The sequence below is a fragment of the Mesoplodon bidens genome, assembly GCF_964165515.1.
Source record: "Mesoplodon bidens genome assembly, chromosome: X".
Classification (NCBI taxonomy): domain Eukaryota; kingdom Metazoa; phylum Chordata; class Mammalia; order Artiodactyla; family Ziphiidae; genus Mesoplodon; species Mesoplodon bidens.
In genome coordinates, this window is record NC_138163.1 from 4,281,294 (window position 1) to 5,434,726 (window position 1,153,433).

Consider the following 1,153,433-nt stretch of genomic DNA (forward strand, 5'->3'; position numbering starts at 1 on the left):
GAGAAACCAAGGTTCAGAGAAGAGAAGCCTTCCTCCCAGGCCCAAAGCTAGAGACTTGTAGAGCTAGGATGAGGACTCAGGCCTCTTACTTGCTTTCTTTTCTACCCAGATCTGTCCCAGGCTCCCCAAAGAAGCTACAGCAGGAAAGTCAACTGACATCATCTTGGTCAGCTATTCCCAACTGGGGAGACATGCACCTCAGTGGCTGTGGCTCCCAGAATTTTCGCGAAGACACTGTCACTTCTCGTTGACATTTATGTTTGAGTGTAGATTAAATAATAAAGACAATTAAATTGTTTAGTTAAAAATCCTGGTTTTTAATTAAAATATCCTTTTTTGCGCTGATTCTGTTCCCCTGCAGGCAGCCTATTTCCCCACCTCCAGATTCACTAATTTGAGTAGTGATTTTTGCATTAGGGGAAGAGGCAGAGGCAGCCTACATTTGCATGAAATACCTCACATAATATCCAGGACAGCATAATAATGAACATGATAACATTTCTTGAGGCTTTCTGATGTGGCAGGCACATAGGATTTTACATGGATTCACTCATTTAATTCTCCTGACAACTCTATGTGGGAGGTGAGCCCTGTTTCCCCATTTTGCAGATGGAGAAACTGAGGCGCAAAGAGCTTAAGGAATGCCCTAAATTCACACAGCTGCTAAGTGACATCGCACATGATAAATTCTTAATAACATGTAGTATTCTTTTATGACTGTTATGAATATTATTGTCACTGAAAGTTTTGAAGTAAGATGTTGAATCTGAAGGATTCCTTAGACCCTGCATCCAAGCCCTCACTTTCCTGATGGAGAAACAGACCCAGAAAAAGGAATGACTGGGGCAAGGACGTGAAAGCAGGGCTCCTGACTCTCAGGTGGTACTGTGAGCTTTCCCACCCATGACTGCCTTGGGTGAAAGGACAGAATTCAACATGAAGCATTTCAAAGTCACTTTACCTACCTTCTCTCTTGCTTGTCAGGGGCAGTGTCGTCTTAGGACTGAGGCTGGATCACAATGCGCTTTTCAAAATTCTTCCACGAGACTGCTGCGATGACTGGGTCAGGAAATTCTTGGAAATGAGAGTGGAAAAGATGTTTTTGTTCACTCTTCCATGAGTCAGAGATACAGTGACCATAATTCAGGTTGTACCAGGAAGACTTAGTACCACATTCGTTTTCAAAAGGCTTTACATTTAAAAAATCTCCTTAATTTCAGGATTTTCCCCCCACTGACCCCTGCCCATCAGCTCTGTGATTTGAATGAAGCCACCCTGAGGCCTGGCACCCTCAGGCAAGAACAGTTTCCTCTTCAAAAATGTGGATCATCACACAGAATGCAAAGCTGGCGAGAGATTAAGAAAGTTCAATGGGAATCTGGGAGCTTTCCGAACTTTTGAGGGTTTATCCAGCATGCACCTTTACCCTTTTTTCAGTTCATCCTCAGCTAATAAAAAGAAATCAATTGTAGTGGTAATCCTGATGAGTCCTCCAAGAAGGAAACTGTCACAGAGGACAAATCTTGAGATGTGTCTGTCCTTGGAAAACTGGATCTAAATAGAGGAAAACACTCATTCTCTTTTGAAAATACCTTTCTGGCAAGCTGCCCTCCCTCCCTTGATGCATGCAAACACACTGCATTTGCAGGTCGGAGAAATTTCTCTCTTTTAGAGATGAGGAAAGAGCAGTGCTACATGTGTTTTGAAGGACAGTGTGAAGGTTGGATTCTAAACTCTCGGTCAGCCTCAGAGACAGGATACATTTCAGCTCAGGACACACTTCCCTAGGCCACACCAGGACGGGAAGAGTCCTGTGCTTTCTCCAAACAGCCCACGGGAGCAAGGTGCTGCCGCTTGAGTAGTAAAGGCCTGGATTCCCATTTCAGACCTATCACTTTCTGACTGCATCACTTAACTTTAGGAGTCCCAGTTTTATATAAGAAGATTCTTACACTACTAATAAGATGATCACTATTAATAAAAACCCAATAGTGAATATTAGTTGAGTTCTTATTCTGAGTTGGGCATTTTTCTCAGTACTTTCCCTGTGCTGTATCATTGAATCCTCCCTGCACTCCAATGAGGAAGGTAACATTAAGTTGAATCATACAGAATTACCATTATATGACCATTTCTGACCTACAAAAGTGCAATTTCATATAGTTAATCTAATACGGCCTATTTTACAGGTGAGAAAACTGAGGCATATATTGATAAAAGCTAAGAAACTTGGACCCCAAACTCATGCATCATAGAGGTAGTAAGAAGTGATCTCTACCTCCTAAGGCTGTGTGAAGGATTAGATGAGATGATGCCTAGCCAGAGTAATTGCTCAATAAATAATAGCTACTATTACTGATAAATCTTTGCTGAGGACAGGGCCAGCTACATAACTTGCAAGACCCAGAGCAAAATTAAAACATGAGACCCCTTGTTCAAAAGTCAGGGTAAAGGTGCCATTAAAGTTACAAAACTATAAAAGTTGTTTCCTTTCTCCCACCACCTCTTTCTGGACCTATCCTGGTGATTTTTATTTGCTATTTAATATCACATTCACTTGATATTTGTGAGGCAAGTATAGACCCTCAAAGGTGCCCAGAGGGTCCCACGAGGCCCACCAGCTGCCAGATGGCCACACAGGGTCCCGGCTGAGGGCTTGAGGGCAGGGAAGTCAAGCTGGGCATTTGTCTTTGCCACCAGTCCACCACCCCAACCCATGGCGTACAGGAGACTCCCACTCCAGGACAGACGTGACACCTGGATCAGGGCAGATAGAGGCTCACCTCTGCCTAATTTCTGAATGCATGGTGATGCTGCCACACACCCAACTCTGCCTCTCCCCATGCTGGGGACAGGGGGCAGAAGTGGTCTCTGGGAGGGCATGGAGGGAGAGGCCAGGTGGTGCTCAGGGGTACCAGGGCCCGGGGAGCAGGTAGCCGAGAGACTGTCCCAGGGAGGTGAGTGGGAGGGGAGGCGAGCTGAGGCTCCCGGGATCACTATCCCACCAGACTTCACTTGTCAAACATAAAGTCAAAGCTAAACTGATTTAGAATTTCAAGCCAGTGGCCGGAGAGCCTTAAACCAAGCCCGGAGGCCTTCTGTGCTCAGAGGCCCAGGCAGCAACCCTGGCGACTCGCCCACAAAGCTGAACACCTCCTCAGTGTCAGGCTGCGTGCCAGTTGCTGAAGAGACCACAGAGGGGAATCAGCCCACCCAGAGCAGAGATGGCACATTTGGGCTGTGATGCTCACGGTGTAGGCCTCTGGCCAGGAAGGGATCCACTGCTGAAAGGGGGCAGAGAGGCAAGCACATCAGAGGCAAGAGCAGGGCATCCATCCCCACCCCCCCCACCCTGGCCGGGCTCCAGGCCATGAGGCTGGATTCCAGGCCAAACTCCCTCCCCCAATGCCTCTACCTGGCTGCTCCAGGCTTCTCACATCTCCCCAGACTCTTCTCAGGAACATACCAAAAAGATGCTGTGAATTCTGGTGTGAGGTAAACTCTTCTTTCTTCTATCATTCCTGTGACAAATAATAAAATTCTCTACCTTGGATTTCCAAACCATAGGAAAGGGCGCCATTCCCCTCTCTGGGAATGACTCCCGGGCCCCTCGGCAGGCCTCATCGCGGCTCCTTATTCAAAAGATGGGCGAGACAGAGGCTCACAAAAGACACTGTGGAGTTTCGCTGGTTAAAATAGTTAAAGCACTTTGAAGATCTAATGTGCTACATTAATTCTACATTCCATTATTACTAATAAATGCTCAACCTTCGAGCATCAGAATATCCGGAAAGGGACATTTGATTCATGATGAGTCAAGAGTGATTTAAAATGTTGACCCTAGCTCTAAGCATAGCCAGAGTTTTATGTGCATCATATAATGCAATAATTGCTATGGTAACTGCTCATTTATATTAATTAGAGGAGTAAATAGAGTTCCGTAATATATATTCCAGACTAATGCCGAGAGCATAAGTAAGATCTCCCCATTGAAAGGTTTAATTGATGCACTTGCCTTGTAGGAAAATTTGCTTTTTTTTTTCTTCATAGGTATACTTAGCCCATTTAAAGCAATTTTCTTTTATTCTCCATCTCCCTTTTGCCTTGCATTGCCTCTGGGATTCCGAGGCAATTAGCCATTTGTGTGGAGGAAAAGGAGGCCTTAATGTGCAGCAATCCTGAGAATCTTTTTTTCTTTTTTTTGCTCTGTGAGTACTGGAGACATTTCACGAGTAAATAATAGGAACAGATCCTTCTGAAGCGCTGGCCATTGGAGTAAATCTTCTAAGCATGAAGTGTTTAAAAGTTTATGGCGAAGTCATCAGGTGATCTTAAGCATGAAGTTTGAAAGATGTTAGGAGAGGCCTATTCTCTGCTCCAGTTCGTTTGGTTCTCAAATTTATCAGGAGGAAAATGAGAAACCCGAACCAGAACAGGACATCACCTGCGTGGATATCTCAGGAGGATCTCTGGATGGCTGTGATGAGCAGAGTTCCCCAGTCTGAGTGGTGTAACATAACAAAGGTGTGCGTTTTGCTCCTGCTATGTGTTTGACAGGGGTCAGCAGAGTCCCTCTGCTGGTCTCAGCCCTTCTGAGACTCAGAATGATGGAGGTCCCACCTCAGCACGTGATCTTGTCTATACCTCAGTAAGAGGAAGACAACTCAGTGAATCACATCCAGAAGTGACAAGGTAACTTGCCCTCATATTTCATGGGCCAATCAAGTCACATAAGCAAACGTAACTTCAAAGGATAGGGAAGTTGGGGAAGGGTAAGAAGGGACCATACCGTTTTCAACAGCTCTATCCCTTAGGTCTCTGGAAAGATAAAGGTGGTTTTTTAAATTGACTGTTCTCTCAGTTTTGAAGAGACATCTTTTTTTATTATTACCAAAAAATAGCATTACTGTCGAAAACTATGAAAATACAGAAAAAGAAAGAAAATAAAAATCACCAATAATCACATGATCCAGAGATAAGCATTTGTAGGCATTTGGAAGTCTCTCTTTATTCTCTTGTTTTGTCTTGTTTTGTCCTGTTTTTCTTTTCCTAAGTCTAAAACTACATGATCTGGACTGAGCATTCTCACTTCCCTACATTTTGGTCTTAGTTTTGTTTCTCCTCTGGACTCTCCATAGCCCTCTCTCACTCAGAGCATGTTGATATTTTCCTGTTCTCCTCTTGATGGAGCTATGAGGGAAAGCCCATAGTGAAATATCTATAAGCAAAACTTTCTCTGGCTGATATTTACCAACATTTATGGAATAATTCCAGTGAGATTTTATATCAACAGCCTCCAACTCTTTCTTATGACTTCCCGAAGGCACCTTCCAGGAAGGGAATGAAGAAGGGAGAAGCTCTGCCCTGCATAGTGGTGGACACCTCTCATTTCTTATATGAAAAAAAAAAAAACACGTTTTATCTTACCTTTAGTCTTGAATGCTATACCAGTTTATCTTGATATAAAACTCTAGATATACTGAATGGTTTTGCTTACTCCCAAGCTATGATCATTAAGAAAATATATTAACTTCTCATTGACTTTTGAAGAAACATCTCTTTTATTATACCGTGTTTAGCTTGGAATAAAATTCTAGATTGGCAGCTATTTTTCTTTGGACATTTTGGAAGATATTCCCCCATTATCTTTTAGAATCCATTATTGCTGATGAAAAATCTGCCAATCTAATTTTTGTTTCTTTATCAGTAATCTGCCAGTGGTAGGCTACTTCTAAAATGAATGGTGCTTCATGATCTCAGCCTACTGGTATGTGTCCCCTGTGTAGCCCCCTGCCCTTTAGTGTGGGCTGCGCCTAGTGACTTTCTTCTAATGACTAGAATATGAGTGATGACATGTCACTTCCAAGATTAGGTTACAGAAAAACTGGTTTCTATCTTGGATGGCCTCTATTCCTCTCCTACTTGGTTGTTCAAATGAAGTCAGCCACCATGCTGTGAACTTCCCTATGGAGAGGCATACGTGGCAAGGAACTGAGGAAGACCTCCAGCCAACAGCTAGAAAAGAACTGAGGCTCAGTCCAATAACCAGTGAGAAACTGAATCCTGTTAAGCTCACAAGTGAGCTCATGTTGAGCCTTTGATAACACTGCTGTCCCAGCTGACACCTTGATGGGAGCCTTGTGAAAGACACTGAGGCAGAGTCAGCCAGCTAAGCTGCACCCAAATTCCAGATCCAATGAAACTGAGATAATAAATGTTTGTTGTTTTAAGCCACTAAACTTTGGGTAATTTGTTATGCAGCAATAGGTAACTACTACACTGCCTTTATGGTAGTATTTAAGATTTTCTCTTTTTCCTCCATATCAGAATATGAGACTTATTATGATGTGTATAGGTATGGAGGGTAAGGACTTAGTTTTATTTATTCTGTGTGGCATTTTAAATGCACTTTTATTTATTTACTTATTTTTATTGAATTATAGTTAATTTACGATGTTGTGTTAGTTTTAGGTGTACAGCAAAGTGATTCAGTTATACATATACATATATCTATTCTTTTTCAGATTCTTTTCCATTATAGGTGATTATAAGATATTCAGTATAGTTCCCTGTGCTATACAGCAGGTCCTTGTTGTTTATCTATTTTATACATAGCGGTGTGTATACGTTAATCCCAAACTCCTAATTTATCCCTCCTCCCACCTTTGCTATCTCCTGTGGTAACCATAAGTTTGTTTTCTATGTCTGTGAGTCTGTTTCTGTTTTGTAAACCAGTTCATCTGTATCGTTTTCTTAAGATTCCACATGTAAGTGATATCATATGATATTTGTCTGTGTCTGGTTTACTTCACTTAGTATGATAAACTCTAGGTCCATCCATGTTACTGCAAATGGCATTATTTCATTCTTTTTTATGGCTGAGTAATATTTCGTTTTGCCCATGCGTGTGCACGTGTGCGTGTGTGTGTATACACCACATCTTCTTTATCCATTCATCTGTCAATGGACATTTAGGTTGCTTCCATGTCTTGACTATTGTAAATAGCACTGCGATGAACATTGGGGTGCATGTATCCTTTCAAACCATTTTTTTTTCTCCAGATATATGCCCAGGAGTGGGATTGCAGGATCATATGGTAGCTCTATTTTTAGCTTTTTAAGGAACATCCGTACTGCTCTCGGTACCGGCTGCACCAATTTACATTCTCACCAACAGTGTAGAAGGGTTCCCTTTTGTCCACACCCTCTCCAGCATTTATTTGTAGACTTTTTAATGATAGCCATTCTGACTGCTGTGAGGTGAGACCTCATTGTAGTTTTGATTTTTTAAGTGCACTTTTAAAAACTTTTATTACAGAATATTTCACACCTAAAATAATTCCTTAATACCATCAAATATTGTCATGTTTCACATTTATTTTCAGATTGTCTTATGATATTTTACACTTGGTTTGTTCAAATCAGGATCCACATACATTATAAATTTATACTATTATTTCCAATTCAAAATCAGGATTGTAGATTTTATAGTTTATTTGTCTCTTGTGCAGAAAATCCTAATTGCTAATGGCATCTACATAATTCTTTACTTGCTTTATATGTCTATGGATTGATTGATAGGTCGATTGATAGATATATAGATTCAGGATAATAATACCAAATTTAAATTACCAATATGATTACTGAAGACAGTGTAAGAGGGTTTTTTTTTGCTTGTTTGTTTTGTTTTGTTGTTCTGGGGTTTTGGGTTTGGTTGTGTTTTTGTTTGTTTGTTTGTTTGTTTTTGCAGTACATGGGCCTCTTACTGTTGTGACCTCTCCCGTTGCGGAGCACAGGCTCCGGACGCACAGGCTCAGCGGCCATGGCTCAAGGGCCCAGCCGTTCCGCAGCATGTGGGATCTTCCCGGCCCGGGGCACGAACCCATATCCCCTGCATCGGCAGGTGGACTCTCAACCACTGTGCCACCAGGGAAGCCCTGTGGTTTTTTAATTGTTCTTGTTTGTTTGGCTTTTTTTTCTCCTAGGGTATATCCCACTAGGGATGAACAGTCAAATTACTGCCACTTGGAGTAATTCTTTTCTGTTTGGTTCTGCCATCAACTCAATAACACAGTTCATTTCATTTATTAAATTTCATTTTCACTTTGTAGGAATGGCTTTTGTTTTCAGTTTCATTTAATTTTGCATTATAATTATGCAAAACATTTATATCATTCCAAAGTCCAATATACAATCCAAATATACTCCAAGATGTATGGCTTTTATCCCTTTACTCTCATCCTGTGTCTCCTCTTTCCCTATAAGTGGCCATTTGAAAAATGCTATGGCTATTTTTTTTTTTAATTAAGGTATAGTTGATGTACAATATTATATAAGTTACAGGTATGCAACATAGTGATTCACAGTTTTTAAATGTTATACATCATTTATAGTTATTATAAACCATTGGCTGTGTTGTACAAATATATCCTTATAGGTTATGTATTTTATACACAGTAGTTTATACCTCTTAATCCCCTACCCCTCTCTTGCCCCTCCCCCATTCCCTCTCCCCATGGGTAACCACTAGTTTGTTCTCTATATCTGTGAGTCTGTTTTTTTGTTGTATTCACTAGTTTGTTTTAGTTTTTAGATTCCACATATAAGTGACATCATACAATATTTATCTTTCTGCCTCACTTATTTCACTTAGCATAATACCCTCCAAATCCATCCATGTTGTTGCAAATGACAAATTTTCACTCTTTTTTATGGCTGAGTAGTATTCCATTGTATATATGTACCACATCTTCTTTATCCATTCATCTGTTGATGGACACTTAGGTTGCTTCCATATCTTGGTAATTGTAAATAGTGCTGCAATGAACATTGTGGTGCATGTATCTTTTCAATTAGTGTTTTTGATTTTTTTCAGATATACCCAGGAGAGGAACTGCTGGGTCATATGGTAATTATATTTTTAGTTTTTTGAGAAACCACCATGCTGTTTTCCTCAATGGCTACACCAATTTACATTCCCACCAACAGTGTACTAGGGTTCCCTTTTCTCCACATCCTCACCAACATTTGTTATCTGTGGTCTTTTTTTATGATATGGCTATCCTTTTGGGGGGCACGGGGAGGAGAGTATAGCAAAGACACACAGATTTGTGTGTGTGTGTGTGTGTGTGCGTGTGTATTCATATCTTTCCCTTTTTTAGATAAATGAGAACATAAAAACTCTTTCTCCAACCTTGCTTTTTTCCCCATATCAGTATAGCTTGAGATTTTAGATATCTTTTGTCCATTACAAATTTTTATATGCAGAAACATGCACAAATCTTAAGGGTATGGTTTGAAGAATTCTCACAAAGTGAATACATCCATGTGAACCCCATCTAGATCAAGACAGACAGCATGCATGATCAGCACTCAGAAGCCCTTCTCTTGCATCCTCCCACTTTCCATACCCTCTTCCTCAAGGTAACCATGAGTCTCTAACTTTTACTACCCTAGACTCATTTGCCTGTTTTTCGAAGTTTCTATACATGGAATCACACATTATCTACTGATTCTTGTGTAGACAGATGCTTCTGTTCACCATTGTTTGTGAGATTCATCCATGTTGCTGCATGTGGAAGCAGACCATGTATTCTTATTGCTGGATAGTGTTCTATTATATAAATAGAGCATGATTCATTGATATGTACTGTTGATGGACATTTGGGCTTTTTTCAGTTTGAGGCTTTAAAAATAGTGCTGCTATGAACATTCTGGTTTGTGTCTTTTGGTGCACCATATATCATTTTCTGGTGGTTTTACCTAAGAGTATAATTGTTGGGTCATAAAGTCTGCATATATTCAGCTTTAGTAGATCTTGAAGATTTTCCAATATAGCTGGACCAATTTTTATTCCTCCCACTGGTGTTTGAGAGTTCTGGTTGTTTCACATGCTCACCAACACGTGATATTGTTGTCAATCTTCCTTTCATTAACCAGTTTGCCAGGGGTGTGGTAATATCTAACTGTGGTTTAATATCTTTTCCCTGATGACAAATGAGGATGAACACCTTTTATGTTTGTTGGCCATTTGGATAACTTCTCTTAGGAAGTGTATGCTCAAGTCCTTTTCCCATTTTTCTGAAAATATCTTTTTCTTATTGAATTGCAGGAATTCTTGAAGTATTATAGATAGGTTTTTTATCACTTACACTTATCACAATATATTTTCTACTTCGTCTCTTGCTTTTCTGATTTCTTAATAGTGTCACTGGATGAACAGAAGTTTTTAATTTTAATGTAGTCCAAATTGCAATCTTTCCCTTTAGGGTTACTGAGTTTTTCTTTGGTTTAAGTCATCTTTGCCTACTCCAAGGTCATGGAGATTCTCTCTTATGTTATCCTACTATTTTATTTATTTTACTTTATTTTTTTTAAAGAATTTATAAGCTTTTTTTTTGGCTGCATTGGGTCTTCATTGCTGTGTGTGGGCTTTCTGTAGTTGCAGCGAAGGGGGTTACTCTTCACTGCGGTGCACGGGCTTCTCACTGTGGTGGCTTCTCTTGTTGCGGAGCATGGGCTTCAGTAGTTGTGGCTCACAGGCTCTAGAGCACAGGCTCAGTAGTTGTGGGGCACGGGCTTAGTTGTGGCACACTGGCTTAGTTGCTCAGTGGCATATGGGATCTTCCCGGACAAGGGCTCGAACCCGTGTCCCCTGCATTGGCAGGCAGATTCCCAACCTCTGCGCCACCAGGGAAGCCCTATTCTACTATTTTATTTTCTACAACTTCTATCGTTTTTCCTTTAACATTTAAATCAGAAATCCATGTGAAGTTGATTTGGTGTACTTTCATATTCTTCTTTAGTTCTGGAAAATTCTCAGCCATTAACTCTTCAAATATTCCTTCAAATATGCCATTTCTTTACTTCTGTAACTCTTAAGACATGTATGTTGGCATTTCCCAATCTATCCTTTATGTCTCTTTTTTCCTTACTTTTTTCATATACTTTCATGTACTTTTTAATATCTCCATCTCTCTGTGCTGACTTTTAGATGAGTTCTTCAGTATTATCCTCCAGTTTACTAACTTGCTCTTTGATCCTTGACTCTTTCCCATCTATTGAGTTTTATCTCAATCTCTGTGTACGTGTTTCTCTGTCTCTTTCTGTGTTTCTTTGTCTCTCTGCCTCTGTATCTCTCTGTCTCTCTCTTTCTATATGTATTTTCCTATATATATTTATATATAATTTCCACTAATTCAAATTTATAATGATTTTATTTCTCCATATATCTTTTTCATAATTTATTGTTCATCTTATCAGTTACTCTTCCCTTTCTCTCTTGGAGGATTATAAACATTCTTATTTTTAAGTCTCTATCTCACGATTTTGCACTTGCCTTCATCCAGCCTCCCAGGCCCAACGTCCAGCATAGGGCTCCCCTGTCCTCAGTGATACTGGGACTATCACAGGTCCAACCATAAGACCATCAGCAGCTTGGCCCAAGGCTTAGATGAGCAGCTTGCTCTGCTTCCAGCATGTGCCTGGATGTTCAGTGGAACTTTATATAAGCCGTAGCCCCAGGTACAGTGAGTCACAGCTGGTTTCAGCCTCCTTTCTCAGTGGGGGAGCCCTGTTCTTGACCATCATTCCAAGCAGAAGGCCTTGCCTCTGTTTCCATATTGTGTGGTGTATTCCTATATCCATTACCCTTCAAGTAGTGAACTTTTAGACACTTCTGGTTATTTTAAAAACCTGTGCCCTGCAGACCCTTCTGGACATTTCTTCCCTGTTCGCTACTTTTTCTATACCATTTTAAGTCCAGAGATATTATTTTGTTTTGGAGTGTGGCTATATTTTCTTTTTAATTTTCTCTCTACGTGTCATTTCACATTGGTGTGTGTGTGTGGAGAATGGGAAGGGAAGAGGTTATGTGGCAGGACAAGACTCACAGTATGAACCTACAATGCCCTCTGGAGTAGAAGTCTCCAATTTTTTCTTCGCAAAAATATTCTTGCATTATTATTTTTTGTATAACAGTGAATCATTGCTATCTATTCTTTTTTATAATCTGCTATATCTTGAACATTTCCACACGCCACTAAATATTATTCTACAACAGCACTCTTCTATTCATGCTGCTCGAACTAGATTGTGGTTATTTACATGCATGTCCCCTGTTAGACTGTGACACTGGAGGCTTAGAGTAGGCTTCGTTCGTCTCTTTCTCTAACTCCAGGGCCTAGCACAGAGCAGGCTTCAGGGAATATGTATTGAATGAATGAATGAGTCTATGAATAAGTGACCTTCGCTTCCTACTATGTGCACATCTTTGAGTTAGACTTACTGTGTGATTGTTTGAAGGAATGTACAATGATGGGTGGCTGACAATATCCCAGGTCCAAGGGACTAGTGATATCTTTAGAAGCTGACGACCCAGTTGATGATAAAGATGTTGCTTTTCATGCTATCTCTAGCTCTCTGTCTCGCTCATATAACTGCATCATTTAGCTCTGCAGTGTTTCTTGTGCTCTGATAGCTGGATAACCACAAAAGAAGCAATCACATTTGCTGGAAACTCCCAGGGTTGGAGTAAAGCCAAGACATTTCTTATTGGGATGAGTTCCTGTATTAAAACAGCCAACAATGAATTGTCCTTTCTTTTGTTTTCTAAGGCATGATTGCTGTGACTGGAAATCCTAGCGTTCATACCTGGGGCCCTCTTGACAGCTACTTTCTGACTAAAACTTTACAGTTCTTAAAGATTCCCAATTTAATTTAGGATTCTTAATGATTTTCGTTGTCTTTTTTCCTATTACAAGCTTGCATCCTTGTCAATCTGGAAGCCGCTCAGCATGGGTGCTGTCAACCACTGGAAATGTCAATATGTTTCAAATAAGTACTGTTGCATCTCATAAAAATCTGTTCCTCATGAAAATCCCCCATTAACTCAATATCATCCATTATTAGTGTTCTATATGCTATATTTTACAGAAAAATGGAGACTATGAAGGGCCAGGAAATCATGTCGTCAATCAAAGCTTTGCCTAAGAAAATCAGGGAATGCAAATCAAGCTCAGTACCTCTCTCCATCTGTTTCTTTGGCCCCAGAGTTAACCACCGTTGTCCTAGATCCCTTATCTCTAAAACGGTTCCCTAACTTTGGGGGAATTTTGTGGAGAACTCAGACTCAGCTGTCTGAACCTAGAAGAGCAGAGTCAGCTTTGCAAAGTACAACTACAGATGCAAACATTCTAAAAAGACAGACCTACCCCTCTTGCTAATCCTTCTTCCCTGAGCTGTGACCTCTAGGGATTTGGTATCTTCACCCACTGCAGTCCTGTTGAAGCTCAAGCTGTGTCGGCCTTAACGAGGTCGCTGGTAATCGAGATGCTAGAAGACACCTTTAGAGGGCTTTAACACTGTATCGTGCCCATTTTAAAGGCAAGCTCGTGTAAACTTGGGCTGTACATTTTGGATAACGCTTGGTTCTCTAACAAATAAACCTCCCCAAATGTCAACAGTTTAACCCAGTAGACGTTTGTTTCTCATTCCAGTAGCAGTGCACCATGGACATTGCTGGCTGACAGCCTTTCCTCCACCCAGGGACCCAGAGTCTTTCCATCTTGTGGCTAGGCTACGGCTAAGACCTCAGAGAACTCTGCTTCCAGCTGGCAGAACTGGAAATAAAAGCCACAAAAGTGATACCTGCTCTTTAGCTAGCTTGGTCTGGAAGCAGCCAACTCCCTTTCTACTCATTCCATTGCTGGGAACTGGTTTCCTAACTCCACCTAGATGTAAGGAGAGCTTGGGAATCCAGTCTCGCACTGTACTACCTCCCTCAGACATGAACAAGCACGTCATCTGTGCCAATGCCCATCCTTCAGGAGGTCATCTCATTTGGAATGCTTTCCAATAATTTCAAAGATGCCCCTCTGGTGCCTGAGACCAGCCAAGGCCAGAAGTGCCCCCCAGGCCTAGGAGAGGTCCTGGGAGGGTTCTGATCAGTACAGAGGACTTCCTTGAAAATGTCTAAGTCCTCTTCCATGACAGGGACTGGCAAAACTGGCAGTGTGATTTGAACAGGGCACTCTGAGCCTGGAGACAGACCCACGTTAGTCCCAGTCCCCATTTCTTCTCTCCAGGTACCCTTCAACTATTTTGCTGTTGTGCCCTCACTCCTGATCATGGAGTCAACCAGATGCCCCAAGAAGCTCCTGGACTCATATCTATGGGTTGTTCCAGTGAGTTGTGTGGCATTTCTTTCATGATATTGTGCAAGATTGGGTTGTGAGAACAGTGTGACATGCTGACTTGATGTGACTCTCATTCGTGACTGACACGAGTCCAGGGCTCTGGGCTCCTATCGGTTCACCACCAACCCCTGGACTTGAGTTGAATGTGTGAGTCCATGCATGGGCCCTTGCTCACCTCCAGTCTACATACAGCACATGAGGTGGTGTAGTGGCAGGAGTCCTTTACATGGTGTGTCCCCCTGTCACCAGCACCCAGGATACCATCCCTTCTGTGGGTCTGTGCCATTTGTCAAGAAGTCATATGGGGGTGACTGATGCCTCATTTCTCCATGGACTCTTCTGATAAATGTCCTCTTTTGTTTTCAGTCATGTGGGGAAGTCATGTTCATTCCTTACGTGAATGGCACCACTCTTCTTGCTCTAAAGATGGCACCCTCACCTATCTTCCCTTCTGGTGGCCGTGGTGGTGTGTGGAACGCAGAGTGTCATCAACATGGAAAAAGGTCCCATTCTAGGAAAGCAGTGATTACATCCTAGGGAGCTCAAGAGAGGACATGGTTGGAAGATGTGCTGTTCTTCATCTACACTGCAAAATGTGAAGAGCGAATTGAACGTGACCAGAAAATGACTTATCATTCACACTTCACTGCATACTCTGGGGAAGGCTTGCATTTGAGATCATCATCCACGAATCACAGTCACCATGTCTGAGAAGCTCAGAGCCAGTGTCCACAGGTGGCCCAATGGATCATGGCAGCGTCATGAGTAATGGTGTAGCCAGTGTTGAGCTAATGACATCAGGGACCTGCAGAGCCAAGAAGATCTAGATTGTTCCAATACAAGCAGGTTCTGAAGAGCCATGGCATGTGAGTAACAACAGCAATACTTCCTTTTCTTCTCGGTGAGAGATGTTTAATTATCCATGCTCCATGCACCAGATCATAAGGAACAGGAAGAGATGGTTCCTGGACATGAACAGGAAGACATGGAACCCGAATCCTACATGGATCCCCCCCCACATGTATTGATGGGACAAAGAAGCAGACAGGGAGCTCCCTCTTCTTTCCCTATTGTCCTAAATCTTAGGCACTGAATCACTATAGCTTGAGCAGTGATTCAAGGGCCCATGACTTCTGTGGTACATGTTTTCATTAAGCTGTTTGTGTAGACAGGGGTCCAGCATTGGCCAGGCATGGGCCAGGCTGTAGTGGATGGGAGAGAAGGTCTCCTACACCAGCAGATGGGACCCGTGTGTTCCCCAACAGCCGTGATGGCTGCAAATGCTTCCATGCAGCTCAGAACAGGAGGAAACCCCCTTGTGGGTCACCATCTCTCCTGCTCACGGCTCCTGCTTCTTCTGTGATCTCTGTGATCTCCCTTTGAGATGTGGGATTTGTTCTCATGTGCGGCTCTTCTGTCTGAGACTCTGGAGAGTGGCTCGTTGTGGTTCCCTCCAACCCGCCCTTTAGGCACGGCCTTCTCTGCCCGAGGAGACCGCCCCCACCTTGCCGTCTCCTCTGTCAATCAGACCTCATTGGGCTGGCGTCATCAGTATGTGCACACGAAAAATGAAATGACTTTTGCAAGAGAAAAGAGTGGACTTTTCATTTTCCCCGCCAAGTTCCCATTTAGCAAGTGATTTTAGGACAGCTGCAAACATCTCCTGCAGAGGGGGCCTGGGAGCCTGCAGACATATAGCCCCCTGTGGACAAAGCCTCGGTTCATCTCAGGCAGAATGCGTCACTCCTCCATGTGCACAAAGCACACCAGGGGAGAAACAGCTGGAGAGCAGAGTGGCTGCCCCTTGGTGAACCTTTCATAGTGCCCTGTATTCAGCCCTGCTCCAGGCAACTCACTCATTCATTCATTCATTAATCCCTTCATTCAGCAAATAGTACACAGGTAGCAGACCCTGTGCCAGGGGATAGGGAGACGGAGCAGAACCCCATCCTCACAAAGTTTGCAGACACAGTGACACTGGTCCCAGAGGCTGGGAGGCCTAGTTACCCATTTTCAAGGGAGAGGCATGAAAATGAAGCCAAACAGGGATTTTTGAAACGTGCTCCATGCACCCACTGGAGCCCTGAGACCCTTTTGGGGGGATCCTGTGAGGTCAAACCCACCTGCATTATTATTTGTCCTTTTCACCGATAGTGCAAAAGCAACAGTGAGTCCAAGCGAGTGGCCCCAAAACATACTAGGAGTTTTTGTATTCTTCGCTGCCATGCGCTTGCAGTTAGTTAGAAAACAAAAAAAGGCAGTTTCACTTAAGAATATCCTTGATAAAGTAGAAAAACAATGACTAATCTTATGAAAGCTCAACCCTTGAGTCCGTGTCTGTTCACTGTTCTGTGTGATGAGGCTGGAACTCTGTAAAGCCATCGTTAAACAGCGTGGTACCATGGTTGACTCAAAGACAAGTACTTGTGCAGTTGAGCTGTGAACCGAACAGGCTGGCTTTTTTTCATAGAACTCCATTATTTTCCTTCACAAACAGAGGGACAAACCATGGTTATGTAGAGTTGGGCATTTAGTAGACATTTTCCTGGAAATGAACAAAGTGAGCCTGTCACTTCAAGGAAAACAACTGGCACCCACTTTTTTCCAATGATAATATCTGAGCTTTCCAGCAAAAGTTAGAAGTTTGGAAAACTTGGATCCACCACTGTGAGCTTGACGGCTTCCCAGTACTTAGACTCTCCCCATCAGATCGGTGGTGCTATTAACAAAGGTGACTTGTAGGTATCGCGTGGCAGAAGGTGTCATCATCTGGAAGACTGGCTTAAGTTGGGGCACCAGTGTTTTCCACAATGCTTAGTGCATGACATTACAACATCAAGATGGCTTAAATGATCCATTCAAAGTGAAAGAGAGACCAGTGGGTTTTAACATTGCAGAGTGCAAATTTTGCATTGCTATGGTTTCAGATCTTTCTTGTTACTAACCTTTCCAAAAAACTTCCTCTTGTTGAGATTTTCATGTCATAGCAGAGAAGAATACCCACAATTATCTGAAAGTCTATGAAAACAGCCTTAGCTTTTCTGAATGCATATCTATGTGTATTTTCCTCATAGATCTCAACTAAAACAACATATTGCAACAGATTCAGTGCACAAGCAGATGTGAGGATCGATCTTTCATTAAGATCATATTAAAAGTTTGCAAGAATGTAAAACAAACTCTTCTCTTGTCACTAAATTGTTTCTATTTTGGAAAATATATATTTAGTTAGTTTTCTTAAAAATATGTTATTTATGTTACCAGGTACAAGGTTTCTTTTATTTTAAAATGAATTAACACATTCATATTTTTTAATTAAAATTTTAAATTAATTTTTAATTTAATTAGTTTTCATTTCTAAGATGGTAGATGATTCTGGACATAATGTACATAAATACAAGCTCTTTGGGGGTCCTCAATAATTTTGAAGAATAGAAAGAGTTCCCATGACCAAAAAAGCTTGCGATCTACTGATGGAGAGAAAGGAGTGAGGCGTTAAAACCCACAGATTGCTTAGCACAGGCTGTGTGGGAACTTCTTGTCTGCCTCTGCTTGAGGAGGGGAGCCTGTCGCGTTCATTTTTGTATCCTCTACACTTGGCATGGTGCCTGGCACATAGCGGGCATCCAGTGACTATAGAGGTCATGGAGAAATGAGTGGATAAGACACTGGAGAGCTTCAGAGAAGATGGGGACTGGGAAGTCAGGCAGAGCATTTCAATTCAGCATGAAAGGGGCTGGGTGGTACTCGCCAAAGAGCATGTACCTGAAGCCCCAGTCCAGCTCCTTGACAAGTGCAACTTATGCCCCTGGCTTCTCTCAGGCTGATTCAGTTGGCCAGCCTGAGTCCTGGGTCCCCTGGGGAAGGACTGTTACAGGACGAAGAAACCTCAACTGATGTGTTTTGCTTGGCTCCATAGCAATGACCCAATTCCAAGGGAAATGAGCATCATCCTGTCTGCTGCCACCATACTAACCTGGCTCACATAGAATCCGCGTGGACACACACCTCTGAGTGGAACCCACTTGGCGACAGACAGGGCTTGACACCGTGCCAGCATGGCCTACTTCATCCCATCTCGCCTGAATTTACGTGAGTCACGCACGCTCTGTAATGGCCACTGTCATATGCAACTGGCCAAATCTGTTGGTCAAGGTCCCGCATAGACAAGCCAAGGAAACTGGCCATGCCTGCCACGCAGGTGGAGATAGGCCACCACCATGGAAAGGTCCTTCGTGGTTCGGCTGGGCCAGAGCCTGGCACACCAGATGATGGGAATTTTCTAATTAGAGAGACATGAACATCTCAGTGGACTTTAAAATGTTAATGCAGAGCCATAAATGCTTTGGTGCATTTGGAATTCAGGCTGTTGTTTGATGGGGCAGCAGCTGAAGTCTGCCCGACGCCCATAGGAATTTGATCAATTGAGAAATACGCTCCCAGATTTCTAGGCCAGAGAGCGGCTGCCAGATCTGCCCCATTCCTGCACATTCTTCCAATTGACTGCTTCCAAATTAGCCCAAGTGTGTGCTTTTTAATATCCTCCCCACCATGAACTTCCTGCTTTACAATCTTAATGTCTTCCATATGAGGGCGACCTTCATTTTTCCACCCCTTACCTTGGATTAACTGGGTCCTAACAAGCTCCCAGAAATCCTCCTGGGGATCAACTTTCTGTCTGGCCCTTCTGTGGTCCCCAAATCCCTCTCTTGGCCTGAGCTAGCCCCTTATGGCCATTGTCTTATATGCCTTGGGAAGGACCTTGATTGCTTTCACATGTCCCTTTGTAGTAACCCAGGCCTGAGCAGAAAGGACCAGAGATTCAGTTGTGCCGGTCTTGGCTGGGCCCTTGCTCTCGGGACTTGTGGGGGAGAGGGGGCAGAGCAACTCTGAGTGTCCTGTGCCTCATACAGACCCTCTTCCCAGGGAGATTTGGGGCCCTGCATGGCTGGGGCCTTAAGATACCATTTGGTGTTGGCCTGGGCGACCTTTTGGGGAAGCTTAGGTTTCTCCTTTTGAAAAATAGGGTAAGTAGTGTGGCTCTGGGAAGGGAAGCATTGACTCGACAAAGGAAACGGTAGGAGATTTCCCGTTAACAGTCCATTTCAGAGCATCAGCTCTGGGCAAGGCCTTGTGCTAACCACCAGGAAGGAGGAGAGCAGGGACACAAAAGTGAACCTGATTTTGCCAGGCAGAGATGGAGGGCCGGGCATTTCAGGTCAGGACAATGGCAAAGAAGGTCACGGTATTTTCTTTGGAAGTTGGAAAGTGGTTGGGTGTGGCTGGAGTGGAATGCATGTCGGAGGGGCGGATGGGGGCAGTGGGTGGTGAGAGCCGAGATCAATGGGAGACTTAGCTGGAATGCTGGAACTATGCTGTGTGGGCCCATGTACACTGCCTTCCCTTCTGGTACAATGGCTGGGCCATCAGCGCTCCCATCCAGAACACAGCCCCCGCTTTTCTGGTCCGTGCCCTCCCCCCGTCATCCTCATGCCCTGCTTTAGCAGCAAAGAAGCTCCATGAGCTTCACTTTGTCTTTTTGTTTGCAGTGATGTATTCTCAGCACCTTGACAACTCACAGGGCAAAGAAAGCACTCAATTAATAGCTGCTGAATGAAGTTAATAGTCGTTCAACAAAAGCCATTGTCAAATACCTCTGAGAACTTGAGGGTTAACCATAAACAGCTTTCCTTTTCCAGAGATTTCGAAGAGCACTTAATGTGCTAACATGTAAGTGAGAGATGATGGTGGCTTGGACCGGGGTGGAGACAGTGGATGTGGAGAGAAGGAGATGGCTATGGCTCTGCATTGGAGGTAGGTTTGATAGGACTTCTTGATGAAATGGACATCAATGTTTATGGAAAGGGAAAAATGAAAGATAACCTGTGTGTGTGTGTGTGTGTGTGTGTGTGTGTGTCTGAGAGTACCTGAGTTGATCGCTGCCCCATTCACCGAAGCTCTAAAGGAGTTGGTAACTGGTTGGACAAAAGGGGAGAAAACAGTTGGAGAGCCAAGCAGGGACCAGGTCCTCTGGGCCTTGTCAAGTCACACTAAGGCTTCTGGACCTGATCCTGGGGTGATGGGGAGTCTGTGAAGGATTTGAAAGGGGGAATGGCATAATCAGATTTGCATGTTAGAAAGATGGCTCTGTTGTAATTCTGCAAATCACAGCCTCTGCACTGTGCCAAGCCCACTCCATTGGGAGAGAAAACGTAGCCATGACACAGCACACGGCGTGAGTCTGGACCACTGGGGAGTGTGGGTATTGAACTTACGGGGTCGAATGGTTCAGGGAGATGGGGGTTCAGCCTTACTAATGGCCGGGTGGTGGGGGTGAGGCTGGCCAGATGTGCACACGTCTTCCAGCTGCAGACTGTCCGAGCTGGGTGAGCACTTAAGGTGCATCTACTCCAACCCCCTTCATCTGTCGACAGAGAAACTGAAGTACAGGGAGGGGCGAGGGGTTGCCGGGAACCACGCGTAGTTGGACTCTTATGACCAAGTGAGGGGAAGGGGCAGCCCGGGAAGCAGGAAGATGGGAAAGTCGGCCCCGAGCGTCTGGAGATCTGCTTTTAAACCTCTCTCTGCTCTGAACTCCCTGGGCCTCAGTTTCCCCATCTGAGCAATGAGACGCTCAGGCTGGAATTCAAACACAGCACGTGGTCCTTCGCTCCTCATCCAGATTCATCTGAGAAGCCCACGGGCACCTCCCCCAATCCCTACTTGCCACCCCGTCCACGATGATGGGCAAGGGTGAGGTTTCCAAGACAACAGTTTCAGACCCGCTCCTGTGGGGTCCTGGGGGCCACCAAGAGCATCTGAGGAAACCATCCAGACCCAGGCCCTGGGAATTCAACGAGGTGAAAAGAAACCAAAATCCCTACCTGCTCCAAAATTTACACCTGAGCAAAAGGAAAATTTTATCCAAACAGCAAATCTGCTAGACTGCAAGTTTAATAAGCTATTAAACGGCACCATGTGAAACCTGCAATCAAAGCAAAAACACTGTAAAATAAATCAAGAGAGATAAGAAAAGATTTCACATTGTTAAAAGTTTATGCTATTTCTGACTTCCCGAAATGTTACCATTAACCTGGGAGTTAATCAGAGTTTTTCATTTACCCGTTGTTCAGACATAATGAGCACTTTAACAGGGTAAATAAAAAGATCTAAAGAAGCAATAAACGCGAATGTCACAAGTGGCAATCATCTACCTTGCGAGGCTCGTGTGGTACAAAGCGATGCACAGCTGGAAACAAATGGTTCCTCAGAACACTGTAAATAACCTCCAAGCCCACTCCTAATTAAAGTGAAGCCCCGCTTTCTCATGGGTATTGAATCTATGAACCAATTAAGGAAATATCATTTCTTTCCTGAAACGGCTGTGCTTCTCTCCCTCCCTCCCCCGCCACCCCGCCTGGTCTCTCCCTCTTTCTCTCCTCTCTGTCACTTGCTCTTTCTGTCTCTAAAGACTTTCCACCAAAGAGCTGGCCACCCCGCCCCTGCCGATGTTCCCGAGCTGCCATAATGAGACATCCGTGCTTTAAGCAAATTTTGCACCTGTAACCTGCAGAAATATAGCCGTAGCATTTGAAAAATTACCTCCGTGCTGCACAGTGCCATGAAAATTTATCTTTGAGATGATTTTATTGCATGGTTACCCTAGGCAATTAAATCAATAAATCTTAACTGTCAGGAAGGTTGGCCCCATGCCAGAAATAAATGAAATGCGTGAAATCAGTAAATAAAAGGTTCCTGACAACTCATTCCAGAAATTATTTAGCAGTTGGGGTGGTGGGAACGGTTTCTGTTTCACTCCCCAGCCTTTATTGACGGGCTTTCTGAGAAATGATTATGCTAACATACAGCAATGGCTCCACTACAAAGAAGTCAGAGTCTACCGGGCGGTACATTATAGGCCTTGAAAGACAGGAGGGAGATATAGCCACACAACCAGAGGTGGTAGCCCAGGCCCAGTCTGGGCTGGGGAAAGGTCTAGGGAGCAGCTGGCTCCCTGATGCCCCAGGGAGGGCCCCGGCCGTCTCTTCCCCTTGGCCACTATATCCTCCTCCCTGTGGCCTTTGACCTGATGGGAGGTACCTTCTCCTCAGGGGACTGACTTGCTTGGCCTGCCTTGTCACCCTGCACCACCTGTGGTCTGTTATCAATCTATCAATCTAAGGAAGTTTATTCCTGTGGGTAAGGTCTGTCTGCCATTCTCCAGTTCTAGAACCAACACCAATGCCAGCTGGGAGTGTGTGTGGGGTAGGATTGCTCTGTTAATAATAACCGTACTTACGAGTGACTATTTATCCTGTGCTATACCCTTTAAATGGGTTTGATACTGGGAGGTATTTTCTTGATGCCCCTTTTACAGATGAGAAAATTGAGACTCGGAAAGCTTAAATGATGTGTCTGAGATGACTTGGCAAGCAGATGAGTGGCGATTCAGGTCAATGCTGACCTCACGGCTCCGCCTCACGACACCTCTGCTGTCTATAAAAGCAGGTCTTGTGGACCCAAGTTACTAAGAACAGAAGCCAGTGTTTGGACATGCCCATTCTTGCCTTAGCTGGCTTTTTTCTCACCTGAATTTCCCTCCCCTGGCGATAGGTACACCCAATGAAGGTCCTTTGAGGGTGCCTTCACAGATGTGACGAGGGCTAAATGGCACTGTTGCGTGGGCTGTGAAGCTGATGTGCATGTTTGAGGGCCATCTGAGAGCCTGAGCAGGGCCCATGGCAAGTCCTACCGCAGGGCCTTTGCACCTGCTGCTCCCTAGGCCTGAACTGCTCATTCCTCTCTGCCTTGTCTACTTTCATATTTCAGCTCAGTTGGCACCTTCTCGGTGAAGCCTTCCTTGACTTGTCGCATGCCCCTTTACAGGCTCTTAGAGCTCTGGGCAATTCTTCCTGACAGTATTCACCTTTGTTGTAATTTCACATTTATTTGTGTGATTAACCGCTAAATGGCTCTCTGTCCCACTGGCCCATGATCTCCATGAGGGCAAGGGAGGGCCTGGTTTTGCTCCCCCATGAGGTCCCAGAACCTTATCCTGTACATATAGTGACTATTTACCGAATAAATGGACGAGGACAGGTATACTCATCGGCTCGGGCAGCCATAACAAAGTCCCACAGTCTGGGGGGCTGAAACAGCAGAAATGCATTGTCCCCCAGTTCTGGAGGCTGGAAGTCTGAGACCAGGGTGTGGGCAGAATTGGTTCCTCCTGAGAGCAGAGAGGGAAGGATCTGTTCTGGGTCTCTCTCCTTGGCATGTAGATGCTGTCTTCATGTTCACATAGCATTCTCCCTGTGTGCAAGTCTGCTTCCAAATTTCCCTTTCTGTAGGGACACCAGTCAGATTGGATTGGGATCCACCCTGATGACCCCATTTTAATTTGTTTAAAGACTCTGTCTCCAAATAAGTTCACATTCTGAGGTACTGGGGGTTAGGACTCCCACATGGGAATTTTGGGTGGGGGGTGGGGAACACAATTCAATCCATAACTAGAGGCCACTGACCCAGGGGCAGAAATTCCTTAGATGCCTCAATGGCAAACACTTTAGAATTGTTCTCCAGGTCAGAGCTAAGGAGAATAAGAGGTCTCCCCAGCTTGCTCCTGCCACCCTGCGCATTTAAGTCCAGGCACCCGGCCCTGGTGGGACTGCAACTGAGCCTCACAGCCATGTTGCCAGGGCTGCACAGGGGTCTCCTGCAGCTAAGTGGAGGGCGGGACTAACCCAAAGGTATGGACCCAGACAAGAGGCCTCAGGCTTGGGTGTCTTTAGGTCGAGGCCTGTTTTCTTTTCGCTCTCCACGCCCCCCACCGGGTCCTCTGTCCTGCAGTTGACAATTAGCTCCTACTGTGATCTAGGGAGGCAGGAGCTGGGCCCTGGGGAGTGCTCTTGAGGAGGAGAATGGACTCAGGAGGATTATGTTGAGCTGGAAATGAGGTGGGCGCTTCCCGAACGGAGAAGGGCTGAGCCCACGGAACAGAAATCCCATACGACCCACATGGGAGGCAGTGCTGCAAGGAAACAGCTCAGGAGGGGATGCACAGCCCAAGGGAAAGGGATGGAAGTGTGCAGGGACTCAAGAGGGAGGCTCGGAGGAATACAGCTTGGCCCCTTGGTGAATCTAATGCTCTCTGGGGAGCAGAACTTGCCTCTTCTGGGAGGTCCTGGGAAGTGGAGGCCAGGAAGGGAAGCTGTCCCTGGTGAGTTCCCGGGGCAGGAAACTCCAAATTATCTTAGGGAGGCTTCAGCTGTAGTCAAAAGGAAAGAGCCCTTGGGCTGCACTCCACCCATCAAGACACCGGGGGCCCCTCCAGGTGGTGGGAGACCCTGGAAGGGAAGGGAGGCATCTGATGGGGATATTTTCCTCCTGCTTTCGGGTTGGTTCTCCTCTTTGAGCTTCAGCTAATGCAAATCTCTTTTTTTTTTTCTTGCTGGCAAGTTCCCAGGGCAGATAATTCCCCATCAGCACATCATGAGCACCAAGGTGGTTATTTTCAAATTAATGGTTTGAAGCAAAATACGAGCATTGTTTTTGAACTGGGGGCTGAGAGATGGCAAAGGCACAGTGTTTAATAACTAAGGGCAAACTTTGCAATGACAGCCACCGGATTTCAAAATAATAATAATTTGCATTTCATAGCACCTTTCTTCCAACTAACAAGCTTAACACAATTAATTCATTAATGTGTTATGCTCCTCTAAGTAGCACAGAAGTAAGGTTTGCTTGTATAGTTTTCTGCTTGGAGAAACTAAGGCAGAGAGAAAAATGGATGGATGGCAGGGGTCACAGTTCCAGAAGCTCTAGGTCCACGGCTCCAGGGGTTGTGGAGAGGGCGAAGAGTCCACTGGACAGGAGGTGAAGTCTTCTGGGGCCGAAGAGGCTTGTGGAGGGTGGAAGTGTAAGATGGCCCCCAAGACCCCCTTCTCCAGTGGATGCATGTACACTACATGCCCTGTGTAAGCTCCCTTGAGGGTGGGCCCAAATCGATCATCAGAATTTCTGGGGGTGGGCTCCAGGAATTGGTGAGCTGTCCAGCTCAGCCAAGGATGAGGCGCCCCGGCTCAGAGGGCAAGAGATGAGCTACGCCCCAAGTCCAGAGCCAGCGCAGAGGCCAAGGAAACAGCCAGTAGGGAAGGAGCTGGGCCTGAGTGCCAAGGGGCCCTGGGGGTATCTGGGCCACCCCTCAGGGGAGCGGCTGTTTCCCAGTGAGGGCTGTGCTTCAGGATGTGCTTGGTGGCTGGCACAGGACATGTTCAGTGAGTCGAGGCCAAGACTTGGCTGGTTTAGGGGGTGTCTGGGGCGCTTGGGGGGTGCCAGAGGGGACCCCACATGGAGCCTGCCACCACTCCATGTCACTTGACCCTTCAGGGCTCTTTTTGACACCTGGGTATAGTGAGTTCCAGGGATTGATGGAGGGATGGGGGTGGGATGTGAACGAGGAGAAAGACATGACCACAAGGTGTCAGTAGCTTGCAGCAGGCTTCATTTGGGGGACACTATGGCAGGTTTGCATGGGGGTGGGGATGTCCCTCACAGGATGAGACCTTCCAGAGGCCTCCACCCAGGAGAGGAAGAGAGAAGGGAATTCCCAGGAGGGGGTCAGAGCGTGGGGGAAGTGTCTAGGTGATGTGCTCAGTGCCTTGGGGTCTTTATAGCCCCAGGGTTTCCCTTATCTATGGTGAACAGATGTCGGGCAAAGTTTCTGGGTTCTGTAAAGCAAGCAGCCTCTAGATGGGTAAAAATCTGCTTCTTTGGGCTCTGTTTGAAACCAATGAATGTGTAAAATTTTTGAGCTTTTTGCCAGCGGGCTTTTGAGCTAACCAGTTTCAGCCGACTGTGAAGTCATTGGCGCAGAGGCCACCCTTACCTCATTCAGTACCTGGAGACTCTTGGGAAGCTCTGCCCTTTCTGCTTAGTCTGGAGTTTTCTGTCCTGCAAATGCTTCAGCCCAACTAAAGTTTGCGGTGGGGTTGGGGGCTGGGGTGGGGAGGATGCTTTTCTAAGTGAACCTCTGTGACGGAAGCTCCCTTCCTGCTCCCTGGGTTATGCTGTGTCCTCAGAGTTGGGAATTCTGGGAGAATCTCAGCTCGCCACCATCATCATCTGCCCAGGTCCAGCCCTGCCCAAGGTAATGTTTCCACAGAGGTGCAGCCGCCCCCCTCTTGGGGGTTAACCTCACATCTCTGGGCCACTGCAGGGCCTGTCTTATTTGGGAAATGAGAATATGTTCAAGTGAACTGTGGTTGGAACCACCTGGGCAATTTCTGGAGAGTTACAAAAGCGTGAGAGGAAATCTCTTCCTTGGAGAAGAGTACTCTGAGCTTGGATTCCTGAGGGGTGTTTTCTCTAGATCACTAGAAGCACCGTTATCTCCTGTTCTCTCTCCACTCTCAAAATCTTTCCCCTACCCCCCTCAAGAAGGGGGGTAGGATGAAGCGTGGAGAGTCACAGGGCTAGAAAAAAAGGGCTTGAGGGTCAGTTCCTGCCTCCGACTTGCCTCCTGAACTCACACGCTAGGTCCTGTGACTGTCGGGCCCAGTAGACCCCCAGCTCATGATCCACCCATCACCATTGCCGAGGCCCTGGAGAACGCATGTCAAATTCCAAAGACCGTACATGAAACTTATGAGCAAGATCCCCCTTAACAAATAACCTAGATCTCGCTTCTATTACAGCTAAATGTCTTAGATTTTATTTCCTTTACTAAAAAAAAGGGGGAAAGGGGACAAAATTGCCTAGCTAGCCCGAAAAGTGTTTCCTGGAGAAACTCACAAAGCTCAACATATTCTTTGTCCAAAGCATGAGGCTCAGCGTGCTCCCAGCCTCCCCTCCGCCCGGCCCATGTGGTACTTTCTGCCACAGCCTACCCACTTGTGGCCCAGCCCCTGCGAGCAAGGCGACCGTGTGCAGTTACCTCACTAACACCCTCAGAGGGTGAACACTGCTGACCTTGATAATGGCAGCGTGTTGGGGGAAACTCTTTGGGGCAACACGTTCCTCAGAGTTGCCAAGAGGGGCTGTAGAATGAGAAACACCTGTCTCTATGATACCTTGCTCATCTCTGGGAAGCTGGCAGAAGGCTGATATCATCAACTCCATTTTGTAGAGGAAGGAAGTGGGGCATGGAAAGGTTGTTTCCTTTAAGCCAGGCAGCAAGAGCCTGAGCTCAAGTCCTACTTCAAAGCCCGGGGCACTTGCTCCCCGGTGATGCTCTGCCTCCTTTCTGTGCTGGTGCCCACGTGTCATCAACAAGGAGTTAAGCCACACCAAGCCTGTCTTTGAAGTGGACTGATTTAAAGCTCAGCCAGTCCAAGGCCTGACCTTGACCTCAGCCAGAGTGTCTGGCCTGCTGAGAAGGTGGTGCTTTCTCTTCTCTTTGCTACTTCCAAGCATAAGGGGTCCCATCTCACCACATCTTTCCTGAGTTGCTGACTCCAGTCAGGTCCTGATCTCAGTCTTCATGGAAGGAGGCGTTTCTGGAAGGCTAGCCCAAGGCCTTTCCTTTAGAATCCACTGGAAGGACCAAGAGGACATCCCCCCCGCCGAGGGCTCAGGGCCCTTCTTTACTTTTGTTTCTAGAATGAAATGATGCTCTAGCAGCAATAGTATTCTGCATGACAGTGAGAAGTGGCAATGTAGGTGGCAATGGTTAAGATCAACAGCTTTGGGGCCACACTGTCCAAATTCTGGCTGTGTGACCTTAGGCAAGCTGCTTAATCTCTCTGTGCCTCTGTCTTGTCATCTATAGAACAGGAATATAGTAGTACCTATCTCATAGGGTCATTAGGAAGATTATATAAGTTAATATATAAGAAAGTGCTAGAACAGTGCCTGGCACACAGTAACTGCTGCATAAACTGATCAGTTAGCATATCCCAGCCCTCCAATTTTGAAAAATGTCATTCTGCGTTTTTCCTCCCAGCTCTTTTCTGCACGCAGGCTCACGTTTACCTAGGCATGATTATAATTTATGACATCTGGGTTTTTTTTTGAGTGAAGGAGAAAACTTGTTTGCTTGAGAACAAATTTATAATCTGTTTAGCTCTATTTACTCAGATTAAATATTTCTTTATTATCTCCTAAGAAAAATGTTCATATTTACCCATACCGTAGGCTTCAAATTTTGGAAAGGATTTGGAATTCTTGGTGATAGTGTCACAATCTTCAGTTTCAGCCACAGTTAGCTACATCAGTGTTCATACCTGGACTATGATCACAGCAGCGTCGGAATATCCGGCCACACCAAGTGCCGTTTGCTTGTTCATAGGAAATTCAGCTCAGCTGATTGTTAATGTCATGTTCACGTACAAGTGCTTTGTGCCATGTAGTGTCTTAGTATTGCAATTTCTCACTTTGCATGCCCAGGAAAGAGACTCAGTATAAATGGAATTTCTAGGTAACTGAAACTCCCTTGGCGCCGCCTGGAAAATGTTAAACATTTTGAAGGAAATAGTTCTAAAATATATGGCTCTTCTGCCTTAGTATATCCTTTTTACTATATAACTGAAGATAACAACCTTTTCCTGATGACGTCATTATTGTGACCTAAAATGATTGCTTACGCTTCTCTCCCACGCCAGTGGCTGCATGCCCCTGCCAGAAATGGCCATAGTCGGCTGTACTTTTAAGTTTTTAGTCTAGTTTTACAATTCAACAGCCACTGCAGTTGCAATTTCATACTTTGCAAGCCTTTTTGTGCTGTGTACTAGGAACCCAGATAACTAAACATTCGATCATTTTCTCTTCAGTGGGCTTTGAATGCTAGTCCAAGGGTCTCTCATGAAATCAATTGGCTTCGTGAGAGTATTTTCTTCCTGGCCCTCAGCTGTAAAGCCGTTGAGGTAAGTGGGAGGGTTGACTATACCTTAGAAGGAAAAAGGGGTGGTAACTTGGTACTTATGGCTGGAAAGTCTGTAAGCAGAATCATCTACCTGTCTGAAATGAGATTTTCATAAAAATTTTATTTTGCATTTTTCAATAATTCAATGCACTGGCAGTATAGTTAATGCCTCTATGAGAGAGACCCACGCATCAGCTCATCCAATATCATTTTTACAGAGACACCATGTTGGAAAACAACAAAACTACATGAAAACGTTTGTATACAGAGTTACCATACTGAGAACAAAGCACCAACAAAACGCTTGTGTGCCACACATTTGAAATGCAAAGCAACACAGGCAGATACAGTTTTCTTCGCATAAAGCACACAAAACCAATTTTTAGGAACCAGGTACCATTTCATTCATTCCTTGATGTTTGAACAGTTACCTTGGTCCATACAGAGCATTGGAACTTAGTGAAATTTTGACAAGACAAGCATGCTTGTTAAGAACAGTGACAAGCAATGGTGAATCTGCAATGAGTGTGACTATTGGAAATCTGCACCCAAGAAAAAGTGGTTCAAAAGCTGAATTGGGTTATGGTAAAACAAAGGGGGCGCTTTATGAATGACCACCGCATTTTCATGGCCACCTAGGGTGCCCTTGGTGTGAAAAGGGTCTTCCACTAGGGGCAAGGCCTCTCGGGAACCAGGCCAGGCTGTTTCTCACGGTTCTGCTCATCTACCGACATGGAGGGAGCCCAAGCCAGGACACTGGCCCCAGGGATCTGAGCTGTGGCTCAGGGGCAAGTTCACTCCAACCCTAAGGGCTCAACTGAGCTCAAATGCTGCGGTTGAAGTGGCCTCTATCTTTCCCCCCTCCCTGTGCATTTCAGCCTATGGTTTTCTCTTGGAAACTCAGTTGGATTTGAACAGAGCCTCTTCCCTCACAAAATCCAGTGGAATTCATGTAGCTGAACCATAACACATGATAATGGCTTCCAAGGGAAGAGGAGTTTCCATTTCAAATCACTGCTTTCATATAGCAATGTAGCCATGGCCTTCCTGGAACTGTACAAGAATGTTTTTCAAGAAGGAAAAGCTAAAATCCCATGAAGGACAGCAAGCCAGACGTGTTGCACACGTGCACACACACACACACACACACACAGATGACATGTTCTACATGGGCAGTGACATGGTGTTGGCGAGCACCCCCTACACAAAGCACATGATGACAATTAAATTCCCATTTGTATCCTGGTTACTCAATAAATATTTCCTTGACACTTAAATATACAAACTTTCTGTTTAAAAAATGCATGAAAATGTCTTTTATTTTCAAGAATGAGAGAAAGGTTTATAGAGTCACATCTTCATTTACAACATGTTGCGGTGATCTTTCTGGTTCTTATATACAGGCTAATGAGAATGTGAGCGCACAAGACAGGAATATGCCTCTTAGATACAAAGCAAACACACACGCTGCAGACCAGGCAGAAGACACCCCTGGCAAGTCTCAGGGGTATTTTTCAAGTCTCAGTCAAATGACTTTACTGGAAAAACATGTGGAGTCATTTGTTAAACTGCATTAGGTCTCAGATGATGTTAGAAAAGTGCCCTTCTGTCCTTCGTACCATTCGTCAGTGTGGGGCGTGGAAGGGCCCAGTGAACAGGGAGTGTTCCTCTTTGAAAACCCATCAGTGTTTGCTTAGATTTAGACTTCATTCCTGGCCTGATCTAATGCAGACTTGCCAAAGACCCCAGATTTCAATATTTTAACGAGGGAGGGAGGGGGAGAGAGGAGAAATATACATTTTGCAATCGATCAAAATATTTCTTCAGTCAATAATAAGAAACCCCTTCAAAATAAAAAAAGGAAAAAGAGAAAAAGAAAGAAAAAGAAAAAGATGAACCTAAAAATAACCACCTTGACTGAAGTGTTATGGGAAATTTCTGGAACAGAAATTTTTGCTTCACATCTATCATGGTACAGCAACATCTGAAGATGTGTGCCATTGCCAGGCCTCCAACTAAAGTTCGTTGAAAAATCCTGATGTAAACTGTCTCATCTGCCTGCAACCACTGCACTTACTCCAAAATGAAGTCATGAAGGTCAAAACACTGCTCCACAAAGTTCTACAATTGGACAAGTGAATTCAACAGACGAGTATTTACACTGCCACATGATAATGCAGTTGTTATAATATCATGGTTTCATAATATGGCATGCCTCTCCAGGTGGCATGTTTGAAATCAGAACACACCTATTTTTATTAATCTGTTAGGCCTGAAAAGCATGAACAAGTTACGATTCAGAAGCTCACATTGAATCCAACTATTCTTTTGTTTAGAGACAGAAAGAGCCCGAGCAGGAAAGCGAAAGCCAGAGCCAGACAGAAAGAGAGAGAGGGACAAGGAACAGACCCAGCCACCACGATCACCATCACAGAACAGAACAGAAACCAGTCTCTTCTTGGAGGAGCCTAAGGATATGGCAGTCAACTCACCAAGCAAGCCAAGGCGAAGAATCTCAGGGATCTTTTGATCCCCAGGGGCATTCTGAGCACGGTAGCTCTACTGGTCTCACGTTTAAAGGATTCATTTTATCCGAAGACAACACTACACACCAAACCATCTTCAAAAGTGCTATTCCGAGGAAAATAGGAATAAAAACAACCATTTGTGGAATTGAATAAATGTGAGGGATTTCATCTCAAACGTTTCGCTTTCTAAAATACCCAGGGAGTAGAGTCATCCAGGAAGAAATCTACTTGACAAATTGTCTTGAGACAGAATCAATCTCATTTGTAATATCTGTGGGTGAATATGATTGATTCATGAGGATGGTTTTGAAACAGAAAATCACCGGATGATGATGAACACATTTCTAGCTCTCTGTATCCATGCAAACCTGTCCATTGCCTTGGGGGACACCAAGTCCCAATGTGACTGTGATGGCAATTAAACCAGACCCAGATGGGACCATACCCAGTCAGGATGAATGTTGCAGGAAAACCACGAGGGGCTGGAAGACCACCCCCCCGCCCCTCGCACCAACCATGTTACTGTGCTGGTCATAGAAAGAACCTCGGAGGCAAAAGAGAGAGAGGCTGGAAGGAAAGAGTAAAGGACACGGGTGTCCTTCAGGGCTAACACTTGACTGTGGACACAGCGTCGGACAGAATGTGGAAATGTTTAAAGAAAAACAGGACTTTAGGGAAAGTTCTTCAACCTTTCCAGATACAAACCTCATATTAACTGTAGAAGATGCATGGGACCAGGAGAACGGGTCCTTTGAGACTTTCTGTTCTACTCTCAGGATAATTTATGATGAGGAGGTCTAATAAAAAAACATTGTGTGTGTGTGTTTAACGAAAACCTCATTCTCTTAGAAAAATATACTGAACTTTATGCCTACTTGTTAGTGACCTTGGTTTTCTTTATATTGGGTGGAAAAGGGAATTGTTTTGCTTTGCATGATAATTTCTGAATATTAATCATGGAATTGATCCAGGAGACATTCTGGTTTGAATTCAGAACAAGGACAGTAAGTAGGTACTTTCAACTAAAAACACATGTTAAATAACTTCCATCCCTAATAGCGAAAGTGAAAACCTTCTGAACAGCAACGGGGAGATGGGAGAATTACTGTTTCCATATTATGAGAAAACAACACACTGCATTTTGGATTGTGCTGTTCTCCATAGAGGCCCTAATGCTTCCTAACTAGGCAAAGGCTGCCATTAGTAGGAAAATAGTAAATCAGTTATCCAAGTTACATTTACAAGTTTGAAGTACTACTTGGATGTTTTAATAATAAAAAACCAATACTCACCTATCCTTATTTTTAACCAACGAGGGTTTTTTAAACACTTATGTCACTTCCATTTTACCTTGGAGATATGGAGATGACCCACTCACCCCCACTGATGCATCTATGCTTTGGGCTCAAGAGGGCCTCATCCCTTCCAGCTTAAAACCCACACCTCCAGGGCCTCATCATAAACTATCTACATTTCCCAGAGGATTGACTCATACTTGAAAATGATGTAATAGTTTGTCATTAAAGTGTGTGTGTGTGTGTGTGTGTGTGTGTGTTCCCAGAACATAAATGTGAAATCCGAGCCCTCTTTGACTGGCTGCAATCAGTACTGTGTACTCCCAACTTTGCGTACATCTCTTCCCAACTCTGTGTTCAGTGACATCCTAGTAGCTGGAAATTAGCCATGGTGGAAGCAGTTACACCATGGAGACTGGCAAATGCTACAAATCAAGTGCTTTCTGTTCTCAGAGAGCTTGTTAAACGTTTTAGCAATAGACCAGTGGTAGCATGCCGGGCAGATCAAAGGAGAAGCTAGCTCTGTATCTGAGCAACATGGCACCAACTCAGTCTCTTTGGGGGTTTCCCCAAGGCTGCTTCCTGCCCTGGGACTCCTCTTCCACTGATGTCACAAGTACCGCAGAACCACAGAAGGGCATGTGCTTCTGGGGTGCATTTGGCTAGCCTTCCGCGCCCTGCTGGGTTCTAGGCTCTGAGATGTTTCCCCTATTTGGTAGCTACGAGAGCGATGCAGGCCAGAACCAAACAGGTAAAGTGCCTGCAATTCCGATTAAGGTCCTCATCTGGCAGCTGGCTTCATGCTGCAGAGGCTGGAGAATAATGATTCCCTCGGTAGGAACAGGCTACCTGCAGCTGCAAGCATCCATGGGGGCATTCTTTCTTCAGGAGGGTTCCCAGCCAGTCTGCATGCAGCAGCTCACCAGCAAGTGCTGGTGGGCCCTGGGGGTGCTCCCCACAGCATCCTGCCAGGGGCCTGGTAGCAGGCTTCCTGGGTCTCCCCCTTCCCTCCGCAGAGTCTGGTATGAATCAAAGAGCCAACAAAATTGAGGTCACTGGCAAAAGAGTTTGAAATTTTGAATGATTTTTATTAAACACCATTAGTCTACACTGCACAGTTAATGAAACAGCAAAGCTCCAATCTCTTAGAAGAACGATGATTGATCATGGATCGGAACAGCAGTTCCGTGTCCCCTAAACCCATTGTGAGCCTGATGAAGGAGTTATTACCATCTCAGGTCAGAAGCAGAAAGGCGCGAGAACTGCAGCCTGGACTGGAAGGGCTTCCCTACCCGCTACCCCCGGCCCCACCTGCCTCAGCCCTCCCCACAATGCAATTTGCTTTGAGTTGATGGATTACAGAGGGAAACGTGATGCTCTTGGGAAAGGGGGTTTCTAGACTTGTGAGGAGGAGAACGGAAAGGGAATTCATACTTTTTCTTTCCCCGAAAATATTAGATGGTAGGATTAATGTCTGAGACCAGCCTATCCGATTAGCCTCCTGCCAGGGTCAATGCTGATCATCAATACACAGATGCCAGTTGTGTCGCTGGAGTTTGCAAACACTGAAGAGCAAATGAATCAGAGTTCCATTATGAGAATAAGGCTGTGCAAGTGGGAATGAGAACAACAACAACGACAACGACAACGACAACCAGGAAGAATTTAGTCCGCCAGTCGCATAATAGAGCAAGCGACAATGGGCGCCATATTTGTTCCCCACAGAACTGAATTTGGGGGCACGGAATCGACCCATCCATTCAATGTTGTGTAGCTCTAGTGTCTCGCCACACATTTTCTCCATGGGGAGAGTGATGCCTCTCTAAGCAAGCAGTTCATTGCCTTACTGAGTAGTCCTACCCAGTGATCCAGTTTGCTGTCTCCCACCTGCCACTCACACAGGTGAAATTTTATCACGTCTGTTGAGAAGTACGTGAGGGCTCCTCCCTCACAGCTAAATCAGTTCTGCCCTCAGAAATGCTTTCCAACTTCATTTTCCAACTTCAACCTCCGGGATGCGAATTTGAATAAAACACAATCCAAATTAGATAGCTTTGGGAAAGATACCGAGAGGACAAGTATCTTCCCACTGAAGACCCAATCAAATGCATCTAGCAAGGTGATGTCCAAAGGAAAACCCACCATTTGGAAACTCAACAAAACACATTTTAGCCAATGGTTTTGAATCAAGCAACTTGGTTATTGATTGGAGATTTGAATCGTTTGATGTCATTACGTGGAAAAAAGGCATCCCAATCTCAAGTCTTTGAAAAGTTATCAGCAGCTAATCTGCTTTTCCAATTCTGTCATCCAAATAGAAAACTACTAGTATTCTCCCAATGACATTATTAAGTCATTAACAGTCTACAGGCTGGCTAACAACATGCTCATGGCTAAATTCTACCCCGAGGACCACACTAGTATACTCTTTTCAAATTAATCCTACCTACCAAACTCAGACAGTAATATGACAAAACCACTAAAAAATCCAAGGTTAATTAAAATACAAAGCCAAGCCAACATCATAACACAAACTTGTCAAACTCTCTGTGGTTGGAGCTTGGGTGACAAGTGAAGGCATAGTGGTGGCCCTACGGGGGTCCCGTTTGCAGGGCTAAGATCCTTCTGTGTACTTGCTCGCTCAGGTGGAGCTGCCCGTTTCTCTGCCCATTACCCTAACTCCATGTGCTTATTGTGAGATGCGTCTCACCAAGCCTCCATCAAAGTCTCGAGGCAGGATCTCTCACCGCCATCCACATGTCTTGTATCCCTCCCACAAACTGGTACACCCAAGAGATTTACTTGACAAAATCCCTCAATCCCTCAAATAGCTGTACACCTACGACACACATCACCATTTACAATGTGATGAATAGAGTGCCTAGAAAACAGCAACAATCCTTAATCAGGAAACCGAAAGACGTCTCACCTCCACGGAGAGGAAGGCAATTCATCCTCCATGTTTAATTGGTTTCTAAGCTGCTTTACAAACGGGTCTGCTAAATCATCAGGTGGTGATCCTGAGCTCGCCTGTCAGATTTGATCTTTGTGCCACTGAGTCGGCACACACTTTACATTTAGCCACCAGAGGTGACACATCAGGCAGCAAGCAGGATGCTCTGCTGCTTCCGTGCTGTGTGCCATGTAGATATGACGACTCACTGAAACTAGAGCTACGAGTCTTTCATTCATGAGGCAATATGCTAGCTTCCCCGGGAAACTGCCCCTAGCATTCTAATGTCTACTTTCCAGAGGTTCAATTTCAAGAAGAATCTACTCCTAAATCCATGATGGTCTAGGATCGTGGTCTAGGTTGAACTTGCAAGGCAAGCCAGTGGGCTTCATCACATAGTCACAGTCAGGCACTCTACCTGATAAGCCGTGGAAAACACACAGAGACCTTGAGTCACTGCAGAGCCATCAGCTTCATTTGTATAGGTGACACCCACCTTGGGTGTCTGGAGTCGTTCATAGGATCATTTTCCTCATTTAAGAGGCTCAGAAAAGATTCTCTCGGGTTTCATTGGTCTGTGTGTGTGTCTGCGTGTGTGAGGGTTGATGCTGAGACTGCCAACGTCCAGCTCAACCGCACCGGGAGCATGAAAAGTGCTGGTTCAGCTGCTGGGACACTCCCAGCTGTCAACTTTTCACAACGTGGCCTCAGCCATTGGAGGACAACTTCCACAGCCCTTATGATACAACAAAGGGCCTTCAACTCAAAGATGACCAGAGCGGAGCTCAAGTCTGGCTCTTTTGCAACTGGGGATACAGCTAACCTTGACAATGAGAGTGTGGAGTGATCCCTTGCCATTCTTATCACAGACTTGTGTGACTTGCTTTCAAAATCATACAAGTTTGCATCTTTCATGTGTGTGTATATCTATTATTTATCTGGTCATAACTCAGTGAAGAGAATCCAATAACTCAGCAGATGAAGGGTTATGTGGAATTAGATACCGGCAGGTAATTACAAGGAACTAACTTACGGATAGTTTTTACAACGTGTGGGGAATTCTTCTAGTGAGCTGGAATACCAAAGATGATATTTACATTGTGATGTTTAGGGACATAAAATGAACACAGAGGATCATAAAGGGGTGGGGATAGTCACAACTGATGCAGAAATATCTCCAAATCAAGGGAACTGTTCCCAATGTTCAGGGGTCTTTCAAAACCACCCTAGGGTGAAGCATTACCCCGAGACTCATTTTTTTGTTAAAAAATTAGCTACTACTTAGAGAGTTTGAAGTTTTCTTCGGGATTTTCATGGAAATGATTCAAGCTAATATAGACTTGACTAAAACCAGTGATTGTATTTCCGTCAAAAGCTAATGAGCCCCCCCAAAAAAAAAAGAAAAGAAAAAGGAAAAGAAAGGTAGAAGAAAACAGAAAGAAGTGAAAAAGAAATCCTGTAAAATAGAAAATGGGGATAATAATTGGGGAAGTCCAGATTTTAAAGCCACTAGGAAGCAAACTGTATATGATTACTTCTAGGTAGTGATAACTTGACTTTTGTTTCCAGAGGTTTGAGCAAAACACAATAAAAAAAAAAAAAACTCCTGCCAGTTGTGGATCCCGCCAACCAACTGCAAAAGAGGCAGAGGTGTGCATTCCCTGGACGGTTTCCAGACCCCTCCCGTCTCTCATCTCTAACACTGGAGTGTAGCGTTTTGGCTACTAGGGCATGCACTGAATGAACTGCCCTCCAAAGGAGAGCTTTACACAAAGAGAATGCTGGGTGAGGATTTACACTTCAAATCATGGAGTTCAAAAATATTTATGCCAGCTGATGCCTTAAAGTTGTCGACATCAATGTTGCCACTCCTTCTCATCCTTGAAGTTTTTCAAATAGGGAATCAGGAAAGGGATACTAACTAAAAAGTCCTCTGGCTGCATTTCAGAGTGGCATTGCCGTGCTCATTAATTTTCTTAAATTTGACTTTCTGATGTTGCTACATCTAACCAGTGGGTTTCGACAATGAAAATTCTCATCTGAAAACTGAGTCTGTGGGAACCACAAAAGTTTAACAAAGGATTCTGAAATATGTTCTTGTCTGGACAGAACAGTGCAGTTTGGGGAATGGCTATTGCTGAAAATTTGAATCTTTGCAGGTCCTCTGTGTCTGCGTTCATATATAGACACACACACACACACACACACATATATATGTATGTCTATATATGACATTCCGTTTCACTTCTCAGGAACCTGTTCTCACAATTGCTTTCCATTCTTTGTTGTGGATAGTGTGGACTTAAAACAATACTGTAGGGACTGTGTCATTCCATCAAGCACAAAAGGATGGTGGGATCTGTGAAATGCATATAAACTACTGAAAAATGACTAAGTGATAAAAGATACACTGCTCAAGGTGTAGTGTCCACTTACAATGACTTCTGTTTTTCACAGATATCAAAAGAAGCATAAAAACAAACATAATCAAAGAGAATTTTCCCAAATGAGTGGAGTTCCACCAGTGCTGGAGATGGGGGCACACCCCACTACAACAAATGGGCGTCGATGCGCAGCCAGCACAGTCCCTGGCGAACGTAGCGGACGAGATTGGTCATGCTGCTGTGCTGGGTCAGGGGCCCCATCAACGTGTCCAGATCGCCAAAGAATTCTGAAAATCAGAGCAGACCTCGGTCAGGCCTTTGAACGATAGCAGGACCACAACCACACGGGCGTTGGACAAGTTATCCGTTGTTCATTCATTCATTCATTCGACACAAATGTCCAGAGTACCTACTAGGTGACCCAAACTCCATATGGATAACAAGCTCCATTATTTTAATCATTTGTTAGCGCCCCAAGCTCCACAGCATAAATCAAGTCTGTATTACGGTGGTTAAGAAAACAGAAATTCATTCAAACCTGTTAATTCATAGTAAGTTTTTTTCAAATCACCATATATTTTCTCAGATGGCAGATTCTAAAAGTACATTACAATCCTGTGGAGGTTTGTGAGACACATACACACACATATCACAGTATGCATATATTACCTATAAAATATATTTGTCTATATATTTATATATGTTTATAGAAACATATATTTGTGTATTGAAAATATACACATAAAATTACATATCTAAAATAAAATGTATCTAAATATATTTTATATAAAATATGGAATTTATATTTTTATATATTATAAATTTATAGTTAGAAAGGGGTCTTTATACACAAAATGGTAGGGAGCCATGGTCTATATGATACCAAGCTGTTTTTCATTCTCTGCGTTATGGAATTGAAAATATTCTCTTTTCCTTTTGTCTAAATGAACTGAGTATCGATGTTTCTTGGCTTGACGTAGATACAGCTGGTGAGCTTAGACAGCCATTAGCGCCATCGGCCTCTAAGGCCAGATTAATGTCTAGGAGGCATCTGATTTGTTAAGTCTTATTCCTTTAGGGAAGGAAAATGACCTGTAAGGATCTGTCGCATAGCACTTCCCCCTGCCCCCCGGCACACGGATGGTAAGACTGCCTGGCCGATTCCCTTCCAGCTGACTCGAGGAAGGAATGGTACTGAGGCCCTACTACTAAGCAGTGGGACCAGAGTCTTAGACTGTCTGCTTTGGGGCGGGGTGGGAGGTCTGTGGGAAAAACTCCATGATGTCTAGAAACCAGCTAGGCTTCCCCCTTGTACGTCTGTCTGGCACTGCGTTGATCTCGGTGAGGAGGAAGCTCTTGGGCGTCCTCTTCCCTCAGCCACGAGGAAATCACTCCTGTGCTGGCTTGGGGGGAGGAATCGTGCTGGGGGGAGGGGCAGGCACTGGAGACTACCTTCAAGTGGTTGGGATGCTCTCCTGCCTTCTTGGAAAGCAATTGCCATGCGTGGGTTATGTGTGCTTGATTGCCCAGCAGATGGCATTTCACTAAACAATGCATTGATTCTTCACGTTATGTAGAACATATGGGCTCCTTCTCCGCCTATCAGCTTCATTTGATTATATGATACTTTTTAACCTGTACTATGCAATAAAAGTAATTTCTGCTGATAAAGGAGTAAATTACTTTGGGCATTGAAAACACTTTCTTCCGTAATACAATATTAAGGGAGATGTTAAAGGACCCAGTTGTTGTCGAGTGAATGTGAGTAGGATGTCCCCTGGATATTCTGTACAAAGTCTGCGGTGGCATTCTTTTTTTTTTTTTTTTTTGTGGTACATGGGCCTCTCACTCTTGTGGCCTCTCCCATTGCGGAGCACAGGCTTCGGACGCGCAGGCTCAGCGGCCATGGCTCACGGGCCCAGCCGCTCCGCGGCATGTGGGATCTTCCCGGACCGGGGCACGAACCCGTGTCCCCTGCATCGGCAGGCGGACTCTCAACCACTGTGCCACCAGGGAAGCCCCTGCAGTGGCACTCTTCATTGGGTACCCAAGTCACCATTTTAATAAGTATTTCAAGTCAGCAGCTGGGAAGGTAAGGAACCGGGCTTCTAGAACAAAGGCCAGAGGGCAGAATCAGCCCTATTGGCCCATTAGAGCACCAGAATCTTCTGCAATGAGCCATGTGCAGCTATACAGGTGGACAGACATGGGGCAGGTGTGGAGACTTTCCACTGGGACAGCCAACCTCCGCCACCTCCATTGCATGGTTGGGTGGAAAAAGATGCAGGTACATGGTGGTCTCCAGTGGGAGGCAGAGTACCCATCAAAAGGGAAGTGCCTCCGTTTCCCCATGTCTATGTAGACAAGACGGATGTGGGAAGAATCCCCCACTTTAAGCAGCTCAGAAATGACAAAGTGTGTGAAACTCAGGGCAGTAAACAGAAGATTCCAAACTAGGTCCTCTCCCCGGCCCCTGGTACAGCCCTAGGACCACACCAGTGGGATGCAGCATCTTTCTGCTGGTAGAGTGACAGAGTCATTTTGATTCAGTATTTGTCAGGGAATTGAACAACTCCTTGACACACTGTGCTAAGGCCAAGATGAGCACCATCTGAGCCAAACATCAGCCCAGCCACTACATTGCTCCTGGAAAGTTCTGTGGTTAATTTAGAAGGAATTACTTTAACAGATTTTGAAAATGGATGCAATTATGAAGGAAATCCATAAATATTGAACAGCTGTCCAGTTACCAGTACAAAATAAGACAGAGGAGAGTGGAGGCTGACAAGCTAGGCAAGACTTAAGATGCTTATGCCTTCATGAGCAATCTAGAACCCTTGGATTGGCCTGGTTGTCTGGGTTAGTTGTCTTTGGATTTCCAGAAGCCTAGGGAAGTGGACAAGTTAAGAACTGCCCATTACTCAGATAACTGAGGACAGGAGCTCACTGAAGGTTTCCAAGGACCCGTTGTTAATCTTGCCCTCTAGATGGGCAGTGCATCCTATAGGATAAAAGTTCACACTCTGAAACCAGACATTTCTCGATTCAATTTCTGCTTCCAATATGATGAGCTGTGATATCATGGGTGAATTTCTGCATCTCACTGAGCCTCTGTTTCTACAGCTAGGAAATGGGGCTAAATGACGCAACAAATGATAAAACAAATAGTACAGCGCCTGGCGTATAGAAATTACTGCATGAACACACAGAACCAACACATGCAAATAGCCCTAGGAGTCAGTGCAAGTTTAGAGCTGGGTCAAGGTGTCGGAGTCCCAAATTATGGAATATGCTTTGATAGCCACAGAATCTTTCAATTATATAGATATATCATCATATGGAGTAAGGAAAGAGAAAGAAATATTTGTAGGATTTCTACCTTGCACCTGATACTTTATGCTAGGTGATTTACACATCTTATTTTATTCCACCTATGTCTACCATCCTTCTGGGTAGTTTCATCATCATCCTATTATATCCATTCTAGAGATGGAAGCTAGGGAGTAGCTCACAGATTTCAGTAACTTGCCTGAGGTCACCCAGCCAGTGCCTGACAGGATTCAAGCTTAAATGATTAGGCTTCAAAATCTGCACCCTCTCTAGTTCCGTGGGACAGTTTCCCCGCCTGCTTAGCGATGCTGCAATAGAGATGCAGCCAGGAGGAGGGGCCGGTAACCCACGGGAACGCCCCTCTGCATCTAGGTAGCCTGCAGCCCCAGCCTGATTCCAAAAAAGTCCTGTCACTGTCTGGGACCCAAGCCCACTCCATGCAACTTACCATACCATGTCCCAGCAGGAGCCACCAGCCCATACGAGATGCTAATTCTTGCCTGTACCTAGCCAGATGTTTCTACAGCTCTAAACCACAGATCACCTCTTTGCAGTCTGATTCAGAAAGACCCACATCTGTCCTCACTTAGACTAGAGTGGGTCTGTCGCTGACTGCTGGGCCAGAATCACCAAAGTCAACTGAACGGCCAGGGCAAAAGTATGGTTTCTTTGAACTTCCCATCTTCATTAGGATAGGAGGCTTTGGGGTGAACCTGTGTGACAGCTAGGGTCACAGATGGCAGCATGAGTGGCTGAGGACCACTGACTCACCCTCTGGTGAAGCAGGGTCCTCCTCACATTTGTTTTGTAGCCAACCTCATGTGTTGCCATGAATAGGGCTCTGATCCTTCATCCCAGGTGTCAGTGGGTGAAAAACACTAGCTGAGCCTTGGCCCTGGCTTCTGATTGCAAGCCACACTGTCATGTACTCACTGGAGGTGACGATTATAACGAAGGTAAAAGGCCTTGGTTCAACCTCACCTCTCCAAAAAAAAAAAAAAAAAAAAAGCCAAGTGCCTTAATCCCAATTAACTTGCAAATCATTCTTTTCTCCTTTGCTCTGTTTCTCTGTATTGATCCTTACCATTGAGTGAAAATGTGAAACAGACATTTGCCAACACATCATAGTTCAAGTTAGTTTAAACTTTAAAGGAGAACTCAATCCTAGGCCTTTTTCACTCTCTCAGCAAAAACTGGTCACCACGTCAGCCCTGAGCTAATGCCCTCTTCCCTCATGTAGCCCTGGAAATCAGACAGAAAGAGGCCACTATGGAAAACTCAGGCCATTGAAAGCAAGTTGACTCCACCATGGCCCGTGAGCAATGGGTCGAGCAGAGCAGCATACCTTTATTCTCTCTTGTCAGTTTGTCGGCTATGTCCCAGTGTTCGTAGCCCCGTAACACGTTGCTAGTGATGTTGACGTGGCTGGCGGCCATGTGGTGAATGCGCTGGGGGATGGTGACCGGGCCGTTGTTACAGTTCCCCATTGCGTTGATGGGAGACACGTTGTTGAGAGACACTGGGGATGGAGTGTTTCTGGGGGATGGGAAGAGACAGGCTTTGTTAGGCTGCTCGGGAAGAGTGACAGCGGCGTTCTAGGGCTCCCTCATCACACTGGGACCTCATGAGGACGTGATTTGCCACAGTGAGTCTTAGCATGGTGAACATATATGAAGCTTGCTCTTGCATCCCACCGACTCCTCTCAGAGGACATCCTATAGCTTTTGCCAGCACAGTAGCTTTCTCTAGAGGCCCCAGCGTAGAGAGAACTTATTATCACCCTGTTCCTGCCTCATTAGACCAACCCACACAGGGCCACAGGGCCAGGCTGTAGAATGAGCCATCCTTCTCCTTTTCTAACTTTAAACACTGAAGTCTGACTGCCTTTGGCAACCATTGATGACTCCATGCACATCGCTACTTTGTTTTAAAATACCACAGAGAGAGCTGGGTGAATCTTTCTCTGGCATTAATTCTACCCACAAATGTAGCGCTTACTTTGAATACATCTAACAAGTCTTCTGATGTTCCAGAGAAAGCATCAGCTCAGAGCTATGATGATTTCTCTACCTGCTGCCAGAATGGATATTGGCACTTAGAAAAGACTTGATGTGCAATACTGGTCTCTTATCAAAGTGTTTTGTGGAAACCATGGTGACAGTTTGCTCCAAATACAGTCGCTACAATAAGCAAAGTGCAATCCTGAAAAGCCCCCCAAGGAGCAATACTAAGGAAGCTGGAAAAAGTAAGATTATGAATATCTCTTTAGGATTCTTTAAGAAGTGGCTACCGGATGGCTGTTAATGGCTGACAGTTTACCTGCACACGGGGTTGTAAAGAGAAGTTTTGCGAGTTCCTACTTTGGGCAGTACCAATGTTCGGAGGTAGATTTTTGTTTAATTCTTTAATACCAGCAACAAGAAGTCGCCGGCTGGCTGCACATCGCATGGAGGGTCAGGGACAGTCCCAAAGGCTGGGTGGCTGCCTGTGCCCAGGAGCAAGACCTATACACACCCCCAGCCTCCGTGTCCTCATTCAGCCAGCCTTCGAACGACTGCCCATCATGAGGCGCCCTTGTCTCCCTCCCTCCCCTGTACCAGCCACCTGTTGGCAACTACCTTTCCAGGGTGGCTGTATTTCTCAGAGCCAATCCCTGCTCCCAGAACAGATGCGCACCCTGACAGGCTGCATACACAGAGGATTTGGGGGAATAGCAATCACCACGTACCAAAATGCCAAAGAGGGGCTGACTCAGTCTGGGAGCAACTCAACTGATGCACTCGCATGAGACTCACGCAGGCTGTGCCTACAGCCACGGGAGGGCATTGGTCCATTTCCGCAAACAGAGTATGTCTTCTGGTATGTTCTGGTATGTTCTGGTATGAGGGGGAAAGTGGATCCTCTGCGCAAGTGCTCTGCACTCATGTGATGGAAGAGGGTGTGAAGGTTTTCCTGCTCTGTGTATAATTTCTGAGATGTTTGATACTTCTTGATGGAAAGATTTACTTTCAAGGCGGGCTGTGGTCAGGGCAATGGTTAAACTCAGGGACCTGGGCACAGAAGTGTTAGCAAAAAAGCAGTGAATGCTGGAGTTTTTTGTCATGGCAGGTTGCAAATGCCATTTTCTAGTCTCTTCCCCCCAAGTGGTGGTCATTAACCCGTAAATGTCAATTTACGGCCAGAAAGGAAGACGCCCTCATTTGTAACCTCTAGAGAAGACTGCAAAGGTGTCAGTGTCACAAATGTTGAGAGGGGGACCGTGTGGTGCTGGGAAAGTTCTGGAATCCCAGGGACTGGGACTCTAGCCTGGCCCTGCCTTACGTACAATTGCCGTGTGCTCCCGAGCCCCCTCCCCTCGCTGGACCTTCCCTGGACTGCAAGAAAAGGCTGGATTTAGTGATTTCCAATCATGTCCAGAAGTCATAAGGGGAAACAAATCACCTCTGTTTATCTCCTACATCCTGAAAAGGCCTTTTCAGTTTATAACGCTGAAGAGCCATTGAGGGACTTTCTTTCCCTTCCACTCGGCGCTTTCTTTTAAATAATCAGCAGTGGAGGCGAGGAGAGCGAGGGCATGCGTTCGGTTTTGGTCATGACTGACCTGACACGAGGCTCTGTGAGCTGACCTTGCGCGGAGCACGGCTGCATACCCTGCACACAGCATCAGATGCGTGAAATCCACAAATCCAAACTTGCCTAAGACACTGTGCCTCTGGCTAAAAGAGGGCTGTTGCCGCGCTCATCTTGGTGTGCCTCCAACTCCAGCTTGGCTCTCCCCACAGCTTGGGCTTCGTCGTTCAGTTCTCCCTCTGTGCATCTGCTTCAGATCTGGTGCTTTTCTTCACACGTCCATGGCACGTGGCCATGAGTGTGTACACACCAGCACAGGCTTCCGACCACTCACAGCATAAGCGTGCTGGGCCTCCACCATGTTCCCTTGCCTCCTAACCACACTCACCCCCTGCTGTTCCTGGTAATCACTAGTCATGTCCCCATTGGAGGTGGTGGCGGTGCCTGCGCGTGGAATGCACTTCCCCAGGGATCTGCATGGCTCGCTCTCCCATCATCCTTCCCTAATGTCCCTATTCAGGATCTTCCTCCCCCATGCCAAGCAGCCCTTTCTATCCCCCCTCCTTGTTTCGCCTTCCTCTATGATGTTTATTATCTAGCATATGCACTCTTTTTGTACTGTCTTTCTCTTCCAAAAGAATGTGACCTTGAGGAGGGCAGGGATCCTTGTCTATTTCATCCAGCGTCATTCCCAGCATCTACAACAGTGCCTGGTGCACATACTATGTACTTAATACCAGTTAGATAAATGAATGGATTACCTTCCAGCCATCCCTCTGTTATTATGTAGTATCCACTACATATGAGGTGCTCTGGGGAGGGAAGAAGAACAACATACAGCAGCACATGGAGGGGGTATACGTTTGTAAAGTGCCTGGCAGAGTGTCTCATACACAGTAGGCATGCAATAAATATCTGGTGAATAAAAGAATGAACAGCCCCTTATTGAAACGGGCAAATAGTCTAATGGGGAGGAAAATCCATTGAATTCTGGCAATCTAGGCTAAATGCCAAAAGTGAAGTGTAGACCAAGAGCTGTAGGAGTTCTGGGGGCGAGATCACTTACGTTTTCCAACTCAAAAAGGTAACAATGACAACAAAACATGGCAGTGGCAGTAGCCACTATTTGTTAAAGTTGCTGTGCACCAAGCACAGTGCTCTGGGCTTCCCCGATATTATCTCTAAGCCTTGTGACAACTCTGTGGGTGAGTTTCTGCCACCACTGTTTCACAGATGGCAAAAGGGCTCAGAGAAATTCAGCTCCTCTTTGAGGGTCATATAGCAAATCGGCCGAAGGGCCAGGATTTGAAAGCAGGTCTGTTTTCCTCCAAAGTCCACTCTCCTTCCATTCCATCAAGTTACCTCAAAGTCCTACAGTCCCTCTACTAAAGGATTCACCTGACTTGGGTGTCCATCTTGACCCTCACCCTTGAGTCCACATTGGCTTGTTTCTACCACTCTCCCCAAGCTCATGCCGTGTTCACGCAGGCACAGCCCTCCCTAATCTTGGGGAGAAGTTTTGCTTGATGGGAATGTTCCCTGCAGTGACCACCAAACTCCTCACATCTTTTTGTTGGCCAATGTCCCAAACATGTGGAGATATCTCTTCTCTTCCAACTCTTTCAATATGGTACCCACGGCCACCTGTCTACTGAAAGAGTTCTTCTAAAGGCCTCAGATGGCCTCGTTCTTTCCTCCTTCCATAGCCTTCCCAGCCTTCTTTCTTTTTATTCTCTCTGGGTGACATCTGAGACTGCTGCCCCGCCCTTTTAGACTCTCCATAACATGGTTTCCATGACTCTCTGTGGAGGTCAAAAAAGCTGGTGCACCACCTGTTTATGGCCTGTGAGCTATGAATGGTGTGAAAAGATGGACATTTGCAATCAATTGGATGAGCGAGAATGCTACCTTTGAACCCCAGTGACGCAAAATGTTATTTTTTCAAAATTCCATTCCTCTCCTGAAAAGACTTGTATTATAAAACTTGTACTTAACTGCTATTATATTCTGAATTTCATCAGTAAGATGTTTGTGGAAACTTGTTTTCTCTTATATTCTCTTTACATGACACCCTCGGTTTTGCCTCTGGGCTGGCAAAGCCCCAAATATGTACTATCTGGCCCTTTGTAGAAAAGGTTTGCCGACCCCTGCTCTATATCAAGCGGATTTTTCTTCTCCTTCTTCCAACTGCTTCTTCACGGTCAGGGTCAGAGAAGGTTGCTTCTGGAAGGCATCGTGAGAGGTCTGGTGTGGGGCCGGCTGTCATCATTCGCTGGGGGAAGCAGGCTATAGTGTTGCTGGCAGACAAAGAAGCCCTCCCTGACCACCCACAGAGGCCCGCACTCTCTTTTTCTTGGGTGTCTGCAGAACTTTGTTCATACCTGTCAGCCCCCTCCACTGGACTGCGTGCTTCTCGAGTGCAGGGAGCCCTTGGAAGTCCGCTGCGTCCCAGGTCTCTTGTAGGGAAATGTACCCAAAGTATTTGCTGAATGAATGGGCTGTAACCCCTGGGCGGCGGTTTTGAGTTGCCTCATTCAAAAGCTCTCTGGACTACCAAAGGGAGTGTGCTTTCTTCAGACAGAAGCTGCTTTAAAAATCATTTCGGGAGGCTTTTAATGTGACTTCACAAGCTTAGAATGTGTTTGAGTTCTTTCGTTGCAGAATTAAAAAAATTTTTTTTCCCAATGATCCTTTAATGGCTGCTTACCTGAATTTGCCCTTGCTTTACTCCGTGCTCAGTGAAAATAGCTTTCTCTGGGCCTTTCAATAGTTATTTTTATTTTCTGAGCTTCCAGAGAGAAGCGTTCTTTCACTTTTGTCCGTCAGTATAAGAGTGAGACCTAATTCAACAGTTTGAACGGTACTTCCTTTCAATACAGTAATTGAGTTAACACGTAGTTTTTAATGGATCTGTTCCCTCACTCTGAATGTTTTTATGATCTTAGAGTTCACAGTCCCACTGCTTCGGGAGTGTGCTTTAAACTATAAAGTGGCAAAGGAGACTATTTCACTGTTCAAGAAAGTGTTTTGATCAGAGATATAAGAATTTTGAAATGATGAAAAATGGGGAAAACCCCCCAGCTCTTTGTTAAGGTATACATCCACTGTTGGGAAGTGGGCTTGGGGTGGTGAGGGAGGTATTGGAATCACAGGAGAAACGGATGCTCAAGCAGTTAAGTGTGGGCATGTAGCCAGTTCAGGGCTGAGACAGAACTAGGATTCCAAGTCGCCCCCTGAAAAGGAACCTGTCTTCATATGAGCCTCCGATGTCACTGGGTCCGGCCCTTTCATTGTAGAGAGAGGAAGGGGCTCTCTTAGTTTACCCTGGGAGCTAAGGGCAGCTTCTGGCCCACGTCAGCTGGTTTCCCAGCTCCTGCCCTACTGCTGGAGGGCTGAGTTGCCCCGAGCAGATAGGGCTCTAAGGACGGCCGCAGAGTGGGTGAGTTCACTGAGCCTCAGACCAGCAGTAGAGTAGCTGCTTTTACATTTTAGGTCAGGGTATTTTAGTATTAATATAAAAATCATCATGAAGGCTCAGATAATTGGCTGACGAAGTGCCTTCACATTTTCAGCGCTATTATGCCTCTGGTTTTATTAAAGCACTTACCATATATCAATGAATATTTCATTGGTCTTTCATTAATGAGTGAATCATTGAAAAATCACTGCAGTGGAGGTAACTTTACCCTCCCCGAGATGGCATGGTGCTTGCCATCTCATTAACTGATATTTTTATGGCCGTCATTTGGCTTAAAGATCAAATAGTGAAAGAAATTTGGAATCACATCATGTTAAACTTTCCTGTCCTGCTATTAGCTGAAACCTGACTAGAATTCTGTGTGCACCAAAATTACTGTAGATTCAGAACTGACCTTTCCACCTGGGGTTGTCAATACCCAATATCTGGGGTCTATTCAATCGCTGATTTTCATGAAAAAATAATTTTCCGAAGATACTTACTTTCCATTGCCTACCCATGGAGATGGTATCTGAGCGACTTTTGAAGCGTTTTGCTAAAAGAGAGAAAGAAAGAGGGAAATGAGGACATCTATCTTGTGTTTTATTAATTCAGAAACAGATGGAAGTGTGATTTCGAGTACATTAATATTGATTGCAGCATTTCGGGATGCCTCCTGTTTCCTTACCAGAGCTGGAATGTATGTGTACGTCAGCACACCACGATGCGCACTCGATGAAAATAGCTGGTTGGGATAATTAGTGGGCTCCAATCAGGACCATGAAAGTCACTTGATGAAAGATCTTATATACTAAAAGGCCCAGTGAAATCAGACTCAGTTCTCCAAGAAGTGGTTTAATTATCCTCATCTGAAATTTATTCTGCAAAACAAGCTCTTCAGAGTACAGACAAGCTTTTCACCTTTAGCTCCAGTTACAAACTTTTTCCCTGGGATGCAAGGTAGGATGTCATTTCTGAAATCCCAGGAACTCTCCAGGACCAAGCAGCATTTGTGTGTGTGTGTGTGTGTGTGTGTCTGTGTGTGTGTGTGTGTGTGTGGTGGTGGTTTTCCTTGTTTAGCAGTGCAACTGGCCCAGGGCTGCAGTGCAGTGGAGCACTAAACAATCTTTTCCCTCTGATGGGCTGGTTTAAAGAATGGGCCTCCTCAAAAAGGGAACCCCCCTACACTGTTGGTGGGAATGTAAATTGGTGCAGCCACTATGGAAGACAGTATGGAGGTTCCTCAAAAAACTAAAAATAGAACTACCATATGATCCAGCAATCCAACTCCTGGGCGTATATTTGGAGAAAACCATACTTTGAAAAGATACATGCATCCCAATGTTCATCACAACACTATTTACAATATCGAAGATATGGAAGCAACCTATGTCCATAAACGGATGAGTAGATAAAGAAGATGTGGTCTATATATACAATGGAATATTATTCAGCCATAAAAAGAATGAAATAATGCCATTTGCAGCAACATGGATGGACCTAGAGATGATCATACTAAGTGAAGTAAGTCAGAAAGAGAAAGACAAATACCAAATGATATCACTTATATATGGAATCTAAAATATGACACAAATGAACTTATCTATGAAACAGAAATGGACTCACAGACATAGAGAGCAGACTTGTGGTTGCCAAGGGGGAGGGGTGTGTTGGGAGTTTGGGGTCAGCAGATGCAAACTAGTATGTATAGGATGGATAAACAACAAGGTCCTACTGTAGAGCACAGGGAACTCTATTTGATATGCTGGGATAAACCACAATGGAAAAGAATATGAAAAAGAATGTATATATGTATATAACTGAATCCCTTTGCTGTACAGCAGAAATTAACACAACATTGTAAATCAGCTATACTTCAATCAAATACATTTAAAAAAAAAGAATGGGTCTCTGTTTTAGTGGCGGTACACTTGTGGAGCACAGGAAAACCTGATACTCAGCACCACCCCATGTGGACAGTGATGCACTCGTTATAATGGCCTCACCAGGTGGGAGCCTCCAGTTTTGAACCTCAAAGAAGCTCAACGCACTGCCAGAGGAGTGAGTTACTTAACGTCTGTTTGGTATCTTGCAATGCCTTGAAAGCTACACAGGACAGGCCGCAGAGGACAGATGCTGGGGCTGGGGCTCAAAGCGCGACCACAGGATCAGCATCCGCATCAGCATTGCCTGGGAACTTGTTAGAAATGCCCATTCTTAGGACCTGCCCCAGACCTACAGCATCAAGACGCCTTTCCACAGCCCAGGCTGACACTGTAGACATACGGTCGTGGGCAGCTGCTACATTTGACCATGTTCACCTCCACAAGCACTGGCTTTATTATGGCCACACCACATGAGAGCTGGGGAACATGCTCCTTTTCCCGAGTCGGTGTCCTCACACAGCTGTGCACCCTCTCTCACCTGGTTCTGATGTTTGAGGTAAGGTCAGGATTTGATTCATTTCAAACAATTGCCTTGGTGCAACTGAGCCAAGTGGTCTGATGAACTTGGCAAAAAAATACTACTGCTAAATAAATCAATAAAATTGTCCTTTTCCTTTTAAGACCTACCCAACAGGAGCCTTGAGCCCCCTCAACTCTAAGACGTGACCAGTGTTATGGAGGTAGAAGCCACAGAAGCTCCAAGGACCCTCAAGCCAGTGATACCCGGCACAGTGGCCAGGCCTAGCTCCAGGCTTGGAGTTTTCATTCGGGCTCATTCCCGCATTTTGGCATTGTATCTCATGGTTGAAATATGTTTTGCTTGCAGATTAAAAACTTCAGGGCTTCCCTGGTGGCGCAGCGGTTGAGAGTCCACCTGCCCATGCAGGGGATGTGGGTTCGTGCCCCGGTCCGGGAGGATCCCACATGCCGCGGAGCGGCTGGGCCCGTGAGCCATGGCCGCTGAGCCTGCGCGTCCGGAGCTTGTGCTCCGCAACGGGAGAGGCCACAACAGTGAGAGGCCCGTGTACCGCAAAAAAAAAAAAAAGAAAAAAAAAGAGGAAAAAAAAAAAAACTTCAGCTCCCTAGACGATGCATTTGTTTATTTATTGTTTGTTTATTTTGGCAGCCAAAGCAATCAGCTGTCTTCAAGTTCAACCACTGTCCTCCAAGACTCCCCATGGTCAAAGGGGGTGTGGCTATCCCCGCAGAGCCCAGGGTGGCTACAGTGACTTCTCTCACTGCCGAGAAATTTCTAGGCTGGCATCTCATGTAACACGAGACCGGCCATAGCCATGGCCACAGCTCCAGCCGCCTCCTCTGGCGGGTCCGCTGTGCAGGGTGGGCAGAAGGCATAGCCCCCCCGACTGCAGCTGGGAAGCTGCCCGGGGCCATTTGTTCAGTCCAGAGAATCATCAGGGGATTGAACTATTGTACCTTCTCTCTCTGGAATCAAATCAAACCTAAGCTCTCTGCTGAGCCCCAAAGGAGAGGTGGGAGGAGCCAGGACGAGGAAGGTTAAGCCTTTGGCAGAAGCAACCTTGACATTTAATAACATGCCTGCCATGTCTCATTAGTGATTTAATCACCCGGGGCCTATAAATTATACCAAATAAGGATTACCTTAAAATATTCCATCAGTGATCTGGAGTACTTCATGGCGTGGTCCTTCTTCAGTTTGAACATCCTCAGGTAGAGAAGTGATAAGCATCGGTAGCTGTGGTGATGAGGAAAGGACCGTGTTAATGCCAATGCTTAATCAAACCTATAAAACTAAAAACTGATTCCTATTTTGCAGTTACTCTCCTACGGTTACTGAGGAATATAAGTGAAAAAAGAAAAAAAAATTAAAAAGAAGGAGTAAGCATAGCACAGGGAACTATACTCAACATCCAGTGATAAAGCATAATGGAAACCAATATGAAAAATAATATATATAGATGTATAACTGAGTCACTGTGCTGCACAGCGGAAATTAACACAACATCGTAAATCAATTACACTTCAATAAAATTTTAAAAAAAGAAAAAAAGAGTTAACAAAAGGTGGAAGAAGGAGGCCGAATGTCAAAGTCGGGGAGCTATTTTAAGAAGCTACGCTGATGACTTTGAGGACGGACGAAGGGGCCATGAGCCAAGGAGTGCAGGTGGCTTCTAAAAGCTGGAAAAGCCCAGGAAGTTGATTCTCCCCTAGAGCCTCTGGAAGGAATGCAGCCTCACTGACACTCTGATTATAAGCTTGTGAAACACATTTCAGACTTCTGACCTTCAGAACTGTAAGATAATAAATTTGTGTCGTTTTTATAAAAACAGAAGATGGGGCTTCCCTGGTGGCACAGTGGTTGAGAGTCCACCTGCCGATGCAGGGGACACGGGTTCGTGCCCAGCCTGGGAGGATCCCGCATGCCGTGGAGCGGCTGGGCCCATGAGCTATGGCCGCTGGGCCTGCGCGTCTGGAGCCTGTGCTCCGCAACGGGAGAGGCCACAACAATGAGAGGCCCGCGTGCGGCAAAAAAAAAAAAAAAATCAAAAAAAATAATAAAAAAAGAAGGGGTAAGCATTAAAATCCCATCTTGATAAGGGTATAAATTCGGAGAGTAAATGTTTAGTCAGCGACTGAAGAAATCCACCAGTTAGCCTTCCAGAGTTTAATGGGAAACAAGAAAAATGATCTGGGGGTAAGCAGCTTAAGTTGACTTTTCAAATCCTTCTGCAACATGTCAGCTGTTTCCTGGTGGTTCTCCAGGAGGCTTACCATAGTACAGCCAGCTTTTTGTCCCCATCCGAAGCCAGGGGGCTTGCAAAGTTCTTCAGCCTCATTGCATACCTTTGAAGAGAAAGGACAAGCTCAAGTGGAATCCGTCTGACCCTTCAGAAAGTCCCAAAGTCATTGGTGTTCTCGTCACCTAAATGCACTAGCCCCACATTTGCTCTGGGTGTTAGGACTGAGAAGGGCATGTGGGCAAAAGTGTGCTTTCCTGAAAATGTATACAAGATGACGACCACAGGAGTGTCACGATGGCACTGCTGTGACAGTGGAAGCTAGCTCTGGAGAAGCCAGCTATATCCGGAGCCCACGTTCCAGAATAGTGCTGTGGAACTACTGTGGGTCTGGCGTGTGTATAAATGCTGGCAAAATACTGTTTCTAAGAACATTCTACTTAAACAATATTATTGGCTTTCAATGAGACGTGGACACAAAAGTCAGTTTCAGTTGAGTTTTTGACAGATGAGGTAAATAATAACACAGCTGTGTCTGACCTGAGTGTACGGAGGCCTCCATCACACAGTTACAATAGCTGTGTGTTTCTAATGGCTCAGGTATGAAACATATTCCTCTAGGAAGTGTTTTTTTTGGTTGTTTTTTAAGGGAGGTACATTTCATAGCAGGTAAAGGTCTGAGTGCCCCTAATTTATGGTGCTTGTATATTTTGTCTTTCTATTCTCTTTACTCATTACTGTTCCACACCGGGGAGATCAAAGGTTGAGTAAGTTCCCCTTATTTTTCTTCGAGCTGAGCAGATTCCATTCTGGGCATTTAGACTCTTGAAAATCAATTCATTGCATAAAATCATTGTCTGAAAATCAATTCATTGCATAAAATCATTGTCTGAGCTTTAATGCAATTTCACAGGCACTCGTGGTGGGATAAGTAACAGAGTTCAGTGTTGCAGAGGGAAGTTGAAGATGTGCAGGCAGCCCCGACTAGCTCTCGATTACGAGAAGGCAAGGGTGAGCCCGCACCTTCAGCAGCCTCCCCGGAACACCGGTGCCCTCATCACTCTGCTCTCCCCAGTTACTGCCCCAGTTGTGTCCAGTGAACATTTTCCAGCAAAAGGACCCACGCAGTTGATGTGGGTCCCTCCTGTTGTTGCCATATTAAGCAAAAAGGCTTCTTATGATGTCATAAATCTGTCTTTGACAGATGGATCACTGAAATGTCAAGTCATTGTGATGCCCCACTTGTCTTCCCAAGTATATGTCTATTGCAGATTCCCAAGGCTCAGAGCAACCATAATTACTTGAATGAAAAAAATGGGGTCCTCCCTCTGCAGCCAGCATACCGTCAGGGAGAGGGTAATAAAAATCTCTTCAACATAAAATTACGCTACTCAAAACCATGTTCCTATTACAGTTACCCTCTAATTGCAGCCACTGTTGAAGTGCCTTGATAGTGGAGTTCCAATGGCTTACATGGGCCAGAAGACTTAGTTGCTTTAGCCCATTTTATTCCCAACTGAAATTTCTCTCCAAAAAAAAATTATACACACACATATACTAGAAAATGTGAAGTTCTACATATATAGAGGACATACAAAGTAGTGCGTGTAGAACTGGTAAAATCTGGGAGAAAAAAGACCTGATGACATCTGAGTAAGGCAGGTGGACTGTAGCAATGTCCTTGTCCTGGCTGTGATCTTGGACTAGACCTACGTTAGATGGGGGGAAACGGGGGGGGTGGGGGAGAGGTACACAGGAACTTTCTGTGTCATTTCTTATAACTGCATGTGAATATCCAATTATCTCAAAATAAAGGTTCAAAATACTGACTTAAAAGTGAATGGCTATAAATTCTCCATTGACTTTCACCAGGTTCCACTGAAAATATACTCCTATGGGGAGTAAACTATCACATCATGTACAAAAGCAACTGTGCTTAGACAAAAAGAAAAATATTGTAAACAATAAAGGAAAAAGAAGTGTTTTCTAATGGAAATAAATATCACTCAGCGATTCACATGGCATTTTTACCAAAAGTGAAATTTGATGTTTTGCTTTTCTATTTAGAGAGCATGTGTTTTCCTAAAAGAAAAAAATATATATAGAGAGAGTGAAAACACCCATAATCTCACCCCCAATTACAGATATGACCTTATTTCCCTTCCAGGTTGGTCCACATGCAGAAACATGCTTTTCGTGGTCAGAAATGCAATGTGTCTATAATTCTGTGGCTTGCTTTTACTTTAACATCATATTATAAACATTTTCGTGCAGCTACATAGTCTCCATCATTGTTGCATTTCAATGGCTGCAAATCATTCTGTTGAGTGTACTGCGATGTAATTAATTACCCTTCTACTGTTGATGATTTGGTTTGCTTCTAATTGGGTGCTATAATATAGGCCAAACTGAACACTGTACAGATAACTCGTTCTCCTCTTACAAGTCTTTTCTTCAGTACAGAAAATTCAAATTTCTGGAAGTTGAATTACTGGCTCAAAAGATATGAATGCTCACTTGTATAGGTTTTCCTACACAATACCAAATTGCCCTCAATTTACAAGGATCAATTTCCATTCCCATCAACAGCATGGAGGAGGCCCAGTTCACCATTATTTTGCGTATGTGCTAACACTAGGTATTAACATTTTTACATTTTCCTGTCAATTTAAAAAGTGCCTTGTTTTAATTTGCATTTGGGGATGAATAGAAGGCATGGCTTTTCTGCAGGTTTGTTCATTAAAGTTTCCCCTCCATTTTGAATCCTTATCGTTTCTGCCAGGATTTTCATCTTGTGCATCTTTGAAAACTGCAGGCAGCCTCGTATAGACACTGAGAAATTAATTTCCCCTTGAAAGCTACAAATGGCAGTGGTGGCTTTCACAGAGCATAACGTAAGTCTGAGAGATACTTTATATACTTCTCAGAGCAGCGAAAAGCCAAAGATGGCTGCCTGGCCTGTCAAGGTAAGGCTGGAACTTTCCTCATAATCTCCCTACTTTGGTGGCTTTAACTAAATCTTCTGATTCTATGTAACCATAGTTTTTTTTTTTCTTCTTCTTCTTTATAATGGCTCCCATTCTTCTGATCTTTTCAAATGCTTTCTTGGGAAAATATGCATGCTAAATCTGTCCTATGTCTGTCTGAAGGTTTAGGTACAAGAGTCCTCAGATTTGTAACAGTTTATTGCAGATTCAAGAACACAATAAAAAGCAGGCCTGGCATTATCGATTAATCAAGCCAGAGGTGGCTGGGATACAAGGACCTATCAGGTGAAGAACTGCTCACTCAATCAAAAGCCATGATGTAGTCCATCCTGCAAATGAGAGTGCTTATCCACTATTCAGAGGTAGAGGAAATTCTTGTACAAATACCTGCAGATTACTGGAAAGCACTAGAATGAATATCATTTCTTCTCTTTCCCCTTCTTACAAGAATTTTTTGATTACCCACAAACTCCACTGCACCAAGAGCAACAGGCCAGAAAATTTCATTCAAAATGCAAATGAAACCAATAATCTGTGCCGTTAATACACTCTTCTCTATTATCAACCTCATCTCTCCCCTCCCCCTGCTACCACCTTGACTGTCCCTCAAATTCCAGATGCATGGAACGTCTACTCCACAGCTGCGGCCTCCAAAGCTGGCTGTGTGTTGGAACAGTGCCCCTCCATTTTTAGTAACTGAGGCAGAAATTTTTAGAAAACATGGTTTATAACAGAAATCCCAATAGCACTGCTTTTTGTGAATTATAGAACTGCGCTTTGAAAAGACAAGTGTCCACGCCAAGCAGTGAAATGATGATACTTTACTCGCATCCACTACCTTTCCATTTTAATTTTATGAATATTGCAAATTGTAACACTCACGTTATAACCTCTGAAGGGAATAATTGATACAAGCAGTGTCCATCAGTTATAAATTTTCCATGACATGAATAAAATGGCAAGAACGAATTATGATGACTGCTAAGAAGAAGATGCCTTGGATGAGTCATTATTATGTGGAAGTGATAGTTCTCAAACATAGCAAGCAGCTTCTAATTATGACTGGAAAGAGCTAAGGAAGAAGGTAGCAGAAAGGCACGAACCTGAGAAGCTCCACTGTCTCAGAGTACATGGTGTACGGAGACTTGGCTTCCAGAGGGTTGCGCTCCATCGCGTTGCCACATTCGGTGAAGGACAGGGCTGCATCGGCATAATTCACGGCTTTGCCAAATTTATCAAACTGAAACAGGAAGAAGACTTGTCAACATGACGGTTCCTCTTCTCTCCTTCATCTAAAGCAGTGGTGTTCAACCTGGGGCAACTTTGCACTCCTCCCCCAGGGAACATTTGGCAATGTCTGGACACCTTTTTGGTTGTCACCACTAGGGATGGGGGGCATCTAGTGGACACAGGCTGGAGATGCTGTTCAACACCCCTCAATGCACAGGACAGCTCCCACAGTGGAGAACTGCCCAGCCCAACAGTGCCAAGGTTGACCTACGGAGGGGAACAATTAGGAATTTGTCTAGACAAGGATGTAACTGATTTCAGGTTCTATTGCCATGACATGGGGGCTGGTTGAGAAGAGAAAACTGCAGCCAAGGTATCATGTCTTTGTGGTATTCCTGTTGTTGTTATCTTTTTGGTGGACTGGGATCCAAATCACTGCCTCGACTAGTTTCTCTTGACTACATTTACTAGACTGGTCATCATAATGTCCTCTAGACAGAGCCGGCAATGAAACCTTGCTTTTTACAAGCCTCCTGGATAACTAACTCATTTAGTCTTTGCTTGGAACTCTAGATAAGCACATCATCCCCACCCCCGGGAGAAGAGTAACAAATGGATGCTATTGCCATGAAAAAGGGGAAGTTGCAGTGTGACTGTTGACGATAATCACATCACTTTCACTGTAAATGATGGTCTGAAATAGTGTGTCAAAAAGCCCCCAAATATAGCCCTACTAAATATTTTAGTTTAGTAAAATTTTATTGCAAAAGGTTTTAGCCCCGATAATGGTCACGATTAAACTGACTTAGACATACTGATTTCTTTTTTATGTGTAATGAATATTATATATGACACTTTTATAGTGAGTATTTTCTAACAGTATTTAACATTTTCAATTTTTGATAGCTGGATAGGAGAATTCCACTAATACAGAATTTTATGTGAAAGAACCAATAGAATGCAGATTGAGCTATTTTAATTTTCTTGTATACCTTTTATCAAAATATTTTCTATGCAACTGTGAAGGTTTCAATTCTCAAAACGGCAGAGTAGCTGTCTCTAGCAAAGGATTAAGTACATCTATAAAATGATGAGTTACAGGTCCTGCAGAATCTCTTGCTGTAAATGACTCTCTTTGCAATAAATGTTCTCCAGCTTTTATGTACTGCAGGAATTCTGTGGTTTCGTTTCTGTAAGCTGTTGTGGAAAAATATCGGTTTCTGCCCCATTCAAAGCGATTTTATGAAAACGTCCTTCTTCTCTTGCCTTACAAGATAATTTCCTTAGGTCATCTGACTCTGATTGGCTCTCCCCTGTGGAAATTAAGCTTTACATCCTGATTTTTGAAACTGACTTTTCATTTGCAAGCCCACAGCTGGAAGGATCCTTAAAGATCACCTGGCCCAAATCTCTCTTTTTGCAAAAGGAATAACTGAAGTCCAGAGAGAAGACTACATGGGCCACAGGGCCAGTTAGGGGCTTGAACTCCAAAGGAGTGCCTAGCTCTGGTGTAGACGTAAGCCAAGCAAAGACATCTTCCTCTAAATGAGTATTTCTCAACCTTTTCTTTTTTTGCTATCATTCCTTCCCACCCCCACCCACCACCGAGGGAGATTTTTTAGATTTTTTTTTCACACACCCCATGGAAATTTTAATACTAAAGACATACCGATTATCTCCTTATGTACCGTGGCCCTTTGGAGGGCAGTGGATGGTGGCCACGCGCAAGTCACAGCACAGAGACCGTCGTGGTCCTCCATTATAGCCCACCCAGTGGCAAACAGCACAGGGCAGCTAAGTCCTGACTGGACACAATGTGATGATGGAGGGTGTGATTTTTTTTTTTAACCCAGCGGAGTTGAACTGACACCTCTAATTATGCTGGGCTTTAGTCAAAGGTGAGGACCCTGAATTGAGGGCAGTGGCTCTCAACCTCGGCTGCACTTGGGAATCACCCGGGGGGAGCTTAAACACCCATGCCTGGGTCCCAGTGTCGGAAATTCTGATTCCATTTCTCTGGGGTGCAGCTTGGGCATCAGGGCTAGTTTAAAGCTCCCCAAGTGATCGTACCACATGATTGAGACCCCCTGTTAGGTGGCTCAGTCAATCAGATGACTCCCCATGCTCTCACAACCCTTGGAGGCAGTGAGGCCAAGTGTCGGGGGAAATCCAGAGAACAGAACTTCCTTTCTGTGTGCAGGGACCTAGGCTGGCTGTGGGCCTCACTCTGGAAACATGTCATCAAATGCAGCGAGGAGCTGAGATTTTTCTACAGACCTGAGTTTCCCAGAGCCAATGACTGAGGCCACTTAACTGGCTCTCAGCAGCCCTCTCCCTGCCCACACCAGTTCGGGTTTACTGGAATCCATGGGAGCTCCCACCTTCCCCAGGGCAGTTTCAAAGGTCATTTCAAAATCACTTGAAAGACAGTACAAGCCATTGAGCTTCTGAAGTTGGACCAAGGGGAAGAAGAATGGGAAAACCAAGAATGGGAAAACCAAGAATGGCAGGGCAACATGGCACCAAGACCTTGGGGAATCCCAGTGCTAAGGAATTAACCAGCTCCAATCTCTCTATGTCACAGCAGCAATGAAAAGGTTTGACTCGTTTGTAAAGTGCCTTGTTTGTTTTCCTTCAAAGCCTAATACCTGAATGGGAGGAGAGCAATGGGAGAAAGGAAACCTACCAGTGCATCAGCTTTGTGCTTCAGCTTCTTCGCCTCTTGCATGTAATAATCAGCGTTGTGAACCCTAAACAAACAAAACGAGCACGTTCAGAAAGCAATGTTTCATCTTTTCATTAAAAGACCGAATAGTCACAATTTTGGGGGGCTATAAATCCATTCCTATACAATGCCTTGAACAGGGAGGATGAATGCTTGTCATGCATCTAATAACCAAGCTTGAAATAGTCCAGTGAATGAAATCGGAAGTGCATAATGGCCCATTAGGATAAATACCCACATCCTCCAACCCCAACCATTCCAGCTGCCCAAACAGATCCAAGAGAACCTAGCTATAATTCTCTTTGCTGGCACACAGTTCTATCTGAGGACATGGGTAAGCAAGGAGGACCAAGCAAGCTGGGATTCAGCACCTGCCTTCGGAAACAGTAACAGAGCTCCACAATTAAAATGGGCCAGCGATGTTTCTCGATTGGGATAGAGGTGTGTGTGAGGAGGGGAGGAATCTACTTTCAAGGCTATAGGAGCTGCACTGCTGCCTCTGAGGCCTTATTTCGGGTGACACATGCACGGTGCTCAAAAAGCCATACTGCCCCCACCCCCGTTCACCACTCCAGAGAATCTTGGGACAACATACGAGTCATCAAAAGTGAGCTTGGGTCTCCGGACACTGGTAGTGCTGCTGGAAAGAACGGGCAGGGCCGCCCAGGATGTCATCTCCAGGTGACTGCTGTCCATGAGGCCAGTAGTGATGGTGGAGGTGATGGTGGAAATAGTAGTGGTAGTGGTGGTGGTAGTGGCAGTGGCCGTGGCAGTGGCCATGGCAGTGGCGGTGACAATGGCAGTAGCAGTGACAGTGGCAATAGCAGTGTTGGTGACAGTGGCGGTGGCAGAGGGTGCCTTTTTTGGAGTGTCTCCCTCCTGGGAAAAAGGAGGACAAAGAATTTCCATTAGGTCCAGATTTTTAGAGCATCTTTTCATAAATGCTTTGCATGTCAAGCACACTAGAAAATGAGACGAGAGAAAAGAAAACAATGTACACAGCTGGGGGATACACAGGTGACCCTGCTGTATGTCATGAACTCTGGGAATCACCAGCTTTTGTTCTATGATGACACCAAACCCCAAGCTAGTCACGTGATGTGACTACATAGCTCCATCATCCCAGTGAGACAGTCATTGGTGAAGGTCTAAATCCAGTCGGAGATGTGAGGGGGGAGGGGAAGAATGGGAAAGGGAGGGAAGGCTAGAGAGAGGGAGAGAGAGAGAGATTATCATCACCCTGACGTGTATATTTTTGATAAGGGAACCAGCCCAGAAACTTTCTCTAGGGTAAGAAAAGTAGTTACTCTGCAAAATGCCAGATCCAGGGCAGCAAAATGCCAGCACACCAGGCATCGCACTGCAACAGTCAGTACCCTGGGACCGAGGCTGAGGCTGCCTTTCCGTTCACGCGAGGGCTTGACTGCTTTCCTGCTAGGGGATGCCACAGGAGCACCTCTTCATTTCCAGGCCTTAGGAGAGTGAAAGCTCATCTGTACCAGGTCAAAAATCAAAGGAGTCAGAGACTGCTGAGTTCCACCCTGAACTGTCATTGCCATAGAAAGAATGGGATCCAGATGAGTGAAGTAGGTGGGAAGATTTGCAACGATGTGACACTCTGTGTCACGAGACCACTTGCCGTGTTCACACCGCTGACTCTGCCCCCATGCCCCACCCTGGCAACCGCGGGACGATCCTGACTGTTCTACCTCTGACGGTACTTGCCGTGGTGCCTGTTCCTCCTTCTCCTCTTCTGAGCTGGGATCCCTCTAAGGCTGGCATCCCCCAACGTTCATTCCTCAGCCCTTCTCTCTTGACCTTGACAGGATTTGCCAGTCTTGTGTGCACTGGCACAGATCTGACAATAAGCAAATAACTCCCCAAGGGAAACCTCCACCTGACCCTCTCTCTGATGCTCCTGCAGTGATCATTTCTGGAAAGTTCCACCAAGATGGCCCATCAGCACCTCAGACTGCTCTGAAACCAAACTTTCATCCAAACCAGTCCCCTTTTTCTGTGAATGGCAGGATGGTCTCCCCTGTCACCAAGGCTGGATTTCTCCAGGCTGGTAAGGGCATGGTGGTCACCCCTGGGCTAGGAGCATCAGAACCGGTGTCCTCCCCACCTTGCCTTCCATCTGAGCTGCTCTGCTTTAACCAGCTTTAGATATTGAAGTTCTGGAAATTATTTCATTTCAAAACGTGATCATGCTCCTGAAACTCTTTTTGAAAACCACTGCTCTACTTCATCCCTTATTTCTCCTTCTCCATCCCCGCCGTCCGATCCATTATAAAGTCCTGTTTGCTCCCTCCCCCCAGTGTCTCACAACCTGTCCCTTCCTCCTCTGAAGCCTCAAAGTGCAGGCTCTCGTGGCTTCAGCCAGAGTCGATCACACAGCCTCCTGGCCGAATGCCCGACCTCTGAGATAGCTTTTCCAATCACCCTCCATCTGCTGCCTGCCAGCCTGAGCTTCCTGAACGGAGCTCCCTGCATGTCACTGCCTTGCGGCTGAGTGCAAACCCCAGGCTGAGCTCCTCTGCTGGTGTGTAAGGCCCTTCCTGACCTGGCTTCACCCTTCCCGACTTCCTCCAACGAACCTGCCACCAAACTGAACTCATCAGGCTTTCTCCACTTTCCAGCTTTGGGTCCTTTGCAGTCTTAGGGTTGAAGAAGCCTCCTCTTCATTACTTTTTTCACCTTGAGATAATGCACTGTATTTTTTCAGTTTTTAAATTGAGGTAAAATACACATGACATCCAATTTACCATCTCAACCATTTTTAAATGTCCAGTGCGCTAGTGTTAAGCACATTTACATCATCGTGCAACCGATCTCCAGGGCTCTTCGATCTTGCAGAGCTGAAACTCTGTGCCCATTAGACCATAACTCTCCATCCCCTTACTACCCCCAGCCCCCGGAAATCACCCTTCTAGTTTCTGTCTTTGCAAATCTGACTCCTCGAGGCACCATGTGTAAGTGGAATCATACACTCTTCGTCTGTTTAGGCCTGGCTGATCTCATTTAGCATAACGTCCTCAAGGCTCACCCAAGTTGTAGCACATGTCAGAATTTCCTTCCTGGACAACGTGGAAGAAATGGACAAATTCTTAGAAATGCACAACCTGCCAAGACTGACTCAGGAAGAAATAGAAAATATGAATAGACCAATCACAAGCACTGAAATTGAAACTGTGATTAAAAATCTTCCAACAGGGGCTTCCCTGGTGGTGCAGTGGTTGAGAGTCCACCTGCCAATGCAGGGGACATAGGTTTGAGCCCTGGTCTGGGAAGATCCCACACACTGTGGAGCAACTAAGCCTGTGCGCCACAACTACTGAGCCTGAGCTTTAGAAGCCTGTGTGCCTAGGGGCCATGCTCCACAACAAGAGAAGCCACCGCAATGAGAAGCCTGTGCACCACAATGAAGAGCAGCCCCCGTTCGCTGCAACTAGAGAAAACCCATGAGCAACAATGAAGAACCAACACAGCCAACAAACAAACAAACAAAAATCTTCCAACAAACAAAAGCCCAGGACCAGATGGATTCACAGGCGAATTCTATCAAACATTTAGAGAAGAGCTAACACCTATCCTTCTCAAACTCTTCCAAAATATAGCAGAGGGAGGAACACTCCCAAACTCATTCTATGAGGCCACCATCACCTTGATACCAAAACCAGACAAGGATGTCACAAAGAAAGAAAACTACAGGCTTATATCTCTGATGAACATAGACGCAAAAATCCTCAACAAAATACTATCAAACAGAATCCAACAGCACATTAAAAGGATCATACACCATGATCCAGCGGGGTTTATTCCAGGAATGCAAGGATTCTTCAATATATGCAAATCAATCAATGTGATACACCATATTAACAAATTGAAGGAGACAAACCATGTGATCATCTCAATAGATGTAGAGAAAGCTTTTGACAAAATTCAACACCCATTTATGATAAAAACCCTGCAGAAAGTAGGCATAGAGGGAACTTTCCGCAGCATAATAAAGGCCATATATGACAAACCCACAGCCAACATCGTCCACAATGGTGAAAAACTGAAACCATTTCCACTAAGATCAGGAACAAGACAAGGCTGCCCACTCTCACCACTCTTATTCAACCTAGTTTTGGAAGTTTTAGCCACAGCAAACAGAGAAGAAAAGGAAATAAAAGGAATCCAAATTGGAAAAGAAGAAGTAAAGCTGTCACTGTTTGCAGATGACATGATACTATACATAGAGAATCCTAAAGATGCTACCAGAAAACTACTAGAGCTAATCAATGAATTTGGTAAAGTAGCAGGATACAAAATTAATGCACAGAAATCTCTGGCATTCCTATACACTAATGATGAAAAATCGGAAAGTGAAATCAAGAAAACACTCCCATTTACCATTGCAACAAAAAGAATAAAATACCTAGGAATAAACCTACCTAAGGAGACAAAAGACCTGTATGCAGAAAATTATAAGACACTGATGAAAGAAATTAAAGATGATACAAATAGATGGAGAGATATACCATGTTCCTGGATTGGAAGAATCAATATTGTGAAAATGACTCTACTACCCAAAGCAATCTACAGATTCAATGCAATCCCTGTCAAACTACCACTGGCATTTTTCACAGAACTAGAACAAAAAATCTCAAAATTTGTTTGGAAAAACAAAAGACCGGGCCTCCCTGGTGGCGCAGTGGTTGAGAGTCCGCCTGCCGATGCAGGGGACACGGGTTCGTGCCCCGGTCTGGGAGGGTCCCACATGCCGCGGAGCGGCTCGGCCCGTGAGCCATGGCCGCTGAGCCTGCGCGTCTAGAGCCTGTGCTCCGCAACGGGAGAAGCCACAGCAGTGAGAGGCCCACATACCGCAAAAAGAAAAAAAAAAAAAAAAAAAAAAAAAAAAACAAAAGACCCCGAATAGCCAAAGCAATCTTGAGAACGAAAAACGGAGCTGGAGGAATCAGGCTCCCTGACTTCAGACTATACTACAAAGCTACAGTAATCAAGACAGTGTGGTACTGGCACAAAAACAGAAAGATAGATCAATGGAACAGGATAGAAAGCCCAGAGATAAACCCACGCACATATGGTCAACTTATGTTTGATAAAGGAGGCAGGAATGTACAGTGGAGAAAGGACAGTCTCTTCAATAAGTGGTGCTGGGAAAACTGGACAGGGACATGTAAAAGTATGAGATTAGATCATTCCCTAACACCATACACAAAAATAAGCTCAAAATGGATTAAAGACCTAAATGTAAGGCCAGAAACTATCAAACTCTTAGAGGAAAACATAGGCAGAACACTCTATGACATAAATCACAGCAAGATCCTTTTTGACCCACCTCCTAGAGAAATGGAAATAAAAACAAAGATAAACAAATGGGACCTAATGAAACTTCAAAGCTTTTGCACAGCAAAGGAAACCATAAAGAAAACCAAAAGACAACCCTCAGAATGGGAGAAAATATTTGCATATGAAGCAACTGGCAAAGGATTAATCTCCAAAATTTACCAGCAGCTCATGCAGCTCAATAGCAAAAAAACAAACAACCCAATCCAAAAATGGGCAGAAGACCTAAATAGACACTTCTCCAAAGAAGATATACAGATTGCCAACAAACACATGAAAGAATGCTCAACATCTTTTATCATTAGAGAAATGCCAATCAAAACTACAATGAGATATCATCTCACACCAGTCAGAATGGCCATCATCAAAAAATCTAGAAACAATAAATGCTGGAGAGGGTGTGGAGAAAAGGGAACACTCTTGCACTGCTGGTGGGAATGTGAATTGGTACAGCCACTATGGAGAACAGTATGGAGGTTCCTTAAAAAACTAAAAATAGAACTACCATATGACCCAGCAATCCCACTACTGGGCATATACCCTGAGAAAACCATAATTCAAAAAGAGACATGTACCAAAATATTCATTGCAGCTCTATTCACAATAGCCCGGAGATGGAAACAACCTAAGTGTCCATCATCGGATGAATGGATAAAGAAGATGTGGCACATACATACAGTGGAATATTACTCAGCCATAAAAAGAAATGAAACTGAGCTATTTGTAATGAGGTGGATAAACCTGGAGTCTGTCATACAGAGTGAAGTAAGTCAGAAAGAGAAAGACAAATACCGTATGCTAACACATATATATGGAATTTAAGGGAAAAAATGTCATGAAGAACCTAGGGGTAAAACAGGAATAAAGACACAGACCTACTAGAGAATGGACTTGAGGATATGGGGAGGGGGAAGGGTAAGCTGTGACAAAGCGAGAGAGAGGCATGGACATATATACACTACCAAACGTAAGGTAGATAGATAGTGGGAAGCAGCCGCATAGCACAGGGAGATCAGCTCGGTGCTTTGTGACCGCCTGGAGGGGTGGGATAGGGAGGGTGGGAGGGAGGGAGATGCAAGAGGGAAGGGATGTGGGAACAGATGTATATGTATGACTGATTCACTTTGTTATAAAGCAGAAACTAATAAAATAAAATAAAAGAATTTCCTTCCTTTTGAAGACTGAATAATATTCCACTGTGTGTAGAGACCACACTCTTGTTTAATCATTTACCCTCATTACTAAACCCTACTTGGCACTCTCAGCTCAACCCAGCTCAACAAATGCCTTCCCAGGAAAACTGCCTCATGTATAGGGCCAGAAGTGCTTTAAACCTTTTCAGTCCCTTTAGAGATGGGAAGGGTGTGTCTCAAGCCCTCCCCTAAAACACCAATCAGCAGCTATTTCGTATCCGAGTTTATCGAGCACATGTCTCATTGCTCACCTTAGACTGGGAGCCCTTTAGGTGCCGGGGCCATCTCTGTTTTATGACACTCCCACCCCAGCCCCGGCCCACTACCCCACCACCCAGTGCACTCAGTGATTTGCTGAACGCAGGCCTGCCTGCCTTAATCAAAAGGGTCACTTTACAGCGAAAAGTCAAACGTGAACATTTCTTATATCCATGAAAGTCTTATCTTTTCCACTTCATCCTGGACCTTCCGATTATCAAAAATTCTTACCATCAAGAGCTCATTGCGATAACTGTGCTGAGAGACTGCACATCTAAAAAAAAATCCGCCATAAGGTGGATACGGAGAAAAGCATTTAAAGTTCATCACAGATTTTATTCAACCCAAACACATAAATAACTCAGAGGCTTCTGATCTCCTAAGCCAGCTCCACGCTTCTACCGCCAAAGCCAGATGACCCAGACCAAACAGCTGAGTCAGCCCCAGAGAGAGCCACGTGTCTCTATGGCCAAGATAGGTAACAAGAACCCTGAAACACCACGTCCACCATGCACATGGAGGTGATGTTGGTCCTGGCACATCTGACTGGAAACGGCTGCATTCAGTCATGATCACGTAAGTCATATAAACACGTCCCCTGTTGACCCTCACTCATCCATTGAGTCAATAAACAGGACTTCGTGCATACATGGGACAGAGAAGACTCTGAGAGCAGAAAATGGAAAGCGCTTTTGGAGCTGGAAGAACCTGTATAGATCATCTGGTCAAATTTACTCATTTCATGGACTCAAAGAGGTTTCATAATTTGCCCAAGGCCACAGAACAGATTTGTTGCAGTGTCAGCACTATGTGTCAAGCAAGTCTCTTAACTTCCACAAAGTCTCTCAGATTTCAAGGCATTAATAGAAAAAACTAATGGACAAAGAAGAGGCAACAGGTACTCAATCCATCATGGGGACCCCGGGGATTTCCTTAAGAAGAATGATCCATTTCTAGGTGAAAATGTAATCATGTTTCCTCAGTAGTTTTCAGCTCTTGTGGAAACGCCTTTGCAGGATCCTCTTGTTATCATTGTCATAATAACATCCCTATTAAGCATCTAATTATTTGTGACCACGTACTAGGCGCTATATGAAGAGAATTGCCTAGATATGGCGCATGCCCTCCAAAAACTTGCAGTAGAAGAAAGCCTCCGTTGGAGTTTATAACATTAATTACATTCAGTATGAAAAATAGGATTGATAGTGTAATTACTGTTTAGAATAGACAGTTTCATTCCTAACATTATAAGTCAGCATCTTTAAACGTGAATGCAAATATAATGTGGGCACACACACATACAAATTTCATTTGGAAAATGAGAACTTTGTAATAGAGCAATCTCTTTCTGTCACCAATAAAATTTACCTAGATATGTATGTCATCTAGTCATCTAAGATGATGGAGGACTTTAAATTGTGGTCCTTAAAGCTCAGAGGCCTCGTGGCTTTTCATCAAGTGTTAAATGGGCGCTTTTGGCTCAGGGGCCACCAGGTTGGCGCTAGACATTTGAAAACCCATTGATTTTCATGCATTTGCTTTTTATACTACACTTAAAGGAGATCAGATGCATATGGATGCTGTATCTCCACATATGTGCATTTACCCAAAAAGGCAGGTACATGTGCCATTAACATTCACTAGCGACACTATCGCTCATGGTTTTCACGGTTCAGGTACCTATACCTGGGGCAGATAAAAAGATGTGTATAGATGAGAAAAGTGAAACAACTTCTCAATTATTTATGCTAATCGAGCAGCAGTGCAGAAAATTGAAAGGATGGGATAATCCTTTAGTTTGGCTTAGAGAACCACAATTGCGTGATTTTAGCAACAGATTCACGTTTTAAACTCCATCCTTTTGAGTCACTATTTTAAAACACAATTCACACCTGCTAAGCTGGGTGGTGGAAAGATGTAACTTGGAGTCCCAGCCCCAGTTCCATGACCTTGGGCAATTCCATCCATTTGTTCTCTCCCTTTCAGTAAATGATCAGTGCCTCCCATGTGCCAGATGCTGTGCTCAGTATTGTGGAAGTGTCCCCCACCCCCAAGATCTGAAGGGATTGGACCAAAGGACGTCCAAGGCCCTGAATGCCTGCATAATAATCTGTTTGGAGAAGTAAGACTGGAATGAAAAATGCATCCTGAGTTCAGTTAGATAAGCTGGGTCAACTTGTTTCCACCTGAAAATGATAAGATTTCTTCTAAGATGCTTACATTTACAGATATCCCTTTGAAAGTAGGACAGAATTTGCCTTCACTCCTCTTAGGTTTGGTCGAGGTGATCTGTCCAATCATAGGGACGGTCTTGTCTTGACTGAAGGGACCATTATTGCCGCTGATGTTCCTGCAGCGTGGAGGATCCTCTGGCAGTGGGGAAAGTGGAGGGGGAAACAGCTTTTCTTCTTTTCTTCTGTTTGCTCTCCTGGATGAATTATTTCTGTGTAAACAAAAAGTATAGGGTGTCAGAAAATTTTGTCTCTCTTTATTCTGATCTTTCCCATGATGCTGACACTTTCAGCTAAAGTAATATGTTGGTTGATGGTCCTTTACTTGTGGTGAAGAGTATACATTAAAACGCATAGAGACATAGATATCTATAGAGAGGGAGCCCTCCCTATAGACTGGGTTATAGATAAATGCAACCATATGTATCTAAGAATAAACACGGGTCTTTGAAACAGAACTCCCATGATAAATGGAAACGTCTAATGGAGTGTTGCCCCAGTGTGATATTTGTAACCTTTTAAGATTACTGTTAAGTAGATTTTTATGGAAAATCCAATGCAGACTTTAATCCCATCATTTTTTAGGATGGTTCCTACTTATTCTGCCCTACGACTTAACTGCATAGTCACACAATAAACAGTACAATAAACAATTAGTGGAAGGATACTTTCTTAAGAAATACTACGTGCATACATTACACAGAAATAAATAGTGCACTAAATACTTTTGAGTTACATTGCAAATTGTATGTTCCAACTGTTCTACCCAGGCATAATGAGTCCCTGATCTTAAGTTGTTACACTAATGTACTCCGGTTTACAACAGTCCATTTGAAAAATATTTTGTCATCTTTCCATAAGACATCTGCAGTCCTAGAAGTGCTCCTGTGCTTTCAAACTGATTTATCTGCCCACTAAGTGGGCATCATCCAATAGACTGAGACTTCAAATAAGACAGAACAACTAAAACCTTATGCTAGCTGCTTAACATGGTAATTGGGCCATGGATTTTTATTTTAGTTACTGTCTCCGACTAATCAATGAAGATTACTTGAATTTTAATCTTTTCTTAGACAACTAATACTGCACTGTGCAGCCATTTACTTTTCATGATTATTGACTACAATTTTCAACAGCAAATTAAGTCAACAAGAATTTATGTTTTCCTCTTGGTCAATTTCAGTCAGTGTCTAGAAATATAGATTTACAATATCTCAAAGCAACAAATCAAAGATGAACAAGCACTCAAGTAGTTTGATTGCCTGAAATGGTAGAAGTCAATGCAGTCCCGTCGTTCCACTTCTGCTGCCCAGATTTGCCACTTGTAATAATATTTGTCATCTTCTGTTTCATAAATGCAGTCCTATGTCAATTTTTCTCAGGCAGCCAAATTTTCAGAAAATTCACTGTTTCTGCCATTACCTTAATGGATTTAAATTAATTACAAAATATTTGCCAGTGGATTTTTAAAATTGCTTGGGCATGAAGAATCATTTTAAGAGAGTGGTGATGCCTGATGAAAATAATGGTGAAAATCTGGATTAGGATGCACGTCCACGAGGAGGCTCCACCAACATCAGCCCACGCTGAGTATAATCATTACAGAGGAATCGGACTTTGGGGAATTTACATAGAAAGGAGTCAAGCATTGCTGTGGCATCTATAGGAGTGACTGGGTTCCTTACCTATGACCACTCCTGCACTACCTGAGCTGCCAGAGAAGAGGGTGGGCTGCAAGGGGAAGAGCTGTTCCCTAGAGGCCGTCCATTTGCCATTGGCAACTATCGTTGTGCTAGGCCTCCCCATCTGCCATTGTACACAGTACATCGTTCCCAGTACAGTACATTCAGTGCAATGGGCACAGTCATCTGGCCCCCTTTCCGTCTGTATGATAGTGATCTGGAACCCTGTGGCCTTTAATGACTTCCTGGGTGAAGACACCCAGGGAGCATTTTCTAGAGACCACTCTGTCACCATTATGGCTTCTTACTATAAGGACACCGCTTGTATAGGCTCTGGCTCTCGTATAGGAGGACAGCAGGCAAGAGAGTCCCCCATTTAATGCCTCAGAGGCCCTTCTGATGGTTCAAGCTCCAAAGAAGGGGCAAGGAACTCATCAGGGCCCTTCTGGTGGACGATGGGAAACTCCAGCTGTCATAGTCTGCTGTGGCATCCTTTGCTAGGTTTATAATATTCATTGAGAAAAGTGAATGTTGTCTTATAGAAATTTCCAAGGATTTAGTCTGAAGGGTCAACAAAGCACAAAGGAGCAGACAAAGCTTGAGGAGAGGGCTTCCAGAAGAAGACCTCCGAGAGATCTGTCTTGCTTCCTTCTCCCTCAACTCCCGAGACTTTCCCGCAGACATGGATTTGCTGGCCAAGTGTTAAGAACCCGATCCAGGGAATTACTTCCGGGGAAGAGGGCGGAAGAGTAAGACGCGAAGATCACTTTCCTCCCTACAGATACACCAGAAATACAGCTACACGTGGAACAACTCCTACAGAACACCTACTGAACGCTGGCAAAAGACCTCAGACCTCCCAAAAGGCAAGATACTCCCCACGTACCTGGGTACGACAAAGCGGAGAGATTCCCGCATAGAGGATCAGTGCCAACCGGCACTCACCAGCCCGAGAGGCTTGTCTGCTCGCCCGCCGGGGCAGGCGGTGCTGGGAGCTGAGGCTCGGGCTTCAGTCGGAGCGCAGGGAGAGGACTGGGGCTGGCGGCGTGAACACAGACTGAAGGGGCTAATGCGCCACAGCTAGCCAGTAGGGAGTCCGGGAAAAAGTCTGGACCTGCCGAAGAGGCAAGAGACTTCTTCTTCCCTCTTTGTTTCCTGGTGCGCGAGGAGAGGGGACTAAGAGCGCTGCTTAAAGGAGCTCCAGAGACGGGCGCGAGCCACTGCTGAAAGCGCGGACGCCAGAGACGGGCGTGGGACGCTGGGGCTGCTGCCTCTGCCACGAGGCCTGTGTGCGAGCGCAGGTCACTGTCCACGCCCCCTTCCGGGGAGAACGCACGGCGCGCCCTGGGCTGGTGCAACGTCACGCCGGCCTCTGCCGCTGCAGGCTCAACCCGCACTCCGTGCCCCTCCCTCCCCCCCGGCCTGAGTGAGCCAGAATACCCGAAGCGGCTGCTCCTTTAACCCTGTCCTGTCTGAGCGAAGAACAGACGCCCTCCAGCGACCTACACGGAGAGGCGGGGCCAAATCCAAAGCTGAGACCCGGGAGCTGTGAGAACAAAGAAGAGAAAGGGAAATCTCTCCCAGCAGCCTCAGAAGCAGCGGATTAAAGCTCCACAATCAACTTGATGTACCCTGCATCTGTGGAATACATGAATAGACAATGAATCATCCCAAATTGAGGAGCCAGGAGTCAGTGCTGTGCCTCTGAGGTGGGAGAGCCAACTTCAGGACACTGGTCCACAAGAGACCTCCCAGCTCCACATAATATCAAACGGCGAAAATCTTCCAGAGATCTCCATCTCAACACCAGCACCCAGCTTCACTCAACGACCAGCAAGCTACAGTGCTGGACACCCTATGCCAAACAACTAGCAAGACAGGAACACAACGCCACCCATTAGCAGAGAGCCGGCCTAAAATCATAAAAAGTCCGCAGACACCCCAAAACACACCACCAGACGTGGACCTGCCCACCAGAAAGACAAGATCCAGCCTCATCCACCAGAACACAGGCACTAGTCCCCTCCACCAGGAAGCCTACACAACCCACTGAACCAACCTTAGCCACTGGGGACAGGCACCAAAAACAACGGGAACTACAAACCTGCAGCCTACAAAAAGGAGACCCCAAACACAGTAAGATAAGCAAAATGAGAAGACAGAAAAACACACAGTAGGAGAAGGAGCAAGATAAAAACCCACCAGACCTAACAAATGAAGAGGAAATAGGCAGTATACCTGAAAAAGAATTCAGAATAATGATAGTAAAGATGATCCAAAATCTTGGAAATAGAATAGACAAAATGCAAGAAACAGTTAACAAGGACCTAGAATAAATAAAGATGAATCAAGCAATGATTAAAAACACAATAAATGAAATGAAAAATATTCTAGATGGGATCAATAGCAGAATAACTGAGGCAGAAGAACGGATAAGTGAGGTGGAAGTTAAAATAGTGGAAATAACTACTGCAGAGCAGAAAAAAGAAAAAAGAATGAAAACAACTGAGGACAGTCTCAGAGACCTCTGGGACAACATTAAATGCACCAACATTCGAATTATAGGGGTCCCAGAAGAAGAAGAGAAAAAGAAAGGGACTAAGAAAATATTTGAAGAGATTATGGTTGAAAACTTCCCAAATATGGGAAAGGAAATAGTTAATCAAGTCCAGGAAGCACAGAGAGTCCCATACAGGATAAATCTAAGGAGAAATACGCCAAGACACATATTAATCAAACTGTCAAAAATTAAATACAAAGAAAACATATTAAAAGCAGCAAGGGGAAAACAACAAATAACACACAAGGGAATCCCCATCAGGTTAACAGCTGATCTTTCAGCAGAAACTCTGCAAGCCAGAAGGGAGTGGCAGGACATATTTAAAGTGATGAAGGAGAAAACCCCGCAACCAAGATTACTCTACCCAGCAGGATCTCACTCAGATTTGATGGAGAAATTAAAACGTTTACAGACAAGCAAAAGCTGAGAGAGTTCAGCACCACCAAACCAGCTTTACAACAAATGCTAAAGGAAATTCTCTAGGCAAGAAACACAACAGAAGGAAAAGACCTACAATAATGAACCCAAAACAATTAAGAAAATGGGAATAGGAATATACATATCGATAATTACCTTAAATGTAAATGGACTAAATGCTCCCACCAAAAGACACAGATTGGCTGAATGGATACAAAAACAAGACACATATATATCCTGTCTACAAGAGACCCACTTCAGACTTAGACACATAAAGACTGAAAGTAAGGGGATGGAAAAAGATATTCCATGCAAATGGAAACCAAAAGAAAGCTGGAGTAGCAATTCTCATATCAGACAAAATAGACTTTAAAATAAAGACTACTAGAAGAAACAAAGAAGGACACTACATAATGATCAAGGGATCGATCCAAGAAGAAGATATAACAACTGTAAATATTTATGCACCCAACATAGGAGCACCTCAATACATAAGGCAAATATTAACAGCCATAAAAGAGGAAATTGACAGTAACACATTCATAGTAGGGGACTTTAACACCCCACTTTCACCAATGGACAGATCATCCAAAATGAAAATAAATAAGGAAACACAAGCTTTAAATGATACATTAAACAAGATGGACTTAATTGATATTTATAGGACATTCCATCCAAAAACAACAGAATACACATTTTTCTCAAGTGCTCATGGAACATTCTCCAGGATAGATCATATCTTGGGTCACAAATCAAGCCTTGGTAAATTTAAGAAAATTGAAATTGTATCAAGTATCTTTTCTGACCACAATGCTGTGAGACTAGATACCAATTACAAGAGAAGATCTGTAAAAAATACAAACACATGGAGGCTAAACAATACACTACTTAATAACGAAGTGATCACTGAAGAAATCAAAGAGGAAATTAAAAAATACCTAGAAACAAATGACAATGGAGACACGATGGCCTAAAACCTATGGGACGCAGCAAAAGGAATTCTTAGGGGGAAGTTTATAGCAATACAATCCCACCTTAAGAAACAGGAAACATCTTGAATAAACAACCTAACCTTGCACCTAAAGCAATTAGAGAAAGAAGAACAAAAACACCCCAAAGTTAGCAGAAGGAAAGAAATCATAAAAATCAGATCAGAAATAAATGAAAAAGAAATGAAGGAAACGATAGCAAAGATCAATAAAACTAAAAGCTGGTTCTTTGTGAAGATAAACAAAATTGATAAACCATTAGCCAGACTCATCAAGAAAAAAAGGCAGAAGACTCAAATCAATAGAATTAGAAATGAAAAAGGAGAAGTAACAACTGACACTGCAGAAATACAAAAGATCATGAGAGATTACTACAAGCAACTCTATGCCCATAAAATGGACAACCTAGAAGAAATGGACAAATTCTTAGAAATCCACAACCTGCCAAGACTGAATCAGGAAGAAATAGAAAATATGAATAGACCAATCACAAGCACTGAAATTGAAACTGTGATTAAGAATCTTCCAACAAACAAAAGCCCAGGACCAGATGGCTTCACAGGCGAATTCTATCAAACATTTAGAGAAGAGCTAACACCTATCCTTCTCAAACTCTTCCAAAATATAGCAGAGGGAGGAACACTCCCAAACTCATTCTATGAGGCCACCATCACCTTGATACCAAAACCAGACAAGGATGTTACAAAGAAAGAAAACTACAGGCCAATATCACTGATGAACATAGATGCAAAAATCCTCAACAAAATACTAGCAAACAGAATCCAACAGCACATTAAAAGGATCATACACCATGATCCAGTGGGGTTTATTCCAGGAATGCAAGGATTCTTCAATATATGCAAATCAATCAACGTGATACACCATATTAACAAATTGAAGGAGAAAAACCATGTGATCATCTCAATAGATGCAGAGAAAGCTTTTGACAAAATTCAACACCCATTTATGATAAAAACCCTGCAGAAAGTAGGCATAGAGGGAACTTTCCTCAACATAATAAAGGCCATATATGACAACCCCACAGCCAACATCGTCCTCAATGGTGAAAAACTGAAACCATTTCCACTAAGATCAGGAACAAGACAAGGCTGCCCACTCTCACCACTCTTATTCAACCTAGTTTTGGAAGTTTTAGCCACAGCAATCAGAGAAGAAAAGGAAACAAAAGGAATCCAAATTGGAAAAGAAGAAGTAAAGCTGTCACTGTTTGCAGATGACATGATACTATACATAGAGAATCCTAAAGATGCTACCAGAAAACTACTAGAGCTAATCAATGAATTTGGTAAAGTAGCAGGATACAAAATTAATGCACAGAAATCTCTGGCATTCCTATACACTAATGACGAAGAATCTGAAAGTGAAATAAAGAAAACACTCCCATTTACCATTGCAACAAAAAGAATAAAATACCTAGGAATAAACCTACCTAAGGAGACAAAAGACCTGTATGCAGAAAATTATAAGACACTGATGAAAGAAATTAAAGATGATACAAATAGATGGAGAGATATACCATGCTCCTGGATTGGAAGAATCAACATTGTGAAAATGACTCTACTACCCAAAGCAATCTACAGATTCAATGCAATCCCTATCAAACTACCACTGGCATGTTTCACAGAACTAGAACAAAAAATTTCACAATTTGTATGGAAGCACAAAAGACCCCGAATAGCCAAAGCAATCTTGAGAACGAAAAATGGAGCTGGAGGAATCAGGCTCCCTGACTTCAGACTATACTACAAAGCTACAGTAATCAAGACAGTATGGTACTGGCACAAAAACAGAAAGATCAATGGAACAGGATAGAAAGCCCAGAGATAAACCCACGCACATATGGTCAACTTATGTTTGATAAAGGAGGCAGGAATGTACAGTGGAGAAAGGACAGTCTCTTCAATAAGTGGTGCTGGGAAAACTGGACAGGGACATGTAAAAGGATGAGATTAGATCACTCCCTAACACCATACACAAAAATAAGCTCAAAATGGATTAAAGACCTAAATGTAAGGCCAGACACTATCAAACTCTTAGAGGAAAACATAGGCAGAACACTCTATGACATAAATCACAGCAAGATCCTTTTTGACCCACCTCCTAGAGAAATGGAAATAAAAATAAACACATGGGACCTAATGAAACTTCAAAGCTTTTGCACAGCAAAGGAAACCATAAACAAGACCAAAAGACAACCCTCAGGATGGGAGAAAATATTTGCAAATGAAGCAACTGACAAAGGATTAATCTCCAAAATTTATAAACAGCTCATGCAGCTCAATAGCAAAAAAACAAACAACCCAATCCAAAAATGGGCAGAAGACTTAAATAGGCATTTCTCCAAAGAAGATATACAGACTGCCAACAAACACATGAAAGAATGCTCAACATCATTAATCATTAGAGAAATGCAAATCAAAACTACAATGAGATATCATCTCACACCAGTCAGAATGGCCATCATCAAGAAATCTAGAAACAATAAATGCTGGAGAGGGTGTGGAGAAAAGGGAACACTCTTGCACTGCTGGTGGGAATGTGAATTGGTACAGCCACTATGGAGAACAGTATGGATGTTCATTTAAAAACTAAAAATAGAACTACCATATGACCCAGCAATCCCACTACTGGGCATATACCCTGAGAAAACCATAATTCAAAAAGAGTCATGTAGCAAAATGTTCATAGCAGCCCTATTTACAATAGCCCGGAGATGGAAACAACCTAAGTGTCCATCATCGGATGAATGGATAAAGAAGATGTGGCACATATATACAATGGAATATTACTCAGCCATAAAAAGAAACGAAACTGAGCTATTTGTAATGAGGTGGATGGACCTAGAGTCTGTCATACAGAGTGAAGTAAGTCAGAAAGAGAAAGACAAATACTGTATGCTGACACATATATATGGAATTTAAGAAAAGATAAATGTCATGAAGAACATAGGGGTAAGACAGGAATAAAGACACAGACCTACTAGAGAATGGACTTGAGGATATGGGGAGGGGGAAGGGTAAGCTGTGACAAAGCGGAAGAGAGGCATGGACATATATACACTACCAAACGTAAGGTAGATAGCTAGTGGGAAGCAGCCACATAGCACAGGGAGATCAGCTCAGTGCTTTGTGACCGCCTGGAGGGGTGGGATAGGGAGGGTGGGAGGGAGACGCAAGGGGGAGGGGATATGGAAACATATGTATATGTATAACTGATTCATTTTGTTATAAAGCAGAAACTAACACACCATTGTTAAGCAATTATACTCCAATAAAGATGTAAAAAAAAAAAGACCTAATGACATGATATATGGGGTGAGGTGAGGGCTAGGGCCATGCACCTCTTCCAGGGCATCTAAAAAAAAAAGAACCCGATGCAGGCCCTTCCTGAATGATAAGTGCTACTAGGTAAACACTGCTCTCCGAACTATGACAAGAGCAGGAAGATCGTAAGGACCACGAGGTAAAACACCATTTTATGAGAACGAATTCGAATTATTAGACATTGATTTAATATTTGATCATCTCTCTTCCATGAAATGGGGACCAGTGACAGATCACTGGGTCGCTGAAGGAGGCTCGCAATGGGGACTGATGGTGTCGCAATGCCCCACAGTTCCCTGGGTCTTCCTCGTGCCCTCAGGTGGCCCGGCCCGAATAGATTAAATCTGGGACCTGGGGCAGTACCGCCACTACAGGGACACCACTTTAGCCCTTCCTCCTTGGAAAGTAGGAGGGCCCTGGAATGACGGTGTTTGACCACTGGGAAAGAAGTCTGTTTTCCCACATTCCTGGCCCACCCTGGGGTAAAAAGGGCTGGTTTGCTCCACTGGAAGATTTACTAATTCTGAGAACTCCAAGTATGTGAAGGGATATTTCCAATCAAATTATGCCAGGGAACACAGATGCCTGTCACAAAAAGCTTTGGGTGCACAGGGAGATGGGCAGCCTAGGGCCAAGTCTCCTTATTATACTGAGCGGATCTAGCAGTCATTGGTCTTTTCCTACCTTTCATCTCTAAACAACAAGGATCCAAACAAATGTAAGCTGATAACTTATTTCCGACATCTTATCTGTGGCAGATTGATGCCCTATCACTGATGTTAAACAGTAATCTGTGAAATCAATTGTGAGCAGCAGTTAGCCATATTGCCTCTCTGCTCTGGGCTGCTAATAGGCTCCAAAACTGGTCTTTGATGGAAGTAATCTCTAATTTTGAATGAATTTATGGCAATAATTATCCAGATGGAATGGTTCCAGTAGCTGACACGATTGTTGGGGAAATGATATGTATAAGACAGAAGGACTCCATCACAATGTTTGGTAGGGAAGGCTGGGGTCGTGTGAGTGAGGACGGGACAAGGAGGCCTCCTGCCTGACTCCGGCACCTTGTGCAAAGAGGGAGATGGGAGAAGAGGTGCCAGCTGATCGGCATTAACGCGTCCATCCCTAGCCGGCTTTTCCCAGCACAGAACTGCCTGGGGCTGGGGGGCACTCCCAGACAGCTCATCTCTCTGGCCTCCCCTTGGCCTCTGAGAAGTTCAGCATGGCGCTGCTAGCCCTCAAGCTTCATATTAGCGTTGAGAAATGACACCAAAGAGGAAGCGGCTGCTGAGTCATTCTGTTGAGGCCAAGGGGTTGCTTTCCAGGGAAATCTTTTTAGTTATCACCATCAGAACTGGAAGGTGCCCAGAAGGAGGTGATTTGGCTCAAGGGATAGGTGTCCCTTGATGCTGCCCCTTTTAAATTCATTTACTTCCTCTTACCCTTCACTCAGTGCTAAAAGTTCACTTTTGCCGATTTTGGTCATCAATCTAAGTTGGAATAAAGAAACGTTGCTAAAAAGCTCAAGGAGTCACCCCAAATCTGAGCACCACCCTTTATCCCACCCTTGTTAGACTGGTGGTCAGAGACTGCTGTCAGGACAGGCCTGAGAGACTCCTGTTTCTTACCTAACATTCCTCTGGGACAGGACCCCCTGCCCCCGGCCAAGGGTTCATTTGGGATTTCTTAAGAGTCTGAACAAGCAAAGTATCATACAGCCCAGGGCAAACTCACTCTTTAGTGCTGGGAGGTTTCTGGGGGGGAGCTGGTGAGATGCAAGGTGGTAGCAGGCAGATGGTGGCTGCCTCCTCCAGGCGTTGCTTCTTCTCAGGGATTTTCTCCACAACTTCTGTTGGCTTTAACAGGAAGAAAAAATACACAGAGTTTGAAATCCATGGCACATGCAGACATTTAAAAACAACGAGCAAGGGAGACAGCTGGCTTCTATTTTAAGTCCTAGACTAGGTAGGGGAGTTAAAAGTGCACCTTTGATCAGACAGAAAAGCGATCAGTCTTGCCTCGCCTACTCCAACCAAGAAGCTGGCATCTGAGAGGGTGAAGCTGTGATGTGAGCCTCTGATCGGGTGGCACAGGGATATCATACCAAAAGTAAAGAGAATCTATAATTTTCAGACACTTCTCCCAGCAACAGCGCCTCCACAAATGAGTAGTTTAGAAACTAACACTGCAATTCTAACACGGCATAAATCCTGTCCAAGCACCCTGGGGGTTTACGGTAACATATAAAGGTCACTTCTACAACCAAAAATATGCAAGGAAATTAACCATATGCAAGGCACACCTTTGGCCCTTCAGGTACTGGTTCTGAAGGTCCACTTTTACTGCTGGTTGTACTGCCGTCATCACTAAGAGCATGGAAACAGTGATAGGGCAATGTCCCTTGCCCTATCAGACTTTTTGGTCCTCCTATTTGGACCAGACTTTTGTCCCTATTTTGGAATCCTCTCATTGAATAAGTTGGTGCACAGCTCAGAGATAAAACCGTCTGTGAATTCTCTAAAGCTGAATGATAACTTAAATCACCCTTGCAGGATTCCCCATGGCAGCCATTCAAAATAATATTACTCAAATATCACCATGAGATGATGTTACACTGAAAGACTACTGTGAGATCCAGAGATGCAACACAACGCTTACTGGACACAAACTCACTTCCCCAGATGTACGTGAAATGGAAGAGGCCATTCTGGGTTTCACCTTATGATTATATCTGTAGCCCTGGAATCCAACCCTAATGTCTTGCAGGTGAGATTTTCACGAGTCAGGCCGACCACACAGGTCAGGGGGCCAAGCAGGCTGGACAGAACGCATGTCTAGTAGGAGCCAGGATAATTAAAATATAACTGGGTTGCAGGGATCCTGATGTTTGGATGGAGAAATTAACAAGACCTCGAGGATGCACGTTGACCTTAGGAATCCTTGGTGCCCTGCTGCTGCTGCTGTGGTGGGGGACTATAGAATAATGACCCACGAATCTGGGAAGCAGCTAAAGGAGCCAACCTGGGGGGCTGGCTGCCTTGGGAAGGAGCCTCTTCATATTCTTCATTGCTACACGTCACGTGCCATATTGGATACTCTTGACATTGGTTGTCAAACCTCGATTACCCCTAACACTTCCTCCCTGGTCATGTCAAATACTGCATGTCCCACGGAAAGCATCATTGCCTTCCCCAAAGATTGCAATCCACTGCCACCAGCCTGCTAGAAAAGGAGACTCGAGACCAAAGTAGCTCCCAGACAGCTGCTGCTCCTGATCATGTGGCAGGCCACACCTGACGGCTTACCTTGTGCTTACGCTTGCCCTTGGGGGCGGCTTTATCCACAGCCATGGCAGCTGCCTGCCGCCTGGGCTTTGAGGCTGTGTCCTTGTGGTCTGGCTTGGCCGGCGCCGCCTGCAGTGAGTTGTGGCCAGGCACTCGAGACAGTAGGTCGAGGTCAAGCTTCACCCAGAGATTTTTCAGATTCTCGTGATCTCGGAGAGGAAACAGAAGCTCGGTTTGCATGACAGGGATGGGTGAAAAAGCAGCCTCCTCATTGGGGACGGGCGGGTTGCTGCTGCTGCTGCTGCTAAAGGTGCTGAGGGTCAGGCTGGCCCCGCAGGTGTCCTTGGACTTGGCAGTGTTGCCCCCAGGAGCCATGCAAGGAGGCAGGGCTTTGATCTGCAGGGTCTCTTCCTGATCTGTGTTGGAATCAGACGTAGACGAATCGCTTTCAATGAATTCCCGGGACTTCGGCACGATCTTGCCAGGCCCTCGGTACTTCTTCTTCTCGGCAGCCAAGGGGATGCTGGGCCTCGGTTCTTTCCTAGGGACCGGCTTGTGGGCAGTGGCTTTGTTGCGGCCTCTCGGGGGGTCAGGAAGCTCCATGCTTTCCTTTTCTTTGGGAGTGCTGCTGGTGATATTTGGTTTGGGCCAGGTAAATTCCTCAATGCTGGGGTTCTTCTCGACCCTTTTGGGCTGTTTTTTCCCAATTGTCCTTTGAGATGCTGTCTCGAGAGTTGTCGACAATTTATGCTTCAGAGCCTTTGTTTCTGGAATTTTGGGGGTGGGCCGTGGACGGGCTTTCTCCCTGATGAGACTGAGGACAGGCCTCTCTTTGGGTTCAGCCAGGACCTGGCTGGGGTTTGCCTTCACCTTGACCTGGACTTCCATTGGCTGTATGATTGGAGGAGGTACAGAAATCGTCTCCATGGGTGTTTCATTTTGGCCGCAAATAAACGACTTGTTCTGAGCTGTCACTTTGTTAAGCCATTTGTCCAGCTGCCACTTGTTGGTGGAGGGCGGCTCAGGCTGCAGATTGAGAAACAGCAGCAAGAATGAATTTCACCTTTGGGAAGAAGTCAGGAGGACCCTCAGTGCACTGACTGTTGGGTGATAAAAGCTTGGGCTGTTAAGTGACCATTCACACATTTAGAAACATACATGGAATTCACATTCATCACGTTCCCTAGATAGCCAAATACTCCACAAACCGGCTCCAATCTACTTATTTAAACTAAGTTCCACTGCTCTTCTGAAACTATCCCCTACTTTGGCCAGCAAGGAAGGAATTATTCACAGAGAGTTTTTCCAGAGAGTGGGCAGGGAGGCCTGGGACCGAATCTGGTTCCCAAAGTCCTTTGGTGAGACTCATTACTCAGCCTCTTACCAGGAGGCCGGGGTAGTGATCTCTGGTCCTGAAAAGAAATGTAAGCGTGCCTCAAGTGTAATTCAAAAGGAAAGGCTTTCTCTCTGCCAAACTGCCAGGGCCTCCTATACAATGCTGTAATTCACTGCAAAAAGAGGCCTTTTGTATTTTCACTGAAGGATGAAAAGATTTGACTTCCAAAAAACCACTGCACTTTCCTCGGTGTATGGGCAATGACCAATTTATGGGGACACGCATGCAGACATTAGCGTCCGCCATTAAGCCATGGAAATGATGCGTACAATTTGGGTGCTTGATTCCCAAGCCTGAATTCTGCCTGTTGAGCTAAAAGAGCCATCATTTTTATTAGAACTCCTCTTTTTTTGAAAGGCATCAGCTGAGGCTTATGGCACCAGCCAATAGCGGGTGAAAGCATTCAAAAGACTCTTAAGTAGCCGTGATTCCAACCAGCACAGAGCAATGGCAGGTAAGGGTCAAGGCAATCGGTGTGGCTGCTACTGTCGGCGGCAGAACGCGAGGTTAAGGGCCCCAGCTCTGGTAGCACATGGACCCTGGTTTCAGTCCTGCCCGTGAGATCTTGGGAAAGTTCTTTCTTATCCTCTCAGAACCTTATTTTCTCACCTGTAAAATGGGATAATAATAGCAAGGACCCCATAGAGCTGTTATGAGGATGAAAGGAGAAAATCCAAGTCATGAGCTTCTCATGGTGCTCGGCGTGTGATCTACATTCAAGAAGTGTGAGCTACTATGATTAGCGGTAATGTTACTATGGCATCTTCTTCTGTTATTCTTTTCTGATTATTGACAAACAAGCATGTCCAGAGCCATGGAGGGATCTGCTTGCTGTACGAGGTGCAGGCTCAGGGGAACTGGGAGGCTGGCACTCAGAGAGGATGAGAGGGGAAGGACAGGGTTTTTAACTCCAAATGATAATTCTGGTATTTTGTGGGGCTGTGTGAAATGTTTTCATGAATTACCATCGAGTACACTTGAAGAATATTAATTGAAATTAAAAAAAAACACCTGTGACCTTTCAACCATCACGCTTCTTGGGTCTTACTTGCCGTGGGACTTTCATCACTTCAACCTAGAGGAAAGGAAGGGGTGGCGTCCCCAGAGCTAGAAGTGGGTCTGGACTGGCTTTGCTGATTCTCTGGAAAGTGAAGTTGCGAGCCCAGTGATTACTAGTCCAGTGTAATAGTGATGGGGAGGCTCAAGGCTCAGAGTAGCTGAGTGAGTCACACAGCGAATCAGTCACACGGCAAAGAAACGTCTGTTACAGACCACGCGAGTGCATGTGTTAGAAGAAAAAAATGCTATCGAACACCTGAGTACTTTTCTGACGTGTATACTGTGCTGAAGCCCTCATCGCACTGGAATACTGTGATTGTTGTATTGTTGTGTGTGTGCAGGTTGGAGGTGCTGCCTCAGGGCAGGTAAGCTGTGGCTGGGGCCCCGGCCCGTCACCCACCTCTGGCGTGGCCACACGCGGCGCCTCATTGGCTTCACTGTCAGTGGTGCTGCTTTCAGTGTCTGAGTCTGACTCTGAGCTGCTCTCAGAGTCACTGGAGCTGCCGGATCCCCCGCTGGCTGGCGCTGCAGGTGTGGGCTGAGGCATGGCCAAGAGCGGGCTGAAAGGAAAACGACACCACTCGGTCTCAGACCAGCTGGAAAAGAGCCCAGGTCAGCATAAAGGCTGATGATTTGTAAGGGGCAGGTGAGTGGAGCTTGCCATCCCATTTCACAGGTGGGCAACATGAGGCTCAGGAGGCCCTGTGAGTGACCGACAGGTCTGTCAAGGGGCTCTGATCTTAGCTATATGCACAGTATTGTCCTCTCAGCAAGAAGTGAGACTGGGACCGTGGCCTCTCAGGTCCCTCAGAGGGCAGTGCTGTGTAAAGGTATTCACGGCCAGGTGTCCAGCACCCGGCCCCAAGGTGAGCAGAGCTGACCATGTGAATTAGGGGATGATAGGATGCACTTCTCGGCCTCCTCCAGCAGAATTTCTGTAAACCCTTCTTAAAACTCTTACCAGGAGGTATGATCATAAAGGACCAACCATCTCTAATGACTCACCAAGCAAAGCACTGGGAAACTGACACCACTTGCCACCGTCTCTATTGATAATCCATACTCTTCCTTACTAATCGTTTGCCCTCTGTGCCTCATAACAAATCAACCTCAGCTGCCTCTTGGCACTCTGGGGTATGTCATAGCCTTTCTGTCCTTTTGCTCATCATCTCTTTGGACTAGTTTTGCTCTGCTTTCACTCCAAAATGGGGCTCTAAATTCGAGGGAGGGGGAGGGGTCTTGTCCGTCTCTGTCTCATCAGCCCAGGCCCCTCTTTGGAGAGAAGTTTAATCACGGACAGGGATGGGCTGGGGGCCAGAGCGTATTCGCTGCTGTGCTGGGCTGGTCCTCCTATCTGCCTGGCTGGCCATCCAAACCTCACTGCCTCTCAGACTCCCAGCTCCTTGCCCAGCTCTCCCTGGAAAACCCAGTCCTGGCCCTGGAGGGCACCTGGTCCTGTGGCTCCACCTTCAAACCGGACAGAGAGGGACTCTAAGGCCCCCCTCTGCCTGAGACCATTATTCCTCGCCTTCCCCAACCCCGCACCCTCACTGGAGCCTAGTTTTCAACATTACAACTCTTGCCCGCTCAGCTGGAGCCATGCTCGACTGCTGCCTGGGAAGGCATAGGATCTCTTTCAAACCAGCATGGGTGTCTCATCTGTCACCATCCAATGCGTAGAGCCTTTGCATTATGTGTGCCTCGTGTCCCTGAAGATGGCCCCTTTAATTTCCCAGGTAGCTCTTTTCTTTCATATAGCTGAAGCTCATTTTAAAATGCTATCTGCTAAGTAAATGCTATCTGCAAGTACATTCGTCTGCCAAATACACCAAGAGATTAGGGGAAGCAGAAGAAATAGGAGACTCTATCCCCTGGGAAAGTGTGTGTGTGTGTGTGTGTGTGTGTGTGTGAGAGAGAGAGAGAGAGAGAGAGAGAGAGAGAGAGAGAGAGAGAGAGAGAGAGGAGCCAGGGATCTACATACAGCTCAGTGTGCCTCTTTCCCTGCATTCCTTTTTAGTATTTATGCATAAAGTACCCTTGCATATTTATGCAAAGTACCCTCTAAATCTAATCAATTGTTTTTGTCTTTGGTTACTAAATAAAGACTGAGGGAACAGCTTTAAGTGCAACTAATCCAGAGGCTATGCTTGCTTGGCCTCAATTCCCCCCCAAGCAAAGTTTCAGATACAGCACAGAGCAGCAGCAATACTCAGACCATTGCCTGGTGGACTGAGAGTTAAGATCTAACTTGTACTCCCATGTTTACGATTTTCAGGCGAAAAGGCTGTTTCCTGCTTTTCTTTCCTATCTATACATTAACTTCTGGTTTGTGTGTGTATGTGTTTGTATACAGGTGTTCCTTATCCAAAGCCTTTGGAAGGGAGATGAATTTTTATATTCACATTTTTTTAAATTAAAAAAGTAATATGGTAGCTATACCATATCTATAGTACCCCCTAGTGGGATCTGGGAAGCGCCCTTTAATAAAACTCATTACTATTACTGCAGTTAACAGTCACAATGAGAAAAATAAAGACTTGAAATTAATACGTGTGCATCAGTTTAGGTCAGGTTTTGTCATCAAATGAGTCTGTCTGAAAATAACAGTTCTCAAAACTTTTTGAATTTCAGAATTGTGATTAAGAGATTGTAGATGTGGACAGAAACCACATATGAAAAATTGACTGTAAATATATGTATAGACGCAGATACAAACTAAAGATGATTTGAAACCTAAGAGTAACCTTGACTGAGATCCAGTGAAATGAGAACTGAAGTTATTTTCCCTAAATCTTCCTACAGCTAAACCTATTGCTGTGTTCTCGGGAAGGATCTCACAGCCAGGCAACGTTGACAATGGCCACTTAGGGGAAACAAGTATAGAAAGAACAGGGAGAGGTACATCAACTTTTCATGCTCACACTGATGGACAGAAATACTTGGGGATGAGCGGGACGGTGGACTTGAATTCAAAGAGGACACCATGAGAACTCAGACGGGGGGTGAAGGACTTCAACATCTTTATGAGAAAGAATTGCTTTCTCAGAGCAGTTGCACAGTTGGAAACAGAGAAGAGCCAGCATTGGTGGGAGGGAAACCCGTTAGCTGTTCAGCTAGTTAAATTCCCACTTCTGCTACATTTATTTTCATATGTCGCTAGTTTATTTTTCAAATGTATATTAAAGTGGCTATGAGGGATGCTAGCCCACGCAATACTTGATTCCGCCTAGGAGATGAAGGACGAATGTGCAATTTCCACATTCTTCATTCCCCAGCTGCATCAGAATTATTTCCCATGCACCATTTACTTTCATATTTTAATAAATTGCTTTTAAAAAGAATGCTAGTGGTTACAACAAAGATAATAGGTGATACTAAAAATCATTAACATTTAATATATTAAACCACCTACTCCATAGTCTGTAAATATTAAAAGTGTACTCTGTGACTTCACCCCGCATGTAATAAAACTTCTCAAAGGACCTATGTTTGTGAACAACTTCAAAGTGAACTGCTCAACCTTTTCAAAGATCAGATTTTGCCACTGTGTTCATCGGGGTGAGCAGTCTCTACTGAGTGGAGTGAAGCCTCATTTTAATCCTAATCCCATTTAGTAGGTCTTCATGGTCACGGGCCAGACTGAGGGCAAAGAAGCTGCCTTAGCAAGTCAATGACCCTAGTGGGGAAATCCAGGGCTAGAGAAGAGGATCAAAGAGCAGGCCAGTGGGTGAGAAGTTTGGGAGGTCTTTAAGATGCCTTCTGCAGACAGCACTGGCCCTAGTGTGGAAGCTTGAGAGTACTACGGGGAAAAGATGGGGTTTCTTTGCGTGTTTTTTTATGGTAAAATTTAAGTTCTTAAATATTCCATTGCCATATACATAAACCAAAATTAAAATTAATTGCTTAATTATATTTACATAATATGCACAAAAGTATTCTTATGATGGTTTTGACTGTCAAACTTTTCTGTATTTAATTTCAAATATTCCCATTTTTGAAAGATGTTTTCTACCTGTGAAATAATTATGTGATTCCACACAGTTTGTGGAGTTCCCTCCCCATATAAATTCTGCAGTTGTCTTCTTGGCTTGGTTAAGGTTGCATAAACGCCAGTGCTTTTAGCTGGGACAGAGATTGGATTCTTGTTGGGAGTATAGGTCAGTTCCACGGAATCCTATTTCTGTCTGTGATTCTATTACTTCAAGAATGGGAGTAATCACGTAAAAGATGGATTTTAAGAGGTAGTTCAGGCACCTTAATCTCTAGACATGACAGTCTCTCTATGCTTATACTGACCAGGCCTCTTGTGCAGTCAAGGGCTCAATATGTATGTGACACCATTAGATAGACAGTCCAGAAGCCATATGAAAGAACTGGGACTACTTTGCCTAGAGGAGACTCTGGGGCAGGGAGGAGGGCGGTTCATGTGATGACAGTCCTCAAAAACCGGAAGCTTTGTCCTATGGGAAAGGGAGTGGGCTAGTTCTGAGAGTCTTCCAAGGTAAAATTAGGACCAATGAATTAGAGATCTAGCCAGGAAAGATCTCACTTCAACATCAGAAAAGACTTAAAAATCTACAGCTGGCCACACAAAGAAGCCACTGCTTTGTAGGCCAGGGAGCTTGATACCCTTAGGTGACCAGATAGCCGGCAATAAAGGTTCCTATTATTGATCCACAGAGGGGTTGGATGATCTTTAAGGTGTCTTCCAGCTCAAAGATTATGATCCTCATGAAATGAAAGTGCATAGGGGATTTTAAGGGAGATGGTTTGGACCTTAGAGAAAATGTGTGAGGAGACCTTTGCCCAATCCAATCTGCTGCTTAAGGCAGGTCTGAAATGACCTACTCTTGGCAGCACAGTCACAGAGCTCTTGTATGAACCTCAGAGGATTACAGCTGCCTTTCTGTACGGCTACTTCATAAATCAGAGTTTTCACTAATTCAGATTAACGGTCTCTGGAAAACCAAACATCTGCATCAGTGCTATCTGACTCGAATCCTAATTTAACTGTAAATTCCTCTCTCAGGAGATAAACAGGGATGATGAATTGGCCATTCTGCCCAGTCAAGCTGTGTGGGCATCAGAAAGGAAAGGTTCCAGAAGAGGTAATGACTTTGTAGTGGGAAACATATATGGGAAGGATTTGACAAGCAAGCCCACAGGGTATTGATCTTGGCAGCATATTTCACAAGGCCCAGACCTTGCCAGAGACATAGTATGAGATGCTTGATGGGGGAGTCTATCAAGGATGTTGTTAAACCCTCGTCTTTAGTTGAGACTTGTACGAATTTCATCAACATGACCCTTTTCCGGTTTTATAGAGATCAAATGTCTGTCTACCAGATAATTTGAAATGCTTCTATACTTGATTCCATCATCAAGTTGTGAAGGGATGGCCCTGGGGCAAAGGAATCAACATTTATAGCTGATCTTTCCTCTCTTCCTCCTTTTCCTCTCTGAACTCTGGGTTCCAAAACTGGAACGATCTATGTGCCTCACCATACTAGGCCCCTAGAGGCAGACACTCTGAGCCCTGAGCCTATTCCAGCCCGGGGATGGGAGGAATCCATTTTTGTCTGAGTCAGTAGTTTTGAAATCTACCCCAACCCTCCCCCAGGAAATCCATTTAGCCCAACTGTCCAATAGAAAGTGTAGGCAGAAGCATAATACATAAGACAGGTAAAAACACAGTTGCTCTGGTGGAAACAAGGGATTGGGCAGAATGTAGGGGAGGAAGTCCCCAGCAACTTTTCCTCCGCCCTGGGATGGCCCCTGAGCACAGTTTGAAAATAAAAGACTGCATATCCCAATATTATCACAAGCAACTCAGAATCAAGTATGTTCTGTGTTAATGCACTGGTGCCACTGACAAGCAGATAGCGAATAGCCATCCACTTGTAATTCGGGCTACACCCTGGCATGGCTCCGAGGAGATAATCTTTGTCTAATGTGTGTGTACACTGGAATTTTGTCCTTTTGTCTGATTCTGGTGTTTGAAATGGAGTCTGCTCAATTTATTTGCAAAGCATAAGAAGGAGATGCACACCTATTCACTCACATTCATTTTCATGGGCAAGTTACCATATATGACATAGTTTAAAGCCCTGACTGACTGAAGAGATATGTGGTTGGTGAAATAATGACTCCCCCAACGATGTCCAAATAGTAATCCCTGGAACCTGTGAATATGGTACCTCATGTGGATAAACGGGTTTTGCAGGTATGAATAAATTCAGGATCTTGAGATGGGGAGATGGTTCTGGATCATCTAGGTGGGCCCTGTGTCATCCCAGGGTCTCTGGGAGCCAGAGCTTGGTGTCAGGAAGGCTCTAGTAGATTACTGCCACAGCAATGGGCAATCAAAGAGGTTATATCTTCCCAAGAAGCTGCAAGTTGACCATTTGGGACTTTCATGAAAACTTGAAATGAACGGCTCCTCACATTTTTGGGTCACCAGCAGTTAGTTCTATTTATCCTAACTTACGTGGCATCTTACTTCTTTTCTGAGGCCATAATGTTGAGTGATTTTGGCAATGGCTTTTCAGAGTTACATTTGACTCACAGTCCATCACAGCTTGGCTACCCTTTTGGTGGACTGACCAGACCCAGGCCCTTGTCATCTTTTCCTGCCTGTGCCCATTCTCCCATTTTCAGTCTATTTCACATAGCTAAACAGCTACATTTCCCCTACTGATTTTAAAGAGGTAGTTTTAGTACAGTGAGAGGAGCATGCTTGGATACTTTATTTTTGTGTGACCTTAGGCTAAGCACTTAACGGAAGGTTTTCAGTTTCCTCATCTGTAAAATGGGGTAATACATCACATAGGCTTTAAGAGGACTGAGTCAAGAAATTGAGGCGAGAGAACTCTGTTAACCAGTACTTCTAAACTTTAACGTGCTTACGAATCACCTGGAGATCTTTGGAACATGCAGATTCTAATTAGGTAGGCCTGGAATGGGTCCTGAGTTCTGCATTCCAAGGCGCTACAGATGCTCCTGGTCAGTGAACCACACTGAGAGGACCAAGGCTACAGAGGCTATTCAGATACAAACTGCTGGGGAAAAAAATAAGTTGGTGAACTGGAAACTAATGCCTAAAACACAGTTTTGAGATCAACTGTGGATTTTATTTTTCCATAATTATTCTGTATTCCTTTAGCAACAAAGAAAGTTGACTGCCTTATGTCATTTTGAATCTAACCTGGTCAAGTTGAAGCTTTCTTTGGGCAATTATTCCTGAAGAGGTTTTATCCGGTTCCTTCTGATAAGCACCAGCTTCAGCTTACAACTTTCCTGAGGCTACCTGCCTGCAGTGGTAGTTGACTAAATGCATAATTCTTTCCTCCAAATGTGCCCCATGGATCACCACGAGGGTCTAAGGCAGCCTGCCACTATCACCGCCAAGGGACAGGGTAGTATTAGACTGCATCCATGGTCATGGCTGGGACCCTGAGCATGATTCATAATGGCTAACTAGAGATGGAGCACGCGAGGTGCGCCAGGAACCAGGTTCAGCACCTTCCCTGAATCTTCTCTTTTAATCCTCACAATAGTCCCGTAAGTCAGACACTCTTAATACTCCCATTTTACAGCTGAGAACACCGAGACTTAGCACCAAACAATATCAAGTTGAAAAATAGTTTTAAGGATACTATGGGGCAAAGTTCAACATGCAGTTTCAAAGGAATGGAAAAAACCAAGGCATCTGGATCCCGCCTCACTGCAGTATGAAGTGAGGTGGCGCTACGGAGGGTGCCAGCATGTTGCCAGCAAGCCTGGTCAATGGTGGCTAATGGGCCACTTATGTCTTGAGAACATCACAGTTTGCATTAGGGAGAATAAACCGGTATTCAAATTTTTTCTGGAAATAATTAAAAGCCACAGTGACTTTTCTGCTATTGGTCAGAACTGTTTCAACAAGCAGGTAAACAGGTGAGAAAAACTGTATACAGCCAAGTATTTTTGTCCGTTTTGCCTTTAAAGTTTACTTTTTAAAATGGGGGCAAGGGAGAGAATGAAGGTAAGCAAGTGGACAGAACTCCGACTCCCGTGACCCCATCTCTAGCAAAGCAGAGAATGAATGGTTGGCAGCTCACATTCATAAGGAACCCAGAGAGGGCCGGATGCCAGGAATCCATAACAAGGTCAAAGCGTTCCCATAAAGAATTCCATCAGTCACAAATCCTAGGGGAAGCAGTGGATGACTTTGACTGGGTGATTTAAACCCAGAGGCTGCTCCCCTGCAGGAATCTTGCCATTGTGTCTATAGGACTGGTCTGGAGATGGGGCCCAACTCCCCGTCAGGAGAGCCCCAGCCATGGGCAGCCTGAGTTCCCTAGGAGAGTACAAAACAGGCTGCTGATAGGCTCAGAGCCGTCAGCACAAGTCTCTGCCTTTTCCCTTACTTGAGGAATTCTTTCTGTCACCCATCATGCTCAGAGCTGCCTCTCGACTGGAAAAGTGGGCATCCCTCTTCCAATCTCTCCCTAGACTACATTTCTTCTTTGCTGTCTCCCAACGCCAATCTCCTTATCAGTAATGTCTGCTCCCCTTCATGTCTGATTTGTTACCTGATGTATCAGAGACACTTGATTTGGAGGGTGAGCTTTTAAGGCCAGAGGCTTTATCAACCACGCACACATGCTGTACAATGTTTGGTACGCTTAAGACACCCTAGAGTAAAGCCATATAGAGGTCTTCTCTGTAAGATCTCTAGGAGAATTGTCCCTGGGTGCACCCACTGCCTATGGTTTCAATAGGAGATCATCATCATTGGAGCAACACGACCAAATACTTTTTAAGTGCAGAGCATTTGATAATGTTCCAGTATTTTCACTCCCATGACCTCACGTGATTGCTATAAGAACACTGGGCGGGGGGCGGGGGAGAGATGGAACGGGTATCCTCCCACTTTACCCATGATGCTCCAGGACCTCTTAGCCATGAAATGCAGCTGGGCTCTGAGGCAGAGTGAGTGGTGCTGGGTTTCACCAGGCTACTGGGACGCTTTCTTAAACTGCAAGTCTAGCTTGAGGAAAGGAAAAGAATCCGGGATCCACTACAAAATCCACCCTGTAATCATACCAAAAAGCAACAGGAACACAGAATTAATCCCAAATGTTTTCTTCAAGTGACGTAATGAGATGTATTGCAAGAATTCAGTGTTCAAAACACTGAAGGCAATCTGCCCCTTAGGCTAAGAAAAGCCTGTTGCATTTGACTCCTGCGAAGGACAAAACTCACGGAGGCTAGAAGAAAAGATTTCCAGTTTACAGCTGATAACGCTTTCCACACAGAGTAGAAGTTTGTAAAGATGAAATAGGGGAAATTTAAATGTCCTTTATGTTTCACGTCATTGTGTTTCTTCAAATATTGTATTTGTCTTTAAACAGGTAATAAACATGGTACTGAATTCAAAAGCTACAGTAAGGGATACAATGAAAAGTACATCTTCTGCCCCTCCACTGTCACGTCACCCAATTTTCCAAAGTTTTCCACTATTATCAGTTTCTTATGGTTCCTCCAATGGTACTTCATATATTTATGAATATGGATAGGTGTGCTTTTCAATGAAGAGCTTTTAAGTTATAAAAGTAATACCTACAAAATAAAATTCCTGTATATGGGATGACAGGGCATCCAATGAATGGCATTCCAAGTCATATAGACAATTTCTAAACTAAAACCCATATAGTTTGCTTAGTGAATGTGCCCTCATAATTATGCCTGAAATATAAATAAAAGCATTAGAATACCTAAGTGAATGGCAAAAATTGCACCTTGCAAAACTGCAGTGTCTAACCCTAACACGAGGAAGAGGCAGTAACATTAACAGAACCACGAGGGGCAGAAGCTGCCCAGACAGCCCTTCTGGGTGAGACCAGGCTGCAGGTTCCCCATCGAGAAACAGTGGCTGACTGTCCTCCACCATGACACTTCTTTTTTTTTTTTTTTTTGGTACGTGGGCCTCTCACCGCTGTGGCCTCTCCCGTTGCGGAGCACAGGCTCCGAACGCACAGGCTCAGTGGCCACGGCTCACGGGCCCAGCCGCTCCACGGCATGTGGGATCTTCCCGGACCGGGACACAAACCCGTGTCCCCTGCATCGGCAGGTGGACTCTCAACCACTGCGCCACCAGGGAAGCCCTGTGACACTTCGTAAAAGATGTGCTCAACACAGGATGGTTTCACTTCCTCACCACTACAAACTGCTACAGGCCCAGTAATCAGGCTTTGTAACTCTTTGGCCTACTGAAACTGCTTTATTTTGTTGTGTGTGGTGTATGTTTGTGTGTGTGTGTGTGTGTGTGTGTGTGTGTCTTGCAGGTACTTTGTATAATGGAAAGTTTAATGTCAGGAGGTACGTGGTGCAAGAAGAAAAACCAAGAACAGAAGTCATCGTACATTCAGGCCTCCAGGAACTGGGGTTGCGTGCAAACCAGACCTGGGACCAACGGCAGCTGGACAGACCACTCTCGTGCTCCAGAAATGTGAGTCGGCTATTCTGACGTCACCAACACACTTATTCTTTCTATTATTTTTTCTCTACCTTATAATTTCTCTTCCCTCATAGTACCTGCTTCCTTCTGACTTTGACCTCATACAGTCCCAACCCCAACTTATTCTTTTCCACCGTTAATCCTTTCTAATTCAGTTTTTTATTATGATTTATTTTTCTTATTAGTCATCCATTTTATCCCCATCAGTGTACACACGTCAATCCCAATCTCCCAATTCATCACAGCACCACCGCCCCACCGCTTTCCCCCCTTGGTGCCCATACATTTGTGCCCTACATCTGTGTCTCTATTTCTGCCCTGCAAACTGGTTCATGTGTACCATTTTTCTAGGTTCCACATATATGCGTTAATATATGGTCTTTGTTTCTCTCTCTCTCTGACTTCCTTCACTCTGTATGACAGTCTCAAGATCCATCCACGTCTCTACAAATGACCCAATTTCGTGAAACTGCTTTCTTAATTGCTACCAACAGCCCCTGTCCTGCCCACTCCCTGTTGCAAATCAGATGTTCTTACTTTCCTCGGCCTCACTCCGTATTAGACTAGAAGCCTTGAGTTATTTTGTACTTGGCCCCAGTGACCATATACGGCATGAGATCTCTTGGTTTCAGAATTTACTATGACTTCCTCACGGAGAGATGCAGTTTTTTTCTACAGGATGTTCAGAGATCTTTTTCCATTACCCCTCTATTTTAGGGCCAGTCTTTATTTTCCTCTCTTCCCATGCCTTTGCTTACCCTGTTTTTTCGGTCTAGAATGACACTTTTTCCTTCTCTTCTGCTTCCTTAAATCTTTATCTTTTAAGCTCAAATTCCAATAACCTGAGGTCTTCTCCATGACTTTAATTCTCCCAGATACTATTTCCCTGTTCTGATTTCTTTTCACTAACTTCATCACAGTTTATCACTTCATTATTCTCAAATTATGACAGTGTGCTAACCTTTCGCCTGCTCACCTACATTGTAAATTCCTTGATGGCAGGGGCCAGACTGTACCGTCACTTTCTGTATCGCTGGCGCGATAACTTGTATATAATCTTCTTGTTATGAAAACACACTCCAAACGGCCTCACAATGAACAGAAAATCAGCACAAACAAGGTCACCTGGTAAAGATCAAATCTTAACTATGAAATGTCTATGTATTGCTGACTCTCAACAGAAGTCATACTTGGGCCAGCCTACCCAACCCCAAAACATCCTGAGTCAGGCGTTCATTTGATAATTAAGCAAATAGGTTGTCTGATGATGGATTTGTAACCTTTCAACTGGTTGGATGGCTGTTGGCCCGTCACAGTGCCTGACTCTTTCTTCAGCTTCAGTTCTACTGACAAAACGTAACCTATTTGGATGGACAGTTTTAATGTAATCGGTATTTTGAGCAACAGCTGTCCATGGGTCACAGGGTGCAATGTACATGCATGAACATAAGAAATAAATGGTGTGGCTCTTACTGAAAATGAATGCCATCTATACACAGACTTCCCCATTTTTAATTAAAATGATGATTCCATTATTTCGATTTGTGTGAAACATGAGCTACCCTCGTCATATCATTTTGATACATTAACCAGCCCAGTCTACACTGTGCCTGATATTAACTCCCTTTCTAGTTGATGATTTTTCTAGTGGCATAATTAATTTCCTCATGGAAGAGAAAGTATTCAATCAATTTGGGATTAAATTTGAGGTTGAAGGACTTTCACAAAAGACAGAACTAAATCTCCTAGCCCACATGCATTGCTAATTATGACACACTCACATTAAGAACAAGAAGGTGTTCCCTTCCCATGAGAAATGGGCCTGAAAATCCTCCCCAGCATTTATAATAAATCACAAAGACCATTAATAAACAGGCAAGGCAAGAAAAGACAGATTCTACAAGAATTCACTCCCATTCTTTGCCTAAGACTATCAATGTCATATTTAAAGCTGACATCTTAAGTCTTCTATACAGAAGCCCTCTAAGTCAAAAGCCCAGCTATTTTAAACAGAATTTCCTACGCCTGTTATTTTAAATGACAGCAAAGGAAATACTGGATCTTTAATCCTGTAATGCTATCTGCCTGAAAATCTTGCCTTCCAGCTAACAGTCTCCCTTCTCATCAAGGCTAAATGAAAGGAGGTCAAGTGTAAATGAGAGAAGAAGAGGGGACCACACTTTCCTCATACTTGGGGAGCCCCTTTGATCTTGAGCCCAACACGCTTTTGACGTCAAGAGGAAAAGTCTGATCATGGCCACCGGTAATAAGATAGCTAAGTACAGGCAGCCTCATTCAACATTGACTCCTGTATGTGGAACGGCAGGGCTTACACTCAAATCTAGATCAGTAGCAACAAGAATGGCAATCCCGTATTACAAACGAACACAGAGCTGCTTAAAAGCTGATCCAGAAAGAAATGGAAACAAACTTAGGCATTTCTCCAAGAACTTGCAGGATCTGTAATAATGACAAACAGGCTAGTAATAACAAGGTCAGGGTGTTTGGTTTTGTCATTAAGAGGAATTTGTCATGTGGAGGAATTTGTCATGCAGAGGAATTTGGGACATTTAGAAATTCCAAAGAAGGCAGAATTTAGAATAAAAAGGGATTAAACAGACAATGAAAAATACCTTCCGAAGTTAAGCAAATTACATCTGTGGTCATCTGAAAACCTGGGAATCGGCCTATCCTGAGAGTATGTCAATAGCAAGTCACAGTTATACAGGATGCCCATCAGCTAAGCCCAAACAAATGTACACCTTAGGAATTATGGTGAAGAAAGGCATTCACAACTTGCGGGTGGGGCGGGGATTTTAAATGTCCCAAACGAGAAAAATACGCTCACTTGCAAAACACATGAGACGTGTACTGTTAGTGAGATGTGTTTTCTAGCCTGATGTTATCAATGTCACAAATTCCCATGCACTTTCCACCAGCCTACACTACTCTAGCTTCATAATGACAAGACCGAGGTACATTACTCTGCCGGTTGGAAACTTGGGCAAAAAATTGGTGGCGAAGTATTTTCCAGAAAGGTTACACGCTAAAAATGTTCCTTTTGAGTACAACTATATTTCACTACGTATTTCAGACAACTATGCCTAAGTTCAAGGTACTTGAATGATAGAGAATGCGTGGGTCCATGTGTGAGTGCGTGCACATGCCTGTCAGTGTATGCGTGTGCATGTGCATGTGACTGAGTGGATGCATCTATTGGCTAAAATCCAAGATGGCTAATACCAAGAGAAGTAAAATAATTTCAGCATTAATTAAGATGGTTGCCTAAGAAGTAAAACACTATTGAGAGAAGTACCATCCCTCAAATGAGGTGCACAATATTGATTTTAAATTTTAAAAATAATGTTGCGGGCCTCCCTGGTGGCGCAGTGGTTGAGAGTCCGCCTGCCGATGCAGGGGATATGGGTTCGTGCCCCGGTCTGGGAGGATCCCATATGCCGCGGAGCGGCTGGGCCCGTGAGCCATGGCCTCTGGGCCTGCGCGTCCGGAGCCTGTGCTCCGCAACGGGAGAGGCCACAACAGTGAGAGGCCCGCATACCGCAAAAAGAAAAAAAAAAAAAAAAAAAAAAAAAAAATAATGTTGCTACTAGCTGGCTAAGAACAGAAATGTTGACTTCAGTGGTACACATTGGACATTAAGTCATTGAATAAAGAAGATATTGTTGTTGGTCAATGTTTACATTAACGCTCATTTGGGTTCTAGCCGTGCTTTGACAGCACACACATATGTACATTTACATGTATGAGAGTCAAATGTTACTCAAGTTCTCATCATATACGCGAAAGTTAGTTGCAGAAATAAGAATGTATAAGGCAAAAAGTCTAAAAGAACTGAAATGGTGGTTATTTTTCTATCTGTTGAACATGACTCATTAAATATTCAAGGTAAATGTCAACTCTCTTTCAGCTGGCCATGAAACTCATGAAAATTGATATGCTTCCAGTATATGGAAACAACTGAAGTGGTCATTGACAGATGAATGGTTAAAGAAAATGCGGTATCTGTCTATCTACCTATCTATCTGTCTATCTATCTATCAATCGATCGATCTATCTATAGGAAATAAATATTATGCAGCCTTAAAAAAGAAGGAAATCCTGCCACTTGCAATAACATGGATGAACCTGGAGGATATTATCCAAGTGAAATAAACCAGACACAAACAAAAATACTACATATTCTCACTTATACGTGGAATCTAAAGAAAAAAGTCCGATTCATAGTAACAGAGCATAGAATGGTAGTTTCCAGGGGCTGGGAGGTGGGGGGAAAATTGGTCAAAAGGTACAAACCTTCAGTTATAAGATGAATAAGTTCTGGAGACCTAATGTGTAGCATGGTGACTGTAGTTCATAATACTGTATGGTATACTTGGAATTTGCCAAGAGAGTAGATCGCAAGCGTTTTCACAGCAAAAAAGGGGTAATTACATGAGGTGACAGATGTGTTTGTTAGCTTGATTGTGCTAATCACTTCACAATGTACGTGTATATTCAAACAACACACTGTGCACCTTAAACATGTACAATTTTTATTTGTCCATCATAGCTCAGTGAAGCTGGGGAAAAAAACTGATAGGCTTCCAGTTGGTCACAGAACAATGATAAATTCCTGGTTTGGAGCCATGGTTTATGTAGAACCAACCTACTCTTCTAGCAGTATAAATGAACCAGTACAGATCTAGTACTGATGACATCTTTGATATTTTCAGTAATTAAAAAAAATCTTGTCAGGAAAAATAACAAAGCATAGCATTACTTTTTTTCCTCTTTCTTCTTTCCCCTCCTCCTCTCTTTCTGGCATCTTACCTGTAAAAGACTCAGTATTCATAATACTGCCCATTTTTAATGGTCCTTTATTTCTGAATTGTATTACAAAGGGACTTGACCAAGTTCACTTATAGAAATGTTTCCAGTATATGTTTTTTAATTATTTGAGTCATTAGAATGGGAGAATTTTCCCCCAATCCCCTCTAAATATCTTGTCTGCCTATAACAGGATACTGATATGCAAAAGAACAAGTCAAATATTTAAAAGTTCTTAAGATTTATATTTCAAATAGTTCTCAGTTAACTCCAATCTAGAATGAGCAGGCAGAAAGAACCCAACCTCCTGTAATTTGCATGTTATAAATGCCGTTAGAGAAGGGCAAGAAAGGGCACCGGCGTCAACTGAAACATGAAGAGATTTTAATCAATGCTTCCTCTGCTGTGCTTTTTCTTTAGAGATTGCATCTTTGGGAGCCCATCCTGTGCTAATCGTGTTTCCAAATTATATACAGATCTGCAAGAGGAGACCAAAGCCACTTTTGCTCTGTGATTTTCCTTTCCTTTAATATGATGGTTTATACACTGTGGTTTATTCATTTATTGCCCTGATGGTTTTTATGAGTTGTGCTTCAACATAGGTTCTTTACGAGTATCATGTTTTATAAAGATATGGAGAATGTAATATAAGTCTGATACAATTATGGTTATGTGCCACGCAAGATAATACTGTAAATATGAGGAGAGTCTGAAAAGCTGCTTAGCAAAATGATCTTAATATACAAGGCAGTGTGAAAATGTACGAGGAATCTATAATGACAACGAAGATTAGCCATTTGCTCTCTAACCTTATTTACAGAAGCAATCAGAGGTATTCAGGTCGAGTTAATGACCCTGTCTCCAATTAATTCAATTGTCTACAAACAGCACTGGTGCAGTGGCTGTCTTCAAGTCTGCCGCAGAGTCTCAGAGGGAATACATAAGACTCCATTAAAAGTGACAATAATAATGCATTTATTACTGAAACACTATTGTATTATAAATAAATTCCTCATGTTAAATTATGCTCCACGCTTTAACAGAAATTCAATTACTGAAATAATAAAAAGATGGTGTATTTGCCAAGTGCTTGGACTATAATTTGGCTGCTTTAGTTACGAGCGGTTGGCTGTTTTGCAATTTTTCCTTCATAGACTATTTCCTTTGAATAAATGCCAGACTTTTTCATACACATTTTATGAACAAGTTGCAAAATGAAATTTTGAGCTTTTGAATCCAATTATGAAAGACATAACTAAATCTATTATTGAAAAAAATTCTAGTAAGCCCTTTCTGCCGTTGTTCAGAACTGTCTGGTAATTGAGGTAAGCACAGGTGGTGCTCATTATGGACCATTGTGCACCATCTGAATTCTGGGAACTGTGGAATTCAGATGGTTTCAACTCTGTTTGTGTGAATAACAAACAGGCCTGATTCTGCACTTGTTTGTACAAGCTTGTACACAGCTCATTTGGGACTTCGAAGACACCTGCTTACCCTTTTGAAGCCAAAACAGTATCATTTATGTTCTGGCTATCCTTTCGATGACAATTTTGCAAAAGCAACAGATTTTGTGCACTCCCTTCCTTCTCACCATCCCCTCCATCGTACAGTAACTTCAACACATCCTTGTCTTCAGTGATAGGAAAATGAGTTGAGTCAAGCTATGGTAATTATCCAATGACAAGAGAAGACACAGAACTGTACAACGCAGACAGAGAGAAACGAAGAACCATCTCTTCTCGTGGAAGAGCTTTGACAAATCAATTATCTCAGGTGGACGGGGGATATGGCTTATTTGCGCTTAGGACCAGGAGATTTTTTTCCCTTTCTTTCCTTTCTTTTGCCCTTCTTCTGGGTTCTCACATTTGTCTTTCTAATGTCCAGTCTTCTTGTCTTTTTTTTTCAGCTTTATTGAGATATAAGTGACATATAACACTGTGTAAGTTCGAGGTGTATAACATGGTGATTTGGTGTATGTATATATTGTGAAGTGATGACCACACTAAGGTTAGTTAACACCTCCATCACTCCATCACCTGAGAGAATTACATTGTATGTGTGTCTGTGTCTGTGTGTGTTTGTGTGTGTGTGTGTGTGTGTGCTGAGAACATTTAAAATCTACTCTCCTCATTGTCTTCAGATGAGTCATCTGAAAGCAGAGAACCTTATAATCACAGAGACTTGTTTCCTGCTTTCAGAATGCAAAGGGAAAACGAGTTTTACCTTCGGTCTCCTCTCCTGCCCCACAGGGCCACAGGCCAGCAGCCATCAGTTGAGTTGGCTCGCCTGAGGACGATGGAGCCTGCACTGCGGTCCTGAGCTTCTGAGTGACATCACACGCCAACCTGAATATTCCAGCCCTACAGTAGCTTCTTGGTGCTATGACTAACTTTAATTATTTAATGACTTGGCATTTTCTCGTTTCACTGAGGTCTTACCTGACGTAAAGATAACTCCTAGAAAATACATAGTAAGAAAGCGGTAGTACAGCAGAAAACAAATCTAGATTACCCTTATCTCCAACTGGCACTCCACCCACAGTGACTACCCATAAAAGGTGACATTCTAAGATCCCATGTTGGAATGTCCCAAACTGGGTGAAAGACATAAACTTAAAGATCTCAGGAAACCCCAAATAGGGCCTACTCATCCAGACTGTTGCAGGCCTGCAGGGGAATGAACAGAAAGTTCCAGAATGGTTCTTGTTCCCCCAGGCTCATCATCAGCATCCTGTACATGGCCCCTTTTCCATGGCTGCCTTAGAAAGGGGAGGGAATGGAGAAGTAGGGGGTGGGGGAGACCAGCACAGCAGAAGAACAAATTCAACAGTCTTAATTCATTGTAGACTCTTTTCTCATTTCTGTTGTAATTCCAGTGTTGTGAACATTAATAAATACATATTTGCTCAAAAAATCTCATTTTCGCGAGTCCTCATGCTGGGGGTTTGATTTCACATACATGCAGGAAATAGTTGAAGATGGAGGGAATGAAAAATAAAATCAAGAGAAGAAATTATGGATGCAATGTTTTAAGTTCGAAAGCTCTACTAGGAGACGTCCCAATTCACCCACAGTGTTTATAGAATCTGCAAGATAATTCTTCCACTTTAGCAAACACACTCCAAGGTCCTAGAGAAGCCCAATGGTGAAGCAGAGGAGGCAACCCGTGTCCATTTGCAAAGCCATGACTTCTATTTACCTTGTCCATCAGGCGAAGTTTCAGTCATGACCATGCTTAATAAAGCCAATCAAGGTAGCGATCAGCCAAAGTAAGTTCCTGCATGTCAGATATGAAATATGCCTAACGTGGTTTGACAGTGGGTCACAGAAGGACTTTGGAACCTTACCTTTTCCCTTATCATTATCACAGAAAGTGCAACAGAAAGCTCTGCAGGAATATAAATAATTTGGAAACCCTCATAGACAATATTCTACTGTGTGTCTCATTTGCACTTCAAGAAAGCTGCCCTCCAGACCTTATGTACTTTTAAGATTTATCTGAAAGATACATGAAGAAGACTTCCAGCCCAAAAAAATGTACATATTTAATAGAATTAGATCTCTAGGCAAGAAAATGTCAAAAGAAAAGGCAAAATATTAAAGCGAATGCGAGGTGCTCCTCTCCACAGCTTTCCCGCTTTGATAAATATCTTCTGGGATGTCATTTACTAGAAAGTCATGATTTTACAAAACGGGCAAAAAAAAAACCTGGAGTATAAAATATACTCTCTTTATTGCTGAAGTAAGTTGCTATTTTCACATTTCTCTCTGAAATCTGCTTTTGTCAGCCAGAGGCCTTGATATTTGCCTTTATATCTGCCTTTTTACCATTCGTATTGAAAACATGGCAATTATAGTGAAATACTCAAACTGCAGGCAAGCTTCTGATTACATGGCAGGGACATGGGACGCTGTGCTTACTCCAAGTCCTCCTCTCCTTTCCAGCCTCAAGGGGGAGGCGAATTGGCCTGCGACTGAAGATCAGAGTTGGGGGGTGTCTGCTGAGTGAGCTGCGGAAAGGTCCAGGATGAGGTGACCCTTAACTTGTCCCTGAGAACAGAGATCACCAACGGCGTCACCCCTGAAAATGGGCTTAGAACTGTATAAAAACACACAGATTCCTAATATACATATAATTTCAAATGAGAAAAAAATGAAGCTCATTGTTAGCCTATCAACAATCTGCAGCTTATGAAGAGAAAGCCTCAAATAAATCTAGTTTCTGAATAGGTGACGTTCCTCTCTCCTCCGAGTTTGGTGCCTGAGTGCAAGACCTACACATGTTGTTAGGATCTGATGCGTGCACATCTTCTTTTGTCCAACATTCTTTTACTACCAAAATCTCCTTTTGCCACTATTACCACCCACATTATGTGTAATTATGATAATACTCATAATATTTCACTTTATCCAGTTCTTAATATGTGCCGTGACTTGTCTGAGGTCTCACAGCCAGTAAGTGGCTAGAAGGCAACAATCCCACTTTTTCGCTGTTTTTCTGTTTGTTTGGTCGAAACACAGTTTGAAAAGTTTTGTTCTATTTTAGCCAATCTCCCATCCATATGTGTACTTTCAGACAGATCTATTGGAGAACAAGCACTAAATTCTTTAAATATATGCTTTCATAAAATTATCTGCAGCCTTCTCTAATGACAATTGAAAAGGCATAATGTTTACGAGTAGCAATGATGAAGATGATGATGGTGGTGGTGATGATGACTATTTATTAAAGCACATACTGTGTTCCAGGTCCCCTGCCAACCACTTTTCATGAAATCTCACTTAATCCTCACAATAGCTCTATGGTGTATACACTGTTATTATCTTCATTTTACAGGTGAGAAAAGTGAGGCTTAGAGAGGTGAAGCAGCTTGCTCCAAGATTTGAATGAGGGTCCTTCTGATTCTAAAGACTGTGATCTTTGCTACTACACTATATTGAATTAACTTGGGGTTAATTCCAACATGCAATTTAAGTAAAATGTCCACCACCATCATTTAGATTTCTGGTTTTGTAAATACCCAGTTTTAAGAGGCAAATGGCCTTCTAAAATAACAATTTCAAAATAGCAGAGCAGAAACATAGTATCACAGAATCATATAGCTGTAGAGGATCTTGGGAATTCGAATCCACCTCTCTCTGAATTGTCAGAAGAGGAACTGAGGCCAATCAGCAGTATGTGTGTTCAGTGAGCTAAAGGTCACATGAGTGAGTCAAACAACGTCCCAAGGCCCCATCTTGATAGGATCAGCTGAGGCCATTTTGCTTTGGTGGTAGACAGGAGCTGATGGCTACAGACAACCCAGAGAGGGGAAAATATTTTATTTAAAACAACCAGCTATCATATTTTGAAAGCTGGTTAGTGATCAGCCACAAACCAGGCATTTGCCTGACTCAGTGGTATAAAAACATACAAGTGACAACATGGTGTGTGTAGCTGTATATGCGTGTATGTGCTTAAATCAGAGAATCTGATTCCATAGATTTCTTAACAAGCTTCAAAGGTAATTCTGATGTACATCCAAATTGGAGAGCCTCTGGCTTAGGAGAAACGTCCTTATTTCTTTTGGACATTTCCCCTTTAATATTGGCATTAGAAAGATAATAAGCAACTAACATTCTCCCAGTACATGTGTTAGAAAAATTATTCAAATATTTCCATATGGTCCATTGTTATCATGTTGTTGCTAATGATTATACTGAATTATAAAGTTAATAGCAATAGCATTTTTTGTAAGTGCTCAGGCTAAAAATATTGGAATCATTCTTGACTTGTATATTTTTTTCATAGCTCTATTCAATCAACCCATCAGCAAATCTTATCTGTTCTGCCTTCAAAATATATCTCCAAATCCATCCACTCTTCACCACCCTCACCACTACTACCCTGGTCCAAGCCACCACCATTCTCACCTAGGTTATGGCAATAGTCTCCTTACAGAAAGTTCCCTCTGCTTCCATCCCTGACTTCCATAGTCACTTCTCAATAGCCACAGTGATCCTGTTATGACATAAATCAGATCAAGTCTCTCCTCAACTCAAAATCCTCCAGTGGCTCCCAAGTCAGACTCAAAGCCAAGGTCTTTCCGGCTCTTGTACAATGATTCCCAGCGAACACTCTGACCTCCTCTTCTACCATTCTCTTTCTCATTTACCCTGCTTCAAATGAACTATCTTCTTTACTGTTTCTAGCCACACCAGATACCCTCCTGCCTCAGGGCCTTTGCATGTGCTATTCCTCTTTTCCCCAAATCTCTGTGGGGCGCATTTTCTTGTTTCCTTTAGATCTTTGTTCAGATGCCAGCTCTCACTGAGGCATTCCCTGACCACTCTGTTTAAACCTGCAACTCTACTCCATCCCTCTTGAGAGCACTCTCCCCTGATTTCTCTTTATAGCACTTATCACCTTCCAACATATTTTATCATGGTAGATTGATGTTATTTCTTGTCTGTCTCCACCCAATAGAATATAAACTCCACTAGGGCAGAGCTTTGGATTGTTTTGTTTTCTGCTATATCTCTAGCAGGAAACAAAACAGAAGGTAGTTCCATACATATTTGATGCACGAATGTATGAATGAATGTGAATCAATGTAAGTGTGTGTTTTGTGAATTAGGTAAGGCTGGTGGATTCAATGACTGACAAAGGAAAACACTAACAACAGATCATAGGAATAAGAGTGCCTGCTTATTGAGCAACTACTCTGTGCCAGGGGCTGAGTACTTGACACGGTTACCGTAATCCTCACAGTAATTCTCTGAACAGATGGGACCCAGTTGAACCCAACTGGAGGGAGGGAATGTATGAGTTTGATGTCGCACGGTGGGTGTGGAAGGTTCCTCAGAGGGTATGCAGATGGATCCAGCTTCCAAGACACTGAAGCTCAGGTAACCTGAGTAAGCTTGCCTAAGATCACGCAGCTGGAAAATTCTCAGGAGATGAAGTGGCCCCAGGCCATACCCAATCTCGAACTACGCTACCTTCAGTCCCATGGCATTCTTCCTCAGAAGAAAATCCAAACTCATAGCATGCACATGGAAGTTTCGAGAGTTGCACTTGGAGAATGTGTCATCCATTCCTCTGGCTTGACAGCAGAATAAACTGGGGACCAGAGAGGGGAAGGGTGGGGGGCAGATTCGGTGGGAGACTGCTAGTCTCTTGGTTTCCAGTGGTGTCTATTACATACTTGCCATACTGAGGCTGACACTGGCCCGAGTCGTGTTTGCTAACATCAGCCATAGCAGCAACAGCAGCAAAGAAGACAGAAATAAAGCCCCACTTGCACATAAATAGCAAATGAGTGACACGAATGATTGGCTTTAAGGGTGAACACACTGTGATCGCCTCTCCTTTCCTTTTGAAGTGGATCCTTCCCATAATGGTGTTCTGAGCTAGTCCTCGGACGCTCAGCCAGTGCAAAGACTCGACTCTCTAATGCACTTTCAGAAAGAGAACCCCACCTCCACTCTGAGGATGATATAGTACTGGGAGCAGGATAAAAAGATGCATTTCAGCCTTCTTCTTAACGAGCACAAGGGAAAATAAGATAATTTACCTTCGTCTTTCTGAGTCATGTTAACAAATTTATTTCAACAAAATCGGTCATTTATAGATGATAAAAGTGGTGTGAGACATGGAAATTAGAAGATGCTAGCATGGTGTGATTTGTGTTTCTCTAATGACTAAGGCCACCAATTAATTGGAGAAGTACTATTTATAACTGTACCACTCTGATAAATGGGTTATAATGGCAATTAAAACCTTCACATTTTTTTCCTTTTTACTCTAAGAAGCAGAGATTATTGTTTAAAACATCAATGCACTGCAATAGGCACGGACCGTGAAATAACTCGGTGTTGAGAATGCAAATCACAACCATGGTTTGCTTATGAATTTTCAAATTCTCATATTAGCACAACCACTTGGAAAATGCATGTAGTCTTTGCGGAAATGAATGAAACCCATTACTCAGAGGCATTTGCAGTTTGCAAAAATTTCACTCAATCCCTAGAGTCCCCACGTGAAGTCAGCCGGCAGCAGCTGCCGAAACAGCGCTGCCCTAGTGGCCAGGGAACTGGAAGCACTGGGTTATTTAAAGCCCCACCAGTCGCAGGTAAGTGATTCATGAGATGCCAAGCATTTCTCCAGTTCCACTAGCCAGAGGCCTCAAAGGGTCCTTGCTTTATCTGTGACGTATGTATGTGGGTTGGGACCAATGCAATTGAAATTTGCAGGTTACAACGCCAGGGGCGAATGGGGATGGAGGACAGATCGCGTGACTGGCAGGCGTGGTACAGATTGGCCCTGGCTACTTGAGGCGAACCAGTTCCCAGCTGCGGAAGGAATGTCAGGACAGTGGACTCCACACAGGTCACAATGGTCCAGGCTGGCTCATGGGCACAGAGCTCTCCCCCTAGCCCCTGAGAAGCTCCTTTCTGGCACAGAAATGGCAAGTGCCCTGCATGACCCCCATCTCCACCAGGACCTCCACTTTTGCTTTTGTTCCCCCATTGCTGAGAGTTGCTGGTGTGGTTCAAGGTGAGAGGTTTCCAGAAGATTCAGAGAACCCTCTCTAATGTCTCTTGGAGGCCAGGACGCGTTGAGGCCTGATGTTTTATCCACCCCTCTGGCCAATGTATGATGAGAATAATCTCATGTTAGTTTATAGCTTCTTAGAGTTTACACATCATTTGGACAAAGAATATTATCTCTTGCTCCTTGAAGTAACCTTGTGAGGGAACCAGTGCAGAGATTATTACCCCCTTTGACCAATGAAGAAACTGATGGCCTTGAAGGAAACTAGACTAGTTCAAGGCCACAGAGCTAGTACGCAGCAGTGTGAGGATGGCTCGGTCTGTCTGACACCTGGCTTCTCGTGGCAGAGCTCTGATGGAGGCTGTGATGCTGGGTGGCACACCCAGGCAAGATGTGCTGGCTTTGTGCCTTTCAGTGGTCCAGGTAGTGGATGCCTACCCACTTCACGCACTTGGGCTTGACCCATTTGGTAGGGCTGTCAGAAACTGGCTGTGAGCCCCAGCTGGGAACTCCCAGAATGCTTCCGGACTACCTAAGAATCTGGGTCTCTTTTCATCTTTGGTTTTGTAGGTGAGGAAAGGGGATAACACCCACTGGGCCCTGGATCTGGGACTGGCCTTCAGTCAAGTGCAGACTAGCGAGCTGTCTGCAGAGAGCACCCTTCAGTCATGGGATCAGGATGACAGGGGACTCTACAAAACACAGAAACAGACATTTCCGTCTGGTCTCAGAAAGGCTACTTTAGATAGAGACAGATGACAAGGGTGCCCGGGGAATCTGTTTCACCATTTGAATAAAGTACTTCAGTGAATCACAAGTGGTACGAAAGTACTAGGACTCTTGCCTTGGCCACACTATAACCTAAAGATAATTATAGGATGTCAGTTTTTTTTAATGATATTAAAAGATGCAGCATCGCTTTATATTTGTTTGAAGAAATCTGAGCACAGCAAGATGGAATTTCATTTCATGTATCTTCCTTACGGAGTGCTGCTCTTTAAAGAGAAGGGATACCAGAAACTACTTTTATTGCTCAGATGAAAATAAAGACCCGGGTAAACTGGTGATGCATTAGCTTATACTTGACAGTGAATCATAAAGATTCATGCTAAAAGACATGCAATTGTAATCTAATTAGTTTTCTTTATTGTTTGGAGACATTAATTTAGAGCCAGCCCAAGAAATGCAGAATAGTACATAACCAGGAGATCTGTCGGCTCCTGTCTCCAGTCCGGGAGGACTTGAAGATTAAATCTCAGTGTGGCAATATCAAGAGTGACCCAAGTAGAAAGATGTGTAAAGTGTGTGGCACTGGCCATCAAGGGGGGAGGAGCCTGGCGTCCTGGCAAGATTCCAAGTGGGGAACCCAAGCAAGTCTGGGTTGGATTCTCAACTACTATTAATTACCCTTCTAAACCTCAGTTTCCTCATCTGTAGGAAGAGGACAAGGCCTTGCAGAGTTGCTGAACTAATGAGAGATGATGCATATAGAATGTGCCATGCACAACGGGCACTGAGCATAGACAGCAATTATTGCTGCGACTGCTTTCAGAAGGCAAGCTGGGTCTGCAGAGCTCGACACAACGGACAAGGCCGGCCGTCTGACAGTAGGAAATACCCAGCACGGCCTGCCTCTGCACGCCATCTTGCAATCTCGGAGTCTCTACGGGCTCCCAAAGGCAGGCCCACACTTTCATCTACTCTATTTCACAACTACTCATCCATCATTTGCAAAACTGTTTTTGAAAAATGTAAATGAAACCTCCTGGGATGAGTCCCAAATTTGTTCCTAACAAATGATCTTGGGTGGCAACTTCCCATTCTGGGGCTAAATGAACCCAAGGAGCACTAATTGCTTTGAAGTTAATAAAGACTTTATTGGCTTCAAATAAGTGGTGTTTGTTTGGCTGCTATGATTATAGTCACACACTCTCTCTCCATAATGTAAGCTGGCAGAAGTTTCTACCTTTTACAAGTTTTAAATCCCAATAGAATTGACAGAAAAGGCTATAACCACAAATTGGTTTGCAATTTTCCTCTTTCTTCCCAGCAAGTCCTGTATGGTGATATTATGATCCTTGCTTCACACAAACTGCTTGTGACTTTTATGGCCCTTTTGTGATCTAAATGGCTATCTCATAAGATATTCCATTGCCGCTTCTTTTTCAATTGCTTTCACTGTGAAATGCCCTTGTGGAGAGTGCTGGGGACCATTTCATACTCTTATGGTATTGATTTGCTAAACCTGATGATAGGTTTACATTTAAGATACAGTATTGTATATGAACAGAGTGGGAAGCTTATGAAAAACAGACCCAAAGCTTCCATGGAGGAGACGTTGGATACCATTTGTATGTTCTGGAATACAAGGAAAATCCCTAATCATCTTGGCATTCATCTCATAAACTCAGCACGTGGCAATACCGCCAGAAACATGACAATTTGGTCTACTTAGTCCTTCTTTCTCCAATACTTTTACATTCAAATGAGGTGCAATTTAACTGAGAATACATAAAAACATTATAACATCATTTGTCCAGTCTACTCAAGTAGGGACTTTGGCAGTGCTTTTGTTATAAACATTTCTCATGACCCTCCACAAAAGAAGCCAACATCTGGCTGGGATGTTGAACGCGAGGTTGACTGAATGGCTGTTTAGTGCTCAAAATAATAACCAAATGCAAGAAACTAGTTGGAAGCCCCTCACCTCTAGTCCAGCCTTCAGTTATCTTTGCCTTTGTGCTATAGACAGTGTGATGAGAATAAGGCTGAGTTTCAGTCCTGGAGGAAAAGGAAAGGAAAAGAGAAGGGGAGATTCTGAGGAAATGGATAAGAGCGGGAAGGCAGGCATAGAGGAAGAAGAAAGAGAAAACATAATACAAGAGAGAAAGGGGAGAGAAGAAAGTAGAAAGGGAAGAATGATTTGTGGTAATAGAGTCCTTCATTTAAATAGGAAAATAAAAAAAAACCCTCAACATTACTCAAAGTGGCACTGAAAGGTAAACCGATGACTAGAATTCATTAAAAAAAAATCAAACACAATCACTAGAAAAAAATGAAACCTTAGGTGTCTCAGGGTTGGAGAATCTTAAATTATCTGGGAAGAAACAGAACTGTGAGGAGGGCACCAGCTGAATGCTTTGTACACTTTTCAAGTAGAGCAGCAGGGGAGGACACACAAGCTGCATTTTCCTTTTTCTTAAAAATTAATTTATTAATTTATTTAATTTTGGTTGCATTGGGTCTTTGTTCCTGCACTTGGGCTTTCTCTAGTTGCGGTGAGCGGGGGCTACTCTTCGTTGTGAGGCACGGGCTTCTCGTTGCAGTGGCTTCTCTTGTTGCAGAGCACGGGCTCTAGGCACGCAGGCTTCAGTAGTTGTGGCGCGCGGGCTCAGTAGTTGTGGCTTGCGGGCTCTAGAGTGCAGGCTCAGTAGTTGTGGTGCATGGGCTTAGTTGCTCCACGGCATGTGGGATCGTCCTGGACCAGGGCTCGAACCCGTGTCCCCTGCATTGGCAGGCGGACTCCCAACCACTGAGCCACCAGGGAAGTCCCAAGCTGCACTTTCCATGTGACATCAAGGCTTTTATTCTAAGAGGTCAGCCCAACAGATCCACCAATAAGCTTCCATTTGAGCAACAAAAATCAATGAATATGGATTGAAGTGGTATGCAAGATTCAATCACTGGGAAAATGGTGAGGAGGTCATGGCAATTTGGCAAAGCTTTGATGTGGACTGCTGCGAACACCAGCAAGATGGACTCTACCCCGTATTGTCTATAATTATGAGCTATAAATTCCACTCTGTGTTCTCCATATGCTACATCTTCATTTAGAAACCACGGCATTCACAGCTACTTCCATCTCAGCTCTGCAATGAAATTGATTTCCCCATAGATCCTCAAGAAGAGTGACTCATATGAACTTGAATGACTTCCCTTTCTGCTTTGCATAGGAAAGGTGATGTGACTTGAAGGGGTGTCTCTTTCCTGAATTATACCATTATTTGGCTGGTGCCAGTAGTGGGGACCTCATGCAACCAGTGTGAAGCAGAGTGGGAGAATTTCTACTCACCCTTTTCATCTCAGAAGAGACCAAATAAATAGACTTGTCAGGCTTTGATGTGGCGAGGCTGCTTTTGGCAAAGGACACCAACACATACTTTGTTATTTTCTTTTATGACATAGAAAGTTGAGAACTAAAACAGAACTTCCAGTCCAGCCTTGATGCTTCCCCAGCCCTGGACTTACTCTTTACGTAAAGGCACAGTACATGGGAAGCAGGAGAGCTGCAAGACAAGGCAAGGAAAATACTAGAAACATCTGATCCGCTGAATTGTGGCTTCTTTTGTGGCAAGTGCACTAAGAACCCACATCCAGCAGATTCAGCAGATGTTTAGCCAGCACTTACCATATGCCAGGGATTTTTATCCACATGATAAGAGGCCTTATCTCATTTTAGAAATAAGGAAATGAAGGCTGAGAAAAGTTAAGAAAATTGCTCAAGGCCAAGTAAGGAGCTCTTGCCACTGAACCCAGATGGTAGGCTTTCCAATACAGGGACGAACATCATAGCAAACCCTTGCATAGCTACACTATTCCACGTATGCATATCAACTCACTTAAGCTGCATCACAGCCTATGAAGCAGGTGATATCATTATCCCCTTTTTACAGATGCAGAAAGGGAGGCAAAGAGAGGTGAAGCAAATTTGCTCAAAACTACCCAGTTTTGAAGCAGCAGAGCTAAGATTTGAACCCAGACTCTTCATTTCTCCAGACTATGCCTTGGGTTCTTCAAGAGCCTTGCAGACAGCCTGGACTCCCGAGGCCAGTGCCAGCGGCCAGCATTTTGCCATAGAGGTGACCTAGTAGCATCCCTTGGGACAAGTGCGTGCGTGTGTGTTTGTGTGTGTGTGTCTGTGTCCTAAAGGCTGAGATTAACTTCACTATTTCTTTCATCCATTCATCTAAACAAACATTAAATGCCTACTGTGCACTAGGCACTTACTCTTCATTAATTGGTTAAAAAGCTCAAATTATTTTTCCAATTTTTCTAATTTTCTCTAAAATGTAGAGATGATAACATTGTGTCCTTAGGATGGTATCTTTAAAATTTGGGATGAAACAACTGGATATCCTCAAGTATATCCCTATGGCTGTCCACTGGCAGGAAGCTATACATTAGCAGAAAGGATCCATAGATTAGACAGGGTGAGAGCCGCCTGGAGCCTTAGAGCCCAGCAGGCCCCTCTTTCATTGGATTCAGGAGAAAATGGAGGCAAACCAGACAGCTACTCTTAAAAGCCAATTGTTAAAATAATTCCATCTAATAGCACGTGGATCTACTCTTTATCACTGTCTGTGGAATGGTTAGATCTGGATGTGTGTGCAAGTGTCTTGTTATATGCATCTCTTATTCAATAGACCTTGCTGGGTTGTTTGTTGATATTCAGCCTATGAATAACTTTCTGGTAAAATCTGAGAGGGGTGAAGAGCACAGAAATTAGAACTCAACAGAAGCAATGGAACCCCATGTTACCCAAAGGTTGTTGGAACCAGCAGGATTTGTGGGGCAGGTTTGGTTTCATTCTAACATTAAAAAAAATTATTCTGATGAATGGATAAAGATGTGACACATATATACAATGGAATATTACTCAGCCATAAAAAGGAATGAAATTGAGTTGTTTGTAGTGAGGTGGATGGACCTAGAGTCTGTCATACAGAGTGAAGTAAGTCAGAGAGAGAAAAACAAATATCGTATGCTAACACATATATATGGAATCTAAAAAAAAAAAAAGGTCATGAAGAACCTAGGGGCAAGACGGGAATGGAGACACAGACCTGCTAGAGAATGGACTTGAGGATGTGGAGAGGGGGAAGGGTAGGCTGTGACAAAGTGGGAGAGTGGCATGGGCATATATACACTACAAAACGTAAAATAGATAGCTAGTGGGAAGCAGCCGCATAGCACAGGGAGATCAGCTCTGTGCTTTGTGACCACCTAGAGGGGTGGGATAGGGAGGGTGGGAGGGAGGGAGACGCAAGAGGGAAGAGATATGGGGACATATGTATATGTATAGCTGATTCACTTTGTTATACAGCAGAAGCTAACACACCATTGTAAAGCAATTATACTCCAATAAAGATGTTAAAAAAAAGAGAAGGATCAAACAAATATTTATTCTGTGTCACACTTGGGTTGACCTCTATCCAGAAGCGGAAGCTTCTGTGTATCTGAACTCTCCTCCTCCACTCCCACAACTGAACTCCACTGCCCCTGTGGGCAGAGGTTGGTGGCCTCATTTTGGAATCCCCTTAGCATCTAGGAGAGCAGAGTTGCAACACATTTCCATTAAAGTCCAAGAATCATGCAGAATGCTTTCCCTGGGAGAGGTACTATTTGTCCAAGTTATCTCCATTTTCATAATCCCATAAAAATCAAGCATTGTTTATCTAGATGGAATTCATCAGATGCAGGTAAGAACCCCGAAGCTAAACAGCTTTGCCTTCAGTGACAGAAAATTGATGTTTGCTAAAAGTATGTACACATACATACACACACATACACACATGATGGATTCTTTTTACAAGCCCCACTAGTCTCTTTTCACTAGCTGGAAGGTTTAATCACTATCTTTGTTCATTAATTATGTCCCTGAGTCAAATCAAAGTGCAGACAGTAAAAGAGTGTCACATTTTGAGTTTCCATAGTTGCCCTGCCACCCTACCAAGAGGATTTGAGACTCATCCATCTATATAAAGGTGAGATTCAATTCACTTTTTATAGAAAAATCTAAAATCTGGTGGTCATGTCTAATGTTATTATCTCTGTCAATAGAACTGAAGTCTTAAATATAATTAGGCCCTATGTATCTGCTGGCAACTGCCCAAGTCTCAGCTGTGGCTCCATTTTGACATACTCTACTTTTTCACGAAAGAAAAACAGCCCTGGAGAATCGCCCCTAACTTCCTTCTCTGTAACAAACACTACACACAAACTGTCCTCTTCCTTCTAAGGTCTAGATACTCACCAGCCTCATAAACACGTATAATCAGATAAGCTTTTGGTTGGATTTAGAACGTGATTTGGGATGCTGTGAGAGTTGGTACACTGTGGATTTCCCGGCAGAGAAGAAAACCCTTCTAGGCAAAGGGTATGCGTGTCCTTCAAAGCAAACTATCATGCGTTTTCTTAGGAGTTGAAAGATTTTTTGATTCCCTAGGCTCTGTCTGTGGGACCCTGTTCAACTCTGCTAATGCACACTGCGATTTTTAACACATGCCCATATTTTATCTATCACACATGCTTTGTTTTTACTTACTAGTGAGTTAGATATGGTTTGCTATGTTTCAGATTCCAAATTTTAGCGCACAGTAGTAGAGTTTACTATTCATGCACTTAGATCTCACATCGTAAAGCTGACCCTAAAGGGAATACTGAAGAATGGCATCTTTAGGGAAATCACCTTTTAACAAGGTGCTTTTGGTAATTCAGGGACAAAACCCCTCATGCCAAGCATATGAGGTACAAAAGTAAACCATTTTAATCCCCAAATCGACAAAGTCTGATGAAAGCAAACTCTAATTGCATCAAACTAGAATTTAGTCAATTACATATGGGCCATCATGGTATAGACTTGGTTTTGAGGCATCAACTCCCTATAGGTGCTGGTATGTGAAAGGTATTACTTGTTTTATTATCTGAAAAATGTCTGTGTACTTTATAAGGGGCTCCTGTGTAACAATGAGCATGGTGAAGGCCAAAGGACATTCATGCATGGGGAGTGCCAGCCAATTTCTTGCTCTGGCTTCAGAATCTGCCAGTGAAATCTGGCAGAGCCATGTGCTTTCCATAATAAACTTGTCCTTCTGCCAGTGGCTGCTGGATCCCCGCAAGCCAATGAGCTGTTTCGAGTCTGAAGCAAGAGAATATACCTTGGCAAAGGGGAAGCATCGCAATGAATAATGAATGACCTCTCCCCCTTGCTGGCGTGGAGGGAAGGGGATGGGAGGGGTTCCTTGTAGATGACCGACTTTGAGTGGCAGGCAGAAGGTTGGAGAACAGGAATGGTAAGTGGGAAATGATTTAGACCCAAGTGCTGGTGTTTTGCTGAGAACATCCTAATCACTGGGAAGAGAGCAGGGATGTCTGAGTGCCCATTAATAAGTACCAGCAAGGTATCTAAACCCCCTGGGCAAAGTCATTCCAGTATATGAAAAGACAAAGGGAGGGAAAAGAGGGTCTGTAGATATGAACTACTTTCTACTTTTTCTTCTTTTTCCAGAAAATATAAGAAAGATGAAACGGATTCATTGAATTCCCCCAAACTGAAACTATATTCCAGGAGTACCAAATGGTGTGGCATTTGAATTATTCTTTAGCCACAAATTAGCACCTCTTAAGAGCTTCATGCTTTTCAGCCATTGATTTTTGATAAATCCTGATTGGCAAATGTGAGAACAGATGTAGGTGTGCCAGATGGTTTTCCCAGACTTACTCAGGTCTAACTGCCAGACTTTGGGCCAACGAAAGCTTAGAAAATTAAAGAAATAATTTATTCTCTTTTTCCTGACTCTGGGGACGGTTCTCTCTGTGCCCACTAGTTTATGCACTGCATGCAATGCCATTCATTTGGAAGAGCTCACTTATGCAACTTCCAGGCCAAAAGAAATATACCAAGGGACGGAAAACAGAAAATAGTTTCAAAAAATTAAAATATGCTGGAAAACAGGGAAAATGCCAATTATCAGCTCTCCAAGATTTTATGAGAAAATGCTTGATTCCTTTGAGCCAAACAGTGTTTACAGTTGCAGCAATGAAAATTCTAATTTTGTGCTCTAATGAACACAAAACGATCCACACTCAACCTTGGCAAAACTTATAATGACTGTGTAATTGAAGTGACTTTGTCATATTAAAATATTTCATAAAATTATAGAAAAATGCCAAGAAGTAAGAACATGGATTGGGAAGCCTTGGATATGTGATACAATAGCCATACCCTCCCACCCCCCATTTTATAAGTAGAATGAATAGTTTACAGAATTGAAGAACACCATTCATACTTAACACCAGTTTACCAATCCATAAGATGTTAGATGCTTCTGAGAAAGAGCCACATAATTTTATTCTAAGCATTAAACATATCAAGTAATAATTTTCTTTTGTTGTGAAATCTCTCAATACACTTAAAATGCTATTAATTCCTCCTCACTATACATTTGGAATGTAGAAAAGGGAAGACTTTTTAAAATTTTCTGTTGACACTCCCTAGTTAGAGTCAGCTAGTGGTTCTCATCCACAATGGAGGCTATGGGGACTCTCAGTCTCCATCATAGTTGGAAGAGAAATCCAGACCACAGTGATTCATGAGTGTAAACACACAGATTTGGAGAGGACGTCGATTACACCCTAGTTCACAGACTACTGAATAGATTTGAGGCCTGATTCCCAATCCCATTCTCTTGGGGCTCTTGGATTCAGAATTGGAAATACCCACTTCTGTATTGCTAAGGCTTTTGTCTTTGTGTCACATATGCAAAGTCTAAATACCTACTCTTTGGTTTAGCCTTCTAAACCAAAAGACAGTGTCTATACAAGTAAAATGGGGTTAAACAATGTGTAATTGGGACCCAGAATATCCAAAAAAAAAAAACCCAAAACTTGAAAAAGAACAAATTGGGAGGAATCACACTTCCCCATTTCAAAACCTATTACAAGGCTATAGTAATCAAAGCCATTTCAAAACCTACTACAAAGCTATAGTAATCAAGACAATCAAGACAGTGTGGTACTGGAATAAGGATAGATATATAGATCAATGGACCAGAAGTAAGCATGCAGAAATAAACTCTCACATTTATGTCCTTTCAACAAATGGGGCTGGGACAATTGGATTTCTAAATGCAAAAGAATGAAGTTGGACCTCTACCTCACACCATATATAAAAATCAAGTCGAAATGGATCAAAGACATAAAAATAAGACCTAAGACCTAAAACCGTTAGAAGAAATCATAGGTGCAAACCTTCATGACCTGGGGTTAGACAATGGGTTCTCAGATATGACACCAAAAGCACAATCAACAGAAGAGAAAAAATAGATAAGTTGGATTTCTTCAAAATTAGAAACTTTTGTGCTTTAAAGGACATCATCACAGGGAGATCAGCTTGGTGCTTTGTGATCGCCTGGAGGGGTGGGATAGGGAGGGTGGGAGGGAGGGAGACGCAAGAGGGAAGGGATATGGGAACAGATGTATTTGTATAACTGATTCACTTTGTTATAAAGCAGAAACTAACACACCATTGTGAAGCAATTATACTCCAATAAAGTTGTAAAAAAAAAGTTAAAAGACAACGCACAGAATAGAAGAAAACTTCTGCAAATCATATATGATAAGGGACTTGTATTGAGAATATATAAAGAATTATTACAACTCAATAATAAAAAGACACAGGATCTGAATAGGTATTTCTCCAAAGAAAATATAGAATTGGCCAATAAGCACATGAAAAAATGCTTAACACCATTAGCCATCAGGTAAATGCAAATCCAAACCGTAATGAGATTTCACTTCACACCCGCTAAGATGACAATAAACAAAAAGACGGATAATAACAAATGTTGGTGATAGTGCCAAGAAAGTGAAAGCCTCATATGCTTCTGGTGAGAATGTAAATGAGGCAGTCACTGTAGAAAATAATGTGGCAGGTTCTCAAAAGGCTAAACATAGAATTACCATATGATCCAGCATTTCCACTACTAGGTATATACCTAAAAGAATGACTACACAAAAACTTGTGCATCAATGTTCATAGCAGCACTATTCATAACAGTCAAAAAGGTGACAACAACCCAAATGTCCCTTGTTGATGAATGGATAAACATGATGTGGTCTATCCTTAAAATGGAATATTATACAGCCATAAAAAGGAATGAAGTACTGATTCATGCTACAATATCGATGAACCTTGAAAACATCATGCTAAGTGAAGGAAGCCAGACACATAAGACCACATGTTGTATTATTCCACTTATATGAAATGTCCAGAATAGACAAATCCATAGATACAGAAAGCAGATTAGTGGTATGGGCTGGGAGGAGGGAAGAATGGCGAGTGGCTGCATAATGGGCACAGGGTTTCATTTTGGGATGGTGGAAATGTCCTAAAATTGATTGTGGTGACTGTTGTACAAATCTGTGAATATACTATGTGAATTATATCTTAAAATAGCTATTTTAAAAATTGTGTCATCATCTCGAAAACACCAATGTATATGTCTAAAATAGACAGTTTTAAGAGAGGGATAGACATTACAGGAGATGCTGATCTGGACAGTATGGGTATTCATATTTATGTAATTCATCAGATCATTACTCCAATTTTCCAGTTCACTTTATCTGCTTACAATGGGGCTGTGGCTTGAAGACTGCTTAGGACCACTGTCTAGTTGATTCCGACTAGTGGCCCCCTTAGTGGCCCCCTTGGTAAGCTGGTGAACCTTCCAGGTTGTGCCCCAGTGGCTCCCTATATCAACAGTAGGTTGGCTAAAGAAACTCGTTTCTGGCTCACTGAGGTACCCTCAAATGAGAATGACTTTGCTTAACTTACTGAGCTGACATCATTAATGCAACCCAGCTTTACTGATCCCAGCATGTCTCTAAGTAGATTTTGATATTCCATAGACAAAAGGCTTCTAGGTCAAACATGCTAGGAAACCACTGCAATAACCTATATTCCCCCTCTGAGAGATGCACAATGTCCATTAGAACCCTAAGGGCTCAAATTTCATCTTAGAAGAAAACTTTTAAACCCAGCATTTCCTGTATTTATTTGACCACTTTGCACCAAACACACACACCCACACATGCACCTGTTTGTTTCCTGCATAACACCTATTAACATCCTTCAAAACACGATCCACGGACCACACTTTGGGAAATGTTAACTTAGCCCATCAACAATTGGTGGAAGGAAGAGAGAACTATGACCTTGAAGCTTTCACTATCTGAGGACGTTATCTTGCCTTGAAAAATGTTAATATGATAAAAGATGAATATGGATGCATAATGCTCAGATCCCTAGAACAGTGTTTTCTAACCTTTTCCACATGTTGGTCCATGTAGGAAAGGACTGGAATAGTATGGTTTGTAGTCAAGAGACTCCAGGGCTCCTGGGTCCTGCCACCCCAAGTGTCACAAGGACCAGTAGACCTGCATTTCTGCAATCTATGCCACTAAAAAACTGTGGGGAAGTTCTGTTCGCAATAATCCATCACCAAACCACCCTGATTCAACTATTTTCATGTCGGAGAATTAGTAGACAAGCTGTCTAGGTGATACTTGACTTACCTGGACGTTGGAGAATTTGTGCAGACACTAGATTAATGTTTTTCACATCACTGTGAGATGGACTATAGCTCTGTCGAGGCGATAGGAAGCGGGTGGAGCATAGGGGTGATTTAACACCAAACTGCCAAATCCAGGAGCAGAACTGGATTCTCCGAGGAGTGAGACTGAGCATGGTTGCATCTACCCACCTAGCTCTTTTTTTCCCCATCTTTAGCGAGATATAATTGACATATAACATTGTGTAAGTTTAAGGTGTATAATGTGATGATCTGATATACTGTATTGCAAAACAAGTACCACAATCAGGTTAGGTAACACACCCATCACCTCAATTGGTTACATTTTTTTTTTGTCTGTGTGGTGAGAACTTTTAAGATCAACTCTCTTAGCAACTTTCAAGTAGACGATACAGTATTGTTAACTATAGTCACCAGAACTTACTCATCTTAAAACTGGAAGTTTGTACCCTCTGACCACCTTCACCCATGTCCCCCCACCTCTGGCAACTACTAATCTACTCTCTCTTTCTATGAGTTTGGTTTTCTTTTTAGATTCCACATATCAGTGAGATCATACAGTATTTGACTTTCTCTGTCTTATTTCACTTAGCATAATGACCTCAAGGTTCACCCATACTGTCACAAATGACAGGATTTCCTTCCTTTTTGTGTGGCTGAGTAAGATTCCATCAGATATAAAGTTGACCCTTGAACAACATGGGTTTGAACTGCATGGGGCCACTTATACGTGGATTTTTTTTCACTAAGTATGTACTATGGTACTACATGATCCACAGTTTGTTGAATCTGACTGTGGAGTTATACCTGGATTTTTGAGTACGTGCAGGAGTTGGTGCCCCTAACCCCTGTGTTGTTCAGGGTCAACTGTACATACAGCACATCTTCTTTATCCATTCATCTGTCGATGGACACTTAGGTTGCTTCCATGTCCTGGCTATTGTGAATAGTGCTGCTATGTGCACTGGGATGCATGTGTCTTTTCAAATTAGAGTTTTCATCTTTTCTGGGTATATGCCCAGTAGTGGGATGGCTGGATCATATGGTACCTCTATTTTTAGTTTTTTAAGGAACCTCCATACTGTTTTCCATAGTGGCTGCACCAATTTACATTCCTACCAACAGTAAACACCGAGAACTTTTGAGCAACCAGGATTCCTGTGCAAATGGCACGATGAGAATTGTTCACTGTGATAATCTTGGATGGTCTTCCTAAATCATTGACGAAGGATTAGATTATGTGTGGGATGGTCTCTGGATCAGACACTCTTGTAACTCCTTCAAAATCATTCTCTCTACACGTGGTAGTTCCATTAACCAAATTATTTTGATGAACCAGAGCACTTCTTTCCCCAGGCCTCTCAAATAGCAAAAGAAGAAATATAACTTTTTTTTTTCAAACATAACAATTTTGTTTTTATTATTCATTTGCTTCCTTATTCTTGTTTTGGGGAATTTGAGGTATACTGAAGGTTTTTGTAGCAGTAAAAATTCTTTCAAGGATCAGATTTCAGAAGGCTTCACCATGTGCTTTCACTTGAAAGACAAATCCAATTCGACATGAAGTTTCATTATGAAGAAACTGTTACATGTGATGACACTGGTTATTGAAAATTGAAATGAAGTGAGAGGAAGCTAACACCGATGTGTATGAGATTCTGCTTTCTTTGAATGACACAAAGAACTCAATATATCTAATCAGCTCCGTTATGCCCACTGGGAACTGAGCTCCAGTGCTATTGCATAGGGCTGCTTCTTGATTGCTGGAAACCCAAGTATTAAGCCTTATGTCAGGTACATCAGTAGTTAAAGAGCTTTGTGGGGTTGCTGGATCCTGGGAATTGTTTTACTTTCCCTCTCTCAGTTAAAGTAATGATAGTAATAATCTGGGCACAAAATTCATAAAAGAAGGGTCCCAACAAGTCAGCACAGACTGACATTTTGGCTTTTACACTTAACGTCTGAATTATTTTAAACCTAGAGGTAGGCATCGAGCCCATCACCTCTGATCAAGTTTTCTTGTGCTCTGACGAGCGGCCGTAAGCAGAGAGACTTTTAACAGCAACACAACAGGGGAATCTTCTCTCTCCTTCCTAGTGTAGGTTTTGCCTAAGAAGTTCAAGGGCTAAGAGGCAGTATATACTTTGATGAGGGTCCACTCTGCTCCGTCTCCCACTCTTGTTCATAAAACTATCCTTTCTGTCTTTCCGTCCCCGCCAACTCTCCCATAACCATGAATCAAATAAGCTTTTGAGTACCTTTTCTTCAGTCTCCAGAGTCAATGTCACCCCAAGGTTACCAGAGCCCCCCGATGTGTGGCTTCTACATCAGTTTTCTCCTTCCCTTCCTCTGTCCTGGAGGCTCAATGTATTCTGTCTACAATATTCTCAGTTTGCACTTGGTGGAGTTTGGGAGCTGGGGTACACTTCTGAATTGGGGTCTCCTGTTTAGCTGTGCTGTCAAGATAACTCTGGATTCTTTTCATAATTAAAAAAGTCAACAAGCAGGCAATGACTGATGGATGAGCTATGCCTGCAAAGGTAGTATGAGGGCTTCACTACTCAGTGTCACCACTCTCCCTCCATAATTCTGCCCTGTCATCCATCCAAGAGCTTCAACGTCCCAGATCTTTGTGCCAAATTGTTTTATTTTTTTAATTTTTTTATTAGTTTCTGCTTTATAACAAAGTGAATCAGTCATACATATACATCTGTTCCCACATCCCTTCCCTCCTGCGTCTCCAAATGTTTTATGATCAGCACTTGAAGTACAAACTACAGGGAGTCCTGCCATGACGAGTAAAATATTTAATGCGTATGTTAAAAGCTAGAATTTGATTACTGACCTGTTAGTCAATAAGTCCCCCAAACAATTCAAAGTAAATCTCCCTAATCTGTCTTGTTCTTTCACCCTGCCTGAAGGATCGCTAATGAACGTGCTGGCTGAATGAACAGAAAGATTGGGAACACACACAGCATCGGCCTGGATCACATGCCATGGGCACCAGAAACCTGTTCGTCCCATGCAAAGGTTCCTCTGGAGTACGTTCCTCATCCAGAGATGATTTTCCAATAAAATCAGCCTCGATTTTTGCAAGCCTAAGAGCAATCCCCGAGGGAGGAGATCAGGCAATTCAATTCTAGGAAGTGCTGTATGAGGCAAAATGAACCTTGAAGCAGTGTTATTTCCTGAAACATGGTCTTGTTTTTTAGTTTCTTTCAGACACATCGATATCCAGTGAGAAATTTGTTTTTTAAACTCCGTCTACTGAGATGTGACCAAAGGATTTAATTACTTACATATTCATGAAAATAACATGAGATGAAGGAAGGTTTGTTTCGTTTTACTGCTGCTCAGGGTTACTGCCTGAACCCTTGTGGCTTAAAGACCAGCTCCCTTAAAGAGAGAGCCGGGCTACTGGTCAATGCGGACACTGACCAAAGGCTTCTTCATGCTGTGACGGTGAAGTATTGGGGGAGGAGGAACCGGCGATCAGGAGCTTCTCAGACTCCCCAGCGCTGAGGAAGAGGGCAAGTGTGCATGTTTCGGCATTGGCTGCTGTGTGTCCTATCCTGCTAGTTTCTGAGCATCAAGATGGCCTTTCCACAAAAGAGGAACTATCACATGTTGTCACCTGTTAACTGAATGCTCTGTTTCCTTGTCTTAGAGTGACAAAAATGTGCGTTCTGTCATTCTTGAGAATGCTTAATGACATCAAATGCAACTGCCCACGCCTAAGCCCTACCCACAGGGATGCTGACATCTTCCCCCCCGCCCCACCCCCTGCACCTTCCCTTCAAAATCAAGAGCAGGACTATATCCTGGGTAGGAAGGTGGCTATAGACCGGAGGCATCAACTGAGACAGAAAATTCTAGCTCTATATAGACAGGACAGGTCACTTTAAAATGCCTCAGAGTTAAGCCCATATGGAATATTGACTCCTTTAAAGGAAAGCTTGGTTCCTTTCTAGGAAAAGTTATAACTCAGACGAGGGCTAACAAGGAGAGTGCAAAATCAGGCTTCCTCTAAGATTAAACTCATAGTCATGCTGAACTATGACAGTGGAACTTCAAAGTCATATCCTTAGACACCTGCACTCATTCATTCAACAAATACTGAGCTCCTACTGTATGCCAGGGACTGTTTGAGGTACTAAGGTTATAGCAGTGAATAACAAAGTTCTCCCTCATATGGACCTGACATTCTCATGGAAGGTGATGCTTCAAACCTTAGATAGATAATAGCTAAATAGATCGATCTGACAGAGAGACAGACAGATGGATAGATACGGTATGCTAACAATTGCTAAAGAGGAAAAATAAAGTAGGGTAAAGGGGATGGGGAGTGTATATGCGGGACAGGTTGCTATTTTGCACGGGGTGGTTGTCCAATGCTGTTGCTCTTGTTTTACAAAGCCTTTGCAAATTTCCTCCTCAGGTCATTCACTATCCACAGAGAAACTCACTAATATTTTGAAACAATGTTACATTGATTGTCTTGATTACCCACTTTTTCAACATCCCTGACTCTAAATCACTGTCCTGGACTAGTTAGTTTTCAAAAGTTAAACCCCAATTCAAAGGTCTACCACCCATCACTAAGGACCAGCAGAAGAACCTCACACATGCGTGATGGAACTTCCCAAGAGGATCTCCCAAAAGCCTCGGCACCACCATGACGTCCCTGCAGATGGGGCCAGCAATGCTCAGCTCCGTTATTGCAGGGCAGCCCTCATTTGGGTAGATTTAAAAACACACAGCATTTTCTAGTTGCATCATATGTGAAAACAGATGTTTCTGTAGTGCTAGGAAATAGTAGGGTCTCCTGTTTCTTTTAAACATCCTCCTCTACAGTCTTGTTTCAATCACATCAAATCTATTTTTGGAAGTAGGTGGGGTTTAAATTATATATGAATGCATATACTTGTGTAGAGAGAGTATATACACGTCTAAGCAGATCTTCAAAGCAAGTTTACCAGCTTGTCGAATTTGCTTAGTAAACCCTGGCATCATGATTTGAGGCCAGTTAACCTTTCACTTAGCCGATGTGGGTAGTAATACACATCTCCAGCTGGTGGTAGAGAAATGAATAAGGTGTGCTTCTCCATGGAGATGCTATTATTAGCAGATTCCTGGCCACTCCCACATATAGGGTTTGATAACGCGGTGTGGATGAGCCTCTTGGCTGCCCTGGGCTTGCCCTGCCAGTAACTCACAGGGCTGCCATGGAGGTAGACAGCCATTCACTCCCTGAAGCTGCTAACAAAATAAGCAAAAATCCGGACTTTTCTGAAATATTTTTCCTAACTACGTGGACCCCGCTTGTGGGAACATGGGGGTTAAGAGAAGAAGGAAAGTAGTCAAAATAGTAGGGTGTGGCAAGGACAGGGAAATGGACACCGAGGAAAAGATCTGCAACGTCATCAGCAACAATTCTATCTTGAATTTAAATTACCTCGGAGCATGAGGGTAGATGGATGCACAGAGTATACAAATGTGTGTGCATGTAAAAACTGGATTATAACGACACGTGATCTACCGCCATGCTACAAATTCTACAAATGGAAACATTTTCCTGTGGAAGAATGATTTATCTTTTTTTTTTGTCTTTTTTTAAATGTTGACTCTCCAGATAACTGCTGTTGGTTTAGGCAAAAGCTTTAATAAAGCAGAAACTATTTGTTTCCTATTTCAGTCCCTGGCCAAAGTAAGTCATTCCTCCTGTTCTCAGTCTCCCTAAACTAGTGGTGAACAAAATAACTTATGGCCCCAGGTTTCTGACTTTGAACATCTTCTGTGGTAGCTGGAGGATGGATTTAGCGTTTTGGAGCCCTGCACATAGTTACCAGGGGGGCCGCGCATCATTTCTCTAGAAATAAAAATAGCCCTATTGTGCTTACATTTGTGGATGATAAAAATACATTCAGAAAGAATTTGTATGTCTGTGGAACGAATTCAGGAAACGAAGCTAGAATAATAGTGTTATGTGTCATGCCTACCGAAAATAGTATGTCTTAGTGTAGCCTAGATATTTGAATAACGTGAAAGGTACTGTATGAAAATTAAAATTTTTCAAATGTAAGAAACAATCAAGGGTTGGTAAAGCCACAAGGGAACAGCTGGAGGCTCGGAGGCGCCCTGCAGGAGCGAGTTACATAAAAGTCCACAGAGGTGGATTAGCCAGATGTAATCAGAAAGGATTTGATGTCTATTTCCCCACAAACCTTTTTTAAAGGGTGCCTTATAATCCATCCCTACATCACACCTTTAACATTCTGGAACAAAAGAATCCTGTTTAGCGTTTTCTTAGTTGTGTCTACACTGTACTACTCTCCTCTTCGTGCTAAAAGTGGGGCCCGAGTCTTTGGCGGTGTTGCTTCCAGTAGGCTTGGTATTTCCTGCTCCTGTGAAAAACGCCTCTTCTCCTGAGCTGCCCCGACCTCCCAGATATTGCTCACAACACGCATGTGCTTTCCTCTCGTCGTGCCTTTTGAAAGTGTTGTTCTCTTTTGAATGGCTTCATCCCCACTGTTCACTGGGGCCCCTGCTGAGCTAAGGAGAACCCCCTCCAAGCAGTTGCTCGACCCCTCATCCCAGCCACGGAAGATGCTGCATATGCTTCAGTCGCAGAGCCTGTAGGGCATGATGTGTCCGTTTCCTCCCAGAGTGTGCCAACTTTCAGGGCAGAAGCTTTCCCTAACTCCTCTCCCTTTCAATGGAGCCTTGCACACAGTAGGTGCACAAATCATGTTGGTTAAAAGAACACATGACATGACTTCTTGGAATTTCGAGCAGATCAGCCATGTGATTCTGAGTTTTCAACAGTTTTCTGAAAGATCGCTGAATGGTAATGTTAAAATAAAGTTCTAGGTGTAACTCATGTATCAAAAACTGAGTTGACTTGTGTGCATGGATTAAACAAAATCGTCCATTTTTGTTTAAGCAGCAAATGCTAATACGAAGAATAGAGTTAGAAAGTAACATGCTACTTAATGAAGTCCAGGATAAAAAGAGGTGTTTTCAAAATGTTGCTTAAAAAGTGGCTGAATTCCCTTTAAAATGGTTTAACTGCACCTTTGCTGGCTTGCTTGAGGCTGCTCTGCTGCATCAATAACTGGGTGCTTTCTATTTCCATTTTATCATCATGGTCCTTAGTGTTAATTGACCACCTAAAGAAGAAGGGTTCTCATCAAGCTTTTAGAAAGATGAGTGGTGATAATGAGACCAACCAACATGCTTGAAGATTTGAAGAAACTCTTCCTTAAAAAGTTAACATAATCGAAGTTGGCATAATTGTTAAAGTGCCTGCAAATGTGTGGATTCATTAATGTCTGAAGCATTTGTTGTCATATTCTCAGAAACCAAACTGTTACCAAGGTTAGGTAATAAGACTTTTAAAGCCAACAACAAATTTATAGGCACTGAAAGTGACCATGTGTGTCCCAAGAGGTGATGAGAACAAGGCAGCAGGTTCAAAGTGGAAAAAGAGTTGCTGGAATCTCGGGGTTCTGGGCAGTCCACTCTCCAGGTCTCAGTTGTCTCCTCTGAGATTCCCTAGATGATGCTACTCCAATTACCAAGGAAAAGGAGGGTGTCCAGAAATGTGTGCAAGTTTCATTAGCTATGAAGATGACTGCTAGGACCTTCTGCCTCCAGTTATAGCTATCTGGACGACATAGAGAGCACATTTTATTTTATGTAGCTGTTTAAAAAGAGGTTTTATTGTTATCTTTCCTTTAACTACCTTTAAAATGGCCAGAGCCGATTAGAGGTCCCCTCCCCTCATTGAGAACCGCTCCTCAGGACACCCACAACTGATAAAAATCATTGACAGTGTGACACAGTAAAAGACACAGGAGAGAGTCTATCATTTCAGACCTGGGGGATTTCTTTCCTTCCTGTGGTGGACTTTTTCAATCATCTGCTCACCACCTCGAATACTCTTGTTAGAGACTGGACACCAATGAATAGGTCCTAGGTTTCTCAAACCACCTACGGAGGCCAGGCCTCCATGTGGTCCTTTTATTTTGCATAGACCGGAGCATCTGATTCTGTATCCCATGAACCACTGTGCTGGATAAAGGTGCCCTCTGGTCTGACACATTTGGGAAACTTTGGGTAAGACAAAGATAAGTTGGTCTCTTTCTACAGGACCTCTCTGAGCCTGCATTATTCACAGGGTGCCCCAGGAAAGGGCTGGCACAGTGTCTGCCAAAGCTCCGTGGTGCTGGAGCCTTTTGTTCCAAAAGGAGACAGTCCCACAAGACTCGGCAGAACACAGTACAGAATCCACGGCCTTATCATTCTGAGAAGACCTGGAGATTGCACGGATGTGCTGCGTGTCTGTGACGCACATGTGTCCAACCACAAATCACCTTTGGTCACAGGGGTCATCTAAAAGGCTCAACCCAACATCCTTGGAGCCATGCTAATCTATCTAACATATCCCTTTAAAACTTTAGTGATGTGGCTTGTCCCTCATTTCATGAATCCATGAGGCAGAAATGATGGGAAAAGGCATTGGGTGTGTGTGTGTGCCCATGTGCATGTGTGTGTATAAACGTATATATCATATATGCAATGTTTATAATGTATGGGCTGGTACGCATCTACATCAAACTTTAACATCAAGTATTTCCTCAAATAAGCATCACTATAAAACAAAATTTGAAGCTTTGGTTTACGTTTAGGAGGTGGAAGAACCATATACATAATCTAGCCGAGGTGTGTAGCAAGGAAGGAACATATCCGATTTCACACCACAAGCTAGTGTTAGATTCAGGACTAGACCCCAGGTCCATGGGCTCTTTGTTTATGTTTAATAACTAGTGGACTCACTGATGATTCACAGTAACAAGGTAGAGGTCTTCAATGTTATCCAACTCTGCCAAGCTCATTTCTTTTATGTGGATAAGCTCCGAGGGCCCTAGGCAATCATTTCTTCGAAGCCTCAGTTTCCAGCCGGTCCTTTCACTGTCTGCCACCTCAGCACCAGTGTCTCAAGCCAGCAGTCTCTGAAGTCCTGGTCCTAACATCTCTTCCTCTGCTCCCCCTCCCCCATCTTCTCCTATAGTGGTAACTAGAAGCACTTTCCATCCCGAGAGCTTCCCTTGTACCTTATCTGTCCCCACTCAACAAAGGTATGTCTCTCTATCTTGTATTTAGTTCTTTACAAACTGATTTGATCTCTCCTCCTGGACTCTAAACTCCTCGAGGGTAAGACCTGTGTCAGATTTATTTTTAATTCCCTCAACATCTATCACAGTTCCTGGAATGCTGGAGATCCTCAATAAATATTCATTGGATGAATAAATGAATAATGCACAAACATCGTGGTCAGGAAAATCTTTGTGGCTATTTGTCATTTTCAATAATGAAACCACCATATCTATAAAATGGATCAGTGCCTAAATCAAGCTGTAATTTCCTAAGCAGAGGGGATTCAGATCCCGATTTGTGAAAGACAACCACCACGTTGCTTAACGTTGTTAATGTGTAAACGCAGGAAGAATTTTATGCTTGATAACTGCTTGCTGCCCACCCTTTTGGTAACAGATGTCAACCTCGGTTAGATTCAACTCAACTTATTAGTGCATGGCTTTTAGCCAAAAGCAATTCACATTTGCAGAAGTGTACTATCACATATGTCTTAATAACAGAAATGTGTTTTTTTTTTTAAAAATGTATGTGGTAAGTCACATATGGTAAAAGAAATCTGTACATCTCTCAGGCCTTGTTGCCACAATGAAGCTTGCAGATAATTGCTGCAGAACGTTCATATACAAGCGAAAGTCTCTCTGACACATTAAAGAGGCACGGTTTGAACATACTAATCAAGCTTTGATACGGGCATGGTTCCAACTGACTGCTAGGTACACCAGTATCTCTTGTCCTGATCACTGATCTTAAGAACATACAGTTTTGATTCTTATCCGCAGAGGTAATATTGAATGTTTCAAGGTAAAGTCCTTAGTGTATCCAGGTACATTATGTGCTTACATTCACTAAGCATATATTTAATTTCTCCTTTGTATGGAGTGTAATTAATGTGTGCCACCGTCTCCCTACGGTGATGAAAGAAGCTTACAACCATGAAGGTATTAAAAATAAATTAAACAAGTGGTTGAGAAATAGGGAGGGGGGAGGCAAACCTTTAGAGAAGAAAATATACAAAGTAAATAACATTGTGAATCATTTAACCTCACTTGAATTGAAAGCTTAATTAGCCTTAGTTAGATCTTGGGAAGTAATAGAATTTTAGAAAATGTATATGCCATTTGCAATATAGCCATCTACACACAACTTGGAAGACTACCAACATGCTCTAGTTATGTGTTTACGGGTTTCTGAGGCATCACTGCCCCGTCAATGGACCTCATATCCATAACGATTTTCAATGATCCTGAATTCGGAATGGTCTCTGTGCTCCGAATAAGGATTAGGTGATACCTCAGCCCCAGAAAGTCCTGAACACAAGATATAGGGCTCAGTAAATACCTACTCAGTGTTTTAGAGGACAAAACGAGAAAGGGTTGATAGTTTAACCTTCACTGTCATGGAAAAGTTTACATCTGCACCTTTTCCTACCTGACCAACCAGAGCAGGGTTCAGCAAACTTTTTCTGTAAGGGGCCAGATAGTAAATATTTTTGGTTTGGTGGTTTGTACAGTCTCAACTCTGCCACTGTAGCACAGAAGGAGCCACAGGCGATACTGAAACAAATGAGTGTAGCTGTGTGCCAATAAAACTTCTTTTATGGACACTGAAATTTGAATTTCGTATAATTTTCACATGTCATGTAATAGTCTTCTTTTGATTTTTTTCCCCAACCATTTGCCAAACTCTGCACCAGAGGATGACATCCAATCACACAGAATGATCATCTTCACCAATCTGTGTTCATACTTGAGTTGTAAATGATGCCTCCAGACCTCTACTTTTCCAGCAAGGCTGTACACATTTTTCATTGTACGCCCAAACAATCACATGGTAATTCTCATATACAAGATCAAGCCAATAACTGGTCAGAAGCAAAGCAGTTAGTATGAACCAGGGCAACGTAGGAACATTTTACACGTGGCATGAATCAGAAGAAGAGAATGGACGCCTTGGTCAGTTACAACACACGAACCCTTTGGCCCTGACACTCTACTAGGGTAGGTACCAGTCTTATTAAGCCTCCAGGCCAGGTTCCTGAAAGGACTGTTTTCTGGGATGTGTCCAATTTGTTTACTTGTTCACTCATTCAGAAAACATGTAACAAACGCTGACTCTACTTGGGATCGCAGTGCACTGTGTGTAACCGAAATTCTCTGGCAGACATCAGAAACGGAAAGAGGACCACTATACACAAATCTTTTAAAAACTTCACTTCTGCTCTGCTGTCAGGCAGTTTAATTGAGCCATGCTCTGAAACTCCTGTCCCTGAGCTGAGGTCTTGAAGAAGGCTGTCTTCTCAAAGTACCCAGATGGCTGTGGCTGGGCAACTGAGTTAGGTATCAGGCATTAGGTACCAAATGCAACAGGACACTCAAACTCATGCTGACAGTGGTATCTTATTTAATTAGAAGACAATTCTAAACACCTACCAGTTGGTTGTGACTTAGGTTTGTTACTGGGCAGATCTTCAAATATATTTAAGAGTAAAACATTGTTCCACATTCTATTAGTAACCCTTTGGCTCTTCTAGTTTTTCTGTTTTCTCGTTACAACATTCCTTAAAGTGCTAGACATTCGATACAGTCTGTACTGTGAATTAGCCAAAGCTCATAAAAAAATATAATTATCTGTAGGGTCGAATTCTCACAAGGAGCAGACAGAAAACTGGTCCCACTTCCAGGCCATCAGTACGATTTAACGAAGCCCCGCACACTGCCAATAGGCTGTCTTGTGCATGCAAAGATGGAGCTTGGGACTCACTTCCTATCGGGAGGGCTTGAACTTGGAGATGTCTGTCCCACTGAGGGCCAGATTTACACTCTGCCAGCCTCTGCCCCATCCCTTGTGACCCGGGGCATGCATCTGCCCGCGGGTGGACTGGAGGGAGGGGCGCAGTCGAATTATGGGAAATAAGATCACTAATGGCCCACCCAGGGACTCAAGACCTGGCCTTGGCCTCATTAGCACCATCCTCTAATCCATGGAGCTTGCCTGCCACGGGCTCGCAGTAGAGAAGCCTTCCGGGCAAAGACAGAAAAGAAATCAGGCTGCAGAGAAGATTTCAACCCCAACCAAACAACCAGACCAAAATTCAGCTACTAAAAATGCTCCCATAGGACGACGATAGCATAATACATCTCCAGACCACAGATAGCCCTCCAGAGGCTACAGAAGGCTGATAAGGAATATTCCATGGCCTAAGAAAATTAAATTTAGAAACAAAGTACACAAAACCTTTTGGAAAAATGAATTGGAGCTTGGATTTAATGGTGTGCTAAACACTACCCTGGTGACTTGGAAAAGTTAATTATTTTATAAAACACAAGCAGCCTTCTTGTCACTGGCATTAGCTGAACCATTCTCCCAGAAACTATTAAAAATCAATGCAGTCCCAACTAGATAACTGTATAATTAACTATATATATCCAACTCTATCAATAATAACATTAAATGTGAATGGATTTAACAATCCAGTCAAAAGGCAGAGACTGTAAGACTGGGGGGAAAAAAACAAGATTTGACTATATGCCATCTACAGGAGACACACTTTATATTAAAAGATACAGATTAAAAAAACAAATCAATGCACTCCCCATTTCTGAATTTGTTATCCACTCTAATGGAAGTCGGCTGACATAAGTTAACACATAGTTCCTAGAGATGTGATATTACCAGACCTGTAGTAACCCGGCAAATAGAGCAGATCTTCCCCAGGCCACATGGCTGGTGGAACTGGTATGCATCATAACACTGCAATCACATGTCACAAACCCAAATGACAAGACAGCCATCTTTAATTTGAAAGTCTCCCTTCTGGAAGAGACAGGCTGTCTAAGATGTACTATATTTAAAAGAGTGCTGTGCGGCTTGTTTATAATTTAAGAGTGTCTCATAAAATGCCTTGGAAATAGCTCTCTGTTAGCTAGAAAAACCTTCAGTTAAATATATTTGTATGAGCTTTTCATTAACAGAGTAGCGAGGCCGTGATGCTGAGGTGCCAAACCTCCCCACGTGGCTGGAAATCACTTGGCACATTTTCAGCCATTTATGTCTCTGTCATAGGTCCAAGGTTTGCAATTAAAAATGTAATCTTTTTAGCATGTGCAAAACCCAAAGGCTTGAAGTACTCTGCATTGAATATGATTATAATAGTATTTGGCAGCTATTCATGGACGGCACATATTAATTTATGTAAACTGGGCATAACTTGGAGCACTTCCTCATCAGGACCACAGGAAAAATCAAAAAGCTGGTCCCTGCTCATTGGAGGTTTTTTTTTCTGCTTGTTTTGTTTTTGTTTTTGTTTTTAAATTGTCACGAATAGAGATGAACTAAAAATCAAGGTCTCTTTTATGACCTTCTTTTTTCACATGCCTGGAGTACATTCAAATGAACATTTCCAACTAATAAAAAACATAACTTACTTTACAGGATTATTCTTAGATTTTGCCTTTTCAACATCCTGTGAACAGAAGAAAAAAATGCAATTAGACAACATTAGCAGGCATAATCTTTGCAACTAGTTACCAAAACAATAAGCAATATAAAATGCTCTTCAGAAACATGAGGAGCTAACCAAGGCAGGCTGCTGGAGATAAGCAGACCGGAGACCCAGAAAGCAATTTTCCTCTCCCAGGGAGCGTGGTTACTGGTCCAAGCGCAGTTTTCAGACACAGGCGGGCACTGCCAGGGCTGCCTGGGAAATTCAGCAGTGCCTGTGAGAGTGGGCCCTTAGGTTCATAACTCCATCCGCCTCTCTCCACTTTTCCTCCAATTTTTTTTTAACCTGAGCCCTGTGCTTGTGGAAAACAGCGATCCTTAAGAACTCCCCCACTCCCACTCCATCCTTTCACGTTCTGGAAAATGGCTAATTTCAAAGGACCACACTGCCATCCACATTCTGAGATAAGACTCAACTCCGTCCTTCCTCATGACTCCCCTAAGTTTCCTGGATGGTTCTCCTTTCTATTTGGGCTGACCATCTGTTGATCACTAGAAAGGGACTGATGATTTATTGAGACCTTGTCTCTGTTGGGTGAAAGAGGACAGAGAATCTGGTTTACTGTTCTTTTTTGTGAGTGTATTTTGAGCTCAAATAAATTGAGAATGTATACCCACTGAGAAGAGACCAGGTCTTTAAAATGGACGTGTGAACTTTGTATATGCTTGACTTATGGCTGAAATTTTAGAATTAAAACTATAAGCTCTCTGTATCTGTCTGTATGTTTATATGTCTGTGATTCAGAAAAGTCTTTCCCTCTAATTATGTGAATATGTAATATTTTCCTACCTCCAGATAATACCAACCAACTAGATTTTAAATCCCTTACACTAAAGGAGCTCATTGTGATTGGCTTAGAGATAAGTAAGTATTCACATAATTGGACATTCAATATTTCAGAAATATCTCATCTCCCTCCTCCGTGTGCACCTGCTTGGCTTATGACAGGGTGTGGAGGCAGACACAGAGGGAATGGTCATGGGCACATCTGGGGATTTTTAGATCTCTGGTGGGAGACCGTTTACCCTGCATTGCTCTGGCCGCCTGGCTGCACCTGCCCAGTGATAGAAAGGCCAAAGTATCCATTTCTAAAATCATTTTTATTAGCAGATACCACAAAAGGGCAAGGGCTGACCGATGGCTTGGATCAATTTCCTCCCGTGGAACCCTTAAGAAAACACACACGAAATCATCGAGATGAGGAAGTCTCTGGGCCTCTCGGCCTGTGTGCCTTAGATATGGAGCCTGGTCCCAGTTTATTGCTGAGCCCATTGATCTGTGTACAGTCCATTTATCATTCATGAAAAGAGCTAGTGATCTTCACAGTATATTAGAAGAAACAACTCAGATCATCTGTCAACAGCCCTCTTATTTCTGTTTCCCTCTCCACAGGGACTGCATCTCCTTCGATTCTTCTGGAATTAAAATGTTGCTAAGCAACACAGCTGGGGGCGCTGATGGCAGAATGGCTACAGTCTATCAAACTGTTTAAGCACCTGGAGGGTTATAGTGATGATTTTTTCATACTTCTGTAGCATAATTATGTAATCAGAACCAAACTTGTACCCTGCCAAACTCTTTCAGGCTGTAGAAATAACATTCAGTTTGGGGAGCATTGAAGCAGCGGTTTGCCAACCTCAGGGCTCTTCAGACTCTTTTAAAAGGTATCCATTTGGAGACCTTTTTATCTGTGAATCCTAAAGGTGGGTGAGGGCTAAGAGATGAAGAGAATACTGCTATAAATCAGAAGGCAGAGGCAACCACTTGTAACAGAGACTATTTATAATCTAACATTGGACTTGACATTCTGAATGACCAAGGCATAAGCATACTGAACCTTTCTATGCATAACAACAACTCAGTGCACTTCGAAGCAATTTGTTTTAAATCAATGAAATACTTCCCCAGTTTAGACATTAGTGTTGGAAATCCAAGTCCTTCTCTTCTATTAAGTCTCAGGTTCTGTTTCTAGATAAATACCCATTAATATTTGGGCACTTTCTTTGGCTCGGTAGGCAAAAATCATTTTCTCACCATCTGTGCCTGAGGTTGAATTTTGGCAAGTATAGTGAGAAAGAGAGGGAATGAGGTAACAGGTGAAAATGAGAAAACAAGGACTATGCGTCTGGCTGGCCCAGTCATCTCTCACAGGTGTTCAGGGTATGAATGCCTGTCTCTGAGCAGTCCCTTAAAGGATGCTGAAAGGAAGAGCCAGATGCTGGCAACGAGTGGGGGAGTGACCTTGACCTTCACTACAGAAGCGCAGCCAGTCTGAACGCCCACGCTGGCCTTTTCTACCACCTTTTCTCCCCCAGTCCTGGCGGGTGGAATAGGATATGGCAGCGGGCTGAAGACAGGCCATTGTGGAAATCACGTGAATACACTTTTCCCAATCCCTTAAAATCCAAACAAATCTGTTCTTAAAGGAGACACAGATTATCACAAAGTAATGGACATGGTGTTCCAGTGGTTTCCTTTTAAAGCTAGATGTGATGGGCTGAGCATGCCACTGGCAGAAGACGGGGAGGAGAGAAATCAAAGTGACATTGCTTAACCTAGCTTTGATTCAGTGACATGTTTTCTGAAAAGTCTTCTCTTCTCTGTGTGTCGGGACTGTCACTTAGACCTGGTTATTTTTCTCTAATCAGGAGGCATATAATCATGTTCAAGGCCAGTTTCTTTGAAACACATGTCTTTTTAATACAGTCATTATAGGAAAATAACTTCATTCAAATTAATTTTTTCCGGGTTGCTTGGATAGTGATGGAAAATAGGCTGAGAGGTTTTCTTTGGAGATTAACCCAGGATCATTCCAGAGTCCTCAGAGCTCTAGTGAGATGCTCTCATGTCACCCTCCTGTGCACTCATCTCCAAATGAAATGGTTGCAGGGGGTGTCCGCCAGGCATGAGAAACGGCTCACCATTTGTGATCTCCACTTCCACTGTAACTTGACTTTTTTTTTTTTTTTTTTTGCGGTACGCGGGCCTCTCACTGTTGTAGCCTCTCCCATTGCAGAGCACAGGCTCCGGATGCGCAGGCTCAGGGGCCATGGCTCACGGGCCCAGCCGCTCCACGGCACGTGGGATCTTCCCGGACCGGGGCACGAACCCGTGTCCCCTGCATCGGCAGGCGGACTCTCAACCACTGCGCCACCAGGGAAGCCCTGACTTTGTTTTAAGCACGCTATAAGGAATTATTAAGAGACTTCGAAGAAAAGTTAAGTGAATTATTTGCATGCAAAATATATATGGCTTTAAGGTAAAAGAACTAGTCTAGAAAATATACAAGGAGAAAATTCCTCTTTTCCTTTTATACAAGTTCCAGATACATGTTCAAGAATGTGATATACCCTGCAAAAGGAGGGAAATCAAAATGAAATGATACAGTGCGATTCACCAAGCATTAAGAGGGTTACATATTGGGATTACAGCTAACTTTGAGTTTAAAACATACATTAAAGTAATTTAAACTGATTGGAAAATGGAGGCTAGATAGTTAACACTTATGCTGCTTTAATTTGTAATGTCTATATGCTTTTTAAAACCTATATTCTACTTATTTCATGCCACGTTTCCCTGACATGATACTTATCTTGCCATCAAGGAAGTTCCAACATAAGATAGGAGGATAAAGGGACTTCCCTAGTGGCACAGTGGTTAAGAATCCACCTGCCAATGCAGGGGACACGGGTTCGAGCCCTGGTCCGGGAAGATCCCACATGCCGTGGAGCAGCTAAGCCCGTGTGCCACAACTACTGAGCCTGCGCTCTAGAGCCGGCGAGCCACAACTACTGAGCCCGCGTGCCTAGAGCCGGTGCTCTGCAACAAGAGAAGCCACTGTGACGAGAAGCCCACGCACTGCAACGAAGACGCAATGCAGCCAAAAATAAATAAATAAATAAATTTTAAAAAGATAAGATGATAAAATAAATTAAGATGTTAAAAAACATACTCCAATATGGTGCAACAAGATGCAATGGGCTATAAGTGGAAAGAGTGCTGTGCTAGAAATCCACAGACCTGGGTTCTGCTACCAGCTTTGCCATTTCCTATCATCATGATGTTAGTGATGCGGCTAACACCTGTGAGCCTCAGTTTCCTCATTTTAAAAATGAAGACCATCATTCCTGCCTTGTCTACATCAAGGGTGGTTGTGAGTAGCCAACATCGACGACAGTGCTCTAGAAACCACAGCATGCTAAGCAAAAAAGTGCATCTTGATTGCGACCGCATAGGCGTCAGTGCATACATTTTTATTTTTACTGGACTGCAGTTGATTTAGAATGTTGTGTTAGTTTCAGGTGTACAGCAAGGTGATTCAGATACATATCATTTTCAAATTTTTCCATTATAGTTTATTATGGGATATTGAATATAGTTCCCTGTGCTATACAGTAGGTCCTTGTTGGTTATCTGTTTTATACATAGTAGTGTGTATCTGTTAATCCTGAACTCCTAATTTATCCCTCCCCCAGCCCTTTTCCCCTTTGGTAACTAGAACTTATGGTGCATACATTTTTATAGCCAGAGAGTTGATGGGCTTTCTGACCAGTGACCAGGTTGTAGTATCAATCTGTAGTATCAAATCTATGCAACGAGGATTACAGAAGCCATTCAGTTTCTCTCTCCATATCAGAAGCAGTTCTGGGGTGAACAGAATGCTCCTGTCTGTAAAGTCCTACTCGATGAAGACTCTGATGTGTTTAGATCCTGCCAGGCCTAGCCCGGCAGGAGAGAGGGCCCTCTACCCTCACACAGGCCTCTGCCCTGAACCTTCTTGGGATTGGTGTTGGTGGTAGAGATGTCAGGACACCCGAGACTGTGGAGGCGCAAGTGCACATGCTATTGCCCCTCACACTCTCTCCTCCTGCAAGGAAGCCTAGGAAGCATCGTTCTTTTCGCAGTGACTTCTTCATCAGCCATCCCTCCTCTCACACCCACTCCAGCAGGGCTCTTTGCTTTTTCATTAACATTTGACCCTGAGGTTGGGAAGCCCTGAGGATGCTACCCTCAGTGAACCTCCTCCATGATATGGCAGCTTGAGAAATTATATTCCCAGGGAGAAGACACTCATCTCGTTCCAAGGGGTATTTATGAGCCAATTCTTGTCTCATTACCAGCATTGTATTCTTCTTGGTATCCTGCTAAGCGGCAAATTTACTTCCTCAGGAGGGATGATGTGGCTAAGGACGTGCTTAGAGTTGCTCACTCATTAAATCTAGCTTCCTAAAAAGAAGAAGGACCTTGTCTTTCTGTTACATGGAGAATCCTTTTGCTGCACCAAAGCTGAAGTGACTCGAGGGCCACAGTGAATTACATGAACCATCAAATGTAGTTATCGTGAAAGAATAGAAAGAAGGAAGGGAGGAAGGAAGGAAGGAAAGTGGCTCTCTATTGAGCCCCATCCTCCAGGGCAGACAGAACATCATATTTCTTTAGGGAGAAAATACTACGTATAAAGCACTTAGGAAACTTGCTAGTCATCTTCTATATACTGACTGAACTTTTACAAAATTCTTCGGTAAGTAATTCTGCCCCAGTGATTACATGTCATGAACTGTTACTTTAGTCCAATAGACAAGTATGCTATATTCATAAAAATATTTGGAGAATATTTTTGGGCTTTTAAGAAGCATTCCCTGAACATTTATATCCAGACTTATGAGGTTACACCCCCTGAGACTGACAGAAAACAAACTCAGTGTAATATGTTTCCTGTCTGTTGAGACCATCAAAGTGAGCACTTAGGAGGCCTAGAGAGATTGGCGCTATGGACTCATTTTACAAGGCTACGTAGTCAGGGACTGCTTTCCTCCGTAATCAATAATCATACCGTTGGTGAAGCATAAAATGCGATTCTATTACCATTGTTTTGCATGCCTTTTACATTTCCTGTTTATATGTTTTTTCCTGGCATTCTACTAGCAGACACACCCAAACTGCATCTATACAATACATTTCTTGATAAAAAGTGAAAAGTCCATCATTCAGATAGTTTCAAATAACTGGATACTATGCATTATGGAAAGAAGACAGAAGAGCAATTGACTGCACTGGTTTTGTATTTCTATGTTTTACCTTTAATTTTTCATGGGGCAACTCTGCGAGACACAGCCATACCTTCATTTAGTGGCATGTACTGGTAAACTGCATTGATTGCTAAGTTCAGAAGAGAAGCTCCTCTATTAACAAATGAACTCATCATTAGGGTATTCAGATGGTCGAAAATCAATACCTACCGAATTGGTTAAATCAATTAAAGAGACATATCCTGAGAGCACTTGCACAAATATAAAAATGAATTGCTTAATTGCAGCATTTAAATAGATTTCACCGGAATGAGTAAAACATCAAGAGGCTTATATTATATCCTATGGGCTGAGGTATCAGCTGGCAGCACGCACACACACCCAGGATTGCAGCTTAACAGGAGAAAATGTCACTCAGCATTTTGCAACACCTGGATGCCTGCCTGGATTTCCGACTTTACAGCCAGGGATGACAATCTCTAGGAAGACACTCCCCACTATATTTAATCCTCTGGATGAGTGCCCAGGAGGGAACATGGAAACATCCTGTATTTGAATCTTGAACCTGAAAGAAGCAAAAACATCTTCCCTAGCTTTAGAGCATTGGGCTTCTCCGATTTTAATTTAATTCATTGCTTTTCGATGCATACACGATGTAGGCCTGTGCTAGACACCATGGGGGCAGGATTAAAATTTTGACAGGCAGAGATTGGAGGAAATTTGTTCCAGGTGTCCGGCACCTGATAGTCACTTCATAAACATGGGCTGGGTAAAAGAATCGGGGCTGATTGTGGAGTCTGAGAGGCCTGAGCACTGCTCCGGGAATGAGAGAGTGCCGGCGGGTCCCCAGCTCTGTGAAGAGAAGAGAAGAGGCCTCTGGAGGAAAAGCTAGGCTCCAGGACCGTGTGCATCTGGATCCATCCTGCAACTGCCCACGAGGCTCGGATTCATCCCCCAACGAGGAGGGAGTACAGAGCGGTCCAGACAGGGTACATTTCCATAGTGCTTTCCGGCAGAAGCTTGTGCCCTCCTCACTCTTCCTGCAGCTGTGGTCCTGCTGGAGACTTACTACTTGTCACTGGGACCACAGCCACTGCCTCTCCTTTGGGCCGCTGGTCTCTACAGTGTTACCCCCCATTTTATGCTCCCTTTGATCATGAATCCTCCATAGCTTCCCCAGGGTCATAGAATTCCTGATCAACTTCACCCAACCTGCAGCTCAAGACCCTGCCAAGGCCAGTTGAACACAGGCCTCGTAGCGGGTCCTACTTGTCCCTGCATGTGTAGGAGTTCTCTGAGGGTCTGGCCCCAAGATGATGGGATAACAGGACTCAGAAGTGCCTGCATTCCAGTAAGGCTTGCTCCCTCTAGGCTGACTCTTTTGCTGGATACAAAACCCTTTAGCAAGATGCATTTGTCAACTGGTGATTTTGTTTATAACTAAGGTTTTGATGTATTGTAACTTAATGAAAATGAACTGTCTTTGGTGAAGAAGCACGTTTCACTCCTAAGACTCATCTGTCGACACTAATCATTCTCTAAGTGGAGTGAATATGGAGACACGAGGCAGAGCAGCTCAGCATTGGCTTATTTATTCTGCCCATTAGAAGGGCCAAGGTAAGTGGCACTCAGTTATTCTGTTGCCCTGGGGTTTGTGGATTTGAAAATTCAATTTTCTTTCCCCCAGCCAATCCGAGCCCTCTTGCCCCTGATACTAGGGAGGCACCCCTCACAAAATGACACGTGTCCTTTGCTGGGAGATGATAAATACCTAATAGAGGCTCTCTCTCTACTATGTGTGACCAGGAGAATGGGAAGCGTATTCTTAGTGCATAGTAGGTACCCGATAATATAAGTATGCCAAAGCCTACATGGGAGCGAGTACTGATGATATACCTTCAGTACTAGCATACTAGTGTGTTCAGGCTTTCTGTCCCTTTAGAGCATATTATACTCTGGCCAAGGATGCTACAACCATTTTTATCATCAATCTGTATTAGAAAACCCAGTAATCCTTCCACCCTCGTTTCTCCTTTATTCTCACACTACAACTACACTCACAACACTCCCCTCGTTTCTCCTTTATTCTCACACTATGACTATACTCACAACACTCTGACACCAGATGTGTGTGGGGTTTTCCCACACCACGCAAAGTTCTGTAACGCCAGCTAGGTGTCCCGCTATTTAACTCAATTCTGACACTGTCTACCTGGAGAGAGCATCACATCCCACTGGTTAAGGGCTCCGTCCCACAGGACTGCCTCCGCCCACTTCAGATGCCAGTCTCAAGCCCAAGTTGTCACCTATGCTTCTGATTAATCGGCTTATACATCAGAGGTTCCAATAACCCCCCCCCGGAAGCTCCACGAACCCCATACATTCTCCGTAAAGAATGGGAGGGTGGGCTTGGGAATGCCAAGCTTCCACTCATGGCTTGGTCTTTCTGGTGGCCAGCTGGCCCACATCCAGGAGCCTACCAAGAGTCACCTCATTAGAACAAAAGACACTCCTATCACCCAGGAAATTCCAGGGGATGTAGGACCCTGGGTCAGGAACCAGGGTCAGAGACCAAATACTAGAACAAAAGATGCTCCTAATGCTCTTATGACTTAGGAAATTACGAAGGATTTAGGAGCTCTGTGCTGGGAACCAGGGGCAGAGACCAATGTGTATATTCTCTGTTATTTCACAATACAACTGACTTCTCTGTGCCTCGGTGCCCTTGTTGGCAAAATTAGGCAGCTGGAGTAAAGACTCTCTGTGGTCATTTTAAGGTCTGGTAGTCTATGTTTTAATACACACACAAGTATTTCAGCATATATATATATATATATATATATATATATATATATATATATATACACACACACACACACACATAATATATATACATATACGATTCAGGGATAAATATGGAACCTCTATTGTGGAGTCAAGCTCCATTAGCAAGAAATAAGATCTATGAGCAAGTTTATAAATGTTTATATCTAATGTTCCAAAGACTCCTATGAGATACTTCATGATACATGCGTTATGCCATGCCGTATGCTTTGGAAAGGTCTGCTGCTTTTATCTGCCCACCCACTTGAATTTTGAATCTTTAACCTAGGATTGCTAGCTAATCTCAAATTTGGATACCTGTTCTGTGTGCTTACAGTGCTTCTGCTCTTTGCTCTTGCTAAATAAATAGAAATAAATAAATACATCTGCTTAAGAAGAAGACAGATTCTGCTTTCCATTCATGACAAGATTCCTGGGTGTCTGCAGCCTACCTGATAGATTTTCCAGCAGATGGCAGATATTTGGGGAACAGAATAAAGCATTCCTAGGCCCTAAACCAAAGCCCCAGAACATTTTTCCAAGCCAGCATCTAAATTTCAAAATCTTACATTTTCAGTTTGGCAAAGAGTTTTTATTACTGGAGACATTCGTACTGCTCTAACAGATGCTAGAACCCTGATTGAACTCAAAACGTGGACACCTCCAATAAACTTAGGTACACGTGGTACACTGCCTGGGGGTTGTTAGCTGATGACTAAGCCAGAACCCTCCAGGCTGCAGCCATGGATTTGGGACCAAAACTGGGGCAATGAAGGGGCTTAAGGAAAAGAGCAAGCTTGGACCAAAGAAAGAGTGGGGATGAGAGGGGCGAGAGGAACGATGCTGGCCAGCCATTTCCTGCAGCCCAGAGGTAGCGACAAGGGTAACATGGTGACACCTGTTCTTTCCAGCACTTTGATTCCAATTGACTTAATGATTCCCTGCTTCCCAGAGGTGGCTGCTACTCCCCCTACCACCCTCTGTACAGCGCCAGATATGTGCCGTGTGCTCTCTGTAGACAAAAGGCTGTGGTCATCCCTGTCCTACTGGAGAGTTATCGTTTCTGAAAGAACAAATTGTACACATTTTTGTTTCCACTTGGACCTTGGGGCAAGCAGCACATCCTCGCCAATGTGTGATTTAAGGCCATGGTGAGAAAGTGTTACGCTAAGCAAAACAGCCATTGGGTTTGCGATGGAAATGCTCATAGATGGACACTTCCTAAGTGGTAGTGGATGTTAGTATCTGGTCATCAGCAGTGACGGACATGACACGTGTGCAGACGTTGTGCTCCTCTGCATCTGTGTGCTCAAAGCATTTTATGAAGATTACAATAAAAAGGCAATCTATGGAGATTACGAGTCAAAATATTTGGCACTAAAAGAAGACCTAATTACAATGAAAAAATTCAGCAAGCAGGTTTCTAAACAGTCATAGACTTGCCTGGAGCATATTAAAAATCACATCATAAAGCAATTTCTTATAATCTAGTCTCTATGCTAATACAGCCAAATGGAAAACACAATCTTGGGAATATGAAGGCCAATGTTATTCTATTAACCTTATATGTTATCCTATTTACTTTCCTGTCTTTAATGAATAAATTAAAATATCCGTACAGATTTTACTCTGCTACCTTCTGCAGCCTTCACAGCCCAAACGCCATCATTTTGTGGGGCATTTCAATGAAAGGCAATGACAGATAAACTGTTTACATTAAAAGACTCTATCAAAGTTATTTTGCACCCGGTTTCATCCTAATCCACCCGCTTTTTTTATAACCCTGACGGGCTGACCTCTCTTGCTGTGGGTGCTATGTTGATATCATTATGGAAGAGGCCTTCCCCAGCCTTTCTGCTGATAACAAAGTAAATGGAAATGTAGAGAAACCTTGGGGAGGCAACAACTTGTTCAGCGTGATGAGAAGAACTGTGGCCAAAAAATACGAAGCATTACAGCAGGGAAGAGTATCTGTTGTCACAACGAATGAATTCACTGCAGCGCATCAGGGGCCAGCTGAGAGCAGCAGTAAAATGTATTGCCCCCCTTTTCATTAGCAAACTTTAAACAGAAAAGTGGGCTTGAATTTCACTTAGCCACTAGGTTTGGAAAGTTCAGTATGCATCCCAGGTACAAGGAACACATCCCAAAGCTGCCAGAATGTTCAGATTTTCTGCTACCGTGTAATTCATTTCCTATGCAATGATCAGATAACAACCTAGCCAGTGAGCTGGTCCCACAATAAGAACAAAAACAAATAAACAAAAATGAATCAAGTATAAAACCCAAATCAAGAACCTGGATTAAAAGCAAGCTGTTTCATGTGTGAGGTAATTAGTGATCCTCAGACAAAAAGTAAAATTATGAAGTGGAGGAAAAGAGCTCGAAGACAATATTTTTCTGTAAATGTTCACAGGCTTGAGGTGCAGCTCTGCTACTAGCGTCTAGTTGAAAAGTCCACACGTACCCAGTAACATGCTTTGAATTAAGTACCACATTGCTAAGGGCAATCCCTTGGCAGAAAAAGAAAGAAGATTGGGTTAAATAAAATTGGGTACATCGGAGCTACTTACGATAATGTGTCCAGACACAACTCATTAGAATGTCTTTGTGCTCAAAGCAAATTGAAATTGTTCAGCTCTGTTTTTAAAGCACCATCACACAACTCCAAGCTTTATCTATAGAGTCCTTTAGCTGAGCCTGGTCACTAATTGAACATTTCCAGCCATAGTGCCCGTTTTCAGAATTTCTAACTGGGCTAAATGAAGTCACCTAAGGTTTCAGTTTCATTCACATTAATCATAAGATGGTATTAATATTAGAATTCCCTAAAGGTCATTTCTAACAATACCTATTTCTTTTATGGCCTTTATAATGCTAAAGTCTGACGCTGCTAAAGCCAGTCTGAGATGATTAGGGCATGGGAGGGCCGTGCCCAGATCTAACCCAGCTTCAAAACCCAGGCATCACAGACCATCCTGCTGCCAGAGCATAACAGACATTACATGCTTCAAGTTGCGTAAATCAAACATCAGGATAACACGCAAGGAAACATCAAGAAGATGTTTACCTGGCTCTATGAATATGTACTGGAGGGGGCTCTGGAGTTGGGCCACCACACATTCCAGAAGCCTTTGGAATAGGTCAAATTGTGGATAGGTTAAAACTTCAAAAATGGCAATTTTAATAAACCTGTCAATACAATTTCTTTGTTAAAAAAACATTTGTGACTGACCAGGCTACTCATATTGAAAGAGAAGCACCAGGTCTATATCTTTAGATCTTTCACTGAACTGCAAACACAGCATCAATAACTGCTTCTCAGTTGTAAATGAGAATTGATTCCAGGTTTAACCCCTCATTTTCAGGAGTTCTTTTAATCCCGAGAAACATAAGAAGAAAAATGGACTGAAAGGAAAACTGCAGGTTCAGTGGTATGAGGGGCGAGGGTGTGCAGAGAACCCCACACCGATGCACATGCAGGAAGCCTGTCCTACTGGATCGTGCTGTGCTCAAGCCAAACCCCAGGGGACTCATCACAGCATCACTGCCTGCTGTGCATGACTGGCTTGAAAATGGCAATTCAGTAACTGTTGTATGGAGAAGGCCAGGGTTGGGTTTCATATTTATGATGCCAAGAGTGGCAGCTGAGAAGGAAAATGCAGTCAGCTGGCTAATGGACATCATGGAGCCCCCCATATCCCAACCATGTTATTGTTTTAAATTTTTATTGAAATATAGTTCACTTACAAAAAAGAATATGTGTGTGTGTGTGTGTGTGTGTGTGTGTGTATAACTGAATCACTTTGCTCTACATCCAACCCTGTTATTGTCAAAAACAAAACAGAACATACTGCAACTCGTATGTTCATGCAGACTAAGTTCAAAACACTGCATCCAATTCAAACACTGTTCTGGAACATTCCAACGTCCGATGTCAACTTTAAGTAATTATTTATTTTCCATTCAGGGGAAGTTCCTGAGAGAAAACCAAGGTGAGAGTAGAGTGTCACAGCAGACCCTTATAGCCTTTCTCCAGGGCCCAGTGAGAACTCAGAAAGAGAAATAAGAACTGTGATCTGAAGGTATGACTCAGCTCTCCACCCATGTCAGTCCTTTGAAGAAAAACTCTTTTTCAGAGACACATAATTTTCCTGGAGGACTTGGTGCAGTGTCATTGGCAACCTGGCCTTTCTTCCTGGGATGTCTAGGTTAAAACTTGTCAGAGCTCAGAGGGGAGGAACGTCATTCATACCCAATGGATGTCTTTTGGGTGCAGTTAGGACATTCAACCCAGTTCCTAGCAGATCCCTCTGGGCACCAAGGCCAAAATGAAGGGCAAGATCTATTTACCAATGGACCCCAAAGAGGGGGCTTCCAGTTAATGTTTAAAAGGGCCATAAGGAAGAACAACCTCCGATCTGCGTAGCGTTTGTGGCTTTCAAAGCATTTTCTTATACACGATCTTTGTCTCGTCCTCATAATACTCCAATGAGTTAGGCGACAGTGGTTTATTCTAGTGTACTGGTGAGAGATCTGAGACTTTGAGATGTTAGGTGACTTGCCCGATGTCATGCAGCTATTACGTGACAGAGCTGGGATTGAAGTCCAGGCTTTTCTAGTCCAAAAACCATGCTCTTTTTAAACCATTTTAAAAATCTGAAGTATAGTTCATTTACAGTTTGTATTAGTTTCAGGTGTACAGCAAAGTGATTCAATTATACTTACATATATTGTTTTCTAGATTCTTTTCCATGATAGGTTATTACAAGATATTGAGTAGAGTTACAGTAGGTCCTTGTTGTTTATCTATTTTATACATAGTAGTGTGTATCTGTTAATCCCAAACTCCTAATTTATCCCTCCCCATCCCCTTTGGTAACCATAAGTTTGCAAAAGCCATATGCACTCAATGACTACACTTACAGTTCCTCATGCCTAGGTGCACACAGCTAATACATGTTAGGACAAGACAGAATCTTTTCATTCAAGTTTGCCACATACTGACTGTTTACCAGGTAGTTAATTTAGCAGCTCTCTTTAACATCCCATACCTTACAAGAAAAGGGAAAGTAATGGATCTAGTCTCTCAAATATGAGGCATTTTAGATTGTTCCTAGTAGTAGTAACGATGATGATGATGATCTTGATGATGGTGATGATGTAAAGTAGTGAGTACTTACTATGTGCTAACCATAGTGTCAAATGATTTGGCCTGTATTCATTCACTTAATCACTGAATCCTCACTATGACCCAATGAAGTAGGTGCTATTGCTACCTCTGTTACCTCCGTTTTACAGATACTTAGGTCTTCAGCCCAAGGTCAACCAACAAGTGACAGAGCCAGGATTCAAACCCATTCGACTACACACCTATGCTCTCTCGCTCACTCTCCTCCATGGCGCCAGTACTGCCACACTACTGATGTCCAAACCACATGGACACAGCTGCTTCCCAAATAGTCCCAACCGAGGGAGCAAAATGCAATGGGGAATGTGGAGAGAGCACGCAAACTTTTAACAAATATTTTCAGGGTAAAATCACCATGGCTTTTCCACTGAAACTATGTGCATATGTGATTGTGCATCTCTGACATAAAGAGTCACCAGAAGGTAAAATATCTGGTTAAAAATATATTTTACATCCCCGACTCTCTATGGCCGACCGTTTGGCATCTTTAGTTTGTATATTACGCTTCTCCCCTTCAGGCTTCCTCCTGTATTTTCCCGTTTGCAGGAATAATACTTAGCATTTAAACACATCCTAATTGTTCTATTTGTGTCTGTGCACAGGACCCGCTCAGTATGGCCAATACTGCCGTCAGGGGTGCTCGTGGTGGGGCAGGGAGAGGGGAGGGTGTTCTGATTGCAAGAGACTTGTGACTGAAATGTCAAATTAGAAACTGACACATCTCGACCCCGTGTTTCATTTTCATAGTTGCATTTGCAATGCATTCTCTTGGGATTCTTTATGTTGTAAACCATAGCATTAGGTCTTAAGAGCTTTGGGGGAAAGATTGGTGTGTACTCACCAAATCTGGGCAATTTGGGTTCAACGATTATGCATGAGATGATCTGAGGATGTCTCCAGAAAGCTAATGGCTTTTTTATTGAACCACATGTGCCTGAATGTAGCTACCAGGTTCTGAGAACGTTTCTAAGTATAATGACGGCTCAAACCAATGGTGTGGTCTGGTCCCTTGGACACATCATTTATTGTACCAATGCATTTGTTTGGACGTTTTTCCCTCCAATCATCCTGCCACAAATAGATGTGGCCGGAGATATGATGGTCCCAATTACAAGATGAGAGAATAGTACCATATGACCTATGTGGCACCATGTTATCTCACCTGAAAAGAAAAGGATTTTGGTGGTTCCTCAATAAGTTAAACATAAATTACCATAGGACTCAACCATTCCACTTCTAGGGGGAAGAATCAAAAGAACTGGAAAAAATTAAAAGATTCAATGCAAAAGAACTGAAAACAGGTGTTCAACAAAAATATATACTGTATACACAAAGGCTCATAGGAACTCTATTTGCAAAGCCAAAAGGTGGACCCAAATGTCCATCAACTGATGAATGGATGAACAAAAGGCAGTATATATCCATGTGACAGAATAGTATTTAGCCATAAAAAAGGAATGCAGTACTGATCCAGGCTACAAGATGGATGCACCTAAAAAACATGATGCTAAGTGAAAGAAGCCAGACACAAAAGGTCACAATAGTGTATGATTTCATTCAAACGAAAAAGGCAAATCCATAGAGACAGAAAGTAGATTAGTGGTTGTCAAGGGCTGGGGAGTAACTGCTTAATGTACGATTTCCTTTTGGGGTGATGAAAATATTCTGGAACTGGTGTTGGATCCACAACCTTGTGAATGGACTAAATGCCACTGAATTGTAGACTTTAAAATGGTGAATTTTATGTTATGTAGATTTTACCACCACAACAAAAAAAAAAGGAAAATGATGTCAATCCACACGTATTTGAAAAAGAATACTGGGCCTCAGAAAGCCAGAACTCACCAAAACTTGCTGTCACTGTGGCTTGTGCTACTGCAAAAGCATTCTCTCCTGGCCTTTAGCCTTTGGGCTTTGTAACTAGTCCTCGAACTCGAGGGCTCATTTGCGAATGTTTATAACCTTGCTCCCTGGACCCAGCTAGGGAGGAGTAAGCTGTCATTTTGCCTTACCTCAGATATCCCAGTTCAACCTCCCCTTCAAATGAGAAGCTCTGTGGCGAAGGCGTGGCAGGCTAAGGGCAGCAGGCCACAGAGAGCTTCCTACTCACCGACCGGGATTACCTGAGGGCCTCGGCATTGACACGGTCACCGCATACATCCTAAAACCCCAGATGATTCAGGCCAACTGACCTGATGCCACTTTTTCAGGTAAATACAGAAAATAACAACTCGAGAAGCCAAAAAAGGAGACTGCACTTGTGTAATCACATAGAGAAGACATCAACATGCAAACTCTACCTTCACTTACTGTTGATGACTTGCTTGAAGCATTTTCATTAAAATGTCATCTTGCATCTGTCAAAATCAATGACCTAGGACTGGGGGGGAGGGGTTATTTACCATTATAATGTCCTTTTTTTTTTTTTTTTGCGGTACGTGGGCCTCTCACTGTTGTGGCCTCTCCCGCCGCGGAGCACAGTCTCCGGACGCGCAGGCTCAGCGGCCATGGCCGATGGGCCCAGCCGCTCCGTGGTATGTGGGATCCTCCCGGACCGGGGCACGAATCCGTGTCCCCTGCATCGGCAGGTGGACTCTCAACCACTGCGCCACAAGGGAAGCCCCATTATAATGTTTTTGTCACTGGCATATTAAATGCAGAAAACAGGAATGGCAGACACGTGAATTTAAGTGTGCATTTTACATTTGCTCTGGAGTCCATGACCCAGGTAGGAAAGGGATTGTTTGCATTCAGTAAACGTACCACAAGCACCCTGGGAGACGACTGTGTTTGTTCTTGATAAAGTACCAAAGTTGCAAAGATGCAATTTTTACATATTATCCAAAACGCAAGCAGAATAAAGTGGAGAAAGTAAGGGAGAGGGAAGTTTTGGCTACATAACATTGAAGAAGTACTCAATTTTAAAGTTACGCGGAATGGTAGGAGTTCTCGTGCGGTCAACAACTGTAGATGAAAATGGAGTAGATAAGCCTTGAAGAGTTTTCCCTAAGATTTTTTCTTTGCAGGCTCCTCAGAAAATATTTAGTGAATAAGGAATTCTGTATTTGTTAACTATCTTGAAACACTAGTGCATGAGCATTCCTTGAAACACCCTGGTTTCAGTTTTATAACTTAGATTTCATGGTAGAAAGAACATGGTCCGGTATTGGCTTTAAAAAAAAGGTGATGTGGCACATATATACAATGGAATAATACTCAGCCATAAAAAGAAACGAAATTGAGCTATTTGTAATGAGGTGGATGGACCTAGAGTCTGTCATACAGAGTGAAGTAAGTCAGAAAGAGAAAGACAAATACCGTATGCTAACACATATATATGGAATTTAAGAAAAAAAATGTCATGAAGAACCTAGGGGTAAGACAGGAATAAAGACACAGTCCTACTAGAGAATGGACTTGAGAATACGGGGAGGGGGAAGGGTAAGCTGTGACAAAGTGAGAGAGTGGCATGGACATATACACACTACCAAACGTAAAATAGATAGCTAGTGGGAAGCAGCCACATGGCACAGGGAGATCAGCTTGGTGCTTTGTGACCACCTAGAGGGGTGGGATAGGGAGGGTGGGAGGGAGGGAGATGCAAGAGGGAGGAGATATGGGGATGTATGTATGTGTATGTCTGATTCACTTTGTTATAGAGCAGAAACTAACACACCATTGTAAAGCAATTATACTCCAATAAAGATGTAAAAAAAAATAAAAACAAAAAAACTTAAAAAGGCGATCCTTCTGTGTTCCTTATTTGAGGCTCTCAGCACACCCAGGAGGACCCCACACGTGAGACAGTTTTCTGTCCCAAAGAAGACACATCAGCATCACTGATATCACACGCTACACTGCCATTCTCATGATTCATACATGATACCTGGCTTTTTCAAATCAAGATGTGCAGGCTCATTGGAAATGCTAAAAACACACATTCCTGCCACCTAATTTGGTGGTAAGTACTGTAAATACTTGTGATGCAGAATGGAAGGAAACAGGGCAGCAGCAAGTTTTTGCCAAATGCCTTTTGCCTGAAGGTTCACGTGAGCCACAAGCTGCTGGGCACTGATTGTCAGCTGTGTCCTGAAGTGTCACCCCTGGGAAAGGTGAACGGAGCAGTCATGTTTATACCCTAAGGAATGAATGAATGAGTGGGGGCGCTAGGCCTCATGGTGGAGTCACTACAGGAAAGTTACACCGCACTCAAGACCATACTTAGTCCAGGAGAGGGAAAGACGTGAAAGTGTGAGCTGATTCGACCTGTTCCAGAGCACTATGCCTGCCCTTGCTTCTTTCCCTCTCTCCAAAGTTCACAGATGAAGCGGGTAGGCTTCTGGATGGCAAAACCATTCCAGTTCCTTTAGCTCCGTCCCCGTGGGTCCCAAACCGAGCCCTAAACTGTTCCTACCTGGTAGAGCTCAGTGGCAGTGCACTGAGTGGTCAAGGTCTTCACGGGCTCAAGGTCGTCTTCATCACTGCTCAGCTTCAGGTCGTCTTCAAGTGTCCTACAAAAAAAGCCGAGTGGCATTGACGTTAAAAAGCGTCTTTTCTAAATCATCCTCAGATACATCTTGGGACGAGGATAAAATATTGGAGCTCCAATCTGACAGCTGCAATTCTGTCAAAGGTGCAGAGGGAACCAAGATTCTTTCAGCTAATTAGATATTTGAGCTCTTATATTTCTGTCAGACTCGGCACACATCCTGCCTCTCTACCTTCCCCTAAATCAAGGGGGAAAAAAGCACTATTTCAGCATCTCCAGAGATGACTGGAGTCTATATATTTTTACTACTGAAAAGTGTAATAAATGTACAGATCAATCACTGTGGAGGTGGAACGTGCCGCTGGATCTCTACAGGAAAAGATGCTCCAAGTCTCCCATGAAAGAATAGGGTCACGACGGCAGCCCCTAGCTCTAGAGGCTGACGTCAAGGCCTGCGGGGGCTCTCCGGATGGCAGAGGCAAAAGCCCCAGTGAATCTCCACTGCCTTTCCATGCCTTCTAAACAGTGGCAGCTCGGTGGCCACAAAATAGCTGGGCGAGAAATGGCTAGTCATTAACCTTTTGATATATCACCCATCTCTTCCCATAAAATTTGATCCCAGAGACATAAGCCCATGATGTGGATAAGAAATCTTTCTCTCCTAAGGCAAGGTACCTGAAAAATACGAGTGGTCTGAATTTGGGTGATGAACTAGCACTTTCAAAATTGTTTACCGAGCACACAGAGCTTTCTGTTTCTATAGGGATATTAATTCCAGTGCCACCCGCTCTCCAGCTCCAAATCTGAGCTACAGCAGGAAGAGTGACTTATTTCCTTAAAATTCCAGTTACACTCCTTTCAAAGACCAACTGGTGTCAATATTTTTTATTTCTTAAACGCAGGTTTAGACCTCATCCCCAGCCTCTCTGGACTGATTACTAGTTTCTGAGCACGCTTTGCTCTTTCTTGCTTCCAGACTCTGTGTCAGGCTCAGCTCCAAGGCTAGAAGTCCTTTCTTCAACTCTGGAAGTCCTATTTTTTCCTCCATGGCTCAGTCAGATCCCACCTCCGCCACAAAAGCTTTTGAGGAAGAATCCCTCTTCCCTCTCCCCACCCCAGCTCCGGCTGATGCCAGCTCCGGCTGGCCCCCGAGCACCACCCCCAGCCCCCAGTTCCCACGTGCACAGGTGCGGTAACTTATCTACCTCTGCCTTCCACACAGCCTCTTCCCAGAAACGATACAGTCCACCAGCCTAATTTTGCAGACAAGCAAAGAAAGGTTCCGAGAGGCCAAGTGCTTTGCTCAAGGTCACACAGCTACTTAGTGCTAGAGCACGTCCTAAAACTCCCACCTCCTGATTCCCACCTATGTGTTAATTCCAGAAGGGAAGCTGGAAAGCGAAAGGCAGCTTCTAATTTGATAAATAGGGGAGCGTGTTATGTCAGAGGTTATGTCCAAATGTTAGAAAGAGCTTCAGGTCAGAGTGGGTTCCAGAAACCCTCCAAAGAAAGCCCAGCTCCTCCACTTTCATGCTCAGCCACATAAGACCAGGATGTGTTCACTAAGGTCTGAAACCCGAAGACGGATATAAAGGATGATTGGTGGGAAGGACAGTTGTTAGAGTTGGTTTCAGATAAACGAAATTTGCAGGATTTATGACTGTCCTTCAAGAGACTAATGGATGTTTCGAAGATCTTAGAGGAGACAAAATGTATCTTGGCATTGCTTTTGCAGCTGCAGGCTTATAACTCTGAACAAATAATTCTTTACAGCACATTGTGCTACATGAAGACAGTATCATTCTCACAAGCTTAGAACTCAAACATTTAAAAACAACCTATGCTGGACTTCATTTTCTGTGTGTGTACGTGTATGTGTGTGTGTGAACACAGTGTTAATTTACACCTAAGTGTTCAGCAAAATAAATGATAAATGATTCTTACCCTTTAGAGGATCCATTTCTGTGTCAGGGAAGGTGCTAAGTATTTGACCAGCAGCATGTAATTCGTGATTTGGACCTTATGAAGGAAGTTCCCATAGTAATAATAATGATTAGTCCCATTTTCCAGATGGAAACACTGAGGCCTAGGGAGGTTAGGGAACTTGTTCATGGTCACACAGCTTGGAAATCATGGTGGCAAACATGGAACCCAGACCATCTCCAGCCAGAACTTGAGAGTATATAATGTATTCCTAGAGGATGTAACTTACAAAGGACAGAATATGAAATAAAATCAACAGCAACAACAAAACCCCCACAAAACAAAACATATTGACATGGGATCAAGATGTTTGGGTTCAATTGTGGGCTAATCATAAACTCTGATATCTTGGGTAAGTCATTTGCTGTCTCTGCGCCTCATCTGTGTCCCCCATCCGTTAAATGGGATAATAATTAAACTTTTTCATATGGTGGTGGTGGTGAGCATAACATGAATTAATGCATGTGAAATGCTTTATAAAAACACAAAATAATGCAGGGTATCTTTTATTAGTTTAGAAACATCACCACAGTCAGAAATAATGTACAGCATTAATACTGTTAGCAAGTAATCACAAGCCAACTCTTAGTGACATTTTGTTCCTCTCATTTTAGTTTGCCAAGCAACCTGAAGGTAAGCTGTGGTGACTCGGGAAACGTGTCAGTGTCTCAAAGCTGGATCCACAAATGGGCTCAGGGTCTTCAGCCTACCCTCCTTCAGTTAGAACCAGAGCGCGGAGACAGGAACTCAGCACTTATTTGACTCTCCGATCAACTCTGTATGATCTTAATATGGAAATGAAAGACCCTCCAATGTACAGTTCTGGAAATAGGCAGCCCATCTGTACAGTGATTGACATTAAACATCTCCCATGCAAGAAGCTTGGTATGGATCTGGTTGTTAATAAAGGACAATCTGATGCATAGATTCAAGTCCCGGCAAACACAAGTCAAGGAAGTCACTGGGAAGGCAAACTAATGCGTTCTCTCTGGAGGTGTTAAGCATTCATTTCATTCCACCCCTTCCCTGACCTGTTAAGCTTTATTATTGAATCTACATGGACTTGTTTGCGTTTCCATTCATAGCTAATGCTGAACATTACTCTAGGGAAAGTGGAGGATTATGAAAGATTTGGGATTTAATTATTATAGCAGCACCATTCATGCCCATTGCAGTTGAGGTGGTCTCAGCAGAAAAATGGTAATCTCTTTTCATGAGGTTATAATTCCATAGATTCAGCACACACTGGACAGCCCCAAATGTGAACAGACCACGCTGACGTGAATGTCTGCCTACGCGTGTGGTCGTCAACAACAACAACGACTGCTGTTCTTCCACTTTTCAATTAGATGAAAACAGAACAAAGCAGCCCTCCTTAGTGACTTCAGATGTCTGTTCTGGATCTAGTGGTTCACGAGGTCTGCCTCTGTGTGAAAACTCTGTTTTTATTTTTACTATGACTTATCATTTCTTGAGTATTAAGAAGTAAAATAGTCCATAAAAACTGTGTCAACCAAACAAAGTCCTGGTCCTAGAAAAGCTCAAATACTGAAAGTTGGGGCAGATGAGATGGAATGAACAAAAAGAAGACTGGGGAGGGCTTGGAGGAGAAGGGAGAGCCATGTTCAGGGGCTTCTCTGCTCCTAAGGCTCTGGGCCTCGAGCTGATCCTGGTGGCCTCAGAGGGCTCTTGGCACTGGGACATCCTAGGACACTACAGTGTGACAGGCCCCATATTACTTATAACTGTAACATCTGCTCTCCAGAAACCTTGCTACTTCACAGAGTGGAAAGCTCGGGTGATTTTGAAGAGGAAAAAATAGAGAGCTAGAAACATTATTCCGGAAGGTTCTATGGAAATGAAGACTTTAGTTGTGGCAGCATGAACCTCAGAGCAAGGGCTTGAGAGCCAGACAGACCTGAGTTCAAATACGGGATTTTCTAATGAGTTTGCTCTCTTGAACTAGTTAATAAAACTCTTTGAATCTCAATTTTCTCACATGTTAAAATCAGTAACAATAATACCTACTTTGGAGAATTTTTGGAAGGATTAGAAAAAGAAAGTTTTTACAAATTGCCTAGGAGTCAGTACAGGTAGCTATTGCTTTCATCTTGGTTATTATTGCTATTGTTGTTATTATTACCTGAGCAATGGTGCTGTAGAGTTTGGAACAATTTTTTTAAAAAGCTCTGGTGGTGACCCAAAGACTGGCAGAGGCACCAGCTAGCAGGCATCATTGGAAGCCCCTGACCAGGTGAGGAGAGGTTCAGAGATCCTTAAGGAGTTTGGAAAGTTTCTGGGCTTGGATTTATTCTCTAGAATGTTCTAAACACATGATGGCTGTTTGGGGTTTCCTGAGACCCTCCCAGAGTGCCTAAGATCCCCTGTATATCTGAAGGCCAGTTGCAAGAGGAAACACCCAGTTTCAAGCGAGAGTTTAAAAAAAAAAAAGAGTGGCTCTGACGTCCTGCTCCTTATAGCTGTGGAGCGACCTGCAGATTCAGAGAAAGGGGCCAAGGAGGGCCCCCACTGGATGCTGTGCTCACCTTGGGCACTGTCTTTGGGCCTGCCACCCTCAGGAGGCTGTTCCAAGACACACGTGACTTTAACCTTTGTATGTAAGACTGGGCTTCGTAGGCTGTTAGTTGATATGGAATCCTTGCTCAGAAGCAACCTTCCAAACCCTGAGTGGTTCTCCGGGCTTGTAAGCCTACACAGTGCCTCTCTGTGAATTTCAAAATGGTGCCCTCTGGGCAGACAGCCCATCAGGTGCATTACTTATTATGGGCTGGATTCCAGCTTCCAGGTGTCAGTGGAAGTAGCTGCCATGTTGGCAGCTGATGCGCAGATGGACTATGGCTCTTACCGTTGGAAGTGCCTAGAGTGCTACTTGTCTCACCCGTCACCAGGTGCAGATACCTACTACGTCCCCAAAGTACGGCCACAGCCTTTGTCTGATGCTTTTAGGCATTTGTTTCTACTGTTCAGTAGCTTTAATTGTTTTGAGTTCTGCCAGTTAGGAGTTGCCCTGTGCTGTCTTGTAGCTTCCATCTCGTGGCCTGAGCCCTGTTCTCAACAAGCCACACTGGGAGACTGGACGTGGAATGGGGATGGGAGGTAGAGCCGGTGCTGCTATTTCCATCGTGCAGGGGAGGGAAGGAGGCTGTTCCAGTCAGGTTCTAGGCTCTCAAAACTTGAGAACCATAGCTTTTGTCCCAACTATTTTGGGGCTTTCAGAGGACTAGCTTAAATTACCATTGTCCTCATAAGTATTCAGAGCTGATAGCAATCAAGTGTTTTGTTGTTGCTTTTGGCTCCAAATGAATAACACAGCTGAGGTGGGCTGGACATCCCAGAGAGTCTGGGGGATGCCTGAAGACCTGAGCCTTCTTGTCAGGCAGCCTCTTACCGTGGGCCCTTTTCTAGAATAGTATCTTAGTCCTATTGACTCCTTAAAGGACACTTCCTCTTCATAAAGTAGGCTGGGAGGAATGAAACAGGACCTGATTAGAATTACTCACGGAATTCTATATTTCCCTACCTAGTGCTTTGTAGTCTCTGCAGCACTGAATCATTTGTGGGTAGTAAGGCAGGTGATGAGGAAGAGGCTGTGATATTTTTCAAAGTATTCATTCTGTTTCCCTGAGGTAAAGGTGTTCAGGCTCTTTTCTTGGGAGAAGCTGCATTTAATTTTCTCAAGGCTTTAACTTAAAAGTCAGATTCCATGACCACCCCACTGGGGATCCTGGAAATTCCGAGTCTGAGGGCTGAGGCAGTGACAAATAGTTTGAAGATTCAGACTATATTCTATGGAGATAAATCTCCAAGATCTATCAGGTGGGACCTCTAGCCTGGTGTCACCCAGTGGGCCCACAGCCTGGGTCCAAACTAGATCATGCACCCTGCCATGGGCATACAGACCAGAGAAGGAGTATCTTCTGTAGCTGATGGCGTTCTCAGGGTTTCAGAAAGTGGGCATCTCATATGCTTACTGTGGTTCCTGAACAAGAGAACTGAGAGTTCCCTTAGGGACCATCTAGTCCAGGTTTTGGCAAACTGAGGCCTTCAGTCCAAACTAGCCTTCCCTCTGTTCTTGTACTGCCTGTGAGTTAAGATTGGTTTTCACATTTTTAAATGGTTGAGAAAAAATCAAAAGAAGAAGAATATTTCATGAGATATGAAAATTATATGGCATTCAAATTCCCTTATCCGTTAACAAAGTCAAATTGGAACATACCACACCCATTCATGTACATATTGCCTGTGCTCTTGTGCTGCGATGGCCGAGTTCTGTAGCCATAACAGAGAACATAGGGCCCCAAAAGCCTGAAATATTTACTATCTGAAGCTTTACGTAAAAACGTTTGCCGACCCCTGCTGTAAACCAATGGTTTTCAAACTTTCCTACACACACGAATCCTCCCCTGCCAGGTGAAATCTTATAAGAAACCCATGCTTAAAGATTAAAGCCATGGTGCTTTGCTCACAGCCAGGTTGGGCGACCTCTGGGGTACCCCAGGGATTAGATGAACATAGTGCGAAAACAATCATCTGGTCAAGTCTTATTTGTTGGAGGTAATTATGGCTCCATGGATATTGCCCAGGATTTAGTTAGGGAACATGAGTTACTTAACCTCTCTGAACCTCAGTTTATTCCTCTGTGCAATAGGAATAAAGAGAATCTCTATCTCAGAGATTCAGGGAATGCTGAATAGTCTGTTTGGCTCGAGTCCTGAGTACAGACAAGGCAACAGTAGGAAATAAAAGAGTAAATATCCTGTTTCTAGCCGCACATGTGGTAAATATGGATTTATATCTATATCGCATACATAAGCCAAAGCTAATAGTGTGAGCCTTGATGTATATGACTATTGACTTGTATCAGACTGTCACCTCTTCATCCTTGGACTTCCTTAGAATTGATCACATAAATTCAGCACAATACCAATTTTCTGCTCCATGGGCATTATCTTGAATTTGATTTTCATTTTCTTGGTATATTTCTCTGGGTTATGTAATTTTCTCTGAATGTGGGAACTCAAGTTATCATGCAAATGACAAACTGCCTAATAGAATTCAGTTGGCTTTCGAGAATGTTACACACACCAAAACACTATTGTATCATTTTTTAGGGGTGTGTGTAAAAACATCTAAGAGTGGATTTCCCTGGAGAAGATCATAAACCAGTGAACCAACCTAGACCTGAAAACAGCTGCTGGGATAATTCCAAAGGGGAAAAGACAATCTTTTGTTTTAAAAACTATCCCAAGGATGCATCTTGATAGTAGATGCTGCAACTCTTCAGTAGGACTGTATGCATCATCTTGAATGAATTTCCTTTTAGTCATATTAGGTGATATGGAAAGTCATCCATGCGGAGTAATAAGGATTCATTCAAGACCATTTCCTGGGCCTGGTATTTGTGGGTGAGACAATGTTGCAGTTTTTGGAGTTGGGCTGTGCTGAATTTAAGCCCCAGCTCTAAAACATACTGAGTATGGAGTGGGGCAAGTTACCTACCATAGCTTCAGTTTCCTAATCTGTACCATGGAAACAATAATAGTACCTATTTCAGAAGGTTGGTATGAGGATTAGATGAGATTATGTATGTAAGGTGGTTGGTAAACACTCAGTTACTTGCCATGACTGTGCTTGGCCCTGGGGTGGCAACTATGTGGATGACATGGTCCCTTCCCCTAATAAACTCGCACTTTAAGAAGGACAAAGACTTGATAAACAAACAATAACAATGTAATGTTGTACGTTCAATGTCAGAGGCATGTAAGAAGGGACTCAAAGAAGGAATGTCGAAGTCTACCCAGAGAGTCTGGCGAAGGCTACCCAGAAGCAGTGGCCTTCGAGCAATGCCTCCAAGGCAGAATGAACTGCCAGGGAAGGAAGAAGGAAAGAGCAGCCTAAGGAGAACAAGCAGAGGTACCAAGAGACCTGAGGTTTGGGGAAGAGTGGGGTGCTTGGTCTGGCTGGAATATACCACATGTTGGCACTAGTGAACAGGGCTGAGTCTAAGGAGGTAGCTGGGGTGAGACCGGACCTTGCCTTGCTCTAAAGAATGACGGGGAGGGGAAAGAACCACAGTTTTTAAGCAGAGGAGGGACATGGAGAGCCAGAGGTAGAGATCTCTGAGAGCAAAGAACCTAGATCGACTGGAAGAAGGAGGTAGCCCGGACACCTGTTGGACCACCATTGTCATTGTCCAGGGAACAGAGGGCGGTGGCCTGGGCCAGGGCACTGACAGTCAGGTTGGGGGAGAGAAGGGTCCAGATTCTACAGACATGTTGGCATTAGAATCAATGGAATTGGGACACTGACGATCCTCTCGTCCAATGTCTTCCCAGCCACTCTGAGGGCACTGAACGTATGTCATGAACTCTGCCCATCTCCAAAGCACACACACACTCCCTCACACTGGGCTGTCCCTCTCTCTTGATGAGTGTCCCCTCCTTGTCCCACGGCTTGGCTACCTACACTAGGACCTTGGCTACCAGGGCAGAAGGAGTGTCTCTCATACTCAACCTTTCTTTCTGGAGACACATCTCGCAAGTGCCATTCCCAACTGATGAAGCAAGGCAGATTCGTTCCATGAAGGCTCCTTAGAGTGACCATAGCTGATTAGAGAGTAGAAACCCCTGTGGTTCCTTCCAAAGTACCTCCCAATCACACAGGGTACTTCATTACTTGTCTCTCTACATCAGCTCCTAATTGTTAAAGGATTAAGTAAAGAACTCCTTTATCAAGCTGGTCCATTAATCTCCATCTAAGGAAACTCTTCAAAACAACTGAAATATTAAGTTGCTATTAAGCACCCTACAACCCGTGCCTGCTGACAGCCCCTGTGTCTTCCATTAAACTCGATGGAATCTGGGACCAATTCTTAGTTATATCTGAGGAACTGCAAATCCTCAGCCGCTGATAACACAACACTTTAGCTTGGAGTGCATTAAACTCTTTCTCAAACCCCTTTCTAGAGAAAGGTTGTCGAGAAGGGATGTTTACCTGAATTGACACAGCAGATGGGATTTCCTGGAGGCCGATGCATAAAGAATTCACATTTTCTTTCACATTGTTTAAGCACAATAGTCAAACCTGACAATTTAGGCCCATCTAAAATCTTGACAGCAATGTTGACCAGTTGTTTATGAAAATCCCAACTGGTTTATATGCTCAGCTCTTTCTGTTTCATCTAAAGGACACCCCTCTCCCAACACACACACACACACACACACACACACACACTTTTGTTTAGGGTAAAAGGAGGCAGACTCTCTTATAACCCATACTGACAGTGTTTCAACCCTGTAAAATCCTACAGCTGGACTTTCTTGGTGCATGTGGAGCCCAGGGCCCCCGTGAGCATCCCATCAGGTGAGCATAGGTGAGCACCTGTCATATACACACATACAAGACAGGGTGAGGCCTGAGTGATTTGACTGCTAAAGATCCAGCCAGTCACTCTTCGAGTCAGGCAGTTGCGTACTTACATAACAAAAGTAAGGAAGGTGTGCCAGCTCCCGCGGTCCTTGTCCCACACACCAAAAAGGACACCACTAAAACCAATGGGACCCAATGATGGCAGAGCAAGCTGTACGATGTTCTGTCATTGAGGAGCCAATTCTAGACTTCCATTAAGAGGTTTTATAGGCTGCTATTCTCTTCTGCGAGGGAGTGGGACAGAATGCTCCATACCTCATCAGAACATGGGAGGCATTGGGAAATTTCGATATCACAGGCTCCCAGAGGAGATGGGGGGTGAGTGGGAGATGGTCTTGGAGTACATCCTCAAGATCTTCTTGTGCCCTCCTGTCCTGGGATGATCGCTAGGTGTTCTGCCAACACTCAGATTATCTGTGGCTCAAGCCTCGTCCTATGTGGCCTATTGGAATACCTGCGGGGTGTCCACAGCGTGACAGCAGAGCACTGCCAGACTTAGGGGACCTGCTTTTCAGATCTGGGACCATGATGAACATGCTCATTTACTAAGGTTTCATGTCAAACGTGCTGCCCACGTTGAAGTTCTAACAAATGCTAGGAAGGAGCATCATTACCAGAAGCAGAACAATAGCTACTGGACTTGTTTCTCTGCTAGGAGTGATGAATGTGGGCTGACCTAGCCATAGCTCCAGTCCAAGGACACACATCTTCAAGAACTAGCCAGTGTTCAGAATCCTTGGAGACCAGTGACTTGCCTCTTTGCACAGCCAGCTGAGTTGCATGTGGCTTCTCAGCACAGGGCAGGGCTCGTTGTAGAGCCTGAGCCTGCTCTGTAGTCAGAGAGGCCCAGGTTCAAACCCCCACTAGCTGTGTCACCTTGGATCAAATCCGTTGAACTTCCATGAGTCCCTTGGTGAAAGAGGGATCCTAACAGCACCACCATATAGGATTGTTCTAACTATTAAATGAGATAACCCTAACACATCGGAATCACCCCCCCTAACACATAGGAATCACCCCCCCCCAACACATCGGAATCACCCCCATCTTTATCATTTATTGTGATTCTTGGACCAAGATAGTTCAGCCTGGATGATCCTGAACACATCAGATGTCACTTTTATTCGGAAACAAGTAAAATTAGAGAAGTGTTCTCACATTAAAGCAAAAGTTGCAGGAAGGAAAAGAACTGTACCTCAGCCACAAATAGCTTTTGCATGTCAGAGGTAGAAGTAGATCAATTTTTTGAGTACAAAGAGAGTCTATTAATATTATTATATCCACTTTTTCAAATCTGTAAAATTCAAATCTACATAAAATACAACTGAACTGCATATCATAAAATGTTAATCTACCAGATTCCAGGAGTACATAAACAGTTTGATATCAAGATGTCTATTTGTATGCTACATCACGTCATCAACAAATAAAATGATAAAAAAAACATATAATCATCTCAATAGATGCCAAACACACACCAGATGAAATTTCATACCTATTCCTGATTCAGAGCTTTAAAAACTAGGTAGAGAAGGATACATCCTTTCTGGATAAGGACTATGTAATGGAAACTGTCAATCTAAAGGTATGTTTTAGTAGGTAAAAAGGTTTAATCAATTTTTAAACATGTATTTTAAAACAAAAATGGGATTGCAGATGACTGGTTCAAGTGTTTCTAAAAATCTGTATTAATGTTGATTCATTGGGTAGGCAGAAGGAACACAAACAGACTAATATCATCCAATGACACCATTTGTTCTGATAATTAGTCCAATTTAAACAGTTTTGAGGCATCACATATGGCTTCCACGAGGAATTCTTTCCATGTAGGTAAAGACAAAAATAGAACATCACATGAAAACCCTCAGTTTCCACTTCCACATTTCATAAAGTATTAATCGTTTAAAAACACATCCCCATTTTATTGACATTTGTATCTGCCTACAAGCTTCATAAATGCAGAGAAGCTGGGTAACACGATTGAAAATTTGATCCTATTGTTTTAACACAATGAGAATTGTTTTAGAAGGGGCTCCACAATGTCTGGGCATATATTTCTCTAAGTAACAGTATGAGGCAAGCATTTCCCCCAGGAATTCAACATTTATGTTGATGCACTTGGCTGCAGAGCCAATCCTGCACTGGCTCTAATACAGAGGAATTTTCTGAACATTTTGAGTAATGGGACTGAAATAATTTAACGGCTCCTTCTGTGCATGTTAAATTAGTTGCATGATATATTTAGCTTTTGCAGAAAACTTGTTTACACTATAAATTACAGCACATGGCATAATCACACTGATGCGGAAAGCCAGCCATGTTGAATCATTTTGGCCATCTCTCTCCAAACTTCAACTTGGTGCAAATGAATTCTCTGTGGCTCACCAACACAGTGTGGGTGTTTCTTAACACTGGGACCCTGATGAATCCATGTAAGGCCATCATCTTAGCACTGCCACTGTCTCCATAAGAAGAGCTGAATTTCTGAGATGGGAAGATTTTCAAGATAAGTGAGCGGCATACAGATCTAAATCATTAGGTACTACCACTTATCAATGGATTAGGAGAGACTGACTTTCTGATTCTGAAACCCAGAAATAACCCAGGTGCCTAATGATTAAGAACACTGGTAAATCTAATCTCCTAAGAGGGTGACACTATATAAAGGCAAGAGCAAAGATTTGGGAGTTGCATGGACTAGGGGTCCAGACCGGGCTCTTGCATTGACTAGCTGTGCAAAGGTAGGCAAACTGATTGACCTCTCTGAGGCTCCATAGTTTGGACTCGAAAACAAGGCCCCTGATATCTACTTTGCATGGATTTTGTGAAGAGTAATGTGAAAAGGTTGTGACTGCTTAATAAACGTTACCACTTCTATTATTCCCAGCATTAGGACAAATTGGATCCTGGTTCTTATACCAATGCATTCAGAAGCAGCATTAAAAGAATTCCTGCAGACGAAATCACCAGCTCTCTTGCTGAAGAAAGCAGTTTCGGCCGCAACAGAGAGCCATCAGTAGGTTTTACATATAGTAGGTAAACATCTTAAAGAACTGGAGATCTATTCCTTCATGATGTGGCTTTAGGTAAGAAAGTGCCAATTCTGAATACTTGCCTCAACACTAGGCTATTTCTATACTGTTATTCACAGACTCACATTCGCGATAGATGGGTAACTAGCTGTCTAGATAGAGAGACAAACAGAGAGGTATAAATGTAGATATATGGAGAGTGGCAGATCCTAATACCGGCCGGGAGTTATCAGCTAATTTCTAAAACTTTAAAGTGTATTCAGAACAAAAGTATAATCAACCGAAATAAAACAGCTCCAATCATTCGAGGAATAACATGTTAGTCAATTCAAAGCTCTTTGAATGTCACCCAGTTTACACCCATCAGATGTAAACTGATGCCTCCAGGGCTCCCACCTTGCCTCTGTTTCACAATGAATCTAAGTTGGCCAACTGTAGCTGATGATCACAAGACTTATTCAGGTAAGCTCAGAGTGTGCCAGACATTCACTTTGCCACATGTGCCCATGGATCACTTCGCCACGTGTGCCCATGGATCACTTCATTGACTCTTTCCAAGAAATCTGGGAGGCTGCACTTGTATTTTCCGTTTTTAGGCAAGGAAACTCAGAAAAGTTAAGTCTCCACAGGATGGGAGAATATAGTTGTGGGTCATATATCTGATAAGAGTCTAGTATCCAGGGCTTCCCTGGTGGCGCAGTGGTTGAGAGTCCGCCTGCCGATGCAGGGGACATGGGTTCGTGCCCTGGTCCGGGAAGATCCCATATGCCATGGAGCGGCTGGGCCCGTGAGCCATGGCCGCTGAGCCTGCGCGTCCGGAGCCTGTGCTCCGCAACGGGAGAGGCCACAACAGTGAGAGGCCCGCTTACCGCAAAAAAAAAAAAAAAAAAAAAAAAAAAGAGTCTAGTATCCAGAATATATAAAGAAGCCAGGAAACTAAATCATAAAATGATAGATAACACAATTAAAGAATGGGCAAAGGATCTGAATGGACGTTTCTCCAAGGAAGACATACAAGTGGTCAACATACAGATGAAAAGATGCTCAACATCATTAGCCATCAGGAAATAGACATAAAGTGAAAACAACCAAAATGCCCATAAAGTAATGAATGGACAAACAGGATGTGGTCTAGCCAGAGAATGGAATACTATTCAGCCATAAAAAGGAAGAAAGTACTGGTACATGCTACGACATGGAGGAACCTTGAAAACACTATGCTGAGTGAAAGAAGCCAGACACAAAAGACCGCATATTGAATGATTCCATTTATATGAAATGTACATAATAGGCAAATCCATAGAGATAGAAAGTAGATTACTAGTTGCCAAGGGCTAGGGGGAGGGGGAGTGAGGAATGTGCTCATGGCACAAGGATTCTTTTTGGGGTGATGGACACGCCCTGGAATTAGAGAGTGGTGATGGTTGCACAGCTCTGTGACTACCACAAACCACTGAACTGTACACTAAAATGTGAATTTTACGGGACCTGAATCTCAATAAAGCTATTATTTTAAAAAAGTCACACGGCTGGGCAAGTGGGGGGATGGAGAGCTGGGATGACAGCCCCCCCGCACCTGCCTGATGCCAAAGCCCACGTCCCTAACCACTCCACTCACTGCCCTGCTTGATGGAGATTGATGGGAGGTCTTAGATGCATTTCTACTCGCATCTATGGAGAAACCGCCATGAGAAAAAGGGCTATTTTCCCCCCACATAATCCCTTTCTCCTTCCATTTTTCCAGTGTTAAAACTGCAATTGAAACAGCCAGCAGAAGGTTCACCAGGGGAAAAGGGCTTTCTGTTTTCCAGGAGAGACAAAGCATTACATTAAAGAGACAGCTGTCTGGATGGGGCGGGGACCAAGCCCAGAAACCTTTAGCAAAGATGCTCTATCCCTCTTTGACTTCAGAATTTTCAAACCTGAGGCTAGTAAAGAAAGGAATCCATCTGCACAGAGGTCCCTCTCAACAGGACAAATCACCTGTCCCCCCTCAATAAACCCATGGGCAGGCATGTGTATCATGTGGCCTGACAATCTGGATGAGTTGATCTAAGTGGACATCAGGACCGATGTCTGGTCTGCTACACACTTTCCGTAGCAAAGCAACTGTGTAACGAGGCCATCGGTCCTCAACTAATCATTGTATACAGCAATTCATTAAGTACAGGGAAAATGGGGCTGTGAAACTCCTTTTCCGTATTTCGAGGTGGGGAAAAGGTGTCAGTTCTCGCTGGGCTGATGTGCAGTCTGCCCAGGACTGCGGCGGTTTCTCCTCTGTTGAGGCCTCTCCAGGTCCGGGGCTCTGCTACCTAATGGGTTTTCCAGATGCTCACATGTGGGATTAGGTAGCCGGGTTCCTAACAGGGCCCAGCGCTGGTGGTGCGGCTCCTACACTCATGCAAATGTTAGATCACAAAGCCACTTTAACCCGGGGCTCCCTTGAGCTGAGAGATAATTTGCCTTTAATCCTCTTCTGCTTGTCTATGGTCTAACTTCCCCATCTGAGATATGACACTGTAAAATATGTCCACGCGGCTCCTGTTCACGCAGAGGGAGTCCCCGGCACACACACACACACACACACACCCCACCGGTAACACTCTGTTTCCAATCATCGACTTTCAGAACTTGACCCAGACCTTGAACCCGACCCAGACCTTGCTGCCATCTCCGCCATCCTCTTGCATCTCCCCCAACTCTTGCATCCCCGGACGTGGCCAAGGAAAACATCCAGGGCTGCTTCGGGGAAGATGCCCCGCCCCCTCATCCGCCACCCTAAGCGGGGGCTCTATCTATATGTGGAGTCTTTGGCTGCCCCCTCGGTTTGGGGACCACGAGGTATTAGGGCTTCTCCCCTCTCATTCTTCTTGCCTTTTGCCTTTTTAATCGCCCACCTATCAGGGCCAAATTGCCTCGTCACTGGCTGCAGAGCTTGCCTCTGACAGAGATAGCTGCTACTGTTAATAGGCGCCTTCACTCGGGCCCATTTCACTTGCCTCACTCTGACAGCCTCACAATAGCCACCTTCCCTGGAAAGAAAACTGTGATTTAGTGGAGAGAGAATGTGGGACAACAGCTTGATCTGCCTCTGGGTCTCCAGTGGGTTTTCTTGACAGACTCCCGCTGCAGAGCCAAAGATGGAACAGCCACAGGGAAACAGGCCAGTCAGGAGCTGGGTTTGGTTCAGGACGCCGGCAAAACCAGTGGTCCAGAGCGCTGGCTAAGAAGGTGAGGGCTGCTTCCTCTGAAGGCTCTGTCTCCACAGGAAAAAGTAAATCTGTTTGTTTTTTCCATTACTTTCTATATTGCCCAAGTAGCGGGCTGAGCAGCCTTTTCTTAACTTGGTAATTGCAGTAACAATGTTATCTGGAAATTACTGCTTGCAGATGCGGCCTGAGTCAGCTCCCTAAACCCGTGTCATTCTGAGAGGGTGGAGGAGAAGGGAGCCTAGAGGTGGCTTTCCTGCAGGGCGGGGGCAGATTTCACACTCCCGGGGGTTCCCACTGGCTGGGATGGGACAGAACCCAGCAGCCCATCACTACGTCCTGCCATCTGAAGGAGCCCGTTTAACAAAGGTCACGAGAACTGCTGCCATTCACAAAAGGCAAATTCAGGAAACAGGCTGGTTATGCGTTGAATTAGGTTCCCTCCACCCCAAGTTCATATGTTGAAGTCCTAACCACCAGTACCTCTGAATGTGACCTTGTTTGGAGATAGGGTCTTTACAGAAGTAATCAAATTAAAGTGAGGTCATGAAGGTGGACCCTCATCCGACATGACTGGTGTCCTTACAAGAAGAGGAAATCTGGACACAGAGATAACTATAGGTGGAAGGTGATGTGAAGAGATATAAGGATGAGATGGCCGTCTACAAGCCCAGGAGAGAGGCCCAGAACGTATCCTGCCCTCACAGCCTTCAGAAGGAACCAACTCTACCCACACATTGATCTGGGGCTTCTAGCCTCCAGAACCGGGCGACGATGCATTTCTGTGGTTTCAGACCCCCAGTCTGTGTGACTTTGTTACGGCAGCCCCAGCAAACGAATACAGGATTATACCCCAGTTCCCAGGGCCCCCAAATATGTGCATTGGGGGCAATGCATTCATACCCCAAATAGCTGTCTCTTCATGTACTCACCTCACCACCTAATGACATGGGGAAAGAAGCAGCTGGGCGGGCGTGACACAAACATGTTTGCTAAGAGAAAGTAGCAACCAAGGTGAGCAGGGAAGGGAGGGAAATCCCAGGGACCAATTTTCTCAAGTGGAAAATAAGTGAAACTTGGGTCATCTGAGCCTCTTGAGTTGACAGAGCATCTCCAAAGCTAAAATTTAACCAAACTCCAGGTAACTCTCCACCTTGTTTAGGAGGTTGTCTTCTCCTGAAGTAAGAGTATTCATTGTTATTTTGCTTGGTAAGGCTCACTGATTTCGCTTGTATTCTTGCCAGTTGTAAGGCTGAATTTTGCTTTCAGTGACTTCTGACAGTGCCATCTGAGGGCAGATTCATACTCTTTAAATGAGTAGTAGTTTAGAACTGAAAGCATTCCTACGCCATGATTTTTGTCCCCTAGAGAGCTTAAAATGTCATCCTTTTGGCACACACTTGGCAGAAGACCTCAGAGTAAGAGGTGAATCACACAGCACAAGAGGTCAAATGCCAGAGGGTATGACATAAATGAAAAGCCCAGAACAGAATGCAAGATAATTACTGATGCCGGAGGCACAACCAGCAATGGGGCTTATTGTTTCCCAGCCAGGAGTAAGCAAGCACGGGGCTGCAGACACGGGGCTGCAGACAGGGCTCTGAGCTCCCCTGCTTGGGCTGCTCTGAGCCGGCCATCCCGCCTGCCTTCCCCTCCTGTGCCCGCCCCCCTGCAGTGGCACTCTTCCTCCTGAGCTGCCTGCTTTTCTGCTCTTCCCGGGGAACGTCATCCACTGCCCTGCATCTCACATTTCCATCTTCAGCCCAGACATTTTCCTGAGCTCTGGACTCACAAATCCAGCTCACTGCTGGACAGTTCTACCAGCATGGCCTGCAAACACCTTGAGTCCAAGAAAGCTGAAACTGAACCCATCATCTCTAGCCTGCTCCTCCCCCTGGTTTGTTTCATTTAAGTATTCATTCATTCATTCATTCATTCAGTGTGTTTCATCTACCTGCCTGCCCATCTACTATTGTGGTAAAATACACACAACATAAAATTTCCCCTTTTAAAATGTACTATTCAGTGCATTTTAGTACATTCACGATGTTGTGAGGCCACTGCCATTATCTTGTTCCAGGATATTTTGAACACTCCAAAAGGAAATCCCGTACCCTTTTCTTATCACCCCCATTCCCCCACTCGCCAGCCCCTCCATCCCTCCCTCCAGGTTGCCTCTCGGCAACCTCTAACCTGCGCTCTGCCTCTACAGATTTGCCTAGTCTGGACAATACATATAAATGGGATCACACAGTAGGTGGACTTTTGTGTCTGGTCTCTTTCACTGAGCACGAAGTTTCCGAGGTTCACCCGTGTTGTCGCATGGATCAACACTTCATTCTCATGCTTCGTTTTTGCCTTTCTCCTTAAGTGTCACCATCCACTCACATTTCCAAGCAAGAAAGCTGGCAGTCACTTAAAAATGTCTACTCTATCCCTCAGCTCACATACCTTATCAATCACTCGCTCCTCCTGATGGGACCCCAGACAATCCTTTTCTGGTGTGTCTGCTCTTCCCGATCGCTACCTTGTTGCAAGCCTTCAGCATCTCTCGTCTGGGCCACAGCGATCTTTCTACAGCATGACTCTGGCCATGTCACTCTCCTGATTGAGATCCTTTGAGGGCAACGGAGACCACAGTCTCGGGAAATCAGTGCTGGGATGTCTGGAATCTGTAGGGTGGTGTGGCCTTGAGGGAAGTGGGGCCTGGGGCCTCTGGAGGAGGTTGTTTTAAAGGGTCTGGCAGGGGCTGGTGGTCGGTGGTGCTGGCACCCGGACATATCGAATGAGGTCTGGGGTCAGCATCACAGCGTGCTGACTAGGAAGGGCTGCCCGGTGTGCCTCATGAGAAAGTGAGAGGAACCTCGGAGCATCGCTTGGGCCTGATGGCACCTACTTCTCCACTCCGGGTAGGTGTTTGGTGAGAAAGGAGATGCCTTGAGGGGCACAGGGCTTGGGAGGAGTTGAGGTCCTTGGCTCTAGGTCTTTGCCTGGGGAACAAGGGGTAATTATACAGCATCCGGAGTGCCCTCTGGCTGGGATGTTCAGCTGTTCGTGTGCCACCCTGAGGGATGAACACGAGACAAGGACTCGTAGAGACAAGGTGTGCCACACGAGGCACAGGCCAGGATGAAAGAGCAGAGTTCGTCTGCAGAACTGCCAGTTCCTCCGTTTCTATAGCATCTGAACACATCAGAACCCCACATAACCTCTCAGTCGCCATCTGGTACTTAAAACAGGACTGTTCACATGAAAGAAAATACTGTTGGGCTCATCTATGCGCAGACTTGGCTGATCATGAAAGGCTATTTTAATTGTGTTAGTCGGGGATGGACTTCGTTCTGCTGATACAATCTGGCTCTTCTGAAAGTTGCTCAGTAACCAAAAGGCCCTGCTTGGGGAGAAAGCTACCTGGCTCTACCAGCCTGAGGCCCCGAGCCTGCCCACATTCCTGTCACCAGGCTGGTGCCTCTTGCCGCTGTGGGTCTTCCCCAGATGGGCTCTTCCCCGGAGAACTGCCCTTGGCAGACACAGCCACCTGGGTCTGGGATAGGAATCCCCCATCCAATGACTAAGGGACGAAGAACTCCCCGTGGGTTCGGGCTGAAGCCAGGCTCCATGCTCGGCTGTCTTGCCCCGCTCATCTTCACTTTCTTCAAGGTTCCTCCCTCACCACACGTTCTCAGGAAAGGCCATCATGCTACAAGCATACGAAAAATCTGTCATGTTACTAAAAACGGCTTTAATCCATTCTTTGAGTTCCTTATTAGCACTAAATTGAGTACATGCAAAAATACCTACTTTTGCATAATTCCCAAGCTTGCAATTATACAGCGAGGAGCATTTGCAGAAACGTAAAGCATCTTTCCACAGAGCTTCGCTTAAGATTTATTAGAGCACAGTCACAGGCTCCTTCATCCCACACTGACTCTCCGCCATCACTCGTTCTCGCGATACTTCAGCCGTCTTACAAGGCTGGCGGTCCCTCCCATTTTACAGATGCAAGTGATTAGAAACAGAGCGTTGAAAAGATGTCTCACACAGCACATCACAGAGGTCTGTGCCAGTACAAAACATCTTCTATGTTCTACACTAGTGTGAACATCTAGAATGTGCTCAGATTTTTTTTCTCATCCTTAATACAGCCTCTTTTTTTTTTTCTTTTTGCTTCTGCTTCTTTAAGCAGGGACAAACAAACCAACAAAAAAGTGCCTGTCACTCTATCGTATTGTTTTTCTACTAATTACACTTTATTTAATTAAAAATAAAAGCTAATGTATATCCTAGGCAAAGAATCTTACTAAGTTGACAGCTTAGAAATGTGAAGCCTCTCTTTGTTTAGGGGCACAAATACTCCTTGAAGGCTAAGAACATAAGTTTACCTACATTGCCCTCCCCTTGTCCTGGAAAGAACAGCTCTGGGAGTCGGTGGGGGGTGGCATAGAAATAACCTTGTCAATCCCTCCCTGCCAACAAGGGTGCTAATTAGTGCCAATTAAGAGCCTCATTTTTTTGTCTGTGGAACATCTGTCCATAGGCATTGAACTCAAAGCCCCAACTCGTTTTATCAAGCCCCAAAATATCAGACAGCAATTCATTTTGGTCCCTGCTAATGCAGCTTGATTTTAAACTCATAAGAAGTTCCAAATCCTGTTCTTCTTAGTCAGGGTCAGCTACTATATTCCTGTACACTCGCACTGTCATTCATATTTACCTTATTTTGACAAAGATGAGTCTTCGTGAGGTGTGAGATGCCCTGGTCAAGAAGAGAAGTGGCAAAGATAAAACCATGGGAGACCCACGTTTCTGGCTTACCCTATAGTCTGCCTCATTTTTTTTTTTGCCTCATTTTTTTAAAGCAATGTATTGTTACCTAGATAAATGGTCTTTGTTTTGTCTTTTTTTTTTTTTTAATCCCGGTGGGGTAAAGGCCAGTGTAAAATAGCTTCTTTTTAATTGAACCTATTCTGTGTACACAGTGTGTCCATAAAGGCACCTCCATCATTAGCGTTTGGTCATGCAAATGAAGGTGCCCCGCTGTTTCTTTCTCCCTTTATAAAGTGCCCTTTCAATCAATGTTTGGGACAGGACAGGACCCTTGTGACTTGCAGCTTGTTTTATTCTGTGTGGCCACGAGAGGACTTTCATTCATTGCAGGGTAGCTTTATAATGACACGTTATCACGGACAGTACCTAGGCTATTTCTTCCTACTGCAAAGAACATGGTATATTTTCTGAATTCACCGCAGACTAGGAAAGCTGTTCATTTCATCTGGCAAAGATTCCTTTAATTCTGGTGTTTTTCTGGATTCTATTATGAAGCCTTTGTCCTTTCACTTCAAAGTAAACAAACACACTCATTGATCTTTAGAGGACTATCAAATTTTACTGTAAAACGCATTATTGCCATATCATTTTCTTCAGTTCTCTAATAATGTTATTTCACATTATTCAATTTGTGACCCGCCTCGTGCAGTGAAATGTCATGAGTCTTCTCAGAGTGAGTTAGAGTCTCACAAGAAGTAGAAAAATAAATGTATTTAAAACAAGATGGAGTTCTGGCTGCTAACACATTATAAATTGCTCTATTTTAAATGTCTGAACCGGGCACACTTAAAATACAAGGGCATATTTCATTAGCGTTTATGCAATTTTTCAGGCGACTCTTCCCAATGTTACACTCATCATCAGATGAGAGAGCTTGTCAGGAAAAATTACAGTTAATGGTAGTTAATGGTGGCAAAATTCAATGGACTTGTTTCTATTTTGTTTTACTCTTGCTGGAAATAATGAAAGTATTACATGAACAACCCTTATGTTGCTTGCAAAACGTGTCCAGTTCCAACGGTAGGTAACATAAAGCTTTATCTGATTTATAAAATAATCTATGTAAACCTATTTTTATGTCTTATTTGATTCTCGCCATTAGCCTGAGCTAGGAAGTAATTCTGAAATATATCTCCCAGCAGCAATTTGCTGCACTATTCCAAATTAATCTGCATCAATCTATACCTGTTTCTAGGACACTGGAATGCACGTTCGTGAAAAAGAAATACATTCAGACTGCTGTATTGGTGGAATTTGGGGGAAAGTCAAACCACTGGGCTTCACCTCAAATAGCAATGCTTACCTCCCCAGAGGCAACACCCACTGTCTCTACACCCCATCAGTGAGATGCCTAGTTCTCCATTGCTAAATCAGAAGTTACAGACTCACGTCGCTGAGTTGGATCCCCAACCAGTTGGAGTTGGACATCCTTTTGAAAACCCATATTGGTTACCCATCTGAAGCCAATCCACTCGGGTCTTTCAAGGTAGGCCAACTGGCAGAGTGACATTCGATCAGTATTCTGCCTGCTCCTCTCTGAGTTAAATGTCCCTCATCGCCATGCACCAAATGATGAAGATGTGGTCGGAGGGCACTGGACCTCAACGAAGGACACACAGTGCAGCATCAGCGAACCTCTGAGCCCTGGTTTGATACTTTTCAATTTGCTTCTGCCTTGGCTTTCATCGGAACTCAGTTTCAGTGAAAGAAAAGCAAAATAAGGATCTTCTACCCCAAGGCCAGATCCACCCTGGGCTTGATTTGCTGGCAGAATTTTATCTTATGGCAAACATAAGAATCTTCTGACTTCAAAGAACTGAATTTCTACTGCTCTTTGTAATTGAAAATATGCATTCCTTCTCACATGGCCACCTGGATTTCCAGCATCATTCCCACCCTATCCCCTTTCTCCCTGTAGACAAAGCAAATACAAGCATAGCATGAGAAGGCTCAACTCGTAGTAAGGAGCATCCCTACAAAATGATAACTTTACAACTTGACAAGATAAGCTGGGCATCTGCATCTACGCTTGGTATTTCCTCAAAGAATAACCCTGAATCTAGATTGGAAGTTTACTGGTGTGCCTTTGAATGCCCTTGAAAAAGGAACGTGTTACTCAGATGATGTTTCAATCTGAGATCACGACCTCAGTGGATAAGCAATCAGTCCACAGATTTTTGTAAACACTAAAGGCAGTTAGATGGCCACTTCCTAGTCCAGTAACCAAGATAATACAAAGAAGAGCTCTGATGTTTGGACAGTGAGTTTAACGAGATTAGGTGTGTGATTGTCATCATCTTCCCCCAGCCACTTCCAACCTCAAGGAGGGCACAGTCTTACAAACAGTACTACTGCACCATCGTCTCGCAACATTTTATATTTTCATCCTTGTTATTTTGAGTGTGTGAGTGTGTGTGTGTGTCTCATTCTTCCATTGCTGAATTTCTTAATTTAACCCTGCTAGTTTGCTGAGAAACATGATATTTACAAAAATGCGTCTGACACACGTGCATAAAATCAGTAGTGATAAGGACGCATGAGAAAATCTAAAGGCAGAGAGTTAATCCCAGAAATAAAAATGTCAATATTTGAGTTCCTCCATATTATAAAGTAGGTGTTATAATATATGCCAAAATACTATCACTGATCCATGTCTCTCTACAAATTTTACAAGCTGCATATTACTAATATTGAGCATCCATCAGGAATAAATACAAAGAACAATATATAATTGGTGAAGGCAGAAAGAGCCGACTAATCAGAGCTCATCTCTGCTACCCATCAGTATTTTGGGTGCTTTCATATCCAATCAACTAATTATCTACCATCAAGCCTCACACAATGTGAATGAGATGACATAATGAAAATTATAAATTGCTTCTATGTTATATTCATTATTGTAAAATGTGTTCAAAACTAATGTTTATGTCAATAAAGTAATTAAAAATGATAATTAAATGGAGTACTGTGTACACAGAAACATCTTGTTTTAAGTGGGTAGCTCAGAAGACCAGAAATACCAGTGTAGGGGGTTATGATCCCAGTTTAACTACATGGTAAATGTTCCTCATCATAAGAGATCTGTTATCAAGGAAGTACTTAAGGACACATTCTTGGCCTCACTGAAAATATGATTTGACTGTTTGGGAGGGAATACATCAGCTCTAGATTACTCGTGCTTTTAGAGCCAAGTAGCACACAGAAAACCAGGGCAAAATGGGAAATTCTTTCCTTTAGACTCTGGCTTGATGTGATGCAACCTCCCTCCCCAAATTGAAAAATAAATTATCTTTTAATTGTGTTTTTTCTCAACCTAAGGTTATGCAAGTTTGCATTCCAAAAACGTATTCCCACAGAGGATGGAGGGAAGACAGCCCAGAGAAGACAGCCAGCTGGGGAAGACAGTTTGAAGTGGACAATCCACACGCTTAGATTTGAGAGGTGACTTCATTACTGCATTTTCATATTGAAAATATCAGCATTCAGAATGGTCTCAAAAGTCACCAGGATAATAGGACTATTATCTTTCTCGGCAATATCTAATAAAAAGCTCTTAAGCACATCCCAGTCCCTGGTTTTATAAAACATGGCAATAAATTATCTCCTAAGAATGCTCAGTGAGTCTGCAGCGTTTCTTTCTCTATTCAGACAGCTTTTCTCCCCACAGTGAGGGAAGATGATGGGGATCACTGGAGTCAACCACCCAGGAGACAACTTCTAGCTGCAGGTGGTCTGGAGAGAAAGAAAAGAAACCTGAGCAAAGGCTCTCACAAAAGAAACCTTCCAGAAGCCAGTTGGTGAGATTTCAGAACACGCTCCATATCATGAATTCAAAAATAAAGCCTCCATGATTTCTGAATACAAATTGTAATTTCACTAAGCTGCCTAAAAAGGACATTTGATTTAAAACATACTCTCTGATCTGATGGCGCAACTAGAGGAAAAGGGGTGTGAGGGTGGTAAGATAGAAAAGAATGAGCATCTCCACTCCAGGTAGATACTGAAGCTGTGTCCATATATATATATATATATATATATATATATATATATATATACACACACACACAGACAATTCGGTAATGATGTCGTTATCTAGATGGGCACAAGCCCAAATTATTCTGGGAAAAATATTCTGTGGCCAAGTCAGTTTGGAAAACACTTCCTATTCTACACCCCTCCAGTAGAAACGCAGGGAACATTAGCATATTAAAAGCTCAAAGAATTCCTACAATGAAAAGACTTGTTAGGCTTTTTTTAACCCACTGTTTCCCAAATATATTGGATCATAAAAGTCCCTTTTTTTCTGAATAACAACTAATATTCCATGGTAACCCTTTCATACTAATATTTTACGCTAAAGCACTTAGGAAAGGTGAAATCTAGACATTTCATATCTAAAATAATTTTGCCTTACACGTCCACATAATTGACAGAAAAGTGAGGTTATTTTCTTTCCCTCTGAATTGATTTGCCTCAAATATTCACATCATTTGCATGGCATAAATAAGACCATACAGCCAAAGCTTCCGAGGGAAGTTGTTTGACACTAATAAGATTTTTCTAAAAGCCACAGTAATAATCCCGATTTTCAATTAGGAGATGAGAGTCAATATACTAAAATTCTCAAAATAATCACCCAGCATTACATTCATGACTCTCCCGCGGACCTGCCTGGCGGTCACAATTGAACGCAGAAATGGATCTTTTCAAACTGTGTTTGGTCAAGTGACTGGGTGACGGCTTCAAAGGCTTGCATTTGTTTCAGAGGCTGCTTAGTTTCATGCAGAGGGAGATGAGTTTCCCAGAGAAATCACCTCAGAGGACTAGTGAATCCACAGTACGTCAATCTCTGTATTGCTGTAAATGTTCCTGCATGGTTTGACCCTCTCTCCAACAGAGACTAAACACCTTTGTTTTAAAAAGCCAAGCTGGGGCTTCCCTGGTGGCGCAGTGGTTGAGAGTCCGCTTGCCTATGCAGGGGACACGGGCTCGTGCCCCGGTCTGGGAAGATCCCACATGCTGCGGAGCGGCTGGGCCCGTGAGCCATGGCTGCTGAGCCTGCGTGTCCGGAGCCTGTGCTTCGCAACGGGAGAAGCCACAACAATGAGAAGCCCACATACCGCAAAAAAAAAAAAAAAAAAAAAAAGCCAAGCTGTCAGCACCTTATTGAAAGCACTCCAGTGAAAGCACGGAGCTCTGTCTTCTTCATCTGAGATGCACTTAGAGTTTCTGGGTGCAGAGATCTCAAACGATGATGCACAGCTCAGCCCCAGCCGGCTCTCCTTTGGGGGCATTTTGCTCTATTCGAAATGATGATTCCAGGTAATATTTCCACATTGGCTGCTAGGGTTCTTTATTTTTTATATCTTTATGTATTTTTAACATCTTTATTGTAGTATAATTGCTTTACAATGGTGTGTTAGTTTCTGCTGTATAACAAAGTGAATCAGCTATACATATACAAATGTTCCCATATTCCCTCCCTCTTGCATCTCCCTCCCGCCCTCCCTATCCCACCCATCTAGGTGATCACAAAGCACCGAGCTGATCTCCCTGTGCTAGGCGGCTGCTTCCCACTAGCTATCAGTTTTACATTTGGTAGTGTATATATGTCCATGACACTCTCTCATTTTGTCCCAACTTACCCTTCCCCCTCCCCGTATCCTCAAATCCATTCTCTACGTCTGCGTCTTTATTCCTGTCCTGCCCCTAGGTTCCTCAGAACCATTTTTTTAGATTCCATGTTTACGTGTTAGCATACGGTATTTATTTTTCTCTTTCTGACTTACTTCACTCTGTATGACAGACTCTAGGTCCACCCACCTCACTACAAATAACTCAATTTCGTTTCTTTTTATGGCTGAGTAATATTCCATTGTATATATGTGCCACATCTTCTTTATCCATTCATCTGTCGATGGACACTTAGGTTGCTTCCATGTCCTGGCTATTGTAAATAGAGCTGCAATGAACATTGTGGTACATGACTCTTCTCGAATTAGGGTTTTCTCAGGGTATACAGTCAGTAGTGGGATTACTGGGTCGTATGATAGCTCTATTTTTACTTTTTTAAGGAACCTCCATACTGTTCTCCATGGTGGCTCTATCAATTTACATTCCCACCAACAATGTAGGAGGATTCTCTTTTCTCCACACCCTCTCCAGCATTTACTGTTTGTAGATTTTTTGATGATAGCCATTCTGACCGGTGTGAGGTGATACCTCATTGTAGCTTTGATTTGCACTTCTCTAATGATTAGTGATGTTGAGCATCCTTTCATGTGTTTGTTGGCAATCTGTATATCTTCTTTGGAGGAATGTCTATTTAGGTATTCTGCCCACTTTTGGATTGGGTTCTCTGTTTTTTTGATATTGAGTTGCATGAGCTGCTTGTAAATTGTGGAGATTAATCCTCTGTCAGTTGCTTCGTTTGCAAATATTTTCTCCCATTCTGAGGGCTGTCTTTTTGTCTTGTTTATGGATTCCTTTGCTGTGCAAAAGCTTTTAAGTTTCATTAGGTCGCATTTGTTTATTTTTGTTTTTATTTCCATTTCTCTAGGTAGTGAGTCAAAAAAGATCTTACTGTGATTTATGTCATAGAGTGTTCTGCCTATGTTTTCCTCTAAGAGTTTTATAGTGTCTGGCCTTACATTTAGGTCTTTAATCCATTTTGAGTTTATTTTTGTGTATGGTGTTACGGAGGGTTCTAATTTCATTCTTTTACATGTAGATGTCCAGTGTTCCCAGCACCACTTATTGAAGAGGCTGTCTTTTCTCCGTTGTATATTCTTGCCTCCTTTATCAAAGATAAGGTGACCAAATGTGCGTGGGTTTATCTCTGGGCTTTCTATCCTTTTCCATTGATCTATATTTCTGTTTTTGTGCCAGTACCATACTGTCTTGATTACTGTAGCTTTGTAGTATAGTCTGAAGGCCAGAAGCCTGAGTCCTCCAGCTCCGTTTTTCTTTCTCAAGATTGCTTTGGCTATTTGGGGTCTTTTGTATTTCCGTACAAATTGTGAATTTTTTTGTTCTAGTTCTGTGAAAAATGCCATTGGTAGTTTGATAGGGATTGCATTGAATCTGTAGGTTGTTTTGGGTAGTACAGACATTTTCAAAATGTTGATTCTTCCAATCCAACAACATGGTATATCTCTCCATCTATTTGTATCATCTTTAATTTCTTTCATCAGTGTCTTATGGTTTTCTGCATACAGGTCTTTTGTCTCCTTAGGTAGGTTTATTCCTAGGTATTTTATTCTTTTTGTTGCAATGGTAAATGGGAGAGTTTCCTTAATTTCTCTTTCAGATTTTTCATCATTAGTGTATAGGAATGCAAGAGATTTCTGTGCATTAATTTTGTATCCTGCTACTTTACCAAAGTCATTGATTAGCTCTAGTAGTTTTCTGGTGGCATCTTTAGGATTCTCCCTGTATAGTATCATGTCATCTGCAAACAGTGACAGCTTTACTTCTTCTTTTCTGATTTGGATTCCTTTTATTTCTTTTTCTTCTCTGATTGCTGTGGCTAAAACTTCCAAAACTATGTTGAATAAGAGTGGTGAGAGTGGACACTTTGTCTTGTTCCTGATCTTAGAGGAAATGCTTTCAGTTATTCACCACTGAGAATGATGTTGGCTGTGGGTTTGTCATATATGACCTTTATTATGTTGAGGTAAGTTCCCTCTATGCCTACTTTCTGGAGGGTTCTTATCATAAATGGGTGTTGAATTTTGTCGAAAGCTTTCTCTGCATCTGTTGAGATGATCATATGGTTTTTCTCCTTCAATTTGTTAATATGGTGTATCACATTGATTGATTTGTGTATGTTGAAGAATTCTTGCATTCCTGGGATAAATCCCACTTGATTATGGTGTATGATCCTTTTAATGTGCTGCTGGATTCTGTTTGCTAGTATTTTGTTGAGGATTTTTGCATCTATGTTCATCAGTGATATTGTCCTATAGTTTTCTTTCTTTGTGACATCTTTGTCTGGTTTTGGTATCAGGGTGATGGTGGCCTCATAGAATGAGTTTGGGAGTGTTCCTCCCTCTACTATATTTTGGAAGAGTTTCAGAAGGATAGGTGTTAGCTCTTCTCTAAATGTTTGATAGAATTCTCCTGTGAAGCCAGCTGGTCCTGGGCTTTTGTTTGTTGGAAGATTTTTAATCACAGTCTCAATTTTAGTGCTTGTGATTGGTCTGTTTATAGTTTCTATTTCTTCCTGGTTCAGTCTCAGAAGGTTGTGCTTTTCTAAGAATTTGTCCATTTCTTCCAGGTTGTCCATTTTATTGGCATATAGTTGTTTGCAGTAATCTCTCATGATCCTTTGCATTTCTGCAGTGTCAGTTGTTACTTCTCCTTTTTCATTCCTAATTCTATTGATTTGAGTCTTCTCCCTTTTTTCCTTGATGAGTCTGGCTAATGGTTTATCAATGTTGTTTATCTTCTCAAAGAACTAGCTTTTAGTTTTATTGATCTTTGCTATCATTTCCTTCATTCCTTTTTCATTTATTTCTGATCTGATCTTTATGGTTTCTTTCCTTCTGCTAACTTTGGGGTTTCTTTTGTTCTTCTTTCTCTAATTGCTTTAGGTGTAAGGTTAGGTTGTTTGAGATGTTTCTTGTTTCTTGAGGTAGGATTGTATTGCTATAAGCTTCCCTCTTTGAACTGATTTTGCTGCATCCCTAGGTTTTGGGTCATCGTGTTTTCACTGTCATTTGTTTCTAGTTATTTTGTGATTTCCCATTTGATTTCTTCAGTGATCTCTTGGTTATTAAGTAGTGTATTGTTTAGCCTCCATGTGTTCGTATTTTTTACAGCCTTTTTTCCTGTAATTTATATCTAGTCTCATAGTATTGTGGTTGAAAAAGATACTTGATATGATTTCAATTTTCTTCAATTTACCAGGCTTGATTTGTGACCCAAGATATGATCTATCCTGGAGAATGTTCCATGGGCGCTTGAGAAGAAAGTGTATTCTGCTGTTTTTGGATGGAATGTCCTATAAATAACAATTAAGTCCATCTTTTTTAATGTATCATTTAAAGCTTGTGTTTCCTTATTTATTTTCATCTTGGATGATCTGTCCATTGGTGAAAGTGGGGTGTTAAAGTCCCCTACTATGATTGTGTTACTGTGGATTTCCCCTTTTATGGCTGTGAGCATTTGCTTCATGTATTGAGGTGCTCCTATGTTGGGTGCATAAATATTTACAATTGTTATATCTTCTTGGATCGATCCCATGATCATTATGTAGTGTCCTACTTTGTCTCTTGTAATAGTCTTTATTTTAAGGTCTATTTTGTGTGATATGAGAATTGCTACTCCAGCTTTCTTTTGATTTCCATTTGCATGGAATATCTTTTTCCATCCCCTCACTTTCAGTCTGTAGGTGTCCCTAGGTCTGAAGTGGGTCTCTTGCAGACAGCATATATATTGGTTTTGTTTTTGTATCCATTCAGCCAGTCTATGTCTTTTGGTGGGAGCATTTAATCCATTTACATTTAAGGTAATTATTAATATGTATGTTCCTATTACCATTTTCTTAACTGTTTTGGGTTTGTTATTGTAGGTCTTTTCCTTCTCTTGTGTTTCCTTCCTAGAGAAGTTTCTTTAGTATTTGTTGTAAAGCTGGTTAGGTGGTGCTGAATTCTCTTAGCTTTTGCTTGTCTGTAAAGGTTTTAATTTCTCCATCAAATCTGAATGAGATCCTTGCTGGGTAGAGTAATTTTGGTTGTAGGTTTTTCCCTTTCATCACTTTCAATATATCTTGCCACTCCTTTGTGGCTTGCAGAGTTTCTGCTGAAAGATCAGCTGTTAACCTTATGGGGATTCCCTTGTACGTTATTTGTTGTTTTGCCCTTTCTGCTCTTAATATTTTTTCTTTGTATTTAATTTTTGTTTGTTTGATTAGCATGTGTCTTGCTGTGTTTCTCCTTGGATTTATCCTGTATGGGGCTCTCTGCACTTCCTGGACTTGATTGACTATTTCCTTTTCCATGTTAGGGAAGTTTTCAATGATAATCTCTTCAAATATTTTCTCAGTCCCTTTCTTCTTCTCTTCTTCTTCTGGGACCCCTATAATTCAAATGCTAGTGCATTTAATGTTGTCCCGGAGGTCTCTGAGACTGTCCTCAATTCTTTTCATTCTTTTTTCTTTATTCTGCTCTGTGGTAGTTATTTCCACTATTTTATCTTCCAGGTCACTTATCCATCCTTCTGTCTCAGTTATTCTGCTATTGATTCCTTCTTAGAGAATTTTTAGTTTCGTTTATTGTGTTGTTCATCATTGTTTTGTTTGCTCTTTCGTTCTTCTAGGTCCTTGTTAAACGTTTCTTGTATTTTCTCCATTCTATTTCCAAGATCTTGGATCATCTTTACTATCAATACTCTGAATTCTTTTTCAGGTAGACTGCCTATTTCCTCATTTGTTTGGTCTGGTGGGCTTTTACCTTGCTCCTTCATCTGCTGTGTGTTTCTCTGTCTTCCCATTTTGCTTATCTTACTGTGTTTGGGATCTCCTTTTTGCAGGCTGCAGGTTCTTAGTTCCCGTTGTTTTTTGGTGTCTGCCCCCAGTGGGTGAGTTTGGCTCAGTGTGTTGTGTAGGTTTCCTGGTGGAGGGGACTAGTGCCTGTATTCTGGTGGATGAGGCTGGATCTTGTCTTTCTGATGGGCAGGACCACATCTGGTGTGTGTTTTGGGGTGTCTGTGGACTTATTATGATTTTAGGCAGGCTCTCTGCTAATGGGTGGGGCTGTGTTCCTGTCTTGCTAGTTTTTTGGCATAGGGTGTCCAGCACTGTAGCTTGCTGGTCATGAGTGGAGCTGGGTCTTAGCGCTGAGATTGAGATCTCTGGGAGAGCTTTCACCATTTAATATTATGTGGAGTCGGTAGGTTTCTGGTGGGCCATATCCTGAACTTGGCTCTCCCACCTCAGAGGCACAGGCCTGACACCCGTCCGGAGCACCAAGACCCTGGCAACCACACGACTCTAAACTCCAGGACTACACACTCCGGAGGCACTCCTCTGGACGTGCTGTCTCTCCCCTTCTGTCCAGGGTTCTTTAGAGAATTCATGTTCCGAGCGACACTACGGCACATCTCTAGTTACCGATCTGTCCATTTCACTTTGGCTGTGAATATTCTGCACTCCAAGGATTACATTCCGTTTCCAATGTTAGTTGTGAAAATGGCTCTAATTTTCTCCCTAATTTATTGTTAGATTTTCAGCTCATGTAATGTGTCTGTGAATCAGGCAAACTGAAGGGGGAAGAAGGGACTGATGGATTAGGCTCCCATGAGAACAAGAACAAGGCCGTGTTTGATTGACTGCTGCCGAAATATGGCATTTTGCTAATTATGAATGATCATTATGGAACCACCTCTGAGGCAGCCTGTGGCATCTCCATCTCTGCTTGTGTTAGCAAAAGCTGCTGGACTATACATAATTAATATTAATGATGAACACACTCTATAAACCATGGACCCCAATTTTTAAAACATATTTTTACCTTTTTATGCTATACAAGTAAGCATCACTTTGCACAATAGATTTGTTTCTGGATAGTGCATGTAAATTGATGTTTTGAAAATCAAATCATATTGTGAATGCATGGCGTGAGCTTACTATTTAGAGGAAATCTGCGGTGAATCATTTTCAAAGTGAAGGATTCTTTTTTAAGGGTGAAAAATTACCTTTTTATCTGTTTGGAAATATATGAGAGAATTTTTGTGACAGGTTTGTTTCAAGTGGAAAAACATCTCTATATGGCTTTTCTTCTTCTCTCCCACGTAAAATTGTGAGTTCCAATCATTCAGTGATAGCCATCATGTGGCCAAACTACACTGGGAAGGAGTGGGCATGTGGATGTGCATTTTCTCAGTGTTTTCATTATGAGAGACCATCATGATTAGTCTGCTTTGTCCCTTCCTTTCTTTTGCAAAGGAGGAGCTATTTAAATGCTATTTATGAGAAACACTGCTTTGAAACCTTTGTACACGTGCACCATTCACATTATTGGAATTAAACTAAGAAAATAGTTTTATACCATAGGTTCAAATGGGGGAAATTATCTGATGACTTTAAACTGGACATGGTTTGACATGCTCTGGTGTGCATAACGAACTGTCTCATCATAGCTCATCAAACTTCTTCTTACATGGAATTAAAGACAACAGATCTAAACTGAACCATGACTTTAAAAGACAAGTTAGTTTAGTTTAGATCTAAAAGTTTTAGCAAGAGTAATAGAGGGATATATTCTAAGGAATAACTCCTAATATTGTATAATTTTGGAACAGGGCTTCTAGGAATTTAACATAAAACTTTATGCAAAAGAATGGTCTTCGGAAGCCCTGTTCTTCCACAGAGGTGGTCTCTTAACCAGGATAATTCAGGCTATCCAGAGAAAAGATCACTTTCCAGAACATGGAAATTCATTTACTTGTACTGATATATTTATTTTACCTACAGTTTCACGTTCTTATAATAATAGAGGTGCCAGTAGAAAATACAAGTGGTGTCAGATTCTAAATTAGGTGACAGATTGGAAAGATTTCATTGAACCTCCTTTGACCGTATTTTATACTTAATTTATGTCACATTGAGAATCAATTTGCTAAAGACAGTTTTTTGCTCAGAGTTGTTATCTTCTAAAACTGTTTTAGACCTTCACTTAATATACCACTTAACTAAATCCCTGATAGTATACTTTTCCTAGCAAGGCAAGAAGAAAGATTAGCCTGTTGGGCCTGAAAGAGATATTTTTAAAAAACACACACACACAAATATTTTTACACAGTGCATGTCTACTTTATGGAGATACTTTCTTAACCCAGTGCTAAGGAGTGAGGGAAATAGCACCTCGGTGGATTATTTTTCATAGTTCAGTCAGCAATGTGTTTACTAAGTCACTGTTACAACTACGTGCTGATATATTTTGATATACAGTATGTTCTACAATAGTGTGTCTTCTGAGATTTCATTCTTATTTTTAAAACCTATTTAAATGTTATTTTACCATCCCTCCCAGCAAAAACAAGCTTATTTCTCAAGGGATTCAGAGTCAAACCTGATCATAATTAAAGGCAGAGTCTGAAATGTCTTTTTATTTTATTTTTTTTTTTTTTTTTTTTTTTTTTTTTTTTTTGCGGTATACGGGCCTCCCACTGTCGTGGCCTCTCCCGCTGCGGAGCACAGGCTCCGGACGTGCAGGCCCAGCGGCCATGGCTCACGGGTCTAGCCGCTGAGCGGCATGTGGGATCCTCCCGGACCAGGGCACGAACCTGCGTCTCCTACATCGGCAGGCAGACTCTCAACCACTGCGCCACCAGGGAAGCCCCTGAAATGTCTTTTTAGACCAAGGAAACAGAAGCAGGTTTGCAGCATCAGGAATGATTTGCCCAGGCAAGGGAACAGAGTGTTTGTTTCACAGAATGGCAGGGTCTAGTCCATGAAATTTTATTCACGTTTTTTTGTTATTCAGACACATCCCCTTATGCATGCAAAAAATGGGAATTTAGAAAAGGATTCTGTGCTACTTGATTAGAAAACTGCCAACGTGCTTGTTATATTTCAGAAATAGTTATTCATACAGATGTGAACCAAGCAATCCACAATTATGACTCCACAATTATGAAATTACCCCAGTGATGATTTTACCAAAGGTGAGAGGCTATCCAGGGAATCAGGGGCAGAGAACGTCTTTGGTCAAGTTCTGGTCCTCTGTTATCTCTGAGGAGGTATCGCCATTTCCCAAGACAATGGAGTCCGGGTGGATTCCGGGACTGGCCATTTCACGGGTAGGCAGGAAGGCTGCGGTTCAGGGCTCTCTGACCAGAGCCAGCCCACCATTACTGGCTGCAAGAACTTAGTTTCCATTCATGAACCTCAGTTTCTTTTGTGTAAAATGTGTAAGAGTGGTGCCAGCATCTCATCAGGTTGTGAATATTCAATTAGCTAGTGGACATAAAACACTCAGCATAGTACCTGGACTTCATAAGTTCTAGCTTTGATTTTTAAAAGTAATCACAGAATTAAAAGCACAAGTGTGGCTGTGATAAGATGCTGTGATGAGCTCCCAAGAAGAAGAAAGTGCCTAGTACCCAAAGTGCATGCATTTAAGACATATCTGCCATTCTTCATTTTTATCCTCGGGTCCTGGGGTAGCTGGGTCAACAGAGGAAAGACTCAAGGTAGTCCAGGTTTGCTCGTTCTGGAGACATCTTCCTCCAACTGGGAGCCTCTGGGACAAGTCAGGGAAGGGAGGGAAAGGTTCCCCAAGTGACTGAAGATTGGAATGTAGTGCAAATGTCACTGATTCAGAGCACTGAGCAACAACGACAGTACTACCCCTAAGCATAATGAAGAACAACAGTTAACGTGTATTGAGAGCTTCCTAGATATCAAGCACTGCGAGAGGCACTTCAATCATTTAGTCCTACCATGCAGGTGCTATTACCATCCCCATTTTACAGATGAGGAAACTGAGTGACAGAGAGGTTAACTAACTTGGCCAAGGTCACATGACTCAAAGATGGAGAAGGTGGAATTTGAACCCAGGCAACATGGCTCTGGAGCCTGTCCACTTCAATCTCTACATTCCATGGCTTTCCATGACTAAACTACTCACACATGCACGTGCACACATTCAAGCATTTTTATTTCTTCTTATGATACTACCTTTTCAATATGGATTGAGGAATCTAAGAATAAAAGATCTCAAAAATGTTATTATTGGGCTTCCCTGGTGGTGCAGTGGTTGAGAGTCTGCTTGCCGATGCAGGGGACACGGGTTCGTGCCCCGGTCTGGGAAGATCCCATATGCCGCGGAGCGGCTGGGCCCGTGAGCCATGGCCGTTGGGCCTGCGCGTCCGGAGCCTGAGCTCTGCAATGGGAGAGCCCACAACAGTTAGAGGCCCACATACCACAAAAAAAAAAAAATGTTATTATTGGGCTTCCCTGGTGGCGCAGTGGTTAAGAATCCGCCTGCCAATGCCGGGGACATGGGTTCGAACCCTGGTCCGGGAAGATCCCACGTGCCGTGGAGCCACTAAGCTCATCTGCCACAACTACTGAGCCTGTGCTCTAGAGCCTGCGAGCCACAACTACTGAAGCCCATGTTCCGCAAGAAGAGAAGCCACCATCATGAGAAGCCTGCGCACCACAACGAAGAGTAGCCCCTGCTCACCGTAACCAGAGAAAAGCTTGCGCACAGCAACAAAGACCCAATGCAGCCAAAATAAATAAACAAAATAAACATTTAAAAAAATGTTATTATTATTAATTCAGAATAACCGACACCTTCTGGATCCTTATTTTACTACGTATCATTCACTCGATAACAATTTCTGGTTATCTACTGTGTAGCAGGTCCTCTACTAGTTGCTAAGGAAACACAGGCGAATCCATACCACACTTCTCCCTAAGGAGGTCTCAGATTTGTGAACCTATTATGTCAGTAGAGCCAAAGGTGCTACCTGAGGTTCTAGAACCCTCTGGAGTATAAGACTGGTGGTATTTGTTGGGCTTTCCCAAGCATTCCTTGGGTTTGGAGGAATATCGCAATTTGGTCATCACTGTCCCAGTCTCCTCGGCACACAGACTGACCAAAGCAGACTGAAGAGACCCTCAAGTGACACGAGAGGCAAGCTCCCCTCAGGTCCTCAGGCAGAGCTGCCCCTCTGTGCAGGCTGAGAGTTCCTGTTGCTCCGCATCCCTCCCTCCTATAAGTACCTGATATTGTCCAACTGGTTTAATATTTGCTCTCTGTTGCATGGGTAAGAGTCTGCCAGCTTTCTCAGAGTGAGATCATCACTTCTGGTGTGAAACTGCTCCTTTCAGAGAGTTACAGAGGTATTTTTTAATGTGTTGCCTCAGAAACACACATTCCAATCCTGTTGCAGCATGTCAAAAAACAAAACAAAAAAAAGCCCAATCAAATTTTTAAAAATCCTGGAACCACAGGCATAGCTCACAACTAATTATAAAGCCAGACTCACCATGAACTGCTGTCTTGAGAGAGAAATACAAAAGGAAGGAAGGATGGAGAATCCCTGGAATTTCAAATGCCTCAATCCCTCATCTTTTTCAGAGGTGAGATGCCCTCTATTGCTTGGTTCCTATTGCCCCGGCTTTAGGAGCATGAATATGACTTCCAGCTCTTTATGCCACTGGGCAAATCAGTGGCTGCCTGCCCTCTCGATCTGCAAGCCTGTCGTGTGCCTGCTCTGCATTTCCCTCCTGAGCAGAACCTGGGCCCAGCAATCTGTGGTTTCAAAGTGGCTGCCATTTGGACCATGGGTCACTGAGGTTTGTCTGGGAAGGACCCCCAGAAGTATCTTCTCTGAGTGTCTTTACATCTTTTCTGTGTCTCTTGGCTTCCTGCCACCCTGAATATCACAGCTCTCTCTGAATACTATAAATTGAGCTGAAGTTGATTTAAATTTCATGCAGAAAACCACTTTGCTTCAAACCACAACCATTTTTTTATGTTTAAAAAATCCATCAAGATATAATCTTTTAGCACCGCCCCCCAAAACACACACACACACACACACACATACAAACTCTTTCTAGCAGACAGAAAGGCAGATTATTTTAATCAAGAGGCTGTCACTGAAATTGTAAGCAACGTATCTTCAAAGTTCATGGCAGCGGTGAACTTTTAGATTTCTCAGTGAGTGTCAGGATCTAATTTTCAAGGTGTGGTTACCACAGTAGCAACCTGGAATTTTAATCCCGTTGTAAAGGTCAAGACAGGTCACTGGCTTCAGGTCCTCTTCAACCTCAGAGTAAGAGAGACAGCTCCCCCGCAAAAGCATGAAGATAAAGGGTGGACCTAACCCCCAAATTCCATTCTCTAAGACAGTGAGATTGTAAAACATATTTGATTTTTTTAACTGTTCAAATTCTTCTGCAAATGCTCAAACTATCACTGAATCAAATAGTGATCCCTTGTGGGTGGGTAGGTGGGTAGGAGAATGGACTCACTCTTCTCAACACAGTGGAACATCCAGAAGCATGCTGGGGATGTCTAATCTAAGCAGGAGAGGAGTGGCCCCCATAGCGACTGGCTTTCAGTCCACTGATCTCGGCATTGGGAGTTGATCCTCTGATTCAAACCACATCGACATAACACTTGTGAGAAGTAATGGCAGATACTAGCAAAAAGAGCACTTAACTAGGAGTCAAGAAGTGGAACTGAGCCTTGCAACAGCGAGTTGTGTGAGCCTGGGGCCCGCGCTTAAGCCACCTGAGCACGACTTTCCTCACTGCTAACATGGGGAGAGAACAATGCAAATGATGGACGTCCAAGCCCATTCAGGAGCCCATCCGATGGCGGCACATTTCACAACAGAGTCTGAGCGATAGCGCTTCTCCATGTTATATCTGTTGAAACAAAGGCTCAGAAAACGCCAGGTGACTTCATCAAGTCACAGAGCAGGAAGTGAGGGAGCTGGGATTGGAGCCACCTGGCAGCTGAGGTCCCTCCCCTCTCCTGGCTCCCAGAACTGAGTCAAGCCTGAATGTAATGAAGATAACGCTCTCTGTGGAAATGGAAAACGTCGTAGAACTAGAAGAGGAATATCTGTCTCTGTACTTAATTCATAATTGTTCAGTTGAAACTTTATAGGGGTGTGGCAGATAAGGTATCAGAAAGAAAAGTTCAAGTTTTGTAATCCAAGAATCCTAGAGTGAAAGTCCGTCTCCTTCCATAACTGGCTGTGTAATCCTGAGCCACTCATTGAAAGGCTCTGAGATGCCATTTCCTTCTCCATAAGACCAGTTTCATCCTACAGAGGGGTTGTGAGGATGGCAGGTGAGGAAATGAGTGAAGCAGAGCAAAGGCACAGTGCAGAGAACTCCAGGCAGGCCCGGTTCCTGCGTCATCAGTGGCATTGGCTGTCCGGCCATGGGTGTTTGGGGTATTTGCTAGGTGCCCTCTCTGAGCCTTTGAGAGGACAATCCTGGGACTGGTGATGATGAGGACATCCCGCCTCAGAGATGCTATGAGGATGAAACAGCTAATGCTTGTGAAATGTTTCCCCCTGTGCCTGGCCCCCAAGACGGTCCCTGTAAGTGGTGACTGTAATGACCCAGGCACATAGCTCACATGCAGTTAGTCTGCTACCCTTCTGTCTCTACTACATGATATATGAAAATGACTTTGGAGAGATATAGAACGACCCTCTCAATTTCTAGATATACTAGACAATTTCTAGATACTATAAGCATTAGGTACTTTTTTGGATTTTTCTCTTGAAAATCTAGAAATATTCCACAGAGTTATAACATTGAGCTATCTATCTGGGAGTTTTAAAAAGTGGGCAACTTATGCAGAAATGAGGTCACTCCTGAAACTAGGCAGTGGTGGTGGCAGAATTGTAAGTTGGTGGCTCGGTAAATCATGACCTTCTATGCCCTCTTCCCCCTCATCGCTCTCTCGGGCACCCTGGAAACTTTGCCAAGGACCAAGTAGTGTATTACAGGTTGTACTTGGATGCCAAGATCTCACAGGGTAGCAAAGAAAAACAGTTTTGTTCCTTTGGGTTTTAGAAGGCATACTCCAACCCCACCCTGCTCCATCCCAATATAGGCAGCATATTTGAAGATGTCAACCAAATAGCTTTGAGACCTTTTCCTTTCCTGGTCCTCATATTACAGTGGACAGATGAACCACAAAGAAAGGCATCTGTCAAATTTTTCAACTGACTTTACTACTGTAATCGTGCAAACATCTGCCGTGTTCTACCAACACTGCTCCCCACTCATCAGCAAAATGGAAGGGCTTTTCGTAGCTCTGAGAAGGGATCAAGAGCAGACCATTTAAACACAACGTTCCCAATAACGTAACTGGGGCAAAGTATCTGGCTATTTGTGAAATGCTTGATAGGATGGAAAAGCAGAATGAATAGCTCAGAAGCTAAGTGGTGAATATTCCTTCTCATCTATTCCAGGTTCAGTTGGGTGGGTTTTTTTGGGGGGAGGCGTCTGTTTCTTTTTAATTTCTAGGAATGATCCATGGGGCTTTCTGCACTGCTGCTATATTTTCTTCATCTGGGCCTGGAAGACTTGTCAGGGCTCTGATTGATGAGTTCTGGCCCTGCAGCCATCTAGGGAACATGGGGACAAGGCAGCACGTTCTGATGGAAGTGCAGAGTCCTCGCTTCCAGGCCCAGCTCCGCCACTCCCTAGCTGGGGGACTTTGGTAAATATCTTCCCCCCCACACAAGCCTGGCTTCTTTGCACCTGGCTATCTAACAGGATTGCTGTGACACTCACATGAGGCTAATACATTGTGTGAAAGTGCTATAAGATTATCAGTTGCTGGGCACATGAAAAATAGCCCTGGTCATAGCATTATAGAATCTAGTGACTGAAAAAAGAGTGTGTGTCTCATTAGATCAGATGCGTTAGAGGGGTCTGATATTCTGGGAGACAGAGGATGTGCACGCATGTGTGTGTGTGATCAAAACATTATGCTCAATTATACAGCTGGAATTATTTTTACTTTGGTCTCTTGCTTATTAACTTCAGCAACTTCCACCAGCATTATTTGCTTCAGTACCATTTACTGTTCAAAATCTCGAGGAGAACTTAGAAATAAGGCCACTGGTTGATAACGTTGGGAATAATTTTTAAAAATTATTCTGCCATGAGGATATATCAATAAAATAAAGCAACTTTCCAATAATGTAAAGCAATTTCCACATTGGTAAGCATGAAAAGTAATGGACAAACCTGTCCTAAAAACAGACCCAAATACCAGTTCTCTTCTTTTTACTTTAATATGGCAAAATGGAGATTTCTGGATGCTGCTCCCATCACAGGCCACCGAACTCACCCTCAAGGGGATTTTGAGGGGTGGTAAAGTCCCTTACAGGCTTGGATCTTTGCACCTCACCAAAGGAAGCATCTTACAGGCATGGTTACACCACCTGGCTGCAGGCCCTGAGCTGAGGCTGGACCGGTGGCTGCCTACAGAGTACCTATCAGCGCCCATCAGCACGTGCTGTGTACGAGAGGCCTGACTCAAGACAGTGTTCAGTTCCAATCCTTTCCCTGATCAAAACCAAAATGACAGGGACCGTTTGGGCCTCCCCTGGGGTCAGTCTACTTTGGTCTGATACCAGGGCAAGATCACACCTGAATTCAAATTGGGAAGGCCCTCTCCAAACGGCCCATGGGATGGCTTTAAGGCGGGTTAAGAGCATGTGCTCTGGAGTCTATCCGGCTGTGGTTTTGTTACTGTGGCCCTTTGGGTGACTCACTCAGTATCTCTGAGTTTTGGTTTCTGCTGCTGTAGAATATAATACGGCTGACTCCTTTGGGCCTGTAAAGAAAGAAAGCGCCTGGCACGCCATAGGCACTCAGTAGTTATGAGTTAGTTGAGGTATTGGCGTTATCCGTGCAAGTCTAATCCTCAGTAACCTGTGAGTTCCCTGAGGGGAGGATGTGCAGTGTTCCACCCTGAGGTACCACCCTGCCTCGCTCAGAGATATATACACAGTAGGGGCTCAACCCCTTTCTGCTGAAAGGAATGAAATCATGAATGAATGAATATGAACATGGATGCAAATCAGGTAGAAAAGAGGAGATACTTGACTTTTCCCTGAGAGAAAGGGAGAGAGATGTTTGTTTCTAATTACAGACGTGTCTCATAATCCACCTGAAACATACAAATCTTGGGCACATGAACAAAGACACAAAAATCAAACCTGATCTTTCAAGATTTATGCTCCCTGAGCATAAACGCTATGTTTGCAGCTTTTGTAATGAAAGCGAAAATCCAAAGCTCCCGTCAAAGGAGGCCCAGTTTTCAGTCTTGGTGCCCGTCAAGCACCAGCAGCTTCAGTGCTTCTTGACACGAACATTCTAAATGCCAATATTGCTTGTTGTCACATTAGCCAATATACAGTCCTCAAAATAAAATCCTCTTGATGTCTGATTACTCTTCTTAAGGACCTCATGCAGATTCATTTCAAACTGTGAATTACCTTTAATTCACAGCTTGAACAGGCTGCCAAATTTTGTTTTCTCTGCTCCCAGGTGGCTGTCCCTGATGCAGTGGAGAACTTCCAAAAATATATTAAGTCCTTAGGAAAAGTTGGCAAGCTCTACGATGCAGGGCATACAAGACAGGTTAAAAACAAGAGTTGGCATACGTCTCAGTTTGAAAGCCGGAATGGCTGCAACCAGTGACAGTCACCAAGATTCTCAGTTTATTGGGAGAGTTTAGTTTGGCTTTTGTAAGCCTCAAACTGATTAGTAGTATTTCTGAGTTCCAAGTACCAAATCATGTATTCTGATTAAGAATTAATCTGATTATGAAAATAACAGTCATTTTTTCCCCTGCCTCATTACACAGTTACTTTGCTACGGAAAGTGTGTAGCAGACCAGACATCTACTTAGGAAAGAATATATGAAATTGCTAGAGGTGGGAGTTCTTTCTCAAATCTCAAATCAGATTCTCAAAGCAAATATTTTCAATGATGAAAATTTTGGTAGAAAGATAGGATTTTCATGAATGTGTTTTTCGTTTCTTGGGGTTTTTTGGTAAAAAAAAAAATTGTTTCAAAATTCATCTAAGAAATGATGTAACGCTTGTTACTCGTCATAGCAAACCAGAAAACATTCTCATACTCTTTCTATTCCCTGTGGTAATGAAATCTTCATACCACATCAATACAAGTTTAGAGATAATGATCTTTCAGTTAAATCAAGCAATTTTGACCAGGTTTTGAATCATCTAAAACAGAGAGGTATAATTTCTTGTGGGACTGCTTCCCATCAACTTCAGTTCTTCAAGTCTATTTGAAGGCTGTGCCCCAACCCCATCAGATACCGTGAGAAGGGACAGCCCGGTGGGAAAAGAGAGGGCTTTGTGCATTCAAGCTTTCCCATGAAGAGCAGTGTAACTGACTCGGCCCTTCTGTGTACTCATAGCCAACATGTCCATTCGAGATAAACAGTCAATTTGTCCTCCCACTGGACTGTGTATACTTCATAAGGAGGGACAATATTCTAGCTCTGCTTTTCTCATCTGTAAAATGGGAATAATTTTGAGCCCCTCCAGGGTGGCTGCTAAGTATAATGGGGTGATGTATATGAGTACCTGGCACGGGACCTGGCACCTAGCCTTGCGCACGACCCAACAGCACAATGATTATTGTCACAGGTGTCCGCCATTCCTGTGAGAGTATAATGTCCTTTCCTCCTAACTAGTGCTACATTCAAGCATTTGTCCGTGTGGCATGACTACCTGTCGCCCACAGGTAAACTGGCCACAACTAGACTGTCTTTGTCAGGCCTTTTGTCAACTCTCTGGGTCCATGGCTGTGATGGTTTCAGACCCGCACCTGATACCGTAGGTGGAGGAACGGGTATTATGGCAAGGAAAGAAGAGCCTATGGCTACATCTGCCTTTATGTTGAGCTTTTATGGAAATTATCCAGGAATTTTCAACAGCATGCCCTAAAACACAGGAGCTACTTGATTAAAAGGGGGTCTGGATGATTTCTAGCCGGACAGAGTCTAAATGCAAACAGCCGAGGATGACAAAGGAACTGCATATCTGGAACTGCCATTTTCTCAATTGTCCTCACAAAACTAGCTAGGACTAGCTAGCAAGGACTGACTCGATGGAAACCCTTGAGCTCATGGTTGCTGTCTGAAAATGCTTCTCAGGAAGCATCTGATCTGTCCCTATTCAGGAAAGCTCATAAAAGACCAACAGAGTCATGTATTTTGGTAAAGCCACTGTATTGACAAGTAATGGACAAGATGTCATAACCAGCTAGATGAAGCCATCCGACCCAATGAGGAAAATCCAAGTTCTTTGGATTTAGTTTCTGTTTTCTCCTCCATTGTTCCTTAATGATTTCATGAAGAAACTAGAAGGTAACCCAATGTCTGGGGTGTCCATTCAATCCCTGAATCTTCCAATTGAAATAAATGGGTGCTTTAGAGGCAGAACGAACATGATATTACTGTACAAATACACAACTGCACAGCATGAGAAATACAACTTGACCTTCGACAGCCCATGCCCCACTCTCTTTTTGGGGAGAGAGACCTTTTTTTTTTTTTTTTTTTGCGGTACGCGGGCCTCTCACTGTTGTGGCCTCTCCCGTTGCGGAGCACAGGCTCTGGACGCGCAGGCTCAGCAGCCATGGCTCACGGGCCCAGCCGCTGCGCGGCATGTGGGATCTTCCCGGACCGGGGCACGAACCCGTGTCCCCTGCATCGGCAGGCGGACCCTCAACCACTGCGCCACCAGGGAAGCCCAGAGAGAGACCTTTTTTGAAGGAGGCTTGAAACTCCATTGCATTTAGAAGACCTGGGTAAGGCCTGTTCCAAGACTATAATACAACTCAGACTCATGCAGGCTGAGGGAAACAACACGTGCCAGGTCTTCTTTCCTCCAGAAATTATTAAGGGTTAAAGTCAAATGCACTTTGACCTCGAGTTTAATTACTAAAGAGTATAGCTATTTACATTTTAATTGTGACAAGTGTTTGCATATATACCTGTATGCGTATACAATCTGCTCATTACTTTGCTTCATTTCCCTCAAGGGACTCTATCTCTATACTCTGAAATAAAAATAAATTCCCCCATGATTTAAACTCACACCCTCTGAATCCTAGGTCAGTGCTTTCCCCCAGTACCATCACTGTCATGGAGCAGAGGCTCAAGCCCAGATCTTGAAATTCCCGCAGTCCCATGCTCTGGCCTCCCGGGCAGTCAGCTGGAGCAGGTAGGATGTCACCATTTAGATGGACACCCCATAAAAAGCACTGTGTGTCAATGGAGTATATGCTGAGCGAGAAAAGCTCCCATTCTCCAAACAAAGGTCAGTGATCCTGCTGAGCCAGGAGCACAGAGCCTGGCTGGTTCCCAGCTTGCACTCAGGGACTCCTGCACCAGTGTTTTTCAGACCTGGTGCCTGGGCGTGCAGTTCTTATAAACAATCCAGGCCCAAATGGAAGATCTGCATTTTGTTATCCAGGGAAACGAGGCCAAGATGAGGCAAACAAATAAAGTGGCCCAGTAATTAAGGGATTCTGATTTACAAGACTCCCGTCTCTCTCTACTGCAGTGAGGGTTAGGAGCTTGCCCAGGACATTCACAAGCATTGGAAGGGTGTCTCTCCTGCAGCAGGGCTGACTTGGGGCTGCTTCCCACCAAGCTCTAGCCACCAGCAGTCTGTCTACACTCAGGATGTTCTCAGTTGCCTAGAGGATTGCCCTGCCAGATGGAAAATCCTAGAAGCTGACTTAAAAAGCACACCATAGTGAAATATGCGAGAATGACTGGAATGGTTAAGCTGATAATAATTTGGAAGCTAAAAGTAAAAATAATTATTATAACTCTGACCTGCCCTGTGTTAAACCTATACCCTACCACAAGAAGGGAATTTATTCCAGCTGAAGTCTGATGAACAATGCCTGGACTTTGGATCAGGCAGCTAAAAAGAGAGCAGTTCACTCATAAAACAGACTCAGTATCTTCCAGGTTTACGGAGGCCTCCTATAGAGAACCTCAGTCCTACTGAATGCACTATATACCCTGTGCTATGAAGTGCTGTTCTCTAGAAATGCAGCCTCTAGCTATAAACCACAATTGACAAGTTTATTTCTGTTAGTTACAAACTATTGAAATATTGCATTTTACGGTCTATATGGAAATCAGCATATTTCACAGCAGGAGCCTGATACTCTTGCTTTAGGAGTGGGATCATTTTGCAATGGAAAAATATTTTTATGTGTTTTCATATTTGGAAACCTGCACTGATTTCCTGAATGCTCAACTGTGTGTGTGTATGTGTGTGAAGTTTACTGGCTTAGTAATAAGAGTGGGGCAAGTTAGGAGTGGAGGTAAGGAGAATAAGGTCTATTGTTACTAGGGTAACAAGGCGGAGGGCAATTCAAAATGATTCCTGGAAAAGGTGAAATGAACAATATCAAAGATGATTTTGCTTTCCACGTTTCCATATAATTTGGTCCTTAAATCAAGGTTATAGTTTTATTTTCCTCTTGTCTCTTTTTTTTTTTCCTCGATTCTTTAAATGGAGGATTCTTGGCTGTTGAAATGGAACCTTGAATTAGAAGGCACAGATCAGGCCAGAAAACCAAATAAGAGGTCTGGTGATGGGGTCAGGGCTTTGGGGGCTTTGCCACTAAACAGAACCAAGAATGTGGAAATACCATTGACTTTCCCAGAGCCTCGGTCTCTTTGGGAGTCATTCCCAGTTGTTTTATGCAATTATTCGTGATCTTCCAAAAGGTGAGCAATTCACTTCAAGTGTGCCATGAGGTCACTCGAATGTCATAAATTATTTCATTTTGAAAAATTTCAAGTATGTGACTATTACTCACACAGAAAAGTCAGCTTCCATTTTCTATTATTAAGAATGAAAGAAGTTGTGAGAGAACTACTCCCTTGATACTCTCTTGGACAAATGGCTATTACAAAATCTACAACGGTTAATCTGAGGAAATTGGTTTCTCCATACCCCTCCTTCAGTGAACATTAATAAAAAAGGAAGAGAGTGAGGAGTGAATTGCAGGGCCCTGGCTTCTGAACTTCAACCTAGCGTCACGTAATCGCTTATTCCACCTCTTTCTGGGTGCTCTTATCTTTAATATACAGTCAACAGATGACCTGCAAACAGCAAGGTCCCGGGCTGACTGGCCAGAGCAATCCATCCAACCTCTCATGTCCGAGCACAGCTGCTTAGGCGGGTCCTTTCTCCATACTAATTGGTGGTGGCTGAATATTACATATAACGATGTCTGTGGCTGAAGTTACACAATGCTCCAACAACTACTCAAGAATCACAGTTGTTTTGGTGTCCCAGGTATTGACCCAGCCTGTATCTTCTACACCATTAGAGAGCCTAGTGGTGATTCACTCATTTTGACTGTAACTTGCCTATCGTGGGAAATCTCATTCTCCCCTCTAACCACACCCCATGTTATCATGAGGCAAGGTTCCTGTTTTCAAGGAGCAGGAGAGAGAACAAGATTCGCTCAGCACTGAAGCACCTTTTCCTTGTGAAATGCCCCCAAAGAAGCGTGTTTCAGAAACCTGAGTACTTACGACTTGAACGGTACTCACTTTGTAGAAGCTCTGCTGGTCGGGTCGCTCCACTCTGAAAAGAAAATGCACAGACATTTACCATCCATGTTTTCTACTGTCAAATGATCTTTCTGAATGAAACGGGTCTTGAACATGCAGCCCTTCCAGTTATACTCTTTCACAGAATCCTGCCATGAATAACAGATGGGAGAAAAAAGAAACCAATTGGATGCGTCACAATGTGACTTTTTATTATTGTTGTTATTCTATGTTTTCATGACATTAGGTAGGAAGGAGAAGGAAGTGGGGGAGGAGAGGAGATGCTTGGATCAAGAAGGATTTTTTCAAAACACCTACTTTGTAAGGCGAATCCTGGGGTCAGATGCTGGGATTCCTATAAGGAAGAACACATACAATACAAACATTAGTTAATAGATACAAGAGAAACAAAAGATCTATTTGTTATTGCTGAAGATATAACTTGACTAGTGTTGGCCAATGGGAAACCACTGTTAAGAATTCCATTAATTAGGCTACTGTCTGCAGCTCTGTTTGAAGGATAAACATTTGCCAGCCAAACCAGCTACAACACGGCCATAATTGCCATTTTATCAGAATTACACGTAAGACTAGTATCTATCTGGAAATGTGTGCAACATGGGAACAAATGACCCATATGTGTGAGATTCAAGTGTATAATTTGTCACTTAGCTAGGCAATGACACCCCTGTGGAAGTAAAGGGGACTCAGTTCAAACAAACAAGCAACTGTGATTTTTGTAGAAGTGTAAATAACACGGTAATTAATAGATTTGCTCAGTTCTATTTTATAGAAACAACTCCAATTTTCTACCTTGATGGTGACACATATGCAATAGATGTATCTTATTTTCACAAGAGACATGTTCTTAAAACTTCATCACAAATTTGGTGAAGTACAGGAAGCAATTTGAACTATGCAAGTGGAACGAATTATCTAAAGGGATTTAAATTTTATTTGAAAGTCACCCTCAAGACAATTCATTCAGTGTTTTGAGAAATCCGGATTTGAACACATCAGGCTCTCTGGGAGCGTGGACACCTGTGTGGATCCTGACACAACTTGCAGGCAGAAGCTCTGCCTTGATGTACAGGGCATGCACAGCTCCTCGCAGATGGAGGAGAAAACTTCAACAGCAAAGCAAGTGTTCCAAAACTGGAGACAATGAATTCAAGTAAATACAATAATTCATTATATCAAGAACATATATATATATATATATATATATATATATATATATATACACACACACACATACACACACACACATACACACACACATGTATGTATAACTGAATCACTTTGCTATACACCTGAAACTAACACAACATTGTAAATCAACTACAGTTCAATAAAAAAATTTTAAAAAGAAGAATTAGTTATATCAATCTGCTGCAAGTAATCTACTCTTTAAGGCTAATCTTGCCACCGTATGGAATAAAAATAACATCACAGCATAATTTATCTTTAAGAGAAGTAAGCAAGAACAATGACGCTGTGTTTGAATCAAAAGTGAACTTTCCAATCGATTTAGCATGATTCTGTTGCCCAAGAGACTTATCTTCTGGCATGATTACTACTCCAGAAGATGACCATAAACTCCACAAGAGATGGAAAAGGCCTCTCAACTAAAGGGCTGTCACCAAGCCCACGTAGTTTGCTGCTCAAAGCCTTCTTCCCCTCGCTGCTAGACAACTGACTTTTGACATTAGACCCTAACAAGCTTGGCCACTTGATTCCCACCCGTTAGCAAATCATAGATGGTGAGAAAGGGGAAACTTCTAGAGGCACAGCCACTAGGAAAATTGAGACGTGAAAACCGACAGCACAGGGGGCCAAAGAAAATGACACAGCAAAGTCAGAACTTAAAAACCACAAGAGTCTATGGCCATTCAATAGAGAGGCAAGCATTCCTAGCCATCTCAATAGCTCCCGAGGACACAATTACAGCATGGTATAATATTACAGCACTCTACAATAACTGATGCTCACAATAATGTCTAAGTGATCAAGAAAGGCTAAAGCATGTTCAGGATAATTTTTATAGGAAGTCAGGAAAATATTAATTACATTTCAAAATGATTCCTATTACATGATTCCTATGGCAGGATAACCTTTGGCTATCCAAGAATTTCAATTATCCAGATCACCTCATTTTCCCAAGTGCCAAATAAATGAGGAGTTAACCATTTGCAGGTCCTTAATGATATACCAATATTTCTACTTGTTATTATTTTAAAGAGATTGCATTACAATTGTATAGGGCAAGTTTGGGCTTGTATACCTGGGGTGCTGGCCCTCTCCGCCATGCAAGCTCTCTCGTGAATGGAAGAAACGGATGCTTTCTGAGAGGGTGGTGTCACCTAGTCCTGGTGCAAGCACTGAGGAAAGGGCCAGCACCCCAGGTACATGTATTCGCTGGAGACACCCACGTTTTGGAAGATGGAATTTGAACTGGAGCATCTGCAAATCGGTGTGACAATACATCACCAGAACACCTGGATCTGAAGACTGGTTCACTCGTTTATTAGCTGAGTGATTCTGAGCATATTACTTGACTCTGCACCTTAGTTTCCTCCTCTGTAAGTTAGGGATAGTCAAATTACCGACCTCTTGGAGTGGTAGTGAGGATTCAATTATTTACTATGTATTAAGTGCTTAGAACCTGGCGAGGCACATGGAAGCATTATATGCATTGTTAATATTATTGTTATTTAAAATGTACTTTTCTTTCAAACCAACATTTTGGCAGGAATCAAGCAAAACAAAAGAGTGGGTGGGTAGCCATCCTGGTTTCACCATTTTATCCCACTTGCTTCTACCTTTATCATGTGGCTGATGGTAGCACAGATAATTGGCAGAAAATGCAAATCAGGCCTGATTCCAAATTGTGCACTTACTACAAAAGCCGATTTCAACAACCAGTTCTATTGTAAACACTTGCAAATGTCAAAATTGCGACTTGCACGAATTGTCTCCGAAATTGGAGAACACAGCTAAAAGCACTGCAATCGCTGTACAAGTGCTGGATTCAGTGCCCAAAACAGATGAATTGATCCCTTGGCTGAGATGCCAGGGAGAAGGATACCAAGCCCAGGGATGTCTGACAAGGGAGAGTGGGGCTCCAGGAAGGAAGGACACAGCCCAGGACAGGGACAGAGGGGGTGGCTGCTCATAGTTCTGACCCCTTTCAAAGGTGGGAAGGGATAATTAAACACAGTTTAGGCCAGTGTTACTCTCAAAACGATGACTCTGAAAACTAAAGGATGTGATTGGGTTTCTCTTACAAATACAGTCCAAACTCCTTGGCTGGCATTCAAGGCCGTTCCCAGAGATGCACTTATTTGCCTGGGGTTTGTGTCTCTCTGCTCCCCATCACACAAACCAGGATCCAGCCACTCGAGACCGTAATAGTCTACATCCCTCATATCTATCTGGGTGCCTTTGCCACCCTGTTCTGCATGGAGTGTTCTTCTCTGGGGCCCTTCTCCACCTGTCAAAGTTGTAAGCAGCCTCCAGATGCTGCCACCTCTGAGCACTTCGTCAATGCCCCCAGGGAGTGTTAGATCCTTCTTGGGCCTTTTATTCTCTATGAAGACATGTGCTACATTGTTCTGTCATTTTGTGTTTTTCTTCATACCTAATTTTAAGACTATCATATGTCCTCAGTAAGTAGTTTTTGAATAAATGGACGAATGGGTGGATGGATGGATGGATGGATGGATGGATGGATGGATGGATGGGTGGATGGATGGGTGGATGGGTGGGTGGATGGATGGGTGGATGGATGGATGGATGGATGGATGGATGGGTGGATGGATGGATGAATGGATGGATGGATGGGTGGATGGATGGATGGATGGATGGATGAGTAGATGGGTGGATGAATGGATGGATGGGTGAATGAATGGGTGGATGGATGGATGGATGGATGGGTGGATGGATAGGTGGATGGATGGGTGGATGGGTGGATGGATGGTTAATTGGATGGAAGGAAGAAAAGAAGGAAGACATTATTTTTTTCTTTTAAAGTGTGTTATTAGAATATCCATGTTTACTCAGGCATTTTAAAAACTGATGGTGAGAAACAATTCTTACTGAGAGCAAGTGAGGAAAAGAAATTATGTGAAACAGTTGATTAGAACTGTAAGAGAAAAAGTTCTGTCAATATGGTGTGTTGCAGTGTGAAGATCTGCCTGCTTGTGAACGAGGACTACAAGTGATACACAAAAGTGAAAACTGATTCATTAGACTGAAGAGTACAGGGTTTTTTAATTAAAAACAATCTTGGATGTTGTTCCACCATCTACTGGGTCTCTCTTAAGGGATGAGTTCACTTCTCTCTCCAGTCCACGAGCTCTGGGCACAGTAGCTTGGCCAGTGGCGGTGCTCTAGGCATTAGGATTCACATGCCAGAGTCTGGTGGACATTCTCTTAAAGATGCTCTTTCAATAAAATGCTATTTGTATTAACATCCCGAGGGACACGAGAGAGTCTACATTTTATGGCGCTTAGAACACCAAGGCCATTCCTATTTTTAAGAATCCAACGGGAAGATTGGTATAACGGACATCAGATCAAGGAAAATGGAGCAAGGAAGATAACTGACCTGTCCTGGGATGGAAAATGTGCTCTGCTCAGAGTTTCCAGAAGTCTGCATGGCAGTGAGAGGAGTAGGCCAGGGATGGGTCATCTCCTGGTGAGGAAAAACAAAGCAACTTTATTTGCGGGCACTTTGAAAAATGAAACACCTTCTTGGCACTAAACATGGTAGGCCCTTTCTAAATACTTACTGACTTAATTGGCCTACTCTTTTTCAGGGGAACATTCGGTCCATTCCCCTGCTCCACACTGGTGCTTGAAGCCTATCTGCGAGACAAAGGGCCATCCCACATCCAATTGCACATTGCCGGTGGCAGTGAGCTCACTACCGCTCAAAGCAGCCTGTCCCATGTTGAGACAGCCTGATCACACTATTCTTCCTGGCTGTGAGCTAAAAGCCTCTCTCCCGGGAGTTTCTATCTCTGGATCGCATTTTGAAGCTGCACAGAACTCATCACCTCTTCTTTCGCCTGAGAAGCTGTTGGGAGACAGCAGCCATATCCCCTGGTGCTGTCTTTTCACCAGGAGGACACATTGGTGGCTTGTTCACTCATTGATCAAGAACCTTCTACTTTTCTTCTAATGCTTGAGTTCTGTGTTCTGTCAACTATCTCAGGTGATCCCAGGAGGGACTCCGCATTGCCTGGGGCTCCTCTAACTCGTGGTATCCTGTTTCAGGTGTGATCTGCCAGCTCAGGGGACGGCAGCACCATCACCACCCCCGTTCTGGATGCTCTGATAGTCATTTCTCTTGATGTAGCCTAACAGTTAGTGACAAGACTGCAGCCGCGCTGTTGACACAGTGTGTTTGTGAGTTCAAGTCTTAACGTTGGAAAAGCCCCTCTGGCGCCCACTCTCTGCTATCAGCGGGGGCACCTTCTCAGGTCTTTCAAACGCTCCTTTTGAAAAGAGGTGCTGTTCAAATCTTGCTTGAGTCTTAGGGCTCGTGGCCAATGTGCTTTACCTGAAGAGTGAGGATAATTAAATCACATGCTCAACATCCCAGCCTCAGAGAGATGACAAAGTTTGTGAAGCAGGAGGGTGCCAGCCTGTGCTGGATTCATCAAACATTTTGGTATATAAATATTAAACCTAAAAATCAATGTAATGATGGAAATGAAGGAGAGCTTGGAGGGTGGGGTGGGGGGGATCAAAGTTTATGAAAGGCCTTTTTAATGAGCCAGTTACATAATACTTTTTCCCAGTCTTTATGGGTAACATAATTAGTCATTTCAAAGGTAATATTAATAACTCTCAGGTAGCACTGAAACATGTTTTTTCCCCTTCTATAATTATCCAGTTCAGAAAGAGTCTTTGATGTATGCAGAGCTGTAATGCAACGAGATACTTCACAGATTCATTCACAGTGGCACTGCTGCAGCAGAATTTGTAAGTACGGTTCAGAGGAGCCCTGACACAGATTATTCTACCTGGTGCTATTTAAAAAGAGGCTGTAAGTACATTAAAAATGCATACAAGATTTAGAGGGGATGCTTAACCTACTTAAGAGATAGACTATTTCCAAGTGTTTTCGAGTTGTGCATTTGTACGCAGTTGATAACGTTTGTGACAAATGCTACTTATGTCTTCATCAAAACTGGCCCAAAGTAACTCTACGCGACAACAGTTTAAAGCTGAATTTCCAGATACTCTGTGTCTTTAAAATACTCAATGATTTCTTTTAAATTTCATATAGTTTTTCCTGAGTAAGGCTGGTCTTCTCCAATATTAGTCCCATCATTTAAAACCGCGGTCTCCAACCCCTGGCCCGCAGACTGGTACTTGTCCGTGGCCTGTTAGGGACCGGGCCGCCCAGCAGGAGGGGAGTGGCAGGTGAGTGAGCAAAGCTTCACCTGCCGCTCCCCGTCGCTCGCAGTATCACCTGAACCATCCCCCACATCCCATCCGTGGAAAAATTGTCTTCCAGGAAACCGGTCCCTGGTGCCAAAAAGTTGGGGACCACTGATTTAAAAGACACAGGTCCTATTGAGCCAGAGTCAACCAAAGGGCAGTAAGCCCCAGCCTGGGATAGGCGTACTGTCTCTTCAGCAACCAAGGAGCATGCCTCGATCAATGAGAGGCTTCATTATCCATCCCTTTCCATCACTGGCTTTTAGAGGTGTGCCTCTGGGTTTACTCAAAGGTGTTTCAGACACCTGGATGGATGAATCGCTTCTCGAAAGTGTACCTTCTCCCCCAGGCCTGCTGTATTTATTGGGTGGCAGAATGGGATGATCTTGAGTTACTGTCGGAGTGCGCTGCCCCACTGGCCAATCCACACGAAGCTATTGATTCGTACACTGTCACATTTTCAATGACAGCTGAGTCTCTGTATTTGAGAACGTGAGATTTCATGAAGCAGCAAGCTGGCTCCGCGGCACCACCAATGCATTTGATTAAGATAGGGAGGGGGCAGCTGAAAGGAAGATAATTTCCTGCAAGACTGTCTTCAGCAAAGAACCTGGGTGCAAGCTCTTCCACTCCTCAAAATGAGTTAGACCTGGAACGTGCACGAAGCTCACAGCAGGTTTTTGACTGTTATTGTTTTCACTCACACTTGAAAGATATTAATCTGTTTTTATGTTCTTGCTACTCCCAAGATAAGAACACGCACACACCCTGATCCACCTGTACTAATCCTCTTCCTGTTCATCAGGTGGGGATGAGCACCTGCTCCAAAATGTTGCCAAGACTTTGGCAACAGGCTCCAGGGCTGAACACCTGTACTCAACACAAGCATCACTGCTCCGCTAACCCCCAAAATTACACACACACACACACACACACACACACACACACAATATTGGTCTGAAACTCCTTCATCTCTGGGCTCCTTTGATCCTCCCCGAGAGAGACAAAGCAGGGATTCATCCCCCCACTGGGCAGTCGACGTAGTGGAGGCTGCAAGAGGTAGGGCCTCACACTGGCCGTAAGCGATCACTGGGGATCGGGTCCACGGTGCACACTCATTCCACGACACTAGATGTGTCCCCCCTTCATAAGGCTGACTAATGTGTTTTGTGGAGAAAGGACCAAGTTAGCAATGCTGTTTTATTTTGCAGTATTTCACAAGCAATAGAGCATTCGACACAATTTCTGACAATGGGGCAGATGCTTACACTCCTGTGATCTGAAGACTCCCTAGTCAAACCCAGAAAAATCAGAAAAGGCCCTTTTCCACCAGCGATTATTTTCCAAGCATATCCTCCAGGACTAGGACTTGAGCAAAGCCAAAAGAACCTGTGGGCAGCCCTGCTTTGCCCAGCTGAGAAACAGAAATGGGGTGCCCCACGTGCTGAGGGGCAGAACACAGTCTGAATTCCAGATTCTGCTGATCTCAAATGCATCCCATACTCATCGAACACAGAGCTGGCTGTTATTTCAAGTATCTAGTATGTTGTCCCAAGCCTTGTCTTATTCACCTGTCTCCAGTGCCTAGTCCGTCATAACTGGCTAATATGAGATATTATCATTAGTTTCTGAAGTTTCTATGTGTGAATTATCATATTATGAATAAGAATAATATCAAGATTTACCAACTGATTACAGTCTGTCAGGCACTTAGTCAGGCACTCTTGGACTTTCTGTACCACAAACTAAAGAGGCAGGGATTAGCATCATACTTGTTGGACAGATGAGGAAACAGGTACAAAGAGGTGAAGTCCCTTTGATGGATTCCCTGCATTTTGTTCTACTAACTTGTACTATTATGTACCAGTCACCAGGATCCAGAAAGCATAAAAAGTCAAGTTCCTTCCAGTGAAGAGCTCGCTCTGCTTGACACACTAAGGTGTCAGGGAGGAGTTCTCTGTGTGAGGCGTTGGGAAAGGCTTCATGGTGAAGGCGAGGGGAGCAGTGTCTGTGCACGTACGTGTGTGTCTGTGTGTGTCTGAGTGTGAATAATAATAATAATAATGGCTCACGTTTTATTGAGCCCCCTGGTTGAAACAAATGCTTTCAGAAACATGTCATTCAATCAATAACTTAAGAACAAACATATAGAATGTCTGCATATCAAAATTGCAGGTGACACTAAACTGTGAGCATTCAAAACTCAGAAAGATCTTGCAAAACTGGCCTGAAGCCAATAAGATGAATTTTAACAGAGGTAAATGAAAACTGCAATTATATTCTACAAACCAAGTGTGAAATTGCAAAATGAGAAAGACCACCTGACTTAGCTGTAATTCATGGGCTACAAACCCAAAGATTTTAGTTGACCCCTAAGTAAATTTGAGGGATTTGGCAGCCAAAAGAACCAATGTCAGCTCAGGTGATATTTAGGTAAACATGATGCCCAGAATGTGGAAGGCAACAGTTGGCTGTACAATAACAGTACATTGTATGAGACAGACCACATCTGAAACAGAGTGTGCCACCTGGATGCCCCATTTCAGCAGGGGCATTGGAATCTCTTAAAAGGGATGGTTACCACAACATTTATAAATGCCCTTTAAGAGAACGGGGAAAGTTTAGTCTATGGAAAAGGGAGGCTCAGGGAAGGTCTGAGAGGTGCATTCAGATACCCGAAGGGTTGTCACACGGAAGAGGTTTGGGACCTGCTTTGTAGACCAAGAGGTTAGGACTAGCCCTATGGGTAGATGCTATTAGGGAACCAATTTTAGCTCAAACTAAGAAAGAATTTCCAGTTGTGTGAGCTTTCCAACCACAGAGCCTACTGCTTTAGAAGGCAGTGAGTAGCCCATATCTAAAAGGCGAGATAGCCCCTGGCTAGGGTACTGGGAAAGGTATTCCTAGAAAGGCAGGGGTAGGGGTGGGGTAGTGGACCAAGTGCACTGCCTTACACAATCATGTGATTATATTCTTTATCTCTGTAAAGTCAGTGATATTGATGAGAAGATGCAAAACTGAAAATGGAGCAGTGGGTTTTTTTACGAGACATATAAACATGGCTGACCAAACTGGTTAAGGAAATTGATCCTGTTCTCAGGGACGGTGGGGAAGTGCTGGGCACGAGGGGAGCCTGCTGTCTCACAGTGAGGTGGCTAACAGCCCAATTTGTCTGATTGTTTGCTCGGCTCTTGGGAAGTCCAACAACAGAGGAACCATAGACTTTCCTGGGTTTGATCACTAACACTCCTCCCAAACCTCTCTAGTGGTCTCAAAACCCTGTATCATTTAATTGAGTGGATATTCTTCTGTTTGGAATGCTCTTAAGACAGTCTCCCGAGCTTGTATCTCTGATTTCTATGAAAGTGCTGATAGGGAAGAAGTATAAAATCAACTGTTACATTAGACAAGACTTCCCAACAATGAGCCAACACAAAATGCAATCCACCAGGAAAACAAACAAACAAAAAAGTCTAAATCTTTTAAAAGTTTCTAACAGCAAGTTATGATTTCACTGACATGGTGTAAAACCCTGGCATTATTCCTTCAAATAAATAAATGACTGCTTTATTCAAAACTCTTTAGTGTTGGCAGTTGTTTCAGGGAATCTGGAAATTTTCTCCATTGGCCCCTGGACTGTACACACAAAAAGTCCAGCTCACACTGGCTGCCTTTTTCCTGGCAGCCCCCCAAACCAGGGTTCCACTAAAAAAGAGCCTAATTCTAATTTAGAATCGGGGAGCACAGAGATCAGTGACCCCGCAGCTTCAGCATGTGCTCATTCAATCTATTCATCTTCTTGCCATGGCCAGATGCAATCAATTCCACTTCATCCACTGAATGTAATGGGATGTGGATGGCCATATGCAGGACTAGCCATGCAACTTCTTCTGGACTAGTTACTCCAAAGGCTGCGAAAGGGGGACAGACCACCACACTGATATACTGGGCAGAATTCAACCAGATCCATCGAGTTCTGCAAATTTCGGCAACAGCAACCTGAGGCCACAGCCCATGCAACTAATGGAATTTGACTCCCCAACAGATGACTGCCTTATAAATATCGATCCGTATCAGGGCATTTGTCTCAATTAGTTGAACCAATCAGAACAGAAAACTGGCCATCCCACTAGAAAAGGCTGTTAGACTGAAATTGCCTTCTTTGGTAAAGGCAATATTCATACCAGTTCAAGGGTAAGAAATGTAAGAACTGGTCATCGAGAAATGTTTTGCAAAGATCAGGGGCAAAAAGGAAACCTAGGTGGAGGGCTTCTGCTCAAGAGTCCAGATCAGGCATCAGAGGAATCTGAGGTTTCTCAAAGGCCATTTCTTACCTTTTTCAACTTTCTAGCTCTTCTGTTTCAAACTAGTTTACCATTAAGTACATCCAAATGACCATCATTTAAAATATACTGGCTTGATTGTGTGTGTGCGTGTGTGTGTGTGTGTGTGTGTGTGTGTGTGTGTGTGTGTATATATATATATATCATCCATGTTGCTGCAGATGGCATTATTTCATTCTTTTTATGGCTGAATACTATTCCATTATATATAATTCCATTAAATATAATACTATTCCAATATATATATATATATATATATACACACACACACACACACACACACACACACACACACACATACACACACCCCACATCTTCTTTATCCATTCATCTGCTGATGGACATTTAGGTTGCTTCCATGTCTTGGTTATTGTAAACAGTGCTGCAATGAACATTGGGGTGCATGTTTTCTCCAGGTATATGCCCAGTAGTTGGATTGCTGGATCAAATGTTAGCTATACTTCTGTTTTTTTAAGGAACCTCCATACTGTTCTCCATAGTGGCTGCACCAATTTACAGTACATTCCCACCAACAGTGCAGGAGGGTTCCCTTTTCTGAACACCCCCTCCAGCATTTATTGTTTGTAGATTTTTTCAAGATGGCCATTCTGACTGGTGTGAGGTGATACCTCACTGTAGTTTTGATTTGCATTTCTCTAATAATTAGCAATGCTGAGCATCTTTTCATGTGCCTGTTGGCCATCTGTATGTCTTCTTTGGAGAAATGTCTATTTAGATCTTCTGCCCATTTTTTGATTGGGTTATTTGTTTTTTTGATATTGAGCTGTGTGAGCAGCTGTTTGTATACTTTAGAGATTAATCCACTGTTGGTTGCATCATTTGCAAATATTTTCTCCCATTCGGTAGGTTGTCTTTTTGTTTTGTTTATGGAATACTACTCAGCCATAAAAAAGAATGAAATAGGGGCTTCCCTGGTGGCGCAGTGGTTGGGGGTCCGCCTGCCGATGCAGGGGACGCGGGTTCGTGCCCCGGTCCAGGAGGATCCCGCATGCAGCAGAGCGGCTGGGCCCGTGAGCCATGGCTGCTGGGCCTGCACATCTGGAGCCTGTGCTCCACAACGGGAGAGGCCACAGCAGTGAGAGGCCTGCGTACCAAAAAAAAAAAAAAAAAAAAATGAATGAAATAATGCCATTTGCAGCAACATGGATGGACCTAGAAATTATCATGCTAAGTGAAGTAAGTCAGACAGAGAAAGACAAATATCATATGATATCAACTTACATGTGGAATCTAAAAAAGTGATACAAATGAACTTATTTACAAAACAGAAACAGACTCACAGACATAGAAAACAAACTGACAGTTACCAAAGGGCAAAGGTGGGGGGAGGGATAAATTAGGAATTTGGGAATAACATATACACGCTATTATATATATAAAATAGATAACGAACAAGGACCTACTGTATAGCACAGGGAACTATACTCAATAGTTTGTAATAACCTATATGGGGAAAGAACCTGAAAAAGAATATATACATATATATATACACACACACACAAACACATATATATGAATATATATATTCAGTTTTATATATGTATAACTGAATCATTTTGCTGTACACCTGAAAATAATACAGCATTGTAAATCAACTATGATTCAATAAAGACAAATAAATAAATAAAAATAAAATATACTGGCTTGAAACAATTCTCCTGGCTTTCATAATGTTACAGCCATGTTTTTTTTGTTTGTTTGTTTGTTTTTGTCTTTTCTTTTTCAGAGCCATTTTACTGGATGGAATGACATGCTGTATCCTCCTAGCATGAGATATTGCTTTATGGTTAACCTCCAGTTTGCTGCTTCAGCTCCAGGTCAGCTAAACCAACGTGATAAAACTTACACACCTTCACTGGCTTCTCCCCCCAGCAACATCTTGAATGATCTACTTTTAATTTCATTCATTCTAAAAACATTTATTGAGCATCTACTCTCTGCAAGGCATCTAAGAGGTGGGCCGTTAGACCAGGTCCAGGCTCAGGGTATGGCCGGACTCTAGGTAGCTAGAGTCTTCATAATAAGAATGAGTGTAAGATAATGACACTTATTAGTTATCATTCAAAAGTAGGACTAAAATAAACTTGGCAGAGTTGGCTTTTTTTTAAGAATAACATGCAATTCGTTATCATTTTCCCAGAATCACCAGAGATCTGTTGATCTCTCACTGCTGGACAGATACACAGTGTATATGCAGCAACACAGCAGTCATTTAGAAAGCCAGCTTATACTATAAGTGAAAGGCACTGGAGAATGACAACTTCAGGCAAAGGGAGACAGAAGGATAAATTTCTCTCAATCCCAGTCTAAGCCTTTTCAAAGACTTACACAAGATGTTAGTATTCCATTTCTAAGGGCTGCTGTAGCTTTTCAAACATGATAGTTTTCTTTTTTTTTAATTTATTTATTTAATTAATTTATTTTTGTCTGCGTTGGGTCTTCATTGCTGCGCACGGGCTTTCTCTAGCTGCGGTGAGCGGGGGCTACTCTTCGTTCCAGGGTGCGGGCTTCTCACTGCGGTGGCTTCTCTTGCAGACCGTGGGCTCTAGGCGCACGGGCTTCAGTAGTTGTGGTGCACAGGCTTCAGTAGTTGTGGTGCACAGGCTTAGTTGCTCCACGGCACGTGGGATCTTCCCGGACCAGGCCTCGAACCCGTGTCCCCTGCATTGGCAGGCAGATTCTTAACCCCTGCACCACCAGGGAAGTCCCCAGGTTCTGGGTTTTGAGAGTACTGTTTTGGGGGAAGGGCCCTTCCAGAGCCTCCTGTGCCCTTTCCTCCCCAGAGCCTGAGGATGAAGGCATAATCACTCTCACTGAACTTGCCGGAGGTACTGCCCACAGAGCCAGGTGTATATGCCTTAAATTTTCTCATCTCTCTTTTGCAGGAACACACACCTTATCTCTTTCTACCTACTTAGACTGATTTTTGGTTCTTTTTTATGTAGTAGGGGCACTGCTCAGAACCAGAATCTCATTTGACCAATATAGTCTACAGAAGCCTCAGGATGGAAATAAGTTATTCAGATATACTCTAAACATGGTCAAGGGTACTAGTCGAAAACGTAAAACTAGACTTGGTTTTATTTAATGATAAGACTCAGAATGAAGACCTAGAGCAGATCTTAACAGATAATCTATGTGGCTGCTTCCTACTAGCTATCTATTTTATGTTTGGTAGTGTATATATGTCCATGCCACTCTCTCACTTCGTCCCAGCTTACCCTTCCCCCTCCCCGTGTCCTCAAGTCCATTCTCTACGTCTGCATCTTTATTCCTGTCCTGCCCCTAGGTTCTTCAGAACCATTTTTTTTTTTAGATTCCATATATACGTGTCGGCATATGGTATTTGTTTTTCTCTTTCTGACCTACTTCCCTCTGTATGACAGACTCTAGGTCCACCCACCTCAATACAAATAACTCAATTTGGTTTCTTTTTGTTTTTAATTTAATTTATTTTTTATACAGCAGGTTCTTATTAGTCATCCATTTTATACACATAAGTGTATACATGTCAAACCCAGTCTCCCAATTCATCACACCACCACCACCACCCCCTGCCGCTTTCCCCACCTTGGTGCCCATACGTTTGTGCTCTACGTCTGTGTCTCTATTTCTGCCCTGCAAACTGGCTCATCTGTACAATTTTTCTAGGTTCCACATATATGCGTTAATATGTGATATTTGTTTTTCTCTTTCTGACTTACTTCACTCTGTATGACAGTCTCTAGATCCATCCACGTCTCTACAAATGACCCAATTTCATTACTTTTTATGGCTGAGCCACATTCCATTGTATATATGTAACAACATCTTCTTTATCCATTTGTCTGTCGATGGGCATTCAGGTTGCTTCCATGACCCGGCTACTGAAAATAGTGCAGCAATGAACACTGGGGTGCATGTGTCTTTTTGAATTATGGTTTTCTCTGGGTATATGCCCAGTAGTGGGATTGCTGGGTCATATGGTAATTCTATTTTTAGTTTTTTAAGGAACCTCCATTCTGTTCTCCATAGTGGCTATATCAATTTACATTCCCACTGACAGTGCAAGAGGGTTCCCTTTTCTCCACACCCTCTCCAGCATTTGTTGTTTATAGATTTTCTGATGATGCCCATTCTAACTGGTGTGAGGTGATACCTCACTGTACTTCTGATTTGCATTTCTCTAATGATAAGTAATGTTGGGCAGCTTTTCATGTGCTTCTTGGCCATCTGTAGGTCTTCTTTGGAGAAGTGTCTATTTAGGTCTTCTGCCCATTTTTTGGATAGCGTTGTTTGTTTTTTTAATATTGAACTGCATGATCTGTTTATATATTTTGGAGATTAATCCTTTGTCTGTTGATTCGCTGGTAAATATTTTTTTCCCATTCTGAGGGGTGTCTTTCCATCTTCTTTGTAGTTTCCTTTGCTTTGCAAAAGCTTTTAAGTTTCATTAGGTCCCATTTGTGTATTTTTGTTTTCATTTCCGTTAATCTAGGAGGTGGATCAAAAAAGATCTTGCTGTGATTTATGTCAAAGAGTGTTCTTCCTATGTTTTCCTCTAAGAGTTTTATAGTTTTATAGTGTCCGGTCTTACATTTAGGTCTCTAACCCATTTTGAGTTTATTTTTGTGTATGGTGTTAGAGAGTGTTCTAATTTCATTCTTTTACGTGTAGCTGACCAGTTTTCCCAGCACCACTTATTGAAGAGACTCTCTTTCCTCCATTGTATATCCTTGCCTCCTTTGTCACATAGATTTGTTGAACACAGGTGCGTGGGTTTATCTCTGGGCTTTCTATCCTGTTCCATTGATCTATATTTCTGTTTTTGTGCCAGTACCATATTGTCTTGATTACTGTAGCTCTGTAGTATAGTCTGAAGTCAGGGAGTCTGATTCCTTCGGCTCTGGTTTTTACCCTCAAGACTGCTTTGGCTATTCGGTGTCTTTTGTGTCTCCATACAAATTTTAAGATTTTTTGTTCTAGTTCCATAAAAAATGCCATTGGTAGTTTGATAGGGATTGCATTGAATCTGTAGGTTGCTTTGGGTAGTACAGTCATTTTCACAATATTGATTCTTCCAATCCGAGAACATGGTATATCTCTCCATCTGTTGGTATCATCTTTAATTTCTTTCAACAGTGTCTTACAGTTTTCTGCATACAGGTCTTTTGTCTCCCTAGGTAGGTTTATTCCTAGGTATTTTATTCTTTTTCTTGCAATGGTAAATGGGAGTGTTTCCTTAATTTCTCTTTCAGATTTTTCATCATTAGTGTATAGGAATGCAAGAGACTTCTGTGCATTAATTTTGTATCCTGCTACATTACCAAAGTCATTGATTAGCTCTAGTAGTTTTCTGGTGACATCTTTAGGATTCTCCCTGTATAGTATCATGTCATCTGCAAACACTGACAGTTTTAATTCTTCTTTTCCGATTTGGATTCCTTTTCTTTCTTTTTCTTCTCTGATTGTTGTGGCTGGGACTTCCAAAACTATGTTGAATAATAGTGGTGAGAGTGGACATCCTTGTCTTGTTCCTGATCTTAGAGGAAATGCTTTCAGTTTTTCACCATTGAGAATGATGTTTGCTGTGGGTTTGTCGTATGTGGCCTTTATTATGTTGAGGTAGGTTCCCTCTATGCCCACTTTCTGGAGAGTTTTTATCATAAATGGGTGTTGAATTTTGTCCAACACTTTTTCTGCATCTATTGAGATGATTATATGGTTTTTATTCTTCAATTTGTTAATATGGTATATCACACTGTTTGATTTGCGTATACTGAAGAATCCTTGCATCCCTGGGATAAATCCCACTTGATCATGGTGTATGATCCTTTCAATGTGTTGTTGGATTCTGTTTGCTAGTATTTTGTTGAGGAGTTTCGCATCTATATTCATCAATGATATTGGTCGGTAATTTTCTTTGTTTGTAGTATCTTTGTCTGGTTTTGATATCAGGGTGATGGTGGCCTCATAGAATGAGTTTGGGAGTGCTCCTTCCTCTGCAATTTTTTGGGAAGAGTTTGAGAAGGATGGTGTTAGCTCTTCTCTAAATGTTTGATAGAATTCACCTGTGAAGCCATCTGGTCCTGGACTTTGGTTTGTTGGAAGATTTTTCATCACAGTTTCAATTTCATTACTTGTGACTGGTCTGTTCATATTTTGTATTTCTTCCTGGTTCAGTCTTGGAAGGTTATACCTTTCTAAGAATTTGTCCATTTCTTCCAGGTTGTCCATTTTATTGGCATAGAGTTGCTTGCAGTAGTCTCTTAGGATGCTCTGTATTTCTGTGGTGTCTGTTGTAACTTCTCCTTTTTCATTTCTAACTTTATTGATCTGAGTCCTTTCCCTCTTTTTCGTGATGAGTCTGGCTAATGGTTTATCAATGTTGTTTATCTTCTCAAAGAACCACCTTTTAGTTTTACTGATCTTTGCTACTGTTTTCTTTGTTTCCATTTCATTTATTTCTGCTCTGATCTTTATGATTTCTTTCCTTCTGCTAACTTTAGGTTTTGTTTGTTCTTCTTTCTTTAGTTCCTTTAGGTGTAAGGTTAGGTTGTTTATTTGAGGTTTTTCTTGTTTCTTCAGGTGGCCTTGTACAGCTATAAACTTCCCTCTTTGGACTGCTTTCGCTGCATCCCATAGGTTTTGGATCATCATGTTTTCATTGTCATTTGTCTCTAGGTACTTTTTGATTTCCTCTTTGATTTCTTCAGTGATCTCTTCTCAGTTATTTAGTAATGTATTGTTTAGCCTCCATGTGTTTGTGGTTTTTACTTTTTATTCCCTGTAATTAATTTCTAATCTCATAGCACTGTGGTAAGAAAAGATGCTTGATATGATTTCAATTTTCTTAAATTTACTGAGGCTTGAGTTGTGACCCAAGATGTGATCTATCCTGGAGAATGTTCCGGGCGTACTTGAGAAGAAAGTGTAATCTGCTGTTTTTGGATGGAATATCCTATAAATATAAATTAAATCTATCTGGTCTATTGTGTCATTTAAAGCTTGTGTTTCCTTGTTAATTTTCTGTTTGGATGATCTTTCCATTGGTGTAAGTGAGGCATTAAGGTCCCCCACTACTATTGTGTTACTGTCGATTTCCTCTTTTATAGCTGTTAGCAGTTGCCTTATGTACTGAGGTACTCCTATGTTGGGTGCATATATATTTATAATTGTTATATCTTCTTCTTGGATTGATCCCTTGATCATTCTGTAGTGTCCTTCCTTGTCTCTTGTAACATTCTTTATTTTAAAGTCTATTTTATGTGATATGAGTATTGCTACTCCAGGATTCTTTTGATTTCCATTTACATGGAATATCTTTTTCCATCCCCTCACTTTCAGTCTGTATGTGTCCCTAGGTCTGAAGTGGGTCTCTTGTAAACAGCATATATATGGGTCTTGTTTTTGTATCCATTCCGCGAGCCTTTGTCTTTTGGTTGGAGCATTTAATCCATTCATGTTTAAGGTAATTATCAATATGTATGTTCCTGTTACCATTTTCTTAATTGTTATGGGTTTGTTTTTGTAGGTTCTTTCCTTCTCTTGTGTTTCCCACTTAGAGAAGTTCCTTTAGCATTTGTTGTAGGGCTGGTTTGGTGGTGGTGAATTCTCTTGGCTTTTGCTTGTCTATAAAGCTTTTGATTTCTCCATTGAATGTGAATGAGATCCTTGCCGGGTAGAGTAATCTTGGTTGTAGGTTCTTCCCTTTCATCACTTTAAGTATATTATGCCACGCTCTTCTGGCTTGTAGAGGTTCTGCTGAGAAATCAGCTGTTAACCTTATGGGAGTTCCCTTGCATGTTATTTGTCGTTTTTCCCTTGCTGCTTTCAATAATTTTTCTTTATCGTTAATTTTTGCCAATTTGATTACTATGTGACTCGGCATGTTTCTCCTTGGGTTTATCCTGCCTGGGACTCTCTGCGCTTCCTTGACTTGGGTGGCTATTTCCTTTCCCATGTTAGGGAAGTTTTCGACTATAATCTCTCCAAATATTTTCTCAGGTATTTTCTCTCTCTCGTCTCCTTCTGGGACTCCTATAATGCGAATGTTGTTGCATTTAATGTTGTCCCAGAGGTCTGTTAGGCTGCCTTCATTTCTTTTCACTCTTTTTTCTTTATTCTGTTCTGTAGCAGTGAATTCCACCATTCTGTCTTCCAGGTCACTTATCTGTTATCCAGTCTCAGTTATTCTGCTACTGATTCCTTCTAGTGTATTTTTCATTTCATTTATTGTGTTGTTCATCTCTGTTTGTTCTTTAGATCTTCTAGATCTTTGTTACACATTTCTTGCATCTTCTCGATCTTTGCCTCCATTCTTTGTCCGAGGTCCTGGATCATCTTCACTATCTTTATTCTGAATTCTTTTCCTGGAAGGTTGCCTATCTCCACTTCATTTAGTTGTTTTTCTGGGGTTTTATCTTGTTCCTTCATCTGGTACGTAGCCCTCTGCCTTTTCATCTTGTCTATCTTTCTGTGAATGTGGTTTTTGTTCCACAGGCTGCAGGATTGTAGTTCTTCTTGCTTCTGCTGTCTGCCCTCTGGTGGATGAGGCTATCTAAGAGGCTTGTGCAAGTTTCCTGATGGGAGGGATTGGTGGTGGGTAGAGCTGGCTGTTGCTTTGGTGGGCAGAACTCAGTAAACCTTTAATCCGCTTGTCTGCTGATGGGTGGGGCTGGGTTCCATCCCTGTTGGTTGTTTGGCCTGAGGCGACCCAACACTGGAGCCTACCCAGGCTCTTTGTTGGGGCTAATGGCAGACTCTGGGAGGGCTCACGCCAAGGAGTACTTCCCAGAACTTCTGCTGCCAGTGTCCTTGTCCCCACGGTGACAGACAACCAACCCCCGCCTCTGCAGGAGACCTCCAACACTAGCAGGTAGGTCTGGTTCAGTCTCCTTTGGGGTCACTGCTCCTTTCTCTGGGTCTCGATGAGCACACTACTTTGGGTGTGCCCTCCATGAGTGGAGTCTCTGTTTCCCCCAGTCCTGTCAAAGTCCTGCAATCAAATCCCGCTAGCCTTCAAAGTCTGATTCTCTAGGAATTCCTCCTCCCGTTGCCGGACCCCCAGATTGGGAAGCCTGACATGGGGCTCAGAACTTTCACTCCAGTGGGTGGACTTCTGTGGTATAAGTGTTCTCCAGTTTGTGAGTCACCCACCCAGCAGCTATTGGATTTGATTTTATTGTGATTGTGCCCCTCCTACCGTCTCATTGTGGCTTCTCCTTTGTCTCTGGATGTGGGGTATCTTTTTTGGTGAGTTCCAGTGTCTTCCTGTCTATGATTGTTCAGCAGTTAGTTGTGATTCTGGTGTTCTTGCAAGAGGGAGTGAGAGCACGTCCTTCTACTCTGCCATCTTGAACCAATCTTCTCTCTCTCTCTTTTTTTTTATTGGAGTATAATTGCTCTACAATGGTGTATTAGTTTCTGCTTTATAAGAATGTGAATCAGCTATACACATACATATATCTCCAAATCTCCTCCCGCTTGCATCTCACTCCTCCCCTTCCTATCCCACCCCTCTAGGCGGTCACAAAGCACCAAGCTGGTCTCCCTGTGCTATGTGGCTGCTTCCCACTAGCTATCAATTTTACATTTGGTAGTGTATATAAATCCATGCCACTCTCTCACTTCGTCCCAGCTTACCCTTCCCCCTCCCCATGTCCTCAAGTCCATTCTCTATGTCTGCATCTTTATTGCTGTCCTGCCACTAGGTTCATTGGAACAGGTAAAAAAAAAAGAGAGAGAGAGAATCTAGAGTTAGAAAAAAAGAGAGAATGTAGGGGCAACTCTGTTCACTAGAACTTTCTGTAATTATGCAAATGTTGTATTTTATACTGTCCAATAATAGCCACTGGCCACATGTGGCTACTGAGCACTTGCAATGTGCCTAATGGACAGAGAAAGCAAGCTTATATTAAACTGTAATTAAGTTTAAACAAGCAGCTGTATTGAGCACCTCGGAACAGTCAACACTTCAACTTTACAGATGGAAATTGCGAAGTACATAATGCTTAAGTGACTTGCTGAGCGTCATAAAATAAGGTACTGGAAGGTTGAAGACTAGCTTTAAGGTCCCTCGATGCCCAGTCCAGTGTCATTGCCACATTGCTTTCTTCTTAATCCCAGTTGTCCCAAAGGCTGGCGCTGGGTGGGCTTTACTCTGTAACACAGACCAGACTCTGACAGAATCAGGGTAGAGCCTCCGTAGCACACCACTATTCACTTTTGTATCATAAGTGCTGGGTGTGTGAGGCTGTGATGGGGACCCTGCATCAAAGAGCAGGAAAGAAACTGCAGAGTGTGAGGTGGACAAGGTTCTCAGGTTTCCTCCAGTGACAACAGGTCCTGAGAAGTTGAGAGCAAACTGAACAAAAATGATCGGAGGCCCAGACAGCCATGATGTTTTCATCTGCCTTAGTTTTAGATGGGCCTTCTTTCTTTATTTTGTGATTCGGCCATTGCTTTTTCTTTTTCTTTTTCTTTTTTTTTAAACCAGGTCAAGAAGCTCCTTTCTTTATTTCTCCCCCTTTTCTTTTTTGTCCTTCAATATTTTGTTCTCTGCTCATCCTTGATTTCTACACAACTAGTGTCATTTTCTTTCTACCTTTCTTCCTCTGCCCACTTCTAACCTTTCCAATCATGCAGGGCTCTGTGAGCAAGAGAACCCTCAGAAGTCAGGACAGGTAGGAGCAGGGCTGCCATGGCTTCAGGAATCCTCGTGAATATACAGGAGGAGGTGACCTGCCCCATTTGCTTGGAGCTTCTGACAGAACCCCTGAGCCTTTACTGTGACCCCAGCTTCTGCCAAGCCTGAATCACTGGAAATAACAAGGAGTCCATGATTGGCCAAAAGGGGGATAACAGCTGCCCTGTGTGCTGTGATTCGGCCATTTCTAATTAACCTAGTGCCAGGGGAGAGCTGGGTGAGTCTGTTGATATTAGCATGTTCATCCCAGGGATGAAGGACCTTGGGGGTGTGCTGTGTTTTGACACCACTTTTGCTGTGAGGCTGAGAGCGTTTGACGGCAGCAACATACAGGCTTCCAGCAACAAAAGGTCTGGGAAAATCACTCTGGAGGAAACAACACATCTCATGGAAGCTTCTTTCTTGTGAGCACAATAATAATAAGCATAGTGAATGGTACCATCTCTCCTCTCTCCGGTTATAGGCGCATATGGGGGTCCCACCTTGTCTTTTCATCAATGCTTTGTTTAAAGTGATAATGCCAACATTATTGTACTTTGAGGACCAATAGTAAAAATAGGCTCCAGCAATGGTATTAAATAATAATTGGCAATGGAAAAACTTAGCACAAAAAACGGCGCTAAATATATTATTCGGAGAAATAAGTAATGGAGTCATTATAATGCCTAATATTTGTATGAATATTCTACTCACTAAACACTATTATCTGCTTATTAACTTACAATATCTTCATGGCAAATCAAATAATAATTTTACTGTCGGTGGGTGGAAATAACACTATGAGGTGGTTTTCTCTAACCATTCCTCTACAAAGTTAAGTCATTCAACAAACACAGTGTACCTGTTTTATGCACTTTTTATACACCTACACTTGTTACCTTTGTGTGCATACGTGTGTGTGTGTAGGAGGAGATGCTGGGCTAGGGCAAAGGGACAGAGAGATGAGTTTGACACCGACCTCTAGGCACTGGGGAAGCACAACACCTCTGCTTGAATACCTTTGGTGACAGAGACCTCACCTCCCTTTAGTCCTTAGATCCACCAGTTGGATCAGAGAGAGAGGGAGGAGGTAACATTGGGTGTTCCAAGCACTATTCTACAGGCTTCACATACATCACCTCATTCAACCCTCCCACTAATCCTGAAAATTAGGCAGTAGTATCTCAATTTTGTAAAGGAGATCCAAAATGGTTAAGTTACCCAAGAATGTTTAGCCGGTGAGAAGAGCCAAGCACTACTTTCTTAACCATGATGTCTCCCTAGAACATTTTTCCTTTTATTGCTCAAATACTATCCCCCTGTAACTGCCCCTCAGGGATTCCACCATTTGAGGCTTCCTAGCCTAAATCCGGCCTCTGAGTCTCACTTCCACATGATAATTCCCTCAGGCAGCTTCGGCCTGCTCCCTCTTCTAGTTCAATTTTCTTCTGGTTAGCTTATCCCTTCAGCCATTCCGATTGTGAATCCACTCACTATCCTGCTTACTCTTTGCTAAATGTATTTCAGTTTAGCAGCATCCCTCTTAAAACACTTTTTATGAAAGTAATGTAGATTATAGAAATCGAGAAAATTTAGAAAACAAAACACTCACCCATAATCCTATCACTCTAACACAATAAGGACTATTATTTCAGAGTATTTTCCTTTAGCTTCTTGTATTCATATTTTTACATAGCTACAAAATTTAAGCACATAAAATGTTATATTCTGGTTATTTCATTTAACATTATATTATAAGTTTTCTTCCCATGTCGCTATATCATCCTCAAAGCCACCTTTTTATGGTCAATTATTTTTTTGAGTGTATAACTCAGAATTTGCTTAACTATTCCCCTATTGTTGGATATATAGTAGCATTTTTATTTCGGCTATTACAAATAATGTTGTAATGATGTTCATATAGGTTTTTAGGGATTTGGATTTTTCCCAAGCATACATTCCCCAAAATAGAGTGATAGATTATCTATGTCCCTCTAAAAACAGGGTGGCCAACCTAAATAAATGGGGAAGAATACCATATTCGTGAATTAAAAGATACAACAAGGTAGAGATGTCAATTCTTCCCAAATTGATCTATAGATGTAACGCAGTGCTAACAGGCATTCAAGCAGGATTCTTTGTAAATGTAGACAACATGTTTCTAAAATTCATATGGAAAGGAAAGGGAACTAGAATAGCCAAACCATTTTAGAAAAAGAGCAAAGTTGGAGGATTCACACTATCCTATTTTAAGACTTACTATAAAGCTACAACATTCAAGACATTATGGTATTGGTGAAAGGCCAGGGACATGGGCCAATGGAAGAGACTACAGAGTCCAGAAATAGACCCATATAAATAAGGTCAATCTACTTTTTACAAAAATGCAAAATCAATTCAATAGTGAACGATAGTCTTTTCAACAAATAGTGCTTCAACACAATGAACAAAACAAGCTTCAACCTACACCTCACAGCACAGCACATACCAACGTTAATTCAAAACAGATGAAAGACATAAATGTAAAAAATTAAACTATAAAATTCTTAGAACAAAACATGGAAGAAAAATTTTATGACTTTGTGTTAAACAACAAATTTATCGTCTTGACACCAAAAATCACAATCCATTAAAGAAAAAAATGATAAATTTGGCTTCATCAAATTAAGAAATTTTGCTCTTAGAAAGGCCTCATCAAGGGAATGAAAAGACAAGCCACAGACTGGGAGACAATATTTTCAAATAACATATTTGACCAAAAATTTATATCCAGAATACAAAAAGAACTCCCCAAATTCAACAATAAGATAAAAAACAACCTGATTTTTTTTTTTTTTTTTTTTTCTTTTTGCGGTATGTGGGCCTCTCACTGCTGTGGCCTCTCCCGTTGCGGAGCACAGGCTCCGGACGCGCAGGCCCAGCGGCCATGGCTCACGGGCCCAGCCGCTCCGCGGCATATGGGATCCTCCCAGACCGGGGCACGAACCCGTATCCCCTGCATCGGCAGGCGGACTCTCAACCACTGCGCCACCAGGGAGGCCCCAACCTGATTTTTTAAATGAGCAAAAAAGAGAAGAGGAAAAGGATGGAAAGTGTACAGGCAAATGAAGATAAGATGCTATCAGCAGAAAAAGGACTATTCCGTTTATCAGATGTTTTATACAAACCTCATGGTAACCACAAAACATAAATGTACAGCAGAGACATGAAGCAAAAAAAAAAGAGGAAACTGAGAAAAACGTCATAGAAAACCACCAAACCAAAATGGCAGACAGAAACACAAGGAAAAAGAAAAAATGGACATATAGAACAACCAGAAAACATAAGATAAAATGGCAGTACTAAGTCCTTATCTATCATTCATCACCATAAATGTAAATGAATTGAATTAACCAATCAAAAGACACAGCGTGGCTGAATGGATTAAAATACAAAACCCACATGTTATATGCTGCTTCCAGGAGACTCACCTCAGTTGTAAAGGCTGTTTGTGAAGGGATGGAAGATGATACTCCAAGCAAATTGCAGCCAAAAGAAAGTGGGTGTAACCATACTCATATCAGACAAAACAGACTTCAACCCCAAAAAAAGTAGCAAGAGATGAAGATGGACATTATATAATGCTAAAGTGAACAATTCATCAAGAAGACATAATAGTTATTAATATATATGCACCCAAGATAGGAATACCAAAATATATAAAGCAATTATTAACAGACCTAAAGGAAGAAATTGACAGCAACACAGTATTAGTAGGGAATGTTAACACCCACTGACATCAATGTATAGATCACCCAGATAGAAAGTCAACAAGGAAAATGGAGGCCACAAATGAAAACATCAGACCACATGGATTTGAAAGGTTTGTACAGGACATTCCATCCAAATGCAGCAGAATACACATTCTTCTCAAGTGCACATGGAAGTTTCTCAAGGACAGACCGTATGTTGGGATGCAAAACACATCTCAATACATTTAAGAAGACTGAAATCATATCAAGCGTATTTTCCGATCACAGTGGTATGATACTAGAAGTCAACTACAAGAAGAAAGATGGAAAAATCACAGATATGTTAAGATTGAAAAACACACTACTAAGAAACTACTGGATCAATGAAGAAATCAGAGGAGAAACTTAAAAATACCTGAAGGCAAATGAAAATGAAAGTATGACATACCACAATCTATAGGATGCAGCAAAAGGAGTAGTAAGAGGGTAGTTTATAGCAATACAGGCCTACCTCAATAAACAAAGAAAATCTCAAATAAACAATCTAACCTAGAGGAATTAAACAAATAACAAATGAGCTCACTGTCAGTAGGAAGGAAATAATAAAGATCAGGGCAGAAGTAAATGAAATAAAGACTGAAAAGATAATAGAAAAGATCAATGAAACTAAGAGCTGGTTCTTTGAAAAGATAAACTAAATTGGCAAGCTTTTAGCCAGACTCATTAAGAAAAAAGAGAAAAGGCTCTGATAAATAAAATCAGAAATGAAAGAGGAGAAATAACAATGGATACCCTAGAAATACAAAGGATTATAAGAGAATATTATGAGCTGCTATACACCAACAAATTGGACAACCTAGAAGAAATGGACAAATTGTTAGAATCATACAACCTTCCAAGACTGAATCATGAAGAAATAGAAAACGTGAATATAGACTAATTGTTAGAAAAGAGATTGAAACAGTAATCAAAAACTTCTCACAAAAACAAAAGTCCAGGACCAGACAGTTTGGTAGAATTTGGCCAATTCTACCAAACATTCAAAAAAGTTTTACTACCTATCCTTTTCAAACTCTTACAAAATACTGAAGAGAAGGGAATGCTTCCTAACTGATCTTATGGGGTCAACATTACCTTGATGCCAAAACCAGACAAATACAACACAAAAAAGAAAACTACAGGCCAATATCTCTGATGAGCATAGATGCAAAAATCCTCAACAAAATATTAGCAAACAGAATCCAACAATACATTGAAAAGGATCATACACCATGATCAAGTGGGATTTATTCCAGGGGTGCAAGGATGCTTCAACATCCATAAATCAATCCATATGATACTCACATTAAAAAAAAATGAAGGATAAAAATCATATGATCATCTCAATAGATCTAGAAGAAGCATTTAACCAGATTCAACACATATTTGTGACAAAAAAAACACCTCTCAATAAAACGAGTATAGAATGAATGTGCCTCAACATAATAAAAGCCATATATGACAAACCCACAGCTAACATCATACTCAGTGGTGGAAAACTGAAAGCTATCCCTCTAAAATCAGGAAGAAGTCAAGGATGCCCACTCTGGCCACTGTTATTGAAAGTCCTAGCCAGAGCAATTAGTCAAGAAAAAGAAATAAAGGGCATTCAAATTGGAAAGGAAGAAGTAAAACTCATTATTTGCAAGTGGCAAGTTTTTACATATAGAAAACCCTAAATACTCCATCAGAAACCTATAAGAAATAGTAAATGAATACAGTAAAGTTGGAGAGTATAAAATCAACATACAAAAATCTGTTGCCTTTCTATATGTTAACAATGAGATAGCAGAAAGAGAAATTAAGAAAACCATTCCATTTACAATCACAGCGAAAAGAATAAAATACCCAGGAATAAATTTAACCAAGGAGGTGAAAAACCTGCACACTGAAAGTTTTAAGAAATGTTGAAAGCAAATGAAGACACAAAGAAATGGAAAGATATTCCATGCTCAAGCATTGAAAGAATTAACACGGTTAAAATTTTCGTATTACCTAAAGCAATCTATAGATTCAGTGCAATCCCTATCAAAATCCCAAGGACATTTTTCACAGAAACAGAAGAAAAAATTCTAAAATTTACATGGAACCATAAAAGACACCAAATAGCCAAAGCAATGTTTTTTAAAAAAAGAACAAAGCTGGAGGTATCACCCCCTGGTTTCAAACTATATTACAAAGCTACAGTAATCAAAGCAGCATGGTTCTAGCAGAAAAACAGATACATAGATCAATGGAACAGAATTGAGAGCCCAGAAATAAACCCTACATATATGGACAATTAATTTACAACAAAAGAGCAAAGAACACACAATGGGAAAAGGATAGTCTCTTCAATAAATCATGTTGGGAAAACTGGACAGCAACATGCAAAAAAAGTAACTAGACCACTGTCTCACACCACATACAAAAATCAACTCAAAATGGATTAAAGACTTGAATGTAAGACCTGAAATCATAAAAATCCAAGAAGAAAACATAGTCAATACACTCTTTGATATTGGTCTTAGCAATATCTTTCTGGATATGTCTCCTCAGGCAAGGGAAACAAAAGCAAAAATAAACAAATGGGACTATATCATAACAAAAAGCTTCTGCCCAGCAAAAGAAACCATCAACAAAATGAAAAGACAACCTATTGAATGGGAAAAGATATTTGCAAATCACATATCTGATAAGGGGTTAGTATACGAAATACATAAAGAACTCACGCAACTCAACAACAAAAAACCAAACAACCGATTAAAATGGGTAGAGGAGTCAAATAGGTGTTTTTCCAAAGACATACAGATGGCCAACAGGCACTTGAAAAAAGTTCAACATCACTAATTATTAGGGAAATGCAAATCAAAACCACAATGAGATATCACCTCATGCCTGTTAGAATGGCTACTATCAAAAAGGCAAGAAATAACAAGTGTCGGCAAGGATGTGGAGAAGAGGGAACACTTATGTGCTGTTGGTGGGAATGTAAATTAGTGTAGCCACTACGGAAAACAGCATGGAGATTCCTCAAAAAATGAAGACTAGAACTACCATATGATCCAGAATCCCACTTCTGGATGTTTATCCAAAGAATATGAAAACACTAATTTGAAAAGATATATGCACCCCTATGTTCACTCCCACATTATTATATAGCCAATACATGGAAGCAACCTAAGTGTCCATCAACAGAGGAATAGATAAAGATGTGGAACATATATACAATGGAATACGGCTCAGCCATGAGATGAAATCTCATCATTTGTGAAAACGTGGATGGACCTTGAAGGTATTATGCTCAGTGAAATAAGTCAGATGGAGAAAGACAAATACCATATGATTTCACTCATGTGGAATATTAAAAACTCAACAACAAAATGAATTTTAAAAACCAAACCAAACAAAAACAAATATATAGATACAGAGAACAGAGTAGTGGTTACCAGAGGGGAAGGGGCGGGGCACGGGGATGGCAAAATGGGTAAAGGGAATTGACTGTATGGTGGTGGATGGAAATGAAATATTTAGTGGTGAGCATGCTGTCATGTATACAGAAGTAGAAATATAATATGGTACACATGAAACTTATATAGCGTTATAAACCAGTGTTTCCGCAACAAAAATAAATTTTAAAAAATGGGCAAAAGATCTGAATGGCCACTTCATCAAAGAAGATATACAAAAATGAAAAAAGATGCTCAACATCATTTGTCATTTGTGAAATGCAATGTAAAGCCACAATGATATACCACTATACACCTATTAGAAAGGTTAAGATTAAAAAATAATAATAAGATCAAGGGCTAGCAAGGATGTGAACAACTGAGTCTCATATATACAGCCACTCTGGAAATGGTACAGCCACACTGGAAAACAATTCAGCACTTTTTTATAAGTTTAAACATACACTTGACCCAGCAGTCCCACTCCTAGGTGTATACCCAAGATAAATGAAAACATATGTCCAGTGCTTCCCTGGTGGCACAGTGGTTGAGAGTCCGCCTGCCAATGCAGGGGGCACAGGTTCGTGCCCCGGTCCGGGAAGATCCCACATGCCGTGGAGCGGCTGGGCCCGTGAGCCATGGCCGCTAAGCCTGCGCGTCCAGAGCCTGTGCTCCACAATGGGAGAGGCCACAACAGTGAGAGGCCTGCGTACCGCAAAAAAAAAAAAAAAAAAAAAAAAAAGAAAAAAAGAAAAAAAAAGAAAACATAAGTCCACACAAAATTCTGTACTTGATTATTGATAGCAACATTATTAATAATCATAAAAAACCTAGAAACAACCCAAATATTCTTCAATAGGTGAATGGATAAACAAACTGTGGTCTATCTATGTAAAGGATTGTTACTCAGAAAGTAATGAACTATTGCTGCATGCAACAACCTGAATGAATTTCAAAGTCATATGCTGAGTGAAAGACTCACTATGGAAAGTTTACATTACTGTATGATTCTGTTTATATGACACTCTGGCAAAGGCAACACTATAGGGACAGAGAAGAGGTCAGTGGTTGCTAGAGTTTGGGGGTGGGGAGAAGAGTCTGACTGCCTAAGGGTAATGTGAAGGAACTCTTTGGGATATTGGAATTGTTCTGTATTCTGTTAAAGGTAGTGATTACCGGAATCTGTGCATATGTTAAAACTCAAAGGATGGTAACTAAAAAATAAAAGCTAAATTTTACTGAATGTAAGTTTTTTATTAATGTGCTGGCCAGAAATCAATACCACATGCCAAGTGTGGTCTAAGTAGAACAAAGCAGAGGGGATCTATCCCCCTCTTATTTCTAGGTGTTCTAGATTAGGGGTCAGCCAACTACCTCTCACAGGCCAAATCTGGCCCACTGACTGTTTTTGTCGATAAAGTTTTATTGCAACACAGTCACCAGCATTCTTTTCCATATTGTCTATGGATGTTTTCATGCTAAAACAACAGAGTTGAGTAGTTGAGACTGAGAACATATGCTCTAAAAAGCCAAATATATTTATAATCTGGCTCTTTACAGGAAAAGTTTTCCTTTACAGGAAAAGCCCTGCTCTGGATACTTGTCTTTAATTAATACAGTTTTAGGCAGCAATATATGTCTACTCTAAACACTGGTGGACTCAAAAGTGAATTACCATATACTTATACTCCTATGAAACTTCATTTTATCAGATTTAGTCCATCTGGTAAGCTGTTTTCCTGATTCTGACCCATGGCATTATTAGCAATCTCACCTAGCTTTATTGTTATCCAGTGAGTCAGGGTCTGAGTTCTGTAATAATCACTTAAAACCTACTCTTTCATCCCTGTATCCTCATGGTGAAAAGCAGAATGCGTAACGGTTAACAGCATGGATTCTGAAGCCAGACTGCCTGGGTCGAGATCTTGGCTGTGCCACTGGTTAGCTGTTGAACTTGGAAAGTCACTTAAGCCCAAAGTCCTTCCATTTCATTATCTGTATCAGGGGGGTGATAATAGTATTTGTTCCCTGGCATTGGTATGATGATTATATGAGTTACTATATGTGAAATCCTTAGAACAGTGCCAGGTACAAAAAACTGCTATGTAATTGTTTGATATTATTATCAGTGTGTACATTCAGTTCAGGCCAACCTGAGTTCCAATCCTGTTTCATCTGCTTAGTAGCTATGTGATTATGTGACTTGGAGGAATTTATTCAACCTCTCTGAGCCCTCCAGGTTGCCCTTGACCCATTAATCAGTGGTCTCTGTATAATGAGCTAAGCACTGCTGAAGAAAATCACACAATCTACAGACTGGAACCTATGCAAACTTCAGGTCTTCAGGATCACCCGATCCTTGACATCGCTTCATAATCTTACTGTATCCCTTAGATTGCTCCCTCTCTCCCTTTCAATGACTATTTCAAACCTTCTCCAATCTCCTCAAACGTCTGAACTTTCTCCTGACTGCCTCCTACCCCTGCCAGCTTATCAGGAGACAGGCAGGAAATGAAAAATGTAGAAATTCTCCCATATTTACTTCTAATCTTTTATGAGTTTGTTTTTAATCTTTCATACATCTGGAACTAATATTGTTGTGTGGTGTGAGGTAAAGATTCAAGATTAACTTAGGGAGGGCCTCCCTGGTGGCGCAGTGGTTGAGAGTCCGCCTGCCGATGCAGGGGATACGGGTTCGTGCCCCGGTCTGGGAGGATCCCATATGCCGCGGAGCGGCTGGGCCCGTGAGCCATGGCCGCTGAGCCTGCGCATCCGGAGCCTGTGCCCCGCAACGGGAGAGGCCACAACAGTGAGAGGCCCGCGTACCACAAAAAAAAAAAAAAAAAGATTAACTTAGGGAGAATAGAAATGTTTGAAATATCATTTTCCTATCTCAGAATGGTATGACTTTACATTTGTTTAAATATGCTTTGGTATCTCTTGTAGTGACTTAGTGTGTTCATATAGCTCTGGCACATTTCTTGTAAATGAACACATAAGATATAAATGGAGTCTTTTTGCCCATTATATCTTTTAGTTGATTGCCTTACATATAAAGACAATTTCTATATATTTATCTTGCGTACTGAAACTTTGCAGAATTGTATTGTTCACAATAATCATTTTGGTTATTTCTCTTGGGGTTTTCAGGAAAACAATATATATAATCTACAAATAATAATCATTTTACACAATCTCTCCCATTTTAATACCTCTTATTTCTTTAGTTTGTTTAATCACCTTGGCCAGCCTCCAGAACAATATTAAATAATAAGGATGATAAAGAATATCCAATCTTTTTTCTCGACTGTAATGGAAATGTCTCTAGAGTTTCTCTGTGAAATGTGACACAAGCTTTTGGGTTGAGATGGATATACTTTATCACATTAAGGATGTTTCCATCTTCTTTTGTCTTATCAAGAGTAAGTGTTGAGTTTTGTCAAGTATATTTTAGCATTTACAAAGACGATCATGTAGTTTTATTCTTTCTTATTCTATTCATAAAAGACATTACATTAATGAACCAGCTTTACATCCCTGGAACAAAACCCACTAAGTCATGCTGCATATTCTTTAAAATACTATCTGATTCTCTTTGTTAGTATTTCATTAAGGAAATTTGCATCAATATTCACAAGTGATATTATTCTGTAATCTTTTTTATATACTGTTTTTGTAAGATTCTGGTATCAATATTAGGTACTAGTTTAGCTTTTCTAAAAAAAATACTTTGCAAATGTTTCTTGTTCTATGTTCTGGAACAGCTGAGCTATATTATACCTTAATGGTTTGGTTGAATTTTCCTATGAAACCCCTTCTGGGAGTGATGACTTCAGTAATGGGTGGGACCAGTCTCCATTTCATTGATGGTGATAAATCTGTTTAGATTTCCTCTCTTCTGGAGTCAGTCTCAGTCAATTATATTTCACTAGAAAAATTGTCCACCTCATCTAGATGCTTATATTTATTTGTACAGAGGTGAGTAAATTGCCACTTGTGATTATTTTATTTTCTCTGTATCTGAGAGGTTATTTCTCTTTATCATTCCTTGTTTTATGTATTTGTGTTTTTGCCCTTTTTTTCTTGATGAGGATAACTAACAAATTATTTATTGCTGTTACTCCTTCATTTAGGGAAAAAACAGATCCTAAATGTGCTAATTCTCATGATTTTCTGTTCATAATCTATTACTTTGCAGTTCTTTATTTATGTACTTTTTAAATAGCATCTTTAAGCTCTTGTATCACTGCTTTGAATCTTGTTTTTTAGATAAAACTGCTTTTTTAAATTTTTGTCTGCGTTGGGTCTTCGTTGTTGCACACAAGCTTTTCTCTAGTTGTGGTGAGCAGGGGCTGCTCTTTGTTGCAGTGCACAGGCTTCTCATTGCGGTGCCTTCTCTTGTTGCAGAGCACGGGCTCTAGGCACGTGGGCTTCAGTAGTTGTGGCTCGTGGGCTCTAGAGTGCAGGCTCAGTAGTTGTGGCTCACGGGCTTAGTTGTTCCGCAGCATGTGGGATCCTCCCAGACCGGGGCATGAACCCGTGTCCCCTGCATTGGCAGGTGGACTCTCAACCACTGCGCCACCAGGGAAGCCCTCATTTTTAAACAATTCATGCCACTACGTTGGTCATAGCTTTAACTTGTTCACTAGCAACATTTCTTCTGCTACATTTTTTCATATGCTATTTTTTAAAGTTTTGCATAGCTCTCATAGTGATTCCTTTTTTGATTATTACTATTTTTTTAGGGACAGGCATTCTTCCTGGATCAGTTATTTGCAGGATATGTTTGTGGCAGTGGTGGCCATGGCTTAATATTACCAGACTAGCAGGAATTCTCTTCTGAACACCAGGGTGTGCCACCCAGTGCTTCGGCCTTTACTTCTGCCTTATCAAGAGACATCAGCTCTGCAAGCTGCTCTCAAAGCAGCCTCTGGCTCTTCCACCTTGCCTCAGCAACAACGTGCTTTCCACAAATGTGGATTAGTTATGTAATTTCTCATCCAGTTCTGCCTTTCCTACTTCTCAGAATACGCATGTCTCAGAGCTGGTCCACGGAAGCTCCCATCACAAACCTTCACACCCATGCCCATTATTGCAATATCTTTTTTGCCTTTTGTGGTGTGCCTCTTATCTTGAAAATCAGTGCTTCATCATCTATGCCCCAGGTCCATGACCATGGGAATCATCTCTTGGATTCTTCCCTGTTTGATCTTTACAAAATAGTGATGTAGGCTTACGGATGTCTTCTGGTTAGAGCAATTACGGAGTTTACATTTCTTTTTCTCATTCTCCATAATGCTTTTGGTGAGTAACAAGAGAATGGGGCAAGCCTTGCTTTGTGCTTTCATCTCAAAACTGGAAGATGCCTACCAAATTGATTCTGAGAGGCTACTTTGTCCATGCATTTTCCAGAGACACTGGTTTTACCTTTACACAGATGCACATGGAGTGGTTAACCTCCTTGCATTAGACATTTTTTTCCCAACCCAATCCCACTAGCACAGCTAGGACAAAAAAAACTGGTTCTTAAACAACAGTTGGAAGCCATTACTTCTTCCAGATATGCGTAGACTGCTTTTTGGCAAACTAATACATTGTTTCATTACCCTCCCTGCACATCCAAGATACAGAAAGCAGGTGTAAGTTCTACACGTGGCTTAAATTCTCACGTGCTTTCATTCAACTCAGTAGAAAATAATAAATCACCATATTCGCAAAAAGAAACAAGTTGACAGAAAACAGGCTTATTTTTATAGCACACCCAAGATATATAGGGACTCATATATTTACTCAGCTATTTTAAAGGGCTTACTCTTGCTTGCTCCCTGGACAGCTAAATGCTGAGTTGCTAAGTTACTGGTATTTGACATCATCTCTTCCCTGACATGTCCCAGGTTTGACAGGTTCCCATGATTCACTGGGCCAGTCACCTCATTACCCACGTTACTCATTGACCCAATGACGTCTGGATAACCATTTAAAATTCACATCATACACTAGCTGCAAACCCCCAGATTCCACATGAAAATATTTAAACTGCTTTACAGGCTCTAAGTGCATTTGGAAGCCCACTGGATGGCTTACCTACATTGTTCACATAATAGTTGTTACAATTAAATTTAGCATCTTTCTTCTGGGTTGGTTTGTGTGTGAGAAAAGAGGAAGTGATTACTGGGAGGCGAATAATGGGTAATATCTCTTATGGGCTAATTTGGTTCCATGAATAGCTCACCTCACACATGCATGCTATGTATTAAGTCCATTAGTGCTTTGAGTTAGCTTCAGAAAAGGTAATACTCCACATAATTTACCCAGTCAAGGGCATTTTCACCTGCTGGCAAATTTACATATTTCCCAGTGTCATTAGGTAGGAACTAGTCATCAGAATAGCAGAGGGTGCAATCATTAGTTAGTCCGTTTATTTGACTCCATCAGTGTTAATGTTAATTATAGTCTAAATTATATTTAGCAGTTGTTGTCTTTCTTGGATGGAACACTATATTACTATTTCAAGAAACTATAATTTTCAAAGTCCACACCAGAATAGGATAGATGCTTTCTGAATCATCCTGGGAGGATTAGTATTTAAGACGGCTATGTAGAAAATCGTTTGCATGATTCCAATTTGAACATTATTTATACATTAATTTGACAGGATATAAAATCAATTGCCTAATTATTGGTTAAATTTATCAAAGAAATTCTACTGAAAGGTGCTTGATTATGCTGCATAGTTATGATAATATAATCAAAATTCCTTTCAGACGTAATTGTCTGATCAATTTTGCTCCCCAATCCTTTTTTTTTTAATTCTTTCTTTTTTTTTTTTTTTTTTGCGGTATGCGGGCCTCTCACTGTTGTGGCCTCTCCCATTGCAGAGCGCAGGCTCAGCGGCCATGGCTCACAGGCCCAGCCACTCCGCAGCATGTGGGATCTTCCCGGACCGGGGCACGAACCCGTGTCCCCTGCGTCGGCAGGTGGACTCTTAACCACTGCGCCACCAGGGAAGCCCCCCAATCCATTTTTTTTTCTCACTCTTAAGATGGGCTTTTTCATTCATTTCCCCTTTAAAAGTAAAAACTAGCAAGTACTGTACCTGGTCATCCTCTAATTATTTGGTAAGTTCTTTCCACACTAAAACTGTGCACTTAAACATAGACCTAATAAGCAGAATTGCCATAATTTAGAATGCTGTAAACACAGATCACGCTGCAATCAAAAGAGGTGCCCATGCCGGTGTTTACAAACCTGATCCATATGGCAGGGAGAAATCTGTAAGACGATAGGTTATCAAATCAAGTTCCCTAAATCCTAGCTAGCAAATTCAGCATCCCTCATAAACAGTGAATTACCCATACAGATGTTTGCTTATGAAATTATCAACTACGGAAGGTACTTAGCTAGGAAACACAATCTGTTCAGCGTCAAATCTAAGAGAAGTGCTGTATCTGCATTTGTGACTCAAGAAAGGATTTAATTGATAGTTTGTTGATATTTTTAAGTCAATTCTTGCTAAGAACAAATAAATCATACCACTGCAGAAGAAATAATCATTGAACATCCATCCTCAGCTAGTAGCATTTAGTGCAGACTGCTCTCCTTGGCTTAACTCTTCCAGAAATGATTACTCTAGGACCCATAAAACCCTGCGGAGCTAGAAAAGAAGCCGCCACTGCGGCCCAGATTATTACATATGAGCAGCTTAGGAATCCTCATATGACAGATGAATTGTAACTGCAGAACGCCATCACTAGGGCCAGAGTTATTATTATTTTTCATTTCTGTTTGTACTCGAGGGTAGCTTGAGTCTAAAGAGAAAATGGCATGCTGATGGAAACAGGTACGCAGGCTGGGCTGCGCTGCACAGATTGCTGCCTTTAAGTTTCCGATCTGTAAAATTTATAATAAGCAATAATATACTTGACAAGGAGCAATGCCATCTGAATTTCCACAGCTTGTTTTGTGCAAGAAGGGCAGGTGCCAGGAAAGGTGTCGTGGGCTGATGAATTCTGGTTTGTTGGAAAAACTACGTGGAATTATTTTGGCATAACTGAGTGTGTACGAATTAAGGAAACAACAGAAGCTGAAGTGAACTGTTGGTTGATGCCACTGTAATGTTAATCATAAAAGAGACCAGAGCTTGTGAAATAAGGATGGATTCAGGTAAGCCAACAGGAGCAGAGAACAGAAGGAGGGCGCAGCATGAGGATCGTTAGAGCCAGTTGTTTGCCCTGAGGGCGAATTACTCAACCTCTCTGGGTTTCCGTAACTAGTAACTAATAATAAAATCTTTTAGTTCTGTTGTGAAAAGTAAATGACATAATGTACTTAAGTACTCTGCCTGCATAAAGTGGCACATTACTACTATTATTTTTTAGTAGTAGCAGTAATTTGTTATTGTTATTATTTTATTCTTTGAAATGAGATTTGAAAATATTCAAGATGTCCGGAAGAAAGAATTAATTCCTAACTAAGGCCGGCTCAAATTGTGTTGGTTTGCTGGTATTCCCAGTTAGGGTTGCTAGAAGTAAGTCTGCCAAGCCTCTGAGGCAATTTTTTTTGAATCCAGAGATTTTCACTGTAGGTTTGTGACAGGGTGGTTGACAGGTGTAGTGCAAAGCGAAGACCAGACTCTCCTTGTGCCTCTGCCATATACAAGCCTCACCCAGGGTGGCAGGTCACGTATAACCTCTCTGGGCCCCGATTTCCTGAAACACTGAGTTGGCCAAAAAGCTCATCTTCCAGAAAACCCGAACGAACTTTTTGGCCAAGCCCATAATAAGGGATTCCCATGGTTCCTATGATCCAAAGAAGATAATGAGGTTCAAGTACGCTGAAAGGCAGTCACGTGCTAGAGGGACATACGTTCGTCATATCAGGTCAAGTCAGCCCCGGAAGACCAGACAAGGTGGGCTCCCGGGTAGAATGAGAACCAGGAGCGTGTGGAAAGAAAAGTGGGTCTGAAGGGGAAAAATGGTGAGAGGAACTTTCGAAGGAAGCCAACTGGTTTGAACTTGACCAGCGTTTTGAAAAGGGGGCCCAAATCCAGTGCGTTAGGCCAAAGTACTTCCACCGCCTGGGGACTGAGGGGCTGAGAGCGGGGAGAGGCCAGTCGTGTCCTACTTCGTCTGTACCAACGTGCGATGAAGTGGCTTTGCCTGCTGGGCTGTAGAGGGAAAAAAGGGGGACTCGGGGAGGTGGGAAAGTTGGGCGAGCCGACAGACGGAGCTCTCTCCCCGTTACACATGCCAGCGGTGTGTACACATTACAGGCTCGTTCATGGCGGAGGAGGGAGATGCAAGGGTGCAGAATGACCCCCTGTTCTCCAGACGAGGAAATCGAAAAGCCACACAGCTAGGAAGTGATGGAACATCAGGACCAACTGGCGGCCAGCTTTTCCCACCCCTGGGCCAGAGCACCTTCCTCTGCAGAGTCCCCTCCAGTGAGGGAGAGAAGATGACCTTGCTCTGGGCTCTGCTTAGTTGGAAAAGCACTGAGGGGGTCAGAGAGAGGAGGAGAGAAAGAGGAAAGGTATCTCCCCCCTCCGCCCCCTCAAGAAGGAGGCAGATGGGGAGCAAGGTGATCCACAGACTTACTGTGGGATCGTCTGCAGGGCTCCAAGGCCCTCAAACAAACGGGAACGGGAATGGGCCATAACACAAATGTCCAGCAAGCACTCTGATATGCCGTGTAATGCGGTCTATCAAATTTTAAGAAGTAGTCATAAAATCTGAGGCATAGACTTCAGAAAGCTGATTTTTATGCCAAGCATGGAGACTGAAACATGTCACTCTTCAATAAAGGAAAGCCCACTCATTAATGGTATTGTCGAGAAAACAAAACAAAACACCCAGAATTCTATACAATGTATAGCCCTTCAAAAGAAAAAAAAAAAAGCCCATTCCCCTAGATTCTCTTTCAAGAACAACAGAAAGACTTTTGTTACTTTCTCAAAGGGAGCTACCTTTTACGAGCTTATTAAGGCAACTACTTCTTTTCTTTCCGTGTTTAAGTGACATTCTGTTGTTTCTCTAAGTGGCTTCTCCAGCAGCCTGGAGTCGCCAGCCTCTGCCAGGTGTCCAGCCAGCTCCCCTCGCTCGGTCACCGTGTGGGCCACCTAGGCTCCAGGGCCAGGCTGCTCTGAAGTGGAGAATTCCAACTGTCACAAATGAGGTGGTGATTCTGAAACAGGTCTGGCATTCCTTTGGGGTTCAGAAAAGACCACTGACTTCATTTGGAAAAGCCAGACTACTGTGGGGACTAGAGGAAGAGGTTTCTTTCAGCATCGCCTTTCTTTCAAAGGCAGGTGGCCAAGACCCTCACAGTATTTGGTGTATTTGGTGCATCTGCACCGTCTCCACCCGATGCAAGATGCAGGGAGCAAGCGGCTGGGTTCCGAGGGTGCATCACGTTGTGGATTTCATGGCGGCCACCCACACTCCCCACCCCCCACCCCCGGCCCTTGGATCCCAGGGAGAGATGATGGAGGGGTTCCTGGACTCTTACCAAAGTAACCAGTACTCCCCTAACTCAGATCTCTTTAACAGTCAGTAACGATGTTCTTGGGCTGAAAAAGGTGCACGAATATCCACAGTGGGGGAAATCACGTGCCCGGTCAGCTCGATGGTAAACAGGTTTCTACTCCTTTTTATTCCTTTGGCTGCATTTTCACAGGGTTTGCTTCCAACACTTACCAGGGAGAGTGTCGGGGAAGTTGAGGTGACTTGGGGAGGTGAGGAAAGGGGATGAAGAACCTTCCCTGGCACAGAGATGGATTTCTTTCCCCAGTGGAAAGCCAGCATGTTTTTCTCCTGGCCCCACTGATCATTTCTCATAGTAAATAGCATTTATATACCGCTCGGCAGCTTATAAGGGAATTAGGACGGGCATTATTGTCCTCTTTTACAGACAAGGAAGGGAGATTCAGAAAGATGAAGTTATCTGTCCAAATTACAGAAGTGACAAATGGTGGAGAGAGAACTCACTCCCATGACTCCTATTCTTCATATACCGCAACACCTTAGGATGCCAACAGGCGGAGATGGGAGATACATTTCTCTGCCTTGGCTTTGGTTTCTCCTTTTGGTTTAATCGTGTACTTTGGGAGAGGTCATTGCCACCTTTTGCAGCTCTGTGCCGTCTCCGCGCCATTCTCATGCACCAGTTCACCCCCATTAGTACCATCTCCCACAACTTGCCATCATTCTCAAGTCTCTCCTCATCTCCTCCCCTCCACCCTGCCACTTCTCATCCCCTTGTTATAGGCCACAATCTCCGTGACCATGTCCCATCAGCAACGTAGCAGGAGGCAGCAATGAGGCTGACCTGAGATCCCAGAGAACAGAAAGGCAAAGATTGCAGGTAGGATGCTTGAACAGGAAACGTTTCCTAAAGGAGGTGGTGAGTCTCTGTTCAGCCCTGGAAAGAAAGACTCAGAAGGATGCGAGAAGGCGACAGAAGCTTGGTGAGGTCAGGAGACTAGCTTTATTAGTGAGGAAGAAGACGAGGTAAGAAATGAGACTCCCGGAAACAGAAGAGGAATGACTTTAAACAGCTTAAGCAGATTGACTGCTTCATGATTAAAAGGCAGAGAGATAAAGGTTTAAACTCACCCGCAAGATTTCTTCAACACAGCTTGGGTCACTGGGAAGGCTCACCTAAAACAAAATAAACAAAAAAAGAAAATTAACCATAATCTAGTTATTCTCAGAAAAGCATATTGTATAATAATTTACCCTGTAGGAAAAATTGTAAAGGAAGTAAGTATAGCTATACATGTGGGTTTTGTCCACTATTAAATACAAAGCAGTAAATATCTGCAAATGGCCAATTTTGTTTTCTTTTACTGAAGCAGTAAGACCACAGTACAAGATGCAGAGAGGCCCTGGGTCTGTCACTGATTTGCTCTGGGACACGGAGCCATCCTCCCCTGTTCCCCGAGCTTCACTTTGCTCATCCATCCAAAGAAGGGGCTCGCCTTCCTGATCTTTGAGGCCTCTTCCACTCACTGACGTACTTTACCATGTTATTCATAATCACAGATTTGTAAAAGAGGACCCCTATATGAAACACTTCTGTGATTAATTGAAGTCCCCTTTTAACTCAGGAGTCTGATCAGATGCCTACAGAGAGAATCTCACAAATATACAAGGTGAATGCCCTGAGCTTTTTTCCTCAGTGTGACACCTTCCTAATCAATCGCAATTCAAGCAACTAGCAGAACTGTACTGAGTACTGACTGCATCTGGCACATGCCCTTTTCTTCAGGAGCTCCATAGTCAGTGAAAGCAAGAAGCCAAATGCCAAAGTGAAACACCAGCTCTAAAGCTGTGCTTCATGAGGGACCTGAGGGTGGGACCACCAGCTGGAGGAAGGTCTACCAGGTGTGATGTCACCTGTGCAGGTACGGGCATCCCCCAAACCTTCCAAACTCTCTCCTTCACACCTTCACCTGCTCCACAGTAGCAATTTGATCACCTCCATTTCCCTCCAGTTCCAGTAGGGAGACCATTTGGTCTCTTTCCCTCACTGCCTTGGGAGGTAAAAGGCCCATCCTGTAAAGAAAGTACTGCTACAGAGGCTATAGGTTCCAGGCCTCTTGCAAGGGCAATTAAGTCCTAATCCCCTAGTTACTCTGATAGATTAAGGTATAAACACAGCTATATTTGAGGAAATGGGGAAGAGAATATGGCCCCAGTTTCCCTCAATCTTAAAAAATACATGTTACAATCATCAGTAAATCTTAAATGAGCATAACAGTCACTACTGTACATACATTAATTTCAGCCAATATTTATTGACTACCTTGACTACCTACTCCATGTAAAAGTCCCTGCTCCAAGCAGCATAAAAACCCTAGTGGGGATTAGAGAGTCAACAACAATGAGGGGGCCATCCAGCCTGGGTTATCCAGTGTGGTTCCAGTGTACACATGTTATTCTGCTGTCATTATGACAGTGTCCCTTTTCACCCTCAAAAATGTCCTGATTCGGACGACAAATTATACAGTCACCCTTCCAAGAACACGAATACTCTAATACTGAGCGGAAAGAACAGTAGAAGGAAAGGCTGACAAACTGCCTGGGCAGATGTGGTAAAGAACCTTAAATACAGGCTCCTGACAGGGAACCACACGTAGTTTGGTCTAGCAGAGATCATTCATCATTCATTCAACAAATATTCTTTGAGGGCCAGGGACTGTGCCACCAGGCTTGTGGTCGGCAAAGACACAACGGAAAGAAGCAAAAGGAGACACAGTTTCCTCCCTCATGGAGTTTGTAGACTCAGGAAGAAGGCGGGTGTGAAGAATCACATAGGTAATGGACGACTGTTACCATGGTAAATACTGTAAAGCAGAACATCCCATGGACACCAGTCCTGCAAAATGAAAGGTTCCGTGTCCAAAAAAGTATGGGAAATGCTGCCATCCATCCTCCTCTTGGCAACCCATGATGCAACTTAAAGGCTCTGAGACACCTATGTAATTGGTTTAAAGCAGCATGTTCCCAACTTTCTTGACTATTGATTGTTGGGTTTTTAGTTTTCATGTGTTTTTTTTTTTTTTTCCAATGAACAATGATCGCCATTCTATAGAATGGGTGTTTGCAGAATATACACTAGGAGAGGCTGGTCTAACATATTACAAGATTACAGAACTCAACTGATTATTCTTAACAGCAAATAAAGTCTCATTCCAAGGACTTCCCTGGTGCTGCAGTGGTTAAGAATCTGCCTGCCAGTGCAGGGGACATGGGTTCGAGCCCTGATCCAGAAAGATCCCACATGCCACAGAGCAACTAACTCCGCGAGCCACAACTACTGAGCTCCTGTGCCACAACTACTGAAGCCTGCGTGCCTAGAGCCCGTGCTCTGCAACAAGAGAAGCCACCACAATGAAGAGCAGCCCCCGCTCGCTGCAACTAGAGAAAGCCCGCACGCGGCAACGAAGACCCAATGCAGCCAAAACTAACTAACTAAATAAAATTTTTAAAAAATCTCATTCCATTGCTCAAGGCTCTAGCAACCGTATTTTCCAAGACAGTTGTTGGACTTCTAACATATACCTTCCCCAAACACAAAGGTCAAAATGATTACAGCCAAGACTTAAATCTTCAGTGTGCTTGTCGCATTGTATCTGTTGGGCTGCCCAACTCTCACGAAAAGGTCTTTGTTTTCCCTTTGCCACACAAACACACAAATGTTAATTTTGAAATAAAAGTGGGAAAAAAGTATCAGCCACATGCAGACACAGCGAGAACATTTGCCTATGAGTCTCAAGAGTTGGGTGGGAGGCTGATCCTACCCCTTGGAAAAAGGACTTCACAACCTTACCCCTCTGAGTTCCAGTTTGCCCAACTATAAAATAAAATCGAGTAAAATAAAAGGACGATAATAGTAATACCTGCTCCTTTCAAAGCTCACAAGGGTTTCTGTGAGCAGCAAATGAAATAAGGTATGTGAACGCACTTTGTAACCCGCAAAGCCCCTCATGGTGTGTTGGGTTATTAGCCCCTGCCCTGCTGGTCTCCTCACTGCTTTATTACGAAGCCCAGTCTTCTCGTCTGCACAAGGTAAGATCTGACTCACTCTTGCCAACCGCAAATATCATCTCTACACCTGGTATTATAAATATCCGTTTCCTTATGGGGAAATGCTGTCAAAATAGAAAGAGTTGTGGACTCTGGGGAAGAACTCTGCCGACACGGACAGTCAAATAAATATGCATCCATACCGAGCGTTCAGATTTTTTTTTTCTTTTTTAGAAAATACTGGAATCCAGCATTGACATGGAGTCACCAGTCCCGCAAAGTCATCTAGCCCTGCCCCGCTGCTCTTTTCACCGCAAGACAACTCATTTGAGCCGCAAGTGGTTTTTTCCCCCCCGCAAGTGCTTCTGAATTAACCAGCGAGCATCTCCTCTGTGCCTAGAACAGTGCTGGGCGAGGGGGGTCGGTGACACAAAGAACCATCAGACTTGGCCTCTTTTCTCTCGGAGTTAAATGTCTAGATGGGACGGGAAAACAAACAATTGAGACCCACTGGGACATACATTGTAAGGTGGTGACAAGGGTAATAGGATCGCATTCATTCGCCCGTCCGCCTATTCATCAGTTCTCCCATTTACTTCTTTAGACAACAAATCCTGATTGAGCTCACACTGTGCTCAGGATGGTGCCAAGGGGAGGATTTAAAGACACCGAAGACAACATAATTTCTGCCTTCGAGACTCCACGCAAATTGGGGAAGACAAACATTTACAGGGGAAACAGACAATACGGAACAGGAGGTCTGACTTGGGTGTCAGGGGTACCTACCGGGTTCACGGACAGAGCCATGTCCGACAGGAGGTCCCAGCCGCCGAGGTCCCCATCGCAGTCCTCGCCCCATAAGGGGGCGAGAGGCCAAGGATCTGACATGGCCGAGCAGTGCCGGGGCCACCTGAGGCCACTTCAGGCTCAGAGCCCCCTGAGGAACGGCACCCAGGTCACTCACTCTGCGCTCTGGACAGAAGCTGGGCTCAGGCTGGGGCTCAGCCCCCGCTGCCTGGTTGCTCTGTCTGTCGTCAGTCTGTCTCTCACAGCCCCGTCCTCTCCCAGGAACTGTGGAGGAGTCACTCGGACAGGTGTGACAGGAGACAGGAGGAGAACTAGTGGTGACACTGGGATTAGAACTGCCGCCTGACGAGTTGCCAAGCTGCTGCTTAATTCCGGAGCCACCTTCGCCTCCCTTTCAATGCACTCTTGAGTATTCAGAGAGTCCACAAAGCGCAAGTTAGCCACTCAGAGCCGGCGATCTCGTGCATCCCCCTCTCCACCCCCTCCTCCGGGAGCAGAAGGCGAGCTGCACGCCGCCTGGGGAGGCTGTGCTCTCACTCCTGGCCCCAGACAACCCTCTCGGGCTGGGCACGGACGGGGTCCTCTAAGGGCCAGGGAAGGCAGGCGCCCAACGGGCAGGTGCTGAGTTGACTGAGAGCCCTCCCAAGTGCCTACCCTCTCGGCGTGTGACAGTGCAGGCTGCCACCCCATGTAGCCACACGGGGACCACGCGCAGATCATCTGCCTGGTGATATAGACATATCTTAGGAAATAATCAGGGTACCTTTAAATCATCAAATATTCAATTAACTGCAGCAACAATAAATGAATTGCATAGGATGTTTTAATCATTCTGGAATTAATCAGTTTGGAGCATACTTCTTGGCGATTAGGGTAATAATACAGGATATCAAAAATACCCTGATTGTGGCATTGAGAGACAATGATAGAAAACACAAAGATTCATGTAAAACATTAAAAGAATCATGATCATCACATGGTTAACCCAGTACAGCGAGATGCGTGTCTCTGAGTACATTTTTATTAAGTGATTGCGAGGGAAAAGAGGTCATTTTTTTTTTTCTAAAATCACCCTGAAGTTTCCCCACAAAACCTGGCCATCTAAGTCCAGTATTCTAGGCATGTTTCACCTTGACAAAGACTTCGCCCAGTAAAATTCACAAATTGCAAGTTTAATTGCCAGTGAATGCTTGGATTCTCCTAACAAGTGCAAGTGACACTGAGTGACACATCACTAACACCAAAATCCATGCTACTGGCCCAGTGAAACAATATCCACGACTGACACTGCTGGCAGCTTCCGAACTAATTCCATTTGTATTTTCATTAACAAATTGCCCCATTCATCCCCATGACTGACTGACGAGACAGAGATCCCCTGACACGGCATTACTAACAAAATGAAAACTCAGGTTATGATATTCTAGTAGCAAATGAGTTTTCTGGCTTTTTAAAATGTTTAATTCCCATCATCGGTCATTTGTCCAAACAAGGGGCAGCAGCCTCTGAAGTTCCTATTCGCACTCGCTTTGAGATCTCTTTATTTCCCCTCCCCATGCAGGGAGTCCCCGTTTTCCAACTTGGAAAAGGACAAACCAAGTTCAGGTTAAGATCTTTCTGTCCCTTGCTTCCTGCCTCACCTTAACCTGTCCCTATTCTAGTTTGTATTTGTGAGTCTACGGTTAAATGGGAACAGTTAACATAAACTGCAGACAGAAATCCTCAGGTGATAAAACTTTAATCAAAACAAAGAAGATTTCACAACAGTTACATGGTACAGCCAACCAGCTCAACTTCCCATTTCATTTTAATACAGCAAAAGTCCTGGGTGTCCAAGGAGTTGGTATTTAAAATACTGCTTACGGCTAACTTTTAAGGGTGTCACATGGTCAAAATTCCCCATGTAAAACAAGCTAATATTCACCATTCACTCTAAGAAAAGAAGCAATAAAAAGTAGAGCATGATAGTCCCCGCTCACTGCAACTAGAGAAAGCCTGTGCACAGCAACGGAGACCCAACACAGCCAAAAATAAATAAATAAAATAAATAATTTTTTTAAAAGTAGAGCATGAAGATCAAAGGAATATACCACTTGCCATTTTAAGCCAGGTACAGAAAGTGACCCTGTGTCTAGAAGCTTATGTGGAACTAAAACTAAAAAGGAAGACTCAGCGATCACATTTTATTTATTTGAGCAAATCAGTGAGATAATTTACTGTGTTTTCTGGGGGCATAAAGGGGTAGGGGAAAGAGCATGGGCTTTGAAGCTGGAGAGACTTGGATTTTAATCCCAGCTCTGATACTTAACTTGCTTTGTGAACTTGGGCAAGACACTTGAACTTCTCTGAGCCTCTGTTTCTCTATCTGTATAAGGGGAATAAAATTCCACTTCGAGGATTGTCGTGAGGTCGAGACGAAGTGAGTCATATAAAAGTACCTTAGCGTGGCAGTGGGTGCATCTGAAGTCTCCATCATCACCTTTTATTCTAAGTTCCCTCTAAGCCTCTTGGAAAGTTGTCAGCACCCTGAACCTTGGAAGCACTGAGTACGTAGTTTAGTCGCCTTGGAAATTGGCCCCCATGACATCTTGTGAATGTCGCTAATTATGAAATCCTATTCAGGGGCCCAGTGCATAAGGAGTCTCAGGCTGCGGCTCCATCTGGTAGCTCTCACTGAAGGTGACAAAGGAGGCTGGAGATGGGACTTGAGGGGGTAAGACAACAGAGAGCGAAGGGGGGCTGAAGGGGAAGGGTGGGCGATGTGCTTCATTATGGGGACAGCTCTCTGCTGATTACATTAGGTATGGGCAACGGCGGAATGCATATGCAGAAAGGCCCATCATCAGCGGAGAGGACCTAATGGCAGATGGAATTTGAAGTGAAGAGTACTTAATTCAGTGGGCTCTGAATAGCCATTAGCTCACTGTTCATTTATTTGGTCTAATAACTAGTTTCTATAGAAGAGTGAGCTATAAACGGGGGGGGGGAGGGTGAAAGTCTTAAAGAAAAGTAAGGTACACATCTAGAAAGATTATCCTAAGAAACCAAGAGCCCTTCTGGAAGAGGCTGGCTGCCTGACCCACATTCCCTCAGGACACCCTGCCTCTGGTCACCCAAGATGCACCTCCTCTGCCGGCGAGGCTCCCCAGGGCCAGAGCCCCTCCTCCCACATTCTCCAGGCTTCTCGCCCAGATGCCTTAATCCCACTGCTTTCATTCAAGCCGCATCCTCCTCCTTCACTTTGCCGGCCTCACAGACTCCGACCCAACTTGCTTGCCCCTTCCTGCCTGTGCTCTTCTCAGCCTCCTGTCTGCTCTCTGTGTCTGCCCTACAACCCAGAGACCTTCCAGCCACGGTCGCTGACTTTTGAAATTCCTAGGCATGCCTACGACTCCTCAGGGCCCGCGGGATACCCACTTCTGTCCCATCCAAGTCCTAGCACAGAAACCAAGGACCATTTAAGATTAAAGTCTTCATTCCACGAAATCCCTACTTACTGCACTCCCATTAACATTAATGGCTATCTTGTGTGCAGGTCCATATGCAGTATCCACATCTCAACTTCAATTCTCTACCTCCTATACATGGACCATTTTCTCACTGATGCTAACTGTCAAATCCCGGGTACATTTCCTCTTCTTCTGCTGATGGTTTTGAAATACATGGGAAACGCAAACTGATTTTTGTACTAACTAATACAAACATGAGGAAAAGAGTTATTTCATGGAGAACTATATTCAATATCCTATGATAAACCATAATGGAAAAGAATATATATTAAGAAAGAATGTATTGATATGTACGACCAAATCACTTTGCTGTACAGCAGAAATTAACACAACACTGTAAATCAACTAGGCTTCAATAGAAAGAAAACATGAGGAAGCAGGCAACTCATATACAACATGTAGCAGACATGTACTATAGGCCTCAGCTATAAAACTAATTTCACACCTTAGTCATCCTAAAATGAAACTGAACCAAAACACCATTTACAGTTTCTTCTGTGAGGAGTCCACATTCCAGACAGCATGGTATATGATGTATCACACATCATGTATTCTAAAGCCACCCCTGAATCCTTAGGAGTGGCTAGGGGGACAGGAGGAAAATCAGGCATGCATGGTGTCCCAGAAACCCAGAGAAGAAAGCGTTTCAAGGAGAAAGCAGCCATTCAGTAAGATAAGGATGCAGAATCGGTTGGGTTCGGCTTGATCCTAGGCCATCTGGGCCATCGGCCACCTTGGACAGAGCTGTCTCAGCGGCATGCTGTGGATGTGAACCTCACCTCACCGGAGTGTGCTGAGGAGGGGCGGATGCAGGAGGAAATAAACAATTCCCGCTGTGACAGGGAGCAGAGAGTTGGGGTGCTAGGATGTGGGGATGCGGTGTCGAGGTTTTTCTTTGTATTTTAAGAGGGATGGTACTAAGGCATATTTATATACCAATGGGTATAACTCAGTGGAGAGGGGAAAAAACGTATCGCAAAAGAAAAAATGGATGATTGTAAAAGCAAAGTCCTTGAGCAGGAGCGAACAGATTAGGACACAATTGGAGAGGCTGGCCTGAAAGAGGAGCGTGGACCCTTCTGGACACTTCTTCCATTGTAACGGGAGGGAAGGCAGAGTGCCTGAGGTACATAAGCAATTGGGTTGGAGAAATTAAAGACGAGAAGATGAGCGGGTACTTGTCCGATTGTATCTATTTTTCTCTATGAAGTATGTGGCAAGGTCATCCGTGGAGAACGGGGCTGGTTATTGAAAACATGCAGAGAAAGGAAAGGTGGAAAAGGTTCTGTTGGAGAACAGGAACAGGGGCAGGCTAGGAAAGTATAATAGAACTCTCTGGCAATATTTAAGGGCGAGAAAGAGCGAGCTACCATGTGAAACACTGAAGGAGATGCTGTCTACGCCCGCAGTGTGGAGATAAAGGAAGGAGGAGGTAGGGGAAAGGAGACAATCGGAGGCCAAGTAGCCTCTGGCGATTTAGAAGGAGGTGGCACTCTGCCCCCCACTATTAGCTACTGCACTTTCCAACACTGATTAGCTAATTAACCACAGCTCACAGTTCTCCAACTGCTCTAATCTATAAGGGACTTCATTCTGAATGGAACAAGCAGAGCGCCCAGGAGCACAAGTGATGATTTGCTGGGATCCCACAGTGGTGAATCTACTCACATTACCCACAAGTCCGGATGAAGTGAAGCGCGGGGCCTGAGGACGCCTCTCTGGGGGCTAAATGAATTCAACTTTGTCCCTCGGGAAGTAGAGAGCTCCATTAACCCATATCCTCCTGAGAGAGATCATTCCTACAGAGCACTGGAAGGAGTTTCCAAATTGTTTAAAGAAGAGCTGTTTTTAATCACTTAACTATTTTGTCCTTAAGAAAAGTTTTACACATCTACTATGGTAGCAGGAGACATTTTAAAATACGATTATCTTTTATAATACATCTTGGATTGACAACTTCTTCTAAGCATTTATGGTTTCTAAAGATACAAGACTTCCTCACCAGGGGGACAAAAATGAAGTGGGAGTTCAGATTTTTCCGGTAGCTTCTGAAGACACTACCACAGGCATATGATGGGGTCTTACATTACGTGCTATAACCCCATTTAGAAAAGAACCTTTTAAATATGTATCTTTGGCTCCTATGTTCTGAAAATCTTTCAGAAAGGAAAGGTCTTCCCTTGACATTCGCAATCCCTCACCCTAAAGAAACTCCTTCCATCTTCTTCTAAATACATAGCTAATGATTTAAATGTCTGCTTTAAAACAAGAAACCCAGATTTCAGTTTGATTTTGCTCTATAGCTACATTTTCCCTAAAGCAACGTCAGTGGAATAGACTTTACAAATTGTACCCATACATGTCCTCAATAAAAAAGTGACGACAGAATACACTTGATAGAAAGTGTCTCCTCTTCAGACTAACCTCTAATGAACTTGGCGCCTTCTTGACTCTCTAAATCCTGCACTTAGGATTGTCTTAATTGCCAGTGGTTGACACCGCGATGCCACAGAAAGAGACCTACAGTTGCTCTTCTCTGACGGTGATGATCTGAGAGAACAAGCCCTGTGCACGGGAAGTGAATCCTCGCCAGCTCCCCTATTATTTATAACTCTAATTAAAACACTTTTATCTATTAATGCCAAGTGACACTACTAAATATATTCAGGGAAGTTCACATTTTTTTCTAGACTTCTGGAATCTCTCAGATCTGCGCCCACTTACATGTGGTTTAACTGCTCACTAAAATGAAACGATAGCTAAGAATAACTCCCTTCCATTAGATTTATAAATCTCATTAATTAATTCTACATCTCCAATGGTGGAGAGACCAAACTCAACTGCAAGATCTAATTAAAGAGAAGTAAAAAAAAAAATGTTAAGAAACAACACTGAGATTGAAACACAGAAGTAACTGTTTAGCCTCAAATTAATGAGGCGCTATGCTAAGCAAGCATGTCCATTAATCCCTAATGAGGATTTTAAACACATTAAAACTTCCTAATACAAAATGTTTGCCTTCCTTTTATCCAATAACAAATAAGCCAATAATTTTCTGGCTCTAAATGACACTGTTAACTGTCACGGCATGTTTTATTTGACAAACCCTCCATTCAAATACTGTAAAACCAATTAATTTGCCTGCTGTGAAATGTGTTTCTTGCTAGCTTTTATGTGATTTTTTCTCTTCTCAAAGGAATGTAAATAGGAGGTCAATGTAGGTGCCTGGTTTTGCTTAAAAAATATGCCACAGTAACTATAGGTTGTCTCTTCTGTTTGCAATTCAAATGAGTTGAAAGACAACCTTCATTTTCAGGTCACAATCACAGACTGGTTTCCTGATAAGGAAACCGTGTCAGAGTAATAGTTTGATTACCATGAAGAGGATGTCATATGTGAGAATGGAGAGTTGGCAAAATTACCACTTTGTTCGATTATAAATAATGCTTCACAACCCTGGCCCTTACCGACCTAGCACGGTTACCTATCTCCTGCTTCATTCAGCCCTCCCCCAAATGCACCTGCGTGTGTGCCCAGGAAATCGCTCTCTAAAATTGGAGTGTATTCCTGATGCTTTTATTTGAAAACACCACAATTTGTTACACTTTTTGGTTGGCAGAAAAATCAATAGAACAAACACAAGAAGTTCCTGTTTCTTAAACTTCCCCTGGGCCTTACTTACTATCTCCAGTTAGCTTGAGAGATGGCCCGAGGACCATTTCTGCCCAGCATTTATGGAACACTCTGAAACATTTGGCTCATAGAAGGGTATGGCACTTTTCCAGAAAATCACTCCACAAACACAGACCCTTGACATCGTGTCATAAAGAAAGGGTCTGTGACATGTGTGGGCCCGTTCTGTGGAGCGTCTCGAGCCCACTGCCTCATACACTGAAGACCAGAGAGGGAAGGATACATGGTGTCCCATGGTTTATGGAACCTAACAGTTTACGCCAATTAACATGAAGAGCGTATGCAGGACACCAACGATCCTAGCTTGTCTCTCATCCACATGAAAACCAGGGACTGATTATTTCTTAGCTTTGAAAGTAAGCAAGATAAACAGACACCTGGCAGGTGCTTATAATTCCAGGTACAATGACAACACCTTACTGATACAAATAAAATACATCCAGGGAAATAACCACACTTACTCCTGACCGGGATCAATGTCTTGGGGTATTTCCAAACTTGGTGCTTGGAAAATCTGTTCACGTTAAGAAACTTGTCCCAAGTGGAAAATATACATTGCACCCCTATGCACAGTACAGTGCACTAGGCATTATGGGAAATTCAGTAGATGATAAAGAATAAATGTCCACAAGGGACATCTACTTAAGAGTAGACAGGACCTATATACCAAAAATGAGTAATGACAGTACAAGTTAGCACATATTTTCTGATCCCTGAATCAGGCACATGGACAGAAGGAGGATTTTACTTTGGGGATGACATGACTTAGATGGCCAAATATGGGAATGTCCAGACTATCTAATATGGGGAGAATGAAAGTGATTATTTCAAATCAGCACTCTCCTAGAAATCCCAGACTGTGTAGTGACACTACTTTTAAGAGACAGATGAATGGCTTTCACAATAACTGTAATAGGAAGTCACAGATGAAAAAAACTGTCCATGGCTCTGGAGTGATCATGCAAGGAAGTGGGACTTGACCTTAATTTTGAATAAGAGAAAAGATTCATATAGGTAGTGACTATGGCACTGTATGACTTTGGGCAAATCACAGTTTCTCTAGCTATAAAACCAACAGGTTGGCCTAGGATCTAGTCTCTAAAGCAACTCCAATCTGTTAAAATGAGTCTATCAATCTGTGGTGCAAAGCAAATTAATTTCAAAACTTTAACTTGTGTTCACCAGCTGATCTCTAATGAAAAGAAGTCTCCAATCAAAAATGAAAAGCTATAAATTTCACAGGTACAGAGCCTGCATGATCTACAGAAGTAAAAATGTCAAGCCATCCTGGCAAATATTTTCAAAATGGCAGCAGGCAACATGCTTTAGGACTTCAGTGGAAACATTAAAATGTGCACAGTTCCATTTTTCATATTAGGGAGACCACTATGACAATTAGATGTCATTCTCAAAAATAACAAGTTGGCCACAAAGACAGAGTGCCTCAATCATGTGAGGGCTTCTCGTTAAGTTAGAAGTTCTCGCTAAATGGTAGTGAAAATATAATCGGTACTTGGCTAAAAGTCCATACACTTGAAGCCAAAGCATGTAGGAATGGCTCTGTTTGAAAAGATTTTGAGAAAACCCATAATAGCTCCTACATCTTCCATTTTTAATCAAGATTTGGGAATGTACTGAGACCACCAGACATCAAGTGTGCTTGCGACCTTTTCAACTGTCAGACCAGATAGATTTTTATCTTATGTGAATCAACCCAAAGCCTCAAAGGTGCAGTGCCAGAGCGTGAATCCATTTCACTAGACAGTCATTGAAAGTATAATTCAAAGTTCAACTTACTTTCGCATTTCCTACCACAATACTTTTGGCAGCCCAGGGCAGAAAGTCAAAACCTGGTTTCCAATGGAGACCACTTCCAGTGGTTTCTAAATGTTGGCAGCAAGAATTCCTTCTTGTCAAAGAGATCAGCAGTCACTGGCTTTCGTTAATTTAGTTTCAATGACTGCTGCTCGCTCTCAGGAAGCCTTTCTTTACCTAAGGATGTTGACCTGCTGTTGGACCCCATCAGAAACAGACACGAAGAGACACTGATATATTAGGAGATTGGGAGATTCCCTCCAGTGGCCTTCATAGACTCCACAGCTTCCATTTATTCTCACGGAGGCCATGAGCACAAAAAAACAAGATTTGTGGCGAAGACATAGAGCTGGAATCTATAAAAGCTCCCAACACAAGATGAATAAACCCAGCGATATATATTACACTATAAAGTGTTATCTGAAGATCTTTAGAATCAGTCTGAAGGTCTTTCTTCATTCAAATGAATTATCATAAAGAAGAGGGACTTTTTACATCTAAAATGATATACCAATTTAGATGATGTGATTACACATACTTAGTGTGCCTTTAGTTGGGTACCCAAAAGGCTCTGGGCTGAGGGCTGGCTGTAAATAAACATTTATTATGATCACACTGATCTTGAAATTATCTAGCTGAGCACTTAGGTATACTCCTAAAATGCATTTCATTAATTTCTAAATGTTTTGTCTTTGTTTTACAATATATGCTCAAAAGGAAAGCAAGACACCTTATCAGGGTGCTACAAGGCTTTTAGTCCGCATCTAACATCTATTTTGTCAAGATAAGCTTTGCAATTAGCATTTTCAAGATTCTCAGTTTCTCATCTCTATAAATGATAATCTAACCCCCAGGGACATCTCCTTAATCCTTAATGTGACGATATTAACCCCTTAATTCAAAACTCTAAGAACAGCACCCTGGTGGCATATGAAAACAAAAGGGAATGAGGCCATTTATATGAGGGCAATATTAAGAATACGGTCTCCTGTTATTGCTACTAAGACCAAGGCTCAGATACATAAATCCTCAGAAGTTTCGTCCTTGCTGGGCTACAAAGTGCTTTCACATCCTCTCTGCTCCCCACCTGCCACCCTGTATCATTTCTTCCTCATGACTGCCCTGTAAAGTAGGCAAAGAAGATACAATAAGCTTCATTATAAAGATGAAAAAGATCTGGGCCTTCAACAGGTTACATGACTTGTCTGAGGTTTTATGGCCACTTAGCGGTGAAGACTAGCCCCTAGGTTTTCGGCTACCCAATCCAGTGTGTCTTTTGCTATTTCATGCTCCTGGTCTATAAACATGGACTTAAGAGTGCCCACTAAAGCCTGAGGAATTCAGAAGCCAAGTTCATGAACTGCAGTGAAGGTTCCCCCCTAAGATGAGAGGATACTTATCTCTGTTATAGGGTAAATAATGTTATCCCCAATTCCAAACTGACTACCAACCGACAAGGCCAAAAAACCCTGATGGCCTGTAATGAGACCTACAAAATCGCACACTGAAAAGTTAAGGGAAGAAGAGCATCTTGAAGGAACGTCACCTGTAGCATCATGACTCAGAGTCTGGGCACTGAAGACCACCTGCTATGTCACTGGTAGACCAGCTCCTTCCTCTGGCCAGGCCTCCACAGATGCTAAGCACTGAGAACTCAGGTTCAACACCGAGGTCAGCACCTTGCTACTCAGGTATCTGACTGTCCTTTAGCTTTAGTTCTTGGCCATTTTAAAGCCAACTGAAGGAACTTCCTACAGGTTCGTTGGCTGTCCAAATATGCCATGAAAACTGGCCTCCCACGAACACCTGAAGTCAGTGTTGATTTGAGGAGTCATGAATCGGTGGGGAAATGACCTACCAGCGCCAGCCTCTCCAGTTGTGTCCTAATCTGTTCGCTCCTGCTCAAGGACTTTGCTTTTACAATCATCCATTTTTTCTTTTGTGATACGTTTGTTTTTCCCTCCCCACTGAGTTATACCCATTGGTATATGAATATGCCTTAGTACCATCCCTCTTAAAATACAAAGAAAAGCCTCGACAACACATCACTACATCCTATCACCCCATCTCTCTGCTCCGTCACAGCGGGAATTGTTTATTCCCTCCTGCATCCGCCCCTCCCACTGTCTCCTCAGCACACTCCGGTGAAGTGAGGTTCACATACATCCATGGCATGCCGCTGAAACAGCTCTGTCCAAGGTGGCCGATGGCCCAGATGGCCTAGGATCAAGCCGAACCCAACCGATTCTGCATCATTATCTTACTGAATGGCTGCTTTCTCCTTGAAGCCCAACATACTCTTCCCCTTTTATTGTTCCATTCAAGGAATGGGGAAACAGCCAAATCGAGCTGGCAAGGGCAACCCTTCCATCCTGAGAAATCTGGTTACTGAGAGTAAGATGGGCACTCTGAAAAAGGACTGCCCCTGACAGCCATTACAGGTAGATAGAAGCCTTTGGCCCAGAGCATTAAAGCTCTGACCGTGATCTATTAAAATTGCTGAAGGGCAGAGAGGAGAGGGACCAGGTAAGAAATGAAATAACTCTATGATAAATGTGTCATCTGTTCCATGCAAAGCTAATGCTACTGGTTCCTTCTCAATGGAACACTTTTCAGTTGCTTGTCCAGTAATGGATACATTCATCTCCTGATAGACTCTTGACAGAGAAAGGGCCCTAGAGGCTATATACTCCAACTTCTAACGTGCAGCCCATTTTAAAGGAAGAGGACAAAAGAAGTGCAGAGAGGTGAAATGATTTGCCCAAGGTCACAAAGCCATGTGAATGGAGGGCCGGACGAAACTCTGGTCCATCGGGCTGAAAAAGCCAAGTTTTTGTAGCCTTGGCTTTACCACTGCTTACATAGCTCCTATGACAGGGGACTCATTATTTCCTGATTCCATTTCATTTAAATCAATTTATTTCAATTTAATGAAGCAACTCAAGAAACTCTGAGTTCCTTCTACTGAAAGATCAAATAGATCTATCCACATGGTACCCTCTATATTCTGTTGGGCACTGAGGACAGGGCAATTGGGCCTTACCTTACCTCTGAAAACAGTATCCAAGTGGAGCAGCTCTTCAAAGAAGTTTAAATAGTGTGAAGACATGGTGATTATTAAGACTGTGATGAAAATATTATATGTCCAAGAAAGCAGTGGGCAACAAGAAGAGAAGACACAGGGCTTCCCTGGTGGCGCAGTGGTTGAGAGTCTGCCTGCCGATGCAGGGGACACGGGTTCGTGCCTCAGTCCGGGAAGATCCCACATGCCGCGGAGCGGCTGGGCCCGTGAGCCATGGCCGCTGAGCCTGTGTGTCCGGACCCTGTGCTCCGCAACAGGAGAGGCCACAGCAGTGAGAGGCCCACATACCACAAAAAAAAAAAAAGAAGAGAAGACACAGAGAAGGGAAGTGAAGTCTGGCACTTTTTGATATGCTTGCTCTGCAGGCATCCAGCAGTGTAGACCCCACCCTCCCCTACCATCATCACCAAAGGCTGGATCATCAGAAAGTCAGAATCCATCTTTGCCTTGAGCCAGTTATGGTAGGCAATAGACTGGATGGAGCTCCTACTTAGATTCTTTGGCTGTAGAGCACGGTGAGGTTCCCTGGGGTTATGGGTCATGGTCATTGCCTTGGCTGCCATAGCACCATGTTCAGTCTAAACAACTGAGCCAATCAAAGCAAGGAGACAAGGAAACACAAAGCTAGCAAATAGGAAGCATTGAGAAGACAAGGTTGGATGAACAAACCCGTTTTGTAAATTATGATTTAAGTGCAGAAAGTAACAGTAATTGTTCATTTCTGGAGAGACATGCATTGGAGCAGCTGCAAGTGCCCCCACTATCGTAAATGATCCATCCCTGACTCCTCTCTAAGGATGTTTATTTCAAAAGTGAAATTTGCCACACTGAGTGGTATTTCTGGAAGGTTAGTCAGTCTCTTGTCTCCTTCCTTCCTTTTCCTTGTCTACCCACTTTCACTAATGCAGTCCTGACACCCAGCCCTTAAATGGAAGAGCCACCCCAAAGGGGAAATGATCGGTTTTAATGGGGCTCCCTAATTATGTATTGTGGTATATGCCATCATCCAAACCCTGACCTAATAGCAACCTCCAGGCCTAGTCCATCTAGATTCTAGAATGAACACTTGGTGGCAGCTGCCCCCAAGGCACACTGACTAGCACCTGCAGACCATTGGTGTTTTACGTAATTCTTTTCACAATGCTTACTATACTAAGTTCAAGGTAAGGTGCAAAAATGAAAACTATGTGTCAACAAAGCCTTTTGTTGTTATAGCTTTAGTGTTAAAATGGTCATATAAATGGCTATTGTTCACAGAAATGTTAGTTGAGCACTTAACAATGGGCCACTTAATCTCCATGACAACACTATGATGTAGGAATTATTATCCCCATTTTATAAATGATGAAAGTGAGGTTCAGAGAGGTTAAGCAATTTGCCAAAGGTCACACAGTTCAGATGTGATGAAGCCAAGGTAGAAAACCCTGTCTTTCTGACTTCAGACCACTGTATAAGAAGATTGACTCCCAATTGTATTATCAAAAAGTAAGGGATGTAGTACCCCCTGTTAAAAATATGTGTTATGCTATATTATTTTCACTTTGCAAAAGTCTTTTGTTGTGCCAATGTAACATAATGTAGTGAACATGAAAATACAAGTTGGAATTCAGTGAGCCTAACTTTCCCATTGTTCTGATGAGCATAAGGTTATATATACCTGACTCTGTAGGAACAAGCTATCGTGATTATTTCTTTACACTCACAACTACTATGGCCAATACAATCACTTCAAATTAATCTATACAAAGTACAGTGTGTAGCTCAATGAGCTATTTCATAAGCTCTCAAAGAGAAACTGATTAAAATGGCCATGAGAGAATTTGGTGCCATTTTTCTTTCTATATAACAAATTAAATCAAACCAGAAGGTAAGATTCTGTTGAGACTGTTGAATAAAGACAAGTAATTCAGGAGGGAAAGTTTAAAAAAAGATTTAATTGACTTGCTGTGGGTTTCTGTATTTGAAACTTTGGTGTGTGTAAATGTGAAATATGTATGTAACAGTGTATCTAGAATAAATATATATCAGCCCACAAATGGTATCTAATTTTTCAAAGCCTGCCTTTCTCACACGTTCCCTCTAATGGGTTCACTACTAGTTTGTTTAATCTATTTGACTCTAATCAGAGAAAACCTACTCTTTTCAGTATTATCATCACTCATAGCTTTCAAAGTGAAGATATCTTGTAGTCCAATTATGTTTGAAATGCTTCTTTGACCTTGATCGTGGCCAAGCTGACCCTCTGACAACCAGTTCCACTCTTTGGTCAATTCAAAATACCAATAGACTTGTATTTCCATCTCTGTTTCTGGAGCTCTAGGTTGGACAATAAATATGTCTCATAATGGTCCGGTCTAATTCTATCCATAAGAGGGGATTTTTTTTAATGTATGGTTTACCGTGGGAAGAGAGGGGTGGCCAACGGGAAAGAACCCTGCAGCTGAGGTCAGAGGGCCCTGGTCCTATTTTTCTCTCTAGATCTCTCTCAAGTTCTCCACCTATGAAATGAACAGACTGGAAGAGCAGGTATTGCTGATCAAATAGATTGATGATACTGATAATCAGTAAGACTGCAAGTCATTTCATAATAAGTTACAAGTAATGATTCCTTTTAGGAGGGTATGTTATGCTTTCATCCAGAACAGTCCATAAAGGCTAGACTATTAGGCCTTCATTTTGTCAAGGCAACTTTTGAGAGCCTCAAGATACATCATTTGAACCATCCCTCACTATTTTTATTCTGGTAGTTGGAGGCCATTTTTCACACATCTGGCTGTGTGTCTTGGGTGAATCACCTCTGTTCTCTGGGCCAAAGTCTCCTCACTATGACATAAAGGGGTCTGATTCTCTCTGTGGTCTATTCTGGCTCCTATATTATATAGGAGCCTATATAACTAGGATTCTTAAGGACTCATGAAGTTTTATGGTGAAATCATCACCTTTGGCAATAACCAGTATTTCTGTCCTAATTCAGGGGACACAGATCCTGTTAGAATGGTGGTATGATCAGCCAGTGGGAAAACAAATGGGGCCACAGAAAAGTTAAACCCACCATCCTTTTACTTCATCGAGTTCCTACTCCTTTTCTGGGGTCTAGGTAAGGCCTGCAGGAGTAGATTCGTAATTGTCTGAGATAAGGCACATGTACATATTTTATGAAGTTGACATACCGCATCTCTGTAGAGGCAACATGTTCTTAGGATACACTTCAAAGCAATTTAAAAGCAAATAACAATCATTTCAAGAGAAGACAGAAAATCATATTCTTCGGTAGTTCTGCTGGGAAATATACCATCACAGCTCCTAAATTCATCAAGAAATTAATGCCTTCCAGGAGTGTCATTTCCCTCTCTAGAACATATTCAAGTGGGTGTCACTGAGTTCAGCCTCTTTTGTAAGTATGCAGGAAGTTGTATACATGGGCACAATAATCTGGGCAAACACACACATGCCACACAGGCAAGGCTCGCAATGCTCATAAATTGTTTTAATACGTTGAAAAAAGAAACAGAATAAACATTGCAGCTTAAAACCTGAAATAGATGTAAATCAGTTTTTAAAAACCAACTGAGTAATAGGTGAGTTGTTTACTCTGAGAGGCCCTCCAGGGCTGTGCCGTCACATCCCCAGCCCCCAGACTGCAGGAGCTGATGGGGGACACAGAGCAGAGCAGCCCCTGAAACAAAGAGGGCCTCATTACCATGCCAAGCACAACATCCTTCAGATGTGATGAGAAACGTGACTGAATGACAAACTGGGCCTGGGGAAATTTCAAAATATGACCACCCAAGCATACAGAAGAGGCGGGTGAGGACAGGGGCAGGACAGTGGGAAGGTGAGCCGACTCTGTACAAAGAATGCCGGTTTAGGCCCCAAATAGAAATAGCGAGATGGCCCCTGGGACCTGCCATCACGCAGATTTTATATGAACAGGGATCCACACAGACACAGTTCTTGAGATGTGGCTTTGTGGAATTACTGAAAACAGAAAACCTAATGGGAGGACGGTGTTCATGCTTCATTTTTATTGCATTAGGCCGTTTAAGTATGCAGTTTTACACACCATTCAATACTGCTTTCGAGTGAGAATAAAAGCAATTGCCACCTGTGGATAATTCTAACAAAAGAGAAACAATCACTGAAGTCTCCCTCCCACCCCACCCCTCCCAAAATGATTTTTCTGTTATGTCTAAGCCAGGTAGAATGTGCTGCCAGAGTTACCTGAGCTGTGCTTAGTAGGGAGAGATAGATCCACTTTTAGATAACACAGTTGATGATTTAGCCATCCACTAAGAAGGCTCACATTAGGACTGGGAAGCTGAAAATGAACAAAGTCCCCTTAACTGAAATGTGGACTTTCTTCTTCCACCAAATGTGCTACTATACCTTTAAAGGTGTCTGCTCCCGTTGCAGAAGGACAAGATAACTGAGAAGGAGAGTTTGCAAATTCCTCTGCTCAGATCAATAAGACTCCCCAGCTCTGGAGTCTCTTTATTGATGACAACCTTTTTCATTGTAGTGATTAGAGACTCAGCAGCTTTTAATCACCTTCAACATGACAACTACACATAGCTATATCTCTGTGATTTACAGCAATTGACAAAGTGTTAAAATCAGTGATTATGAGGTTGGCTTTTTGGTGTTAGTGATTTTCTGATCTATTTCAACCAAACAGCAAATAAGACACATGAAGCCACTGTTGCAATGTTGAGACAATGCTAATGAATTGAGACTATAAATGAAGAACAATGTCAAGTGTGAACTTTCAACTTTCCTAGTCTCAAAACAAGTGCCTATTTTCTGCTTCATCACTATTGGATGTTGTGGCCAATCGATGCTACATTATTGTTCTTGTAAAGTTTTTTTGTTACAAAATGACACAAATTTACGAAATTTAGTAGACATATTTCAGTTTGCAGTGATAATGAAACTGGCTTTGCCTGTCTACAAATTAAGTATCACATCTCAAGGAGGCCACAGTGTTGACTGTTGTTCAAAAAATCACTTCAGAAAGCTGACTAACTTTTCACACCATTCTAAACCACTGCCCAAATTCCTTGCCGTTACACAAGTACTGGGCACAAAACCAAGAAATGTGATGAAAAAGAGACCACCTTAACCAAGAAGTTAAAAACCTAATTCTGGCCCACAGTTGTGACTAGACACCTAGGTTTTAGTCATCCATACATTTTTTCCATTCATTTATTCAGTAAACTTTTGTGAGTAAGAGCTACCCTTTACTGAGCATATATTATTGAGCATCTATTATGTGGAGGTACATGGTATATATGTGTGTGTGCATGTGCGTGTCTGTGTGTGTGTGCGCGTGTCTGTGTGTGTGTGCTATGACGCTCATAATGCCTATGATATAGGAATTTAGAGAGAGAATTAGACTTGGACTGGCTAACTGGCCCATGAATAGAAAGACATGAGATTAGAACCCAGGCTTGTTGGTCTCCACTACATCAGGCCCACTGCTTCCCCTACTGCTTCTCCTACTGTCCAAGCGTGGCACTAGACAATGCTGTAGGACCTTCAAAGACATATAAAACACAGGCCATATCATTAATGGTCATTGTTATGGGTTGAATTGACCACCCCCAAATTCATGTTGACGTTTTAACCCCCAGGACCTCAGAATGTGACCTTATTTGGTGATAGGGCCTTTTCAGATATAATCAAGTTACAATTGAGCCAAGTACAGTGGGCTCTGATCCAATATGACTGGCATCCTTATAAAAGGAAAATTTGGACAAAGACACCCACAGAGGGAAGACCATGTAAGACGCAGGGAGAAGACAGCCATCCACATACCAAAGAGAGAGGCAAGCAACAGATCCCGCCCTCATGGCCCCCAGAAAGAACCAACCCTGCCCACACCTTGATCTCAGACTTCCAGCCTCCAGAATTGGGAGACGAACATTTCTGTTGTTTAAGCCGCCCAGTCTGTGGGACTGTTACAGCAGCCTGAGCAAATTAATTCAGTCATACAGCCTAGTTGGTGGGATGAGACCAAGTATGTGAATGCCTGAGCTACAAGGCAGTCCACAGAAAATGACAAAAGGAAGGTATGAACAGTATTTAATGGTGGGGGGGGGCCGGGGGGATGAAGTTAACGGATGGGGGAGGCGGAAGGGAGCAACTGCACTGCCGGGTTAATTTCCCATATTTACAGACTAAAACAACAATAGAAATAAAAACAGCAATAACAATAATGATAATAATGATACAAATTGTAGCCACATTTACTAAGTCCTTAATATGTGCTAGGCACTGTGCTAAATGCCCCACGAGGATTATCTCATTTAATCCTCACAGCAACCTGTGACGTGAGTTCTAGCATTATCCCTACATGCCACTGGGCACCTGTGGAGCCAGAAACCTGGGTATGAGGGGGGCCGATCCTGTTCCCCACACAGCAGTGATGCACAGAGCATCTCTTCTTCCAGATCAAGCCCACACTCAGGGGATTCCCTTGACCCTAACCTCTATGTCCCCTAAAAAGTTTCTGCTGTACTGCTCACAGACTGATTTGTCTTGTGTAGTCCATGTTCCTTTTGGCATTGGGCTCACAAAGCAGTGTTAATCAATTTTTTACAGCTGACCTGCCTTCGTTATAGCAGGGAGGGTATGTAAAGGTTCTCCTAAGAGAGCCAGTTCCTTAGAGATAGGCTTACAGACAACAAAGTCCAAACAACAAATAGATGTTGATTGCTAGACGGGCCTGAGGTACAGCGGGCATGTGGCACGTGCAGCCCACATGTTCTGTGTATAAGGGGGTCTCTGGTTACACAAGTCCATGAACGTCTCCCCTGCAACACCTCCCCACACAACTCATCCTCTCCCCGCCCCCCCTCCAAGCACACAAACTACAGATCATCAAATGCGTACTTGGCTGTGAATACTCGTTTTTAAATTTACCAACTGTGTTATGAAACTAACAGATGGTCGTGACAATAACAGAAACCTATAGCTATGCTGACCATATCTTTCCAAACAAAAAAGTAGAAATTATCATCTCAAAGTTTTGTTGTGTGTCTGTGTGTGTGTGTGTGTCTGTGTGTGTGTGTCTGTGAGAGAGTGGGGGGCAGGAAGAGAGGGAGAGAGAGAGAGGTGGGGTTGGAAGGAGGGAGTTGAGTATATTTGCCTTGTAATTCTTACCCACTTCATTCACTTATCATATACCTAAAATCGGAGTTCCTTCATATATTTCATTCAATCAAAGCTCTTCTATAAACGGGGCACTTTGCTAGGTGCTAAAACTTGGAGTGTTTGTGGAATGGGTTTGTAACCTGGGATCCATGAATGTGCTTAAGGGGGTCTGAAATCGTATGCAAAACTATATACGTGCATGTGTGTGTGGATTTTCTGGCAAGAGGCTCTGTCTGATCACTTTCAAAATATACTGTAATTCAGCAAAAGTTAAACACTTCTGGTTTATGGGGACTACTGGGCAGAATATCTGAAATTAGGTCAGTTTTGAAAAATCGAGGGCATATCTATTGTATAACTTCCACAGCGTGAGACACGTGCTTGGCTCCTGACTACAGACACAGACGACTTCAGCATTTATCAGTCCTGTCTTGTGGCCAGGGAGGCTCTTACCAGTGCCTTGCACCCAGGACACAAGTGAAATGAGGCTGAACCAGGTGAAGACAGGAGCGAAAAGGTGGAGCACGGATGTGACAGGAGTTCCTCTTTTAGTCCTATTGACATAAACCATCAGAATGTCCCAGAAATCACCTACATTTCACCTCCCAGGCCGCATCTTACCCTAGAAGTGGCATAAATATTCGGGTATTGACTTCAGATAAATAAGATTCCTGAAACCATATGGGTGACTATAAACCCCTGACTAAAAGCTAATCTCACCAGGCAGGGGAACCATCAGTGAAAAGATGAGTAGGGCCAGCGCCACAAACTAGTTTGTGTGTGACTGTGCGTGTGCTTCTGTCTGCTGCAGTGCCGGGCCCAAGAGAAGCCAGAGCATAAACAGCTGAATTCAGTCAAAGACCTGATTGTTTCTCAAATATATATGTTGAGGCTCCCCAGCGAAAGCCACACCAGATCGACCTCTGCTGATGGCCTGTGGCTTTGTGTGTCACCCACTTCTGCCTGTCTCGGAGCAGGGCGGCCCAGGCCTGGAGACAGTGGGCTGCTCGGAGCGCTTCTGTATGTGTAATTAGTCACGGTGCACCTGTACCTAACTGCATTAACAATTAACACAATTACACACACAATTGTGGAATTGCCCCCACTATTTGAATAATTAGTGAGCCAACAACATGATTTGCAGGTGCAATTGAGCAATTATGTACGGTTCCAAAGTGGAATATGCATATTTAGAGGCTTGGATGAGGCCCATTACTAAATCTTCTTCCAAATGGTCAGATTAATTTTATTGCTAGAAGGAACGGTACTCCTCGAGGGCTATCTAATCCTTAGCACTCTGAGGTACCTGGGAAGGGGGCACCTCCTCAAGGTATTCAGCTGGGGGGTTCAGCAAACACAGGCGGCCCTGCTGGCCTGCACACTATCCCCCAACCCTTGCCTTCCTCAGCGGGGGATGCCTTTCCCAACTTGGCTTTTTTTTTATGTTTAATGTTACTTAAAATAGTAACCTTTATTTCATCTTAGCATATCATAAGCTTTTTTTTTACAACTTTATTGGAGTATAATTGCTTCACAATGGTGTATTAGTTTCTGCTTTATAACAAAGTGAATCAGCTATACATATACATATGTCCCCATATCTCTTCCCTCTTGCATCTCCCTCTCTCCCACTCTCCCTATCCCACCCCTCTAGGTGGTCACAAAGCACCGAGCTGATCTCCCTGTGCTATGCGGCTGCTTCCCACTAGCTATGTATTTTACGTTTGGTAGTGTATATATGTCCATGCCACTCTCTCACTTTGTCCCAGCTTACCCTTCCCCCTCCCCATATCCTCAAGTCCATTCTCTAGTAGGTCTGTGTCTTTATTTCCATCTTGCCCCTAGGTTCTTCATGACCATTTTTTTTTTCAGATTCTATATATATGTGTTAGCATACGGTATTTGTCTTTCTCTTTCTGACTAACTTCACTCTGTATGACAGACTCTAGGTCCATCCACCTCACTACAAATAACTCAGTTTCGTTCCTTTTTATGGCTGAGTAATATTCCATTGTATATATGTGCCACATCTTCTTTATCCATTCATCTGTTGATAGACACTTAGGTTGCTTCCATGTCCTGGCTATTGTAAATAGAGCTGCAATGAACATTGTGGTACATGACTCTTTTTGAATTATGCTTTTCTCAGGGTATATGCCCAGTAGTGGGATTGCTGGGTCGTATGGTAGTTCTATTTGTAGTTTTTTAATTACCTCTCCTTTAAAATGGTGCTACCAATTCACTTGCTCCCGGGGGCTTTTCCTAATGGAGCCCTCTCTCTCTTGAGTCTTAGCTTGGGGGATCCAAGAGCCCAGCACTAGAGGCCAAACAAAAGCATCACTCCAGCTGCCTCCTGCCAGGCAAAGACCCAGAAATGCCATGGAAGTGCCCAGGTGAGCAGGGCGAAGCCAGGAGTGACAGTGCTGTCAGATGCTGACAGTCAGGGCTGGGACACCTTCCTAGTTCTCCGGCATTAGGTAAAATTTCCTCTGTCTATTCTGCTCTCTGGTCACTCCCAGGCTGGGGGTCCCTCTAGCCACTGAAAAGGACATTCACTAAAGGCGCGGGTTTCAGATGTGGACCACAGCAAAACAATTGGGCCCATTACTGTGGACCGCTCAGGAAGAGAGGCAGAAGCTAGACTGTGCTGGAAACCCATGCAGAGACTGGGGTGGCTGCAGCCACTGCCACCACTTCGTGGTGTCCCCTCTGTTCACAAGTGGCCCAGTGCTTGATTCTCCTGTGACCTCACAGATTGCTTTGGGAGAAGCTACAAATCCCTGTCAAATCTGTATATAGTTCATCAACTCTGCTCAGTGTTTTGCTATCTTCAAAGAAACAGAAGGAAAATCCATCTATGGGGTCTAATCTGAATTATCGGAGATCCTCTGCAAACCAAGGCAATTCTTCCTTCTAGAGACAGTTAGTTAAAAAGTCACATCTGGAGATGGTTATTATGTTCTAGAATGAGCTTTAGTCATCTATGGGAGATGTGTGGTGCGTGCTATAAGTGGCAGAGGTCAGAGGAAACCGGAGGCACAGGCCTGCTTTTCATCCTCTGTTTAACCACCAAGAGGATGGGGGTCATGTTTTGGTTTTGTGTTTATGTTTTCTGAATGCCAAGTGTTGTTTTTAATACCACTGAGGGGAAAATGTCAGTAACTTCATACTTCCGTCATCTAGCCAATAAGATTCAAATAGAAAGACATTCAGATCAAAGATGGGAAGAACTTTTTTTTCCTCCCCCCAATGTTCTTTGCTCCTTAGCATGGCGAATCAGAAATGAAGGCTGGAACAAGGATCATGTGTAAAGATTCTGGTATGCTTAAAAGCGTCACTCCACTTTTCCTCATTTGTGCTTTGGCTAATTTTTACAGACTGGGAAAATGAGTGGAGATGGAAGATAAGCTCTGTGTGCTAAGCTCTTTCCAACAAGACTCCAGGAAAATGATTATTTGGGAATATTGCATTTTTCAGCCACGTCAATGCCATTTTTTTAAACTGTTCAGCTGCATGAAAAATTACCTAACTGGTTGGAATAGATCTCTTGACCCACGTATAGCTACATTAAATGGTATAATTTAATGCAATCTAACTAAATTAGCACCAATTAGACAGGCTAAATTAAAGGGCATGTCACTAATAAATTTTATGCTAAACATATTACTGATGATAAGCTCACTAAAATGCATAACGAAATAAAATATTCTTTTTAGCCTAGTTTAGTCCCAATAATATCCAAAAGTCTTTAGTATGAAATATATCAAGCAAAACCCTTACTTCCTTATAGAGGAATGGGAAAATAAAGTTCTGCTGTATTAACTGTGGCTCTGATTTGTTTTTATGTTTGTTACTATGACTTTAAAACAATATTTCCAAAACATTTCTCCTCAGGCGGACTCAGTGTCCTAACTTCTAAAAGTCGGTAACGTTGATTGATCTCCAATTTTATTCTAGGGCAGAGATAAGGTGTTGTTTCAGACAGTATTAGAAAAAACACAGGCTTTGGTATTAAGATACTAGATTCTAGCTGGGCTCAGTTCTGCCGTTTATCAGTTGGATCTGCTTCATGGTAGACTCAAAACTGGTCTCCAAAAGGTATGTCCCTGTCCAGCCCCTGGTATCTGTGAACATTACCTTCTATGGCAAAAGATGTGATTAGGCTAAGGATCCTGACAGGAGGAGCTTATCCTAGATTATCTGGGTGGGCCCTAAACACAACCACACGTATCCTTACAAGAGAGAGGTGGAAGGATTTGGCGGACAGACACAGACAGAAGAGTAGAAGACACACAGACACAGAGGAGAAGTTGTTATGAAGAGATTGGAGTGATGGGGCCATAAGCCAAGGGCTGCCGGCAGCCACCAGAAGCTGCAAGAGGCCAGGGATGGATTCTCCCCTAGAGCCTCCAGAAGGTCCTGCAGACACCTCCCGGTTGTGCTCCTAGCCTCTAGAACTATCCGAGAATAAATTTCTGTTGTTTTAAGCCACTCAGTTTGGGGTAACTTGTTACAGCAGCCATCGGAAACGAATACAACGTTGGACCTCAGTTTGCTCAGCTAGAAAATGGGGCTAACCTCACAGATTCAATGTGATAAGCTTCCAAATAAGTAAAAATAACAAAGGCTAGTACTTACATAGCACTTAGCATGTGCTATTGAGGAAAACAACATGCATGCTAGCACAGGGGTCACTATTATTCCAGTGTGTCAGTTGCAGTAGTTCTAATTTTATAAGCTATTTTCAGATACCACAATAGAAAAGCATCTCATATAGAAGTTCTAGGTATAACTTGCAGGAACTTGTGAACCAAAAGAAATGGACAACTCTTTCCTAGCCACCTAATCAACTTTTGAAACAAATGCCCTCCTTGACATCAACTGTATCTAAATGAACAAAGAAGCCTCCACTAGGCTGTAGAGCTTTTCACTAAAGGCAGATTCATTTGCATGAATAATCATTCAAAATAAGGATGTGTTGATTGTGCATAATTACAATGAATCAAGCAAAAGAGCTGAACTACCCAATCAATAAAATTTACTCTGCAGGTTCCAGTCCAATAAAGTCCAACTCACTCTTTCTGATAGCTCAAAAGGCCCCCAAAGTTCGTTATAGGATGAAACAGTTACTGATTTGTATTTTTTCTGCCATTTGGCTTAAGAACAAGGAACAGCACTGGGCAATGCTCTGCAGAGAGCAGCCTGTCCAGTTAGTTATAAACTGTACTCCCAACCCCCTGGTCTGAGGCCAAAGAAATGAAATTTCCCCCTAAGCAAAAGCAGTATGTTCCCATAAACATGACGGAGAAGGAGAGAGGAATTCCAGAATTGTACAGGTTGCTCTTTGACTGTCTGGTTGTTCTTTTTCTAGCAGTGGCCATGAGTATTCCGATAGCAGTTGCCAACTATATAGTATACCTGTATTTGCATAGATGTAAATCTGATGGGAAACACAAGAAAGGTTAATGAATAAGGGAGGATATGAAGTCAGCAGAGTGGGAAGGAAGAGGGAGAATTGGAGGAAGAGATAAGACCATTAAAGGGTTTGTCATTAAGTGCAGGAAAACTGTATGGGTCAACAGGGCTTTAGACACAAACTGCTCCAGACTCTTATTTTCTTCCATATCAGCCTGTGCTCATACAAGGAGGATATAACGTCTATCTCATGTGAAAAAGACAATAATTAGAGCTCAAATAAGTGCTCAGTCCTGGCTGGTGATTATATGTGAGGTTCCTGGTATGTCTCTTCCTCCTTCTAAATAATTTTTATAACTTTTTAATCATTATTTGAATTGTCTTTGCTAATATTCATCTTAAGTTTTTTGACTGCCTTGGTTCATTTTTGGAGAAAGTTGGGACATAAACCACTAATGGTAAGTAAGTTAAAAAATGATAGGATATAGGCAGTCATTCTGACTCACCATTTCTGACCAGTATATGCTGCTAGTTGTATCTGCAACAACTCAAGATGAGTCCAGCATCTTCATTTGAAGAGCAATCTCTCTGAAATGGAAGCTTTCCCCTAAAAGCTCAAGACTGTGTATGTGAAAGAACTTATTGAAGCATGGTGGTCACTCATCTCCCGCGTTCTAACCTTTTGCAAGATGAATGGCTTCTAACTCTGATTTCCTGAGAGAAGCCTAGTTTCCTGTGAATTTGGGGGTCTCCTCCTTCCTGTTTTCTATATATTTCTAATATGGAGGAACTCTGGAGACCCAACATCCTTCCCTAGATGGTTTCCACCCCGCACAAAGAGAAAAACTACCTTCTGTCCTATTTTCCACCAGAAAATCTCCCTGCGCCTGAAATGTGAGGTAATTTCACTAACCCTTTGACAACGCTCGTTTTTCAACAGCAGCTTTACACCTCTATAGCATACTCGTCATTTGCATTTGTCATTCTGATTAATTCTCTCCCCAATTTTGCATATTTCCAGGATGAATCTCCTTTACTACTCAGGACGCTACCCTCTTCATAAATGCTTGTGAAATTGCCCTGGTCCTCAATTTGGTTATAAGAGGCTGCTTAATAAGAGCTGGAAATGGCCTTCATCGGAGGGTCACTTTCTCCTCATAAAGATTTGAAAAAAAAATGTAACCACAACCAATGTACAGTTACTATTACTTTTATAGTTTCCCACACTAATTACTTCTTTTCTTTAAAAGATACATAATCTTATTTTATCTCATGACAAAAAAGGGCATGGTATTTATATAAAATTTAGGAAATGCAGGTAATGAAAAAGGAGACTCTATAGCCCCCCACCTAGAAATGACTAGAGTTAACATCTCAGCATATGGTCTTCTAGTGCTTCTTTTTTTTAAACATACATATTTTTTAAACAAAAATAATTATACCACACATAACCAACTGCTCCTTGATCAATGGATGGATGATTAGTTATTATACTTTGTCTCCTTATGTTGGTTTGGAATCCATGGTACTTTTAACTCTGTGACAAACGAATGTAAACTAAAATGTATAAGGCATCTGTTTTCTCAATCCCAATTCTAAGCTTAAATATCTCCTATTTCTTCATTGCCTTCAACTATTTGGAAATTCCTAATAATGAAATCGTCACACAGCTGTTATTAGAAGACAAAAAGATTACATCCCAAACAGACTTTTGGAACGGTGTCTGATGAAAATTTTAAACTAACCAAATATTATACCTGAAATTCTTTGGGTGCTCAGGTGAAAAAAAAAAAAAAACACACCTTGAAAATGAAAACCACTCTTCTATAATAATCACATGGTATTTTAAACAGCCAACGTTAAACTCATCAAAAACAACAGTTTGCCATTCTTTCCTCTTGGATTCTACATTTCAAACATCCAAGCTGCTTTCAGATGCCTCTATAATCCTTTCTTCATGGCTACACACTGTGATGCATAAAGGAGGAGAAATCAAAGTTGTCACCATTTGAGAATTTTTAATGTATCAAGCATCGCCTTCTAAATACATTTGTATTTCATTTCAAAAACAAAACATGAGTGATTTAGTCTAAAAAAGTTAGTCTGCTTCATTAACCTATAACTGTACCAAAGCGAGTCAATTACATTGCCACATCAGATGTGTGTTGAGATAATTACCCTGAAAAGAAGATGTAAGGATGCCCATAAAAGCAGTGAAATGTGACCTATTAAATCAGGCTGTAACCTATTATGGGTCAAAAAACACATTTGTAGGGCCAGCAGTCCCCTGCCTACATCCAGTCTTGCATGAATTCTGCAGGTGTCTTCTGCAAGTAAACTTTCGATCTGTCCTTTCATTTCAATTGGGGTTGTCTTCCTACCTTCAGGACTCCCGGATATCTAGGATGCATGTACACACCTCAGAGAACTAATTGCCTACTTAAAACTACATCCCTTGAAATCTACTGGCAAAACCCAGCACAACAACAGGCCAAGATCCTGCTGTATTAAATAAGCAGGGAGTCGTTTGGGTTCACTTTCCTGTAAGTTCTCCCCTTGTTAATATTTTGTAATATTGATTTCCATCTCCAAATGCAACATCTGTTAGAGCTAGAGAGCAAATGAGTTAGCAATCAGATTGACTGAGGATCACGTGGTGTGAGAGGAGAAAAAATATTTACTACTGTCTTTACTTGGGTCACTGCCAGTCGTAACACAGAGAAGATGGTAATGGGGCTCGAAGGGGGCTTCTATTCTGGGAATACAATGGACTGGAGGAACGTTCATTAGAAGGCAGTACAATGTGGAAATCAGGAGTCATCTTCTTGCAATTACAGATGGAAAAGAGGAGAAAGTGGTTATAAGGAAGAAATGCAGGTCTTGGTCCTGTTTGTGGCAAATCATCAGGTCCTTCTATAACCTGATACATTGTATTTGAGAACTGATATTTTCTTCTCTTAGATGACACAAAGAAGCCAATTAGTCCCAGTCACACTGTAATCCTGTTCTGCGGTGCCCATAAAATCACCCACACTGTCGGAGAACTCAGCATATAGTTTAGTTCACAGCTAAGGTTTCTGACAGTATAATAAGGAGAGAAGACACAGGTGACCTCTGGAGAAATCCATGTGCAGGCCTCCTTATATGCTGTCCCTTCTGCGAAGGGCCATACAGAGCAAGTTCTGCCGGAACTGTGAAAATGTGGTCACATGCCCATGATGCCTCTGCAGCCAGTTGGAGACTTGGCATTCATGGTTTGGGGACTGGCCACGTGGGCCCTCTCTGCCTAAATTCCAGACTCCCAGAAAGAAAGCAGGTGTTCAGCATAAATCACATTGTTTGTAGGAACAGCCTAGGCCCAATGAGCCAACTTTTTCAGTTAGGGAATGCCTTCAAAGCCAAGTTCCCAGAGGCCAGCCAAGGGCCAACCTTGCAGGCAGGCCCTTCTAAAGATTCTGGTTTCAATACTTCAATGTTAAGTCTTTTCTGCACGAATACACTTGCAATGAAATGCATTTATACTGTATGAACTGCAAATAATTGCAGTATGTACCCAAAAAGTCATGACAAGCAGCTCAAAGGAGTCTCTGTGTTAAAATATGTTTTATGGGCTTCCCTGGTGGCGCAGTGGTTGAGAGTCCGCCTGCTGATGCAGGGGACACGGGTTCGTGCCCCAGTCCAGGAAGATCCTACATGCCGTGGAGCGGCTGGGCCCGTGAGCCATGGCCGCTGAGCCTGCGCGTCCGGAGCCTGTGCTCCGCAATGGAGAGGCCACAACAGTGAGAGGCCTGTGTACCGCAAAATAAATAAATAAATAAATAAAATATGTTTTATGATCGATCCTCATGAAGGAGTGAGAGATCTGCCCCATTCAGGCTCCTCAAATGTTCTATCCAAGGCTTCCGCGAGGCCTTTTCAGACTACAGGAGCCATGGTCATCCCTTCTACTTCTCACTGGATCACGGATGACCTTGCCATATCACTTATGATGCAGTTGAAATTTGCATGAGATTCCACCCATTCATCCTTGTCTCCTGCCCTTGAAACCACATACTTCCCTCCAACTGCACAATTACAAACGCCACTGATATTTCAAAGTTCAGATCAAATATCATTTCCTGCTTCTGAGGCCTTCCCCAAAAACCCTGGCTGGTGCTAATCTGCACCTCTCATAGCAGTTTCTATCTTGAATTATAGTTATTTGTGTGCATATCTTGCCACGGACAATCGTGATAAGTTTCTGTTCTCTCCAGGTTTTCCCCCAACACACACCACTCATGTCTAACCCAGTACTTGCACGTAGTAGGCACTGCCCAAGTGTATGTCAGACGGATGGATGGCTGAATAGTCTGGAAAGGCTCTGAACTGGCCCAGATGAATTTCGCTGATAACTGGACTCAAAGAGAAGGCACACATTCACAGGGAACGCGCTGCCTTCAGCAGCAGAAATGACAACGTTGTATAACCGTTTTTACTGGAATGCAAACTGTACTTCTTTGAACTGAACTTCCCATTTGGAGAGCTGAAAGTCTGGGGATCTTTCCTGGGAATCGGCCCAAAATTGCATAACAGGGCAATGACGAGGGGCCTGGGTTTGGAAGGTGTTCAATCAATTTCGAGTCCTGAGTCGGGGGAGCGTCATTTTCCACAAGATTCCAACAAGCCTGGTGCGCTCCCCAAACGGTCAGAGCGTCTGTTCTGGATTCCTACTGAAACAACAGCCCCAGAGGGGAATGGGAGCCACGTCCAGGGTGCAAGGGCAGGACCAAAGTCTTTGTCGCCTGTGTACTAAGAAATGGCTCTATGTTTCTGACTGAGCTACCCAGGGACACACTTGGACATAAAGTACCAGGCATTTAAAACTGTTTAAAGTTTATCGATAGGGAACAAGAATACATCACTGTCAGCACTGCCTGCCACCCTGTCACCTTAGTCTCTTCTGCTACAGGTTTGTGCTCTGGCCATTCGTGAAAACCAGCCACCATCGCTGCCTTTTCCTCCCCACGTATTCAAAAGAGCCCCTGCGTAAGGATGGCACATCTTGCTTTCCACAAAGAAAGTCAGCGTTGTCAAGGTTTTTATGGCATGCCTTTTTATGATAAAAAAAAACTAATTTATCTGTTTTGGCATATGATTTTTCATCCATCAAGTTTCCCTCCAGCAGGGTCCCCGCTGCACTTTGTTGGGAGAGATGAGAGGCAGCCAGCGTGCCCAGTCACGTACACGTGCCCAGCAATGTACACTCTGGCTGCACGCACGCCCAGCTTCTTCAGCCTCTCGGAATCTTAACCTTCTCATCTGTAAGTGGGAGAGCACAGCACCCCCTTCAAAGGGCCGTAGAGGGGAATTCAAGAAGAAACGTTGGAATAAAAAAGAAGTCAGATGGTGGCAAGATCTGATTCCTAAGTCCGTGGTGTCTGGGAGGAACCACACTCCACGGAAAGGATCGGTTGTACGACAAACAAAAAGAAACCAAGACACATCCTCATGACTTTCTGCCAAGGCAAAAAAAAACACATTTTGGTCAGCGTACCCAGAATGCTGTGCTTTTGTTTTCTCCAAATCTCTACCTGAGGCAGCAACTTTTCTTTTGAATGTATTCTCCATGTGATGTCTATGGGAAAGCCTTATCTGTAGCCTAAGCCATTAGTCCTCTGAAAATGAAAGCTCCTACAGACCACAGTGACTTAGAAATTGTGTGCACGTGCATGCACACGTGAGCACATACACATTTTTGTTCCATTTGAAATGAGAACCTCCTAACCCCAACCAAGACACTATAAAATTGTCAGGGCAGCAGGGTGGGACCAGCAGGCTTGCACCACTGAGGACCTGGGTGTGCGGTTCTGGAGGTATGAACTGCATTTAATGAAGGCCTCTTAATCTCAGCTCTGAGTTCTTGAGGAGGAGGGACAGTTGCAGGTACCTGGGACACATGTCCCAGATGCAGGGGCCACAGGGGTTCATATGTTTATTCTGGGCAGCCTAGGTGACGAGATCGCTGTAGTCTGCGTGATGGATGCTATAACCTTCATAGGAATAGAGGGAGGCAGGGCCAGGGAAGGCTGGGAAGGAAGCAGAGCAAACTGCAGGAGGGAGACCAGGAGAAGGCTCTTGTGGGGTGAATAAGAGTTCACCAGGCAGGGAAATTGGGGCCAGTCCAAGCCCCATGCTCCAAGCAAGAAGGAACAACCCAAAGGAGGCGTGTGGCCTGAGTTAGGCACCAGCCAGTGCATTTATAGCCAGCTTCTCAGGGACCCTGGCCGTTAGGAGATAAGCATTCAGATTACATTGTCAAGTCTCATTATATCGGAGCCACACTTTACAATCATTCTTTCTATACAATGGGCATGGTTATCATGACCTAATTCACAGAAGCCTTAGAAAGAAAATGAAATACAATTGCCTTCCATGATGTCTGCAAATGTAAAAGGCTATCTAGCTGCGTGGTATTGCTCATTAAAAAAGCGTTCAATATCCTTCATCAATATTACAAGCCAAGTTGTGAAAATAAAGCTGTCTTATTTCATTAAGAATAAGCAACTGAGTCGGTAATGCCAATAATCACCCTCTATCAAGATGGTTGTAATTTGTTTGTCAGCCTTTTTAAGTTCTTAGCAAATTCGCTTGTTCAGCGTGTAGTTGCACGGGTATTAGGAAATCACAGGCTTTGGAATGCCTTTCTCCCTTAAGACAGGCAGGGCTTTAGGATGCTGGAGGCCTTTGTTGGTGAGCCTTGCCATCAATCGGCCTGTATGTCTAAATCTCTCAATTGAAAACTCTGTTCTGAGTCCAACATTGGAGGTGTTTTTTTGTTTGTTTGTTTCTTCACAGTAGAAATCTTTCTGGGATGGTCACGTTGATGCCATTTGTTACATCACAGTCATGCTTTCTTCCATGATGTTGTTTTCTCAAATAAAGTCCTTTTACTTAAGAAGTTATTAATGCTTAGTTTGTACAACTACCTCTTAACCTACTGTGATCATTTAACCTACATCATCTAACTATGTGAATAATACAACTTGGACCCTATGATAAATCATCATTTTTTATTTTGGCCTTGAAAATCCTGTCTCCCTTCCAATTGCCTTTTTTAAACACCGTGTACAATAAGGAATCACTTCTATAATTCATGTTGGCAAAAACTGTATCACCTGTATAACAGTCATCTGAGAAGTTATATTCAGTTGGCATTTTGGGTTTCTATTGTTGTGGTCCTTAAAATCAGAACTAGTTACTTTCTCTTCTGCTCTTTGCCCTTTGGCCAAAACCAACCAAATAAACAAAAACGCAACCCAAACAAAAATGTGATGGCCAAGGAAAGATAACGCTACCCATAATCAAGGGGGAAACCACCCTTCAGTACTTCTTCTGGCATTTCTGAGCACTGGAAAATTCTGAGAGAACACTAAGCCAAGAAGAAAGCTGACAAGGATCAGGATCATAGAATTAGAGAAACCTCAGGCAGCATCACCCTCAATAAGTAACCCTTGACAGATCAGAATCCTCCTTGCTTCTTAGGAAGGAAATCTACAACCTCATATAGCAACCCTCTACAACGCTGTAAAGGGCCCTAGATAGTAAGGCATTCAATGTTACCCTAAACAGAAATCCTGTATGCTATGCAAAAAGGGGTTCTGTAAACCCTGATCCATCTACTTTCAGAAAGCAACTAAGGTACACTTTGTTTAGGCAGAGGTAAAACTCTTTACCACAATCAGGAAGTAAGGGGCTTTGAAAAAAAATTTCCTTTGGTGTGTCCGGGTTCACCTCTCTTGCCAGGAACTGATACATTTCCAACAAAGATAGAATCAGGAGTTTCACAATTCACAGTAATGTGTATCATGATATGATAGAGTGAATCTAATGGAAAAGAATGAAATTACCCCCAAAGGGCCCTGGAGATTTAGCTAGGCAGCTAAGCCCACAGTTTCTACTGAACAGACCAGAAGCTTCATCTTGGAAGAAGGAAAAGGTAAGAAGAAAAAAGAAAATAAGAGAAACAGGACAAGAGATCAAGAAAAGCAAAGAATACCGAGTAGTAAAGCAATACCATAGAGTAAAGACCCCTGGGGCCCCATTAGAAGCCCCAGAACTCTGGCCAGCACCTCACCCTGCTTCTCCCAACTGCCAGGATCACTGGAGATGTCACTCAGTCAAAGAGATTGATTCTAGTGAGGAATTCAGGAACAAATATTTCAAAAGGATCTGTCAATGGGAAGCAAATTTTCCCTTTGAGTACAATCATTCAGAAATAGCAAATTTGAACTTCAAGATGAAATAACGGAACTGTATCACAAGGTCTTTTGACATCTGCATTTCTGAAACTGTCACAAACACTTTTTGTACATGCCAAGTGAATGACTGGATCCTCTGTTTTTATAAGGCATGTGTGTATGTAGGTACACATACAAAAAGAGACTTTGCAAAAGGAGATGAAAGGCAGATTTTAACAATAAAAGCAGAGTCTCAAAAAAAAAGAAACAAAACAAAGCCAACACAATTATAATATGCCATTGACAGAAAAAAAGGAACATAATTCTTATCACTGCTACTATTAAGGTTGTATTCCTGAACTCACTTCCTGTTCTGATCTTGAACAGGCAAATAAATTTGCATGTCCAGAGTTCAATTATTTCAACAACTTATTTTATGGCAAAACCCAGAATTCATCCAAACTGGCATCCTTTAATGGTAATTCTAATTAGAACAAGCATTGCATTTTGTATGCTTTCCAATTATGCATGAGAAAAGTCAGCATAAGTGTCTTCTCTTATCATAATTATCTGTTTCTAATTTCAATTTTGGCTATGACTTTGCAGTCAATGATGTAAATGTAACTGTTCCTGTCAGATGAAGATTAATTTGATTTAAGTCCTCTTTGTTCTAATTATATACTCTATTTCTGCTCACTATGCAACTTTTTTTCTAAGCCACATCTGTATTTTATCACAACAATGGGGAATTTCTTTGGTATTTAAAAGGCAACCATAAGATTTCTTTTTGGCACCGTTATGACAATTTTCATTAAGCTTGTGCCAAAGGATTTAATATTTCAGCTGACTAATCTACAGATTAATGTAATAATTATTTGAATATTAAAGCATGAACTTTTCTGAAATGAAGTCTCTAAAAGTTATTGCTTTAATTACTCCCTCTGCTCCCAGGAAAACCTTATGGTTGTTAGTTTATTCCCTGAGCAAATTCCTTTATTGGGTGATACCTTACACGCCACGCTTCCAACCGGCTCCACTAGAGAGGGGGGTGGTAAAAATAAAAAGTTAATCACTTGGGTATCAAAGCTATGTATCCGGAGGTCCAGAACCTGACATCCTTGTATTCGTCCTCAATTTCTCTTACTAATTTCCTACCTTGGTCTCTCATAAACACAATCAGGTGAAAAGAAGTAGAAAATAGCAAATTAGACCTGTCCTAAGGTCTTCTCATTTGTTCTATGAAGAAAATGTTTGGGGTGTGGCATCATAAAAGAAATACTGGTTCTAGGATCCAGTGCCAAACTTGAAGTTTAACCCTCCACAAACATGTTCTACACTTATCTCAGAGATCAGGATTTCAGGTTTTGGTTTTTACTCCCCTAGAAAAGCCCAGGAGGTAAAATATGCAGTACAATTCAATTCAGCAAATATTTGTTTGACTGTCTAGCACACTCACTACCAAGTACCAGAAAAGTTTTTACCAGGAGAATATGGGCAAATCTAGATGCCTTGAGCCTATAAAATGCTTTGAGATTCTCAATACTCAAAAAGATTTTTGAAAATCAATATCTGTCGTTTTGAGAATGGCCATGGTACATTCATTTGAAGATATAAAGTAATTCAGCAAAGCACAGCCAGAGTTCAAGAAGTAAGTTATGCAGAAAAATCTTCACCAGCTTGGCCAGTGAAGGTCAGTGACTTCATGCCGCCTGCACTTTTATGTTATATTTTACAAGTTCAATCCTGTTCTGTCACAAAATGTGAGGCTGCTTATGGAGATAAACATAATACAATGATATAAAAAATGGAAGGAATAAAGACAGTGGGATCGGGTCAAGATTAAGTAGCCCAAATGTTTTCTACAAAAGCCTGGATACTTACTCCAGGTGGGTCAAAAAGGAGGAGGTGTTTCCTGGCGGCCAGAGTAAAGACGTGCTCCCAAGAGGCTGGGAGATTCAGAAGGTGCCTGACATGAGAACCAACCAATTAGATGCTAAGGAAGAGCCCTTTTTCTCGCACAGAGATCAGAGGAAACGTTCTTCTGACTCTCCCTGATGAGATGTTGAATGACACTACGGCTCATGCCTAAGTAGCACCATGAGATTCGTAATTGGAGACAAAGGTGCCGGGAGCTAACAAGGTCTAAACTTGCTGACCACTGTATCACTCACTTTCTCAGTCATATACTAATTCATTCAGTGATTTGTCATCTATTCACCAAACATCACTAAGTCCTCCTGTGCAGTAGACACTCTGCTGGGCATTGGGGCAAACACAATGGAAGACACAGGCTTTGTTCCCAGTCCATGAGGACAGTGACAGCATCGGCTGTGTTCACTGCAACACTCCTGGCACCTGGCACAGAGCCTGGCATAGAATTAGGGCTCCATAAACATGTGTGGAATAAATCAATGAATGAGTCTAAAGACCTAGTGAATCACAGGGAGTTGACCTAACATCAGGGCTTGAACGGAACAGGAAAGAGCAGGAGATTGGCTAGCGAATGCTTTCCATTGAGGAAATAATGGAAGAGGCTTTGGGACTTGATTTTGACACACAGTTGAGTGGTGCCGTCACAATCATTCACTTTCTTTATAACTCTGTGTCCCCACTCCCACCCAATATAGACACAGCAGACAAAGCTGTAAGTACAGTGACTTTTTCCTCAACCTGCAAAATACCAAAAAATAGTTTAAAATAATTTTTAAAATACTACAATCTCTAAAAGTTTCCAAATAGCTAAATATTTCAACTGTAGTTGGAGCTTCTTTCTTACTAAAAATTTATTTATTTCTGTGATTTAAAAAATAATAATCAAAGCTAATTTATTTGAAAGTACAGGAGCAATAAAACATTTTTCAAATTTCTTATGGTCACCTGCGACGGGCTTGATCCTGAGGATACAAGAGGGAACACAGCAGATACCACCCATGCTTTTGTCCATAACATCGTTCTTGATTGTCACCATGAAGCCGAATCCGGCCTGAGCTTTCGGTGTCAATGGCAAATCCATGAAGTGGTAGGGAGCTATAAAGCTATCTTTAGATCATGGAACTGAGGCCAGAACACATAGAGACAATGTTATTCAAATGTAAGACTATGCTTTACATTTTCCTTCTAAGGCTGCACGGATGGATGAAGTAACATGGAAAGAGCCGGAAGCAGAAGAGTTACACTGAAATCCTCTATTGGCAAATACAGGTGCTTAGGTTCCATAACTGTAGGCTTGGCACCGAGTATCAGCTTAATATAGCCATAATGAAAAATCCTGAATATTTATATTTGGAAGAAATGATTTCAAACTTTTTTTTAACATCTTTATTGGAGTATAATTGCTTTACAATGGTTACTTTCTGCTTTATAACAAAGTGAATCAGCTCTACATACACATATGTTCCCATATCTCCTCCCTCTTGCGTCTCCCTCCTTCCCACCCTCCCTATCCCACCCCTCAGGGTGGACACAAAGCACCGAGCTGATCTCCCTGTGGGATGCAGCTGCTTCCCACTAGCTATCTATTTTACGTTTGGTAGTGTACATATGTCCATGCCACTCTCTCACTTCGTCCCAGCTTACCCTTCCCCCTCCCCGTGTCCTCAAGTCCATTCTCTACGTCTGCATCTTTATTCCTGTCCTGCTCCAGGTTCTTCAGAACCATTTTTTTTAGATTACATATATATGTGTTAGCATAAGAGCTGCATATGCTATTTACTGTATTGACAAACTCGCAGACAATGCCGTGCTTAAGGCACTTTGAAAATGCTTTAAGTGTTCAAGTCGATGAAGGATATGAACTCTCAGTGTGCACCCTACACATCAGAGTATTTCACTCTTTGACACACAGAAAATTTCCAATTTCTTTTCAGTGATTTTGCTTCTTCTCAACAATACTAACAGCCAGCCCTTCCACTGAGCGGTAATTCACTGAGTCCATCCAGTCGTGAGTATGCAGTTGGCACTTAAAGTCTCTCTCCCTGTAGACACGTGACAATGACTGAAGGCCATCTTTCTTCCTGAGGAGACACTGAGAGACACTGTTGAATGCTGGGGGAAATGTGTGTGAATTCTGTCAGAAAAGAAGGAAGAAAGGTAGCATCTCTGATTCGCTCTTTATGCTGCTTTCTGTAATCAGGTAGTAGAGGCAGGAGTTAGAATCCTTTGAAAGGAGGCCCATCAAAACTCCACTTTGGCTTTTCAAGCAGCTCTATTCAATGTCGCTTCACAGTCTTCAAGAGGTGTGTCACTGTTTTCATTCTAAATCCTGGTTTGGGGAGGTCCTGGTTTGCTTATTAAACCTGGCATATTAGGTCTCAGCTTGGGAGTGACTTATTTTTCCAATCGGGTGAAAATTCCAACTATGGCACACTGGAACGAAGAAAATCACAAATGGCCTAGTTTCCATGTTTTGTTTTTAACCGAAAAATGCTATTTATTATTAAGAAAAGGGTAAAATTGGTTTTTGGGCAGATCAGTTTGTTAGAAAAACGAATAAGCTCTTTCGGGTGAATTTTCCACTCTCTGTGCTCTCTACCTGTGGCTCAAAGCAACAGGCATCAAGAAATCCTCTTTCATCAATATGGGGGAGCTCTGCAACTTTCATCAGTCAGCTGCTTCACGGGTTCTTTCACGAGGCGCCGCAGAATTGATGAAATTACTGGATTCACTTGGTGGGACAATGATTTCTCATCCCAGATGGAGTGTGGCTTGGGTTTCTCATAATCACAGGACGTAGGGGAAGTGAAGTGAAACACAGGATCAATGTCCCTGAAGTGATTTGAATCTATTTATGATGGATATATGGAGGATCGGAGGCATTTCCATTAACAAAACTATCCCTAGGATAACATAATGCTCCTTCCAGCCTCAAAGTATAATGAAAAATATCTCCACCCTCAATTTCCCCTACTGTGATTTGGAATCAACACTGCACACACTGCATTCTGTGATTATAATAATGTCAGTTGAGAACGATGTCAGAAAATGTCACTTTCAGAACCACTTTGCTTCTCTGAATACATTGTGCCCTCATTGTCACGCTGCGTTCATTCCTCCTTATCTCAGTAACAATCCTTGAACTCCGTCCACATATTTCTTGAGGAGCAAAATTGTTCATTCTTTCTGGTTTGGGTTTAAAAGTGGCTTTAGGTCATAGTTCAAAAGAGATAAAATAGGCCCCAGAACCCATAAAGTCATGCAAATAATAAAGTCCAGTATGAAAACTTTTCAAAGCTCCCAAAGGAGAATGGTTTATAATTTTGTAAATATCTTCAAGGATCATGTGAACCGAAGGAAAGACTCTTGCATAGAAATGTAGCTTTCTGAAAGGTCTCCCTCACATGAGAAACCCGCTCTCTGACATTTCCAGGATTTAAGACCAGCGACCCGGTGACACCGAGCAAAACAAAGCAAACGACTGTCCTCGTTTGTCCAGGACTGCGTAGATTAGCACTGAAAATGCTGGACTGCTGGTCTTCCTACCCAGGACATACCCACCTTCCCTGGCAGCAGGGGCTGAATCACTGCCTGGGCCTGGGCTCAGGGGGTAAAAATAAAAAGTGATAGTGTGTTCCTATTTTTGACAGACACCTTTTCCACAAAGCTTCCTGAGTGGCAAAGACTCAGCCTTAGACATTGGATCATCTACAAATGCATCAGTAATAACTAACAGAGAGGTAAGGGAAAATATTTTGGAATAAACATTTAGAAACTTTTGATATGCTTAAACTTTCAAAATAACAAAACTTTCCAAGTGATGCTAAAAGTCTACAAATAACAAATGCTGGAGGGGGTGTGGAGAAAAGGGAACCCTCTTATACTGTTGGTGGGAATGTAAATTGGTTCAGCCACTATGGAGAACAGTATGGAGGTTCCTTAAAAAACTAAAAATAGAGCTACCATATGATCCTGCAATCCCACTCCTGGGCATATATCCGGAGAAAAACATGGCCCAAAAGGATACATGCACCCCTATGTTCATAGCAGCACTATTTACAATAACCAAGACATGGAAACAACCTAAATGTCCTTCAACGGATGAATGGATAAAGAACATGTGGAACATATATACAGTGGAATACTACTCAGCCATGAAAATGAATGAAAGAAGGCCATTTGCAGCAACATGGATGGACCTAGAGGTTATCATACTAAGTGAAGTAGGTCAGAAAGAGAAAGACAAATACCATAGGATATCACTTATATGTGGAATCTAAAATATGACACAAATGAACTTTTATGAAACAGAAAGAGACTCTCACAGACAGAGAGAACAGACTTGTGGTTGCCAAGGGGGAGAGGAGTGGGGGAGGGAAGGATTGGGAGTTTGGGATTAGCAGATGCAAACTATTATATATAGGATGTATAAACAACAAGGTCCTATTGTAGAGCACAGGGAACTATATTCAATATCCTGTGATAAACCACAATGGAAAAGAATATGAAAAAGAATATATATATATATAATATACATATAAAACTGAATCACTTTACTGTACCACAAAAATCAACACAACACTGTAAATCAACTACACTTCAATAAATTTTTTTTTAAAAAAGGAAGAGTAGGGGATACTGGCATTTTCTCATCCCGCCGGAGGATGTTTGACAAGTATCAACGGCCTTAAAAATGTTCATACCCCCCGATCCAATAATTCCACTTCTAGAATTTTATCCTAAGGGAAAAAAAGCCAGACATGCATAATGCTGTTTACTGAAGTTTTCTATTTACAGTGCTGAATAATGGAAACAGTCTTAAATATTCAACAAAGGGGGTGGTTAAATCAAATATGATGTAATCATGTTCCATAATATTATATAATGAAGCCTTAAAATAAAGTTTTAAAAATTAATGAGGACTTCCGGGTAAGATGGCGGAAGAGTAAGACGCGGAGATCACCTTCCTCCCCACGGATACACCAGAAATACAGCTACACGAGGAACAACTCCTACAGAACACCTACTGAATGCTGGCAGAAGACCCCAGACCTCCCAAAAGGCAACTCCCCACATACCTGGGTAGGGCAAAGGGGAGAGATTCCCGCACAGAGGATCGGTGCCGAGCGGCACTCACCAGCCCGAGAGGCTTGTCTGCTCGCCCACCAGGGCGGGCGGCGCTGGAAGCTGAGGCTCGGGCTACGGTCAGAGCGCAGGGAGAGGACTGGGGCTGGCGGCAAGAACTCAGCCTGAAGGGGGCTAATGTGCCACAGCTAGCCGGCAGGGAGTCCAGGAAAACTCTGGAGCTGCCGAAGAGGCAAGAGACTTTTTCTTCCCTCTTGGTTTCCTGGTGCACGAGGAGAGGGGATTAAGAGCGCTGCTTAAAGGGGCTCCACAGACGGGCGCGAGTCGCGACTGAAAGCGCGGAGCCCAGTGACGGGCGTGGGACGCTGGGGCTGCTGCTGCCGCCGCCAAGAAGCCTGTGTGCGAGCGCAGGTCACTGTCCACACCGCCCTTCCGGGAGCCTGTGCAGCCCGCCACTGCCGGGGTCCCGGGATCCAGGGGCGGCTTCCCTGGGAGAACGCACGGCACGCCTCGGGCTGGTGCAACATCACGCCGACTTCTGCCGCTGCAGGCTCGCCCCGCACTCCGTGCCCCTCCCTCACGCCCGGCCTGAGTGAGCAAGAGTCCCCGAAGCGGCTGCTCCTTTAACCCTGTCCTGTCTGAGCGAAGAACAGACGCCCTCCGGCGACCTACACGCAGAGGCGGGGCCAAATCCAAAGCTGAGACCCAGGAGCTGTGAGAACAAAGAAGAGAAAGGGAAACCTCTCCCAGCAGCCTCAGAAGCAGCGGATTAAAGCTCCACAATCAACTTGATGTACCCTGCATCTGTGGAATACATGAATAGACAACAAATCATCCCAAATTGAGGAGCCAGGAGTCAGTGCTGTGCCTCTGAGGTGGGAGAGCCAACTTCAGGACACTGGTCCACAAGAGACCTCCCAGCTCCACATAATATCAAACGGCGAAAATCTTCCAGAGATCTCCATCTCAACACCAGCACCCAGCTTCACTCAACGACCAGCAAGCTACAGTGCTGGACACCCTATGCCAAACAACTAGCAAGTCAGGAACACAACGCCACCCATTAGCAGAAAGGTGGCCTAAAATCATAAAAAGTCCGCAGACACCCCAAAACACACCACCAGACGTGGACCTGCCCACCAGAAAGACAAGATCCAGCCTCATCCACCAGAACACAGGCACTAGTCCCCTCCACCAGGAAACCTACACAACCCACTAAACCAACCTTAGCCACTGGGGACAGACACCAAAAACAACGGGAACTACGAACCTGCAGCCTCCAAAAAAAAAAAGGAGACCCCAAACACAGTAACATAAGCAAAATGAGAAGACAGAAAAACACACAGCAGGAGAAGGAGCAAGATAAAAACCCACCAGACCTAACAAATGAAGAGGTAATAGGCAGTCTACCTGAAAAAGAATTCAGAATAATGATGGTAAAGATGATCCAAGATTCTATTTCCCAGATCCAAAATCTTGGAAATAGAATAGACAAAATGCAAGAAACAGTTAACAAGGATCTAGAAGAACTAAAGATGAATCAAGCATCGATTAAAAACACAATAAATGAAATAAAAAATACTCTAGATGGGATCAATAGCAGAATAACTGAGGCAGAAGAACGGATAAGTGAGGTGGAAGATAAAATAGTGGAAATAACTGCTGCAGAGCAAAATAAAGAAAAAAGAATGAAAAGAACAGAGGACAGTCTCAGAGACCTCTGGGACAACATTAAACGCACCAGCATTCGAATTATAGCTGTTCCAGAAGAAGAAGAGAAAAAGAAAGGGACTGAGAAAATATTTGAAGAGATTATAGTTGAAAACTTCCCTAATATGGGAAAGGAAATAGTTAATCAAGTCCAGGAGGCACAGAGAGTCCCATACAGAATAAATCCAAGGAGAAATACACCAAGACACATATTAATCAAACTGTCAAAAATTAAACACAAAGAAATCATATTAAAAGCAGCAAGGCAAAAACAACAAATAACACACAAGGGAATCCCCATCAGGATAACAGCTGATCTCTCAGCAGAAACTCTACAAGCCAGAAGGGAGTGGCAGGACATAATTAAAGTGATGAAGGAGAAAAACCTGCAACCAAGATTACTCTACCCAGCAAGGATCTCATTCAGATTTGATGGAGAAATTAAAACCTTTACAGACAAGCAAAAGCTGAGAGAGTTCAGCACCACCAAACCAGCTTTACAACAAATGCTAAAGGAACTTCTCTAGGCAAGAAACACAACAGAAGGAAAAGACCTACAATAACGAACCCAAAACAATTAAGAAAATGGGAATAGGAACATACATATCGATAATTACCTTAAATGTAAATGGACTAAATGCTCCCACCAAAAGACACAGATTGGCTGAATGGATACAAAAACAAGACCCATATATATGCTGTCTACAAGAGACCCACTTCAGACCTAGAGACACATACAGACTGAAAGTAAGGGGATGGAAAAAGATATTCCATGCAAATGGAAACCAAAAGAAAGCTGGAGTAGCAATTCTCATATCAGACAAAATAGACTTTAAAATAAAGACTACTAGAAGAGACAAAGAAGGACACTACATAATGATCAAGGGATCGATCCAAGAAGAAGATATAACAATTGTAAATATTTATGCACCAAACATAGGAGCACCTCAATACATAAGGCAAATACTAACAGCCATAAAAGGAGAAATCGACAGTAACACAATCATAGTAGGGGACTTTAACACCCCACTTTCACCAATGGACAGATCTTCCAAAATAAAAATAAATAAGGAAACACAAGCTTTAAATGATACATTAAACAAGATGGACTTAATTGATATTTATAGGACATTCCATCCAAAAACAACAGAATACACATTTTTCTCAAGTGCTCATGGAACATTCTCCAGGATAGATCATATCTTGGGTCACAAATCAAGCCTTGGTAAATTTAAGAAAATTGAAATTGTATCAAGTATCTTTTCTGACCACAATGCTATGAGACTAGATATCAATTACAGGAAAAGAGCTGTAAAAAATACAAACACATGGAGGCTAAACAATACACTACTTAATAACGAAGTGATAACTGAAGAAATCAAAGAGGAAATTAAAAAATACCTAGAAACAAATGACAATGGAGACACGACGACCCAAAACCTATGGGATGCAGCAAAAGCAGTTCTAAGAGGGAAGTTTATAGCAATACAATCCCACCTTAAGAAAAAGGAAACATCTCGAATAAACAACCTAACCTTGCACCTAAAGCAATTAGAGAAAGAAGAACAAAAACATCCCAAAGTTAGCAGAAGGAAAGAAATCATAAAAATCAGATCAGAAATAAATGAAAAAGAAATGAAGGAAACGATAGCAAAGATCAATAAAACTAAAAGCTGGTTCTTTGAGAAGATAAACAAAATTGATCAACCATTAGCCAGACTCATCAAGAAAAGAAGGGAGAAGACTCAAATCAATAGAATTAGAAATGAAAAAGGAGAAGTAACAACTGACACTGCAGAAATACAAAAGATCATGAGAGATTACTATAAGCAACTCTATGCCCATAAAATGGACAACCTGGAAGAGATGGACAAATTCTTAGAAATGCACAACCTGCCAAGACTGACTCAGGAAGAAACAGAAAATATGAATAGACCTATCACAAGCACTGAAATTGAAACTGTGATTAAAAATCTTCCATCAAACAAAAGCCCAGGACCAGATGGCTTCACAGGCGAATTCTATCAAACATTTAGAGAAGAGCTAACACCCATCCTTCTCAAACTCTTCCAAACAATATCAGAGGAAGGAACACTCCCAAACTCATTCTACGAGGCCACCATCACCTTGATACCAAAACCAGGCAAGGATGTCACAAAGAAAGAAAACTACAGGCCAATATCACTGATGAACATAGATGCAAAAATCCTCAACAAAATACTAGCAAACAGAATCCAACAGCACATTAAAAGGATCATACACCATGATCAACTGGGGTTTATTCCAGGAATGCAAGGATTCTTAAATATACGCAAATCAATCAATGTGATACACCATATTAACAAGTTGAAGGAGAAAAACCATATGATCATCTCAATAGATGCAGAGAAAGCTTTCGACAAAATTCAACACCCATTTATGATAAAAACCCTGCAGAAAGTAGGCATAGAGGGAACTTTCCTCAACATAATAAAGGCCATATATGACAACCCCACAGCCAACATCGTCCTCAATGGTGAAAAACTGAAACCATTTCCACTAAGATCAGGAACAAGACAAGGCTGCCCACGCTCACCACTCTTATTCAACATAGTTTTGGAAGTTTTAGCCACAGCAATCAGAGAAGAAAAGGAAATAAAAGGAATCCAAATTGGAAAAGAAGAAGTAAAGCTGTCACTGTTTGCAGATGACATGATACTATACATAGAGAATCCTAAAGATGCTACCGAAAAACTACTAGAGCTAATCAATGAATTTGGTAAAGTAGCAGGATACAAAATTAATGTACAGAAATCTCTGGCATTCCTGTACACTAATGATGAAAAATCTGAAAATGAAATCAAGAAAACACTCCCATTTACCATTGCAACAAAAAGAATAAAATATCTAGGAATAAACCTACCTAAGGAGACCAAAGACCTGTATGCAGAAAATTATAAGACACTGATGAAAGAAATTAAAGATGATACAAATAGATGGAGAGATATACCATGCTCCTGGATTGGAAGAATCAATATTGTGAAAATGACTCTACTACCCAAAGCAATCTACAGATTCAATGCAATCCCTATCAAACTACCACTGGCATTTTTCACAGAACTAGAACAAAAAATTTCAAAATTTGTTTGGAAAAACAAAAGACCCCGAATAGCCAAAGCAATCTTGAGAACGAAAAACGGAGCTGGAGGAATCAGGCTCCCTGACTTCAGACTATACTACAAAGCTACAGTAATCAAGACAGTGTGGTACTGGCATAAAAACAGAAAGATAGATCAGTGGATCAGGATAGAAAGCCCAGAGATAAACCCACGCACATATGGCCAACTTATCTTTGATAAAGGAGGCAGGAATGTACAGTGGAGAAAGGACAGCCTCTTCAATAAGTGGTGCTGGGAAAACTGGACAGGGACATGTAAAAGTTTGAGATTAGATCATTGCCTAACACCATACACAAAAATAAGCTCAAAATGGATTAAAGACTTAAATGTAAGGCCAGAAACTATCAAACTCTTAGAGGAAAACATAGGTAGAACACTCTATGACATAAATCACAGCAAGATCCTTTTGGACCCACCTCCTAGAGAAATGGAAATAAAAACAAAGATAAACAAATGGGACCTAATGAAACTTCAAAGCTTTTGCACAGCAAAGGAAACCATAAACAAGACCAAAAGACAACCCTCAGAATGGGAGAAAATATTTGCAAATGAAGCAACTGACAAAGGATTAATCTCCAAAATTTATAAACAGCTCATGCAGCTCAATAGCAAAAAAACAAACAACCCAATCCAGAAATGGGCAGAAGACTTAAATAGGCATTTCTCCAAAGAAGATATACAGACTGCCAACAAACACATGAAAGAATGCTCAACATCATTAATCATTAGAGAAATGCAAATCAAAACTACAATGAGATATCATCTCACACCAGTCAGAATGGCCATCATCAAGAAATCTAGAAACAATAAATGCTGGAGAGGGTGTGGAGAAAAGGGAACACTCTTGCACTGCTGGTGGGAATGTGAATTGGTACAGCCACTATGGAGAACAGTATGGAGGTTCCTTAAAAAACTAAAAATAGAACTACCATATGACCCAGCAATTCCACTACTAGGCATATACCCTGAGAAAACCATAATTCCAAAAGAGACATGCACCAAAATGTTCATTGCAGCTCTATTCACAATAGCCCGGAGCTGGAAACAACCTAAGTGTCCATCATCGGATGAATGGATAAAGAAGATGTGGCACATATATACAATGGAATATTACTCAGCAATAAAAAGAAATGAAACTGAGCTATTTGTAATGAGATGGATAGACCTAGAGTCTGTCATACTGAGTGAAGTAAGTCAGAAAGAGAAAGACAAATACCGTATGCTAACACATATATATGGAATTTAAAAAAAAAATGTCATGAAGAACCTAGGAGTAAAACGGGAATAAAGACACAGACCTACTTGAGAATGGACTTGAGGATATGGGGAGGGGGAAGGGTAAGCTGTGACAAAGCGAAAGAGAGGCATGGACATATATACACTACCAAACGTAAGGTAGATAGATAGTGGGAAGCAGCCGCAGAGCACAGGGAGATCAGCTCGGTGCTTTGTGACCGCCTGGAGGGGTGGGATGGGGAGGGTGGGAGGGAGGGAGATGCATGAGGGAAGGGATGTGGGAACAGATGTATATGTATGACTGATTCACTTTGTTATAAAGCAGAAACTAATAAAAAATAATAATATTAAAAAAAAAATTAATGATATGTGAGAATGCTCAAAAAAGCATGACAGAAAACTGTAACACAGTACAATTCTGTTTGGGGGGGACTAATAATCAGATGGAGAAAGCCATCTCACTGAGATATCTACAGTGGTTGGTAAGATTACGGGTAATTTTTATTCTATTTATTCTATTCTTTCCGTTTTTCTGCAGTTTCCCAATTTTCCACAGTCAACTTCTATCACTTTTATTAAACCAAGTCATTGGAAATGTCTGCCAAAGAATCACCCCAAAAAACAGACAAGCAAAACCACAAAATCAGCTGTCAAATATTTGAGGAATATCTCTATGTCTTAGAATCTACTAATAACTCTCATTTGGGGGCACCTAATAGGAGCCAAATACCATGTTAGAAGCACAGCATAGTAATCTATATTGTTTTCTAATTAATATTGTATGTATGGTGCTCTGAAATTTAAATATTTATATATGCATATATGTATATATTACACGCATATTATATATACACATGTATGTATACATGCATATACACATAAACATGTACGTGTGTCTATACACACACACACACACACACACATATACAAATCAGCAAACCACTCCTGTAAACGACCAAATAGTATATACTTTCAGCTTTTCAGGCCCTATGGTCTCTGTCACAACTACTTAACACTACCCTTGTAGAACAAAAGCAAACACAGACAATAAATAAATGAATGGGCAGGTTTGTGTGCTAATACATCTTTATTTACAAAACCAGGTGCCTGTAGTTGCAGGTGTCTGCTCTATACCAAATGAAATTGAATAGAGTTCACACCAATGAACTATATTATATGAATTATATGAAATGTAGGTATTTGTTTAAAATTTAAACAGGATGCAAAAATTGTTTTTAGAGGGGGCAGGAGGAAACTGGGAAGTGATGGATATGTTTATGGCATAGATTGTTGTCATGGTTCCATGGGTGTATACTTATCCCTAAACTCATCAAGTTGTATACATTAAATATATACAGCTTTTAATATGCCAATAATACCTCAATAAAATGGTTTAAAATTAAAAAAAAAAGAAATCACATATAGTACGGGCCACAGCCAGAAAGTTATATTCTGAGGCAAGATTTTATAGAATAAAATTCCCTACGCACATCAGAATGGAATTGGATGGGACAGACTTCTACAGTTTGATCTCCTCATATTATTTTCCCCTTTGGAGGACAAGAATTCAGGTCTTCTGACCCTTTCGTTGGACACTATGTACTCTTGTCATGTGATGGCTCCCCGACATTTCTGAACATTCACTGCGACCAGGGTCACTGGGTCAAAAGTAATGACGAGACATCGAGTTCATTTCTTACATTTACACATCTCAGTTTCATATGTGCTACTTGCTTTCCAAAACTATAACTTCCAAGAACAGACATTGTGCAAAGCTGTCACATGAGCCCTCAAAATATTCATTCTCAACCATCTAGATGTAATCAGCCAGAGAGGGGGGAAGCTTTCACTGCAAAATACTTGCTTCATGGATTTTATTTTTAAAATTCAAAATTATGCTTTTGGTCATCATGCCCAGGCAGGTTTCAATACTATTCAGACATGGTGAGTAAATACCCAGATTCACTAATAGGGAAAGAAATCCAAGAAAGAGGGAATATATATATACATGTGGCTGATTCACTTTGTTGTATAGCAGAAACTAACACAACATTGTAGAGCAAATATACCCCAATAAAAAAATAAAAGATAAAAAAGATAACATACGGAAATAAGTCAATTTTTGATTTGTCTTTTTTTTTTTTTTTTTTTTTTTTTGCAGTACACGGGCCTCTCACTGTTGTGGCCTCTCCCGTTGCGGAGCACAGGCTCCGGATGCGCAGGCTCAGCAGCCATGGCTCACGGGCCCAGCCGCTCCACGGCATGTGGGATCCTCCCGGACCGGGGCACAAACCTGTGTCCCCTACATCGGCAGGCAGACTCTCAACCACTGAGCCACCAGGGAAGCCCCAGGCCCACTCTCTTTAAATATTTTGTTGGTCAAGCCCAGTCCATCAAACTTGTAAATAATCACTAATCATAAACATTAAAACTAGCCGATGTTCCAACTTAAGCTGTTCTGCTTCACTAATTTTCCTTGAAGGGGCAAAGGGCTCAGATGACCAATGGCATGTTTGTTGCAGGGAAGGTATTCGGGAGTTCCAAGCAAAATTTAGGAAACATCACATAAGATGGCTTGGTAGACAGAAGCGGAGAAATGGATACACACACACACACACACACACACACACAATGTGTGTATAATATTATATATTATTATATAATACATACACAATCTGTGTGTATATTATATATTATTATATATCATATATTATTAATTATATATAAAACATTAATCGTGTAATATACTGTAATATATGGTTAATTAATATTTTATATTATATAATAATATATGATATATATAATATATATTTTATATATACATATACCCATGAGTATAAACATATACATGGATATTTTACTATATGATAGTTTTGACAATGTTTAGATATTTGGATTTTGTTGTTAGAACACTCTAAATACTTCCTTTACCTAATGAATAAGATGCTGTCACCATGGTGCTGTGACCTCATTTCAGACCATCTGCACATGTGCAATGACCTCCTCTGTCTTTTTTGTTTTCTGTCGAGAAATTTGGCCCAGAGAGGCAAAAATCAAGCAACAGGAGGTCTCAGCTAACTGCAGAACCTATCACCCCCCACCATCAGTTTGTGATTTAGTGTAACTTGAACAGGAACCCCTCTGCTATTTTGTTGAGGAACAAATACACCGTGATCCAGAGCTAGGAGGTCAGACCCGAGGCTCTGATTAAGGTAGATTGGGAAAAATGAAAACGTTTTTCTGTAACTAAATATCATAATTAAGCACAGACAAAGCCTTGAACTGCCTCAGCATCACAGTGATTTGAAAACAGAAGTGACAAAAGCAGTTTCAGTCATGATCAAGACAGAGGTAAATCTATAACATGGAAAGAATTGATTGAACATGGGAGTTTCTGGTATGAGCGCAGGTAAAACGAGAACCTGATGCCAAGATGGAAAGGGATCAGGAAGTTTCAAGTATTTCAAGCTATTCCCTTAACTCCTCAACTTGTTTTGACAATTGCAAAAATGTAATCATCACTTCAAGGAACATGAAAAACCCCATCTACCAGCGTGAACCCCATCAGCATGTCCATGTGTTCATCAGATTTAGCCACAGCCCGCAAAGATGCTATGGGAACAGCCCTGTTATTTATTTCATTGTAATTCTTTGTATATTTCTCTTGGCCCTCTTCTAATAGATCATGAGCTTCTGGGGTGGGGGCAAGGGTTACATATTATTCCTCTTGTATTCCTTAATGGTACATTTAAATTGAACAGTCTCTCATTGGAAAGAAAAGTGCCTCTACTCATGAGAAGTTACCACTTTTCAGCACTTTACACACCTGCTTCAACAATGGCTAATTGTTCCTTCAACAATGTGTAATCAATACACTAAGGCTGAATGGATTCTCTAACAGGGCTCAATCCTGCGGGTGCTGGGAAAGGAAATGGGGGAGGGGCAGAGCAGAAAGAAGGGTCAAAGTTGATTCACTGCACTAGTTGGCATCAAGAAAGGGCAGATGTTTGGATCCATACAAGGAGCCCATAAACAGCCCTGGGATCCCCAAGGCAAACAAGTAAATCTTCTTCCCCGTTTTCTTACCTTTTTCCACCACCACAAGCATTGACATTTTGTGATTTCTGGTCACTTCAGAGATAAATCTGAATTTTTTAGGGAGTTTTTTTGAGGGGGAGGAAAGGTTCAAAACCCAGAAAATAAGAAGACCAAGAGTATTCTGGTCCGGGGACTTCCCTGGCGATCCAGTGGTTAAGGCTTTGCCTTCCAATGCAAGGGATGTGGGTTCGATCCCTGGTCTGGGAGCTAAGATCCCACATGCCTCAAGGCCAAAAAAACACAACACAAAACGGAAGCACGATTGTAACGAACTCAACAAAGACTTTAAAAAAATGGCTCACATCAAAAAAAAAGTCTTAAAAAAAAAGAGTATTCTGGTCCCCAGACTGTTATCATGAAACTCCTTCTGAGGCCTCCAGGGGGTTTGATATTACAATGGCTAGTTCTGAAGAATGGGTACACATATGAGGGCAATTCTAAGGTCAAGTGCATGATCCTGATGGTCTTTGCTACAGGGAAATTTATTAAGAGGGAAAAAAAACTATTTTCAGCTCATATTTCCCAGAAAAAAAAATACTTTTTAGCGATGTGGAAAACCAAGTCAATCCCCCGAAGTTCCTTAGGATTCAAAGATGCCAACCACAATTATTGGTAATTAAATGTTGAATTAAAGCTTATTAGAGTTAGCTTATTAGATTAGTAAAGATAAAAAGTCAACGGTATGGTTGCTCGTGTGTGTTGCATATTATATGTAGCAAAATGCGGTCTCATATAATCAATGTGCATTGTACATTAGTGCCCTTTTAACAGGATTTGGAACATCATTTTACTAGGTTCAGTGATTTTGGAAGCTTATAGTTGTGCTTTCTGCTTTCCTGGTCTACTCTTTTTTTTTTTTTTGTGGTATGCGGGCCTCACTTTTGTGGCCTCTCCCGTTGCGGAGCACAGGCTCCAGATGTGCAGGCTCAGTGGCCATGGCTCACGGGCCCAGCCGCTCCGCGGCATGTGTGATCCTCCCAGACCGGGGCACGAACCCGTGTCCCCTGCATCAGCAGGCGGACTCTCAACCACTGCCCCACCAGGGAAGCCCTCCTGGTCTACTCTTGATCAGAGCCCTGATTGAATGAATGGGAAGATCTTGATCAGAAACAAAAGGCCCACTATCACATTGTTCCTTCATGAGCAAAACCAGAGTTTGCTTAAATATAGGGAAATTTTTGAGTTTGCACTATGTACATCTCAGCTAGAAACAGCTAGGAAGATTGGGAACCAATGATTTTTTCAGAAAGAGTGGGAGAGATGTTTGGAAGTCTAAGTCGCAGACCAGGTAGGAATGGCTTCCGTGGAATTTAGAACAAAACATCGACATTGCGTCAGTGATCTAGGAAAAAATTTCAGTCCAGGGAATTGGATAGACTCTCAGAGTCCACAAGTTATCCCAGCCATAATCAACCATGACAAGAGGCCCTTCTGCCACTCAGTAAAATGCAGAATAAACATCAGAGCTCCAGGAGACCAAAACAGAGACAGCACTATCTTCCCTCAAAAGACACAATGTTGATGTTTTGCCAAGCAAAGAAATCAGAAAAGCTATCACAGGGAAAAAACATGTCAGACTAAGTTTAATGAGATAAATGAAGATCTGCCAAAGCATATAAGACCAGATGCATGTGTGACAAAATCAGCGGGGCCCTGTGACTGGGAGGTGGCCTCCTAACTCCATTTGCGCTATTGCCTCAGAAGATTCCTCCAGCGATATATAATTGTGCATACAATTTACGCCACAGTGTATAATTTTCTAAGCAAACACACAAACTTAAAAATAGCCTCAGAACAATCAGAGTACTTACAATTCACGGATTCTCTTGAAGAATATAAACTAGCATTATCAACACCCAGGGGCAGCTATTTTTGTAAAACAAGAAATAAAGAACATCTTTCATGACTTCCAGAAAAAAAAGTAGATTATGCATACTATAAAACTGTGGGCTTGAGTGATTCTGGTATGGCTTCATCTCATTTCATCCTATTTCCTCCCCCACAGACACAGCTATGGCACCACATCACCCCCCAGGTCTGAGCACTGAAAAAGGAGAAGTGAGCCTTAAAAATGGCTGCTCAAGCTCTCCTGATTCTGGCCTTTGCATCTGGGCACAGGCGGTGAGGTGTCCGGGGAAAACGAGGAGCATCAGCTGTAACGTGACTGAGAGGAAAGAGGGGATTTGAATGTTGTTAAAATGCACAGCTGTTGTTTTTTTAACATCTTTATTGGAGTATAATTGCTTTACAGTGGTGTGTTAGTTTCTGCTTTATAACAAAGTGAATCAGCTATACATATACGTATATCCCCCTATCCCCTCCCTCTTGCATTTCCCTCCCACCCTCCCTATCCCACCCCTCTAGCGTGGTCACAAAGCACCGAGCTGATCTCCCTGTGCTATGCACCGGCTTCCCACTAGCTATCTGTTTTACATTTGGTAGTGTATATATGTCCAGGCCACTCTCTCACTTCATCCCATCTTACCCTTCCCCCTCCCCGTGTCCTCAAGTCCATTCTCTACATCTGCATCTTTATTCCTGTCCTGCCCCTACGTTCTTCAGAACCTTAAAATGTACAGTTTTTAAGAAACGGAGTCGATGTCTACAAATCCTCTTCTCAATGGAGAAATCATTGAGAAGTTCTTGGCAGGATGTCAAATCCTGCATTTAAGAAGACAATTAAAACAGTTTAATGCAAAAGCTATAATTAGAAACATATCTGTGTGACTAACATACTATTTTTCTTCTCTGCCATTAAAAGAAAAAGAGGATTTTTTGCCAACGTTCATTAGGGTCTTCACCAGATAATGTTGCCTTATTGAGGAGATGGCTTCAGCTGCCACAAAGGTTAAATTAAAAAACAGCAAATGCCCAAAAAGAGGTATGTTCTTACATCACTGCTTAGCTTTTCACATAACATAATTAAATCAGGGGCGTGCTGTGGCTCGTTCAATACTAATGTGACCATGACATTCTCTTACTTGAAATCCAATTTTTTTTTAATTGGAATGCTATTCAGGAATAAAACTAGATGTGCAAACTCCATAGTTGGATTATTAACAAGTTGTTTGACTCCCCAGTGGTTTGACTAAATTGCCCCCCTTTAGCCTCCCTCCCTCCCATCCCCACTCTCTCCCTTCCATCTGTAAACATTACGAGAGCTCATCCCTGGTTCAAGGCAGCGTGCTGAATACTGGACATACAGAGCCGGTGGACAGTCTAGCAGTAGATAAAGGCGAGGAGTCACAAAGTTCATATAATAACTTGTTGGCTCTGTTGTATATGGAAGGTGGCTATGAATTAGCAGAGAAGAAGGAGTGGGAGAAGCGCATGCAAGGGCTTGGAGAATGAACAAACAGGTCATGGCAGAATCCAAGAGGCCTAGTTAAGAAGGCGAGGGCTGTCTATACCACAATTATTTAGGCACGTGGCCACCCAACACAAGATGGATTCTGTACTGAGAAGCTCCTATATCCACTGGTACCCACACACATACAATGATGCTCAGGCCACATGCCCTGTTCTCACAGCCTGCTCCACACTTTCTCGTGCTCTAATGTGCTTTCTCCTACAGGAAAGCCGAGCCAGCCACACGCTGTCCTCCATGGTCAGGAGGGCACCTCAGAGCTGTGCATAAATGCATCACGAATCTAGGAATCCCAGTACCACACCCCGACACTCTCAAGGCAATTCTCTCACTTGGCAAACACTACGGATAGCTTAGAGGGAAGGATCTCACTTTCACGTACAGCAGAATGCAGCTAATGAATTAGCTGAATAGCCCTTTTGGTCCTTTCCCCTTGTCCATAGCAGTTCAAATCCAGCATTGTAAACTGGCCCCATGTGAACAAACCAAGTTGGTAACCTCATCCAAAATGTTGGTGAGACTAACAGTTCTGTACAGAAACTGGTTCTTTCCTTGAAATATTAGACAATATTGCTAGCATAGAATTTTAAACGTATCTGTGTTGTAAACATGATATCTTTACTTAGTGTCAATTATAATCCGTAAACACTGGAGAATTGGGAAGTAAGCATGAATTGTTCTACTCGGCTCATAGAATGAAAACGCACTCTGGTAAATGCTTGCCGCCAAAAGAGGAGTCAAGGGTATGCCGTTTTATGGAGGCAGACTGATAGACTGATATCTCTAGTTCAAGTTGCTCACGGTCTCTCAGGGAGACGAGACATGGACATTAAGAATCTAAAAAAGAACATATATAGGTATGTATGCGTGTGTATACATATATATATATATATAGCATAACTGAATTACTTTGTTGTACACCTGAAACTAACATAACATTGTCAATCAACTAGACTTCAAATCAATCAATCAATCAATAAATAAGTGACAATGCAAGACAGGTTGTGACTTGTGACCTAACAGTGAGTGCTAATAACAGAAACAGCAGCTACCATTTGCTAAGTGCTTATTATGTGCCAGGCACTGTGCTCAGTCCTCTACCTCCATTATCTCATTTTTAATACTTGCAAAACCTCTACGAGGCACTATCATTATTCCCAGTTTGCAACTGAGGAAAGTAAGACTTAGAAATGTTCATTGCCTTTCCCAAGGTTACACAGTAAGTACTTTGCACAATCCAGATTTAAATCCTAATCTGGTGCAAGCAGAGGACAGCTAGAGGTGCACGAAGGGAGTCTGGGAGAGATGGCACAGGTAGAAATAATGGGTTAAGAGAATCGACACACTGGGAATAAATAAATCTGATGACTGAGTTTGCTCAAGGTCAGAACACTGAAATGATACCCCAGGCTGGGGCATGGAAGGGAAAGACATCCAATGATAGATGGGGAGGTGCGATGAGAACCAGAAGCATACAATGTCATGGAAAGAGTTTTCGAAAGAAGGCTGGGGAACACTGGCAAATGCTTTCCCCCAAAAAAACAAAATCAAGAAAGATGAGGTCTGAGAAGGCATCACTCTGAATGAATATTAGGGGTGCAGGCATCCAGCGTTGTGGTGGAGAAAGTGCTCGCTGTGAAACAAGGGGAGGAGATGGGAGTGAAGGGAGGAAATGGAAAGACCTTGGTTCAAATTCCACATCAGCGTCTTAGTTGCTACACCATTAATGACTTAACCTTCCCGAGCCTTGGTTTCCTCATCTGTAAAATGGGCTTCATGTCAGCTACCCTGCAGGCAGAGATGAGGGAAGAAAGTGTGCTGCATGGTGGTGCAGCGCACTGGGTCTGGGCTCAGTGCAAGTGGGGTCGCAGTGCCAGCTTGGTCACTTCTAGCCATGTAGCCTTGGGCCATTCCTCAGGCGCTCCAGATTTTATAAAGTGACTAGCCTGCCCAAAGGAGGTGCTCAAGGAACGTGGAGCAGATGTCAGTATTATCATTAATGAAATTAAAATCTGGCAATTAAACTGAAGTCTACTCTCAAAAAAGGTCAACAAAATACGCAATAAAAACAGACCATCTAGTCAGGCAACATAAATTTCACTACCTTGAACAATTCTCAAGCAGCAAAATGATTACTTTGTGCATAATCTCAAACATGGAAGGCCAATACACATGCAATTCTATTTAGGGCAACAGGAAAACTAAGACGTATTTGTTGTTGAGCTCTGGGCTAGGGTTTCCCTTTTTAAAATCCTATGAAGCACATCTTTTACAGTTCCTCTGAAAATTAGAACAAAAATGGGAGAAACTTTTCCCAAGCCTAAAGGATATTGTTCTTGGCAATAAAGAACCATGAAATTAATGAGCTGTCTACTAAAGATCTACCATTAAAAATGTATATGAAAAAACCGGTCTATGCACACTCCATTCCCTCTGCGTGTAAACACTATCCTGGGAGTTAACTCAGCACTTAACGAAAGTTCCATTAACTCTTGCAAACCACCGCGATCTCAGTCAGCTGTGAAAGAGGCATTTTGTTCTACCCTCTCCCCACCAATGGCCTCCAATGGGAAACACGCTTTTCCAGAAACGTCCACGGCTGTCCCCAGACAGGGCCCCGAGTGCTCCCGTTTGCTGACCGGGATGCTGTCCGAACCCCCCTGCGTTGACAGCCCCTCCCTCTACAGATCACAGCACCCATCCTCAGCAAAGGATGGACGAGGGCCCATATTATTAGGCCACACTCACTGCTTATATTGGAAAATGAGGCAATGCTAATGAAATTGCTCTTATGGGCTGACATTCATGGATGGCAGAAAGGGACGTTCCAGAAGGAGTCCAGGATTTGCTCTTCGGGAGTATTTCAGCTCCCGGCCAAAGCTCGGTGGCCAAGTGCACACGTGGGCACACCCATGCCCGCACGCAGTCTGTAAAGGTCACTGAGCACTTGTTAACCTTGAAGGGGAAAGAGAAACCTCAGGATTTTCGCCCAGCAACACTCCAAGCCTCTTGTAAATCATATTCATATTCATATACTTAAGCATTAATTTACATACTTAATTTCTGACAGGCTGACAACTGCAGCCCTTCTCCCCCTCAGTGTAAAGTGAGAAGTGAATTGTTATTCAGTGTATCCGTTACAGTGGTAGTGGCGCTAACTGTATTTTATATAATGTGCTATCTGCAGAAAGGCAGATAAGAATTTGATTTAACATCCAATTAAAAGCCGTCATTGAAAAATTACTTCAAATAAGCCCTTTATTTTCTTTAATCAGTCTTCAATTCAAGCCTTCCTTGGACCTACTGAACCAAGCATCAGGACTCATGAATTTTGATTAAAAAATTTGAGCCCATTTCTAACTTAAGCAGATTTTTTTTTGTTGCACTGTTTGATAGAAATTTAATAAATCTATGAATCCTAGCCAGCATCATTTATCATCTTTTTTTCCGCAAGACTGGCCTATTATACCTAGGCAGTAAATTATGAGGGAACCAGCAAACCAAAACTTTTCAGCCCGTTACTGAAGAAGAGATATAATCACTTGCATTGAACCATATAATTATAGTAGAATATGAAGCTCTGAAACATTAGGTCCTGTTTTGAATATGTAATGCCCATGCTTTGAGAGCCTAAAAGATTTCTAGCTGATCTAATATAGCTCAGTTTAGCATCATATTAAAGTACTGGCTGTTGATGAAAATAACAGCAAGAAAAAAAAAGAAACCTACAAACAACAAAATATTCCCAGGCAGAAATATTTGGGAAGCGACCCTGGGCTATAAAAGGCAAGTGGAAAACCAAAACCCTTCAACCTGGCGCTTTACAGTTCATGTCTTGCGATAAAGGTTCAAACTGTGTCCATTGGCTCTCTTAAGGTAAAAGATTTGGTTTTTTGCATATATGTTCAAGGCTGTACCTATATCCTTCATAGAGTTTTAGTGGACTTAATGTATATTCAAAAATTACTAAAAAAATTGTTTTTAAAATTATTTATTAAGCTCCTTCTGGGGACCAGGCACTATGTTGGGCCTTGAGATACAGCAGTGAGCAAGACAGGCAATTCAAAAAAGTGACACCCATAACGTGTGATAAGTGCTTTGTGAGGATACCAGCAGTCAGGGATCAAGGGAGAGTTCCTTGCAAAAGTGTCATTTCAGCTAGGTTTTGAAGGGTGTGTAGGAGTCCGTGAGGAACAGTCTACTTTACTGACAACAATAAGTTTTTTTGATACCTCTGTCTCTGCATGTGTGAGTCAGGAAGGCTTCACGTAGCATCATAGGGTAACAGTGAAAGATGTACTTGAAAGAGATTTGTATTTTTCTAAGAGAATTACTCAAATGTCTAAAGCTTCTCGTGTGTCCAGGAAGCCCGCCCCACACTGTCTGCCTCTCTGCCACCATGCAAATGACTAACACAGGCTGAATTTCTTTCTTTCCAAACTCAGCCAGACCCTTTCACATTTCTGTGCTTTGCTACAATCTGCTTCTGCCTCCTGGGATGTTATTCCCAACCAAAATCTACCAGTGAATTGGCCCTCAGACTTCAAGAAACAAATCCACTCTGAGAAGCCATTCCTGATGGCAGTGAGTCCCTCCTTGCTCGAGTTCCCACAGCGTCCTGGCCATTTCTCTGTTAGAGGGGATGGTATGGCCATGGCTCATTTACTTGTCTCTCTTCTACATGAGACAGAAGGTAGCAGGGAATGCAGAATGAATGAAGGAAGGAAGGAAGGAAGGAAGGAATGAAGTAATAAATCGATAAAATGCCTTTAACCTCTTACTACGCTGATTTGTATGGCTGTTGTAATTCCTTCGTAGAAGAGAAAACACTAGCCTAAATCCTTTAGACAGGGGTTTAATGTGTGCTCCAACAGATAAATGGCACTGATCCTTTTAGCAAAACCAACACTTGGATTGATACAATGAAAGTAAGAGAAGGGATTCTGCCTGGCTTTGCAACCTGTGTTCTCTTATTTGTCTTCCAAAACACTCTGAGTATAAAGGAAGGCGAAGGATGCTATGAAATATTCATTTTTTTAAAGGTTTGAGAGAGAAAAGGTTAGTCCATAGCTGAGCGAAAACTAAGTGGCATCTTATAAACAAGGGCCGGAATCCAGAGGAGAAGAGAATTTTCAGCTAAAAGCCTATCAGGGATTCAAGATGAATCAAGAACACACGTAGGTAGAAGACTATAGCTCCTTGTCTGCCTATAGCACCATCACACACTACTAACAAAGTACCCATTTCTACTGATATTTCTTCATTTTTAGCTTTGGCTATTAATGTTTTAAATTGACAAGCTACACGGTGCATGCTTTTTTCCCTTCCAATAATACAGTCTGACTGTCAGCTTATACCTACTGGTTCTTAGTGCACATATAATTGTCACAGACACTGCAGGCCTCAGGATTTAAAGAATTGGCAACAATAATCATCACATTCATATAAAGGCACAGGCGCAGGAAATCTGGGTTAAGTTTCAAAATACTTTTAAAAACATTTGCCAAAGTCTCTGTTTGTTTCATTTTTAAATCAATGGACATTTCAAGTAAAATAAAGTCCATATGTTGCTGATCCATTTTAAATTAACTCATCAAAACGTTGTTTTGCAAGAAGCCAAGAAGCACTTGACTCCTAAAAGAAATCCGGGGTTGGGGGGTGGCACATGGGGGAAGTGGTGAATGGAAATTAGAAAATGTCTTCCACCTCCGCATCCCTGCCTATGGAGCATCAGAGAGCTCACATGTGGTCAGCCATTCACTGTCCAGAATATGATAGATGTATAACAATTTTAGAACTTGTAGGCGTGGGGAGATCAGTTAGTCCAATCTTTAGACAGTCCAACATTTTACGGAGGAAGCCACAGGGAGCAAATGATTGGTTCAAGGTTATACAGCAATTAGAAACACGACAACATGCAAACCTAGGAGTGCTGATCATTAGTTGATGTACAAAAGGACATTGATAAAGGGATATTTATAAGAGCGACAATCTGCCAACAGTCCATCTAAGGAAAGCAGGTAGCCAGGCACAAAGGTCACCCCCTGCCATGCCATATAGAGACAGCTTGGGAGATCCAAGCCTATCCTTTATTTCCTTAGCCAAAGTCCTACATGTTAAAGGATCCTAATCTTCACTGAATCCTCCCTTCACCAGTGAGGGGCACTCCTACTTTATAGATAAGAAATCAGAAGGTGATCATGACAAGTCTAGGGGTAAAAAGGGAAGCCCAGTCAGCTTAAAACCTGACAGCTGCAGAGGCTTCTCTCTCCATGCCTTCCTTCTTTGGACCTGATGCAGAAACAAAACAAAAAAGGAACAAAAACAAAACATTAAGATGACTCTTCCACACAACAATACCATTGTAAATATTCAAAGGCACTTAGAACATCAGCAAACGCCATGTTTCCATTGGGGCACTGTAACCCTGAAAAGGGGCATCACATGCCAGGAGAAAGGCACTAAGAGTTTAAAATTATAATTCTGAAGACAATCAAATGACATGGGAAAATGTTCATGATATTACTTTAAGAGGAGTAAAACAAGGTGCAAAACCGATTGCAATGGAAATCTCAATTCTTATTTCCCATATGCACATACATGCACAAATAAGCCACCTGATCAATATTTCTGGGTGGTGATATTATGCTTTAACTTTGTTTTCGTCTGTATACTTTTATATACATGCAAAGTTCTTAACATTCTACAAGAATAAAATTTTATCAGAAAAAACAGAAAACACCCTTGGTTATGAGCTGGATTCAAGCCCTAGTCCCACCTCTTACAAGGATTTCTTAGGCTGTTTCTATACAGAAATACCTGTAAAGTGAAAAGAATATAATAGAAGCACACATTTACCCATTTCTTCCTATACATGTCTTATGAACACATTTATTTATGCTTCTATCCCCTCTTTTAAAAGCCTTTTGAACAAATCCATTCTATAGTTAGCAGTTTTTTTTCCCATTCTTTGCCGGGATGCCACACCCCTAATCACTTAGGAATCTGTTTGTGATAGAAGCTATTAAGGACTCCATTTTTAATCATATAACTAGTATGCCCTCCCCTGATGTCCAAAGTCCTTTTTATAGATCACATTAGAGCTTTTGCCTTTTCTACCCAAGTACATCCTCAGTCAATGTTCTTTGTTGTTGGGTGAGTAGACACGTTCAAGAGAAGAAAGAATTCAGGGCCCTCCAGTAAAATGCAAAGAGCAGAAAGAGGAAGAAAATAGGAAATTCATCACGTGCACCCCCGTCACCGTTATATACACATATACACACACTTACAAACACACCCATCCTTCACCCACAGTTCAAAGGTTCATTACTGAATGTTAGTTTTTATTGTTTAACAAGACATGAAGAGCAAAATATCCATACACAGGAAAATACTGCCAGGTATTCATTTGTATTTTAACCTATTAAAGACTTATCACAGACATCTTGAATTTAATAGATTGAAACATACAGAGCTACAATCCTGATTTTAACTCATGTGCACTAAGAGAAATGTATCTGTGCTGCTCACTTATTTTTCCAATAAAAATGTCTCTGATGAATTGCATTCATTTCTTTAAATAAGCAGGAAAAAGGTGGAGATACTGGAAAAACAAATTTTAATATTCTAATATGATTCAACCCTTTGACCTGTTTCAAAATTACAAACTACATGATGGAGCCATTATATGATTCAGCCGTGTTCTACACCCCCAGCATAGTCTTAATGTGACTTAACAAAACGCAAAACAGAATGAAATAAAAAACACAGACTGTGTTTAAATTCCTAACAGCTAAATGTAGGACTGAAAGACAGAATAACTAAGGAAAGGGTGGGTATGTACATAAATATCCACAGAACCTCAAACAGAATTGGGCATCAGAGAATCTTAGATAATATTTTTGTACTCATTCTTGGATGAATAATTATTTTTACCAGGTCTTTGGTTTTTCTACCATCAAAGATAACATGCTGTCTCACTTTAATGCCTAAGATGTATGTGATTCCCACACAAGTCACTTGCTCCTGTCACTGCAAACTCAACAGTCTATTCTTATCTGAACCTCCGCCTAAAGAGTTTGGGTGATCTAATTTATAGCTGTAGGCACACACTGACATTTTCTTCAGAGTCAGGTCCTAATGCCGCCACTTGCTTGCTGTGTGACTTTGGAAGAAATAACAGTCTCCTTCTCTGGATCCAAGTTGACTCACCTATCAGACACACTAGGTGATCTCAGAGGGTCTTCCAGTTCTCACACCTGTTTCTCTGTACATATTCAAACCGGTTGAAGGCATACAAAAAATATGAAGGCGCAAAACTTACAGAAAACCAAGTTTACAATGGACTATTTTGGTAGACAGGTTTCATGACCTCCATTATTCGGTGGAAGTAGTGGGGAAGGGGGCCTCCTCTCATTGGTAAATACTGAGCTGGACTTTTAAAATCGTCTCAATTCTTAAAATGGTTTTAGTGAACATCTTCAGCATTGACACTGGTCAGCCTAAGCCAACCAAGAGGATGGCCTGTCTTCAGTAGTTATCATCTATGTCATTTGTGGATTCAAGAGGGAAAGATAGGGCCTCCCTGGTGGCGCAGTGGTTGAGGGTCCGCCTGCCGATGCAGGGGATACGGGTTCGTGCCCCGGTCTGGGAGGATCCCATGTGCCGCGGGGCGGCTGGGCCCGTGAGCCATGGCCTCTGGGCCTGCGCGTCCGGAGCCTGTGCTCCGCAACGGGAGAGGCCACAACAGTGAGAGGCCCGCATACCACAAAAAGAAAAAAAAAAAAAAAAAAAAAAGAGGGAAAGATGACGTGGGAGCCAGTTTTGATGGAGTAAAAAGATCACAAGGTGGGGGGTCCACATGGACTTGGGTTTGAATTCTGGATCCATGCTTACTTAATGCTTTGGGAAGACTGGCCGATCACGCAGTGGAGATATAATACTTGCTCTTACTTCCTAGGGTGTTGGGAGGTTCAAATGAGATGATGTGCATGAAGGCCTAGCAGAGTGCCAAGCACATAGTTGATGCTCAGTAACTTACTTCCTTCTCTTTTCCATTTTTTTGTGTTTGTTTTTTGTTTTTTTATGCGATACGCGGGCCTCTCACTGTTGTGGCCTCTCCCGTTGTGGAGCACAGGCTCCGGATGCACAGGCTCAGCGGCCATGGCTCACGGGCCCAGCCGCTCTGCGGCATGTGGGATCTTCCTGGACCATGGCACGAACCCACGTCCCCTGCATCGGCAGGCGGACTCTCAACCACTGCGCCACCAGGGAAGCCCCCCTTTTCCATTTTTGATGGCTAGTCTCAAAGTACCACCATCCCCACCGTCCGTCCTCCAAACCTGGGTGGAACTTCTGAGCTGAGAAGAGATAAGACCTCAAGGCCAAGAGCCAAAGAAGGGCCTATTACAGGAAAGGAATCCATAGACAACATCTGAAGGCAGAGAGAGTGCAGAGCAAATGCTTGCTTCTCCACCACCCTCCCTGTGTGAGCCTCATGTGGCCTGGGAGGTCCCTGCAGGGGAGATAGACGGCCAGGGTACACAGTTCTACCCCCAGGCTTCTGGTCCCACACCATTATATTTATATAAGCTGATGCCATGCAAGGATATTTAATAGTCTTACTGAGAATGGCACTGTTGTTGGAACTGAGACCACCATATGGAAATAGCTGGGTAGGTGTTGGTCTCCTTCCATTGAGATTACAGACTATACTCACACAGCTACGTAACAGGCTACTTTTGTCTCCCTGAACAAATTAGCATTTGGTCAGGCCCACTGTCAAATTAAGACATTTTCCTGTGCTTGGTGAGACTGAAAGCCACAATTTCCAAGCATTAATTATATCCACTGGTGGGTTGTGTATCTATTGATACGTTAACGCAATGACAGCACTCCAAAGGGGAAAAAAAAACAACCTACAGGCGGAAAAACACAAATCATGGAGTTTCAGGAAGTGTGACTTCTGCTTTAATCAAATTGTATTTTTGCTCATCAGTAGTGTTTTAATTTTTTCATTTTCAGAAAAGTCACTTTATGGGGGCTTCCCTGGTGGCGCAGTGGTTGAGAGTCCACCTGCTAATGCAGGGGACACAGGTTCGTGCCCCGGTCCGGAAAGATCCCACATGCCGCGGAGCCATGGCCGCTGAGCCTGCACGTCCGGAGCCTGTGCTCCGCGACGGGAGAGGCCACGGCAGTGGGAGGCCCGCATACGGCAAAAAAAAAAAAAAAAAAAAGACTAAGAAATACAACTTAGCATTCAACATTCATTAGCTGTGTTAACTTTCAGTCTGTAAATAACATTAGCACGCTTTTCAATGATATTAATTAAACACCCCTTCCAAGCACTTTACAGTTAACAGTGTTCAGGAAGGTGATAAAAAGTAAATATTAAGTGTATTCTATAGATACACATATACTGTGGCCCGCGTACCGCAAAAGAAAAGTCACTTTATGGACTCTACCGTGTCAGAGACCATAGATAAACCTACTGAACGCCCACCTGCAGAGCACTAGCCCAGTTCCATAGATGGAATAAATGTTCGTTTGAATGTTTATGCAAAAAGAAACAAAAGTATAGTAGGCTTCAGAAACATAACATTTTATGGCAGAAAAATCCTACAGTATGTAGTACATAAGGTGACAGTGCTGGAGACACGAGTGTTGTGTCACAAATAACCTACTGACTAAATGCATGACCATTTCACCCATCCATCATCAAATGTCCTTAACAGATAACATAAAGCATATGGGCAGTATGTTGCATGAGTGCTGAAAATAAGCTAATATTTGATTATTTTCTTCTTGCCAGTTCATTGATGGGGAAAAATAGTGAACCCCACCTCCAGACAAAACCTTGCCGGGAAAGAATAATTATTATAATTGTTTGAGGTCGACCACTGTCACTGATGGAAAGTTAACTGCATCTCTAAATCAGAGTCAGTGATAACCTCTTGACCAAAGATCAAATCATTTCTAAGCTGGTGCTATTTATACACAAGGAGAAAGGAAGCCACAAATATGTCATTCAGTACTGTTTGAATACAAGAGTGGTCTGCTGGGTTATTGGTTTATTCCTGCCTCTAGTGACAGGTAATTAACCTGCGCAATCACGCGCTCTTTGCTCCAAGTACATTCCTCATCTCAAACAGAAACTTCCAAGTAAATAAGCCTTAATAGTTTTCAAAAAATGAGTACAGGGGGCATCTTCTTTAGCCCTCCAACTAATGCTAAGAGGCCAGTGGAGCAGGTACTAGACATTCCCATTTCACATTGAGTCCGAAGATCAGAATGCTGAAGTGATTTAGCCCAAATCACAGTAATAAAAAAAAAGAAAAACGGCAGAATTTCCCCTTGTACTCTGGGCCTTTTGAATCTGTATCCAAACTGCTTTCTAAACTCTTCCTCTCTAAAATGAAACAGGGCTTTCTGTCCTGTTCAGAAGTGAGTGTTATGTCCCAAATGTTTCCTTTCTTCTGTTACTTCGAAGAAAAGGTGGAGGTTGCACTCTTCAGGAAAATTCTACTTCTTAGATGCTTGGGGGTGGGGTATAAAAAGTAAACCTGGGACTTCCCTGGCGGTCCAGTGGTTAAGACTCCACGCTCCCAATGCAGGGGGCACGGGTTCGATCCCAGGTTGGGGAACTAAGATCCCGCATGCCGTGGCCCAAAAAAAAAAGTGAACCAGTCGTCCGATATCAAGTCAAGGCCAGGCCCACACTCTCACAGACTAAATCTTCCCATTCCTATTAAAGCAACCCATTTAGATGGATTCAAATGTCACCACCTTGGTTTAGGTTCTTTGGAACTGGTCCTTCACCAAAAACCAGCTGGGAAGGCATATATGCAACTTGGCTTAGCGCTGCCGAGTCCTGACGTGTGCACACATGCAGAGGAATGTTTCTCTCGAAGCTGGCCTAAGGCACCTGGAGAAGCACAGAGACAAATCCTTTGGGGTCTTTTCGGGGTAGAGGAGCATCAGGGAAATTTGGGCCACTCAGGGAACTGGATGCCACACCTGGAGGTGACTGTTTGGCTGAAATGACTTGTCCGGAAGAGCTGATCTCAGAGAGTGGCCTCTGGGATCTTGCCCATATGTACGCAGAGAAGCCTCTCGGCTGCTAAACGCCTCATCCTGGACTCAGGTGATTCAACATCATCTGGGTTGCCAGTGGCTCAAATGGAGTTTCCATAGCTTGCCTTCCTGAAGCCACACCACCATCAGAAAGTCACATTTTTTGGCAGTGCAGAGCTCAGCTCTCAATTGACTGAATTTCCTGGTCAACTGTTTTTTTTTTTTGCTTTGTTTTTTTTTTCTATAGTTTTTTTTTTTGGAAGTACAGTTGATTTACAATGTTGTGCTAGCTTAAGGTGTACAGCGAAGTGATTCAGTTACACACACACACACACATACACACACATATGTATCTCTTCTTTTTCAGATTCTTTTCCCTTATAGACTATTACAAAATATTGAGTACAGTTCCCTGTGCTATACAGTAGGACCTTGTTGGTTATCTGTTTTACATATAGTAGTGTATATCTGTTAATCCCAAACTCCTAAAACCTGAACTGGTTTTAAGTCCCAAGAATAGTTTCACTTGTTTGTTTGCTGGTGGTAAAACTGACATGCATCATTGGCTTTAGATGTTTTTTTCTTTCAGCCCTAATACTGGCCAACCAAACCCAGATGTTTTGAAAAACGCAATTCTGACGTCAACATACCACAACACATGTGCATCTCATGAATGTGCACTTTTGCCTTTTGCAGGGAGGGCACGGGGGAGTAGGCTGGCTTCCTGAAAGAAAATGTAATCTAAATCTTCCCTTAATTCGGCCTATTTATTTCCCTAACCAACTATCATAGCCTGAGGTCAGTTAACAGAGGCATTTTGTTCTTAAAGTTGCCATCAACATTTCGAAAAATAACAAAGCATCTTTCAGTCACTCGGTCCTTGGGCCACAGGCAAAGGTGTCTGCCAAACTCTGAGATGCTCCTGCACTTCAACTGAGACCCGCAGACAAACAGGGAAGCTCACCACCCAGCAGTCTAAGGGGTTTGGAGCATCCTGTGAGCTGGTGGAAGGCAGCCTCCAATCTGTTGCAAACACCCTAGAGAGGTTCTCAAGACAACTTTGGAGGTTGCATTTGTTTTATAAAATGAAGTTCTGTGAATTAAATGAAAATGGATCCGAGATGATTTGCAAATGAAAGGGAAACCATCAGGGATTATTGCTTAACAGAATGGTGTCACCCTTTTATTACTTCCGAATGTTTCCTCATATTTAAAATATTCAGTACTGGGGGCGGGGGGGTGTTGACTTTTCTGAAGATCTCGAAGCCCGTTAGCAGAAGTATTAGGCATGTTATTAACGATGATTTCATGCCAAGAATATGCTAGCACTCACACAAATGCGTAGAGCATTCCTACAAGGCAATTACCATTGGTGGCAAGAATTATTATCCCTATTTTACAGCTGGTGAAAAGGAAACCTAGAGATACCAAGTAATTAGTCCAACCATACAATGGAGGGTTGAGATGATTACGCGGCCAAGTCAAGCCAATAAAAACAAGTGATTGAGAGGAAACGGTCTCCCTCCCCGCCATCAACCTGGAATTAGCCAGATCACTCTCTGCGTAGATTAAATTCACTGGATAATTGTTCTAATTCCCCCTTCCAGCCCTCATCACTCCTCCCCTGAACCAGTGCAATAGCATGCTGGTCTGTCTCCCCATCTCCAGGCCCCTCCAGTCCATGCTCCACCCTCCACCAGAATCCAAACAAGCCTGAGCACCCTGGTCCCCTTCTCACAAACCTCTATAGAAAAGACTATAAGCTCTGGAGGGGACATTTAGACCTTCACCATCCGCTCCATCCTGCCTCATCTCCTTTCACATGGTCCCGTGGACACCATGCCCGTCCACTCCTTCGTGCTTTGTTTTTGTTCCTTCAGTAAGAAATGGCCTTTCTCCATATTCTACTCATCAGCAGGAATCACATCCTTCAAGGCCTCGCTCCAATGGTCTTCCTTGCTGCCTTCAGTCAGAAAGGCTCTGCTTCCCCAGACTGCTGGCCCAAGTTTTCCCTTCAACCTCTATTTTACACACACATCATCCTGGCTTGTTTACATTTCTGTTCTCACCCCTCTTCGGATCCACCCCACGGAGCCACAAAGACAATATCTAATTCATCTCTGTGTTTCAGTGGTTAGTTCAGAGCCTAGAACACGGGAAACGCACAATAACCCTGTGTGTGGACACAGCCAAAGATACAGAGGTGTCCCCAGTAATGAAACACAAAACCAGGTATACTCAGAATAACCCAAACCTTCCCAAGTCATTAGATCCTGATTCCTTCTAAAAGCTTAAAACTTTTAAGCTCAATGAACAAAATCTACATTTATTTTGTCTGTCTTAGCTCCTAAAGAAAAAACATTGTAAGTTGTGTATCAAATTTTACAATCTTTTCCCAATCCCCAAATATTTGATTTACTCAATGAGTGGATATTTTTCCCATTTATCAGATTTCTTGAGCTGCATGGAACTAGGCTTAGAGGCACCTTGCAATAAAGTGCTTATAAGTTACTGTCCAAAAGGATTTCACAATTGGATCTGCAATTGTAAGCACACTATTAAAATATGCTTTAACGTGACCAGAACATTTTCAAACAGCTGGCATATTCATCTAAAAACATAATTACTTTTCAGGAAAAGTTGCTTTTTATTACTCAGGGGCCAAGGGGAATGAAACGCAAACACCCGAATTCGTGCCAAGTCCTAGACGCGCTGCACCAAAGCAAAGTGGGTAAGTGCCCACCTGGGTGTAATGTTACAGAAACTTGCCCATCGCCCTCCCCAGCTCCCCAGCCAAGTGTCCACTTGGGGCCTCTGGCCTGTGGACTGCGCTAGTTTTATCCCCTCTCTTCTTGCGCCAGGAAATAGGTTCAGAAGACGGCAGAGATTCTTTTAACAAGAAGCCAGGTCTGGGGAGGGCTAAAGTCTGCAGATCTGTTGTTCAATAGCCTAAAACAAAGGAAAATGGCCGGTCAACCTGGTGATGTGGTGAGGGCAGAGGTTTTTACTAGTGAGGCAAACAGACCCAAGAGCCTTATAGGTGAGCATCTCTGTGGGCAGAGATGACATCCAGAGGTCTGTTTTCAAAAACACCTAGTTCCGCTCCCTGGACAGTATTTGGTAAGTCTTCCCTGTTCCAACAGCTCTTCTATAGCACTCGTCTTCCCAAAACATCGACACCATCAACTACCAAAAACATACAAAACACAACCTCTTCCTATAGGAACTCTGTTGATCCTCGAATTGAAAAAGTGAGGAATGTCTGCAACAGAAACTTCAGCCTTGAGACACTAGGGGACTATAAACAGTGCTAGCAAAGAGCCACCTAGGTTTTCTCTAATGGAAGCTATTCCCACGCTGAAGCAAGGTGAGGGGCTGAGGGTGCAAAAGCTGGCCTTGTGGGCAGAGTGAAAAGAGTACATAGAGTTGGAAATTAAAATATTTGTGTTTGGATCTGGACTCCGTTACTTGTTTCTTCGGAGTGATTTTCAGTATGTACCAAGCTCCATTTTTTTTTTTGACCTATAAAGAGGGAACGAAGATGCCAACCTCAGGGGACAGTTGTGAGAATCCATGGGACGATGTTTTGTAAACTATAAAGTGCTGTGTCATTATTGACCCATTTTTCACTCTGTCCATTCAACTTCATCTCCAAATGTTCTAATGCCAAAGCCAATTTCCCATTTAAGAGACTGCAATTTAGCATTCATTGTCATTTGGAGCAGAAACCACCAATTCTTCAAAACGTTATGGTTGCAAACGTAATGCATGCAACTGGCAAACAAAGGCTTATCTGGAACCTCTGACCTGATTCCCAGATGTTGAGAGGGTCCTTTTTTTTTTTTTAACGTTACGTGGGCCTCTCACTGTTGTGGCCTCTCCCGTTGCGGAGCAAAGGCTCCAGACACGCAGGCTCAGTGGCCATGGCTCACGGGCCCAGCCGCCCCATGGCACGTGGGATCCTCCCGGACCGGGGCGCGAACCCGTGTCCCCTACATCAGCAGGCGGACTCCCAACCACTGCACCACCAGGGAAGCCCTGAGAGGGTCATTTTTATAGGGCCATTTGTTTACTGATATATTTCTATTGTTACATGGATCTTAAAATTTGCTAAATATGCATCTTTGAAGTGTTGGGCAAAAGAGCTCAATTCCTATCGGTCAGATTTAATAAACTGAGAACAAAATGCTTCCTTCTCTGCCTCAGTTTACAAACGCTTAGCAGTCAGGTAATTCCAGACAGATAATTCCAAGGAGAAAGGAGCAGATTTCCATTTTATTATGCTTAAGTAGGGTTCATGACCTAGTGGTCATTATAAATTTAAAATAAATTATAGATTAACAAACATCTAAATCTGACTGTAAAGCCCGACTCCTACTGTTTAGGCCTGCCACTTCCTCTTCCAGTGGGAGGCCACACTGGGAGCTCCACTAACATGTACCACCTGGGGGGACCTCATACTTGTCAACTCTGTTTGCAGGGGGACCACGTGCGCCCTCAGATACTGTACTTCCTGTGAGTCCCCGATCACGACACCACCTCAGCCGTGGACGGTGTTCAGGTCAGCTCAAACGTCTGGCCAGAGTTGTGCCCAGGCCAGGTCAAAAAGGTTCCTGGAGAAACTTAAGGAAGCCAGCCAGCTTTCTAAGGTAGGCCGTTATGATTCCCTACGCTGATAGGAAACTTTTGCTGTTTTGCCTGCTTGGGGTACTGAACACCCTCAGATTCTGGGAATCTGAAAATTTGGTAGAGTTGCTAAGTAGAATGGGCCTACGAGACCAGACCCCAGGAAAAACCTTGGGCACTCAGTCTCAAAAGGGCTCCCCTGGGCACATCTCACATGTGTTGTTGCATTTTTGCCGCTAGGGATAGAGCATTTTGTGTACCCCTCATGGGAGGAACACAGCATAGGAAGCCTGCATATGGATTCCTCCAGAGTCCTCCTGGTACCTTTTCCCTTACAAACCTGCCTGTATATCCTGGCTGTGTCTCTAGAATAAACCTGAGCCATGAGTATGACTATATGTTAAGTCCCAAGAGCCCTTCTAGCAAGTCAGTGGCCCCTGGGTGATCTCGAAAACCCCTGAAACCCACGTGGACGTCACTGAGGACAACTGGCCTGCTGCCCTTCAGGCACTGGATTATTTTTATTTAAAATTCCTCAAAAACATATTTGCTGCTAGTTCTTCAACACAGTCTAGAGGATACCCTTGGCCATCTTGAAAAGCCAGGAAGACAAATTAAAGTAACCCAGTTTTCTTTCCACAAAGGTTTCAATATGACAAATAAAATAACTTGGAGTTGCTTAAGTTCTTATAACTAATTACCTTTTGGGGGAAAATAATCATTTAGAAATTACAGATGTCTAGACTAATTCTATTAACTATCAGAAAGAGAAAGAAATCATTCAGTAAGTGATCATTTATGTTGAATAAGAAAAAACATAGAAAAGAAAAAAGTATGGACATATACACACTACTATATATAAAACAGATAACTAATAAGGACCTAGTGTATAGCAGAGGGAGCTCTACTCAATACTCTGTAATGACCTGTATGGGAAAAGACTCTAAAAAATGAGCTGATATAGGTATATGTATAACGGATTCACTTTGCTGTACAGCAGAAACCAACACAACATTGTAAATCAACTATACTCCAATAAAAATTTTTTAAAAAAAGAAGAAAGTAGGAAAAGGGAGAAATATGTTGAAAGTTTATCAAAGATGAACATTATATCAGAAAAGTGAAAATGTCCTAAAGATACCAACCCTTTTTTTTTTAACATCTTTATTGGAGTATAATTGCTTTACAATGGTGTGTTAGTTTCTGCTGTATGACAAAGTGAATCAGTTATACGTATACATACATCCCCATATCTCCTCCCTCTTGTGTCTCCCTCCCTCCCAACCTCCCTATCCCACCCCTCTAGATGGTCACAAAGCACAGAGCTGATCTCCCTGTGCTATGCGGCTGCTTCCCACTAGCTATCTATTTTACATTTGGTAGTGTATATATGTCCATGCCTCTCTCTCACTTCGTCTGTCATACAGAGTGAAGTCAGAAAGAGAAAAACAAATACCGTATGCTAACACATATATATGGAATCTAAAAAAAAATGCTTCTGAAGAACCTAGGGGCAGGACAGGAATAAAGACGCAGACATAGAGCATGGACCAACCCTTTCTTAGTGAGCCAAGTTTTCTTAGGCCTCAAGCTCCATCTTTGCTTGCCCACAAAGGGGGAGAGAACACCCTTTAAAATGCTGTGTTACGTTTCTGAGGCTTTCCCAGAGGTCATCGAAAGCTCTCAATCAATGAGAGTGACTACAAATAATGCTCTTGATGTTACTATTTTTGGAATTTTTTATTATTGTTCCACTTATGATGAAGCAATCTATGCCAAGATATCACCCTTGGTCACTGCCTCCATAGTATGAATGCAAAGAACTCTCTCAGAGGCGGGGAAAACTCGTGGGCCTTTGGGTGCTAGACCCCAAATCTGCTGCACCGCAGGCTCATCTGTTACCATGATCTAAACATGGGAAGAGCGTAGCTCTGAAATCTGCCATACGACAGAAGCACAGCGGTCCTTCCAACAAGGGCACCCTAATCAAACAATGCACTAGACGATGCTGGTGTGTATAAAGTCCCATGGAAAGCTCGAGGATGTGGGATATTTTCATTTGCCTTTGTCCGTATTCCAGGATGATTTACAGTTAGTCTTTTGTTTCCTGGGAATGGGGTAGGAAGAAGCAGCTGACCTTGACCTTGGTAGTGACTTGCCCCACCCTTCTCAGGCATTTGCTTGGCAATTAACATGGCTGTGTAATTAACACGAGGCAATGGGCCCCTTTCCTCCTGCCCCACCATCACCAAAAAAAAAAGTGTTCACACCTGAATACAATTTTGGTTACAGAACAATAAAGGACAGGTGACAGGCCCAGCTGGAAGGCCTCTTTTTCATTTTTCTGTGGCCACAAATCAGACATCTCGGGCTCACAGCAGGACAGGCTCCACTGGCAGTAATTGGCACCATCTGTAGCTGTCAAAGCACTGGCTGGCATTCCAGCATTCCATCCTTCCAGTCAAGGCATTCATCACTCGTCCAAAACTCAGCCAGCTGACACTGAAAGATTAACTTGCATTGATTTGCTTGGCTAAACTCGCCTGAGCTTCAGTTGGTACTGAGCGTTCCTGTTTAATAGCCATCCCCATCACAAGATGTTTACAAGGTGATTGTCTACTGAAGGTTTTTTTTTTCACTCCGCATCTTCTGCCTAATGTGCTCTCAATAATTAGACTTTGGAAAATGGTGAATTAAAACCGAGAAAAGTGAGCACCGCATACAATCCCTGCCAAGTGCCAGGGCCCCTGGGCTGTATAATTAGAAAGATTCTCCCCTTTATCTCTCAGTTGCATTAAATTCCTCCCTTGTCCCAGTGTTTGTAGGTGGTGTAGAAGATGTTTCTACCTGCAATCCTGCCAGAGGACATGAAGGGATCAGTCCTCTCAGGGGTAACTCGTGGGCCGTGAGGTTGGCCTGCCTCTGCCTTCCCACTCCCCAGCCCATGGACATTTCCTGGCTGCCTTCCCTGGGCTGTGCCCAGCGCTAGGCGTGGGGACTACAGATAGGCATGAACCTTGGGTCCTTCTCAAGCTTGGAGTGGAAACCCAAGTCAATCAGCGCTGCGGCACACTGCGCTGTGTGACATGGCAGGGAAGTGACAAGAGCTCTCTAGTCCTGAAGTTTGAGAAGAAGGCACACTTATCTCAGACCAGAAAGGGGGCCAGAGAATGCTACCTGGATGTGAGACTTGAGTGCTGAAGGTTGAGAGAAGGAATTAACAAGACCATGAAACTCAACAAAGGAAGGGGAGTTCCTCAGAGGGACAGGGTGTAAGAAGGCATTGAACATGACACAGTATGGGGGCTTTGAAGCTCCACAGGACGTAGCTCAGCACCATGGGAATGAAGGGTGCTTCTGGGGAAATGGTGCCCGGTAGTGAAAGGGCGGGCATGTGTGGCCTTTGTGTTAAATCAAAGAGTCTGAACTGTATCATATCAAGTGTTGGAGAATCTCTGAAGGGATTTTCAACGGGGGACGGGGTGCAGGGTCAACAAGGGAGAATAGGCTGGAGGCGGAGGACCAAGTGAGAAAGAAGTAGCCGTGTTCCAGGCGGGAAGGGTGCGAGGAGATGAAGGTCAGCTTGACAGCCTGTAATGACTGACCCTTTAAAGAGGAGCGAGTGGAGGTGGGAAGACGTAGGAGGCTCTAGAACCTCTTGCAGGTTTTGTGGGGGGGGGGTTAAGGTTTTTTTTTTATGTGGGCTCTTTTTAAGGTCTTTATTGTTACAATATTGCTTTTGTTTTATGTTTTGCTTTTTTGGCCGCGAGGCACGTGGGATCTTAGCTCCCCGACCAGGAATCGAACCTGCACCCCCTGCATTGGAAGGTGAAGTCTTAGCCACTGGACCGCCAGGGAAGTCCCCCTCTTGCAGGTTTTGTTCTTGCGAGCCTGAATGGAGGCAAGGCCAGTCCGCCAGGTGGGGAGTAAGGCACAAGGTGTCAGCCAGTGTGAGCCCCATCATCACAAGGCCTGGCTGTGACTGTGACTCTGCCATCATCTTGATTTTGGACATCCAGCCTCCAGAACTGTGAGATGATACATTTTTGGTTTTGATGCCACTTGGTTTGTGGTACATTTTTACAGCAGCCCTAGCAAATGAATAAACTTGTGAACTGATACAATCAAATAGAATCACGCCTGCTCCATGAAGCTTAACTTGTCTCTTCAAGCCTGAAATCACCCATTCTTTTTTTTTTAATTTATTTTTGGCTGCATTGGGTCTTCGTTGCTGCGCACGGGCTTTCTCTAGTTGCGGCGAGCAGGGGCTACTCTTTGTTGTGATGCACGGGCTTCTCATTGCGGTGGCTTCTCTTGTTGTGGAGCACAGGCTCTAGGTGTGCGGGCTTCAGTAGTTGTGGCATGCGGGCTCAGTAGTTGAAGCTAGCGGGCTCTAGAGTGCAGGCTCAGTAGTTGTGGTGCACGGGCTTAGCTGCTCCGTGGCATGTGGGATCTTCCCGGACCAGGGCTCGAACCCGTGTCCCCTGCACTGGCAGGCGGATTCTTAGCCACTGCGCCACCAGGGAAGTCCATCCATTCTTAAAAGTTAGAAAACAATCATCAGTCCACAGTCCTTCCTTGCTCTCCATTGCTAGGTGGGTGGTACCATCCCCATAGGGGGCTGACATAGACAACCTATCTCCTAGGACAGTAATAATAATGGCTCTCAATTATTAGTGGGTTTCCTGTGATAACCCTGTGATGAATAGTCTCTTGTGTGATCCTCACAAGTGATTTTAAATGCATTCGTCTTATTCAAACCAAACGATGACACCATGAGGCAGTGTCCATTATCCCCATTTTACAGGTGAGCAAACAGTGGCCCAGAGAAGGGCTTTCCCCAATGCCACGTAGCAAATAAGTGGTAGAGCTAGTTATGTCCCACTCCACAGCCTGATCTCTTCACTGCCATGTTCAAGTTTCCATTTGTCCATATGTAATTATTTTTCGCCTTGCTCAATTTTGTTCAGTTTCGTGCTATTTCCTGTGTGTGAAACATTCCTTCACATTGCGGAACATCTTGCTTTGACTGTAAAATATACACTCAAAAGAAAGTGAGATGAACTCTCTGTGAATAGGTTTTAAGCCTATAACGTCAAGAGGCAATTCAACGTGTTGTAACCCTGGTGGATTGGAACCAACTCAGCTTCCTGAAGCAGGGAAAGTATCCCAGGGTCCTGAGAGAGGTTATATAGATATGGATATAAATATAAATATATCAATATAGATATCTTTTGTTTTCCCTTCTGAGCATCCCAGAAAACATACATTTCAAAAGAATAATCCTAGATCCATTTCAGGAAAAAAAAAAAAAACACCCCACAATTCCCAGGACCTTCCTTGGAAAGCAAAGCAAGTGATAAATTGCAAGTCTCACTTAAATTTGCCACCCTCTTACTTGACAATGTAAATAAAGTGTTCTGTGAATGAAAATATAGGAGTCAGAATAGCATGACAAATATCTGTTTATATAGTTATTATCAAAATATTGCTAACAAATATGCTGCCGCCATCTTTTGGGGAATAATTGATGGCAACATGAATGTTTAATTTGGTACATCAGATAAAAAGCAATGAGGAATAGTGCATGTGTTGCTCTTTCTACCTCTATTATCACAGTTACTCGTAATAAACATTTATGGAGCATTGACCATAGATACTTACTAAGCTCAAAGGGGAAAAAAACAAAGAACTGACAAGATTTACAGGCAAAAGATTAAATATATGTGTACATAGGTTTATGGATAGATGACTGATGAAAAGAAAGGAGGAAAGGAGCAAGGAGATGGTGCCCACAGTTATGGGTTTGAGGCCTCTCTAGAAATTCCCAGGAACGAGAGCTACGTTTCCATGAGCTGTCCAGCAACAATCTCTCCCCACCAAAAAGAAATAAATACATTTCCTTCAAAACACAACTCAGCAGCCACTTGGGGCAGGAGGATTATTGTGGTTGGGGTATATGGTGTCCATCACTGTCACTGGGGAAACAAGCCAAAGATGGCATGGGGAGAGAAAGTGGAGTTGAAGGGAAGGATTAGAGAAGAAGACTCCAGAGAAGATGGCAAGTGCAGGAGGGAAACAGGATGAGAAGAGAAGAGGCAGGGAGAGCACACGGAGGCAATGGTCTAAGTCATCTAACTGGGCAAAATGAGCGTTCTGTAGCATTCCATGTGGTCACTGCCACGCATCACTCCTTGCAGCTCGTCTGTATTTCTTAACCGATGAGCATCTACTATGTGCCAGGAACTCAGCTAGGTGCTCTCATAGGCTGTTTTGTTGCTATCGTGATTGTTGGTATTGAGAAAATAACAAATCCAGGCGATAATAAAGAAGCTAATTATGATCTCAACCCCAACCCCGTGATGTTGGCTGGCGCCATCACTCTCAGACGCATGGGTGCTTAAAATGCAGATAAATAGGTGGTTTGGTTTGGGTCCCCACAACCACCTGGGGGGCAAGGATTCTGCAGGATCATGTCTCAGGATGATAGTCACTTTGTTTCTTCTGTCCACTGTTAACAACTTGAGGATCTCAGATGCAATCCATTAAGCCCTGGTTTTCTTTAGTTCCATAAGGGACAGCCAGCCAGGTCTCACCATCCCCACTCCTTTAGTGCTTGTCTGAGTTTCCCTGCTTAGTGAGCAGAGGATCCACAAAATTTTACCTACAAGGAACTGAACTTAAGCCAATGTTTAGGATACTCTTAAGCCAAAGGAATCATCTCACTATGACCAATGACTCATGATTTTAAACGTAAAGAGGGAAGAAAGCTCATTGTCAAGGCATTGGCTGATGACAGACCTTCTACTGCCTACTCATACTTCCCACCTTCCTCTTAAAGAAGGGTTGGAATGCATGGAGCCACCTTCAGAACTTCAGGGACCAACCGAGAGAGGTGAAGCCACTCTTCCATCTGGGACACACAGATGTGACACTGTGACTTTCCCCTGGGTCAACCACAACCAAAACTCACGTATACTGCTCCAAGCAGCCTAGGTTTACTGGCCCCAAGAACTGCTGTGGACTCACCCATGTTCTTCATTTTTGGTGATAATAAAGAAGCCAATCATGACATCACCTCAACCTCAACTCTGGATTGTCAACATGCCCCATCCATTCTTGGACATGTGAGTGCCCAATTTCTCAATCAGACAGGGACCCTGGTCAATCCTAGGACCCTGTATGCAATTACTTGATTAGTGTAACTGAAAATACAGTTAGTTTATTCATCCATTTACTCAACGGAGCCTAACTGCACCCCTACTGTGCTCACTCCCTTTGCTAGGCGCCCGGGGAACAGAGATGAATAAGACATGTTTCTCTGTTCTCAAGGGGTCAGAGTCTCCACACATGTGCTGTCACAAAATAAAAAATTCTTTTCAACATGTAAACACCAGTAGATGTTCTATAGACAAAGGATATAGGATTTTAAGTTTTCTGAATAACAGCTTTTATATTTGATGACTAATAATAATACTTTTCATTTATGTAAGCAAATTATACTTTTCAATGCATTTTCACATCTTTGATTCATATGAGCTTTGCCATGACCCCATGAGCTAGGGAGGGATGGTATCTTCACCTCTAGATGAAGATGCAGAACGTGTAGCTCTGAGGTTAAGTGCCTTGTCCAAGGCTGTCCAGCTGACAGACACAAGGGCTGGGTCTCAAACCCATACTTCTCTTCTTCAATCTCCTGCTCTTCACAGGTCACCTGATTGCCTCACTTAAGTTTAATCACCCTGAAAAGAAACCCTGTAGCTTTTAAGCAATCATTCCACATTTTCCCTACTCCCAGCCTCTGGCAACCACTAATCTGTTTTCTGTCTCCATGGATCTGTCTATTCTGGACAATTCATATAAATGACATCATACAATATGTGACCTTTTGTGTCTGGCTCCTTTCACCTAGCATAATGTTGTCAAGTTTCATCCACGTTATAGCAGGTATCAGTACTTTGTTCCTTTTCATGGCTGAATAATAGTCCGTTGTATGGATAAAGCACATTTTCTTTATCCATTCATTCATTGATGACATCTGGGTTGCTTCCAGTGTTTGGCTATCGTGAATAATGCTGTTATGAACATTCACATACAAGTTTCTGTGTGGACATATGTTTTCAGTTCTCTTGGATACATACCTAGGAATGGAATTTGTGGGTCAAATGGTAAGTTTATGTTTAACTCTTTGCAGAACTGCCAGACTGTTTCCCCCACTCCATTTTTTTTTTGCCTAGTACTTAGTATGTTCCAACATATTATATACTTTTCTTATTAATTATATGGTAACAAAGTGTTTCATCTTGTAATCAAAGGATGCATGCTGCAGAAGACTTTCACGGTTCGGGCAACATCTAAAGTATATGTAGACCGTCTAAGATGAAAGCCTTCCACAGACAACTTCAGTGGTGAGACCTGGGCAGTCAAGGGGAATCTATCCAGAAGATGAGCCCTTGAAGAGGTGATGTAGCCACATTTTGAATCTTGATTCATGGGAAGCTGATTCAACAATTTCACGCCTAGGCTATCAACCAGTGAATTCATCTATCTAGATTCCAAAGTCTATATGTGGATAGCTACTGACCACAACTGAAATCTCACAGATTCTCTTTGGACGTAAGTGTTTACATGATCCCTGTCATCTTCAAACACACACATACAGACTGTGTTGGGAGATGTGCAAGAACCTTCTCTGTGGTCTGCTCTCCATCATTAGAAGAAGAGGCCAAGTCTGGCAGCATCAGGGAAAAGCTGTACTTAAAAGCAGCTAGTGTGTGTGTGTGCATGTGTGCGCTCATACACATGCATAAGCCTACAGGGGTTGGGGAGATGCACATATACATGCTGACCTTAGGCTTTCTTGGTGGAATACCTACTGAGCTTGTTCCCCTTTGTTTGTATGTCTAACCAAAAGCTGAATTCAATGATATGAAAGGTACTAGAAGAACATGCTAATTGAAATCCATTTTTACACATCGCCTGATAAGTAACCCAGATTCCCCTGCTGCTTGGCAAACATAACATGTCCTTTCCCATCTCAGCACTTCTATCAGTGCCACTCTCCCAGCACAGACTGGCCTTCTCCACCCTCTACTGCTCAAGGTGACTGAGAAGTCTCCTGAAGGCCACCACCACGGTGAAGGCATTCCTGGTTTCTGCTGGCAGACTTCTTCATTCATTACCCGTGTGCTCATGCTACTCTTCCCTTATCTTCCTCTGATTCCTATCTTCATCTTCAGCCTCCTTCCTCACTCCACCAAGACTCTGAACTACTTGAAGGCAGGAACTCTGACTTACCTCAGAGCCCAGCCTGCAGCTATTCAGTAATATTCACTCTTGCATGTATTCATTCTTTCAAGCACTTACTGTGCGTCAAGCATTGGGATGGTTAATTTTATGTGTCAACTTGGCTGGGGACATGGTGGTGAACAAGACACAGGAGGCTCTTGAATATATATGTCCGAAGAAGATCTATGGGGTTTCAATCGGGGTCAGTGGCTGTCCACGTATAGACTTTGTTTTTGTTTTTGTTTCACATATAGACTTTGGACCTAGAAGGTGACATTCTAAGAGGGAAGGAGACTGTAAACCGATCATTGCCATAAAATTTTGGTTCTCAGTAACCTTCTTATATTAGGGCCATGGTATATACCGGTTCATTTCGAAGAGTCTGCATGAAGCTGTGCCATGAACACCAAATTGCACATAGTAGGCACTCCAGTCACTGAGTCCATCTGACAGAACCGAACTGAACTAGCATTATTTTAAAATCAAACCCAGCTATGTCAAAGCAATAAAAATCAACATGATGACCATACTCTAGTTCAAATTTGAGTTTCAGAGTTTTCTATCTTAAAAAAAATGCACCATAACTAAAGCCACAAAGTAGAGATGCAGATATTAGTCTGAGAAGGAAGACACAGTCTAAGGGAGCATGTTTTAAATAATTAGGGAGCAATTATATATAGACATATATATTATAGCAATTATATAAAGACACATACCCTGAATCTTCCTTTAAAAAACAGTGTTCTATATATTTTATCTGCCTAGTACCACAGCAATTAATCAAAAGTTTACATATTTCTTCAATCCAGATACAACATGTCAACAACTGCCGTTAAATGCATCACAGAAATGGAATGTTCCTGCAGAAGGTTTCATTAAGTCTAACATGATTTACAGGACTTAAGACACATTGCTGGGACATTTTCTATCACTGCAGCAATACTCCCGGGATAGCTTGACCCACCTGAAATTGTTTTAGCTCCACTATTACCTGGGTCACAACTGATAGCAGCATATATCAATTACATTGTAGTCATTTAAAACATGCTTCCGTGCATCTGGTCACCCAAGGAGTCACTTCTTTGCATTTTCATACCCTGAAAGTGCCATTATAACAGAACTTCTTGAGCAGGCTAAGATTAACTCATTTACCTAAATAAGGCTCCTACAAGACAGGCTACTAGGAAATATGTCCCCCGAAGACTGCAAATATCTTCTTCCTGCATTTCTGTAGAGGCAAATTTTTCAATCTTCTTCATGCTTTCTTCTCAGCCCCTTCTATTTGAGAACTGACTATCTCACATTGATTTCTGGACTAGCATCAATAACTGGGCCGCCTTTTCAAGTTTATTTCTGCAGATGGATAGAAGGGATTGCTTAGATGTCTATAATTAATTAGGCTGACTGCTAGTGGTTTGGGGAATGTAATTTCTTGGTAGAAATTTTGCATATCCAGTGGAATAGGAAGCACTGGAAATTCTATACTGGAGGCATTTCCTGTGAAATCTACTGCTAATTGTTTAAGATCATGGCAAACTGTGCATCCTTCACTGCAAGGCTGACCTCCTCCGCCACTGACGGTGCTGGTTCTAGGACACATGGGTTTCAGAAAATTCTCTTACCAAGAAAAAGGAATAATTTGATGCATTTCTTTTTTTTTTTTTTTTTTTTTTTTTGCGGTACGCGGGCCTCTCACTGTTGTGGCCTCTCCCGTTGCGGAGCGCAGGCTCCGGACGCACAGGCCCAGCGGCCACGGCTCACGGGCCCAGCCGCTCCGCGGTATGTGGGATCTTCCCGGACCGGGGCTCAAACCCGTGTCCCCTGCATCGGCAGGCGGACTCTCAACCACTGCGCGACCAGGGAAGCCCTCTTTTTTTTAATTTTATTTATTTATTTATTTTTATTTTTTTTGCGGTACACGGGCCTCTCACTGTTGTGGCCTCTCCCGTTGCGGAGCACAGGTTCCGGATGCGCAGGCTCAGCGGCCATGGCTCACGGGCCCAGCCACTCCGCGGCATGTGGGATCCTCCCGGACCGGGGCACGAACCTGCGTCCCCTGCATCCGCAGGCGGACTCTCAACCACTGCACCACCACGGAAGCTCTAATTTTTATTTATTTATTTTTATTGGGGTATAGGAAACAAAGGGGGGAAAGGGGAGTGGGGTGAATGGGGAGATTGGGATTGACATATATACACTAATATGCATTTCTTTATTCACGAAAATGCTACGCCTAGCTCACGTCACTCAGAACTCTCCATGCTACTTAGAGTAAAATCCAGGGCCCTTACAAATGGCCGGCAAGATGCTCCAGGACCCGCTGTCAACCCACCCCAAACACAACCTCCACCTTACTGCTTCACCTCCTGCCACGCGCCCCTTTGTGTGCTCTGCTCCAGCCCCAGTGGACTGCTTCATATTTCTTGGACATAGCTTTGCACTTGCTGTTCCCCTTGTCTGGAAGGCTCTTCCCACACAGAGTCCCATGTGCTCAAGTGTCATCTTCCTAATGGGGCCTCTACTAACCACTCTTAAACATTAGGCTCTGGAGCCACACCCCAATCCCCTCCCTGCTTTCCTGTTTTCCATTGCATCCCAAATAGTCTACATTTTACATACTTAGATTATTTTCTTCTCCCACCCACACCCCTTTGTAGAATGTAAGGTGGATGGGGGCAGGGACTTGGCTGGTTTTATTCATTATCACATTTCTAGTGCCTAGAAAAGTAACGGGCACATAGTAGGTCCACAATAAACACTGCTGAATGAATGAATGGATGAATAAGAATGCACAACAGCTCCTCTCTTCAAATGAGACCAATCATTATCTATTAAATTTCTGATTATATTTATTAAAAACTACATTTAACAGCTGATTTTACTTTTTTTTTCAATTGAGAGGGGGGCTGCCCATTCCATTCTGACCACTGTTCATCTTGCAGGGAAGGATTCCAAACCAAAGAGGCTGTCTAGACAGAGAAACACGTGATCTTTCAAGTTTTGCATTGGTTGTCCTTGTCCCTAGGGATAAGGGACCTCCTTCACTGTCTTGAGGAGGAGTGAACTCCAGATTTTTTAAAATACGGAATTCTACTTAAAACCTTTTCATATGCAATATAATGGTGTGCTTTCAAAATCAGAGTTATTTTTGTGAACTTAATCTTTAGATGTAACTCCATGGGTTTGGCATACAGCAACATTCCCAAGTCACAAGGATTCTTGGTCTTAATGATAAACACAGACTCTATTCTTCCAAATCCTATGATTACCTCTTACAACTGCGAGTTGAAAAAAAAATGTCATGAAGAACCTAGGGGTAAGACAGGAATAAAGACACAGACCTACTAGAGAATGGACTTGAGGATATGGGGAGGGGGACGGGTAAGCTGGGACAAAGTGAGAGAGTGGCATGGCCATATATACACTACCAAACATAAAATAGATAGCTAGTGGGAAGCAGCCGCATAGCACAAGGAGATCAGCTCGGTGCTTTTGTGAGCACCTAGAGGGGTGGGATAGGGAGGGTGGGAGGGAGGGAGACGCAAGAGGGAAGAGATATGGGGACATATGTATATGTATAACTGATTCACTTTGTTATAAAGCTGAAACTAACACACCACTGTAAAGCAATTACACTCCAATAAAGATGCAAAAAAAAAAAAGACTAGAATAAAATCCCTGGTGAAGTAATCTGAGCCCACTCTTCTAGGTGAGAACGAGACAGGTGTAACCAAGTGCTTGAAAACCATTACACTTATTCATGTCCGTTTACTGTATGTGGATCACAGCAGGGAGATGCTTCTTAGTAATGCCCACGGACTCTAGTTCAGTGGACAGCTGAGTAACTGCCACCACAAAAATCCAGAAGTGTAGATGGGGCAGGGAGGGGGTGAGGGGAGAAGGACGGGTATGAGACCGAATGGCAAAGAGCTCTTGAACTAGTACCACACAAGGCATTCAGGAGGCAATGTAGAGAGTATCTCTCTAGCAAGAGGCATGTGTTAAATGACACAAAATGGGCCTAGCACACACTACTCTCTTAGCAGTGGCAGTGGCTCAATCCAAGTGATGAAGCGCTTCCATCTGAAGTTATTAATTGCCATAATGGCTTGAACTCAGTAAAAGGGATATACTGGATAAAAAGGAAAGCCCGACAATACTGTCTTCATTAGCATAAAATCTTCCAGGTTCCCCACTACACTTTCCAAGGGGAATGGAGAGACGCCTCAAATTTAACCAAATTTTTATGACTTTACAGCAGCCGTGGTTATGCATGAATTTCAGAATACATTTACTTGAAAATTCATTATATGAAACATTTATCCCATGAATAAATTAGAGACTCTGAAATACAGTGCAATGAAACTTTTGCTGCTAGAAGAATTTTTATGGGTGAAATAATGTGAAAATTAGTAATATCAAATATGATTCCCCTTAACCCAGACTAGTCCCACACACAATTATTTTGACATGGTCTGTCATACATAATAACGTAGATTTTCAAATAATGCTACAGAAAGACTTGTAACAATTCTTATCAGAATTTAGAAATACATGATGAATCACCGGGTAAGGAAAACGGCAGTTTATCCATTTTACAGAAAGATTTCTTTTTCCCCAGAGCCAAATTGGATTGAAGACTTTTTGTTCTCTTTTAGAGATTTTGTTAACTATGATACATTCAAGCAAGGGTAAAACTATTCTACCTAGAGCTAACGTCTTCATTCCTTGTTTACTCAGTTGCTCTTGACTTTGCTGTCTAAACTCAGCATATTAAGCATTTTAACGATTATATTTGACTATGGTTGGCACATTTAAACACACGTTAATGCTTGTAACTTCACCAGGTTTAATTCGTTACTGAAAAAGGAGGTTTCTAAATAATTAAGCAACATATAAAAACAGCAATCAGTACGAAGAATACTGAAATGAGCCCTGTCATTATTTTCAAGGTAGATAATAATTATAGGTCAGCCAGCCAATTGACCTAAAACCAGTGGCTCTTCCCACCCTATGGAACTGTGAAGATTTCACAGATGTAAAAATGTGAAAATTCCCTCTGAGGAATATGGCATATGCCTAGAAGATAAAACCGATTGTTTAAATAGAATTTAGCAGGGGGAAAAAACACATAAAATAAACCCACTGTGCAAATTAGCTATGTGGAGATAATGCACTATCCCAACACAGTTTTCTAAAAATCAGGATGTATTTTATTTCCCAAAATACTATATTGCAGCATTTCTGCTGGATAATGAAAGTTTTGGAAATGATAGCAGTGCTGGTTACACAACACTGCAAATGTACTTAATGCCATGGAACTGTGTATCAAAAAAATGGTTAAAACGGTAAACTTGATGTTATATACATACATATAGCCACAATGAAAAAGTTTTAAATGCTATGTGATTTACAAAATCGTAAGAATTTAAATGTTTCCATTCGTCTAAGCAGGAAGATAGAACAGAACCCTGGAAAAATGATAAATGTTGCTCTCAGATCTATATTGCCTGTATGATGGATGGAAAGTTCTATCGAGGGAGGCAGAGAGGAAGGGTACAGGGAATCATCCATTTTCAAAGAGATCCATTTTATCACTGCATATGTTTTAAGAGCCTTATTTGTCTTCAGTTCTGTTGTGCCATTTTTTTCATCCAAGTCACTGATGCAACGAGAATAACTCGATCAAGCTCATCACCAGGTGAATGCCTGATTTCTAACCTAGAATCTCCCCTTTAGAAATTGTGAACTGGCCTTGGAGAATTTATTTAACTGGGTCTCCATTTCCAAATCTGTTGTTTGAGGAATGCTTTCAGTTCAAATAATCTATGACTGTTCTAGAGTCTCTGATCATCACCACAATGACATATTTTAGATTAAGTATTTATAGATCATCAATCCAGTCTCGCATCAGGCTTTCACAATTTATATTAAGCTTATCATTGACTCATGGCCATTAAGTATCTTAGAAAAGCCCTCTAGAGAGGGTCTGTCTTAAAAGCTTGCCTTCAAGCAGTTCAAGTATTGTAATTCCCACTTTGCAGGAAAGGCAATTGAAGCGATATAGGTAATGATGCCTTCTGAGGTCAGGGAACATGCAAACTGTGGAATGGGTATCAGAATCCAGTTCTTCAGGCCACTAGTATGTTACCCTTTCATTATAAGAAGCTGTTACTCTACTATATACTTTATACTTCAATATTTATTGAGTGATTACAATATGCTCTATACTATCCAAGCGACTTTACATGATGATACAATTTTAGCCTTACACCAACTCTATGAGATAGCTACGGTATAGTTTTGCAGAGGTGGTACATAATATATTGTGTTTTTCCCTGGGTAGGTGCTCAACGTTGAAAGCACTAATGCATACAGTCAGAAAATAGACATTTATTGAGTGCCAGCCACTGTTCTAGGTGCCAAGGATACATGAAGGCATGCTTGAAAATAGTTGTTGTACTCATTCGAATCCTATCTTTTCACATTCAGGTTAACAGTTGTCAGTTAAATGACTCCAGCACATTTGGCTAAGAGCCCACTTGACCCAAAATTTGATTAACCAAAAAAGCTGACTCATAAAATCTTGGTCTGAAGTGGTCTGGTTTGCATCATATTTCTAGACCTCTCTTTCAAGCCAAAGTAGCTGTAATATATTCATTTAGATTAGAAGAAAGGCAAAGAGTTAACCTGCTGGAGAGTTCTTTATTGCTTGTGCATCTCCAACTGAGTTTACTTGATCAAAGAATATAAGTAGAAAGTGATTACTTGTAAAACTCACTTTTCACCTGGACTATAATGGTGCATGTGAGTAGCTGTCTCTAATAGAGTGATGTGAGGCAACATAAATCTTCAATTTAATTCATTTTTATTCCATGGTATGACTTTATAGGATGCTGTAAATATCTCCAGGCTAAAATACACAGTTCAGGGCTTCCCTGGTGGCACAGTGGTTGGGAGTCCACCTGCCAATACAGGGGACGCAGGTTCGCATCCCGGTCGGGGAGGATCCCACATGCCACGGAGCGGCTGGGCACGTGAGCCATGGCTGCTGAGCCTGCGCATCCGGAGCCTGTGCTCAGCAACGGGAGAGGCCACAGCAGTGAGAGGCCCGCGTACCACAAAAAAAAAAAAAGAAAAAAAAAAAACACAGTTCAGGCTCTAATCCATGCAAATTTACAGACAAGCTCATCTATAATACAGGAGTTCCCCCCCTTATCCATGATTTTGCTTTCTGGGGTTTCACTTACCCTCAGTCAACCATGGCCCGAAAATATTAAACAGAAAATTCCAGAAATAAATTCATTCGTTTTAAATTGTGCACCATTCTGAGTAGCGTGATGAAATCTCGCGCCATGCTGCTCCATCCTGCCCAGGACGGGAAGCATTCCTCTGGCCAGTGTCTGCCTGCAGTTAGTCCCTTAGTAGCCAGCTTGGGTATCAGATTGACTGTCATGGTATCGCAGTGCTTGTGCTCAAGTAACCCTTATTTTACTTAATTATGGCCCCAAAGAGCAAGAAGAGTGATGCTGGCAATTCGGATATTCTGTCACTGTGCCTCATCCATAAACTAAACTTTGTCATAGGTACATATGCAGGGGAACAGTACTATCTACAATTTTCAGGCATTCAATGTGGGTCTTGGATTGTATCCCCCTGTAGATAAGGGAGGGGGCTACTGTATTCTGAGGATTTTGAAAAGCTCTAATTATACTAGAACATTTTGCAATGAGTAGGCATGCACAAAAAACAAAAACCGAAATATTGGAGTGGCAACAATGATAAGCCAACACATGCAGCTATAAGTTAATATGGCTTAAAGGATCTGGGGTGCTGCACAGTAATTCTGACAGCAATTTTTTTTTTTTTTTTTTTTTTTTTTTGCGGTACACGGGCCTCTCACTGTTGTGGCCTCTCCCGTTGCAGAGCACAGGCTCCAGATGCGCAGGCTCAGCGGCCATGGCTCACGGGCCCAGCCGCTCCACGGCATGCGGGATCTCCCCAGACTGGGGCACGAACCCGTGTCCCCTGCATCGGCAGGCGGACTCTCAACCACTACGCCACCAGGGAAGCCCCAATTGTTATTATTTTTTAAGTTTATTTCATGTTCCTAATCATTTGAAATCCCAGCCCCTGACACTGTCACCACTAAAATTTTAGAGACCATCCTTTCTGCATCTCTTTTTATCTTAGCTATTCTTGGAATAAATGACAGGCATTGCAAAGTCCTAATGGTGACATTGGATCAAAACTGAAACACAGTGAAAACACCATGCCATAGGCCAGTTGGGTTCAATGGATATACTGCAGTATATGAAAGAAACATTCATATTGAAACTGGATAGATTTGGGTTCAAATCCTTTATTCTGTGACCTCAGGCCAAATAACTTAATCCCTTGCAGCCTTGGTTTCGACATTAACAAAATTAGGATGCAGATAGCGCCTGCTTCAAAGAATCACAAAAATTAAATGAAATGATGCATGCAAGAACCTACCACACCTTTTGGCACATACGACATACTCAGTAAGTGTAATTCACCTTCCTTTCCACAAATGACAAAGAAAAAGAAAAAAATGTCTATTATTTAAAATTCTGTAATGGTATACTCCTTATAAAGTGATAAATAAGCCCAATTATGTGATAGAATTTCCAAACACAAAAGTGCCAAAGAGATTCTACTTTGGAGAACTAAAACAGATTAATATGTTAATGATTACAATACACAGATTCTAGTCTCTACAATGAATAGATAAAACTTTAATAAAAGATATCTTTGTACAAATACGGAAAGCAGAGCCACTTTAACTCCTCAAATAGATGTACTGAGAGGAATGTCAGAGGTCACCTTATTATTGTCCCTAGAAATAAGAAGTAGATTGTCTCTCTGTATATTTGTAATGCATGTTGAGATACTTCTAACAGTCTAGGTTCTTCCAATTTGCAAATCAGACCTATTGGTATGAAACTAAAGCTGAATAAAAGCTAGAAGAGATCAAAACTTTCCAAATTCAATTAAAACAATTCACTCCAGCCAACAACTCCAAAGCCCTCACTGTGGGTACAAGTGACTCTCACAGGCTCTGTGGACACAAGGAAAGACAAGACATAATCTCTGCCCTCAAGGAGGTGACAGACTACTGAGAGAGGCAGCTTGGCTCTAAAACCAGACAGACGAAAGAATGTTATCTATCCTAAAATAAGAATCTTCTGTCTACGCGTAAATCAGACATCATATTTGTAGACAGTTACTGTTTAAATTGGCTGATGATTTTTCCCCACTACACTCAAAAGTGAGTTTCACTCATGGACTATGGAAGAGCCTTGCAAACGGGCAGTGAAGCAGAAATAGAAATGCAGAAAGCCATATTCTTTTCAAATGAGCTCTCCCATTTTATTCTTTCTATGTATAAAGAAAAGGCATCCTTGGGTTGCAGGCTAGATCCGACATCAACACACCCCATGGTCCTAACCTGAACATCCTCATTCTGGAGAATGAAACACACAGGTATGTAAACGTATCTGGGGCAACTCAGTTCAAGTGCAGGCATTACAGTCCTGGGAGTTCTCATCTCGTGGGCACCATTAATGCGTGACGGCGTGCAGGTTTTCTCAAAGTTTTCAATAGCTGAGCTTACTGTGATAGGGAGTTTTTATGCTAAGAGGAATGCCGGTGGACTCGAAAGTGGGAGATCCTTTACAGAAACCATAAACAGTTCCTTCTCACCTATGATTCTATCGCTCCATGTGCCAAGGTTAAGCACTTGTTTCCTTGTTGGATGGACAGGGTCCAAAACAATATCCTGTCCATATGGTTTCCGAGGAAGAACTATAGCTCCGATAGCCACAAGGAGCGCTCACCTCTGAAACTGCAACTGTGGTGCAAGGCTCAGAGAAACAAGGTCTCCGAGTTCTCTGGAGGGCGCAGGTGCTTCTTACATTGACGTTAAAAGAGTGACATCAGAGGCTAGATACTTTATAAACCAAATGAACCAATTAAGGAGTTGGAGAAACCCAGTTGCTTGATGGAGGATTAAAATGTACACTGACAACTTGAGTCCATAAATATTGTATGAGTTGATAAGGAGGGCCCCTCCCAAACATAGGGAGCCATGGGATCACAGGGCCGGAAGGACCTTTTAATTGTGGTCATCTAGCTGAAATCCTCATCCGATACTTAACTCTTCTGAGCAGCCTCTCTCATCAAAGGGTTCTCTAGCGAATCTTCACGTTCCTTCTGTGATAGGGAACTCAGGATTCCTATGCCTCAGGATGAGGCATACATTATCGAACACTCAGCCAAAATTGGCCTCCCTGAAGCTTTCCTCAGATGATTGCAATTCCATCCCTTAGAGCCACCCAGAACAAGCTTAATTCCTCTTTCCTTCCATTTGACAGACTGTCAGCTATCCGAGGAAAGCTCTTGTGTTCCCCTCAATTCTCTGACTCTGCTTCACATGACAAAGCTTGGAGCCCTCCCCTCTCCTTCCTTCTCATTCCAGTTTCTGGTCCCTTTAAATGTGGGGCACCCAGGCCTCAATGAAACTCTCATGTCACAGTTCGAAAAGTACAGAGTCAATTGCAATCATCACTGCCCTTCTGCGAGATACTATGCTTCCTACTCGCCAACTAAGACACTGCTGTTTTGATCACAATAAAACATGATATCCCGTAAAAACCACTAAGCAGCTTACTGCCTCTGCCAGGAAGTCATGCCTGTTACACCTTGACCTTCTGCTAGTTCCCTGGATCTCATGTAATTCTAGTAGATTTAATTTACAAACATTTATGAAGCACCTACTGTGCGAAGGAAGGATATTGTTAGGGATTGGGGATACCTTGATGAATACGACAAAGGACCTACTCAGGAAACCCGCACTCTAGATAGAGGTGTTACCATAAAAAAATTAAGGTGTGATATATGTTATGAGTAACATATTCAAGAAGGTCTAAAGAAGAAGGCATCAGGGCTTCCCTGGAGGCGCAGTGGTTCAAAGTCCACCTGCCGATGCAGGGGACACGGGTTCTTGCCCCGGTCTGGGAAGATCCCACATGCCGCGGAGCGGCTGGGCCCGTGAGCCATGGCCGCTGAGCCTGTGCTCCGCAACGGGAGAGGCCACAACAGTGAGAGGCCCGCGTACCGCAAAAAAAAAAAAAAAAAAAAAGAAGAAGGCATCATCAATTCTGCTTAGGAGATACGGGGACACTAAAAATGCCCCAGAAAAAGGAGGAACTTTGTAGATGACTTTAAAAGGTGAATAGGATTTTGATAGGAAGTTAGTCCAACAAAAGCAAATTCGTGCCAAAGCACAGAGATGTGAAAGCATTTTGTGCACCCAAGGACACTGCAGGTGGGAGCAAAGGTTCATGGGTCGATGGAGCTAAGGAGGGGTGGTGGGTAATGGGCTGATGGTGGAGGGTTTGGATGAGTTTGGACTTCATTCTGCTGGCAATGCCATTCCATCCAGGTTTTTGAGCAGAGAAATAAACGATGAGACATGTTTTTGAAAAATATCAATTAAAGAATATGGAAAATGACTTAGATGGAAGAGAAAGTAGAAAATTGTTAGCAGGACCACCGGTTAGACAGGCTGTTGAAGTCATTCAGAGAAGAGATGAGGAGGCCTGAGGTGAAGAACGGAGGTGAGGGTGGCTGGAGGCGGAGCCATGGGGGTAAAATAACAGGCATGAAATGACTGGGTGTTGGGGGCAGGGTTTGAGCCTGGAGGCCTGTGGAGATGGTGGTCCTCCAGCAGACAGAAATGGGAAAAATGACATTATAAGAGAAGATGGAGCCATATTTTTTCCAACTTATATAAGGTTCATTAAAAATTATAACTCATTTCCAAAGTGTAACTCTTAAGAATAGAATAGTTGGTTTTTTTGAAATAGTTACAAATACAGAAAACAAACTTACAGTTACCAGGGGATAAGGGGGGGAGGGATAAACGGGGAGATTGGGATTGACATATACACACGACTGTATATAAAGTAGATAACTAATAAGGACCTACTGTATAGCCCAGGGAACTCTACTCAATACTCTGTAATGGCCTATATGGGAAAAGAATCTAAAAAAGAGTGGATATATGTACATGTATAACTGATTCACTTTGCTGTATACCTGAAACTAATACAACATTGTAAATCAACTATGCTCCAATAAAACTTAAAAATAAGTAAATAAATAAAATAGCTGGGTTTTTTAGTATGTGCAAAGCATCCAGGTGAAAATATAACATGCAGCTGGAAAGTTGAGTGTGGACAGGAGATCTGAGTGGAGCATCAGCAGCATGGGTGGCAGGGAGAGGACCATACAGTTCACCCTGTTGAATTCTATCACCTGAGACTCCCCACTGACACCCCGCCTGTCCCCCTGTATCAGTTATGACAAAGCAAGGGATTCACCCTCAAACAGCTACGAAACAAAAACTAAATGTCAAAATCCATGACTCACCTAGAATAAACCTACGGTTTCACCTTCCAGGTTGAATGTACCTCGAAGGCTGCATACAAGTCATGAGAATCATTTTCCCTGGGACCCGCACCCAGCCATAATATCGGAAACAGGTATCATTTTAAAGGAACCATTTTGCATGGCACATGTTCTCTGTTTAAGAATGGGAGGAGCCGTTCCCGTTTAGTGATGACTGCAGGGCAAAAAAGCAAATCATTCCCTAAAATAGCTTGGTCGAGGCTTGGCATTACTTTGTCTTCATGGTCCTGTGATACGAAAAGAACTCTGGTATATCATTTGCTCCTAAACTAGGAGATTACAGTAGATATTAGAGTAGAAAAATAGCACATTGTTAAAGGCAACAAGAAATACTGACAGCAGGATAGAGAGGTCTCAACGCCTTGACACCACACCTTGATTAAATACTTTTATATGTACTTTTGTTTGTTCTGGTTCTCAAAGTCTCTATCTCCCCCTGACTGGTTTTACCATAAGATAAAGCAACCGAATCAAATACAATATATAAATATTGGCAGCTCTCAGCCTCACTTTTCATCCTGAGCCTAATAGGCAGACAGCTTCAGTGAGTTTGCTGGGTTTTCCGAGTGAGTCTAGAGGGGCTTGTTTACCTAAGATCGAATCTTGGGCAAACAGTTCACTACAGCTCGACAAACAAGCTAAAATTATGACCTTATGCCATCGTGTCTCACAATCCAAGGCTTTGATGCAGGCTGTCTGCCCTTTCCGGTATAATTGGATATGAAGCCACTTTTGTTTAAAATGAGTTGAGAAGATTCGTCATTCATTGTGTGGGTTTGGATAATTCTGCTGTTTAGGTTTCACTGTGTCCAAGTGACTCAGAAGAATCCTCTGCAAGGGAATGGCAAATCAGCCTGATTTAGAGACTCCAGGAAGGGCTTTCATGGGACACTCCTGACAGAGCTAAGTATTCCTTCATCAGGTGAAATGAACCACCTGTACCCCTACTGAAGCACTGAAGTGACAGAGCATTAAGATAGGGGGAAAAAAGAACAAATGAGGGATTGGTACTGCAGCATTGAAAGGAAAAAATATTGATTACGGAGAAACATGCTTGGAAATGGTGCTTCTTTCTTTTCTCCCCCCACCAATGCTTCTTTAACACCATTTCTACGTTTACACCACATTGTGCCCAGTTTTCAACAATGCGCACCATTCTAATGGAGCTACTGTGGCTCAATAGTTCTGACAAGGATCAAGTAAAATTTCCTATTCCCGAGCAACACAGTTCAACAGCTTTAAGTATGAGAAAATTTAGTTAGGAGGTTTGGCTTTTTAAAAATGAACTATAGTTATGATAGAGTCCATTAACCAATTCTAAATTAAAGTGGAATTGAAATAAAATTATATAGAACATGTATAAAAGAACATGTGACATCCACATGGATACCAAGTGAATCCATTATACTAAGTACTTTTCCAGTAATAGCAAATGAATTCATAATGATGGCACACTTAAGATCAAGTGAAACCTAAAAATATAAATGTCAAAATATCTATACATGGTTCGTTCTCATAATTTACCTTTTCACTGCACACCAAATACAAAGTCAAAATGCTTCCATGTTGAGGAGTTTAGTCTAACACTTTTCACTTGTGAATTGGGTTTGATGATTGTAAATGGAGTTTTATGTAAATCAGAAAGACAGATGATAAATTTCATGGGTTGGTCATGGCAAAGATGGCAAATTTCACAGTAAGTCACAGGCTAATGTACAGACACACAACCACAAATAAAATCAATTTAACTGCTAAGCAAATTACTCTTCGGGGTTAAAAATGAGTGCATGAGTGTGCCACAAGGTAATTCCACACGGTGCGCTGGAAACTACATTCTAAAGCAACGAGTGTAGAAAAATTCTTCTTTGGGAAAATAGCGCTCTCCTCTGGGTAAGTATACCGATCATTTCAAAATATTGTTGCTATTTTTGAAAATCCAAAATCATGGATAATTATTGCAAATGATCAATGCGCTACATTTTCAATGCAGAGTCCCTTTGGATTAGCTTTCATCATTTGGGCTTTATATGTATTCCCTTGAAGCTCTGTCATTTATCACGGCAATAAATAATAGACCAATGGACATATTTTTCTTTTCCTTGAAGGAGTGGATGTCATAACAGATGGAGGGACCTACACACTTTTTAAAGTCTCATGCAGAAAAGAGCATGTGAAACGCTAAAGCTGGCCAGTGTGCACCCAGGCATTGAGAGACAGGTCAAACATTTTCCACATGTAAGCTCAGGCTTATCAAAATGCCTACTAGCCCATCACTTAAAACACAATTTTGTCTGCCCATTCAAACACCACTTTTTTCTAAACCTACGAGGTCCATTTCAATATTATGGACATGGTATAATTGTTCCTGCCAGCATTACAGATTTTTGCACAGCTGAGTGGAATCCACAGAGGCAATTTACCATAATGCTGTGGGCACACGAGCACAAAACACACACACACACACACACACACACACACTCCCTCTCTATCATCATATCTGCAAAAGAAAGGTTTTCACAGAATACAAAGGACAAAGGTCCTGAACGACAAGCTGAAATTTTATTAGGGGAATTCTAGTTAATTTTGAGCCTTCTAATCTCTAAGAGCTAGAAAGATTTCCAGCCACAGAAAATATTTTTGACAAGACATTTGCTTGCCAATTAAATCCTCAGGAGTACAGCAACAGAGTAGGGCTAAATACAGATAATATAATTTGGCCTGTTGTTTGCACAGCAGTAAATTAGAATCTTGAAAAATAATTGAGTCCACAGATGTTCTTTCTAAACAACAACAGAAAAAAGTTCCAATGCTTTACTGCACTTATATTCCAAAACACCCCTTGTGAGCGTCTGCCTGGCAGCATCGGCAAAAGGCCAAGGTCAGAATAGCTTAGGGGAAGAATGGATCAGGGGAGGGGAGTTTGTGGAGGCTGAGGGGGCTTAAGTGGCAAGACAGGGGCTGGTTGAGGAACATGGCGGGCCCTAAGAATGGCACCTCTCCCCTTCCGCAGCACACCCCTCTTTGGATCAATATGGGGCTCAAATACTCCCTTGGGGAACTCCATCACTTCAGGTGCCTGGTACATTTAATTAAGCTAAGTAGAACGAGCGCCTACCCGGGAAGTCAGCCTGCTCGCCTGGCCCCGCTGCAGAGAAGGCTGCTTTGAACAGAGCATCAGGAAGTAGAGATTTGGCAATTTTGCAGTTCATCTGTTCAATCAAAGTGGCCAAGGTAGATTATTTTTTGTCTAAATTATCAAGTTTGGCTGTCTCTGTTGATGAAATGACCCAGATAATTGCCAAATCTCCACTTCACCAGTCTCCACGACCCAAATATGTCACCGATCTTTTGAGGATCACATCACTTACCCTGACAGTTCCCCCATTTGTTAAATAAGATGAACAGCGCCTGACATCACATCTCATTTAGAAAGCAATATGTAACCTTCAGGTGAAATGCATAGATTACTGTGTGTTTAAGCTTTAACAGAAAATACAATGACAAAGACCAATACAAATAAAATTTGATATTAAAATCTTGAGATGCAATTGGATATATCTAGTCTTTATTTTGCCCTTCCTTAGAAATACTGTCTGATTTTGAAGCACTCTTGGTGTGTATGTTGCTTTCCAAAGGAAACATATGGCAAGCGAAAATGCAAAGGCAGGGACCCACCAGCTTCCTAGCAGTAGTGTCTATTCTGGCAGCTTGTCTAAGGACAAATGTGGCTTTCACTGAGTTAAATTTCTAAAACTGATTCTTCCCCCTGAAAGACCTAAACACAGACCCAGTGTGAAAGTTCATCATAATCTACCAAGAGTCGTGACTTCCCCTATCACTTGGACTTGGTTCTGACTTTGTTGTGATAGCACTTGGCCTCCAGATACTGCCTTCCAAGCTCTTCCAAGTATCAGTGCCACCCAGATGGCATTATAGATGCCTTTTTCAAATCCCGCTCCTACATTTTCCTTGACTGCTCTACACACGATTAGTCATTATTGTAGCAGCTTACTCTAAGCCAAAGGATATAAAAGTGTCTAGAATCTGACTGGCAGGGGTGTCATAAAACAGTGCAGACTGAGTGTGTGTGTGTGTGTGTGTGTGTGCTTGTGCATGCACTCACACATATGCATGTGTGCACACACACTGCATATACACAAATGCATTAGCTCGCTTTCTACCTCTCCCTAGGGAGAAGCAGAAATATATTTTTCTCATGATAAAAAGCTAGAATTGATTCCCATCAATCAATCAAGCCCTGTCTTCCCCTATCCATCTCTGCCCACAGCACCAGTCAGCAAACTCCTGAAATGTTTCCTCGAATTATGGCCTAGCTACTCCATCAGAAGTCGTAGCATTATATCGATTTGAATAGTGGCATATCAAAAGTCGAGGCCCGTATAACATTATGCGTTCCGAAACCACCTGGGAAAAAGATTTTCTCACTCTCATCAATTGCTGTCAATTGATCTCTCATTGCAAAATAAACTGCAAGACTCCATAAGATACATATCTGCTTACCTTGGTATTAAAGGAATTCAGTCCTATATCAAGTATACAATCTAGGCTAACATACTAGGTAGAGGAAATACTGGAATTCAAAGGGCATCCACTGCTTCAGCTAAACATTTCATTTTATTTATATCCTAAGAGGGAGGCACACATCTGTAAACATTTTCAAAGTTTCAAGCACAGTGAAGAGGCACTGCCTGCATTATCATCTATGCAGAGCATGCAGTTTAACATTTGTTTATGCAAAAACCATATAATTGGAAACTCTGTCCATTTTCTGCTTGTGCTAAGTATTCTGTGTATAAATACTTTTTCATAGTAGATAAATAAGGTTTTTATTTAGGCCTTATCACCTTCATATTACATATTCATTGAGTTCTAAACTGCCTTAAACAGCTCTGAGGCTGGGAAACATTATGAATTCAGCTTTGGCACCTTGGTATTAAATTTGCATAGCAGGTCACGCGTCGCTTGACATACATGCAAAATTGCACTGCGGCTATTTTATTACAAGCCACAAAAGATATTCAGAAACTGCATACAGCATCAAAAATAAATTAAAATGGATCAAAGACCCAATAGGAAGCCCATTTTTTTCATTGTTTTGTGATGTCTAAAGCCATTTAGATGTTCTAGTCAGTAAACAAAAGTTAGACTAACAATTTTTAGTCTTCCTGGTTTTATATTCTAATTACCAAAGGTTAACACATTTTTTTTTAAATCACATCAGGACCGACTTTAGCTGTAGTTAAGAGTTAAATATTAAATCCCCTGTACTATGATGCCTGCAATTACTTGTCTACTCTAGACACACACGTGTGTGTTTGTTGCCATAATAAAATTATGTTTTGTTGCAACACATTCAGCATTTGCACTTCTGAGGAGATTTGACACTTATTAAAAGTGTATCAACATCCCTCTGCAAATTACCTGTCCTAGTACTTTATGTTCAAATACATTAGCAAAACATTTTTCTAGGCTAAAGCTCTGATACGTGTTACAAACCAGCTGCAGCTGTATCATTCCTAGATGCTCACAGACACAACACGCCCACTGGGTCCTTGCAGACCCAATGATCTCAGCTACTCAGGTATGAAGACTATTCATCAAATTCCCAAAGTTCATAATTGTAAATATACTTAAATTGACTCCTTTTTAAAGGGAACTATAGATAAGATAAATGTCTCCTGTTGGAGAGGGAGGAGAGAGACCAAAAAAATGGGGAGAGAAGAGGGCTTTGCAAGCGAGGGAAAGTGGTATGGACAATGGCAGAGAGAAAGAAATGTGCCTGAGGAGTTTGGAGGCTGGTGAACGCCCGATCTGGCAGCTGCAGAAAATGTAGTGGCCAGACATAAAGACAAGGGCCATAATTCCCAACTTTGTTTATTCATCTGGGACAGTAGCTCGCAGTCTAGAATGATGACACTCTATGGTTAGACACGCTCTTTCAGCTGAACTTGATTACAACCCTTAGTTGGCCATTGAATCAAAGGATTTCATTCAAATGGGGTATCACAAATTTCGGTACATCAAAATCTATGTTATAATTTCACCCATAAAATTGTTCATTCATTCACAAATCTTTTAATCTAAGGCCAAGACCTTTGAGCCCAGATTGTGGACTGGATTTCCACCACTTACTTTTCACCTAAGCCACACCTATAATGCATCCTCAAGGATTGCTCCTTTGAGATTCTTAAGAGTGGAGTAGGAACTTAAAGACACATAAAAAGCAATCTGAGTGCAGAATCTTTTAGATTTTTATCATTTTTCCTGACTCTTTAATGGTTGTCTCATCAACACCTATTTTGATTGCATTTTTTTTTTGTTTTTTTGGTTTTTTTTAGCTGTACGCGGGCCTCTCACTGCTGTGGCCTCTCCCGTTGCGGAGCACAGGCTCCGGACACACAGGCTCCGCGGCCATGGCTCGCGGGCCCAGCCGCTGCGCGGCATGTGGGATCTTCCGGGATAGGGGCACGAACCCGTGTCCCCTGCATCGGCAGGCGGACTCTCAACCACTGCGCCACCAGGGAAGCCCTTGATTGCATTTTTTAAATCAACGGAACTTGACTGATGTGACAGGTTGAGACTGGGGGGTATGCTGGGATGGAGGGAATGTATTTTGCATGTGGGATGGATGTGAATCTTTGGGGGCCAGAGATTGGACTGTGGTAAAGAATATAATGCTCCCCAAAAGATGTCTATCTCGATCCCCAGAACCTTTGAATATGGTACCCTACATGGCCAAAGGGACTTTGCAGATGTGATTAACGATCTTGAAATGGGGAGACTGTCCTGGAGTATCCCAGGCCAATATAATCACAGATCCTCCGAAGTGGAAGAGGGAGGTAGAAGACTCAGTGCCAGAGAAGAAGGCAATGTGACAACAAGAGCAGAGGCAGAATGGGGTATGAAAGGATGGAAGCAGAGGTCAGCCTCTAGAAGCCAAGAAAGGCAAGAACCAAAATTTCCCCTAAAGCCTCCAGAAGGAACACAGCCCTGCTGGCATGTTTATTTTAGCCCAGTGATTCCCATCTCAGATTTCTGATCTCTAAAATGTCAGAGAATAAATTTGTTGTTCTAAGCCACTAAGTTTGTGGTCATTTGTGACACCAGCAATAACAAACTAATAGAACTGAGTTTTTCCAGAACATTCAACTTCATTTCACATTCATTTTTCTTTGGTTTATGCAATACCAAATTAAATGACAGAATTACAATACTAAGTACAGCTGGCATTAACAGCACTGGGGACAACAAACACAGCTAACCCCCGCTCACCATAGGATTCAACTGGTGGGAGATGAAGCAGCAGGTGTACCCCAAGGTTGCCTCAGGCCATTAGTGCAGACGTCAGGCACTGCAGCCAGTAGACTTCCCACAGGGCTTAGGGAATACTGGCTAATCATGCAAGTTCTCAACTGGGTGGAGGTAAGTGAAGGGAGCTGCTTCACCGGTATTTAGTATTAGAGCAAAGGTTCTCACCACTCCCACACCTTGCCCTGCTCTTAAAAGCACAGCATTGCCGTATGACACAAATACCTTTTGAGTAGTAAAGTGAACTTGTAAAACTATGTTTAAATTTTGAATTTAGAATGAGAAATTCTGATGGATTCTCTAGCCTGCTTGTAGATCACTTCGAGAATGGTGCACCTTTGGAGTTATCTGGAGCTGTGCCTATGAAGATATACAGAGAGACACATTCAAAGCTCATCTAAAAGTCTTCACAAATCCTAGTCCCTGGCCCTGGGACAGAAACAGAGGTCAGCATGATTGCATCATTCCAAAATAATGTGGATGTTTCCTGGAGTTTATTCTCATGAGATGTGGTTGAAGATTTGGCATTATAAGACTGCTAAGCCACAACAGAGGCGTCTGGTCAAGAAAGTACTGCTTCTTCTTCTAAACATCCATCAACAGATGAATGGATAAAGAAGATGTGGTGCATATATACAATGGAATATTACTCAGTCATTAGAAAGAATGAAATAATGCCATTTGCATTAACATGGATGTATCTGGAGATTATCATACTAAGTGAAGTAAGTCAGAGAAAGACAAATATCATTTGATATCGCTTACATGAGGAACCTAAAAAAAATGATACAAATGAACCTATTTAGAAAACAGAAACAGACTCACTGACTTAGAGAATGAATTTATGGTTACCAGGGGGGAAGGGATAGATTGGAAGTTTGGGATTGCCATGTTCACACTGCTTATTTAAAATGGATAACCAACAAGGACCTACAGTATAACAGCAGGGAACTCTGCTCAATATTCTGTAATAACCTAAATGGGAAGAGAACTTGAACAAGAATAGATACATGTATATGTATAACCGAATCACTTTGCTGTACATTTGAAACTAACACAACATTGTTAGTCAACTATACTCCAATATAAAATAAAAATTTTAAAAAAGAAGTGAGATAAAAAGAGAGAGATTTGTTTCTTTGTCTTGTAAAATGAGTCTCTTTCTAAGTCTCATTAAGGTGCTTACCTTAGGAACCTACTGTGTGGTCAAATAACGCCAGGATGTTAGACTTGGCTTTTGTTTTACATCAGAAGGCTCTACTTTTAGGTAAATTCTGCTGGCTGATGGGATGGCTTACCTCCGGCCTTGCCTTGGCTTTCTGAGAGATCACCCAAGATAATAATACCTAACCAGAAGCACTTTCTCTGGAGTACACTTTTTTTTTTTTTTTTTTTTTTTTTTTTTTTTTTTGCGGTAGGCGGGCCTCTCACTGTTGTGGCCTCTCCCCTTGCAGAGCACAGGCTCCGGATGCGCAGGCTCAGCAGCCATGGCTCACGGGCCTAGCCGCTCTGCGGCATGTGGGATCTTCCCAGACCGGGGCACGAACCCGTGTCCCCTGCATCGGCAGGCGGACTCTCAACCACTGCGCCACCAGGGAAGCCCTGGAGTACACTTTTTTAAAAAGGAACAAATTAGTTCAAAGCATTATTACAGACCACCGTGTGAAATTCCCACATTCTTAGCAGTCTGAAAAATGTTTAATTTATGTTTATGTATTCTTATTCAAAATGTTAGTTAACAGCCTGTAGGGACCCAGTAATAGGACCTTTTTTTCTTTTTTATGTTTATTAGCTACATTAATGACTGTTTCTGCAATTCCACTGCAAAGACTTTTGTTAATGAACACCAATTAATTCTGAAATGATTTTAAACAAAGGGTGATGAGAATAACCAATCAACCATGACAGTGTAAAGAGCAAGCAAGCTGCTGTGGCCTAAATTTCCTGCGTTGATTACTTGCTGTCAGATGGTACTGTTATTCATCAGGCCTGTCTTCCGACTCTATATACGTGTGTTATACTAGAGGATCATGATCTCAGACAGAGTTGGGGCCCTGTCTCCAATGGCACAGGTTCCATCATGACCAGGTGTCAGTACCATCCAAATGCCAAGCTTCACCACCTGTTACCAAATGGGGTATTATTGTACGAATACTGCTTTCTACTTAGTAGGCACTCAAGAGGTATCTGTGAACTTGAAATGAGGCTAGAAGTAAAACCTAGTCCACATAAACAGCAATTGAGTGGACACGCTGCACGGTCATTACTAATGTGCCTATGATGCTCCATTCATAGTTCGAAATATTCTCTTTTCAAATGTAAAAACTAAACAAATTCTCAAAACCCTTACTAGAAATGGTTAATCAAGTAATTTTCCTAAACCCATTCATTATAATTACATGACAATTGCAGTATAAATGCAAAATGCTTATGTGCATGTATCTCTCCTCCGGTGTTAGAGCATCAAAACATTCAAACAAACCCCAGGTGATCCGAGCCCAGCAAAGCCAATATTTTCTTTCAAGATTGAATATACCCAAACATTTTGTTCAAGCGTAGCTTTGGAACTTTAAGAACTTCAGTCCCACCCCTGCTCACTCCTCCTTCCTTTACCTGACAAGGTTGATGGACACTAGACTATATGCAATGATCCCTTCAAATTAAAAAAGAGTAGGGCCCTAGAGCACTGACCTTGAGTTAAGGGTCTTCGCCAGCTAACAGAGACTTCCTCATAAGGCACTGTCAATAGGCTGGTCTTAGCCAATTGGATAGCTCTCTGTCCTTGGATATTTCATTTTTAAATGGGACTCTGATTTTACTTTCATTTTGAAGGGGTGGCACGAGGAAAGGGACATGAATTCAATGTAAGTTGACAAAAAATGACAATTTATCACCAGGCGAGGCCAGAAACACTCATTCAGTTGAAAGAACGGATTCTTTCTGGGAAATCCAACAGTTTCGTCTCCTTTGAAAGGCACAACCAATGGGCTTTGGTTCTCACATGTGTACAAATGAAAGAATTATGTCAATATACAGCAAATGATGGCCTTTCCTCAAGTGGCTTGGTCCAGGAGGCCAGAAAACAATATCAGTTTGAGTCAATTGAAGAAGACATAAGGAAAAGATACTTCAGGCTACTCCAGAAAGGAATGGTGGAAGAACTAAAAATAGGCATGAAAAGTCACAAGCGAAATATCTATTAAATGTACCACCATCAGTGTAAAGACCACTCTCCATCAGATGCAAGGGATATGCATATTTGTGTAGGTGCATGTGTCCATGTAGTGCCCCCAGTGTCCCAGATCCCTGCCCCTATTCCAGACAGAAGCACTCACCAGGAGCTGGGAGAGTTGGCTGCTGACTGCTCTCAACTGAGTCATCTTTCTGGGAATGGCTCTTACTCTAAGAAAGCACCTCACCCAAAGACACGCCCACTCCCTGGGGACAGCCAACATCCAGTAACTGGTTGATGCAGGGGTTTAAAGGCCTGGCACCTGACCTCAATTCAGGACAGCTCTGAAGGGCTATTTCACTTTCTTGTACTCTTTCCTAAGTACTGATCCTAAAAACACTCCTCAAAAAACTTCCCATGTACAAATCTCCATCTCAGAGTTGACTTCCTGGGGAAACTGACCTGTGATAGCATCACTCACTGTAGGTTAACAGCATCCTTTGTCTCTGCATACATATATAGCGTAACTTAAGAATGTAAATAGAATATGCAACTATATCTTAGGTTTTATATGTTTACATATAATATATGCATAGCACCAAAATAAATGTGACTTTATGTTGCTAGAAATTAATAGTACATGATTTTTAAAAATTACACAAAACTCAGCAAAACCAAAAGTGGTCATTTAATGTACCTTAATAAAAACGTCTTCTTTTCTGAGCAAAAACATGAGTATTGAAGCAGCACATAGAAAAACAGGCCAAATTTTCCAAAATATCATGTGCAGCCCATGGGCCTTTTGAAACAAATTGGCAACACTGACCAATATACTGTGCTCTAAATGCTTACCTTATTACAATAGAGGGTAATCACAGGGACTTTGTTTTGTTTGATTTTGTGAGGAAAATCATTTATCCCTTAGACTAAAAGCAAAAATATTAAGATGAATCATTCTTTGAAATTTTACAATGTTGAGTTTTAGGCCAAATTCCCATGGCCACAAGATCATGACGTTATCTGAACATTTCACTGAACTTTAAGAACCTTATAGGGCTTCCCTGGTGGCGCAGTGGTTGAGAGTCCGCCTGCCGATGCAGGGGACGCGGGTTTGTGCCCCGGTCCGGGAAGATCCCATGTGCCGTGGAGCGGCTGGGCCCGTGAACCATGGCCGCTGAGCCTGAACATCTGGAGTCTGTGCTCCGCAATGGGAGAGGCCACAACAGTAAGAGGCCCGTGTACCACACACAAAAAAAGAACCTTATAAATTCAGATGAACATGTGGGGACAGTTTTATCTTTACTTTTTCTTAGGAAACCCCTGTAAACAAAATTGCTATATCTGATCTAATTCCAGTTCTTCTGAGGAACACTTGTATTACATCTACAAATAAGGCAAGGAAGAACATTTTGGAAAGTAAAAACTTATCCAGACTATGATTCCCAAGACTAATTGTTTTTAGGTAAAGCAAATGTTTCTGACTTAACTTTACTCATTAACAATTGCCATTGACTACAGCTCAGATAGACGGCACCTCCAGTTGATTAGTAATGGCTGTGTTGCCATGGGCTCTAAGGCCTCATTCAGGCTCCCAGGGATTCAATGCTCCTATCAGTCACATCGGTCATCACCGCCAGCCAACTCCTACAGGATATGTCTACCCTCCTGAGGACGACACAAAATGTTCAGTCTCATTGCACTCCATTTTGCCCAGCACATCTGATGATCCAGCCATAGCAAACTACAGTGGCTCCACTCACTGACATGCTTTTTCTGATTCCCTAGCCTTTATGCATACGGTGCCCCTCATTTCTCCTCCTCACTTGGCTTCCTGGCCAATTCCCACGCATAGTTCATGATTTAGCTCTTCACTCACAACCTCTGGGAATCTGGCTCTTTTAGGGCGAATTACTTCTTCTCAGTTAGTGGTTCCCTGCTCACATCTCTTTCATTTCACTCACTCCTATTGCAAGCAGGTGTCTCCCCTCTATGAGTTTCTGGAGGAGATGGCACCCGCCACAATATAAGATACACAGACATAGAAGAAACATTTGTTGAATGAATGAATTAAAATAGGACAATGTATTTACATTTTAAGTTTGCTTTTCATATGTTTCCTCCACCAGGGTCCTAGGCCCAAAATATATTTCCAGTGCTAGTCAACTAATCAAGAAGGAAGGTTTTATTAAATAATAGCCCACGGGACCAGAAGCACAAACAGAATGACAATTCCTTCCTTTGTTAATTATTTTTACCTTTCTGGGACATTATCTAGAATTGTCTCTTTAAATATACATACTATGTTTCCAACTCTCAGAACCCTCTGTATGAAAGTTCCAATTATACTGATCCATTTGGAACGGTCTTATTTAACAAAGGGCTTTAGATCCTGTTTTTGTCAGTTTCTGAATTAAAGATCCATTGGAAGTGAGGAATGTACTATTGCTGTGTCTATAGAGTCAACAGCAAAACAGCTTCAAAACTATTCTGAACCTAACTTTCCAGAATATTAGCTAAGGGTTGTGAGGGCTTACTACACACTAGGTGCTGTTCTAAGCATACTACATTGAACCAACTCATTTAATCCCCATACCTTTTGGGGGTAGAATCTATTATCATTCCAGTTTTGTAGATAAGATAACCAAGGCCTAGAGTCACAGGCCGTAGGCCTAGTTCTAGTCATCTATGAGCTAGAAAAAGAGAGACTCACTGCCCAGCACTGGTCTTGGAGAGCACACACACTTAAAACCTGGGGCCTTGAGACTTCCCTGGTGGTCCAGTGGTTAAGAACCCGTCTTACAATGAAGGGGACGCCGGTTCAATCCCTGGTCAGGGAACTAAGATCTCACATGCCACGGGGCAACTAAGCCTGCGTGTCGCAACTAGAGAGCCCGAATGCCACAACTACAGAGCCCACCCGCTCTGGAGCCCGCATGCCACAACTAGAGAGAGAAAACCCACATGCCACAACTAGAGAGAAGCCCACACACTGCAACAAAGGGCAACTAAGACCTGAAGCAGCCAATAAATAAGTAAATATTTTTTTTAAAAACCTGGGGCCTCCCCAACACCCCAGGAGCCCACTGTGAGAATCCCACTCCCCAAATGACTTTGCGTACGTATGAAGATAGGCCTTAGGCTGAATTGTGTCCCCCAAAATTCATATGTTGACATCCTAACCTCCAGTATCTCAAAATGTGACTATATTTGGAAACAAGGTCTTTAAAGAAGTAATTAAGGTAAGGTAAGGTCATTGGGATGGGCCTTAACCCAATATGAGTGGTGTCTTTATAAGAAGAGGAGATTAGGACACAGACATGCAGAGAGGGAGGACCATGTGAAAACCCCAGAACAAAACCGCCATCTACAAGCCAAGGAGCCTTCAGAAGAAACCAAGTCTGCCAACACCTTGATCTTGGACTTTTAGCCTCCAGAACTGTAAGGAAATAAATTACTGCTGTTTAAGCCACCCAGTCTATAGCCCTAGCAAACCAATGCAGACATGAAGTACCTTGTCGAAGGTCACAGTGCTAGTATGAGATTCAAACCCAGGCAGTTAGGTTCTTGAGTGAATGCTCTTAACCACCAAGCTCTACTGCCTCTCAGCTGAGATGGTCAGCCACACCCCCTCTAGTGAGGGGCCTGGCAGGGGTCTAATCACTCTGATATGATGAAGAAAGATGGCTGGACTGAGGGTCACAAGACCTAAATCCAGGTCCCCGCCCCGTCACTGGCACAACATATTGCCCCAAGTAAGTCCCTGCTGTCCTTTGGGCCTCATTTTCCCCAAATGTCTAAATGAGAGGTTTGGACTAGATGGTTCCTTCCTTTATTCTATGTGGTTCAGTGAGTCTACGGTCCACATCGCCAGAGAGCTGGCTGTAAGGATAGGTCCAGTGGGAAACCCAAAGCTTTTACCCAGGGTACTGAGTTATCCTTGATTTACCATCAAATGATGATATATTCTGACAGTTTGAGGCATCCTCTTTCCCAAATATTTGATTACTACTGCTGAATTGACCAGGTTCCCTCTTGCCGACAACCCCTCACTGCAAAGTGCAGTCAGTGCAGGCAAGCAGCTCCTTTCCTCTGGAAGATCTATGATCCTAGATACTTCCTCGCCTCCCATCTGGGTCACATGACATCAGGGGCCCATGGATTCAAACCGGCTTTCCATTAGACAAGATGTCAGGCCTGGCTGAGAAAGCCTGAGTCTTTCAGTAACATTTTAATTTCATATTTCATCTGCACATGGGTCTGGAATTTTATGCACACAAAGAATACTTTAGAGACTGCAAACAATGCCGGTCAGTCGAACACGCCAGAGAGAGAACAGGTTACTGATAATTTATATGTTTCACAATGAGCAAATATAACCAATAGATTCCATTCACCTATAAGGTGACCAATTTTCCGAGGCCAGCCAACTTCTTTCTGAGCATCCAAGTGTGTTTTACAGCAGCAAGTCAACTCAGAGGAGCTAAGGATAAAGTTTTCCAAATATGCTTGCAAAAAATGAATGAGAAGATATGATCATGTAATTATGGCATTCTGAGAATGGACACGGATGAAATAGTTAAAATAGCTTTGGGTACTGAGGGTAAGGGCAAAGCCCTCCAGATCTGGCAGTTTTGCCGACATCACCAAAGGACATCCATGGTTCACCTCTGGTCTCGCCAACAGCCTAGCGGCATTGCTGCTCAAGCCAACTCAGCTGAATCTATGAACTAGGAAAAGAGAGACTCACTGCTCAGCAGTGGTCTCGGAGAGCACATACACTTAAGACCTGGGGCCTCCCCAACACCCCAGGAGCCCACTGTGAGAATTCCGCTCCCCAAATGTCTCTCCATACATACGAAGATAGGCCTTAGGCAGGACAATTGTCTGCTAGACTGTCTGTATCTGAGAGGCAAGTGTTAATTGACTGAACTGTGTCCACTCAAAATTCCTACGTTGAAGCCCTAACCCCCAGTACCACAGAAAGTCACTGTATTTGGAGATGGGGTCTTTAAGGAGATCATTAAGTTAAATAAGGTCAACAAGGCAGGCCCTAATCCACTATAAGCGGTGTCCTTATAGGAAGAGGAGATTAGGACACAAAGACACATGGTGGGACACCCTGTGAAGACACAGGGAGAAGGTGGCCATCTCCACGCCAAGGAGAGAAGACCCAGAAGAAATCAACCCTGCCTACTCCTTAATCTTGGATCTCTAGCCTTGAGAATTGCAAGAAAATAAAGATCAGTTGTTTAAGCCCCCCAGTCAACAGTACTTTGTCATGGTAGCCCGAGCAGACTAATACAGCAAGAACACTACGGCCAGCATTGACTGGGCCCCTACTAAGTGCTACACACTGTGCTAGGTGCTGGGGATACAATGATCAATAAGCTTACCTATACTCCCTGCCCTCAGGAGTTTACAGGATATTGGAAAAGAAATGTATATAAAAAGGCAATCAGAATGTGAACACATACACTACCAAATGTAAAATAGATAGCTAGTGGGAAGCAGCTGCATAGCACAGGGAGATCAGCTCGGTGCTTTGTGCCCACCTAGAGGGGTGGGATAGGGAGGGTGGGAGGGAGAGGTAAGAGGGAGGGGATATGGGGATATATGTATATGTATAGCTGATTCACTTCGTTATACAGCAGAAACCAACACACCATTGTAAAGCAATTATACTCCAATAAAGATGTTAAAAAAAATAGAATGTGAGACGCAATTCCACTGGAGTGAGGACAGGGTGCCCCAGCGATGGAGAAGAGGGGCACCTGGCTTAGGAAGTCTTCCTAGAGCGTGTGAAGTGTAAAGTGAGGGCAGAAGGCAGTGTGTGAGGACGTGCCAAGAGAAGAAGCTGGCCGGTGCAGAAGGGCCAGGTAAAGGAATTTCCAGACGTTTCATCTATATCTTTAGGTAGTGGGAGGCACTAAAAGCTCAGCCTGGCCGCAAGGTGGAGAAGGCACAGTGGGGAGGGGCAGGACAAGAGGCAAGGAAACCAGGCACAGAAATCAGGTGAGACATGATGTTCATCTGGCGTAAAGTGATGGCCAAAGGGTTGGAGCTGCAGTTCTAAATTAAACGAGGGAGGGAGGACTTGACGGTTGGTAGGTGAGCAAGCAGGAGGGAGTGGTAGTGATGCTGTCAGGTTTCCGGGATCCACCAATTGTTCAGTGCTGGTTGTGCTGCATTTGGGGTGCCCATGGGAAAATCCAAGTCCAGGTGTCTAGATAAAAGCTGCATATGCATATCTGATGTCTAGTGCATAGCAGGTATTCAGTACAGAGGAAAGGGAAGGAGACGGGGGAGAGGAGGAGAAAGGCAGGTGGTCATGAGATGTATCCTACGTAAGTCCGAAATCATCACCCAGCTGGTTTTCTTCAACAACTTTCAATGTTTCAACATCAGTGTCTATTAAACCTATTGGCATACCTCCCTACATCCTGGGCTGTACCACAAAGAGAAAACCTTGTATAGGAAGAGCCCAGAAAGTTAGAGACACAAGCCTCTGGTTTCACAGCAGGATCAAGTGGAAGGAAAATCAGTCTCCAGATAATGAGCTCTTACCTGAGTACCAATAAGGAGCAAACTAAATATGTAGAAAACTCTAAATCTCATCAACTAAATGACATTTGAAGACATGCTTTTCAACATTTTTTTCTAGTATGAAAGGCACGACTAAATTTTCTGTGGCTCCCAAATCAACACGTTGATGTGCACCTAATTGACTTTAATTAAAAATAAAGAAACAAGGCTACCACCATGAGAAAACTTTCGATTTTTGTAATCTCCGTTATTTTTAAACATCTAAAAAAATTCAAATGCATCCAAAAATGGACAAAATTACAGGCTTTAAAACAAGCTCTTGGCAAGATTTTTTTTTAAAGAGTTGCAACTGAAACCTGATCATTTGTTCTGTCTTTAAGAAATGGCAACCCTGTGATATAGAGACGGTTACTTACTTACGCCCTCCCTGTTCTGATGAAAATGCCAATACATGTTTTATGAAAACAAAACTGATGATTCCTACATCTGAATGAAGTCAGGAAAATTCCCCTAGTCATAAGTCACTGCTTGAGCATTAGACTAAAGTGTCTTTAGAGACCACATCAGCTCTTAAGTTCCCCAGGTTCTTGTGTATTCCTTCGGTGCAGGCATGCTTTATTTTACCTGCCTATGTAGCTATACCTATCTTGTTTTTCAAATATTTTTGCTCATTAAAGGAAGGTGTTCAATCAGTAGCTATCTAATGAATTAATTAACTAATGGTTTTATAGGAAACGCAAAGATAAATAAGGCACAGACCCAGCTCTCCCACAAATTATGATCCAAACAGCATTAGAAGACACATATGAACCCTAAGTACCCCAACAGAAGGAGCATTTGGTAAATGTCATTAAGCACTGGACAAAAATGTACAGGATTCCAGGGGTGGGAATTCTTCCAGGGAAGAGGATGAAATGAACTCTTTTAGGAGGCCGTACCATGCACCACACACTGTTAGGCACGATTCACATACCAGGTGTTATTCTCATCCCCAGTTGGAGAAACTGAGGTTCGGAGAGGCTAAGTCACTTGCCTAAATGTCCCTCAGCTGAGGTCAAATGCCTGTTGCACTGGTTCATGTCCCCTTTTGCTTTAAAAAGTGTCCCACTGAGAACAATAACTCATATGGTCCTATGAGCCATATGCTCTCAATATTTAGCACAGAGTAGGTGCTCAGTCCTGCTGGATTCACTGATTCCAAAGAGAGAGCAAAGAGAAGGGCCTGCTGCTGCTGTAAACTGTGCTACATCTCTCTGCCTGGGCCTATTATGCATTATATGGAAAATGAGATCGATGATTTTGCCTCATTCCTCAATTTTGGCATGGCTTCAAATATATATGAAATTGTCAGGAGTTTGTCAGGATGGAAACCATCACAGAAACCTACCATTTCATTATCATTTTTATTAGTTATCACAGAATCATTTAGATGTTTGCCAAAAATTATAGACTTGAAAACTTCCACCACTAATAGTCTACTGAGTTCCACGTCAGCAATTTCTGAAACTGAAAAAATGCACAGGCCTTTGGGCTTCAAAGAAAAAAATAGAAGTACATATCTGTGTGTGAGTGTGTGTGAGTGTGTGTGAGTGCAAGTGTGGGGGGCAGGGGGAAGAGAGGAATGGAGGGTGAGAATCATAGATTTTCTTACCTGGACACATTGTATATTAAAGTTCTAAAAGTTTACAAAAGAGTTAAATAGAACTGTAATTTTCAAGTGAAAGATAGTCATATTTTGGTAGGGGTCTGGGAGTGAGCTATGAAGTAAACAGGAGATATCTGGCAATTTTGAGCACTAAATTCCAAAACCATACACATGAACATGAGGTCGGAAATGGCTCACACTTACAATGGTATTTCACCAGAATTGCTGTTATTCATTATAAAAAAGAATAGCTATTTGTCCAATGGGATTTTATTCTCCCATCCTAGAGCTTGGGCCTTTTACTTAGGTATTCAGAATTCTGAACACCTTATCCAATACTAAAAGAAATTCAAACTCATAGGAAAACAGTCACCACTTGTAGTAATTTGTGCTAATCAGGAATGAAACCTTACGGCTCTAGGCAAATGCTTTAGATGACCCTTCAACATCCTCTGATAATTCCTGCCACGGGACAGGCATAACTCACTGGGTTGAGAACGTTCCTAGTTTTGTTTAAATAATGCGAGAAGTAACTAGTGTGAGAGGGTAATTATTAAATTCCTTTTGGCCACTGGTCACGACTCTTGCACCTCTCCTCCCCTCCCTCCCGGAGTCAACGCTGGGACCTGAGCTCACCGTGACCTAGCAGATCCCCCCTCCCTGCCCAGGACTGTGGCTCAGAGCCAATTGGCTCACATCGGATTTGACTCGAATTTGGGTTTTAACACGTTTAATTTGAACTTAAGCACCTCCAGAAGTGCCTTTAGTCGGAAATGTCTAACCTGGAATCCTGTTCTACGTTATGCTACTTAAATCAGAAAAGCTTTTTTTTTTTTTTTTTTCAAGTACACATTTACCTCCACTTAGCCGTGGGCGCCTAAGAACTGCTTTGGTTTCGAAACATGTATAATATAGATAATGCCCACAGAAAAACAGGTTCTAACAAACCCGAGGTTAAAAGAGGGCAATGTTAGTCAAAATGAAGACATTTCCCTTTTGAGTTTATTGTAGGACAATGTGCAGCTGCAGTGAGCTGATTTCTATGTTACCAAATAATTACAATTGCATTTCTCAATTTAGCTACTGGGGTGTTCACTCTGGAAATCGATACTTTCTTACTGAGGTACACTTTCAAACTCAGGAGCTCTGCTCTGACATTTAGAAAACCAAATAGGTGTGTAGGTGGCCAGGTATATATTTGTTCTAAATGCCTAAGTGCTATTCTGAGCGGTTATAGGAATTTGTGCTCTGAATAGAGGGCCCAGGTTAGGAAATTGGACTCTGCCTCTTTAACAATGTACTTGCAGGTGATCCCTTTATCAATCAGACTTGCTATATCACCTTCTAAAAATGTTTTGCAGAAATGTATTACATTTCTCAGAAAAGGCTGTTTGGACTCCCATGTAACATGGCAGGAATATGCTGCATTTGAAGCTAAACATACAAATCTAAAGGCCAACCAAAAGCTTCCTTCAAAATCAAAACTATTGGACATGGCTGAATTCAAAGAAACCATAATTCTAAGGGCCGACTCTTACCAATTCAAAAAGCCTTCTGATTAGTAAGGGTCAGTTATATTCATGAATTATTTTAGAACAATAATGATTCTAAAATAGCCTCCATCACTTCCTTTCCAATGATGATGCTTTTACAGTTTTTAATGCTTTTCAGATCTAGATTGTACATCAGCCTATCTTCATTTAAAATGTTTGCATAGGCTTATACACAGGGTAACTTCTGGGCAATTAGGTATGGGTGAAATTAATGTATGTCAGGCACAAATTCATTTTAATGATGAAAAGTCAACAGAAAGCAATTTTCTCTTGGGCAATGTTGCCTCATAAGGAGATACGCTCTAAATAGTTCCCCAAGTCTCAGCAGCCAACAAAAGTCAGTGATGCCGGAAAAGTCTTTTACCCCTCGGAAGAGCTCAAGTCTAAACCTTGACCAGGAATAGGCAAAGCATCTGGGGCTGGTGTTTTGTCAAGACAAAGGTTGAGTGGAATAAAGGACAGCCAGGTTTGGAAAGTTTCCAGACAAGAATTGCAGTTACAACTTATCAATGCAGAGGGGAGAAATAGGCCCTCAATATAAACTCTATGCTTAAAAAGACATATCTCCCAAATTAACACAGCAGTAATCCAGTGCCACTCCAGACCCCCCCCCATCCACAAAGAAGTAAAGTGGAAAAGAATAATTCTACATGGGAAACTCTTGAAGTTCATATACATACAATGTTAGAGCTCAATACATGATATTTTAACCTCAAACGTCAACCCATTCAGTTATGGGGTATTTGGTAGACTGATACGCTCCTGCTTACAACCACAGTGATCGAGTACACATATGTCACTCCGCTTGGACAGATAAAAGGATCTGGGAAGCTCTCACCATGCATGCACAATGCACTTTACAGTTTACACAGAACTTGAACATCCATAACCTCAGTATGTTTTCATACAGCCTTTTAAGGAAAGTAAATCAGGGCTTACTCTTCCCTCCGATAGGGCTGAGAAATGTTCGGCTCAGAGAAGAGATGTGACTTGCTCAATGTATGTATGGCCAATACAAGAAGACCCCAAACCACAACTTAGATCAGCTGGATGATGGATGGTCAAGTTCTCTTCTGATCTCTCCACTCATTTCACCTCAGGCAAGGGTTTGGTGTGGCAAAACGCATATCCACTGTCATTCTTGACCCTCCAGAACTATTGTCCTTCTAATAATAATAACAAAAATGGAAATAATAATATCTGAGGTTTAGGAATTACTACCTATCCAAATCATCAACTTTTTGGAGTTTCTCAGTACAAGAAAACGTGCCGAAATAATACAGGTTAGGATCATTTAATATAAATTTTTGATTTAAAAACACAGTGTTAACTATTGTAAAGCAAATCACAAGAATCTTGTTTTGAAAAAGAGTTTCCTTTTTCATGGAAGTGAATAAGCATGCCCTGATCTATTATGAAGATTCAAATCTTGCTATATCACTAGGCTTGCTTGAAACACGCACCATCCATCCATCCATCCATCCACACCCATCCAGCCATCCATTTACCCACCCACCCACCTGTCCACCCATCCACCCAGTCACCAACACACAGGTATGAAATACCTATTCAGTGTCTAGTCTCGGACAAGACCTCATCGCTCTTCTCTAGTGCTTGCATTTTGCATCTTTCCCAGGAGCAGGCTGGTCCGGCAGTCTTTTCTTGCTCATGTAACCTGTGAGACTCAGATTCACATGACACTTGGCTGTGGCCCATGGTGGCAGGGGGCCTTTGGCACTTCCATTCAAAGGACTGTAGATGTCAGGAACAAGCGTAGCCCACATGGTGCGTGTGCTAAAAGTACTTTCAAATAATTACTCATTTTACTTTGGACAAAATAACTGCAAAGCAATGAAAAGCTGAACGGAAGGGCTTTTGTTTGTGTAATGAGTATTTATTCCACCAGTTTTCTTAAAATTAGGATTACATATGTTTAAGCCCTGCAATCAAAACGTTCACTGTACACAAAGGCAACGTGAGTCACCTGTACGATGACCAGCTGAGTAACTTTTGATTTTAAACCCAACCACCCATTGCCACCCTCCTTTTATTCCTTCAGTAAATATCATGTTTGTAAAGCTACAGAATGTTTGTACAACAACTACTGTATGTATTTGTCACCTGCTGCTTTTGTTCTGTTGTTGTACAGGCTTTTGTGTGTATGTGTGTATACATTTGTCTTTGTGGGTGTGATTGTATCTGTGTGTGAGCGTGCATGCTCCTACCCAAATCTTGAGGCATCCCTCAGAACATGAAAACAAACCATGCAAAACACATGATGATGGTTACAGGTGTCCCTGAGAAGTACAAAAGCACAAAGCCCTCAGGAGAGGGGGAGACAGAGAGACCACGAAACCCCATTTTAACATTCTGTTGTTCACACACATACGTACATACACAAACACACATACACGCCCCTTTTAGTGCATGATGATCAACATCCAAATAGAACATAAGGCTCATTTTTGAATATGCTTATTATCCTAGGAATCCAGTGTGGGATTATATTTCTCAGTTAATTTTGCCCCATAGGCTCATTCGCTTTTACATACTGGGGATTACTTTAAAGCACAAATAGTTTGTTGATTGGTGGGACTAGAAAGAAGAGAGACAGCACTCGATAAAATTACCTAGCTGAGCACCAAGCCCCCTGCTCTCAGGGGGACACACACACCCGCATGGTGAAAAGTACTACGTGCCTGGCACCTGGCCATGTAATCATGTGACTTCAATTAACTCATCTGATGCCTCAATACTATGAAGTAGGGGTTACTGTCCTTGTTTTATAGATGAGGAAACTGACACTCTGAGGGCTTGAGAAACTCACCCCAGTCACATAGCTAGAGGCGATGGAGCTGCAGTTCAAATATGGCTCTACCCTCTACCCCTTTCCAAAGCCAATTTTCCCCCCACTATACCAAAGTTCTCAATTGTGGGTACATGGATTCCCCGGAGGGTCCAGAGATTGCTTTCAGGAAGTCTAAGCAACTGTACACAAAATTGTTTGGGTGTATCCACTGGCAGATTTTTCTGGGGGGAGGAGCTAGAGATTTCATCAGCGCCTCAAAAAAGTCTAAGGCCACACAAGACGGCGCACTACCACGATTTCATCCTAGTGCTTTATAGGACCTGGTGCAGATGGCAATACTTCCCCAGACCCATCCTAGATCTGCCCGCCAGCATGCACCTCGGCCTACTGTGGCCTCGCATAGCACTCTGGCAACCCTGACATTTTACCTTGCTTTGTTGTTATTCGAATACATATCTTAATTGCCGTGCTAGAAGTAAGTTTCTTGAATGCAGGGCACGAGCTTGTCCAACTCTGTCTCCCTCAAAGCCCCAGCACAGTCCTCTGCACGTAAGAGTTACTTGTCAAAGGTCAAATGAGGTTGATTTAGTGACTGGTTTGTTACTTGTCAAAACTGTTCTTACTTCTCTTCTTGGTCTTTGGTCATCCAATTCCCCTCACCCCCAAGCCTCACCTCCCTAAATCCTAGCCTGCTTTGCTGGCCAGTCTCAGGGCCTTCATCTTCAAGAAAGACCTACACTTAAAATACACTTATATCTGTACTTCGTTATCACACAACTGAATATACTTGTTCTTGTGACTACTGTCTAATTGCCTCAAATATGCTATGGCCTCTTCCGTTCTTCAGAGGCTTCATTAACTTATTCAGCACATGTTTAATGAGCACCTACTCTTTGCCGAGAACTCTGACTGGAATTGGCAAAAATCCAGTCATCTCTTCTTCTAATATCTTCAGGTCCCTGATAAAGATTGAAACTACATTATGCATGTAGATGTGCCCGATACATAATAAATGAATGAATAAGTATCAACCTTACCCTGAGATTGCCTTTGTTCTTCATAATAGCTCAGAACAGGCTCGCTTTATTCCTTCCATCTTTAGAAACACTGATTTGCTCCGAAACTGGTATGCTTATTCAGAATTATAGGGTTTATTAAGCTTAAAAATACATTCTAATTAATTTATATAGTTAAAAAAGTAATCACCTTCATATTTATATTTGAAATCCAGAGCCACATAAATGGCACTGAGAATCTTCAAATAAGCTGCAGTCATTGCCTCCTTGCCTTGGGAATGGAGGTGTCAAAGCTGATAATTCAGTGACCTACAACCTTGGGATTTTACATACCCAGGAAGGGAGGAGAGCAGGGGTAATGATGGAAACTTATTTTAAGGAGAATCAGAACGAGAAAAAGCGGCGTGGGCTGTTCTAACGGAAATGTGTTTAGATTGGCAAGGTGAAGGGGTAGTGGAGCTTCCACTCTGCATCACTAACGTCTTAGCCGTCCAGGATGTTACCCAACCAACTGAAAAACCAAAGCCGTTCATCTGGGACATATTCTGTCCGTGGCCTTCTGTTTCTCAAGATTCTTCCTTTTCAAATACTACACAAATGAATAATTAAAGAGCCAACTGAAAATAAATATTAAGAGTTTTCCTAAAGCATGTTCTCAAGGCATTTTTATCCCATTTAAATTTTAAAGGTAATTATATTGCCTACTGCCAAGAAAGTTAACACTAATTATTGGAATAAATAATGCTGTACAGATTAAACAGAAATGCAAAGACAAAAATGCCTAATGGCTTATTCAAAACAGGAAGCACAACACTGTTCTTTCTAGCTTGAAGTGCTATATCCTCTTGATTTAGGAAGATGCAATTTTTTTAAAAACTTCTCTTAGTGAAGCCTCTTTTTCCCTATGCCATGTGACTTTACTATAAGATTGCCATTAAAAAAATTAACAGTCATCTTTTCTCAGCAGTGATTAAGTACAATTTTTGCTTGTTTTATTATACGGCCTTTATGTGTATATTGTCAATATGGTTTGGAGAGAAATATATTTATGTCTACCTATGTAAATCACATAAGGAATGATGTCACAATTAAAATCCACAAACTAAATCTAATATTAATTTCGTTCGCAATTTATCCCCAACCCAATATGTATTTTAACATGCTAAAGCACTGCTATGTCACACATGGTGATTTTTAACAACGATTTGGACTAATTCTATGTTAAGAGTTGAAACAGTGAGGAAACAAACATATAAGGTGCCTTTTTTGGTTCTGCCTGTGTAGAAAACATTGGCATTCAATCTTTCAATCTTCCCAAACTCTAAAGGTTAATTTCAGGACGATTCAATAACACACTGCAGCTGCAATTTCATTTCTTTTCTTCCCAGGTGAAATGAACATATTTATGTGTTAGGGATGCCTTTTCCTTCATAAGTCAAAATTTAGAAGAAGCTAGATGCTGTTTTTTCCCTATGGCTAATATATTTGCTGGAGTGCCCCAACTAAGGAACTTTTATCTGTAACTTTGAGTTGTGAAAAGTGGCCAAGTGCCACGCTGCACTTGATTATTTTTGATGCAAGCGCTCTCATATGGTTTCAGCTGTGGCTTTTAAGGACTTTCCCATTCCTGGGTGAGAAATGTGCAGCCTAATAGCCGACTAATGCATTTCTATTAAGCCAGCTGGACTTATTGGTTTTGCAGAGTCCTTCCATCAGGAACCTCTAATTCTATAACTTGTACAGCTGTTCTTTAGGATGCTGATTGCTTTGTTCTTTTAACTTAATGTACTGAGCTACCAGTCTAGAGTTCAAGGCTCAGCTCTATAACTAGTCATGGTGAGGCCTTTGGTGAGACCTCCTGGCATCTGGCTTCCATGTTCTTCACTGCAAACAGTGAGGCTCTCAGCTCCCAACCTCTCTGTGTTTAGAATAATTTCAAAGTAAGAAAGTATAGAGAAGTTACAGAGATAATTTCAAACAGTTGAGAACAGGAGTGGATAAGTAAAATAAGGTAAATATATTATTATGATTAATTCTCCTAACATTGAAAAACGCCATTTTAATCCTAGAAACTATGGAGTGCAAATTCTAGTTTGCACTAGTTTCAATTAGTTTGCACTAGTTTCCATTAGTTTCAATTCTAGTCCTTTCTTCTGCCTCCACACCAGAAATTCATGACCTTAACTGAATGGCAATCAACATGTCCACCAAACAAAGGCAAGGAAGTAGAGCTGAACAGTTTTCGAGGTAACAATTTATATAGATGGTCAGTCATCATAACCCTACACCAAGTCTACCAAAAACAAAAGATGTGCTTTCTCACTAAAGATTGTATCTCGAGGAGGCGGGGGAGGAGGATGGTGTGGAATGGAAAGTTAACCACAGCTCTCCATTGTAAGCAGGTGCCCTGTGTAGACAGCTTGAGTCTAAAGGAAAAAAAAAAATCGGGGAAGATCATAGCAAAGTCCACAGCTATCACTACAAGAGAAATGTGACTGGTAATGTGCGCATTTGACTTCCAAAAATTACAAAATACAAAACATGATTTAATATTTAATGTACTCCATAACTTATAGGAAATTTCATTTCCACTTCTATGATTTCTAAGAAAGTATTCAGCATATTTTCCCATGTTCTCTAAAGTACTAATAAAATCTTTCTGAGTTAACATATTAATTTTAAGTGGTGAATCAAAAAAGGCCATTTATAGGAAATAAATCCTTCATTGGAGCATAAGAAAATAATCATGATTTTTCATACAAAGCTTTGCGAGAAGCACTGTGCGAACATTAATCAAATATCATGACATTCAAAGCCTATAATATCATGACAGCATGACAATAAAAGAGATAAAAGAAAGAAACTTATCTGCTTTGTGAAGACTTGGGTGTCCAAGAAAAGAATCTTGGGTAATGGTGTCACCAGCCAGAAACCTCAGAGTCGTTTTAGATCCTCTCCGCGGGCTTCCTCTCAATGGCCCATCTAATTAATCACCAAATCTCATCTAATCAACCTAAACATCTATCTCAAAATCAGCCCTAATTCAAACTGCTAGCATTTCTGACCTGGAATATTTCAACAGCCCGCTCAGTACTCTTTCTGCCTCAAACCTTACCAGCCCTATGACGACATCAACTCCCTTTCCCCTACTCTCCTGCCAATCCCCCACCCCCCCGCCAACGTGACTTTTCTAAAACATTATCTGCTGTACTTACAGCATTAAAAGTCTCCCCCTCGGGGCCTTCCCCGGGCTTCCCCGGGCTTCCCCGGTGGCGCAGTGGTTAAGAATCCGCCTGCCAATGCAGCGGACGCGGGTTTCCTGGTCTGGGAAGATCCCAGATCCCACATGCCGCGGAGCAATTCAGCTCCTGTGCACAACTACTGAGCCTGCGCTCTAGAGCCCACGTGCCACGAGTACTGAAGCCCACGGGCCTAGAGCCCGTGCTCCGCAACAAGAGAAACCACCGCAATGAGAAGCCCGCCCGCGCCGCTACGGAAGAGTAGCCCCCACTCACCGCAACTAGAGGGAGCCCGCGTGCAGCAACGAAGACCCAGCACAGCCAAAAATAAAGAGATTAATTTTAAAAAGTCTCCTCCTAACTCCCCAAACACATCTGATTCTTTTGTGTCTCATGAATCCCAGGAGTCAACGGGCTCAGTTACAACTTGATGTGGGCTTACATGGTAGAATGCCTATACGGCCACTTCTTCACCAAGAAAACTTCTAATCACACTTCAAGAGCTAGCACTCAAGTTACTACTTCCTTCAAGAAGCTTTCCTGAACATTTCAGACACCCTTAGTCATTCTCTCGGTTCCCACAGAATACTGAACAACCATCTATTATATTTCACTGTGATTTTTCTGCTTTTGTGTCCATATGCCCTGACTTAAGCTACTTAAGATCAGGCAACATGTCTTCATTATCTCCGTCTTCCAGATCCTAGCACAATGGGTGCTCAATAAAAGTTTGTTGAATGAATAAATAAGGTCAATCAATAAAAGAAGATATGAGATCTTATACGCATTCTCTTCTAATGGATCTTCCCAACAATGCACATGATAATATTTTCAGATTTAAATCATTCCAATTCATAATATCAGACTCAATGTGAACAACTCAGAATGTTACACTGTTGTTTATACGTTTGGCCTTGGGCCAGATGTTGCACTCAAATATCCAACAGAACTATTTTCTTTGAGATTTATTTTAGGTGGATTGTGGATTCAGACTTAACTCTCTGATGTGGGTCCTTTTTACCCATCAGTCTTGCCTGGGAAGGGAGGTTAGATCTTCCCATCTCCCCAATGATCTGAAGGCCACATTTGTTCAAGTAAACAGAGTAGAGCTGCAGAGAGATAGTTTGGGTGTCTCAGTACAAAGGAGAGACCAAGTGGTGAGACTCCACTCAGGGTGAGCATCTTGATCTCCATTTCCAGCAGGTGCCTGGGAGGGCATTTCTGGATGTCCCTTGGGAAGCTGGCTTCCCTGGTAAGTTTACATCAAGACCTGGATGAACAGGAGATGCTGAGAGGCAGAGGAACATCAAAGAACAGGTTTGCTCTAAAACCAGGGTCATCTCCTTAACCAGCTTCAGGGGTCATCAGTCCCATTGTAGTCTATGTGAATGGTGACCCCTGAAACTGCAAGATGGCAGCTACTTCTCCCATCACCAACCTATTTAATGAAATTGCAGCATAGTTGTAGCATTCTTCAATGGTACATACTTGAAGGAGTGAGCTATCACTGCTTATATCATAAAAAGCACAGCCCTTGAAACTCCAACCAACTGCCAAGGCTTTACACAGTCCATTTCATTTTGACATCCTTTTTTCCATCAACCCACGGCATTTCAACTTGAATCTTCAGCTCAACCTCATCTCACCTATAAAACCTCAACAAAATAGATCCTTTCTCCTATCACTCTTTCATTCTAAGTCACCTCAGAACCTAGTACTACCCTGGAGGCTGGGCAAAAACTTCATGGAGTACCAAAAAGCCATCATTCTCTAGCCTTCTCCTCCCAGAATTCCACTGCTTTCGCAGGTTCCCCCAGAGAGACACACGGACAACAGCACAGGCATACGTACACATGCGTACACAAACACCCCACACGCCGGCTATGAAGAGCCTATAGGGGTTTCCACAGACCATCAGCCCTTTCACCCCACTTAACCCAAAGTCACAGTCTATGCCAGAGGACATGCTATTCCTAGAATCTTAGAAATCCCTTCCACCCCACACCCAAGTCAAATACACACTTTAGTCCTCCCAGTCCATAAGGGATTCCAGAATCCTAATTGGGTTTAGACTAGGTTCTTCTCCCTCAATAAAATGTTAGGACCAGAAACTAACACAACATTGTAAAGCAACTATAGTCCAATTTAAAAAAATGTCCCTACAGGGACTCCCACAAAAAAAAAAAAAAAAAGATAGGACCAGCTTCCTTTTACTGGTTATCTCTGAGATCATCTCTTTGCATCTGTGATTCTGAGCCCAGACTGGGCACGCAGATGGTCCCCTGTCCTAGGAGCTTAGGCACTCCAATTCTAAGAAAGCAAAAGAGAAAATGACCTTCACCCCATGAGTCACTAAGGAAAGAGAACCCTCTTGAGCAGAGATGTGATTTGTGGTGTGAAGACTATTTCTAATCCTGGGTACTAAGCCTTCTTATCTATCTGCCTGCAGGCCTGGAGGAGCCTCTCCCCAACTGGCCAGCTCTACCTTCACTACCAGCACCTTTCCTGATCCAGGATTCTGCTCTCTGCAGGTTGCAGAGCTGACCTTCCTCCCCTCTCTTCTCAAAGCCATCTTCCTATTGATGACAGGTAGAGCAAGCCGATGTTTTTTGCTGTCTGAAGCTTTGTCTAGATCTAGCCCAGGGGTCAGCACACTGTTTTGCAAGTCAAATGCAGCCAACGGCCTGTTTTGGTACAGCTCACAGGCTGAGAATGGTTTCTACACTGTCAGATGGTTGAAAGAAATCAAAAGAATATTTGGTGAAACATGGAAATAGGGGATATTTGAGTTTTGGTATTCACATATAAAATTTTATTGGCATACAGCCATGCCCCTTCACTTACGTATTGTCTATGGCTGTTCCCATGCTACAGTGACAGAGTTGAGGATTTGCCAGACTGTGTGTCCCACAAAGCTGAAAATATTTACTTCATGGAAAAAATTGCCCACCTAAGCTCTAGTTCATAATCAAGTCAACTGCGTTAACAAATTCTTTTTTCTCTATTACTTAATTAGGAAGAAACTTTATAGCTACTATCTAAAGGATTTTTAAAAATCACTTCTCCACAACTGTATTTAACAGTTTATCCACAGTCAAATTGAAGAGCTTAAAGAGAAGTTGGCTCAGAACCTTTGCGGGCTAAACCTGAATTCAGTTCTGAGATGCAGAAGCCCACCTCCCTCTTGTAGACTGGCTTGGGTTTTTCATAATGAACACTACTGGCCTCCGTCCATTCCCAGTCTGGGATGTGTGAAGAAGTGACACTTCTCGCAGTGGGTTGACTCGTGTCCCCCAAAAACTCCTATCTACCTAGAACCTCAGAATGTAACTATTTGGAAATATGGTCTTTGCAGATGTAACTAGTTAAGGATCTAGAAATGAAATCATCTTGGATATAGAGTGAGCCCTAAATCCAATTACTGATGTCCTTATAAGAAGAGGAGAGGATACAGAGAGACATACAGAGGAGAAGGCCACATGAAGACGAATGCAGAGAGTGGAGTGATGCATCTACAAGCCAAGTAATGTCTGGGGCCACAAGAAGCTAGAAGAGGCCAGGAAGGATCCTGTTGTAGAGCCTTTGGAGGGAGTTCAACCCTGCCAATACCTTTTTGGATTTCTAGCCTCCATAACTGTTAGAGAATAAATTTCTGGTGTTTTAAGCCACCCAGTTTATGATACTTTGTTATGACCATCTATGGAAAACTAATATACCTCCCATTTCCAGACCCTGGTAAATTTTTCAAAGAACTTTCACAGCTAGTTAGTCCACGGATTCTCACAGTGATTTTCTGAGTAGGCAGTCCATGGATTCCCTGCTTTCTTTTGCTAAGGTACAGGGAGGCTCACCCATTCAGCATCTATGGATAAAAGCCAGGGATCCTTCCTGCTCCTTGCTAAGTACTCTTGAAATTTGATGATCTGTAAGTTTTTTCTATTACTATACTTGGGGGGCTCAAACATTTGAGAGACATCTTACTCCTTCTATAACAATTATTTACATGCAAACTTTTAATTGACCCCTCATTCACACCTAAGGTTTATCTAAGGGATGGTTGTGTTTCAGCCACAGAAATCCAGATTTTAGCTCTGTTGTCTGAGCATTCTGCTAAAGTCATCCTACCAAATAGACAAAAACTCAGAAACTTCATGAACCAAGAAGAGGTCCTCTAACAAGTTGTGTCATATGTTACTCATTTAGGAATATTGCAAAAACACTACTTCTCACCATATTTGTAAATGAAAAACACATGAGTGTAACCTGTAATACCATAGGAAAAATTGCTCTTTTGGTAGGTTTGGCCCCTGACTTTTGAAATATGAACCCATCAGGAGAATTTCAACTTATGCTGGATTCAGCTCATTATTCTCTTGCCCCTTACATGCCAGTAGAGAAACTAATTTTAGAAAACTGAATTTCCATGGCATCATGGAAATGGCACTGATGACCTGGGTTCTAGTCCCAGCATTGCCATTTGCTGGCTGTGTGACTTTAGGCAAGTAACCCTTGGTCTCTCCCAGACTACATTTCTGCATCTGTGGAAAGAGAATGATAATAATCCCAGGCCCCGTGAGAATCAAATCAAAATAAGATGGCTGGGGATTTGGGGGAAATGGGGAGATATTGGTCAAGGGGTACAAAGTTTCAGTTATGCAGGGTGAAAAAGTTCTGGGGGCCTAATATACAGCATGGTGGCTATAGTTAATAATACCATACTATACACTTGAAATTTGCTAAGAGGGTAGATTTTGTGTTCTCACCACATACACAACCATTAGCATGATTGTGGAGGTTATTTCCCAATGTTTATGTATATCAAAACATCAAGGTGTACAACATCAAGCTGTACACCTTGAACATACCAAATTGTTATTTGTCAATTACACCTCAAAGCTGGAAAAAAATAAGATAATGTATATGAAAGCAATTGTAAACCATAAGCATAAAGGTAATAGGTTTTTGTTACTGTCACCTATATTATAAACTCTATTCAGTAACCAAAGCACAGCACTTTTTAAAAAGATAGTCAATTAAAGATCGCTTGCTTTCACGTCAATTAAAAAAAATACTTAAGAGACTTACAACAGCCATAAAGAGTTTTATAACTCTTTTCTAAAGCCCTTCGCATTCACTATTTGGCTTGAATCAATATGGTTATCTATCTGTCAATTTTTCTTATTCTTTAGCACAGAATGTGAACAGTCTGTTTTTTATGACTGGCTCAGAATGTACTAAGCTAATCGATATATCCAGTGATAACAGGATGATTTGGAACACACATAACAAAAGCTTATTGCTTTACTGCATACTGAATCTGTCAAAATATTTTCCTAGAAGTAATGTGAAAATAGAAGTTCTCCATCTTTCATTATGTTAGTGGGTGGTGACAAAAGGATTAGGAGGCTATTTCCTGAGTTCACAGCTTGGTGTTTTTCAGTGAAATACAGCCTATAGCTGTTTATCTTTCTTTAAAAAATGAGTTGAAATATAATAATACTCCATGCTGAATTGGTATCCAATCCCAAAAGAAGATCCAATTCTAGTTTGCCCATATTGGCCGAGTCTTCAAAATTCCCCAACTGTTCTGAAGGTTGGGACCGAGAGGTGGGCAGACAAGGCTCACACACTCCAGGCTGTCGAGGCCCACACTCTTGGAGGGAGGCAACAGCTGAAGGATCTTTACAAACAAGGTAGGTTTGGGCTTAACCACAAAGGAGAAGCACACCCTCAGAGATTTACGGCTGGAAGAAACCTCACTGATGAGCTAATCTAAATTCTCCATCTAACGAGAGGCCTAGAGAGGTAAAATCACTCTCTCAAGTTCAGGGAGCAAGCCCAGGCCAGAAGTGAAACCCACATCTCAGTAGACCTTGTTCAAACTGTACTTTGTAATATACCACACATCCCCTCACAAAGAATTACTAAAGTGATGAATAAATAGCAATGTTTTAAAATGTATCATTATTAATGATGATTTTAATTGGCATAGTGTAAAAATTAAAGGTTTTCTTTCAGAATAAGAATAAATCAATCTTTCCAACCAGAAAAAAAAGTGTTAAAAGTGACAAGGGATTTAAAAGCACAGAGCACCAAGACTGTTGCACTGAAACCAAACAGTCTAATTAATTTTTAAAATGGAGTGTTGAAATAGCTGACATGGTTCCAGGATGCTGATGGCTGAATCACTTACATGCAGCCTTAGAAAAGAGATATATATATGCTAGAGAAGAGGACTTGAGGAGATGAGAGAGGGAAAAAGAAAAGACCCAGGCATTTGCACAATCTTTACTAGGCCAAAGTTGAGCTCTCTTCCCGAGTTTGACTAGAGAAAATGGAGGGAGAGGGGCTAAGGAAGGACAGGGGAGGAGAGCATCGTTTGCAACAACCATCCCATCATTCATATCCGTTCCGTTCAACTTTTTGAAGAGGCTCCTAATTTCGAGGCAACTGGAACCTTAGATAGTCTTAGGTCACAGCCAAGAGCACCTTGGAAAGCAAATGACCCTTTATGGTGATGACACTCCACACATTCGTACTGTACTTATGAAAGCTTATTGGAATGAAAGCTTATTGGATGGAAACGCTGAATACATGATGTGAATGATGGGATTTGGCTTTAGCTTATTTTAGTGGCTAGCTTTGTCAACCAGCTGAAAAGTTATTGCTCACATTTGTGACTGTGCCTGCCTTGTTTTATACCCTATGCAGGGAATACTGTGGGTGTAATTAGCTTTATTTATTATACGTGGATAGGAAGCTCGGGTCCCTTGTGTGAAAACTGTAGAGAACGGTGGGAACTTAACATTCGTGAGCTGGATGCACCCGGGCAGCTACACAGAAACCGTAGAGGCAGATTTTTTTTATCCTAATGAAAAAATAAGCAAAAACATCTGTAAGGAAATCATGTATAAAGCTACATTTATTAACAAATTCGTTTCCTAATGAAACACCATCTGCAAGCAACCCTCAGTTTCCACTTGATATAAATAGGTCTTTTACTGTTTTCAGATGCAGTTCACAGAAATGTCTTCTAAGTGCAACTGCAGAACACATCAGTCTTTTGTTTGTTTGTTTGTTTGTTTCCTGGAAAAATAGTGAATTAAGCTTTTAAACAAATCATTTGTTTAAAAAGCGTGCTCCCATTGAAAAGCTGACCTTTGGCAATAAAGCTGGATTTTATTAGTATCCTTTTTAGTTAGTATTTATTAGTAGCCTTATTATCCGTACAGAAATTCTAAGAAGCAAGGAAAGTTTCAAGGATGGGAAGTAATTAAAATGTCTCCACTATGTGCACAAGTGTAGGCACAGAAACAAATATGGGAGCCCACACACATGCACATTTCATTCCAATAATAAATAGTTTATGATCTCTCAACTCACTAATATCTTCATATCTGCTTATTCGTGTATCTTAGAATGTGTCTTTTTCCTGGTCATTCAACCCCCCACTCCGCCCAAATGCACTTCATGAACACACATCAGTCTCCCGTCACTTGAGTCAGGGAAAGAGCTGGGAAAACTCAAAGAAATCCTATGACTGCTCTATGGACGAGCCTTTTCAGTACTAACTCAAAATAATGCTACCACTCATTGTAGATGGTTACTTTGACCAGGGACCCAGAACCCCAGGCCTGGAACTCTTGGCGCCAGGGACTGGGGCTGAATTCTAATGCTAAGTGCTTTTGAAAAGTACATCAAGATTTAATAGGGTGAATTTCCAGGCTCGTCAGAGTTTCAGCCACATCAATTCCATTAGGTTCAAAGTTCCATAAGGCCCCACCCTGTCTATATTTCTGCTCACGTTGTAATCTATACCCTTCTAAGTTCTCTCTTAGGCTGGCTAACTTCTCATTCCCTTTCCACTTATTTCTGGTTTTCACATTGCCCTTGAAACCTGTATATTCTCCTGACCTTAGGGACCTAAGCTTCTCTCTACCCCTCTCTCAAATCCTTCCTTGAGACCTATAGTTTAAAATAAGTACTTTCTTCACTGATCTCTTATCATGACTTCATTGCACCTGACCCATTTTTCAGACAAGGCTCTACCAAAGTCTATTTGTACCATCACTAAAGGCTGCGTACACATAGGCTGCTCCTTGGAGCATCATAACCAGAGCTGATGACAGCTCAGACTCTCTTTGGAAATGTACCTCTCATTGCTGTGCCCGAGCATTGAGTGAAAGCATGGAGTCGTTTCTGAATCTGGGTCAGCCATGTTGAGAATGTATAAGAGAGAGGATTACAGTGAAGTGGATCTCAGTGGGTCTGTGACCTGTCACTCTGCCAATGAGGTGTTGATACAGGAAAACAGCCTTCTCGATGGGCCAATGCTATTTCCAGACCAGTCCTGAGTTAACAGCACTGCTGTGTAAAGAAAGAAGAGCAGAAGAGACCAGAGCAAGAGAAGGGGCAAGAATGATGTCCCACCTCCCACTAGGCTCCCCCTCTTTCAAAGTAGGTTGCTTTCTGGTTTTTAAGTATCACACTCCTGTATTAAGTCATCAGGTGGAAATTAGGATTAGGATTTCCAAATGACCATGCAGGACAAGAACAGAGTAAGACACAGGCAGACAGAGTACAATTAAGGAACTATAACTGAGGATGGATCTTCTAGCAATTGTTTACCTTTGTTCGTGTTACTTGATTAACATTATAGCTTAGAAAATGTAATCAAGTAACCATTTTTGAAGTTCATTCATTCAACAAACATTTATTGAGTATCTACTACGTGCCAGGCGATTGCTAGGCACTTGGGATACAGAGAAGAACAAGACAGTCCTTGCTCTCAGGGAGCTCACAGTCTAATAGAGGAGACAGACACATAAACGAGTAACTACCATACAATGACGTCAGTGCCAGCCAAGGTGTATATAAGGCGCTCGGCAAGCCCAGAGAAAGGATTTTGTCATTAAGCCTCGTGGAATCAGGGAAGCTTTCATGGAGAAAAGTGACAACCGAGTAGACTTGAAGGAGAAACAGGACTTCACCAGGAAGACAAGGGAGGGTAGGGAGAAACATTCTAGGCTGAGGAGACAGCAGGCACAAAAGCAAGGAAGCGTGACAAGGCAGGACATGATGGGGAACCACAGGTAGCTCTGTGTAGCTGAGATCTCATCTGCCTGTGAAGAAGTCATGAAGTATGAGATCGGGAAGGGAGTATGAAATCAGAGAGTGAAGAGCTTTGTATGTGGGACTAAGAAATTTGGACTGTTTCCTGGAAGCAATGAGAAGGCATTGAAGAATCCAAAGCAGAGAGTGACATGGTCAGATCTGCCCACTGGATCAGCCTGGATGGAAGATGGTTTGAAAGAGAGGTGAGCCTAGAGGGAGGGACACCAGACAGGAGGCGGCCCAGGCAAGAGATGCTCATGGGCGCTTTGAAGGCGGTGAGGGTGAAGAGGTGACAGACTGGAGAGATACTTGGGAGGAAGCTTGCCAAGACCCGATGAATGATGATGATACAAACAGCAAAACCGCCTGAGAAATGAAACAATACTCGAAACATGCATTCAGAAAATCCAAACCAAGGGCCGCCGTCCTCCCTTCCTTTGTGTTCCCATCGTCCTCTGAAATCAGCGCATCTGTTGAGTGTGAATAAAAGAAGAAGAGCCAGAGGGCACATATGGTCAGACTTCTCTAATTCAGACACCACTAACATGGACTCTGAAATAGTTCAGACAGACTGTCTGTGAGTCCTATTGAGTAAGAATTTCAACCTACGTTCTTCCTCCGTGTCTTTTCAAGCTTTTAGTCACCAGTAAAAGCAGTGGTTTCTTCTGCAATCAAGCGCTGGAGGTGCAGTAGACAGCCGCTGACATGGTGGCATCTGAGAGGCACCCAATATATGCCCTCCACCCAGGGGCCACAAGGCCTGAGATCCAATCATTAGCGATTCATTCCTTTGGGAGAGGCTTTGGTCCCTGGGAATTCTCTTTTATAAGGCAATGCTTCCTGAGATAGTTAAAACATTTAGTCATTCTAAACCCAGTGGGATTTTGGTTGAGCATAATGCTTTTGGCTTTGACAGAAGGGATCAAGGTAGTACAAGAGGGTTAGGTAGGCATCTGTAAAAGAAGGTGATGCAGAAGGGAAGATTGAGGGATACGGAAGGGAATGTTACGATCTTGCCAAGGAACAGCCCTGCAAGCGCTCAAGAAACTACGATTCTTAAAGAATGCCTTCCACTTCCGGTTCCAGCAAATCACACTGTACATCCTTTTACCTTAAGGAACTTCTGTGTTTTATGTTTATGATACGCTATCAGTTAATGAAGGCCTAGGATGACTCACAGTCTTTTCATGTACCTCATCCTGCTTAGGACCAATGAAAATCTCCAATGTGATTGATTTGTACAGAATATTACTACAAATGCATTCTCTGAAACTATTTTATAACTCCAACTTTTCATTCACTCAGACTGACCTTGTCTTTTGTCATTCCAAATTATGGAGATTTAACTGTATCTGCAGAGTGTTAATCAGTCAAGTCACAAGTGACAGAAGATCAAGACTCAGACTCTGACCTTGAAGAGTCTCATCTACAGCTCAAGAAGGTAAATAAGAGCTGCTTGGGAATACCTGATTATAGAGATTAGAGCAGTGAACTTAAAAAAAAAAGAAACAAAACAAAACTTTAAAAGTTACTTACTTCACTTGTTTGGAGAATCGTGAACTTTGGCAGTTTAGTCTTTGAACTGGGTGCACTGGGTTTGCCATCCAAGAGTGATCCAAATGACAGATTCCCAAAGCTGTTCTCGAATTCAATTGAAGGTTTCAGCGTGGGAGAGACGTCCGGGGCTTGGTCCTGACCATCCATGGGTCTGACATATGCGGTTGGTTTTTGCTGCCCCATGCTTGTTTTGCAGTAAACCCCTGGTGGGAAGTTTTGAACCACAAGGCCACTGCTGGGAGCTAATAAAGAGGAGGCAACTAGGGGAGACCCAGGCGCCTGCAGTGTAAATTCAGATTCTTCTGGTGAGTTGGACTGAAATATTTCTTTGAAAGTATCCCCTCCACTGGACTTGAGATTATTGTCTTCCTTTGCAGATGGGTTTGACTCTTCAACTGCTCCAACTTGAGGCTGTTCAGCTGGGTAGACAAAGAAGTCTTCCAGTCTGGCAGGGGGCTGGTCCTGTGTTGATGGCTGCATCTTGTTGGGCTGACTACCAGCCTGGCTGGCCGGTACCATGCTAGTGTTCTGACTATCTCGTGGCCAGTCAGGTTTTGACTTCCGGTTGCTGTGTATTAGAGTTGAATTCAGTATCACAACAGAAGGTGGAGGCATTGGTGCCGAGGAGTGAGTGCTATCCTGATGAGATTGGATCATTCGGTTCTTTTGTTCTGGAAAAAAGCTTGGTTCAGTTTTGTTGATGGGAGTCTGGGGCACGGAACTCTTTGGGATTCCCACTAGATGATTCTGATTAGAATGGTTAGTTAGCAAATCCTTCATTTCGTCATAGTTTCCCAGCGTGTTCTGGACTCGGTTGGCAAGTGCATCACCTTTGTTTGTCTAAAATAACAAAAAGATGGGGGCGGGAGGAGAGAGAATGAATAGGTTTGTGTTTCCTAATGTTAATGTTTCATACAGATGTCCTAAGTAGACTAGCATATAGGGTTCTTTAAAATTCTATGCTGCCATATAATTTCATACATTTCATGCACCATGTAAGAGAAAAAAAATCAATAACACTATTGAAAGAGCCTCTTGGAATGAGCTGTGTGATGAACGTCTGTATACTCCCTGGCCTGTTCTTAAACACGATCATTGGGAGAAAGTTTTAAATTACGTTGCTTACGAATTTTATTAGTAAAATAACTTATTTTAGGTCCGGTGAGTTGAACTGTACATTCTACACTGTGATAAACAACTTCTGCTTACTGATCATTGGAATTATAATAGAATGTTCGACTTATATTTGTTCTTGACATGTCAGCCCTTTGTGCTATATTATACCATGAAAAAGCCTTAGCCCGCTGGATAAGGAAGTCAGTTACACTGTGCTGTCATGACTACATTCAGTTTAGAAAAGGCAATGGGCTTAAATAACATTGAATTGAGCTAACTTATGACTAAAGTGAATCCAATTCCTTTTAATCAAAGACTGCATAAATTACTGGTGTCTGCCTACATATTCTGGGGGCAACTGTGTTTGCATATTGATGATTCATACTCGTTTACTTTGAAATGGTGCAAACTGTTCATCAACAGTGACTCAAGCTCTCCTCTGTCTTTTCAAGGGTTTAGAAAAATGTATTCAAGAATTTAAACTGTTGGTTAAGTGAATCAAAACAAAGTCCGATTTTCAAAGTTGGCAACTACATCATTCTATGGAGAATCAACACAAGGACTTTTTAGTATTCTCTTTACCTGCTAAAGGTGTTATCAAAACCAGCTGCTGAATTCAGAAGGGCAAAGGGCTGCTTTGTGTCTAGGCTGCGCTATCCTGGCCCAAGATGTTGCAATGAAAGAAGGCTACCAGCATCCATGGAGCCATCTGGCAGCAGAGCCAGCACCTGGGGAAGACAGCCACCCTGTGTAGCCTCCATGTCCCACGAGTCATAGGCAAGCTCTCCATGCACAGGAGGGGGTGACCACCTCCCCACTGGTACAACCTCCACTGAAGACAGATGTTTAACATCTAAGGTTGCTCACACGCCCTTAACACCTGGTGTGGAGCCCAGGCTCCTGGGGTACACAGGGTGTGTGCCTATTCAAGCCTGGCATCTCAGGCTAAACCTAGGATGTATGGCTGCGTGCTGCTCTCTGTATGTCAAGATGGGAGAGTGTGTGGATGAATGGAGGGTGAAGTGCTGGAAATGGATGAAATCACCCAGGGAAAGGAAATGAAGGATGAGAAGATCAGGCTCAGGAGAGAGCCCTGTGGAACATCAACCTTTAAGGGACTAGGAGAAGAGGAGGACCCAGCAAAGGATACAGAGAAGGAGCAACCAGAGGGAATCGAGCTGGGAACCTTGGCCTTGTCATTACCATAATCCCCACATACTGTGTATAGCATTCAACTCGGGTCACGGGGCAAATCATATTCAAAGGCTAAGGAAAAGCATGCTAATGATATGCTAAGAGGGCTCCATGGGGGATAGGGAGTTTTAGAAATCAAATAAATATATGTCAGTTTTAGTTTTCTTATCCTCAGGAACATCTTATATTGCATCACATGCAACCTTGGTGCTGAAGGAGTGATTAAACAATTACAGTTCCATATAATCCTCAGCTGAATAATCACTCCATTTTCAGAGGTACATTTGAAAGGCATAATTGAATAGGTAGAGAAGGGTAGAAATCACTTTTATTCCCTGAAAGTCCCTAGGTTTGTCAGTTTTCATGGCAGAAATTACTTTTCAACTAAGGCAAGAATAAACTCTTTGTATAAAGCAGTCTCCTTCAACGGAGGTGCCCAAGGAACCGTTTGGGCAGCAGCCAAAACCGGCCTCTCTTCAATCCCTAAATTAAAAAACAAAGAGATTTCATTGTGGTCAGGGCCCAGTAGAATTTGATGCAAGTTGTAAATACTTGCAGGGTTGTTCTGGTCCCTCAAATACTTTACCTCTTGGACCACATGATGGCCTGATAAAAACTAATACCTGCTATCTTCAGGATCTGACCCAACAAGGGGAAACAACACCATTTCATTTCCTATTTTAAAATGCCTCCATTTATATTGTCCCCTTTAATGAATTAAGACATGCTTCCTTCCATTAGACAAAGAGAATTCTATAACCTTTCCCTTTTTGCCTTAGCTACCAGGAAGCTCAAAGTTATTGACCTTTCATTGACAGTTCATTGATCTTTACCGAAAATTCTTTGAACTTTCATTGAAAGACAGTTCTAGAGAATCAGAAATTTGCCCCCAGATGTCACAGAGAACACCACAATACCTCAAAGTTCTGAGAAGTCATTCACTCTCTCTGGGCCAACATCATCAGGACCCAAGAACCTCAAGGCACATTTGTTTTCAAGCAAGCTAGTCACATCCCTGTTCATATTTCAGCAGTAAATAAAAGGGACATGTTCATCTTATCTTCAGTGGAGAGACCCTGCTTAGGTTTTAACGTCTCTTCATTTCGGTTTACTGTTTTAATGATCTAGGTTTCTGATGCATGCTTAGAATTTTTTTCCACCTCTAGGTTTTAAAATATGCTTGAAATTAGGAGAATTTCTAAGCTGGCCAATGTCTAAAACTGTTGTCTACATGACTAAAATTAGACGAAAATTGAAAGCTCTCCAAATAAGTCTAGAAAATCCACCTCCTACTACATAGGGTCTACTACAGTTATGATTTCTTTTCCAGCACAAAACTATGAGCTTTTCTTCAAGGTCAGAGACTACCTTTTATTCATCTTCATGTCCTCAACACTTAGTGCCATGTCTGATGCATCCCAGGTACTCAGCAAATTGTTGCTGAATTGAACAGAATCAAATTATAATTCATACCCTGTCTATATCAATAAAGGATTTGCAGTGGCTTGGAGTAAAGGGTACATAACCAGAAAAGCAAAGGTTAAGCTAACTTGGTTACTGTGACTGAACGTCAAATTGAACTTTGAGCTTCTTGGTAGCTAAAGGCCAAAAGAAAAAGCTCATAGCTTATAGAATTCTCTTGTCTGATGGCAGGAAGCACATCCTAATTCATTAGATGAGATAAACGTTTGCCGGATACTGAAATGTGAAAAGGAATTCTTCTCATTGGTTCGGTTACCAGGTTATGAGAACCTCTGAACAGTAAAACAAGTCGTTTTTTCAGCACCAATTTTACAGAAGATGCAAAGACGTTCTTCACGTGGCTTTTCCTTATGATGACTAAAAAGCAGGAGCACTGTGTTAAAGTCTAACTCGGTGAAGGCACGTCTGCACGTGGAGTTAGGGGGCCAAGTTAACAGGTGCAACCGTAGGGCCTTCCTGTACGCTAATGGCATATGGGGTGGAGCTGGGATAACCTGGGGGGATGAAGGGAGGTCAATTCCCTTCAACTAGCTTCCTCACACAGCAATTGTCAAAGAGGGACTTGTGACCAGAATGACATAGCAGATAGTTCAAGGCTCAGTTCACTGGTGACACTTTCTGAGTGCTGATTGAAGGAAGATCCGTAACAGACGTGCTGTGGCTACAAGTAGCAATTACCATGGTCATTCTAAAACACACACTGGTAAATTCAAAACACTCATGAGGCTGGGTTAGGCACAGAGGACACACAGACACACAGCCTCAAGAAGCCCACCACTCAACAATCTCAAAATAATTAACAGGGCTTCCCGGGTGGCGCAGTGGTTGAGAGTCCGCCTGCCAATGCAGGGGACACAGGTTCGTGCCCCAGTCCGGGAGGATCCCACATGCCGCGGAGTGGCTGGGCCCGTGAGCCATGGCTGCTGAGCCTGCACGTCCAGAGCCTGTGCTCCGCAACGGGAGAGGCCACAACAGTGAGAGGCCCACATACCGCAAAAAAAACAAACAAACAAAATTAACAATACAGACCAGGTCGTCAGAGTCAACTCTCTGCCTTCCCAAAACTGGAGGTGGGTAACTGTCAACCAGTTTTTAAATTTCTCAAGATGTCGATATAAGATCCACTGGCTAGAAAACCCAACAGGGCCTTAAATACATTTATGTACACCTACATGCTGGACGCTCATCATACACCATAGCAACTTCTGGTTCACACTAGATCGTCTTCTTCATCCTCCCGAGTCTTAAAAACCTTTTTAAGGAGCAAGGGATTCTTAGCAGTCCTGATTGCACATTATAAACATGGCAAAAATGGAAATTTAGCCATTTCAATCAACGATAGGCTTCTTTCAATTTGGTCAATTCTTTACTTCCCGTTCTTGATAATTGGTTGATTCCTTAAAGGTAACCTCACAGCCATTATTTTCTAAGTAATCACAATTTCTCCATCATCAAGGACATGCATTTTCCAAGTATTTTCAGGCATAAATTACATGTCTGGTTTGTGGCTTATGACTAACGGCACTCCTTCACTTAAGCTTTTGGCCTCTTATTACTTCGGGAAATGCAGAGCTGCCTCAGTTTGCTTCTCATGTTATCTACAAATCAGTAATATAATTTCATTGCAAGACCATTGTGCTAGGAGACTATTGTACCATGGTACTTCTTTTTAATAAAAGTAGCAAAATAATTTAAGTTTTGAGGTTCATTTTTTTCTTTTATTTCATTGTGGCTAATATATGTGATTTAGTAATTCCTTTTTTTTAATTCGAATATTTTTACAGTTAATCTCGCTAAGCTGTAAGTTGTTATTTCTTTCTCTAATTATAATAATGCTAATACCTTGAATTTGTATAGCACATTATGGATTTTAAAGCAAGGTTTCCGCGGATTGTTTGACTTGACCCTCACAATCACCGTGTGAGTCAGCACAGCCGTTCTGGTCTCCTCTGGCTTCTACCGGCCCTGACCCAAATGACCTTGGATAAGCAACTTAATGTCTCTGCGCCTTGGTTTCCTCATTCTTGTTGAGCTGTGAAGAGCTATAAAATGTCAGTTGCTGTTGTTGTTATTATCAGTTATTTTTTCTATCAGCTACTATTATTCACTTCAGAGAAAAGGAAACTCTAGGTCAGAGAAATAAAGTTTCTTCCCCAAAGTCACACAGGAGGTAAGCTTATCGGGTCTTTTGACTTCTTGTCGAGGATAAACAGCTTCCTGTTACAGATATGGAATCACACTTATGCGGATATGAAGCTGCAGAGAAGCTCACCTCAAATTCCTCATGGGAAACACCGGGAAAATGCATACCCATTTGCTGTAAGGACTAAACAAGCACATGAAGAAAGCTCTAGCACGGCTCCTGGCACACAGGAGGCACTTGGCACATGCCAGTTCCTCATCCCTCCCCATCTTTCCACACTAATCTAGACACGTCCAATGGCTTCACATTTTTCACGCACTTCTGAACACATCCTTTTCAGTAGCACAGCACAAACTCAGATTTCAAAGCGACAAAAGCAGCCACAAAGGGATGTTACCCACCAGCACCCCAATCTAGGGGTGGTCAACATTCTTTCCATTCTGGGAGTGGTAGAGATGAAGCCAAGAAGGAAAAGAAATCAGCCAGGACCATGAGAGATCACCATTTCTTCTCTCTGCCAAGAAAGGGCAGTGGGTCCTAGGGACTCATGCTCATTGGCTAGTTTCTGAACTACCAAAGCCATCGGATAGGCGATCGGGCCTTGTTTTAGGATTTGGAGCGGCAAGAAGTTTCCTTAAAGTCCTGATCAACCACCAGCAATTTTGATTTCTAATTTGGTAGGCATTCCTACCACAACCCTCAGGAAGAGCTGTGGTAGGAATGTCCTCATTTCTACCGGTGGACCACAGGCCAGCTCTAGAATTCCCATTGCCACTGGCATGTCCAGATACGCCAAGGGTGTCCACACCAGTCCAGGTCTAGGGAGCTTTTAGAGGTGTCCATCTGTTCTAGTATCATGCTATGGGGGAAAGGAGAAGCATACTGCCCAGTGATCTCCCAGGAAACCCTGAACATGTACACAGCACAAGATGGCAGTCAGTCATCAAAGCAGCAGTGAAAGAAAGAGAATTACCAGGTCATCAACTGTTAGCATTATTCCTTTCCTTCATAGTCTTGACTCCAAAACAAAGCCTCTTCCCCATCAAGTAGCATAAAGGCACCAGGCTACTAACCACACACAGACCTGGCCGTGCCCTAGACTAATGCTCCCGTCTGTGTCTGTACCTGATGTACTCTTGTCCTATCAAGACAGATGACTTTCGAAAATGACAATGTTGATAACAGGTTCTTTAACTGCCTACTCAAAACTATACTACTCACATCTAAAAATAGATACACATCTATATTACAGGCTTGTTAACGAGAAATGGCATTTACCTTAAAGGTACAAGACCATTCATTCAACAAGACTTAAAATTATAAAGGGGGAAATAAGCCAAGGGTTCTACACCTCATTATAGTGTTAAGCATGTAGTAGATATTGAATTTTCAGAATGAGCCCTTTGAGTAAAGCTCATTTTTCTAACCCCTCCGAAGATAAGAGGTAAAACTCATCTGCTCATTCCTCTTTCTCAAGAAGGGATGAGGCATCTATCATCCTTTGACCTCTCTTCCACTTTCTAGAAAATATGGAGGCCACAGCTTCTTATCATGCCCCCAATCTTCCTTCCACTCTCCTGCTTTCTCCTCATCCTAACATTCCATTCCCATCTTCCTCCCCAAGGCTCATCACTCTTCACGTGTTCTCAGTTTTGTATTTTCTCATCTCCTCTGGGACCCTGCTCTGCTCACCATCACCTCTCCCTCCTGTGTTTCACCCTCGCCTTCCCCACTGACACTGGTTCCTTCCCATCAATCTCTAAACATGTTCACGTTTCTCTCCCCTTAAAAAAAGCTTCCTTCCAAATAATTGTTCCCCTTTCGTTCTAATGTATCTTCCTCCCTCCATACAAAGACTCCCTGCAAGATCAAGTCTACATTCACTGCCTCTCTTTCTTTATTTCACCTTTTCCCATTTACTCCCCAACCCACAATGACTACCACCATCACCAAAGAAAACGACTCTCCCTTTCACCCCTTAAATGTTGCTGCTCCTCAAGGTTCTCTCTTTGTTCTTCTCACCCAGCCATCTGGCTTAGTGATAATACCCATTCTTACAGCTTCCACTGCCACCTACATACTAACACCTAACTCTCTCTCCTGACCACTCTCTTTAGCACCAGATCCACACACCCCAAGCCTACTGGATATCTCTCCCTTGACATCCACTGGCATCTTAAACCCATCATGCTCAAAGCAGAATTCATTACCTTTTCTCTACAAGCACCAACCGTGTTGTCCTCCTGAACAACCTGTTATAACACCAGCCTCCTCAAGTCTAACAGATCGGAATCATTCATTCCTATCACACACACCCCACCTCCAGGCAGACACCTGTCCTATCACTTCAACTTCCTGGCTCTACTCTAAATCCAGCCTGCCATGAACCCCCCTCAGCCAACGACAATAGCTTCTTTATCTGCCTCTAGTTTCCTTTCCCTCCAACCCACCACTCTCCACACTTCCAACATCATCTTTACAATTCTTCGTCTGTCCCAACTGCGTCCTAACTTTAAAACTTGCGATGACCTCTCTTCATGTACAGACTCATGTCCAAACTCCTTGGTACGAGGTAGGAAGTCTTCGGGCATCTTTCCCCTGCCTACCTCTTCAGCAGTTACCATGAGGTCATGCCCTCACTCATTCGTGATGATCTCTGCCACTGGACAAGGAATTCCTTGAAGGCAGGGACTACGTCTTATTTCCCTTTGGACACTAGTCTAAGACGTGGCTGGCACATAGTGGGCCTTCAATAAATCCTTGTCAAGCTAACCATATCTCTACATGCACACATTCAAAGGCACTATAGAAATTAAATCAATTGAGATAGGAAAAATGAATTATTAAGGATTATACTATTATTGACAACTTGAAAACTAATAGTCTCTTTGTCAGACTTAACAAATTTGGAAGGCACCTGAGTGTCTCAATCAAGAGCTGCTTGCTTAGTCTGAACAAGGCACCAGGACTCTGGTCTCACTAGTCACCAATCCAGACAGCGTACTGTCTACCCCAGTCACTGTCTCCTAAACGGTGCTCTTCTAAGATCACAACTCTTGAACATTTCCTCTATTGTTGTTTTACCTCTTACATCATTTGTGTTTCATTACAGAAAATTATACTGCTAGTAAATTTCAGTAAAAACCAACCAGCTGCCAGCAATTCACCAAGATTCTTCTCACAACCCCACCCAAAACAGAAAGTTCAGAGGCAGTCACTGTGAAATCAATACTTGTAGACATAGAAGTATGATCATTATTGGAGCTACACACTAGCCAGAATACCACTAGAAAATCAACCTAGCTACACTACCTCTTCTGGTTGAGGCAATCTGCTAACCCGTGATTATTAATCACCGGGAAAAAATGACTGGCTATTCCCTTTCTCCTAGAACAGTGATTTTCAAAGAGCACTCAAACCACTGAACAGCTGCTAACAACCTAAAATGGAAACAGAAAGCAGTGGCCTTGCCATGGATGGCACTGACTGGGAGGAAAACAGACATATCCATTGACATTCTGATGAAGGCTTCAGGGGCTGCCACGCTGATAATCAAAGTGAGACAAAGTGTCAGGGGGCACTCCTTGCTGTAGGTAGTGCTGGACAGGAAAGAATTCTTTGGAGACAGGAAGTCTCATAAGTCCCTTGCAAATCCTACTGTGTTCCCCCAAGAAGGTGGACTTTGTCTCTGAAGACTTCCTCAGAAACTTGTCATTGCCCCCAATACAACATTATGTATATATTTCATTTGTAAGATATATTCTCCTGGAGATGATTTGGGTGTTTTGAAAATAGATTAAATGTTGATTAGTGCATTCAAAAATATAACAAGCAACCATTTTCCAGAAAGATAAATTACATACATATTCAGCTACCTTGTAGGGCTCCCCAAAAAGATCAAAGCCTGAAGAAAAGAGATCGTCTTCTTGCTGGACTTCTTGATTCCTCCGCTCCCATTCCCTTTTCTTAAGGGCACTACGGTCTTGTTCATAGTGACTGACATGCAAAGAAAAAGACAAAAGGAGACAAAGATGAATTAGTCATGTAAGTTATTTAGATCTCCCTTGTTATCAATAAGGAGAAAAAACATAAAACAAGCCGAGGCTACCCAAACTGATACTGCATAGAGAGCAGGCCTCCTTTTCTTTATTCTCAATGGGTTTACGACCCTGACCAGTTCTTCAGAATACAGAAGAAAACAGAAACTTGCTTATTAGAAACTGTACTCATGACCACTTAAGTATGACATAATCCCCTTCCCTTGTCCTTGCTTGATTACTACAGGCAATTACTGCAGAGTCCCCCAAAGTCAGTCCACTGCGCAAAAAAGTACTGAATTCAGGTTGCACTGTGTTGCCAACTGCCTAGGGCTCAGAATTCACAGATGTCACGAAGTCCTAAGGGAAAGGAATTATCAAATATGTTATTGTGGATAAACTGGAATTCTGTCCTGGGCCCACAGCCAGTGTTAGCCTGTGGTGATGAAATCAAAGGAGAGGGAATTCCCTGGCGGTCCACTGGTTAGGACTCCGAGCTTTCACTGCAGGGGTCCTGGGTTTGATCCCTGGTCTGGGAACTAAGAATCCCGCATGCCATGTGGGGTGACCAAAAAAAAAAAGAGAAAAGAAAAATCAAAGGAGAGTTTAAGAACATCTTCAGAAGTCTACAAAAATCCAAGTCACCCAATCAATCACACTCTTTTTTGTTTTGTGGGAAACTGTTCACAAAGAAAGGGGTCTGGCTTGACCAACAAACTATGAACAATGAAAAGAGGTGTAAAAACCTTTGGAGGACCTTAGGGCACAAATGTTTTATAAACACTGTGTAACCCTGACTCTCATGACATTTCAGGCTTTCCCATTGGAGGATCAGTACAAAAGCTTCCAGGCTATATCTAAGATATATGCTGGGTCCTTGGATTTTATAGAATGGAATGCTTCCTTATTAAGAAAACAATTATTTTCTTCATCATGCAAGACTATGCATACTAAACCATAATCTATAAGTCTACAGTAGTGGATTTTATTTTGTTCATTGGGTTCCCCCCTGCTTTTGATTGTAATTCCACTCAAAGAGAGTACATATATACTGGGAAAATTTCAAATATAAATGTACATAAAATGCCTAGCAGGTGCTGTATACATGTTGCTTTCCTTCCCCATGTTAATACAGGTATCCCCTGCTTTCCAAATGTTTGCAGTAAGCCACTTTTACGAGAGACCTGTGTTAGTACCATTTTTCGCTAACAACAAAAAGAATCCAAAGAGGATTTTCTCTTTTACAGAAAACGTCATTCCCTTACTAACACAGGCCTTTCTTAAAAGCAAAGTGGCATAACGAGAACTTTCAGAAATTGGGGGGATACTCTTCACTTTTACACCATTTTGCTTATGAAAGTTTTCATAGGAACGCTCTACTTTCGGCTAGCAGATGAAACCTGTAATGTCAGGTGAAGACTTAATTAGGTAATTGACATGCAAACGAACATAATAGCTAAAGGAACTATAAGAGATATACTGATATAATATATAAGCACAGTTGACAGGTTTTGAATACATTCCAAACCTTAATACCTATCATTGGTAGCCTAGTTTGCTCATGAGTATCATAATGTTAATTTACAAAATAAGAGCCCAGAGCATGCGATATCCATGGCAGCTTAACTTGATATTGATATAGATGGAGTGTAACAGGTCAATACACCTAACCATCCACCTTTCTCCACAGGAATACGTGAACTGACAAATTCTAAGTGACCTTGATAGCCTTACCTCCCGGATAAACAGCACTTCATTTCCCCATCTAAAAATCATGGCAACATTTATAGGATGTTTACATGGCCATTATCCTTTCATAATGCAAACCATGCCAGATACAGAAGAGCTCACCGGATCACTCATAGGTATGCCCAGCAGATGTTAGCACTGTCTGGGAAAATCAAAGACACGCCAGAGCTCCACCCAAAGCCCAGGCCTCACATCTGGGCCCCGCCTGGTCCACAAAGACGCCGAGTCCAGGTGCTACTGAAAGCCAGCCCATCATTCATAGTCCCAGATGCCATCCACAGGTGTTATGTTTGTTGGCATCATCTGTCATTCCCATTCACGAGTTGAGATCAGAACCCCAAACAGCTGCCATGTGACTCAATGTCTCTGTGTTGGAGGCTGATGTGGAGTCAACAGTAACATCTGGGGTCCATGAAGCGTGGAGCACAAGACTCACCCTCAGCATCATACACTGGCCCTGTGTAACCTGAGCCCATCATCAGTTTGCCGAAATGTAAGAATGATGGGGTGTCAGGAGTGGGATGAGGGGACAAGCTAAAGCAATATTTAGTGGGGGTGGGAAGCTGGGAAGCGGGTTTGCTGCAGCCATGATGCGCCATACAAACATGAGAGCAGAAGCGTCATGCTTGCAAGGAATGCGAGCAAGATGTCAGTTTTCCAGCTCTCTGTTCATGCCTCGTACCTGACACCCCAGAAGGATAGTCCCGGGGATCCCATTTCATTGTCCCATGAGGAGAACCAAAGGACTTTGGTCTCCTGGCTTTGCAAACTACCTTCCTCCTCCTCTGAGGGCAAGATAATTAAAACCCGAAAGGAAAGAAAGGAAGAGAAGAAAGGAAACGTGCTTCAACACACATGAGAACCCTTCAAGCAGCCGGCAGTCAGGGCGCTTGGGGCTTTCGACCCAGGTTGGATTTGTGAGAAGGCTCTTGGCTGCGTTTTGCATCAGTTCATTAAGCTACCAAATTCCAGACGAAAAATCGGAAGAGCAGATTGAGCGTGCACATGGGTGTTATCTGCTGCATTTTTTAACACATATAACAAAGAACAGTTAATTCTCGTATCTCTGGTGAGAATGAACTTAATCTCCATAGAGTTTCACTGCTCTTGGAAGGCAACCAAATCTCTCCCGTTTTTTCCTTTTTCGCTCAGCAGGGCGTTGCACTGAAAGCTTCACCGGGCGAAGTATAATGAGGAACGAACTACAGGGTGATGAGGTTTTCACAGTGCAGCACGTCACTGATTTCTGACTGAAACCAAAATGACTAATTTGGAGCACCAGCTAATTAAAACCCCAGCTAGGTATTTAGCCTCTTGTTATACCTACTGCTGTTTATAATTATGAGGACCTCTTTACCTACTCAATTAAAGTTCTTTGGTTTCAGGGAGGTTGTGTTTGAACCTGCGAGCCCTGCAGAGGCCACAGGAAAGCTGATGTCTGTCCCCTGATGATCTGATGCCCCTTTACACTCCCGGGCTGGTTTTCCAACGAAAAAAAAAGGGGTCCATGGCCCACGAGGAAATGCTCAAGCCAGAAATCGGAATTCATCACCATATTACTGGTCTGAACAATTCAAGTTTCTTCACACTGATGAGGACACTAGTCCTCTTGGTGTGAAAACTCACTCATATTAGCAAGTTGAGCCCCAAAGTGCAACTCGAGGACTCTGCACTCTTAGCAAGTGAGAATGTTCTTCCAACTGTTTCCTATAGGATAGAAGGAAATTTGGCATGTTATGGTGACACTGAACACTCAAAACCCAGGGGGAGGGGCAAATCAGGGATATGGGACTAAGAGATACAAACTACTACGTATAAAATAGATAAGCTGCAAGGATATATTATAGAGCACAGGGACTAGAGCCAATATTTTATAATAACTATAAATGGAGTATAATCTATTAAATATTTTTCGCCTCCGTTGGGTCTTCATTGCTGTGCGCGGGCTTTCTCTAGTTGCAGCAAGCAGGGGCTGCTCTTTATTGTGGCGTGCAGGCTTCTCTTGCCACAGAGCATGGGCTCTAGGAGCATGGGCTTCAGTAGTTGTGGCTCGCAGGCTCTAGGCACGCAGGCTTCAGTAGTTGTGGCTCACGGGCTTAGTTGCTCCGCGGCATGTGGGATCTTCCCGGACCAGGGATCGAACCCGTGTCCCCTGCATTGGCAGGCGGATTCTTAACCACTGCGCCACCAGGGAAGCCCTCTATTAAAATTTTGAGTCACTATGTTTTACACCTGAAAGTAATATAATATTGTAAATCAACTATATCTCAATTAAAAAATGCATTTACCCTTCAACCTAAAAAAAAAAAAACCTCAATTTACACTTCATTGACCAAAGGCCTTTGTTTTCTGTCTGTACAGCCTATCTTTTGGGGTTTTTAAAAAATATTTATTTATTTATTTGTTTGTTTATTTATTTTTGGCTGCACCGGGTCTTAGTTGCGGCATGCAGGCTTCTTAACTGCAGCATGCATGCGGGATCTAGTTCCCCGACTAGGGACTGAACCCGGGCTCACTGCATTGGGAGTGCAGAGCCTTACCCACTGGACCACCAGGGAAGTCCCTCAGCCTATCTTTTTGGAATCCCTGCTTCACTGACATCTCCACTAGCTGATAGAAAAAGGACAGAAAGAAGAACAAGTTCCATTTAACTATACATTTAACTCACCAAGGCCTTGAGTCACGTTTGGTTTGAGGTACGTGGGTCCACTTACACGTGGATTTTTTCAATAGTAAATAGTACAGTGCCACGCAATCCATAGGTAGTTGAAACCGAGGTTGGTTGAATCCACGGGTGCAGAATCGCAGATACTGAGGAACCCGTGGGTACAAAGGGCTGGCACCCCTAAGCCCACGTTATTCAAGGGCCAACTATACCCTGTTACTCCAATGCAAGGCGGTGACGGTGAGAAGCTACTCTCTAGAATGGGTCTTTTATATTAGCTCTGATTTCACCCACCCATCGGTCTCCCTGGCTTCCAATAACAGAGAGCCTGCCCTCTTAACACAGGAGGAATCTACGGCCCTCTGGGGATGAAGGGAGCCACCCCAAGGCCTCATCAAGGTAGTGGCAAAGGAAGATGCCAACCTGTGTCTCTTCCATCTTCAAGTTCAAGTGATTTCTTCTCCTCCTCTTCTCTTTCTCTCAGATATTCTCCCATCCTCATCCTTAAACTTGATCTTAGACTCAAGCAACTCCCATTTTCATCATTAGAAGCCACAGGTACATTCATGGGGAGATAAAAACCCAGGACACATGTAGCTTCACTGAGATTGAGGAAGCTCAATTATGCCGTCTTCATTAGCTCACGGCGGCAGGACACCAGGCTGATCATGCTGGCTAGTCTTTTAGAAGAGACACTGTCACCATCATCTAGTTCTGGTCCCTTCATTTTCCAGATGAGGAAATTGAGCTCAGAAAGGCAATGGGCCTCGCAGCAGGTTTGTGGCAGAACTAGGAGATGGGAACTCGGGTATTCTGCTTCCCGAACTAGTTCTCTTCCTAATACCCCATGGTTTGTCCCTTCTGACTCTCATGCTTCCATCATACTCAGGAATAAATATTAGTCTCATTTGCACTCCGTTGGTCAACTTTCCTTAGGATTGTATTTTATTAGAAATTGTCAGTAGGGAAAAACTTTAGGAACTTCATTTGGTTGCGAGTATAGAAAAACCATTAGTTTCCTTACACCAAAATGTACAGAACCTAAAGGGATTGTAAAAATGAACTACATATGTGGGAAGAAGCTGAGCAAATGAGAGTAAAAACCAGTCTAAGTCCATTTGGTTTGTATATTTCATGAAGTATAATCATCATTGCTTACCTAATTTGGTTATTGTACAAAGCTAGTTGGGGACACACTAAAAAAAAACACTGATATTTTAAAATGACACGTTTGTTTAAAAATACTGCTAACTAATACAGGATTTACAGTAGTAACAACGTAAATGAAAGTAAATAACTCAGTCTCACTTGTTTTCTAATCCAACTGGCACTAAAACACCTTTATTTTGGCTACTATCTCTGTAAAAGCATAAAAATACATATTTAATTCACCCAAGGGACAAACATAAGCTATAACTCACTCCTTCTGGTTCTCCTGAATGAATTTTTGCCTTCTATAAAATGTGTAGATATTTATACTTACTACATGTTCCAGAATTCCAAGTGGTACTTTTTTTTTAAATATCTAGCCCTGTTTTGAATTTCACACTGACCTAATGTCTGTATAGCTTCTGTTCGTTAAAAAAAAGAAAACCTCTGCTATTCAATACCTTCAAAATCCCCCCCAAGTTAAATCCTTATTTTATCTGCTAATAGCCATGAGCACTGCAGTGTAAAGTGCTAACTCCCAAACTATTCTAAGAAGCTAAAACCAGGCCATACTTATTTTGCACATATAGGGAAGACACACGAGAACCTTGGATCTGGGGATGTGAGTATGGCCTTGGAAAGGAGTTTCTGTACATCAGTAGAACCTCTACTGATACATACAACCATACATACAACTCTGCATACAACCACTGTCTTCAACAAATGAATTCTCTCCCCACAGACACTGGCTCTCATTAAAAAGAAAAAAATCAAGATGGGAATGAAAGCACAGAAAACACACAAGACATTTACTTTCCACATCTGTCAGCTGTCCAGCCAGTCATGCCAATTTCTTTAGGTCTTAGGGAAATGGGCCAGTGCTCATTCTGAGAGCTCCCTTAAATCTGTGCTTTTGAAAACTATGTATTACCAACAGGGGAATATTAAACCTGTTTCCCTCCAGGGCACCTTGGGGATATCCCATTCCCTCTACTTCTGAAAATGGAAGCAGATTCAGCTCATCCAGGAGGCTTGTCAAATTATCCTCCAGTGGGGTCAGGCAGACATTCCAAGAACCACTCCTCTTGTTTTGTTTTTGTCTCACCTCCTCCCCTTCTCTTCTGCTCCCCACCCTGTTTTAAAAATTATTATAACACCTCTATTGAGATATAATTCACAAACCATTCAATTCACCCATTTCAAGTATACAGTCAGTGGTTTTCAGTATATTCACAGAGTTTTGCAACTATCACCATGATATAATTTTAAAATATTTTCATAACCCCCAAAAGCAGCCCTGTACCTTTTAGGAATTACCCCTGCCCTGAATCCTCCCTTCCAGCCCAGCCCTAAGCAACGGCCACTAAGCTATTTTCTCTCTGAATGAATTTGCTTATCCTGGATATCTTATACACATGAAATGATACAATATGTGGTCCTTTGCGCCTGACTTCTTTCACTTATCAAAATGTTTTCAAGGTTCATCCACGTTGTAGCAATGGATCAATACTTCACTCCTTTTTTTAGTATCTGGATAATATTCCACTGTATGGATATTCCTGGTCCTAAGTTACACCATGCTCTTTAAAAGGGTTCAATCTCGTGAGTTGATAATGATTTAACTGGGGTTCTCTATGTCTCCCATTAGACTTTTTACTCCTTAAGGGAAAGGTCCATGGCTCCTAAGTCACTGACAGCACGCTACAGGTGATCACAGCAAACCTTCTTGTATATAAATAAACAATGTCAAATACAGATATTGAGAGGAAGACACTTTTAAAAAGTGTTTGACTGAAGTCTAGGGCAAAACTATTTTGGCTAGCCTACCAAATTCCCCAAATGATGCAATACCTCTAAGAAATACCAAATACTCAAGCTGCAAAGATAATTGAATATATCTAGGAATGGTAAAACAAAAACAAAAACCTAGTGAAAACCAAACCTGACACCAACCAAAGAAACAGGTTCTGTTATTTCTAAAGAATTTCATAGTGTGTCCAGAAATGATGGTAGCCAGATTCTTTGTAACTCTTTCACTTACAAGTCTCTTGATCATTAATAACTCATTTTATATTTCTAAGCCTCAGTTTTGTCATGTGTAAAATGGGAGTTCCTCTTCATGTGGTTGATACCAAGGTTAAGTGTGATAGTGAACAAGGAAGGCTTCCGTAAGCTGGTAATGGCTGCTCACATGAGATCGTTGACACCATGGTCAGGGTCAACATGATCAGGATCTACTTTCATCCCACAAAGCTCCTCTCTGCACATTAACTCGTGTGCTCCTCAGACACCCCTGATAAATTAGCAAGACAGGTATTAGTATTCCATCTAAAGATGGAAAACTGACGCTCAGAAAATTGTTCCAGCCTATGAGAACTGCAACCAGGACACCGTTCACCTGATTTCCCAACCCAGAGCTCTTTCAAAAAGTCTAAGATGGGCTTCCCTGGTGGCGCAATGGTTGAGAGTCTGCCTGCCGATGCAGGGGACACGGGTTTGTGCCCCAGTCCAGGAAGATCCCACATGCCGCGGAGTGGCTGGGCCCGTGAGCCATGGCCACTGGGCCTGCATGTCCGGAGCCTGTGCTCCACAATGGGGGAGGCCACAACAGTGAGAGGCCCACGTACCACACACACAAAAAAAGAAAAAGTCTGAGATACAAGACCTGCATATGCCAAAGATATTTATGTGTAGCTTTCATGAGTTCTCTTCATTCCACAAAAACTAGAGCAAAATTTCCTAATTTTTGAGGTCTAATGTCTTTCTAGTAACAGACCAGGACGAAGTATATCTCATTAGATAGACTTTAAAATTTTTTCTCTATAGGCTCAAAAATCATTGAGATAGCGACAGGAAATTGATCAATATATGGAATTAATACACAAATTAATATTGACATGAGGTTTAAAATAATATTTTTTTTAAATTTAAATTGTTTTAAATTTTTTAAATTTAAAACATTTCTAAATATTACCGATCTTCTATAATCTGCTTCTCAATTTTGGCTGCACATGGGAATCACCCAGTGAAGATCTTATAAATCCCTGGGCCCAAGTCACATGCCAGACCAACTGCATGTGAATCTCCTGGTGCGGGGAACAGGGCGGGGCGGGGTTCCCAGGCATCCAATATAAAACAACTTCTAGTCTTTGCACATGATAGGATCCTTCGCATATAAACGTCTTTATTAAACCCATTTGGGCGTGCCTAAATCGGATGGACTTCACATGGAGGTAAATCAAGAACCAGGGCCCGTTACGGAACAGATGTATTCTACGAAGCAGAACCCTGCCTTGTTGGTCTGTGCTGGCAGAAATGCCTCAAGGTAAAGAGCAGTTATTACAAGAGTGGACTGTCATGCAGAACAACCACAATAACACTAATAGCCACTCTTTGTTCATTCCTTGCCCAATGCCAGGAACAAGTGTAGCCATTTTCGGAGGACTATCTTATTTAATCCTCACAAAAACTCTGATGAGGCAGCGTCATCCTCACTTCGTAGATGAGGTGACAGGCGCATGAGACCCAGAGAGGTTGACATGCCCAAAAAATGACACAATGAGTAAGTGAAACGAGTGGAAGAGGGGCTGAGGCTGCCCTATCCAGAGGCCACCCTCTTAGCCTTTTTTTTTTATTCACACATTTTTCATTTTCTAATTTATACATAATATACAAAGAAGTGAAGATAACATTATTTCATATGAACCAATAAGAGCCAGGACTTAAGACAAACTGGTCCAGAAACAATCCATATCAAGACACCCAAGAGTAAAGCCTAAGTGGTTCTGCCCAATTAAGTTTATTCTGAAATGTCATTTTCAGATTATACCAAAACTCCATGCCAATTTATTAAAAGGTGGAATTAGAGAGGTGGGCACCAAAAATAGCAGACCACAAAATTTCTAGAAAATAAAATAAACCCTAAAATACTGGGAAGGTTGGTTGTCAACACTGGGATACATGGGAACATCAGGAACCCAAGACAATTGTTCAGTTTCCCAATGTGCCATTCTCTAGGACTTTCTAAATTTGCAGAAATAATTTGCCTGTGTGAACAGAAAATAAGGATAAAGGAAAACCAGGAATTCAACTGTGCAAATCCAGGAAAGTCACCACCACCAAAAAGAAGATGCTAGTAGATAGGAAAGAAGGCCCCTGCCAGAGAGGCACACCCACACATTTGAGCTCTGCTCACAGGACAGCACAGCACAGTGGATCCAGGGGGGACATCAAAAATCTGAACTCCCTGCTTCAGATTATCTAAGCAGAATATCTCAGCTTAGAGGGGGCTCGTGCAGCATGGTATAGATTCTTCTCCAAACAGCACGCACAGGTAGACACTCAGACGGATAATGACTGGCAACAATGTTGTAAGAGCACACGAAAATTCCATTTTTTAGAGGATTCCCTTTTAATGGAAATGCCACGCTTTTAGAGAACGACCAAGACTCTGGCAACCCAAAGGTATGCCTACAGTAGTACTCGACTCAACTTTCTAGAAGCCTGTTAAAATGTACTTTAAAAGCAATTGTTGGGCTTCCCGGGTGGCGCAGTGGTTGGGAGTCCGCCTGCCAATGCAGGGGACGCGGGTTCGTGCCCCGGTCCGGGAGGATCCCACGTGCCGTGGAGGGGCTGGGCCCGTGAGCCATGGCCGCTGGGCCTGCGCGTCCAGAGCCTGTGCTCCGCAGTGGGAGAGGCCGCGGCAGTGAGAGGCCCACGTACCGCAAAAAAAAAAAAAAAAAAAAAAAAAGCAATTGTTCCAGTGAAATTAAATTCTTTTGTCCTTGGACAATGTGACTGTTGGCTAAGAGACGTGGTCCAATATCCCTGTCTGCTTGAGAGATGACTGTCTCCCCAACAAGTGTTCCTTCCCTCCTCTCCCAGCAGCCCAGATTGCACCTCCAACTCCTTTAATCTTCCTTCAAGCATCCCCTCCTCCTCCATACTCAGGTACCCCGCTACAAGAAGACTCCATTGTGCCATAGATATCTAAGCACGTGGAAGTTTCTTTTCTGCTTCTGTAATATTTTCTTAGGTTAGGTGTCTGATTTCCATTTTTATAGAAAATCATTTAAAAATAACTCGAGTTCTGACACATTCATCAGAAATGAGATTTCTCCGTCACTCCTTCTGGCTCACTGACCCACTGGTAACACAAACCGATGCCTTACAAGCATCTCACATTCGATGTTGGCCACACAGAGAGAGCTGCAAACAATTGCATGACTCAGAAGTTTTCAAAGACACTTCCTGAAGACGAGTAGGGGCCTGGAATGGATAACACAAGCCAAGAAATACACACTCTGAGAGTGAATACAGTTAAGTGTATTTATTTATACGTTTAGGTTTGAATCGGTGAAACTATTGAAAAATCGAAATGATAGAAAACATCCTCGCTTGCCCTCTTGTCAGCATCTTCCCTGTTCTCCACTGACAATCAGAAGTAACAATTTTTATTATTTTCCTGTTTATTCTTCCAGTGCTTCTTCATGTACTTTTTAGTGTCAACTTGAAATTACCCCATTTCTAATTCTCTTTTTAAACGAATCAGAGTCAACGCTAATGCTGAGTTTTAAAGAGCTGCTAGATCTAAATTTTGATCCGCTTCCAGGAAGGACATGCGAGGATGCTTCTCATAGTCAGAAACGGAGCCACGCAAGAGGAGGTGGTGTCCAGCTTTGATTATTCTTTGTGGTTGTTTTGAATTCTGCCTCACGGCAGGCAGGGTGCCCGGCTTGGCCCTCTGCTCCTGAGGACGCCTGGTCCAGCCCCCGTGGATCCTGGCCCCTTCCCACGGGCCCCATCCCACGGGCCACGTCCCCCGCTCCATACCTGTTGCTTCTGCCGCCAACCTACACAGAACAACTCTGTTTTTCAAGTTAGGGAAAAGCTGCCTGAAGTATTTCCTCCCCATGCCCACTAAATATCAGGAATACTTTGCCAAGTCAAAGTTTTAATATAAACCTGGCTTCTCATAAATGACACTTTTCAAAGGTGTTTTATTTTCAGTTAGCTATGAGCAAGACAATTTCAATAACTACTTAATTTAAAACAATATTTTCTCAGAAATCACATTCTTAATTACTTTTAAACTAAGGAAATGAATGCCCTTAACAAGCAGTTTATAATTGACAGTCTTAAGCAGACTCTATTTGCAAGTCTCACCAAACCCTTTGAGCCGCATATACTCACTAAACTTTGCCTGGGCAAATTCTACCCCTTTAAGGCTTCCTCTTCAGGGCCCTGCCCCTCCATGGCACATGCACCCCACAGGGCTCCGGCCTGAACACACAGCCGGGGCATGAGATCAGGCCCACGGCAAACAGCCACTGGGCACTGCTTGCTTCTGCCCTCTGCATCGTCACAGAGATCGGGGTGATGCTTCTACAAGCCAAGGAACACTCAAGATGGCCAGTAAATCACCAGAAGCTGGGAAACAGGCCTGGAACACATGCTCCCTCACGGCCCTTAGAAGGAACAAACCCTGCTCATACCTTGATCTCAGACTTCGAGCTTCCAGAACCAGGGGACAATAAATCTGTTGTTTAAGCCTCCCAGTTTGTGGGACTTGGTTATGGCAGCACTGGCAGACCCCTGCACCCCCGGATGGCATTTCTGAGTCAGTTCACAGTGAAAACGTTGGGCCTCATCACAGTCAGTGTGGATAATCGAGACCTTAGGAATAATCTTTTTTACTCCAGTGACATGATATCCACCCTTCTTGCTTCTATCCCAGCTGAACTCTCCTTAGGCTTTCCTACTTGGTCTCCTTCCCCCTTTCCTGCTCTGAGAGAACCGTGGGTGCTAAATGAAACTGTCCACCAGAAAGGAATCACACATTTCTGCTTCCCATTTATCTGGAAAAGTGCCAACCTCAGTGTTCCGCTCTCAATAAATATTTTTTGACTGAATGAACGAACAAATGACAGGTAAACGTTTTTTCTGCCCAAGTTCGGTGACAAATATTGACCAAGATATTAATTAGTTTGTCTACTTAATCAACAAACATTTACTGGGTGCCTAGGTCACACAAGGGACCATGTTTGGTGCTCAGAAAAAAATAAGAAACAGTATGAGTCTTTGAGAAATTCACAGCTCAGGAGGGGAGGTAAATCCACTCTAAAATCATCACCCTGCAGGGTAACATACACTATGGCCATAGGAACAAAGTGCCCTGGGAACATTCTCAGGTTGGCGTGGGGTGGGAAGCAAAACCAGGGAGCTGTGTTCCAGCTGGGTCTTGAATGGAAGTGTTCCCAGTGTGCACATCAGCTCGTTCAAGTACACACTAACCAAGTGGCACTAAAGATGGTCCCGTGGGACAAACACGGGTGAGTGAACAAGAGATGAAAGACGCGGCCAAGCTCAGGCCCTCGGACTGTCCACGTCCAGCAAAATTGGTCTACAACAGTGGTGGGAAAACAGCAAGATTTCCTGCTCTTCAGGGAAGCCAGACAATGAGAGTTTGGTCTTTGCAAATGCTCGGATTCAGGGGTCAAACCCGAACTGCACTTGTGATACCGAGTGAGAGGAAGAGCCTCAGAGAAATGGATGACTGAGATAAGCACGTGAATGGTGCACTCATAAAGAATAGATGAGATTTCAAAGGGAAGCATTTATTGTTTCCTGTATTCGAGCACATTGTCTCTCAATATGATGAGTTATCAGTCTCAGTTATCCAAAACCGGTATGAAATAAAGCGTTTACGCAGTTATGCTTCATTGATGTCAGCTAGGGGAGCATGAAAATCTCCATGAAGGTGGGTAATTGATGCGTAAATCAGAGCTCAATCACTCTGTAATAGCAATGGCCCCACTGAAAATATGCTTGTTGAACACAATCACCGAGAAGCCAGAGGGAGGGAGAGGAGGGCAGGAGAAGATAGAAGGCTTATTTATTAAAAATGATAATAACTGGCAATTTGTGCAATTTTCTCTTCAACGGAGGGCTGCTGTCAGAAACGCTTGCAAGCAACTTGTGACCAATGCATCTAGATAGTTTCCTTCTGTTCTAATGAACTGTTGCTGTTTTATTGAACTGCTCAGAGACCCTGTTGTGGATGCTTCCTCTTTTGAAACATAACACATGTTAATGACATCTGTGATAATAATTTGGCTAACAATGCTCATTCTAGGTATGCTTGCTATTGTTATTAAAATCCTTCCATCACTTTGCATTTGCTCTCCGAAGAGCAGTGAATACAAATGGACAATGCCTTGCAATTTAATATTTTAATATCTCACACTGAGACAAAAACGACTTCTTACTGTTGATCAAATAGCAGCTCCCATTTCTATCATTCTGACCATCATTATCATTATTATCACTTACGCTGCCATGATAGCAGCTAGTGGCGGATTTTTCTTCCCCTCTACTGTCCTCACTGAATAAAGAGAAAATTCTCCACAGGAAATACTGCCACAGTAGGTTTAACAGCCAACATTCCTGCCAATTAATATGAGAAAGAAAGCGCCGGCTTTTCGTTTTTTTTTCCAGCTCTTATGAAAAATGCTTGAGTCAATAGGAGAGGCAGGTTTGTCCTCGGCATCGCGTGTGGATCCAGGGGATTTACCCACCGGTGCATAATGCATTCTTGAGTCTCAGCACAGCGCATGCGCAAACCCCCCTCCCGTACAGAGTAAGCAGGGTCCATGCGGCAGCGCAGAGCCGCAGCATCAGTACAGATGTGCCCTGCTGTGCAGGTGAGGGCCTTCCGCTCACCTGAGGTCACCAGCTCAGGCCAGTTCAAAAGCACGCGTGTGCTGATGGCCTGTCTCATATCTAGTGCTGGGCCTTCATCCAAATGTCCGCGCCTTGACAAAATGCCTGTGTAAAGATGGACTGGCCGCGGGTGCTCAGGGGTAGGAGGAGAGAGTGGGGTCTGACTGAGGAAGACTTAGCCTTATCGGGAGTGTGGTGTAATTTTTTGTAGGTGAGTGGATTCATATATTATCAACGTCCTTACAAAATAATGAAATGCATGCATCTGGTGCATAGCAGGATTTTCAAATTTTGCTTCTCTTTTGAAAAGCAACACTCTCACATTTGCATGGTACTTGTCACTTCCAAAAGCACTTCCACAAGTCTGATCTGGTATGAGACTCCCAACAACCCTGGAAAATAGGCCAGATGGGCACTCTGACCTCCCATTTCAGAGATGAAGACACTGAGACCCAGAAGGGCTAACTGCCCAATGTTCACATTGTCGCTCGGCTAATGAAGGGCAGGAACAGATACGAAGGCAAGCTGTCTGCAACCAGGAGCAGTTGTTTGGTTTGTTTTTTTCGTTTTTTTTTTTTTTTCCTACTATAGGACTCTGTGCTCTAATTGTAAAATGCTTGCTAATCCTATTCTTCCAGAACACGGGAAAAGTAGCTAAGTGGTAGAGCAAAGGGCCATTATTTTAAGGTTTTTAGAAAATGGCTTTTGATGGGCTATCATCATTAATGGACTAATAATCCATAAGTGTGTCTTTGTAGAAAAACAATGAAATGGGGAGACACATAGCAGGTGGACTTTTGGAAGGAGGAGAGCATCTAGTGGAAAGACCTCAGAGAGTGATGTTGCCACTTCAAGTTTGAGTGACCTTGAGCCAGTCACTGGGCTGCTCACAGCCTTCCAAGACCCTCTGATCCAGAAGAGCACACAGTATACGAGGAGGAGATAAACTATAATGGCAAATGGAAAACTGCTGTAACACAGTAACCGCTAGCCAAGCCGAGCATGGGCAACGTGGCTAGTCTGAACTGAGGTGTGCTATAAGTATGAAATACACACCAGATTTCAGACTTGGTATGAAAATAGTATTAAATATAGAATTAATAATTTTTAACAGATTGCATGGTGAAATGGTATTTGGCGTACACTGAGTTCAATCAAGTGTCAAGAAAAGCAATTTCACCTGTTTCTTCTCACTTTTTTAAAAATGTGGCTACTAGAAAATTGAAACTAAACAAAGTAGAATTGTGTTTGTGGCTCCACTTATATTTCTATTGGGCAGCACTGGCCTAAAAAGAGAGATTTTCTAGGTCTACTTAATAATGCTTAACAACAGAAGACTCTGTGCCTTTGGGTTCGTTGTAATGATCTAACCTATGCGGTCCTGTTCTGTTATCCCCCTTTCTCTATTCTCATTTGTTCCCTCCATCTCATTTTCATTTAGACCTTGGGCACATATGCCAGTGTTTATTTTCATGACTGCTGTATTGTCTAATTGGCGCATTGTTGATCAATAATATGTGAGGTGTTGAGCTCTGTTTGTGTAATATGTTTAATATGCTTCTACCCAATGCGCCATATGGAGGCACTGCACTGTATATTACGAGCGTATTAATGCTAAGACTCAATTGAGTATCACTGGTGCATAGTAAACAAGTAAAACAAAATTATGCTAAAGTAGTTACTGAACATCGTGGTCCCTAATATCTGTAACGAGCATCACAAACACTGTGCTAGTGTGTGGGTGCCAGCGCCCGCCCTTCTCTGAAACCTCAAATGAGCCTAAGCACTATTCCAGGCTCAATGTAAATGTCATTTTACAAGGTGAAGGCATTTTTTTCAGGTAGAGAAACTAGAGAGAATAAATAATAGAGTGGAACTTAATCTACCAATAACTGTGTCTTTAAATCGAAACTCTGTGCGGTCGTGAAGCCGTTTATGCTTGTTTTCTTTCCCAGGTGCCTGGAGGAGCTGGGAAGAATTTTGATTAGCAGAAGCCACCAGCAGTTTCTTTCTACCTGTTTCACATACATTTCTCACATTACTTTCAGGACTCCTCAGTTTACTGATATTTTCTTGGGGAACTGCCAACCAATCTGTAGCAAAATTAAACTGTGCCTTTTAATACAAAACAATCATTGATTAGCACATACTGTTCAAGCCAGATGAATCAGCAGCCTGCAAGGATGAAGCGTTTTATCACAGTAACACGCCATTCGAACACACTGATAGATACATTCATTTTGCTGCTGGGCACCACGACAGGCAGGAGCACAGGCCCACACTCTGTGGCACTTCAAGCACACAGTGTGCTTGACAACAAGAATGTCTTCAGATGAACAATTTACTATGATTAGTTGAGTTTCATTTGTTAATTACAGATTCAACAAGAACAGAATGCCGAAGCTTTTCAAGTCTCAGATACCCATTGATCTGTAGCCCCCTACATGCTCAAGTAATACTGGAAGTCTAATATAATTTATTGTTACTTAGAGCACTGATTGGCTAGAGGAATTATACTCCAATAAATGATGGCACTGCCATTGAATCCGTCTATAATTGCTTCCATTCATCGCAATGCACGCTCGAATGCAAACTGGAAAGAAAGGAGATGATCAACTTCAAGCTTCAGCTGTTTCGAATTCCACAGTGTGTCCGTAAGTTAATGGATGTTGAATATTATGCTGATCTATATGCTGTGTTGCACTAGATGGATCTTAAGAGACTTACATATACGCACACTCATATATATTGCACGTCCGTAGATTTCACACAGATCTATAATTGATGACCACCCGGTGGGCTTGCTTGCCTCCGAGGAAGCGGATACAATGACTCTGGCAAGACGGGGCCAGGGTACAGATTCTTCAGGAACGCTGGGTCCTCTACTGCTCTGTCCCCCACCCCTCAGGACAAGTGGAATCCTCAGGCTACTCATTTCCCTCTAGAGTGGCTCTACCTGGGGCACAGTGACACACAGAAAAATTGTGCCCAGACGTTTGGGACTCATCTTCCTTGTTGCCTCCTTGAGCAATCCTTGCCTGACACCGCACCTTCCATCCAGGCTGAGTTCAGAGCCCCTCATCTCCACTGCCAGCACTCCGAGGCTCCTCCACCTCAGGGAACTGTTTACTGCCAAACAGAAGGGGAGTTCCTGTCTCAAGGACAATTCGCCACAAACGTGACGGCTTCAAACAACACAAATGTATCCTCTTTCAGTTCTGGGGGTCAGAAGTCGGCAGGGCTGTGTTCCTTCTAAAGGTTCTGAGGGAGAATCTGTTTTCTTGCCTTTTCCAGCATCTAAGGGTCGCCTTCATTCCTTGGCTTGTGGCCCCTTCCTGCACCTGCAAGTCCAACAGCAGACCATCTTCAGATCTCTTGTCTCACCTCTGCTTCCGGCGTCACGTCTCCTCCGACTCTGACCCTCCCTCCTGCCTCCCCCTCTTATGCAGACCCTTTTGATTACATTTACGGCCCAAGCATACGATGCAGAATCATCTCCCCAGCTCAAGACCCTTCACTTAATCACACCTGCCAAGTCCCTCTTTTAAGCCACATATTCACAGGCGTGGGGGGTTAGGACGTGGACCTCTTTGGGGGCGCATTATTCTGCCTACCACGGGTCAACACTTTAATCACTCTCGTCTTCCCAGTGCCTAAGGCCATTACATGACAGACAGTAGGGCTGCGATATCCTTAGCAGAGGTGAATGAATGCATAAGAATGATTCATTAGAGCTTTCAAATGTCTCTTCTGAAAAGTATCTCATACTTGAAGAGAGCCCAATGGGCGAGGCCCCTGTTCATCCACACCTGCTCTGTCATTTACTGCCACTTCGGCTCTCCAAGGCTTGACTTTTCTCACCAGTAAGTGTCTCTGGGAATTGCTGTGACCCTCAAATAAGAGAATGTCCGTGAAAACGCCTGTAAAGGTAAATGGCTTTCTCCATGTTATTTAGCATCATCCTTGCATCGCTAAGAGAAGAGACACTAGACCCTGGAGAGAGGGAGATAAGGGGGAAAAGGTCCCACTTGTACAGAGATGTAAGGTATTATTACACAGTAAAACAAAATAGAAATAACCATCTGAACGTGACCTGAAACTATGTTTCTTATTCATATGCAAGTAGCTTATGAGACTGACACAAGACATTTAAATTAATTCAAATAACTAGATGCTCAATTGCTCAAGGTAAGTGGGACCACACTTGCCCTCTTACGTGGTAGTTGAGCACAACAGTCCAAGATGGATTCGTCATGTTTACATAGTCCAGCAGGACGAAATCTGTGCTTATGCATTTATAAAACCCTACACATTAACCCATCAATTTTATTGATTAATAAGAGGGTTCCGTGACATTACAACAACAGACATGACAATACATCTTCCCACAGGAGCAAAATTATCCTGAAAGGCACCACACACCTGCAAAACACTTCACTGTGGTTCAACCAGGAACGTGAAAACAGGAGAAAATTGAGCATGAAAACAACCTTCAATCAAAGGGTCTTTCGGAGGGGATGGAGATCAAAGCTGTCATTTTCCATTACGGGGAAGATCAATTACAAAGAGGGCAAGCGGGTCAGTCAATGTCATCCACCTGGTCAGAGCCTGGACTTGGACGGGAGCCCCAGTCTCCTGACTCTTCATTGAGGGCCCTCTTCTCTGGACCACCCTTCGGGTTTCCTGACCCCTATGCAGTGCTCTCAGCTCGCTGCTTTGGAAGAGAAAGGGAAGGCGGAAGAGGAAGCGAAAGGAACATTCCCCTTCTCCTGTGATTTCTAAAGAGGAGGTTGAATAGATCAAATGACCTTGGGAAGTTTCCTTTAAAATGTTCACAAATCACTACACACTAAACAGGATTCGATGTCTGCAAGCAACCCACTCCATGTGAAAAGGCTGTCATATTCCAGACTGTGTGGGACTCCTTCTGGAGAGAAGGAACTTGGAAGCTCTCCAGGAAAGCCCATGGTTTGACACAAGGCAGACAGAGTTAGTAAAGAAAGGAGGTGCGGACTCTCCGGCCAAGCAAGGGACCGAATGCTGCCTTTCAGACTGGTTGTCTCAATGTCATGTTGTAGGCACAGCCTGAGGCTAGGAGGCCGCTGACCTGGCTGAACATTGGGCTGCATCTCTCCGATACCCGGCCTGAGTGTGTGTGCACACATGCATCCACATCCGAGAGATGAGGCCGATTTATATGAGAGCCTCTCAGAACAGAAGAGTCCACAGAAGTCAATTCCCAAAATCCCCCTCTGCCAAGAGGTAAGTTCATTTTCAGGGTGCTCAGGAACCTCACAGGTTGACCCAGTGATCCATGTGTACGTGCTTGTGACTGGGTGAGAAAGGGCGTTGTGTTGAACCCTCCCCTCTGGACCTCACACCCGAGGGTATGAAACTACACCACTGAGCCTTTGCTGCTATTGTTTCAGCACTCCTGGAACCCTGACTTTTTTTTTAACACCTTTATTGGAGTATAATTGCTTTACAATGGTGTGTTAGTTTCTGCTGTATAACAAAGTGAATCAGCTATACGTATATATATATCCCCATATCCCCTCCCTCTTGCGTCTCCCTCTCACGCTCCCTAACCCACCCCTCTAGGTAGTCACAAAGCACTGAGCTGATCTCCCTGTGCTATGCAGCTGCTTGCCACTAGCTATCTGTTTTACGTTTGGTAGTGCATATATGTCCCTGCCACTCTCTCCCTTTGTCCCAGCTGACCCTTCCCCCTCCCCGTGTCCTCAAGTCCATTCTCTATGTCTGTGTCTTGATTCCTGCTGGAACCCTGACTTTGAGGGTTTTGAAAGGAATAGATGTAACAGCCGGGTGCACTCCACCCCAGCCAACTGACTCTGGAATGCCCTTTACAGCATCGTTGCCAAGGAATCTAGGGATGTTTGCCCCAGTTATTTATTTATACGGCTGCAAATTGATAAACCTCCGGGAAGTGCATGTGGGCTTCTATCTGTACTGGAGTCTGGAGACCTGGGTTTCCATCTCAGACCTATCACAAAGTAGCATGGTGACCTCAAGCAAATTATTTAACCCTTTTGGGCCTCAGTGTCCTCACATGTAAAACACAGCATTTGTACTGGATAATTTCCATGGTCCTTCTCTGACTGCATTCACCTTTTGGTAACTTCCCCTACCTTCTCCAACTGTAAGCTCATCCCTTTTGTATCACCCCTGAGCTAGCCCAGCTCCTGGCAGGCTCAGGACAGGCAACCAAGGGCTTCACTCACTCCATTACCACCCAAGCTAGTGGATGGTGTTGTGTATGGGCCTAAGTATCGCAGTAAGAGTGAGAGCAGACATACAGATGGCCAAGAGGCACGTGAGAAGATGCTCGACATCGCTCATCGTTAGAGAAATGCAAATCAAAACTGCAATGAGTTATCAACTCACACCGGTCAGAATGGCCATCATCAAAAAATCTACAAACAGTAAATGCTGGAGAGGGTGTGGAGAAAAGGGAACCCTCCTACACTGTTGGTGGGAATGTAAATTGGTGCAGCCACTATGGAGAACAGCATGGAAGTTCCTTAAAAAACTAAGAATAGAACTACCTTATGACCCAGCAATCCCACTCCTGGGCATATATCCGGAGAAAACCATAAATCAAAAAGATACACGCATCCCAATGTTCATAGCAGCACTATTTACAATGACCAAGACATGGAAGCAACCTAAATGTCCATCAGCAGAGGAATGGATAAAGAAGATGTGGTATATATACACAGTGGAATATTACTCAGCCATGAAAAAGAATGAAATAATGCCATTTTTAGTAACATGGATGGACCTAGAGATTATCATACTAAGTGAAATAAGCCAGAAAGAGAAAGACAAACATCATGATACCACTTATATGTGGAATCTAAAATATGATACAAATGAATTTTTTAAAAAACAGAAACAGACTCACAGACTTTGGAAACAAACTTATGGTTACCACAGGGGAAAGGGATGGGAGAGGGATAAATTAGGAGCTTTGGATTAACAGATACAGACCACTATACATAAAATAGATAACCAACAAGGACCCACTGTATAGCACAGGGAACTCTATTCAATATCTTGTAACAACCTATAAGGGAGAAGACCCTGAAAAAGAATACATGCATACATATGTATAGCTGAATCACCTTGCTGTACACCTGAAACTAACACTACATTGTAAATCAACTATACTTCAACTTAAAAAAAAAAAGAGTGAAATCAGTGATCAGCCAGTATACAAAGCACAAATGACCATACAACCCAACGCATGAGTACGAGCTAGAACTGCCTGCTTTAGCAGTGTTTATATATCACGTTCCTTTGCTCGAGCTGCCCCAGTCTCGGTACTAGATAACCCCAAATTCCCTTGGTGTAATGACTACCATACTGTAATTCCAAGTCAAAGTGTATCCTATTTTGAATTCTACACTCCCAATCTGTTGCCTAGTATAAATATTATACTATGTAATGTGTAAATATTAAAATTTAACTTTAACAAGTTGAGTCACAGTCACTGGAATTCGGCCAAGACTCTAACACTTTTTCATTATTTCCAAAGAAAGACCAATTTAAGAAATGCAAGCCAGTTCCAATTCAGTTCAAAATTTGGCTTAACGTCAAAGAAATTTTAATGAAATTCTGCTTAAGCATTAAACGTGAAGGTATTTATATGATTATTAAGTTAGCATTTAAGTTACATAGAAATTAGTTTGGGGTTTGTCATGACTGGGCTCCTAGGGCAGTGATACCCAAAATGATAGGTGCGTTTCAACACAACTCCGCATCTCACGGAGACAAGCTTTTAAACAGACACTAAGACATAACATTATTATCAGTGCCTTATCGGCTCCTTCGCTGCTGTAGGGACACGGCTCTGCCATGGCACGCTGGCAACCTTGCATGTAAGCAAGGGCTTGACCCACAGCTGATATGAGCCTTGGAGGAAGCCTTTGGGATCCTCCCTGAATCTGAGAGGGCGTGAGGCCTGTGAGAAGTCAGCTTCTCGTCAACTCTTGGGTCCTGGCTAATCCCCTCCCACTCCCCACCCCGCTTCAAATGGAGCTGTAGAGCAAAAAACCCCTTAGCTGCATCTAGAACGAACTCTTCAGCCAAGAGGTATCTGACGACGGCTCACTGTGTTCCCCTTTTTAGAGCCCCTTTGGGTCTTCCTCCTTCCTGCTGCCTATGGATGGACTAAACTGGCTCAGTCCAAACGGGTCTTGCTGTATCTTTTCCAGTCAGATCACTCAGGCTTTTGCCTTGTCCTTGTCGTGTGTGTGTGTGTGTGTGTGTGTGCTTGACAACCACATATATTTTATTCCTCTCTGAAAACTTCCTTCAAGCAACCTTATGCAAAGCAGGAATTTCCTCTCTCTTTCCTTCATGGGTAAAAGCAGAAACAGTTTATCAATATAATCTCACTATATATTCTTTGACTGAGAAGGGCTTTATTCATTCAGGATGGAGCTTTTATGGTGGTCAGCCTTCAGGCAAATTGAATCTTCTAGAAGCCTGAACCCTAACAAAAGGGGAAACCAAAACCCAGCACTCGTCCAGTGGAGGGTCAGTTGGAGAAAGTGGCAGGATCCTTCTCCTGAGGTAGAAAGTGAGAAGGCAGCCCACGGGCCAGAGCTGCTTGGCAGCAGGGCGAGGCACTGTGGTGGGTGGAGGGGAAGAAAGATTAGGAAACCCCTGCTAAATGGCCAAACGGCTTTGATCTCCTGAGAGCAAGAGAAGATGAGTTCATGGTAAGGGCTGCAGCGAGAGCGCGAAGGGCCTTGGTTCTCAGGCAGAGGAAAGCTCTGGAATGGCAGCTGTGAAGACGACCTCAGGCTGAACCAGAGACTTGCCAAGCAGCAGCCAGAAGAGTTAGCGAGGATGAATCTACCCGGACTCTGCCAGCACGTTTTCTTGTCTTTCTGCCCAGAAACCTGAGTGAAAAAAAAAAAGGGGGCAGGCTGGCCGGGGACAAGAAGGTTCCAGAAGGGGCAGGAGAGGTCACTGTCTGCAAGGCCCACCCCAGACTCTGGTAGGAATGGGGGCCGCTGAAGTAAAGGCAGGTGCCCAAGGGAAACTTTCTACACCTTGACCTAGACCGGGGTGGGGAGAGGAAAGGAATGGCTGGGGGGCAGCTGTCCCCCATTTTGGCCACATCCATCATGAGAGCTGGCACCCAGGTGGCCACCGGTGTTTCCCACCTGCAAGAATGAGGGAGGGACGCCCTTGAGGACAACAAAGAGAAATATTTCCCCCGCTCCCCTATAATTACACTAAAAAGGAAGTGCAAATGTGAGTTGTATCTCTCCAACCACTGCTCCCCTCATTTACTCAGAAAATCAAGACCAAAGCAAGCCCCAGGTCTCCAGTGCATCTCGAAGCCCAGTGAGGGACAACCACCTCCTGGGAAATGCTTACCTATGGGTGTTTCACAGGAAATCTGTCCCCTCTTCGGGGAGCCGCACAGGTCTGCACGCAGGCCCCTAGGAAAGTAAGTCTAATGTGTCACCCCGACTGGCCCCAGGGAGCATTTCTGTGGGGGAACTAGCACATTCTCGGGATGTGCTCAGCCCCCAGGGAGAGGCGCAGCTCACAACGCTGGCCTGTGGACATTGGTTGAAATAGCTGGAGATGTTTTGCCCTAAGAAAGACAAGACTTGGGGCACAGATGGGCTCTTCGTTTCCATCTCTGAAGGGCGGGGAGAGGGGACAGAGGCGACAGCTGGGCTCCTCCAGAGGTTGCAGGACTGCTAGTCTGGGAGGGGTTGACAAACAACAGGACAAGAGCCTGAGAGTCCTGGGAAGGCTCCTGGCTTCTGAAATTCTAATTTTCAGATTCTCTGAGGACAGCATGAGCCATACTCCCTGGTCAGTGTCAGGTGGAACTCATATTCATTAAAAAGCTGGCTTTGTCACAATTCTAGGAGTTGCTTGGCCCAGCTCCACCTCTGCAAAGAACCTGGGAAGGGATCATCATTCTGGCAACTGAGCTGATTCCTCAGCATTTGCTATGCTTCACTCATCAAACTATACATCAATGTGCCTTTGGTCTTAAGAAAATACATAATGGGATTTTAATTAAATTACAAATTTACACATTACCAACTGGAAATTAACTTAATAAACAATTTATTTCAATCGACTTACAGGAACAGATTAATGGTGAAATTAATCAAATATTTGACTTTTTAAAGTTTTGATTCATTCAACTAAAGTAACAATTTGCCACTTCAAAGCCCATAAAGCTTTATCTCAAACTCTGAGGCATATCTGTGGCTGTTCTAGTCGCGATATCAGGAGCACACCATATTTACAGTTGAAAGTACCGTCAGAGGTCAACTAGTCCTGTCCCCTCATTTACGGATGAGAACAAACTGAGACCCAGAAAGGTTTTCACCACTTATTCCTCCAATCCGCCCCCATGCCACACACTCCCACACACTCTTGCCATACACTTGTAAACCACATGAGGGCAATTAATATTCTTTACGAGGTTTCTATTGGCCTTGGATAATTGTTTTAAAACAGGATATATTTTGTGAAACGCATATTTTATTTCAATATATCTAATAGGACTATGATAATAACTTTAAAAGTACATTTATGTATGGTGCGAATGCTCGTTCCTATGGGCGATGCCAAGCAACACATCAAAAAGAAGTTCAAGTACAACTGGCATCTTAACACACCAAGAGGTGCTTGCTGGAGGTCGCCACAGTTCATCTGCCAAAGGCAGAATTGAGTTTTCCATTACAGTGCAGCTGTTACATCAATCCAGAGAAGGTGGCGAATTCTTGAAGAAACTGTCACTCTATCTTTACAGCAATTAGCATCTCATTATCTATAAGCCATGTGGCTTTGCTCTGAAGGCCTATCTCCCAGCTACCTTCTCTTGCTCTGAAGTTTAAACACGGACGTGACCACTTTGGCTCTAAGGAGGCTGGGCATTCACAGCCCTGGGAATTTTCGTATAACTCCAAGCAAGATATGCAACAGAGGAGGCAACCCGTTATGCAAATATGTTTCCCAAACGGCCAAAGAAAGCAGGCCAAGTGGGGGCAACTAAACAACCCTTCTAATCTTGGTTCTCTCAGGCAAATATTGTAAAGGTACTTTGGTTCCTCTTCCCAATTCTCATTCCCTTAGACTCATCCACAGTATGTGACATTGCTGAGCAGTTCCACTTTGGGGGGAAGGGGGGTATAGTACATGATTAATTTTTTTCTAATTGTGGAGATGATTGATAGATAGATGATAGATAGATACATAGATAGAACTTAAATAGAAATTTTACCATTTTAGCCATTTTCAAGTGTACAGTTCACTGGCCTCAAGTACACTTATAAGGTCGAGCAGCCATCACCACTGTCTGTTTCCAGAACTGTCCTCCCCCACTTTCTTGACACCCTCTTGCCTGCTTCAGGAAAGTAGAGCTCAGCAGCTCTGCCTCCTGCTGCCTTGCCCTCTCTGTCACTGTCTCCTTTCCTGACACCTCCCACCCCTCCCGCCCCCCAAGCGACAAAGCCCCCACGGCTCTCTCTCCAGCCCCGTACACTTTCCCACCTCGGCCAATCTCAGGGCTCGGAAGAGGATTCCACATAAAAGACCCCCAAATCTCCAGGCCATGACACCCTCCTGAACTGAAGCCCCCAAATCTCACCGGGTTGAGGGTCCTATCTGCCTGGCCTTCCAATGTCTCAAAGTTTCTATTATCCACCTTTCCACCATGCTTGGTCCTCTTCCTGTGCTGCTCATTTCTTTCATCGATTTCACCAAACTCCCAGTCACCCAGGCCTCATCTCTGCCTCCTCCCCCTCATTTGCTCTTGCCCAGGCCACCCCCTCCCCCTCTGGGACATGTATGTGTTTCCAGGCCATTTCACCTTCAGAAGCCAAGTCTCCCCATCAGTTCTTACTGCTACTGCCCTCACTCAAGTTTCTGCTACCTTTCTCTTCCAAGTACTTGCACAGTCTCCTGTCTGATTTGACAGTGTTCAGTCTTTCCCAGGCCAGTGGTTATGACATGGGTCCAGTCTGTCTTTCTCAACTTGTCCTTCACCTCTGTTCTCTCTATCCTGTGCCCAGGAAACCGGAGCCCCATCCAGTCCTTCTCAGCCCCAACCCTGCCCCAGTCCCTCCACTGTCCTGTCTCTGTACTCACACACTCCCGCCTGGAAAGACCCTTCTTCTGCATGCCTGAACAGAAGGCTCCTCTTCCATTAAGTCTTCTCTGATGTCCATGCCTAGAGTTTGCTCCTTGTAGTATGTTGAATGGCAACCTCCAAAAGATCTGGCCCCTCAGAACCTGTGAACGGGACCTTATTTGGAAATAAGGTCTTTTCAGTATAGATGTAATCAGTTAAGGATCTCCGGACGAAATCATCCTGCATTTAGGGTGGGCCCTAAATCCAAGTACATGTGAATGCTCTTGATGCCAGTGAATTATACACTTGAAAACGGTTAAAATGGTGTCCTTATCAGAGGGAGATTGGAGACACAGAGGAGAAGGCCATGTGAAAACAGAGGCAGAGATTAGGGTCATGTGGCCACAAGTCAAGGAACACCTGGGGCCACCAGAAGCAGGAAGAGGCAGGGAAGGCTTCTCTCCTAGGGCCTTCACCGGATGTGTGGCCATGCCAATCCCTTCCTGGCCTCCATAACTGTGAAAGAAAAACATATCTGTTGTTTAAGACACCAAGTTTGTGGCCATTTGTTATGGCTGTCCTCGGAAACTAATAAACCCCTCCATCTCAGAAATCCTAGCCCCTAACTTCCTTTTCCTAACTTCCTTTTCCTTTATATCAGTTATGCAATTTTATCATCTGCCCTGTTCCACAGACCACAGCATCTGGCACATAGTAGATGCTCACTTAATATCGCTGACCAAAAGTGAGAAGGCAGGAAGGAGGGAAGAAGAGGCCTCAACCCACCGCAGTAGGGGGAAGAGACTTGTGTGTAGGCTGGAAAGCAGAAGGCTCGTCTGGATTAACACTCCTCAGCCCTACTCTTAACCCAAATAAGCCACCAAAAGTAAACGGTACAGAGATGATGTCCTAGAGCAACACAAGCTGAAGTCTCTGTGGTCCACGATGTCTGGGATTAGGTACTGAACAGAGAATAGGAAAGGGAGTGGCCAAACTTTTTGGCTTGTCTCGGGACCACCAAATTTTCCGGAGGAGTATTTCCTGCCAAATTAAAAAGGGAAACTCACAGTTTTAAATCCATTTACTTTTGTCTTGAGCTAACATTATAAAAGACAATGATCGAGGCTTATTTATATAATTCATGAACCTCTGGGTTGTTTTTTTTTTTTCAGGTTATAACAGCAATAATTACCTCTGAATGGGTTTTCCCCAGGAATTAAATGACTGATGGGGGTTAATGGCCCTTTGGTTTTGCCGTGGGTCATCGGCTCCCCTGAGTCTGTCATTAATCCCCACGATCTGCCCTGCTGAAACAGGTCATCGCTGATAACGGGCTTTCGGGCTTAAATTGAACTAATGCATTTTACCTTCTCCTTCTAAGTCAGAATGGCTGAAGGATCCTCTATCTTTAGGAACAAAGACATTTTTCCAACGGTGGAAAGAAAGTGTGATTTTTTTTTCTGCAGCACATTAATAAGACTAGAGAAATGAAAGAATCTGAAGTCTTTGATGTCCAGTCCAGAGGAAGAAGGGACACATAGCACTAGATCACTAAGTAAAGTGTACTCCGATTAGCGCAAGGCAAGATGTAACTGAGAATGAAGCTGACCACACTCCTGTGCTTTGAAGTTTCCTTTTGCTCCTTTGACCTTTTTCGGGGCGGGAGGGGGTCAAAAGTCACCACCACTAAGCGTATCTGTCACTGACAAAATAACAATTCCACAAGTCACGTCAGTTTCAGGAGTGGCACCCGCGTTCAACCGGTGACGGACACATCCCTCTTGCAGATCAATGCCTAGAGGTCCGAATTCACAGCTAATGACCAGACCCGGCTGCTGGGCTGAGAGCCTCAAGAGAGACCTCCCTTCTTTGGAGTAGCTCATCCCTGTGGACAAGCAAAGACTGCACAGGAAGCAAATTGGTAGGACAAAGTCAGTGAAGAGTGGCAGGTCCCTCCTAGTCTCAAGGAAATTGCTCAGAAGCCTTGCAGAGATGGATACCCCACAAGGGGCACGTCATCTGATTAGCATGGGAAGGGTGAGAACAGTTGAGAAAATGGAGCTCCTAATCAGAGATTCAAAGTGTTGGGAGTGGTTTCCTTCGGTTCACTTGTATTGTGCTATCAGCTGAGTACAAACGAAATTTAAGACATCCTTGGGCAGTTTTTATAACTCTGTTCTTAGGCGCCTCAATGTTTCTGAATACGATTTTAAGATGCCAATAATTTCCAAATATAAAAAGGACTGTCATCGGATGGGGGAAATTAGACACGTGACAGAAAGTTTAGTTCCCCTCTGGATTTTGGGTGCCCTAGTGTCTGCTTTCAGCAGCAGTCATTGTTCTCATATTGAAAGTGACTGTTAATATTATTTTGGCATTATAAATTCTACTGATAGGTAAGCAAAGCGAAATGTAAAGAAAAATGAAGATTAAGTACATTTATTTTGAACCATCTAGTCTTATTTCCTTCTGGTCATTATTGTTCTATAAAAAGTAGACCTATACATAAAGGCAAAAATGTAAAAATCAGCTAAAACATCCTCTTATGGTCCGCAAATGAAATATGATCAGCACAGGCAATATGAGAGGTGTATTGATGCAGGTATAGAAAGTAAAATAATGCTGATAATATGGCTACATTACCTTTAAAAGGTGGAAGCAACTTCAGTGCTGTTGCATCCAGAGAAAGCCTTTTTTTAAAAAAATCGTGTTGGAACCAAAAACAGAGCTAGGTCACTATAGTTTGTGTGCACAAGATTTGCGGGGGGGAAGTACGTGGTAAAGGAGAGAAATCCAAAAGAAAGAGTAGCTGGTGACAAGTTTAGAGGTGGTGATGGGGGAAGGACTGCGGACTTCAAAATTGCCCAATAAAACACAAATTTTAAAGACTTGGCCCTTAAAAAAAAAGCCTATGCTATGTCTAGAGCTACTGGTTTAGAAACAACTTCAGAACTAAATTAAATGTGTGGCATTTATCAAATTGTACTTACAAAATCACGATCTGAATATAAAACTGCCAGCTTGTGGCAGACCTTCCACCGACGCTGGATGCTCTAAAGGGCACACGTGTTGGTCAAATTATGAAACCTCGTGTTAAAAAAGGCAGGGTTTCCAAAGGAGCTGGGAGAGGAGATGCTTACATCACAGACTGTGGATCTGGTGTGGCCTTTCCTGCTTGAGGCAGTTTGAAAAGCTGCAGCTTCTTTTATGCTCATGACTAACCCCTACATAGGTCTTCCCTACAAAGAGGTTATCTGTTTTATTATTTTACTTATCTTTATAGTCATAACTTTCCTTGATCCTCAAATTATTTGAGGTGGTTTAAAACATGTGATCATTCATTTTAGACCAAGTGGAAAAGGACATCTTTATTCAAATGTTTGAGCAGGAGATATATACATACACTACCTAATGGAAGTGATAATACACTCATAAAACATTAGGACTAAAGGACAGCTTTAGTCCTAATGTTTCTAGGCTCTTCCTTCAGTTGGTTTCTGCAAACATTAACATGTGCCTCCCCTGTGCCAGGAACTAAGGTAGGCATAATGGAATGGGGGCGATGCAAAGACAGCATTTCACCTTTTCAAGGAACACCCATTCCTACAGATCTTAAGCAAAACAATTTCTTTCTCTAAGCCTCTGAAATGTTTAGAAAAACAAGTTTTTGTGATTCTTTTAATATTAAATAAGACCATTCACGGTCTTCAGCATGGAAGTCAACTCAAATCACTGGCAGTTAGAGCTAAGAGAACACTTCATCTGGCCCCTTCATTTTACATGTGAGAAAACTAAGGGCCAGAGAGGGGCAATGATTTGCCCAGAAAGAGTGCAGATCGCCTGAGACCCACTGTTCTTTATAGAATATGGGGCTATCATAAGCCTTTAGGGCTAACTTGAAAGCTTTTTATTATTATTTTTTTAATCTCCAGGCAATTCCTACTAGAATCAGTGGTTACACAATGCATCTCATTATTACCACCAAGCCCGTATTTCATCCATCTGCTTACCAGGATGCCAACTCACAATGTCCTTGAGGCGCTTAGAGTGTAGTTGGAAGGAAAGGTTAGTGACGACGGAGCTGAAACACTGCACTGAGCGTGGCTGCCAAACAGTGTGCTGCGTGCAAGGATCAAGAAATGAGGATGAGACCTGGAGAGGAGGAGGAGGGCAGGAGCAGGCAAACTCAGGCCAGGTCACAATTCTGGCACGGCTGGCCGGGGACCGCATCAGCACAGGTCACGGGTAATGGACTCCCTTCTACACGGAAGGGTTCTGGTACTCGAGGCAGAGAGCCCCGACTTACAAGACCTCAAACCCTTGAGGGCAGACACTGAGCCTGTCTTCTGTGTGCTCCCAGCACTGAGCACTGCACCTTCAGGGAGAAGGTGCAAATTTTGTGTGTCCATTTGGCTACACTATGGCGCCCAGTTGTTTGGTCAAACGCCAGTCTAGATGTTGCCGTGAAGGTATTTTGTAGATGTGATTACCATTTACAACCAATGGACTTTAAGTAAAGGAGATCACCCTCCATAAAGTGGGTGAGCCTCAGCCAATCTGCTGATGGCCTGAAGAGCAAAGACAGAGATTTCCAGAGTAGAAGGAATTCTGCCTCCGGACTGCAATACACGAAGTCTAAGTTTGCAACCTTCGGACCCAAGACTGTAACATCAAGTCTCATCTAAATTTCCAGCCTGCTGGCCTGCCATACAAATTTCAGACTTACCAGCCCTCACAATTCTGTGAGCCAATTCCTTCAATCTCTCTCTCTCCCTGTCTCTCACTATTTATATATATAATATCTCCTGTTGGTTGTTTCTATGGATGACCCTGACTAATACACTGCTCAGCCTGTGTGCGCTGAAAGAACAGAAACCACTGACAGAGCTCTTAGAAGGGCCCACCTCATCTTGACTTTTTCAGGTGTGAGAATACATAATTTTTAAGTCACCCAGGAGCTAGATTTCAAGAAAACAACTGACGATATTAAAGTAACTAAAGGCAAGTTAGTGGTCCAGTCCATTGCTCTCAATGTTTGAACATCATAAAATAGTAATTACAAGGCATGCAACATGGACCCAAGTAAATAAGATAAATCTCTATATCTATATTGACTTGTTTATTTTCTGTCTCTCCCACTAGAATGTAAGCTCCTGGCGGATGGGCGTTTCTATTTCATTCATGAATATGTTCCCAGCACCTAGCAGAGTACCTGCCACAGAGTAGGTGATCAATAAATAGGATGAATAAACCAATAGATTATCTTAACTCATTTTATTCAAAAAATGTTCAACACCCAGAGCTAAGGGGCTCCTCCACTAGTTGAGTTGAATGCTTACCACGGGGAAGTTCTGTTTGTTCTCCAGCTTGTTTATGCCAGTTGTAGTTGTCAGCATGATTACATAACTAAACAAATAGTAGGTAAACTGATTTAAAAGGAGTGGAAAAACGCACTTACTGTTAAAAACTGAGCTTAATGTTTGGACAAACTTGATTAAAATGCATCACTAACAAACGGCTGTCAAATTAGTTGTGGGGCTTCCCTGGTGGCGCAGTGGTTGGGAGTCCGCCTGCCGATGCAGGGGACACGGGTTTGTGCCCCAGTCTGGGAAGATCCCACATGACGCGGAGCGGCAAGGCCCGTGAGCCATGGCCTCTGAGCCTGCGCGTCCGGAGCCTATGCTCCGCGACGGGAGAGGCCACAACAGTGAGAGGCCCGCGTATCGCAAAAAAAAAAAAAAAAATAGTTGTGAATTAGACAACTGTCAAGGATTGCTTAAAAAGAAAAAAAAAAAGGTAAAAAATCCAGAAGACTTCAGAAGACTTCAGGGATGAGATGGCTTGTTAAGGGCATTTAAGCTCTTGTTCCCCTTCAAAGAAATAAACTGGGCATGGATTATGGCTGTGGTTTATACAAGAGAGTCAACATGGAATGCTAATCAGCCACCAATACTTCAAAAAAGACCATCAAAAATTAGTAAATAAATGCATATGTTAGATACGTTAAGTTAAAATAAAATGTTTTATATATTATCATTGATCAGTAATGCCCTGCTCTAACTGACTTTCTGATTAGTCAACCAACTACTGGTCCCAAACTCATCCAATAGGAGGGCGTCTGCTCTAATATAGGATAGGGACCATAATACAGAAAAGAGAACGTCTTCACCTCTGGTGTCACTTCTACTGTAGCAGCCAGACCAGGCTAGCTTCTGCGATCGCCTCTTCTGAACTCATAAGCCTGTTTGGTTCATGAGTTTTTACTGCCTTGGACAGCTCTCTTGAAAGTGCTTTCTATTATTATTTCACATGAGTGTTGCTAGGTGTGCGAATATGCATTGAAATCACCAACAGAGGGCAGACCAGCAAAGAGGAGAGTTCAAAAAGACCCATCCATCCTTTCTGGTATGAGCTGGCAGCTATGATGAAGGGTTTTCATGAAACGAGTGGTTATCACAGTTGGTGCTAAAATTTGGACGCTAAATAGGCACTGCTTTTACTTTAGGAACAATGAGGTCCTGAAATCTCCTAGAGAAAAACAAAGCGCCCCAGCAGGAGCAGAGAAGACCAGATAGAGACGTAAACTGACTTGCTCAAAATCACAAAGCATGATCAGAATCTTAGCAAGACTAGAATCCAGCTCTTCCAATCTGGACATCTTTTCCAAAGTAAGGCCACTCTAAGTTACAACCCCAAAGTCACCATAAAAAAAGAGGATCTGGCCACATTCTGTATTGAGCCCAGGGCCATGGTGAGTGACCCAGAAATTAATCAGGTGAGAAAAAATGCAGCAATTTATAATTTCAGTGTTTCCTAAATGAATGGATTAACATAGATTTTTTTTGGAGGATCCTAACCTTATATTTGGGGAGAGTTTTAAGGTAGAGCTATGAAGAAGAATGCTATGAGAGATAAGAGTTCTTGGAAAAATGAAAACAATCTTTATTACAAATCCAAGTCTCCTGCCATCTGTCTCATTCCCTTCACATTTGCCAGCCACAAACCACCAAGTATGGATTTCCTAAGAAAATCACTTACTAGCCCAGTGAGTAGGAATGAGAGACAAGTCTTACTTTAGACAACCAATGGCCCGAGGCACTATTTCCCAGGAGAAACTAATGCCTTTGACTCCTGTCTTGGTGACAGCTCTACCCAGGCCAAATCCCAAGGTTTGACAAGGCTAACCACCTCTGCACGCTCACGTTAGTGGCACACTAAGGACTCAGTCCTCCCAAGCTAAGCACAAAAGGGCCTGCATTGAGGTGGTAATTACTGTCACTCTCCCAGATGAAGAACTTCTAATCACATTGAGGAAAATGCTTTGTCAGGACAATAATCACAATTAAGAATTTCTTGGCAAAATTGCTGGAGCCAACAAAAAAATGTGCTGGTAGATAACACAGAACTCAGAAAACCGCATAGCCAAGTGTGAAATAGCAGTCACCAAGGCTGCCCCTTGGAAAGTCACCCATAGAGGCAAGATGCCAAAAACTGATGCCGCGTATTTAGGTATGTACCTTCTCTTTGATTACTCTATGTAGCTTGTGGAGCTGGGAGCTCAGATACACAGAATACGATACATCTTCCCCAAGTGGTTGTTTACAGAATGTACATGTGGGATATGCTGGTGTAATCAACACAGAGAAGTCTTTGATTAATGTAGCTTTTCCTCTTCCACCCATCTGTCATCTTCCAGCCATCCTACCACCTTTTAGAAGATTAGGAGCGGGAATAAAAGATGAAACTCATTTTTCTCTCAATCTCTCTGTTAACAGCTCTGCTAAAGAGATTGTACCGCAAAGACATTGGAGCTATCTGGGAAAATCAGTTGAAGCGGGACAGTTGGGGAGTTTCACGTGTATCATGCAACCTCAGGGCTCAGCCATACATTTGGTCGAAAGTCCCTGCTCCAGTTCTGCTTCAACAACAAGGCTGTGCTCCCACACTTAGCACCCGCTATGCCCAGCTCTGTCTTGCTGACATTGGCACCTGAGCCATTTGCAAGAAAGTCTGTAGTCCTAGGACAAGAGAGGTCAGAAGGGACCCCGGCAGGACAAGTTATGGGGTCTTTCTGAAAGCCAGAAGGGATTGTATGTAGGGCTACTTGTGGATTCCTCCAAAACTCCCAGCTTGAGGGATTTCGAAGAGGAATAACAGGCCTTGGTGGAGGAAAAGAGAATATGAGACACCAAGAAAGAAAGAAAGAGGAAGAAAACACTCATCATCTCAATGCCCCCAGAATCCTTGGGTACTGTATTCCCACTGAACAGTTTTTGGGCCTCTGAACAGTTGGGCCATAACCTCACTCTGTAGCATGGGTAGTTCTTTTATCCTGACAGGTTGTCTGGCAGGGAGTGGGTCTATGGTCAGAAGCAACACACAAGGGGCAACAAACTGCTTCAGTTCTAAAAGTCTTGGTCAATAGGCATCGATTTGGGGTACAAATATCTTCCTGTGTAGGACTTGCCCAAATCCACTTGTTTGGTCCATTTGTTTTCTTCATAAATAAAATTATAACCAAGCCTAAATAAGCCCTCCCCAGCTAAAATGAGGCCCTCTTGTAAAATCTACCTGGTACCAATTTCTGCTGATATCATCAGACAGGGAAAGATTCATAAAGGAATGAAAAGGTACATTTTTTTAAAAAATTAGATTCATTCAGGGGCTTCCCTGGTGGCACAGTGGTTGAGAGTCCGCCTGCCGATGCAGGGGACACGGGTTCGTGCCCCGGTCCCGGAAGATCCCACATGCCGCGCGGAGTGGCTGGGCCTGTGAGCCATGGCCACCGAGCCTGCGCGTCCGGAGCCTGTGCTCCGCAACGGGAGAGGCCACAACAGTGAGAGGCCCGCGTACCGCAAAAAAAAAAAAAAAAAAGAATTAGATTCATTCAATCTCAAAGGTTATAAGCTTCAGTTGTCCCCTAGTAAGAAAATGAGTTAGGTTTAATGGCTCAAACAGATATTTATAATTCTATAAGAGTTAGTTACAGGAGAAATAGAATTCAGGTTATAACTAACTTTCAGCTTTTTCTAATAAATATAAACTGTATGTATATACACACACATATATGTACATATATATATATATATAGAGAGAGAGAGAGAGAGAGAGAGAGAGAGAGAGAGAGGGAGGTGTTCATTGTATATACTCAACATACTCTCACTAAATGTCACTTCTCTTTAAACGTTTATCATGTTCCCCCTGCCGTAAGATACCTTTCAGTGGAAAGCAACATTTTGAAATTCAAAGTTTTATATCATAATTCAGAGGAACTTTGTTGAATCTCTTCTGGCAGCTAATCTTTCTAGTAACCAAATATTATGGCATCTTGGGGATACATATTTTGCATGAGGTTCTTACACGCGGAGTTTATCAAAAAGGTATACATAAGACAGATTTTACAAGGAGTAAATGTAAGACGACTGTGGATCGCATCAACATAAAAAAATGGAAGTATCTTTAAAAATGTCCTTTCGTTTGAAAATTTTGAAACACGTGCTCTCAGTTAATGTATCCCCCAGCAACCTACCCACAAGATGCCAAAACAACCTCGAAGCAGGCTAAGGGATACCAAAAGGCACAGTGGCACAGTCATTTTCATTAACAGTTAATTTTCATAGACAGGGTAGAGCAAATGGGGATTCACAGAACTTTGGGTTGCAATGGGGTGTTGGCGATTATAAGGTCCCAACTCTTTCCTCGGCTCCTACATTGTCAATAGTTGAAGAAGCCAGATCCCTAGAGAAGTTAAATGAGTTTCCAAAGGTGGCACAGCTAGTAAGTGGTGGGAGGAGGGTTAGAGCCCAGTACGGTTTGTCTAATGAATCAGCATAACCAGTTGGACACCTTGGAAAGTGATGAGCCTGCCCCCTCATTGGCGGCAGGGGGGCGGGGTGAGGCAGACGCAGATGAGGGAGGGCAGGACAGGCAGGACTGTCACTTTCTGTTTGTGCACTTGGGTAACCATGAATGAGTTAACACATGCAGGGAGTAGACGCTTAGTCTACAACGCCAGACATCTGGATGAAAATTGAAATTTTTAGTCAAAACCCCAGATATTTACAAATACGTGTTTTCATCTAAATATTGGATTGTGCATAGACAGAGCCTTAATGTAGGTAAGTGGAAAAGAGAAAATCACAAATCTTCATGATTGGGTGAATTATTGCCTTCCGTTGGTGGGGGGCCGGGGTGGTATGCTCAGTATGCATGAAGCATTTTGAGATGTTTGCTGCAATGGATATTTTTAAACTCTTTCTAGCCATACATAGAATGCAGAAATTAACACAAGAATGTCTTAATTGGGCCTATTTTATACACAAAAGAATAATGGGCTAAATGGGTTGGAATGAATGCCATATTTATCCTTCAAGGGAGGAAAGACATGATGATTCACAGGCTGTGAAGCCAGGAGCATCCAGCCTTCTCATGAGTAGAATAAATATATCTCCTTTCATAATATTCTGCCTTCTAGTCCTTAAAGGCCCCCTAAAGGCACAAATAGAAAAGAGATGGGAAAATCGGAAACAATTCATTTTAATTTCACATACAGTAATTTTCTTTCGGGGATTATGATGTAGAGCCACGATAATGGGTTGACCACTCTGTCTAAACTTGAAAATGCCCAGAACGACACTGTCAAAGTTCCACTGTAGCTCTTCCCAGCCTCCTATGTGCAAGGCAGCCAGTGACAAAGAGACTCAGCAATGGTGCATGAACTCAGGAGAGTTTGTCCTTGGCTTCTGAGAGCATTCCTGCATTTCATGAGTCTGTTTACTGTGTATTTACTCTCTTAACCAAAAACCGACTTGAATTCCCTCAGCAGGGAAATGACAGGAGGAAGAGGCAGGTACGAATTTTACTGGGTGGCAAAGGCCATATAAACTTGCTGCAGACACTCTAGAATTGATGACAACATTTTTTGAGCTGGGTAAGAAAGGACTCTAGGTAATAGAAATGAAGTTTCATTGGGGGAATGAAAAAAGAAAGCAAGTGTGGGAAAATGACATACAGGATCTCTTCAACAGAATCATTCATTCAAGAAAACGTATTAGTCCTTTAGCTTTGCCTGGAAAGAAGGGTAAGTGGGAACTTTGATAAGCGTTCACGCTACCAAGCAGGGATCATTCCTCAGAGGGGGTTGCAGACCGGACTACTGTATCTCATGTGTTTAATCTGGCCCCCAGCATCAGACCCACGCACGAAATTAACAGACACTATTCTCCGTCCAAAGGACAATTCAGATTTTCATCTAATTCTACAATGCCTGGGATTTCAGAAAGGCATAGCAGGCTAAAAACAAGCAAAACACAGCTTGTCGGTGTCACAGGTGTGTGTGACGCTGTGCTCTTGCAAAGCTGCGTGTAAATTAACCTATCGTCAATTTCCACTTTCTCATTGGCTATCATTTAAAAAATGGTTTGTCTTCATTTCCAGTTGATCACCAATTCCTAGTTTACCCTGATAATTCAGCTCCGTGTCTCGGATGTCTCCCAGCCTTTCCATTAAGTCGTTAATCAGCTGCCAACTCTTTAAATATGTTATTTAAAGAAATGTGCTCAGATTTTCTTATGCCAATTTTTTCCTAAGCTGGATATATGGTTGTTGTTATTAATTTAATGAATTGGTGCCAAAGCACCAGGCTAGGTTCTATAGGAATATATAAATGAATGAAACACAAATCGCTCTAATTCAGGCCTGAGTACAAAAAAAAAAAAAAAAAAGAGGTGCAAAGTGTACAGGGACGTGGCAGACGATTTTCACTTTGGTTAGAAGGATCTGGAAAACTTTCTCAGAAGAGATGAGGATTTGAGGTGGATTCTGACAGATTAGTTAAGGTGTATAATGCAGGGAAAAGCATGTCTGAGAGCGGGAACAGCCTGGGGGAAAACAGGAGACTAGAGCACAGGGTTCCTGAGGGTGTGTGATGGGAGACAAAGCAGGGAGCCGAATTGTGCTGGGGTTTAAATTCCAAGCCCAAACATCTGGCCTTGATTTTGAATGGGATAGAGAGGGGTGGAAGGCTGCACCCTTACTGAGCTCTCATAGGCAGGTGGCAGAGCTGGAGTACACCTCTAAATGTCTCCATTGTAAAGGGCTTAGGGTGAATGGTCTCTTTTGCTTAGTCAAATAAGGTCAACCCTCAGACAAGCCATTTCATGTTCATTTTCACGCGCTTCAGCAATTCTTTCCTGAGACAGCATCTGGATCCATTTAATTTTCTTTACACCCATCCCCTCACAAATCCTGCATCCCAGGGCATAACGAGAGATCCATTTCTTAAGACGATTCCCACCACGACCTCCCGACGGATGCCTTCAAGATTTTGCACCTGCAATTGGCTAATTGCCAGCACAATAGGCCACTTGAGCCTTCAAAATTAAGGATTTAATGATAAGTGGGGAACTGCAATGATAAATGAAAGGCTGAATTCACACTTCGAATTTCTATGGCCTCGTATGTTAGGGGGTGTAAAATGGAGGCAGGCCATAATGACGTCTAAAAGCGATCCTTATGGCCACCATTGAGTGTCCCAGAAAGAGCCTCTCCAATTTAGAAAGGGGAGTGAAAGACCGTCTTAAAATCGGCGATGTGGTCATTATTATAGCCTCAAAAGGCAGCTTTGACACAAATACAGCAATTATTTTGTAACTTCTGTGGAAGAGCCAACACCTCCCTTTCCCCCTTTCTCCTTTTCAAGGGCCAAATTTTTTTTTTAAAAGCATATCACGAAGGCCTTGGGGATTTTCACCCCCAGGCTCATAAATATGTACACGTTAGTTATGTCTTTTACTAAACAGAAAATTGCCTTGTACCAAATGTCCGGGCTGCCACAAGGAGAATAACCAAGTCACACATCCAGCTCTTAAAGAGGCCACAAACCTAGGACAGGTCTGACCACACAGCGTCTGTCTTTAAAAGTCTCCCTGATTAATGACATCGTGGATGACAGATCTTAAAACAAATAAAAATAATGAAACCACATTTGTTCACTTGCACTGAGTAGATTAAATTGAACATTTGGTGAGGAATTAACATCTTGATCATTATACCAAACTCTGTACATTCAGTTGCAGTGCAGTTTCATTTCTGTAAAGCATTTAAATGTGCTGTCACATAATAAGTTCTCAATAAATTTACTGTCTAGGTGGCCATCTCCTCTGATACATTGTAAGCCCTTGGGGGTAAATACTATACCTTACGGACTTTCTTGCACATAGTAGATGTTTAATAAATATTGAACAAATGGAGAAAAACTAAAAATAAAAGTCTCCCCGATGGCTAATATGGCTGCACAGACTTTTCAGTTTGGCAACAACAGCTAGAGAGTTCACGCCCTCATACTGGGGGCATCCTTGGAGGAAATGACAAAGACTCTGCCTTATAGAAGCAGTGCTCAAGAAGAGGGAGCTTTGTTAACAGGGGTTTCAGACGTATTCAGCAGGGGAGAAAAATCTCCATAGATTCGAAATCTGTTTAGATGGGCCTGGTCAGATATATGGACTGAAGCTTAGGTGAAGTCTCTATTGCCAGAACTCTAAGAGGTGTCTGTCTAGCTTAGCACAGAACTTACGTGAGCTTTCATAGAGTTGTGCAGTCCTAAACATAAGCCAGGACATCAATTTCTATAGGAGACAGAGGGGGGCTCTATGTGCAAGCTAAGAAATTAAATGTCAATATATTTAAATGGCATAAAGTGCCTGATTAATAGCACAGGAAAATAAATCCCAGAACAAAAGGCCTGCAAAGCTAATCCCTATTCACACACACTGCTATCCAGGAATATGTATTTAAGGCTTACTGGGTGCTAAATGCTGAGTGGAGAGCTCGCCAATGTGGAAAGTCTGGCCCCTGATCTCAAGATTATAATTATTTGAAGAAATAAGACCTATTGACACGTAAAGATGATCAACCAAATTAGACACCCCCTCACAACTGCCAAATGAATGGTATAGATAACTCCCAGGGGGCTCAGGGAAGGGGAAATCCTTGAAGGCTGGAGTGGGCAAGCAAGGCTTCACAGAGGAATAGGAGATGGGGAGGATGCTGGAGGAGGCCTGGGGGATGGAGACGATGTGAGAGCCGGGGCCAGGACGGAACCCAGACCACTCAGGGAATGCCGAGTGCCCGAGCCTATCTGAATAAACAGCCAATTTAGGGCAGCAGAGAAAGACAAGTTTGGGTAAGTCAGGGTTTTTTCAGGGTGGGGAGTGCATCATGGAAGGTACGGGATGCAGGCTGAAGAGTTCAGATGGCTTAGGGAAGAAGTGATCTGTGCCAGCAGTGCTTTGAGCTGAGCTGGGAATCCCATGTCAACTGGATTAAAGGGGAAGAGACTACAAACAGGAAAAAACTGCAGTATCACGTTGCGGGTGGGAGACAGTGGTGGGAGGTATCAAAGAACAAATGAAAGGTCAGGTAAGAAAACAAGGTGAAACAAGAAACTTCTGGATTACCCATGTTTCAGATTTCAACTGGCATATCATTGTTAAGATATTTAAATGGTTCTGGGATTTATTTTCCTGTACTGTTAATCAGGCACTTTATGCCATTTAAATATATTCACATAGAAACGATCCGCCAATGTGCTTATAGCACTTTCGGGAAAAATCTTTCACTAAACCTCAAGGGAATGGGAAGATGGATGGGCGTTTGAGCCAGTCCTTTACAAAAGAAGAAAATGGGGCACAAGAAGGTTAATCGTATGTGTGGCAGGCTGGAAAAAATGTCTCCCCAAAGATGTCTACACCCTAATCCCTGGACACTGTCATTATGTTGCCTTAAGTGGCAAAAGGACTTTGCAGAGGTGATTAAGTTATGGATCTTGATGTGGGGAAATGGTCCTGGATTATCTTGGTGGCCCAATGTCATCACAGGGGTCCTTCTAAGAGGGAGGCAGAGGAGGCAGAGTCAGGAAGGAGAAAGGAGTGAGGAGAAGGGAAGCAGAAATCAGAGGGATGCAGGGCCAAGAGCCAGAAAACGCAGGCAGCCTCAAGGAACTGGAAAAGAAAGGCAAGAAAAGGGATTCTCCCCTAGAGCCTCAGAAGGAACGTGGCCCTGCTGAACCATTTCAGACTTCTGCCCTCCAGAACCGTAAGATAATAAATGTATATTGTTTTAAGCCACTAACGGTGTGATGTTATAGCAGCCATCTAAAACTGCCTATGTATATACAAATATAGTTCTTCTTTTCACAGACGTATTATGCTAACCACTACACCACAGTACCTGATTTTTTCTTTTATTTCAACAAATTGCAGACAAGACAGCAAGACATTGAGAACCATCCAGAAGTGGCAGGCAACGAGCCAGGTTCTCCCAAGAGAGCACCTTCCAAAATTCACACACCTTCCTGGAAGTGCCACCTTCCAAAGGATAACGTTCTCACAATCACAACACCCTTAGAGCATCAGCTGCTGTCAATCTGAATGAATTAGAAAGCTGCATCTCAAGAATGCACCATGCCAGAGTCTTCCCTACCTGCCAGCACACTTGACCTTGAATGTCCAAGCTTCGGTCTCTGTCTAATCAAAGTCACATTATAAAGTTCCTAAACGGGCCTGTTTCCTGTTTCCCACTGGGAACACTAAGAAGACAGAAAAATATTTGAAAAACACTGGGCTGAGTAATAAGAATTACAAAACATTATTTTAATAAGTCACTGCTTTTAGGGTTCACTACTACAGTTTATTTAAAGTGTTTTTAGTTCCTTAGCTTTATTTCCCATTTAACAAGCTCCCTGAATCACCTTTTAAGGGGAATGTATTGTTTATATGGAGACTAAAATATATGAAAAATATATTTTATTCTAACTCTTAACACAGAGGACTTTGCAAAGGCTGATATGACCAGTTGAGGCCAGTGTAACTCTCTGTGGAGATAACCTGATGTCATTTTCCAAATGCCAGGTTGTAGCAGCACCCAGTGTGTCGGCCACATCAACACCCAAGCCTCTCCAGGCATGTTATCCACCAGAAACCCAGTTGGAAAAGCAGAAATTCACTTGGGGGAATCAACTCCCAGCTGACTGCATAAATCACTAATCTTGCAGACTATAAAAGAAGCAACTCCATATCTTTTATGGCTCCCTCAAAATAAAAGCGGAAAAGCAGAAAAGAGAAGCACAATTTGCACGGCCCTCATTAAATGTTAATTATTGCCAAGGACTGTTGTTTCTGTTTTGGTTTTTATTGTTTGGAGAGGAAATACATAAAAACAGAGCCATCATCTGCCACGGAATACTGAGAAGGCAGAGAGCATCATGATCAAGTAGAATAAATCCTGAACTAGGACTCAGGCATCCTAGATTCTCTTATTGGATTGGCCATTAACACAAGTCACCAAGTCATCAACACACAGACCATCTGCACCACCCGTGACTCAATACCGAGTCATTTCCAATTAGGAAATAACAGCAGTGATGATAATAATGCACCCATCCTATGGACCAGGCTCTCGCTCTATCTATGTGTGCAATCCCTTATTCTTTAAACAATCCATCCTAGTTTACAGATAAGGGATGCAAGATTCAGCGAAGTCCAGATTACTCAGCGGCTGAGTTGGGAATGTGTGGGGAGGAAGGGAAGAGTCACCAAGGGAAGTCCTCTGGCAGTGCTGCTTCGGCAAGAACCACAAAGTGCAGAAAAGAAGGAATGCTGCCATCAAGTTCCCAAAATTTCGACTTGGTTTTGAATGAAAAGCTAAGAAAATAGTGAGAACCCCTTATAATCCAGCCAATCATTACATACACAGACTCAGATGGAACACAGACCAAAAGAGTATCCCGGAAACATACCCATGTACCTTCAGAACTTTAATATAACCCAACTAGCATATAAGGCAGGTGTTAATACTATTCCCCAAATCACATTTCCACGGTATTTCAAATATTTATAGCTTGTTATAAATTATAGCAAGGTCACATATCAAAGAATGAAAATCACCCATATTAAATTAATCAGAGATTTTAGAAAATTATACATTGCACATGGCTGAGTATAATCCATTTAATGTTTCAATGTCATGGAACATTTGCTTTATAAATAAAATATGAAAGTGGTTAAGATCCCACAGACCCTCAGGAATATTACAAATCTACATGAGACCCCCCTAAGCTCTGGATTTGTATCTCTGGATTTAGGTTAGTGGAGAAAAAATTAAAAAATCATGCAACTGAACTAGATCTCACTAGTTTGTGATGCTCCAGAGGAAAGTCAATGTCAGCATGGGGAAAAGTGAAAGTCAATATCCCAGCTCCTAATACTCTGATTTCCTACAGCAGAATTCAAATTTTACCCTCAGCTCTGCAAGCTCAGTTGCCGCTCTCCTTTAATGGAAACTTAAGTGCACACTGAAGGCAGGATTTGGCTCAAAGACCTTCTACACTGCACTGAACATTCCTGTTGTTAAAAGCACCTTTACACATATATGCCGTTATGAACTAAGACTGAATTTCCAGACAGGATGTAAAATGCAGACTTTGGAGATGAGTGCAGAACAGTTTAAAGTATTTCACCAACTCCTCTACCAAAAACAAACAAAAAAATGAAAGCTTTGCCTCTTCCAGAGTCAGGCAACTTCCCCAGAGTCACCAGGCAGCCAGAATTTCCCAGAGATTCTGAAGATACAATTCTCTGTTTCTCGGATTTCATGACACCCTCCCCATTCCTTTAGAGAGGTACTTCATGGTTTGTGTTTCTTTCTTTAAAAACTCATTAAAATTAACTTTGCTTTGAGAACCTTTGGATAAGTTTATCACACCATGTGGGCAAATCCACTGATGCACTGGGGCATGCCCAAACCAGGGCTGAGAATTCCAGAGTAAGCCTTGCCAGACTGTATAATCCAATAACCGACCATGGCTCTGTTGTTAACCTTTCTAATCAAATACCAGATGGAGAGAGACGTCCGTGCTGACGGAGGACCCTGGTCTCATAGATCATATTGTCCCCTCTTCTAGGTCTGATCAGACAGCAAAGGCCTACGGGCACACTACCAGTATAGAACTTATCAAAGAGAAAAGAAACCACACAGATTTTTAGAACCATTTCAAAGAGACTTGTTCCCTTATAATGAAACACAAAATAAAGTTTCCAAGTCATAAACTCATTGATACGAATCTTCAGATGATGAAAGAAACGATTTGCAGTAGGTCACATACCCGTGACGTACAGGGCACTCCTCAAGAATTTGGAGAGAGTGGTGTGTGCTGCTTTGCTGTTGCCCTCTAGTCTGGACGGGCCAAGTCCTCAAATGATTTTGTACCCCATTCTAGAGACAACCTGGGATAGTGCAAAGAACCTGGGTTTTGGAATCTGGAACGTTTGGGTGAAAGATCTATTCACTAGCTATATACTAGCTGAGTGAGCACAGGGGCCAGTTACTCTACCTGAGATTCTGTTCTCTCCTCTTGGAATACTCGGCTCATCATAAGACCTCAGTGTTCTTCTCTCCATCTTGATGCTTGTAACCCTAAAAAGGTGCTTGGCACATGAAGCCAAATTCTTATCATGCCCTTAGAGCAACAGAGGTGTGTCATGCCCAGAAATGAGGTCAAGTGCCCTCAGAATGAACACTTTGAAAAAAAGAGAGCAAGTTATTTATTTCACTCTCATTAACACGGGCCTAAATCAGGAAAAATCTCATTTATGTGGCATTGTGTCAACCAGAAATCTCTGTTAATTGGCACCGCTGTGTGCATCTCTTCTGCTGTACGATGATAATTGGATGTTCATAATCATGACCTTGGAGGTACTGCAAAATCTGAAAGTGTCACCTGAATCAGCAAAGATTCAGTTATATCCAATCTAGTTTTAGCATTAAGTGATTGAAAATGGGTAATCTTTGTATGGTACAGAAACTGAAAAATCTGCTGTAGACCCTTCATATGTGTCTTCGTCAGCTTGGGCCACTATGCCAAAAATACCATTGACTGGGGGGCTTAAACAACAGACATTTATTTCCCACAGTTCTGGAGGCTGGAAGTCCATGATCAGGATACCAGCATGGTCAAGTTCTGGTGAGGGCCCTCTTCGGGCCTGCAGACGGCCGCCTGCTTATTGTGTCCTCACATGGAGGAGAGCAGAGAGGGGGGCAAGCTCTCTCATGACCCTTATAAGGGCGCTAATCCCATTCATGAGGCTCCACTCCCATGACCTCATCTAATCCTAATCACCTCCCAAAGGCTTCACCTCTAAATACCATCACACTGGGAGGTAGGGTTTCAACATACACATTTTAGGGGGATATAAACATTCTGTTCATAACAATATGCTATGGCATTTACAAGGCTTGGGAACACAGTGTAAAATATGAAGGCTGCTAGAAAGTGGGCTGGCTTTAGAAAGTGTAATAAACCTATCTGCGAAGCTGACTTAATTTCTTTATTATTTTGAAAGAACGTTAGACTTTATAGAAAAGTTGCAGACATAGTACAGAGAATTCATGTACATCGCTGCCCAGCTTTTCATAACGTTAACAACTTACATAGCTGTACTACAATTATCAAAAGAACAAGGAATCAACATTATTAAAACACAATTAACTAGATTTCATCAGGTTTTCCCCTAGTGTCCGTTTTTCTGTTACAGGATCCCATTCAGGATTCCGAGTTGCATTTAGTTGTGTCTATTTGGCCTCTTCCAATCTGCGACAATTCTACATCTTTCCTTGTCTTTCATGACTTTGGCACTTTTGATGAATACTGGTCAATTATTTTGCAAAAGGTCTCTCAGTTTGGTTTTGTCAGGTATTTTATCATGATTATATGGAGGTTATGCGTCTGGGCAAGAATACCACAGCCGTGATGCTGAAGTTATCTTAACTTTTCTCAGTGCATCACCACAGGGAGTCGTGATGTCAATACATCATATTACTGGTGATGTGAACCTCCATCACTTAGTTAAGGAGATGTCTGCTAGGTTGCTAAAGTTACTATTTTTTTTCCTTTGTAACTGATCAAAATTTGGAGGAGATACTTTGAGATTACTCTAACATCTTGTTTCTCCTCAAACATTCATCCAAAGATTTTAGAATCCATTGGTGAATAATGCCTACCACTATTATACCATGGTCTTTCTCAAATCATGACTTTGTTATTTCATTCATCATTCATTCACTCAATTCATAGCAGTATGAACTCATGGATATTTATTTTGTTCTATGAGTTATACCCTGTTACTATCATTGTTTATTTTATTGTTTATATTGTCTGGGATTTGATCATTTTGTGCTCTTTCATGTTGGCTCCTGTGACCTTTTGACATGCCTTGATCATTTTTTAGACTTCCTTACTTCTAGCTCTGTAAGATATTCCAGACTCATTTTATACTTTTCTTGCCCCAGCTGAAATCAATCACTTTTCCAAGTGTTCCTGGTTCCACTTATTAGAGTATGGTATTTAGAGACCAAGATCTGAGTGCTAGGTATGCTCACTGCTATGAGCATGTCATTTACTTTTATGCTCTCACAGCAGATCAAACTAGAAAATATGATATGTATGCACACATATATCCATTTATCTATCCATCTATCGATCTATCTATCTAAAACATATGAGTTCATATTGATACCTCCAACTGCAAGCTTCATTCTAGCTTTCTCTCTTTGTTTCTTTGTAACTCCCTTTTCCAACAGTGACAAAACTACACTCATTATCTACAATACATTCACATGTTTGATCAACCCTAATATACACAGTTTCAAAACTACAAAACTGTCTGAGCCTGGTGCTTTTTTGTGAGGTAGTTCATTAATAACGTTCTCTATCCCTTTTATGTATATTGATCTATTTAAGCTTTCTAAATAAAACAATCTAAATTTTGGCAATCCATACTTTTCTAGGAAATTATCAATTTTATCTAAGTTTTAAAGTTTGCGTAGGGACTTACCTGGCAGACCAGTGGTTAAGACTCTGTGCTTCCACTGCAAGGGGCGCAGGTTCGTTCCCAGGTCAGGGAACTAAGATCCCGCATGCCCCACAGTGCAGCCAAAATTTTTTTTAATTAAAAAATAAAATAAAGTTTGCATAGATGTCAGAAAAGTATCCTCTTGTGATTTTTCAAATGGATATTTCTTCCTTCTCATCTTTCATTTCATAGTTTTGCTTCTCCTTTAATAAGTTCGCTAGTGGTTTCTCTATTTGCATAGTTTTTTTAAAACACAGGATTTTGATTTATTGATTAGATCTCTTTTTTTCTGTTCTGTATCTCATTATATTCCATTTTAACCTTTATTACTTCCTTCCTTGTGCTTTCTTTTGATTTACTTTGTTCTTTTTCTAGTTTTCTGATCTGGGTATTTTCTCATTTATTTCCATTCTTTCATTTTTATTGGTAAAAGTGTTCACTTCAATTAATTTTCCTCTGATCACTGTTTTAAATGCATCCCATAGATAGATTTTGTAAATTTATTTATTTATCTATCTATCTATCTATTTATTTATTTATTTTTGGCTGCATTGGGTCTTTGTTGCTGCACACGGGCTTTCTCTAGTTGCAGCGACCGGGGGCTACTCTTCGTTGCGGTGCAGGGGCTTCTCATTGTGGTGGCTTCTCTTGTTGTGGAGCATGGGCTCTAGGTGCACGGGCTTCAGTAGTTGTGGTATGGGGGCTCAGCAGTTGTAGTGCTTGGGCTTAGGTGCTCCACGGCATGTGGGATCTTCCCAGACCAGGGCTCAAACCCATGTCCCGTGTATTGGCAGGCAGATTCCCAACCACTGAGCCATCGGGCAAGTCCCATAGATAGGTTTTTATGTGTAGTTTTTTTATTTCCAAGATAGGTTTTTATGTGTAGTTTTTTTACTTCCATTTTTTAATCTATAATCTCAGATTGTATTTCCTCTTCCATGCAGTTGTTTAATTGGAGCTTTTAAAATATCTGGATAAAAGTGGCATTCTAGTTTTTATTTTGTTAGTGATTTCTAGTTTTATTATACTGTGATTGGAGAGTGTTGTTTGTACCATTTCTACTTTATGAAAATGATGGATGTTTGCTTTGTGACCAAAACATGGTGAATTTTTGTGAATGTGTCATTACACAGGAAGTGAAATTTTGTACTTATCAATTGAGGAAATTCCCCTTCCAAGAAACAGTTATAAAGCACAAGAAAACTGTAAGCCAACACTGTAAAAGAATTAAATATACTCTAAAAGAATATTCTCCGAAAGGCATCTGAAGATATGAAAAACCACCGTGAGTCAGAAATTCAGAAACTAAAATTTTAAATGTACAAGAAAAAGAGAAAAGAATGAAAAGTAAGTTGATGAAATACAGGAAAGAAATGGAAAAGACAAAATTATCTGAAAAATAAAGGTGCAGAGAGGAGAATAAATTCAAATAAAAATTTAATAAGAGATATTGAAGAAAGGTAGGAAAACAACCAAGAGAATTACAAAGACACAGGAAAAAAAAGTAAAAGGGTTAGAGAGAAAGTAGTGGAAATGGAAGGAAGACAAAGAATAAATAATATTCATGTTACTAGAGTCCTTCGAAAAGAAAAACAAAATGCTGGAACAGATAACGTTTAAAATTGTAATGCAAGAAAATGTTCCTACAATAGAAAGAGACCTAAATTAATTTCACTGAATGGGCTCACTGCATACCTGGGAAAATTATCCATAATGATCAGCTTAAAGATATATGGCAGTTAAATTATTAGATTTGAAAAATAAAGACAAATTCTCAAGGCCTCTAGACAAAAACCATCAAATAACTTACAAAGGCAAGAGAATGAGACCGCCATCAGAGTTTACAAAACCAAGGCAACAGTGGAGCAGCATTAAAAAAACACAAAATTCAATGAAATAAAGTCGCTAGATTTTGTATCTAGCCAGTCTGTTATATCAAGGCTACAGGAAAAAAAAAAAAGTCTCAACATACCCGAACTTAGGGAATTCTGCATTCGTCAGCTCTTTTTGAAGTTTTTCTCAGTCTCCCTTTGATCACTGAAAAGCCTTGTATCAGAGCAGGGGTGGGGCAGAAGCATGAGATCATGCACTGTGATTTGGCAACTTTTACCTTTTTACTCACAGTTATTTCACACCTTTGGCATTGTTTGTCTTCAAATGATGCTGAGCGTCTGGTTTAGTGTACAATTTACTTTTCTTCTGTTGTTATTTCTCATGGTTTGTGGGGAAAATATTCCAAGACAGCCAGTTATGCTTCTGACATTTGCCCTCGGCTAACTGCAATTACCGACTCGACTTTTAAATATGTCAAAACAGAAATTTCACATGGGTGGGGGGAGGTTCCCCATCAGTTAGTTAACGAAACTCACACAAAGCTCCAAAGTTGTCTGTCTCCTAACACTTGGCTGTTAACTGTCCTCTGAGCATTTATTAATGATGCACTGTGCGAAGCATTTTACCAGCATTAGTTCTTACAGATGCCATTTTTAAAATCTATGGAATAGCTACTATTATCCACCTTTTACAGATGAGGAAAGTGAGGCATAGAGAAGCGAAGTAACTTGCCCAAGGATCAAAAACAATACCACTCCATTCCAAAGCTGGAGCTCCTAGCTGTGACTCTACACTGCCTACCTCCTTCCACCTCTACTCACCATATGGCTTCAACGGCCACACTCAAGTCATCCTTGATTCCTCATGTTCACTCAACCCCATGAGCAAGTTTCATCTGTTTCTCTCCCCCAACTGTATTCCTTTTCCCTCCATCTGTAATTCCATGACTCTGGTCCAAGCCAGAATCAACTCTCACCTGGACAACTGCCATAATAACCTCCCTGCTTCCACCATCACCCCCTCCAATCCATTCTCCATACTCAAGCCGGAGCAAATTTTTATTAATAAAACATAAATCAAATCTTGTCACTGCCTGACTTAAATTCTCCAATGGCTTCCCATGGCGCTCAGGATGAAAGCTATCTGTCCCTGCCTACTTCTTTCCTTTCGAACTTCGGTCTCACGCCATGTTCCAACTTAATTACTCTCTTCATGTCAATACTGGCCTCCTTTCTCTTCCTCAAAATTGCCAAGCTCATTCACACTTTAGAGCCTTTGCCTTTGCTATACAATTAGCATGTGATACTCTTCCCCTGGCTCTTCCTTCAGGTCTCTGCTCAAATATCCCCTCCTCTGAAAGACCTTTCCTGAGCACCCTATCAAAGGTAGTGCCTGCACTCCACCCTTTCACCCAATCCCTCCCTATCACATTAGCCAATGCTTTTTCATCCATGGCAGGCATCATCTTTTGCTTTATCTTGCCATTTACTGCAAGTAATGAGAACATGTAGCACACAGTAACCACTAGATATAAATTTATTGAATGAGGAATGAATAATCAATACATTGGCCATATTTTGTAAATCAATAATGGGGACATAGTACATGCACATGTCATTTACACTGAGTGCCAAGTGAGGGCCACGGAAGTTAAATGCCAAAGGAGTTTAAAAGAGCTCGGAAATCCTAAAGGCAGACGAATGGAAAATTGATCTTGAAGGATGGGAAAGGGTTAGAAAGCTTTTTTTATTGGATTTGTGTTTCTTCAAGGGTTAAACCCACTGAAGAGTTACATATATGCCAGATTCTGCTAAAGCATAAACTCTCCTCTGACTGTGTTAGGAAACTTCAGAAAGGCTTTGGCCTTACTGGGGTACAATTTCAAAACGTGAAGCAGATAGCTTGCTAAATAGTACCCCTAGTGGTTTCAAAGAGTTCTTTCAGCTTCTTTAAGATGCCTCATTCCCCAAGCCAGGAGCAGACTCACAGTTCTGAGAACATGATTCCTTAACAATATACGCGCTACATCTATGATTATAATTAGTACTTAAGTAGCAAGATCTTCCCACGGAGCATAACAATGGCCAAAAAAAAAGGATAAAATATTGCCAAAGATTTTTTTTTTAATTGTGCAGTCACAAGCTGTTTGGGGGAGGTTCACCCTAGTAACTCTTGCAGGTGAGCAAGGGAGTTTGCGGGTGGCGGACTTGTGGAGAGGGAAGGAGGTGAATTCCCAGGAATGGTCGCTGAGGAACACGTAAGGGTCTGTTCCACCACATCAGGGGAAAAGGTGAATTGTCAACAAACATTTCCTACACCTGATATCTTTTGTATGGCGAGCTGCACATTTAATAAAGAAGCAGCTGCCACTTCTGAACGATTAATCAATACTGGTAAGCTGACATCCTAAGAACTGCTGAACTGAAGCTTTTCTTTCCCTCCCGCATTTACAAATAAAGTGCTCACTATTTGACTAAAGCCTGTCGACCTGACCGGAAAATATCAGAGTCCTATTTAAATGACATTTGCAGAGAATGAGATTTTCTTCTGGCCACTGCCCCTTATCGCTAATAATAACATCAGATTAGTGGATTTAGGCCAGTGGAAGAGCAGTGCCTTTTCTGATCCCTTCTTAAAGTAGCCCTTTCCATCTGGCTCATCAAGCCACCCGCCCCACCCCCCCACCCCGCCTCCACTTGTTTGGGCCAATGAGCAATTGCTAAATGGCACTTCATTGATACCAGGCGGGCTATCTACCTAAAGACCTATTGTGCTTCTCAATTCCGCACAAGACTTTTTCTCAGGTCTGCTTAGTTAGCCTAGAAAGATCAAAACACCTGAGATGATTACAGGTGCAAAGATTCCTCTAGATAATCTCCACCAAAGGTTGATGTGTAGCAAGAATTAAAACCAAAAACTTAACTAATTCCAACGGATAGAGCTTCGTCAATGACCTTCATTCGGCTAAGTTTTGTCTGGCATCATTTCAACTCATCAGATACAACGATGTTTCTCATTTTAGAGAAGGCTGAAGTTCTGACGGTTGATTGCTTCGGGGGAGAAAAACCCATGGCCCAACGCACACTTGCACACTTAGATGACTATAGGGGAAGCTGCCTTTACTATTATTTTTACATGAATCAGGCCACTTTGAAGAACGCACACAATTTAAAATTGAAAATGCCAGGTCTCCCAAGAACAAATCGAAGTATTTCTAAAGCTCTATCATAAATAACTACATTTAATTTCCTTTTTCAACTTTTGGCACTTTAAAAGCCCTCTTACAATTCGCACCTATGCTACTTAAGTTAATAACTGACATTTCCTTTTTGTAATGCATATGTAAGTCTGAGGACCCCTGTGAGCCTGAGATAAGCCTGGAGACCAGGGGACTCAGTATGAAGCCAATGTTTCAAGATCATACTGATCACCGATCTTCTTCTTGTGCCTATTTTGGTTTTTCAATAACGTCTTGCTCATTCTTAACCCTGGCCAAAGAGTACTTCTACGTGGTAGAGAACCCCATGCCAAGCAGAGCCACATGGAGCCAAATGGTTTGACTTCATCAAGCTGTACGGCCTGAATTAAATGTTAGCAAGGTTAAAGTGAGACTGTTCTTTTCAAAACAGCACTAACCGACACTTAAAGGGAAAACCCTGGGTCTAGTGTCCAACTGTTTTACCTACATATTTTTCAATGCATTACACTGTTAACAAAGTTACACTAAAAACAGAACATAAGCAATCTGAAGGAGGCTTTTACAGAAGAGATGCACTCAACTGGCCATTTCTGCATGTCGCATGTCATAAAGTCAGTAATGTATCCTGCATATGACAAATGTATCTTCATCTGACAGGGTCACAGTAAGTACACGGCTACATTTCCCTCAGGACGCCCACAGATGCTAAACCAGGCGGCATCCTCATTTTGAAACAAGCCCGGGCCGATTTGGATGAACATCTTTGAGAAGCAACAACTAAGTAAGTTCTGCGTTATTTTCCTAGAGTTAAAATGAAAACACACACACTTTTAAGAAAGCCCTAATGATTTTAGTCAAGAGGGAGGAGGGATATGAAATGAAATAAATCTGATCATTTTAGGTACAACTCAAATACAGTGATTTTTTAATAATAAAAAGGGAAGTTTAGTTGGTCAAAATAAAGTTTATTACAAGGTTTATAAAAAGGTTACTACGAAGTTTATATCTTTACAGTCAACAAGAATGAAATTCTCCTGGACATGAAATGCAAACACCGCACCGCCAGGCACCCCTTTAGCTGTTAGCCTCTCTTCTTTGTTGTTTAGAAGCTGCTGGTAAGAGTAGTAGGGGTTTTGTTTGTTTATTTTGCTTTTCTTTTGTGTGACCCCTGCTCTAACCCCGCTATGGTTCCTAAAGGAAGAAATAACTAGGCCTGGTGGTTGGGGAAACTAATGCCAAGGGAGCAGGACCTTCTACGCTACCAGTTGGCACTGGCACGGGAAGGATATTGGTCATTTTGCTTTGTTTTGGTTTGTGTGGGTTTGATTTTTTTTCATTCCTTTTTCCTCTGGAAGAACAGGAAAGGAAGCATGTCCTAGAAAGAGCCAGAATATTCTCCCCTGCTTAAAGGGCCATGTGTTGCCATTGTCACCTCCGGAGCTGGCTGTACAGTGCAGCAAAAGTTTCAGAGATGGAAGCAACCTGAGAGATCATGGCTGAAGTCTAGCAGATGCATTTTTTTTCTCTTTCTAGACTTTATAAGTTACCCTACTATTCTTTTCTGATTTCGTTCCAAAAAAGTTTAGTACCCTCAACGCAAGAACTTTCCAATTGGATGAAAAATTAATTATTAGACGTCTGAGCATCTTAAGATTACATTTCACACACCCAAACCACTAAATGTATGCACTCTCCAAGGTGTAAACAATAAACTGAAAGTAGCCCCCAGTAGCCACAGATGATGTGAGAACAGTACAATGGATTATTTCACCTTCTAAAGCACGTATTAGTGTTGTCACTATTAATAGATGAAACCTTCATACTGTAGTGAACCATTTCCTATGATCAAAGTCGTTTTTCCTTAATTTATTTCTGCATAAAACGGAAAGTGTTTCCAATTAGCAACAAGGCACCGGAGGGGTGTATGGTTATCCGGAGGTAATCACAGACCTGTGGCAGCAGAGGTACTCAACTGCACCTTTCGCTTTGTGACTCCTCAGGGGGGTGATTATGTCCTGATAATCATACCCCCCACCCCATTGTGCCTTATTGCTTAATTAGCTACTGCATGAAATGGAGTTCTGTTTGCACCAACTTTATGTCTACTATAATTGCCCTGAGTTGCAGTTCCAAGATGAAAAAAGTGGCTCAAATAACTACCTATATTTTGTTTGATTAATCGTGAAAAAATCATTAAGGGATTAAAGTGAAACCATTCCACTCCTGCTGACCGTATCCAGCAATTTGAAATTATTTTATGATCCTGATCAATGTAATTAATAAGAATGGCTGTTAATTAGTTACACTAGCGGGTGGGCCATGAAAATTGTATTCACTTAATAATATACCAGAGAACAACATGAGATCAAGGGTTCCTGTGTGGGTTTTACCTGGTGCACAGACAGAAAGTCCCTGGTCAGCTCCTGTGCTCCTTGAGATGACCACACTGCCTTCTTTGCCCACCTCTGCTTCCCCATCCCCTTCTAGGGCCTTTCCTAGGGCGACACACCAAAACAGCAGGGCTGGAGATTTTAAATGCTATTAAGCATATTTTCAGCTTCAAAGTTCTCCTCTATGTTGCAAGGCCCTGCCAGCAGAGGTCCCTGGTAAACTCCACCGAGGCTCTCTCCATTTCAAACAAACTGATTGGAGCTTCTCCCTAGAAAATATGGCAGCTCAGACACCCTCATCCTTATCTGCCCCATCTAATGTCGCTAACTAATCCTTTCTCTAGAGGCCAGCTGCAGTAACCCCTTGGTGGCCGCCTGGGGACATGCAGGAAATGCTGACACAGCATTGTCACAGAGTCGTTCATTACTAACGCTGAGAGTTTATCAGGGAGTGTTCACTGTCGCAAGATATATCACAATCCCTGCGGAGCTAGTCAATGTATACAGCCATTGCCATGGTGGTTTTTATTGTGTAGCAATATAGAAGGAAATGAAAAAAGTAACAAATATTTCCAACGTTCTCCCGGTTAAACTACAGAGTCCATCAATGATGTAAATGTCTACAAATACCTGTTAGTATAATTTGCCTGTGCGTTGAGCCCTTGGATTTCATGAAATCCTGCTAACTGGCGGTTAGGATCTGCCCCACTGTTCAGCATGTCATCGTTTGGCCAAATTGAGAGAGCTGAAATGCTGAAGAGCCATGCTCATGCGAAAGTCGGGGCAAATCCCAATTCCTAGACAGGGGAGGTGGGAACATGGCCGTCCCACTTCATGCTCTTTTCAGAGACAACCTCTCAAGTGCCCATTGTATTTGGGTTGGTTCCATTGGATTTGCAAGCAATTAAAGGAGAGACCTGGTTAGATGAAGGGCTCTTTGTGCAGCTTCCCTGGCCCCTCGGCTATGCAGTCAAACCAAAGCGGCCCTGAAGTGATGGGGCCAGGCTCCCGCTCCTCGGATGCACTGTCGCCCATTTCCTTGGGGTTAGATGGTGTCTCCTTCAGAATTAACGTTTGAGGAAGGCTTTGCTTCTCTGCTGGTGGGCTTTCTCTCTCTCTCTCTCTCTCTCTCTCTCTCTCTCTCTGTCCCTTCCTCCCTTCCTCCCTTCCTGGCCGTTACCTGCTTAGTAGGAGTTTCTGTTATTACTTGGTTAATTTTCTATCTCAGGGTGTTTTCCATTGTTGTGTTTGCAGAATGGAGCAGCGGATCCTTGGGATTTTATCAAATTTCTGTCCGTACGTGAAGACAAAGAGTTAAGGTCCTCCAAAAGATTTAATATGCACTGCAGTTTCCAACTCTGCACTTCACCCCCGTCTCATTCTCCCTTCTCAAGAGGCAACTGCTTGCAACTTTTCTTTAGGCCATTCTTTGGGCACTTGCACCCTTTCTCTAAATAACACAATTGTATTGCTATTTGTCGATTTTCCAGTTTCCGGTATTTTCTCCTTGACACCCCTATATGGAAGAGGAGCATTTAGCCTTTCTTCCTTTCCCCTACCACACAGTGAAGTCCTTCCCATCCCTCCATCTTTCCAACATTTATAGCAAAAGTCCAGTTACCTGAACATTTATTTTTACATTCTTATGATTATATGTGCTCTTCTCCACTAAGCCTGTTTTTGTTTGTTTGTTTGTTTGTTTTTTGTTTTTGCGGTACGCGGGCCTCTCACTGCTGTGGCCTTTCCCGTTGCGGAGCACAGGCTCCGGACGTGCAGGCTCAGCGGCCATGGCCCACAGGCCCAGCCGCTCCGCGGCATGTGGGATCTTCCCGGACCGGGGCACGAACCCGTGTCCCCTGCATCGGCAGGCGGACTCTCAACCACTGAGCCACCAGGGAAGCCCTCCACTAAGCCTGTTTTATCCTCCCCACCCCCAAGAATAAACCTCCCATTTTCTGCAGGGGTCGCGGAATGGAAGGGTGGGGGATTAGGGATTTAAGGTCTTCTGACGCAGCTTTCAACCAACCCTGTATATTTGAGACCCTATTCCCTCCCATTTGCAGGGCTTTTGAGGGTTCTGTGATGTGAATCGATTCTCAACTTTCCCCACTGCCCGCTTAGGACTTGGATTCCTCAATCTGCTAAATCAGTTACTATTCGTCCAGTGTTTTCAAACTTCCCAAATTTTGTTATTTCCTCTCCCATTTCCCCAGTCCTTTGGGGTTTATCCCTTTTAAAAGTCCCTTCATTGTAGTTTTAGTGTGGTTTTGAGAAAGGAGTGAAATTAGATGCGTGTGATCAATGTACCATTGAAAAAAGTCAAAGCAGTTAATTCACATATGACAATCACGAGCCTCTCTCCCTCCCTCCCTCCCTCTCTCTTAAACATCAATTCTGTGCCTGATGTTACACAGTTAGCTCTGTACACTGATAAAGGAGGTCCTGAAGAGGGTGTCCCAGATGCATTTCTGAATTGATTCCAGACCTTATTTAAGCCTGCCTGGCTCAGCAATTTGAAGCGAGGCACAGAGTCCGTGGACGTTGAGCGCATCCGGCTCACACTCGTGCGTGCGTGTCCGCAGCTCCTCAGCTGAGGCTGACATCTCATCAACTGAAATCCCCAGCCTGGTCTTCTTCCTACTACGACTGCTGCTAACAAACCACTTCATGTGCACATCCACGTACAGTTTACAGAGTACTGAAACACATATCGACTCATTTAATTCTTACCCCTGCAAAGAAGCTGTCATGACGGTGATTATCCTTACTTTCTAGAATGATGGTTAAGAGCTTCGACTCTGGACTCAGTGTCACCTGGGTTAGACTCTGGCTTCCACACTCACTACTTGTATGACCCTGGACAAATTAGCCAAACTCTCTGAGCCTCCTTTATAATGAAGATCACTATCATAGTCAAACGTTCTGAGGGTCTGAGAAAGATTAAAGATCACACTTGTGATGCAGTCGGCATGTGGCTGCTTACATAGGGAGCCCTTGATAAACAGTAGCTATTAACCTGATTCCCATTCTACAAATGAAGACCCTGAGATTCAGAGAGGTGAAATGATTTATTCAAGTTCACAGTGCCAATGACGGACAGAGACGAGGCTAAGAACTCCCATCTTTGACTCAGAACTCACACTTCTTCTACCACACATGTGGCTCTCATCGCTGGCTGCACACTCAAATCTCCCGGGGAGGTGGGATAACATCCCCATGCCAAGGTACCACCCACAGAGGTTCGGACTTAAGTGCTCCGGATGGTTTCTGGACACAGGCATGTTTCCCAAGCTCCCTAGGCGAGCTGATCCTGAGTCCGGGCTGCAAACCTATGCTCTTTACCAAACTTCCTCTTTAGTTCCCCGGTGGCCTTGAAGTGTGTATTTCATCTGCCATCAGACCCTTATTCACACCTGTGCTCTAGACCCCTGGTCAGTACACAGAAATGCAATCCTGATACACTATTTAGAAAAAGTGTTAAACAAACCTAAAAGTGGCTGCCCCCGCCCACTGTTTGACCACCGCAGGAACTCGCTGGTTTAGACAATTCATAGCTGGTCAGAAATAACTAGAAATGAGCATGTCAAGTTCCAGCTACAGTCTGGCCAAGTTTTCCTGACTACACAGGGAGGTCGTTCTGTGTGGTCAGCCTGGGCCCCCCTACAGGGTCTGCAGAATGATCTATTGCAAAGACTGCTAGGGCAACCCGAGGGTCTGAACTAAATTATCTAAAACAGGCTTCTGGTCTTCCAAGCCAGAAAGGACACAAAGGGAGGCTTTGTGGGGGGCAAAGGGGAAATTGCCACGTGGGCACTTTGGGGGAATATGAAGCCAGAGGAGGAAAAGCAGTGGGCCGCCTCCACATCATAGCTGTCAGGGACAGGGGTAAGCCGGGGGTCCTAAGAAAGCCCAGGGCCCATCGCATGCAGTCAGGCTGGCCAGGAGCAGGCCCAGGATCACAGAACCTCACAGATCATTTTTATCTTCAGCAACAAAGGAAAGCTGTCATCACACATTCAGGGAAACTTTGTGAAGGTCCAGCTGGAACTTGATATGTTCTATAAACAAATGTTCCCCTTCCTTTTAAAAAAGTGCATTTAGAAAAAAAAATAGATTGCCTATTAACGGGCCTTGGGCTTAACAAGCTTTCTTCCCATGGTCCCAAGAATAATGACCTTGTCCAGCACATGAAATCAAAATGAAAGGACCAAAGAATCTTCTACGGGGTGAAGAGGGAAATGGCTGAAAGGAACAAGATCAATCCTCCAAGGAACTTCTTCCATAATAAACCAAAATTAAGCTGCAGGGCCCTCACCTAGTTTCTCCGGCCTCGGGTGATTCTCACCTGCCCGTCTTGGAACAAAATCTGCTGTTCACAGAACTGCAAGCCCTAGGCAGCGTCTACTGGCCTCTTCAGATAAAAGACAATTGGCGTCGTCAGGCTCCTGAGCACATTTTCATAATCAGCCTGATCATGGGTGCACGGCAGCTGCTCGATTGATGGTGTTAGACAGGGAATAAAGAGAGATGCCAGGAGTGCCCTCAGATCTGACATAACGAGGCAAACATCACTCATTTGGCTAAAAGGCTCATAAAGGCTCCATCAGCTGTGACACAGGCGTCTGTCTTAGGCAAAGCTAATGAGGAAATGTGGCGAGAAGCATTTTCCTTAGACAGGAACAAGTTGTGAGTGAGCCGCATTTTTAACGGCAAAGAAAAAAAAAAAGTCCCGTTGAAAACGCTGCGTTGTCTTGCTCTGATCAGAAATGATAGGTCTGTGTTTTGAAACAATTGTCTGAATGGAAAGATGTTTGTTCAAAACTGTTCCACTTCATCGGCCAAATGCTCAAGAGCACGTAAAATTAGTACTTGAAAGTGGGCACTTCTGGGCAAGGCCACGTGACACAGAACGTAATTTTGGCTCCCTCAGAAAAGGAAACTTCTTCGCTAATGATGCAATAAATCCAGTCCATGCCTCGAAGGAGCTGATCATGGCTGGAAGCCGTTAAATAAGGGATTTAGAGAATAATATACAAGCCACAAGAATAACCAGCATATGCATGACACTTTTTTTGGTATTTAAAGCACTTGTAACTGTATTTTGTCTGATCCTTAGTGACAAAAGCAGGGTAGAAGTGACTATCAGCCTGATTCCAGACAGAAAGAAACTGAGGCTCTTGTAGGTGAATTAACTTAGCTAAAGACCCAGAGCTGTCAGGACTGTGGCTGGGCCTGGAACCCAGGCCTCCAGCCTCCAGAGCTTTGGGACTCTTTGCCCTACCATTGAGCCAGGGGAACAGACTTGTAGACAAGCTTCCAGACACAGTCAAGTATCCTCCCAATTCAAGCTCTGCCTATGAAGCTTGACGTCAGCTAACTATGATGACCTATGTCCCCCGTACTCCTGGTGGCTCATGTCTGGGGATGGACCTTAGATCCAATATTATCTTTTGATGGCACTACCAGTGACAGCTGCACAGCAAGAATACTAAGTTCAGGGGGAAGGAAGATTAGACTGCACACTTTCGGACAAGGATTGTTAATGTTTCAATGAACGTACAGGTTCATTTACACTGATATGTCTGTAATACCCACGCAGCAGCAAGAGTAATTCAAAGAGAAACAAAAACAACCATCTCCTGCATCTCAGAGAATTGGAAACAGGAGTTTCCCACTGAGGTGCCACGCACAAGGACTCTCAGAAGGTAAAATCACAAGAGTAGACGTATGGCTTCTGGGGCAATGCTCCAGTCACTCTGCACACATGACCCCTCCCCTGCCTGTATTTACCCCTCTATCAAATCATAATGAAAAGTACCCATTTTACTGGGCCTTGGGGGTAGGAAACATTTCCTAAAGAAAAGGAAAAATACATGTGAAAATTCCTTACTTTGGGTACTAGTAACCTTTGGCCTCCATTCTGCCTCGCCCTCACGGCTCTCTGTGCTTCTGAAAGGGTATGTGAGTATTTCTTTGGAGTCACTAGGATGCTGCTGACAGCAATCCCACACTCTGTGCCAGCCCGGGGCCTTGAGTGAGGCAATGTTAGGGTTTGCGCCCACTTCCTAGCAGAGGGTCTGGGGAGGAGATGAGGCATTCATGGAGAGTCACCAACGTCTCCAGGGCTCCAGAGATAAGACAGAAAGAAAAGAGGGAGGGGGAAGAGAGAGAAGAGGGGGAGAGAGACAGAGAGAGTGAAACAGAGAGAGAGAGAGGGAGAATATGAGAGAAACAGAGAATATGAGAGAGAGAGAGAGGGAAAGGGGTGGAGAGAGAGAGGGAGAACATGAGAGAGAGGCGGGGGCGGGGGGGGAGCGCCTAAAAGCATGCAGAGAGCTTGGCCACACAGAGCGTGTGGTGCAGCACCAGAAGCCAGGCCTGGGCAGGTGTCCTCTCACCAGGACGGGAGAGGCTTAGGGAGACACAGAGATAGAAAAACAGCAGTGTCTTGTCTAGGCCCCCTGAGCAATCTGATCTTTAGACAAAACGGAAGGGCTAATTACATATTGATGGATTTGCTTCTTTCTTTTTTGCGAATAGCCAATGGCTGTCTTTGCTCCTCAGACAGTCAGCAAATCCAAGAACAGCTCTGTGTTCACACTGCTAGCTCTGCTCTCTGTGGAAGGTAGTATATTTTAATGTCTACCCAACTGTGTGTTTTGTGCTAATGATTAGCAGATGCCTTTACTAAGGGAGAACTACACTTGTGTTCTGGAACCGTCTTGATGTGGAGAGCTGCTCTGTGACTGGCCTCAGCGCCTAATCCACTGAACAATGGGGCTCTGGTTTTGCTGAAAGGTAAATGCTGCAGCGTTTTACTGTTTTACCTACTTCCATTTCTAGGTGGGTTTCCTCCATAATGTGGCCTTTTGAGGTTACAATAAAATAATTTAAGCATCTGCCTTACAGCTGCACTATTTATATTGGTATTTTTTTTCACAGCTGACTTTCTATGATGTATCTGGGTTCACAAGATTGCTATTTAGTATAATACATTAGGCTGGTGGAAGAGAGCCTAGTTTGTAAGGAGCTGGTGCAATTTTCCTGAGAAGGAAATGCATACCCTAGAGCCACTGGGTGACATACTAAACGTCAAACAATTCCAGGGCTTCTGCAAACCTACCTGTGAGCGGCTGTATGGATTACCCACCTGCCCCTAGACCCCGGATGCAGTGGCGTCTACATGGAACGCAGTACAAACCATATTTCAAATCTCATAACATGCCAACATGCAAATAAATAAATTCTCCTTTCCAAATGTCACCAGCTGGGTGGTTTCCAGACAGGCGCTGCAGTATTTTCCCGAAAGGGTAGAAGAAGCAGTCACCCTCCTCTGAATCCGAGCTCCCTGGCTTCTTGCAGCGCCCCTGCAAGTTCTGGATTCATATTCGGAACACTGCATGGAGTAGCCCTTTGGGGATGGGTATTAATGAAGAAATGTGCTCATGCCAGAGCCTACTCTTTCTCTGAGACCGAAGGGTACAGTCTGTTCAGAGTGGCTTTTTAATTTCTCATAATTAACCCTGCCAGAATTAACATCAGTGGCATCAGTAACAGCAAATTGAAAAATCACATCAGCACAGTGCAATGCCTCTCACTGCCTCTGTGTTTCCCCCTTCTGTTGAAAGAGGAAAGTTCTCGAAGCCTGCCACGCTGCTTGTCTTGTCACTGCACTGAGACCTGCTGGGCTAGGTAGGACCAGGGCACTTTTCCAACTCCCCTAACTGCGATTCCAACCTGGTTCAGCTCTTAACTGGCCACGTGCCATGTACATCCATGGATGGTCGGGGTTCCCTCTCTTTTAGTCAGTGACATACAGCGGCCCATCTGATCTCCGTGGCAGGTGTGGAGAGCCGAACTCCGAGTGCATCACTGCATTACTACAAGTCCTAGCGCTGACTCTCCATTGAAAGACAGACCAGGGGTTCTGGGACTCACTTCAATCTAGCCTCATGCCAGCTGTCTCGAACATTCCGGGGCAGATTTTTAGAAAAAAGAAGACAGGGGCGTGCGGGTGACCAAGCAAACACAACATTGCCCTGGTAAGCTAGTGTCAATTGTCTCATGCTTTGATATTTCTGCCTTTACTTTACAGCACAACTTTTCACAGTGAAAGGAAAGCCTACTCATGCGTTGACACTTAGGTTTTGATTTTTTCTTTAATGTGGACAGGAAATGATTGGTCTGGGGGAAGAAAGTTCACGTGAGAATTTCTGAAACTTGAATCACTGAACAGTTGCACGGCCTCACTGTATTCTTTATTGGAATCCAGAAGTCATAGGTCCGTCTCTCCTCTGGCCTACAGAATGTTCCTCCTGGTTTGATCTCTTGGTGCAAAGTGGCAAACTCAGAAGTCGGAAGGGGTAACAAAGGGGAGGCCTGATGAGGGGACAGCTGTGGGACTTGCACTGCCTGCTGCACACCCAGGCCTCTGCCAGGGTCGTGACTGAAACCTTTAAAGTGTCAGCATTTACCAGCACTCCATCGTTTCAAAGAGTGACTGTGGCCGACTCCCGTAACTTCATTAGACATGTCTACATTTGACACATATGAACCAATATTGCCACTTCTGTATTAACACTGACATTTCATGAACTTGGAAACCCACTCTATGTATATGCCCACGCGAGGACATGCGCTGCCTAAGAGCCCGTGCTGGAATGAGTAACAGAGCAGGCTATTATCCTGCTGTTAAAATTCCGCTGATGGCATCCAAAGAACCAGTCTCAGGACTACTGAAGTCACCACAGCTTACACGTACTGCTGCTCCCCGAAGAGGACCTCGGAGGACTGCCCTTGGGGGAAAGCAGAAACCCATGAAAAATCGACGTAATCAACAAGCCTGCCTGGGATGCCTGCTACCCGCCAAGTGCATGCAGGGTAATCGGTAGACTGTGGGACGTGAACACAGAGACTTGGACTAACACCTAAGAAAACACTGAGTGGATCTTTAAGCATGCATGAAAAACAAATATATCTCTAAACCAATACATCTGCTTTTTCAGCAGGAGCGCACAGAACTCTGGATTCTATCTGTCCCATCTGCAAAGGTGTTTTGGGTGAGCCAGGTGATGCAATCGAGTTCAGGCACTGTCCACCATACAGCCTCTTTCCCTCAGCAAAGAGCTAAAGGTAACTTCAGAGTGATGTTTCCTTCTAAGGACTCAACTCAAACTTTCACGACAGGCCTTCTTCAAGATCTAGCGCTGTAATGCTCCAGCAGTTATGCACTGGTGTGTTCCTTCTAGGAGTTATTACCCCCCTTAAAGCCATCCTTTTGTAATCACCTTTCTTGTTTCAATTCTGAAATTTAGTCTATATTTCATGCTGCTTATTACAAAAATTCAGAAGCTACTCACAGGCACTTTGCTCAATAAAATATTCATACACTAAAATGCACGCTTTTTCATCATGAGTAATATGTTTAGAAGTAATTTCCCATTGGTCATCCACTCTTGGAGTGGTCGGTCTTTCTGGCTTTGAAAACACTGTTAGGATCGAGCTACAACTAATAGCTCCTGCCTCTACCTACCTATCCCTTAAAATATGCAAAATGCTGGCCGCGTAATGTTACAAGTGTTTTTGTTTAATACAGAAGTGATCTCTCCCTCTAGATTGTCTTAGTCAGTGAATCGCTAACAGAGTGATAGATGAATGTGTGAGCACCAGTCTAGAAGATAGGCAGGAAGAGTCTCCAGCTGGAGTTGTGAGAGCAGAGGGCACTGCCACCTCATTTACTGCTGGGTCCCCAGTACCCAGAAGAGCATCTGCCCCGTAGAAGGTGCCCAGTACATAAACGTTTGTTGGAAGAAACTCAGGAAGCAGGGAAGGAGAAGGGAGGGAGGGAGCAGAGGAAGAGGAAAGGCTGAACTTGATGTGTGACCTTGGGCAAGTCATTGACCCTCTAAGCCTCACCCCTCATTGGGTCAAATGAAGAGGGTGAACCAGATAATTTCTAATCCTGCCAGCTCTAAAAGTCTATGATTCTGAGATTTAAATTGTCCACTGATGTCAATAGCAGTACTGATAATAAAAAAGTCCTTTGCTCACCAGTGAAACATGTAAAAGTATGCAGAAGAGCACCCCTTATTAGTCCAGTTTCTGTCCCATTCTCCAAACACTGGAGAATTCTTCGTTTGACATATTTAAACTGCACTGGAAAGATGAACTGGGCATATATTTGCTTAACTGTAGACTGACAGAGCGCAGATTCATAAGTGTTTCCATAGGTTTACTAAAACACTTATCACCATTCTAGTTCAACAATTTGAGTATCATCCTCTTGAAATAATGTATACTTATAAGAAGAAAGAAAGCTAATGTCACCTAAAATGAACACATGTGGAATATTAATCTCTTGAAATTCTAAAAGCTTAAAAAGTATTTCCATCATGGTGTTGGCTGAGATTATCTTCTGCTAATTAAAGCACTGCCACCACTAATTCCCCCACTTCCAAAATGAACATCTCCCAGAAGTGAGGTAATTCAAGTTTCTCCAAGTCTCCCAAAACCCCGATAAGTCAAGGCTAGTTAACACTGTGTGCTTGCTGACCTAGCACTTATATTACAACATGCATATTTTCTCAAGTTTGAAAAATATTCTAAGATCATACACTTCATCTGAATGCACACCTACCAAAACTAAGTTCTTGGTGTGCTCACAGTTGTAACTGTATCCCAGTGAGCTACTTTCTCCATTACGCACCACTATACACGCTAAAGGAGGTGACCATGTGACCAATGAATGTCATTATTCATTCATCTGCTTTGCCCTGGAGCCACTGATCAATTGATATCTCTTTACCTCCCTCTCATTTTCTCTCATTCTCTCTCTCTCTCTCTTTCTCTCCCCTTCTCTCTTCTTCTCTCTCTTTTCATGTAATAGCAGAGGCTGGTCGAGCAATTATTTAACTCAAGGCAGTTCATATAAATAACCCCCCTCACACCTATACATTAATTAAAAGCCACCAACAGCTCTCTGTTACCTACGGAATAAATTCAAACTCCTTCATCTGATACCTAGGATCCTCCACAGAGAAGCTGTGTGACCTTGTGCAAATCACTTAACGTCTCTGTGGCTCAATTTGCCCTCATTTGTAAAGTGGGAAAACTAGTGATACTTACCTCACAGCGTTGGTGAGAGGAGTAAGTGGATTGATATATGTAAACCACATAGAACAGTGCCCAGCACACAGTCCCATATAAATACCGTGCTGCTCCCTCCACAGTGGAGTCTCGACATATATTTTGGGTTCTATGCCCCACTGCTCCCATCTTGAACGTTCTGGTTTATTCACTTTTCTTAAGGTATACCCCATGCTTTCCTACCTTTGTGCTTTTGCACAATAAGTAGCAAATATTATGGAGAGCATATTATGTGCCAGGCATTGTGCTACATGTGGCATGGATTACCTTGTTTAAGCTTCACAAGATCTCTATGTGAAAGACACCATTATCCTTCCCGTTTACAGATGAAGGTAACTGACACCTGGCAGGGTAACTGACTTGACCATAACAGCAGCGCTAATAGACAGCAGAAGCAATGGTGAAATTCACGCAGTCTGGCTCCAGCGCTCTCTCCTCAAAACCACTGGGATGTACTGCCTCTGTCCCTACCCACTCTCTGTCCCACCTCCTGCAATGGCTTCCCCTGCCCCTCACCTACCCGTGTGCTCTCCAAAAATGCCTCAAATCTCATCCTTTGGACATCCCCCTCCCAGGCCAGTCCTCGGAGCTCTTCAGCTCCGAACTCTCAGAGCAGTCGCCACTGCCTTGGAAGCTGGGACAATCCATTTGTCGTATAATTATCTAATATCCTGGAACAGCGCCTCTATTTTCTTGAATTCTGAAAGATCTGACTTGCTTTTTGTTCATGTTTGGCTTCTTTCTCCAATTAGATCTGATGCTCTTTAAGTTCAGGGTCTGCATCTCATGTTTCTTTTATGTCCTAAAGAGCACTTGGCACAAAGTAGAAACTCAGTAAAAAAAAAATAAAAAGTGATGATTTGATTTAACCCCAGGGACACATAACTAGGTCAAGCTGACCTTGGCGCCTCACTTTTGCAGCTGGTAAGCAGACATAATAAAATTCAGGTTTTCAATCCCTTCCTTGATTATTCAATTATTACATCAGCCATTTTCCTAGTTTTCTCTCTTGGATTCTATTGTTTCCAATGTATTATCTGTCATCATTTTAAACAGTGTCTCAGATACTGGCATTTGAGAATAAGTTTCAAAATAAAAAAAAACAAAGTGACTTATTTAGGTAAAGAAGCAATAAATTCTTTTACTAGAGTTTTGTTTAATTAAAATAAGCTTTAAACTGAGGACGAGCTCTATGAGCTGATGTGGAGTAAGATCCAGGATTATATTTTTAAGTGAAAAAGTTCTGACACTTGGAACCATGTTAATGTTTCACAATGATTTCAAAAGAAGAAAAATAAATTCAAAAACTCCAAAAGAAACAAATGAACTGAACTGTATTTCAAATAAATAACATAACTGCACTGGGCAAGGGGTGGGGTGGGGGGAAGGCAATTTTTAAATACAGTCTTTCAATAATATACCTTTAGGCTAAACACAAAAAGAAATCTAAGCAAATACTGTATGTTAGTTAGTAGGGTTCTTTTCATAGTGCCATGGATTAGCAATTCTGGAACTGCTTTCTGTGTATTCTAGAACTGAGCAAATAAGTTAATATACAGTAAGTAATGGGATCAAGTTTTCCTTAAATCAGAAAAGGGAGTTATAAATATGGAAAGGGAAAAGGATAGAATGAACTGTGTGGTATCAGATGGGAATTAGAGGAATGAGTGCAAACTCATGTTTTTTAAGTTGTGTGTGCCTGTGTGTGTATAATATATACATATATATTGAAGTCTATATGAATATGTATTGAAGTCTATATGAAAGATAGATAAATATAGAAATACATGATAGATGTATGAATATATGCATGTATGTACTATGTATATATCTGTACACATGTGTGTTTTAGCTCTATCTCCTAAGAGGGCTTAGAATCAATTGCATCCCAGCAGAAATATGCACAGGGAATGCCCAGATCTTGTTTTTTAAATGTCATTTTCCACTAAAAGTCTTCTTTGGAAAATAGCTGATTCCTGGGCTGGAAGAGAGAAAGTACAAGATGAACCAGGGTGTTCTATGCATAAAGTAAAGAAAGACTTAAAGAATGATGGGGGCATGTCAAAAGGACACAGGAACCACCTTAGTGGGGCTCTCACGGGTCAAACAGGGAAAATTCAAGCATCAAAACACATAATAATAAAGGATTACAATCCATTGAGAAACGTGAGAATCCACACTGAAAAACAGGAGAAAAAGAAAAGGAAGGAAGGAAGGGAGGGTGGGAGGGAAGGAGGGAGGGAGGAAAGGGAAGAGAAGAAAATTTGTCTCCACTGTAGAAAGCCAACAGAAATATCAAAGGAATTATGGAATTTTAAAAATCACCATTTGGCATCCACCGTAATGACTGATTCCATGGAATCATCAATGAATCATCAACAAATGCTAAGTCTGTGGATTTTAATGTATTCACAAGATTGTGCAACCATCACCACCAATTGCAGCACATGTTTTATTACTCCAAGGAAAACCCTGTACCCATTAAGCAGTTGCTCCCCATTCCCCCTCCCTCAGCTCCTGACAACCACAAATGTAATTTCTCTCTCTATGGACTTGTGTATTCTGGACATTTCATATAAATGGAATCATACAATACGTTGTTGTTTATGACTGGCTTCTCTCACTTAGCATGATGTTTTCAAGGTTCATCCATGTTGTAGCACGTATTAGAATTCCATTTCTTTTTAAGGCTGAATCATATTCCATTTTATAGATAGAGCATATTTTGTTTATCCATTCATGAATTGATGGACATTTAGCTTGTTTCCACTTTTTGGCTATTATGAGTGATGCTTGTGTACAACTGTTTGTGTGGACGTATGTTTTCAATTCTCTTGGATATATTCCTAGGAGTACAATTTCTGGATCATATGGTAATTCTGCATTTAACTTTTTGAGGGACCACCAAAGTTTTTTCCACAGCAGCTACAGCACTTTATATTCTCACAAGCAATGTATGAGGATTCCAGTTTCTCTACTTCCTCATCAACACTTGTAATTGTATGTCTTTTGGGTTACAGTCATCCCAGTGGGTGTAAAGTGGGATCTCACTGTGGTTTTGATTTGCATTGCCCTGATGACTAATGATGTTGAGTACCTTTTCATGTATTTATTGGCCATTTATATATCTTCTTTGATGAAATGTCTATTCACACGCTCTGACCATTTTTAAATTGGGTAGTGGGTGAAGCTTTGATGAGGAGCAAGATAATTCACATAGACTGAAAATATCTCCCCACAAGATACTGATTAATTACAAAGGGGAAAGTACTCACTTTACAGGGCAGGCACCACCTTGACCTGGTGCTCAAAGTTAACATCACCAGTAATGGGACAAATCAACAGTATGTGCCTCCTGATACGATGCACTGAGAAGAACTAAACCTCACTTCTCTGATATAACTGCCAATAGTACATAATCTGAATCTAATCACAGGAAAACAGACAAACCCAACATGAAGGACACGCTGAAAACTCACCAACCTGTAATCTTCAAAAATATGAAGGTCATGAAATATCAAAGACAGGCTAAGAAATGTTTCCAGATTAAAGAAGACTAAAGACTGCATGCAACACATGATCCTGAAATTTCTATTACAATAAAAGGACATTATTGGGAAAATTGATAAAACCTGACTATCTCTAGATTAGAGAATAGTATTGTACCAGTGTTAACCTCCTGATTGTAACGGCCTGTGCTTATGTAAGAGAATAGGGCTTTCTTTTCAGGAAATATACATTCAACTATTTAGGGGTGAAGAGTACCATGTCTATAACTCACTCCCAATTCAGAAAAAAAGAGTGCATAGTAGAGAGACGACAGAGACAAAGACAGAGAGGGAAGGAGAAAGCAAATGTGGAAAATGATAACACTGGGGGAAGCTGGGTGACAGGTATGTGGGAATTCTTTGCATAATTCCTGCAACTTTTCTGTATGTCTGAAAGCATATAAAAATAAAAAGTTAAAAGAAAAAAAATGAACTTTAGTAGTAGTGTAAAGTTGCTTGTTCTTGTTACTTACATTAAGAATTAAAATTGTTTAATTTTAACCCATTGATCTTAGTTGTTCTTTTTTAAAATATATATATATATATAGCTGTTAAAAGCTTATTCCTTCAACAAAGCGACTAACTTCAAATAATTTCCTTAAAAAAATTGTTTTGGCCTTTCCACAACTCGGTTAAAGCATGATTTTAAAGAACAAGAAAATTACATTTTCATTTTATTTGAACAATTTTTACCTTAAAAGAAATATCCAATGACCTGGATTTTTTTCTTTGGGGATTCTTTCACAAAAAGTGGATGGGCTTGTTCCAAGGATAAGTCCCCCCAGAAGCTGAGACTCCTAGGAGCTGAGTTCAGTGTGATAAACACAGGCCTCACTGACTCGTAACCATTAGCAGCCATCTGGCAATTAGGAGGCAAGGGGAACAAAGACACTGGGTATAAATGGGCAAGTTCACCCAGGCCAACCTGACCCTTTTTGGAGAAGTAACATAAGTGTTGGTTCCATAGCAGTACCTTGGTTATAAGCAGCAAAGCATGTCTGACTCAGATTGCAGTCTCTGAGCAAACAACTACTTGGCAGGCGAGGAGATAGCAGTGACCCAGCTTAGCACTGGAAAATTTTAAAAGCCACATGTTATCCCTAAAATACATGCTAGAGATGAAGGGCCCAAAGGAAAGTAGCTTAATGTAACTGCAAAAGAAATGCTGCCCATCTTCTCCTTGTCACTCCCGGCGGACTAAGAACCCCACACCGAATCCTGTCCCTCCTGCTTGTCATTCATAGATAGCATCTCACAATATTTACTCGAAAGAAATATTCATATCTTATCATGGTTATTCGACTAACTTGCAGACTGAATGCAATAAAGCCCAGCTGGTAGTTTCATGACAAGCTTTCCAGGCATGGTCACAAAACATAAAACTATCTTTAACTTGGCTTCCACACGCTGCATGCCGTGATTGCTCTTTAATTTTATTTAGTCCAGTTTTCATGTAGGTCTCTGTGCATCGAAAGATTCTTGCTATACTATTATATTGAAAAAAACAAACATGAAACAGCATTTATATTGGGGGCATAAATGACTAACAGCATCATTTAAATATATCACTACAGACAACTCTCTTTTTACGATGGCAAATGACAACAATCACTTTATTTTTCCAAACACGTGTGGCTGTGATATACATGTTGCTGATAAAAGCCTGTTATTCCCTGAACTAAATTGTGCTTGGCCTTGCACTGAACTCAGAGAAAATTGTGCACGTGCATCTCAGGTAAATTTAGCTCCATATAGATTTGTGTACGACTCCAATGTTATTTACAGACAAAATATATTGGAGACAACCTGGTAACAAATACGGAGGCTATATCCAGCCATTTCAGCCATCAATAACAGACAAACTTGGGTTTTCACTTCAGCATATGGAGACTAACAGTGGTGCTTAATTGTCACAACAAAAACATTTTTATTTCAAATTACTCTTTGTGTCTGCAGCTGCATTCCTGATCAGAGACACATTTTCCATAAGTTTACAAGGGCCCTGGTGTCTGATGCTTCAAAACAGCTCAGCTACCACTCTGGCAAGGCATGGCTCCAGCCTAGAAACAAAGTCTGCAGCTCTGAAAGCGCTCAAGCACAGCCTCTGGGAAAAGGTGTCCTTTCGGGGGAGCCCCTGGAGCCCCTCTCCAGGGGAGATCTTTTCATTTGTAATTAATTAAGGTGACAGTGGCCATTTTTGTGGGAGAGGGGTACCTTTCTAAAACACTTGCCTAAGAGGTCAGATTCTAATAACATTTATGTCACCAGATACCTTTTATTCCCTTCAATGAACATGCATACTAAAGTGAGAAACTTCAAAATCGCTCCATTTTAAAAAACAGTATGTTTCACAGTCTGTATTCAGATATCTTTGTCTTACAGAGTGCTACCTAGGTGACGAATATGTTATCCCACGATGTGGTTTTCTTTTCCCCAAACAGACACATCTAGAGGTCACAAAAATTATCCAAGGTCATAAAACAAAGCAGCTTGACAATCTTTACAGCGTTCGAAATGGAACCAACAGTGCTAGAATATTTATGGGGCACCTCCTCTGTGCTGGGCACTGTCCAAAGGGCCAGGGATAGAAAAAGAAAGGAGATAAGATCCTCGTCCTTAAGAACCTTGCAGTTTCAGGGTGGTGAGGGCAAGCATGAAAGCAGATGTGCAGAACACACCTACCGGTGCTGGGCACGGTCTGCTCAAGGGCATCTGGTTGTGTCTGGGAGGGGTGGGTACCACAAAAGGGAATAGATGACCCTTCTGATGCCCAGATCAGTAGGAAGAAGCTAGAAAAAGTGATGGGGGAGAGGGAGGATGCTGGGAAGCCATTGTAAATGACAGCTGGGTCTTTGTGGCACATATATACAATGGAATATTACTCAGCCATAAAAAGAAACGAAACTGAGCTATTTGTAATGAGGTGGATAGACCTAGAGTCTGTCATACAGAGTGAAGTTAGTCAGAAAGAGAAAGACAAATACCGTATGCTAACACATATATACGGAATTTAAAAAAAAAAATGTCATGAAGGACCTAGGGGCAAAACGGGAATAAAGACACAGACCTACTTGAGAATGGACTTGAGGATATGGGGAGGGGGAAGGGTAAGCTGTGACAAAGCGAAAGAGAGGCATGGACATATATACACTACCAAACGTAAGGTAGATAGATAGTGGGAAGCAGCCGCAGAGCACAGGGAGATCAGCTCGGTGCTTTGTGACCGCCTGGAGGGGTGGGATGGGGAGGGTGGGAGGGAGGGAGATGCATGAGGGAAGGGATGTGGGAACAGATGTATATGTATGACTGATTCACTTTGTTATAAAGCAGAAACTAATTTAAAAAAAAAAAAAAAAAAAAAAGAAACAACGAAGGAGGGGAAGGACAGGCCGGGGGATGGAAAGGGATGGCCTTAGGGATACGGCAGAGGTACATGGGAATGTCAACAAGCTCTTGCAAGCAGGTAAACTTCATAAACACAACTGCAAATTTCCAAACTCGAAAACCAAAAGCAAAATGAGACAAGAAAGGGCACTTGGAATTAGAGGTATTTAGAATTTTCTGACTGGATCAGTTCACAGAAAAAAATTAAAGGCCAAGAGCTACAGTAAGTGCAACACATGACTAAGTAAAAACAGTCAGATAATGCACCGACTGAGGGACCAGAGAAAGGACTGGGGGTTTTTGCTGTAGCCTCCACACAGCGTTTGTCTGATAATTCCAAAAAGAATCGCAGAGGAGCTACAACTTATCAACAGATGGATGGAAGCTGGGCCAGCAATGCAGTCGGAATCCTAATTAAAGCCCAGGCACAGCCTGAGAGGTGCAAAGTAGGTGGGACCTAATACAAGTGAAACACTGTGGCATTGCTGTCGGGACATTTGGAGGAAAGACACCATGGCTGGGGGTATTCACCCGAGAGAAAGGATCACCGGAAGACCAGAGGAGAATCAGGGACTCCGAAGAGGACCCCACTCAGGGGTACTTGGCATGCGGGAGCACAGAACCAAATAGTCCGCACGTGTGGGCTTCCATGCGGTGGCACATTTCTGGGAGAAAGTCCATTTTAAATAGCAAGCAGAAAACTAGAAGTAGCAACAAAAATAGGTCTTTGCTTTCCTTAATCCTTTTTAATCTCCTAGTCTTGGTTAATGGTCTTGCTAATCACTTCCTTCATCAGTCGAGGAAAGCAGAGGCTTGGGAGTCTTAGACACTGAAGCTGTTTGTGGAATAAACCTGAGCAAACAGCAGCATAACATGGCTTATGAAACCAGAGGGTTTACACTCTATAAATAACTTCCATTTATTCTTATTCTTTACACGTACACTATTACTGAAAACTGGATGATAGCTTTTTGCTCTTGCCTGGTTGACTTCTTACACACACACACACACACACACATACACACAACTCAAGGTAATGACGATATTGATTCTGAAGAGACACTTTTTGAGACAAATAAAAGAGCCGTACAACTGATCTGACAGAACAGGTCTAGAAACTTCATGGGAAAACCGTAGTCTTTTTAGTGAATAGCAATTGTCTAATACTTGAAATTCCTACATCCTAATATCATCAGAGGTTTGGGGCAGCGTTAGAAAGTATGTGATGTCTTAGATATACTCAACACAGTGACTGGTCTATGCTATTTTATTGTAAATTAAGTTCTACATTTTCTCTTCAATAAAAAAGTAATAACCTGTGATCATGAACAGCACTAGAGAAAGTATGAAAACAGAAGCTCGCATGTGAAAACATCTCAACTGAACAGAGAATCCAAATATAGAGGGAGGGAAACCAATTAAGCAATTCAAACACAAAGATATAAAAATAATGTATTATGAAGCATGGATTAGTTTCACACGCTTCAAACCAAATAAATAAATAGACCCATATTCATTTCATTGTGCTGGGGGAATTGGGGGAAATGCTTTTGTCTTTGGGGGTTAGCCACCTCTTTTGGTTAAACGTTATACTCAAAATGTGCCTAATTCTTATAATCCAAATATGTGACACTGCTTGGGTTTCCATGACTACTGCTCTGAAAACCATATTAATTATTCAAGAGGTCCATGCCATTCTCCCTGCATGCCCTAAGGAATGCTGGGAACCGCAACATGCCATTAGAAAGGGAATAGCTGTTAAACAGACTGCATGACCAAATCTAAATAGGAAAGTTATTCCCTTGAAGTCCTGACATCGTCCTGATAGCATTAAGCAGTATTATTTAAACTCCTTGGAACAAAATGAAATGAGCAAATGAAAGAGTTTTGTTTCACATTTAATATCTCAACAATCTCTGTAAGACCTTAAAATTGTAGCCTCTGCTCATTCGTCTGATAGCATCTTATTTTCAACTAAGTTGGTTGCCTTGCATAGAACAGCGCTAATTTCTATGAAACTTTCCCCCCAAAGGCTGCCATTTCGACACTGCAGGGCTCAGAGGAAATCAGATAATCAAGTTAATAAGACAAATTGCGACTAGGCATCTGGGTGCCATATCCGCCGATGCCTGAATACCACAATAACCATAATTTGTGCAGCCTGTGATCTTGCCTTCCTCATAAATAACACTATCAAAGCAGAGGCAGGGAGGTCTGAGTGTATTCAAGCAACACGCACACCGCTACTGATTTCCTGTCAAAGCTAAACTCACAGTGCCAATCCTGTAGCAGGGCAATGAGGGGTGTTATCAGCCCAATTACTCAAAGATGGGGGGCGGGGGGGAGAAGCTAGCAGCCATCTCTATATGCTCTTGAGCTCCTTCAGGGGTCACAGATGCTTAGACACAACATTTGCATTTATTTTCACTTGCATTTATTATAGTATCGTTGTATATTACATTACATTATAGCACTGTGTAATGCTTATATGACATTGTATTATATATATCATTTTATATTACTATATATTATATTATTCTTTGTCTTTATTAGCAAAAGAGACTGATTTTCAAAGAGATGGCTATTGCAATGGGACACAAGACGAAGTTCCCAAGTTCAAGTTCCAAGGTCTACGATTTGGAGAGATTTATACAATTATTCAGCTTCATTAATACTGAATTCTTTTCTATCATGCACATACAGGGAGGAAAAAAGAAGTGCAAATTTTCCAGAAGCAAAGAACATGAGAGAAATCATGGTGATTTGAATACACTGAATTCTGTACTGCATAATCTTGCAATCAAATTTCAAAATAATGTGATAAAAAATTATACCCTGTGGAAATGTAATCACCTGTCACCAGTGATAAAGAAATAAAATCAAATGATATGTAACAATTATCTAAAACATAATGAACAGTCTATTTGCTAATTAAAGGGAAAACATATCATGTATTGTAATTACCATTCAATATTTAGTAATATAATTTCTCTATAGTTAACTTATGAGCCTTTTCGTGAATTAAATGCTGATGGAAAGGAGTGAAAACTGTGATAAATGCTTTTACCCCACAAATAAACAGCCTTTATTATTAATTATTCTTTCCATCAACCAATTACCACTCCAATTGTCAGAAAGCTAATTACAGAAGGAAAGCCAACTTGCAAAATCTATTTAGTGAGATTTTAATTCAATTCAACTACTATCTATTGAACCTGTTAGGCAAAATACTCAGAGCTGTTCAAGACAAAAGAAGTATGGCTCTCATTTACTGAGGGTCCTCGTGTCCTTCTCGTGTCCCAGGCACGGTGCTCAGCTACCAGGCACGCACGCACGCACACGCACACACACACACACACACACACCAGTCCATCAGCACTATGCACGTATTCATTAATCCGCACAATATTCCAACAGAGGCAGGTAATGGTACTATCCATAAGGACTTCTGAGACCCTGTTTCATCATCTCTAAGATGGAAATAATAATGTGTACTTCTTAGCTTTTTGCTGAGGCTTAAATAACAAGGTAAATAAAAAGCGTGGTCCAGTACCAGTAAATCATAGTTATTATTAGATATTAACAGGTGAGTAAAGGCTAAGGCCAAAGCCACCTAGCGCTGAATTGTTCAGTCAACTTCACGAAGCACGGGGGCAGGGAAAAGCACCACCAATTCAGCCCACTATCCCCTGCCCAAGATGCAACATCCTCAGTCACATCCCCTTCCATGAACAGTTTGACCCAAACAAGAATAAACAAGTTGCCGGGCTACAGAACGAATCCCTGCGCTCCTATTATTAAGAGCGATTTCCAGGTCACTGACTAGGATCAAAGCGACCAAACCCAGAGCTGTGGTCTTGGCTCAGTCTGTTGTGCCGCTGCCTAACTTTGGCTTTGTCAACACCAACACTTCTAGGGCTATTCAGTCAGCTCCATTCACAAAGCCCTAACACTCCCCTTTGTCACCAGGGTGGGAGGGCCGGAAGTAATCTACATATCAGAAAATCAGGTTCATGTATGGTGAGAATTAAAGATATACTGTGGAGAATGAACAAGCTGTTTCAGATCACTGAATATTTTCATGAGCCATCAGGACACTATAGACATAGGTTACCCATTTTCAGGACTCAGACAATGATAAAATCCAGTTGTTGCTAAATCCTTACTGAACACAATTTATCCTTTGTTTGGATGATTCAGGTCATCATAAATCCCGATGCTGCTGTGGGAAATATAGATTGGGCTACATCTCCTCTATCCTTCTGATATAACCTCTATATTTATTCTCTTAAAAGACTGTTGGCTTATCCTTTGTCTCCTCCTTATCAAGGCAGAGTACGTGATGCCAAGAGGGAAAAATCCAGCTCTAAGCTTTTCAGTTTGGATTCTATGAAATGAAAATTTACCAAATATTTTTAGTTTCAATTGTCAGGTCAGAATGTGACAGCTAATACTGATTTTCTTGTTAAATTATAACTTTTATTTCCCCTCAAATACACAAAATATTCCAATGTTTGGCACCTTTTAGTTTCACTTTCCAGAGGATAAAATTGCAAATATCGACATTATTGAATCTGAACTTGTTTCCAGGACTGCAAAAAACACTAACAGTCCCCATGTTTGGAAATAAGAGAGATGGAAACCTTCCTCCCCACATGCTTTTTTTTTAATGTAACTCATAATAACCCTGATGTTTAATTCAAACAGATTCTAATTTCCACGTCATTCTTGGGGACAAAAATTTTGTCTTTATCACCATTTTAAAGAGCACAAGGCTGCTATCAGCTTGCATTTCACAGACACATGCATGAGAAACTATAGGCTAGCCTAGAATTTCAAGTTCCTTTCCATTCCACAGTCTTTCCCCCAGGCTCTTAACTCACTGCACTCACTGCAAGCCTCCTTTATCTCGCTTGCTCCCCCTCTAGTGGAGGTGCTGGGGATCAGGGTCCCAGAGGCCTGTAGGAGGCTAAATGGCTGATCATCCAACTGGAAAGCCAGCAAACCACTGAGTGTTGACTGTCACTACTCACTGACACAACACTGAAACCCTTCTGTGTATCTTTCTTCCGGAAGCTCTGTGACTCTTACCTAACTAGACTGATTAATGTGTTCCATTGTGATTTCCCTAACAAATTTTTCAGTCTGTCTGCTATTTATTATCAGCGTGCAACAGCAATTCTAAATGCCAGTGATAAAATACTCCTCCCTGGAAAAAAAATTGTGTTGGGCTAAGTTGTAAACAATGGATCTAGCTACTGTTTCAATGAAACACCAATGAATGGTAAAGCTAGCAAGTGAAACTTTTTTTGGTAACAGCTTTACTAAGATATAGTTCGTAAAAATACAATTCACCATTTTAAAGTATGGACTTCAGTGGTTCTTGTATAGTCACAGAGATGTGCAATCAACACCACTATCTAGTTCTAGAACATTCCATTATCCCCCCCAAAAGAAATCCTGTACCTATTAGCAGTCACTCTCCATTCTGCCCTTCCCCCAACTCCTGGTAACCACTCTACGGATTTGACTATTCTGGTTATTTTATACAAATGAAACTGTATAATTTATGACCCTTTGGGTCTGCCTTCTTTAGCATAACGTTTTCAAGGTTCATCCATGGTGTAGTATGTATCAATACTTCATTCACTTTTGTGGCTGGATAATATCCCATTGTATGGATAAAACAATATTTTGTATATCCTTTCATCAGTTGATGGACATCTGGGTTGTTTCCAGTTTGGGGCTATTGTGAATAATGCTGCTATGAACATTTGCGTGCAAAGTTTTGCACACACATGGGTTATCAATTCTCTTTGATATATACCTAGGAGTGGAATTACTGGGTCATATGGTAACTCTATGTTTAACTTTTTGAGGAACTGCCTAACTTTTCCACAGTAGCTGCACCATTTACACTCCTATCAGCAATGTATGCGGATTCCAATATCTCCGCGGATTCCAATATCTCCGCATCCTGACCAACACTTTTTAGTGTCTATCTTTTACAGTATAGCCATCCTAGAGTGTGTGAAGTGGTATCTCATTGTGACTTTGATTTGCATTTCCCTGATGGCTAAGGATGTTGAACATCTTTTCATGTGTTTATTGGTCCTTTGTGTATCTTTTTTTGGAAAAACATCTATTCAGAGGTTTTGCTCATTTTTAATTGGGTCTTTTTTCTTTTGATTATTGAGTTGTATCTGTTCTTTATATATTCTGGATACTAGTACCTTATCAGATACGTGATTGTAAATATTTTCTCCCACTCTGCAAGATCTTTTCACTTTCTTGATGATGTTGTTTGAAGCCCCCTATCAATTTTTTAATTAAAATGATCGCTAATGCCTCAGGCTGAATAATATTTTTTCATAGTTTCTAAAAGTGCTTCCTATATGTAGATGGACCTAGAGATATTACTCCTACTACCACTGACCCTCTGACCCTGTGCCGATCCTTAGTTAGACTGGACCGTAAATACTTTATCAGGTGTCCATCTGTCCTTAGGACAATGGACCTCCTCAAACTTCCCAGAAAGCTTTTTAGTAGCTTTAAAATGATCATGCTGCATTGTGAATGCCTGCTTTCGAGCAAGTAAACTCAGTGCTTTTAAAAAAAATGGTATTTGGCCAGGAGGATTTGGGTTAGCAGCTTTTCCCATGGGAATGCAGTATAGCTGTAAGACTTTTAGAAATCCTCTCTTTAATCAATACTACCTTTTACTTTACACTCCAAGACAGCTTTGCCATCTGGTTTCCCATTTAAATTAAATTTGTCCGAAAGTTTAAATTTTCTTGATATCATTCAGATCTAGTTAAGCTTACCAACCTAGACTAACTGCAGTGGGGGGCAGGGTGGAGGGCAATCCAGGCTGAATTCGTGACAAATCTGAGTTCTAGCATATTTGGAATGCAATGCTGCAGTAGCTACTCAGGCATGGTAATCATGTCCATTTTTAAAGATCCACAGAAGCAAGGCCTCAGGTCAAGTGACCTAACAGTAGGGCCTAGGCAACAATGAAGTAGCCCACAGGCTTGGAGTTGCTTTTTTGATCTAAGGCTTCATCTGGACCACAAGTATCAGAGGCACAGCTGCAAATAAACTTTTGGGATGAAAGCTTATTATGGGTTGAATTGTGTCTCCCCACCCCCCGAAAAAAAAAAAAAGATATGTCCGACTCCTAACTTCCAGTACTTCAGAATCTGACCATATCTGGAAACAGGATCTTTACAGAGGTGATCAAGTTAAGATGAGTTCATTAGGGTGGACGCTAATCCAATATGACTAGTGTCCTTAAAAAATGGGAATTTGAACACAGAGACAGGCATGCACAGGGGGAAATCCATGTGATGACACAGGAAGAAGATAGTTATGTGAAAGACAGAGGATTGGCATGATGCATCTACAAGCCAGGGAACATCTGAGGGTACCAGAAGCTCTTACCCTCGAGCCTTCAGAGGAAGCGTGGCTATACCAACACCTTGATTTCAAACTTCTAGCCTCCAGAACCAGGAGACAAAACATTTCTGTTGTTCTAAGCCACAAATACAGCTTGTGGTGTTTTGTCACGGCAGCCTTAGGAAACTAATACACAACTCTAGGCACCGTGCAAAAGGAGAACTTTTGGTATCTCAGGTGGGAGGGATGTCATGTCCTACAGTGGCCATCCAAGTCCCCTCGGCATCAGCAGAGTCAGTAGTAACATCTTTGAAATGAAAAGGAACAAATACATAGTATACATCCCACATTCCTTCTCTGAAGATGTGCATTTCTGCTTTACTAAATGTTATGAGACTTCAGGTCTCATTCTGGCTGCATGTATGGTGTGTAATAAAGGAAGAGTAATGGTTGTCTGGGTCAAATTGATGAGCTTGTGAACTAAATAAGTCAAGAAATCAGCGAAGAAATCATAACCGCCTCCTCACCCTAACTCATTCTTCATAAATAATGAGGATGTCTTATTGGGTGATATGAAATTTCATCATGAGCTTATTGAAGGACTATAACCATGTAGATATTGTGATGCTGTGTAACTAGTGGGGTTCAAAATAGGCTAAATGATGGTGATAATGAGTGTCTGGAGATTATAAATCGCCACAAATGTATGCGAGGCACTTCAGGTTGGTAGAAATTGTAAACAGTCTGCATCCTGATCCAGTCAAATTTAAGTCAAATACAATCAATCAAGTCGGTATTGGTATAAACTAATGAGGCCAGTTAAATAGAGGCAAGGATTCTTTCCACTTTACCTACAGTTATCCCTTTTTCAAACATTGCCTGTGGGCTGATATTACACACAATAGTGTGGGAGAAAAAAATCACTGAAACAAATTTATTGAGACTTGTTTGGTAAGCATTACATTTTAAACTTTATTTCATGATATTGTCATTTATTCATTAGACAAACATTTATTGAGCCCTTATTATGTGTGCTAGGCAACCAAGACCCATGCATGAATAAGAAGAGCTTCTGAATACTGGTGTCAGCCCCACAGGTCAAACACACACACACAGGTCTCCAGAAAAGCTTTGGGTCTGTCATAGCAAATCTAAGGATTTTAAATCTTAAATTCATAAAAGGACTTGAGAGATTTTGCACCCTCACTTTACTCCCAGGGGAAAAGAAGCTGAAAGAAAATGTGTCTAGAAAATACAGGGTATTTCTCATTCCATGTATATCTCCCATTTAGGAAAGTTCGTTTACTTTTCTGCCAAAGTATATTTTAGCAAAACCTGAGTTCTCATTTAACAGCAGAAAGATGATGGCTGAAAGCTTGGTAAGAAAGAAATGCTCAGTACTAATCTGGTTACTTTTGGGGAAGGGGGAAAGGAACATGACACATATTGTGTACCTCCTCTGTGCAGAGTTTTCTAGAATTCTCTTAAACCTTACAGAACCCTACAAGGGAGACACCCTCCCCCTCCCCCTCCTCCCCCTCTTACTCCTCCCCCTCATCATCATCACCATCACCATCATTTGTATTATTACCATTTCATAGGTGAGGAAACTGAAGTTCAGAGAGGGGAAGTGACTTACCTGAGGTCACACAGCCAGTAAGAGGCCACTTCATACCCTTCCACATTGCAAAATGCTGCTTCCAAAGTACAGCTTCAAGGAAGTTATCCAGCTTTCAACACCTGCTCACTAAATGTAGTCTTGTACATCTGTCCCAGTATTTTATTAGTGACCATCTATTATGTTTATGACCTATAGACTCCTAAATACGTTCCTTTTATTTCATAATCCACTCCCCCCTATGTCTTGTGTTTTCCAGTGATATATTTTAGATCTGAGGAAGTTTATATTTCAAAATGATTCATTCTGTTCTGCCAACTGCAAGGCAAGACTGCAATAAATGTTCTCTTGTTGATCAAGAGTGTGTATTTGTGAGCAGAAAGAAATACTATCTGAATTCACATCATGTTTTGGACCACCACCAACTAATACATTGACATGCCAATATACTGGATTGTTTACATACAAAGTAAATGTCAAACAAAGGGAAAACCCTTTTGTCAGTTACTAGATATTCCTCTTAGCTTCTGGGACATGTCAGATTGAAGCAAAATGCGCCTGCTTCAACCTGTCATTACATTTGACCTAAACTTCATTTAAAAGACTGGAGAAATCATTTTAAAGCTGTAGTATTGATTAGGCTTTAGAAAAGTATTTGCCTTAGAATTTGATTTAAGTCTTGCTCAACATTCACTTGTCAAGAAGGTAACAGCTTTACAAATGAAACCAAAAAGGAGGCATTTCATTCTAATTTCATTTGAAAAAAAAAAGATTTTATAGAAGTAGACAAATTGGAAGGGCAACAAATTATCCTACCACCCACAGCTCAAATGCCTGCTTTGGCCAGTTTATCAGTAATCTGGTCAGGACACGACCAGGACATTTACTGCTCGATGGCAAGGAGCACACTGAAAGGCGTGTTGACAGCTGATATTAGAGCTTTCCTTATGTTTACCTTTTTCTTCCTCTTTCAACAAGAGATTCCTGTTCAGAGCCTTTCTGGCTCTACAGTGCTGAGCGACTGTGGAACCGCAGCCCTACTCAGCCCATGGGGAAGCCGGGATTTCCAGCAAGATGTCCCCCACTGCCAGTGAGATCAAAGGGACATAGACAGAGGCTCCCCCGCTGATAGTGGGTCTTTAACTAGCCCTCCAGTGTGTGCTGGGGACTGCTGAGCTGGCCTTACTACCATGTACACATGAAAGAACACCTCACTCCTCATCGCTACTGGTTTCTATAGAAACAAGAAAGAATCTGTTCTTTTGCTAAAATTTTCCCCTAAAGCTTTTTTCTAGCACTGTATAAAACATTTATTTTTTGCTATCACAGTCCTCCATTTATAGCATCATTTAACCGATCAAAGAACAATGGGCTGAGTGAAGATGAGCGTGTGTGCTCCGTGTTCAGAAACCAAATCTTAACGCACAATAAGCAGCCGTGGTCAGTTCTTCTCTCCTGGGTCACATTAGGACTCAAGTATTTTAGAGTAACTACTTGAAACAATGGTGAATCGGAGAGTGAAAAGGGGTCAACAAGGTATTTACTCCACCATGCGCTGACTTTTCCACTTCAGAATACTTCAGCAGTTACAGTATTTAAATGAACTCTGTCTCATCTGTGTCACCATAAATTATCCTTGAAAACTCCAGGGCTCCTGACCACAGGAACGTGAGTCACGGCCTTGACGCCTGTGTGGCTTTGCTTCGAGATAACGGCTGGGTTTCCCTGCTTCATTATCATGTGCCCTTCTCCAGGGACCACATTTGCTCAGGAGTTGCTAAGGCTAGTAAATATTGTATCTGTCCTCTTGTAATCACCAAGCAAACAGACTTGCCCTCCGTCACATAAAACCCCCAGAGCTGTTAGGTCATGAAAGAGGTATTGAACTAGGGCTGTGCTTAAAAACTAAGAATGGGAATCTCTGTGTCATAAATCAAGACTAAATCCGCTACATGGTTGCATGTGCCTAGTCTTCTGTCAGATTCCATTCATTTATTCCTGCCTCAATAAATATTGAGCGTCAACTATTTGCCAGTCATGGGGTTTCAAGCACTGCAGGTAAGGTGCAGCACTGAGCAACAGACACCGTCCCTGTCCACCCAGAGTTCATAGTCTAGCATGGCAGATAGGCATTAAACAAATAATCACACAATGAACTATACGATTGTAAGGAGTCCTATGAAGCAGAAGTACCAAGTGCCTAAGAAGGATTCTATTGTGGTCTAAGGGGTCACAGAGACACCTGGGTGTTTTGCTAGCACCTTGCTTATAAAACAACTACAAAGTAGGGCTCCATTTCAGGTGAAATTTACTCAAAATTTGTGCGTGTTTTGCAAAATCGTGGAACTGTCAGCGATCTTGAGAGGTGAATGGCTTCAGGTGAAATTAACTTGAAACCTATGCATGTTTTGCAAAATCACAGGACTGTCAGAAATCTTAAGAGGTAAATGGCTCAGCTCTTCAGAACAAATAGATGGTTTTCTCAATCTGGAGATTCTTAAGAATGAAGCCTCACAGACATCCTTGGTGGCTCATCTTGTGTTTGAACATATTATAACTCTGGGAGTTCCTTCTTAGCTACCAAGATATCCAAAGGACCACACCATGAAGTAATTCACCCATAAGGTGGTCTTCAGCTGGGGAGGTGGGGAGGGGGGCATGCAACTGCACTGAAATGCTGTATTTCATGCTCTGAATCCAATACAGGCTGAGCACCAGAGTCTGAGGACTAACTCTCTACTCCTAAAGCACATGTACAATAAAATAAATCCTTGGTATTCATGATGATGCAGTATTGCCATTCACACAACCATTACCATTTTCACACTCTTCATTCTTTTTTCTTTTATTCTGAACTTCTGGGACAATGTTGGTCTCTGGTTAAAAAAGAGACACTTACACATGTATATTGATAAAGAACATGAGCTTTAAAGTCACACACATTGGGTCTGAACCCTAACTGTACCACCTATTAGTGTATAAACTTGGGCAAATCATGTAACATTTTTAAGTCTTGGTTTTTCCTCTGTGAAATGGGGATGGTAGTAATTCACGAGGTTGTTGCAACACACCTGAGAATGCACTTTTAACTGACAGGTACTTTTATACATATTTTATAAATATGTATGTGTGTATACCTTCCTACATTATTGCTACTGTGAAAAGAAATAAAGGAAACCTCATTTAAAATGGAGTCAGAAAGCTCTGAAGGTGGAGCTCTCATGCACTACCGCTCTGCCACTGGCATACCTCAGTAGGAGAAAGTGTACCCTGCATTCCCCAAGAGGAAGAAGCTTACTTTACACACCCCTGCAGGGGAAAGAAAGATTTTCTCTTTGCCTAGCAACAGCCCAGCCAATGAGAAACCACCACACTCAGCCAGCGAGAATCCACCACCACCCTGAACTCCAGCTCTACTCCAAAGAACTTTCATTTAAAACAGCCCTTCCCAACTTCCTCCTTTCCTCTATAAAAGAACGGTCCTCTTTGTTCTCCAGGCTTGCCTATGGCTTGACACAGTTTGCTTGTCCTGATTGCAATTCCTCTGCTATTCTCAAGTAAACTAATTTTGCTGGTAAGATAACTAGTTATTTTATTTTTTAAAATAGGATTTGTTTTTTTAAATAAATTTATTTATTTATTTATTTGGCTGCGTTGGGTCTTCATTGCTACATGCGGGCTTTCTCTAGTTGCGGCGAGCGGGGGCTACTCTTCGTTGCGGTGCATGAGCTTCTCATTGCAGTGGCTTGTCTTGTTGCAGAGCATGGACTCTAGGCACGCGGACTTCAGTAGTTGTGGCTCGCGGGCTCTAGAGCGCAGGCTCAGTAGTTATGGTGCATGGGCTTAGTCGCTCCACGGCATGTGGGATCTTCCCGGACCAGGGCTCGAACCCATGTCCCCCGCATTGGCAGGCAGATTCTTTTTTTTTTTTTTTTGCTGTACGCTGGCCTTTCACTGTTGTGGCCTCCCCCGTTGCAGAGCACAGGCTCCAGAAGCGCAAGCTCAGCGGCCGTGGCTCACGGGCCCATCTGCTCTGCGGCATGTGGGATCTTCCTGGACCGGGGCACGAACCCGTGTCCCCTGCATCGGCAGGCGGACTCTCAACCACTGCGCCAGCAGGGAAGCCCGGCAGGCAGATTCTTAACCACTGTGCCACCGGGGAAGTCCTGCTATTTTACTTTTAAGGTTGACATTTCATGGTGTCATTAGTGGGATCCGAAGGTGCCAAACACCACGCCCCAACAACAAACTAATGACTCCCAGAACTGTGTGAGGTACGCACTTGAACCGCTTGCACTCTCTCCTTCCGTGAGTTATCTTTTTCTTTTGAGTTCAGTAAGCCTTCCCTTGGATCCAAACTCCCTTCCTTTGGTCAAGCTCTCTGACTTTATTTGGGAACTGTTTTTGCTTTTATGAAGGCATTGCCCCTTTCTGGTGAGTATTCTTCTGTTTTCTAAACTTCTGAGTTTTGAGCAGTTGGATCCAACTCGGCTAAATTATCTCGGGAGTGTCCCGCTTTCGGGACCTTGGCTGGTTTTATGTTTAAAAACTATGGTCCCGGGCCTCCCTGGTGGCGCAGTGGTTGAGAGTCCGCCTGCCGATGCAGGGGATACGGGTTCGTGCCCCGGTCCGGGAGGATCCCATATGCCGCGGAGCAGCTGGGCCCGTGAGCCATGGCCGCTGAGCCTGCGCATCCGGAGCCTGTGCTCCGCAACGGGAGAGGCCACAACAGTGAGAGGCCCACATACCGCAGAAAAAAAAAAAAAAAAAAAAAAAAAAAAAACTATGGTCCCTCCTTATGTACATTTTAACTAAATGGATCAATTTGACCAAAAACAATTTAGAACTCCAGTGGCATGTATGGGGAACTTTTGACCTCCCCAAACTTGTTTTTCTCAGAACTAAATTAGAAGACCATAGCTCTAAAATTAAACAGACTGAATGGGATGCCTATTTTAATTGGTTCCTGGAGGCTTCCAAATTCATTCAAGACTCTAAAATCACCTGTTTACAAAATACCATTTCTAAATTAACTGAGGCAAATAAACAATTGGAAAAAAACAAAAAGCTTCTGAGGTCTCTTTTTTCCCTCTCCCATCCTCTATGTCTCCAGGTACACAGCAGCCATCTTGTGCCAAGGCCCCACCTGGTGTCAGCTTCCTCTTTCCCTTCTGCACTGTCCCCATCTCCTCCTTTTAATCCTTTTGGTGAACTTCCCTTTTTCTCTGAACTTCTCCCCACTTTCTCCTCCCCTGAACCTATTAAAACCTGCCTCTTTAAATCAGGCCCTCTGAGGATCCAAATGCTAAACCCCTAATTTCTTATGTTCCCCGGACTAAAGCTGAACTTCAAGCTATAGTCAGATTTTCCCAAAGTAACTGAGGACCCCCACAAATTTGCTGAGGAATTTAATATGGACATTCAAACTTATCAGCCTGGTTTCTCTGATTTATATCAGCTAGTTCGCATGCTTGTCAGTGAAGGTCAAGCCAAACACTGGATAAAAACTGCTAATTTGGAAAATCCAGAAGAGTCCCTAGAAGTACAACCAGGAGACCAACCCTATGCTTTAATGTATGATCAAACTCAGGGAATCGCCAGGCAACTCCAGTTGGCAACTTCTAGGGCTTTCCCAAAACCTATTGATTAGAATAAGATTCAGACTTGCACTCAGAAACCCAAATGAACCTCTGCACAATTATTACAGTCAACTCCAAACTATTTTTAAGGACAATTCTGGTCTCTGGATGTTGAATCCACTCAGGTAGCCTTTAACTCTATGTTCATTAACGGGCTGAACCCGGATCTTTCTCTTCTAGTTAAAAGAGGATGGAATGGGGAACTACATCCATCCAAATTTAGTTAATTTAGCAAACCAGCTCACCTGCACCCTGTATGATTCAACTAAAAGGAAGACCACTAAAATCCTCAATTTTAAACTCCAACAAATGGAGGTCTCTAAAGAAACAAAAACAAACCCTCCCGGTCTCTGCCATTATTGGAAAAAGCCAGGACACTGGAAAGAAGACTGTTACAAGCTTAATGCTCCAGACACCTTCAGCCCTCTAACCGGCCTTTCCAATGCCCTCCTAACACCCAATGATGGGGCTCTGAGGAACTACAGGGGCTCTTCCAAAGCCTCCCTCTTAATCGGCTTGAAAAAACCACTCTCCAGATTGGGAATGAATCTCTCTATGACCTTATTGACACCAGAGCTACACTCTCAGTGCTCAACCCCACTGTTATTAAACAGCCCCTACCTCAGAGTACTAAGAGGGTTCAAATGGTGGGGATCCCAAATAAAGCTCATCAGGTTCCTGTTTCTAAATCTATCCCCTTTGATTTAGGCCCTCTAAGAGATACCCACCCTTTGCTCCTTAGTTCCTCCATCCCTATTCATTTACTGGGTTGAGATTTCTTAGAAAAATATCATGCTGGAATTTCTTTCTCCCAAAAAGGGAGAATAATTCTAGAATTTGAGAGCAGCAACCAAAATAGCCACCTACTGAGCGAATCAAATGACCCTTCAACATCTTTTATTTGTTCCATCTCTGATGGCACTGGAGCTAATTCTAAGGAAACTAATCATTTGTCCCTATAAGATCAGCTGCCACCCTCCTTATGGGCAAAATCCTCAACTGATACTGGCAGAATCCTCCTATTAAGATGCAAATAGATCCCTCAAAGCCTCTTCCTGGAATTAACCAATACCCCATAAATAAAGAGGCCCTCCAGGGCACTAAGCCAATAATAGATGATTATAAGACTCAGGGCCTCATTATCTGGTGCACTAGTCCCTGCAACATCCCTATTTTACCTGAAAAGAAACCCAATGACCAAGGATGGAGATTTGTCCAAGACCACCAAGCCATAAACTATACTGTCATCCCTTGTCACCCTATTGTTCCCAATTCCCATACTTTTTTAGCCTCATGCCCACCAGAAGCAAATTTCTCACCGTGAGTGATTTACATAGCACCTTCTTTAGCATCACTACAGATAATGCTAATCAATACCTATTTGCCTTTATTTGGGAAGGACAACAATATACCTGGACAGTAATGACCCAAGATCTTACCAAAAGTCCTTCTTACATCTCACAAATCTTAAAAGCTGATGTAGATGATATGAAATGTTCTGGAGGCTCTACTTTATGACAATATGTAGATAGCTTGCTCCTCTGCTCCCCTTCCCAGGTCGTTTTTCAGGAAGACAGCACCCACCTATTGAAGCTTTTAGCCTCAAAGGGACATACAGTTTCTACGGAGAAACGGCTGTTTGTTCAATCCCAAGCTCATTATTGTGGGCACCTGATCATGGAAAAAGGGCTGGGCGCCTAGACCCGGATAAGCTTCATAGCATCCTGAACTTCCCAAAGCCCAAAACCAAAGTCAATTATGAGGTTTTCTTGGGTTGGCTAGTGATTGTTAGAGCTGGATTCTGAACTTTTCTCTCATGGCCCAGCCTCTATATGCCTTACTAAAGAACAGCAAACCTGACCCTTAGTACTTGGGAAGATCTGGATGACCCAGCTTTTAATACTTTAAAGGAAAGCTTGATAAATCCTCATGCCCTTGGACATCCTAATTATCAACTTCCCCTTTTCCTCTTTACATTGGAGAAGGAGACAAGTACTCTCGGAGTAGTCACCCAAAAACATGGGGATCACCATCGCCCCATAAGGTACTACAGTCAGCAGATAGACACTATGGTATGAGGATACCCCTCCTTACCTCAGAGCCATTTCTGCCACTTTCCTTTTATTTAAGGCCACCAAAGAGATAGTCATGGGATCCCCTCTCACCAATTTTGTACCCCATGCAGTAGAGCCCTCCTGAATTCTCATCACACTCAACACACTTCAGCCAGTCATCTCACTTCCTATGAAATCCTCATGGCAATCACTCCTCATATAACTCTTTCTCACTGTGATAACCTTAACCCTGCCACCTTCTTCCCTTCTCTAGGGACAACACTCCTCATGACTGACTCTGACAGATCACCTTTTGCCTCCTCACGATGATTTACAGGAAACTCCTGTCACCAGTGCTGAGTTTTCATGGCTTACCAATGGTTCTTAAAGAAAGAAAATGGTAAATGTTGTGCTGGATATGCAGTTGCAACTCCTTTTAAAGTCATCAAGGTGGCACCTTTGCCTTTGGCCACCTCGGCCCAACAGGCTGAATTATATGATCTTACTTGGACCTGCATTTCAGCAAAGGGCAAAACTGCAGACAATAGATATGCCTCTGGAGTAGCTCATGACTTAATGCTATGGAAACAGCAAGGTCTCTTTATTTCTAATGGGACTAAAATTTAAAATGGCTCTTATGTCCAGGATTTATTAGATGCCACACTCTTGCCAGCAACTTTAGCTATTATTAAGGTCCGTGGGCATTCCAAACTTGACTCCCTGGAAGCTAAAGGAAACCACATTGCTGACATTTCTGCCAAGAATATTGCCCTCAAAGGAACGAAAAATCAAACCTCTGTCATGTCCAAAGGGATGTTGCCCCAAATAATAACCTAGAGAAATTGGTTAGAGAAGCCCAAGAATTGGCTCCAGAAAAGGAAACACAAGATTGGAAATCTAGTAATTTGATAAAAGGGAGAACTCTGGTTTGGGCCAAATAACAATCCAGCCTAGCCAGGGACTCTAAAATTCCCATTACTGACTACTGTATATGCATTAAACCATTGGTCTGCAGATAAAATGATAATGCTTATGAATCAATACTGGTGAGGAGATATCAATAAGGCCACAAAAAGTGCCTACTCTGCTTGCCCCACCTGCCCAAAATATAATTCAGGAAAACCTGTTTGCAGTGCTCCGGAACACTTTAAATTGCCCAATGGACCACTGTAGGTTTGGGAGATGGATTTTATTCAATTTCCCCCTTCTCATGGATATAAATATGTTTTAGTCATGGTTTGTATGTTTTCCCACTGGGTCTAAGCCTTTCTGTGTAGACAAGCTACTGCCTCTTCTGTGGCTAAAATTATTTTAGGAAAGATTATCCTTACCCTCAGGAACCCCTCTTGAGCTCCATAGCAACCAGGGAACCCAATTTACTGGTCAAATATTACAGCAAGTCTGTGTTGTTTGGCCAGTCCTAATGCATTTTCACTGTGCTTCCCACCCTCAATCCTCAGGGCTGGTCCAATGCACTAACAGCAACATTAAGACTCAATTTGTACTTTTTCGCAACGGGTTTGCCACCAGGACACAGGTGTCATGAAAACCACCGCTAAACCTAAGCAAAAATGGGAAAGGAGAAGACCCACATCAACATCATTGTCATTGGACATGTAGATTCGGGGAAGTCTACCACTACTGGCCATCTGATCTACAAATGTGGTGGGATCAACAAGAGAACCACTGGAAAGTTCGAGAAGGAGGCTGCCAAGATGGGAAAGGGCTCCTTCAAGTATGCCTGGGTCCTGGACAAACTGAAAGCTGAACGTGAGCATGGTATCACCATTGAGATCTCCCTCTGGAAATTCGAGACCAGCAAGTACTATGTGACCATCATTGATGCCCCAGGACACAGAGACTTCATCAAAAACATGATTACAGGCACATCCCAGGCTGATTGTGCTGTCCTGATTGTTGCTGCTGGTGCTGGTGAATTTGAAGCAGGTATGTCCAAGAATGGGCAGACCCGTGAGCATGCCCCTGTGGCCTACACTCTGGGTGTGAAACAACTAATTGTTGGAGTTAACAAAATGGATTCCACTGAGCCACCCTACAGCCGGAAGAGACACAAGGAAACTGTTAAGGAAGTCAGCACCTACATTAAGAAAACTGGCTACAACCCGACACAGCAGCATTTGTGCCAATTTCTGGCTGGAATGGTGAAAACATGCTGGAGCCAAGTGCTAACATGCTGTGGTTCAAGGGATAGAAAGTCACCCGTAAAGATGGCAATGCCAGTGGAACCACACTGCTTGAAGCTCTGGATTGCATCCTGCCACCAACTCGCCCAACTGACAAGCCCTTGCGTTTGCCCCTCCAGGACGTCTACAAAATTGGTGGTATTGGCACTGTCCCTGTGGGTCGAGTGGAGACTGGTGTTCTCAAACCTGGCATGGTGGTCACCTTTGCTCCAGTCAACGTGACAACTGAAGTGAAGTCTGCTGAAATGCACCATGAAGCTTTGAGTGAAGCCCTTCCTGGGGACAATGTGGGCTTCAATGTCAAGAACGTGTCTGTCAAAGATGTTTGTCATGGCAATGTGGCTGATGACAGCAAAAATGACCCACCGATGGAAGAAGCTGGCTTCACAGCTCAGGTGATTATCTTGAACCATCCAGGCCAAAGCTGTGCTGGATTGTCACAGCTCACATTGCTTGCAAGTTTGTTGAGCTGAAGGAGAAGATTGATCGTCGTTCTGGGACAAAGCTGGAAGATGGCCCCAAATTCTTGAAATCTGGTGATGCTGCCATCATTGATACGGTTCCTGGCAAACCCATGTGTGTTGAGAGCTCCTCTGACTATCCTCCTCTGGGCCGTTTTGCTGCTCACGACATGAGACAGACGGTTGCTGTGGGTGTCATCAAAACAGTGGACAAGAAGGCAGCTGGAGCTGGCAAGGTCACCAAGTCTGCCCAGAAAGCTCAGAAGGCTAAATGAATATTATCCCCAATACTTGCCACCCCAGTCTTAATCAGTGGTGGAAGAACGGTCTCAGAACTGTCTCAACTGGCCATTTAAGTTTAATAGCAAAAGACTGGTTAATCATAACAATGCATCGTAAAACCTTCAGAAGGAAAGGAGAATGTTTCGTGGACCATTTGTTTTGTGTGTGGCAGTTTTAAGTTATTAGTTTTTAAACTCAGTACTTTGTAATGGAAACAACTTGACCAAAAATCAGTCACAGAATTTGAGACCCATTTAAAAAGTTTAATGAAAAAAAAAAGACTCAATTTGCAAAATTTGTAGAAACCCTTCCATTTGTAGTATCCTGGCCAAAGGCACTGTCATTAGTCCTTCTAAATCTCATGTCTAGACCCTTTTAGAACCAATAAACTCTCACTCTGAGATAATCACAGGATGCCCAATACACCTGGCACCTGCTTCTTTTGATCCACAATTGATAAAAGGAGATCCTCCTTCAAAATTATAAAGGCTTAATTGCTTCTGTTGAAAATAACCATGCTCTAGTAGAGCAATCTTTTCTCAGTGTCTCTCATCTTCTCTGGAGACGGAGACTTTAAACATCATTCCTTACCACCTGGAGATTTCACCTGTTGGACAAGACACCTCCGGAAAGAGTCCCTTCAAGCTCATTGGAAAGGCCCCTGTCAGGTACCATTAACCAAGCCTTGTGTTGCCAAACTCCAAGGAATAGACTCTTGGATTCATGTGTCACATCTAAAGAAAACACCAAACCCTGGCTGGACCTGCACACAAACTGGTGACCTGAAAATAAAGATTTTCAGGAACTGAAGTGGACACAGCCTCTGAAGGAGACAGCTTTCCCAACATAACCAGACCAGGCCTGTATACCTTTTCTCGCTGTTGCTTCTTACCCTATTTTCTTCTTCTCTTTATTGGAAAGACAATACTCTAATCTGCATTTCCCAATCTGACTGTTGGATCTGTCACCAGAAACTCTGATCTGTTCATGGTGTTGGAGATCCCTTGGTTTTACCTGTAACCAATTTCTCTTTAGTTCCAAATGCCACTGTCAGTTATACTCACAAGCCTACTGGTGTTAACTATCTGGTTAGGCTATTACAGCCAGGTGTTCCCATACCTTGTTTCAAACGTTCTCCAACCATAACCATACTAGTGCAGCTGAGCACCTCAACCTTGGCGCTCTTTTTCTTATTTAAATACGATCCATTGCCCTGCACCCAAGGGAAATGCAAACAAGCTAACTCCTCTTTTCAAGGCTTTTAGAAAAGACTTCTCTAGGCTGGGATGGTACCTTACAGAATGTCACCCCAATTCCTCTGACCCCGGGCTTGAAAATGTCAATCAGGAAATTCCAGCCAACAAAGCTGGAATCCTCTGTGCTACACCTGGCTTTATTTGTGCCTGTGGTGGTTGGCATTTCTCATGGGCATATGAATGTTTAGATAGCTGGTGAACTGGAGATCAATGCTTATTGGGATATTTAACTGTCCCAGTCACCATTCATAACAAATCAAAAGCCTCTCATTGGCCCTCCGCATTAAAGCTCCATGACCACTTTAAGTGGGAACTTCTAGGAGTCACACATGACTCCACGTTTGCCCCATAGGGAAAGCCCTTCTCCCATGGGTCCAAGTAAATGCCAGTGAATGCAGGATCAGAAATCTCTCCCTAACATTAGGTTAGCTAGCCAACGCCACCGCCAAGGCAGTAGCAGCCCCCAAATGATCACTTGACTCATTGGCTAAAGTAGTTTTGGACAATTGTACAGCCCTTTGATTATCTACTTGCTGAACAGGAGGTGTCTGTGTAATAGCAAATACCACCAGTTGCTCATGGATAAATGCTTCTGGTAAGGTAGATATTCAACCACACAAGATCAGGGAACAAGCACACTGATTACAAAAAAATTTCACCTAACTCTCCATGGTCCTTTGATTTGTTCAGTTGGCTACCTTCAGGCCTAGGTAAATGGTTTAGAACAATCATACAACTTGGATTTGTCATGTTAATTTTCATTCTGTTTTGCATAATTATTTTTTAACTTTATACCTATTGCCTGTCAAATCTCTGCAAAAGTGATGCACCAAATAGAGTGATGTTAGCTCAGTGCTTCAAAATGACCTCCAACACTTACGACTTTGATAAGATATAGACTTTAAGTGAGAGGTGCCTGAGAGTTCTCCCTCCTACCCTTTCTTGTTACTCAAATGTAGCCTCAGTGGTCTCCATTCTGTGTACTTTCTGTCAGATGTGGGACATGACAACCAGAAAAGGTCCTTCCTGGAACCAAGGGGCAAACCCACCAAAACCTGACTGATCAGCAATGCTTTATAGGAAAGACTTTGATCAAAAGGGGAAACGTAAAAATAAATAAAGGAAACCTCATTCTGGGATCGACATGTACACAGTGCTATATTTAAAATGGATAACCAACAAGGGCCTACTGTATAGCACAGGGAACTCTGCTCAGTGTTATGTGGCAGCCTGGATGGGAGGGGAGTTTGGGGGAGAATGGGTACATGCATATGTATAGCCGAGTCCCTTTGCTGTGCATCTGAAACTATCACAACATTGTTAATTGGCTATACTCCAATAACAAATAAAAAGTTTAAAAAAATGCAGTTATAGGAGTAGAGCATGTAGCAGGCAGGGAGCCTAGTATATAGTAATAATAATAACTAATTAAAGTGAAAAAAAATAAAGAAAATGGAGTCAAGAAGCCCCAAAGGGGGGGCTCTCATGCACCACCACTCTCTGCCACTTGCAGACCCCAGCAAGGCGTGTACCTTGCATTCCCCAACTGGAAGAAGCTTACTTTACACACCCCAGCAGGAGGAAGAAAGATTTTCTGCTTGCCTAGCAATAGCCCAGCCAATGAGAAACCACCACAGTCAGCCAATAAGAAGCTGCCACCACCCTGAACTCCTACTCTCCTCCAATGAATTTTGTTCAGAACAGCCCCTCCCAACTGCCTCTTTTCCTCTATAAAGAAGGCTCCTTTCCTTCGTTCTCTGGACTTGCTTATAGCTTGCCACAGTTTGCTTGTCCCAAATTGCAATTCCTCCGTGATTCCTGAATAAATTCATTTTGCTGGTAAAATAACTGGCTATTTTATTTTTAAGGTTGACACTACATACATACAACCTACCTTACTGATGTATAAACACATCTATCTATATCTATATATCTATATCTATATCTGTATCTATATCTATATGTATATCTATATACACTTCTGACAGCCTTGCTGCTCTTTTTATCCCCAGGGTTGAGCTCTGAACCCAAAACATAGTTGTTATGCAACAAATGGTTATTGGGAGAAGGGAGAATAGAAATAAAAGTACATTTTAGAGTTAAAAAATATGGAGGTTCTGTGTTAAAATGCTATTTTCAAAGACATGTTAACTGGGTTGACAAGGGTTTCTAATTGTACTTTTCTAATAAGTTTGAACCCAATTCTTCTGTTGACTCTGAGCAACATCAATGAAATAGAAAGAATTGTAATCAAATGCTCTCAGGGTCATAAACCTAGTTGCAAGCATATGGATCACTTCATTATACTTGCACACCTAAGGTTTGTTAAACACCTTAGAATGGAAAAAGTTAACAAAACAAATGTGAGATTTATTTTTATCATTATTAAAATAAAATGGAAGAAGCTAAAGATAGCAAGAGAACCTAAAAGCTAAAGCTAACATATTCAAACAACTATGTATTTTAAATTATTATGGCTAATGACCTTAAAATTTTTCTAGCTCCATTTCCTAGGAATAAAACCCAAATCATCTCTAATAAAAATATGTTCATAAATTTTTGCTGCTGATGCCTTTACGGAAATATTGAGTAAAGTGTTTGAAACAGTCTGTTTCTTACAACCAAGAAAATAAAATACAGGGGATACAGCATGTGTTTTTATCATATATATGATGAACTACATAATGCTCCTTCAAGCAGAGAAATATTCAACTATATACTATGGCAAAATCTTAGGCTGTAGTCACAAAGTCAAGCACTGACAGTTTCCTGGGTTGAGAATAACTGGCCAGTCGTTGACATAATTCTGAACATAACATAAACCAGAGGAAACATAGAGGAACGTATAAATTCACCCTGGAGAAATCCAAGAAGGCTGCTTAGAGAAGGTTGCACTTGAGCTGAACTTGAAGGATAGTTAGGGTACCAGTGATGGAGAAGGTGAAGGAGATCTCTTCCTGACCACTGGAAGAGCAAGAGTAAAGGCACAGGTGAGGAAGGAAAGAATGAAGAATAAGTAATTACAAATGTTAAATGGTATAAAATGGCAGACCAGAAGGTGTGGTGAGAAAAGGCAGGTAAGGCCACATCAAGATGCCTCCAAAATAGTACGCTGAGTAATCTTGATGTTTTTTTCTCTAATCAAGAAGGAACTACCAAATGCTTTGGAGGAAAACACCTTTCTTCCAGACAGTTCACTGCCTCTCTTGTATCAAATGAATGAGGCAGGTCCTCTATAGTTACATAGACATTTGGGACTTCACTTTCTTAATAATTTCTTTATTAGTTACTGAATACAGTCTAATGATAGTATATCTGTCATCCAAAGTGTCTTAGACATGAACAAAATATATATTTAAAACGTATCTGGGGTTGAATTCAAATGATCAAATAGAGTCGAAATTTAGTCCTAAACACTGTGATGTTGCCAGACAGGAAAGGGCCACTATAGATTTGTTAAATCCTTCCACAGTGAGGGAAATGTTATTTACAGCATGTTTGTTGTTTGTTGTTCTATCGTATTTTTCCTTTCTGGGTATACTGAGGTTTCCTTCTCACACTGCAAAGATTCCCTTACTTTATTTCCTTTTTTGTACCCCCTTCATTTTCAGGTTAACTTTTGAAAATAAAGGGTAGACAAGTTCTAAAGAGGTTACGTTGTCTTTCCTTCCTTCCTTTCTCCAAGTATTTGCCAAACACCTGTCATGTGCCAGACACTGACTTTGACACTAGATGCACCAGAAGGAATAAGACAGAGTGCCCTGTCTACCTTCAAGGAGTTCACGGTCCCGCTGGGGAGACAGCCCAGGTTGAAATTCAGTCCCAAGACGTTTGCAAGCTTACAAATGAGTATATGGAATGGGGAGTAAATGGTTCCCAATGGCATGCTGCAAACAGTTTTATTTTGCTCTTGTCTCACCAAAGATAAAATTTCAATCATTCTTTGGCAAAGACTAGTCCTTTGTTTTAGAAAAACCATTTCAAGAGACTCTAGTTACATAGACATAAAGCGCCACAATCTGCCTGGCCACTCAAGACAAAAATTGAGAGGACACGCTCAATTCCTCCCTTTCACTCACCCTCTCCCGCCACATACACACTCGGGCTCCATCAGCAACTATTTTTGACTCCACCTCCAACATATCTCGTGCATCCACTCACTTCTCTCCATCCATGCACATCATCACTCGCCTGCCCCACTGCAACGGCCTCAAGGGCTGGCCTCCCTCGCCTCCTTCTTCACCTCCCTACGGTTTGTTCTCCGAAGGTGCCACTGTAACATGTAAATCAGATCATGATTTGCCCCACTTCAGCTCCTCCAATGGCTTCTCACTGCAAGTGGAATAAAATTCAACTTGCTCCTCTCAGCCTCTGAAGTACCTGCTGATCTGGTCCTTGCCTACCTCCATGACCTCAGCCTCTGTAAGGTTATCCTCCTTAACAAGGCTCATTTTGTTCCTTGAACAAGCCAAGCATGCCCCTGCCTCAGGGCCTTTTGTATTCCGCTCCTATCTCCTTGAATAGCTTCCCCAAGATCCTCGCTTCACCAGCTTCTTCTCATCATTCCGGTCTCAGCTCAACCAGGGTCTTCTCAGACCACCCAGGCTAAACTCGGCCTCTTCCACTTCTGCAACTGCATCACATCACCCGATGTGACTTCCTTCAAATCACTTACTGCAGTCAAAAATGAGACTGTCTGCTGATTTTTTCACATCTGCCCACTCCAATTAGAATGTAAGCTCTGTGAAAACTGGCACCGAGTTCCCTACCGGCCCCTCAGCACCTAACTCAGGGCCTAGTGTTTAGTGGATCCCTTGCAAGAAGTGGGGAAGGAAGGGAAAGGAGAGAGGGCGGGAAGGGGATGGGAGAGAGGAGGAAAGGGAGGGAGGAAGTGTGGTATCTACTATTCTTGGGAATAGCAATGAAATCACCTTCGACCTGAGTGCAGTTGTTTTCAGGTTCGTTTTTCTTGAATGATTGAGTTGGCCTGTCTGTAGCTTTGGTTGCCTATATAGGGCTTGTTCTTTTGACTCAAGTGAGAGGACAGGACTCCAGCCCATTGGTGGCTTGTTACCTGTGAGGATGAGTGAGGCTTGGGCTCTTTCTTAGAGTTGCTTGCATGAGTCAAAGAGCCAAGGGGAGATACCGAAGTTGCTGCTTTCCTGAAGGACTTGGCAAGACTCTAATCAGCTGACTCTCCGTTGTGTCCATGGGTTTGTATTCTAGTGTTGCATGACTTTTACTCACCATTCAGCCAAGACTTCTGAACACTAAATCAATACACAGCCCCCAGGACAGCACTGGCTGTGTCTACATGATGCCAAAGCAACCTGCCAATTGATTAGATGCAGTTAAAAAAGAAATCAGTCAGGTAGACAGATTCAACATCATGTAGACAGAGCCACGCTGTCATGTGCTGGCACGACTGTGTTGTCTTAAATTGCCAAAAAATTAACAATACTGGAGGCTGGGGAATGCACCACTTTCATTAACATTTTCCCATAAGTAAGTTCAATAATTTCCCAGGGTCTACAACTAGGATTAGAACTCATGGACCCTCAATTTTAATCACATGAGCTCCATGTGCAAGGGGCCATTTCAATCCTGACTTTTGCGTCTCTGATTTGGAGTGATCATGCATATTGTATAGTTTGCTCCACCTTTTTTTTTTCTTTTAGTGGGTTCCCTAGGGTGAACCAGTTCAGTTAAGGGCCACTCGCCATTGAGCCACTGTCATAAAAATATGTTAAAGAATGTGGCTCTCTAAGAAAGTAAAGCAGCCCCCCCAAGCTTGGCCACACAGGACCCTCAGGCAAGATTTCCACGTGTTCTGGAGTATTCCATGGCCCTTGAGGATCAGGGCATCACCCCCTGGAGGTTCTGGTTCAGCGGGGCGAGCCGGGGCACAGGCAGTGCCTGGCACGTTGGGGAAGTGCCCCCCCCACCCCAGGGTCCCGAGGCAGAGGCGAGGCAGGGCCCAGGCCCCAGGAGAAAGCCAGGAGGGCTTCTGGAAGTGCACGCTGAACGCTGACCTTCGGCAAACCATCCTCTGCCCCGAGGCTTTGCTGAGCTGGGACTGAATCCTTCTGGGGTTCTGCACAGGCCGTGAAACAAAATGGGTGCGGGGACGGGGTCACCGAGGGCACGTCATCACCCACTTGGCAAACCTGACTCCCTGCGTGCCCTCAGGAGGGAGCGTCTCTAGAAGCAGTTCCCTCTGTGGGACTTGTGTTTCCCAACCAGGGTCCCTGCGGACCCAGGGGTGTGGTTAGGAACAACTGGAAAATGTCAACCCGCGGATCAAGTTCTAAAAGACTCAGAGGTTAATTTCACTTATTCATTGAACTTCTTTATTCACTCGGTTGTTGTTTTTAACAACCAGCAAATATTTCTGAGTACCTACTGGCTGGCATAGTGGATACAGAGAGCCTAAGATGTGGTCTTGACCCTCAAGGAAGCCATAGTCCTCTGAAAGAGGCAGATACTGCAAACAAATAATGACAGTCAAGCATGGCAAGCACTGTCAGAAGAGCTGCAGAAAGCACTGGGGAAGCCCAGAGGTAAAATACATTCTGACTAAGAAGGCTGTGGAGGGGGAGGGGGAGGGGGGGGAGAGAGAGAGAGAGAGAGAGAGAGAATTAGAGTTGGGCTTCCAGGGTGAGCAGGAGGTGCCCAAAAATCCCAGTCATCAGGTGAATTGGAATTTTAAGGCAATTTTTTAAATCAACATTAATGCGACATTTTTTCCTTTTGCATCAGGCTCCAGTGTCCCTGAGAACAGTACCGTTACTGATCCTGTCTGCATTTAAAAATTAGATTTTTTTTCATTGTGGATTTTTTTAAATTTTGATTTTTTACAAAGACCCCAATTAAAATATTATTTGTCTTGATGACTGAGTTTTTGGTGGCACTTGAAATGATGGGCTGGGGTGTCTGACCTGCCTCACCCTAGTCGTAGCCCTTCCCCTAAGCCCAGCAATCTGTGTGATGAGGGGGTAGACAATCAGTCCATTTTTCCACCCAGTCAACTAGAACAGACCAACTCGAGCTGCCAAACTAACTTCCCCGGCATTACCTAAAAACTTCAGAGTCATACCTGTTTCCTTCAAGTGGAAACCTCGCTGGTCACTCCCATTTTCCCTCTATTATCTAGCACACGGAAGGCACCAAGAACTGAGCACACAGAATTCGACAGGCAGCTCCCTGGCCTACCAGCTCCCGGGATTTCCGGTGTCTGTCAATGGCTTTCCTCTAAGTGAAGTCAGTACTTCAGAAAAAATGGCCATCCCCACTCATCAGAGTGCTGAATGGCATCCATTGCTATTTGCCTCCCTTTTACTAAAGTAATGCATTTGGCACTGGTAAATAAGTTCCCTTTAGCTGAGTAAAGCTAAAGAGCTGGTGCCAGTCTCTCCGAGAAGGCGGGTGGGGGGACGGAGCCATTTCCAAGAATCCCAGGCTATAATTTTTACATTACAGTGTTATTACCAAGAGGTGGTTTTGTTTAGCACATCCTTTTCCGTTTCTTTTCTTACACGTCTGGAGACAGACATGAGAGCATACGTGCTCTCTATTATTTCTTCTAAATATTCCTCTTGTTTAAAAGGGAAAGGTGGGCATTGGGAACCCAGCTCAGTGACAGAGCCGCTATATATATACAGGTCTCTAAATGAGCCTCTGGCTTCTGGCTTCAAAGATACAGCATGGTGAGCAGGGAAAACACTGAGGCCCACAAAACTGCCTCTCACTCTTAGAGCTCATAACCTCATTGATTCCAGTCCAGATTTATGGCATCATTTGTTCCTGCTAAGACCTACTCACGTGCACAACTCTACCAGGAAAAGGTAAAATATAACCTAGCAGGGCAAATAGAAAGGGAAAGGAAAAATCAAACCAAGTGAGGGCTTCACAAAATCACTGCTCTTGCACGGATTCTTTTGTTCATTTACTACAACTTGCTCTGTAAAACTTGCTTGAACAGCCCCGATTTTTGCCTTCATCCTCCAAGAGAACAGCTAGAATGCTGGGGACCAGTGATCTACTACTCTACCCAAGACCCATGTGTTTATCAAAGGCAGTGAAGCATCGGATGGGGTGAAATCTCAGATCAGCCTGAGTTCAAATCTCACCTCATCCCTTTACGAGCTATGTACCTTGGGCAAATTACTTAATCTCGGCACCTTTTGAAAAGATGGGTGCCTAAGGTTCTCAAAAAATCATGGGTGAATGAGTGAAAGCATAGCAAACACACTGCCTGACTCATGGTAAATAGTCAACAAAATGATAGCTATGACTATCAACAGATATTTTTGAGAATATTTACATTCATTTATATTAAGATACATTTTAGGGACTGTTCTTAACATATACAACAGGTCAGAATGATTTTTAGTGTCCATTACAGTCAATAGCTTAGAATTTTTAAGAAACCTCATTTTATTTAAATGGAGTAGAACCATAAAATAATGAGACTCTTCAGATAACAAACTAGCAGACATTTGACATTCAAATGAATGCCGGCACCTTGGAAGCAGCGTCATGAGGAAACTGTACCCTGTTTTCAAGGAGACAGACATTGCTCAACCGAGTTTGGAATTCCTCTGAGGGAATTACCTTCAGCTATAGTTATGAACCAGGCATGAAAATGAGGCTCATTATTTTCCAGGCACAGCTATTTCATCCTTCAGTAAAATGTGTATTCAACCTTATCAGCCTCCCTACTCACCAAATCTGGCTCCAAATGACTTTTGGTTGTTTCAGGAAAAAGAAAAAAAAAAAACCACCATTGCTCTCAAGAGATAAAAACCTGAGGCCTAGAATGATATTCAAAAAGAATGACGCACAGATTCCAAAAGCCACTCACAAAGACAAAATTGCCAACTCTTACCCACATGGAGGATATCAGTTTGGATGGAGCCAAACTCAGGTTGGATGGGTACTGCTGTTTTGGACATGGCTGTTAAATAGCAGCCACTTTCTGGTCAACGGTAGAAAGCCTACAGCCATTTATAGCAAGTCTATTTCCTAATGAAACACTGTGACCATTTCCACTTTTTGAAAATTATTCTCTGCCTATTTTGAGCGTTTATACAAAAACAGCAATCTTAGCAATAATAATCCCTCTGAAATCATATCTTTTTAAAGTTACCCTAAAAGTGGAAAGGCCATTCAATTTTGATCTAGCCAGCTATAGAACGCAAATATTTTTAAGAGGAAACACCACGCAGCCAGAGGAGAAACTTCTTCCACACAGGGTTAATAACGAAAATGCTGATACGACCTTAAGTATGGTGGCGCCCAGAACCAGCGCTATAATTAATCTAAATGTACTGTAATTACACTAAATGTTACTTCTGTAGAATAGTTCCAAATCATGTGGTTTTTTTATGCTTAGATAACATGCAGTTTATTTCCAATCATGGATGTAGGCATGATTTGCTAAAGGAACATTAGGTCTGGAAGCAATATCTTAATCAAATCAGAATTTCTTCTAGAAAACAAATCTTTGGCTTTTGAAGAATTAGCAGCATCTAATGCCTTAGGGTAGAGATGTGAAACTGAGCTGAAATCCCCACCCCCTGGATCTCTCCCTCTGCCCTCTGGCTTCCAGTCACTCACGGGTACATCCGTGTAGCCTCCTACACTTTGTATGCTCATAAACCACCACAGCTATGTCTAAATTACACCCTGGAAACTCCACGTAGAAAATCAGTTGTAGGAAAGTTCACCTTGTGTGGTTTATTCATTTTTTCAGAACAGAAGCTGGTTCCTTTTGGAAGGAACTCATTTAAACAAAACCTAACAGCAAGCATCCATAAATTAGAAGGTTATTGGTATGTGCATAATTTGATGCATAAAAACTGAATGAATATTCCAGGGATGAAAATGCAGCCTCTTACATATGCAGAAAGATTTTTATTTTTATTTTGGTGATGTTACTTTTGTATGGGAGGACTGACTGGGATGGGACACCAAAGTCATTGGCTGCTGTCATCTTTATGTTCGGTGGTTCTTTTTCCATGCTCATCTCCCCATTGCTGGGGGATTAAACAGTCACTGTCCCCCAAAAGAAATGGCAATCTTGCTGAAGGGCATATCTCGACAAATCCAAGTCTGGTGCTCCAATCAGGAAGCAGAACATGTTATAGATGGAAAAGGTGGTCGAAACTGCCTTATCAGGGCAGAACGTAGACTCAGTCTAGGTCTAGGACAATATGAATATGTATTTTTATTTATTTTTTTAAAATAAATTTATTTATTTATTTATTTTTGGCTGTGTTGGGTCTTTGTTTCTGTGCGAGGGCTTTCTCTAGTTGTGGCAAGCGGGGGCCACTCTTCATCGCGGTGCGCGGGCCTCTCACTGTTGCGGCCTCTCTTGTTGAGGAGCACAGGCTCCAGACACGCAGGCTCAGTAGTTGTGGCTCACGGGCCTAGTTGCTCCGCGGCATGTGGGATCTTCCCAGACCAGGGCTCGAACCCGTGTCCCCTGCATTAGCAGGCAGATTCTCAACCACTGTGCCACCAGGGAAGCCCTGAATATGTATTTTTAAATACAGGTCAGATGAGGATTAATTCTTCCTCTTCATCATGCACAGCGATGATCAAGTACTCAGTGGGTGGATGATGAGAAGACAAAGAACCAAACACAGGTTCCAAGAGAGACTGGAATCCTCTTGCTGCCCTTTCACTACCTTTTGTAGCAACAATGGAATCAGACATCTCCACCAAGACTCTTGTTAATGTGCCCTGTTTTGTTTTGGTTTTTTTTGTTTTTATGTGCCCTGTTTTTAACTGGTGTCAGTTCAGTTCCCCAAACTGCAGGGTAGTGAGCAGCTCACACAATGTGTGGGGGACAGAGGCTGGAACAGTGAAAGAAATGAACCCTAGAAGCCAGGTGATCACGGAATGTGAAACGAGATCCCAGAGGTCACGGAGGCAAACCCATTATTTTGCAGGTTGGGCAACAGGCACAGAGGCGTTAAGTGACCTGCCCAAGGTCACAAAGCAAATGAAGGGCAGAAAAAGGGCTAGAATCCAGATATCTTAACTTCTGGGCCGAGGCTCCTTTCGTTGGGCAGCAAGATGCCTCGCCTCTGCAGGGGTTGACTCAGGGGAACGCCCTGGAAGAGCTGCACTGATTCTGCTGATGCTCACAGGCACCAGTCCACCCATGTGCCCATCTAGCCACTCAACACACATCTGTGGAGCAAAAATCGTGTGCCAGGCCTGGTGCCAGGGGTTATGCATTCAGTGAAGTCAATAAAAAACTGAAGCCTGAGCAGAAGTGCAAAAGGACTCAGTACAGAAATGGGGTGAAAGACTGAGATACGGCATGGCCCCTAATCCCACAGAGTCTGAAATCAGGATGGTAAAATGTGGTAAATGCAAATTCAACCCAACAAGTGACCAGTCTATTCTGGTTTTATTTAAATACTTGAATAATCCCAAATATTGGTAAATACTGAAGAAGATTTTCAAAATGTTTTCAGTAGGAGTGAGACTGAGAGGGGGTCCCCATTCTACCCCTCCAATCTTATCTCCCTCCACTCATCCCCAGCCCACACACACACTAGGCACATGTAAACTTGACTTACACCTCTCACTCTTCCCCAACAGCCCATGGCATTTCTCAGGTCTGCCTCACCTCCTAAGAAAACAGCTACTGCTCATTAAACCCCTCATACAGATATCAAGCTTTGGGAGCCTGCAGACCATGCTGCAGTATCCCTAGCAACTAGCCTAGCACCTGGCACAGGGTGGGTGTTTTAAAGTATCTGCTGAACAAACGAACGAATGAATGAGCCATCACTGCAATACACATTTTTTGACACCTCTGGTAGGTAAGTATCATTATCACTGTTTTATAGATGATGGAAAAGAGGCCCAGAGATGTGAAGCAATTGGCCCAAGGCGACATAGCCGGTAAATGGTGGAGCTGGCCATCAGCCTGACTATTAACTCATGCTTTATTCATTCTTAGTCCCTGTTCTTCCTGCTGGTCCCTTTGCCTCCTCAACTTCTAACCATGCTTTAAAGGTTAGGCCTCATCTCCCAGAAGTTTCCTCTAACCCAAGGGCTGTGTCATATTTCTCTGAAATGGTGCTTGGAAGTATCCTCTTCCACTGGGTTGTGAGCTGCTCCAGGGCCAGGACAATGTCATTGTTTTTCTCTTGCCAATTTTCTGTAGATGCCCTGCACTTACGAAGCACTCAGGAATATCAGTGGAAGGAAAGTGAGGGGTGAGGACGGGGAGGAAATGAACGGACAACAACAGCTTGAAGCTCAGGTACAGTTTGGGTCTTCAGATCATGTCACAGAAGGGACCCATCTGCCTCTTGTCCACAGGATTCCAAATTCAGTGTCACTGGAAAATGGAAATCCAGGGAGAGCATTCTGTTTGAGCAGCCCCTATTCACTCAGTTCCAGCACTTGATTACACCCCTTTCAGAGAAGGTCACGACAAATTTTATGTTATGTGTATTTTAGTACAATTTTTTAATAATTAGCATCCTAATTGAGATGTGTTATAAGCATAAACTATATATCAAGTTTCAAAGACTTGTTATCAAAAAAGTATAAAATTTCTGGGGCTTCCCTGGTGGCGCAGTGGTTGAGAATCTGCCTGCCAATGCAGAGGACACGGGTTTGAGCCCTGGTCCAGGAAGATCCCACATGCTGCGGAGCAACTGGCCCCGTGAGCCACAACTACTGAGCCTGCGCGTCTGGAGCCTGTGCTCCTTAACAAGAGAGGCCGTGACAGTGAGAGGCCCGTGCACTGCAATGAAGAGTGGCTCCCGCTTGCCACAACTAGAGAAAGCCCACGCACAGAAATGAAGACCCAACACAGCCAAAAATAAATAAATAAGTAAATAAATTTATAAAATTTCTTATTATAATTTCTACATTAATTTTCTGTTGGAATAATAATGTTTTAAATACACTGGATTAAAAATAGAGTATCAAAATTAATTCACCTATTTCTCACTTTTTCTCATATGGCTACTAGAAAATTCTAAATGACACATGTGGCTTGCTTTGACTGCGGTTGGGCAGAGCAGGTCTATATCTTGTTTGGGGTGGTAGTCACATGGGTGCATGCAATTGTCAAAAATTGAACTGAACACCTAAGATCTGTGCATTTGATTGTGCTATAGTTCAATTTAAAAAATCACACACACACACACACACACACACACACACACACAGGAAAGAGAAAGAAGGCTACAGAAGAGTCTTCATCCTTTTTCATCCTCAAAGACTATTCTGACATAAAGGGGAAAAGCACCCTGCACACGTTTTAATTCCTACTAGATGTCAGGTGTTCGGTGCAATCCCCAGCCTCACCACCAAGATCAAACTATTGCGGGAAAACCCTCTCATTTCCTATTGTTTTGCTTTACCTGCCACAAAGCAACAAATACTCAGAATGGAGCCAAGACCCTGAATGACTTAGCAGTTGTCCCTACAAAGGTCATGAGTAAGGGATGTCCTGATTTCCACATCTAGAGGTAAACAGGCTTTGAACAAAACATATTAGAGAAAAATCGAAAACCAGAAAGTCTTCCATTCTCCCACATATGACTTCTTCATTCATGCAAAAGCATCTGCGCTGTGAAGCCGGGACCCGCTTTGTAGTATTATACTCGGCCCGTCCACTCAAAGACAAAACAGCCAAGTGAGCAGAGCCAACGAGTGTAGTGGGTCATTCAGGAACACCGCCCAGAACACACTGAGAACCAAAGGCAGTCAGAGGCCCCTTTTGCTCTGCTTGCCTGGCAAAGGCTATCTTGCCAATGCGCCTTCGTGTCTGACTCCACGGGAAAGAAAGGGGCACTGGCCAGGAGCCCGCTCCAATCCAGGGCATGGGTTCCACCTTTCCTCTGGCCTGGGAAAAGCCTGACTCCAAAAGGGCCAAATGGCCAGTTCCAGCCGGCCAGCGAATCAGAGCTGGCACACATCGGGCAAGGCCACAGATTTGGGGTCTTCATACCACAATTCAACTCTAACCTTCCCCCTGACTGTCTGTGAGTTAGAGGACATGTGGCTGGATGAGAGGTCCCCGAGACCAGCCTCAGGTACAATGATTCATTCACTAGAATGTACTCATTTATTATATGAGCATGTAAAGAAGTAACACACAGTTGTTGTCAAGTAACACTGGAAATTTCAAAAAAGTCCAAAGAAGAAAAATTAATGCCCAGTAGGTGGATGTACCAAATTTGATGCATTTCTTCTCTTGCTGCTGAAACTTTGGACTGTTTCCCATTTTAGGTCTGTTTTATGACTTAACCTGTTTAAACATAGCCATGGAAATCAATTCCTTACCTCCGCAAGGAGACTTGGGCATTTAAATAATTATCTTCTACAAATGTACACCACAAAGGTCCTGATTCCTGATATAACTTCTTTTCACAACATTCACATGAAATGTCCTGGGTTAATATCCCATTTGTTCTCAATCTTTAACATTTTACGGACCCTGACAGACTTCACTTGGCTAAATCTGAATTCTGTCAACTCTCATTGTAACAAAAATCCAGTCTTGGAGAGAAGAAGCAATCCACTGGGGGCTAAACAATAACGAATCAATATTTTCAAGCTGAAGGACCATTTTGGAGCCACAGAATTATATGGGAGAGGAAAAATCTTCCTCCAGTCCTCAGAGGAAGCTATTTGAAGACGCTTAATAAACTATTAAGCATATCAGTTTCAATAACCAAGAGGGAAATGCTGTAGCCTCCTTTTCTGATGCTGTCTAATCACGATCCTGAGTTCTAGAAATAGCAACTGGAAGAAGGAAGAGCCAAGAGTGGTCAAACCAGATTTTTAAAAAACTCATCACAAAACCTCCATTGTCTTACTGTTTTCTTCATCCACTAATGAAGACTGATTGTCATCATCCAGGTTTAGATACAAAATGCTTGCTAATCCTCTGTAAATCTCACTTTGGCATATCCAGGCCTGGGATCCACAACGGAGAGACGATTACAATGCACCCGGGGATCAGACAGCCCCAGAAACTCTTACAGGCCCGGAAAGATGAGCCTGTAAGGAAAGGGAAATGAGGCTGTGATTATTCAGCCACAAGGAGAGTAGACAGAGAAAATAATTCGTAACTTCCTTCACACACAGAGGGGATGGTGAGCAGTTGAGGGAACTCACACTCTGCAAACGGAATAAGAAACGTATTTTATCTGCAACACGAGGAAATTGCCTTAGCTATAGTGGCAAATGTCCTAGTGGCTGTCTGTCCATTCTTTCATCTGGGCATCCACTCCACAAACATGTGCTCGGAACTTACTTGCTAGCCAATTCAATGTGGTTCCAATAAAGGCTCATTCATGTATTTGACGAGTGTCCGTTGAGCCTCTGCTATTTTCAGCTAAAGAAGGAAATACAGAGGTAATTGACACCGCCCCACCCTCAAGGTTGTGAAAACTAATTCTCAGGACACCTTTGGAAGCAAAGATACCTCCATTTGCCTAGAATGGTTAATCCCTATATCGTGAGGACAAATCAGATAACCTCTAAAAGTTTCTTTCAGCTGTATGATCCTTACTTTTTAACAAAGTAAAACCAAAAAAATCATAAAAACCAAATATTTTATAACAATCAGTTTTTAATGACAGATTATATTTGAAGTCTTTTTTAAAAAATGGTAAAAGATCTATCTAGCCAGTGTATATGAAGGCACACATAAGTAACAAGATTACATTTCGAGCCTTCTCTTGAGTCTGTGAGCTAATTGGTCAGAATCCATTCCATTAAAGGTATCCCCACCTTATGGTGATGCTGAACGGAACACTAGACCATGTTTTAAAGGAAATGGGAAATGGCTGCTTTATATGGTCGCCTCCTTAGACGTGGATGAACACTGCAGATGCAGACAGAGCCAAAATGCAAATGATGAGAACTCTGTGTGTGGCCAATCATTGGGAAATAGCGGCTGGAAATCAAACATTTTCTCCCATCGCCCCAGCACAGTCTGCGGGTGAAACCCACTGGGCAGAGGGCACGGTTCGATGGCCATGGGCAGTGGGAGCACAGGAGTTGATCTCGGCCCTCCCACTGAGGAGTGTCCAACAGCATGACACGGGGACAGCGCCAAGCTTGCTGAGCTATTTTAGGCAACCACAATGGACTTGCAGTGGCAAGATGGCTGAGTCATACTGGCCATACAGCACCACCATGTCCTGCTTAGTTAGCACGTGGCCTCTGTCGAATCGTGAGTAAATGTCCAGGGACAAGAGCTCGGCGGTCAGAGCAGAGTGATAGATGGAGGATGAAAAGGAGATGGGACTCTTTTCTCAGGACACGCCTAGCCAGACGGGTAGCACCAAAGAGAAGGCGATACCTCCGGCTAAAACCCTTGTCTCCAAGGACGGGCTCTTTCCTTGTTTGAATATGATTAAACCTGGACACTTGGAAAGTCAGCACTTCTGTCTTGACAGCTTCTGACTTAATAGAGGAGCCTGGGGACCAGACACAAATCATGGAAACTCAGTTTCCTGGGTCATTCATTGCCTAATTCTCCCACATCCTTCTTGGAAGCATGTTGGAAGCTCTGCTCCTGAAAAGTATTCATAGGCCTTCCCGAAAGGTGAGAATAAAAGAATTCCCTTCCTCAGAGCCACTGCGGGGCTGAAATGAGAGAAGGTACAGAAGACGCCTACCGCAGTCAGGGGCCCATAGCAGGGGCTCTGGTCCCTTCCACGTGTCCTGGTCTCTCTGGCCTCTGTGGTAGGCAGGTCACTGATGGGCAGAGACACCTGCCCTTTTACCTTCAAAGCGGCCAGTCACGATATTTCTCAAAGTGCCAGGGCCTGCACAGCTGCATCAGAATGACCCTGAGCACTCAGCAGATGTGCAGATTCCTGGGCCACATCCCAGACCTACAGAATCTAAAATTCTACTGAGGGTTCAAGGGCAATCCTTAGGCCCACTAGGGTTTGAGACCCATTCGATCAGGATGGATCCTAAGCACACACACATTTCCCTGTTCTGGATTATTTATCATACATTTTCAGACAGTGATATTCAAATGAAAATATCCCTTGAAGAGAAATGGCTCATTCCAAAATGACAAGGAGGGTCCAAATGCCTGTGTTGGTTGCTAAAACCATCATCTTCTGTTTTCCAACTGGTCACCAAACTGGACTTCCTGGCCCCAATCCCTCTGGCTCAGGACACCAACGAAACTGCCCTAGCTCTAACACCCACTCCCTGCTCACTTGCACTGGCTCCCAGAGTCCGCATTCCCTGCCCGAATAGCCAAGGCTGCCAGCAGTGTGGCCACAACACAGTGTGCCACCCTTACCTTCCGCTACAGCCTGCCCTGCAGCCAGCCAAATGAATATGCAAACGGTTCCGTGGACATACTTTTTTGTTTTTGCCTTTTCTCCCTGTATCCTCCACTTAGACTGTCCTTCCTTATCTCCTCATGGACAAAGCCAGTCTCAAGGCCACTCTCACCGTGGGAAGGGAGCAGCCCTTCCTTTGCATTCCCAGCAGGCTCCCTCTCACAGCTCTTAACCCTGTCTACTTTTTATGTGCTTGTGGGCTGTATTATATCCCCAACCAGACTGTAAATTCCTTGAGGGCAAAGTCAATGTCTTAGTCACGAGTTTATTTTTCACAGCCCCTCGTGCTTACTAGCTGCTCAATAAATATACGTCTGGTAACGCACAAACAACTAGTGAGACCCAATCAGCGCTAAAGTGTTAACATCTTCTGGCAAACAAAACAGTGTCATACATCTCAAGGATGCTCCCACCAAGACTCTAAGCACACCTGGCCTGCAGAGAAGGAAAACAAGGTCACATAGCCTCAGGCTTTGTCATGTGACCGATGAACTGATTAGAACTATCCCATCCAAGGGATTCTCCCCCTCAGAGGCAAAGAGGAAGACCTTTTATGTTTAGAATGCTGTTGAAGCAGTCAAACATGGAGGAAATGTCAGGGAAACAACAACATGGAAACACAGCATGATACAACAGACACTGGATGTCAGAATCAGTTCTGGCATTATTTTCTTCCTGTACATTCTTCTCCTACATGGGGAGCAATGCAGACCACATATGGCAGCCACCTAAAAGCTGGAGATGCCATTGTAGAACACTGGCTTCTATCAAGAAAAAGCAAAACGGAAGATCGCTCCTAAGTGTGTGGTCATTATCATAGTTGGTGGTGTGTGTGCACACACATCCATCTTTTGTGTCTCCTTTACATGAAGAAACAGGGCACGAGATCAGTTTATGCCTTTAGCAAACCAAATAGAACAGCCATTTCCCTGGGCCATCTAGGAGGGCAGGTGCCAACTGTGACCCCAAAGCCACTGCTATAAATGGGGGTAGGCTGACTCTTCTAAGTGGTTCTGTTTCCCTTTAAATAAAAACCATAGAGCAAAGCAAACTTGAAAATCTGCAGGGGAGAAAAAGGTTTAGCAAGATTTACAAGCTATATTCAAATCAAAGGTTGCTGCATCTGACACCATTTAGGACTTTTTAAAATTTTTATTTTATTATTTCTTTTATACGGCAGGTTCTTATTAGTTATCTATTTTATACATATTAGTGTACATATGTCAAACCCAATCTCTCAATTCATCACACCACCACCACCCACACCCCTGCTTTGCCCCCTTGGTGTCCCTACGTTTGTTCTCTATGTCTGTGTCTCTATTTCTGCTTTGTAAATAAGATCTTCAATACCAATTTTTTTCAGATTCCACATATATGCATTAATATACGATATTTGTTTTTCTCTTTCTGACTTACTTCACTCCGTATGACAGTCTCTAGGTCCATCCACGTCTCTACAAATGACCCAATTTCGTTCCTTTTTATGGCTGAGTAACATTCCACTGCATATATGTACCACAGCTTCTTTATCCATTCATCTGTCGATGGGCATTTAGGCTGCTTCCATGACCTGGCTATTGTAAATAGTGCTGCAGTGAACATTGGGGTGCATGTGTCTTTTTGAATTATGGTTTTCTCTGGGTATATGCCCAGCATTTAGCACTATTAATGGTATTTGATAATACTGATGTCACTTGTTATGTACAGTAATATAATTAGCAGTGCTGTTACTACTATCTTGTCTGTGCCACTAATTACATCTCTATAAACATAATTTACTAGATAGGAAAAGTGAAGAATTTTTTAAAATAAATCTATCCCATGGCATCACGCCAAGGTAGAAAAGATTACATTCTAGTAACAAACATTAATAATACCTACAAGTGAAAAGTTTCATTATGTTAATCAACATATTAATCACACAGTATGTCCCGAGCTCTGGAGGTGATGAGTCCCAACATTTCTGTTTGCATCTTACCCGTAAAAATAGGCCCAGTGCAGAGAGAATCTGTTGGTAATTGTGGTTCAACATGACATGGATGGATCCCATGCCAAACACTCAGACCTGAAAAAGTGGGGCAATATCCCTAACCCCACTCAAGAGCCTAGATACCCAACAACTATGCCGTTGGCTTGAAGTCTTATCGTTGCATCTACAAACCAGGTGATATGAAGATAAACCATGTTCACTGACAGATTCCAAAACAAACATAAACTCTGTTGAGAATAAAGTCTGAAGGTTAGACTCTTCCTGGCAAGTGCACACGACTAGAGTGACTGGCCTGTGGAATACTCTTCCTGATGGTATGATGAAAAACAAACACCCCCTTCACTATATACAAGCTATGAAGCCCCAAGGAAACTTAATTTTACTACAGTGTTTGAAGGATAGGTTGTTCTAAGTGCACTCTCTGGTTAAGTGAAGGGTTCGTTGAAATTTTTTTATTTCATCTGTTATTGCTAAAATTCCTTTGAAAATGTGTCATGTCGCTTCCATTTTCTGGCCTTAATAAGTACAGTAATAAGGTACTTACCATTCTGTATATGGAGATGGGTAGCAGAATGGAAGGAATCTAGCCTCATTTCATGACATAACTGAGAAATTTAATCCAATTCAACCTAGCAAGTATCTATGTATTTATTTATTGTGCTTAGAACAGAGATGACTACTGTATGGCCATGCTGGGGGTAGGGAGACACTGACAGCAATTGTTTCCTTATCTCTTGAATTTAAAGAAAAGAGTAGAAAAATGCTGATGTAGATTCTTTGTTGGTTGGTGTCCAATTAACTGAATCTTTACTATGCTTGTAGAATGGACTAGAAAAAAAAAACGATTTAATAAAGTACGAAAACCTTAATACCACCTTGCCCTCAGAGTCCAGGCACAGAGGCCCCAGATCTACGTCAGGTGCCTCTGGTGTCCACTCACAGGGCACCTTGTACTTGCCCTTGTCACTGTTCACCTGCCTAACTGCCTGTCTGCTCCCCTCCAACCAGGACAGTTCCCGTTGCATAGCGGGCACCCTTCATCCCTCCATTCGTCCATTGCCCTGTGAGTGTTTGTCCAACGCTTAGGGCAATCGTTCTTCCAAGTGGAGTCCCCAAAAGGCAGCACTGGCATCACCTCAGAGCTTGTTATAAGTGCCCATTCCCAGGCCCCACCCCAAACCTAATGAAAGAGAGTCTGAGGGGGTGGGGCCCAGCAGTCTGTGGTTTAACAAGCCCTCCAGGTGATCCTGATGAGGAGCAAAAGATTGAAAACCCGGGGCACGAGGGTGGCCATATAACTGATCATCCCAATCTGCATACTTCCTAGGGGGAAAGGGGACACCCTTGACAATTACACCTGGAAAACAGGTACAAACCAGGACAATCCCAGGCCAACCAGGATGCACGGTCGGTCACCTTACCTATGCTGCCTTATTATGAGGTATCCACTTTAAAGGAATACAAGGTACATCTGTCTTATTTTCAATTCCACTCTACAGTGGCTCATGCTAGTGAAGTCCTGCGTATTTGACAAAGACTTTTAAACACAGTAGGGACACCAACAGCCCTCCTGTACCCAACTATGAAGTACAATCAAGACTGCGTTATTAGTGTCCATCATCCGATGAATGGATAAAGAAGATGTGGCACATATATACAATGGAATATTACTCAGCCATAAAAAGAAATGAAATTGAATTATTTGTAATGAGGTGGATAGACCTAGAGTCTGTCATACAGAGTGAAGTAAGTCAGAAAGAGAAAAACAAATACTGTATGCTAACACATATATATGGAATTTAAGGAAAAAAAAGTCATGAAGAACCTAGGGGTAAGAGGGGAATAAAGACACAGACCTACTAGAGAATGGACTTGAGGATATGGGGAGGGGGAAGGGTAAGCTGCAACAAAGTGAGAGAGAGGCATGGACATATATACACTACCAAACGTAAGGTAGATAGCGAGTGGGAAGCAGCCGCATAGCACAGGGAGATCAGCTCGGTGCTTTGTGACCACCTGGAGGGGTGGGATAGGGAGGGTGGGGGCGAGGGAGATGCAAGAGGGAAGAGATATGGGGACAGATGTATATGTATAACTGATTCACTTTGTTATAAAGCAGAAACTAACACACCATTGTAAAGCAATTATACTCCAATAAAGTTGTCAAAAAAAAGATAAACAAAAAGCACAGCAGGGTGAGAGAATGCACCTAGATACTTTTCACAGTGCTTCACACAGTGGCACAATATAACAGAGAGGCCTGAACCGGGAGTTCAAGGAGATGGTGCCCTAATGCCGGTGCTGGCCCCAAAGTCACGGCATGATCTGGGGCAGGGCATCCCCCTCTCCAGCCTGTTTCCCGGGCTAAAATGAACAGGCTGCAATGACTAAAGCTGGATCGATTTGAGCAACAAAATAAATAAAAACTGTATTAGATGATAGCCATTGAATACAATAAACACCCACAAGTTCCTACTGATATAAATAAAAACGACTGAACAAATCAAGGGGAAGAAAGGATAACCCTTATTTACAAAAGAATTCCAATTACTAAAGGTAGAAGGAAGGAGGGAAATAGAAATTCTTCATTAGAACACCACAGTAATATTTTCTGCAGGTAACATCCACCAAGGAGTGCTGAAATTAGTGGGTGCACCTTTAAGGAGCAATGGGGTATTTCCATAGTGTCAAAGCATCTCCTCCATAATTTACTCTTGACTGTGTAGATTGTCCCATGGGACCATCCACTCTGCCAATGGCCATACGAACTGAGCTCAGTGGACTCGCAGTCTCACGTGTTTCTCACTAAAGCCTTTGTGAGAAGAAGCCTTCTTAGAAACTCCTACGCCTGATGGCATGGCAGTTGGCAAAGCCTCAAAGTACGAAAGAAAAAAACCTTAGCTGGTTCATACAGAATTGCCCTGCATCGTGCAGGAGAAAATACTAAGCTCATGAGCGATAAACATGTAGGGAAACTTGGCCACTACAATCTTCTCTGCAGCAGTCCCAAAGCCTAAAACAGAGATGAACCAAGATGTAGACACGCACACACAGGCACCCACACACAGACGCACCCATCGTGAGATTCTCACTCGGTCCCAGAGGAAGAAACCCTCCCCACAAAAAAAGAGAGGATAGAAACCCACCTATTTTCTTAGCGCATCAAGTCATTTCCCACCTGAGATGCTTTTAAGAAATAGTCAGAAGTATAAGAAAGAAGTCATGTGGGTAATGCAAACACGGAATCCCAAAATTATTTGAACTTGGAAAGGGTTAGTTTATATTTAAACCAATAAGTATTTTGTTCAGGAAAAATGTAACCATAGAATGAGTTTGGGCAGGTAGGACATGAAATAAAACACAATGCCTGATGCAGAGGGTGGCTCTGGGAGGCTCCCTGCTTAGTGACCATTCACTCCAATTTCGAAAGTGACAACCTCACCTCAGACTGTGGCAAATCATCAGCTTAAACAGATTTGACCTTTTCGATTTCTTTTGTCTTTCCAGTTCCCTCCCATGGGAGGTAATTAGATGTTGGGGCTTAAAAGACTTCTACCTTCTTGGAACATGGAGGGACAAAAACAAATAAGTGATAGAGATGGTGGCGGCAAAGGGTTTGATCACCTACTTTAACTTTGTTACTTTAACCCTGTTCATAAACACTGGAAAGTAAGACAAGCAGATAACTGAGCACTCAGCTAAAGCATCTAACCTTAAAACACCCTTAGAGCCCAATGTGATTTTTCACAATAGCACCAAACAACAATTCTTGCATGTTTATCAGCAAATCTGAAAGCTGCTATGAAAAATATCACTCTAATCATTAGGGCTAGTAAATAACAATAATGACATCATTCCTCCAGAGATGTCCCCTGAAGAACTGGGTGATTCCATCTTTTCCAGATCACCTCTCTCTGCCCCCTCCTATGGCGTGCTGTCCTGGGAAGGCTTTGGAACCTTATCTCACCGAACTGGGTTCAAACCCCAGCTTTGCCAGTTCCCCTGGGACCATGGGCATGCTGCTTTGTGCCTCGGTTTCCTGTCTATAAAATGAGAAAGGCACTGCTTATCCTTCAGGGTAGTTGGAAGGTTGGCAAGCGCATCTCTAACACACCAAGCATGTTCTGGTACTGGGGCTCAATCAAGATCAGCTCCCACAAGCTAAATGTCCAACGACAGATGAATGGATAAAGAAGGTGTGGTACATATATACAATGAATATTACTCAGCCATGAAAAAGAATGAAATAATGCCATTTGCAGCAACATGGATGGACCTAGAGATTCTCATACTATGTGAAGTAAGTCCAACAGAGAAAGACAAATATCATATGATATCACTTATATGTGGAATCTAAAAAAAAAATGATACAAATGAACTTATTTACCAAACAGAAACAGACTCACAGACATAGAAAACAAACTTATGGTTGTCAAAGTGGAAATGTGGGGGAAAGGGATAAATTAGGAGTTTGGGATTAACATGTACATGCTGCTATATACAAAACAGACAACCAACAAGGTCCTACTGTATAGCACAGGGAACGATATTCAATATTCTGTAATAACCTATATTGGAAAAGAATGGATATATGTAGATACATGTATAAGTGACTCACTTTCTTGTACACTTGAAACTAACACATTGTTAATCAACTATGCTCCAATATAAAATACATTTTTTAAATGGATATATGTATAACAATCACTTTGCTATACACCTGAAACTAACACAACATTGTAAATCAACTATACTCTAATACAACATAAAATTTTTTAAAAGATCAGCTCCCTTTCTCTTCTTTTGCAAAAAGTAAAGCAAAAGGACATAATCTTTGCTCATTTGATACAAGATTTATGTTTCAATGGACTTCAAGCTTTATCACCAATGTGCACTAAAGCACCGAGCATCTGCATCACCTGTGGATCTCGTGCACTGCCGGCAGCTCAAGGGGTCTGGCCAGGATCCATGTTTGGCATCTCTAACAAGCTACACCGAGCGAGGCTGGTGCTGCTGGTCCACAGACCTCGCTTTGAATAACCAGGGTCTAGAATTCAGGAAGCCCGCATTCCAGCCCCGGCTCTGCCATGCATAGTATGAAGGCTTGTCAGGAAGGTGTCAGGAAAGCATTTGCTAACTCATACAGAAATGCCAAGGCCAGGTGGCCGGGTTCACACCTGAGAGGAATGGGAGATTTCATTACAGCTCTACCCCGTGTGATCCACCTTGTGATGTGGGGACCAAGCTCCATTTCCATGTGTGGACTCACTGGTGAAAGAAGATGGGAATGGGCCCCAAGACCACCGACAGCTGAATGAACTCTCACCAGTGTCCCTTTCCTTTTCAGGCATTCCTTTAACAAATACGTACCAAGTTTCTACTCAGGGCTAGGCTCTCGCCTCCCCGCCCCCTCCCACCCAGGGAAACTCATAAAAATAAGATGAGAAATATTATGAGTTTCAGTTCCCATCCCACTTCCTTCCGTCCTATGAGGCCCTTCAGCCCGCAGGCACGTGTGTGCACGGACGGATGTCAACCAAAGGGGGGCGCTGCAGATCTCCCTCCCTTTCAGGAGATCTAAAGAACAATGTCCCAGGGTAGAGGAGCTTAAGTCATACCTTAAAGTGTGTAATCAGTATATGTGCAACACACCTTCACTAATGGGCTTGAAGATGCATCCATCTGAGGGCATGCTATGATCAGTGACCTGAGACCCAGGTTCTGGGGGGCAAATGGCCTTAGTACGTCAAGGACTGAGCATGGAATTGACTGCACCATCCCTCTAAAGGAGAAAGTGTTCTAAATGTGGCTTGGGAAATGGTGACTTACTAAGGGCTTAGGACCCAGGCCTGTGTCTTTAAGGACACTCTGCTTTGCCAAGAAGTAGACTTCACTCAACTTGACTGAGCAAAAAAAAAATAAAAAAAGAAAAAAAAAACGTTTTTGGAGGCAACTGAAAACAACCCACAGGCCATGCTTCCTGGTGCTGCATATATGACTCGCACACACAGCAATGCCTCTTCTCAAAATAAACGCAGAAGTAGCAGACTGTGCCCCACAGAGCCAGAACTAGCACGCGACCATTGTTTAACAAAATATGCCAAGCCCTGGTTAGCTCCAGCTACAGAGAGATCTAAAGATTGGTGGCATACACTTAGCACAGAATACAACACAAGTCATTCATTTTCCAAAGAGCTGAGCTCACTAGAGGTTAGTTTCACTTTTCCGGTAAAGACTATACATGGGGAAAGCCCAAGTCATAAGGCAGAAGTTCCAGGAGAATGGATGTGTGAAACCCACTTCCGCCCAGCTGGCCGCCACTCCTCAGGTGATTCAGGCACACACAACCTCGGTTCACTTGTCTGTAAAAGAGGGGTCCACAGCGCCTGTCCTGTGTACCTACTGAGCATGAAACAGCTCTGTGAAACCCTCTACAAATGGCAGCTCTTTCTGTTACCCACGGAACTGAACGACATCTGCTGTACTGCGGTTTGTTTAAAATTAACCTGATGTGGTCCAGCAATGAACACAGACACTGGCATAATGGTAATATGATCTGCCGGACTGCTTAAAATGTTAACTCTGCCATCCACCCCCATCTACTTGGAAAGTTAATGAATTAATGAATCTTTAAAGGACAGTCAGGAAGGCCTTAAAAAGAAGATGCCTTTTTCAGTAAGGAGAGAAAGTGGTGGATTACAACTTAATGGCTTCAGAATAATGGTAATTTCCCTATTTTCTTCACTTCCCTTAGCTCAGCTAATGGCTTCATTAATGGCCACGCTCCCCAGCGAATAATAGAGGCCCTTGTCACATCCATCATAGTCACGTCACAATAAAACCAGTTAAATACAGTCCAGCTTCCTGTCTCATGCCAGTCAGTGCGAGGAATCAGAATCAGGAGAACCACCCATACAAAAGCTTGTATGTTAAATTCCTTTTAACAATAAGCACGCAACAGGCTACTGGTAATGCCACGTTAACTGTATTGTACATGCCATGTTGAAGAGATAACTATGGCAACAATCAAAAAGCTGTGAGGATGAGCTGCTCTTTATTACAAGTTGAACCACAATGTCTTTTTATTTCCTTCCTTCTACTCTGATCAAAGTAGCATATTTTCTCACAATTAGCACAATCATGTCAAATCTGCAATGTCGTATCATAATCTGAAATGTCACTTCATAAAATCAGGCTGTTTGAATGACTGAGTTCTTTCTTTTCAAAAGCATCTGGTGTAGCTGAAAGATCTTAAATTTTCAGACCTTTTTTTTCATATTTAACATATAGTATATTTCACATTTTGCGGTTTTTCAAAGTAACATGCTTTGCAAATATTTCCTCATTTTATCTGTCTCTAATTTCAGTTACATAGAAGGACCTAAATTTTATGTAGTCAAATCCCCAGGCTTTTTCTTTGGGTGTTCCCCCCCTTTTTTTTCCTGCACATCTTGGCTACAGAGAGGGAAACTAGCAGTGAGAAGGCAGTTTGGCTTTTGTCAGGGATGTCAGTGATTCTTACTAACCAACATACCAAGTATGGCTGCTTCACAGCTCTACATGGCAAGTAACAAGATTCTGGAAGTTTCCAAAGCATCTCTTGGCATGCGCTTGGCACGGCTTAGGATGAAGCCGATTTTCCTGGTGCACAAGCTACTCCTGGAAGTTAGGATGTTTTAGAAGCTGCATTCATTCACCAGGGCACCCCTAAGTGTCCTGAAGCAATAACTAACTGAATGGGACCCTAGTGGCCTGAGACCAACGGGGAAAGCAGCTACCCAAAATGCTTCCTTAAACTCCCAGGAAGCGGTGTCTACTCTGGGATAGGGGCTTGGTTGATGTGAATTATACCCAAGGACGATCTCTGTTGTGGGGAGTATAAACTTAGCATCTGTGACTGGAGTGGCTTTTCTTTGTTATATTTTGGTCCTATTTTATAATGCAATTTAATGGGATTCGTTTTTTTAATTCAGAGAAAATGAAAAAAAGAGTCAATCTTCAGCTGGTCAGTGACGGTCTTTGTTCCTGCTGATGTTAGCGTTTCCCCCTCTGGCACGCAGCTCGTGGCAGATAACGATTTGTCCCTTTAATTTTAAGAATTCAGAAGGTGTTGTGCGTTTGCAGTGCTTCCCTAATCCCCCCTTCTGGCAATGTAAATATGAACCAGCTGGACCTGGTAAGGTTTTAGGTATTTCATTTTCGTCCTCATCTTGAAATACTGTTTATATTTAACATTTCTCTTTATTAGCAAATGTAATATATAAACCCCTTTGCCATTCTCTTGAGTAACCCCAGATTAACGAAAGTGCACATATTTTTGGCAGATGCCTTACAGTTATTTCTAATTGAAACAAGCTGGTGTGGAGGGCTATGAGAGAAGGAAAGAAACGATGTCTTATATCTAGCGACTCAGATCCTGTCCTTCTAAACCAGGAGTACAGACAGAATCTAACACTGAAACTTTCAAAGTGACATGTGGCATTTGCCCTTCATTAATGGGAAGCAAATGGCACTCTTTGAAATTGTGAGGGCAAGAGTGAAAGCTACTAACCTGAAGACACATATGTCCAAACTGTAGGCTAGGTAGGGTATATTTCAATCTTAGAGAATCTTGGGTGGGGGAAGGAGTGGGGGCTGTGGTGGAGAATTTCTGTGGCTCTATTTTGCTTCCAGTCCACATTGAGTCTCATCAAAATAATAAAAAACAATATGTAGCTACCAGTATTGACCACCTCATGAATGCCAGGTATTATGGTTTGCCTGTGTAATGACTCTTACTCTACCCATTTCACAGATGAGGAAACTGAGAGGCAGTAGGACATAATGGAATGAGCACGGCCTTGGAATCCCACAGAGCTGGCTTCCGATAGCACCTCAGTCTCTCTCTAGCTGTATGATGCTGAGCGGGTCAGTAACGTCTCTAGTTGTCATTTGTAAAATGGGGAGGATAATTCCTACCTTCGGGGTGGTAAAGAGAGTTATAAAAGAAAACAGATAGGAAAGCACAAGGTACATAATAAGGCTTAATAAATGATACTGTTTTGTCTGCCCATAACTTTCCTAAGACAAACTAAATTTAAAGATAGCCCAGAGTTTAAGAAAAATTACAGCTCTATAATCCACCACATGCTTATTGGAGGATTAAAAAAAAATCTAGTTGGCAGAGGCTGTCTGTTTATCTGTGTGGAGCCATAAAGATTCTGCTTAGCAGAGAACATGTCAAAGAAGGACCAGAAAGGGACATGACTGACAGAGGGCAGATAGTTTGAATATCAAATGAATGTCTTCAGAGTGGATCCTGAGTAGCTATTAAAGGAAACAGTATGGTATCAAAGAGCCGTCACGGGACTTCACAATCAGCCACACCTGGGTTCGGATCTGGAGCCGACAATTTCCTTAGCTATGTGACCTGAGTGATCGCTCTGAGGCTCAGTTGTTTCATCTGTAAAATGGGGATTGTCTTCATCTTATAAGTTCTTGTCAGGACTAAATGGGATAAGACATGCAGGGCAGTTAGCACAAGACCTTGCCCATGTAAGGATTCATGAGTGGTAGTGATCTGGGGATCGGGGGTTGGTTTTCTTTTTCAATGCTATTATTGACGGATCAGATTGTTCTAGTGAGCACATCAGTAGCCTTTGCTTAAACAGTTCTCAGGATCTACTGAGTCACAATCTGCATTTTTTTAACACAAAGTTTGAGAAGCACATCGGTGCTACTCAGGGGCTCCTCAGCCTTGCTACTCCAAGTGCATCCAGGGACAAGCAGCATGGGCTTCACCTAGAAGCTTGTTAGAAATGCAGCTTCTAGGGTCCCAGCCCAGACCCAGCGAATCAAGAGAGTCTGGGGCTGGGCCCGGCAATCTGCATGTTTCTAGCTGTCCGGGGACTGGGTGAGGTCCAGTGCCTTCCACGCCATAAGCATTCAATACATGCTCCATATCATCTGCTTGCTTTCAATCCTTGGTAAACAGGTCCTATATTAGAAAGGGTAGATTTTTCTTGGGTTGAGTCAAATGTCCATCACTGTCTCTGTCTAAGAGACTCTGAGAGTAGGTGGGAGGTTGGTCTAATCACACTGCAGGCCACCTTTCTGAGGAGGAGAAAGATGGCCCATGTCTGCGTCTATTTCTTAACTTACTTCATTACAAACCACCTACACCCCGACAAGTCCTGTGAGGCACCACAAGGACGCAGCTATCAGAGCTTGCCTTGCTGAAAATGTCTCATTTCCTACCATTAGATGAGAGAATTGTTTAATCTCGATGCTACTGATGGGGCCATTTCTGCTCCTCACTAAGCCGCTGCCTTTTTCCCCTCTGCTCTCAGCGTTTCATTTCAGGAGGACAGGACAAAGGGGCACCCTCGTTATCGCCACGTCTCCAAATGAGCCGAGCTCTCTACGCAGCTGTGGGCTAAGCAGCGGGGAGGTGAAGCAAGGCCGCCGCCAGTGGATGGTCGGTGATCGGACCTCAGTAAAAGCTCCTGGAAATAAACAAGAACCGCCGCTGCGTGTTATTTTCCCTGGAGCGCGAGGCAGGATCCAAGGGGTTCCAATTATGTAAGCACTCGCTAGAAAGAACACGTTGGACAAATCAGAATTGAGAAATCTCCTTCTCCTCCTTTCCCTTCGAATCCCACAGCTACCATCGCAGGCCAGGCTCTCAGCGGCTTACGGCTGGACCGTGTAAATCATCTCGGAAAGCCTTATCTTTGATCTCTTGTAACCTAGGGTCCAGGTGCTCGGAAAACGTTTGTGCCTGTTTATATGTACCTCTCTCCTAAGCACTGTCCATCCCCAGTTCACCAAACCTCTTCTTTGACATCTGTTGCCATTTCTACTGAATGTGCTTGCAGGATATTCACAAGCCTTTTCAGTTCCATGACTACCTTTAGAAACAAAATCAACTTCTCCCTAATGTTTGAATAATTCACTGTTTTTGTACTTTACGTTAAATTTGCTCAGACATCTTACCAAAATATTTTTTTAAGTGGTAGCGCACCTTACCCATGCTTGTGTATGCATGGTTCTCCAGACACGTGATATCCTTTGAGCATCATAAAAGCTCTGTGGGGTGGACAGGGCAAAGGTTATCATTTGCATTTCACAGCTGGGGATACTGAGGTCCAGAGAGATGCGAGCTCTGCCATCATTATTCTAAGGCCTGTCCAAGGTCACACAGCTTTTCAGGGGCAGAACCTTAGCCTGAATGTAGCCTTCTCACTCTTAGAGGTCCTGGGCTACTTCCACACCTCCAGGTCACACTGAGTAATTGCTGATGAGGTGCTATAGTAACAGGCTAGTTAGCAAAAACATTTAATTTCAGGACTATTAAATTTATTTCTCATGGTCAAGGTGGACGTAAATGTATTAAAATATTTCTATTAAGACAGCTTCCCTTTTCACTATGTGAAAAACCTCCCACACACAAAGGATATTTTGATTTGTCATTTCCATGTCTGTCTTTCTAAAACATCTCAGCCCCCAGCCAGTCTGCAGCCCTTCAGGGGCCAGCCTCCCTCGGCTGAGGGTCCCCAAAGGCGGAGATGTTTTCACCCAAGTTAGCAAGACAGACACATATGCCATTTTACTATTTAAATGGCACCAAACAGAGAATTCCTGAAGTATTCGTCGTCTCTGAAGAGGTGCCTTAGCATGCAAGGGCGCTAGTTGCCCAAACTCATCTTTTCTGAGCAAAGTTTTGAGCTTAATTAAATTTTTCTTTCATTAAAATGCAAATATTCCAAGACTTTAACAATAAATTGTTTACACCAGACTAACGGCCCTCAAAGGCTTTGGGGAAAAATATAGTTTCAACTGCAAGCTATAGATTCAGATTTCACTGCGCAGTAAGGTGGGTAAAGATCCTTTCTTTTTTTATTGGCTTAGTCTGTTTTAAACAAAAGTGCAGATATCATAGTGGGTATCTAGGAGTCACATACAGAGACTACAATCCCCAAAGTTCACAGAAAGGAAGCAAATAATTAGGCCAGGTCAATGTCTTCTCTTTTGGTTTCGAAACAGCTTTTATAGGACCTGGGGTAACAAGGTAAAATGAAAAACCAAAGCCTGATATGACTTAATGGTGTCTATGAAGACATTTATTGTTCTCTTTATAATAAAGTTAATACAGGTTGTTAAAAATTCTTTTAGTTTGAGATAAAAGGATTAGTAAACATCTGCAGTAGTTTCTTCATGAAAAAATACTGAGAGAAGTTATACCGAGTTTCTGTCTCTAGTAGCTTCTTGGTGGGTTGGGGCCTCTACACACATGGTTGAATCCTCAGTGATGCCAACAGCAGTGTGCTACAGGCATCCACTGGGGGAAGGGACAGTGGATCCCAGCTGGCACCCTTGGACCTCCAGGCTTCCCCAAATTACGGGGGAAGTAGCCCATGGAAGGCAGGTGGTGATGAGGGTCTCTGGGAGATGATTTAGGGTCTTCAGGGATGGAAAAAAACGTGGGAATGGGAATGAGGGGGACCCTCCAGGCAGAAGGAACAGCTGGCAGCAGGGGCCTAGCAATTCTCTGCCACCCTGCTGCACGTGGGCATCACACAGGGGAGCTTTTCTGACATGCCCATGCTGGTCACACCACCAGAAAAGCGGATGCGCTGGCGGTAGGGGGGTGGGGAGCGCAGAGAGGGTTCCAGGGCTGAGGGACAGGGCAGTGAGCGGGCTGGAGGCTGAGGCTGGCAGCCAGGGAAACTGGATGGGGGGCCTCTGATCTTCTATAGACTGCACTTTCGAGAAGCAAGAATAAAGAAATGTTCATCGAGAGAAATAAAGGAAAAGAATAAAAAATATTTCTGCCACAATGGTGCAATGGGGGGCCTGAGAAGCTCCTTAAGTAGAGACTGGGGAGGTGGGGAAGCTCTGCCTTCCCACAGGTCCTTCCACCCCTGGACGGAGGTGAGGAAGTGGCGGAAGGGCACGCGTATGAGTCAGGGAGCCAGATTTGGCAAATAAAAGTACAGCATGCCAGATTCAACTTGAATTTCAGATGAACAATAAATTATTATTTAGCAGTATAAGTATGTTCCATGCAATACTTGGGACATAATTATACTTAAAAATGTCAATGTATAGAGAAAGAAAGGATGGAGCTAGACCATATTATGAAGGGCTTTTAAATACCAGTCTCCAGAGTATGGATGTCATTCTTAATCAAAATAGCATTACCTTTAGAAGAAAAACCAGTGATGACGGTAGCAGCGACCATGATAAAGTCAGTATTATGGCAAGTCCCTGTGTCAATTACCTCACAATCAAGAGCCCCATGACTTGGGTACCATGAGTTACCTCCATTCTACGAATGAGGAAACTGAGGCTCGAAGAAATGAAGCAACTTTTCCAAGGCCATCTGGCCAGCAAGTGGAAGAGTAGGCATCTGCATCCATGTCTCTTTGACCACAAAGCCATGCTTTTTATCATTTCTCTACACAACCTCTCAGGATGTCACTGGTGGGGCCATCCTATTCCACTGAGTGAGCAGGTCACGAGATGGGATCCCTGATTTAGAAACAAAACAGAACTACACTGGCCAATCTAGGATAGCCTAGAGAATTCGATAAAGTTGTGAGGATCTAAACTTCTGGTAAGTAGACAATGAATACAAAAGAAATAAAACTTTATCAGACATCTAGCACCTACCAAACGAGAAGTATTTTTATTCCATCATCATTAATACCATGTGTCCCAGTAGTAACAGCAAACCTCTCTTAAGTGCCTTTTACATGCCAGACAACAATCGGTTCAATCCTTACAATAATCTTATGAGGTGGATACTCTGTTATTTCACAGATGCGGAAAGTGAGGCCAAAAGAACTGACACATCGGGCTTCCCTGGTGGCGCAGTGGTTGGGAGTCCACCGGCTGGCACAGTGGACACAGGTTCGAGCCCTGGTCCGGGAGGATCCCACATGCCACGGAGCAACTAGGCCCGTGCGCCACAACTGCTGAGCCTGTGCTCTACAGCCCACGAGCCACAACTACGGAGCCCACGTGCCACAGCTGTTGAGGCCTGCGTGCCTGGAGCCCGTGTTCCACAGCAAGAGAAGCCCCTGCTTGCTGCAACTAGAGAAGGCCCACACGCAGCAACGAAGACCCAAGGCAGCCAAAAATAAATAAATTAAATAAATTAATTTAAAAAAAAAAGAACTGACACATCCATGGCTGCACATCTCAATGGGGGGAGTGCCGACTGGCACTAGAGTTTGACCTTGAACCAACACGTGATGCCAGTTTTTCAATACCTTGCTCTGTTAACGAAGTCATAATTTATGCCATTTACACATCCTTTTCAGGTTTCCAAAGAGCTTTCCCATATGCGTATCACATGATCGTCATGGTAGCCACAGATGAGGATACACAGGCACAGAGTTTGAACAACTTGCCTAAACCCAGGAAGCTGGTCCTGGACAGAGGTCTTTGGTCTCTTGCCTCAGGGCTGGCCCACCATTGCACCCAGCCATCCTATCTGAGGGATGCAACAAAGCTCTGACCCATATCCCGATTTGCTCCTCTTTCACTGGAGGTAAAATTCTTTTTGAATCCTTTGGCTCATCATGATCTAGTTAATTAGTGTGAATGAAATTTTCAAAGTCCAGACCTACCTTGCTCTAAAACCTCATTTTCCCCCAATGGATTTAGCTGGGACAAAGGAAAATCTGGCAAAAGCAACAACAGGGATTACAATTAAGTGTGGTTTGTAAAAGAAAACCAAAGGACTTACTGAGCTGTATGTCAAACCGCAAAAATTTAACTGAAGGAGTCCTTAGGAGATTTATCATTCATTATTAAGATATTAAGTAACAAATACTGAAGGTAATGATTTACTCTTCAAATTTTTCAGAGTGCTGATATATTTTAAGCCAAGGCAAATGAAAATCGGTTTGGAGATTCTGGAAAATAAATTTATGAAGGCAGTAAAACTAATCAACTTGTAGATTTGTCTTACTAAAGTTCTTATTAGAATAATGGCATAAATATGACCTTAGTGGAAAATCCATAACTTATTCTCTTTATTTTGGTTAAACTCTCAGGAAGATCACTTGCTGTTAATCTAGATTCCCCAAATTCATTGCCAATTAGAGAAACTAAAATGAAATACATTACCAAAGGCTGACATGATCTACTCATCACCACAATGCCACCTTTCAACATTACAGCCATTACCACACTTGCAAATCATAATTTACACACTCCTTCACGCAATAATTTTTGGCAAAAGGATTTATTTTCCTCTCATAATTATCGTGCCAACGTGTTTAACCTTTGCATCTGAAAAACACAATCTGAATTTCGCAGACAGAAAGATGGCTGGCCTTGAGTTCTGTTCAGCAGTAATAGAACATGACTGCAGATTCCTGTTTTCCAGAGAAATGGGTTGAGATGAGGTTTTCCAGAGTAAGCCTTCTGGGAACCACCACTGAAAATTGGCTAAGCTGCTCCCAAGACACCAACACTTAATTTAACTCATGTTTGATAGAGTACGATGATGGTGTGCCATTCACTGCTAAACACACACACACACACACACACACACACACACGAGCACGTCCAGGCACGCTATCTGGTTAAATTATTTCTAAGTGACTTGGGAAAAACCATTGTGTACCACAGCAAAAGCACACACAACTGGTTTGACCAAATCAGGGCTGAATTTCTCATCCACATACCTAGGAGGCATCCAAAATTACAATTACCTCCTAATATTCTACTCGAAAGACTGAATGAGATGCCTTGACCTCTTGCTACATTCTACTTCTCTCAAATATTCTTAACGACATCTCTCTAAGTACTCTCCATTTATCTTTATTTGTTTTCATCATTGTAAAATAACTTTCATAAAGAATGCCTCTGTTAATGGACAGAAGCTCTATTTTTTTCTGAATGAACTGCCATAAATCCATGCCTTGACCGTTCTTCCTGTATGTGTTTTGGTTGTGGTGCATATGGTTAAACAAATCTTACTGAAATGCACAATAGTGTCATCTATAGCCAATTACCATCAGCAATTGCTTTGTAAACACTCAACAATAAAACAATTTATTTTAGTGAACAGAGTCTATGTCAGTCCAACATTAAGTTAAAAAATAGCATGGAATCCACCTCAACCACAGTAGTGCTTAATTGCTACTCCATTTGCATAATTTATACAAATTAATGTAGACTCAATAATTAGCATTTTCATATGGTTTATTGGAATCTAAAAGGCATAATAGTATGGTCTGTTAGCAATCTGAACATGTTTAAACAATATGTTTTGTGAGTCACTGGCATCTTAAGTTAGCTTTGTATACAATGGGAATTAAAAAAACGTACAAATGTCAATTTGTATGTCCTGCCTTGCTGTGTTACTAAATCTAGATTTCAATGATGTACTTTTTGGTGATGATGATGATGAACTGATTAAAAACCACCATCAGAGAGTGTTGACAACACTTGAACAAATAAGACAGGCAGACGCCAGTCCAATATTTTATGTTTTTTAAAAGGGCAATTTGTGATCTCTTGTAAATACTTATTCTTCCCACATGGGTACACAGGCATTATAAAAAATAAATAAAACTAAAAGTTGAGGAAATCTAGCTGAGTTGTGTAGCTCTTAAAGCAACCAAACGCCTGATCCCTGGTAATAAAAATACAAAATGTTTCCAACTTATACAGATGGACAGATGCTGTATGGCCATAATATTTCCAAATATAAAACCAATACTTGGAAAAGCACTAGCCCTTAACCAGCCCTCTATATTTGTGTGTTACTTCAGAGTCTATAGGTGCTCTTTCCACCTACACTCCTAGGGCCTTCAGAACAACCCCATCACAGAGATGAAAAGATCCAGGCTCAATGAGGTCCCACGCTCGTCCCTCTATGTCATGCTTTCCCTACAGAAAGTGGTCATGCACAAATGAATGCATATTTACATTCCTCTTGGCCCAGTGGAATTCATGGGAGCGTTCCTGGTGATGCTGATGAATACTATATTTTCTATTTAAGGTACAAGGTAACGGACAGGTTAGAAAAATGAGACGTATATCACTGCTACGTGGAAGATACAGTAGGAAAATATTCAGATCGTTCATTTTATTTGGTCATTTTATTTCTGCTTTCTTTTGTGAAGTTGAATATTCAGTCCTCCTAGAAAAATCAGTGCTTTGTGAAGAGTGTTTCAGATGGGGGATGGGAGGACATTGTGGCATCTGGGTTCACTGCCACCTCATCATCCCATGGTCCATTTGAATGTTATGTTCAGACTTTTACTATCTATCTTTGCTTTAATCTTTCTGATACGCCTTTAATAAAGAAAGTCTGTTTTAATAGACAGAAGTTCTATTTTTCTGAATGAACTACCATGAAAACCATCTTTCCTGTGTGTGTATCTATAGCAAAGGAAAAAGCCGGGGTGAAGTTAACGTCTATTTTCTACTTTTCCTTATCATCGGTCCCCAGAGGACTCAGCTGAGCACCTTGCAGACAGTAGGCACTCAAACATCTGCTAAGTGATCAAACAAACAAGAGCAGGAGACTTTAAGCTTTAAATACTCTCACAAAAATAGGCAGGGTACCACACCTACAGGCATTCCTTGTCGTGGGCCAATTCATTTTACACAAGTTCCATCATCGGCTAAGTATGGCAGTCATTTGTTTCCCTGAATTTCCAAGCTTCTAATCTTAAAAATGTTGAGGCTGAAAGCCGAGTGTTAGTCGTCAGCCCCTGCTGGCGACATAGGGAAATGCAGCTAGACGTTGCAAGCAGGCTAAAAGGGGAGCTAATTTCCAAGAAGGGCAACCAGAGCCAGGAGATCTCAATGCAGACAGTGAATTCTCATGAAAAGAGGAAGACGTGGGAAGGGAATAAATATACTGGCGACACTTGCCTGGTCATCTACGTTGGAAAATGTTTTCAGTCCAACCAATGGGAGATTCCTTGCTGTTTCCATACTGCAGTAACAACTTTAATAGTAATGATGCTAATATGTATTGAAGACTTATTAGGTGCTAAGCATAAGATTATAGAATAATTATAGCTACCATTTATCGAGCATCTACTCTTCCGTTGAAACGAGCAGCAAACCTGCCCACAGATGACCTGAGAACAGTCACAGTATGACTCAGGAACTGTTCTAGATACTTTACATGTATGAATTCATCGAATGTTCCCCAAAGCCCTGTGAGGAAGGCCTGGCTACTGGCACCTGCTGGGCACGTTTCTTGGCACTTTTACATATCAACCTGTCCAACAGCCACATGCACCCCATGAGCCAGGAATGAAAGTGTTGGGGAAGCAGCAAGCTGTTCCAAGCGAGCCACTTACGTCGCTTCGTTTCTCACAACGCGGGTGAAGAAAAACGTTCCAATTTTGTTTTAACAATCTCTGAGACCACCTGGTAATGCTTAGGAAAATCTGGGTGGGTTTCCAAGGTGCTTCATTCTTCGGTTTGGAAACCTGGTCGTGAGGATGCCCAAAACTTCAAAGCACGTTGCCATGTGGTGGGACCCCTCCTACTCGGGGCATAATTCATTTCCTCCTCACACCCCATAGGAGGATCTGTGCGCATCAAAAGGTGGATGTTCAAAAATCAGTTCGCATCAAAGACAATGGAATAAACACGCACCTGATTTATCACTTTCTCAAGCTCCGTTTTGATATGTTAACAACCAACAGTTAAACAAACAAATGATTAGGTTTGAAAACAGAAATGTCAACACAGCCACAGTCTACTCATTTCCTCATCAGCCAGTTACCATGGCTGTGTTTATCTGTACCTTGTGTTTTTGTATAAAGGCCCCATTTCACAGAAACAGAAAAGGTGCCTGAGAAATTCTCTGATCCTCCACGAGAAGCTGAGGCCCAGGGCCGGCGGGTGGCAGAGCTTCATCACTACGATCCATCGAAGCCTCATGACTCCTAGTCGACACGGCCACCTGTCGTCGGTGAAGGATGAGGGAGACTGAAGGAAAGCTTCGGTGAAGTGGCGAGAGTCTGGGGGCTGGCCAAGGCCCTCACTCTCCCAGCCCTGGGCTAGCGAGGATTTTCTGACACCCTTGGAGCCGGTCTTCTGCTTTTCAGTGGCTTGTGTGGAAATCTTGACATTGAGTGGGATTTCAGATGTGGAATCTCGGACAAAATTTGTATCCATATAACTTGAGGTTATGAATTTCTACTTTACGAGCAGAGAAAGAAAACTGAAGAAGCTGCAGAAGGAAAGTCTTTAAAAGAATTTATCAGCATGTGGTATTTTCCATTTCAATCATTTGAATGGAATCTGTATGGATGTGCTAGATATCTACCCAAAAGACAATGCTTTTTTTAAAAAAAATCAGGGCCACTTGCATTCAATGTGCTGAAGCTGAAGCAAATTCCCTAGCCAGCTGTGTAATTTTCTGAATGAAAATAACATCCATGTGGCTTTTTAAATACACTGCTTTAAGTGAGTTGAGGACCAATGGTTTCTTTTCTAAATATTCATTATTTTAAACAATTATAGCTACTTAGAAAAAAACAATGAACTGAAAGGAATCCAAAATGTTATGGGAAGGCTCTGCCCTCCCCCCACCGCCCAGTTCTAGAAGCTTTCCTGACCCAGATGATTCCCATAACATCATGCCCAGCATCAATTTCTCCACTCTACATTTCAAGACCTGTGACCAGGAGTTTGTCTAAGGTCTCGGGCTGGACACCAAGAACTCCATGAGGATTTCTTTTGTCAAAAGTAGGAAGGGATGACTAATTTTACAAAAGTATTTATCTCAGTTCCACTTTAAATGGAAAGCCCAACACAATAACTTAAAAATAGTATGCAATTTACTAATGTGCTAAAGATTTCCCAAAGTTGAGAGAATACATAAAGTGAGATATACCTGTGAGGGTAAATACCTAATAAACAAATTAACAAATCTCTCCAGTTTTTATTGGCCCTCTTGTTCTTCCTTTCCTAGAGGTGAACTTAAGAAGCAAAGTGAATTACCATGGTCTTTGCTCTCTCACCTGGCAAAACTGTTACTTGCATATTGAGGAAGGTGAAATCTGCAATTACAGGACTACCTATGGTTTGCAGCATCATCACTTTTGGGCCAGCTAGAGGCAAATGGTCACTGAAGAGCTGGTAAAGAGAGGTAGGCAAAGGGTCGATGTGTACACTGTCCCTCAATTGTTTTTCTGCAGTCAGGAGAGGCATGAAATCAACAAGAGAAATGGGATCTAGAAGCCAACTCGTCTGAGCCAAAACTAGAGTTAAGGCAAGCAAGCAGTCAAGACGGCCTCAGATAGGTTTAGAAAGGACCCTATTAATGTTCCAGAAAACAACAGAGGCAAATGTGTGGACCAGGAGGGAGGGAGAACAACACTTCTCATCTCTTTTGTAAAACATTTTTATTCTGAAAAAAATTCAAGCTTCCAGAAAAGTCGCAAGAATATTCAACAAAAGCCCATACATACGCATCCTTCACCCAGTAGAAGTTGCAGACATGATGGCCCTCTACCTCTAAATGCTTCAGTGTCTATTTCCAGAAAATGTGAACATTCTCTTACATGACCACAATACAATTATCAAATAATCAGGAAGTAGACATTGATACCCTGTTAGATCGAATCTACTAATTTTATTTAAATTTTGCCAATTGGCTCAACAATATCCTTTATAGGAAAGAAAAAAAAAAGATCCAGGAGCCCATATAGGTTTATGCCTTACATTTAGTTGTCATATCTCTTGAGTCTCCTTCAACCTGGGCCAGTTCTTCTGTTCTCTGTTTTTCATGACCATGACATTTTTTAAGAATGTAGGTCACTTATTTTGTAGAATGCTCTTCAATTTGGGTTTGCTGTCTGAGGTTTCTTCAGGATTAGATTCCAGTTACACACGGTTAGCAGAAGTGATGTTGTGTCCTTTTCAATACCTCATGTCAGGAGGCACATGAAGTCAACTTGTCTTAATACAAGGCACGGTCCGTTTGATCATTTGGGTAAGGTGGTTGTCTCCCAGGTTTCTGTACTGTCAGATTACCATTTCTTTCTCTTGCAATTAATCAACGTTTTATGGGGAAGTACTTAGAAATGATGTAAATATCTAATTATTCCTCATACTTTCATCCACTGTCTTTAGACTCCATCAATGACTCTTGCCTGAGTCCATTTTTCACAGTGGTCTTGGTTAGCACATATGGACTGAACAAATAAGTAAGTGTGTTGTGGATAATGAGAGCTAAGTTTCTCACCTTCAGAGAAGGGAGCTACCAGTAAGAAAAGGGGGAAGACTGCAATGCGGTGGTGTTTGATTGAAATAGGTGGTATCCCTATGACCTCATGGTATTTTAATATATATACAGATGGACATATATAGAAAGAGATATAGATGTGTGAGTATGTATGTATGTGTGTGGATATGCATACATAAATATCTCCTAGCTCTGTTTGCAGAGTGCCTTAGAAATAATGACACTCTGGTAGTAAAAAGCACACCTGGCCCCCCCATCTTGTTCTGTAAATACCATTTTCCAATAAAAGGAATCAGGGGTTCTAAGAGAAATAGCTGATTCCAGGGCTGTAGCCGAGAAGCACACGAGGAGCCTGAAGCTATTTTGTTATGCCAGAAATTAAGTGCTCAAAGATCAAAAGGACACAGGAGCCAACTTGAAGGCGCCCCCATGGGTGAAGTCTGAGACAATTTACACATCAAACTAAAACATGAGGTTGCGACATTCTACTATAGTTTTGTAAGATACTATTGGGTTGGCCAAAAGGTTCGTTCGGGTTTTTCTGTAACTTCTCACATCTTCTGTAAGGTGTTACGGAAAAACCCGAACAAACTTTTTGGCCAACCCAATACTACCATGTGGAAAGCTGGATAAGGGTACACAGAATCTCTGTGTATTATTTCTTGCAACTGCATATGAATCTACAATTATCTCAAATTTTAAAATAAATAAATATAACTCATGATAGTAATGTATTATAACTCACTGAAAAAAATAAGAATCCGAGCTTCCCTGGTGGCGCAGTGGTTGAGAGTCCGCCTGCCGATGCGGGCGACACAGGTTCGTGCCCCGGTCTGGGAGGATCCCACGTGCCGCAGAGCGGCTGAGCCTGTGAGCCATGGCTGCTGAGCCTGCGCGTCCGGAGCCTGCGCTCCGCAGTGGGAGAGGCCACAACAGTGAGAGACCCACGTACAGCAAACAAAAAAATAAGAAGAAGAATCCATTTCTGCCAACGTTTTCTTGCTCACTGAAGGTCATTTCATTTAATCAAAATGATTACTGTGATTGCTCTCAGCAACATCTGCAGATGTCCCTAGATCTAAGGGTTTGTCTCTGTGAGTTGTGACTGGTGTGTCTTGGCAGTTTCAGAGTCATGGAAATCCTGAACTTGGCAACCAAGATCTGGTGCTCTGCGGAGGTTCTGAGCGTTCAGAGCACTCAGGACTTCCAGATCCTCATGTCATTTTAGCCCACTAATTCTGGGTCCTCATACACGCATATGGAATGAAGTGTTGTTGCTTCCTTAATTCACCTCCAAACTGGATGAATTGTTCACAATGGTCTTCCTGTCTTTGGCTGTGGATTTCACAATTCACTTGTTTTTGTAACATTTAAAATCTTTACAATTATGGCTTGGATGTGATCCCTTTCACTGATACTAAAAAACATTTAAGTGTTAACTTACTACATCCATCTCTTTATAGTTATATATCTATAGGTAGATGGTGTTGAAATCTATAGCCAAAAACCTAACGTATATTTATGAAGTCTTCCATTTTGATTACTTAAATATAAACTATTTATATATAATATAGATAAGGTAAATGCCCCAATCTGACTAATGTCACTGCTATCTCTGAAAGTCAGCTCATTCACTGAGCTGAGATTATCACCCACATACTTGTATAGTGGTAGTTTAGTGATAAGTGTCACAATTTTGTTTGTTCTTTATAAGCTTTAACATCAGCCAGACCTTTTTGATTAAAGTCAATATTAGCTCTACAATATTGACATTGGCTGTAGTTTAGATTTTAAATGTTATGTCAAGGCTCTTTTAATGTCTTATGTTTGGTTATAGAAAGAAAGAAAAAGAAACCAGTGACGCTAACCTGTCTCTCTCTCCCTCCCTCCCTCCCTCTCTCTCTCTCACACACACAAATGACATTTTTGTACTCACTTGCCTTTATACAGTTAGCATGGCCAATACAGCAGGAAAATATTACCCGAACGATTTCTTCCTAACAGAATTCTGACATCTCTGTTTTTCACTTTTAACAAGCTACAATTACAACTGCAGTTGAAGCTTTCTGTACGGGTAATTTGCATTCCAAAAATACTAGAAAATTCGACTGACCTAATTTCTCAAAACTCGTTACTTTAGAACAACACTTAAAAGGGAGAGGTGCCCACAACAGTTGTCAACAAGTAGACTGAGTACTTCATAAGTCGTGGCTCCAAATGGTGATGTGGCAGCCACAGCCTGGAGTCAAGAAGACACACACGCTGCCTGCTGCCTGGGTAGAAAATGTCTCTGAGTTTCCGTATGAAAACAGCCCTGAGGATGAGAAAGTGCTCTGTATGCCTGGCTTCTTATGTAGTCGTAGGTTTATCAGTTCAGACTTTGTCTCTACATTCCCTTTACGGTGGAAATATTCTGGAAAAGTCTACATGACTAAATGTGCATGGAAATCAACTATCCGGGGATCCTTTTTTAGTCCCTCTGTATCTTTATTTATGAAAATGTTTTAAATCGGGGAGGGGGGTTGCGCTAGGAAAAGAACTCAATTCTACAGCCAAATTCATGAGTGAGACTGACACTTTAAAAATAATTTCCTTTGGGAATTCCATATGGTACATTTGGAAAGGCAAATTTTAATACTAAGTTCCTGGGGAAGTACTTATCTGAAAGGCAATGAAGGAATGAGAAGTAAACTGAACCATTAGCCTCCAAAAATAGAATATTTCTGGAAAGTATAAAGTCATACAAACCCTTCTGGAACAATATTTATAAAATGGGCAAATTAAAAATGGAAAGGCAAAAATACATGACGCCTCTTCTCTCTGGGGGGCATTTATGTACTTTTTTACCCTCCTCCCCACCTTGAATTGAAAGGCTAGGTTAGAGTCTACAGGAGGGAGACAGACAATTCTCAAAGCATCACCACCACCAAGACCTCTCTCTCTCTCTCTCTCTCTCTCTCTCTCTCTCTCTCTCTCTCACACACACACACACACACACACACACACACACACACACACACACACACACACAGACTTTAAGCCAAGTTGTAGATCAGTACTGAAATGCTAACAGTGAGTTTAAGTGGCAAGAGAGAAGGGTTTTCTTCTGTGGTGTCCCATGCTTTGACTGAGAATCACACTGCCTGACAGCTAAGAGCCACTTTGAAAATCTGAAGCTTTCCGTACACAGAGGAGAATTCTCTCCCCTCTCCCACCCTCCTCATCCCTGCCCAGATGATGACCCTGAGAAGTATGTCATTTCTTTCTCAATCTGGAGGAACTGGATCCAAGGATTTTTCTGAAGCAGTGACAGGGCTGAAATATCTGCTATGAACTACACGAAATAAAAGCAAAGCAGTTATAATTCACTTTCAAACTTGCACAATTTTAAAGCCGCCAAGGAACAGAGATTAATATTGGGGGATTATTTTAGAAACAGGCGATCCAATTTTTTTTCTTTGCATGAAATCAAACCAAGTAGGCTTCAACTTTGATCTGAATTTCAGAACCTTTCTTATAAATGGTTGCTAACATCTCTATCTGTGCTGCAAGAGAGCTATTTTCACTTGAACTACATGGTATATAATTGAAGTCAGAGTTGTAAATCACTGGGCCATCTGTCCTTACGCTGTCACAAATCATACATGGAGGAGCATATGTATAATGAAAATAGACTGACAAACTTTTCGAGTTTACATGCTTCTGAGTTAATTAATCCTCTGTCCCACACGTTTCTGAGATTCTCCAACAATATGTTTGATGAATTGGTTTAATTACATGAATGGGGTACGTGTGCACGTGTATGTTTTACAATGTCACTATCACAAATCCAAAGGAATCCATGCAGTTGACTTAACATTTTCACTTAAAATGAATATAAATCATTTTAATCACATACAGAATCTAGATCTATTGGCCTCATTTTGCTCATTTGGTTATTAATGTTGAAAATATATATTAACATTAACAGAATAATATCTCACTTCCATCTTAATGAAGATTTATATGCATATACATCACCCTTGCATTCCACAAAGATGCTACCGGGAGCAAGTGTTTTGCTGACTGGAGTTGAATTTCAATTTCAGGGATGTTTTCTCAGTGCTCTCACTGACACAAAATTTGATCTCAGGAAAGTTCCATGATTTCTCTGTGCCTCAGTTTCTCTTTTCATTAGGGGGTGTGCGTCTTTGTGTGTGTGTGTGTGTGTGTGTGTGTGTGTGTGAGATCATATAGCCCGGTTCTTTACACTAAGGTATTGGAATCGTTTATAAATGAGTATGTGTCAGAAGGCTTAATTTGCAATAAATGAAAATATAAACATGATCATATCAACAAGATAGGAATATCTTAATAAAATAGGATTGCTGAGGGTTTTTTACAAAAACTGGGGCAGAGCTAGTGATGCCACTCCAGCCTAGGCTGAGTCACTCGAAATACACATGAATCGTAAGAAACTGTGCAATTTTATAATGTAAAGGAACTGCACCAGCCACTGTACATTAAAAGTCTTTTGAAAGACCTGATGTGCACTTAAAATTGAACCCCCCTCGCTGTAGCCCTAAAACAAATAGTAAAACAGTGAATACGAAACTGACAAGGTCCCTGCAGCATGGTCCCCCAGCAGTAAGGAACTGAAATTTTCCCTCAAAGCCTTCTTTTTTCTGTCCTTTGTAGATAGGATGTACGCTTGTTTCCATAAACAAGAGAGTGCATGCCCACCTCCTCATACAAAATGCCCAAGAAAACACACAGAATGTGAAACTGTCCCCATCAGCAGATGGGCTGGAGACGAGCTGGTTGTCCCGCCCCACACAAATGCGAGCACTGCCTTGTCAAGTGCCCCTGTGACAGCCCACAAGGTTAAAGATAGCACACCGTGCACCTGCAACTTTTGGAGGAGAAGTGAAGACTTGAGGTCCAGCGGGGGTAACCCGATTTCCTCTTGTCATCAGGACGCAGGTGGCCAGCAAACAGCAGCCACAGTTTGACTCTTTTGCATTAGATTTTTTTCGGGGCACACCTAGGAAAAGAACAGCGGGGGGAGGCTTTGGGCGCCCAAAGGAAGCCAGCTGCGCGGCCTGGGCAGCCCTCAGCACCGAGGGCAAGGTGCCCTGGCAGAAGCTGCGTGGGATGCTCCCTGCCCCTGTTTACTGCCCTGACCTGGCAATGACATGAACTCTGCAGAAAACGGATGCAACGGGGGAGAGAGGAGTGCGGTCATGGAGGCAGCGAGGCCTGGTCCAGGGACGCCATTCTCAAGCTCTGTGCAAGGGAGGCCTGGACACAACTCATTTCACTGCTCTCTTCCTTCTTTACACTGAATCCACACGCTTGAAAGTAGAAAAATGAGAATTTACGATCAGGTCCAACCTGATCTGAAATATTCACGTGCAATTCCACGTGGCCCCAACTGAGAACCTCAGTGGTCATGCAGCCCTTGCTTTCACATCAGGACAAATCCAAGGATGGGCATTAGCAGGGGTGGAAATCCCTGAAGATCACTCACTCACACACACACACACACACACAGAGGAATACATAATTTGGTTCTAAGAACTTCTTAATGTTTATGATAGAGAGTTAACACGTCTTGATAACAAAAACGATCTCATATGAAATATGGTTCAGTGTTAATTCCTGAAAGCAGACATGCTCTTTTTTTTTTTTTTTTTTGTGGTACACGGGCCTCTCACTGTTGTGGCCTCTCCCGTTGCAGAGCACAGACTCCAGCCGCACAGGCTCAGCGGCCATGGCTCATGGGCCCAGCCTCTCCGCGGCATGTGGGATCTTCCCAGACCGGGACACAAACCCGTGTCCCCTGCATCGGCAGGCGGACTCTCAACCACTGCGCCACCAGGGAAGCCCAGACATGCTCCTTTTTAAGGGAACTTTTTAGCAAGAGGAAGGCAAAAGTGTTCCCTCCCCACTGCCCCCGGGCTGCAGAACTTCAGTGAGTTACACCTGAATGTACCTTAAGTTGGAGTGATTGCTAGAGGCTGCGCTGGGTTTGCAATTAGGCGTCCTGTGCGTTGTAAGAGGGGGCAGGGATGGTGACAGTGGCACCATCGGAGGGCCCCCTGGGATGGTACCTTGTCTGGTGATCTGCCTCCACGCTCCTAGGCCTGCTTCTCTCAAATCACGGCCTGTGAGGAGGAAGCAGGTTAGGGCGGCGTCTATTCCAAGTTCATTTCCAGTGCGTAGTAGGCCACACACAGATAAATGACTGCAGTGGCCTTAGCCATGGATGATGCCTTTATGCTCCACTCAGCTGTTTGACTTCCAGACAAAGACTTCTTCTCAGGGGCACTGTTTGGGTCATTACAGAATGGGCTTGTCAGAGGGCTTTGTAATTGTAACCATAAACAAATTACTTTAGGAAAAAGGCCAGAGCCACCGGCAGCAATCAAAGAGATTTGTCAAGACTGTTTCCGATTATTTTATATCAGATTCCTTATTAAATAGAAAAAAAAACAAGTGACTGCAGGTGAAGCGATAATCATTTTTGCAAAAGCTGTAATGTCTAAAGTAACAGACATAATATAACTGAGGCATGGAAGTTATTTCCACTTCAAGACATTTAATTTCAGATGACGAATTAGGATAAATGCCTTCCCTCTGTGAAGAGTTGAATGGAAGTTCTGGTTAAGGGGAGTCAATTCCCTGCTCAGCTTAAATTTACTCAGAAAGTCATTTTATCACATCCAAAACAGAGGCAGCTGAGCCAGTGTAAAGAAGAACCGAAAGAGTCCTGTGACCTGGCAAGTCCAGTCAACCCAGCACAGAAACATGGCAGGCCAGCGCCTGCCACCTGGAGGCCCCTGGCACACTAAGGAATTCAGAACTGAACTCGACCTGGTCGGACCTTTATGCCTCATATTTTACCCCTCGGCCAAATATGCCTTTCTCGTGGCAAGTGGGAGTGAGGCTGCTGGGAGGGTTCTAAAAAGCTTACTTTTTAAAATGCACAGACGCTGCTAGAACATCAAATGGCTCTTACAAACAACGTTTTGATGAGTTAAGTGTAAATGAATCAGAAACATATGGATTACATTTCCCTCCAAACACACAGGGGTCTCAAAATTAAAGAGGGAAAAAGGGCTAAATCCAAAAGCGTTTGAAAATAGTTCTAGACAGGCAGCAGGCCCAGAATGCATCCTGGACGTTAATGGATTTTATAAGTTTGAAAAATGTTGGAGAGTTAAAGTTCCCTCTTTGAAGCATCTCAGATGTAAGCTTGTTTTATATGATTTTTTTTTCCTTTCAATGCACAAGTGTTCAGGGCATCTGGCATTGATTATTTTCTTCTTTAAAAAAAGGAGTGTTTAAAATAAAATAATGGCATAATTTGTTTAGACAAAACAGCCCTCAACCAGACAAAAAGGGGAACAGAGGGTGGTGGGATAGGGTATCAGGAGCATACATCTTAAGAGTTCAAGTTTCACGAAAGCCTAGAATCTACAGCTAGCTTATGTACGCTTGCGTGTATGTGGTGTATCTATATGTGTATCTACACGTGTGGATATAAGTACCTACATATATACCCACACAGGTAAACATTATCATTAACTTATTTCCTCAGGTCTTGAATGGCCCATTTTACTGCCACACGTGGAGTATGTGCCCATGGACATGAGGAACGGTTCAAATTCCTCTTTGAATTTTCAGGTTCTCTTTTTCCCATTTTTTAAAAAATTTGTAGTTTCTTCCAATTTGTATTATTCCGTCTACATGAGTGGAGGACAGACATTCACTACTAGCCAAACTGAACCAGAAATTGCTATGAGTGATTTCACCTAAAGATGTGTTTAAAGACTGCAGTATTTAGTCCATGATGTTACGAACAAAGGTGAAAAAGATGCTTAGGTTTTATTTCAAAAACACACAAAAAGTGAGTGGAGAAGAGGGAGGTAAATATCCATTCTCCATTGTGAGAGATGTTGACGCCTCACTCCTGACCTGGAGAATAGTCAACCACGTTCTGTAACAAGCCCGTCAATAGCCAAAGGGAGTCAGGTCCCCGCACGAAGACACTGGCTGCACAGCCTCTATTTAGATAAGGTTCCGTTAAAATGCCAATAGGCTCCATGTGTCGAGCTCGCAAATTGGCCAAGAAAAATTTTAAAAGCCTATATACGTCAGTGATTCCCAATCCTTTTAATTAAAACAATTTTTTTTAAAATTTGGACTGTTGATGCTGTTTTCATGGTTTTTGCATTTTATGTGGCAGTAATTTTCCTGCTCTCCCCCTCACACCCCACGCCCCAAAAGTCAGGCAAAATACTGTGAGCTCTATACTTTTAAAATTTAAAGTGAATTTAATGTGATTTGACTTGAGCGTTATTTTCCAACAATTGCAAGCTTGAGATTCACAGCCAATGCCCTCTACTGCAGGTTTTCTCCTGAGGAATTTTAAAGTGTCATAAAAACTCAGCAGTTGAAACAACCTCAAAGGTCATCTAGTTCAACCTTTATCTAATGCTGGAATCCCCTCTACAACATTCCTGATAAGGGTCATCCAGTCTTAGCTTAAACGCCAGACATACATACTCCTCTACCTAAAACTCCACGAGGTAACGTCCACTCAAGTGGAAAGTGACCCAACACCACAGGCCACCCCTTCCCCTCCCCATCAAAGCTCAGTCATATGTGGGGTCATTGCTCAGGGCAGTCATGTATTAACTTCTCTTGTAGGATGGACAGGCCACGCCGACGAAGCACTGCAAATACAACAGACCACTGCCCAATTACGTACAATCAACTTCTTAAAGCAAAGGCTGTCATCTGTCACCCATGCTGATACTCAAGGTGGCTCTCTGGAAGATCACAGCTGGCTCTGTTTGGTCTTATTAGCAAAATCCATACTCCAGGGCCAAGACTCGCCCAGAACAAAATGGAATCTAAAGTCTCTTTAATAGACTATTTGCCCAAGTCAAGATGAGTCTCTAGTCTGGAATCTAAACTAAATATTTCTAAAAAGCGTTTGGTAGCAAGAAACTATTCATCTTAGGATGCCTATGAAGAGCTACGGGCATGCCCTATGATAAAGATGTGTGAAAAAATTCTTTTCCAATTTAGAGTCCCTTTAGCAAAAAGACTTCATACTGTACAGCTGAATTCAGGGGTTTACAATAACTCATCAATAGTGCAGTACAGGAAGTGGTTTGCTGAATACTGACGGAAAGGTTGCAGTAATCAACAATGCGGTGCAATGTCATAGGGGCTATATTTTGACTTAAGATCCCTCTCACACAGCAGGTGGAAATAATGAGTACTAGACACTGAAGAAATTATTCAAGGCAGTGCTGGGTCAGTCTAGCTTCCTGGCAGCCACAAAGAAAGCCAGATGCCCTGTGCCATGCGTTTCACCTATGATTGATGACTCAAGCCCTTTCAGAATAGTGTCTTTGGAAATGGTTTGCTGTGGCTCCGGCCAAACCTCTTTGGCATGTCGATCTCCTTCCCATAAATCTCCCACAGGAATCAACCAGGGCAGTGGTCCTCAAGGGTGGGCAAGGAGTATCTGTTTTTGTCATCTTAAAGAGGGCCAAAATCCCTGCAACTGGAAGGACCTCTGCCCAACTCTCATCCTACTTTAAGCATTTAATGATCCGGCTCCAGGGGCCATGTATGCAATGGCCACCATGAGATCCCCAGTGCCTGGCCCATGTAGACACCTACCACATATGTGATGAATGAAGGAATGGATGAATGCCCATTCTCCTCTTCAGGAGACAGATACAACACTTAGAATTTCACCCATCGCAAAGATGGCTTTCGTACACGTTGGAAGCAGAGTGGGACCGCTCAAGGATATAGTGTCAGAGTGAAATGCTATTCGGATCGAATCTCCATCTTGCAAGATGAAGCCATGGTCACAGCCAGAGGAAGAGGGGCTTTTCACGCCATCCAAGTAGTAGTTTGTGCAGAGGTGGCCAGTGTGGAGCGACAACTCAAGCCTTGCCTCTGAGGAGCTGTATTACAGGTAAGTGCTATGGTGCCAGGGTTTGAACCCCAGCTCTGCTGCTACCTACGCTACCTACCTGTGTGATCTTGAGCAAGTGACTTAACCTCTCTTAGGCCTTAATTCCCCCATCATAAAAATGGCAATCATGAACACGACTACTACCTCACAGGGTTACGGAAGGTTGAAGGGTTTACATGTGGAAAGCGTTCGGAGGATTGCCTGATGTGCAGCGGCCACTCCATACACGGGATCCATGGTCATCTCCCAAGTGCAGGCCAACATGGCCACAGGGAGAGAGATGCAGTTTCCCAGGAAGCACCGGGGTTCAACATTAGTTATCTGATTCCTTCTGGAAAAGCTCCTGTTAGCCTTTCGATCCTCTGGGGTTCCCATACTGTGGCAATTAAAAGGAAAGATACCCAGAGGGAGGTTTCCCTGGGCAAAGGCTGGTAAGGATCTGCTCTTGCACCGAACTTCTGAAAAAGTGTGTGTGGACCAGGCGGCGAGGCCTCGCTTGGTTCCATCTACCCTAAAAATAGAGCTTGAGCCTTCCAGGCCCAGCCACCTCCCACACGCGTATCTAGACAGGGTCTCCGTGAGTCTCTGCAGGCCATTATCCCAGTTCTGGGACGTCCTGCCCTGAGAAATGAGAACACAGTGAACACGGCAGGGCTGCCCTCAGACCTGGGGAGGGCTGACGAGTGCAGGAGACATTATACTTCCTCTGTGTGGCCTTCAGGGCAGAACTACAAGCAAGGGCTGGGAGCTCAGAGAGGCCCTTTCTCACAGATGATGGAATGTGTAGCAGAACTGCCCAGATAGGAAGGAACTGGCTGCCTTGAGAGGGAGTTTTATTCTCCTCCCATTTTGGTTTTGGTTTTGTTTTGTTTTGTTTTTTTGTTTTTGGACCAGCAGAAGCTGGGTAAGCACTGCTAGGGAGAGTGACGGAAGGCAGTGACCAAGGAGCTGGCGTAGCTCCGATCGCCGTTAAGGTCTGAAGCTCTAAGGCGCTCCACAAGCACCAGGACGTGGATCTGGGAGGAGGCGCTCCGGAGAAGCAGACAGCACCTCTCCTCTCCCCTCCACCATCATGAGAACTACTCTAAGTAGTTCACGCTGATTCATGAAAATTGCTCCTATTTCTCTTTATATTTTTATAGCTTTTCTGATTCTTACAGTTCAGGGTTTAAATGGGAAATTATCGTTATGGGGAAAAAAAAACTGTAGCTCACAGAGAGCCTTAATTCTCCTCTTAATAGTTCCAGAGGGATACAGAGTATCCGTACTGACTCTAGGAAGGCCTCATCACCCATTGTCTATTTATGAAAATTCAGCCTTATTATTAAACGCCGGCCACGTAAACAAGTACGGCTTAATTTGCCAAAGCAAAACGGCTAGAATTTCCAATGTCTTTCCATTTTGTTGAACGTGAAGGTCTAATAACTTGACAGTTTAAATTCAAGATGCCACAACAGTTTGGGACCGGAAACTTGGAATTCAATGAAACAGCTTGCAAGATATTAAAGGCTTCTGTCCCCAGAATATGTTTTCTTTTTTTCCAGTGTAGGCTGCTTCATTCACTACAACCTTTTAAACACTGCTCTCATAAAATGCACAAACAGTCTTTAGGAGACATTCGTTAAACGGCTCCCAGAAAGCAGTGTTGTTTTTCCCCTTTCGAAACACTGCCGTAAGTATCCCAGCTCACTAATAAAGGGTAATAAACAAGTCTGAAAATTTATCACATGTAACAGGTATGATTAAAAGGAAGACAGTGAAGACGCCAGTGATGCTCATGCGAGGGGCAGTCCTGTTCTCAATGCATTAGATCTACCCAAGGAAGTGCATAAAACTGCAACTACTATGCCGTTTATAGGAATAAATGTCAGGAATCCAAAAGACAGAGATGGGAGGGGGGGTGACAGAGCACGGAGTGCTGCGGAGTTGGAAGTAGCGTCAGGCTTCTTCCTCATGGCTGCTGAGGTCTGGCTGGGCTCCGGGCACACTGACAGTGGAGGCCGAAGTCACAGGAGAGGCGAAGTGAGTTAAAGGATCCACATTACACAAGCCCTGAATGGGGTTGTCCTGTCCCCAATCACCACCGCTAAAATAGCTGGAACTCCTTTTGAGAAAAAAGTAACATCAGAGCCTCATTCAGAAAATCCAGGTGCTGGCACACGTTTGAACAAACACGAATTCACAAATCCCCATTTCATGACCTAGCAGCCATACCACCCCGCACAGCCCACAAGGTGAGGTCCAAGTTCACAAGTGAGACCGTGATGGATTCCAAACTTTCCCAGCCTGTGGGGAATAAAAGGAAAGAGAAGGAAAGAGGAGACACAAGAAAACTGCAAAAGTAGCCCTAACGCTGGCATTGCACCTTTTGCTTCTGTTTTTGGCTCTGTAGGTTCAACTTTTCCGTACCAGTATTTACACCTCTGCGGTTTTCTGCTTATTGTCGTTGTTGCTGTTAAATGAATGTGTGTCACGTGAACCCAAGAACCTGGACCATTTCTGTGCAGTCATATAGGCACATTCATTCAGTTACTTTCCCCCTTTCTAATTCCTATGAACGACAGCCAAAAAATAATTAATTAATTAAAGCTCAAAGAAGATTTATGAGGGGACTCGTTTCCCAACTTCTGCCCCTGTAGCTGGGTGAGGCAGCTTAACTAAAACATCTCTGAGAAATGCCATGAGCCATGAAGTTTCTGACTCGCATATCATTTATGATACCCCTGGGGAGCAGGCCCGCCTAAGAAAACCGAGGCCCAGCACCCCATAAGGTTCTCATTACAAACAGGAATGTGCCAGGCCAGATGCACTGGGGGTTGTCAAGCCCTGCAAACTCTCCCCACCAAAAAACTCATAAATTTTGCAGAATATATTGCTTTTCCTTGAATTTTTATGATTATGTTCAATTTCAGGAAACTTACCCCATACTTCATCATTTGCCTTCGTTTTTTTTTTTTTTTTTGCCTTCGTTTTTAAGAGTTATCTGACGTCCATGAAGCTCTATGGACTCTCTACTAATCATGTTTTTTAAATCTTAAAAATATAAGCCTACATATTTCCAGCCAGCCATGAATTTAAAATCTCCCCCCTTCTTCCAATTTTGGTATGCAGTTGCAGGCCGAACAGATTTCGAAGGTTCTCTGCTGGACAAACTCACCTTTCCATCTCCCATTGAGGCAAGGAACCCAAAGAAAGATGGCAATAGTGGTGATCAGAGTGTACAAGGTAGTCAGGACTTGGCACTGAAACTGGATGGGTGACACTGTAAGACTCAGAGGCACGTACTTCCCTGGAGCAGCCATGGTAGCATTCACAGCCCAAGGAAAAGAAGACTCCCCAACCCCAGGGTCAAGGGCACTGGAAATGGTGGGCTACAGTTGGGCACCTAGGCAAAGTTTGGTGTCCTCCCACATTTTAACTTGGTAGAGTGAATTTTAGTGATTTCAGTGCTATTTTGCTAAATTTACTTTTCATAACACATATTTCAGGCTTGACTACTTAACCAGTCTCAAATTCGTTACCAGCCCCAAATGCAATCTTTCAGCTAATCGTGTATTAAGAGGGGCAATGTCTATAAACCGTTTTGCTGCCTAGCTGTAGCTATGGCAGTTCTTAATGCTACACCCAAACCAGAAGGCATCCTTTACACACCCCAGAAACCCAGAGGCAGGGCAAGGCCTATATGATTCAGTCTCCTCTGATGAGGTACGAAACAGGCGACGTAAAGATCCCACTCTACTACAAACGTTTAGGATAGGAAGAAACTAAGAAGCCAGATGTAATCCTGTGCTAAATCAGATTAGGTGAAGCAGACAAAATCACAACTTTATTCAATGTGTCATTTATCCCGGGTGACTAATGCATTATTTGTATGAAGTTAAAATTGAGCTTTGAGAAACTATGAAATAAATCAAATGCCCTACTTTATGTAATTTTAACAGACAGATCCCATTAGGATTCTACTATGCATAGCTGTTGGTTAAAATCATTGACCAGTATCCTTATAAATTAATCAACTGAGGTAATACTGGCTCTGCTGTCATCATTTGCTACTAAGCTACAGTTAGAATTCACTTTAACTTTTCAAGACTCTTGAAATAGGTTCATCAAATTTCCATTTTTTTTTGTTCAAAATATATGAGTAACTGTGATTATTTACAAAAGCCTGTGGTAGAAGTCTGCCACTGGTGTCATTTTTCAGTGGCATTAGAGTGTGCATTGGCATTTCATTGTAATTTCAGGGTAAAATGCTAATCAGAATCCAACCATAATCGTCTTCATCATTCTTGATAGGAACTTTTATCACTCGCAGTCTGAATACATGTGAACTGTTTAAAGTTTAAACTGTTACAGAACTGCAAAAAACTAATTGGCCAAAATGTCTAATTATAGCAAAAGGGATATAGTTAATATTTAGTAGTTAACTTTTTAAAAAAGACCATCATGGCTCTTGCATTCCTCCTGGATCTTTAATACTTGGATATGTTTCATTTCTGATTATGAGACCTAATTTATTAAAAACCCATAAGTATCTAGTTTCTCCTCCAAATATGTACCTTAATGCCTGGTTAATTTAGCTAACTGGGTGCTTTACCTCCACTAAAATGTCCTAGATTTCTTCAACACCTTTTATCTTTCTGTCTTCCTTGACCTGCATCTCACGACCTTTAAGTGTGTACTGTAAAGACAAAAAAAATAATATTTAGAGAGTTTTTTCCCAAGGTTAATTTTAATTAATCTTGAAGTTTTAAGTTACCCATCAACTCTGATACAGCTGATGTCTAACTCTGTGAAGGCAGTGGGGAAAAACACCTATCTTCTGGGGTGCTTGTTCAATATGGTGGTGTGTGTAAAGCATGGAACATAGTGCTTGGCAAATACGAGTTCTCTTACGCTGGCTCTCAAACCATCTTACAGAGTGCTGCAAAATGAACACATAGGGAAACTTTTCTGCACATCCTTGAGATGAAACTGCAATCTGAATCTTCCAGAGGCATAAATAGAAAATGTGTTCGGTCTAAAAATACGTTAGGAAAACCCAAATCCTAGGTTAGCCTCCAAAGCAGGAACTATTTTTAAAACAAAGAAAGAAGGAAGGAAGGAGGGAGGGAGGTAGAGAGGGAAGGACAAACAAAAAACACGAACAAGGCAGCAGGCTCAGAGGAAAAAAATGCTATACAAGTATGGAGACAAATATTCAGCAAATGTTGAAGGCATGCTCTCCCCTCCACCTTTGTACTACATGAAAGCCTCATTCTGATGACAGTAACAATTTAAGACACCTTTTTAAAAAAATGTCTGCAAGATTACCCTTACAGCATTGTTATAGATACTAAATGTAGGTGCACCTCGCAAAAAGAAACTTGCTATGCGTAACAATCTAAAATCACAAATTTGATAAGTTTAGGGTTGCTTAGGAGAGATTACGCTCATCAACAAAGAATTCCCCGCAGGATTCCTAGCAAGCAGATGCACATAGAGAGATTTACTTTATAAAACTTTAATAAGCGTGCTATTTCAGGAGCCTATCTGTTGAACACGTCTACCTGTACCTACCTGTCTGACCATCGTGATTTTAGATCTTCTCTTAGACCTCATTCTTGCACCTCTGAACTATCTCTTCACAAATTTGATCACACAAAGCATTAAGCAGGTTACTGTATATCAACCCATTGATTTATTCAACAAAAAGTAACTGAGCACCTACTGTGTGCCACTGTTCTAAGCACTGCAGATGCAGTGGTAAACAATACCGCCCCCAAAAAAACTCCACCCTCATTGAGCCCACGTTCAATGCATCTTCCTCCCAAGCACCGAATCTTGTGCTTACACCAAAGAGGAGCAGAATCGAGCATCTCTTGTTGGAGTAGATATCAGGTCAGTTACACCTCATATATGGTTATGGACTTCAACCCAATGCTGGCTTATAAATACTAAAGATGAGTGACAAAGGCCTCATCAGCCCAATCCGCTGCCAAGCCCCAAAGCACACAGGGCTTGCCACTATTCTAGCATCTCTCCCAGGGTATCATCATGGGCTAGCAGCGCAGCTAAGGATTCACAGCTTGTGCGTTAATTGCAACTCTGCGGTATACTATCCGTGTGACCTTGGGCAAGTCGCTGAACCCCTCTGTCCCAGATTCCCTGCCCTGTAAAATAGGGAACTCAGATAACACAACTCAGAGCCGTCACATAGGAAATGTAAGCTCTAATTATTATTTTCACTCATTATTATTAATGTGATTCATTATGGCTTCCCACCTAGAGGTAATATTTTGAAGACCTAGCACGGCGCCTGAATGAATCGGAGAAGCCAACGATGCTGCACTCTGAATTGGCTGCATTAGGCTATTACTCTGGGCCAGACGCTAGGATTACACCAATAAAAGACATGTTCTCATCCCTCAAAACAACTCAGATGCATTGGAAGTCTGTTCAGGGCAGTATGGCAGCTCAGAGGAAGGGTGTCTAACCCGACAGGGCAAGAGTATGTGAGTTTGGGGACGCAGGAGGTATAGGAGGATTGTAGCTAGTGGCTTCCCAGAGACAGAGCTGAGATTCGAAGGATAAGACGGCCAGACAAAGAATTATTTGGTGGCCGAAACAATTCAGTGTAAACACAGATGTAAACACCAATCAGATGGTACCAAGGCATCAACTTACGCTTTAGGAAAAAGAAAGACTAAAGGAAAAACATCAATACACACCTTCCACAAAAATGAGCTAATAATTTTTTTTAAAAAGGAGAAAGAACAAAAGAACAGATATATCTGTGTACATCTCAAGAGCCACGATATATGCTTCTTTCGAAAATAGCTACTTTGCCAGCAATTGTGCCAATTTACAAACATTTGCTTCAACTGATTCAGGAAAACAAACTCTCATTTGGTATTTCTTTGAAGAATGCTTGCATCGATATTTACATAATTCAGACATTCAAATAATTGTCCAGAATTCTGTGGTTAACCCACAGCCAATGGTGGTCAGTGGTAATGAGAACACTCCACGCACACAGCAAAACATAACTTCAGCAACTATGTGATGAACGTGAGCTACTATTCAAGCAGTAAACTCCGGGTCCAAAGGCAACTGTTTAATAGCAAGTGTTGGCTGTTCCTGGTCTTCTAAACAGCCCCCATTTCTGGCTTTCCATTTCACTCTGGGCATTGAGGAGGACTGCTTCTCTTCCTCTAGCTCACGTTCGCTCTCTCTCCCTGAATTCCTATTTTACTTACATCCATGCCACACTATTTCCCCCAATCCAGGTCTACATTCCACTGTCAAGTCAGTGGGGCCAGAGGTCATCGTCTACATTCCTTTATCTCCCCCTAAAAGGGACTGCCTAGCAAAGCGTTGGGCACAGAGCAGGTACACAGTGCAGACAGTTCTGGAGAGGGTGACAAATACTGAACCAGGACACGAGAGCTCCGGACCTGACCTAGCGTTGTCACATATGAACTGTACGTCCTTGGGCAAGCTATTTTCCCATCCTGGGCCTCGGTCTCCACATCTGTATGAAGAGGAGGCTGGACCAGATGATGGTGAAGGGCCCTCCAGTCTTGAAACACTGGGTTTGAGGAATTGATGAATATCTACACACCTGAGCCAAGGCTTTTGCCAGCAAATAAATAATGGCTAATTGATGAGACCTCTCCAGGATTCCATGGCACTTCATCAGAAACATCCATCACTCTGGAATTTAATTTAGTTACTGTGGCTGTGCCGACCTCGTGTGGAACCACCAGTCCCTTTGGAATATTAATATATTAAAAAAATTAGTTGACTGACATCCTGGAGGGAGAAATAAAGCCTCTGTGATTGCATTTCTCGTTGTTCACCAGACAGTTAGGTCGTCATGTACATATTGCCACAGTCAGAAGGTTCAAGTGTCCTCATAACGCGCTCCTTCTGGTGGGTTGGTTTGATCAAATCACACTAAAGACCCAAAGACCAAGGAGACATCAGACTCCTAAGAAACTTCTCCCAGTGACTGATAAAGCCCAGGTTACAATGCAGCACCACTGCAAGATGAGTAGGGTTTTATTTTTTATTTATATAAAAAGAAACCATTTCAATGCTATTGCCAGGAGATATGTGGCCTACAAAACACAAAATTTGGACTCCAGGAATATGGTTTAATCAAGGCCACCAGTGTCTGCTACTGAGACCTGGTTTTCACTGAAGCCGGTCGATGATGCAAAGAACTATTATTTGGAAATCTAAGCAAAAAAAAACCCATTCTTTATAGGATGGAAGTGATGGGTTTCTTCTTTTCCTTTTCTCCAGCAAAATGAACATTGAAAAAATAAACAGATGAGTGATTTTAAGTTTGTAATGAAAACACAACCTGTTTCCTTAGCTTATTTCCAAGTGTGTGGCCTTTATACCTTCTTAGACCAGCACAAGCCTATTGAACAACCAAATCAAAGATTACTTTCAATCACTGGCTGATTTTCTTTTCAAAATGAAGCAAAATGCACAGGTATATGAAAAATAGCATTCCATAAACTAAGCAATCCATAATCAAAATCAGATTCTAGCTGGAGGGCTATTGTCAGCCCTGCTTAAATCATGCCATTTTATTTAAGCACTCAGATCATTTTTCTCAGCTCAGTAAGTAGGTGGATGTTAGCAGCTAAGGTCATCGAAAAGATTTACTTTAAAATAAATTCAACAATTCCGAGCACCGCCCTCTCCATGGTATAAAGCGTGCCTCGCTTTGAACATGCATATAAAATTTCATTAAAGTGCAACATAAAAGTTTTACATTAGGGGAACCCAGTGCTGGACCTTTGTTTAACAGTCATGATAATTTATGGCGTGGATCTGCTACAGTTAAGTAGAAAAACAGGCTTCTCACGATGAAATGCAAGTCATAAAGGCTGAAACTCAAGGAAAGCTGGAGGAATCCCAACCCTCCGACCACTCAATTCTTCTTCAGATTTTTGTCACACATTCTTCTTCAACATTCTCCGCACAGATTGAGACACAATACCAGTCCTGTACCCCTCTACCTTCAAAGCTGGTTTTTTCAGTTCTAAGCATATCTTAGAATTCATAGAAATCTATTTTTTAAGCACACTGATAAATAACAGGGGTTCGAATTTTGCCTTTTCCTATTAAGCTTTCCTTGTTTACTATCCTTCTTTCTCGTTACTTTCTGTGCAAGAGATCAGACTGGCTAGGAGACCTTCAAAAAGTTACAATTAAAACACTATCAAGCAGGCAGAGGGGTAGTATTACCACCAGGATCTAAGCAACCGTCTTTGGAAGACAGAAGCATTTGCATAGCGCACTCTTGGGGCTGATGGGGCTCTTATATCAATCAACACATGTTTCTTGAGCACCTGTAATGAGAAAGGCACTGTGCTGAATGATGCGAGGGCGTACACCATTCCCTAGGAAGCAGCGTGGATATTTAAACACAAACGACTTAATGCAACAGTAGTGACTCAGTGAAAAGAGCAATAAACACAAATCCTGAGACCATCCACACACTGTGAAAACTTAGGCAAGTCACTTAACCTCTCTGAACTTCAGTTTTCATGTCTACAAAATGGAGCCAGTAAGACCAGTCCTGACAAACCCACATGGTTATTGTGAGGATCAAATCAAATGATAGATGTGGTAAGTTATCAAGCTTTGGAAAGAAATGTTATCAACCTCCTATGCCCAGCTTTGAGGCTTCCAATTAACTAGACAATATACCATGGTCTTCTTTAAGTTCAGGTACCAGATCTTCAAAATTAGGGCATTCGAATTTAAATGGAGAGTTCTCAAGGACTTGAGTTTTGCCATATATATATATATATATATATATATATATATTATACATACAATATATATGAATGGCAAATTACAATACACATATATATTATAATTTGCCATTCATATGTTTTCATTAAAGGGGCATCCATAAAAGAAGTGCTAAGAGATTGTACCATTACATAAATTGTTCCTTATTCAACTAAAAGAAAAAAGCAGAGTTCCATGGCTAGTCGATTACATGGTAATTCCACAGATTTTTTTTTACACAAGCATCATATACACAGTCTAATCCGTTTGTTTCAGTGAGAGCTAAATGCTCGAACCCACACAGTAACAATAAATAATAGGCAATGAGGTTTTGCAGGAAGGCACTTGGGCTGGAAATTGGAAGATGTGGATTCCTGACCCAGCCCTACTACTAACCAGGCTGTGTGAACTTAGGTGAGTCCATCAACCTCTCCAGGGCTGTTTGCTCATCTGTAAAATGGGAATAACACGTGTACGTTCTGATTCACAATGACCAAATGAGATGATGTATGGAGAAGGATCCCACCTGTTGGAAAGGCTCAGACAATATGTCAGTTGTTGCTGGCACAGGCTCTGGGATCAGCTCCATCTAGGCTGGAACCTGAATTGCATCACTGAGTAGCTACTGCCTCCATTTCTTCATCCAAAAATGGAAATCATAATAGGTCCCATCTCATAAAGTTGTCTGAAGGATTCAGTGAGACTGAGTATTTAAAGCACTAGCTACTCCGTCATGTTTGGGGCACAGAGTAAACACCCAAATAACAGTAGCAACAACGATGATGCGTCTTACTACAGACACAGGTGACACACACACACACACACACACACACTCCTCAAAAAGGTTTCTCCAGGTTGTGGTCTTGAGTTCTTAAATCAGCAACACATTTCTTTCCATTATCAGTAAACAAGTTTTTAAAATCTCTTTCTTTATCCCACAGCAATCAGAAAAAGACAAAATTAAAAGTGAAAAATGTAGTCACTGTACCAGTTGTTTTGTCTACATGACAAGCTAATCAAGTATGTGGTAGTTTCCCTTTCTGAGGTATGAGCTATAAGCTCATAGGACTACAGCTTCTAGATTGTTCCAGAGATGGCCATTTTATTGGGCCTTTACGATTCTGAAATTGTTAAATATGTGCAGATTTTTCATGCAAGAAATAGTCTCAGCTAAGAATAATGGGCATGAAATAAAGGTTCAGCACATTAAAACCATTGTTATTCAACAATAATTAGCATGTTTAAATACAATGTAATTTTTATCCATCTACAAAACACTTAAATGTTTGGAATCTTGTTTATGTCTATAATGACAGATTCATATTTGAGGCAGTCATTTTCAATCTTGATTTGTATATTTTAAAGTTGTTAAATGCTTGACTGAATTATTAGCAAAACAATTCATGTACCATTAAACTGATTTCTAACATGAGATAATTTTCTTCCTTGTCCAACAGACGTGCCTTTTAAGATTTACGGGGACAGCATTTATCTTTGGGGGTTTCAGTGGGTGTGGAGGAGACCTCATCACTGGCTAATTTCACCACCTTGAGTCTCGCCCTCCCATATACTCCCTTAAGAAACTCAAGCCCAAGTGGTTTGCTGAATGAATGCTCAAACAAGCCGGAGAATGCATATTGTACCAGCAAAAAAGAAAGACCACTGACTGTCTCCCTTGCAGTGGAAAACAAACAGAGGGGGAGGGGGAAAGATAAATGGCTGGAGGTAGAGAAAGAGAAATCCTGGCAACCCGGAGGCGCCGCCCCGCCCCCTCCACATTCCTTTCACCCCCAGGTAGACCAAGGTTGCGTTCCCTGTCTCTCCCCAACCTTCCCATCCATAAACAGGCCTCTTCCACTCTTCCGGAGGACTGCAGCGCAGGAGGCCTCCAAGATCTGTGCGCGCAGAGCAGGGAGAAGCAGCCGGGCTGCTGCAGTGCATGGGCCATGCCCAGCTGGAGCTGAAACAGTTCACTTTTGTCTGGAGAGCAGGGTCCCCGCCCCCCATGGCTGAGGGAAACTGGGGAAAGCGGGGCCGCTGGGGCAGCCCCGGGGGAGGAGAAGCCTGGCCCGCACATGGCCCCTTCCCAGCCTGGACGGCCCCACACAGACCTTTGAACTTTCTATTTATATAACAGTTTAGTGAGTTTAAGTCTCTTCCTGTATAACTGCCCGTTTGCAAGCTCGCCTCTAATTAGGCTACTTGTGAGACACCACATAAAAACTACAAACCATGGATGCCGGCCTTCGTCCTTCGCAGTGAGAAGTCGGCCACTGTCACAATGGCTTAACTACAATTTTCCCCAGGCTTTTGAACATTGTGATTTTGCTATCACAGTGGTTTCCTTTTCCTTTTTTATTTTTTAGAATGAGCCCTTTGCTGTATCAATCTTCCCTTCTTTCCTTCTTTCTTTTTCAATAATAAAAAGAAGATAAGCATTCCTACAAAGAACCTCGGCCTGTCACGAAGCAACACCTAATCAATACGGGAGGGGTGCTTGCAGGGCGGAAAGGCTGTGCACTTGGTAGGCCCTCGGATTTTGCTGGTAAACAAGTCCAAATCTAGCCACGTGATCTCCAGACACCTCAAGAATTCATTTACTGGGTTACCACAGACAAGTCTACGGAGTGATTTCAACGATAAAATTTGATTTTTTTTCCCTTTATCTTTTTTTCTTTTTTTTAAGAGCAAGTGGTGTCTTTGGTGCACACAGCCATCTGCGCCTTCCTCTTCTTTCACAGAATGGTTCATATTAAACTCAGACACAGGTGAACATTGCTCATTCACCCAGGAATCTTGAAGAACGAGAGCTTTGGCCCTTTAATCGACTCCAGAGCATGACCCATTAAGAGATTCTTGCGGTGTGTGAAGTCCAGGGCTCTGTTCTGTTAGGCACATCCACCCTGCAGTCACCCATGCCCCATCCTTTCCATTTGCATTCCTCCTGACAAATGTGTATGTCTCTAAGTGGGCACGCACTTTTTGCTTACTGTAGTCTAGTGTTTGCAAATGACACATATGCCTGTGTCTGTAAAGCCTTTCTTCATTAAGTCTTGGAAGATGAGTTTGTTTTTTAGCTGGCCTGATCCAGTTATTGTCAGACATCAAGGGTTGCGGTAGAGATGGCTCACAGCTCTCTGTCCCACAAGTGACTGCTGAGAAGACATCCAATGGAAATGATATCCTTAACTTGGCTGGCGCCTTTTCCTTCCTAGGACCTCCTGGGGAGCGAGGGGTGGGGAGCAATGGATGCCATCAGTCTAAGCAACTACTTGCTCCCCAGGAGGGGAAGTAAACATATAATGAACATGTAATTGGCATGCTCTGGATGTCCAAAGAGAGTTTGGAAAGGTACACACTTCCATTCAAGGCAATAGCAAGCTTTTTAGTTCATCCACTGTTCACACTGATGTTCCTTTTCTCTGTCGGGGTGTACAACACACAGGCGCACAACCGCATTACAAATGTTTACAAACACAGATGCATAAGGAAGCTTGCCCCTCACGATCAAACAGTAAGAAGGAGAAATTTTCCTGGAACGTGTGCACAGAGGGAAAAGGCCAGCTTATTTATGCAGACGTGTTATACTAATGCAGCGGTATTTCACATAATATCCACGGAGGGTCCAAGTCTGCATGTTTCTTAACTGATGTGGCATAGTTAGGGATAGTTTCCAAAAAGGGACAAAAAGAAATCACAACTAAAAGAGTCCACCTCCTTTAAATATGCAACTGCATGTGCCTAAGATTAAACTGAAATTAAAACAATATAATAAACATGTTTTTAAAAACCTAATACCTTGTATATATGTTTAACATTTGAACTACACCCACAAAATCACTTATAACGTCTGTTACATTAATGATGTTACCCACACCATATATGAGGCAAATTGTATGCAAATAGTAATGCTGTGGTTATCAGTGGTGTGCAAAATAAACTAGCGAAGCAGGGTAAAGGCTGTACACAGGAGCGTAATATTTAACTGAGCAGTAATTTTACCGTGATCTTTACTTTTAAATAACAACAGCATGGTTGTTAAAAACTGTAACCTGTTTTTCTGCAGAGCTGATAAAACCCTGCATGGTATCAAAAATGCCTTACAGATTAATACTGATACAGTGTAATTTGTGGCTTCAAGGATTTACCCGGAATCGCTGTAAAATAAAATGTATTTAAGTTCTGATTATCTTGGATTTGCAACTAAAGGAGTCATGATTGGCATGATGAAGCTATTGGCTAAGAGTATGACCCTTTTCTAAAGAAGGAAATTGCCTAAAATATCACATCAGCAAGGGAAATCCTTGTAAAAATACACAGCATTCATCGTCAACGGCTGCCAGTAGTTTAACATTGCAAAAGATTTCGCACTGTCGGTCGCTACTATAGATTATTCCAACTACATTTGAAAAGGCAATAGCCAAGAGTGGAATTCGAAGTCGCTGCCGCTGCGCCTTCCCCCCGTCTAATTCCATAGGCTGTGGGGGGAAATCGATACGTTAGAATGTTATGACAAATTAACAGTGATAACGTTGGTGCAGGAGGTGAAGCTTCTGTAAAAGTTAATAGGTACGCATATCACTATTTATGCACACGCGCGCGCACACCACGCAGACTAACAACTTTCCGGCTCCCCAGTCACCTCTGCACCATCTTTCACAAACCTCTCGGGGACAAGCTGACGGTATTTGGGGAAGAGCCGACTAAACCTGTGAATCCGAGCTGGGTGCCCATTAAACCCACAAACCTGCGGCTGCCTCCCAGTGGGGGGCGGACGGGGGCCCGGCCGCTAATTAAATGTGCGTTGACTTCGGGGCGGCCAACTTTAGGGGCCAACTTCAAAAACCCTCAGTCTGCAAAGCCAGACGCCGCGGTCGGCCCGGACCCGGTGTCCCCCGCGCGGTGGCCCCCGAAGCCGCCGCTCGGCGCCCGAGTGTGGGGAACTTGGGCCGAGCGGGTGGCAGGGAAGGTGTGCGCGCCGCGCCGTGCGGGGACCGGGGTGGCGGCGGGGGCGGTGGCCACCGAGGGCCGCCGGTGGCACCTCGCCGCTGCCTGCCCCCCGCGGCCGGCCACCGGCGTCGGGCACCTGGAAAGTTGGGGGCATTTCGGGCGGGCAGCATCCGGTGCGCTGGGAAGGCCACCCGGCCAGCCGTTTGGGGAGAAAATCCCGGCGGAGGTCGCGCGCCTCAGCCCCCGGGCAGCACCGGATCCGATTTGGGCCAGACGCAACTCTCTGGACTTGGAGTGCCAAGCGACGCCCTCGGGACCTGCATCCCTCCCTCGGTCCGCACCTCCCCCCACCCGGGCACCCGACCGAGGAGTCGCGGCGGCCGGGGCCAGAGGTGGCCAAGAGCAATTGGGAAGGCGTCCCGGGCGCCCCACCAAACCCCGGCTCCTCTTAACAAAGGCGAAAAGCCCAGCCCCGGCCCAGGGACCCGCGCAGCCAAGGAGAAGGCAAAAATCAACACCTACCACTGCTGCTCCAAGTCCCAGTCCCTGAAAAAGTCGAATAGATCCATAGCGGCCGGGCGGCTGCGGCGGCCGGGCGTCCGTCCTTGCTGGCGGCGGGTCTGCGCGGCTCTCGGCGCGGCTCGCTCGCTGCTCTCCGGCCCTCCGGCCCGGCTAAAAGTGCCCGGGCCGCATCCGCGGCGGCGGCGGGCGCCGGAGGTGCCGGGTCCTGCGCTCTGGGGCGGCGGCGGCGGCGGCGGCACCGGGCGGGCAAGTGCCTGGCCGCCCGCTCGGGTCCGCTCGGTCCGCGGCTGCCCGCGCGCCCAGCGCCCCGACGCTGCGGCGGCAGCCGCTGCGGGCTCGAGCCGGCGAGGCCGCCCGCCTGGCGGGCTGCGGGCCGGCGGCGGCGGCGGCGGCGGCGGCGGCGGCGGCGGCGGCGGCGGCGGGGGCGGCCGGGGCAGCGGCGCGGCGCGGCGCGGCAGCCGGGGCGGCAGCGGCGGCGGCGGCGGCGGCGGCTGCACAGGCGGCGGCGGCGGCCGCGGCAGCATCACACACTTACACACTCACAGGGGGCGGAGCCTGGACAGCCCGAAGCCGCGACATGGAGCCGGCACATTATCATCCCCGGATCTGGCAGGGGCTCGCTCCGCCAGCGCGCGCCGCCCGGGACCCCCCTCTGTCAAAATCAGCTGGTGGGAGCGGCCGCAGAACTGGGGAGCCGGGCCCGGGTCCCGCCCGGAGGGGCAGTTGCAGGGATGCGGGAGGGTGGCCGGCGGGGCCAGGAGGCAGGCTTCGGGAAGGAGACCCTCTCTCGGAACCCCTACCTCCTCCCACAACTGGGAGTTACGCTTCGGAACCAGAAAAGAGCGCACAAACTGCCGCGGGGATGGGGGTCGACCCCCGCTGCGGCGCGCGCAGTCCCTGCCCGGGGACACTCCTCGGGCCCCCGAGCACTGGAGCAAACTTTAGTGGGCCCGAGCATCCCTCGGCCCCGCAGCGCAGAGCACTCGGGGCCAGGAAGGAGAAGGCGGTCACCTTCACCGTCCCCGCGGCGCCGCGCGTCCGCACCCGGGCCGGCCAGGCATGCCGCAGTGCCTTGCCGGGCTGCAGGGCGCGTTGCGCACCTAGTAGGCCCGCAAGCTCTGGGCCCTGGATTCTGTAGGCTGCAAGGGTAGGCACGAGGACCACCCTGTGTGGTCCTTGGGTTCCGGATTAGGACGCTGGGCAACTGGGTTGCACTACCACCTTCTCTGCACAACCACCGCGTGCCTTGGGCAAAGGGCTTCTGCACTTTCCTCCTCTGGGAAATGGGAAATCCGCTGAGTGTGTCCCACTATCCCACCCTCTGGCTGCCTGTCTCCCTTCTGTCTCTCTCCACGTGCAGCCTCCTCCCTCCCTTCAGCCTCCACTGGTGGTCCAGGATCGGGTGGATCCCTTTAGCCAATGCCCTTGGGGAAAGGCTTCCTGGCCTCTGACGCCAGAAAGCGATGTTGGAAGGGGCGAGGCCGGGGTCTGACACTTCAGGAACAGGAGAACCCTGGAGTCCCGGACCTCTTCTTTGCCTTCTTCATGTCATCGTGCAAGCAAAATAGTATTGGTGCATTGTTGAGAGCCTAAGGTGAGGACCCTCTTAGAAAGAGCAGTAGACTGAGCACTGACAGAGCTGGGTTCTGACTGTCAGATACTGTCATTGGTTCTCTGTGTGACTGAGCAAGTAAGTCTCTTCTCTGAGGCTCATTTTGTAAAAGACAGAGGCTTGATCACGGTGCCATTTGTCTCTTGCTGCTCTGGTGTTCTCCTTTCTGTTTGAATATGCTTCTCTAATATTATCTCATATTCTCAAAATCACCCAAATAGATTTTCTTTACTTTGTTTTTCCAGAAGAAAGTGAGGCACTGAGACCAGGTAATTTGCCCAGGAGCGGACATTTCTTCTAACGGGGAAACTGACATTGGAACTGAGAATCTGGGAAGCCCATTTAGGTAGAGCTGAACCCAGTAGAAGGTGCTGCAGCTCCAAGAGGTGGAGGACTTCAGAATCTGAGCTTGAAGGGGCCCCGAGTTTGGTCTCTTTCATATTCTTTATATGGGAAAAAAGCATGTCACTAACATACAGAAACAAGACACTAAGATACTGCAACTTTGGCTTTGCTTTGTTTATTTATTTTGCAGAGGGCCAAGTTCTTAACAAATACTAGCTAACTGACTGCAGATCAACCAATGGGCAGACAAGGGAAGACTACATTTCAAATTGCCTTGTCTATTTGGCTACTTGTAAACTCCTCTGGTCAAAGACTCCAGGGCAAAAGAGCTATTGGCAAAAATGGTGCCAGGGATCTTCAAATTATCTCTGTGCCTTCTTTACTCGTGGAGTTCCAGTCCTCAGCCCTAGACTCTGAGCCCTTGAGGTGGCAGGGACTGCCCTGTTCAAATCTGTGGCCCCCAACCTTAATTTCCCGCAGTAAATGATCCTCAAATTGGCTTTGATTGCTAATAATGATTGTTGCCTGGGCTAGTGCTCGACCTGCTTGAAAACCTTTAGAGGAAAACCAGAACATCGACAATTAACATTTAAATGGTGATTATGGTCACTTTGTATCGGATTCACCTTTCTCCCCAGATTATATTGATTGGAGGAAGACAGGAAAAAAATCTGTGCTAGGTAAATAAATTTCTAATAGAAAGAAAGCTGTTCCTTTAAGAGTTCCAGACCCCCCATCACCCCACTGGTGCACTTTCTTCCCAATCAGCAGGAGGACCAAGCCGAAGCAGAAGGAGCCAGCAAGAGGCAGCATTCTGAACAGAAATGCCTGCGGGAAGGAGAGAAGAGACGAGTGGTGCCGGCTGCTGCTTCAAAAGAGGGGCTGGGGCTTTCCCTTCCGGAGATCAAAACCGAGAGGGGAGGCTGGGCTGGGTGGAAGGAGCTCCTACTCTCAGCCACCCTCCTGGAACAGGGATGAAGCTGAGAGAGGCCGCACTGAAGGGACCACGGTGGTCCCAAAGGGCAGCCGGCCAGCCCAGGCCCAGCACTTGCTCTATCTGAGCATCTGCTCCTGGGCAGGGTACAGGGTTCACCTTCTCCCTGCCTCCTCCTCCTGCCCATCCCCAGCTCTGGCCTCTTTAGTGAACCCCCAGATAGGCATCCAAGCCACGCATCCTCCACCACACTGGCAGGGAAGGGAAGGCAGGTTGCAGGGAGAGCAATGGCAACGGGAAGTAAAAAGGCGATAGTATGGTCCTGGCACAGAAACAGAAATATAGATCAGTGGAACAGGATAGAAAGCCCAGAGATAAACCCACGTACATATGGTCACCTCATCTTTGATAAAGGAGGCAAGCGTATACAATGGAGAAATAATCTCTTCAATAATTGGTGCTGGAAAAACTGGACAGCTACATGGAAAAGAATGAAATTAGAACACTCCCTAGCACCATACACAAAAATAAACTCAAAATGGATTAAAGACCTAAATGTAAGGCCAGACACTGTAAAAGTCTTAGAGGAAAACATAGGCAGAACACTCTATGACATAACTCACAGCAAGATCCTTTTTGACCCACCTCCCAGAGAAATGGAAATAAAAACAAAAATAAACAAATGGGACCTAATGAAACTTAAAAGCTTTTGCACAGCAAAGGAAACCATAAATAAGACCAAAAGACAACCCTCGGAATGGGAGAAAATATTTGCAAATGAAGCAACTGACAAAGGATTAATCTCCAAAATTTACAAGCAGCTCATGCAGCTCAATAACAAAAAAACAAACAACCCGATCCAAAAATGGGCAGAAGACCTAAATAGACATTTCTCCAAAGAAGGTATACAGATTGCCAACAAACACATGAAAGAATGCTCAACATCATTAATCATTAGAGAAATGCAAATCAAAACTACAATGAGATATCATCTCACACCAGTTAGAATGGCCATCATCAAAAAATCTACAAACAATAAATGCTGGAGAGGATGTGGAGAAAAGGGAACCCTCTTGTACTGTTGGTGGGAATGTAAATTGGTACAGCCACTATGGAGGACAGTATGGAGGTTCCTTAAAAAACTAAAAATAGAACTACCATATGACCCAGCAATCCCACTACTGGGCATATACCCTGAGCAAACCATAATTCAAAAAGAGTCATGTACCAAAATGTTCATTGCAGCTCTATTTACAATAGCCCGGAGATGGAAACAACCTAAGTGTCCATCATCGGATGAATGGATAAAGAAGATGTGGCACGTATATACAGTGGAATATTACTCAGCCATAAAAAGAAACAAAATTGAGTTATTTATAGTGAGGTGGATGGACCTAGAGTCTGTCATACAGAGTGAAGTAAGTCAGAAAGAGAAAGACAAATACCGTATGCTAACACATAGATATGGAATCTCAGGAAAAAAAAATGTCATGAAGAACCTAGGGGTAAGACGGGAATAAGGACACAGACCTACTAGAGAATGGACTTGAGGATATGGGGAGGGGGAAGGGTAAGCTGGGACAAAGTGAGAGGGTGGCATGGACATATATACACTACCAAACGTAAAATACATAGCTAGTGGGAAGCAGCCGCATAGCACAGGGAGATCAGCTGGGTGCTTTGTGACCACCTAGAGGGGTAGGATAGGGAGAGTGGGAGAGAGGGAGACGCAAGAGGGAAGAGATATGGGGACATATGTATATGTATGGCTGATTCACTTTGTTATGAAGCAGAAACTAACACACCATTGTAAAGCAATTGTACTCCAATAAAGATGAAAAAAATAAAATAAAAATAGAAAAATAAAAAAATAAAAATAAAATATTACCATGGTAAAAAAAAAAAAAAAAAAAAGGCGATCTGGAATCAAAGGCAACTGCCACTGTCAGACTGGCGGCTCCGCCATCTAGTCCCTGAGGGTCAGGTTGCTTCGCTCCCATTCCACCTCCTGGGGCAGCTTAGCAAAGGTGGAAGATTCCTGTCGGCCAGCCTGCTGTCCTGGCTTTGCCTGGAAAAGCCCTTCTCTGATCTAACAGCACGAGCCTCAGCTCAACCCAGTATTTCAGAAGTTGGAACCTCTCCCCTTTGACCTTCCTCCCTCTGTTGGCTTCTCACATGCTCTCTGTTGGGGCCCCCTTCACATCTCACCAATCTCCCCCATTCAGAAGCCTACTGGAGGGGCACTGGGCCAAGAGCTGCCATCTTTTCAGAGAGGACACAATCAAAACTAAGACTTCATGGCCTAATCTCTTAAGGTGTGAAACCAGAAATCATTCTGAAAGGCTTGACTGTAGAGAAATGCTGATTCTCAGACTTTCTAAAGTGGGATTTTTGACTTGAATTACTTTTAAAGGAGTTTAATTTGGAGTCTCCAGGTACTGACCTTCGTTTCAAAGAACTGGAAATCCTCCATTCTTATAGTTGGAGTAAAAGCACTGTCAGGCAGGGTCTGGTAGATAGTATCTAAAAATTAAGATTAATTTAAGAAAGTTTCACTGTGAATGTCAGTTCCACGAAATGAACAAACTGACAGCATGTGATACATGTGTCATCCTGTCATACCTCAGATTTCGACTTAAAATATTAAGTATTTGTTTCTGATCTGATGTGCAGTCAGTCTGAGTTACTTTCTAGGAGGAAACTGTCGTGATCAAGGTTACAGCTCATCTGAGGAAGATTGAAAGAATTCCACGGGCTCCCTTGAGAAGCATCAACTTCCATTACTGTGGATCTTCCTCTGGCAGAGCAGCCTGGTACTGTCGTGAGTTTGGAGTGAACCAACGTGACTCTGAACTTGGGGCGGTTTCCACACATGGTCCACAATATCCAGAACGATCCTTGTGGAAGGAGGATTTCAATCTTTTCTAACTTCAGAGAATGTCTGTACTTACTTGTTTCATGTCAATGCTCCCAGAACCTGTAAGCCTCATGAGGGTAGGGCCTGAGTCTTTGTAATCATAGCCTCGTGCAAGATCTGACATGTAGCAGGCCCTTTCAGGGTCTATCCAACCAGCCTCCATGAAGGTGGCAATCCCAGAAGTTGATTTCAAATTGAATCAGGACAATTCTCTGAACTGAGGAATGAATCTCATGAATATCCACATGTAATATTTTTTCACAACTTCTGGTTCTACCACTTTGTCCTTTGGATCTCAATCATGTATCACAACTGGAAGTCTCTACTCTTGAGTTTTCTGATTATTGCCTGGAAAAGCCCCTCTCTGATCTAACAACACAAGCCTCAGCTCAACCCAGTATTTCAGAAGTTGGAACCTCTCCCCTTTGACCTTCCTCCCTCTGTTGGCTTCTCACATGTTCTCTGTTGGGGCCCCCCTCACACCTCACCAATCTCCCTTGGTGAGAGATCCAAAATAATCAGATCTCCATTTCAGAGATCTTCCAAAGTTCCTGGGTTCCTATTGGGTCCTAAATATCAAATGCCATATAATCCAGATAATTTTTTTTATTGAAGTATAGTTGATTTACAATGTTGTGCTAGTTCCTGGGGTACAGCGAAGTGATTCAGAATATATATATTCTTTTTCATATTCTTTCCATTACAGTTTATTATAGGATATTGAATATAGTTCCCTGTGCCATACAGTAGGACCTTGTTGTTAATCTATTTTATACATAGTATTGATAGTTTGTATCTGCTAATCCCAAACTCCCAATTTATCTCTCCCCCACCCCCTTTCTCCTTTGGTAACCATAAATTCGTTTTCTATGTCTGTGAGTCTGTTTCTGTTTTGTAAATAAGTTCATTTGTATGATTTCTTTAGAGTCTACATATAAGTGATATCATATGTTTGTCTTTCTCTGTCTGACTTACTTCACTTGGTATGATAATCTCTAGGTCCATCCACGTTGCTGCAAATGGCATTATTTCGTTCTTTTTAATGGCTGAGTAGTATTCCATTGTTTATATGTATCACATCTTCTTTATCCATTCATCTGTCGGTGGACATTTAGGTTGCTTCCATGTCTTGGTTATTGTAAATAGTGCTGCTGTGAACATTGGGGTGCATGTGTCTTTTTGTATTATGTTTTTCTCTGGGTATACGCCCAGGAGTGGGATTGCTGGGTCATATGGTAGTTCCGTTTTTAGATTCTTGAGGAACCTCCATACTATTCTACATAGTGGCTTCCCCAGTTTACAGTGTAGGAAGGTTTCCTTTTCTCCACACTCTCTCCAGCATTTATTTGTAGACTTTTTGATGATGGTTATTCTGACTGATGTGAGGTGATACCTCACTGCAGTTTTGATTTGCATTTCTCTAATAATTAGTGATGTTGAGCATCTTTTCATGTGCCTGTTGGCCATCTGCATGTCTTCTTTGGAGAAATGCCTATTTAGGTCTTTTTTGATTGGCTTGTTTGGTTTGGTTTGTTTGTTTGTTTTTTGTCATTGAGCTGTATGAGCTGTTTGTATATTTTGGAAATTAATCCCTTGTCGGTTGCATCGTTTGCAAATATTTTCTTCCAGTCAGTAGGCTATCTTTCCCTTTTGTTTATGGTTTCCTTTGCTGTGCAGAAGCTTGTAAGTTTGATTAGGTCCCATTTGTTTATTTTTGCTTTTATTTCTATTGCCTTGGGAGACTGACCTAAGAAAACACTGGTAAGATCTATGTCAGAGAATGTTTTGCCTATGGTTCTCTTCTAGGAGTTTTATGGTGTCATGTCTTATATTTAAGTCTTTAAGCCATTTTGAGTTTATCTTGTGTATGGTGTGAGGGAGAAAGACCATATAATTTTATGTCAGTCACTGCTTAACTACCTTTACAGTACTTGAAGATGATGCTATTCTGATTTTAAATGGTGCATTGCTATGATTCCTTGTACATATTTAGCATAACAATAAACAGAGACAACATTGACTGAGTCTTTTTACTTGTCAGACAGGGTGCTCAGCATTTTACAAACATTATGTCACACCTCACCATGATTCTCTGAGGTAGGTACTAGTATTATACCTGTTTTGCAACTGGAAACTGAGGCTCTAAGAGGCTGAGCACTTGCCCAGAGTCACAGAGCTCACCAGTGCCATAGCCAGGTGTTGCCCCCAAGTTTGTTTGCTGCCAAAGCGCATGTACTAATCCGAGCTGCCCCAGAGCCTCCATTCTGTCTTCACAAATGGTTTCAACTCACTGTAGCCCAGGGAAAGTAAGCAAGGAAGGGATCATTATCTCAGTTTGACAGTTGAGGAAACAGGTTAAGTGACTTTGCCAAGATCACAAAGTCGCAGAGCTGAGTAGCTGAGGTCGGGCCACGGTCATCTAGACACCAAGCCCAGGGCTTGTTCTGCGTATAAACCACGTTACTGTTTATACTCCTGAGGCCACTCCAGTGAACTATAACACCCTGGGAGTCTGGGACTGCAGTGGCATCAGTTTACTGTTGGATTAAAAAAAAAAAAACTGTCATGGTGCAATTTCCCTGATCTCAACTGTGGCTGAATTGGGGGAAGGCAGTTTGGCTGACCCTTGCCCTCACGTTAAAGAAAGTCAGTCAGATAGGCAACAGGAAGCAAGAAGATGGTGGAGTAATTCTTGCTTCATCGTTTAAGGAGACTCAGATGGGTCTTTTTCCTGGAGATTAGAAATCTAGGGCTGAGATACCTCCTTAGTCGACCTTGTGGGTGTGCATGGTGGTGGGCTGGGAGGCGTCGATGGGGAATTCTCTCCTGCGCAAGACTGTGCAGCTGGGGGACTGCGAATCTGTGGCTCTCTCCTAACTTCTCAAGGGCTCCGTTCCCTTGTCTATAAATTCAGGGGGTTGGAAACACTCCAGCTCTGACATTGCGTGGCTCCTTGATTTGAAGTCCCTTTACACAACCCCGCAGTCCACGACCAAATGCAGACTATGCATTGATAATGATGAGGGAGGTAAAGTGAAGAGTCACCACGACTACCCAGATCCATCATCTCCATCCCTGATCCAGTGATTGACAAATCTGCTTCCTGGAGCTCAGAGCCCTGTCCGTGGGCTGCCCTCATAAACCCATTCCGCAGCATGGCTGAAAAGAGTCTCTTCCCGGAGCCCACTCTGCAGGTTCGAAGGGCTGGATTCCAGAGGGAAGTCAAGCATTTTCCCAGCAGCCAGAGAGGGAACCTAATGCGTATGAAAGTGCTTTGTAAATGGTAAAAAGCCCTATATAAGTGCGCGCTCTCATCATCCCTAGGGCTGCTGTCTCAGAGCCTTCTCCATCAGCTGAGATCAGCAGTGCTAAATGCACTGGCTGTGCTTGTAGGGTTTTCCTTCCTTTTCAGTTTTTTGTTTTTGTTTGTCTGGCAAATGGGCACACATGCCATGGGTCCCAGAGGCTGGTTAATAAATTGCAAGTTTTGATGCTGTCAAAATAATATTAAGAAGTTTAAACTGGGAGTTCCCTGGCGGTCCAGTGGTTAGGACTCTGCACTTTCACTGCTGAGGGCGTGGGTTCAATCCCTGGTCGGGGAACTAAGATCCCACAAGACACACCACACAGCCAAAAAAAAAAAAAAAAACAGAACAAAACAAACAAAAAAAACTTTAAACTTCTTTTTATGCAGTAATCATTTTTTTGGAGGGGATTCAGATCACTGATTTTCATACTGAAACTTTTAGAAGCGTTTTAAGTCAGTGTCTTTGTTTAAAGCTTCCTGGTTCTTAGTATGATGTGAACCTGTATTTTTCTATAAAGTTGCTAACAATCAAATCATGAGCAATGGTGTTAGAAGAAATGAAAAGACTGCCTAAGGTAAACTTCTGGCTGCTTCTGCCTTTCTATTTTCAGAAAGTAAAATGCACTGATAAGCCCCTCAAGCTTTGAATTATTCTTTTTTGCAGCTTTATTGAGGTGTAATTGACAAAATTTGTATATATTCAAGGTGTGATGGTCTGATATGCATATGTATCATGAAATGATTACCACAATCAAGCTAATTAGCACAGCCATAACCTCCCATAGTTGCCATTTTGTGCATGTGTGTGTGTGTGTGTGTGTGTGTGGTGAGAACACTTAAGATCTACTTTCTTAGCAAATTTCAAGTATACAATATGATATTATTAACTATGGTTACCATTAGATCTGCATATTAGATACTATACATTCCCTGTACACTAGATCCCCAGAATGTATTCATCTTATAACTGAAAGTTTCAGAGCACAGGCTCTGGACACGCAGGCTCAGTGGCGATGGCTCATGGGTCCAGCCGCTCCGCGGCATGTGGGATCTTCCCGGACCAGGGCATGAACCCATGTCCCCTGCATTGGTAGGCAGACTCTCAACTACTGTGCCACCAGGGAAGCCCTGACTATCTATTTTGATTTCCATTTGTCTGCAATTCTTTTATCTATCCTTTTATTTTTAGCCTTTCCAAATAGGGTTGCTTTCGGTCTAGCTTTGTATATGGCTTATACTCGGATCTTCTGTTGTGAGCCAATTAAAGTGTTAATTAAGTAAGAATTAATTGGGGAATTCCCTGGTGGTCCAGTGGTTAGGACACGGCGCTTTCACTGCTGGAACCTGGGTTCAGTCCCTGCTCAGGGAACAAAGATCCTGCAAGCCGCATGCCATGGGCAAAAAAAAAAAAAAAAAAAAAAAAAAAAAAGAATTGAGTTACTTATTTTCATTTATTAATATTATTGATGTTTTTTCTCAAATCTGCTTTAATGTTGTATCATTATTTATTTTGCTATATTTTCTGTGTCTTTCTCTACAAGACGTAAATTCTTTTCTTTTTTTATAATTTTCTTCTATTACATAAGAAGGTTTGTATTTTTATTCTAGTATATATCATTGTTGTTACACTTCTTTTAAAAAAATTCATACCTGAATTTCTTATTTAACCTTTTACTATTTGGTTTACCTGTTTGTTAGTTTGTTTTCCAATTCCTTTAACACATACCTAGTGCCTATATAGCACTGACTTTTCCTATTTTCTTTTTCATTCACCTTCCTCCTCCCAATGTTAGTTGCATTATTTCTACTTTGTCACAGCACATAATCTTGTGCATTAATAGTCTACGATCATTCTTCCTTTTTTGTCTTAGATATATTTTAATATGCTCACCATTAGTCATTTTGCAGAAGTTTCCCAGTCATAACTTACTGGATGAAGTTCATCTCCTAGTATATTCCTCAAAGTAAGCTGATGAATTCAGAATTCCCTGAGTTCTTGTATATTGAAAACTGTTTGTCTACAGTCTTGAAATTTAAAGGACAGCCTGGTTGGATATATCTTCCTTGGTTCATGCTTTCTTTCATTTTTTTTTTCTAAATGCTGCTCCATTGTTGCCTTGCTTTGCATGTTGGTTTTGAAAAGTCTATGTCAGTCTAATTGTTTTATAAGTTAATTGATCTTTTTGCCTGGAGGCCTTGAAGATTTTATTTTTGTTTTCAAAACCTAATAGTTTTATCGGATCATGTTGTGGAGCTGATCATTCTCTGTTAATTTCTCTAGGTACCCATAGGTTGATTCAGGTCTTTTTCTATTTCTGGTAAGTCTTCTTGTTTTATAGTTTTAAATCTTAAGCTCTGGATCAGTTTTGCTTTTTCTTTGCCAGGGACTCCAATAATACAAATATTATTCCTTCTTTGCCTCTTTTCCCATTCCACTGTCTTCTCTCTGACCATTTTTACTTATTTCTTTGTGGCATTTTTATCTTCTTGGTTTCCCGCCCTGCATTTTTTAATGCCTCTTTGAAAATTTTCATTTCAACCTATTCTCCTATCCTTGGACCCCTTGTAATTTATTTTCCTTTTATGAGATAATTCTGGGTTTTTTCCTTTCATTTATTTCCAAAGTCCATTCAAGTCTTTTTATTTCTCCTTGTTTTCAGTCCAGTGCTACTTTTAGTTTTTGAATTTCTGATTCAACGTAGTTTTTTAAAGCCTTAAGAGCTTGTTAGAGTATATTTAGTTATGGCTGATGGTTGACATACAGTTGTTTTTGTGCTTCATGTTTTCTCTTGTTTTGTTTGGCGGGGGATATTATCCTCAGTTCATGTATATGATATTTTATTTCCTGATATTCTGCCATAGCTTTCTTTATTTCTTTGTTCATTTTTATGGTATTAGGGTGTTTTACAAGACTTCTAATTTAATGGTGCTGCTATGGACTAAATTATTTATAATTCAAAATTTATGTGTTGAAGCCCTAACCCCCAGTGTAACTGTATTTGAAGATAGGGCCTTTAAAGAGGTGATTAGGTTAGTTGAAGTCATGGGTAGAGCCGTAATCCTTTAGGATTGGTGGCCTTACAAAAAGAGGAAGATCTCTCTCTCTCTCTCTCTCTCTCTCTCTCTCTCTCTCTCTCTCTCCATGCATGCACAGAGGAATGACCACTTGAGGACACAGTGAGAAGGCAGCTGTCTGCAAGCCAGGAAGAGAGCCCTCACAAGAAGCTGAATCCTGCCAGACTTTGATCTTGGACTTCCCAGCCTCTAGTACTGTGAGAAAATAAATGCCTGTTGTTTAGAAGCCACTCGGTCTATGGTATTTGTTATGGTAGCCCAATCTGACTTAATACAGGCACCTTCTTCTGTCAGTATAGCAAAGTCCAGGTAATTCTGTAGTAGTGGTGGGGTTTGGAAGTTTTTACATTTTGTCATTCTCTTTTGTCTCACAGGACCCTAAATTTCCCCGCTTTTCCTTTGTGTTCCTTTTGACTACCCAATTTCAAAATGATTCTTTTCCCTTCCTTCTTGTGTTTTTTCTTTCCCCCAAAGCTATGTGTTTTGAAAGCTGTTCCTTCATATCATGCCTGTCTTTTTACTTCATCCCTGCTTCTTTAAATAGGGCTTGAAAATTTTAAACCATGTGTACCCCCTGAAATCATGTATAATTTGAAGTTCCCTCCTTGTAGTTCAAGCTCTGATCTTCCTAGAAACTTTTTCTTCTAGTATTTTCAGACTTAGTGTGGACTTTGGCAGTAGATTTACAATAAACATAGGACCTTTTGCTAACTTCTCTGTTCTGTCTCCCTTTAAGTTTTTCTTGGCCTGTCTTTCTTTGCCATAGAGCCTTACAGTAGGCCACGCATGGGCCAGAACTGTGAGAGATCACACTTTGAGAATTGGTGAATTTTCTTTTTTCACTTACAGTTATTTGAAGTTTGGGCACATTCTCTGTCTTCAAGTTATGCTAAGGGCATGGTTTTCATGTAGATTCCCTTTTAGCCTTCTGGGGTTTTTTTGTTTTTTGTTTTTTTTCTTTTTTTTGCAGTATGCGGGCCTCTCACTGTTGTGGCCTCTCCCGTTGCGGAGCACAGGCTCCGGACGCGCAGGCTCAGTGGCCATGGCTCACGGGCCCAGCCGCTCCGTGGCATGTGGGATCTTTCCAGAGCGGGGCACGAACCCATGTCCCCTGCATTGGCAGGCAGACTCTCAACCACTGAGCCACTAGGGAAGCCCTAGCCTTCTGTTTTTTTAAGAAATCATTTTGGTACCATATATTAGGAGGCAGGTATTTATGCTGTAACCATTGTTGTCATCTACCTGATGTCTGTTTGTGCTTACTTTTCAAAAAACAATTTAAGGATGCTTTTTATTCCAACTTGGAGAGAAAGAACTTTGCTCCCTTTTGTGGATGGGAGTAATAAGAACAGCAATGTTGCTACAATTTAACAGAGAAGAAAGAGAATAAAGTATAAGGATTTAAAATTGGGGTGGGCGGATTTCCCGTTAGCATTGAACAATTTAAATTTTAGATATAAAAATGATGTCTGGACTTCCCTGGTGGCACGGTGGTTAAGAATCACCTGCTAATGCAGGGGACACGGGTTCTATCCCTCATGCGGGAAGATCCCACGTGCCACGGAGCAACGAAGCCCGTGCACCACAACTATAGGGCCTGTGCTCTAGAGCCTGTGAGCCACAACTACTGAAGCCTGCGCACCTAGAGTGCATGTTCTGCAACAAGAGAAGCCACAGCAATGAGAAGCCTGCACACCACAATGAAGAGTAGCCCCCGCTCATTGCAACTAGAGAAAGCCTGTGTGCAGCAAAAAAGACCCAATGCAGCCAAAAGTAAATAAATAAAAAATAAATACATTTATAAAAAAATGATGTTTAATGAAAAAATTTGTCAGACTCATCCTTAAAGTATAATTTGTATAGCTTCTTTGGCAAACCAAGGGAGAGAAGTCATGGATATTTATAAGCAAATGTGTCTCCACCTTTCTGAAGCTGTCATGCAGGCTTGTGTTATATACTCATCAGGAATGCTTTTGGCCGAAAGTAACAAATACCTGATGAATATTAGCTGAAACCACAAGGATATTTACTGTTAATTTAAAAGAAGGTATGAAGTAAGGCAGCCTCATAATTGGGCAGATAGCTCAACAATGTCCTCATGGACTTAGGCTCTTTCCATCTCTCTGCTACACTCAAAGTTTTGACATGTGTGTGTGTGTGTTTGTATGCACATGCGCGTGTGGTGGTGATGAGGTCTTATCACCTCATGGTCACAAGAAGGCTGCTGTAGCTTCAGACATTTTAGCAGGAAGAATGAAAAGGGGAAGTCATATGTATGCTGCTATCAGGAAACTACAAGCATTCCTCACGTTCTACAACAGATTTCCTCTATGTCTCATTGTCCAGAACTGAATCACGTGGCCAAACCTAGCTTTCCAGTATCTACAGGCAGCAATGGAAAAGGGAGTTGAAACTGGCTGCTGAATTTGCCAACAATGTCTGCTAATGATTCCAGAATAGTTGCCACTAGCAGTTCTAGAAAATACATCCAAGAATATCTTCAATTCAGGTGCTTCCAAAATAACCGCAATTGTCACTAACCCTTTAAGACTACTTACTATAACCAAGACATGGAGTTTCAAAGTTTTTCTCATTCTGACCAGTCTGTTGTATTTAGGCCTAAAGTGAATTAAGGAAAGGGTACAAAGCCACACCCAGATATATGGGTGTTTGGAAAGATGACATGGGGTGTTCAGTGGAAGTGTGGAGAGTTTACATGCAAGGCACAGTGTGTAGAGACAGTGACATTGTCCGACTTGAGTGATTAAGAGGCTGAGAATGTCACGGTGACATTGTGTCACTGAAAAAAAAAGATGAGTACAAAAATGACTTGGTTCCTTCTTGAGTATTACCAATTGATAATACCTAGAATTTGCACTGAATTGTAAAGGCTGTTAATGGCTTATAGGCTTTCCAAATGAGGGAACTTGGATTGGGGAACAACAGTGCATCCAAATAAAATTTAGAGGGTCAAAGGAACCAAATCACTTTTCATAAATTATTAACTAAACAATTGGGTATGGAAACTTATTTAGGCATAACTATTAACACTTAAGAATCCTGCTACTCTTCCTTCTAGTAAGATCCATCGCCTTACTTATCTGTTTTGACTTCAGTGTAAACTCCACCAGCTGGCATCCTAGTGGAATATAAACATTCTATAGTTATTAAACAACAAGTCATATATTACATATGACATAAAAATAAACAATGAACAGTTTCTTTGTTCTCTTAGGAGAATAGCAATACCCTTTCTCAATAATAAGAATCCAGTACAAGTCTCTGGTATTTTCTGGTTTGCAAAACTCTTTCATTTTATCCTCACAAGAAAACAGGAGGTGTATCATTGTTCCTACTTTGCAGATGAGAAACGTGAGCTCAGACAGGGGAAGTGACTTCTCCAAAGTCCCCTGGCTTCTTAGTGAAAGCAACAGGGCTTGGCCTCAGGTTTCCTGAGTCCTCATCCACTGCTCTTTCCACCCTTTCAGGCTGTTTCCTGGACCACCTCATGGGTCAGGCGTTTGAAATGATGTGCTTCTGACTTGTTTACTTCCTCTCTTGTGCTAAAAAAACTTCAAGTCTCAACCCTGTGGTCTACTTGAGACCAATATTTCAAAGGAATTAATCCAACATCAAATGTTTTGGGTCACTGTTCCTGTCAGTAAAGAAAACATCTTGTCATTATTGTGCTAGCTCTCATTCTTCTCCAGTTGCACATAAACTAGGCAGTTTAGCATGATCAAAAGCAAGAGCTGATTGCCAACAGCACAATCCTAATACTATTTACCTATAAAAGCAAGGTCAACAGGTAATGCAAAAAAAGACAACCCTGATATTTCTGTCATAACCATGTAAGGTCGGATGAAACCAAGATAGGTAGAAAAAACAGACCCCACTGTTAGACGTTCTTCTTTATTCTCCTTAATAATAGCAAGGTGAAACCAAAAGCATCAAGAAAACCCATGAAATTAGTATTAGGCAATGAAATCGTTCAACTGAGATACTGCTTAAAGGTATTGACTAAGAATGTTCTTTATGAACTTCTAAAACAGATCCAGAGTAAAGAAGTAAGAATGAATTTAACCAAAGTTTACAAGCAACACCAGTTTCCAAGTTCCTCTTGAATGAACATGACCTTATTTTAAGCCTGTATAATTTTTTCCAAACATGACGACTAGTCTCCAGGAAAAATCCTATTAAAAGGCTTAACAAGTTACTTGGACAATACATAACATCTCCCTAGGTATTTTTCTCAAATACGCAAATTCACTTTTCTATTTAAAAAAGACTATTTAAAAAAGACTCTGAGGAAAGGCCTTTGAACTTTTCACAGATATCTGAAGAATGGTTTGCTAAGTTAATCATGGCACAAACACGTGTGCTTAGTTCGCCATGACCAACTATTTAGAGAGATGCCAACATGTGTACACGTGCTGAAATGCTCTGTCTTGCTTTGCCCTCTAGAATGCAACTGTTTTTTGAAGTATAGTGGATTTACAATATTGTATTAGTTTCGGATGTACAGCATAGTGATTGATTTTTTCTTTGCAGATTATATTCCGTTATAGGTTGTTACAAGATATGGCGTATAATTCCCAGTGTTTGTTGCTTATCATTGTTGCTTATCTATTTTATGTGTAGTAGTTTGTATCTGTTAATCCCATACTTCTAATTTGTCCTTCTCCCACCTCCCTGTCCCCTTTGGTAACCACTACTTTGTTTTCTATGTCTGTGAGTCTGTTTCTGTTTTGTGTATGGATTCATTTGTATTATTTTTTAGACTCCACATGCAAGTGATATCATATAATATCTGTCTTTCTCTGTCTGACGTTTCTTTTTTTCTGACTTTTTTTTTTTACTTATTTCACTAAGCATAATATTCTCTAGGTCCATCCATGTTGCTGCAAATGGCAATATTTCATTCTTTTTTTGTGGCTGAGGAGCTAGAATGCAACTTTTAATGAACTTCACCCAAATCTCTATATCCAACAAGCATTTTTATTTCAAAAATAGGACAAAAATGAGTAACATAGGAAAAATAAGGAAATGGAGGTTAACTTTTCTATCCTCTGGTCTTTTAACTTTACATTATTTCTACCATTCCAGCAAGACTGGCCTCTTACTTTCCCTGTTTCCACATCAGCTAGGTAATTTTTGTAACAGCTCCATATGGAAGTTGTACATGCTGCTTGGCTTAAGTCTGCTCGTATGTGCATGATTCAACACCAAATGGCAATTCCAGCCAATGCTCGATAACCCATAAAGGGGAAAGGAATGATAGTACAGATAACTCAAGATGTCTGAAGAGCCCAAAGTCATTTCTATTTGGCTTTGGAAGTGTACTATCTTAGCTTAGAACATTTTGTCTTTTAATTTATCCTACTTTCCTAATTCTGCTTTACTTTGTTAACTTTAGTAGGTATCCCCACTAAATGAGACTGTAAATAATTCCAGTCAATGGGGAGAGATGGTCTGGGAGAAGAGTGAATGGGGTTGTGGGAAGCTGATATAGGCATTAAAAAATTAATGCGGGGAGGTGAGGCAGAGTCAAGATGGCGGTGTGGGAAGACACCGAGTTAGCATTGCCCCACAACTAGGGCACCTGCCAGCCGCTGGTGGGGGGCCCTGACACCCAAGGAGATGGGAGGAACCCAGAAGTGAACCGGTAGGACGTGTGGGGACTGAGGGGGGAGGAGAAGTGGAGGCCAGACAAGATCAGCACCCCCTGAGGCCAAGGAGGTCAGGAGAGGCAGGCGGGAGGGACCCTCCATGAAAACAGGGGAGGAACAGATGGCAATCGCGTGGCCCACTCGGGCCCCAGAGCCTGCTGAGCTCCCATGCCAGGCCCCTGCCCTCTAATGTCCACCCCTCCCCCTGGCCACATTGGTCCTGGGGGCATAGGGGGGAGGCCAGGAGATCAGGAGAGGCAGGTGGGAGGGGTCCCCTGGGAGGCATGGGAGAGGAGCAGACAGTGATTGCCCCACCCACTTGGGCCCAGGAAGCCTGCTGGGCTCCCAAGTGAGGTCCCCTGCCCTCTGAGACCAGGGGTGGGGGGCACACCTGGGCCCCTTCTGTTCCTTGAGCCTAAGCCCCACCCCCCACAGCCCCCAGGGCCTTTTCCAGCCCTGTGGGTCCTGAGCATAGGCCCCACCCACTGCCCAAACCCTGCCCTTGCTTAGGCCCTGCCCTCCACAGCCAAGGCCTTTCCCCCACGCTTTCTTTTTCTTTTTCTTTTTCTTTTCCCCTCCTCCACTTTTTTACTACTGTGGTACTACTGTGCCTTCTGGTTGTTGATGCATTTATATTCTTATTTTTATATTCTTTCTAACATATCTATTAGTTTCCTAGTCTAATTTTATTTTTTACTTTGTTATTGTTCTCTCTCTTTTTTTTTTCTTTGTCACCCCATGTGGCTTGCAGGATCTTGGTTCGTGAGCTGGGGGTTGGGCCAAAGCTCCTGTGGTGGGAGCTCTGAGTCTGAACCACTGGACTAACAGAGAACCTCAGACCCCAGGGAATATTCACTGGAGTGAGGTCTCACAGAGGTCCTCATCTGAGCACCAAGACCCAGCTCTACCCAACAGCCTACAAACTCTAGTGTTGGAAGCCTCAGGCCAAGCAACCAGTGAAACAGGAACACAATCCCACTCATTTAAAAAAAAAAGAGAGAGATGGCAAAAAAATATGTCACAGTTGAAGGAGCAAGGTAAAAACCTACAAAACCAAATAACTGAAGAGGAAATACACAATCCTCCTGAAAAAGAATTCAGAGTAATGATAGTAAAGGTGATCCAGAATCTCGGAAATAGAATGGAGGCACGGATTGAGAAAATACAAGAAATGTTTAACAAAGATCTAGAAGAACTAAAGAACAAGCAAACAGAGATGAACAACACAATAACTAAAATGAAAAATTCACTAGAAGGAATCAATAACAGGCTAACTGAGGCAGAAGAATGAGTAAGTGAGCTGGAAGACAAAATGGTGGAAATAACTGCCGAGGAGCAGAATAAAGATACAAGAATGAAAAGAATTGAAGACAATCTCAGAGACCTGTGGGACAACACTAAACACACCAACATTTGAATTATAGAGGTCCCAGAAGAAGAAGAGAAAAAGAAAGGGTCTAAAAAATATTTGAAGAGATTATAGTCGAAAACTTCCCTAACATGGGAAAGGAAATAGACACCCGAGTCCAGGAAGCACAGAGAGTCCCATACAGGATAAATCCTAGGAAAAATCACACTAAGACACATATAAATCAAACTAACGAAAATTAAATTCAAAGAAAAAATATTAAAAGCAGGAAGAGAAAAACAAAAAATAACATACAAAGGAATCCCCATAAGGTTATCAGCTGATTTTTCAGCAGAAACTCTGCAGGCCAGAAGGGAGTGGTTGGATATACTTAAAGTGATGAAAGAGAAAAACCTACAACCAAGATTAGTCTACCCAGCAAGGATCTTATTCAGCTTTGATGGAGAAATCAAAAGCTTTTCAGACAAGCAAAAGCTAAGAGAATTCAGCAGCACCAAACCAGCTTTACAACAAATGCTAAAGAAACTTCTCTAGGCAGGAAACACAAGAGAAGAAAAAGAACCAAAACAACAAACCCAAAACAATTAAGAAAATGGTAATAGGAACATACATATTGATAATAACCTTGAATGCAAATGCATTAAATGCCCCAACCAAAAGGCACGGACTGGCTGAATGGATACAAAAACAAGACCCATATATATGCTGTCTACGGGAGACCCACTTCAGACCTAGGGACACATACAGACTGAAAGTGAAGGGATGGAAAAAGATATTCCATGCAAATGGAAATCAAAAGAAAGCTGGAGTAGCAAAACTTGTATCAGATAAAATAGACATTAAAATAAAGACTGCTAAACGAGATAAGGAGGGACACTACATAATGATCAAGGGATCAATCCAAGGAGAAGATATAACAATTATAAATGTTTATGCTCCCAACATAGGAGCACCTCAATACATAAGGCAAATGCTAACAACCATGAAAGGAGAAATCGACAGTAACACAATAATAGTAGGGGACTTTGACACCCCACTTACACCAATGGACAGATCATCCAAACAGAAAATAAATAAGGAAACCCAAGCTTTAAATGACACAATAGACCAGATAGATTTAACTGATATTTATAGAACATTCCACCCAAAAGTGGCAGAATACACTTTCTTCTCAAGTGCACACAGAACATTCTCTAGGATAGAGCACATCTTGGGTCACAAATCAAGCCTTGGAAAATTTAAGAAAATTGAAATCGTATCAAATATCTTTTATGACCACAACGCTATGAGATTGGAAATCAATTACAGAAAAAAACTGTAAAAAACATAAATACATGGAGGCTAAACAGTGTGCTACTAAATAACCAAGAGATCACTGAAGAAATCAAAGAAGAAATAAGAAATACATAGAGAAAATGACAACAAAAACACGACGACCCAAAACCTATGGGACACAGCAAAAGCAGTTCTGAGAGGGAAGGTGATAGCAATTCAATCTCACCTCAAGAAACAAGAAAAATCTCAAATAAACAATCTAACCCTACATTTAAAACAACTAGAGAAAGAAGAACAAAGAAAACCCAAAGTCAGTGGAAGGAAAGAAATCATAAACATCAGAACAGAAAGAAATGAATAAATAAATAAATAAATAAATGAAATAGAAATGAAGAAAACAATAGCAAAGATCAATAAAACTAAAAGCTGATTCTTTGAGAAAGTAAACAAAATTGGTAAACCCTTAGCCAGATTCATGAAGAAAAGGAGAGGATGCAAATCAATAAAATTAGAAATGAAAAGGAGAAATCACAACTGACACTGCAGAAAAACAAAGGATTATAAGAGACTACTTCAAACAACTTTATGCCAATAAAATGGACAACCACAAACAAACAGACAAATTCTTGGAAAGGTACAATACTACAGAGCTACAGTAATCAAGACAGTATGGTACTGGCACAAAAACAGAAATATAGATCAATGGTACAGGATAGAATGCCCAGAGATAAACCCATGCACATATAGTCACCTAATTTACAACAAAGGAGGCAAGAACATACGATGGAGAAAAGACAGCCTCTTCAATAAGTGGTGCTGGGAAAACTGGACAGTTACATGTAAAAGAATGAAATTAGAACACTCCCTAACACCATACACAAAAATAAACTCCAAATGGATTAAAGACCTAAATGTAAGACGAGATACTATAAAACTCTTAGAGGAAAACATAGGAAAAACATTCTTTGACATAAACTACAGCAAGATCTTTTTTAACCCACCTCCTAGAGTAATGGAAATAAAAAGAAAAATAAACAAATGGGACTTAATTAAACTTAAAAGCTTTTGCACAACAAAGGAAACCATAAACAAGAGAAAAAAAACAACCCTCAGAATGGGAGAAAATATTTGCAAATGAAACAACAGACAAAGGATTAATGTCCAAAATATACAGCTTATGGAGCTCAGTATGAAAAAAACAATGTAATTAAAAAATGGGCGGAAGACCTAAATAGACATTTCACCAAGGAAGACATACAGATGGCCAAGAGGCACATGAAAAGATGCTCAACATCACTAATCATTAGAGAAATGCAAATCAAAACTACAATGAGATATCATCTCATGCCAGTCAGAATGGCCATTATCAAAATATCTAGAAACAATAAATGCTGGAAAGGGTGTGGTGAAAAGGGAACCCTCCTGCACTGTTGGCGGGAATGTAAATTGATACAACCACTATGGAGAACAGTATGGAGGTTCATTAAAAAACTAAAAATAGGGGCTTCCCTGGTGGCGCAGTGGTTGAGAGTTCGCCTGCCGATGCAGGGGACACGGGTTCGTGCCCCGGTCCGGGAGGATCCCACATGCCGCGGAGCGGCTGGGCCTGTGAGCCATGGCCGCTGAGCCTGCGCGTCTGGAGCCTGTGCTCTGCAATGAGAAAGGCCACAGCAGGGAGAGGCCTGCGTACCACAAAAAAAAAAAAAAAAAAAAAAAACTAAAAATAGAACTACCATATGACCCAGCAATCCCACTACTGGGCATATACCCTGAGAAAACCATAATTCAAAAAGAGACATGTACCACAATGTTCATTGCAGCATTATTTACAATAGCCAGGAGATGGAAGCAACCTAAGTGTCCATCATCGGATGAATGGATAAAGAAGATGTTCCACGTGTATACAATGGAGTATTACTGAGCCATAAAAAGAAACGAAATTGAGTTATTTGTAGTGAGGTGGATGGACCTAGAGCCTGTGGTACAGAGTGAAGTAAGTCATAAAGAGGAAAACAAATACCATATGCTAACACATATATATGGAATCTAAGAAAAAAAAAGTCATGAAGAACCTAGGGGTAAGACGGGAATAAAGACACAGACCTACTAGAGCATGGACTTGAGGATATGGGGAGGGGGAAGGGTAAGCTGTGACAAAGTGAGAGAGTGGCATGGACATATATACACTACCGAATGTAAAAGAGATAGCTAGTGGGAAACAGCAGCATAGCACAGGGAGATCAGCTCGGTGCTTTGCGATGACCTAGAGGGGTGGGACAGGGAGGGTGGGAGGGAGACGCAAGGGGGAGGGGATATGGGGATATATGTATGCATATGGCTGATTCACTTTGATGTACAACAGAAACTAACACAGTATTGTGAAGCAATTATACTCCAATAAAGATCTATTTTTAAAAAATTAATGCAAACAATTCACACAAGGGATAAGGTCCATGTGGATTGCCAGGAGTTGACTCTATTTTATATTCCATAAAATGTTATGGAATACCTGAATGAACTTTTTGGCCAGCCCAATACTATATGCAGAAGGCAAGAGTTATGCCTGGTCACTCCTGTGCCTTCATGTCTGTGGGGAGAGTCTTACCATCTACAGCAAGCACAAAGTATTTCTCTGTGTATCTAAATCCCTCACTGCATTATTTTGCCTATATTCATTTATACCTAAAAATGACATATCCTACTAAGAAGCAAAGTGAAACTAAAAACATAAAGAAAAATTGTACTATTAGGCTGGAAACACTGCTTTGGGAAAGATCCTTGGTGTCCTCCTTACTTGTTGCAACTAATAAATCCTGCCTTCTCCCCCCTCTCCACCCCCACCACCGAAAAAAACCTGTACTATTAGCGTTACGCAAGGAAAGCATTCAAATGAGATTCTGCTTAAAGGTAAGTCGGTGAAGATTTAAATAAGCTCAGCCAGAATTCCAAACATAGAAGGGAAATAAGATTCAATATTGTTTGCATATGTAGGGGAGATTTTTACAAATAAAAGCACGTCGTGTATTATGTGTGCTTCTACAAAGCGTTTAAATTCTGCAGCTTAGATAGCTGTGTAAAGCTTGATAGAATAAGGTAAACTTGACTCAGGTAATGACTGTCTACCAGGGGCCTTTTCAATGACAGACAACCAAAGCCCAGTGCAGTCATGCCTTCCAATGCGTGCACTGCGTCTCTTGGGTTCTGTTCTAGAATGGTCTTGAATTATCAGGGTGGATGCTGGAACTGGGATTTCCTTTGTTACCAGATCATTGTGTTAGCTTGAAATGTCTCCTGTCCAGTTTTCAATGTCTTTTAATCAAGGTTTTGAGCTATGATTCATATGTACTTCAATATGTAAAATTATCAGAAGCCATATTCAAGAAGGCACAACATTAAAGGTAAGACAGAGGCATGGTAAAATCGCCTACAGAGATATAAAACAATTCTGTTTGAATCAGAAGGCGGCACAGAGCTCAGCGGCCAAAACAATTCCAGGCTTAAGGGTTTAAGGTATCTTTGTTCCAATGACACACTGATCTTTGGATTAAGCCTTTTTTCAAAAACTGTATCCAAGATGTTCTTGGAGATTTCTTGTCACTGAGGGTCTGATGCCTGACATATTTATTCCATAAAGTAAGAAATAACGCCATGTGAAAATAGCTGGAATGAGTGTCATCTAGCTCCTTTCCCAGCAGTGAAATGACCGTGCCTTGTTTTGTTCTGGGAAACCTGCCAGGTGAGCTTTGAAAGGCAAGCAGGGCTGAGGTGACTGCCCTGGCTGGGAGGTTCATTCTGACACATAAAGTGGATCTGCTCCTGGGTGGAGAAGGAAGCCCAGCAGAAGGCACACTGTGTGCTTCCCATCATTTGGTGGAGACCAACTTAGTCCTACTTTATTGAGATCTGGACTTGCACAGTCCCTCTAGGCCTTCAGACGCAGAGACCTGGCTGGAATTCTAGCTCCGTCACTTGCTAGCCTCGTGACCTTGGGTAAATGCCTACACCTTCCTCAGCTTCACATTCCTCATCTATGAAGTGAGGATAATAATAACTAGTGCCTAGCATGGTTGTGATTATTAAAAGAACTAAACGTGTCTCAGGTGTGAATCTCAGACCTTAAACACAGGTGTGCAAGATTCATGACTTCCTTTTCTATAAATCAAATTAATTCATTTTTCTGAACCCCATTTTGCTCTGTGGCAGACACATTGTCTCAGTTCAGGGGCTCTCTCTCCTCACTTAGTGCTGGGGTTCCAGGGTGAAATGCATCCAGTCATCAGCAGGCACCGTCCTCCCCTGCTGGCACCCACACAAGCTGCCACTGCTCCAGCCCTCATGCCCCACTGTGGGCCCTCTCCACACCCTGGCTCTTCCTCAGCTCCGAACTCCGCCTCAACTGCTTTGTCGTGCCATTCTTTAGCTGAGGGAGACTGTGAGGCTGCCTCCATGTCTTCAGCCTAGGGACCTCCCGCCCAAGGGTTTCTAATCTTTTTCTCCTGAGCCATGCTGGGCTTGGAGGGAAATCACCCTGAGGCTTGCTATTGCCCAGTGCACCACCTGCAAAGTGCAGCACAAGTCACATCTCTTCTTGGAGTCCCAGAACCTGCCCTCAGTTCCCAGAATCCTATCCTCTCCACATCCCCAACCTCAGAGCAGACCCTCTTGCTTCCCGTCACCCCCTCTCCTTTCCCCCCACCTAAGAACAACCAGCATTTATACAATGATGGCTATTACTATACGCCAAGTACTGTTTTAAATACTTTATAAACTGAATCCTCAGAATAACCCAGTGAGGTAGATACTACTGCTATCACCATTTTGCCAACAGGGAAATTGAGGCACAGAGAGGTTAAGGGCCTTGCCCAACCTCATGCAGCTAGTATGTGGTGGAGTTGGGATTCGAACTCATGCAGCCTGTTTCCAACAGTCATGCTCCACCTCTCAGAGAATATGTATCCAGGGAGTGGGTGATGGAGAACTGATTTGGAAATTCTGAAGCTAAGAATTTGGTTCTCATTTCCTTTTCATTTCTGTGGTAGCATCCTTTCACTGTGGCAATGAAGAGAACGGGATATGAGTGCAGTATAATATACGTATATATGTATGCCTTGGGGATGGGGTAGGTAGATAATACTTCACAGTGAGTACTCTGTCATACTCTTCAAGCACGGATACAGAGCTCTTTAAATGTTAGTTCCCATCTCCTCTTTCAAATGCTCTGTCATGGAGTTTATCTTCAGAACAGAACCTCACCCCACACAAAACTAACTCAATTCTACACAAAATGTCTTAACATTAATATTCAGTATTTTAATGACAAGATTCTGTTTGCCTGATATATTTATTTCAATTAAAGAAAACATTGAGCTCATGCCCCCATCACCCCTCCTTATCATTTTACCTGAAGCTTAGAAAATTCTCAAGAAAAGAGGGCAGGTTATAACAAAGGCCACTGTGTTGTCTTATCTGAGTCCAGTCAGTTGGGGAGATCACCACAGATACAAACATGGCACCCAGCACATAGCAGGCCCTCAAAAGTAGTCATTAACTGATTGTGAGAAACCAAAAAGGAGGGAAGATGTCAAATTAGGAAATCCTACATGCCACATGCTTGAGTGGACGGTCACACGTGGCCAAGCACATTTCCTGTGCCCTCTGTCAGAGTGCTCCACTGGCCCTGGGGCATGTGTGATCTCCAAGGGCTCAGGGCCCATGTCCTCCTCTTGAAAAGTTTGGGTTTTATGCCCTGGTCTTCCTAGAATCACCCCAGAATGGCAATTAGGTTTTTAGCAAATGTTTTTTGATGGAGACGGTGTCGGTTTATGTTACACATAACAGCTGAGTGGTCAATACGCTGCGGCCCCAAATTTTCCAGCTCTCTGTTTTGGTTATTTTGTTAGAATGCCAGAGATGGCTGAATAGCATGTTCTCAGGTCCTGGATGAATTGATGATGGTAAAATATTGCCATCTTGGAGAGTCCAGCCATCTTCTCACAGTGATGACTTTTTGAGCTTCAAAGAGGAACAGAATGCTACCACCAGCTCGAAATGCAGATACACACCTCTGCCAACTCCCCATTACAAGTCTCTGTCTCCCAAATGGAGATTAAATGCAGTGCCAAAATGCGTCATCTGGCGTTGTGTTTTCGTAATGTGGACAAATGTCGACAAAATTCATGTGGAGGCTCAAAAATCTAGCTATTTATGAATTAAAATTAAATTTCAGTTTTACCAGGGGTAGAAGCCTTAATTGCTAAAGCTGGATTCACTGCGCCATTATCAAAACGGTAGCACTTCCTTCCTGCAACCAGCAATTAAAAGGGAGAAAGAAGAAAGTGCCCTCCTAAAGAATCCGCTGTGCATACCAAGCCCGAGCTAGGTGCCTTCTGCACGCCAGCTTGGTGGGTGCTGCACATCAAAGCTGATAACAGCAGAATGGGATGATTTCAGACGGTCTACACTAGAGGAAATTGCTACATTTCAATCTTACAAATCCAGTCCCAATTTTGGCAGGCACACACAACTTATATTCTGTTTGCAAAATGTGTGTGTGTGCCTCCCCATGTCAGCTGGGATCAGCCTCTACCCATTTGGATCCACATAACTTCCCCCTCAGGACTTTCAGACCCTTAGCCAGGAAGCAGAGGAAACCGAAAACTGCCTGTATTCAGTCTTCTCCAAATTGGACTGTTATCACTACACTGGGTAGTATGCCAATAACCATTATATATTCCAAATTCCTGCTGATGGGCTATCTGATTCTCATGATTTACATTCACATTTTCACACGAAAGTGTACCCCATATGCATGTGTATACAGTCGTTTCAAAAAAAATTTAGTCAATTAGGTACAATAGGTACAGTATTTAATTTATTTCACTGACCCCTCTCCAATGGGTCAGTTATACAGATAACACTGCCTCTCCATGGGGAGAATTTGGCTAGATGGGTGAAATAACCACTCTTGGAAAGTTGTTTACAGAAAACAGGCTCACAGTAACATGACAAGATTATAGCTTGGAGCAGGTATGTCCAGAATTTTGTCCCAAGAATTTAGCCCTGCAACTGGCCATGTCAGGTATATGTGGTCAGTCCCTTGGGGAGCACTTGACATGGAGAAATATCGCAAACTCAAATGCACCAGACCTTTCATCATTAGTATTAAATCAAATGTTGACTTCAAATCTTCATTCCATCTCTGTGGACTCCCTGGGTTCACAACAGCCAATTCCAACATTTTCTCAAGCTGCCAATTCTATACACCCTCCTCAGTTGACAACTTCACACTCTAATTGACTGACATGAACTTCTTAACCTTCTTCCTATTCATCCTAGAATTCTTCTCTGCCTTATCCATCTTTTCCAGCATCTTTCTCTCTCTCTTTTTAAATCCTTCTTTCCAACTCCATTCCCTCATTACTTACTCCTTACCTCTCTTAGTAGGGTTTTATGTTCTCAACATGTTACTGAAATTTCTTTTGCCCATCAACCTTGAGTTGACCTGATCCAATGTGCTGTTCCTTACTGCCCATGATAATGTTGACATACCCTATTCCCTTCTAGAAACTCTTCTTTTCTCTTGGCTCCAGCAATCCTATACTGAAGTATTTAGATTCTCCTCTTACTCTTTGAGGGCTCCTTGTTTTTCTTTACTGCTTCCTCTTCCAAGGCTTTGTACTTCCACCTCTCTTCTTTTCCTCTTTAGGAGCAAGAGTTTCCAAACTTAGAAATAAATGGACAAGCTTCAGAGAGTTCCAGGAAACCTTGGTGCATTTATGCCAGATTGTGTTTGCATGTGCACCTGTGCATTCACGGGGCGAAAGGGTCCATAACTTTCATCAGATTTCAAAAGAGTCCATGATCCTGCAGAGAATATTAAGAACTCCTGATCTCAACTTCCTTCTTGGGCAATTTCATCATCCTACAAGGCTGAAATGATTGCCTTCCAAATCTTAACCTTCCACCTGCCCTTCCTCCTAATCTTCAGTCGTTTATGTCGAGCTGACTCAATGTTTCCTCCTGGTATGTGGTAGTACTAAGCATTTTAGCAAATATACCCAAACCAACCAGCATCACTTGACTAGCCTTCCTTGCCAGGTGCACATTGGTAGCTCTGTACAAGATAGAAAAAGCGCCCCCTTCAAGCAGGCCCAGCACTGTGGGTACATGGCTTAGTAATCAGATGGTACTTCTGTGAAGTTTTGTTGACTTTTCGATGAGTACTCTCATCATGCCAAGCCTGCATGCAAGCTGATATCCAAGCATCTTAGTCTGACTATCAAGACTGTCCATGATCTGGTCTAACCTTATGCTTTTAGCATTATAACCCACTAATCCCCTCCACTATGCCTCCACTGCAGCCACACTGGTCTGCTTGTTGTTGCCTGGATACGTATTATGCTTTCCTTCCTCTGTACACTTGTTCACCATATTTTACCGACCTAGAATCTATGCCTCCTCAAACATGGTTGACTGAGTCCTCTACTCTATCACACCCTTGTTCTAGCTCTACTTCTCTGAAACATTCTTTAACCACTTCAGAGTTCATTAACTTCACCTTCTTATACAATCCGATAGCCCCTATTGTCTATCTCATACCATTGACCATTAGGGCACCCTGGTCTCTGACTCCGGGTGCAGTGCCCTAGGACTCTGCTACTCAAAATGTGGTCCATGGGTATCACTTGGGAGCTGCTTAGAAATGCAGATTCATATACTGCACTCTGGACCTACCAAAAAGGAATCTGCATAAACTGTTAAAACATAAAAAAGTTAAAAACAAGATCCTTAGATGATTCTTACAAATGATAGAGTTTGAAAGGCACTGCCCTCCGCTATGCGTTTATAGTTGTTAAAATACCTTAGTTTCAGTCCTTGAATGTTCCTTATCTTTCACAACTTTTTGCTTTCTGGTCATGCCTTCTCTATTACTGCATATCAGAATCCAAGATACTCTATGAAGGTTCTCCTATTTCTCCCCCTCCCCCCAAAAGTAAGATATCTTTGAATTGCATTGGTGCTTTACTGTTATTAGTCATTTTCTACATGTATCTTGTACTAAAGGGTGTTTTGTGTGAGAGGCATTAAGTCTCCTGCTAGATAATAAGCTCTTTGAGGACAACAAAGGATTTTGTTCATCTCTGTGTCCTTGACAGTTTCTGGCACAGTTCCTAACACCTAGTAATTCATAATAAATGCTTGTTGAATGAATGAATGAATGACTAATTTCATCATAACTCCATTTGAATTGTGGAGTTCACTTGCAAAAATGTGACAGATAATTGACCATGGGTCATGCTGCTCATAATTGCAATGTTTTTATTTTTCAAGCCAAATATTAATTATCTAAGCTAGTCATGCTGTTTCTTAATGACTTTTAAACCTGTACCACCACAAATACAAGACTGCATGAATTTTTAACAATCTCCAAGTAGTTCATAATTAAACACCAAGTGATTCAACTCACTGAGTCAATCAATGCCTTTGTTTACAGCTTGATTTTCAGCGCTGAAGAGCCAACCAAGAAATTTTAAAAAGCTAACCAAACCACAGCAAACAAAGTCTCAGGATAAAAAATACAAAATAGTATCTCACCACCAATTCTGGGTCTGGATGACTAGTAATGAAAGGGAAAAGTTCAATAGCCACTCAAGTTAATCAATACACTGACTCATCTATTCAACAAATTCTAGATGAATCAGAGGCCTTTTAAGTTTCAAAGTTTATGACTCATGTCTCTTGATCTCTGTGGACCTAATGACAGAAACTAAACATAGAGGGGGAACTAAATGATCCAAACGCAATCTTTTAGCAGTGAAAGAGAGTTTTTGAATTAGAAGAAGTCACCTTCTTTCAGAGGCCTAGCAATTTAAAATTTCTTTCTCCAGTCACAAATGACCAAAACCATCTGCAGAAGAGAGGTCAGTTTGTCACCAGTTTCTGCTTCTGTCATAAACCACACTGCAGTTTCTTTTTGACATCAAAATGATGTTGCCTTAAATTAGAAAGTGATTCTAGTCATAAAAGGTATTTTGAAAGTATTTTGTTTGCTGACTATCACCATTTTGGAAGAAGATGTATCTATAAGACTGACTTTTGAGAAGAAAAGTAGAATACTTGGTTACGAAAACATGAAAGTCCTCTATAACCCGTAAGTCTACTGCTCCAGATTCTGCAGTGCTAATCCTCACAGATTCCACTAATTCGGCTAGTAAAGAGAAAAGCCAAAGAAGCAGAAAGTATCTTTGGTAAGAACTGGATTTTATGAACTATGGGAGGGGGGAGGGCAGTAGAGCATAGTGACCAAAAACCTGGTGTTGAAATTAGACTGATATGGATGCAAATCCTGATGTGCTCTCTTACTGTTTGGGTGACACTGGCTAAGTTCCTGGTCTGTGAAGTGAGGCTACGAATAGTGCCTTTAGGATTAAGTGATGAAATGTATAAAGTGCTAAGCAAAGTACCGAGCACTGAGTGAGTTCTCCAAATAGGGGCTCTCCTAATTGTTAGAGTAGCTATTTGTAAGGTTACACCTCTGACCCTGCCTTTCCCATGCTCACTGCCTCTTCCATAGATTCTTCCACCGACAGAGTCTTTTGGAGGATCATTTGACTGGTCATCACCTGTACCTTTCTCTAGGCTGCTGCCCTCCTCTCCCTCTTCATGTTCACACTGTGCTTTTACCGACAGCTTGTCTTGGTCTTGCTCCTTTAGATATTCCCCCTGGCCCCCACCCTCCCCAGCTTGAGGTGATCTTGCTGGTAAGTGATCTTCAGTCTAACCCTATTCTCCCTCTAGACCTCCACCTAACTTCCCTAACCGCATCTCTAACCAAAGCCCTTAACCCCAGGAATATGAAGCAAGGTACATAAAGACTAGCATAGGGCGTGTAGGGCAATGCATCCCAAAGTATGTTCTGCAGAAGCTAATCCTGCAAGTTTTTATGCAAGAAAACATAGGTTTTTCTGGTCAAGTAATTTTGGAAAGTTTTGTATACTATTTACCTCTTAGAAATTCACAGAGCATCTTTATGTTTAGAGAATTAGACAAACCAAGTTAAGCAGAACACTGTTTAACTCTGTTAACTAGAAGACACTTTTGTCTTCTGGAAACACCAGTGTAGTGGAAAGTGGGATGGGTAAGGAGACTTGTATTATGGTCCAGTTTATATTTATTACTAAGTGTAGCAGTCAAGATGCCTTCAATAACTTATAACCTCCAAATCCCAATAGCTCATGCTATTATTAGGAGCCACTGTTGCAAACATTGCCAGTCACTGTGGCAAAGGGAAAAGAGAGTTCTAGAGGGTATGACGTTGAAACTAAGTGCTCAGCCCAGAAGTGGTATGTGTCACTTCCACTAACTACTTATTGGTGAGTACCAGTCCTCTAGCTTCACACAACCATAAAGAAGCCAGGAAGTGCCATCGTGAGGGGGAGAAGGGGAAACATTTGGTGAACAGTATTAATGACTACCACACTGAACTTCAATGTTGACCTCTGTAAAATGGGGAGGAAAAGAACCTCTTGTGAAGATCAAATGAAATAAAAATTTAAAGTCTTTGTAAAGTGGAAAGTACTCTACACCTCTAAAGGATCATTATCAAGGTGGCTCATGGGGTCTTTGCTTTGAGTCAAGATGAGAACATGAGGGCTTCCCTGGTGGCACAGTGGTTGAGAATCTGCCTGCCAATGCAGGGGACACGGGTTCGAGCCCTGGTCTGGGAAGATCCCACATGCCGTGGAGCAACTGGGCCCGTGAGCCACAACTACTGAGCCTGCGCGTCTGGAGCCTGTGCTCCGCAACAAGAGAGGCCGCAATAGTGAGAGGCCCACGCACCGCAATGAAGAGTGGCTCCCGCTTGCCCCAACTAGAGAAAGCCCTCGCACAGCAACGAAGACCCAACACAGCCAAAAATAAATAAATAAATTAATTAATTAAAAAAAAAAGAATGCAACACAATTAAAAAAAAAAGATGAGAACATGAGCCACAAATGAACTGTGTGGAAGGTTAGGTAGCTAGAATGCTGACAAACAGAACAGGATTAATAAGAAAGGGGGCCTAATAAGATAAAGTTATGGATAATGACCAAACAAATGGCAGTGACAAGGATTATCTAAAAAATCATGAAGAAGAAACTTGCTAGACAAAAATAAGCTTCAGTCCACTGTGTCCAAAAGACCACATTTTGAAAATGAGTATACCTGAATTAATAATGTTTTACCATAATTGCTCATTGAATTAAACCACAAAGGAAATCCTATTTTTATTCAGAAATATAATCTTCATAGACAATTCTTCCTCAGGCAGACATTAGATGCTGTTTCCATTTACAAAAAGTATTAACTGTCATCTACCCTTCTTTTTTTCCCCACACAGAAATTATACAACAAAAGCCTTTCAAGAGGGAATACATTTGTGACATCTATTGTTTTTACATGTTAGAGCAGATTTCAATAGTCTGGATTCGGAAATGCGATGGTTCCATTCCATTTGTCATCATTCATTCCTCCCCTAACAAACATGATCTGCATCTGCTTGAAAATGACATATATTTAAGGTACAAACCTTACTAAAGTACTGATTATGATAGATGCATCAGAAACAGGCAGAGTAGATTTTCTTTAGAAATTTGGAAAATCCTGCTTATAATCATGTTCTTTGTATTAACATATCCATGTCTAGGGGTTTTTTTTTTCTTTTTTTTCAGTGATGCCTTAAATGTTGCAACTAAAAAGGATACTCCTGATGTTCTTGGGCCATTCAGGGACTATTGAATGCCCACATGCATAGCGTCACAATTTGAATCTGGACAGGCCCTTTAGCCCTGTTCATTAACACTCACAGGCCAGGACTACAAACAGCTGCATGGACCATGAGGGGATAAATGCATACGGAAGAGGCAAAGGTGGAAAGGACATGAACAGAGCAGTGCCAACACCAGTATAAAATCCCCACAAGATGTGAAAAGTAATAAAGGAGCACTCTAAGTCAGAATTTTAGTTCAAAGGAGAACTTGACGAGATAATTTGTAGACAGTCGTCTCTGTCAAAGCACCAAACTCCACAGTAATACTAGTTATCTAGTGGAAAAGGTTAAGGGTACCATGGAGAAGCCTACAAATTTAGTTCCCCCACCAAAAGCTGGAATGCGGTCAGTACAAAGCTCAAGAATATCTATAGGAAAACAAAAATATACAGCACCTTACAAAGTAAAAGAATTATGAAGTCTGACATCCCATTAAAAATGATCAGGGCTTCCCTGGTGGCGCAGTGGTTGAGAGTCCGCCTGCCGATGTGGGGGACACGGGTTTGTGCCCCGGTCCGGGAAGATCCCATATGCCATGGAGCGGCTGGGCCCATGAGCCATAGCCGCTGAGCCTGCGTGTCCGGAGCCTGTGCTCCACAACAGGAGAGGCCACAACAGTGAGAGGCCCACGTACCGCAAAAAAAAAAAAAGAAAAAAAAAATGATCAGACATGCAAAGAAGGAGAAAAATACTACCGATAATGAGGAGGAAAGTTAACCAATTGACACTGACCCAGAATTAACACAGATGACAGAATTAGTAGATCAGGACCTTAAAACTGTACTCCATATGCTCAAGAAGCCAGAGGAAAGACTGAACATGTTAAACAGAGACATGGAACATTTAAAAAAGATCTAAATTGAACTTCTAGAGATGAAAATAATGATGTCTGAAGTGAAATATACCTTGGATTAGGATTAACAGCAGATTAGACATTGAATGAGAAAAGACTAACAAATTTGTTAGACATAGAAACAAGAATCATCCAAGATGAAACAGAGAGAAGGAAGCACCCCCAAAGTAAGCAGAGCATTGATGAGCTGTGAGACAACTTTAAGCTTCCTAGTATCTGTGTAATTGGAGTCCCCAAAGGAGAAGAGAGAGAGGGCAGAAGAAATTTTGATGAATTAATCATCAAAAATTTCCAATTTTGATGAAAAGTATAAACCCACATATCCAAGAAAGGGGCTATTGAGTAATCCAGGTGTGAGTTGAATGTAGTTTAGAGTAGTAGCAGTACAGGTGGTTAGAACTGGTTAGATTCTGGACACACGTTTTGAGGGTAACACCAATAGGATTCCTTGAGGCTTTGGATTTGGATTGTGTGAATGGATTCAAGGATCACTCCAAAATTTTTGGCCAGAGGAACTGGAAGGTTGAAATACGGCAAATGACTTTCATTCAAAAGGGACCCAGTTGGAATAGGAACCATCAGCGCAGACTTGAGCCGATGATTTCTCAACATTCTGATGTAGAAATCTATTTCTGTGTTAATTTTTACTGTTAGCCTTTGCTACCCAAAGCAACAACACATAGGTAAGATGAAAATTACTCACAAGGTCTTTCCAGGGACATGCCAAGCTCAAACTTCCAAAATGGTTCTTAAATGAGAATCACTAGAACCTTTTCATCTAACCAGACCCCCAGCCCATGGGCAGACAAAATGGATTCTCATCAAAGATAAAGTTATCTAAGCATCCCAATATTGTGGTTCGCCATTTCATAATTATAACTCATTTCTTAGAAACAGAGAAGACAGTGGAATGCTGTGAACATTTCAGCTTCCAGCAGCCTATCAGAATGCAGTGTCCAGGGCTTCTTTTGCTGTGGAGGAATGATTTCTCAACATCAGTTACAGCCCTGGAACATTCTATGCTTCCTGGTCCCTCCTGGATGTGTCCAGGAACTCATGTGTCACCTGCCAGAATAGCAGGCACAGAGGAATAGCAGGGGCCATTTCTTTTTTCTAGAAAATTGACTTTATATATAGGATTCAGATATGACAAAAGAATAGAAAAAATAAGCATCACGATATTTCATTGGCAATATATTTATAAATGGACATGACTGTCATATTTCTCATCTTTACAAGAAAGTAAGAAAAATAGTAACTCGATTTTTTAAACTAATTGAATGAAAAGAAAATTTTAAAGGAAAAAGGCATCATTTTGCTATTTGGAAGCTTCCCTACTGTGTTGGACTCAGGGCCTGTGCTCTGAAAAGTCTTCCTGGAAGTTCACTATTAACCCACAGGAAGAATGAGGTCCCAGACAGCTTTCTACTCTATAAGCAAATGCAAGTGCGTCTGTGGTACAGGGCGAGCGTACTAACATGCATATGAGCTATTTTGATTCAATAAATTTCCTGAAGACCTGTAAGGCACTGTGCCAGAAGCGGGGGGCTAGGGGGTGCGAGTGGAGTGGGTGTGGTGAAGGGAGATCGGAAGAGAAGAAAACCTAAGGCTGATCAGAATCATTGCCTTACAGAGGCTCACATACTAGTGGGGAAAATAGGCACACAAATAACCATATTGTGAGATAAAGACTGACTGGTGCCTGCGGTTCCTTTTAGGATATAGTCAAGAAGGGCACAGTCAGAAAACAGACATGGATCTGTTGGCTTAAATGAAGGAAATTGTGCAGATTCCCACCCAAACCAAAATACAGACTGAAGTGAAACTTTCCTCGGGTCTGAAAAAGTTTCATAACCATCCTCAGGATGTATTTCATTTTCATGCCCTGTTTGCATGCTTCACAGCTTCCTAGTTCTACTAAAAGCAGAAGTGCCAAAATATTTTAATGAAGTTTCTTCTTATGGCACTGAAAGCCAGGTGTTAACAGTCAACAACGTGGCAGGAAGAGGATGCAGACATTCCTAAGAGACTGGAACCTTCCATCGAGTCGCAGCCACATGATTTGGCCATGACCTTCATGTTTGCCTTTTTCTACACTGCGCTTTGATTTTATGAGGGAGATCCCTTTGGAATCCTGAAGCACTCTTTAAGTAAGGAGAGATCGATTTTCCATATGTAAGTTAAGAAAATTGAAATGCAGAGATCCGCTCTGTCCATAGCAGAGCCCCAGGGGACAATGCTCTTGGTCCATTATTGATTCCAAAAATAGGGAAGCTTCTCTTTGAAGACAGGTCATTATTACTTACCTCACCTTGTGCAGAGACTGTTGTGTTCACTCATCAAACTATCGCATATTCATCTGAAATTAATTTGAGAATAGGGTTGGTAACTCAGGAGCTACAAGTGACTGGAGTTCTGTTAAGACATTGAAATTCTCTTTCACTTGTTAATGACATCATCATTAATAAACAAGTCCATCCTCCCACCCCAAGACTGAAAGCTGAGGATGTAGGACAGGATGTAAGGAAGTCTTTGGCACGTTTATCCCAAAGTAGGGAAATTCGGCTTTTAGCTTATATTCACCAGCAGTGGCCAATGGACACAGGAGTGAGGGGTGGCGTTTCCAGGAGAGAAAGAGTCTGGCACATCCAAGGAACCACAACTCTGACTGGAACACATGGGGAGCGCTGAAGCAGAAGCTATACACCAGATCCAAATCACGAAGGGCCTTAGAGCCCACATGAGGTGTCTGGACTTTTCCCAAGAACACTGAGGGCAGCAGCTGAAAGGTTTTAAGTAGGGAGAGTTACCTGGTTGTGTTTTCTTTTTGTTTTTGTTTTTTATGAGGGATGGATTGAAGGCAGCATTGCTAGAGGCAGGAAGGCCAGGTTAAAAAGTCTAGGTGAACCACGATAGAACCCTGAGCTAGGGCAGTGAGGATGGTGATGTACTCATTCATCTCACAGATGTGATTGCTTGTCTGCTGTCCACTTAGTACTGGTCTTGATCGTGGGCAACACTAGTTCACAAGTGGGGAACCAGCACTCTCTGCCTGGAGCTTGAACTGTGGTGTGATAGGAGAAAAGGTGCACCACCTTATTTTTATGACTACTTAACCCCAATAACAATGTAGAATTACTGTCATGCAGCCGGCTGCCTCATAGCCGCCTTTGTCTTTATCTGATAGAGCTGTGGCTGTCTCCTCACTGCCTGTCTCTGTTTCAATAGTGTACAATCTGGTTGTTATGTGAGTTTTATTTTTTAAGCACCAAAACCCAGCTTTTAGCCCATAGGTTTCTTTATTACTATCTAAGGAGTCCTGGCAGACTGGAGCCATTTTTCCCTTCGACAGACCTTTAAATGATTCTTCATGCTTTTGTCACATAATTAAAATTAAAAAAAGAAAAAAAGAATAAAAAGAAAAAAATGTTGAGTTCTGTGCACAGTACAACCTCTCCCACTGGATTAGGAGCAACTTGAGAGCAAGAGAAATGCCTTATTTATCTTGACACCTCTGATACTAGCAAGAATACCCGTATGGACACAGTATGTGCTCAGTAAGTGTCAGCTGTGAGATTGCTTATCGTGCTATTATGAGAATTAATGAAATCATCTTCGTGACAGGCCAGAAAACAGATTCATGGTATAACGGGCACCAGGCCAACCCAAGTCATTTTTGGATTGTTCCCCCATTCCAGCCTTGAAGAGTTCAACAATTTATATGGGAAAAGACCCATTCTAAACCTCTGTGACCCTTCCTCTGTTATAAGTGCTTAAAGCAGCATGCTCCTGCCAATTGCTTCTCACTATTGTAATCTGACAACCATTTGTGTTTATTTGAATAATATCTCCTTTTTCCTCTAAGGCTTTGAGCTCCTTGAGAGCAGGGACAATTTCTGTTTCTGCTCACCACTGCATTCCCAGCAGCTAGCACAGAGGCTGGCACAGAGTAGATGCTCAATAAATATTTTATAAATAAATATTTACAAAATGAATAATAAATGAACAGATGGATGAAAGACCAATTTAATCCCAACTGGAGAAGCTTTGCAAAAACTTCCTGGGCATTTGAGCTGGGCCTTGAAGAAGAGAGTGTTCTTCCAAAGTGCGGGAGTAGGTGCAGGGACATCCTTGTAAGAAAGACCAGAACAGGCAAAGGCCCCCAAGGGCAAAACCTGCACAGGAGGTTCAGGGAACAGTGAGTGGTTGGCTGTGGTTGGCACACAGGATGTGTGCAGGCCGGTGGTGGGCAATGAAACTGGAGAAGTGGAGACCACACAGTGGAGGGACATGAAAGCAACAAGAGCAACTTCCATTTATGGACAGCAGAGCAGAGGGCTCTTGACATGCATCATTTCTCCTACTCAGAATAACCTGGAAGAGTGGTTCAGCAAGTGTGATCCTGGGACCGGCAGCATCAGCACACCTGGGAACTTATTAGAAATGCAGATTCTTAAGTCCATCCCAGACCTACGGAATCGGTAGCTCTGGGGGTGGGTCCCAGCCCTCTTCTAACAAGCCCTCCAGGGGATTCTAATGCACTCTACAAGTGTGAGAAACACTGCCTTCTAAGTTAAGAACTCTTATCCCATATTTTACAGGTATAAAAAGTAAATTCAGGGCTTCCCTGGTGGCACAGTGGTTGAGAGTCCGCCTGCCAATGCAGGGGACACAGGTTTGTGCCCCGGTCCAGAAAGATCCCACATGCCACGGAGCGGCTGGGCCCGTGAGCCATGGCCGCTGAGCCTGCACGTCCAGAGCCTGTGCTCTGCAACGGGAGAGGCCACAACAGTGAGAGGCCCACGTATCGCAAAAAAAAAAAAAAAGTAAATTCAGAGAGGTGCACTAATTTGCATAAGGTCATACAGCCAGTTAATGGTCAAGTTGATTTGTCTAACCCCCAAGCCCCTGGTCTTCTGATATCATGACGCCTTGCTCCTGGCCGGGGATGTTTTTCTTGAAGACACTGGTGAGTGACACAACACTTTTACAGAGGGGAATGACTTGATCACATTTGTATTTTTAGAGCTTTCATTCTGGCAACATCAAGGGTGGATTGGAGGAGAATTCTGAGGCAAGGGAATCAATTAAGAGGCTGTTGGTAGAGTCCAGGCAAGAGATTAGGAGGGCCAAATGATCGTCATTTCGTACCTGAGAAAACTGTGGCACAAACATATTTTTGTAGCCCCATTTACTCTTAAAATGTTGAAGGATAGCATCTCCTGAGACAAATCGGAAATGGTCATTCTGACTTACGTATCATTTATCTGCAGAGTTAAAACATAAAAACCTTGGCGGGGTGGGGATGGTTGGAGTTCCATAAAAACAGGAAGGGAGAAATCCCTGACCCCCAGCAGGGAACCAACACGTGACTGCTTCATACATGTATTCTTAGGGCCTGGTGGACATGACACCTACCTGGTGAACTCGTGTATTCACCTCTTCTAACTTCTAAATGCTGGTTCTCTTCAGTCCGGAACTTGATTTTCTCATCTCTTCTCTCCTTTTGATTTCAACCTGTGGAGCATCCGGTTTTATCAGTCCTCAGATCATGGCCCATTATCATTGGCCTGCACAAGGCCCTTCCCTTGTTCCATTTATGTATTTACTCCCATTCATCACCATCTCCCACTCTCATTTCCCTTTGGCCTCATGGGTAACCATTCTAATATACTCAATGTGTATCCTTTTGTTTGTATGTGTTCTTATAAAATACAGAGTCATCTTGTATGCATATATTTTAACTTATGTAAATGGTATTGCATCATATGTGCCATGCTGTTTTGCACTTATTTTTATTCAACACAAGTTAGATTCATCTGGCCTGTTACTTATTGTTGCACAGTATTCCACATCCTGCCTGTACACTCCCCCAGAGGTAGACACCACCATTGTGATTGTCAGTGCTGCCCTGAACGTCCTTGCTTGTGTCTCCCATTGACCTTTTGAACTGCACACCCAGGAACTGAATTGATAAGTCAGGGAGCATGTGTTTAATTTGACCATGTACTACCAGAGTGCCATCCAGAATGGCTGATCTGGTCTCCACTCCTGCCAGTAGTACATGAGGGCTCCTGGATCCTACATCTTCATCAGCATTTGGCATTTTCCACTTTTCAAAGTTTACCTTTCCCTCTAGGTGATCTCGCTGTTGTCATTAGTGAGTTTGAGCATCTCTTCAAATACTTTCTAGCTTCCTGTTTCCTCTCTATCTTCTGTCTCCACATTCTCTACCCAGGAAAATTAGTCTATCTCTAAACTGATGGCTCCCAACTTTATATTTCCAGCCCTGGTCCTTTCCTGAATTCCATGCCTGCATATCGAAATACAGTAAGTCCCCTACATATGAATGAGTTCCATTCCGAGAGTGTGTTCGTAAGTCCAACAAAGTTAGCCTAGGTACCTAACTAACACAGTCAGCTATACAGTACTGTACTATAATAGGTTTGTAATACTTTTCACACAAATAATACATTAAAAACAAACAAACACAAAAAATAAAGAAAACATTTTAAATGTTACAGTACAGTAGCTTGAAAAGTACAATAGTACAGTACAGAAGCTAGCATACATGGTCTGGTAGCAGTACCAGCTACATCACTGCTGCTTTTACGTTTGCTTCCAGACATCCTGGGCTTGAAATAAAGATATTGTCCTCCATAAAGTATTGTACAGTAAAGTACACAAAAGCACAACCACTTGTGGAGGATGCACACACGTGACAATATACACCAGACACGCGAACTAACATACGTGATTGGACACGCGAACGCATGTTCACATCTTTGAAAGTTCACAACTTGAAGGTTCGTATGTAGGTGACGTACTGTATACTCTTTCTTGCCTTTCTCATGGAACATCTCAACTCTAACATCTAATTTAGAGCTTTTCTTCCCCAGTTCCTCTTTCACCAAAATATTACATGCCTTGTCTTTTTCATACCAGTAAATGGCACCACCATCCACTCAGTTTCTCAAGACAGAAGTCTAAGAATCAGCTTTGTTACTTTTTCATCTTTCATTCCCCCACATCCAATCCATCGGAGCAAGTCTAGATGGTGCCGCTTCCAAAATATATCTTGAATCCATCCACTTCTCTTCATCTCTGCTCCAGCCCCTAGAATATACCATGTCACTGTTTGCATGGTGTATGCATTTCACAATATGTAATTATTTCAGTTCGTTTATCTATTTATTACCGGTGTCCCAAATTATAGGGTCAGTTCCAAGAGAGCAACAACCATGTCTGTCCTTGTTACCCCTGTGTCCCCAGGACCCAGCACAGTGCCTGGTGCTCATTAAATATTTACTGAATAAATGGTTTCTTTCCTTTGAACTCAACTCTCTAGGAAACTGAGCAGCCGAACACCAATCAGAATGTGAAGATAACAACCACATGTAAGAATTGCTCCTTAATCCTTCTTTAAAGCGCCATATTGCCTAGCATAGTATCTAGCACATAAAGCATGCATGATAAATCGTACTGAAATTAATGCACATATGCAGTATTCTGAATATGTTGAAAATGGCTTCTTTGTGAGTATATGGCTTTGAACATACACAGAACTTCCTCTTTCCTTGCTGGGACTGTTGCCTACATCATGACTAATGTTCATTTAAAAAGTATTAGAGGACTTCCCTGGTGGCGCAGTGGTTAAGAATCCGCCTGCCAATGCAGGGGACACGGGTTTGAGCCGTGGTCCGGGAAGATCCCACATGCCACAGAGCAGCTAAGCCCGTGCGTCACAACTACTGAGCCTGCGCTCTAGAGCCCACGAGCCACAACTACTGAGCCCACGTGCTGCAACTACAGAAGCCCACGCGCCTAGAGCCCGTGCTCCTCAACAAGAGAAGCCACCGCAATGAGAAGCCCACGCACTGCATCGAAGAGTACCTCCTGCTCGCCGCAGGTAGAGAAAGCCCACACGAAGCAATGAAGACCCAACACAGCCAAAAAAATAAAAATGAAGAAAGAAAGAAAGAAAGAAAGAAAGAAAGAAAGATAAAAAGTATTAGAGTATAGCCCAAATTATGAAAGCTCCTGGAAGACCATACCCCCGAAGAGAGCTGAGTTCTGAAATGAGTGGAACATAGCCAAAGAAATGAGCAGGAGAGGTGGCTATGTCAACAGAGGGTTTGGTTGGCCACCGAGCTCAGTCCTTGTTTGGCAGATCTGCTGTGCATCTAAGCAAGAGCTAATTTCACAGACAAGAGGGAGCCATTCAGAAAGAGGAGGCAGTCTGCTCTCTGGGTGAAGGAAGAGGAGGTAAAGCAGGGACAGTGAGAGTCGAGCTAGAACTCACCACAGTGGTCACAGAGCTACTAAAGTTAGGGCTCTCAAATATTGCTGTGCTGTAGAGTCACTTGGGGTAAACATATGAAGATGCAGATCCCCAGGCCCCATCACAGGCATGATTGATATTTTGAAGGTCCAGGAGTGGGCTTAAGAATCTGCATTTTATCAAGCACACTAAGGGATTGGACCACATTTTGAGAGAACTCATAATAGAGAGACTGACCCAAACAACAGTCTAGAACAAAGAATAAAGATGCATTTTGTAATGGATAGGCTGGCTTTAACAATGAACAGAGACTCAGCTTTGGACAAATAGAAAAGGACAGAGAATGGTCCAGTGACAAGGATAGGTTTCCTGAAGCCAAGAACCATAGAGTCTTCTAGATCCAGGGGCAAAGGGAGTGACTACAAAGTCAGTGAAGGTCATGAAGCTTAGGTGCTTAGGTCTCTGAGGCTCTCTTCTTCTAAATCTGATCAGAAGATTCTCCTTCCAAAAGCAGTTAGTCTGTTCATTAATTTTATAAGTACCTGATACATTGTTTTGCATGAAACAGGCACTGCACAATGCTTTGAATTACTGAATTGAGCACAGGACTTTATTAACTAAATAAAAGGTCCTTATATAGCCATTTCCTTGAGAAGATGGTAATCTACTCTGAGAGATAAAATGTGTAAATGAAACTCCAGAATATTTTCAAAATGATAGATAATGAATCCTGGTAATAGGGAACAAACTTAACATCTAAAGTTCCAAAGAGGCAGACATTAAGTTATCAGATAGGGAGCAGAGTGGGCAAGATTTCTTAGAAAACATCAATCTTGAGCTGGGTCTTAACAGAAGCAGTGGTAACTTCAGAATCTTATACAACACAAATGTAATAGAAGAGATGTAATAGGACATAAATGACAAAGAGAAGGAAGGAAAGAGAAGAGCAAAAGCAAATCATAACACCAAGGATGAGACCTTCATTCCCATTTATGTTCAGAGATGGACACAGGTATGGGTAGGAGTACAAGAAAGATTTTTTTGGTCATATCTTTTTAATATTCTCTTTAAACCATCTTAATTCCACTTCTGAGAGCCTATGCTCCTGGAAGAGTAGGCTATCCAAACTCAGTCATCCATGGGCAGTCTACCACTTGGGATTAAACAAAAAATCCCAGGGACTTAACACCAAAGTTCTGAGTGGGATTCTAGGTTATGCCACTAGCATTTCCTGGGACAAAAATTGTCCCAGTCCCCATGGGCTCTTCAGTGAGATGGCTGTTACTTGGAACCCTACTCTTTAGCAAGGCAGCCTCATATTCCGCTCTTTCACATGATCCTGCAGCCATTCTTCTCTTGAGTTCTTCCCACCCTGCCAGCAAGGTGGTCCAGTGCATATGTAAGAATCCCTGAGTCAAGGGATAGCCAAGCCAGACAACACTGGGGAGGTAGGAGGAAATTTAGAGAAGAAGCCAAAATTATGTGTATAGTTATATCTATATGCATACACACACACATAAATACACATAAATACATATATTCTTGCTTCTTTCATAATTAAAGCAATGAAATTTCTGGTCATGGAATTTAGCTGGGCCCTCCAAATATTGGCCAAAAGCTCTTTAAATGCTTTGGGAGGCAAATTGCATTTATAAAATAAAATGTTGACCACATTCATTCACTCCTATTTTATATTTATATGGTGAATTTTGTACTAGATATTCAAATGTGCTTCATTATGCTTTATGACTGTAATTTGCATACTGAAATAATATTTGAACTGAGGCACTTGGGAGTGATTCATAATGTTTTCAACAGTTCCTGTGCTTTAGAATGAAGGCGATATAGAGCTATACAATTGGAGAACTTTAACTGGAATGTTTTGTCTCACTTAAACTCAACCTAAACCTTTCGTTAAAAATGATGAGTTGCTAATAATACAAAGGCCACAGCAGCCTGGTCATTATTCTGATTGGAGTGAGGTCGAGCCTCTCCAGCTATAACTTGCTGCAGTTGTGATGGGCACCTTCTTACTCTCTTGGTTTAAGGCCCGCCTATTTTCCTGTTGCCTTGGTCTCCAGGCTTCCAGCTGGAGCCTGTAAATCCTGAGCTAGAGATTCAGCCACCCTCTCTGAGCTGAAATCAAGCCTGTTGCTAGACATGGGAAATGTGGAGTGTCTGAGCTGTTTTGTAGACTCAGACGTCTTTTCTATAACGTGAGGTGCTAGAATTTGGTCAGGGGATCTTCCAGGGACAGTACTCACAGGGGGTCCATATGGCCATCCACCTCAGCTACCAACAGTGTTCCCCTGTTTGCATGCTTGCTATCGTAGGCTTCTATGGGAGAATTATTTTGAGAAAAGACTCAGTCTCTAAAAAGAAAATAAAAGAGTTTGAAAACCAATGGACTACATGATATATGAATTTCTCTCTACCCTGGCATGTCCTGTCCTTGGTGGCAATTCTGATCTTGGTATCCTAATTCTCTAGGAGTTGGGTTTCAGCCCTATTATGGACTGAACTGTGTCTTCCCAAATTTCATATGTTGAAGCTCTAACCCCCAGTGTGACTATATTTGGAGATAGGGCCTTTAAAGAGGTAATTAATTAAGGTTAAGTGAGGTCATAAGGGTGGAGCCCTAATCCAATAGGACAGGTATCCTTATAAGAAGAGGAAGAGACACCAGGAGTGTATCACAAACAGAGGAAAGGCCATGTGAGGACACAGTGAGAAGGTGGCCACCTGCAAGCCAAGGAGAGAGGCCTCAGGAGGAGTCAAAACCCAGGACACCTTGATCTTGGACTTCCAGCCTCCAGAACTGTGAGAAAATAGGTTTCTCTTGTTTAAGACACTTAGTCTGTGGCATTTCGTTAAGACAGTGTTAACAGACTAATAAAAGCCCCAGTGATTCAACATTTAACTATTATTTATTGAGCACCTCCTATGTGCACTGTTTGAGCCCTGGAGATACAACAGTAAAGGAAATAGACACATATCCTTATTTTTAGGTCACCTAACAAGAGGTAGACTCAGGAGCCCAATTGCCCAGGCTCTGCTACTCACTAGCAGTGTGATCTTGGGCTAGCTACTTAACCTCTCCATACCTCAGTTTTCCACATCTACAAAGTGAGTATGGTAACAGTAATAATTAATGTTGGAGTTGTTGTCAAGATTAAAAAATTTATTATATGCAAAGCATATATAGTAACTGGAAGGTAGTAAGTGTTAGCTATTATTATTTTTACATTGTTGTCTACACAGACAAAAAATAAACATATTACCTAATTCCAGGCAGTGATAAATGCTAGGAAGGACAATAAAACAGGTAGGAGACTGAGAGCAATGGGGTTTTTTAAGCATAATCCTGAATATTTATTAGCCTTAAGTTAACTGAATTCAAATGAATAAACTAAATATCATACTGAATAACTTGAGTGTGCAAGTCATTCAAAGAACATTCCAGGCAGAGGGAATACCAAGTGCAAAGGCCCTGGGGTTGGAAGATGTTTGGGATGTTATAGAAACCATGAAGAGACCAGTGTAGTAAAGCAATATGAGTGGTACAGAGAATGGATAAATTTAGGTCAGGGACATCAGGAGGAGCCAGCTAATAGAGAATTTGATTAGGTCAGAACTCCCCTAACATCCCTGATACATATGGCCATCACCATGGGCCCATGTTAAATAAACCAATTACCAGGGCTTTTCCTCTGGAAATTCAAATTCAATAGTCTCAACACCTACTACATGGGAGGTACCATTTGGGGCACCAAGAATACATCAACTTAAAAAAAAAACACACAGACAAAAAATTCTGTCTCAATGAGGCATATTCTAATAGAGAAGACAGAAAACAAACATCCTTAAAATCATATTGTACACTAGATATTGGTACATTCAAAGGTACAAACAAAACCAAATCTACTGGGCTTCCCTGGTGGCGCAGTGGTTGAGAGTCCACCTGCCGATGCAGGGGACACGGGTTCGTGCCCCGGTCCGGGAAGATCCCACATGCCGCAGAGCGGCTAGGCCCGTGAGCCATGGCCACTAAGCCTGCACGTCCAGAGGCTGTGCTCCGCAATGGGAGAGGCCACAACAGTGAGGGGCGCACGTACCGCAAAAAAAACAAAACAAAAAACAAACAAACAAAAACCCCAAATCTACTAAGGTGAAATGGTAGTGCTGGGGCTATAGGTGGGTTGCACTTGTATATAAGATGCTCAAGTCTGGGTTGGAGATATAAATTGAGGAGTTGTCAGCATGTAGATGGTATTTAAAGCTGTGAGACTGGCTGAGATCACCAAGGCAATGAGCATAGATAGAGAAGAAGTCCCAGGACTGACTCTGGGTCACTCCAGTGTTTGAAGATTGGGGAGGTGAGGTGGAGTCAGCAAAAGAGATTGAGGACAAGCAGCCAGCCAGCGGGCGAGGAGGGAAACCAAGAGCCTGGTATCCTGACTGTTAAGTGAAGAAGGCGTTTCCAGGCGGAGGGAATACTCAGCTGTGTTGACAAGGTGTTGCTAGGTCAGGCAAAATGAGAACTAAGAATTGACCTTTAGATTTAGCACAAAGAGCTTATCAGTTTAACAGGAGGAAAGACAAGCAGGTGGATGGGGTGCAAGTCTGCGGAAACTTCTGATTGTTCCATTTTCTCAGGGAAGAGGAAGCATGGTTATCAGCTGAAAGTGAAGATGGAAAGGAAGAGATGGAAGCTTGGGGAGTGAGGAGAAGGTATGAAATAGCCATCTTGGACAATGGGAGAATATAAGGACCTAACAAATAGTGTACGACTGCTGAGCAACGTTAAGGATCCACTTGAGGGTCATGGCTGTGAATCTAAAGTAAGACCAGCCAGAATCTTGGTGGGGTTTTTCCTAGTCACTTACAGTTGCACAGTAGGTTGTGGTCTTGCTAAGCAAAGTGAGAGGGGAGCAAGGCTACAGAGGATATATATACAAAGCAATTATAACGCTTGACCATGGAATTCAGGAGGAAAGACGTTATCAGGTGGGTGAGAGACAGTGAAAAGTTTGTAGGATCAATGGGTCGTAGGGTCTGCTATGGTTGAAGGGATGGGTGGAGATCACGCATGGAGGGAATGAGTCACAAAGATAGAAAGTGGTGGAAAGAGAATAGGATGCAAAAAACTGAAGTTGTAGGGATTGCAGTTATTTGCAATGACAAGAGTGAGGGTGTGGCCATGGAACCGGGTCAGTGGAGGAGGGAAGAGGTCAAGGAACTGAGAGGCCAGGGTTTTGGAAGGACCATCCATGTCAGTATTGAAATCACCAATAATTAAAAAAAGCGTAGTATTAGACAGAGTGACAGTGGGCTAGGAGCTAAAATCATCAAAAAAGAAAAAGGAAACCAGGGTAAGTCACGCAAGGACTGGTAGAAGAAAACAACAGTGTGGTATGGGGGAGATATTGTCTTCTGGCATGAGATTTAAAACTTTTAACAAAACCTATGGGCGATTCTTATCTTCAGGATAGTTTCTGAAATACTGCCCAGGCCATGTTGAGGACTTCAGATGTTATTCTGAGTGTGATGGAAGACACTGGAGGAGTTTGAGCATGAGAGTGACATGAGCCATGATGAGTAACCCAGTTTATCCCAGCAGCTGCATTTTTGCCCCTATTCTGACTTTAATGCCTAGATGTCTCTTCACCAATCAGCAGCTGGGTTGCTCCTTAATCAAACTCATTCCCCAAATCTGGGCCTCTGGACCAAACTGCCTATCCTTTGATGTCACAAATTAATCTCCAGATCTTGTTTGTCCTTTTGGACTCATATCCCAATGTGACTGGGTCCCTAAAATACCCCAGTCTCTAATCATTTTTCCATGCTCCCCTGCCCATGCAGATTACCTGGACTCAAGGTTCCAATCTGGAGAAGCCTTGCTGTGATTCAAATATACATTTGTGCTGGGCTGTGTATTATGTTAGATTAATAAATTGTCTATGCCAAGTACAATCAGAAATGGAGATCATATAGGTTTGGTTTAGTTAAAAAGTAGAAAAGCTTTCCTTGTTAAATGGAGGAACCATTAAATGTGTAGCAAACCAAGTCACTGCTGTGTGGGAACTAGTTATGGTGGAGGAATTGAATGGAAATGTGGCAAACTTGTCGTTTCCTTGACAGATAATTGTAGACGTCATTAACATGGTCATGCATTCATCCATAAAATAATTAGTATCTACCTTCTGTGTACAGCCATTCTTATAGGCATTAGGGATATAACAGGGAAGAACCCAGACAGAGGCGCTGATCTGATGGGACTCCACAGTCTATTAAGAGAGACTGAAAATAAACAAGTGAATACATATATAAGGTGATTTCAGAAACTGACAAGTTCCTTAAAGGTAATAAAATGGAAATCTAGTGGACTTATTCTATGCCAAGCATTGTTCTAAGTGGCTTTATCTATTTAGCCTACTTAATCCTTACAATAATCTTAAAAATTTGGCACTATTATTATCACATGTTACAGATGAGGAAACTGAGGCTCAGGAAGAATAAATAATTTACATACAGAGCAAGTTACTTAACTTGTTTGTGCTTCCATTTCTTCCCCTGTAAAATGGGAATAATAACAATAATTACAACTATGGCATAGAGTTGTTTTTATAATTTAGGGAATTCATATATGTAAATGATTCAGAACAATCCCCAGCACATACTGAGTGATAGCTATCATTCCATTTTACAGATGAAGAAACCAAGTTTCTGAAAGCTTAAGTATCGTACACATGTTCACACAGTGAACGAGTGAAAAATGGCAGCTGCTCAACAAATATTTGTTACCTGAAGGGCAGGACTGGGGTTCTTACACAGCTTCTGCTCCCTCCAAAGCCCATGTCCTTTGCAGCACCGCATCTCTGTGCATGGGCAATCAGGAGTTAACTGTGGGCTAAAAATACATTTTATTTCAGCTCTATTCTCCACGCCTAGAGATACTCAGCAAACTGTACTGCAGAATTAGGACATGTGCGGTGTTAAACTGTGGCACAAAATCACAAGGAAACAACTAGAGGAGGGAAGGGCATTCAGTAACACGAGAAAAAAGTGAGAAATAAGCAATATGTCTCTGTTTTTCTCATCAGATTACTTGCAATAGCTCATGACTGTATTACCATTTCTTCAGATTTTAGTCTAAGGAGGAAAATAATAAAGTATATGCAAGCAGTGCTTGATGAACCTAAACCAGACTTAAAGGACCTATTTAACAGTCTCAATTCCAGGAAGAAGACATTACAGGGTTTGTCCAGGTCTAATTTTCCCAATTCTGTACAATCAAGGATTCCACTAGATAAAATCTGAACAAATATTAATCAATCTGAACTCTAAGTCACCCTAAAGGTAAGCCCTCAAACGTTGCCTACTGCCTGGCCCCGACTTCTCAGTGCTGGCTGGTGTGACACAATAGCCGTGTGTGAATTACCAATCCGCAGCACTGTTATATCCTGCAAGAGAGATTCTGGGCCTTAACTCTAGCTTGTCACATTGAACAGTCCACAGCCCAAGTATTTAGTAGTCAGAGAGATGCCTTGTTATTCAATGATTTTTAGTAGGCACTTTTCTATCCTGAAAATATTCATTTCACAACCATCCAAGAACCTAGGAGTCCTCAGAAAACTAGAAAGGGTCTTTCTTTTTAAAAGCATTTCCTCCAATGAAGAAAACAGGTGTCCTTACTTCATGGTATTCTGGGAATCAGGACAGTCTTTCCCTTAAAAAATAAAATAAAGAGGAGAGACCTTCAAGATGGCTGAGGAGTAAGATGTGGAGATCACCTTCCTCTCCACAAATATGTCAGAAATACGTCTACATGTGGAACAACTCCTACAGAACACCTACTGAACGCTGGCAGAAGACCTCAGACTTCCCAAAAGATATATTTTTTTTCCTTTTTCTCTTTTTGTGAGTGTATATGTGTATGCTTCTTTGTGTGATTTTGTCTTTATAGCTTTGCTTTTACCATTTCTCCTAGGTCTCTGTCTCTCCGTTTTTTTTTTTTTTTTTTCTTAGTATAGCTTTTAGCACTTGTTATCATTAGTGGATTTGTTTTTTGGTTTGGTCGCTCTCTTCTTTCTTTCTTTTTTCTTTTTTGATTACTTTTTAATATTTTTAAGCTTTTAATATATATATTTTTTATTTTAATAACTTTATTTTATTGTTTTTTTTTCTTTCTTTTTTTTTCTCCCTTTTCTTCTGAGCTGTGTGGCTGATAGGATCTTGGTGCTTCGGCTGGGTGTCAGGCCTGTGCCTCTGAAGTGGGAGAGCCAACTTCAGGACACAGGTCCACAAGAGACCTGCCAGCTCCAGATAATATCAAGTGGCAAAAATCTTCCAGAGATCTCCATCTCAACGCTAAGACCCAGCTCCACTCAACGATCAGCAAGCTACAGTGCTGGACACCCTATGCCAAACAACTAGCAAGACAGGAACACCACCCCACCCATTAGCAAAGAGGCTGCCTAAAATCATAATAAGTTCACAGATGCCCCAAAACACCCCACCAGCTGCGGTCCTGCCCACCAGAAAGACAAGATCCAGCCTCATCCACGAGAACACAGGCACCAATCCCCTCCACCAGGAAGCCTACATAACCCACTGAACCAAACTTACCCACTGGGGCAGACACCAAAAACAACAGGAACTGCGAACCTGCAGCCTGAGAAAAGGACACCCCAAACACAGTAAATTAAGCAAAATGAGAAGACAGAGAAACACACAGCTGATGAAGGAGCAAGGTAAAAACCCACCAGACCAAACAAATGAAGAGGAAATAGGCAGTCTATCTGAAAAAGAATTCAGAGTAATGACAGTAAAGATGATCCAAAATCTTGGAAACAGAATGGAGAAAATACAAGAAACGTTTAACAAGGACCTAGAAGCACTAAAGAGCAAACAAACAATGATGAACAACACAATAAACAAAATTAAAAGTTCTCTAAGAAGGAATCAATTGCAGAATAACTGAGGCAGAAGAACAAATAAGTGACCTGGAAGATAAAATAGTGGAAATAACTACCACAGAGCAGAATAAAGAAAAAAGAATGAAAAGAATTGAGAACAGTCTCAGAGACCTCCGGGACACATTAAACGCACCAACATTCGAATTATAGGTGTCCCAGAAGAAGAAGAGAAGAAGAAAGGGACTGAGAAAATATCTGAAGAGATTATAGTTGAAAACTTCCCTAATATGGGAAAGGAAATAGTCAATCAACTACAGGAAATGCAGAGAGACCCATACAGGATAAATCCAAGGAGAAACATGCCAAGACACATATTAATCAAACTATCTAAAATTAAACACAAAGAAAAAATATTAAAAGCAGCAAGGGAAAAACAACAAATAACATACAAGGGAATACCCATAAGGTTAACAGCTGATCTTTCAGCAGAAACTCTGCAAACCTGAAGGGAGCGGCAGGACTTATTTAAAGAGATGAAAGGGAAAAACCTACAAGCAAGATTACTCTACCCAGCAAGGATCTCATTCAGATTCGTCGGAGAAATTAAAACCTTTACAAACAAGCAAAAGCTAGGAAAATTCAGCACCACCAAACCAGCTTTACAACAAATGCTAAAGGAATTTCTCTAGGCAGGAAACACAAGAGAAGGAAAAGACCTACAAAAACAAACTGAAAATAATTAAGAAAATGGTAATAGGAGCATACATATTGATAATAACCTTAAATGTAAAAGGATTAAATGCTCCAACCAAAAGACATAGACTGGCTGAATGGATACAAAAACAAGACCCGTATATATGCTGTCTACAAGAGACCCACTTCAGGCCTAGGGACACAAACAGACTGAAAGGGAGAGGATGGAAAAAGATATTCCATGCAAATGTAAATCAAAAGAATGCTGGAGTAGCAATTCTCATATCAGACAAAATAGATTTTAAGTAAAGACTATTACAAGAAACAAAGAAGGACACTACATAATGATCAAGGGATCAATCCAAGAAGAAGATATAACAATTGTAAATATTATGCACCCAACATAGGAGCACCTCAATACAGAAGGCAAATGTTAACAGCCATAAAAGGGGAAATAGACAGTAACACAATCATAGTAGGAGACTTCACTTTCACCAATGGACAGATCATCCAAAATGAAAATAAATAAGGAAACACAAGCTTTAAAGGATACATTAAACAAGATGGACTTAATTGATATTTATAGGGCATTCTATCCAAAAACAACAGAATACACTCTTTTCTCAAGTGCTCATGGAACATTCTCCAGGATAGACCATATCTTGGGTCACAAATCAAGCCTTGGTAAATTTAAGAAAATTGAAATCATATCAAGTATCTTTTCCAACCACAATGCTATGAGACTAGATATCAATTACAGGAAAAAAATGGTAAAAACTACAAATACATGGAGGCTAAACAATACACTACTAAATAACCAAGAGATCACTGAGGAAATCAAAAAATACCTAGGAACAAATGACAATGAAAACATGACAACCCAAAACCTATGGGATACAGCAAAAGCAGTTCTAAGAGGGAAGTTTATAGCAATACAATCCTACTTCAAGAAACAAGAAACATCTCACATAAACAACCTAACCTTACACCTAAAGCAATTAGAGAAAGAACAATAAAAAAACCCAAACTTAGCAGAAGGAAAGAAATGATAAAGATCAGATCAGAAATAAATGAAAAAGAAATGAAGGAAACAATAGCAAAGATCAATAAAACTAAAAGCTGGTTCTTTGAGAAGATAAACAAAATTGACAAACCATTAGCCCGACTCATCAAGAAAAAAAGGGAGAAGACTCAAATCAATAGAATTAGAAATGAAAAAGGAGAAGTAACTGACACTGCAGAAATACAAAGGATCATGAGAGATTACTACAAGGAACTATATGCCAATAAAATGGACAACCTGGAAGAAATGGACAAATTCTTAGAAATGTACAACCTTCCGACACTGAACCAGGAAGAAATAGAAAATATGAACAGACCAATCACAAGCACTGAAATTGCGAATGTCATTAAAAATCTTCCAACAAACAAAAGCCCAGGACCAGATCGCTTCACAGGCGCATTCTATCAAACATTTAGAGAAGAGCTAACACCTATCCTTCTCAAACACTTCCAAAATATAGCAGAGGGAGGAACACCCTGAAACTCATTCTACGAGGCCACCATCACCCTGATACCAAAACCAGACAAAGATGTCACAAAGAAAGAAAACTACAGGCCAATATCACTGATGAACATAGATGCAAAACTCCTCAACAAAATACTAGCAAACAGAATCCAGCAGCACATTAAAAGGATCACACACCATGATCAAGTGGAGTTTATACCAGGAATGCAAGGATTCTTCAATATATGCATATAAATCAATGTGATACACCATATTAACAAACTGAAGGAGAAAAACCATATGATCATCTCAATAGATGCAGAAAAAGCTTCTGACAAAATTCAACACCCATTTACGATAAAAACCCTCCAGAAAGTAGGCATAGAAGGAAATTACCTCAACAAAATAAAGGCCATATATGACAAACCCACAGCCAACATCGTTCTCAATGGTGAAAAACTGAAAACATTTCCTCTAAGATCAGGAACAAGATAAGGTTGCCCACTCTCACCACTAGTATTCAACATAGCTTTGGAAGTTTTAGCCACAGCAATCAGAGAAGAAATAGCAATAAAAGGAATCCAAATTGGAAAAGAGGAAGTAAAACTGTCACTGTTTGCAGATGACATGATACTGTACATAGAGAATCCTAAAGATGCTACCAGAAAACTACTAGAGCTAATCCATGAATTTGGTAAAGTAGCAGGATACAAAATTAATACACAGAAATCTCTTACATTCCTATACACTAATGATGAAAAATCTGAAAGGGAAGTTAAGGAAACACTCCCATTTGCCATTGCAACAAAAAGAATAAAATACCTAGGAATAAACCTACCTACGGAGACAAAAGACCTGTATGCAGAAAACTACAAGACACAGATGAAAGAAATTAAAGATGATGCAAACAGATGGAGAGACATACCATGTTCTTAGACTGGAAGAATCAACATTGTGAAAATGACTATACTACCCAAAGCAATCTACAGATTCCATGCAATCCCTATCAATCTAACAATGGCATTTTTCACAGAACTAGAACAAAAAATTTCACAATTTGTATGGAAACACAAAAGACCCTGAATAGCCAAAGCAATCTTGAGAAAGAAGAACGGTGCTGGAGGAATCAGGCTCCCAAACTTCAGACTATACTACAAAGCTACAGTAATCAAGACAGTATGGTACTGGCACAAAAACAGAAATATAGATCAATGGAACAGGATAGAAAGCCCAAAGATAAACCCATGCACATAAGGTCACCTTATTTTTGATAAAGGAGGTGATAATATACAGTGGAGAAAAGACAGCCTCTTCAATAAGTGGTGCTGGGAAAACTGGATAGCTTCATGTAAAAGAATGAAATTAGAACACTCCCTAACACCATGAACAAAAATAAACTCAAAATGGATTAAAGACCTAAATGTAAGCCCAGACACTATAAAACTCTTAGAGGCAAACATAGGCAGAACACTCTATGACATAAATCATAGCAAGATCCTTTTTGACCCACCTCCCAGAGAAATGGAAATAAAAACAAAAATAAACTAATGGGACCTAATGAAACTTAAAAGATTTTGCACAGCAAAGGAAACAAAGAAGATGAGAAGACAACCCTCAGAATGGGAGAAAATATTTGCAAGTGAAGCAACTGACAAAGGATTAATCTCCAAAATTTACAAGTAGCTCATGCAGCTCAATATCAAAAAACCAAACAACCCACTCTAAAAATGGGCAGAAGACCTAAATAGACATTTCTCCACAGAAGATATACAGATTGCCAACAAACACATGAAAGGATGTTCAACATCACTAATCATTAGAGAAATGCAAATCAAAACTACAATGAGGTATCACCTCACACCAGTCAGAATGGCCATCATCAAAAAATCTACAAACAATAAATGCTGGAGAGGGTGTGGAGAAAAGGGAACCCTCCTACACTATTGGTGGGAATGTAAATTGATACAGCCACTATGGAGAACAGTATGGAAGTTCCTTAAAAAACTAAAAATAGAACTACCATATGACCCAGCAATCCCACTACTGGGCATATACCCTGAGAAAACCATAATTCAAATCGAGTCATGTACCACAATGTTCATTGCAGCTCTATTTACAATAGCGAGGACATGGAAGCAACCTAAGTGTCCATCGACAAATGAATGGATAAAGAAGATGTGGCACATATATACAATGGAATAATACTCAGCCATAAAAAGAAACAAAATTGAGTTATTTTTAGTGAGGTGGGTGGACCTAGAGTCTGTCATACAGAGTGAAGTAAGTCATAAAGAGGAAAACAAATACCATATGCTAACACATATATATGGAATATATTTTTAAAAAGTGGTTCTGAAGAACCTATGGGCAGGACAGGAATAAAGACACAGACATAGAGAATGGACTTGAGGACACGGGGAGGGGGAAGGGTAAGCTTAGATGAAGTGAGAGGGTGGTATGGACATATACACACTACCAAATGTAAAACAGATAGCTAGTGGGAAGCAGCTGCATCGCACAGGGAGATCAGCTCGGTGCTTTGTGACCACCTAGAAGGGTGGGATAAGGGAGAGTGGGAGGGAGACACAAGAGGCAGGAGATAATGGGGATGCATGTATACGTATAGCTGATTCACTTTGTTATAAAGCAGAGACTAACACACCATTGTAAAGCAATTATACTCCAGTAAAGATGTTAAAAAAATAAAATAAAGACTCCCCTGCTCCTTAAACAAAACAAACTTTCCATTATCCTCCACTGACTGCATTTAGTTTGAAATATTTAATAAATCTCCCACAAACAATACTTCCTAGGATGTTTGCTGCAACTAACTGGCAAAAGAGCAGAGCAAAAAGGAAAAAAGATGGACCAGGAGTCCCCAGTGGAAACCAGCAAGTCAGTTTCCTTTGTATCTTACATTCCTGGAAAGGCTCATGCAAACGCATAAAGGTCCAGGCTCCTCTCCACATGGCTGTTAAGCAGGGATCATTTTGCCTGGTATTCATTTGTCTGCTGTCTGTATCCCTCCCCAGACAGCAGAGCTCCCTGTGGGCAAGGACCAAGGCTAACTCATCTCTGGTTCCTTGCTCCCTAGATCAGGGACCGAAAGAAAAAGGAAGAAGGAAAGGGGAACAGAGGGAGAAGAGGGGAGGTGAGAGAAATAAGGGTGGGTCCCTGCACAGCCAGCCAGATGCTGGAAGTCCCTAGATGGGGTTTCCTGCTCCAGTTTGACCTGCCTAGTTCTGTCAAGAGGCAGGGGGGATTGGACCTGAAGACCTTCATGAGCCCCCCAGCATTTTAGTTAAAGAAAGGATGGTCTTCGATAGCTCTATCCAAAGCAGGAATATTTTTGCAGGATAAGTGAATGGTTTGGTTGCATCATTCTCTCCTCCTCCTGTAACCTCACTCCTCTAACTATGTAGAGCCCCTGTGAAGACCGCTGGAGCTCCTGAGATGCAGAGAAGATGGGCACCAGAATTAGCCAGGAATTCTGAAACTCTGTGAACTCTTTGGGTGGCCCCCTCCCTATTGTAAGCCTTCTGCTTTATTTTCTTTTTCCTCAATTCAATTGTAAACATTTACTTAGTGCATATTCTTGATTGAGTATATATGTTTGCATTTGAAACCCTCAGCATCATCTCAGGCAATGTGTCTCCAAACCTTAAGTATTAATAGCAGGGCACCCTTTCTGAAATTTCCATCTCACCATTGTGTAATGGTTTCATTTCTTTCTCAAGGCCAACCTCAGAATTTTCAAGGCTTTGTGACAGCAACTGAGTGTGTGAGAAGCAGTTCCTTCCAAGCGCCAAGAGAGGCATCTGCTATGAGACCCCCTCCCACTAGGCAGTTGGGAAGGCTTTCCCCCAATCCTCGAATGTATTCAGCCTTCTGTGTGGCCAGGGACTAGAGCTGCCTCAGAAATCATGTCTCAGTGTGGAGTCTTCCATATTAAGACCAGCGAGACCCTCAGTTATTAATTTAACCAAAGCGATTGTGAAAGCCAGCCATGGCCTTGGCAGGACTAGACCCGCCAAGGAGGGTAATTTGGTTGAAAGTCACATTGTGATATCCTGCATCTTTTTTTTTTTCACCTATAAAAGATTTCATTAAGTAGATGTGCTGGGCTCTTTCTTTATAGTAGTTTGGTTTGTTGTTTGATAGAACATGAGTTAAAATATAAAAGACATTTAGAACATCCCGTGTTCTCAAAGAACTAGATGTAAGTTCCGCTAGGACGAACACTGTGGACACCACCCACCTCTACCTCCTGGGCAGGGCGTGGGGGGGTGGGATGGGTGTCTGGTGCACTAATTCAAGTTCATAGTTCATGGCACATGGTAACCAAATGAGTCATTCGAATAGCAAAGAAGTCAAGTAGTAGAGACCTGGAAGAAGCCTCAGGAAAAAGTCATTACTACAGTGCTTTACAAACTTATCTGGTAACTAGAGTTACCTGGCCATTTGTTAAAAATATAGCCTATCCAGTACCACTCCTGACTTTCTCATCACCAGATCTATAAGGGAGGGGACCAGAATCTCTATTTTAAACAAGTTACTCTGGTGATTCTTTTATTTTCAAGAATGCAGCGGTTCTTAGTATAGTCACAAAGTTGTGCAACCATCACCAGCAACCAATTCCAGAACCTTTTCAATTTCCCCCAAAGGAAACCTCGTACTCAATTAAGCAGTTGCTCCCCATTCCCCTTCCTCCGGTTCTGTCTCTATGAATTTGCCTCTCCTGGACATTTCATGTAAATGGAATCATATAATGTGTGGCCTCTTGCATCTGTCTTCTTTCAATTTGCATGAGGTATTCAAACTTCATTCATGTTGTCACATGTATCAGTACTCCATTCCTCTTTTTGGCTGAATAATATTCCGTTGTGTGGACATACTGTGTTTTGTTTATCCATTTGTCAGTTGATGGATATTTGGGTTGGTTCCATTTTTGGACTATTATGAATAATGCAGCTATGAGCATTCGTTGTGTGGGCCTGTTTTCAATTCTCTCGCAGTGTGTAGCGATGGCTGGCAAAGATCAGTGTCCTGGAGTTGGAGAAACAGAGACAGGATTTGGGGAAGGGCCATGACCAAGCCCACACATGGAGTCAGTGGCAGAGCTGGATCCACAGCCCAGAGCTCTTGACTTCCCAGCCAGGACATGGTCCCTTCCCCACAGCGGCCATCTCAGTCAGAAATCTGTGTGAACATTTAAAAAATATTTCTTCCCAGGGGTTTGAAGGAGTACAGAGGGTGAGCTGCCATATCTGAACAATCCATAATTGGTGAGGACTTGTCAGCCACTGGGTTGAGTAACTGCTTCTACCAAACAGTTACAACCCATTGGAAAAAAAATAGATAGCTTCTTGGGGACCCTCACTCATTTAGCATGGGTTGAAGAGTGGATATTATAACCATTGACTCATCTACCTGGAGGAAGTTAAAGTCACTTCCATCTCTCTTTCGGATACCCTGGAGTGGCACTGAGTGCCCTTTTTCTTGGAAACACTCTCCATCTGGCCTACTGCTATCGTTGTTGAACTTGAACATTTGAAGGAGAAACAGTCGGCGAACAGGCACCAATTTTCAGTGCAGCATGACTTGTTGGGGCAAATGTCCATTGGGGACTTATTTTCTAGGCACCAAATACTGATTGAAGGTGTAGTTAACTATGTATGAAAATTTAGCTCCCTCAGTTAATTGGGGGCACTAGATAACGGCTGCTCCAAAGAGCAGAAAAGACTTTATGAAAATTGAACCCGTTAAAGGGAATTCTCCCAGGTTAGGAGCAATAAACTACAGCAGCCTGCAGTAATGATGACCTTTAGCAAGAACAGCTAAATTCCCTGTCGGGGAACAGGTATCAGAGGGCTACATTTGAGGTTGTGCAAAAAGAGCTGGCAAAAGGCCAATCCAGTTAGGCTAGACCAACTATTAGTCCTAAAATAAAATTGGACTGAGTTTGGTTGCTTAATCAGCATTCACAATATTAACTACGTTCCTCTTTCATTTTTTTTAAAGATATCTGACAATAAATATATTTTCTGTGCTGGTCAGCAGCTTCTCCTTCTGAAACCAATTAATCTGTAGATTAAGCAACATCTAGTAGAGAATAAGTACTCAACATATGCTTTGAATGAATGAACTGATGATGAGGTTTACTGGGGAAATAGACCCTGTCCTTGAAAGCTTGCAATGAGCATAAATGAAATTCTAGAAAGTTTACAAAGTGGCAGTAATTGAGGTCATAGTAATGGGAACCCTCCACCACCACCCTGAAAAAAGAATACAATTAGAAGTTCCAAGGATACACATGAAAACATCAGAATGCAGTCAGGGTCAGAAAGGCTTCTTAGAACACATTGGCCTTGAGCTAGACTTAAGAGAAGTAACGGTAAGTCAGAATCTTATATAAATGAACATAAAAAGGTATTCATACATTACCCAGTTAGTAATAAGGAATAAAGGGACCATGCCCAGGAGGTCAGAAAAATTCAGGTGCCCTTTTTAAAAAAATAAATTTATTTATTTGTTTGTTTGTTTTTGGCTGTGTTGGGTCTTTGCTGCTGTGCACGGGTTTTCTCTAGTTGCAGCGAGCGGGGGCTACTCTTCGTTGCGGTGTGTGGGCGTCTCATTGCGGTGGCTTCTCTTGTTGTGGAGCACGGGCTGTAGAGAGCACAGGCTTCTACTTGCAGCACGCGGGCTCAGTAGTTGTGGCTTGCAGGCTCTAGAGCGCAGGCTCAGTAGTTGTGGCGCACGGGCTTAGTTGCTCCGCAGCATGTGGGATCTTCCTGGACCAGGGCTTGAACCCGTGTCCCCTGCATTGGCAGGTGGATTCTCAACCACTGCGCCACTAGGGAAGTCCCCTGGTGCCCTCTTTAATCCCATCATCCTCTGCTGTCAGGAACTGCCTGGCTCCCTGCCCTCAGTTTGTAAACTTACCCACAGCCAAGCCAGTTTCCACTTGGGTGCTCCAACCTGCCGACACCTGTTGCCTACTACTGGCCTTAGACAGGATGCACAGCCTCTGTCTCACAACGATACTAACTCAAGTGTTGCTGCTGGCTCTGGGCTTGCTGCTCAGACCCCATGCTTCTGTGCTTAGGATTCATATCCTAGGTGTGTGAATTGGTGATTTCTGTTGATGAGTTCATCTGGGCCTGTGGATCAGCTTCCCACCATCTGCTCTGATCACCAGAAGTATCCAGCTCCATGTTCTCCAGGACTGTTTCCCCATTGGGGTGATTGCTTGGGCCTCTGGAACTCACACGTTTTCCCCTGCATTTGTCTGTTCCCTGGGAAAGTTGCCACTTCATGGTGCTGAGATTCTGTCTGCATTTCAGCCCTGGGCTTCTAGACTTGACCTCCCCACCTGGACCAATAGTAACTGGCAAGACAAATCCTATACACATTCACCTCCTAGCTCCAGCTCTTTATTGCCTGGTCCTTAACACTTAGTGAACTCGGCTGGTCTCCTATCCGCTCACTTTGTGCCCTCCATCACCAACCCTGTCACTTCAGCTCTCCAAATTCCTTCATCACTTATAAGTATGATCACCTACTCACACTTCTGGAGATTCATTTATTGACTAAATATTCATTAAGCACTTACTATGTGCCAGGCACTAGGATATGGGGACAAACACAGAATATCTTGTCTGAGGCAAACGTAGATGTTAAATCATCACTCAAATCACTTTATAGGTTCTCGCATCAGCATCTCCATCCGAGGCAGTTACAAAAGCTACAAGACACTGGCTTCTCACTTTGGAGCCCCCTGGGCTCACTGAGATCACAGCTGAGCAACCTGTGCAGCCAACGCCCCGCCCTCAAAAAGGCAAGACAAAGGAAATCCTTCTCATTTTAAAGCTTCTGCCAGGTGTTTGCGTAGCTAAGTGGCCACCATTAAGAGGTAAGTAGCCCGGTAATGGCTTCCATTTCTTATGCACCTACAGCCCCACCCCCCCGCCCCATGCAAAGTCCTGAAAGCACTAAAAGGGGGACTGACCCAGCTCTGCATAATAGAGTAAATGCTACCTCCACAGCCACCCTGGGTCAGCTGGGCTGATCACTGTGGAGTCAGGAAACGTTTCTCTTCCTTTAATAAGGATTTAGACAACCCTGTCTGGAGAATCTGTATGTGTCCTTTGGGGATGTGCATATGTCTGTAAGGAGGCTTGTGTCTCTTTCCCAGTGGATCACCTGGAAGGTGGAGGCATGTGCCTGAGCCCTTCACTCCAGCGGGGAGCTGTCAAAGGGCCTAGGAGGGGAGAGCTGAAGCCTGTCTGGAGGTCCTGCTGAAGCCCCCAACCTACGCCCCACGATTTATTCTCAACTAGACCCGAGTTTGGGAATGTGAGCTGTGGGCAAACACTGTAGCCCCCTGGGTAGGGGTGACCCTCTCTCAAGCTGTGTGGTGACCCACAGAGGATGTCTGAAGGTCGGGGTGCTCTCTGTGGAGATGGGGGCTGTTCAGGGCTCCAGCCTGAGGACAATAAAACATTCCTAAGTACTGGAGCGAACCCATAAGTGGATTTCCTGAGAGAGCCTGTGTGTGTGTGTGTCCTGGTGAAATAAAATTTATTTTTTATGGCAAGACAAGAGAAATTTAAACATAAAATTTTGCCCTGCCCATGTGGGCCTCCTGTCTCCCCTTTAGTGTGTACTGTGGATTAACCAGATCTCCTTAGGAGACACCATTACTTCTTCGTCTTTTAAAGAGTCAGGATGACCCACAACTTGATAACTTTCCTTCTCAATCTTCAAAGGGATCATGATGACCCACTACTCACCTTGTACGTGTAGATCTGGATTGTGTCAACTGTCAACAATATCATTTGACATATAACCCTTTGTCTCAAAAACTTATATAACTGTGCTTTGACCTCTAACAGGTAGAACAGTCCTCAGAGCTTTCTGAAAGGCTGTCTCCCAGGTTATAATCCTCAGGCTGGCTCGAATAAAATTTTCTATTTCTTTCTTAAATCGATTATTGATTTTTTGGTTGACATATGCGTGGTGTAGTTGACAGGATATCAGAGACCCCCGCCAGAGGACACCTGGAGTCCACCCCGAGCTGGTGCTCAGTACAAGCATGGGCCCATTGAACCCCACCAGCTTCTTGGTTCTCCTCAGGTGTTCTGTCTGGTAAGTTCTCCTAATACCCGGATCTCATTGTTTTTAAGTGATGATCCTTCAAATTTTATCTGAGCTGTTTTTACTTAAGACTTGGTGTCTTAAGGGGCACCAGTGCATTTCCTAGGCAAGGACCTAAGGGGATCTGGACAGGAGGCCCGGGGAAACATACGTGGCTGGGTTTTTGTTAAATTTGGCTCAGATTGAAAAAAACAACTTGATATATGGTCTGAACAAAACTTTTGCTAGTGAAATGAAAGACAGAATTATTCAGCTGCGATGAACAAGGGCCATTGCTTCTTCTGGCCACAAGCTGTTCTCAGGTGACTGAGAACCTAGCAGAAGTGTCTGAGGATCAATCCATGTGACGTGTAGTGGTCCTACAGGGGAACCCCACTACAACCATTAAGTAAATACTGTCCTTCCGGGGACACATGATATAAAGACTGATCATCCTGTGCTCTGCGCACCCACCATGGTTTTAGACTGTTGGAGGGAGAAACTGAGACAAGTAAAAGAGTCAACATGACCCAAGGGTAACTCCCTGGGGAGCTAGGCTCAGAAGCAGCACACATCAGATCCACCACGCTGTCCTCTGAAAGTTGTTCAAATATCTCATATCTGAAGTAGACTACCAAATTGATAATGGGAAACTGTGCCTCAAAGGCCAAACAGCTCCAGGGCAGCCAGCCACCTGTGCTTATACCAGCTGGGTTTATGTGTGCCTGCAAGTGCTTACTTAATCGGGTATTAAAGAAAATTCTGCCCTGAAACGGCGAAGATGGGGCTCTTTTCTGGCATTCTAAAACTGACTTTTGTGCACACAGTTAGAGAAAGCCGGCAGAAGGTAAGTTCTCACCCTGTCAGTCTGTCTCCTGGAACCCTGCCTGCAGTGTCTACTGGAAACCAGAGTGGTAAGAGTTTTCCTCTTCTCTAAAATTAGATTAGCAGGAGAAAATATTTGTAGGGCTAGCTCCTTGGATCCTGTGAACTGGAAAGACTTCTAAATTGTGAAAATTTTAGAGAATTCACATTTTAAACTATTGTACCTATTTTAATTGGTATGTAGAAGTTCCAAAAGTCTTCAAGTCCTCTTTGAAAGATTTGTTGTAGAAGACTAATGAAAGATTAATGATATAAAAGGTACCTAGGGACTTCCCTGGTGGCCCGGTAGATAAGACTCCACGCTCCAAATGTAGGGGGGCCGGGTTCAATCCCTGCTCAAGGAACTAAATCCCATATGCATGCCACAACAAAGATCCCGTGTGCCGCAACTAAGACCCGGGGCAGCCAAAATAAATAAATATTAAAAGGTACCTAAAACAAACGAACAAAAATGCCTTTAAGACTGAAATAACTACTGCTTCCCTCTGTCCTCCTTTATTTGCATACTCATTCTAATAATCCTCTGTCTGAATTGCCTTTCCACTCTGAAGAGACTGTTAATGCTTACCTTTAGAAATGGGACCACCTGAGGATCTAGGTGATCCTCTTCAGGTCAAGGTCAAACTGAGGGCCATAGTTAAAGAATTTCTTAAACCCAGGGAGGATCCTCAAAGGTTTCTGTAAATGGATTATCAAGATGGGAGGCTACCAGTCTGACTAAACTGACCACAGCTGATATTCAGAGCCTGATAGGACTTTTGAGGAGGCCTTCTCCCCTAAGCTAAATGAGAGAAAGAAAAACATTCCAACATAGGTGAATGGGTATGTCAGTCCTTTGTATCATTTACAGTAGTCACCCAATTCTTTTAGGAATTAAAACGGCTGTCCTTGTTTTACAACTCTAGTCTTACAAGACCGTAGGTGTGGCTCCAGAAACAATCCAAAACCCGCCAATCCTTTTACCACTCCCTAAACCTCCCCTATTTACATTAAGAGGCTTGCAAGTAGAAAAATTCTGGTCTTAAGGGAACAAAAGTGCTCCTAGGAGGAAATTGCATTTCTCCTCCTAAGCCTTTAAGATGCAAATGTTATACGTGGTCTTCTCCAGGAACTCTTATCTAGGCCATCTTTCTTTTTTTCTTTTCAGTTGAAGTATAGTTAATTTACAATGTTGTATTAGTTTCAAGTGTACAACAAAGTGATTCAGTTATATATATATATATATATATATATATATATATATATTCTTTTTCAGATTCTTTTCCGTTATATGTTATTATAAGATATTGCATATAGTTCCCTGTGCTATACAGTAGCTTCTTGTTTGTCTATTTTATATACAGTAGTGTGTATCCCTTAATCACATACTCCTAATTTATCCCTCCCTCTCCTCACTTTCCCCTTTGGTAACCATAAGTTTGTTTTCTACGTCTGTGAGTCTACTTATGTTTTGTAAATAAGTTCATTTGTTTCATTTTTTTTAGATTCCACATATAAGTGATATCATATGACATTTGTCTTTCTCTGCAAAACTCATTTTTCAAAATAGCTTCCTTAATTCCCTCCTTTAACTTGTAAGACCGTTTCTCTTAAAATTAGCTGTTGGCTCTTTTCTGGCTGTATGCAAAGTGCCATCTTTTTAAAATGCAAATTTCAGGAAGGTTTTACCCCCTCCAAAGAAAACAAAGGGGATAGGTGATTTGGAACTTGACTTGTCAAGGACAAATATGAATCTTAAGTGTCTTCTCTAAATATTAATAAAAAGGGTTTAGCCATCTAAACAGGTGACCTTGATTTGTTCCATCTGCCAGAAACCCAATTTGAGGGGACTTCCCTGGTGGTCCAGTGGCTAAGACTGTGCTCCCAATGCAGGGGGCCCAGGTTCAATCCCTGTTTGGGGAACTAGATCCTACGTGCCACAACTAAGAGTTCACATGCCACAACTAAAAGACCCTGCACAACCGCACCGAAGATCCCACATGCCGCAACTAAGACCCGGCACAGCCAAATAAATAAATTAAATAAATAAATATTGAGGAAAAAAAGAAACCCAGTTTGAAACCAACCTCTTCTGTAACTGGTGGATTTTGTATTATTGTACCTGATTCATGGCTGAAATTTCAGAATGGGAACAATGGGTTCTCTGTGGCTGTTTGTGTTTTGTATGTATCTCTATATGTGTGTTATAGATGTGTGGTATTGCCAAAATTAATTTGTAAAAGACCTCTATTTAATTGGCTAAAAGAAAATTAAGCACTTATAAATACTCAGAAAAAGAAATGAACCCAAATGAATTTCAGGATCATGTGATATAGGATTAACTTTTAATGAATGAAAACAAGTTTAAGTTTGTTGGTTTAATTAATACAGACATGTCTTTCAAGTCATCAACATTAAGTATACTTTTACTGTACCCAGGGTTACTAGAGTCAGATAAGATCTTATTACTCCTGTTATAAAATTTGTCAGCAAGAAAATAACTTGAAATGATAAAACTTTCAAGTAAATTAAATGTAAATGAGATAAAAGTTTTTAGGTGAACTCTTTAGGAATAATTATGTTTCAGGACTGTCTACTTCAAGTAGTTTCTCCAGATTTTTGGTCACTTGAAATTATTAAATTAAGTTAAATGGTGGGAATTCATTGAATATCAGATCATTTCCAAATAAGATACTGGAACATCAATTGCTTAACAAGTCTAAGTTTATCTACTTTTGTCTTTTTTTTTAAAAAGATTATTTATTTATTTATTTATTTATTTATTTATGGCTGCGTCGGGTCTTCGTTGCAGCACACAGGATCTTCGTTGAGGCGTGCAGGATCTTCATTGTGGCGTGCAGGCTTCTCTCTAGTGGTGTGCAGGTTTTCTCTTCTCTAGTTGTGGCGCACAAGCTCCAGGGAACATAGGCTCTGTAGTTCTGGCACACATGTTCCAGAGCACGTGGGCTCTGTAGTTTGTGGTACGCGGGTTCTGGTTGAGGCACGTGAGCTCTGGTTGGGGCGCATGAGCTCAGTAGTTGTGGCACACAGGCTTAGTTGCCCCACAGCATGTGGGATCTTAGTTCCCTGACCAGGAATCGAACCCGTGTCCCCTGCATTGTAAGGCAGATTCTTTACCACTGGACCACCAGGGAAGTCCTACCTACTTTTGTCTTATTAGAGAAAAACTAAAGATATTTGGGTTCATTGGCCATGTCTTATACCCCCTTGAGTAAACAAATTAGATTATAGAATGTTCATAAGTTTGCCAATCAGGAAATGCTGGTATGACAAGCAGTTCATAATTACTTGCTTCTTAGTTTTTGCTACAAACTAAGGGTTTTTTAAGGTTAAGAATTCTAGTTAAAATATATAATTAAAACTACTAAAAAGCAATAAGGAAAACATCGTTGTTTGCAAGGAAAAAAGAAGGTAAATACAATGAATGGAAATGTATTTTGCTATGGGAAAAGAAAGTAATTTTGTCCTAAAGCTGGTTATTTCTAAATAGGAAAGAAGATAAGGAACAAATTAATATGGATATATAAAGTTGTATAAGGTCTGTGAGAAAAAAAAAGAATCTTTAGAAAGGAATTCTATGTGTGGTCAGGACTAAGATTAGAATAAATTTAATTGAGTAAATGAATTTTATTATTAAAGGCATAGTGGTACAAAACCTGAATTTGGTTTTATCTCTGTTAAGGGGACAAAGTTTTCTTAGAATATTAATCTGCTTTTGATAATAGACTGTAAAGTTTCTTTACCTTTTAAGTAGTCTGTTATAACTTTCTGAATTTGCTTTTGAAATCTTTTATTGTCACTTTGGTTAAGTGAATAAATATTGTTCCACAGTGACCTATGGTCCTATTTGAACAAGTGTTTTGAAATCTTCGTGATATTTTTTCACAAACTTCCCAAAGATAAATTCTAGTTGAAGTTCATTTGAACTCTAGCTAACTTTGAGGTTTTCCAAAAGGCCCCTGGAACACCTCAAGAGAATTATTTTCTCTCCTTATCAAAGAGATATATCAAGCTAATTAGGTTTATTTGGTGTGTTAAAATACATTGGAAGCATTGTCAAATGAGTGGTAATAAACCTTAGGTAATATTGTATGGGTAAATGTCATTAATATAAATGTTCTAGAAATTATAAAAAATTCTAAAAGTTGAATATGTCCTGGTAAAACGTTATCAGTCATAATTCTAGTTCTTATCTTAAAATGTTGTATGCCACCATAATAACCAAGTTTTTTTGTCAATTGCATTGTAATCAGATCGTTAACCTTGCCTTTTTAAGTCTTTTGTCATTTATAGACAGTTATTGTATTATGATGCTTTTGCAAAAACTGCCTCATCTTCAAGAAGATTCACAGAAAAGACTTTTTGATAAGTACAAGTTTCTGATAACTTTCAAATCATACTGCTGAACTGGGTAGAAATTAAAGAATTCTAATGGAAAACATGATGGCTTCATGAAACTGTTAACAGAAGATTCAGATCAAGGTTTTAGTCACATAGGACTGAGTGAACTGATGAATATGGTTATATATATATTTTTTGTCTGAAATATTACTGGTATTTAATCTGTGTTTTCCAGATATAAGGAAACCCTTTCCCTCAAGTGCATTATGACTTAACAGCAATTTGATAAACTATACATTTGTAAGTAGAATTGAAACATTTCTCTTTTCTCTCTACCTGATCCCTCCAGAAATTGGAAACTCTTAGGTTCCCAGCAGCCTTATCAGGTAAATAAGAAAGGCTGCCTCCTGGCAGGTACAGGAATCTGGAGATACTTGGAGGACCACAAGAAGAAAGGAATCCACTAAAATCTATACATATCACAGGCAGAATCTGATGGCAAACCCTTGGTGTGGCTTTCCAGGCTTTAAGAGGCCTTTCAAAAGTTTAATTTGATATTCTTCATAAAAGTTCCAGTACAGCCAACTTAAAAGAGTCTGTACTATCAATTACATTTATGTAAATAATCAGGCCAAGTTTATTGAAACTAGACTTATTTTGCAAATAAATTATTCATAATTTGATGATATTTCACAGACATTAAGGTAATTTTAGAGAGAAAAAATTATACTTCAGTGGACATTAAGTTCTGATGTTGTTGTCTTTGAGGTTTTTTGTATTTACTGCCTAAGAGTCACTTCTCAGATGGTTCCATGTTGCTATGTTACATTATTCTAAAGTTTGTTTCTGAAGCTTATCACAATTATCTGACCTTGGATGAAGATCAGATGCCCCATGACCTGCAACGAGGATATTACGCATATTGGAAAAGACATCAGGTGAAGAACTCTTTATAGCTCCTCATATCAGGTGTCCTCTCCTGAATGGAATACAACTCCTATTTCTGACACCCAACTTCAAGTACCAGACCAGCACTACCAGACCAGGACAAGAAGAAGACAGGTGATCTAAGATGCTGGACCAGGCCTGTATACCAATTTGACAATTGCTCATGCATTTGCTTATGAACCAAATGTATTTCTTCCTTGGGTTCATTCATTTACAAGTTTCAAAAATCAATCCAGGGCTTCCCTGGTGGCACAGTGGTTAAGAATCTGCCTGCCAATGCAGGGGACATGGGTTCGAGCTCTGGTCCAGGAAGATCCCACATGCCATGGAGCAACTAAGCCCGTGTGCCACGGCTACTGAGCCTGCACTTTAGAGCCCGTGAGCCACAACTACTGAAGCCCGTGTGCCTAAAGACCATGCTCCGCAACAAAAGAAGCCACCACAGTGAGAGGCCCATGCACCACAACAAAGAGTAGCCCCCGCTCGCCACAACTAGAGAAAAGCCCCTGTGCAGCAACGAAGACCCAATGCAGCCAAAAATAAATAAATTAAATAAATAAATTTTAAAAAAATCAATCCAATTGCTGGGTTTGTGGCCAATTACCTATGTCCAGTACTCCTAGGTTACCTTGGTGGATTTCTCCTCTCTAAGGCTCTAATTCAACAGCCCTTAGAAATTTTAATTTAGAAGACTGTGCAAGCTACCCTTACTGCCAATATCAGTAAGTGGGACCCTCTTACCTAGCCAATTAATGACACCTGCTCTAAACCCAGCCATAAATACTTCTCTTCACTAGATGTTAAATACTGTTTAGTTCCTGACAGGACCCAAGGGATTAATGGAACGAGTTTACAGCCTTGGCTTTACCCAGGTTGGTTAGGAAGATGCACAGGTGGTTTCCCTTGGGCTCAAGGTCACCTATGGTAGCCTGTCAATCTGCCTTTAATGCAAGCATGCTGGGTTGTGAACAGTTTTCCAATGGTATGACCATTTGGCTATGATATTTGTTCCTTCACTTGGAATAGAAGATATCATTAATCACATAGAGGCTTTAACAAAGTTTACTCAGCGAGCTTTGAATGATAGTAGTTAAGCCAATAGCTTGCCCAACTTGGAAGTCTCCATGATGAGAAAAGTAGTCCTACAAAATTTCATGGCCCTTGATATTCTGACTGCTTCCCAAGGGGGAATTTGTTCTATAATACATACTGAATGTTGAGACTTTATACCTGATATGTATATTTTGCTGTAACTCATTTGATGACACATACGAAGAATCAAATTTCTGCTCTGAATGATCCTCCTCCCAGTTTAGGGGAAATACTAGGAAAATGGCTTGGTTTAGGAGGATCCTGGCTTAAACCTTTACTAATGACATTGTTATTCCTATTGGAAATTTTGATTACAGTTTGTGTAACTTATAAAGTGATAGTTTCTTGCCTTTCATGCTGTGTGTCACCTACTCCTACTAAGATAATGATGTCTAAACAACTTGAAACTATTGATCACATCTATAGTTCTCTATAAATTAATGCACATGCACAATGCACATGCAAGGTAAAATTGGCATAAGTCCTACTGGACAATTTGGAATTGATTGTTAGTCCTTTCCAGACATCTCACTAGTACAACTCCCTGAAAAGAAAGAAAGAACCAGGCTATTAAGACCGAACATCAAGGGCCACAATTGACCTAGGGCAGGTAAGCAACCACCCTGGCATCAAGGGACCAAATATTTCATCACTTAATGCTTTCTATAGAAAGATTAATGATCAGAAGGGGGAAATTAATAAAATAAAATTCATTTTTTATGGCAAGAAAAGAAAAATTAAAACAAAAATTTTCTCGCTTTGACTATGGAAACAGTCCTATGGGAATTGCAGGCTGTGGAAGAAGGTGGGAATGGGAGCAGCAAGAAGGCACAAGTAAGACAAAGAAGCAGCGGCCTCAGGAATAGACTTCGACCCACTCCTTCCTTCCCAAATATTCCCACCCAAGACGCTCTCTTCAAGAGAACTATATGCATGTGTTACTGAATATAGTGCAATCTCTGTGAGATGCTGTGTTTGGCAGTGTGTGATACAGGCACTACTGTCTTTAATGACATATACTGAAATGGTGTTTAATACAGCCAGGTGTAAGAATGAATCCCTACAGCTGTACATGTGTGAAACTCTGTTTAGCAACACCACACTACAGTATACTTCTTTAGGGACACAAAATGAAACTGTTTTTCACAGAGCTAGGTACCTGAATGATTCACTGTGGTAATATGTCTGTGACACCCTGTGTTTAATAGGGTATTACTTTTTTTACATGCACTATTTTATTTAAAGATGAGAGTGTTGAAAGTCTGTTAACAGAGCTGGGTGCACTTATTAGTGAGTATGATGATATCTCTGTGAGAGTGAGTGGTGTGTGGTATGTGTATTACTTTGTTTCATGATATATGTTGAAATGCTGTATTTAACTGCCAGAGGCATGGGACTTCCCTGGTGGTCCAGTGGGTAAAGACTCCACACTCCCAATGCAGGGGGCCCGGGTTTGATCCCTGGTCGGGGAACTAGATCCCGCATGCATGCCATAACTAAGAAGCCCGCATGCAACTATGACCCGACACAGCCAATATAAATAAATAAATAAATAAATAAATAAATAAATTAATAATAACTGTCAGAGGCAGATGACCTGGGAAGGGAGGAACCCTAATTTCAGGGTCACACAAAATTGCCATTGTGGTCGGGTGAAGACACATAAAGCAGACCATGTTCACATCTACCATGGAAGCTACTCAGACCTGGGGGACTCCCCTGAGGACTGGACACTAAAACTGGACCAGGAAGAATGAATAAGAAGGAGGATGTGTCTACTGGGCACTTGCTCTGTGCAGGGTATTATTTGAAGGGCTTTACATGATCAAACCCATTTAATCCTCACAGAAGCCATTAATTTTCATTGCACAAATGGAGAAACTGAGGCATAGAAAATTTAGGTAGTTCTCCTAGATTCTGCAGCTGCAGAGCCTGCCCTTGTCACCAGGATGCTATATTGTTTATTGAAATTAAATTGCACAGAGGTGGAAAAAGAGTATTTGTGGAACAACAAACAAGTCCAGAGGAGAGAGTCTGAGGTGTGTTCAAGGAACTGAAGGAAGGCTGGTGTGAGTGACAGGAGCAGAGTGCACCAGGGAAGAACCATGTGATATGAGATAAAGCTTGAGAAGACTGCAGTGCATTGGTCCCTCAAAGCCTTGTGGATCATGGCAGAAGGTTTGGATTTATCTTGGAGTAATGATGAGCAGGGGGATGGCAGGGCCATTTCTGTGAGAAGAGGTGTGATTCAAGGAATATTTTGGCTTTGAAGTAAAATGAAAGTTGGTGATTGACTGGATATTTTCCTCCAGGGAGGAGACAGAGGTTGGGGAGGGGAGTGTGAGAAGATTGTGAGAAATAAACCACTGTTGTGTGTTCAGTCCCTGAGATTTCAGGACTAATTTGTGACCATAGCACAACACAACCCATACTAACTAATGCAGATGATAATTAAAGTCACAGGAGGGTCTAGGACAGAGCTTTGAGAACTGAAGATTTGGTAGAGGAAGACTGGGCAACAAAACTTGTGCAGAATCTGCGAAAATGGTAGGAGAAGAACCAAGATCATGGGGGACCCTGAAACCAAGGGTTGTAAGGCACTAAAGCATGAGGGGCATGTTCAAAAGCAATGGAAGTTCTGCTGAAAGGTTAAATAAGATGAGGGCAGAAGAGTGTCTGTTGGATCCTGCAACATTCTAGTCATTGGTGACCTTGACAAGACTGGAAGGATTTGAAGAATGAATTGGAGGAGAGGAATCAAGTACAACATGCACAGACGATTCATTCATTTGTTATATTACAACAAATAAATGAGGCAATAGTTGGAGAAGCATGTGGGGCCTACAAGGGCTTTTATTTTTTTGAGATGGGAGACACTTGAGAATACTTAAATTCTGATAGAAAGACTCAAGAAGTAATGAATAATATACATACTGGCCACTGGCTAAGTACTTTTCATGGATGATCTCATTGAAGGCTCACAGCAATCCAGTAAGGTGGTGCTTATTCACAGTCGATAACAGTTCACAGTTGAGCACATGATGGCACTGAGAGGTTAAGAGACTTGTCCAGGATCCCACAGCTAGTGACAGAGCCAGTGTGTGAACCCAGGCAGTAAGAGCCCTTGCATTTACTCCCTTAGAGACAAAGAGGTTAAAGATAAAGGTGATGGGTTGACCACAAGTTTCCTAAAGATCCAGAGTAGGCAGGAAGTAGTACTCTCTAGGGTACTAGTTTTTGGTATAGCATACCTCTCCATGGTAACAGCAGGTGTTGGGGAGAGGATGGGTCAGATGCTGTCAAACACATGGACTGCATGGTGAACTGTTGAGGGAGACTGTTTTCTGATGGTATCTATTTTGCCTGCAATGCAAGAGGCTAGGTCACATGCCAAGAATGAAAGGGCTAAGTGGGGCAAGGCCCTTGAGGAAGGTAGAAAAGATCTGAAACAGTAGGTACAGCGAGTGAAGGAGTAAGCTGTGTTAAGGGCCCACTTGAGGTTGGTAATGATGCATTTAAAGCGGAACCAACTTGCCTTGTTGCATGAATTCTTCCAGCAGTGAGCAGCTGTGGAATGAATAATAGCAGCTAACTTAACTGCATACTTAGCATGTGTCAGGCATTGTGCTAACCACTTCACACGTGTTACCTCGTTAAATATACTCAATAACTATGAAATAGGTTCAAGTGCTGGTTTGAAGAAGTCTGCTAACTCATATTATTTCAGGTGCAGCTAGACTTTTTCTTTCTCCCTCATATCCCTACATCATCAGCCATCAAGTGCTGTTGATTCTTTCCTCACCATTTCTTGGTCATGTATCCTCTCCCCTTCATTACCAATGGCACTCCTCTGGCCAGGCACTCTGACCTCAAGCCTGAATGACCACTGGCCTCCTTACTGGCCTTTCCCTTTCCAGCCTTGGCCTGCCTCTGCACATCTTTCACATGGCTACAAGAATAATCTTTCTTAAGGAGGATTTTGATTTGGTTCCTCCTAGGCTCAAGAAGCCATAATGTTTTCCCACTACATCTTGAATCAATTCTCAATTCTTCAGATTAAGATTTAAGACCCTTCATCAACTGGCCTCAGTATTTTTCACCAGTGTTATTCAGTACTCCACACTATTTTCTGCATAAAAGTTTCTAAAAGCAAAGATCATTCATGACTGTGAATCTTATGGGCTCCATGCTTTTATCATATTTTATGTCTGCAATATACACTTGTGTGTGGAAAATAGCCACTAATTTGAAGAATTCAGTCTAGATCTCTCTCCTGAGTTTTGGTCTTGTATATCTCAGGGTGTTTAGTCAGCTACAACTCAAAATGCCCAAATCTGACCTCATCCTCTCCTGCAACCCCTGTGCAGGCCCCAACCCAGTACAATTATACTCCTCAACTCAGCCAATGTCACGACCATCCACTCAGTTGCTCAAATTAGAAATATGAAAGTCATCCTTGACTCCTATTTCATTATTTCTGAAGTATTATATACATACAGTAAAGGGAAAACAATTTAGATATAAAGTTCAATGAATTTTTTAAAATAAATTTATTTATTTATTTTTGGCTGCATTGGGTCTTCGTTGCTGCACAGGGGCTTTTCTCTAGTTGCGGCGAGCGGGGGCTACTCTTCGTTGCACTGCATGGGCTTCTCATTGGCGTAGCTTATCTTGTTGCGGAGCATGGGCTCTAGGTGCACGGGCTTCAGTAGTTGTGACACGTGGGCTCAGTAGTTGTGGCTCGCAGGCTCTTGAGCTCAGGCTCAGTAGTTGTGGTGCACAGGCTTAGTTGCTCCATGGCATGTGGCATCTTCCCAGACCAGGGCTCAAACCTGTGTCCCCTGTATTGGCAGGCGGATTCTTAACCACTGCACCACCACGGAAGCCTCAAGTTCAGTGAATATTTATGTATGTATACACCCATGTAACCACCACCTATATCAAGATATGGACAATTTTTCATACCTAGAATGGTCCCTAGTGCCCCTTCCCATATGTACCAGCATCAAAGGTAACCACTATTCTGACTTCTATCACCCTTGATTAGTTTTCCCTGCTCACATAATCGGGTTCATATTGTAGGTACTCTTTTGTCTTTCACAACATTGTATCTGTGAGAACCATTCATGTCACTGCTTGTATCAATAGTTTGTTTTTCTTATTGCTCAGTAGTGTTCCATTGTATAAGTATACCCAAGTTCATTTATCAATTCCACTCTTGATGGACATTTGGATTGTTTGTGGACAGTTGGTGCTTTTGTGAGTAACAATGACATGGACATTTTTGTACAGGTTTTTGGTAAGCATAGCCATTCACTTATCTCAAGTATACACCCAGAAGTGGAACTGTTGAGTAACAAGATAGGTATATTTAACTTTAGTAGATGCTGTCAAACAATTTTCCAAAGTGCTTGTACCAATTTACACTCCTACTAGTAGCATATGAGAGGGGTAATTGTTTCACATCCTTGTTAACACTTGATATTGTCAGGCTTTTAAATTTTAGCCATTCTGGTGGGTGTGTAGTGTTATCTCATTGTGCTTTTAATATGCATTTGCCTAATAATTAATAATGTTTTTTATTTAAGGTTTTTTTGATCACCTTTTCATATGCTTATTGGCCATTTGAAAGTCTTCATGTAAAGTGACTATTCAAGTCTTTTATCCAAACTTTAAATTGGGTTGCCTTCTTGATGTGTAGAATTTCTTTATATATTCTAGACATGAGTTATCCAACAGATATATGTAAGTGAATATCTTCTCTTAGTCTGTTGCTTGCCTTTTCACTCTCTGAATGGCATCTTTGGATGAATAGAAGTTCTAAATATTAATGAAGTCAATATATCAATCTTTCATTTTATTTATTTTTTTTTAAATATTTATTTATTTTGGCTGTGCCAGGTCTTAGTTGCGGCACAAGGGATCTTTTCGTTGCAGCATGCATGCGGGATCTAGTTCCCCAAGCAGTGATTGAACCCAAGCCCCCTGCATTGAGAGCACAGAGTCTTACCCGCTGGACCATCAGGGAAGTCCCAGTCTTTCATTTTATTTTATTTTATTTTTATTTATTTATTTTTTTGCGGTACGCGGGCCTCTCCCTGTTGTGGCCTCTCCCGTTGTGGAGCACAGGCTCCGGACGCGCAGGCTCAGCGGCCATGGCTCACGGGCCCAGCCGCTCCACGGCATGTGGGATCTTCCCACACCGGGGCACGAACCCGCGTCCCCTGCATCAGCAGGTGGACCCTCAACCACTGCGCCACCAGGGAAGCCCCCCAGTCTTTCATTTTATAGTTTTCTGTGTGTGTCCTGTTTAAGATATCCTTGCCTACCTGCATCCTTATTTTGACTTTTCCCTTTCCTTCAACTCTTCAACAACTAATTAGTACCAATTCCTATAAACCATGCCTCCAAAGTATATTCCAAATATATTCAATGTTTTCCACATCCACTGCTAACACCGCAGGTCAAGTCACCATTATCTCTCATCTAAGCTACTGCACCAACTTCCTAACTAGTCTTCCTACTCTGAGAATCCTCTCCAATCCATTTTCTACACTGAAGCCACAGTGACATTTCTGAAATGCCAATCTGACCATATCTCTTCCTTGTTGAAAACTCATGAATGCCTATCCATTTCTCTTGGAGTCTTCCATGCTATGGTTCTTTCTTACCTCTTTTGTTTCATCTAATGCCTCTCTACCAACGCTAGTCCCCCAGCTCTTTAATTGACCACAATGATTTTGTTAGTTCCTTGAATGTCCCATGTAGTTTCTTGCTTTTAGACCTTTGTTCATGCTGTTTTCTCTTCCTGGAATATCGTCCATCAATACTCTACCAAAACTGAACTAATCTGTACTCATCCTTGATTGATTACCATAGGATTCACCTTCTGTGAACACTCCTTGAATCACCAGGAATGGACTTGATGCCCCTTCTAAGGGCTCTCATAAAACTGAATGCATACCTCCATCACACCGCATTGTGAACAACAGTTTATGTGTCTGTCTCCTTGACTAGACAGTGAGCACTGTGAGGGCAAGGACTGTGTCATTCTTTTCTGTATCCCTAGCTCTGACCATAGTGTCTGACAGATCAAAAATGAGAAAGAAAAGAAGGAAGGAAAGGTGGAAGGAAGGAAGGAAGGAAGGAAGGGAGGGAGAGAGGGAGGGAGGGAGGGAGGGAGGGAGGAAGGAAGGAAGACATATAGGTCCATACCTAGGTGGTATTCTCCAGTTTGTAGAATGGTCCTATGCCTTGCTAATCCTCTAATAGGACTGGGCTGCTGTCACTAGCACTAGTACTACAGACCCCAGTTGTTGTCTCCAATAACTTTTTCTTAAAGCTGAGAGGAAACAAATGTGGCCTTAACCTCCAAAACTCCAGGGAACTACTAAAGGCCTTTTTAGAAAGCAATTATTGACTTAGAAAATTAAGGATGAATATGGCCAAAGATGGAGAGTGGGTTGTTGGAGAATATTTCTGAAAGTGCTGAGGATACTAGATAACTCCAGAAAGGAGCCAACTCAGGGAATAAAGAGACGAGGGCAAACACAGACGATGTTCTGTTTGGAGAAATGTCAGAACATGGTGGACAGATGGGATGTGAGGAACAAAGCATACTTAAGAGCCAAAAGTTACTCTCCAAAGAAAATTTGTTGCTTTTCCCCACCAAGTATTCTAGTTTCTTTAACTGTTAGATAGCCCATAATTTAGTTCTCATATGAGACAAAACAGTGCAGCTTTAGGGCCTGCATGTTCAGTCCCCACACTGGCCTTGTTGACAGGATGAGTGGAACAGAGAAATGTCTGCAGTGACAGTGCCTCAGCAGAGCAATCTCAAAATACCAGGAGAATATCTTTAGTGACATGGGCTCTTTGCTATGAAGGTCCATAGCTGGGACTGTAAAACATAATGAAAGTGAAGATTCATTGCCAGCCTCACTCACTGTTAAGGCCGCACTCCACTCATTCATCCGATTCCACAAATATTTATTGAGTATCTACTATGAGCTGAGCACTGATTTAAGTTATGTAGATACCACATCAAACAAGATAAAGTCTTGTGTAACTTACATTTAGGTATACCAAAATAAAACCAAAAAACCCCAAGTAAACTCAAAAAGATAATTTTAGGGAAAAATAAATGCTTAGAGGAAAATAAACAGAGTGAATCAGGATATTTTCAGCTACATCTAGTAGAAACTCCATTCCACTAAGATCAGGAACAAGACAAGGCTGCCCATTCTCACCACTCTTATTCAACCTAGTTTTGGAAGTTTTAGCCACAGCAATCAGAGAAGAAAAGGAAATAAAAGGAATCCAAATTGGAAAAGAAGAAGTAAAGCTGTCACTGTTTGCAGATGGCATGATACTATACATAGAGAATCCTAAAGATGCTACCAGAAAACTACTAGAGCTAATCAATGAATTTGGTAAAGTAGCAGGATACAAAATTAATGCACAGAAATCTCTGGCATTCCTATACACTAATGATGAAAAATCTGAAAATGAAATCAAGAAAACACTCCCATTTACCATTGCAACAAAAAGAATAAAATATCTAGGAATAAACCTACCTAAGGAGACAAAAGACCTGTATGCAGAAAACTATAAGACACTGATGAAAGAAATTAAAGATGATACAAATAGATGGAGAGATATACCATGCTCCTGGATTGGAAGAATCAATATTGTGAAAATGACTCTACTACCCAAAGCAATCTACAGATTCAATGCAATCCCTATCAAACTACCACTGGCATTTTTCACAGAACTAGAACAAAAAATTTCAAAATTTGTTTGGAAAAACAAAAGACCCCGAATAGCCAAAGCAATCTTGAGAACGAAAAACGGAGCTGGAGGAATCAGGCTCCCTGACTTCAGACTATACTACAAAGCTACAGTAATCAAGACAGTGTGGTACTGGCACAAAAACAGAAAGATAGATCAGTGGATCAGGATAGAAAGCCCAGAGATAAACCCACGCACATATGGCCAACTTATCTTTGATAAAGGAGGCAGGAATGTACAGTGGAGAAAGGACAGCCTCTTCAATAAGTGGTGTTGGGAAAACTGGACAGGGACATGTAAAAGTTTGAGATTAGATCATTCCCTAACACCATACACAAAAATAAGCTCAAAATGGATTAAAGACCTAAATGTAAGGCCAGAAAGTATCAAACTCTTAGAGGAAAACATAGGCAGAACACTCTCTGACATAAATCACAGCAAGATCCTTTTGGACCCACCTCCTAGAGAAATGGAAATAAAAACAAAGATAAACAAATGGGACCTAATGAAACTTCAAAGCTTTTGCACAGCAAAGGAAACCATAAACAAGACCAAAAGACAACCCTCAGAATGGGAGAAAATATTTGCAAATGAAGCAACTGACAAAGGATTAATCTCCAAAATTTATAAACAGCTCATGCAGCTCAATAGCAAAAAAACAAACAACCCAATCCAAAAATGGGCAGAAGACCTAAATAGGCATTTCTCCAAAGAAGATATACAGACTGCAAACAAACACATGAAAGAATGCTCAACATCATTAATAATTAGAGAAATGCAAATCAAAACTACAATGCGATATCATCTCACACCAGTCAGAATGGCCATCATCAAGAAATCTAGAAACAATAAATGCTGGAGAGGGTGTGGAGAAAAGGGAACACTCTTGCACTGCTGGTGGGAATATGAATTGGTACAGCCACTATGGAGAACAGTATGGAGGTTCCTTAAAAAACTAAAAACAGAACTACCATATGGCCCAGCAACCCCACTACTAGGCATATACCCTGAGAAAACCATAATTCAAAAAGAGTCATGTACCAAAATGTTCATTGCAGCTCTATTCACAATAGCCCGGAGCTGGAAACAACCTAAGTGTCCATCATCGGATGAATGGATAAAGAAGATGTGGCACATATATACAATGGAATATTACTCAGCCATAAAAAGAAACGAAACTGAGCTATTTGTAATGAGGTGGATAGACCTAGAGTCTGTCATACAGAGTGAAGTAAGTCAGAAAGAGAAAGACAAATACCGTATGCTAACACATATATATGGAATTTTTAAAAAATGTCATGAAGAACCTAGGGGTAAAACGGGAATAAAGACACAGACCTACTTGAGAATGGACTTGAGGATATGGGGAGGGGGAAGGGTAAGCTGTGACAAAGCGAAAGAGAGGCATGGACATATATACACTACCAAACGTAAGGTAGATAGATAGTGGGAAGCAGCCGCAGAGCACAGGGAGATCAGCTCGGTGCTTTGTGACCGCCTGGAGGGGTGGGATGCGGAGGGTGGGAGGGAGGGAGATGCATGAGGGAAGGGATGTGGGAACAGATGTATATGTATGACTGATTCACTTTGTTATAAAGCAGAAACTAATAAAAAAATACTATTGCAAAAAAAAAGAAAGAAACTCCAACTCAAAATGATTTAAAGAGTAATTTATTATCTCATGTAACAGGAAGTGCAGAGGTAAGATAGGCTCCAGGGTTGGTTCATCAGTGGCTCAACCATACCATCAAGGATCTAAGTAGTCTCCATCTCTGCTCTATCATCTTTTTTTTTTTTTTTTTTTTTTTTTGCGGTATGCGGGCCTCTCATTGTCGTGGCCTCTCCCGTTGTGGAGCACAGGCTCCGGACGCGCAGGCTCAGCGGCCATGGCTCACGGTCCCAGCCGCTCCATGGCATGTGGGATCTTCCCGGACCGGGGCACGAACTCGTGTCCCCTGCATCGGCAGGCGGACTCTCAACCACTGCGCCACCAGGGAAGTCCCTCTGCTCTGTCATCTTAAGATTGACTTCATCCTCGGACTGGGAGCAAGATGCTGCCCCAATTCCAAGTATCACCAAAAGATGGGACCATGTCCAGAAGAGCAAGAGAGACATCCTTCCCCTCGGCTTTATTGTGCTGCTAATGAAGTTCAATTAAGCTTCAGGGTCCTTCACAGGCATCAACTCCTTCCAAAGCTCTAGGAAGGGCCTAGCAATGTGTTCACATGGTCATAGGTTTTTGTAAAATTTTAAAGATAAGATATTTTAACCACTTTAAGTTAAGGCCTCTGTCTCCTTCCAATCTGGCATCTCTTCGGTCACACTTCCCCGTATGGCAGGTGGCATGGGAATGGCCATGGGAACTTTAGGGATCAAGGTAAGGGAGAGTTGAGTTGTTGATACATTTAGTATGGATTTACTGATATGTTTTTACATGTTCTCAGCTACTTCTGCACATACTTAATTTATCCTTAGCCATTCCAGAGTAGGAATGGCTTCTGGGAATATTCCCACTGCCCATTGCAGTGACTTACCTTGTATCATGAAATGAAGGTGCTGGACAGAAGTCCATAGTATTTTGTGTCCTACCATGCCCAGCCCCAGAAACACTGGATATTGAAGAAGAAACAAGGTTTCAAACATTCAGAGCCAGAAACTAGTCTGTGGAAAACTCGTCCAACCACCAAACATGCAAAATAATAAGGGAAAATTTGGTTTTCACTCGAAAGAAACTATCAAAATGGAAGTTCTCACTCATCAGCATGATCATTAATTATAAACATCCAATGAAAAGCCTTGGATTTCTTTTTTTTTTTTCGGTATGCGGGCCTCTCACTGTTGTGGCCTCTCCCATTGCGGAGCACAGGCTCCGGACGCGCAGGCTCAGCGGCCATGGCTCACGGGCCCAGCTGCTCCAGGGCACGTGGGATCCTCCCGGACCAGGGCACGAACCCGTGTCCCCTGCATCGGCAGGCGGACTCTCAACCACTGCGCCACCAGGGAAGCCCTGGATTTCTTGATATTCCACTTAATGAAGAGGAGTGAATGACATAAACATACTGGAAAATATTTAAATTAAAATTTCTTTCTGATTTGCCATGAAGTGATGACACTGGCAAAGAAAATATAAAACTCGATTTGCCACTACTAGGACATTCCACAAACTGGTTCATGAATGTGATCAATTCAGAGTGATCTCTGAACAAGAAAACCTGAAAAGCCTTTCTTTCATCATATATTAAAGAAACTTGATAGAGGTTTTCTCCAAATTTGACAACTCTAAAAATCTATTTGATATTACTAACATCTAGCTGTGACACCTCTTCCTTCTATTTCTCCTTCACATCACTGGTGCATTTACAGTTCTTGACACACAGCAAGTTGCCAGTATTTTTTTTTAACATCTTTATTGGAGCATAATTGCTTTACAATGGTGTGTTAGTTTCTGCTTTATAACAAAGTGAATCAGTTATACATGTACACATTTTTTAATTCGAACAACTAGCATTGTTGTAGATGTAATTAGTTAAGGTGAGGTCATACTAGATCAGGGTAGGCCCGCATTCAATATCATTGATGTCATTATGAAAAGAGAGGAAGTTGGACACACACACAGAGACACACGGGGAGAAGGTCATGTGACAATGGAGGCAGAAAGTGGAATGATGCAGTTATACGCCAAGGAATGCCAAGGGTTGCCAGGAACCACCAAAAGCTAAGAAGAATAAAGGAAGTATTCACCCTTCAGAGGAAGCTTAGCCCTGCTGCACCCTTGATTTGGGACTTCTAGATTCCAGAACTATGAGAGAATACATTTGTGTGTAAGCCATCAAGTTTGTGACACTTTGTTACAGCAGCTACAGATAACTAATACAGTTCTTCTCGTGATTTTAAAGGAGTAGAAAGGAAACAAAGAATGACCAAGTAGTAGGGTGGTAGTGCATTTGGAAGAGCACTGGGTTAGGCCATCAGATGACCTGGGATTGAGTCTGACTCTTGCTAATGTGTGATCTTGAACTGTGTAAAATTCAGTTTCCTCATCTGTAAAATGGAAAGATAATACTGCCTGACCAGCTTATCTTACAAGACTCTTATTATCTGTGATCTATCGTGAGGATCAAATGAAATAACAGACGGGAGTCATTTGAAATCGGTAAAATCAATCCAAATGTGATGTGTTTAGTCTCTTATTTGATTTAAATAAATTTAAATTTGATTTAAATAAATCCAGTGAACTTGGTTTGTTAAAAATAGCATTTAAAAAACTCAAAATTGGGGAATATAGATCCACTATGGAAGAGAGGAGCCCTGGTGTTCTGATTAAGATGAAGGAAAAATATTTAATTGGTCCCAGGTGCATGCACATGTCTGCCTACTGAAATATTTCTTGTTATTGTTCTTTTGTTAACAATTCAGGATGTGAAAAATTAAGCCCATCTGTTTTTTTTTTAAATATCTGAAATAGTTCTTTCACTCCTTTGGCACTAGCAGAAGAGAGTGAATTACTACTACCTATAAAAGAGTTTCTTTTTCTATAAAAGATATCTTTTTCCAATTTTAAGTGACACCCTCACAAAGATCATTGATTTTTAGTGAGTTTTAGTCACTTCCACCATTAAGAAAACATACAGAGGGCTTCCCTGGTGGTGCAGTGGTTGAGAATCCACCTGCCAATGCAGGGGACACAGGTTCGGGCCCTGGTCCGGGAAGATCCCACATGCCACGGAGCAACTAAGCCCGTGGGCCACAACTACTGAGCCTGCGCTCTAGAGCTCACGAACCACAACTACAGAGCCCACGTGCCTAGAGCCCGTGCTCTGCAACAAGAGAAGCCACCGCAGTGAGAAGCCCGCGCACCTCAACAAAGAGTAGTCCCCGCTCCCGCAACTAGAGAAAGCCCGTGCACAGCAACGAAGACCCAACGCAGCCAAAAATAAATAAGTAAATAAATAAAAATAAAAAAAGAAAACATATAGAAAAGATCCCATTTGTATAGGTTTTCAAGTCTAAGAATAGAACACAAAACAGAAAATGAGTCATAATTGGCTAAAGGTGACCCTTAAATACTCCCCAAATGTAAAGTTGAATCATTTTCTTAAATGACAAAGAGGGAAGAGATCTAGCTCATTTCCATCCTCAAGCTCAGTTCCTTCACCAACCCCACTCATCACAGATGCATACAAAAGAGAGGGGAAGAAAAACTTTTAATGTGGGCACTAAAAATAGATAGCCACTGCTTCAGGACCTGCAGATGTTACCTGTTCGCTGTGATGCTGGGAGGATTCATGTTTTTGAGGACAAAGACTTCTATGTACTTCCTATATATAGTATGTCATCTTGACAGGTAATGACAAGATATAACAAGCCAAACCACTGTATAGCTTTCATTTCCATAACTCAAGACTATTCAACATTTAATTAGTAACTGGGATAACAAACAGAAGATATCTGTTTGAATAGAATAAGCATCAAATAAATGTTTGTTGCTGTTCCTGACACCAAAACTGGAAAAGCAAAGATGTTTAGTGTATATTCCAAAAATCGTAATCTCCCTGCTTGGGTCACATTTCATAAAACAATGATGATGATGACGAAGATGGTGATAACAATAATAGCTAACAATTGCTGAGGGCCTATTATGTTTCAGAAAGTGCACTAGAGATTTCCTGTGTACTTCACATCGACTTGAATTCAATTTAAGAAGATTAACACTCAGGACACCACTGAGGCTCTGAAATGCTATGTGATTGCCTCAGTGTCACACAGCCAGGACTCCGACCAAGGTCTGTTTGTGTCCCAAATCCACTGTGCTTTCAACCAGACAACTTCTGTGACAGTTTTCCTTTTTAAAAATTTTTGTTATAACAAGATGAAAAAAAAATTCATATTTTTTGGTAGGTTTGTTTGCTCATGTTCATGCTCATGAAATGGAGTCATTTTCATTCTACAGATGAAGGAACTGAAGCTCAGAAAGATGAAATAACCAGGCCTACACCACAGACCTAAAAAGCCGTAAAGCTGGAGCTATACCTAGGTGTGTCTCCAACATTTATATTTTTACTGGCTGATCTCTTTAAAAAAAGGAAAAAACAGTGAATTGTTCGTTCTTGCTTCTTCGTCCCTTACACACACCACTCTCTTTCTCTCTCTCTCTCTCTCTCTCTCTCTCTCTCTATATATATATATATATATATATATATACACATATATATGTGTATATATATATATATATATATATATATATATATATATCCCTCTCTCTCCTTCCCTTACCAGAGCAGAGGTTTAAGCTACAGAAACAAAAGGAAAACCATTAGCCGGGAAATGGTCAACACCCCAATCCAGGCCTGCCCTGGTTCTAGACATCACAGCACCAGGGTATACATTCCACAGGAATTAAGATCCCAGCCAAACCCTCAGAAAGGCCGTCCCCAGAAGATACATGGAGCAAAAGGTGCATCAAGGAGAGCCCTAGACCATAAGAGAAGCTAGGGAGCTCTCTCCCCACCCTCACAGCACAGCAGCTGCCAAATGATTAAAGCCAAACAGATTCTTCCAGGAGAAAGTGTTACAAAGTAACTAGGGCGGTTCAGTTACTGGCCTTGGAAAAAAGGTTCTCAGATAGAGGGCTGGGCTGGGGGGGAATCTCACTCTTAGGCAGGGCTTGGGGTCCATTTCCTATACTTGACTCAGAAGGCATCCTTAGGTAGTTTCAGGCCTCTGGCTTATTCAAAGAAGCCTGAAAAGCTAGTGAAGTAACAGTTTTGTCACTCCAACCTTGGGCATCTGTGGTAGCTGCCTATCTGACCTCTCACCCGTGACTCACCACCATTGACTCCATTTTTACCTTTGTCTCTTAGGCCAACTTGGTCAACATCACACGCAGCTCCCAGTAGAAACCTTAAACATTCACTCTGTAGCTTTTACTGCCTTAACTGAAACTCAGATCTCTTTTAAAATGTCATTGTCTAGCAATACTCTTTAGTGGAGGCTGCTCATTTTCCCATAGCCCTCAGACCTTAGGGTCAAATGATAAGTTATACCTCTCCCTGCGCCCCAGTGTAACTTCCCTAAACCTTACTTAGTAGCTCCTCTGCCCTCCGAAGCCCACACCATCTGGTTGTCTACCCTCTTCTCATCTTCTGCACTGTTACTTTGAAAAGATACCGAGCATCTACTATGTGCCTGGCACTGGGCTATGTACTTCAAATACATTGTCCTGAGTAATCCTCACAATTGCTCTGTGGAGTGTTTATTTTATTTGTTTTTAATTAATTTTTATTAGAGTAGAGTTGCTTTACAATGTTGTGTTCGTTTCTGCTGTGCAGCAAAGTGAAGCACCTATACGTATGCATCTATCCCCTCTTTTTTGGATTTCCCTCGCATTTAGGTCACCACAGAGCACTGAGTAGAGTTCCCTGTGCTCTACAGTAGGTTCTCATTAGTTATCTATTTTATACATAGTAGTGTATCTCTGTCAATCCCAATCTCCCAGTTCATCCCACCCCCCCTTCCCCCCTTGGTATCCATACGTTTGTTCTCTACATCTGTGACTCTATTTCTGCTTTGCAGATAAGTTCATCTGTACCCTTTTGTCTAGATTCTGTGGAGTGTTTATTATTATCCAAATGGGGTAATGTGCGCTTCCCAAGGTTCCACAAATAGCAAGAGGTTGCAGCAGGTAAGAACCCAGTTCTACCTGGTTCTAAAGTCCATCTTCACCACTAAGCCGTGTGGAGAAACAATGAGAGTCCTCCATGGTAATTGCAATAATGGAGGTAGAAACAGTGCAGTGTGAAGACAGAAAACAAGACACGGAGCATCCACCTGGGACAGTCAATGAAGGCTTCAGAGAGGAGTTGAGTAGCCAGAACACAAAGGGCAGTTCCCCAGGCAGAAGTGGAGGAAGGAGGGAAAGCACTCGTAGGGTGCAGTACCTGCTAAGGCATGAGTGCTCACACTGCATTATGAGAAATGTGAATGGCTGGTCCAGCTAGAGGGTTGCATCCATGTGGGTGAGTAGCAAGAGACACTACTGGAAAGGTCGGTGGACCAGGGCAGGCCTGGAGGAGACGGATACCTTGTGAGGATACCTTGCAATGGGGCATAAATGTCTCCCGAAGGCAGTGGGGATGGATCCACCTAAGGGTTTAAAGCAAAGGACATGAGATTTGTACCTTGGAAAATTCACCGTGGCAACAGCATGGATTTTAGGGGGGCAAGCTAGGAGGCAAGGAGGCCAGTTAGATTACTGTTTGGTCTTCCAGGTGAGAGAGGATGCTGGTCTTGTGATGGAGAGGAGGGAACAGATTGAAAGATTCTCAGAGAAAATTCAGTAAAATGGATAACTACAAAAGTAATGTACCAAAGCTTTTCCATATACAAATAATAACCATTTAGATCATATAAGGGAAGAAAAAAAAGTCCTATCACATTAGCAACACACAAGTTAAAAAAACACAAAGGATAACCTTAAGTAAATCCTTGGAATTATCATTTTGAATAATCCTATGAATAAATCTATAAAGCTCTATAGAGGAGGTAGGTAAAAGAATATTTGAATTAATGGAGAAATGTTGCTTGCTTTCAGACAGGAAGGCTCAATCGTGTGAAGATATTAATTCCCCATGTACTAGTCCATACATCTAATGCCACCCCCAATTAAAATCCCACTAGGAATGTTTTTGAGGAACTTGTTTCTAAAAGGTATCTGGAAGAATAAGAATGTGAGACAATACAGTGCAGCGGTTAAGATCACGGGCTTTTGAGTCAGAAAGACCATGTTTCAGTCCTAATAAACCACCCCGCACATGCCTACCAACCAGCTCCGTGAACTATGGCAAGTTACTCAACTTCCCTGTCCCTCAGTTTCCTGTCTGTGCAATGGAGATGAGAGCACATACCTCCTAGAGTAGCTGTAAGAATTAAACAAGGTAATGCATGTAAGTAAAGTACAGTGCCTTGCACGTGTTAAGTACTAAATAAATATCGGTTATTATGACTGATGGAATGACTACATTAGGCTGAACCATACGAAACTGCCATTTCTGTAGGTCAAACGTGATCAAATGTTGGCAGTTTCATATGATTCAACCTAATAGAAGTTAATATATATGGGCTGGCCCAAAAGTTCATTCGGGCTTTGCCATCACATCTTACAGAACTTTTGGGCCAGCCCCAATCTATAACAAAGACCTCATATTCTTCATCTATAAAGAGTTCTACCATCTTGGGGGGAAAAAATCCCAGTAAGGAAATTAGCAAATAATACAACTGGGCAGTACCCATTTTAAATGGCTAATAAATGTATGAAAGCTATTCCATCTTACTAACAATCAAAATATATACATTCAAGCAATTATGAGCTATTATTTTGTACTTACATCCACGATAATTTTTGACAATATATTAAGTATATTCAAGGCTGCAGGGTTACAGGCTCTGCCACATACTACTGGCTGCCTAGTACAGCGGTTAAAAAGCATGGATTTCAAAAGTCAAAGCGCCTGGATCCCAATCCCAATTTTATCACAAAGCTATCTGTGTGAATTTGGGCCGGTAATCGTACGTTTCTTTGCCTCACTTTCTTCATGTTATAAAGTGAGGATGATAACAGGCTCTATCTCATAAAGGTTGCTGTGAAGATTAAAGAAGTTAATTTATGTAGAGCACTTAGAATAGGGTCTGGTTCATAGTAAGTACCATGTAGGGTTTTTAAAAAAATTATCATTATTGTTATTATTGGTGGAATTAAGCCATTGACACAGTTCCCAAGGCGTCAAACCTGAAAGTCACTCCAGATGTGTCTTTATCACCCTCGCATCCAAATGATTAATTTATCCCTCTCAGTGTAAAAATACTGAAAAAAAAAAACTACATTCATGTCTTTATTTCCATCATGACTGCCATTCAGGCTCTCAAAAAAATCTCATCATCATCCCATAATTTCATAATTACATTCAATTTTTACCTGTGGCTCCCCTGCCCACTAATCCATTTTTCCATACTACTACTTCTTAGGTTTTCTTTGAAACCCTACACAGACCACATCCATCTCCTGCTCAAAAACCTGCAATGTCTCCCTAGTGTCTACAGAATGAAGCATGGAATTCAAGATAGTCTAGATCTTCATATGCACATTCAGGCCTCTTTCCACATTCATGTGATTTTCCACATGCTGGGTTTTTTTTCAGCCCAGGATGCTGTTTCTTCCATTCTCCATCTCTTGCAATCATACCCTTCATTAAGTCACAATTCCAGAGCCACTTCCTCTATAAAACCTTCTTTAACCCCTTGATCATCAATTCCAATCCTCACCCCTTGCCAAGTCACATTTACTTTATTCTATACTCTAGGCTTCCACAGCCCATTCATTGTTCATATTTTCATGTATTACTTACTCCATCCTGTGTGAACTTATGAATAGGAACCTCCCTTTATGTGTTCATCTTTCTTCTTCTCCACACTTAAGCACAGAGCTTGCCTTCTATGAGATCAGTGCATGTTTTTGGAGTCAGACTTACTAGGGCCATTTGAAACCATAGATCCTGTTAGTCCCCACCAAGTAATAAAAAGGAGTGACTTGTGTGTTTTCTGCTTCAGAGAAGATGGAATTCCCTTACAGAAACCCAGCCAAAATCCATCTAGGTATTTCTCTAGCTGTATCTGCATCCCCAGGGCTCTGTCACAGGTGTGAATGATATGCTACACATCAGCCATAGTCTCTATCTCAGACTTTTGTGTGGAAAGCAGAGGTTGCAATAAGTGGGAAGCAGCTTTTGGTTGGCTTTGCAGGGGAGGAATTCTTTGGGGGATATACTGGGTTCTGAGTAAGCTGCAGCCCTAAATATAGGGAAATGTTTGTAAATATGAACTTGTATTCAGGAGATTATTTACTTTCTCTATTGCCCCTACCTAAAGAGGTTATTCTCCCACAAAATTACAGCATATTCTGTTCTACCTTGGAAGTCAGCAAATGAAGGGAATGGTTGGCCATTTAGAAAAAGAAAAATCTATACAAACAACTGAATCAACTATTGGGACTGTCACATCAATCAATAAGATCTAGAAGAACGATTTAGCACCGTCGTATAAACAGAGTAAGCAAATGTAGATGTGTGATCGTGAAAAGAAGGTGGAGTTCAAGATCAAAGAGATATGAGTTTAATTTCTAACTAACTCCACGACTTCCAGCTGTATGACCTTGGATCGGTCACTTATGTTCTTGAGCCCTGGTCATTTCCTCATCTGTGAAATGGAGAAAAACAAATACCCACCTTTCAGGCTTGGAATGATGAGCAAATGAGATGGGGTATATAGAAGTGGTTTATAAAGTCTTCTACAAACCTTAGCTATCATTATTTTTGAAGCAGGAAGGCATTTAGAGATGATTTAGTGCCATATCCTCTTTTTGCCAGTGAAGAGACTTCGGCTTAAAGCAGGGCTCACACAGCTAGTAGGTGGTACATCTGGGTCTAGAACCCATTTCTCTTGTCCCCTGTGCTCTTGCAGAACTCTGGACAAAATGGATAATATGCTTTGGGGCACTGAGTCAGCCACTCCTCCTGGAGAAAACAACAGTTTTCTTAGTACACACTCTTCTTCCTTAAGATCACTTCTCTAGACTTCCCAGAGAACATATTCAATCTCCTGAGTCACTCTTGTCTTGCAGCTCAGTGAGTCAGAATCTTATCTATCCCCATCAGAAGTTCAATTTGTTGTCAGGAATAAGATGAAATGAAAAAGAGACACAGATGCACGGAGAGGCCATCACTTGCTTATCCTTGGGGCATAAAGCGATTTGAATAGAGAAGCACTAAAGAGGAACACAATCATTAATTTTGCTGCAGTGTTGGTGCCTGCTGTAGAAATAAAATGGTAGAACAAATGTAGAGAGTACAGAGTATCATCTGGGATGCACAGTGGCCAAGCACCGGCATTTGTGAGATGTATACAGAGAGTATGGGTATCTGATATGAAGATAGATGACCTAGGTTCTAGTATCCATCTTACTAAGCAATATGACCTTAGACATGTCCTTTAACCTCAAGGAACCTGTGGTCTTATCTGTAAGGTGAAGAATGACACTAGCTCGGCCAGCCTTCGAGGACTGAGTAAGGTTCACATGCGACACAGGTATGATGTGGAGATTCAATGAGATAAGAAATCAAAATCCCCCACTCAGTGCCAGAGTCAGTTGAGCTCAATAAATACTAACAACTGCTGTTATTACTGTTGTAATTAATTTTGTCATGTTTAGCACTTGTTTCTCATAGGACTCCTTCTCCATAGTGACTAGCAATAAAAGCTTTTGTACAAAAGGAGACCACAGGTTAGTAAGGGGCAGAAAGCAAAGGCAAGGTTCAGAGGCCACAGAGCATCGTGGCAAAGAGCATGGGCTCCGGGTCACATGCTCCTACGTGCATCATCAGGCGCAAGGCACTTAGCCAAGCCACACCTCAGTCTGCTCATTTATAAGCTGAGATCACAGGCCCTACTGCTTGGGGCTAAATGAGGGCTAAATGAGATAGAGGACAGAGTGCCTCAAATGCCTGGCACAGAGAAACTGTTGGGTAATTTGTTAAAGTGAGACGATATACATCTAAGCACGTTGTAAACTCTAAAGTGATATAAACATGTAAGAAATTATTATAACAAGGACAAAATTCTATGCAAAACACCAATGCTTAGTTAATTGCTTAAGTGTTATGGGAAATTTCATTATACTGTCCAAATGTAAAACATGCTCATTTACAGCAGTTTCCCCTACAGCTGTGCCAGTGATGAGGTGGGGAATATTTGAAGGTTTCTTTTTCAACACAGCTGCTTTATGTATTATTGTCAATTTTCTCCATTCTTTTCAATTTGATCCTTTGGACTCCATCTTTTATACTTCTAAAATAGTCAGAATAGCAGACATTTGGTGAAGGTAAGTTGCAAATGCAGAAGTGAGCACTCCAAAGTGAGTGAGAGTACACATGAGCTCCTTTACTCCAAAAGCTTGTCCCAGATAAATGCTTTGAAATCATTAGCCTTAATATATGGAATATTCCAGAAAAGAAAGTTAATTTGCCTTCAGAACTTATTTTAGGGATATATTTTTAGAAATAGCCACTGTCATAAGGAAAGAGAGCAAATAAATTTTATGATAAGGAATATTTTGGAGAAAATAGAGGGATCTAGATGACCAAAGATCTTAATACTTGTAATATCATACTACTGAGATCTCGGTGAAATACACACACACACACGCACACACATGCACACACACACAGATTGTTAAATTTGAATGATTTCAATACCTGGTTCCAGTTTATTGTAAATCTTGGAAATAAAGAATTAAAAATTAAATGCAGCCAGAAGATCACATTAGTCTAAACTCTGATCCAAACTGCAAACTCCCTCTAGAGACTCCAAGCAGATGCTATCTCCTGTGTACAGCACCTTCCAGTGACAAAGCAGCCTGTTCCAGCTCCATTTTTACAAGTGGTGCCAGCATTTCTACAGAGCAGACTAGCTGGGAAGAGGGGTTGGGAGACTTGTCTTGAAATTGCGTTTGCCAAGCAAGCTCGTTGTTTTTACCTGGACTGTGTGTTTACTGGACGTGGCTTGGGAGTGGGGCAAAGCTATGGACCTTAAAGTTGACTAAAAGTCCTGTTCCAACCACCCATCAGTACCTCCACTGCTCCCAGAAATGTCCATCTTCCCAGTTCTGCCTTTGGCAGCATGCCACACATACGTGTGACACTGCTGGTTTGTAGAGTCACAGTCAAATGCCTAATACCAGGGGTTTTGAATACGTTAAAACTAGATTATACAAATACACCATTTAGGACTTCCCTGGTGGCGCAGTGGTTAAGAATCCGCCTGCCAACGCAGGGGACACAGGGTCGAGCCCTGGTCCGGGAAGATCCCACATGCCACGGAGCAACTAAACCTGAGCACCACAACTACTGAGCCTGTGCTCTAGAGACCACAAGTCACAACAACTGAGCCCGCGTGCCACAACTATTGAAGTCTGCACGCCTAGAGCCCGTGCTCTGCAACAAGAGAAGCCACCGCAGTGAGAGGCCCGTGCACCGCAACCAAGAGTAGCCCCCGCTCGCCGCAGCTAGAGAAAGCCCACACGCAGCAACGAAGACCCAATGCAGCAAAAAAAAAATACACCATTCACTAAATCATCATGATTTCAATAGATCAGTTCTGCTGAGGAGATTTCAAAATGGGGGAGGGTGGATTCAAGCAGCAAGAGATGTTGTCAATCAAAGTTAATTAAGAGGGCTTCCCTGGTGGCGCAGTGGTTGAGAGTCTGCCTGCCGATGCAGGGAACACAGGTTCGTGCCCCGGTCTGGGAAGATCCCACGTGCTGCAGAGCAACTAAGCCCGTGTGCCACAACTACTGAGCCTGCGTGCCACAACTACTGAAGCCCGTGTGCCTAGAGCCCGTGCTCCGCAACAAGGGAAGCCACCACAATGAGAAGCCCACACACTACAACAAAGAGTAGCCCCCACTTGCCGCAACTAGAGAAAGCCCACGCACAGCAACAAAGACCCAACGCAGCCAATAAATAAATAAATAAAATAAATTTTTAAAAATATTTTTAAAAATAAAAAAATTAAATATATATATATATATATATATATATCACATACCATGTAATTCATTCTTTCAAAGTGTGAGCCATGGCCGCTGAGCCTGCGCGTCTGGAGCCTGTGCCACAACAGTGAGAGGCCTGCGTACCGCAAAAAAAAAAAAAAAATTAATTAAGAAATTATATATCAATCAATAATCTTCTAAAAAGTCTTTTAATGACCTCCGCTACTCTATTTAAGCATAAATAAGATAATCAACCATGTTACCTATCTGGAGGTTAGATCTTTTCCAATTAACTTGACTTAATTAACTCTCTAAGGTACTGAACTTTAGATGCCTGAGACACTGTACTTTAAGATTATTACAGTTGGAGTACTCACGGAACTTATTGTTATTTTTATCATTACAATTATATTTACTCATTAGACAAATGGAATTCAGACTTTAAATTCATGTGTGGGGGGGTGTAAGGAGTTATAAGATCAAAAAATATGAGCCCAATAAGACAACTGAAATAAACCCAAATGAAACACTCTGGAGACCAGTCTTTGTTCCCTCATCAAGGATTATAGGAAAGGACGGCGGTTAGCTTCTGGGAACCACGTGGAGCTATGTCAAGTGGCCAACTTTAATCATTCTTCTTCGTATTGCCCTTGCTTCCCATCTCACAGAGACTATGCCAGTAGATGGGGATATCCTCAACTTCCTCTCCACATCCCCATCTGCCTTGGCACCCGTTCTTCCTGCCCCCCATGTGAGGGGAGGCATAGTCCTGCCTTCTGTTTAAGGCTCATCCCTTTGCCTTTGCTCTGGCTCCCATCCCCAACTCCTCCACATGCAGCCAATGTCTCTCTGTATCCTCAACCCCTCTCTCTCTCCACTGGCACCTTCTCTGCATTTAATACAAAGGTTCAGGTCTCCCCATCTTACAGTCAAGAAACAACACCCTCCATTAACCCTCCAACTCTAATGCTATCTTCCTACTTCTTGAAAGATTTCTCTGTACTCCCTGCATCCCCATTCTGCACACCCAGTCATGGCTCAGCTGCCTGGAGCCTGGCTTCTGCTCCCACCGCCTCACTGATGCTGCTCTCACAGAAGTCTTAATGACTTCTTAATCCGATGACCACATCTCAGTCCTCATCTTATTATTTTTTTTTTTTTTTGCGGTACGCGGGCCTCTCACTGTTGTGGCCTCTCCCGTTGCGGAGCACAGGCTCCGGACGCGCAGGCTCAGCGGCCATGGCTCACGGGCCCAGCCGCTCCGCGGCATGTGGGATCTTCCCGCACCGAGGCACGAACCCATGTCCCCTGCATCGGCAGGCAGACTCTCAACCACTGCGCCACCAGGGAAGCCCCTATTTTCTTTTTACTGAGGTGAAATTCACAAGATAAAATTAACCATTTTAAAGGGTACAGTTCAGTGGCATTTAGTGCATTCACATTTTCTAGCACCGTGAAAAGAGGCCCTGTGCCCATGCAGCAGTCACTCCTTATACCCCCTTTCCCCCAGCTCCTAGCAACCACTAATCTGCTTTCTGTCTGTATGGATTTGCCTGTTCTAGACATTGCATATAAATGGGGTCATACAATATGTGGTCTTTTGTGACTTAGCATAACATTTTTGAGGTTCATCCACGTTGTAGCATGAATCAGTACTTCATTTGTTTTGAAGATGGAACAGTATTCCATTGTACGGATATACCACCTGTTTCTTATCTATTCATCAGTTGATTGGTATTTAGGTTTCTTCTCCCTTTGGCTAGTCCTCAACTTATTTGACCTTTCAGAGGCATGTGACACTGTTCACCTCCATCATCAATCCTTTGTTCCTTTGCCTAGTGAAATGGACCACTCTTCCACTTCCTCTGACTTCTCTCCTCGTGCTCTCTCTCTTATCGGCCCCTTCAATGTCAGAGTTCCCAAGAGCCCAGCCTTGGTCCTCTTCTTTCTTCAGTCCCTGCACTCTGCTTAGATGGGCATCCCTATTCTACAGTACCAACTACCAAGGGCCCCTGTGACATTTGTCTGCTTCTAGTACAGATCAAGGTGTACTATGCCCAGGATGTAAAGAAAAGTGAAACAGGAGTATTTGGGACCTCAGTATGCAAACCATGTACAAGATAGCTGCAGAACACTTTGTGTTGACTCCCAATCTCCCACCACCCAGGAAAAGCCAGACAGTGGGAAACAGAGAAGGATCTGGAACCAAATGCCTCTCATAATACCCTCCCCTCCACTGGCCGGTTTTGTGACCTTCAAACCACATATACACAATATCAGTTCAGTGGGGGAAAGAAGTCAAAGAATATGTGTCACGTGGACAGAACAATTGGTTGACTCAGTTTTTCATTTTTCAGTCTATGGCTTTGTTGTCGGACACAGCTTCAGCGCAAAGTTTTAGCAGCGGGGGCCGGAGGTGGGGCAGGGAAGGTTGCATTTCAGCAATTCATGCTTTTGTTATTTTCTCTTTCCTCTTCCTCAAACTAACTCACCTTTGGCTAAAAGAAATATACAAGCAGCAAATATTGACTCAAGGACTATGTGATTTACATCTTAATGCAGAGTAACATGGCTCATTTGCAATTCTCTCGGGAACTACTTAACCTGGCACATTTTTGTCTTTTGCTTTCAGTTTAACTCTATTTATCCTTTGTGATTTTAACAAGTAACAAAGATCAATGCTTTAGGTTTTGTGGTAAAGAGCTGGACAGGGTTATATCAACAAGGTCTGTTTAGCTTCCTGCCCTTCCCCAGGGGCTGAAAAGGACAAAAGTCACTAGGTGGGAGTAGGTGCTTCAAGAGAAGTATTTCTGTTGGTATTAATAAAACTAACCGGAAATCATTTCATTCAACATTTAACAAGCATTTATTGAATGTCTACCATGTAGTCCCATAGCCCTCTTGGCACGCATCCCTAGTATTGCAATTAACATACTGAATAGAAATTCTGTTCACTTTTTCTATTTTTCCTCTTTACACTGTGAGCTTCTTGGGGCAAGGGCTATGTCTTGCTGATTACTGTATCTCCTGTGCCTGGCTAAGTATAAGTGCTCACTCATTCATTCAAGCAATTGATAACTAGTTACTGAGTGCCTACCATGTGCCCGGCATTGTTCTATGCACTGGGGATTCAGCAGTGAATAAAACAGATAAAAATCCCTGACTCTCCTCGTGTTTACCTTCTCAGTGTGTGTTTGGGGGTGGGGACGGGAGTGGACAATAAACAAGAAAGTAAACTATGCAGTATGTTAAATGATGGCAAGGGCTATGGATAAAAATGAAACAGGGAAGGGGGTAGGAAGTGTGGTGGATAGGAAAAGTACTAGGGGCAGAAGGGACAAGTGTAAGGGTTCTTAGAGGTGACTGAAGGAACTTAACCTTTACTGTAAATGAGACAGGAAGTCATGGGAGGGCTCTGACCAGGGGCATGAGAGGATCTGACTTATATTCTAACACAGCCGGTCTGGCTATGAAGAGAATAGAGTGTAGAGGGCAGAGTAAAGGCAGGTGGGTCATTTATGAGGCTATTTTATTAATAATAATTCAGGGCTTCCCTGGTGGCGCAGTGGTTGAGAGTCCGCCTGCTGATGCGGGGGACGCGGGTTCGTGCCCCGGTCCGGGAAGATCCCACATGCCGCAGAGCGGCTGAGCCCGTGCGCCCTGGCCACTGAGCCTGCATGTCCGGAGCCTGTGCTCCGCAACGGGAGAGGCCACAGCAGTGAGAGGCCCGCATAGCGCCAAAAACAATAATAATAATAATAATAATAATTCAGGCAAGAGATGAGGCTGACTTGGACCAATATGGGAGCGGTAGAGGTCAGGAGAATGGTCAGGTTCTAGATATACTCTGAAAGGAACGTTGAAAGGATTTGCCAGAAGATCAGACACGGGCAAGGGAAAGAGAACTGAAGCAGGACTTGAGGTTTTTTGACTGGGAAAATGGGAGGACAGAATTGCCATTTATAGAGATGGAGGACACTCCAGAAGGAGCATATCTGGGGAGTGAAGGATTAGGAGGTCAGTAGGGGTTCTGTGATGCTGAAGACGTCTACTAGACACCAAAGGAGGGATGGTACGCCTTCAGGTGGAAGTCTGTGCCGAGTTTGGGGGAGAGGTCTGGGCTAGAGAGAGGCATTGGGGAGTGATTGGCACGTAGATGATATTCAGGGCCATGAGATTTGATGAGAGCAGCACGGGGGTGAGTGTAGATGGAGTAAAGATAAAGGATGGGGAGAAGAGGATGAACCGGCAAAGGAGCCGGAGAGGAATGGCTAGTGAGGGAAGAGAAAGCTCGGGAGAGTGTGGTGTCCTCAGTGTGTTTCAGAGAGAAGAAACCGATCAGCTGAGTCAAATGCTTCTGACGGGTCAATCAAAATAAGGACTTGGAGTGGGTTTAACACAGTAAAAGGTCATAAGGGACCTGAGAAAAGCCACTTGTATGGAGGGGAACGGCTGATATAACTGGGTTCCACGGAGAATGAGAGGAGAGAATGTGACCACTCAGGAGGAGAGAAGTGAAACCCAATCCTCTACTTAAACTGGTATTTTCAAACAATAGGAGGCTTTTTTTTTTTTTTTACAGTTTAGTATCTGGTTTCTACATGGAAGACTAAACTCATGCTTATAGCTACATGTGGTCTTTGCCAACTAAATTTAAGATGCAGCATTTTAGAAATTTATATATCAATGTTTCTACAGTATTGTTTGCTAATTTTTAAATAAAGTCCTGATCAGTGTGCATTTGTGATTATATATGTACTGATTCTTACCGAAGCCGACAAGATCTCTTCCGAGTGGTGCATCAAAAGGAGCACGTACAAAGCCGGCCTGCAGACATTGAGGCCTGGGGGTATGTTTGCTCTTCCTGTTTGTGCCAATGTATCGATGTAGAGTTGCTCTGTTTTCTTCCACTGTATTTATTGCTGCATTTCTCAGCATAAACTTATCCCATTGTATTTTTTATAAATAATTTTTTTTTGAACATTAAAAAAATGGAGACTGAGCATAGGCAACTTCTTTTGGGAGGTTTTACTGTTTTTACTGTATAGAGGGACAAAGAAACCGTGGCAACTAGAGAGGAATGTGAGGTCGAGAGTGTTTCCTTAATTGGGAGAAATTGTGACATGTGGGTGTTGATGAAAATGATCCAGTAGTGAAAAGAAAATTGATGATGCAGGAGGGAGACAGAATGATGATGACAAGTTCCTCAACTAGCAGGTGGGAAGGGAGGAGTGTAGTGAATGAATGAACAACTCGGGGAATCCCCTGGTGGTCCAGTGGTTAGGACTCGGCTCTTTCACCGCCGGGGCCCACATTTGATCCCTGGTCCGGGAACTAAGGTCCCACAAGCTGCGCAGCGTGGTCAAAAAAAGAAAAAAAAAAGAGAGAGAATAAAAAAGAATGAATAACTCTCACTGAGAGCCTCCAATGAGAACTTCTGATACCAGTTGTTTGTATCTCTAAAATGCGACTCTCTAAAATGTAAGCTCCACAAGGGCAGAAGTATTTGTGTGGTTGGTTCTTTGCTGTTTTCCCGGTGCCTAGAACAGTGCCTGGCACACGTGGTAAGAGCTTAAAGATATTTGTTGAATGACTGACCAACTTGCTTCTAATTATGTGATAATGAAAGGCCTCCGTGCTTCAAGATGGGCAGAACAGGGCTATAGAGTTTTGACAATTAAATGGAATGGATTGTAACATCAAGATTTGGATCTTCAGAAACCCACTATGTATTCTCAATACATGTTTTTACTTTTATACATAATCTAAAAGAGCCAGGCAAGTGGATGTTTGGGAGATCCATAGGCAGCATCACTGACAGTCATAAATATGCCTTAAATTTATATTCAGTACCTAGGAAATTATGGTTTAGGAGACCACAGACATTGCTGGGGAACTGTTAACAACGTGTTCCGTACACATTTGTTAAATCAAAGCTGTAGCTTAAAGCTGTCGGGAGAAGGTGGATGGATGTTTCATTCTTTGAGCAAAGTGGAAGATCACCTCCTTCTACTTAAAGACAACTAATGATGGAGCGTTTTCCATTCCTAACACAGGATGTGTTATAATGGCTTTTCTCTTTAATTAATTCTAAGAGCCAGTGGCTGAAATAGGAGAGGATTATCAGCACCTGAGATCGCTCTAGGATGGTTCTGAAAACAAGCTCCTTGGAGGAGGAAGCTTCAAAACATGAAAGAGGCAAAATGTATACACAATTCAACAAATAATTTGTTCCCAAGTGATCCTTTTACATTTTCATGTCTCGGACCAGGTATGATGATACATAATGAACAATACGCAGGTCTCTGCTTTGAAGGAGTTCATGGTCTAATAGTGGAGACAGTCCAGGAAACAGGTAATTAGGAGAGCATCGGGGACGATGTCATAGTGCTGTTAAGGAGTATCTGGGAAGGACACCCAATCAGCTTGGGGAGGGAGTTCAAGGACGATTTGTTCATTTTTATGGAAAATTTCAAATACACCCCAAAATAAAGAGAAATGTATATTAAACCTGGGTACTGATATCCCACACTTGACAGTTATCAACATCTTAGGAGTCTGGGATTAACATACACACATTACTATATATAAAATATATATATATATATATATATATATATACTATATACTATACTATACTATATACTATATACTATATATAAAACAGATAACCAACAAGGACCTCCCGTATAGCACAGGGAACTCTATTCAATATTCTGTAATAACCTATAAGGGAAAAGAATCTGAAAGAGAGTAGATATAGGTACATGTATAGCTGAATCACTTTGCTGTACACCTGAAACTATCACAACATTATAAATCAACTAGATTTCAATTTAAAAAAAAGAACAGATGACAAAAAGTAAATTAAAAAAAAGTTATCAACATCTTGAAACCTTCTTTTACCCATTCCCTTCCCCTCATTTTTTCCCTGAAGTATTTCAAAGCAAATCATAGACATTATGTCATTTCACCTATAAATAAAACTGTATTATGCTTCTTTAACTATAAGGACTTTCTTCTAACATAACTGCTATCATGCTTTACCCAATTAACAATAAGGAAGACTTCTTAAGGATGGCGGCATCTGAATGCACGCCTAGAGAACACGGAGGCGTGAGCCAGGAGAAAGTGACGGGCAGAGCAGTTTGCGTCCCTGGCTGAGCGAAGGGGACTATAAGACCTTTAGAGGGACAAGAGAGAGCCTCGATTTTGTGGAAAAACACAAATGATGGGAACACGGGGCCACCACTGTGCTCCTACAGCTCTGAGCCAAGGCCCTCATTCATACTATCTTGCTTATCTTCACAACAATGGTACTACAAGACATACATATCATTACATACAGACAAGGGGAGGAGGCTTTAAGATGTTAAGTAAACGGCCCACCTTTGGCCCTGCAGCTAAATAAGTGGAAGGGTCCAATTGTGAAGGCAGGCCTTTCTGATTCCCCGGATGCGTGGGAATATTTCAGGGTGTGGGCAGAGGTTGGTTGGGTCTAAAGCAGCAGAAATTCACAGCAAGACTCTTGCTGATAACATATGAATCTTTCGTAGATCAAGCAACATGCATTTAACTGAGTCATTGACTGTCGCCAGACAGTAGCATACCCTAATTGCAAGAAAAGCATCTAGAAGGAAAAATCAGTCTCCTGAGTGCTGACCTCGCAAAGCTACAGTGGCAAAGCCATGGTAAGCGCCGCAGACGTAAGACCCCCTTTCTTTCCCTTCTTGAGAGACTCCCGTATTTGCTGACGCAGATACACTAAGGTAAGAAAAGGCTAATCATTATGTTTTTATGAGAACTGAATTTTGCATTTAATTAACAGATTAAGTTATTCTCTGTTGCTAACAGTCTGTGTTCTCAATGAAACCAAATATTATGACAATTGCCAAGTTTATTTGATAGTTTATTGTATGAATGCTAAAAGTCTATTTTACTGAGTCTTTTTTAACCCCGTATTAGTTTCTGCCTCAAGCACAGGGTTTAGGTATCATGATGTCCCTGCCATTTTCGTTTGGCAGTTCTGTGACTCTCCTGGTATGCATTTAGTTTGGGGTTTCTCCTTTACAGAGTGACGCTCCAGAGCCCAGCAGTCTACAACTTCTGGCTGTACTGGGTGGATTTTCCCCACACTTCACTTATCATAGCAACAGAATCACAAGAAAGATGGCAGGGCATGGTGAGGCCCTTCCTCTCTCCACCATGCCCCAGCAGGACGTGGTAGCTGAGGACATGGTCTCTGGCCCCAAACAGACACGTGTTCTTATTCCAGTCCCACCACTGGCCACTTGTGGAACTATGGGAAAGCGAAAGTGAGACTGGTATGATGGTGTTTTGACCTTGCTACCTGGGCTTGACACCCAGTTCAGCCTGTGGCTCAGCTGTATGTGCTTTGTCACACTGCATAACTTCTCCATGCCTCAACTTCCTCTGCTGCAGAATAGGGCTGATAATCAGAGCATCTACTACTGCATGGAGTTGTGATGTGCTTGGAAAATGCATGTTAGCTATTATTCATGTCCCAATGTCCCGGATCAGAGGGGAGAGGGTGTTTTTGATTGCTGGAAACCTAAAAGTCAACAAAAATCTGCTGTGCAAATGATGAAACAAATCAGAATTCTATTTGCTTGGCGATTGAGAGAGAGAGAGAGAGAGAGAGAACAGCAAGCTGTCCACAGTAGTGGCACCACCAAGGCTGCAAGGGCCAGCTTGTAGGGACACCCACCGTGACTCTGTCCAAGTGCCTCCTGAGGTGGACAGGCCCCTGGAGCTTCCAGGCCAAGCAACATTTGCACTCTTGGTTTCAGAGAAGAATCCCATACAGTCACCCTGTCTCTCCAGGCCTGGGAAATTCCCTGAGTTGGGCTGAGGGTGGGCAATGAGGTTGGGGAGACTGGTGACTGGAGATATAATGTCTGCGGCCTTGTGAAAGGGTCCCTGAGTGCTACATTGAGAACTGGGCTACGGCAGTAGCTTTCTGGTGGTATTCGGAGCATCCTGAATATATCTGAACTTTTTACTTAAAATTAAAAGTCTGCACTGTCCAGAGACCAGAGGTCAATAGCCTCGTTAGAGCAAAATGCCACCCGAACATTAAACAGAGCCTGAAGGGAACTGACGTGTTCCAAATTTAGGGTGAGGGGTAAGGGAAGAAGAGTGGTCAGGAAAACCAAGAGAAACAGCAAAATGCTGAGAAAGGGAAGGAGCAAAGGAGGGGAGGAAATAGAAATGTGTGCTGAAGAAGTGTGGGACAGAGCCTGGCCCCAGAAATGGATGTAAGAAGCCACACGGGGACACCAGCTGCACCTCAAGTTTAGAGCAAGAAAGATCCTACTTCATTTAGTCAAACCTGTTCTTGTTGTAGGTGGGAAACGGACACCTGCCCGCTCGTGGTCACACAGGGCGCTGCCGAGACAGCTGGGTGGGGAAGCCTGGTCACCTGCCTCCCTACCCGGGTCTCTGGAAATTGTTGCCCGGCCCCCATCCAGGGGCAAGTTTTGTTTGGAAATGAGGACTATTGCCCTCCTACAATATCTACTGCGGGTACATAGAGGTCAAGCCTTCATTGCACTTTGTGCTTTAAAAATAGGGTTCCTGGCTAAAGGTTGGGCTCTTTGGGAGGCCAGGAGGTGGCGAAGGGCTCCACCAAAGCCCTGGAAATAATAGTCAAGGACCCTGACTGACGTGAGAGAAGTGAAGAAAGCCCTGAATCGTCTGCGACTTTATCAGAACACATTAAAAATGAAAATTGTGATTCCTTCTGAGAAAATATTGGTGCCTTCTTATTTTATTAAAGGGCAGCTTCCTCTTTTCTGATACACACACTGGTGCCATGGAGTGATGATTCGTCCCATTAATCCTCAGTGACCTGGGAGAAGAATGAGATAAAACTCCTTTCAGAGTGGCTTGGAAGCATTCCCTTGAGATGCAGATGGAGACCAGTGATTTTCAAAATTGTTCAGAATAATTTCACAATGTAGACAAAAGCAAATATACTCTGCTGCTGACTATAAATTCTCAACCATAAATACATTTTTCCAATGAGTCTACTGACCACCCATCTTGTCTCTGAATTCCCCTCTTACACTAATGAACAGCCCAGACCCACACAGAACACCCCCTACATCTGGTCTGAGCCTCTGCCTCTGCAGCTTTAGTTTATCTTTATGAATTTAGTACTATCTTGCAGTAAAAACAAGATCACTATCAATTTGTTTGATGTCCCCTGCAAGCAGCTATAGGACATTATTAATTCTCTCCCAAGACCTTTCCCCTCTCACGCTAAGGGATATAAACAGAGTTATTCTAAACCATTTGCTGTGTTTTGACATTCTTTTCAGAATAATTACCCTAACGCATCCACAAGAGCAAAGGAGGACATAAAAGATAAGACTGCCAGGGTTTAAGCCAAAGATCAGTTAGAATATCCAGCACTTGTCAAAAATAATACTTAGAAAAAAGAACTCCCAGAAAATATTTTTATGCTGATTTCCACAAGACTGTAAAGGTCAGTGGGCCAGACCCCACGCTGAACAGTAGGTTTAGAATGGAGAGTTAGACATCCAGTCATATATGAATAAAAGAATGTAATGCATCAAGTGGTGTATTTTTCTTTTGATAAAAACATAAAAAATAAAGCATCCCAAAGATAACAGGGTTGTGGCAGTGAGTTTGATACCAAAGGATGGAATTCACTAAACAACTTCATTTATAAGAAACTCAACTAAAAAAATTGTGCCAGCCTCTCCAATTTGCCTGGTACTTGGTACTGAAGGGCACAGCCAGTTAGCAGGTAGGGGGGAGCTGAAATCTGAACTTAAATAATTAGACTCTAGAGCCAGTGCTCTTAACCAGGGATGGTGTGAGAAATGGGATCAGATGAAGCTCAGGGATGGGATGTGTGGTCGCTCAGAAGATATTACCCACTCTCTCCACCAAGTTCTTGGCTTTGCCCTTTGTTAATTTCTCCTTCAAGTTTCTGAACTCTGTCCTGCGGATATCCCATCGTTGAAGTGCAGTTCATTGGCATCTCTTTAATAAAGAGGTTTTCAAAAATATAGTGCTTTTATAGGACACTGTTGTAGACTGAATTGTATCTCCTGAAAAGGTATGTTGAAGTCCTAACCCCCAGGATCCCTGAATGTGACCTTATTTGGAAATGGGGTCTTTGCAGATGTAATCAGGTTAAGAAGAGGTCATAGTGGAATAGTGTGGGCCCTAAATCCAATGACTGGTATCGTTATAAGAGTGGAAATGCAGGCACAGAAACACAGACACACAGAGGAAAAGGCCATGTGATGACAGAGGCAGAGATCAGAGTGATGCATCTCCAAGCCAAGGAATACTAAGGATTGCTGGCAACACCAACAGCTGGAAGAGGAAGGAAGGATCCTCCCCCTAAAGGCTTCAGAGGAGCGTGGCCCTGCCGACACCTTGATTTCAGACTTCTAGTTCTAGTACTGTGAGACAATAAATCTCTATTATTTTAAGCCACCAAGTTTGCAGCAATTTGTTATGGCAACCCTAGGAAATTAATACAGATGCTTTGGGTTGCCTTCTGGAACAAAGTTAGTGTCCGATTGATCAAAAATTATTTTGGCTCTTCTGTTTAGGAAAAGAGTTCTAATACTTATCTATTCTGGATGGATACCCAAAATGGGTATAACCACATCATTTTTCAAAAACACTAGGGTGAAGCTTTAATTATGTTATAGTGTTTATTCATAATAAACTATCTAGAGATATCCACTGTGCAGACTGGACCTCCAAGCTAAAGTATTTGTTGTTTGCTAAATTAATTCCACCTACTCCTCTTGATTTATCATTTATACATTGCTCTGCTTCTTTAGAATCCTAGTTTCTGCATTCCCCCCTTTGCTCACTTTGGAATAACATGAAAACCATTCCTGGAAAAGAGTTCTCCACATGGAGTCAATTGCAAAAATAAACTTTAGCCTTCTGAGACAGATCTTTGGTGAGAAAGAGTCCCCAACACCTATTCTCTCCTTTAAAGAGTTCATTAACACCACATACTTCTTATTGCTATTCCAATAGATTTGCATTATGTATTGCTGTTGATAAAAGTATGTACTTTATCTATTTCACACATTACAACTGAAAATTGGAAAGCAATATTTAGTATATCACTTTACAGCCAATATACCCTAGAATTTCGTGATAGTAATCTGGTTATCATGGTATCTGAAATGTATTTAAACACACACACAGACACACACACACACACACACAGCATCTTATCTTTTATACTGTAACCAACAAGCTAGCATTATTATTCAGTATATTTTTTTCTGTTAGGAAACCAAAGAACCTGATTGACCTGGTTAAGTGGCTTGATCAGTGGCTTTACCACAGATGAAAATATTGCCCAAACTCTGCACATAAAGCATATGGTCTTATGCAAAGTGGATGTGATATACAAATTCTTAACTGATGACCTTCATCAGGCACCTATAGATTTAGCTCTACGAAGAGCTACAATCAATGAAGGCTCCCAAGGTCATAGCTGATGCAGCATATCTCCTCCACCTGCTTGCTGGGGAGTTTCCCTCACCTAAACCCTCACCAATTTAGTCATTGTTCAAGGTTAGATATCTAACACAGAGGCATGAATCCAGAAGTCTCCCATTAAATAACATGTTACCAGAGAGGGGAAGGAAGATCCTGAGTCATATGTGCTCTAGCCCTCTCTTATTCACATATCAGGATGAATTTGTTTATCCTATGATATATTTCACATTTTGGAATCCAGAAAGAACTTTTCTGTGAAGGATGAAATCCAGTAATGGGGGGTGGGAGTGGAAATGATGCCCTAGCAGGTCCTGGATAATGATACTGAGGGTGAAAATAGAAAAAGAATTAATAATGAACTGGGAATTCCCTGGCGGTCCAGTGGTTAGGACTCCATGCCTTCACTGCGAGGGCCTGGGTTCAATCCCTGGTCAGGAACTAAGATCCCACAAGCCGCGTGGCACAGCCAAAAAAAAAAAAAAAAAAAAAAAGTTAATAGTGAACTAACACCAGCTCTGCTACTTACCCACCAGAACTCTCTACCCTCACTACAGACTTGCATGATGAGCTTTAAGCCTAATATTACAACTATAGCTCTGTATTCATAGACTGCTACGGAATATGTAAAGATCAAAAGCTTGAGCTTCTGAGGTAAGACAGATTCAGGTTTGAATCCTCTGTCTGCTATTGACTGGCTGTGTGACCCAGGGCAAGTCCCTTGACCTCTCTGAACGTTCACTTTTTCATCTGTAAAATGTGGATGATGAAATTTCCCTAATAAAGTTGTTATGAGAATTAAATGACCTAATGCTTAACACATTATCTTGTACATACTAAGCAATAAATAATTATTAGCTATTATTAATGAACCCAAACCAAGCAAATTAGCATTTGTTCCTCCTGATGGTCAGTCACTGAACAGCAGATCAAATGGTTGATGAATTGATCCAGGTTCAGCCCCTGAGAAGTCTATGGTAACTTTACCCTATTTGTGGGCCAGTTATATCACCTTACTAATCAAATGGGACGTTTACTTGCCCTATTCACTACTATCAAATATAACAGCTAGCAGTTAGTCAGCTACAGTATGGCAAGGTTTCAGAAAATTCAAGCAAATACATTTGGCCGATTAGACTTGAGGAGGCAGGCTGCTTAGGGGTACCCAAAGACCTTATTGTATTTGCATTTTTTGGTTTCCTGTCCACACTTGAAGAGTATCCTGCATGATTCTGAGCTAGGTTAGCTTCCAGATGATTGGGCTCCCTCCCCTTGTAGCCCTCACAGACCTAGAAACATTGTGGAGATTTTTTTCTCATTAAGGTAAATGGACTTCCGAAACAGAAACCTCAGGAAGCTCCAGGAAAGGTCCACTGAGAAAGGTTTGGTATTCAAAGTCAAGGATATCACGATACATGTAAGTCAAATCACTATGCTGTACACCTGAAACTTAGACAGTGCTGTGTCAATTACATTTCAATAAAACCAAAACAAAAAAAAACCCCTCAAATCGAGGATATCAATAGTGAGGAAGAAACTTTGTGTACACATCCAGAAAAAGGCAACCAGCTTGGGGAAAGGTCTCAAGGGCAGCGACAGTGGGCTTCAAGTATTTGAAGAGTTCTCGAGTGGAAGATGGAGTAGACCAGCTCTGATTTATTCCAGCGGGACCAGTAGGTAGAAGGGCTGGTGAGACAGATTTGATAAAACTGGATTGTGCCAATATGTGTGAGCTCCCCAATGATGAAGGTGTATGAACAGAGGATTGATGACCAATTCTTAGGGAAGCCGGGGAAAGAATTTGTTCCTTTGGAAAATATGGGTCTAGACAACAGTTAAGTGTCCTTCTAAGATGATATTACCCAATGACTCTATAATAAGCTAGAGAATCCATATTTATTATTTTTTTATTTCAGGAGGCTTCCATTAGGTTTTAAGTCACCTTATGGATAATTCCATACCAAAAAAATGATGAACTAATCAAAGGAATAACTGCAACATATTTTATATCCATTAAGTCACAGTTATTCATTCCAGTCTAAATTACTTTTTTTTTTTTTTTTTTTTTTTTTTTTTCGGTACGCGGGCCTCTCACTGTTGTGGCCTCTCCCATTGTGGAGCACAGGCTCCGGACACACAGGCTCAGCGGCCATGGGTCACAGGCCCAGCCGCTCTGCGGCATGTGGGATCTTCCCGGACTGGGGCACGAACCCGAGTCCCCCGCATCGGCAGGCGGACTCTCAACCACTGCGCCACCAGGGAAGCCCTAAATTACTTTTTAAAAGAAGTAAATAGTCTATAACTAGTACTAGGATTATACAAAGAGTATATGCTATTTGCAGCTATGTGCAGTAGGAGGAAGAAAAATATGTCTTAATAAAATTACAGCTCATAAGTTTCAACATTAAAAACCCTGATTCAATTTTATAATCCATCCTTATGCAGTCACTGAAGATTTGTAAGCCTTTGCCTAATGAGGATCTACGGTATAATGGTCATAGTACTCTGAGGATGGAGGGGCAATGTACCTCGAAAAACATTTGAAAATCCATTTAATTATATCAGGCCCCATGACAAGCATTTATTAATGCACACATCAAAAACCAGAGGTGTGATTTGGGATCAGATATCATCGGCTGAATAGCAGAAACAAAGCTAAGTAAAATTCTGCTTCTCTTTTCCAATTAACAGGATTGCCTCAGTTTAATTCAAGTTTTGCTTTTCTTAAGGAATAAACCAATGGCATAGTACTACTTTGGCCAAATCAGTTGCCTAATTTCTCATACTGAGTCCTTATAATTTCGCGAAGCTGGTAGACATGCCACACATATTTTTGTGGACACCCATTGCAGACAATAGAGACTCTGCTGTTAATCCAAGCAAAGAGGCTGGGTCCGACAGCACGCTAGGCTTCCCACACGCTGCTGTTTGCACCTTAGGTGTGATAAACTGAATACTAATTAGGTCTTAACACTTGTAATTAGATGGTTTATTCATGCTGTTGTAACGTATTTTCCCTCCCCAAATTTGGTTTCACAGTTGTCACTTACCAGATCATTGCCTGAGTTTTGGTGGCAATATTGATAACTTCTTACAGGCTCCACCATCAGTCAATGCTTATTTGTTGAATGAACAAACTCTTCAGAGTCTAACCACTTCTGGTTTAGTGCAGTAGCCTCCTAAACTAGCCTTGCTTCTTCCATTCTTGATCACTTACAGTCCATTCTCAACAGAGCTGCCAGAGGGCTTCTCTTAAAATCAAAGTCAGATCATGGCCCTCCTCTCCTCCAGGAGCTCACGTTTCACTCGGGATAAAAGCCAAAGTCTTGACACAAGAGGGAAGAGATGTGGGGATATATGTATACGTATAGCTGATTCACTTTGTTATAAAGCAGAAACTAACACACCATTGTAAAGCAATTATACTCCGATAAAGATGTTTAAAAAGAAAAGCCAAAGTCTTACATGAGGCCGGAACTAGAAGGTCCTGTGCAGCCCTACCCTCCCATTCTCTCTGTGACTGCCCCTCGCGCTCCTCTCTTTCATTCGTCCTATCACGCTCACCGAGCCTCCTTGGTATCCTCAAGGCTAGAATGCTGCTGCCTCAGAGGTTTTGCACTGGTAAGCTTTTGCACTACCGGGCATGATCTTCTCCCAGATATTGGCATGACTAACTCCCTCATGTGTTTCAAGTCTGTTCTCAAATATCACCTTGACTACCCTACCTGAAATTGTAACACTGTTACCCTACTCTTTTTTATACTTAGGTATAAATCCAATTAAAAAATGCACAGAATCTATATTTTGAAAACTAAACAATGATGATGAAAGAAATCAAAAAAACCTAAATAAAGGGAAAGACACACTATGTTCATGAATTGGAAGACTCTACATAGTAAAGATGTCAATGGTCCCCAAATTCATATACAGGTTTAACACAATTCATATCAAAATCCAAGCATGCTCATTTTGTAGATACAGAAAAGAGGATTTTAAAATATATATGGAAAGGTAAAGGAACTTGAATAGTCAAAGCAATTCTGAAAAAGAAGAATAAAGTGGAGGAATCATTCCACCTGATTTTAAGACTTACTGTATAGCTACAGTACTCAAGACAGCATGGTAATGGCAGACGGATAAACACATAGACCAATGGAACAGAATAGAGAACCCAGAGATAGACCCCCACAAGTATGACCAACTGACTTTTAACAAAGGAACACAAGCATTCAATGGAAGAAGGATAGTCTTTTCAACAAATGGTGCTGGAGCAACTGGACATCCATAGGCAAAAACCAAACAAAAAAACAAAAACACCCCACATAACTCTCAATCTAAATCTCATATCTTATGTAAGCTTAGCTCAAAATGGATAATAAATTTAAATGTATAACGTAAGAACACAAAACTTTTCATAGATAACTTAGGAGAAAATCTGCGTGACATGGGGTTAGGAGACGAGTTCTCAAACATGGCAAAAATGATAAACTGGACTTTGTCAAAATGAAAAACTTTTGCTCTGTCAAAAACACTGTCAGTAAAATAAAAAGACAAACCACGGATTGGGAGAAAATATCTGTAAACCACATATTAAACAAATGACTTGAATCCAGAATATGTAAACAACTCTCAAAACTCTACAGTAGGAAAACAACTATCCAACTAAAAAGTAGGCAAAATGCTTGGACTGAAACTTTACCAAAGAGGATATAAGCAAATAAACACATGAAAAGATGTGCATCAGCCATTAGGCAGATACAAATTAAAACCTTGGTGAGAATCATTACACACCTATTTAGAATTGCTAAAATTAAAAAAAAAAAGACAACAATTGATGTGGAAGGGATGTGGAGTAACAATTCTCATTCATTGCTGTTGGGAAAGTAAAATGTTACAGTCACTCTGCAAGACGGTTTGTTAGTTTTTTATAAATTTAAAAATACACTTGCCATACAACCAACAATGTCACTCTTACATATTTACTCAAGTGAATTGAAAACTTTCGTATATGCCAAAACCTGTATGTGGATTTTTTTTTCCTTTTTCTTTGATGCTATTTTTTTTAACATCTTTATTGGAGAGTATGTGGATGTTTATAGCAACTTTATTCATAATTGACAAAAGCTGGAAGTAAAAAAAAAAGATATCACTCGATAGGTGAATGTATAAACAAACTGTGGTCTATCCATCCAATGCAATATTATTCAGTGACAAAAATGAATCAGCTATTAATCCACACAACATGGATGAATCATAAATGTACTTTGCAAAGTGAAAAAAAGTCAGATAGATTACATGTTGTATGATTCCATTTATATGATATTCTAGAAAAGGCAAAAATTTAGATATGGAAAACATATCAGTGATTGTCAAGGGATGGGGTAGGAGGAGTGACTGAGTACAGATGGAGCTGTACAAGGGAATTTTTAGGGCGATGGGATGTTCTCTATGGTACAATGGTGGTGGATACATGAGTGCATCTTTCAAAATCCATAGAACTGTATACCACAAAGAGTGTATGCCAATTAAAAATATCAAAAAGGATTTCAGGAGAAACTAGGGTGGAAAGCAGATCATCGCAGATGAATCTAACCATATTACACATGTATAACATAACCTTGCTGAAAGGAGTGGGGGGAAAAGTAGCTGACCTAAGTAACTTGGGAAAACAACATTTTGAACAGATGCTGTAAGGCTAAAGGCAAACAAAACTGTATATAAACTATGTACTCCAGTCGATAAATTTGTTTCTCACAGGGATACAGGTTAGCAATTCTGAAACTACACTAGGATGGAACAAATAAGTAAATGGATGGTGGATGGATGATGAGAGTCAGGTTTCTCACAGTCAGAGAAAGAACTTACAAATAAGCAACGTGGGAAGTTAGAGGAATAAACCTTAAGGTGCTAGGCTGGAGTCAGAGACACCAGTGTGAACTCATTTATATATGTATAAATGTATATATATACACACGTCTATACATACAGATGGATACAGAAGTAAGTACATATATGGGTTAATATACACACATATACATATATATGAATATTAATAAATATGTATATCTCCTATCCTAACTCCATCTAATGAGGGGGGCCTGGAAGCAGTGGAACTCCAACAGCAATGAGCACACCCCAACCCACATTATAGTTTATAAATATCAAATCAAAAGAGCCAGTGCTTCCTGGGGAAATGACAGTTCTAGGGCTAGGGCAGGGAAAATGCGAGAAAAAGGATGAGGACATGTCAAAAGGACACAGGAGCCAACTTGAAAGGGTTCTCAATTGCCTAAGTGAGAATAATGTGAGCAACAAAGTAAATAACTATATAATAATAGTATTGGAGTATAGCCCAAATAATGAACTAATTAGCCATGGGTCCACACTGATCTAAATAAATGATTGAATGAATGAATGAATAAATAAATAAATAAGGAAGAAGGGAGAGAGCTTCCTTATAGCAGAATTATCAATAATAAATGTAGAAGGAATGAGGGAAATAGAAAATCATCATTAGAACACAACAGCAATAACTGCTGCAGGTTAGATCCACTGATGAATGCTAAAATTAGTGGGCAAAATTTTAAGCAGAAACAGAATAGTTACATAGCTTTCCCAGGGTATCTCCTCCCAAATATTTATTAATTACTGTAATGGCCTTAACATATAGCCACAAATTTTTTGATACTCCTGCATCCAGAAGGTGGAGCTTAAGCCCTCTCTTCTTGAGTGTGAGCTGGCTGAATGACTGGCTTCTAAGGGAAACACAGTAATTTTACAAAGGAGGAATCTGGCAGATACCACCTGCAACAAGTGATCAAGTTTAATATGATGAGGAATAAGTCATGTTGACATCATGTACCCCCTAATATGATGTGATGAGAAATCTATAACAGCAGTCTCATTATGAGAAAACATAAGGCAAACTCACACTGAAAGACATTCTACCAAATAACTGACTAGCATTCTTCAAAACTGTCAAGATCACATAAAATGTGGAAAGACTGAGGAACTGTCCAGATTATAGGAGAATAAGAAGACATGACCAACTAAATGCAATGTGGTGTCCTGGATTGGATCCTGAAACAGAAAAAGAACATTAGTGGGAAAATTGGTGAAGTCCAAACAAAAGTCAGTAGTCAAGAGTACCACATTGCTGTTAATGTCTTAACTTTGATAAATGTATCATGGTTTGTGAGATGTTAACATTAGGAGAAGCTGGGGGAAGGATACATGAAAAATTTCTGCACTATTTTTGCAACTCTTTTATTAGTCCCAAATTATTTCAAAATAAAATGTTTTTCAAAAGCATATTGAAAATTCCAAGTGCTGGCAAGGATGCAGAACAATTGGATCACACTGGTGGGAATTTAAAATGTTACAGCCAGGCTTCCCTGGTGGCGCAGTGGTTGAGAGTCTGCCTGCTGATGCAGGGGACATGGGTTTGTGCCCCGGTCCGGGAAGATCCCACATGCCGCGGAGCGGCTGGGCCCGTGAGCCATGGCCGCTGAGCCTGTGCGTGCGGAGACTGTGCTCCGCAGTGGGAGAGGCCACGACAGTGAGAGGCCTGTGTACCGCAAAAAAAATAATAATAAAAAAAATTGAAAAAAATAAAATGTTACAGCCACTCTAGAAATCAGTTTGACAGTTTCTCATGAAATTAAACATACATAAGACATACAACCCAGTAATTAAACAGCTAATTGTATTATTCATGGGCATTTAGCTCAGAGAAATGAAAATGTATACCAAATAAAAACTTGTATATGAATGTTTAGAGTCACTCTATTAATAACAGCCCAAAATTGAAACAAAACCCAGATGTCTTTCAATGAGCAAATACTTTTTAAAAACTGTGATACATCCATAAAATGGAACACCACTCAGCAATGCAAAAGAATCAACTATCGATATACACAACAATTTAGATGGATCTGGAGGGATTTATGCTGAATGAAAAAAGCCAGTCTCCAAAGGTTATGCCATGTATTATTTTTATGATATTTTAATGACAGTCTTGAAAAGACAAAACTAAAACTAATAATGGAGAAGGGATCAGTGATTGCCAGGGATTAGAGGTAGGGTGATAGAACAATTCTGTATTTTGATTGTGGTGGTAGTTATATGAATTTATAAATGGTATAAAATTGATAGAACTATACACCCAAAGAATCAATTTTACTGTATGCTAATTCTAAAAATAAAAAATAAAAGCCATACACCAAAGATGATTGTACTTTATACATTATTATATCCATGTTGTAACTCGATGGAAAATGAAGAAATTCCAAAAGAATGTAAAAATTGTGCCATATTTTCATGTCTACGTTTTAAAGTTAAGTGATGAAAAAATATAGAAGCCATACATATGGGGCTGTGTTAGTTGTATTTTTCCTATTAATTTTTTAAAAACATTTATTTATTTATTTATTTATTTAGGCTGCACCGTGTCTTCACTGTGGCACGCGGGATCTTCCGTTGCGGCATGCAGACTTCTCAGCTGTGGCACGCATGAGGGATCTAGTTCCCCGACCAGGGATCGAATCTGGGCCCCCTGCATTGGGAGCGAAGTCTTACCCACTGGACCACCAGAGAAATCCCTCCTGTTGATTTCTACTTACTGCCTTGAGCTGATTGCAATACTTTGAAATACGTTTAGACTTGCTTTGGGCCCAAGGTGTTGTCAAAGTGTTTAAATGTTCCATATGTGCATGAAAAGAATATACATTCTATAGTTGTGGATATTAATATTTCATATGTAACCTATTAGGTCAAATTTGTTTAAGGTGTTGTTCAAATATTTCTCTATTTTTCTTTAAACTAAGAGAGGAGTGTACAACTTGTTGTGATAAAAGAATCACTTGTAGGAAATTTTTAGGCTGAAGATGAAGGTAGTTTCTTCCAGAAGGATTTGTGTACATTTCTGCCAAGTGCTTGGAGGCGTTACCAGTCCAAGACCACCTTCGATCAAGTTCAGAGCTTGATATTTCTTGGACAACCCAGGCAATGCAAATTCAGGCTACAATTCTATGTGAGGACAGGCCCATGGCCATAATCCTCATGTACAAGTTTTTCTTCTTTTACTTCCACTGCTCTTGTTAACCCTGGAGAAGAGTACCTTTGGTTCCCACTTTCCATCAGAGTACAATCCTTTGGGGTCCAAATTTAACATGGGGGAGAGTCTTTCATTAGTCTCCCCGCTCTCCGACCCTGGATTATGGCCCTTCTGTCTACTTTGACTCTTGACACCTTCCTGTCCCCTTACCCTGTGCTTAGACTACCTAGATTTTTTACCTCCTGACCCTTCTCTGGTGCCCCATGCCTGACCTCTGTTTGAAAATCCCAGCTCTTCTGTCACCCGAGGGGCAGCCTCACTCATTGAGTCACTGAGGTAAAAGGATATACAAATATGAAACTAATATGATTATCTGCCTCAAGTGAAGTGATCAAGGCATCAATGACTGGGCTTATATATTAGTCTCCTGGGGCCGCCATAACAAAGTACCACAGACTGGGTGGCTTAAACAACAGAAATTTATTATTTCCTCACAGTTCTGGAGGCTGGAAGTCCCAGATCAAAGTGTCAGCAGGGTTGATTTCTTCTGAGGCCTCTCTCCTTGGCTTGTAGATGGCCATCTTCTCCCTGTGTCTTCACGTGATCTTCCCTGCGTGTGTGTCTGTGTCCTAATCTCTTACTATAAGGACACCAGCCATATTGGACTGGGGCCCATCCCAATGACCTCATTTTAACTCAATCACCTCTTAAAGACCCTGTCTCCAAATACAGCTATATTCTGAAGAACTGGGGATTAGGATTTCAACACGTGAATTTAAAGGGAACACAATTCAGGCATACCCACTTATATCAAAACCAAGGAATTCTGTGACCTGCCCATGTTACCACACCAATCTCACCAACACAAATGAGTTTGCCTCTGTACCACCTAGGTTTTGGCAGTAAGCAACTTCACCTTGCACAAGCATGATGTGCCGTCTGCTTCCCAAGGCAAGTCTTGTCTGTTATGAGAGAATTGGCAAGCTTCAGTGCAAAAGTTTGAGTTCCAGATATTAAATATTAATTTGTTCTTTGAAATGCTTACCAAAGGTATCAGTATGTTCATTAGAAGCCTCATAATTATATTTAATATTCAGTAATGAAATCAACAGGGTAGGATTCTACCCTCAGTTCTTTGGTGCTGAAAGTAGAACCTCTTATTTTGTTCTCCTTGTCATTATTTCTCTTTTCCTCCAAGTAGTTCAGTGAACCATACAAGACTGTAAATATTAAATCCTGTGACGTGCTTAATTGACAATATATGGAAAAAATGTTTGTGCCAGTAGCTATAAATGACATCATACACTCTGGAGGAAAGGTGTTTCAGTGGGAAATAATGTAGCAATAATAAAACGCACCAGTTACATTGAAGACTGGAAGGCATTTGGCAGAGAGAGAAAAGAATTGTTTCGCAGCACGGAAGTTTTGATGGAGAAGTTGACTTTAAGTAGGCTTAACATAGACAGTGCGTGTGTCAGCACTAACAATCGGCATTTCTGTATTTTTATCTAACGTTATTCATGGCTTCAAAATAAATATTTTCTGTTTCATCTTGTATCATAGAAAATAAGTAGTATAACTTCCCAGGCTCCCCAAGGAAATACTGGCTAACACTTATTGAGCACACCTCTGCCAAGTGCTGCCTGCAATGGCTCTTTTCACCTGCAACCCAATCCTAGGAGGCAGGTACCATTCTTTTCCCCAGTTTATCAGTGAGAAAACTGAGGATGCAGTTTGGGTGATTCTCCCACAGTCATACAACTAGGAAAATAGAGGAGCTGGGGCTTGAAACCCACTCTGATTCCAAATCCCATGTATTTAACCACTGTATTTAACCTCTTGTTGACCCCACATTTCCTCAAGTGTATAATGCATAAGATACAAATGAACACCTTGGCGATACTGAGGAAATACTATTCCTGGAAATATTAGCAAAAAAGAAAGCTCTGTGCAAATAGGCATAGATGTCGAGAAGCTAATTAGGGGGAAAGGGAACTCTCACTGCCTGCCATGTGCAGGCACTAAGAGCTTTTGTTGTTTAAGTTCTTCATAGACTGGCAGAGCTGGAGGAAAATGCTTTATTGTTTGGTAACTTCGATGGCCTAATTCACCAAGTATTAGTTAAAAGGTACTACACAGTGGTTGGGTCTAAAATTTATTAGTAAAGGAAAGGTTCAGCAAAGTTACCTTACAATCAATACCACTTGCTTGTTCTCTTAAAACACTGAAGAATAGTTTCAACTATTTAAATATCACCTTAAGTAATAACAAGTGGACCAAAGAGAAATGAACAAGATACTGCTTACAGCCTAATTTTCAAACTATTTCATGGGAACACAGAGGTGTAGAGGACCCTTTCCTTTATTTCTTCTGAAGGAAAGAGGCCCAATAATTGGCTGTGAATTGAAGATTTGCAAAAATAAATCATATGTAAGGAAATTCTTGCCTCAGGTTCCCTTGCCAATATCAGGGTGTGCCAAGGAAAATAGCTGCAATGCACAGGAGTGTATTGAAGTAGACATTTCGGATTCCAAATATGGGAAAACTCACTGGGCAGGACAGTCAGGAGACATGGGTTCTAATGCAGGGCCTATTTACACCTGAGGGACTTCACCCAACCATTTCTCAGGCCTCAGTTTCCTTATTGGAAACATGAAACACTGGACAAAATCATCCCTCCAGGCCATTCCAGCTCAAGAGCGCTGGTCCTCTGGGCCCCTCTCTGCAACCTCTTTCTAGGGGCTGAGCTTTCTGGGACTAGTTGGAGAGCTTCTTCCCTGTGCCCAGATGTGAGAGAAATGCAAAAGGAAGTGCTATCGTTTGGAGACTGGCACTGAGGAGAGCTCCTTGTCAGGAAGGAGTGTATTATTTGACTGTTTAATGGTGTCACAAACACATGCTTTGACAAAGCAAGAGCTCTCTCTCACCCAATGAAAACAATCCCTATTGCTGAGAGAGATGGCACATTATCAACATCAGCAGCTTATTCTGGTATCAGCACTAGCCACTCAAGCTGAGCTCAACCGTCTCTCCTTGCAATTCCCTATCTCGTCTGATTTTCACTTTCTGGTTTGCTATCCTCCCATTGTTCTTTTGCACAGCGTGGGAGCTGCTTCTTATTCTGTTTGTTGCCATAGGAATCAAGTTTCATACAGATATGCAAGTGCCACCGACTCACCTGCTGCTCCTCCAAAGGCACCAGGCTTAGGGTATGATCTCTGGGGAAATTATGGCTTGGGGCTCCAGGCGGCCACTCCCCAGTGTAAGGAAAGTAAGTACCTAAGGTTTGCATGGTAATTCCACTTTTCAACATGCAGGCCATCTGTGTTTTCTCCATCCTCCTGGAAACATATATTCCAGAGAGTGATTCTCATTTTAATTTGCAAACAGGGTAACTAAGGCACAAAGGCTTTACATAACTTGACCAAAATCCCACAGAAGGTTAACGGTACTACTGGGGTTCGAGCCCAAACTCTTCGGTTCAGTTCTCTTTCCTTCCATTAGATCACTGTCTCTGATTCTAGAGTGCTTAATTCTGAGACCAGAACAACTTGTTGCTGCAGGCAATTAGGGAAGTGTCATAGCCTAGCTCAGGGGTCAGCAAACTACAGCCAAAGCTGGCCCACCACCATCTCTTTAAATAAAGTTTTATTGGAACATAATGATGCTTATCAGTTTATGTATTGTCTCTGGCTGTTTTTGCTCTGTGACAGCAGAGTTGAGTAGCTGTGACAGAGACCATGTGGTCTGTGAGTCTGAAAATATTTACTATCTGGCCCTTTACAGGAAAGCTTGCTCTCCCCTGGCCTAGTGCGTAAAGAGTTGGACTCAGGGGGCTTCCTTGGTGGTGCAGTGGTTGGGAATCCGCCTGCCAATGCAGGGGACACGGGTTTGAGCCCTGGTCCGGGAAGATCCCACATGCCGCGGAGCGACTAAGCCCGTGCGCCACAACTACTGAGCCTGCGCTCTAGAGCCCGCGAGCCACAACTACTGAAGCCTGCACGCCTAGAGCCCGTGCTCTGCAACAAGAGAAGCCACCGCACTGAGAAGCCCGCGCACCACAACAAAGAGTAGCCCCCGCTCGCCGCAACTAGAGAAAGCCTGCACTCAGCAAAAAAAGATCCAATGCAGCCAAAAATAAATAAATTTATAAAAAAAAAGAGTTGGACTCAGAATTCACACATACCACGATTAAAATTCTAATCCTGCTACTTTGAAGTTGTGTCACCTCAGAAGTTACTTAACCTTCGTAAGCCTCAGTTTCCCTATATGTAAAATGGATTATAATAACTGTGTCTGCCACTTAGGGTTGTTGTTTATCCCTTAATAAAATTAAACGAGATAATGTATGCTTATGCTTAGAATAGTATCTGGCATAAATTATCACTCAATGGCAATTATTGCTACTTCTGAGGAAAATCAGGCCCCCCTGCCAGCGGTTTCTCTTGGCTAGCTGAGGTGCATTCAACTGGCTGCCAAGAAGCACAAGATTTTCATAGGTTTGGTACAAAACCCTAAAAGCCAGGGCCTGCCTGCCCCTCCTTGCCATTCCTACCCCTCGCTGCCCCCATACCCCCCAGCAATGCCTGCTCTAACTGAACCCACTTCTGATTCGGCTTCTGAGCTTGATTATTGCTACTCAGGCCTCTCCTCTGTTAGTTAAGGACATTTGACTGCTGCTTCTGCTTGGACACTGTTGCTATGCTTGGGATTTCCACCCCCAATGGATCTGAGCTTTCAAGCAAAGTGTAGCCTGCAACAGTTAAGTAGAATAGGAGGGAGGTGAGAGCGGTACATTTTAGTGTAGGAATGGGGCCCAAGCCACAGATTTATTGTACAGGTGTGTCCCTTCTGTGCATATTTCTGGACTTTTGAGTCATCGTAGTGCTACAGGGTGACTGATTTCTTATGTTTTGAGCTTGTCCATCAGAAATAGGTCATTCCAATGTCTCAGGCAGCTCAGAGACTCCATGGGATGAGTTGTGAGCGAGTGTGATCACTGCTCTCCTTGAGGTGGCCCCCAAGGGGTGGGGTTTACCTTATACTTCCTGGACCTCTCTACTAGCCACGGTAAGCCTATCACTCATGACACGATCTAGGCCAGGAAACAGCTCCATCTCCTCATCGTTGTCTTTGTTTAGGATTTCCCCATCGGGAGCTAGACATTTTAAAATATTTCACCATATCAAACTCAATTAATTATTTGAATAACTTTCTTTACTAACTGCAACTGAAATCATAATTAAAGTTTCCCTTTTAAATGAATGAATTATAAAAGGATCAGAGAACTCCCAATCAGTTTCTTGTCAGTGTGAGATGGTCTCAAGTTTCTCATCTGTAAAATGGAAGTGATGATAGTCTCTCAGGGTTGATGTGAAAATTCAGTGAGGTCGAACAGTGGCTGGCATCCGGTGAGAGCTCAGGACGGGTTAGCTAGGATGGTTGTGAAGATGAGGCTAAATTACCAGTCCAAAGTTCAAATTGATGGACTTGACGAAACCTCACCCCAAGGTCAAAGCACTTGTGGCTTTGGCTGCCTGCACAGTCCTAGGGGGATTATACATAAATTCTCTGTCAGGCTGGGAGCATTTTTGTTTGTTTTGCTTTGAGAAGAGCCATCCCCCCATTTCTACCCTCCAGGTGTCTAGGGACCTGATCCAGACCCTTCTCAAGCCAATATTTTCAGGCTCTACAACTTGAGGTTAAAAAAACAAGTAGTATTTTTGTTCCCCATGACACAAAGACGGCCCCCTTCAATTTGTCCTCAGGCACCTCCTTTCAGTTTCAGGGTATGTACAAGGAGTTCCAGGAAGGAAGTTGGTCTTTCGTTTTAGCATCCCGGGACTTAATGAGTACATTCAGGATGATCTATTTATATCCTTTAAGGGGGGAGGATGGCAAGTAGGGTAATTAGGGGCATAAGCTTTGAGTCATGCAAATCCGGCCTCTGCCCCTGGTCCTTTCACTCTCTGAGCCTGTTTCCTCACCTAAAATATGTAGATCTTGATAGGCCCCACCTCGTATGCTGGAGGGGAAGAGGAAATGAGACAGAGCACATAGTACAATAGCTAGAGCAGCCCTAGTACAGGGGACACGGGTAGGAGAGACAGACAGGGTGTCAGGAGGCATCTCTTGTTTCCTTCCTCTTTGTCTGCATACCCGGATCATTTCCCCTCTCAGCCTTTGTCTTCTCAGGCTGACAAGTCCAGACCTCACACTGTGCCTAGTCAAGAGACAACCGATGGGATGGTGTCTTGGGTAACCTCCAGCCCATTTCTTCAGGGAAAAAGCAGGTATCCTAGGAACAGATGAAAGCAAGCTAACTACAACCGAACACCGTTCTTGTGTGTGATCAAACTCACGCAGTTCTTGGGGCATCAGTTAAGATGATGCCGTTTCATGATCCTGTAGCCCTCTTTAAGGGTACTAGAGGGTAACATCTATCACTTCGATCATCAGGTATCCCCACATAAGCTTCTCGGAGTCTTTGCAAGCTGGCTTCATGTAGGTCCTGGTCCAGCTTCATACTGGATGCACATGATGCTCAAATCACTCTGGAGAAGCTGAAGCCAAGGGTAGAAAACCCACAGCCTGTAAGGCCTCGGGGAGTGTCACATTTTCTAATAAGTTTCCCCTTGAAGCTTTCTTCAAGGAGCAGGTGAGCACAACACCTGGGCCAAGCCAGCCCAAACAGCCTCTTCTCTACCAGGTGGGCATGGCCCCCTTCCTGTTGGACCCCCTCCATTGCTTCAACATTCTGCTTGCACACTAGTCCGCTAGGGCTTCGTAACAAAGTCCCACAGACTGGGTGGCTTAAACGACGGAAATGTACTGTCTCCAAGCTCTGGAAGCTGGAGGTCTGAGATCAAAGTTTGGCAGGGTTGGTTTCTTCTGAGGCCTCTCTTCTTGGCTTGTATACTTCTCCCTGTGTCTTCACGTGGCCTTCCCTCTGTGTTTGTGTCCTAATAGCCTCTTCTTCTAAAGACACCAATCAGATTAGGCCCACCCTAATGATGTCGTTTTAACTCAATTACCTCTTTAAAGACCCTGTATCCAGATACAGTCACATTCTGAGGTACTTGGCCTTAGGACTTCCACATATAAATTTGAGGGGGCACGATTCGGTGCATAACAGCTTGTGTGCCCACACACAGTGAGCCCAGGGCCCCAGCCCCGCCCCCCGTCTAAGTGCGGATCCTCCCATGGCACTGCCTGCCCTTGGAAATACTAGTTTCTTTTTCCTCCTCTCCCCCTCTCCCCCCTGACAAATGGAGACCTTGTTCTTTTGTTCCTGAAGCTTCCGTTATGAGACTCCCTCACTCTCCCAGCTGCAAAAGATACACAACCAAATGGCTCTGGGGTCACCCAGTCATGACCTCCTTCTGAACTTTTCACTGTGAAGAACAGGCCCTCTCCGCCTTGCTTTAGGATCTTGCAGACTTGAGCCCCGCTTAAAGTCTCCTGGTATTTAGTTAAAAAGTGCATGCCCATTGGGCACAGTGACTGCCAAGGGATATTTGAACTTTTCCACCACAGCCCAGAGTTTGAAAAAAATCCAATCTCCTTGTCAGAGCACGTTTCCAATTAGGCTTCTCAGTTTGGGATTTGGGAAATGTGGTCACTTGCAGGTAGGAGCCTACCTCTTTAGAGGCATATGCATAATTATGTGTAATAATGTACCTCCCGAAGATGCATAATGAATGATAATTAAGATATTTACATTATGCACATGTGCTTTCAGCCCCAGGACTCCAATTCCAAATGCCAATTGTCCCTTAACATAAAATGAGATTCATGACAAATCTTCCTAGAACTTCATCTCAAATGTTTTCTTTCAGCCCTAGGAAGTACAAAGAGAGAGACTGGAATCAGAGTGCTGGTATATCACCCATCCGGAATTTTCCAGGCAGTCCAAGTTTCAAAGTAGGTGTCCCAGTTTGGGGTTTGAAAAAATACAATCTTCACAATTTCAAAAATAATTCAACAGTGAGATTTGGTTAATTCACTTTTTAAATAGTCAATCCACATTTTTGAAGAACCCACTGGGTACACCATATGATGACGATCACTGCCTTTTTTTAAAAAAAAAAGATTTATTTATTATTTATTTTTGGCTGCATCGGGTCTTAGTTGTGGCATGCAGGTTTTCTCTTCTCTAGCTGTGGCGCGTGGGTTCCAGAGTGTTTGGGCTCTGTAGTTTGCAGCACGTGGGCTCTAGTTGAGGAGGCATGCGGGCTCAGTAGTTGTAGCGCGTGGGCTTAGTTGCCCCCCGCCCCCGGCATGTGGGATCTTAGTTCCCTGACCAGGGATCAAACCCACGACCACTGCCTTGGAAGGCGGATTCTTTGCCACTGGACCACCAGAGAGCTGCTGATCACTGCCTTTTTCAATTTCCTTTCAACTGTTTTCCCCTTGCCCTTTCCTTCTCACTCATCTCCAAAAAGGAAAATCTGAGGTCACCTTTGGCTACTTAGGTGTATAATAACGGGTATGTGAAGGTCTGTCATTATCTTTCCTATTTCCTGTATGATTCAACATATTTAAGGACCTGTAACCATGCATCACTCTAATAACCTTATTGTCACTTCTTTAGATGATGGGAGAGAAATGCCTAATATTCACTTCAGAAGTGCAAAGAACATTCTAGAATATATAACTTACAATGCAATTAAATAGATCTGGGGAGTTCCTATTCTATGTGTTTGATGATGTCTGAGGCAGGGAGACATGGTCGTGGAATAGGAGTAAAGAGGCATTTCTTTATCTTTTCCCTCCAACGTTAGAAAAATTTCAAGTCTATAGCAAACTTGAAAGACTTTTACAATGAACAGTATTCAAGTGTTTTGGAACGAAAAAAACAGCAATCTCCTTCTGGTTTTCCCTAGTACACTATGACCAGCCGAGCTTGGGCAGAGGCATTTTGTTCTCTGTCCTTTTGAACAGTATGTACCTAATTGGGACAGCCATTTGTAATCTGAACTAATTGTATCTACTTCCTCAGCATATGAATGTTAGTACAGTATATTTCTTAAAATGTCCAAAGTTCTTTGCTGTTTAAGGACCACTGGTCACTCCCTTGCCCTGCCCCATGACTGCCCCCACTGTCTGCCCCAATTCCACCCCATCCACTTGTGTATCCATCCTCTCCTTCCAACTCTACGTCAGTCATTTGGGAATGTGAAAATCTAGACTACAGGGAATGTTCAGTTGCTACCTACCAAAGACAGTTTAATGAAGCTGGAAGAATATTTTTCAAGCAAACGTCACAGAGAACATAAGCAGTCTGAGGTAAACTTGTTAGACAGAGAAATATCTGTCTTCCCTTTTATTTGGCTCCTGATTTCTGTCAAGCTTGAATAAATCATAACACAAGGTTATTTCAGTTCTTCCTGCCACAAATGCAAGGCAGATTACGAAAATTACAAAATATGGGTGGTAAATGTACTTGGGTGAGACCAGAGTCCGTATCAATTGGTGCTCACACAAATGAGTCAGAACTCTGGAGGATATAGAGGCTACTCCCCAAAATACTCATTTTAAAGGGTTTATTCATTTTTTAACAAGTCCCAGCTCTGCATCTGAGGAAAATATGTGTGTGTATTAATTATAACATTTATAATACAGAAGGTAATCATAGCTTGTAAATTCTAGACTCTTTAATTCAAAGACTTCAAGGAACTTTATAAACATCAATTACTTCTTTCAACTCCCCTGTGAAACAGATACGTCCCAGTATATCCATTTATATTTATTAACAAGTACTCTACAAACTCCCTTTTATTTTGGTTTTAAAATTTATCTTGGATATAAAGTATCTAGCGTGTATATATGACAGTACTTTGCATATATATAACACCTTTTTTCTAAGAGCTCAGCGTACTTAAGAGTTATCTTCATAAAAGCCTTTGAGGTCGATAAGAGGAAGCACTATTGCTCTGGATTTCTAGATGGGAAAACAGAACTTAGTGAAAGACCAAGATCTACTTTCTTATTCCAGAGAGCAGATTGGGCAAAAACCAATTTCTGGCCAGGAACTCAGTTTAAGAACCACATTCTCTGTAAGCAAAACTCTGAACCTGAAGAATAGTCATTACTTTTCTGATTGTAGCCAGACCTTACCTGGGAAAAATCTAATTTTCTCATTCTAAAAAATAGTGCTTAAAAAGAAATAAATTCCTATGCAACTACTGGACGAAATACCAAGATGAATTGTATATGGTTTTTTCTCTCCAGGAGCTTCTCAAATATCCCCCGAAAGAAGGAAACCCTGTTGATTGGATATAATTTATGTCATTACGTGAAGGTGAAGGTGAAGGTGATGTGGCCCAGGTCCCCCACGGGCTTCCTCCAGAGCCCTGTCACTGCAAGTAAAGAAAATCAGCCAAACACGACTCTTCTTCAGGCCCTACATTACAAAGCACTAGACGAGTCACAATTTCCTTGTTTCAGTTTCCACAGCATCTTAAAAGGAAGTAACAATCTCCCAGGGCAATTTGTGAAGATAGATTCACAATTATCGAACACTTTGAAGATTATAAGTGTTGTAGAGTATCATGTACACTTAGGCACAAATTCTGCAAGAACTAAATCCCTACATATTTCTTATCCTTTATACATTGAATCCCTTTAGGGTGATTTGAAATGAAATGTTTATTTGCCTCTCATCCAATTCTAGTCATAGTGGGTATTCCTCATTAAGATCCAAGATAATATGTAAATATTTCCATTAAGTATTTCTTTATCTATATGCTAAATTTAAAAATCTTGGGCCTCCCTGGTGGCGCAGTGGTTGAGAGTCCGCCTGCCGATGCAGGGGATACGGGTTCGTGCCCCGGTCTGGGAGGATCCCATATGCCGCGGAGCGGCTGGGCCCGTGAGCCATGGCCTCTGGGCCTGCGCGTCTGGAGCCTGTGCTCCGCAACGGGAGAGGCCACAACAGTGAGAGGCCCGCATACCGCAAAAAGAAAAAAAAAAAAAAAAAATCTTTTGTTGTATTGAGTCAGAACTATAAAACCGAATGACACTTTAGAGATCAATTCCAACCCTTCTCATTTTACAAATGAGGAAATTAAGGCCCGGAGAGGCGAAAGGATTTGTCAAGGGTCAAATAGTAGGACAATAGCAGTTTTGTTGATTCTTTCTAAGTTCCATGCTTTTTCCAAAACACTACTTAACCATGTTCCTTGAAGGACAATAAAATACAATTTTATCAGAAGGTGCAAATTTTTGATGTTTTGCATATACACTGACATACATACACATGCCCTAAATTCATTCCTCCCCTTCTTCTATTCTCGATCCTATGCCTTCATAGGCCTTGCTTCCTTTTTCACAAAATTAGAGGCCAGCAGTGAGAATGTTCTCACGCTCCATCCAACACATCTGAGTAAACACCTATTCTTACCTGTCATACCTCCACGCTTTCCTGCCCATGGGTAGCAATCCCTCTGGGCTCATCCCCGGAACACCTTGCCCCATCACTGATATGTTCCCTCAAGCCTATAAAAATATTCAAGTCTCACTCATCTAATACTTTTGAAAAAAACATTCTTTAATCCTAATCCGCACCCCACCTCCCATTCCAGCTTCAACCTTGAATATTCAGCTACCTGCTGGTCCACATGTAAATGTCCCATGGACACCACACATTCAACTCATCCAAGATTTAACTCATCTTCTCCATACTCAAACTTTCTTGGTCCCCAATCTGCCCTTCCCAGTAAGCGACACTGCAGAGCTACTCAAGTTAGAAACGTAGAATCATCCTTGATTCCTTCCTCCCCCTTAAGCTCCTCATCCAAGCATTCAGCTTTAATGAGATCATGCCCTTCTATTTTCCAGGTGGCATACGGCACTTGCTACTTAGGCATCACTTGGGAGCTTGTTTTTGTGTGTTTTTTTGTTTTTTAACATCTTTATTGTTTGAAATGCAAATCACAGGCCCCATCCAAGATCTGTTGAACCAGAATCCACATTTTAAAGTGTGGCTCTTAGACAATGAAGTTTTGGAAGCATTGCTTTAGGTAGTGTTTGTGAAATACACAACCGCCTCCATCTTTGACCAGGTTTCCATCAGGTCCTCTGATTCCCCACGCTCCCTTCCCTCACAAGTCTCCTACCAGGTGCTGTTCTGGTGGCCTGGAACCCTCTTCCCCCTGCTTTGCCTGGATAATTCATATTCGCCTTTTTGACCTCAACTCAAATATCATCTGTTCCTTGATCTCCTAGCCCAGAGGTCAACAGATTTTCTTATAAAGGGACAGAGAGTAAATACTGTCAGGTTTGCAGGCTGTGTAGTCCCTGCTGCAACAGTTTAACTCTGCCACTGTAGGGCAAAAGTAGTCTTAGATGATACAAACAAATGGGACTGGCTGAATTCCAATAAAATTTTATTGGCAAAAACAGGTCCCAGGCTGAAGAATGGCCTTCAACTCAAAGCTTGCAGACCCCTGTTCTAGACTGGGACAAGAACCCCTGGAATATGATCTTGCAGCACTGTGCACCTTTTCTTCAGAGCACTGATCACAGTTTGTGGTTATACATTCATTAGAGTAACTTTGGAGTCATCAACATATTCAAACTATTTTAAGCCATCAGGCCTGATGAGATCACCCAGGAGGTGGACATAACTAGAAAAGAGGAGAGGGCCAAGGACTAATCCCAAGGGTGTGCCAATGTTTAGGGGTCAGGAAGAGGAGGAGGAACCAGCAACAAAGACTGAGAAGTTAGTGGCCGGTGAGTTAAGACTAAAACCCAAAGAGTGTGGTGTCCCGAAAGCCAAGCAAAAAAGGAGACAGCGACCAAAGGTGCCAAATGCTGTTGCTGGATGAAGACTGAGCCATGATCATTGTATTTGACACCAAGGGAGTCATTGGTAGTCCTGACAAGAGTAGTTTTGGGGGAGGAAAGCCTGATTGTAGTGGGTTCAAAGGAGAATGAGAAGAGTCAAAGTAGGCTCTTTAATAAGTACAGACAACTCTCTGCATAAGTTTCTCTGTAAAGGGGAGCAGAGCCACGGGGCAGTAGTTGCAGGATGATACAGGGTCAGGGAGTGTTTTTAATGATGAGAGGTATTATAGCATGTTCCCATGCTATGGGAAAGATCCAGTAGTGTGAGAAAAATTGATGAGACAGGAGAGCAAGGAAACAACAGTAGGAGAGAAGCCCCTGAGTAGGCAAGGGGCATGGGATCTAGGGCACCACTGGAAGGGCTGGCCTGGGCAAAAGCACAACTGCTTAACCCACTGTGACAGTTCATTTTATGTGGAACTTGGCTGGGCCGTGGTATCCAGATATTTGGTCAAACATTATTCTGGATATTTCTGTGAGGGTGTTTTGAGTGAGATTAACATTTCAGTCAGTAGACTGTGAGTAAAGCAGATTAGGTTCCATAATGTGGATGGGCCGCATCCAATCAGTTGAATGCCTTAAGAAAAAGACTGACCTTTTTTTTAAGCTATCAGTTGTTTCCATCCCCATTTAGATACGCTGTCCTGGAGGTTCAGCTAAACTCAAAAGATTCCAAACCGAACTCATTATAGTATCCAAAACTTCCTGTTTCCCCTATTTCTGTTCATACAACCATTTTTCATTTGGCTACCCAAATCTAAAGTCTGGCAAGTCTAAAGTCACTCTTGGCTTCTGGTCTCTTGCTTCTCACAAGTGATCAGTCAAGTTTAGTGGGTAGTGTCCCCTCAGGGTCCACACATCATAGTATTCTCCTCTTTTATGGGCAGGACTAATAACGACTGACCTCTCCCTCTCTCTCTCTGTGTATATATATTATATGCTGTCTGAAGGCAGTCCAATCGCAACATCAATTCCTTCCTGGGTCTCTAGCTCGCCAGCCTGGCCTGCACATTTCGGACTTGTGAGCCCCCTAATCATGTGAGCCAATTACTTAAAATAAATCTCTGTCTCAATATCTCTCTCTCCCTCTCCCTCCCTCTCTCTCTTTATATATATATATTATGTATATATATATATACATAATATATATAATATGTATATTATATATAATATATATACACACATATATAGTATATAAATGTATATGATATATATTTATACACATATATACACACAAATATACACATATATAATAAAATAAATATTAAAAATATATTTACAGGGCTTCCCTGGTGGCTCAGTGGTTAAGAATCTGCCTGCCAATGCAGGGGACACGGGTTCGATCCCTGGTCCGGGAAGCTCCCACATGCCGTGGAGCAACTAAGCCCATACGCCACAACTACTGAGCCCATGTGCCACAACTACTGAAGCCCGCGCACCTAGAGCCCATGCTCTGCAACAAGAGAAGGCACCACAATGGGAAGCCCACGCACCACAACAAAGAGTAGCCCCCACTCGCCGCAACTAGAGAAAGACCACGCGCAGCAACAAAGACCCAATGCAGCCAAAAATAAATAAAACTTAAATATATATATATATATATTTTTACATATAAATATATATAATCATATATATAATACACACACACACACACACACACACACATTGGTTCTGCTTCTCTGGAGAACTCTGACTAACCCATCCAGTATAACAGGAGAGATGGTGGCTACCTGCTTCAGGTGCAGTTAGTTGCAGGGACGTGGTTGCAGAAGCTTACAAAAGTCTTCTTTGGATTGCTTTCAGTGAAGTAAAAAGTAGAGTCATCGGCTGAGAGTGAGAATGGGGCAAGAGGTGTTGAATGACTATGGAAAGAGAACGTGGGAAACTGTCACCTGGGAAAGTGGAGGTGAATGAAGCAAGAGAGTGTCATTGGATCAGCTGAACCTCTTGTATCCACTTAGCACTGTCCACCCAGACCCTCACTGGTGTGTATGTCTCTTGACACCTTCTAGACTGTAAACTTCTCTGCTGGAGTACCATGTCTGCTGCATCTCCCATGCCTAGTTCTGTGCTTTATCCTAGTAGGTGCTCAGTACTAAGTTTTGAACAAATAGAGGAGGGGCAGTGAAGAGTGTTAGTAGCCCCTGAAGCCCACCCACTATAGACCCAGTTCTCTCTCCATACCAGGGGGAGGGGGTAAAAGTGACCATTACTTGGGCCTCTTCTCTTGACTAGCCCTTTGTAGCCTGAGCTTCTCAGTCCTTCCTCTAAGCCAGTGGTTCTCAAAGTGGTTCCCCTGACCAGCAGCAAGGGCATCACCTGAGAACTTGTTAGAAATGCAAATTCTTGAGTACAACCCTAGGCCTTATGGAATGAGGAGCTCTGGGAGTGGGGCTCAGCAAGCTTTCCTGGGGATCCTGACTCATGCTCAGGTTGAGGAAGCACTGGTCCACGGTCAGTGTGACTCTGGTTTGCTCTCACGGGGTGAGGTCTGACACAATAAATCTCTGCATCAGGAGCTCCTTGAAAGCTGGGCCATTGGAATGACCAGCTGAAGGAAGGAAAGGCTTCAGTCATGGACATAGGGGCCCTAGAAGAGGCCACCAGTCAGTTTTGTTTAACACTCTCTTCAACAATCTCTGTCCCCACAAATGTTTCACTGGCCTGCAGGAGTCACACTAATTATAGTCATTTACAGAAACCACTTAATATCTTGACGCAATTACCACACAAATCATTAGACAACTCTTATTTTAACTTTGTTGTCACTTTCGATTATGATACTAATTTTTTCTTGTGTGCTCAATTTTCATAGTTTATTATTCATATAACAGTGTTATCTGCTCCCAACTCAAAAGAACTGGACACCCGATGAAAATATTGACCCAATCAGCTTGAACACATGAAGACAGCAATTACTAGTTCCCTAGGCTCACATACAACAGGTTTCAGTTTAAGCAAACTCAATACACAAAAACCTTATAAAATCAGTGGAACGATTCACACCAAAAAGACAGTTCACTTCACAAAAACTTTTTCTGTAATAGTGACCATATTACATCAACTCAAAGCTTCATTATATATGTATCTGTTTGTAATTTACTCAACGTGTATAATTTTCTCAATGATTTTCGGGAGCACAGCTATGACATAAACGGGGGCATACTGGAGGCAGCCTCCAGCTCTTGGTGGGAATGAACTGGGAAGCTCGAGAGCACCATTTGGATTCCAGATTATTCTGAGGCAGTCCTGTCACAGATCCAGTCTTTTCCTGGAGATTTCCCACTGATGCCAAGGACAGCTTCTTTTATGAGAGCTAGAAACCCTGGCAAGGTGTGAATGACAGCACATTAAGTCATGCCTTGTAGCTGGTTCTTGGGGGTGCTGAAGCCAAAGTGCCATCCACACAACTAGGTGAGAATCAATAGCAGTTCGGTGAGGGAAGAAACACTGAAACATTCTGTGTTCAATTCCAAAATGTTACTTTAAAGAAATATTTATATTGTTAATGAAGACAGGGGCTATATAAATCTTGTGTGCTGAATTATCATGTAATGAAGCCATTGCTCAGAATTCTGATTAACCCACCAGGTCAGTCAATTCCTCCTGCCCGATTTATAATGATAAATAGCCCGTGAAGTGCTCCATCTGGCAATGGCCTTCCTCATTTACAGTGTCTTACACAATCCAAGGGGAAACCCCTCGTCTTGAGTGTGAACTCAACACTCAGTTACATGGTCAGCCCCAGTCCTCCTGTCCATGCCTCTCTGCCCAAGCGGTCTTCTTCCTGCGTGCCAGTTCAGGACTCAAGCGCTAAGCAGACCCGCTAGACCTCACTTCCAAAGAGGCCTCTTCTGGGAAGTCTTCTTGGATTAATCCCCTCAGAATCCCCCCCTTGAGCTCTCCCTTCTCAGCTCTCATATACTGAGATTGGACTGCATCATTCTGCACTTAGCACACTGCTTCGTCAAGTAAAAAGAGAGAGAGATGGAAAAGAGACTGGGACATAGGAAGGAACCCAAATCACTGTCATTGCCAGAAGCTCAAAGCTTAGTGAACAGTTCTTCCACCTCAGTGGTCCTTAACCTTCAGGGATCAAGGACCCTCTCTAAGACTCTAAGACTCTGATGAAAGTGGGAGCTCCTCTCCTTAGACATACGTTCATATGCACACACGTGCAAAATGTTGCCTCTGATTTCAGAGAGCTTATGAACCTCACACGTGCATCCATAGGGCCCAGGTCAAAAGTCACCAAGAATCACCCTTCATCGTGAAATCCAATCACACCATCTGTGATTCATGTGACACTGACATGACAATCGTTTTATTAAAACATCTGACATATTGTTGGTTGATTGCCTAGGTTCTGCCTGCACCTTCGCCTGCCCCCACTCCCTTCAGGGGGGCTCACTCACTCCCTAGGCTCCCACTGCCCTCTCTATCGGTGGCTAACCATTCTCTGCCCACTTTGTGAAACCTACCAAAGGTACAAAGGCTCTAATGCAGAAACACGCACTTAAGTGCATAACTCCTCAATGGGGCCCCTGATCCTCAGCACACTCACAGGCCAGCAGAAGTCCATCCACAGACCCAAGATGAAGAAGCTCTGGCTTAGAGAGAACCACATCTCCTTGTACTAAGTGGATTCAGGCATTTCATATTTTAACTTGGGGTATAATTCTAGTCCAGTGATTCAAAGAAACAAACTTTGAACTTTCAAACAGCTATATAATCCAGGCTCCAATCTTCCTGGCTTCTTATGTCATTACAGCAATCCTGATCAAGCTCCCAATGCCGAAAATGCAAGTGACTCACACACAGCTTTGCAGAGCCGAGTCTGGTGCCCCAGGCCCTGCCACAGCTCTCTCGGGTACTGTGAGTGAACAGTCCGGCAGGCCTTGGCCCACTGTGCTCAGCTGGGGACTAAATCAACTTGTTTCATTACCCTATTAAACCCAAGTCTGTAATTTTGATGCTATTTACACGATAATAAGATCCAGCAAAGCCTAGTCATGAAGAAGATCTATTGCCTGTAAGGAATCCTAATTTTGCAAGCAGTTCCATCTCATATCAATAGCTAAACATATTTGCCTTTACCTTGTTTGTCTGTAAATTTGATGCATTTCTACTCTTAACAATAAATATTCATAATCTAAGCTAAATGGGTTTCAGAAATGCAGCCCCTTCATGTGTGAAGTAGGATGCTAAAATGGAAAGAATATGAACTTCAGAGTCAAGAGGAAAAGTGCGTAAGTCACTGCACTGCCATGACCTAGCTGTGTCTTGCATTAAATCATTGAAGCTTTCTGAGCCTCAGTTTAATGATCTGTACAATGGGGTTAATAAGGCCCTCTTTCAAGATTGTTTTGAGGATTCAAATGAAATGATAGCTTCTGAAAGGACTTTATAGATCTGAAGTGCTATAAATCTGTAATGACTGCTTCCTGTTTAGTATAGAAATGATTTTTGAAAGAACAAATGACAAAGGTGGATGGAAAAGATTAATGATCTTGAGCACAACTCTATACAAGTATTAGAGGGAACTCATGCAGATTCTTTCCTTATTATTGGTATTAACCTTCAAGGATAAAAACATGGCATTTCATAGATTTTGTAGAGACTAGGTAACGTCCACTTCTGCCATCCCCATACTATCTTTAAAGTCAATATGGATTAGACAAAGAGAAAAAGCCACAGGCTAAGAGGTGGGGCTTTAACTTGTAATCTCAGCTGTGGTAGTGATGTGCCAGGTCACTTAAGTGCTTCTTGGTTCTGTTTCCTCATCTGCCAGTGGAGCTAATACCACCTGCTCAATTTATCCAATGGGTTTGAATTGACTTTAGAAATCAGAGGGTGGACTTCCCTGGTGGCGCAGTGGTTGAGAGTCTGCCTGCCGATGCAGGGGACACGGGTTCGAGCCCTGGTACAAGAAGATCCCACATGCCATGGAGCACCTAAGCCCCTGCGCCACAACTGCTGAAGCCCGTGAGCCACAACTACTGAGCCCGTGAGCCACAACTACTGAAGCCTGCCTGCCTAGAGCCCGTGCTCCGCAACAAGAGAAGCCACCGCAGTGAGAAGCCTGCACATCACAACAAAGAGTAGCCCCCGCTCGCCGCAACTAGAGAAAGCCCGCGCACAGCAACGAAGACCCAACGCAGCCAAAAATAAATAAATAAATAAATAAATATTTTAAAAAATCAGAGGGAAAAGAAAAAATCTGGAGAATGGCAGCAGGGTGGAGGGAGGAGAATGTAAAGAACGTGGAGCAAGAAGAAGGAAGTAACAAGAAAGCAGCTAATGCTGGCAGCGTCTCTCGTTTGCCCTCCACAAGAGCTGCAGGCAGAGAGGAAGACAGAAAAAGAGAAGATCTGAAAGCCTTGGCACAGCGGCAAAGGGGGGAGGCGGCGAGTGGGGATGGTCCTCCAAGGGAAGATTTGGTGTGCGGATCTGCTTCAAAAGCTGCACCGAGATCCTGTGCTGGGGACCCTGATTACTAATCCAATTGGCAGGAACCCTAGGGACATATTTGTCGTAATTAAATTCCCAGAAAGTAAAGGCGTTTGACATAAGCTTCAGATCAGCAGAAACACTGGATTTATTTTGGAGAGTGCACTAGGAGAAAAGGCAGCAGGATGGCTTAAGAAGGATTCTGTGTGCGAGGGTCAGGTAACGTCTTTGTTTTCTTGAGGAGTCAAATCATAGATGCAGGAGAGGTTTCAACCTGAAGAAGAAAAGGCTGTGACATAGGAAGAGAGTTCAGATTCGGGTTTGCAGTCTGGACTGTCGAATCTAATGCGGGGGAGGGGGGAGAGTTATACTCAGGTCAGTTCAAGGGCATTTTTGCCTTGAGCACTTCCCGTGCCCCAGGCCTTGGACCAGACGTCAGTGATGCAACTTTTCAGCTACTTGACAAACATTCACTGCACATCCACTCGATGCCAAGGGTACGGTCTGGATCCTCGTCCCTGCGTGACCCACGCCCAGCACCGTGCTCTTCCGGGCACCAGGCTCAACACCTCCCGCTGCGGCCACGGACATGTCATACGTGTAGAAAAGAAGGAAGAAGCTGGATTTCAGCTTGCAGTCAAGCAAAGAATAAAAACAGAGAAAGAAGCTAGGGAGAAAGAGGAGAGGTACGGACGGGTGGGGAAGGCTCAACTTTGCTTCCTTTGGAAGAGGGAGTTTGTCAGATTCCGTACAGGAGGCAGCAGGGCAGAGGGGCGGCAGGTCGGGGCCTCCAAGAAACCAGTGGGGAGCAAGTCAAAGGAGACAGGAGACGAGCCAATGGAGACAGAAAGGCAGAAGGAAGAGTAGCAGGTAAGGGGAGGCGGTAGAGGAGGAAAGAAAGATGAGGGAGCTCAAAAGAAACCTGGAAGGACTAATTAAAATAATACCAAGGCGGGGCAGTAAGCGCATCTCAGAACAGGTAAAACAAATAATATAAGAACACAGGAAGCTCAAGACAGAGCCTGTGGGGCTCTGAGAGCAAAGAAACAGGATATAATTTTAGCGTAAGAAACAGGCCTGAATACAAAGAAGGCCATGTATTATGCATGAAAGGACAAGGCTTCCAGGCTCTTCGCAGGGGTCAAGAGGGGGAGGGAGTCATACAGGAGAGGGAGTTTGCCTGGTTCACATCATGTAGAATATCTGAGGCCTGGGCTGGACATGTATGTAGAGAGAGGGGTGAAAAACTTCTCCTCCACCTCCAGATGTGTTTACAGTGCATAACAGTCTTTATTGCTATAATGAAATGGTTCTTGACTGGGAGCTACTGGCATCTAGTGAGTAGAGTCCGTGGATGCTGCTCAATATCTTACAATGCCCAGGACAAGCTGCACAACAAAGGTTTGTCCAACCAAAAGCGGCAGTGGCCAAGGACAAGAAACCTTGGTAAGCGCTCTCATCTCCATCTGAAGTCCCTATTCCCATGGACGGAGGTGGTGAGGGGTATCTTAAAATCTCCTAATTAATGGAAACTCAGTTCTCTGTCCATCAAAAAGAGTCTCTTCTGGGTTAACTTAGTAGCTTTGGGTAAATGCTTAGTGTTCCAGGGTTTCACAGCCCACCCCTATTTCAGTCTCCCCAGGATGCGATGGAGGTTGATATGGGGGTCCCTGTGTGGCTCCTTACTGGCCTCTACAGTAATGTCCCCAGATACCGCCACCCCATCACTGAGCACCTTCCTGACATCCAGCGATGAGGTCCAAGGCTTGCAAAATGTAGAGTCGGTTCTCTCAGGCCAGTCCAGGCCCAACGCCCTGTTCCACCTTGCTGACTTGGCCCTGCCTCAGCCTATGACGACCCTTCAGGTCTTCTGAGTCTCAGCACATCCTCCACTCCGCCCCTGGATTAAGTTGTCCACCTGCAGCCTCTGCCGTGGGGCCACCTTTCCCCTCACCACAGTGGCCGCCTGGCAGGCCCGTTGGCTCTCAACATTCAGTGACCTTCCATGTCCTCCACTGGGAGTGTGTGGAAACGTCTGGATCCCTCTGTGCCAGGTAGGTGCTGGAGGAGAAGTGGCCTTCCCTCTTGCATGGATTTCTCCTCTATTATGATTGCTCCTTGCTGATGAGGAGCTCTCTGAACGGTGGGCTCCCAGAGCCCTAGAGAGCAAAGATGGCTTCAATCCAGTCTGTTGTCAGTTCCTCCTTAAACCTTGTCAGAACACTTTGGTCAAACCTCCCCCCCCAACCCCCCAGCCCAGGCTGCACTCTTTTTAATATGGAGTGGGAGGGAGAGGTGGAACACTGGTACCTGGCTTCTTAGTCATACTTCTGTCTTTGATTGTTCCCTTGGCCACCTCGCAGTGTGCTCCACTTTGGTTCCTTTGCTTGCATCACAGATCATATTCTGGGTTTTCCCAATTGATACCTTAGAGTAAAGCTCTAGAGTCCCAGTTAACCAGGCTTACCCCTTCCTTCCTTTCCTCCCTCTTCCCCTCCCTCCATCCCTCCCTTCCTTCCTTCCTTCCTTCACAGCTTTATTGAGATATGATTCACTTACTATAAAATTCACCCTTTTAAGGTATACAATTCAGTGCTTTTTAGTATATTCACAGAGTTATACAACCATCACCACTATCTGATTTTAGAACAATTTCATAAGCCCCAAAGAAATCCCACATCCATTAGCAGTCCTTATTACCCTCTCCCTACAACCCTTGGCAACCATTATTCTACTTTCTGTCTTTATGGATTTTCCTACTCTGGACATTTCATGTAAATGGAATCACACAATACATGGCCTTTAGTGACTGGCTTCTTTCACTTAGCACAATGCTTTCAAGGATCATCCCTGTTGTAGCCTATACCGAATTCCATTCTTTTTTATGGCTGAATAATATTCCACTACGGACAGATCACATATTGCTAATCCATTCATCAGTTGATAGGCACGTGGATTGTTTCCACATTTTGGCTGGTATAAATAATGCTTCTATGAACATTCATATCCAGGCTTTTGTTTGGACATAGGTTTTCCTTTCTCTTGGGTATATATCAAGGAGTTGAACTGCTGGGTCACAGGAAACTCTAATTTTTGAGGATCTGTAACACTGTTTTTCAAAGTAGCTGCAACATTTTACACTCCCACCAGCAATGCAGTTGTAGCCCTGCATCCACATCAGCACTTGGATTATCAGTTTTTTACTATAGCCATCCAAGTGAACATAACAGTTTTTCCTTTTGATATATAAAAGGAATTTTGGAAATTTAGAGATTCCTGACTCCAAAGGCCACTGGCTCCGTGAAGACTTAAACACATCTAACTTGATGATTAAAGCCTAGTAATGACTGTTTTTAAAAAGTATTGCCCTTCCTTGATGCACTGAATTCCACTGATTTAATGGCAGAGGGTGATGGAGGATGTGACAGGGCATTATGATTTAAGAAGAATGAAAGATATATTGCTTGGGTACCTGACACACATACACACAGTTATGAGAGTGGAGAAGATCAACATTGGGAATGGATATGACCATATGACCCCTAAAATATATGGGAAAGAGAAAATGTATCTCAGGTTATTTGATTGAGGGGTGATGGTGTGAGGTAATATCAATGGTATCAATGAAAAAAGGACGACAATGTTGAAAGCAGCAAAAACATGCCAAAGATTTAGATTGGCATAGAAGAATCGGGAACGAAGGCTACTTACCAGTATCCTCTGGGAAAAAAGTTACAAAAAAGAAGTAGGTTAGCAGAATTGCTAGGAACTAAGTGCTAGAATAGGAGCTGTGTAATCAAAAGGGAAAGGTACTGACTTTTCTGATTATACTCTGGTAGTAACTGAAATGAATTTATCAAAAGACAGAACACCTGACACGGATATAGGGAGGATGTGTATATTCCTATTAGAACAGAGCAAGATTTAAATTATGGTGGCAGAAAAGATCAAGGAACGTGAAGCCTCTCTGCTTTCTAAGATGCTAGGGAGTGGTAGGACCTGCTATGAGAAGACAAAGTTGTCAAGGTCTCAAGATATGTGCCTTCAAGAGCAAGTCCCAGGGATGAATCTATGAAACTCTAGCGTGGGGGAACTGGCCCATCTCCAGAGAGCTGCAGCCCGGTGTGGTGAAAAGAGAAAAGGCTTTTTGACTCGAGCACAGGTTTCCACCCTGGCTTTATAAACTGAGGCAAGGAGTTCACCCTCCCGGGGCCCCAGAATGCTCATCTGTAAAGTGAGGTTAATAATAATATTTATCTCAAAGGTTAATTGGTTGGTTAATTGTTGGGTGACTAAGTGATACGGCATCTGTAAAGTATCTGGCACATGGTAGGCACTCGTTATATGATAGCTCTTGGTATTACTATTGGGTATAACAACGGCTTTTAAAAGAGAGATGAGGGATGTTAGAAACCGGATACCACTGGCATTACTGAATGTGAACTACATGAAATTAGCAGCAAACTTATACCCAAGACAGGCAAGGCTATCAGTGGGACTTATCCAGAGATAACTGGTAGACTTGGACTGGAGACATGGCAGAAAATGTCCATAGAGGGAAATTAGAAAGGATATTTATTATGGGTGAATGAAGGAAAATCCATTCGATCCTCAACAAATCTTGGCTTTCTCTTCAAGCTGTGGTGAGGTGACCACCCTGTTTAAAGTGACCCCCAGCGCTCCTTACCGCCCATTTCCACTTGCGTCACTCCCCACAGCACTTTGCACTATCTCATAGTCTAATGTCAGCTTCACAAGGGCAGGGTTTTTACCTCTATTGTTCACTGCTCCAGACTCAGTGCCCAGAACCATACCTGGCACATAGTGGGCACTTAAAATATTTCAAGAGAGACTAAATGATTTATTCAATGAATAAATAAATGATTTAGTCAGTGTCAATGAAATTACATGTCCAGGATCAACCAACAGAAAAGTTAGAATAAAGGGGGTGGGAAGAGAAATGAATGTGAAGTGAGGAGTGAAGCAGAGCCTCCCACAGAGCCCCTTCCCCTATGTGCTGCCTGTGGACCCGCTGATACGGCCTATAGACCAGTGGAGATAAAAGAAAAAAGAACATTTGAACAGTTGCATGAGACCAAACCATGAAGTCTGGTCCAGGTCCAAGGTCACTCTTTGGTTTAATCTCAAAGGATGCATGGCCGGACTTGGCTGTTCAGGTCACCCTTGCGTCTCTCAGAGGCCTGCCTCAAGTTCTGCAGTGTTGGAAGCTCACTTCCAAGAGAGCAAGATATCTAACAGGGCAGAGATGTTGGGAACTTTTGGTTTGCTGTCTTTAACACCCTTAGTGTCATAGACTGAATGTTTGTGTCCCCTTAAAATTCACACGTTGAAGCCTTAACCCGCAGTGTGATGGTATTTAGAGATGGGGTCTTTGGGAGGTGATTAGGGTTAGATGAGGTCATGAGGGTGGCACCCTCATGATGCGATTAGTGCCAGACACCAGAGAGCTCGCTCTCCCTCTCTCTGTGCAGTCAAAGGAAAGGCCATGTGCGCCCACAAGAAGGTGGCCATCTGCAAGTCAGAAAGCGAGTCCTCGCTAGAACCCAACCTTGCTGGCACCCTGATTTCAGACTTCCAGCCTCCAGAACTGTGAGAAAATATCTTTCTGTCATTTAAGCCACCCAGTCTGTGGTATTTTGTTATGGCAGCCTGAACTGACTAAGACATTTTGTATTCAGTACCGAGGGGCAACTTACACTATACACAGTGCATATCTGGGCCCAATGTCTGGTTTTTTTAAAACTTGAAATGCTGGCTTTGCTGAATCTTGTGCTTTTTTGCACTTGTACTACGAGTTTTCCATTTTGGTCCACGTTGGTGCCTTCTTTGGCCAACCACACCAATCAAAGCTGACCAAGCTGATGTGTTACATCATTTGGGCAAGAGCAGCAGAAGAAAGGCAACGTGGGTTCAAAATATCTAGAATAGGCTTAAAAAGAAGGAGCCCAAGTTGGTGAAACATAGCATAGGGTTATAAACATGGGACTCAAATGGAAATGTGTCAAGGAATAACAGGCACAAGTAGAAGGGCTCATCAGAATCCTTCACAATTATCAGTACAGAGCTACTTGAGAGCTTCATGTTTTAGCACTGCAAGGTTAAGAAGGCAGAAGAAAGGAACTGGGGACTAGCGTCTACCCACCGGTCCATCTAGTGACATAGGCTCAGAATGTGCCACACAAGAAAGCCTTTAAGCCAAGATTCTGTGAGAAGAAAATGAAGAAACAAGTTAATGGCCATACAAAGAGTTTATACGATCCTATTCAAACAGAGTAAAGGGATGAGAATTAAGAACAAAGAATTATAGGATGAAAAAATGATGAGCACCTGAATGGCTGACTCATATTCTGGAAATCATCTAGTGGATGAAGTAGGAAAACAGTGAGTACTGGAGAGTACTGACTTAATAAGGAATTACTGAATACTATCTACAGGCCTATTACTAAATTTACATATGGAAAATACTGAAGTGTAAATATGTTTAATATGCAGGTATGTTTTATAATAATAAAGGATAAAAATTATAAGGATGAAATAATATATACAAAACTGAGGATGTTTCCAAAGATTCACAAATGCAAGGTTGTGGGAAAGTTATACTAGTAATATCTCAATTATGTGGTGAATTTATTGAATAAATGAATAAATGTTCATGAGGTTATTCTATCGATATATAAGTGAGGGCTCCAAGTAAAGAAAGGACGAGAAGTATCTTAAATTTTAAAATGTTAAAACTTAAAAAAAATCCTTTCCACAATATATTCTATTATCTTCTACCTTGATATAGTACCCTGAATTAAAGACTATTTTCCTGATGAGTCAGTTAGCATCGATTATTGTTCAGTGCCCACAGAGAGCAGGGAGGTGTGCACAGCTGCCTGCCTTTACACCAAATGACTCCATATCACTGCACTATTCTAGTGTGTTTTTCTTGGTTTAATAGAACAAATGCCCATCTAAGATTAGAAAGAGTTGGGTTTCAGTCCTGACCCTATCACCTATTTCACCTACTATAGTGCAACTTGGGGCAAATCATTTAACTTCTTAGAACTACAGTGTACTCATCTGTAAAATGGGGAAGACAAATATCTGTCCAATCTATCTCCTAAGATCGTATGAGGAACAACAACAAAAAATCATGAAAATACTTTATGTTTACAAAACAACATTTTTGTCACTAGTACCGTTGTTCCCTCATGGTCATCTCTATTGCAGGGTGCTCAAAGTGTGGGCTGGGGATCATTTGCATCTGGGTGGGACCATGTGGAAATTCAGATTCCAGCCCCAGCGTAGGCTTGCTGAACTGAATTATGGTGGTGGGACCAGAAGTCTGTGTTTTTAATAAAGACCCAAGTCATGCTGATGAGCATAAGGGTTTGGGAGTGCTGATCTGTTGTCTATTGAGTCTGAACTGCCACTTCTTCTCTGTATTTCTGTAGCTCTACCATCTCTGCTACCTCCTCTCCATTATTCTTTCTTTTATTCTTTCTTGTCATCTTTCCTGACCATTTATTTGGCTTTACTCCTGTGGAGTTTCTACAGTCATCATCAGTGAATGAGAAAGCTCTTGTCTCCTACTGAAGTAACAGGAGGCAGAGAAATAGTAAGACATTAATAGTCATCTGAGATGGGAAGGATTTTTAGTTGGCAATTTGGTAATTCAGTCTTGTCATCTAAATTTCAGGCTGTGAAACATGAAACACACAACCCTATTAGAGAAACTCTTTTTATGGAGTTACTTATTTATTACATATTCTATTCCTTGGGAAAGGACAAGTATTAAATTCTTACAGACTCCTGGTATGGCCTTATCCAAGGCTTCCTATGTGCCAGGCACTGTTCTAGGAATTTTGGATATAGTTGTAGAAATAGAACAGAAGAATTTCATATCTTCATGAGGCTCAAAGTCTGGTAGGGGAGTCAGATCATTAACAAGTAAAAAACTTAAGAGAATTTCAAATGGTAATAAGTGTTAAAGACAATAGAACTGAGTGATGAGAGGGACATGGGCAGCAGAGAAGAAAAGGAGGGCTGCTTTAGACATCTGGGCCAGAGGACCTGGCCCCTCAGATTGAGTTCATATGCAGAAACCAGCTCCAAATCAAACTGTTAGACAGAATGTACAAAGTACAGAGAAATTGTTAATCAGCAATTAAAAAATAATGAAGATAATTAAAAAAATAACACTGTGTTCAACAGAAACAGCATAATGTGGGGAGAGTACAATACATGGGCCTGGGAATCCAAGCCAGTTCTATTCTGAAGTGTGTCACTGCCATGGGCAGTAGAGAATCAACACACAATGCCCTCCTTAAACCTAATGGCCATGACAAGATCAATATAAGGGAAAATCTGCATTTCCCACAGAATCCAGGGGAGGGAAGAGACCATGCAAGTGACAAAGTCTTTGTTTGATTCCTGCACCAGTATCCTAGAATCCTACTTGCTGCCTAGTGATACTATGGATGAAGTATCCCTCTTCCCACTTTATCAGGAATTTTACACCATTGACTATCCCCTCCTTTCCTTTATTTTCAACTTTCCCTGGTGTGCTGGCTCTCTCATTCACTTATTTTTTTCTTAATTTAACTGTAGTTGATTTACAATATTATATTATTTTCAGGTGTGAAGCATAGAGATTCAGTGTTTTTTACAGATTACATTCTTTTAAAAGTTATTACAAGATAATGGCTATAATTCCTTGTGCTATACAATATATCCTTGCAGTTTATCTATTTTATACACAGTAGTTTGTATCTCTTAATCTCATACAGCTAATTTGCCCCTTCCGTGTCCCCACTGGTAACCACTAGTTTGTTTTCTATATCTGTGAGTCTGTTTCTTTTTTGTTGTAGTCACTAATTTGTTTTATTTTTTAGACTCCACATATAACTGATGTCATACAGTATTTGTCTTTCTCTGTCTTATTTCACTTAATATGATATTCTCTAGGTCCATTCACATTGTTGTAAACTGAAGAATTTTGTTCTTTTTTACGGCTAATTAATATTCCATTTTATATATATATATATATATATATATATATATATATATATATATATACACACACACACCCTTAATATTCCATTTTATATACACACACACACATATCTGTTGATGGGCACTTGGATTGCTTTCATATCTTGGCTATTGTAAATAGTGCTGCTATGAACATTGGGGTGCATGTATCATTTCATATAGCGTTTTTCTTTTTTCCAGATATATACTCAGGAGTGGAATTGCTGGATCATGATAAAAACGCTCATCAAAGTGGTTACAGAAGGAACATATCTCAACATAATAAAGGCCATTTATGACAAACCCACAGCTAACATCATACTCAATGGTGAAAACCTGAAAGCATTTCCCCTAAATTCAAAAACAAGACAAAGATGTCCACTCTCATTGCTTCTATTTAACATAGTATTGGAAGTCCTAGCCACAGCAATCATAAAAGTTAAAGAAATAAAAGGCATCCAAATTGGAAGGAAAGAAATAAAACTCTCACTATCTGCAGATGACATGATACTTTATATAGAAAACCCTGAAGTCTCCACCCCAAAACTAGAACTAATAAATGATTTCAGCAAAGTTTCAGTATACAAGATTAATATACAGAAATCTGTCATATTTCTATACACTAATAATGTAATGTCAGAAAGAGAAAGTCTTTTTTTAAATCCCATATAAACTCACATCAAAAAATAAAATAAAATACCCAGGGATAAACTTTACCAAGGAGGTGAAAGACCTATACTCTGAAAACTATAAAACACTGATGAAGGAAATTGAACATGACACAATGAAATGGAAAGATATCCCATGCTCTTGGACTGGAAGAATTAATATTGTTAAAATGGCCATACTACCCAAAGCAATCTACAGATGTAATGCAATCCCTATCAAAATACCCATGACATTTTTCACAGAACTAGAACAAATAATCCTAAAATTCATATGGAACCACAAAACACCCCGGATAGCCAAAACAATCTTGAAAAAGAAGAACAAAGTTGGAGGTATCACCCTACCTGTCTTCAGACTATACTACAAACCTACAGTAATCAAACCAACATGCTACTGGCATAAAAACAGACACATAGAACAATGGCTCTTTCATTTATTTAAATGTACTCCAGTCTCTCCCATTATAATGAACTCTGCCAGGACCCTGCATGCTTCTTCTGTATCACTGGAATTCTCAGCTTGAGAAAAAAGAGATACAGAAGTAAGATGAATAGAGTTAACTGAAAATATTGTAGCTGAATGTAAGGATGCAAAGTTCTTATTCTCCAAACTCAAGAGGGCAAAAGACTGCCTTTCCCTTCATCATAATTCAAGCAATGAACATGAACCACTGGTAATAGTTTTCATCTACTGATCCCAATGAAAACAGTGTCCAAGTTAGGAGGTGGAGCAGGATATATTACTATTTTCCTTGGTTTCCTCTGTATTTTCCCGAGTCAGTGATGCTAAAAGTGCAGCCTTCCTAAGTAAGTCTCCAAGTTCCCGTGTGTAAAAGAGATCTTGATATAATGCTGAACTCCCACACAGAACATGGAGGTAAATAACTTAGTAATTATCACAAAGTTCTTTGTTTCCCCCAGCTGTATTGAGATATAATGACATACTGTATAAGTTTAAAGTGTACAATGTGATGAGATATATGTATATATATATATATATATATATATATATATAGTGAAATGACTACCACAATAAGGTTAGTTAAGAAATCCATCACCTCATAGTTAACTCTTTTTGTGTGTGTGTGGGGGTGATAACTTTTAAGATCTATTCTCTTAGCAACTTTCAAGTATACATTTCAGCATTGTTAACTATAAACAATGTACCTTAGATTCCCCAGAACTTGTTTATCTTATAACTGGAAGTTTGTACCCTTTGACCATCTACACCCATTTCCCCCACTCCCCATCCCTGGTAACTACCAATCTACACTGTCTCTACGAGTTTGGTTTTTTTTAGATTTCACATGTAAGTGAGATCACACAGTCTTTGTCTTTCTCTGTCTAATTTCACTTAGCATAATGTCCTCAAGGTCCATCCACGTTGTCAAAAAGGGCTGGATTTCCTTCCTTTTTATGGCTGAATAGCATTCCCTTGTGTTTATATAACACATTCTTTTTTATAACTTTATTGAGGTATAATTTGGAATAACTGACAAATATAATTGTATATATTTAAAGTCTAGAACATGATTTCATATACATATATATTGTGGAATGATGACTAAGATCAAGATAATTAGCACATCCAAGAGTTCACATAGTTAATTCTTTTTGTGTGTGTGTGATGGGAATGCTTAAGACTACTCTCAGCCACTTTCAAGTATACACCATGTTATTAACTATAGCCACATGTTGCACATTAGATCTGTAGAACTTATTTTTCTTATAAATGAAAATTTATACCCTTTGACCTACATCACCCCATTTCCCCCTCCTCCCAGCCCCTGGCAATCATCATTCTATTCTGTTTCTATGAAACTGACTTTTTTAAAGATTACACATAAAAGTGATATCATACACTATTTATCTCTCTCTTTCTGGCTTATTTCACTTAGCATAACACCCTCTAATTTTCTTCCATATTGTTGCAAATGGCAGAAGCAGGATTTCCTTCTTTTTATGGCTGAATATATTATATATATGTGTATATATATATACACATATATATACATATATATATATATATATATATATATATAATCTCTTTATCCATTCATCTGTTGATGGACACTTAGGTTGTTTCCATGTCTTGGCTACTGTAAACAATGCTGCAACAAACACGGTAGTATAGATATCTCTTCTAGATATCTTTTAGATAGTGACTTCACTTCCTTCAGATAAATACCCAAAAGTGGGATTGCTGAGTCATATGGTAGTCCTATTTTTAATTTTTTGAGGAAACTCCATACTGTCTTCCATAGTGGCTGCACCGATTTACAATCCCATCAGCAGTCCAGGAGGGTTCCCTTTCCTCCATACGGTCACCAGCACTTACAATCTCTTTTTGGTGATTGCCATTTCCAACAGATGTGAGGCAATAACTCATTGTGGTTTTCATGTGCATTTCCCTGATGATTAGTTATGATGAACACCTTTTCATGTACCTGTTGGCCATTTGTATGTCTTCTTTGGAAAATTGTCTATTCAGGTCCTCTGGCCATTTTTCAATCAAATTATTATATTTTTTCCATTAAGTTGTATGAGTTCCTTGTATATTTTGAATACTAACCCTTATAAGATATATGATTTGCAAATATTTTCTCCCATTCCATATGTTGCCTTTCATTTTGTGGATCATTTCTTTTGCTGTGCAGGTTTTTAGTTTGATGTAGCCGCACTTGATAATTTTTGGTTTTATTGTCATATCCAAATAATCATTGCCAAGACCAAGGTCAAGGAGCTTTTCCCCTATGTTTTCTTCTAGGAGTTTTACGGTTTCAAGTCTTACATTTAAGTCTTTAATCCATTTTATGTTAATTTTTTTGAGTGGCGTAAGACTGAGTTTCAATTTCATTCTTTGGCATGTGGATATCCAGTTTTCCCAACATCATTTATTGAACAGATTATCTTTTCCCCACTGAATATTGTTGACTCCCCTGTCAAATATTAGTTGACTGTATATGTGTGGGTTTATTTCTGGACTTTCAATTCTGTTCCATTAGTCTATGTGTCTGTTTTTTTTCACAAAGTTCTTTGTACTCAAAGTGTTCAAGAAAACAGTCTCATATAGATGTCAAATGATTTGGGGTATTGGGCAACAACCCATGTTTTAAAGACTACATGTGCCCCAGCTCATTCATGTTTTCTATTTTCTATTATACTCAAGTCCAATCATTGATCTTCTATTCATTTATTCTTGGACTAATTTTTGAGATTTGTATTAATAGTTGCTTAATTGGCTCTGTTCAGAGGTTATTTTCCTACCTTGGGCACCAGTTGAGAAGGTGAAAGATGTACTGAAAGAAGGGAAACAACTGAGAGAGAGAGAGAGAGAGAGAGGGAGAAAGAGAAAGAAAAAGATTGATGGATTAGTGACCATAGGACACAACAGACTGTGTTTTGGGGGTAGTAATTAGGATACTGGAGTTCACAACAGGAGAATGATGTGAAAAACCTGGAACTTTACTGTGTCTTAGATAAAGGCAGGGGTACTAAAGGTGAAGAATCACCCCATACCCCAAGGAATCAATTGTTCTCTCATTTATTCAAGGCCATTTTGAAAACTCCCAAAGTACATGGTATCCAAAATGTAACCACAATGCTAAAAGGAACATAGGGCTTCCCTGGTGGTGCAGTGGTTGAGAGTCCGCCTGCCAATGCAGGGGACACGGGTTCGTGCCCCGGTCCGGGAAGATCCCACATGCCGCGGAGCGGCAGGGCCCGTGAGCCATGGCCGCTGAACCTGCGTGTCCGGAGCCTGTGCTCCGCAGCAGGAGAGGCCACAACAGTGAGAGGTCCGCGTACCACAAAAAAAAAAAAAAAGGAACAAAAATATTGTGACAAGATTAGGCTAAGTATTAAACTGTATCCATTTTACTCAAATAAAAGGCCTGTAAATAACTATAATTTGCTCGCTAGCCTTTATATTAAGCTCAACATCCCCTCCTAAAATTTAAAGTCTCCTTTGTTTTTTTTTTTCAAAGCAAATATTTCGTATATTGCCAGGAATATAACCTCCTGTAAGGAACATAATCTACTCTAATATGTGTATACATTTTCCCTCTGTGGGCCCCAAACCTTAATTTATTAATATATCAAGTCATTAAGAACATGACTGATTGGCTTAAACAATTAAGAAAATACAGGAGGGAACAATTTTGCATTGATAGAGAATGGACTATAAAATTCAATAAGTCATTTCCATTTCCACATCAATGATACATTTACAAGTGACATTACTAACATTTGTAGTAATACATAAACTATGACTAAATTAATTATGAATAGTTAAACCTTTATTTATAGTTGTTGTCAACTCCACATTTCTTAGGAAAATCCTTAATCACCCACATTACAAATTGTCAACCCATCTGATTTCTGCACAGAAAGCCATTGTTCACTGGTGAAAATGTGAAAGAGAAAATGCCAAGCAATCAAATCAGAACACCTTCCTCCTCAAAGCAAACAAATCCTTTACCTTCCACACCCACAAATCAGCTTCCCATTGGATGCTAAAGCTATTAGATACTCTTTCAAATCCCAAAGAAATGCTGCAAATTGGACCAGGACAAAGACTTTTCTTCTGTGTCCCCAGGGCCCAGCACAGGGCCTGGCACAGAGCAGACACTGTGTAATTGGCTGTTGGATGATGCCAGATGATGTCACCGTCTCTCCCCAACATCCATAGGATGACTACCTCTGCATCAGAAACTACACAAAACAGAAGCACGTTCTGCCAAGTTAGTAAAACATTGTCCATAGGTCCAGTACCTTGGAATGCAAAACCGTAGCAAGTTCTGGGAACCACTACCCAAGGATGTTGTTCAACTCTTTCATTGTTTTTGTCTCTCAACGTAAGGCACAGGACACCCCCTATGTCAGAATCACCTGATCCAGTCACTTAATTATACTGAAACATAGATAGCCACAAAGACAGAGACTGTATCACAAAACTTAGATTGCATCCTATAGGACCTATAGTTCACCACTGTCTATATATCCTTCTTTGAACAATACCTCCTCTGTGCTAGAAGCTAGTTTCAAAGATGAAGCAAATGAGGTTCCTGCTCTTGAAGGGCAACTCCTAACCCTATTTCTAATTATTACCCTAACCTTGACTCACAGAGATATGCAAGCCCATAAGTTGCAATGAGATTAAAAAACAGCAAGTAGAATAATATATGGGATGTGGGTGACATTATAAATAGGGTGACTAGGGGGGACCTCACTGAGATGGTGAGACATGAGCAAATAGTTGAAAGAGCTGGGGGAGGTAGGCATGATGACACTAGGTGAAGGGTGTTAAGTGCTCCAGCTAAGTAAGGCAACGGCCCTGATGTAGAGGCATGCCTGGTGGGTTCCAGGGATGGCTAGATGGGCAGTGTGCATTGAGTGGCAAGACTAGTGAAGGGGGAGTAATAGGAGGGCAGGTCTGCCAGGTAAGAGGGTGGTTGGATCATATTAGGCCTCAGCAGCCATCACGGTGACTTGTACTCTGAGTGAATTGGGGGACCATGGGAGGAATAAAGTATAGAGGGGGAGAGGGCAGAAGAGTAGGAGGTTATTACACAATGTAGGTGAGAGATGATGGTGGTTCAGACCAGGCTGGTAGAAGTGGAAGGTGGAGAAATGGTTAGACCGAAGTTTATGTTTTGAAGGTACAGCCAAATAGGACTTGCTGATGGCCTGGGTGTGGGATGTGAGAGTTGAGGTGACAAAGGAGACTCCAGGGATTTTGGCCCACTGAGGGCAGGGGCTGGGGAAGATCAGGGTTATAGTTTGGGACCTGATAAATTTGAAATGTCTCCTAGCAATCCCAGTGGAGATGCCTAGTAGGTAGGCAGTTGGATAGATGAATCTGGAGTTCTAGAAGAGTCCACACTGGAGGGGCCATCGGTACATAGATGGCATTTAAAGCCATGAAATCATGAAGGACTAAATGTAGACAGAGAAGATGTTCAGCTCCAATCATTTCTCCCACACACTTTATGAAGGGAAGGTAGCCACATTCCTATTTCAAATGTATGGACAGAGCTAGCAATAAGGTAGGGATCCAAGTAAAAAACACTTAGTTTATGGTAAAGAAAGCTGGTCTATTGTGTCCAAGAGCAAATCCTTTCAACCCTCTGGGTCTCAGTTTATTTATCTGTAAAAATGGGCCTAGTAACACATGGCCCGCCTATGTCACACACTGCTGGAAGGCTTAGACGAGATCATGGATGGTAAAAGGTTTGATAAAGTGAAAAGCACTGCACAAAAGTACAGAATATCCTTACTTATGATGCCCAGGCTACACAGCAAGCACCCACCTTGGCCCATGGGGCTCTGCCCTCAGGCCACTTGAGACAGCACACCCTCCTCCAAAGGCTGGTCTCAGCGTCTCTGCAAGGTCGCAGGAGACCTGTGTTCTAACCAAGGGGCTTGGTGTGTGCCCAAGGATTCTTGCAGAGTCGGGGAGCACCAGGTCTTTGTTCTCGCCTGCCACTTCCTCCCTTCCTATTATCTGCAGACTGCACTCAAGATAAGGCAGAGTGGGAAACTGACCACCAAACCAGAAGACCTCCACTGGAGCAAACAAGGGCCAGCACAAGTAGAAATGAGGGAAGTGCCATTTCCCTCATTTACCAATGAGGACAGTGTGGCTCAGAGAGCTGAAGTGACATGCTTGTGGTCACAAGGCAGTTAAGTGACAAAGCCTTAAGGTTTGCTTGCCATCTTATAGATAAAGAAAGGGCTTGCAGTTTTTGCCCAGAGGGAACACCTTATGCCCTTGAATTTGGGCAACAGCTGGCCATGTATCTCTGAGCATTCGCCGGAAAAATGCACGCTAATTCTCAGGATGCTTTTTCACTGGCAATAAATAGTAAGGATTTTCAGTCTTAGAAAAAATAGGTGTACACAGTCCAGAGTTTCATTCTTCATTTTGGGTTGTTGGGCGGGGAGCAGATTGGGGCGGGGTGAAGGGGAGCATGGCTGCTCAACCCACAGAGTGAAGCTTCGAGATGGGACGTTGCCTATCTCCCAACCAGAGACCAACAGAAATAACTGCCTTCAGGGCTGAGATGTCATACCGAGATTTCAGATGAAAGCACAGGTCAGGAAGTGGCTTCTGAAGCAATAGAAAGACTATAAAGACAGCTTGCAGCCTTTCCTGTGTATGTGTGTGTGTGTGTGCGTGCATGCACACACACGTGCACAAGTGTGCACACATGCTCGGGAGAGCAGGGAAGGATTGAAATAAGTGGGTCTATTAGTAGATTTATTCTCCCTAGAAGTAAAAGATCTTTTCCCTGTTTAAGTTACCACAGCTTTTCCCAATTGGATGTGATCTTAAACATTACAGCAGCAACTTTTTCTTCTGACTACTAAGTTAAATTTCCAAGATGCAGTGGGTGCACTGTAGAGTTCTTAAAAAGTTGCAGCAAATTTCATGAGCATATGATCCAGTGTGGATACTATTCTAATAGCAGGTGTGAAAAGCAGTATAAACTTTGCTTTGCTTTTGTCTTCTTTAAATGTCATTTCAGAGAGGTGAGACACCCTACACAGCCAAGAAGATGAGATGGCCTCCAGCATAAACCAATCAGCAACGTCTAGAGGGGGGACTGGCCTGTTACTTTTAATATAAGTAGGTGATGAAATTACCTGAATCAGAGGAAGGAAACACACAAATGTGTTTGTCCTGAAAGGCCTGGAAAAGCTGATCAGTCAGCTAAGAACAGAATCTTTCTCTTCTTTGACAGGGGAAGCACCTGATGAAACTGGATCTAATTCCCGGTCTAGGACCTTGCACTCATAATACTATTTTGCAGCATGCTAAGTTAAAAGCTAGTCACAAAGTCATGGAATAGTAGACATTTTTTTAAAGTATTAAAGACAGATAATAAAGATAAATTGCAGAGTTGAGAGTGGTTTGAATCTGTCTTCAACTGCAATCCCTACGATTAGGGGAAGAAGGGTAGCATTGGAGAACTGGAGACCTAAGCTTGACTCCTGATTCTGCCCTTTCTTTGCTGTGTGACCTTGAACAAGTGGCTTAACCTTTCTGAACTTTAGTTTACGTCTCCGAAAGGGGCAGTGGCCTACTTGATAAGGTTGTGGTGAGGATTCCATGAGACCACACCATGTGAAGCCATAATCCATGTGCCTGGAACACAGTAGGTCCGCAGTTAGCGGTAGCTGTTATTAACATCCTTACTGTTGATTCTTTAGACAGAGTTCATCCCAGTAACCCTGTCAGTTTTTAAATTCTTAACTTATGTCATGAAATATTGTAACGCAAATATTTCCAACCTCCTGACTGGTGTCTCTATTCCATTCCTACCAGACAAGACAAGCTCTCCCTCCCATTATTCTTAATACAGAGGCCAGAGTGATCTTGTAGAAAGTTGCCTGTTCAAAATCCTGCCATGGTTCTCATATCAGGAAAATGAAAGTCCAAATCCTCACAAGGCTCTCTAAGGTCCTTCCCCAGCCTGACCCCCAACCCATGACTTCGGCTACTCTCCTCCCTCTCACTTCCACAATCTCTTCCAGGCTATTCTCCAAATAGGCTAGCAGACTCCTGCCCCAGGGCCTTTGCATTTGCTGCTCCTTCTGCCTAGAATACTCTTTGCCCAAACAGCCACTTGCTGTGCTCTCTTAGCTCCCTGAGGGTCCTGCTTAAACACCACATTAGCTGTGTGGCCTTCCCTACCATCTACAGGAAAGAGCATCTCCTGCCCCAGCCTTCTCTCCCCTCCTGCCTGGATTTACTTATCTCCATTGTGATTTCTCATCCAACACACTATCCAGTGTTCTTGCTTATCTGTTTCTTGCCTTCACTGACAACAGAATGTAAACTCCCTAAAGACAGGCACTTCTGTCTCTGTTCATTATCTGGAACAATGCCTGGCCCATAGTAGGGACATAATATGTATTTGTCGAATCAATGATTAGGAAAAGAACCAAAGAAGTTACCTACATTACCTTTCAGAAAAGTAAAAAGGTAATAATTAACAATGTGAAACTATCATTGCAGAAATGAATCTGATAAGTACTGAAAGCAGTTGACTGACAAAGCAGGGATAACTTGGTGAGTGTTAATGTATTGCTGATTCAAACGGCATGTCTGAAAATGAAGACAAGCTACAGGATCAGCTAAATTGAATCCTGTGAGACCCATATCTAGGCGCAGAAACCCTGACAGCCAATGTTCTAAACTCAATGAGAAGAGAGTTGGGAAATTCAGCTAGAGGTTCTTAAAGAGTCTACTCAGCGTGAAGACCTAGGTCTCCAATAGAGCCTCAGCATCACCTGGTACCCCTTAGAAGTGCAGAATCTCAGGCCCCTCCCCAGACCTGAAGACCCAAAGATCTGTATTTTAACAGGCCGCCCAGGTGATATATCTGCACACGGAAGGTGGAAAAGGCCTGGAGTAGAGGGCAGTGTCACTTAGGATCAGAATCACCGTTCCTCTAACATACTCGCCGTGAGACTTTGGACAAGTCATGCACACCACCTGAACCTCAGTTTCAACATCTGTAAAATGGGGATAATAAAAGCACCCAAGTCATAGGCAAACAAAAATAATAAAAATAACTACAACAACAAAGATGACAATGGCTAACATGCATTGTGTATGTGCCAAGCAATGTTCTCAGCACTTTTAGAAGTAGTTTATTTATTTAACCCTCCCCATTAACCTGTGAGGCCTGTGCCATTATTACTCCTATTTTATAGATGAAGAAAGGGAGGCTCAGATAGGCTAAGTGACTGAGCTGAGGCCACTCTGCTATGAAAGCACAAGGCCGAGATTTGCTTAACTAAGGTAATGCAGGTAACGCAGGAACACACTTGACCCAGTACCCAGCTTACAGGAAGTGATCACCAATGGTGGCTGCCATTAAGGTCTTTTTGCTCTTGTTTAGATCAACGACACAATCTCTTCCATTTGCTTGTTCTTGCTTTCCCACCTTTTATGGGGATGGAAAGCCATCTAAGACAATCTGAGACAAGTGAAAGAAAGCAAGTATAAAACTCTTTGCATTGGATGCTCCCCTTTTTGTAATATCAATAAACTACATTTCTATATGTGTATACGCAGAGAACAAGGTCTACAGGAAAGAGACACTAAATGGTTAACAGAGATAGCTACCTTAAACGTTGTGGGATTATAGGGGACATGTCTTATGTTGTATGTTACTACAGTCTTCATGATATTTTTAAAGACCAAACACGTGTGTAAACAGAAAATCAATACAGCTATTTAAAATAGTATGCATGTGTTTTGAAAACTGTAAATCCTTCTGTAAGGGCTATTATTATAATTATTATTACAGACTTTGAAGAAAACCAGTGTCCTGTGGATATAATCCATTTCAGGCTCACTTGATGCTAAGCTTTGTGAGGACAGGAACTACATGTCACTTCCCTGGACCCTTGTATCCTCAACACACACAGAGAGTACAAAGTAGGTAGCCCAGAAATGTGCACACAGTGTGGACTACTGGTGCATAAAGGATCTCTAGATTAGCACCGAGCAGTGGGATTTATTTTCAGAAACAGCATGAAGGTCCTGGCTTCATACACAAAGGCCAGGTAATAAGCCCCATGTCATTGGGTGTTTATTAGAAATGTCAAATTGTATTACAAAGATGCTTGCTGTTGGCCAAATTATATTTGTGTCATATCTTATTTACAAATAACCTTTCAGCAAGTTGACATGAAAAAATATATATGATCTAGATCTAGGTTGTTTAGGATAGAAATATAGAAGAGAGAGAAATGTGTCATTTATTTCTAAGCCAAGTGTGCTTATTCACTTTCACCAACCCACCTGGGATGACAGACCCTCCCCCAGGCCCCTCAGTGGCTCGTTTTGAAAACTGACCCATAATTTGAAGTCCTTCAACCCAGGGGGAACCTTTCATTTCCACTTTCTGCATCTTTTCCTCAGGCAAGAGGACATATTCAGAGCAGCAATACCATGCACCAAGCATGCTTCCATAGGAGATACCTGGATGGTTTTCCCAGCACATCATGCATTAGGCTCAGTAGATAGAGCACTTGACTTGGAGTCAAGAGACCAGAACTTTAGTTCTGTCTCTGAAACTTGGCTGTGTCAGGCTGAGCAAGTTATAGCCTCGCATTAGCTTATAATATCATAACCATTCGCTAGCTGCATGTCCTTAGGGATGTAGGATCCTGGAAAAATTATCTAGCTTTCCTGTGCCTCAGTTTTCCCATCTATAAAATGGGGTAACAGTAGCCCTTTCCTCATAGGGCTGTTGTGCAGTTTGAATGTGCTTTCTGGCACTCAGCGAGTTCTCCCAGAATGCTAGCCACTACTATCATATGCTTTATTTTTCTGTAGGGCCTTTCAGTTCACAGAGAGTTTTGGTAATCATGATCTCATTTATTCTCACATTCCTCTGGGAGGTAGTGGTGGCACTAGTATCACCATCTCCTTACATAAAGGAGACCAATGCTGAGAATGGTTCATGGACCGACCTGAGGCTACATGGCAAACCTACAGGCCCAGAGCCTAAAACCTGAACTTCTTCCTAATATCTTCTCTGCTCTGGGGATTCAATCCAGAGATATTTCCTGGGTCCTTGCCCTTCATTGGGGATAGGGGATCGGGCCCAGTCCTGCTCCTAGAGGAGATCACAGCTAGGTCATAGGTCGAGAATGCTGTGGTGCTGTAGATTCAACTAATTACCACACGGTGAGATAAGTAATGTCAGAAGGTGTGCTCGAGAGCCCAGGGGAAGCCTGAATGGGGAGCAGAATGGGCAGAGCCCACCTCAAAGGCCTCACCCATATAGGCCAGTGGTAGATGCTGTGAAATGGAAATGTTTATAGAATTTAATGTATCTTTTCAGAAATATCTCTAGAGAGAAGAAAAAAGATAAAAAGACAATTTAGCTTCTGGAAAATATTCCTTGCTCCTCCATATGTGGGCTGTACTACGTTCCCATCACCCTATTCCTCTGAAGAAAGAAAATCACATTGGTGGGTTTATAACACAGGTCCTAAATGCACTAGAAGGTCACAAGGCAAAGGCTGAATAAGTGCTAAAAGACAGCTGTCCTAGGAGTTTCCAAAAGTAGGAGACTCGATGTTATGGAGGAAAGAAAGGGCACTGTGAGCCTGGAGACCTCAGCTTCAGTTCTGGCTCTGCCACCAGCTCATCACACAACCACACGTGGTTTATTTCCCTCTGCTGGGCATCAGTGGCTCTATTGGTTGGTCTCAAAAGGCTTTTCCAGCATTAATGTTATAGGATATGATGATATCCAAGAATATCTCAAATATCTGCTATTTAATAATGGATGTTTTATTGGGAAACAGCATTGCTGGCTTGCATCTTGAGGATATCCTTGGGAATATAAAAGAATTAGAACAGGAATCATTAGGCAATAGGATATTTCTCATATCCTGTTTACAGGGATCTTCACCCTTCGGCTTCCCATTTGTATCTCAGATTAAATTAAGGATATTAGGGGGCTTCCCTGGTGGCACAGTGGTTGAGAGTCCGCCTGCCGATGCAGGGGACATGGGTTCGTGCCCCGGTCCAGGAAGATCCCACATGCCGCGGAGCGGCTGGGCCCATGAGCCATGGCCGCTGAGCCTGCGCATCCGGAGCCTGTGCTCCGCAGCAGGAGAGGCCACAACAGTGAGAGGCCCACGTAACGCAAAGAAATAATGATAATAATTAATTAATTAATTAATTAAGGATATTAGTTCTTTTTGTCCCAAAACAATGCCACACACAATAAATAAAGCTTCATCTTTGCGAGTGGCTGTGGAGAAACACCTACAGCGTAAAACTCACACTGTGCTGTGTATACAGCTCAACTGAGTATACAGTTGTGTAAGCATTCACATAGAGGCACCAATCCCTCCTCTTCTTTTCTCTGTCCCCTCCTCCCTTCCATCTTCCCCACTCCCCCACTTCATGCCCATCACCATTTAAGAAGTGATCTGGCCTTCTAGTGAGATGTCACCAACACTCTCAAGCAACATATGCTACGATTAATAAAATAATAATGAGCCAAATCCATGACCTCCCAGCTCAGGGGTTGGCTTATCAGACACTTTTCCACCTCTTTCCATGAACCCCGCTCGCCTCCCTTTGTGGCTGCTCTCAGAGAATCACTCAGCTGCACTCTGACCTACACAATCCCAAAGAAGCATGTCTTGTGAGTAGAATTCCGGCTCCACAGCTTCCCATGGCCACCAGGCCATATCCCTCCAATACAGTGGTTCTCAGGCGAGCTTCTCTCCCCATCCTGGGACTAAGGCCCAGCTGGGTGGGCAGGAGGGTAGATGTGTGAAGAACAACTATCCATGTATTTTGCTTGCTTCTCTTTTCCTCTCCTCAGCCTCTGGAGGTTTCCCAGCATGGTCCGAATACCTGGGCCAACAATGACACAGCCATTTTCCATACTCTTCCCGTCAGAAGAGGGGGTCTTAGAACTCCCTACCGCAAGCAACTCCCTTTTCCTGGTTTCCTCTCTCTGTTCACCTTTCACTCTTCTTTGGATCGTTCTTCGTTTTCATTTCCCTATGGTTTTGACAGTCTGAACTTTTCAAGACAGTCTTGTTTCCAATTTTTCTCTGAGTGCCCAATTCCTGTCACCATCATCAGTACCAGAGTTCACACTTGTTGAGCACTTTCATGAACTTGCGTATTGCCCCCCAAACCCCTGTGAGGAAAGGTACTATTAGTAGCCCTGTTCTACAGATGAATCAACTGAGACAGAGTTTACAGAGAGTTTACATATTTTGCCCAAGGTTACATAGCTAATAAGTGACAGAATGAGGATTCAGAACCATATCTGTCTACACGCTGAGGCCCAGGCATTTAACCACTATACTATATGGCCTCAATTACTGTCAAACCACGTGGCCTAGAAAATATGGGCCTCAATATCCTGGTTTAGATTTATCAGTGGGCTGTGTGGGCATTCTCAGTCATACTGGAGAAGTTTGCTGAACGAAGTCCAAAATGCCTAGGAGTAACTTTAATTAGAACCATGTGAGACCAATAAAAAGAGAACTATAAAACTTCACTGACAAAATATAAAAAAGACTTGAATAAGTAAGGAGACATACCACTTTCCTGAATTGGAAGGCTGAATGTGGTAAAGAGAAATCAATTTGCTCTTAAATTATTTACAATTTTAGTTGAATTCCAATCAAAACACCAACAGGATTCTTTGGGGACTTGATTACAAAATAATCCAAAGATTTTGTAGGAAAAACAAATGGAAGAAAATTGCTCAGAAAACTTTTGAAAAAGAAGAGTAATGAAGAGGAATTAGCCCTATCAGATATTAAAATTTTTATTTATAGTCTACTGCATTAAAAATTAAAAATACATGTTATAAATCTACAATTATTAAAGCACTAGGATACCGGAACAATTTTAGATATACAAATCAATGAAATTACATATAGCCCCATGCCGATCCAACTATGTATATGAAACTAATATATGATAAAGAAGGCATTTCAAATAAAAGGGAAGAAAAAGGTTAGTAATAAATGGTATTAGGACAAGTGGTTTACTATCTAGGGAAAAATAAATAAAATTATTAGTATATACCATAAAGTAATTTCTAGAAAAATTATTGAGTTAAATATTCAAAAATTCAAACCATAAAACTAGAAGAAAACAGAAATAAATATTTATCAAGTCACTAATAGGAATAGGAATTTCTAAATTTAGAAATAATGGAAGAAATAATTTAGAACATTAATAAATTTGACTTTACACATATTAAAACTTCTCTAAAAAACCAAACCATTCAGTCATCCATAATCAAACTTAAAAGGCAGTTTAAAACTGATAAAAAATATTCATAATAAATAAAACAAAGAATTACTATTTTTAACATAAAATTCACTCACTCATAAAAACTCTATAAGGAAAATACTAATACTCAAATAACTGGACAAAATACTGAACAAATATTCATTGGATACAGACTATATTTCAAGACATGTGCTAGACACTAGAGAATGTAAAGTTTATAAGAACTAATTTTCCTCTTGAAGTGCTTGAAATCTACAGGGAGACAAACATTAAAAAAGGTGGCACAAGCAAATATCATAGTTGCTATGATAGAAGCCTGAATGAAGTAGAAGTATACAAAAGAAAGGTAGTGGTCAATTTTACCAGGTTTGGGGGAATCAAGTTCCATGGAAGAAGTAACTCTTGGCCTAGTTTTGAAAGATGAGTAGAGGTTCCACAGTTGTACAAGAGATGCTGTATAAGGATATTTCAGAAAGAGAGAACAACTTTAAGTAGACCCAGAGACACGATGTGTGATGTTGAATGGGGGTGAGACTTCTGGCTGGAGCCATTGAAGCTATACTTACAGGCCAAAACATGGCAGACCTATCTGTTTGTTTTCTAGGCAATGGAGACTCCAAGAGTTTTAAGTAGGCAAAACTGTGAACAAATACGCATTTTAGAAAAAACAATTCTGGCTTTGGGAGAAAGGATACAGTGGAGGGCAGCAAGATCGGAGGTCCTGAGACCAATATGGAGGTTGTGAAAGCAACTCAGGTTAGAAATGGTAAGAACCTGGTATAAGACAATAGCACTGGGGAAGGAGAAGGACGTAATTCAAAAGGTGTTGAGGACAATCCATAAAAGAAATCCAAGTGGCTAATATGGAAAACATGTAAAACTATCAGTAATCAAAGAAATACAAATTAAAAATTTTAAAGATACCACTTTTCAAGCTATCACATAAATCAAAATGTTTTAAACCTGACGGTATGCCATCCTAACAATGTTGAGGTTAAATCTACTTTTCTTTTTTTCCTTTTTTCTTTTATTTATTTTTGGCTGTGTTGGGTCTTCGTTGCTGTGCACAGGTTTTCCCTAGTTGCAGCGAGTGGGGGCCACTCTTTATTGTGGTGAGTGGGCTTCTCATTGCGATGGCTATCTATCTATCTATTTACTTATTTATTTATTTATGGCTGCATTGGGTCCTGGTTGCTGCAGGCGGGTTTTCTTTAGCTGTGGTGAGCAGGGGCTACTCTTTGCTGTGGTGCGTGGGCTTCTCATTGCGGTGGCTTCTCTTGTTGCAGAGCACAGGCTCTAGGTGCCTGGGCTTCAGTAGTTGTAACACGTGGGATCAGTAGTTGTGGCTTGCAGGCTCTAGAGCGCAGGCTCAGTTGTTGGGGCGCACAGGCTTAGTTGCTCCGCGGCATATGGGATCTTCCTGGACCAGGGCTCAAACCCGTGTCCCCTGCATTGGCAGGTGGATTCTTAACCACTGCACCACCAGGGAAGTCCTGCGGTGGCTTCTCTTGTTGCGGAGCATGAGCTTTAGGCGCGCAAGCCTCAGTAGCTGTGGCATGTGGGCTCAGTGGTTGTGGTTCGTGGCTCCAAAGCACAGGCTCAGTAGCTGTGGTGCATGGGCTTAGTTGCTCCGCAGCATGTGGGATCCTCCCGGACCAGGGCTCGAACCCATGTCCTCTGCATTGGCAGGCGGATTCTTAGCCACTGCACCACCAGGGAAGCCCTAACCCTACTTTTATACATTGTTTCAATAACCACCTAAGTGTCAATAAATATGAAAATTGTTATGTTAACTGTGCTATTGATATAAACACTGGACAGAATATTATGCAACTATTACAAGGACACTTCTGAAAACCTTGTAATGACATGGGTAAATGCTCACAACATAAGCATCTACAATTATGCATTCAGTCAACAAACACTTATTGATCATTTACTATGCACCAGGCACTGGACTGAGGCTGAAAATTATATAAATGGTTCCAATCTTCATGAAGTTTAGTCTCTAGTGGGTGAACAACAAAATAAATAATTTATTTAAGCAAACAATAAACAATGGTGAGGAGTGCTAAGGAGGAAGAGACCATGGTACCATGATTGAGAATAAAAGGTAAGGTGGGGTAAACATACTGAGATAAAGCAGCCAGCAAAGATATCTCTGAGATGGCATTTTAACAGAGATTTACAGATGAAAAGGAGACACCCATGTAAAGACCAGTTGAAAGGGCGGTCAAGGCAAAGGAAAAATACAGCACAAAAGCACTGAGAAGAAAAAACACAGAGTGAGTTTGATTAGTTGAAAGAAGATCATTTGGACTTGTGAGTAGTAAAAGAGTGACAGGAATGGTAGGAGGCGAGAGTGGAGAGGTGAGCAGAGGCTTGAGCAGGCAGGGTTTTGTAGCCCAAGGCAGGGAATATTAGTTCACTTCTAAGTGCAATGGGAAGATATTTCTGTTTTTATTTTTTGATAGGGAATATATCTATATGGTTCAAAAATCCAAACAATATAAAAAAGGTTTACTGTAATGAGTCTTGCTCTTACCTCTGTACCAGGCCACTGGATAGTTTTCCTTACTCATCCACAAGTTTGTAACTATTTTCATTAGTTTCTTATGATATGTATTGTTGATTTGTGTCTGGGTCATATGCTAAAAGTTACATACCATATATACTACTCTAGACATTGATTTTTTTTTCACTTGATAATATATCCTAGAGCTCTTTCCATTTCATTGCATGGCTGCCTTCTTTATTAATTTTTATAGTTGTATAGTATTCCATCATATAGTTGTACCGAAATGCAATTAACCAGTCAACAGTTAGCTATTTAAGGATTTTTATCACATAATATGATTTATCTTTTAGAAAGATGATTATGAATGCTGTGTAGGGAATCAGTTGGAGCGGACAAAAGTTAGAGATATTGTCAAGCCCAAGGGGTAGCAATGGAGACAGAAAGGAGTCAGTCAATTCAAGATATAATGTAGGGTAAAATAGGTGGGAGTTGGTGATGGATTGGATGTGAGACATGAGGGAAACAGAGGCATGAAGGATGACCCCTTAGTTTTTGGATGAGTCACTGGTGGAGAGTGGTACCATTTGCTGAGATGGACAAGACTGAGGAGGCAAGTGCAGGAAGGGGAAGTCAAGAGCTCTCTGCAACTGCAGACCTGTTGGGTTTGAGATGCCTAGGAAATATTCAGGTCAAGATGTGAAGTAGGCAGCTGGATTTGTGAGCCTGGATCTTAAAGAAGAAGCTTTTGCTAGAGATAGAAATGTGGAAAATATCTGCATGTCAATCATATTTAAAGTCATGGCGATGGGTAAAATCACCGAAAACATGAATGCAAAGTAAGAAGAGAAGAAGGAGAAGACACTAGCTCTGCAGAATCCCAACATTTGACGGTCAGATAAAGGAAGCTATGTTGACAAAGGACACTAAGAACAAGTGGGAAGTAAATCAGAGGAAAACTAGGAGAAGTCAAGGGAAGTGAGTGTTTCAAGGAGGAAGTGGTTGACTCTGTGGTTGATGCTGATAGGTCAAAACAGATAAGAACAAAGAACGGTAATTAAAAGAAAAATTAGAGCACGAAATTGGAACCACCCTTAATTATACATATTTGTGTGTTTATAAACTATATGGACACACACATATACATATATACATGAAGGCAAATCTATACCCACATGTACACATATGCATATATATTTCTCCTTTTTTCTCATTTTTCTATATTTTCCCCATTTTCTATAATGAATATTTACTACTTTTATAAAGGAAAACTACACAAAAAATAAGAGATTTCTTAGCTGATCTTGATGTGGCCCTGACTTGGGAATAGACAGTATGTGTAGACTAAGGATCTAATAGTAGTATGACTAAGAATCTTCTAGAAGACTGAAAATCACTTCTGTTTGGGAAATGAAACTTGTACCTTCAGAAACTTGTCCCTGTGGCTCCCAGACTTGTCTTTGTGTTCCTCCTGGACAATGGCCCAAGGCAACTCACCTGAGACCTCATCTAATGTCAACAGCCCTGGAGGCTCATCCTGATGGTGACAATTCCTGAGGCCACTGCCCCTGCACACGTGGACACAGCACAGATATTAAAATTAGCTTGGGAGTGGGCTCCACTATGATGTCAAAACCTCTTTCTCAAAGTTCCATTTCCATTGGGCTCTATTGCCATGACACTTAGGTCACCTCCTGGGGTCCCTGACCCAGAAGAGTGACAGAAACACCCCATGGGAAGATCTATGTCCCCGGCTCGGTGGACACAGCTGCTTTCAGCACTGACTGCTCTCCTCCATGTCAACAGGGATGTGGCCCTGTACAAACCATGGGCCTCTCCTCCCGAGTCTCCCCATCTTCCAAATGGTGCTCATTCTGGCATCAACTTCCTAGGGAAGGCATTAGGCGGATAGGCCTAAAAGCACCTACAATACCTATCAAATCTGTAGGCTGGTATCACAGGGAGGGCTGGTATCACATGGTGCACAGGTGGACACTGAACCAAGGAAGGATTTCCTCAGGGCCTGGCTCAGGTCACCTGTGGTTCTCAGGCCAGGGTCTCTGTCAGTTCCTGACTCAGGGCCTAAATTAGGGACAGTGTCAGTGCCTGAGTTGGGAGCAGTGTCAGCACCTGAGTTAGGAGCGTCTCAGGGCCTTATTTAGGGACACTGTCAGTGCCTGAGTTCGGAGTAGTGTCAGGGCCTTAGTTACAGATAGTGTTATTTCCTGTGTTGGGAGTAGTGTCAGGGCCTTAGTTAGGGACAGTGTCATTGCTTTTGTTAGGAGTAGTGTCAGGGCCTTAGTTAGGGACAGTGTCATTGCTTTAGTTAAGATTAGTGTCAAGGCCTTAGTTAGGGATAGTGTCAGTGCCCGAGTTAAGAGGACTGTCAGGGCCTTAGTTAGGGACAGTGTCAGTGCCTGAATTAGGGGTACAGTCAGGGCCTTAGTTAGGGAGAGTGTCAGTGCCTGAGTTGGGAGTAGTGTCAGGGCCTTTGTTAGGATCTGTGACAGATCTTAAGTTAAGACAAGTGTCAATGCCTTAGTTAGGGATGGTGTCAGGGGCTGAGGTAAGGGTAGTGAAAAGGCCTTAGTTAGGGACAGTGTCAGGGCTTGAGTTAGGGGTAGTTTTAGGGCCTGAGTTAGGAGTAGTCTGAGGGCCTTAGTTAGGGACACTGTCTGTGCCTGACTTAGGGATAGACTCAGGGCCTTATTTAGGGACACTGCCAGTGCCTGAGTTAGGAGTAACATCAGGGCTTCAGATAGGCTTCTCCAACAGGTGCATGCTATGTGGATGGAGTGGGGGAGGGCAGGAGAGGACAGGGGTAATGTGGGTGAGGGAACCTGGCCCTTCTTCGAGCTCTTAAGCCTTCTATTTCTTCCCTGGCTCTAACTGGATCAAGAGTCACACTGCTGTGGTTCTTATCTTGAAATTAAAGCAAACTAGGACCAATTCTCTTCAATGCAAGCAAGATAAGCTTCGAGAGTTCAATTTGAGCTGCTGCCTATTAGAAGCTTCCTCTAAAATTCGCATCACACTAATCCCCTTGTCCACTGTGGCCCTCAGTAATCTGGTGAAACATCGAGTCCCGAGGATGTCATTCTGAAGGCAACAGTTCTGATCTACTCACAAATTTTAATCTTGCCCCTTTCAGACACCATGGCGGTCGCTGCCTTGACCAATCCAAAAAAATATTCCCCTGAGCACATATGGAACCCCCACTGCTAGGCATCTCTCCAGATGGCCGTGATGCTGCATTTGCCTAGCATCCTGTCAAGGTGGAGCATTTCTAAGCAAGCCCCTGCTTTAATTTCCCAGAGCAGCATTGCCAAACTCGATCCATGCCTAGTCTTTTTTGGCAAGACAAACGATCCTACAGACCTCCACCCAAAGCTAAGCCAACACCCCAAACAGCTATAAGACTCAACAGGGGGACAAGTGCCGCCAGGAAGCAGGTGCGGTGGCCTGGCTCCTGCCGCCCTCCTCCCACATCCCCCTCTCACTGTCCTACAAAGTATCTCACTCATTTCAGTACCTGTGGTCGGCTGAATAATGCCTCCCAGCCGAGATGTCCCTAATCCCTGGAACCAGTGAATGTGTTACCTTATAAGTCAAATAAGGGCACTACTGTTCATCATGGATTTCTTGGCAGTAATTTTGATTTTTTAAAAAATATTGCATTAAAATGTTGTTTACCATCAAGGGAAACAACACAATGATCAATAGTGAGTTCTGAAGCTTCCTTCAATTGTGTGCCCTAGGCAAGCACCTCACGTGCCTAAGCCTCATCCTAACCTTGCAGCGACGGATAGAACTAATCACACTATTCTTTAATTTAGTCATTTCTAGATCTGTCTACTCCCTAGACTGTGATCCCCTTAAAAGTTTAGACCACCGCAGATTCACCTCTGTATGCTTAGCATATAGCAAAGGGTCCAGAATGGAGGAGGTGCCCAGTAAATTTTAGATGAATGCATGAGAACCAGTGAGAGGTGTTATCTGAGTTTTCATCTACTCAATATTCTGTAATAACCTATATGGGAAAAGAATCTAAAAAAGAATGGATATATGTATATGTATAACTGATTGACTTTGTTGTACACCTGAAACTAACACAACATTGTAAGTCAACTATACTCCAATAAAAAATTAAAAAAATATATAAGTGAGCTATCTTGCTGAAAAGTAAAGAATACATAACACACACGTACATGCATGTATGATTATACACACACACACAAATACACATACACATTATATATAAAAATATACTTCTGGAACCATCAATAAAACCATAGAGGAAACTATAGACCAGCTAGCACTGGCCATGGAGCAGCAGTTGTCTACAGGGTTTCCTCAGAGTATTGCAACCGTAGAGAAGGTGCCCAGGGTTGTAGGCCCTGAAATCCCTGCCTCATATTCTAGCCAACCTGAGTGAATCAGAACCTTCCACTAGGATCCTCTTGTCTAGCTGTGCAGATCACAGATCAACCCTCCTTGGGTGAGGATGGAACTAACCTAAGTTTGGAGGGTACCCCCTGGGCCACATAGATCATATGTTGGGGAGGGGCATGGCAAGCCCGCAAGGGCCAGGCCCAGATGGAAAGGCAATTATGGATCTTGAGGATGAAGCTGGACTCAGGCTTTGATGTGCTAGGCTTATCCAAAGGCAGTTTTAGGGGTCCAGATTGGTTACCAGGGTTCCAGATGCCCAAGCCAGCAGGAGAATAGAAGGCGGGCTTGCATCTGACTAAACTGGCAGGAGGTATGAGTCAAGATGGGCACAGGTTGCCCAGACTGAAAATTTCCCATGCTAGCTATGCTAGGTTGAATAATGCCCCCTCGCCCGCCGCAAGGTATCCACTTCCTAATCAATTCCTGTAACCTGTGCATATTACCTTATATGGTGAAAAAGGACTCTGTAGGTTCGATTAAATTAAGAATTTTGAGATGGAGAAATTACACTGGATTATCTAGGTGAGCCCTAAACACAATCACATGTAGCCTTATAAAAAGAGGCAGAGGCAAGAAGAAGAGAAGGCAACATGTCCACAGGAGTAGAAATTAGAGTGATGTGGCCACAATCCAAGGACTGCCAGCAGCCACCAGAAGCTGGAAGAGGCAAGGAATGAATTCTCCCCTAGAGCCTCCGGAGTGGGTGGGGTCCTGCTGGCACCTTGATTTCAGCCCAGTGATACTTACTTAAAACTTCTGGCTTCCAGAACTGTGAGAGAATACATTTCCGTTAATCGAAGCCACCAAATTTGTGTTAATTTGTTACAGCGGTTACAGTAAACTAATACTAGCTTATCAGTTGTGGGATGGGGACTGGGCTGTACTCCAAACTTCAGTCAGAAGATCTGAGTTCAAATCCTTGTTCTGTTAATTGGGCTAGTCACTTACCTCCCCAGCCTTGCTTTCTCAATCTGTAAATTTCAAATAATCATGTCTAACTTACAGGGATTTTTGGATCATTAACAACGAAAGCTAATGTTTGCTGGAGCTTAGTCCATGCCAGGGACAGCACCAGACACTTGGCATGCATTCCCTCCTTTACTCCTCACAACCATCCTTGCAGGTAGGTATTGTGATCCCCTTTCAACAAGCAAAGAAATAGGGCTCAGCCAGATTCTGTGATTCTCCCAGGGGTACCCAGCTATGAGACAGACAACAGTCACGCCCAGGGCCAGTTGACCCCAGAGCCTGCTGAGTGGCATTAAATGAACGTATGAGAGGTTAAAGGACTTTGCAAACTGTAAAGCACGGTAAAACATAGGATTGTTTAAATGAGTATTTGGAGTGTTCGTTTCATTTCTAAATGTGGACACAGGAACATAGAAATGAGCACCTTTAAGAACTGGCCTCCTTCGAACTGGAATTAATGTAAAGGAAAATGGTTGACCCTCATCTTTACCTTCTGAACTCTCCTATGTGATCCATCGCAAGGGAAACAGCAGAGAAGAAGGTCATGCTTCCACAGACACAAACTTGAGCTATCTCAATTAGGGGGTCAGTTTTATTTTGTACTTTCAAGCCACACACACTTCAGTGAACACTTTCCCCAATCTAATGCTGATTTTGATTTCTTTACATTGGCTTTAGCTCTTTTTTCTATTTCATAATTATCTAATCTGTAATTTTCTAGGCTTGTCTAAAATCCCTGCTATGGTATGTTCATTCACAGGAATCCAATATCTCTAGGAGCCAGTAACACCTGTACTATGTTGTATTTATATAAACATAATTTCTTCATTTCTCTTGTCCCTTCCTAGACTACCTGCAATGCACTCCAGGACAGGAGATAGGTAGTTTGTTGAATTCACAAATACCCTTAATTAAATTAGAAGATAACTTCAAGGTAGTTCAAAGGCTGGAGTTGAACACTAAGTCCTAACTTGTAAATTCTAAATCTTTGCTGCTTTGACACCATTTTCTAATAACTGCAGGACAGGCCAGAACTGAACAGCATCTACCGTTGGCTTAATGAAGTTTAGGGAAATGGGCTCATTGATACGGCTTCGGAAGGAACTTCCATTTTCTACATCACAAGACATGATTCTTACCATCTTTCAGCAATAACATGAAAATCTTTTAGATTCTACCAAGGTACCAAGTCACAGAGTGTGTGGAAATCCATAGGTTCCTCTAATGGCTTATAAAATGCAATTGCCATCTTCACCGTTCTCAGTATGGGACTGCAAACAGCATCTGCCTAACTGTGACTGGCAGCTGGGCACTGGCTTTCCCTCTGTTTGGGGTTTTAAGTAAATGGTCATTAAGAAAAGAAAGAAGAGGCAGAAAGTTGAATCCAAGGCTCCCTAATAGGTTGCATTCTTTCTGCCTAGAGTGACATTTACGGCATACGTTTGCCACCTCATTGTTTTCTGTATGACTTAGAGCAAAAAAAGAGTCAAGTTAGTGTAAATCTTTAGTGATTCAAAGAATTGAACAGACTTGCTTAAAATGTCAATCCAACCAGGCCGTCATTATTGGGAACAAATGATAATAGCGACACAGCCAGATTTTACATTTATATCATACTCAAGCTCTTTTGAAAACACTTCTGTATTTCTTTCTCACTGAAAGTGAGAAAAGGCAAAAGAGCAATCCCGAGGATATTTCTTGCCCTTGTTTCAAATTCTAAGAAAACATTTTGACAGGATCTGCCCCTGCACTTGTGTGCCTCATCTCGCTCACCTCCCCCAAATCCCAGCCCTGTCAGATCCTGTCTTTATTTAACTTTGTAGTACTTTGGTTCATCGTGGAATTTTTTACATTCATTTTGATTTTTAAAATTTACTGCACTTAGATGGTAATCATCTTGATTATTGAGGGGTTTTTTTTTTTTGCACTTCTTTAATGTTGTGCCCAGGGTGGAGTGCCTCACTCACCTCATCCTAGCCTTGGCCTTGATTCTGAGTGGTGTATGGCAAGTAGCATGCACTGAATAAGTATTTATAAGGCAATTCAACACATAGGCAAGGACATCACACCTGAGCTCTGCAGTCCCCAATAACATGGGCAAATTCACTGAAGGAGTGGAAAGTGGGGGTCAGAAAGTGAGCCACAGAGGCCCATAAGCACCCTCAGCAGCACGCAAATGTCATCTTTCCAGTAGCTAGGAGTGACTGCTGCAGTTAAGTGTAAAGTTTGCCCTGTGTTCTCTGGGTCCTTGCATGTGGAACTGGGGTGGTCTGGTAGCAGTCAGTGGAGAAGAGGCTGCAAAATGAAGAGAAGGAGTGATTAGCAGGGTCATTCCTGCTATAGGTGGTCTGCTTTCTTGAGTCATACAACACACTTCTCTTGATCTGTTCAGATCTTTGTTTATTGGGTACAGCCAAAGCTCCACAACTGAGCAAATGTCCACAGAATTTCGCTGGTTATGGTTGGACAGGAACCGTCAATGTCTTTTAAGATAGCCACTCTCCTAGTCTATAAAAGCTGTCTATTTCGGGCTTCCCTGGTGGCGCAGTGGTTGAGAGTCTGCCTGCCGATGCAGGGGACCCGGGTTCGTGCCCCGGTCCGGGAAGATCCCATGTGCTGCGGAGCGGCTGGGCCCGTGAGCCATGGCCGCTGACCCTGTGCGTCCGGAGCCTGTGCTCTACAACGGGAGAGGCCACAACAGTGAGAGGCCTGCGTAGAAGATGTCTATTTGGAGAAAAGGAGTCACTGACTGAAATGCAAACTCAGACAATGCACGACCAAAAGTACTAACACAACCACCCCCTTTGGTAGAATTTTATTGACTATTAATTCAACTTATGAGAGAAATACGGGGCACAGAGTATCAGACACCCCACTGAGAAAAATTTCATAAAATTTGAAAAGCAATTTTCATAGATGTTTCATAGATGAAGGAAAAAGATGGCAAAATACTAAGAAACCTAGATAATCAGCAATTAAAATTTACAACTAACAATGCTTTTCACACACACCAAGCTCATGCTCTAATTTTTATTTTGATTGCCTACAAAGATTACAGTTAAGTTGGCCAGTGTTCTTTCCTATGATGGAGGACAACGGCAAAGAGGTGGGGAAGGAGTGGGATGTAATGGAAAGCGCACAGAAGTGAAGTAAAATAGACTTGGATTCCAGGCCCAGATGGGCCACTGACAGTAAATAAACTCTGTCCTGCAGGACAGAGAAGTAAACACATGTGCTCAGACAGCCATCTGGAACCAGGAGTCCTGAGACAATTTTCCAACTTTAACTGTGGTGTTTTCCCGACTTTCCAGCTTATTTAATAATATGTTTACTGTATGAAACCACTATCAATGATATACTCTTTAAGATTCTGTCCTTAACCTCTAGCTATGGATACCACCACATGCTTACCTTTGCTTCCTTTAGCTGGGGAATGAACATGGATGCCAGGGCTGGGGAGACAAGTACTGGTCTGTGCGCTACATAGGGTATTTCATTTAAGATCCTTAGCAGCTTTATGAGGTGAATAATATCCCCATTTTAAGGATGAAGAAGCAGAGTCTCAGAGAACATAGGAACTAACCTGATGCCATATTGGGAAGCAGCACAGTGTATTGGTTAAGACCAAAGTCCCTGGTGTCAGCCAAAATATATATGGAAGACTTAAGGGAGGTGGGAGACACTTTCTTTGGCAAAGCCCCTGAGAGGCTCTGAATTCAGAGTCAGCAGATGCTAGGAGCAAAAGTGGGCTATGGGGCAGCAATCAGGGTGGCCACCTTAGAGGACTGTCAATGGGTAACAGAGCCAGTTGTCCTCTGCTCCCCCTCATGTATACTAAGTAGTTAACTGTAATACTTGTTCCTAGCTCGACTGCCAGGAATTGTTTCCTAATCAGACTAGAATATCCGTCTGGAGAGGACCAATAGTACAGCTGCTGCAGGTAAGTAAAGAGGCAGGGTACAGAGAAGCTGCCAATTGACAGGTCCAGCCCAGTTCCACAGAATCTACGTTCAGCACTGCCAGTCCAGAGAGTAACCTGTTGGAGAACTGGACACACAGAGCTATAAAAGAAACGCATGCCAGCTACTGTTCTAACCAATGTACTTCTTCATTCATAAATATAAATGGTCCATCATAGATAACCAGCTGTTTGAGGAAATCCAACAGCATGAAAGAGAAGGACCAACATGGATAAACAAGACAAATGACCCCAGAGGAAATATCAATAGATTATGCCAGGAACAGAAGTCAAGAATGAGCTCCTATGAGAAAGGCAGCAATGACAGTAAGAAAGTTTTTGGAAATAAGAAAAAAGACTACAGAGTGTTTTAAGTAGAAGGGCTAAATAATAAAAATTTTACAGCTTAAGACAACACGATGGAAAATATGAGCAAAAAGGTAAGAAATACTGAACATAGATTCAGAAGGTTCAACATTTATCTAATAGGAGTTCTAAAATGAAAGAAACATTAGAGGGCGGGCTATAATAGAGGGCCCTCAAAATGCTAAACAGGATTTAAAATATGACCCACATCTACTCATGTTGAAATTTTAGATTATGAAGGATAAATAGAAAATCACTTGGCTTCCAGAACGCCTCATTCACAGTGGATTCCCTCGTAGGTCACTAGCCATTCCTTCCTAGTCTCATCTGCTGATTCCCCATCTCCACAAACTCTAAAACAGTGAAGTGACCCAGGATTTAGTTCCTGTCCCTCTTCCCTTTTCTGTCTATTCTGAATTTCTAGGTAGGATCATCCATGAATTTATCATGAATTTAGGTACAATTTATAGGCTGAGGCCTATCTTTATATCTCCAGCCTGGATTTCCCTCCTGAATCCAGATTTATATATCCAAGTTCTTACCTGATATCTCAAAATTGATATCCAAAACTGGGCTTCTGACACCCTATTCACCTCACCCTTGAGAAAACATCCTCCTGTAATTTTCCTCACACATATAGAATTAGTACCTCCATGTTCTCGATTTGTCAGCTAAAAATCCTACAATTCATCTTTTACTCCACTCTTTCTCCCATACCTCATATCCAGAAACTAGTGTTGCCTCTATCTCAAAATATATCCTGTCACTACCTCTACTGCCACCACCCCAATCCAAGCTATCATCATCTCTTTCCTGGATTATCGAAGCAGCCTCCTCACCAGTCTCCCTGCTTCTGCTCTTGCCCACGTTTAATCTATTCCCAATCCAGCAGCCAAGGGGAGCCTCTGCTCAAAACCCTACAGTGGTTTCATATCTCATTCAGAGTTAAAATCAAAGTCTTCATTCCAACCTATATGGTCCTCCATGACATATCTGTGACCTCATCTCCTACTAACTCTTTCATTCACTCCACTCTGGTCAAACTAGCCTCCTCCCTGTTTCTGAAACCCACCAGGCAGGCACACATATCCCAGAATGACAGCATATAAATGAACAGGAAGTTGAAGAGATGCTCAAAAATATATTCAAGAATTTAAAAAATTCTATCCCACAAAGTGTATGTGTAATAACTTTAACATTCTTACTGATGAAACAAAGGTAAATTGTCTCTTCTTTCAGAAAAGAAAAGGGGTGAGAGGGAGAAGGAAGAAAGGGAGGGAAGGAGGGAGGAAGAGAGAAAGAGAGAGAGACGGGGGCATAAAAAAAACTATGGCTTAAAAAAAGCCGTACAAAACAAAGAGCTATGATCCAAATATGAAGCAAAACAAAAGGTAGCCCTTTTTGAATGAGCAACAGAGTGTAAGAAATGATAATCCATTTGATCTTGATGCTTCTCAATGACCCAGGATGACATACATGTCCTTATCTATGAAGTATATTCTTTAAGAAATTTACTGAGCACCTATGATATGCTGGACAGTGTCCTACATGCTCAGGGAATATACGACTGTGAACAGAAACAGAAAAAAAAAATTTCTACCTTCATGGAGTTAACGTTCAAACAGTGGAAGAGAGATCACAGAAAAATAAACAAGAAAATTTCACTTTTAAGCATTCTGAAGAAAATAAAATTGGGTAAGTGGTGGGACGGTATATACTATGTAAGAATGGGTGGTCAGGAAGGAGGAGATATTTGACCTGATACTTGAATGACAGAAAACAGCCAACCATGGAAAGATCTGGAAGCAGAGTAGTGCAGGCAGATAAAACAGCACATTGTAAGGTGTAAAGACAGGAACCATCGTGGTACGGGACAGAAACAGCATAAGGCCACAGGGGCTGGAAGACAGCGAGTGAGGGGCATTAGTGATGGGAAATGTGATTGGAGAGGTTTGTTGGGGCCAGAATTCTGCAAAGTTTGCAAGGGGGGCGGTTTAAGCAAGGGAAGGAAATGATCTTATATCTTCTTTAAGATCACTGTAGAGGGACTGCAGGGAAGAGAACAAGAATAGAAACAGGGAGACCAATTAGGTGACTGTTGCTGGAGTGTGATATGAGAGACGACAGTGTGTCGAATGAGGGTGTTGTATTAGAAGGATTGAGAATGCACCAATTCAGGTTATATTTTAGAGGAGGAGTCAATAGATTTATATGAGTGGAGTAGGGGGCGAAAGGTAGGAATCTGAGATGATTCGGATCCCAAAGTTTGGGATTTGATGGGTAGTGATGCCATTTACTGGCAAGAGATGGACAGATGGTTTTGCCGGCTGGAAATGAAGAGTTGTTTTGGACAGGTTAAGTTTCAGATGGCAGGTGGACATACAGAGGTATCAGGTAGGTAGTTAGATATGAGCCTGTACTTCAGGGGAGAGGTTGGGCATGAGGATTTATATTTGGGAGTCATTAAATGGCATTTAAAATCACAAGTCCAATGACACTACTTACATACGTGTATCTATTATTATGAATGTTTACTGGTTTTCAATTTTTAGAATCAAGCTATAGAGAAGCACAGAAAATATATTAGATTGAACCACAGGAACTTGCTGATATTTGGCTATTTTGATATACAAAAATGACAATTTCATATGGTTCCACTCAGTAGTTACAGAATAGATTGTAAATGTTATAAACCTTGACAACATAAAAGTAATGACATAGGAGATGACAGTCAGGAGGCAGAGGGGGAAAAGGAGCAGTGGAGGTAAGTGTGTACGTGCTAGCTTTCTCTGCTTACAAGGTAGGGAGCAAATACCTAGTGTCAACATTTGATGAAACAAGAAATAGAACTGGATATACATTGTTCAAAGTTTGCAAATGAAAACACTGGAGGAAATTTTTTAAATAGTATAATCAACAAAAGCCAAGAAGAGGGACTTCCCTGGCGGTTCAGTGGTTAGGACTTGGTGCTTCCACTGCAGGGGGTGCAGGTTTGATCCCTGGCCGGGGAACTAAGATCCTGCGTGCCTCATGGCGTGGCCAAAAAAAAAAAAAAAAAACTGTCTGCAATATACCTGATAGAAAAATAGATAATTAAAAGAAAAAGAAGTTGAAGGAAGGAGAGATGTAGAAAACAGTGTCGTTGGCTAAATTCCTCATCTGTCATACCAGTAGAAAATACAGCCAATATGTAATATCAAAGATTGACAAATCAAGAAAGAGTGCTGTATGATTTAGCATTTTGGTGGTATCTTCCAGAATCTTTAATAAAACAGTTAAAAGTAGCTTCTCTAGGAAATGGAACTGGAGGAGGGTGAGAGTTGGGGAGACTTTACTTTTTATTTTATAAGATTTATTAGAATTTTTGTTATGTGTATTATTTGACAACAACGATGATGATGATGATGATGATAAAGACAACGATAACAGCTTCCAGTGGCTATTTTCACCTTCCTTTCACCAAACAGTGGATCTCTGGCTGTGGCCTCTTTGACTGGCTACACTAATAATCAACCAATCCCACACAGCAGTTTCTTATTTTGTCCATTCGGATGCAGAAAATCACCAAATGTGATTTCTAATATGGATGCTATTATTTAAAGATCTGGATCCAGGGTCAGGATGTCTCTTGCACCAAGAACAATAGATAAAAATCTGAAGTTCCCTATGAGACGTATCGGTCCCCACCTCAAAACAGATGGTTGCAGTGTTGGAAGAGCTGTAGTAAAAGGTGAAATTGGTTAAAACCCAAAGGAAGTTTGTCCTCATGATTTCTAAACATACTTATTACAAGTCTGAATGTTGCCAACCCTTTAAACCAAATTTAACGGAAGACTTAGTTCAGTTTCCCAATATTGGTTTCGTGACACCTCAGAGTGACTCCAATTACCTTTAAGCAATGCGAAATTCTATTCTCCCACCCTAACAATAATGCATGTGCACTGTAATCTGCAACTTCACAAAAGACACGCCATTCACTACTTTGATTCAGAGGAAAGGAGCTGGCATGGAAGGGTACTGAATACTGCATCTCAACAACAGAAGGATTGGGGAATCCCCAGTTCACAATCTGGATTGGATTTATATGAACAAATCAGTGTCCTGACCATCCAGGAAACTATTTATTTGTGCTACCAGTTGCTCTCTACTATTAAGATTCTCACTGGACTTACCTTCATTTCTTTTGTTCAGGAGCTACTTTACTAAATTATATAAGTTCCCAAATATATAGATGGCTTTCCTTTCATACTGAACCTTTCTACCCTTGGCTGTAGGCTAAACAGAAGCGTCCGTCCAGAGGCTCTTTGAGAGGTGTTCAGTTTTTTATATACTCTATCTCACAGAAGGAAATGAAAACTGGACTTCCTCCTTTCTCTGGAGAGTGAATGAGGATCACCCATCCCTCTTGCCAACAATGGTATCTGCCTTGATGCCTCCTGTCTATCCTTAAACAAGAGAGAAAAATCCCATGGTAAAGTGCGAAGTCTGGTTACAATCAACATCTCACCCTAAGGGTAACTCTTTCTAAGGAGAATCAGTCTCTGAAGGATCAGAGAGAAATTAGCAACTTCCAGCTCTCCCTTCTGGGTTTGCAGGACCAACCTCTCAGTAGTAATATTAGCAGCTCACTTGTTGTCTGGATGAGACAATTTCTCTATTACCCTAGTGTCTGGATGTTTTCAGGTGAAGCAAAATCACAGTGAAGGAAGCAGTAGTTAATTTGCCTGGTTCCAAGACGGTACCACTGTTTCCCTCAACTCCTTATTTTTTCAATCCTGCAATATTCTGAAACTCATTTTAATAGAGTTCCAAGGCTGTCAATTCCAGCTCCCAGAATGCTATAGGATAGGAAAGATTGGATAGAAACCAAAGGAACCCGATTTGCTTCCCCTGTTCCTTCTTGGTTTCACGTGAAGGTCTGGTTGGTACATAAGTGCTTCCAGTTCTACAGGGAACAGTTCTGATAACTCATCTCTGTGGTTTTCAAAAGCAAGTCTTAAATCTGCACACTGTGATAACCAAATCCATCCACAGCACCCGAGTCGGGGGTAACCCATCTGAGGTCTTAATCACTAAAACAAGGCTCCTCTGGGTCAGTCAGGTTTTAGACCCAATGAGCCTGAGGTGGGAACAGGCTTTTAACCGATGCCTCCTCTTAGAAAGGGAACCAGGCCAGTGAGTGAGCTGTGAGGGCCAGGCCCCCGGTGAGACTCTATGAGCTCTGAAGACACAGTGTCACTGTGTAAATGGCTTTTAAAATACGTGCTTGGAAAAGCACCAAAATGTTTTAGTCACTTGATTATAGTAAGACTAAGCCATTTTATAGCCTTAATAGAGGAAGGAAGCAGCCAAGACACAAGCAAAAATCCACTCAGGACCTAGAAGCAAGCAGAAAGCAAACAGCACTGTTAGATGCTGAGAGTGGACTCTCACAGGACGCCAACCATTAGACCCTAGTCTTTTACAACCAAGAGCATTTCACCCAGTGTTTCGAGCCCTGGACTATTTTCTCCAAGTCTATTCCCCCAATTAAATGCTTATGCCACTCACCATTTTGCCTGTTAAAGAGAGTTCTTCAGTATCCACACTAGGGATGGCCAACCAACTGTCAAGAGCTTTAGAGAGATGTGTAGATACAAAAGTACATTTTACAGTGTACCCTCAGGGCTGAGAATGGGAGAAGGGATAGAAGAGAATCATGCAACTCGATTGCATTCCTTCCAAAGACAGAATTTTAGTACACTGTATGTTCTCTAACTACAACTTTCAACAAGGACAAACTATCTTTGGAGTAAAATAACATTCTGGGTGTTTTGCTAGCCCAGGTTTTAGTAACATACAATTGCAGCAGTCAGTAGCAAGAAAAATCAATCTCCTGAAATTTGAAAACACACACACACACACACACACACACACACACACACACACACACACTGCAATGGAGCCCTCTCCATTATAGGAGCTCAAACATTTCAATCTAGGTTAAATCCAATTAGAAGTAATCATAGTGGATCATATTAAACTAATTCTCGGACAGGAAAGATTATAATTTTAAATGGCTCCATAAAGCACTAATGAAAAAAATCTTTATTTCAATTAAGTAGGCCTATAACCAATACCTAAAGGTCAGTGGAAAACTGCCAAGGTGGCTATTTCTCTCCTCTGCCTGAACCCTGGTTGAGCCATAAGAGCCCGGGGTTCTGAAGCAAGATCCGTCTGTGATGGGATTGAGCTCGAAGCCATCTATCATGCCAGATTGAGTGATCACAGAGCTTAGTAATGACAGAAGTGATTACCTCTCAGGATGGATGTAATGCGACATTTCAGGACTTAGGTGCATAACTTCTTTTCTATTATTACATCTGCCATTTGTACTTGATGTATTCTAGCCAATGGTTCTGTAATTTCCCAAGCAACTTCAGCTTCTGTAAGAAGCCTTTCTAATGACTGTGCCTAACCTCTTCCTTTCCTCCATGGAATTGAGAGCTACCATGCACTAGTCTAAAGCTGTTTTGCCTTTTACTCCTAAAGCAGCTATTTAAGGGGACAGAAATTAATGCATCTTTCCCCCATTATTTCTAAAAGTTGCCAGCTTGAGAGGCTGAAGAGCTAAGCCACCTTTTCACCATCCAGCAGGTGGCTGTTAACATCTTAGCTCTAGCCAAACTTAGAAGACCTGGCTTCTAACTGCTACCCCAGCCTTGTTGGTTGTATGACCTGGGCATAGTCATTTCACTACTCCGAGACTTAGTTTGATCATGTATGAAATTGGTGTTTTCTATTCACACCTGCTATTTTAGGGCTCCTCTAAGATGCTGCAGAGTTGGAGTGACAGCTGGTGGATACAGCTCTCTTCCCCATTTTTCCCGAAGCATCTCTGTTTTCATCCATACATATAATGGGCTTTCACACAAGATCTTGTTTTACAAAGAATTCTGCTGCTAAAACTTTTAAACCACTGGCCTTTAAGGTCTAACAACTCATGATTCAATGAATCTGTAATTTTGATTCCAATAAAAGAATCAAACAAGATAAATCTGCCGGAGAAAATATCAACTTACAAATGAGGAGAGGTCTCCATATTCTGCAGGGGAAACTTAATATCTGGACAATAACAGTCTGTTTTTTCCTCCACTTACTATGATTAAGTGATTTTTAATTGATTCAAGTACACAATAAAGATATTTTTCACTGAAAAAGCTGAAGCTGTCTGCCTCAGCAACATCTTCAACCCTTCATCAATCAGTCCACTATTCTCATCTCTTGTTCACATTCTCCTGTTTCTGAAGAGGCCAGATGGATGATCTATTTCGTAATGGGCCAATCCCTTTTTTCTCTGTCTGGTTTACAAGCCAGAAAAGGTAGATGTTTGAGGGTAACAGAGACAATTGTCATCCATATTGGTGCTGAGAAAGAGCCTGAATGAGAAAGCTTCCATTTGACCAAGAGATTCCCTATGGGTCATTTAACTGCTTGGAGATTCCCTCCATTAAATCTGAGGGCAAATGGAAGTAAGTTCACCTTTAAAAAATCTACTCTGATACTATCTTACGTTCGAAATGAAACAGGGGTATTCACAAAGGCTCTGTTATTTTATTCATCTCTCTGAATTCACACACAGATATTCAGAGGTGTACCTGTGCTTCCTACTTTGGCATATTATTCCTTTAAATTACCTAATACATAATAGCTCCTGTACAAAAAAAAATTGATTAAGGGGTTTCATTTTCAGCATAACTGTTAAATCAGCAGCTCATCCAATGATCTGATGCAGAATGTAACAAGTTCCTGATAGAGTTGTGTTCCCTTTGAGAACAAGTGTTTTTTCATCACCCTCTCAGCCACCTAATTTGACTGAAATCTAAGATCTTAATGCATCAGTCTTGTTAATTCTCTTGCCAGTATGTAGGAAATTGAAGCAATAAACCACAACTTGTTTGTAGTGGTGTTAACATTATTAAGTACTCAGCTAGCTGACAAGAGCCCCATTTTTCCATTAAACTTCAATAGCAGCTTCATGCATATTTAGGTCTTTGGCACTTTTCTTATTTTCCCCCTGATGACTTGTTTAAAAAATTGACCTCAAATTCACTACACTCCACTTCACTTTTTATGTAATCAAAGTTATGACACATTGCTTTAGCAAATGGCTATTGTCTTTTTATTACTATTTTTTAAACACTATTCAACTGCTAATTCTCCATAAGGACATACATAGCATTTTTTCCTCATTATGGAATTGGACCTTGAAATTGCGGTACTGCATTTCAAAAGACAGTATATCAGTGGTTAGGTATTCAAAATATCCTGTGTGATTTTTATTATTGTTATTGCTATTATGATTTTTATTACTGAGTTTCTGTGGGAGTCACTTCCACTTTCATCTAATTAGATTAGTCTGCTTCACAGTTAAAAAGCTTCAACCTTGGAAGGCACATTGGCCTTTGTGCCTACCATCACGTCTGTGGAAAATGCTATGGCCTTGGCATCGAGCCACACCTATAACTGATGCCTCAGACATAAGCACTATGTGATGTGAGAACAGACAAACAAGTTACTTGTAACCTCCATGACTAGTTTATTGGAGGTTAGTTGAAAATTTCTGGACTCACGTCCGACACTATGTCTTTTGCGTTTTTAAACCCAAACGCAAAATGCTCATAATCTTTCTCCCAAAGTTAGCTTCCTCACTAGGCTCCACATATCTGCCAACACCTCTTTTCTGTTACCCTCTCAAAACTTTGGGATAAGCCTTGTTTCCTCCATTTCCCTTGACCACTAACCTATCCAGTCATAAAGTACTATCCATTTCCTCTTTGCAATAATTTCCTTATTCTATTTCCAATAATCCCACTGAAGTCCAGGTCTTCATTACTTTACTCAAAGGCAGCCAAAGTGGTTTTCCTGGCTCTAGTCTGTCACTCAATACATGCTATTAACAACAGCCAGGCTTGTCTTCCTAAGACACAATTTTGTATACAGGCAGTTGCTCAGCAAGTACTTATTGAGTACATACTATGTGCTAAGTACTACACTGGGCTCTGAGCTGACAGTGATAAGCAAGGGAGGCACGGTTTCTTGATTCGTTGAGCTTGTATAATAGCAGGGAAGCTAGTCATTCATATTCATCCCCTCTCAAAAAACTTCAATGGCCCCCACTGGCTAATACACTGAATAAAGTATAAGAACTCTAACTGTAACATTCAAGGCTCTCCACAGTGTGGCCCTAAACTACCTCCTCAACTTTATTTCCTACTATTACCCTACAAGAGTCCTGTATACTAGCTCTATTCATTATTCCTTAAACATGAAAATCCTCCTTCTCGCCAACTTGATCTTAAGCAACTTGAGGTCATATACCCCTTGGATACTGAGAACCTCACGTGGAATTCTCCTTATTATAGAAACTGAGCCAATGGTTGTCATTGATAAGAATGCATTTTACATTCTAGTCTATCATTCTGAGATGTCCCTACTATGTGCTCCCCTGGCACCATGGAGCCATCTTTGTCTTTGTATTTACCATACTGTGCTGTAATTATCTGTAGGCTCCACTAGAGTATTATTAGCTTATAGAAAACAAAGCCCCTTCTCCCCCTTTCTGTTTACCCAGAAGCAGCTACAGTGCCTGGCACATAATAGGTTCTCATTAAATTAATGGATGACTGAAGGAATGAATGAGCACAGAAGCAACCTTCCCACGGTGAATTTCACTCTCTCTGGAAATGATGGACAATCAATCAGGTAGCTAAAGGTATATATTTACATTAAAAATGGAAATAAAATCAGAATGGCTTCATCAGTCACTTGGTTGGTGCTAAGATACCATGTAGCTGGTCAAAGGTAAGTTTCTATTTTTCTTGAAAATATACATTATTTATATATATAGTCACATTTACATTCACATCTGTACCTGCATACATACACATTTATGCCTGAAAGGACTTATTAATTGCCCAACTAATTGCTGCCCCAAATAATGGTCTTTTTGAGAAGAACATGGAAGCTATGCTTTTAAAATAAAGGAATATGAACAAAAACCATAAGCTTTACAGAGTCCCAAAGGGAGTTCCAAGGTTTGAGCCAGATGCTATTACCAGCCACTATATATCATTCAAATACAGCTTTTAAGGAGGAAACCATAACCCATAGGGATCAAGTGGAGGAATTTGCAATTCATCATCTGTATTTTGGAGTCGAGAACTCCAGTCTGTCCAACCCCATTAAATGCTCCCTCTATCATAAACATGCAGGCATCCCAGCTAGTTAGAAACATGCACAGCATCTGAGTTTAAAATGGATAGTTGAACTACATACTTCTTGAGCATTACATAATTGTGTTTTCTAAGTATTTAGCAGTTTCTGAGAGTTATCAGACAAAAGATTTTCCTACTTATTCTAGGGGTCCAAACATTATCTTAAGAATTTCATAAAATGAAGAAAAACAGCACCTACCTACCTACCTACTTCTTTCCTAGGCATCATAATTTACTTCCATTAATACCTCCCCAGAAGTTAAATTATCATCTATATTATATCATTTAACCCTTCTATGAACTTCTTTTTAGAACAAGTTAACCTGCTTCTGTATTGTTTGTTTTTATAGGATGAGTGTGCATTAATTTTGTAAGCATAAAAACAATGAAGTCATTTTCAATTTGAAAAAAAAGTTAAATAAATGATCAAAATTTCATGTAGTATTTTAATTGAGCTATTAGCAGAATTCATTATGGTGCTAAATTCATTAAGAAATAAGGAAAACAGACATGGAAAGGATAAGAAAAAAATAAGAACATGGAGAAGAAAAATGAGTTGTAGCTGTGTATGTTCTGTCCAAAGACAATAACCAACATAAAATACTATAACTTACAGGGAAGAACTAGCAATATAGTTACAGAAAATGGGAGCCCTATCCAGGTTATGGCTAATGCAGCAAATACATGTCAGTGTTTTTAATATATACTAAAACAATTCCCAGAATTCAGCATTTATATTGTGTTTAAATGTCTTCCAGGAAGACAGAGACATGAGTGAGTTCACCCGAAAATCCCTCCTCCAGATCACCTTTAATACAGCTATGAAACCGTCAGGAAAAAAATGAGGCTTCTCTGCAACCAAAGTGAAAATGAAAAACAAGTATATTCCATATTCATTTAGAAATTTATACAGTTTTCCATACCAGGTTCCTGAGATGCAACTGAACAAAAAAGTGTAACAGTCAAGATGAAAGAATGAATCAGAAGGAGTGAATAGACTTGACACCACAGAAATCTGAATTACCGAAGTAAAGAAATGAATGGAAGGATGTACTCTGTAGAGATTAGAGAAAAAAATAACCATTGTGGAAGGTAGGTTACACAGTCTACCTACCAGTACCAGGTGTCTCTGAGGTAGTAAATGGAGTAAGTGGGTTAGAAACGATAATCAAAGTTATAATAGAAGAAAACTTTCTCATTTAGAAAAATTACTGAGATTGGATATTGGAGAATCTCACCATGTTACACGTTACAGACAAAATTACCAAACAGAGATAAATATATACCCAGATATGTCCTGGAAAATTGTTATTGAAAAGATTCCTGTTAGCGTTCAAGTAACAAACAAAAACTCAAATCAAACTATCCAGGCTTTGCTCTTCTCAACAAAAAATACCAAAAGACAAAGGAGCAATATCTACAGGGTTTTGAGGGATAGTACTGGTGACCTAAGAATTTAGCCCCAGCAAAGCTGTCTTAAACATATAAAGGTAACAGAATGATAGCCTGAGATTTGCAAGGTCTTAGATAATGCACCAGCCCAATAAATAGGTGGCCCAGATTACTAAGAATGAAAATAAGGAGATGGGGCAGGAGATGATACCAGAAATGTGATGCTGACTTTATCTTTTGGGTAATGGGAGGCTTTGAAGGATCTTAAATGGTAGAGAACAAAATAGTGGGCAGGGAGACCAGTCATAATAATCTAGAGGAGGCAGAGTACAGGACAGAAACAAGGATACTGAAGTGGTAATTTCTTTTTTTGTTGTTGTTTTGTAAAAATTCATTCAGATACATGTGCAATGAATCAGGTGGGGAATCAGGATAGAAAAGATTTGGCAAGAAAAAGTAAGTATTAGATGAAGTGGTTTTCTTATGAGGACCACAACTGTCTGAAGGCACTGTCATGAGGCTATTCAGAAAAGTGGGAAGTCAGAGGCCAGGCCTTGTTCTCTACTCTGTCTTTAGGACCTATCAAAGTGTCTGACACAAAACAGGCACTTAATAAATACTTATGGAATAAATGGATGAAGAGAAGAGCTCCAAAATGGTTTGACCAATTGCAACATCACTGGAATAAGTGTGTTTTTATCAAGGAGACTAGTCTGAAGGATAATACTCATTTAGAGTTAGAAAAATTCTGGTGCATTTGTTTAGGAAAAGGAGAGGAGAGGGGAGGGGAGGGGAGGGGAGGAGAGGAGATGGAAGGAAAGGAAATAAAAACAGCGCTTTCATTTTGTAGTAAAAATTTGGAGTTGATAATTTGACAACAAATATACCAAGTGTCAAATATTAGCCACAGTAGGAAAAAAAAGATCAAATGAATTTGTTGTGTTTAATTAATTCACTGTGTTTGAGAATATATGCCTAGTCCAAAAGCTAACCATTGTTTAATTAGGTCCTCCTGCCTTATGAAATGTCATAAACCAAAGAAAAATGGGATGAACCTACCTATATTATGAATGCTTGACTTGTGATTATCAAACTTACCTCGGAAATGAAGCAGCTTTCATTGACTAGGAAGCTGTCCTCAGCACATACTCTCACTTGTACAGGAAGGAAATTTGTTATGTTGCTACTTAATAACTGTCCTCCTTAATTCTGTCTTTAGCCAGGATGCAAATTCTTCTAAAACTTCTTAAATGTTCAAATTATGTATAACTTATATAACAAACATATATAATATATAACATATATAACAAACACCAAATTTCATTGTATGATAGTCCCATTTGTTTTACAAAGATTTATTGAGAGCTCCCATATATACCACCCCTGCTGAGGAACACACATTATGGTGGGCTATTTCGCAGATGGAAAGGCCCTACTGGGTCAGGCAAATCATTCATCCAGTCTGGTATGTGGGGCTTCCTGTAGTAATTTCTTAAAACAGATGATATTTCTTTGAAAATCTGTACTAGGTTCAGCCTTTGATTTCAGCTGTGGGGTACATCAGAAAATGTTCTTTCAAAAAAACTTGGCAGAACTGACAAAGAATAATCAAGTCTAAATTATGAAAGCCCAGCAAAGAAGGTCTCGGCTCAGCTCTTTATCAAAGAACAGCGTTTACTGTGAAGTAATGAGATAACTAGGGACTCCTTTTGCTCCTCGGCAACTTGAATCCCGTGAGAGCTCAGAAGGCCAACATGTTTTCCATAGCATAGGGTGGATATTGTCCCACAGGCTGAGTTCATATAGGTATGCACTGCTCAACCTGTACAACTGACTTCTCCCTATTTTGTATCTTCTCATACCCAGTGCCACACATTTTATAGAAAGGCACAGTCTGCACTGTCATCTTCAAGTCCTTTTCTATAATTCCCTTCTCCCATTACAAATTAGGTTTGGATTTTGTAAAGGGACTTCCCCCTGCTAGAATTTAGTGCCTGGTGCATAGTACCTGCATAGGTCATTATTATATTATAGGCACAGAGTGAATTCAAAAGAGCAATATGACATTGTCCCTTCTTTAGAAGAGGTAAGAAACTAGATTCAAAGGTCCCAGAAACATCTAATTCAGGGGCATTGACCTTGATCTTAAAGCCAAAACATTTTAGGTCTTCTTTTAGGCTCTGCCCCTGAACATGAAAACTAAATGTAGAAGGTAAAAACTGCAGAAAACTATCCTGGGAACACTGAGAATAAACACTGGGATCAAATATTTCCCACAGATAATTAGCAAGTTGCAAACTCAAGTGTGGTATGCATGCGAGACTTCAGAAGAAGGGGGGGAGGGGAAATGCAAGCGTGCATTTTCATTATGTAGATGTGGAAGAGGAATTGCTACCAGCATTGAAAAAGTTAAAAAGATTCTGGGCAAATTAATGAAGTGAAAATGAAATTAGTTAATGAAGTAAGCACCACAAAATTAATGAAGCAGGGACTGGTAGAGCTCATTTTCAAAGAGTAACTCTGTACATGCAAATTTGGAGCCTGGCCTCCGTATATTTTGAGAACCTGGCTACTATTACCCAAGCCAGAACTGGAAAGTATATTGCCAGCAACACTTCCTTTCAAATAATATAAATAAGCAACATATCTTCAGATCTCTGAGCCATGGCTTTATTTTCATCCTACTGGAAAGATTGGCATCGGATCGAATGAGACCAAAAGATTAAAGAATAATAAAAGAGGGAACAGATGAGAGAAATACTGATTGAGACAATGACAGTGCCACTTTAAGGGGCTTGCTTACTGGCTCACCCACCTGGGAGCGCCTAAACACAGGTGGCCTTCCAGGAAGGAAGAACTTGGAGAGAAACTAAACGTGTGGCTTGGCCAACAGCGCAGCCTCAGATTCTCAACTCCATTGCCATTTCCTGGCTCCATACACTCTTCCAGGGAGGTGCTGCTGGTAGGCCCTCTTCCCTACTTTGACCCCGTTCTAGGGTGATCCTCAGGCACCCCGCGAGCCCCTGCCTCCCCACTGGGGAGCAGACACACACATGACGTGTACCCAAACCTGCCACTCACTGTGTGCTTTCTAACATAGCCATGTGTATTATTAATACATATACTGTCCCATTTGCCTCATGACCTTTCTCACCATAACTCTATCAGGCCAAATTTCTTCTAATTCCATTTTATGAACGAGGAAACGGAGGCCCAGTGAGATGGGATACATTGTCCATGGATATACACATATCTATAAACAGCTCTGTATGTAACCATCTGTATATATATTAAGCTAAACATGAGTTCTTATTGATGTCTCCAACTTCAATTCAGTACTATGTGGATCATTCTAGCTTCCTCCCTTTGCTCATCTAAACTCCTCTCACTCCAACAGTGAGAATCCTGGTGCCCATCATCTGCCATCCATTCACTTAGTTGGTCTGCTGCAGTATACATGTATACTCGTATCAGAATTGTTAATGCATGCCTCTGTGGGAAACAACTTATTAACTAGAATTTAATGCTTATGTGCATATTCTTAAAACCTCCACTCATTTCCAAAGTTACTCATATCAGTACCTTTCCCTCCACCCCCTTCAGTGAGGTGGCTTCATATACTTGTAAATGCAGTTAGATTCTCCTGTGATGGTCTGCATTCCACCCTGGGATTCTCCCACTTGCAAAAAGATTTTTTAAAATTTGGGTACATTAGGCTTACTCTTTGGGCCGTAAAGTTCTGTGGGTCTCGACAAATGCATAGAGTCAAATACACCACTATAATATTGTACACAGTAGTTCCACCACCATCAAGAATATCCTCTGTGCTTCATCTATTAACCCTCATCACTGCCCAAACCCCTGGAAACCCCTGATCTGTTTCCTGTTTTTGTAGTTTTGCCTTTCCCAGAATATCACATAAATGGAATCATGGCTTTTCTAACTGGTTTCTTTCACTTAGCAATATTCATTTAAGATTCATTCAGGTTGTTGAGTGTATCAATAGTTAATTCCTTTTTATCGCTGAAGAGTATATCATTGTCTGGATGTACCACAGTTTGTTTATCCATTCACCTACTGAAAAACATCTTGGTCACTTCCAGTTTTTGGTGGTTATGAATGAAACAACAGTCAAGAGCTGTGGATATAAGTTTTCAATTCACTTGAATAAGTATCTAGGAGTGTGATTGCTAGGTCATATGTTCAACCTTATAATAGACTGCCAAACTGTCTTCCATAATGGCTTCACCATTTTGCATTTCCACCAACAATGAATGAGAGTTCCTGTTGCTCCGCATCCCCATAGCATTTCGTGTTGTCACAGTGTTTCAGATTTTAGCCATTCTAATAGGTGTGTACTAGTATCTCCTTGTTTTAATCTGCATGTGCTTATTGGCCACCTGTATATCTATTTTGTTGAGGTGTCTGCTCAGATATTTTGCCCTTTTAAAAATTGCTTGGTGTCTTTTCTTGCTGTTGGGTTTCTTTACATGTTCTTGGCACAAGTCTTTTTTCAGATATGTGACTTGAAAATATTTTCTCTTAGTCTTGGCTTGTCTTTCCATTCCTTAACAGTGTCTTTTACAGAGCAACTTGAAAAAAATTTTACAAAGCCTCTGTTTTTCACCAGTTTTCTATATCTCTTCATTTTAACTGTCTATCACCATTGAATTCCAGAGTCCTCCATCTCTCACACACTCAGGGCCTCAGATGGTGCCAATGACAACAATGAAAAATGCCTTTGGTCAAAGGATTTCCCTGCCTTGCAGCACTCCCATCTCCATGGATAGTGCCCAGGGACCACATCACATTGGCCTCCTTATTGTTCCTCAAACAGGCCAGGAAAGCTTCTGTCTCAGGGCCTTTGCACTTATTGTTCTTTCTTCTTGGGACTTTCTTCCACAGATACCCTCTTGGGTCATGTCCTTACTTCCTATTCATGTTTCTCAAATGTTACCTTCTCATTGAGGCCTACTTTCCAGAAATCTGGAGACCATTACTGCCCTAGCAGCAGCCAATCAGGAACCATTTCAGAGTATATCCAGCACTCATTCTTGTGTACCCGGAAGTGATGAGCAACTCGGGACCTGTAGGGAAATGGTGGGCCTGTGTTGATACTATGTCCTGTTCTCCCATCTCAGGAGGAAATATTAGAAGGTGGTTGCCCAGTGAGCTATTTCTCAAATGTGTCCAGACACTAACTCACTTCAGTGACTAAGAAGCAGTACTACACAGCACGTCTCAGGCTGTTGCAATGTCACGCGAGCCTCTGCCACCGCAGGCTCTCCCCACTTTCCAATTATAACTACTGTACCCTTCCCTCCCCTGGGCCTGAGTGAGCCAGAGCCCCATAATCAGCCACTGCTTTAACCCCGACCTGTCTGAATGAAGAACAGATGCCCTCAGGTGACCTACACGCAAAGGCTGGGCCAAAACCAAAGCTGAACCCCAGGAGCTGTGAGAACACAGAAGAGAAAGGGAAACCTCTCTCAGCAGCCTCAGGAGCAGTGGATTAAATCCCCACAATCAATTTCATGTACCCTGCATCTGTGGAATACCTGAATAGACAATGAATCATCCCAAATTGAGGAGGTAGACTTTGGGAGCAATTGTAGACTTGGGGTTTGCTGTCTGGGACTGATTTGTTTCTTATTTTTACGGTTATTTTAGTATAGTTTTTAGCACTTGTTATCATTGTTGGATTGTTTATTGGCTTGGCTGCCTGCTTCTTTTTTATTTTAATAAATTTTTTACTTTAATAATTTTTATTTATTATTATTAAAAATTTTTTTTTCTTTTTTTCTCCCTTTTCTTCTGAGCCATGTGGCTGACAGGGTCCTGGTGCTCCAGCCTGGGGTCAGACGTGAGCCTCCGAGGTGGGAGAGCTGAGCTCAGGACACTGGACCACCAGAGACCTCCTGGCCCAACATAATATCAATCAGAGAGAGCTCTCCCAGAGATCTCCATCTCAATGCTAAGACCCAGCTCCGCCCAAGAGCCAGCAACCTCCATTGCTGGACACCCCATGCCAAACAACTAGCAAAACAGGAACACTACCCCACTCATTAGCAGAGAGGCTGCCTAAAATCATACTAAGTTCACAGATGCCCCAAAACACACCACCGGACACAGCCCTACTCACCAGGAAGACAAGATCCAGCCCCACCCACCAGAACACAGGCACCACTCCCCTCCACCAGGAAGCCTACACAAGCCACTGAACCAACCTCACCCACTGGGGGCAGACACCAAAAACAACAGGAACAACAAACGTGCAGCCTGCGAAAAGGAGACCCCAACCACAGTAAGTCAAACGAAATGAGAAGACAGAGAAATAGGCAGCAGATGAACGAGCAAGGTAAAAATACAGCAGACCAAACAAATGAAGAGGAAATATGCAGTCTACCTGAAAAACAGTTCAGCATAATGATAGTAAATATGATCCAAAATCTTGGAAATAGAATGGAGAAAACACAAGAAACGCTTAACAAGGACCTGGAAGAACTAAAGAGCAAACAAACAATGATAAACAACACAATAAATGAAATTAAAAATTCTCCAGAAGGAATCAATAGCAGAACAACTGAGGCAGGAGAATGGATAAGTGACCTGGAAGATACAATAGTGTAAATAACTACTGGAGAGCAGAATAAAGAAAAAAGAATGAAAAGAATTGAGGACAGTCTCAGAGACCTCTGGGACAACATTAAACGCACCAACATTCGAATTATAGGGGTCCCAGAAGAAGAAGAGAAAAAGAAAGGGCCTGAGCAAATATTTGAAGAGATTATAGTTGAAAACTTCCCTAACGAACATGGCAAAGGAAATAGTCAATCAAGTGCAGGCAGTGCAGAGTCCCACACAGGATAAATCCAAGGGGATACACGCCAAAACACGTATGAATCAAACTATCAAAAATTAAATACAGGACTTCCTTGGTGGCGCAGTGGTTGAGAGTCCGCCTGCCGATGCAGGGGACACGGGTTCGTGCCCCAGTCCAGGAAGATCCCACATGCCATGGAGCGGCTGGACCCGTGAGCCATGGCCACTGAGCCTGCATGTCCGGAGCCTGTGCTCCGCAACAGGAGAGGCCACAACAGTGAGAGGCCCACGAACCGCAAAAAAAAAAAAAAAATTAAATACAGAGAAAAAATATTAAAAGCAGCAAGGGAAAAGCAACAAATAACATACAAGGGAATCCCCATAAGGTAAACAGCTGATCTTTCAGCAGAACTCTGCAAGCCAGAAGGGAGTGACAAGACATATTGAAAGTGATGAAAGGGAAAAACCTACAACCAAGTTTACTCTACCCAACAAGGATCTCATTCAGGTTGGACGGAGAAATTAAAACCTTTACAGACAAGCAAAAGCTAAGAGAATTCGGCACGACCAAGCCAGCTTTACAACAAATGCTAAAGGAACTTCTCTAGGCAAGAAACACAAGAGAAGGAAAAGACCTACAAAAACAAACACAAAACAATTAAGAAAATGGGAATAGAAACATACATACCGATAATTACCTTAAATGTAAATGGATTAAATGCTCCCACCAAAAGACACAGACTGGCTGAATGGATACAAAACCAAGGCCCATATATAGGCTGTCTACAAGAGACCCACTTCAGACCTAAGGACACAAACACACTGAAAGGGAGGGGATTGAAAAAGATATTCCATACTAATGGAAAATCAAAAGAAAGCTGGAGGAGCAATTCTCATATCAGACAAAATAGACTTTAAAATAAAGACTATTACAAGAGACAAAGAAGGACACTACATAATGATCAAGGGATCAATCTAAGAAGATATAACAATTGTAAATATTTATGCACCCAACATAGAAGCACCTCAATACATAAGGCAGACACTAACAGCCATAAAAGGAGAAATTGACAGTAACACAATCATAGTAGGGGACTTTAACACCCCACTTTCACCAATGGACAGATCATCCAAAATGAAAATAAATAAGGAAACACAAGCTTTAAATGATAAACGAAACAAGATGGACTTAATTGATATTTATAGGACATTCCATCCAAAAACAACAGAATACACTCTCTTCTCAAGTGCTCATGGAACATTCTCCAGGATAGATCATATCCTGCATCACAAATCAAGTCTTGGTAAATTTAAGGAAATTGAAATGGTATCAAGTATCTTTTCTGACCACAACGCTATGACACTAAATATCAGTTACAGGAAAAAATCTGTGAAAAATACAAACATATGGAGGCTAAACAATACATTACTAAATAACCAAGAGAACACTGAAGAAGTCAAAGAGGAAATCAAAAAACACCTAGAAACAAATGACAATGAGAACACAATGACCCAAAACCTATGGGATGCAGCAAAAACAGTTCTAAGAGGGAAGTTTATAGCAATACAATCCTACCTCAGGAAATAAGAAAAATCTCAAATAAACAACCTAACCTTACACCTGAAGCAATTAGAGAAAGAAGAACAAAAAACCCCCAAAGTTAGCAGAAAGAAACAAATCATATAGATCAGATCAGAAATAAATGAAAAAGAAATGAAGGAAACAATAGCTAAGATCAATAAAACTAAAAGCTGGTTCTTCGAGAAGATAAACAAAATTGATAAACCATTAGCCAGACTCATCAAGAAAAAAAGGGAGGGGGATTGGTTCAAGATGGCAGAGTAGAAAGACGTGCTCTCACTCCCTCTTGCGAGAGCACCGGAATCACAACTAACTGCTGAACAACCATCGACAGGAAGACACTGGAACTCACCAAAAAAGATACCCCATATCCAAAGACAAAGGAGAAGCCACAATGAGACGGTAGGAGGGGTGCAATCACAATAAAATCAAATCTAATAGCTGCTGGGTGGGTGACTCACAAACTGGAGAACACTTATACCACAGAAGTCCACCACTGGAGTGAAGGTTCTCAGCCCCACATCAGGCTTCCCAACCTGGGAGTCCGGCAACGGGAGGAGGAATTCCTAGAGAATCAGACTTTGAAGGCTAGCAGGATTTGATTGCAGGACTTCGACAGGACTGGGGAAAACAGAGACTCCACCCTTGGAGGGCACACACAAAGTAATGTGTGCATCAGGACCCAGGGGAAGGAGCAGTGACCCCATAGGAGACAGAACCAAACCTCCCTGCTAGTGTTGGAGGGTCTCCTGCAGAGGCGGGGGGAGGCGTGGCTGTGGCTCACCATGGGGACAAGGACACTGGCAGCAGAAGTTCTGGGAAGTACTCCTTGGCATGAGCCCTCCCAGAGTCCCGCCTTAGCCCCACCAAAAAGCCAGGTAGGCTCTAGTGTTGGGTCACCTCAGGCCAAACAACCAACAGGGAGGGAACTCAGCCCCACCCATCAGCAGACAAGCGGATTAAAGTTTTACTGAGCTCTGCCCATTAGAGCAACACCCAGCTCTACCCACCACAAGTCCCTCCAATCAGGAAACTTGCACAAGCCTCTCAGATAGCCTCATCCACCAGAGGGCAGCCAGCAGAAGCAAGAAGAATTACAATCCTGCAGCCTGTGGAACAAAAACCACATTCACAGAAAGATAGACAAGATGAAAAGGCAGAGGGCTATGTACGAGATGAAGGAACAAGATAAAACCCCAGAAAAACAACTAAATGAAGTGGAGATAGGCAACCTTCCAGAAAAAGAATTCAGAATAATGATAGTGAAGATGATCCAGGACCTCGGAAAAAGAATGGAGGCAAAGATTGAGAAGACACAAGAAATGTTTAACAAAGACCTAGAAGAATTAAAGAACAAATACCTAGAAGAATTAAAGAACAAACAGAGATGAACAATACAATAACTGAGGGCTTCCCTGGTGGCGCGGTGGTTGAGAGTCTGCCTGCCGATGCAGGGGACACGGGTTCGTGCCCCGGTCTGGGAGGATCCCACGTGCCATGGAGCGGCTGGGCCCGTGAGCCATGGCCATTAAGCCTGCGCGTCCGGAGCCTGTGCTCCGCAAGGGGACAGGCCACAGCAGTGAGAGGCCTGCATACCGCAAAAAAAAAAAACAACAATACAATGACTGAAATGAAAAATACACTAGAAGGAATCAATAGCAGAATAACTGAGGCAGAAGAATGAATAAGTGACCTGGAAGACAGAATGGTGGAATTCACTGCCGTGGAACAGAATAAAGAAAAAAGAATGAAAAGAAATGAAGACAGCCTAAGAAACTTCTGGGACAACATTAAACGCAACAACATTCACATTATAGGGGTCCCAGAAGGAGAAGAGAGAGAGAAAAGACCTGAGAAAATATTTGAAGAGATTATAGTTGAAAACTTCCCTAACATGGGAAAGGAAATTGCCACCCAAGTCCAGGAAGAGCAGAGAGTCCCAGGCACGATAAACCCAAGGAGAAACATGCTGAGAAACATAGTAATCAAACAGACAACAATTAAAGACAAAGAAAAATTATTGAAGGCAACAAGGGTAAAGTGACAAATAACGTACAAGGGAACTCCCATAAGGTTAACAGCTGATTTCTCAGCAGAAACTCTGCAAGCCAGAAGGGAGTGGCATGACATATTTAAAGTGATGAAAGGGAAGAATCTACAACCAAGATTACTCTACCTGGCAAGGATCTCATTCAGATCCAATGGAGAAATCAAAAGCTTTACAGACAAGCAAAAGCTAAGAGAATTCAGCACCACAAAACCAGCTCTACAACAAATGCTAAAGGAACTTCTCTAGTGGGAAACACAAGAGAAGAAAAGGACCTACAAAAACAAACCCAAAACAATTAAGAAAATGGTAATAGGAACGTACATATCGATAATTACCTTAAACGTGAATGGATTAAATGCTCCAACCAAAAGACACAGGCTCGCTGAATGGACACAAAAACAAGACCCATATATATGCTGTCTACAAGAGACCCACTTCAGACCTAGGGACACATACAGACTGAAAGTGAGGGGATGGAAAAAGATATTCCATGCAAATGGAAATCAAAAGAAAGCTAGAGTAGCAATACTCATATCAGGTAAAATAGACTTTAAAATAAAGACTGTTACAAGAGACAAGGAAGGACACTACAGAATGATCAAGGGATCAATCCAAGAAGAAGATATAACAATTATAAACATATATGCACCCAACATAGGAGCACCTCAATACATAAGGCAACTGCTAACAGCTATGAAAGAGGAAATCAACAGTAACACAATAATAGTGGGGGACTTTAACACCTCATTTACACCAATGGACAGATCATCCAAACAGAAAATTAATAAGGAAACACAAGTATTAAATGACACAATAGACCAAATAGATTTAATTGATATTTATAGGACATTCCATCCAAAAACAGCAGATTACACTTTCTTCTCAACTGTGCACAGAACATTCTCCAGGATAGATCACATCTTGGATCACAAATCAAGCCTCAGTAAATTTAAGAAAATTGAAATCATATCAAGCATCTTTTATGACCACAACGGTATGAGATTAGAAATCAGTTACAGGGGAAAAAAATGTAAAAAACACAACCACATGGAGGCTAAACAATACATAACTAAATAACCAAGAGATCACTGAAGAAATCAAAGAGGAAATCAAAACTTACCTAGAGACAAATGATAATGAAAACACAACGATACAAAACCTATGGGATGCAGCAAAAGCAGTTCTAAGAGGGAAGTTTATAGCAAGACAAGCCTACCTCAAGAAACAAGAAAAATCTCAAATAAACAATCTAACCTCACATCTAAAGGAACTAGAGAAAGAAAAACAAACAAAACCCAAAGTTAGCAGAAGGAAAGAAATCATAAAGATCAGGGCAGAAATAAATGAAATAGAAACAAAGAAAACAATAGCAAAGATCAATAAAACTAAAAGCTGGTTCTTTGAGAAGATAAAGAAAATTGATAAACCATTAGCCAGACTCATCAAGAAAAAGAGGGAGAGGGCTCAAATCAATAAAATTAGGAATGAAAAAGAAGTTACAATAGACACCGCAGAAATACAAAGTATCCTAAGAGACTACTGCAAGCAAATCTATGCCAATAAAATGAAGAACCTGGAAGAAGTGGACAATTTCTTAGAAAGGTGTAAGCTTCCCAGACTGAACCAGGAAGAAATAGAAAATATGAACAGACCAATCACAAGCACTGAAATGGAAACTGTGATTAAAAATCTTCCAACAAACAAAAGTCCAGGACCAGATGGCTTCACAGGTGAATTCTATCAAACATTTAGAGAAGAGGAAACTCCCATCCTTCTCAAGCTCTTCCAAAAATTTGCAGAGGAAGGAACACTCCCAAACTCATTCTATGAGGCCACCATCACCCTGATACCAAAACCAGACAAAGATACTACAAAAAAAGAAAATTACAGACCAATATCACTCATGAATATAGATGCAAAAATCCTCAACAAAATACTAGCAAACAGAATCCAACAACACATTAAAAGGATCATACACCATGATCAAGTGGGATTTATCCGAGGGATGCAAGGATTCTTCAATATACGCAAATCAAACAGTGTGATATACCATATTAACAAATTGAAGAATAAAAACCATATGATCATCTCAATAGATGCAGAAAAAGCTTTTGACAAAATTCAACACCCATTTATGATAAAAACTCTCCAGAAAGTGGGCATAGAGGGAACCTACCTCAACATAATAAAGGCCACATACGACAAACCCACAGCAAACATCATTCTCAATGGTGAAAAGCTGAAAGCATTTCCTCTAAGATCAGGAACAAGACAAGGATGTCCACTCTCACCACTATTATTCAACATAGTTTTGGAAGTCCCAGCCACGGCAATCAGAGAAGAAAAAGAAATAAAAGGAATCCAAATTGGAAAAGAAGAAGTAAAACTGTCACTGTTTGCAGATCACATAATACTATACATAGACAATCCTAAAGATGCCAGCAGAAAACTACTACAGTTTATCAATGAATTTGGTAAAGTTGCAGGATACAAAATTAATGCACAGAAATCTCTTGCATTCCTATACACTAATGATGAAAAATCTGAAAGAGAAATTAAGGAAACACTACCATTTACCATTGCAAGGAAAAGAATAAAATACCTAGGAATAACCGTATCTAGGGGGACAAGAGACCTGTGTGCAGAAAACTATAAGACACCGATGAAAGAAATTAAAGATGATACAAGCAGATGGAGAGATATAGCATGTTCTTGGGTTGGAAGAATCAATATTGTGAAAATGACTATACTACCCAAAGCAATCTACAGATTCAATGCAATCCCTATCAAATTACCAATGGCATTTTTTAGAGAACTAGAACAAAAAAATCTTAAAATTTGTATGGATACACAAAAGACCCCGAATAGCCAAAGCAGTATTGAGGGAAAAAAACAGAGCTGGAGGAATCAGACTCCCTGACTTCAGACTGTACTACAAAGCTATTGACAAAGGATTAATCTCCAAAATATAGAAACAGCTCATCAGCTCAATATCAAAACAAAACAAAACAAAAAAAGGTCATGAAGAACCTAGGGGTAAGATGGGAATAAAGACACAGACCTACTAGAGAATGGACTTGAGGATATGGGGAGGGGGAAGGGTAAGCTGGGACAAAGTGAGAGAGTGGCATGGACATATATACACTACCAAACGTAAAATAGATAGTTAGTAGGAAGCAGCCGCATAGCACAGGGAGATCAGCTCGGTGCTTTGTGACCACCTAGAGGGGTGGGATAGGGAGGGTGGGAGGGAGGCGCAAGAGGCAGGGGATATGGAGATATATGTGTATATATAGCTGATTCACTTTGTTATACAGCAGAAACTAACACACCACTGTAAAGCAATTATACTCCAATAAAGATGTTAAAAAAAAAAGCAGTACTGATTTTCTCAAAGATGTTCTTCGATAAAGTTGTAAGCATTTGCCTTTTTTACCATGAACTCCATACAGCGGTTTTCATTTTGAATAGGGAAACGTGAGGCCAATGGATATTTCTATTTTCTAAAATTATTTCCCACGAGCAAAAGTGTGCTCACCACTGGAGGAAGGCATGTGCTTCCCAAGTCCAGGATAGAGTTGATCAGGGTCAGTGATTACGGTTGGAAATGTGATTGGTTCTCCCAGGCACCTGGCAAGGAAAGCAAATAAAAAGCCAGATGCAAGTCACAGCTCCCTACGCCTAGCACACAAGAGTTTTCCCAGGCCCACCCACTCACTTACCTCTCAACCCATGGCCTCTGACCCCTTCTCCCCAGCTCTCTTCTTCCCTGTCTCCACAGTATCTCCTCAACCTTTCTCTTCTTATAATGAACGGTTTATTCCCTTCTTTGGCATTCTGACCTCAGCCACACCCACCTCCCTCAGGGTGCCCCCCTTCTTGATTTTCCTGGCCCCAGATGTTCTGGGCAAGACACGCTTCCCCCACAAACCTCAGCCTTGCAGCGTCCCCACAGCTGCAGCCAGGCCACGCTCTCTCCTCCCTGCCAGGACACACGCACACTCTAAAAGAGGATTTCTTATTCACAGCAATAAGGCATTTGGCTTAGGGATATACAAGACTGGGGCTAAGAGGAAACAGTGAGGAGAGATTTTGTGGCAAAGAGATCAGAACAGTTTGCTTTAGCAAGGATTTGGACTTTTGTTTCCCTGACCCTCCAAATCCTCATAGCTATCCAGCAGTTTCCAGTTTGGTGCACACTTTCTCTTTCATGAAGGACATTTATTTCTCTAGTGAAGAATGGCAGAATACTAACTATGGTAATCCCTAAAATTAACAGCCAAAAGGCCAGGGATGCTTGCAAATATGTTGACTGGGAAGCTAAAATTCAAGCTGCTCTCAGAATAAGTGATGTCATTTGTCAGTCTCCTCATATCAAGAATGAGATCTTCAAACGGTTACGGTCCTGGGCGTCTTAATTGCTTTGACAATGTCATCTGAAAGGTGATAAAAGATGAAAAACATAAAGGATCATAATTAAGGTTATAAGGAATTTGCGGCTGTAAGTTCACATCATAGGCTGCGTGAGCTTGATGGTATTCTGTGCTTTCATTCCTCTGAAAATGAACACACCCCTGCCATCAATATCATGTCTTTCTGTAAGGGTGACCACGATAATAACCACCAGTAAAGGAATAAGGCAAAAGAAAATCATATTCCTGAGAGACACAGTTATACTCAAACAAATAGGACAAATATATTTATAGAAACCTAAAAGGGAATTCAAGGCCAACAACAAGAATAATCTTGTTTGCTGAGCAGCAAAGAGCTGAGTGCTAGAAATCAGGGTTCCTAAACTTCTCATAGTCAAGGCTTAGTGGCTTTAGGAGATATGAAATTAGTTTCCCTTACTGAAAAACTGTGCAGTCAGAAAACAGCCTACATATCCCATTTTGGAGTCGGCTTCTTCAAATGGTCCTCAAGGAAATCCCCAGTTTATGGGACAGCCTTTGGGAAGTACACAAGTCTCCAGTGACGCTGCAGCACTGCTGTGGCCACAGCCCACTTATGTGGAGCCTGCCAGGTGGCCCACCCTGCCTCAGCATCTCTCAGGACAGCAGTGGCCATCATGTGAACTGGAACTTCTACATGTGGGGTGAGGGATTGCTTTGGCCAAAAAAGCCAGGGCACGATTTACTTTTGGAGAGGCCAATGGTACGTGAGTCAAGCAACCAATGACAAGCTCCCAACACAGTGATTTGGGGAAAGACAAAATCGGGAGGTGTAAGGAACATCCTTGGGAGAGGTGTCCTAGTATTTTTAATGTTTACCCAAAGATGATAGCACTTTGTCTTTAAGCTGCTCTCTGAAAGGCACCCCAGATAGAAAGAATAAACTGTTCACTTTATCTCCCTTGGAAGAATAAAGGACTCTGTTGACACAGCTCATCTTAAAACCTGTGGTTTATGGGCCTGGATATACCTAAACCAGTCCCTCCAGCAAAGGGGTAAGGGATCACTGTGAATGGAGAAACAAACTATTCCCCAAAGTAAATTCGAATTCTTTCACCTAATATTTCAGGTTTTACTGTGTTAGGAAATATAAAATGGGGTGATGGGCCATTAAGCCAAAATAAATGCTGGCGTGCTGAGACAATGAAGAAGCAACCACTAAAGAGTCACCAAACAAAACAGCTGCACATGGGTGGCCAAAGCGTAAGGCAGAGAACAGTAGCAAAGAGTTAGACATTCCCCATCTTCTCTGGATAGGTGATCTTAAGAATTGACAATGCAAGGTTTATAATGGGAACAAAGGAAAACAACTATAGAAGATATAGTTCACAAATTATTTCCTCCTCTGAAATCTCCACTAATGTCTCTTGCTGCCAAGCTCCCCGTTCCCTCTTCTCACTGCTCCTCTGGTATCGCTATTGGAATAACATAAGCCAATCCAAGGCCTGGCTTCAGGATGAAATAAAGGTTGCTAGGTAACTGCCTCCACTGCCCAACACAGCGTTGGAAAAGACGAACTTTTATACAGTAGTTATCCATCCAGGGACAGGAGATGAGAAGCTTCCTCACCCCAACGTGAGAATCATGCTCAAATACAGTGGAGGATCAAAGCTGGCTTGGCGGGACTTCCCTGGCGGGACTTCCCTGGCGGGACTTCCCTGGTGGTCCAGTGGCTAGAACTTGGCCCTTCCACTGCAGGGGGCCTGGGTTCGATCCCTGGTCAGGGAACTAAGATCCCGCAAGATGGGCACAGCCAAAAATAAAACCAGAAAACAAAACAAAACAACAAAGGGCTTCCCTGGTGGTGCAGTGGTTGAGAGTCCGCCTGCCGATGCAGGGGACACGGGTTCGTGCCCCGGTCCAGGAAGATCCCACATGCCGCGGAGCAGCTGGGCCCGTGAGCCGTGGCCGCTGAGCCTGCGCGTCCGGAGCCTGTGCTCTACAACAGGAGAGGCTACAAAAGTGAGAGGCCCGCGTACCGCAGAAAAAGAAAAAGGGAAAAAAAAGGAAAAAAAAAGCAGGCTTGGTGTTGGCTTACTTTACATTGAATTTGGTTATAATGGAGTCCAAGACACAGGCCAGGTGCTTCTGTTGTCCTGGAATGTCAAGATGGGGTCATACTGACTGCTTCTCAGACTAAGTGCACCACTGACTAGGCTCGGGGATTCTGTCACAGAGAGATTTCCACTGGAATGGCAGTTTTATTCTGGAATTGGAGTGTGAAACCTGCACCTTGAATTACAAACAGTGATGGCAGGCACAAACCTTTTTTTCAGGGTAAGAGAACTGGGTTACCCTGTCTCTGGGTTACCTTTGAAAGCACAGGACAAAGGAGTTTTCTTGAACCCCTAGAGCCCTCTGTCTTAGTCCATTCGGGCTGCTGTAACAAAGTACCACAGACTGAGTGGCTTCTGAATAACAAATGTATTTCACACAGTTCTGGAGGCTGAGTTCAAGATCAGGGTGCCACCGTGGCCGGGTTCTGGAAAGGATGTTCTTTCATGTTGCAGATTGCCAGCTTCACAGTGCATCTTCACAAGGTGGAAAAATGCAACAGAGCTCTCTGGCCTCTCCTTTTTTTTTCCTTTTTGGCCACACCGTGAGGCATGCGGGATCCTAGTTCCCCAACCAGGCAGTGAACCCATGCTCCCTGCATTGGGAGCACGGAGCCTTAACCACTGGACTGCCAGGGAAGTCCCTGGCCTCTTCTTCTAAGAATCCTAATTCCATTAATGAGGGCACCACCTTCATGACCCTGTCATCTCCCAATGGCCCCACCTCCAAATACCATCCTCTTGGGGATTAGGATTTTGATGTGTGAATTTGGGCAGGAGGGACACAAACATTCAGTCCGCTGCATCCCTCCTCCAATCTCTTTCCCAGACTAACCTTCTAAAAACAACCCACTATCTAAGCAAAACTATGGCCAGGATGCCAGGTCTCAGAACTCAAGTTTCAAAGGGACCACCAGCATAGCAGGTCACCCTTATATCCTTTCCCCAGCATTCCCTTCATGGCATTGCCCACAAGCAATAAAGCAAATAACCAACTGCCCTCTGGGCAGTAGCCATGCCCACTCAGTGCCTTTCAAGACACCTCAGCCCATCAACACCACTTCATCGGATCCATCCTCCCCCAGGCCCTCTCCTGCTCTACCTCTGCAATATCCACTCCAATCCTCCCCCACAGCCTCTTCCAGACACCACCTGGTATCCTTGTTCCCACCCACCCCCCACCTCCAACTCATGCGATGGATCGCCACAAACTCTTCTCACTCAGCATGAAGGTAAATTCCACATACAAATCTCTTTGGCAAGTTTAAGCACAATCTTCTTAAATTGGTGCCAGCAGCAGTCTTATCTCTCTTATATTTCAAGATGGAGGCATATGGGGAGCTGCCTTTGCTAAGCACTCTCAGAAGTAAGGCATTAAACTTGGTGTTCTTGAGGGACCTAATGTGCCAACTGCATGTGTGCTGAAGTCTGACCATGAACTTGTCAAATCACTACCTTGGAGAACTTTCAGGCACCTTTTGACACAAATGAGACTCCTGAGTTTTCAATAAAGAAGAAGAAAGGGGGGGAAGGAGAAAAGATAGATTGGACACACAAATCCTCCTGGGAATGAAATTCTTGACACTTGATTTAATTCTCCTTCTCAGGGTATGGTGAGGACACCCCAAACACCTCTCATGGAATCCCATGGCTCCACAGCCAGATTTCATGGATACTGCTAAAGAAAAAAGAATATTGATTTAATTTTCAGAGAAAAATAAATGGGGTGGGGAGAGGGGGAGGAGAGAAAGAGACAGAGGGGGAGAGAGAGAGAGAGAGAGAGAGAGATGGGTTTTTCCAGGTCCCACTTTAACCTTTTACCATACTAATTTTCTAAAGGTCAAGCTGTGGAACCATGGCCATGGGAGCTGCCTATTACATTGACTCCTAGAATTAGTTTAGCCAAACAAAACATTTTAAATCTTATTATTCATCCTCCTGAATGCACCTTAAAGATATTAGGTGCATCTCCTTTCAGGAATTAGAAATAAAAAGTGATTAGTGAAGCACTCATCCATAGTTCCCATTAAAAGCATGCATTTTATCTTCTGATATACTTTTTTTTTATCACACGGCCAAGAGACCAGATAATAGTAGAAGCTTATACAAATGCTGGCATCAGAAGACAGATGATCACAAGCCAAGACTTGTGAAATCTACATTGAAATGTCTCTTGCATCCGGTACCTCTAGTCACGTCCTTATTAATTGCACAGCACTGAAGCAATGACTTCCTAACTAGGCAAGGACCGTCCACTTCTGGCCCCAGTGCATATACCTTGTATAATAATCTTCCAGAAGCACAACTCTCAAGACGTTATGCTTCTGCTCATGAATCTGCTATGATTCCTCATTTCCCACTGACTTCTGTACAAGCTCCTCACTGTGACTTTTAAACCCTCCACAATTAGGCTTCAACCGGCTTTCCCATCCTTATCTTCACTACCACCTTACACTGGCCTCGTATGTCAGCCAAATACATTCCTAGCTTTTCCCCAAGTATGTCCAATGCTTTCTGCCTGCCATGACCTTACTCATTATTCCCTCTGTCAAGGATACCAGACCTCTCAGTCTCTGCCTGATAAAATCTGACCCATCCTTCAAGGTCTTTCTCAAGTATCATCACCTCCCTGAAGCATTTTCCCTAATTCTAACAGACAACTCGCTCTGAATTTCTACAGTGGCACTTACTGCTTACCGAGGCATTTCTCTACCTCCTTCACCACCCAGCCCAGCGGTACACTTGTAGATATTTAACACCAGACTCTGAAAAAAAGCCCTTATTTACAGTGTTTGACAGTTTCCATGGTGTAAATATTCCCATCAGGGTCAATTTCAAGCTATCAATCTGATGTCATTCACTGAACACAGAGTTGTGAAGAGAAAGTTGTTCTGTAGTAAACAATTATATAGTATTTCAACCATACAGATACAATAGAGGTAAACAGTCTCAAGAGCATAGACAATAATAAAATAGAGTAAAACAATTAGAAATGAATGAATTAACTTGGTTTTTAATAAAATTTATTTATTATAGACTTACACAATTTAATTCTCAATAATGGTTGTGTTTAACAACCTGCTCTCAAAATTCCTAAAAATATAATGATGAGCTCTTATGAGCTGGCTCAAACTAGTTCCAGCACACCTCTGCTACTTCTTTCCACATAACTATATAAGCTCTTGGCAGAAAGATGCCATGTCTTTAGTCGTCTCTGTGCACCCAGCTCAGTACCCTGTACAAGGCAGGTTAAATAAAATGTTAGAATACTGAAAGTCATATACATGGAACCTAACCCCGATATGGACAGCTGAATCCATATCCTTGAGGGAAGATCTAAAACGAGCTATCCATAAAGACCAAGAACGCTTAGGTCCTGTTTTTGGCAGAATGGAGGAAAGGGGCTGCATTGCTGGGCAGAGACTCACAGTAAATTCAGTGCCAGAACAGAGTGCAACTTGGTCTTGGAGGCCTGGTTTTATCGCCGCAGGAATTCTTTGAGTTATTTTTGTTTCATTTATTGGAATGTCCCCAGGTCTAAATCAAGGAACAGGGAAAGCAATGGATGAGGTAAGACTGTATAAGGAAACTTCCACTTGCTGTTTCAAAGGTACCAATTCCGGCAGTAGGGGTGGGTCAAAGGGACAGAGGATGGTGTTGTAGCAGATCACTGCTCCCATGCAATCAGAAACTGTTTGGACTCCAACATTCCCACCTCTCCCTACAGCAGTAAAATGAGGCTGCAAAATAAAGAAACATCACCTTTCTTTGGAAGCTTTATAAACAGAACCTGATAAAATTAAGGTTACTTTCATACAGTAGGAACAGTCATTTCCTACTCATGTGTATTTTTCTCCTCCAGTAAGGAGGACAGGCTAAACATCCAGATTGAGATTCCAAGTATTTGAATCTTTACCCAAGTTGGGCTGAGATTCAAATATCAGAGAGTTCAGCTTTGTTGTTTTGTATTTTAATGCAACGAACTTGCTACTTTCCCCTATAGGATAGTAAGAGGATTATTGGAAAAATGTAAATGCATTAACCTCCTTATATAAAACACATTAGGGATGATTAAAAGCCACGAGGAATGTCTAAGTCTAGAGACAGTACAGACTACATGAGAGGTAGAGTCTAGGGTTCTTATTTATAAAACCTCGTGCAGATAATTCAGATGCCTAGAAAGATCTTCATAGCCCACGGGCATAAGGCTTTACGTGGGAACGGGTATGTAAACTCACTGTTCTAGGGGATGGACAAGAACGATGACTAGGAAGCAAGGAAGGACTGCCAGGCCCCAGGTGAAGCCAGGGGTGGGGGGTGCTAACTGGACCACAGGTCAAGTGGAGATCAAATAAGCAGGAATGGGTTCACATATCCAAGCTGTCCCAAACATATACTTAAAAGTTTTCCAATAATGGAAGCAATTATAATTTTTTAAATTTAATTTAATTAAAATAAAAATAAATAGTTTCTCGGGTGCACTAGCCAGCCACATTTCAAACCAGATCAAGTACTTCCAATGAAAACTTAGCATCAAATTGAGATATGCTATAAGTATAAAATACACTCTGAATTTTGAGGATTTTTGCATAAAAGAAAGAAAGTAAAATCCCTCATAATGCTTTTGTAAATTGATTACAGGTGGAAATGATAATATTTTGGATATACTTGGTTCAATGTTATTAAAGTTTTCATTTTTTTAAAGCAGGAATACCGGACTTCCCTAGTGGCACAGTGTTAAGAATCCACCTGCCAATGCAGGGGATACGGGTTCGAGACCTGGTCCAGGAAGTTCCCACATGCCGCGGAGCAAGTAAGCCTGTGCGCCACAACTGCTGAGCCTGCGCTCTAGAGCCTGCAAGCCACAACTACTGAGCCCGCGAGCCACAGCTACTGAGCCCGTGTGCCACAACTACGCCCAGAGCCCATGCTCCGCAACAAGAGAAGCCACCGCTCACCACAGCTAGAGAAAGCCCACACGCAGCAACAAAGACCCAATGCAGCCAAAAATAAATTTAAAATAATAATGATAATAATAAAATAAATTAATTAAGAAAATAAAAAAAGCAGGAATAGAGAGGCAAGGATGTGAGAAAGCCAGATGGAAGAGTGGAGTGGCCAGAGAATGAAACTGGAAACTCTGTAAGGGGCCAGAGAGCTGTGAGACCAGCTTGGCATGCAGGCTGTTGGCATGAAGACTGAAGCCAGCCAGGACATGGCCGGCCTTAGAATGGAGAGCAAGCCCTGGAGGAGGAGCTGTGAGGACGTGACCAAGCACCACAGATGACTGCAGGGAGTGGGCAGCTCAGCACCAAAGGGATGGCATCCTCCACAAAGGATAGGTCACAAGTGGCACAAGAGACTGTACTGGCTCCCAGACATCTATGTGCGAACTAATCCCTGGAGTTTGCGAATGCTGCTTTATTTGTAAAAAGGGATACCACTGATATGATTAAATTACAGATTTTGAGATGAGGAGATTATCCTGGAATATCTGGGCAGGCCCTAAATGCCATCGCAAGTGTCCTAATAAGAGAGAGGAAGAGGGAGACACCCCCAGACACACAAGAGGAGAAGCCAACGTGCTCACAGAGGCAGAAACTGGAGTGATGGGGCCATAAGCCAAGGACTGCCGGCAGCCACCAGAAGCTGGAAGAGGCCAGGAATGGATTCTCCCCTACAGCCTCCACAGGGAGTGCAGACCTGCCGACATCTTGACCTCAGCCCAGTGAGACTTACTTCACACTTCTGGCCTCCAAAACTGTGAGAGAATACATTTCTCTTGTTCTAAGCCCCGAAGTCGGTGGCACTTGGTTAGAGCAGCCAGAGGCAGCAAGTGCCCATGGGTAGCTGAAGAAATGAGTCCTAACCCAGTGGAGAATGGACAGCTTGCACTGGAGCCAGGTTTCAGGTGAGGCAGGAGGGGTCGGAGAATGTTCCATGAAGAGGTGATTTCCATAAGGAAAGCAGTTAAGCTCAGGACAAAGCCACTAACAGGCCCAGCAAAAAATGCCAGGAAGGAAGGTCAGGTGGCCATGGGAGGAGAAGTGGGAGAAGGAAATACGGCAGGGATGTGGTGACAAGAGGGCACAGAGCAGCGGGCTGGAGAGGCCTGCAGGTTGGGCGCTGGCAGGGATGGCAAGGCTGCAGGGGGAGCAGCTGGCCCTGGGTTCTCACCTGGCACTCTGGCTACCCCTCTGCCTCGCTGGGGAAAGTCTGTCCTAGGCCTCTCTCCTAGCTCTGGTGCTTGCCAGAAATCCTTGGCGTTCCATGGTTTATAGATGTGTCACTCCAATTTCTTCCTCCATCTCCACATGGCCTTCTTTTCTGTGTCTCTGCGTCCTCTCCCCTTCTTACAAGAACGCCAGCCACTGGATGCAGGGCCCACACAAAAGCCAGGATGATTTCATCTCGAGATCCTTAGCTAGCTACGTCTGCAAAGACCCTATTTCCAAATAAGGTCACATTCTGAGGTTCTGGCTGGACATGAGTTTTGGGGGGACACTATGCAATGAACTACAAATAGCACTTATATAGCACTTACATTATGTCAAGTATGTTTCTAAGCATTTTATTTGTATTAAATCATTTTATCCTCACAACTTTCCTATGAGGTAGATACTATTATGATTATCCCCATTTTACAGATGAGGAAACTGAGGTAGAGTGAGGTTAAGTAACTTGCCTGTGGTCACACACAGAGAAAATATGAGCACTGAATTCAAACCCAGACAGTCTGGCTCCAAAGGTCATGTTCTAAACCAATGCAACAATCTGCTATGAATAACTATCAAAAGCAAACTTGGAATCTAAAAAAATGATACAGATGAACTTATTTACAAAACAGAAACAGATTCACAGACTTAGAAAACAAACTTATGGTTACCAAAGGGGAAAGGGGAGGGGGGGATAAATTAAGAGGCTGGGATTAACAGATACACACTACTATATATAAAATAGATAATCAACAAGGACCTACTGCATAGCACATGAAACTCTACCCAATACTCTGTAATAACCTGTATGGGAAAAGAATCTGAAAAAGAATCGATACATGCATATGTATAACTAAGTCACTTTGCTATACACCTGAAAGTAACACAACACTGTAAATCAACTATAATCCAATATAAAATTAAAAAATTTTTTAAAAGTAAACTTGATTCCTATTTCTCATGCCTTAACACTTCTTAGCAGAAAACCTGACTCAGCCATTGCTACTTACACTCATATTTCTGATCAGGCAGAACCTAATCCTTAAACTATTAGTTTATTTGCTGGAGTACAAACAGAAACGCGCATCGTGAATTTGCTAATTGTTCTTCCGTATTGCAGATGCCAACTATGTGATCACGGGCAGGTCAATCATTCTCTGTGGATCAGCCTGCCAATTAATGTTTATTGAGCACCTACTATGTACCAGGCAATGGATTAGGTACTGAGGATATAGTGAAGCACAAGGTAGGCCCCTGACCTGCTAGAGTTTAAATGCTAACGAGAGAAACAAAGTAACCAAGGAATCACCCAGGTACTTTAATAATTATGCAAAGAACTGGGAATGAACATGTAGTATGGGCTTTCTGGAAGCAGACAGAAGGAAAGCCTAGACCCACCTGACAGCAATGAGGCTGCTGCTCAGGATCACAAAGGCGGCAGCCCTCCCTCCAAAGGGCACTCTCAGTTGCCTCATCTACAAAGCCAGAGCCAATCACGGTGATCACAAACAGTTGTTAGGAAGATTCATTAAACTAGCAGAGATGAAAACACCTAGCAGGGTGCCAGACACAGAGAAGGTACTCATGAAATATTACCTGGGGCTTCCCTGGTGGCTCAGTGGTTGTGAGTCCGCCTGCCGATGCAGGGGACACGGGTTCATGCCCCGGTCCAGGAAGATCCCACATGCCGCGGAGCGGCTGGGCCCGTGAGCCGTGGTCGCTGAGCCTGTTCGTCCGGAGCCTGTGCTCCACAACGGGAGAGGCCACAACAGTGAGAGGCCCGCGTACCACAAAAAAAAAAAAAAAAGAAAGAAATATTACCTGAATCTCAACTCATTGAGAATCTCTCTTGAACCCTCACCTAAGAAAATACGATAACCTTAAATCCTCAACTGTCTTCTTCTTGAGGGCTTGGTGAAGCTCACTTTTAGGACCGAATGCACTAAAATTGCCAAACAGGTGATGTGAATTGTCATTTTTCCATGTTATTAGACAAGGTCGTCTTAATGAAACAAAGAAACCTGCACATACCTGATTTTCAACAGCACTTGGCCTTGAGTCATTCACAAGCATAATGTTTTCAAAAGACCTCACTACATGTGACATCAGTCGTATTAAAATCATTGATGCCTCTCAACAATGATTGTGTAATCACTGTAATTACTGTATTAAGGGCAGACAATCTCAAGATAGAAAAAGTGAGCCTACTCCACAATAGATTTTTCGGGGGGCGGTAGCATACTAAATTTAAATTACACCATAGGCACTTTTTAGCATAACATGTACTGTATATTTTTGCATTTCAATAAACCCATTTTCCCCCTACACATAACACTTGGTAATTCAGAGAAATGTATCTTAGCAGCTCCCAGCTGCTGCTTCCTCAAATTGGCTCATGGGTTTCTCTTTTCTTTTCTTTTTCTTTCTTTCTTTTTGAGTTAAGTGAAAACTACGAGTTCTCTGGGAGCAAGAATAAACCTGACTGTCTTTGAGAAAAAGGAATTCCTTTTGTTTCCCTCCCCTTCTCTCAAAATCATATCACATGCAATGGAACTGTCAGCTGAATTTATCTGTAATAAAGTGACCACGGGAGGAAATCAAGAGAATAATTTCAGTGAAAACTGTCATATGTAGTTATCATTATACCATACCAACGAGAGATCTTTCTACACATCCTATTTTTCCCCAGAGCAAGAAGAAAGGCTCATTACAAATACAAGCTCTGCTGCCAGACAGATGTGTGTTCAAATCCTGGCTTTATGACCTACAAGCTCCATGGCAAGGAGATGCTGCGTGACTTCCAAGGCTAAGTCATAAAGGCCTGTGCATTGGAGCATTCACATTTGGAGCCTTAAGCCTCCATGTAAGAGCGTCTGCGCTGTGAGGAAGCCCAGGCCATGTGGGGAGGCAAGGTGAAAGTGCTCTGGTGGCAGTCCTGATCTGAGCCATCCCCGTCCAGCCACCAGAGAGGGAAGTAACGGCATCATAGATCCTCCAGACCCGTCCATACCCCAGCTCAATGCCACTGAGGGACATTAACTGATGCCATAAGGAACAAAAGAATCACCTTAATTCTTGGCCCACAGAATCTGTGAGCTTAATAAAATGGTTGTTATTTTAAGCCACTAAGTTTTGGGGTCAGTTGTTATGCAGTAATGGTAACAGAAACAAGAAGCAACCTGCGTACACATCATCTCACTGGGCCAGCAAGCCTTTGGAAAGACGCTTGGCTACAATTCAACAGCACGGGAATAGTAACAGGAACCGTAGTGACAGCAGGCCAGTATAGAGGACTTAATCCGTGCTATGCAGTGCTTTTAGTGATTTACGTCTACAAACTCATTTAATCCACACAACAGGCCTGTGAAGGAGGCAGTATAATTATTCCCACTTCACCATGAGGAAATTGAGACACAGAGAGGTTAAGTGACTTGCCCAACCTCCCACAGCAAGTAAGTGAGAGAGCAGGATTTGGATGCATGTAGTCTGGTGCCAGAGTCCCTGTTTTTAGTCATCCCGCTATGCAGTCACTCGTGTCAATTATGTACATCAAGCATGTATGAGAAACCTCACCAAGGTGCCTGGACTTCCTGAAAACACTGATTCACTGGAAGGAAAGGCTTTACAATGGCTACAGGGCTGGCCTCCTGGTCCTGCTCACCAAGTCCATCTGGCTCAATCATGGGCTCTCCTGCCTCTGGGGCATTCTTCATGCTTAGAGGGGGCTTCCTCAAGTTCCTGCAATTCATAAAGACCATTTTCCTTTGAAATGGTCTTTCCTTTGAAAGACTCCAACTCTGTCTTGGCACTCAGTGACAACACTGATAACGTTGAAACTAGGCTTTATTGGTGCCATCCTAGGTGCTGCAGAGAGGCTAAAATGGTCATATCTAAAACCTACTCAGCACTGGGTGCCAGGTAAGTCTTATGCTCAGCCTTTCACATGTCGTATTTCTTTTAATCCTCACAGAAACAGTGGCCCATGATGTAGCAATGTTGTTTTCACTACAATTCTACAGAAAGGCAACCAAGGCTCATGGAGATTAACTGACTTGCCCAAGGTCACACGGTAATTAAGTGGGACAGCCAGGATTTGAACTCACATACAGGTAACTCTAAAGCCAGTATGCTCAACTAGATCAGTGACACTCAATGCATTGCCTTTCTGATGAAAAAGAGACGTATAACCTAGTGGTTCAAAGCCAGCACAGGCTCCCGCGCCAGCATCCTGGGTTGAATCCCAGTTCCATGTCTTTTGCTCTCAACTGTTCACTTCCCTCACCTGTAAAATAAGGATAATGAAAATACTGCCTCTTCCACTCCTCGGTCTATACCCAAGAGAAATAAAAGCCTTTACTTACACAAAAACTTGGACAGGAATGTTTATGGCAGCATTACTGACAATGGCCAAAAACTGGAAACAACCCAAATGTCCTTCAGTAGGTGGACGGATAAACAAATTGAGGTCTAGCCATATAATGGAATATTATTCAGCCATACAAAGGAATGAAGTATGGTACATGCTACAACGTGGGTGAACCTCAAACACATTATCCCAAGTTAAAGAAGCCAGGTACAAAAGGTAACGTATTATATGACTACAGTTACATGAAATGTCCAGAGTAGGGAAATCTATGGAGAAAGAAAATAGATTAGTGTTTTCTAGGGCCTGAGGGGAGGGGGAATAAGGAGTGACTGCTAAGGAGTATGGGTTTCTTTCGGGGCTGATGAGTTGTTCTAAAATTGCTTGTGGTGATTGTTGCACAGATCTGTAAATATACTAAAAACCAGTGAATGGTATACTTTAATGGATGAATCAGATGGTATATGAATTATACCTCAATAAATCTGTTTTTAAAAAAATACTGCCACACCACATAAGGTTGTTGTTTGGCATAAGTGAATTAAGTGCCCAGAACTGTGCCTGGCACGTGTTCAGCTCTGAATACAAGTTAGCTATTTTTATGCATTAAAAGGTTAGAAAGAATGTACCAGAACAGACTTAGGATATTGGTTCTTGTTTGAGCACCACAAGATATCACATTTAATTTTCACTCCCGATTTTACTGCATTTTCCTGAAAGTCGTTCAGTCCCCTTCATCCTGTCACCTGAAACACACAGCTAGAAGTGCCAAACTGCACAGGAGAAATAAGAGGAAAACAAAAGCAAAATAAAACCAATATTTTGGTGGGAAATACCAACTGTGGTGGGAAAATACCTCATCCTGTTTGTGCTTCAGGAATTGATTAATCATCAGGGAGATGCTCTGCCCGTGTCTTGCCCATGCTGCCCCTCCTCTACGCCCTGCCCTTCCTCTCTCTCTCCTCCAAAAAGTTTAGTTACTTCCTCAACCAAATAAATACTTATGTTGAAAACTGCAAAGCGGAAGTCTACATATAGGATAGTAGCAACCTACTGCAGCAGCTTTCCTAGTGCCTGGTCCAAGGTGAAGCATTGAAGAATCCTCCAGAAGCAGCTGCTGATTGGCTGAGGGACGGCTGTAGCTGTGGGATAAAGAAGGACAGCTTTGTGCTACTCCTCTCTGCACACCACTGAGCTTCTACCCTAATCCTAGCAGCAAAAGCCAACAGGAAATGTAGAAGCACTCCAAAGAGCTGGGGAATGAAACTGCACTTCCAACCTTCCCAAATTTCTTTTTTTTTTAATTTATTTATTTTTCGCTGCATTGGGTCTTCGCGCGGGCTTTCTCCAGTTGTGGCGAGCGGGGGATACTCTTCGCTGCAGTGCACGGGCTTCTTATTGCAGTGGCTTCTCTTGCTGCAGAGCACGGGCTCTAGGCGCGTGGGCTCAGTAGTTGTGGCACGCAGGCTTCAGTACTTGTGGCTCGTGGGCTCCAGAGCACAGGCTCAGTAGTTGTGGTGCACGGGCTTAGTTGTGCCGCGGCATGTGGGATCTTCCCAGACCAGGGCTCGAACCCGTGTCCCCTGCATTGGCAGGCAGATTCTTAACCACTGTGCCACCAGAGAAGTCCCCCAAATTTCTTATTTTTCTTTTTTGTATTGGAGTGTAGTTGATTTACGATGTTGTGTTAGTTTCTGCTGTACAACACAGTGAATCAGTTATACGGATACATATATCCACTCTTTTTTAGATTCTTTTCCCATATAGGTTATTACAGAGTATTGAGTAGAGTTCCCTGTGCTATACAGTAGGCCCTTATTAGTTATCTATTTTATATGTAGTAGTGTGTCTATGTCAATCCCACCCAATTTATCCCTCCCACCCTTTCCCCCCTGGTAACTGTAAGACTTTTTCCTACATCTGTAACTCTATTTCTGTTTTGTAAATTTAGATTCCACATATAAGCAATATCATATGATATTTGTCCTCCAAGTTTCTCATTTAACTTTAATTATGGAAATTAGATTGTGTTGCTTGCAGCTGTTCGCAAGTTAGGTTTCCTTGTCCTTAACCTTGTATCTTAGCAGCAGCTTTCTTCAACACCAGCACATCACAGAGGGCAGGGATTAGACAATTTCTGTTCCTTGGATTTTGTAGGTGGAGAGGCTAATTTAGAGAATGGCTCTGTTCCAAAATTCCATTGGTCAGTCAGTCCCTTACATGATGAGCTTACCAGTCCAGCTCAAAAATGGTTAATTGATCCACAGGTAGCTTAAGTATGGATATTTCCAATAGCAGGGTCATGATTCTTCACCTAAAATTCTTGGAGCCTAATGTTTCAGAAATCAGAATTATTTGGATTTCAGAAATGGAACTCAATGTATATACTGTATATGATGTAATGCCCCCATTGGGGTAACATCCTATAATCAAGACAACGAAAAACATTTCTGAGGTGAAGCAGATGAATTCTCAGGTGAAATAGGATAAATAGATTATAAATAGACTCGTAGTCAGTTCAGATCAACTTGTGCCACGAAACCCATTTGCTGGAAACTTGCAAAACGTATTCAGTTTCCCATCCGTATTGGATATCAGAATTGCGGATAAGGGACTGTGTATACCTTCATGTACACATTACCACTTGTGTACTCCTGGGCAATTTCCTCACCTGATTGAGCCTCATTTTCCTCATCTGTAAAATGAGATAATAAAAGAGCCAATGCACAGAAAACTTTGAGCAGTGCCTGACACGTGGTAAGAGCTCAAGAAATGTTATCTCATCTAAGTATCTATTGACAATTAACCATTCATCTAATGGTTAAAGAAGTTGTGGCATATATATATATATATATGTATATATGTGTGTGTGTCTGTCTATATATATAGAGAGAGACAGACAGACAGACACACACACACACAATGGAATATTATTCAGCCATAAAAATGAGGAAATCCTGCCATTTGCAACAACACGGATGGAACCCTGAGGGCATTATGCTAAGTGAAATAAGCCAGACGGACAAAGACGGATACTATATGCTCTCACTTATATGTGGGATCTTAAAAAACAACAACTCATAGAAAGAGATCAGATTTGTGGTTATGGTGGGGGCGGAGGAGTGGGGGAATTGGATGAAGGTGGTCAAAATGTACAAACTTCCAGTTATAAGATAGATAAGTACGAGGGATGTAACGCGTAACATGCTGACTATGGTTAACACTGCTGTATGCTTTATATGAAAGTTAAGAGAGTTGATCCTAAGAGTTCTCATTACAAGGAGAAAAAAATTTTTCCCATTTCTTTTCATTCTATCGATATGAAATGATGGATGTTAACTAAGCTTACTGTGGTAATCATTTCACAATGTATGTAGTAAGTCAAAACCTTTATGCTGTACACCTGAAACTCACACAGTGCTGTGTAAGAGTTATACCTCAATCAAACTGAAAAAATAAAAAAAGAAAGAAATGCTAAGTCCATGGTTGCTGCTGTTGAGTTCATCATTAGCATCACTTCTGCCCTCCACAACAGTAGGAACTGGAAGGGATCTAGATACGAGGATTTTTTAATTTTCCATATCTGCACAAAAAAGTCATGTCATTAGGTTCATCACTTTTCAGATGTTCTCAATCAGCAACCAAAGAACAGCTGCCACGTTGAGATGGGAGGGGCAGGTACTATTAAGTATTACCCACCATTCATTTATATGTGTGAGGTGCCTGGGAGTCAAGGGTTTATATCTCATGCTGTTGCTATAGCAAGAGGTACCCTTTGTTGAACCCCAAAATGTGCCCAGCACTGCACTGGATACTTAACAGGTGTTATCTTGGAGATCATGGCCACAGCCCTATAAGGGCAGTATTACTGCCATGACTTAGAGGGGTTAAGCAGTGTGCCTGAGATCATGGGGCAACAAAGAGATGGCAGCCCCAGGGTTCACTCCAGTTCCCTCCGACCTCCGGCCCTGTCTCTTTCCTCTACACTACTTCTGGGCAGAGGTCTGAGATTTGACCACTTGGTCAACACAAAATGAGGGTGCATCTAACAGGGATAAATAGAATCACCACCCATGGTGCTCAGAACATACACCTCACAAGGAAGAACAATTACCTACACCGATTCTCCTGGTTTTCAGAAATATTAAACATAGTGGGGTGTGTGTGGTCTTTAGGGCTGGGGGTAGGGAAGCTGATTATTCTTACAAAGTTTCATTATGGTTTAATTATTTTTTTTCATGAGATAAGCCCAGAAGGCCTTTGTTTCAAATATTATTTCTAATTATTCATGGCTTATGAATGCAATCACAAATAAGGGTGAGAAGGTAGGTTTATTATTTAATCAACTGCATAAAAATGATGTACTATTCAAAGTTAAAAGGAAAGAAAGTCATCTTATAATTAAAGCCCTAGTCAGATAATGAGGTCTCTTTGCCTATATGTATATTCCAAGTTGCTAAAACTTTTGAAGAATAAAGTAACTATGAGAGTCACAGCCTGACATGGTTACAGCAAACGCTGGGGTCCACTCGGGGGTTTCCATGAGCCCCGCCCCTCAGGAGGGAGCTTAGAGGTCACACAAGTCCAAAGCCTTGTGCTTTGCAATGAACTGTTCTGAAACCCAGCCAGCGGACCATACTTTGAGTGATGAGGAGTTTACCTCATGGGGTAGCTCATTCCTCTGTGGGACGGCCCAATGGGTCAGAAAACATCAACTTGTGCATGTACATGGCATGATTTCTAGACCGTTTGTCACCCCTCCATACACCCACTTCTAGAAGCTCTCTATAATGCAGTGTTTCTCATACTTGGCCACATAATAAAAATCACTCAGCTCTTTTACAAATCATGATGCCCGGGTCAAACTCCATACCAGTTGGAGATGGGCCCTAGGCATCAGTATTTTAAATCTTTCTAGGCGATTTAAATGGGTAGTCAAATTTAAGAACCAGGGCTCTAAACCCTCGCTACACAAGAATGGTCTACAGGGACTTCCCTGGTGGCACAGTGGTTAAGAATCCACCAGCCAATGCAAGGGACACAGGTTTGAGCCCTCATCCGGGAAGATCCCACATGCTGCAGAGCAACTAAGGCCATGTGCCACAACTACTGAGCCTGCACTCTAGAGCCCGCGAGCCACAACTACTGAGCCCACGTGCCACAACTACTGAAGCCCATGCACCTAGAGCCTGTGCTCTGCAACAAGAGAAGCCACCGCAATGAGAAGCCCGTGCACTGCAACGAAGAGTAGCCCCTGTTCACCGCCACTAGAGAAAGCCTGTGCACAGAAACAAAGACCCAATGCAGCCAAAAATAAAATAAATTTATTTTAAAAAGAAAAAAAAGAATGGTCTACAGACCAGTAGCACCAACATGACCTGGGAACTCAAGAATGTAGGATCTCAGGCCCTGCCCCAGTCTTACAGAACAAGAATCAGCATCTTGCAAGATGGGGAGACTTCTGTACACATCACAGTGTGAAAAGCCAAGCTGTAAGGTACATTCTATCTCGGTCTTATTTAAATGCATTGTTTTCTTAGATCTTAAGCTTAGTTATCTCATCCTCAAATAAGGCAAGGTCTCTTCTGACTCAAGGTTTGCCACAAAATGTTGGGACTTCCTCTAGCCCACTCCCTATCCATTTCAGGGTTGACTAAATCTTTTCAGCCCTAGAGCTAGACCCTGGTCATCCAACTTTGCTGGGTCTAGCAAGGCTTATCTAGTGCACTGTTTCCTAAACTGAAGTCCACTGTCATATTCTTAGGGTTCTGTAGTTCCATGATAATGTCTTAAAGTGGGAGTTTTAATTTCAATCAGAATATCTAAAAATTATATCAGCTATAAGCATTTTAGAAGCTATCTGGATGACCACCTATAGCTTGGCACTGCCTTCTGGTTTCAGCTCCCATGCTGGCTTTTGTGTTTACAATCACACCTTGTACCAATTAAAAATATTTTAAGTGTCTCAGGCTGAAGATAAAATAACAGAGACCAGCCTAGGATGCAGAGCTGGGTTTTAAAATCCAGATCTGTGACTCTACAGCCTATGGGTTTTTTGCTTGTTTGTTTGTTTGTTTTTTGGAAGCCTGTACTCTTAAAGCACAGTGTCACCCCAGACACCATGCTGAATGACCTACCAGCCACCTTTCTACCTTCTCCACATTCTCCCCTGAGATCAAGCCTGGACATCAGAATGGGGCATGCTTCAACCATGTTGCCTTTGCTCCATCAAAGTCACTCTCAGTGAGCTCATAATGTCCTGAGAAAGAACTATGTGACACTCAGCCTTGTTTTTGCTATGCCCACCATGGAGAACCACAGGAGAAACTGAAAATTCCTCACCATGAAATACTTTATTTCCCTTGAAGAGGTTAGTAGTGTTTTTCATTAGAACCATGATTTCTGTAACTAGATGATTCTGAAACTGAGATCAGATGACAAAATCTCCAGGTTCCTGAAGTTTTATAAGAATTTTTTAGTTGTGTATTTTCATTAGTTATTATAATCTAAAAGAATCACTTTCATCTGGTGGCCACCTCATAGCTAAGTACTAAAATATATGCTCAGAACTCACACCTGCATTTTTGTACAAGTGTTTTGGTACCAAGTGAAGCCCAAATGCCATGATGGAAGACCAAGGGAAAAGAGGGTAATTCAAAGAGGGGCAGGAGCTGAGAGGATGGAGATGCCATGGGGCCTCGGTCCTACATGTTCAGCAAGCACCCAAGAACCTGCGGCAGAGGAGGTACTACACTCTCTCATCGCAAAAAGATGTACCAGGACTTCCGGGTAAGATGGCGGAAGAGTAAGACGCAGAGATCACCTTCCTCCCCACGGATACACCAGAAATACAGCTACACGTGGAACAACTCCTACAGAACACCTACTGAACGCTGGCAGAAGACCCCAGACCTCCCAAAAGGCAAGAAACTCCCCACATACCTGGGTAGGGCAAAGCGGAGAGATCCCCACACAGAGGATCGGTGCCGAGCGGCACTCACCAGCCCGAGAGGCTTGTCTGCTCGCCCGCCGGGGCGCGCAGCGCTGGAAGCTGAGGCTCGGGCTTCGGTCAGAGCGCAGGGAGAGGACTGGGGCTGGCGGCGAGAACTCAGCCTGAAGGGGGCTAATGTGCCACAGCTAGCCGGGAGGGAGTCCGGGAAAACTCTGGAGCTGCCGAAGAGGCAAGAGACTTTTTCTTCCCTCTTGGTTTCCTGGTGCGCGAGGAGAGGGGATTAAGAGCGCTGCTTAAAGGGGCTCCACAGACAGGTGCGAGTCACGACTGAAAGCGCAGAGCCCAGTGACGGGCGTGGGACGCTGGGGCTGCTGCTGCCGCCGCCAAGAAGCCTGTGTGCGAGCGCAGGTCACTGCCCACACCGCCCTTCCGGGAGCCTGTGCAGCCCGCCACTGCCGGGGTCCCGGGATCCAGGGGCGGCTTCCCTGGGAGAACGCACGGCGCGCCTCGGGCTGGTGCAACGTCACGCCGACCTCTGCCGCTGCAGGCTCGCCCCGCACTCCGTGCCCCTCCCTCCCGCCCGGCCTGAGTGAGCCAGAGTCCCCGAAGAGGCTGCTTCTTTAACCCTGTCCTGTCTGAGCGAAGAACAGACGCCCTCCGGCGACCTACACGCAGAGGTGGGGCCAAATCCAAAGCTGAGACCCAGGAGCTGTGAGAACAAAGAAGAGAAAGGGAAACCTCTCCCAGCAGCCTCAGAAGCAGCGGATTAAAGCTCCACAATCAACTTGATGTACCCTGCATCTGTGGAATACATGAATAGACAACAAATCATCCCAAATTGAGGAGCCCGGAGTCAGTGCTGTGCCTCTGAGGTGGGAGAGCCAACTTCAGGACACTGGTCCACAAGAGACCTCCCAGCTCCACATAATATCAAATGGCAAAAATCTTCCAGAGATCTCCATCTCAACACCAGCACCCAGCTTCACTCAACGACCAGCAAGCTACAGTGCTGGACACCCTAAGCCAAACAACTAGCAAGACAGGAACACAACGCCACCCATTAGCAGAGAGGTGGCCTAAAATCATAAAAAGTCCGCAGACACCCCAAAACACACCACCAGACGTGGAACTGCCCACCAGAAACACAAGATCCAGCCTCATCCACCAGAACACAGGCACTAGTCCCCTCCACCAGGAAGCCTACACAACCCACTAAACCAACCTTAGCCACTGGGGACAGACACCAAAAACAACGGGAACTACGAACCTGCAGCCTGCAAAAAGGAGACCCCAAACACAGTAACATAAGCAAAATGAGAAGACAAAAAAACACACAGCAGGAGAAGGAGCAAGATGAAAACCCACCAGATCTAACAAATGAAGAGGTAATAGGCAGTCTACCTGAAAAAGAATTCAGAATAATGATGGTAAAGATGATCCAAGATTCTATTTCCCAGATCCAAAATCTTGGAAATAGAATAGACAAAATGCAAGAAACAGTTAACAAGGACCTAGAAGAACTAAAGATGAATCAAGCATCGATTAAAAACACAATACATGAAATAAAAAATACTCTACATGGGATCAATAGCAGAATAACTGAGGCAGAAGAACGGATAAGTGAGGTGGAAGATAAAATAGTGGAAATAACTGCTGCAGAGCAAAATAAAGAAAAAAGAATGAAAAGAACAGAGGACAGTCTCAGAGACCTCTGGGACAACATTAAACGCACCAACATTCGAATTATAGGGGTTCCAGAAGAAGAAGAGAAAAAGAAAGGGACTGAGAAAATATTTGAAGAGATTATAGTTGAAAACTTCCCTAATATGGGAAAGGAAATAGTTAATCAAGTCCAGGAGGCACAGAGAGTCCCATACAGAATAAATCCAAGGAGAAATACGCCAAGACACATATTAATCAAACTGTCAAAAATTAAACACAAAGAAATCATATTAAAAGCAGCAAGGCGGGCCTCCCTGGTGGCGCAGTGGTTGAGAGTCCGCCTGCCGATGCAGGGGATACGGGTTCGTGCCCCGGTCTGGGAGGATCCCATATGCCGCGGAGCGGCTGGGCCCGTGAGCCATGGCCGCTGAGCCTGCGCATCCGGAGCCTGTGCTCCGCAACGGGAGAGGCCACAACAGTGAGAGGCCCGCATACCGCAAAAAAAAAAAAAAAAAAAAAAAAAAAAAAAGCAGCAAGGCAAAAACAACAAATAACACACAAGGGAATCCCCATCAGGATAACAGCTGATCTCTCAGCAGAAACTCTACAAGCCAGAAGGGAGTGGCAGGACATAATTAAAGTGATGAAGGAGAAAAACCTGCAACCAAGATTACTCTACCCAGCAAGGATCTCATTCAGATTTGATGGAGAAATTAAAACCTTTACAGACAAGCAAAAGCTGAGAGAGTTCAGCACCACCAAACCAGCCTTACAACAAATGCTAAAGGAACTTCTCTAGGCAAGAAACACAACAGAAGTAAAAGACCTACAATAACGAACCCAAAACAATTAAGAAAATGGGAATAGGAACATACATATCGATAATTACCTTAAATGTAAATGGACTAAATGCTCCCACCAAAAGATACAGATTGGCTGAATGGATACAAAAACAAGACCCATATATATGCTGTCTACAAGAGACCCACTTCAGACCTAGAGACACATACAGACTGAAAGTAAGGGGATGGAAAAAGATATTCCATGCAAATGGAAACCAAAAGAAAGCTGGAGTAGCAATTCTCATATCAGACAAAATAGACTTTAAAATAAAGACTACTAGAAGAGACAAAGAAGGACATTACATAATGATCAAGGGATCGATCCAAGAAGAAGATATAACAATTGTAAATATTTATGCACCCAACATAGGAGCACCTCAATACATAAGGCAAATACTAACAGCCATAAAAGGAGAAATCGACAGTAACACACTCATAGTAGGGGACTTTAACACCCCACTTTCACCAATGGACAGATCATCCAAAATGAAAATAAATAAGGAAACACAAGCTTTAAATGATACCTTAAACAAGATGGACTTAATTGATATTTATAGGACATTCCATCCAAAAACAACAGAATACACATTTTTCTCAAGTGCTCATGGAACATTCTCCAGGATAGATCATATCTTGGGTCACAAATCAAGCCTTGGTAAATTTAAGAAAATTGAAATTGTATCAAGTATCTTTTCCGACCACAATGCTATGAGACTAGATATCAATTACAGGAAAAGATCTGTAAAAAATACAAACACATGGAGGCTAAACAATACACTACTTAATAACGAAGTGATCACTGAAGAAATCAAAGAGGAAATCAAAAAATACCTAGAAACAAATGACAATGGAGACACAACGACCCAAAACCTATGGGATGCAGCAAAAGCAGTTCTAAGAGGGAAGTTTCTAGCAATACAATCCCACCTTAAGAAACAGGAAACATCTCGAATAAACAACCTAACCTTGCACCTAAAGCAATTAGAGAAAGAAGAACAAAAACACCCCAAAGTTAGCAGAAGGAAAGAAATCATAAAAATCAGATCAGAAATAAATGAAAAAGAAATGAAGGAAATGATAGCAAAGATCAATAAAACTAAAAGCTGGTTCTTTGAGAAGATAAATAAAATTGATAAACCATTAGCCAGACTCATCAAGAAAAAAAGGGAGAAGACTCAAATCAATAGAATTAAAAATGAAAAAGGAGAAGTAACAACTGACACTGCAGAAATACAAAAGATCATGAGAGATTACTATAAGCAACTCTATGCCAATAAAATGGACAACCTGGAAGAAATGGACAAATTCTTAGAAATGCACAACCTGCCAAGACTGAATCAGGAAGAAATAGAAAATATGAACAGACCAATCACAAGCACTGAAATTGAAACTGTGATAAAAAACCTTCCAACAAACAAAAGCCCAGGACCAGATGGCTTCACAGGCGAATTCTATCAAGCATTTAGAGAAGAGCTAACACCTATCCTTCTGAAACTCTTCCAAAATATAGCAGAGGGAGGAACACTCCCAAACTCATTCCACGAGGCCACCATCACCTTGATACCAAAACCAGACAAGGATGTCAGAAAGAAAGAAAACTACAGGCCAATATCACTGATGAACATAGATGCAAAAATCCTCGACAAAATACTAGCAAACAGAATCCAACAGCACATTAAAAAGATCATACACCATGATCAAGTGGGGTTTATTCCAGGAATGCAAGGATTCTTCAATATACGCAAATCAATCAACGTGATACACCATATTAACAAATTGAAGGAGAAAAACCATATGATCATCTCAATAGATGCAGAGAAAGCTTTCGACAAAATTCAACACCCATTTATGATAAAAACCCTGCAGAAAGTAGGCATAGAGGGAACTTTCCTCAACATAATAAAGGCCATATATGACAAACCCACAGCCAGCATCGTCCTCAATGGTGAAAAACTGAAACCATTTCCACTAAGATCAGGAACAAGACAAGGTTGCCCACTCTCACCACTCTTATTCAACCTAGTTTTGGAAGTTTTAGCCACAGCAATCAGAGAAGAAAAGGAAATAAAAGGAATCCAAATTGGAAAAGAAGAAGTAAAGCTGTCACTGTTTGCAGATGACATGATACTATACATAGAGAATCCTAAAGATGCTACCAGAAAACTACTAGAGTTAATCAATGAATTTGGTAAAGTTGCAGGATACAAAATTAATGCACAGAAATCCCTGGCATTCCTATATACTAATGATGAAAAATCTGAAAGTGAAATCAAGGAAACACTCCCATTTACCATTGCAACAAAAAGAATAAAATATCTAGGAATAAACCTACCTAAGGAGACAAAAGACCTGTATGCAGAAAATTATAAGACACTGATGAAAGAAATTAAAGATGATACAAATAGATGGAGAGATGTACCATGTTCTTGGATTGGAAGAATCAACATTGTGAAAATGACTCTACTACCCAAAGCAATCTACAGATTCAATGCAATCCCTATCAAACTACCACTGGCATTTTTCACAGAACTAGAACAAAAAATTTCACAATTTGTATGGAAACACAAAAGACCCCGAGTAGCCAAAGCAATCTTGAGAACGAAAACTGGAGCTGGAGGAATCAGGCTCCCTGACTTCAGACTATACTACAAAGCTACAGTAATCAAGACAGTATGGTACTGGCACAAAAACAGAAAGATAGATCAATGGAACAGGATAGAAAGCCCAGAGTTAAACCCACGGACATATGGTCACCTTATCTTTGATAAAGGAGGCAGGAATGTACAGTGGAGAAAGGACAGTCTCTTCAATAAGTGGTGCTGGGAAAACTGGATAGGGACATGTAAAAGTATGAGATTAGATCACTCCCTAACACCATACACAAAAATAAGCTCAAAATGGATTAAAGACCTAAATGTAAGGCCAGAAACTATCAAACTCTTAGAGGAAAACATAGGCAGAACACTCTATGGCATAAATCACAGCAAGATCCTTTTTGACCCACCTCCTAGAGAAATGGAAATAAAGACAAAAATAAACACATGGGACCTAATGAAACTTCAAAGCTTTTGCACAGCAAAGGAAACCATAAACAAGACCAAAAGACAACCCTCAGAATGGGAGAAAATACTTGCAAATGAAGCAACTGACAAAGGATTAATCTCCAAAATTTATAAGCAGCTCATGCAGCTCAATAACCAAAAAACAAACAACCCAATCCAAAAATGGGCAGAAGACCTAAATAGACATTTCTCCACAGAAGATATACAGACTGCCAACAAACACATGAAAGGATGCTCAACATCTTTGCTCATTAGAGAAATGCAAATCAAAACTACAATGAGATATCATCTCACACCAGTCAGAATGGCCATCACCAAAAAATCTAGAAACTATAAATGCTGGAGAGGGTGTGGAAAAAAGGGAACACTCTTGCACTGCTGGTGGGAATGTGAATTGGTACAGCCACTATGGAGAACGGCATGGAGGTTCCGTAGAAAACTACAAATAGAACTACCATATGACCCAGCAATCCCACTACTGGGCATATACCCTGAGAAAACCATAATTCAAAAAGAGACATGTACCAAAATGTTCATAGCAGCCCTATTTACAATAGCCCGGAGATGGAAACAACCTAAGTGTCCATCATTGGATGAATGGATAAAGAAGATGTGGCACATATATACAATGGAATATTACTCAGCCATAAAAAGAAATGAAATTGAGCTATTTGTAATGAGGTGGATGGACCTAGAGTCTGTCATACAGAGTGAAGTAAGTCAGAAAGAGAAAGACAAATGCTGTATGCTAACACATATATATGGAATTTAAGAAAAAAAAATGTCATGAAGAACATAGGGGTAAGACACGAATAAAGACACAGACCTACTAGAGAATGGACTTGAGGATATGGGGAGGGGGAAGGGTAAGCTGTGACAAAGTGAAAGAGCGGCATGGACATATATACACTACCAAACGTAAGGTAGATAGCTAGTGGGAAGCAGCCGCATAGCACAGGGAGATCAGCTCGGTGCTTTGTGACCGCCTGGAGGGGTGGGATAGGGAAGGTGGGAGGGAGACGCAAAAGGGAGGGGATATGGAAACATATGTATATGTATAACTGATTAAATTTGTTATAAAGCAAAAAATTTAAAAAAAGATGTACCTGCCAAGTTGTTAAATTAATGGTACTTTAAATATGTAAAGATAAATTTCTCTTTAAATGATATTTTTTCTATTTTAATGTTGTATTTAGGGATATTAAATTTACTGTTTCCTCAAAGGAATCAATAATTACCCCAAATCTAGTTCTCTGTTAAAAAGTAATAATAAATGATTGGGACCCAAATGATGGTCTGCTATGCTGGGAAGGAAGGAGGGAAGGAAGGAAGGAAGGCAGGAAGGAAGGGGGGAGGGAGGGAGGGAGGGAGGAAGGTGGGAAAGAAGGCAGGAAGGGGGGAAGAAGGGAAGGAAATGAAGCAAGGAAGGAATTGGAATATAAGACTAGTAAAGTATACTACTACTAAATTCAACAATAAATATTGAACTTTAGCAAAAATCATCTACCACATCGTAATTGAGATCATCAGCCCTTGATACACTTTCTTTCTTAAAATTCCTATAAAGACACTCAAGAAAGGATGGAACACTAGGCTGTTGGCAGGTCTACTGCCAAAATCCTGGGGGAATTCCTACCAAGTACAACTGCAAAGTCATTGACACTGGACTGGACAATACATTCCATGGCCCAGACTGTGCTACACAACTGGATACAGAATTCACCTTCCTGCTGTCCCCGCTGGTTCAGCTATGCTAGTTTTCCCTAACGAGAAAACTGGTCATTGTCCCTCTACTCCATGGGGGAAATTTCTATATAGCCGAAATGCTGTTTTCCCCTCAGTCCATTCATCAGCTCCTCTTTATTTGGTTACTGAATGCAATTCCCAGGAAATACCTGGACAGGAGGTGTGTGTTCATGGGTCAGGTGACAAATGCAAGCGGTGCCTTGCATCCTGGGAAGATTAGGCTCCACTAGAACATTGCTCTAGGCCAGTATTTTTCAAATTGTGGGCTGGGACCCATTAGTGTGATGTGGAATTCATTTGGTTGTCATGTCCTCTTTAAAAAAAATAAAATTAGAAAAGAAGATATCAGAGTACATCTCACATAGTAAAAGAAAGTACTGTTACATAGAACTTGTGTTTGGGAGATTATGTGTGTATGTTTTGTGTTCTAGATGACAACGTAGAAGTGTCTTTCACATGAGCCCTGCTTTTGTCAACTAACATATTATCACTTAGCCTAGCACTGTTTTATCTGGAAATTTGGTGAACATATCTGTGTTCTATACTGAGAGTATGGTACGGTGATTGGTATGGACTCTAGAACCCGGCCACCATCTTGCTAGCCTTGTGACCCGGGAACTTTATTTTGCCTGTCAGTGCTTCTGCTGCCTCACCGGTTAAGTGATGGTAACAATAGTGCTTACTCACAAAGCTGTTGTAAGAATTTAATGTGTGGATACACGTAAAGCAATTGGAACTGTGCTTGGCTTGCACTAGGTTCTATTTAAGTATTAGCTATTAGTAACATAACCATGATTATTTAACCTAAGTCAAAGGAAAGCATCACGTATGATGGTGCGGCCAATTGCAGAGCTCCAGGGAACGCCACTTAAAGATCTCCCTCCACTTCTACACTGACCCAGTAATCATCACTTTGGTTGTAGTGGCTCCACTAGCCAGAAACTTACTGAACTGTACTTCCATCCATATTCATTTCTCCATCTTCAAGATGCCATAAGAGACCCTAGCCTCCCGTTCCACTCACAGTAAACTTCAAGGCCCTCACCATGACTGAACACCATTATGTGCACCCTACTTCCCATTCTCTGGCATCACTGTCCTCCTCTCCCTTCACTCTCCTCCTGGCTCATTCAGCTCCAGGCATGCTGGCTTCCTTGCCAGTTTTGAAACACCCACCTTTGGGACTTCCCTGGTGGCGCAGTGGTTAAGAATACGCCTGCCAATGCAGGGGACACGGGTTCGAGCCCTGGTCCGGGAAGATCCCACATGCCGTGGAGCAACTAAGCCCATGCACCACAACTACTGAGCCCACGTGCCACAACTACTGAAGCCCGTGCGCCACAACTACTGAAGCCCGCACGCCTAGAGCTCATGCTCCACAACAAAAGAAGCCACCACAATGAGGAGCCCGCGCAGTGCAACAAAGAGTAGCCACCGCTTGCCGCAACTAGAGAAAGCCCACGCGCAGCATTGAAGACCCAATGCAGCCAAAAAATAAAATTAATTAATTAATTAATTAATTAAAAAAGAAACACCTACCTTTATACTTCAAGACCTCTGCACTTGCTGTTCCCTCTGCCCTGGATGCTCTACCCAGGCAAACACAAGGCTTGTTCTCTCCCTTCCTTCAGATCTCAGCTCACAGTCACCTTAATAGAGGGGCCTGAGAAGACCTAAATAGATATTTCTCCAAAGAAGACATACAGAAGGCCAAGAGGCACATGAAAAGATGTTCAACATTGCTAATTAGTAGAGAAATGCAAATCAAAACTACAATGAGATATCACCTCACAGCAGTCGGAATGGCCATCATCAAAAAGTCTACAAACAATAAATGCTGGAGAGGGTGTGGAGAAAAGGGAACCCTCTTGCACTGTTGGTGGGAATGTAAATTGATACAGCCACTATGGAGAACAGTATGGAGGTTCCTTAAAAAACTAAAAATAGGGGCTTCCCTGGTGGCGCAGTGGTTGAGAGTCCACCTGCTGATGCAGGGGACACGGGTTCGTGCCCCGGTCCGGGAAGATCCCACATGCCGCGGAGCGGCTGGGCCCGTAAGCCATGGCCGCTGGGCCAGCGCGTCCGGAGCCTGTGCTCCGCAACGGGAGAGGCCACAACAGTGAGAGTCCCGCATACCGCAAAAAAGTAAATAAATAACCTAAAAATAGAACTACCATATGATCCTGCAATCCCATTCCTGGGCATATATCTGTAGAAAAACGTGGTCCAAAAATATATGTGCACCCCAATATTCATTGCAGCTCTGTTTACAGTCACCAAGACAAGGAAGCAACCTACATTTCCATCAACAGAGAAATGGATAAAGAAGTTGTGGTACATATACACAATGGAATATTACTCAGCCATTAAAAAGAATGAAATAATACCATTTGCAGCAATATGGATGGACCTAGAGATTCTCATACTGAGTGAAGTAAGTCAGACAGAGAAAGAGAAATATCGTATGATATCACTTATATGTGGAATCTAAAAATAAACGATACAAATGAACTTATTTACAAAACAGAAACGGACTCACAGACTCAGAGAACAACTTATGGTTACTGGGGGGAAGAGTGGGGGGGACGGATAGTTAGGGAGTTTGGGATTACCAAAAAAAAATTGTATATCACTATATTGTACACCTGTAACATATAAAATATTGTATGTCAACTCTACATCAATAAAAAAAATAGATTGACTATAAAAAAAATAGAGGGGCCTGCCCCAGTCATCCTATATTAAATAATATCCCCTGCTCCATCCCCAGGCCCCTGTGGTCCCTCTAGCCCCCAGCACTTAACATCAGCAGACGTAAGATTCAGTTATTCAGTTGATTGTTTTTTCTCTTTCCCGCTGGAATGTCAGCTCCAAGAAACATGGATTTTGCACTGCTTTGTCCACTGATGTACCCCTAGCACCTAGAACAGCACGTGGCACAGAGCGGCAGATAGTAATCATTTAATAAATATTTGCTGAATGAAGAAATATCAAACACTGTGCAGAAAACCTGATGTTTTACATCTATAGCATTCCCCTGACCTAAGACTCTAGTAATAGCCTTTTAAGCTCTTTTTAAATAGACGTTTAAGACATTAAGTTTAGTTTAGCATGACTTGCTGTCAGTGCCCATAGAATTTTATACATAATAAAACAATTCTTTGTCTTTTTGTGCAACAAAGTGCATGAAGCCCTATTAAACACGACTCTGCTGCATTTGAAGATTTCACTGCAGCCTTTGGCTCCGTCACCAGAAATCAACTCCAGCCCTGCAGCCTTGCCCCATCACTGATGGGCATCTCTTACTTCTGCTTCAGCAGGTTCTCACTGGCACCCTTGATAAAATAAAGGCAGGAATTTCCAGTTCTTTGACCAAGGGGTGAAGCAAGGGCATATCTTAGTTCCGCTTCTATTCAACCTTCACCTTAATGACCTACTTAATCTTGAAATCAGATTACAGGGTATTTGATTACCTCCATACAATTTCTAAATCGCTGTTGTATGTAAGCAATAAACTTTAAAGTTTTAGGCCTGAGTTTATTATTCAGTTTATTTACTGCAGTGGCTGTTCCTGGTGACTTTTCTCCTGCCTATTTCTATTTTCTTAAAAAGTGAGGTAGTCCCGGGTCCTGGGCTGTCCTGCCAATGTAGCACTGGAGAGTGTTGCAACTTGTTGCTTGGACATGGGATCCTAGAAATACCCCGAATGGATACTGCTAATGATCCTTGTTTACAATTTTAATCTGTAAATCAAAAAGATACAGACTAATCAGTCGTGAAACTTTTTCGTTCTTAATAAATATTTTATAAAATAGACAGCATACATTTATTCTATAAGATCCAGGATAACCATCTAATGCCAAATTGTCAAAAGCTCTCTTGCTCGGTGTTTTTCCTGACTCAGCTCAATCTAGAATCTCTATCCCTGTGTTTGCCAATATTTTGTAACAGCTTGTAACCTTTATAATCCTCAAATTTTTCCCTAATTTTTATGTAATTTTCTGTCCTCTTATAAGTTGCCTCAAGTCCTCTGTAAAATGAGGAGTGGTATAAATATATCTAAAAACATTCACTTAGCCTCAATATACATGTGTGTGTGTGTGTGTGTGTGTGTATATCTCTAGATGGTATGACTCACTTAAAGAATCATCATTAAATATTAATTATCCAAAAAGAAAATTGATGTTTGGGAGAGGGCAAACCAGCAATTTGATGGGCTCCATATTATCAGTCAATTGATTGGTACTGGGTACTTAAATAGCTAGGTATTTATTTTAACTAAGCACTTTCTGGAAATGACATACTAAGACATTAAAGGCCACAGTCACTAAAGCTGTAGGAGCCAGAGAGAAACTCTCTTGCACCAAAGGGGGCCACTTAATCGATCTTCCTCTAAAACTCTTCCACAGTGTAATTTAGTGACCCAAATTCTATCTGAACAAAGGAATGGGATTGGGACAATAAACAGAGTGCAAACCTGGAAACATTACAAAAAAGTCTCTGAAAAACACCTGTATTTACCAATACCAACACCTCTCAGTACCTCGGAGGCACTAATTCAGTCATTCTGGATTTGCATCAGACTCTGTATTCATGGGACCATAATAAAATACTTAAAGAAACTGCCATTTTCCCTCGAGAACTAGGTCTCAAATTTATGTTGGCTTCAGCTTCACAATGGGAAGCACAAATTTTATAAATAATTTGTGTTGTGTCAATTCTATTCTATTTTCTTTGATTTACAGGGTCAAAGTAGGCACTAGCCTACTTGAATCAATTTATTGAATCTCTACAGTGCACAACACAGTAACCCAGGCAGTGGGGATACAAAGTGAATACAACACGGTCCCTGTCCTCAAAGAGATCACAACCAGTTGGGGTGGAGAGAGGTGAGGAAACAAACACGTAAGCTATTTTAATCAGTCTTCAATATGATCATTACTAAAAGAAAGGTTGAGCAGAGAAGGATGAAAAGGCACTCGGGGAGAGGGAACAGCAGGAACAAACTCAGAGGTATGTGAGCCCATGGAGTAGAGTGTGAAAAGGAAATGGTAAGGGATGGGACACAAAAGTTGGCTGGGACCAGATCTCCAAGGACCATCAGTGCCTTGCAAAGGAGTGGGGACTTTACCACAGAGGTCATGAGGAGTCACTGAAGAGCTTAAATGGCAATTTGCTAAGATTGTATCAGAAGGTAACAGAATATACGTGTCTGGAGGCAGGGAGGCTGTTAAGAGTAGTTTACAAGACTCAGAGATCCTCAACCCTGGCCACATATTAGAAAGTAGGGAGTTTTCAAAAACGTGCCTATTTGCCAACCCATCTCAGAGCATTTGAAACTAGTATCTGGAGGTGATCTCAGTCAATACGATGGTTACAAAGTTCCCCCAGACGGTTCTAATAAACAGCCAGAGAGATGTGATCTCCAGGGACTCCACCAACAAGGGAGGAGAGGTGCCTATATTAAAGCAGTGATAACGGTGACAGAGGAAAAAAAAGAAGAAAGAAGGGAGGAGACAGGCTACAGAGACATTTCTAATGTGGAATTTAAAAGGCTCTGGCTGAATGGATGTGAGAGTTGAGAGGAGTTAGATGTTGATTGAATGGTGGTGTCTTTCACTGCCAATGGAGAACCGAGAAAAAGAAAGAGGTTTTGAGGAGAACGTTGACGAGTTGGGGCTCAAGCATATGGAATGTGAGGTCCTCATAGGACATGTAAGGGGGTGTCCATTGGACAACTGCACGTATAGAAATGGAGTTGAGGTGAGAAGTGGAAGCAAAGAGAATCTATACGAAGAGATCTTTGATCAGATACTCCGTTTGATGACCTTGCTCTTTTAGAGGTATAATTCTTCTAGATTCAGATTCAGATGGAACACACATTGACTCAGTACTTATTATGTGCCCAGAACTATTACCACGCCATGTACCATTTCCCAGGTGGTTGTGGAATAATGAAAAGGAATCACTTGGGAAAACTTACCTTTCAGAGACGAAGCTTCATAGTATTGATACAAATCTTAACGTTGGCTGTTCAGATGCCCAGGCCACATGCCAGGCCGATGAAGTCAGAATTGCAGGTAGTGGGACCCAGGCAACAATATTTTCTAAAGCTCCCCAGGGGGTTCAGATGAGCAGTCAAGGTGGAGGACCACTGCTTTATAGAACTCTATTTCCAAAGCCCACTAACTTCCATGATTGAAGACAGTGCCGGCCAGAATCTCCTAGCCTGGAAACTGGCACATGGGGATGAAGCCCCTGGTTGTGCACAAAATGATCTGTTTCTGGAAATAACCCAAAAGTTTGGGGGATAATTTTAAGCACTCACTATATTTTGCAGGCATATATTTCAAGTGCCTATTTGTATCGAATTCTTCACTTACCAAAGCATAAGCTATTGTAGACCCTAGTTAAAACAGCGGAGGGTACTGATTCCTTTTCTGAAAACAATGCTAAAATGTGGCCAGCTCTTACGCTCAGAGATTCACTGTAACTTAATTCTGTTTTGATCTTTATAATTTCTTTTTAAAAATCACATCGTATCTACCCTTTGCTCTATGAGTCTTGCAATGGCCTTTGGCCAAAAGCGATAAAATTCGGACCTGAAGATATATAATAAGGAATGCTCTGTTGTTCTTTCCCCAGCACCCTAATAAAAACCATAACACTGTGAGCAAAACTTTTTATACTCTTTTTATGACACCAAATCAGTGGCATTTCCCCAGGTTGATGGCAATGGTTTTTAAAACCTGGAAAAACAAGCAGTGACACAATTTCCCTCTCTGTGCATTTCCCCTTAGAACTGGACTGTGCCTAGGTCCTGCTGAAGGAAGGTATCCCTGAGCCCCTCTGTAATAAGTCTTCCCCAAGGCATTCACCCAATCCATAGCCAGTAAGCCAGGAATGCGGGATCCCAAGGGCATATAACACAAGCTACAATTAATACCGGCTAAGCCTTCTTGTAAGAGGGTTAGAGCTGAAATGGCCTTTGGAGATCAATCTAACCCTCTCCTTATACACATGTCCAAATGAGGTCCAGAGAGGGGGGGCAAGGCCTTGCCCAAAGTTACACAGGATTAGAACCCAGTCCTCCTGAGGCCTCACCCCTCTTCTTTCTATTTGACTCTAGGTGAATCCCAGACATCCAGAAAGATAGTGGGGCTTAGCTCGAGAAAGGAATTCATCCTCAAAATCTGAAATCTCTTCTGTCCCAATGATGATGATCATGATGATGATGGCCACTGCTAAATAGGTAGCAGAGAGTCCTGGGAAGGACATCAAACTTCTAGTCATAATTCTACTACTCTCCCTTTAAAGCGACAGTCACCTCAACTCCATTGGACAAAACTCAGGTCTCAACCTGCGAACTGACCTACTTCCCAAGTGGCCGAAAGCTAATGCTCAGGCCCACTCTGCTAGTCTCATGACCTAATGACCTGGAGACACCAGCAGAGCTGAAGGAGCTGGGGACTCTGCCACACACGAGTGGTGTGCACTTGGTGAGTCACCACCTCTTAGCGCTTCAGCTTCCCCATCTGGAAAATGCGGAGAATAATAGCACTTGCTACAAAGGACTGGAGGACCCTACTAGAGCAGTGGTTCTCCACTGGGGACAAATTTGCTCCCCCCACTAGGGGGCAATGTCTGGAGACATTTTTGGTTGTCATACTGGGCAGGGGGTGCTACAGGCATCTAGTGGATGGAGGTCAAGGATGCCGCTCAATAGCCTACAAGGCACATGACACCTCCTCACAACAAAGTGTCATCCAGCCCCAGACGTCAACAGGGCCGAAGCTAAGAAGCCCTTCACTTGGCAGCTATGTGCACAGCACTGAGCTCAGCTACTGAACATGTAAGTGTTCAGTAAAGGATAGTCCCTTTCCCTTGGTGCCGACAGACAAGCTCTTGGTGTTTGGAGGACTTGCTTACAGAAACCAAACTGCCGGTTTGGTCTGCAGAAATTCTGTTTCTCGACCTGCACAGGCGAATGTTCAACTGAGTTTCCCAAACAAGGATTGTAGACTGCACTGATCAAATATATGTCCTAAAAAGCCATTTTGCCCCAAACAGAACACAATTTCTGCACAAATAAGCACCTCTACTAGTTTGCAACTGCGCAATTTCCTTGCTTTGTCACCCAATTTCTCTGTAAGACACATGGCCACGGCTGAAAACCCGGCTCTGAAAAAAAACAGGACCCGGAAACTGGTAGGAGATCAGCTGGGGAAATCCTTCTCCAGATAAAACACACCTGAAGACATACTCCATCGAGTTTCTCCACGGGAAGTTTTGACTCCACGGCCTCGGATTAAACACTGTGGTATTTGAAGCTAGAACTTCTGCTCGACTTGCCTTGAGCCACTGCTATCAATTTTTTATTCATGTCTTCAAGGGGTGTGTGTGTGTGTGTGTGTGTGTGCGTGTGTTTGCCAAAAGCACCACAGGTCTTAACACATTTAGTATGAAGCCTATTGTTTAGGACTGGCTTGTCTTCGCTTTCCACAAGAGCAGGGAATTTTTCCAGGCATGTGAAAGGCAGGCAGCTTGGAGCCATTATAATGCTTGTTCCCGGCATGATCTCCTTCATTAAATAATCTTTTAATGCAACATTAATAGTAATTACAAGATTACAGTTCAAAATATTTGATAACAGCCCACTGTGGAGCTGAAATGTTACTGTTCTTTTCTCTAAAGAAGTCAGTGGGAAGCAGGCCTCCTGCACAGCGCCGCCAATACAGTACCCAGATGCAGAGTGATGCAAAGGCTTTGCTATTAATCCTGAACAAACAGATTGCTTCAGCTCTAGCAAGAATAATATATGAATGGGGCAATAGCCGAACCAGTGTAGCTGTTTTTTTTTTTTTTTTTTTTTTTTTTTTTTTGCTGTACGTGGGCCTCTCACTGTTGTGGCCTCTCCCGTTGCGGAGCACAGGCTCCGGACGCGCAGGCTCAACGGCCATGGCTCAAGGGCCCAACCGCTCCGCGGCATGTGGGATCCTCCCAGACCGGGGCACGAACCCGTGTCCCCTGCATCGGCAGGTGGACTCTCAACCACTGCGCCACCAGGGAAGCCCCCAGTGTAGCTGTTTTAAGAACAGACACACACACACACACACACACACACACATAGATATAAGGAATTCTCCTTTCCCTACCTTCATGCCTACCCTCCCTAACTTAAACCTTTTCGTGTAAAAAATAAATCAATCCATCGCACTTAAAATGTATTAAAGGAAGCTCTTTCTTACCATCACACTGTCTCAACAGGACCATTTTCTCTTTCAAGGCACTATTTTTGAGGAAATTAACAGAACTCAGGGTGTATCTACTGTGCCCCAGTGGTGTGTGCAAATGTGAGAAAAATCACATTTAGCAGTTGATTATTTAACTTTGCTGAAAACGAACCGGAAGGGAGAAGAACCTCACAACACGACCTGATGCTTGATTTATCCTCCCCTTGCTCTGTTGTACTAAAGGCCCTGGGCTGCACCCATGGCTTTGCCACCCCATGTTGTTGCCAGCGGCTGGTGTAGCCACTGCCAAACCTCACCCTCCACAATGGAATCCTTCTACCTCATCTTCATGTCCATTTCTGGAAGGACAACAATACAACCTTTTGTTTCCTTCTAGGCAGTGCTTGCCCAGAGACATTTTCTTAGCCCAGGGCTCACTGGAGGGCTGAATCATCACTTGAGGAGTCTGTAGATGAATCTCTCCTCAGGTATCAGAGGGATGGGGACTCAGTGATCTTGTCCACACTAAGCGAGGTGTCAGGGAGGCACAGAATGTGGCACCCAACAAGGGTGCGACCCTGCTGAAAAGTGACAGGGAGGTTGCTATTCAGGAATGATTGGCTCTGGCAGAGCTGGGAAGGAAAACCAAACACTGTGCCAACCTTCATTTTGCCAGAATCTAACAAAACTCCATCAGCGCCTATATTTTTGGAGAAATCCAAGTCTGCCGAGGGACGCCCAAGTGAACAGTCTCTTGAACTCTACCCGTGATCTATTCTGGTTTCCCTGTCAGAGGGCAAAGCCTTCATTTCACACTGTCAACACGAGCCACATGACTGCTGAAGGATGCCTGAACTCTGTCACTGGGTACTGTTTCCCAGATGCATTGCCATGAACAAATCTGAACTCCATCCAAGTGTAATTAATCAACTGGGCCATTTTAATGCTCTCTCCATATCTTAAGGTTTCTTACAAATGAAGATACAATTTCCCAAATGGGGGCACATTATACTGAGCAGTCCAAACCTCACAAACAAAAGCCATCGATACTGGGCTTTATTCATTTTATTGAACTGTGTTCAAAGAAACAGGATGTTTATGGGGCTCTTTAATCTATTTCATTCTCCTTGATGTTCACAGGTTGATCTCTATTTAACATCAGGTTATAGTAAAGAGGTATCCTAGACATGAACACTCTGAATCCAAGAAGGATGGCAACCCCCTAGATGACTCGGGATATAAATTCCAAGATAATGTTAATATTGTGTCTGAAGTGTGTGTGTGTGTGTATTACTAATTTACCCCCACTAGACTCAGATGTACAAAAAAGTGCCATATTTCTCTGGAGTCTATAAAAACTTCCCCATGATTCTAACCACCCCACATTCTTGGATATTCCAACAAATTTCCTGCAGTTGAGTAAACTCAGTCTGATCCAGTCTCCTCTGATGTTAATGGTCTCTTTTTAACTCAGTCTCTCTTGGGTCTTCTAGATTCTCTCCTCCTCTCCTTCTCTTAAAGACGGTGTGTAAGGGGGCTGAGGATTATGTGATACTAACGCATATTTGTTTTCTATACTGTGTAACAAAATGCCACAACCTCAGTGGCTTAAAACAACACATATCCATTATTTCACTGTTTCTGTGGGTCAGAGGTCTGGGTACAGCTTAACTGGGTCTTTTGCTCAGGATCTCACAAGACTGCAATTAAGGTGTTCCTTAAGGCTACAACTAAGGTTTCTCCTCTTCTGGAGGCTCGACTGGGGAAGGCTCCACTTCCAAGATCATTCAGGCTGTTGTCAGAATTTACTTATTTGGGGCAGTACAATTGATGACAGCTTGCTTCTTCCAAGTCAGCAACAGAGAATAAGAGACTAGAGACAGTCTGCAAGATGAAGTCTTATGTAATATAGCATTATCATAGCAGTGGCATCACTTCATCTTTGACATTATCATGGGAGCAGCATCCCCATTCTATCAAGTTGGATAGAAGCAAATCACAGGTCCCACCCACACTCAAGTGGAGGGTATTATACAAGGTTGTGAACACCAGCAGCTGGGGATCATGGGGGACCATCTTAGAGCCTTTCTGCCATACTCATGATAGCAGTAGCAAAGAAAGAGTCTGGGGGTCCATACAGTGTCCCCTAGATCCTAGCTGGTAACTATAGCAGAGCACTCTGCTCTGCTCCTTGGACTGGTGACATCCACTAAGGTAGAGTGAGTTTCATCTGACATTTTAGGCCAACCAGCTCACAGCCAGCAGCAGAGTCCATCGTTGTTCTCCTTCAGACTTGAGTCCTCATTCACAGAGTCAATTTTGTTCTAGCTCCAGGCATTCTCAACCTGTCCTCACTCCCTCACTCGGGTATAGGAAACTTGCAGCTTCTGCAGTCAGTCCATGGGGATCCTTGTCCAGCTGCCTTCCTTTGCTAGTGCTGCACTGTTACTCCGACAAGAGGTCTGAGGCCTCTCAAAACTATGACAAGAATACCTTGTCCCTCTGCCTCCTGATGTTTTCAGGCTCCTTCATACCAATCTGGAAAGATCTAAGTAACCTCCTTACTCTAACCTGCACCCCCAAAGAGAGGGAAAACAAAGACCCCAGCATCTGAATTCCTTCCTCTCCTTCCCTCTCCTTCTTTCCCCTACCCACCAGGACCAGACTGAACAGAGTTTCTACTTCTTTTCTCATATCCTGAGTTCTATTTTAAGAATATAGTAAACATCCATGATCTAGTCAGCTGTGACCAGTTTGTCATATGTTAAATGAGAGCTAAAGGGATTTAGGAAATCATTTTCTCTCTCAACAGAGCGGGGCTTTCAAAACAATGGTCTTTCTATGGTCTCAAAATAATCAATTTTGAGACTTAAAGCTGATCAACAACCTCTTTGTTTTGGGCAGTTTTGCCCTCTCCTTCCTTGGGGCAATAAACCTCATGACTGACTCAGTCTTGGAAGTACAAATTTGAAAGAGGAATGATTTAAGGGAAAAATAAAAACGTACTCACAGAAATACACACACACACACACACACACACACACAGGCCAGAAGGTTAAATTACTTGGTAGAGTAATCCCTTCAAAATCGATTTCAAAATGAACTGGTAGAACCCCATTTTGTTGAAATGCTCTAGAACAGAGCTCATCCAATTAGTGGTTACAGTGCCCTGTTTTGATCCCTTCAGTCTTCACGGTGGTTGGGGGAGACCTGGGCCAGCCAGAGCCCCTAGGCCTGTCTTTTCCAATCATGTACAGCCTCTTCTGGTTACCCAAGGAGAACGAACAGACATTATTACAGTCTAGTTGTTCCATGGCATGAAAAAGTATAGGAAGCACTGTTCTAGAATGCCATTGTTAGGACAGAACTGTAAAATAGCAGAATATTAAATCTGGTAAAGTCCATGTGTTCTTTTACAATTATTTGTGAGAACAGTCTTTAATTATATATAACCTGCTTCAGGTTTGATTTGCAGCTGTTAGTAGTAAGCTGCACTCTGCCATGCGCACTTAGTCTTGGTTTTCTTAGTTGATTAGTGGCAGTACCAGCATGTGGAAATGATTTTTCCTTTATACAAAGCCAAGTGGATCATATGATAACATCACCCAAGCCGCCGGCCTCATCACTAGTGGGTTCTTACCAAACACATTAATTTGTCCCAATAAGAAGACTTGAAGATCCAGGCTGGTGAGAATGGTCTGAAAATGGCGCCATTGGGGTTACGGCTGGCACTACTAGTGTCTTGTTGCCTCCCATGGGACCTTTTGCTCTATGTTTTCTGTCTCCTTTTTCCTGTGCCCCTGACTACTTCCAGCCTTACTATGGGGCTGCTGAGTCCCTTGGTCTAGCCAAGCAGGCCTATGGGGAAGTAATACCGTTATCTCAGCAGCTGCAATGAACACATCAGTTGTGCTAGGAGAATGACTCTTGGTTGTGATGATAGAGCCTTATGAGTCTAGTCTTCGACATAATGCAGTACACACTGGAAACACTCCCATGTGTGCATTTTTAGTCTGGATCCGGGATGTTCAGCAAAGAGCAGCATTTAAGGGGAAATCCAATCACGGACTCTGTGTTACAATCACGCACACACATATGTGCATGCACACACACACGCATATAAGAGGATTTAGGGCAGAAATATGAACTAGTTGCGCTCATTTTAAAGCAAGTTATACCAAAAAGTATACAAATGGCCTGGAGCATGGGAAGTCCCATAACTCGACTCATTTCTGATATCCATACCCCCTTCCCCATATTCATCAGGGCACGGCACTTAATGCTATCTAGAAATCACTTCATGACCTCACACCCCCGAAATATAATGAAAAACAAGATATGGTTTTCATGAAAGGAGAAAAAATCCAAATCAGAGAAATCCAGCTGCCCAGATCCCAGGGAGCTTATACTGAGTCATTCCTACAGGAAGCAGTAGACAGAAATTTTTTTTAAATGATAATTTATTTTGTATATACATACCATTGAGGATGAGGGATTCTTTCTGCATGAAAACCTAGCAAGTGGCACCTCATTAAACAGGACCTAGACTTAATCTAACTTAGAATACATAAAAAGAAAGGATTCATATGAAGCTCTCCAGCCTGGGGGCTTAATCTCAGAGCTTCAGAATATAATGAATGAATTAAGTAGGGCGAGTGATTAACAACAAAGAAGTGATCGCTTATTATTTTTTAAGCTGAAATATTATTGAATTTAGAGTAACATATTCATTGTTTACAGACAGAGTCAGGCTGTGATTTTTTTGACAGAAAAAAGGAGAGAGAGAGGATCGTGGATGGAAGCTGACTCTAAAAAGATAACATGAGTAACTTCCCATCTTTTAGAGTACAGCACCTTATCTTGTTGTTATTTTATTTGATGCCCTACTTATCTCCTCTCTCAAAAAATGTCATGTGGTTATTTAAGAAACACAGCCATTGAAAATGAGTTCTGTGGTATGAAAAATGGTAAAAAAAAAAAAGTCACAACTTTCCACAAGTTAATTGGAGACACTTGGGGATATCAGGCAATGAAAGATGGAAGTGTCTCTGCTAATACTGAGATAGAGCCATGACATGAGAAAAACAGTTAAGTGAGACATCTTAAAAAGTAACAGTAAAAACAGCAACCCAATGAAGGTTATCTTGGTGACCATATGAGGCCAATCATCTCAACAGGAGAAAAAGATCAGTCACTTTATACATCAAACTTTAGTTGTTTGCACATCAAATAACTAGTTCGCTTATTTTTTCACCATTCTTACTGGTCATATTTATAACAAAAAGCACATATCTGATATTCAAAACTTGCTTGTTCTCATTTGGAGCCCCAGTAGTTGGGTGCTTGATACATTTTTGTTGACTACATGTTTGGGTAGATAGAGGAACGGGTAAGTGAATGAAGGAAGGAATATGACTTCTATAGGCATAATCTCCAAGTGGTTGTTTCAGTCTGTCTTAAATTTTCCCATTAAAGTGCCCCAGCTGCAGAAGGGCCTAAGTGTATTTTCCTGTGATTACACCAAGCAACAAGCATGAACTGTTTTGAAGTACCTACTTTGACTTAAATTTCCACACAAATATTCTTTCATCTATAAAAATATTTATGCCTCGTATATGGATGCATTCAGAATGCCTATGTATAAGTGTTATTCTTTCTACAGACTTAAGTTCTAAAACTTTCCATTTCTATTTTCCTCACATATGAGTCACATAGATGTTAATGTTGTAAACTGTCTCAAACCCTTTGCAGAATGAAGTGTTTTAAATGTAAGTGTTTAAATAAATGCTTTAAAGATAATTACTGATTAAATGAACATTTTCTCTCTGTCAGTGAAAGCCAGGAATGGACTATGTACATAGATTGTACCATCAAGTGTGGAACAAGAAAATGTCTGACAGATAATCCTATTCATTGACTTGATGTGCACAAATTCAGGGCAGTCCCTTACACTGAGGTGACTAACGGTACCAGGCAATACTCCTGATCAATATCTCCCTCCTAGGATTCTGAATAAGAAGTCAAACTGTTCAAGAGGAGAGGTGCCCAAAACTCCAGGAGGAGAGAAAGAAACACTCCTAGTTGTGTTGCAGCCTCCACAGGTAGTGGGGGGCTTTGCATATTTTGGCAGAATTGTTCTGTAACCAGGCTATTATCTAGTCACCCCAAACTCAGATTATCCTCCCAGCGAGCCTGTCTCGTCTGCTGAGTTAGATTACAAATTCTTCCAGAGAAGTGTTCCTGCTTTCTGATATCTCCCCAGTGCACCTAATCCTGTGTTCTGACTCAGTCTTGACTCAGTGAGTCCTATTGTTTATTGCAAAAAAGATGCAGGAAGCAATTTGAAGAGCTGCATCCCTGAGGGAGGTGGAAGAAGCACTAATCTATTCTGCTGTACTGTCTATTCCGGGTAATTCAAGTCAGCAAATATTTACCACGTACTCACTATGTGCCAAACTGTTCTAGGCACTATAGAGCTCCTTCTCAAGCTTTAATGTGCATAAGAATCACCCATAGATTCTCTAAAGGCACATTCTGATTCAGTACTTCTGGGGTGGGATCCAGGATTTTACATCCCTAATAAGCGCCCAGGTAACACAGTCAATGCTGCTGGGCCTTGGACCACACTGAGTAGCAAGGCCATAGGATACAAAAAGATAAATACAAACATTCCTTACCTTCAAGGCATGTATATTGTAACAAATTCAAAAAACCAAAACATAGAACAGAAGCAATATTGTAACAAATTCAATAAAGACTTTTAAAATGGTCCACATCAAAAAAAAAGAGAAAGAAATGTGGAAAACAGCCATGGGATTCAGATATTTGGGGGTCATGAATAATCCTCAAGATAGCATTTTAGCAACAAGATGAAGCTGAACCAGTAGTGAGGAAGTATAAGCAGCGAGGGTTGACCACTCCCTGTGAGTTTGTTACTTCTTGGGGATGCCTTTTCTGACCCCCAGAATAGATCACATCTCTCTATTATATCATTTCCTGGTACCCTGTATATCTCCTCTGTTTAACTGCTCACCACGAGCTCCATGAGAGTGAGGGTCATGTTTCACCTTTTCTTCCTGTTGTATCATAACCCCTAGAAGATTACCTGGTATACAGTAGGTATTCATTAAATATTTGCTTCTGAAGTTAATATATCAATACATCTGACCATTCTTAAGTCATGAAATGAGCTGTAGTAGAAAGATTCTAGACCTCAGAGTTGGACAAACCTGAGTTCCAATTCTGGAAGGGACCTTAACTGTCTTATTTGACAACATCTAAAACGCAGTGTAGTTCCTGGTACATAACAAATTTATAATAATATTTACTGATTAAATGGGAGATAACAGTAGTTTGAGAGGTAACAGGGCTGCGGGAAGATTATCTTGGGAGGGAGGAGACCCAAGGGTATTTGAATACAGAAGGGAAGAAAGGTTGAAGGTGAAATAGACTGCGAGAGACATAATAAAACCAGGTTTCAGAGGAGGTAGGCAGAGACAAGGTCAAGAATGGGAGAAGAGGTGTTAACTTGCAAGAAAAAAGGCACTATAATTTGAGAGTTGCAAATTAAGAGAAAGGTAGACTTCTGCTCTTGCAATATTGTGAATAAGATATTCTAAATAGCCTTCCTACTTCAAAACTCCTAAATGCTGGACGAATTATAACAATATGTTTTTAAATGCGCTGCTGAGCTCACAGGAAAGTAAGGGAAACCCAAGGGGGTGGAGTAGGGGGAGGACAGGGGGAGGGGGAAGGGGGGAGGTAGGGGATGAAGAGAGGCAGGGGAGGGCAGGAGGAGGGGGAGGTAGAAGAAGGAGCAATCTGAAACCAGAGCAGAGTGGTAAGAAAAGGGCAAGAGGGCTCAGGGTGACAATAAGCCAGCAACCTAGAGTCTTGGGAGCTGGAAATGAACTTGAATCCTTGGACTTAGGCAAATGGAGAAAATGCACCTGAGGTCCTTACTTAAATCTGGCCCTCCTGAAGGTGGTACATCATCAGTGAAAGACAGTCCCGAAACAAAACCTGGTAGCCATCAGAGCAAGCCCACAAGGAAACCATTCCTCACCACAGTAGCAGATGAACAGAAATCAATAGTAACAATAATAGTAATAGCAGTAACAGTAATAGTCTCTACCACACCCCTACCTCAAGAATTTGTTTCTAGAGATCTCCTTTAGAAGGAATTGAGATTTGAATGTATTCAACTATCATGACTGGAAAGCACCAAGCCTAGAAGATATTTCAGTATAGTAGCACCTCGGTTAACCAGCAAAAGCACATAAGTCATCTATGAATAAAGCGTCCTCAACCCAGACCTACAGGAGTCGCACAGACTAACAAGTACAGTCAAATAGTAACACAATAATAATAACCAAACACACAAAAGAACAAGTTACCACGAACAAGACTCAGAAGAAACAAGAAAGAACAAAGTTAAACCTTTAAGGATTATAGGTATTACTGATAAGAGAGAACATACAATATGAATCTTCAAAAAAAAGATAGAAGCAAAAGAATGAACAGAAAATAAGACTATCAACGAGCACAATGATCTGAGAATTAAAAACAGAACTAAAAATAGATACAGCCACTGATACTGTCTCAATGCATGGTTTAAACTACAGATTAAATATAGCTGAAGACAGAAATGGTGCACTAAAATATTGATTGGAAAAATTACCTAGACTGGAGCACAGAGAAAATATGAAATTGAAGCTAAGAGATCTGGAATGCAGTGTGTAAAGATTTGGCATAAGTTTACTCAGAGGGAAAAACTAGAGAGAATGGAGGGGAGGCAATATTTGAAAAAATAATGGCAGAGAATTTTCCGTAACTAAAAACCTTAATCCATAGATTCTAGAAGCACAACGACTCCTAAGTGGGAAAAATCAGAAATCTATGCCCAGACAATCACAGGACAAGGAGAAACCCTTTAAAGAAGCCAGAGAAATACCAACAATGGAAGCTGGAGGAGAGTGTAATAAAAACTTCAACATGCTAAAATAATGCCATACCCAGAAAACTATATTACAAGAATGAAGACATTTAAAAATAAGCCAAAACAGAATTTACCACCAGCAGAGCCTCACTAAAGGAAATTCTACAACATACACTTCGAGCAGAAAGGACAGTGATCACAGATGGAAGGTCTGAGCTGCAAGAAGTATTAAAAAAAGAAATAGTAAATGTGTGGGCAAATGTAATGAGCACTGATTGTATTAAACTAGTCATGACATCCGGTGGGCTTAAAAAACAAGATAGAAATAAAATATTTGATGGTAGTATAAGCTGGGAGGAGGATGAATGGAGTAAAAATGTTTGAAGTTCTTTGCGTTCCCCAGGGGAAAGGTAAAATTATTCATTGTCATTAGGCTTTAAAAAGTAAGTTAGATATGCATATGATAACCTAAAATAATAGAAGTAAAATACATAATTAAAATAATAAACATAGGATGTATAACTTCTAAACAAGTAGATGTGGGGGATGGAAGTACTCTGAAAGGTAGCAATTCATGCAAGGAAAATTAAATAGAACAGGCAAGACTAATTGAAAGTATAAAAACAATAGGTTTTTTTAAAACTCAAGTATGTCATTAATTGCATTAAATGTAAATGAACTAAATGTTTCAGTTAAAAGATAAAGATTGTTGTCTGAATTTTTAAAAAACTATTGGCTAGTTACAAGAGATATCTAAAACATAGGGTGACAGAGAGGGAAAAGCTACATTGTGTTGCTGTGACCTCAAAGAAAGCTGGAATCACTCATTAATATCAGATAAAATCAACTTTAAGGCAAAAAGTGTTACTAAATATAAAGACAGTCACTTCAAACAAGCCAGCAGAAAAGCAGGCAAAAGACATTAACAGGCATTTCACCAAATAATAAACATGAACAGCCAGTAAACATGGAAAACTCCCACCTTCTTTAGCAATAAGGGAAACGCAAATTAGAACCACAAATGAGGTATAGTTTTACAGCAGCAGATTTGCAAAACTTTTAAAGTCTGACAATACTAAGATCTGGTGAGGATGTGGAGCTGAGAGAAGTTTGTGTGATGCTGGTGGATGTATTAATCAATGTTGCTTTTTTTTTAAGAATTTTTAAATTTTTTCTTGAAAAGTTGCCTAAAACTCAGCAGTTTCTCTCCTAGGTATATACCTAAATAAACTCTTGCACATGAATATGAAGAGATATGTTTAAGAGTGTTCACTAGCAGCCAGGAAAACAGATAACAGTCCAAATGGCCATCAAAGGAAGAATGGATAAACAAGCATGTTACATTTATTTTATGAAACACTATGTCAATGAGAATGGATGAACCGGAACTACATGCATCAACATGGATGAATTGCACAAACATAATGTTGAGTGAGAAAAGCAACTTGCAGAAGGAAAAACAGGCCGTATGACACCATGCATATAATGCTCAAAAGCACTGACAAGTATTCACACATATGTGATAAAATTATAACGGGAAGCAATAGAAATGATAAAAAGAACACTCAGAGTAGTGTAGTGTTGGCCACAGTGGGGACAGAGGGGACAAAGTGAGGGTGGGGTGGCATACAGGAAGCTTCAGTAGTGTTTGTAATGTTTGTTTCTTAAGCTTCAGGGTGGGTACATGGGTGTTCATCACAATTTTCTTTATACCCAACATAAAACTTATTATATCTGTATATATACACACATATACATACATACATTCATTTGTGTATTAAATATAGCACAAAAAAGAGAAAGGGTAATGACGCAGAAAAGGAGGATGGTCAGCTGTGCATGGTGAGGGGCGTCACGCTGGGATTAGAGGCTGGGGGAGAAAGACGAGCACGTAGGACAGCCACTGCGGGTGTGGTGAATGTGGTGGGAAATCAACACCAGCTCTCCAAAATAAGGCTGAGGAAGGGCCCAGTGGGCCCTCTTAGGCTCTATGCTGACAAAATAAAATCATTCCTTTGCCACCCCTTCCTTTCCTTGACTCTACACCCTAAAAATAATAAGCCTAATACTAATAACTACCATTTGTTGAGTGCCAACCATGTGCCAGGTACCTTATATATGTATTATTATCTTTATTTTACAGATGAGAAAACTGAGGACCAGAGAGTTTCGATGGTTGGCCCAAGGTCATATAGCTGGTAGTAGCAGCTAGTAGCCTTAATAAAAGCATTCATAATTAATAAAGCTGGGATTCAAACCCAGGTCTCTGTGACTCCACAGCCTGGTGTGCTTACCATTCTGCTCTCTTTCTCTTCCTCCGCCACCATCCACATCCCTTCAGGCTGTTTCTATGCTAATTCTGATTTCTGCTTATGGTAGTGCTACCAAGGGAAAAATGGAAAGAGAAGAAAAACTTGCCATGGCAAGATAGCAACCACAAAAATCAGGAATATATTCCCAAATCTGTAGCTTCTTTTCCATGAAAGCTATGATATTATTAACTTTTCATGAATTTATCTGTAATCTGGGTGCACAGACATTTGGAGGAGAGGAAAGTGGCTGACGTAACCTTTAAAATTCCACCCCATAATTAAAGGACAGGCTCTTTCTTACTACCACGGACTCTATTATACAGCAATAAAGGCCTCCCACCCCAGCCCTGCCTCTGCTCCTAAATCTCCAAAATGTTTATTTCAAGCTTTCTGTCTTTCTATATGGCATAGATAGCTGTATTTCCCTCATGCCTCATGTACCTAACCTGCAATGTAGTCTGAAACACACAAAGGTGTAATAACACTATCCTGGACTCGAGCCATGCACTGCAGCCCAGACCTGAACAAGAACACTGGATAATGAATGACTCATTATGGTCTGTCTCATTCTTGGTTGAAAATAATCCTTCAATAACGAAATAACAGATAACACATAAGACACAGGCTTAACTGGAATCACAGTCTCTAGTTCCAGCAGATAAATTCTTCGAATGTTGCTGATAATCTGAGACTGAGTTGGTTGGTTGTTTCCTAAATGTTATCTTTAATAAGCTAACGTCATGTGTCTCCTAGTATTCACATAATTTAGAATAAAGTTTGGGACTGCAGAAGACAGACATCAGGGGAAGACATGGGAAACACTGATTGTTTTGCTGGTCGAGGACAAATTTTGCCCCTGATTTTCTGTATTCCCAGTCCAGAGTTGGAATGAATAAAGAAACAGAAAAAGAAAGCCTTAATTGACAGTATAATGCCCACAAGCATCAACAGATGTGATCCCTTGTAATGAAGCATGTGGGTCTAATTTGGCATCACTAACCACTTGGAGGATCTCCTTGCTGAGTTCTTGCAGGCTATCCTTCTAAACCTATGTTTGGCTGGCACCTGTGCCCTGTTGAAACTGGCATACCACCCTATGGGTGGGCACGGTGCCACCCTAACAGATGGCCATGAAGAGTCATCATGCCAGAGAACTACTATTGTTTCTAGCAAGTTTAACTTAACAGCAATTGGAATCTCACTGAAGAATGGCAAAATGGTGGTCTACCTTTCTGTGGAAGATAAACCATGACATGTCTACAACTGGTATTTCGGAGGCATTTCCCATACTAAATTAAGACCTACAGGGGAAGAAGTGGAATGCAACAATGGCATACCTGTCCCAAGGTGCTAGCAAAAAAAGGGAGCAACACATTTCAAGGTTCCACAATAAATTCAACATTCTAATTGCTTAGAGCCAATAAATAATTCAAACCCAGTACCATTAAAAGTAATATTTTTAAGACATTATCACTAGAATCAACGTTCTGCTTGGTCACCTACCTAGTTCTGCTCCTACTGATAAAACACACTTGTTCTCTTAACAATGTCTGTGTGATTTGGGAACATTTGTTTTTTTTCTGAGAGAGAAGATTTAATTTTAAAACTCACGTATTTATAAATAATAATTGGAAATATTAGATGTGAAGCCCAATAAATGTTTGAGTTTTGTCAAAAATTGTCAGGATGGATAGCAGAATCAACCTGAAAAGATTATAAACAAATGCCCCAAACTGGGGAAGGAAACCCTGAAGATAGGAGGGAATGTGGGCAGATTAGTCGCAGCTGAAGGAAAAGGCTATAGTTATGGTGCAAAAATATGGAAATCAAAACATATTGTGTAGGTCATATATTCAGATTTCCTTCCAAATTCATCTCCTTTTCTCAAATAATGAACTCAATGAGTAACCCCAGTCAACACTAAAGTTTTGTGTAGGGCTATTTAGATCCATCAGAAGGGAAAAGAAAAGGGAGCTTATCTTTCATGAGCACCTACTATACGTCAAGCACTATGGTATATACTTTAGAGGCAGTCCTCATTTCACACAATTCTGATATGCACAAATTTCAGTCACCTCAGTTTAGTTAAGGAACAGTCCCCCAAAACACACGTTCAAATTTCAGTTGTCACAGTATAGGAATTGTGAATAATTGCATAAAGTACAAGCTTCACCGTTAGCTCTTCACCCCATAAATCACCACAGAAATAACAGATGTGCATCATGACTACTGATCAATTACATCACTTCTTTAAAAGTCTCTGATTGGTCACTGAGTGTCTGTTATTCAGTTCAAGTACACACAGCAAAGTGTGTCATGGTTGTGTTGCCTCCTTGTGGGTCACTGATAAACCACGTGACATTTTACAAAAATGGATAATTGAAAGAGGGAATCAGCCAACAAAGATGAAAGTGAAGCAAAGAAACAAAATGTGGTAACACTGGAAGTAAAAACTGAATCAAACATAAATGGAGTTATAGAAGAAATTGTTTACCACGGGACTGTTGACACTGCTGCAACTCAAGAGACCCTAGATATGCAGTCAGAGGACCCCAGTAAAGGTGAGTTAATCAGCAAATATGAAAACAATAGCTGTGAGAAAAAGATGATGAAGTCCCAGAGGAAGTGACAATGGCAAAATTTTTCACATCGAAGAGACTCTTGGAGATATTTCACCATATTGAAAGTACAAAGGTTAAAATATTGAAAACTGACACAAACTTGAAAAAAGAGTATGACCACTCACCAAGGCATAGAAAAGATGGTTACTCCATATTGTAAGTTACACAACAAGAAAGCAAATACTGTTCAAACTACTCTCGATACCTTTTTTTTTTTCTTTTTTTTTTTTTTGCGGTATGCGGGCCTCTCACTGTTGTGCCTCTCCCGTTGCGGAGCACAGGCTCCAGATGCGCAGGCCCAGCGGCCATGGCTCACGGGCCCAGCCGCTCCGCGGCATGTGGGATCTTCCCGGGCCAGGGCACGAACCCATGTCCCATGCATAGGCAGGCGGACTCTCAACCACTGTGCCACCAGAGAAGCCCTGATACCTTTTTCTAATAAAGAAAAATTTAATAAACACTTTAATTTTCAATGTTTCTACTGTTTTAAATTATAGTACACTAAATAAATATTCATTTTATAGCTTTATTTCATTCCCCTATATATTTTTAACTGACAGTAAAAGAGTTTGTAATGTTTTGACAAAATTTTTAAAGGTCATGGAACAATCATAATTTTTCCCATTAATCAGCGGGAACACTTGGCATGGTTTCAGCTTACATCATCACTTTTATGGTGCTGCACTATTGTGCAAAGCAAGGGCTGCCTTACATTTTTTCATTTGAGACTCACAAAAACCCTAGGGTGTAGGTATATGATCCAAATGTCACAGGTGAAGATCAGAGAAGTTAAGGTCAAACAGCTTAGAGATCATAGAACTGTATATAAGATACCTGCAAATAGTAGGCACTGAAAAATGTTCCTTTCAAAATGATCTAAACATGCCTAGGTATGACTGGCCTCAAAGTTACACTCTTTCTAATAAGTGACGCAGCCTCCAAAAGTAAACACAAGTATTACATTAAATACATCCTAGAAATAAAACGTATTATATATGGTAATTTTATCATTACATTCTAGAAATAAAACCTATTATATATGGTAATTTTATCATATGTGCCTAAATGATAAATCATTTAGGAAAATAATTATTATTTAATAAATGGTATTTGGTTAACTGGATAACAAATGGGAGAAAAATCAAGATAAAAAAAAATCAACCCCAACTAACACTAAAGTTTGTGTATGAGATAAAATCAAAAGCTACATTATTAGTTGAAACTCTGCCAGACTCTTTATATCAAATTCAGTTCAAATGGATCAAAAATATAACAACAAAAAGCAACACCATAAAGGATATAAAAGATCATTTGCTTAAGGTGAGAAACATCTAACATGTCACAAGAACCAGAAGCCATAACTTAAAAGTCTGGAAAATTTGAACACACAGAAACTAAAAATTAAAAATTTACATATAGGGGCTTCCCTGGTGGCGCAGTGGTTGAGAGTCCGCCTGCCGATGCAGGGGACACGGGTTCGTGCCCCGGTCCAGGAGGATCCCACGTGCCGCGGAGCGGCTGGGCCCATGAGCCATGGCCGCTGAGCCTGCGTGTCCGGAGCCTGTGCTCCGCAACAGGAGAGGTCACAACAGTGAGAGGCCCACATACCGCAAAAAAAAAAAAAAAAAAAATTTACATATAGTAAAACAACATCTCAAAATTTAAAGAAAAATGACAAACTGGGGGAAATATTTTAAAGCACATGATAATATAAAAGAACATTTTCCCAATATACAATGAGCTCTCACAAACTGAAAATTTAAGAAGGAAAAAAAATTAAAACAAAAAAATGGCAAAAGGTATCTTTTAAAATAAGAATAGCAAAGCAAGTGGAAAGCATATGAAAGTATATTCAACTTCAAAAATCATCTAAACAGCATAAATAAAAACTACAATTAGATATCGTTGCTCACTTACTTCCCATGTAAGCAACGTTGAACAAGGTCAGCCTGAAGCAGATAATCACAAAATACAAAAAGCCAGTATTCATAACAATGTTTATTGTAGCACTTTTTGGAATAGTGAAAAACTGGAAGAAATCCAAATGTACCTCAACAGGAATCAGGTTAAATAAATTAACACACGGCTGCACACTGGACTAGCATGCAGCCGATACAAAAGGTGATTTTTTTTTTTTGGACATGGAAGTATGTCTGCAACCATTTCCTGCCACCATCTTTTTTTTTTTCCCTCGAGTTTTTTGAAGGACGAAAGTAGGTTACAGAATTACATATATAGTGTGCTACCATTTATGTAAAATATGTGCACACTCTGGTTCTCCATTGATTTGCACATAGTGTACAGATCTATGTGACTTGGCATTCTGAAGCACAAAACTACAGATTTGTGTGATATATATGTTGTTATTTGTTAGAACCACTTAATATCTTTGTGCCAAACCTAACAAACCACAATTTCTTTCAATGGACACTAATAAAAAATATTATTAAGAACAGGAGTTAACATAGTGAAATGTAGAAAAGCCATACTTGGTGCAAAGAAGAGATTTGATCTACCCAAAGTCAGCAGCATGCAAATGAGTCATCTGAATATTAGTCTAAAACGGTGATCTAAATAATGGAAACTCTTCTAATACTGGCCACAAGTCACTATTAAGGCACAGGGATTATAAGGAATGGTGACATGGAACAAGGCTAGCTGTGACCTCTTACTTGTAAACAGTCCAGGATTGCCTCAACCGACCCCTGGAAATGAGACTCATCCAAACTTAGCACATAACTTTGGGATCTGCTACCCATTCTTTTGTTTTTGTTTTTATTTCAGCTTTATTGAGGTGTAATTGACAGAACTGTAGGGTATTTAAAGTGTGCATCGTGATAATTTGATATACACATACATTGTGAAAAGATTCCACACTCTTAGCAAATTATACGATACAGTGTTATCAACTATAGTCACAATTTTTACATTAGATCCTCAGACCTTGTTCATCTTATAGCTGAAAGTTTGCACCCTTCTACCAAGCTCTCCCAATTTCCCCCTGGCAACCACTTTTCTACTCTGTGTTTCTATGACTTTGACTTTTTTTTTAGACTCTACATATACGTGATACCACACAGTATTTGTCTTTCTCTGTATGGCTTATTTCACTTAGCATAAGGCCCTCAAGGTCTACCCATGTTATTGCAAATAGCAGGATTTCCTTCTTTCTCACGGCTGAAAAATATTCCATTGTATACATATACCACATTTTCTTTATCCATTCACCCACTGATGGACACTTAAGTTGTTTCTGTATATTGGCTATTGTGAATAATGCTGCAATGAACTTGGGGGTACAGATATCTCTTCAATATTGCTACCCATTTTTATGTTAAACTTCCCTCACAGCGCTCCCAGGGGAATCTTACCCTTTCTAAAGTTATGTTTCTTTGAGGGAAAAACAAATAGATTCTGCCAAGTCACTTATTTGTACACTTTGTTAGTCTCACTGAGTTTATTTTGGGGGTGTGAATATGCCTATTTTGACCAAAAAAGGATTCAAATAATTTCTTTCCATCTTGAATTTAATTTACTATTTCTTTGTCTGTTTTTCAAGCCAATCCTGGTCTTACAAAAGCAATACTGCAGGGTCTGAGGTTAGCATTATGTATGGGATTAAGTTATCAGAAGATGAAATGAGGCTGCTCCTGTTTTCCTGGGTCATCCATGTGCCTATGCCATTTGTTTATCCAATAAGAAACAGTGCCCAAGCGTTGGCCCTGAGACAGTACAGTCTGCCCTCTTCGTACCTTGCAGGCAGTTTCTTTCACAAACTGTCCTTTGATTTCTTATTTTTAATTAGCACATTTTACTTAATAAGTGGCATAATGGCAAAAGTCATTCTAAAGGTAAGTTCCTGAGCGCAGTAATTGTCCACATGGACATAGAATCGTCACCCTGGTTGCTAGTTGCATACTCACATCTGGGCAGATAAAACAGAAAAACAATTTACTTTCTATCTTGGGTTTAAATAATTAAGAGTAAAAGTAGGAAAAGGCAAATGATGCCTATTTGATCATAACGTGAAAAGTCATTTAGGAGAAAGTGGTCTTTCAATTGGTTGCATCTTTTTTTGATCAGAATGGGTCTAAAAGTGGCCTAACTCTTCCCTCCCTGCCTCTGCTGTGAGCCCAGTGGTCAGAGCTGGATTTTGAGGGGCCAGCCAGATGGAGTGCACCTTCCAGGTAGCTCAGAGCAAAGACAGCCCATAGTATGGCCCCAAGCTTTGAAGGAGGGGCAGAGCCAGGCGGCCAAAGGGCGAACAAATACAATCCAAAATGCAAAAGGAGAAATCTAAAGGAGAGGTGTAGTCAAAAACAGGTTCTGGGCCCAAATCTATGACGTAGCTTACTTTAGAACCTTAAACAGGTTACTTAACTTCCCTGAGCCTCAATTTTTTTCATCTATACCAAGGGGCAACTTGACCTGCTCTGTTGATATCATATGAATATATTTTGAAAGAGTTATTCAAATGTAGGATCTTGTCTGTTATCAAGAACAAATATTTTGTCACTAAAATTCTCCTTTTTTTGAAATACTAGGATAGCGGGATGGCCTATGGAAATCAAACGTGTATTTTTCTTTTTTTCCTATGGGAGAGGTGCAAGAAAAATCACCTTGAAACCTTTGAATTTTGACAACTTTCAAAAGCGCCCCTGCATGACCACAGCAAGTGTGAACTTAGATTCCAGTTTTCCCTTTATTCAGATGGAAAAGACAGGATGATGCCCAACGTCTCTGAAATGTGGGAACCCCCAGAGCTGTTAGATATGTGGTGGGAGTGGAAAGAGAGGTATCAAGAGGGAGATACTGCATTTCCTGCTAAGGAGCAAGTGGGAGCTTGAGCAATGAACTGGAGAAAAGGAGAGGTATAGCTATATTTGCACCTGGAACTTGTAGAAGAGTTCACACGAGGATACCTATTTGGGAATTTCAAGAATTTCAGTGCCAGAATATGAGTGTCGTGTCTCACAGGGGCAATTAAAGGAGGAAACAGAGGGTGGGGAATTTACTCAGAGGCTAGGGCATGTGCCCGGGGCGGGGTGGTGTGGAGTACCTGGAAGTCTTGGTGTGACTTGGGTTTTGAGGATTGGAGCGTAGGGTGTGAAGTATGGGAGAGGGATGGGGAGGGATGGTGGGCAGATGTGAAAGACGTTGAATGCCATACAAAGAAGTGTCTCCTCTAGGCCAAGTTTCTCCTCTGGGCCTTTGAATTATTATAAGCAAGCAAGTCATCTGATCACAGCCAGGGGGAGGAGAAGGAAATTCTCTGTGGTGTGACAGTTAAAACTACACCAAACTTTTCTGCAATGCAATGTAAACATTTTCAAAAAACAAATTTAAATAATTTTAAAGCCCCAGAAGCCTAATGCCTTGGATATGCCATTCATAACATAAGAAGTATTTGATAATTATTTAGATTAGATTCAGTGTTTTAAAAAAACACAAAATTCAAGCCTCTTTAAAAACCAAAAAAAAATCATTTAATAAAAGAGCTTTGAGAAAGCAGGCAATGTAAGGACAACAGACAAGCGGGAGACTGCCTTTAAGTAGATGAGAGTAAAATTGAATGGGTTATTTTTCTTCTTTCAGCTTAGACATGTTTATTTAATTACATGCCTATCTATTTTAACACACTGGTGTGTTACTATATCATAACATTTCCAATTCAAACTGAGACTTGCCAGGGGTATGGCTTAGCACTCCACAAAACAACTGCAGATCAACCCATTCAGGCAAACCCACGATCATGCTACTGCTTTCATCGTAACCCAAAGACTCCAACACCACAAAATGCTAGGAAACAGAACAATCCAAGTTAAGACCTCAAAGGGAAGCAAAAAGAGGAGTGCCAGAAACTAAAACATACGTTTTCCAAGAGCCATTGAGGTATAGGGAGACAGGAACACTTGTCCATGGATATAGTTCACTTACAAGAGATGGCACAGGAATGGTCCTCACAGCCCCTGTAATAGGAAATAATCTGGTATGTAATTGGACTATCTTCCAATCTGTAAACGCGATGCTATAACATTTTGACTACTACATGTAACCTTTTATTAACATTCAGCAACCTTTGAAAATAATTGCCTTCTCCCAATAAGGAATCTGTTATAAAGCGATCAGGTTATATCGCTGTTTCCCATCCCACCGAAACCCAGAATAATCGTCCTTCATATAATGCACACGTTGTGAGCAAGGGACTTTCCTACACGGTCATGTTAACACTGCCTTATGCAGCATCCAGGCCAGAAAGGCGTGATGTACACTTAAAACACATTCGTCACCATATGTAAAGACCTTAAATCATCTGGATCTGAAACAATTGCTTTCCTGAGGCAATATCAACTATTAATCTAATGACAGATGAAAGACAGCCAGCAAATCATCTTGCTCCGGTTTCTCTTCTAATCAGGGATCCTTTAAAAAGGCTTTTAAAAATATTACCCTCAGTAATAAAAAACAAAAGTCTGAATGGATGAAAACGAGGGCGCTGAATAGGTTAAGGTGCATCGTCCCATGGTCCATACTGAAAACATAATATTAGATAATGAACATTAACGCGGGTTTCTCATTCTCTATTTCAAATTAACATGATGTTCTTTCATTAGGCGAGAAAGCGCCAAAGTAAATCAAGCAAGAATAGACTCTTTCCCTAAATAAAATAAGTGAAGAAACATGATAGAGTAGGAAAGTACCAAATTAGCTACAAATTTTCCACCTCATTGTTTTCTGTAAAATAAAATTTTATAACGAACACGCTCCATACAAGCTGTGCCGGTAGGTCTCGCTTCCAAAAACACTCACAGAGCAGTAATAAAAACCAAGCATGAACTCTAGGACATCTGCTATGGCATTGTTATCAAATGCAGTCATTTTGGTCACAAATCTATACTCGCTTCAACTTTTTGTTGAAATATTACTTTGTCTGCAGCATCTCCAATCTGGCACGCAAGGACTGACAGATGCTCTGGTTTTACCTCAGCTTCATCTAACACGGCTTCTCATTATACTAGCTATAGCTCGGCAAACTATTCCTCTGTTCTGGAAGAAGGACAAAATGCCATCTGTCTCCGCACGGTTATCAAAACGAATACTGCAGTGTGAAGAAACTCAGCTCCAAATAGAAGAATGAGGGCGAGTTGCACCTTAGCCATATCCTGTTACAAATTATATATATATATGTGTGTGTGTGTGTGTGTGTGTATGTATATAGATATGTATATTTACATGTACACATTATGTATACATGTTTATATTATATATATAATAGCATGGGCTCACCACTCAAGCTTTCCAATTATTCCACGATGTGAACATTTCCAAGCAAAAAGCATGTCTCACCTTTCCTAGCTCTATTTGTAACCCGTGCAGTTTACATCCCCTGACACTAATTACTAGCTAGAAGGCAAGAGAGCTGTGCTCCCGCAGCAAAAGATTCCAAGGTCATTCTGCAACCGAAAGCAGGTGGGAGCCTTAATGTAAAAATTGGGCTGGACTTAAGAGACAATGTAGAGAAGGAAGGACAAGTGAATTTCAATAGTCTACACCCCTGCAAGCCGAGGAGGAGGAGGAGGGTGTTGGCAGAGGAGGAGGAGGGCAGGGATAGGGATGACACCACAGAAAACCTGAATGCTGATGGTCTTGTGTGTTGTTAGCCCTGGTAATAGGAGTATGGCTGCGAAGGCACCAGAGGTAACGAGGTAACCGCGAAGCAGACTCCTTATCAGCAGCTAAAGGAGGAACTTGAACTTGCTGTGCGACAGCATGTTTGACTTTGATTCCTATGCTTCATAGATTTGAAGCACAGAAATGGAAAAGAACTTTCAACCTGGAGAGGAATTTCATACTTCAAGAAATTCAAGGAGCTCTTTAAAGCCAGCATTTTCTTCGGCAGAGGCGCTGCAGATCAAGACCAACCGTATTGAGGATCTTGAGATTTGGAGACTCTGACTTAGGGGATAGTCAACCCTTTCCTCCTGAACCTCTTGACATTTAAAGTTGCCTGCTCAGGGCCAACAGTATATTCTCACTAGCTAGCAATCGATAGGTACCCAAGTCCTCTCGGAGACCATATGAGGGCCCTGTGGTTTTCAAACTAAGTCTTCATGTGAACCCCTAACCCCAGACATCTGTCTAAAAAATTGATGAGGATTAGAAATGAGAATGAATGCTGTTTTTTACTCCAAAGTCAATTCGGTTGGATCTGTTTACATAACCTTTTAATTCTATAGTTTATGTGAAATGAGATTCTGAAAGCCTTATATGAAAGCTATCAGTCCAATTCCCACATGGGTCAGTTAACTTCAGTCTGTCACATGTCACAGCCTCATGCTGTCCCCTCACCCAACTGAACCATCTGGCAAATGGTGCAGTTGGTCACCACGGGAGCTAAGGGGAAAATGTGGCCAGATCAGTACAGCCCATCCTCGTGGCTGTGGGGAAGTCAAGAGGGCCATCTCGATACACACAGGACAGCCCGTTTCATTTTGCTGAATTTTCCTCTCCCACACTGAACTCCATTCACAGGCATAATTACTACCAAAGCTGTCTGTGGTTCCTGTGCTCACCTGTAATTAACCTGTAATTTACAATGATGCTAGTCTGTTTTATTGTGATCAAGACAAGAGAAACCCTTTCAAGAGAAAGGTTTGCCTCGACACAGAGGAACATCTGAAGGAAAAGCAAGCTCCTGCACAGGGCCCGAAGTCTAGCTCTGCACTGAAGGTGCCTCAGGACAAAAGCTGCCATGGAGACAGGAAGCCCACTCAGGTCAGCCAGGCCATCTGTAAAAGTCCTCGGCTGCACCTTGCCACCTTCCCCACACTGGTCTCCGGACACCTGACTGCTCCCCGCTCTTCTGAACTCTGCTTCTTTCCTGGACTTTACATTTCTGACTCTCCTCTAGCTCTTCGTGGCTCCTAGCCTTCGTTTTTTATCAGCCCCCTTGGAGCATCCCTGATACTCAGCTTGCCTCTGGCCAATCGCATTGTGCTAGGCACAAAAGCAGGATAAAGCTGGAAGGGCTTTGGGTGGAAAGTCCTAAGATCTGAGCTCCAGCTTCACCTGAAATACTAAGAGCAGCGTGACATGAAGCAAATCCACTAGCTTCTTGCTTTCTCCTTTTTCAGATGGAGATAATTACACTGATCCTGCCTTTTTCGCAGGGATAAAACAGTGTCTGGCACAGAACAGGCACTCGATCCATATTTATTCACATATTGAAAGATTAGAAAGTGAGAGTGCTGTCTAAGCATAAGGTGATATTAGAGCATTATAGCCATAGCAAAAGATTTTAAATGTCTCATGCTTCTCAATATTTGCATCAAATCTAAGATGGTAGCAACTGCCAATTGATAAAGTCTTGTACATAAATATGGGTGCAACAACAATAGCTGATATTTATTGAGTGCATACTAGGTATCAGGCAATAGTCCAACCACATTACATGGATTAATTCATCTATTCCTCACCACAACTGCACAATATAAAAACTGTTACCCTTTCAGCCCATATTGATGTACTCTGAATTTTAACCAATTTGGGTGGGGATATTTGGGCCCATTTTGGAATAGTCTGAATGCTGAGCATCAGAAGTAATATGGGGGACTTATCCTCTTAAATGTAAATGAGATTTCTGATGGACTGTCATATTTTTTCTAGACACATTGGATAAAATTCATGTGTAACTACCTTATCAATAAAGTACAGCAAATCTGAAAGAAAAAAAAAACTGTTACCTTGATTTTACTTATGTGAAAATAGAGGCTCCGAGAGGTTATGAAACATGCCTCAAGTCATCCGCACAGGGGATAAATGAGAGCACTGGGATTTTTTTTTAACATCTTTATTGGAGTATAATTGCTTTACAGTGGTGTGTTAGTTTCTGCTTCATAACAAAGTGAATCAGCTATACGTATACATATATCCCCATATCTCCTCCTTCAAGCACTGGGATTTGAGTCCAGCACTGTCACAGGTTCCTGAACCTGTGTGTTGCCATGATGCCATTCTACAGCTGAAGATCAAAGTAAAATATGCAGCAGAAAATATAAATTAGCTGATCACAAAGCAGACTTATGTTGATGTCATAGAATCCAATAACTACACGGAAAGCAGAAACCAATTGCACTTGAACCTCTCCAACACAAGAACTACAAAACTAGAGTCGTGATCCACAATAACCTTGATGACAAACATCCCTTTATAAAGCAATCCCTCTTTTTGGCTCTCAGTCCACGCTCAGGTATACTTAGGGCACCATTTGCTTTGTGTTATGTACAGTTTGCTGTATGTCTGCTGCATTGTTCCTTCATTCTGTAAGGCAGCAGTGGGAAGGTAGAAGGATCAGTCAACTTGGAGTCAGAAGAGCAGGGTTACGGTCCTGACTGGCACCAGCTACCTTTTGTTTCTCATTGGTTAATTAAGGATGTTGGAACAGATTCCATATTCAGCTTCTGCAAGGGCTACAATTATATGGTCCTAGAATGTTGACGTTAATATTTATCCCCTGAGCCTAAATGGGCTGAGGGCAGAGTACAGGGAAGACTCAGTGTGCTGCAACACCAAAGAAGGCATTGGAAAACCCATAGCACTCAATCCAAAATAGTCTGTAGTGTCAACCCCAACTGCTTTAAATTTCTCATGGCAATAATGGGATTTTGATGATGATGATGATCTATCGCCACCATTTACTGAGTACCTACAATAAGCCTAGTATTTTACATACATTGTTTCCTTTTATCTCATAAGAACACTGCAGTGCAGGTATTATGATACTTACTTTCCACAGGTGCAAACTAAAGCTCAGAGAGATGAAATGGTTTTCCAAGGTAACAGAGCTAAGTGGCAGAGCTGGTATCCTACTCACTGGGCTTCAAACTCTAATAGAGGTGATCATGTAACCTTATTCACCATTGTGCATCCAGTACCCAGCCCAATACCTAGCACTAACTGAAAGCCTAATTCAACCAGTGCCTATTGAATGAAGAAATAATTCCAAATTTTGTGTTGTCACCACTGTCCATGCTGTCTTTGTCTAAGACCCATCTCTAACTCTAGCTCCAGATATTATGTTAGGCACCTTATATATGATAGCTCACATAATTCATTTAGTGAAACTTCGAGACAAATATAATTATTCCCATTTTAGAATTGAGGAAACTGGAATTTGCTAAAGGTGAGTGACTTACCCAAATCTACAAATAAAAATAGCTAGGAAGTGGGAGAATCTGGAGAGTTCCAAATCCTGCCCTTATTACAAGATATTCATGTTATCTGTCAATTATGAATTACTATTTAAGAAAATGAAGAAACTTCCCTGGTGGTCCAGTGGTTAGGACTCCACCCTTCCACTGCAGGGGGCGCAGCTTCCATCCCTGGTTGGGGAACTAAGACCCCACATGCCTCGCGGTGCAGCCACCAAAAAAAAAAAAAAAAGTAATCCTTGTGGAACATGACTTTAAGTGATGGAGTGGTGTCTTTTGAGTTCATTTTCAACTTTGCTGCCATCCACTCCCACCCCTGTAAATGCAGACACACATGCCAAGGCTATTGGCCTCTTGGGTTTCAGGTTTAGCATCATTTGAAACCCACACTGCAAACACCCAGCCTGGTATCACTCACTCATAGCACTGCCATGAGAATCACCCAGTGAGAATTGAGGCATACAAGGGACTTGCGTGCTCTTTCAGTTCCTTCCATCAATTTCATGTATTTCACATTAATATAAAAGCAGGCACATTCATGCTGAAAGACATTTAATATTATAAATTCAAATGGATCACTTTTTTGGTCTTCACTGGGTAAGAAATGAATAAAAGTAAAATGTATCTTTTATTTCCCATATACTCCAATTTTATATAACTGTCAATGTTGGTTATTTAGGATTGAGCGAATACATAATTTCCATTGAAATGGCACGAAAAGCAAAAGCAGCATTAGGGGTTTCTCAGGTTGTCACTGATTAGCTTTATAGAAGAAAGTCCCAGACATCACACACCCTCCACAGGGGGTCCTTTGGCATCTCTAGCACCATGCTACTTACATCAGCAAATAGTGCTTATAAGAAGCATACAATGGCAGACCGTGTCACATCATCATTGAGTCTGATCGGGGTGCCTACTTCTGAATGAGGTCACTCATAACACAATCCAGGGCCACTCCCACAGTGTAAAATCTCTTCTCACACTGTGGCTTGCACCGGTGCCAAAAATACCGTCTAGCTCTCTCACCTCAGCCCTGCTGTCCCCCATACTCACCCGGTTCTCAGCTTGACAGCAGAAGTGCTCGCTCTCCACCCCTATTCCCATGTCTGAGCTCACACACATCTTTACATCACTCAGCTGACACGTCTATTTCTCCCACTCAGCTGAAAGCTCCTCAAGCTAGGCGCCCTCTTCTGTGCATCACTGGGCCTCTGTGTCTAGGCTCTGTAGGTCTGGCACCTCCTAGTCACTCTCTAGCACATCATCCTATTTTAATCATATGTTCTTGTTCATTCATATATTAAGCTGTTTACTATCACTAGTGCTTGAATTCTATAAGAGCAGACACCTTGTCTGGCTTATTCATTTATGAAAGCCCAGCAACTAGAACAATGGCTGGCACTGAGTGGGATTCAGCAAATATTTTCTATTAATACTTTAACTTTAAGTGATAGCTGGAGTGTATAAGTACTTAACATATATTAAGTATGTTAACATACTTAACATATTAACATATTCATTCATTGCTTCTCACAGGAGCCCTGTAAGGTGGTGTGATGAATTGGGAGATTGGGATTAACACATATATGGAGACACTAAATGAATACATGTGGACTCTCTAGACACAGCTCATCCCTTTTTTCCAGTCTTCAAAGCAGAAAATTCAAAAAGGCATTTCAAAAGCATGTCTTTACTGCAGCTGCCTGGTTAAATCTGCTCACTTCCCATAGAGGCCATCTTTTTGCTCCAGTAAGGCACACATCTGACAACATGAGTTTACCTTTAAAGTGGAGTGTCTCCATTCCGAATGACAAAATGAGATGGGCAGGAGGAGTGAAGAACTGCAAGGCAAACTGTGATCCAAAATGAGAGGTGAGGGTCACGCTCTTCGATTCGATCTTACGCAATGCTCCATTTAGTTCTTGTGATTTGCATTGTATTTTTAAACACAACAGTTTGGGGAATCTCTTCTCAAACCATTCATTCATTTGGGAGCTATTCCTTCTCATTTTTATTTATGCAATTATAATATCTTAAAATTCCAAAGGATCTTGATCCCAATCTTCTACCCAGATTAGAGTAGAAAGAGCATGATCTTTGGTACCATGTGACCCACACCCTGTATAATCTCCTCCTCTTAACTATGAGTAGGACCTGTAACCTATTTCTAACCAATAGAATATGGCAGAGGTGAGAGAATTTTGCCTATGTAACTAAGGTTGCTAATTAGTTGACTTTTAGTTAGTTGGAAGGGAGATAATCCTAGGTAGACCTGACCTGATCAGGTGAGCCCTTTAAAACAGAATCTAGACTCTCCTGGAAATCAGAGACTTGAAGGAGCAGAGACTCTGTTTCTCTCCATTGCTGGCTTAGAAGAAGCAGCTGGCATGAATTCTGCCAACAATTAGAGCTTGAGAGTGGGTCCTTCCCTAACTGAGCTTCCAGATGAGAACGCAGCACAGATGTTACCTTGATTATAGATAGCCTTGTGAAACCTTGAGCAGAGAACCTAGCAAAGCTGTGCCTGGATATCTGACCTACAAAAACTGTGAGATAATAAATGAGTGTAATTTCAAGTTGCTAAGTTTGTGGTAATTTGTTACACAGCAACAGAAAACTAACATAGCATCATATACACCTGGGGTCCAACACTAGCACCACCTCTTTCTATGTATGTATATCACTGTGGACCTTAGTTTCCTAATCTATGTAATGGAGATTATGTCATTTATCTTAATTTTTTTTGAATTTTATTTTATTTATTTTTTATACAGCAGGTTCTTATTAGTTATCCATTTTATACATATTAGTGTATATATGTCAATTCCAATCTCCCAATTCATCACACCACCACCCCCACCAGACAAGGTGTCTGCTCTTATAGAATTCAAGCACTAGTGATAGTAAACAGCTTAATATATGAATGAACAAGAACATATGATGAAAATAGGATGATGTGGTAGAGAGTGACTAGGAGACACATCCAACTGAGTGGCTGGAAAACTCTCCAAAGAGGTGACATCTGACCTGAAATCTGAATGACAAGAAGGAATCCGTTGTGTGAAGATCAGAGGGCAGGGTATTTCAGAAAGAAGAAAGAGCAGATGCAAAGCTTTCAAGTGGGAAAGAGTTTGGTGTTTTTGTGGAACAGCAAGAAGGCCATGGAGGCTGAAGCAAAGTTAGCAGAGTGGAGAGAGGGCTGAGATGAGGTGGAGAGGTAGGCAGGGGCCAGATCATAGAGTTTCATAGACCACGGTCAAGAATGTGCTATTATCCCATTTTCCACTGGAGGGTTTTGACTCAGGTGAGTGGCATTATCTGATTTATAGTGTTACAAAATCACTCTACTGCTGTATGGTGCTTGGATTGTAGGATTGAAGCAGGGAAGACAGTAGTATTGCAGATGGTCATTCAGTTCAACAAATTATTTTATCAATAATTACATACATAGATTTAGGCCCCACACAAAGTGAAATGCCATATTTTTCCTTGTTTTCGCCCCCTACCCCTCTTATTTTCTCACACTAGTAATGCAGGGGATGTGTATGCCCAGCATCTGGTTCAACCAGCAAGGCTAGAGCAGGAAGTTTCTTTTATAAGGCAACAAAAAGAGTACAGTCAAGAGAACCCACAAAAGCTAAAACATTGTGTGAAAACCACAAAACATGAGGGTGAGAGGAGGATCCAGAAGGAAGGATGTCAAAGCCCAAGGTGACCAGAGAAAGCAAAGGAGGCAGGGTATGGAATGAAGGAGAAAAGCGTCAAGGTCAAGATCAAATGGGGAATGGGCAGGGAGATAGCCTAGGTGATCACTGGAATATCTAGAATCTTCAAAGCTTTTCCACAATTTCAAGAGAGGCGTATGTGTGTACATATACATATATAAGCATGTATGTAAGTGCATGTTAAAAACCCTAAGAAAACATGTATATTCATCATTCACCTTGGACTTTTAAAATTTAAATAAATAGTATTAAGGGCCAAATACAAATTGACAAACATGAAGCCTAAAAGTAGAATCAGTTTACCTGGGAAAATCTCTAAAAGAGTTTTAGCAAGCTGAGGAGTATCATTAAATACAGTTTTCTTTGTGTCAGAAGTGTTTCTGGGACTTCCCTGGTGGCGCAGTGGTTAAGAATCCGCCTGCCAACGCAGGGGACATGGGTTCAATCCCTGGTCCAGGAAGATCCCACATGCCATGGAGCAACTAAGCCCGTGCGCCACAACTACTGAGCCTGCGCTCTAGAGCCCGCGAGCCACAACTACTGAGCCCGTGTGCCACAACTACTGAAGCCCGCACGCCTAGAGCCCGTGCTCCACAGCAAGAGAAGCCACCGCAACGAGAAGCCTGCGCACCACAACAAAGAGTAGCCCCTGCTCGCCGCACCTAGAGAAAGCCCGTGCTCAGCAACGAAGACCCAACACAGCCAAAAAATATATATATATACAAAAAAAAAAAGTGTTTCTGTTTGCCAAGGCGCTCCATTAATTAAAGATATTGTTGTGATCTTATACCCAGTTAGTAATTCCACCTTTAACATTAATCAAGAGCCAAACATGGAAAGAAACCAATGAATTGTGACTTAAAAACATCTCAGGAATATATCTGACATATCCAGCAGGTGAACAAAGAAAGGGCTTTGACAGCATGGAGTGCTAAACAAATGCACAGTAACAGAGATAACCATCTCCCCCAGAGGGCCAGGAGCCCAAATGACAGCCTCACTGTTTTTAAAGAAAAAGCAGGGCAACACCCAAGAACACTACCTATTGTCGTTTCCAGTAACAAAGGCCTCAAAACACTCCACGCTTCTTGCTATTTTTACTTTACAATAAACTTTAAATCACTTAGAATACAGATACTGCTCAACTGACAGATGTATCTTAAGTGTATGGTCCATGGGGGCAATTTTCTTAGGCCTAAAAAAGGTTTCATTAAGCTTCGCTATAAGTGCTAGGAAAAAAAAACACTTGAACGCAGCAGTGATTTCAGTTTCACTCTCGGACTTCATCAGCCTGTATGTATCTGTTTGTAATTCTTTCTCATGAAGTCACTGCATTTGGGTCTGATCTTTTCTTATTTCCCCAATCTACCCTCCTCCCATCCAAAACGAATCCAATACCATATTGATTTGTTTTTCATCATTACAGATAAGCAGAATCATAGGTTACAAAGAAAATCCCGCTAAATCAGTACAAAATCCACAGCCATCTACTGGTGCATAAGAAATAATCACTCTCCTATGTTTATTCCTCATTGCAAAAGGTTTATTGACTATTGACGAGGAATTGGTGGGTCTCATCCAAGTTTAGAAACATGAATTAAATTATCACAGGCCACTTAAGTGAATTTCCACTTATAGTTTGTTTTAGCTCAGAAGTTACAAGTCGTTTCTGGCTAGTAGTTTTTGATCTGATGGAAACATTTAATCAATTATCAAGAAATCAGATTACTGACCACTCTGTTAAAGCTTAAAGATATGTACAGAGTGGCATTTCTAAGTGTGAATCCAGGGGGGTATACTTGTGTAAGATATAAAATTGCTTACTTCTCTGTCTCTTCTTTTAGGCTCTGAACCCCATGAGGGCAGGAACTGTCTTTCATCTCAGTGGCCCTCAGGGCAGAGTGGGTGACACATACTAGGTTCAAAAGTACTGCTGTTCAACTAAGACCTGTAAGTTCAGGGTCTGTGTTGTGAAGTCCCTGTAATCTAATAGTGGAAATTGGGCACACATGCAAATTGTAGTAATCAAGGCAGTTGATAAAAAGTATCTTATGCATAGAACAAATTAAATGCAATAAAAATACACGAGACGAGGAATCATTTTAGGATGGGGTCATATGCAAAGAGAGTCACAAAGAAAACAGAATTGGGCCAGGTTCCTAATGATGGATGAATATGGCTGGAAGACACATTCTGAACACTGGGGATGCTAGGAGCAAAAGCAGGAAGGTAGGAAAATCCAGTGCATATTCATGAGATGACAAATATTCCAGATCCAATTAGATGTCAGGCATGTGGAAAAGAAAAGACTAGAAAGGTGTCTTGAAGGCAGATTATAGAGGTCCCACATATCAGGTTAAGGAATTTGGACACTCCTGTATTAAGTAGTCAATTTGGTAGAATTTTACCCAGGAGCCACTAAAGATTTGTGAGTAGAAGACTGACGTTAACTAACTCAATAAACGACTTGTGAGAGAGATCAACAGAATCGAAAGTTATATCCAAAAGTTAGGGGGAAAAAATACAGGAAACCTCAGATGAATCTACATAGGGAACCACACAAGTTACATACACGGAGTGATTAAAAATGGAGATCATTAATCCAAATAGAAGGAAAACTCAGATACAATCAAAACACACCTGCACATCAGAGCGGGGACAGTCAGACTGTAATAAATAAGAATGAGCATCCTCTAAATATGCTAATGTGAGTAACCACAAGAGATCAAACAAAAACCACTATGGGACATTCAATATTTTGTCAGACACATGAAGGCAGGTCAAGTCTAACTTTTATGTCCAAAATGAAATCAGGCATGCGGGCATAGCAAGTTGAGATACACATGGAAAGAAGATGAGAGTGATGCCAGGTGAACTCAGATGTGAACCCCGCCTCCACCACTTATTAGCTCTGTGACCTGAGGCAATTCACTTAGTTTCTCTGACCCTCAGTTTTCTTATTGGCAAAATAGTGATTACAATAATAGCCACCTACAGAGTTGGTGTATTAAATGAGAAAATGCAGGCGAAAAGAACCCTGTGAATTGAAAAGGCCAAGCTTAGCTCTTCTCAGATGTTGGTATGTCTCTGGAAATCACCAGGGGGCTTGTTTAAATGCACATTGCCAGTACCATTGTCCCAGAGATTTGGGTTAGCAGGCTGGCAATAGGGTTCTGGGGTCTTCTTTTTTTAAAAAAATTTAATTGTGGTTTTAAAAACACAGCATAAAATTTCCCATCTTCACTGTTTTTTTTAGTGCACAGCTCAGTAGTACTAAGTATACCAGGCCCTGACAACCTCCACTCTACTTGCTCTTTTTATGAATTTGAACTCCTTTCAATACCTTATACAAGTGTAATCATACGGCATTTGTCTTTTTGTGACTGGCTTATTTCACTTAGCATAACATCCTTAAAGTCCATCCAGGTTATAGGATGTGTCAGAATTTCCTTCGTTTTTAAGGCTGAATAATATTTCATTGTATATATATCACATTTTTATTTATCCATTCATTGGTTGATGGACACTTGGGTTGCTTCCACCTCTTGAACACTGTGAATAATGCTTCTATGAACATAGACATGTAATATTTCTTCATGATCCTGCCTTTAATTATTTTGAATATATACACAGAAGTAGGATTGCCAGATTATGTGATAGGTTTTTTTTTTAATTTTTTGAGGAACCACCATACTGATTTCTATAGCAGCCGTGCCATTTTACATTCCCACCAGCAGTGCACAAAGGTCCCATTTTCTCCGTATCCTTGCCAAGACTTGTTGTTTTATGACTTTTTAAAAAAATAGCAGGTATCCTAATGGGTGTGAGTGTAGTGGTTTTATTTGCATTTCTCTAATTCTCTAAATGGACCTGCATTTTTAACATGCTTGCCGGTGGTTCCAATGCCAAATCACACTTTGAGAAAAACTGCTCTACTTCAACAGTGGTTGCTGTTTTTCAATAAGTATGAGGAGAGTGAAGGTGGCCATTGCCTTTTCGGTACAGATAGTACAAGAAAACCCAAGACTATCCTTCCTACCACATTACCATTGCACTAAGAACTTTTATTTCCTATACTTGGTCTAGCAATGGATGTTGACTTTTTGCAATTACTTTCTTGTTACAAAGCCCTTGGCATGGTGTAAGTGCAAGTTCAAATCACCCATGAGTGACAGTCACCACTGCCCATTCATTACATGGTAAGCTCAGGTATGTATGTAAAGAGCATTTTGAAGGACATGATTCTTATTCATGAAATGCTATTTATACGACCAGTACTTTCCAACAAAGAGAATATTTCTCCACTCACTTCTTTTCTTTTGGCCATCATCATTATTTTGAACTCACCAGCACCCTGGCTCACACCTAATTTTAATTGTACATAATCTGTATGTGTACTCTAATTTTATCATTGGAGCGGGAGTGCCAATCTAGTCCATATACACTGTATACCAAATGCATTCAGAGACTTTCTCCCTTTGGGTATAAGATCATTTGATCTTTCCACAAAGATTGATGGGATAACAATAAAATGGGGAGAGGGTTATCTTGGAAGTTGAAGAGCAGCAATAAGAATCTTCACTAAAAGTTGCATTTGGAAAATATTTATCAAGCACTTATTATGTGCCAATAACTTTTAGTTTTAGACTCAAAGATCAGCATATTTTAGTCACCACTTCCTGTAAAAAGAAACCTTTTGATCTAAAGTACTTTCAAGACTGAAGTTGAAGTCACAGTCAGGGCTACAAATAAATTGAAAGACTGACTCATTCATTATTTCTTTGAATATTTACTGAGCCCCTATTATGTTCCAGGCACTGTGGCAGATGCTGGATATAGAATAATGTTTCAGTACTAAAGAATGGTGTTTCATCGTTGAAGAATCACGCTTGACCTAGTAGGGGGACATCTATCTTCCAGTCTAAGTGTTTCCAGATCAAGCTTATTTAGCTTAACTCAAACAACAGACTGCATTCTTGCCTTCTTAATCTTGGCCCACCTATATGCGTCTCTTTGTTCTGTAGTGCTCACACAGACCGCCCTATTTGCCTTTAGTGGTAATATCCCTATGTTTACATACTGATCCTCAATTAGTATTTTTTTTCTTTCTATAGGATTGAAGCCTATTCCATAAAAAATAGCTCATGATATACTAAGGTAGTCCACCACATCTAAGTATAAATAGTACAAGGAGTGCTTGACTTCAGGGACAGAAATATGAAAACCAATAAAAAACACATTATGAAGTCAACAAGATCGGGGTGAGAGCCAAAGGAAGTGAATATGGAGAAAGTTTCTGAACAAACACCCTTCATCTAGGGTCCCAGGTACAGTCCCCTGCCACCACACAAGAAAAGACAGTCCCAAATTTCAAATCAGTGAGAAAGACCATATATTAAGAAAGATTTGGCTGTTACTCAAATGGATATTTTCCCAGACAGGTGATCTTAAATTACATTATCTTGCCTTAAAATGTTCTGGCAGCATAGAATGAAATATGTGTTTCTCTTGGAGAAGTATGAGGATGGTCCTTTGGGGGTCAAAGTTCCTAGGAGTAGGGTAGGGAAAAAGTTCAGGCTGCTGGTAACCATGCTGTGAAGAGAATTCTAGTCCTCGGTGTTGTCAAAAGCTCCTCCATAAATCAGTAACTAACCCAATGTTAAAAGGCAAGAAATCACTCTGAAATAGGGAGAACTCTTTTTTCCATCTGAAAGGAATACTTCATCACCAGCCCTCAGCAATTCCCTCCCTGGCATCCCAGCTCTCTGAAAAACCCACCATGGTGGATAAGAATGAAGGTCTAGGAACTGTTTTTGTTGGTGACATCTTTGTTAATAGAGTAAACTCAGAGCATGCCAGTTATTGCTATTTCTCCTTAGTTAATACTTAGCACCCTGAAGTTTCAATGAGAAATCAAGAAGCATTATCATTTTGTAGCAGAAATTTAAAAATTGAGAAGCTAAGAAATGTGTTCAAATTTCACATTAATTCACTGCTGAGGCTGGAAAAGCTCTTGACTAATGACTCTGTGTTTTCAGTTAAAGTGCTCTGATATAATCTCATTCATAATTGAAACAGAAACCCACATAGCTACCAGTAGGTCTGGTAGTCTGTGCACTTTTAGGCCCAGAGAGAAGCTGGGGTGTCTGAGTGGAAACAAGGAGGCACCTGGGCCTAGCATCTGCAGAAAGACTTGGTAATCAGGGATAGAGAACGCAGCCTATAATGGTTTTAAACAAGACATGGCTAGGTGGACCTAGTCATTTGTGGATTAGAGTGTGCTCGCCTTTGCTCTTTTGCCCACACTCTTACTCCTGCATGGAATCCCCACCCCCCAAAAACCCATGGGATTCACAGATCCAAGGCTTACTCTTCTTTCAAACAGAGTCTCTTCCACAAACTATCCTTTAATTGCTCACCCTTAAGGGCCACGTCATCCTCTAAAGTCTTTTAGATTTGATTTGCTGTCTGCATATCTGACATTCAGTATAACATCTTGTTGATATTTATCATCTTTCCATGTCTTCTTTCCCAACTGGACAGCAAGTCACTTAAATAAAGTTATCCCCTTTACAACATCCTTAAAAAGTAGCTGCCCTTCTCTGATTAAGCACCTCAAGTGACACAGAATTTACTACCACCTCACAGAACAATCTTAAAGGGGCAGCTATAATCGTTAACCCCACTGCCACCACCATGCACACACTCTTCCTTACATCCAGCACCTTCCAACCTGCAACCGAAGATCCAAAAATTGGCTAAGCATATCTCTCCATGTGTGGTGCCCAGAACCAAGCTTGACGTTCCAATTCATTTGTTCATATATTCATAAATGTATTCATTCAACCAATATTTACTTAGTGGTAACTCTGTCTGGCTTTGGAATATGCATGGAGGATACAGCAGTGAGAGAGAGAGACATGGTTCCTTCCCACAAGGGACTTGTAAAATGTGAGATAAACATTTGACTGCAATTATGCAAATAGTTATTCAACAGCAGTATTAGTTTTCTATGCTGTGTAACAAATTACCACAAACTTAGAGGCTTCAAACAACACACACTTATCTCACAGTTTCTGTGGGTCAGGAGTATGGGCACAGCTTCCTTGGGCCCTCTGCTCAGGGTCTCTTACAAGGTTGCAACCAATGTGCTGACCAGGGCTGGGATCTCATATGAAGGCTCCACTGAGGAAGCATCCACTTTCCAGGCCCCTCAGGTTGCTGACAAAATTAATTTCTTTGCATCTGGCCATAGGATTCATGGTAGCTTGGTTCTTCAAAGCCAGCAACAGAGAGACCCCAGTAAGACCAGGCTAGATTATGTAAGCATGGACATGTAATCACAGACATCTCTCCTGTGCTACTATATTCTTTTGGTTAGAAGCAAGTCAGAAGCCATGCCCATGTTCAAGGAGAGAAGGTTATTTAAAAGTCTGATCAGGGCTTCCCTGGTGGTGCAGTGGTTGAGAGTCCACCTGCTGATGCAGGGGACACGGGTTTGTGCCCCGGTCCGGGAAGATCCCACATGCCGTGGAGCGGCTGGGCCCATGAGCCATGGCCGCTGAGCCTGCGCGTCCAGAGCCTGTGCTCCGCAATGGGAGAGGCCACAGCAGTGAGAGGCCTGCATAATGCCAAAAAAAAAAGTCTGATCACCAGGAGGTGGGATCATGGGGACCACCTTAGAATTCTGCTTACCACAGTAGCAAACTGAAATCCTGTTATGAATGGAAAGCTCAAAGTGCTATGAAAGTAAATAACCTATCTTAGTGGGTAGGGGAGTCATTAATTTTTGAGTGTGTTGTCTGTCTCATTTTAACCAGATCACAAAGCTAACACAAGCAGCGCACAAGGTAGGGCCTATGTCTTATACATTTGTTTCTACTTCAAGGTACCTAGCACAGAACTACACACGGGTGTTTGATAAACAGTCACTGATTTAACTTGATATGAAATGGATCAAATGTTCTTCAACATGTCATCCAGATTAAAATCATGCAGCAGACCCTCAAAGACTGTTGGCATGCATAGATTTAACATTGGGTTTCAGTGACCCAAGAATCTTTCAGAAGTATGCGTGAATAGCACAATCTACAGAAAAGCACGTCCCTTTGCCCAGCCCAGCATCTGCCTTTGGAGGAAGCTTTGCTGCTCTCTGTTCCTCAACATGTGAAGTGATAATGCAAGTAAAGGCATAATCACCCTCTCTGACAAGGCCTCCCAAGGAGATCCAGCAAGGCCTGACATAATCCCTCGGGTTAAGAAAGGCAGCTTTGAGGAGGTGACATTTAAGTTGGAACTGTGAAGGAGCCAGGCAAATGACATTGTCAAGTAACAGAAAAGGAAAGCACTTCAAAAACTAGGAAATAGGAAACCAACAGGTATGAAGGCCTATGATGGGAAGATCCCAAGTGCAGAAAGTGAGGAGAAAAGTGCCTTGAGAGGTAGATTGGCACAAAAGTAGGGATCCACGGCCAAGTTTGGGGCGGCCACATCTTTATTTCCACCATACCCTCAGCAACGACAAGGCTTACTCAAGTTATCTCCTCATGGTGACACAGAAAATTGAAAGTTGTGTAAATTAACAAAGGACCAAAAGGAAAATCTTCTGGGGTATTAAATTGCCCACCAAGCAGCCTAGCACATGGAAATCAATTCTAACCCTTCTTTCTGGGAGCGCTGAGGCATGGCACAAGTCAGTAAATATATTAGAAGGTGCCAAGGGAACTAATGGAATAGAAAGTCCCTGGAGCATCATTAGAAAACTGTGCACAAAATGCATCTCACAGGAGTCAATGTTGGCAGGATGGCATCATTATGCAGCCTTTCTGGTGCTTCCGAGAACTCAAACTCCTTGCATATCTGAATGTAAGATAAGACGACTCTTGCAAACTCAAGCTCACAATGCTGATGCCTGGCGTTACTACCAATTACCACGACACTGCAAGTAACTAGGAAGGTTGTCCTCTTTGGCTGAGCCCAGAGCACTGAGGGAGGAAGAGGACAGCCTCTTAGTCTGCTAGAGCAGCTGAATCAACTCTGGTGATAGATGTCACAACCCTCACATCTGAGGCTCTGTGAGTAGAATACTGGCTGGTATTTTGTTAGCTCAAAGAAATTAGCAAAGCAAGAATCTCATTTAATTTCTAGTGCAACACAACAAGATTTTATAGGAGTCTCCACTCAACTGCCCAGACATTGGAATATGCTATCAAATGTTCTTATAGAATTTTATACCCTCTGAGAGCAATCATCTATCATGGAGACTTTAGGAAGAGGCCTTAAAAGCAGAATCTCGGTTCAGTGATCTCATGAAGTTGCCTCTAGTTCTAAGATCATACAAAAATCAGTATATTTCAAGGTGGCTGTACATTCAGGAGAGCCAATGTTACCACAAGGTTTCCCTGCCATTATACCAGAATTTTTTAAAGGTTTTTTTGTTTGTTTTAATTTTATTTCTTTATTTATTTTTGGCTGTGTTTGGTCTTCGTTTCTGTGAATGGGCTTTCTCTAGTTGTGGCGAGCGGGGGCCACTCTTCATTGCGGTGCACGGGCCTCTCACTGTCGCGGCCTCTCTTGTTGCGGAGCACAAGCTCCAGACACGCAGGCTCAGTAGTTGTGGCTCACGGGCCCAGTTGCTCCACGGCACGTGGGATCTTCCCAGACCAGGGCTCGAACCCGTGTCCCCTGCATTGGCAGGCAGATTCTCAACCACTGCACAACCAGGGAAGCCCAGAATTTTTAAAAAAGACTTTGAAAAGAGGATGAAGCAATGACCAAATAATATGAAGTCTTTAAAAATGATTGATCCCTTCAATTGTTTTAAACAAACCTTTCTTACTTGAAATAATCCGAGTCAGCTTCAGAACCAAAGTTGACAAACTTCAGACCAAAAGGTAGAAAGGAACAGATATTGGCTAGCGGCCAAATTAAGAAACCAAGGGCAATGGTATTCACTTAATGAGAGGTCACTTAATCCAATCTCCTAAACAGTGTTAGTATGAGCAGAGAAGAGCCCAGGGAGATCATAAAACATGTTAACACTGGAATAAATAATTGGAAAATTCCTAGGACCCTCTAGGGTCCAACTTCAAGGTTATGTCCAAGGAGAATCAGCACTTTACATCTGCATTCTGTACTTCCTCAAACAGAGATAAGCAGAGAGTAAAAGGCAACTGAATCCCAAGTTAGGACAGAAAAGAGTAGAAACAAGGCCCATTACTGGCTGCAGATAAACGTATTGCAGTATGTTAAGACAAAGGGGCAAAGGAGGGCTTTGTGATAGACTCACCAGGAAAATGAGTATCTTTCAGTTTATAATTCAACGTCCCATTCTGATTATATCCACTCAGCCCAACACAGAAAAGTACATTGGGGTTAATTATAAGGTTGTTCTGTTTGTAATAACATAAGGAATTTTTTAAAAACTGAATGAATCTGGTTATGGTCAGAGGTAAATGGCCATCATTTCCAACCACTACTTGCATTAAAATGTTAATGAGATAGCGTGTCTATAGTACTGAAAGAAAGGCTGACTAGTTCTCTAAGAGGAGTTTTCAGAATGGAACAAGTTCACATGTAACCTAGCCTCTCAATCCACTCAGGACTGCCCACTTTGTGGCAGGGGGATGGGGAGTGGGCAGTAGTTCCTTACTGGGGACAATGGTTCACCAATGAGGAACTTTTTCCTCTCTTTGCCTTGCATGGTTTCCTAATACAACTTGTTTCTTCTATTGCTTCCTCACAACAACAGCAATGTCCTGAGTGCCTATATAGGCCCAAGAAAACTGACCTTGCCAAAGGCACACAGCTTGTTAGTATCAAGATGGGCACTAAAAGCCATCTCCAGAGTCAATGTTTCCACAACTAAACACAATCCCCTGAAATGAGTAGAAGCATATGAACACATGAACATGCAGGCATGCAGGCATGCATGCATGCACATGCACGCACACACACACACACACACACACACACACACAATCTCACACTGGGTTCCCTCAAGACAAAGTGAGGCTCACTGGTTAGCAAAAAAGAAAGTAAATGAATGTCAGTAGGTCATTTTAAGATGTTCAAGAAGAATAATGTAGAAAGAATGACATTCAAGAACAAAAGTAAGCCATATGTAAACAATGGCTGAAACAGCCAATGGATCATCAGGAACTTGTAGGTGAAGCCTTGTTTCTTTTTCTCTGAATTTCAAAGTACTTTAGGACAGGGGCTCCCCAAGTGGTATCCACAGGGGTTCTCCACAGACCCAAAGTTAGTCCAAAATGTACATGACATAAAGGTAGAAAGCAACGTGTCACATGTCACCCATTACATCAAGAGCCATGATGGGATGTGGAGCCCCATGTCTTAGAGATCAGTGATCTTCCCATTGACTAGACTATGAAAACTCAAGAAGAGTCAGAACAAGAACATGAGTGACAGAAAAAGCTTCAAGGGAAAGTACACAGCCTCGTAAGAAAAAGGAACAGTAAGAACAGTGTTTTCCTGAGCATGGGAAAGATGAGTGCATGAAAAAGGACGAGCAGAAGGGGAGGTGGACCTCTGGGGAAAGAAGGCTGTGAGTGCCATCTCTGACATGATCTGACTCTCTGGGGTCAAGGGCTGGGAGGGTGAAGGGAAGAGACCATCTGCTCCACCCTCAAAACATCTGTTATAAAATAAGACTGATGGCATGTGTCATGTCAGGAGGATCTTGTGAAACAAACTGCTGAGCCGTACATGATCTGAGCTAATGGAGAAGTCCCCAAGGTTTGGAGACCTAGATTCTAATCCCTATTCAACTGCCAATTTACTGTGGAACACTGGGAAACTGCTTAACCCTATTCTGTCTCAAGTTCTCCATTGGCAATGGGGTAGTAAAATGAACACTCCCAGGGGTACGGCCAAATCACATTCTTGTGTTTTTGACAGGTCCAACATAACCACGAAGTCCTAAGACTGTTCCTCCCTTTTCAGTTCAAAGTGGTCCCCCCACTTTAGCTCAAAGAAGAGAAACATAAATTCTTTCATTCTCTGTCAACTCTCACAGAAAAATACAAAAGATCAGTCTTCCATCCAAAGAAAGAGTTCTAAGGAACTAAGAGAAATTCACATACATGATTAGATTACACACTTATCCTACATTGGGAGGAATGATATCCATTTCGTCATATCTATGATCACATATTCCCTAATAAAATATGGAGACAGAGTCCATGCTGTAGGTTATAGTTTAAACAGTTGTCCAGTTCTTCCAGCCATAAGTCACCTTGGAAAGAGTAAAGAATGGACCCTGAATTCTTCATGCTAACAGGTTGTACTCCACTGAGATTAGATGTATTTTTTTAGAAATGAGCTCATAATAAAGTCAAGTCAAATGAATTGACTGAATACTTATTTGGTATTTTTAGCTCCAGGCATTCAACCCTAGAGGAGCTGGCAGTCTTATGAAAGGAAAACAAAGAAAGAAATTAAAAGCACATTAATTTATTTCACATCTTGCCTCTGATTGGGCATAAATAGCCCACTTATCAGTATGAAAAAGATAAATTTATCTACAGCAAAGGATCATTTATCTACCAATGGCTACTTACCCATGGGGCAGGAGGTGGGACAGGAAAAGAATCTTGAGGAAGACCTGGGATTTTGTTTGTTTTCATTATAACTAGGAAACTGGTCAGGAAGGTCCCCTCTGCAGAATATCTCTCAAATTTAGAGGTCACAACATGGCAATAAATTTTAAAATGCAAATATCCCTGTAAGGAACAACACATTCAACTAAGATCATTTTAGTGTGAATTACTCTCCTGGATGGTTTTGTCACCAAAGTGGAGCCTGGGGGAGCTTGATTTGAGCACACTGGACTTACAAGTGAGCCTGGGCATGGACTGAAAGGGAAAGGATATGTTCAGAGAGCTGGCTCTGAGAAAGCCCCAGACCTAGCTTCACTTCTTTGTCATTTTGCTTGAAGTCAGCCTTGAGAAGCTTGGTAAGGTGATGGTACCCTTGGAAGTTATGATGGAAGAAGCTGGAATTCCACAGGGGAGTTTTACTCCAGATATACTTGCATTAAATATTAGGATTAGATGACCCTAGTGTTCTTCTAGAGCAGTACTGTCCAGTAGAAACTCAATGTGAGTCACGGAAGTAATTTTAAATATTCTAGTAGCCAGATTTTTAAAAAGTAAACGGAAAGAGGAGAAATTAATTTTGTTTTTTCTCTAACTCAATATATCCAAAATATTATCATTTCACATGTAATTTATATAAAAATTATTTGAGGAGACCATTTCCATTCTTTTTTCACACTAAGTCTCTGAAACCTGGAGTCTATTTTTACAACACACCCCAATTCAGATGCTAAATGTTCGTCAGAAATATTTGATCTATATTTAGATTTCATAACATTTACCGTTGACAAAGGAGATTCACGTACCCAAGTTGTTCTAAATATACAATATAGTTGTTCTAAATATAAAAGTTTTCCACTAACTGAATCAAATACCAGTTTTAAAACTTAAACTAATCACAATTACTTACATGGAAATGAGAACAGGATACCGAACAGATATCTGCACTACCATGTTCATTGCAGCCTTATTCACAACAGCCAAGATATGGAAACAACCTAAGTGTCTGTCAGGGAATGAATGGATAGAGATGATGTGATTTATATATAATGGAATATTATTCTGCCCCGAGAAAGAGGGAAACCCTGCCATTTGTGGCAACATGGATGGACCCTGAGGGCATTGTGCTAAGTGAAAGAAGCCAGAGAGAGAAAGACAAATACTTCATGGTATCACTTATATGTAGAGTTAAATAAAAGTCAAACTCATAGAAACACAGAGTAGAAGAGTGGTTGCCAGGCGCTGAGGGGTAGGGGAAATGGAGAGAGGTTGGTAAAAGGGTACAAACTTTCAGCTATAAGATGAATATGGTTGAGGATCTAATGTAAAATATGGTGACTATAGTTGATAACACTGTATGGTATAGTTAAAATTTTTTTAATTAGTTATCATTCAAAATTCAATTCCTCATTTGCACTAGCCACATCTCAGGTGCTCAAAGGCCACATAGGTTACTGCATTGGATAGTGCCAGTCTAGGGTGTGAGAAATGGGGGTCAAAGTGTTGCTGTATCAGTCACAGGTTCACAGTACTGCTGAGTTCATTTTGCTGTTTCCAGGGGCACAGACTGTATTTGTACACCTGGCTAGTCATTGAACACGGGTTCTCCACACATCACAAGGCAGCCCTATCAGAGGATAGCGTGGATACCCATAACACCAGCCCTCCTGCTTGTAGAAACAAGTCTAACACAAGCTCTTTGAGGTCAGGATCCAGCACAAATTCAACCAGCAGTGTGTCGCCCAGTGACTGGCACAAAGTAAGCATTCGGCCAATTCTTATTCAATGACTGACTGCTCTCCTGACAGTTAACCTAAACTCCTTTCTGTGCTTTGTGGTGTGAGCCTTGTTCACACTGGGCATCACTCATTTATCCAGTCAACAGACTATGAGCTCATGACCAGTGTATATGACAGTCACTCATAGCAAGCCCACTGCCTACTCCCTGACACCTAAAAAACGTGCCTACTGACTGACACTGGAATGTCTAGTGAGTGAGGTGCTGTACAAGTCTGTTGAAGTATGTCAGACCTTGACCAAGGCAGACACTAAGCACCTGAAAAAAGAAGGGAAGAGGCACCAATGAAGGTGGATAAAGGAAGGACACAGAATATGGATGTAGAGGCATGATAGCCAAACAATGCCACCTTCACCATTTGCCCTCAGCCAGTACTGATGGTATATACAGTCATCCCTTGGTATCCACGGGGGCGATTGGTTTCAGGACCCCCGAGGATAACAAAATGCGAGATGCTCAAGTCCCTTCTATAAAATGCTGTAGTATTTGCATATAACCTACGCACATCCTCTCGTATACTTTAAATCATCTCTAGATTGCTTATAGTATCTAATACAATGCAAATGCTATGTAAATACTTGTAAATACAATGTAAATGCTATGTAAGTCGTTGCCAGAGCACAGCAAAATCAAGTTTTGCTTTTGGGAAGTTTCTGGAATTTTTAAAAAATATTTTTGATCCACACTTGGTTTAATCCGAGGATTTAGAACCTGCAGATACAGAGGGCCAACTGTACTACCTCGTGTGTGCCTTGTACAATACTACACACTTCCGATGTGCGTGTATGGGAAAACATTTAGTTTAAGAAAGAATTACATGCACTAGGATGGCTACAATTTTTTAAAAATAGAAAATAATAAGTGTGGATAAGGATGTGGAGGATTTGGAACCTTCATATGTTGCTGGTGGGAATGTAAAATGATTCAGCTGCTGTAGAAAACATTATGGTAGTTCCTCAATAAGCTTTTAATAGAGTTACCATTTGACCCCAGCAATTCCACTCCTATACATATATCTGTGTGTGTATATATATCTGAAATTTCCCATGTTATCTAATCCCAGCCACAAAATTTCCCATAATATATAATTCCGCTTATATCAAATATTCACAGTAGGCAAATCCATAGAGACAGAAAGCAGATTAGTGGTTACTAGGGACTGAGAAGGAAAAATGGGAAGTGACTGCTTCATGGGTATGGGTTTCCTTCTGGGGTAATAAAAATGTTCTGGAACTAGATAGTGGTGATTGTTGCACAACATTGTGAATTTACTAAATACTGCTGAGTTGTACACTTTAAAATGGTTAAAATGGTAAATTCTATGTTATGTGTATTTTATCACATTTTTAAATGTCAAAAAAGGGACAATATTTTTGTGTAAAATGAGGTGGAATTTTAATCAATAAGAGGTCAAAACAATTTTTCTTTCCTTTCTTCCTCTTCTTGGATTTTCTTCCTTTTCATCTTTTTTTCTCTACAGTATCTGTATCCCCACAATTCCTTTGTTTGCATTACAGCTTCTAGATGCCATAATCAGGAACCTTTTATGTTTTTTTCATTTTACTTAATGCAAGTGAACCTACCAGTAGAAGTCACATTATTTTCAACAAATTTTCATTCTAACAGGGCCTGCCTACCTTTTGTCAAGATTTGTGCCAGGCACATCATAAACATTTTCTCAGTTAATATAGGAGGTGGATAATTTTTAATTAGAAACAGCAATAATATTGCTTAAGACTGATCTTTCAAAGGAGAAAAGTAATTTAGAGGTACAAAGGGGGAAAGACCAACAAAACGCATCTAGCTTGGAAATTCTTGTTTTCATCTCGACAGATGCCTTCATTAATTACTAAAATGAAAATTTATTGAGTACCTACTATATGGCCCTGCCTATAATGGCAGAATGATGCAACAGATTCTTCCTGAAGTCGACTTTGAGGGAACATTAAGAGTCATAGGGTCATTGAAACAAACATAAATACTAGTCTACAAATATGAATGACTAAACAAAAGAATGTGTTTAAACCCCATGGAGGACGGGGTGAGAAGTAAGAAGGAGATAGACAAGATCATTCCCTACATTCCCATATATATTTTTTTCCGTCTTTCCTTCTATATAATACACTAAAGTTCCACTGTTATACCATCCTTAAGGTCAGAGCCATGGAACTGCTTAGTAGTGGCAAGTTCATGATTCACCAAATTGTTTCTAGCACTGCCAGTAACTGAACACCATTGGACCTTGTCCAAGGTGTGTAATGCCAAATTCCATGCTATGTACTGTATAGAGAGGATCACATGATATTTGGAGACCCGTATGTCGTATTCTGATTCCAAATCTTCTACTTTCATATTATTGTGTAATGTAAGGTCTTCCAGACAAGAAAAAAGTTGAGCTGTCTCAAGGCGCATCCACTGTTCCTGATGCCCAGGACTTTGAGCTGTATGTTAGAGGATAAGTCACAAGAAGCCCCACAAGTGTATTGCTGGAACCTGAACTAAGAAATTACTTAGAAAAACAGCAACCACAAGTTCTTGGGGGAACCAGGCTGGCCAGCAAAAAGAGCAAAAATTACATAAAAGAAACAAGTGAACCACACCCCAAATCTGCGAGCTTCTGCTCAGTGATGGAAGCTTCTGATAAGTTTCTCTGCTCATGCTTTTTTTTTTTTTTTTTGCGGTATGCGGGCCTCTCACTGTTGTGGCCTCTCCCGTTGCGGAGCACAGGCTCCGGACGCGCAGGCTCAGCGGCCATGGCTCACGGGCCCAGCCGCTCCGTGCCATGTGGGATCTTCCCGCACCGGGGCACGAACCCGTGTCCCCTGCATCGGCAGGCGGACTCTCAACCACTGCGCCACCAGGGAAGCCCTCTGCTCATGCTTTTTATTTATCATTTATAAGCTCACTATGAAAACAAGACAATAAGTCAAATATAAAGCAAAAATAGTAAGCAATTATTGAACGACTTGAACAAGAGGAAAAGTGAATTCAAAAGGACTGGAGGGCTTCCCTGGTGGCGCAGTGGTGGAGAGTCTGCCGGCCGATGCAGGGGACACAGGTTCGTGCCCCGGTCCGGGAAGATCCCACGTGCCACGGAGCGGCTGGGCCCGTGAGCCATGGCCGCTGGGCCTGCGCATCTGGAGCCTGTGCTCCACAACGGAAGAGGCCGCAAAGGTGAGAGGCCCGTGTACCGCAAAAAAAAAAAAAAAAAAAAAAAAGGACTGGAAAGAGCAGGGGTTTTGAACCTTACAGAAAGCCTTGCAATACCTTCCGGATTTCCTTACCCTCTTTCTTCACACAGGCTGAATGGATGTGCCTAGCATTTACCATGTTGGCTTATCAGTTAACCTCTGATCACACCTTCACTTCAGAGATACTCATTTATACATAAAATTGTCAGCCCCAAATAATAAATTCAAAATATATAAGGATCGAAAAATCATTGTAAAAAAGACTATCTTGTTGTGGTGGCACTCTATATACAGGGCATTTGTAGCCATTATCTCACTGGATATTTAACACAAATAATTTGAAACTTTTCATATACATTCTTCTGATATGTGGATATTCACACCAGCATTTTCTAGATACATGTATTCTGTATTTCATAGATGCTATCTATTACTGTCAGTAAATTAACTTTCACAGTAGCCTTAAAACGCCAGTCCTTACAGGAAAGGCAAAATTAAGAACAACCACTACCCCCAATTGAAAGCCCTGTTGGAGGCCATAAAAATCTTTGTTAATGGACTTGGTACTCAATAGCAACAATGGGCATAGTGGCTCAGTATACTGCGGTAAGTGTGGGTAGAGCCTCTTTGGGAAAATAAAACAACAGAACCTATGTTTGGGGGACCCGATTTTTGTGCCAGCAGCTAGTTTCTCTGCACTTTTTAAAATGCAAAATCTTCACTTCCATGTGCAGTACACCTGGCTAGCTAGCTAACTAAACTCTGACTGTGACAGTAAGTCCACCTAATGGCACTTGTATAAACAGAAACCTGGCTGTGATTGTTTTCTGAATGGGGCTCATCCAACATGCAATATTACTCCAGACGTGCCCCTTGCAAGTCACTTAGGGCTCAGAGGAGACAGCGTTCGCAGGGTCTTTTTGCACGGCGGCGGCCAGGGGGTCATTCTTTTACTGCTATGATAGAGGAGGGGGTAAAGGGAGAGAGCATTTTTCAATAAATATACTGTTTATAAGAAAACCTGAGCACTGAAACAAAATTGAAGAGGAAGGCAAATTTATCACGGGGGAAAAGATTTATTCAAACATTAAAGCTCTCAGGTTACCTCTGTTTTCGTTTGAGATATTCATATTTTAATACCTCTGCATTCCGGCTTCTCCTCTTACTGGATGTGAGGCTAAGTCTCTACCCCGTGCTCATGATTATGCTGTCAGCTAACTGATCAATCATGCTATCGCCAATTTCACATTTGGACTTCACGGCAGGGTGAAACCAGAGACCAAAATGGCTGTGGGGGAAGAATTTGTTTAAATACAGCTAGTTTGGGGAACTGGCAAAATGATAAAAAAAAAAAAAGATGGAAAACATATGAAGTGTAAATGCATCTATCTTTAAGGCAGATCCATTTCAAAGCTTTCTGCAGCACAAAAGTCATTGTGTGATGCATCTGAGTGTGTAGTAAAATACTGTAATAGGGTTGCAACTAAATGTCAATATTTCAGTCCATCAACTGTGGGCACTGATTTGTATTTACTGCATGTCTCTAAACTCTATGAATACAATGAATGAATACACTGAAGGCTACTTATGAATCTTCATTTTGTATTTACAAGCAGAACAATGTTTTAAGAAAACCCAACAGTCGCAAATCCCAAGCAAGAGAAATAAAGGCAATCGGAATGAAGCCCTGTAATATTTTCAACCAACCGATGTTAGAGCCTATTGTGTGTGTGTGAAGTCCCATATGCAACCCAGGAGCTGGGAGAGAGAAGGACCTCTATGCTATGAACACTCCAACAGTGGTTTGGAAGCAAGATATTCAGGAGAAAGCAGGCGAGCCTGGGTTCTGATTCGGAATTGAACCTCTTCAATTTAACTTCAGCAAGCAAGCAATGCTTATTTCTTTTAATGTTGATATTACATTTAAATTTATTTATTTTGTTTTTTATTTATTTTATTTTTGGCTGCGTTGGGTCTTCGTTGCTGTGCGTGGGCTTTTCTCTGGTTGCAGAGCGCGGGGGCTACTTTTGGTTGTGGTGCACAGGCTTCTCATTGCGGTGGCTTCTCTTGTTGCCGAGCACGGGCTCTAGGTGCACGGGCTTCAGCAGTTGTGGCGCAAGGGCTCAGTAGTTGTGGCTCGCAGGCTCTAGAGCTCAGGCTCGGTAGTTGTGGTGCATGGGCTTAGTTGCTCTGCGGCATGTGGGATCTTCCAGACCAGGGCTCGAACCCACGTCCCCTGCATTGGCAGGCAGATTCTTAACCACTGCGCCACCAGGGAAGCCCTGATTTTACATTTAAGTGCAAGTTTTGAATGACTGCTCTCTAAAGACTCAACTGATGGAAATGATCTACTATTACAAGGGCAGATCATGCTTGCTTAAAATCAATCATTTTAAATCTACCTTTGTAATACATTCATGATACAAACAATCCTTTCTTCGCGCAAGGGTTGCCATTAATTCTAATCTTATAGTGCTCCCTTCTGGTGATAAATTACGTGAAACCTCATTAGATATCGAAAGGCCTAATTAACTTCTCATCTTATGCTCACATTACCATTTAAGTCCAGCGTGGCACCACCCAATTCACTGCACTGGGCAATCAGAACCAGGGGGCACCAAGAATCTCCTTCATGTTAAGGGGAGAAAGGCGCACCTCCCTGTGAACCATAGCATCAAAGGCACCCAGGGAAAAAAAGGTCCACCACTTTGGAATGGGAATATATAGGCAGGTTAGCTGTAAGACAAATAGGGTAAAAAACGTTGAATGAGCAATCAAGAATTGAATTGGAATCCTGGCTTTGGGCCACAATAGCCATGTGACTCTGAGTAAGTAATTTTAACTTTTTGGGCTTTAATTTTCTCATCACTAAAATAGGAATGATAATTCCCACCCTACCTATTTTATTGGGCTGTTGTAACAGATGAAATCATAGGTAAGATCATACTTTGTAAAAATAATATTATTATTATCATCATTATCATTACAGTAAAAGACATTATTTTGTTTAGATCAGTGAGCCTTAAGCCATTTTAGTTTTTTAACAGTGGGATTTTTTTTAAGCAGAATCTTGCATGGAACTTTAATATATCAAACTGATTTTATTAGTATAGGTGTATTGTACAAGTTCAAAGCTGTAACTATTTCTTTATTATTAAGTCAGTTAATGACAAGAATGAAACTGTCTGGATATACATGAAGTTTTGAAATCTGGGGTCATGGTTGTCAACTGAACTGACATTTGCCTCAATATCTAATTTGTTTCTGGACTTCCTTTGGTTGCCTAGTATCAGGAAAGTATAATTCATATAGATAAATGAAATGTAAATGTAAATCTGTAGATGACATAGCTTTCTTTAAAAGTCACCTCGAAATGTCAGCATTATACGTCAACTAAAATGATCCAGAAGCTTGAACAGTGAGTGATAATAATAGCTACTGTTCAAACTATTCCCTATGTACCAGGTGTTTTTCTAAGGACTTCGTGTATATTAACTCACTGAATTCTGCTAATAACCCAATGAGGTAGATGTTCCTAAAGTCGCCATTTTTCAAAGATAAGGAAACAGACAAAGGAGATTAAGAAATATACGCAAGGTGACACAGCTAGTCTGGCGCTAGAACCTGTGCTCTTAACCACTTTAGTACATTGCCTTCTATGGAGGAAATGCTTCTTTGGAAGTTGAATCACCAACAAGATTTAACAACTGCTAGAAACCCTGAACTGAAAAATGATAAATATGGAATTAAACAATGAATGGAACTCAGAACCAGCTTAAATCTTCACTATTTGGCAAAATTAGTTTCCTAATATATCTTGTTCTGACAGCATCCTTTTAAAAATATATGAGACTTACTTCACTCTGTATGACAGACTCTAGGTCCATCCACCTCACTACAAATATCTCAATTTTGTTTCTTTTTACCGTATGCTAACACATATATATGGAATCTAAGAAAAAAAAGGTCATGAAGAACCTAGGGGTAAGACGGGAATAAAGACACAGACCTACTAGAGAATGGACTTGAGGATATGGGGAGGGGGAATAGTAAGCTATTACAAAGTGAGAGAGTGGCATGGACATATATACACTACCAAACGTAAAATAGATAGCTAGTGGGAAGCAGCCACATAGCACAGGGAGATCAGCTCGGTGCTTTGTGACCACCTAGAAGGGTGGGATAGGGAGGGTGGGAGGGAGGGAGACGCAAGAGGGAAGAGATATGGGGACATCTGTATATGTATAACTGATTCACTTTGCTATAAAGCAGAAACTAATACACCATTGTAAAGCAATTATACTCCAATAAAGGTGTTAAATATATATATATATATATATATATATATATATGAGATATTTCAGCACCTATCTATCAGGTAGTCCCCGGAAATTTCAAAACATCCAAATTTATTTTGTTTTCCATAATAAATCCAACTTTAGGTTTTCATTTCATTGCTAAAATTACAACCATAAGTCTTGTAAGAATATAAGCACAGATTGCCTAACCAGGTTCCTTCTGCTTATTAAAATTCAGACGAGAGTATCCCAAACGGGCCTCAGCACTAACTGGTAAAATGTTATTTTATCACCATGGGATGTACTACCACCTTCTTGTTCTTATTATACAACTTCCCCTCCCCTCGCACCTGGAGGAGAGCATGTACCTGAGCCTCCCCTGACATTTAATTGAGCCCAACACGCATGTACTAGAGTAGTGACCTCACATGTACAATTCCATGCTCACGGATATGTCTCAGCTTGACATTTTAGCCACACTTAATCTTAATTTTAGCTCCTCTTAGTTAACAACACATACAAATAGTTTAAATAAGTAAATATATACACACAGAGAGCAGGAGTTTTATGGCAAAGTGCACAAAAATTGTTCTGCAGAGATGGCCAAAAGGCACATGAAAAGATACTCAACATCGCTAACCATCGGAAATGAAAATCAAAACCACAATGAGTTATCACCTCACACCTGTCAGAAAGACTATCACCAAAAAGACCACAAATAACAAATGTTGGCATGGATATGGAGAAAAGGGAACCTTCACACTGTTGGTGGGAATGTATGTAAATTGGTGCAGCCATTGTGGAAAAGAGTATGGGGGTTTTTCAAAAAACTAAAAATAGAAATAACTTATGGCCCAGCAATTCCACTCCTGGGTATATATCCAAACAAACAAACAAACAAACAAAAAAACACGAATTCGAACATACACCCCAATGTTCATAGCAGCATTATTTACAATTGCCAAGATATGGAAGCAACCTAAGTGTCCATCAATAGATAAATGATAAAGAAGGTGTTCTATATATATACAGTGGAAAACTATTCAACCAAAAAAAAGAATGGAATTTTGCCATTTGCAACAGCGTGGATGGACTTGGAGGGCATCATGCTAAGTGAAATAAGTCAGAGAAAGACAAATACTGTATGATCTCACTTATATGTGGTATCTAGAAAATACCACAAACTAGTGAATATAAAAAAAAAAGAAGCAGACTCACAGATATAGAGAACAAACTAGTGGTTATCAGTGGGGAGAGGCAAGGGGGAAGGGGCACGATAGGGGTGGGGGAGAGTGGGAGGTACAAACTATTAGGTGTAAGACAGGCTCAAGGGTGTATTGTACAACACAGGGAATATAGCCAATATTTTGTAAAAACTGTAAATGGAAAGTAACCTTTAAAAATTGTATTAATTTTTTTAATTAAAATAAAATATACCAAAAAAATTGTTCTGCAGAAAGCACAAGTTAACTGTGCTGCTGGGCTCCAGAGTTGCCTTGTTACTTTTCAGGCTTGATCAGCCCCTCCCATGCCTAAGGAGACCCCGAAGAAGCAAATCTGGTAGCTCTGGAACACCCCCACTTCTTCTGGGTATTTAGAAAATCTATGTCCCACTGTAAGATTTTAACAATAATTGGCAACAAGTGATTAATCTGGGGAAAATGGAAATACAAGTAATATTTTAGTATTGATTACAGATTTTAAAAGTACTTTCTTTGTTTAGCAATGTTACGAGGTTTTATTTATAATCTGGCATGCCCATAAAATTACCACATTTGGTATATTTACAGACATGAAAACCCTGAAAAATAGAGAAATGATGGGGAAATGTATTATCTGATAATAAAATAAGTCATCATAATTAAGCCCTTACTCCTTCATCTTTTTAAAACCCTGCCCCCCGGGTCTGTACATTTCTGAAGAACGCCAACTTAGAAATTCTTTAAATTCTAAATTTTGGTTTATATAAAACCAATGTTTCCTACTTGTTCTATTTGATTAATTCCAAATATGTGAAAGATTTAATTAAAATATATACCTCACTTTTGCATACTTACGACAACTATTGCTTGTGAGCATTGCAATAAAGTTTGTAACATATAAAAATGGAGGAATTGATATGAAATTGTATTCTTAATCACTAAATCAGAGCCAGAACTAGGATAGTAGACATTAGACTAGTGATTAGTTGTTTTAAAAAAAGAATTATATGTGACTAGGTTATATATTACTAAAACACACTAAGATTAGTGGTTATTAAATACTTTTATTCGTTTTGACATTTCCAAGTATTCTAACCCCAAAATCCCCTTTTTTGTCAAAGTATGAACTCTCAGATGTCTCAGAAAGTCAAACAGAAAGTCAAACAGAAAGTCTCAGGTGAATGGCACGCTAAGATTTCTTCAACCTGTTCAAGTAAGGAGGCAAAAGAAGACTGTAGTACGTTCAACCAGGGCAAGGGGGCACTGATCCAACTGCAGGGTGTTTATTACAGCAATGTCTTAAGTTTAAAGGAGCTCTTAAATGCATGGCTTGGTAAAGGAAAGTGTCAATACCTAGGTATAAGAACCCAGCCAAGTGGGCAACTATTCAAAATGAACCTAGTCCCAGTGGGGAACTGGAAACTGAAACATGAACTCAGGCAGAGAGACTAGACTAACATGGTGGAAACGGGAAGGATGTGATTTGGACGAGGGAACAAGGAATACCACCAAGCACACTAGATGTTCAGGGTCAACAAAAATAAGGCTAATTCTAGCATCCAGCAACCACACGGATCTTTTGGCTCGGCTCACATTGGAGGGGCTCAGAAACTAGATGGGACTTAGCCTTCAAAACCCCATAGACATCTGAAAAAAATATTTCTCTCCAAAAGATGACATCATCAGGACATCATGAGATACACACATTTGTAAATACAGACATCATGAGTGTGCATATGATTTGGAAACCTCCCAAATCATTTTATGCTTTCATTCTCACTATTCAAACTGACTCCATGAATCACAGACACTCAGTACACCTTTCTCAGATACATACACCCCCACTCTTGTTCCCATCTAGCTCAACCACTCTGTTGATATTGTTGTAGTTGCTCCCTTATCCTCCTAGTGGCCCTGAAGAACCCTAAATTTGGGCGTGCTCTTTTTAGGTGGATATTGTTAGCACCTAGAGAATGATTCCTATTAAAAATGGGTGACCCTTGGACTTCCCCGGTGGCACAGTGGTTAAGAATCCACCTGCCAATGCAGGGGACATGGGTTCGAGCTCTGGTCCAGGAAGATGCCACATGCTGTGGAGCAAGCTCGTGTGCCACAACTACTGAGCCCGCGTGTCACAACTACTGAAGCCTGCAAGCCTAGAGCCCGTGCTCTGCATCAAGAGAAGCCACCACAATGAGAAGCTTGCACACTGCAACGAAGAGTAGCCCTGGCTCGCTGCAACTAGAGGAAGCCCGAAGGCAGCAACGAAGACCCAATGCAGCCAAAAATAAAATAAATACATAATTTTTTTTAAAAAAAATGGGTGACCCAAACCTAAATGGGCCATATGGGGAGAGAGCAAGCACATAGTTCTTTTGCTGTCCTTGGCTCTTGGATTGGTAGGTTGCCCTTGTTTGGAAAAGCCTGAAATTCTGCCAATAGCTTTGGCACATCCCTGGCTGACAACTTTAAAGCAGGCACTTAGCAGGATTTTCATTTCACTTTACTTCTCAGCCATACATCCACTTGGCCTAGACTTAAGCTCAAAAAGCCTCAAAAATTTTTTTTCTCTTTAAAATCCAAACTTATGTTCTGAAGTTACATGGGGCAATGAGGAGACTAAACTGATACAGGGAGACGTGGTAACTTCCAATTCCAGCCAATCCAGTCATTTGGCATCAAAATGTGCACCAGCTGTGAGTGTTTGGATCTTGATAAGTCAGAGGATGCTGGAAAGCTGACAAGACACTGCTATGAAACTGTTTTCAACCCCTTAATGTCTGCTTTACCCCCTCATTTTCATATTTTGTTCCGCATGTAAGTGTATAATATATTTTAAAATGAATGCAAAATCCCACGAGTCTGTAGGCAAGTTAGCACTGTGCCTTTGCAAGGCCTTTGAGATATCCTCAACTAACTTCACCATTAGACACAGTCATCCTTTATCATCTGCGAGCCTATTTTCTCTTAAATGGTTCTAGCAGTAATAACAAGTGATCATCATATATATGTACCATAAAAAGAGGAGAGGGGAGTGAACGAATTTACGAGCAGAAGTTTCTCCAGGACTTGATCTTCTCCTCCAGAAGTTGGTGAATTCCCCATGGACTTCAACAGGAAATTGGCCTGCTAAGGGGTTATGGGTGATAGGCATTAAGCTGGACTTATGAGCTATAGTTCCTAGTCCAGGACCACTTTGCCCTTGTTCATTAGTGCTTATGAGGAAATAAAATACTTCTTTTAATTTTGCTTTTATTGCATTTTTGTGAAAGGAAAAATATTTAAGTTTGTTGGGGATAAATATGTGTTTTCCTTATTATTTATTCATATGCATATTAAATTTCATAAACTCAAATTGCCAAATTTAAACTGCTGATGAGGGTGAATCCCCATGCTTTCCATATGTTCAACTGAGTCAACAAGATGCTCAGGCCTTAGACTGTGTTTCACAATCAAAAGCCAGTGGGGCTACACATAACCATTACCTATGATACTTCCTTTTCTTCACACACAACAGGAGAAGAGAGAGAGGGTAAAGCTTCAGGCACAAGCAAGTACTGTCAGTACCAAAATTCTTCTCCCCCACTCCAACAGACATTGTTATGGATCAGAATAGAGCCTTTTATCTAAACAAGAAATGAATTGCTGGTTTTTCATTTCCAACTGCCCTTAATGTGATTTTACAGGAATTCCATGTTGGAAATGAAAGTTGGTAAAGACAAAGGTATTTTCTCAAGCAAAGTTTTCATAGGACTTGAGCTTCTCATCCAGGGCAGATTAACTAATTTATAGTCAGCACAATGCTGGTAATACTAACAGAAAATATAAAGAGAGGAACTTGCGTTATGTCTGGGACTCAGGCAATTTGCATCAGGTAAAAGAAAATCATTTCCAGAATTGTCTGTCAGCCAAAGCACAGTTTTTAAATCATGAAACCAAGCCACAGATGCAAAGGTCACCCAACAAAAAATTATGAACATAACTAGGGGAAAAAAGCCCTTTATGTGTCAAGAACAGGAAACGATTTTGTGTTTCTCTACAAAAATTTACAGTCAGCAGCTGAAGGCAGAAAAAGCAATAAATTATAACAATTAAATCCAAAGTAACTTGCCGCTTTCATTCAAGGTCGCAGAGCTTGATACAAAAGTCATGGCACAATATAAGGCAGCAAATAATATAACGGGTAAATTATACATATACTTTTGATTTTTCACATTTATTTCTTGTGTACAGGTCCTATTAATGTCACTTATGAGACAAGAAGGAAGGATTGAGAAAACATCCATTGCTCCCCATGTGCTATCCACTGGCAAAGGTGAGTGGGCCTATAAAGAAGCCCACACTCATCAGTAGGTGTTAGAGAATAGACCCATTTCACGCACCCTCCATTTCTGGTATCTCTCCTGCTGGTGCTGCTACAATTCACTTAATAGAAACTCCCGTTTATTGATCTCCTACTATGTTCTGGGCACTGTTTGAAGTGCTTTTCATACGCTATCTCAAACCATCTTCACAAAAGCCTTGCAAGGTAGATATGCATACCCTTGTTTTATAGATTAGACACACATACACATGGAGCAGGTGGCCCTAGTTGCTATGTGCACTCAAGTTTGTTTGCGCTCAGGCTCTTACACCCAAGACTGTTGGTCTTGAACGCAGTAGCAGTGGGTCCTTTTCCTGGGTCCTAACTGATAGCTGAGAACCACCGAGTTTGTAATTTACAGTTGGAATTATTTCTCCCCTACATGATTTATAATGTTGATTATACAAATTCTTTGATTTCTCTTCCAAAGAACAAGGGGGACAAGGGTCACCCAGTTATCTCTGTATTATTCCAATTAGGTTATAAACTCTTTGAAGGCAAGCACTGGATTTTAGGAAGAACTCTCCTTTTCCTTTCCTCCAAGTTCCTGTCTCAGTTAGCACATTTCTGTTGTCTCAGGAGCCTATGAGAAACTTTCTATCCTTTTCTCCAGCCCTTCCCTTGATCCTACCCAAGGAAAGAGGAAGAGCATCAGGATGCTAGTATGCGACAGAAGTCACTGTGCAGACAAGAAGATTCTCTTTTTTTTAATTTTTATTTTATACTGGAGTATAGTTGATTAACAGTGTTGTGTTAAGAAGATTCTCTTACTGTCTCTCTGGCAAGCAGACAAAGCAAGGCTCTCCTTGTTGACTGTTAGGAAAAGGCAGAAGCTTGCTCTTCTTCAGCTGCTCTACCCACAATAGATATTGTGATGGTAAATATTATGTGTCAACTTAGCCAGGCCATGGTTCCCAGATATTTGGCCAAACATTATTCTAGGTGTTTCTGTGAAGGTATTTTTAAAATGAGATTAACATTGAAATCAGTAGACTGTGAGTAAAGTAGAATACCATCCATAACATGGCTGGGCCTCATCCAATCAGTTGAAGGCCTTAAGAGAAAAAGAACAACCTCCCCCAAAAGAATAAGAAACTCTGCCAGCAGACTGCCTTTAAGCTTGAATTGCAACTCTTCCATGTATCTACAGCCTGATGGCCTACCCTGCAGATTTTGGACTTGCCAAGCCTCTATGATTGCATGAGCCAATTCCTTAAAGTAAACCTCCTGATAGATAGAAGATAGATAGATAGATAGATAGATAGACAGACAGACAGATACAGATATATAGAGAAAAATAAATTAAAATATTAATCTAAATTTATCTATATTTATATCTAAATCTCTATGTTCATATCTCAGTCCGGTTGGTTCTGTTTCTCTGGATAACCCTGACTAATAGAGATAGGGTAGGCTGCATCTAGCAAAAAGCTAGGTATCCTCATGTTGGCTCCAATTCTGGGAAAAAAAGCATGTATAAGATATTAAATGACTATAAAACCCCCAATCATACCCTGAATGATTTTACATATCACTGAGCACTTTGTACTGATACATAGTAGACCTCCAATAAATATTTCTTCAGTGAATGAGTTTCTGTTATAAACATGGCTGACTTCTATTTTCAATGTCTCATGCCACAAGAAATCCTAGACAGTGAAGTTTACCTATCTTTTAAATAAGGGAGCTGAGATGACTGAATTTAAGTAAAATCTGGCCTTACGGTTTCATGCCATAGAGAGAGGACTGCAGAGCTGACTGGAAGTTGGCAGTCAATCAATCCTCTCCCTGATACATGAACAAGCTACATTAGTTTTCTATTGCTGTGTAAGAAATTACCACAAACGTGGTGGCTTAAAACAATACCCATTTATTACGTCACTGTTATGTAATTCAAAAGTCTAGGCAGGCTCATCTGGGTTCTCTGCTTAGGGTCTCCCAAGGTCAAAATCAAGGTATCAACAATTGGAAAACCAAGGTGAGCTGGGCTAGGTGCTTATCTGGAGGTTCTGGCAGAAGAATCTACCTCCAAGTTCATTCAAGTTGTCGGCAGAATTCAGTTCCTTGCAGCTATAGGACTGAAGTCCCATTTTCTTACTGGCTACTGGCCATGGACCACTCTCAGCTCAGAGAGGCCACTCTCAGATCCTATCTACACAGCTCCTCCATATTCACATCAGCAGTAGAACATTGAATCCTTTCTCATTCTTTGGATCTGTATGACCTCCTCTTCTGCTACCAGATGGAAAAAACTCTCTGCTTTTAAAGGACTCACATGATCAGGTTAGGCCAGCCTCCACAATTTCCTTATCTTAAGGTCAACTGGTTAGTAACCTTCCTTAATTACACCTACAAAATTCCTTTTGCCATGTGACAATATAACCATGGTAGTAACACCCAGGGGGTGGGAGGTGAAGGTCATGGAGGCTAATCTTAGAATTCTGCCTACTGGAAAGACTCATGCAGACTGTCAAAGAGAAATTATTCTGGCACTTGTTAAAATAGTAATGAAGACTTTATTCAAGATTATTGCAGTAGGGGAGAGACTATTACAATAAGGAAGAGAAACTGGACTCAGTTCCCAATACAACAAAGACAGTTGGGAATTTATAGCCAATGAGAAGAGTGAAGAGGTCAGTGGATGGAAAATTACTAAGTAACTTAACTAGATATCAAGGGTAGGGAGATTCTTACTAAACTGACTTAATAGAATTCTTGCTAAAGGCAGGCCAAAAACCTAGATATAGAGGGTGGAGGATGAGGAGCTTGATCATACATAAGGGATGTGAGAGAAGAGCTTGATTAGATATCAGAGATGAGGGTGTTCTCGATAAATTGGCTTAGCAAGATTCTTTGCTAAAACTGGGCTAGGCAGGCCAAGGTCAAGGCCTAATGGAGAAGAGAGCTCAGAGGAACCTGATCAAAGTCTGGTTAAGGAGGGAATCTTTTTCAAGACATCTGACTATCTTGTAAGCAGGTCAGCCTCTCCAAGGCTCAACATGTAAGTAGGTAGAATAAGTAGTTGTCCATGTAATGATATTCAAGTGATTCCAATGAATTCCTTACCAAAAATATCTCTTATCTCCAGATGATTACATGGTACTATCCAAGGGAAGTGAAAAGGAACATGACAACAATATAGAAAGGGGAAGTTAGAAGGTATCACAGGTAAATTTCCTCTTGGTCAATATGCCTGAAGATAAGCCTGGTCATCTGCTATGGTGAATCAACTTCACTGACATCTTATAACAGCTCTCTATTCTATGGCCTTGAGTTCTTTTCTTATTTCTAATCATCATGCAGCTAAGAGGTCTCCTGCAAATCAGCACAATGCCATACACACCAGGGACACTTGAATATATTTTCATTACAACCCATTCTTTAAACCAGAAAAAGTAAACAAAACATAGAGAAAAAAGTTGGCAATACACACTCCTTAGCATTTTTATAAAAGTTAAGAATTACCGAAGAGTTTAAACTAATATCTTAGGGCTGTGACACAGAGACAGAAATCAAAAACAGATTCAAACGTCTAATGATACATTTCAGCTTGAAATATACCTTCCTTCCTTTAAGGTTTAAGTGTTTCTATGCAATTGTCCACCTTTCATACATAAACTTGTATGAAAATGGCAGGGCTGGAAGAGCCCTTCGAGTTGATCTAGCTACTCAAACCCCTCAATATTCAGATGAAGACACTTGGCTTAGTAGGTGTCTAAATACTTCCATGTGGGAAATGACAATTTTTCAAGCCTGATTAGATTATTCTAGAGAAATCCAGCTATAGAACAGCTGTGGTGTGAGCTCACATGAACCTATTTAGGCACATGGAAGATGACACTTACAGGACATGACTTTCTCACACCCATGTTATCCGCAATCCTCACTGTTCTCTAAACCATGGGCTTTGATGCCTCCATGATCTTGCTCATGCAGTCACCTAGGTTTTAAAAGGCTTATCTCACCATTCAGACTCATTCTTCAAAGCAAAGTTGAAATGTCATCTCCTTTCTGTGTTTTACCTGAACCTGTCCCCTTCTACCTCACCACTATTTCCAGGCAGAAAACACGGTTTCCTCTATTTTACCATTTATCATATAATATTATGATGATTTCTTCAAATGTCTATCTCCTCCTCAAGAGCAGGGATCTTAAGAGCTTAAGAATTTGTCTTGTGGGATTCAATTGATTTGGTTGGTTGGTTGGTTGATTGGTATTCAGGTAAATTGGCTGGATAACTGGTAGATTGGCTCATTGGTTGACTGGTAGGTTTTCCTAGATGTAAGTAGATAATTCTTCAGTTCTTTTCAGGAGGTTTAACCAAATAAGGTCATTCATTCATTGTTCATGACTCTCTTACAGAAAACATGATTGTGAGGTCTCAAGTAAGTTGGATCTGGATTCAAATACTGATCTCATCCTCCAAAGTATTCTTAAGAAACTGCAGCCTTGGCTGAGCAGCTGGAGGTCACAGACTTAGCAATACTATCTACAAACTTTATAATTTTATTGAGGATCCTAAGTCCAGCTATTATCTGTAGATACCATCTAGGAACTGACTCAATATAACAATTGATTTATACATATAAATCATGTTTCATGGTATTCTTTGGTTCTGGGAAGCCCTTCAAAAAAGTGTCATATTTGGAAGCACAGCTCCATTCCCAGTGCTAGGGGAATTCCAAATTCCTTGAATTTTTTACTGCCAGTACCACTTTTTAACTAAAATATACATTTAACCACAGTCAGAACCCAAACCGTGTAGCTGGTATTTTCATTCATTCCCGTGACGAGAAAGCCACACAGATCCCGTTTATCAACAGTCTACTGAATAAAAACAAAAGATTTCATGTTGGTGCCTTTTACTATAAGACAAAATCCCTATATATTCTGAAAACAACTTTAGAATACTTTAAACTATGAAGCCATCACTGTTAACTTGGGTTACAAAAGGGAGATTCAGGTTTTCAATTACAGCAATGCTCCAGGGTCCCACGCCATCACACAATTGTTTAGTCTTAACACCTATCCTATCAGAATGATTCTTTACCAACTTCACTTAACTCCCCCCAGCAGTTCCTCACCTACCCCAAGTTTGAAGCCAATTTAGCAATTCTTCTCAGTACTTTTCAGCTATGAACAAAACTGTCACAACCAAGTAACTGTCACGTCCACAAAGCCTTGCCAATAGATGTTTGTGGAGAATGAAGGTAATGATGATCTTTGTATATCCTATTTACAAAATGTAGAGTACTGTAAATAGAAAGGCCTAGCCATTGCTTGGTTTTTCTTTCACTGCCAGGACCAGAAAAGGAGACAGCATAGGTTTCCATGATCTTTCCAAGATTGGTCTCCACAATCACCACTCAAGAGGTTCATTTCCATCCCCCCCACCACAAAACGGGATTTTCTTCTAGAGGAAACACAAACATGAGAGACCTTAAATAAGTCTTCTACCCCAGTACTTCTCAAAGTTTAATGTGAAAACAAATCATCTGCCGAGCTTGTTAAAATGCAGACGCCTGATTCAGTAGGTCTAGGATGGGGCCTGATATTCTGCATTGTAACAAGCTCCCAGGTAATGGGAGCTAGTCTGCAGATCACACTTTGGGTAGGAAGGAGTCTGCCCTCTCCCCAAAATACCATTCTTTCCTGCAAAGGAGCCCATGTTCATCACCACAGATGGATGTGACCTTTGCCACTTTATTTGTTCTTTTTCCCCTATTGGCTTCTTTTCCTTCCTTCCTTCCTTCCTTCCTTCCTTCTTTCCTTCTCTTTCTTTCTTTTCTTTCTTTCTTTCTTTCTTTTCTTTCTTCCTTTCTTCCTTCCTTCCTTCTATGCATTGTCAGATTATTTATTTATTGTATACTATTCCACATATCTATTTATCTATTATTACTTCTTATTAATGTTGTCTGTGCTTTTTTATGATATTATTTTTATTGGAGGACAACAAACGCCTGTATCCCAAAGAAAAAATTTTCCCCTTTGAGTCTGTAGAATCATGTCCAGTCCCAAAATGCAGCTACCCACAATCCAAAACTCTGCTCAAGAGAACAGTATCGCTAGTCTTCGAGGCACTCCAAGAACTACAGCAAGAGCTTTCCTATCTTGTCTCTAGACCACACAATTCCTAGAGGAAAAATTCAAAATCCTTCTCATCCTCTCTAAGCCTCCCAAATAGTGCATAGTGAACAGATTTCCCAGTGCAGTTCCAAGTTCAAGGGTTTTCTGTCTCCTTAATCCATCAAAAATATCTCCCTAAATTTCAATATTTTGTCACCCAACAGTACTGCCTCTTATAACTAGATGCATCACAACACTTTTTGTCATGTGTTCTGAGGTTTGTTTCAGGATATTTTCAGGACTTAGTAAGTGAAAATTCTCAGCCAGGGAGCTTCCTCTACAGTTTCATTCTCTTAAAAAGCCAGGGTTTCCGCAGACATAGAGAATGGACTTGAGTACACAGGGAGGGGGAAGGGTAAGCTGGGACGAAGTGAGAGAGTGGCATGGACTTATATATACTACTAAATGTAAAACAGATAGCTAGTGGGAAGCAGCTGCATAGCACAGGGAGATCAGCTTGGTGCTTTGTGACCACCTAGAGGGGTGGGATAGGGAGGGTGGGAGGGAGATGCAAGAGGGAGAGGCTATGGGGATATATGTATAGGTATAGCTGATTCACTTTGTTATACAGCAGAAACTAACACACCATTGTAAAGCAATTATACCCTAATAAAGATCTTAAGAAAATTTTTAATAAAAAAAAAAGGCCAGAGTTTCATGCACATTTCTGTAAGCACCCCTTTGAACGAGGCATGATAGAGGTTTCTGCCTTAAGTTACTGGATTCACACTTAGGGGGACCTGTCTCCAGAATATATTGAATGAAACTTCTCCCACTTTCATCAAGACAGGGCTTCAAACAATGTCATCTTTCCCAATTCCTTTATCTCATCATGAAAGAGTCTACAAGTCAGTGACAGTTATACTCCCATAATTACTCTCCATATTATTGAAAGAAAAGCCAATAACCTATTTTGACAAGCAAAGCCCACAGACTTTTAGATCAGTGAAAACCTGGGCTCCTATCGTGGTGGTGTCACCTCATTCATTGTTGTGAGAATTAAGTGCATGTGCAGGAATCACTGAGCTCAGCACCTGGCAGAGGGTCAGTGGTCAATAAGGTTAGCTAGTATCTTCTCTGAATCTCTGTTTCTGTACCTGAAAACAAGGATGGTAGGTAGTTCTGCTGAATAAGATAGGGAGCCCCTACCTCCATAGGGTTATGGAGACTAAATGCCTTGATTTATGTATGTCAACATAATGTACTCTGAACATTGCATGATACATACTAAGTACTATATAAATGTTAATCATTTATTATTCCATTATAAATACTGTTAATAATGATGATAATAATCACAGAGCCTTTGAGAACACAGGACTGTAATGGCTGACTAATTAAGCTCCAGCTTCCCATGGAGGAGTCTCTTTTCACTATTTGAACCCAGTAGTTCTGGATGGTTCTGTCTATAGGGAAGCATATACCCTAGTGCAGTGACTCTCAACCCTTCTATTGGGTTGGCCAAAAAGTGCATTCGGGTTTTTTGTGACATCTTATGGAAAAACCCAAACGCACTTTTTGGCCAACCCAATACTTCAGAATCACCTGTAAGGTTCTGAAAAATGCTGCTGTCGGAGCCCCCCAACAGACCTCCTGAATCAGAATTTTCAGAGTCGATCCAAAGCATCCTTATCTGTATTGAGAGACACAGGCGATTCTGATGCACACCACATTTTGAGGAGCACTGCCTTACACAATCTCTCATGGGCCTTTTATAAGCTTTGAAAGGCCATTTTTCCATTATAAAAGCCATCCAGAGTCATACTCACTCAATGGGAAAAACAGTTTCTGAGAATGAGTTAGAGGCACAAGAAAGAGATGATTAAGGTATAGGAAAATACGTGCTACAATGAAAAATGAAAAGATCTGCAATTATTTAAACTTGAAGCAAGGAAGCCTAGGAGGGAACTTGAAGAAGTATATGAAGGAGGACTACATAGAAATGAGAATGACTATCTCTTCTGGATAGAACAAGACAAACAAGCCAAAATAGTTGGTTTAGACATGCTATAAAAGTCAACCAGAAGACACTTAAATGAGTTAGGGGATCTGCAAAATCTTTATATATATAAGCTCATACTTACACAGCACTTAACATGTGCCAGACACTGTTCTAAGCACCTCAAATACTGACTGTTTAATTTTCTTAGCAATCCAATGATGCAGGCTTCACCATTATCACCATCTTCCCTATTGTTACAGATGAGGAAACTAAAGCACACAGAAATCGTTACTTGTCAAATATCACACAACTAAGAAATGTTGGAACAAAATCTGAACCCAGATGGTGTCATGCTCAAGGCCATGCTCTCAACCACTATTTCATACTGCATCTCATCCTAGTAGATTTTTGCAAAAGAAATGAAAAATAAAATGTCTCCAGGTTTCCTCCAAGCCTTTACAACCGTCGTCTGGGTTTACATTTCTATCACATCAATACCACTCAGAAGTTAGCTTAGCAACAGGAATGTAAAGTTATATGCTACTTATTTATAGGATGCTGACAAACTTTTTTCTGTGCCTGGATTTCTACACTTATAAAACGGGGTCAATATCTTTTAGGATGCTAAATATTCATGAGGTAATGATGTGTAAGGCTGAATGGCATGTATAACCCAAAAGATACAGGGAGAATTCCTTATGAGCTAGATACATGAATATACTTCAAATCCTATTTCTCCCTAGAATGGTGCGTTTCCACATCATAATGAAGCTGTTTTGCTGCCTTCATTTCTTGCATTAACTGTGGCAAATGTTACTACATGCACTATCTGTTTGATGTATATGGATTGCAAACTGATTGTAAATTAATCATGGAAGTTCTTCTGGCGTTATCACAAGCTGTCACAATGGAGATTAAGTGGTTTGTAATGATGATTGCTCAGTAAATGGATTGATAGCAAGGGAACTCATCAACCTGGTCTATTATTAATATAGCAACACTTTATAAAATCTGGATTGCTGATAAAAGAACAACAAAAACCACTTTGGTGACAGAAGATTGCATTGAAAGTACTTAGACTGATAACTGTATCATGTTCTTGCCTTGCTCTTTCAGAATTTGAAAGCATTTAGACAGAAATTGGTAGGATGGGGAAATAACACTATTAGGTGAGGATTTTTTCCCTAAGAAATCTGTCAAAAAGTTCTTGGTGTTATAATGTCATCCAGTGTGCTCCAGGGAAAACAAGAGGGGAGATGCTAAAGTGCCTGTATCAAACTGGGGTAAGCGTTCTCAGGATGAGCTTGTACGTGTTGAAAGGGGGGGGGACAGGTCCCAGTGGAGACTGTGATTCCCTCTCTTCTTACCTGTGTTATTTGTGGTGAAACAGGAAGATTGTGGTTGTCAAAGTGCAGTCTTTAATTCTGCTGTCCTGGATCTATGCACTGAAGTGTACTTTAATTAATCAGAATAGTCAGAAAATATTATTTCCAGTTAAGTGAACACTTGGGAATGCTAAGTATATTCTGTTGCCAAGGATGTGAACTGTTTTATACGTACCCCAGATGATTCTGAAAGGCAATATGATTTGTGAACCACCACTGTATGCCATATACCAATGGATCCTCAATTTTTGAAAAGTGAAAATAAAATATATATTACTGAAACATCACTGAATATAAATTCATTTTAACTTGATGATCTGTAGAATAAAACAAAATCTTGCCTTATCTCTGGCAGACCATTGTCTTTTCCTTATCCAGTGCTATGGGTAGAAAAGTGGGAAGAGGAAGTGAACCCCCAATACTGATCCCAGGAAAATCCCACAAAGTTGCTGGCTTACAAAGACCTTTGGTAGCTGCACTGCCAATATCTGGCTGAACATATTCTACCTGGACATCCTAGCAGAACCTCCCACCAGTACCTCCCACGTCAAAATCTTCTGCTCCTCCTACTGTGTTCCCTCTCTGGGTTAATGAAAGGGAGGTAGTCTAACTGGAAAGAACTCGAAGAGGGACCGTTGAATAAAAGAGGTGTAATGATGGTCTGGAAACAGCCACTGAAAGCCAACAGAATGGAAGCTGTTCCTTGAGATCCATTATAGGCTGGGGCATGGGAGCCTGGGCTCCACTTGAGAGGGTTGCAAAAAAAAAAGGGGTGGGGGTTACCCTCAGAAATCCAACCTTCAATCAAGGAAGGGAGATGCTAGAGGTGGTTAAAGAAAGTCCAAGATTATAAGGAAGCTCCTTCACAATGAAAAGGGAGCTCCCAAAAGCAAAGAGGAAGGGCTGAGAAGAGGGAAAGGAAGGAGAAGGTAGGCCAGGGTGGGACCACTGAAGAGAAGAGCTGACAGAAGAGGTTTGGGCTCCAGAAGGGGATTGTGACTCCTAGACTGTGAGGTCTGCAAGAGCAAGATTGTGTCTTATCTCCCAGAGTGCACACAATACCCACTGGGAGGCACCCAGTAGTGAACTGCTATATGTTGATCAACTGACTCCCAAAGAGAAAATAAAGCCCTGATATATAGTGTTTGCTGATTTCATGGTGTAAATATTCCCACCATAGGTGACTCAAGTTACCAACATCATGTCACTGAAGGCAGAGTTGGGAAGAGATCTGCTGGCATTCTTGAAATATTTCTTCCATTCACAGAATGGCTTTTAAGTCTGGAATTGGAAGACAGGCAAGAGGAATACATTTTCCTCTAATTAATGACTGTTCATTTGTAGCGTTTATCATGTTCATCAACAAAAGCTGATCCTGGCTCTGGATATGGTTCATGATAACTGAACTGAGAATAAGTATGATCATTGTCCCCCATCTATTTGCTTGCCTTTCTCACACATTTTTTCTTCTTTCAAGTAGAGAATGGCAGGGACCCTACAAGATGCAGTGCCTTGTTCACGTACCCTCTGTGTTTTTATCCCTGGTCATGGATGGATGAGGCAGAGATGCCATCCTCAACTTTTACCATCATACAGATTGGAACTTAATCTTTCAGTTTTTCCCAGCCTAAGATGTCTAGTGTTAAAATCACCATTTTACTAGTCTGTGCGGCTATATGTTACAACGGTTTTGGTGATTCTAGTTCAGCTTAGCAGACATTGCAGATCAGGTGTGTTAGAAGCCAAGACCAGAAGAGTAAGCAAAGGAAGGAGACTGGCATTGGGCCAGTGCCAGCCATCAGGGAGAGACTGGGAACCCAGGCCTCTGGAGGCATTAAGCCAAGCAGAAGTCTTATACACCAAGAGATCAAAAAACATCGAGCAGAAAGAATGGAACTGGACGAGAAGTTGAAGGCCGTCTGAGGTAGGGAGACTTTATATTTATATACTTCCTGCCCAAGAGAGGACTCTCAAAGCAGAGTGGGCTCTGCAACCAAGGCAGATGAGGCCAGATCAGAGCAATACCACTAAGGTGACGAGGAATATTTGCACGTCTGCTTACAGACACTACAAAAGAGCTATCAGTTGAGCATCTCTCCACGCTCCACTTGCAGCTTCTTGTCTATTCTTCTCAGTAAACTGTGTAAAATTTTTGCTCTGTTTTTAAAGAGCAAAGACTCTGTTAGGAGGATAAAACCCAAAATTACAAACTGGGGAAAATATCTGCAAACGCCATATCTGAAAAAGTTGGCCACTTGAGTATCAGAGCCTCAGAACCATTAACCCAGTCTCCACCAGTGGCGACATTTTCTATAACTCTACTACAATATTAAAATCAGGAAACTGACATCAGTACAACACTGTGAACTAGACTACAGACCTTAAACAGAGTATATAAATACTATTAACATTCAACAGTAGAAAGAAAAGAATCCAATGAGAAATTATACAAAAGAAATGAACAGATAATTCACCAAAGAGAAGCTATGGGTGACAAACAAACACATGGAAAAGTATGCAAGGTTGGTCAGTAGAGAAATGTACATTAAGGTATTACTACCTACCTATCAGAATGGCTAAAATCAAAAACAGTGACAACACCAAAAGTGGTGAGGATGTGGAGAAACTGGATCACTCATACATTGCTGGTGAGAATGTAAAATGGAATAGCCACTTTAGAAGGGAGTATGGCAGTGTCTTATAAAACTGTATATCCATTTACCATTCAACACACCAATTGCACTCTTGGGCATTTATCTCAGAGAAATGAAAACTTATGTCCACTCAAAAACCTATACATGAATGTTCATGAAGCTTTATTCATAGTAGTTGAAAAGTGGAAGCAACCAAAATATCCCTGGTACAAACTCTGTTACATACCCATAATGGAATACTACTCAGCAATAAAAAGCAATGAAATATTGATACATGCATTAACTTGAATGGATCTCAAGTGCATCATTCTGAGTGAAAAAAAGCCAATTTCAAAAGGTTACATACTGTATGCTTGCATTTATATAACACCCTTGAAATGACAAAACCATAAAGATGAAGAAGAGGTTAATGGTTGCCAGGGGACAGGGACTGAAGCAGGAGATGAGCGTGACTTTAAACGGGCCGTACAAGGAAGTTCCTTTGCAGTGAGAGAACAGTTCCATATCCTGACAATGGTGGTGATTACACAACTCTATATACGAATCAAATGGCCTAGAGCTACACACACACACGCACACACACACACACAAGTGCACATAAAAACTGGTGAGAATCTGAATAAGATCTGTAGTCTAATTAACAGTACTATACCAATGGATGTCAATTTCTTGGCTTTGATACTGTACTATGGTTATGTAAGTTGTCACCATTGGGAGGCTGGGTGAAGGGCTCAAGGGACTCTAGTACTACTTTTCCAACTTCCTATGAATCTATAATCATTTCAAAATCAAGAACTTAAAAAAAAAATGCTGGCCAAAAGAGATACCACAGCAGGCATATTTGTTCACTGCCATGAAGGGTAAATCATTGCACCCATTAGTCTATATATATCAAGATTCCTACAATCATTCCTACTCTTTAATCCTGTACGACTCTATCTTTAGGAGTTAAGCAGATATTTATTCAAAATGCATGTACAAGAATGTTCACAGCACAATACCAAAGAGATAGAAACAACTTGACTGTTTAACAATGGAGTTATGGCTGAGAAAATGAAGCCTTATCCATAGGATGGATCATCAGGCAGCCACTAAAAACCATTATTTCAAAGAATATTTGGTACATGTGGTAATGCCAGGTAATTATCTGGATGCACAGCCTTATGTACACTGAAATGCCAATCTAAAAAATAATGAATAAAATTCTAGAGAAAAATACAATATTCACAGGAGCTAACTCTAGGTGGTTCGATTCTATGTAATTTTTATTTTACACTTAACTAGGATTTCCAAATATTATACAATGATATGCATTACTTGGCAAAAAAAAAGTGTGTGTATGTATATGTGTGTCTTTATAGATATTAAAGTGTGGTCTAGCTTAGTGTTCCTCAGACTTTTATGTGCTCTTGCTAAAATGCAGATTCTGATTCAACAGGTGTGGAGCAGGGCCTGAGATTCTGCATTTCTACCCAGCTCCGACACTATGCTGATATTGCAGGTCCATTTTGGGGAGCAGGGTTCTAGCTTAGCCAAACCCCAAATGATTACCAAACAGTTCTTCTGAGTAGAAAATGTGTTGTGCCATTTACAATTATTTTTACTGAGATAACGTTGCAAAAAACTTCCATCATGAAGACCTTGTCACAAATCTATACCCACACCAGATTCTGATGCATCAGCTCTCAGAAACATCGAAGCAAAGTTTACAAAACATCTCAGATTCTCAGAAATGACAAAAAAGCTAGGGGATATTTCAACCAAAAAAAGATACCCATTCAATAAATTGTGCAGTGATTCAGGTGGGAGAGCTATACCACCACTCCAAAACAAATTCCAAATGGATTAAAGAGACAAAGGAAAAAATAGTTAACAGTTAAAAAAAAATATATATATATATATATGATAAAAATATTGATGGGTATTCTCCAGCAGAATGAAAAAGAATTCCTACGGGTAAATTCAGTAGAGGAATAATAGCTAACATTGAACACATCATGTGCCAGGTACTGTGCTAACTTTTTTTTTCAATTCCCGTTTACTTTTGGCTCTTGGGGCAATGTCACCTTTTCAATATGAAAAAAAGTAGCAAGTTCAACAAAATAGAAATCTGAAGTGTAGAATAGGACAAAACCAAGGGTAGGGGGGAAGGCAATAGCAAAAGTAAGAGATGAGATGTTGCCAAAAGATGGAGGGTGTCCTGTCCCCTCTCTGGGGAATGACATTTAGGTGTCAGCACATAGCTTTCCATATAAGTACAGAAGGGCTGATATTCATTTTTTTTCTGTAGGAAAAGATAGGGCTGGGGAGGGGCTTTCTGGAGGCTTAGAGACCAAGGCTAGTCTCTCTCTTGCTCCTCTTGACCCCCTTTTCTGACCAGGGGAAAGGAAGGAATCCAACATTATGAAGGAGGTAAAGTGGAAGAGGGAAGAATCCCCCTTGACAGGGTGGTGGCCAGAACCTTGCAAAGGAAGTAGCTCAGGCCAGTCCTTGGAGGAAGACTGAAAATGGAGGTAATACTGTTAATACCTCCCCAGAAGCTGAGAGAGGAGCAGGGAGATATCTGGAAACTAGGACTTCAATAGCCTGGATGCCCCTCTCCAAAACCCTACCTCTTCCCTGTAGGGACTTCTACCTGCTGCTTGGTTTCCTTTCCCCTGGGCTACCACATGGGCCTAGGATGGTGGTCATCTATTTGGGTTACCAGCACATGGTTCTAAATGGGATTTGATGAGACCCAGCTTCTTGAAAGGTTATCTCGAAAACAGAGAGGGAAATGTTAACTGGACAGATGAGTGGAGTGGGCACCAGAAGGAAATACAGGGTTACCCAGAATGGCAGAAATCTAGGTTCCCCAGAGTGGAAAGAGAGGAGACATTCAACAAACAACAGATATTTATTGAGCGCCTATTATGTGCCAGACACTGTTCTAGAACCACCCCACCAAAAAAAGAAAAAACAAGACAGAGGCAGAAAACGCAAATTCTGAGGGAGAGGAAAGGGGCAGTTGAGGAAGAAGGCGGAGGGGACTGAGAAGCCTGAGGTGATGGGGACTCGGCCTTAGGCCTCCTCTTCGGCCTCCTCACCTAAATCCTCCTCCTCTTCTGTGGTGGCACCCTGGTACTGCTGGTACTCGGAGACGAGGTGGTTCAGGTCCCCGTAGGTTGACGTGGTCAGCTTGAGGGTGTGGAAGCGGATGTTGTAAAGGGCCTCGTTGTCAATGCAGTAGGTCTCATAGTGTTCTCCACCAGGTGATGGACGGAGAGGGTGGCATCCTAGGGCTCCACCATGGTGTCGGACACTTTGGGTGAGGGCACCACACTGAAGGTGTTCATGCTGCAGTCAGGATACTCTTCACTGATCTTGCTGATGAGCAAGGTGCCCATTCCAGAGCCCGTGCCCCCGCCCAGCAAGTGGGTCAGCGGGAAGCCCTGCAGTCAGTCACAGCTCTTGGCCTCCTTCCGAGCCACATCCAGGACTGAGTCGACCAGCTTGGCCCCCTCTGTATAGTAGCCCCTGGCCCAGCTGTTGCCTGTCCCAGACTGATCAAGAACAAAGTTGTCTGGTCTGAAGATCTGACCAAAAGGACCTGAGCTAACAGAGTCCATGGTCCCGGGTTCTAGATCCACCAAGATAGCACGAGGAATATATTTGCCACCTATGGTTTCACTGTAGTACACGGAGATGTGGTCCAGCTGCAGGTCGCTATCCCCATGATAGGTGCCAGTGGGTTCAATGACATGTTCATCACTGATCACCTCCCAGAACTTGGCACTGATCTGATTGCCACACTGAATGGCCAGGATATGCACAATTTCCCTCATTTTAAAATTTATTGTAATCTTTTTGCTCACCTCCAAGTATGTACGGGGCAAGAAAATTATATGTAATTAGTTTTTCTCTGCTGCTGGTCACAGGCTGGAAGGATGGGACGGGGCCTGGAGGCTGGAGCACAAGGTCCGAACATGGAGGCAGGAAGTTTCTGAGAGCTGTGCTAACTTTTTGTATGCATTATCTCATTGAATCTCTCACATCAAGGCTATCAAGTAGAGACTGTATATTTCCCATGTTATTGATGAGGACATTATTTCTAGCCCTGACAAACTATAATTTAGGTATCATTATCCATATTTTACAGGTAATGAAACTGAGTCTTAGAAATATAAGGTAATTTAGTTGCCCAGGGTCACCCAGCTAACAATTGGCAGTCCAATTTCCAACTCAAAGCTACACTCTCTGATGCACTGCCTCTTTAAGAAAAACAGCCATACATTGCCTGAACGCAAATCTTACACTCCTGAATGCCCACGATCATAAACAAAATTAAAATGCAAATAATAAACTAAGAAAATGATTAATAACAGATGTAGCAAAAAGTAGTTATCCTTAATATATAAAGAGCTAATACAAATTGAAAAGAAAAACACTCTGACCCCAATGGAAAGAGAGATGGAGGTCAGGTACAGCAGTTCACAAAAGAGAAAACATGTGTGTACAGGTGTGTGTACATGTGTACGCATGTATGCAATATACATATGTAAGACTGGATGGAAAAAGCCAAAGCATTAACAAGTAATTCTTAGTGGTGAAATTATTAAATCATTTATTTATGACTTTATACTTTTTGTGTTTTTCACATTGTCTACAATGAGTATATTTTAGTTTTATGATCTGAGAAAAATGAAAGCTAGTCATGTTGGCGCCGAATAAACTTGGTCCCATTGTAATTGCTAATCTTGTGCTCCACTGTCCTCTGGAAGTTCGCATTTGCAGTTGAAATATTTCTCTGGGACAACATTCATTCATCAATGCGTTCTTTCATTCATTCATTCATCCAGCTAGTATATTTATTGAGCATCTACTAGTGTGTAGCCAGGCAATAAATAAGTAAAATATGCAGACATGGGCTTTGCATACAAAAAGCTACATAAGACAGACCTTAAGCAAATAAATTACATGATTAATTAATCATTAATGGTGCCTAAGATCTCCTAAACTATTACAGATGGTTACCTACACTCTACTTATTCCTTTCATCTCTGTTTAGGCTAGGTCAAATGATCCCAATCCACTGAAAAAATCTATCTACCGGGTTTTTATTAATAGTAAGAGGGTGATATCTTATGGAACAAATGAGCAAGGCATTTAATACAGGTGTACTGTCTCCAATTAAATTTTTAATTGAAAATTTTATTGAGATAATTGTAGATTCACATGCAGTTGTAATAAATAATACAGAAAGATACCATGCATTTTGCCCAGTGCCCCTGATGGTAATGTTTTGCAGAACTATAGTACAATATCACAACCAGAATACTGATATTGATACAGTATACCTATCTTATTCAAATTTCTCCAGTTTCACTTGTACTCATTTGTGTGTACACGCATGTGTGTGTGTATGAGTATTGAGTTCTATGTAATTTTATCAATTTGTAGGTTCTTGTGACAATCACTACAGTCAAGACACAGACTAGTTCCATCACTGCAAGGATCTCTTGTGTTGGTCATTTACAACCATACCCACCTTCCTCCTCCACCCACCCCACCCCATCCCTAACCCCTGGCAGCCACTAATCTGTTCTCCAGTATATACAAATGGGCAAAAGATATGAAGAGACATTTCAGGGAAGAGGATATAAAGATGACAAATAAGCACATAAAAATATGTTCGACATCATTAACCATCAGGGAAATACAAATTAAAACCATACTGAGATGTCACTAAACACCTATCAGAATAGCTAAAATTTTAAAAAGTGACAACACCAAATGGTGGCAAGGATGTGGAGAAATTGGATCACTCATCCATTGATGATATGAATGTAATATGATACAGCCACGCTGGAATAAAATATTGGCAGTTTCTTATAAAACTAAACATGCTTACACATGAAACATATAAAGTTATAAACCAATGTTACCTCAATTTAAATTTTTTTTCAAAAATATTAAAATTAAACTCTACAAATCTAACCACTCAAAAAAAAAAAAAAACAAGAACAACTAACCATGCAGTTACCATACAGCCCAGCAATTGCATCTGTGGATATTTACCCCCAAATAAGTGAAAATTTAAGTTCACACAAAAACGTGTACGCAAATGTTCATAGCAGCTTTATTTGTAAAATCCCAAACTGAAAACCCAAATACCCTCTCCACCAAATGAATAGACAAACAAACTGTGGTACATCCATACCATGGAATACTATTCAGCAATACATACAACGTCTTGGATGAATCTCCAGGGCATTATGCTTAGTCAAAAAAGCCAGTCCCCAAAGGTTATATGTTGTATTATTATTCCACATATATAACATTTTTGAAATGCAATACCTTGTAATTACATTGTTTTTTTGTTTGATTCTCCTTCTCAAGCTCTTTGACAAAACCATCTTTATAAATCAATAGTTCAAATGATTTTGGCAGTTTCCATTATAAGGAGTGTATCATATTTGGTTATCAAATCCATCTTGCTGTGGTCCACACCCAGTACAATTATATCATAGATTTTCAAGGGGCAGAGAGAATTCTAACTGCCAACCATAACTATCTCCAACATACGGATGAAAAAACTAAGGTTCAGAGAGGGTAAATGTTTTGCCCAAGATTGCACAGCAAGCTCCTAGTATCAGGACCACAGAGATATCCTCAGTCTCAGCAAGAACTCTCCGCTGCTTCACTCCAACACTTCTACTTGGGTGCAGTGCCACTGTTTTCACGGTTTTCCTTCTATTGCCCAAGGCACTTTCTTACCTTGTGAAGAAGCCTCTGCTGCTGTCAGTCAGGACCCTTGCTGGAGATGCCAAGTGAAAAAATGTACATTCAGTACAGCCTTGCTCAGTTTGTGCTTGGTTGGCAATGATGATGATGATGGTGGCAACAATGGCAATGACAACCGCATTTATAGGGGGCTTACTGTGTGCCAGGCACTGTTCTATTGGGTTGGCCCAAAAGTTCGTTCAGTTTTAAAGTAAAAATATCACACATTTTTCATTTTCACCAGGAAATTTATTGAACAACATATTCACCCTTTTGTTTCACTATCTTCTGCCATTTTTCAGGCAACTTCATAATTCCATCTTCCCAAAACTTTTTATCTTTTTGAGCAAAGAACTGTTCCAGGTGCCTTTTACAGTCTTCCATGGAATTGAAATTTTTTCCATTAAGAGAATTTTGTAAAGACCGAAATAAATGGAAATCCGAAGGTGCAATGTCTGGTGAATACGGCGGATGAATCAGAACTTCACAGCCAAGCTGTAACCGTTTTTGTCTGGTCATCAAAGAAACATGCGGTCTTGCATTATCCTGATGGAAGATTATGCGTTTTCTGTTGACTAATTCCAGACGCTTTTCATCGAGTGCTGCTTTCAGTTGGTCTAATTGGGAGCAGTACTTCTTGGAATTAATCGTTTGGTTTTCCGGAAGGAGCTCATAATAGAGGACTCCCTTCCAATCCCACTGTATACACAACATCACCTTCTTTGGATGAAGACCAGCCTTTGGTGTGGTTGGTGGTGGTTCATTTCGCTTGCCCCACATCTCTTCCGTTCCACGTTATTGTACCGTATCCACATTTCATTGCCTGTCACAATTTGTTTTAAAAACTGGAACGTTTTTGTTACGTTTAAGTAAAGAATCGCATGTGGAAATACGGTCAAGAAGGTTTTTTTCACTTAACTTATGTGGAACCCAAACATCAAAGCGATTCACATAACCAAGCTGGTGTAAATGATTTTCAACGCTTGATCTGGATATTTTGAGTATGTCGGCCATCTCCTGCATGGTATAACATCGATTGTTCTCAATTAATGTCTCGATTTGATCGCTATCAACTTCAACTGGTCTACCCGACCGTGGAGCATTGTCCAGAGAGAAATCTCCAGCACGAAACTTCACAAACCACTTTTGACACGTTTGATCAGTCAAAGCACCTTCTTCATACACTACACAAATCTTTTTTTTTGCGTTTCAGTTGTGTTTTTACCTTTCTTGAAATAATAAAGCATAATATGCCAAAAATGTTGTTTTTCCTTCCATCTTCAATATTAAAATGGCTACACAAAAATTCACCAATTTTGATAAGCTTTTTTTTTTTGATGCACGCCGATATGACAGCTGTCACAATACAACTACCAAAATTGTTTCGAATGAAGTTAAAGACAACTAAGGGCTACTAGAGTCATCTTATGGGAAAAAATGAACGAACTTTTTGGCTAACCCAATAAATTTTTTTATTGACTCATTTAATCCTCATGACAACTCTACAAAGTGGGTGCACAGGGCTCTTGATTGATAGTACTTCTTCAACCATTTTCTTTTTCTGTGCGCCATGTGGCACCAGTGTCCTCTGCTGTGTAGGGAAAGCCTGTCTTGGGGATGAGTCCAGAAATCATGGTGATTTAGCCTGGTATTTGCTCCCCCATCCTCTGACATTACCCCACAAGACCCCTGTGTTTTCAGAAGTAAACAGAAGTTCAACTGTGACAATCATAGCCATACTCTTGGATTGCTGATCCCCTAGAAACCTGTACAAGATAAATCCATGAGGTGATTCCAGCTACTGCTGTTCCTTCTTCGTGGGAGAACTGTCTGTGTGTAAGGCAGGAGCCCAACACAGTGGCTGAGAATCTCAGCTCCACCACTTCTTAGTGCAGGCCGTGAGGCAAGGTACTTTTTCCTTCTGAGCCTCACAGTTTCTCCATCTGTATAACAGAGATAATAACATTCACCTTGGAGGACTGCCGAAGGGATTAGAAATAATGTATATAAAGAGCCTGACACATTGAAGTCTGTCAAGCGTGGCTAGTGTTGGGATGACACGTGTGCAGCCACTCATTTGTCAATACAATCTGTTCCCTCTCTTCCTCAGTTTAAGATTTCTTACTTGAGAACGTTCTTCTTTAAGATCACCAAACCTGGAACTCCAGATCATTGTTAAAGACCTATATGACCATCCAGTGATGGTACTTGAAACACACAAAGTTTACTGGGAGAGGGAATGGATGTTGGGTATTTCTTTTTGCTTTAGCTGAATCATCTCCTTTTTGTGTTCTCTCTGGTCTGCTTTAGGCTGCTATTGTCATTCCTGGCTTTCAGCTGTTCTAGAAGATGCTACAATTCCACAACATCCATCTGAAGGCTTTGCTATTGCTGTTTCTAAGCTAGTTTATCTCTCAGCATCTTGGTCCATTTTCTCTTCACACTGCTTCCTCAAATCCCCTTTCTTCATTGAAGCTGATTCACCCATGCTGCTAATTCATTAGCCAGATACTATTCCTAGCAGTAAGGATACAGGGATGAACCCGATGCACAAAAGCCCTGCCTTTATGGGGCTTGTGGTCTAGTCAGAATATCTACCTAATTTCTATTATTAGTTTGGCCAAATTTAGAGCAATTTTTACATTATGTATTATTTTGGAAATTTTTAACATTTGAGGGAAATGTTCTAATTTATAGGGCAATGCCAAAACTATATCGGAGTCCTCAGTTTCCACAGTCCTGCTGCATGCCTTTAACTTGTGCCATAACACCTGGAGCCAGGACCTTAAGAGACAAAAAGGGAGGAGCCATTCCTCACTTGCCTCTCCTGTCCCTACCTGGCCCACTTCTTGATCTGTTCTCTGACTCATACATCATCAGTTAGGTTCCAGGCTCACCCCTTGCTCTTATTTGTTAAGCTTTGTGAATTCAGCCCTTGTAGTCCTCCCTCCACAGGCTGACTTGTCCCAGTTTGAAAACTGTATGACCCAGCAGCTCTTCAGTTTGGTGCGTAGAGAGCTCATTCTTATCCCTGCTTCCTGGCTCTCAACCCATGACCTTAAATCCTCGGTACTACTCTCGTGGCAAACAGATCCCTACCTCCTTCTTAGGGATCATCTTTTTGATAAAGATCAGTCCTCTGTGTAGACTCCTCCCAGCTACTAAACCTCCCTCTTGGTTCAGGAGTGTTCACCATGGAAACCTCTCAGGGCCATGTTGGACTACTGCCCCAAACTCAATGCCAGCAGGCCTATGTGAGTAATAACTATGGTATCATCAACTTCTTCCTCCCTACATCCTTCTCCAGCCAGTGAAATGACATTCTTTTTCTCCCTCTTTTTTTTCTCAACCCCCCTTTCTTTCCACTTGAAATTAATCTTCCTAAATGTATAGCCCACATTTACTTTCTTGCCATACTCACTTCCTATATTAAACAGCATTCTCCAGAGAAACAGAACCAATATATATAGAGAGATAGATAGATAGATAGATAGATAGATAGGAGATTATGGGAATTAGCTCATATGACTATGGATGCAGGTAAGTTCTACAATCTGCCATCGGGAATACAGAGAACCAGGAGAGTGGGTGGTATAATTCAATCAGAGTCCAAAGGTCTGAGAATCTGGGAGGAGGGGAGGGAAGGCACTGGTGAAAGCCCCAGAGTCTGAAAGCCCGAGAGCCAGGAGCTCCAGTGACTGACAGCAGGAGAATATGGATGTCCCAGCTCAAGAACGGAGAGCAAATTAGCCCTTGCTCCACCTTTTTGTTCTATTTGGGTCCTCAGTGCGTTGCATGATTCCCACCCACATTGGTGAGGGTGGATCTCTTTACTTAGCCTACTGAGTCCAATGTAAATATCTCCCATAAACACCCTCACAGACACACACAGAAATAAGGTTTTACCAGCTTTACAGGTATCCCTTAGCCCAGCCAAGTTGACACATAAAATGAACTATCATGCATCCCAATCACCGGTTCAAAGTTAACTTAGATTCTACAGGTCAGTCCTCCTCCGAAAATGGTCTCACCCAGACCTCTAAGCACCTCCTTGCTGCCAAATCATTTGCATGTCTGGCAGTCTGGAAACTCTCCTCACTTCATTCCCATGACACCACACTCCTCTTTTCTTTCTTCCTATCTCTCTGACAAATCTTTCTAATTCTTCTTTGTAGGCTTATCTTCCTCTACCTTGCCCTTAAATTCTGGAGTTCTTGTTCCTGTCCTCAGCCCATTTCTCTTCCATTCTACTCATCCCCCCGGGTAGTCACATACATTTCCATGGCTTCAGTTACACCTATATATCAGTGATTCCCAATCTCCATATGTAGCCCAGATATCATTCCTGAGCTTTAGACATGCAGCTTTGTATTAGTCAGGATGGAATAGGTTACAAATTTGTTTTAAACAATTCAAAAACCTCAGTGGTTTAACAAAAGTTGATTTCTTACATATGCTGTACGGGAAATACAGATTCAGTAACATTCCAAAGCACTGTCCTCCAGCATTCAGGCTGATGGAAATGCCATTATCCTGTACCTACACATGATGGGATACTCAGCCAGGTTGGTCAATGCAACAGGGGAACACAGACTGGAGAATTATACTGCTAAATAAATACTTTGTCCCAGAAGCAACTCACATTATTACCACTCACAGCCCATTGGTTAGAAGTAGTCACAAGATCCCATCTAACTTCAAGTGGAATCCTCCAGTGTGCTGATAAGAATAGGAGAACCAGATATGGGTGAGCACTACAAGCCTTTATCAAAATATCCAACAGAGGGCTTCCCTGGTGGCGCAGTGGTTGAGAGTCCGCCTGCCGATGCAAGGGACACGGGTTTGTGCCCCGGTCCGGGAAGATCCCACATGCCACGGAGCGGCTGGGCCCGTGAGCCATGGCCGCTGAGCCTGCGCGTCCGGAGCCTGTGCTCCGCAACGGGAGAGGCCACAACAGTGAGATGCCCACGTACCGCAAAAAAAAAAAAAAAAAAAAAAATCCAACAGAGTACTAGATATCTCCATGTTACTGTTACATAGGCACATAAAACTGAATATGTCCAAAACAGAACTCTTGCCTATAGCACTGCCCTAGATTCATAATTATTCTCTCTGCCTCCAGTCTTGCCCTTTTCCTGTGAAATCAATATACTCTCCATTTTACATTCATAAACATCTTTCTTCTTTTTTTTTTGTGGTATGCGGGTCTCTCACTGTTGTGGCCTCTCTCATTGCGGAGCACAGGCTCCAGATGTGCAGGCTCAGCGGCCATGGCTCACGGGCCCAGCTGCTCCACGGCATGTGGGATCTTCCCGGACCGGGGCACGAGCCCGCGTCCCCTGCATCGGCAGGTGGACTCTCAACCACTGCGCCACCAGGGAAGCCCCCATAAAGATCTTTCTTAAACACAAATGTGATTGTGTCATTCTCATGGTTAAAACACTATTCAGTGGCTCCGTGTTGCTCAAGATGTGGCATCAAGGCCACGATCTGGCCTTTACCACCTCTCCAGTCTCGCCTCTGTCCCCTTTCCTCTTGGGCGCCATCCCAAGTTCCTTGCAATTCCTTGAGCACACCATATTGTCCCATATGCCCCACACCTTGCACATGCTGGTATGCCCTTCCTTGCCACTCCTTGGACCATCCTTTCTACCAGCCTGACTCCTTCTTACTTCTTACTTTTTAAAACTCAGCTCAGCCATCCCCTCCTGATGAAGTTTTCCCTGAAATCCTGTGCTTACTCCATTTACATAAGAAATAGGTCCAGAGTCCAGGAAGTAAGTTAGATCAGTGAACTAAGCAAAATATCTGCATAATAATAAAAAAATTTATTCATTGATGATTTAGCTCTGTATCTACAGCTGCACTATCTGATATGGTGGCCAGTAGCTACATGTGGCTATTTAAATTTATATTTATATTTTAAATTCACATTAAAATAAGAAATTTAGTTCCTTAGGCATGCTAGCCACATTTCAAGTGCTTAATACCATATGTGGCCAATTACTACTATACTGGACTGTGCGAATATAGAACATTTCCATCGATGTAGAAAGTTCCATTGGACAGTGCTGCTCTAGACCATGCTAGGCACTTTACATATATTATCTCATTCAATTCTCAAGGCAGCCACATGAAGAAGGTGCCCTTTGTTTCAAAGGAGCCCCATTTTACAGATGAGGACGCTGAGATTCAGTCTGAGAATGGCAGAAATGAGAGTTCAGCTCAGGTCCATCCAATGCCAGAGTCCATGCTTTTTTCCACCACCCCACAGCACTCCTCAGTAAAGGTTCAGGAAGCCAAACCAGAGGCGGGGCATAAACAGTCCAAAGGCAGGCAAAGTAGAAGAACCAAAATGTCACTAACTCCTCTATGGAAGGTCTTTTCAGACAAGGACACCACATGCATGTCTTTCTGAAGCTGTAACTCCAGACTTCAGAGTATAGATTTGCCCGAGCTCACAAGGTAAGAAAACCAGGCACACTGAGCTGCAGTACAGGAGTTACTGACATTGTTACTGTTCATGTGTTTCAATTAAATATATTTTTGGGGACTTCCCTGATGGTCCAGTAGTAAAGAATCTGCCTTCCAATGCAGGGAACTCAGGTTCGATCCCTGGTTAGTGAACTAAGATCCCACATGCCACGGGGCAACTAAGCCTGTGCGCCACAACTACTGAGCCCAGATGCCTCAACGAGAGAGCCTGCCTGCTGCAAACTACAGAGCCCACGCACCCTGGAGCCCATGCGCCACAACTAGAGAGAAGCCCGTGGGCCACAATAAAGAGCCGTGCCGCAACAAAAGATCCCGCATGCCTCAACGAACACCCCGCATGCTGCAAATAAGACCTGATGCAGTGCTTGCCTCGGCAGCACATATACTAAAATTGGAACAATACAGAGATTAGCATGGCCCCTGCACAAAGATGACACGCAAATTCGTGGAGCATTCCATATTTTTTGTGACCACCTAGAGGGGTGGGATAAGGAGGGAGGGAGGGAGACGCAAGAGGGAGGGGATATGGGGATATATGTATATGTATAGCTGATTCACTTTTATAAAGCAGAAACTAACACGCCATTGTAAAGGAATTATACTCCAATAAAGATGTTAAAAAAAAAGGGACTTTCCTGGTGGTGCAGTGGTTAAGAATCCACCTGCCAATGCAGGGGACACGGGTTGGAGCCCTGGTCCAGGAAGATCCCACATGCCGTGGAACAACTAAGCCAGTGCACCACAACTACTGAGCCTGTGCTCTAGAGCCCACGAGACACAACTACTGAGCCTGTGTGCTGCAGCTCCTGAAGCCCACGTGCCTAGAGCCCGTGCTCTGCAACAAGAGAAGTCACCGCAATAAGAAGCCTGCACACTGCCTTGAAGAGTAGCCCCTGCTCGCCACAACTAGAGAAAGCCCGCGCACAGCAATGAAGACCCAGCACAGCCAAAAATAAATAAATAAATTTATTAAAAAAAACAAAGGCCTGACGCAGCCAAAAAAATAAAGAAAATAGGGCTTCCCTGGTGGCGTAGTGGTTGAGAGTCCGCCTGCCGATGCAGGGGACACGGGTTCGTGCCCCAGTGTGGGAGGATCCCACATGCCGCGGAGCGGCTGGGCCCGTGAGCCATGGCCGCTGAGCCTGCGCGTCCGGAGCCTGTGCTCCACAATGGGAGAGGCCACAACAGTGAGAGGCCCGCGTACCGCAAAAAAAAAAACAAAAAGAAAAAAATAAATAAAATAAATAAATAAATAAATATTTTTGGAAGTGATAGCATTTTTTAAAAATGTATTTTCCTTGTCAAGGCCAAGACAGTCTAAGTTCAGACCCCTGCTCTGTAACACACTCGCTATGGGACTTTGGGCAAGTTAATTAATCCCTGCAAAATCTGTAAAATAATAATAATAGTATTGTGTCCCTCAGAGGGTTATTGTGAGGATTAAGTGAGATGAGTGCAGAGTGCCTACCATTCCTATATAATAGCTATTATTGCTCCAAAGCAACATATTCCCACTTTGGCACATGATTCCCATGGAATCAATTTCTAGAAATTATACCTGGATTTGAACTAACTGTTGAAAAATTCACATCATTAGAAGCCAGGACTTGGAGGTTAAGATCTCTCCCTGTCTACACAGTACCTCCTTGTTATCAAGAGCACTTTTATCCATTCCTCTGCTGATGGACATCTAGGTTGTTTCCACATCTTGGCTACTGTGAACAGTCAGTGCTACAATGAACATGGGAGTGATAATATTGCCTCGAGATTTTCAATTCTTTTGGATAAATGCCTAGAAGTGGGAATGCTGGATCACATGGTAGTTCTGTTTTTAATTTTTTGAGAAACCTCCACACTGTTTTCCACAGAAGCTGCACCGTTTTGCATTCCCTCCCAACAGTGCAAGTATTCCAGTTTCTCCACGTCCGTACCAAAACTTATTAGCTTTGATTTTTTCTGACAATGGAACATTATTCATCCTTGAGAAAGAAGGAAATTCTGCAATATGAAACAACATGGATGAACCTTGAGGACTTCATGCTAAGTGAAATAAGCCAGTCACAGAAAGACAAATATGGCATGATTTTCCTTTTATGAGGTATCAAAATAGTCAAATTCATAGAATCAAAGCATAGAATAGTAGGACTTCCCTGGTGGCACAGTGGTTAAGAATCCTCCTGCCAGTGCAGGGGACACGGGTTCGAGCACTGGTCCAGGAAGATCCCACATGCTGCGGAGCAACTAAGCCCGTGCACCACAACTACTGAGGCTGTGCTCTAGAGCCCGTGAGCCACAACTACTGAAGCCCGCGCACCTAGAGCCCATGCTCTGCAACAAGAGAAGCCTGCGCACCGCAATGAAGAGTAGCCCCGCTCGATGCAACTAGAGAAGCCACTGCAGTGAGAGGCCTGCGTACCACAACGAAGAGTAGCCCCCGCTCAAGACAACTAGAGAAAGCCCATGTGCAGCAACGAAGACCCAACGCAACCAAAAATTTAAAAAAAAAAAAAAAAGCATAGAATGGTAGTTGCCAAGGAAGGGGGAAGTTACTAATCAGTGGGCATAAAGTCTCAATCAAGGAAAATGAATTAGTTATAAATAAAATTTTAAACATTATTTAATTTAATTTTGAAGTATAATAAATCACTCTTATTGAAGGCACCTCACACCCTCCTAGATATTCTCTCAAATGATCAGTTGATAATGTATCTGCTGTCTGAGATAATGGGCTATTGAGAGAGTCATGGATAAGTCACAGCAGTCCCCAAACAAATTTTGCCAAGAAAATAACATCTAGGGACTTCCCTGGTGGCATAGTGTATAAGACTCTCCGTGCTCCCAATGAAGGGGGCCCAGGTTCGATCCCTGGTCAGGGAACTAGATCCCACATGCTGCAACTAAGAGGTCACGTGCCGCAACTGAGATTTCTCATGCCACAACTAAGAAGCCTGCCTGCCACAACTAAGAAGCCCGCCTGCCACAACTAAGGAGCCCACATGCTGCAAGTAAGCAGCTGGCGAGCCGCAACTAAGGAGGCTGCCTGCCACAACTAAGACCCAGTGCAACCAAATAAATAAATAAATAAATAAATAAATAAATATTTTTAGAAAGAAAGAAAATGACATCTAGTGAGTCCAAAGACCCAGGATCCACCACATAAAACAGACTTTCACTGCTCCCTCTCAACTTCCCCAGGGTTACTCTACACTCAGTCATCCTGACCCACCTTTCAGTGTTCTCTCTTGCCACTGGGTCTTCTCACATACACACACACAAACACATACATACAGAGAGAGAGGGGACCAGCATATAATAGTCATTAAGAAAATACCTCCTCAGTGAATAAATGAAGGAAGTGGAGTTGTTCTGATTATATTGGGATAGAGGGTGTCCCCAGAGTCTCCCCTGTGATGGTTCTGAGAAGTCTCCCAAGAGCACAATTGGATAACCACCAGATTAGAAGTTCCCTATGATCCTTCCCTTATCTACCAGACTGTGATCCTGCAATGGAGTTTTTAAAGGGAAGAGGAAAAAGCAAAGTACTAATACTGGATATCAGCAAAGAAATCAGTGTATTTTGTCTCAGAGTCATTTTCATCCATTTACATTTCCCCAGGAGAGAAAGAGAATATGACTGGCCATGACAGGGGTGTGATGGATGCATGTTGACCCCAGGACCCATCCTCTTTTCAGTTTGATCATTCGCATTCCATTAGTGGCTTGCACTGTGTGAAGTGAGAGGATATTCCAATGCTATGGCCCCTGCTTGGTCTCCCACCTTACATCTGCCCATGGCCATGCCTCTGCCCATGCCCTGTTACTCGCCATCACATATCTAATCAGTGTCTATTTGAAGATCAAGGGAAAAAACTTATGGATGTGCAGAAGATTTTCAAGGGATCAGACTTGATAGCATGAAATCCTTACCAGTTTAACCCCAGCCAAGAGATAATTCTCTCTCTGGACATTCAAAGAAGAATGAAATTGTGCTCAAAAGACACCTAGAGCCAACCAGATTGGTTACTAAGTGGATGCAGCCTGGCAAGAGGTTTGCATGGTGGAAAAAAATGTGTTTTCATTTGTGTTTCAGTCTCCAGGACTGCTTTAGTAGCTGAAGATCAGAAACTGAAAGTGGACAGGCAGGCATTATCTGCAGTTGAACTTTTTACAACTGTGAATGCTGGAAAGGGCAAAATCACATAGTGCAAGCCGGGGTCTTAAAGATAATGCCTTTACATCCAGACATCTCTCCCCTGAGAATTCCTTAGGGCCAGTGCTGAAAAATGCTCATGCTTTTTATAGTAATCTTCCTGGCTGCCCTCAAGAGCATTTTATAAAGTGTTTTATATGTACTAGAAATCAGAAGAGTTACAAGTGGGATTCTGAGTGCAATGGTTAGATACATTAAAAGCAATGATCTCTCCATTAGAAGGCCTCACTCATGAGTATGCCTGTCTACCCGGCCATCTAGGTTAGGTTCCAAAAGCAGGAGTGTTCTCAGCTATATATGGCTTTACTCTTTTGGGCACCTGGTATATTCCAGCTAAGAGAATATATCATCTCTTGCTCTGATCCTCTTTTGAGACAGATGTTAATGTAGTACTGGGTTTCCCTCATTACATAACATTTATTCATCAGCTACTATTTTTCCTTTTCTCCACTTGTACCCAAACTTTTCCACCTTTGGAAGAGACATTAGGTTTGGCCACTGTGCTGGCAACAACAGTAGTCTAGCAAGTAATAGCAATAACAAGCAATAGTAGGCAGCAATACTAGTCTAGAAAGTTCCTCCCTGCCCAGTCCACTCCTGTTCACATAAAGTAATGTTACATAGGTTACATAGGTGCAACTAGCAGGCTATTTTTACCACCAGGCAATATAGCTGAATTCACTGTCAGCCCCAATTTGGCATTTGGGGTGAAGGCACAACCTGCCCCATCAGGCCCTTAGGAATTGTGACATAAAGGTTAAAAACAGATACATTGCTGAGACCACTCCTGCTTTTGGAACCTGACCAGAGCAAATAGAAACCTGCAAACCTGAGTGGCCTCGCCCTGGGAGACATTTTCATAAGATGTGATGATGGATTGGATAGTCATTAATGACTGAATGAGAGTCTAGTAATGTGTCAGTATCTTTTGACTTCTATGATTGTCTTGCGGTAAGGTATCCTAAATTTTTGGCTGCGGAATCATCCCTGCTTCCAGACCTTGTAGTTGCAGCCCTGGTTCTATGACCACTGCACCAAGCAGGGAAAAAAGAAAAAGTTGGGGTGATACAGGGAAGAAAGTACACCAGGACCTTCCTCACCCACCCCCTTCCCCAGATCCACCAGAAAAACAGAATGTATCCAGCTGGGACAGTCCTGTAGCCCCACTCATACTCACGTTGAGGGTGAGCACATACTCGTGAAAGCGTACTACCCAACCCTTCATGCCTTTATTTCTCCCCCACTTCAGACAACCAATATTTCAACCACCCATTCCAGTTCTCACCAAACTATTACTCTGAGGAGATCTCTCTGCCCATTGCTGGAAATTATCAGCTGTAATAATACAGCCGATATTATTTCTGTATTCAGACCAGATCGGCTGGTCTGAAGAAATGACACTCAACTGTCCCAAATGGGCTCAATATCTTCTGTTCTGGTTCTTTTATGGCACTCACAGCATCTGCATCTACCACCAGGTAAGCAAAGCCCAGTCTAGGGTCAGTGTCTATTCCTGTCAGGACCACTTGCAGCCCACAGGGCTACCAGCATCAGTCTGACCTGCCAGCTATGCTTGGGGCCTTCCCCCGCCCAGGGAATCTGCCATAGAGTCATCTACATTCTCTGTCTCTTTTGCTGGCAGATAGAACAGCTCTTTTGTGCCTCAAAGGGTGCAAGAGGAATATGTCTAGATTCAGTCCATCTCTGCATTGCTGCAGACCCCCGATGGCCACTCGTTTCATGGACCCAAGTAGCTACCTGAAGTGAGCACACAGGGATATCTGCCTGTCAATTCCAATCACCTTCCTAACCTGGAAGGGGGTTCTTCTGATGGGCATCAACATGCCCTACTTTGATGCAACCCTCAAATTTCCATAGGGCTGTGCCCCACATGGGCATCCCTTTAATAGGCCAGGTTTCCACTGCCCTCCTGCTTGACCACATGGACAGACCTCTGGCCACTGCCCATGAATAAGTAAAGAGCCAAACATGAAAGTGGGCTTTTATCACATTCAATTCTTCCATCACTGCTGGGGAAACAGCAGGCAATTCAGCCCACTGAGCTGATCGATATCTTTTCACCTTCTTCTACTGGAGTGGAGGCCTCCCAAACAGGGAGGTCCATTCACCTGGGAACTGCAGTCTACAAACCAAGCAACTCTTTGTCAATAGCTTGGCAGCTCCTTCTGCAGTTACAGAGACAGTCTACAAACCAAGCAACTCTTTGTCAATAGCTTGGCAGCTCCTTCTGCAGTTCCAGAGTCAGTCCTGAGGGAAAAGAGGCTCCGTGCTATAGTGAGTATCTCCTCCTTGCATTCCCCAGGCAGCATGATCCTGTATAAACAATCTCCATTTTATTATGGAACTCTTCTGGACACTGCCAACCCCATTAGAGTGTTTCTCTAACATCACCCAAGACATTGTATTTCCGGTTTTACGATCATTTTATGTCCTTCCGACATGGGGGTAGCTTTAATTAATAGCGTCCAACAGCGAGGTAGTAAATGCCACTCCAGTGGGAATTATCTACTCCAAAGTCCCAGTAGCTGTCACTCGGAGGCACTCACAGGTTTTTGCCATAAGCTCCAGTCCGTACTCCACATAGGGCTAGCGCACAGAGAATTTGTTCCCACCAGCACTCCAGCTTCCATGCTACACTGTGTGGGTTCTGGCAATCTTACTGGTTCCCATTTAGCATGTCCAATTAATACTGCTTGGAAGGGTGGACTCACATGCCTTCTGCTTTGCAATATTAGGTAAGGGAAGTGTTCCCCAGTCAGATACAATGTCCATCCCGATAATACAGTCAGGTAAAAGAGACACAACCACTTCACATAAAGGCCGTTCAAACATTCCAATTCTCCTACAAACGTTTACTTTAATTCCATCAACCATTACGTTCCTAACTGTAGCCTCTGTTAGGACTTCCTCAACAGGTTTGGGTTTTACAATACCGGGTAGGGGAACTGTTCCCCAGCCAGACGTGACATCTATTCCTACAAAATATTCAGGTAAAGTTGACACAACTTCTGTACATAATACCTGCTTGAACATTCCAACTTTCATAATCCTATTTACTCTTACACTTTTACATTCTCTCAATCAAATTGTAGCCTGAGTCAGGGCTTCATCAATGGGTTTTGGTACTACAGTTGTTGGAAGCTTCTCTTCTCCACCCTGACCATTATTTGACCTGCCCTTGTGCAAAAGGCTTTGGGTCTCCAGGGAGGGTGTTACAGCAAGGTCTCCCTGCCTGATGCACACAGAAGCCAATACTATGCCACGGGCTTTTGAGAAAAGAAAAAGCTTGATTGCAAGGTCCACTGGTAAGGAGGCAGAAGGCAGGGCTCAAAGCTGTCTCCCTCATCTGGAGTTCGGTTAGGTGAGGATGGGTTGGTATGCAGAAGCGCTAGTGGGGCAAGTTTTGATTGGAGGGCTTTGGAACTTGGCCATTAATGGTAAGGGATGGTTAAAGGGGGCTTCAGCATCGGATCTTCCTGGACAAGGGACGCTTTGCTTCTGAAAGGGTTTGAAAGGGTTCTGACGTTCAGGTTCTGGTCATGTCCTGGTCCTTTGGTTCGTGGGTTGGGAGCTGGGGGGTCCTTTGGTTCCGGATGTGACTTGAGGTCAAAACTTTCTCCTCTGTGCATGCTCTGGCTGCATGACTCGCGGTTCTGTTCTGTTGTCTCTAAAAAACAACTCAGTATCTTGCTAGAAACAGGATAGGGCCAGTTTGGGCTAGTTCTGCGGCTATAAGGGGTCGGTCGAGACAAAGGACCCAGGCCCTTTTGTCGTTCTTCAGCCAAACCGCTGCCCCAAGCAACTGCTGGTCAGGTTTCTTCTTGTAATTTTTGCCTTCCAGCTTTCAAAATTTCTCCAAACACGGGTAAATAGAGCGAGCTTGTTGGAGCCCTTTAATGTTGGGGGACCAGCAGGGTTTCCCTTTGCCCAACGTTTGTTTTAACCCCATCAATGTTCATTGTTTTCATCCCATTTCCTAATAACCATCTAAAAATTTCCATCCTGCTGGGACAAATCCTGTGATTCTCCCCTTTCTGATTCCTCTTTGTTCCGCCCCTTTCAGTATTTGCTTTTTTCACCTTATTTCTAAACAATCTTTTAAAAGTTTCCACCTGGTTGGGAAGAGTCCCTTGACTGTCCACAGGCCTCTTCCCATTCTCTTGTTAATTCAACTAATGTTTTTATTAGCATCTGTAAGACCCATAAGGGGAAGCTGAGATGGCAAATTTGATAAATCCTCCAGAACTGTTTTTCGATTTTGCAGCAATAAGGTTATACGGGGTGCCCATGTGAAGGGGGCCCCGAGAGACACAACATTTACCATGACCTGGGTAAAGGGCATATTCAGTGGGTGAATATCCTGGTCATCAAAAAACCAGTCCTACGTGGCTTGTATACGAAGCATATCAGCTGCTTCATTTGGGGAATTCCACTTGGCATTCATAGAGGGTGACCGTCCCCCTTCTCAGGGTGAACAGACCTTAGAGTGGCTTTTATCCAGTCCACCAGGCTGGCTGTTCCCCTGGGAATAACCCACTTTGTGTCTGGATCATGTATAGTGTCAAAACCCAAAGTCTGCATACTAAATCAAACAAAGCAGAAAGATGAGTTTCTTGCAAGGCTTTTGACCTGCAAGCCAGAAAACTCAAGGCTACAAGAGCAATGAGTTCTGAGTTGCTCACAGACTAAGGGATTTTTATGGGGTAAATGCTGAAGTTATTTGGCTTTTTCAGCTGATTGGTTGCCTAGTGATCTTCTTCCCTATTTGGATCAGGATAGGTGAGTCAGAGGAACAAGGAAGTCCAGAGATGACAGGAACAGAATTGGCTTTGGGGGATAGGCTGGTGTCCTATGCTCTTCTGAGAAGAGCTGTCAATTCCTGCAAGGTTAGGTTAAGTTTCCTTTATGTGCCTGCATTGACTGTCTCCATTTTGTCCTTGACATAAGTGACTCCATTTTGGTTTGGTTCTGCAGTAGCCATCTGTGACTGTTCCATAGTGACCTGTGACCTCCTGTGTCAACCCAAATTTGCTCTTCTACTCTGTAGCATTCAAAACCAAAGCCACAGCTCCTAAATTACTTACTCTCATGATCCATTTTAGTAAAGTTTCCTCAGGAAGCTCATGATACCAATCTGCAAAGTGAAACAACTCCTTCACATTATCCCCCCCTTGTTTCAATAGTTTCTTGGTTTTGCTCTCCCCCACATGACAGCTTTCTTTGTGACCAGAGGTCGTAGAGATACTTTGTTGCCCCTACGTAATTTTTCCCTTTCTAGGTGGCTCTGAGGCTAGTGGCCCAAGCTCAGACTGAGCCAAATCTGAGCTTGGTTTAGCATCAAGGCTGGACCCAGCATTTTCTTTTACTTTTAGTTTAGCTATTACAGATAACAATAGCCAAGAGACTGAATATTTTGCCGTTGTCTTATTAGTATGTATTTCCTTATGCATCCAGTGAACTAACTTCCCAGGAGTTGGATCCACCTCTATATTCTATTGGTAACTTCTACCCTTAGCACTTGATTGCAGCACAGCTGCTGCTGCATACCATGCGTGACCATGTAGCCACCAAGGAATCAAAGGTTCCTCATCCCCCACCCCTTCATCCTTTTTCTTCCCAAACCACATGTTTACATGAGCCAGGACCTTTTTATAGCAAACCTCAGTTCTGATACCAACTAGAAGTGTCCAGATGCCAATCACAAATTGTGGGGAGAAGGTGTTTTCCCACTACCACCAGGCAATTCTCCAGACACCAACTGAGTGTCCTACAATGCAACTCAATTCTGATACTAGCTACCCAGGGATAGGATCAGGTTCCACAGGTTAAGGGCTCAGTCCTACAAGAATGCCTCCTCGGGCTTCCCTGGTGGCGCAGTGGTTGAGAGTCCGCCTGCCGATGCAGGGGACGCGGGTTCGTGCCCCAGTTCGGGAGGATCCCACGTGCCGCGGAGCGGCTGGGCCCGTGAGCCGTGGCTGCTGGGCCTGCGCGTCTGGAGCCTGTGCTCCGCAACGGGAGAGGCCACAGCAGTGAGAGGCCAGCGTACCGCAAAAAAAAAAAAAAAAAGAAAAGAAAAAAGAATGCCTTCTCACCACTTCAGATGCCAGTTTCAAGCCCAAGTTATCACCTGTGCTTTTGACCGATCAGCTACAGACTGCAGGTTCCAATGACCCACCTCCTCAGGTTCAATTAATTTGCTACAGCAGCTCACAGAATTCAGAGAAAACATTTTACTTACTAGATCCGCAGTTGATCATAAAATGATATAACTCAGGAACAGCCAGATGAAAGGGATGCATAGGGCAAGGCACGGGACATGGGAGCAGAGGTCCCATGCCTTCTCCAGGTGCACCACTCTCCCAGCTCCTTGGCGTGTTCACCGACCCAGAACCTGTCCTTTCAGGTTTTTATGGAGGCTTCATTACATAGGCATGATGGACTAAATTATTGGCCATTGGCAGCTGAACGCAATCTACAGCCCTTCTCCCCTTCTTAGAGGTGGGGGAGGAGGGACTGAAAGTTCCAACCTTCTAATCACTGGTTGATTCTCCTGGCAACCAACCTCCTACCCTTAGGTTACCTAAGGGCTTTCCAAACGTCGCCTCATGAACCTAACAGAAGATACCTTTATGGCTCTTATCACAGGAAATTCCAAGGGTTTTAGGAGCTGAGAGCCAGGAACCATGGACAAAGAAGACTAAATATATATGCGAAATACATTTTGGTCATCTGAATGCCCAAATATATATTTCTTATAAATCACACTATCACATCAACCAAATAAGAGATCATTTCCAGTACCCAGAAGCCCCTATGTATCCCCTCCAGATCACCACTGCCCCTTGAAGGATGTCACTATGCCAAATTGTACAGTAACTATTTCCTTGCTTTTCTATATGGTTTAATCACATATGTATGCAGTTCCAAATCTTTCAGTACAGTTTTCCATAGTTTTGAATTTTCTATAAGTAGAATCACTATATGTTTCTTTTGGTCTTGCTTTATTTCACTCAGCATAATAGTTGTAAGATTCATCTACGTTGTGCTTTGCTGTAGTTAATTCAGTTTTTATTGTTGTATAATATTCCACAATTTACTTATACAATCTATTGATGGGCATTTGGATTGTTTCCAGCTTTTCACAATTTGGAATAATGTTACTGAAACCGTGCAACTCATATTGGGACTTGAACCCACATTCTTTTAACTGAGATCACACACCTGGTCTCAGGACTTAATGAAGCTCAGGTTCCTGATGTCTCATCACAGAAAGAATTTAGTGAGAGACAAAGTAACGGTAAGAAGTGGATTTATTTAGAGAGAAACACACTCCATAGATCTGTGCGCCATCTCAGAAGGAGAGAGTGGCTCCAGGGTATGGGGTTGTCAGTTTTTATAGGGGTGGGTAATTTCATAGGCTAATGAGTGGGAGGAGTATTCCAGCTATTTTGGGGAAGGGGTGGGGATTTCCAGAAATTGGACCACCGCCTACTTTTTAACCTTGATGGTCGGCCTTGGAACTGTCATGGCGCCTGTGGGTGTGTCATTTAGCATGTTGATGTGTTACAATGAGTGTATAATGAGCCTCAAGGTCTAGTGGAAGTCAACTCATCCGCCATCTTGGACCTATTTGTTTCTAATCAGTTTATGTCGTGTCCTTGGGCTATGTCATTCTCTTAAAGGTTGTGCCCTGTCCCCTTCCCTCCTGTTTCATTACCAGGGCAATGAGAATGTATTGATTAGGGAATATATATATAGGAGTAGCCTTTCTGAGTCATAGTTGTACTTCATTTTCTACTCATTAGAAAATGTCAAATTATTTTCCAAAGTAGTCATATCAGTGTTTTGTTTTTTTCTTTCATAATTGAATTTTTATTGGTTGTTTTGAGGATCAGTACACAGACATTTCAATTTGTACACAATTCTTAACATATGTACCAAAAATCTAAAAAATCATGTAGTTGTGATTCTTTTCTGAACAGTTATCCTAGTGATTTCCAGCTTAAAATGTGGAGGCAGATTTTCCTTAACAAGATATCAAGTACCAATATCTTCCAATATTGATATGCTGTTACATCGTAAGTCTCACTAATTCACAATTTAATATCATATACACTACATACTCAAACTGTCAATCATTCACAGCACATTAACGAAGTTACTAGAAGAACTGGACTACCACGACCAAAGATGTTACAGAGTGCACAAAATTCTGACCAGGAGAGCCAAGATCAAGGAGTGAGTGGTTTGCCTTAGGAAACAATTCTACCAAAAACAACATGGGAAGAGAAGTAATTTAAAGTGTTCAAGACATTTAAATGCACAACTGACTCCAAACTGCCATTTAGTATGCTTTGTATTATAGGATATAAAAGCTACCGCCCATCTATGGAATGTTAAGCTGACACCCAAGACAACCAAAGCCTCCTGTATTCAATATCCCACTGTTTACTAGGTGTACCAAACAACACCCAGCAAATGATTTCACCTCTTAAAAAAGAAGCATTTACACTTAAAAAATGGGATGAGATGGGATTCCCTCCTTTTTAAAAATGTTTCTAGAGGGCTTCCCTGGTGGCGCAGTGGTTGAGAGTCCGCCTGCCGATGCAGGGGACACGGGTTCATGCCCCGGTCTGGGAAAATCCCACATGCCTCTCGGAGCGGCTGGGCCCGTGAGCCATGGCCGCTGAGCCTGCGCGTCCGGAGCCTGTGCTGCGCAACGGGAGAGGCCACAGCGGTGAGAGGCCCGTGTACCGCAAAAAAAAAAAAAAAAAAAGTTTCTAGAGCTACTAAAAAACTTTCACTTACAAAACAGCTGATAGGACCGGGTGTGATATATTAATCAGACTTGGCTTCTTTCTCTCCTGCTTCATCAGAGGCTGGGCTCTCCTCCATTTTATGCAGGTAACTTTCCTTCAGTCCCCTGGTTAGCCACTTCAGCCTGTTTTCCCTTTGCTCCCCTTTTCCCTTTTGTTTGCACTCTTTTGTCTGAAGATTTACCTTTTCCTGCCGCCTTTTTGGGCTTCGTTTCCACTTTTGCGGGAGCCGGTTTCGCTGACAACCTCGCCAGTCTCCTCTCGGGCTCCTCCTTCGCCGCCCCCTCGGCGGAGCTGACCTTCCCCTTGGGCAGCGTGGCTGCCGGGGCGGGCTCGTGCCCGGGGCCTCTGGGCCCCGGCGGCGCGCCGAGGGCTTCGCGAAGCTGGATCCCTGGCCGCTGCGGCTCCTCCCGCGGCCCGAGCTGCTCAGTCATGTCAGTTTTTATTCTCACTAAAAGTGATATCTCATCCTCTTTGGTTTGAAGTCAGGATTTCTTACAGCTTACCACATGTGCCTGGCCTCTTAGGTATTTTCTTGTATTCCTAGTTGCTAGGAATTTTTATCACAAAAGAATGTTGACTTTTATCACCTGATTCATCTGCATCTTCAGAGATGATCATATCATTTTTCCCCTTTAATTTGTTGATGTAGTGAATTACATTGGCTTTCTAATGGTAATCTTGTATTCCTGGGATACATCCTACTTTGTCATGATGATTTATCCTATTTATATATTGCTGAATTATATTAGCTAATATTTGGTTAGAGTTTTTATATGTATCACAATGAATGAGATCGCCCTCCATTTTTTCTTTTTTTTAATGTTTTCGTCCATCAGAATTAAGCTGGCCTCATGAAACAAGTCAGGGAATGTTCACACATTTTCTGTTCTCTGGAAGGTTTTGTGCAAAACTGGAATTTTTTATTGCTTGAGTATTTCATAGGACTTGCCAGTGAAGCCATCTGGGCCTGGAGTTTTCTTTGTGGGAAGGCTCCTGATTAGTGATTCAATTCTTTGGTTTCTAACTCTTGTCAAATGAGTTTTGGTATGTTATATTTTCTAGGAATTCATCCATTTTATCTACATTTTCTAAATTGTCAACATAAAATTCCTCATAATAATTTCTTATTTTTTTTAAATATATGAGGCATCTTTAGTGACATCTTTTTCATAGCCAATCATATTTATTTTACAGGACAGGTATAAGAAGATATATGATTTCCATTTGTAAAAAACTTTTATTCTGATTACTGAATTGTTTCTAAATACATCTTACTTTTACTTATTTATTTATTTATTTTTACAATACATCTTACTTTTAAAATTCTTGATACCTGTTCCAATTCTAAGGGTAAATGTTTTCGGAGTTACTAAAATCCAGTGATTCTTCCCAAATAAGATATCAGATGGAAAACTGTAAGTAATTTCTCACTAGTTTCATAAGATTTCTTGAAAACATATTTTTGAATTCATATTTTGCCAATCATTGTTTTTCATGCAGTTCCCCAGTCTTCTTTCCAACCTTCCATTCCCCTCTACAAGCCCTACATTCTAGCCATATTTCTCTGGTCACCAACCCAGGAACACATTCCACTTTTTTTTTTTTTTTTTTTGCGGTACGCGGGCCTACAACTGCTGTGGCCTCTCCCGTTGCGGAGCACAGGCTCCGGACGTGCAGGATCAGCGGCCATGGCTCACGGGCCCAGCCGCTCCACGGCATGTGGGATCTTCCCGGACCGGGGCACGAACCCGTGTCCCTTGCATCGGCAGGCGGACTCTCAACCTCTGCACCACCAGGGAAGCCCCATTCCACTCTTTTTCACCTCTGGTCTCTGCTTTTGCCATTCCCTCTACCTGTACGGCTCTTCCTCACCTATCTCCATCTGTCAGAGTCCTAACCACCCTCATGTAGGCAACTACTCCTGAGATGAAGGAATTTCACTCTCCTTCCTCCAGTCCCGTTGTCCTGCCTCAAAGGAACAGCTGATGTACTATGCTCTCTGACACGACTTCAGGGAGGCAGAGCTACACAGGGAGACAGAATGGGAGGATCAAAATGAACAGGAGGAAATGGAGATTTGGGAGATGCTCCCAGTCTGTAATAGAACTATAGAAAAATTCCATCTTCCCTACTTTTTGTTCCTATGTGTTCTGCTGTGGGTATCTCAAGGCAATCTTCCTTTGGGAGAGCAATGTCTCCCTGTGACACTGACATAGGGATAAGAAGGTACCAGTTATTTGTTCTCATATTACCTGAACATCTTGCTGTTTCAGAAAGTTCTGATGCACAACCAATATCAACATCTGTTTCAAGGGTCTCTGCTGGAATTGCAGCTTCACACAGCCAAATTGCCTATGCTTCCATCAAGGAAATGGCTATTTATTTTATGCAGCCATCTGGGCTATAACCAGGATGTTTTGTCATTTGTGGTCTTGTTTTCTGGCTTTTTCTTTTAAGGATAAAAATTTGATGACTTCATAAGCAATTTCATATATATATATGAAATCAAACTTATAAGTAAATGTTGCCTAAGTTCTTTACAGTGTCACTGTGGTGATAGATATTTTGGTCTAGCATCCTCTCTTCCTTTCCCCTCCCCCAACTGCTGTTATTTGGATCTACAACATTTACTCTTTGGTGAAAAACAAGTTAATAAACTCCACAGGGCCCATAAGCAGTTGCCTGAAGACTTTTCATGGGACTCACTTCCTTTGAAAAGAGGCAGGCTGTTTGGAGACTCAGTATGCTACCAAATGGGATTCTCCCTTACCTTCCTACATCCCAACGTCTATCAAGGAAATGGTTTGTCTTATCACTTTAACAAGCACTCTTTTTTTTTTTTAAATTGGAGTATAGTTGTTTTACAATGTTGTGTTAGTTTCTACTGTACAGCGAAGTGGAGTTCCCTGTGCTACACAGCAGGTTCTCATTAGTTATCTATTAACAAGCACTCTTCATCATCTCAAACATTAAAACTTTCCTTCATCTTTTATGGTGGCTTCTCAAGAGGAATATCAGAAATGACTTGTGGTCTAGAGTGTAATTTCAGTGACTACCACGTAGAGGACATTGGAGGGTAGGGGTAGGGAGAGAGTGATCTGAAAGCAACCAATTTATCTTTTAAAATGCTATTTCCCCCCTTTTATTGAACTCAGTTTACTCAGAATTATGACTTTTATAAAGATTTTCAAGTATTCTTATTTGAAAAAAAAAATACATGGTACTCCCACTGACAACACATTACTTCTTATATTCCTGGCAATCTCACTTACTTGGAATGGAGCCATAAAATAGGAAGAACTTTGAGAGACCTGTAAGCAGCCCAAATAAATGTTGCAGAGTTCACACCCCAAAGCTTATAGACTTTATTCATAGAAGAATACTTCACTCACACTCTGTTTACTCTTACATTACACACAATTATAGCTGGTTTTCCAGCCCACTGCAGATTAGGATCAGCCAATTAGAATGGAGAGAGGAGCTGCAAAGGGAGAGATAGAAATGTGATCAATAGAAGACACAGAACTAAAAATTCACAGCAGTTCTAGGGCATTCTGAATTGGGCACAAAGCTCTTCACACCTCCATCCCCATGAGAGCACACTGTGTTACAACTCAGTGCAATCATCGATATTCAGAACGATAACCTGGAGTCATCGAAAGAATGCATTATGTTCAGCAGAGAGTGTGAAATATATTTTAGGAAGATTGCCGTCCAAAATGATTAATATTTTAAAAGGTAAATCTGAGCAATATAGAATGGACTTTTTTCTCGGTATGCGGGCCACTGTTGTGGCCTCTCCCATTGCGGAGCACAGGCTCCGGACGCGCAGGCTCAGCGGCCATGGCTCATGGGCTCAGCCGCTCCGCGGCACGTGGGATCCTCCCGGACCGGGGCACGAACCCGTGTCCCCTGCATCGGCAGGCGGACTCTCAACCACTGTGCCACCAGGGAAGCCCTAGAATGGATTATTGACGTCACCTCCTGCCCAGTCTTCTGCCTCCAATCTCTCCTCCCAGCCCCCCAACTACCCACCTCCATCAGGTCATCCTTTAGGGTACTACAAGATTCATCCTCCTAAGCAATAGCTCTAGTCAAATTACTTCCACATTCAGGAATCTCCAATGGTTCCCCTATACCAATAAAATCAATAAAACACGATGCTCAGCTTATCATTTAAACACCTTCCACAGTGCAGCCCCAATCTAGCTTTATCTACCATCATTCCTTTCAAGTGTACTGCTCTCCGGCTCAGTAGTTCTCAAAGTGTAGCCTCTGGACAAGCAGCACCGCAGAACTACTGAATCAAAAACTCTAGGGGCGGAGCACAGCAATCTGGGTTTTAAGAAGCCTTCCAGGTGATCCTGATGCACCTGAAGTTTGCAAACCACTAATCTAACCACTGTGAACTGGCCATTACATAATTATACTTTACCTCTCCTGCCTCAGTGGTTTCCATGTTTCCTGTGTCTGGAATTCCTCTTGCCTTTTTCCCCTTATAAAGTGCTACATATTCTTGAAAAATATCTCTAATGATATATCCTTTAGGGCAGGGGTCCCGAACCCCCGGGCCTCGGACTGGTACTGGTCCACGGCCTGTTGGTAACTGGGCCCCCCAGCAGGGGGTGAGCAGCGGGCGAGCAAGCAGAGCTTCATCTGCCACTGCCCATCGCTCCCCATCACTCACATTACCGCCTGCACCATCCCCACCCCACCACCCTGTCCGTGGAAAAACTGTCTTCCACAAAACCAGTCCCTGGTGCCAAAAAGGTTGGGGACCACTGCTTTAGGGAATATCCTATATTCCATTCACTCAGATGCAAATTCTTTCTTCTACAAATCCTCACAAAAATTTACTTGCAGTCCATTCAATTCACTTATTCATTTTTCCATTCAACTAATATTCACTGAAGTTGGCTGTGTGTTAGGCACAGGGCACTGGGGATACAAATGGACAAGTAAACAGAAAATTGCACCACAGTATTCCACGCAGGTAACTGTGAGAACATAAGAAGGGGACATCTCTCCCAGACATGGAGGTTTGATAACACTTCTTACAAAAAGTGTCATCTGAGCTGAGTACAGGAAAGATGAGTAGAGATAATCAGCAAGGAGAATTTTTTTTAAAAGAATAAGCAACAGGTAATCAAGACTGGTACTGGAGGAATAAGTAGAAATTCATACATGATATAAACATACAGAGTCAAATGAGTGGTGTGAGCATATACCCTTACCAGAATGTCAAGGTCTCTTCGGGGGAGCCTTTTCTTCCATCCAACAGCTATATTTAATACAAAGATATAGCCAATGCAATTATCTCCAAAGTGCGCCAGTCATATTGCTGGCATCTTGGAGAGACCCCTTTCCTGAAATCTCTGAAGACTAACTCACGTGTGGTCTCTTTCTAAATTCCGCAGCCAGCATCCCTGCCTCAGGCCAGCATAAACTATTGCTAGAACCACCATATTTTATTGCTGTTTTGACCACCTAAGACCCCAACTAGGTCTTCAGCAACCTCTCTATCAAATGTCAAATTTCTTATTAAAAGTGTCAAGGCCACCACAGAAATTTACCCTTGTTCTAATGTTACACCAGACAACTGACCTTCATCTATAGAGTCCCACAAACTTAAAAGGATCTCCTCTTGTCAATCAGGCAAACTGTCTTGGGTTACTCCAAGTTCATATGAACCCCCAGGCAGTCAAGGGTCTGAGACCTTTGAGAGCTGGTGTTTGAAGTGACTCCTGGGAGAAAGTTTCCCAGTTCACTGGAGGCTCCCTTCAGAGCGGGCTGAAAGTCATGAAGACGGGATCTCAAACTGCCTAATCTGTTCAGAGATGCTGAGCTCATCCCCACTGAGGTGGCTGTAGACTAGCTCCAACTGACATGATAATCCACAGACAGGAGTCTGACATCAGATCCAAATGCTAGCCTCTAACCAAACACCCTTGTGTCAAAGAGTTATGGATGGAAGATAACTTGCTGTAAAAGCAAGGAGACTACATGGTGCTGGGAAAAAAACACTAAACTTGTCACCGAGTCCCCCTAAAACCGAGTTCCTCTGCTGGCTTTAAGATTAAGCTCTCTATTTAAAACGCTATTCCCTTTCTTGTCCTAACCTGTTCCCCTCAAGATGGAGGAATATCAAAGAAAAGGGGTGACTGAAAGCATATACAAGCCCCCATGTCCCTGTGCTTTGGAGTAAAAGGCTTTGGCTTAAGTCTCACAGGCCTCCCCTGAGTCTCAAAAGGCTGGCTCAAGAGTTAATGATTAGGAAATGTGAAGATGGAGAGACAAAGAATGTTTGTTGGGCTGGGAAACTGGGAACAACTTAGACTATAAACCAGCCACATAGAGTCACCAAACTCCCAGTTCCCTGAAAGATACAGATGAAGGCCTGACACATCTTCCTAAAAGTTGTTTTTAGAGGAAGCCGACCCCCACCAGATGAAAACTGCTGACCGCAAGCATGGAGACTCCAGACCGGTTGAAATAAGATTGGTGATGCTTGAAAGTTCACCTAAAGAACCTACTGTACAGCACAGGGAACTCTACTCAATACTCTGTAATGACCTATAGGGGTAAAGAATCTTAAAAAGAGTGGATATATGTATACGTATAACTGAACCACTTTGCTGTACATCAGAAACTAACACAACATTGTAAATCAACCAGACTCCAATAAAAATTAGTTAAAAATAAAACAACAAAAAAGAAAGTTCATCTTGATGCCAACCAATTCGAGAATTGTGAACAAATTGTGCACTCTGCAGCCCCCTCCCTCATACTGCCTTTAAACCCCTTCCTTGAAAGCCGTTGGGGAGGTTGGGTCTTTTGAGCATGAGCTCAGCATTTATTGCAATAAATGCTGTACTTTCCTTCACCACACCTCTGTGTCAGTATATTGGCTTTACTGCACATGAGCGAGTGGACCCAAGTCCAGGTTAAATATACTCAGAGTGAGAAAAAACAGACTATTGCTCCTTCTCTGTTAGCCATCAGCCCTGTGACTTCTCTGAGCCTCATCCTCCCCAGCACAACTTGAGGAAATCAGATGTAGCTATACAGCTGTGTCAGAGACTCCTAGGTGTCTAACCCAATATCCATTCTTCCATTTAGCCCTGGTTATAGAACCCCAAGGGTGAAGTATAAAACTACCTGCAATTAAGCACAGCTGGAAAAAAAAACTAAAAAAGATCACCATAAATAAATAAGTAAATAAATAAATAAAGTGCAGCTGACCAGCTTGGAGCCATGTCCAGTATTCAAAGGGCAGCCGGTTGCATGAGCCTCCCCCCCTTTAATAGTCCAGAAAGCATAGGCGTCACTGGCTTAGATTAGTCCATCATGATATATGCTATCATTGTCTGATATTTTACTTCTGTACTGTTTTTTACTTCACAAATTAGATATTGTTTTTACTAACTTATACCATCAGTGTTTCTTTAGATTTACATACGTATTAACCAACATCTTTACTCATATTCCTTATTATCTTTCAGGCTTTCTCTCTGGGATCATTTTCCTCCTGTCTGAAGGATAGCCTTAAAATTTTCCACTAGTTAGGGTTTTTTGATAATAAACACCCAGTTTTTGTTTTTCTGAAAATATCTTTAATTGCCTGATTTTTGACAAATATTTTTGTTGAGTGTACAACCCACTGATTATTTTTTGATGATTATTTTTTCTCAGCCTACTGAAGATATGATCCCACTGTCTTCTCACTTCAATTGCTGCTATTCAAATATCATTCACCATTGCTATGCCTGTTTTGGTGATCTGTCTTTTCTCTCCGCCTGCTTCTAAGGTATCTTCTTTTTCTTAGATGTTCTGTGGGTTTGCTGCAATATCTCTAGATGAGGATTTTTTCTTTCTGCTTTGAATTCATTTTGGTTTGCTGGATCTGAGGATTGATTTCTCTCAGCAATTTTTAAGCCTCTTAGTCAATCCTCCATGTCTTTGGTATTGCTTTCATATTTCCCATCTCTGTCTTTCTGAACTATATTCTGGAGAACTGCTGCAGGTCTATCTTCCAGTTCGTGAATTTGTTTTCCAACTACGTCTAATCTTCAGACTAATGCAGTCATTGAATTTTGAATTCCAATTATTTTAAGGTGATTTTCTAACTTTATTTTGTACTTTTTTGTATTCCTTAAATTATTTATAATTAGGAATTGTCCTTTATAACAAAACGATTCTAATTGTTTAAAAAAATTAAATGATGGATGAAGAAGTTACTTTGCGGACTATCTAGTATAATTATTTCATTTTACATATAAGAAAATGAGACCCAGGTCAGATAAGACACCTTTTCAAGGTCACACAGTGAGTTAGGGCAAAGCCAGACTTGAATCCAACTCTTCTGACCCCCAATTCCAGGTTCACTCCACTACACTCCAATTCTGAAATAATGCTCGTTACACAGAGAAATGGTACTGCCACCTCCCCAAATCTGCACGTTTTTCTTTTCTTTTCTTTTCTATTTTATAATAGTCTGTTGAGCTACATCATCTCTTTTAATCCCTGAATTCAAAGGCCCTCTTAACTGATTTCCCTTTTACATTCAAACTATCATTTCCAAGATAACATGAAATGTACCTCAGAAAAGAGATCAGTTAAAATATCCTACATGGGGCTTCCCTGGTGGCGCAGTGGTTGGGAATCCACCTGCCAATGCAGGGGACACGGGTTTGAGCCCTGGTCTGGGAAGATCCTACATGCCACGGAGCGGCTAAACCCGTGCACCACAGCTACTGAACCTGCACTGTAGAGCCCGTGAGCCACAGCTACTGAGCCCACGTACCACAACTACTGAAGCCCACTTGTCTGCAGCCCGTGCTCCGCAACAGGAGAAGCCACCGCAATGAGAAGCCTGCGCACTGCGGCGGGGAGTGGCCCCCACTTGCCGCAACTAGACTGTTCGCAGCAGCAAAGACCCAACGCAGCCAAAAATATAATTAATTAATTAATTAATTAATTTAAAAAAAATATATATAGTTATTACTAAGAAAAAAATCCTACATGTAATCACTTAGACTAGGAACTTCTATGTAACACAGCAAATTAGGCATTCTAAAGTTTGTTCCAGTCTTGTAGCCATACTGCACTTCATTGTTTACAAAGCATTCTCACATTCACTACCTCTGGGATCCTCACCAATCCTGAGGTAGATACCCAGAGGTTGTTATTACCCTAGGGGTGGATTATCTGGGAACCAATGAATCAAATATCCCCCTCTTATGCCTCATTTTGGTTTTGTGATTTTTTAAATCACTTTTCCTCAAGAGGGGCCTCCAAACAGTATAAGCCTGAGCCCTGCAAAACCTGGATCTGATCTTGATAACCCCCAGGCAGCAACTGAGGCTAAGTGAAATTAAGTGACTTCACCAAGATATAATGGCCATAAAATTATGTGTATGCAACATGACCAATTAATTATTCTGAAGTCAGTATTTTTTCATATGCTGTCATGGCAAAACTTCCCGAACTCTTAACATATTTCCACCTAGTTGATAACTGAATTAAGATGACTTGGTGGTAGAATATTCTGAAATATATTCACTGGTGTTTTCCCACACCAACATGTCCTTGCACCACACAAGCCCAAACAGCTAGAACATTCCACACACACTGCCTTCAGGTTAGGACTGTCACTGCAGAGATGTAGAAGAGAGAAACATGAAAGTGTTCCCCTCTTGGATTTCAGCTTTTGAAGCCCGTGACGGAAATGATGACTGTAAGGGCACAGCCTGGCAGGAGTTCCCTGTACCACCACAGCATGGGAACAGTACACATTACTGCTAGAACAGTACAGATTACACAGGGGCAACATTAGACCCTGTGATAACCACAAATGGTGTGGGAGTGAGAGAGAGAGAGAGCAGGAAGATGTCCCCTTATTCCTGAGAGAATGTATGAGCTGGTGGGCCCCAAAGCATTATGTGGTTGTGAAGAGGGAACAATGCTGGATAAAGTGGCATGGACCATATGGTGGGAGGCAGATGGGGACACAACTGTCTCGGAGGATGCTCCATGGAGGTGATAGTGCACAAGAACCATAGCAGCGGTTGGCATGACCCATGCCATAAAGTTTTATAAAGCCCCTATAAGCTAGAAGGCAGTTGAGGGAAAAGAATGGGGAGAAGGATCCTGGTGTGAGCTAACACCTAAAAGTAACTGACATTACACTTTGCATCATCTAGTAGATTTAGATTCAGGACTTAAGAAAGAAGCCAAATCCACTTACAGAAATAGTGAACCAACTTGTGAAACTGAGTTGTGTGGGCTCTGAAATTTGTATCCATTATATGATTATTTTTCAACCAAACATTACTCATGCTGGCAGGAGAAGGAATGATTTAGTAGAAGAGACTTCTGCTTAGAATCAGAACCTGTATCTTCAAGTCCCAGCTCTAGCAATTACTAGCTTTGTGATGTTGAGCAGGTAACTTAACCTTTCCGAAACTCAGTTTTCTCATCCATGAGACAGGATCCCTATCCTGCCTTCCTCTCAGTGCCATTATGAAAATGAAATGAAATCATACAAGAGAAAGAGTTTTGCAAAGCGTAAAGCTCTCTACAAACATTAGGTGTTAACATCAATCACACACTTATTTTCATTCACCTTGTACTCTCTCTTTTCATATTTTGGGATACTAACGTCAGTGTCTGAAGACGTCTGCTTTGTAAATATGTTTTGTTCTTCTTCATAGACTATACCCAGAGACGTGGGAGTGAAATAGGGCAGGTCCTCATTCTAGCCCCAGTCTCAGAGAGCAGCTGGATGTTGGACACTGGTTGTTGGCCAGAGGCCAGGCTGTGAAGTTTCCACTATATTCATCACTTGCGGCTGCTGTAACAAACTATCACAAACTCTACAGTTTAAAGTGATACAAATTTGGGCTTACCTGGTGGTGTGTCCCCCAACGCAGGGGACACAGGTTCAAGCCCTGGACCAGGAAGATCCCACATGCTGTGGAGCAACTAAGCCCGTGCGCCACAACTACTGAGCCTGAGCTCTAGAGCTCATGAGCCACAACTACCGACCCTGTGCTCTAGAGCCCGTGATCCGCAACAAGAGAAGCCACCGCAATGAAAAGCCTGCGCACCGCAACAAAGAGTAGCCCCTGCTCTCAGCAACTAGAGAAAGCCCGCATGCAGCAACGAAGACCCAGTGCAGTCAAAAATTTAATTAATTAATTAATTAACTAATTAACTAATAATTAAAAAAACAGTAATACAAATTTATTATCTTACGGTCCCGGAGGTCTGAAGTCCAAAATGGGTCTCAGTAAGCTTGAATCAAGTTGTCTTCAGGCCTGTGGTCCTTCCAGAGGCTCTAGGGGAGAATCAACTTCCTGGCCTTTTCCAGCTTCTAGAGGCGCCCACATTCCTTGGCTCACGGCCCCTTCATCCATCTTCAAAGCCAGTGACAGAGCAGCTTCACACTCTCTGCTTTTGACCCTCCTGCCTCCTTCCTACTAGGACCCTTGTGATCACACTGGGCCCACCCTGATACACCAGAATAACCTGCCCATCTCAAAGTTTGTGACCTTAATCACATCAGCAAAGTCTCTCTTGCTGTGCATGTTAGTTTTTGGGGGGCTGCCAAAAACTGGGTGGCTTAAAACAATCGACATTTATTCTCTCACAGTGCTGGAAGCCAGAAGACTGAAATCAAGGTGTCAGCAGGACACAATCCTTCCGTAGGCTCTAGAGGAGGATCCTTCCTTGCCTTTTCCAGTTTCTGGCAATCACAGGTGTTCCTGGGCTTGCAGCTGCAGCACTTCCATCTCTTCAGTCTCAATGCCTCCATTGCCACGTGGCATTCTCCTCTATGTCCCTGTGTCCAGATTCCCCCCTTTTTGTAAGGATGCCAGTCATATTGGGTTAAGGGGATACCTTGCTCCAATATGATTTCATCCTAACTTAACTAACTACATCTGCAATGACCCCATTCCCAACTGAGGTCACATTCTGAGGTATCTGGGATTAGGGCATCAACATATCTTCTTGGGGGCACAATTTACCCCCTAACACCATGTAAGGTAACATATTCACAGATTTTGGACATCTTTGCAGGGGTGGGGCATTCTACCTACTGCATCCCGGTTCTCCAGACAGCTTCTCTCACCCACAATGTGGGTGCCTTGCAGGAAAGGCAAGGGCTAGCTGCCCAGGACCAGTGTGGTGACATGAAAGGGTTTGGCCTTTGCCTTCGGCAAGGTCTGGATTCAAATTGGTCTCTGCTCCTTGTAGCGGTGCATACTTAGAGTAAAACACTTTTACCTCTCTGAGGCTCAGTTACATCATCTGAAAACTGTTCTAACGATCTCCATCTCCCAAGGGTAGTTGTCATAATTCCATGAGGCAAGTCTGTGAAGCACCTGGCACATCAAAAGCACATATGAAATGGGAGCTGTTATCATGTGTCCCCACACCCCAATTTTTGAGAAGAAAAGTAAAGTTTTGTTCCACATAATTGCTCCCACTGCTACTTCTATTCCACATTGAAACAGTAAATTTGTCTGTGTGCCCAGCTGGCCCTGCCAAGGCAGAGTAAGAGTTAAATTAAGAGGCCACATGCCTCTCACCTCAGGTTCTCCCTTTGCTCCATCCACCTTCCCTGGACTTGGAACTGCTACGAAGACCTCTAACCCCTGGGGAGACCCTGAAGCCAAGAGCTAGGGGAGTTCTGAACGTGCCAAACTCCCTAGATCTAAAATTTAAAAAAAAGAAAATCTAAACTGTCAACGACCTCCCTTCATCCCCTTCAAGTCATCTCCTTGTGTCTCTTAAGCAAGCACAGCCTCACTTGAAGCCAGTTTTTGCACTGAGCCGCATTTTTCAGGAAGGAAAGCTGAAAGAAAGAAGAGGTGCCATGAGCTCAAGATCCTAACTAACTTGCCACTTTTTGACCATAAGTACAGAAGCCTGGATGGATTTGAGTTTCTTGTAGACTAACACAGGTTATCAGGGAAGAAAGATGCTTACTCTAGTGCCTGGTAGTTTGGCTTCTGAGTGAAATAATCAGAGAGGAAGATTCAGGAGAGGGATGAAGGATAGGGATGGACACTCCATGGGGTGTGGTTCTGCATGCTGTTTGTCTTTCATCCGAGGCTCTTGAAAGCAGCCCCCAACCCCATTTTGGGCACAAGTTACCAACACAGGACGCCATGCGAAAACTGATACTTGCCAGGGGAGAGGTAGCAGGACTCTGACAGACTGCTCCAAATCCCTGCCTGAAAACTTCTTCCCTGAAATGTGACTTTTTGTTAACAGACCAACTTTAGCAGGGAGATTGCATTTGTTTGCTAGAGCTGTAATCAAAAAAGCTACCACAGGGCTTTCCTGGTGATGCAGTGGTTGAGAGTCCGCCTGCCGATGCAGGGGACACGGGTTCGTGCCCCGGTCCGGGAAGATCACAGATGCCGCGGAGCGGCTGGGCCTATGAGCCATGGCCACTGAGCCTGCGCGTCCGGAGCCTGTGCTCCGCAACGGGAGAGGCCACAACAGTGAGATGCCCGCGTACCACAAAAAAAAAAAAAAAAAAGCTACCACAAAACGGACAGCTTGAACAAGAGAAATTTATTGTCTCACAGGTCTGGAGGCTAGAAGTCCGAGTGCAAGGTGTCAGCAGGGCACTTGCTCTTGGCTTCTAGTGTTGCTGGCAGTCCTTGTGTTCACTCCAACCTCTGCCTCCATCTTCACATGGCTTTCTCCATCTGTGGGTTTCTGTCTTCACATAGCCATCTTCTTATAAGGACATCAGTCATGGATTAGGGCCCACCCTACACCACTATGACCTCATCTTAACTACGTATATCTGCAGCAACCTTATTTCCAAATAAAGTCACATACTGAGGTACTAAGGGTTAGGACTTCAACATCTTTTGGGGAAGACTCAATTCATAACAGAGGTGAATTAGGCCACATTTGGTACACAAAAATCCAAACTGCAGCCTGATGAAAAGGCCTTAATGTGCCACACCAGTGGTTCTCAACCAGGGGTGATTCTGATCCCTGGGAGACACTTGGCAGTGTCTGGAGACAGTTCTGTTGTCCCCTTTGGTGGAGCAAGAGGGAAGGTGCTACCGGCATTTAGTGGGGAAGGGCCAGGGATGCGGCTAAATTATCCTATAGTACACAGGACAGCCCCACACAGCAAAGAAGTATCTCACCCATGGTACCCAAGTTGAGACCTCTACACTCTCCCCATCAGAACAGTGTTCCTCTCCACCCAACCTGCTCTCCAAGAACGCTCTCTCTCTCTCTCTCTCTCTCTCAGGAGTCATTGCTGGCCCTTTGACTTCAAGTCCTGTTTATTCCCCTCCCCTCCAGACTTGCCAATTTGAGGCAGGGTCTTCAAATTGATGATTTCAAAGGTTTTTTCCCTCTGCCATGCTGCTTGGCTCCTGCCTGCCTGCCGAGACAACAGATGAAGTTGTGAGGGCTGCTGGCCTCCCTGCATCTAATCCTGAGCCTCAGCAGCAGCAGGGAAGGTGGCAAATGTTCAATAGCAGTTGTTGGCAAAGAAGCACAGCAGTGGCCAGACCCAATAATGCCACTGCATGCGCAAAAGCCGCTTGAGCAAATTTCTCCTACGTGGTCAGATTTGCAACCAGGACAAAGGCCTCTGCTGTGTGTGGGTTCTAGGGACAGGGAAACACAGAGCTCCTTTTTAGTTCTTTGCTGGTTAATTAGTTTGGATGACTGGCTGAGATCTCTTTAAATTTCACTTCTGTTATTAATATTGGAAGATTAATCTGATCTGTGAAATGCAATGGGGGGTGAATTTATGTGGCAGTAAAATATAAAGCAGAAAATTTTCACATGAGTGTGGTATTATCTAAAGTAAAATGGCTTCTGCATTGGTTAGGCTCTGGTCAGCAAACCATAATAAACTACTTCCCAGTTTGCTAGGTCACATTAACTAATTAATGATTGGGTAATACTTGCAAACTATGAAGTGCTGATTAATTAGATAATCTTATGATTAGGCACAAATGTGACTTTTGTTACCTCCTTATAGAGTCTTTGGGTTTCTGTTCTTGTCTTTTACTATTATTATGTTTGTTAATCAAATAACTATGTGCCAGAATTCATCAATTCGTCCTTTCAAATCCTAGCCAGTAACATCAAATATTGACACTGCCTTGTATTTAATTAGGGAGGAAAATGTCTTCTCAAGATTTGGCACTTGGGCCCTAGCTACTGTTTTGAACTGGTGTGGATTTGGGATTGAGGAGGTGGCAGAGGTTCCTATTGCCCTTCTATTTTCGGACCAGCTGTACAATTGTGAGTGAGCATTCACCCTTGCTCAAATAGCAAGTGGCCTTAGAAAGGTAGTTAGACAGGGCTATCGGGCAGTGCTTGTTTCTGTTTCCAGGGTGAAATATCCTTCTCCAGCACCCTCTTCTAGTTCCCTTTGCCAATAGCTCCCTCGTGTGATTTGCACTATAATTGTCAAGAAACTAACAATGAAAAATATCTACCTCTTCTAGCTTTAGAAATGCCATGCCTCCATTTTAAACTGCTCACCTCATAAGATCTGAGTGGATCCTCATCTCCATCAGAGAGCATGAAATATGATTGAATAGGGATTTGTTTAGGAAGTATGTGTACCTTTTTTTTTTTATACACTTTGCTTTGGTTTGAACAAGCATGTCCCCTGTTTCTTGGGAGTCTGGCACGTGAGGAAGTAACTCTGAGCTGGGCTAAAGAGAAAGAGAATTCTATTCTCTTCAACTTTTATCTGAGTGTGAACTAGGAGTCAACACTGGGGCTGGTGTCCTGAATCCTTTCAATTTATCTTTTTAGTTATATAACTTAATATTTTTCATTATCTTTATGAAATATTTATCTCATACAGAAAGTAACATCACCCATGTACTCACCACCCAGATTTAACAGAAGGTAATATTTTGCCATATATGCTTCTGAACTATCTCCGTTTTTTAAGAAATAAGATGTTATAGCTCAAGCTCCAAACCCCTCCCATATCTACCTTCCTTTTCCCTCCTCAGAGTAACCACTCCCCCAAAGTTAGTGTGTATATTTCCCATGAATGTTCTTATCCTGGTGTATATTTCCCATGAATGTTCTTATCCTGGTGTATATTTCCCATGAATGCTCTTATCCTGGTCTCTATATGTATGTATTTATAGGTAATATATTGTTCTGAGTGATTTTTAATTTGCATGGCTAGCATCAAACTGACCACTTCTAGGTTTCTATCCTAGGAAAACTTTCCTGCATGTGCACAAGGAGACATGTACATTACAATATATTCATTGTAGTACTGTTTGCAATAGCAAAAAAGAAAGTGAATACAACCTAATCATCCCTCAGTACGGGAAGGGATAAATAAAACTGTGCTTTATTCATACACTGGAATATTATACTGCAGTTAAAATAAATGGACTAAATCTATATGTATCAACACAAATAAATCTCAAAAACAGTGTTGAGTGAATAGAGCAAGCTGCAAAAAGATAAGCGTACAGGATGATACCATCTACTTATCCAGTTAACTCATATGTAACTCTAATTTTTCTGATGCCTGTTTCATCACATTTCAAACACAGATGACAAAATAGTATTTCACAGTTATTTCATTTAAATATCTTTTCCAGGGACTTCCCTGGTGGTGCAGTGGTTAAGAATCCTCCTGCCAACACAGGGGACACAGGTTCGAGCCCTGGTCCGGGAAGATCCCACATGCCGTGGAGCAACTAAGCCCATGCACCCCAACTACTGAGCCTGCACTCTAGAGCCCGCGAGCCACAACTACTGAGCCCGCGAGCCACAAGTACTGAGGCTGTGCACCACAACTACTGAAACCCACACACCTAGAGCCTGTGCTTTGCAACAAGAGAAGCCACCCCAGTGAGAAGCCCACGCACTGCAACGAAGAGTAGCCCCCGCTCCCTGCAACTAGAGAAAGCCCACGCGCAGCAACGAAGACCCAATGCAGCCAAAAATAAATAAATAAATAAATAAATAAATAAATAAATAAATAAACTATTACCAAAAAAAGAAAAAAAGAAAAGTAAATAAATAAATATCTTTTCCAGTTTGCAGAACACTTCCATATATACAGTCTCATTAATAAAGGCAAAACGGAACGTAAAGTTATTAATGTTAAAAAGTGCTTCTGGGCCTCCCTGGTGGCGCAGTGGTTGAGAGTCCGCCTGCCGATGCAGGGGATACGGGTTCGTGCCCCGGTCTGGGAGGATCCCATATGCCGCGGAGCGGCTGGGCCCGTGAGCCATGGCCGCTGGGCCTGCGCATCCGGAGCCTGTGCTCCGCAACGGGAGAGGCCACAAGAGTGAGAGGCCCGCATACCGCAAAAAGAAAAAAAAAAAAAAAAAAAAAAAAAAAAAAAAAAAGTGCTTCTTCAGCTTTTGGAATCCTGAGAATTTTTAGTAAGATTTGGTTAGCTTGAGCAAGCTACTTGGGTGGGTTGCATTCTTATCCATAGGACCATCCTGCCTAATATGTGAAACCCATTAATTAACATAAGCCTCTGATCTTGGTCAAGCCTCCTAATCAGCCACCCCTTGAAGCAAATAAGAAGAGTAGGAAGTCAGTCCCAGGAAGGGCCTCTCATGGTGCTGTCTCTGCAGCTATCTTGCTCTATAAAATAACCTGAATGTTTCTACAAGACTCCTCAGAGGAAAGCACAACATAAGTTGCTTGTTTAAACTTCCAAAATTCCTCTAGAATATAAAGTGATTCAGCTTTCATCACGTAGTAGGCCCTTAGGAAGATAGTCCTAATATACAGTTCTTCCCAACTCTCTTTTCTCATCATGGAGAAGCCAAATAACTTGAAGGCAGGAATTATAACTCTATCTTTGCATCCTGCATGGCATGGATTTTGTACTTGAAAGCTGCTCAACAAATGTGGAAGGCAGTACAGAGCAGGAGAATTCATGCAACCTGAAGTCACACTAAACAGACCTGCTTCAAGTCACATATCTACCACTTATTCGGTCATGGATCTGCCAACTGACCTTAGGTTCAGGTTACTTGATTATTTGTCAGATTCAGCAAATAAAAATCCAGGATACCCAGTTAAATTTGGCGGACATACTTATATAAAAATTTATTCATTGTTTATCTGAAATTAACATTTAGCTGGTCATCCTGTATTTTAATCTGGTGATCTTACTTTGAGCAAATTAATTGTCTGTGTTTCAGGCAGTTTTCCCTGGAGAAATGGCCCAAAGGGAAGCAGCATTCCCTATTCAGAGTCACACCATGGATGAGGCCAGAGCCCTGGCTTCTCCAGGGGATGGGTTCAGAGCTACTTGACACTTAGTGCCCTAAAGTCTACTTAGGACAGCCTTTCCCAGTGAAGAACAGTCTCTCCCAAAGTACTAATGGTGTCTTATTTGAGAAACACTGTACCAGATGTCTGTGGGATAAGGGTAGCTGTGCTTATTTTGGTGTTGAGTTGGGTATTTTATACTGGATGGAAATTGTTCTCTTCCCCTTCACTTTGACCATGTATGGTCCTGTGCCACACACGAGACTGGAATGGTGAAATTATGAGATAACAAGTTAAAGAATGAGTAGAAATCACTCCAATTCTGTTGACATCACTCCAATGACAGGCAACAAATTCCCATCAGTCAGAACTCAAGGTTTTCTGAGAGAAACTACCTTTTAAACTAGGAATTTGTTTAGATAAAACAGTGGACAAATGCAGGTTATTTCTCTTCCTTCTTCTTCTTATTTTTTTCCAATTTATTTCCCTATCTAGACCCCGAGCATCATAGGAATACACAGAATGTACTATAGTCTCACCCCACAATAAGGGAAGATAAGGAGTATCTTGTGTTATGTCTGCACTGAAGCAGTTGATTATTTAATAACCAGAATAATAACCAGACAGACTTTTGGTCTTGCAGCCTTGTCTGGGCATCTCAGCTTATACCAAAAATGTCCCTTCCCCTCCTAAACGTGCTATTACTCTCAATATTGCTGTTCCTGAGTCTAGTCATCCATTTGGTCAAAATAGAGGGACTAAAGGGATAACAAGAGTAAAATAGAAAAGAGGTCTCAGTTCCACAAGTAATTTTCTGAGGTTCTCTTCACTGTCATGTAAGGTAGTGGAAGCTTTAGCATCAGATAAATGGTTTGAATTTTGGCTCTACCACTTACTAGCTCTGTCACCTTGGAAAATTATTTAGCCTTTTTGTTCCTGTTTCCTCATCTGTAAAACAGGGTAGTAACACAGACCTCAAAGTGTTATCTCAAGTATTAGAAAAATAAATATATGTAAAGCACTTAGCACAATGTTAGGCAGAGAACAAGTGCTCAATAAACAGCTATTATTACTGTGATGCTTTCAGAAAAGCATCACCTCTGACTCCAAGCAAACAAGCAAACGCAAGCACAGGCAGGCTGGAGTTGGCCATGAATAACCCATGTCTAGACAACCAGGAGAATGGCCAGCCTATCTCCTAGCTCAGGAAAGCCTTCTAGGAAGCGTCCTCGCATGCTGCGCGTGTGCACACACACACACACACTCGTGCACCAAGCAAAATGATGGGATAGCAGTTCACATAACTCAGAATCAGTCCCACACATACTTAAAGAAAAGATTTTTCATAAGCAACTTATTATTTGTGAAACATGTGATTCACAAATTCTTAATTGAAGGCATTCGGCTCAGACGCTAGCGCCAATAACAAATGCCATTTTGGGAACAGAGCCAGCTACAGAATGTCTTCTATAAAAGGGAAAAATTAATTTCCATTTTAGCCTGTCTGGAAAGAGTATCTCATTCAGCGTTACAAGCAGATGGCAATATCTCCATGTTTTGTGAATCTCAGGGCTTTCCCTGGCCAGTTAAATCCAGCTGCTTAGCATTTTTGGTTCGTGATTTTACTTGACAGTATCCTTTGACACTCAATATCCATTCCTACCCTCTTCCATGTACCTGCCTGTATACCACAGGGATAGAAAAACTAAAAACTCTATTTCCCTGGCTCTCTTTCAGCTAGGATCCTGGATGTGAATTCTATTTTACCAATGACATGCTCTTGCACAAGTCTTGGAAGGCGGGAGTGAGGCAAAGTCCATCTTCCTGCTGCTATTGTCACTGTTGGTCAAGTGTCACTGGTAAGCCCTGAGCTCTGTGTGGAGGTAGTGGAGGCAGCAGCAGTGGTAACAGGCAGCAGCTTCCTAGCCTCTGGGTCCCTTCCTACCCTCTGGAGATCACAGAGCTGCCTCCTGATCTCCAATCTTCTAATCCTTCCAAGGATTTTATAACAGAACCTGACACAATTCCCTTAGTGCTTTAAAAACCTTTCCCTCAAAATACTTTAATAGGGGCCCCCCTGGTGGCACAGTGGTTAAGAATCCACCCGCCAATGCAGGGGACATGGGTTCGAGCCCTGGTCCGGGAAGATCCCACATGCTACAGAGCAACTAAGCCCATGCGCCACAACTACTGAGACTGTGCTCTAGAGCCCACGAGCCACAACTCCAGAGCCCATGTGCCACAACTACTGAGCTCATGTGCCACAACTACTGAGCCCACCAGCCACAACTACTGAGGCCACGTGCCACAACTACTGAGCCCGCGTGCCACAACTACTGAAGCCCACGTGTCTAGAGCCCGTGCTCTGCAATGAGAGAAGCCACCGCAATGAGAAGCCCGCACACCACAGCAAAGAGTAGTCCCCGCTCGCCACAACTAAAGAAAGCCCGCGTGCAGCAACGAATACCCAACGCAGCCAAAAATAAATAAATAAATAACTTTAACGGTAGTGAGGCATGAACTCTACCTCCTCGGGGTCTGGGAAATAGCCCCAAATGAGCCCTTGCATGTATTAAATGTCTAAGGCTCATATTTTATTTCAGAAATTAATGCAAATTCGAATTATGCTTCATAATTCATCTGTCTTAATAGGAAAAACATTACTTATCTTCGAATAAAACATATGCTAGAGGAAAATGTGCTATGTTTATTGTGTACCATAGATCAGTGGTTCTCAAACCTGGATTTGCACCAGAATATGCACAGAGCACCAGTAATTACAGGTTCTCAAGCCCAATGCCAGATCTTCAGAATGAGAATCTGAAGATGCATGGTAGACCATGGAACCTGAACTTCTAAAAGCCTTCCCCCAGTTGATTCTGATATGCAGCCAGATTTGAAAATGATTTGTTTGGATCATCAGGAAAATATGTATCTGGACTATATTCCCTCAGTTTCCCCAAAGAGATTTTTTCAGTGATTTGAGTTATGATCTGACATTTTGGCTACATTTTTAAGAGGGCATGTGAAGAAAATATTCAGTCAGAAGTTTCTGTGTCTTTGGTAAACATATAATAAAAAGCATTGTCTAATATGTCACTCAGTGTTGCTTATATAAGACACCATACAATATATTTCTTTTAACATTCTTCCTTCAGTATAAACACAGACAATAGAGCCAACCTAGTTACCTTTTTTTGCTTGGGAACCAGAAACCTCAGAGCTAAACTCTGTGCTTTGTTTAGTAGAAACGCCATTCCATATTCCTGTTACAGTTATCTCATTCCTTCTAAATGGTTATCTCATTTCTTCTAAACAATTTGCCTTTTTTAGTTTATACATTTATTTTTATTGTTCCACTTCAGGTCTTTTAATATTGTAAACAGCTTCAAGTGTAGAAAGGATATAATTTATAAGTTGACTAATTGGTTTTCTTTGGCTTTGGTCTGTTCAAGATGAGTGACAATTGATTATACTGAGCAACAATTATATTCAGCATTATGAAAGTCTCAGAGGATTGTGCCAACATACGCTCCCTCCACATCATTATTTATTCAGATTACTTTCTCATAAAAAATCCAGGCAATAGAAAAATATGTAAAGTAGAAAATATAAGTCCCCTTGCACTGCAATACTACTCTCTCCCTCACAACATAAACCACTTTAAGCAAATTAGCGAATGATCTCCTAGATCTTATTTTCTGAACATATAAAAGCAAATATATATTTCATACTGGGATCATACTTTACACAGTGTTCTGCAACTTGCTCTGTTTCTCTTACAATTCAGTTTGGACACCTTCCCATGTCAATATCTATGAATCTATGTCATAATTTTGAACAGCTACATACAGTCCATCATATGGATGTGTCATGATTTATTTCACCTGTTCTTTACCTAAGATAAGCTCTTCTACCCAACAACATGGCTTGACACAGTGTTTCCATTGGGAATACAAGAAGGGAGAAGTTAAAAGTTCCTTTCTAAAGACATGACCATTTTGCTATTTCGTCTCTCACTTGCAGTCACATTGCTAACTACTGATAGCTCATAGTCCCTCAATAAGGAATTCTCCAAAACTAACAAGCTGAGAGAGTGAAAAATGGTAAGAACTCAGTAAATGATACTTTAAGCCAACTACACACTGCCAATGCATCTTAAATGAGCATTTTATTTTCCCTTGGTAGATTCTAACACATGACCCTTTTAAAAAAATCCATGCCACCCAGATAGCCAGATCAAGGTGCTTAGCAGGGATTTTCTTTTATAATCAAGTCAATATACAAGTTCTTAAGACACCTATCTACCAGATTGTTTTCGATTGCACAGAAAACAAAGCCTGTTCTTCGGTTAGTGAATCAAAAAGGGAAGAGTGTTGTATGGCTTGGCTCTCACATTGCAAGCTGCTGACACTGCAATTTGTAGAAACCTAGTCCTTATCCAAACCAGGAACTCTTGGAGGAAAACAAGAGGCACAGGTGACTCTCACAGGAGACTAGAAGCTTTCCGTAATCACAAGAATCTAAAAAAATGAACTCTTTTGATATATGTTTATAGAGAAAGTTTTATATGGCTAGCATCTCCATTGACCAATAAACTACCTTTCTCTGGGGAGTAAAAAAATAAGCAGAGGCAAATGACTGATTCTGTTTGGTAAGGAATTGCTTTATGTGACCCCAAATATTTCGCAAAATACTTTTTATCTTGGCGAGTGGGTTGGGGACTGATAACTGACTACTCTGAGACACGGTGAAAGTTGTGGATATGCTCATCAGAAAAATGCTTATTTACACAACATTTTAGATACATTTCAGAAGATTTGTGGATCAAATTTAACAAAATGGTATTTATTTCAACAAAAGCAATCCATAGACTGATACAGCCAAATGGCATTTTGTCGTGTTCATACTTTTGTATAACTTTTCATATAAATGTATTATTCACAGAGGAAAAGCAATCCTTTGTTGGATCCTCACATCCTGCTTTTCAGATCAGAAAATAAGGTCACCTTATAAAAGGCTGCAAAGAAGCACATTCTAAGAGCGTTCCTCTACTGCCATCTTGTGGGTTTTTGTTGAGTAACAGGAAAAGGCTACAAGGGTTTTTCCTCCCCCCTTCTAATTTTCAACACCCATATACTCCTCACCTATGTTCACCAACCGCTACAATCTTGCTACACCCACTCCATCTGCCTATACACCCACACATCCATTTTTCCAATTCATAGAAAAGTAGGCTACTTTCATCATGACACTTCACCATGAAATATTTCAGTATGTGTTTCCCAAGAGTAAGATCTCCCTATTTAACTACAACATCAGCACACTTAAAAAAAATTCACCATAAATTCAATATCAAGCATACAGTAGATACGAAAATTTCTTCTACTGTCCCCAGAATGTCCTTCATGGATTCCATTTTTCCAATCCAGGATCCACTCAAGATTCACTCAGAGCATTTGGCTGTTGTGTCTCCTTAGTCTCCTGCAATCCAGAACCATCCCCCTGACTCCCCCTCTTCTTCATGACATCAAATCCTTTGAAGAATCCAGGTCAATTGTCCTTCATCATGCTGCACATTGTAGAATTGTCTATTTCCTGGTAATGAGATTCAGGTCAAACATTTCCAGTAAGAACGTCACATAAATGACATTGTGTACCTACCACTGAGTCATACTAAAAGCATACAGTGTCACATCAAACCACTACTGGCACTGCCAAGCTTGACCACTTGGTTACAGTGGTGACCACTGGACTTTTCCATTGTAAGAGCATATTTTTCCCTTTATTAAAAGTAATCTATGGAGTGATCATTTCAGACTTGTTCCCAATAACATTTTACCCAGTCATATTTGCGTCAACTGATCATTCTTACCCAAACCATTTATTACTTTGGGGGTTATAAAACAGCACTTTTCTAATTATATTATTCTTTCTACATTTACTAGCTGGCATTCTTCTGTAAAAATAAAAACAAAAACAGAGTTTTCCTCTTTTTTCTCCTCTCCTCTCCTTTTCTTTTCTTTTAAATATCACCAAGGATTTATGAATTTTTCTTAACTCAGTGTCTTACACACCATTACCATTGTTATTATTTTTGATGTTCAAATTATTCCAGACTTAGCCATTGGGTGCCCCTTTGAGTTGGCTCCTGTGTCCTTATGACATGTTCCCATCATTCTTTGGTCATTTTCTTACTTTCTGGTACAGCAAGATACCCAGGCTTATCTTGTACTTGTACTTTACTTGAAATCAGCCATTTCTTCAAGGAAGTCTGATTCATTTTAGTGAGAAATGATGTATAGAAACAAAGATCTGAATGCTAGATGCGTTCACTGTTATTGGACAGTTATTGCTCCTATATCGTTTTGAGAAATGTAAAGAGATAAAGGGAAACACACACACACATTATAATCATGAGTTCAGAAGACTTATTCTAACTACGATGGAGTAGCTTTGTAGCAGACCAATAATCTAACAAGAAAAACTAGTAAATTCATGTTCTCAAAAATACTGTTTGTGAAGGAATTAGAGGGCTACTGAGGCAGCCAGGACTTGAGAGACAAGATCCAGAAAGAAGGGACACTCATTAAGGTGAGCCTTACTTTCTGCACACTACTTTTCCCTCAGGATATTTTTGACATGGAGCATGAGACAGAGAAGCCAGCAGATTAGCTTTAGGTCACCTCATTGGGTGAGGAGACTAAAAATGAAGTTTGGAGCTGCCAAGGCAGCTGAATGTTGACAGACCAAGACCCTAGAGGACTAGGAGGACACAGAATAGAATACAACACTTGGAACCAGTTTTCTTTTAGAGGTATTAACAGATTAAGTTGTGCAGAGAATGAGGCTAAGAAGTCAGGTAGAAAGCATCAGCAAAGCAGAGCAAGTTTGTGACAAGCTCACAGTGCTGGGGAGAGCAAAACTGTAGTTTATGACCTACCAGGTAGGAGGAACCCTAGCAACCAATCTTGATTCTTAGTTGGAACTCCTAGAGGGCTACACCCTACAAGCGGGGGTTAACCAGAGCTAAACGTGGACATATAAAGATTGCAAACTAGCTTTGAGACAGCAAAGTCCCTAGTTGAATTAAGGTGATCTAATCCTCTGCTGCCTGCCAGAGGAAAAGGGTAGTCCTCTCTGGAGGAAGATAACATGATCAGGAGCCTCTACAATTTCTCATACATAATGTTGAGCATTGAATCAAAATTTACTGGCATACAAATACACAAGACAAGAGAAAAAGAGGCAGGATAGAAACAGAAACATAGGTGATATTGGAGTTAACACACACAGACTTTGAAATAACTGTGATGAATAGGTTCCAGAAAATATATGGCAACAGAGAGACTTTCACCATATAAGTGGAAAATATAATAAAAAGTCAAAGGTAAAGTCTGGAACAGAAAATGAAATGGTTAAAATTAAGAACTCAGCATATGGGTTTAACAGCAGATTGGGCAAAACTGAAAACATGGTTAGTGCACTAGAAGATACGTCGGTAGATAATAGCTAGAAAAAAGAATGGAGAGCAAAAAGGATGGGAATTCCTGAAAAAATGTAAGAGACATTTGAGATATGGTAGGAAAGTCTAATGCAAGTGTAGTTGGCAGACCCAGAAAGAAAAAAGTGAGAGAATGGGTCAGAATCAGCTCTAGAGGAAGTGGACAAATTCCTTGAGAAACACAACTCAATAAATCTGACAGAAGAAGAAAGAGTTCTATATCTATGAAAGACATAAAACCTGTTATTAAGAACCTCCCAACAAAGTAAGACTCTAGGCCTAAATGGCTTCACTGATAAAGCATTTCAAAAACTTGAAGAAGAAATAACATTGATCTTACACAAATACTTCCAGAGATCAGGAAACAAAAAGGGAATACTCGCCATCTTATTTTATGAAGCCATCATAACCACAACTTGAAAAAAACATTCTAAGAAATGAAAATTACATAACATGGTAAAAGGGGCAGGAAGAAACTTTGGAAGGTGATGGATATGTCTATGGTATTGATGGTGGTGATGTTTTCTGGGTACATATTTATCCCCAAATTCATCAAGTTTTATACACTAAATATGTACAGCTTTTTACATGTCAATCGTTACTCAATAAAATGGTTTAAAAAAAGAAATAAAAATTGTGTGTGTAAATGAAAAGTGTGTGTGTAAATCTAATCCAGTGATATTTAACAATGATAATACATCTCAACCAAGTGGAATTTATGGGAAAATCAATCAGTATAATTTACTATATTAGCAGGAAGAGAAGGTAGAAAATTATATGATCACTTCAATAGATGCAGGAAAGGCATTTGATAACACTGAACTCCTACTTGTGGTTAAAAAAAAAAACTCTTAGCAAACTTGGAAGAAAATGGAAATTCCTTAATCTGAATAAATAGTAACTACCCAAAAAATCACATTGTTAAATTATTTTTAAAATTTCCCTGAGATCAGGAAAAACGCAAGGATGTCTGCTGACAACACTTCCATTTAACACTGTACTAGAGGTCCTAGACAGTGTAATCAAGCAAGAAAAAGATATACAAGGCATAAGGATTAGAAATGAAGGAATAAAAACTATCATTTGCAGATGACATGATCGCATACATAAGAAATCCAAAAGAATCTACAATGTGAATTAATAAGTGTATTTAACAATGTTGATATAAGATCAAAATATAAAAATCAACTTAATTTTTATAGATCAGGACAAGTTAAGTAGAAAATAGATATTTTTAAAATTTACATTACCAACTAAAAGCCATAAAATACCTAGAAATAAGTCTCACAAAATATGTGTAAGATCATTACACTGAAAACTAGAAAACACTGTTGAGAGCAATTAAAGAAAACCTAAGTATGCAAACATAGGAAAATACTACGTTCATAGGTTAGAGTCTCAATATCGTTAATATGTCAATTGATTTATGGAGTCAATGAAATCCCAACAAAAACTGCAGCAGGTTTGTGATGAAAACCGACAAGCTGATATGGAAATTTATATGGAAATGCAAAAGACCAAGAATAGCTAAAGCAACCTTAAAGAACAAAGCTGGAGGGCCTAAACAACCAGATATCGAGACCTACTATATAGCTATAAGACAGTGTCGTATGAGGGGAAGGATAAACAGATCAATGGAGCAAAACAAAAAGTATAGGAACAGGGCTTCCCTCGTGGTGCAGAGGTTGAGACTCCGCCTGCCGGTGCAGGGGACACGGGTTCGTGCCCCGGTCCGGGAAGATCCCACATGCCGTGGAGCGGCTGGGCCCATGAGCCATGGCCGCTGAGCCTGCGCGTCTGGAGCCTGTGCTCTGCAACGGGAGAGGCCACAACGGTGAGAGGCCCGCGTACCGCAAAAAAAAAAAGGAAGTATAGGAACAAACCACAATTATATGATCACCTGATTTTTATATACTTAGGATATATCCTTCTGAAATTGTTCGGAGTCAAATTTATTTGACTTAATTTTGTCCTCTGTGATTATTGTTATCATTCTAAATCATTTGTTTTTGTATGTATTCAACTTAAGGTTTTTCTTAAATCCCTTTTGACTTTACCTTTTGGATCTGTAAAATATTTACAGAGTTCAAAAGTCAAAACTATATTAAAAGAGTGGAAATAAAATAGCACACTCCTTAATAACCACAGGATCAAAGAAGAAATCACAAACAAAATTATAAAATACTTTGAGATGAATGAAAATGTAAATACAACTTAACAAAACTCACAGGATATAGCTAAAACCCAGTGTTTAGATGGAAATGTATAGTTGTGAAGACCTATATTAAAAGAAAAAAGATTTCAAATCAATAACCTAATCTTCCACCTTAAGAAACAAGAAAAGGAAGTGCAAATTAAACCCAAAGCAGTCAAAAGGAAGGAAATACATATTAGAGCACAAATGAATAAAATAGAAAGTTGAAAAATAGAGATCAACGACACCATAAAAGTTGGTTCTTCAAACAGATCAACAAAATTGACAATTTTTTAACTACATTGACGAAGCAAAAAAGAGAGAACTCAAACGATTACGAAATGAAAGAGAGAACATTACTACCAATCTTACAGAAATAAAAAAGGATACAGAAATAAAAACAATACTATGAACAGTTATATGCCAATAACTTAGACAACTTAGATGAAAGGGTTAAATTCCAAGAGAGGAACAAATTAGTGAAACTCAAGAAGAAATAACAAAATCTAAACAGACCTTTTAAAAGTAGAGATTCGATCAGTAGTTTTAAAACTATCCCCAAAGAAAAGCCCAGGTCCAGATGGCTTCACTGGGTTTTACAATCTCCTTCAAATGACATAAGAAAAGAGAACACTTTCCAACTCATTCTGAGGCCATTTTACTCTGGTACCAAAATCAGACACAGACATTACAATAAAGAAAACTAAGCCAATATCCATTATGAATATAGACACAAAAATCTTCAACAAAATACCAAACCCAGCATCACCAAGTGGGACTTACCTCAAGAATGAAAGGTTGGTTCAGCTTATGAAAATCAATCTATGTAATACACTATATCAGTAAAGTCAAGGAAAAAACCACATGATCATCTCAATAAACACAGAAAAAGCATTTGACAAAATCTATCTAACAACACCCTGTCAACAACAACAAACTAGGATTGAAAGGAATCTTCCTCAACCTGACAAAGGGCATCTAGGAAAACTATGAAGCTAATATCATATTTAAAGATGAAAGACTGGATACTTCTCCTAAAGGTCAGGAACATACATTTTCATATCTCTTGAGTATATACCTAGTATATACCTGGAATTGCTGGGTCATATGGTGCTACTATGTTTAACATGTTGAAGAACTACCAAACTAGCAATGTATGAAGGTTCCAACTTCTCCAAATCCTCACAAACATCTGTTATTTTCTTTCCTTTTGACTGTAGCCATACTAGTGGTTGTGAAGCTATATTACATTCTGGTTTTGAGTTGCATTATCCCTAATGGTTGTTGAGGTTGACCATCTTCTTATGTGTTTAGGTCAATTCTATATCCATTAGATACATTATGTCTTAATTCAACACAATCTGCATTAACTGTGCATTTGTCAATGAACTTCAAATGGGAAAAAAAGATCTCTTTTTTTCCAATTATTAAATACATTACCTTAAAAAATACTTTTCTTGATCTCAGTAAACCCCCTCCACCTACCAACTACTGCTTGATTTCTTTGTTCTTCTCTGAAGCAAAATCTCTCAAAAGAGTTGCCTATATCTGCTGTCTCTAATTCCTCTACTTAGTCTTTTTTAAACTCATTCCAAGTAGGCTTTCACTCCTTCCACTCCATCACACCGCTCTCATCAAGGTCTACCATGATCTCCACATTGATAACCCTTCAAGTCTAAGCTCTCATCTTACTGACCTATCAGCAGAATTTGACCATGGATCACACCTTTCTCCTTTCCTCCCCTGACTTCCTGAAGGCCAAGCACTTTGGGTTTCCCTCCTCACTTGACACTCCCAGTCTTCTTTGTTGGTTCTCCTCTTTTTCCCTACATCAGTTTTGGCATAGCCCAGGGATTTGTCTTTGGTCCTCTTCTTTAACTATCTTATTCATTCTATCCATGGCTTTAAATACATGGCTTTAAATTCCCAAATTTTTATCTCCAGCTCTGAATTCCTGACTCATATGTCCAGCAACCTATTCGACATCTCCACCTGAATATCTAATAATCATGTCAAATTCAACATGGCTAATTCCTGATCATCCGCTCTAACTTGCTCCTCCTACAGCCTTCCCTATATCAGTATCGATAGCAACTCCATCCTTCCAGTTTTTCCTGGATTACTCTTTCTCTTACACCTCACATCCAATCTGTCAGGAAATCTTAACAACACTTCCTTCAAAGTATCCCCAGAATCAGACCTTCTTAACACCACTTCTCACCTTGCTTCCACACTGATTTGAGCTACCTACATTGCTGCAACAGGTTCATAACTGGTGTCCCTGCTTCTCCTCTTGCCATTTTACAGTCTATTATCAACTCAACAACCTAAGCTATTCTATTAAAACACAAGCTAGATCCCATCCCTCCTCTGCTCAAAACCTCACACCAGCTCCCATCTCATGCAGAATGAGAGCCCAAGTCCTCACCATGGCCTACTAGGCCCTATCTGTCTTCTGGCCCTGACCACCACTCTCATCTCCTCACCTTATACCCCTCCCTTTGCTCTCTGAATCAGCCACACAGTCCTCTTTGCTGTTCTGCAAACATGCCAGGTGCATTCCTGCCCTGGGCTCTTTGCTCTACCTGTTCCCTCTGCTGGAATGCACTTCCCTTAGATATCAGCTCAGCCAATTCCTTTACCTCCTTCATATCTCTCCTCAAATCTTCCCTGCTCAATGAATTCTACCCTGACTATTCAGTAGTGCAACCTGTGCCTCCCCTCGATGCCACTCTGAACTCCTCTCCTTCTACTCTTTTACTCTTTTTCCACAGTATTTATGACATTCTAACATGCCATGTAATTTACTTATTTATTATGCCTACTGTTTCTTCTGTCTTACCCCCCTCCTCACCAGAATGTAAGCTTCTTGATGGCAGGGCTCTTTATTGTGTCCCATAATGTATCCCAAGCACCCAGAACAGTGCCTGGAATATAGTAGGTGCTCAATAAATATATACTGAGCGAATGAACAAATCTGCTCTAGTTCTTCCAGAAAAAGTCACTGCCACTGCTGTTCTTGTCCTTGAGAAAATTCTATGCTCAGGATGCTGTCTTCCAGTGCTCTCAACCTGGAGCTTCCATTCAGTCCTCACTGCACTTAATGCTATGTTCCAAGGAGAAATAAAGATGCTCTTCTCTCCACAGGACTCCATCCTAGTCTATGGGGCCAGTTAGAGGAACACAGGCACTCTGTTCACTCATTCATCACCAAGATTCTGCCTCCAGGGGTCAGACATAAACCAAAATCCCCCAGGAGCTAGACACAAACCAAACTAGGCCCCATGGCCTAGGTAACAAACCTATGAAAATGGATGTCTAGATATGTCAGAATCTTAGTTTTTACTCAGATATAAACGTCTGCCACATATAAAATGAGGGGATTGGATGAGAATGTTTGGTCTTTTCTAGTTCTCAATGTTCTTATTGTATTTAAACTTAAACAGTTAAGGTCAATTTTCTAATGTACTAATTATTTTAACTCTCATTTCAAATATGATCCTCTACTTTAAAAAACTGTGAGTCAAATTGCCTAAAAACTGTTCTGTGAGCTATTTTATCACGGACATGCATCCCCTATCTGTCTATACTAGGTGAAGGACTTGACATTCTGACTGATTCAATTCATTAGGTGATTTTTTCACCCTCCAGTGAATCAACTGGTCATTTGACTGAACTGTCTAAATAAAGCCGTTGTAGAAGAATGTTTTAGAAGGCCATTTTTCTAACTGAAGCAAGACACTGCGGCTTATATAAAAGTGAAAATGAATAAGGCTCCTAAGGCTATATTTAGCTTTCTATCGTCTAACGCATAATTTAGCAAGGCACACAGATGTCAGTCAGCCCAAACCTCTTCTCCCAGCCTTGGTACTCAACTAAGACAAAGTAGACAGGATATCTGGGGGTCGTGTTGGCTTTTCCTGGGAGATGCTAGCCTACATGACCTACTTTTTGTTGTTGCTGTTTCTCTATGTTTTTATAATTCTGAATTTCTGGGGAGTTGCAAAGAGAACAAAGGGGGGCCTACATATCCTTCACCCAGGTTTCCCCAATGGTTACATCTCACATAGCTATAGTATAATACCTGAAACTAACATAATATGGAAATCAACTATACTTCAATAAAAACAAACCCAGGAAATTGACATTGGTACAATGTGTGTGTATAGTGCAATGTCATTTTATCACATATACGGGTTCATTGTTACCATCACTGACATCCGGATGTGGAACTATTCCATCACCACAAAGATCTCCCTAGTGCTACTCCTTTATAGTTACACCCACCCTCCTCCTCTCTACATAACCTATTTTTAAGGAATATACTTCCTCAGGCAGGATTTCCCTATTTTGATGCACGTTTATACCTAAAAATTCCAAGAACTGACCTCCATCATTTTCATGACCAAGAAATCCCTGACAGCTCATCAAAGCTCTGTTTTGAGCCTGGGCTCACAGATATCACAGATATCTCTCAACCACAGATATCAGTTTGCTTAATTAACATAAAAAATCTGAGATATATCAGAGCCTTTCTAGGGATATTTAACATTCAAATACATTTTAGTTAGCTTATTCTATTCTTGCCCTGGTTAAAGCATCATGGATTTTTAAAAATCCCCTTGGTAAGTGATTGTTTAAAATGCCTGCTACAATGATCTAGTTACATGCTCAACAAGACAATGTAATCTGGATCCAGGGGTCTGAGGAATAACATTTGATCACTTTCTCTCTCCAATGAGAGGAGTCACACAATGTAAAAAAAGAAAGAGCTATGGGTTACAAGTGTTTAAAATACAAACCGTCTCACTACAATGGAAGCATTCTCCCTGTGTTACCTCTCCCAATCTTCACCATTTTTCTTCTCCTACCCTACCATCCTTCCCCCTTTCCAGCTGCTCATCCTATAAGATTTCTTTTCCCTCCATTCAGAGTAATCTCCTCTGAGATTGAAGTCAATTCTATCTGCAGAAGTTCTGCTAGCTATCTCAAAAATTTTCAAAGATACAAATACATGACATATTTTTACAGTAAAAATAGTACCCAACTATAGAGTTGTGTAGTCTACTTTTTTCACTCTGCACATGAACATTTTCTCATGTCATTAAACATTTCATTATTCTTAAAGGCTTAATAAGGAAAATTCTGGCAAAAGTACACATTGAGCTGATGTGGATCCATACCTTATGCTAAAGTTATCTAGAAATGCTGGATAAACTGTAATACTCAAACAAATTTAAATACATGAGGGAAATACATGAAGGGTCATGAGGGAAGAAAGAAATCAGAGCCAGAACTACGGTGCCTATCTCAGGTTTAGCATGGAAAGTCCTGCATCCAGGGAAATCTCTCAGTCCTGGGCAACCTGGACAGTGGCCATCCTTGCCCAGAGCAATAAGTAAGAGGAAGCTGACATACAATGGATCTGTAGGCATATCAGGCCTGATAAGGACTCTAGGGGATAGATCCAGTACTCCTAAGACTCTTATTAGTCCCAATTATTTGTAGATTTTCTTGAATTGTCTATGTAAATGATAATATTTGTATGCAAATAATGGTGGTTGCCTTTTAGTCATTACAACTAATTTGTTTCTATTATATGATTCTTTGGCTAGGCCCTCTAGTATTATGTTAAATAGCAGCTGTGATATCAGGCATCATTGTCCTGTTCTTGACCTCAAAGGGAATGCCTCTAAACTTTCTCCACTAAGTATGTTTTAGTTTACTTTCATAAGGTTAGGGGAGTTCCCTTCTATTCCTAGTTTGCTAAGATTTTTTAAAATCATAAATGGGTGTTGATATATATCAACCGCTTTCTTCACCTTTTCAGAAAATCGTAACATTTTTCTCCTTCAGCCCATTAATGTAATTCTATTCCTCTGCATTCCAGCACTGAAACATCCTTGCACTCTTGGAACAAAGCCTACTTAATACATTGTTGGATTCAGTACACACACACACACTTGTGGGATTTTTGTATCCATGTCCTGAAGTTAAATTGGCCTCTAATATTCTTAACTTGCACTATCTTCTTCTGGCTGTGTTATCTACAACACACTAGCTTCATAAAAGTGATAGACAGCTTTTTCTGTTATTCTTTTTTAAAAATTATTTATTTATTTATTTTTTGGCTGCGTTGTATCTTCGTTGCTGTGCACGGGCTTTCTTTAGTTGCGGCAAGCAGGGGCTACTCTTTGTTGCAGTGTGCAGGCTTCTCATTGCAGTGGCTTCTCTTGTTGCGGAGGACGGGTTCCAGGTGCGCGGGCTTCAGTAGTTGTGGTGCACAGGCTGTTGCTCCGCAGCATGTGGGATCTTCCCGGACCAGGGCTTGAACCCATGTCCCCTGCATTGGCAGGCGGATGTTTAACCAGTGTGCCACCAGGGGAGCCCCTGTTATTCTACTTTCTGAAACAATTTGTGTACGATTGGAGCTATCTGTTCTTAAAATTTTAGTAATATTCACCTAAAAAATTGGGGTCTGACCTGGGAGGCAATGAAGGAAATGTTAAAAGTGCAACTAGAAGCCTTTAGCCTAACCACTCTGGCCTCTGCAGGCCCTGGGCATCTCCCACATTTCCCTTCATATACTGATTCTGCCCAAGGGCCTTTGAAAGGTTTTCAGTTACGTTTGACACTGAGTTCTATTAACTTCCCTATCACTTTTTTGGCATTGACAGGGGTGAAGGTGGGGGAAGGATCCATATACGATAACTTGGTTTGCCATATGTCACAACTATTCCCCAAGTTGTACCTGGGTGTGCAACCTATGCAGTCACACAAGTCCCAACTCCTAGAACAGCCCTGTGCTTGGCTTAATGCTCTGTCACCGCCATATTGAAATTCTTAGTAATTTTGAACATGGAGCCCTGCATTTGCATTTTGCACTAGGCCCCACACATGCTATAGCCAGTCCTGCTATTCCTGGATACCTTTTGAGTTTCACCTCCCTCTGCTTGGTCTCCTACCCTGAAATTATAACCCATGTACAGCTACGTTTTCTTAGCAAGTCTCTGAGATCTGGGGCAGGCAGCAGTTAACTTGGATGGTCCACATATTACAGCTAATATGTAAGGCTCTAAATTCAGCCTGGCAATTCCACAGTAGGTATTATGAGTTTCCCAGTCCTCCTAAGGGAAAGTTGTGCATCATTTAGACCATAGACAAGAAATAGTCACAAAATGCCATAATGAATAAAATGTGCCTTTATTACACTAAAGAGAAGCCCTTATTTTATGGGGAGCTTCCATTGTCTGTGACGGTGACATTCAAGAGAGATCTTGTCCTCATTTTCCAAGTGACTGAACTTTACATCTATACAGATTCTTTTTTATTTTTTGGTTGTGCTGCACAGCATGCAGGATCTTAGTTCCCCGACCAGGGATCGAACCTGTGCCCCCTGCAGTGGAAGTGCAGAGTCAACCACTGGAACGACAGGGAAGTCCCTCTAACCAGATTCTTTACCAACGTCTGGTTGGCCAGGGATTCAGGTGTAAGATCTTTTACCGTTTGGTGATTTTTGGTTTAAACTCTCAATGCCCATGGAGTTTGGGAGAATGTCTATCACCTCGGGTTTTAAAGCAGTCACACGAATCAGTTTCAGTTCAGGCTCTGCATCAGAGGTACTTCTCACTTAACTAGCATCTTTTCATTTGGAACAAATATGGTAATGGCTTGAGGGAAATGACTCTGTGACTGTTAAGGTTTGCATGTTAGTGACATGTTTATGATCCATCTCTTTGTAGGGCTTGATCATCTGTGTCAGACACGACTTAGTAGTGCATTAGGCACTGGGGTTGGAGACAGCACTATGAACCTTATTTCCTTCCCACTCTTGTGAGGGTCCCTTTGGCTTTTAATGTTTAATAATAACAACCCTCAACTGCTTCAACTTTTCATCTCTGCTCCAGCATTTATCTTTAATTGTTCGGCTGCCACTCTATGCTCACATTCTTTCCCCTCCCATTACCCGCTTAGTGGTAATCTCTGTCAGTGTACCCTGCAACTCAGCTTCTAATTTGTTAAACAGAGAACAGTTGCAGATGTTCCTCTCTACTGCTTTTGGAGTACTGTTTGTTTCAGACTATGCTTATCTTCTGCATAGACTGCAGCAGCTTTTGCTAAAATCTCAATCTTATATTCTAAAGTATTTGTTTCCTTATGGAGTTGTCTTATTACTTATTTCTACCCAGAGAATTTTTTTGGCTGTTCTTTTTCATTTAGTTTTCCCTGAAGGCAGTTCTTAAATTTTAGAGAAGCAGTATTAGATTCTTGGGGAATAGCCTTAAAAGCAACCACTTGTTTTACTGAACTCTGGTGATCATTCGTTGTACGGTTTGACTTTTTTTTTCTAAGATTTTGGTTCATCTTGGAAGTACCTGTTCATCATAGCAAAAATGAAGAACACCACAAAAACATCTGTTTCTAATCCAATCATCCAAGAGGTATTTTATTTGTTGCACACTTACTATGTGCCAGACACTGTCCTAGACACTTGGGATGCATCACTGAACAAAACACATAAAAATCCCTGCCCTCAGAGAGTTTATATTCTGGCAGGAGAAGGCAAATAATAAACAATAAGCATAATAAATGACTATATTATATAGCATATTCACAGGTGATAAATGCTATGTAAAAAACAGAGCAGGGCAATGTGGAGATCAGGAGGGCAAGTTGAAACTTCCCTACCTCCCCAGTCTTTATACTCAATGTTCCATCTACTCTCCTATCTTGAAAAAAATTACTCTCCCCATTCTGTACTACCAATGAATCACTGTACCATTGTTTCTGATTCCTTTCACAGTCAAATTTCTTCAACAAGTTGTCTACACTCTTTGCTTTCACTTTCTCACTTGCCAGTTATCTGCAACTCAGTTATCTAGCTTCTGCTCCTACTTCTTCACTGAAACTATTGCCAAAGTCACCATTCATTTCCATGTTACCAAATCCAGTGGAAATGAATCCAAATTTTGATACTTTTGAGCACTCCTTCCTCCTTGAAAAGTGCCACCCTGTTGGATTTCATTATATTGCTCTCTTCTGCTTACCCTCCTACTTCTCAGTCTCCACTGACAGCTACACTACTTCCGACCATCCTTTAAATGCTTGTGATGTTTGTGTTCCTCTGGATTCTATTCCAGTCCCTTCTTTTTTTTCTTATTCTTTCTGGTTGGAATCAATCATTCACTGTGATTTCAATTACCATCTATATACTGATGACTCTAAACTTTTATATCCAACCAGGCCTTTCTCCTGAGCTCCAGAACCATATATCTAACTGCCTACTAGTCATATCTACCTGGATGGTCCATAGGCACTTAAAACAGCCCATCCAAAAATGACTCATCTCCCCCTGCCAAACCTGCCCTTCTTCTCACTGTTCCAGCTCAGCACCATCTTTCCAGTTGACCCATCATTTAGAAACCTGAAATTAATACTCTCTTTTCAGCACCCTAATTTCTTCCCCCACACACATTGATCACCAAGTCCTATTGATGCTACATGCTAAACAGCTCTCAAATCTACTTCTATCCACAAGTGCCACTACTCTAGCCGAGGATACCATATTTTCTCATCTACATTAATACAACGGTCTCATAACTGGTTCCCTTGACCCCCAATGTTGCTCACTCCCAAATTCTCCACACAATAGTCAAAGTGACCTCTAAGGATTAGATCTAACCATACCATTCCTTTGCTTGAAACCCTTCATTGGTTCCCGCCAACCACAGGATAAAACCCAACCCTTTAGTGTGGGTTATAAGTTCTTCTGATTTAACATCTAAGTCAAAGTTGCTGCCATCCTGAACTATCTGCAGTGCTCCAAATACTCCATGCATTTGGGCCTTCATACCTGAAACACTCCTTCCACCACACAGTGATTCCATGGTGAACGCTTGTTCATCCCTCGTACCTTTCATTTTATGTCGCTTCCTGAAGTCTGGGCTACTGTGCCTGCCATCTGCTCCCATAGAACTTGGTACTCCTCCCATCACAGCCCTGTCATTACTTCTTTACCTGACTTCTTCCCCAGCTGGATGGTGAGCTCCGTGACGGAAAGGCTAAGTCTATCTTGCTCATGATTATATCCCCAGTACATAGCCTAGCAGGGGCTAAATCAATGTTTGTTGAATGAATGAGCAATAAGCCCAGGTAAACTTGAGTCCTACACATTTCAAAGAGGAACGTAAGTCATGAAAAAAGATACAAATTTTTAAAAAAATCAATTTTACGTATGTCACAGAACACAACTGTTTTCTTCAAAAAGTAAATATAAGATAATAACAGTGTTCAGCTCTGGGTAGTGGATTATGGTTGAGGTTTTTTCCTTTCTTCTACACAGCCTTTTTACCAAATTGTCTATAATGAGTGTGTCTTACTTTTATGGTGGAAAAAATAATGTTATAAATTATCAACTACAAAGAACCCTAATATAAAATATTTTTACCTCTTTTCCTCAAAACAAAGAGTGCAATATACAGTGAAATATGATCACTGGGTTTTTTCTACCACTTTGCTTGAAGGTGAATAACAACATGAAATCTCTGCTTTATTTAACACCAACAGAAGTATATATATGTTGGTAACATAACCCAAGTTGCAAAAATCACAGCACTATCTAGGACCTGATATGCAAGCAGTGCTTTTCATATGGTTTTTAAAATTCTGTAGAAGCTATTTTTAATAAGAATTCGGATTCTGGTTTGATGCACAAGAACTGAATTATATCTTTATTTTACGTTTAGAAATAAACACAACAAAAAGAAGAACTTTTATCCTTCTAAAACACTCCATCAGGTTTGGATCACCGGGACAGTCTCCTGTGCTCTGAAAGACGTGTCCTTCTCAACGGGAAAATGCTACAGGAGAAAAGTAAAGTAGAGTTAAACAACTTGAAAACTAGTATACACACATCACACTTTGCTACAGAAGGAACTGACTGCGACAAAGTTCTCAAATTCTATATATTGAATGCTATGATTAACTTAGTTATTTTCAGTTTGCCAATGTATCATCTTATTACAGTGAGGCATACAGACTAAATACACTATAGCAGATACCATTACAATGACAATTTCTGAATAGCAAAGTTAACTTCCATGCCTCAGAGAATGACCCACAGAAATCAAGTTTTGTTAGTCTAGTTATAATGTCATATGTGTGCATACACGCATGTGTGTGCATATATTGGGTTGGCCAAAAGTTTCGTTCATTTTTTTTCCATAAGATGGCTCTAGTAGCGCTTAGTTGTCTTTAACTTCATTCGAAACCATTTTGTTAGATTGTATTGTGACAGCTGTCATATCAGCATGCATTTAAAAAAAACTTATCAAAAGTGGTGAATTTTTGTGTAGCCATTTTAATATTGAAGATGGAAGAAAAAAAGCAACATTTTCTGCATATTATGCTTTATTATTTCAAGAAAGGTAAAAAAGCAACTGAAACGCAAAAAAAAAAACGATTTGTGCAGTGTATGGAGAAGGTACTGTGACTGATAGAACGTGTCAAAAGTGATCTGCGAAGTTTCGTGCTGGAGATTTCTCGCTGGACGATGTTCCACGGTAGGGTAGACCAGTTGAAGTTGATAGCGATCAAATCGAGACATTGAGAACAATCAACATTATACCACGCAGGAGATGGCCGACATACTCAACATATCCAAATCAAGTGTTGAAAATCATTTGTACTGGCTTGGTTATGTGAATCGCTTTGATGTTTGGGTTCCACATAAGTTAAGCGAAAAAAACCTTCTTGACCATATTTCCACATGTGATTCTCTACTTAAACATAACAAAACGTTCCAGTTTTTAAACCAAATTGTGACAGGTGATGAAATGTGGATACTGTACAATAATGTGGAACAGAAGAGGTCGTGGGGCAAGTGAAATGAACCACCATCAACCACACCAAAGGCCGGTTTTCATCCAAAGAAGGTGATGTTCTGTATATGGTGGGATTGGAAGGGAGTCCTCTATTATGAGCTCCTTCTGGAAAACCAAACGATTAATTCCAGCAAGTACTGCTCCCAATTAGACCAACTGAAAGCAGCACTCGACAAAAAGGGTCTGGAATTAGTCAACAGAAAACACATAATCTTCCATCAGGATAATGCCAAGACCGCATGTTTCTTTGATGACGAGTCAAAAACTGTTAAAAAACTGTTCCCTGGCTGGGAAGTTCTGATTCATCCACCATATTCACCAGACATTGCACCTTTGGATTTCCATTCATTTCGGTCTTTACAAAATTCTCTTAATGGAAAAAATTTCAATTCTATGGAGGACTGTAAAAGGCACCTAGTTACCTATGAGCTTCAGGAGCTAATAGCGTGCTACAGTGACACTCCAACTGTCAGAATGAGAGTAGCTGAGTAGCAGAATTTTGAGTGTCAGGTTATACTTGGGCGGGGCGGGCTGAGGGGTACAACTGACCAAGAAAAGAGTCGTCTTGAAAATACACTGGTGGGGGAGATACTCGTAGAGGGGTACACTGAGCTAATCCTCCCAGCTCTTTAGGCGTGCTGGAATGTGTTTTAAAAGGTGGAAAGAAAGAGTCCTAATTTTAGGAAGTAGTCCACAGATTCATGCTGTCATATTATAGATAAAGCTGCATAAGTTTACAAGTCCACATAGATATACCTACCAAAAAAACAAGAAAAGCAGCTATTCTGAGGATCACTCAGAGGTTTTAGGTTAAAAAAGAAGCATGTTCAGGATGTTTTAAGCTGTGTAACACACCTGAAGTTGTCACCAGGGTAGGGACAGGGTGCTACTGTTAACTTTTCCGCAAACTTACTGGTTTATTATTTCTTAGTGGAAACCTTTTTTCCTTAAAATAAAAATAACTTTTCTTTGCTCAAAAAGATAAAATGTTTTGGGAAGATGGAATTATGAAGTTGCCTGAAAAATGGCAGAAGGTAGTGGAAGAAAAGGGTGAATACGTTGTTCAATAAAGTTCTTGGTGAAAATGAAAAATGTGTCTTTTACTTAAAAACCGAAGGCACTTTTTGGCCAACCCCCAATATATGTGCATGTGTATACTGCACTAAAGTTATACAAAGTAATATACAGGTATGTGTAATAATATACATGTATTATTATTATATATAGTTATGTATTACCTTGTATAAACAATACATAAATTACATACATATATATAATACCTTGTATAAGGATTTTCTTTTGTTTCCTCTGAGATAAGTCACTTTTCCTATTCATCTAGTCCAAATCTCCATTTTTCAGCTTCATGAACTGAGCCCAGGAAAGTTAAGGGACTTGCCCAAACTCCCACCGTAAATAACAGGAGAACTGGGACTAAAGCCAGAGTCTCCTGATGCTCAGTTTAATGGTCTGTTATTCTACTCCTCTCCTTCTCCATAACTGAGGCTAGAAATCAACCTTAAATTTGAGTAATGCACTGCAATTTTCAAAGCATTTTCACATATGCTTAAGCTACGCACATACACATACACACACACACACACACAGCTGATGGTATCAAGGCTAAGTTACTTGCCCATGGAAATGCCACTACTTAATGGCCTGAGTCTCCTGACTCCCAATCTAGTACCCTATTCCTTGAAGTATACTTCTTTTCTCACAAACCATTTTATTCTTACTGGGCCCTTGGTAATTACTTTGGGAGGAGGAGACCCAGGCCAAGGCTAGGGGATCTGTAAGTCTGCGCAAGTGAAATGAGGCCCAGGTAGTCCCCTGGTGTGTGATTCTGGGATCCCCTCTCTGAACCTCTTCTAATACTGGACTGTGTACGTTTGGGGAGCAGGTAGCTGACACTACACCTAGGATCCAGGATTTGATCTCAGATTTGTCAGACCCCTGAGGCTATGCTTCTTCCCCTGGATATGCCATGTGGTCAACACACATGGAGGATCATGGTCATTATTATTTAGCAAGGGTGTCTATCATGGAGCTTCGAGTCAGGGCAGGCAGATTCCATTTCTTTGTTTTCCTGAAGGGCTGAACTAGGTATACCAAATAATATGGCACCCAAACCACCTAGCACATTTCTTGTCCACCTTCCTCCCATCCAAATATCCCTAGTGATAATATTTGTTTCAGAAGCTGATACTCCTGTGGTCCAAACATTTGTGGGATAAAAAAAATAGGCATCAATTGAACCAAGATGTTGATAACAAGAATCAAATATTAAATACTTCAACTTTATATCCTATTGTCATTACCTTTGGCCTCCTGTTCCTTTTCATCACCTAACCCTTCCTCATCTGTTGCTTTCCCTAACATTTCACCATCCCTCTTTAGTTTACTTCTTCGGTTCTTCAAAGCCTTTAAAATTCTGTTGACTTTCCTTTGTAAAGGATTGGCGCATGTGGTGCAATATTAAAAGTTCAAAGTGAAACCTTACTTCTCAACAGTGACAGAACAATAACAATGGTGGGTTATAAGGAAAAGGCTATTTGCTCACATAACTCTTTACACATTCCCACCTAACTGTTTAATTCCAGATTTAATAACTCTGATAGAAAGTATTATACTTGGCTCACTCATATTTATTATTGTAACGATAATTATTATTCTATATAGCATTATTTTCATCATTGGATCCTCTGCAACAGGAATGCCATCCTACTTCCCTCTGCTGACATCAATGTTACCCACCCTTCAAGATCCAGCTTATATATTATTTGTCTAGATAGCCTTCTCTTTCACTCTTAGCCTATAGGGATCCCTCTCTCTTATGAACTTCAAAACTAAATAGTAATAGTTCACATTACATGATCATCTACAATTTTACAATTTCACACTCACACTCACTATTGCTATCATTGGGTATTCAATCCTGTTCTTCCTTGCATTTGTGTGGACAGTGGATGGAGGTGGGTACTTGAGAGCCTCTCACAGGCCAAGAACTTGGCCAGGTGCTTTACATATTTTATCTTATTTAATCCTCACGACAGCCCTATAAGGTGCAAATGATTAAACTGGGGCTTGAAGAGGTAAGATAATTCATCCAAGGTCATACATAGCTGGTAAATAGAGGTGTTACTAGTATTTGAACCTATGCCTGTCTGACTCAAGTACAGACGTTTTCTATTAGACAACACTGCAGCATTAGCAAATAATGACAAATAACAGCAGGTATGATAGAATTCCTGCATGCCAAGGCCTGTGTATAAGTACTTCATGTGCATGATCTTATTTAGTTGATGAGGCAGGTACTATTTCTGTCATTTCCATTTTTCATACAGGGAAATTGAGGCACTGAGAAGGAAGATAATTTGCCCAAGGTCACCAGACTACTCAGTACTAGAGGCAGGATTCAAATCCAGACCTGCTTAAATCTAAAGCACAATCTCTTACCCACTACGCTATTGTAGCCTATTTTGTCTACTGTTGTCTTATTTTTCCCCTCAGAGCTTGGAAATAACTTCAGGCTAGAGCTTTACCATGTAACTTCATATATCCCACAGAGCCTGGTAACCCAGTGAAGACTCAGGAAATGTTAGTTGATATTTATGTTTACAGAGCTTTCACTTTCTGAATACCTAAAAACAATCCAAGGAAAAGAAACAGGAATGCCCAAAGCAGAGGTAAGGATGGAAACCCAAAAGAGAAAGAAAGAAAGATTTGCATATAAGATTATGAAGAGGTAATGATAGATACACATATTCCTACCCTCAGCTCAATGCTAGATAGCGTACAGAAGAGGATACCTGGCCCTGACAGTGCTACTTAGCTATACAGGTTCTGTGCATGTGGGGCCCAAAGACAGAAAATCCTGATTTTGACATGATGACTCTGAAGGTAATACTCACTTTTCTCCCCTAAAACTACATTACTGGGTTGTCATTGAGCTCCACTAGCTAAGGCAGATATGGAGCAAATAAACACCTTTTTCTCAATTAATCATAAAAAGTCTCCAGGCATAAATGAAACAGTGGGTGAAGGCCAAAAATACATTTATATGATTTACCTATGGTCTATTTACATTGCAGTGCTGTTAACTGCAGTCTCAAAAAAAAAAAAAAACCCTGAAAAAATTACATAGTTCTCAGTCCCCTGGGGCTACATGTGTTTCAGAATGCAGAATATTTTGGATTTTAGAAAGGTAATATGACATGATATACTGCATATTACATGACACTCTCATGGGGTCTAGGGCAGCATCTCATGATCAAACAGTAATATTTCTACAACAAAATATATGAATATTCACTCTAAGCATTAAATAATGACTAGAAAGTGTCTCAGGTCAGGTCAGATCAGGTTTTGCTGCCAAGTGAGTTAGGAAAGAAGTTTGAGGTTTGCAGAACTTCTTGAATTTCAAAATTTTAGATAAGAAATTAGGGACTTATACTTTTTATCAATGCTGTGACTTCAATACATCTTACTTCACATAATTAAAATGACTATGATTTCTTTACCCACAGATTTTATTTTAAATTTAATGGTGTACATTTCCCCTTAATTAACAAAGAAAAATGCAACACACAGCCTTATTATTTTAAAACTCACTGCACTGGTTTAGGTTGCAGAGGACTTGGTAGTAGGTTTAACCTTCTAACATTACTGAGATCCAAAGTTACATTTTCTACCCAATATCTAATGAGAATGCTCAAGGGGGAAAGTAGGGGTGAAATTATTTGTTCAGTGTCCTAGACGTGATTTTCTTCTTTTCATATAAAATGTCATATATTGTCACCCGCATACTCACACTTGAAATATACAGATCAACTTATCCAATACTCATTCACTCACTGACACATCTGCTCATTTATGAAATTAACGCTATTCTAAATAGCGAGACATAAAGATGAGTAAGACATGGGACCTGCCCTCAAAGGAGCTTAAAACTTAGAAGGGAAGGCAGATATATAGGCTGATAATTATATCACATTGAGATAATCCAAGAAGAGGTAAGCAGAGGTTGGTAGAAGACAAACAGGAAGAAGCCTGACCCGATCTGGGCAGTAGGTTTGGGGTAAGCTTCCTAGAGGAGGTGACATCTAATATGAGGCCTGCATTCTGGGTGGAGTGAGCCAGATAAAGAAGAGTGGAGATGGGGAGATATATGACAGCATTTCTACCAGTGGGTAGGTACACTGTGTGAAAAGCTCAGAGTGGCAAGGCAGCAAGTTGTTTGTAAGCATCAAGTAGAATAGTGTGGCTGGAAACACTAAGTAGGCCCACTGGGAATTTCTAGTGATACATATCTATACAGTTGTGAGACTCTTTATTTCCTCTAGGAATTCCCAAAAGCTTAGATGTAGAAGCAGAGAAGTGGTGTGGATTCAATTTCAATGAAGCAAAGGAGCTGGAAAGACTGTATTAATGTAACAGGCAATAGGATCCAGGGTAGATAAAGAAATCAGATGATGTTAAAAAGGTAGAAGACCAGGGGAAAAGAGAGCGTTAAAGAGTCTGGAGGTCTCAATGAAAACAGGGGTAGCAAAAGTAAAGAGAGGAAAAACCTAGAAAACAAGGCACCCCCCCTCCATGGTCAAAGAGTAGGATTTTGAAGTGTAGGATTTCAGAGACTCATAGGTTCAATTTTTGACGAATGATAAGGTTCAGGATATGGGCACAAAAATGGGTGGCCAATGCAGAGTGCAGGCAAGAGTCCTCAGAACTGAGTACATCAGGGAAGTCTAAGGCTATAGGCTTAGATGGCTCATAACATGGACAGCGAGGCTATCCAGGAAAATGATCAGATGGAGAATACAACACCTATCAAGTGCCTAAACCAAATAGGAGCTCAATAAAGATATGCAGAAAGAATGAATGAATAAACGGTTCAACTAGAGAATCTAGTGCAATTCCAAATGGGCTGTGTGCCAGATTCATTTGGGGTGCTTTAAAAATATAAATTTCAGGACCAAACCTCAGACTTACAAAATCGGAATCTCTTGGGTAAAGCCCGGCAATCTGTGTTACTAAATATTCCTAAGGTTACTTCCACAGAAGCCATCTACAGTCCACAGTTTGAGAAACACTGATCTAGTGGGTTGATTTTTCCATGTTTCTTAATAAACTATAATTCATTAATATAAATATAAATTATTTAAGATAAGTTAAAGAACACAACATCAGTTTTATAGCTAGGAAAGCTTGTAAGTTTAACTTATCATTTGCAACGTCACAAAACAGTCATAAAATCCACAGAAATGACTAACTAGATTATTCCAATAATTATTTACTGATTTGCTTACCACATGGTCTAGAGATCAGTGGTTCTCAAACCGGAGTGTACATGAGAATCACTTGTTGGGCTTGTTAAAACACAAATTGCTGGACTTTAAACCCAGAGTTTCTGATTCAGTAGGTCTGGGGTGGGGCCTGAGAACATGCATTTCCTTACATGTTCCAAAGGGATGATGATGATACCCGTGCAGAAACCCCATTTGGGTATCCCCAGTTCTAGACTCAAAGAAGTATGAAGCTTGGCCCCAGTGTCCTCACAGAGGTTACAATTTAGCTAGAGAAAGAAAACAAACAATAGGAAACAAAGGATAATTACATGTTAGATTATGTGGATAAGAATACCAGCACAGAAAGAGGTTTTAAGACAAGACAAAACACTGGAATCTGGAGCAGTTGCAGAACACTTCATGGAAGAGTTGGGGCAGCTGCAAATTTGAAGGTAAGAAAAAATTCAAACAAATGAAGAGGATGAAGAAGAACAATCCCAAGATCTAGGAAGAACACGGACAAAAGAAGAGAGGCAAGAATAAAGCCTGGGGTATGCCAAGACAAGTAAAGAGAGTTCCCTGGCTGGAGCAAAAGATACATGGAGTATTATAAGAAATATTACTGGAGTTACAGAATGAGTCCAATACAGATGAAAGCCACAGCCCTTTGAGTGGACTTGAAGCAACAAGATGCTGCTGTTTTTATCTAATTTTCTTCCTATTTCCTATAGTAAAAAGAGAAAGAAATCGGAAGACAGATTGGAATCCTTGCTCTATCACTACGTAATCTTGAGCAAGAAGCCAAACCTCCCTGCACCTGTCTTGAAGGTCACACAAGACAATGTATGTGAAAACTTCACATAAACTGGAAAAGGCCAAACATGCTCATTGTTTTTATCTGTGCCTTTTGAGTGTGACTTTCTATCGTGGATACTTGTATATACCCTTTATTAGACTATGTGTCCCTTGAAAGCACAGAGCATGATCTGATTCACCTCTTTGCCCTTCACAGCACCTAACAGAAGGCCTGGAATCCAGATATTCTTGAATGCATTAGAAGTTCTTGAATGATATAATGAAATGAAATAATGCTATTTTAGGAAGATAAGCCTGGCAGGATATAACAGAATGGATTAGAAGGAGAGTAGACTAGGGGTCCACGTATATGTCCAAATTAGCTTGGCAAGCATCCTTACTCACTCCCTCCTTCCTAACGGCACAGCCACACATTCCTATTGAAGCGCCAGGAAACTTCTCCAGGACCTAAAGCCTAACCATCTTCCAAAAACCACCTGCAGCCCCATCCCAGTTATTGTCTCTTGTATAAATTCTTTGCATTGGACATATCATCTCAATGCTCTCCTCAGTTCTCAATTCTGCCCTTGCATTTGGATGCTAGCTAGTCTTGTGTTATGGACTGAATGTCTGTGTCCCTAAAATTCGTCTTGAAGCCCTAGCTCCCAGTATGGTTGCATTGAAGATGGTACCTCTAGGGAGTAATTAAGGTTAAATGAGGTCCTAAGGGTGGGGCCTTGATCAGTAAAATTAATGTCATTATAAAAACTAATTTTAAAATTCTTTTTAGTAAAAACCAGAGAGCTTGCTCTTTCTCTCTCTACCCCCTCTCACAGGCATCATGGAAAGGCCATGTGAGCACACAGAGAGAAGGTGGCCATCTGCAAGCCAGGAGGAGAGCCCTTACCAGAAACCAAATCAGCTGGTATGTTGATCATAGACTTCTAGCCAGCAGAACTGTGAGAAAATAAATGTTTACTGTTTAAGCCAACTGGACTGTGGTATTTTGTTATGGCAGCCCTGGCAGACTAATATATTTTGCTCCCCTTTTGCTCCTCTCTTGAAACCACTTACTTGGGACAGCAGTTGACAACATAAAAGGCCTGGACTAAGCTGCGACTATAAAGTATGAGAAGAGGTAAATCCCAGACTCATCCCAAAGGAAACAAAAAAAATGGCAGGGAGCCTAAAAGAATAGAATTACATATTAAGGATAAAGGAAAGTAAATAGTCACAGATGATTCCAAGGTTTCTAGCCCGGGAGACTAAAGAAATCACTGACAGAAATGAACAGGTGTCAAGGGGAGATGATTTGGGAGGAAAAGAAGTTCAGTTTTGCAATGCTGCAGTAAGTGCATTTTGCACTCACAGAACACCTAATTCATGAAGGCAGTTGGAAATATAAAACAGATAGAGGTGAGGATTTCAGGATATATGTTTAAGAGTCATTTATCCAGAGAAGCCCAGAACATTATGTTCAGAAAGGACTTCAGAAATTCTCTAACTCAATTCTCTACTCTAACTTTATGAGAAAATCAATACCAAAAAAAGTTAAGCTCACTATAAAACTGATAGTGAAGGCAGAAGTAGAACACAGATCTTTTAAAATATTCTTTCTACTACGTACTTGTAATATTCTCTGATAGATGAGAATAAGGCTTTGGGAGACAACCACAGTTGGGAAAACAAAGAGAAGCAAATTGAGATGGATCAGAATGGTAAGGAGAACAATGAAATCCAAGGAAGGAAAGTTTCAAAAAGGGAGCAGTCAACAGTGTACTTGTGACAAAAAGGTCAAGTTGGATGGAAACTGAGAAAAGGCCACTGCATTTTGCAATGAGGTTATTAGTTACTTGGCAACAAACTCTTCTTTTTAATAGTACCTAATATCCCAGAATTCTCTAAAATGCTGCCCTTGGAGTCCCTGCAATAGGAATACCTCAGACATATAATCCGCATATAATGAGGTTCTCTTATTATTTCAATAACTAAATTACCCTGAACAGGGTCCAAGAAGAACTGGCTTTATGTGAATTTCAAATCTATAGTGACTCATGTTAGAGAAGGGTTCCAGTTTGCTCACATTCTCATCTGATCATATTTTGTCAAAGTTCTTACAGCCCAGCCATACTTTTAAAATTTATAGACTTTATTTCCTTTCTTTGAATTCATATGTATATAATCCTAGGAACTTCAAACCTTTCAGCAGTTGGCTAATTACTGCATAATCCTTTTCAAAATAACATTACTAATTATATTGTACAGTATAATGAGACACACAAACATAGGGATTTGAAAATGTAAATGCCTATTTTTAAAATTCAATGGGTGATGATTTTTAGGCAATTTTTGACACATTTATTCCCAATTCTTTACCTCCCATTCTATGAGAGTGAGTGGTATTAAGATTATCTACATAATGAAAACCACATTATAATACAGAGAATCACTCAGCAGGATTTGTCTAAATGTAGAAATTTTCAGTAACAGCCATCTGGCAAGCAGCAACATTGAAAGTATATGGGGGATGTGCTATTTACATCATCTGTGTATCAGATGATCTACAATCTTAAAAAAACATGGCTTTTTTATTAGTTGAAAGAAAATGTAGTCTTGTCATTTTCAGACTGAGTTCTGAATTTTTTTTTTTTTTTTTGTGGTACGCGGGCCTCTCACCGTCGCGGAGCACAGGCTCAGTGGCCATGGCTCACGGGCCCAGCCGCTCCGCGGCACGTGGGATCCTCCCGGACCGGGGCAGGAACCCATGCCCCCTGCATCGGCAGGCGGACTCCCAACCACTGCGCCACCAGGGAAGCCCCCTGAATTTTTCTTAATTCGAACTTACAAATTCAATCTGACAGGAAGAAAAAGAACATTGAAAATACACTTTATCTGATTTTAATAGGCATGGTAGTACAATGTTTGAATCTTCCACCTTACTAAAGCTATGTACACATTCAAGTATCATATCACTATATAATACACAGGATGTTTAACTGGCATATACATACAGATTAAACTATATAAAAACAGATAAAGATTAGAAGCTGAATTCTGCACTTGAAACTACTGTTATTGGCACTGTATTACTGTAACAGGAAAAATTCAGCCACCTCCCTTCTCCTCTCTCGCCCTAGAGCCCCCTCCCCTGCTTCCTTTTGTCCCAATCCACCTGTTTGTTCCTTCATCTCTATGTAAGTCTTAAGCCCACCAGTGACACTTAAACCTAATGAGGCTTCTGATCCCTATTAATGAGAATAAAAATAGATCTTACATAACCTTGAGGACATAATGAATTTCAAAATACATCTTATATGCGAGTTTAATAAGGCTATTAGTAGCAAATTCTTAGAAAGCTTTTCACTAATGCTCTCTGCTCCCTTTTGTGTACGTGAACCAGTTCAAGCTGGCTTGAGTTTTCTGTTTACCTGGTTCATACCACACTTGAATTCAAGTCAAGTAGAAGTAAACTACAGATTCAGTTACAGATTATTAAAGGGGCAAAGATCAGCCACTCCTGCTTAGAAATGATAAGCATTTAAGGGATCTATAGTAAGGAGACTCCACCTGGATGTAATGAATTCTGTGGGAGGGCCCCCTCCCCACCTAACCCAAATCTTGTCCTCCCTTCAAAAACTCAGCTCAAACAGCACTTCCACCATGGAGCCCACTCTGTCATCTCCCACTCAGCCTTATCCCCAATGCCTCAGAACTTTTATAAGTTACTGCTACCACTCATTTTAGTCCTTAATTATATTCCATCTTATATTGTTCTTAATATGTCATGCTTGGGATTTATTTTAAGGTAGATTCAAGCTCCTTAAAACTAGAGCCTATCTCTTAGACATTTCTGCATCCTCCACAATACCTAGCACAAGCAAACAGTGACTGAATATGGTCAACTGTAGAAAGCGTGAATCAGGCATTAAAAAATGAAATGCATTTGTCTCTGGAAAGTGATTATCCTCTTTAGGTAAACTGCTTTCCTTCCTCCCCTCTACTCATATTGCTTCTCATTTTTCATCCCTCCAACTCCTGCCAGTTGTTAGCTCCTTAGGTTACCTGTAAATAAAAGGCACTGTCCAAACTATAGGAGTTAAGGAATGTCAAAACATCATTTGTTTGACTTACGACTGAAGGCCAAAATAGAAGAGCTACAACAGCTTTTTCCTGAAGGAATGTATATTCAACGTATAGGAAAGGATCCAGCAAGAGGAGCTTAAGGTATCTTCCAGGGACTTCCCTGGTGGTGCAGTGGTTGAGAGTCTGCCTGCCAACGCAGGGGGCACGGGTTTGATCCCTGGTCCGGGAAGATCCCACATGCCGCGGAGCAACTAAGCCCGTGCACCACAACTACTGAGCCCGCGAGCCGCAACTACTGAAGCCCGCACACCTAGAGCCCGTGCTCCACACAAGAGAAGCCACCGTAGTGAGAAGCCCACGCACTGCAATGAAGAGTAGCCCCCGCTCACTGCAACGAGAGAAACCCCGCGCACAGAAACTAAGACCCAACACAGCCAAAAATTAATAAATAATAAATAAATAATTTTTTTAAAAAAAGAGTATCTTCCAATGCCTCAAAGGTTCTTCAACAACGAGGCCCAGATCATGTTACTATAGATATGCATTTTGCTGTGGGCCCCTCTGATTCAGACAAACAACTGTGTTTGGCTTCTTTATTTTCTTTTTCTAAACCACTACACATTGATTTTACTGCTGCATCTATTTCCCTTTTATGGGATCATTTATTTTACCTACTGTAATTTACAACTGTAACAGTTTATCTAGCTCTTTATTCTTTGAGATGGAGAACAGAAAGTTAGTTAAGGGGATAGCTCTAAAGAGATACCTTGCCCCCAAAAAGGAGGGTTTAGCAGGCTCTGGCCTCCATTTAAACTCCTTGTTTGGTATCAAGGATAGGATCTTTGTTCTAACACAATTATTCTCCTTGCTTCTAAAACCAGCTTACCAGGAAAAGCTGACAGTGCCCCATCCACCCTCAACCATCCACTGTTCCTGGAAATTCAGCTAAGCAGCAAGCTGAAACTGATACCTGCTCTGAGGTTGCAACCAACAGCTCAGGATGACTGAAGGTACATACCACTCTTTCACAAAATAGTAAAGTAAGTAAGTAAGTAAATAAATAAATAAACCATAGTAAACCAAAATTTATGGCATTCTATATATATACCATTCACATTGTTCAAGTCTCTCGAGCAGTTTGTATTATGTAAAAAGAAGAAAATGTTCTTATCAAAGGATAATCCTCTGGAACTCATCTTAGAGAAAACTCCAGTGTACCTTAGCATCCCCATAAAACTTCTTGGCAGAGGCATAACAAAGGGACCGTAATGAAATTATTATACCAGGCCTATTATAACAGATACTCTAAATTGCATGGCATAATCCTAAGCTACCTATTTCTAGCAAATAATGTTTCATTTTTATTCATGGGTTATTCTTATATGAAATCAAGCTTTGGAAGGAAGACAGAAGGGTCAAAAATTCCACTCCTATTCCCATTCATCTGTGAAAAGAAAGAAAAGAAAGAAGCCTAGGAATAGAGATAACTCACTCATTATAGGAAACTAAGTGAAAACTGAGAAAAGAATTGACAGTCATGCAAACTGGAAAAGTTGAAAGGCTGTGACCCAACAGTGTCTTCAAAATGGTCTGAGAAAGTGATGAAAGCAATGAGAAAGTTTAAATCACTATATGACTGCCTTCCAGGCTAGTCAACTCCATCCACTGTATTTCTTTATTCATTTAACTATTCATTTATTCAACAAAAATATATTAAGCATCCACTATATGTGAGGCATTCTGCTATGAACTGAAACTACAATGATGAGTATGACAAATTCATCAGACTCAAGGAAAAGATACAAAAAAGAAAAAAAAAAGACTTAATGATCTTTATGGAAAATAAGGTAACGTATAGTCTAAATCTTCTGGTGAAATATAAACAATTTCTTGGTAACTCAAATATCACCTTCTTATTAACTCGAATGAAAACATCAAAGATGCTTAATCTTCAACAGGCACCTTTTCTTTACCAAAAAGTTTAAGGAGGAACTTGCTCTCAGGGTTGTGCTAGTGCCGACCCTGCACTTACACAAACCTGAGAGTGAGTGCCTCACTCACCCCACCCTAGCCCTGGCCCTGCTCTCTACCTCCACACCCACTCTGTCCCAGTAGGTGGGGAGCTATTTAGAAAAACTTACAAGCATCATGCCAACAGCCCACTGGGACTTTGTATAAGATGCTAATAAGAAATCTGATACAAACTGGCTTGAAGGAAGATCAAGGCTTTAAGACCCAATGGTAGATGACCATCTACTAGATGGAAACTAACACTTCTGGGAATCCTTCTGATTTGCAGTTAATAACCACGTCCACTCCACATACCCTCAGCTCACTGATTTATTTTTCCTTCCAACTGGGATTTTTTTTGATGAGGGAATGTACAGACTATGCAAGAGGATGTCTTAAATTTATGGAAAAATAAAATAACATGCATTGAAGAAATATTATGGTAACTCAACTTTTAGGTTTTTCCCAAGCTACCTCCTTTTAAACAAAAGGGACCCAAACATAATCACTGTGCTTTTGGAGCTATGAATAAATGTGTCTACACAGAAATATTCAAGTATACTCAGCAATCAGCAAATCAAAGTTTATGTTTGCTTACCTCCTCTGGCAAAGCAAGTAGTAATAAATGGGCAGATATCCCAGGATGAACATGCTGATCGCACCAAGCCCAAACATCCGGAACATCTGCGTAGGCTCTGGTGGTTTAATTATATCCTGTTATTTTTATGACTTAAGCAAGAGAAGCCTTTATAAAAAAACTATCAGTTAATAAAGTAAAATAAGGAGGTATTCTTATGACAGGTAAATATCATTGGTACTCTATAAGTAGCAGGAGTTCAAGAAATGTTCTTGAAATACAACTAAAGGTTACACTTTGAGTATGTTCCCCCCAATGGGAGCCTTAACCAAATGATCCTACTGTTTTTGTTTACAGATTATTACGATTCAGACTATATACATTTCTTCCTATGACCCAAGCATGTTTTTTCCTTGGCCATATGTTATATATCCTGGAATACTCAGGAAGTGAATTCATCTATGAATACTTAACTTGACAAAGGAATTGTTTCTTAAATGTTTACTTGTAAACTATGAAACATTATGTTAAATGGGAAATCAAGAATCTGCAGGTGAATAAGTATATTTTATTCTTATATTCATTTGGAAATGCATTCTAATATGATTGGGGAATTGTAAGTCACGGTTCAATTTTTCCCTCTACAAGAACCAAATGTCTCTTCACACATAATATAAAGACTAAACTGATGAATGAATTACAAACACCATGTGACAGTATTAAAATTGTAATACTATGTTCATGATCAGGTTTCAGTTCCAATTATTAATACTAGATATTCAACAAAGACCTGTAAATTGAATAGGGACTATATTAACCTAAGACACTGTTTTGCATGTGTCCTTTTTGTACCATTTGTTAGTAGTTAATCATATCAAATATGCCCATGAAGGGACCAACTGGTAATATGTCCCCACTATCCAAATGAAGGAGCAAAAACAGATGGTCTAGTGTTCAAAACATTGTAAAGAAAAAAAATCTTAAGAGAAGAACCTAGTTCAAAAACAAAAGAACAAAGAGAGAAACTGACAAACAGACTTAACAGGAAACATTCAAGTTACTGTTACATACTGAGATGCTGAAGAAAAGATAAATGAGAAGAAGTCTACTCAGGAAGAAAAGATGGGAAGAGAAAGTAAGCTAAGGCATGCCTGACTGGTATCTTCTCCCAGGCATTGAGGGTTACATCTCACAAAGCCTGGAATCTATGGGACAAGATAGTGACTAAAGCAAAAGAAAAGATGAAACTAATTTCGAGCTGCCATAGTCACACCTAAGGACTAAGCAGAAATGGCTCATGAATCGAGGCCTGACCTCCTCAGGACTTTCTACAGGTGGTATTGCTCTGGGGCTGGGAGCCTCCTTTCAATGTTAAGCTGAGAGACCCAAATTTAAACTTATGCCAGTGTGACCTGTTTATTCAATTTTTAAAAACAGGAATATAATAAATGTAAAAGGATTAACTTACTGTCTTTTAGCGGGATAAAACAGTTGGAGTTATTGATCTTAGATGACGAATAACAGCATTTGTATCTCAAACATTCACTTTTGCTAAGATCTCGCAGGTAACTGCAAGGCTTTACCACCTGATTCTCCTGTGGAATGCATGCTTTTAGAAACAAAATGCAAGAAAGAGAATTCAGCATGGTTATTAAGTACTTTCCCTAATTAAATAATTACTGCAAGACAAAAGAAAAGAAAAACAAACACTTAAGCTTGTACATTTAAAGAAAATGACATATACAAATAGTAATAAATGCTGAAAAAATAAGAGTTAAACTAAAAGTTACCACAAAGTTACTTAACATCACACATTTTCAATTCTAGATAAACTGCAGAAAAATATAAATTGTTAACAGATCATTGGTTAGGTAGTTTTTGTTTTTTTGGGTTTTTAAATTTTATTTATTTTATTTTTGGCTGCGTTGGGTCTTCGTTGCTGCACATGGGCTTTCTCTAGTTGTGGTGAGCTGGGGCTCCTCTTCCTTGCAGTGCGCGGGCTTCTCATTGCAGTGGCTTCTCTTGTTACAGAGCACGGGCTCTAGGCGCGCGGGCTTCAGTAGCTGTGGCTCACGGGCTCTAGAGCGCAGGCTCAGTAGTTGTGGCTTACGGGCTTAGTTGCTCCGCGGCACGTGGGATCTTCCCGTACCAGGGCTCGAACCCGTGTCCCCTGCATTGGCAGGCGGATTCTTAACCACTGCGCCACCAGGGAAGCCCGGTAAGGTACTTTTAAAATGACTATAAACATAAGCTGAGTAGTAGTGATACAAACATAACACAGAAAGGGTTAAATAACTAGAACAGGCCAAATGCCCTTAAAATTAACACCTTGTTAAAAGAATACCACAGATGCCCTCTCACTCAATTTTACTAAGCTGCAGAAATGCACTGAATCCATCAATGAGACTGCATGTAAGTAAAATTCACACAGTTTACTGCTAGAGAGTAAAATAAGTAATACTATTGGCATTGACCTACTTTCTGTGAACACTTAATCATATTGGCACTGCAGTATGTTTTAAGAGTCTTCCTTTTGGCCTTAAGTTACAACTCTATAATTTTGAATAGGCAATGATTTATGGCATGAATACCAAGATTCATGCAACTGTAAGAAATTCATACATATCTGAATCTGTAAGATTCACAAGCTGAAACAGCTGATTTTTTAAACATCCTGCTTTATATGAAAAACAAGTGACAACTAAAAAGGCAGATATCAGATTTTTATTTGAAAAGAAAACCTCTACAGTATGGCTTAAGGCCAGCATAGATTCAGTTCAATCTCCAATACTATCAACAACTACAGACTTAGAAAAGTAATAAATGATGTTTTACAATCACTGTGAAGCACTTCAACATCAGCAAAGAATAATATAATGGTTATAAGTATATTATTACCTCTTGGTATATTTTATTATATTCCTCTTCTTTAAAGACTGGCAATTCCTGAAGCTCAGGTAAGAGTAATAACAGCTACCATGCATTAGTCACCTATTTGGGCCAGGTATCTTGCTTTACGCACATTATTTCCAATCTTCACAACAAACTCTCAAAATTAGTTTTACAACCTCCATTTTTAAAATGAAGAAATAAAGGATCAAAGTAACTTGTGCAAGGTCACAAATTTAATGCGTTACCAGTTGGCCTGGATATTCATTTCCCAAACATTTTAGACATGTGAGAGCTTAGCCTACTTTGTTGTTATACTCTAAGCAATCTGTTCTTCAATTCTGCCAGGCCCAGAGTGACGCTCCTTCCCAGGATGGACTGCATCTAGAATACCGTGTTCAGTCCCGGACATCACACACTCAGGGAAGGGTGACAGTTGTCAGGCCCTGGTCAGAGATCGGATGGACTTCCTGTGTGCTGAGTTCCTCACTATAGATATTGTTCAAAGACCACTTTCCAGGAATGAAAACCATACAAGAAGAGATTTTAAATCATAGAAGAGACTGGACTAGATGATCTCTAAGGTCCCTTCTAATGCTGGGCTTCTGTTATTTTATACCTAAATTGCATCTGATGGACTTTATGTCAGATACTAAAATTAGCTTTTAGACTCAAATTACTAATTTTGAAGAATAAAAAGGGTAGAACAATTTTTATCAGGTTTAAGTGTATGATTTTATCCAAAGGGAGAAGGATTGTGTGACCTCTCAAGCTTCCCTGCCAGTCTATCTCAAGGTTATCATTTTAATCTGCACGAGATGAATCTATTACTAACAACTGTCTAATGATGAGAAGACGGTCTTTTTGTTAGTGCTTAAGTGGGAAGAATATTCATTTTTAATTATATAGGGGAGGAAATAAATTGGTTAAAAGTACTTCACATTTTATGAACTTGTAGCTATTCTTTTTCAAGAATACAATATATAATATTTTATAAATATTTAATCACTGTTGAAAGAGTTGAATCAACCTAGGTATGATATTTCTCTTAAAATGGAACGGTCTGATTTTTTTGGGCAAAAACGTCATCTCATAAATTGATTTTGACTCAACGTACTGCACCAGGTTGGAGGAGTATTTCAGAAATGCAGATCTTTTTTTTTTTCTGGCAGTACGCGGGCCTCTCACTGCTGTGGCCTCTCCCGTTGCAGAGCACAGGCTCCAGATGCACAGGCCCAGCGGCCACAGCTCACGGGCCCAGCCGCTCCGCGGCATGTGGGATCTTCCCAGACCAGGGCATGAACCTGTGTCCCCTGCATCGGCAGGCAGACTCTCAACCACTGCGCCACCAGGGAAGCCCAGAAATGCAGGTATCTTATTCAGACTATTTTTAAAGGTGGCTTCAGTGTTTGTATAATGTACTTATTGTAGGTAGCTATGGGACAGTTTACATCTGCTATCTTCTCAAGCTCTAAAGCTTAAATCATCATTTGTTGTTTATGATGAACTCCAGCGCTCACTATTCTTTTAGCTTCACAACATACCACCTTATCAGACTTCTCTTTCTCCAATCGATTTGACCATGGCAGTATTTTTACATAAATTATTTAAGGAGTTCGTTTATTTTGCTATTCTCATTGGTAGTAGACGTCATAATGCTTGTTTTGAACTGGAAACCTCTTAGAGAAACATGAGAGATTTATGCAAAATCACAGAAGAATTCAGTGGTAGAGTCAGAATTAAACAATGGATACAATTTTGTGCTTATATATGTACATCAAATTTTATTAGAATTCTGCATGATTTTTAATAAAAGCTTCATCTTTATAATTCACATATGTCAATTGATTTGAACCTTCTCCTTGAAAGGGCACCACATGCTGTACAAAATGAAATGTGTTTATTTGTGGTTAATCTCAGGGGCCATCATGTGCTTGATAAACACATTATATACAGAATCACAAAAAGACAGAGATGATGTGACTTGAAACCTGAACTTTTTATCATTGAAACAGATGGGAAAACATCTGGTATATTCCATAACATTAGAGCTACACAGTACCCTGATTAATGCCACAGAAGATACTGATTTCACAATACTGGATCAGTGACTAAATTTCAAGCAATGCCATTAAGGTAAATTTTGAAAGGTTTAGATATTTGTAAAGGAAAAGTATTCTGTAAAGAGTAACAAATATTTATGGAATGACTTAAAATACTGTCTCAGTTCATCTTTGCAATTCTTTCTGGTAAATATTTTCATTTTAAAGATGAAGACATTGAGGTTCAGAGGTTATCTTGCCTAAGGCAAAGGGCAGAGTCAGGATTAAAACTCAGGTTTGTCTCACTCCAATGCCAATAGACCACACTACCTCCTAAACATTTAACTACTGTTTTCAAAACAAGGACATTGGGAGGAATAAAATAAAACAGGAACTTACTTATTGGAAAGAAAAAACTGAGCAGAGTTTCCCAGGCAGCAGTTCCTCCCAGAGGTTGTCCATTAATATCTTCATTGCTCCACAGAATATATTCACCTGGAGATGCAGAATTCAAGAACCCTTAAGAAAAGTGAAATGATTAATCCCAACATATAAAGTATTTATCACTTTCTTTGACCCTTTAAAAGTAATTACCTGTGCTTAAATTAAATATGGAAAGTCTAAGAGCTAACAGACATTGCATTTAAAACTCATAACAGCTTAGGTACAATTAATAATCAGAATATGTTTTTGCTGTGAAACTGAAAAATTGAGTATTAAGTTTAAATAAATTAATTAAAAAATAACTAAATTTCAAACTGCTTCAGCTGTAGGCCGACACATCCCATTGTTGCACTGTAAACTAATTTACAATAGTGAACTTGCCTCTGACAGTCTTGACATTCGGAGGCCCAATCAATTAACAACTTGGAAACAGTATGTATTCCAACTAAGTCAGGCCCCATCACAGAAACTCTTGGCAAATATGTTGGCTTTATTTACAAATAAAAATCAAGGCCTTAGACACTGCAAACCTTCCTTATCCTTCCTCACTACTTCAACACAACTTGCTTTTAGTTTTATTTGCATGATTCCCTCCTATATAAGAGGAGAGGATATCCATCCTCATTCCCATGACATGGATTTGTCCATATCATTAAATATTTTCCAACACTATCTTTCATAACCTTACAGTATTACATTATATGGCTCTATTATAAATGAGTTAATAATTTCCCCCATACAAAGACATTTAAGTTTTTTTTTACAATTTATTGATATTATGAAGAACACTGCCTAGAAGAACACTCATAGATACAGAGAACAGACTGGTGGCTACCAGAGGCGTGGGGTGGGGGTAGGGGTGGGAGAAACGGGTTAAGTGGGTCAAAAGGTACAAACTTTCAGTTATCAATTAAATAAGTCCTGTGATAATGTAATGCATATTAAAAAGTTGCTAAGAAAGTAAATCTTTTAAAAATATTTATTTATTTATTTATTTATCTATTTATCTGTAAGTGGGATCTTCGTTGCAGCATGTGGGATCTTTTAGTTGCGGCATGCAGGATCTAGTTCCCTGACCAGGGATCAAACCCGGGCTCCCTGCATTAACCACTGGGCCACCAGGGAAGTCCCAAGAGAGTAAATCTTAAAAAAGTTCTTATCACCAGAAAAAAAAATTTTGTAACTGTGTATGGTGACAGATGTTAACGAGACTTATTGTGGTGATTTCACAATATACACAAATATCAAATCATTATGTTGTACACCTGAAACTAATATAATGTTAGATGTCAATTATACCTCAATTAAAAAAAAGAAGAAAAAATAAAGAACTCTGCAATGCAATGATTTATCACTGTAGCTATATATTTGCAGATATTCATGAAAAATTCCTTAGGATAAATTCTTAAGGAATGGCTCTTGACCTTGGTCACACTACCCTCTAGTAAGGCTGCCCCAAGGTATACATCTACCAGCAGTGAAGGCAAGTGCCAATATTCTTGGACCCTCACCTTTTTTGTTGTTTGTCAGTTTGATGGCCAAACTGTTACCCCTTGTTTTAATTTGCACCTTTAGTCATCAGTGAACTGATCTCTTTCATATATTTGTTGTGTAATAGAGAACTTAACCCTTAATCTGCCAGATATACTGTAAATATTTTTCAAGGTAGTCAGCTACGTTTGTATTTTTTATGGTGTTTTAAGAAATTCAAAATTTTAAAATGTTTTATGTAATCAAATGTATCAATCTCTTCCTTTACTATTTCTGCCTTTCAGGTCATGTTTTAAATGGCATTGTGGACCTTTTAAAGAATGTCACCTGCCATTACAGTAAACAAAGGATGTAGCCGGCCACATCCACCAACCCATAAGTCACTGAGCCGCCACAGATGGTGCACCCTGAGCGGATTCAAGATGGAGAAAAGCAGGATACTGGCCCTAGATAGTTAAGATGCACATCAAGGGAATGATTTCAATAAGCCCAGAGACTCTTGCATCTTCCCATACACAGAAAAGCGCTAAATTCATTAACTTGAGATGTCTGGGTTTTTTTAAATTAGCAGTAATCTTTTGATCTTTGACTATCTGGGTGTTTTTTTGTTTTTGTTTTGTTTTTGCCAAAACTCCTATACCCTGGCTCCTCCCTTACCTCTTTGGAACAGTCCCTCAGAGCTATCTGAGAGGCTGTTTCCTGGGCTTAAGTCCTCAGAAAGTCTGCCGAATAAAACATAATTCTCAAATTTTAGGTTGTGCATATTTTCAGTCGACAGCATTCTACACTCTAATATTTCCTTCTAACACTTTTATAGTTTCACTTTTTATATTTAAATCTTTAATCCACCTCGAAAATATTTTGGAGTATGTTATGAAGTACGGACACATGTTTTCCAGTTTTCCTAATACCATTTATTAAATCCATCCTTTCCTGCTTATGACATCACCATCATATTCTAAGTCCTTAGTCATAAATTTGTTTCTTGACTCTCTGTTCTGTTCCACTAATCTATCTGTTCATGCACCAATACCACTGTTATAATTTACCTTGTATTATCATATGTTTTAATAACTGGATCTGGCAATCTTTTCATTAGTCCTCATTATCAAAATTTTATTCTCAACTCTGAAGAAATTTTTAGATGAAACTTAGAATCATTTTGTCAAATCAAAAAATCGTAATAATATTTTTATGGTAATTATGTTCCTTATTTAACAGTCATTCAAAAAACATTTATTGTGTGCCTCATGTACTAGGCATGAATTTACTTAAATATAGACTCATCTGGAGATAACTGATAACAGTACAAAATTATCTCACCCAAGAATCTCACTCATTCAAGTCTCTTTTTATCTCCCTGAGTATAGATTTATAGTTGCATTCATATAGGTCCTGTACTGTTCTTATCACACTTATTTCCATATGTCAAATATATTTTGTTTTTATGTTATGAATATGCTGTCATAAGAATATTCACTTATCATTTTTTAATCTCCTTTATATCAATGATAATATTCTCTTTCTTATTTTAATGAAACCAACTTCCATACATATACACTTGAATGTATATTCTCAGCCTGTAGGGTACTTTATTATAATATGAACTTTATTATATGCATATGAACTTTATTATACATGTTAAATCAAGCTAACTTGTATTATTCAAATGGTCAGTATCTTTATTTTTTCTGTCAAGGACTAAAATTTATGTATCATAGTCACCCACTACGATTGTAGATTTGTCCATTTCTACTTGAAGTTCTAAAACCATTTTTTTATATATTTCAACACTATGCATAAGTGTTCATTCATTACAGTTTTATCTTCATTGTGTAGTACATATCTTGACAATATTAAAAATAACCCATTTTTTCCTGTTTGTTTTCTCCTAACCCCTACTCATTCAATGACTATGTATTTAATGCCTACTATATTCGAGGTTTTGGGGATACATCAGTGAACAAATCAGGTAAGATCCCTACCCTCATAAAGCTTACAATATAGTGGAGAAAACAAACAAAAAAGTAAACTAACAAATTAACAAATTATAAATTGTAATGCATGCTATGAGGAAAGTGGATACCAATACAATATAAGGTAGGGGACCTACTTTAAATAGGGACTGGCCTCTCTGAGATGATATTTCAGCTTAAAAAAAGAAAAAAGATTAGAAGAAACTGGCCATACAAAGGGCTTGGAAGAGTGCCCCCAGCACAGGGAACAAGAAGGGAGACTAATATTGCCAGCCATACTTTGCCAGGTTAGAAGGCTCACTGCCCTACATTATACAGGAAAGGAGCTACAGTTGGAAGCAGCCTTGACAGGACCTGTGTTCTGTACTGCCATTTGTTCACTCAGTGCCCCCCTTGCACAACTGACTGTGCTTGTCAACATGCCATCTGAAGGAAGTATTGGCTGGCAGCAGCACACAGCGACCTGAGTCTCCATACTAGGTTATCTTCTGCAGGGGGTATGCTCTCTGGAGTCCCTCTAGGATGGAGATTCATCTCCAACTCAAAGCACCCTAGCCTCTAGACCCTGCCAGACAGGCTTGGCTTTAGCTGAAGTGAAACACGGGTTGCTGCAACTTCTCTCATTAGTGTCCGGCCTGGCCTTCTTTCTGTCTTTCAGAAATCCCTCCAAATTTCTAGCATGTCAATAAAGATAGCACCTGGGACTTCCCTGGTGGTCCAGTGGTTAAGACTCCGTGCTCCCAATGCAGGGGGGCCCAGGTTCGATCACTGGTCAGGGAACTAGATCCCACATGTGGCAACTAAGAGCCCACATGCCACAACTAAAAGGATCCTGCACGCCGCAACAAAGATCCCGCGTGTCACAACTAAGACTCGGCTCAGCCAAAATAAATAATTTAAAAAATTAACAAAAACAGGATCAAACTACACATTAACTAAAAAAGTGTTTTTAAAAATAAAATAAAGATAGCACCCTTCTTGGTTCTCTGGGTTTTCAACTATTACAGATCTTCTGGTCACTTCGATGGGTACAAAAGGAGGAGGCAATTAAACATTTACTCAGAAAAGCACCAACAGCAGCAGCCTGAACCCAAAGCCTCCAGCATGTTTAACCTGCTCTCTATCACTGGTTTCTTCCCTACTCTGAAAGACAATTATTTATAAATTAACTTGAGCACTATTTCCCAAAGTGTGGCATAAGTACCATCAGCATTACATGTGTCGATTTTAGGTGGAACACAGTTGAACATTTATGGATGTATTTAATTTTCACTATTTAGGTATTTATTATGAAAAGTGTAGAAAAAATATACATGACTAGTATATCAAAACTACCACGACACCAAACATCATTTACCATATGGCAAACCTTTATAAAATCCCCTTTGACATTCCTGTTCTTTCACTACTGGAAGCAACTGTCCTTTCCTCTCTCCAAAATCTTCCATCAGCCAGTGCCCAGGTCTTTTCACAGCTTCCTCTTCACCTTATTAAGCTCCAGCCTCTTTCCCCTCCCCCACTGTTAATCATATGCAGAATAATTCCATCCCCTATGCTTCTAATTTGCATCTGTACACTCATTAAACTCAGCAAATAAAAGACTAGGAGGCAGCATCCCTAAATGGCAGCAAGAAATGGTAAAGAATCAATTATGTTTCCCTGTCACAAAGAATTTTTATTTTTTAATTTCCCTGTTACCAAAAAAAGACTGAAAACCTAACTACGTTTCAAAGGGAAAAAAAAGGCAGACTCAAAGCTGTGGGCTTCATGGGCATGTGACCTATGCAATGTACAGAATGTGGCTCTTAGAACGGTTCCACACTTGGTTTAATGTTCTGCTATCATCTTGAAATTCATAATACATTTTGAACAAGGGACCCTCATATTTTCATTTTGCAAATCATGTTGCCAGTCCTGCTCTGCAGTGAGGTCTCTCAGATGAGAAACTGAATTAAAGGGCGAAGAGACAGAATGCGAACAGTAGCTAACGGTATCAGCTTGAAGAGGATTCTGCTAAGACTTAAGTTGAGGGTCTACCTATGCCGCAGTCTTTTCTGGGCCTTGTCCTCAAATAGACCTGAATTTGCATCTTGGCTCTGCCACATACTGGCTGGTGAACTTGGGCAAATCAGTAAACTTCTCTTTGCCTCAGTTTACTCATCTGCAAAATGGGAATGATATTTATTTTGAAGAATTGTGAGTATTAAATGAAGTCATACACTAAGTGCTTAGTACAATGTAAAATGAGTAAATATTTTATCATATATCTTTCATTTTTAATTGTTTCTAATTTTAAATTTAATAACATTACTTTGTTTTCACGATACTTATTTTTATAAATAATTCTCTTAATTGCAAATATGACCAGTTTCCCATTTATAATGGTGCTATAGTTTCCTTTTAAAATAAATATTATTTAAAAAGTGAGGCAATTTAAAGAAAAATATGAATAACTGGTAGCATTAAGATAACAAAGAATTGTGAAGGTGTTATACAAACGACTGAGGCAGGAGAAACACCTGTCTAGTGAAATCTCCTCAATTTTTAGACAAGATAACTGAAGCCTAAAGAGGCAAAATGCCTCATCAAAAGTCACACAGCAAGTCAGTGGCAGAATCATGACAACTCAGGTCTCCTAACTCCTAGATCAGGGCTCCTCCAACTACACCACATACACAGATGGTTAAAGTAAGACCAAACTTGGTGCCTGGTGTGGTACAAGGCAGTCAATCAGACCTATCTAGGTACACTGCCTCATTCACTCCCCAAAATAACAGATAAATGAAGTATTAATATAATAATATAGAAACCAGTCACGTGGTTTTTTCCTATGAAGCTAAAGCATTCTGAAAATATTACCTATTAGTCAATCTTTATTTCTCTCTCTCTTTTTTAATCTCCCCAAAAAGGATGTGCAATAAGGACGGACCCAACAGGTTACAGAGAATTGGTGGAGGAGGTGGGATCAAATTCCTAGTCCTAATCTACTAGTTTCTTCATCCTGTATGCTACTAGTCTATATGCCTTATGCATAAAAGTAACCTTAAAAACACGGTCTAAAAGACTATACAACCTGGAGCTCTCCCAGAGTTAATTCAGATCCCTCAACCTCAATTCTCCTTGGTGGCATTAAGTCTAAGAGAACTCAGAAGGGTCTATCTAGAAAGAAGGGAAATTTTAGCTCTGGGACCAGATGCCCTGCTTTCACTGCAATACTCCAGGGGCATGGCCAAATTATTTTACCCCTCAGTGTGTATTAGTTTGCTAGGGTCACTGTAAGAAAGCACCATAAACTGGGTGGCTTAAAACAACAGAAATTTATCTCCTCAACAATTCCGGAGGCCAGAAGCCCAAAATCAAGTCCAAAATCAAGATCAACCAATAGGGTTGGCTCCTTCCGAGAACTGTCAGGGAAAGCCTCTCTCCTTGGCTTGTAGATGGCTGTTTTCTCCCTGTGTCTATTCATATAGTCTTTCTACTAACAATGTCTATCTCTGTGTCCAAATTTCCCCTTTTTATAAGGACACCATTCACACTGGGCTAGGGCCCACCTCACTTTAACTTGATTATCTCTATAAAGACCTCATCTCCAAATAAGGTCACATTCTGAAGTGCTAGGGGGGTTAAACATCCAACATTTTTTGTTGTGGGGGGGGACACAATTCAATCCATAACACAGTGAATTTAGTTACATTAATTAAGTTAAATCATTTAAAATACAAAATAATATTTAATCCATCCAGTCACATATTACCTCCTGAGAATCTGGGACATCTGACAACATTAAGAATGAATCATGGATTATTTTAGGAGAAAACATGTTAAACCTATATTGGAAAAAGTCCACATGGAAATAAAGAAATCACACTGAATAACAGTATTCTCTTTTTATAACAGTTCTACTCAAAATAGGAGTAGAAAATGAAGAACTCACGGACTAAGAAAATAACATGTACAATTTATAGTTTTGTTTCTTAAATTACATTTTCAAAGAATGAAAAAGCTCTCAGTTTGTAAGGTTCTCAGTTTTATTTGTAACTAACATTCACAAATACAGTAAAACTAATTCAGAAATACATTGTATTCTGGATGAATAGTAGGAAAAATAAATATGGATAATTCGAAGTAATATGATTTGTGGATGATCATTTAAAAGGCATCTTAAAATGTTTTTCAAAGAGTAGGAATAATATTTTTCTAACTTATTTAAAATAGTTGATAAAAGAATGCATAACATATACTTTATTTAACACTGAACTTCATCCCCAAGCAGCTGTGACACAGGATACAGTGGTCTCTGTTCATTTTACTTAACAATGCCTCTGCCCAATTTTTGCTTCCTTCTTTGACTGTGGGAGGACCTTGGCTGAGGAGATATAAGGCCTCTGGGTATGGCAGGGAGAGAGAAGTCACTGAGATTAGAGGTACGGATGATGGAAGGTCTTTGGGCTTGAAGCTGGAGCTTGAGGGAGGGAGGGAGGGAGGAATACTATGGGAAAGCCAAGTCCTTTATGCAGAGGAGGAGATAGAATACCATTGTGAGGGGACTGGGAGGGAGGGCAGGCCAAGGGAGGTAAGGTAGAGAAGGCCCTTTTTTGAGAAGGCTATCTTGGATCTAAGGAGAGAAGGCTGCGGGGAAAGAAAAAGTATTTGAGTGGGGGGCAAGAAAGATCTGGAGGAGGAGGTGGGAAAGACTTTGAGTGAGGAAAGTGAGGCAGCAAGAGCATTGAGTAGAAGGAGGAAAAGAAGACTTTTTTTTTTTTTTTCCTGTACACGGGCCTCCCACTGTTGTGGCCTCTCCTGTTGCGGAGCACAGGCTCCAGACATGCAGGCTCAGTGGCCATGGCTCATGGGCCTAGCCTCTCCGCAGCATGTGGGATCTTCCCAGACCGGGGCAAGAACCCGTGTCCCCTGCATCGGCAGGCGGACTCTCAACCACTGTGCCACCAGGGAAGCCCAAAAGAAGACTTTTGAGGAAGGAGAGAGTTAGCTTTGGGTGGTGAGGGAAGAGAAACCTGTTAGTGGGGAAAATGGGGGGCCTTTGGAGGGCTGAAACAGGCATCTGAGAGGGGGGTGAGCAAAGGTCTCAAGGAGGGTAAATAAAAAGGGAAGGGGGGCCTCCCTGGTGGCGCAGTGGTTGAGAGTCCGCCTGCGGATGCAGGGGATACGGGTTCGTGCCCCGGTCTGGGAGGATCCCATATGCAGCGGAGCGGCTGGGCCCGTGAGCCATGGCCGCTGGGCCTGCGCGTCCGGAGCCTGTGCTCCGCAACGGGAAAGGCCACAACAGTGAGAGGCCCGCATACCGCAAAAAAAAAAAAAAAAAAGGGAAGGGAAGGGAAGGATTCTGACTGAGGAAGAGAAGGCCTCTGTGAAGGTAGGTTAGAGAGAGGACAATGTGACGTAAGAGAATGAAAGCATTTTAAAAGGGACGTGAGGGGGACTTCCCTGGTTGTGCAGTGGTTAAGACTCCACGTTCCCAATGCAGGGGGCCCAGGTTCGGTCCCTGGTCCTGGAACTAGATCCCACATGCATGCCACAACTAAGAGTTCACATGCCACAACTAAGGAGCCAGCAAGCCACAACTAAGGAGCCCGCCTGCCTCAACTAAGACCCGACACAACCAAATAAATGAATAAATAAATAAATAAAATGGAGGTGAGGGAGTGAAGACCTTGAGTGAGAGGAGTAAAGGGCTTTGTGAAATAAAGAAGAAAGGCTTTTGAGTGACGGGAGAGAAGGCCTGTAAGGTGAGCAAAGGAAAGTCATTGTGGGGACGTGAAGAATGAAAGGACCTTGACTGAAAGTTAAGAAGAACTTTTGGAGTGGTAATGAAGAAGGGAAAGCATTTCTGAGAGTAAGAGAGGAAAGGGATTTGTGAAGTGAGGTGACAGACGGAAGGTCTTTGTGAGCACAGGTAAAGGAGGAAAGTTCTTAGAGTAAGGAGGTGAGGGAGTTCAGTACTATGTGAGGAGAGGGACTTTCCTACTTTGTGAAAGGACTGGAAGGAAGGAGGTCTTTCGGGGGAACAAGTGAAGAAGGGAAGTCGTTTGTGAGGGTAGAGGAGGCAGGGAAGGCAACCATGAAAGAAGGGAAGGCCTCTGTGAGAGGAATTGAGCAAGGAAAGTCCTTGAGAAGGGAGGTGATGGGGAAACAAATTTGAGAGGTGACGTAAGGAGGGTTAGTAAGGTGAGGTTAGAGGTGGAAGAGCTTTAAGAGAGGAGGTGATGGAGGTCAGCACTTTGGTGTGGTGAGGGAGATTAGTACTATGTGATGGGAGACAATGAAAAAGCCTTAGGAGAAATGAGGGATGGAAGTCATTCATGCGGGAAAGAAGGGCATTTGTGTAAGTTGGTGAGGGGATTTAGTAGTTTGTGAAAGGAGGCTAGGGAAGGAATACCTTTCAGAGAAGACTTGTATAAGAGACTGAAACACTAATCAAAACCTCCCTAAAAAGAAAAGTCAAGGAGCAGATGGCTTCATTGGTGATTTCTACCAAATATTTAAAGAAGAATGAATACCAATGCTTCTTAAACTCTTCCAAAAAATAGAAGAGGGAACACTTCTTAACTCATTCTACGATGTCAGCATTAATCTGATACCAAAGCCAGACAAAGATACTGCAAGAAAACTACAAACCAATATCACATATGAATACACATACAAAATACTGGCAAACCAAATGCAACAGCATATTAAAAAGAATATACAAAATGATCAAGTGGGGTTTATCCCAGGAATCCAAGGATGGTTCAACCTAAGAAAATCAATGGAACACACCACATTAATAGAATGAAGGAAAAAAACTCACATGATCACCTCAATTGGTGCAGAGAAAGTATTTGGCAAAATCCAACACCTTTTATGATAAAATCACTCATTCAACTATGAAGAGAAGGAACTTTCCTCAATAGATAAGAAGCATTTATGAAAAATCAACAACTAATATCATAATTAATAGTGAAAGGCTGCAAGCTTTCCTTCTAAGATCAGGAGCAAGATAAGGATGCCCACTTTTACCACTTTTATTCAACACTGTATTGGAAGTTCTAGCCAGAGCAATTAGAACATAAAATGAAATAAAAGCCATCCAAAATGTAAAGGAAAAATACAACTATCTGTTCACAGATCAAATAATTATATATGCAGAATATTTTTTTACAGTTCACAACAAAACCTACTAGAGCTAATAAATTCAGCAAAGTTGTAGGGTACAAGATCAACATGCAAAAAGCAGTTGTGTGGGCTTCCCTGGTGGCGCAGTGGTTGAGAGTCCGCCTGCCAATGCAGGGGACACGGCTTTGTGCCCCGGTCCAGGAAGATCCCACCTGCCACGGAGCGGCTGGGCCCGTGAGCCGTGGCCGCTGAGCCTGCGCGTCCGGAGCCTGTGCTCCTCAATGGGAGAGGCCACAACACTGAGAGGCCCACACACCGCAAAAAAAAAAGAAAAAAAGCTGTTGTGCTTCTATATACCAGCAATAAACATTCCAAAAAGGAAATTAAGAAAACAATGCCATTTACAATAGCATCCAAAAGAATAAAATTTCTAGTAATAAATTTAACCAAGGAGGTTAAAGACTTGTACAATGAATACTACAAAACATTGCTGAAATAAATTAAAGATATAAATAAATGGGAAGACATGCCATGTTCATGGATTGAAAGACTTAACATTGTTAAGATGGCAGTACTGCCCAACATGATCTACAGATTCAATACAATCTCTATAGGGACTTCCCTGGTGGCCCAGTGGCTAAGACACCGCGCTCCCGATGCAGGGGGCCCGGGTTCAATCCCTGGTCAGGGAACTAGATCCCACACGCCACAACTAAGAGTTTGCATGCCGCAACTAAAAAAATTAAAAAGACCCCTCATGCTGAAACTGAAGATCCCGCACGTAGCAACGAAGACCCGGCACAAACAAACAAACAAATAAATAAATAAATAGAAAAGTGCTTAAAAAAAATACAGTCTATCGAAACTCCAGGGGCCTTTTTGCATAAATGGAAAAGCTAGTCCTCAAATTTATATGGAATTGCAAGAGGCCTTGAATATTCAAAACAATATGAGTAAGGAACAAAACTGGAGGAATCACATGTCCCAATTTCTCAACTTTCTACAAAGCTATAGTAATCAAAAGAGTACGGTACTGGCATAGGGATGGTCACACAGACCAACGGAACAGAACTTAGAGTCCATCAATAAACCCATAGGTCTATGGTCAACTGATTTTCAACAAGGGTGCCAAGACTATTAAATGGGGAATGAATAGTCTTTTCAACAAATGGCACTGAAATAACTGGATATTCACATGCAAAAGAATGATGTTAGACCCCTAACGTAAGCCATAAACAAAAATTAATACAAAATGGGTCAACGACCTAAATATAAGGACTAAAATCATAAAACCCTTAAAAGAAAACCTAGGCATAAATCTTCATGACTTTGGATTTGGCAATGGATTCTTAGATATGACATGAAAAGCACAAGTGTCAAAATTTAAAAAAAAAAACATAAAATTGGACTTTCTCAAAATTGAAAACTTTTGTGCATCAAAAAGCTATCAAGAAAGTGAAAAGAAAACCTACAGAATGAGAGAAAATATTTACAAATCACATATCCAGAGTATATGAAGAACTCTTACAACTCAATAACAAAACCACAAACAATCCAGTTTAAAATGGTCAAATGATTTGAATAGGTATTTCTGCAAAGAACATATACAAATATCCAGAAGCACATGAAAAGATGCTCAACATCATTGGTCACTACAGAAATACTAATGAAAACCACAATAAGATACCACTTCACTCACACTAGGATGGTGATAATCAAAAAGAGGGGGTGGTAACAAACACTGGTGAAATGGAGACCCTCATACACTGTCCGTGGGAATATAAAATGGCTCAACCACTCTGGAAAAGTTTGGGACTTCCTCAAACAGTTCAACATGGAATCCCCATACGTCCTGGCAATTCCACTCCTAGGTATATGCCCAAGAGAACTGAAAACATACTGACACAAAAACCTGTACGTGAACATTCATAACAATATTATAGCCAACAACTGGAAACAGCCCAAATGCCCATCAATCTGATCAATGCATAAACAAAATGCTGTATATTCATACCACAGAATAGTATTCGGCGGTAAAAACGAATGAAGTACCGATACATATACAACATGCCCAACTCTCGAAACCATTATACCAAGTAGAATAAGCCAGACACAAGGAAGGACAAATATTCTATGCTCCCATTTATAGGAAATGTCCAGAACAAATCCACAGAGACAGAAGTAGACTGGTGGGGGCCAGGGGCTGGGAAATGAGGAGTAACTACATTCTCAGTGGGTGTGGGTTTGAATTTGGGGTGATGAATGAGATAGAGGTGGCGGCTGCTCAACGTTTAAGTATCTAAATGCCACCGAATTGTTCACGACCAAATAGTTAATTTTAGGTTCCGAAAATTTCACCTCCGTTTTTTAAAATACGGCGGGAGGTGAGGGGGTAGGGTTTTGTGAGGACAAGTAGGGAGGGAAGGGAGGGAAGGTGCTTCTGAAGGGAGATAAGGAGGAAAGCTGTTTGTCATCGGACGGATGGGAGGGCAGACGCAGTGGGAGAGACGGATGGCCTTCGCGCTACCGCGCAGAGCTCCACCCTGCGGCGCCCTCCCCTCACCCTCCCATCCCCCCCGAGGGGCCCTCGCCCGGTGTACCCCGGGCGGCACTCACTGGTACTCAGGTAGTAGTAGAACGGCAGCAGCAGCAGGACCCAGACGCCAAACAAGAGCAGCCTGGGGTGTTTGCAGGCCCACACCTTCACCAGAGAGTAGAACGTCTTGGCCTGGATGCCGCGCCGAGACACCTGTGGGCCCGGCTTAGCCTTCGTCGCCATGATGGGCTGGCCCTTGAGGGAACTGGTGCTGGAGGACGACACCGTCTCCTCGTTCTTCTCTTGGTCCCCCTCCTGACACCTGCTCAGCTTGCAGTGCAACCCTGGCAATGCCCGGGTCTTCCACCGGCCCCTCCGCAGCATCAACTGCCCTTTGGAAGGCATGCTTCAGAGGGCCCGGTAAGCGGACGTGCTGCCGCTCCGTCGGCCGCCCACTACCCAGAAACCCCGGCGTGGTGACGCTTACGTAATAATCCCGCAGCACGTGCGGCCGACGTGCGGGGCCCAGGCCTCGCCCCTTCGTAATGGCCGGCTTTAGTGGCTTGTGCGCATGCGTCGCTCAAGGCCTGCCCCTTCTAGGGTTTGTCAAACGTTGTCGAATGGATGAACGGAGCGCCCAAGGCCTGAGCCAGTAGCGGGACCGCTTGTCACCCATCAACTAAATGGCCTCGCTGGAATCATACTCCAGCCATGGCTGTTAATTCCTCCTCAAATTCAGTCCTCTGACACCACTATAGCCTCTACGGTCACCACAGGCAATCACTGCAGCACCGCCAGATAAATGTGGCTTTTTTTTTTTTTTTTTTTTTTTTTTTTGCGGTACGCGGGCCTCTCACTGTTGTGGCCTCTCCCGTTGTGGAGCACAGGCTCCGGACGCGCAGGCTCAGCGGCCATGGCTCACGGGCCCAGCCGCTCCACGGCATGTGGGATCCTCCCAGACCGGGGCACGAACCCATGTCCCCTGCATCGGCAGGCGGACTCTCAACCACTGCACCACCAGGGAAGCCCAAATGTGGCTTTTTAAATGTAAATTTTCGTTATTTAACATTAAATGGAATTAAGAAATCGCTTTTTCCTCAGTCCCAGTAACCCCAGAGACCTTAAGGTTGAGTCACAAATGAAACAATAGGACAATATGAGGACAAAGAGTGTGTGAGGAACACAAAACAGTGACTCAGAACACTTCGATTTGATTCCCATCCTTTGTCACCAGTGAACTGGGTGGCCCTAAGTGCCTTCCTTCTGCTGTGCCTTAGTGCAACACGTGCAAAATAAGACAGCGTTGTCTCAGAGTCCCCTTTTGACTCCAAAATCTGACCCTTGGGCAAAATCCCATTAACTCGCTTTGTGTGGGCACATCTGCAAAAGCACTCTGTAGATGATGCTGGAACACTTGTTCATCTACCTCCGTCTAGTTTTCAAGGGATGTGAAACGACCCCCTTCAACTGCATTTCCATCTTTCTTACTACATTTTACTCTGGCTTTCCAAATGGTTTTCTACTAATCATATTCTATTGTTCCTATTGTTCTTTCCAATGTTAATAAGCATTCCATAGAGGGAAGGAGGAAGGAAGTTTTCCTATGTAAATAATTCTTGAAATTTAGCGCACTCCACTCTATCGCCACATCTAAGAGCAATTCATAATGCTCTTTAGTTTATTAAAGGAGCTGGCAGGAAAAGAAGCTGCTTTCCTTTCCTTTTATCTTTTCTTAATCTTTTTTTGGGGGGAGGGAGGGCCTCAGCTTTTCCAAAATTAATTTGACCAGAGGACGCCTGTATTAACAGCTTTTGAAATTACTGCCTTCGTCTGTGAGGAACAGGAAAGTGCCTGAGATTTTACTGTTCTTCTGAGTAATAAGGCAGCCTGCCACAGTTTTGTAAATGCTGGCAGAAGATGCAAGACTACTGGGTCAGAGACAAAGGACAAAAGCTCCCCTAGACATTCAGACACTCGAGAGACCCATGAACAATTGCCTCCCAACAGCAAACTTGTTCATGTCATAGAACCCGTGGAAAATGATCGTATGACCAGGTACCACACAGCTGCCCTGAGGGCTCAGGGATTAAGCTAGAGCGCACGGGTTGGAAACTCAGCTCTCTACCACCTCATGGGTTGTGCTCTCTGAGCCTTAGTTTTCCCTTCTGCAAATTATGGGCTGTGGACATACTGATTGTGAAGATTCTTTCCAGCTCTGGCTTCCTGTGACTCGCACTTGACTGTAGCGTTTGGGGTTGCTGTCAACAGGCAAGGCATGGCAGTTTATGGCAACAATGCAATACTCGTGAGCAATCCACATTATGCCGCTAGAAATACACATTACTAACAAAAACTCAGGGGGGCAAAATCTCTAAGATTAAGACCGAGTACTTCCTGGTTTACAAAACACTAATTTGAGATTGGGGGGCAGGGCACAAAAAGCCATCCACTTTGTAGATTATCAGATGTAGATTTAAATCCTGTCCTGGATTTCCTCTTTCATCCTATATTTTCAAGGGAACTAAATTTGATACTAGTCAGCCTAGAGCTAATTAGGAAGGAAAATCTGTTGCATGAGCATGAATACAAGGGACTGCTTCACAAGATGGTACATACCACTGCTCAGAATGTAACTACCATTCTTGTGGAAAATTGAGAATTGACACTTTTTTAAATATCACTATAGGCAGACATGAAAAGGTGTTCAACATCAGGTAATCAGGGGAATGCAAATTAATCAACAATGAGATAATTTATGCTCATCGGATTGGCAAAAATTAATAAATATTCACAAGAATGTACAGAAATGGGAACTCAATCATTGCTGGTGGAGGTGCAAATGGATACAACCACTTAAGACAGCAATTTGACCACAACTTGAAAGGTTAATTATTCACATATTCTGTGTCACACAAATTCCACTTTTAGGTATCTATCCTCTCACCCATGTGTACAAAACAACATGTACAAGGGCATTCATTGTTATAATGAAAGCAACATAAAGGATGTCTCAGTAGGGAAATGGAAACAAATTGTTGTTCATTCCTATAAGGTATTAATGTATAGTACTTAATGATGGTTAGGATCAATCACCTTAGCCGACATAGTAATTCTTTTTTTAGGCGGACCTGCCTAGTGGCATAAGGTGGCAGTTTCAGCTTCTAATTCAGTGGAACCATTGTTGTGTTCCCTGAAAGAGATATTTCTCTCTTGAATAATAAGCTTCTAAAATAGCAGAAATCAGAGAATGAGAAGCAAAGTGCAAACATCTGTATAAGCATGTCATTAGGCATCATTCTCACCATCACTCCCTTAATCCTTAGCCCCATGTATTCTGGTTCTGGGACAAACAGTGCCTTATGTTGATTACTGGTCCTGGTTCAGAGTGCACAACACATCCTGCAAGACAGCACCACAAACTTATAGGGTGTTTTCTCCTAGGTGGTGCCATAACTAGGTTTTTAATAGGTGATTTCATTGTTCTAGTAAGCCAACTTCTTTTTTTTTCCAGCTTTTTTTGTGGTATAATTGACAAATAAAATTGTAAGATATTTAAAGTGTACACGTGGTGATTTGATATATACATACATTGTGAAAAGATTCGCACCATCTAGTTAATTAAGACATCTATTACCTCACAACTCTCTCTTTTTTTTGGTGAGAACATTTAAGTTCTACTCTTAGCAAATTTCAATTATACAATACAGTGTTATCAACTATAGTCACCATGTTATACATTAGAACTTCAGACCTTATTCATCTTACAACTGAAAGTTTACCAACCTCTCCGTTTCCCCTACCCACCAACCACTTTTCTACCCTCTGTTTCTGTTTCTGACTTTCACTTTTTTTTTAAGATTCCACATATAAGTGATACCACAGAGTATTTGTCTTATTTCACTTAGCATAATGCCCTCAAGTTCCATCCATGTTGTCACAAATGGCAGATTTCCTTTTTTCTTATGGCTGAATAATACTCCAATGTGTGTGTGTGTGTGTGTGTGTGTGTATGTGTATCTCACATCATCTTTGTCTGTACTTCTTCAGGAGAACTTTCCTGACCCTCAGACCAGGTTAGAGCCCCTTCTTATACTTTCCTGTGAGGTTAGTGTGCTCCAAGGACAAAGAACAAGATAAACTCAAAGGGCCAATATTGCCAGAACAAAGGGCTACAGGACTCCTATCACTCTGTCACAATGTGACCATTGCAATGTCCCAGAGCCCTCCCAAGCAGCATGCCCTGTCCCTTTACTATCCCATATAGGGAAAGACATTTGCACCGTTTTTCTCCCGCTCAGCACGCTGCAAGTATACATACTCTGCCCAGTCAGCAGATGACTTGCAGGTTCCCTGCCTATAAAAACAGACAAGCAACCCATGCTCAATGTCGACTTCCCCTGGCTACCAGCAAGTCGGCCCACTCTTCTTGCAGCCACCCTTCCCTTTAATAAGCTCTACCTTCCTTACATTCTGCCTTGTGTCTGGAAATGCTTTTCCAACCCACGCTTGGACCATGACAGTTAGGTTATAACATCATTAATCCTCTGGTGCTTGAAGGGGAAAAATAGAAGTCACAGTTGATTCAGAGAAAGAGCTGATCTATGTTTACTGCCTCCTCCACTCACTCTTGCAGGACAGGATGGACTGAAGTAGCCAGACATCTTTCTGGTGGCTTTTCTTTGTTTAAATTGAGTTAAATTTCATCTGTTATGCAAACATGCTTCCAAACCTCTCATCCAATTTTACCATCCCATCAACAAGGCGGGAGAGTGGAGAATTTGTTGTCCGCTATCTGGAATTGGCATGGGACACCAAAGTGTCTAGAAAAGTCCCCAATCCTTCGGGGTTTCTGAGGGTGGCTAAAGAGAATAAAATGCTAATCTTGGTGCCTTCAAACAACAAAGGTTTATCGCTTGTTTACACTACCTGCCCGCCACAGGTTGGCAGGGGCAATCTGCTCATTGTCATCACTGAGACCTGGCCTGACAGAGGTGCCACTGCCTTGTCATGCCACCATCTCCACTTGAGCTTCCAAACTGCCGTGGCAGGAAAGTGAGCACTGAGAATCACAGGGCTCTGGTCTTCAATGTTTTGGCCCAGAAGCGACACATAGCCTTTCTCTTTCCACCTCAATGGCCAAAGGAAGTTACAGGGCCACGCAGCACTCGAGAGAAGCACGTGCCCGGAAGGAAGCGAGAACCAGGAAATTTGGTGACCCCTAGAAACGTCTAACAGCAGCATCATTACAAACAGCTGTCCTTTACTGAGGATGAGCCATGTGCTGGGCATCCTGCTAAACGCATTACATGCATCCTCCTTACAGGCCTGAGGTAAGTGTCAATATCTCCATTTTTAGGGGAAACTGAGGTTCAGAGAGATTGTGTGACCTTTTTGAGGCTACAGGTGATATTTAAGCTGGGGTCTGAACCTATATGTCCATTGACTGGCAGTCCAGTGCTGCCCCTCTTCCCACACACACCTGGCAGGTGAGTCTGGCCCTTCTGCAAACCACTACTGCATCGACTATACTACACTGTAGTACCCAATGTCCTTTCCAGAACCCTGTGCTTTGGCACTTCTGATGCCCCTGTCCTGGCAAAAGTGGGAAAAGAGTATTTTGGCAAACTCCTGTTCACCCTTTGTGATCCAATTCTAACCACATCTCTCCATGAAACTTCTCCTGACTTCCTCCTGCAGAATTCATTGCCCCAGGCTCAGCTGCACTCAGCTCACATCCCTAGCAGGACACTCATCACAAGGCTTTATTATTATTATCTGTTAACCTTCTTATTTCTTCCATTAGACTGTGGCTCCTTGAACAAGGGAACCATGTCCCATTTCTCTCTGTATTCCCAGGACAGGAGCATAATAGCTTAAATACAGCCAACATTGGTTATACATACATGCCAGACACGGGTCTAAGTGCTTTACATACACTCACTAATTTCACTCTCATACCATTTCTATAAGGTAGGTACTATTATTAACATCATCTGTTTTTTATGGATGAGGAAATTTAATGTATAGAGTTTAAAAACTTGCTCAAAGGCTCATAAGTAGTAAAGAGCTGTGCTGAGATTAGGACTCAGGAAGTGTAAGCCCAGAGCCTAAGCCTGCTTAGCAACTATGCTATTGCTCAAAGCTTCTTCCAGCTCATATCTCAGCCCTTTGCTCCTGAACACTTCATGTGATTTTTGGTGTTTTTTTTTTTTTTTTAAAGAACATTCTCTTGGGCTTCCCTGGTGGTGCAGTGGTTAAGAATCCGCCTGCCAATGCAGGGAACATGGGTTCGAGCCCTGGTCCAGGAAGATCCCACATGCCGTGGAGCAACTAAACCCGTGCACCACAACTACTGAGCCTGCGCTCTAGAGCCCACGAGCCACAACTACTGAGCCCACGTGCCACAACTACTGAAGGCTGCACACCTAGAGCCCGTGCTCTGCAACAAGAGAAGCCACCGCAATGAGAAGCCCGCGCACCACAACGAAGAGTAGCCCCCGCTCGCTGTTAAGTAGACAAAACCCGTGCACAGCAACGAAGACCCAATGCAGCCAAAAATAAATAAATAAAATAAATTTATTTTAAAAAAAGTTCTTAAAAAAAGAACATTTTCTTATGTAATCATAGTACAATTCTCAAAACTGGGAAATTAGCATTGTCCTACTATGTAATCTACTTTATTCATAGCCAAATTTCCCAATAATATCCCTTATAACAAAAGACAACAAGATTTTCTGGTTCAAGGGCCAATCCCTGATCACATATTGCATTCAACTGTCATGTCTTCTTAGTGTCATTTGATTGCAAACAGTTCCTCAGTATTTGTCTTTCATGACCTTGATAGTTGTGATGAGCACAAGCCATTTATTCTGTAAAATGTCCATTTTGTAAGCTTGTCTGATGTTTCCACATGATTAGATTCAGGTTATTAACTTTTTTAGCTGGAACACTACTGAAGTGTGTTGTGCCCTTGTGCATCATATGAGGAAGCACATATCTATCTGTCCCTGTAATTATCTTTCATGCTAATTTTTCTGTCTGCCAATGTCTTTTTCTTGTATATCTCCAGCATCAAATGCCAAAGTCTGCCTGACTCATGGTATATGTTTAATAAGCATTAGTTGAATGAATAAATCTCCCTTCCTCTAAAAGAAAGCTATAGGGGTTTCCCTGGTGGCACAGTGGTTAAGAATCCGCCTGCCAATGCAGGGGACACAGGTTCGAGCCTTGGTCCGGGAAGATCCCATGTGCCGTGGAGCAACTAAGCCCATGCGCCACAACTACTGAGCCTGCACTCTAGAGCCCAGGAGCCACAACTACCGAGCCCACATGCCACAACTACTGAAGCCCATGCGCCTACAGCCCGTGCTCCGCAACAAGACAAGCCACTGCAATGAGAAGCCCACGCACCGCAACGAAGAGTAGACCCCGCTCTCCGCAACTAGAGAAAGCCCGTGTGCAGCAACAAAGACCCAATGCAGCCAATATTAAATAAATAAAATAGATAATAAAAAAAGAAAGCTATAACTCAAGCCAAAAATCTGTGAATCATAATGCTAGTTTCTTCACTCTCCTTTTCCCCCACAAGTAATAATCACTAAGTCCCACTGATTCTATGTCCTAAATATCATAGCAATCCCACCTTTCTCCATTCTCACTGCCATTGCACTGGCTCATTATTCCAACATCCTAGCCTCCCTGCCTCCAGTCCTGCCCCCTTTAATCTATCTTTGGAAGGTGAGTTAAAGAAAACACCACTATATCTTGGAGAATGGGCACAATAATAGGTTTAATTGGGATAATTTACAAGCCCAAGTGTTAGTAAGATGAGGTAGGTGGTTTCACGTTCTGTCAGTATCCCACAGTGAGACCTTTGGGGACGGAAATTGATTGGCTTTTTCAGTGGGGTTTCTGAAGTTGGTGAGGATGGCAGAGAAGACGTGAAACAAGGAGGGTCCTAAATAAGAGTACAAAGTTCATCATGAAAACTAGAGTTTTCTGAAACCTCTAGTCATGGACTCCAGACCAAGCCATGAGAAAAAGATCCCAGGGCTTAGATGGGGAGTGGTTTAGAGCCCTGTGGCCAGCTCCTACAGCTTGCAGTGAGGTATTCAGCCAGAAGCTGGCCACAGTACACACTGTCTAGTCAGTAAATAACCCAAAGCTATGCAGATATCCGACACAATCAGAGGTAAGGAGGCAAGAGTATCTTTGGTAGTGAAACTCCCAGCTATCTCTTTGGTAATCTCCCAGGTGAGCCTTAGCCTTAGCCTTTCCCTCTTGATGGGGGAAAATGCATGTAAAATGGTGATGAACTGTGTCCATAATGCCCCCAAGGACAGCCTACTGATTGCACCAGAGGCTGGGCATATACAGACTGTGCCCACTGGATCTTTGATTACCGAAGAGTTGTGTCGCTACCCGCACGAAGAGGGTCACCCTGTGTCCAAGTGGGAGGCAGTGGAGGCAAGGGAGGCTGTCTTAGCACACAGAAAATCTAGTCCTGGAAGTGGGTGGGAAGCATATTATGTTGCTTTGAGTTGGGCCCAAGGTGATCCTCTGCATTCATTTAGCATGGACATCACAGGATACGGACACATGAGTGTAGAAGGCAAAGGCAAACAGTGGCCGAGGCCACTGCCTGGTCGAAGTGGTACCTGAGGCATTGTTTGATAGTGGGATGCTGATAAGATCCCTCACAGACAATTGAAGTTGGGGGTGACATATCTAGCTTTGTGACGGTTGGCACTATGGTCACTGCCCCAGACAGGTACAGTCTGTCCATATCTGGATTAGGAAAACGGAGAAGTTATCCACTCCCCAGTGTTCTCCTTGCTTCACAGGTTTGGATCTGTCCATGCCTCACCCGTTAGGGCCCGTGAGCTACCCTCAGGAATGAACCAGACCTGATTTTCTATCCTGGAATGAAAAGCTGCACAGAGACCTGGGCTAACAATTCCTTTACCCAGGGCAGTCTGTTCAGATTAAGGAAGATGGCTTCGGGACAAAGGCGACTTTGTTCATCAGCATAAAAATCACAGAAGTATCCCCCAACTTTCAGAGGAGTTGTGTGGCAAGCCCAACATCAGAGTTGTCTGCCCAGTGGCAAAGGACACCAGATGCCGTTCCAAATTTGTGTTTATCCACATTTCTGTGATCCATGCAGTAAAATCTTCTTAGATACTCAGCATGGTCAGTGCAGTTCCAAAAAAGGAGGGAAATTATCATTCTGTAGTATGGCAGCCAGGCAAGTGTGCCACTCCAATCCGTTGTGGAGAGCACGATTGCCTGACAGCCCCATGGTGATGCCCTGCAGGATCCACCACTGTGTTTGTGCCAAGGCCATATTTCCTATAGACTACTTGCAGTCAGTAATTGAGCACGGTGGAGGTACTAATGCAGATTCGGCTCAAGAACTCCCCATCTGCCTGAGATACTTGGAACTGCATTATAGTCTAAGATCATTCTTATCCAATTCTCCTTACTTCCTTTTCCTTGATAGATGTCATATCTGCATCATGGTCTGAAGTCTCTATTGACCTTCTCTGGCATGTGGCAAAGGTAGTCCGTCAGAGCCCTCACTTTATGTGTGCTATGTGATTGGAGGAGGTGGGCGGCAACTCTATACCTAGAGAGTGTGTCCAGACTATGGAGGGGCAGGGCGGCTGTGAAGTATATCTGCCAGTGTGAGCCAGTCCTGTCTTTTGCGGTATGACCAAGCTAACCCTGAATTACATGCTTGTGTAGCTGCCACCAAATGCAGTCTCTGGGGGTGCCAGTAGCTTCTTTGTATGTCAAATGACAACCCTTCATGGTGGTTTTGTTACTGTGGTGGGTCTGGATATGGATCCCGTAGGTCAATATGGCTATGATGGCTCACAGGCCTGGATGAGTTTCTCATTGCAGATGCTTTGCTTTTCTCAGGATGTGCTCTTTTCTAGGAGACAAGTGCATATGTGACTTATTAACTGAGCTTGTGGGTGAGTTGTATTTGTTTCTATAGGGTGTGACTTTAATAGTGCTGTGTGGCTTAGTGACCTGACTAAAGAGTGAGGCCATTAGCAGCAGCCCCTGAGTCTGTGTCAAGGGATATTTCATTCATTGAGGAGTGGAATGCTTTATTACCAAAAAAGCACTGCACTTCCACCCAATGTGCAGAGCAGCCAGTGCCAGGGTTGTCAGCATTTATCATCACATAACAAATGGCTTAGCAGTATTCCACTGAACTTGCTCACCCATCAGTGAAACAGGCTTCCTTGTCTGGTACCAAGTCTCAAAGTTGAGGCCCACTCGAGCCAGTAGCTCAGGCAAAGCAGGCAATAGGGCCATCTCAGTACCTACTGGCTGGGCAGCCACATGTTCTTGCAGTTGGCTTGACCCCCAGTTGGACGTCCCATTTCCATTTCGCATTTTTTTCGGCTTGTTGCACTTTGTCAATTATTAAGCTATTGTATCTCAGTTCCAAACTATCCTTCTACACTCTACTCTGTGAGGCTGGGGCTGGGATTCTGCACACCACATTTCTCCTTTGCCAGTGCTGCCTATTAGGGTCTGTCAATAAGAGGCTCTAGAAGGAGACTGGAAGACCACGATTCTTCACTCTGGCAGGAAGAGTTTGCTCCAGTAGCAGCTGCTGGATCGAATTTCCAGATTCCGACCCCCCACCCCCACCCCTCTCAGAACCAGCATTATCATGTCTCCTCAGTGCTCTAAGCCCAGCCACATGGGGGTCTGCCTGCATGCTATCAAGGTACCTGTACCGACCGATAGTGCCCCTTTGCTTGAGATCTGCGTTTTAACTCTGTGACCCTCATTTTTGAGCCTTTGGGTTCTCACCATCCCAGCCTCCTCCCTTTGTTCCCCCAGGCCTCAGGATGGTAAATGCTTCCTGCAGAACCCACCTCTGTGGAAACTTAATGCTCCTGTTTTGCATTTTCAGTCCTTTAAGATCTGTTTAACCAATCCCTGTATTAAATTCTCTGTTAAAATCACTGGTGTGATTTCTGTTTTCCCAACTGGACCATCACTGAGACATCTGTCTGATGGAATTGATTTCAGTAACAACCCCACTAGCAGGTTGGGAATGTTGGATCTGAAAGTCACACTTTTCCCTTCAGTGAGATAATCTGTCCCCAACAGGGCCAATAATTGTCATTCAAAACGCATGTACCATCCAGTAGTGGTGAGATGACCCACCTCCAATATTGGCAGAGTCTTCTTGTCAAGAGACATCAGATGCGAGACTGGTCACAGATAATTAAAACTTCAAGGGATCAGAATGAGTTGGGGGCGGGGCGGAGCTGGTATTGTTTCATTGGTTCTGTGGCTGCTTACTGCTGGGGTCTCCAATCGAATTTGGCTACCAGTCTGGTGACTTACAGATTCTTGAGCAACATTCCTATGCAGGATGTGCTGCCTCTAATACCCGAAGAGGCCAAACAGGCGATAAGGGCTCCTTCTGTGTAGTTAGTGTTTGAAAGGTCAGCAGTTTTTCCTTATTAGGTTGTGGAATATCTCTTTGGGCTGCTGCTCAGATAGCCCCCAACTTATGCACTCCAGTGGCCTGGCTCTGATTTCTATCTTCATTCAAGGCCCTGCCACTTGTGCTTAGAGAGCATGCATTATGGTGAAAACTTTCCTCTGGGTGCCACTATGGAAACTGTCATCAATGGAACGGAATGGGCTTTCCCAACGTATCATAGATATATTGCAGTATTGCTGGGGAAGTTCAACATGCCTGAGGTAGGACAGTAAAAGTGAGCTTCCTGCTCTGCCAAGTGAAAACAAAATATTTTTTTTTCTTCCTGGAGAAATCTAGAGCAAGGAACATGAGCAATGTCTAGGGCAATTCTGTGCAAGAGCAGTATAATGTGAGCCACACGTGTAATTTTAAATTTCCTAGTAGTCACTATATTTAAAAAAAGGTAAAAAGAGACAGGTATCATGGCTCAGTTTACCCAATAGATCCAAAATATTAACATTTCAGCACTTAAATATAAAAAAAATAGGTATTTTTCATTCTTTTTCTCAAACTAAGTCTTCAAAACCCGCTGTGCATTCTAAATACACTGAGAATTGCACATCTCAATTCAGACTAGCCTTTGATCGCTCAGCAGCTACATGTGGCTAGTGGCTGAAGGCCCAGACAGTGCAGCTGCCGGCCACATACTGAGTGCCAGTAACGGATGCAGTCAGTTCAGTCACCTATTGGTATATCAAGTGCTTTGAGTGACATGGTGGCCACTATTAAAGCCACAATGATCTGCAATCAGGGGCCACAGACACTGGATTTACTCACTGGCTACACAGGCTGGGAGTTGGAAGGTAGTATGCACTACCCCTCCCTCCTGGCAACGGAATAAGCCTTGCGGGTTGTCTTTCTCACCTACTGGTACTTGATACTGTTTCAGCTGCAGAATCCTGGCAGGCTTTGAAAATACAAGAGGCTCTGTAGTCACCAGGAGGGATGGCGATGCCCACACCCACCCAGATGAGGGTACTATGCTGGGTTGAGGGAACCCAGCATGTCTGTACCAATCCTGCAGTCTGACAAAGGGACCATGAGCACGGTCCCATCAAAGGGGCCAATGGCATCTGCAGCAATTGTGCCAAGTCTCTGGATGTAAGTAAAACCAGTCTCAAATCCTGCCAGAGAAACTTACTGTGGACCCATCGGGTCCAAGAACGACAGCTCCTTGGGCTCCAGTGGCTGGCAGGTCTGCAGAATCCTCCCCGCGCCTATGTTCCGGAAGACGTGGACTAGGGCACAAACTCAGCAATCCCTATGAAGAGGGCAGAGGACTGGCCCACAGGCCGAGTTTGCTTTTGAAGGGACTCAAATCTGGATTGAAGGGCCCTCTAGCAGTCAGGCTATAACATCAGTCTCCTGGGTAGCACAGAGGCCTGTGGGGCTGGGGAGTCTCATTCTGGCTGCGTTAATATGTGCTTAACTGCTTCGCTTCCTCCCCTGCACCCTTCTCCAAGGACACAGGAGGAGGCTTTGGAGACTTGCTGTCCAGGTAGTGGGGAAAACTAACGGCCTTCATCAGCCAGGGTCTCCTTGCGTCAGCTCTCCATAGGGGTCTCCTTGATGCCCGCTCAAAAATCAGTCATTTTTGTTTCCTGCACCCCTATCTTCTCTCTGCAACCTCTTTAGAGTGAGTCGGGTTGTTTATCAGCTGACCACCCTCTTGGTTTTTCCCATCTCCCTCCTTCCTTAGCAATCCCTTTGTTCAAGGCCCAGAGCCATAACAGTGCTGCCTGAGGGAGCCTCAGAAGGAAGCTTGGAGGGTTCCCCTCCGGCCTTTTCATTTTTGCTGGGTCCTGGGGCAACTTACAGGGCCCCTTATCTCCTCTTCCTCTTTTGGGTGGGGCCTAAATCAGCACCGAAGGATTATCCCATCCCTCACTCCCTGGTAGAAGGAGCAAAGTTAGGGACGTCCAGCTCATGTAAGATCCCATTGGCTTCTCCAGAGTTCTCTGAATTAAGGCCATTTGCTCGCAAGTTATCCCTGACGCCCAGGATTTTCATACCATCGGTCTATAGTGCCACCATGCCTCAGAGCAGCAGCGACCTCAGTAGGGAAGTCTCCTCTTTGTGGCTACGTGAATCTGATTTCCCCGAGCATCCGATGCAAGCCCAGGGCAGGCACATGTGCTCTCTCCCCATTGGCTGGACTAGCCAATTCATTCAGCAAAAGGAAATATGGTGGTAAACCTCAAATGCTGGCCATTCAGTGCCACTTACCTCATGGGTGTAGCTTCTTCATCATGTAAGCGTCATGGGACTGCTGTGACAATTGTTGGGAGTCCAGTTCCCTGCGTTTTGAAGCCCCTAGGTCTGGACCTCAATCCCTCACCCTCTGCCTAATAAGCCCCTGGGAGGTACACTGCACAGTGCCAGGTTTCATGTCTGAGGTTAGGTTGCATCTACTGTTCCAATGGCACTTGAGACCAAGGGCTCTTTTCTGTCAACTTCTTTTCCCTTAGGGCTCACAGGACTGACTGACTTGTAGGGAGTGCCAAGGGATGGAACAGTCTCTATCTGCCTCACATGGAGGACTTTCCAGAGCCTCTGCGGCACATGGTATGGCCCTAGACCAAGGCCGAAACAACATGTTCACCAGTGATTTCAGCTCAGCTAGGCCTCCCACCGCTAGCCCTAGGAGGGGTGTTGTGCAGCCCTCGTATGGCTTAGTTGATCCCTTTTGCTGTTTCCCAAAGGCCAGAGCTGGAATAAGTGGAGTTTGCCTCATGTGGGGCACGATCTGTGTGACTCGGTGGGTGAAGGCAAACAGCACACCAGCATGCAAGAGGGAAAGGTTTTTTTGTTTTTTTGTTTTTTGCATTACGTGGGCTTCTCACTGCTGTGGCCTCTCCTGTTGCGGAGCACAGGCTCCCGACACGCAGGCCCAGCAGCCATGGCTCACGGGCCTAGCCGCTCCACAGCATGTGGGATCTTCCCGGACCGGGGCACGAACCCGCGTCCCCTGCATCGGCAGGCGGACTCTCAACCACTGCGCCACCAGGGAAGCCCCTGGGGGAAAGGTTTTAATGAGGGAAAATTACCAGTAAGGGTCAGGAAGAAGAGGCACGGGGACGCCCATTCTCTCCCACAGAGACACATGCAAAGGCCGGGGCCCTGCGGGCTGCATCCCTGGGGCTGGGCTCCAGGGGAAGGTGTATGTTTCCTGGGAGTCTACCTTTCCACAGGGCAACGCTGATGATGGTGGCCTTGCAGGCAGAGGATCAAACCAGGGCTTAAATGCCAGCTGTCAGGGGAGCTGTCTGGGAACACAGCCTGCTAGCACCTGTGACCTTTGGGAAGCTGGATTTGGACTGGGGGGCAGAGGAACATCCAGGAAGTTGGATGTGGGCCCAGTCCCTCCTGCTAGGTGGCTACCAGGCGACTTGACAGAGGCTCCTGGAGTGGTGGGCAATCCTGCCTGTCCCTTCACACTCTTCAAGTGTAAATTTATCTCGTTTAAAACCCTTCAAAGGCACCCGAAAGCCAAACCTCTAACATGGCACCGTAGGCCTTCCTTGGCCGTATCTCTCGTCTCACCTCTCTCACTCTCTACCTCAAATTCTGTGGCCTAGCCACACCAAAGCATCGGGAAGCTTCCCAAACTGACTTTTTCATGCTTAGATCAATGGCCCCAGCCCTTTTTCTCCTGGCTAACCTCTCCAACCTGTCCTCCGTCTTAGGTAAGATTTCACTTTACCGGAGCAGCCCTTTACTGACCCCACGCCACCCCGATTTGGGTTGTTTCTATGTGCCCCCACCTCACCCTGTGCGTCTCAGTACTTACTGTACCATGTGCTGGAACTGCCCACTGACTCACTGAGCTCTCCCACTCGACACTGAGCTTCTTGAAGGCCTGAAATATTATCTCTGTATCCCCAAGAAGCCTGTGAAGTGCCTGCTATATAGTGAATGTTCACTAAATATTTAATGAGAACCAGATGAAATCAGGTGGGTGCTTCATTAACAATTATTCTGTAGTTTTCTCCATATAAAACATGGATACCCTCTTAATGCATATACGACTTTGGAGTTAGGATACCTTAGCAACCACTTATTTAACCCATGAAGAAATCGGAACCTGGAGAGGTGACATGAGTCTTCCAGCAACCACCGAGCTAGTCTACGGCCCAGTCGAGTGTGGGATCTACCTCCTGATTCCTCCCTCTTCACAGCATAATTCCTTAGGTTCCTTTTTATCACGTAGTATCCATGCTGCACTTGCAACTTCTAATGATATATATTCCTTGAGCACTAGTACTCTGTTCTTTGATGTAATACCTTACAGGTTTTGATCTCCAAGGAAATCTGACAGAGATGTCTTAGTATTTACCAAAAATAACACTGGAATTTTTTCTCCTCTTACCATAAGCCATCTATGTTCTGTATGATACTCAATAATGATGATATACCCCAGTTCTCAGGATTGCATGTAACCATCTTCTGTTGACATTTACATCTTCCTTTCAGTTTTGGACCTACTCCTGTAATCAAGCGTATGGTATATAGAAATTGGTGGGAAGACCTTTAGGCACTTACTTTTGAAGCCTATCTTTAATCATTTAGCAAGTGCAATTTGCAAAGACTTTTAATGCCTCTCCCATTAACATAAAACTCATCAGCATAAAATACAGATTTCCCCGTTTCTTCATGGAAATTTCTGAGAGAAATGGAAAGAAAATCTCTAAATAGCCCCAAATAAAAATTTTAAACAGCCCTAGATAAACACACAGAGGGAAAGATGATCAAAATTTAAATACTGGTACACATTAAGCCTTCTGAGCAATCAAGACTAGCATCTGGTAATGGCTATTTCAGAATAACTGCTTATCAGAGGCATCAGAGGGTCATGAGGGAAAGATGCTATTTATGGCCATGAACCAAACTGGCTCAAAAGTGATCAAATCAGTATATTGACTCTAAAAGGCACTATATTCCTAACCACCAGGAATGGGAAGATCATGGTCAGATGGGAGAAATGTCTCTGAGTGAGCCAAGTTGAGTCTCAAGCCTGCTGCCGCCAACAGGTTGTTCACGTGTAGCAAGCACCAAAATGCGAAACCAGGAAAACCCAACAAAGTTACTTGAGGATGGCTGCTACTTTCCACCTCTAATGGACTCTGCAAGAGCCCAGAACTAGGCAGAACGGATAACAGAAATCCAGAAAAGTACCAGAATGAAACACTAGAAAAGCAGAAAACAAAGATGGATTTTCCTCAAAAAAACCACTTATGTAGAGAGACTGTCCTGCATCACTGGATCACCTCTCCATTTTCTAGGCTGTGCCAGAGTTCCGTGAAGTTGATCACAATAGCCAATTCAGACACAGTCTACCTACAAACCTGTCATGTATTTTATTACTGAGATACTGATATCGAAAAACATTTTTCAAAATAGACATATTTAATATTTTCCAAATGGCAAGCTAAGTTTATGTGTGCTCAGACAGGAGTATGTGTTTAACACGGTTTAGTAGCATCCTATGTAATTAATGTGTTCAAATTCTCTAACTGGGAATATGTAGAATTATTTTCAAATATCTACATTTCTGCTTTTTAAGGGCACATGAAAGATTATTTGCAAGGCATAATGTATGCTTTGCATGATTAATACCTCCCCCATCGTTAATTTTTGTTATATTTAGAAATTTAAGACCAGGAGCAAACATCTGTCAGACTAATATTTTGCTTTTTCATAAGTGCAACTTTTTAATAAAAATTTACATCTAGATAAACAATCTTCAGATTTTTGAAACTTTAATAAGATTTTAAAAACATCATGACTTTGAACTGAAAAACATACACGTTTAGCACACAAATATTGTAATATGAATAAACTCCAACTCCGTTTGAAAACATGTGACTGAAATTACAGTTTTAGAAGTTAGTAATTCACATTTAAGCAAGTTAGCGCCTTGCTGAATTCAGCCTTTGTAAAAAAGAGACTTAGTGCATATTGTAATGGCACAATGTGCTTTTGTACCATTTTGTTGACTTTTTTCACCTTATTAAACAAGATCAAGTTCTTGAAAGTTGGTAGATAACAGCTAACTTCCTATGACATGTGAAATTTCCAATGGTAATACAGTTACATTTTGTAACAGAACGCTTTATAGATTTCATTTCCTATCTTAAAATTTTAAAAGCAATCATTTGTAAGGATTGCATCAACGTCAATTTAGCAGAGGAAGATCAAACTTTATTGAAACTGCTTGCATACAAAATATATTGCACTATAACCAAACAAATGTCAACATAAAATCCAATCTGTTGTTGCTAATATGTACAGAGAATATTGCCCAAGAGCAGTTACATTACAAGGTCATTCTACCTTGGTTAATTATCTACAGTATTTTAAACCAAACAGCTTACAGATGATGTGTGCAAGGTACCAATTTCTGTTTTCAAATACTATACATTCCCAGAATAAATAACTAGAAATCAACATTAATGTTTGGCAATACTTTTAAAAGACTTTTTAATATTCTTGAAATCATGTGCAGTTTGTTGCCATTTTTATATGCTTATTTGTATGCAAGGAAAAGTAACTGTAAAATGAAAATTCAAAGAAACAAACTCACAAAATACATCAGAGGCAGAACTTCAGTTTGTACGGCTCTGTACAGATTCAGTGGTACCCCTACTTGGAGTTATTTTTTAAGAAAAATATAACATCTTAGAGTGAAGGTCCTTCACATATTTTTCTTCTGTAAATCTCGTACATAACAAAAAAAAAAAAATAGACTCAAACCCAAAATCCAACACGTCAAAAAACTAAAGAAAAAGAGTATCATTTGTTAACCAATCCTAGTCTGCTTTCCAATTCTGCTTATACATTTGGACCTAATATTTCAAAGTTTACAAAACATTTAACCTGCTTCCATTGTTTCTTAGACAAAGTATCTGTATTTCATAGGATTATTATGCACACATGGAAATGACCTTCCTATCTCCCCCAAATAAGCTTGAAATTAAAATATGAAAAACTTCACAAAACTTGGGGAGGACAAAATAAAAACAGCTCTAATTTAAAACTGGTCATCAGGCCAAAGAGCAGGCATATCCTACTAACTTTTGACCAGGAAGATATACTCCTAGCTGAAAATGTTTAGCCTCTCTCAAATGAAAAGACAGTTATTTCTCCTCCTGTCTATATAGAAAAATTACACATCCCTCTCAATAACACTATTTGTCAAACTTCAGTGCAACAAAACAAAAACAAAAACAAGTCCTATTCTTTATACTGCCTAACCTGATGTTTATGTAAGAAAAAAAAATATGGAAAGCATGCATTCTTCTATAAAGTACTAATGTTTGACAGGGTTTGCTACATCTTTTAACATTTAGTGTTTCCAACTTATCTTCCCTGAACTCTGCATCCAAATATAATATTCCTACCTGCCAAGATATAAAAAAGGCACAGATCATACAACTTTTTTTTGCTAATGAAAATGACAAACGTCACATCACACACATCTCAAGGTCCACTAAAATACTGGAAAAGTGGACCAAAACATAAACTGACACAGGACATGAAATGTCATTGGCCTTCCGTATGAGACTGAAAACAGAAGTGTAATATGATTACCATAAATGCTATTTATTCAGAAAAACTGAAATGTACCAGTGAGTTATCACCCAATGCAGGGTAACGGTCCAAATTAAGAAAGAATACCACTGCTTGGTATTTAAAAAATAAACCAAACGAAAATCCTGTCCTGAAGTGCTAAGTATACTTAATTACTTAAAAGTAATGTTTCAAGGGCTTCCCTGGTGGCGCACTGGTTGAGAGTCCACCTGCCGATGCAGGGGACACGGGTTCGTGCCCCGGTCCGGGAAGATCCCACATGCCTCGGAGCGGCTGGGCCCGTGAGCCATGGCCGCTGAGCCTGTGCGTCCGGAGCCTGTGCTCCGCAACGGGAGGGGACAGAACAGTGAGAGGCCCGCGTACCGCAAAAAAAAAAAAAAAAAAAAGTTTCAAAATTTTAAGATCTCTTTGTGCAAATCTGAAAACTGTTGCTTATGGCCAATATGACAAAAAATAAAATTCTTAACAGAATTGGTGTTCATTTCATGCCCTGTGCCACCTTGCCTACTATTTGTCTTTGGCCTAACAAAGTTTCTAATATGGAATAAGAATTACGGAAATGGTATATGGAATATAACTCCAGAATTATGCCGTTTAGGGTACTCCATTCACAAGTGGTTGCTGACCGTCCACGCTGTCTGGCTTTTCCTTCTTCTGGTTACGATCTTTACCCGTACGCAGCCGGTTACCTTCACTGGAGGTATTCTGTAATGTTTTAGTGTGGACACTCCTTTCATTATTGCAGTCAACTCTGATCTAAAACAAGTTACAGTTGTTATATACACAGACCATATCCTACTGTAATCTGTAATTGGCCTGACGAGAAATTTAAGCCTGAAGGGTAAATTCCACATCTTAAAAGGGGGATATGGGGGTGAGAATAGAAGTGCAAGAAATTATGGTCAGGTAGGATCTTTATTTGGTTTCTGATTTAAAAACACTCTTCTTTAACTGGAACACACTGGTCATCTCTGTGTCCAAAGTTAGATAAAAGCTCACAATCCTACCGTGTCTTCTTCTAAGTAGAACAAAACAGTGAGAAACAAATAGTTAAAATGAAGTACTATTACTGATTGCAAAATATACATGTCTATAATACTAGAGTTCAAAAAAATGGGTTATTCTTCAAAGACTCTGAAACCCAGGAGAGACACAAATTACTGTCTTCCTATTCTGATGTTACCAGAGTAACAACTTAACTAACTCACTTCTTAACTAGCCTTTAGTTGACATCTTTATGTCTATCACGAGTATAATTAAGTTTCCTTACACTGAGGGCTCCCACTGTCTTACAATAAAAAAAATACAAGCGTTGGTTTCTAGTAGCTTCAGTAAGGCTACTTACTTGCCTTCAGTAAGGCAAGTCAGATGATCATACAACTTGAACTCTGAAGAATAAGAATGGTACAGGGAAATGTGAAGACACTAATGTGTGGAAGAACTGGAATCCCAGGAAGAGTGTAGAGATGAATACAATTTTAAAAATAATATTCTGAGATTTATGTAATATTTTACGTGCCAACACTGAACACTTAAACACTGCTAACAGACTTCTAGATGCTGTACAAAAGGAAGATAATATTGACAAATGGGCCTAAAACAATTACAAATATCGATCTGCTTCAAGTACAAATGTGACATATAATCCCAAAATGGTTTGCTGTAATTTCAAAGTGCGTTTAAGTGTTGGTCCTGGGTGACTGTTTTAACTGTTGGGTTGTGAAGAGCTGAATTATAAAACTGGTACATAAACGCCTTACATCTCTGTAAGGCACATGTGTGTGCATTATTTCATCGATCTCTATCTACGTCTAAGGTCTTTTCTATGCTGGTCCTTAAGAACCAGCCAACAGTTAACACCTACTTACAACCGATATGAATTCTAAGAAATAATCCATCATGGAGTTTCTGCTCTTAAAAATCATCTCTCACTAATCTTGGGTATTGGTCCCAAACCAATCCATAGTCATGAAGGAACCCTAACTACTTGGATTAAGTCTTCAGAATTAAAGAAGAAGCAGAAGAGAACATGGGTTCTGGGAATCAGATACCAGTATTCAAATATCACTCTACCGTACGCCATCTATGTGATTCAATCTTTCTAAACATCAGTTTACCCACCTATAAAACAGAAAAATAAAACTTTTTACACTTCAGGGGGCTGCTGAAAGATTAAGTAAGATAAAACACACACAAAGCACTCAGCAAAGGTGTCTGTCTGGACACGCTCAGGGGTAATTTTAAAATTACTTAACAATGGGTTTGGCACAGGTGATTACCACTTGAGATGGGGTTCTCAGAATGGAGGCTGGCTGTAAATATGAAGCTGACTGATTAAGCATGTCCCAGCTGAGTGTCATCAGCCCTGTGTATCAAGATTATTACCCTTGAGCCAGACACCTTTTTCCCCTTACTTTCCACTCAAAGAGGATACTCTATCCATGCAACTCAGGGGAGGAGGGACCCACAGGGCTGACCCAAGTCTCTCTTGGTACATTCCTGGATGTTTCTTTTCTTGGGCAGTTGGTGGGGGTGGGGTGGGGTAGGGGGTTGGACCACCAATGTGGTATTGAAGTCACACTGTGGCTGCGACGTCTTCAGAAATACTGAGACTGCATATTCTCTAGAGAAATCTTCTTTGTATACTTGTCACAAAGGACTAAGGCTCCCCACAAATGTAATGTTGAAAGGAAAATATTTCAATATACCAAATTCACAACCTTTGAACATGCTTAAAAATCAAGTAAAATAAACTCATACATCTCAAACTACTATAACTCAAACAATTTAGATGAAAAGAGGCACACAGGTTTACCTGGAGGGATCCATCTGCTGTTCTTCCTTTAGCCTCTCTTGGATTACGTGGACGATTATCTGTTCGGGAGTGATCATCGTTTCCTATAGGGGCGTTTTTAAAAGGTTCGATGGTCACTGATTCTGACATGCTTATTGGAAGTTCTTTGTTCCCACATCCTCAATTTATTTAGATCCACCACAGAATCTAACATAGAATCAACAACCTAGTGATTCCAGTTACATACTGGCTAATAATCTAGCATGCTACCAAGGAACAGAAAATATTTCTAAGGCATCACAATTCTGCATCAACTGTTACAGGTCAACCTGAGCTAATGATCAGATTGTGATGTTTAGAATACCCAAACAGGTGAAACTAGTTATCAGTGTTTATTCATATATTTATTCTATGTGAACCAGAGGGAAGGCTGTCTAATATTGCCAATTGCATGAGCCTTTCCCACAGTGACCAGTACAAAACCAGAGAAATGGGGGTCTTGGTAATACATCATTGAATCAGCAAGGTTCTTCATAGAACTTCAGACAGCTGTTACAATTGACCTTCATTTCTTAACAAATGAAAACCTCTGTACCTTTGAAGCCACCTCCGCGTCCTCTTCCTCCCTGTCCTCTTCCTCCACCTCCACGCCGTCGCCCGTCTCCTCTGCGCAGGAAGTTCTCCCTCTCTTCCTCTGTTGGAGCTAATGACCAATCACTGAGTTCATCTCTGTGGTCAGATTCTGTTTCAGAAGCATTTGATGCTTCAGAATTAGTTCCTATCGAGAGTTAAAAGTTATATACCATTGTCCGACTTAAAAAAAAAAAGTTAACAGAAGCTTCCAGAGACGTTTCAGGGGTAATCCATTACTCTTCCCAATTTATAAGCCCACCAAAGAGTATTATCACCTTCCATTTTGTAAAACAAATTATCTTAAATTCAAAATGAAGGTTTCCACAATATTTGAGGTAATTTTTGTTTTAAACATTTTTGGTTCTCATTAAAAAAATAAAAGATTTTTTATTAGCCATCTAAGTTCAAACCTGAGTATGCCACATCATTAAACAGCTGTGCTCCTTTAAACATCTGTGCTCTCTGGAGGAAAAGTTGTCTACAACAGTTAAATGCAATACCTTGATCAACAAAACCTCTATAAAGAGGGTTCCTTTTGACAAGCTTTGGCCCAGGGACAGAGGGGAATGCATACATTTTGGTCACCTCAGAGAGGGTGGCAAAGGTGGCCACCATGGCTACTATCTCAGGGAAGGGTCTCTTGTGTGATCAGGGATTGGACCTAGCTGAATGGGGATATGCTTGCCTGATGCTTGGTCCACAACCTTCCCTCCCACTCCCACTGGAATAATTGATCATTATAAAGGATTTATTGTAATAAACTTGTTATGCCTGAGGGGCTGGGTTAATGACATAAGGAATGGGAGTGGGGAAAAGAGCTCCACGGTGACGGGGGACTTCAACAGCATAAGGAACAGACTGCTGGGAGAGGGATTAGGGGTTAGGTTCAAGGTTGGCCTTAGGAGTAGGTGTCTCTCTCCCCCACTCCAGAATGTCAGCTCTACTACCTCTCTCTCTTCCTCTGTTGGAGCTAATGACCAATTATAGCTTCACCATTATAGCTTCATTCCTGTGGATCTTGAAGGCTTTTCCATCTTAAAGAGTTCCTTTTTGAAATGCAAATATTTGTGAGATGGATTATACCTTATACCATCATTAGCAAGTTACATAGTAGATACACAGTTGAGCAAGAAAGACAGTAGGCACTGGCAGTGGGACAGCGTTCAATGAAAGGTACTGGGAGAGAAGAAGGAAGCACTGAAAGAAGAGCTGAGAAGGCAAAGAGAAACTTCGCCTACTTCTTGACTGTGCCTAGGGCTGACTTTGGCCATGCCACTCAAAATCACCTTACGAGCCACAGGATGCAGACCCCTGATTTACACAGTCCATCCAGCAAGTATGACCAGCACATGCCTGACAAAAAAATGAGCCACAGTACACAAATGAAAAAAGTTTTGGCTATACAGTAATAAAATCAGGAAAGGCCTTAGGAAAGTCATCAACATACAAGGGCTTAAGCAGATTTATCCCCAGTCAGAACGTGGACCGAACTCGCACCTGCCCTGTGAACTCTATGTGTTATTATGAGGTTTTTACTCTGTGTCTTGCAACACAAGTTGACCCGCTGTGAATTGGAAACCATGTAGTGAGAAACTGTTATAATGGGGTTCTAATGAGTATTAGAGATTAGCAGCTATTAAGTCTAGGAACAGATAAAGTTACTGAGTAAAATGCTTAGTTTGTACCTGAAGTATATCCAGGACCGCGTCTGCCGTGCCCCCTATTTCTGTAAGGTCTACTACCTCGACCCATTCCTTGACCATCATCAGTCACATAGCCTTTTTCCTTATCTGTACGATTTGGTGGTGGTCTAGAACTAGCTCCAATCTGTCGCAATTGCTCATCAATTTGTAATCTCTCCAAACGCAACTGGTCTACTTCCTATTTAAAATATACAAGATAACAGTAAAAATAGTTTGACATTTTACTTAAAAATACCTTTCTCCTTTTCATCAGATAAAAAGTATACTGGAAATATTTCAATTTCAGTTCTAAATTTATAGTAAACACTGTTACACAGAATTATCAGGAAATTGAATGGTCTCCTTAAAAATAAAATTACTATAGATAACATATTATTGATGTCCAGAATTAGAGATATAACAAAAATACTGAGCATTAAAATTATACTGATAGAATTTAAAGTTATTTAATTTGGCACTATTATCCGATAGATCTGCTAAGGCACAAATATGCTAGTTTTGGGACCTCTTGATAATAGGATATTGAATAAAACAACTCTAAAACGTATGAATACAGATAAATGACATTTAAGGTTTAACCAGCTAACCTTAAAAATCACACATTGTAAATAATCTTAATTGAAATAGATTTTCCAGTTAATATCTTAATTAACAAAACATTGAGTCTGGGCCATCTTCTGCTTTCAAAGAACATATACTATGGCGGGTCTTTGGACGTGACTATACAATTAAGAAACAATTATCTTCGATGAACTGAAAATGTTTATATTCCTTATATAGGGGAACTATTTAATAATTGACAAAAACAAGTTGGATATCTTATATCATGCCTTGAAAACCTCTTAAAGACTACAACTCTGCTAGAACAAGTATGACGAACAGTATAGTCAGTTGATCAAAATATACACCTGGGGTCCACTAACAGACCCTCACACACAGTGCTTCCAATATGTTGGGTTCTGTCAAATCCAGATGAAGTCTCAATTCTAACCCTTCTTCTTCCAATCTACCCATAAGCATCTATTTACTAGCTATAGGGAACTGGATCCACAACTAGAGTAGCACTGGGTGTCTCAGTCACGCAGAGGCCATCATAGGGATTGTCCACATGAACAGTCACTGGGGAAGCCTCTGTAAAGCTAGGTTCCTAAAATCTTGGTTATGGCAGCCTCAGGAAAAGGGCAGGTAAGAATCTAGATGAGCTTCATCTGTGCTCTGAACCAGAATTGGTTTTACAGAGGACTTGAACAAAGAAGAGACTGCAGCTGAGTGAGTGGCTTACTCCAAAAGTACAGTTAGAGCTCATGGAATGGGTGTATCTTGCAAAACAGAATGGTAGTCCAGGTTATCCCACTGGGGCAAAGCAGTCACCTTTTGGTGAGAGATGCCAAGCCCACTCGAGGGAAGATCTGGTGATGGAAAGAATGGCAACAACAGGACAGCTGCTGATAACCAAAAAAGATACTCAATTGTGAAGAATAAATCAAAAGATCTAAGGAAGAACATTAGTCAAAAGAACAAGGGACTGATACAATGCAAGCCTAACTCTCCAGGTCTTCAAAATTATTTAAGCTAAGAATATGAAGAAAAACACATACAACAGATTACACATAAAACACACTTTAAAACACAAGTGAATAAGCAAATCAATGGGGTATCCTATCCATGCAAACCTTGCTGGATGAAACCTCCCCACTTGCAATTATTAACTGACCACCATAAGAATGATAAGAAGTGCCTAGCTATTGTATTTTTCTTCCTTGTTTACATATAACTATAAATTATTTAATTTTATTTCTTTAAGAAATCAGCAAAAAAATCCTTATTAAGATAGCATCATAAATAAAATAGAAACTTGGATTACTTTAAAAATACTATTTAGTACCAGTTACAATATATTTTTGATACATATGGATACAAAGAAGAAATTATAAAAGTGACATGGGTGAAATTCTATTTTATCGAATTACAGAACATTTGGCCAAAAGAAATTTTAAAAAGCACCTAGTCTAGGGAGGTGATTTGCCTATAGACACAGAGCTAGTTCATGGCAGAAGAGAGACCACAAGCAAATCACTGGATTGCCAATCCAGTGCTCTTTCTGCTACGCCTTGCAGCCTCCTGGTTCCTGCTTTCCAGTTTGTAAGCTAGAGGAGGCATAACCGTATAAATACTAACTAAAATGTGCATTTATAAGAAGACACAAATTGTTTCTATTTTGTAATAACAGAGTATAGAGAAAATTACGAAGGGTAAACATTTAAACAGAGGACTTCATGAAACTCTGGGATTTCCTTGATAAATGACATAAAAGGGACAACAAAGGCAAGTGTTACAGACACGAAATTTGTCCTGGAAAAAACTCACAAGGGCTAGAAAGGATCAATGGGATGAAATGTATTTTTGACAGGATTGTCTAAAGTGAGTATAAGGGTTTAACAGCAGAATAATGGGAAATAGGGGAGTTTCTTTCTTGAGAACTGGGATACTGGTCCTTAAATTTATAATGATGGAAAACTGACTTGTGTTTTCAGAAGGAATATAATAAGCTAAACGGAATGAAAAATTTTTTTCTATTATCTTTTACAGGTCTTTCATTATCATGTACAGGCTAGAATGAAACTTAATTGCTTTAAGATTTACTATGGAGTTTTTATATTTTAGTGCAAAAACGTTTCGACGTTAAAGTTCTTCCTGTTCTCACCTTTAAATAGTTCAGGTGATAATCCAGAAGAACAGTGGCATTAGCGATGCTGTCTTTTGTTCCCACAAAAACAAATGGTACCATACCCTGAAAAAGAAATGGCAACAATAATCCTATAAAATTAATGATGAATTAATCTGAAAAATGCAAATAATGACTAAATCCCTAGCACAGGGTCTGACAGTAGGTACATGAAAGTTTGTTGAAAATATAAACCAATACCTAAAAACAAAAGTAGTTGGTATATTTTACACATATTTTACACTGTGTATAAGGACAGATCAGTATAGCAACCCTTAAATGCATCAGGTTACTGTGATATAAACACTACTATTAAATGTTGGCAAACTCATAAATTATGTAACTCAAAATTATATAAGCTTTAACATGAGAAGCGTAAACAAAACGAATACTTTAAAATACTCTAATTCATTTACTACAGATTTTATCTAGGTCAAATTCTTTAAAAAAATAATTCAAAATTAGATATCAGGGTACAAAAGTAGAAACTAAATCAACTTTGCTAGCCGAGTCAACAGAGTACAAATAAAACACAAACAAGAAGGATAAGAAATTAAAATGCAGTTAGTAATTATTCTGTGAGGGAAAAAAAAACTAGGCACATCCATGAGCATAAAATTTAGCATTTCAATATACTTCCATAATGCGCTCTGAACATAGTAAAGGACTGAATCATCAGGAAAGTTTGATCTCCCTATGGTACTACTTTAATATAAGGACAGATTTTAAAAAAGGAGTAGACTAAAAATGTATACTTCTAGCCCATCAGTACAAATGAGAAAAAAACTATTTCTTGTCACTATTATAGGGAAGCCTAGGCCAGTTGTGCAAACTAATAAATAGCTGGCAATTATGACATTCAAAGTTGAGAATAATTCAATATTCTGCTACTGATGAAATTCACAATGGTTACTGATATTCACAAGTGACTAAAGAAAAGCACACAGTAGCTTTGATGCAGATACATCAGAATTCTCTAGGTGAAGTTTCTAGGTGTGAGAAGCCAAGAAGCTTACAAGTATCACTCTTGTTTTTTTAAAGTTGGTGGTTCTATAGCGTATTCTGTATTGAGTTGAGCATTATTATTATTATTTTATTATCTTTTTTTTAGATGTTGGGGGTAGGAGTTAATTAATTAATTAATTAATTTTTGCTGTGTTGGGTCTTCGTTTCTGTGCAAGGGCTATCTCTAGTTGTGGCAAGCGGGGGCCACTCTTCATCACGATGCACGGGCCTCTCGCTATCACCGCCTCTTGTTGCGGAGCACAGGCTCCAGACGCGCAGGCTCAGTAGTTGTGGCTCACGGGCCCAGTTGCTCCGCGGCATGTGGGATCCTCCCGGACCAGGGCTCGAACCCGTGTCCCCTGCATCAGCAGGCAGATTCTCAACCACCGCGCCACCAGGGAAGCCCAGTATCACTCTTTTAAAAAGAGCATTCAGGGCTTCCCTGGTGGCGCGGTGGTTGAGAGTCCGCCTGCCGATGGGGGATGCGGGTTTGTGCCCTGGTCCCGGAGGGTCCCACATGCCACGGAGCGGCTGGGCCCGTGAGCCACAACTACTGAGCCTGCGCGTCTGGAGCCTGTGCTCCGCGACGGGAGAGGCCGCGGCAGTGAGAGGCCCACGTACCGCATTAAAAAAAAAACACCAAAAAACAAAAATAAGAGCATTCATTTGATAGGTGTGGGTACTGCTGGGCTGCTTTTGTTTGCTTGCACTCAGTACACAGAGTCTTGCATGTGGGGTTGGAATAGGTTTTTTCTTTTCCTTCCACATTGAACATGGCTGTCGATAGGGTATAAAACTAAACAATTAGGAAATACTGCTTGCAGACTGACATCCATCTGGTAAGCAAGGCACTGCTTCCTAGTAACAACAACCACCTAAAGAATCAGGTGCCATTGAAAACCCATGGGCTTCATATGGATTTTTGTTTGATTGAATAATATATGAACTATGGAAACAATCAGGACTATGACTCAGATCTCTTTTTCTCAAAAACATTTCTGACAGCTGAGTTTTTTCCCCAACTTTGTTACAAAGCAGTTAACCATATTATTTTCTGAAATGCCCTATGATGAAAGGCTATGCTCTTCCCCCCTGGATCACATATGACCAAAATAAGCTTGAAAACCCTATGTCACAGATTTAGTTGATCAACTGTGGAGCAAATAATGAAAAAAAATTCTCTTTCAACATTTCCAAACTGTTGATGTACCCAAGTGTCACTCTAATTTAAGCACATTACTAGTGGACCAGAATGGTTAAATTACGACAAAGAAAGGCAAGAGCAGACACCAGGAAAAAGTGATTTCCTGTTCTGGGATGAGAACTGGCCTGCCCAGCAGAGAGGAATATCCAATCCACTTGCGGTTATATTTCTCTTTACAAAATGGCATTTTTGCTTTTAATCTCTTGTGAGTCATAATATTCTCCCTGTAAACAGTTCTCACAGGCCAGGTTGAGGGTGGGTGTCTGCCCTCAAGGAACTAACAATGTGACTAGATAACTAGTAAATATGTATGTAGTAAGTGCTACGACAGGGGCGAACACATCGGAGCATGAAAGGGGGAAAGGCTCTTGAGCCCGTCAGGGGGAGGGGACCTATGGAACGTATACAAGGAAAGCTGCACAAGGAGTAAGGTCAAAGCAAGGTGGCAGGTTGGAGGAAAAAGAGTGCTCCAGGCAGAGGAAACATGTGCATACGTCTAGAAGCAACAGAGAGCAGAGTAGTGTTTCAAGAACTCTAGGTACTTCAGGTATGGCTCAAGCCTCTCTCAAGTACAAGGGAGAGGAGTGGTAAGAGATGATATTGGTCAGGGGACTGTGAAAGAAAGGCCTTATAAGCAACAGGAAGGAATATGAGCTTTTTCCCAGGGCAATGGGTCCATGAACCCACAGACACTCCTCCACATCCCCCAACTCTGACGATCATTTGTAGTCTAACCAGGGGAATAAACATTAAAATATAAAATTAAAATGTATTTTTCAAGGAATGTTTTCCTACCTGCCAAGCCTTGAGTTCAGGTTTCTGGGATTCCCCTGCTACAATTGATGAAACCACTAACACCTAAAGCAGTATAAGGAATGCAAGTGATGTCATTAACTATAACAAACGATACACAGAAGCCTGAACGCAGGACTTTCACTGTAGGACTTCTAAATCCATTTCTAAACAATTAGGTTAGTTCAAATATTGAAAGTCAGTTTTAAAAATATGGTTTTAAGTAGTAACTTATGCATCTAACAGTGGGTACATTTTGAGCTACTACAACCTGTAAAATTTCAAGAGCTACACCATGAAAAAATAAAAGTCCACCCTCAAAAGAAAAATGTGACCACTGAATGCAACCCTGTATTTTATGTTTACAGCATAAGATTTGTCACTGTGAATAAACTGAAAAGTAGTTATCACTTTGGTTTGTAATATCTCATAAGCTGGCAATCAGATTTGAAACAAATATAGCATGAGTAGCCTTATGAGCCTAACCACAGAAAATACCCAAAACACCAACTGTAACATTTGGGTTGAAGAAATTACTTTCAGTATAATTCAAAGTGACAATTATTTCTTACCCTCTGGACTTTTGTGCTGTTAGGCTGAGAAAAATGAGTGCTGTTTTCCTTTACATCTATATGCTTTTTTTCTTCTGAAGGAGTAGGTCCAACCCTTGAGTTACTGGAAGGTAGGGAATTTGGTGGCATAATTTCCTTGGTGAAAAACACAAAACACACAAGAGAAAAAAAAGGACCAATTTTTAAGACTTTTTTTAGCTCCATTATTGTATCAATGATCATATTTTTAAGAACAGAAACTATTATAAACAGTCTTGGTAAACAAACTTAAAGAATGCAAATGTTATGCAGTAAAAACGCACAAAGATTTAACTTCAGCTAAAAGAACCTAGACAAAAGACTATGAAATATATGAAAATTATGGCAATTTGAAAGGATTTTATTTCAAACAGTACCACTGTACAGAAGAGCACGCCCTTACCCCCCCACCCCAAATACTTTAAAAAATGTAAAGCACACAAAATAAGCAGACACACAAAGTAAAAAAGCCAAAGGATGAAAGCCAGAAAACCTAACTAGTGGCCCAATTTTGTCTCTGTCAGGAACATTAAATAACATGTGAAGAGTGCTTCAGACTTTTTTTTTTTACATTTGTGATTACTCACTTTGAAGATCAAGAAATAAGGCTTAAAGGGGTTAAAGTGACTAATCCGCAATCACAGCATTAGAGAATAAACAGAGGCCGTTATCTACAACTGCAATTAACTGGCATGCCTGATAGAATTTTTACATTCACATTATGTGCATATTGGAGGCCTCTAAGTTACTATGTCAAATAAGACAATAAAAGACTTTTACTTTTATTAGAGAAACCAGAAACATACGCACTAGAAACATACCTCTTCTTGTGGAACATTTTTCTCATTTTCAGCTTCAATTCTCACCCTCACAACTCCTGACTTGTCCACAATCTCCTGAATCAGTTTTCCATTTTTTCCTATTACTTTGCCTAAGGTAAGAAATGAATAATTCATGTTTGGTTTTAAAAACACATACCTCAAAACAGTAAGCACACCCCACCATAAACTATCACATTTTATATATACGTATAAAATTTCATATAATTTCAATTCTTTCTTTCTTTCTTCCTCTGTATCTGTCTGTCTACCTATCTCAAAACCAAAACAGAGATTCTTTTCAAAAAGACAGAGTCAAACTGGCTTTCCATTTTATGAGGTCATCATTGTTCAAACTCCTTTCGTCAGGAGTTAGAGTTGATTAATACTTGTGAACTGATAATACCTGTGAACTGATATGGGTAATTTTGAATTTTTAAGGCAGTTCAAAGATAGGCTCTTATTTGGCATAAAAGGGCATATTTTAAATGTTCAGGTATAGTGGCGTGTATCATTCTTTCTGCAAAGTTCTATAAAAGGAATTAAGGAAAAGGACAGATAATAGAAAACACATTCGCTTCTTTCTTTGACAATTTCAATTCTATCTGTACCTGATTTAAATCTGCTTCTTTGCCCATGGCAAATATTTTTAGAATTTTATATGGCATATTTATAAAAGGTACTCTAAGTTTAAAAGTGGCTTAAGCAGCTATACGTACATCTAAAAGTACACATTCTTCAGGCCAGTGTGTTAGTGGATTACTACTCTTGTGCATTACTCACAAATTATATTAGTATGTTAGAAGGTAAAGGGATTAGTCAGGGTAAAAGATTAAGAAATCACACTTCTAACTTAAAACCACAGTGAAAAAGCTTAAAGCCAGTTCAAGATTAAGTTTTATCAGTATCATCTGTTAAAACTCCAAAGACTTCAAATACCAGTAATGAATGGGCACTCGATTCTCTCTCATTTTATAAAATTTAATCATATACTTAACTGGGAAATGACTGCTTTCACAGCCATCATCATGCATTAGTGTAAAGCAAGACATTACAAATATTAAGAACTGATTCTAGAAATCTATGTGTGAATTACATCTGATTCCAAGGGCTCTCCCAAGGTTCTTAAAGCACCCAGCACTGGCCACGCCCATCATGTGCTTGCCCCACCATTTCACCTGAGGTAGGGATGGGGAAAAAACTGGAATCGAAAATTTGCTGAGCCAGTCCTAAATAAGAATGCAGGAAAAGCCCTGTCAAAGCATGACCTTGTGGTTCTTCTAATCAGCATAGCCTTGGCACTCTTGCTGTGTGTGCCAGCCTCACTCACCCCCATAACCTCTTTTGACTGGTCAGTGGTCAGGGAAAAGAACTGACACCACTAAATCAGGACTCTGGATTTGGGTCTTTCTGTCAATTATTTCAGCTCTCCTTCCCTTCAAATGAAAAGGGGTGGAGGGAGGAGAGAGTCTTCCCAAGGTTTTTTTCTTTATGTCTATAACACTTATTAGACCAATTCACTGTCAAAGTGGGTGAAGAACAAGCAAATTTTTAGAAAAGAAAGATAAATCAGTGTACGTACCAAAGAGAGTTTGTGGGAAATAAGAGAGATCATAAGTCACATTGTGGGACTTGAAAACTCATACAATACCGATTAGACATCTCCCTATAGATCTGCCTTGCCAAATTTTATACAAAAACGCTTTCTGAAAACTCCTAACATTCCCAGTGCTAGAGGAGACAGCCTCTAAAACAGAACTGTCTTATTTTACTAGGTAGGAACAAAATGAAAATCAGGCTTTCTGGTGAAAGGTCACTGCTGGGATCCTCTTCTGTTCAGGTAAAACCACAGGTAGAATCTGCTTTTAATAGCAAATAATCAAATTCTACATTACATAGTTATTTCCAATTCCCAACCGACAGGTTACTATAATTCTGCTCTACCGAACTGGAATTGTTTTGAATAGGGGAAGGGAAGAGAACTAACATTTAAAGAGTCCCCTACTATATCCAGAGCTTATGTAATTATACCTTTATCTATAACTATCTATCTATATCTTCCTATTTAATTATCACAATCCTATACGGTAGACACTATGATCACATTTGTTTTAGAGGTGAGGAAAGTAGACTCAAGGAGGCCAAGTCAGTTGCCCAAGGCCAAATAGCGACCAAAAAGTGAAGTAGAGCTGAAATCTGGATCCAACACCTACACCCAACACCTTTCCCTATCATCAAGCCATCTCCAAAATGAACTTTCGTGACTCTGACACATAAGTTTTTATTCAGTAATTTTTGAAAAAACTGTCTAATGGTTATATTTTCTAAGAATTTCTAAATTTAAAATAACTTTTCTAACTATAAAATGTATGCAATTGCTTGACAAACTGTAAATAAAAGGAAAATAAATATCATTCACAACCCCACTTATCCTGAGGTAACCAGGATGGTGCTAATCACACATTTCCCATACACACAACTGGTGTGCAAGTTACCTCAATAACATTACATAGTCATGCTCTTCAGTTGTCTGTAGTATATAGTTGAGAAAATAATTCTGCATTATTTCACTAGTATTTTATACTTCATCTTCAAACTAATTGTCTTTGGGAGAAAAATACTATTCCGAGTGTTTTTTAATGGCATAGGAAGATGTTTATAATTCTATGCTGACAAAAAGAGCAGGCTAAGTAGAACTGAAAGTATGTGAAAAAAATGCATAGGAAGTCCTTATCTTCTCCTTTAAACATTCCAAAGGGCATGCATTACTTTTTTTTTTTTTTTTTTTTTTTTTTTTTTTTTTTTTGAGGTATGTGGGCCTCTCACTGTTGTGGCCTCTCCCGTTGCGGAGCACAGGCTCCGGACGCGCAGGCTCAGCGGCCATGGCTCACGGGCCCAGCCGCTCCGCGGCATGTGGGATCTTCCCAGACCGGGGCACGAACCCGTGTCCCCTGCATCGGCAGGCGGACTCTCAACCACTGCGCCACCAGGGAAGCCCTGCATTACTTTTTATAATCAGTCAAGATATCAAGTTAAAATTTTATTTTAAATGTATAGGCAGTGTGTCCCAATTTTATTTATAAATTTAAAACATATGTAGTATTTTTGATAAAACTGCACTTTGTTGATATGTTCTACTAAAGATAACTGCACCTTTTAAGAGCGCTGGTGAAGAGTTCCTATGTATTTGCTGGTACTCATGATTGGTGATGATCATGAAACAACTCAAGTCAAAATGAAGAATTACAGTTGATGTTGCAGAAAGCCCTAGAGACATTCGGAATTACTTCTAGCTTTGGAACTTATTAGATTTAAGTAACCTATATTCAGATCTTCAACTCTGAGATAATGAAGAGTGCTATCATTTTATAGCCCCATTAGAGAGATCAAATACCAGTCTACTCCAAATTATAAAAAGCCCCCAAATGTCATAAATTTTGAAAAAAACATATTTAAGATATCAATACATATAGTGAAGAGGCTGTGCAAAATTTATCCTTCCAGGAACCAGTAGGTTTGAACTAGCAAAGCAGTATCTTTTGCACACCTTCTGAAAATGTAATCTTTGAGTGCATTTACCAAATATTTTTTGTACACTGTAGCAATAGACTATTTCAAAGACTAAGCTTCAGCTAAATGACTCCCCGAGTGAAAATGGAATTCTATCGGTATAAATAAACTGTTTACCTAACTTTTGTTTTTGTAGTGTGTGTCAAAAGCAATTGCCGACTCACCTACTAAGTTCCTTGGAACTTGTATGACATCTTCAGCAAATTCCAGAAAGCTTCGAGCCTTTTTCACTGCATCCTGATCCTAATAAAAATGGGGAAAAGATTTAAATCACCAAAAGATGAGCCAGCTGAAATACTATTTTTTATTTTAGAAAAACACTATTTAGTAAAATATTTACCTCCCCATAAATATGAAATGTGCAGGTATCTTCATCTAGATCAATAGCAGTGACCCCAGGTACCTTTCTAGCTTGCTGAATATTAGCACCATGAGTACCAATAGCTAGACCCATCAGATCTTCTCGTACGATAAACTGTTCGTGAAACCTTGAGGCAAGTTGCCTTGAACTCTGAAGAGAAACACACATCTGATTAGTATGCTTTATCGACTATTAAGACAACTGTATTTAGGTCAGCCATGTAAATTATCTTGCCCCTGTATATCAGGGACCTATAAATCAGTTTCACTCGGAAACTAACAGGTTTAAGAAAATATTTCGCACAGCCTAAGTACTTTTTAGGTCACTAAAGGTCTATGCCATTTGATATATTTTTGTTAACAGGAAAGGGCTTGTTGACAATTTTCCCAGGTAACTTTTGCAAACCTATTTGCAAGGCTGCCTTAGTTAACCAATGACATCAATGTAATACTTAAGAAGCAGATCAAATGTTCCCAAATAAAAACCAGCTCACTGGGTCTGACAGACTCAATATTAATTAAGTAAAAAAAAAATTTAAATACCATCTTTACAGAAAATTGTATTCATTTCATTTTTAAAATTCATTTTCATTGGAGTATGGTTGCTTTATAATGTTGTATTTCACTTCCTTTTATTAAAGGATATTGGTGTGTGTGTGTGTGTGCATACAATTTTTCTTCTAGAAACAGTGCCATTTACATAACTTATTACTAGATACTGTGGGCCTAGATAGTCCTCTGATGAAGTGATGACATTAAAAGGACACCCTCCCACCCCCACCCCCAACCTGAGTAAAGGAATCATAAAAATTTTGGTATAGTAATTAAATTGAATGATCACAGAGTATCAAAGATTTACAGCTTATCTTACATATGTGCCTGCAACCTAAAATGAGATCAGAGTCTGTAAGACCTTGTGATCTGGATCCACAAGTAAGATGAATTCTTTCAAATATTCAGTGATGACTGAACTAGGTTATACTGACACCTCAAACTTGTGGATAATCACTCTCTTTAGATAGTATTATCAAAATTTAATGTTTAGTTCTAGCATGCCATTAATGAAAACCAAACATATTAGTGGCTCATGTTGAAAAATGGAAATTTCGTATCTGAATATGTGGATCTCTTTAATATTAGTAGTGAGAAAAGATAGGCATGCACGCTAGTTTCTCATTATTCAACATACCTGATAATTTGAATGAATGAGTGTAACTACTATAAACAATTTTAAAAGTATAAAATCCTTTTTTGTAGATTAGAGCAACAAAATGTATCAAATATTCCTAGGACTTTTCAAGAGGTCATGTTTTTTGAGTCCTGGTTCATTCACCTGGTTCATTCTTTTCAATTGATAATTCACTGATAAATGATAAGCCAAAGGAATGATAACAGACCATTTAAGAAGAATTAGATGTTTAAGAAGAGGTAAATGAGTATATTTCCACAATACTCACAATGAAAGTAAGGAGGCTATTCTGGCCTAAAAGCTATGAGAGAATCACTAAAGAAACCACAAACTTGTGAACACAGGGACATCAAGAAAGAATGAGAGTAAAACCCAATTAAATAGACCTCCATATGGCCGTAAGGAAAACAAAGTAGCAAAAGGAGATATGAATGTCTCCTCTCCTGCTAAGAGTTCAGCGATCACATATTAAGTTGGAAGGTGGCACGTTTCGCAGGGTTTTACAAGAATACAGCCTTTAGTAGTAGTCACCTTTTCTCTTAAAATGCAGTTTGGAACTCCTTTTTTTCTTTACTATTTCAACTGCATGGTGTTTTCCCTCTAACGAAATGAATAATGATGAGCAACTCTGGAATCTGACAATAATATACTTCAGTTGGCACATTAAACTAAAATCCATTTAGTTTCTATGGTAATGGATGGAAGTACTAAATAGTTATCAATGAAAATAAATGTATGGTGATGGAAATTATTGGAGGATTAATAAAAGTAGATAAAATGCACCTTAAGAGACGAAATAGTAAGTTAGGGAAATAGCCTCTGGCAGGAATCTGAAGACAGGAGTTTTAAAGAGTGACAACCAATTAGAATGAAGAAGTTCTATACCCTTTTAAACAGAGATAAACATACATAATGAAAGGAATATGATTAGATATTTAAATACTCTCTAGTACTTTAATGATAACATGTTATATGGAAGAAGCATTGCTTCATTTTATTAGCAGCTTTGATGAACTTCTAGTAAAAAGTGAGTTGGCCAGAAGTTCCTTAGCATACATAAACTGCTGCTTAATTCTGAAACCTCAGGCATAAAAATTTTAGTATGATTATGCATTGTACAATTTAATTTTTCAAAATATAGAATATAAGGAATTGCTAAGAAACAATAAATAAAGGACAAGCTGCCCATATTCAAGTTTTGTAAACACACAGTTATTTCTAGATAATCTTACAACCATCCCTAGAGAAAGCCACATACCTCTAGCTGCTTACTGGCTTCTTCATTTCTCAGTATCAGAGACAGCTTAGTGCGCAGACTCCGAAAGTGCATGTCAATCAGCATGTGTGCGCGCTTTGAGGTGACTTCATTGATAGACTAAAGGATATAAATCAACATCATTATTATCAAAGCAAATGCCCTAAATGAAATACACCAAAATAGACAACTCAAACACACTCACCAAAATGACAAGCTGATAGTTTTCTGCATCATAAGTTACAGAAAAGGCACCAACTGCCTTTTTAAAGTCCTTATGTGCCGATTCTTTGGCACACCTAGAAATAAAAACAATATCCACTGTGAAGTTCAGATGACTGATTACCAACTACTGGTACAAATATATGCAGAGACATTTGCACTTAGTAGAATTGTAGATTCATATTAAACTTGATTTATGCAAAATATGCTATATCCATTTAACAGTTTAGTTCCTTTGCTGTACATTTCTGATATACTCAGGCCAATCAAGCATATGAGATTACAGAGAAAGGAAAAAACCAGTTATGTTCTTAGGGGATTACTGGTGGTCGTAGATGACCAGAGGTGACATCTTTAGGGGAACCACTCTCCCCTGCAGGCTTCCTGATTTCAGTTACATATGGTAGGTCACTAATTTTCTTGAGTCAACTGTTGAACACTTTTGGGGATAGCTACAGGATACCCAATTTTGTTTTGCTGTTTCTTTTCTAAAGAAAAAGTATTGACCAATTTAAGGGAGAAGGAAATGTATAAGAATCAGAAGGCACAAACATACATATGCAATCTCTATAATCAAGAAGCAGGATTTCTATGTATTGTGAAATACAAGTTACTGTTTATCTAAAGTGTGACATGTCCAAATCAAACTTAATATACGCCTTGATGAAATCTTTAAAAAGGAATTTCTTCTCTAAAAGGTCTTTAAGCATTACTTCAGATCAAGGTTTATAAGAGAGATGACCTTCTGAAGCTTCTTTAAGCTCTACTTGTTACATATTTATCTGAAAATACTAGCTAAAAGGGAAAAACCTGGACAAATCTCCATTGCCTAGAAATTGATTTGTGACTTAGGACAGAGTATCTGTATTAACCAGTTTCAAAATCTTAAAATTCTATGAACAATGTGTATTTTAGAAAACAAATGTACATCAGCCATGTATGTAACCAAGTAAGTTTAAACAAGTGGAATGTTGGCTTGATTATATAACTGGAAAAAGCTAAATATGTTTTTTTTTCACTACTTTTGCAAACCATTTTTGCCAAAGTTCACTGAATTTAAAAATTGATTTCTATTATTTGAAAACTTATATTCTTTTAAATTAATTGCATAGCACATCTAAGTTCTCAGTCTTTCTTGCATACCAACTTACATTTGTCGTAAGTCTTCTGGCACGTCCAGTTTGATTTTATGGAAAGTATCTTTTGTGGCAGGTTTGTTGGGATTAACTGAACGTAAACGTTCAATTGTGACAATTTCATTGTATGTAGCATCACATGCTGCATATTCTATCACATAAAACTGTGAGAAATAAATGAAAGTCAGTCCTGGTCACAGTGTTTAAAGTAAGAACAAGAAGCTATACCTATTCAGTTGTTTTTCAATTCTCTAGAGGAAAAAAAACTATTTGATCAACTAACAAACACATGAAATATACTGAACATGTAAACATTTAAATAAAATGCTCAAGTTAGATATTACTTTCAAATAGAAATCCAGACTGAAATGTAGTATACCTGGCTTTAGAAAAGGGAAATCGCATAAGAAAAAAAATTTAAATAGGCATTTTCCTACCTCACCCTTTATCATCCTCACTTTAGCTAACCACCAACAGCAAGGCTCTTTTTCATTTGCTCTGGAATAAACCTACACAAAAATTACAACATAGAATATTTCATGATTAACATCATTCAGAAATCTATAAATTATCAGACATCAAGGAAAATTTCTTAAAATGACCTTAGGTGTCTTTCAAGCCCATAAGCTGTAGACTTTAAGCCAAATTGCACCCCTACTTCTAGACATACACACTCAGAAACTACCTGATTACCTGGGAGAGTCCTGTAAAAAGTGCTTTCCTATTTCCCTATGCTGCCTCAGTAATAATCAGTAATCTGAATATGAATGCTCAAGAAAAGTTGACCATTCATAAACCTGGGCATACTTTCCTTGGGTACTTTGTGAGCTATGAAAATGTATCTAAAAAATGTAAAGACAGATTTGTTTTTGTTTTACTCTAATAAGCAAATAACAAATTGGAAGTTACTGACCCTGGCCTACTTCCTGGCTGCATGGTCACTAAATGGGTAAGGCCACTGACTACTCAGCCCACTAAGGATACCACCTGGCATTCATGTATCCTGGGAACTAAATGGACAGATCCTTGGTCACTCTCTGGTCTCCTGTCCCCTCTCCACTAAAATGGACAACTCCACGCTGGCAATCCTCTGGGTACCACGTTCCTGCTCTCACACACTGTGGATCAGTTCTTCTAAACTGATCTCTCTGGCGACCACTTCACAGTTCACTTATGATGTGCAGCATGGAACCTTTTGTGAAGACACTAGCAAATCAAGGTTAATAGGAAAAGAGACACATGGAGAGAGAGACAGAAATACTCAGAAGTAGAAAGACAACACAGGGAGGACAAGGAGGATGGGGAGGAGAGGATAGGAGAGAAGAGAAGACCAGCAACTCAAGGCTCCGACTCTCGTCTCCCTTTTACTACTGAAGCTAATAGTTACACAACACAGAGATGAAATACAACTTAACGCAACCTCCTTTCCCTCTTGCCCCCAACACTTCCTATCACCTCTGCTCTAGCCAGAGAAATAACCTCAGTTATTTGTTAATTGTCATGTAACACAATGAGGTCATCCTGGCAACTGTGGTCCATTGGTTCCCATCTGTTGTGTGACTAAGTTGGGAAAAAAGTCCCCTCTATTCATCACTATTATGAGCGTTCATGGTACAGACAGACCAAAAGACCTAAGTTAATGGTTATACAATACAGTGACTCAGTACAACTTGATTTAACCTACATTTCTCTCTTGCGACCATCAATTCCTTTCAGCTCTGCTCTAGCAAGAGCAACAACCTCAGTTAGTGAGGTCACTGTAGCAACAGCATCTCACTGGTTACCACCTGTCATGTGACTCAGTTGAGAGGGAAAAAAAGAAAAAACAGTCCCCTTTATCCATCCAAACACTATTATGAGGCCTTCTGATACAGACAGACCAAAAGTCCTGGTCCTTGACTTCAGGAAGCTCGTAGTCTCCTGGGGAAGTGAACAGCTAAAGGTCCTCAAGTACAGACACTGTTTGTGCTCCCTACTGGGATCCGTCACAAAACCAAGCCCAGTTCCTTTCACCTAGTAAGTACTGAGTACATTTTTGGTAAATAAATAGCACTTTATTCTATTTGCACTATAAAGCTGTAGAGAAAAGAACACAGGCCTGGACATCCAGAGACCTTCTCTGAGCACTCTCTAAAATAGCACTCCTGCCCCTACATCACCTTTCATCCTCTTTTTTTCTTCCTAGGACTTACAACTTCCATAGTATTAGCTATCCTCACTAGAATGTGACCTTGTCAAGGCTGGGTTTCATGGTTTCACTGACCATCTGTACCTAGTACAGGAAATAAGAATTCAAGGACCTAGTACACCTTACTTGACCTGTACAAATGGATTCTTAGCTGCTTCCATCATACCACAAATGTTCATGAAATTGCAACTGTTAACAAGGCATCGTGGAGAAGAGAAGAAGCTTAAAATGGAGTACATGAATGGGGAGGAAGAAAAGGATACTATATAGACCAACTACAACATAAAGCAGGCTCCAAGTGCCTTTTAAGTGTCACAACGATTTTCAGTGGCTAGAGAAATCACAAATATAATATTTTTGTCAATGTGCTACATCTCCATAGCACTTTTTGGTCAGACATCAATGGCACATAAGCAGTTGGTTCATAGCATCTCCTGTGAAAAGATGTTTTACCTGTATGTGTATATACTAAAACTCACAGATGAGTTTTTACAAATACCCCAGGAGGATTTTCTGCTACTTAAAGAAAGCCTAGGATGCTGCTCTATCGTTAAGGAATGATTTTTTCCTAACCCATTTTACTTAAAATGGGGACACAGTTGTAAACTAACAATATATTATTCAAACAAAAGATTCAGAGAATGAGGGAAGGGGGAAAAGAAATACTAGTGGGCAAAGGGAAATCAGTGGTGACTTTCAAAGCTGCACCCTGAGTACTGCTCAGGCAGCCACACTTAAGCATCAATAATGTATTATTTCCAATCATTATTAAGATGGAGCAGTCAAAAGCACATATGCATCAGAGCTGTAATTCTCAATGCAGATTGAAAAGTGTTAAAGACAAGGGATACAAAAGGCACAGGCAAATTAAATGCTCCCCCTTCTTCAGTGCTTAATAACTTGATGGCAGGGGAAACTTACCTCAACTTCATCGCTTTCATTTATATCTTTATTATAACCTACAGGTGGTGGGAATCTCACATCATGGAATGGAATCTGCCTCTCTGGCTGCCAGCTGCAAATAAGCAAATGCAATTATTTAACATGCTTTTTGGTTTAATGGAAACAATGACCATGCTGCCATCAACTTTTGGTTAAGTGTGACCGTTTGGTTTTCTAGTTTAAAGAAGCAAATGCTTTAAAACTGTTAGTGTTTTGCTGAGTGGGGCATAATGGCAATATAGACACATTTCAACAAACTCTGCATGCAGCACAGCAGCCTCGTAGTTCTATTTGGAATATTTCTCTAAACACAACAGATCAACATTACAATTTTCCAAACAAGTCTTTCTTCCGATAATTTCCACCTTTAAGAGTTCTAAACTCAGGGCCACAACAGCAATTTCCTTTGATGCTAAAATACGTTAATATCAGTAAGTGTTAGTAATGTCATCACCATACTTCCACTTGCAAAGGAATTGTAACCACATTCCAATGACCACAGAAACTGGTCCTAAATGCCCTCTAATTCCCAAGCAAAATGGGGCACTCAGCACATTAGCAATTCACAACTCACTTTTCCCCCTTTAAATTTTAGATCCCACGAGGTGGTCAGTTCCTGCCATGGATAGCTGACTGCTGATCAGCATGACGTACCAGCATGCACTGGCCTGGTGGGGTCTCCTACACCACAGAAACCGGATGGAGACAGCCTAGAGGAGTTCAGTAAGTTGCCTATGTTTTTTAATTTAAAGTTCAGTAAGTTGTCTATGTTTTTTAATTTAAAGTTATGTGGAACAATTTTGAAAAACACCAAATTATTCTTTTATATCTACAATGATATAGAATATTAAAAGATAAACTTTGCAGAAACACTGGAGGATTCAACTGCTAGAGCAGTCACTTCTGGGTTTTCTGCTAAAGGGCTCTCTAAGTAAAATCCTATTGAGAAAAGTGCTTTTTTTTTTTTTTTTTTAAAGAAGAGCTATTATATAAGATAGCAGGGTAGGTAAGTCAGAATTTGTGTAAATATGATTAGGGCCTATATTACACTGAACCCCTTTTCTGTATTATTATACACCCTTGAAAACTCTGAAACTTAAAAAAAATTGTCTTTAGGGAATTCCCTGGTGGTCCAGTGGTTAGGACTCGGTGCTCTCACTGCCAGGGCCCTGGGTTCAATCCCTGGTCAGGGAACTAAGATCCCGCAAGCTGTGCAACGTGGCCGAACAAACAAAAGTCTTCACTTCAGAAAAACTTTTTAATATACTTACTGAATTCAGTGACTTAACATGTTAAAGATTCATTGCTAAATTTGATTTGTAAAGCATATAATAATAAAGTTTCTTCATTCCAAAGAATTATTTTGTCTTAAGTATAGAGATGAAAGTCAAATTTTTTATTCAAAAAATACAAAATATGGAAGGCAAAAAGAAAGCATCTAAAATAATGTGGTATTATAGGAGTTTCTTTATGATTGAAAGGAAAGAGAGGGTAAATATAGTCTGAAGTTTTACAAAACATCAGGTTTGTCTTTTGTTTGTTTTAAAAAACCAGAAAAACAAAAAGGAAATGCAAGGAAAGTACTACTTTGGTAGGGACCTATCAAGTCCTGGTGACATGCTCAAACCCAGTGTTGAATCTCATACATACTACACAAACACAAGGAAAAAGTTGATCTATTTCAAATTCCCAGGATGACAGCTAGAAGAGAAACTTGTACACAGCTACGGTAAGCAGACAATTAGGAGATCCATAGAAAGAATAATTTTAAGTTTATAGTAGAAATCTGGTTGAAAACAAATGAGAACTGATCACTGTATAAACAAATAGATACATTCTTGAATGCATAGAGGAAATAAGTGTTTGCTTAATACCTTAGATTAAGGACTCTAGGAGAAACTTAAAGAGTAGCAAATAAAGATAACTCTCCCTTTATGGGAAACAGTGTTTACCTAGTGATGGAAGCCAGCAGATAAGAGTATAAGTACAAGAAAAAAATTTACTCTCCAAGTTATCAAAGATTCCTCTGTTAGAGGTGTGATGCTGTTATCTAGTGTATAATGCATGGATAATCATGCAGAGGCAGATTCTGGAACTTTTGGCTCTATGTATTCAGAGAAAGGTATTCTATTATCCAAACTTGTATTTGGGACCAAGACTATTTGTCTAGAGCTGAGAATTGGGCTGGATACTCTAAATCCTTTTATCTGTCTCCCTAAATGTGTTTTAGGCATCCGAGAAAACTACAGTTGACCCTTGAATAACTCGGAGGTTAGGGATGCTGACCCTCTGTGCAGTCAAAAATGCACGGATAGGGCTTCCCTGGTGGCGCAGCGATTGAGAGTCCGCCTGTCGATGCAGGGGACATGGGTTCTTGCCCCGGTCCGGGAAGATCCCACATGCCGCGGAGCGGCTGGGCCCGTGAGCCATGGCCGCTGAGCCTGCGCGCCCGGAGCCTGTGCTCTGCAACGGGAGAGGCCACAACAGTGAGAGGCCCGCGTAACGCAAAAAAAAAAAAAAATGCACGGATAACTTATAGTCAGCTCTCCGTAGCCACAGTTCCTCCATATCTGTGGTTTGTATCACGGATTTAACCAACCCTGGATTGTGCACTACTGTAGTATTTACTACTGAAAAAAATCCACATATAAGTGGTCCTACGCAGTTCAAACTCATCTTGTTCAAGGGTCAACTGTACTTTGCCCTGTTGGCAGCTAAAAGATTCTGCTAACATTCTAATTATAGCATGTTTGGGTCAGATACTGTATTTTAACAGATTTATTGAGATATAATTCACGTAACCATATAAGCATCCACTGAAGTGTATGTACAAGTCAATGGGTTTAAGTATATTCACAGATATGTGCAACCATTACCAGTCAATTTTAGAAAATTTTCATCACTTCAAAAAGAAATCCCATACTCTTTAGCTATGGCTCTCCATCCCCCACCAGCCACTAAGCAACCACTAATTTATTTCTTCTCTCTGTAGATTTGCAATCTGCTTTTGATACACTATTAATTTCTCTTGGTAAATAAAAGCCAAACATTATAATTGTTGACCAGACTTCAGAGTTCAGTAAAATCCTAAGATCATGACCACATCTATACTCTGGTTAAGGAGTTTATATGTACTTTAGAATCTTGAATGGCTACTCTGAAAATAGCCGTTATCAGCATTAAAAAATTTAGTCAAGAGACCTGTCTCCCCTAATAAAATGTTAACATCTATACTATTGATGCCTTTGTATAGCTAATGTTCCTAGTCCTCTAAGTATTTTTATTTACTCATCTAGCAGAAGAAAGCAGAAAAGATCAGTTACTGCTATTAATTATAAATATATGAAACAGATAAAAATGTTAATGCGCAAACACAATTATTTCCAATAAAATATACCAGATGACTAAAACCATCAATTTTAGATTTAACATTACAAAACTCACATCGACTTTCCCAGTACCCGTGAATCCATTCATTTTCATCTTTTAACATTTACAAATATTCCTATTCAAACCCTCAGTTACTAATACAGAAGAATCTGGTTTCTTTCTTCACATTCAAGGGGACTGAGTTGTAAGGATCAAGATTATACAAAAGGGATCTCTGAGGTCATTAGCAGGAACAGTCATTCCATTGGTTTACTATTGAGTTGTTCACGAACTCCCTGGTCAGTAACATGAAGATCCATTCCTGAAAAACACTCAGACTACACTTGAATTTTTTTAAATGAGGAGTAAAAGGAAAAATTAGCATAAAATATTAAAGAACCTAAATATTAAAATTATATCAAGACACTTACTTGTTTTCAAATGCCACTGTTATTGAATCTTCATGAACATCTTTTACAAATGCCTATAAGAAAAAAAAACACCACAGTTAAACTAACTTCTAAGCTTAAACATCATTTTTGTTTTCAGTTACACTTTACAGAGATACCAAACATTTTACGTTTAACAACACAATGAAGCTTCAAGTGAAAGTTTGTCAGTTTGTGAGGATCACTCATTCATGAATCACATCTATATTTAGATACCTACTATGTGCTAGGCCCTAGGAATACTCATTAGTTAAAATAAAACACAAAGAATTGCTCCAGAGTTCAGCATCTCATAGGACAAAGACAGACAAGTAAATTGAAAATTACAATGCAAAGCTGAAGGTATACTTCAGGCTAGAAGTACTGGGAACTAAGAAACTTGTTCCAGAGCTATATACCAGTCAGTGTAGATCTGTTGTAACCCATCTTTTTCTCCTTAATACAGTTTTAGGAGAATACAATAGTAAATAACTAAATATAATCTCAAATCTATATATGCACAAGTACACTATGTTCTCTTTAAAAACAATGTGCTGCTAATACCACTAAAAAGTCCAATTACCAGAGTTTAATTAAATTCTCAATCTTGCAGGCACTTGGCAAAAAAAAAAAGTAATATAAAGTACAGAGGTTTAAATCTTTTAAATCTGATGACGCAATTGCTAATAATCTGCAGAAGGACATAACAAAAGTAATAGCTAACTAATTATCAAGAATTCTTTAATCAGCATGCTGTCCATAATTCTATAAAAATAAGTTTTTAATAGGTGCAGGAAAGGAGGTTTTGTTTTTGTTTTGACAATTAGAGGAGTAGGATAAAGCATAAAGAAACCCAAGGGGCTTTATATCTTAATTCATTTTAAAATGGCTTTAGAGATTTAAGCTTCTTACTCCAATGTGTTCTGTACATGTTTCTGTCCTTTCGTGGTTTCTCCCTGTCCACAGGATTATGGTCAAACTCCTCTGCCTGAAAAAGGCCCTTTGTGACCTGGCCCCACTGCTCACCTCTCCAAGCTTCATCTTTCACATCCTTGTAGGCTGTGATCCAGCAGTGCTAAACTACTTGGGCCTCTCTGTACATGCTGCTGGTCCTTCTTTCCTATTGTCCTTCCCCTCTTCACCTAGCTATCTCCTACTGGTCTTTTACATTTCAGTTCAGATGTCAGCTGCTATGGGAAAACCCAGAAGACTAAGTTAAATTCCATCCTCTACATTCTTATAGCATCTTATGAGTATCCTCACTATAAACTCATCCCACTATAGTCTTTTGCCCATTTTCCTACCAACAGTAAGCTTCCTGAGGGTGGGCGATTTAAGCTTTTTATTTACTGTTGAACTTCAGAGTACCTATTAAGGGTTCAATGAATAGTTATTATCATGGATCATTGCCTAAGGGGTTCCTATCCTAGCCTCGGAGGAAAGGTATGTGTGTGGTACAGTGGCAGTATGTTGGCCAGGAAAGACAAACAGAAGAGGATGAGGTTCCTGTCCAACTTAGGGAGTGGAGGATGGGGAGGCACAGCAGGCCTAATGGGCAGCAGGAACAAAGGCTTAGACCTGGAGCAACAGCTAAACAGAGACAACAAACTTCTGCATTTTGCTTAAAAGAATAAAGGCAAAGCTATGCTAGAAGACAGTTTCCTTGTAAGATCAAGGTGGACTATAATGGAATCTAGGTGTTCTGTGATACTCAAAATGGCTAAATTATTATTTCTAAATTAAGCATGTACGTGTATCTTTATAGTTGCTGGTTTAAAGTGGGGGGGAAATCCACATTTTCTTCCTATCATTTTGATCTTGCTTATTTTTCCTTAGCCATATTTAAATCACACCCATTCTCTACAGAGTATTTCAAGAACTCTAGTTTAATACTGACCATGATATCTTAGAATATACTAGATTTTATAAGGGCGCATGCCCCCAGTGCTCTCAGGGGTTTGCCTATTACTTCAGCAACAGAAAGGCTTGATTTTGAGTTAAAGTTGGAGGAATTCGACGTTTAGTTTTATAAAGTAAGTCCCACAAATTACAGAGAAAGGAGAAACAGACCCCCCCCACCCCAACTTCTCCCTTGTGTTTACATGACGGCGAATACCAAATTAACAATCTGCTTTTTGAGGGTGGGACTCCTATTAGGAGCTAATCCCTTATTTACCGAAAAATGTCTTTGCTCTGTCTTCATCCTTGTCTAAAATTTTATGTTTGCATGTCTTGGCAGTAACTAGCATTAGTTCTTTACTGTATATTATATGCTGAAAATGTTAAGTCCTTTAGTCAGCTAAGAGAACCTTGTTACAGCTGGGTGAAGAACTGTTCTCACTAAATCAGGTACCTTTCCAATACTATTGCCCTTGTCTAAAACCGTGCTGTTGCTCACCATAGAAGCTGCTGGTCATACGTACATATTTCTATTTAATTAAGTACAATTAAATAAAATTAAAAATCAGTCTCTGAGTCATACTTGCCACATTTCAAGTGCTCAAAAGCCACACAGGGCTCAGTACCTACCGTAGAGGACAGCGCAGGTGAGACCACTTCCATCATCACAGAAAGTTCCATTGGATAGCACTGATTTAAAACATTTACAAATGTTGGGGACTGTTTTCAAATCCAACTTGAAAGCACTCTAAAAGTTAGTCTCATTACTTCATTGCTCTATTTTAATTTTTTTCTATTTGCCAAAAAGTTATTGTACAGTTTAATCACACTTATTCACCACATTTGCGTATTTCTTAAAATTAAACATCCCTTCAAAGGAGGAAGATCTGCAACTGTTGTGACTATTAAAAACCAAAAAACCAAAAAACAAAACAAAAAAAAGCTTCCAAGCTTTCAAAGACACTAAAAGCAATTCCGGATGTAGAGTGTCAAAAATGGTTTGAATAATCATTACAGCTTACTGCGGCCACCGCCTCGAATTAATGAGGCTTACCTGTATATGGATGTTGGCATGACTGTTCCCAAACCAGTCATTTTTAGCCACTGTTTGCATGTTATGTGAATACAGAAGGCATGAAATACCTTCTTGTTGCTGCTGTAATAAGGGGAATAAAAGAAACTCAGAGGTTGCCTCTGGCTTGCACTCTCGCCAAGGACAAAGGTCTCCTCTGACTCCTGAGGCCTTTTGCTAAAATGCCAACAAAGGTCCCATCTTTCTGCTTCTCATCATACTTTCTCCAATAACCCTCCTTTTCGGCCCTGCCCCTGCCTTACCCCAACACTCATACCCTGGCCACCCCAGAGCTCTATCACCCCACCCACCAACAACTGGGAAAACTATGTTTTGTTGTGCTCTCTACCTATCTACATCAAGCAAAGTTGATGAGAAGATAGGTTCAGGGGATTCCTGAGGGGTTGGTTACCAAAGAAGGCAACTGAATGGGTTTGAATGAATACAAGAAGGGAGCTGCATGGGACTGGATGAGAGCTAGGGCTCTTACAAGGGTCAGTAAACTTAGTGGTTAAGAGTTTTGCTGTGAATGAGAGGTAGGTTCAAAATCTTGGATCTAAGACATAACAGCTGTGGGACTCTCCAAGAAACGGTCTCTGGGCCTCAGATGCCTTGTCTGTGTAAGTGAGGAATGGACACAGGGGACCTGGACTTGCCTCCTAAAGCTGTTGTGAATAATGAAATCACACATGTCTAGTGCCTAGCACGATGGCTGGCACATAGTTGGCACTAAATAAATGAGAGGTTAAGCAGAGAGGGGCATATTTTATAAAAGATGCAGAACCATAAACACTCTTGCATCTGAGAAAGTTACACCTCAACAAAAGCACACTTAAAAAAAGATTTAAAAATCAGGATAGAAAGAGAAAAGGTTGTTTTCTCAAAGATACTAAATACTAAAATGTTATTTAGACTTTCAGAAGAAAAAAAAGTGATGAAAATCTTTGGGGTTTGAGAAAGGTGCTAAAAGTGCAGTTAAAGACAGACACAGTGGGACTTCCCTGGTGGGGCAGTGGTTAAGAATCCGCCTGCCAATGCAGGGGACACAGGTTCGATCCCTGGTCCGGGAAGATCCCACATGCCGTGGAGCAACTAAGCCCGTGCACCACAACTACTGAGCCTGCACTCTAGAGCCCACGAACCACAACTGCTGAGCCCATGCGCCACAACTACTGAAGCCCACACGCCTAGAGCCCGTGCTCCCCAACAAGAGAAGCCACCGCAATGAGAAGCCCACACACAGCAATGAAGAGTAGAGAAAGCCCGTGTGCAGCAACAAAGAACCAACACACCAAAAATAAAGAAAGAAAGAAAGAAAAAAAAAAGACAGACACAGGCTCCTAATCAGGGAGAATAAACAGAAAATCAAAAAAATCATTATGGGATCCCCCACCTGGCAACTGGGCCAAAGAGGCAATCATAAAATCATACTAACCAAAGTGTGTTACGACTAGAGATATCTAAGTCAAACATTACATCACCGGGATTGCTGAAACGAAAAGAAAGTCCGTCCCTATTTGGGTGAAGTCTTACTCTCCCACTACACCTCACACCTTAGATTGTACAGAGAAATTTCAATGTAAGCCCCTGACCACCAATGAACACAACTACTACATTATCACTGAAGACAGCACATGTAGTGCAATGATAATTCTCATTAGAGAAAACTTAAAAGCATTGCAAAATACCCCTCCTAAAGAAAATCTGTAGGAGATAGACAATAAGGACACATGAAATGTGATAAAATACGATTCAAACCCAAGGCTTCACATATAAAGCGAGTTATTGCTTTGCCGCCCTTTGAATGTGGGAACTAACAATGTATGAGAATGAACAATGGGAAGGGAAAAGTACAATAAACCTCATCAACAATTCTTCCAACCACAGTGCATGACTAGGAATACTCGCCTTCACTTGGGCATTTACCACAAATTCTGAGAAAAATGCATCCTTTCTGGTTCACCTTGATGCAAAGACAACACACAGATATAGAGAGAATACTATTAAGTGAGTTATTAATTTTCTTGTGTGTATGTATTCTAACTTTTGAATGCTTCAGTTCTTATGTGTTCCCAATGTAACAAGAGCAAACTTCATAGGAGCATTAAAGATTTCTAACTTTATCTTTCATTAATAGGCATTCATATGAAGAATTACAGTGTAATGTGTCAAGGTGCAAGAGTTAATAAAAAGGAAGCTAATACATAAGCTGAATATTTTGTGATGTCTTTGTATCAATGGTAAAAAAATGGTAACATCCTTGCAACTGTACTTACAAAATAAGGCTAAGGCATTCTTTTTTTTTTTAATATTATTTATTTATTTATGGCTGTGTTGGGTCTTCGTTTCTGTGCGAGGGCTTTCTCTAGTTGCGGCAAGCGGGGGCCACTCCTCATCGCGGTGCGCGGGCCTCTCACTATCGCGGCCTCTCTTGTTGCGGAGCACAGGCTCCAGACGCGCAGGCTCAGTAATCGTGGCTCACGGGGCCAGCTGCTCCGCGGCATGTGGGATCCTCCCAGACCAGGGCTCGAACCCATGTCCCCTGCATCGGCAGGCAGACTCTCAACCACTGCACCACCAGGGAAGCCCTAAGGCATTCTTACAGTAACAAATACAAAGTTACAATGAAATTTACAAAAATGGCCGGGAAATCAAATCCAATTCATTTCTTTAAGCTAAATTTCATCATTTCGGGAAGTCAGATTACCTGATCTCAAAGCCCAGATCTGACCCTTACTAGCTCTGACACTAGTAATAACTTACTCACCTCATCTCTCTGTACATCTATGTCCTCATCTATAAAATGGGAATAACAATGGTAACTCAGGGTTGTGGGAGGTGATTAAACAAATTAAGAGAGGTAAAGCACCTAGAACCCTGCCTGGCACCTCAAGAGCTCTCAGCACCTGTTAACAGTTAAAATCATGATTGTAGTCATCTCAGGAAGCACATTCCCATAGTGGGCAGGAATCAGAAAGCCAATTATTATACCACTGAATTTTACATTTAGTTAATAATTTGGAGGTTTTCAGAGTGTGTGAGTATGAAGTTGGAAAGTGCTCAACTCAAAAGGGGAGTACTGATGCTTCCATAAAGATACTAAACACTAAAAAGGTTATTTAGACTGGGAAGAAAAAAACATGTGGTTGACCTGAACAATTTACTTCCTTGAAGTACAGAAGACTTCAGAGTAAATGTGAAGAAAATTTTCATTACATGACTTTTTCTAAGTCAAAGAAATACCTAAGCACAAAAGTAGTGGCTCTGACAGTTACTAAATCCAACTTTCGAGTTTTTAAGAATAAACACCAGAGGGAAAAATAGAAATGAGCTGTTACAACCTTAGGGTTTAGGTTTCATGGTTCTGGTAATTCTGAATCCTAAGTTTGAGTTAATTTTTTAGAGGGAAAAACCCAACTGTTCCCAGCATATACTCTACCCAGTTTATACTGCAAATTTGGACCATGTGCTCAGAAGATGGAGAACTGTACCTTACAATATGGTGGTTCTGTTAGGCAAATCAAAGTCTGAATTCAATTATACTGAAGCTGTTTGAGTTGTTTAGTTCTTTAAGCCTTTTCAATCAATCTGATGAACCCAGGTTCCCAATTTTTTCATAAATGTAACATTTCTCCATAATAGTTCATTTTTTATTCATCTTTATTTCCCATCTTTTCTGCCCATCCCACTGGACAAGTAACTCAGTTTACTTCTGCTTTACTTTTATAACTCACATCAATATTGAGCCTTATAAGAATTTAAACCTTTTTCATTATAGAAACTATTTTTTCTACCAATACGGACCATTTGAGGTTTTCTTAAAAACAAAACCTTAACTAAATAAACATAACAGCAATTTCTCTGCACACGTTTGTTCATGTTTAATATTTCCCCTCAAGGAACTAAGGGACAACCCATTCCTTTTATTCACCTTCAAATTAAGCAACCTCGTTAAAAAACAAAAATAGGGGGGGATTAAGAGCAGAGATAGAGGGCCTTTCTTATATTCCAATCAGTTTGCAAGCAAAATCACAGAAGCAAATCACAGGTTGCTCAAACAGAACAATACATCCTTCAAGACCACGATGTACTGCTTGCCCTCTGTAGCAAGCAAACTCCACTAAAGACAGTAAGAGTGGCATCTAATCTAAGCTAATATCACAGATCTATTAGAATACCGCTCAACCATTAGCCCCTGCTCATATTTATTACAGTTAGTGCCCCAAATCTGGTGAGCAAAACTACCAATCTGGGAAGCAGAACGATTCTAAACAAACTAACCAGCAGAATTATGGATCACTGAAAAATATGAAACCAGAATTTTGACTGCATCATTTTGCTAAAAGTATGGAACAGTTTACATACTTTACTCACTCATTAAATATATTGATCTCCAAAATCTCCATAAAATTGGTAAACACATATATAGTTAAGTCAATGTTTATTTTCCTATATACCTCGTTTGAAACGTTTATGTAATCCTATATAGATTTAAGAATTGCATTTGGACAATGGCAATATTTAATTCCCATGCTTCCTTCTATATGCACCTTCTGTTGCCAAGATACTGCAGTAAGGTGGGACATTACTCACAGAAGTTATATAGAGACATTCAAGAGGAAATGAGAACTTATAGACTGCTAGATCTACAGCAAGTATGGACCAAGAGACGCACTACCGACATATGAAAATATTTTTAAGCCTCCTTTTGAAAATGTAAGATATTAGTAAGATCTGCAATGGTGTAACTTAAAAAAAGAAAAGCCCGCAGCAAAACCATGCATGCCTATTTAAAACCTCAACAATACAGTTCACTGCAACATTACACAGAGGAGATAGTCAAGCCCTTGGAGCACAGAACAATTATTTCCACTCACTTAAAAAAATTCCCCAATAATGATACACTTAGTTAATTTCCTGAAGTTTCATGGCATGTATCCAGGCCTTTGGAGGGTTAATTTTTTTTCTTAAGTAGCAGAGTTGCCAATGTTTTTAGACGCTGAAGCATCTGTATTCCTGAATTTGCCCACATTTATAACAAGGGAGGAGGGGCCACGAATATTCAAGATTACCAACTTCTTTAAACCATTACTTGGATATGTCTGGGTCTTCCTGAAACTTTTGAATCTAAAATTTTTTCTGAAATCCACAAAGAAAGGTCACTAATAATCAGTTGCCATTGTGATTTGGTACCGACTACAGCTTCTTACTACTCTTTCTTCACACCGCTCGCCCAGAACAGTGGAGCTCTCCGAAGTCCCAATGCTGGACAGGAAAAGAGAAGCCAAAGGAGATGGCAAACCCTCTTTGCAAGGCAGGAGGCGGCTTGACGGAAGCGCCCCCCGCTCCTCGGCAACTACCCACACGTCAGGCCCGGATCCCACTGGGAGAGGATATTTAAGAAAACAGAAATAAACCGTCACCGTCACTTCGCGCGGATACCGGCCCTTCCCGCCCGGATCTCCTACCTGCCGTCGGCCCTCGCCCATCCCCAGCTCTCCCTGCCGGGGCTCGGCCCCCGAAAGGGCACCCTCTTTTCCTTGCCCGCTTCTCATTCCGACAGGCGCCGGGGCCTCATACAGGAGAGGCAGCGGGGCTCAAGGGGCTTCCTACAGGCCCGAAGTCCGGTCCTTCCCTCCCTCCCAAACAACATCCCGCCGAGCGCGCCCTGGCCCCGGGCGCGGCGTTCGGGAAGAGGGCCCCAGGCCTGCCTCCGGCCGAGGCTAAGAAGAAAAGGGAGGGAAAGAAGGGCGAAGATGGGGCCTGCCCTGGAGTCAAGTACCTTGTAGAAAGCGCCATTGGAGCCCCGCACTTCCACCACCAGCTCCTCCATCTTCTCGTCCGCCCTGCTCGCTCCGGGAGCCCGCCCCTGAGAGGTGGGCTGCGGGCGATCGAGGCCCAGCCGCCGCTGCCGCCGCGCTGCTGCACGCCCCCCGGCAGCGGCGCCGCAGTCACCGCCGCCGCCTGCGCTCGCCGTCGGCTCAACGCCCGCTCTGAGGCGGCCCCTCACCGGAAGTGAAACCGAAACGGAGCCGAGCGCCTGACTGAGGCCGAACGCTCCGGCCGCTCCGCGTGTAAACAGTGAAACCGCGTCACGTGACCGACGCCGCCTCTTCCCCCACAGGTTCGGCCCCTCGGCCCCGCCCTCCTTCCCCTCGCGGGCCCAGGAGCGCGCGCCTGCGCGCTGCTGGGAACGGACCGGGGGCCGGGCCCGACGTAAGGCGCGCGGGCTCGGCGTGCGCGGGCTCGGCGGCGGGCGGGAAGGCGGGAAGGGCGGAGACGGGTCTCACCGCTTCGCTTCGCCTGGCGAGGACCAGAGCGCCCATTCCTTTAGCGGGGGCGAGCCGAGGCGTGGGAAAGGGCCTCCGGTAGCAAACTAGTGTGTTCACTTATCCAGGTCCGGGCTGGCTTGGGTTGGAGGTGTTTTGTTTTTTGTTTTTTTTAAAGTGGGGCAGAGCCTAATTGAGCTGGAGGTGGAGTGGGGGACAAGAATGAAGGTGAAGAATTAGATTGAAGAAGACTTTGAACTAGTGACAGTGGCAACCGCGGTGACTCAGCCTTGTGTGACCCTTAGAGGCTGAAGGTGAGAGTAACGCCCTCCCTTCCCCAAGAGATTTTGGGCCGTCCTGTGGATGCATTCTGTGTCCTCGGAGGGGCAGTGGAGTGTGTCAGGACCTCTGGAAGTGGTAGTCTTTCCACAGACCCAGCACTGACCCACATACTTCCCTTCCCTCGATTCAGTTTCATACTTTTACTTGACATACGTAAAAAAGAAAATGTGTTAAACACTTGTTAATTTATTTACAGTTTATTTTCCTACTATTTCACGCCTACTGTATGCCCACTGTGCACCAGAGGCGACCTGTCTACAAGGGCCTGTGCACCTGTTTTCTTGCAGCTCTTTCCCTTTACCCTCCATAGTACAGCAAACCCCAGTTCTTTCTCATTCCTGCTTCTGCATCCTGCTTGTATCCACCTTGACCTAGGTTTCCTTTGGAAGGCTTGTATTCAACTGAGAAGTTTATTGAGCCCCTACCATATGCCAGACACCGTGCTGAGTGCTAGTGAGACATTGGTCAGAGCTGGGAAATGACTCCAGCTGGAATGTGACCAGTGAGAGTTAACTGGCAGCACTGAGTCGGTGGAGGTGGGTTGAACCGCCCCAGGCAGGTGCCCCAGAATGCGAGGCATGCTTGGGCCTCCAGTTCCCTTCCCACCCCACTCCTAGTCAGAGCAGCAGCATTGCTGCTGGTGGAACTCCAGCATGAAAGCCTCAGATCAAGGGCCACATTCCTTGAGGCCATGGTAAACAGGGATGATCTATTGAACTAGGGTTTCTGGAGTAGTCACAAGATGCAAAGATTCCAATGAGGCTGAAGGAGAATCTCACCAGTTGGCTGCATGGAAGCAGAGCAGAGCATGAGCTTTATCCCCAATGTAGTAAAGGGGGACAGATTGATTAGAATGGTTATACCTTCCATGTGTAGGGTGTTGTTCAAATATTCAAATATTAGCAGCTCTTCATAACCACTACAAGCTGCACTAAACCTGGTGGTGTTCCCTGAACCGCTGATGCACTTTCATGCCTTCATGTCTCCCCATGCTTCTCGGCCCCCTGAAATATTCTTCTCGTTAGGGTTACTGGCTGGATTCCCATTAGCTTGTTATTTGTATCTCAGGTGCAGAGAGTTAACTTTGCTTCTCAATTCTCAGCACATTGTCATCCTCTGTCCCTGCAAGGCCCCTCTCTTATTTATATTATTTTACATTGTTCAAATTATTTGTCCTCGTCTTTCTCAATACCCGCTCTCATTCTTCTTCTAGACACAAGCTGCAATATGTTTGATATAGATCCTTGATCATTTAAGACACGCGGTGTTTTGTGTATGCCTTTTACATTTACAAAGACGGTACTGGACTGTAAATCTCTATTTCCCACTGTTTTCACTCAACACTGCGTTCTTGAGCTATATCCACATCGCTGTGATTTCCCTAGTGATGGGCGTCTAGCTTACTGCCAACTCCCTGATGTCACACTGTGGTGAAAATCCTTGTGAATGTCTTTACAAACCTTTGCAAGAATTTCTTTTGTGCTCTTAAAGAACTTTGTACACACCTCCTGCTTCCTCACCATGCTGCTTGGCATATAGCAGGGACTCGGTAAATGTTGAATACCTCACCCATGATGCTTAATGTACTAGCATCACTTATTTATATTTCTGTTTTCCTCGTTGGACTGTTAGTTCCTTACGGGCAGGAAAGACGTCTTATTTATCTTTGTGTCCCTGGCACATTCAAAGTGGTTGATTTTAGGAAATGTTGGATGAATGAATGCATGCCTATCCTCACTACCTGTATGTACTATGATTTAGTCTTGCCCACTTAACTCTGAGTCTCAGCTCAGCTGAATTCAGACACAGGCCCAGCCCCGCTCATGAGCTTGTTCCTCCCACATTCTTCTCTCTCTCTCTCACTGGCAGCCCCTTCTTCAGGGTGGTTGCTCAGGCCTAAAACTGGGTCATTTTGACCTTCTCTTTCTCTCACACGTTGAATCCATCAACAAATCCTTTCAGAGTCCACAATCTGTTTCTCATCACTTGTGCTGCTGAAACCATGGTCCAAGTCCCTATCCTCTTTTACCTGGATTATTGTAACAATTTCACTGGTTTCCCTGCAGCCACTCTTATCCTCTGTCTATTCTCAACACAGAGACAGACCCTATTCAGGTGTCAATCAAGTCACTCTGCTATTCAAAACCTTCCAATTGTACCCTAAATGCCTCAGGGTAAAGGCCAAAGTCCTTATTAATTCTGGCCTCAGTGCCCTTCACCCACTGGCCTCTGTTATCTCCTTGATCTCACCTTCTACCTCCTCCCTTCACTCCTTTCCAGCCATACTGGCTTCTTTGCTATTTCTTGAAAACATCAGGTAAGTTCTGTCTGTCTCCTCACTAGAATATAAGCTCAGTGAGAACAGAGATTTTTGTTTCTTTTATTCACTGCTTGTCCCCAGTGCCTACCACAGTGTTTGGAACATAGCAGGTGCCTACTGATTTATGAAATGAATGAATAAATGAATGAATATGTGTTGAGGATGCAGCTTGGGTCAAATCTGTTCCCGTGCTTGTATTTATCCAATTGGAATGATGCTTCAGCACCTCTAGACTTGCCTTGGCCCCTAGCTTCCATTAAATTGTTGCCTGTTGTCTTTGCATTGATTTATTCTGTGTTATTTCCTACTCCTTCGAAATTTGAGCCCTTTGAATCTTTTTCATGCCTCAATCCCAACTAAAATGCCCTTTGCCCTTTCCAACTCTAGAAATCCTATGGACCCGCTTGGAGCCAGCTAAAGCCTCACTTCTTTCATGACACATTCTCTGACAATCTCACTTCACTTTGACGTCTCCTTTGAACTAGATATTAGAAAAATAATTAAATAATAGTCTTTACGTTTTAGAACAGTTTTAGATTTACAGGAATATCAAGCAGATAGTAGAGAGTTCGCATATCAGTTCCCTGGTATCTCCCTCCCAGTTTCCTCTGTTGTTCACATCTTGCATTACTGTGGTTTATTTGCTATCACTGATGAGCCAAATTGATATATTTTATTAGCCAAAGTCCGTACATTAGTTTACATTAAGGTTCACTCTTTGTGTTGTATAGTGTATGGGTTTTGACAAATGCATAATGTCATGCACCCCCCATTATAGTATCATATAGACTAGTTCCACCACCCTAAAAATTCCCTGGGCTCCACCTATTTATTCATCAGCTCGACCCCCTAACCCTAGGCAACCACTGATCTTTTTATTGCCTCCATAGATTTGCCTTTTCCAGAATGTCATAGAGTTGGAATCATCCAGTATGGGGCCTTTTCACATTGGTTTCTTTCACTTAGCGATAGCATTTAAGGTTCCTCCATGTCTTTTCATGGTTTGATAGCTCATTTCTCATTAGGGAAGAATAATATTCTATTGTCTGGATGTATCACAGCTTATTTATCCATTCGCCTACGGAAAGACATCTTGATTGCTTCCAAGTTTTGGCGATTATGAATAGAGCTGCTATAAGCATCCATGTGCAGGTTTTTGTATGGATGTAAGTGTTCACCTCATATGGGTAAATACCTAGGAGTGTGATTGCTGGATCCCATGGTAAGAGTATGTTTAGTTTTCTAAGAAACCGCCAAACTGTCTTCCACAGTGGCTGGACCATTTTGCACTCCCACCAGCGATGAATGAGAGTTCCTGTTGCTCCACAGCCTCGCCCAACCCAACTTTTGGTGCTGTCAGTGTTCTGGATGTTGGCCATCCTAACAGGTGTGCAGTGGAATCTCATTGTTGTTTTAGTTCACAATTCCCTAATGACTTAAGATGCTGAGCATCTTTTCATATGCTTATTGCCATCTGTATATTCTTTGAGAAGGTCTCTGTTCAGATCTTTTGCCCATTTTAAAATTGGGTTGTTTCCTTATTGGTGAGTATTAATAGTCCTTTGTATATTTTGGATACCAGCTCTTTATCAGATTGTGTTTTGCAAATATTTTCTCCCAGTCTGTGGCTTGTCTTTTCATTCACCTAACAGTCTTTCACAGAGTAGAGGTTTTTAATTAAAAAGTCCGACTTAATCAATTTTTTTCTTTCATGGATCATGCTTTTGATATTGTACCCCAAAAGTCATCACCAAACCTAAGTTCACCTAGATCTTCTCCCTTGTCACCTTCTAGAAGTTTATAGTTTTGTGTTTTACATTTACGTCTGTGATCCATTTTGAGTTAATTTTTGTGAAATGTATAAGGTCTGTGTCTAGACTTATTTATTTTATTTTTTATATGCATAAAATAAAATGCATATGGATGTCTAATCATTCTTAGATCTTCTTTGATTTCTGTCTTCAAGGTTTTGTAGTGTTCCTCATATAGATACTGTACATATTTTGTAAGATTTATGCATAAGTATCTCATTTTTTTGGTGCTCCTGTAAGTGGTGTTGTATTTTTAATTTCAAATTCCAATTGTTCATTGCTGGTATATAAATCTCTCTCTAACCACTGCTTTTGCTGTATCCCATAAATTTTGATAAATTGTATTTTTTTAATTTAGTTCAAAATATTTCAAAATTTCTCTTGAAACTTCTCCTTTTACCCATGTGTTATTTAGAGGTGTGTTGTTTAATCTCCAAATATTTGGGGATTTCACAATTATCTTTCTGTTGTTGATTTCTAGTTTAGTTCCATTGTGGTCTGAGAGAAGACATTGTATGATTTCTACTATTTCAAATTTGTTATGGTATGTTTTATGGACCATTCTTGGTGAATGTTCCATGTGAACTTGAGAAGAATGTGTATCCTACTGTTGGCTGAAATAGTCTATAGCTGTCAAGTAGATCAAGTAGATTGATGGATCTGTTCAGTTCAACTATATCCTTACTGATTTTCTGCCTGCTCGATCTATCAGTTACTGACAGAAGGGTGTTGAAATCTCCAAATATAACAATGGATCTATTTCTCCTTGTAGATCTGTCAGCTTTTGCCTCACATATGTTGACACTCTTGTTGGCTGCGTATACATTAAGAAATTTTATGTCTTCTTGGAGAATTGACTTCTTTATCATTATGTAATGCTCTTCTTTATCTCTGATAATGTTCCATGCTCTGAAGCCTGCTTTATCTGAAATTAACATAGATAATCCAGCTTTCCTTTGATTCATGTTAGCATGGTATATATCTCTTCACCCCTTTACTTTTAATCTAGTTGTGTCTTTTATTTATTTATTTATTTATTTATTTATGGCTGTGTTGGGTGTTAGTTGCAGCACACGGGATCTTTTCGTTGTGGTGCATGGGCTATTTGTTGCGATGCACGGGCTTCTCTCTAGTTGTGGTGCGTGGGCTCCAGAGCGCATGGGCTCAGTAGTTGTGGCTCATGGGCTCTCTAGTTGTGGCATGCAGGCTCAGTAGTTGTGGCACATGGGCTTAGTTGCCCTGTGGCATGTGGGATCTTAGTTCCCCTACCAGGGCTCGAACCCTTGTCCCCTGCATTGGAAGGCAGATTCTTAACCACTGGACCACCAGGCAAGTCCCATTAGCTGTGTCATTATATTTAAAGTGAGGTTTTTTTAAACAATGTATAGTTGTATCTTCATTTTAAATCCACTTTGTCATTCTCCATCTTTTAATTCACGTATTTAGAGCATTCACATTTAAAGTGATTATTCATATAGTTGTATTAATATACCATTTTGTAACTCTTCTATTCATTGCACTTGTTCTTTTTTAATCTTCCTCTCTTTTTCTGTCTTCTCTGACTTTAATTGAGCAATTTATATGATTGTATGTTTTCTCCTCTCTTAGGATATCAGTTTACTTCTTTTAAAAAATTTTAGTGGTTTCCCTAGAATTTGCAATATATATTTACAGCTAATTTAAGTTTATTTTCAAATAACACTATACTGCTTTATGTGTAGTGCAGGTACCTTATTAAAGAGTGTTCCCGTTCACTTCTGTCTCTCCTACCATTTAATTTCGCTTATCCATGTACCATAATCACCAATGCATTGTTGCTATTAGTGATTTGAAAAGATAGGTCTATTAGATCAATTAAGATTAAGAGAAAATAAAAGTTTATTTTATCTTCATTTATCGCTTCCCAAAACCCTTCCTTTTCTTAATGGAGATTTGAGTTTCTGACCTGTGTCATTTTCCTTCTGTCTGAAGAACTTTTAACTACTTTTTAAAACATTTCTCTCAGTCTTAGGCTGAAAAGGTCTTTATTTCTTCATCACCTTTGAAGGATAATTTCACTGGATACAGGATACTAGTTTTTCCCCCCTCTTTCAACACTTTAAATATTTTGCTTCATTCTTCTTGCTTGCGTGGTTTCTCATGAGTCCCTGGGCTATAATCTTCAGAAGCACTTCTTAGCTTTTTTTTTTCTCCCTTTAGGTGACACAGAAAGGTTAGAGGGGACTACACTGGCTCATAGCTCCTCCCCCAGGTTAGGAAGGGCTCTGGTAAGGTAATTTCCCTTGGAGAGCAGGCCTTTGTTATGAACACTGGGTGTATTTCAAAATGGTTATGCTTTCCATCCTCCTGCACACAACAGGGAATTTTTCTCTGAACTTCACTCTGAGAACCTGGATGGGGGGTGGTACCTGGAGGCAAAACCCATGAAAATGTAGGCCTTCCCCCAAGATTCGTCCCCCAGGAGTTTTCAACTCTTCAGCTAGTCTACACTCAGCCTCAAGCAATTCATCAAAACCAGCATTTAAGTATTCCCACCAATAATTGGCTCCAGTGGCTTCTGCCTCAGGTAATTAGATCTCTGTTGTGATTATCTATATTCACCTCTCTCCACATTTGGGGCTGGCAGTTTGCCCTGTGACCTCCATTCTCTGGGTCTAAGAAAAGTCATTGCTTTTCTGTTGGCTTAATGTTTTTCTGGTTGTAAGGTTGGGAGTGATAACTTCTAAGCGCTCTACACTTCAGAGCTTGATGTTAAACGTTTGGGTTGGAATTTCTCTTGTAGCTTGGGGTTCAGTGTCAGGACTCGTGTTCATAGCTGAAACATCACCAATAAGCCTGCACAAGTGGAAGTACTAATGCTCAAGGTCAGTTCAAGTATCTACTTCATTATGAGATAATCACATTATTTTCTCTTTATCCTTTAAGAACAATAAGCATGCGATCTGTGGCAGACACTGGGCTGGTTAACTCTACCTCCATTCCCAGCCTCATTCTCCCCTGCCTGCCTTTACCCTAGAGGCTGGAAAACCTAAATATGCACGTTTCCAGCCCCCCTGCAGCTAGAGTGGCCACATGACATATTTCTTTGCAAATAAGATGTAAACATACGTTTTTGGGAAGTTCCTGGGGAAGCTTTTGCTTTTTTGAGAAAGGGGGACAAATTTGGCTGATGTTGCCTCCTCTTCTGTAATGCCTGCCTTGATTGTGGATGTGATGCCTAGGGAAACCTAGGGAAACCATGGGGGGCTAGCCAAGAGAATCACAGTAGTGTCAGTGAACCACTGCCAGCAGCCACCTACCACCAGACTTCTTGTGTGAGAAAAAGAAACCTCTATTTGATTAAGCTTTCCTAAGGTGGCTTTTCTATCACCTGCAGCCATATGCACTTCTAACTGATGGAGCACCTAACCTATATGGAATCTGAGGTACAAAACCAAGAAATCAGTCTAATAGGTAACCGCTAGGAAAAGCAGGAGTAAGTTTGGCTTCAGTGAAAGAGTGATGCTGACACCTACTCTGTTCAAAGAATGAAAGGAAGGATTAGTCTTAATGTTGAAATACTGAGGACTAGAGCTTTTCTGATTGCCATTTGTCATATACATACGTTACATGAGATGTGGGGGGAAGGTTGATTCTGTGTGAGTTCAGTGCCAGTGACCAGTAGCAGGAGAAGAAGGCAATCTTCATGGAGGGGGGGCGTTGTAGCAGTGTCCCAGTGCTGCACACAGGGAACCAATCAAAGGACAGATTGCTCAAGTTTTCTGAATTCCAAAGAAGAGGCTCTTTGTTAGCCAGTCTTCTTGGGCAAGTTACTTGATCTCTGTTCAGGTTCCTTTTGTAAAATGGGAATAATAAATAGAATGCAGCTCATTGGGGCATTGTGAGCATCAAATGAGATAATCTGTGTAAAGAGCTTAACCAGTGTCGACAGACAATGTGTTGTATCAACGATGTTAAGACTGGATGGTGGGTCTCTGCGTGCTTTTGCCATCGCCAGCCACAGACTCACAAACTCCGCCTCGCTCTGCAGGGCAGCATACACGACTGGCTTATCCTCCTGACATCAACAGAGCACTCCAAGAAGGGCTTTTAATACCAGGGCAGAGAAATGTTTCTAAGCTACAGTGGACCTTGGTTTGATCACTCATTTGGGCTCGATGAGCTGCCAAAGTCAAGTGAACTTTCACCTGAAAGGCAGTAAGCAAAGTCCTTCAGAAGTGTGAATTTGCTTAGTAAGAGTCGTGTTTAGAGTCCTGCTGGGAACTGACTAAGTTTGGAGGTTCGTATGTCCTTTTTGAGATGTGGAAGATTGTCTATCTCAAATCTCCTGGCATTTTTCTCATTCTCTTGATTTCTCAGAGATGATTTAAAGTGGTGACTGAGGGTCACTGTCTACTGCAGTACTGGGTCAGTGCGTGTTGCAAGCGTGGCTTTATCAGTATGATTACATTAGATTACATATCACCTAAACCTGACAAATATTGACCTAATTAAAAGGTTTTATTTTTAGTTTATTTATTATCACGTGTAATAAAAAGTCTGGACACAGGCCGTGTGGAACTGATACAGAAGCTCTTTCTGCTTCCCCCTTTACTGTCCTTGATGTCCCCATGCTTGCAAGTTGACTGCGCCTCCTCCAGGCCTTGAGATCACATTTTATGCAGGGAAAAGAGAGAAGAATAGAGGGCACGAGGCATATGCCAGCTGCTCGTTTTTTTCCTTTTTTTTTAAATAAGAAAAATAATAGCTTTCTCAGAAGCCCCATCTAGTACACTTCTGCTTACATCTCATTGGCCAGCATGATGTTGCCTGGCCACACAGAGCTGCAAGGAAGCCTGCAGCTTGCCATTTTTTTAGCCAGACACATTGCTGCGGTAAACAAAGCTGGGTTTCTTTTGGAAGAGGAAGATGTGAGTGGTGTTGGGTATGTAGCTAGCAGTGAGTGCCGCACTTGGCGTCCACAGTGTTGACGGTGGAACAGTAATAGCTGGGGAAACCCTGGCTCACAGTTGCAAACTAGTCAACCAAGCAGAGGGTGTGTGTAAAGTGTAGAGATTTTTGTTCCTGGCCTCCATGAAAAGGTTGCCTGTTTTGAAGGAGTAGAGGAAAGCCCAACCTCAGAAATATAATCTGTGATTTGTTATATTATAAAGCAACACTCTAGAGCTTTCTTGCTCCTTTCTGTTTGACAAACCTGCCTTTTCAGAATTAATGGGAAGAAATATTTTCCATAACCTTTAGTATCTAGGCAGAGCAGGGCTCAGACTCTTCGTAGAACTGATATGAAAATATTTCAACCATTTCAAAATTAAAGGGACAAGGAAAGACTGAGGGATGTTAACAGACAAAAGGATATTAAAAAGACAAGATAACAAAATGCCATGTGGTATTCTGGATTGGCTCCTGGGAGAGAAAAAGGGAGGTAGAGTGGGAAAACTAGTGGAATCTGAATAAAGTTTGTAGTTTAGTTAATAGTAATGTGCAGAAGTTGGTTTGTTACTTGTGGCAAATGTAACAAGGTACTGTGACACCCTAGGGGAACTTGGCACCCTAGGGTATATGAGAACTCTGTATTAGCTTGGTAACTCTTCTGTGAATTGAAAATTATCCCCACATTAAAAACTCACTGAAAAATTAAGGGAATGTTGGAGGAAAAAATTGTTACATGGCAAACAAAGTATTTACATTTCATTAGTTGCAGCAGTAATTATTCAATGAGTGGGATCCAGATGCACTAGTATGAGTCTAAGGTATTTTCACAGCTGGAATTGAGGCATGTCCAGAAAACTGATGGGAGGAAGGCCCACCGTTAGTCTGTTTTTCCTGAGAGATGCGAAGCCTATTAGGAAAAACTTAAGAGTTGGAGTAGAGAGATCAAGCAAATGTGGTCCAAGGACTGAGGCCACCATGGGACAGGACTGATTCTTAGTGCGGTATTAGTAATTCAGATTGTTTCCTGGCTCTAGCACCCTGGGCATCATGCCAGAATTCTAGATATAAGAGAAGCAGTAAAAGAGCTCATAAAGCTGGGCTACTGAGGATGAAAGCTGTCAACTGCATTGAGCCCAAGATTTTTTCAAGCGATGGACAGAACACTGGCTGTTTTAGCAGTGATGGGAGTCACATCTTCAGTTCGCTTGTCACAGGACCTTTAGCAATGCGCCCGAGCATCACTGGCCTAATGGGAGGGCAGAGATATTAGCAGTAATGTTTCCAGTTGGCAGTGGTAGCATAGTTTTAGTGATAGGAGATATAAGTACAGGAGAAGGAAATACAGAATGCCTCAGGAGCCAAGAAGGCTAGTTCTAAGAGAACACAGGAGGCACAGCCAGGGTACTCACCGGAAGTATTTTTGAGAAGCTGAAGAGGCCACCATTTTCTCATAATTGTACAGGAGCATGGTCAGAGAAACGCTAATATGCAACTGCCATTGTGATTCTCTTTTTACACCTAGGTTGGTGTGACCTGAGAATCACAGTTTATACAAGAATGCATTTTGTAAGGCCTTACTGTAGAACTGATTGCTATTTGTTGGGTTCTTTTAGTACATGAAATCTGATTTGTGGATGCTGACCAAAATACAGTATGATAAAAAAGGAAATGAAAATCAGTTTGGCTTGAAAGATGTGTATTTGAAAATGCTACTTTCTTCAAGTAAATGGTGATCTGTCTTGTAAGAAAGAAAATAACAAGCTACATTTTAAGCACACTATTATTATTCGTGGAAACTGACCAATTAATTATTCAGGAGAAATTAATTCTTCAGCACTAGGGTTTGGGGCTGGTGTAAATCTGATCACTGACCGGACTTGTGATAAAACTATGTGAAGAGCACCAAAAATGTTACAAATCTTATAGTTTTTAAAATCAGAGGCTTCTTTACCATAATGAATTTCTGAATATGTTTGCACTAAACCTAGCAGAAAATTGGGCAGAGTTTTCAAATTGAAAGTCAATTTATAGCTTGAAATAACACATTCCCTAGTATTAGTGGAGTTACAAAGTCCTGGGAGTGGAGAGGGAGACTTTGGAATATAGGTCCCAATTCCAATCTCTCTACTTCTCTCTTTTTTCTTTTAATTTAATTTTTATTTTATACTGGAGTATAGTTGATTTACAATGTTATGTTAGTTTCAGGTGTACAGCAAAGTGATTCAGTTATACATATACATATATCCATTCTTTTTCAGTTTCTTTCCCCATGTAGGTTATTACAGTGTTTTTAGAGCTCCCTGTGCTATGTAGTAGGTCCTTGTTGATTATCTATTTTATATATTGTAGTGTGTATCTGCTAGTCCCAAACTCCTAATTTATCCCTCCCCCCACCTTTCCCCTTTGGTAATCATAACTTTGTCTTCTTAGTCTGTGCGTCTGTTTCTGTTTTGTAAATAAGTTCATTTGTATCATTTTTTTAGACTCCACATATAAGTGATATCATATGATATTTGTCTTTGTCTGACTTACTTCACTTAAAATGATAATCCCTAGGTCCACTCATGTTGCTGCAAATGGCATTATTTCATTCTTTTTAATGGCTGAGTAATATTCCATTGTATATGTGTACCCCCATCTTCTTTATCCATTCCTCTTCCATGGACATTTAGGTTGCTTCCATGTCTTGCCTATTGTAAATAGTGCTGCAGTGAACATTGGGGTGCATGCATCTTTTCGAATTATGGTTTTCTCCAGATATATGCCCAGGAGTGAGATTGCTGGATCATATGTCTCTCTACTTCTCTTGAGGTAAACATATGCTGAGACCACCAGCTCTTGGGTGCAAGTGAAGATTTCGGCTCTGTGGGAGCTCCAGTGGAGAGAACTGGTATAGGACTTTCTCCTCCATGGGCTGCAGAAATGCCTAGAGACCAGCGTCCAGGAGCCGTGGGCTGAGGGGGAGGATGCTGTGCATCCTGGGAGAAGCTTGGTGGTCAGAACCAAAGGCAGAAATCTCCAGTGGCTGCTTGCAGGGCACTGGCAATCTATCTGCTTCCGAATTCTTGACCTGGGAGGCTGCGTCTTTCTCACCTGCCTCCACCCGGAGGACTGCTTCAATTTAAGGCTCTCTAGAATCTAGAACTGAGCCCCAGAGAGGGGACAACAACAATAAAATAACTACCAGCCCAGGGGCGTAGCAGCCAGAGAGGAAGATCCATCAGGACACATCCCAGTAAAAGACCTGCTGGAGGAAACAGGACAACTTGAATAGAAAATAGCAAGAGCATTTGAGAAGATTCAAGAGCAGAACATAGGAGAAGTCTGAAGCTATACAAGTTGATTTCCCAACTAAACAGTACAGTCAGTGAATTAAAGGAGAGAACAGTCCCTGTTGAGATCCAAATCTGTGGCCTGGAACATCAACTCAAAACACACAAAAATAGAGAGAGATGGAAATCGTGAGAGAAAAGAAAGACACATTTGGAGGACAGATACAGGAGTTTAATTTAATTTATTAATTTATTTATTTATTTATGTTTGGCTGTGTTGGGTCTTCGTTGCTGTGCAAGGGCTTTCTCTAGTTGCGGTGAGCGGGGGCTTCTCATTGTGGTGGCTTCTCTTGTTGCAGAGCACGGCCTCTAGAGCGCAGGCTCAATAGTTGTGGCACACGGGCTTAGTTGCTCCGTGGCATGTGGGATCTTCCCGGACCAGGGCTCAAACCTGTGTCCCCTGCATTGGCAGGTGGATTCTTAACCACTGTGCCACCAGGGAAGCCCGATACAGGAGATATAATGTGCAAATTATTAGAAGTTCTAGGAGGAGAAAAAGGAACAGGTGGAGGAGAGTCCACAGTAAAGAAATGAGAGAGTGACCAGAATCCATAGATTGAAGGATGTCACCAAGCTTCCAACTGGGTGATTGGAAGCGTCACCAAGGGGAGATTGTCTTTCCAGGACACCAGAAAGTTGGGGGATGAAGTATTGCCCAGGGACACCGGGGCACTGACTGTGCTCCTGACAGGTGCCAAGTTCCAGTCAAGAACCACGAGAGCTCATCGTTTGTAAACATTGCCTTAAAGGAAAGCACCAGATTATACAAATTGTCCAGAAGGCGATGTGAGCTTGAGAATAGAAGGGCAGTGGTGTAGCAGCTTTACAGCTACTTTCCCTGATCTGGGGGACCCTACCTGCAGGGAAAGTGCCGCCAGCAGCTGCACCCACTTCTGGAACTTAGAAGCAAGGGAAGAGCCATGGCAATTTAGGCTGCATCTGCTCCCATGCTGCAGTAGCCATTAGTGCTGTTTACCATATATTTCTAGTTCTTTCCTGTTCTGGGAACATAGTAGTAAACGACGCTTCTGCCCTCTTTTTTTGGGTTTTAGTCGATTTTCTTTCTTATTTCTCTTTTTTAACAGCAAAAGAGAGTTGGAACCCTGAAGGAAAGGAAAGCCTTGATATTCAGGCAGAGGCCTGAATAGGTGTCTCAACTGGATATGCCAAGTTCTGATAGGGAATTAGGGAATGTCTTGAGGACCACCTTGAGACCCTAACAAATGAACAGTTGCTGACTTTTCAGGCAGGGATTTGATAGCAACCAGGGCTTTTAGAAGTGGGAAGTGGTGACAGCAGAAAAGAAAAAGGTTTAACTTTCATGGAGCTAACTCTCCGTGTAGAAATGCTGTGAAATACAGAGATTACAAAACAAGGGGATTTCAATCAATATCTGAAGTTTTAAATGCAGGATGGGATAATAGTAATATCAGTAGAGTTTTTTGTTTAACATCTTTTTTTTAAACATCTTTATTGGAGTATAATTGCTTTACAATGGTGTGTTAGTTTCTGCTGTATAACAAAGTGAATCAGCTATACATATACATACATCCCCGTATCTCCTCCCTATTGCGTCTCCCTCCCACCGTCCCTATCCCACCCCTCTAGTTGGACACTGAATAGAGTTTAAACATTTTTGTTTTTATTAACTTTCCCTGCAAAAGTGGCTAAGGAGGAAATGGACTTCAAGTTAAAAATTTTTTTGTTAGAAGTAATTCTTTTAAAGAATGCTTTAAAGGCAGTTGGAATCTTTGAGCTCTGTGATTTATGTAAGTGAATTCTTTTGTTTTTAAGTGATGGTCAGAGGACAAGAATTCAGAAATGATTTTCTTCATGGAATGTGACCCTCCACCCGAAAAAACGTACATGTAAATAAGACATAAAACTTCCATTGGTTAATAGTACAAAAGACAATCTGTGGCATTTTCCTTCAAAGACAAATGAGTGTATGCCTTAGTCTTGGGCGGGAAGGTCAATGTTTGGGCTTTTAATAGGTGTGAGCAATTGATCTCTGTTTCAGCATTTCCGTGATGATCTGTGCTGTCCAAGTATACTGAACAGAAATGGCCTTGAGATGATTTACCTAAAGGATTAAAATAAGTATCACTTTTTAAAATGAAGCACTTTCTTTCTTTTACTTCAGACATGACTTTATTTAAGGGAGAAGATTATCCTGCTTTAGTGGCATGCAACCGAGACTGGGGTGTCTTGGGAAAGGAATAGTTTGTTTGCTTTTCTTTCGCTTTCTTCCTCTTAGAATGTTTTAAAATCTTGGCTTGAGGCTGAGGTATCTGAGCTGGTGAGTAGAGAATTTGGACTATCCCTTTAATAGAAGGTGGGGAAGTGAAGCTTGGAAAAGATCGGAGGGGTATTAAATGGACAGTATAGGACGGGATGGGAATCTGTTGTGTTCATGGTGCAATAGTAGTTCTAGCACTGGGCACACGGGAGAGGAGGGCAGGGGGAGGATATCCAGCAAGATATCTGAGACCCCCCACCTTCCCATCCTGCCACGAGGTGAAAGGTGTCATGAGTCAGAAAGGCAAAGGAGTCAGATAAGACCCGATGGAAGGGAAGCTGCTCCTCAGCTCCAGAGCTCGGAGGAGAGTCTGAGCATGGGCCCAGGGAAGATGTAGAATTAGGAAAAACAAAACTGTTCTGAAAACTGAACTCTGGGGAGACAAGCTTGACTGAGCCCTGCCCCCAAGTCAGATTGCTGCTGACAGCAGGTGCTGATTGGACATGCAAAATGAGAACTGCTGGTATTACTGGCCACTAGAAAAGGGTTAATCTCAAGCAGTTAAATTCCTGAAGAATGCATTACTGGCCCTGGTCCCACCCAAGTTTGAGTAGGAATTTCAGTCCCTAGTTGGCTTGTTATGGTTCTGGCAGAACCACATCCCATACTTGAGTCTCTTATGGGTTGTATTCATTAGATTACTTGGATGGAATGAACTTTGTGCTTTATCACTGTGTTCATTATGAATTAACCACGGAGTGCAAAATTGGGTTATTTTGTTTCTTTGGGTTTTTATTACTGAATTTACTTTACATAAAAGGTACACGGGCCTCTCACTGCTGTGGCCTCTCCCGTTGTGGAGCACAGGCTCCCGACGCGCAGGCTCAGCGGCCATGGCTCACGGGCCCAGCCGCTCCGCGGCATGTGGGATCTTCCCAGACTGGGGCATGAACCCGTGTCCCCTGCATCTGCAGGTGGGCTCTCAACCACTGCACCACCAGGGAAGCCCCAATTTACTCTTTTTAATGTATGGTTCTTTCTATGAGTTTTGACAGATGGTTACAGTCCTGTAACTATAATCTCTGCCTCTCACACCCAGCCTCTGGCAAGCACTCTGACATGTTTTCTTTCCCTATAGTTTTACCCTTTCCAGAATGTCATATTAATGGAATCATACAATATGTATGCAGCCTTTTGAGTCTGAATTTTTGCACTTAGCAAAATGCATTTGATATTGTATGTATTAGTACTAGTTCCTTACCTTGTGTTGATGAGTAGTATTACATTATGTGCATATGCACATGTACCACAGTTTGTTTACCCATTCGCTATTTGGAGGCCATTTAGATTTCCATTTACATCGTTTCCTGTTTGGGGAGATTATGAGTAAACATGGTATAAACATTTGCATGGAGCTATTAGTATGAATATAGTTTTTTATTTCTCTCCAGTAAATACTAGGAGTCGGATTGCTGGGTCATATGGTAAGTGTGTACTTAACTTTATAAGAAATTGCCAACCTATTTTCAAAAATGGCTGTACTATTTTGCATTTCTATCAGCAATGCCTATTGCTCAGCATTTTTGCCAGCACTTGGTATTGTTATTTAAAAAATAGCCATTCTAATAGGTGTGTAGTGATATCACGTTTGGGTTTTAATTTGTATTTCTCTGATAAGCAGTTACATTGAGTTCACGTGTTTATTATCCACTTGTGTATCTTTTTGGTAAAATGCTCCAAAATCTTTTCCCCATCTTAAAAATATGTTGCTTATTTCTCTTATTATTCTGGATACATGTTCTTTGCTAGATATGTGTTTTGGAAATATTTTCTCCCAGTCTGTAGCTTATCTTTTCACTATTTTAATGTGTCTTTTGAAGAGCAGTGGTTTTTAATTTTGATGAAGTCCAATTTATTTATTTATTTGTACTTTATAGATTGTGCTTTGTGTTTCCTACCTAAAAAGTCTTTGCTTACACCAAGGTGGCAAAACCTTCTTTCCTGTATTATCTTCTAGAACTTTTATATTTTTAGCTTTTAGGTTTACCTCTATCATCCACTTCAATTTAACTATTGTATAAGGTAGGAGATATGGGTTGAGCTTCAATTTTTCTTTAAATGTATATATTGAATCGTTCCAGCATAAAATGTAGGGGTTAGGTTGAAAGATATGAGACGAGACGAAATGAAGGCCTTTCAGAGGATAGGCAGAAGAGGGTAGAGTAGAGTGAAAGTATTCTCACTGTTTCATCTTACTGGGATGGGGAAAAATGGGGGAGGAAATGGAGCATTTTGATAGAGACAACATTTGATGTCTTATTTTAAATAGATAGTAAAGAAATATGTATATTAGAAGAAAGGAAAAATACCAAGCAGCAATACAAAATAAATAGTAAATATAAAGCTACATGCAAAACACAGAATCAAGCACATCAGACTTAATGTTATATTTGCATGGACTGACATTCCATTAAAATATAGAGACTGTCCAGTAGATTAAAAATACACTTAGGGCTTCCCTGGTGGCGCAGTGGTTGAGAGTCCGCCTGCAGATGCAGGGGACGCGGGTTCGTGCCCCGGTCCGGGAGGATCCCACATGCCGCGTGGAGCAGCTGGGCCCATGAGCCATGGCCGCTGAGCCTGCGCGTCCGGAGCCTGTGCTCCGCAACGGGGGAGGCCACGGCAGTGAGAGGCCCACATACCAAAAAAAAAAATACACTTAAAATGATAAAGATTGAAATTAAGGATATGAGCAAAAAAAAAATCATGCAAATACAAATAAAAAGAATGCAAGAGGAATTTAAAATTAGAAGAACCAAAGAGGACAAAATGGACATTATGTAATTATAAGGGGCAAGGCTATAATAAACGTAAACACAAACCTATATGCAGTAAACAGTATAGCAGCTAAATACATAAAGTAGGGGTGGTCACTGACCTATAAACAGAAATCACTGGGTGGGGGTTCTAGGAAAGCTCTTTAAAGAAGGCTGACTTAACTATAAGATCTTTTTTGCCCCTTCCCTCCCTCCTTCTTCTACCTGGAATATTGGATGTTATGGTTGAAACTGTAACAGCCACCTTTGGCCATGAAGCAACTTTGAGGATGGATGGTGGCACTAAAAATTGCAAAGCAGAAAGATAAAAGGAACCCAGAGCATTAATAAATGCATAGAGATGCCATATCAGTCCTGGGCTGTCTCGTCAAATTTGCTGTGTGTGTGTGTGTGTGTGAGTGAGTGTGAGAGAGAGAGAGAGGGAGACAGAGACAGAGACAGAGAGAGAGACAGAGAGGGAGAGAGAGAGAAGATAAACCATTAGCTTGTTGAAGCTACTGTTGTACTGATTCTCTTTCTAGCAGCTGAACGTTATTCCTGTCTGATACATAGAGGACTTGAATAACATAATAAATAAACAAGTTAATAGCTATATGTGTATTGGTAAGTATACTATTTCGTGAGGGTAAAGACAGGGGAGTAAGGCAACATTTACACTGTCAATCATGAGTTAGTCCAAAAAGAAATTCGAAGCAGAATTTTAAAAGTAGTTCCTTTATTGATTATACTCATTGATAAAACTTAAATAAAATTTGAAATAAATAATATAAAGGTGACTCATCTGCTTTGATAGCAAATAAACCCCACATTTCTAAGTAATCTTTGGATCAAAGAAAAAAAGAAAATTGAAAACTTAGAAAGCAAGGTGTAGTTCATACAAAAATATATATTCTCAGAGGAAAATTCATGGCCTTAAATGTCTTCATTTTAAAAAAGACCATGAAAAATAAAGAAACTAAGTACTTATCTAAAAATATTAGAAAAAGACAATGGAAGAAAGCAGAAGAACTAGGAAAAAGCAGTTAAGAAAAATAAAAGCTAACATTAATAAATTGGGAAACAAAAACGGTGGTAGATAGGGTAAAAATCCAAAAGCTTATTGTTTGAAAATAATTATAAATTAGATAAACCCTTTACTAGACTAAAGGAAAAAAGTAGAAAACAACAAAAATTGGTAAAATTCATAAGCAGAAATGAGACAAACTTGTGTGTAACATATAGTGAAAAAATTATAAGTCAATACATACATGTGTTTGGCAGCAGATCTGAAAACATAGAGGATCACTGATTTCTTTTTAGTATATGATGACCCAAATTGACCAAAGTAGAAATGGAAAACTGGAGAAGATCAATTTCAGAGAACAGATTGGAAAAGTGATTTAACATGTATCATGGCAAAATCCACCAGAGAATGTTGGATAACCTCTCACAGACATCCTATCCAAAGCATATCTGAGCTCAAAAGAAAGTAAGGGCAATTCCCAGTGAATAAAGCAAGTGGAGCTGCAAACCAGAGGGCTAAGCTGGAGCTGAAGTTGAACCTATACTGTCCTCTCAGTAACAAAGGGTTTAGAAAGATTGACTGTGGCAGGACAGGAGATAAGCCCATGGGACTGCATAACATGGAGAGTAGAACTGAGATCCTCAAATAAAGCTGAGGCACTCTAAATGGAAAATGAACTGGAAACATTTCATCTTCCAGTAAATGGGGAGAACAAGGAAAGTTGTCTGTTTTAGCCAGGGCTCTGTGTGGTCCATCCACCTGTGTGCTCCTTCCCTCTCCCATCCTCAAGCTTTCTGTAGCTATTATTCTGAATTTTGTGTTTGTGTTTACACAAATACCTGCTTGTTTTTGAGCTTTATGAAAATGAAATACTGAAGTAGTCTTGGGACTTTTAAACATGCAACATTGTATTTATGAGATTTATTCATGTTGCATGTAGTTATAGTGAATTTATTTTCTCTGCTACGTAATATCTCATTGTCTAGATTTACTACCATTTGTCTTTATTCACCTGTTGCTGGATTTTTTTTTCCATTTTTATTTTTTTTTGTTATGAACTGTGTAGATATAGTCATGGTGCACATATGCAAGAATATACATGCATATATATATGTAGGCTGTATTCCTAGGGGTAGAAATGCTGCTTTAAAGAATATGTGGATGTTAAACTTTATAACATAATGCAAATTGTTCTTCAAAATGTTTATACCTGTCTGTACTTCCACCAGATGTTCCTAGTGATCTGCATCCTGACAAATATTTGGTGTTACCAGACTTCTTAATTTTTGGCAACCTAGTGGATATTAAATGGTATCTAATTGTGGCATAATTTGTATTTCTCTGATTATTAATGAGGTTGAACATCTTTTTACATGGCTATGTGCCATTCATTTTTCTTTTCTATAAAATGTCAGTTCAAGTCCTTTGCCCAGTTTTCTTTCTTCTTTTTTTCAAATTAATTAATTTATGGCTGTGTTGGGTCTTTGTTGCTGCTCATGGGCTTTCTCTAGTTGCAGAGGGTGGGGACTACTCTTCATTGCAGTGCGCGGGTTTCTCATTGCAGTGGCCTCTCTTGTTGCGGAGCACGGGCTCTAGGCATGCAAGCTTCAGTAGTTGTGGCCCACGGGCTCTAGAGCGCAGGCTCAGTATGTGGTGCATGGGCTTAGTTGCTCTGCGGCATGTGGGATCTTCCCACACCAGGGCTCGAACCCGTGTCCCCTGCACTGGCAGGCGGATTCTCAACCACTGCACCACCAGGGAAGTCCCTGCCCAGTTTTCTATTTGGTCATTTGTCCTTTCTTTTTTTTTTTTATAAATTTATTTATTTATTTTGGCTGTGTTGGGTCTTTGTTGCTGTGTGTGGGCTTTCTCTAGTTGTGGCAAGCGGGAGCTACTCTTCATTGCGGTGTGCGGGCTTCTCATTGCGGTGGCTCCTCTTGTTGTGGAGCATGGGCTCTAGGCACACGGGCTTCAGTAGTTGTGGCATGTGGGTTCAGTAGTTGTGGTGCACGGGCTTAGTTGCTCTGTCGCACGTGGGATCTTCCTGGACCAGGGCTCGAACCCATGTCCCCTTTATTGGCAGGCAGATTCTTAACCACTGTGCCACCAGGGAAGTCCCTGTCCTTTCTTACTGATTTGTAAGAATTCTTTATGTATTCTAGATATTAATATTTTGTTAGGCATATTTGTTGCGAATATCTTCTCCCAGTTTATCACTTTTTACTTTCTTTTTTGATGAGCAAAAGTTAATAATTTGCATGGAGTCAAATTTATCAATATTTTCTTTAATTGTCATTGTTTTATGTGTCTTACTTTGAGTTTATAAAAACATCCTCCTATACTGTATTAAATTTTTTAAAGTTTTGTTTTTTCATATTAAATTTTTAATCCACCAGCAACTGATTTTCAAGTGTGGCATATGGTAGGACATCCAACTGTTGCAGCACCATTTGTTGAATAATCTATCTTATCTCTGTAATACCATTCCTGGCATATATCATTTTTATATATTCATGGACCTATTTCTCCATACCCTATTCTGTTTCATTTTCAGTTCTTTAGCCCTATACAAATATCACATTAATGTTGCTTTATAATAACTTTTGATATCTGATATAGCAAAGGCAAACCTTGGATATTCTTAAGCATATACATTTTAGAATGCACCCATTGAGCTCCTTTAAAAAGATCTGTTGGGGGCTTCCCTGGTGGCACAGTGGTTGAGGGTCTGCCTGCCAATGCAGGGGACATGGGTTCGAGCCCTGGTCTGGGAAGGTCCCACATGCCGCGGAGCAACTGGGCCCGTGAGCCACAACTACTGAGCCTGCGCGTCTGGAGCTTGTGCTCCGCAACAAGAGAGGCCGTGACAGTGAGAGGCCCGCGCACCGCGATGAGGGGTGGCCCCAGCTCGCCGCAACTAGAGAAGACCCACGCACAGAAACGAAGACCCAACACAGCCAAAAATAAATAAATAAATAAAATTAAAAAAAATTTGTTGGGATTTTAGTTGGAATTACATTGAATTATGTATCACTTGACCATGAACAAGGCATCTTTTTCCATTTTTAAGATTTTCTTTAATATCTTAAGAATTTCAAGACAATGACAGCAGGGTAGTTGACAGCAGAGTAGTAAACCATGTACTTAGTGCTTCTTGGTGTGAGGCTCTGTGTGATTGCATAGGTCGCATGCCAAGGAGGCTGGCCCTGTCCACATTCCACCTCCCATATTGTCAATATTGCTTATATTTGCATTCTGTCCAAGAGATACTATCAAAAGTTGATAGAACTACAAATAGAGCTTTAAGTACAATATTTAAAGTTACCAAGGTAACCAGAGAGAACTAAAAATAACAAAGATCAACAGTCAGGAAGATGAGAGAGGGCCAGAAGGATGTTGTAAATTAAGTGCTTCTTTCATATCAGGGCTATCAGGGCGTCAACAGATACAAATCAAGAAATAGTTGTCTAAGCATATCATTCATACTTCCAGAGAGCTAAAGAGAGAAACGGCAAAGATTGATTGCTTTTGAGAAGTGGGTTTACTGTTGGGGAAGGGTGAGATGGGAGAGAGTCTGCAGCCTTTTGTCTGCGGAATTTTTGTTGGCTTGTTACCATTTGCATTCATTGCTTTTATAAAATAAAAATAAAGACAGGGAAAGATGCTTTTTGTTATGTGTTGTGATAAGCTAATATGCATGAATTACCATAATTCACTCTTAGCTGATTTTGGACAGAGTAAATTTGATTGCTTTTTGAATATGAAAATACAAAGTTTATAATGATTAATTAGACTCAGATGTTTTCTTATTCTCATGAATTGGATATATATAACAATGAAATTTCTTTGTATTTTATATTCTTAATAATGGTTTAATCTGAATAGATGTTTACCGAATAGAAAGAGATTTTATTAGGCGGCTGGCATTTCCAACTTTTATATTGTGTGGTTTTCTGTCAGACAGGACGAACTAAGATTTTTTTTTTCAGACTGATTAGTTACTTCCAGGGGGCATTTTAAAACTAGTTCTAGTTGTAGGCACTAGAGAGAGGTGGTTAAGATTGTGGGACTGTAGTGCTGGAGGTTCAGATCCTGATTCTTCTACTTACTAGCTGTCAGGCCTCTGGAAAGTTACTTAATAACTCTCTGCCTCTGTTTCCTCCTTTCTAAAATGCAAACAATAATAGGACTCACCACGCAGGATTTTGTGACAATTAAGTGTGATAAAATATGTAAAGTACTTAAGCAGTGTCTGAGACAAAACAACTGTCCAGTTTCTATAAGAGCCATAGGAAAAGTGGGCTTTAAAATACCTTTCTTTTTATCTAAGAAATGGTGCAGAAGCCAATAATTTCGTGTATTTTAACTTTTTTGAAAGTCAATTCCAAAGAATCAATTTCAAAGTGATTAGAATATTGTTTAGTTTTCTACTCCCCTAAAAATCCTAGTTGACTCTGTATCCTCCATGGTGAGTAACATAGATAAACAAAGTCAAAAATCTGGATCGAGTGTTTTTTTTTTTTTTTTTTTGCGGTACGCGGGCCTCTCACTGTTGTGGCCTCTCCCGTTGCGGAGCACAGGCTCCGGACACGCAGGCTCAGCGGCCATGGCTCACGGGCCCAGCCGCTCCGCGGCACGTGGGATCTTCCTGGACCGGGGCACGAACCCGTGTCCCCTGCATCGGCAGGCAGACTCTCAACCACTGCGCCACCAGGGAAGCCCCTGGATCAAGTGTTTTGATGGCTCCAATTCCATTTAAACTAACCAGAGATATGTCTAGTAATAGACGGTTTATTTGATTCTTCATTCTGGAAACAGTATGACATTAAACTGCAAAGTTAAAGCTAACTGATTTTGAAAACTTTCTTTCCTTCTGAGGTACTGTGGTGGGGAAATACATACTCCTGAGTTACTATTTGTTTATACCAAGCTTAGAACACATCAGTTTGGGAACCTGGCATGATAGACTTATAATTATGCAAAAATCTTCTATCTTGTATTTTTGTACCTGAAAATTAGAAATTACACTTATAATTAACAAATAATTCAATTCCTACCTATTCTTTCTTTGCTTTTCCTTTCTCTCTCTCCCTCCCTCCCTTCCTTTTTCCTTCCCCCTTTCTGGAAAGGAAAATGCATACATTCAATTTCCAAAAGAAAAACACCAGATTAGAACCTCACACTAATCGGAGCCCCACTTACGCTCATTGTTTACAACAGTGTTTAAATACATTTTTCTCTTTAAATTCTGAAAATATACCTTGAGGAGAATACATATATACAGACTATGAATAGGAAATTATAGCAATTATAAAATAATGTTTGGAAAATTTAAGAGATTCCAAAGGATTTGTGAAACTTAGCAGAACAGAATTATAAACATTTGTCATGTCTTCGGCTGTACCATATATCTTAGAGCTCACATTTGAGATATATGTCATTTCTGAAAATAACACCACCTTTTTAAAATTAAGTTTTTACACATACATCACTAATGATGAATTACAGGTACAAAATTACTTGATAGACAAATAGGATCTCTTTCTCTATTTCCTTAAAATATCTCATTGAAATGTAAGTAAATCCTGCAAAAACTTTTATAGTTGTTACTTGAATTTTTTGAGTGTCCTAGGAATGCTTGCTACTGTTGCCCTTGGGAAACTGACAAAGTTAGCATATTCTGGTGATTACTGTCTCATATGGTTATTCTTCTCTGAAATACCAATGCAAAGAATTGTTGAATGAGTCAATACTTTTGGTTTTAAGTGACAGAAACTTAACTCAAATGAGCTTAAGCAAAAAAGGGGATTGGTTGGCTTACATAACCTTGGATAGCCAAGGGTAGAGCTAGTTCCAGGCATTCAAACAATATCATTTCAATTCTCTCCTTCTCTTTCCATCTCTTGGCTTTATTTCCCTTACTGTTGGCTTCATTCTCAAGTGGGCCTCTCACACTTGGCTGCAAAGACAGCTCCTGGCAACTCCAGGCTTACATTGTCCCTGGTGCTTACAATCTCAGAAGAGGCCCTTTCATAACCAACATCTATATCAGTCCCTGAAAAAGAGCTAGGCTTGGCTTTATTTGTTAAATATGTCCATCCCTGAAACAGCCTGGTACATTGATTGACGTGGGGCAAGCACACTCTCCTGAGGTAGGGGAAGCAGTGTTGTGTGATGATTGTCTCCCCAGAGCGGCAGTGGAAGGTTCCAAAAAGAAAAGATGCAGTCAGAAAACTAACAGAAGCTTGTAGGATCTTCTCTTTGACCTCAATGTTTTGAAATTCCTCCGTGAGATGACTTAGCATGGTTCTATTTTCATTCATTAGATTGGGCATGTAATGGTCCCTTTTAAGTTGGAAACTCATATCCTTCAGTTCTGGAAAAATTTCTTACATTTTGATATTTCTTTGAAGTTTTTCTTCTATGGAAGATTGCATTTTCCAAAGATGACTATGCCAATATATCTCCCATCCCATATACTCTTCTTACAATGTGACCTTGACATTCCTCCAAGGAGTGGTAGAGTCTGTATTCTCTACTTTTGAACATGGGTGGACCTTTGTAACTGCCTCAACCAATAGAATATGGGAGAAGTAACACTGTTCATCTTCCAAGGATAGGTTATAAAAGGAAATATGATTTGTGCCTGGATCTCTCTTTCCCTCTATCTCTCTCAACACTTATTATTGGGATCCAGCTACTACATTGTGAGAAAGCCCAGGCCACATGCGTATACCAGTTGACAGCCAGCACCAACCACTAGACATATGAATGAGCCTTCAGATGATTCCAGACTCTAGCCTTGGAGCCTTCCAGCGGAGGCCCAGACATTGCGGAGCACAGATAAACAGTCCCCACTGTACCCCGTCTGAATTCCTGTCCCACAGAAATCACAGGAGATAGTAACTGATTATTGTTGTTTAAGCCACTAAATATTTGAGGAACCTGTTATGCAGAAATAGATAACTGATACACTTCCCTGTTTCCTCTCTGTTCTCTCTATTGCACTGCCATTATTTGCAGGCTGTATCTCTTAGACTGGTCCTCTAATTTTCTTACCTTTTTTTCCCCTATTATTTTGTTTCTTCATCTTTTTGTTCTACTTTCTGGAAGATTTTCTCAATTTTATATTCCAATCCTTCTATTGAATTAAATCATTTTTACCATAATATAATTTAATTTCTAAGAGCTCGTTTTTAAAAAAATTTTTCCTTATTTATAGCATTCTGTTTGTATTTAATATATATGTAGATATATACTATCTTTTCATATATCTCTGAGGATATTATTATATAATTTTGATAGCAGATTACTGAGACATAATTCACATACAATACAATTTACCCTTTCAAAGTCTAAAATTCCATGTTTTTTAGTATATTCACAGAGTTGTGTAACCATTATTGTTATCATCTAATTTCAGAACATCTTCATCCCTCCCTGCTAAAACCCTGTACCCATTAGCAGTTTCTCCCTGTTCCCTCCCCCTCCCGTCCCCTGGCAACCACTAATCTACTTTCTGTCTCTATGAATTTGCCCGTTCTGGACATTTCATATAAATGTATCCCTGTACTATGTGGCCTTTGTGTCTGGCTCCTTTCACTTGGCAAAGTATTTTCAAAGCTCATCCATGTTGTAGCATGGATCAGTACTCCAGAAGCATTTTCTTTTTCCTTCATGAATAGTCCCTGCTTTCTCTGAATCTTTTTTTTAAATTTCCTATTTGTTTGCTTTCGATTCTATCTTTCATGTTGGAAGCGCTCCACGGATGTCTGATAATCCTTGGATGTATGCTAAAATGCTTAAGAGTGGGGGACCAAAAGTCATTTGGAAGCAGTCATTTGGAGGGTGTGAGTGGACCTTGTCAGTGTAGTTTCACTGCAGGGTGATATAGCGGGGCCATTTTGGGGGGAATTCTGGTATAGTACTGTACTTGTTTGCTAGGGCTGCTGTAACAAGGTACCACAGACTGGGTGCCTTAAACACCAGAAATTTATTGTCCTCAAATTCCAAAGACTAGAAGTTCAAGACAAACTGTCAGCAGGGTGGGTTTCTTCTGAGGCTTCTCTCCTTGGCTTATAGATTGCCATTTTCTCCCTGTGTCTTCACATAATCTTCCCTCTGTATGTGTCTGTTTCCAAATTTACTCTTCTTATAAGAATGTCAATCATATTAGTTTAGGGCCCACCCTAATGACCTCATTTTAACTTATTTACCTCTTTAAGACCCTGTCGTGAGCTACATCTGCATTCGTATGTAAGATGTGAACATACGAATTTTGGGGGGACACAATTCAGCCCATAACAAGTACCTTTAGGTCTCTCTTCTTGTGATGATCAGATTTCTTCCAAACTTGTGCGTGGAAGGTATAAACCTGGCCACCACAGTTCTGAGAACTGAGTAGGGGAAGAGAGCCAGAGATTTCAGCATTAACTCAATCTGTCTTCTTTCAGTTATAGAACCCTCAGCCCACCACTGTGTCTGATGCCCTCTTGTCTAGAGACCGTCTGTTTTACCCTCTCCAGAAAATAAACCTTCAGATCCAGCTGTCTTAGGGAAGGGATCTGGAGTTCCAACTACATCCTAAGTAAACTTTCAGGTGACCTTTTCCTTCATCCTTCCAGGGGTACCTGCTTCCACTAATTAAGTCATCATCAGGGGTGGGGGCTCTGCATTGTAAACTGGGTTATTTCTCAGCGTTCCTTACTATTAGTTCAGGATTTGGCTTTCTTGGTTCCCTGTCACCACTCAAATGCTTTCTAGCTTTCAAAGTTGTGTTGCTGTTTTCTCTTCTCCCATTATTTTTCTCCTTGTCAGTTTGTACCTTTAAAAAATCTTTTTATTGTTGTTTTAGTGGAGTTTCAGGAAGAAGTAAAAGCAAATGTGGGTGTTAAATCCATCATCTTTACTCAGAATTCCCACACATTTATATTTTTAAATGAGCTCATGCTATACAGACTGTTCTATAATCTGCTTTTATCATCAAACAAATTCTAGTGAATATTTATGTTGTTTCCATGTCAATAAATAGAAATCTCCATCAGTGGTTCTTCAGCTTGGCTGCACATTGGAATCACTGGCTGGTGGGGGTGGAGGGAGCTTTCAAAAGTACTGATGTCTGGGTCCCACCTCCAGGAGTCCTGACTGAATGGATATGAGGTATTGCAAACTGGGAATTATAAAATCTCGCCAGACGATTCAAATATACAGCAAAGTTTAAGAGCCCTTGACTTACACCATTGTTCATCATGCCAGTACCGTGTTCCATGGAAGGGGTAGATAGCAATGCATTTAAACAGCCCCCTTTCTGGACACATGGGTTGTAGATTGTTTGATATTATAAACAATGATGTTATGAACATCATTGGATGTAAAACATTCTCTATATTTCTGATTATTTGAGTGGCTGTATTCCTAGAAGTAGGATCACTGTACCAAAAATCTGAATATTTATAAGATTTTGGGGTATAGTTTACCATAGTAATTCAGACTCCCACCAGTAGCATATGAGAATCCTTGTTTCCCCACACTCAGAAACACTGTGTACCATAATTAACAAAATTAAAAAAAAATTTAAATGTAGTCAGTTTTGAAAATTGAAAACTAGTATTGTGTTGCTATTTAATTTTTTTCTGATTTTTATTGTATTTTTATTGTCGTAAAATATATACGACATACAATTTACCATTTTAATAATTTTTCAGTGTATAGTTCAGGCGCCTTAAGTACATTCACATTGTTGTGCAACCATCACCAACGTCCACCTCCAGAACTTTTTCATCTTATCCATCTACAACTCTGTCCCTTAAACGCTAATTCCCCATTTTCCCCTCCCTCTTGTCCCAGCCCCTGGCAACCACCATTCTACTTTCTGTCTCCATGAATTTGAGGATCCTAGGTATCTCATGTAAATGGAATCATAAGGTAAGAGTCCTCTTGTGGCTGGCTTATTTCACTTAGCGTAATAGCATTGCTATTTTTAATGTATTTTATTATCTGCAAGGTGAAGCAATGTTTATGCTTATTGTCTATCTGTATCTTACTTTTTGTGTATTGCTTAATCATATGAGGAACATCCGTGAGGAATGTTTTTGGCTCAAAGTATCTGAAACCCTCATTAACAGTGGCTTAAACTAATAAGGGTTCATGTTTTCTTCACACAAACAGGAGTCTGGAAGTAACCAGCTGCTGGTGGTATTGGTTCAGCAGCTCAGTGGAATCACATCTGCAAGATGAGTGCCTCAGCTTCAGCCATCCCATCCTTTCCCAAGGCAGGAAAAATGAGGTAAGGAATTTGTGTGACCTCATTACTTTAATTAAGAAAACATAATTTTTCCCAGAAATGCCCCTCTCCTCCAGCAGATTCTGGCTTGCAGGATTGTATTACATTACTACCCCTAGGTGCCTGTGATGCAGGCAAAGGAGAAGGGGGTGGAGAATGCTTGCTGAGTTGGACAACCAACAGTACAGTGGTCCTTTGCCTATTTATCTCTTAGAATGTTTGTCTTTTTGTTACTGATTTGTAACATTTTTTTGTATAATAACAATATTAACCATTTTTTTGTGCGTGTCATATTTGTTTGGCAAATATGGTTTTCCAGCTTCTTGCTTACAGTTTAGTTTTGTTTCAGCACACAGAAGATTGATTTTTTTAAATTCTTAGGTCCATACATCTTTTATTTTATGGTTTCTTCTTTGTTCTTGTGCTTACAAAAGCCTGGTGCATTCTGAGAAGGGATGAATATTCTTTCATATTTTCTTCTTGATCTTTCATGGTTTCACTTTAATTTTTAAAAGCTGGAATGGGTACCCTGTTTGACTTCTTATCTGAGACTGGGGGAGGAGTGATTCAGGGATGTGGGTGCAAAGGAACAGAGGAAACAAATTTAGTCTATTACCACTCACTGTGGGAAAAACAACCCAGTCCTGCCAACTCTGCAAAAAACTATCCCATGTTAAAATGTTTAGTGGTGGGCAGTGGTGGTAGCTGGATAAGGTAGACCCTTGAAGGCCTGTTTAATGACAAGAAATGTTTTATGGCAAACAAACGTCAAATGCTGACTGGACAGAATATACACCAAATAAAGACACTGGTTCAATTTCAGAAATAAGAGGTGAGAATGAATACACAAATGGAAAGACAGCACAGAGATCAATTTTGCAAGCAGTTGTGCCATGGAAAATCCTGTAAGCCTGAGATAGAGTCCAACATTTGCTGAGAAAGAGGCACCATAAAAGTATAGATGGAACTTCCCTTAACGCAGCGGTCAAAAGTAGTTTTTATGAAGGGTAGAGAAAAAAAAAAACAGTCTGCTTAGTATAGCTGTTTCCTATATTCTGCATTAACCTAGGGCTCGACAGTCTCTATGTCCCAGATGAAATTACTTTAAAGTGACAGCCAAGTGACAGCCCAGCCCTGTATAATAATGAGAAAATATACAAATATACAAGACATTTTAGGCTTAGAAAAAATATCTTCCCATATGTTTGCATCTAATCCCATCTGCCTTTGATATAGAAAGATGACAAGCTGAAATTGACAATGAACTTCCGAAATTATTTTTCTTTGCTCCAAATAGAAGCTACAGAATGGCCCAAAGAATAATATTTAAACTCCCATTCTCTGGCATTAAAAACAGTGACATCATGGTGTTTTCCAGTTATCTTGAAGCTGCAAGACTAAATTTGAGAAAAAAATATTGTATGACAATGCAGTATTTCTCCATGCTTGTCTTTTCTGTGTTGGATAGATTATTGGGTGCTCAAGACTCATGCCTGCTTTGATAGAAATTACTCAATATGATGAGTATTAGCCTTGGAAGGGAACTTTGAGTTCAATCACTTGTTTACTGACCTCTGGTCATCATTTGTTGTACATCATGCCTGTTGTTTAAGACTTCACAGGTGCTTGTTCATCAAGATGAACATCCATTTAAGTAATTATTCCTCTCCAGCTGGTCTTTCATGACACTCAGTATTTTCTCAAGAGTTGAGTGGTGCTTCTTCTCATGTTTTAACCAAGTATTTTCCTGTCTACTGGACTGGCTACTTCAACTTCAGGTCATTTTGGGAAATGGCATGAATTAAGAGCTTTGTTCAGAACTTTCAACCTTTGGATTTTCAGGTACACACATTTTCACTTTGCTTTACTTAGTACAGTAGTCCTTGAAAAGATGGGTTAATTTGACATCATACTATGTACCCATCTTATTACATTTGGCTTTCCCACAGGGCACTATTAGTGACTAATGTTATAGGCTTTGCATAATATTTCTTTCCGCTTTTGTCCTAATAGTTCTTTTGATCACAGCTAGATCCAAACAACAACTGGCTTAAGGTGATTTATCCCTTCTTTAAAAACATGTTATTTGCATCTGTATAAAAGAGAGGCTAAGGTACTTTAATCATGAGCACATAGTAGAGAAAATTGGGATTTATGATTCACAAGGGTATTAGCAACAGGTCTCTTTTTGTGTGCTGTCTAGCAAGCACCTCAGCAACTTCTTCAGGTGCTGCCTTGTTAAATCTTGCAGTGCTAATGTGGATCTTACCTTCACAAAGCATTTTCAATTGTGGGGCTTTGGGCTTTTTTGGATCTAATTGCACTTCCTCCGACACAGCACATATGCACCGTAAGTGTACATTTCCCACACAGTGTCTTTATGAACCTTGTATCTGCAAGCGCTTGACCTATCTGTCTTTTGCTGGCTGGGGACTTTGGAATAGATGGAGCTTCTGTTTCCCCATGCTTTAAGCAGGCTCCACACAGCTTATAGATGGACTTTGTATCACTGGCTTTTAAAATACAGTGTTCGGCCTGGAATGATCCTACACTGCTAACGAGCATGCCCTAACAATGGAGAAGCGGCCTTCTGTTTTCTGGAGGACTGGTCACTCTTTGTGGTGTTCTTCTCACAGTATTAAAGAGGTCATCTACTGAGGAGATGGCAACAGCATAGCAGATCTCCTGTGAGAGGGTAAGGGGGTCAAATACTTGATTAGAAGAGAAGTGAGTCTCCTTAGAGTCTCCATTTGTATTCATGACCTCCTTTGCAAAGATGAAATTGAACTGTTGCTGTGGTATTGATTCATTCTATGTAAGCCTAGGAGAGACAGCAGCCAGCTGCATGATGATAGATGGGCACTTAAGGATGATGGGCACTTCCAGCCTTCTTCGGTAGCTTTACTTCTTATGTCCTTGTTTTCTTCAGGCTTGGTTGGTGGTGGTGTCCTGCTCCAGGAAAGGGAAGGTAAGGGGGGAGGGAGGAGGAAGCCTGAGAGACAGATTAGTGCTCTGGTCCAAATTTCACTAGGTTTGTTCCTCAAAGCTCTCATGAAAGCAGACAGTAGATAAATGCTGAAGTATACCATGTGATCACAATTGTGTGAAAAAAACATGCATTGCAAAACAAGGGGAAAAAATAAACCTAAATGTTAACAGTTGCTATCTCGTGGGTGGGAATAGAGTTGACTGGCTTTTTTTTTCATCTCTTCTGCATTTTTCCATATTTTCTATGCTGATTATGCATTATTTTATAATAGGGCAATAATTTTATAGATTAAAAATATAAAGGAAAAACTTCTGCATGCCAAGATAGATTTGCCTCTACGTCTTAGTATAAATGTAGTATGCCATGAAATATAATTACTAAATATTTTATGCTGTTACTGGGAGTAAACAACAACATGAAATCTTGGCTATATTCAGCATCTTTGGAAGAGCGCACACTTAAAACAAAGAAGCAAAAGTATATCCTTGACTATTACTCCAGAAAAACATTGTTTCATAAGTAGCTTAAAAAATTCAGTAGCAAATAAACCCAGTGTTAATGATCCTTCAGATATACTGGATGAGGCAAGAATCATGTCTTCAAGTATATATCAGTTTTATCGAGATATAATTTACACATCATAAAATCTACCCATTTAAAGTTTACAATTCAGGTGTTTCTAGGGTATTCACGGAATTGCAAAACCATTACCACAGTCAGTTTTAGAACATTTTCATCACCCCTAAAAGACACGGTGTACCACTTAGCTATCACTCCTCATTTTGCCCCACCCAACTCCCCCAGTCCCTGGTAACCACTAATCTACTTTCTGTTTCTCCAAATTTGCCTACTGACATATCTTATAAATGGAGTCATGCAAAATGTGGTCTTTTGTGACTGGCTACTTTTACTTACCTGATATTTTTGAGGTTCGTCCATGTTGTAGCATGTATCAGTACTTCATTCCTTTTTATGGCCAAATAATACTACATTGTATGGATATACCACGTATTATTTATCCATTTATCAGTTGGTGGACTTTTGGAATGTTTTCGTTTTTTGGCCACTGTGAATAATGCTGCTGTGAACATTTGTGTACAAGTTCTTATGTGGATATTTGTTATCATTCCTCTCAAGTTTATACCTAGGAGTGGAATTATCGATGGTGATTCTATGTTTAACTTTTTGTAGAACTACTAGACTGTTCTACAAAGCAGTTGTGCCATTTAACATTCCCACTAGCAGTGTATGGAGGTTTGAATTCCCCTACCTCCTCATCAACACTTGTCATTATCCATCTTTTTGATTAGAGCCATCCTAGTGGGTGTGAAGTGGTATCTCACTGTGGTTTTTGATTTGCATTCCTCTGATGGCTATTGATGTTGAGCAACTTTTCACACGTCCCTTGGTCATTTCCGTATTTCCTTTGGAGAAATGTCTGTTCAAATCCTTTGACCATTTTAATCAGGTATTCTTTTTATTGTTGAGTTGTTGAATAATGGAAAGGATTTGGAACCCGGCAGCCCTGGATTTGAACCTGAGCTCAGGCACTGAGTGAAGGTACTCAGTAAGCTAGACCCATTCTTACTGTTTATCACAGAGCATTATAAGGTATGGGGCGTTCTCTGTGAAGGAATGGGGTGTTCTCTGTGACTGCATTTTTTAGCATTTTTCACATAACTGAAACTTATCCTTTTGTTTGCCAAAAGTTGAAAAATTTCTAAACTGCCTTATGTATTTTCTGTCCTTTATTCAACCTGATTTAACCCTTTCTTGATGACTCCTTGGAACATCCTGGATTGTATTGTGTTTGTGGCCCTTTCAAGGCACTCAGGGGCTACTGAGGTGTGGAGGGTTGTTTGCTGAGGCTCTTATGGCTCTTCTAGTGACTTCTTTCCTCTGTTTGGGGTTCATTTTTCAGTGAACCTATTTCTCACAGTGTTCTTCCTCCACCCCCTCATTGTTTCTAATTTGACTGTAATTTTAGAAAGAATGGAAGGTTACCAGTGGAAACCAAATAAGGAAATATCACACATAATTCACAATTAGTTTCTAGTTCAAAAGCCTTGTGTACTATATAATAAAGTGCATACCCTTTGGTACAGCTGTTTTAGTAAAGGTTCAGGTACATTTTCACTTACTTTCAAGGTCCAGTTTGAGCTTCAGTTGGTTAAAGTTGTTGGAAATGATACTACTGGGCAAGTGGAACATGGTCCTCATTTCATATTTAATAAGGGTTTTGCTTCATTGTCAATATTCTTTCAGGTAGATATGTGAAATTTAAAAATGCAAAACCACCTAGGATCAAATTTTAAGTAGCATTTAATGAAAAAAATCAACCTAAAGTGGTCCCCAAACCTTTCATTAAATGGGAGAGTTTTTTTAAATCAGACTCTTATATTCAACTTTTAATTATCCAAAGGTAAAATATCTGTATTGGGGCCTACCATAGGGAAATACTACCTTCACAGTACCCCATTTAGGCACTTGGGTCAACCAGCGATACTCTGTTGGAAATTAACGCGTATTCCAGATAACCTTATTTATGTATTCTTTTTTGCATGTAACCTGCACCCTACTGGAAAAGATTTAAAAACGTTACTCTAGTTCCAAGGGTGGGTTGGGACCCTGATTGGCATCATGAAAGGGTTAAGTGCACCGGTTGGGGCCCACTAACTAGACTGATCTGCTCTGGGGAGGCTTGTGCTTTGGAGAAGGCTGGCCTGCAGGTGCCTGGCTGTGTCAGATATTACACTGCACTGTTTATCTGTTCAAAATATTTTTTGAGGATTATAGGATTATGTTTTTGGTCATGAGAAACCAGCTTGAAAATTTTCTGACAGTTTTAGTAGATGTGGGGCTTAATAAATAAGCCAATGGAATGCAAGGGAACTCAGCCCGGGATCTTGCTAAAACTGCATGAACCAGGTGTCACATCCCTTGGGTTAATTGCTGGCACCAGCTTGCCTGGGGTGAGTTCAGGCAGGAGGTGACTGAAATGGCCACTGCAGCTGAAACCCCGACCAGAGCCAGCCGGGGTGGGGCTGTTTTGGAGGAGCAGTGTCTGCTGGGAGGCCTTCTCGCTGGCAAGGTCGTTTGGGAAACTGTTTTGAAAAGAAGTCCCTGTCCCGCCACTGCAGGCACACTTCACTTAGGTCCTGGTTCTGTCCACCCTACCTCATTCCACTGGACATTGGGCTTCATTCTTTCATGCTCTGCCACATCAGGAAACATTAAGAGGGTAGCCTAGGTCTCAGTGCTGGTGGGTTTTTCTTTTTGTCTTCTTTTTTCCTCTTGGCGTCACGTGTATCCCTATTTTGGACGGCTCATTAGTGCTTGCTAGTGGACATCTGGGGCTCCCAGATTCCCCCTGCATTTCCCAGCATCTATGATTTTGATGCAAAATCATATGCTTTAGCTGCCAGTTCTCTGCTGCCGCTGTTACCGCTGCTCTTGTGGCAGTTGCCGTTTTTGCACTGCGGTCTCTTGGCCTCTGCACATCAAGCCTTGTGCTGTCTTTTGGATTCAGGTTTCCTTGTGTTCCCATCTTTTGTCTGTTAACATCTCTCAGTGCTGCTCCGTCCCCACAAAAGGTGGGCCATAGGTCTTGTGACCCTCCTGAGAAACCCCACCACGGGTGGCCTGAGCACTGGGTCACACCCTCACTGTGAACACTGCTTTCTGGCCTGAGTGACAGCCCTGACTTCAGTGCTGCCCTGCCCAGGTGCCACTGACTGAGCAGCATAGCCTCCCGACCTGTCTTGCTCTCACACCGGACATCCTAGCTTTGCAAACTGCTGACTTCCATGAAGCTCTGTTTCCCACCACAATTCAGCTCTGTTTCTTGGATTCCGCTTTTCATCTCCTCTGTGGCTTTAGCCAGGAAGGAATAGCAGCTTCTGGGCAGCATGCCACGAGAAAGACCATTCCCTCAGGAGCAGCACTTTTTCTGCTTCTCATTTTCAAATGTTCCTGCTTTAAATCGTCCTTCTCTTCCCCACCATGGCATGCAGGTTCCTCTAAGTCTCCTTTTCAGTATACAAACTCTAACAGAAACTAGGTAGTGCATATATACCACAAAAGGGAACATTTCTAAGAGACAGCAAGATAATCATGACTGCTGCGTTGGAGAAACAGAAACAAAACTGAGAAATTAATAAGGAACAGAGAGGAATTTCCAAGAGTTTCTGATAACCCTGATCTAGGCGTTATACTGGAATGTACTCATGGGAAGCATCACCCAGAAACTCATGTGCAACTGTGAAATAAAATGCAGTGCTCCTAACACGAGAGGACCAGATATTCAATAAAACTAACTTTAGATTTCCTCTGCAGTGTGAACTTTCTGTAGTGTGTTTACTGGAAAGCTTCCAGTGGGAAGATTTTACTTTTTACTTCTCCAAACTGAGTTTTCAGTCCAAATAAATGTTGAAGTTAATGCTGTTTAAATAGCAGCTTCAAATTGGTAAGCGTTAAATACAGAGGAACGTCACTTTACAAAACATGTGTGTTCCTGAAAAGCTTTGTGTAGATACCATTTTGGAAAATCCAGTCACATCTTAAGGGCACTGAGGGAGCAGGCTATTTAAAGGAACTCTGCATTCAGTGAACTGCTTTTTGCAACATGAATAATCTTCTCCTTATATATCTATTTTGTGAGTTTTGGTTTTCTTAAGGCGTGGGGCCCCTACATTTTTCTTTAACCCCAATAATTTTATAGGAGAACATTAAAAGAATGGAACTTCCAGATTTGATTATTTGCTGATTGATCCACAAGCAAACATACATAAGAATGCCTTAACAGACCCGTACACAGCCTGAAGGAACAGCCATTTAATTGAATCCATCAACAGCAGAGTTTGACATGCAGCTTTCTCTTTAGGGTTTAGACTACTTAGTCAACTTTCTTAAGAGCCTCAAGTCACTTTTGACTGCTTCCAAAAATCTGTTCCCTTGGTATCTGACCTTGAAGTTTTGCTGCAGAAAATTCTTTACTGAAAGCTTTTAAATGACCACAACAGTCTTTTTCTTGACTAAAAAGAATCTAGACAGGAATGCAACATGTCTTTTGAAATACACACACGGGCACATGTACATGCACACACATGCACCCACACATCTGTAGCAAAAATTTCAGCACTTTCTCTGCATGAAGAAGTGGGTCTCTAACAAATGGGGGCTGGGATAATTTGATTTTTCATTTGTTAATTTATTCAACAGATATTTGCTAAATACCTACTAAGAGCCAGGCACTGTAGTTAGGTCACATTTCCCACCATTTGTAGGGAGAACGACAGAATATAGGCAGTAGAACTCCAAGCTGGGAGAAGAGGGGAAAAAGGGGGGACAGGTTAGCTTTATGCTCCTTCCCACCATGTTAGGTCAGTGGCCAGGGCTGATTTCTCACTATCACAGCTCATGAAATGTTAAGGTTGAAAAGAACTTTTGAAATTCCCATCCAAAAGCTTCCATTGTACAGAGGAGAAAAATGGAGCACAGAACAGAGAAATGACTTGGACAGTGTCACACGGTGAGAAAATAATAGAGCCAGAGCAAAAATTTGTAATAGCAGTATCCATCTCATAGGGCTATTGAGAGGATTAAATGAGTTAATATTCAGAAAGTGCTTAGGATAGAGCTTGGTACTTCGCACGATATTAATATCTGTTAAATAATAATACTAACAGCAGCAACAGTAATGTACCTTGCTGCATCTCAAGTGGATCTAATCTTAACTACTTTATTCTTTCTGACGCCTTCAGAGCCTTACAGGGGACTTCAGAAACTCTGAAGCTCTGTGAAGGAGCTCACCTCATTTTGGTGGAGTCAAACTTGTCTTATGGGAGGGGATAGGATAAATGGTATTAGAGTTAGAATCTGGACGTTTCAATGGCTGCAGGTAAGAGAATCACATCCACACATTCTGGATTATGCAGCTCGTTCTCGATTTCACCTTCTTTTTTTTTTTTTTTTGCTTTTTATTTTTTTAAATTAGTTTCTGCTTTATAACAAAGTGAATCAGTCATACATATACATCTGTTCCCACATCCCTTCCCTCATGCATCTCCCTCCCTCCCACCCTCCCTATCCCACCCCTCCAGGCGGTCACAAAGCACCGAGCTGATCTCCCTGTGCTCTGCGGCTGCTTCCCACTATCTATCTACCTTACGTTTGGTAGTGTATATATGTCCATGCCTCTCTTTCGCTTTGTCACAGCTTACCCTTCCCCCTCCCCATATCCTCAAGTCCATTCTCAAGTAGGTCTGTGTCTTTATTCCCGTTTTACCCCTAGGTTCTTCATGACATTTAAAAAAAAATTCCATATATATGTGTTAGCATATGGTATTTGTCTTTCTCTTTCTGACTAACTTCACTCTGTATGACAGACTCTAGGTCTATCCACCTCATTACAAATAGCTCAGTTTCATTTCTTTTTATGGCTGAGTAATATTCCATTGTATATATGTGCCACATCTTCTTTATCCATTCATCCGATGATGGACACTTAGGTTGTTTCCATCTCCGGGCTATTGTGAATAGAGCTGCAATGAACATTTTGGTACATGTCTCTTTTTGAATTATGGTTTTCTCAGGGTATATGCCTAGTAGTGGGATTGCTGGGTCATATGGTAGTTCTATTTTTAGTTTTTTAAGGAACCTCCATACTGTTCTCCATAGTGGCTGTACCAATTCACATTCCCACCAGCAGTGCAAGAGTGTTCCCTTTTCTCCACACCCTCTCCAGCATTTATTGTTTCTAGATTTCTTGATGATGGCCATTCTGACTGGTGTGAGATCGATTTCACCTTCTTTAGAGTTGTAACCACATTTGCCCTTTTCAAACCACACGTAATGTTTAATCGTCTCTATTCAAGTGATGCTCAGTGTGATGGACGCTTCACAGTCCTTATTTTATTTGACCTTGGGGCAGCATTTGATTGTTTTGATTATCCCCTCCTGCTTGAAGAGTCGTTTCTGTGACTCTACATTCTTTAACTTTTCCTCCCATCCCTCTCCTCCCATCACTCTGGCCAGCCTCCCCACGCCACTCTCTCTCTCTCTCTTCCCCCCTCCGCCTCCCTCTCCCTCCTCCTCCTCTTCTCCCTCTTCCTCTTTCTCCCCTCCCCACCCATGGAAAATTTCAAATGTACACAAAACCAGAATAGTATAGTTACTGTCTCTGAAGTTATGCCACCAACTCAGTATAGAGTTAGGTTCACTTGCTTTGTTTCGCTTCTGATTTTTATGGGTTGTTTTTAAAATTTTAATTTTGTCTTATATTTATGTAATAATTTTCTGTAGTTCCCAAATCAGATCTACCACACAAGGCCTATTTATAGAAGTGTAGCTTGTATCCTTGTCCCCTCCACCTTGTTCCTCTTTCTCTCTAGAGGTAGCCATTTAACTTGTAGTTTTTTGGTTCATCCTTCCATTTAAAAAACATGTTACGTATTATTCAGGTTTTACCCTCATCTTGACACCTGTGTTTACATCTATTTCCCTGCCCTCCTCACACACATATACTGCAATCAAGTCATATTGAATTATTTGAATTTGCTCTCTATGTGTATATGTGTGTATATATATACCTCTCCTGCCTAATTTCTTGCCTTTAACCCCATCTTTGTACCTGTGTTTATATCTTCCTCCTTGTCCCCCCCCATACTATGCTTCAACCATAATGAATTATTTGACAGGCTTCAATATAGTGTGCTTCCTGTTGCCTCTGAGCCTTCGTAAATGCTGTTCTTTCATGCAAAATCCTGACTGGAAAGACTTCAAGGGAGAATGAGAGGAAAGGCTGGAAGGAAACAGACACTGTCAGACATTGCTAGTGGGATGCATATAGGACGTCCTCTGTAAGGGGCCCTCCTCCCAGATTTCAGTAGTATTCTGTTCATCACTTACACCCTCCATATATCAAAAGTTATATACGGGGCTTCCCTGGTGGCGCAGTGGTTGAGAGTCCGCCTGCCGATGCAGGGGACACGGGTTCGTGCCCCGGTCCTGGAAGATCCCACATGCCGCGGAGCGGCTGGGCCCGTGAGCCATGGCCGCTGAGCCTGCGCGTCCGGAGCCTGTGCTCCGCAATGGGAGAGGCCGCAACAGTGAGAGGCCCACGTACCGCAAAAAAAAAAAAAAAAGTTATATACATATGTATGTATATACATCCCTCTGCCTCTACTTCCCTATTGGCATTGTTTGTAATACTAGAAGAGCCCAAGCGTTCTGCCATTGTAGGCTATCTAAATAAACTATGGAACATCTGCAAGATAGAATAGGATGCAGCTGAAAAAAATAATTAGGTTGATCTCTATGCAGTGATGTTGGAAGATCTCTAGGATATGTTGCTAAGTGTATAAAACCATGTATACAGAACAGTACATGCTACCTCACATGTAGGAAAAAGTGGGGAGGATAAGACTCTCCATTCATAAAATGCTTCCTTTTTATAAAGAAATGCTGGAAGGATAAGAAAGAAAATAATACACATAAGTACCTATGGGGAGTCAGAGGAGGTATAAGAAAAGGGTGGATGGGGTAGATCGAGTTAATAAAATAAACTTATTAAAGAAGTAAGAGGGACTTCTCTGGTGGTGCAATGGTTAAGAATCTGCCTGCCAGTTCAGTGGACACAGGTTCGAGCCCTGGTCCGGGAAGATCCCACATGCCGCGGAGCAACTAAGCCCATGCGCCACAACTACTGAGCCTGTGCTCTAGAGCCCGTGAGCCACAACTACTGAGCCCTCGCGCCGCAACTACTGAAGCCTGCCTGCCTAGAGCCCGCACTCCGCAACAAGAGAAGCCACCGCAGTGAGAAGCCCGTGCACCACAACAAAGAGTAGCCCCTGCTCGCTGCAACTAGAGAAAGCCTGCGCACAGCAATGAAGACCCAACACAGCCAAAAATAAATAAATAAATACATTTATTAAAAATAAATAAATAAAAATAGAGAAGGAAGAGGAATTAGTATCGAAAGGAGAGGAATTGGAGAGAGTATTGGCAACTCTTGAGAATTTTGCTGCAAAGCAGATAGAAAACTGTATTCACAAAAGGAAGCCTAAAATTCTCATTGTTTTCATCAAATTCAGTGTTTAATTTCTTCCATAATGCTTGGTATTTTATTTCCCTTAATATATTTTTCATAATTGTATAATATAAAGAAAATATAGTTTTTTTTTTAAACAAGTCCCTCTTAGATGCCCCTGATGCCCTCCACTTTACCCCACTGTACTACGCAGGTATCGCTTCCTATGTGTGCCCTAGTATGAAAAAGGTAGGAAGTACTCCCTTACAGAATGGTCCTCGAGCAGTACTATTTATGTACGGGTAAGATAACTCACTGCAGGTTCTTTGGAAGGTCAGGATAAGTACAGAAGGTCATTTTCATAAAGATCCCTGGAGCTCCTAGAAAGAACTCTAGAGGGGACTACAGAGGCCAAATTTAGGTCCCCGAGGTATTCTGACCCTCAAGGCAAATAGGGGAGATAAGGGCAGCACAACCTTTAAAAAAGTTGTGCCCCCAAGAAAGACAGAGAACTTTCCATTATGACTTGGGGGTTGTGGGAAGACTCAAAGGTAGGTCTTGAGATTCTATAAAAGGGTCATATACAAATAGGTTACAGTTCAGCATTTTTCCATGAGAATATCATGTTTCAGCCAAATTGGTAGTTTTTCCTAATCCAGGTTAAGCAAGTCCTAACCTAATGAGATTTGGTCCCATTCTCTATGAATGAGGGATTTGGCGGAGGTGGGGGTGGGGAATATAGGAGAAATGAAGTAAACATCCTAAATTATGTTTTAAATATTACAATATAAATTATTAAACTGATCAATGGAAGAAATTAATACAGTCAAACAATATATAGGGCTCAGTCCTCTTGTTTGCAAGATGAGTAGACGGTACAATATGTTACAAGAGGAAATTTCCTGTTCAGAAACGCATTTGCAAATAGAGGTGGCCAACAGTCCTTGTGCCTACCTCAACCTCTGGCACCGTGAGGGCAAGGTATTTTTTTTTCTTTTGTTTACTGATTTAGTCCATGCATTAGAACAGCTCTGGGCACAGAGTAGGTACTCCATTAATTGGTTTGTTAAACAAATTTGTTAAGGGAAGGAGGAAATAAAGATTTTACACTTGAAAGGCTCCTTGCAATTCCTGATCAGCATCAAATTCTTGATAGTCACCATTGATGAGAAACTTCGTTCAAAATGTAAAATCATTGTTTACAATTCAAAATGTACAATAGTTGAAACTATATAAAAAATTCAACAGCTCTTTTATTTCATTGACAAGTGTAATACAGAATTTTTGGTACTTAAATGTACTTTTGTATCCAATTGAGTATTTTCTTTCTTTTTTTAATAAGTTTAAAAAAATATTTATTTATTTGGCTGTACCAGGCCTTACTTGTGGCACACGGGATCTTTTAGTTGCAAACATGTGGGCTCTAGTTCCCTGACCAGGGATGGAACCCAGGCCCCCTGCATTGGGAGCGCAGAGTTTTAACCACTGGACCGCCGAGTAAGTCCCCAATTGAGTATTTTCATATCAAGGTATTCAAAGTAATGTAGAATACCTGTGCGTTCTTAGAGCAGTCAACATGCAGCTAGCTTGGACACCACTAAAAGGTGTTGTCAGCCACAAATGGACAGTAATGTCCTACCTACGTGGACATAGATTGGGGCTAATGCCTGGCGATGTACCAGCCAGAAGCCTCTGTCTGGATGCTGCTCTGCTCCCAGCCCCTGCTGCTCTGAGTGCAGGAATGGGAGTGGTAATCCATGTCATTGCATGCTGTGTTGCATTCCTGCATACCAGTTGCGACAGGGAGCTGTAAGAGATTCTGCTTGGGCTATAATGAAGATTAGGCCTGACTGTGACCCTTACTACAGGTATAATATCCCAGGTATAGATTATCTCTACAAAACAGGGTGTCTGCTGGAACTCATTACCATGTGAACATTCTAGAGCAGCACTGTCCAATAGAAATATAACGAGCTACATATATAATTTTGAATGATCTAGTCACATCAACAAAGTACAAAGAAACAAGTGAAATCAATTTTAATATCATATTTTATTTAAAGTAATATATTTGAAATGTATTAACATGTACTTTAAAAATTATTCATGGAACATTTGACATTCTTTTACTTTTTCATTTTAAGTGTTTGAAATCTGGTATACATTTTACACCTAAAGCACATCTCAATTCAGTGGTTAAAGTGAAATGTGGTCCTATTAAAATAATGAAAATTTAATATAAAAATATTTTACACTGCTTCAGTTTTTAAATTTAAATCAATTAAAATCAAATACAGCGAAATAAAACAAAAAAATTCAGTTTTTCAGTTGCATTAGCTATATTTCAAGTGCTCAGTAGCCACATGTGGCCAGTGACTACCATAGTGGACAGCACAAAACTAGAACATTTCCATCATGTTGGACAGTGCAGCTCTAGTGTTGTACCTATAACCAAAAATCAGGTATAAATGTCATCTGGAAGAAAAATACATTATGAAATATTTTTTTAGCTATTAACATAGTTACTTAAAAAGTGAATTAGACACGGGGAGGGGGAATGGTAAGCTGGGATGAAGTGAGAGAGTGGCATGGACTTATATACACTACCGGATGTAAAATAGATGGCTAGTGGGAAGCAGCCGCATAGCACAGGGAGATCAGCTCCGTGCTTTGTGACCACCTAGAGGAGTGGGATAGGGAGTGTGGGAGGGAGACACAAGAGGGAGGGGATATGGGGATATATGTATGCATGTAGCTGATTCACTTTGTTATAAAGCAGAAACTAACCTACCATTGTAAAGCAATTATACTCCAATAAAGATGTAAAAAACAAATAGCCCAAGAAATAAAATTACTCTTTAAAAAAAAAGTACTCTTCTCAAAAATATATTTCTCAGACTAAAGTTTCCAGGCCTTTAAATGCTGACTTTCATCTTTTGCAGTTCACTTTTGGAAAATCTCCAAAATTATAAGATATCTAAAAGATCCAAACTGTAGTAGTTGAGTTGTGCCACAAGAGGACCTGCAAAGACAAGTTGAGCTCAAATTTCAGCCATGCTTATCTTGTTAAACTGAAGTGTAATTAGGAAAACATCTCGCTGTCAACATTAACATTTTCACATCTGCCTTCATTAAAATCTAAAAAGGTAACCCATTTTGATCTAAGTTAAAAATAGCACATGGTATGGGCGCTGTAAGTAGTAACTTGAGGACACCAAAAGTACCATTTCGGCAGGAATGAGGAAACAGTATATGGTGGTTAAGAACGTGGAGTGTGAAGATGTACAGACCAGGGTCAAGTCCTGGTTTGACCCCACACCAGCTTTATGACCTCAGGCAAGTCTCTTTATCCTAAAATAGAGCTAATTATAGTACCTACATCCTAGAATTTTTTTGAGGACTAAACAAGCTAACACATATAAAGTGCTTATCACAGCATAGATAATAAGTACCCGAAAATGCTAGTTTTTCTTATGATTATTACTTTTTTACTAGCCCTTAATCCTCTCAGGATTTAGAACATTTCTTTGGTAAAGGAGGAACATTGCCTTAAGCCTGCCATACTTTGTAATCTTACTTCTGTGTAGGTAGTGACAGGAAGACTTAAATACAGTAGTATATCGAGTCAAGAAGTGACTATATTATGTGCCTAAGGGGTCCAGCCCTGCCTGGCTCCAGCCCACACTTGCTCTTCCCAGACTTAGATTGGAATCAAGTTCTTTGACTTCTTCCAAGTACCTGTTTCTGTCCTAGGACCAACTTCCCTGGCTACTAACTTTACAGTTCATGTTCTCATTTCCATCAGAGCCACTCCTTTTTGAAGTTTGGTGCTTGATGCCATTTCCCTGCTGTGACCTTGACCTTAATCCTTGGCTTTTTCCCCTTAGCCTGCTTCAGATAACATCTTTCCCAGTTTGATCTGCCATCTTCCTACTGAATCTTATCTCATTCAGCAATGCTCCCTCTCCTCATCTATGAGCAAAAATTTGCTGTGAGAGGCCAAAAGAGCTCTGACTACAGAATGCCCATTAAGTCACTTTAACTCATTTACAAAGATATTTGTTTAACTGAATAATAGCATGTGTCTTCAAAATTGGTCATGTGTGCATTTAGGATTTCCAACATCCTGTTAAATATTTAATTTAATGTAAATATGCACATCTTTATAATGTGAAAGCAGTTACTACCAAACATTTAATAAACTTAAAAAAATCACATGCTCATTATTATCTCCTCTATAGTAATATCTCATATTTGTAATTGTAGTTATAGGGAAGACAGCTGTTATTATCCTCTGTGAGTTTAAGTAACTCCTCCCATTGCTGCAAAGCTATCATGTGGAGGGCCAAGGCTGGAATCTGAGCTTTATGACTTCAAGTCTTGTACTTATTCCCTTAAACCAGAATGCTTTCATCATCCCCCTGTCCCTCATGTCAAAAAATGACATGGGTAAACTGGATAACTCCTAATGTCTTCTTTACGTTTTGAGCCTCTAGGTCTAGACGTCAGGGACTAGGTCTTGTTTCCTGGGGAGCAGTGGTAAAAATCAAATTGTCCCTGGTTTTGATCTTTATGTAAATCGAATCATTCTGTCTACATATATTCTTCTGAGATTGCCTTATTTCATATAATATCACGTTTTGAGATTCATTCATGTTGATGCATATGACTAGTTTATTCATTGTTATAATTGCAAAGTAGTCTATGGTGTGAAAATACCACAGTATTGTCATCTATTTAATTTTTGCTTGGCATTACAAAAAATTCCACTGAAAACACTTTTGTACATGTCTTTTAGTACCTATGTGCAAGAGTTTCTCTCAGGTGTATTAACACTGATAGTAGGTCTACACTAGTATTGGGTGCAGGCTGACATCCATTCCGAATGGTTAATGTCCATGACTCATTGGTTGTTAAACAGTTTGTTACCTCTAAATATATCTAGGAGTAGAATTGTTGGCTCATAGAGTATGTACATATTTAATTAGGCAACGCCAAATTGTTTTCTAAAGTGATTGTAGCAATTTTTATTACTATTGGGAGTGTATGAGAATTCCATTGGTTTTACCTAGTCATCATCTCAGCATCAGCAAACACTTTAATTTTGGCCCTTCTGATAGGGGAGAAATGGTATATCATTGCAACTTTAATTTGCATTGCTCTGGTTACTAATATGGTTGAGTATCTTCTGTTGGCCATTCTATTTTCTACTTCTGTGAAATGTCTGTGTATGTCTTTTTTGTTTGTTTGTTTTTGCGGGACGCGGGCCTCTCACTGTTGTGGCCTCTCCCATTGCGGAACACAGGCTCTGGACGCGTGGGCTCAGTGGCCATGGCTCACGGGCCTGGCCGCTCTGCAGCATGTGGGATCTTCCCGGACCGGGGCATGAACCCGTGTCCCCTGCATCGGCAGGCGGACTCTCAACCACTGCACCACCAGGGAAGCCCCTGTGTATGTCTTTTACCAGTTTTTCTGCTTTTTTCTTATAGATTTGTACAAGTTTCTTATATTTATGGATACTAATCCTTTGTCAGTTATATATATTGGGAATATCTTCTCCCACTTTGTGAATTGTTTTATCAATCACTTCACAGTATCTTTTTGCTTTTGGCCAGATATTTTAAATTTTAAAACTGTCAAATTTATCAATCTTTTCTTTTATAGTTTGAGCTTTTAAAAATCTTGTTTAATAAATCTTTGCTCACCCCAAACTTATAAATATATTTCTATACTATATCCAAGAGTTTTAAGTTAGTCCTTTTACATTTGAGTTCTTGAAACATTTGAAATTGATTTTTGTATGGTGTGAGGTAGAGGTCCAATTTCACTTTCTTTCCATATTGGTAACAAATTATACTAGCAAGACTTATGGAATCATCTGCTTTATCTCTACCATCATGCAATGTCAGTTCTGTCATATATCAAGTTTCTACATATGCATAGGCCTGTTTCTGGGCTCTTTATAGAATTCTATTGGCCTACTTGTCTGTATGTGTGTTAATACCTCACTATCTTAATTGGCCATGATTTTACACTGAATCTTGATATCTGGGAGGACGAATCCTATTATCTATGAACCAGACACTTTGGACAGTCGTTTCTGTTGGGTGCTGTTTGCCACTGAAAACGTATGAATGGGAAGAATGATGCTGAATTTGATAAGATGCCAAAGTCATGTCATTTTAACTTACTAAATGTCTTTGTTGAAACATTAATTCTTGCCAGAAACAGAAGTATCAATCTTTTTAGCAGTGTTTATTCTTACAAATAACCTAGGCAACCATTTTTAAGAGCCAGTATAATTTAATAGTTTGTTTTATGCATTCATTCATCTATTACTTTCTTCTGTCTTTCATTCCGTAAGTATTTATTGAGTTCATCCTATGTACAGAGTACTATGCTCTATTTAAATACAGATATTAAAATGATATCCATATACTATCTATATAACATTGACAACCATGTTATGATATAGATAACATCTATATGATACAAATATCATTTTGTACATATGTAGTGATTTTCATTTTTTATATTTTTCTGTTCTCCTATAGTAATTATGAGAGAATAGAATGAGGTGAATTCAGAACAGATCCATTTTACAGAAAAGAAAACTTTAGGTTAAAGTCATTTAGTAATTTGAATAAGTTTAGTTAGTCAGTGGATGATTTTCAACAATAGAACTCATTTTTAATCTGCAAACCTAAACATATTCCAGTACTAGAAAATGTCATAATTCTATGAATAAAAAGAGTAAGGCATGATAGGATTAATTGACATGGGTGACAGAAGGTTTCAGTGGATAGTTGCTAGGCTCATTGACATCAGTTTTGCTGTTTTGTCCATATATGTTAGGTCTAGCCACTTTTTGAGCTGGAAAATTCTAGTTTAAAAATGTATGCCTTAATTCTTTGCTTCATTTAATAAATAATTACAGAATACTATTATATACATAGCACTATTTGTTTATTGTTTTTGGTTATATGAAAATATGATCCTGGTCCTTAAGAAACTTTGGGGATCAATTTATTTGGGGAGGTAAAACACACACATGAAATGCTACATAATTTGAAAGTAAATTACAGTGTTGTGCCGGTAAAGCAGCTCTCCAAAAGAAAAAATAGGTCCTGATATGTAGCTTTTGGTGATTCCATGGGGTAAATATTCCCAGCACAGCTGATTACAAGCTACCAATGGTTTAACAATGAGCTTGCAAAATTCCTGAATATTTAGCAATCAGCTCATAGAAGCGATGAGAACTGGCTGCAGCACACCAATGGTTATATAACAACATGGCATAATAATATAAGTGGTCATAAGCTGATCTATAATTGTTAAATGAGGTGCATGGAGAATGAGACTAATATATCCTGAAAATGAAATCACAGTAGAAGGCTAGGTCAAAGTAGGGCAACTGAGCACAAATATCAACCTCTCCTTCTGTTCTAAATTCCATGAAGTGATTGAAATAGTGATATAAAAGGAAATCCACACAGTCCTTCTTCTGTTCCTCTAGTGCAGTGTACCAGGCACATTTCCCCCTTGGGTTCTCTGTTCTCTCTGTCTAGATTTCCTCCATTAACTATCTACATTGCTCCCTCCATCACTTCCTTCACTTCCTTCAATCTGTGTTTAAATGTCACTGCCGGGTCTTCCCTGGACACCCTGTTTAATATTGCAACACAGCCCCATCCCATGATCCAAATAGGCACTCTTTCCCGCATTCCTTGCTAAATTTGCTCCCATAGCATTTATCGTCATCTGATAAACTGGACATTTAAATGATGTATTTGTTGTCTGTCACCCTCCACTAGAAGGTAAAGTTTCATGAGAACTGGGAATTTTGTCTCTTTTGTTCACTGTTATATCCCTGGTACCTAGAACAGTGACTGGTATGCTGTAGAAGTTCTATAAGTACTTACTGAATGACTAACAATGCTGATAAACGAGAGTGTACCACCAATGGACCAGAGATTATGAGGGATTCCTGGAAGGTAGAAAGCAGATAGGATCAGATAGACAAGAATAGAATAAACCACATCTCAGAACGCATATAGGAGAAAACTACTGATGTAAAAACAAACCCAAAGCAACTCCAAATTCAGAGTCAATAAATGTGGGGTTGTGGATGGGAGCAGAAGGGGTCCTGGGGCAACTGCCAGTGAAATGAAAGAACTGCATTAGAATCACAGGGCTAGTTGCCCTTTTCCCCCAACCGCTTCCCGGAACACCCCTCCACTCTTACTAAGCTGAAGTCTGCCACGCATTTAACCACAGGGTGGAAAACAATAATGAAACTGCACTTTTGAAAAGTGAAAACTAGCCACCTAGGAACTGCTCTTAGTATGGGTATAGGAGTCTGAGACATGAGTAGAGCAGAACTTCAGTTAGCTTTGGACTTCATGACAGACTCAGGAGGGTGAGATGGGAAGGAAGGAGTTCTACTCAGGAGAGAAATAAATCCTTCAATATGTTGGCAACTGCAGCAAGAATGGTCTACTTTAGTTTGACATACCTTTAAGCAAAAGTGTCCAAAGGCATGCTTCATGCCCTGTCCACTTACATAGAGCTGAGCTCACAGAAGTTACCTCTCATTCACCAGAGCAGCCTGTTGGGGAAACATACCTATCCAACTGCAGAGAAAAACCTTACCACCTACCTATATTTGGAACCTAGTCCTTCATTCATGAAAATGAACCAACAGCCAAGTACCAATAGAAAGAGAAAGACTACTACAGAGAGAACAACTGATTCCAGAGGAAGTAGGAATAATGCAGGCAGCAGACAAAGAATTAAACAATAACAATAAAACTTCTTCAAAGAAATTTGCAAAGATATTGCACCCATAAAACAAAATAAACTTCACTGCAGAAGAAAAGGTCAAAGAACAAGAAAGAGCTCTTTGCTTTTTATAAAAAATATTTATTTATTTATTTGGCTGTGCTGGGTCTTAGTTGTGGCATGCAGGATCTTTAGTTGCAGCATGTGGGATCTAGTTCCCTGACCAGGGATTGAAGCCGGGCCCCCTGCATTGGGAATGAGGAGTCCTAACCGCTGGACCACCAGGGAAGTCCTGAAAGAGCTCTTTGAAATAACATTTTTACCAAAATAAGGAAAATGCAATAAAAGTGTTAAAAGATAGGATGTACATGACTTAAGACCAAATTAGTCCTCCTGACAATAAACTCAAGGATTAAAAAAAATGAAACAAACCAAAAATCCCGGCAAACCAAAGAGATACAAAATTGAGAGAAAAGAGGTATGGTCAATCTAGGAAGTTCACTTTCCATTTAATAAGAGGTAACATAGATAGTGAGGGGGAAAATCAATAAAATAATAAAACAGAAAAATTATTCTTGAGCTGAGAAAACACAGGAGTCTTCAGAATAAAGGGTCTTATCCAGTGCTGAGCAGGAAGAATAATAATAGACCCACAGCTCCAAAGATATAAGAAAACTCCAAAGGCTTCCATGGAGACAGAAGGAAAAAGAAAGTTTTATCCAAAGGAGCAAAAATTTGTGTAAGAAAACAGTGGAGCAATATCCTCAAAGTTCTCAGGAAAGTAACTTTTAACTTATAATTCTGTATTTAGTCAAGCTAGGACTCTAGTGAGGCAAAATACCTTCTCAGACATGCAAGAGAGTCAGAAAGTTATCACCTAGAGAATTCACTGAAAAAACTACTCAAGGATGTACTGTAGCAAAATGAGAAATGAATCCAGGGCAGAAAGTTAAGATATAAGAAACAAAAGTATGTAAAGAGGCCAATAATGCTTATATTTTGGTTTAAATAACAGCTGACATATACTTTTAAAATATCCAGGACTAAAATCTCAGATCACTACAATATGTGAGATGGACAAGGAAGGGGGAAAGGAAGATAGAGTGCTAGGAATCTTATATTTTTCAGGGGAAGTGTGTGGATTAGTGTACGGATTAGTTCTATATGATGAAATAAAAATGTAACTTTAAATCTTTATTAACATTTTAAGGGTAACCACTTAAAGAATAGAAATAAGACATATAACAAATTGCTGTACGGAAAATAACAAGAAAACCTCAATCAAGTTAACAAAGGGCAGTAAAGTTAGAAAGAAGAGAGAGAGGGAAGGAAGGAAGGGGGGAGAAAAAGGAAGAACATGGTAAATAGAAAATATGAAATAGAATATCAAAATCATATAAATATGTATGGGTTATATTCCCCCATTCAGAAAAAAGACAGGCATTTAAATTGGGTTAAAAACAACCCCTTCTGGGACTTCCCTGGTGGCGCAGTGGTTAAGAATCCACCTGCCAGTGCAGGGGAAACAGGTTCGAGCCCTGGTCTGGGAAGATCCCCCCACATGCTGTGGAGCAACTAAGCCCGTGCGCCACAACTACTGAGCCTGTGCTCTAGAGCCCACGGGCCACAAAGCCCGTGCACTGCAACTACTGAAGCCCGCGTGCTCTAGGGCCCATGTGCCACAACTACTGAGCCCACGTGCTGCAACTACTGAGGCCCACATGCCTAGAGCCCATGCTCGCTCTGCAATAAGAGAAGCCTCCACAATGAGAAGCCCATGCACTGCAACGAAGGGTAGCCCCCACTCGCCACAACTAGAGCAAGCCCGCCCGCAGCAGTGGAGACCCAACACAGCCAAAAAATAAAAGAATGATTCTCATGTTATTAAAAAAAAAAAAAAACAACTGCTTCTGACAAAATCTACTTATACATCATGAAGAGGTAAACTAGAAAAAGGCCAAAGTAATAAAATGACATAGAGAAGTTGAAAATATAATGATACAGAAGTAGAAATAAATACCAGGCAAACATTTTTTTTAACATCTTTATTGGAGTATAATTGCTTTACAATGGTGTGTTAGTTTCTGCTTTATAACAAAGTGAGTCAGTTATACATATACATATGTTCCCATATTTCTTCCCTCTTGTGTCTCCCTCCCTCCCACCCTCCCTATCCCACCCCTCTAGGTGGTCACAAAGCACCAAGCTGATCTTCCTGTGCTATGCGGCTGCTTCCCACTAGCTATCTATTTTACGTTTGGTAGTGTATATATGTCCATGCCACTCTCTCACCTTGGCAAACGCTTTTTTAAAAAAAAGAAAAAGTAGGGCTTCCCTGGTGGCGCAGTGGTTGGGAGTCCGCCTGCCAATGCAGGGGACATGGGTTCGTGCCCCGGTCTGGGAAGATCCCACATGCCGCGGAGTGGCTGGGCCCGTGAGCCGTGGCCGCTGGGCCTGTGCGTCCGGAGCCTGTGCTCTGCAGTGGGAGAGACCGCAGCAGTGAGAGGCCCGTGTACCACAAAAAAAAAAAAAAAAAAAAAAAGAAAAAGCAAGTATGGATATATTAATACCAAATATAATTTAATGCCAAATGTGAGATATAAGAAACAATAAAATGAGATGTAGAGATCCATCTTATATTGATACAAGCTACTATCCTCCAGGAAGATGTACCATAATAAACCATTCTGCATCTACCAGTATCATTCTGAAATATGTAGAGCAAATACTCTTAGATATTTAGTAAATTTTAACATATCTTTCTCAGAAACTAAGAGAGCAAGTAGACAAAACATAATTAAGAATAAAGACTGACCAGAGTTAAGAAGTATATATATATATATATATATATATATATATATATATATATATACACATACATACATACACACATACATATATTTTAATAAATATATATGTTATATACATATATATATATATCTCAAAGAAAGACTCCACTTTTTTTTCAAGGAAGTATAAAGCATTTACAAAGATTGATGATGAAGTTGGCTACAAAGGAAAGAATAAATTCTCCAAAGCAGGGGCTTCCCTGGTGGCGCAGTGGTTGAGAGTCCGCCTGCCGATGCAGGGGACACGGGTTCGTGCCCCGGTCTGGGAAGATCCCACATGCCGTGGAGCGGCTGGGCCCGTAAGCCATGACCGCTGAGCCTGCGCGTCCGGAGCCTGTGCTCCGCAATGGGAGAGGCCACAACAGTGAGAGGCCCGCGTACCACAAAAAAAAAAAAAAAAAAACTCCAAAGCAGAAGTTAAGCAAGTTATTTTCTCTTAACACAGTATAATAACATAAAGAATTTAATAAAAAGAGGTCAAAATCCAAGAAAAGATATTATAGGGCTAAAGCGAAGGTGTGAGTAGAGCTCCATTCCTTCCAGAAGTTCTAGGGGAGAATCCTTACCTTGCCTTTTCCAGCTTCTAAATGTTGCCTGAATCACTCCTCCCTCTGCTTTTGTCACCTCATCTTCTTCTCTGACTGTTGTGCCTCCCTCTTTCATCTTTTAAGGACCCTTGTGGTTACAGTGGACCTTCTCATCTTCCTATCTAACTTAATCACACCTGCAAAGTCCCATTTGCCAAATAAGGCAACAGATTCTGAGGATTAAGACATGGGCATCTTTAGGGGTGGGGCGTGATTCTGTCTACCCCAATCTGGACATGAAAAGACAACCTTGGGTTAAAACAAAATCAAAACCGAAATTGCCATTTATTTACAAATGAAAAAGTGTTATATATTGTGCTATATACCCAAACCTATGGGATGCTCAAAAGTTGTACTCAGAGGGCAAGATATAGCCTTGAACATATCTATTAGAAAACAAAGAGTATTGGAAGAAAGGAAGTAAGTGCCCAAATCAACAAGTTTGAAAATTAATAGAAAAATAAGCCCAAAGAAATCAGAAAGAATTGATACAGATAACACAATAGAAAACATTGAAACGAGTCAACAATACACTAAATGAAATCTATGAAAGGGAAATCTGATTTTGGAAAGAACAAGGAAAAAAAACTTTGACAAGTGTAATTATGAAAAAAAGAACAAACACAAACAATGATAAGAATGAGAAAAGTGGACAGAGGATATTTAAAACTTTATGAGGAATTCTATATACAATTTTACAGCCTACATTTAAACAGTAGAAAATGGATGGTTATCAACATTAACTCAAGAAGTAGTCGAAAATTTGAATAAAAAATAGCAATATAAGAATCTGAAAAGTTATTCAAAAATTTTACCCTCACAATGAACTTGATTCAGATGATTTTACAGTTGAGTTCTATCAAACCTTCAGTAGACATATAATTACAGTGCTATGCAAATTGTGCCAGTCATATAACAAAAATGAAAAGCTTTCAAATTCATTCTATGCAACTACTGCGTGCACTCCCCACACAAGCATGCTTCCTGTTTCTCCTTTTCTCTGTCCTCCCTATACGTTATTTACACCAATATTCAGTGTTCACATTATTATAACCCTGGGGATATTAATGTCCATGGGTTTTTCTTGTGTTTTGCCTTCTCCCTGCATCTTGTCTGTTTCCTTCAGGTTTTTCCTCTCTGTTTTCCTCTCTGCTTGTTCTGGTCTCTCTTTCTTGTTAGTTTCCTCAGATATCTGTGGTCTTTGGATGTCCATTCATATTTACAAGTGAGGCACCAAGATTACTAGAGATGGCTAAACATGTGGGCAGGGCTATTTGGCTGCCAGTGGTGTGCCTGGGCTGTTTCACCAGGGAACCCTTTGTTGTATCTTTAGACCCAGTATCTTTATTATTTATTTATTTAACATCTTTATTGGAGTATAATTGCTTTACAATGGTGTGTTAGTTTCTGCTGTATAACAAAGTGAATCAGCTAGACATATACATATATCCCCATATCTCCTCCCTCTTGCATCTCCCTCCCACCCTCCCTATCCCACCCCTCTAGGTGGTCACAAGCCACTGAGCTGATCTCCCTGTGCTATGCGGCTGCTTCCCACTAGCTAGCTATTTTATGTTTGGTAGTGTATATATGTCCATGCCACTCTCTCACTTTGTCACAGCTTACCCTTCCCCCTCCCCACATCCTCAAGTCCATTCTCTAGTAGGTCTGTGTCTTTATTCCCGTCTTGCCCCTAGGTTCTTCTGACCATTTTTTTTTTTTAGATTCCATATATATGTGTTAGCATGCGGTATTTGTTTTTCTCTTTCTGACTTACTTCACTCTGTATGACAGACTCTAGGTCCATCCACCTCACTACAGATACTCAGTTTTGTTTCTTTTTATGGCTGAGTAATATTCCATTGTATATATGTGCCACATCTTCTTTATCCATTCATCTGTTGATAGACACTTAAGTTGCTTCCATGTCCTGGCTATTGTAAATAGAGCTGCAATGAACATTTTGGTACATGACTCTTTTTGAATTATGGTTTTCTCAGGGTATATGCCCAGTAGTGGGATTGCTGGGTCATATGGTAGTTTTATTTTTAGCCTTTTAAGGAACCTCCATACTGTTCTCCATAGTGGCTGTATCAACTTACATTCTCACCAACAGTGCAAGAGGGTTCCCTTTTCTCCACACTCTCTCCAGCATTTATTGTTTGTAGATTTTTTAATGATGACCCAGTATCTTTAGATCTTTCCTGTTGGGTTAGATGTATTCTGCAAAGAGAAATCCTCCTATCTCCTGCCTGGAGTGTGCAAACTGGCTGCTGGTGTTCTGGGAACCCAGTTGATGGAGAAGGCTGTAGGTCTCAATATTCAGTGCTCAGAGACTTTTACTTAATCCTGGTATCTCCACCGTCATCTGTGCCTAGTGTCCTCCAGTCCAGACACCATCTGTTTTACCCTCTCCACAGACTATACCCTGGTTTTCTGATGAGTTTGGAGAATGGTATTCAGTCACACAACCATGGGACACAGAGCATGAAGTTGCAGATCTGGGGTCTAGTGGCTTCATAGACAGACTTTCCAGCACTTCTCATGTTTTTAACCTCTCCTCCGCCCCTTTTTTCAAAGGTACCTGGTACAGTTCAACTCTTGGGATTTAGGGACACCCTTTAGTACAATTCAGGCTGTTTCTTTGCTTCCCCTACAATCTGCTTAAGGTTCAGTTTTCTTGTGTTTGCTTAGTCAGTTACCACCTGTATTTTTGTCTTTCTGAGTTCTAAAATGTTGATTCTATTGTGTCTTCCTTCTGCATATGTGTTTTCAACTCTGTCGTTTTCATAGTGTTTCATGAGATACTGGAGGCATATCATATCTTCAGTCCACCATCTTTCTCAAGCCCCACAGTCTTAACCACTATGTAATACTGTCTTGCAAAGCAGGCTAAAAAGTTAGTTGAGAGCACTGGAAAGTCATGATGAAATTGCTGTTTTAGCAAAATTGTTCCAGCAACTATGTATAGGATGGATGGAAAGGGGGGGATAAGAGAAGCAGGTTATCATTTCCATACTTCCTTGTCCGTAGTATCCTTCTTCTTCCTTCTTAGAAGGTTTTCTAAACCCATAGACCTTCAAGGCTTGTCACATAATTGGTAGTCTTCACAAAAATACTCCTGACTTCCTTGGCCTCCCTCCCCAGAATTCCTTTTGCCCTCTACTTGTGTTTTGCTTGATTGTTAATATATGATTAATTCTTTGCTCTGTTAAGTACCTTTTATAGTACATGTCTTATCTTTTAGGTGAGATCATGAGCCCCTGTTTTATGACTGAACACCTCCTGAATGAAGAGGGCTGTCCAAAACAGAATTGCTACTAAGGATAAGGGGCATGGACCTTCAATAAGAGGCCAGATAATGATGGCAGGGTAATATTTTTGAGATATTAAGCTGTGTTTTTCTCCCCTCTGGGTATTTACCTCTTTCTCATTTCTCTTTTCAAGCATGCAGCTGTCTTTATGCTCATTAGTGAGGAATATCATCAAGGGAGGGATATGACAGGACAGAAAGCAGAAAAAGTTTGCAAGTCCTCTCGCTAGTGTGTGCTTCAAAAGGCTAAGCCCTTAGAGTTACTTAGAAGATTTGGGAGGGAGGGCAAAGGGTACGAGAAGGAAAGAAATGGGGGCTTTCCCCCACTGGACCAGAAAGAGGTTCCTACAGGTTGGAGGGAAGAAATAATAAAAGGAATTTAATTAGAGCAAAAATGTTGGTGGGCCCTGGAGAGAGGGGCCCTGCACCCTGTTTCTTATTTTCAGGTACAGCTCCAGCAGCAAGGGGATGACTGTGGGAGGTTTCTGCACAGATGGGTCCATACATGGTCTCATTGAGTTTCTTGTCCTAGTACAGAAGCTGTAGAAAGGCTTGAGATCTTAAGGTAACAAAATATCCTTGCAGGGAATGCATGCTTGCTCCAGGGCCAGATTACATACCCCTCTTTTGACTTGGCATTTTAGAAGGTCCTTGGAATATAGATACAACCCTAGGGAAATAGGGAGACAGCAAATTGACTGAGATTATGTTTTTGCCATTCAGTGAAACGGAGCTCAAAATAGAAATTAGTTTGCATTGTAGAAAAACAAAGAAAGTCATATTTCTTATATATTTGACATTTTGGACTGAGATTCATACCTGGCATATAATCATGAATAAGGTCAGTTGTCAATTAATATTAACAGTCTACTTGTGCAGGTGAGACAACTGAACACATCTTTCTTATGAGGAAAAAAACCGGACACAGGTGTGTACATATAATATAAATCTTTTTTTTTTTTTTTAAATGTGTTTTTTATATGCTAAGAGTTTTCTAATTTCAGAACACAATGATGTTGTTATGACTATTGATTTAAAAAATTCAAACAATCATTTTTGAAATTATTTATAGATGTTTTCATTTAATTGACAGGTTAATTTTGACAATGCTGGGTGAAATATATCTGGACAAAATCATGACACCATTTCAAATGTATTAATTATCCAATAACTATTTTAGATCTTAGGTAATTTTTTTTAAATGATTTGAGTGTCTAATAAAGTTCTTCCTTATTTACAACTATCTAACATGGATTCAGAGACTAAAAGGATGAACTAATTAGACATATTGTATTAGGAGTTTGGTAAAACCTTTAAAAAATATTTTCATCTAGTGTAGGAGTATTGTCAGAAAGAAAATGGATTATTTAATAAATATGCAAAACACTTTAGTTTTGGAATTGCCTTACTTATTATCATGGTAGTTTTCACCTAACTCATATTCCAAGTTTTACACATTAGCTTTGGAGGGTAAAATGTTATGGCTTTTCTTTTTTTCCCGTTATGACAGTTTCTTTACCTAATTCCTGATCTACTTATAAGTAATCCTAGAATTATCACAGAAAGTACCTCTTGCTGCATCATGAGACAATTGGTATTCTCATTCCAGTTATTCAAAGTTGTATTTTTTTTCACTTGCTGTTAAAAGCCTTTCTTCAATCACTGAAATATTTATTGAATACCCACTCAGTGCCATGTACTGTGTCAGGTGCTAGATATACATTGGTAAAGTAAACAGACTCTATCGTATAGAACTTGAGTCTAGTGAGCTCAGAAGTAAATTCTGTGAAAGCTAGGATGTATTATAATCAAATCGAGTGCTCTTAGTTCTGGCAACATTTATCAGGTTCTTGTCAAAATTTTTATATAAATGTTACTATACAAAGATAATCTAGGTTTTGTTGTATATCCAGAACAAGAATCTGTTTTTTTTCCCCTTAGTTAAGAGTATCTGCATAGACACTAATAGCAAGGAGTTTACATGATGCATACAATAAAAATTGGTGTTTTCCCAGAGATGGATCTAATTTCTTGTTTGATTTAAAAATGATATACTTAAGATGCCACTTTAGAAAGAAGTGAAATTCCACACTATTAAATAAAATAAAATTCAAAGTTGGAGAATTCCCTGGTGGTCCAGTGGTTAGGGCTCTGCACTTCCACTGCAGGGGGCACGGGTTCAATCCCTGGTGGGGGAACTAAGATCCTACATGCTGTGCAGCATGGCGAATAAATAAAGTAGGCTTTAAAAAAATTGAACGTTGTTTCCTCTCCTATCCCATGAGCATCCATCCAGCTGCCTGTCAACTGTTAAGATGCATGACTGCTGTCATAAATGCCCTTGAAATCTTCAGGGTAACACGTTTGCCTTTGCTTAAAACTTCTTGCTCCCTGCGTTGTAGCCAGTACCTCTCGACACCTTTATATAAAAGGTCTCCAAAATTTGTACCCCAAGCCATCCATGGATAAAAACGTGTACCCAGGATCAAAAAGTTGGCCCGGACAGGTCAAGGATTCAAGTCCACCCACACAGGTGTGACTCCTTTAGAGGTGTCAGTTACAACCCTGCATGTTTTTGAATTGCAGTGCCCCTGAGCACCAGTTTTCAACTTGTTTACGGAAGCAGCCACAAAGGGGCAGGATTTCTACAGACCCATTCCGGTTACTGGGGCACCTGAAGGATAGGGAAATTCTTCTCCCAGATTAGGAAACTAGAGTGGCATATGCCTGTCCAAACATCTAGGGCTTGTGTCTCAGTCCATCCCCCCATTCCCCTTCTTCACACGCAAAATTCCAAGCTGTGCAAAACCGGCTGTTGAGTGTGCTGCCTTCCCAAAGTGGGGAGACTCTAAGGAAAGGAGCTGGGGAACCCGAATACCAGGAGAAGTGGAGATGAAGTGACTTCCCCAAACTCTTCCCAAACAGATGGTGTACCATCCTCTGTAAGTCCCATTCATGTTTTAGCTCTAGGAAGGGTCCCCTGCACCTTTTGATATGGGACCCATGGAATGGGGGCCAGGCAGTATTACTCTAAAAGTGCTGCATTTGCTGTCCCATCCTCACCAAGCCTCTCAGACCCATGAGTGTAGAGCCTTAGGTCCCATCCAGCTGTGTGTCTAGATGTGTTCAGTCCAGGTTGCATCACAGCCCTTGAACAAATTTTGTAAGAATTTCTGTCTCTTTGTCTTTTTTTTGTTCTTGTTATTTAATTGTATAGTGGGGTATAGCTGATTTTCAATACTGTGTTTCTTCCTGCTCTACATCTATTCACTTGATTTACTTAGAGACATCAATAAATTCTTTTACAGATTCTTACCAGTCTTATATATCCTTTTCCGGTGACAACAGTGTGCTGAGTCCAGCTCTTTGAGCTATACAGTAGATCCTGTCGATTACCTATTTTGTTTCTGGAACCATATCTATGCTAATTCTAACCTCCTGGTTTATGCATCACCCCACCCCACCATTCCCCTTTAGCAGCCATAAGTGTATTTTCTAAATGTGTGACTCTGTTTCTGTTTTGTAACTGAGTTCATGTGTAGCCATTTTTAGATACCATCTATAAGTATTACCTTATGATAGGTGTCTTTTTATGTCTGATTTATGTCACTTAGAATGATCGTACCTCAGTTTCCACGAGTTGCTGCAACTGGTCTTATTTCACTGATTTAATTGCTCAGTAATATTCCATTGTACATAAGTACCACCTCTTCTTTATACCTTTTTTACTTCCAAGGACATGTAAGTTGTACTGAAGTCGAGGCATTAGTAAACAGAGCAGCACAAAATGTAGGGGTGCCTTTGTGCTGTCGATTTTTGGTTTTCCCAAGATATACGCCCAAGAGTGGAAGTGCCGAATGCTCTGTAGCTCTGTTATTTCAATATTTTAGGAAACACCATACACTTCTCCAGAGTGGCTGTTGGCTGTTTACATCCGACCCCCATCAGCGTAACAAGGCTCCCTTTTCTCCATGTTCTGTGCTGCATTTCTGGTTTTACACTTTTCCAGGATGGCCCCTTTTTCGAATGCGATCAGAGACTTCTTTGTAGATTTGCATTTTGGATGACCAAAAGGGTGTAGCATTTTTCCTGAATATATTTATTTTTATGGTGGGGTTTAGCTAATTTCCACTGCTGTGTTTATGCTGATTTACATCCACTTGATTCACTTACAGAGAGATATCAATAAATACATTTTAAGATTCTTACTAGTCAGATATACTCTTCTGTGGTGAATAGGGTGTGGTGAGTCCAGTTCATTGAGCAAGGAGTAGGTCTTGTCTATTATATATTTGGTTCATGGAACGGTACCTGTGCTAATTTCAAACTCTGGTTTTATGCATCACCCCACCTCACCCTTCCCCTTCAGAAGGAATAAGTGTGATTTCTAAATGTGAGAATCTGTTCTGTTTTGTAATTCAGTTCCTGTGTAGCCATGTTTACATTCTCTTTATAAGTAAAATCTTATGATTAAAAAAAAAAAAAAAAAAAGCTTTCGGCTTTCGGCTCGGAGGAGGCTCAGGTGCAACTTTCTTCGGTCATCCCGAATCCGGGTTCATCCGACACCAGCCGCCTCCACCATGCCGCCTAAGTTCGACCCCAACGAGATCAAAGTCGTGTACCTAAGGTGCACTGGTGGCGAAGTCGGTGCCACGTCTGCCCTGGCCCCCAAGATCGGCCCCCTGGGTCTGTCTCCAAAAAAAGTTGGTGATGACATCGCCAAGGCAACTGGCGATTGGAAGGGTCTGAGGATTACAGTGAAACTGACCATTCAGAACCGACAGGCCCAGATTGAGGTGGTACCTTCTGCCTCTGCCCTGATCATCAAAGCCCTCAAGGAACCGCCGAGAGACAGAAAGAAGCAGAAAAACATTAAGCACAGTGGAAACATCACTTTTGATGAGATTGTCAGCATTGCCCGACAGATGCGGCATCGATCTTTAGCTAGAGAACTCTCTGGAACCATTAAAGAGATCCTGGGGACCGCCCAGTCTGTGGGCTGCAATGTTGATGGCCGCCACCCTCACGACATCATAGAAGACATCAACAGTGGTGCGGTGGAATGTCCAGCTAGTTAAGAACTGCAAGAAAAATAATAAAGGGTTATTTGACAACCAAAAAAAAAAAAAAAAAAAAAGGTGTGTACATATAATATAAATCTTTTAAGAAAAGGTAGAATAATACTTTAGGTGCTTAAAGTGATCATATGCAAATTCAATTGCTTTTTTTGAGTTTTTTTTAATTCAGATTTTTTAACATCTTTTTTTAAACTTTATTTCACTATCATATATTTATTTAGCTTTTACACTCAGTCAGGCACTGTTTTTCGTATTTTACTAATAGTAACTCAGTGACCCATCATTATCATTTTATGGGTGGTAGGCACTCCTTCTATTTACAGATGATGAAATTAAGGCACAGAGAGGTTAAGTAACTTTCCCAAGGACACACAGCAGGTGAATAGGAGAGCTTGGGTTTGGATCCAGGCTCCCAAGCCTATGATCTTTTTTTTTTTAATTTGTTTTATTTTTTTTAACATCTTTATTGGAGTATAATTTCTTTACAATGGTGTGTTAGTTTTTGCTTTATAACAAAGTGAATCAGTTATACATATACATATGTTCCCATATCTCTTCTCTCTTGCGTCTCCCTCCCTCCCACCCTCCCTATCCCACCCCTCTAGGTGGTCACAAAGCACCGAGCTGATCTCCCTGTGCCATGCAGCTGCTTCCCACTAGCCAGCTATTTTACGTTTGATAGTGTATATATGTCCATGCCACTCTCTCACTTTGTCCCAGCTTACCCTCCCCCCTCCCATATCCTCAAGTCCATTCTCTAGTAGGTCTGTGCCTTTATTCACGTCTTGCCCCTAGGTTCTTCGTGACCTTGTTTTTTTTCCCTTAGATTCCACATATATGTGTTAGCATACGGTATTTGTTTTTCTCTTTCTGACTTCACTCTGTATGACAGACTCTAGGTCCATCCACCTCACTACAAATAACTCACTTTCATTTCTTTTTATGGCTGAGTAATATTCCATTGTATATATGTGCCACATCTTCTTTATCCATTCATCTGTTGATGGACACTTAGGTTGCTTCCATGTCCTGGCTATTGTAAATAGAGCTGCAGTGAACATTGTGGTACATGACTCTTTTTGAATTATGGTTTTCTCAGGGTATATGCCCAGTAGTGGAATTGCTGGTCGTATGGTAGTTCTATTTTTAGTTTTTTAAGGAACCTCCATACTGTTCTCCATAGTGGCTGTATCAATTTACGTTTCCACCAACAGTGCAAGAGGGTTTCCTTTTCTCCACACCCTTTCCAACATTTATTGTTTTCAGATTTTTTTTTTTGCGGTATGCGGGCCTCTCACTGTTGTGGCCTCTCCCATTGCGGAGCACAGGCTCCGGACGCGCAGGCTCAGCGGCCATAGCTCACGACCCCAGCCACTCCGTGGCATGTGGGATCTTCCTGGACCGGGGCACGAACCCGTATCCCCTGCATCGGCAGGCGGACTCTCAACCACTGCGCCACCAGGGAAGCCCTGTTTTCAGATTTTTTTTTTTTTTTTTTTTTTTTTTTTTTTAAGTTTATTTATTTATTTTTTTAATTAGTTTCTGCTTTATAACAAAGTGAATCAGTCATACATATACATCTGTTCCCACATCCCTTCCCTCATGCATCTCCCTCCCTCCCACCCTCCCCATCCCACCCCTCCAGGCGGTCACAAAGCACCGAGCTGATCTCCCTGTGCTCTGCGGCTGCTTCCCACTATCTATCTACCTGACGTTTGGTAGTGTATACACGTCCATGCCTCTCTTTCGCCTTGTCACAGCCCACCCTTCCCCCTCCCCATATCCTCAAGTCCATTCTCAAGTAGGTCTGCGTCTTCATTCCCGTTTTGCCCCTAGGTTCTTCATGACATTTTTTTTTTAAATTCCGTATATATGTGTTAGCATACGGTATTTGTCTTTCTCTTTCTGACTAACTTCACTCTGTATGACAGACTCTAGGTCTATCCACCTCATTACAAATAGCTCAGTTTCGTTTCTTTTTATGGCTGAGTAATATTCCATTGTATATATGTGCCACATCTTCTTTATCCATTCATCCGATGATGGACACTTAGGTTGTTTCCAGCTCCGGGCTATTGTGAATAGAGCTGCAATGAACATTTTGGTACATGTCTCTTTTGGAATTATGGTTTTCTCAGGGTATATGCCCAGTAGTGGGATTGCTGGGTCATATGGTAGTTCTATTTGTAGTTTTTTAAGGAACCTCCATACCGTTCTCCATAGTGGCTGTACCAATTCACATTCCCACCAGCAGTGCAAGAGTGTTCCCTTTTCTCCACACCCTCTCCAGCATTTATTGTTTCTAGATTTCTCTTTTTTTTTTTTTAATTAGTTTCTGCTTTATAACAAAGTGAATCAGTCATACATATACATCTGTTCCCACATCCCTTCCCTCATGCATCTCCCTCCCTCCCACCCTTCCCATCCCACCCCTCCAGGCGGTCACAAAGCACCGAGCTGATCTCCCTGTGCTCTGCGGCTGCTTCCCACTATCTATCTACCTTACGTTTGGTAGTGTATATATGTCCATGCCTCTCTTTCGCTTTGTCACAGCTTACCCTTCCCCCTCCCCATATCCTCAAGTCCATTCTCAAGTAGGTCTGTGTCTTTATTCTCGTTTTGCCCCTAGGTTCTTCATGACATTTTTTTTTTAAATTCCGTATATATGTGTTAGCATACGGTATTTGTCTTTCTCTTTCTGACTAACTTCACTCTGTATGACAGACTCTAGGTCTATCCACCTCATTACAAATAGCTCAGTTTCGTTTCTTTTTATGGCTGAGTAATATTCCATTGTATATATGTGCCACATCTTCTTTATCCATTCATCCGATGATGGACACTTAGGTTGTTTCCAGCTCCGGGCTATTGTGAATAGAGCTGCAATGAACATTTTGGTACATGTCTCTTTTGGAATTATGGTTTTCTCAGGGTATATGCCCAGTAGTGGGATTGCTGGGTCATATGGTAGTTCTATTTGTAGTTTTTTAAGGAACCTCCATACCGTTCTCCATAGTGGCTGTACCAATTCACATTCCCACCAGCAGTGCAAGAGTGTTCCCTTTTCTCCACACCCTCTCCAGCATTTATTGTTTCTAGATTCCTTGATGATGGCCATTCTGACTGGTGTGAGATGATATCTCATTGTAGTTTTGATTTGCATTTCTCTAATGATTAATGATGTTGAGCATTCTTTCATGTGTTTGTTGGCCATCTGTATAACTGCTTTGAGGAATGTCTCTTTAGGTCTTCTGCCCATTTTTGGATTGGGTTGTTTGTTTTTTTGATACTGAGCTGCATGAGCTGCTTGTAAATTTTGGAGATTAATCCTTTGTCAGTTGCTTCATTTGCAAATATTTTCTCCCATTCTGAGGGTTGTCTTTTTGTCTTGCTTATGGTTTCCTTTGCTGTGCAAAAGCTTTTAAGTTTCATTAGGTCCCATTTGTTTATTTTTGTTTTTATTTCCATTTCTCTAGGAGGTGGGTCAAAAAGGACCTTCTGTGATTTATGTCATAGAGTGTTCTGCCTCTGTTTTCCTCTAAGAGTTTGATAGTGTCTGGCCTTACATTTAGGTCTTTAATCCATTTTGAGTTTATTTATTTATTTATGTATTTATTTTTTTATTTTTGCGGTACGCGGGCCTCTCACTGTTGTGGCCTCTCCCATTGCGGAGCACAGGCTCCGGACGCGCAGGCCCAGTGGCCATCGCCCACGGGCCCAGCCGCTCCGTGGCATGTGGGATCCTACTGGACTGGGGCACAAACCCATGTCCCCTGCATCGGCAGGCGGTCTCTGAACCAATGCCCTACCAGCGAAGCCCACTGAGTTTATTTCTGTGTATGGTGTTAGGGAGTGTTCTAATTTCATTCTTTTACATGTAGCTGTCCAGTTTTCCCAGCACCACTTATTGAAGAGGCTGTCTCTTGTCCATTGTATATTCTTGCCTTGAACTATAGTCTGGAATCACTCACTTGAGTTGATTGGGACCAGACTTCTTTGAATTAATGAAGCAAGAGAATTTTAGACAGTTTTCCAGTACCTTCAGTAACTTGGGGTTGGTTGTAAAGACCATCAGTTACAAAGAGTGTGACCTTTAATAGATTATTTCCTCAGCTGTGGAGTTGATGTGATCCCTATATTACATGGTTGTTGTGAGGATTAAATGAGGGAATGCTAATAGAAGTACCCAGCAAGAAGCAATCACTCAATAAACTGTAGTTCCTTTCTCACCTTTTCCTGAATGTGAAATTGATGGAAATTCACTGGTTTCTCTGAAAGCCTAAACTAACCCTCAGAGCACAATTGTGACATAAGTTCTATGAGTAAGGGCTCCATACTACAAGTGGGAAATTGGAAACGAAGGTCATGTCTTTTGAGTTCTGAGCCCATCAGTTAGCTTGCTGGTGTTTTTCTGATATTTCTGATTTTTTTCATTCTATATGTAAGCCTTTTATTTTTTATCTTTTGGCTGTGCCACATGGCAAGAGAGATCTTAGTTCCCCGACCAGAGATCGAACCCGCACCCCCTGCATTGGAAGCGCAGAGTCTTTACCATTGGACCATCAGGGAAGTCCCTACATCTCAGCCTTTTTAACCAATTTGGAGAAATTGATGTATATTTTAAGTAAAAAATGCATAATTAAAAAAAACTTAAATGATATGGCGAAAAACAACCAAATAGCTTCAACTCTGTAAAGGTTTCACCCAAGAGGTTAAAAGTCAGGGTTTTGATTTCTTTTGTCTTGACCTAATCACATTTGCTGAGTGTAACATTTAACAACTCACTTAGAAAAAATCTTACTGTAAAGAGAACAGGCACACAGGGGACTGTTTGACAGTCTGTGACGAGTGTGGTTTATATCCACAAGCTCTAAACAACCTAGAAATAAAACGTGTTTTACAAAAGAAAAAAAAAAGCTTGATGGCAAAGTCTGTGAAGCTTATGTTTTGTAAAGAGAATTAGGCTTCAAAAAGTGCAGGGCTATTAGAAAGGTCGAAGCTCCAACTTCTCAGTGTATGGGTGATACAGTCAGGACCAGGCAGTAATAATAGCGACTATGTAGTGAAAGTCTACTAGGTGCCTGGTGCTACAGTAGCTCCTTTAGGTACGTAATTGGAGGAGTGTGTTTGGTCAGGAGGACCATAAATCCTTATTTACTTCCTTTCATCTTAGAGAAAACAGCTTGGTGACATCTAGGAATGTGATACCTAGGTAGAGGAAAGAGGTCATTTCAGAGCTCGTGCAGGTTGTTTGTGGAGCCAATGCTAGGTGCATAATAGCTCTGTAATTGTTTTCCTTGCCCCTTGTTCTGGGTCTCACACTGCCTTTTCCTGTTGAGTTCTATGCAGATCAAGTTTAATTTAGGGCAATTTTCTTCTTACTCAGATTGAATCTAGATTGTATACTCTATATAATGTATGAAGATATGTATAGATATGTACATTATATATATAAAATATATGTACATAATTTTGTACATGTGGGGATATAACTGATAAATAACATCCCAGAATCAGCTGAAATTTGGTAGGAGAGCCCTTTAGAAAGGACGTCCTATATGAATCCCACTAGCAATGTCTGACAGTGTCTGTTTCCTTCCAGCCTTTCCTCTCATTCTCCCTTGAAGTGTTTCCAGTCAGAATTTTGCATGAAAGAACAGCATTTACGAAGGCTCAGAGGCAACAGGAAGCATAGTGTATTGAAGCCTGTCAAATAATTCATGATTGAAGCATAGTATGGTGGGGGGGACAGGGAGGAAGATATAAACACAGGTATAAAGGGGCTTCCCTGGTGGTCCGGTGGTTAAGACTCCACTGGTGGGGGGCACGGGTTCAATCCCTGGTCGTGGAACTAAGATCCCACAGGCCGTGCAGCGTGGCCAAAAAGAACAAAACAAAACAAAAACAACACAGGTATAAAGATGGGGTTAAAAGCAAGAAATCAGTCAGGAGAGGTGTGTGTATGTATCTGAGTGTGTGTATACATACACACACACATACATATATACGTATACATACACATATAGAGCAACTTAAAGGAATTCACTGTAACTTGTTTGCAGTATGTAGGGGAGCTTTTCAGGAGGGAGGAGAGCGGTGTATATTTGGTGTTCGATTGCACTCTGGGTGGGCAGAATGACCCCTCGTTCTGCTCTTTCCATTGGCAGGAAGATCTTGGAGGGGGGGGGACCCGGTTTATTGGACAAAAGGCCACTCAGACTGCTGTGCTGAGAGTCCAGGAGGATGGACTTGTGGAATTGAGCAAAAAGGCTCAGATCTGGGAATATCCAAAATGGGAACTCTGTGAAGAGTTTACCTTTTGGGGGTGCTTTTCTCCTGGGCCATGGGAACAGATAGATATATGAAGAGTACAGTTCTAAATCTTTTCCCTTCTGTGTTGCAGTCCCTTTACTCTCAGCTCCTCAGTAAAGGCTCACCTTGCCACTGCCTTCAGTGGTGGAGGCGTGAGGAGTCAAGGGACAGGGCTGCACCCGGAAGTGTGAATTGCCCCATATTGGCCCCACCGCTGATGCCCATGTGCAGGGAGCAGCGTGCTGTATAGTGGGCGACTGTGCTCAAGCCTGTCTGGAGGCGGCCAGCATCCAAGAAAGAGGTGGCTCATGGCCGAGCTGAGAATAGCAAGGAGCAGCTGCGAGGTGGGAGATTAGGGTGCAGATGTGAACAGTGTATCTTAGAAGAAGGTGCTCCTTGCAAAGGAGAAGGCTGACTTGGGATTCACACAGATCGTCTTTTATTTTCCCAGGAAACCTGTGTGATAGGTACTATTCTCCTCACTGTATGTATTAGAAAATAATAATAATTTTCTTATGCTGTAAAAAATGATAATAGTAATAGTTATCATTTATTGTGCACCTACTATGGGCGAGGCCCTCTGCAGTTTCCTTTACAGGCATTATTATTATGGGAAGATTGTGGCAGGGAAATAATTGTTTTCTCAGTTTTACCGATGAAAAACTGGAGACTCAGAGAGTAAATAATATACTGACGTGCATGGAGGTAACAATTGACTGAACTGGGACTAGAATCCAGGACTGTGGAGTTCAGAGACATGCTGATCCCCTTCATACATCCTAGAGACAAGAGATGACAGAAGGAGTCAGGGATGAGCTTCCCCAACTCCCCTCTCTTACCTTTTTTGGACTGACTTGTACTGTTCCCTTCTTCTGATTTCTGCACATTGTTCTCTCTAGGATATCCAAATATCATTTGAATTCCGTATCTTCCTGCCCCCTTGGGACCTTTTTCCAACAATTATCTCTCTGCTGTTCTTACAACTATGAGCACTAAACAAAACAAAACAAAACAAAACTCCTTCACTCAATAATTTCTCTCGTTCAAGCTAGTCTTGTTCAAAGAGAAGTTTTTATTCACTCTATCCATTTGTCAGTTCAATGAAGCTCTTAGTAAGGTTATCATGGACCCCCTGATTGCCAAATCCTAGCTTTAGTCTCCATTCCTGTGAACCTTTCTGCAGTTTTTGACACTTATCCTATTGACACTCTCATAGTTCTTGAAATTCTTTCCTCCCTCAGTACCCATGACGCTAGTCTCTTGTTCTCCTGCTACCGTTCTCAGCATTCCTCCTCAGTCTCATTCAGTGGCTCTTTCTTCTTTCCTGCCTACCCCTTACACATGGATTTTCATCCTCTGTGCTAATAGTTTCTTCTCTCTGGAGATGAATTTATTCCATCCTATGACTCTAACTTCCAAACCTGAGTCAGATTTTCTTCCTGAGCTTCAGAACTGTATTGGCTATTGAAATTGTTCTAACGCCTAGTTTAAAAAGCAACTTCATCTGTAAAAGCTTCTGACTCTCCCCAGAATGAGAACGTGCACCCAGCTGACACTCATCACATCACACTTTGTCTGGTAGCTGTTTCTGTGCTTGTCTTATTCCTTCTAGTAGGTTGTAAGCTCTTTGAGGGACAGAACTTTGCCTTTTCTTATCACTGCATTTTCTTTAGAATTGAATATAGTGCCATTTCCATGATAGGGGATCAGTAGGTTTTGAACTTAATCTATCTTCACAGTTAGATGAGCTCTGATTCCATCTTCTCGAATTTCTCCAAGTTAAGACCCTGTTGAGCCATGCACCATTACTGGGCAGTGTCAGGGCCAACCTCTTCACCAAGCTGCTGCAGTTGGATCACAGTTGGATCTCTGCAGAGGACGCCATGAAACACGCATCCTTCCTCAGTTTGGAGAGAGCGGATCCACACACTCCCTGACACTACTTCGACACTTACACTGAAGGAGGCCAGCCTCATTCAGGCAGCTCAGCTTTCCACATGGTGGACGCTGAGTTCTAAGCCACAGATGTAGGCCTGGAGGGATTCTACACCCTTCACAGGGAAGCCGCCAACAGCATCTCCTTTGCCTGTTGTTTGCCTACCTGCCCGAGCCAGGCTAACCCGCTCACATGTCCCCTGCTGCCCTCCCAGGCGCCTGGTGGCCCGAATATTGGCCTGTCTGCTCAGTGTGAATGAAGCTCTCGTCGCTCCTGAAAAGAAAAAAGATATAGGTTGGTGGTTACTTGTCCTACAATATAAAAGCCTTATAATTCTTGCTTTCCTTGTCACTACTCTTTATTCACCATGAACATAATAAAAATATTTAATTTCAATATTTTATTTGCTTAATGCCCACTCTCAATATGTGTGGCTTGACCTAGATTGGTTATATTATGCTGTAAATTTCTTGAGGACAAGGGTGAGTGTGCTCAGCTCAATTTGATGAATTCTTATCTTAGCCTCATTTGAAATGTGCACTTAATAAGCAAAAATGCCTTTGATGATGATTTTACACCATCTACTGGTCTTTGATCCAAATACATCAGTCTTTAAAATCTGTGGGGATTTATAAGTAGTGCGACTATGGTGCGTGTTCTCGTGATCTCAACCAAATTGGTATGACTTTGAGACGATGACTGTTAGCTATCTTTTATCATACTGAAAACTGAGTTACATGGAGTGAAACATAAATAACATGTGCCTTCACGATGGCAGTGACAGCGGAGGCAGGGCTGCATGAAGGAGTTTAGATGCGATGCAATCAGATTTGTGTTTAGATGAGATTTTCTTGGCTGAAGTGTGGGAGGTGAATCAGGAGAAGCCTGGAATTAAAATAGGGATCCTAATGAGAAAGAAGAAATAAAAGAGCAACCACTGATATGTGGAAGCTGGCCTGACACTCACAGGCAAAGGCCCTCTGAGACCATGATAAAGTGAAGGAAAACAAGGCCACTTCAGAATTTTGTCAAATTTTGTCTAAGCACAGACAAAAACAAGGTTGCTGTGCCACCCATAAAATCCCAAACGCCCTCCTCTTTCTGCTAACATGGATGACTGACACTTCTTTACCAATTCCAGCTTTATTTCTGCTCTAGTCTGTTCTCCATATACATAAGATTTACTGAGATAACCAATCATAAAATTGTCCCTATTTATTTTCTGACAGCATTCAATCCAGAGTAAAGCCCCACTTCCTTAGACCAACTAGACTATTAACTCCTATAATTAGTTCTTTTAACACCCTCGTACTGAGATAACCCTTGTTCCCCTTGGTATGTGTTGTGTCTCACTGCAGTGAGTAATGAACCCAACTTGTTCCACTACAGGCGTGCAGCTGGTGGTCTTTGGCTAGAGGACATTGACACTAGCAAGAGGGCAGTTACAGCAGTATATGCAAGTGGAGGTGAGGCCATGTAATAAACAGTCGTACCAGGGAGGAGAAGAGTGTGCAGATTCTAGAAACATTTAAAAGATAAAATCAGTAGTACTTGATTGATTCAATTTGGAGGATGAGAGAGTGGGAAGGTTGAGGACAAAGTCTAAGTCTCTAGCTTGGGTAACTGGTGGATAATGGTGCTATTCATGGGTATGGAGAAAACAGAGAGAGGGGACCTTTTCCCGAAAAGTATGGAAGATTTTGGATATTTATGATAGAAATACCTGTGAGACATCCAGGTGGACAGGTTCATTAGGCAGTTGGGTGTATGGGTTGGAAGCTAGGAAAGGTCTGACATAGTAGTTCAACTCCAAAGAGGAAATGAAATCACCCTGGAAATGTGTGTAAAGTGAGAAAAGCATTCGGCTGAGAATTAAACCCTTGGAGTTGTCAACATTTAAAGAGTAGGCAGTGGAAAGGAGGGAAAAACAGAGAGCCAGGAGAGACGAGTGTCACGAAAGCAAGGCAATTGAGGGCTTTAAACAGTTGGGGAGCCATGAACAGCATCAGATGCAGGTGAGAGATCGAGTCTGGTAGGTCGGGAAATTATGAAATCATGGGGACCAGAGGGAGGGCAGTGGAAGTGGAATAGGGGGCATGTGTGCACACAGCAGCAAGAGGGGGAGTGAGTGGAAAGGGAGGAAGGGTGAACACCTCTTGGAACAGTTTAGATGACAAGAAAGTAGAGGGTCTGGGTGGAAGCTCGGTAGAGATGTGGGGTCAACAAGGAAAAAGGATAAGATAAAAATACCACTAGAAAGTCTGTTTTGTTCACTGATGCATCACCAGCGACTCCAGCAGTGTTTGGCACATATATAGACATTAAATAAATATGTGTTGAATGAATGACGGGGATAAATGGTAGAGAACTTTCCAGAAGATGTAGAAGGGGTTGGAGTCAAGGGAGCAAATGATAAGGTTGTTGTTAACCCGAGAAGTTACAAGTCTTCCTCTGTAGTGAGTCCAGAGATGCCATCCCATTTAAGCCTAGGGTCTTTCCCTAGATGCATTTGACCTTTTTTGTTATCCCATCATTGCATAGTTTCATGTAGCTCAAAACTCTGAGTAATATTATCACCACAGATTTCTTTTGGTACTACAAAGAAACATCATCATTTAGAGAAAGTTTATGAATTGATGTATTTCAAATATTAATAACTATCTTTAACATTCTACTTGTGTAACAGTTCCTATTTATGAAGCTGCTGTGATTTTGTAATTTTGTGAAGAACTTTATGACAATTCTAATTGGCCACTGACAGATGGGTTTACCCCAGAATACACTGATTTCCTCATCCCTGGACGGGTGTTCATGCAGAGGCTAGTGGACCCCTTCCTCGGGATAAAGTAGTTGGAATCCAGGCATCACGTAAGAGTTGAAGTAGATAATTTCTAAAGGTACATATTGTGACTCAGAGCTTCTGAGATTCTGCTACTGTATGTTCAAGTAATACCATTTCCCATTTTAAAAGCAATTGTGTTTCCAATGTTGTCATCTCATATTTTAGGCTGTTTGCACTAAAGCTTTTGATATTAGAGAACAAATGTAAGTCTTTGACAACCATGTCATGTGCAAAGGCATTATGAAAAATAGTCTAAGTAGTCTTTCCTAAGAATGTCTATGTGGGGGAGGGAGGAGGGGAAGGAGGGAGGGAGGGGGTGGAAAGGAGTGGAGGAGGGGAGGGAGAGAAAAAGATGGATTGACGGAATGAAAATGAACTACTGACTTCCATTTGCTTTCTACTAACAAGTTAGGAGGCCGTCTCTCCATCTGTACCCAGAACTAGACTGATTAGGGATTTGTTTTTGTTTGTTTGTTTACAAAGAAAGAGTTATTGTCATCTATGTATATTCTTCCAGTGGAGCATAAAACTGTGGCTGTTTTCTTGAGGTCCCTGAGAGATTTATTGTTTCAGGAGCCTGCTTTGTCACTTCCACTGGATAGTTTTACCAATGCAAACTGACTGGCCTTCCAGAAAAGCCTGTTGTCTGCTGAAGGCCAGGTGTCTGATGATGAAAACAGTATGAGGCTGGCATGGAAGAAAAAATAAAGTGCACACATGACAGGAAAGGTGGTGAAAAGGGCTATACTATAGAGACCGTCCCTCCCTCAAATCTGGCAGTCTCCATCTAGCCCTAGTTCAGAATGCAATCTTTTTCAAAAGCCAACATCTTGGCCCCTGGATAAAATATAGGGGAAGGCCTTGATGGAAAATCAGGAATCTTGTGATGTGATCTGTGTTTCAAATATGGAGTTAGCGTGATGGGGCTTCACCAACCCAGTGCTCTCCTTAGCATTGGCATTGTCTTCCTCTTGGATCCTTCAAAACTGCTTGATAAGTCCACACTCTATAATGACTGAACTCCTAACACCTTTTCCTCTTTGGTGATCTGAGACTTTGTGACTCTTGCTACAGCACACAGTCACGTAGGGTAAGTACTGTTTATTGAGTGCCTATATACAGCACGCACTCTACAGACTGTGCTCATACTAACTGGGCAAAGGTGATATAATTGTTGCCATTTTACAGATGAGTAAACTGATGCTTACGTTAACTGACTTGCCCAAGGCCACATAGATGTTAAGTAGAAGATCTAAGATTTTAATCCTAGTCTGTTTGGCTCCAAAGCCAGTCTTTTTACTACATCATTTGTTCATGAATTAACTAATGATGGTCCTAACTAATGTGTTTTTAAATTTAAGCCACCATGTTTGATTTTTTTTCCATTGGTTAAATTGACTAAAAAATTGTCCAACATGGTATAAGTCTACCAAATATGAGATTATACACACACACACACACACACACACACGCCCACGCCCACACACATACACTTAGTTGAAAGATACAGTTTCACAGTGAAGATGTTTTTTCAAACTCTCTTTTTGCCACTGGTTATTAAGTTTTAAGCTTGTGATAAGATGTAATTAACATTAGTGTTGGCTGGCTGGTCCCAGGTTGTTAGGCTCTCAGCAGCTCAGAACTCCTGAAGTTGAGCTTGTGCACATATTTTCCTCTCCCTGTCACTCTGTCTGCTCCAGGGCCACCTCATATGGGTTCCAGGTTGGACGCTGAACAAGTCCAGGGAGGCCCATTCACATCACAGTCTATGTGAATGGCACCTGCCCTCCTGTGTTCTCCATTTCTATCTCCAAACACACTTGTTTAGGGTGTGTGTGTGTGTACACATGCGCACGCACATGTTTGTGCAAGACAAGAGGATCATCTGACAGGGAATTTAATTAAGGGACAAGTGGTGAAATTACAGCATTAATTAAGAATTGTACTGTCAAATAATGCAGGAAGAATGGCGCCTGAAAGTTTAACCTCTGACACTAAATCTACCTCGGAACTAGAAAACACCGAAGTGGCGAAACAAATTATGAATTCTCTTGGATATTCTGTTCCTGAAAACTCAGACACAGATACATCCAGTCAGGTCAGCAGCTTGTTTCTGGTGATGAGTAACATGTTTTGAAATTTTAACTGTGCCAGAAGAGAGGGAAGGATAATAAAAAGCTGACAAAAGGGTTCCCTTTGACCTAAATTGCAAAAAGATTCCCAGTAATAAATGGCTTCCTGATCTGAAGAGCTGCAAGCCTTCCTTCTGGGAAGCATTTTAGATTAGGTCAATAGGACAGAATCTAGAAGTTGATCAACCATACACCCAACTAGTTGCCACCACTGGAGTCTTTGCAGGGAAGTAATTGGAGGCCCTAAAGGTATACTGATGCCTGTCCCAAACAGGGAGGGTGATGGCAGTGGTACAGGCCAAGAGGAGGGAGCTGGATGCAGAGCAAATAGCATGACTAGAAATTTCAGATAATGTAAAGGAAGGAAATTATGCTGTGTTTGGATGAGGCAGGTTTTCTCCATGTGGGAGATTTTGAATGTCTTCCTTTAAGAGCCTGTATTAATTTGTTAGGGCTGCCATAACAAAGTACCCCAAACACTCAGCCCTTGTAGAGTTCTTAGGTGCAAAGATGTATTTCAAATGCGAAAGAGCTGGAAGAAAAGAAACACTATATCTACAACTAAAATCATATTTAGATATTATTTTTGGCAAGTCACCTATAGTCAGCATATGAGGGCAGGCCGACTCCTAACATTTGCAGATCCTGGGACAATAGTACAAATGGAGGCTCACATATCATTTTATCTCAATATTTAAGTTATAAATCATACTTACAGGTGATTACATGAAATATGTTCTATCCTTCTGCCTTGACAAATCTACCTTAATAATACTCTTGAAGGGATGATCCAATTTAGAATTCTAAGACTGCTCAGAGCTCTGTGCATGAAGGTGATGGTGCATTTCTCTTCCCAACGCAGCTTAGCCCCAGGTATCAGGAGGGATCTCCTGCAGAAGCATGTGGACACCCCAGACCATATATTCCAGCCCTCTCTAAATGGCCGTGCCGTGGCAACCCCTCATATCTAGGGATGCACACTCCTGGGTGTAGTTGACCCTAGGAGGACAGATGTCATAGAGACTCCTGAGCAGGCCTTGGAAGCACGCTGAGGTCATTTGCGAAGTGAATTCTTGGGTCCTGGGTGCCCACACTGGTAACCAAAAGTGCTGAGCATGGGCTGCAGGTAGGCGCATCCTCCAGCTCTGTGGACTCTTCTCACATGGGGGGGGGTGCAGCCAGAGGAAGGAGGCAACAGAATTTGTTGTGTAAACCAGGTTGGTGTAATTGCCCTGTGAAAAACAGGCCAGGGTTCTGCTACTATTCAACTGTAAGCCCTGGGGCTGCCATCTTTGGGCCCTCTAAGATGCTTTAAGGACAGTCCAGTTAAGGGGCATGCGATGCCCAAACTAGGTAGGGAGCAGGGACATTTGCATCACTCCCTGCTGAGGAAAGCAAACAAGATCCAGCAAGAAGAGATGAGTCGTGAGAGGGTCTGCTAGCAGTAATCCACCCTGAGAGAGGCCTGGGCGGGGTTTCCTTCAATGAGACTAGAGCAGTCCTTGACTTCAGCCAGAGAGACCCGTTGGAACGCCTCCTCCCAGGTGGTGTTGTGTTGTCATAACAGAAGGGCGGGGCCCCAATGCAGCTGGAAAGCGCCCTAAAGAGCAGGAATTTGGCAGGGGCTCCAGGGGAATGGAGGGGAGGTGATGACTTCTCCAGCCCTTATCCCAGCCTGGAGACAGTGGCCCAGCAGTTTGGCCAGTCCCTTGGCTCTCACTCCATACTGGAAAAGTAACCTTCGGAAACGTGGGTTTCCCAGCTACCTCGTTCCTAGTGTGCGGTGCAGGCCAGTCACAGAGCAGAGAGCTATTTCCTCCACACAACAGGGATCTGTCAGTTTCTGCTTTGTCAGTGAACTTCGTTGGCCTCAATCAGGTCCTCAAGAGGATGATTGACTTTGAGAAAATGAAGTGCCCGAGTGAGCTAAGCTGAGGTGCTGACCCTGTGAAGTTCAGTCTCTGGCTTTTCCCTCTCTCTCCCTCCTCTTTCTCTTGCCTTTTCTCATCTCTTTCTTTATCTTGTTCTCTTCTCTCCTACCCTCACCCTTCTCTCCCCCTCCTCTCTCCCCACCCCCTCACTTTCCTCTCAATCTCTCTTTTCCCTTTCCCCCTTCCCTCTTCTCTTGTTCTCTAACTCCCTTTAGAAATCATTGCTAACGTCAATGGATCACCTACATTTTAAAATGTTTGAGTCTGTAGTTTATATATTTCACCAGAAGTCAATTTTCTTTTCAACCAGAGAATTTCATGTAGAAAAGAGAATGGGATGTTTCCAAAGAAGCATTAGATCAGATCCCTCACCCCTCTATCCACCCTGCACTCACACCCATCCCGAGCTTCAAGGGACGCACTCACGGTGATATCTTAGACCAAAAATTCTGCTTCTATCTTTATTCTGTTTGTTTCTCTCAGTTCTGGATGAGGCCTCATGGGGGAGCTGCTATCTCACTGTAGATAAGAGTAGACTGTTGTTTCCAACAAAGACTGTGACCTTTACAGATTGAAATGAAGCATGATTTTTGCTACAGAGAAAAAGGTTCTCGATTGTTATTTTCCTGCAGGTGTCTTTATTTTGTTCCCCACAAGAGCCCACAAACACGTTCTAATCAAGTTTAGAGCTCCATCTTGCCTTAGTAAAATTAAAGATAAGACATTGTGGAAACATTTTACTTGTTGAACATTCAAATCAAAGACAGTTTCAAGTATTTCTTTTCATATGCAGAGGGATTTTGCACATAACATCCTCAGAGAAAGAGTTCATTATATGTTAACTGTGATATTATAGCTATATCAGATATGCAAATCTTAAAAAATATTCAGGATAAGAAAATGAAAATGAACTTTGTGAGTGTAACAATTAAATTAATTTACAAATACAAATCCTGTCAATTTCTTTTTTAAAAATAAATTTCCAGGATAAAGTAAATAGAGGTTTGTTGCTGAAAAAGCTGATTTATCTGACGTTCAATCAATTGGAAAGTCTTACAAATCCACATTTTGGTGCAGCTCCAGGATGTGAGGATTGATGTTCCTATTGATGACCCAGAGGTACTGCAGATCCTCAGTGTCTCCTGAATCATCAGAAAAGAAACAGTTCTGCCTAGCAGAGCTTTAGTGCTAAGCAGATTTTTTTTCTGGGTCTATATATTTTTTTTTAAATTGATTAACCAGAACATTTGACAAGATTTCAGATTATGTAGTTCATGCTCCTCATTTTGCAGTCCAGGAAACTGAAGTCCAGGCACAGAAAAGGAGCTTCCCAGGGTTACCCAGGTATGGTCCTTTTCTACTTGTGCTCCACTGAGTCCTAGGGAGTCTTGGACATACTTTTGGGTCAGCAGTGAGAGAGGGGTATTGAATGGCCATCCCCTGGGCCCATTCTCCTGTTTTGACCAGAGCATCTTTGCTTTTATCTGTGTGATAGACATAATATTTTGCCAATGTAATTGGAGCCAGTGTACTTCCTTCCTTGCTAAGCTGCAGTTCCTAGTCCTCCCAAGGCTTGTGAATCAAAAGCCATTCCTTGCCAACACGGATCATGGGGTCTCTTCTATTATGTGTATATGTTATTCTTCCACCATTAAGGCTTAGTTATTGGCCTTAGTGGCCCAGAGAAAGGAGTTGACTATGACATGAGGGAAGTCTCTACCACAAAAGAAAAGAAAGGGAAAGAAACCTACCCCCTCTGTCTAAGTAGATCCTGGGAAGAGAAAGAAGGCTGATGGAGAGGAAGGTACTTTGAAACACGTGAGTCCTGACCACCCTCTGTAAGCTCAGGTCCTGGAAGTGGGAGGCTATTACACATGGAAATCTAAAAGCAAAAAACTTCTTCCTCACTCCCTGTTTAGAACTTTGGGGTACTGGGAAAGTGATATGATAGCCCAGCAGTGATGGAGGAAGGTGGATAGATACAAGAATTTGGCTCTTCATGGCCTGGGCATGGTATGCAGCAGATCCAGAAATTTACAGGTGTCCCACACATGAGAAGATCAATACAAGTCTGGGGTCAGGTCAGAGAGGTGATTGTAGGTAAGAACTTTAAGACTGTGACCAATGGGCTCCAGGGGTGAATAGTATGTAAACCCAAAAGGCCAGACAGGACCAGTTACATCTTAGTGGTCACTAGTTCAAGGATCCCACCAGTGCAGCCATTCCCCTGAATGGCTGACCGGAAAAGAATCAGAAGATCCCAGGGGATCTGAGGTCCCACTGCTCTCCTTCCACTGTGACATGACATAAGCCACCCCTTCTCAACAGGAAGAGGATCAAAGGGACAAGGAAGCAATATGAAAGAAGAAACATTTACCTGAAGGAGATCCAAAAAAGACTGCTTAAGCCAGCCCTGTTTCAGGGGTTGAAAAAAGTTCCAGGGCTTGCAGTCCCTCACTGTTACTTCTTTTTTTTTTTTTTTTTTTTGCGGTACGCGGGCCTCTCCCGTCGCGGAGCACAGGCTCCAGACATGCAGGCTCAGCGGCCATGGCTCACGGGCCCAGCCGCTCCGCGGCATGTGGGATCCTCCCGGACCGGGGCGCAAACCCGTGTCCCCTGCATCGGCAGGTGGACTCTCAACCACTGCGCCACCAGGGAAGCCCTGTTACTTCTTTTTTAAAAAAAATTTTGGGGGTATACTTCTTTTTAAAATTTTTATTGGGGTATAGTTGGCTTACAGTGTTGTGTTAGTTTCTGCTGTACAGCAAAGAGAATCAGTTATACATATACATATATCCACTCTTTTTTTAGATTCTTTTGAGTGAAGTAAGCTAGACACAGAAAGACAAATATCAAATGATATTGCTTATATGTGGAATCTACAAAAGGGGTATAAATGAACTTAGTTACTATTACTTCTTCCTTTGCTCTGTCTCAAAAATGTTCAGGGTTAGGTGAACAAAAATGTTAGTGAACAAAAATGTTCACTCAGAGCTACCCAGACACAGGAGGCAGCGTGGTGAGGTGGAAAGCACATTGGAAAGCCAGGAAAACTGAGTTTGTGTGCCGGCTGCAAATTGTCTATCTATGAAATAGAATGACTAGTCCTGTAAGATCCCTTCTAGCATTTGCATTCAGTATTATAGAAATGCCAATGTTTACTTTGGTGGAAACCCAGGGTCCCCTGCTAAATTCCTCCTCTGGCATTTAAGAATAAAGTTCAAGAGAGAGTCAACCTCACAGGGTGGCATTCCTTGGTAGGGTCACTAGAGTTCCAGGTCTGGTTCCCAGCCTTACCACTTAGGGACTTGGATGGGGTCAATGAACACAGAGGGAGTTAAGCTGCAGGAACTGACTCAGTTAACCAAATTCACAAGAGACTGATGGAGTTCTCAGTCTTTTCAATCATCTTGACTCTTGGGGTCTAGAGGAAGCCTAAAAGAAAACAAATACCTGGTTTTCCAGCCTCTCCAGAAGCTCTATGGATGTCATGGTACCTCTAGCACCATTGGGATTTGGGTGTTAACGTTTTCTACCTAACTCCAAAATGACACTCTCATTTAATAATTCAAAGATATTTGTTCAGGGTGCTTTGGCATCTTGTGATGCTCTGCCTATGAGGAACTAGGGAATGGGGTTTTCTCAGTCTCCTTTATGATTGATGGGGGCCCATTCCCCTCTATTCAGCATCAATAAACTCCCAGAATTTTGGAACTGCATATCAAATAGATGGAAGGGAAAGTATTTTAGAACAAATCACAAATAGTCACCATTGGGCAATTGATTAGATAAAGAAATGCAAGAGTTCAGGAGAGTAACAGGGAATAAATAGTAATTAGGCTGACTTTGAGTCATCATCCTCAAGAATTAAATGTGGAGCCGGGCTTCCCTGGTGGCGCAGTGGTTGAGAGTCTGCCTGCCAATGCAGGGGATACGGGTTTGTGCCCCGGTCCAGGAAGATCCCACATGCCGCGGAGCGGCTGGGCCTGTGAGCCATGGCCGCTGAGCCTGCGCGTCCGGAGCCTGTGCTTCGCAACGGGAGAGGCCAAAGAATTAAATGTGGAGTCGGAACCAGAAATCTAATTCTTGCTGAAGAGACCCTTTAGATCACAATGCAACAATGTAATTTCAACTGAGAAATAAGCCTATTCTCTGCCCTTTAGGAAAGTATAGAAAAGGAAGTAAAGCTTCTGTCAGGAGATGTCTTGTTTTGCATGGACTGAGGGTAGAGGAAACCTGCTGGCCTCCATGGTCAGTGTCATTAGCTGTCCCACAGTGATGATACTAGGATGAGATGAGAATTATTTTTTCAATGACCAGAGCCACTGGGCTTGGGTAATGCTGCAGACCTTGGGACTGAGTCCAACTCTTTGGCTCCTTTGGCTTGACTCCAAGCACTCCTCACCCAGCTGTTGCCAAGGTTGCTTCAGATAGTCCAGTCACCATGCAATTGAGTAAACTATATCTTCACATTAGTTACATTCTCTTTCCCAGGAGATAATCTGGGCTTTTGATGGATGCTTCAGAAATTCCCAAAGCTGTAAGCAAGATGTTTCTTATCCTTGTGTCTTATCTCCTCTAACATATGTTGATTTGTACCAGCTTCAACCTCAGCAGGTGGGGCTTTTTGCCCTGTGGCTCCCCATGCAAAACAACTGTAGCTACCACTGCCTTTCTGCCTACTAGCAACAGCTACCCACCAGGTTCCCTTTGTTTACTGCATTCTGGAAGAGCACTTCTTGTCAGGGTGGTGGCATGTGTTTGAGGTAGAAAATAGTCCAGGGAATCCACTTAGCTCTACTGGAAATGTGAATAAGTATAAGATCTGACTATAGAGGGTACCTCCTTGATATAAGACCCTTTAGATACCCTCTTATTTTAGCCTCATACCAGGCCTGTCAGATAGAGGAGTAGTCTCATTTTATAAGTAGGAAACCAAGGTTCAGAGAGGTTAGGTAGCCATCTAAGGCTACTTTCTACCACTGACTGTCTGGGATAGTTATTTTCTTTGAGCCATTGGTAGAGCTTCTGGAGGGATGCAAATGGGATGGGAAAGGAGGAAGGTGATGTTTGGCCTGTCAGATCTGACTCCTTTATCCTGGCAGCCAGTGGAGTGAAGGAAAGGATAGCCAGCTCCGTCTCAAGCTTTAAGACTGTGCACTAGTAAGTGGCAGAACGGCGACTGGAACCCACGTCAGCCTGACTCTGAAGCCCAAGCTCTCCGTACCATCCCACACTGCTAACTACATGCATTCGTAGGTCTAATCATTCACAGCTTTTCTATAGAGGCCTCCATTTGTTCTTGTGAGGATCCTTGCCAACTGGCAACCAGGTGACTAGGTCTTCACTTTGCTGTAGAGGAATCCACTTATAGTATTGGCTTTTATCTTTCTCCACTCCATTTGGATCCCAGTGGAAATTGCATCCATAGGTCATTGAAGACATTTATTCCAGATCCAGGGAGACCATTCATCAGTGAAGGCCAGGGCAGCAGGCACTTCCTCCTTAGGAGCCATACCTGTGATACAGTCACAGCCTCCAAGGGGAACCCTGAGCAAACTTCTCTCTGGTACTGGTCTAATGCTTCCACACGGCATCATTAATCTTTTGTCCTCTGAATCTCCATTTGTGAGATAGAGGTTTTGGATATGGTTGAAAGCTTGAATTTCGTCTTCAATCTTTCTGTCCCTTCACATTGTTTTTGAGGAACTATACTTGTAAGTGGGATGGGAGAAGTCAGCTGGTTAAGGAAGTTGAAGTACAGTGAGAGTCTCCTGGACACCATTAGCAGTCTTGTGTGGTCCAAGGAGTTTCCAGGACTCAGCCGCAGGGAGAAACTTCCTCACTGATCATTCATAGAGAATAACCAGACCACAGACTAGTTGAAACCTTCCCTGACTGCCCTGTGTCTGAACATGGGAAATAGAGCTTCCCCATACTTTGTACCAGAAAGAAAAAAGCGGGGAGCGAGTGGCTAACTATATCAGTTACCAATTCAGGCATCGTCAGAAGATGAGCACTCCCACAAAAGTGTGGAATTGCATTGGGGGTTTGGGAGGGAAAGGTCAGAATGCAGACAGCAGACTGAGCAGACAACTAGAGTGTGGCCTCTCGGGGTTTTTAGCCACCTTGACACCTTCTCCCGAGCCAACTAGTGGATCTCAGTGATATGTTGAAAGTAGAGGAGCCATACAAGCCCTGTCACCAAACTGGACGGGGAGACTCATGGTGCCTTATCCAGGCAAGGTGACTAAGAATCTAGGTGGAGAACCAGCACACAAATCTATTTCTGCCTTTTCTCTGTATGTGGGCATGTATTTTCTCTAAAAATTAGTAACAGACATCTTTCTGGTACTTACATGTAACCGATAAATTATAGAAATGTTAATCATGGTTCCTAAGAAAGTGATAAGACATTGGCAACTGTTGGGATAGAAGGAAGGCAATGAGATTTCAAACCTCCCTTCCTTCTGGTTCACCTAGAATCTCCCCCATCACATGGACCCCAGCAGGACATGTGGAACATCATGTATCTGCCAATTCCTTAGAGAAAATGTTTCTTGCATTTAGTCCTTTAAAATGGAAAGCACTTATAGCAACTGAAAACATGATTTGCAATAGCCTTGTATCTATGACTATTCAGAGGGAAGCACCAGGCAATAAAAATAGATAAAAAAATATGGGGAGGGCTTCCCTGGTGGCACAGTGGTTGAGAGTCCGCCTGCCGATTCAGGGGACATGGGTTTGTGCCCCGGTCCGGGAGGATCCCACGTGCCATGGAGCGGCTGGGCCCGTGAGCCATGGCCGCTGAGCCTGCACGTCCGGAGCCTGTGCTCCACAACAGGAGAGGCCACAACAGTGAGAGGCCCGCATACCGCAAAAAAAAAAAAAATATGGGGAGTGCTATAACAGATTTGAACCCTAATATGTATCCACCTCAACATTTTGTGAGAGTATCTCTTCAGTTGGTGTTGTGTTTCTTAAAAATGTGAAGTTGACGGACAAATTCAGCAACTTGTTCAAGGCCTCAGATTGAGCTGGTGAACAATCATGAACAATTTTCTCTGTTATCTCATAATAACCTTTTGCCTTTAGCGATATTAGGCACAATGTAAATTTTCTACAGCAAAATCTGTATGCAAGTTCCAGGGATTGTGGGAAATAGTAACAGTTTAGTAACAGTAACAGCAATTTTGAAAGTCAGTAAAATGTTATTTTAAAAAATCCCATCCTGGGGCTTCCCTGGTGACGCAATAATTGGGGGTCCGCCTGCTGATGCAGGGGACGCGGGTTCGTGCCCCGGTCTGGGAAGATCCCGCATGCCGCGGAGCAGCTGGGCCCATGAGCCATGGCCGCTGAGCCTGTACGTCCAGAGCCTGTGCTCCGCAACGGGAGAGACCACAGCAGTGAGAGGCCCGCGTACCGCAAGGAAAGAAAAAAAATCCCATCCTGTTTCTTTTTCAAAAACTATAATTGCTGTGTATGAGGGGTTACCGAATTGGTGTTGGAATTATGTTGTTGCAGCAGAATAAGCACACTCTGTTCTTCCTAGGCACTGATGGCTGTCCTGGTTACAGCCCAGGTTGATGAACTGACTCTTCAGGCCGCAAGAGTACAGTTTGGGGTGAGGGTTTCTGGAGTTGTGAGTGTGGACCGTTGGGGGGGTCCCTTTTTCTGTTGGTGAGGCTGCCCATCTGGCACTCACAGACTTAAGGCTCCTGGGAGACTGAATACACGCAGAAAACATTTGAGCTCAGCGTATTTTCATTCCTGAACCATGTTTTATTTTTTCCCCTGAAACCCCATTTTCTTTTCTTCAGTGAGCTGGGATGGGCAGCCCAGGGGGGAAACTCATGTTTCTCTTCGCTCTCTATCTTCTTTTGAGTCCATAGTCAGTCTTGGGAATCCCGCTCCCTACCAACTGCTATCTGGGCTCTACGTTGTTCTCCTTTAGCTCTTCAAGGTCAAAGGTACCTCTAAGAAGATGCCCCACCCCTGCAAAGAAAGCTCAGAAATGGAAGAGGGAAGAGGACCTTTCACATCTTCCTTTTAACTTTTTTAAAAAATAATTCTTTACTTTAGTCTTCCCTGGGAAGGTTCCATCTAATCACTCAACTCTATGATGCCCTCCACTGGGAGGGAGGGGAGACCATGGCAAAGTCCTTCACTCTACCTAGGGTGGGGCTACCCTACCTCCTTCCAAGCTTTATCATTTCTTAGTTGTAGGTCTTTGATGGCTACCATAGTGCCCTCTCCCAAAAGAAGCTGGAATGGGATTTGGCAAGAGCTCTTCTAACTATTCCTGGTAATTTTTGCTTTACCATCCCCTGTACAGAGTTTCTGAACTTCCAGATGGAGAGAAGATTACCAAGTCTGGGGATGTTAATGTGAGAGTTGATTCTTACCCTATCTCTGGAAATGAAGAGCAGCTTCTCCTCATGCATTTCTTGAAGGGAGTGAAATAAATACTTTGAAAGCTTTCATCTTTTGATTGTTTTCCCTGTAATTCTGTTTACCATTAGAAAACAGGGAGTGCCACTTAAAGCATTTAATAAAGATAAATTCTCCAGAGATATAAATGAAAGCATCCAGCTGAGAAACCACCATAATGCAGAAAAAAAGTCTGTATTAGCATAATCTACTGCCTTGAATAGGTTGAAGCAAAACTAATACTATTGGCTCTGTAAATCAGTTTCAGTCAGTGATGGCCAAGGCCTGCTCAAGACACATAGTAATGTTTGCCTGTGAAAGCACATTACTATACACAAAATTTCCTTATCACTGTAGTATGGTGTCAAGTTAAGACTTGGATGGAAGACTAAACTGGTGGCAGGTCAACAGAATGCCATTGTTACGAGTAGTGTTGCTGGGTCATAGCCTTGAGAGTTTTTAAGGTATAGCAGCAGACTTTAGGGTACTTTTTTGCCAAATAGCCTATGAAGCTTAGCTTATTTTAGTGTGTGACTACTTGATAAAGGTCTCATGGATTTCCTGCCCTAATTTCTAGACCAGGCCGTTCTATTCTTCCTCCCTAAAGGTTATGCTTGGAGTAGTAATTGGAAAAAATTGGATCAGAGAAACCTCCAGGTAGCAGTGCTGTTTTGTTGCCAGACAGTCCTGCATTCTCTCCCAAAGTTTGTTCGTAATGGTTTTGGCTCTAGGCCTCATATCTAAGTTCTTTCCACTTTTTTTTTTACCCTGAGAAAGAAAGTCTTGCTGATGTTCTCCTGGGTTTTATATAATTTGAATCAATTTAACAGACACCATATTTTCTTTGTTGTGCCATTTAGATTAGTTTATTTTAAGAGAATTGTGTCCACTCTGGTATTTGTTATGCAGACCTGAAAACAGTCACTGAAATGCTTAAAATAAAAATTATTTTGTGTTCTACAGTGTTGTCCCAAGGGATATATCTTTCTTTGGGGCACAAGTGATTATTAGAATCAAACTAATATTTGATATTGATATTTAACTTTCCCTTGAGAATGAGATGCTAAGAACTATGGCAGTTCTTCCTAATTTGATAAAGAGATAAACACTCAGAGAGTCCAGTGCTAAGAGTAACTTTGTGAACTTGACCTCTCGAGGACTTCTAGTGTGTGCCAAATGTGGATTTGCTTTCCAAATACATAGATTATACTGAGCTGGAAATCTTTTTGAATTAGTGTATCTTTTTTTTTTTTTTTTTTTTTTTTTGTGGTACACGGGCCTCTCACTGTTGTGGCCTCTCCCATTGCGGAGCACAGGCTCCGGACGTGCAGGCCTAGCGGCCATGGCTCACGGGCTCAGCCACTCCGCGGCATGTGGGATCTTCCAGGACCGGGGCACGAACCCGTGTCCCCTGTATCGGCAGGCGGACTCTCAACCACTGCGCCACAAGGGAAGCCCTGAATTAGTGTATCTTGAATGGATCTGCTATTCAGTGACTAATACTAGAGTTTCACACTGAGTTTGTTACTGAGTTTGTTAGCTTCTGGCAGGCCTGTGGAGGTAAATCTGCTGTTGTTTACAGGTAAAAATTATGAAAATTCATGAGGTAAAGTTATACATGAAAGTATATAAAGAATAATTCATTGCCTTTTATTTTTATAATTCACAATCATCTTTGCATATTTTCTATACATTTGTGGTATTCCTAGAATAAGGAACAATATATGCATATGTGGAAGAAAGCACATTGGAAAAATAAGCAGGTAGAAAATAGGAATTCACAACACAGAAAAGACTGTACAGGCATTACACCTCACCCGAAGGCAAACATCTCCCCTTTGCCCATTACTTTTCATAGGCTCCATGTAGTCATTGGTGAACTTAGTGCTGGGTATGGCACTTTCTTATTTCCATTTGTTTACAAATCGTCTGTGGCTCTGCTTTCATCTTACAACAACATAGTTGAGTAGTAGCAACAGAGGCCATAAGGCCCACAGAGCCAAAAATATTTGCTCTCTGGCTCTTGACAGAAAAATTTTGCGGACACTTAGTCTCAGCAATGAGGAGTTGAAACCATTTGAGCAAAGGAATGGCAAGATCAAAGTGGTAACTCAAGGCAATTATTCTAAAAGTCATGGGTGGGAGATTGAAACTGAAAGATTGATTAGGAGGCCTTTGGAGTATAATCTGGATCTTAAAAACTAAGGTGGTGGTGGTAGTGATAGAATGGAAGAGCCAGATGTGAGAAACATTGAGCAGGTAGAATCAACTCTAATTGACAACAGTTGCAAAGTAAGAGATGAAATAAGTAGAGTTCGATGACTGGGGTTTTGTTCCTGAGCCACTAGGTGATGTTAGTATCGTGAACCGAGATCAGTATCATGGTGAGACCATCAGATTTCAGAGGTAAAGCTAAGACAAGTATGGATTTGGACATGTTGAGTTTGATACGTCAGTGTGTTATTCAGGTGGAAATCTCTAATAGGTATGAGTTTAGAGTTCAAAAAAGAGATCTGGCCTGGAGATTAGGAATTATAAATGTTTATCTACATGGAAGGGATTTGTAAAGCCATGGAGAAATTGAGTGTGCTAAGAGAGTGTTCGAGTACAGCCACATTTGCACTTAGAGGGAAAGAGGAAACAATGAAAATACAGGGAAGTGGCCCTGGGAGGTGAAAAGAAAAGCAAAAGTGTAGACTGTTCCAGGAGCTAAAAGAAGAGATTCAAGAAAGAGAGTGTTGTCAGCAGTGTCAGAGCTGCACAAGTGTCTGGGTTGTTGAGAAATAGGAAAATAACTTTGGGTTTTGCATTCAGGAGTTCATTGGTAGACTTCGAAGACAAGTCTTGGAAACAAGGTAGGGGCAGAAGCCAGGCTTCTAGAAGTTTAGAAATTAGTGGAGGTAGAAAGAATGGAGCGTTTTTTGGGTTTTTTTTTTTTTTTTTTTTTTAAAGAAGATGTTGGGGGTAGGAGTTTATTAATTAATTAATTTATTTTTGCTGTGTTGGGTCTTCGTTTCTGTGTGAGGGCTTTCTCTAGCTGTGGCAAGCAGGGGCCACTCTTCATCGCGGTGTGTGGGCCTCTCACCATTGTGGCCTCTCTTGTTGCGGAGCACAGGCTCCAGACGTGCAGGCTCAGCAGCTGTGGCTCACGGGCCTAATTGCTCTGTGGCATGTGGGATCTTCCCGGACTGGGGCACGAACCCGTATCCCCTGCATTAGCAGGAAGACTCTCAACCACTGCGCCACCAGGGAAGCCCGGGTTTTTTTTAAATAAATGTATTTATTTATTTATGGCTGCGTTGGGTCTTCGTTGCTGTGCGCGGGCCTTCTCTGGTTGTGGCGAGCGGGGGCTACTGCTCGTTGTGGTGGCTTCTCTTGTTGCGGAGCACAGGCTCTAGGTGCACGGGCTTCAGTAGTTGTGGCACGTGGGCTCAGTAGTTGTGGCCTGCAGGCTCTAGAGCACAGGCTCAGTAGTTATGGCGCATGGGCTTAGTTGCTCCACGGCATGTGGGATCTTCCTGGACCAGGGCTCGAAGCTCTAACCCATGTCCCCTGCATTGGCAGGCAGAGACCTAACCACTGCGCCACCAGGGAAGTCCCAAGAATGGAGTGGTCTTTTGGGAAGTGTGGCTAAAGAGGAAGGGGGAGCATTGGAAAACTGAGAGGGTAAAATATCTTACCTCCATATCGCCTTTCCTTGATCCTTTTGGCCTCTCAAGCCCTTGTATTCTGAGAAAGGAGATGGGGTGAGGCTGGAGGGAGGACAGGAGTTGGGCCTAGTGGATGCTTAGTGGAGATTCTGTAGGTAAAAATCCTGCATTGGGTGGGAGGTTCAAGTGGACATTGCCTTCCTTGTTCCATTCCACTTACAGGTTCTGGATTCTGTGGCCAAGCTGAGGTAATGAGTTTGCCTTGAATGCCAGTAAGGCACATTTAGAGCACGATGGCAGAGCTCTAAAGCTCCATACGTGTATCTGTCTTGAGGCAGAAACCTCAGCTTGATAAGGTACCTTAAGAGGCTTTTTCTACACAGATCAAGTGCAAAAGGCAGTGGAAAATGAGCTTGTACAAAAGAGAACCAGTCCCTGCAAGCATCCCTGTATTTCCCGAGTAACTCCTGCATTTTGGGGACCTAGAGCTTTGTTCACTTTGCAGTTTTGGAAGGTGTTCCTCGGGGGCTCCACACATGTATTGTACCTGCTGGAAAGAACTGATTTTCCAGCCTGCCTTGCTCACAGGCCAACCGAGTCAGATTGCATTACACGGGTCACTGGAGACCGAGAAAGCATCAGCTGGGCCATAGAAAAGCAGACAGCATAAACTGCCATTATGCAGCATAAATTAAAGTTGCAGGAACTATGAGGAAATGAGCACATGAGAGGCATAAGACAGCTAAATTTATATCCCAAACTCAGATATTTTCCTGGCTTTCAAATTGGAATGTCTGAAGAATGTCTGAATATGTCTCCAGAGAGTCAAACCTGGACTGATGGGGAGGGAATTAGAGGGAAGCAGAATTTCAGCTCAACATTTGCAAGAGCTTTTAGACTCCTAGGACGCACTATTCCAGGAACTGTTGTTTAAGCATACGATTGGAATCTAGTGGTGACTCGCCTTGTGGCGTGCACGTGGAGGATAAGCGTAGACAGAGCACTGTGCCGGGTATGGGGCCTTATTAACCGTGCAGGGCGATCTGCCCTGCTCTAGGCCTGTTGCCCTGTTTGTAAATTGAAGATGGACTAAATGACCCTGGAGGGCCTTCCTGCTCTAATATTCCTAGATTCAAGTTTCTTGGTAAGACACAGTGGTACAATGACTTTTTTTGGCGAGGAGGTGGGGGAGGAATCTGATATTTTGATCATTATTCTTTTCAAGTATAGCCTTCATGAGGTAGATCTTGTTGTAGCCCTCTCTTTTCCCATTAAAGTTTCAAAAAAAACCCAGGATCTGAGATACTGTAATGTAATTCAAACTTCTTTTTTTATGTCTCTGTGAAAAACAAAGATTGACTAAAACTGTATCAGGTGGTTAAGAGCACAGCCTCTGGAGTAGAGCTGGGTTAGAATCTTGACTGTCACTCCTAATAGCTATGTATCCTTGGGCAATCTCCTTGCTATTCATAAGCTCACTTTACTCATCTGAAAAATTGGGGTGATAATAGCACGTGTATCTCCAGAGTGATGTTGGCAGCATTTTTAGCAGGGCTGTGGAGTCTGGGAAAACCCACAAAACTACCTTTGTTTGAAGTACAGTTAGGTGAAGTTCCTGATTCATTTGTAGATTCCTTGGGATTTTGTATATAGACTGTCATATCATTTGCAAATAGGGAAAGTTTTAAAGTTTTATTTCATCCTTTAAGATCTATAGGCCTATTATTTCCTTTTCTTTCCTTATTGCACTGGCTAGAACTTCCAGGATTATGCCGAATCACAGTCCTTTTATATCTGGGGGTTATGCCACCATTCCCAAAGAACTGACTTAAACAGTCGACACACTAAATTTGCCCATTTCAAGGAAGGTTTAGAGTCATCTGGCCTTTCCAGGTCCTCAGGCCAGCACCAGGTAACAACTTTTCAAACCTGGCTTAAAACACAGAATTGGCTCTCAGGGGTTTCTGAGCAGTTTCTCTGCCTGTAGCTCTCTGGCATTTAGGGAAGCCCATTTCACCATAGGAAAATGTGTGTAAATCACTTATCAGAGAACCCAGCAGCAATAAGCACTAAATAAATGTTAGTTGCTATCATTCTTATCATTCTTATTTATTAGACCAGGGCTTCTCAGACTTTAATATGCATAGAAATCACCAAGGGATCTTGATAAAATGCATTTCTAACAAGCTCCCAGGTGATACCGAGGCTGCTGGCCTGCGGACCAGACCAGGAGTAGTGAGGGCGTAGAGGGTATCTATTATGCATTCTTCTTAGCACCCTCCTTCTTGGGGGAAACTACCTATCACTTGGCGATTATGATTCAGATCTCTGACAGGGCCCACACTCCTCCTACTTCTCACTGGTGCATGTCACCTGAGATAGTTAAGCAAGAAACAGGCGTCTATTTCTCACTGGCATATTTATGCCTAAGACTTGCTCAGAGAAGTGGACATCTAACTGTTGTTAGCTCAGCCACTTTATCTTGCACAGAGAGACTGACTTAAGTAATATGAAGAAGCCAAGCTTTGGTGGCCAGACCTTAACGACCAGGACATTTTAAACCAACGTATGGTTCATATGACTTGTTTTCCCCATTATCAGGGTGAAATAAACACAAATGTAATTTGAAGAAGTGTCTCATGTATAACATTACTGAAATGAGAACAAGATGATAAATTGGCTACTGTAAATTTCTCATTTTCCAAGGTTACCCTTAGTTCTACACACCTGTGCGATGCACAAATCCACAGCAACTCATGAGGGAGGCGTTATGTCTGGGCCCACTTGCCTCCTTTAAGCCGCACCATCTGTACTAATGCTCACACTAACCACTGAGCATGAGGACCGTTTCAGAGCACACTCACCCTCCCAGGCTTAGTTCTGAACCACTTCCTCAACTCACCGGATTTTATCCTGCCCCTGAGCTTCTTGGGCTGTTGACTTTGCAATTTGCTTTTCCATTTCGGCCTTTGTTTTGCCCTTGGACTTGTGGGTTGAAACGCCCTGCAAAGCAGGCGCTTCGGGGGAGTAGGTGATCAGGCAGCATGTGTTGAATCAGTGAGTGCCAGGCAGCATTACTGGGAGGCAGGGTTCAGCCCCCGGACATCGTATCACAGTGAGAGGCTTCCAAGAAGTAAATGGCAGGAGCGTGTGGAGGGGAGCATTAGTGAGGTCATCTTCCTTCTAATAACCTTGAGAATAATTGAAGGCACGTGTTCTCTTCATCCTTTGGTGCTGGATGGACATAACTCTCCAAATAGTAGGTTTGAAAAGGAGCGAACTGTGAGTGTGGAGTTCTGGGCTGGCGTCCCAGCTCTCGTGACTAGCTCAAGGGCCTTGAGTAGACCATTTTCCTTTCTCTGGATCTCATTCCCCCATCTCTGACATGAGGTGAGGTGGTTCGTGGACTCCATGTCTGTGGCTCGTTCAGTGATGACAGTCTAGGATTTTATGTGCTAATCAGCCACAGAGACTAAACCCAGTTAGTAAATGGCAGGAGCGTGTGGAGGGGAGCATTAGTGAGGTCATCTTCCTTCTAATAACCTTGAGAATAATTGAAGGCACGTGTTCTCTTCATCCTTTGGTGCTGGATGGACATAACTCTCCAAATAGTAGGTTTGAAAAGGAGCGAACTGTGAGTGTGGAGTTCTGGGCTGGCGTCCCAGCTCTCGTGACTAGCTCAAGGGCCTTGAGTAGACCATTTTCCTTTCTCTGGATCTCATTCCCCCATCTCTGACATGAGGTGAGGTGGTTCGTGGACTCCATGTCTGTGGCTCGTTCAGTGATGACAGTCTAGGATTTTATGTGCTAATCAGCCACAGAGACTAAACCCAGTTAGCTCTGTACTCGAACTGCTAATCTGTTAGTTTTTTTTTTTTCTTTTTTATCACATTTCCTTAGGTGACTTGACTTTTTGGTGAGTAATGGTGCCTGGGTGTACCCCAGGTCTATTAGCTTTGGTAATCTGCCAGTGTTCCTACCAGGCAATAGATTGATTGATTTTTCTTTCTGAACTTTTGTGAAGAATGTTTTAAAGGCAAGCACTCTGTTGCTCTCTGTATCATCACTTACCAACTATTTTCTTGTTGAAACTTGTTAAATTCAAAAACTATTTCTACAGCCATTTAATTTCTCCCATTAATTCAAGTATTGATTTTGCTTTTCCTAGAGACAAGAAATAGATGACACATTTTTATCTGAGAGATTTAGAATGCTTTACACTTTCTCAATTAGAGCCCTCTGTATTAATTAAAAAGTAGTTACACTGGGCTTCCCTGGTGGCGCAGTGGTTGAGAGTCCGCCTGCCGATGCGGGGGACACGGGTTCGTGCCCCGGTCCGGGAGGATTCCCACATGCCGCGGAGCGGCTGGGCACGCGAGTCATGGCCGCTGAGCCTGTGCATCCGGAGCCTGTGCTCCGCAATGGGAGGGGCCACAGCAGTGAGAGGCCTGCGTACCGCAAAAAAAAAAAAAAAAACTTAGTTACACTAACGTTGGTTGGATTTATGGAGCTAAACTCCTTCTTTCCTTTCTTCCTTTCTTCTTTCTGAGTGTAGAGAACAGATATATTGACCATCTACTATGGGTCAGGCCTTGTGCTAGATGCTTTCACACGTGTTTACTCATCTCAAAATATTAGTTTTAGGTAGAGCTTATTATCACTGTTTTACACATGCTAAAATTGAGGAAACCTGAGCTAAACCTATTCATTCAAGGTTGTATGACTAGTGGGTCTCCCCTACCCAAACCAGCCTCACCTCAAGACGATTTCATTGGATTCCCCACTCCAATTCATTAAGTAGAAACAACTTCTACTATTTGTATTGTAATTTATAAGAACATGTTATTTTTTTCCTCTAGCTTTCTGTAGAACTCTGTGAAGTATAGATGAGCATAATGAAGGAAAACATTATAATCCTATCATGCGGGAGAAGTTTCTGCTATTATAGTGAAAGCCCTTCCAGTGTAAAACACATTCCCAAATATCACCTGTGCTCCTCAGTGACCCCATATGGCTTCATCTCCACTAAACACCAGAGGAAGCTGATGCTCAGGCAGATGAAGAACTTGCCCAAAGTGTACGGCTGGAATGTGGTAGAGCCCAGACTTACCACAAAGGTTGGCTCTAGTCCAGGGTTGATTTTACCACATAAGCAATTTATGTTAAGGGCAAAGAAAGGAGAACTTTTCAGGAATCGCTTGTCCTCATCGTTTGAGCAGATGTCAGTATTTGGTCAAATGCAGACCCTGTCAGAGCCCCACTAGTGATTATTTGCCAAACACTCAAATGAAGCCAATACTCTCCTAGAAGGAGATCAGAGGATGGCCTCCAAAATTGGTGCTTCATTAGTGGTTTCCAGTGGACAGGAGTCACTTTGATGCCTTGTTTGTTCTGTAGCCTTTGGCCATGCCCCAGCTTACCACGAACTTGAAAGATGTCTGGCCTGTTAGGAGTTTTGTAAACCCACTGGAGATCTGGCTACAAGTTGTGGTTTCCTCTAGGCAGATGTAACTACTCATTTGAATACTTAGGAGAGGCAGGTACTTGAAGGCCTGCCTTCACAAGCCACAGTCTGATGGCTCGTGAACAGAGGCCCTTTGAAAATGGGCACTTTGACGTCAGAGACCACCATTAAGTGTGCTTCTTTAGCTGCTTTATAAACACATGCGTCTCCTATATCTAGCTGAGAATTTTGCCCTTTGCAGAAAGTGTCTGAGGGCAGGTACTCTCTGAATTTGCTCAAATAGAATTCAGGATTTAGATTCCTGGCTATTTTTAAAGAACTTTATTTTTAAAAATAGCACAAAAATGTGTCTAGTTTGAAAAACTCAAAACCAGGTAGAAGCATATAAAATTATATGAAAGTCCCTTTCATTCCACCCCCTCCCCAGTCTAACTCCACAAGAGTAACTAACCTCTGTTGACAGTTTGAGAGTATACTTACAAACTTTTATATATATAAAGAAAAGTACACAAGTATTAAGTATATTGTTTTTTTAAAACATTCGTATACACCTGTGTAACCACTAGCTAGATCAAGATAGAAATCATTTGTATAGTTTTTAAAAAACTGAAATAGGATAGTAGCACACATGTACCTTTGCAATTTTACTCCATCACTTATTTTATCATGTCGGTGGTATATACAAAACTCCACCTCAGTGAACACAGCATTCCATATTGTGGATACATCATAATTTATTTAATCATTCCCCTGTTGACAGACACTCAGGTTGTATCCACATATTTTGCTATGATTAACAATGCCTCAGTGACTATTGTTATACATACATTTTTGTGCACACGGTTCCAGACTTCTGTATAAAAGTATTTGAAGCAATGAAAGTAATAATCCCTAACATATGCGCAGCATCTTCCAGGTTCCAAGAGTGACATCAGTTATTATCTTCTTGGGTGCTATTAACAACTCTGAGAGAGAGGCAGGAGGGCTTCTGAATGTTTATGTTCCCTTCGTGGACTTGGAGAGGTTACAAGTCTTTGACACCTATAGGTCACATGGCCTTTGGTTGGGGGCAGTAGCAGAAGCCAAGCACAGATGTGTGACCCAGATTACATGGCCCCTTCCACTGCTTCTCAAGTGCCTTCCAATAGAGCTCCCATCTGTGTCTGGACCCAGCCCCCAGACTGTGTCACCAAGTCGCCTCTCTGACCACGACAGTACATTTGGTCCAGTACAGAGGATAAGAGAGAGGGCTCTGGTGCCAGGCTAACTGGGTTCAAATCCTAGCTCCACTGCTGATTAGCTGCAGCTTTCTTAACTGTAAAATGGGCTGAAACATGGCACCTTCTCATAAAGTTATAGTCAGACTTAAATGAAATAATGCATGTCAATAATTTAGCAAAGTTCCTGGCTCATAAGAAGAGTTCAATAAGATATTTTAAAGAGTAGTTTTATTTGAGATATAATTCACAGACCACAGAATTCACCCCTTTAAAGTGTACGTTTCACTGGTTTTTAGTATATTCACAGAGCTGTAAACCATCACTGTGATATAATTTTAGAATATTTTCGTTACCCCAAACAACTGTCACCCTCCAATTCTCCCAGCAGCTCCAGCCCTAGGCAGACAGTAATCTATTGATACTTTCAGAGTCTATAGATTTGCTTATTGTGGGTATTTTATACAAGTGGAATCATACAATACTTCTATTTTTGTGTCAGACTTATGTCCCTTAGCATAATGTTTTCAAGGTTCACCCATGTTGTAGTATGTGTCAATACTTCATCCCTTTTTATTGCAGAATCACATTTCATTATATGGCTATACTACCTTTGTTTATACATCCATCACTTGATAGACATTTGGGTTGTTTCTACTTTTTGGCTATCATGAATAATGCTGCTATGAACATTCATGTACAAATTTTTGTTTGAATGCCTCTTTTCAATTCTTTTCGGTATATAAACCTAGGAGTGTATATACTGCATTATTCCATATACTCCACTAAATGAACTTTAAAAAATTTCTGGAATTGCTAGGTCATATGGTAACTTGATGTTTAATCTTTTGAGGAACCGGTAAACCGTATTCCAAAGTGGCTGCATCATTTTACAATTCCACCAGCAATGTTTGAAGATTACTCTTTCTCTACATTCTTGCTAACACTTGTTATTTTCCATTTTTTGAAATTAGAGCCATATTGATGGGTGTTAAGTGGTATCTCATTGTCATTTTGATTTGCATTTCTCTAATGGCTAATGATGTTGAGCATCTTTTCACATGTTCTCAGTAAGAATCTAACAATTATTATTTATTCAGAAGGTATCTACTAATTCCTGCTTTGGGCAAGTCATTCTTATCCTTTTATATGGCTTAGAATTCCCCAACTAGGGCTTCCCTGGTGGTGCAGCGGTTAAGAATCTGCCTGCCAATTCAGGGGACATGGGTTTGAGCCCTGATCCGGGAAGATCCCACATGCGTGGAGCAACTAAGCCAGTGCGGCAAAACTACTGAGCCTGCACTCTAGAGGACACGTGCCACAACTACTGAAGCCCATGCGCCTAGAGCCTGTGCTCTGCAACAAGAGAAGCCACCACAGTGAGAAGCCCGTACACCACAATGAACAGCAGCCCCTGCTTGCTGCAACTAGCGAAAGCCTGTGCACAGCAATGAAGATGCAACGCGGACAAAAATAAATAAATAAATACATAAAATTTATTAAAAAAAAAAGAATTCCCCAACTAGACCATGAGCTTTTTGAGAACAAAGGCAATTAGAAGCATTGCTGTACCTCCAATGGCCTTGCTCAGTGATGGCCATATCAAAATACCTAATGTTGAATAAATAAATGAATAAATCATCACTGGAAATGGGAATTCATTGGTGAGGTTGTAAGCAAGCACTTTTTTTTTTTTTTTTTTTTTTTTTTTTTAGCAAGCACTTCTGAAGCACCTACTTTAGGTGTGCCTGTTGTCTGTGCTTGGGCTTTAGTGATAGGCAGATTCAACTCCAAAAGTGATTTGTCATCATTCTGCCCTACATTACAACATTTAACTCTGACAAGGCTCTGTCCATACCTGGATCCAGATAAGTGTGGGTACTACATTCAAGCATATGGTAAGAGGAACAACAAACCGTGCTCCTGCCAGGAAGTTATTGTGCCCGTTTCTGGGAAGCAGCGTGGGGCCTGGGTTACCCCTGATGACTGGGGGCGGTTTGGGCCTGGTGGATCGAAACGCTCTGCTGCCCCCTAGTGATAGTGGATCTCACAGTGTTTTGTGTTTCAGGAGATTTCAATTCTGCCAGGAAAAAGCATACTCAGTCTTGGATGAAATAGCGAAATGATTCCGGCAATTTTCATCTCTATTTATTGTGAAAAGTATATGTATATTTAATATACACTCTCACTGTTCCTTCGGAATATGCAGTGAAACAATATTGATCTATTTGCAACTTTGACTGTTTTGAGTACTTTATTCCAAAGGTATAAATCATGTTGAAAATTGGAAACAGACTTTATTTACTAAATGCATTTCTGCTTTAAGACATTTTCCTCCTCTGTTTTCTCATTTATTATATACTCCAACAAATTAAACATACTAGAAAGCCAGGGTGGACTCATGGGAAAAGCTTGGGCCTTAACGCCAAATAGACCTGGTTCCCATCGACCTCTGTCACTTGCTAAATATGTGATCTGGGGTAATCTAGTTGCAGAATAATGCCCCCGCCAAGGTGCCCACATCCTAGTCTGTGAATCTGTTACCTTGCATGGTGAAGTTGACTTTGCAAATGTGATTAAGGTTATGGACTTTTAGATGAGAGCATGTCCAGGCTGTGCAGGTGGGCCCAATCTAATCACAAGAGCCCTTAAAAGCACAAAACTTTTTCCAGCTGAAGTCTGAGAGATGTAGGGAAATGGGAGGCAAGAGAGACTTGGCAGAAGGGGAAGTCTGAGAGATTCAAAGAGTGAGAGGGACTGGACTCTGGTTTGCTGGTTTGAAGATGGAGGCACAATGCAATGAGGAATGCAGGGGCCTTAAGGAGCTGAGAGAGGTTCCTGACTAACAGTCAGCAAGGAAATAGGAATCTCAGACCTACAACTGCAAGGAACTGAATCCTGCCAACAACCTGAAGGAGCTTGGAAGCCGATTCCCCCCAGAGCCTCCAGAAAAGAGGCCAGCCCTGCCCACATGGTGACTTCAACCTGTGAGACCCTAAGTAGAGGACCCAGTTCAGCCATACCACAGCTGGATTCTGATCTGCAGGACTGTGAGATAATAAATGGATGTTGTTCTAAGCTGTTCAGTTTGTGGTGATTTGTTACAGCAGCAGTAGGAAGCTTATACGGTACATTACTGTCTGTGAATTGGGAATAACAACTGCCTACCTTGAAGCGTTGTTGTAAAGATTAGAAATCACATACGTAAATTGCCTGGCATACAATTGGTAGTTAATACATGATAACTTCATATGTGGAAGCACCTGAGTGAGAAATGGAAAGGGGAGAGATGTTGTTAGAAAGAAAAAGGGTCTTTGTTCACATGAAGCTATTTTTGCATAAGGTCAAATTTAGCTGACTTGTATTACACTAATTGGCCACTGGTTGTTGGTAACAGCTTGAGAACATCTGCTCACCTGCTTCTACTGCTAAGTATTTTTTTTTAAATATAGCATGTTCTAGTGATAATGATGCAAGGAAGTGTTGTGAGGTAATAAATATTTAAATGAACTTTAATAAATCACTGGAGATATTATGCTGCATAACTGCATCATTTTCCTACTACTGCTAAAGCAACTCTGCTCTGATTTTCCATAATTGCAGTGAAGATAGTAGTAGGAGGAGAAAAAAAATTCATTCTTGTAGAGCTCTACTGGCATGAATTTTCCCATCTAGGAGGCCCACGGAACAGGGAATGACCCCTGAGGAATGAATACTAGATCCCCCAGAGACATGGTAAAGACCCATGGGTTCTGGGAGAGCAATGAAAGGTCTTATGCCTTTCCATGATACAAGGGCATAGAATCTTCCTAAGTGGATCCTGAGATTTGAGGAAAAAGGATTGTAACATACTCATCTCCCATGTCCCCTCTTCTGCCCTCCCACCTTGCCTCTGGACACAGCCTAGGTATACCTTGTGTGTTAGTCAGCTCTGTTGTGGTAATAAACAGCCCCAAACTCTTGGTGGCTTACAGCAATGATTTATTTCTTGCTCATCTTACATGCTGGTGGGTCTGTGTCTGCTCCTGGCTATGAGTTGTCTTCATGCTTTTTCTCATTCTGGGACCCAGGCTGAAGGAGCACTCCCTGTTGGTGATGTGCTACATTCATGGCCATGGGAAAAGAACAAGAATCAGAGCCACACCATGCAGTTTAGTTTAAGACTTCTTCTCAGATGTGATATATGCCATGTCCACGTACATGCCATTGGACAAGTACAATATCAATGGGGTGAGAAAGCATGCACCTCCCACATAAGGCACTGCAAGTCACTTGGCTCTATGGGTGGGGTGTATAATCCTTTTAAGGGGGAGAGAAGGGCAAGTCCTTGGGAATCAGTTATGCAGTCTACCACACCTTGTCCTCAGTCCTCCTGAACCAAGACTTTCTCCCTGACTTCCTGCCTTTGTTCCATTAGACTTACCTTAACCGCTCTTCCTAGGAATATAGTTCCCAGAGCTCCTGTCCCGACGGCGGTGGACGTGACCTTGTCCTGGTGGTTTGGAGTTTCTCTCCTTAGGTGGGATCCACGCTATTCCTACTGCCATGCAGAAAGGAATGCAAATTATTCTAAGGGTATGGGCACTTATTGAGGAATAAGAGGAAAAAAATTTATCTTTTGGGTGGGGTGAATTTGGCTGGGCAAATCCTCAGGGCTGTAGATAGCTCAGGGAACCTGGGCACTGACCCAACTTGTTCTGGACACAAGTCAGCCTCACAGATACTACTTCACCCAGATGCTTTGCACTCAAACCTATTTTGACTCAGATTGAAAGTCAGAGGATCAAAGGAGCCACGGATTTTGCTTTGAATTAGAAAGCACTTTGCACTGGAAAGAACCTTGTCACAATGAGCATTTGTATTTGATGGAGGAGAGACAGGTTCATCTCACCAAATGGGCACTCAGGAAAGGAGCAGGACAGTTCTTTACTGCAGTGCTTACGTAGGCATGATCAAAATGGAATTCTGGCTTTCACCACAGCTGGTCCTAACCAGAAGAAAAAAGCTTGCTGATTAAAGACCGTGAACCTAGAATTACCCCTGTTTGCCAAACCCAGTTTGTACTGGATCTATACATGAAGGCTCTTTCCTCACCCATGAAAATGAGACTTATTTTAAGTCCCATACACAGACCTGTAGACTCATCAAAGAGCAACTCTTCACTCCTATGTTAGCATAACCATCATGAGCCTCTTTCTCCTACTTAGTCTCCTGATTTTTACACCTCAGGGAACTCCTTATGAAATTTCTTCAATGGTGTGTAAAGTAAAAAAAAACTCAGTTTGTTTTGTTTTTTAAAAAAAATCTCTGGGAGAAGGTCTTCTTTTAAATCTTTGCAAGGTAGCTCTATATAGGCAAAATTTTCCTTTCTAAATCTATAGTTCCTACATCTTTTTATTCCCCCTCAATGGTTCATTAAATGTAATCCCAGTGCATTTAAGAATTATCATATATGAAACAAACACACCTGAAATTATACAGATTCCTAAGAACTTGAGAAATTCCATGCTGAATCTGACCTAACACTTTGGTCAAGGGTGGTGAATAGTGGTATCATTACTGCAGCTCGAGCTGATGCCCAATCATAGAAGTCACCAGTAATCAATCACCACACTCCTACTAAGCCTGGAAAGGATCTGCAAATTAAGGGAATCTCTTTTGGAACAGAGTTATGCCATCAACTGGGATTTAAAAAAAACAAAACCCCACAACTCAGCATTGTCACTCTCTGCTGGATATACTACTTACTACTTGCTAAACAGAGGAAACTCTGTGTTTTCTAAAATTACCACTTGAAAGTTTTAGGATGGAGTGAGGGTAGGGAGAGTAGTGTCGTCCTGTAATTCTGATATTCTGTGATTTTGTTAACCAGTGTAGGCTTACTCTGTCCATATTACAGTTTTATAGATTTTGGACCTACCCCTTCTCAATCTTCTTCCTTTTATACAAAGAATCTGAACGTATTTGAATCTCTTCTCATAAGTCAACCCTCCTCTAAGATTCTTTTGATCATTTAAATTACCCTTTTGTGGGGCTTCCCTGGTGGTGCAGTGGTTGAGAGTCCGCCTGCCGATGCAGTGCACACGGGTTCGTGCCCCGGTCTGGGAAGATCCCACATGCCGCGGAGCGGCTGGGCCCATGAGCCATGGCCACTGACCCTGCGTGTCTGGAGCCTGTGCTCCGCAATGGGAGAGGCTACAGCAGTGAGAGGCCCGCGTACTGCAAAAAAAAAAAAAAAAAAAAAAAATTTACCCTTTTGTGTAGCAAAGCCAAGTATAGGATATCTTCATTAGGGAGGTAAGCACTGCCCATGATGTGCCAGGTGGGAGAGTGGAACTGAAGGGACCATGGAATAAAGGGTTCTACCCTCTAGAAAAGTAAGACACCCAGAACAATCATAGAGCCCTGACCTCCCCTGTCTGTGGCTCCCAGATAAGTGCACTTTGCCTTTTCTTTCCTATTTTGTCCTTAGATTATCATGACCCTGAACCCCTACCCACACAAACACTCAAGCAGTCTGATCTTTCTACACCCTTTCCCGGGACTTGTCCCATTGCAAGTCCCAAGGTTCCCAGGGGTTCTCAGTTTAAAGGGCTAGTCCTGAATGTCCTTATTTGTTGCTGAAGATTAAACAAACAAACTGTGCAAAGAAACGTCCTGATTGCCGCTGCCCTTCTACACTGAAGGTGTAGGATCTCTACAGAAACTCAGCCCTGGTTCCCACCGCCGGCACTGCTGTTGCCTCTGCCACACCATTGGAACCTTGGAATAAAAGACACTGTGCTCCTGCTCCTGGTCTTCTTAAGACAGAGAACCCCTGGGCGTTCTGTGTCTTGATTGGCATGGGCCTTGAGAGATAGAACTTGTGGAAGTCTCTCATGGGCACATACATGCACCCCTCAGCTGTTTTTCCTAATGTACAACTCTGACACTAATAAAGATAAGCCAGCAAATGCTGATACATCAACCACCACCCAACCAGAACTAGCTTGGCTTCCAGTGTCACACTTGGGTCATTAGTCCAGATTTTCTTCTCTTTCCCGGGAATCTCTTTTGTCTTCTGCCATCTGGCCTCAGTTGGGGCCACCTCAGCCATCAATTGGCTTTACTATTTTTGAACTACAAGGTGGTAGGAGGTAGAAATTCTCCTCCACCTTCTGCCATAATGATCCTTGGTTCCTACATAAACTTATGGGTGCAAATCAGTATGCATGGGGATAAGAGGGGCAGTATCTACTATTGCTCAATAAGACTATTGAAACCCTAAGCCATTGTCAAGTCCATCTCCCCTACTCTATGGCAATATCCAATCGCATCCTTATCTAAGAACAATGATGGAGTGCTTGTTTTACATTTGCATAATTTAAAGGGGATATTGCAAGAATTTTTTTCTCCCTGAAAAAGGAAATCTGTTTTAAAGGTGAATTGCTCTCTAACTCTGGATAAAGGAAAATAATTGCTGTGAATTTTTAAACAGTAGTTCTCCATCTTACAAAAGTGAAATGCTTTTTCTGCCGGGTGCTCTCTGACATTTGTAAAAGAGAAGGATGATATTTTCAGGCCTTTTTGATGAAGGTCATTATGTCACAGCCTCATGGGCCATTGTCTTTGGGAAAAGTCTATATAGCCCTTGATCTCTTTCCAGGTTGGAATCTGCGCTGTAAGTTTAGCTTGTTTTGGCCCAAATTTGTGCACATCTAGCTTTTTAGGACTATAATGATGAGGTGACATTAATGTACCCCACCTGATCCTCTAATCAATAAGATTGCTATGTTAAATGAAATGAACCTGACTAGTTATATAGAGCATCTCTCTACAAGGTTTGCCTACAAGGTGATGTCAAACTTCAGTCTTCATATTCTTTCATTGATTTTCAATTTTCACTTGGGAACCATATGTAATTCTGCTTATCCTGTTACCCACAATGAGCTCATTGATGAATACCTAAAAGAACACAAGCAGTTGTCTATTTTTCAGTTTTATTTCTTTTCAAAAGGAAAATGAAAACATTATTTTAAATCTATTTGCATGGTGATTTAGTTTCTTATTACCAATTGGAATAAATAAAATCTCACATTAAAAAATCGAAGAGAATAACACATTTGAATAAAAATGTTATTAAGCACCCCGGAGGTCTAGTTTTCATAGCCCCAGCTAGAGTTGCAGATTTTGCAAATAAAAACACAGAATGCCCAGTTAGATTTGAATTTTAAATAAATAAGGTTTTAGTATAAGTATGTTCCATGCATTATTTGTGACATACATACATATGCTAAAAAAATGTTTTTCTGAAATTCAGATTTAACTAGGCATCCCATATTTATCTGGCAAATCTACCCCTAGTTCTACTGGTCTCTTGTGTAAGTCTTAGCAGCAAGCAGTTACCAGGAGGTTGGCCTCAGGCTGGACCAGAAGCAGGCAGGCATTTTGACATTAGGCAGAGCATGTCAGGTGGAAAGTATGACAGGAAGCATGAGGTAGGTGTTCAGACAGGCAGACAGACAGGCATGATTATGGTGCTTCAGTAGTCAGGATACTGCCCCAAGGTCTGAAGACCTTACACCAAAACAAGACCCCAGTGGGAAAGAAATTGGGGTAAACATCATTGGATTAAGATGGCCCACTGGAGTTATGCAGAATTGGACAGATCTCAATTGCTAAAATGGGAGTATAAGGTCTCAGCTACTACAACCAGGGTACAAGATTAAAACAGGATCAAAGGCAGAGTTATTCGTATCCAGTTACTGGCATATAGCTCTTTACATTTCCTGATCAGCATAAATTGTCAATTACATGGTCCCAAAGCCTTGGTTGAGACTGAGCTTATGTTTAGGGTTAAATAACTACAGGTGAAAGAACAATTGGGGTGTTAGGGGAGTGGGCTACAGAAAGTCACAAGAGTCATTTACTGACATTCAGTTCAATTTTTTTTTTTTTTTTTTGCGGCACGCAGGCCTCTCACTGTTGTGGCCTCTCCCACTGCGGAGCACAAGCTCCGGACGCTCAGGCTCAGCGGCCATGGCTCACGGGCCCAGCCGCTCCGCGGCATGTGGGATCTTCCCAGACCGGGGCACGAACTCGTGTCCCCTGCATCGGCAGGTGGACTCTCAACCACTGTGCCACCAGGGAAGCCCTATTCTTTGTTGAATGATTGCAATGTAGTAGGGACGTTCCAGAGTGAAGTGTATGTTGTTTAATATTTATAACCCATTTGCGAGGTAGGCACTATTATTACCTATTTTACAGATGAGTGGACTGAGTTTTAAAGAGGTTAAAACCATTTGCCCAGGGGCTGCCCTGGTGGCGCAGTGGTTAAGAATCTGCCCGCCAATGCAGGGGACATGGGTTCGAGCCCTGGCCCGGGAGGATCCCACATGCCAGAGAGCAACTAAGCCCGTGTGCCACAACTACTGAGCCTGTGCTCTAGAGCCCGCGAGCCACAACTACTGAAGCCCCCGTGCCTAGAGCCCATGCTCCGCAACAAGAGAAGCCACCGCACCACAACGAAGAGTAGACCCTGCTCGCCGCAACTAGAGAAAGCCCACACGCAGCAATGAAGACCCAAAGATGCAGCCAAAGATAAATTAAAAAAAATTATGAATAAAGTAACAAGAAAACCTGTAGTTTAAAAAAAAACAAAATAAAAAACCATTTGTCCAAGTTCACCTAGTAAGTGCTGAATCTTAGACTTGAGCCAGGACTCTTGCCGGCAAAGCCAATGCCTTCAATTATTGCCTGTCAATACAGTTGGCTATTTCTCCCCTAAAAGTTAGATTAGACATGACTCCCAAATACCCATGTACAATGGGGGGAATTTTGTTTCCTTCAAGAAAAGTTCTGATGTTTATTAATTTTTACATGATTACAATCAAATTGAATATAGGCCTCAAAGGTAAAATTACTCTTTCCCCCAAATTAGATTGGATTTAGACAAGTCAACTTTGTATGTCAAAAGGTCCTGCTTTCTGAAGGAAGAGAGACTGTTTAGGTACCTAGTGTGCTAGAGATCACGATTGATTTGACCACTAATATTTAGGCTTGTGGTACATTTTTAGGAGTAGAGTTTCGTGCTGACCTCATACTATAATAGTAGGTCTTGATTAAATGGTGTAGAAATTATAGCTACTTATGGGAAACATGCTTGTTCAAAGAGCCTCAACTGAACATAGAAGTACTACAAAAGGCAAACTTCACCATCTGTGTTTATTCAAGTTGCCTATATTGTGTGTATTCAGTGAATTCAAGCTGTTTCTAATACTATGACTAATTTAAAGTAAAAGAGTAAACCTATGACATTCTCACTGATAATGCTAGTAAGTCTTAAGCTTAAACCCTGTGTAGGCCCGTTAGCACTTTTCAATGTCACAGACTTCACAGGTGCTCCAGTGCTACTGGCTATGAGAGATAACCTAAGAAAGCATGGATCATTCTGTGCAACCCAAAGTGCCTGTCTTCTTATGATTCATTTATTCTTTCAAACCATTACGATCACGTAAAATGTGTCAGGTACTATGCTAGGTACTGGAGTATCTAATGGTGAACAAGACACACACAGTTTCTGTCTTCATGGAGCTTAGTTAAGTAGACAGACAATAAAGAAGTAAAGAAATAAAGAAGAAAATATCAGGTGGTGATAAAGTGTTACGTTGAGAATAGAAGAGGATGATCTGATTGAACATGACTGAGTTCTAATGTGAGAAAGTTGGTAAGGGAAGGCTCCACTGAAGGAGCAGAAACCTGAAATGACAAGAAGGAACCAGCCTGAGAAGGTGTAGGAGAAGAATTCCAGGCAGAGGGAACAGTTAGTGCAAAGGTCCTGAGGCAGAAATAAACTTGGTACTGTCAAGTGTTGGAAAGTTGATTGGTTAAGTGTCATTTTTTGGTAGAATAAGGTACATTGATCTAAAGGCCCTGCTGTTGTCAACTAGAGGGAAGCCTTACAATGATTCAAATTATCCTCTGAACTTTATACATCTTAGCAGTGGCAATTCTAGAGGTGGTAGGATTAGGGGTTATTTTTATTTTTGCTTCTCTGTATTTTCAATTTTCTTGCTTAACAATGAACATTTTTTTTTTTTTTTGCCAAACAAGACCAAAAAAATCCCATGGAAGGCATAGAAATGCACTTAAGGACATTAGGAAAGGTATATTTGGGGATGACAATAAAAGAAAGTTCATCGCAAAAAAATGTACTGGAAAACATAAATATGGTTTGGGTAGAATTGAGGAAGGAAGGGCTCAAGAGAGGGGTGAGACAACTTGTCAGGAGCAAGGGAGTTAGAAATGAGTAAATGGAAGTATCCTGTCACCTAAACTGGAATGAAATCTCAGCTTTTCCTAAGAAAGAGGGTGACAATATCCTGGATCTATGTGCTCAGGCACCAGTAACCCTGATTATCTTGGTCACTGGGTTCAGACAGGTGAGCTGGGCTCTACTAGTTATTAGTGGTTTGTTTAGACTGGGGCCAGCCTCCCAGTTTGTCCTTAGGATGGATGCAGCAGTCCCCAGAGCCTCAGTGGGCCAGTGACCAAGCCCCAGAGAAACTCTGACTTGAGACATAAGTTGGAGTAGGTAGGGTAGAAAAGCAGGTCTTGGACACTCTAATGCTGTTGATTTTCTGCCACGTGCTAGGTCATGCCTGGGCAAGCTACTCTCTATCTTGGAGTCTCATATTTTCTCATCCCCAAAGTGAAGGGATTGGGCTAGAACCTCTTTAAGATGATTTCTAGCTCTAAATTTCTATCTCTGCTCCAAACCTCTTACTATGAAAATTCTTGTGGCTATATTTTGCTCTGAGAGGAGCATAGCATTGACTGATAAGCAAAATTTGGGCCAGTGAAGCATCCAAGCATTTACAGACCACAGAGAGGAAAATAGATGATATGCTAATTTTTACTTTCCCCTTCCTTAGCCCTTGATACAGAAATGTTAATAGTGGTGACATTTTTAGGGAGAAGGAGCTGGCCAGTAGGCCTTGGATTCTAGCTCATACCTGCATTTGGGGAGTGGGGCCTTTCCAGAATGTTCCTACTCTCCCCTAAAATGAGTACTGTCACATCCTGTTCTACACTGATGGGAGGAAGGTTTAGAACAGGAATTAGGGGGTACCTAAAGAGCCTAAAGAGGAGGAAGGGTATCACTGAATGGTGACGGAGAGACTTGCCAATGTCATCACACTCCTGCTGAGGGCTGATCATGTGTGCTTTCTATTGTTCGGAAAGAGATGGAAGCTGTAGGAGGAAACAGCTCCTATGTGTGGAGACACACAGCAATGCAACATTGTAGGAACATTGCCAGTGAGTTGCACAATTCATACCAATACGATATTTGGTTGTTGTTATTGTATTAATATTAACAATATCATAAAGAGAGATTTTTTCTTTGTTATTGTATTAATATTAATAATAACATAAAGAGAGCTTTATTCCAGTAGGGCTTATTAATTGACTGTGGTGGGGTAAGGAACCGAAAACCTCTTCTTGCCTTTTTCTATCAGAGGGTTGTTTTAGAATAAAAAAAGAATCTAAAATGAGCTGATGCCACTCCATGCTGTGAGCTACCAAGTTATTGACAACAGCAGTGAACACTGCTCCAGGTATAAGAGATATTAAAAACGTTAACAAATGGAAGAAATTACTTCACTGATTCTCTGTACCTTGTTTTGCTCATTTCTAAAATGGGAATAAATTTTGTAAATTGTGAAACCTTTAGACACATGTATTAATAATAATAATTAGTTTAACATTAATAATTATGACATGGAAACTTAGTGGAATGAAAGGGTTAAGGCAGTTACTCAAATAATGAATTCCCTCCTGGGGGCTCATTTATTTAGCATGAGATTCTCACTGGTTATTTGATTAATGCCAACCATACCACACATATCTGTTAGGTTCAGGATGTTTGGATATCAACAAGCATATATACAGGTTTATACTGAAAACAGTCACAACAACAGGGTGCATCAGTACATAGGAAACTCACAGCTCTCAGGTGAATTTTGGACACATGCTTTGAATTTCTCTTGAGTACTGTCAAGTGTTTGGGAAGTTGCTGGTGCTAATCAACTTAAAGGAAAACTAAGGAAGTATTTCTCCAATTTATTGTCATTAAAATAAACACTCAATTGGATGTAAGTTTTCATGTAAATTGGCGTCATGTAAAAACCTAGAGAATAGCATTTCATTAACTGTTAGTTGTAGTTTTGTATCATATAATGAAATTGCTCAGTTTGGGAAGCGGGTAAAGAGTTAAAATGTATGAATGGCAAAATGAGGTCTCTTCATATGCGAGGGGTGCTTGGTGACCATTTGAGGATGAACTGAGGATGGAGGCAAAAGATACTCGCAGCAGTTTGTCCTTGCCTTGTCTGAATTAATGGTTAAGATGCGAGTCACAAGGGAAGTAAGACTGTCCCCAGATGAGGGAACTGAGGGGGCTCCCAGGGAAGGGGAATGTGGAAGGCATTATGAAACAAGATATTCTTAATCTTTTCATAAAATTCATCAGAACAATTGGACAGTCCATTAAAAGTTGGCACGTTACCAGCCTCATCTAGACATCCAGAGAGCCTGCTGCCATCGGTCACAAAGGGCATTCTGTCCTAGACACCCTAAGCCAACACCATGTAGTAGTAATGGTTGTGTTAGAGGCTGAGAATGTGTCAGCGGGATGATGACACAAGTTCTGCCCAATGCTAGTCATGAGAGATGCTGTGCACAACAGCCTAGGTGTTATTAGAACCGTAACAGGGACACTTAGAGGTCATTGGATTGAATCTCCTCATTTTATTGAAGAGGATACTGGCAAGCTCACTCACCCAAAGACGCACAACGAATCTCCTGTTTCTTAGCCTAATGATTTTCCTACCATAAGAAATGGTTTACCTTAACTCTTGCATGTATTCCTTAAACATACCACATAAGTTATTTGCACTGTATGTTAATCTATATAAGGAAAATCAGTATGCAAGGAAAATAATTGCAACCACTGTGGCCATATACTGTATTGGCCAAAAAGTTTGTTCAGGTTTCTCTGTGAGAGGTTACAAAAACCCGAACAAACTTTTTGGCCACTCCAATAATAGCACTTTCCTGAGGCTGCCGTGTTGGTCATAACCAAAAGAATAGTAGTTTTATGAATGAGACCAATTGTTGTGGCTCCTTATGTGCCAATACTCTTGTACCAAATGCATTCTTTTCTGTTTATGTCACACCACCCAAGAGGTTTTGAATTATAACTCCAGCAAAAGAGGAATGCCAAGGTCTCTTACCAGTCACTTCTAATGTGGGTCATATCAAAAGTCACATAATATCGCCTACATGTTCAGCACACTCCCACTGGGAAAGAATGATAAGCACTGTCTGAGGACATTTTGTTTCTTGAACACATTCCTTCTACGCCAACAGCCGTGGTGGTCTGGTGGGCTCCAGGGCTGAAGGCAAAGACCCACAATGATTTCTTCTTGACAGAGAAGCTGCTACTACTTTTCCTGTGTGCGCCCTTTCCATTCCCAAATGGTCTCCCTCTTGGGCCTCCCATGATTGCCCCCATCTCCTTCCCTCTCCCCCCTGTACCCCCATTAGCCTTTAAAGGTGTCTGTTGTCTTACACAAGCCCACAGTGATACAGCAATCTGGGTCTAGTTCCCAGACAGCTGCTTTGATTCAGGAAATACTTGTCAGAACACAGACTCGGCTTATAGCTGTATGGGATGAATGAATTACAGGAATAAGCCTTCTGTTCATTTGCCAAGTTCACAGTCCATAGGCTCAGAATACTTCCAAGCGTGTGTTTACTCTTTGGAGATGTATGTTAGTTATATGTTGTCATTCATGGAGGCTTCCTTCGTTCCTCCAACACCTCATTTGTCAAACTTTGGTTGGAGATGAGCTATTACACATATGTCAGTTATTCAGGTAGCTGGATGCTACCCTTTATTTACCAAAGCTTGGTTTATTTTAGCCTGTCTTATGGATAGATTACTTAAATGAATTGTATGTTCCTCTGCCTTTTACATTGAACAGAATAAACCATATTGGTCTTTTCTTTAAAGCGTAAGGGTGAATATGAGCATCAATGATTTCCTTGTGTCCTGACACAGTGCTGTCCTCAGGAACTATTAAGGCGTATGGGACAACTCACACCTATCGTCAATGGCCCCATCGTGTCATGCTATATGAATTGTGGTACCTACTTTGGGAAGTTCTTTCTCTATCTTGTTTTTCATTACTCAGAGCTACCAGTTGCAATCATCTCTTCCTTCCTTCATCTTCTCTTTGCGTGCATAATCCCCCTGCACTCCCCATCTGCCCAACCCCACAAGACCCATTTCTTAGCTTCCTACAGCTGGTATTCTGTGCACTGGGAAACTACAACCAAGCATGTTAGAGTTGAGCACAGATAGGAGGGAAGCGTGGGAACAGAGCATCTGAATGTTGACACATCTCATTTGAACCCTCAGGAATTCTTTTTTGTTTCCCTCCCAATTCTAGGCTATGTTCTAGATCAGTGTTGTTCACACTGTTTATTATTGCAGGGTCCTAGGAAGAGATGCCAGAGGTGGCCAAGAGGTGTGTGTAGGTGTAGTGTTAGTTATCCTGTCCTAGAACATGCTTTATAACCTAGTGTCATCATGGATTGGGAAGGCATTTGACATTTTCTATGTATTTGGAAACCATCTAGTCCAAAGAGTTTAACTCACTATTAGGGATAAATAGCACAACATTTTAAAATCACAAGTACCATTTTACATAAATTGTACATTTCTTTTTCCTATCTGAGTTGAACTATAGAGCGTGCTTTAAAACAGTGAAGTCCAATAGAAATATAATGTGAATTATATATGGAATTAAAAATGTTCTAGTAGCTACATTAAAAAAGTAAAAATAAATAGGCGAAAAAATTTTAATCTTTTATTTAACCCAGTATATCCAAAATATTTTCATTTTAATATATTATCAATATAAAAATTATACTGTGTTGGCTTTTAAATTTAAACTGCTTAAAATGATGTAAAATTAAAATTTCAATTTTCCATTCACACTAGCTACATTTCACGTGCTCTGCCACTTGTGTCTAGTGACTATTATATTATTTTTTTTTTTTTTTTTTTTTGCGGTACGCGGGCCTCTCACTGCTGTGGCCTCTCCCGTTGCGGAGCACAGGCTCCGGACACACAGGCTCCGCGGCCATGGCTCGCGGGCCCAGCCGCTCCGCGGCACGTGGGATCCTCCCGGACCGGGGCACGAACCCGTGTCCCCTGCATCGGCAGGCGGACTCTCAACCACTGCGCCACCAGGGAAGCCCTATTATATTAAATAGTATGATTTTAGAACATTTTTGATACACTGAAAATGTTGAGCACAGATTGGCTGGCCCTTTCATGAGAAGAGCTTAAAGCAAAAGCTCATTAATTTGAGCTCCACTAGTTTGGAATTTATAATTTTATCAGAGTTCAACTGAAGTTTACAATCTGATCTCTCTGTGGAGAAAGGTTTTACTTGGCACATTCACCGTATAAATCAGATCACAGGAGGCATGTTTAATCCACTTAAGAGTATTAAGTATTTTGTGGGACTTTAGCACAACATTTATGAATGCAAAAATATTCTGCTGTTCACAGCAGAGTGTCCTATATTCATTAAAGGGCATCTAACAGGGTGTCCTCTCCTTTTGGACACTTGGTTAGCAGTTAGTTATTATTACACTACTTTTGAAAGGTTTATGTAAGTCACATTTCCTCTAGAATTGTCTAAAAATTTGTTAGTATATCAGATAATCATTATCTAAATTAAATAAACTTCACAGATATAGTCTATGTCAAACTTAAATATAAAAATAACATGGAGCTTTGCTTCAAGGTGATAATATCTTTCTCACAAGGTGGTGAACTTAAAATGAGATAATGTACTTCATAAACTGCAAAATGTTTCATGCATGTCATTCATTCATTCATTATTTCTTTACTGGCTTTTATAAGCCAAGCTTTGTGCTAGATGGTAGGGATATAGTTGTGAACCAGATGGGCAGATGTGATCCCAGCCCTCATGGAACTTACAAGCTGGTGGGGAGAGACAGGCAAATAAACAGGGGGCAGTAAGGGATATGATAGGGGAAGCACCAGTTGCTAAGAAAACATATGGGAGAGGCACGTAACCTAGACTAGTTGAAGGGGTTGGTCAGGGAAGCCTTCCTGGAAGAAGTGGCGTCTAGGCTGAAACCTGCAAGTTGATTTGGAATTAGCCAGGTGAAGGAATGGACCGAGTGGGAAGAGTGCACCTGCAATCAAAATGTGCACGATCCAAGAGGTGAAAGGGAGAGCATGAGGCAGTCCTGGAACTGAAAGTAGTTCTGTGCGACTGCAGTGGGGAGTCCAAATGAAAGAGGGAGCCATGGTGAAGGTAGGGAGACCAGTAGGAACCATATCACAAAGGACCTAAGGAAGTTGGACTTTATTTTGTCCCAAGGACAAGGGGTGACCGTTGAAAGGTATTATGCAGGGGATAATCTGATCTGGTAATGTTATGGAATGACATTATTCATATGTTACGTTCCATATGTTCCATATCAAAGTGATCATATGGAATGATCACTTTGGCTGCGGCGTGGAGAAAGGGCTGTGGGAAGGTGAGAAGGGAAGCCGTGAGATCAGTGAGGCCTTGGCTGGAGACACTGGGAACCTGAACCAAGGGAGTGGGGGAGGGGGGCACAGTTTGATAGATACTTAGGAGCCAAAACAATAAGCCTTAGTGATTGATGGGATGTGGGAGGTGAGGGGTAAAGAAGAGTGTCGTGGGCTCCTGGGTAAATGGTGGTACCTGCCATTCACTAAAATACAAAAAGCTGCAGGTGGAGCAGGTTGTGTGCGTGTATGGCGGGGTGCATGGGATGACAGGTCAGCTGTGGCCATGCTGAAGCTGATGTCCCGTGGGCAGTCTCTAAGTAAGGATGTCCTATAGTCAGTTAGATTTGTGTCTAACCAGAGTCTGCTGAGATATACTGGCCTCTGAAATTTAAATGGAAATGATTCAACACCCCCATCTCCATCCCACATGCAGTGGGAGCTCTACATCCTTCCCAAAGTCTCTACAGATTCTTGAGGGGGTGATTAATGTTTTTCCTCTTTGCCTCTAGACCTCAACTCTGGTCTCTGCTGAATTAGTTCAGTCGATGGATCATCTCCCTGTGCTGGTTCTGTGCCACACTTTCCCAGCTGTTGAACTAAGCTACTTCCCTTAATTTTCACAAAACCCAAACCAAAAACCCAGTCACACAAGGCCATTGTGTATGCAGCAGGTTGGACTCACGATTTGTGGAGATGACAGGGGTTTGGGGGGCAGCAGTGCAGTACAATTTAAAAATGAATAACCACCATCCTTGTTCTTAAGAAGCCCTTGGCCAGCCTGCCAACCTGGCCTGCAACCTCCTCCTGAATTTCTTTGCTCTACTTTCCCTTTCTCAGCGCATCCTAGCAACAGAAACAAACTAACCAAAACAAAACAAAACCAAGCCTCCCATTATATTATGCAACATTTCTTTATAGTTCCTTTCTTCAAGACGTTCTTTGCATATTCAGAGATTCATAATGTGCTCTGCTAACAGTGGTGTGTATCTTCTGGGTTCTCCCCAACCCGCCACGTCATTGTGTGGAGAAGGAGGGATATGACTTAATATTTCACCACTGATATGAATGGCATGAATGATACCCCCTAAGAGGAAAATGACTGCAATTAGTTTTGATTTTAAGTATCCATTTGTTTCCCTTCATTATATGAGTCTGGCTCTTGAGAGTAGACTGAAGGTAGAGGTTTGACAGTCAACAATAGACAGCTTTTGCTTGAAGCAGTTAGGAGTGCATGTGATCACCCAAAGACAACGTGTGAAGTGAGAAGAGAAGGTGGCCTAGGATGGAAACCTGGCATTCAGCTTACGGGATTTTAGGTCCAGACCAGGGATCGAACCCGCACCCCCTGCTGGAAGTGTGGAGTCTTCACCACTGGACGGCCAGGGAAGTCCCTAAGCCTTCAATCTTAAGGGAGCTACAGAAGAAAAGGGGCCCTGAAAGGGGACTGAGGAGGGTAAAGAGGCAGGGGAAAAAACAGAGTGTGTTGTCATGAAAACCAAGTTAAGAGGGTGCTATTTCTTGTTAGAAAGGAGGCGAAATCTGGATTGTGTGTCTTTATAACCCAGTGTCTGTCAGAGGTATACTCAGTGAATACTTGTTGAACTGGAATGGGCTACCTTGCTAAGCTGACTTCTACTCTTGTGGTCAGCACAGCAGCTGTTACAATTCTTTTCCATGTATTTCAAGTCTCCAATGTACTCCTCCCTTCTCCATCCTCATCACACGCCTTAGCTAGAGGTCCTCTGGCAAGTGTTCCCTCAAGTTCTTTCTTCTCATGTGTCTCTACAAGCACCCTCTCTACCTCAGCATGTCTTTGTCCCTCTATTCCTTCCCTTGTGTGTCTTGGAGATAAAGATGGCCCTTCTCTTTTGGCAAGGCTCACTGCACTGTCTACTAGCTCTTTCCCTTCAAGGGAGCTCTGATCTGTGCTTATGAGATGTTCTAATGGTCAACTAGCCTAGATTAAGAAAAATTATGAATCTAATTATCATTAAATACCATTTGATAAACTGTAACTTTCGAAACATTGCCTCCAAGATAGTGGTACTGGTGAGGGAAGACAAAAATCAAAAAGGCTCAGGGTGATGAAAAAATGGGAACTTTTGGTCCATTTACCCTCTTTACTTCCTTTCAACTTGAAACTTCTGGAGAGAGGACTATACTTGCAGTTCCAATTCTTCATAACTCACTTGTATTTAACCCCTTGTAATCTGACTTCCTCTGTTGTCAGAACGGCTCTCCTAAGGATTCGGCTTCCCAAGTCAGTGGGTTTTTCCTCAGATCTGATCCACTTCATCCTATTGGCAGTCTTTGATACTGTTAGCCACTTCTTTCCTTCCTTTGATTCACTGATATTCCATTTGGTATCTTCTCATCTCTTTTCTCCTATTTCTTATGGAACCTTATCATTCTCTAATGTCCTTTCTAACTATAGACTGCCTTTTTAAAAAATTAGTTTATTTATTTTTGGCTGCGTTGGGTCTTTGTTGCTGCGCGTGGCCTTTCTCTAGTTGCGGTGAGCACGGGCTACTCTTCGTTGCAGTGTGCGGGCTTCTCATTGCGGTGGCTTCTCTTGTTGCAGAGCATGGGCTCTAGGCGCAAGGGCTTCAGTAGTTGAGGCTCGCGGGCTCAGTAGTTGTGGCTCGCAGGCTCAATAGCTGTGGCTCTTGGGCTCTAGAGTGCAGGCTCAGTAGTTGTGGTGCACGGGCTTAGTTGCTCTGCGGCATGTGGGCTCTTCCTGGACCAGAGCTCTAACCCATGTCCCCTGCATCAGCAGGCGGATTCTTAACCACTGTGCCACTAGGGAAGCCCGTGGGTTATAATATTTTTCATTGAGAAAAGTCAGTGTCCATAAGTCCCGAGGTATCTGGTAAATTCAGAGTAAATTCTGCTAAATGGAAGATAATCTCAATACTTATTTTTTCATATTTAATTTTGTAAATATTTTAATCCAAAATTTTCACAGATACTGACTTTTTGTCTCCAATCAGAGATGCTGTCTTCAACAAATATTTTATAAGACAAAACATGTCAAGTAGATTGTCTGGATTTGTGATTTTAAAAAATTCTTTGCTAAATTTAAATGGTGCAAAATCATAGGCCTTCTCGATTTCATTCCATTATGGTACAGAATGTATATTTATCCAATTATAAAAGGAACTCCTTGAAAGCTTCTTTTTGCAAGTAGGAATAATCCAAAGCACAATTATAGAATTTAAAAATCAAAATTTGCACACCATGTGCTCTGTCATTGTTTGATTTGTTTTAGTCCGTTACTTGCTTTTGTAGAAATATATTTTAGTGTCTTTTGCAAACTTCATTTTCAATTAATAGAAATTGCTGAGAGCTTCAATAGGTAAAGTTTTTTATGAGCCTACTTATTAAAGACCCAATTAAGATTATTAAATGATTTGGAATAAAATGCAACCAAAATTTAGGTCACTAATTTACAAGTTCAATTTTATAGAATACATAGGTTGATTTAAAATGTAGTTCTTCAAAGGCTCTAAAATGTCTAAAATCTAATAGATGATGGTCATCAAAGTGAGAAGGCACATACCAATATACTAGGGTAAGTTTGGGGATTCAAATTAGCTTCCTTTTTAAAAAAATTTTATTGGAGTATAGCTGAATTACAATGTTGTATTGGTTTCAGGTGTACAGCAAAGTGATTCAGTCATACATATACATATATTCATTCTTTTTCAGATTCTTTTCCCATATAGGTTCAAATTAGCTTCTTGATGAAAATGTTGTAGTTACCTTATATACCTGTGTATATGTAAAAATATCTGTACATTCTGACAACTACATCTTCTATTTCAACTGGGAGACATCTGACTTCTTTGAGTATAGATAGGAATTATGTGTGCAACACAAGGTACATTGCTGCCCCATAGGTTTCTTCTTAAATTAGTAAAAACAATGTTTTTACAGTTACACTAGGCCTCACCTATGTTTTGTATTTGTATTGCCACTGAAAAACAAGTATTTTTTCTTCATTGTTGAAACTTTTAATTGAATTTCCAATCAAATTCACAATAAAGTCAGATGTTTCACCAGAATTAACTTCCATAGCTTTATTCTGATTCCATGAATTCGAAGAAAGAAATCAGATAATTATTATATATTCTATTTGAAGCATCTGGTGGCCCAGATGCAACTAACATCTTATAACTCTTTGGGAAATTCTCCTGATAATGGAACTAATATATTAACAGTTGTAGTTTTACTTTTCCTCTAAGTATTAGGAAATTTGGAATGGAAAATGGGTTAAATTAATTAAGAGAAGTCATTTGATGTAAATGAAAATCACATTTCACAGAGTGATATGTAAGTGTGCCCTCTACAGCTGCATGTTTTCTTTGCACAGATTCTTCTTAAAATAACCACTAACTTTTGAAGGAGATACTGATGCTTCTTCAGCATATTTGTGTCTTCTGGTTGTCATGTGGGCACAGTGACATCACTTTGGCTCCCATGGTGGAGAGTAAATGCTGGTAGGCATTTTGTGTGGGTTTCCCATTCATTGTCAGTTTTCTTCAGAAATGGAAATTTGGTACTTAATTTTTCATTAAATATGCACTTAAATATTTTGGGTTTATTATTGCCCCAAAGGGTCCTTGTAAAATAAAAAAGCAATGCCGAACAATAAAATAAATAGTTGTACATTTATGCTGTACAGTAAATAACAGAGCCCCTGTAGCAAGAACAATCAGACTACTCTCCATACACTCTGTGACAAGGCTGCTGTCTCTGTTCCCTGTTTATGTGCACCTAACATATCCTGCTTTGAGCAACTTGCAGGTCAAGGCCTGGGCCACAGCACAGTTGGCTGGTACATCAAGTGTCAGAATATGTGGGGGAAGAAGATTGAAAAGGCAAAGTAGGATGCAAGTTTAAAGGAGTGGCAGGTTATCTGTGAATGTGTGGGTTTTTTCCCTATGAACCAGGGAAACTTTAGAAAGGGATGGGAGTGATGCTAGGTGATAACAAATAATCCAGCCCACCTAACAGATAGGCTTCTTGACCCCTAATTACAGATGGGGAAACTGAGTAAATTTCAAAGGTCACACACCTAGGAAGTAATAAATCTAAGATCAGGCTATTCTACCCGAAGCCAGAAGGAGGTAGCTATTGCTACTTCCTCATAGTAGAGAGCACTTCATTTCAGCAGTGATTGTGCTTCAGTATGTCCTTGAAAGGAAAGTGTTTGTCATGGATCATCTTTTTATTTCGTTATCTTTTCGATTTAACCGTGTGTTAAAGTAAGCACTCTGTGCCCTACACGTGTCTCTCACACTCTTCTACAGGAAACCATGGCAGAAGTTGGATCCACAAAGTACAGGGTACCAAACACACCCCAGCTTATTTCAATGAAACCATTAATATTGATTCATTAAAAAAATCACCAGAACAAATGCCAAACTAAATGGGATTCTGGGACAAGAGGTATGTACCAGGACTGTCCTCGGCATCTGGAACCCTATGTTTGGCTCACTTTAGGAAAACCCACACATTCACAGATAATCTGTCACTCCTTTAAACTTGTATCCTACTCTGCCTTTGCAATCTTCTTCCCCCACATATTCTAACATCCTTGAGAGCATGAACTAAAATTTGTTTCTGTTTGGGGTCCCCTTAGCCTCTCACATTCAGTTCTTTCTTAGCAAACATGATTCACTGACTAGTCTTCTCTTTGGAAAAGGCAGCTTGACAAAGTAGGAATAGCCTGGTCTTAGCTTTATTACTTCCTAGGTGTGTGACCTTTGAAATTTGCTCAGTTTCCCCATCTGTAATTAGGGGTCAAGAAGCCTATCTGTTAGGTGGGCTGGATTATTTGTTATCAACTAGCATCATTCCCATCCCTTTCTAAAGTTTCCCTGGTTTGCAGGGTTTAAACTTGGAGCAGTATTTCATAGAATCCCTTTCCAGCATGAGTCTGGATTATGGACATTCAGTGGGAGGGACTTGTGTGAGTTTTAAAAGCAAAAGAGAAGGAGAAGCTGGATCATGAACTGCTTCCCTTGGCTTTTGGGGTCCTCCTGAGACTCCCCCACTAAAGTGCTGTAGCAGCTGAGATCATCAAGGCAACCTCCTTAAGATCTCTGTACTTTTGGATTTCTGGAAAGTGGCCTTCCTCACTTCTCATTCTCCTAACCCAAAGGTTGCAAAGCTTCTAATTCCCTCTATTCAACCTTTCCATTTAAAACGCAGAGTAGCTCTGTTTTCCTGATAAGCTCTGATACCCGTAGTGGCTGTAAGGAAGAAATTACGTACTATATGTAAAGCATTCACCGTGGAACCCCACAGGCACCAAATAGATGCTCAATCGACAGTAGCTGTCCTCGGACTTCCCTGGCAGTCCAGTCGTTAAGCCTCGGGGCTTCCACTGCAGGGAGTGAGGGTTTGATCCCTGGTCAGGGAACTAAGATCCTGCGTGCGGTGCAGTGTGGCAAAAAAAAAAAAAAAAAAGCTGTCCTTATTGTTATTACCATCAGTAGAATGCCTTAATTTATTCTGTTGCTCATCCTATCCCAGGACAAAATCTTGTGCTCTATCTTTGTATCTTTGAATCCATTCTCTGCTCAGAAGCCTTTGAAGTGTGGCCATTGGTGGGAAGACTGTTTCTGCTGTCCATGGCTCCAACCTGCTCCATCCCTGACCATTGTTGGCTCATGGTTCTCTTTCTTGATTGCTGAACCAGGCATAGTAGGTCCATGTATAGAAGCTTCATAAGGATGAGGTCTGAACTTAAATTTAGAGGAGGAAAGCAGCGGAATAAGGAGAGGAAAGCCTAGGGTCTTCTGCTCAGTGAGCAACTGATGTAGATAGACAGCCAGCTAGGGAAGGGATGACTCTACCTCATCCCAGTGCTAAAATCCACCTAATTCTTAAATACTGTTCCAGACTGATTCGTGATGACACTGTCCCTCCTTGTTGCATTTACATAATTTATGATTTTTTAAATATTCTGATTCACCTGCACCAATATAGATGTTGATAGGATAAAGAGAGAGAAGAATAGTATTTTTTTTAAGCATTGACTAATTTAATCCTCACAGCCACAGTGGCATTGGTACTTTTGTTTTTAATTAATTAATTTATTTTTGCTGTGTTGGGCCTTCGTTTCGGTGCGAGGGCTTTCTCTAGTTGTGGCAAGTGGGGGCCGCTCTTCATCGCGGTGCACGGGCCTCTCACTATCGCGGCCTCTCTTGTTGCGGAGCACAGGCTCCAGACGCGCAGGCTCAGTAGTTGTGGCTTATGGGCCTAGTTGCTCCGTGGCATGTGGAATCCTCCCAGACCAGGGCTCGAACCTGTATCCCCTGCATTAGCAGGCAGATTCTCAACCACTGAGCCACCAGGGAAGCCCCCAAAGAATAGTATTTGATCCAAACTCTGACCTTACCCCTCCTCCCTTCTCCATCCCTGAAGCACCACTGGCAACTATAACTTTACTCTCCACCATTTGAGTATATTAAGGGAACTGTGGGGATTAAGAGAGTTGGCCACTTTGGGCCTGCTTTTTTGTTTGTCAAATGATGCAAGACAAATTTCTCTGGCAAGAAACCCCAGGTATGTGCAGTATCTGGAGTGTGGTAGCATAGTATAGTGGAAATATCATTGGTATGGGAAATAGGGGATCTGACTTCTCAACCTAGCTGTGATACCTCGGGCAATTCATCTCTCTTTTCTGGAACAGATTTCTTCATGTGTAAAATAGGGAGTTATACAGATCTGTAACCCCTTAGCCAAAACTCTTGAGTCCAGATATGAGTGAGAATTCAAAATTTTTCAGAATGATAGAAAAGTCATGTATCTTCTGTAAGACTTTCATCGGGATATAATCAAATACATTAATATTTCTGCAGCAAAATGTATGAACATTCACAATGAGTGGGATAGATACTATAAATAGCCTAATGTCAGATTGAAATCGAAACTGTGCAACCCAGATTGGAACTTGAGCCCACGGTCTTTTTTTTTTTTTTTTTTTTTGCGGTACGTGGGCCTCTCACTCTTGTGGCCTCTCCCATTGCGGAGCACAGGCTCCGGACGCGCAGGCTCAGCGGCCATGGCTCACGGGCCCAGCCGCTCTGCAGCATGTGGGATCTTCCCGGACCGGGGCACGAGCCCGTGTCGCCTGCATCGGCAGGCGGACTTCCAACCACTGCGCCACCAGGGAAGCCCCGAACCCACCGTCTTTTAACTGAAATCACACACCTGGTCTCAGGACTTAATGAAGCTCACGTTCTTGATGTCTCACGGCAGAAAGAATTCAGTGAGGGACAAAGTGATAGGGAAGAAGTGGATTTATCTACAGAGAAACACACTCCACAGAGTGTGGGCCATCTCGGAAGGCGAGAGGCCCTGATATATGGGATGGTTAGTTTTTATGGGCTGGGTAATTTCATAGGCTAATGAGCAGGAGGATTATTCCAACTATTTTGGGGAAGGGGTGGAGATTTCCAGGAATTGGGCCACCACCTACTTTTTGACCTTTTATGGTTGACCTCAGAACTATCACAGGTGCTGGTGGGTGTGTCATTTAGCATGCTAATGTATTACAACGAGCCTATAATGAGGCTCAAGGTCCAATGGAAGTCACATCTTCCGCCATCTTGGACCTAGTTGATTCTAACCAGTTTATGTCATGTCCTTGGGCTATGTCCTTCTTTTAAAGGTTGTGCCCTGCCCCCTTCCCTCCTGTTTCAAGGTCAGGTCAGGTTTTTGCCTTTTGGAGGAAGGAACATTTTTGCTGACAAAATGGATGACAAGATGGATCCAGCCATGTAAATATCAGGGGGAAGAGCATTCCAGACAGAGGGGAAAGTTAGGGCAAAAGTTGTGACGTGGGAATGAGCTTGGCACTTGTGGAACAAGGCGAAGGCCAACATGGCTGAAGGTGATCAGACGAGGAAGACAGTGGTATCAGAGAGCTGGGGAGGGAGGTAGGGCTCCATCACAGAGGGCTCTGCTGGCCTAGGTAAGGAGATAGGACTGTATTCTAAGGGTAGTAGAAAGATTTTTGAGGACCTCGAGCAGGGGGGTAACATAATCTAAATTAACTTTGAGCCAAGTTCCCGCTGACTGGCATGTGACAAATGTGGATGAGCAAGGGAGATGATGGAGGAGAGGCCAGGGAGGTTGGAGGGAAACCAGGAGCTCCACTTGAAGAAGTCACAAAAACAGGGTCAAAAAGAAGCATGTGGCTAACTGTGTTGACAGTTGATGAGGGGGTGATGCCGAAATCTTAGCCTCTCTGTATACCAGTGCTGAATTGAATCTTGGGGGCAGAGTTTTGGGTGAAGTAGAAAAGAATAGCTTTATTGCTTTGCCAGGCAAAGGGGGCCTCAGAGGGCTCCTGCCTTGAAAAACTATGTGTCCCAACCTGGGGCGGGGCAGGGGCTGGATTTGATGAAGAGTTTTATAGCAATGGCTCAAGGGTGGGGTCGCTGATAAGGATGTGCCCAGGGCCTGCACTCCCTTCATCTCTCCTCTGACGGCCAGTCTCCTAATCTTGATGAGCTTCTCTGGTCCCTTTAATCTTGCCTCTTGGTTTCCTGGCTGCTCCTCCCTTGATAAGCAGCTGTTCAAGTCTGCCCTTTGGAACTCAGGGAAGGTCATGGAGGCTGGAATCTTGCCTACAAGAAACGGGGGACAAAAGGGCCTCCATGCCTGAGAGCCACACAGGGCCTCACTTGGTTTCAAAACTGGCATTGGACTTTGCAATATGGAAGAAATCATTGCCCCAGAAATGGTCTCAGTGGAGAGGTGGGGGCAGAAGGCTGATTGGAGTGGGTGGAGGAGAAAAGGCTCTGCTGTTAAGGGGAGCAGAGAAACGGGGCTGTGGTTGAAGAGAGATGTGGCCTGAGGGACAGAGGGTACCACAATCTGAATGTTGGGCTAGGGTGAGGGGTGGGACAAACGTTAGGGACTTAGAGTGAGGATAGGGTGGGGGAAGTCACACAGATGGGAGCCAGTATCACAAAATGTGAGCAGCCATAGCTGATGGACTCTGGCCGCAGCTGATGCCACCAGGATTGCCAGTAATAATTGCTATCAGCTCAGGAAGTCTGCTTTAGGCTTTCTCTTGCAAATGTACTGGGAATAATGATAATTAAAAGCATTTGGGAAAATGTCAGTGCCTGAATACAAACGATTCTAAGCTCATCATTCCCACAAGATTACCTCTTCCTTGGCCAGTTTTTATCTGAGGTAACTTATCTGTTACTTAAGAATTCCCAAGCTTATCTTAAACCTGGCTGTTTTTCTGCTTTGCTCATGGTTGAAATGCTCATTCTTATGAAACTGGAATAATCTGGCATTTCTCAAAGTGAAAGGCAGCTCACTAGAAGCCTCCGCAGTTCTTTCTCTGGGAAAAAGGAAGTATGGAAGGCAATCTGGTCTGCTTGGGTACAGTTAAAACAGGGCGGTTCCATTTCTTACCCAACTGTCTTGTCTAGCAGGGCATTCTGTAAACATTTGCCAAGTGTGTGCCCTCTGCAGGACTCCAGAGAGCATAGCAGTGAAGCAGACAGCACGGTGTCTCCTTTCCAGGATTTTTTAGTTTACTTGGACAGAGAAGACTAATCATAATTATTGTGCCAGATATTCTGCCGAATACTTCACCCTCGTGACCTCACTGGATCCTTACCTGTGAGGTACATTATCCAGGCATCCCACTTCACAGATAAGGAAACTGAGGCTCAGAGAGCTAAAATAATTTGCCCAAAGACACACAGTTAGGTAGTGGCAGGGCTGGGATTTGAAACTCAAAAAGAACTTTCCGCAGTGATGGAAATGTTGTCTCTGCACTGTCCCTTATGGTAGCCATTAGGCACATGTGACTCTTGAACAGTAGAAATGTTGCTGGTGCAACTGAGGAACTGTGTTTTAATTTTAATTCAATGTATTTAAATGTAAATAGCTCCACCAGGCTAGTGGCTACCCTAATGAACAGCACAGCTCTCAGAGTCTGTGTGCTTTGTGCTCGAGCATGCTCGAGCATGTGTGAATGATGTAATGAGAATGGCCATTCCTTTGTCCCCCCGGCTTTGGGTGCACCAGCGTTCTCCAGTCCATCCCAGGAGCGTTGAATGTAAGCCCCGGCCCCCAGCACACATAGCAACTAAGGAAACCAGTGAACACCACCGCCTGAGTACAGAAAAGGGGAGGTGAGATGTGACTTAGGTAGTGACTGGGGTGGTGAGCTAGCCTCATATCCCACAGTAGTCATGAAGTTGAGAGTCATGAAAATGGTGGACGCCTAGGTGGGCTGTAACCCTGCATTCTTTCATCAGAATCCTATTATATCTTCTTAAAAGAACTCCAGGGACTCACATTTTCAACCTGTTTGGGTGGGGGACGAAGGGCAGGGCACATTCTCTATCTTTGCCCATCCCTCCTTTGTTTGCTTAAACATGATTGCCCTTTGAGATATGACCCAGGTGACTTCCTGGTACCCTTCTCACTAAAGCAGAGATGAAAAATCTTTTTACATTCATCCCCCTTCTTAGTTTGTCTTTAGCGAACGGAATGGAAAACATTTTCCCAAGGTCTTTCTAGCTCTGTTTTTCATCCAGATCCTTAGGATGAAAATTCCCACAGACAAAAGTGTTCTGGTGTGTGGGTGGTATTTTCCCCAGGCTTCCCAAGTGCTGTGCAGCTGAGCCTGGGTGCTAGATAATTTTCTTGCTTCCCTTTGCCACTTAGGGCCAGAAGTTTAATTTAAATGATTCTTAACTTACCTCTCGACCCGTCCTGTAATTTAAAAGGCAGTCTTCCCGCCCTCATCTCCTTGCTCTGACTCACTAGTTTCACTCCTTTTCCCCACATACGCTCAAATTCTGCTTGGCAAACTGCACCCAGAGTCTTCCCTCATTGACCCTGATTCATCATATACGGGGGCGATTTCCCCTACTAGTTCTCCTTGGGGCAAGAAATAATATCTGTGGCTGGCCTTCACCTTTCTTGCTCACTCTTTACTATTGAGCACAGGAAGTGTCCTGAGTCTTCCTACCATGAGATAGATGTGTTCCTTCAGAAGTTGGCCAGCATGCTTCCTATAATTAGCGTCTAAGGTTCTGTGCTTACCAAAAGTGGTTCCCAGAAGTCTCTCCATCCTCACTCCAAAGAAACTGTTACCAAAAACTGGGTTCGCCTCTTGGTGGGCAGCAAGCCAAAAGGTACAACCAAGCCAAAGTTTGGGAGAAGGAAGGATTTATTACTTGCAGCAACTAAGGAAAACACCGGGGGTCTTTCCCAAAGCAGTGCCTCCTCAAACAGCAAAATTGGGGAAGTCTTAAGTTATGGGTACATGCATATTCCTGAAGGGGCTTGGGCAGTAGGCAGAGTCCAAGCTTTAGTCGACTGCAGTTACCAGGGTCAGAAAAGGTCACCAGCATCATCCCTTAGATTCCACTTGATCTGGTGGTTGAGCACCCGAGGGGTTATTTAAATTCTGCAAAACAGCTCGAGACATTGCTTTAGGCTGGTCTTTACTGCTGAAATAGAACTGGGCATCTTTACAACTGATTAATTATCTTTGCTGTTGTTACTTCTCTTGCCTGCTAAGTTAGTCCTTTTGTTCTCTTAAGTTCATTATTTCTGAGACCTGTTCAAGGACAAGCATTGTGGCCAGGCTAAGATCACAAAATAGTTTAGGCCCAAAATGGCTTCTCTTATGTCAGGAAAGCCATGCCTGGTTCTCTTTCTCTGAGGACTCCCCCTACCCTATCTGCTTACAAAATCAATCAGCAGCTACAGATACAAGAAGATACATCAAGCTCCTATCAAGGAGAAATAAGAGGTAAATACTGTGGTATCATTCCTGGTGGTATCATAGTCATGTACTCAGAATGTCATATTGGTTTCTTCTTGCTCAGTCTGAAATTGTGCCTACCAAATTTATTTTGTAGGTTATAAAAAAAACTGTGCTTTGGAGATTTCGTGGGTGTGGTAAACAGTTATCTTGAATTTCTGTACCCCAGCTGGCTGAAGTAAGCTGGCTGAAATTCACTGAATTTCTCACAGTGAATGACTTTCAATGTCTTTCCCTTTATCTTAGTAGCTGAGCAACTGTTGGGCTGCACCCCACAGGCCTACAAGCCCTGTACTTGCCAAGCCTAGAGACCAAAGAGAAAGAGAGAGCCAGGAGTCAGCGACAGAGACATCAATGGTTTCATGGATAGGGGGCATCTTACTTGCCTGAAGCAAGGCCCTAGAATGACACCCCCCATGTGCAGCAGAGGCAGGCAGGACATGGCGGCAGTCTTCGCTCCCAGGTGGGGTAGGGAGGGAGGTTACCAGTTACAGGAGGAATTGACTTTAGGTTGATGCTTATCGGTTGCCAGGGAAACCAGTAGAGGGGTGCACCCCTTACCGCCCCTTTGATAAATTATCATAGTGGAGGTAGTTCTGATATAAAGATTAGAATACTAGCCGGGGCCAGAGGCAGATACATAGGCATTTACTGATTAGGCCCTCTGATGAAGAGGGAAGGTCAGTCATGTGAGTGGGGTGTAGGTGAAGCAGGGACTGGTCGAGCACGGGATGTACAGAGAGCAAAAGAACAGCCATCTTGGGTGGCCTGACCATACAGCAACCCATCTAGACTTGCAAATTTGGTATCTGTGTGTATAATGGAGGACTTAGTAGAGACATTAAATGCTAGAACATAAGCCTGTATACAGCATCCTATAACTAGCTTAACATCTGATCACAGACCTCTCTCCTGCCCTGAAGAAGTTGGAGAGAGGCTGAGGTGGCTGAGAATCATGCTGCTGTGGGGACTTCTTTCTTTATTGATTTACTGGTCTTGACCTGATAACTTTGTGTTAGGTCTAGTCAGGAAAACCCATCTACTCTAAGTGTTCAAATAGCAGGTATTTAATACAGGGAACTGATAACAGATGCTGGAGCTTCCAAAGAAGCAGGGTTCTAGAGCCAAGGCTGATCTCCTTTGCTGCAGCCATGCTAGTGGTGACCGCACATGTTAACGAGGTCTGTTCTCCCCTCTGCCTGCCTTCTAGTCTCCTGCTAGTCCCACCCTGCAGCAAAACCTTCAGGGAGCCTGGAGTCTGGAAATGTCATGTGCAGAGTCCCAACCCCAGAATCAGAGCAGAGTATAGAAAGGTTGTCTTGGAGACGAGAGAAAATCAGGAAATAACCAGCATAGTCATGAAATGGCTTGCCAAGTCTGGGTGAATTTTTCATAATTATTCTTTAGAATCCATTGAATCCAGGAAGGCTTTAGTTCTCTATAGCTGGGCGGATAAGACCAGTAACATTTTGAGGTCTGTACTTGCTATATGCTGGGACGCTGTGTGCCCAACACATTTTTCTGAGGTCTTTGGAACTAACATTTATCAAGGGACAGCTTCAGACATGCCTTCCCCAGGTAGTCTAGTATCTTAAAGGTATATTCCTTCAAGGTCCACTAAAAGGCCATGTTACTTAAATAACCTAATACTTCAAGGTACTTTTTGTCCCCATTCACTCTTTTAAACACTTAAAAGTAGCAGAAGCCACTGAAATAACTTGAGGCATCATTTTAACTGAAAAACCTCTCAGAGCATACGAAGGCAGCTTTTTCTTTGTCATCTGTTGCTGTAAACATTTGAGAGGAAGCAGTGTAAGACATTGAACTCAGGATGCAGTGTATATTTTGGCATGCCTATTCAGAGTACGGTATTCTATATATATCTGTACTTTGTATGATATGGGCTATATATGGGCCACAGGATTCTTTAATGTGTTCTCAAAGAATGGAAAGGGGGATTGAAAAGGAAAACCGAAGCTAGGAATAACATTTTCTCTTTCCATGAATTGGGCCTGAGTTGGGCTTACAGTGAAAAGCTTAAAATACATCTGCAAGATCCTTAACCCTTTAGAGAAAGGCTAGAAAACTAGACAATAGAACTTAATCACCCCCAAGAAAGCCTAGACCTATGAAAAATAATAGAATTAGTGATTTGTTCTTTCAAATGTGAGAGTTTTCTGGTACCTTTTCCACTAGGAAAGGTAGAGATAAGAGAGAACTATGCACCAGGCACTGTGTGAGGTTCTAAATAAACACTGTATATAATCAACAACTGTGCAAGAGAAATGTATTGCTCTACTGTAAAGATGGGGAAAATATCTTTTAGGACCTTCCTCAGACACAGAAGAGCACTCAGTGAATAAACCCAGCAATTCAGAATTCTAGACCCTCGCTACCCAAGGGGTGGTCCCTGGACCAGCAGCATTGGCATCACCTGAGAGCGTATCAGAAAGACACAATCTCTAGTCCCACCCCAGACTCACTGAATCAGAATCTGCATTTCAGCGAGATCGCCAGGTCATTCACAGGCACATGAAAGGTTGAGAAGCGTGGCACTGGAGCCAGGGTCAACAGCCTTTTTCTGTAAGAGGCCACACAGTGAATATTTGAGGCTTTGCAGGCTATTACGTCTCTGTTGCCGCTATTCAGCTCTGCCATTGCAGCACAAAGGCAGTCACAGACAATACAGAAATGAATGGGTGCAGCTGTGTCAATAAAAACTTCTTACAAAAACAGGCAGTGTTGGTCCATATATCGCTTGTAGCTGTAGTTTGCCGAGCTCTATCCTAGATGGTCTGTAGTTTATTTTTTCCTACCATACTAGATTGTAAGCTCCTCGAGGGCCATGAGTATTGCTTTCTCCAGAAGGGTCTTTGACACATAGCAGTGCTCTATACATTCTTGCTGGTAGGTTGCTTTGCTGTGTGGATAAGATGGCTTATTCATGAAAAAATTCAAATGAGAGGAAAAATATATGTGCTGGAGTCAAGGCTCTTGCTCTAACGCAGGAGGTCTCACAGTGTTTGGCTTCAGTCCAGTGCCATCTGTCAATCTTGCAAGCACAGGAGCATGCTTGGTTAGCCCACTGAGAGCAGATTTAGTTCTCAGCGTTGGAGTCACAGTGGTCAAGTTCATAAGACTGCTGTATAAACGCAGAACGAGCAGTTATTAATGTACACTGAGAAATAGTTTTCACAGGGGTGATAATATGCACTGGCATGGCCAACATTTTCTTTTCCTTTAGGTCAGCACTTCTTTTTTTTTTTTTTGCGGTATGCGGACCTCTCACTGTTGGGGCCTCTCCCGTTGCGGAGCACAAGCTCCGGACGCGCAGGCCCAGCGGCCGTGGCTCAAGGGCCCAGCCGCTCCGCGGCATGTGGGATCCTCCCGAACCGGGGCACAAACCCGTGTCCCCTGCATCCGCAGGCGGACTCACAACCACTGCGCCACCAGGGAAGCCCCTAGGTCAGCACTTCTTAATCTGGGGTCTTGGGGTTCACATGACCCTGGGACACCTGAAAATTATATGCAAAATATGTCTATTGCATTTTTCTTGGAGGAAGGTCTATAGTTGTAATAGATTCCTAAAGAGGCCCATGAATGATGCAGAGAAGGCTAAGAATCACTGTAGGTACACTGACATGAAAATCCAAATTGTAATTTAAATCCCAATTTTCTACTTTAAAATAAGAATTGTGGATGTCCCTTGTGGTGCAGTGGTTAAGAATCTGCCTGCCAATGCAGAGGACACAGGTTTGAGCCCTGGTCCGGGAAGAACCGACATGCGGTGGAGCAGCTAAGCCCGTGCACCACAACTACTGAGCCTGCGCTCTAGAGCCAGCGAGCCACAACTACTGAGCCCACGTGCTCTAGGGCCCATGTGCTGCAACTACTGAGCCCGTGCACCATAACTACTGAAGCCCGCGTGCCTAGAGCCCATGCTCCGCAACAAGAGAAGCCACCGCAATGAGAAGCCTGTGCACCGCAATGAAGAGTAGCCCCCGCTCGCCGCAACTAGAGAAAGCCCACGCACGGCAACGAAGACCCAATGCAGCCAAAGATAAATATACTTAAAAAAAAGGACAAAGAAAGTAGAAAAATGAAATAAGAACTGTTAATGTTACAGCAAGATAATATTTTTGGAAAATTAACCTCTGCTTATTTTCAACAACCCCTGCTACAGCTGGTCTGCTACAGGTTGGTCTGCTACAGCTGTGCCATTCTTTGCCTGTGGGGAAAGGTGACAAATTAGATTGGAGAAGTCAGTTCTTGGATGTTGAGTTTCAAAAGCCTGGCTCTGGGAGTGGTGGTGGGTGGGAACTAAGAACCAGAGCAGTAACAGTGAACGCTAGATTTGCCTGTGATGAGAGCATAAATTCTCTGCTCCAGCTAAGGATTCTTTAGACTGAGGGAAAAGAAGTCAATGGGAAATCAAAGACAGCTTGGATTTTGGTGGGGTCTTGGAGTAAGTGGCCTCCTGCCTGCCTCTTTACGTTGAGTCCCAGAGAGCTACACAGACATGACACAGAGAAATGGTAAACCCGAAGAAGCCTTGTGGTCAGGACTTGGCAGGAGGATGTGGCAGTGATATTTGTGGACAGATGGCCAAAGACCAGATGAAAATGAAGACAGCTCAGTGACTGTGAGGCAAAACGAGACCAAGGACAGACTCTGAACTGATCACGCCAATGTCTTCTCACCAGTTTAGCAACTCAGGCGAAAGGGAGAAGGGCAAAATTAAATTTCCCCCACCTGGAACTCAAAATAGCAATTAATTATAGATATGGAAAAAATAAAGGCAATTATTTTTACCAAACTCCTGAGTTTGTGGATAGGAATACATACCTGCCACTTTGATAGGACCTAGAGTCCCCTAAGTCTGAGAATATGAACCACATATTCTCTTCCAGTGAGTCAGTGATTCACACCCTAGTTGCATATTACAGTCACCTGAGGAGCTTTTAAAATCCTTATGCCCAGGCCATTTTGCAGATCAATTAAATTAGAGTCTCTGAGGTAGGACTCAGGCATCTGCATATTTTTAAATTTCCCTAGGTGATTCCAATGTGCAACCAAGTTTGACAGTGGTGCCTTATGATCTCCGTGAAAAGCAAAGCCATAATAAGAAGGTTACATGATGGGAATGGAACCAAACCCTAGTGGATGAGTTATATTAATTGAATGTATTATCTTAATATATATTATATTTATATTATAATAAATAACATTAATATATATTATATTATAATTTCAGGCATTCACCTTCACTACAAGGATGGGGTTAGAAACTCTTAGCTCATGGCAGAGTTTGGATGATTCTGCCAACGTTTGCCTCAGCTGCTCCTTATGTCTTCTGTAGGTAACCAAGCCCTTTTCTGGTGGTCACATTCTTTCTTTAGTCATATCAGTGGGCTCAATCTGGTTATTGTCTAGTTCTGCAGGCTTGGGAGACTTTCTGTGTCTTAAACGTGATTGCATATCCCTGCTCTGATTCATTACATACTGATTTTAAAGTTGAATTCTCAGAGGATAAGCTTATTTTCCCCATTTCCAAGTTCTTAGGGATGTATTACTGTACTCCCACCCCATCCCAGTCCTGACGACTGGTCACATCACAAACAACATATCTCTTCAGAAAGGCTATTAATATGTAATATGGCCCAAAGCACATCTGTCACTGATTTAAAAGGAGATTCCCATCAACAACTTCTTTTAAAACATTCAAAGGTCATGGCAAACATTTTTTGGCTGTGTCAGATAACAAAGATGGAATAGTTTGCAAGCATGGCCATGTAATCTTATGTCAAATCATATGGAGCAATACTCTGAAATACCAAGCAAATGAATGTGCTAGCAAGCATTTATTGAACATCTATTATCTGTCAAAGACTGTACCAGTGAAAACAAAAATAAGAAATCTGGTCCCTGGCTGAAAAATGACTTGATCTAGTCTACAACCTATCTGGGCACTATGTTTATTTCAGTGTGTGCATTGTAATCACTTATAAATCTGGTAAAATGCCTGTGTTTTGAAAGAGCTAATGATGACTCTTGATGATACCATAAGCTTTATCACATGTGTATGTACAGACACACACACACACACACACACATACACACTGCCATTATTTATGGCCAAGTTTGGCTTATGACAAAACAAATTAAGCCTTAGGTGTTGCTTCTTTCCTTAGCAGGTAACTTAAGTAAGGCCACTTTTGCTTGTTAACCATTAACAGGAGGATAGAAATGTACATTTCCCCCCTTTCATAGTATTAGTCCTCAAGTAAACTGTGCTTTTCCTTGCCTTCAATCCAAACAGTAGCCAGAGTGATTTTAAAATCATTATGTCCCACCGCTATTGGAAAATTTCAATGCCTTTCCGTTGCCCTTAGAATAAAGTCTAAATTTAAAAGCATGTCTTATAACTCCCCTTCCCAACCCTTGCAGGAAGCTTTCCTTAATTTCCTACCCCACTCCTATCCTCACTGGATTAGATATTCTTTCTGGGTTCTCCAGTCATAGCAAATACCATCACATTGGGGTTAGGTTTCAACCTATGACTTTTGGGGGGAGACAAACATTCAGTCTATAGTAGCCTCCATGTCATCTCCTATTTACTGTTTGTCTTCTCTACTAGACTGTAAATTCCTGGAGGGCAAGAGCTGTGTCTTTTTCATCTTTGGGTCCTCACAGTGTCTAGAACAATCTAGGAGCTCGTTATCTGCTAAATAAGTGAATAAATGCTATTCCCTCTTCATAGAATGCCTTTCTGTTCCCAGGGTCCTCCTCTCCTCTGTCTAGAGAAAGCCACCTCCTCAAGACCCTACCCAGTTATTACCTCTGCTGTGTGGCTTTCCCTGACACTCTAGGCAGAGCCAGCTCAGTTGTCATCACTCCCTCCCAGCCCAGGTGTGCAACCTTTGCAGTCACACAGGGCCCCACGCTGAGGGGAGTCTCTCACTTGGTTTAATGCTCTGCTGTCACTGTCTTAAAACTCATAATGATTTTTGAACGAGAGGCCCTGTATTTTCATTTTGCCTTGGGCTCTGCAAATTAGAGCAGAGTCCTGGTCCCAGTGCAGTGCATAGCACCTAGCCTGGGGTTCACTAAATGATTTTGAATTTGAATGTTGAATGGTCCAGTTTTTCCTGTCCAGAAAAGGAACCATAAACATCTCTCTGTGAGATTCCTTTACATTATTTCAGCACATTTATCAAAGTCTTACTACTCTCATAGATCTTTCTTGACTCACACTTGGCATTGCATTCACTGAAACCACAAAGGAAATGTTCTCATCCTTGAAGAACAAATCCTACTCCAGTTCTTCATTCCTTCAAATGGTCATATAGAAAACAGAGTACTTCATGGTTTTTCATCAAGAGGAGTGGCTTTGATTTGGTGAGGCGCTCCTGGGAGAAGGGCAGGGTGAGGGATCTATTAGCGTACCTGGGACGTGTACTTCGCCACTCTCCTTCCTCACACTCGCAGTAGAAGTGCAGGGCTTGGCTTCTAGGAAAAGCAGAAGAGCCTTTACTTTGATAACACCTCTAAGAGAGGGCTATTAAGAAAGTGCCTTTTTAGTTGAAATAGGAAAACATATTGTGAAACAAATGAATGTCATCTCAACCTGGTTTGATGTAGAGATATGATTTAATAGTTCTGCTTGATAATTCTATTCACTTGTTGTGGCTTGTACAGAACATTTTTCCTAGGAGAGTATGGAACTCATCAAGGTCAGTTGTGATCAGAAACAGCTTGAGTGGTATATAGCACTGTATTTCCATTGATTTTTTTCAAAGCAGTATTGGTTCAATGGTCGTATTATTTTACTTGTTCTCAAAGCCTTAATTAGGGGGTGATGAACATTACAGAAAGGAAAGCTGAGGTTTTGCAATCAGCCACCGTCATTTATTTGATCCATAGCATTGATATCAGGACCACATTGCCAACAACGACATCATCATCATCATCATCATCATCATCATCATCATCATCATCATCACCATCACCACCACCACCATCACCCTATACGTTAGTGTAGGGCTTAGTTTCCGAAGTGCTTTCTAACCCACTACCTGTCTCTGTTATTGCTGGGGGAGGGTGCATTTCTAGGAAAGGTGTGTTTGTCATTATCTTTTCACATCGACTTACTGGAGATGTTTCTTGGAGAAATTAAAAGGAAAACTGGAAAAGGCAGAAAAAAATTGGAAACTCAGAACATAAATACTATAAGAAATACAATTGGTTTAGGAGGAAAAAGTCTAAAATAATAGGAAAACATTCCAAACAGGAAAGGAAGTGATTTGAGCTCTGTGCCTGAGGAGGGCAAACAGAGGGTTGCCATAGTGTCTTCCGAGAAGGTGCCCAACCAGCCACAGGCACTGATGGTTGGCTTTCACAGGGTCTAGCTCTCTCCGGGCTCTGTGGAGGCATGGGCTAACCCAATTAACTGCTCTTTATGCAGGCTCCCCTGGAAAATGATAAAGAGGAGTGGGGAGGGGGTGAAAGTCTCGCTAATTGCTGCTTGCAAACAAATACATTGTGAGGATGAAAGTAGTCACTCGATAAAAGGGTTCCTCTCATTACAGAAAGGAAGACAGGTCCTTTCAAATAGGGATCCTTCCATTGTTTGTTTATAGGTTATTAATTACTCAACCAAGAAACTAAAAGCCCCTGCTGAAGAAATGTCAATCAGAAATTAAGACAAAGCATATCTAAAATCATACTGGTAGATAGACTTTAGATGTCAAGTTTTACATTTTTCATTTTACTGGAGAGCAAGCTAAAATACCAGAGTATGGTTCAATACCAGACCCCTGGCAACCCTTGAGAACAAGCAAGTGAAAAAGATCAGAGCCTTTCGATAAAACCTATAGTTAAACTGCAATTAATATTGATAAGGACGCATATTTTCTATCCCTGTTAGATTTCAAGTTCTGCGAGGGCAGGGACTTTGTCTTGTTCATCTTGCAGCACAGGGCCTGGCATACAATAGAGATGCAGGAAATGCTTCCTGACTGAGTATAAAATTTAGAGGGATCCTGGAGTGATGCGGGCAGCATAGTTGGTGTAGAGTCAGGGAGTAGTAAGGTCTTGACCGGAGTTTGACAATTTGAGACACCTAAAAAATTTGCTTGGCATCCCAGTGTGATGGCTTTTACCCTGAGAAACACAGTCTGTGTTTGGAAGCATGTGTTTGGCTCTTTGAGAAGGGGCACTGCTGAGGCATCGTATTCCCTTCTGCAACACAGATCAGAGCATAAAATTTGATGGACGTGACTAGACTGAGGGACTCCTGGACAGGCCCCTCTCTTCACTCCAGTGCCTTGCAAAAAGAGGAGAAGGGTTTTTTTCTGCCTTCTCTACTCACCACCCTCTACATTTGGAAAGAAGCATTAAACCTAGATTTGTGAGGAAGGTCTGTTGCTACTTCTTTCGATACCATGTGGTGCTGATTCAAGGGTAGATCCTAATGTTCAATGCTGTAATGTTCAAGAGATTCAACTGAATAGATATTTCTTGAATGCCTCCTATTTGTAAGGCTGAAAGCATGTGGACTGAAGCTACTAGTTGATAAGTTTGAGAAGGTATTCTCCTCTGTAGCATCAGTTGAGTGGATATTGGCTTGTCAATTCTTGTTCATTCCTTGATCCATTCAGTTTGTCTTTCATAGCATCCTATTGGCTCCCTTCATGGCATTTACTACAGTTTCTCATTCTGTATTGTGATTGATGTGATGTCTAACTGCCCCACTGAGATATAAGCTCCATGATGGCAGACATCATGCATGTTCTTGCTCACTACTGTAGCCTTAGAGCCTAGTAAAATGTCTGGCACATAGTGTGTACTCAGGAAATGTAACCAATGATTCTCTGCCCAGTGTGAAGTACAAATAATGTCCCCCTAAATCCTGCATGCTACATACAATCAAGTCAATGTGTACATTCAATAGACCATTTCTTTTATTTCTCGTGAGCTCTTATTAAATCAGTAGTACATTTCAATCATTGGTGCTTTTGCATAAAGGACATATGGCATGCAAAGTCACCTTAAAGTAATGCAGTGATTCATGGGTTGGCAGGACTTGAATGTAGCCTGATAGTAACACATCAACAAAAGAATGTGTTCTTGTAAGGGCTATTTGGGTTGTTAATGTTAGAAGCTTAGCAGAAGATATTCTATCGATAAACATATGAGTCATTATAAATTAACACCCTGGCCTCTGGTTTTATAAGTATCTGTGAATTTGCTTAACATGACTTTGCCCTTGAGAGATGAATCCATTCCATTTCAACTGGGCTGATAAAAGATAAAATCAGATTTCGGAGTCTACAAAATTGAAGTCCAGACACTTGACCCCTACCTTGGCAATTCATCAAGATAATGTTACTCTGTTAGGACTCTTCACATAGGATTCATCCTGGTACGTAGGATTTCAATACATGGAATATGTCAATCCTTGAACTTGAACTGAGGTTGCTGCTGTTTCAAATTTATGCCAAACATGCAGTACAAAGAAATGCTAAACAGATTTGGAAGAGTTTCAAGGGAAAATTCCTTCAAAATTGACCACAATTACTGGAAATTATTCCACATTGCAGTGAAATGTATATATTATATAGAAATGTATATATTATACTCAGTTCATATTATTATAAATCAGGCCACTCTAAGATAAATAAAATATACTATTCCTCTTTCACTCTCCTGTTTTGAACTACATTCTATGCCATTAAATTCCTTTGGTCTTGACTTGTTAGGTAGTTCTTTTTGTCTATGGTTTTCTTTTTTACACTTCTTCCTCATGAGATTTGCTTGGCAACTCATGAGCTCTCTCTCTCTCCTTTCCTTCTCCCTTTTTCTTCCTTCTTCTCCTATTTTCTCTTTCCTTTTTCTTCCCTGCCACTTTTATCCTTAGTTGAGCTTACAAGTAAGAAGTCTAAATAGCCACTTATGAAGTAGTATTAGAACAATGTCAGCAAGTCCCTCTGCTCCCAAAGGAAGTTGCCTGACCCTCCAAAGAAGAACATTGTGATACAGCCACTTGGATGCTGTGGACATTTTGGTGCCTTGTTGGTATTGCAGTTTTATTCTTTTTTAAAAAAAGTTTTTTCTTTCCCTCCTGAGAAAATACAGGTTTCTGATCTTTGTCAGAAAAAACCTTTAAAGTAATGGATGGTCATTTGTTTGGAAACTGTAGCCAGGATGGCTAGCTGTGTGTTTCAGTTATCTATAGCTGCCCACAAGCTTAGCAACTTCATACAACAACCATCTTAATATTTCTCATGATTCTGTAGATTGATTGGCTCAGTCTGGTGATTCTTCTGCTAGACTTTCTTGGGATCTCTCACATATCTGTAGTCAGATGTTGGTTGGGGCTAAAACATACAAGATGTCTTCACTTACATAGTCTGGCACCTTGAGGGGGATGGCTGCAGGCTGGGCTTGGCTGGGATGATGGGACAGCTGCATCATTCCTTCCTCATGTAGCCTTTTCATGTGGTCTCATCATCAGGATTGCTGGACTTCTTACCTGGTGGCTCAGTACATCAATGGGAACAAAAGCAGAAGTTGAAAGGCCTTCTTAAGGTTTTGTTCCCAAAAAGGCACCGGGTCACTTCTGCTGTATTCTGTTGATTAAAGCAAGACACAGGACAACCCAGGTTCAGTGTGGGAGGGGGCTACTTAGAGGTATGAATAGTGTGAGGCATGGTTCATTTGGAGCTATCTCTTGAGGTTAACTACCACTCTGGGCAACACAATTCATGTCGCCTCAGGTGTTGCTGGACAATGGCTGACCAGCCCAAGACTATATTTTCCAAACTCCATTGCCTCTAGTTGTGGCCATTGACTAATTCTTGCAATGGAATGGGAGTGAAAATGATGTATATCATTTTGGGGTCAAGGCTTTATGAAATGAATGTGCCATTTCTTTCCTCTTTCCCTTTTTCTTTGGCTGGATGCAAGTAGTAAGATCCTAGAGGATGATAGAGCCACAAATTAGAAGGAGCCTGGGTCCTTGCATGATTACATGGAGGAAAGCTGCCAGTAGAACAGATACACCAACTTTGCACTATTATATGAACAAAAAATAAACTTATGTTGTGTTAAGCTCCTGAAATTTTGCTACCACAGCCTCTTACTACCCTAATATAGAAATGTGGTACTTGATGAAGGCCAATTGGTATTTAGTGTCACGCTAAGTGTAAGGATACCAAATACCAAAGTTTTATGCCTACTTTATGGTGACACTAAAATGCAGATCATGAAAGTTTCAACAATTTAACTCGAAGAGGGAATGCAGCAGATGCCATTGTTGATAAAGAATTTTCCCATTAATTCATGGTCATAACTAATTAATTTTTCCTTTTATTTGTAGTCAATATTTGTGCTAAATTGCTGCTAATACACTGTGAATTGATATGAAGATCACTGAAGAATTGCATAAACGATGTCAGACACTGTAGGTGTACTAAAAGATAAAGCTCTATGTTAGTGTAAAACTACTGTCACAAACACCAAAATTTGTGGGAAGTTAACCACTATCAAAATCAGGGCATAACAGTTTCATCACTTAAAATTTATTTTTGCATGGATGAAAAGTTGAGGAGAAATTATAATGGATATGTGAAAATGGCAATAGAAAAAGTACAGTGGCATTCAAAATAGTGTCAAAACAGCCATGACAGGACAGAAGACTCAGATTCATCATATACTTGCCATAATAGCTGATATTCCTGGTATCAAAGTCTCACAAGGTTGGAAAGGGCCAAAAAAGTCATGTAGTTAACATTAGTTCTGTAGTCAAAACCATAACAGATTGGATTCTTATTTATTTATTTTACAAATTGGATTCTGATAAATGCAATTTAGGATCCTGCAGAGTGGAAAAGAAGCAGGCCCGCGTATCATACCTGGGACTAAAGTTTCTGCAGGTGTGTTAAGCTCCCTTGAATTTGAGAAACAAAGAAGCACTCAAGATACCTTAAGTAATTTGAGTTAGTGGTAAGAATATAGACTAGGGGTAACCTCCTTGGACTAACAGGTAGCTGTCACTCAGTATCTAAGAAAGCTGCTCCAGTGATTGGGTTTTCTTGTCACACAGCCTTAGCTGAAACGATTCATGGATCTGCAATTCAGAACTCTTATTAACTGGGCTCTGCTGCTTTCTCAGTCTTGCCTCTCTTTTTTCTTAGTACCAGAAGAGACTATCTGATGACCTCCCCGCCCCCAACCTCTGTATCTCTGCCCATACACTCAGCCTTCTCCTGGTACTATGGATGGCCCATACAATCTCCTAACTAAAGCCATACCCTCCATTTGTGCAGTCACTTTCACCCCTTCTCAGCTATTCAAAGACAACACTCCAGCCATTTTCACTTTCTTCCTTTCATCATCAACTTTCCCCCTCTCAACTGGATCATTCCTGTGAGCATAAGAACAGCTTGTTATTTCTCCATCCTTAAAAAAACAAAACAAACCTTGGCCCATATCCGTTTCCATCCACTGTCCCACTTTCCTGCTCTTTTATAGTAAAACTCCTTGCAAAAAGTTGCCTGTGTTCACTGTCTTCCTTTCTTCTCTTTGTGTTCCCTTTTGAACTTATTCTAATCAGGGTTTCATCCTCACCACTCTATTAATACAGCTATTGTCAAGGTCCAAAACCTTCTCATTGTTGAATTCAGTGGTCAATTATCATTCCTCATCTTACGCGACCTATGTGTAGTATTTGATAACAGTTAATCTTTTTTCTTCCTTGAAATACTTTTTTTATAGACATTATTTATTTATTTATTTGTTTGTTTGTTTGTTTGTTTGTTTATTTATTGGCTGCATTGAGTCTTCCATTGCTGTGTGCAGGCTTTCTCTAGTTGTGGCCGGCTGGGGCTACTCTTTGTTGCGGTGTGAGGGCTTCCCATTGTGGTGGCTTCTCTTGTTGCAGAGCACAGGCTCTAGGTGCAGGCTTCAGTAGTTGTGGTACACTGGCTTCAGTAGTTGTGGCCTGTGGGCTCTAGGGTGCAGGCTCAGTAGTTGTGGCACACGGGCTCAGTTGCTCTGCAGCATGTGGGATCCTCCCAGACCAGGGCTCGAACCCGTGGTCCTCTGCATCGGCAGGTGGACTCCTAACCACCGTGCCACCAGGGAAGCCCCCTTTGAAATACTTTAACCTGGATTTCAGGACGCATGCTTTCCTGGTTTTCCTTCTACCTTACTGGCCATGCCTCCATTTACTCTGCTGATTCCTCCACATCTCCTATCCTTAAGTATTGGGCTGCCCTGGACTCAGTCTTCAAATCTCTATCTATATTTATTTCTTATTGACTTATCCAGTTCCATGGCTTGGAATACCATTGTTTTTTTTTTTTTACCATTGTATGTTAATGATTCCCAAATTTCTATCTCCAAGCCTAGAACCTCTTCCCTAATTACTAGACTCATATATCCAACAGCCTTCTTGACATCTTGACACATGAATAGCTAATACACATCTTAAACTTAATATCTCTGTTATGGACTGGATATTTGTGTCTCCTCCAAATCCATATGTTGAAACCTAATTCCCAATTTGATGGTATTAGAAAGTGAGGACTTTGGGAGATGATTGTGTCATGATGGTGGAGCCCTCATGAGTGGGATTTGTGCCCTTATAAAAGAGGCCCCAGGGAGCTCCCTCGCCCTTCTGCCATGTGAGGATACACTAAGAAGATGGCCATCTGTGAACCAGGAAGCATGCTCTCACCAGACACCAAATTTGCTGTCACCTTGATCTTGGACCTCCCAGCCTGCAGAACTGTGAGAAACAAATTTCTGTTGTTATAAGCCATCCAGTCTCTGATATTCTGTTATAGCAGCCTGAACTAAGACAACATCTAAAACAGAACTCCTGATGTTCTCACCAAATTTGACCAATCTCTACATTTTTTAAAGTCAGGAAATGGCAAGTCCATTATTCTAGTTGCATAGGCCAGAATAGTATTGGAGTTATTCTCGACTCTTTTTTTTTTTTCTCTCTCACATCCCACATCCAATATGTCAGCAAATCCTGTGGCTCTATTACCAATTAAAACCAAAATTCAACCACTTCTTCCCCCCTCGACCCCTTTGGTCTAGGCTTCCACCATCTTCCTTCTGGATGATGGTAATAGTCTGCTAACTTGTCTCCCTTATTTGACAGTGATCTTTTAAAACTTTAAATCAGATCGTATCAATCTCCTGCTCCAAAGCCTCCAGTAGTTTACCATCGTAATGAGGGTATAATGGCCTACAAGACATCTGTTACCTCTCCTAAAAATAAATTTTTCATCCATCACCTACTACTTCCACCTTATTCCACTCCAGCTTTCTTGATATCTCTCCCTTTATCTACTTCCTTTGACTAACTTCTCTCCATAGCTTTTATCTTTATCTGTGATGCTATTTTACCCAATACTTTTTTTTCTTCTTACTACTAGACAATGAGCTCTGCAAAGTCAAAGATCTTTGTTTTTTAGTTCACTAGTATATCCCTAGTGCCTAGAACAGTGCCTGGCAAACAACAGTTGATTTATTTTTTTTTAAAGATTTTTTTGATGTGGACCATTTTTTAAAGTCTTTATTGAATTTGTTGCAATATTGCTTCTGTTTTATGTTTTGCTTTTTTGGCCGTGAGGCATGTGGGATCTTAGCTCCCCGACCAGGGATTAAACCTGCACCCCCTGCATTTGAAGGCGAAGTCTTAACCACTGGACCACCAGGGAAGTCCCAACAGCTGATTTATAAATATACATATTTATTGAATAATTGTATAAACTATCAACTAGCTGTACATGTATTTTTTCAATTCCCTAATCTGGAGGTGAGGATCTGGTTGGTCTAGTGAATTATCATTGCAACTTTATACATTACTGGTGAGTTGGCTGCTTCTGAGTCAGGGCCTACTTTTGGTCTAATCAGTGAGTAGAGGCTAGGGCCTTTTTTACTCAGAAGAAGCCTGCAGCTAGGTTCTGTCTGTTACTGTTAGGTGGGATGAAGATAGTATATATATTAGGTTGTGGCACAGACTGGATGCTCTGAAAGAAGATGGGCTTAATGTATTGCCCTGTAAGATTTTAGAATATGATCTCAGTTTCCAGGTCAGTTTAAATGATTTAACTCCCATTTACTTACACTTCAGGATGGTTTTTTTTAACAATACAGATTGAGAAATGAGCAGGTGTATATGGGTGTTGGGGATACAAGCTATGTGATCTCAAAAAATCATTTACCCTCTGATCTTCAGCTTCCTCATCTCTAAAATAAGTAATAATAGCAGCATTTCCCTCATAGGATTGATATGAGAATTAAATGAGTGTATATATGAGTGTGTGTGTATCTGTATCTTATTTAATTGCTTAGTACATTATTAATGTTGTTATTATATATTTTTATTAATGTACATTGCTTATTTAATTACTTAGCACATGGTTATTATTAATTGCTTAGCACATCATTATTGTTGTCAGTAGTAATACTATTATTATGATTTGGGACTGGATTCCTGGCAAATATGAAGAAATTGTCTAAGGGTGAGAATACCTCCATTCTAGAAGAAATGAGCTGTAACCATCAGTACGGGTTTATTAGGGTTTATTAACATATCCAGAGTTCCACTGTTTTCACAGAGGGTGTGTGAGTCTTAAGCACATGTTGGACAAAGTTTGAGGTGTGACTTATAAGTGTAATAAAAATTTGAGTTCATCTTGTGGATTTCTTCATAGCTTCCACTTAACGATTCTTCCAGGAGAAAGATGATTTGATGATTTTTTTTCCTAAAAGGTAATCTCTTTTAAGAATTGGGACCATGTCTCTTGACTTTATATTCCCAGTGCCTGGCATTTGTTTGATGAGTGCAAAAGAATAGTTGCATCTTAGGTCTGTGAGTATGTGAACTAGTCCAAGAAACAACCTATGTGTTACTATGTGTGAAAACATGTGCTTGTGTGTGTGTGAACATTTGTGTGTGATTTTATGTGTTGTATGAAATTAGACAGTATCCTCTGTGAGGGAGGTGAGAGTGTCTATTTCACTTCCTAGGATCAATAGATGCAGCAGTCAGTCAAGTGCCCAGCATTGGGTATGCCCTGAATAAATACTTCTTGAATGAAAGAAGGGTTAGAGGCAGTGTCAAAGAGTAGACGTGGGATGTGTGGTCAGCCAGAACAACTTCTACACTCTGGGACTGTGGAGAAGTTACCTAACTTTAATCTAAGATCCAGGTTCCTCATAAGTTAAAGAGGGATATTAATAGTATCTATCTCATAGGGTTGTGGTGGAGATGGAAGAATCGAAGCATGCAAAGTGCTTAGCACAATGTTTGGCAAAAAGTAAGGAAGTTGTTGTAACTGCTGCTTCTGCTTCTGTTATTTGCATAATGCCTGTAATGGTCCAGGGTAAATATCTGTGGTTTTGGCTTGTGTAAGATGGAATCCATTGGGAAAATGCTAGGCTATGTTACAGTAACAAATTAGCTCTGAAGCATAGTGATTTAACATAAAAGGCTTTACTTCTTGAACATGTAGTATAATGTATGTCAGGTGACTCTCCTGGGCAGCTCTACTCCATAAAGTGTCTTAGCAGTCAAGCCATCTGTTTTCTGGCTCTGTCACTTCAACATGTCCTCCAAAATGAGGCAGGAGTAGAGAGCTGGAGGATTATGCAGAGGCTTTTAAATGCTTGAACCTGGAAATGGCACACATCACTTCTGCTCATATTTCATTCACTAAAACTAGTTCACATGCTCCTCCCTTAACAATGAGAAATGCATTCTTCTACACACCTGGGAAGGAGAACTGGCTTTGGATGAGCTTCATCAATCTTATCCACATAGGGTGTGCTATTATGGGGCAGTCATTAATTGATCACTTATTCATTGACGATTAATGACAATATTTAGCCTCTTGTACAATATGTGTATAATTTTGATTATTGTTGCAATTGTTCTTTGAAAACTTGCCTGACCTTCAGGCCTGAAACTAAGATTTCAATATTCTATTCACACAACTAGTGACAGGACATCTTATCTTTCTGTCTAGGGCTGCCACACTTGTGTAGATTGAGTAATGAACAACTAAGTGTTCAGAGATTCACTTTCATGTAGACTTACCTTTCTAAATTCTCATTCTCACTTTTTGGCCTCTGTATATTCTTTACTTACTTGCCAGCTCATTGATACATTTAACTAACTAACTAAATAAATTTTATCCATCCAGCATTATTAGTTAATTTCAGTGGAAGGGTCATTCCGGGCATCTAGTCCACCATATTGCTAGTAGTCAAAGAATTCACATAGATTAAAATTCAAAGAAATGTGAGTTCACAGAAAAAAACCTCAAAACATGCTAGAAGTTAAGGCACTATGAACAAAAACCATCTGAAATAGCAGAAGATTCAGAAACAAAAAAACCTTTAGATATTGGAATTACCAGATAACAAACTTAAAAGTATATTTATTATATTTAAATATATTAAAGATTTAAAATATGAGCATATCATAAGATTATAAAAGTTATCAAGAAGCTTTGAAAAACAATGAAATAATTTATAGTAATAAAAGTATAATTGAAATTTAAAATTCAATATATTTAATGAATACATGTAAAATTAAATTAATATATTTAATAGAGAAATTGGAAGATAGATCTGAAAAAATTATTGTTTCCCTTTGGGTAATGGTGGACTAGGTAATTCATACCTCCCTTCTTTTTCAAGATAATGTTTATGTTTAATCCATCTCTTAAAATTGTCTTCTTGGGCTTCCCTGGTGGCGCAGTGGTTGAGAGTCTGCCTGCCGATGCAGGGGACGCGGGTTTGTGCCCTGGCCCGGGAAGTTCCCACATGCCGCGGAGCGGCGGGGCCCATGAGCCATGGCCGCTGAGCCTGCGCGTCCGGAGCCTGTGCTTCGCGACGGGAGAGGCCACAACAGTGAGAGGCCCGCGTACTGCAAAAAAAAAAAAAAAAAATTGCCTTCTTAAAAGCATAAAAGGGTTAAAAAACATAGTAAAGAATTACCAGGCAAAGATATGGGAGAAGACAGGAAGACAGGGAAATGGCCTGCCATTCAAGACCGCCCTTTTCCGTGGGAGAGTTTGCCGATTTGGTAACAGAGATGTTGAGTCTCTTTTTAAAAGCCTTACAGGTGTAGGGGACAAAAGTTTGGGGTACAGAATCGAACAAAGTTAGGGGTCAGGCAAAAACTACTTCATGTTTTGGACCAGGGGGGTTGGCAAACTTTCTCTGCAGAGAGCCAGAGAGTAATATCTTTGCAGGCCACATATGGTCTCCAACTCATCTTGTCCTTTGATTTTTTTACAACCCTTTAAAAATGTGAAAAATGTTCTTTGCCCATGGGTCATGCAAAAGCAGACCATGCACTGGAATTGGCTTGTCAGCCATATTTGATCTGTGGGCTGTAGTACGATTACCCCTTCTTTAGACTGAGAACATGGAAAGAAGCATCCTAGAAGTAATGGTAAACTGGAAGGAGGATGGCACTTGCACAGACGGCAATCAACTCTGTGTCACCTGGACAGCCCCCAAAATCTCAAGATCAAATATTGGATTAAGGTGATCCCAGGTTTAAGCAATCGAAGGCACCTGGCAGAAACAAGTGAAAAACTTCTCTAGAGGAAGTTATCATCATTTCCAAAATAAATTAAGGTCTACATGTAATTTTTGAAATATAGTGTTCAATACTCAATGAAATATAATCAGAAACAAGACAATATGAACATGAAAAAGCAGAAAGAACAAAAAGTAGAAATAGGACTCCCACCTTACATTTCAAGATGGGTTTTTCACTATATAGATTCGTATAATTAAAACTTATTATCTTCCTTTAGGAGATGCTAGACTCAAAATAGTGTAATATTTCAGTGACTTGCCACATGATGAAAAAAATGAAAGCCTTTTTGTAAACGTTTATCTTCATATATTATGTCTACTTTAGGTAGCCATAAAAAATCTTTCATTCATTCATTCACTTATCCATTCATTTAGTCACGCATACGCATGCACGCAAGCATGTGCACGTGCATACGCACGTACACACGCTCATACAGGGCTCGACACAGGTGTAGGCGCATATCCTTCCGCTTAGAAAGGAGATGTGTTGCTGTGAAAAGCATGCCCACCAATGTGGAAAATCAAGCCGGTTGCTTATAAAAACGGAGCCAGGGGCTTCCCTGGTGGCGCAGTGGTTGAGAGTCCGCCTGCCGGTGCAGGGGACACGGGTTTGTGCCCCGGTTCGGGAGGATCCCACATGCCGCGGAGCGGCTGGGCCCGTGAGCCATGGCCGCTGAGCCTGCGCGTCCGGAGCCTGTGCTCCGCAGCGGGGGAGGCCACAACAGTGAGAGGCCCATGTACCACAAAAAAAACCCCCCAAAAAACCCGGAGCCAATCTGCTTGGATCCGAGACTGAGAATCCAGACCACGTGGATCACGTATCCGCTTTCCTGGGACTGACGTGCTGCTCAGGAAGCACTTGTTGGGTGAGTCGTGGTCATATATCTATTGGATTTAGCTCTGCTTCCTCTTGCTCTGCTTTGTGTTGACTTTCTGTGTGAACAGTGTGTTGCTGGCCTCTGGGTTAAGAGGAGTTATTTAATGCACACAGGCCAATGGACAGCCTCTAACTGTTACGAGTTCAGGGGATCTAATATCTTGGGAGGATTTATACCTATTACTTAACTGCCTGAATATCAAGTTCCTTTCTATTAGCTTTATAATAAGATGAGCTTGGGTCTCACGTTTATCCCAAGAAGACAGCCTTATCCAAATCATCTGTATTTTAGCAGGCAGTAGCAAACTTCAGGCCTCAGAAACACATTTTAGATAATTCTTGCCATGCCATATATTTTAAGTATCATTAAAAAGACATTTTCTTGCAAAAAACCTTAATATCTTCCTTTAGATGAGACAAAATTAAAAATCTCTGAAGAGGACTGGAAAGTATAAAAACTGACATAGGTTTGAAAGAGAACCAAATAAAAATTCTAGAATAGAAAAAAAAAACAGTAAGTGAAATCAAGTTCTACAAGTATGGATTTAACAGCTGAAGAGAGAATTTGTGAGTGTAATAGAGAATAATTCAGAAGAAATAATCCAAAACAAAACACACTAAAAGGATGGAAAATACAAAACAGATGGTAGGACATAGAGGATACAGTGAGAAGCTTGAATATATTTAAAATTAATGTCCAAGACAGATAATGGGACAATATTTGAAGAGATAATAGCTGAGAAATTTTCAAAACATATAAAGAGAATAAAGGCAAAATAAAGATTTCAGAGTAATAAAAACAGGAAATTCCCTATGGACATATTTACAATACAGGGTAATATTCACACAAAAGAAAAGTAATCCTCATTGGAAGTGTGGAAATACATGAAGGAATAAGGAATGATAAAAGTAGAAAATGTGGGTAAATCTAAATGAACACTTTAAAGCAAGTATAATAATAACAGCATATTGCGTGTGTGTATGAATAGCTATAAATATATATATAATTGAGATACGTGAAAATTTTATTATGGAGTCTGTGCATTGTTCCTGAAGAAGTAAAAGTACTCACTTAATAATAGCATAATTTGAGCAAGAAAGGCAAGTTGTGGAAGAATGCATATAGTATAGATCTATTTATAGCATATTTAAAACATGCAAAATTAAACATGTTTAGAAGACAAATATGTGGCTAACCAATAAAGAAATCCTGAGAATGATGCACCCAACATTCAGGCTGGGATAAGAGAAGGGAGGGTCCTGCAGGGAACATCGATATCAGTGACGCTTAAACCAGGTGGTGGACAGTGTTTGTTGAATCATTATTCATTATATGTAAGTTTCATAAAAGTTTTGTATCTACTCAGTATTACTAAAAACAATGAAAGAGAAAGTAGGTTTATAATGTCTTACGAGATTAAGGAGTAATTTAAAAGTAATAAAACTCCAAGAAGAAAAAAAACCTAAAATCCAGCAAAAATGACAAGAATTCCTCTGAGCCTCTGAGTTAGTAGAAAATAATTAAGTCCAAAAGGTAATATAGCTATTAAAACAAAGTCATAAGACTTGTATTAACATATTAGAAAACAGTTATAAGTGTCTAGGAACAAAAATTGTTTTTACTATTAAGAATGTTATATATGGGCTTCCCTGGTGGTGCAGTGGTTGAGAGTCTGCCTGCCGATGCAGGGGATGCGGGTTCGTGCCCCAGTCTGGGAAGATCCCACATGCCGTGGAGCGGCTGGGCCCGTGAGCCATGGCCACTGGGCCTGCGCGTCCGGAGCCTGTGCTCCGCAATGGGAGAGGCCACAACAGTGAGAGGCCCACGTACCGCAAAAAAAAAAAAAAAAAAAAAAAAATGTTATATATAATTTTGTTTTAAAATATATTTTATTTATGTTATATGTTTTTAAGATATTTATATATTTATAAATAGTTTAAAATTTATATAATATTCATAATATACCTGAATATTATACATATTATGTGTAAATTTATACACATAAATTATAAATAAATAACAATGTTGTATGTAGTGAACCTCATATACCCATCACTCCGATTCAAAAATTATCAAGATTTTGGAACATATGCTTCCTCATCCTTCCCCATTCCTTTTTATGTTGCTGAAGGAAGCTGGAATATTAAAATCTGAGAATTAAAAAACACTATAAAAGAAATAAGAGAATCCCAAAGAAAATTTGAGCAAAGACATTTGTTATTGCAGCAGAGAATTCTAAAGTGCAACAGCGTTTAAGCAAGTTGGAGAGCTGATTTCAGATCTCAGAGTTTGTGGAGGGTGAGATTTAAAAACTAAGATTTCAAAAGAGATTTGGTCAAAGGTAGAAACAACTCTTCTGCAATATAGTGGCTACAGTTGTGCACTGTGAGTGGTGGGGATTTAGTGCTAGGGCAGCAGAGAGGAAGGTATGGGAGATGATGCCTGGGGTTCAAAAAGGCAGCAGCGTGCAGTCTATCTGAACAATACCTTGAAAGATGGGCAAAATCTTGCAAGGTGGAGAAAAGCAGGAGAGGACAGATCCATTAAGACAGAGCAGGCAAAATCTTTTTACACTAAACACTGAGACAGGTTCCATAAATCTTTCCCTCACCAGCCCCAAGCCCTACCATTAGGCAGATCTCCAGAAGAGTCGGCAGAAAGTCATGTAATGCAAAGTGTGAGTTAATGAAGCAGGTCGGTTGCTGTGACGTCACATGTGACAGGGCATAGCCATAGGGTAGGTCATTTTGATAAAAGGAGTTGGAAAGTCTAGAAAATGGAAAGTGTTCAAATCTTGGGGTATTTCTGGGGGTAGAGCTTCTGAGTTGTGTGTGATGACCCCTCATGAAGAGATAGGTCAAGAGGAGGAAAAGGGTGTAAAAAAGGTAGACAATTTAGTTTCTTTACTAGTCAAGTACTGTTGTTCTCAATCTTAGCTGTATATTAGAATTTCCCTGGAGCTTTTGCCTTTGACCAGCTTTACCCACAGAGATTTGATTTGGTTTAGGGTATGGCCCTGAAACCAGCATTTTCCAAGCTTCCAAATGATTCTAATGTGTAACCAGGGTTAAGAACCATCACTGAATCTCTTGTGTTTCTTCTGGAGTAGCTGTATTGTGCAGGGCATTTCTCATCATCTTTATGCTCAGTGATGTGCCTAGCACAGTGCTTTATAGTTAGCAGTTAGTTAGTAAATGCTTTTTAAATATTCAGTTATTTCTACAGAACATGCTGTACTAAAATATTGCTGTGTGTCTTTTGGTACAGTGGAATCACAGGTTTCTTTTGGATATACGCTGGATAAATATTTTAGTGAGAATGTCTAGAGTAGTATATTAATCAGTTCCATACCTTCTTGTGGCAGACACTCTTGACTGCCTTTCCAGCAGTCATTTGCTTCATCTTTTTTTCTTTACTGACAGGGACCCTGGACAACATAAGCAGTCTAAACCAAACATGGAATACCATTCCCATTGACCATTCACTGGTCTAGAGATAGGTATGTGTGACACAGTTTTTGGCCATCTAGATTATGAGGGGCCATATGCGAAAGATTTTTTTTTTCCTTATAAAGAGCTGTACAAAAAGAATTCCCTCTGCCCCTTCCCTCCTGTTTTGCTTTGAATCTTGTTGTGTGAATGTCTGGAGCTGCAGGAGACATCTTGTGACCAAGATTCAACAAGGCTGAGGATGGTGGAATAGATAAAAAGGGCTTGGTTTATGGATTATGTCTTTGAGCCACTCAAACAGACCCTGGCTTCCACTAGATTTCTTATTCAGTAAACAGTACATATCTTCCTGGGATAAGCCATTGTTGGTTAGAGTTTTGTTACTAGCAGCCAAAAACATCACACATTGAACAACTCTTTTAAAAAAAATGAAGGTATTTCTTTATTTTTAGAGAATACTCATCTTTGTCATAATTTGCTCATAATAGTAAGGTAATCTTAATCACAATTGTTGAGTTTCCTCAGGTTTTTTCTCAGTCTTTAAAAAAAATCTGCTTATAATAGTAATCCAGATTTACTGAAGAAAAATTTCATAATCCAGAGAAGCATAGTGAAGAAAATTAAAAACACATAATCTCGCCACCTAGATATACCTACTGTTAAAATTTTGTTTTTGTATCATTTTGAAATTTCACTTTTATTTTTATCACAGTTTTATATAATATATATATATGCTATATATAATACATGTATTTATATCATATATATTAATTTATAATATGTTATATATAATATAAATAGATAAAATGGTGATAAAATATTATATATAATTTATATGCATATATTTATAGAATTTAAATGAATTAATAAAATATTAATAAAATCAATAAAATATATTTATATTATTTGAATATATTATATAATATAAATATATAATAAATAAATTATATATTATATATAATAAATATTTGCATATAATATATATTTATACTTTAAAAATCAGATAGTTCTATAAATTCTATAAAAATAACAATCAACTATCCAGTGTTTCCCAGTCCCCACTGCCATTTCCCAGATGCTGTTAATTTAAACTCTTTTAGCTGTTTCTTATCATATGTATCTCCATATATATAAATGACATGTAATATTCCTGTTTCTTTATAATTAATTTCATATATTATCTTTCACTTCCAAATATGAACAAAAAGAATTCTGCTTTCTTACATAGCTTGCAAACTTCCCAGCCTAATACATATCTCCTATCCCATCCTTCCAATATGGTTATATTATAGTTATATTTAATTCCATAGTCACTCTTTACGTTATTACTGTTATCGTAGAAATTTTGATGGCTAAATAATGTAGCATATTATATGTCCTCCTTATGTAACTCTCTAATCTTCATGGATTTAATAATTATCTTTTTTCTCTTATTCCTTATAGTACCTATCACTATTGTACCATCATAATCTCTTAACAGATATGTGTATCTGCTCTCAGTAGCTTCCCCCCAAAAATTGAAGGGGATAAACTTCTGAAACCTCACATTTCTGAAAAATGCCTACTTTCTATCACTTTGCTTTATATACATTGGTAGATTTCCTTAAATTTATCTTCAAATATTTCTACTGATATTTAAACTTTCTGCTACCATATTTTAATTATATTTTATATATTATATATATTTTAAATATTAAGTATTTTAAATATTAAATTTATATTTTATTTATAGTATCCTAATTTTGTTTTTGTTTTATAATTTTATATTGTTTCCTGTATTTTCTCTGTTTTTTCCTCTTCCTTTTCCATGTATTTTTCTTTCTGACTGATTCTTTCCTATAGGAGTTGTTCCTCATATATATGGTGTTACTCAGCTGTCCATTGATAGCCATTGTGGGTATCTCTGCTTAGGATGCTTTTTTTCCCTTAATCTCCTCTTCTTTCAATGTTTTCACCCTTAGCTCTGACTGGCCTTACAAAATCCAGAGTTTCTGTGGATCAGCTTCTTCACAGTGTACCTCTGTCAGCATAGTAAGGGCTTCTCAATTGGACTTTCAACCAGTCCTCCTGTTTTTTAGAAGCATCCACACCCTGCCATTAGTGATATCTGCTATCTCGAATTCCTGGGCCCTTCCAGGGTTGTTTACCAGTTTATTATAGAGGATATTATAAATGATACAGATGAACAGCCAGATGAAGAGGTATATAAGTTGAGGTCCAGAATGGTCCCTAGCACAGGAGCTTCTGTCCCCATGGAACTGGGATGCGTGAAGCTCTATAGTTTATATATACACACATATAGTATATTGTACATATATATGTACTTAGTTTGAATTTTTTGATAATGTAAAAAGGTGGAAGAAAAATAGACATCTATCAATAGGCAGATGGCTGAATAAAATACGGTATATCTAAATCATAGAATATCATGCAGCCATTAAGAAAAATATTTGAGGGCTTCCCTGGTGGCACAGTGGTTGGGAGTCCGCCTGCCAATGCAGGGGACGTGGGTTCGTGCCCTGGTCCAGGAGGATCCCACGTGCCGCAGAGCGGCTGGGCCCGTGGGCCATGGCCGCTGAGCCTGCGTGTCCGGAGCCTGTGCTCTGCAACGGGAGAGGCCACAACAGTGAGAGGCCCGCGTATGGCCAAAAAAAAAATATATATATATATATATTTGAAGGGACTTCCACACAGTATTAAGTTAAAATAGCATGATGCAGAAGATGATGTTTAATATGATCTTATCTTTGTAAAACAAAATCCAACAGAAAAAATCCTGTATATGAGCTATATGCATAGGCATGTGTCTGTATAGAACCATGAGTGTGGGAAAATATGGATGATTGAATTTGTAGTGGTTTAAGTGGATTATCTTTCTGTGAGGAGTGGAGTGGGGCTGGGGATCATATGGAGTGAGGGGGAGAGAAGGAGAAATGGAGAGCCAAGTTGTAAAAAAAAATCATCATCATAATGGAAATATATTTTGTCTGCATCCTACCCGTCTGGCAGATATCAGATTTAGAATTCTCAAGTTTTAATTTCCATTTTGCTATAGCAACAGCCAACTAATGGCAGGACCTTACTGAGTGAGTTAACATTGGATGATACCTCAAAATATATAGCCTTCTGATTGGAAGACATTGGCCACATGTTAGATTAATTCCATAAATAAGGGCTATAAATAGGAACTGGGATCATAGTTAAGCATATCAGAGAAAAACATGTGGGGTGTATAAATTATGTTCTTTAAATACACCGGAATTTTTGTAACTCAAAATGATTTATTCAGTAGACTAGGTAACTAATGAGCAGTTGTTTCCTACAAGCTTTGAAATCCTACTCTCCTAGGATCTAGTTCTTTGACTAGATTTGCACATTAAATATTAAGGAATGAAAGACGGAAAATAACATTTAATGCCCTGTGTGAAGCCCTTTCTAGTGGCAGTTCCCAGGAGTGCCTTTGTGCACCAATCTCCATAAACCACCCCTCAAAGTCACCACATGTAAATATGTGATCAAAGTCAATAGTGTGTTTGCTATGCAAATAGTGCTTCAAGACACATCCCTCATCCCCTTCCCACACTGCTATCCCTAATCCCTTCTTAGAGGGAGATTCTGGAGCCTGCCAACAGCACTTTAAGTTACTATTTAATTTAATCATCACAACTGCTGTATAAAACTAGATGACATTCCCAGTTTACTGATAAAGAAATAGAGACTCAGAGAGGCTCATAGGATTCAAATTTAGGTCTCCTTACTGCAAAGTCAGGGTCTCCCCCCACTGCTCTGTAGTAGTAGTACTTTGTATTATTATTTGCAAACAACAGAAACCACTTCTAGATGGTTTAGGTAGAGAAGGGAATTAATCACTAGGAACGTTGGAAAATCAGTCTCAGGACTACACAGTCTTAAGCAATGCTCAAAATCAGACCAAAGAGTGGACTGAGCAAGAATGCTGCTTTACTGAATTCTGTAGTTTGGACGATTGGTGATGGGTCACTGGATGATGGATGCTCTCACTAGCACTGCTGTCTGGGCTACCTAAGCAACTTGATTGTGCTGCAGTGACCACTGACCCCCGATCACAGTTGTTCTCTCCTTCCATCATTCATATATCCAAGTCCCAGCATCTGTTTAGTGAAGTCTTGGATGAAAATAGGGGTTTTAAAAGCTTCACTATGCAATGGAATCACCTATGAAGCTACTCACTCTATCCCTCTCTCCCTCCCTCTCTCTCCTTCCCTCTTCTCCCTTTCTGTCCCTCTCTCACCCTCTCTTTCTTTCTCCACCCCAGAGATGATTTTGATTCAGTTGGCCTAGGATGGAGTCCAGGAATCCTAGGTTTCCAAAGCTCCACAGATGAATCTAGTGTGCACCCAAGATAAAGAACTGCTGGGCTATTTTGGGCCAGTGTTTGGTTACCAGGCTTCCTTGATAAGAAGAATCACCTGAGTACTTGTAAACATTCCCCGGCCTAATCCCAGAGCCACTTAGAATCTCCTTGAGAAGAGCTTGTGTAGCTGTTAAGAAGAACCTCAGGTGATTCTTATTAGGGAAGTTGGTATAACAGATGTCAATACTCTAGCAGCAAGGGAGGCTGGCAAAGCAAGTATCTGGCATTTTCAGCATCTCTAAGGGAGAAGTGGTCCCTGCCTCCCATCAAAACTCATGAGGTAAGGATTCCCCATGCATTGGAAGGGGGTTCATATCCTGGACTGCTAGAAGGAACAAAAAATGCCTGTTAACATTCCTGTACAGCTTCCTTAGAGACACATAGGTTTCTTTAAATGGGTTGTGTATTCTCTTCCAAAAAGTTTAATTATGACTAAAACATCAACTCTCTTAGCATACATCCTTGCCAAGAAAAGCACATTACTACTGCTTCTTAAGTTAATCTTTGTCTGCATACACATAAGAAAAATGAGAGGGTGCTTGATCTGAGTTGGTTAAAGAGACCATGGATGAACTCTTGAATGCTATTCTGGTTAGATCTCATTTAGGTAGAAAGAAGCTGAACCAGAATTTAGCCCCTAAGAAATATGATAAAATAAATATGATAAAGACTTGAATATTGCTAGGATAAGTAGCATAAAATATACTTCAGTTGTTTTCTCAGTGTTGCCATGTCTGGATTATAAATGACATTTAGGAAATAAAATACCT

At 41.9% G+C, this 1,153,433-nt stretch overlaps 3 protein-coding genes and 3 pseudogenes across 20 annotated transcripts; 2 read left to right on the forward strand and 4 right to left on the reverse strand.

Annotated features, from left to right (window-relative positions):
- Positions 1–38,356: 38,356 nt before the first annotated feature.
- AFF2 (ALF transcription elongation factor 2) lies at positions 38,357–542,613 on the reverse strand. The gene is made up of 21 exons (XM_081221467.1): positions 542,477–542,613; positions 382,753–382,873; positions 372,922–373,782; positions 239,294–239,338; positions 203,610–203,696; positions 199,319–199,355; positions 199,001–199,034; positions 152,300–152,396; positions 133,766–133,803; positions 84,346–84,505; positions 81,512–82,516; positions 79,941–80,062; positions 69,204–69,426; positions 60,773–61,056; positions 60,139–60,202; positions 57,326–57,462; positions 53,270–53,341; positions 52,139–52,232; positions 49,076–49,128; positions 42,891–43,081; positions 38,357–38,502 (listed from the first exon to the last, which is right to left on the reverse strand). The coding sequence occupies exons 1-21, from the start codon at positions 542,521–542,523 to the stop codon at positions 38,381–38,383; spliced, it is 3,894 nt and encodes a 1,297-aa protein (XP_081077593.1). The 5' UTR covers positions 542,524–542,613; the 3' UTR covers positions 38,357–38,380.
- On the forward strand, positions 474,008–475,467 carry LOC308609005 (elongation factor 1-alpha 1-like; annotated as a pseudogene). The gene has a single exon. The product of its transcript is annotated as an elongation factor 1-alpha 1-like (transcript).
- A 304,453-nt stretch (positions 542,614–847,066) lies between the features above and the next one.
- Positions 847,067–848,373, reverse strand: LOC308608604 (tubulin beta-5 chain-like; annotated as a pseudogene). Its single transcript has one exon. The product of its transcript is annotated as a tubulin beta-5 chain-like (transcript).
- Positions 848,374–870,871: 22,498 nt separating this feature from the next.
- LOC308609271 (non-histone chromosomal protein HMG-14-like) lies at positions 870,872–871,283 on the reverse strand (annotated as a pseudogene). The gene has a single exon. The product of its transcript is annotated as a non-histone chromosomal protein HMG-14-like (transcript).
- An 88,868-nt stretch (positions 871,284–960,151) lies between these two features.
- FMR1 (fragile X messenger ribonucleoprotein 1) lies at positions 960,152–998,010 on the reverse strand. Of its 15 annotated transcripts, none has more exons than XM_081223172.1 (17): positions 997,733–998,009; positions 988,983–989,035; positions 985,162–985,255; positions 982,490–982,561; positions 982,068–982,216; positions 980,900–980,993; positions 980,698–980,814; positions 978,231–978,401; positions 978,055–978,133; positions 974,324–974,433; positions 973,485–973,619; positions 972,916–972,978; positions 969,891–969,977; positions 967,169–967,364; positions 965,446–965,592; positions 964,872–964,954; positions 960,152–962,761 (listed from the first exon to the last, which is right to left on the reverse strand). In XM_081223172.1, exons 1-17 carry the CDS (start codon positions 997,781–997,783, stop codon positions 962,651–962,653), a joined length of 1,812 nt encoding a protein of 603 aa, XP_081079298.1. In that variant the 5' UTR covers positions 997,784–998,009; the 3' UTR covers positions 960,152–962,650. The 15 variants fall into 15 exon arrangements, with proteins under 15 accessions (XP_081079298.1, XP_081079300.1, XP_081079297.1 ...); XM_081223174.1 differs by having other exon boundaries at positions 965,446–965,553; positions 997,733–998,008; XM_081223171.1 differs by having other exon boundaries at positions 960,152–962,812; positions 965,446–965,553; positions 997,733–998,008.
- A 61,334-nt stretch (positions 998,011–1,059,344) lies between these two features.
- On the forward strand, positions 1,059,345–1,059,964 carry LOC308608584 (large ribosomal subunit protein uL11). Its single transcript, XM_081221823.1, has one exon. The coding sequence runs from the start codon at positions 1,059,445–1,059,447 to the stop codon at positions 1,059,940–1,059,942; it is 498 nt and encodes a 165-aa protein (XP_081077949.1). The 5' UTR covers positions 1,059,345–1,059,444; the 3' UTR covers positions 1,059,943–1,059,964.
- The last annotated feature ends 93,469 nt before the right edge of the window (positions 1,059,965–1,153,433 follow it).

Excerpts from the sequence above, each read along its gene's own strand:
- FMR1 (XM_081223161.1), bottom strand. The coding sequence starts at position 997,783 with ATGGAGGAGCTGGTGGTGGAAGTGCGGGGCTCCAATGGCGCTTTCTAC. Across the intron at positions 980,994-982,067 it reads CCAGAAGACTTACGACAAAT|GTGTGCCAAAGAATCGGCAC; the intron begins GTAAGTTGGTAT and ends TTTTATTTCTAG. Across the intron at positions 972,979-973,484 it reads ACAGCACAAAAGTCCAGAGG|GTGTTAGTGGTTTCATCAAT; the intron begins GTAAGAAATAAT and ends ATACTGCTTTAG.
- LOC308608584 (XM_081221823.1), top strand. The coding sequence starts at position 1,059,445 with ATGCCGCCTAAGTTCGACCCCAACGAGATCAAAGTCGTGTACCTAAGG.
- AFF2 (XM_081221467.1), bottom strand. The coding sequence starts at position 542,523 with ATGGATCTATTCGACTTTTTCAGGGACTGGGACTTGGAGCAGCAGTG. Across the intron at positions 199,356-203,609 it reads CATTTTCCATCCCAGGACAG|GAATCCCAGCATCTGACCCC; the intron begins GTCAGTTATCTT and ends TCTTCCTTATAG. Across the intron at positions 52,233-53,269 it reads AAAAAGCTGGCTGTACTATG|CTACCGATGCTTATCACTTC; the intron begins GTAAGCCTCCTG and ends TCATCACCACAG.